This window comes from Pelodiscus sinensis, chromosome 6, assembly GCF_049634645.1.
Source record: "Pelodiscus sinensis isolate JC-2024 chromosome 6, ASM4963464v1, whole genome shotgun sequence".
Taxonomy (NCBI): Eukaryota; Metazoa; Chordata; order Testudines; family Trionychidae; genus Pelodiscus; species Pelodiscus sinensis.
The window spans coordinates 104,620,115-105,520,000 of record NC_134716.1 but is presented as its reverse complement, the minus strand read 5'-3'; the positions used below and the strand labels follow the sequence as shown (position 1 = coordinate 105,520,000).

The window sequence follows — 899,886 nt, the reverse complement described above, 5'->3', positions numbered from 1 at the left end:
GCTTTGCTCCGCGTCTTCCTGGTCTGCAGACCAGGGAGACGCGGAGTAGCTTTTCTTGCCCCGGAGTACACGGGCGGCGGGACCGCGAGGTCCCGCAGTCGGTGTCCTCCGGGGCGAGAAAAGCCGCGTTCGTAACTGCGGATCCGACGTAAGTCGGGGACTGCCTGTACAGAAATAATCATTTCTGAGTCTTTTAGTTAACTGCAGTTTTCCAAGAACACAGGTTTTCTGACAAAAATATAAACTGCTTAATGGGAGAGAAATATTTTAAGTGATTCTTCAATTTTTTTATATATATTTTGGAAGATCCCAATTACTCTCATTACTAGTCCAATATGTATACATTTCAAATGTAGGCAGTATTCAGTGTGTTAATGTTTTCGGGATTGGAGATGTTTAAAAATCTAGTATATGACCCACAATCAAGCATCCAATGTCAAAGTTCAGATAACTGCATTAATGCAGAATCTGTGTACTGTGCTGGATTTAGAGCCAAAATATGAAACATATTGTAGCATTAAAATGATCTTTGTTTGTGTTTATAAAGTTTTGGAAAAATCTGGGTATAATTCATCTAGCACTAATATGAGGGTGCACTGGCTACATTTGATGTTCTGTTTTGCTGGATGATTCTGTTAAATTGATCCCTACTTTAGCGAGAGCTTTTATGCCCCAGCTACCTTTGTGGAGTTGATTTTTTTTAATAGTCCTGGTTAATGCACCAACCTGAGTCATATGATAGAAATAACCAGAGTTGAAGGCAAAAACCTTAAATCACTGTTTGCTTCTGCTCATTGAAAGGCAACAACCAATTCATTTAAGTGTTTTCTAGTCTTCTGATAAATTGTCAATTTATATTCTTTACAGTATTGTGTTGTAGTGGGTGAATGGATTTATTATAAATAGTGACTCTTCATTTGGTTATAGTTCCTTATATAAATATTAATATCACTGTTATATAAAATAATTCATTGCATTTCCATATTTTATTTTTAAAAGAATGTTTCAATGTGGACCCTCTACAAAACTGGACTTTTAAATTATTTTCTTCTAATGTGTGCACACATCCACACAGAGACAGCCATACTGATTGATCTTCATGTACTTAATGGATTTATGAACTAAACAACAAAAAATCACCTACACTGCCTGAAAGAATAAAATCCTTTATTTGAAAGTTCTGTGCTGCCTTGAAAGGTTTTCCCCTTCTTCCCCAATAACCCTCATACTTGAAATCCAGATAAACGAATGATGGCAAAATTGTAACCGAGTCCCAGTTTTTAGTCATTGTTTAGTTATCTGCAGCATTCTACAGTTCAGTTATCTGTACCTACTCTCTCCAGTGAACAGCTTCAATGTTGCTAGTGTCTCAGATGCAAGGAAGACTAACAGAAATTCCTATCTTCACTTTTTTGATTTAGGATGGGAAATCCATGTGCTGAAAAGATCTGGCTCTTTAAATGTGTCTTGATTCTTGGTATATACAATTTTTCTTTCTAATATTTTTGGATAGGTGCACATATTTGGCTACCTCAAAAATGCTTCTCTTTCACAAGGGTTTAGTCTATCCATAAATATCTACTTTTCTTTTAGTTGTTTTAATTTAAACCATATTGTGTTGTACACTACAGGTCCTGGACACTGAACATATTTGACGTTTATTAGCTAATTTGTGTTTAAAAAATAATTATCTGAACCTAGTTAACTACATATCTCCTGGTTTTCTTGCCTTGTGTTTGTTTCTGCAGGGTTGCTTTTGTTTTAGCCATGTTGGATATAAATGATCCATAATTCTTAAGTTCTATATTTTGCATATGCTTTTGTGACATTTAAACATTGGAAAATGTTAAGATTAATCCAAAACAATGTCTGTCTAAATGAATTGTTGATATTAAAGTTATATGGCTTCAAGAAGCATATTCATTTGTTGGGGGTAGCTGCTGATGTTGCTTGTTCCCATCACTTATCTGAGCTATAGCAAGTAGTAGGTTAGAGTTTAGTTTGTTCAAGTGACTTCCATGACAAGGGATATTTCCTGGTGGAGATATACAGTCTACTTTTTAAAATTACTTTAAAATATGAAAACATTCTTTTTAGCCTTGAGAAGACATATATATGTTTGGAGTAGAAAATATACAGAAGTTACTTACTTTCTATATATTCTACATAACTGTGCATTTGCTCTCTGTTCCTCATAACTTATTTTAGCAGCATTTAGAAGTAGCTCTCAGCCCTTCATAACTTAGGATGTCTATTGAGATATTTTGGCATCTTCAGGAGGCTCTTGTTCAAATAACACAGCAAGAGCTCTGGCCAACACACAGAATTGTTCTGAAGTGTAGAAATGAGGAGATCTATCTGAAGACAACTAATTACAGGTAAGCACAACTTTATTTACCACTTATATCTCTTTTTAGAAAGGTAAATGTATTATAGTAGGGTTTTCACATAGAACAATTTCAAATATCTTTCAAAATAGCCTTTTACTTACATCTACTTTCTTTTGTTCTTCCCTCTTTCCACTTTATTTCTTCTGTTGTTTATCTTCATTTAACCCTTTCTTCAACGTTCAGTTTCTTTTGTTATTTCAGTTAACATTTGCAGTATCTTTTAAAACATTGTTAGCTGGTATTTTCAAACATGGGTACCAAGTTAAGGGCTTAATGAGTGACCCAGTCTTCCAAATTGATGAACCTGCAGTAGCTCTAATTACTACAGGATTTTTGAAAATAAAGTTAGCTATTAGGTCCCTAAATATGGACTTAAAAGCCAAACTTCAGGCATCTAAGGTAGGATTTTAAAAAATGTTTGTTAGTGAATAGAATGAAAATCAATAGGACTTGTACTTCTAAGGTCATTTTGAAGAAATGAGAAGTCCTGCAACACCTTAAAGACTAACCAATTTATTTGGGTATAAACTTTTGTGGGCTAGAACCCACCACCTCAGGTGCATGAAGCAGAAACTTCAGTTTGGCAGGTATATGTAAAAATGTGTTACATTCCTATGTGGAGTTCTACCAAGTTCAATTCAATCAGGGTGGATGTGGCCCTCCTAACAATGAGGTGTGAATACCAAAAGAGGGAAAATCACTTTTTGTATTGAGCTAGCCACTCTAAGTCTCTATTCCAGGGATAGGCAAAAGGGCCTCCACGGGCCACATCCGGCCCGCCAAGCAGGTTGATCTGGCCCACAGAGGCCCTGCCATTCCCCTACCCCCAGGCTAATGAGGGGGTGGGGGAGTGCACGAAGCTTCCTCCCACCCTGTGAGCAACATGCAGCGCTTTGAAGCACCACACGCTGCTCGCAGGGTGGGAGAAGATGTCACATGCTCCCCAGCCCCCAAGCCTTGATTGGCCTGGGGGCAGGAGGAGCGTGCAAAGTTTCCTCCACCTTACCCTCCCTACCCCCCCACCCTGCGAGGAGCGCATGGCACTTCCAAGTGCTGTATGCTCGCACAGGGTGGGGGCAGGGTGAGGGAAGCTTCGCACAGCTCCCCTACCCCCAGGCCAGGTATGGCTTGGGAGTGGAGGAGTGTGTGAAGCCTCTTCCTGCCCTGCCAGGAGTATGGGCGCCTAGGTGGAAGGGGGGGGCAAAGAGGCTCCCCCACACCAATTATGGTTTGGGGGTGGGGAAGCCCAAAAGCTAGTTTCACTCTGAAGTCTGTTTATGAAGTTTTTTTGCTGAAGTATAGCAACTTCCAAATCTGTTGTTGAGTGCCTAGAGAGAGTGAAGTACTCTCCTCTTGGTTTTTTTAATATTACCACTCCTGTTGTCTAATTTTTTTCAATCTATTCTTTTGTATAGTTATAGTCTGCTTTGGCCAATGTATATGGCAGCGGGGCATTGCTGGCACATAATTATATCTGTCATATTAGTAGATGCGCAGGTGAACAAGTCCCTGATGGTGTGGCTGATGTCATTGGGTGTTATGAAGGTGTCATTTGAGAAGATAGGCAGACGGAGTTGGCAATGGGATTTGTAGCATGGATTGGTTCCTGGATTAGTGTTTCTGTTGTCAATCGTGTAGTTGCTGGTGAGTTGCTTCAGGTTGGGAAGCTGTCTGTAGACGAGGATTGGCCTGCCTCCCAAGGTCTGAAAGAGTGAAGGATTATCTTCCAGGATAGATTGTATATCCTTGATAATGTGCTGGAGAGTCTTTAGGTGGGGCTGTGGTTGAGGGTGGCGTTCTATTACTTTCCTTGTTGGGCCTGTCTTGTAGTAGGTGACTTCTGGATATCTATCTGGCTCTGTCAATCTGTTTTTTCATGTCCCCTGGCGGGTATTGTAGTTTTAAGAATACTTGCTAGAGATCCTGTGGGTTTTTGTCTCTGAGGGATTGGAGCAAATGCAGTTGTATTTTAGGGCTTGGCTGTAGACAATTGATTGTGTAATGTGTTCTGGATGAAAGCGGGGGGCATGCAGATGGGTATAGTGGTCACTAGATTTCCGGTATAGGGTGGTATTCATGTGGCCCTTACTTATTTGCTCTGTAGTGTCCAGAAACAGGATGGTCAGTAACAGTACCTTCAGTGAAGTCATGGAACACCTGGTGGCTAAGCTTTGTGATTTTGTCCTGACCCACAACCGTTTTAGAATTGGGGATGATTTATAAATTCAAGTCAGCAACACTGTTATAGGTACCCACGTGGCCCAACATGATGCCAACAATTTTATGGCTGACTTAGAACAATGCTTCCTTAGCTCTCGTCCCCATGTGTCCCACTTCTATTTGCACTACACTGATGACATCATCATAATCTGGACCTATAGGAAGGAGGCCCTTGAAGAATTCCACTGGAATTTCAACTATTTCCACTCCCCTGTCAACCTCAGCCTGGACCAGACCACAAAAAAAATCATCTACTTGGACACTACAATGCAAATAAGTGATGGTCACATAAACATCACCGTATACAGGAAACCTACTGACTGCAGTACAGGCAGTCCCCGAGTTACACAGATCCGACTTATGTCGGATCCGCAGTTACGAACGGGGCCCTCTCCCTGGTCTCCAGCAGACCAGGGAGAGGAAGCTGTGGTACAGCAGCTGGGGCGCTGCCAGTTGGTCCTGTAGCGCCGCTCTGGGCACTACTGGACCAACCCAGCAGCACCCCAGCTGCTCTGCCCCAGGCATCCCCAAGTCAGCCGCTGCTGAAACTGACCAGTGGCTGACTACAGGAAGCCCTTGCCCCGGGCTTCCTGGAATCAGCCGCTGATCAGTTTCAGCAGCAGCTGACTTGGGATGCGTGGGGTTCTTAAGTTGAATCTGTATGTAAGTCAGAACTGGCATCCAGATTCAGCCGCTATTGAAACTGATCAGTTTCAGCAGCGGCTGAATCTGGACGCCAGTTCCGACTTACATACAGATTCAACTTAAGAACAAACCTACAGTCCCTATCTTGTACGTAACCCGGGGACTGCCTGTATACAGGAAATGTGCTGACTGCGGTTACATAGTGTATTGTAACACACCCATCTCTGCATGTGTGTCTGTACCTTCCAAACCAAACTTTCCACTTCTTGCATCTGATAAAGTGGGCTCCAGCCCACAAAAGCTTATGCCCAAATTAAGTATGTGTTAGTCTTTGTGGACAGGACTCCTTGTTGTTTTTGCTGAAACAAACTAACATAGCATAACACTCTTAAATAAGCAACTTTAGCCTTTTTAATAATTCCAGTTCTCTTGTTTAAATCTTAGCCATGTCTAACATTTCTTTCTTCCTTCAGGGTCTCAATTCTGTATCTATTTAATTTCATACCTTTCTTCCATTTGTTTTCCATCTTTATTTTATTTTTTATACTGATTTTTTTTTCCTGCCTGCAGCAAATCTCTTTTGTAATTCATGCTAACTGACTGTCCATATGCGGTAGGTTGATAGGCAGATAGATGAATCAAAAATATTTTCGCCTGCCCAAAAAAAAAAAAACATGGTTAGTTTCTGTTCTGTCTTACTGAGCAGTTCTAAGTGCAGCTCTCTTCAGAAGAATACAGGAAAGGCAAATGATGGTCATTTCCTGCCATTTGTAGATAGCACAGTGTGAGATGTGAGGGATCAGATCCTTCAGTCCAATATCTCCCTGAGCGGTAAACGCTGGGGGTGCGTCTAGACTGTCAAGTTTTTGCGCAAAAGTGGCTGCTTTTGCACAAAAACTTGCCAGCTGTCTACACTGGCCACTTGAATTTGCGCAAGAGCACTGACTTTGTAATGTACAAAATCAGTGCTTCTTGCGCAGATACTTTCACGCTCCCGCTCGGGGGAAAAAGCCCTCTTGCATAAGAATACTTGCCCAAGAGGGCCAGTGTAGACAGGGAAGAACTGTTTTGTGCAAAAAAGCCCCGATGGCTAAAATGGTGATCCGGGCTTTCTTGCGCAAAATCGCGTCTAGACTGGACACGGATGCTTTTGCGCAAAAGCACTTTTTGCACAAAAGCATCCGTGTCCAGTCGAGACGCACTTTTGCGGAAATACTTTTAACGGAAAAACTTTTCCGTTAAAAGTATTTCCGCAAAATCATGCCAGTCTAGACGCAGCCTATGAGAGGAGTACGGTCTCTTCTCACAAAAAGACATGTTCTAAATTCTAGGAGGATACTTTGTATACTACTTGCTCTGCTGCAGTTGAGGAGGTCTCTACAAGTGTTGCCACTACTGTCCTCTCGCAGCAGTCAATGTATCCACTTCCCTTAAACTTCTTGACTACAGAGTTTTGGATGATCATCTCAGCCTCTAGAAAATGAAACCAATTGAAGCCACCATCTGTTGCTGCCCCCTTACTGGAGGTCAGTCTCTTAAGCATCGTAGACAGGAGAAGTGCTCTTGTTCAGCTACCAACTTGGCCCCACTGTCATGCTTAGGGGCCCAAACATTTTTTCATTTTGTCAGAGACCAAAAAAGATACCAGTAATATCAATAATTCTTTAGAAGATGAAAATTGCCATCATTTTCACAAGTGGACCCTGGTTCTTGAAGGGTGGTGATTCTTAATCCAGTATAATAAATCACTTGAGTACTGCTCCTCCAATTATGGCACTAGAATATTGTACCGTTAAAGAGAGGTTTTCACCTGACTTGCAATTTCCACTTTAGAGTAAAAGGTTTAATGTTGTTTGGAAGTACCCTGACGTGGAATCTTCTCTTTCCAGAGGTTTTAAATTTTATATTGGCTCCACAAAGAGAAAAAGTCAGACTTCTAATTAAAAATAAATGCATACATTGGAGGGTGATCTAAGAGATCCTGTACTCTCTTTGAAAAGGAATCTTTAATTGTATGCATCAAACAGGAAAATTGAAGTAGACTAGAGAGGACTATGGAGTTGGGAACAAATTCATATTTGTTCCCACAGCTCTTAATATTTGGATGAGGAGGTTTTATTTTCCTGTAAGAAAATTTAGAACAATATTTTAAAACAATTTTGGCCACAGCCGATGCAACTTTGAGGAACTTCAAAAATTCTTGCTAAATCCCTAACTGGTGGTGTGGTGCCTTTCAGAACATTCTGGCTTTATTTGTGAGCTCCCTGAGTTTCACAGTAAGCAAAAGTTTATCCAACTACATTTCTGGGATTTTTTTAGTGAAAATCTAAATGAAGCACTTTAAAGGTTTTGACTTTTCTTTTGTCCAGGAAAGACCACACTAATTCCCAAGCTCAGTCTGATTTTAACATATTACTTAGCATAAAAGTTCAAGAGAGAGCCCTCAATCCCAGAAAATCCAAATGTTCATTTCTTGCAGTCTCCCGTTCCTTCCTACAGAAGGCAATGTCATGCATTCCCTTCAGTCAGAGGACGCATATCATCAAACAAAAATTCTTTCTGTATTTTCAGTTAGTTACTATGTGATCAGTAAGTTTTCACTTCCATTGTGATCAGTAAGTTTTCTCCCCCATTCTTCTGACTTCCCCCAAAAATACAAGCATTGCTGCCAAGATATTTGCGTTATTCTTTTTGCCCTTTCAACTCTGGTAAAGGAGCTCCTTTTTCTCTCTTGTACCTGGTGCTTGAGTTTTCAACAGGTTTTATCATTCAAATAGCTAAACTGCATTTGGGACTACAAGAAATAAAAGATAGAATCGCTTTGTGCCACAGTAAGCACTAAATAACAGGATAGGTGGATTTATAGCAGCCATTGATTTGTAAGATGCACAGTTTTACTACCTACTAAATCATCCCCTTGTAAATAGCTGAGAATTAAGACTAGTCTCTTCAGTACCTTGCACTCTCACCATAGCTCTATGAATTTTTTTTTCACATATTCTTGATGCACTCCTGGCAGTGGTTCAAATTCTGGCTTTTTTTTTTTTTTTGGCCAATTAGCTCATAAAAATGCAAAATCCCAGGTTCTAGTTCTAAGTGTGTTCCTTCCTTTATCATTGGGTTTTATCATAAATCTTCATGAGTGTCTCTTGGAATAGAAACCATGTCTTCATAAGTATTCACATACTTCCCTGCGCAATTGTTCTCTGATCCCAATTGGAATCTCTAAGGGCTACTGGCACAAAAAACATTAAACATAGAGTGATTCTAGTCCACTTGCAACCCCACTTACACATTCAGAAGGTCATGTGTGTTGCCTCAAGAATATATCCAGAAACCTGTCAGGGTGAAATGTATGTCATCTTGGCCTCATATTATAGACCATGGATTAATGGCTCTTGCTTTGATTTAGGCACAACAGCTTCCTGCTTCTCTCCTCTGCTCTCAGTGGAACCAAAACACTTCATGGTCTAAAAAAGAAATTTCATGTAGGTGTGTATCAGGAAATCTTTGCATAGTGGAGCCTACCCATTCATCTTATCAGGAGCACCAATATTGTAATTATAGGTGCCTGTCGTCTTATATGGGGAGCCACAATAAACTAGATATTTGTGCAGTAGAAAGAAGTCAAAAAAATCAAGCACCTTCATATCAACAGACTTGAAAGTTCTTCTGATGCTTCCATGTTTCAAGACTTCAATTTTGTTATTCAGTTGAATAACAATACAGGTTAGCAAATTACATCCCGATCAACAGAGGACAAGGAGTATATTTCTACTCTCTGAGATATCACTGTTCCTCTCTGAAAGCCATTCACATGGCTGGGAAAATTCATCCATAGTAATTGACTCTGCCATTCCATCTGCATCCTAGAAAATGTTCTCACACACTACAAGAATTTCTCCAGGTTATCAAGAGATGGAGAGCCCCAATGATACTTGTTCACCTTGCACAATGATTTTAAAATACTTGTATTTTAACAACAGATGAAAGAATCCAATAGGATTTTGCATTCAGTTTTCTTTGGAACCAGATTGAAGAAGGTCCACAGGAAGCCCCCTTTTTTTCCCTCTTCTCTATTGAGAAAAGTACAGAGAGAATGTAAAATGGATTATCATAGCTAATTACATCAGAAACTGACTTGCCATGACAATCTCAGCAATCTGTCTTCAGCCCTCCATATGCAGCTCACTGACACAGTTTCATCAGAGGTTGAACTTCAAGTGCCATGGTCTTATCAGTCTCAGGTGTCTAAAGTTTTCTCAAGCTTCAGAGATAATTAGTCACTGACCAGGATGACATTGTGTGGAAGTATTGCCAATAATGGCTTTCCCTTTTTGGATCTTTAAATATTTGATTATTTTCTCAATCTACTCAGAAAACTAACTTCAGGGGGCCAAGAGAGAGAATATGTGACAGTTAAGAGACTGAAGGCAAAAGGAAACCAAAGATGCAAGGTAGGTTGAAGATGAGATTAAAGGACATTGGGAATGAGGTTGGATAGAGGAGAATCATAGAAAGACAATAGTAAGCAAATGTTTCAAGACACTTGATTTTAGCAAAAAGGCCAAGAACTGGAAGGAACCTCGACAGGTCATCAAGTTCAGTCCCCTGCCCTCATGGCAGGACCAAGCATTGTCTATATCATCCCTGATAGATGTCTGTCTAACCTGCTCTTAAATATCTCCAGCGATGGAGATTCTACAACCTCCCTAGGCAATTTATTCTAGCATTTAACCACCCTGACAGTTGGGAAGTTTTTCCTAATGTCGGACCTAAACCTCCCTTGCTGCAATTTAAGCCCATTGCTTTTTGCCCTATCGTCAGAGGTTAAGGAGAATAATTTGTCTCCCTGTTACTTTTAGGTACTTGAAAGCTGATATCATGTCCACTCTGTCTTCTCTTTTCCAAACGAAACAAACCCAGTTCTTTCATTCTTCCCTCACAGGTCACATTTTCTAGACCTTTAATCATTTTTTTGCTTTTCTCTGGACTCTCTCCAATTTCTCCACATCTTTCCTGAATTGTGGTCCCCAGAACTGAACACAATACTCCAGTTCAGGCCTAATTAGTGCAGAGTAGAGCAGATGAAGATCAGTGGGGCAGTGGTAGTGGGAGATAATTAATGGAAAATAGAGTTGAAGGAAAGCAAGCAAGACCAAGTATATTACGTATGAAGGAAATGAGCAGATGCTCCAGTAATTCAGATATTCTTTGAGTGCTTACTCATGCCCATCTCAAAGAACCATCATTACTGCACAAGGTGAGTAACTTCTTCTTTCTTGAGCTGTATCCCGTGGGTGCTCCACTATAGGTGAGTTCACAGCAGTAGCCTACATCAAGGAGGCAAGATTCGGAGTTAACGCCCTACTGCCGTGGAGAAGACTGCAGAGGCAACTGCTGTGTCAGTCATAAGGATGTTAGGGATAGCATAGTATTTAGCAAATGTAAAGTCAGATGACCAAGTAGCTGCACAGCAAATATTTCATAGGGGAACTCCCTTGAGGAAGGTAGTTGACGCTGCCATCGCGCTCATTGAATAGGCTCTTCTGCAGTGAGTAACAGTGTATGATTCACGTAACGATGATTCTGGATATGCGCTGTGCTAACAAAGGATGGCCTTTGGAACTTTCTATGATGGACAAGAAAAGGTGCTGAGATTTTCGAAAGCACCGTGTCCTATCAATGTAGAAAGCCAACACTCGATGGACATCCAAAGTGTGGAGTCATGCGTGTTGTGTCAAGGATTATGGCTTAGGGTAGAATGTGGGGGAGGGATAGCTCAGTGGTTTGAGCATTATCCTGCTAATCCCAGGGTTGTAAATTCAATCCTTGTGGAGGCCATTTGAGGCAAATATTTGTCAGGGATGGTACTTGGTCCTGCTGTGAAGGCAGGGGACTGGACTCGATGGCCTTTCAAGGTCCCTTCCAGTTCTAGGAGATAGGCAATCTCCATTAATAATAATAACTATTGGTTCATTTATGTGGAACGCCGAATTAATTTTTGGTAGAAAGGGTGGTTGAGGGTCAAGTATTACTTCCTGGGGGGTAAACACTGTGTAAGGTGGTGTTGCCAAGAGGGCGGATAATTCCCCAACCCTCCACGCTGAGGTTATTGCCAACAGAAAAACCACCTTCATGGTTAGAATGGATAAATCACAAGTTACCAAGAGCTCGAAAGGGGGTTCCATTAAGGTGTCTAAAACTAGCTCCAGTTCCACGGATCCGCGAGGTGCCTATGGCATGGGAAGAGATTAGCCAACCCTTTCATAAATCTTTGTCATTAGGTGGGAAAACATAGAATAGCCATCCACAGAGTGGCGAAAGGCAGTGAGTGCCTCAATGTAAACCTTAAGGGAGGAACATGCAAGGCCAGAGTGTTTGAGATCTAGGAGATAGTCCTAAATGCGGTGAATAGGGACCAAGTAGGGGTCCAATTGTGCACTAGAACACCATGAACAGACTCGCCGCCATTTATGCAGGTAAGTATTGTGTGTATTAGATCTCCTACTATGTAATAGGACCTGTTTGACTGATAGGGAACAACTCATCTCTCTTTGTTGGAACCAACTAGGTGCCATATCGTCAGAGCGAGGTAGTCAAGCTGAGGGTGTTTCAAACATCCGTGGTTCTGTGTCAGCAAGTCACAGCATCTGGGAAGATGGTATGGAGGATGGACTGACATGCAAAACAGGTAAGGGAACCATGTTTGTCGTGGCCAGTAGGGGGCTATTAGTATCACTCTGGCTCCTTCCATTGCTATCTTTTCCAGAACTTTGGGAATGGGAGGAGTAAGTGGAAAGGCATATGAAAGGTGTTGGCTCCAGTCGCATAGGAGTGCATCTCCCATCAACTTCGGTCCAATATCCACTTGTGAGCAGTATTGAGGGCGCTTCGCATTGCGGTGCATGGCAAAGAGGTCTATGGATGGATATCCCCAGCGGCAGAAAAGGGTGTGAAGCACATCTGGGTGCAATTTCCATTCGTGATTTGTTGAGAAGTGTCTGCTGAGGGCATCGGCTGTGATGTTCTGCTCGCCAGGGAGGTACGCTGCGATAATCATAACTCTGTGTTAGTTGCACCAGTTCCATCTTTGCATCGCCTCCATGCAAAGGGATCGGGATTGAGCCCCACCCTGTCTGTTTATGTAGTATACCATTGTCATGTCGGTAAGAACACAAATGACACAACCATGTATTAGGGGAAGGAAGTGTCTGCAGGCGTTGAAGACTGCTCTCAACTTGAGCAGGTTAATATGTTGCAAAGACTCCTGAGTGGACCAGCGGCCTTAGATTTGTTGGTCTTGTAGATGTGTGTCCCATCCTAGCAGTGACACGTTGGTGGTAATCTGCATAGTTGGTTGAGATCAGTGAAAGGGTATGCCATCCATCAAGCTGTCGGGGATGGTCCACCATGCCAACGATTTTCTTACATGACAAGGTACCGTGACCCTCCTGTGGATGTTGTGACCATTTGGTGCATATATCGAGGCAATCCAATGTTGAAGGCATCTGAAGTGCAACCTTGCATGTGCTATGACATATGTCATAGGTGCTATATGCCCCATGAGTTGTAGACAGGTAAGTATGGGGGTTCTGGGGCTGATGGAAAAAACCTGTATCAGGTCTTGGATAGTTTATTGGTAAGTATGCGCGAGCCATGGTGGAGTCGAGGCATGCATCTATGGACTCTTTAGATTGCTGAGGTGTCATGGATGACTTTGTGAGGTTTATTATAAGACCAAGTGCTTCGAATCTGGTTCTTATGTTGGTAGCCTGAAGTGCTTCATCGAAAGAAGGTGCTCTGATCAGGCAATCGTCGAGGTTAGGGAATATAATAATTCCCACACACTGTAATTAAGCTGTCACTACCACCAGTGTTTTCGAGAAAACCCTGGGGGCTGATGATAGACCAAAAGGCAGGACTTGGTACTGGAAGTGCTCTGAACTGACCTGAAAACATAGAAAGTGTTTGTGAGCTGGATGAACGGTCACATGAAAATAGGCATCCTGGAGGTCGAGGGACGTAAACCAATCTCTGCTGTGCAATGCTGGAATGATAGTCACCAGGGTCACCATTTTGAAACGTTGTTTGCAAAAGTACCAATTTAAGCGTCGAAGATCTAGGATTGGCCTCCAACCTCCTGATTTTTTTCTGTGTCAGAATAGAGTGGGAATAAAATTCCTTGCCCTTGAACTCATCCGGTACCTTTTCCACTGCTCTGATAATTAGAAGATGTCACCTCCTGTTTCAAGAGAGACTCGTGAGATGGGTCCCTGAAGAGGGATGGGGAGGGAGAGGCAGGAGGACAAAGTGACATAAAGGGGATGGTGTAGCCCAACGCAATTAGCTATAGGACCCATTGTTCGGTGGTAATCAAGGCCCATTGTTGGTGGAATGGTCTCAGGCGATGGTGAAAGTGTGTTTGTGGCATGATGGTGAGTGGTCAGCAGAATGGTCTGTAGTCCCTTGACCGAGACGTCAAACCTGTTGTCTGGTGTTCTGTTGGTTAGACACTCTCATTTGTGGTTGTCTTTTCTGCTGTTGTTGCATGGTCCGTTGGTGCTCCTGTTGTCTGTAATGAGGTATTGGGTGTGAGAATGGCTTCTGTTTTCAGTAAGGCGTGTAACGTTTCCTGTGATATGGCAGCATATACATCCCCAATGTCCGAAGTGTTGTCCTGGAGTCCTTGCCAGAATGGAGGACTTGGTCTATCTTTTCTGCAAAGAGGCTCTGCCAGTCAAAGGGAAAGTCTTCAACCTTTGGCGAGAGGTCCTTTGCCACTGCCGCCTGCTGCAGCCAAGATGTTCGGCGCATGACCACCAATGTGGTGGTGGTTTGTGCTGCCATATCCCCTGTGTCTAGGGCTATGTGGAGGGCTATTCAGGAAGCCGTGTATCATTCCTGTACTACAGCCTTGAGAACTTCATGCTTACTATCTGGCAGATGTTCGAGAAGTGGGACCAATTTCAAATAATTGTCAAAATTGTGATTGGCCAGGAGCGCAGCATAATTTGCCATCCTTAAAATTAATGTGGCCGATGAGTAAACTTTTCTTCTGAAAAGATCCAGACGTCTGTTTTCCTTGTCAGTATTAGCAATCTTGTATTGAGGAGCTTTAGCTCTCTTGTGCTGCATCCACAACAAGAGAATTCGGTTGTGGGTGCACAAAGAGGAATTCCATGCTCTTAGTAGGCACAAAGTATTTCTTGTCCGCTTCCTTATTTGAAGTGGGGGTCGACGCCGGTGTCTATCATATATCATCTGCTATTTCCAAAATCGCATCCTTAAGTGGGAGTGTGACTTTCAACCTCTGGGACGACTGTAGGTTTCTTAGTAAATGGTGTTGTTTCTGTTGGACCTCTGAGAGTTGCACTTGTTGGCTGTCAGCGACTCGCTTAAACAACTCTTGGAACTGTCGGATGTCATCAGAGGGAGATGTGTCACCGGGGAAGATGACATCGTCAGGTGACAAAGATGAAATATCTGTGGAAGAGTGTGTTTGTGGCTCCTCATGGTCCAACAGTTGACCCTCCTCTGTTTCTGATTGATGTGGAACAGGGGGCCCGACTCCAGTTGGAGTAAGAGGTCTGATTACTGATGGAGCTGGAGAGTTTGTCCTGTTATCTGAAGTTTGAGGCTGGTGACAGGAAGGCAATCTTACTGTGTTGTGTCGAGGGGAGTATGAACGACATCTATCATAATAGTAGTCGTGTCTGCACGGACGGTCATAGTGACGTACGGAAGATGGAGAATATCTGGAGGAGTATCTGCTCCTATGAGCATTGCGGCGTCTGTAGTAACTGGAGAGTGTGGGAGACCTGGGTGACCTTGAATGCATGGAAGATCCTGGGGAGTCTCAGTGTCGATGGTGGTAATGTGGCAAAGTGTAAGGCGGTGAGTAGTATCCTCGTCTTGTATCTGGTGCCTTCTCAATAATCAGACCAAAAAGATTGAGCTAGAGACGGAGAAGGCGGTTCGGGGGAAAATTGAGCGTGGTCCAGACTGAGTGATGGGGTTGTCAGCTTGCGCAATATTTGGCGCACTTTGGTCAGTGTTGGTGACTGTCCGTGTGATGATGATGGTGTCAACGCTGGCATCGGTGCTGAGTGCACAGTCATGTGCAAGGTAGGTGCCAGCAGTGAGTGGTGTGGCGGTGCTGAACGTGTTCCCGGTGCCGACACTGTATTGTTGGTGCTGCCGCAGTCAGCGTCGGAAGACTTGGTGCTGCTGTTGGTGCTGCAGGTGCCATCGGTGGTGAAGTTGTCATCAGTACCGGTGGTGAAGTCGTCATCAGTGTCGGACGAATTGTGGCAGAGGTTTTCGGCGCTGAGTCTCTGGGCGGTGCTGGGTTTAGTGCCGAGGTACTCTGGCCCTGCTTGTGTTTATCGGGCCAGCGGCAAACAACCGTGCCTCATGTGTCCGGTTTGTCCCCTGTGCTGACATGAATCGGGGGCAGAGAGCATGAGGGAGAAGGCCTCCTCTTCATGTGGGCAGGCTTGGGCAAGGCAGGTCGGTGTCCGCTGACTTCTGCCAGTTCAGGGGATTGGAAGGAATCAGTCTCAGGCAGCTGTAATGCTTTATCAAATAGAAGCATTTTCAGCCTCATCTCCCTGTCCCGTCTAGCTCGCGCTGTGAGCTTTGAACAGTGGGGACATTTTTGTGGGATATGTCCCTCACTGAGGCACTATATACAGAGTGAGTGCCCATCTGAGATGGGCATGGGCTCTTGGCATTTGCCGCACTTTTTAAATTGTGTGAGCCTGGCATGGCTCGACCAGAGTGCATCTTCTGTCCCCAGACCGAGGAAGAACTTTAACTACGCTACGAATATTACTATTTTTATTTATTTATTTATTTATTTATTTAACGAAGCTAACACTAGAACTAACTATTACAACAACTGTAAAAATAATAACTGTACCAATAACTAACTAACTAAACAAACAATTTCCCCTCTCAATCCCTGACAGGATTCGATGAGAGCAAGTTCACTCCAACCGCGGCTGAAGACGGTCAGGAGGAGCTGGTGGAATCTGGACCGCACACTCAGAAACGGTGTGAAAGGCATGCACAGTCCAGCGAACTACAGCTGAAAAAGATCTTCAATCTGCGGTGCTGGGATAAGCCTGACACCTACAGTGGAGCATCCACAGGACACTGCTCGAAAAAGCAGCAGCTTCCCCAGACTTAAATAAGCAAACCAAACACATTAACATTAAACACCATTATCTAGTTCAGCAATAACTGGCCCTATGTGTAGCCTCTTTTTTTATTGATTGACCATTAATCATGTTGATTCCTGAAGAATTCCCAGCTAACATTGAGGTAGGTTCTTGTCTCAAGATTATGCCCAGTATTACTGGCATTTTTGTTCCATTGGGAACCCCAAAATCTATGATTGCAACACTCAGATTTAGGAAAAAACTTTGTAATATTTAATTAATATGTTTAGAAAAAAAATCAAACACTCAAACTGGGCAAGGTAGACAGAGATAATACAAAATCTGCATCTGTAGGCTTCCGTACCTACTGACTGGACAATAGCTAACGTGACACCAATATTTAAAAAGGGCTCTAGAGGTGATCCTGGCAATTACAGACCGGTAAGTCTAACGTCGGTACTGGGCAAATTAGTGGAAACAATAGTTAGGAATAAAATTGTTAGGCACGTAGAAGAACATAATTTGTTGGACAAAAGTCAGCATGGTTTCTGTAAAGGGAATTCATGTCTTACTAATCTATTAGAGTTCTTTGAAGGGGTTAATAAACATGCGGACAAGGGGGATCCAATAGATATAGCATACTTAGATTTTCAGAAAGCCTTTGACAAAGTCCCTCACCAAAGGCTCTTGTGTAAATTACATTGTCATGGGATAAGAGGGAAGGTCCTTTTATGGATTGAGAACTGGTTAAAAGCCCGGAAACAAAAGAGTAGGAATAAATGGTAAATTTTCAGAATGGAGAGCTGTAACTACTGGTGTCCCCCCAAGGATCAGTTCTAGGACCAGTCCTATTCAACTTATTCATAAATGATCTAGAGAAAGGGGCAAGCAATGAGGTAGTAAAGTTTGTGGATGATAGTAAACTGTTCAAGATAGTCAAGACAGAAGCAGACTGTGAAGAACTTCAAAAAGATCTCACAAAACTAAGTGATTGGGCAACAAAATGGCAAATGAAGTTTAATGTGGATAAGTGTAAAGTAATGCACGTTGGGAAAATAACCCGCACTATACATATAGTATGATGGGGGCTAATTTGGCTATGACAATTCAGGAAAGAGATCTTGGAGTTATCGTGGATAGTTCTCTGAAAATGTCCACCCAATGTGCTGCGGCAGTCAAAAAGGCAAATAGAATGTTAGGAATTATTAAGAAAAGGATAGAAAATAAGACACCAAATATCTTACTGCCTCTGTATAAAACTATGGTACGCCCACATCTTGAGTGCTATGTACAGATGTGGTCTCCTCACCTCAAAAAAGATATTTTGGCCTTGGAAAGGATTCAGAAAAGGGCAACTAAAATGATTAGGGGTTTGGAACAGGTCCCATATGGAGAGAGGCTAAAGAGACTGGGACTTTTCAGTTTGGAAAAGAGGAGACTGAGGGGGGATATGATAGAGGTATATAAAATCATGAGTGGTGTGGAGAGGGTGAATAAAGAAAAGTTATTCATTAGTTCCCATAATATAAGGACTAGAAGACACCGAGGGTGTGTCTAGACTACAAGACTCCGTTGATGGAGCCATGTAGATGAGGCAGGGCAACAAAGGGAAATGAAGCGGCAATTTAAATAATTGCCGCTTCTTTTAAATCAAAATGGCTGCCGCACTGTGCCGATCAGCTGTTTGTCGGCACAGCGCGGCAGTCTAGATGGGGATCTGCCGACCCCAGAACCCTTTGTTGTCAGATCCTGTAAGCCTTGTCGACGGAGCCATGTTGTCTAGACACACCCTGAAATTAATGAGTAGCAGGTTTTAAACTAATAATCATAGAATCATACAATACTAGGACAGGAAGGGACCTCAAGAGGTCATTGAGTCTAGTCCCCTGCCCTCATGACAGGACCAAATACTGTCTAGACCATCTCTGATAGACATTTATCTAACCTATTCTTAAATATCTCCAGAGATGGGGATTCCACAACCTCCCCGGGCAATTTATTCCAGTGTCTGACTACCCTGACAGTAATCAACTTTTTCCCAATGTCCAACCTAAACCTCTCTTGCTGCAGTTTAAGCCCATTGCTTCTTGTTCTATCTTCAGAGGCCAAGATGAACAAGTTTTCTCCCTCCTCCTTATGATACCCTTTTAGGCACCTGAAAACTGTTATCATGTCCCCCCTCAATCTTCTCTTTTCTAAACTAAACAAACTCCATTCTTTCAGCCTTCCTTCGTAGGTTATGTTCTCTAGCCCTTTAATCCATCTTGTTGCTCTTCTCTGGACCCTCTCCAATTTCTCCACATCTTTCCTGAAATGCGGTGCCCAGAACTGGACACAATACTCCAACTGAGGCCTAACCAGCGCAGAGAAGAGCAGAAGAATGACTTCGCATGTCTTGCTCACAACACCCCTGTTAATGCATCCCAGAATCATGTTTGCTTTCTTTGCAACAGCATCACACTGCTGACTCATATTCAACTTGTGGTCCACTATAATTCCTAGATCCCTTTCTGCCATACTCCTTTCCCACACAGTCGCTTCTCATTCTGTATGTATAAAACTGATTGTTCCTTCCTAAGTGGAGCACTTTGCATTTCTTTTTATTAAACTTCATCCTATTTACCTCAGACCATTTCTCCAATTTGTCCAGGTTATTTTGAATTATGATCGTATCCTCCAGATTAGTCGCAACACCTCCCAGCTTGGTATCATCTGCAAACTTAATAAGCGTACTTTCTATACCAATATCTAAATCGTTTATGAAGATATTGAATAGAGCCAGCCCCAAAACAGACTCCTGCAGAACCCCACAGCAGGATTGTGAACCAGTAATAACTACTCTCTGAGTACGGTTATCCAGCCAGTCAGTTATGCACCCACCTTATTGTAGCCCCATCTAAGTTGTATTCACCTAGTTTATTGATAAGAATATCATGCGAGACCGTATCAAACACCTTACTAAAGTCTAGGTATACCACATCCACCGCTTCTCTCTTATCCACAAGACTCATTATCCTATTAAAGAAAGCTATCAGATTGGTTTGACATGATTTGTTCTTTACAAATCTATGCTGGCTGTTCCCTATCACTTTGCCACGTTCCAAGTGTTTACAGATGATTTCTTTAATCAAAATCATCATAAGCGAAAGTTCTTCAGGTAGTATCCCCGTAGGTGCTCCACTTCAGGTGTTGGGCCCCATCTGTTTGCGCTACTGTTCACACTGCTTCTGAGTGTGCGTGGGATCCAGCTTCCGCCAGTTCCTCCTAACCGTCCACAGGTGGCAGATAGAGCAAACGGTCTCTCCTTCTGTCAGAGAAAGAAAACTTGTTAATACCTTATAGTTAGCCATAATTCGTTAGTTAGTTAGAGTTAACGTTCGTTGTTCCAGTTTAAAAAAAAAATTTCTGTCAGAGATGCCAGGGTCCCCCAGTTTTAAGAAATGCACTCAGTCCCGTGACACAATGCCGGCGTCCGATGGACACTCTATGTGCATCAAATATCTGGGCGAGGGGCATATTCCCCCAAAATGCCCACACTGCTCATAATTAACGGCCCGTGCCAGGAGCGACCACGAAATGCGCTTGAAACTACTCCTGTTCATCAAGGATCTCCAGCCCCCTCAGCAGGCTGACGCGCCGCCGCTGGCAGTTCCACTGCGCGGTACAAAATCGCCCTCTCGCTCCTTTACTTTGTGTTGGAGCATTGGCAACAGACAAAGAACTTTTGGTATGAGGGGATCCAGGCACGCAGAGCGGCAGAAGACAAGTCAGTGCACTTCAGAGCCTGGTCCTTCCCAACACAGGGAACCAGTTTCCGCGGCCGCATTCCTGAGAGCTGAGTCCGCCCTTGCTCCAGTTGAACACAAACCATAGATACCAGTTTCTGGACCTGTTCCAAAAGCACCGATATCGGTGCCTATATCAGCACGGACAACCACGGCACCGCCATTGCCAATGAGTGCCTCGGCACCATCAACATAGATGCCGGCAGCGATGGCACCATCTGCGCCACAACCGCCGGCACCAACTCTCCTGCCCGCGTCAGCGCCGATGGCACCGCCTGGTCTTACTGCACTGCCTTCTACTTCCATGACACCAGCGGCGCTGCCCTCTTCTACATCGGCGGCACTGTCAGCGAACGGACTCAGGGAGTGCCCCTCACATTGGGCAACTCCATCACCATCAGTACAGACTTGCAGCGATCCTCCACTCCATCCGCGCAGAGCATGTTGGTGCTGAGTATCTCTTGCCAAAGCGTAAGTCCGTCCCTGGTGCGTAGAAAGGCAACAGGAAAATCAAGGAGCATAAGAACGCCATCTCCTAGCCTGGGGCCACCGGACGTACTTACCCAACCACAGTCTCCAGCTTTGGTCTTCTCCATGCCATTACATCAAGAACCCCACATCACTACTGTCTCCCATCGGAGTTGTTTGCCATGGTATTCCAGATCACTTCATAGATACTCACGGTCACTGTCTCATGCTTCTCACTGATCTCGTTCTCCCAGATTGCTCACAAGATCATCTTACTCATACTTATTCACCACGATACTCTTCCAGGCATCAATTCCATGAGAGCTACCACTAGTGCCACTATCATCGCTTCTCATCGAGCCATTCCTCCTTCAGGTCCCAACGACATTATTACTCCCAATCTCACAGCGGATCCCGACTGCCAACACTGCCACCTGATCTGGCACGTCCATCTACACCATTGGGAGATGTCCCTATCCCTCTGGCTCAACCAGAACCACCACAAGGGCCAGTTACGGGGCACTCCCAACCTCAAGCTGGTTCCCCAACAGATTTTTCTTCATCATCACCCAACGATGCCGTCTTCCCAGATGATTCCTCCCCTACTGATGACATCCGTCAGTTTCACGACCTTTTCAAGAGGGTGACAGATTCACAGGATTTACACCTTGCTAAAGTCCAGCAAAAACAGCATCACCTTCTCAAGAATTTGCACCCAGAACGCCAAAATGGCCTTACTCTTTGATGAGGCAATTTTAGAGATCACAGATGACATCTGGCAGACGGCCGCATCTGCACAGCCTACCCATAAGAAATCTGACAAAAAGTATTTCATCCCCCCCCCCCAAAGGGTCGGAATTCTTATTCACGCATCCTCAACCAAACTCACTAGTTGTCGATGCAGCCCAACAAAAAGCCAAAACACCCCAGCATAGGAATGTGGCCTCGGACAAAGACTTGACTTCTTCAGGAGAAAAGTTTTTTCTTCCGCTACCCTTCTCCTCAGGATGGCGAATTATGCGGCGCACCTATCGAACCACAGTTTCAATAACTATGCTCTAAAACACCTACCAGATGACGCGCGCCAGATAATCAAATCAGTGATACAGGAGGGCTACATAGCCTCAACAACAGCCCTGCAAATTGTGCTGGATATTGCCAACGCAGCTGTACGCAGCACAGCGACATCAATCATTAAGAGGAGATCATTGTGGCTACAATTAGCCTCAGTCCCCAAGGACAACGTTAAAGACCCTAGGAACATATATGCCTCCGTATCGCTGCAGGCGTTACACGCCCTACTTTAAACAAAAACCTTTCTCCTACTCTGGTCCCAGGTACAGACAACAGGACCAACAACAACAGCAAAGAGGCAGACCCCGCCCTCAAAAACGCAGAGCACAGTCTAACAGGGGTCCTAACCCCGAGAACAACTGATAGCAGGTTTGATGGTCCGATCGAGGGACTGTGCGACGTCCCCCTCACGTACCCCCTGGAAGCACACAAACTTTTTCACCATTGCCTCAGATCTTTCCAGCGCAGATGGTCATCCATTACCACAGACGAATGGATACTAGAAATAATAGCATTAGGATATTCCATACCCCTCTTCTCTCTCCCCACTACCATACCCCCAACCCCGTCCCTTTTCAGGGACCCATCTCACGAGCTTCTAATGCAAGAAGTCGTGAGACTCATGGACATAGGGGCAGTAGAGACGGTGCCCGTCCAGTTTCAAGGCAAGGGTTTTAACTCCAGGTACTTTCTCACCGAAAAGAAGTCAGGGGGGATGGAGATACATTCTCGATTTCTTTCCTTAGATATCTGCGAGGTTGTGCAAAAGTTCAGAATGGAGACCCTTGTTTCCGTGCTCCCAGCGTTAACCACAGGGGATTGGTTCACTTCGCTCAATTTGCAGGACGCCTATTTTCACGTCACAATCCATCCAGCCCACAGACGTTCTCTCAGATTTGTCATAGGCACACAACATTTCCAATACAAAGTTCTTCTGTTCGGACTGTCCTCAGCACTGAGGGTCTTCTCCAAGACTGTCAGTGGTGGCTACATATCTTCTTCACCACAATGTAACGATCTTCCTGTATTTGGACAATTGCCTCATCAAGGCACAATCCTATGACTTGGGCCTTGTCCTCAATCTGCCAAAGTCGTCGCTCACACTTCTAAAATCACTCGTGTTCATTGGGGCACGGTTAGACTCTATAATGGCCAAGGCCTATCTGCTTATAGAGCGATTCCATAGGATACAGAGCCTTACTCAAACTCTTACTATCAGGCTGAAGATCCCGATAATTGCCTGGCTTCAATTGTTGGGACACATGGCCTCCACGACTTACGTGGTACGACATGCAAGGCTACGTCTCGGGCCCTTGTAGCACTGGCTGGCCTCGGTATACCGTCCAGGCAACCAGGACACCCGCAGACTTGTCCAGGTTCCCCTGGCAGTCAAGCAATCACTTGCATGGTAGATGTTACCCGACAATTTACTCTCCGGAGTCCCTTTCTACCATCCTCAGCCAACCATTCAGGTCACATTGGATGTGTCTCTCATAGGCTGGGGAGCTCATTGCAAGGGCGAATTTGCTCAAGGCCAATGGAGCACACAGGAATCCTTCCAGCACATCAACCTACTGGAGCTCCAGACAGTATTCAATGCCTGCAAAGCCTTCCTCCCATGAATTTGAGGACAAACAACTCAAATACTTACCAACAATACTACCACAATGTACTATATCATCTTCCGGGGGGAACGTGCTCCAGATCTCTGTGTGGAGGCCACAAGCCTGTGGAACAGGTATATAATCCACAATATCACCATCATCAGCATATATCTTCCAGGCAAGCAGAATACACTTGCAGACGCACTGAGCAGACATGTCTTTCCCCAACACAAGTGGGAAATTGACCAGAAACTATTCCAACATATGTTCCGAAGGTGGGGACACCCAACCATAGACCTCTTTGCAACACATCGGAACAAGAAATGTCCACAATATTTTTCCAGAGAGGGCCTGGGACCAGGATCACTAAGGGACGCATACCTTTGGAACTGGAGTCATCACCTTCTCTTTGTTTTTCCTCCAATTCCGCTTATATCAAGAGTGATCAAGAAGATTACCCTCGATCAAGCTACAGTGATACTTATAGCACTGTTTTGGTCCAGACAAATGTGGCTTCCTATGCTGCTACAAATGTCAACACAAGCCCCATATCAGCTACCAAAACAACCCAACCTACTCACACAGCCAGGTTTCTCGATACCACAGGCACAGATTGACAGGTGGCACCTCCCAGCATGGTTCCTAGATGGTTCCATGGCACAGAAGTCCTCTGCTCTCAAGAGGTCAAGCACATCCTGCTGTATAGCAGGCGGGAATCCACCCACAGACTTACCTTTACAAATGGTGTCGATTCCACGCCTGGTGTGTAGACAACCATTGTGACGCAGAGTCCATCCCGATCCACCGCATCTTGGACTACGCACTGCACTTACATCACACGGGACTGGCAATCTCCTCGATTAAAGTCCATCTCTCAGCAATCTCTGCGCTTAGACAACCAACAGATGCATTGTCAATAATGTCTCACCCACTCGTGAAACGTTTTCTTAAAGGACTGGAAAATTTACACCCCCCACGCAGGACACTTCCTGCATTTTGGGACTTGGAACTCGTTCTCGATACCCTTAGTTATCCACCCTTCGTACTTTCTGATTCCTGTGACATAAAGTTGCTTACCGCGAAACTGGCCTTTCTCTTGGCCATAAGTTTGGCCCGAAGGGTAGGAGAACTAGCGGCACTTTCTGCCAACCCCCCATACACACTATTTACTAACACGGGAGTAATCCTTCAGCCTCGCCTGTCATTTTTACCTAAAGTGAACTCAGAGTTCCATATTAATGAGCCAATCTCACTCCCCACATTCTGCCTCAAGCCACACCCCTCGCCTCGTGAGGCCCGCTTGCACACACTTGATGTCTACAGAGTGTTGGCTTTTTACTTAGAAAGGACTCATCCATTCCAACAGTTGTCACGTCCTGAAGAGCATCACGATGCAGGACATTCGTCGTACAGCCACGTGGTCATCAGATATGACATTTGCTAAGCATTACACTATCGATGCAATCGCTCGAGATTCAGCGTTAGCCTCCGTTGTACTATCCATAGCAAAGAAACAGTAACTCCAATCCCACCTCCATACGCACAGCTGCTGCTCTGTATTCACCTGAAGTGGAGCACCCACAGGGACACTACCCGAAGAAGAAGAGGAAGTTACTCACCCTGTGCAGTAATGACATTTCTTCGAGGTGTGTGTCCCCGTAGGTGTTCTATGACCTGCCCTCCTCCCCTCTTTGGAGTTTCCTCTTGTGTTTTTAAGGAGTGATCCGATTAGGAGGAACTGGATCCCATGCACACTCAGAAGCAGCGCGAACCGCATGTGCCCCGTGTGTGTGTGGGCCAGCCGAACCACGGCTAACAGCTCTCAGACCTGCGGTGCCGGGACAGAGCCCGACATCTGAAGTGGAGCGCCTATGGGGGGGACACACCTCGAAGAAACATCGTTACTGCACAGAGTGAGTAACCTCTTCCTCTTCTTCACACAGTGCATAGTCAACCTGTGGAACTCCTTGCCAGAGGAGGCTGTGAAGGCTAGAACTATAACAGAATTTAAAGAGAAGCTAGGTAAATTCGTGGAGGTTAGGTCCATAAAAGGCTATTAGCTGGGGGTAGGAATGGTGTCCCTGGCCTCTGTTTGTCAGAGGCTGGAGATGGATGGCAGGAGACAAATCGCTTGATCAGTGTCTTCAGTCCACCCCTTCCAAGGCACTTGGCACTGGTTACTGGGCTAGATGGACCTTTGGTCTGACCCAGTACGGCCATTCTTATGTTCTGATCATCAATATACTTATACCATTCCTTCTACACAAAAAATCAGCATTGTAGCCACCATCAGATGCACCATCATCACGAGTGGTCACCATCCTCGTATCTCCCAGGGCACTCAGGCAGGGACACAAGTTTTATAATACATTGTAATGATACAATAGTGCCTACTGCATATTCAATAGGGTTTTCATCCCCTTTTCTGTATTTTGTGACAGGATCAGAACAGAAGGCTATAAAAAAGTAGTGGAGGGGACTCATAAGCCTCAGACTGAGGGAGATCCCTGCTGTGATGGTGAGTTGGGGTTCCCCCATATCCTGCAGCCCCATAGCAGCAAGAACAGACTCCGCCAGCCAGTAGAATAGAGAGGGTTTATTGCTTTTCCAGGATACAGCACAGATGAGATGTGGTTACAGGAGTCAGGACCAGGATGCCTCAGACCCCTTGGTTAGGGGTCCATTGCCCCCCCAAGACCTTCACCCCTCAGCTTCGGCTGTTTCCTTCATGTTTCCCAGCCAGCAACTCCCTGGCTCCCAGACCCTGCCCCCAAACCAGGTGTTTGTCTCCTCCTCCCTCCCTTTGTCTCTCCCCTGGGGAAAGAGCCTTGTTATCTGGTCAGGCTGGACCTAAGTGTCTGGGCTAATACACATGTGGATGAGTCAGTAGGAATCACACATCACAATGCAGGGGGACACGGGGTTACAGACAGCACCCCCACTATGTCACACTGCTCCCAGAGTAACAGAGAGGGGCTGGTTTAGAACCAGCAGAGGCAATCATGGGTAATGGAACACCTGTGGCTAATTGGCTAGGCCTGAAGAGTCAGGCCAGCCTAGGCCAATTAGGACACCTGGGGGTAATTAAGAAAACCAGTTCAGACTGGCTAAAAAAGTAGCAGCCCTGCAGTGGGAGGGTGAGTGCAGCTAGGGTGAAGGAGGAGAGTACCACAGGGAGTAGGAGGAAAGGAGGTCATAACTGGGAGGATGAACTGGATAGAAAGAAGGTGTAGCCCAGTGGTCTTGGAGCTGTATTCTAGTAGGTGCCAGGGGTTCACACAAGCAGCTACTATCACAGGGCTCTGGGCTGGAACCCAGAGTAGACCATGGGCCTGGTTTACTCCCAACACCCACTTCTCCATTTCCACTCAGGGAAAAGGACTGTGGAGTTTATTCTCCATTTTACCATACACTGGCCAATGATGAAAAGAGCTCAACAAACAGCAAATTAAAGCCCTAGGCATGGTGCCTAAGATTGTGGGCTGCTGTGAGCCTCTGAGGCAAGCAAATCCACCAGGAAGCACAGGACCCATTGAGTTTTTGTAGGAGCTTTGTCACAATTTCTATTTTCTTGTCCTCCGAATCTTGGATTTCCTTTCTCCCCTCAAGCTTAGTAGCATGCACATCTATTAGTTACAGTGATATTCTTGTAGTCCAATATCTACTGATGTCCCTAACTTTAAAATGTCGTAACACATTGGCAATTTAGTCATTACGATATTCTATCTTGTGATATCTTATGATTTAAAGTATGCTAAAGCTTTTGGAGCTCAGGCCTTGTTTAGTTAAACTTGTCTTTCTGACCATATAGGCGCAAGCATCTGGCGAAGTGGGTTGTTGCCCATGAAAGTTTATGCCCAAATAAATCTGTTAGTCTTCAAGGTGCTACAGGGCTCTTCATTGTTTCTGTGGATACAGACTAACACATCTACACCCTCTGGTACAGTACTGCATTAACTTATACCTATGCTTTAACATAAAAAATACTTGTAGGCTACATATGGTTTCTGGAAAAATTTTCACAGTAATCCATTGTGAAATTACCAATAGTCCATGTCCAAGGAACTCTAAATGGAAACAGTGATTAGTCCAGTAATTGAAATGAATAACAAGCCTCGCAACAACATACATGAACAACTAACTTACCCATTTTTATCAGAGAAATGAATAGTCTTCTAGGTGATGGTACAAATCTCTTCTTAAAAGCCACCTCCTTTCCTTCCAGAAGGCAGAAGACTCTTCCTCAGACACGTGCTTCAAGACTAGCCAAACAAATTCACCAGGAAATCAGTGCTTTAGGAGCTTCTTTGCCATTTCATGCTATTTTTAACAAAGTACTCCAGTCGTGCTAAGGGAGTGCAGGATCCTTCCCTTCTCATTCTCCAGGTTGGAGCTGATAGAGAGACCTCATGACTGATGTACAGTTGGAATGCAGATTGAGTCCCACATTTAGGAGTTCCTGCCACATCGCCCTTCCTCAGTGATACAGACTCCTTATGGACTGCTGTGCTGTCAGGGAGGGAAATTGGTCTCTTGTTTATCTAGCTGAAGAAGACAAGCTGAGGTCTTCTACATTCTTTCTTTAGTTCCTAGAGACACTTGAATCAAGGACAGTGGAGTGAATAGCCCATTTAACTCCATAGAATGATAGAACCATAGAGCTGGAAGAGACCTCAGAAGGGCATCAAGTCCAGCCCCCTGCTCTAGGCAGGACCAATCCCAACTAAATCAACTCAGTCAGGGCTTTGTGAAGCCAAGACTTAAACACCTCTAGGGATGGAGACTTCCCTAGGTAACCCATTCCAGTGCTTCACCACTCTCCTAGTGAAATAGTTTTTCCTAATATCCAGCCTGGACCTCTCCCACCACAACTTGAGACCATTGCTCCTTGTTCTGCCATCTGTCACTACTATGAACAGCCTTTCTCCATCCTCTTTGGAACCTCCCTTCAGGAAGTTGAAGGCTGCTATCAAATCCCCCCTCACTCCTCGCTTCTGCAGACTAAACAAACCCAACTCCCTCAGCCTCTCCTCATAGGTCATATGCTCCAGCCCCCTAATCATTTTGGTTGCCCTTCGCTGGACCCTCTCCAATGCGTCCACATCCTTTTTGTAGTGGGGGGGCAGAGAACTGGACACAATACTCCAGATGTGGCCTCACCAGAGCCGAATAAAGGGCAATATCTGAATCTGCTGGCAATGCTCCTCCTAATGCAACCTAATATGCCATTAGCCTTCTTGGCTACAAGGGCACACTGTTGACTCATATCCAGCTTCTCATCCCCTGTAACCCCCAGGTCCTTTTCTGCAGAACTACTACTTAGCTGGTTGGTCACCAGCCTGTAACAATGCTTGGGATTCTTCCGTCCCGGTGCAGGACTCTGCACTTGTCCTTGTTGAACCTCATCAGATTTCTTGTGGCCCAATCCTCCAATTTGTCTGTGTCACTCTGGACCCTATCTCTGCCCTCCAGTGTGTCTACCTCTCCCCCTAGCTTAGTGGGATTGGAGATTCCCATCTCAATCCAATGTTTAGGTAAGAAATGCAATTTTCTTTGGAACATATGTTGTGCTGTACTGCTAGGAACTTTACAAGTACAATAAACGATTAAGATAGGAATTAGAATTGAATAGAAAGATGCTTCAAATACCTTTTTTCACATGCCTCTTTTCACATAATGCTTCCAAACCAGAGCACATGGATTCAAGATTCATCACTAACTGCTGGATACTTTCTCATTTAAGGCACACTAACCACTCCCAGAATTGTAGTTAAGCTAAAGCCTCAACTTTTTAAAAACTTTGGAAGAAGAATGGATTTGGAAATTCCAAAATGTTTAGCAAAAAGAGAACGGGGAGGTTGAGAGTGGTGGGCAAGAGTGTGACTGGGAATAAGGTCGCTTTTTCTACATTGTTTTCAGGTTCTAATATTATAAGCTATAGACTGACATAGAGCTCACCTTGACAGTTCTGCAAGACCACATGCCTCCCCTAATCTGTGGGACCTTCATTTAAAGAAATTCTATTCCTTGCCTTTTTGCTTTCAAGAAAGCTTTGACAATATTAACTGATATGAACCAGCCACTAGTGTTCAAAGCCTACCACTTCTAAGGAAAATATCAGATATTCCAAAATCAACCAGCACTAGCCTTTTGGTCCTGTGTATAAACATGCAATAGCCATAGGTGGTCTGAGTTTTTGCAAATTTGCAGATTAGATCAGTAAGGTACAATTTTGATCAAACTACTTTAATGATAAGTCACAAGTTCTCTACCAGCTGCTGTCCCAGGCTGAGCCATTTCCTTTGCGGCATGCTGTAGGTGAAATCGAGTAATCCCTACTCTGTGTTTCCCTCAAAGCACAGACCAACATTTTCAAACCTGCATGCCATTGAATTCAGTGGTAGCTGTGAATGCTTAATACCTCTGAAATCATGGCATGTACTTAGGGGTTTGATTATACATTGGGTGACTAAACATACTTGAGTTTGAAAATGTTGGCCTTAGCCTCTCTGTCCTCACTTAGTTCCCACATCAGTGAATTGGAAATCATAGCTGTGTCACTGAAGAGGTGGGGTCTGTGATAATTTAGTAATTGTTTGTTTGTGCTATCCAAGTCCTAAAACTCTTAGAATGCACACACCTATTGCATTATATGTAAATTCTATAATAATACTTCCACTTTAGATATATATTTAAGCCAGGATTTTCAAAACTGTGAGCCTAAAATTAGGCTCCTAAGTCTATATATAGGTACCAAAGTAAGTGATCTAATAGGACTTCCTATGTCTTCAGCACTTTTGATTTTTCACTTATGTAGGTACGTACAAAAATCAGAGGCTAATTTTAGGGGATCTATTTTTTTTAAAAAAATCTTGGTTTTTATGATTTTCATCTTATAGTTGTTTCTGCTCCCTTCCCCCATTCTAATGATTCTATATTTTTTCCAGTTTTCATAGGTCTACAACTTAATTTTGTGTATGTGTGTGGTCTCTTTAGCACTGTACCAATTGCTTCCCTTCTTTGTGCTTTTGTTTAGGTACTTTGAGAGGGTGTGTGTGTGTTAAACAGCTCATGCAACTTGTTCATGATCATGAAATAATTCAACAAACTATTTCCAACTGACCAACCTAGAGAGAGGTCTGAACAAGGCTTCTGAATGTTGCTGTCTGTTTTTGTGTTCTGTATAATAAATGCAGAATCAGGAGCTGCATAAATGTGTCTCAGGTTATTCTAAGCTGATATACCAGATTCTTACAGGCATGGCCACTGCTGTAATTGGAGAAGCAAACAAAGTTTTTGAAGCACTTTCTGTGATATGCACATCATGTTGCTGTGCTTCAGAAACCGTCTATGAATGCAGTATCAAATATTGAGAGTCAGGGCTATATGAGACTGTTATCCCCAGTTTCTCCATTTCTTCAATGGTGCAGGGAGCTGTGCTTCATGTTGGGAGAGCATTTTCTTGTTTGCTTTTTCCACCAAGAGATTACTTACTAGTAGTATTTTGAGAGTGTTACTTCTCTTTTCCAGGAACCCTTTCTAAAGGGTTGTCATAAAATATTGTATATTTTCATGCCCTCAGCTCACCAACCTGATATTTTGGATTGGAAGCAATCACTACGAATCCCATGTCACCCTTTGCATCTCCACCGTCCCTGTATGCTGCTAAGGATACTTGTAATCAGAAAGCTAGAAGGCTACCTCATGTGTCAAGGAATGTATGTGTGTCAATACACGAGTTCAGGCTAGCAGATTTTGTGTGATCCAGTCCTGCAGTAGCTATGAGCTCCCCCATGTTGTCTTGATGAGGCTTGGGTAGAAGATTGGAAGGTGAATCAATTGATTAATTTGAAATGGGGAGGTTACCTTAGGGATGAATTTTAGATGGGGCCAGAAAAAATAGCGTGTGTGGGGTGTGTGTCATCAGACCATCTATCTTATTCTCCAGGCCAAGGTAATTGCTATCAGGAAGGCTGTTTTCACTGATAGATACAACAGCAAACAAGTGACCATGGCTTAGGAGGCAGGATTAGGTCTCATGTAGGAATAGACAGTCAAAGTTGAGAGAAGAGGTTAACTATATCCTTGAGGAATCTCATAGTGGTTGAGTGTGACAGCACAGAATAGCCTTCTACAGGTTGATATAAAGCTGTTACTGCTGCTTTCTGGACCTGGAGAGATTAGGGTCAATACATAGTCCATGACATGCAGAAAAGTCACAGATATTGCAGAGATTTATTGGGGTATACATCAGATCTGAAACCTGGACTGTTTCTGTTTTAAGTATGTCCTGTCAAGGACTTTCTACCATGTAATAGAACCTCTTCTATCTCTCTTGAGCAGAGGTTTTCTAAAGAAAACCAGGAATTATAACTTGAGGCAGAGAATCAAGCTGGGATGTAGGAGACGATATCTGTTCCTTGAGAGGTGTGGAATGGTTGGGTGAAGGATTAAGGGGTATGTTGCAAGCCGTAGCAGGTAAGGGTATTAAGTTTGTCTTGGCCAAGTAAGAGTAATCAGAATGATGTGAGCTCTGTTCCTTTTTACTTTCAGCAGGCCCTTCAGTAGTAAAGTAAATGAGGGAAAGGCCAAGAGAAGGATCTTGTCTCAGGAGAGGAGAAAACTTTACCCAGGGAGAGCTATCCCATCCCCACTCTGGTAGTGAGGACATTTCTTGTTCAGGTGAGTGGCAAGAATGATGGGGGGTGGGGGGGAGCATACTATCCACGGACCTGAACAGGTTGTGAAATACTCGTGATCTTGTGGGAATTTGTGACTGAAACTGTCTGCTATTGAGTTTTGTGCACAGGGAGGTAAGTCATAGACAATATAACATTGTGGGAGTTGAACCAATTAGCCTCATTGCTTTTGCACGTGGAGAAGGTGACCTGGCTTCTCCTTGCTGACTGATATAGTACATACAGGCTACATTGTCTGTTAGGGTCTGCGTGTGTGATCCTGTGCCCAGAGGGAGAAAATGGGTGCAGGTGTTCCTGCCTGCTCTGAGCTGGAGGAGATTAATGTGAAGTGGTATCTCCATGGGTGGTGATATGAGACCATTTAGATGCACACCCCACCCTTTGAGTGAAGTGTCAGTGGCGAGGAGCAACAACAGGACCGTTTGTGAAAAAGAGGTCCCCTTGCAAATGGTGCCTGTCTGGTGGATGGTGACAGGAATCTGTCCAGCCTGGCCTTGTTTGCTCTTTAAAGCCAGCTGACCCACATTTGGAGACATTGCATGTGAAGCCTGGCATGTGGTCTTCCACCATGCCTGCTCCCATATGCCCTGCAGATTGGAGGCAGAGCCTGGCTGATATCTGTGGGCTGCTTTGAAGAGTGCCTGTGTGTGCCTATGTACAGGAACCTGTGTTGAGGCAAGAGGACTTTGGCCTGTAACGAGTCAAAGTTGGCCCCTATGAATTCCAGAAATGGCACTGAATGTAGCTTGACTTTTGGGTATTGATCTCTAGGTCCAGATCTGTAAGCACGTGCATTGTCGCTTCAGTGACTTGGTGAGTCTTTTGAAGACATCTGGCTCTGAGGAGACTACCATGCGGGGAAGGGTAGATCATTATCCCTTGGGAACGCGAATGAGTGGCCAGCACTGAGAGAACTTTGTAAAATGCTCTCATGGATGGCGATAGCCTGAAGGGGAGCTCTCTGCAGTGGTAGTGGCTGTACCCTAGAATGAATCTGAGAAATCTGTTTGTGGTGGGGTTGAGATGAAAATAGGCATTCTGCAGGTCAAGGGCTACCAAACTGTCTGGTCCAAAGTGGAATGATAAGGTGACTGATTTGAATTTTTGAGTTTTGATAAACTTTTTGGGAGCTCTGAGTCCTAGTATGTCTCCAACCTCCTTTCCTTTTGTGCAGGGGTGGCAAATCTCAGGACCAGCAGCTGGGTGCAGCCCCCAGCTTGCCTGGATCCAGCCCTTGTGACTCAGGGAGCCGGTGCCTACTGCGGGACTGGAGCACACAGAACTGCTAGCCTGCAGGGTTCTCTCTAAACTGTGCACTTGCGCAGGTGTGCGGAAAAGATTTCCACCCTGACCACCTCCTATGCAGAGCCGTGGGCCAGGGCTGGAGGCTGGAGGAACTGTGAGGTGGGTAGCAGGAGGCTGCTTTGGTGGCTGGAGTCAGAAGAGCCATGAGCTGGGTGGCAGGAGGCTGCTGTGGCGGCCCGGTCCAGAGAAGCCACGTGGCGGGTGGCAGGATGCTGCTCTGGCAACTGGGGCTGGAGCTGCCACATGCCTCCCCTAATCTGTGGGACCTTCATTTAAGGGCAGGGACTGGGGTCAGTAGATTGCAAGGCTGGACACAACTATAGGGTGTGTGGGGGTGTAGCAGTTAGACAGTACCAGCTGTCTGTGTGTGGTCCTGACGGGAGCATAGGCATGGGGCATGCACAGAGTATGTTGGGACATGGGCCAGCAAGCTGGGTGATTTTTTCAGGTTGGGGATGGGCACTATGTTAATTATCCATTATTTAAAATTAAATGTATATATAATTTTGTTAGTGGTTACTGGTAACTAGTGGTTGCTTCTCACTCGTGTGCAGCCCCAGATAGATTTTTCTTTCAAAAAAGGTTTCCCACACCTGCTTTTGGGTATTACAAAATAACAAGAGTAGGATCCCTTCCTTCATAAATGCTAGTGTTGATTCTATGACTCCCTCACTGTAAGGGGCCATCCATCTGTTGTATCTCTTGTCATAGTAAACCCTTGTGCAAAAGGGCCCCCATCTGCAAAGTTCTCCTTAAGGCACAGCAATACAGAACTTCTCTGATCCTGGTGGAGCCAGTCTGGCCCTGCCAGTATTGGTTCACGAAGCTGCTGGATGTCTTAGTGGAGGAGCATACAACTCTTCACATGTTCCCAGACCTAATTACCCAGGACCATGAACAGTTATGTCACCCCAACCTGCAATCCTTCCACCTAATGGCCTTGGGGAAGCTCCATGGTTGACACGGGGGAAGCAACAAGATTTGGAATAAGTGCAGGTGGTGCTCTTGGATGGTAGGAAACCTTCCACTAGAGCCATTTACCTGGTTTAGTGTACACATTTTTCAGTTTGGTCCTTCTCTAAGGGCATAGCCATGCTGGAGGCCGTGGTCCCATTCATACTGGAGTACTTGTTAGATCTAAGAACACAGGGATTATCTGTATCCTCAGTCTGGATCCATCTAGCGGCTGTCTACTTTTCACCCTGGTATCCAAGGCAAGACAGTTTTTGCAAACCCGATGGTACATAGTTTCCTGAAGAGCCTAGATAGGTTTCACCCACAGGTGTGTCAGCCTCTTCCACCCTGAGACTCTAACCTGGTCCTCACAAGACTCATGGGGCCACCTTTTAAGCCTTTAATGACTTGCTCTTTGTTGCCGTTGTCACAGAAAATAACATTCTTGGTGGCTATTACGTTAGCTAGACGGGTGTCAGAAATCAATCTCAGAGCCCTCTTCCTCTTTAAAGAGAAGTTCAAACTATGCCTACATACAGCATTTTTTACCTAAGGTGGTGTCCCAATTTCATATAAATCAAGCTATCTTCCTCCCTGTTTTATTTCCTAAACCACATCCTAATAATAAAGAATGAGTGCTCCACACCCTGGATGCGTGACATGCTTTGGAGTTTCATTTAGAGAGAACACAATCATCTCCATAGCAGATAGGATTACGGGTCTGCCAATCTCCACCTGGCAGATATTTGTGGATCACAGCCTGCATCAGGACCTGTTATGACCTCACTAAAGTGCCAGTGCCAGCTATCATGGCCCACTCCAGTAGAGCCCAGGCCTCTTCGGCAGCCTTTGTGGCACAGGTACCCATCATGGATATATGCAGGACAGCAACTTGGTCTTTACCAACCACTCTCCCATCTCCCAGCATGCTAGGGATGATGCAGCATTCAGGAGACCTGAGTTGCAGTATATTTCCAATTAGTCTCTGATCCCATCTCTTTTAGTACAGCTTGGGATTCACCTAAATGGAATGGACATGAACAATCACTCAAAGAAGAAAAAATGGTTACCTGCCTTTCATAACTGTTCTCTGAGATGCGTTGACAGTGTGCTTTCCAAATCCTGCCCATTTCCCCTTCACTGTAGAGTTCTGGCAAGAAGGAACTGAGGGGATGGAGTGCAGCAAGGATATATATGCACCACCATGGAGGTGCTACTCTAGGGGACCCAGTAGGTGTTGCTGAGGGAAAAAAACTCCCAACAATCGTGCACTCAGTGCGATGGACATGAGCAACAATCTCAAAGAACAACAGTAATGAAAGTTAGGTAACTTTTCTGTTTCTCAGCAAACTAAAGTAACAAAAGAAGGACAAAGGCTGGATTGGAGTGAATTTGTTCTGAGTTTTTGTGGGTGGGGACCTGGCCCAAGCATGACATCTTAAAGACATAGAATATAGGAAAAGGCAGAGAAAGCATAGAAAAGAAGTGTGGAGTGGACTGGAAAGCAAAAGGGAAAATATTATTCAGCATGCACACAGTTTCGTACATAACTCCCTTGCTCTTGCCACAGAAAAACTGTCATGGCTTCTGGGCATAAGAGAGACCGTATCCAGGAATATTTTGAAGAAGGAAATTCATTTGCTGTGCAAAAAAGGAAAACCATGTCAAGTACAAGCAGTGCAAAAAGATGCAGTACTTACTTACAGGAATGGAACATTATGAGAACTAATTATAGAAGCTGTGGGACACTGGATATTTGGTATTCTGAGGATTTATCTGTTAGAGTTAATAAAATTTTGAAAATTAAAAAAGTGTAAGGACAGTGTAATGGATGGAAGTAGTGATGACCAGCACCCAGTGATGAAGCTCAGGTAGCTAGCAGAGTTGTTGGCTAGGGAGCCCGGAGAACCAAACAAGGTAAGAGTTGATTTAGATATAGGTTCTCTACCTGCTTTCTTTGTGTGGGAGAGAGAAACCAGGAGTTGAGAAAGAGAGGATGATTTATACCCTGGCAGGACTATTATGTCTCCAAGGAATTCATGGTCTGCGAGTGGACTCAACAAAGAGAGTATTGGAAGTAAGGAGAAGTGAATCTAGTCACGTTCAGGTAATTTTTCTTTATTTTGTGGTTTGGTTTGAACTGCTCTGTGTGATTCCACGCCTCCCCTCCCTATTTACTACTTTGCATTGTCCTCAGAGATTTTTCTGTTTAATTTGTTTTCCTTAATTGCTCTGTAACATCTAGCAATCAAGTAATGGTTTCTGATGTTGTGTGGTTTTTTTGTTTGTTTTTTTGGTAAGGTGATAATTTGATTTTTGTGTCCTGGAAAGTCTGTATTTGCATGTCTCTGATTGAGGGGGTCAGTTGCCAGAGACTGCAGCTTGTTTTTCTCTCTCCTTTTTTCGAGCTTTTTTTGGGCAAAAGAGCTTAGGGTACCCCTGGGGGTGATTTCAAGTGTTCATCCCTTGGTTTTCAGGGATCAAAAAGCACTTGATGGTGGCAGCGATTTCCCCCAAAATGTGTGATTATGATTCTGGGGAGAAGTTTTTTGTAACTAGTGCCTGTAGAGGCAAAGTTCTGAAGCTGTTTTGCAGGCCCTTACCTTCTGCACTCAAAGTACCAGAGTGGAGAACAGCCCTGACAGTCACCGGGTGGCCACTAAGGCGACAACTGGAATTGCAAATGTGAAACATTTTAATCTTAAATGTTACATAAATAAGTGCTATTTTGTGTGATTTAGTTCATACCATTTCTAATGTATTGCTGCTGCATTTGCGGCTTGATACAGGGAGTGAGTATTAGATCCTATTTCCTAAATTAATTAAATCGAGTTATGTAAAAAAAAATTACACGATGTATATCCTCTTAGATATTATAAAATGCTGCACTGAATTGTAAATTATCATGTTTTAGTAATCAAATTGGCACAATTTTTAAAGAAATCTATGTAGTATCTTGATTTAAATCAATTATTTTTTCTTGGTGATTTAGATCAATTCACCCTGGGAGCAGGTGGTTTGCATTAGGGATTTCCCCTTTATTTGTGGCTTCTGCTGGCATTGAGATTAGTACGAAGATGTCTGTGGTCTATGCTGGGATTGGGGACTAAATAGTCTCTTTTGTCCTAGTGTATACTTACCCAATGACCAGAGGATAGCTTGGAGTCCTTCACAGTGGAAGGGAGGCTTCAGGTCATCACAACAGAGAACTTTATGACCTTGAGAGAGAGTCCTCAACTGTGTGGTGAATTGTACCTTTCTGGAAACCTAACAAGTGGAGTCATGACACTTGTCACATCACCACAGCCATGGAGATGGACCTAGCTGCCATGTTGAGGTCAGATTACAATTATGTCTTTGCCACTAATTGACTCTCCTGTTTAATTATCTTACATTGGTCACATGCTTAAATGCTTCTTGCATCTTACCAATAGAGTAATTCATCTAATCATATGTTGCCACAAGGGTCTGGTATGTGGTGATACAAAATTGTAGATGGTTTAAGAAGTTCTACTGAAAATATCAAGACACCTCTCATCCCTAAGAGAATGGCTCTTGACTGAGGGAGTTAATAGCATCCACCATGATGGAGTTGGGTGGCACGTGGGAGAACAGAAATTCAGATTCCTTAGCAAGGACACAGAATTTTTGTCCATCCACTTGTAGTTTAGCACCAATTCTGGGGTTTGCCATGTGGTCTTACAGCTGGCTCTAAAATTGCCTCATTAATTGGGAGGGAAGACTAGAGAATGTCAGGGAGCCCATGGTAGGTGTCCTTGACTTCCTCCAATGTTAACTAGAGAACATCTGCTACTCTCTTCACCAGTTTGTGGAAAAGACTAAAGTCTGACAGAGATGGTGAAGGCATGATAGTTTCATCTGGAGACGAGGAGGATATGGTCCTCAGAGTCACTTCCTCCTTGGTACCTGCTTCCTGTTCCTCTGTCTTGAGGAGGTTCTTAAGCTCTGGCTGTTGCAGCTGAGGGGGAGGGGGATGTCCTGATGGCTCTTAGCTGTGGCTTGAAGATCAAGAGACATGCTACCCAAGGGTCCTAATATGACCATGACATTGCTAGTGGCATAAAGCCAGGTGGTGGCATCAGGGGTTCCCATACCAACATGGTGGTGGTGGAGTTATCTGCAGGTATATTCTTGGACTTTCTTGGTCATGAACACTACATGAGGAGGCCTGCAAACAGAACAGCCACCAAGTAAACCTCCCATTGATTCCTATTGGGTGACCTGGCCAAATGTGGAAAACATTTCTGCCCCATCCCCTGGGATTGACGTGGTGCTCTGACAGTCCCAGGGATTACCAGGTGCCCCAGTTGGACTGCAAAAAATTTTTGCCCAGAGGGGCATGGCCTGGCATCAGGGATACTTTCAATGCAGATTTCTCAGTATTGAAAGGTGACAAGTCCAGTGCTTCTGGCAGGTGGAGGTCTCTGGAATGCTGAGATTCCATTTGTCCCAGCATTGATAGTGGTTTTGGGAGGGGGTAGGGATCTTGGTTGCTCTTGTACTGAATGAGCTTTCACTGGTAGTACCAATAATGTGGAGTTGGGTAACAGGAGCATCTTCTCCTGGTCTTTGGACCTGAAGACTTAGTGCCTTTGTCTATGGGGCCTCTCTGCAGTACAAGTTGCTATCTAATCTAGTTCTGAGATCCAGGGATGCTGGATTGAGATGATTTTGGTGCTAGTGGTGCCAAAGATACTGAGTGAGACAGTGATTGCTTATGGCTGTCTCAGGGCTCACTCTGGGGCCTTCCCACTTTCCTCTTAGATGATTTATTAAAAGGATCTGCAGGGAAGACTTACCTCTGTGACGGGGATCAAGAGAGTTGCCTCCATGAAGATGATCTTTTGGTGAGTGTGATCAGAAGTCACCAAGGTGGCGTTTTGAAAGGTATCTTGCTATATACAATGATGATAACCATTCCACTACATGTGTGCAATGCTGGCTCTGTACAGATAGCACAGCAAACTCCAGAAGAACCACAACATCAGATAAGGGTGGTCTTCTGAAGACCACAACATCAGATAAGGGTCAAAGGCCAGGTTTACTATAAATGAAGCACAGTAATAGACCTGGTAGACTCTACGAGGATACTAAGTGAGTGAAACAATGGAAATAGCTCCTTCGGTGGTGGGACTTTACTCTGCCCCCTAAGCTGGATAAAGACAAGACAGCCCCCTTAAGATATATTGATGGTAAAGGAACAAACCATCCCAATGTGCAAAGAATAAAGAATAGCAAATTTTCTAGGCAACAACCTTGACTTAACAAAGAAAACTTCTGAGAGATTATACAAAAAGAAATCTTACAAGAAATGTTAAGTTGGACAGATGACTAGGAGGAATATAGAAAATATTGCTCAAGCATGCAATGGGTGTAATCATGAAAGCCAAAACACAACTGGAGTTGCAGCTAGCAAGGCATGTGAAAGATAACAAGAAGTATATGTTAGCAACAAGGTTAGGGAAGTTGTAGGACCCTTACAGAATGGAGAAGGCAACCTAGTGACAGATCAAATGGAAAAAACTGAAATATTCAATGCTTTTTTTCTCCCTGCCTCCTTGGTCTTCACAGACTAGCTCAGACTGCTGTACTGGGCAGCATGGTATGGGGAGAAGGTGAGTAGCCCTCAGTAGTGAAACGAGTTAAAGGTTATTTAGAAAACTTGAACACACGTGTCCATGGGGCTGATTCTGAGAAATCGTGGTGATTGGGGCAGGTCCTAAAGAATTGTAAAAAGGTAGATGTACTGCCTGCTCTTTAGAAAAGAGGAGGAGGAGAATCCAAGTAACTACAGACTAGTCATCCTCACTTCAGTCGCTAAAAAAATGGAGTAAGTCCTCAAGGAATCCATTTTACATCATTTGGAGCACAGTAAAATCCACATGGATTCACCAAGGGCAAGTCTGGCTCTGTGAATATGGGGAAAAGCAGTGGACGTGATATACCTTGACTTTAACAAAGGTTTTCATAGGGTCTGCCATGGTGTTCTTGCCAGCAAGTTAAACAGAATTACTGTTTAAAAAATTGTTTTTAAAATTGATTAGTTCTAGAATATAGTAGAGCTCTGAAAGAGAAAGACAGTACACTGGAGAGTGGTAACTGTGTATAAATTTTCTGAATTAATACTGAAAATATTTTAAAGTTTGCTGATGCTAAAAATGAAAACTAGCTGCAGTTGTTGCACTTTCCCAATGTGTAAATTAGCTTCTGCTGCATCTAACAAAGAGATACTCATGCTTTTTACACTCTAAAAAAGGAAGTTACTCACCCAGTCATCCCCGGAGCTGTAGGATTGGAGACTTTTTCAAAGCAGTCAGGCTGTGCATGCACCAGCAAGCTTCTTGCACTGCTGGCAGTTAGACAGCTGAGCGCGGCCTGACCCTCTCCCCTCAGTTTCTCATCTACTGCAGAGCAAGTGAACTCTGAGTAGTGGGGAAGAAGGGAGAGTCATAGAACACCCACAGGGGGACACACCTTGAACAACAGTCATTACTGCACAGGGTGAGTATCTTCCTTTTCTTCTTCAGGTGATGTCCCCGTAGGTGCTCCACGTAAGGTGACTATAAAGCAGTACTACGGCTGGTGGGACTTGGAGTTACTGCTTCATAGCAGCAGATAGAACTGCCATAGCCACTGCTGTCTCTGCTGCCAGCTGAGGCATGATGGCGCAATGCTTAGAAATCATGTGGTCAGATGACCAGGTGGCTGTTGGATAAATAGCTTTGAGAGGCACACTGCTGAGGAATGCCATGGATATCATTGTAGCATGGGTGTAGTGTGCTCTTGGTGCCATCAGCAGTTGTTTGTTGCGAAGGGAATGGCACTTGAGTATGCAACCTGCTATCAGTTTGGAAATGTGTTGCGTAGAAATTGGGTTGCCTTTTGAATAATTTGTGATAGAGATGAACAGGCATGGGGACCTGCGAAATGTCTGAGTTCTGTCAATATAAAAAGCCAAAGCACTTCTGACATCCAGGGTGTGAAGCACAGCCCGTGTAGGAGATGCTTGAGACTTTGGGAAAAAAACTAGGTAGGATTATGGGTTCATTAATGTGGAAGCAGGTACTGATTTTAGGTAGAAAGACGGATGTGGTCTGAGTCATTTTGTCTTGGTAAAGACCATGTACGGTGGACCCAACATTACAGCAGAGGTGATGGCCACTAGAAAAAGCACCTTAATTGTGAGGAGCAAGACAGGGCATGTGGCCATAGGTTCAAAGGGAGGTCTCGTAAGGGACTCAAGAACCAGGTTTAGGTCCTATGAGGATGAGGTTCATGAAGCTTTCTTTGGACAACTGAGACACGCTTCAAGATCGCAGGCCCTGGTTCTCTCATGGGCAACTTTAATCATCCTGACATCTGTTGGGAAACCAATACAGCAGTACACAGACAAATCCAGGAAGTTTTTGGAGAATGTTGGGGATAACTTCTTGGTACAAGTGCTGAAGCAGGGGCCATGTGCAGCTTGACCTGCTGCTCACAAACAGGGAGGAACTAGTAAGGGAAGTAGAGGTGGGTAACAACCTGGGCACCAGCGATCATGACATGGTAGATTTCAGGATCCTGATCAAAAGAAGAAAGGCGAGTAGCAAAATAAACACCCTGGACTTCAGAAGAGCAGACTTTGACTCCCTCAGAGAACTGATGGGCAGGATTCCCTGGGCTGCTTCCATGAAAGGGAAAGGAGTCCAGGAGAACTGGCCGTATTTTAAAGAAGCCTTATTAAAGGCATAGGAAGAAACCATCCTGATGCACAGCAAGAAAAGCAAATATGGTAGGCAACCAGACTGGCTTACTGCAGACATCCATGGTGAGCTTAAACACAAAAAGGAAGCTTACAAGAAATGGAAACTTGGACAGATGAATAGGGAGGAGCATAAATATATTGCTCGAGAATGCAGGGGAGTTATCAGGAAGGCAAAAGCGCAGTTGGAATTGGGAAGTGAAGGACAAGAAAGGTTTCTACACGCATGTTAGCAATTACAGAGTGTGGGGCCCTTACTGGGTGAGGGAGGCAACCTAGTGAGAGATGATGTGGGAAAAGCTGAAGTACTCAATGCTTTCTTTGCCTCTGTCTTCATAGACAAGGTCAGCTCCCGGACAAATGCACTAGACAAGGCAATATGGGAAGAAGGTGGACAACCCTTGGTGGGGAAAGAACAAGTTAGGAACTATTTAGAAAAACTAAACATACACAAATTCATGGGCACTGATTTAATGCAGCTGAGGGTACTGAGGGAGTTGGCCAATGTCATTGCGGAGACTGTGGCCATTATCTTAGAAAACTCGTGGAGATCGGGAGAGATCCCGGATGATTGGAAAAAGGCAAATGTAGTGCCTATCTTTAAAAAAGGGAAGAAGGACAATCCAGGGAACTACAGACCAGTCAGCCTTACCTCAGTCCCCGGAAAAATCATGGCGGGGCTCCTCCAGGAATCCATTTTGAAGCACTTGGAAGACGGGAAAGTGATCAGGAATAGTCAACATGCATTCACGAAGTGCCTGACTAATCTGATTAGCTTCTATGATGATGTAACTGGCTCTGTATACATGGGAAAGTCAGTGGATGTGATATACCTTGACTTTAGCAAAGCTTTTGATACGGTCTCCCACAATATTCTTGCCAGCAAGTTAAAGGAGTATGGATTGGATAAATGGATGGTAAGATGGATAGAAAGCTGGCTAGACTGTCGGGCCCTACGGGTAGTGATCAACGGCTTGATGTCAGGTTGGCGGTCAGTTTCTAGCGGAGTGCCCCAAGGATCAGTTCTTGGACCGGTTTTGTTCAACATCTTTATTAATGACCTGGATGAGGGGATGGATTGCACCCTCAGCAAGTACGCAGATGACACTAAGCTATGGGGGGAGGTAGATACGCAGGAGAGCAGGTATAGGGTGCTGAGTGACCTGGACAGATTAGAGGATTGGGCCAAAAGAAATCTCATGAGGCTTAACAAGGACAAGTGTAGAGTCCTGCACTTGGGACAGAAGAATCCCAAGCATTGGTACAGGCTGGGGATTGAATGGCTAAGTAGCAGTTCAGCAGAAAAGGACCTGGGGATTACAGTGGATGAGAAGCTGTATATGAGTCAGTGTGCCCTTGTAGCCCAGAAGGCTAATGGCATATTAGGGTGCAATAGGAAGAGCATTGCCAGCAGATGCAGAGCAGTTATTATTCCCCTTTATTCAGCTCTGGTGAGGCCACATCTGGAGTATTATGTCTAGTTCTCGGCCTCCCCACTACAGAAAGGAGAGGGTCCAGCAGAGAGCGACCAAAATGATTAGGGGACTGGAACACATGACCTATGAGGAAAGACTGAGGGATTTGGGTTTGTAGTATGCAGAAGAGAAGAGTGAGGGCGGATTTGATAGCAGCCTTCAACTTCCTGAAGGGAGGTTCCAAAGAGGCTGGAGAAAGGCTGTTCTCAGTAGTGACAGATGGCAGAACAAGGAGCAATGGTCTCAAGTTACAGTGGGGGTGGTCTAGGTTGGATATTAGGAAAAATTATTCACTAGGAGGGTGGTGGAGTACTGGAATGTGTTACTTAGGGAGGTGGTGGAATCTCCATCCCAGGAGGTTTTTAAGTCTCGGCTTGACAAAGCCCTGGCTGGGTAGATTTAGTTGGGATTGGTCCTGCCTTGGGGAGGGGGCTGGACTTGATGACCTCCTGAGGTCTCTTCCAGCTCTATGATTCTATGAGGGCAGTGGAGCCCTGTGAAGGGGGTAAAGGTTCTGGAGTCTCCTGAGAAATCTTCTAATCATTGGATGCGCAAACACTGATAACCCCTCAATGCATTCATGGAAGGCTGTAATGGCTGTGAGGTGTACTTTAATGGAGGATATAGATAGACCTCCACTCCTTTAAGTCATGTAGGTAATCGAATACTGTACGAAGTGGGGCTTTGCCAAGGTTGGTGTACATCCGATAACACCAGGATGAGAAGAGCTTCCATTTCGTAAGTTTTCCTAGTAGATTGCCTCCCGCTATGAAGTAAGATGGTTCTTAATCACTCAGCCCACTTCGGCTCCACAAAAGCAGACACGAGCCAATCCTGGAGGTGAAGGGTCTGAGGATGGGGGTGAAGTAGCTTATCTGCATTCTGGGAGAGGAGATCGCATCTTTGTGGAAGAGGATACAGTGGTTCAATGGACATGCAGGAATCAGGTCTATCTGGACCAGTATAGGGCCACTAGGATGACACGAGCACCATCTGAGTGGAACTTGCACAGGATTTTGAGGATCAATGGTACTGGAGGGAAGGCGTCGTGAATTAGTTCGTTCTATGGGATTAGGAATGCATTGCCCTTGTGTTGCTCTTGGTTGCAAAAAGATCCATCATCAGGAAGTCCCACCTTTGGAAAAAAAATGGAATGTGCTACTGTTGGGTGGAGTTCCCACTCATAAGCTATAGTGAAATTGCAGCTGAGAGCATCTGCCATGATGGTGTTGACCCGTGGCAAATATGCTGCTCTGAAGACCTTGTGTTGAATATACCAGTTCTAGAGCAGTATAGACTCTGCACAGAAGAATCAGGAGCGAACTCCACCCTGTCTGTTTATGTAGAACATAGTAGTATTGTCTGTCAGTATATGAATGGTGCAATTGGTGATGGCTGAGAAAGTGCCTGCATGCATTCTGGACAGCTCTGAGTTCTAACAGATTGATGCACAGCATAGTCTCATGAGGTAAGTGTGTGCCCCACCCTATCAGAGATGTCAGTTGTGCTTTGTAGTGATGGTTCCAGTTGAAGAAAGAGAGCAAATTGCGGGGGAATGACCACCATTTGAGGGAGTCCAGTATTTGCTTGGGTACCAGGACTGGCTTGTGGAATGGGTGCGTGGATGGTGTATAGACTATCGCCAGACAATGCTAGATGAGCATACTGCACCACGTAAGTGGTGGCAGCCATATGGCCCATCAGTTATGGACAGCTGTAGAGGGATTCACCAGTAGGGTGGCGACTAGATTGTGCAGCTTATCGAACTTTTGTTGCGGTAGATATACCCTGGCCAATATGGAGTAGAGCCGTACCCCTGTGAACTCCCAAGTCCTGCAAGTGATTGAGAGCTGACTTCTGCTCGTTTATTAGGAGCCCTACGTAGTTTAACAGTCTCTTGGTCTTTGACACCATTTCTGTTGCCTTTCCTTGTGTGACCTTTTAAAAGGCAAGCATTTAGGTACGGGAAGATCACAACCCTTGACATTGAAGGTAGGCTGTGACGACTGGGGAGATTGGGGGGGGCCGGTGGAAGCAGGGCTGCCGGGGGGTGCGAGGTTAGGGGCAGGGAGCTGGCCGCGGAAGAGGAGGGCAGGGAGAAGAAGCGGCTGCTGGAAGGAGGGCTGGATGCGGGGCTGGCCAAGGGAGATTGGGAGAAGCGGGGGGGACCTGGATGCCCGGGAGGGGGTTGGGGGAAGTGGGGCTAGCCAGAGGCACAGCAAGGGAAGCAGGGGGGAGAAATGAATCGGCCTGCGGGGAGTGGGACTGACCTGACCCCATTCCCCCTCCTCCCCCCCACCCACAAAGCATGAGTTAGTCCAGCACAGGGATTCTACTGTTCTCTCTCCCCTCCTCCCACACACCCCTCGAGTAGTTGCGAGCTATCTGGATGGTAGACACACTCATGCAGCATGAGCACATTTACCAGCCAGGCAGTTCGAAACTACAAACTGATACATCTAGTAATAATACAAGTTACCTACTGAAAAAAATACCAGACATGTTATATGACTGGTATTTTCTCAGTTTGTTTTTCATGTGTTTATATTTTTGGGCTGTAAAAAGCAGAAGTGAAAAAAAAGGGTTCCAATTAAAGTAAAAAGTTTGGGAAACCCTGGTCTAACCACCTTTCTGTCTCTTACAGCCCATTTATCCAATCCATATTCCTTAACTTGCTGGCAAGAATATTGTGGGTGACCATATCAAAAGCTTTGCTAAAGCTGGCCCTGGGAGATTTGGGAGGACCAGAAAACTTATTTGAATAGTCATCATTATGCAAATGAACATTACTGGTCCTCCAAAAGTTCAGGAACCCCGGGAGTAGAGGATAGCCCTCCCATGGTGAATCTCGGGTAGCCTCTGCGTGCAGGATGTATTGAGATGTGGAAGTATTTGTCTTGTAGGTTGAGGGCTGTGAACTGGTTCCTTTGTCCAGTGCCGGCATGATTGAAGCTAATGTGACTATCCTGAAGGGTTGTTTCTGCAGGAACTTGTTCAGTTTGAGGAGGTCTAGATTCAGTCTCCTGTGTGCCTCTGGGTTAGGAAGTAAGCTGAGTAAAGCCCTCTTTCCTGGTACAGCTCAGGGACCTTCTCTATAGCTCCCAGCTGGAGGAGCTGATCGATCTCTTGCTCGAGAGGAATCGGGAAGGTGAAAGGGATTGTGTACCCCGTACAGATGATTTCCACAACCCACTGGTCAGATGTTATTGCATCCCAATGATGAAGGAAGGGACGTAGCCTGTGCTCAAATAGATGATTCTGACTTTGCACTAGATAAACGGAGAGGTTGGGCATACCCTCAATCAACATTTTAAATCTGCTGTTTAGAAGTCTGAACACCAGAGGAGCGTGGTGGCTGTGGGTGCCTCTTCTGGTTATGTTACCTGTACTGATTGTGTTAGTATGGCTTGTTTTGAGGACAGTTATACTGTGTGTCCCTGTTCCTATTGTAGATGGTGTATTGCTTTTACCTGTATGGAGGGGTGTACATGCCTATCGTGCATAGAATATTATGTGAGTTCTTGCTGCCATGCAAATCTCATCAATATTGGCTGCAAGTAGCTTCTGTTTGTCAAGAGAGGTCCTCCCTCCACCTTAGCTTGGAGGCCTTTGGGGACCTCTGTGGCATGTAACCATGAAGCCCTCTTCATGACCATGGCTGTAGCAGTTGCTCTTGTTGCCATATCAGCTATGTCAATCGCCAAGAACAGCGCGGTGCAGGCAATCGTGTGTCCTTCGTGGATGACTACTCTGAGGATGGGTTTCCTGGATTCTGGCAGGTGTTCCATCAATTCAGCTAACTTCCAGTAACTGCTGACTCTCAACTGCCAGCAGCATGAGATACTTGCTGCGCATGCGTTGCCCGACCGCTAACTGCTATGAAAAAGTCTTCAATCTTGCAGCTTTGGGGATGACCCATCACCTTACGTGGAGCACCGATGGGGACATCTTCTGAAGAATCCTCCTCCAATTATAACATTTCTCTCAAAGCTCTACTGTAGTTCATGCTGCTAAGTGAGAAGCAGAAGTCAGACTACTAGGTGGTCCTTTAATCTTCTTCCAACTGCTTGCTTTCGTCAACTTTAGCGTTGGGTCACCAGCTATAATGTACAATATAAGGCACTAATATAAAAATGCAAAACCAGATCCTCTACAGTGATGTTCCTCCCAATACATTTAAAAAAACCAGTAAACAGTCAAAACCAAGATTTTATTAAGTATATATTTTGAATTGGTTTTATCCGTTAACACTAAAAAAGACTGCATTGCTCTAAAAATATAAAATGAAACTTTTCACTGAGTTGGAAGTGAAAACTTGATCTTTAGAATTCTGAATTTTTAATAATAATTGTAGGGACAATTCAAGGTCAATATTGGTATACAAGTTCCATTACTCACTTGATGTAATGTAATTTCATCAGCATGCATATTCCAGGGATCCCTGCACATTAACATCAAAGTATATTGTCTTTAACCAGGGAACTGAAAGTCTCACACGCCACTACTGAATTTCAAGTATAACTTCAATCTGATTTCAATAAGGATTGTTTAAAATACAACAATAAGGTAGGGCCACAGGTTTCCAAGAAAGCTAATTGTTAAACTGCTCTGAAAGTGGACACAGGTCAAGAAATCCCCTCACGTCAGTTTTCTTCCACGTTTGCTACCATAGCTTCAATAGCGTTCCAGTCCAGTTTGCTAAGGATACTTCCTGTGCTTTCAGATATGCCGTCGACCTCATTAACACTAAGAGGAGAGAAATCCTCCTCATGAGGTACAGATACCTGGGGGAAGAGGGTGAACAGTGAGCCAAAGTACAATACAAAGCCTCTAGCTATCCCAACACAGATAACAAAAGCGTTTAAAAACCTTTTGTGATGTAGTACATGTCCAATTTAAACAATCAGCTATTAAGACTTTGCTATAAAAATTCGTTGTCTAATCAGCAAGGCAATTGTGTTGCAGATGGCTACTCAGCAGAAGCCGAAACGAGCCCCAAGCATACAATAAATTAGCATGCACTTAAAGGTTATAAAGAAGGAAGTAGTATTCCCAGTCCATGCTACACCAATAAAGGCATGCTATGACCAACAGTTTTATAATGCAATCATGAGGGTATGCTACCTTAGCTAGTACCTGCACTTTGGACGTGAACTTTATTGCAAAGGCAAAAGAGGTAATTAAGGGCATATGAAATACCAGTCCTCTAGATACAAGATAGATAGATGTCAACTCATTCCTATTACAATAAGACTCCTTACCTCAAGTAGGGAATCATAATTGTCATGAAGGATTCTTTGGATATCATCAGGGACACTCCAAGGACTTACTGAATCTCGCTCTGACTCATAATTAAGATCTCTCTCTTCTGTCTGAATTGCAATTGTATGTGGTGCAGGTCTTCTCAGATTCTTGGTACTGTGTGTCAGATAATCAGAAGCTGAATAGGGAAACACAAAGAAAACATGCCATTGTTTATTAATATGATTTTTATAAACTGAAATGTTGATTTTCAAATGTAGGTTGTGTGTAATGAGTAGCCCAGAAAAAACAAGAATCCAATTTCTTATGATGTAGGATGTTTTAATTTTGATTCTTTTAGCCATACTGGTCAAATGTTAAATTTGTTTTCCTCTCCTCTTGCATTTAGCAGCCTACAATGACTGACCAGGCACAATTTTAAGAGTTTTAAACAGAAAGTTGGAAATTGTTTCCAAATTAATTAAATCCCCATTGAAAAAAAATCTCCGCTTACTAGAGACTCTCCCTCTATATTAAATTTCTGTGAAAATATACCAAAGACTCTGAATTTTGGAGGAGTGTAAAAATACATTAATAAAAATGCTTCTCTAATTCTAGTTACACCAGCTCAGCATCAGATGGTGCTTTACAGTCCCCTAGATTCTATAGAAGTGATGTTGCTACAGTTCAGTTTCTTGAAGTAGATGCTATACTTTCATCAACCCTGGGAGTCAATAATACTGGGGGGGGATAGTCTAGACTCCAAACATGAAGTGATATTTGAAAACATCTTGGCTTTAGTAATTTATGCATTTGTCATTTTTTGGCAGGTCTACAAAAAGACGACAGGTTGAAACTCTCTGGTTCTGCAATATCCATGGTCCAGCAGAAACATATATGCTGCCAGACCAGTGAGCCCTGGTGACTAGTAGGTCAGGGCAGAGAGACCAGCAACTGGCAGCCCTGGGGGCCTGGAGTGCAGCCCCGCCTGCAGCCCTACAGGGCTGGGAGCTTGGCCAGTGGGGTAGGGAGCCCCATGAGCCGGCAATGAATGATAGATGTTGGAGGTCATGTCATTCAAAGTCCACAAACAACTGAAAAATAGCAACTTCATACAGAAATAATAAATATAACAATGAAACATAGTACCTCTACTCCATTAGTCTACATAATTATCAGTGACACTATGGTAAACCTGGCCAAAGGAGACCTGCATCTTAATATGTCCTAAATGTCTATCTCCTTTCTTTTCCAAACCTTGTCTGGCTGAATTAGGTCTTCCTTTGCTAATGCCCATCCTCTGGCTTGCATTGCCTTGCAACCACACTTTTCTTCGGTTAAAATCTGTCAGCATTCCTCTGCGAGTGGGTTGAGATGTTTGGTCTTGAGGCCGAAGGGCAACTTGGAAAAGAGAATTTTTTTTACAAGTTTCAAATAGAGCAGTGAATGTAAACCAAACTCAAAAATTATTGCTCAAGACTTTTCTGTACCTTCTCCTGCTTTAAACATTTGGAATTCCAGTCTATTTTAGAATCTAAATTTTGATTAACAATAGCTTTGCAAAAACGGTGGGAAATTTTCAACTGATAAGTTTTTGTGGGAAGAAAAGGTATACTTAATGGAAATCAGGTGGACCACAAGGTCTCTCTCAACTCATTTTTAAACACTGATACATTAAATTAGGAGTATGTGCCACAGAAAACTGGACTTTAATATGGAGGGCTAGAAGAGAGTCTGGAAATTAGTACATAAGAAAAAAGGCAGAACAATGGGTTCCAAATGCACAGTGAGAAACAGAGTTGCAATAAGGCATTCTAAATTTCTGCCTTTTTCTGCTCTGCAGATCTACAAAATATTGAATGTTTTCAATCATTAGTACCATATGACTATTTCCACTCTTCTATCCTAATTATATTTATTATTTCTAGGGCTGTCAATTGACACGCATTAACGCCTGTGGTTAAAACTGTCCAGGATTAATGCATTAATCGCAGGCTTTAATGCCACACTGCCCCTTTGAAATGCTGCTGCGGTGCTTCAAAGGGGCAGCGCAACACAGAGCCCAGGGTTCTGGGGAAGTGCTGCACTATGCTGCCGCCTCCGCGCGTGTTTCATAGGAGTAACCCTGGAGCCCAGGGTAAGCTGGGGACTCCTCAGCTGATCACAGGCTCTGCATGGCTCTTTCCCAGAACCCTAGAGTCAGATGAGGAGTCCCCAGCTGGCCCCAGGTTCCGCTGCCGTGCATAATCCAGAACCAGCTGGGCAATCCTGAGCTGACCCTGGGCTCCACTGCTGCCCCTCTGAAACACCGCATTGGGGTTTCAAAGCAGCTGTTTGCTGCTGCCACTTTGAAGCAAAAGGGGGGTAGGGAATCAACTAGTCTAGTAGGCATTTGCTTATGGGTGAGTTGACTAGCTTTTAACTTCCCTACCGGGGATCAGCTGGAGTGCCCAGCTGATCCCCGGCTCTGCACTGTGCTGCCCCTTTGAAGCACTACTTCAGTGCTTCAAAGAGGCAGCACAATGCAGAGCCAGGGATCAGCTGGGCACTCCAGCTGATCCTGGGCTCCATGCTTTGCTGGTCCTTTGATGCACCATCAAAGGGACAGCGCTACATGGAGCCTGGGGGCAGCTGGGGACTTTCAAAGGGGGCAAACATGTGATTAAATTTTTTAATCACGTGAAAGCCCTAATTATTTATACTGCAGTACTCCCTAGATGCCACAAATAAGGGGAAACAGCAGTACCAAGAGTTGAAGAGATTTGTTCAAGTTCACAATGCGTTAATTTGTAGGAAAGATGGAAAGAGAACCCAGTTCATGAGTACTCTTCTCTCCCATGCTACCTCCTGTATACTGCTTCATAAACGTATGAGCTTAACTATTTTCTTACTATGATTCATACATTTTTCTCATAGAAATGATGAAATGTAAAGTAAGTGACCTGAAATGCATCCTGTTTTGAGGATGTAAAAGGGCATTCAGTCATTGGTAGACCACATCAAAACATGTAACAGTTCAAAAATTTTCAGGAAAAAAAAAAAAGAGACACTAATGAAAAACTTTGCAATTCTCCCTATCTCCATTTTTCAACCAGCTCTTGTATTCAGTAATATCCATTTAAAAATACCATCTGAAATTTGCTGCAATAATTCATAAATGCAATAATTGTGTCTTATTGTTTAAATAGTTACATACATGAGAGTTTTTTAGACATAGCATTATTCAACTTTTAGCTGAAAATCACCATTTCTTTGTTGTGTATTGCTTACCTGGTCTAGAATTTCCAGGATAATGTGTTGCATGTCTAATCCCCCCTTCGGATATATTCTTCTGCAATACCCCAATGGCAGTTCCTAAAAAACACATACAAACAAATTGTATTGCAAGCAACTGGAGTACTTGTAATATATGTGGGTTCTCAAAAAGGGAGAGAGAGAGAGAGAGAGAGAGAATGAAGTAAGTGCTACGTCCTGGGTTCCATGCCATCCCTTATTATGGGCTCTGGACAAACTGCACAGTTAAAACCTTCATGAATACAGAAAGGATTGGTGAAGGAGTCACATATCTGATATCCTATGACAGTGACAATCTCATCTTAAAGGAACAAACTTATTAGTTTCCATGTACAAAGGTATCAAATGTGCAGGGAACTCAGACAATATCTTTGACTTGCACATACAAAGAAATTTCAGTTCTTACCCCTAGACTGAGGTAAACTATAGGGTGGAGTGGAATGGGATCTTGCTTGACCAAAACCTGGTTTGGCAGCAGTTCTGCTTCTTTCAGCTTGACTTGCTGACTGACTGCGACTACCAGGACGACTTCTAAAGCAAGAAGAAAAAATACATTATTTACCGCTGCTACCAATATACCATAATACCAATGTATTGCAATTATAACAGATTATGATTGAATAAAATACTATCTAGGGGAGGATATTTAATAATTTGTAACATGAAATCAAATATTTCCTACAAGGCAATAAACAACAAAATACAAAACAAAGAGTTAACTACCTCAGTGGGAGTATTTCTTTCTAGAAAAGGAGACGGGTCATGAGGCTCTGCTGAAAACCAATATATGTGTAAGTAGGGTGTGCATGAGCTCTCTTCTTACACATACGGATGAACTGGGGAAGACTATTTCAGCAACTGACCTTGTATGCATTAAGGATGTTAAACTGTGTTTAATCATGTAACCAATTAAAATTAGAGTTACCAGCGCCACCTCTCTCCCTCCCTGTACTGCTGCCTCTGTATCAGAGGCAACAATGCAGCAGAAAGAGAGCAGGTAGATCCCCGGGAGCCAGGTTAAAAGCAAGCACTCCATGAATACCTGGAGTCTGTGTGTAACCATAGACATGGGTACACTTTCACATCCCTAGTTTGCACATACACACTTGCTTTGCCTGTATGTGGCACACCATGGAGCTACTTTGCCCAAAACATCATTTTTGGTTGTGTTGGATCACAAGTTTCTTTGTTACTGAATGCAGAGGTAATAAAGGGTGTATCTAACACTGCAGGGCTAAATTTGAAATAAGCTACGCAAACTGAGCTATGTCAATTGCATAGCTTTTTTTCCAAAATAGGGAGCCTTTACACAGCACTTATTTTAAAATAGAGCACTCTTCCTCTGACTTCCCTTATTCCTCATACAATGAGGGTTACAGGGGTCCGATAAGAAGTTCTCCAGCTTGACAGTATTTTTACACTATATTGAAATAACTGCCTGCTGTGTGGACCTGGACTACGTTATTTCGGAATAGTGCTAGTTATTTCATACCTAAACTAGTGTTATCTTTGGTGTGTAAATCAAGGGAAGCAAAAGTGTGTTTGGCGTACACTCATTGAGCAACTTATCCTCAACTGAACTGCAGTCACTGGACAGGGAGCCAATGGACAGGTTTTGTATCTTGTGGTGTAGGTGGTACTTATGGATCCTAGTCTCCATTTAACTGTGTTTCCAAGAGGGGAGGTATTGCCTGTTAAGTCACTCCTGAGGGTGATGTGTAATCTTCCCAGATTACTGAGTGGGGGCTCAAGCTGGTTCTGTGTTGTATTAGCTGGGGAACCTAGGGCCAAGAGGCTGGACTCAGTCCCTGGCTTGCCTGTTTCTGGCCCCCAAGACACAGGGCTCCCCCAGCATTGGGGAGCCCACCCTGGTGCTCTGGGCCCCACCCCCTCCTGCCATGGGGTGGGAGCACAGAAAATCTACTAGGCTGGGGCCCCCTAAGCTCTGGTGTGCAAGGGAAATGTGAGGAGTGTCTTTCTCCTTCTTGGTCAGGGGCCACGTCAGTCGGGGGCTATGCACTTCTCAGTTGTGCACAGCCCCTGACTGATTTTTCTGTGGGTCAATGGCCCTCATACCAAAAAAGGTTCCCCACCCCTGCTCTAAATATTGAGCACAGCCCTTGTTGCTTCTAACTCCACCGAGCTGAAGTGTTACTCATGCAGCTACAAGTAGGGTCAGGTAAGATATTTAGTTTTTACTAGTCTAGGACTTATCTAGTAACAGTCAACTTTATTAAAAAGTATTACAGGACTCATGGACTCTCGCATGAGCCACCAGATTCCCAACTGTGCTCAGTATCTCCAGGATGCAGGTAAGTGGTGGTAGATTTGAAATAGCTGGTTGATTCTGGAGCTGACTATACTATCTGGCTATGGCCTCCAAGAGGCAATCCAACAGCCAGGTCAGCACAACAGTGTTCAATGCCCTGTTCTCTGGTGCTTGCAGGGGATGGTGTAGAAGCTAGCTATATACTAGTTGTAGGCCAGCTGGAGACTTCCACACACCAGGTGAAGCATCAGCTAGAGAGATCCAGCCTTTTTGTACTGTATACTTCTTCTACTGCTATGACATTTAATTTATTTGAACTTATCCCATGTCACACAGGATTTAAGATTATCATCTCTAATTAGCAAATCTGAAGTGCAAGAGAGAAGCTGTACAATCAATGTATGTCTGAACTATAAATACGTTACCCTCTAGCAGATATGAGATGTTGCTTTCTGAAATCTCGAGGGAATATCGTTGTTTTGGACAATGGTCTAGATTCACTTGCAGGAAGCTGTACTGTCTCGGATAACATCTCATTCATTAGGGCAAGTGCTTGTGAGACTCTAAGACTATGATGCTCAGACAACAGGGCTCTTTGGAGAAAAAAAGTAAGGCAAAATTACACATTAGTTAACACGAGTTCCCAAACTGGGGGGCGTGAAGAGATTCCGGGGGGGGAGGAGGCACGAGGCAACCCAGCCCCTCCCCCCCATAAAGTTTTGCTGTTTGGGGGTGGGGGGGGCGATGAGGGTTTTTCAAAAATCAAAAAGGGGGAATGATGCCGAGAAGTTTGGGAACCACTGCGTTAGTACATTATAAAATTCAGTGAAAGTTATTTTAACTACATCTTTTTATGGATTCCTCAATTTACTTTGGTAACATCCTTTTATGATTGTTACTGAAAAGCTTTCTGCAATCACTTAACTTCAGTTGTACAAAAATAAGACATTTGTTAGAATCAACAGCTACAATAGAATGAATCAGAACATATTAAAATACTTTATAGAATACAAACATATAGATCAGAAAAAGTTAAATACAGGCAGTCCCCGGGTTACATACAAGATAGGGACTGTAGGTTTGTTCTTAAGTTGAATCTGTATGTAAGTCGGAACTGGTGTCCAGATTCAGCCGCTGCTGAAACTGATCAGTTTCAACAGCGGCTGAATCTGGACGCCAGTTCCGACTTACATACAGATTCAACTTAAGAACCCCAGGCATCCCCAAGTCAGCTGCTGCTGAAACTGATCAGCGGCTGATCCCAGGAAGCCCGGGGCAGGGGCTTCCTGTAGTCAGCCGCTGGTCAGTTTCAGCAGCGGCTGACTTGGGGACGCCTGGGGCAGAGCAGCTGGGGTGCTGCCGGGTTGGTCCATTAGCGCAGAGGAGCGGTGCTGCGGGACCAACCGGCAGCGCCCCACCTGCTCTACCACAGGCCCGGGGCTTTGCTCCACGTCTCCCTGGTCTGCTGGGGGGGGGGGGGGGCGCACTAGCTGCCCCCCCCCCCAGCAGACCAGGGAGATGCTGAGCAAAGCCGCGGAGGACCTGGGCGGGACCGCGGCGTTGATCGGGCTCCTCTCCTCCCCCCCCCTCCCCCCCAGCAGACCGGGGAGATGCAGAGCAGCTTTTCTCGCCCCGGAGGACACGGGTGGCAGGACCGGGCGTCCCACTGCTCTTGTCGTCCGGGGCGAGAAAATCCCCGTTCGTAACTGCGGATCCGACATAAGTCGGATCCGCGTAACTCGGGGACTGCCTGTATTCAACTTTCTGCCTCAACTTTGAGAGAATTATGGTATTCAATGTTTTACATAAAAAAATATTAATATCTGAAACTCCAGGATTAAGACAGATATAATTATCCAGGGACTGAGACTGGCAGAATGGTAAATTAAAAAGTAAACGCGAACTCCCAGAATGACACACACAGAAACTTACTTATCTTTTTCATCTTTCTTCTTCTGGCTCAATTTGATATCCTTTGCAGTGAGGCCAAATTGCTATAAAATAAAATGCAAATAAGTATTTATATTTATATTTATATTTATTTATCTCTCTCTCTCTCTCTCTCTCTCTCTCTCTCTCTCTCTCTCTCTCTATATATATATATATATATATATATATATATATATATATATATAAAAATCAGTTCACCTCCCAAAAATCTTATTAGGTATTATTTATTGTAGCTACACTTTTGAAGTTAAATTGTTGTCTTTGCGGCACAACCTAGGGTAAGGAGCAAAATGGAACTATACTAGCCTACCAGGAGTTCAGGCAAAGATTATGGCTCCTGTCCACCCAAATTTAGGAAACATACCCAACTTCTTGAAGCCCAACAGCTTATTCATATGGCACAAACTCTGCCGAGTTACCACTCCTGCCAGTGTAAACCACATGCTTTAAATTGCAGCCTATTTTATTTTCAAAGGACATAAGAACGGCCATACTGGGTCAGACCAAAGGTCCATCTAGCCCAGTAGCCTGTCTGCAGATAGTGGCCAGCACCAGGTGCCCCAGAGAGGGTGGACAGAAGACAATGGTAAAGTGATTTGTTTCCTGCCATCCTTCTTCAGCCTCTGACAAACAGCCTCTTACCCTAATGAGCTGTTCTTGTTCTAAGCATAATCTTCAGGTCAGAGACAACCTCTATTATGCTGCCCTGGGTCCCCAGTCCTCTTTATCATGTCACACCAGCCAAAGACCAAGAGCTGATAGGTTCCCTTGTTTAAATAGTCTTTTCCCCTGGGCAGGAATCTTTTGTTCTACATTCCGCCCTGCATAGAAAAATACCAGGGTCAAAATGAAATCCCAGTACTCTGTGGTATGGGCATGTCTTACTAGTCCAATCACCTTTGAACTCATTGGACAAACAAGGTGGTTTACAAGTCATTAAGTTAATCACCAATTTGTTAAGGTTTCTGGGGAGCATCAGTAATGACAATCCAGCAACCTAAATGTAGGAAATTTTGTAAACACACACTTTTATCAATAATCACCAATTATTAATTGTCACTCCAGACTTGTACTATCTGTCTCCACCACTCCATGAAAAGAAATTAATATTTTGCCACATTAACAGTGTGGCAAAACCCAGTGACACACTGATACCCAAAAATCTTACCATATTATTTTTCAAATTAAATGGGTTATATTCTCTTTGTCTTCGTTCATCCAGTTTTTTATGATATTCTTCCAGTCTTTCTTTTCGTTTTCTTTTCATCCATACTTGTATTTCTTTTCTCTCTCTTTTTGTTTTTTGAGAATATCCAGCTGAGGTATCATAGATTCTAAGGACAGGTATAAGCATGAAACAATTCAGTGTGCATCCTTTAAACTAAAGTGATGAGACTCATATGAACACAGATTTAAGAGAGAGCTGAAAATTCAAACACAAAACCCTAAGTAATGAACGTTTTGAATAGTCAAATGTTAGTATATCAAGTACATCTTACTATAAATGAACGCATGAAAACATTTTCAAGGGATTTTTCTGAAGGTTTTTTTAGTTATGTATAGACTAGATATAAATAATGCTCTGGAAGCAAAGCTTTAAAAATTGTTCTTGTACAAAGATGAGAAAAGGTAAAAAGAGAAGAGTTTTTAAAATATTCTTTAAATAGACAGTAAGGGTATCTCTACATAGCAACATTATTTCAAAATGACTTAGTCCATGTCTACAAAGCAGGCAGTTATTTTGAAATAGTGTCAAAATACTGTCAAGCTGGAGGATTTTTTTACTCTGACTCGTGTAACCCTCTCTGTATGAGGAGTAAGGGGGACTCAGAGGAAGAGTGCTCTAGTTTTTAAGTAAATGCTGTGTAGACACTCCCAATTTCAAAATAAGCTACACAATTGATGTAGATCAATTCGTATAGCTTATTTCTAATTAAGCCCTGCAGTGTAGACGCATCCTAATGGTATAAGAACCTCAAGGACTAGATTAGATAGATACTATCATCTATCTTTTTCCGAGGCGCCTATATAGGGTTACCTGAACAGGAACTTTGTATATGATTGAAAAATTGTTTTAAATAGCGGAAATAAGTTTTTTAAACAATATAACCTTAATCTTTAGAGACTAAGACAGAGAATATCTTATTGCCTCTGTAGAAAACCATGATATGCCCACATCTTGAATACTGAATACAGATATGGTCACCTCATCTCAAAAAAGATATATTGGTATTGGAAAAAGTTCAGAAAAGGGCAACAAAAACGATTACGCATTTGGAACGGGTCCCATCTGAAGAGAGATTAAAGAGACTTGGACTTTTCAACTTAGAAAAAGAGAAGAGGAGGAGATGATAGAAGTGATGATAATGTGATGTGATGATAGAAGACAATACAAAATCATCACTGGTGTGAAAAAAGTGAATAAGGAAAAGTTATTTACTTATTCCCACAATATAAGAACAAGGGGGTCACTAAATGAAATTAATAGGCAGCAGGCTTAAAACAAACAGAAGTTTTGTTCACTCAGGGCACAGTCAACCTATGGAACTCCTTGCTAGAGGATGTTATAAAGGCTTGGACTTTAACAGGGTTCAAAAAAGAGCTAGATAGCTATTCATGGACCTAACCTCCATGAACCTATTAGCCAGGATTTGTCTGGAAATGGATGACAGGAGAGGGATCACATGATGATTACCTATTGTGTTCCCTCCCTCTGCGGCATCTAGTATTGGCCACTGTCAGCAGACAGGATACTGGGGTAGATGGACCTTTGCTCTGACCCAGTATGGTTGTTCTGAGGTTCTTAATAGTACTGGAAATATTATTTTAAGATGCTCATCATAAAATTTAACTCATACTCTTTTGAAGAGCCAATACTTTTTAATCGCCATACTCTTTTGAAGAGCCAATACACTTTTAATATAGTGTAATAACCAGTAATAAATATTAGTAACATTATTTGGGATTTATATAGCAGTTTGTCTTCTAAGCGCTTTAGAAATAGACTAAATAATCCTTTCCTTATCTCTTTGAGGTAGGAGACAGATAAGTATTTATTTATCTCCATTTTAAAAATGGCAAAACTGACTAAAAACTAAGGTCTTTTGTACATGAGGACATTCAGGAAAATTAATCCAAATTAACTCAAGGTGTCAATTTGAAGTAGATTAGTTAAATAGTATTAAATCACGTGTGAAAAGCTGTTATTCAGAACTGAAGTGGCCTTAATTTGATTTAAATTATTTCATTCTGGAAGTGAATTAAGATAAACTGAGTTTAAGTCACTTTATTTCCCCATAGAGATGTACATACAGAGGCTTAATATGATTTAACTCAGGGGAAGTAATTTTTTTGTCAAGGTTCAGATTCCAGAGAAACATTTTTCACACCACAAGCATCCTTGTTAAACTAACACATACAATGCTGTCTAATATACCCAGGACCTCTTGCTTATAATCTCTAAGAAAGATTTAATAAATTACCTCTGAGACATTCAGAAAACACACTAATAAAATGTCAAACAGATGCAAATATTAGCATTAAAACAATTTCGGACAACTGTTTCAAGTTTTGAATATGTTGAGTTTACAAAGTTTGTGAAACAAAATTATTGTAGATATAACTCTGCAATTTACCTCATTGCTAGCCTCTACTGCCCACCTGCTCCCCACCCCGAGAGTAGGATGGCCATATTTCCTAGTCTGAAAATGAGACACGTGGGGCTGGCCCAAGTTGCCTAGTGTTGCCATGTCCCCTGCCCCCAGGGGAGCCGACAGCCACTCCAGGCCCCTGGGCAAGGTGGGGGGGAGAGGGAGCTCCATGCCTCTGAAAGGGGCGGGGCTGGGGGCAGCCACCCCTCAGCACAACCCTGAGTATGTCCCACTGTCCCCTTCCCCAGCCCTTAGAGCTGTGCTGTTCCAGTGGCAATTTAAACAGCCTTTAGAATCACTGGACCCCAAGGAAATTTCCCTCAATGTCAACAGGTCGCCCCTCATTGAACCAAGCAGTAAAGATGGAGGCAAGGAAGAATAAAGATCAGTATGGGTTAGGATATAGTCAGCAAAACAGTCTGAGTACTTTTGAGCTCAAAGCCAGAAGATGATACTATTAGGCTGTGATACAGCTAGTGGTGTGACACCCCCTTGGGGACCAGGATATCAGAGAGGCAGAAAGGAAACTCTGGGTGGCAAGACAGAATAAAGAGATTCCAGAAAGCAGTCCAGGGAAGGTGGCAATGTGGCAGAAGCGGGTGACTGGAGGTGAACTGAGGAGGGAAAAAGAAACTGGTTGGAGCAGGGCTTCAAAGGACTGGGACTGGTTTCAAAGAAGTCCAGAGTAAGGGCTCCAAGGACCGCTTGGGAAAGGAGCAGTGAGGTTGGGGGGCTGAAGGGTGCTCAGATGGTAATGGAGCATGCCATGATTGATGCCTTGGCACAAGTGGACTCTATGAGACTCCACTGGGCTGAGTAGTAGGGTTGCCAATTTTGGTTGGACATATTCCTGGAGGTTTCATCACATGACAGTTTTTAATTAAAGATTCATCTTTAACTCATTGAGAATCCTGGAGGGTTGGAAATCCCACTGGGTTCCCTAGTATGGCCTAGGGCCTACAAGTTATAGCTAAATAGCCCGGCCAGCTTCACTGTATTCAGAGAATCCAGAAAAGAGTTTTAATTAGTGCCCAAACAGAACTGCCCTCTGATTGGGTTGCACAGGAACACAGCACTGCTTCCTGACTGGAGAAGGAGGGCATAGCAAAGATTGGCTATTCATAAGGCAGGAGGGGGAAATAATCAGCCACACCCAGAAGCTTGGCCCATCCACTTTTTTTATTTTTGCAGTCCATTGAAAAGATTCTGGCTGTCTGGACTTGGCCTACTGTCTGCCGACTGACTCCCTGGTTTAACTAATCCTCTTCAAATTTACCCCTCTAGTTAATTTGGATTAATTTTCCTGAATCTCCCGCTACAGTTCTAATGCATATTTTTTCAAATGTGGCCTTTAATTTGTGCACCTCGTTTTTCAGGTCCCCATTTTGAAACATTTAGGACCTGATTCACAGTGGTGTCAAGCACCTGTAATTCCAAATGTGGTTAAGAGATGTTATGGGTATTCAACACTTGTATAAAGTCTGAAGTTGAGCATCTGCAAACTGAAACAAATAAAACAGATGTCTTCAAATCAAGATCTCTTCCTAAAAGATTTGCTCTAGTTTAACCACAAATTATTCGACCTGATTACTGAAAGCATGACTGGCTGAAGTTCTATAACCTATGTTACCCAAGAGGTCAGACAAACAGATCATAATGGTCCTGTCTGGTCTGAAAATGTCTAAAAGCATTAGTGGGCAACTAGTTGAAACATTTCCTATGTAACTTATTTCCGTTAAACTGATGTCATATATTTTGTGGCAGCTAAATAGATCGTATTCACTTTTTGAATATTAGTCCAACTAGAAGTGCACATATGCTTAATAATGAGCATGTGAAGAGGTTGAGTAAAGTTAAATTTTAGAGACAATGAAATATTATAAAGCATTTAATCATGGTAATTTTAACTAACAAGGTACTTGTTTAATTAGAGTTTTAAACAATTTAATTTACATTACTTAATATTATAACTGCAGTGACTTAGTACAAAGCAGAAGTGAAGAGGAGAGCTATATTATTACCTGAAGATTTTTTTATCTTGGGTTTTTGTAATGCTCATTTCTGTAGGGGAAACACCACCCTCTGTTACAAGATCATTAACAGTACCAGTAATGCAACTCAATCCAGTAATTTGCAAGGGATCATCTGTAAAACTCAAATTAGAGGAAAAAACAATATTGTTATTAAAACAGCAAAATATTTCCAAGAAAAAAAATAAAATCTTCTTAAAATCTTCACTTTTGAGTTCAGATAGGTAAGAATATTATCCTTATTCAAGAGTTAGTTACCTATACTCCTGTCCACTGAGTTGCCCACATTTCTACATATGTATTATTAGAGTCAGATAGAACTATATTCTAAGTGTGACACACATTAATCCATTTTCATTCAATGGATAAAAACTTCAGCAGGACTACAGTATGCTGACTTTCATTTTATTTAATAACTTTGTAATAGTTTCATTGTGTTAATTCTGCCTTTTAATATGAATATCTCAATGGAAGTTGTGCAGGCTTGTCCAAAGCAAAATTTAGCCCATAAAAGTAACATAAAACAATCCACACACACCAGTAGTGTCTTTGTAGGCTGCTAAAAGTTATTTCTTTTGCACATTTTGAGCATTTAACACAGTATTTTATATGCAACATGTTTATTCAGTTCCTATTCTTCTATGGTAAGGTTATATTGATCCACTTTGTGTATAAAACTACCTGAGTAGAAAAGTATTACATATAATGCCTAGATTTCTATATAGATAAGACTTCCAGTTTGATACTCTATTTTCAATTAAGCTTTTTAGAAATACGTTTGCAATGTAGTTTAACAAAAACTGCAATTATTTCAAAATACTTACCTATCACCTAAATCTTCATGTATATGAATGTCTGAAATAGAAAAAGCTTTAGTCAATTAAAACTGAAACACATATGTTAACATCTAATGTCTGTTCAAATGAAACAAACACAGATTTGTTAGATGAAATATAGCCTTTTTCAAACTGGATATGTTCGCGTTACACTGAATATGTGTCAGGGACATTCAGTGTAACAGATAACTCTTGGCCGTTAGCTTGGAAGTTGTAGCTCTAAGTTTAAATACACAGGGACTATAAATTTAGTTACAATTTAGTTACAATCTGGCTTTTTATATCATTTGGTGTTCATTGCTTATACTCAGATATAACTTGGAAGTTGAGCTTTTAAAACAGTGGGGCCAAAACTTTTCTTCTTGTACCCCACACTCCCTCTTAACCAGTAATGAAATCTGTCCTTGCCTCTCTCTAATACTGAACAACTGGCTTCACAAAGGAGCTGAACAACTTGCTTCACAAAGGAGCTTAACAATTAGCTTAACGAAAGCAGAGATAGTCAGGAGATAGAGAGGAAATGAGGACCAGAAGCACAGTCAAGACTATGAGGGGAAACGGGGCCAGGAGTGGAGCTAGGTGAGGAGGCAGGACCAGGGCCATGAGCAGAGCTGTGGCTAGGACTATGGCCAGGGACAGAGAAAAGCTGGTGCAATACTGGCTGGGCGCTCCCACCTGCCCCCTGTGGAAGCTAGCCTCATCACACCCCCTCCCAGGAAGGTGCACCACAAAGTTTGGGGACCATTGTTTTAAAACCATTAGGTAGGCTGATACAGCTTGGAGTTAGATTTAGAGTCACCCAGCAAAACTATATATAGTAATTAAGAATGTAAAAGAAGAGAAAGGAGAGAGAATTGTCATTGCACATACAGCCAAAGAGAACTGTAGTGTCAGGACCTAACTGGTGCTGAACTAGAGAATTTGCTGAACCATGGGAGGTTGATATTGTCTAGTAGTATTACCAGCACTTCCACTGCTTACTGGGTGCTTAAAAGACATTTAGGGGTGAATTAGAGCTAAATAACAGCACACAACACTGTGAGGTAGGACTTGTGGCTGTAAACAAACTTTCCTGGGACCACAGGAAACTTGGCCACACCCATGACAAGTGGACAGCCACTTAACTAAAATCAGGCAGGACCACAGACTTTGCCAGACCAGAGAGTGCCAGACTAGAGAGGTTCAACCTGTACCGACATACTGCAACACATTTCACTGCCACACGATGGGGTAGAGTTAAATTCTTATTTCAAGTCACTGGACAGAGATAATAAGACTCAAAATTATTTGCTTTCCTTCAACAACATTCTAATGAAGATACCTTTAGACACAACAGGATATCAGACCCCCGCTGGACTCTCTTCAAACATGAGTGATAATGTACATTCAGTGTGTGTACATGGCTTACAAAAACAGTGCTTTTACATTCCTGGATGAATAATTCGAAGTATCAAGAAAAGCTGCAAACTGATCCTTACGAACATATTACCACCACAATACTTCACATAATGCTAATGGTCTTACCATACATTAAACTGTGGGGCCTTCATTGCACTTGACAGAGAAGGTATGTTGCTCCTTCATGGGTGGTTAGAAAGCCAGTAAGTTATGCATCACAGAGGGAGCTCCATCCCAGGTCAGCATGGGGATACTGACCTATTTCCCACCCCTTCCTCTGAAGATGACAAAGAGAGGGAGACTATTTATGCTCATATTGGGCGGAGAAAGCCCTCTTTTTCCCTGCACAGGAGGAGCACTTTCCACCCTTGGAAGTACTTGAAATATCAGTTTGTGGTGCGATCCACTTTGGGCAGTATACTAGTCACTCCTTTTGCGGTCTGGGAAGAAGTTTTCCCTCACTACAAGATTGCTAAAGGCCAGGTGGGGGGATTGTATTTCCCACAGTGGATTGGAGTTTTAAGGGAGGAAGGAAGAATGCAAGAAGGGTGATTAGGTTATGACATAACAAATCATTATGTAAGTGCAGCTACATTGTAGGGAATGGATACAGTCATCAAATAAAATGGATTGGGAAAAGATTTAAAGGAGGTATTCATTGAAAGAAGGGAAACTATGGGGGTGGGACAGCTGTGGTGTATGGGAGTTAATCCCTTCCCCTATTAACTCCATTAACCCTCATTTAAGAGGGATGTCCCAGCAGCTTCCCCAGGTATATGTAAATGATTGTGGAATTATGTGCACTGTAGTTTTATCTCCTAGGCATTTAGGAATAAATTTGGAGCCTAATGAAACCACATCCAGTGTGTCCTTTCTACCTTCCAACAGCCAGACAAGAAAGATAGCAGCAACTCAAAACAACATGTCTACTTGCTTTCTAACAAGTAATGAGAGAAAGAATAAATGAAATTATTATACCAGAAGATGATTTTATGTGACTCGGAAGGTTAGCAGCTGAAGTTGCAGAGGAAAGAGAATGAGCGTGCAAGGCTGTATAACTGTCTGCAGAATATTCAGGTCTTGAACCTTCCTCTTTTTCATTCATACATTCTTCAAAGTCCACAGAGCTCACATAATGTGCTGTTGCAATGCAACAACAAACAGAATAAGTGAAACATAGTAAAAAAAAATCCAGACAGATAAATGGAAAATGCAGTGAAATATTATTATATTTATGAATCTATGTTATGGATTAATTAATATACCCTTCTAATCTAAAACAAATAAAACAAAAGTGTATTTAGATCACTGTGCTGCTGAAAGTTAATCTGTGTGGCTACGTCTACACTGGCCCCATCTTCGGAAGAGGCATGCTAATTTAGAACTTTGGAATAGGGAAATCCGCGGGGGATTTAAATATTCCCCGTGGGATTTAAATAAACACGGCCGCCGCTTTTTTCCCGGCTTGGGGAAAAGCCGGAAAAGAGCATCTAGACTGGCGCGATCCTCCGGAATAAAGCCCTATTGAAAGTAGGAATAAGAGATCCTCTGGAATAGGGCTTTATTCCCGAGGATCGTGCCAGTCTGGACGCTCTTTTCCGGTTTTTCCCCAAGCCGGAAAAAAAAGCGGTGGCCATATTTATTTAAATCCCGCGGAGGATATTTAAATCCCCCGCGGATTTCCCTATTCCAAAGTTCTAAATTAGCATGCCTCTTCCGAAGAAGGTGCCAGTGTAGACGTAGCCTGTAAGCATGGGGCCTTATGGCCCCAATCTGAGCTTCAGGAGTCTGTGGACCTCCTGCAGCTGCCATGTACATGGTGACCTGCCCATGTGAAAGATTAAATTGTGGCTCATAAATGCAGCTAGTCATGGATTATTTTGTGTGTCAATCCAGAGTTTAGCTATGATCTGGCCCTATATTTGATATAAAATCATAATATATTCCTTCTCGGCCTCAATCAGTATAGTACAGCAGTTACCCATATATGTATTTTCAATCCATTTTCTAGCGAAAAACAATCAATTACATAATCAATACCTCACCACTTAGGAAACCAATTTAACTGATGTGACCTTTTTTAAGTCAAGTCAAGTCAAGTCAAGTCAAATGGGAATATATTACATCCTTGTAGCTGCCAAAATGGTATGAATAATGAAATCTTATTACAGCACAGGGAAAACATTCACAGGCCAAAAATATCATGTCTTACAAAATTAATGTGGAAGCCAATACAAGCACTGTATTTAATTTCACAGAATAGTTGCAATAAGAACCATCATATCTAAACCCCAAGATCAGATCCTACATCTTAATCAAGGAAACAATTAAAGGTATATACATAATTTCTAGGCCAATGTGGTTGAGTAAGTTCCCTTTATGTCAGTACTTTAATTTTTCATTTCAGTATTACTTCATTATCCATAATTGCTTTCATTTTACTTCTTGATTGGTAGGCTGATCTTTCTCCAATGATTTAACATGCAGTGTATTTTTAACTCAAAGTAATGGTACCACAAACATCTTTAAGTGGCAATACATTCACAAAAGTCCATGGTTCAGCACACGGCCTACTGATTTTTATTTAGCAGGACACATACCCTCATCAATAACTCCAACACCATCAGAGAACAAGGAAGCTGCACCTACATCTGGACTGTCAATCATTCCTAAATCTTCTATTGTTTTCACTATCTAAGAAAAGAATGCACATTGATAAAATATTAATCAAAAATATTTTAAACGGACACATATGTATCTCAAATATTCATGAAAGGATTGTTTTAAAAAGAAATATCTATTTTAGATGTTAATAAATATATTAGATACAAAACATTTCTACTAAATAAATAATTTTTGGCTGTGAGAGGAACCAAAGGAGCCCTACTTGGGTCTTACTCAATTGGTTCACATAAACAGATAAATCTTTGAAGACCTTATACTGCTGACCCTTACAATACTGTTCACAAGAATAGTCTCATTAAGCTCTTGCTGCTCCTATGCTGAAGGGCTTGTCTATATGGAGAGTTAGTTCATAGCAAGTCAGGTTGTAAAACCACAATGCACTTGCTACCATGATCTAGATGTTCAGCAGTGCATTTTAAAATACAACTATTTCAAACAGCAGGACATTAAAGTACATTATAGATAGCTAAGTCCAAATGACCAGTTAATGCATTGCAAGCTAGTGTGAGGGAAATTCATAATCTCATTATCATTCTGCATAGACGTGCCTATGTATTTTTAGGAGTGAACTCTTATAACATGGCTGAATTGATATACAATTTTTATACAGCTAAACTATTTTCATTGGTTAATTTAAAAATAAGTAGCAGAGTGGTGTACACAGTAACTCTTCATGTAAATGCTCTGTCAGATATTTCAAAATTCTAGCAACTCTCAAGTTTCCAGAATGTGTGAATGTACCTATGCAAAACAAACCTAAATTGATAAAGCTAAGATTTTATCCATCACTTGTCAGTGTTCCTAAAAATATTTTAAATGCTTTCAACTTCTCCTTCTATTACCCCAGCTACTTTATGCTTTTTTGCCTCATCATCTTTTTGGATATGCTAACAGAGTGCATGACTGTACAAGGTATACGGCTGTGAAACATCACTTGCAATGATTCCAGACTACGTGCTAGGCCAGATTCTCAGTTGAGTAAATCAGCATAGCTCTGTTGAAGTCAGTAAAACTATGCTCATTAAGCTGATTAACCTAAAACCGTGGCCATCTGAAAGCAGAGTTCATTTGCTCAGATCAATAAAGTCACTTCCTTTTTCTAGTAAACTGCAATTATACTTTTAAATTGACTGAAATAATAAATAATGCTTAGTAGCATTCATCTGATGTTCTCAAAGCAACTCTTTACAGGTGTATTTTGTTTTTCTTGTTATTTACAGATAATTATACTTCAGCACATTATAGATGGAAAACTTGTAAGAATATTAAACTCGATGTACCATAAAGAGAAACCAAAAGTTTTGCTTGAGTTCTAACGTTTTGTCATGGCATATAGGAAACTGTATTTCTTAGGTTTTATATACTGCAATTTATATACTCAAATTATATTTAAATTGATAAAAAGAATAATATGGGCATCTAAGTTATCCCTGAAAAACATTAATAACCATCATTGTGAACGGTAAAAGATTTCCAGAAATTCAATCATTCTGCAAAACCAAATATGCAGCTATCATTGCCAAGAATTTTCTAAAACTTGCCAAAAAGAGGTCTCCTTCATAACTTGCAGCAACTGGTCTTTAAAATCCCCACAATTCTAGGGTACCTAAACATGCTGGGCCAGCTCCTTAGCTGACCTTAACAGAGCTCTGCCAGTTTATACCAAACTAAAGTTTTAGACCATTCAAAGTAACAATGGAAACCAAAAGATCTAGCACTATACATGAACTGACAGTTCATTATTCTCTCTAGTAAAGTATACAGAAATGTCATTACAAAATGTAAAATCTAACTTTAATTGAAAGGAAAAAACAGAAAAGCCTGAACACACCAGTTTAGTATTGCTGAAATCCTTCTCCATATTTTCTGCTATGTTCTGCAGTGCCTTTAGTTGTATATCCATTTCCTGCAGCTTTGTACAAAAGTGTTCTTTGCTAATGATTTTAGCTGACAGTCCTTCAGAATGAATGATGCTGACATCATCATGCAGTAGGTTCCAGGTTAGATTATCTCTACCACTATCTACTTTTATATCCTCTTCTTGCACTGGGATCAATATATTTTGATGGTCATCTCAAAAGAATAATAAAAGAAAACAAACATAAAACTGTGAACTGTAAGTTCTTAAATAATAGGTACCTATGTATAAGTTATGCTGATGTTTTTGGTGTGGGTTGGAGAAGTGCAGGAACCATCCCTTCAGAAGTCATATTGTAAATGGTCCTTCTGTGAATAAATCTCTCCCTTCATGGAGAATGGGATCACTCACCACTTCCTCCATCCCAGGACCTGAAAAAGTTCTAGCTATCTGTGTTGTAAGGAACAGCTGGGAGATGCACAGTGTCAATTCTGTCAAAACAGTATTCAGGTTTGTAACTGCATGAACCTTCTCACAAGTTGTTCCTTCCCTTCTACACTTCTGAATACCACAGCATTGTGACTCTGCTACAGGAGGCTGCCATTAGTGAGAATACTGAAGAATCAAAGAATCTATCAGGAAGAGACATGACCTTGAAGAGAAAGTATTGGGGAATTCTGTAGAATTTTTTTGGCAGGATAGATGGCCTCTAAGTTGGGGGAACAGAAGGTCTATTGTGTGGAAGTGTAACAATGCTACAATGAAGGGTTTTTGAGAGTAATTATTTTCAATAAAAAAAATAAAAATAGAAGAGTAAGTAAGTGACTTATTACCTTGCCTCTGAAATTCATTAGGTGGAATTGCATTGGTAACAGAGGCTGCCATGTGATGCAGCTTTGCAGAAGATGGAATTGTGAAGTTCTCATGTTGTTGTGCGGTAATTATCTCTTCAGCGGACTCAGCTATAACAGGCAAATCCTTCAAGAGATCACTCTCTTCAATGTCAATCACATTGATATAGTTGTGTCCAATCTGAATCGCAGGAAAAATTAAAAGGAATTAAACAATATATATTCTGAGTACTACTGGGGCTAACTGTCTCCTTTTCTAATCCATTGTCTTTGTTTTTTTAGCCGAAAGAGATACTTGTTCATTTCAAACACTGGCTAAAATGGAATCATTCTTCTATGTTGTCCATGCTGTTGAGACAAGCCCAAACTAACACATCTGGTTATATACAGCACGTTATAACTGTATTATCAGAAAATATTTCTGAGTACTAACCACATCAGGTGCAGTATCAGAAACTGAGGATGGTAAAAGTGTCTCCCTTACTTCTGTGTGGAATCTGAAGTTTAAATACATGTCTGGTGGCAACATCTGAGGAACACTTGAAGTCAGATGTTCTATGAGAAAGGAAATAATGGTCAGGAATACCACATACAGTAAGTAATTCTGGCATATTAGAAAAACAATTTGGAAATAGATTGTACTAACTCAGAATCAAGGAAAGCTTCTGTTTAGGGATGTTAAATTTGGTTTAATCAACTAATCAATGGAATTTCCATTGACTAGTCAATTAGTTGATAAGTGGGGGAATCGCAACAGGGTTAGTTCCAGACCCTGGGAGGTAAACCATTTGTGACTCTGCCTTTTAAATGCATTAAGAGCCAGCATTTAAAAGGCTGAAGTTCAATGGGAGGAGGACCAGATTCCCAGCTCACGACAGGTCCCCCCCACTGCGCACCAGCCTTTTAAATGACTAAAGAGTTGGCAAAACCCTTTCTTGAAAAATCCATGCCAGATCACGGGAAATATTGTTCCTGCCAGTAAGTGGAAAACTTGAGTAAGGCAGTAACCAGGAAATGACAGATATTAGGGATGTCAAAGTGTAACCATTTACATGGCTACCCAATAAGTCTGGTTAATGTGCATGGTTACACACAGTTCCCCACCCTCGCTATATTAAAGGCAGCAGTGCAGGGTGAAGGCAGCACGGCGGCTCTAGGCACCAGCAAAACAAGCAGGTGCTTGGTGCAGCACATTGCCAGGGGCAGCATTCCGGCCCACAGGAGGAGCAGAGAAGCTGGGAGCCCCGTGCCTGGCTGCTCGGAGCCTGCACCTGGCCCCAGGGTGCGGGGAGAGCAGGGTGCCTGACCCACAGCACAGGGAGGCCTCAGCTGGTGACACTGAGCCTGGCAGGGCAGGCCACGGCCATGGAGGCTGCTCCCAGCAGCTAGCTCACTGGAGGGGAGTTCAGGGGCTCGGCAGGCACTGGGGCTCCGCTGCAGCGGGGCCTCATCCCCCAAGCGGGAGCCCTGCAGAGGCCGCCCCAGGCTAGGAACCCTGCGCCCAGAGCCTGCGCCTGGCCCCGGGGTGCTGGGCAGCCCTGAGGCGTGACCCCTGCTGAGGTGCTTCCTGGAAGGCGGCCTCTTCTTCACCTTTGTGAGTGTGCCCCCGTGCCTGTGTGCCTCCGCGGTCGGCCACACCCCTCTCCCAGGTCCGCTCCCCGCAGCTCCGCCTCCCCTCCCCCGCCTGTTTTCTCTCCTCTGCAACTCCCCTGCATGTAAACCCTCCGGCCTGGATGCCCCCCGCTATCTCCCCCGGCTCTGCCTCTGCCTAGCAACCCCACCTCCTGGCCCACTGCAACCCTGCTGGGACCCTGTCTCCTCTTCTACCCATCCGCCACCTCTCACCTAGATCCCCATCTCCTGTCTGGCTCTCTAAACAATCTCTCCTCCCCCATCTCTGGGCCCTGAACCCTCTCTCCCCCCACACCCCCCGCCCAGGAACCCAGCCTCCTTGTGCTGTGTCCTGACAACCTCACCCCTGCCTCGGACCCAGGTGATTCTCCGTCTCCCTTTGTCTGAGGAAGGGGAACTCTGGTGTTCCCAATGCCTGTGTCTCCAAGTCCCTTCCTGTCTAGGGCAGGAGAGCTTTATTAAAATTGGAATTGTGATCCCATTTAAATAGGTTTTGTTTTAAATAATATACCTTTAAAATTAAATTTAAAATTGTTATAGCCTAAATTTATCATAACCTATTTAAATAACTTATTAATTAAATTAAAAAATTAAATAGAACATGTCTCCTGTCAACGTTTAAGAAATTCTATCAGTTCACTAGTGTAAGTACCCAGAACCAGTGTTTACATTAACAGTAACTTCTTCTGCAGGTGAAGAGAGAATGTTTTTTATCACTTTGGTTTATTCAGCAGTTCAATTCAATGATAAATTCATTCACTTTTGCAAAACTCAGTAGATGAACCAGAAAAACTTGTTTTCCTCTTCGCTCAGTAAAAAACTGTTTATGAGGGCGTTCTAACATCTTGAAGATCATGATGACTAGATTCGATCTGTTAAATTCACTATGGATATTTCCTCTGTTTAATACATTAATTTTAGATGCAAAATGTGTTTGGATACTTTTTGGTTATGTGTCCTTCACATTTAAGGTAATTTTATTTCATACAAAAATTAAATGCTGATTTTATTTTCAATAGAATTTCCGTTCAGACAGAAGTAGATGCAAATCATATGTTTTTAAAATGTAGCCCCTACTTAGCAAATAATAAATGGGTTAAAACCTGTCTCTTAAGTGTTCCTATTACATACCATTTTGTAATAGAATAAAAATGTAAAAATTAAGAATCCGATTACATGTAAGTTATACAATTATTTGAGTTTTTATTTAGTTGGAAGCTGTACTGAGTGTATTCTCCTGGTTAGTAAACAGAAGCACCAAATTTGGCATAAAGGTTATATTTAGTTGTAAATCAACCTGTTTTAAAGGTTGCTAATCAATAAGACTCAACCATCCTTTAGGAAAATATATTAAAAGTATAATTTAAATGATTCATTGCTCATTTAAACGTTTTCTGCTTGCCAGTTTAAATCATGATTAAAATTAGATATTTAAATCAAATCTATTTAAATCAATCCACCCTGCTTCAGAGGCTGTTTGGTCCGTCCCTGAAGGAGGAAGCACAGGGCTGCGCTCATGGAATAGGTCCAAAGCTAGTGGGGTTTGTTGTCTGGTACCTGTCTTGTTCTGGAAAGTTGATCTGGGGAGTTGAAACAAAAGTTCTCTTAATCCCTTTGAACTGTCTTATTTTATAGAATCATAGAATACTAGGACTGGAAGGAACCTCAAGAGGTCATCGAGTCCAGTCCCCTGCCCTCATGGCAGGATCAGATACTGTCTAGACCATCCTTGACAGACATTTATCTAACCTACTCATAAATATTTCCAGAGATGGAGATTCCACAACTTCCCTGGGCAATTTATTCCAGTGTTTGACTACCCTAACAGTAAGCAACTTTTTCCTAATGTCCAACCTAAAGCTCCCTTGCTGCAATTTAAGCCCATTGCTTCTTGTTCTATCCTCAGAGGCCAAGATGAACAAGTTCTCTCCCTCCTCCTTATGACATAGATACCTGAAAACTGCTATCACGTCCCCCCTCAATCTTCTCTTTTCTAAACTAAACAAACCCAAATTCTTTTCAGCCTTCCTTCATAGGTCATGTTCTCTAGACCTTTAATCATTCTTGTTGCTCTTCTCTAGACCCTCTCCAATTTCTCCACATCTTTCCTGAAATGTGGTGCCCAGAACTGGACACAATACTCCAACTGAGGCCTACCCAGTGCAGAGTAGAGCGGAAGAATGACTTCTCGTGTCTTGCCCACAACACACCTATTAATGCATCCCAGAATCATGTTTGCTTTTTTTGCAACAGCATTACACTGCTGACTCATTTTCAGCTTGTGGTCCACTATAACCCCTAGATCCCTTTCTGCCGTACTCCTTCCTAGACAGTCGCTTCCCGTTCTGTATGTGTGAAACTTATTGATTGTTCCTTCCTAAGTGGAGCACTTTGCATTTGTCTTTATTAAACTTCATCTTGTTTACCTCAGACCATTTCTCCAATTTGTCCAGATCATTTTGAATTATGACCCTATCCTCCAGAGCAGTCGCAACCCCTCACAGCGTGATATCATCTGCCAACTGAATAAGCGTACTTTCTATGCCAATATCTAAATAGTTGATGAAGATATTGAACAGAGCCGGTCCCAAAACAGACCCCTGCGGAACCCCACTTGTTATACCTTTCCAGCAGGATTGTGAAACATTAATAACTACTCTCTGAGTACGGTTATCCAGTCAATTATGCACCCACCTTGTAGTAGCCCCATCTAAGTTGTATTTGCCTAGTTCACCGAAAATATCATCATAAGAGACTGTATCAAACACCTTACTAAAGTCTACATATACCGCATCCACAGTTTCTCATTTATCCACAAGACTCGTCATCCTATCAAAGAAAGCTATCAGATTGGTTTGACATAATTTGTTCTTTACAAATCCATGCTGGGTGTTCCCTATCACCTTGCCACCTTCCAAGTGTTTACAGATGATCTCCTTAATTACTTGTTCCATTATCTTCCCTGACACAGAAATTAAACTAACTGGTCATGCATCTGACGAAGTGGGTCTTTGCCCACGAAAGCTTATGCTCCTACACTTCAGTTGGTCTATAAGGTGCCACAGGACTCCTCGTCGCTTTAACTGGTCTGTAGTTTCTTGGGTTGTTCTTATTTCCCTTTTCCAGTCTTCTGGAATCTCTCCTGTCTCCCATGATTTTCCAAAAATGATAGCTAGAGGCTCAGATACCTCCTCTATCAGGTCCTTGAGTATTCTAGGATGCATTTCATCAGGCCCTAGTGACTTGCAGGCATCTAACTTTTCTAGGTGATTTTTAATTTGTTCTTTTTTTATTTTATCTTCTAAACCTACCCCCTTCGCACTAGCATTCACTATGTTAGGCATTCCCTCAGACTTCTTGGTGAAGACTGAAACAAAGAAGTCATTAGGCATCTCTGCCATTTCCAAGTTTCCTGTTACTGTTTCTCCCTCCTCACTGACCAGTGGGCCTACCCTGTCCTCGGTCTTCCTCTTGATTCTAATGTATTTATAAAAAGTCTTCTTGTTTCCCTTTATTCCCGTAGCTAGTTTGAGCTCATTTTGTGCCTTTGCCTTTCTAATCTTGCCCCTGCATTCCTGTGTTGTTTGCCTATATTCATCCTTTGTAATCTGTCCTACTTTCCATAGTGAGGATGATTCTTGCCCATGGACACCAAGAGTTGGACAGCTTATGTGTTGGGGTTGGAGTCTGAGTGATTACAAGGCTTCTAATAATAAAATCCCTTTGCAGAGTGAGAAGCGGGACTGGTACTCCAGCACTAGGTGATTTGAACAGCTGCATGCTTTGGAAGTCTTTAACTGACTTACTATGGATGAACCTGACCTCCCATTTTCCTCATGTGGGGAGTCCCTGGTGCTCTCCTAGGAGACGAAAATGCCCCAGGGTTTGGGCTCCCCCTGAAGCGCGTGCTCCACCCCCAGGAAGCCACGCAAGCTGGATTTGCGCGTGCACCCACAGAAAGCCGTGCAAGCTGCCTTTGCGTACGCACCCTCCCCGGACAAAAGAAAAAGGGGGGGAAGGGGCAGCCAAAAAACGTTTTGCTTGGGGCAGCAAAAAACCTAGAGCCAGCCCTAGTAGGCAGGAGCCAGTGCATGGGACAGCTGGCTTTTGAGCCATCTCCCCACGCACACTGGCTTCCACACCTCCACCCCCACCCTCCAGTGCAGCTGCCTCCCCGAGTAACTGCTGAAATTTTCAGCAGTTACATGATTATATAATTAAGCACATTTCAACATCCCTAATAGATATGTATAAAAACACAAATGTATCTGCTAATGCAGGACAACAAAAATGTGGATTAGTGTGTCATGGAATGCAATCAAAATCAACATTTTCATATTATAAATCACTGCCAGTGAGATTTTAAGAACTGGAGTAAAACTTATATCCTCTGTGTGATATTCTCCACTTAGCTACTGAAAACATTATATAATACAAAAGTGTTTACAGAACACCCATACAACCCACAGAATTACAAAGATAGACAGAAGGCATACCTGTTGTAGGAACAGAGATGATTGGTTGGTTCCTAAGATGTTCAGGTAATACGTCTTCAGAACCAGTTTCTATATCCTGATTTGACTTGAGAACTTGTTTGGTATGAAAAAATAACATCAAAATCAATTACTATAACAGGAACAAATGTTATAGTTGAGAGAGCAGAAACCCATAAAGAAAACATTTACTTACTATCCATTAACAGAAATTATATAATCAAAGGGAAGTAAGCAGAATCTGTCTAAAATTTCAACTTAAGTTCTAACTTCTAAATCTAAGTAAAAATGTGGACAAAATACCAAATGAAATCAACAGTATTTTTGGAGAAAAGGCGGCAGGATTTGGCCTTCAGGAAAATCTCTTTATTTCAAGAAGAATTTTTGTATGTTTATTTGAATATCTTTAAGAACAGGGATTTCTCTTTTATAGTTTTATTATTTGAAATAAGATTAAAATGCTAAAAATTAACAAGATATTCAATACTTTTAAGCTTTTTATAATTATATCAAAATGAGAAAACACTAATACATAAAAACAGATTTAGAAAAAAATTGGTTGCAATAGTATAAAACCACTAACAGATTACAAGCGGTATTTTACCTGTATCTGTATTTGTGCTTGCATCTTGAGTTTCTGCAGGTTTTTTCATTGTGGAAGCCATGCAATGTAGGCCTGCTGAAGTAGTAATAGCCTCTCCAATTGTATCTAAAATAAGGAAATATATAATCATTGTCCACAATTAGAATAAGAATTATTTTTAAATGAGAAATATACCATAAACTAGCCATATGAGACAAATTAAGTAACTGCTATAATTCTAGTGTCTGTTCTACAGTATTTAACTTAGAAGAAATTCAACTATTTCAGAAAACATACTTTATAAAAATATTGGTGGAAATATGTGTCCAATTTCAAACCTTATGTAAAAGGATCCAACTACACTGAAATCTATGTGGTTGTACTTAGACAAAGCCTGAATTTGGCCTAGTAACTTTTAAATACTTTTTATTATATATTATAAAAAGTTGTACTTGTCTCCATGTTTTAAAGAAAAATATATTTACATATATGTTTGATTTATTCTTCTTATTTTTGACTTGTATTTTGATAAGGCATTCAACTATTTGTCTAATATCCATGGTCAGGAAATGGATTTTCCTCTCTTTTTTTCTATTAGCAATACTAAATTTGATGTTGAACTAATGAGTTGGAAAGAGTACACCGGCCACATTTTTCCACACATGCACTCTTGCTCCTTTGACCGGATAGAGGACAGATCATTTTCAGAATAACCTAGGTAATTTGCTTCTTGAGACACCCTGTATTCTATATAATCAATATGTTCATTTCAGTAAAAGTGGAATAATACCTCTTTTATTTAAACTGCAGAAAAATTTTATAAACCTTGAAAAAATATTTTTCCTCAACAAGTACAGTTAGCATAATCACTGTAATGAACACCCAACCTCCCACTCATTTTGTTTTCTCTTTCTTTTGCAGTGTTCTAGGGGACAAACAATGCAGGGACATTATACAATTATAAACATTATACAATTATAAAATTTATTCTGCTGTAAACTTGGAAAAACCCTATTCACTTCAATGGAATTACTCTGACTGCACATTTATGTTTAACTGAGGTCAAAATCCAGCCCACAGATTCTAAATTTGATAGGATTTTTTGTATGGTTGTTTTGGTAATACCTTTCAAAATTTCAGTGCAAGGAGAACTGGCCTTATGTCACAGATCATCATGAACTAGCAGAGATCTTCATGATTTTTTTGTGGAAATCTTGGAAGCCATGAAGGTGTTTTCCCTAATCTACATTTTGTAATGTTGCATCTTCAATTTTGTGATGTCTTCATGTTGGAATGCAACCACTGTGAGAATATTACTCTTCATTATAATCAGCCTGGCAAACAGTTAAACATTTTCAAAGTAGGAACTCAGAATTTTACCAATGAGCTAAGTCTTTGTACGATATCTAACAACCATTCTGGAGGAAAGAGAAAAAAAAAAGCGAGGGCTCAATATTTTAGAATTTTTACAAAAAAAAATGCATGAACATACCAGGTAAAATGAGAAAATTATCTCCATGATAACTGCTGGATTCTGCTTGCTGATCCTGACAGAAGAAAAAAATCATCACAACAGTGTTACAGGATTTTTGGACGATGACAATTTTTAAATAAAGTTATGTTTACTTTTAGAAATAATTTAAACACTCATTAGAAAAACATACTTTCCCCACTCCTCCTCTTTAATTTTAGTATTATTCCTGTACTAAAGTGCCAGTCGGCATGCAACTCCCTCTTTAAAGGATTTTTGGAAGACACATTTAGGCTGTTTCTCACAACAACAAAGGTCACTTTTGACCTTTTTTTTTTTTTTTTTACTTTTTTTTCATTTTAACTAATCTGAGTTTAATCTAGTTCTTTACAGATCTTTACATATACATAGACCTACATAGTTTTCCACCATCAATTTAATATGCCACTTGAGAGGTATTTGAAAAAAAAGAAAAGGACAGAGCTACACATTCACTATATGTTCCTCACACACATGCAACAGCTCTGCGAAGTTGCAATGTACCCTTACAATCAAATATTGAGGATTCTGTCAAAGTCTGGCCAGTCTTGGAAAAAACCCATTCACTCCAATGGAGTTATTCTGACTGCACAAATATGTTTAACTGAGGTCAAAATCCAGCCCACAATGAGAGAGGATTTTTTGTTTGGTTGATTTTATAGGTCACAGATTCATATGTCACTGGCATTTCTAGCCTCTGCCTAGACTGTAGATCAAAACGCCAGACACCAAACTTGACAAGGTTAAGCTACTGTTGTGCTGAGTCCACTACCTATCATACTAATCAGTATTTCTTCATTTTTTCTTTCTATTGCCACTTCTATTTGTTTCTACTCATCTATAAATTAAAAACAACAACAACAAATGGTCCCTCTCCTGCACACATACCCCCTCCCAGATCCTGAACCCCATTCCCCTGCCCCAGGTCACCACCAAAACCCTCTGCAGTCTGCACCCCCTTTTCCCAGGTCACAATTCCCCCTCAAACTTTGCACCTCATCTTTGAGGCTCCCCCCCGCCCAGGCCAGAATCCTCTCCTGTACCCATACTCCCTCCCAGACCCTACAGCCCAATTGCCTGCCCCAGGTCACAACCCCTTCCTTCACCCAAACCTCACACCAGCTCCTGCACCCCAGTCCCTTACCCTGTGCCCCCTTCTGCACGCAACCTCCATCCGAGACTGCACCTCCTCCACAGAAAAGTGCACCCCTTGATCACTTTCAAAACCTTGGAGTGGCCCCCCACCAAAAATTATTGCCCATCTCTGACCTATGGTCTCTGACCCTGGCTTGTCTTCGATCGACTCTTGCTTACTGAACCTGACCCATTGACCGCCAACCCTGCCCAGCTGTGACTACCTAAGCTAAACTACATATATAGTGTTATAGCAGAATCTTATTTGCTCTGTCTTTTCCCTAATTGTGTTCTGAAGTGCTCTAAGCAACACAAAGATTTTTTTTTAAATCAATTGTAGAAAAGAGCCTTGATGTCCTCTATTCTTTGTGAGAACAGCTGTATTTCTAAATTATGTAAAGGAAATACATACAACGGTACATTGGTGGGAGCCTTAAATGTGAATATTAAATTAAAATACAGTACTACCACACTTAAGCAAGTTTTAAATAAAAATGACCTAAAAAACATTAGAGAGTTTCTGGACAAGTGATTATAAATGTCATAGAAATACTATGGAATAAATTACTAGCTATATCAGAATTACAATCACTTTGGGGATTTTTCATAAATACAAGCCAAGTAATTTTTTTTCTGGATTGTAACTTCTTTTGATTGAGCAAAAAACCCTTATCCTTAGAAAAGGGAATAGCTCATGTCCCAATTTTATAGGCTTGGTATTGAAATTACTTCACACAACACAAGATAGTAGTAATGAAAATACCCTGAAGAATTTATTTTGGTAAAAGAGGGATTTATCTCTGGCTTAGAGGAAAATCCAAGTATGCAAGTAAGAAAAGATACATGAGATCACTAAAGAAGTATTGGAAAGATGGAGGAGGTGTTGAGCATGGTTTTGTTTATATTAAATGTTTGCTCATTGCTTCTCTTTTATCGTTATTTAAAAATCAATAAAAAAGAAAGAAAATGTTAATTATTTTCTTATACCTGTATCTCAGTTTCCATGTCATCAGTACTAATAATGGAATCATCTGGGCGGAATGTCACACTTGCTTTTTTCTTGTCTGCCCTCTCTTTTATCTGTTTCTCAGCACGTCTCTTTTCCCTAAAAACGTATCAGATAATAGAAACATCAAGCATTTTTTCTAATAAGCAAGAAATAATATATTCCTTAAGAAGGTTATTGTTAAGCGAGTAAAGACAGAGTTAACTGCTGTTTAATTGAAACTAATTAAACCTAGGTATGGTATTCATAAAATATTTAACAAACCCTTAAAACATTTGAATTCTAATCAAAATAATGTACGGGTTATCTAAGAACTTGTTTAACTCATTTATTATTATAAATCTGTAATAGAAGACAGTGTATTGTCTTAAATACTACAATCATGGGCAGTGGGTGAATGTAGGGCTGGGGGAGACAAGGCCCCAGTCCCACCCCCACCCTTCTGCCCAAGGTCCTGCCCTCCGCAGGAGCCAAGCTCCCACACAGAAGCCTCCCCAGCTCTGGAAGACTACAGGGAGGGCAGGTGTCACATGGCCCCAGCCTTCCCAGCCCTGGAGAACCACAGGGAAGGCGGCAGCACATAGCTCCACCCTGGAACATGGCGAAGGAAAGTGGTGCACAGCTCCAGCCTCCCTAGCTCTGAAGCATGGAGAGGGTGCACTGCCCCAGCATCCGCAGCCATGAATCACGCTAAAGCAGTAGGCATTCTTGCGGTGGAGTGTGGGAGGAGTCATGCCTGGCCATTTGGGATGCCTGGCCTTCCCCCACCTCTTATACCCATTGCCCATGATAACAACTGATAACATTTTAAAGACCTATTTCGTCAGATGTCATGCATCTGACGAAGTGGGTCTTTGCCTACGAAAGCGTATGCTCCAACATTTCAGTTAGTCTATACGGTGCCACAGGACTCCTTGCCATTTTAAAGCAAGATATCTGAAAATGAAATCAGTTATTCTTACTTGTGTGTCAATAGCTAAGTTCAGGAGTTTGTGTTTCTAACCAAAGTTTAAAGGCATCAGAACAACACATGGCAGTGCTCTACTCTCTGTGCTTTGATGTCATTAACTCTTTCAAAGGGGAAACAGAATGCTTAACTGTCATGATAATAATCTACTGATGCTGCAGAAAAACTGCAGGGGCAAAGTAGGTACAGCTTAAGTGGGAAACTAAGAATTGGTATAGTTTGTATTGATCATGTAATGAAAATCATTCTAGATTAATGTGAAATAACAAAGATCAGTTTCAAAGACTTCATTCATCTGGCAAAGTGGGTTCCAGCCCACCAATGCTTAAGCCCAAATAAATGTATTAGTCTAAGGTGCCACAGGATTCCTCATTGATTTTGTTCAAGCAGACGAGTATGGCTACCTCTCTGAAAAAAGATCATTAAAAGTCATGAAATATACATCCAGTAAAAACAGAATTAGATTAAGAACTCAACTGTGTACAGGCAGTCCCCGGGTTACATGGATCCGACTTACATCGGATCCCTACTTACAAACGGGGTGAGGCAACCCTACACTAGCTGCGCCGCCCCCCCCCCAGCAGACCACCGAGACCCGCCGCGGTCCTGCCGCTCACGTCCTCCGCAGCGAGAAAAGCTGCTCCGCGTCTCCCTGGTCTGCAGGACTGAGGGAAGTGAGGTGTGGGAGAATAAAATTGAGCTCTGGAGAAATGTTTGGCTAGAGTTTCCCCTACAATATGTACCAGTTCCGACTTACATACAAATTCAACTTAAGAACAAACCTACAGTCCCTATCTTGTACGTAACCCGGGGACTGCCTGTACTCATTCGGATCAATGGGAATTTTGCCATTCACTTCATTAGGTTCACAATCAGACTCAATGACTTTACAAGTACATTTTCATCATCCTGTCAATGGGACTAGAACCCCAACCCAAATGAAACTACTCCAGTGTTCAGAGAACATACTTCCTTGAGGAACACATGCTCTAAAAATCTGACTATTTTGTGATGTGGACAGCTGGCTATTAAGAACTAAACTATGACTACCAAATCATTTCAGAGTAGGCAATGAACAGGATAGATAGTAAAACAGTTTACATCAGAGATTTAGAAGTGAATGGCTCTGTATCCCATTATCAGCCTCCTCCAATTATTTAGCATTCAATCCTATTTTCAGTGAAGCTAGTGCAAAAGCTCCCATTGTAATCAGAAGGCAGTGGCTCAAGTTACAGTAAGCCTCTCCAAATGAAGGCCTATTTTAAAAAAATTGCTCTTACCTTTTTGTATTATTCTGTGTGTGTCTTGTGTCAAATGGTTCAGTGCTAGCTTTTAACAACTCAATCTGAACAGGATGAGCTTGTCCAATGAAGTCTTGTGGTACGCTGGTATACTGGCGGCTTTTCTCAAATGCAATGAGATTTTTAAGCGGGATGAGTTTTGGTGATTGGAACTGTTTGAAAGAGAAGCAGAAAGAGACATTTATAGAAGAGGAAATAAAAAATCATATAGACTATTAAACAGAGTAGGTCCAACTCTGACCTCAGTTATGCAGGTACAAGTCCTAATGCAGTCAATGGTAGAAGGCAACCATGTAGTAGTAGAATCAGACCAAATTACCGAACATCTTTATAAATTATCACCCAGAGGCAATGTAAGAGGCATAGAAATAGGTGATTACACCGTAAACAAAAAGGTGCAATACAAAACAGCTGATGATATAAAAGTAGCTGGTTTATTATGAAAGCTCAACAAAACCATTTCATAATTGTATTTTGCCAAATTGTAAGAACAATCCATCTTTCTTGCAAAACGTTTCCCCAAACTACTACTGTTCAACAAATTCCTATAGTGAGTTGCTGTGGATGAAACTAGGAAATGGGCAATATGCACATAGTTTGAAGAATCTCCAGCTCCCAGGAATTAGTTACTTTTTGATGTATGTTTGCCTTAACAAACAGGAAATTTATTGCAAACTTTTATATTCTAAAAAAACTTAAATATCATTTTCCTTTAAAAATAATGCAAGATATTTCTTACTTGATAACTTCCCTAGATAGCTGCTTCTCTCCCCATTCAACACTAATAAATTAATGCTTCCACCCCAGCTGTGAAATTTCTGAAGCAATCCATTATTATTGTTGAAGGCTCCACCACTAAGCCCCTTTTCATTCAGCTCAGGCCATCAGAAGGATTCTTCCACAGCTATAGAACACTCCAGGAATGAACTATTAGTATTAAAACTACTTGATATGTGATAATTAGCCATTACACAGTTATATGTTTGTCTCCCTTTTGTATTTCAATATTTTACTAGACCAGGGGTTCCCAAACTTTTTCAGATAGGGACCAGTATATCCATTCACGAGCTTTTGGAGGACAGGTAACATTCATTTGCATATTCATTAAACAAATGATGAATATGCAAATAAGTTTCTGGTCCTCCCAAAGCCATCAGTGTCAGCTTTAGCAAAACTTTTGATACGGTCACCCACAATATTCTTGACAGAAAGTTAAGGGAATATGGATTGGATAAGTGGATGGTAAGATGGATAGAAAGTTGGCTAGATCAGGGTTTCCCAAACTTTTTACTTTAGTTGGAAACCATTTTTTTAGTACTGTTTTTGCAGCCTAAAAATATAAATGCATATTAAGAAAAAGAATGAAAAATTAATACATTTTCACTGTGTATTATTTATTCACAATAACAACTGTACATAACATAAATCTTAATTACAATTTAACCAGTAGAATTTTAACAGGTGTAAAGTTTATTTATAATTGAATGAGTTGAATATAAGTCATTTGTGTGCACTTTATAACTTTTAAATAACTAAAAAGAGAACTAATGGAAAGGGTTATGTTGTTTTGCATCACATAGCAACTTAATGTCAGAAGCAAAAGAAGAAAGTTTTATCCTCAAATCTGGTTCAACATTCAATCTATTTCTATATTTATTTTTGAAGAAAACCAAAGATGAGAAACTAGTTTCACACTTATATGTCGTGACGAAAGGCATTAAGAATTTGACTGCTCTCTCAGATAAATGTGAATATTCATTTCTACAGCTCAACCAAAAATCAATCAAGGAGAGTTTATCAAAGTTCTCTTTTAAGGCAGAGTCACAGGAAAGTTCAATTAATGAATCCACTTCTGATAAGCTCAACGGTAGTAATTCTTCATTTTTGGTGTCAACAGTAAACGGGTTCTTAATCCACATTTTACTGGCGTCAACTGGAGGAAAATATTCATTTAAACTTGATGTTAGCCCCATAAGGTGTTCTTTGATTGCTGCAGAAATCACATCTGAGATATTAGTTTCAGCAAATTTTTCTTGTAATTCAGTTGAAGTACAAAAAGACTTCAAGTTTCTCTTCTTAACTCACTGTGCCAATAACCGAAGTCTTTTAATAGTTGCCTCAACTTTTTCATGAACTTTAAAAATATTAATTTTAGTGCCTTGTAAATTCAAACAAATCATTTAAAAAACAAAATATGTCACATAAGTAAGCCACCATTGTTAACCAATCAAATTAATGAAACCTGTCTTTAAATGTAAATATAACATCTTTTGCCGATGGAAGGTGTCACTCCAAGAAAAATAAAACTTCATCCTTCATTTCAAAGTCGTTTCAAAATGTTTCCTTTCAACAGCCATCGAACCTCACAGTGTAGTAAGAGATGCTCATGTTCACTTCCTAATTAGTTGCATAAAGCGGTAAAGATTCTGGAATTCAAAGGACAAGATTTTATATAATTTATAAACTTCACACATTCTTGAAGAGTGGAACTCAAAAGTGATGGCACAGTTTTGACAGCTATTGCCTCTCTGTAAATACTGCAGTGCACCCATAGAGTGTCACGCGCTACAGCTCGAATCCACGGGACAAGCCCAGTGCGAGACCCTGCCATTGCTCGAGCCCATCACTGCTCAGTCCAACACACTTTTTCCAGTCAATATCGCTTCGAATAATAAAATCATTGATTAGCTTAAAAATTTCAGCAGCCATTGTTCTTGTTGGAAGTGGTTTACAAAATAAGAGATCTTCTTGAATGGAGCTTTCATACTCATATCTAACAAAACACATCAACTTGGCAGCGTCAGCTATATCAATGCTTTCATCCACTTGTAATGAAAAAACTGACACTTCTGTATTCGATGAATGAGCGTTTCTTCAATATTTTTCGCCATTTCTTCGATTCTACGTTTCACTGTATTGTTGGATAAAGACAGAGAACCCAACTGATTTCCCTTTTTCCCTCCATAAATACGGGATGCAATAATATTCAGTGCAGGAAGTATTAACCTTTCACCGACAATATGCGGGTAACCTGTCTCAGCTATTACTTTTGAAACTTCGTATGAAGCCAACTCAAAGTTTTCATTTGAAGAGCTCATTGAAAGTGCACTTTTCATGCTTTTTTTTTTTTTTAAGCAAAAGCTAATTCATTTCTCTTATTTATGAAAAAATCTATGGGCTTCCTCATGTATTCTGGATGTTTGCATTCCAAATGGCGTTTCAGTTTTGATGGGTTTCATGCACTTGTCAGATAGTTCTGTGTGACAGATTAGGCATAATGGCAAGTGATTATCACTATCAACACTTATAAAACCAAATTTCAAATACTCATCAGAATAAGTGTGGGTCCAAGGAGTTTTTATCTTCTTATTCTCACTTGGACTAGGTTGCACATCATTCAAACATTTTTTAGTTGTATTTACAGTCACATTCTTCAGCCATTTATCCATATTGAAGATGAAAATGAGAGGGTATGTTATTGAAAATAAATGAAGAAAGCTTAAGCAGTTAACCTAAGAGGACGTGAACGTTGTCCCACTGTGTAGAAACAAACTGAGGCTGCTGTATCACGTGACAGGAAAACCAATGTCAGAAGCTTGGCTGTATGAAAATACACGTGCTTCCGGGGAGACGAAGACCCTTCCTTCTGCCCTTGCCAGGTGGCCTGCGCTCCCCGGCACTGCCAAAGCACTATGCTGCCCCTATAGAGAACCAGCCCCCTGGAGAAGCCACTGAAATCCCATAAGACATAGTCCGCTACTCACCCATGGACACCACCTGCCGTCCAGCAACCCCCGCTGCATCCTCCGTCCAGCCTGGGCCAGGGCTTGGGGACGGGGCGCTGCACGGGCCAGCTGGGAGGCAGGATCTCCCAGCTGCATCCTCCGTCCAGCCTGGGCCAGGGCTTGGGGACGGGGCGCTGCACGGGCCAGCTGGGAGGCAGGATCTCCCAGCTGCATCCTCCGTCCAGCCTGGGCCAGGGCTTGGGGACGGGGCGCTGCACGGGCCAGCTGGGAGGCAGGATCTCCCAGCTGCATCCTCCATCCAGCCCGGACCAGGGCTTGGTGACGCGGCGCCGCACGGGCCAGCTGGGAGGCCGGAACTCCCAGCTGCATCCTCCGTCCAGGCCACGGCTCGGGGACATGGCGCCGCATGGGCATGCTTGGAGCCCAGAACACCCCGGCAGCCACGCTGAGGCCCGGTATATTTTTGCCGCGGCCCGGTATCAGGCCACGGCCATAGTTTGGGAAATGCTGTACTAAACTATTAGGATGTGTTGAATGATGAGAGAAGCTATTAAGGAAATTTTCATGAAATGAGTATCCTCCTGTTGCACAGCTTCTCTCTTCATTAATCTCTAATGGAAAATAGCAAGAAGTGAATCACAAAAGTATGCAGAAAGATACGCAGAGCTTTAATTATTTGTATAATAGAGCTACTGCAGGAATGAAAGTTCTTCCAATATACAGCAAGGCATTGTGTGGAAACAACTGCAGTTGCACCCTATCAATGGATGACTCTTCAGAGAAATGGAAACTTACTTTGCAAATCTTCCCCAGATAAGGCTCATATGCTTTCCCTCACTACCCTAGGGACTTTTGAGAGAGAATTGTTTCCCAAATACTAGCTGGATAAGTGGTGCATGATTTAACATCTTGCCTGAAGCAATGTTGAGGACCTAAGGCCTTGGCTTTTTGGACAGAATGAGATGAAAAGAGTATAATTAGTATTCAATATGCTTCAGACAGATCTTTCAACAGGCAAGAATGCTCATTTCTGCCACAATCTTCAAGAAGTGCTATTATTTCCTAAGAATTACATAAAGAGAAACTTGATCAGAAAGCTTTCCTGGAGCTATATGAATAACCTTTTCCTCGTGGCAACATCTGTGTGGTTCTTATATAGATGGTAGATACAATTTCAAATACTGCTTTTTGGGGTAGCGGTGGTGACAAAAGGTCAATCACGAGCTTGCATTTAAACGGATTAATACTGGCATACTCAAAAGGGAAAAATGGATGTGCCTACCTACAGACACCAGTAGAGAAGGTACATATGCCTCTTTGGTGCTTGACTGAAGAATTCCAATAAACAATTCTAGGGAAACTCTGATGTGGCTGAGATCAACAGACCTTTGTGACTACATCTGTATAACACTAGCATCCAGCAGTCAGGGACTTATTGCACTAAGCCCGTGGTCCCCAACATGGTGCCCGTGGGGGCATTTATGTGCTCCCGCACCAGCATTTTAAAACTACTCACATTCACCCCTGCTTAGAGCAGGGTCGGCAGCCTTTGGCCTGCGAGGGAGCCCGACGCAGCGCTTTGGAGGCTTAAGCCCCGCCCACACCACAGCAGGCAGCCTGCGCAGGCGCTTCAGTAGCCGGAGCAAACCCCATGCTGGTCAGGTCTGGCTGCGAGGCAGCAACAGCGCCCTCTCCCCCCCCCCCCCCATGCAAAACAGCCGTGGCGAGGTCCTTTGTGGTGCAGGAGCTGCGAGCTGGCAGGGGAAGGTCCCTCATGGCCGCTTCCGCCCCCCTGCACAACCCCATTGGCTGGACCTGGACAATGGTAGCTGCAGGAACCTACCAATCCCCAAGTACATGGCCAGGCGGGTCTTGTGGGAGATATAGGAGAGCAGCACGTCTCGCTGGTAAGTGTCCAGTCCCCTAGCTACTCCCACTCCGATATTTTCACCCACAGAACTCTTCTCCCAGACCCTGCACCCAATTCCCTTCCCTGAAGCATAATCCAAACCCCTGGCCTTACCCCCCCCACCCCCAGTAAAATGTCTGATATTTTCAGTTTCTCAGCTGGAAAGCCACTTGGGACATTCTTCCCCTGCCATGTGGAGGGGAGTGTGAAATGTAAAGGTGCCATGATTTTTTTTGGGGGGGGGAGGGGGCTTTTTTTGCTCAACATTTGGACATACCCCCCTTTTTATTATTGCAGAATTTTGTTTAAAAATGAACTATAATTAAAATAAAAATTATCCAATTAAATTAAGTTTCTATCAAATTTACCCAATTCACATTTAATATGAAAATAGCCTTCAATTTCATATTTGATGCCTTTTTTCTATTTTTTCTCCAATGGGGGGGGGGGGCACAAAATTGACATTCTTCCCCCTGCCAAGGTGGGGATGGGGAGTGTGAGATTTAAAGATGCCATGTTTTTTTTTGGGGGGGGGGGGGAGGATGCTTTTTTTGCTCAACATTTGGACATCCTCCCCTTTTTTATTAATGCAGAATTTAAAAAAAAATGAATTTCGATATAATTAAAATAAAAATTATCCAACTAAATTAAGTTTATCAATTTTACCCAATTCACATTTAATATGAAAATAGCCTTCAATTTCACATTTGACGCCTTTTTTTGTTGGCGCCCGCCACACTCTTCTGAAAACATGAATGTGCTATTAGCCACAAAAAGATTGGGGACCACTGCACTAAGCACATACAAAGGGGCAGTCCCTGCCACAGTGAGCTTTCTGTTTCCTCTTGCACTGGAAACAACTTGACTCGATCAATGAATGAAACAAACTCATATACTTTAATGTAAAAAAGGAAAAAGGCATTGAGAAAGAAAAAGACATTCACCACATAGTTGAGGTTGGTCCTGCTTTGGGGCTGGACTTGATGACCTCCTGAGGTCTCTTCCAGTCCTACGATTCTATGATTGATTCCCCCTGCACACTAGAGTTGGGGGACCCAGGCTAGTAGAGTTTATGTGCTCCAGCCCTGCCGGTGGGTGGCAAGGGGCCTGGAGCACCAGCAAGGGCTTCCCAATGCGATGCTTCCCAATGTTATTCATATAATATCTGCTTTCACTTCTTGCATCAGTAGTTTTAGTTCCTCCATTTTATTATCCAAACATCTTATTGTGCAAACATCTTAACTGTTGCTGCTTGGCTTCACTCTAAGTCCTATTGCCAGTACCATCTACCTGTTATCACACAAATCCTCCTCTTAATGTCCATTCTCCTACCCAGTGTTGTTTCTGTCTCTATTGCTGTATCCTTTCTTATGTGATTTTACTCCTTTTTAATGTTAAAAGCAAGCACTGAGTAAGAGCATCTCCCAATCATCTCCCCTGAGTTTCTAGTTTAAAACTCTTAATGAGATGAGTCAGCCACCATGCCTTCCAATACTCAAACATTCCAAGGCCTCCTTGTAACAAGATTGACTGAGACATTGTTGATTATCATAATATTGTCTCACCATGGTTTTCCTTTAGGGAGAGGCAGAATCCCACTGAAGATCATCCGAGCCTCCATTTCCTTAAGCTTCTTCCACAGGCTGGGATAGTCTCCCCTGATATGTTTCAGTGAGAATCTAGTTGTGTCATTTGTTGACACATGAAGAAGAATGAGTAGATTCTTTCCTGCTCCCATTAAGACCCTCTTCAGCTTGAGGTCCACATCGCATTTCTTAGATCCCGACAACAAATCTTTTTGTTTTACTCTGGTGACAGTCTGTTTTTCTCCACAGGGAGTCCCCAATCTCATATACTTGACATTTCCTGGTGATGATACTTAATGTTCTTTTGGCTGAGAGTCCTCTTATCTTTTATTCTTCCTGGCAATTTTCTGGAAGTCATCCTGCACCTTCTCTGGGCATCTCCACTGACTCTTCCCCTCTTCTTATAGGATTAAAGATCCTTCTCTTTTCCCCTATCCTCTCTCCTTCTGTTACAGCCCGCTGTCCCCTTCTTCATTTTCAGAAAACCTGTTCTTGGGCTCTATTTCTCCTTTGCTAGCTGGTCTTCTTGTCTGCATGGTTCTTTGTAGTCATAGAAAGGCCATTTTCCTCACCCAGAAGTCTCCCCTATATGTTCTTAAGTCAAGCTTGCTTCTATCACAATATATTCTGGTAATGAGTTCCAGTGATAGACTGTGTGTTGTGTGGGAAAGTACTTCCTTATATTATTTCAGAAGTGCTGACTATTACTTTCATTGGGTGACCCCTGGTTCTAGTGTTATATGAAGGGTTGTAATGGGATGTATTATGTCCAGAGGCCCCTGCTGAAAGCCTTTCAGCACTACCTCACCCTGCTCCAGAACGACTAGAAGAGGAACTGCAGTCAGTTGCTGTCTGGAACGCAAGGAGAAAGGATTAGGGCTTTAAACTAGGTTCGATGGCGACAGGTAAGCAAAGCCCACAGGTAAGTGGATGTAGGGTAAACTGAGGCAGCCCTAAATGTGCTAGTAGGCCTCTAAACAGCATGACTCCATCCTGGGATCAGGCCTGGGAACACCACAGTCAAGATAAGAGCTGCAGACAGTAAAACGACCCTGGGCACCATAACAACCACACTCAGACAGGACCTCAGTTAGTAACGTAACACATTTTGCTTAAGATAACATTCATAAAATTTGTTTAACTGTCTTGCTTCATTCCTAGATAATGAGCCTGAGAACCAAGTGCTGCACCAACTCAAGGCCATACCCACCTGCTATAGAAATATCATCATCTATGCAGACTAAAGTGTTGTTATTGTTTTGCTGACATGTTTGGCATTTGAACAGTAATCATCTGTATATTAATTAATGAGTTGTTACTTTGCAATGGGCGGAGATATTATGTAATCTTTAGTAGTTCTATTGGATTATGTGCTCATTTCTTCTTGCTGCTAGACCTATCAAATCATTTTTCCTCCGTCGACCTGCTGACTATATAACCTATTGTATTGTGTTAATTAACCAGTGTTCACCAGGGTAACCCTTACATGTCACTCCATCAGCTGGTGTATAATAAATCCTCTGCTTGTTTTCACATGCATCCTGAGTGTCCTGGATTATTTCCAACAGTGGAGAACATGGAGACCTGGGAGATGGGTCGGAAATGGGAGGGAGTGTGGGCTATAATGGCAGAGAGAAAAGAGGGTCAGGGCAAAACTGGGAGGCAAAGTCAAATCAGTATCTTAGATGCCTATATACAAATGAGAGAAGTATGGGTAATAAGCAGGAAGAACTGGAAGTGCTAATAAATATGACATTGTTGGCATCAAAGAAACTTGGTGGGATAATACACTCAACTGGAATGTTTGTATGGAAGGGTACAGCTTGCTCAGGAAGGATAGACAGGGAAAAAAGGAGGTGGTATTGCCTTGTATATTAAAAATGAACACACTTGGAGTGAGGTGGAGATGGACATAGTAAACGGAAGTGTTGAGAGTCTCTGGGTTAGGTTGAAAGGGGTTAAAAACAAGGGTGATGTCATACTAGGAGTCTACTACAGACCACCTACCCAGGTGGAAGAACTGGATGAGGATTTTTTAAAACAACTAACTATATCATCCAAAGCCCAAGATTTGGTGGAGATGGGGGACTTCAACTATCCAGGTATATGTTGGAAAAATAACACAGCGGGGCACAGACTATCCAATAAGTTTTTGGACTGCATTGGAGACTTTTTATTTCAGAAGGTTGAAAAAGCTACCGGGGGGAAGTTGAGAATTTGAAAGTGGAAAGGCAGCTTGGGTGAAAGTGATCATGAAATCATAGAGTTCACAATTCTAAGGAAGGTTAGAAGGGAGAACAGCAAAATAGAGACAATGGTTTTCGGGAATGTGGATTTTAGTAAGCTTAGAGAGCTGATAGGTAAGGTCCCATGGGAATCAAGACTGAAGGGAAAAACAATTGAGAAGAGTTGGCAGTTTTTCAAAGGAACATTGTTAAGGGCCCAAAAACAAGCTATTCTGATGTGTTGGAAAGATAGAAACTATGGCAGAAGACCACCTTAGCTTAACCACGAGATATTGCATGATTTAAACACAGAAAAGTAGTCTCATAAAAAATGGAAAGTAGGACAAATTACAAAGGATGAATATAGGCAAACACAGGAATGCAGGGGCAAGATTAGAAAGGCAAAGGCACAAAATGAGCTCAAACTAGGAATAAAGGGAAACAAGAAGACTTTTTATAAATACATTAGAAGCAAGAGGAAGACCAAGGACAGGGTAGGCCCACTGGTCATGAGGAGGGAGAAACAGTAACAGGAAACTTGGAAATGGCAGAGATGCCTAATGACTTCTTTGTTTCGGTCTTCACCGAGAAGTCTGAAGGAATGACTAACACAGTGCATGCTAGTGGGAAGGGGGTAGGTTTAGAAGATAAAATAAAAAAAGAACAAGTTAAAAATCACCTAGAAAAGTTAGATGCCTGCAAGTCACCAGGGCCTGATGAAATGCATCCTAGAATACTCAAGGAGCTGATAGAGGAGGTATTTGAGCCTCTAGCTATCATCTTGATAAAATCAGGGGAAACAGGAGAGATTCCAGAAGACTGGAAAAGGGCAAATATAGTGCCCTTTTTAAAAAAGGGAAATAAGAACAACCCAGGAAACTACAGACCAGTTAGTTTAACTTCTGTGCCAGGGAAGATAATGGAACAAGTAACTAAGGAAATCATCTGTAAACACTTGGAAGGGGGTAAGGTGATAGGGAACAGCCAGCATGGATTTGTAAAGAATAAATCATGTCAAACCAATCTAATAGCTTTCTTTGATAGGATAACAACTCTTGTGGATAAGGGAGAAGCGGTGGATGTGGTATACCTAGACTTTAGTAAGGCGTTTGATACGGTCTCGCATGATATTCTTTTCAATAAACTAGGCAAATAAAACTTAGATGGGGCTACTATAAGGTGGGTGCATAACTGGCTGGATAACCATACTCAGAGAGTAGTTATTAATGGTTCACAATCCTGCTGGAAAGGTATAACAAGTGGGGTTCCGCAGGGGTCTGTTTTGGGAACGGCTCTGTTCAATATTTTCATCAACGATTTAGATATTGGCATAGAAAGTACACTTATGAAGTTGGCAGATGATACCAAGGTTGGAGGGGTTGCGACTGCTCTGGAGGATAGGGTCATAAATCAAAATGATCTGGACAAATTGGAGAAATGGTCTGAGGTAAACAGGATGAAGTTTAATTAAGACAAATATAAAGTGCTCCACTTAGGAAGGAACAATCAGTTTCACACATACAGAATGGGAAGCGACTGTCTAGGAAGGAGTACGGCAGAAAGGGATCTAGGGGTTATAGTGGACCACAAGCTGAATATGAGTCAGCAGTGTGATGTTGTTGCAAAAAAAGCAAACATGATTCTGGGATGCATTAACAGGTGTGTTGTGAGCAAAACACGAGAAGTCATTCTTCCGCTCTACTCTGCGCTGGTTAGGCCTCAGTTGGAATATTGTGTCCAGTTGTGGGCACCGCATTTCAAGAAAGATGTGGAGAATTTGGAGAGGGTCCAGAGAAGAGCAACAAGAATGATTAAAGGTCTAGAGAACATGACCTATGACAGAAGGCTGAAAAAATTGGGTGTGTTTAGTTTAGAAAAGAGGAGACTGCGGGGGGACATGATAGCCGTTTTCAGGTATCTAAAAGGGTGTCATAAGGAGGAGGGAGAGAACTTGTTCATCTTGGCCTCTGAGGATAGAACAAGAAGCAGTGGGCTTAAACTGCAGCAAGGGAGATTTAGGTGGGACATTAGGAAAAAGTTGCTCACTGTCAGGGTAGTCAAACACTGGAATAAATTGCCCAGGGAGATTGAAAAATCCCCATCTCCGGAGATAGTTCAGAGTAGGTTGGATAAATATCTAGCAGGGATGTTCTAGACAGTATTTGGTCCTGCCATGGGGGCAGGGGACTGGACTCGATGACCTCTCGAGGTTTCTTCCAGTGCTAATATTCTATGATTCTAGGTGCCTGACTGGCTGCAAGAGCAGCAGAATTATGCATAGGTCGGTGCAAAACTGGCTGCCCTCAAGACCAAGCCAGACCAGGCCAGGATAGCGTGATGGGCCCTGCTGGTGCAGTTCATGGCTGAGCCAAGTGATGGCTGGCAAAAGGACATCAACTGAGTATACTGAGATGGTCCAGGTGGGCTATTAAAGAAGGGAATGTCTCTGGTAGGAAGCCTTAATGAACTAGTCTCATATCAGGGCCATGAGAAAGAACCAGAAACTATGTATTTTGGAAGGGAAGACAATGTGTGTATAATTCAGCCAGAAGCCTGAGTCACAGAAGACTCTTTGAAAGAATCATTGATAGGGGGAGGGAGAGGCACTGAGAAGAGGAGGGGTGCAACCCTATTGTATGAATTGAAAGAAAAGTAGGCTCACACACAACAATTAGAGGTGAATGCCAGTCTGTTAAAAAATGAATTATTGCAGGCACTTTCAATCAGAGAGGGGGTGCTTGCAAAAATGTAGCCACTGATTTTAGTTTAATATTCATTTAATGTATGATATTCTGATTAATCAATCTGTTATATTCTATATATTCATATGTTAATCAAAATTAACTTGCACCTAAGCATCATGACCAAGGCTTGACAAATGGCAGCGAAACCTACTCGCCAGCCCTGCATTGCACAAGATCTGCATTGCGTATGCACGCGTTGCCGGTAAACGGGGTGACCGGCTGAAATCTACTCGCCCTGGGCGAGTAGATTCAGTGATTTGTCGAGCCCTGATCATGACAACCTCCACATTCACATTGAGAGGAAGGAGAGCTGTTCAGGAGCCCTGCTTTTTTCTCTAAGGAGCTGAAGACCCACTTGAATATTCTGGGAGTGGTCTTTGGATCTTGGAGGAAACTTTCCTCCACCAGCTCAGGTCTATTGTGGATTTTACTCCAAGCCAGTTGGATAACATCTTTATGATCTTTAGACTTTCTCCCTGAGATGTTAAGATGCTCCTGAGCTTCCGCACTTCGGGAAAGAGGGTACTCATCATCTCAGTACAACTCTCTGTCCTTTGACTGTGAGGGTTGGCTATAATTCATCCTCAGTAGAGCCTGTAAATATCGCCAGACATCGGAAAAACTTTAGAGCAATGTTTGCTGAACAGCTCTACCATCCCAGAATGAGGGAAAAGAAATCCTTGAGGGGAAGAACATTTGTTGTGGGTCCACGTGATTGAAACAAACACTTGTCAAATACCTGACTGGATATGGGGGTGGAGGAAAAGATTATAAGTCTTTACCATATGAAAATGTAATACAAATTAAGGTTATAAAACAAAATGGTGGGGAGAAACTAGCCCGCCAGCTTGTTACTTTGCTGGTGACAGAAAATCTGGTGACCTGAGCTGAATTTGGGGGAGAAGAGGAATCTGTACCTCCTACAAATTATACAGGGGAAGGCATTATTCCACTAGTGAGGAATGATTCAACAAGAAAGATGCATATTTAATTGCAACATAAAAATATATTCCCAAAATGCATTACCTTGTTTCTTGGAGGTAAATCAGTGTGAAGAATTGATAGTCCTGTGTGCTGTAATTTATCTCTGGAGTTAGTCTCCTCTGTTACAGATCTAATGGGTATTAAAGAAGCAGGGATTGGTGGTCTTGTAATTGATGGAAATCTAGGTGCTGTGTTAAGCTGCAGGTGCAGTAAAGGAATTCCAGTTGAATGCTGGTAAGTTCCATAGAAAGAACTCAATGGTTTCTCTTCATTCACGTTTGTATGAAGGTAATGCTGAAGAGGAAGATTTTGCTCCTCTTCATACTGATTGTGATTAAATATTTTAGGAGGCCCCTTACTTATAGCTTCTGACCACCACTTCTTCTCATCACGTACTTGCCTTATTTCATGATATTTATTCAAGTGTGGTGCTGAATTAGTTTTGGCTCCTAGGGTACATGATAGTGGAGGGTTCTGTAAAGAAGGAGATAAATCCCAAGCTACTCTGGGTTGGGGGAGAGGCCTGATCAAAGCTTGTGAAACTTTTAATGGATATAAATTGAGTGATTTAAAACTACCAGCTTCAAGTTTAAGCAAAGGAAAGCCATTTTCATAACGTAAGGATTTTGCAACTGGGATAAGTTTGGATGTCTTCTGGTTTTCTATGGAAGGAGATAACAGATGAAGCAATTTGGCTGGAGCTGAAGGAAGCAATTTTTCAGGTGCTTGAATAAACCCCATTCCATTGGACTGGCTCTCTGATAGGCTTAAAGAAATATTCACATCTGGATGATTCTAAATGAAAAAAGAATACAAAATAGCACTTTAAATTACATATAAGATTACAATAAATCATTACTAGGTGTGGCCTGTATTACATGGTAATTCTCACAAATACAATTATTACAAGAAAGTTGTTTAATTTTTCAAATGGAATAACATCTAATGTGCTTCCTCCACTTAAAGAATAATGTTTTGTTTTACCTACATGTGTACTTTCTTTGCTGGTTTGATCATTTAGGATATTTCTTTCTTGAGGATGAGAGCTACTCTTTTTAAACTTTCCAACACTTTCTTTACTGGGCAGTTGAGTTTCTGAAGAAATGTCTGTAGACTGTATAGGTACGAATGTGTCAGTACAATTGCTTCTTTCAGTGTGTAAAGCCTGGTTTCCTCCCAGCTGAATAGACTGAGGTTGCTGCAGAATATGCTGCACATTTGGCAGGCTGGCAAAGGACGACCCTACTATTTGCATTAAGCTCAGAAAGTTGATTTGCTGCAGCTAGAATGTAAACAAAAATAAAGCTAACATTAACAAAGTCACAAAATGGGTTTTGGGAAAAATTCTCTGGTTAATTTTTGTTTACAGATGTGTGATTATCCTATTAAAATAGATAGCAACTGAGAACTCAATAGAGCAGAATCAATATTTCTTTCATATTACATATATCTATCTTATTGTATCAATAACACGCAGCCATTTGCATTCCTTTATTTCAGCAGAAAGAAACTTAAGCCTGAATACCACCAGGATGAAACAGTCTTACAATATATTTTAGAAATATGCATCTGTATGTTTGTCCATCTGTGAGTCTGTTTGTTCAAGAACACCTCCTAAATGGGAAGAACTAGGACCACCAAATTTGATATGCAGCTTCCTCTTATCATAACTTAAGCACAGTCAGGGTTTGGTTGTACCAGGACAATGGGAAGTGCCTGGAATTTGATTGTTTCTCATAAAATGGAAAGGGAGAGTCTAGTATATGGGGGTGGGCAAAAGCCTCTCAGCAGGCTGAGCTGTGATCCGGCCCGTGAGGCAGAACCAGGCCCCGCCTCCTAACGCAGTCATTGGCAACCTCCAGCACACGTGCTGATTTTCAGCAGCATGGGGAAGGGAGCTCAGCTCCGCCCTTCCTCCCCTGCGCAGCTGCTGGAGAGCACTCCCTCCTCCCTGCAGCAGATTAGGCTGCAGTGGGAGGAGGCAGCGCTGGGGCTCCTCAGCAGCACTTCAGGTGGGACCAGAGGTGCCACTGCTGCAGCCACGCAATTCACAGCCGGCCCAGAAGACTGGAGAAGCTCTGCTGTGGCCACGAGGTCCAGGGCTGGTCCCAGAGGCTGGAGGTGCCGCAGCCACATGGTCCATGGCCATGGCAGTGGCACTTCTGGCCTCTGCTGCTGGCCCTGGATAATGTGGGCGGCCCCAGACCGTGTCAACAGCAGCAGCAGGGCCTCCGGGGCTGGACCACATGGACCCCGGCAGCGGGGCCTTCCATCGGCATGGCCAGAACAGCGTGGCTATGGCCATTGCTGAAAGGGGGCAAGAAGCCAGGTCAGGTCTCCCCCTCATGCCCAAACCCCCCCTCCCCCACACTGCAATCCCCTCAACTTCCCTCCCCCTCATGCCAATACCCAGCACCCCCAACTTACTCCGACACTCTCCCTTGTTCCTGCACCCTCTCTCCTGGCCACACACTGCACTCTCCCTGAACTAAAAGGTAAGATCTGCATCTTTATTTATTAATGAAGTTGCTGTAAGTAGGACTATTACTGACATTAAAAAGTATCACTGGCAGTATCAGACCCGTACCTAGAGGGTGAATAAGTCAAATCTCAGCACTCCATCTCTGAAAAGTTGCTGACCCCTGTCTTAGCGCATTGCCTGGGTGCCGGAGATATGTGAGCCCTTTAAACTGCTTCTATTTAAAGGGCTCGCACTTATTGGGTGGCTGCGTTGCCTGGCAGCCACTCAGCAGGCACAAGCCCTTTAAACAGAAGAAACTGAAAGAGCTCACAGCTCTCAGTCCCACTGGCCCATTGCCTGGGAAGTGCCCAGGAGGCATGAGCCCTTTAAACTGCTTCTATGCAAAGGGCTTGTGTCTGCTGGGCGGCTGCCAGGCAACATGTTAGCAGTGGGCCCAGGAGCTGTCAGCCATGTTATGTGAATTCTAAGCCTCCACCCCAGACAACTCTGGGAGGAGGCTAGCCCCCAGCACCCTCCCATCTACTCCAGGTACCTTCTATTGGCCAGAAGTCAGGAGGCAGGAACCCCAGGCCAAGCAAAGCTCCTGGCAGGGTAGTTCTCAATCCCGCCCCTTCTGCCTGTGGCCTGGCCCCTTCTGCCTGAGGCTTGCGGCTATTTCCAAAATTTGTGAAGTGGCTCCCTTTAAAAAATGATTGCCCATCCCTGGTCTAGTAAAAGGGCATTATACTCTAGATAGCATGACCACAGGGTGGCAAGTAAGGGGCCAGAGATGGGGACCAGGACAGCTATAACCCCACTGGCCCAGCAGAGGCAGGAGTGGAACAAGGGACAGCTCTACTATATAGTTGAGAGTGTGGGAAAGAGCGAGAGCAAGAGAGAGAGAGAGAGCGCGCGCGTGCGCGTTCCAGCAGGGGACATGCACCCCTCCCCCAGCTGTGCCAGTGGAGACTTAGCCTGAGGAAGGGTTCACCCTATTTTTGTATTGCCCACTCTCCTCTTCCCAGCATGGAGAGGAACTTCTCACCTGGCCCCAAGCTGCTGAATGTCATAAGAGGTGGCTGGGGTTGTCCTTTCTCCCAGGGGCAGCCTGCATATTAAACCCTTCATCCCCATCCCCATTTCAAAACAATGATTTAAATAAAGAAAAACAAAACTTATTTGAGATAAGGAGCTGAGCAACACCAGATAAAGCTTCTACTTTCAAATATACCAGCATTAACTCATTATTATTTTATTTATACAGTTACTATGGGTTCATAACATCCCTAATTGATATGAATAAAGCACATCAGGAGAATATTAAAAACAGTTAGACCTCCTGAAAACACAATTATCCAAATGTACTGCTCCTCAAATTCACAAGCCTTCAGATTAAGTCAAAAGCATAATGAATCATGCCTAAAAATAATTGGCTTCTATCTTTAATTACCTGCAACCCAGAAATGTGCATAAAAGCATCACGGAATAACACTGAAAGCAATAATTTTCATGTAGCGTATTTGTAATTGAATAATTTAATCTGTGTTGATTATTTTTAATAATGAAATATTCTTACCTGAACTAATTTAAACATTTCATTTTGGAGCATCTGTCTGACAGCTTCTGAAACATTTGATGGTTCTGCTATCAACTCTCCTTCCTGGACTTCTTGCTTCTTTGAACATCCCGGACCATCATAGGGAACACTTGATATACCCGTAAGAGAAGGTTGATCACCACATACACAAATCTCTGTGTTACTTGAAAGTATTGGGAATAAAAACAATAATTTTTAGATACTTTCCAAGATATATGGATTCTGAACACTGAACCTAACAATACTTCTAAAGCTTTTAAAAATTTTCAGGATGAAAAAAAAGTCAAGAGACATTTTTAATTTTTTTTTTGGGGGGGGGGGGGGGGCGCCTCTAATGGGCAGCAGATATCTGGCCAAACCTGCTTAGATTCTGTGATCTCACAGGATTGCAGCACAAACTGGTGTGGCTTAAAGGCACATACCAAAATATGCAGTAAATGCAAACATTATTTATACATTTATTGTAAAGTAATACGCTAAATATCATATTAACATTGAAAATTTAATAAGAATAATCTGTAATTTACTACATAAAGCACTACAGTTTATCTTACCTAGGAGCATCTGCATTCATTTCTAAACCAAATGAATGAGGAACAGTGCTGGAAACAGCCTCAGTCAGACCAAAGAAAAAGACAAAAGGTAAGTTTATTATAAATTTACAACCTTTTATTATAGGTGTATCATTTTTTCAATATATGAAACAATTTTTGAAAGATTTTGTATGTAAAACACAAGCTTGTTTACCTATGCATGTAAATTTAATCCAAGTCATACTGAACTGAGTACCTTCTATCCTTGTATAACACTGCAACTAAGGATACAACTGTTGATTGTTTATGTTAGGTCTCCATAGCAATCATTAACTGACTCAAACATAATGGTTGAATAGATTTTGACTATTCACACAAACACTAAGCAATAAAAAAGCATGAGAACTTATTTGACTTGGCAATACAAAGGAAAATATCATATTTAGGGCACTTTGTGAACATGACTGAAATTTGTATTTCTAAAAAGAAAAGGTAATATAATGCAATAACTCCTGAGGATGCTATTAATATGCACTATTTTAAATGGTAATAAAATACTAATAAAGTCTTTAGAAAACTATGTAGTTTTAAAGATTACAATAAATTGCAAGCAAATTGAGGACATTATTCCTATATCCATAATCATAATGTAAGTATTAGAAAATAATATAATTACATGCCTTCATCACCGGTAAGGCATTATCTGGAATTCTAGAAAGTCAGAAGTGAACATTTTATACTAATGTAAGTAAAGTAAAGTAAGTAGACTCAAGCAGTGAAACAGATTGGAAGGAGTGACTGACACAAGTTTGCCAGCTTGAAAGGAGTTAAGCTGCTTTCTTCCAATCATCAAGAAAAATATCAGGCCAGCAACTGGGGACCTTGATTCCAGACAGTGAACACAGCATAAATACGAAGTGACTTTCTTTGAGAAAATTACAACTGAATCAGACAAGTAAACGACATAGATTATCATTTCAAACATAAGACCATGAGACACACTTAAGGAAGAGAGCGTCTCTGCACAGTTCTTGTAATTCCTTATGTGTTTTTCATTGCAAATACAAATGCTTTAACTCTTTAAAAATGTTTTGATTAATACAAGCAAAGGGAGTTCTCTGTAAAAACTTCCTGAAAAAATGTCATGAAGTGAGTTGACTATTTTTTGTAATCACTATAGAACACAGTTGCTTTATTTTTAAAATACACATTCAGTGTCACATAACTACTTATGGCCAACTCTGTAATAATACACTAGCACATATAAGAAATGAAAGGTGGGTGGAATTTAGTTTTAAATGGCAAGTATATTGTTAAAAGCAAGAGCAAATATTTTAATTAAAAGAAATAGCATGACTATCTCTTTATGAATTTAACATGGTAGCAGTACATGAATTCTTTTGAAATGCTAATGAAATCAGTTTCCTCTTACCCATTTTGTTTGGCTATTTTTCCCTCTAGCTTTTCCATCATGGGTTCTTCCCAGGGAGATTCTACATCTAGTGTAGAAATATACTGCAATTTCAAACGATGCATATGAATATGTATATATTTTCTTCACCATACTTCTTAAATAGATTATTATTAAAATCTTAGACTGCTGACATGCTTCTGATTAATTTCATGTGATCAAGTATAATCAGAACATCCTACCTTTACATAGCTGCATTGCTACAGAACAATAGCAGGGAGATGTCTTAATGACTTCTTTAATTACATTTAAATTTAATTGCATCTATCATGAGTTTTAAACCATTTCCAAAACTCAATTCATTAGATTATCATGGAATCAGGCCTGTGCAGTGGTATAACCTTGTTAATCAGGCATCCCAGTATAACTATTCCAGTTGGTAGCAAGGAAACAAAACAATTATAAACAAGCAAAAAGCCAAAAAAAATGCATTACAAGTCAAAAGGACTAGCCCTATGAAGAGGAAGTTACTCACTTTGGCGAAGTAACAACAGTTCTTCAAGATGCGTGTCCCTGTGGGTGCTCCACTGTAGGTGTTGGGCTTGTCACAGTGCCGCAGATCAGAAATTCATCAGCAGTGGTATGCTGGACCGCGCCGTTTCTTATAGCGCGAGGTCCAGCTCCTGCCAGTTCCGCCTAATCGCCAACTATCCGAAAAACATAAAGGACAAACTCCGAAGTGGGGAGGAGGGCAGGTAGTGGAGCACACAAGGGGACACACATCTCAAAGAATTGTCATTACTGCACCAAGGTGAGTAACTTCCTCTTCTTCGAGTAGTGTCCCCGTGGGTGCTCCCCTGTAGGTGACTTCATAGCAGTAGTCCGACATAAGGAAGGTGGGATTAAGAGTTAAGATTTCACCACTGTGGACAGCACTACAGAGGCAACTGCTGAATCACTACTGAAATTATTGGGGATAGCGTAATGCTTTGCAAAGGTGTAGTTAGAGGACCACATGGCAGCTTGACAGACGTCATGTAGAGGAACTTCCTTGAGAAAGCCTGTAGAAGCTGCTACTGCCCTGGCAGAATGGGCTCTTGGTGTCTCTGGCACCGGCTTGTTTTGCAATGAATAGCAACACACTATGCACAAGATGATGAGTTTGGAGATGCATTGTGCACAGACACACTCGCCTTTAGAACAATCAGCCATCAAAATCAACAGTTGTTGAGATTTCCGGAAAGGTCGTGTTCTATCGATGTAAAAGGCCAGTGCCCTACATACAGCTAATGTGTGGAGCCTTGCATCTCAACAGGATGTGTGTGGCTTGGGGTAGAAGGTTGGGAGGATGATGGGCATGTTGATGTGAAAATCCAAGTTTATTTTTGGTAGGAAGGTTGGTTGAGGGTAGAGTATAACCTTATACATACTGTATAGGGAGGAGTAGCAGAGAAAGCAGAGAAAGCAGTGAGCTCCCCTACCCTGCATGCAGATATTATTGCTAACAAGAAGGCAACTTTCATGGTTAATAGCAACAGAGGGCAGGTCACCAAGGATTCAAAGGAGTGGGTGCTCCACTGTAAGTGTCAGGCTTGTCCCGGTGCAGCAGAACGGAGATTCGTCAGCAGTGGCCTGCCAGACCCATGCTCAGCAGGCGCCTTGTACTGTTCACGCTATGTCTTAGATCGCGTGGTGTGGCTCCCGACAGTTCCTCCTAACCATCCTCGGTTGCAAACGGAGTGAGTTCCCTTTTGTCAGATTCTGTGAGTTAATCATTCAGTAGTGTAGTTGTAGTCTTAGTTTAATTAATCTTAGCAGTAAGTTTATAGCTGTTTAAAAAACAAAACAAACAAAAGAAAGGATATGCAGATGTCTCAGTTCAGCGCATTAAAAAAAAAAAAAAAGTAAGAACCAAGAGAAAGAAGAGAAAATCACTTGAAGAAAAACCATGCCAGGATCACCTGGTTTTAAAAAATGTGACACTTGTCAGGAACCCATGCCCGCTTTGGACTGGCGCTCCTGCTGTATTATGTGCCTAGGTGAGGGACATATCCCACAAAAATACCCTCACTGCTCCAAATTAATAGCGCAAGCACGAAAGGACAGGGAGATGAGGCTCATAATGTTTTTATTTAATAAAGCACTGCAGCCTTCACAGATGGAGCCCTCCCTGCACAGATCGGACTCTCGTAGAGCCAAGAGGTGCCAGGCCATCTCACCAGGGCCTCATACTTTCGCGAAAAAGAGGCCCTCTCCAACTCGCTGATACCGACACTTGTTAGCATCAGAGATAATCTGGGCACTTCAGGGATGTCTCCTACTTGCTGTCTGGAGAAGGCAAAACCAAGCTGTAGCATGTTGGTACCAGGGCTGAGTCTAATGCGAAAATCACCACCTGCGGCACCAGTATCATTTGTGGCACTGCAACCAGCCTCAGGGCTGGATCCAGCACCTACAGTTACAGCAGTACCACTGGTGCAGTTGGCACACTCGGCGCTGCCAGCACAGGATACACCAGCACTGTCTTCAGCACTGCAGCCGGCATCAACTAGACCTTATATGCAGCCTACAGACAAGTCAGCACTAGCACAATTGTTGGTACCGGCTAAGACCCACCATAAATCATGCAGGGTCATCACTCCTTCCCCCAGTCCAGAGCATATGACATTTGCTCGTTTCCCTGCAATGGTGGACACAGGAGGGCATGGTATGTAGTAGGGTGCCCTTTCAGATGTACCTCGGCTGGGGGGTGCACCTGGGTTGTCACAGGACTCAGGGGGTGTGAACCCCCTTGGAGCGGGCCCTGCACATAAATATTCGAGAGCTGAGGGCAGTCAGGAAAGCTTGCGAGGCGTTCCTGGCATCAGTCTCACGCCAATCAGTCCTCGTACACCTGGACAACATGACGGCCATGTTCTACATAAACAAGGGGGGGCCCGGTCGTCCCCTCTGTGTCGAGAGGCGTTGCTATTGTGGGACCTGTGCATAAAGCACGAGATCCATATCCAGGTGGAATATCACCACTCGAAGAAGAAGAATTATTTCCAGGAGATGCAAAGACTCTAATACTAGTAAGCCACACTGTAGAATTGAGTGCAATAGTCGTGCAACCACTAAGCGCTTTTAGGCCATTCATTAGCTAAAACAAGGAAATAAATGCATTTTAAATATAATATTTGAAAGTAAATATTTAATTAATCAGAGAGTAACTTGCCTCCTCTTTTTGTTGTATAAGTTTAATGCTGACAGAAATACTGGGACTTTTTGGAGCTCCAAATGGTTCTTCAAAGAGTTCTATGAAATGAAGAGATATAATTCACAAAGAAAATAAAATGCATATAATCAGCAAACTTGACAACTTTATTAAGATAAAGGGATAAGGTATAAAAGTTAGATTTTTGCTAAAAGAACATACCTTCATTTTCTAAAGTTGTATCTACTTCCTGGAATGCTCCTACTTCATCAAAATCTATTACTCCTCCTTCAGTACTGTGAGTTAGAGAATAATTCTCATTCATTTCATTCTTTTCAGAATGTTTTGTTTCTGTACATATACTGTAAATTGGAATAACAGAACAAATTACAAAAAAGTGAATAATACATTTATGTATGACATATGTAAGTATAAAGGGAGGCTATATGAGGTGAATAAAATCAGTGATTTTTTAAAAACTAAAAATCAGATTTTTTTATTTAAATTGGATTTTTCCATTTAAAAAAAAATACTTTTTCTCATTTAAAAATAACATTTACAATTAAATCTAATCACAAACATGCTACACATAAACTTACTCATAAAAATGAATTAGGCTGGACAAACTAGTCATTAACTACTAGCACTTGCTTCTAAAAAGTCCTGGGTTTTCAATTTCTGTTTCTCAGCAGATTAAAAAGTAACACATGCAAAGAAAGACACAAGCTGGATAGGATTGTTTTTGTTCTGTGCTTATGTGATGGTTAACCTTGGCCAAGCACAGCAGAGGAGGTAGTTAAAGATGGAGAGACAGTATGCAGGAAAGGACAGAGGCAGCATAGAAAACAACAGAGGAGTGGACTATAAAGAAAAAAGGAAGACATTATCCAGCATGCACACAGTTTCCTACATTTCTTTACACTTTTGCCACAGAAACACTGTCATGGCTTCTATTTATAAAGAGAGACCCTATCTAGGAATATTTTTTAAAAAAAATTGTTTCCCGAGTAAACAGGGAAAACATGCCAAGTATTAGCAGTGCAAGAAGATGGTGCAGGGCCTAGTTTCAAGAATGAAACATTATAAAGAAAACTGCTTATTGGGAGAAAAGATGTAGATATGGCTGAGCAGATCAACTAGTTATTAACTTAAATAATTCACTTTGCAATGCATCATTCTTCAAGACAGTATGCCATTTAATAGAAGTGTGATTTGACAAGTAAATTCCCAAGTTGTTTGCTATGTTGGATGTTGCTAGGAAAAAAAGGTTTATCTTGACTCATCCTTCTGGCTTGTTTAATTAATTATCTAGGTTTAGAATCTATTACTCAAGTATACAATACAGATGGCTGCATTGAGAGAAATCTAGAGTTGCCAGTTGCCACTATCATTTTCTTATTAATACAAATACAAAATACACGCCCCTTAGTTTAGAACATCATGGGCATAGATCATAATGATGCCATGTCTATTCTCGATTTTACCTCAGCATAACTCAGTTTTCACAAGGGAACCCCATTCTATACCTGTTTTCTCAAAAACAGAATTGCCAGTGAGTTCAATGGGGCATACTCCAAAATTAAGTATTATCTAAGTGCAATCAGTCTTAGCTTTTTGGTAACTTGGAACTGGACCTGCATCCTTGCTGAAAAAATGTAAATGATTACTTCAGTAATAAAGTGAGAAGAATGATGATTCAAAATCATTTTTTAATTTTGTTTCAGGATCCCATTTAAGCATAATGACTTAGACGACTGTCTGCAATGACTTCAGAGTCATCCACTGGTGGCAGCAGAGCTGCAATTAAATATATTTCAGACAATAAATCATAGAACCATAGAATACTAAAATTGGAAGAGACCTTTATAGGTCATCAAATCCAGTCCCCTAACTTCATGGCAGGATCAACCACCATCTAGATCATCCCGAATAGATGCTCATCTAACTTGTTCTTAAATATCTCCTATAATGGAGAGTGCAACACCCCCTAAACAATGTATTCCAGTACTTAACCACCCTAACAGTTAGGAAGTTTTTCCTAATGTCCAACCTAAACCTCCCTGGCTGCAATTTAAGCCAATTATTTCTTGTCCTATCATCAGAGATTAAGGAGAACAATTTTTCTCCCTCCTCCTTGTGACACCCTGTTAGGTACTTAACTGCAATCATGTCCCCTCTCAATCTTTTCTTTTCCAAACTAAACAAAACCAGTTATTTCAGTCTTCCCTTATATGTCATGTTTTCTAGACCTTTAATCATTTTTGTTGCTCTTCTTTGGACCCCGGACCCTCTCCAATTTCTCCACATCCTTCCTGAAATGTGATACCCAGAACCGGACACAATACTTCAACAGAGGCCTATTCAGCACAGAGTAGAGTGGAAGAATTATTTCTTGTGTCTTGCTCATAGCACTCCTGTTAATGCATCTCAGAAACATGTTTGCTTTTTTTGCAACAGTGTCACACTGTTAATTCATATTCAGCTTATGGTCAGCTATGACATCAAAATCCCTTTCTCTAATATTCATCCCTAGACAGTAATTTCCCATTCTGTTTGTGTCAAACTGATTGTTGCTTTCTAAGTGGAGTACTTTGCATTTGTCCTTATTAAACTTCATCTTATTTACCTCAGACCATTTCTCCAGTTTGTCTAGACGATTCTGAATTATGACCCTATCCTCCAAAGCACTTGCAACCCCTCACAGATTGGTATAATCTGCAAACTTTATAAGTGTACTCTATATGCCACTATCTAAATCAATAATAACAGAACTCATCCCAAAACTAATCGCTGTGGGACCCCACTCCTATAATGAACCCTCGACTATAACAGCCAAATGGCTTGGACCCCCAGAGGTTCATTTCTAAGTCAGGATGTCCCATACCTTCAAACATCATGTTTTAATGTGTCTCTTGAAAAGTGGTCATATTTAAATTCCTTCCCATACCCTCATTGCAAATAATCTTTAAATCTAATATTTTTGCTGTAAATTTTCTATAAAGAAAAAATTTGCAATATTTCATTTTCTGTATACTTTTTCAATAATATTTTGAATGTCCTAAAAAATAAGTATAGGGTACAGCATGCCACGTGGAATTTGTCCAGACAAAAGAACATCAACATAAATAACATAAATAATATATATAAACAACAAAAGCAAAGAGGAATGTGAAAACTGCACAATGAAATGTTATCGGATCTGGTTACAAAACTGATAAATGTTAGGACAATTAGAGAAGAACAAGTTTAGTTCTGTGTCAGTGGAATTATTTATTCATATCTGTACAGAAATCTCTGCTGTGTAAAGACTATAGTTAAATATCAATCAAATTCTGCTCCAAAACAGCAACTCACACTAAACTCCCCAACAACCCTAAACAGTTAGGAATATATGTGAAATCAAAATTTGGCTGTAAATCAAGAAGATATAATTTGTACGTAGTATATTAATGTTTCCCGCTTAGCTGAGCAATTACATAACTTGAGTGCTCTAGTTAAAACATTACCCTAAAACATTTTCACAAGGTTCATCGTGAGCATTTACATCCTGGACAGCATATGGCGTTTCTGTTGATGGAGAACAGCTTGAATTCACACTGCTTTTTTTCTGAATCTTTGATCTAGTTTCTGGTAGGGGTGCAGAGTTCATTAGGTAATGATCATCTGGATTCTAATAAAACAAAACCCAAAACACACATTCAAAAGTCCTTCTAGATAAAAATAATCTCTCAATTGTCAGACTCTCTCTCTCCTATTTAACATGTTTCATTTCTTCTTAATTACACATCCTTTTCTCTAGTTGTAATTTTACAGACTGAGATTTCACAGATATTTTATAGAATGAAGATATTGCAGATTTCACTCAATTAGAAAATGACAGATTTACAAGATGAAGATATTGGAGATACTTTGCAGACTGAAGATATTCCACATTTCATACAATTAAACATGCCAGATTTATGGGTTGCCTGTGCTATTGAAGTTTTATCTCCTTTCACATCCAACCTGTGCACTGAATGAGACAAAGAATCCCGTGGATAAACTGTATGAGACCATTGGTCACTATAGTTATTATATAGCCGCTATCATTAACAGTATGTAAAAATTAGAAATTGTTTCAAACTACCAATGACAAATGGGAAGAAAAAATACATTTGTTTTTGGGCATCAGCAATAAAATCTTGTACTAAATTCAAACAGTTAAACATTCCCAGAAATAATGTCAGAGCCAGAAAAAAAAAATCTATAATATTGTATATAACCAGAAGCATTCAGTAACATCTCTGGTGACTAGAACATTCTGGTGATACTTCAGTTATTTGTTTGTTATAAATCATGTGTGTCATAAGAGAAGAAACATCAAACAAAAGCAAATCTACTCTATCTAGAAGGAGAAAGAAGGCTCAGCAGAAAGAAAACAAATCCTCATAAATCCATGCTACATGGAGGGAAGACAGGAAAGAAAGCCCCAAGCTTCCATGCCAGATCCAGCACGTGGGTAACAAAATGGCTCTGTGCACCACCCTTTTCATTCCCCCACCAGGAATTTGCATCTGAACTCTCTCTTTTAAGACCAAATACTCCTAATTTCAATAGACTGTCCTTATATGAGCCTTTTCTCTTCATTGTTCATTCATCTAGTTACTCTTTTCAACTTTATTATATATTTCTTCAAACAACAACTAAAATTGGACACTATAGCAAAAAATTAAGTGTCTACTCAAATACAATGGTATCTAGATAAATTACATACATCTCACAATACATCTGGATCTACAACATAAATCTTCTCACCCATAACAATGCCTCATAGAAAGAACTTCATCACTCTTGGAATGTTTATCTCTTCCTAGCAACTCCTTAAAGAGAGGTTGATACTCAGTATTCTAATCTTTACCTGGAGTGCAGCTAGAAGGTAAAAGTCTCATGCAAAAGTCTGTTACATTAAAGACCATTTGATGCTGGTCTTTGCTATTACTATTATCTTTGACATGGCAAACCTTTTCATTGAGAAAAAATATAACCTGGTAGTAAAAATTTTCCTGAAATGGGTAAATTACAGGTATAGCTGTTGTAATTTATAAAAGTACAGAAACATGCATATAAAATCCATTATATGGATTTCTGTTACATAAAATTGCCATCAATCTTTCCAAGTAATGGAAATTATTCACACTTTTTTTCCTATTGTTGAACTATATTCATAGCTCTACTCATTGTGCACTCATTTTTGCAAATTGTTGATTACTTACATGCTACTGAACATGAATTAACATCTTTAGTATTTTGACGATGTTTAAAATACACAAACAGAAATAAAAATAACCTGTTTTAGGTGACAAAATGTAAATGTTCTTTTTTCCCTAAGTCAGTAGATAATTATTATTCAACAGCAAGAGAGAGAGAGAGAGAGAGAGAGAAAATACCAATCACATTTAAGCCCTTAATACTGCAAATGACTGCTGCTACTCAGAGCCTCTCTGATTTAAAGAAGGTTCTGCACGGATGCATGGGGGACATGTGCGTGGAACAGCTTGTAGGATTTGATGAGTATCTTTTAAAAAGGCATGGTAAAAAGCAAAATGATACTGCATTTTAAAAGCTTTACTTTTAACATTTATGCATGTAAAAAAATTAATACAAAAATGCATAATATCTAAAGTTTAATTAATTATAATTCTAGTTCTCTATGCTACTTATTCAATCTTCTTACCTTAAAGTTAGTATGCTTAGCTTGCAATTCATCACAAAAGGGCCGTCCTAAAAGCCATAATGATGTAAGTATAGCAGCTGCTGATGTTTTCACATGCAACATTGGGCGACTCTCTTGAAATGACTCTACTGTGTTGGTATCACATAGCAATCTCCTATCAGACCATCTGATCATCCATTCAAGCAGTCTTGCAATATTGCTAAATTCATTCTTCAATTCTAGACCAAGTTCCTCTCTTGGTATAACATCATTCACATGAATTGTTTTGTACATATATTTATAGGTCACTGAAGTTTGTAGAATAGAGCAAGCATGGTCAGACAAGGTCTGGGTTATTGGTGTAATAGTGATTTCTTGCTTGTTATCTTGTGCTCTGTAAACTGACAGGTGGTTCAGACCAAATAAACCTTTCTTTCCCATGTATTTCTTTACTCCATTCATTGAGTCACACATTGAGGTGTCTGCTGGTTTTAAAACTGAAACAGACATTTGGTTTTCCAAACATTTTTGCTTTTCATTGCACAAGGAAACTGGTTTGGAATCACATGATGCACGAGTAACAGCATAGCAGCAACCAGCTCTAAACACATTCTGGCTGTTAGTTTTGCCCTGTCGACGTTTCAGTGTTGTGTGAACATCAAAAAGGAGAGAGTGCAGTTCGTGTTCTCTAAGAAGTTCAGAAAAGCTGATCAGAAAAGGAATCCCAGGATCGCTGCAATTAATGAGGTCTCTTTCCAGCACGTAACTCAAAAAGAGATCTAAAAACTTAACATATTCATCATCATCACGTTCAAATTCCCATGCACCTACCACAGGCAAAGTATGGTGATTAGGCAAAATTGTGTGTTCTTTTTCTTTATGTTTTGCTTTACAATTAAGATATCTTATCTTATATGCAGTATTCTTACGACCAGTTTGTTCTTCCATGTGAGGCCATGTCTCCCTACAACACAGCAAAACATGAACACAGAAAAAAATCAGAAGGCTATTTCTAATTCTCTCGTTTAAAGAAAGATTTTTAATTTCAATAAAGTATGTTAACAAAACTGTCCTCTTCTTTTCTCCTTTTTCTATTTTATTACATAAAAGGACATAAATTGCAAAAAAACTTACATTAATGGAATAGTAACATGACAAAATTGATATAAAATATATTAATAATTCACCAACTAATATATTAACTTAGTATCACAATGTAACTCTCATTGCTAATAATTTCTAATCTAAGAACAGAAAACATTAAAAAACAGATGGTAGAGTAGGAAGGTGGGAGGAACTATAAGAGTGTACATGTAGGATATAAATTAGTAAATTTACCTATATGTAGATAAATTATGTAGGATAATTATTACATTTTTGTGGTATGGAAAAATGGAAGTATAAAGGAAAGACTATAAAGCAGTGTTCGCAAGCTCACGACTGAGTAAAGCAGATCTTTATACTGCTTTAAGGAGCGTATACAGGGATACACAAACCCACCAACCACACCAGTTCCTTCTCAACTCCAAAGCCGGAGACCCCACACAGCAGAGGGGAAGGAGAGTGCCAGGTGAAGCATGCGATGGCAGCAATCCCTCAAGGTCGAGGATAAAATAACTTCCATGGGTTTTTAATTTTTTGGGAGTCCAATCTTTGAGCTGCAACTCATTGGAAAATTTTGCAGGTGATGTTGGAAGGCAAGGCCATGATTGCTACATGCCAGTTATCGGTCTTAACTGAGAAAGAACTGAGTGACGAGCCCATACCTCCCTATATGTCCTCACTTGGGAGCAAAAGGAGATTCTTTTCAGGGGTGTAGGGTCTCAGACATGGCTTTTTGATCTCCCAGTATACACAGGGATGCAGACATCCTACAGTAGAGCACCCAAAGGGATCTATACTTGTAAAGCAGTCCAATATTGTTTTCACTGATATTAGGAAAACAGCAGCTCCTATCTGGAGGCATATCAGGTGACAGCACCATATTCAGGTGACACAGAATCTGCTATAAGTTGAGTTCTTTGCCATAGGGTTAGAAAGACAGCGGGAGCTACTGGGCCCTAATATCCTGGAGCAGGTGCCAATAAGAGGGTCTGGTGCATGAGCAAGAGAGGAGCTAAAAGAACCAATATTCACCTGTGATTCCCCCCTACCAGTAAAGATTGCTGCTGACTGAAGCAGTATGCATGCTAGGGATGTTAAATATTGGTTAACTGAATAGTCATTCAACCTCATGAATTCTTATCAGTTACTTGATTATTCTATAGTCCCGGGGGTGGGGCTGGCAGCCAGTATCTGAGGAAGCAGTGCAGGGTGCCAGGCGGGAACTGGTCCATGAGCGGAAACAGTTTAAAAGCTAGCTCCCAACGTGGACCAGCTGCCTGTCACCCTGCGCAGCTGCCTCTGATACAGAAGAAGTAGTGCAGGGTAGCAGAAGCCCCTGTCCCCAGGGGGAGGACAGAGGTTTGTCTGAGATCCTGGACCTGGTGTGAGCCGGAACTAAGCCAGGGCCTGTCCACCTTGCTCCTAATACACTTCAAATGCAGACTCACAGCAGGGGTAGCCTGCTAAGAAATGTTCTGGAGAGGGAGGGGAGAGAGGGAGAAAGAAAGAGAGAGAGAGTGTGTGTGGTTTATAACATTAACCTATTAGCTTTTACTTATCAGTTAATTGACTACAGTATTACATCCCTAGTGCCCGCATGCATAAAATAGATTAACAGCGAAATCTAATTATCAAAACAACTACATATGTTTAAGATACAAGAAACATTCAAGTTCAAAAGTAGTAGTCAGACAAATCCTCTTCACTTTTTCTTTTTTTAAAGAGTTCTCTCCCCATCCACAATTCTCTGCATATACCCGCCATCACTCCCACTTCCTCCCATCTGCAAATTTCCTCTTTCCTTCAATCTATATTTGCTGATTGTAATAAATGCATTAAAGACAATGCAAAAAGTATTTAAATAGTTTTAGATGAGTAGTAAGTAGCTGAGAGGAAGGAGAAAGGTCTGGTGAAAGTGTACCGAAAAACCATTTGACAATAGCTTCATGTTTTGTTTGACTGAGCTCTCATTTGTTATTTTCTTAAATACCTTTGAGGTGAAGGTGCTTGATCTCTAGTTCCTTCAGCAAGCAAAGGTTCTGAGAGTGTATCTGTTGTTTCAGCATCACTATATACTTGAGGATTTCCACAATCAGAGAGTGTACTTCTGCTTAGACTGGTCCCTAATGAGAATCTATCATAGCAATGTGTCTCATCATCTGGTGTCTCCTCTTCTGATGGCTCCCAGATACTTATTTCAATGGGGCCTATGTTCCTTATTACACGTTTCAGTGCCTTCATTCTCATTTTGTGGGTGGCTTGAATAACAACAGACATCATTTCTTCACTTTTGGGTCCTAACCCCTCCAAAAAAAAGTGAGAAGAGAGACAGAGAAAGAAATGGATTTTGAGCATATAGTCCATATATTTTAAATACTCTAAGATTAGGAGGACATGGAATATTCCATTATATGGTTAATTTAATTTATATCCAGAAAAGTAAAAATGAATGTTGCACTGTCTATGAGTTCACTGAATTAATCAACTTATAGGTATGGAATATGACTCTGGAAAACTCAGGGGACTGCTACTAGGATAGACACCAAAAGATGGTATCATCTAAGAATGAGACTAATACTGGTATATAATTAATCTCTCAGCCTGGTGGGGATGCATGAGCACCATGCGAGTTCAGAAATGTTGTAGAAAGCAATATCCATTGGTCTGCACATATGTACTTGTTCTCATGCTCTCAACTGATGATAACTAGAGACCTTCTCTTTATGAAAAATGGTGTATGGCAGATGTGCCATGAGAGCTTGCTTACCTTTGTGGCTGATGGCAACTCAGAAGGCAATCTTCATCTTTGGATGGAACACAGAACATATGGCTAATGGTTTGAAAGGTGGTCTGGTGAGAAGTTAAATGACAAGATTGAGGTTCCATTGAAGCATTGGGTACAACATTGATTCCATTGAGGCATTAGTAAAGTGGGCTCATGATACCATCTACATGTTTTTGTTAGTCTTTAAAGTGCTAGACTATTTGTTGTTGTTTAAGTTTTTCCGGAATCTAATTATTGCTCAATAACTATCCACCATGGTTCGAGTTATGATGGTATGGCCTTCAGTTGTAGGATAAAATGCACTGATTCTGTGAGCTAGATCTGTAGAGAACTGATAGAGAGGCTCAGCATCTTAAGGCTAATTAAAACAATAGGAATTCCAGTGTACTCTAGAAGTAACTGGTAGTTCTGTGATTAAAAGGAGAAAGTTTTCAATTTAGCCAAAAAGCATTTCCTGCTAAAATTCTTTCTGCTTTGGATGATGATGAATTGGATCACTACTGAGCATTAGTGCTCTGTGGTTCATACTCTTCCAAATACCAGGCATTAAACTGTAGTGATAATCATTGAGAAAAAATAATTCAGACGAATATATTTAGTTGGTGTAGGTTAAGAGTAGATCTCCATCCTCTGTTCTTTTTGGGAACTATGAAATATCATGAATAGAGCCTTCTTCCTTGCTTTTGATGTGGAATCCATTCTATGGCTCCTTTCTGTAGACGAGAGTCTACCTCCCAACATAGGAATTACTTTAGATACTGGTCTCTGAGAAGAGATGGAAGAGGATCTGTGGGTAGGTGGTGACAGAAACTCAATCCAATAACCAGAGCACATTATTTCCAGGATCATTTGTCTGCTGCTTTTGTATTCCAATTGCAAGTGAGGTGCGTAAGACGGACACAAAAAACTTGGGGGGCCTAGTAGTAGCAAAACATCAATAAAAGATTGTGGACCTCAAAAGTCCCATTAACAAAAATGCTTTGGTTGACAATTGAGGCAAGGTGCAGCAGTATATGTTGAGGAAATGGCCTCAGCTCCTTCTTGACAGCTACTCTGACAGTGGGGAAGAAAAAGGGTATGGAATAGATATGAGCAACACATCTCAAAGAACAACACTTACCAAGAGTAACTGTTTTATTGAGTGCTTTTACATATGTATTCCAATTGAGGTGATTCACAAGCCTTACCCAGAAAGAGGGATCAGAGTCAATGTGTAGCTAACTCGAATACTGCAGCCCCAAAAGCCACATTAAGTCTGGACTGCTATATAACAGCCTAGTGCAGCATAAAGGTACTGACAAGGGTGCGTCGAGGTCCAGTCTGCTCCCCTACAGGCTGTGTGTGGGGTAGGGGAGCTCCTTCCCTAGCATCCTGCTGCGCCCAGCCAGCCCCGGCTCTGCCTGCGCTCGAGCAGCAGCCAGAAGGCAAAGGCTCTTCCCCACCATCCCTCCTCGCTCCAGTGCTGTTCCTGGGGGGGTGAGAGTCCCAGTGCTGCTGCCCTGCCAGTGCGTGCAGTGGGGCACAAGGATAGGGGGGGCAGTATGAAGGAGGATGCGGAGGCAGGAGTTGCACTGAGGAGTACAGGGTGATGCAAGGGATCAGGCTGGGGGGCGGATGGGGCGAGGCTAGAGCAGAGGGAAGATGTGAGGGGGGTATATAATTTTACTTTGCAGAAGCTGCACTTTCCTTTACTCCCCACTTCTTTGCTTCCCTCCACAGCTAACTATTTGGCTGCATTCTCACCCTCTCACCTTTTTTGCGTTACTCCCCACCCCCTCTTGTACTCCAACCCCCACCTCCCGCATAGATCCTGTACCCCCATCCTGACACCACTCACTAGCAACCCTGTCCCACACATTGAAATCCTCATTTCTGTTCCCACCCCAGAGCCTAAGTGAGTCCACAAAATCCACTAACTCTGGAACCCCAGAAAAATAAGTCTGGTCTACGGGAAGCCCTGAACCTCAGTCCTCTCACCCCATGGGGGCTGGAGTACCAGAAAAGTGAGGTATCTCAGTTGGGGACCACATCAGTGAGGGCTGGGGAGGAGTTTTTTTGCTTCTCACTTGTGTATTCTCTGATTTTTCTGTGGGTCATTGACCGCCGATACAAAAAAGCTTCCCCACTCCTGTCATAAATAAAGAAAACATTGAAACCTTTTGTGTTGGACATAATATTTTACTTTATTTAAAATGAAGTTTGATAAACTAACATGAGAAAATTAAAACATGTAATCTGTTTAATAATTTAAATTATTAAACAGTTCTCCCCAGTTGCAGTGCTAGCAAAATGGCTCAGGGGTAATTATGTAATTAACAGTGATTTTCCAGTAGCAACTGGTAGTCTGCAGAAAGGTTTGCATTGATCCCGGTAGTAGATGGGGCACACAATGGAGAGAGCCCCTCTTCCACTGGGAGAGCGGCACGGTCTACAGTAAAAGGATTAAATCTTGGCACACCACTTTGCACGAGATGGTAAAAACTTCCAGGCAGTTGTGCACATGGCACACATACCCCTCAACTGGAATACATATGAGCAAGCACTCAAAGAAGATTAAGTTGATCAGTTAACGGGCAGGTACTTTGTACCTCTCTAGAGAAATAGAGGCCTGCTACTAGGATTCTCTCCTCCTAACAAATGCAGTAGCCTTCCCTCTAAAAGCATTATTAGCAGCATATACTAAGAGACACACGAGATATTCTGGCAACCAATTTATCCTCATCAATTAAGTTCTGAAATTGGACTCTATCCTCCTGAGGGTATTTGTCTTTGAAGTCCAACAACTCTGCAGAGGGTGAATTTGATGGGTGGGGCCATCAGATCCAATATTTACCTGGTCACAACAGAGGTCATATCCCTACAAGTACTGGTGCAGAGTTTGATCAGGCAGTGAATGATAGTTTTGGTTTTTATGTCAGAACCAAGATAAGAACCAATGGATCCTGAGTCCTGCACAACATACGTATGTTCTTAGCGTCACATGCTAGGACATACCTAAATTGGAAGAAGCCCAAGAAAGCTATTCTATCTCCAGGACAGTTTTAGAAAGGGCTCTGCCTCTGATTGTGAGAGTACCCCTTGTTCTCATAAAAATCATTGAAAATTGTAGCATTAGCTCTTGAGCTCAAGAATAGAGACGTGCTGGCCCCGATTGAGACCTAGGTTGGGGAGACTCCCCCGCATATTGATCTGACTAGGAACTTCTGGCTTCCTTCATTAGGTGTTTTCTAAGTCTGAGCTGTTGACACAAGTAGAGAGAGAAGGTGTAACCAATGCTGCACTTAAGAGACAAACTTCATCAAGGCAATAAAGGCAACACTGATGTTCACTGATCAATCAAAAGGAGCAGGAGGAGGAAAAGCAAATCTTAATATCCTAGACACTGAGCACAGTCCTTGTCTTCGAAAGAGTACTTCCCCAGGAAAGGGAGAGAAATAACTAAGCTACACTTTATTAAGTTCTAAAGGCTATAAATCTAAGAGTGAAATACTAATAACTGTTTAACATTTATAATTTTAAAGACTGATACGAAGGAAGAAGTTGTGGACAGAAGATTCCAAGTCAGGCCATGAGGCACTAAGAAGGAACAGAAGAGGCATCCAGCCACACTCCTTATGCTTATACTCTCATTTAAGAGCACAAGGAAAACAACTGCATGTGTAGAGCAATAAATAATGCTTACTAATAATGTCTGAACTAAGGTGCATGTTGTGCATGCTTATGCAAATGTAGAGTACACATTGGTACCATCACTCAAAGAAAAACAAAAAAAAAGGTTAAATTAGATATTTTTAAAGGATGGATATTGAAATAAATGGTTACTTACCTTTATATCTGTTGTTCTTCAAAATGTGCTGCTCATGTCCATTCCACTTAGGTGCGTGCTCACTGCATGCACCGATTGTCTGAGAGTTTTCCCTTAGAGGTAGCTGTCGGGGCAGCAGGGGAGCACCCTAGAGTGGCACCAACGAACCAGCGCGTATATATCCCTGCTGGACCTCCACCTCCTCGGTTCCTTCTAGCCGGAATTCTCTAACGCAGGCATGTGGAATGGACACGAGCAACACATCATAACAACAGTTATGAACTTAAGTAGCCGTTTTTTCTTCTTTGGGTGCTTGCTCATGTCCATTACACTTAGGTGACTCCAAATCCAAACCTAATGAGGCAGGGTCAGAGCCTATAGAGCGAAAGACTGCACAACAGCCCTGCCCTGCCACTCCCTCCCAGGAGTCCTGCACAATGGCATAGTGGTTCACAAAGCTTCCTGCCCTGCAGATCTCTACAATGGGCATCTGATCTATGAAGGCAGCGGAAGACGCATGGGCCCTGGTCAAATGGGCCACAATAGCTGAGGCTGGAACCTGCACCAGCTCATAGCATGCCTTGATACAAGAGATGATCAGGACGAAACACAATCGGCTGACACCAGCAGGTCCTTCATCCTGTCTACTATGGACACAAACAGCTGGGAGGACTTATAAAAGGGTTTGGTCCTTTCCAAATAAAAGGCTAAGATCTGTCTAACCTCTAAGGTATGTAAAGCGTCCTCTGTCCCAAAACTGTGGGGTTTTGGGTAAAAGACTAGTAAAAAAATGTCCTGATGGAGGTGGAAGTGAGACACCGCCTTGGGCAGGAATTAAGGGTGAGGGCAGAGCCTGATCGTATCCTTGAAAAAAAAAAACAACAAATGGTCTGGTAGCACTTTATAGACTAACAAAATATGTAGATGGCATCATGAGCTTTCGTGGGCACAGCCCACTTCTTCAGATGACCAGAGCTATGAGTAGGGGATTTGAAAACTCGAAATAAATAGGAGAAGGGAAGGGGGGGAAGGGAGAGAATGATGCTCTGTCTCCCACCCCCCTTCCAGTTTTTTCTTTAAGTATCTGGAGAACTGGTGCTAAACCTAAGCAGATAAAGATCAAAGTCAATAGATAGATTGCTAAGTCAGGAAGGATATCACTCAGAAATCTGTTAGCACCCTTCGTGGTAGAGTCCCCAACAACCTAAATCAAGATTGAGTCCATTAGCATGTGAATTGAATTTGTGTATGTAATGTAATTCCAAGCTTTCTCTGTGAATTTGGCTTGAGGAGCTGGCCTGTGAGAAGACCGCCATCTGCAGATTTGTAAGATTATGGTTAGGCAAGCAGAAATGTTCTCCAACAGGCTTCTGAGTGTTCCCTTTATGTATATCCGATTTGTGTCCGTTGATTCTTTCCCGCAGAGAACGTCCAGTTTGACCAATAAATATAGCAGAGGGGCACTGTTGGCATTTGATGGCATAGATCAAATTACTAGATGTGCAGTCAAATGACCCTTTGATTTTGTGGCTTATGCGGTTTGCTCCAGTGATGAATTTGTCAGTGTAGATATGTGGGCAGAGTTGGCATCGTTTTTGGTTGCAGGGCTGGGTTCCTGGAGGCTTATGATGTGATTGTGTGGCATGGTTATCAAAAAGAATATGTTTCAGGTTAGGGGGTTGTCTGTAAGCAAGACTAGGTTTTTCTCCTAAGGCCTCTGAGAATGAGGGATCATTTTCCAAGATGGGTTGTAGATTGTGTATAATGCATTGGAGGGATCCGAGTTGTGGACTGTAGGTAACAACAAAAGGAGTTCTGTTATTTTCTCTTTTGGGTCTGTCTTGAAGTAGTTTGTGTGTGGGTACTTTTCTGGCTCTGTCAATTTGTTTGTTTGTTTCCTGTAACAGACTAACTCGGCTACCCACTGAAGCTCCTTATCCTTGAAGAAAACCATGTATGGCAGATCCACCGTTAGGGCCCATATCTCTAAAACCTGCCTAGCAGAGGTAATGGCCACAAGGAAGGACACCTTCCAGGACAGGTGTAGAACACACATTGTCAAGGGCTCGAAGGGAGGTCCCATGAGCTTAGAGAACATGGGTTTAGGTCCTGGGGGCCAGAGGATTACGCACCTGGGGGAAAACCCTATCCAACCCCTTAAAAATCCGATGCACCATAGAGTCCATGAAAACAGACCTGCCACACGATCCTGAATGGAGATAACCACTAAGGTCCGGGAGGTAATGCAAAACGGCTGGAACTGGGACCTCCATAGGTGAAAACCCCTTACCATCTGACCAGAGTACAAAGCGTTTCCATTTCACCAGGTCAGAAGCCCTTGTAGAGAGTTTGTGACTGCCCAAGAGAACAGTCTGAACTCGGTCTGAACACTGATTCTCAAAAGGCACTTAGGGTACGTCTACACTACAGCGCTAGTTCGAACTAACTTAGTTCGAATTAGTTAATTCGAACTAAGCTAGTTCGAACTAACGCGTCTAGAACTAAAAACTAGTTCGAACTAGCGTTTTGCTAGTTCGAACTAGCAAGTCCACATTGAGTGGACTCTGAACAGGGCTTAAGGATGGCCGGAAGCAGTGCCGGCAGGGCATAAGAGGGGGACTTAGAGCATGGAGATGCTGTCTCAGGCTAGCCGAGGGCTGCGCTTAAAGGGTCCCGACCCCCACCCCGGACACACAGTTCTAAGGGGTGCCCCGCTTGCAAAGAAGTTCTGGCTTGGAGTGCCCTGAGTGCCCACACTGGGCACATCACACCACTCAGCCATCAGCCCAGCTGCACTTGCCGCAGGCTGCCATCTCGGGAGAGGGAGTAATTGGGGGGCTGCAGGAGAGCTTCCACCCCCAGAAGCCCGCAGAGCCAGCCCAGTCCTCCCCATCGGGGGCTCGTACCCCATTCCTCCCTCACCTCCTTCCACTTACCCTTCCCTAGCCCCCCTTCTTATTGATGTACAAAATAAAGATAACGTTTCTTCCAACATTGACTCTGTCTTTATTGAAAAAAACTGGGGGAGACTGGGAAAAGGAGGTGGGAGAGGGGAAGAGAAAGGCTGGGAGAGGGGAGGGCAACTAACATGATCAGGGGTTGGGAACAGGTCCCAGATGAAGAGAGGCTACAGAGACTGGGACTGTTCAGCTTAGAAAAGAGGAGACGGAGGGGGGACAGGATAGAGGTCTCTCAAAGCAGGGGTTGGGTGGAGAGGGTGCATTCAGAAAAGTTCTTCCTGAGTTCCCATAAAGAAGGACTAGAGGACACCAAAGGAAAGGAATGGGTAGCAGGCTTGAAACTAGTAAGAGAAAGTTGTTCTTCACAAAGCAAATAGTCAACCTGTGGAACTCCTTGCTGCAGGAGGCTGTGAAGGCTAGAACTAGAACAGAGTTTAAAGAGAAGTGAGATAAAGTGATGGAGGTTGGGTCCATGGAGTCCTATTAGCCAGAGGGTAGGAGTGGTGTCCCTGCCCAAAGTTTGTGGAAGGCTGGAGAGGGATGGCACGAGACAAATGGCTTGGTCATTGTCTTCGGTCCATCCCCTCCAGGGTCCCTAGGGTTGGCCTCTGTTGGCAGACAGGCTACTGGGCTAGATGGACCTTTGGTCTGACCCAGTACAGCCATTGTAAGCTCAGGGCTCAGTGTCGGGGGTCTCAGTGGACCCCCTTGATTTTCATGCACACCTGGTCCTGGGTGGCCAGGCTGGCAGCTCTCCTGCCCTAGACGGCCACTTTCCTGTGCCTAGTGCGGAGATCGTGGACGAGGTCCACGATGTCCGCACTAGCCCAGGAAGGTGCCCGCCTCTTGCGGTCCAGGGCAAGCTCCCGGGAGCCGACAGCCTGGTCCCGGGAAGAGGGGGTGGGCTGGGGGGCATCGGGTGGGTGGCTCTGTGCCGTGCCAGGTGCAGGGTCTGCTAGCTGGGTGCTGGCAGGCTTGCACCTGGCACGGGCACCGTAGCCAGCCCGTGCCCCTTTAAGGGGTCCGGGGCCGGGAGGGGGGCATAGAGTTTCCCTGGTGTTGGCCAGAGTGGCCACCAGGGAAACCTGGGGAGGGCTAGCCTCCCACTAGTTCGAACTAAAGGGCTACACAGCCCTTAGTTCGAACTAGCTAGTTCGAACTAGGCGTTAGTCCTCGTAAAATGAGGTTTACCTAGTTCGAACTAAGCGCTCCGCTAGTTCGATTCAAATTCGAACTAGCGGAGCGCTAGTGTAGCGCATAGGAAAGTTAGTTCGAACTAACGTCCGTTAGTTCGAACTAACTTTCTAGTGTAGACATACCCTTAGCTAGGGAGCTTCCATGCCATAAAGTGCATGGATCGGAAGTTCGGGTGCCAAAGTCTACCAAATCCCAGAGAGATCAGGTCTGGGTACAGGGGAAGGGCCAATGGCTGCTCCACTGGGAACTCAAGGAGAGCCGGGAACCAATGCTGGTGAGGCCATGCTGGGGCTATTAGGATCATGGAAGCCTTAAACTCCCTGACTCTGAGGATCACCTTGTGGATTAAGGAAAATGGGAGAAAGGTATACAGGAGACCCTGGGTCCAGGGGACCATTAGACCATATCCCAAGGACCCCGGACTGTGGCTGAAGAAGGAGCAAAAGTGGTGGCACTTCCTGTTGCCTCGAGTTGCAGAAAGGTCCAAATGGGGAAACTTCCATACGCAGAAAATATACAGAACCACATCTGCCCTGAGGGACCACTCGTGCCCCTCAAAGGACCTGCTGAAGCAATCCGCTGATGCATTCTGTGCCCCAGGGAGGTAAGAGGCCACCAAGTGAATGTTGTGAGTGACACAGAATTTCCACAGGAGGAGGGCTTCCCGGCATAGGGGATAAGAGCGAGAACTACCCTGTTTATATAAAATATTGCTGTGATGTTATCCCTCAATATTGAAACACACCTCTTTCAGAACTATGGAAGGAAAACACTGCATGAGAGACAAATAGCCCTCAGCTGCCTGATGTTGATGTGGAGGGAGAGGTCTGCTGGAGACCATATCCCTTGAGTCTGTAGCTTCCTGAGGTGGGATTCTTAGCCCATGTCAGAGGCATCCGGCACCAACTGCATGGTCGGGGAAGGGATATGAAACGGCATCCCCTTGCAGATCACCTCCTCGCACAGTCACCTGTTGCAGGACCTCAGCACGTCCCCATCGATTTCAGCAAAGGACTCTGCGTCTCACACCCTTCATGCCCTTTTGATCATGCACAGTCTGGCTCCTGCCAGTTCCTCGAGTCCACCCAGCTATCTGAAAGAAAGTAAGAGACTCCGAAACGGGGAGGAGGGCAGGTAGTGGAGCACCTACGGGAACACACATTTCAAAGAACAGTGGTTACTGCACAGGTGAGTAACTTCCTCTTCAAGTGGTGTCCCCGTTGGTGCTCAACTGTTGGTGACTGGGTAGCAGTACACGGAATATATGGAAGGCAGGTTACTAAATCATGGATTGGTCAGTGGAGAGTACTGCAGAGGCCACTGTAATATCATTAGATAAGGTCTGAGAAATTGCGTAAATGTTTCATAAAGGTATCGTTGGTGGACCATGTGGCCGCTTGGCAAATATCCATAAGGGGCACTTTGCGAAGGAAAGGCGTAGATGTTGCCAGGGGCTCTCGTAGTGTGTGCTCTAGGTCACTGTTTCTCAACCAGTGGTACGGGGGGTACTCGGGAGAAGTCTGGGGGGTACTTCAACACAACTGAAATTTGGAGAAAACTGAATTTTTGTATTAATTTTTACGCTTTATTATTTTTGTACTTTTTTTTTTTTTTTAATACAAACACAAAAATTTCATCGCTCCCCTGGCTAGGATTAAGTTGTTTAAACAAATGTGTTGCAATGGTAGAAAAATGGTAAAAAAAAAAATTGTGTGTGTCTGAAAAAGCAAAGTTACTCACCTTCGGTGCAGTAACGTTCGTTCTTTGAGATGGTGTCCCTGCGCGTGCTCCACTATAGGTGCTGGGCTTGCCCCGGTGCCACAGACGGTAGCTTGTGATGAGCACTGTTCAGCCGGACCGCCCGTGGGCTTGTGGCTTTCATGCTCTTTTCTGTCTCGCGCGGTCCGGCCCCCCGCCAGTTTCTCGAGATCGCGTCGGAGTCTGTAAGGGTACGTCTACACTATAGCGCTAGTTCGAACTAACTTGCTAATTCAGACTAACGCGTCTAGAACTAAAAACTAGTTCGAATTAGCGTTTTGCTAATTCGAACTAGCAAGTCCACATTGAGTGGACTCTGAACAGGGCTTAAGGATGGCCGGAAGCAGTGCCGGCAGGGCATCAGAGGAGGACTTAGAGCGTGGAGATGCTGTCTCAGGCTAGCCGAGGGCTGCGCTTAAAGGGTCCCGACCCCCACCCCGGACACACAGTTCTAAGGGGTGCCCCGCTTGCAAAGAAGTTCTGGCTTGGAGTGCCCGGAGTACCCACACTGGGCACATCACACCACTCGGCCATCAGCCCGGCTGCACTTGCCGCAGGCTGCCATCTGGGGAGAGGGGGCAATTGGGGGGCTGCAGGAGAGCTTCCACCCCCAAAAGCCCGCAGAGCCAGCCCAGTCCTCCCCATCGGGGGCTCGTACCCCATTCCTCCCTCACCTCCTTCCACTTACCCTTCCCTAGCCCCCCTTCTTATTGATGTACAAAATAAAGATAACGTTTCTTCCAACACTGACTGTCTTTATTGGAAAAAACTGGGGGAGACTGGGAAAAGGAGGTGGGAGAGGGGAAGAGAAAGGCTGGGAGAAGGGAGGGCAACTAACATGATCGGGGTTGGGAATAGGTCCCAGATGAAGAAAGGCTACAGAGACTGGGACTGTTCAGCTTAGAAAAGAGGAGACGGAGGGGGGACAGGATAGAGGTCTCTAAAAGCAGGGGTTGGGTGGAGAGGGTGCATTCAGAAAAGTTCTTCCTGAGTTCCCATAAAGAAGGACTAGAGGACACCAAAGGAAAGGAATGGGTAACAGGCTTCAAACTAGTAAGAGAAAGTTGTTCTTGACAAAGCAAATAGTTAACCTGCGGAACTCCTTGCTGCAGGAGGCTGTGAAGGCTACAACTAGAACAGAGTTTAAAGGGAAGTGAGATCAAGTCATGGAGGTTGGGTCCATGGAGTGCTATTAGCCAGGGGGTAGGAGTGGTGTCCCTGCCCAAAGTTTGTGGAAGGCTGGAGAGGGATGGCACGAGACAAATGGCTTGGTCACTGTCCTCGGTCCATCCCCTCCAGGGTCCCTAGGGTTGGCCGCTGTCAGCAGACAGGCTACTGGGCTAGATGGACCTTTGGTCTGACCCAGGACGGCCATTGTAAGCTCAGGGCTCAGTGTCGGGGGTCTCAGTGGACCCCCTTGATTTTCATGCACACCTGCTCCTGGGTGGCCAGGCTGGCAGCTCTCCTGCCCTAGACGGCCACTTTCCTGTGCCTAGTGCGGAGATCGTGGACGAGGTCCATGATGTCCGCACTAGCCCAGGAAGGTGCCCGCCTTTTGCGGTCCAGGGCAAGCTCCCGGGAGCCGCCAGCCTGGTCCCGGCAAGAGGGGGTGGGCTGGGGGGCATCGGGTGGGTGGCTCTGTGCCGTGCCAGGTGCAGGGTCTGCTAGCTGGGTGCTGGCAGGCTTGCACCTGGCACGGGCACCGTAGCCAGCCCATGCCCCTTTAAGGGGTCCGGGGCCGGGAGGGGGGCATAGAGTTTCCCTGGTGTTGGCCAGAGTGGCCACCAGGGAAACCTGGGGAGGGCTAGCCTCCCACTAGTTCGAACTAAAGGGCTACACAGCCCTTAGTTCGAACTAGCTAGTTCGAACTAGGCGTTAGTCCTCGTAAAATGAGGTTTACCTAGTTCGAACTAAGCGCTCCGCTAGTTCGATTCAAATTCGAACTAGCGGAGCGCTAGTGTAGCACCTATTAAAGTTAGTTCGAACTAACGTCCGTTAGTTCGAACTAACTTTGTAGTGTAGACATACCCTAAGAGACAAGAACATAGAGAGAGAGGGGAGGGGGACTCCGAAGCGGGGAGGAGAGCGGGTAGCGGAGCACCCGCAGGAACACCATCTCGAAGAACGACAGTTACTGCACCGAAGGTGAGTAACTTCTCTTTCTTCTTCGGGAATGTCCCCGCGGGTGCTCCACTATAGGTGACTGCATAGCAGTAGTCGCCAGAACGGAAGGACGGCAAGGAGTCCCTATTTATCCGCTGTGGAGAGCACCGCAGTCGCCACTGCCCCCATCTGAACGAGTGATTAGAGAAATAGAATAGTGTTTGGCAAAAGTCTCATGTGAGGACCAGGTCGCCGTCCTGCAGATGTCCTTCAGAGAAACCCCTCTATGAAACACTATAGATGTGACCATGGTTCTAGTGGAGTGGGCGCATGGTTGGGATGGAAGGGGTAAGCCTTTCACTGCGTACGATTGCATTATGCATGAGGTTACGATATTGGAAATCCTCTGGGAAGATAGGCCTTTGACCTCTGTGCCAGGGAGACGAATAAGTGGTCCATACGCTTGAAAGATTTAGTGCGATCTATGTAGAAAGCTAAGGCCCTGCGCGTGTCCAAGAAGTGTAGGGCAGCTTCTCGTGGTGAGGCATGGGGCTTCAGGAAAAAGGTTGGCAGGATCACTGGTTCGTTGACATGGAAATGTAAGACGATTTTGGGTATGAATCTTGGGTGTAGTCTCAAGACTACTCCATCCTTACAGAAAACTGTATATGGTAGCGTGGCCATCATGGCGGAAAGCTCACTTACGCTGCGTGCCAATGTTATGGCAAGCAGGAAAATGGTTTTCAAAGAGGAAATACAAGGATACAGTCGCCAGAGGCTCGAACAGCAGCCTCATTAGGGCATCAAGGACTATATCCAGGCTCCACACCGGTGGGACTGGGTCATGCGGTGGGCCCATGTTGGTAAGGCCTTTGAGAAATCTCTTAGTAGTAGGATGGGCGAAGACAGAAACGCCATCTATCAGTGATGTGAATGCTGAAATTGCTGCGAGGTGCACCCTGATGGAGGCTAACGCAAGGCCTTTGTTCTTTAGGTGCAACACGTAGTCCAGGACGGAGGGGATCGACGGATGTGTCGGATCCTGGTGGTTCGAGGTACACCAAGAGGAGAATATGCACCACTTGTAAGTTTTTCTCGTGGTTTGTCGTCTACTGTGTACTAGGATGTGCTGGACTGGAACGGAGCAGAGGGATTCGAACAGAGTCAGCCAGTTAGGAACCATGCTGTTAGGTTCAGCATTTTTATCTGTGGGTGTTTCAGGCGTCCTTGGTCTTGTAGGAGGAGACTGTGGAGAGGCGGAAGGTGGATTGGTGTCCACGAGGAGAGATGGTGGAAGAATGGAAACCAGTGCTGGCGAGGCCAGCCCAGAGCTATGAGGATTAGTGTTGCCATGTCCGCCTTCAGCTTCTGAAGGACTTTGGGGATCAGAGGTATGAGGAGGAATGCATAGAGGAGGGGTCCATGCCAAGTCGTAAGGAAGGCGGCCCCCAGGGATGCGTGGCCTAGGCCCGCCCTGGTGCAGTACTTGCGGCATTTTGTATTGACGGGAGTTGCAAAGAGGTCCATTGGGGGAGTACCCCAACGTTGGAAGATCTCGCGTAGGACGCCATCGTGCATTTCCCATTCATGCTTCACATGGAAGTGTCTGCTCAGGAAATCTGCCGTCACGTTTGTGGTGCCAGGTAAGTAGGATGCCGTAGGTGTTATTCCGTGGCAAATGCACCAGTTCCAAAAGCGGATAGCTTCCGTGCATAGAGAACAGGAGCAAGCGCCGCCTTGGCGATTCACATAATACACGGCTGTGATGTTGTCCGTGAGTATCCTCACCGTGGTGTTTCGAATGTAGATGAGGAAGGATTTGCATGAGTTGAAAATGGCGCGTAGCTCTAGAAGGTTTATGTGTAGCCATGCTTCTTGTGGGGACCATTGGCCTTGGACTGAGAGGGAGCCCATGTGAGCCCCCCAGCCTAGTAGGGAGGCATTCGTTGTGATTTGGTGGAGTGGCTCCTGCCAATGGAAAGGTATACCTGATAGTAGGTTTGTGTGGCTGGTCCACCATAGGAGTGATTGGAGAACGCCAGGTGGCGTTACCGGCCTGTGGAGATCGTATCTGGTGTGGTCGTATACGAGAGTCAGCCAGTACTGAAGGGCACGCAGATGTAGTCTGGTGTATTTCACCATGTATGTTATGGCGGCCATATGACCCATCAGTCTGAGGCATGTGATGAGTGGAACGGTAGGGCTGACGGTGATGGTGTGAATGAGGTCTTGGATGGCTTGAAACCTCTGTAAGGGTAGGAACGATCTGCTGGCAAGTGAGTCCAGGCAGGCCCCAATGAACTCGATGTTCTGAGTGGGGCGCAAAATGGACTTTTGCTCATTGAGGAGGAGTCCGAGCGATTGAAAGACTTGCCTCATGAAGTGAACTATCTGGGAGAACTCGTGTGCAGAAGAGCACTTGAGTAGGCAATAGTCCAGGTAAGGGAAGATGAGTACCCCTTGGCGTCGAAGGAAGGCCATGATCACGGATAGGACCTTTGAAAACACCCTGGGGGCTGACAATAGCCCGAAGGGGAGGACCTTGTATTGAAAGTGGTCCTTTGCCATGACGAAGCGCAAGAACCTCCTGTGAGCTAGATGGATAGGAACGTGGAAATAGGCATCCTGGAGGTCGAGGGCGGCAAACCAGTCCTGTGGATCTAACGCAGGGATTACGGCAGCTAAAGTCATCATTTTGAATTGTTGTTTCTTGAGATATTTGTTCAAACAGCGGAGATCTAGGATGGGGTGCCAACCTCTGGACTTCTTCTGAGTGAGGAAATAATGTGAGTAAAAGCCCCTGTTCCTGAAATCCTTTGGGACTGGCTCTATGGCACCCAGAGAGAGAAGGCGGTCGACTTCTAGTCGGAGGAGGGTCCCTGAAGAGGGACTGGGTGGGAGGAATGCTTGGTGGGATGGCTATGAAAGGGATAGGGTAGCAAGATTGTTCAATCTCGAGGACCCATCTGTCCGTAGTGATTTTTGCCCATTGATGTAGAAAGGGCCTCAGCCAGTGGTGAAAGAGCTGGGTCGTACGATTCGTGATGCTGCCTGTGACTGTCTGCTTGCCCCCAACCAATGCATCAATCCTGTTGCTTGTTGTTGGGAGGCATGTTCGTCCTGCCGTTTGGGTTTCAGCATCGCCTGAGGCCTCTGGCGAGAGCGTTGGTTGTCGAAGGGCCTCTGTTGCTGGTGTTGCTGCTGCCACTGATACCTGATGTAGGAGTAGTCATATCTGCGCTGGTATGGTGAGTACCGGCGTCTCTTTAAGGGGAGAGTGTACATCCCCAGAGTTCTCAAGGTTGTTCAAGAGTCTTTAGAAGAGTGTAAGCTTGAGTCCATGGTTTCTGCAAAGAGCTTATCCTTGTTGAAGGGTAAGTCCTCGACTTTGGCCTGTAGTTCCTTTGGAACTCCCGCCGCTTGAAGGAAAGAAGCTCTGCGAATAAAGATGGCAGTAGCAGCAGAGCGAGCAGCAGTGTCAGTGACGTCCATGGATATTTGGAGGGACGTTCTTGCTGATGTGTAGCCCTCCTGGATTACTGACCTCAGGATCGATTTCTTAGAATCAGGGAGATGATCCATGAGGGGAGTGAGGCATGAAAAGGTGTCAAAGGTGTGGTTGGAGAGATGCGCCAAGTAATTGGCGATTCTGAGGAGTAACGTGGCTGAAGTGTAGACCTTCCTGCCCAGAAGGTCAAGTCTTTTTACGTCCTTATTGGAGCCCTGATGTTTGAGGTGTGGGGCTCCCTCCCTCCCTCCCTTTGAAGTGTGGGGCAGCCCTCTGTTGAGCTGCGTCGACTACTAGGGAGTTAGGTTGTGGATGGGCAAAGGGGAATTCCATGCCCTTCGGTGGTATGAAATATTTCCTGTCGGCCCGTTTGTTGGTCGGAAGAGCGGACGCTGGAGCATGCCACACCTCATCATCCAGTTCCAGGATGCCCTCATCAAGAGGAATGGCCAGGAGAGACCTATGCTGCGGTTGCAGATTCCTGAAAAGCTTGTGTTGCTTGTCCATGAGTTCCTGCCGCGGGATCTCTTGTGTGATAGCCACCCGCTTAAACAACTCTTGGAGCTGATGGAGGTCATCTGGTGGAGAGCTGTCGCCCGGTGTGACTGCCTCATCTGGCGGAGACGAGTCTGGGATGGAAGACCCCGGTAGGTGGTCCCCGAAGGCGGTGTGATCCGTCTCTGAAGGAGGATGAGGTGGTGATGTTCAATGGTGCAGTGGGGTAAGAGGAGCTGGAGAGCGTCTGCGTGGTACATAATCGTAAGCAGAACGTGATCGATAAGAACAGCCGCTGTGGGAGTCTCGAGAGTTGCGGTCGACGTGATGACCTTTGTCATGTTGCAGTGAGCAGTCGTGGTGATAGTTGGAACGGGCGTAGTATCGGTACGGAGAACAGAGCGAACAGGAATGGATGTCTGATGCCCTGGAAGAAGCAGGAGACAGAAAGCTGCCTATAGTGGTGTCTGCGGTGGGAAGGTGCAGCAGCCAGGAATGGTGAAGGCAGCCTGGAAGAGGCATGGGGGGACCCATGCCAATGGCTATAGCGGCGTGGAGAACGAGGCACCGGGAGAGGCGAGGACAGCGCCGGCGAGAGAAGGCAGGAGTGAGAAGAGCTCCGGCCCGGGGAGATCAAAGGAGCAGGACCCGGACCTCCTGATGTGCCGGCGTTTGCTGCAGAGACAGCTGGCACGGTGTTAATCAGCGCCGGGAGCTCAGAGGCAGCTGCAGCAGCTGGCGCCACGCCGGCAGGGAGGCAGGTCGGCACCGCACAGAGGCTTGGGAGCGTTGAGGGTGCCATGATGATCGGCTCCGGGTCCGATCTCGGAGCCGACTCAGCTCTCTGCAAGGGAGGCAGAGGCAGCAGCTGAGGCAATGCTGCCTGGCGAGCCTGCACATGCAAAGGCTCCCATGGTCGTTTCGGCTTTGGAGCCGTTGAGACAAGGGGACCTGGCTGAGCCGCGCCAGAAGTCCCCGGTCTTTCAGGTTGGCTCTCAGGTATTCAGGACAGCTGATAGGGATCTTGTGGGAGAGATCCTAGGCTTTTTCTTAAGTCCTGTAATTGGGAAAGAAGCCCCGCACTTGTGAAGCTGTTGGTCTGGATCAGTTTGCTGGGGCTGCAGGGCTCTATCAAAGAGAAGCATCCGAAGACACCTCTCTGTCCTTCCTGGCTAGAGGTAAGTCTGGTGCAGTGGGTACATTTTTGGGGGACATGGGATTCCCCCGGACACCGGATACACTCAGAATGACCATCGGAGGCTGGCATTGCCTCCCGGCAAGAGCTGCATTTCTTGAAGCAGGCAGCTGACATTTTGCCGGTTTCCCTGAAGTCCTCTTAGCTGAGTCTTATCTCTAGGTAGAGATAATGTGGTGATAATGTCTCTATTATGTTGTCTTTATCTCCTGTTGTTTCTTTCTTTCTTTCTGTTTGTGGGGGGGTTTTTTGTTTTGTTTTTTTAAACTATGTACAAAGGAGTGGAAGGGAAAACAGCTGAGAAGCGGGAGATAAGAACAACACGCGGCTTTTATTCTTATTCCCGTTCAAGTTTTGTTATTCTTTGGTTGTGGTTTTTTGGAAGAAATGAGGGAAATAAAGGCGAAAGAGAAATAAGGTATATGTACAAGGGGGAAAAACTAGAAATAGTCTAATTTAGTGAGCAAGTGAAGAGCGCGGTTCCAAGCGTCTGCAGCCTGAGGCAGTGAAGAGGAACTGGTGGGGGGCAGGACCATGCGAGTCAGAAAAGAGCACGAAAGCTGCGAGCCCGCGGCACATGCGCGGTCCAGCCGAACACTGCTCATCACAAGCTTCCATCTGCGGCGTCGGGGCAAGCCCAGCACTCATACTGGAGCACCCCTGGGGACATCCCCGAAGAAGAACTGTAGGTACTGGGGGTATTTCTAATTTTTTTTAAAGGGGTACTTTATTTAAAAAAGGTTGCGAAACTCTGGAAATGGTTTATTTCGTATGGCATAGCACTTCACTATGTAGGAAACTAAGTCTGGAGATGCATTATGATGAGAGAGGTTCAACTTTGTAATGTTCCACCACTGAAATTAGCAGTCAGTCTGATTCATGAAAAGATCGAGACTTGTCTATATAGAAAGCAAATACTCTGTGCACGTCCAGAGTGTGAAGCATATCCTTTCGACTATTTACGTGTGGCTTAGGGTAGAAGGATGAAAGGACAATTGGTTCGTTTATGTGGAAGTCCAAACAGACTTGAGGGATGTGGATGCAATATAACCTTGTCCTTATTAAATGTGGTATATGATGGCACTACCATTAAGACCACCAGTTCCCCAAATCTGCGTGTGGAGGTAATGGCCAGTAGAAACCTAACTTTGATCATCAGAGTTGATAGTAGAGCAGTAGCTAGTGGTTCAAAGGGAGCATGGGTAAGAGTATTCTAGAACCAGCTCCAGGTTCCATGTTGGTGGTGGTAATCTCTGTTGCAAGTATAAATTCAAAAGGCCTTTGAGGTACCTCTTAGTGATAGGATGTGCAAAGATTGATCAACCATCAACTGATTTATGGAAAGCAGTGATTGCTGTCAAAATGTACTTAACAGGGAAGTAAGAGCCAGTCCAGTTCTCCTCAGAAGCAGGATACAATCCAGTATTTCATGTAAAAGTGCTGTGTATGAATCTAACCATTTATCAGAGCACCATAAAAGAATCTGAACCATTTTTGGAGGTAAGTGGAATGAGTAGATTGTTTCCTGCTACGTAAGAGGACATCTTTTACTTGGTTTGAACAGTGGAATTCCCCTTCTTTGAACCAACAATGAACCATGCTGTCAATTGTAATGCATGGAGCTGAGGATGAATTAGGGTTCTTCTGTTCTGGGTTAAGCGGTCATGATATCTGGGGAGATGATAGGGTGGTTGAGGAGACATCTGATACAGATAGGGAAACCACATCTGTCATGCCCAAAATGGGGCTATGAGAATGACTGTTGCCCCATTTCTGTTGAGCTTCTTGAGGACTCTGGGAATGAGTAGAGTGGGAGGAAAAACATATAAGAGGGGGCCTCTCCAGTTGAGGAGAAAGGCATCCCCTAGAGCAGGGGTGTCCAAACTTTTTTCAAAAAGAGGGCCAGATTTGATGAAGTGAACATGCGTGAGGGCCGACCATTTTGCCTGACATTCTTTGAACCATTAAAATAAAATGCAAATTAACTATTTTATGCAAAGTTTATTGCAAACGGCATACTTTTCATTTCGTCACATGGATGACAAATCTAAACAGGTGTTAAATCACTCTGCCTTTCATATCTGAAGGCCAGATGAAAAAAAAATCCAGGAAGCTGAAATATGTCAGGAACACTGTAAAGTACATTACATATTATTGGTAATAAAGGTTGTCTGTCAACTTTTAAGTTCAAAAAATATGAACAGGAACATAACACCAAGTATACATGTTGTGTCCAAATATATTTATAACTGATTTAGACCAACTGACATTAACTGAGATTTTACAATGTATTCATCTCAATTGAAAAAAAAAACTTGCCTGCACTAATGTAAGGGTGAAACTGAGATCTGGACTGCAGCACATAGGCTAGGTCTGGTTCAAAGGCAGTGGTTTTGATGCGCAAAATGTCACGCAGGTGCGTCACTTAGTCTTGTCCTCACACGGTTCTTGTTAAAGTTCAGAGCAGAGAATGTCTTCTCACACATATATGTTGAGCCAAACAAGCTCAGCATTTTCTTAGCCAATGTTCGAATCTCTTGAAACCGGCTCTTATCCAGTTGGCGGTAAAAGTTCACAAGAGATAGCTGTTGGTGACGACTGCGTAACTCGCTGTCACAATGCAGCTCAATGAGCTCGAGCTGCAGCTGATCTGGAGCATCATCAGGGTCAACAGAGAATGGAGAGGAGAAAAGGCTGATCTCCTTTTCAATAGCTGCAAAATCCTGAAAGCGCCGTTTAAACTCCCCAGCCAGAGATGCCATGTCTGCTGCATACCTGCTCGTTTGCGCACTGATATTGTCCTGTGGAAAACTGTTCATTATTTCCTGCAACGCTGAAAAATGTATGGTATTGGGCTGTGTTTGTGACAACTGCCTTATGAAAAGTTGCAGCTTTGTTCCAAAGGCTTTGAAGTGTGAATAAAGCTGGTTCACCGCTGCATCTTTCCCCTGAAGACTCGTGTTCAGTACATTCAGATGCTTTGTTATGTCAACTAGAAACCCCAAATCACCCAGCCAAATAGAATCAGATAGTTCTCGCATTGGTTGTCCCTTTGTTTCCAAGAATTCTCCGATTTCCTTTCTGAGAGAGTAGAAACGCTGCAGTGCAAACCCCCGACTGAGCCATCTTACATCGTTGTGCTATAAAACATCTTCGTATTCAGCCTGGATGTCCAGTAGAAACTGTTTAAAATGGTGGTGGCACAGGGCTTTAGAGCGAATATAATTAATAGTCTTTAGCACCGGTTTCATAACATGATCATATTTGAGATGTTTAGCACAGAGAACTTGTTGATGAATGATACAATGGAGTTTAATAGCTTTGCCTCCTTCTTCGATCACCTTGTTACAGATTAGGGTTGATAATCCACTTCGTTCACCAACCATTGCAGGTGCCCCATCAGTAATAATCCCAGTAACTTTGTTCCAAGGCAGTTTCATGTAATCTATGGTGGAACTAACAGAAACAAATAAATCTTTTCCTCTTGTTTGGTCCGTAAGGCTCTGGAGGTCAAGAAGCTCTTCCAGTCACATTCATTTCATCGTCCACCCCTCTCATAAAAATCAGCAACTGAGTTGTGTCAGATAGGTCCGTGCTTTCATCACAGGCTATTGAAAAGAAGTCAAAATCCACTCCTGTGGACGTCAACTGTCTCTTAATATCTGATGAAATCTCTTCAATTCTCCGTTCTATAGTGTTACGAGCCAGGCAAATGTTGGCAAACTCTTGCTTCTTCTTGGGACAGATATTCTCAACCATTTTCATAATGCATTCTCTGATAAAGTCACCCTCAGCAAAAGATTTGCAATTTTTAGCAATTAATGTTGCCACCTCATAGCTTGCCCTTGTGGCATTTTCATTTGACTCACGGGCTCTTGTGAAAAATCGCTGTTGTGACATTAAAACAGGTTCAAGTTGCTTCAACTTTTCACTGCGGTCGCGCCCTGTTAGCTTGTCGTATATGCTATGTCTCGACTGGTAGTGTCTCTTGACATTAAATTCCTTATAAACAGCATATCAGACAAACACAGTGATTCCATATTTCAGTAAGTATTGACACTGTAGAACTGGTTGTGACTGCGAATACAAGGTCCTGGATTGTTTGGAACCGTTGTAATGGTAGGTATGCTCTTGCTGTAGCAGACTCTAGTTGAGCGCCTATGAATTCTAGGATCCGTGTAGGTCAGAGTTGATTTGTGTTTGTTGAGGATATGACCGAGAAGCTTGAACATTTGTCTGGTTATTAGTATCATACGGAGTGTATCTGTAGTGGATGGTCCTTTTATTACGCAGTCCTCAAGGTAAGGGAATATCATAACTCCTTGTCAGCGCAGGTATGCCTTGTCAACAGCAAGTGTCTTTGAGAACACCCTGGGTGCTGATGAGAGGCCGAAAGGCAAGATGCCGTACTGATAGTGCTCTGATCCAACCATAAAGCATAGGAATCATCTGTGCGTGGGGTGTATAGTGATATGAAAGTAGGTGTCTTGCAGGTTGAGGGCTGCAAACCAGTCTCCTTTCTCTAACACTAGATTATGGATGATAGAGTCACTATTTTTGAATCGTTGTTTCTGAAGGTATTGATTCAAACTATAAAGGTCTAGAATAGGCCTCCAACCACCCGTCTTCTTCACTATGAGGAAATAGTGGGAACAGAAGCACCTGACTCTGAACTCTTCAGGCACCGTCTCGGGCACTGCTCCAATGTTGAGAAGTTGATAGACCTCCTTTTTCAGTAAATCTTCATGAGAGGGGTCCCTGAAGAGGGAGAGGGAGAGTGGAGAAGTGAGGGGTAAGTGTTGTGAATGGAATGGTGTAGCCGGATGTTACCATCTCCAGACCCAACAATCCAATGTGATGGCGGCCCAGCGACGGTGAAATGGTCTCAAACGATGGTGGAAGGTTGGGGCGGAATATTCGGGGTGACTCAGCAAGGGGAAATTCTGCAAGCCCTCGACCAGGACCTCAAACCTGCTGCTTTTTAGACTGCTGGTTCGAGTTATGATTGTTCTGAGGATGCCTCCTCTGAGGCCGCTGTCTTGCTCTAGATTGGCTGAAGTCTTGCTGCTGGTATCTTCAATATGAAAAATCACAATGTCTTTGGAACTTATGGTGGAATGTACATACCCAAGGTACGAAGGGTGGTTCTTGAGTCTTTAGTCAAGTGTAGAACCTCATCTGTCTTTCTGGAGAATAATTTTTGCTTATCAAAAGGGTAGTGTTCCTCTTTCGTTTGCAGCTCATGGGGGACCGCAGCGTACTGTAGCCACAAGGCCCTCCTCGTAACTGTCGATGTCACCATAGCACGAGCTGCCACATCAGCCACATCAAGGGCTATTTGGAGAGATGTTCTTGCTGAAGCATACCCCTTATGGACAATGTATTTTAATATTGGCCTCTTTTAATCCAGCAGGTGTTTGATGAGGGCCATGAGCGTGGTATAGCTGCCAAAGTTGTGGTTGTACAGCAGGGCTGCATAATTAGCTATGTGGAGAAGCAGGGTTGGTGAGGAGTGAACCTTCCTTCCAAAGAGATCCTTGAGTTTGCTCTCCTTATCGGCAGATATTTTTGTATTGTGGAAGCCTGAATCTCTGTTGAGCAGCATCTACCAAAGAGTTAGGTTGTGAGTGGGAAAATAAAAAGTCAGCGCCCTTCAGGGTGACAAAATACTTTTTAATCTACACCTTATTAATTGGAGGCATGGACACTGGGGTCTGGCAGCCTCCATAATGTCCTCATCTCTTGGAATCACAATTTTTGCATATTGGGAGGGCTAGAAGGTTTTTCAGAAGGCGGTGTTGCTTCTCTTGTACCTCAGTTAGTTGCATGTCTTGGCTAGCAGACACTCTTTTAAAGAGATCCTGAAACTGCTTCAGGTCATCTGGTGGTGACTGATCATCCAGGATAACGGCTTCATCTGGGGATGAGGAGGAGTGGTCAGTCGGTGAAATATCTGGCTAATCTTCCTCCATTTCAGATATTTGGCTCTCCTCAGATTCGGATTGTTGAGCTGCGGGATGTAAGGTGAAGGATGTCTCTGTGACCTCCTGCCTGTGTAGCAGTGTGGGAGAGGTTGTGGATCTGTGTACAGAGAAATGTCTGAGGCAGCAAGGTGCGTGGTATGCCAGTCATTTGTAATGGTGATGTGTTGACCAATGAGAAGGATAGTTGCAATGGTATGCATTCCTGTGTTGTCAGTATGCCAATCTGTTAGGAGAGAAGTATTGGGATGAAAACACGCTTCATGATCATGTGCTGCACCAAAAGTACTGGAAAATAGGGTGACCTATGTGATCCCCTTGAAGAAGGGGGCAGTGATGAGGAACCATATATTTTGTGAGCTTGTCGTGGCGAAGGCTGGTGAGGTGCAGGCGATAAAGAGGAGGCTGGTCTATAATGCCTGTCTTGCCCCTGTATATTGTGCCTGGTGCCACTGAATTGTAGTGAAAGTGAGCACGGTGTAGGCAATGGGGATGATGAAGTTGGAGAGAATGTTAGCTGGCATCCCGTGCCCACTCAGATTTTTGTTGCGCCTTCTTAGGTGCCGGCAGGCTGGCTGACACACATGGTGCTGGAGCTGACTCCGTGTGCCTGTGCCTAGTTGCGGAAGTTATTTCTGAGTCGGGGGGCGGAGGGGAAAGAGGAGGAAATAACCCTAAACTAACTACTACAAACAACTAATCTATACAACAAACGAAAGCTTTGCTAGGGACTAAGTACTTGCGAAGCAAGAAAGTCAGAAGCTCCAATGACTTTCACTAGCAGAAAGAAGGAACTGAAGTTGGAGTCGGATCAGCAGGGGTATATAGGCAATACTGCGAGGTGTCACCACAGAGGGTGCCCACAGCTAACCTTACAGGTACTGCTAGGAAAAAGTTTTCCAACAATTTGGCACACAGCATATGCAAACATATATCATAATAGACATGAGCAATCACTCTAAGAAGCTGCATGTGATCCTTCATCTAGATTAATAACTTTTTACTGTTATTTGTAAGGACAATTCTTAAAAGTAAACAATGAAGAAATTTGAAAGTAGTAGCGTTTATATGCAGTACTGTAAAAATTGCTTTAAATATTCGGCCATCACACTAAAGATCATGGACACAAAACAAGTAGCCATTAACTCAATGATAGCTCAAACAACCATGATGGAATATTCAAAAGAGTCAAGTGTTTGGCTAACACTGCTCCCACTGAGGTTAACAATGTTACTACAGTATTGCCAAAGGGAGAAAAGTTACGCTAACACTGACCTCTTTTGAAAATCATACCATTGAACTTAATTTGTGATATTCTTAACTACTATCTAGACAAAAGGCAATAGTTTAATGTCTCATCTATAGGACAGAAATGTTACCTGTATTATTGTTCATAAGAACAACTAAAAACACAATAAAGTCATTAAGCCCATTTTCTATTTCCTGAGGAAAAATGTACATTACCTCTGACAATACAGTGTCTAAGTCGTTGCTGAAGTGCATGATATTTATCCCTTAAAGGAACTCTTACATCTTCAGAATTAGGAAATGCTTTCACCAAAATTTCTGCCACCTGTACAAAATATATCAGTTTCAAGGTTCATTTTGATGGGAAAAAACAACACATAGTAAAACTGCCAACAAAACTTGCATTATTTAGAACTCTAAAAATAACATTTGCATGGAAGCTACAATCTTGTCATTCTCAATGTCTTTTGAAGTTTTAGATTTCTTTTACCTTTCTGATTGGAGGTAATTCTCCAACAAGGCTCAGAATTATATCTTGAACTAGTTCCTCAACATTCATGAACCTAGCAAAAGGGAGCATGCGACAAGCCCATTCCATTGCATTGAGACTGTGCTCAACTATATGGGCATCATATTCAGTTTTCTTGCAGTCCTAAAAAAGAGAATGTCAGATAAATATTATCTGATTTACATGAAAAATTGCAGATAAATATATAATCTATGGGCAATTGTCATCATTTCATACCAAATATACAGAGCAAAGAATAGAAGCAAGTAGCTCAATGGCCTAGAGATAGCACTCTGTGTTAGCTAGCTTGAATCCATTGACTATCTTACATTCAAAATCCCAAAATCTATTACTGCTCTGGAAATAATTATTGGCTCTGCTGGAGAGAGCCTCGAATCACTCTGCAGCAAATCCTACAGATTGGTATCAACCAGCTCAAAAATATAGTACTGTGAGATTAAAGTTAAGCATAGCAAATGCACAACTGGTAATACCTAAATAAAAAATATTTCAGCAAAGTTTCCTAGGTGCACGTAACTTTTACTTCTGAAACAAGATACTGTAGTGAATAACTGGAATGCAACTAAGATGGATCAGTTTTGTTCTATAATACGATCTCTGGAAATTTGTTGCATACTTTTGTGATCTCCTAGAAAGAACTCTGTTTCACTCAGTAGGCTAATGCAATGTTACTCTAAGATATTGTGGTGTCCTGAGGCATTTTGCCATAATTATTCTATTAATATAAGTCACCAAAGAATAATGCTGTCCATGTCAATTATGCTATACATCTTAAATATGTTATTTTTCCTGGGACATTAGTTCATTTTAATGTGGTTAATTAAAGACATAAATCAAAAGAAATAGGACATTTTTTTCTTTTTTTGGTAGCAATTACAGTGATACATTCCATACTCTGTTTTCTTTATTTAATGAACTCATTAAAATGTATATCATAGATGGGTTGAAAAAATGCAAATTTTGTCTTACTGTGCATGAAGCTAATTTGGCACATTAACATAGCTTAGACCTTGGTGCTCAAAGAAACTAGGATAAAAGTTTGCCTCAATTTAAATCAAGGTTTTATCTTCCAGCATCATGACTCAAGAGAAGACAAAAGAAGAGAGAGATCTGATAACATATGGCATTTATTGTGTCTTCTGTAACAGTAATTATATATCAGTTGTTATAAATGAAGCCAAAATGTTTTGTGCACAAAGAAAACAAAAGTTAATATTGAAAAGATAAATTTGTATAAAATAGTAAATAAAACCAGAATATTTATACTTTGTTCAAGGGCCCACAGTAAGGCACTGGATATTGACTGTTTCAGGGGCCCACAGTAAGGCACTGGATATTGACTGTTTCAGAAGAAAGGTTACTTACCTTGGAATAGGTAGAGATTTTTAAAATGAGCAGTCCCTGTCTGCAGACCACTGCAGGTGCATATGTACTTCATGCACGTGACACCACAAGATTCTTGGTAGCAGGGTTTGCTTTCTATGCCCCTCTCCTCCTCAGGCACCAAAGGACGTAAGGGGCAGGCATGAACTGTTGCCTCTCCAGTAACCTTTCTACTGTGAACACCTCTAGGATAAGGTACCACATAAGGGGAAGGAGAGAGGCTGAGCAGAAGAACATAGCTTGGGACCACACATATCAAAGAACTCCAGTTACTATAAGGTAGGTAAGCTTTCTTTCTTACTTCTATCGAAGGTCTCTAAATTCTATATAGAAATCATTTAGGTGATTTCATAAAGGATTTAGTCCCTTGCAGGCAGAATGCCAAAGCTCAATGGAAAAATCAGAGTGTGCAACTTCCTACCACACTAACGGCATACATCTTTGGGAAAGGGAAAAGTAAGTGAATGGTCTCATTTAGGTGGAATACTGAGATTACTTTAGAAATGAATTTGAGTGTAATCTCACGGAAACTTTACCATTGTGAAAGAGACTATAAAATGGATTGGCCATAGGGGCCACCACCTTATCTACTCCTCTGGCTGGTTTTATAACAACCAGAAAGACAATCTTCATTACAGGTGGACTAGGGCTACATCTACTCTACAAAGAAAAGTCGGAAAAAGATCCACAAATTGCATACCACAATTTGCATATTTTTTCCACTTTTTTTCAGAAAGAGGTTTTTCCGACATTTGGCCCGTCTACACAGGGCCAAATGTCAGAAAAAAACCCTCTTTAAAACATCCCTTCTTCTTCGCGAAATGCAGTTTACAGGGATGCCGACAAAATGCATCCGCTTTTCTGACTTTTTCGGAAAGGCGGATGCATTCCTTCAACGTGGCAGAGTTTTTCCGGGATACCTCTGGTATCCCAGAAAAGTCTGCAGACTAGATGTACCCTAGGAAACAGTACACTAACTGTAACTGTATGCATTTCCTCCAGTAATTCTTAGGGAAATTCATAACCCTCTATGCAAGAGGTGGCTCGTATGGATTCCCTGTGTGACAGGAAGCGTTGTTCCAGGTCAGCCATAAAACAACGATTCCTCAGCTCTCGTCCACTAGCGCCGCTCCTCTACTTACGCTACACTGATGACATCATTATCATCTGGACCCATGGGAAGGAGGCTCTGGAAGCATTTCACCGTGATTTCAACAGTTTCCATCCCACCATCAACCTCAGCCTAGACCAGTCTACACAAGAGATCTACTTCCTGAACACTACAGTGCAAATAAGTGATAGTGTGTATTTCCCAAGATGCTGGATCTGGTGCACAGTCTCCTGATTCCCCCTCCCATGCCACGAAAATCCAGTGCTACCTCCATTTTTCCAGCAGGCTCCTTCTTCAGAGTGGAGGGAGGGAGAGGTATTGGAAAACTTTGCAATCGACTGGTCACGCTCCTGCAATCAACCAGTTGATTGCAATCAATAGGTTGGTGACCATGGCGCTAGGGAATTTATTCCAGTAGTTAACCACCCAGAAAGTTAAGAAGTTTCTCCTAGGCTGTGTCTACACTGGCACCCTTTTCTGTAAAAGGGATGCTAATGAGACACTTCAGAATTGCAAATTCCACGGGGGATTTAAATATCCCCCGCGGCATTTGCATGAACATGGCTGCCGCTTTTTTCCGGCTCGGGGTTTTGCTGGAGAAAAGCACCAGTCTAGACGGAATCTTGCGGAAAATAAGCCCTTTTCCGGAAGATACCTTATTCCTACTTTCAAGTGGAGATAAGGGATCTTGCGGAAAAGGGCTTATTTTCCGCAAGATCCCGTCTAGACTGGCGCTTTTCTCCGGCAAAACCCCGAGCCGGAAAAAAGCGGCAGCCATGTTCATGCAAATGCCGCGGGGGATATTTAAATCCCCCACGGCATTTGCAATTCTGAAGTGTCTCATTAGCATCCCTTTTATGGAAAAGGGTGCCAGTGTAGACACAGTCCTAATGTCCAATCTAACCCTTTTTGGCTGCAATTTAAGCCCATTGCTTGTCCTATCAGACATTAAGGAGAACAATTTTTCTCCCTCCTCCTTGTAACACCCTTTTAGATGTGTCATGCTTTAATCATTTGTATTTCTCTTCTCTGGACCTGCTCAAATTACTCAACATCTTTTCTGAAATGTGGTACTCGGAATTAGGGATGTTAAGAAGCAGGTATTTAACTAATAATGTAATCAATAGAATATTTACCGATTACACGATTAGTTGATGGGGAAGGTGCTCAAGTCCTGCTTCATGCTAGGTGTAAGAGCTACCACCACTTCAGCTCTGCAGTTTAAATGTAGTAAGAGCCTGGCAGGCAGCAAGCAGCCGGGCTCCTACTTCATTTAAACTACAGAGATGCAGCAGGGATAGCTTCTAGAGTCAGCATGACCTGGGACTGAGCAAGTCTGGTTCAGTCCTGGCTCGTGCCAGGTCCAGGAGCTAACCCGCCCCCCCCTCCAACTCTGCAGTTAAATGTACTAAGAGCTGCCAGCAGAGGTTGCTTCATGGCAGCCTCCGCTGCTCCCCCACCCGTGCCACTTCCTCTTGTAGAGGGAGCAGCAGTGGGGGGCAGGTAGCACTTTGGATATGGTACTGGAGGGAATCGGCTTTTAAGCTGGCTCCCTGCAGCACTGGCTCCTGCTTCCCCTCCACTTACTGCCTTGGATACAGAGGAGCAGGGGTGGATGAGAGTCGTCAACTACTTGCTTACATTCCTACCCAGAACTGGACACAATACTACAGTTGAGGCCTGATCAGTGTAGTGTAGAATGGAAGAAATACTTCCCGGGTTTTGCTCACAGCTCTCCTGTTAATGAATCCCAGAATCATATTTCCTTTTTTTGGGGGGGGAGGGGGAGGCGCGAGAGACAATGTCAGACCATTTACTCATATTTAGCTGATGGTCCACTAGGACAACAAGTACTCCACTTTCTAAGGAGTACTTTGCATTTGTCCTTACTAAACTTCATCCTGTTTACCTCACACCATTTCTCCAGTCTGTCCAGATCATTTTGAATTATGACCCTATCCTTCAAAGCACTTGCAAACCTCCCCAGCTTGGTATCATCTGCAAACTTGATAAGCATACTCTCTATGCCATTATCTAAATTGTTTATGAAGATACTGAATAGAACTAGTCTCAAAAGTGACCCCCTCCCCCTCCATGGAACTTCACTTGTTATGCCCTTCCAGCATGACTGTGAATCATTAATAACTACTCTATGAGAATGGTTACACAGCCAGTTGTTCATCCACCTTATAGTAGCCCCACTTAGGCTGTATTTCACTAATATATTGAGAAGAAGGTCATGCAAGACCATAGCAAATGCTTTAATAAAGTCTAGATATACCACTCTATTGCTTCCCCTTTATGCACAAGACTGGTTATCCAGCCAAACAAAGCTATTGATTTGTTCGACATGATTTGTTCTTCCCAAATTCATGCTGGCTTTTACTTATCACCTTATCTTCCAGATGTTTGCAAATGGATTCCTTAATTATTTGCTCCATTATTTTTCCTGGCACAGAAGTTAAGCCAACCGGTCTGTAGATTCCCTGCTACTTCTCTTTTTATAGATGGGCACTGTATTTGCCCTTCTCCAGTCTTCTGGATCTCTCCTGACTTCAATGAGTCTTCAAAGATGAGAGCTAATGGCTCAGATTCCTCCTCTATCAGCTCCTTGAATATTCTAGGTTGCATTTCATCAGGCCTTGGTGACTTGAAGACATCTAATTTCTCTGAGTAATTTTTAATTTGTTCTTTTCCTATTTTAACTTCTAAACCTACCCCATTTGCACTAGCATTCACTATGCTAGGCATCCAGTCTCCACCAATCTTCCGCCATTTCCACATGTTCTGTTGTTTCTCCCTCTTCATTGAGCAATGGGCCTACCTTGTCCTTGGACTTCCTTTTGCTGCTAATATATTTGTAAATGTTTTCTTGTTTGTCTCTAGCTAGACTGGTGCCTTTGCCTCTCATTTATGCGCTTGGTTGAGAGCATGAGGAGGAAAGGGTTGCAGGTATGGACCAATGGACATTGCTAGCAAGAATCCCCTGGTTTCAGGCACATGGGGTACATGTGCACCCATAGTGGAATACATACAGGGATCTGTGACAGGTCACCAGCCCTACACAGCCAAGTAGGACCCTGACTACAGACAACTGGGTGGCAGTTACAGACAATTAGAGTGGTGGCTGGGCCAGTCAATCCGGACTCAGCCAGCCCACATAAAAGGAAGTTGCGGAGCAGAGTGAGCAAGTCTGCTGCTGGACTCCTAGCAAGAAGGCTAAATTTGCAGATGGCTAATGAGCGACGAGCTCCTGGAGAAGGGGACCAGGGGAGCTAAGAAGAGCACCTGATGGACCTTCAGGACTTACAGGCTTGAAGCCAGGAAAAGTGGTGAAGAAACTGAAGCCAAAGGCAGGAACAGAAGGAACGGGGACTGTGGGGAAGAGGCCCAGGGAATAGAGACAGTTAGAGGAAAAGAAGAGGTAAGCAGGAAGCTGATATTTGCAGAGTCCCTGAGGCCAGGGCCCAGAATCCTGCCCAGCCACTGCAAGAAGTGGCTGGACTCTTGTGAGAGGAGACCCTTGGAAGCAGGGGGAGGGGAAACCATATGATGACATGGCTGGAGGTCTATGCCAGAGGGCAGACGCCAAGAGAAAGGAGCTGTAAAGAGTCTGTAGGCAGAGGTGAGACCAGGAAAGCCATTGCCACTGCTGCCACAAATGCTGGGAATGAGATAAATCCTGAAAAACTCAGTGCGGTCAGTGATCCCATGACAGGAACATTACTCACAGAAATATATACTGTTACAGTTAAACCATAACTGTAATGCTACTATAATTACCTTTAGATTACCCACAGTTTCTCTTGCAGTTTGGTACTTTCTGCAACAGTCAGACAATCTTTCACGAACATGAAGCATCCAACACAATGCACATAATTCTCGGAAAGAACCTACAAGAGAAATAATGCAGTACAACTTAAGTTACTTAGGGTGAAATAAAGGAACAACTTAATTAAAACTGATCAACTATACAGAGCAGTAACACAGAGGAAAGGTTTTCATTCTTGATTTTTCAAGAATAACCAGTAGTTGGATTTCTGTAGTCTCTTTATCAGTAAGTTTCAATATCACAGTTAAATCTATAAAACATGCATTCAGTATCTTGGAATGGACTTTCAGTCAGATGTTCTTGTGTGTCAAGACAAGCTCAGCAGAAATAAGCATGACAAGGACAATCAGTGTGCAGATACATTTACATTTTCCTGGTCCTCAAACTATTACAACCCCAGTCCTGATTCATGATGGGAGGAAGTTGGCACAGGAGATACTCTATCATCTTTGTCAACAGCAAACTCCCGCCTCTAATTACATTCTTAACTTTACAGCTGTGGTGGAATTATATCCTTTGAGCCACTAAGATGGTGGGTAGTTCAAAATATGTTGCCCATACATATTCCATTTCTAGCGTCAATGTGACCAATGTGCTTGAGCTCAGGTTTTTCTGGCTTATAGGATCTTCTGGGTATATACCTATGCCATAAGTGTCTTCCCACACTCCCAAATGAGGGCAGAGGTCAAAGAACAGGCCCGAATTCATTTACCCATACAACATCCAGGTGTTAGAGGACTCTACAGCAGCAGGTAAAAAGGATGGGTTGTGGAATACATACAAACAACGCATTTCAAAGAGCCAGTTACTGAAAAGTAAACAACAGAATAATTTCACCACAGGCCACAGTGATGATTTGGGCTGAGTTTAGATCATAAGACTGTTCAGAACCATAGAAGTTTTCAGTACCAGGAATGATGATACTGAATGTGGGATGATCAACTAAGGCCATCAGTACTGGTAATCAGAATTCAGTACCAAGGGAATGGTATTATGCAAGCATGATGCCTGGTGCTTGTGAGGGTGTCAGTGGGACCCAATCTGGGCCTTGTTACCTTTCAAAGAGGCAAAATGAGATGTCTGCCTTTTCACACTAGGACCCAGAGAGGGCAATCTAGCCTTATGCTCTTTAGAAGAGCAGTGCCCTTTCTTCTTTCTAACCCTGTTTGTCTTACTAATCTGAGAATGTCCGCTTAGGCCTTTGTCTACGCAACAGCTGGGAGATGTGATTGCTAGCTCAGGTAGACGTACAAGAGCTAGCTCTGCTTAACCCCATGTTCTAAAAATAGTGTAGTTGAAGGGGCACAGATATTCTCTCAGGCTAGTCCCAAGAGAATAACCTTGTCTAAGCTCTTAGGTGTATAAGAGCTACCCTGAGCTCCTGCAGCTACACTTGCATACACATATCTAACTGAGCTAGGAATCATACCTCCCAGCTGTTCTGAAGACATATACTTCCATGAATAAGCTGAGGGCTATATCTGAGTTCACAAAAGCACTTTAAGAAGAGGCTTGATCTGATCTTTCTGGATTCCTCCTGGATCCGAAGAAAGTTTCAAAGAATTTTCTAATAAAAACTGTTTAAGGCAAGTGTGACGGGCCATCCTTGGCCTGCACTCTGGACAGCGGGGGAAGGCGAGGAGCGAGCGGAGCCACGGGGCAAGAGCCCCAGCGGTAAGTCGCCGACACAGCAGTGCGGCGGGGCCGGAATCCACCACCCACACCCTCACCATAACACCGAGAGGGATGAAAAGTGACTGCCCGGACGCAGCAGGGGAGCGCCCTACATTACCGAAAGGGCGGGTCCTCTGGACGATGTCACGGCCGGCAGGCCATTTTAAAATGGATAGCCACTGACGTAGGAGGGGGCAGCCGCCACAGCCACCGGAGGGTGGACCAGGGCCAAGAGGCCACCTGGAACAGCCCCCACGACCAACAGACAGTGAGTCCTTGCCACAGAGCGGCCCCTCGCCAACCTCACCGGAGGCAAACGGCGCATCCCGGACTCCAAGCAGCCCAGGAGAGCCCTCGCAGAATGCAACGGGAGTCACGGACAACTAAGAAGTCCCCCAGACACCAACCATCAAACCACGGTAGGCGCAGGGGCACTAGAGGGCAGGCCCGGGGGCCTCTAGAGGGGAGCAAGCAGCCCGGGGCATGGCCTTGGTGGTGCCTGTGGGCAGACGTGTTGAGGGCGTAAAAACTCCCGCCTGCCCTGCAGGGGCACTGTTGGCCCCCTGCACTTAGGGCCCCAGGCTGGAACCCAGTGGAGTGGGTGGGCCCGGGTCTTCCTCCCTCTCTTTACTCACAGCCACATGCCCTGCTAGGTGGCAGTGCGCGTTGTTGCCGGCAAGCCAGGCAGGCAAGGTCAGAGGGACTAAAACTAACTCTGGGTCCTGGACCCACTGGCTGCGGAAGTAGGACGAACAGCGGGTTCGCTGAATCCCTCCTGCTCGTCAGAGAGGGGGTGACTGCACCCAACCCACTGGCCCCCGGCCCGGGGAATCCGGCCCCAGGGGTTGACTAGCCGGGCAAGAGGGTCCACTGAACCCCTTTGGCCCCACTGGCAGGGGGTGATTGCACCCCAAAGCTCGTCCACGGCAAGTCTCTATTACTTTTTGCATTTAATAAATGAATCATCTGCAAATGTTACATCAGGAATGTGCACCTCACAGATGTACCATTAAACAACATAACTGTATCACAAGAAGGGACTTGAAACTAGAAGACTTCAGTTCAGTCGTAATGGCTAGTTGAAAAACTAACAAAAACACTTAAACAGTAAAAAAAGCTAACAATACTAAACAAACTACCAACTAATATTTATGAGAGGTATGGACTTTGCTAAGGTACCAGCTTACCTCACATTAAACTGATTTATTTGTACCAACTCTCAGACCCTGGCAGTAAGAAGAAACTGAGGGATGTTTGGGCTTGCTCTCTCAGATTGGGTGCAGGAGGACATCTGGATACAGAGATACTCCAAAAGACACTGCTGTCCAAAAGAATCTGAACTTGAGCTCATGTGCACCAGAAGTGGAATACATATGGACAAGCACTCATAGAAAATTGGGGTTGACAGTTTATCCCTTTAATTCTGCTAAAAGAATATAGCAACAACTATTCAAAAATTATTAAAGATTCTTCTTCATAGGGTCAGGTTTTCATTTCTCTTGTCTGATAGCAAATTCTGGATCACAGAAACCAAAAATCTTGGCATCTTTGTATTCATAAATTAAAATTTCCTTAGAATCTTTGAAGAAAGTTACTATAAAAGTAAAACACAATTTGGACAGCTCTAACAGATAATCTTGCTTCAAAGGAATCTATATCAACATCAATTCTGATTATTCTTACATTAATCTGCCTCAACTTATCGGCTATAGATTTTTTTATACTACAGTACATTTTGTTGGCCTTTGACCAACTTTTCTCCCATCACATTTTTATACAGCTAAAGAAGTTTCAAACATAAGATCTATTCTTGTAATTTGACATTATGAAATTTCTTAATCTTAAAGTTAGTTCATTCTTTCAAGAATATGAGAAAAAAAAGACTTCTTTTCCACCCCACCCCACCCCAAAATAATCTCAACTAAACACAGACATTGGAATCACAGCTATAAAGCAGCATGGCTCAGTACGCGCCTCAGTCTCTACAATTTTAGTAAAAAAAATTAAATGGACAGATGTTTATCATTTTTTAGTCTTTTAAAATAATGATTAACTTATTTTGTAATACACTGAAAACAATAGTTACAATTTATATTTTGTCAATATACCATTATTTTAAAATTATAGCAAAATATAAATATCCTTCTGCAAACATTTTGAAAGATTTACAGAACCACAGAAGACACTATCATGATACATTTGCAAGAAAATGCAAAAATAAAGACTAGAGTTCCCTGGCACATGCAGCTTCTCATCCCTTGTTCTATTTTCCAACCATCAATTATTCAATTTTATTATGCACAAACCTATTGCTTTACAAGAAACATCATCAAAGCGATGGTCTCCAGAAGATGGAGGTCTAAAAAATATTGTACTCAATTTACAATAACGAAGCAAAGTATCAGGAAATGAACTTAATGAAGGAAGATTGCCTTTCATTCGAATCTAGAGGCAGAAAAAGAAAAACTTAAAACAATTTTCCTTATGACAATTGAGAAATTAGCAAATTACCTTTATAAGTGCTTACTAATAACAATTTTTATTCTTCAAGTCATCAGTAGGTGAAAGTCCTAATGAAATCAACTGAAATCTTTCATATCAGGATTGAATGACCCCTTTAACTTACTGACACAACCCAGGTTAATTTTTAAGGGAACACATTTTCATTTAATAAATGTACAAGCTAGGAAAAACTACAATACTTTATTTAATAGGATGATATAGTACAGAGGGCAATGGAATTTAATAGACCAAAGCAAGAGAAATGGGCCTCCCACTGAGCCAGAGACACCCCCTGAGCCACTGACACCCCCGATGGTAAAACTTGGAAGGATTTAGCTGCCCATCCAGAAACAGAAGGCAAGTGCCAAAACAGCAACTGAAAGTAGCTGCAGCTCAGTTAGTCAGCAGCCCCTGGAGGAAACTGCTGCAGTGTCCAATGAGGCTGAAGACGTTGCCACAAGCTTCTAGTTCATCTTGTGCTCTAGATGGCTGAAGCTCTGCAAGCAGATGATAAACAATTATTTTTGGGGAACTTCTATGGCCTGTTGTTCTGGATATCAGATTATGTGTCAGAGTTCCTTTCTGGCCTTGGAATCTAAATGAATCCATAAGGCGTTGATAATTATTATTTCTAAAACCCAGGAAGGTCTGGAACTCAGTGGTCACTTCTTTCCCACCTTCAGTAATAAACACAAGTTATCTGAGGATAACATCCACCTTCCTGCCCTAGCTTCTATTGTACAGGCTCCAATTTCCTTTGGAAAGGAAAGTATGAAAAGAATATAGACAGCGGCTATATGAGACTGAAATTCTTATAAAATTAGGAAGGCTTTAGAGTGGATAAGGGGATTCCCCCTCAAAAAAGTAACCCTCGGTAATATTTACTACAGATCATGGAATTAAAATTAAACAAGTTTGTTATTTACCTTTTGCATTACTTTTCTTGCCCATTTCAATTTTACAATATACCACTGTGCCACAGGGAAGGAACAACGAGCAGCTCGGAAGAGCAGCAGAATTCGCTGAAGGACCCCAGACACCTTCTGACGATAATCTCTCTCAATTTTTAATGGCGAGTCATTGTAGTCTTCCTGAGAAATGCAAGAACGTGACAATAAGATCAATAATTTAGGCACATATAAAGAGTGAATGAGTTAAACTACATGATGTATCTGTTCTTCAGAATATTTTTCTTCTTTGTCTTAAGACCAGAGACTCCACAAAGTACAATAAAACTCCAGTTGTCCGGCATCCAGTGGTTCGGCACTCCTGATAGTCCGGCACAACCTGGAACCCGGAAGTGCTCCAGGCAGCCGGACAATTGGAGCTGCTCTGCCCCAGGCTTCCCCGAGTCAACCGCTGGTGAAACTGACCAGCAGCTGACTCCGGGAAGCCCGGGGCAGAGCACCCCAGCTGCTCTGCCTCAGGCTTCCCCGAGTCAGCCGCTGGTCAGTTTCAGCAGTGGCTGACTTGGGGACGCCTGGGGCAGAGCAGCTGGGGTGCTGCCAGATTGGTCCTGAAGCACTGCCCCCCTCCATCTCCCCCACCCCACCCCACCCCAGACCCCTCATAGCCCCCGCTTCCGATAGTCCGGCATATCTGATAATCCGGCACCCCCTGTGTCCTAAAGGTGCCGGATTATCGGACGTTTACGGTAGAAGGAAAAACGGAAAGTAGCTTTTCGAAGTGGTTACTCACTATTATAGAGCCACAGAGGTAATTATGTTTATTTTGGAAGAAAACTGAACTAGAAGGTTCAAACTAACATTGATATAACTTCTACCAAAAGCACTTACTTCACTGAGAGAAGCTGGCTGGGGACAATATAATGGTGGTGCAGGAAGATACAACCCATCAGGCACTAACCCACACAACTTTCTGCTGAGGTCTTTGGCAGAATCCATCAAAAGTTGAAATGTTTCTGAGAGAATGTCTGCATCTGCCATAACAGCTGCTTTCAGTATTTCTTGCACTGAACCAAACAGCACATTTCCATCTTCCTCTTCAATGGGATCTAAAAAATTCCAAGAATTGAAACAGATATGGCAAATATATCAATTGATAAAATGTTTTCTTCTGAAATTAATAAGAAGTACTGTATTATTGTATTTACATTCATTTTCCAGAATGTATTAATAACTTGCATACTTTATTTCATGTAAGATTTGAAAATGGGAATAAATTTAAGAATTGAAGAAAACTGCTTTTAATGCTCAATTAACTCTGGTTGTTTTTGCTGCCCAACATCTCTCATGAGTATGGATGTCTGGACTGCTCTCCTCATGAACTGCAAAGAGGAGATGAATAAGTGGTTTAATATCGAGATGCTGGCAAACCAGGTTCCAGTTCTTGCCAAGGCTGTGGCATCAACTGATCACTGATAAATTCATAGCTGGAAACCATATCAGCTTATCTGAAGGCTAACAGTGTTCAAGATAGGTGCTACACTTGTAAGGATGTGTTTAGACTCTGTAAGATACTTGTAAGTTGCTGCATGCATTTTTCTTACTTATAACGTCTGCATCTGCATCTAACGTTACCTTATAATGTTTTTTAGAATTTAAAAATGCCTGCTCTAAACTTATTAATTCAGGCAAGAAGAATGATACCCTTGCCCACCAAGGAGGATTATCAATACTTAATTCACCATTGTGAAATAAGATAAAAAATGAGATAATGGCTCTCTCACACCAATAAAGGTGCAAGGAAGCTTGTCTCGTCAACTTAATTTTGAAAAGGAAAATGCAGATAGATTAAATGATTTTTTTCCATTTCTTTCCTGTCTGGAGTCTCAAGACTGGAGCTAGAAAACAAAACCAGAAACCCCTCCCCCCCAAGGGTAAACATGGGGTTAGCCTTGAAAGATATTCTGTGCTGACAATTAATTACAGCTCTAAAGCTTCAGAGGGGTAGTCGAGTTAGTCTGTAAGAGGAAAAACAGGCTACAGAAAACCCCCTAACCTCAAACAAATTATTTCCAGTAACCATGCAACACACCTCCATCATAATCCCACCCCTGCAATCAGCCCCGGTGCCAACTGTCATGGCTCCTTCCCCACTCTGGCATGATAAATGCAGAAGTGGGGGCCAGCAAGTGTACCCCAATGCCTTATCTACCAAGCTTTGGTATAAAACTTCCCCCAAAATCTTAAAAACCTAGATTTTGGGAATAAAACTTCTGCTGCCACCACGCAAATATTAATAACGAGATTAGGGGAAAGATCATTTGGGAAATCTCACCCCTATTATAAAAATCAGGACACACAAGTAACCAATGCCAGGTTAATAAAAAGAAAAGAGAAAACTTTTATTATTACAACAATATTCCTGTTGCAAGCATAAGGATCAGATGGAAAGGTAACAAAATATACTCATGGAGGAATTACACCATGGGCTAGAACTTAGTTAAAAAGAAAAGCCAAACATCTCTTAAGCAGTGCCAGATATCAGATCTCATACCCAACCCTTAAAACAATAAAGCCTAATGAAACTACCTAAACTTTACCCTACTTACAGAAAATGAAGAACGGTGTCTTGGAGAGAGAGAGACAGAGAGAGAGAGAGACATGCTTGTCCCTCTCTGTAGCTCCAGAGAGCACACCCAGAGAGTCAAAAGGAGAAAGGAAAAAACCCAAATTCCTTTGTCCCAGTTTGAAAGTCCTACCTACATTCCTACTGGTCACTCCACCTGGCTAGGTGTAGTTAACTCCTTAATCCCCAGACTGCTGGCTAACCCTCATAATCATGACACCAACTCTGCCCACACATTTACACTAGCAATTTCATCACTGGATCTAACCACATCAGCCAGCAAATCAGAGGCTCATTTAACTACATATCCACTAATTTGATCAATGCCATCAAATGCCAGCAAAGCCCCACTGTAACGAATATTGGCCAAACTATAGTGTCTTTACAGGAAAGAATGGACACAAATCAGATATACAAAAAGGCAATATACAAAAACCTGTTGGAGAACACTTTAATCTGCCTGGACACTCATTAATGGATCTCTAAGTTACCATTTTGTTTCAGGCCAATTCCACAAGCTAAATACACAAGAGAAAGGTTGGAATTTAACTTCATTCACAAGTTTAATTCTTACGCAAATGGTATGAATTGAGACATCAGCTTGCTCACACACTCCCTTGCACACTCCCTTCCATATCCTAATGACTTGACCGACCAACCAACCAATGGAGGTGCTAATTGTTCTTATCAGCCTCTTGTAACTATTTAAACCATCTACTCACTATCTCTCTTTTTTACTCCCCTTCCCCCTACCCTTCCCTTATTTATTCTTGGATCTGGACTTCTAATACTCCTGTTATCTGAAGAAGTGGGTTGTGTCCACGAAAGTTCACGATACCATCTACATGTTTTGTTAGTCTTTAAGGTGCTACTAGACTATTTGTTTCCAATTACAGCTCTATCCCTTTTGAACCACAGTGTATAACTTGTGCATGTATACGTTGCCTGCTTTAATCTGTACATATCTAGAAAAAAAGAAATGAGAGAGTTAACTCATTCATAGTTAGCTTACTATAGGACTCCTGAGAAGTGTTGTCAAACTTGATGTAAATGAGTGGTCTCTTTGAACTGGAAGCAATCTGAATATTTTTTGATCTGTGGTGTAAGTGACTACTCATCAATAAGCTTGCTGTAACAAGGTGCCCAGGGAACCCTTGGCTCCTGTCCCTGTTGTGCTGATAAAGTCACTCTGAGTCTCTGGGTTCAGTAACCAATGGTAAAGTTTATTTACAGGTTGTGCACCCACCATCCTTTCATTATACAAGCAGCCCTTTACCATCTGCAGGCAGGAGGGAAGGGAGATACATCTCCCTGCTTCTCCTCCCTGCCTTTTCCCTTTTTTCCTGCTCCCCCTTGGCTTGCTTCCCCTAAGGCGTGTATACAATCCCAGCCCAATTAGACATCAGCTGTCTCTGCTTCCCCAATTATGGTGAGAAAGTCTAAACAGCTCCAATTCACTTCCCTTAATTAGAGTTGGAGTGACACAAGGCTGGCTCAGCAGTTCCTGCTCAGCACCTTGTCACACTCACTTGGGTGGCAAACAAGGCAGGAATGCCTAAGGGAACAGTCTGTGTGACTCCATGGTAAGACTAGTTTAGTATTTCACATTTTAGCACTTTACTTTTGTCACTGTGTTGATGAAATCTAATGACAAAGCATAGCACCAGTTTCGGATGTCTGCCCTGTTTTTTGATAAGTCTGTCATAACATTGACACACACAATCATGAATCACTCCAAACAGCGTGACACTAGCTAAGACACAGAATACCATAAATCACAAATGCAAACAAAGCCTTGAAATCTGGACTTTAGGAACTAGAGCAGAATATGGGATATGGATAATTTTACTACAGCGAGACTTTGGGCTGTTCTGTAAATTTAATCCAGTGACATTGATTTCCATACAGTTCAAACACTTATTTCAGTATGTCTTACGCTCTAAATACATTCAGTTGACATACAAGTATTTTATAGTCAAAACAAATGGAAGTGCATATCTAATATGTCTACATCATCTTCCCCAAACAACAAAGAAGAGGGGATCATCCTGAGCATGGAAAAAGCTAAAACACCAATGGGATACTATGCAGTGTTACTGTAGCCTTATTAGTCCCAGAATTATTAGCAAGACAAGTGGATGGGGTAGTATCTTTTATAGGGCAAACATTTATTGGTGAGAGAGAAACGCTTGTGAAAGCTTACACAGACATGAAAAAGAACTCTGTGTAAGCTTGAAAGTATGTGTGTCTCACCAAAAGATGCTGCTCCAATGAAACACATTACCTCATATATCCTGTCTTTCTATAGGATTCTAGGCACTTACTGTAGCTATCTGCATACACAATGATAACTATATTTTCATAATGCTAAAGAGGAACACTTATTTTAAAGGGAATATCTAGGATTTGTGGAATCAACTGGAATAAAGTTGATTTAAATAGTATTAAATCATTTTACATACCTGTAAAATGTTTATATTTATTGCTTCCTTCATTTGGAGTTTCAAAATTGACTGGCTGTCCCAAGAAAGACTGTAGTTTTTCCTGAAAAATGTGTGTTGGAGTCAAGTTCAAAGGCAAATGTAGCTCCATTTTCTCTGACCTGAAAGTGTATCAAGAAACTATCAATTAATGACAAAATAAAAAGTCTGCAGAAAAACCCAGGAAATTCTGTGGAAACATCTTTTCTTATTCACTGGGAAAAAAACTTCCACACACAAAATTATTAATTTAGGAACACTGGGAAAAGGCACATTTATTGAAATCTTGTATCTATTAACTTGTAAGAGTCTTAAGGGAAGCACACTATCTTCTCTGCTATGTAAAATACATGTACATGATACCATATAATAATGCATGATGGTAATTCTGAGTTCCCTTATTTTAACAAGCATAACTCACCTTGCAACACCACTACTGCTTTGACAGTACAGATTATAAGCCACACCTATGGTAACAGACATTTTCCAGTCTCCAAGTTTGCGTGCTAACCACACAGCCTCTGGAATCAGTCCACCCACGAAGAATAAGTCAAGAGCATATTCAGCTGTCCATACAGACGAAAGGTTCTGGTCTCTAACAGCACTGGTGACCATAGAATGCTGCAGTGGAACAACTCGAGGGAACTGGCCTATAGAAGGATAATATATTTTTAATATTGTTAATTACAAACAGTAAATTAAAATAAATGTAGAGTTTATAGTGTGGTATTTTGTCACACCAGCTTGTTGTGTACTCATTTTTTATTACCTTTATAACATGGTTTATGATTTTTAAACAATAACATGGGGCAAATCCTCACCTCAGGAAAGTTGTCACTGCTCCTTTAAATTCAGAATTCTAAATTTTTTACACCATGAGGGTCTGCTCTATAGGCTCTCCTCTACTATCAAGTACCTTGTAGGCACTTACAGACAGAATAAAGATTGCCCCTTAACCTTCTCTTTGTTAAGCTAAATTCAATGCACAAAAATGTTAATTAGTATATTAGGTATTGTCTACCTGCATTCTGCAAGGGTTCCTTTCGGAAGTTTTGTCCAAAGGCAGGACTAAAACTTCCATCAGAAGGTGCTACTTGGAATAAACAAGCACCGCATGTCAGCTTTAGTCATAGCGATATATGTTAGCATGCAATTGCATAATGCGTAACCACATCCCTGCTACTCCACACTGCTGCCTATTAGAGGCAGCAGTGCATGGTGGCAGGTGGGAGCCAGTTTGGGAGGGGAGCCAGTTTAAAAACCAACTTCCCAGGCAGACCAACTCCCACCTGCTGTCCTGCTCTGCTGCTTCTAACACAGAAGAAGCAGTGCGGGATGGCAGGAGCCCCTGTCTGTGGAGGGTCTGAGCTCCCCATGGACAGAGGATGCCATGAACCACCCGTCTGCAGGGAGCTCACTCCCCCCCCCCCCCCCAAACAGGGGTTGCTGCCACAGAGCAGCCTCTGTCCACGGCAGGCCCAGGCTTCCTGCACATATCAGCTCCCGCCTGTCCCCCTCACCCTCTATCAGAGGCAGCAGCATGGAGGTGGGAGCGAGAATAGGGGACAGATGGATCCGGTGCTGTGGGAAGCTGGCTTAAGCCAGTTCCACATGGCTGCCAGCTCCCACCTGTCCCATCTTGCTGCTTCTGATATGGAAGCATCTGATATGGAAGGAGGGGAGAATGTGTGCAATCAACAGGATTAACTGATAAACCCATGCTTATCGGTTAATTGTGTAGTCATTTTCACATTGACATCCCTATTCAGTACTCCAGTTATTCTAATGACATGTTGCTTGGAACACCACAGCCTGTAACAGACCCCCAGTCCTTTTCACATGCACAAATGATTTTCTCAAGGCACGGTGAAGATTCAACTTATATCCTGCTTCTTTCTCCAGAAGAGTAGTGCATGTCAAATACTAGCTGACATCCTGAATAGATGATATCAATTTGAGGGGCAGAACCGGAGTTTGAGCCCCAGATGTGTACAAAAAAAGTGCAATGGAAAGAACTATAAAATTCTGATAACACATCATTATTGTTTGTAGGGAGGGCTATATTAGAGATATAAAATTCCATTTTATCAGTTAACCAGTTAAACATGATGTTTAACTGGTTAATGCTTAAATGGAAGTAGGTAGCAGGCCGGCCCAGGTGGAGCAGCCCTCCCCCCTTATACAGGTGCACTGTTTTGGCCCGGCTAAGCCTGCCACTGGCAGGGGCTGTTCCAATTGGACTGAAGTGCTCACCCCCATGGCGTGCTACTGTGGCCAAGCCGAGCCAGCCGCAGGCTGCCCCAAACAGGCTCAAGTGCCCATGACATGGCACAGTGGGCCCAGGAAGGCTAGAGCAGCTCCATGCCCACATTAAGCAGGGGGTTGTTCCAGCCTAGATGTACCCCACCAGTTAATCACTGACATCACTAGGCTGTATCAAGGGAATCTTTTGTTCAAACAACCTCAAGACGGATCGCTAACACTCTGGATCTCCAGGAGGCAAAACAGTTTGCAAAACAATCCATGTAAGTATGTGGATTACAAAATAAAATGAGAATACTCTGTACTATACTTTTTAACAATGACACAAAAGTTTAAATATGTACAAGTGAAATATTCTCCAATTACTACAGCTACAAAGTATTTGTTTTGCTGACAAAAATATTTGCAAAAATATCTTAATATAACCAAGTGTAATTGTATCCTTAATACTAATAATCCTAAAAAAATAAATAGAAATCACAGCACTAAAAACAGAGGAATTACCCTTTTAAGATTAGGCAACATCAACACATAAATAATAGAACATAGTACTGAATCAGAGCCAGTTAAAATATTTTTGTTTAACAGAATACCTTGATTGATGTGAAGTGGAGGTAGAATATCAACTTTATGTGGGGGAAGTACATATAGTAGCTGATTAGTAAAATAGGCAGCCATGAATCGTGCCATGGACTTTATTACTGCCGCTGCAGCATCAGGATGAACATCTCTTATCATCCACAGCTCATATCGAAAACACGCACCATCTAAGAGACAAAACAAAAACGTGCTATAAAAATTGAGAACAAGAACTGTTCAATTATAGCCAACAACTCTTTGCACTAAAACTATGGCCCTACTCATTCCCCAAAAGCTTTCCTGAGCTTTTTAAAACAGAAAATATAAAAGCCTCTTACTATTAATTACAAGTTAGTAACAATTCCCCTTTGAAGATTTCTCACAACCAGAATCTACAGATGGACCCAAATCACTAAGCTGATATCCAGATCCGACTCTGAACTTTCCCAGAGTCTTGGTGATTCAGATCTGGGACTCTGATTCAGAACTTTATAAAGCGAGGGGCTTAGTTACAAAATTTGCATCCAGATAAGAATACAAATATGTGTTTAAATTTAGGATTGTGGCCAACTCTGATGTAACACATTATATATACATAAACAGAAAATGAAAAACATGAGATTTCTCAGGGCTTGATCAGAAGTCAAAAGCAGTCTTTCCACAAATTTCAGTGATTTTGGATCAGGCTCTTTAAAAAAAAAAAAAAGGGGGGGGGGGGGGAACTTTATCAAACCCCACTCAAACTATGAACTATACCAGTGGTCTCCAACCTTTTTACACCGAAGATCACTTTTTAAATCTCAGAACAGGCGAAGATCTACCGCCCCGCCCCTTTCTATTCTCCTCCTGTCCATCACTTGCTATCCCCAGTCCTTACTTACACACTCTGATAAACACTTTATTTTTAAATTATGCGATATATAAAATTAAAATCACGTGTTTATAGTTATGAAATAAATGGTCTGTTTTTTATTCATGCTATTTAAATCTAAAATGAAGCATTTATAATTATACATTTTGTGGGGACAGAGTTCTGCGGCTGGGGGCAGGGGAGAAAGAACAGGGTGCTGGGCAGGGGAGAGGACAGGGTTCTTTTGCAGCAGGGGACAGGGTACCAGTGGGGGTAGAGTTCGGGGAGTGGGGACAGAGCTCGGGTAGTGGGGACAGGGGAGTGGGGACAGAGTTCCGTAGCTGGGGACAGGGGAGTCGAGTGTGGGGAGCGGGGACAGGGTGCCAGTGGCAGCAGAGTCACCTGCATCTGCCTCCTCCCAGGATTCTCTCTCCCTCCCTCCCCCACCCTCCTTGGGAAGCCAGCACATGCCTCCTCCAGGCCCCCCACAGTGCAGGGAAACCCCGAGCGTGCCTGCCCCGGGGCTAACCCCCGCCTCCCGTGGCGGGGCCAAACCCCTGTGGGAGCCTGCCTCGGGGGCAACTCTCCCTATTCCACGGCGGGGCCAAACCCCTGCGGGACCCTGCACCAGGGGCAACCCCCACCCCTCCCGCGGCAGGGCCAAACCCCTATGCCGTGGCGTGGCCCCTCCCCTCCCGCAGCGCGGCCAACCCCCGCGGGCGCCTGCCCCAGGGTTAAACCGTCCCTCCCGCAGCGCAGCCAAACCCCAGGGCCGACTCCCGCTCCTGCGGCGCAGGGAAACCCCTGTGCCCAACTCACCCCTCCGGCACCGGCGGCGCAGAGAAGCCTCCGCACTCCTCCTCTAGGGCCAACACCCCCTCCCCCAGCACGCAACAGAGCTGTGGGAGGGGGAGTAGCCCGCGCACTTCCAGAACCCCCGGAAGCGACGCGGGCTTCAGAGAGGACTTCTGTCCACCCCGCGGGAAGCCGGCACTACACTAGAGGTAGGTAGTGGGGCTTCTCAGGGGCGGGGGGAAAATGGGGGGCGGGGTTGCCCGAATGCCTCGCGATCGACCGGCCGCTCACGATTGACGGGTTGGTGACCACAGAACTATACAATTAAAGCTGCCTTCCAAACACTTACTCTAATTATTAAAGACTAGACAGAAGTTCTGAAGTCATTTTTAAGAGACGAATACTACTGATGGAGAAATGGGGCATTAAGGAATTAAGAGGCTGAAGAATGGAAGTAAGGAAATCTAGGCTTCAGACAATTACACAGAAACCCCATTTTTCATCCCTTCAGAAAAAGATGTATTCAGACTGCAGGAAGCTCTTAAGAATTTTTTGAAGCAAATCATGAAGCCAAGTTCTTACGGGGGATAAAAATCAAACATCAGGTTATCTAAAGCTTATCATCATCCATTAATAAACAAACCATATTTTTAACAAGATAAACATACCAGTAAAATCGTCTGCCTGCCTTACTGGCGGCTGAGATCGTTTTAGTACCTCTTTCACAAGATGATCACTCAGTCCCTGAGCCTCACGTAAGTTGTAATGATATAGATGGCAATATAATATAGCAAGGTAGTACCTAGTTTGAAGAAACTGTGTCCTCTTGTCTCCTACATTAAAAAAGGAAACAAATGTAGCATTGTATACTCAAAAGCAAAGGAAGATAAATATAAAGACATATACAAAATCCAAGAAAAAGAGCTGCAGCTGTAATCCAGGACACAGAAAAACAAATGAGCATAAAAAAAGTATCAGGAAGGCGCAACATACTAGAAGCTGTCCACCTGAAATTTCCTCTATGTAAACACGATACAACTGAAGAACCATAAGTTAAGAGAGGGAGCAGAACTGGGGAGCAGACATTATAGGAGATGTGATCCTATTGCAAACCAGTGCATTATTTTTTAGTCAGAATTTTTTATGGAAGTTAATTTTACACCTTTCAGTTCCAACTCTGCAGCTTATATACATTTCAACAAGGGGATTAGTGAGAAGTTGTGATGTTGCAAAGGCAGCACAGCTTAAATCAGACATGGTGCTCAGAGAGGGTGTTCAGGAACCAGTAAAGACAATACAGATATGCTGTATCTCAAGATCTTCAATGCTAAGACTGATTTGCCTAGAAATTCTCAAATACCTATAAGGTTTCAATTATCTCTCTCTCAGTGAAAATACATTTAGATCCTTTACTCTCTAAAATAACTAGAGACACAAATTGGTGGCATCCTCTCTCCCTGAGTCTGTGGGAAAGGGCTAATATAATAATTTTTTTATTATTCTGTGAAGGTTCCTGTATATTTTAAGCAGACTGCATGCATATATCCCTCCATTTTATTTCAGAAAATGTAATAAAATTATTAGTCTTCTTATGGTTTTGGTTAACACCTATACCTATTGCTCAAAGCAATCTACCTCACTATAGTCAAGAAAAGCTTTGAGCTCCCAGACATAATTTGTTTGCTTTTAGCATGTCATAGATGTCACACTGATTCCAGCATAATACCCTTCTACACACATGGATGAAACTGAAGGCGTATTAACACATCCACCTCCTTCTGCAGGTCTGCTTGGTTCCTCCTTTTCGTCTGATAAAGAAAAATAAGGTACCTACAGTGGTGGCAGCACAAAAAGTATGGGTTATCATATCTGAGAGATACGAGTTTCATCCTTGCCATCATGTAGAAGCACTTACTATAGAACCCAGACTTGCAAATACCTACAATTTGGAAGAACTGACTGAGCATGGATTTCATACGTGCGTCCCAATTGGTTAGTTATGAAGGCTTTGCCCCTTTTCTAACACTAAAACAACAATATGACCTGCAACCCTCAGGTGAGTGGCAATGATACAGATTAAACACTTAAAATGTATCATTTTCTTCTGTATATGCTAAGACTGCCAGAAGCCACAGAGCTACTGGGAACCTTGGAAAACATGGACAAACTCCCCAAGCCCATGTCCACTACACATGCCTTACGAATAAAGAGGAATTTAACTGGTTGGATATTAGGAAAAACTATTTCACTAGGAGGGTGGCGAAGCACTGGAATGGGTTACCTAGGGAAGTAGTGGAGTCTCCATCCCTAGAGGTGTTTAAGTCTCGGGTTGACAAAGCACTGGCCGGGTTGAATTAGTTGGAATTGGTCCTGCCTAGAGCATGGGGCTGGACTTGATGACCTTCTGAGGTCTCTTCCAGTTCTATGATTTTATGATTCTTTTGAAAGCATACGGAGTTATCACTGCCCTCAGTGATACGCATATTACACTGTCAAAGTGTTTTTGTGGATCTCTGGCTATGTGGCAAAAAATTCTATTCAGAACACACTGGATGCCATAAAAGAGAGCTACCCTATTTGCTTAATTATTCTAGCCTCCACGAACAGCAGAAGCTATGTCAGTGGGAGAAGTTCTCCTGCTGACATGGCACTGTCTCTATTGGCACTTTTGTTAATGTAAATTATGTCACTTAGAGTGGGGTATATGGGTTATTTTGACATAAGCAGTAGCACAGGCTAAGAGTTAGGAAGGAATAATCAATTGCACAAATACAAAATAAGAAATGACTGACTACAAAGGAGTACTCCAGAAAAGGATCTGGGAACTCTTCTGAATCAAACAAAACACAAGTCAATAATGTAATCCCGTTGGAAAACAAAAAAAAAAAAAAAAAAAAAGTCAACATCATTCGGTAGATTGGCAAGCGTGTTGTAAACAAGACAAATAATTCTTCCACTACTCAGCATTGATAAGGCATAAGTTGTAGATGTGTGTCCATCACTCTTTGGGAAATATGTGGGTGAACTAAAGAAGGCCACAGGTGGGGGTAGAGTGGGAAGGGAAGAAATGGTGATCTATACCTACAAAGAAAGAGTTCATAAAATTTTTTTAAAAGTATGTTTAGTCCTTCAAGTGTATAAAAGGTTTGTATCTGAAGAAGAGTGATAAGTTATTCTCCTTAGCAACCAAGGACAAGAAATAATTAAATTAAATTGCAGCAAAGGAGATTTAGATTAAACATAAAAAAAAATCCTAAAGGAGGTAAGCTCCGGAACAAATTAATTAGAGCAACTGGGGCACTTCCATCATTGAAGGTTTTTAGGAACAGGTTAGACAAATGCCTGTCAGAGATAGTCTAGATAATACTTAGTCATGTCTAAGAGCAGACCTATCGAAATGCTTTCTAGTCCTACATGTCTATGATTATATCTTAGGTCAAATAATGAGAGCTATCTATTTCACCTGACCGTTTACTTTTCCCCCCTCCCTCTTCCAGCGCTGCCTTTTTTGCCTATTTGTATAGCATGTCATCATCACCACCACCCCCACTCTCACATGTTATGTCCCTATCACACGGTCTAGTTTTGTACCGTCTTCCCTCTTCCCCCCTCGGCAGACCTGAGTATTATCCAATGGGGTTTTCTGCAACTCTGGGAACTGGACTCAATTACCCAGGAAGTCCATTACAGTCCTGTGTTACTCTACTGACTCCCTACATGGATTTTCAGCTAGATTTTTTATGTAAAAAACTCACGGCAAGTAGATTACCTAGATTGTTGAGTCCTGCTTAAAAGTATTCTGGACTCAATTTTTATTCCTGAACAAATTTTAATTTCAAGATAGAAGCTCTGGCAATCTGATATCTTACAGGAGTGCTAACAGCATGACAACTACAGCAGAGAAGTATGAACAGCCTTCCCAAAATATTGTACAAAGATCTGAAAACTGAAAAGATAAAGACTGCTTCATTTTTCCCTTGCCTTTTGCTTTGGTTTCTTGAAGAGTCCTCTTCCACAGATCCAGAGATTCTTTGTACGAACCTAAAAGAAACTGTTCCTCACCTATAAAATATTACAATATAGTCAACAAAATTGTAAGATATTGACATCTTTTTAGACAAAAACTGACAAGTACATGTAGGTTTCTATTTCAGTTCAAATCTTTGCCTGTCACAAATGGTAACACAAATCCACAGCAGCTACTATATCTGCAAATGTCTCAGTTTCCAAAAACATTATAGCCAAATGACTATTTAGGAAGTGGCTGAAAAGAGTTTACTCGCCTTGTGTTATAATTGAGGTTCTTCAAGATGGCTGTCGCTGTGAATGCTTCACCACCCACCCTTCCTCCCCTCTGCTTAAGAATCTTCAATTTCTGAGACAAAGAAGGAACTGAAGGGACTGGCTGCGCATGCAGAGCAGCTTCTCCAGTGTGTGCCGGTTGCCCTGCATGCATAGCCTACCGAGGGCACTGCTATCACAATGCTCCCAAGAAAGGGGCAGCAGTGCCCTAAACACCTAAGATGGAATAGCCACAGACACACTCCTCAAAGAAGAAGAAGAATTCTGAATTACAGAATTTCTTGGGCTATACAGTTTTTAATGGTAAACCTCTATTCAAGTGGAATTAAAATTGGTTATACCCTTTTTCTGCAAAGTTTTCATAAACTGACACTTTTTAGCATGCTAATAGTAAATAGGACAAGGCCAACTGTAATTAAAACTTTTTAGGTCAAAAAACATTTAATATTTTATTCATGGTGAGAAGCATTTCACTTCTTCAGCTTTCACATTGCTTGCAATAAAGTTAAATTTATATAATATTCCATTTCATTCCAAAAGACAAAATCTCCCACTGAAGTAAACTCGAGTTTGGCATGCCAAAGAATGTTGTGGGGGTAATGGGTGGATATCAAAGACATCATCAGCAAACTCCTATTCTGGGGGAAAATGGCATAGAACTTTGAAAATCATTTCTATTAATCAGCTGAAAAACAAACATAATGACAAGTTTCAGAGGGAAAGCTGTGTTAGTATGTTTCAGTAAAACAGTGAGGAGTCCTGAGACATTTTAAAAATTAACAAATTTGTTTGGGCATAAACTGCTTGAAGATACATCATATACATGAAGTGGGCTCTAGCACACAAAACCTATGCCCAAAGAAATGTGCTGATCTTTAAAGTGCCACAGAATGCCTCATTGAAGATACAGTGATGTGCTTGAAACTCCATTTATCTACCTAAGAAGGGACAAAGCTATCTCAATCTTGTCAGGGTTCAGATGTGGGGTACCAGGATGTCTATATATTCCAAACTTGACTCAGCAAACTGAAGTAAATTGAAATTTTCCATTAAGTTCAAGAGGTTTAGATGAAGCCTGTCACAAACATAAAACATAAACTGAACATAAAAATACTGCTGCCATAAAATATTAAGATGCTTTAACTGTGAGTTTTCAGAAGTTTGATGAATTCCTACTATAATTATCCCAGCTAATAAATCACAGATCATATCAGTTATTGATAGCAAATAATCTAAGATTCCATACAATTGTCAGCTGATTGCAGTTCCTTCCAATGTACTAACCAATCACAGAATTAAGCTTCCAGGTTTGTTCTAAGGTCTCTCCTGAAGATTGCAGAACTGCTTGTATATGACCTATAAGTTGTGCAACAACAGATTCTTCATGTGCAATCTTCATTTCAGTGAATGGCTTGCCAATCTGAGATGTTTTTCTATTTAGCTGAGTCTGATAGCAAAGTACTTGTTTATATAATAACCGCCACAGTATCATCAACCTGCAGATCAAAAAGTAATAAAATATCATTAACAAAAATTAAATGTTAGTTGAAACAAATGAGTATTTCTGTCTTATCTCTTAAACGTACTTGTTATTTTGTGTATTGTAGTTAAAGAAACATTTTCTTCAGTCTTTCCACCATAAGTTGATTTTCAGTTATTTCACCAATTATATTTACAGGTTGTACCTCCCTTAACTCTGCTCCAGCAACATCCATGGTCTGGAATGACCATGTATATTCCTGGATCACAGAGCCCAGGAACAGGGAATTCTGGCAGCAGGGCAGGAGCACAGTAGGGGGGAACTGGCCACTCAGCCCAGAATTAAGGGAGTGGGGGAGGAGGGCACAGCATGGTGGGGCGTTATAGCCCCAGTGGCTAGGGAGCTCCGGAGCTGTGACCCCAGTGGCAGCCGTGGAGCTCCACCTGCAGCTAAGGAACTGCAACCCTTGCAGTGGCGGTGGAGCTCCAGCCTCAATCCCTGCTGAGGCCACAAAGCCAAGGAGCTACATAGCTCCATCCCCAGTCATAAAGCCAAGCGGCTGCAGAACTATGGCCCCAGCTGTGGAGCTCAGGCTGTGCCACTCCAGCCCTGGCAGCAGCAGGAGTGGCGGCAGCTAAAAAGGCCTGGGGCTAGTGCAGTAACGGTGACAGACTGCCCTAGTCTGGTGGCAGCAGGGGCCATAAGGAAAGGGACCTCCCCTGGTCCAGAAAATCTCCTCATTTGGGACAAGGGAGGTCCAACCTGCTTAAGATTTTAATTAATATAATATTTTCATCATTTTCTTGATGAAATTCTTAGGAAGACCCATATTTTATGGTATTATTTTGCTTGTCTACTAAATCTGTTATTATAAAGCATGTTTATTAATAAATTAGTGATAGAAATGTAGCCGTGTTAGTCTGGTGTAGCTGAAACAAAATACAGGACTATGTAGCACTTTAAAGACTAACAAGATGGTTTATTAGATGATGAGCTTTCGTGGGCCAGACCCACTTCCTCAGATGAAATAGTGGAAGAAAATAGCCACAACCATATATACCAAAGGATACAATTAAAAAAAAAAAGTGAACAGATATGAAGATGGACATCGTACCCAAAGGACTGAAAATGAACAATCCATTAAGATCAACATACTATACCGACTACAGTGAAAGACTGCCTCGCACTATCTAAGAAATTAAGGAATCACCTGCTAAGTATTTTATACAAGAAACAGAAAAACATCAAGAATGACATTTCTAACTTAGAGAGTCTCATCTCAAGACAAACATCCACACTGACTGACACCTTGCAAGACTTTTGTTCCACCAGACAAGAAATCTACTATACACATTTCTATTCTCTACAACAAAGACAAGACAATAAATTTTCCAAACTGCTCCACACCACAGGCTACAACAGCAACAACCTCAACCCACCGGATAATATTGTTAACCTCTCCAGCTACAAACTCAATCCAGCAGAAGAGTCTGTCTTGTCCAGGGGTCTCTCTTTCTGCCCCACGTCCCCCACAAACTGGATACAATTTTGTGGTGACCTTAAAGCTTTTTTTCCCACCGCCTCCGCCTCCGCGAATATTTCCAAACCACCAATGAATACCAATCTGACCTACCAGATCCCCCCTATCAACACCAAAGGAAGAATAATTCTATATGGACTCCCCCTGACGATCGGAATTACAATCTGGATTTCTATATACAAAGCTTCCGCAACAATGCACAGACTGACATTATTCGCAAACCACAACAAGCGACACACAATCTCAGCCACGCTGAACAACATGCCATCCAGAGTCTCAAAAACAACCTGGACATTATAATCAAACCAGCTGACAAAGGTGGTGCTGTGGTCATTATGAATAAGGCCGACTATAACCAAGAAGCAACCAGACAACTCTCCAACACCACATTTTACAAACCTCTCTCCTCTGATCCTACCTCGTAATACCAAAAGAAATTACTCTGTCTCCTTAAAAGCCTCCCTACAGCTACTCGGGAACAAATCCACAAAGAAACACCTTCTGACCCCCAACCAGGATTTTTCTATCTGCTTCCCAAGATCCATAAACCTGGACACCCCGGACGCCCCATCATCTCTGGTATTGGCACACTCACTACTGGTCTATCCAGCTATGTAGACTCTCTCCTCAAACCCTACGCAACCAACACCCCCAGCTATCTCCGAGACACTACTGACTTCCTAAGGAAACTACAAAACATGGATAACCCCCCCAATAACACCATCCTTGCCACCATGGATGTAGAAGCACTATACACCAACATCCCACATGAAGACGGATTACAAGCTATTAGAAACACTATCCCAGAGGACACCACTGCCAACCTGATAGCAGACCTATGTAACTTTGTTCTCACCCACAATTATTTCCAGTTTGAGAACAACTTATACCTCCAGATCAGCGGCACAGCCATGGGTACACGCATGGCCCCACAGTATGCTAATATCTTTATGGATGACCTAGAACAACGTTTCCTCAACTCCCGTCCCCTTTTACCCCTTCTCTACTTATGCTACATCAATGACATCTTTATGATCTGGACGCATGGCCAAGAAACACTGGAGACATTCCACAGAGATTTCAACAACCTACACCCCACCATTAACCTCAGCCTGGACCATTCCACACGAGAGATCCATTTCCTGGACACCACAGTACAAATCAACTATGGAAAATTAAACACCACCCTAAACAGAAAACCCACTGACTCATACAGTTACCTACATGCTTCCAGCTCCCATCCAGCACACACCATACAATCCATCATCTACAGCCGTGGTCACCAACCAGTAGATCGCGATCTACCGGTAGATCTCAGGGGCTCCAAGAGTAGCTCGAGCCCTCTCTGAACTGCGCACCTGCGCAGTGCATTTACATTAGATTTCCTCATGTAATGTAGGCGGGGCTTCAAGGAAGGGGCGGGGCAGTAGATCTTCACCTGTTCTGAGACTTAAAAAGTGATCTTGGGTGTAAAAAGGTTGGAGACCATTGATCTATAGCCAAGCCCTTCGATACAACCGCATCTGCTCTAATCCCACTGACAGAGACCAGAAACTTCAGGATCTCTGCCAAGCATTTATAAACCTCAACTACCCACCCGGAGAAATAAAAAAGCAAATTGAAAGAGCCAAACGAATACCTAGAAACCATCTACTACAAGACAGACCCAAGAAAACCAACAATAAGCTCCCAACTTAAACCTGTCCAACACATTATCAATAAATTACAGCCTATACTGGAACAGGACACTAAACTCCAAGAAGCTCTGGGAGACAGACCCATAGTCTCCTATAGACAACCACCTAACCTCAAGATGATTCTTACCAACAACCACAGGACATACCACACTAATACCAACCCTGGTACTTTCCCTTGCAATAAACCCCGTTGCCAGCTTTGTATTCACTCTGCTGACACCATTATTGGGCCTAACCAAGTGAGTTATAAGATCAAGAATACATATTCCTGCGCCTCCAGAAATATAATCTATGCTATCATGTGCCGAAAGCGTCCGTCTGCTATGTACATTGGACAAACGTCTCAGACACTTCGCCAAAGAATCAATGCCCACAAAACAAATGTTAGACAGCATCACAAAGAAAAAACAGTTTCTTGCCATTTCAACCAGAAAGGACACTGTCTCAATGACCTAATCACATGCATCCTACTTCAGAAGACATTCAAATCTGCACTTGAAAGGGAATCCTCTGAACTGGCATTCATGCTAAAATTCAACACTCTCCGCAGGGGGCTGAACAAAGACCTCAACTACCTTACCCATTACAAAGATAGCTTCCCCAATTATCACCTCTAATACCATTAGCTCACAGACATCTACCCTTCCCCACCTCTAATATCATTAACTCACAGGCATTTACCTTCCTTCCCCCCCCTTCAGTTCTGAAATGTGATTTGTCCTTTTCATATGTGTTCACTTTTTTTAAATTGTATCCTTTGGTATATATGGTTGTGACTATTTTCTTCCACTATTTGATCTGAGGAAGTGGGTCTGGCCCACGAAAGCTCATCAACTAATAAACCATCCTGTTAGTCTTTAAAGTGCCACATAGTCCTGTATTTTATTAATAAATTACAGCTTTTAGTGTTCAGAAGACTCATTCTAAATCATGCACCCACATGTTACTCCCACATTGTTATTTGTTTTAATTAACTTAACAAATACAACAGTACCTTTGTTAAACAAATGAATAACACTGTATTTCATTCTAACAGTATGGAATTACTACACATGCTTCAATAAATTACCAGATTTTTTCAGAGTATTAGTTGAAGTTATTTACTTTTATCAGGTTATTTAGTTGTTTCCATAACATAAGAACATAAGAAATGAATCACCAAATGAAATTAATAGGTAGCAGGTTTAAAACAAACAAAAAGAAGTTTTTCTTCACACAGCGCATAGTCAACCTGTGGAACTCCTTGCAGAAGATGTTGTGAAGACCAGGACTTTAACATAGTTCAAACAAACTAGATAAATTCATGGAGGATAAGTCTTATTAGTGAGGATGGGTAGGAATGGTGTCCCTGGCCTCTGTCAGAGGCTGGGACTGGGCGATGGGGGAGGGATCATTTGATTACCTGGTCTGTTCATTCCCTCTATGGCACTTGGCATTTGCCACTGTTGGAAGGACAAGATGCTGAACTAGATGGATCTTTGTTCTGACGGAGTATGGCCGTACATATTGTTTTAATTGGTGATGAAATAAAATGCTACTGTAATTCTTTTATAATAAAACAGTGAGACATTAATTAAATCCCATTTTTAAAAGTTTTTCATGCAGATTAATAATCATACCTGTTTTCTGGCTTTACACCAACTTTTATTGCCTGAGGAGGGATCTTAAGCAGAGAATTTAATGAATGAAATTTTTGAGCACTGCTCCCATCAAGAACTTGAAAAATAGGCACAATCAAGGAGTCAAGCTCTAGAGAACTGTTAACATCAGAGACTGCAGACATCATCTCATAATGAGGTATGGACTTCCCATTTAGACTATGTGCAACCATCTTCAGTAAATAGAAGCATCCCAACAGGTAATTTGAGAACTGATCTTGTTTCTGAATAAGCAACAGTTTTATAGTCTGTAATGTCAGCTTTACCAAATGCCCAACTGTCCGTCTGTCTGTCACATCCCAGTAAAAGACAGTTAAACACTGATAAAAATGTTTTAAGATACAATGCATCCACAGGTTGGTTTTTACAGACTTGTTTAAAAATGCCACATGGCTTAGTAAAGGACTTTTAATGAACTGGAGAATGTTGAAAAAGTGGGTAATACAGCCAACCGTGTAATTCAACAGCATATCTTTTTCTTGCAAATTTTTTGAAATGCCTATCCCCCAGGCTGCAAGAAGGTTTTTCTTAATTGAATTTAGTTCCATAGATAGGTCATCTTTTGCATTAGTATCATCTTTTGCATGAACAGTGTCAAACATTGATGCAAATTCCAACCGGCCTTGATCAGCTCTACTGAAAAATGAATCAGGTCTTTGGCTGCAGAATGCAGAAGAGATATTCTGAAACTGCTTGTCATCGTCAGATTCATCATCATAATCCTAAATCAAAGGGGGGGAAAAACACACATATAAAATCTGATCTGTGACTATTTCCTTGAAAACAAGGTTAGTAAAAGGGCACAGTGAAGATTAACAGGCCTTATAGAAGAAACCTCTATCCATTTTAACTCATCTAACGTTCAAAAGGTAATTAGCACTTCCAAATGAAAGCTGCAGTAGTTAAAATCCTGTCCTTATTGTTTGGAGTAATAAAGTGGGTATGGTGAAGAGTGATGCCACATGAAAGTCTCTCTGTCTGTCACTCTGTGTATATATTTCTGGCACCACTCTATTTCCTAACCCGTTTTGCTGCCCCAAACAGATACTATTATTAAAAATGTATTAGTCTCTGGTAAAACCAGAACATTGGGTCACATATATATTTGATCCAGTGGTCCAAGAACCATTTGAAAGCACAAAACATGGTGGTTCAGAATGTGAGTAAAGGGAAATTTGCTTTATCAGAAGACATAGCTCAAAAACAAAGTACATGGCAGAATTGTAAAACTATATGAAGAGTCTGACATATAGCAATTCTTTCTAAAGAGGTGATAAGATCTAAGAGGTATACAAGCAGCAATACATGTCAAAGCTTAAAACAGAGGACAGATGTCTTAGTTAGAATTTAAGGTGTAATCCCAATTAAACTAGATTTTAAACAGCAAAAGAAAATGATTTGATAGTATTTATGAATATGTATTTTTGGAAAAGTAAATTAATCTGTGAAAAAAATTGTTTTAAGATGTTTGAAAACCATTAACATCCTGCTAAAACAAGTGATAAGCGAATCAGTGAATTTTCTAAAATCTATAAGCCACAATAAAATTCTTAAAAATGTATTTAATGTAAAATTATATAAGCAAATTTAGTAAGAATATACTATTCAGAATAGGACTTAAAATTGAACCCAGAATATTTTTTTCCTAATTTTTTTTCAGAATTATATCAGATGCATTAATTACAAAGTAGAAAAGTGCTGTTAAATACCTGTAAATCTGCTGTTTTTTCACTCTGTTCTGCTATTTCTTCTTTTTGCAGAAATTTTGGAATAGTAGAAAAGGCAGAATTATGGTTTTGATATTGTTTCAATAGACTAGCTTTTAAAGAGGACAATGATCGCAGTTGCAGCCTTTTCCCTTTAGACTGCAAGAGACAAAATTAAGAGAAAATACTACAATATTATGTATTTGTTGTCTCTAGTAACACCCACAACATGCTAGATTCTTTCCAAACATAAGTGAAATTATTCCTGATCTAACTTACAATTCAAGAGACAAACAGACAAATATAAAAAGGGTTAGGGGAAATGAGTGTATCATAAATAGACAGGTGATGGCATTTGACCATGTCTCTGCAATAGAATGTTGTAACAAAATCAACCCTATTCATTTATTTTTTCTACATATCATGGCAAAAGTGCATATTCAGGACGAATCTGAATGTACTGAAGTAACTGACTGACAGACTTAGTAGGATATTCTGTACATACAGGGAGTGGGAAAGGTGGCTCAGAACTGCTTATGGGAGAAGTGGACTATCACAGATCAGCATGAGTACTTGGTCTTGTACCCTCCACTGTAGGGATGTTAAATATCAGTTAATTGAATAGTTGAGTAATTCAACTAATCTATAGTCCCCGGGGGAGGGGTCTGCAGCCACTGTATCAGAGTGTGGGGTGCCAGGCAGGAGCTAGTCCACAAGGGGAGCCAATTTAAAAATTGTAGACTGGCTGCCTGTCTGCTGCCCAGTGCTGCTGCCTCTGATAAAGAGGCAACAGCAGGGGTGGCAGCAACCCCTGTGTAAAGGGGGTCTGGGCTCCTAGACCCGGTGCAAGACAGAACTGAGCCGGGCTATCTGCCCACCTGGATCCTAATAGACTTTAAATGCAGAGTCGCAGCTGAGGTAGGTTCTATACCTGGCATGAGCCAGAACTGAGCCAGGCTGCTGGCCAGCCAGCTAAACATTTTACTGGCAAAGGTGGAGGGAGGAAATGCATGTATTCTATAGTATTAACATATACACTATTTCTTATTGGTTAACCGGTTAATTGACTATACAATTACATCTCTACTCCATAGTCCCTTGTGAGTGCATCATTATTAGTGATAGGACGGAGGCTCCACTTCACTCAATGGGAAGTCCTGCAATTCTGTTGCTCAAACTGTATATCTTGGCTTCAGCAGAGCCTATTTTACTTGTCTCCTTGTACAGTCTTCTCTCGTGAGCTCTAACAAGAAAATATATGCAATGACATAGCTCAGCTTCTTCAAGATGAAGTATTATTTATTATCCCACAAGAACACAATATTCAAAGAAGCAGGTTAAAATAACCAAGAAAGCTTAAACATATGACTATTAACCAATCTTTATTTTTTCATTGTAAGTTGTGGGCGAGATCCTCTCGGTATAGACCAGGGCTAGGCAAAATATGGCCTGCAAGCCAGATTCAGCATACCAAGTTGCCAGATCACACCCACAGATGCAGCGGGAAGCCTCAGGTAGGCTCCCTGCCTGCTCCGTCCCCCCCACACAGCTCAGAAAAGGGCTGCTGAGCTGTTTGTCTTTCAACTGCTGAGCTGTTTGTCTTTCAACAGCATAATAAACTGCTCCCCACCCCCAGCACAATTCCATTGGTTGATTTCTGGCCAATGGGAGCTGCCAATTTGAAGCACAGGCAGTGCATGAAGTACCCCTCCCCTCAGGCTTGTAGCTATTCACAGACACACATAGGGTTGCCAGACGTCCAGTTTTTGCCTGAACAGTCTGGTATTTGTGGCTCCTGTCTGGTTTAAAAAAAAAAAAAAAAAGGGGGGGGGGCAGAAAATACTGGACTGTTTTTCTGCTCAACAAGTTTGGCCTCTTCCCCTCCTCCCCCCCTTTTTTTTTGTTCAAAAACTTTGGTCCCCCAATCTGGCTTGCAGGCCACATTTTGCCCAGCCCTGGTCTAGGCCAAGTGGATCTTGACCACAACTTAAAATGTAAAAATAAAGATTGGTTAATAGTCGTGTTTAAGCTTTCTTGGTTATTTTAACCTGCTTCTTTGAATATTGTGTTCCTGTTGTGCAGTGGTGGGGCGGGCAGGCAGGGGTTTTGAAGCTTGAATTTCATGTGATATTGCAGGAGTGGCCAGTGGAGGAAATCAAAGAACATGGTTAGAATAACAAGCAAAGACATGGATCTGTCAATTGTTTTTTTTAAGCTACTGGCGGTATCAGAGAGGATAAGGATAAGGAAGACACTACAATAATCATAACAGAAGATGATCAAATGGCCTGAACAAAAGTTTTAGTTGTAGTGATAGAAGGAAGAGATCAGAGCTCCAGAACAGACAGATTTTGGAAGAATAACTGGCAAGATTTCTGTACAGGTTGCATAAATGGGAAAATGGAGGAGGAGTGGTCAACTAGCTTGCCCATAATTGCATGTCTCTGCTGTATACAGTAAAACTCCATTGGTCCGGCATCCAATGCTCTGGCACTCCTGATGGTCCAGCACCATCAGGAACCCGGAAGTGCTGGGGCAGCTGGACAATTGGAGCTGCTCTGCGTCCGGCTTCCCTGATTCAGCCACTGCTGAAATTGACCAGCAGCTGAATCGGGGACGTCTGGAGCAGAGCAGCCAGAGTGCTGCCGGGTTGGTCCCGCAGCGCCGAGGAGCGGTACTACAGGACCAACCCGACAGCACCTCAGCTGCTCTGTCCCGGGCTTCCCAGAATCAGCCGCTGATTAGTTTCAGCCGCGGCTGAGTCGGGGGCACCTGGGGCAGAGCAGCTGGGGTGCTGCTGGGTTTGTCCCATAGCGCCTCCCCTTGGTGCTGAAGGACCAACCTGGCAGCACCCCGGCAGTTCTGCCGTTGGCGTCCCTAATTCAGCCGCTGCTGAAACTGACCAGCAGCGGCTGAATCGGGGACGCCTGGGGCAGAGCCGGACTATCGGAAGAGGGGGCTATGAGGTGTCTGATAGTCCGGCATATTTGATAATCCGGCACCCCTCGGGTCCTAAAGGTGCCATATTATTGGATGTTTACTGTACTCAGTTTATCAAGCTACAATACCACATATTAAAACTAATTCATTTCAAACTTCTCTTCTTGCCTCCAAATCCAGCAACAATCATTCTCTCATACTTGATTTTGTTATTCCTAAACTAGTAACAGCTATCTTCTTCATTCACTAAAACAGATGGTGACCTCAATCCTCCCTCAGTGGATCCTCTTCATCTCTCAGTTGTTCCCTTAGATAGTTTTACTGAAACCTATAATTCCCTCATTTCTAGTGCTCTTAATAAAATAGTATCTCTAAATTCTCAGATTCTCTCACTGTCCTCATTTATTCCACGTAACAGATCTCCATAAACTCAGTACATCTGCTGCCACTTGACAAGCGATGGTGCAAATTCCTGCGGCGGGGGGTGTGTGAGAAGAGGGGGAATCAATATGTTTGGAATGGCCTTTTTGCATTAGTGGTTAAGGATTCAGCCACAGCCGACATTGCCCTTAGAACTGCTTTTTCCTTTTGTTTTGTAGTTTGGGATGATAGGGTCCAGTTGAGACCAGTATTATATTTTGATATATATAACCTTGCTCTCTTCTCTCTGTTCTGTAGCCTAGGAAACAAGATAAGTATGGAGCTGTTCTACCTTGTTGTGTCTCTTGCTTATCCTCATTGGCCCTGCATAATATCTTCAGGGTCAACCTCCTTGTAATCTCTGTAAATTGTCAGTTTGTAGTATAGGATGATTTCATTAGAAATTATATAAATATTAATTAGGGGCGGGTTTAATTGTATTCATTATTTGCTTATTAATATTCATTCAAAAGTAGCAATAAACATGTGAATTAACATACTAGAATAGATAAAAGGTTCTGACTATTGCCAATTCAGGGCCACTCGGACATTGTGTTAATGTCCAAGGTAAACATGCATAGGAAATAAAGTGGTTCCGTTTACCCCATTCGCAACTGGGTCACCTGTTTCTTCTCTAACACAAATTACTTTAAATTTACATTGGAAAAACTTCAAAAGCAACAAATAGTCTAGTAGCACCTTAAAGACCAAAAACATCGAGATGGTATCATGAACTAAGAGCTGAAAGGTCTATGAGGTTTATGTTTTTCATTCAAACTTAGCCCCAGCTGATAGTGACTGAAAATTGTTACCCTCCAATAGCTGTTGATCGATGTAAAATGAGTTGATGGTTTCAATCCAATTGCTATGGAGTTCAGTGGCACGATGATGTTCATATTACAACTAGAAACTTTGTTGACCATGCAAAATTACCTGTTTGTTCACTAGATGTAGCCTGTCCAGAACATTGAAGAACAAGGTATTGTACTGCCCTGTTTTGTTCCATTCCCATTCCATACGTACATAAGAAAATTCAGTTTCATTTAAATTCGGAGCTTGTTTTTTCATATTACTGCCCTTCTAAGTCTGTCTCAAAATCTTCCTCCACAGAGTACTGAAAGGAATGTACTATGATTGTCCTTTCAAAGATTAAACGTGCACGATTGCACTGTTGTCTTTGGAAGCATGTGGTAATACTCTGAGATTATATTGTTTACTATTTTCTCTTTTTTGATTAAAAATTCATTAACATTAAAAAAATCTCTAATATAAAAACAAAAACAACTACGCAACCCACTAGTACCTTATGATCCTGATGTATCTTTTCAAGTCTCTGGGCTGAATCAAGTAGAAGTGACCTCACAACTCCAGATGGTGAAAGATTATCAGAAAATCTAAGTACTGTGAGCATATACCCATCAGAGACAATGAGATAGGGTAATCTTGAGTGTGACGTTACAGAAAATCTCTGTCTCATAAGATCATTTTCAGAGGCAGATGATCCAAGAGAATGATTATTAGAGTCTTGAGACAGAGACTGCTGCAGTCTAGCAAATACAATAAAAATATATAAGAAAAAATACACAGGAAAAAGATTATATGCAAAATTATCAAATGAAAATATCAGAAATACAATATTTTGATTACAAACAATTATTTTGTAATTTGTACATTTTTTCCTCAAAGGGACAAATAAACAAAAGTGTACAAATGCAGATAATAATGTAAGAAACTGAATACCAAATTGGAAATGAAAATAATATAACATGAAATAATATAGAAGTTAAATTCAATACAAAAAAGTGAAACTCATAGGTTTTTTTAAAATCTTAATTAGCTTATACTACAGCAAAAAAGTGACATCCTGAACTTTGTTGTGGACACCTATTATATAGTAACATATACATTTATGGTGCATTATCTGGAAACAGTTCTGTAAAGATTCACACAGATGCTTAACTTTATGTATTATCACTGAGACTATTCAGAAGTTAAGTGCATGATCAATCTTTGGAGGATGCGGTTCTAAATTATTACTAACAAAATAATGTATGTTGAATAATGAAGAACACTAGCATTTTGTCTCTCTTTTAAAAATTAGTTCCTCAGCCATTGTACAACAATAATAATTTTTAAATATGACATGCAGGACTTAGTCCTGCAGTCCTTACAAAGAAAAGTCACATCAAAGTTCACATGCCCTGTATTTGCATATGCAATATAAGACTGGATCCACAGCATTTCCAAATTATTAATGAAACATTTGGATATTCCCATTTCTTGACAATTCAATGTTAAGAATTCCTCTAAAATTTAAGTAGCTGAATGTGTGAATAAATAGCTGTATTAGGGTTAAAGTAATCTTTCCTATATAAAATAATACTTAGCTCCTATAAAGGTCTTCCTCAGCTGATCTTAAAGTGCTTTAACTAAGGAGATCAGCGTCACTATTCCCATCCTACAAATGAAGTGACTTGCCCAAGATCACCTGATACTCCAGTAGCAGAGTCCAAAATAGAACCCAGGTCTCCTGAATCTCAGTTCAATACTCTCTACTCAGCAGTCTAGCTGCTCTATATAAAAATAAAATTCTGATTTTTAAATCAGCCAATGAAAGTGTGCAATGACACCACTTGCAAGAATATACGTTGAAATTATTTTAAGTTAATAGCCAGCAATTTTCTTTATTTCTATATGCAGAAAGTTAAGAGAATGCCTGAAATTTAAATGCTAGTAATAGGGGACCTTAAAGCCAACAGCAAGATACTAAAGAACTTAACATTAGGGAGTTTGGTAATGTTGTGGATTAATGTACTAACTTTTCATCTGTGGAGATGTGGATTCAAGGTTTAGGTTACAATGGAAAAGGAGTTTGTATCTGTTGTGGCAGGATGTGAAGTATTTATAGGAATTTGTTTAAAATCAACAATGCTCAAATAACGACAAGAACTGCAATAACACAGTTGATCCATCTTCAATATGATAATGACAGACAAATACTGTGCATAGATTAACATAAAAAAGGATTTAAATGTACTGGCAGAGTATTGTGCGACATCTTCTGTAATTCTATCAGTGCTAACAATCAGGATTTTGCATTAATGTCAATCTTGGGACTTTCAATTTCACAATAATAGTTAGAGCCCTGCAAATCTGAGGATATCTGCTTATATCCATGGCTCATGCTTGTGAATATGGATGAGTTTAGGCAAAGGAGAGGGATAGCTCAGTGGTTTGAGCATTGGCCTGCTAAACTCAGGGTTGTGAGTTTAATCCTTGAGGGGACCATTTAGGGATCTAGTGCAAATCTGTCAGGGATGGTACTTGATCCTGCTGTGAGGGCAGGAGACTGGACTCCATGACCTTTCGAGGTCCCCTCCAGTTCTAGGAGATAGATATAACCCTGTAAATTTGCAGATATCCATTTTGTATCTGTATCCACGGATGTTAATGCGGATATTTACAGCTTATTTTTGTGGGTGGGGATACAATTTTGTATCCATGCAGGGCTCTAGTTCTATTAAATTAATTCTTGAGCTACTAAAATTACCCTTGCTTAAAAAATTAATCTAAGTTTTTAAACGCTTACCAAAATATGCAGATTTTAGGAAAGATTAATGTGAGAAATATTTAAAAATGTAACCAAGTCCTGAAAGTCACTTAAATAATTCATACTTACATTGCCACAATGTCAATTTTTCAGCAGGACAAGCCATTATAAGAAATAGAAGAATACTATGAATGAGAAAGATATTGAGAAGAGAGATAGAGAAACCAAAAGATTTAATTTGAAAGATGAAACTTATTTTAAATATTAGAAAACTTATAAGATAGATATGATCAAATGATAAAGAAATAAAATATAAACTTTCAGATTGTCTCACCTGTATGTTATTAGAGGATGAAAGGGAATAAACTCTGCTGGTCCAAATTCTATAGAGCAACCAGAAGTTACCAAGGTAAGCAATTCACCCATACAAGTCAATAAGATCAAGGAGCCACGTTTTAACATGCAAGCCAGAAAAAGGCTATCAGGAGTCCAGCTCATGTCACCGACCCAATATGACCTAACAAAAACAAAATCAAATAATAGCTTTTCATGTCTACTTTTCTATCAAATCAAGGTATTAACGATTTTGCTTCTTAGAATAACTTATGGGCAAAAAAAAATTTAAGTTCTAATCTTCAGATACTGACCTGACAAATTTGGATGAAACCACATAATTCTTGCTGCTACAACCTTTAAGGTTACCAGAAACAGTAACAAAATTCAGTGTATTTATAAACAAAATCTGAGTTGCCTGCGAAGTACAAAAAAACAATTAACAATTGACCATAATAAAGCCTTTTAGTACCAAGTTATGCTTCAGATGTGTGGTACTGAAAACATTACTGAATCCAGAAATATCATGGCCATAAAGTTTAAAGTCATAATTATTAATACTCTTAAGTCTACCTTTGATACTTAAATCAACGTGTGATTGGTAATGCATTCATATGGGCATATAATATTATCAACATTCATTAAAGAGGTTAATCACAGGCAGAGCTGGTAGTGCAGACTATACTTAGTTTCACCACTTTTCTATTATAAGATCTCATCTTCAGTTGCTTGTAAATGTGGGAAACTTTAATCATTTGGTCTGAAACCATCAGGTGTCTGCCTCAAACTGAATTATTTTGGAAAATTTCAGATGTAACAGTACAGCCACATCCCAGGAAAAGATTGGGGAATCCATTGCCCACAATAAAAAAATAATTCTCACATTCAAAAGCTCTAGCATCTCTAATCTTTTGAGGAAAACTTTCAAATTTGGCAGAAGCTTGCCAGCTTTGCTAGTACACAAAAGGATGTGCTTTTTGCTATTCCCATGGAAAAGTACTTAAATCTGGCCAAATTAGAAGTCTTTAAAAAAATCTCAGTTTCTTTTCAGCATTGACTTGTTGAGTGTCTGGCAACTAAGTTCTCCAAAGATTCGATCTGAATTGAGCATATTCCATCCCACAGCTATTGGGGCTGAGCTGAATAGCTATAGGGGCTGAGCTACACTTCCTTCTAAATTAAAAACAACAACAGTACTGTAGCACTTTAGAGACTACCCAAAAATATGTAGATAGTATCACACTGCTCTACTCTGCGCTGCTTAGGCCTCAGTTGGAGTATTGTGTGCAGTTCTGGGCACCACATTTCAAGAAAGATGTAGAGAATTGGAGAGGGTCCAGAGAAGAGCAACAAGAATGAATAAGCGGCGAGGAGTCCTGTGGCACCTTATAGACTAACTGAAGTGTAGGAGCATAAGCTTTCGTGGGCAAAGACCCACTTCGTCAGATGCATGTAGTGGAAATTTCCAGAGGCAGGTATAAATATGCAGGCCAGGATGAGGCTGGAGATGATGAGGTGGATCCAATCAAGGAGGATGAGGCCAACTTCTAGCAGCTGATCTGGAGGTGTGAATTCCAAGAGAGCAGAAGCTGCTTTTGTAGTTAGCGAGCCATTCGCAATCTTTGTTTAATCCAGAGTTGATTGTATCAAACTTGAAGATGAACTGTAGCTCAGCAGTTCTGGAATTCACACCTCTCTCTTGGAATTCACACCTCCAGATCAGCTGCTAAAAGTGGGCCTCATCCTCCTTGATTGGATCCACCTGGTCATCTCCAGCCTGATCCTGGCCTGCATATTTATACCTGCCTCTGGAAATTTCCACTACATGCATCTGATGAAGTGGGTCTTTGCCCACAAAAGCTTATGCTCCTAAACTTCAGTTAGTCTATAAAGGTGCCACAGGACTCCTCGCTGCTTTTGCAGATTCAAACTAACACGGCTACCCCTCTGATACTTGAAGAATGAATAAAGGTCTAGAGAACATGACCTTTCAGGAAGGCTGAAAGAATTGTGTTTGTTTAGTTTGGAAAAGAGAAGATTGAGGGGGGACATGATAGCAGTTTTCAGATATCTAAAAGGGTGTCATAAGGAGAAGGGAGAAAACTTGCTCATCTTGGCCTCTGAGGATAGAACAAGAAGAAACGGGCTTAAACTGCAGCAAGGAAGGTTTAGGTTGGACTTTTTCCTAAAGTCCCTGTCAGGGTGGTTAAACACTGGAATAAATTACCTAGGGAGGTTGTGGAATCTCCATCTGTGGAGATATTTAAGAGTAGGCTAGATAAATGTCTATCAGGGATGGTCTAGACCAGGCATGTCCAAAGTCTGGCCCGCGGGCCAATTGCGGCCCATGTTCTGGTTTAATACGGCCCCGCAGGTAATTTGGCAATATCTATCTTTTATGGCCCCCAACGAATCCATATGTATTGAGATGAATACATTGTAAAATCTCAGTTAATGTCAGTTGGTCTAAATCAGTTATAAATATATTTGGACACAACATGTATACTTGGTGTTATGTTCCTGTTCATATTTTTTGAACTTAAAAGTTGACAGACAACCTTTATTACCAATAATATGTAATGTACTTTTCAATGTTCCTGACATATATTTCAGCTTCCTGGATTTTTTTTTCATCTGGCCTTCAGATATGAAAGGCAGAGTGATTTAATACCTGTTTAGATTTGTCATCCATGTGACGAAATGAAAAGTATGCCATTTGCAATAAACTTTGCATAAAATAGTTAATTTGCATTTTATTTTAATAGTTCAAATAATGTCAGACAAAATGGTCGGCCCTCACGCATGTTCACTTCATAAAATCTGGCCCTCTTTGAAAAAATTTGGACACCCCTGGTCTAGACAGTACTAGACTGGTCCTGCCATGAGGGCAGGGGACTGGACTCGATGACCTCTTGAGGTCCCTTCCAGTCCTAATATTCTATGAGCTTTTGTGGGCACAACCCACTTAAAGCTCATGATACTATCTCTATGTATTTTTGCTTAGTCTCTAAAGGTGCTAAAGGGCCATTGTTGTTTTTTAAGTTTTTTTTCCTTCTAACTGCTGTTCACAGATGGTGCAGTTCCTCTAATCACAGGCACCAAAACTAAGGGCAAAGAGTCATGTCACTCCCTATTGTGTCCACATGGATAAGAATAGGAAGAAGCCTGACCTGATTAGAGAGGGAACAACAGTCCTACCTGGAATGAGATCATGACTTATGCTAATGCAGCAATATGAAAATACAGAAAAGATGCCCCTGTCCAGGAGTGCTCTCTCGATCTTGTTTATGAGGAGCGATTTGAGCACTGTAGTGTTGTTGCATGGTGCACTTCAGCTATGTCACTTGAGCTGGTCAAGATTAACTATGGCCCAATGCACTGAAAGCTGGAGAGGTCATGTGAAATTAGCACTGAGAAGTGTCCTTTATCCACTGGCATGAGAAGTTACTGAACTGTAACTGGTGGCTCACCAAGTTATATGGTACCCACCTATATTCCACTATAGGAGGTCATGCATAAACACCACTTGCCCGGAGCTGAAGAATGTAAAAACAGTATCTCTGAAACAACCCTGACACACAGAGGCAGGGCCTTCCTCTGAGACAGAAAGTGGTACAGCCACAACTAACCCCTGGGTGGGGGGGCAGTCACAGAGTACACAGTTTGCTGAATTAATTCCTCTGGCTGGAGAGCGCAAGGGCAGACAAACATGAACTTGCCCAGCTGGGGAACATGCACACCTAACCTGACTGTGCCATGGAGACACATTTCTCACCTGACCCCAAGCTACTGAGGTGAGAGAGAGCCTCAGTGTAGACTGCATATTGAATCCCTAATCTCCAAACTCACCCCAGAGCAATGATTTAAATGAAGAAGAACAAAAATTAATTGAATTAAGGACCCAAGCAGTGCCAGGTAAATCTTCTAGAAAACCTAAAAACCACTAAAATATAAATTATTAAAAATTGTATAACAGTTAAAGCTATTAACAAAACTAATTCTTATTTTGTAGGATAAGCCTGAAGCTATGGACACTGGAGGTTCTAAAAAGGAGTATGTAGGAGTAAAAAGGGAAATGGAGAGGTGCCTCACTTTTTATCTCCTCAAATGAAAAGGCTATTAGCCAGGGGATAAAATGGTGTCCTTGGCCTCTGTCTGTCAGAGGCTGGAGAGGGATGGCAGGAGACAAATCACTTGATCATTGTCTTTGGTCCACCCTCTCTGGGGCACCTGGTGCTGGCCACTGTCGGTAGACCTTTGGTCTGACCCAGTACGGCCATTCTTATGTTCTTATGGATGCATGAGGTGAGCCAAGTCACATGCACAAGCCAAGAGATACTTTTCAAATTCATCAGCTGCAGGTGTATGATGCAATACATAACCTCCCACAGTAGAATACAATAGACACTATTACTCAAAGAATCTTTCATGCCAGGACTATCTTCAGACTGTAGCTTATGAAACATTCAGATACTGTCAGATGCAACATATTGCTTGAGCTTAGCTGTCACTGACTTTGCCTAGTAATGAGAGGTCAGATATGGTGTGTTAGTTGGAGAGAATTTCTATATCAAGTTTTGGCGTTTTATGAATTAAGCAGATGGATCCATTTTCTGGAGAGCCATACTTTTCTGAAGGAGAACTTCCTAGCTATGAATTGGTTATGAATTAAGAGCAAGCCTGAGAGGTAATTCTAAAACACTTTTTAATTAGGACACTTACCAAACTGTATGTTTGCAACATTAGCTGTAATGATCTACTGTGTACCAATCATACCTTTGGATCATTTTGATTAATGGCTACTGCCAGTAAAAGTCCATCCCTTGAAAATGTAGAAAGCAAAGCTCCTCTTGACTTTACTGACACACATACTGGAACCAGAGTAGACAGGTAACATGCTTGTTGGGCCCAGAGGATATGGTACGGTAAAGAACTGTAAAAAAAAAAATTATGAAAGAATATTACATGGAAAAACTCTCTCTCTCTCTCTCACACACACACACACACACACACACACTCACACTCACACTCACACTCACACACTCACACTCTTCCACCACCACCACCCCCAGGTGCCCTTTAGGAGGGGGGCAAGGGAAAGTGCATAGTCTGCTGAATTCCTCACTCTGACTGGGAGTGCAGAGAGCAGACAAGCTGTGTCCTTTGCTCTCCCCCTCCCCCCAAGACACAGACAGAAGGGGAAGAACAAGGAGCCTTGGTACAAATTTTTCTTATTTTAAAAAAAATGTATCGAGTTAAGGACCCGAACAACACTGAATAAATGTGCTCATGGTGCATAAACAATCTAGGGAAATACAAATTAGATGGAGCTACTATAAAAGGTAGCTTCCCTCTTAGAAAGGATCAATCAATTTCATGCATATGAAAAGGAAAATTACTTCCCAGGAAGGAGTACTGCAGAAAAAGACATGAGGATCATAGTGGATAACTAGCTAAACAGGAATTGTGATGGGGTGCGATCACAGAAGACCCCTTTTGGGGTGCTTCCCAGAGTGCTGACAAAGCCACTGACATTCACCTTCTTGCTCTCTGGGGTTTCTTACCACCATGACCTGCTGGGCCAGTTCGTCTGGTCTCTCCCAGCCAAGGCACAGAGCTGAGATCACACCCCGCCCTCCTGCCTCGAGGAGCAAGACAGATGCTGAGATTCTTCAGGTCAGAGGAAAATACAATTTTGGGCCCACCTTCAAGGAAACCACTCCTCAAATGGTATCAGAACCCCAAATGAATTATTTAGGTAAGCCCCCTTTAACAATAAAAGGAGGATGTACATGCTGATTACTCCCCCAGGTAACAATAATTTAACTAGGCTTAATAATAAAATCACTTTTATTAAGTAAAAGCAATACGATTTAAGTGGTTATAAGTGAAAAAAGGCAGAGCAAAGTAGATTACAAATTTAAAATAACAAAAAATGCTTAGCTAATTCTAACATATGCTCAAACTTATTAAAACTCACCCTAAAATTGCTATTTTTTTCCAGCTAAACCTCCAAACCAGGGAAGTCTCCTTTTCCCTGGGGTCTTTAGTTTTTCCTCTTGGGTGTGTCACACCAACCAAACACCAAGAAACTGCTAGCTTCCAATCGTTTCGTAGATTCCACTTTGGGTGGGAATCAGTGTCTCCCCAAAGGTGCACGTCAACATGGGCGCGCACCAAAAATTTGCCTAATGCCCACCTTCAGCAGAGCTGTGCAGTAGCTGCTTAGTTACTCTGGGAGCAGCAGGGCAGCCCACACATGGCCCAGGGCTGAAGCTGTGGGCTGTATAGCAGGTGGCGGCTGCTCAAGTGGCCCCAACTAGGGCCAAGGCCAGAGCCAGAGCCGTTTATCGGGCAGCTGCGGTGGCCCCGTCCAGGGTCAGAGCTGGAGCCACGTGTCAGGTGGCAGTGGTGGCCGCAGCTAGGGACAGATCTGTGTATCGGGTGACAGCAGCCATGTGTCAGCAGCTCTGGCACCCCTACTGGAGCCAGAGTCACATGTTGGGCAGCAGCGGCGGCCTCAACTGGGGCCGGAGCCTCGTGGCGGGCAGCAGCTGCAGCTGTGTGTTGTCTGCTGTGGCAGAACTGTGTCGGGCAGGCACCCATCAGCAAGCTCCAAGTCCAGGCAAGGTGCTCCTCTAGCTGCAGTGGGGCAGGCAGCCCATGGGCTGAGAGAGCTGGTCTTTGTCCGCTATGCTAGAGCTCGTAGGGAACTTCCCTCCATGACCCTGAGGGAGCAGCCCAGCAGCAGCACAAGGCAAGCGGGGCTGCAAGGCTCTCATAGACCTGCACAGCCAGCAGAGGGCTGTGACTATGGGCAGAGGGAGGCGGCCATGTAATGGTCTTCCAGGCAGGCAGGGCGAGCGGCCAGGCAGACAGAGAGAGATGGAGGAGTTCAAATCAGCCACCGAGAGCAGGAAAAGATCAGAAAGGGGTGTGGAATGCAGACCTTAAATGGAAAGTGAGCTGATCCTCTAAGGACACAACTGTGTATGGAAAGTGTGCAGGGGGGAAGGGGTAGAGGGGAGACAGCGGAGGCTTCTGCTGATGCGCCAACATTTTGATCAGGATGGTTTGGGAGCTGCTTTGCAAGGAGGAGAAATATGGTCAGGGCCTATCCTAAGGGAAGAGGGTGGGCATTTAGCTAATGTTGCTGCAGCAGCCCCACAAGGCTGACAGGTCATCATGTCAAGGACTCTGGACCACATTTTTTCCCCCCAAGTGTCTCTAGTGGGAAAGGGGGGGGGGGGGGAGGTTGGTAAACTTTTGTGAGACTCAGTAAGAATGAAAAATTTCCTGTTTTGTTTTCTTTTCTTTCTAGCATGAATAAGATTTATTTTTCAGACTAAAGAAACTTAGATGCCAGGATTAAATCACAATAGCAGCAGAAATGCAGAACTGCAGGGTTAATCAATAAGCAGATATCAATAAGCAGATTGTGGAACAAATATAGTACATTGGCACTTTAGGGTCAGCCATAATAATAAGGATGTGTTTGTAAAAGTTCTGATTTAACAACTCTTTTTATTCTTTGTGCCTGGGAAAGGTCTGTTTTCGTATTCTTTCTTCCATTATATATACAAATAAAATGTCAGTAACTGGTCGGTGCAATGGTAGCACACATCCAAACAAGTGCACATGAACTCAATATTGGTGCACAAAACAAAACTCACTCCGCTCATGGATGGAAAATCTTAGAAAACAGAAAATTCTGTTTCTACATTCCACCCATACATGGAATTACTTGGTCAGTCGTTACCAGTTGAGGTAGTCATGTGACTTCCTAAGACCAACCACTACCTAAGACCAAGCAACTAGCGTTGAGTCACTACCTGATAAGCACGCGTGTGGGCAATCATGGACAATTACGCAAAACTAACTAACAGAGAGAGGCAGCAAGGGGAGGGGGAGGGGGAGGAGCAAGAGCCCATGCTTGGGGGAGCCAACTTAAAAGCCAGTTTCCCCCAGCAACAGCTCGGGGGGGGGGGGGCGGGGGAGACAGAGGATGCCAGGCTCTTAATACACTTAAAAGGTGGAGCCGCAGTGGGGGGAGAGGGGGAAGGGCACGCGTTGGGAAGAAAGTGTTACTCCCCCTGTGCAGTAACTTCTGTACTTCGAGATGTGTGTCCCCGTGGGTGCTCCACTATAGGTATCAGGTTCATCCCGGTACCGCAGTCCGGAGAGTTTTTCCTAGCAGTAGTCCCTGGCAGACTGCGCATGCACAGAAGACTCCACGCGCTGTTCGTGCCTTTTCTGTGTCACGCGGTCCGAAGTGCCTGTTCCTCCTAGCCAGGACATCTGAAAAATATAAGCATAAGAGTTCCAAAGCAGGGAGGAGGGCGGGTCGTGGAGCACCCACGGGGACACACATCTCGAAGAACAGAAGTTACTGCACAGAGGGAGTAATACTTTCTTCCTCTTCGAGTAGTGTCCCCGTGGGTGCTCCACTATAGGTGAGTATGAAGCAGTAGCTCAAGTTGTGCATCGGCGTAGTCATCTGTGCACAGATGAAAGCACTGCCCGAGCCACCGCAGTATCCACAGCCATGAAGCGATCAAGGGCATAATGTCTCACAAAGGTCGATGTGGAATACCAGGTAGCGGCGCAGCATACATCGCGCAAGGGAACATCCTTGAGGAAAATCATCGAGGTGGCCATGCTCCTGGCCAAATGTGCCTTAGGGTTAGAGGGCAGCGGCTTGTTACGGAGAGCGTAGCAGCATGAGATACAGTTCACACTATGAGATGCAATACGCTGTGAAGACAATTGGTGACCTCTGGAGCGGTTCGCAACTGAAAGCAAGAGGCGTTGTGACTTTCAGAAGGAGCGTGTCCTGTCCAAGTAGAAGGCAAGCGCTCTCGTAACATTAAGGGTGCATGTTCCAGAGCACAATGCGGTTTTGGGTTAAAGGTGGAAAGGGCGATAGGCTCATTAATGTGGAATGACGAATTAACCTTTGACAGGAAGGCGGGATGGCAGCGCAGTGTCACACCTTGTTCGGTAAACAGTGTATACGGAGGGTCAGCCAAGACAGCTGCCAATTTGCCAACATGACGGGCTGACGTGATGGCAAGCAGTAATGTAACCTTCATAGTGATGGTCACCAGGTCGCAAGGTGCTAACGGCTCGAAAGGAGGATGGGTAAGGGTGTCCAGTACGAGGCCCAGGTCCCACGGCTCTGAGACGGGCTTGTGTGGAGGGTAGAGATTAGCAATTCCTTTCATGAATCTTTTGATCAGTGGATGCGCGAATACTGAGGAGCCATCCGTTGGAGGACAAAAGGCAGAGATTGCCACCAAGTGAACTTTAAGCGAAGAATTTGACAAACTTTGTGATTTTAAGTAAAGAAGATAATCCAGAATATGATGGATAGGTACTTGCAGCAGACACATGTTCAGTGACTGGCACCAGGCTTGAAAGCGACGCCATTTATAGCGGTAGGACTTTTGAGTAATTTGACGTCTACTGTGCACTAGTATATCCCTGACTGCCTGTGAGCAAGCTAACTCTGGTCCTTGGAGCCAGTTAGGAACCACGCTGTGAGATGCAGGCTGTCGAAGCTCAGGTGAAGGAGAGTGCCATGCTGTTGTGAAAGTAAATTGCGCAATAGCGGTAGTTGCCGAGTTTGGGATAAGGACGTTCACATGAGTTGAGGCGGCCAAGTTTGTCGGGGCCAAAAGGGTGCTATCAATATCACCGTTGTAGTGTCCACGAGAATCTTCGCTATCACACGCGATATCAACGGGATGGGTGGGAAGGCGAATAGCAGGTGTCATGCTCCCCAATCGAGAAGGAAGACAACTCCCTGCGAGTCACTGCCTATGCCCACCCTTGAACAATAAAGGCGGCATTTTTTGTTGTGTCGAGTCGCAAAAAGGTCCATGTCTGGATAGCCCCAAACCTCGAATAGGTTGCGGACTACTCCGTCGAGCAGCTCCCATTCGTGCTGCAAATGGAAGGTTCTGCTCAATGCATCGGCAATGGTACTGCTCTTGCCCGGAAGGTAAGTGGCCTAAAGTATAATTTGGCGTTGGACTGCCCAATTTCAAAGGCGCATGGACTCTGCACATAGGCATCTGCATCTGGCACCGCCCTGCCGGTTGATATAGTAAACTGTGCAGATGTTGTTGGTAAGAATCTGTACCGCAGTACTGCGCACATCATGAAGGAAATGTCTGCAGGCATTGAAGACTGCCTGTAACTCCAGAAAGTTTATGTGGAGGAGGGATTCGTGGTGACACTATAGTCCCTGAACCTGAAGATGGTCCATATGCGCCCCCCAGCTCAATAAAGACACATCCATGGTGATCTGAAGAGACGAGGTCTGAGCGTGAAAGGGGACGCCTGCTAATGTATTGCTCAGGTCGCGCCACCAAGCTAGGGAGTCCCTAACACAATTGGGGACTACCACACATCTGCAAGTATTGTCGGTACCTGGCATACAGATTATGAGAAGCCAATGCTGAAGGCATCGTATATGAAGTCATGCATGTGGAACTATGTACGTTGCTGCCGCCATGTGCTCGAACAGCTTCAGACATGTGAGTATGGAAACCCTTGGAACCGTGAGCAAGGTATTTGCTAAGTCCCGTATGATGTGGGATCTGTCGAGAGGTAGGTATGCAGTAGCAGCCCTGGAGTCCAGCCTCGCTCCAATGAACTCGAGGGACTGGGACGGAATCAGGGAAGACTTTGGTATGTTGATGATGAAGCCCAGAGCCTCGAACGTGTCTCTGGTGGTATCGACCACAGCTTGTGCCTCACGTGCTGTGGGAGCCTTCAGCAAACAGTAGTTCAGGTAAGGAAAAATCGTGATGCCCGATCGCCAGAGGTGAGCAGTGACAACCGCTAGAGTCTTAGAGAAAACTCTCAGTGCTGCCGACAGTCCAAAGGGGAGCACTGCATATTGATAGTGGCCATTGCCTAAGGTAAAATGCAGGAACCTCTTGTGGGCTGGGGGAACAGGCACGTGGAAATACACGTTTTGGACGTTGAGGGATGCAAACCAGTCCCCTTCGTTCAGTGCTGGAATGATAGAGGCTAGAGTAACCATCTTGAACTTTTGTTTTCTTAGATGACAGTTTAGACCGTGGAGATCAAGGATAGGCGTCCACCTGCCGGACTTCTTTCGTGTGAGGAAGTACCGTGAATATAAACCTCTGCCTCTGAACTCGTATGGAACTGTTTCCACCGCTCCAATGGTAAATAGATGTACGACCTCCTGCCATAGCAGGGGCTCATGAGAGGGGTCCCTGAAAAGGGATGGGGAAGGAGTAGCGAGAGGGGGCAGGATGGAAAATGGAATGGTGAGGCCGGAGGTCGCGATCTCTCTGACCCATCGGTTGGTAGTTATGGCGTACCAATGGGGACGGTAAGGCCTCAATCGGTGGTGAAACAGCTTGGTTACTTCACCGGGAGCCTCTCAAAGGGGAATAGCGCACGGTCCCTCGACTCACGCATCAAACTTGCTGCAAAGACTGTTGCTGACTCAATGCCTTAGTAGGTTGCTGGCACCGTTTCGGAGGGCGTTGCCTCTGCCTCTGCTGATCATAAGGCCTGAAGCGCGACGTGGCATATGAAAAGGGCCTCTGTCTGTTGTGGGGACCGACTGTCTTATGCCTGAAGGGCGGCGTGTACATCCCAATTGTTCTCAGGGTTTTTCAGGAGTCCTTTCCAGAATGGAATACATGGTCGGTGTTCTGTGCGAATAGGGAACGCCAGTCAAAAGACAGGTCCTCCACTTTAGGCTGGAGATGATAAGAGGCATCGCGAGTGTAGCGATGATGGCTATGATATGAGCGTCCAGGAGAGTATGAGCTCACACTCCTATAATGGTAGTGGTGTGAACGAGCCCGGGAGATCAGTGAATGTGACCGGAACGAACAGAGAGACGGGGATCTGGAATAATAAGAGCTGGGTTAACGGAGAGGTGTAATGGATCGTCTTGGAGACATCCAATAACATCTTGAGGGCGATCAGTGCCTGTCATAATCTCATCTGTCACGGTGCGGTGAGGTCGAAGGCTCAAGCGAAAACATCGCCCTGTTTGGACTGGGCAAAGGTGTACACATACGCCTGGTTTTCCTCTGGGCTTTGGTAGGAACTGTCATAGGCAGTGGAGGACTACTGGGGACTGAGATGACCGATCCGGATTCAGATTGTTCTTGTCCCAGGGATGGTGATCTAGTCAATGAGGCCGGTGAAGGCAGTGCCGAGCCTACTTCCAATGGTGAGAGCTGCACCGGTTCCACGGACGGTGCCAAATGTAGCTGCAATGCCAAGTCTTGCGCCGGCTTTCTCCGTGCCTCCCTTGGTGCTATCTCTGCCCTCGGTGCCATTGGTAAGGCAGGGGTAATGCTTGCTGCCTTTTTCGGCGCCGGCTCTGGTCTTGGTGCCATTCTCGGCTCTGGCTTCAGTCCCGGTACCGCCAGCGATGCCACTTAAGGTAGAGGTGCCACATAAATGCTCAGTGCCGCTGCTAGCGGCAACTCGGGGCGCAGTGCCGGGCGGGACACCAGGGCCGACAAAGGCGCCGGGCTAGGCGCTGACGTACTTCGGGTGTAAAGAGGTTTTACCGGGCCGTGCCTTGGAGCGAGTCTGGACTTATACTCGGTGACGGAGTGGAGCTCTTAGTCTGGTGGGCCTTATGGGGCATCGGGGAGTCCGCCCATTGGCCCGCCGCATCAGCTGAAGCGCCTTGTTGAAAAGCAACATTTTCAGGCGCATCTCCCTGTAGCGCCTGGCCCTGGCAGTCAGCTTCGGACAATGGCCGCACTTGTGGGGAATGTGGCCTTCCCCCAAGCAGAGTATGCATCGGGAGTGGCCGTCCGATGCCGGCATAGCTTCGCCACATGAGACACATTTTTTGAAGCCCGGAGAGCCAGGCATGGTGAAGAGGAGACTGAGGGGGGATATGATAGAGCTCTATAAAATCATGAGTGGTGTGGAGAGGGCTGATAAAGAAAAGTTATTTATTAGTTCCCATAATAGAAGAACTAGAGGACACCAAATGAAATTAATGGGTAGCAGGTTTAAAACTAATAAAAGGAAGTTCTTCTTCACACAGCGTGTTGTTAACCTGTGGAACTCCTTGCCAGATGAGGTTGTGAAGGCTAGGACTATAATAGAGTTTAAAGAGAAGCTGGATAAATTCATGGAGGTTAGGTCCATAAAAGGCTATTAGCCAGGGGATAAAATGGTGTCCTTGGCCTCTGTTTGTCAGAGGCTGGAGAGGGATGGCAGGAGACAAATCGCTTGATCACTGTCTTCGGTCAACCCTCTCTGGGGTACCTGGTGCTGGCCACTGTCGGCAGACAGGATACTGGGCTAGATGGACATTTGGTCTGACCCAGTACGGCCATTCTTATGTTCTTATGTACTAATGTGCCCACGGATAACGGTAACAACAAACAGGAACCAAACTGTTTGGTTTTTTGGGGTTTTTTTAAACTAACTAAGAAATAACAACAACTTTAACAAATTATAACGACGAGGAAGGGGGCTAACTGGGACGAACGAGTAACTAACTAATTTTTCCTCAGAGTGGAGCAGGAGCTTGTTCCAACTCCGTCTGCAGCCATGGACGGTTAGGAGGAACTGGCGCTTCAGACCACGTGATGCAGAAAAGGCGCGAACGGCACCTGGAGTCCTCTGCGCATGTGCGGTCCGCCGGGGCTACTGCTGGGAAAACTCTCCCGACTGCAGCGCCGGGACGAGCCCTACGCCTATAGTGGAGCACCCACAGGGACACCACTCAAAGAGAAATCAGCTGATTTCTGGCTCGCACTGGGATACCCAGCTACGCCTCTGCTTTTTAAATATATTAAGAGCCTGGTGGCCCTTAATACATTTGAAAGTCAGAGCCACAGTGGGGCTACTCCTGGGTCCAGGAGTTAACCCTGCTGTGACTCTGCAGTTTCCTCCCTTATCAAATAGTGCTCTGTGGAACCCCAGAGCTGGTCTTAGGGGCGAGTGAGCAGGGTAGTCACCCGGGGCTGCCATTTTCAAAGGGCCGCAGCAATCTTAGGGTGGGCCAGCTTTTTTTTATTTTTTGGACCAGTTTTCCCCAGAGTTGTTTTTATTTTTTGCTTGACAGTTCCCCCCCCCCCCCTTCTTTTTTTTGGTCAACCAGTTTCCCAGGAGTGGGGGGGGGGGGGGGGGAGGACGGAGGGAGGGAGAGAGAGTGTGTGTGTGGTTTTTTTTTTAAGGGTTCCGTGGCTAAATAAATTTGGTAAACACTGAACTAATCAAATTAAACACCATTTAATATCCCTACTTCAAAATGCTTTACCAAAAATAAAATCAACTATTCCTTGTAAAACTGTTAGTGAATTTCAAGTAACTTTAAACTCACCTAATGTATCTGAAGCTATTTTCATGCCACCGCAGCGCTAAAAATGTCAGCATCAAGCATTCCCCAGAATAAAACGTGAAAGAGCACAAGCAGCAGTCACCTAGTATCTGTAAAGAAACAATTTTTTCTTTTTATAAATTTACTTGATTGATCAATGCAATACCCATTATCACAACTAAAAACAAAATTAATAAAATATTTTCTCTGAGATTCAAAAGAGAAGAAAAAACAAAAACAATTTGTCAACCATCCTACAACCTAACTTAAAGTATCCCAGTATCTTACAAGATACAACAATTTGTTTTACTAAAAACTGAATATGAGAAGGATTTCTCTGAATAGGTAATATATTGATTATGTGATCTTGCTAGGCAACATACCTTGTTATATTGTACTAGCATTCAGTTGTTGTATTAATTCAAATCACTCATTTTTTTTGTTTGTGCAATTCAACTAGAAAGCATGACAGACCTCTACAGGGTCCCACATTCCCCCCTCTAAGATTTACTGGTTTGAAAAGAAAATTTCCACAACAGACTTTTGATGCTTTAAAAAGCTATAGTCTTCAGCTGTTAAAAATGCATATTTAAAAGTTGCCTGCACTCAAATCTTCACTTGCTACCAAAAATCAAAACTTTTCATACTTATTAAAAAGGAATTTCTCAGATAAGCAAACTAAAAATGGTGGCTCTGGGTAGCGTGCTAAAATTCCATGAATCCTTATGTACAAGGTTAGAACAAGTCCGCCACAGATACATCGGATGTTACACCGCTATTCTACTAGTTTATTTGAAAAATAATGAAGTTAAAAACATAGAAAATTACTCAAATACCCTTACGCATGAGATGAATAGAACACGTATGCAAGCACTTTGGCAGGACTGGTTTTATTACTACTTCACAGTCAATCCCACAGATTGCATTTATACAGACAAAAATGAATTGGTTGCGAAAAAATACATATATGATGCATGAGCTGAGAGAGAACAGTTAAGACACTGTTTTTCACCGGCTTTGGAATCTCACTTAGCTTCCCTTAGCCAAAAGGATCAATAATGTACAGCCTCAAACCGATGGTTTTAAAACCAGAAAGAAGAGTACTGGAGAAATCTTCAGAGCTTTCTAACACATACATAAATAATCACCTTTCCTAAATCCATTATGAATAAATATATACATACATGATGGAATTCCAGAAGGAAAGGCCTTCCAAATTTTTGATCTCTCAATCAGATCTGCATTAGAAGCTCCCTGTGCCTCTACAGACTCATATTGAAGTAACAGGGTTATGAGCACTTACAAAAAAACCCACTTATGCTGATCAGCTCGCAGGGCTGAAGCCCAAAACTGGATTCTTGTAACAAAAGCTGAGATAGCAAAAAATTAAAAGTATGTTGCAACAACATTTTGTAATTTTAATAATACTTTAAGATGACATACATATTCTTGGTCTCTAATTGAAAAGTGACTTACTTTACCATAACTGGAGTTCTTTGACATATGTGATCCACATAGATACTACATTCTGGGTGTGCATACACTCCAGGGTCCCAAGATCAAAAGATTTGTCATGAATGTGTCCACTGATCTGCACCTGCATCCTGTGTCTTCTTTTGTTCTTAACTCAAAGCATAAAGGATGGTTTGGACAGACCTCTTTCAGTTCCTTTTCTACCACAAGTCACTTAGAAAATAATTCAAAGCAACAGGATAGGATGGGCAAAAAATACCCTTAGAGACCATATACTTTGTTAAACTTTAGTCAGATAAATAGTTTTCCTTTCTTTTTTGAATGGTGTTCCCTATGGGTATTTTCCACCATGGGTAATTCCTAAACCAGTGATGTTCCTAAGCTTTTTAAGACTGAGGAACATCAAAAAATTTTTTTTGAGGAACACCAAGGATTTTTTTTGGTGGTGGTGGGGTTACTGAGCGCAAAAAAAAAAAAAAAAAAAAGTTGCCTGTCCCTTTTAGGGCAGCCATTTTGAACTTTGTTGTTTTCCACAGCACACCACTGTGCCATGGAACACAGTTTAAGAAGCACTGTCCTAAACAATATTCATCGACAAAAAGGATGGAATGGACCATGCAGGACTGCTGAACTGAAGGATGCATCTGCCAAAGAAACATGTACCGTAGTGTAATGTCTAGTAAAGGTACGCAAAGAGTCTCACATATCCATCTACCAATCTCCAGGATGACATCCTAAACAAAAGCCATGAGGCTGCCTGAGGTTGTAGGGGAGAAACTCTGGTGCTTACTAACATGGGTATGCAATCTTTGAATATAAGAACAACCACCTGGACTCCATCTTGGCTGGCCTTCTCTTTCCTCCCTTGAGAGTATTTTCTTGCTCTTTTGACAGGAAACTAGATGGACACATGATCTGGGTTCTTCCTGGCAACAACACATTATTAAGAGCTGCCTCAACCAGTTCTGAGTGGCAAAATCTGGAGCTGCTTAGAGGTGTACACCAGCACCATATGTGTAGATCTGGTTGGGAGGGTGAGCTTACCTGCACACAAGGGGTCTGTTACCAGCTGCCATGCCTTCTGAGGACAAACACACACCCATAACAAGTCAGGGAGAGAGAGTGGGCCAACCATCACTGGACAGCTAACATCACTTGATCACTCCTTACCTATGATACCATCTGCAGATGGAATCCAGAGCTGTCTCATCACCGTGAGGGTCTTCAATCTGCAGGACATGGGAGAGACTCCCTAATCCTCCATTTCCTTACCTAGTCCCATCCCAGGGTGAGTTCTCATATTTTGAGGGGTAGGAGTCTCCATCAGCTCATAGCAAAGCATTCATGACATTTATGGTCCTCAATATCCATTTAGAACAGAGGTCGGCAAAAGCCTCTCAGTGTGCCGGATCCAGCCTGCCTAGGGCTTTGATCCAATCAGCAAGGAAGTTCCAGGACCCGGCCCCTAGTGCGGGGGTCGGCAACCTACAGCAAGCGAGGCACACGTGCCGATTTTCAGCAAGCACGGGGGAGGGAGCTCAACCCAATCCCACCTCCCCTGCGCAGCCACTGGAGAGCGCTCCATCCTCTCTGCAGCATGTTAGGCTGCGGTGGGAGGAGGCAGCACTGGGGCTGAGACTCCTCAGCTGTTCCTTGGCAGGGATGGGAGGCAGTGTGGCCACGTGGCCAGGGGCTGGCCACGTGGCCAGGGGCTGGCCACGTGGCCAGGGGCTGGCCACGTGGTCAGGGGCTGGCCACGTGGTCAGGGGCTGGCCACGTGGTCAGGGGCTGGCCACGTGGTCAGGGGCTGGCCCCAGACCACGTGGCTGCCGCGTCTCCAGGTCGGCCCCAAACCGTGTGGCTGCCACAGCAATGGAGCCTCCTTCCAGAGCAACCAAGACAGCATGGCCGCAGCCATTATTGCTGGGGGCACAAAGCAAGGTAAGGTCTCCTCTCATGCCCAGACCTCTGCACCCCAAACCTCTCACTTCCCTCCCTCCGACCCCAGCAAGACTCGGCAAGCCAGCTTGCTTCGATAACCTTCCTTGTTCCTGCACCCTGTCTGCTAGCCAGAACCCTACCCTGCTCCTGCACCCTCTCTCCTGGCCACACACTGCACCCTCCCTTGTTCCTGCTCCCTCCACCTGGACAGACACCCTACTTCCCTCCCAGATCCTGCACTCCATATCCCTAACCTACTTGCTGGTAGACCTCTCTCATGCACTGTGCCCCTCATTTTTGTCCCAGAGCTGTAAAATCCACTAACTCTGGAACCTCAGAAAAGTAAATCTGGTGTATGGAAAGCCCTGAACTTCAATATCCCACTTCTCTTCCCCTCAGCCTGTGAGGCTGGGTACCAGGAGTGAGGTGTCTCAGTTGCGGCCACATCAGTGAGCATTGGGGGTTTTTTTTAAGAGTTTTTTTGCTTCTCACTTGTGTGGTCCCCAACTGATTTTCCTATGGGTCAGTGACCCCGGACCCAAAAAGGGCTTTCCACCACTGCCATTAATATAGAAAATATTGAAATCTTTTGTGTTGGACATAATATTTTAATGTATTTAAAATTAAGTTTGATAAACTAACATGATAAAGTTAAAATGCTTAATCTATTTCATAATTTAAATTAAACCATTCTTACTAGCTGCAGGTGGTTCAGGAAATAAGCCTGCCCTGGCCTCTCCTCCCCCAGCACACAGATCCATGAATAAGTTAAATCTCTGTACGCCACTGCTGAAAAGTTGCTGACCCCTGCACTAAAAAGTAAGAGCTGCATCTTAATTTATAAAGCTTATGTAAGTAGGACTATTACTGACATTAAAAAGTATCACCAGCACTCGAATTTGTACATAGGAGGTGAATAAGTCAAATCTTGGCACTCCACCTCTGAAAGGTTGCTGACCCCTGCCCTAGCATGTTGCCTGTAAGTTGAATACAGGCAGGTGTATGGCCTGATTCATGTGGAATTCAGAGAGAACCTTTGGAAAGAACTTAGGGTGTAACCTGTAAGAAGGATCCACTTAGGGACCTTGAGCTTACCTACTCTTCTAGTGGGGGGCAACTGCTGTCACGCATGACATCTTCAGACAGAAGGTACCAGGGGGCAAGGGTTCAAAAGGAGGATTCATGAGCATTGACAACACAAGACTAAGGTCCCACAGTTGGAGTTGGTTTCAGTACAGAAAGAAAGATTCTGGAACAGCTTTTCAAAAACAGCCATTGGATAGATGAAAAAACCAGCAGTTATATACCAGAGGAAAATGGACGGCAGTGAGTTGAGAAACAGACCTGACTTCTTTAGGGAAAGAAAATATTCCAAGCTAGTAGGGATCTCTGAATATTCAGGAGGTATCTCATGATATTGCCAGTAGTTGTAAAATCTCTTTCGTTTAAACACATTTTCTCACGAAGAATTTCCTGCTAATAAGAATGGATTACACCTCTTCTGAATCAAAATACAGGACTATGTAGCACTTTAAAGACTAACGAGATGGTTTATTAGATGATGAGCTATCGTGGGCCAGATCTACTTCCTCAGATCAAATAGTGGAAGAAAATAGTCACAACCTTATATACCAAAGGATACAATTAAAAAAAATGAACACATATGAAAAGGACAAATCAAATTTCAGAACAGAAGGGGGATGCGGGGGGGGGGGGTAAATGTCTGTGAGCTAATGGTATTAGAGGTGATAACTGGGGAAGCTATCTTTGTAATGAGTAAGATAGCTAGAGTCTTTGTTGAGCCCCCCGCGTAGAGTGTCAAATTTTAGCATGAATGACACTTCAGAGGATTCCCTTCCAAGTGCAGATTTAAAAGGCTTCTGAAGCAGGAAGACATTCACCTCTTCTGAATGTCATCTTTCTAAGCTTTTTACCCATTCAAATGGCTATTAGATGAAGGGATAGTGGGTTGGAAAGTTTAATCTTGCTTTTCCTAAGTCAGCAGGTTTAAAAAATGGCTGGGTTCATATGCATAGACATGCTGCAATCTGAAAGATACTTGTGAACCAAAACATATTCAGCCAGTAAGATGCCCCAAGTATTACCATCATTTTCACCTACCTAATTTTCCTTAAAACACAAGTGGGAAATATACACCAATATCTCTGGCCACTAAACTAGGAACACTTCTGCTTTGGAATCATGATCCCAAGCTGTTTGGAAATAGTAGGCTGGGCATTTCTTGTTGTCTTGGGATGCAAAGAAGCCTTTTCCACAATGGAAATCCTCACTGCTGTAAGAAGTTCTATACCAGGGTTTCTCAATCAGTGGTACGAGTACCCTTAGGGGTACCTGAGAGAACTCTGGGGGTACATCAACACAACTGAAATTTGGAAAAAACTGAATTTTTGTTTTACGTTTTACAGCGCTTTATTATTTTTGTACTTTTTACACCCAAAAATGTCATTGCCCATCCAGCTATGATTAAGTTGTTTAAACAAATGTGTTGCAATGGTACAAATGGGGGTACTTTTTTAAAGGAGTACTTTTTTTTTTCTTTTTTAAATAAAGGTTGAGAAACACTGCTCTATACTACCAATACATGCAGTTCCCACTCAGTGCCCCTTGGAAGCACTTGCTGAAGCTATCTGCAGATGTGTTATTCCTGAGAGATGCATTATAAACGTGATCTGTTCCTGGATGCATCATCTCCAGAGCTTGATGGCCTCTGTGCAAAGGAGGTTGGACCTCAATCCTTCATGTTTATAAAGTAAATAGCAATCATTTTTCAACATAAGCTGAACATGCAGGGCATGGACAAAAGGCAGGAACTTTTTGCAGATCTCATGCTCTGTTCACAGTTCAAGGAGACTGATGTGTAGTTTGGATTTTGGTTAGGGCCACAAACTTTGAAGCCACATACTCATCCAGATACAAGCATCTCTTACTGGGCTGGGGTGTGTAAGAAACATTTACTTACTATAACTCTAGTTCTTCAGGATAGGATACAGATGTGTAGTCCACAACCCACTCCCTTGTCTCCTTTGCAGCAAAGTCTTGTGTCCTGGCATTCAGTGCAAAGGAACTGATTGATGGTTGGGGCAGCACCACCACATGTAGTCAAGGGAGGGACTACAGGCACAATACACAATCGCTGCCCCTTTCTCCAGGTTTTGCTAGGCAAATTTCTCTTGCTCCAGTATACTAGGTGCACACACACTTCAGGTCTTGCTAAACATGGACCTCTTTTATCAAATCCTGCATCTGCTGTGAAAGATGTAGTCATGGTGTAATGGTTTGTGAATGCATGTATTGACTACAACATAGCAGTTCTGCAAATGTCCAAAAAGGAAACAGCACTGAGAAATGTAATGGAATAAGCTTGCACCTGTGAACAGACATAGCCAGAGCTATTTCATATTTCCACTTGGAGACTGTTTGCAAAGAGACCGTTTGCCTGTGAAGAAACTGTTTGACCTTTCATGGATGTCTGCACATGACAAACAAACTGGAGAAGGAGTTATCCTGTGCCTACCCTTAGGCCCTGGTTTGGCACAAGGCACAGGCACAGACCAACAAATGCTGCTAGCAAAAAATCTTCCAGTTTTAGACACATGGAGAGTATGTGCACCCACAGTGGAATATTCACAGGAACCACCACCCAAGAATTAAAATATCCCCAGCACTTTTTTGAAAAGATCAGAAAAGAATATAAGGATCCATGCCAAAACCCAAAAGTAAAGCAGATTTTAAAGTTTATGGCTGTGAACAGTTATTATTCCATTTAAAATCTTTGTCATGTTTACTAGGATGCTCCATAACCAACATGTAACTCAATTTGCTTTATAAAGCACAAAAACAAGATTTATTTCCAATTAATACATTCAGATTATTTTTACATTTTTGAAAAGTATTCTGCATGCAGAGCTATTTTATACTTTTCTTACCTCATTTTTGATGAAATCAGCATTCATTCCAGATTCTTTATCTTCAGTGGAAGGCAACATAACTGATTCTTCCGGAATAATTTGTGACCAATGCCCAGCCAGTGAAGAATGTTCAGCAGAGGATATGTCTTTGCACTCTGTGCTTTCCCACAGAAAGACACATGCAGTAGGCGTAGTGAGTAACACCTTATTCCCATCTCCTGAGACATACAGGTACAATCTCATGGAGCACTCTGGAAAAATAACATGTCAGAAAAGTGAGTGGTTTTCAGTGTCCACAGATGTGTGAGAAGAGATTTTCCTAATAAAAGTTAAGAGTACTAGCTGACATGAAACCACTTTAAAAAAAAATTTATAAGGAATTTAGTGACCTATGTTAGACAAGAAAAAACAGTAGTACAATTCACACAATCTTTGTTGCTGGAGTAAGTCTCCAAATAGGCAAGGGAGGTATTATACATTACACCTCCATGCAAAGTGCATAGACACCTTAAGTTTCACAGTAGTATCAACCCATACAGTGATATCTTGCGTAAAGGTGGGACAAAAGAAAACCTGTTTTAAGATTTCTTTCAGATTGCTTTATCATGATTGGGTTACACTTGACAGTCTTCATCTTGATTAGAGTAATCTCCTGTTCATCCTGCTTCCCACATTTTCTCTTCCAAAGACAATGCAACACACAGATTTTCAGACTGTCTACTTTGTCACAAGTAACCATGTGAACCCCTCCAACTAGCTCTCCTCTTCACCACCATTACAAAATCAAACGTCTATGAACTTAGTTCTAAAGACTCTAGTCCAGTAGTTCCCAACTTTTTTTTAATACCGCCAACCAGCAAACTCGTTCAAAAACTTTGTGGACCAGCACTAAAACATCTTCATATTAATTATGGTAATTTCTTTGTAGATTCATTACGATAATTACTGTTACGCGGTCACATGTTATTTTACATTGCATCCATATGCACACAATGCATGTCATTGTGTGGATGGCAAGATCAAAATCATACATTGTGAAACAGGTGGCATGCTTTGCAAAATAGTTCTGGTTTTCACTGGAGAGAGGCAAAGAGGTACAGCAGGCAGGGCAGAAGAAGGAAGGCTGTGGCCAAGAAGAAGAAGAAGAGGGAGAACGAAAAGGGGGACCAAGCCAGGGAGAGGCTGGGCTGAAAGTGGGGGGCACTGACTCCAGCTCGGAGGGCTTCTCCTGCCTTGTCTGCTTCCCCACCCCAGCCACCTGAGTAGCGACAGCCCCTGTTCAACCTTGACTGCCCTACCAGGGGGTCCCTGAGCCAGCCCCCAGGGCTCTGGCCAGCTGGGTGACCCCTGCTCCACCACGCAGCCCAGTCATCACTAGAGCAGCCCCACTCAGCTATGCTGCCTGGTCAGCCCTGGAGCAGCCCCGGCCCACCACGCAGCTCAACCAACCCAAAGCAGCCTTACTTCGCCATGCAGGCTTGTAACCCCGAGAGCACCTCTGCCTGCTGGAGCAGCTACCTGCCACGTGGCCTCGCTGGCTGGGCCATGTGACTGCTATGGAGCAGAAACTCAGGCCGTGGTGAGGTTGCTCCAGTACAGACAGCTTCACCACAGCCCTGCTCCAGCCGCAGCACCACCATCCAGGCCACATGGCTGCCATGGAGCAGCAACTAGGGCCATGGTTGGGCTCCCTACTGGGGCAGCATGAGAGGAGAATTTTTAGTGTGCGCACAGGCATGCATCTTGGTAACCGTGTTCCACAGCAGACAGGGCTCATTAGCAGCCAGGGGTATGGCCTGGAAGAATGCACAACCTGGCAGGCAGGGGTTCGCAGTCCGCCACCAGTCCACGGACTGGTGGTTGGGAACTGCTGTTCTCATCTAAAGTCTAGATGGCACGTTTATCTGCTTCCTCGGTAATTGCCTGTGCATTAACCTTCACGCTATATGAATATAAGTACAGGCAGTCCCCGACTTACGCGGATCCAACTTACGTCGGATCCGCACTTACAAACGGGGCTCTCTCGCCCCGGAGCTCACAGGCAGCGGTCAGCCACCTTGACCTCCGGGGCGAGAAAAGCTGCTCCCGGTGCCCCTGGTCTGCTGGGGACCGTCTCCAGCAGACCAGGGGCATCGGGAGCAAAGCAGCAGCCCCGGCGGGTTTGCTCGCGGTGCCCCTGGTCTGCTGGAGACGGTCCCCAGCAGACCAGGGGCACCGCGAGCAAACCCGCAGCCATGGCGGGGTCCCGCGCTTCTGAGGCTTTGCTCTGGCTGGACTGGAGCAAAGCCACAGCAAAGCCTCAGAAGCGCGGGACCCCGCCACGGCTGCGGCTTTGCTCCCAGTGTCCCTGATCTGCTGGGGGGGGGAGGGGGGGGCCCAGCTAGTGTGCCCCCCCCCCCCCCCCAGCAGACCAGGCTTTTGTTGTGGACCCTAGGGCAGAGCAGCTGGGGCGCTGCCGGTTGGTCCCGGAGCGCCGCTCTGGGCACTACTGGACCAACCCGGCAGCACCCCAGCCCTCTGCCCCAGGCGTCCTGATTCAGCCGCTGCTGGTCAGTTTCAGCAGCGGCTGAATCAGGACGCCTGGGGCAGAGCAGCTGGGGTGTTGCTGGGTTGGTCCAGCAGCGCCAAGGAGCCGCGCTACTGGAGCAACCCAGCAGCACCCCAGCTGCTCTGCCCCAGGCGTCCCCAAGTCAGCCGTTGCTGAAACTGACCAGCGCTGACTACAGGAAGCCTGAGGCACAGTTGCTCTGCCCCGGGCTTCCTGGAATCAGCGGCTGATCAGTTTCAGCAGCAGCTGACTTGGGGTTCTTAAGTTGAATCTGTATGTAAGTCAGAACTGGTGGTCAGTTTCAGCAGCGGCTGAATCTGGACGCCAGTTCCGACTTACATACAGATTCAACTTAAGAACAAACCTACAGTCCCTATCTTGTACGTAACCCGGGGACTGCCTGTATAGGCATACTGTGTCAGATTGTTATCTAGAAAAGTATTGTATTTTCCAATGTGTATTACTTGGCAGAGAAAATTCAATTTTGATAAATGCAATTTTGTTGCCCAGTCATCCAGTCATTAATAAATAAAGTTTATTAACAAATTAATAAACTCATGGGGGATTCCCATGGGCTCAGGACTTAGTTACAGAAGGAAAAAAAACATTTCTAACAGCACAGATCTTAGATCCAAATTCCCAAACCAGAAAACAATAAAACCTGATGGATTATCTAGACTTTGCCCTACTTACAGATGGTGAAGAGTCTTTTCTTGGAAATAGACATGTCCTCTATCCCCCTCAGTACCCAGAGAGCAAACTGAGTCAGAAACAAAGGAGGGAAAACCCAAAAATTCCTTTGCCTCAGTTTGAAATCCCTATCTACATTTCTATTGGCTGACTGCTACCTGGCTAGATACAGTTAACCCCTTAGTCCCCATCCCTCATGTTTATGATATGGTCCATGAGAAAACCTTCCCTCAACATGCCTTAATTTGTTTAAGAGGCTTAGGTGAGGAACCTTAACAAAGGCTCTCTCAAAGTATAAGGACACTATAACCACTGGATCATCTTTGTTCACATTTTTTGATCCCCCTCAACGAATTTTAACAGACTGATGTGGCATGATTTCCCATTACAAAAGCCAGGCTGACTGCCCAAACAGAATGAGGTTCATCTACGCATCCAATAATTCTGTTCTTTACTACAGTTTCAACCAATTTTGTAGTACTGAAATTAGGCTTACCAGCCTATAATTAACATAATCACTCAAGCCTTTTTTCAAAAATCAGATTTATATTAATTATTTGCCAATCATCTGGTACAGACACTGATTTAAGCAATAGGTTATATACCATAGCAAGTAAAATGATAATTTATTCAAAAACCACTTCTACTGAAACCTCAGTATGGAACAAGGGTTGCCAGGTGTCCAGTATTGACCCGGACAGTCCGGTATTTTCGCCTCCTATCCAGTTGGGGGGGGGAGGGGGGAGAGAGGATCAGAAAATACCAGACACCTGAAATGTCCGGTATTTTCTGATTTTTCTTTCCAGCCAAGAGACGAAAATACCGGACACCGGGCACCCTACAACACACTTGGCAACTGGGCCCAGCTCCCAGCACTCACCCACCCCGCCCCAGGACCCCCTGCTTACTTGGTTCCTGGGTCTTAGTGCTCAACTGCTCCACTCTTGCTATACCTATTGTGACTCTGCATGCACTTAAAGCTGTTTGAATGCTGGTTTTAGGGGTTATTTTTTTGGGGGGGGGGGTTGGCTTAACTCTCAGGGTCATTTTTTTTTCTCTCCATCAACAACTTTGGTCTCCCCCTCCCTCCCATAATTTTTCCCCCAGTGGTTTTTTTTTTTGGGGGGGGGGGGGGGAGAGCGGTATTTTTGGTTAAACCATCTGGCAACCCTAAATGGAGCCTAAAAACAATGGCTGGCAATATCATCTGCAGGGAGAACAAACAAAAAATTAATTCAGCTTCACTGCAACAGCCTTGTCTTCCTTCAATGCTACTTTTGCACCTTGACTGCCCACTAGCCCCACTGATTGTTTAGCAAACTTCCTCCTTCTTATTGTACTGGAATTTTTTTCATGTTAGTTTTTATGTCTTCTGCTAGTTGCTCTTGAAATTCTCTTTTGGCCTACCACATTATACTTTTACAGTTGATTTTCCAGATTTTATGCAGCTTTCAATTTTCCTCAGTAGGATTTGCCTTCTAATGTTTAAATATGCCTTTGTGCCTGTAACTACTTTTCACTCTGTTCAGCCATTGGGGATATTAAATTTAGTTAATATTAATTAACTAATCAAACAGTTGATGAGATTTTCATCGACTATTCAATTAGTCTATAAGAGCGCCTGTGCCTTTGAACCGTGGCAAGAGCCCAGGCTCTTGCTACAGTTCAAAAGCAGAAGTCCTGCAGCCATCATGGGGTTTCCTTTTAAAATGTATAAGTGCCTCAGTAGGGATATTTTACATTTCAAAAGGAAGCCCCGCAGGGAGCACTGGACTAGCGGGGGATCCTGCTGGCCCCATGCTCCCTGCAGTGCCTCAGCCTTTCATTAAATAGCAGGAATAAAAGCAGAATGACAGCAAAAGCAGCATGAGCAGACTGCTTTAGTCCCTGCTCCTGCCGTTTCCCCACTGTGCCTCTACCTCCCCTGCCCCGAGGAGACAATGCTAGAGGGAACCAGCTTTTAAGGTGGCCTACCCCAACTCCAGCTCCTCCTCCTCTCTGCCCTGCTGCCTCTCTCTGACAGAGGCAACAAGGAGGGGAGGGGAGAGGGGAAAGCCACTAGTTGCAACACTAGTCAACTATCTGATAAGCTTCTGCTTACTGGATAGCCAACTAGTCTCTTACATCCCTATTAGCCATGGTGGCATTTTTTTATACTTTTGTTTTAACTAGGGATATATATTTAATTTGAGCCTCTATTATGATTTTAAAAAAATACTGTTAATCTTCCAGGCATTTCACTCCTGTGACAGTTCCTTTTTATTTCCATTTAACAATAGGTTGCATCTCTAAAATCTGGGATTCTCTGGTCCGGCAACATCCGTGGCCAGCATGACCACTGATGTTCCAGGACCAGTGTCCCAGCATGATGGAGGGGATGAGAGCCGGTGCACGGCTCTGTTGGGCTAGGAGTGGGAAGCCAAGAGCAAGAGTGCAGCTCGACTGGGGAAGGGCCAGGAGCTGGTGCATGGCTCAGCTGTTAGGCTAGCCAGGAAGTGGGGAGAGGAGCATCGGAGGGGCCCCCTGAAATGACCTCCCTTGGTCCAGAAAAATCCCTCGTCCGGGACCAGTCAGGTCCCAAGGGAGCCGGACCAGAAAAGCCCAACCTATGGATTCCTTATATGTGTGCAGTTCCCTTTCTTGAGGTTAAATGCTATTGTGACACTACTTTAGTATCCATCCCCCTGTAAGAATGTTCAATTTAATTGTGCTGTGGATGCTATTACTAAGCAGATTGGTTATATTTATCTGGTGGACCAGATCCTCAGTGCCCCTTAGAACAAAATCATAAACTGACTTCTCTCCTTATGTGAAACTAGCTACTCAAAGCAGCAGTCAATCAATAATGGTGTCCAGAAATTTTCTCTCTGCATCCCATCCTGAGGTCACATGTTCCTATTCAATACGAAGATAGCTGACAACTGGGTTTTCTTTTTTTTCTGACCTCTTATCTCCCTTACCGTTTTACAATAGCCATCACAATTGTGATAAAATTGTATGTTTCTACTACTATATTCTTATTATTCAAGCATGGAATTTCTATCTATAGAGCTTTTATGATACTAAGTTATTTAAAATGTTTACTATATATTTGAGTCTATATTTACTTTCGCATATAGCACTACGCCCCAGCAGCATAACCTACTCTGTCATTCCTATACATTTTGTATTCTGGTACTTGGTACCATTGATTATTGATCTTTTATCAAATTTCTGTAATGCCTTTTCTTTCAATATCATCATTTAATATCAAGTATTGGTATTTCAGCCATATTTGTATTTAGACTTCTTGGATTTGCACATAAGCACTTATAAATTTGTCAATATTTCCTTTTCTGCCTTCATGTGAAGTAACTGCCTTCATGTGAAGTAACTGAATGGTACTAGTTTTCCTTTAACTATTTCTCTTCAGCTTTTGCTTGCTCATTATAGTAAAGAGGAGAGCACAGAAGCAAATACAGTATCCTCCTTAATAAATCCTCCCCTAAGGGATATATTTTTCCTAACCAAGTGTTCCTCATAGACTCATAGACTTTAAGGTCAGAAGGGACCATTATGATCATCTAGTCTGACCCCCTGCACAGTGCAGGCCACAGAATCTCACCCACCCCTCCCAAAATAATCCTCTCACTTATAACTCAGAAATTGAAGCCTTCAAATACTTTGAAGACCCCAAGATGCAGAGAATCCTCTAGCTGTGATCTGTACCCCATGCTACAGAGGAAGGCGAAAAACCTCCAGGGCCTCTGCCAATCTACCCTGGAGGAAAATTCCTTCCTGACCCCAAATATGGCGATCAGCTAAACCCTGAGCATGTGGGCAAGACTCATCAGCCAGACACCCAGAAAGTTCTCTATAGTAACTCCTATCATCCCTCCATTGACCTATTTCCCACTGATAATGAATGGACAATTAGTTACCAAGATCCTGTTATCTCATCAAACCATCCTCTTCATAAACCCATCTAGTTTAATCTTGAAACCAGGTAGATCTTTTGCTCCCACTACTTCCCTTGGAAGGCCGTTCCAGAACCTCACTCCTCTAATGGTTAGAAACCTTCGTCTAATCTCAAGTCTAAACTTCCTACTAGCCAGCTTATATCCATTTGTTCTTGTGTCCACATTGGTATGAAGCTTAAATAATTCCTCTCCCTCCCTGGTATTTATCCCTCTAATATATTTAAAAAGTGCAATCATGTCCCCCCTCAGCCTTCTTTTGGTTAAGGTAAACAAGCCAAGCTCCTTGAGTCTCCTTTCATAAGACAGGTTTTCCATTCCTCGGATCATCCTAGTGGCCCTTCTTTGTACCTGTTCCAGTTTGAATTCATCCTTCTTAAACATGGGAGACCAGAACTGCACACAGTATTCCAAATGCGGTCTCACCAATGCCTTGTATAATGGCACTAACACCTCCTTATCCCTACTGGAAATACCTCACCTAATACATCCCAAGATCGTATTAGCCTTTTTCACGGCCATGTCACAATGGCGGCTCAGTCATTTTATAATCAACCAGGACTCCGAGGTCCTTCTCCTCCTCCGTTACTTCCAACTGATGTGTCCCCAGCTTATAACTAAAATTCTTGTTATTAATCCCTAAATGCATAACCTTACACTTCTCACTATTAAATTTCATCCTATTGCTATCACTCCAATTTACAAGATCATCCAGATCTTCCTGTATGATATCCTGATCCTTTTCTGAATTGGCAATACCTCCCAACTTTGTGTCATCCGCAAATTTTATTAGGACACTTCCACTTTTGGTGCCAAGATCAGCAATAAAAAGATTAAATAAAATTGGCCCCAAAACTGATCCCTGAGGAACTCCGCTACTAACCTCCCTCCAACCCGACAGTTCACCTCTCAATATGACCCGCTGTAGTCTCCCCTTTAACCAGTTGCTTATCCACCTCTCAACTTTCATATTAATCCCTATCTTTTCCAATTTAGCCAATAATTCCCCATGTGGTACTGTATCAAATGCCTTACTAAAGTGGAGGTAGATTAGATCCACTGCATTGCCTTTATCTAAAAAATCTGTTACTTTCTCAAAAAAGGAGATCAGGTTGGTTTGGCATGATCTACCTTTTGTAAAACCATGTTGCAATTTGTCCCAATTGCCATTAGCCTCAATGTCTCTAACTACTTTCTCCTTCAAAATTTTTTCCAGGATTTTACATACTACAGATGTCAAACTAACAGGCCTATAGTTACCCGGGTCGCTTTTTTTCCCCTTTCTTAAAAATCGGAACTATATTAGCAATTCTCCAGTCAAATGGTACAACCCCTGAGTTTAGAGATTTATTAAAAATTTTTGCTAATGGACTTGCAAGTTCATGTGCCAGTTCCTTCAATATTCTTGGATGAAGATTATCTGGGCCCCCTGATTTACTCCCATTAAGCTGTTCAAGTTTGGCTTTTACCTTGGATATGGTAATATCTACCTCCATATCTTTAGTCCCATTTGTTAAGTTACCATTATCCCTATGCTCTTCATTAGCCTCATTAAAGACTGAAGCAAAGTATTTGTTCAAATATTGGGCCATTCCTAGATTATCCTTAACCTCCACACCTGTCTGATTTCCATTAACCCTTAGTTTAAAAATTCATGGATTGCCTCACTTGAACTGTTTTCTCACTATTTAAATTCCTCCTGAAGGACTTTTATGGACTACATGAAACTAAATGAATAACTCCTCTAACTTATCTGTTTCACTTATTGCATAAACAAACTGCTCATTTATATGGAAAGACGGGCTTGCATGCTGGGAGACAAATGCAAGGATACTAGAATTGAAACTGGAAACTGGGATAGGGAAGGAGGTTGGACCATGTACAGAGGATAGGGAACAGAGAATTTAATAAATTGAACTTAAAAAAAAAAACAGCAAACAATGCATGCTGTCAATTATCTACTCAATCATCTTGCCTAAATGGTGGTTGGAAATTGTAAAGCTCCCACCACATTTTGGATGCTACCTAAGTAAACAATAACTTTATTTGTAATTGGGGTTTATTTTTGTATAACAATGATAACAAGAAAAATAACTTTAATTGAAGTGAGAATATTTCTTTTCCTCTCTTTTATCTCTAAAGGAGAGAGCTGGCAGAGAGAGAGGGAAGTAGTTACAAAAAGAGAAGTTCAAAGCAGAACTATATGATCTAGGTCTCTCTTTGCAGAAGATGTTTCATTTTGACAGACTCAGAGACAGTCAAGTCTGTGCAACTAACCCAACTTAAGCACCAAATCTTATTCTTCTTGTCTCATCCTTATTGTGAAGAGGCGGGACAGCCAGAAAGCAGCATCTCAAGCAGGCAGAGGAAGAGAGGTACCAGCCCCATCCCAGAGTCAGACATGCCATTTGTCAAAGTCATTGTTGCCAAGAGAATAGATACTATACTGGCAGACACTTATTGACACTAGCACAGCATTACTACTGGGAAGGAGAACAGCTTGCTTATGGCCATCCATGAGGTGGGGTGAATAGAGACTTAGAAAGGGCATTTCACACCAAGGGGGGAATCAAGTGGTGGGTTCAATGAAGGCACAGATGTCTTCCCTAGTGCCTTACCTCGACCTTTAGCAACATCCCCACTGCTGCCACTGAGTTACCCACAATTCCTCCAACGGGCACTTTGCTTCAGGACACAGCCCTCTGGAAACACTTCATAGAATCATAAAATACTAAAACTGGAAGGGACCTTGAGAGGTCATCAAGTCCAGTCCCCAGCCCTCTAGGCAAGACCAAGCACCCTAGATCATCCCCAACAGAGGTTTATCTAAACTTTTCTTAAATATCCTGAATGATGGAGATTTCACAACCTTCCGAGGCAATTTATTCCAGTGTTTAACCACCCTGACAGTCAGAAAGTTTTTCCTAATGTCCAACCTAAACCTCCCTTGTTGCAATTTTAGCCCACTACTTCTTGTCCTATCATCAAAGATCAAGGAGAACAATTTTTCACTCTCCTCCTTGTAACATCCTTTTAGGTACTTGAAAACAGCTATCATGTTTCCTCTTAGTCTTCTCTTTTCCAAACTGAACAAACTCAGTTCTTTCAGTCTTCCCTCATACATCATGTTTTCTAGACTTCTAATAATTTTTGTTGCTTTTTTCTGGGCCCTCTCTGATTTCTCCACATTTTTCCCCAACTGAGGCCTGACCAGTGCAGAGTAGAGCAGAAAAATTACTTCTCTTACTCACCACACTCCTGTTAATGCCTCCCAGAATCAGGTCTGATTTTTTTTGGAAGTGTCAGATGGTAGACTCATATTTAGCTTGTGGTCCACTATAACCCCAAGATCCCTTTCTGCAGTACTCCTTCCTAGACAGTCACTTCCCATTCTGTAGGTGTAAAACTGATTGCTCCTTCCTAAGTGGAGTTCTTTGTATTTGTCCTTATTAAACTTCATCCTGTTTTCAGACCATTTCTCCAGTTTGTCCAGGTCATTTTGAATTATGACCCTATCGCCCAACACACTTGCAGCCCCTCCCAGTTTAGTATCATCTGCACACTTTATAAGCATATTCTCTATGTCATTATCTAAACCAGTGTTTCCCAAATGGTGCTCCGCGGATCCCTGGGGTTCCGCAAAGCGAACATAAGGGTTCCGCGAGAACCCGAACGCTCCCCTCCCCCCGCCCATAAAAAGACAGAGAAGCCCGGCGCGCAAAGACGCTGGCTCCTTCCCCGCTCCCCTTTCAGACATCTCCCGCGTCCCCTGCTGCCGCTCTGCTTTTACCACTGGCCCTAGCAGCAGCAACAGCTGCTTGTCCCGCTTCTGCCCGATCAACCCAAGATCCCTCTCCCACGTCCCCCGCTGCCGCTCTGCTTTTACCACCGGGCTGTGTATCAACCCTGATTATTCACCAAGTCCTACTACTAGGTTGAGCATCTGCAAGTCTTCCCTTCTGGAGCACATGGCCAGTGGTTAATATGGGTAATCAGGCAGCTTTCTCAAACCAAAGTGCTGTTTAATGTTAATGGCAGGAAGCAAGCACTTTAAAACATTAAAGGATCTATATGAACGTCTCTCTTACCATCATCCCCATTGTTCAACTGTCAAAGACACAGACAAATGTATTATGTTTAAAGACACAATCACAAGAGTTTGGAAATCCAAAATGTAATTAACATTTCTGTTAATAAAAAGGCTGTGAGTTTGGGACCTCCTATATTAGCCCACAGGCCATCTATGGCCCAAGCATTTTCATAGTTTGGTCCGAAGTCCCTGTAGCCTGTGGTGGAGGGCCTGTGCTTGTCCCACAAACTCCACCCCTTTCCTCCCATTCAACCCTTCTCCCAAGGAACACTGCCTAAGTGATTACTGCACAGGCCTGACATAGGGTGGCAGCAGGGATGAGGATCCTTTGCACTCCCTACAGTGGTAGGAGTCACAGGGAAGCCAAGTAACTGTGGTGGTGGTGGGAGTAAAGCATGCTTACTTGGCTTCCCTCTGACTCCCACTGCAGCAGTGAGTGCAGGGGACTCTGACGCTTGCTGCCACCCCATGCCACGCCACTGCAGTAATCCTTAAGGTCTTGTGCCTCAAGGAAGTGGGGGTGGAGGAGAAGAAGGAAGGGAGGCAGAGCTAGACACACATACCCTGTGCCACAGGGACTCCTGGGCCAGACTGAAAAACTGCTCAGGATGTAACTGGCCCACGGGTCATGAGTTTGAGACCTCTTGGTTAAGCTTTACTAAGGGTTAGGTTAACATACACAAAATACAAATTAATTTATAACTCTCTCTCCTGCCAAATAAATGTTAGCTATTTATTAAATAAAATGTAATTTAAGGAAGATCTTTCCGGTCAACATTTTTTTTTTTTAATAATAATAAAAAAAAAAAAAAAAAATGCCAAGTCCTACCTTGTGCTGCTGTAATCACCTTACGAGATTCTTCAATTGCTGGTACAGTTTTCAGATAGTCCTGGTCTTTATTCCAAAGAAACAGTTCTCCTGTTGAAAGTATTCCTGCCAACCAAGCACCTGTTTTCAAAGGGGAAACACTTTTTAAAATTGATGTACTATATAGTATTTAAAATTATCTTCCCCATTTTTTTCCCAATCCTGCAGGTGTCTCTGAACCACCAGATCCTGTGCTTGTGTGGTGACAGTTACAGTATCAGGGACTTCTAGGGTACTATGGGATTCTAAATTACTACAATTTTAAATGAAAAAAGCCTGCAGCTTGAGAAAATACTTAACCATTTCTTGATGTCGCTATGACAACAACATTTTTCAACAATGACTGAAGTCGAGGAATTTTTTTCTTTGTCTTTCCTGATACAAGGTTAATTTCACTTACGCATTTATCATCTATGAGAAAAATAGCTTCTTTTTCCTGTTAAAAGAAAAAAGGAATATTTCAGTTTTCAAAAATGATATCTATTATTTACTTTGCTTGAAAATTGATGCAGATATAGATATAGTACTATCTTAAGACCAGTAGAACAAACCCAGAACTTTATCAATCCAATGCAAAACACTACAATGAAATTCACAGTTAAGCATTCAAAAATCATACAGTGCTGAATAGGGATATTAAATTTAGATTAATTGGGCAATCAAATAGTTGATGCAATTTGCATTGACTACTCAATTAGTCGATAAGGATACCTCCATCTTTGAAGTGTAGCAACAGCCCCAAGGCTGTTGTTACACTTCAAAGGTGAAAGCACTGAGGGGAGCACGGGACCAGAGGGGGACTCAAATAGTCCCCCGCTGGCCCTGTGTTCCCTGAGGGATTTGAAAGCAACAGTGCCACATGGAGCCTGGAGTCAGCTTGAGTCCTCAGCTAACCCCAGGCTCCATTTGGTGCTGACACTTTGAAACGCTGAGTGTAGCCCCCAGCTGGCCCCAGGCTGCACATGTCACTATCGCTTTGAAACATCCCCTCCTCCCCCCCTTGCTGCCTCTTTCTGATAGAGACAACGGGGGAGGGGAAGCGACTAGTCGACTAGCATGTCGACTGTTGGATAAGCATTTGCTTATCAGATAGTTGACTAGTTGTTCACATCTCTAGTGCTGAACTGAAACTGAAATTGAAACCTTAATTCTGCCTTTTTGTACAAATATATTGCAATATGGGGCAAATTCAACACTGGCAGGCAGGGAGCTGCTCCAGTCCCCACTAGTTAACCTTAACCAGTCAAATATTCACATTCCTAATTGTAATGTATACTTGCAAGAAATGAGAGCTATTACTGTAGATTTAATTTTGCCAATAACATTTCTTGGTTACTAAATGCTTTACAATGCAATACTGATACTGCTTTAACATAGGCTTATACATACATTTCATATACTGTTTTAAAAGAAAAGGATACAGTAAGTTTGTGCTCAAAGTCATTAATAAACTTGTGTATTCATTGTCTAGGTGCTAGCTAGCTAAAAGGCAATAGGTGTCTGTCACTATGGCAGGTTAAGTTAGCATTGACATATTTTAGCACATATATACTCTTATAAATGTATAACAAAATAAATCTTTAAAGCAAGCAACTTCCACTCTGGCTGCAGGCCTTTGCTATCCCCCAAAGCACATTATTACAATAACTTCAGATACTGAAAACAAGTTCAAAATAGTTGGGTGTTTCATGGTTGTCCCCAAGGCAAGAATAAAATCTCTAACTGACCATATATTTTTCAATGCATATTACCAAATAATAATTGAAAATAACTATGATGAAGTATATAGCTATCAGAAGAGGTTTTCCATCATGTTATTTTACCTTAGTCCATCCCACACTTTGCTAAACATTGGGCTACCCACATTTGCCATCTTTGCCCATCAACAAGCCTTCATAGAATCATAGAATCATAGGACTGGAAGGGACCTCAAGAGGTCATCGAGTCCAGCCCCCCGCCCTCAAGGCAGGACCAAGCTCCACCTACACCATCCCTGACAGATGTCTATCTAACCTGTTCTTAAATATCTCCAGAGAGGGAGATTCCACCACCTCCCTTGGCAATTTATTCCAATATTTGACCACCCTGACAGTTAGGAATTTTTTCCTAATGTCCAATCTAAACCTCCCCTGCTGCACTTTAAACCCATTACTCCTTGTCCTGTCCTCAGAAACCAAGAGGAACAAATTTTCTCCTTCCTCCTTGTGACACCCTTTTAGATATTTGAAAACCGCTATCATGTCCCCCCTTAATCTTCTTTTTTCCAAACTAAACAAGCCCAGTTCATGAAGCCTGGCTTCATAGGTCATGTTCTCTAGACCTTTAATCATTCTTGTCGCTCTTCTCTGTACCCTTTCCAATTTCTCCACATCTTTCTTGAAATGTGGCGCCCAGAACTGGACACAGTACTCCAGCTGAGGCCTAACTAGTGCAGAGTAGAGCGGCAGAATGACTTCACGAGTTTTGCTTTCAACACACCTGTTGATACAACCTAGAATCATATTTGCTTTTTTGGCAACAGCATCACACTGTTGACTCATATTCAACTTGTGGTCCACTATGACCCCTAGATCCCTTTCTGCCATGCTCCTTCCTAGACAGTCGCTTCCCATCTTGTATGTATGGAACTGATTGTTCCTTCCTAAGTGGAGCACTTTGCATTTCTCTTTATTAAACCTCATCCTGTTTACCTCTGACCATTTCTCTAACTTGCTAAGGTCATTTTGAATTATGTCCCTATCCTCCAAAGAAGTCGCAACCCCACCCAGTTTGGTATCATCTGCAAACTTAATAAGCGTACTCTCTATCCCAATATCTACATCATTGATGAAGATATTGAACAGTACGGGTCCCAAAACAGACCCTTGAGGAACTCCACTTGTTATCCCTTTCCAGCAGGATTTAGAACCGTTAACAACAACTCTCTGACTACGGTTATCCAGCCAATTATGCATCCACCTTATCGTGGCCCTATCTAAGTTATATTTCCCTAGTTTATCAATAAGAATATCATGCGAGACCGTATCAAATGCCTTACTAAAGTCTAGGTATATGACATCCACCGCTTCTCCCTTATCCACAAGGCTCGTTATCTTATCAAAGAAATAATTCTCTCCAAATCTTCCCTTTTCGCATTAACATCAATCACCTCATTCAAAAATGTTCATTTCCAAGTTCCAATCTTCCTCTCTTCTTCTTGCATTTTCTGGCTTCCATTCAAGGGAGCATTTGCTGAGCACTCTTCAACATGCCCGAGCCACTAATGTCTTCTTTTGTAGATTTGTGAAAGGGTGCCTTGTCTGGTAATTTTTCTTTGTTCATCTTCCTATGTGTTATTCCAAATATTAGTCTCAGACATTTGTAATGAAATGTATCCAGTTTGCATGTATCTTTCTTGGTAACGTCTTACTGCTATATGTTATGATGGCAATAAAAATTGCTTTGTACATGCTTAGTTTTGTGTCGAGGGAGATGTTTTTGAGTTGCCAGATAGCTGTGAGTCTTCCAGATGCAGTCTTTTTCTCACCAACTTTATTTATTTCTTCTAAACTGGTACCATCCTGGCTGATGGCATTGCCAAAATATGTAAAATTGTCCACCTTCTCCCATTTTAATTTCCATACACCTAATCCCCATTAACATGATTTTACATTTCTCTACATTAAATCTCAGACCCCTGATTCATTATTACTTTTACTTAACTTGTGCATTTTTGTAGTTCATTAGTATCTTCATTAGTAAGAGCAATGTTGTCAGCAAAGTATAGATTAAACAACCTTAATTTTTTTCAGTTTAGACCATATAGATCTCTGTTACATTTCTTTAATTCATAGATGCTGGCTGGCATGAACAGAAAAGGAGACAGGACTCATACCTGTCTTGATGTTGAATGGCTTGCTCATTCAATTTTCCTTTTTAATGCATGTTGAGTTGACATGGAATGACTTCATAAAGCTGATTAACTTTGTTGAAATTCCATATTGTTTTACCATTTTCCACAGTTTCTCTGTTTCAGAAGGCATGTTAATATAAAGTTCACAAGATTGATGTCAAGACTGCCTTGAAATTCAATTGTGTTCTCAATAATCCATCTCAGAGTGAAAATCGGGTATGAGAGAAATATTGAACTTTTGGAATCAAGTCAAAATGGCGGCAATAAATCTAGTAATTTGTCTTTGCACTTCCTAACTTAATTATCCTTATGGCAATTCTAAACCATTCCCTGAAAGTTTTGTAAATTGAGTTGCTAAATAACGGTCATGTAATCAAAACTATGTTAATGTACAATTAAGTTTAAATAAAACTCTACAAACTCTCACCTGTCCCAGCCAGGAGATTCGAGGCCAAGGTTTCCTATGTTTGATACATGTAGAGACTAAAACATCTAACTTAATCTCCATACTTATCAGCAGTCCAGATGATCACAACTGTTTAGAAAAATACCCAAAGGAGTGGAGAGTCGTCTGTCAACATATCTGTAAAAGATTGAGGAAAAACTGATTTTCATTTTAGTTTTTGGAAGGTACAAATTCTGAACAAAATTTTTAGTTTCCACATACAGATTGAATTTCCCTGGTCCAGCGCCGTTGGGACCTCATCTGCCCCAAACCAAGGAATGTGCTGGACAAGGGTAAGCCAATGCCAGCCCCTCCTCAGGCTCCACTCCCAGCCTCTGGTACACCACTCTTCCCTAGTCCCCGCAGTTTGGGAACCATTGCGGTATTAGGTGTAGTAAATGCTTAATTTTTAAGATTTGAAAGAAACCATATAAAATACCATTTTTGCCCTATGGACTTAAAGGAATGCATACTTAAGTTAATGATTGGTGGGCTCCAATAGTCATAGTTCTAAATATTATCAATAATTCCAACAAAGGATGCATCACATGCTAAGTCCCACCCCTCCATACTCTCACACTGAAGGCAGTACCCTGTAGCCTACATCAAAGATCAGGGCACAACACAAACTTGGTCAAGCTATCTTTGCATCCATGACTATAGTGCAAAGATCACACCTACCGCCATGGTGAGAGAAGGCTCAAAAGAAAGCCTACATTTATATGCCAGGCCCTGTTGCCCTCACCTCAAAAGCACAGGGGAAAAGAGTGTGTTGCATGCTAGCCCAGCTACCTCCATGCTGAAGGATGTGGTGTTCAATGTAACGGGATGCAACCGTCACATAAAGGGACATACATGGTACCTCCTTTCCACCCCGTAACAAAAACACAGCTGAAGATGAAAGGTCACCTTCCGACCTCCATGCACCAAGGCGCCCTCGGCCCCTAACCCGGGCCCCATCTTGTCTCCCACACGGTAGGACCCCAAACTAACCCCCCCCCCCCATCCAGGGTCCCGTCTTCCCTCCTCGCAGGAAGGGCCCCACGCCACTCCCTCGCCCCCTGCCTCGTCCAAGAGCACGGACCCCGCCCCGTCTCTCCCCTCACCCCACACCTCTAACCCCGCGGGCTGCGTCTTGCTCCAGACGTGGGCGCATCGCCCGGAGCAGCGGGGCCAGTAACGACCGCGGGGCGATCCGGCCCCACCGCCCAAGGCCCCACCGCGGCCTGTCCCCGCGAAGCGAGCAGAGCGCCCCGCACTCACCGCGCCTCCGTCCTGCGCAGGGGCTGCGCTACGGACCCGCCTCCAGGGGCGTCGGCCCCCACCCAGGTGCCAGCCGGCTGTGTCCGGGGCTAGAGCGGAGTGCGCAGTTGCGGGCGCGCGGGGAAAGCGGCGCTGGGCCCTGACTGAGTTGCTGCCACCCTGCCGCAAGCGCATCCAGCGCCTTTGTGCCGGGATCCTGGACTGCCCAGGCCCCGCTGCCGCTGCCCTCCGCCAGCCGGATGCGCTCCGCTGGGGGCGGCGCTGTGGCAGCGGGGCCCGCCGAGGACCCGCACGAGCGGTCAGTACGCGGGAGCAGGCGCGGAGCGAAATGGTGCACGCGGCCCAGCCGGCCGTTAAACCACCATGTAAACAAACGCGCGGCGCCACCGGTAGCTCTCCAACGTAACTGTTGCTGCTACCCCTCCCCTCCTTCTCTGCTTACGTTAGCGTGGCTGGGGCTAGGTGCAGTGGCGCTGCTGATATTTCAGAACTGAATTGTAAACTGTAGTGATGGAAACCGCGTCAGATCACAAGGTGCTGGTTTGCAGAAAGGTTGGTGTTGCCCAGAATGATCAAAGCCCGCAGCCCTCCCTTTCACAAACTCCATCCTCTCCCCCATCTGCCTCTGGGAGAGAGAGAGGGGGATTCAAGCTCTTCCAGGGAGTTTGTGTTCATGAGCTTCAAAGGGGTAACCAAGTTAGTCTGTAACAGGAAAAACTTTGAAAACAACAAATAGATTACTAACACCTTAAAGGCTAACAAAACATGTTGCTGGCATCATGAGCTTTCCTGGGCACAACCCACTTCTTCAGATGACAGTATCAGAAGTTCAGATCCAAGAATAAATAAGGGAAGGGGAAGAGGAGAAAAAGAAGAGGAGGAAAGGGGAAAAATAAAAAGAGGCAGTGAGTAGATGGTTTAAATAGTTACAACAGGCTAATAGGAACAATTAACCTACCAACCACACAATAGAGGTGCTAAGTCATAGGATGTGGAAGGTAGTGTGCCAGCCCGCTGATGTCCTTCTGTAACCTTGGGTGGGTTAGACTTCACTGCCCTTCTTCAGTGTCTTAAAAAAAAACCCCACTCCCACAGCAGTACTGGAGATGCAGAGTTCAGTCTGTAAGGAATTTCAGCAAGGATTGCCCAGTGTCAGCCTCCCTATATTCAAGTTCCAAAAGAAACTAAAGAAATTAATTTAATTAAATAACTTTATAAAATCTTGTGAAGAAACAATCTAATTCTTACAACAAAACACAGCTATTTTATAACCCACAGATAATGTCCATAGTTACAGTAAACATAAGTAAAGAGAAAACTAAAAGTAAAATTTGAACGGTTCAGTCTATAGAAACACAGTAAGAAAAGACTGAGAGGTCCCAAAAGCTTAGATTTAGTTCACCAAAGTCTCAGTTTTGTGCTTCTGATATCAAATCTGCACCATATGCTGAGTCTGAATGATCGCTCCACTTGCTTGTAATCCTCAGTTGGCATCCAGGCAGTCTCTTCCTCTGCTATGGTCACTGCTAGGCAGCCAGCTCACGATTAACTACCGTATATTCCGGCGTACAAGACGACCTCTGATGTTAAAAACCATCCCCCAAAAATCGGGGGTCGTCTTGTACGCCGGGTATACATCCCAGGCGCGCCTGGGATGCCCCACCGCCGGAGCCCCTCCGCGGCTTTCAAAGCCTCGGGGGAAGCCGGCGGGGGGGCATCCCAGGCGCGCCTGGGCTGCTCCCCCGCCGGAGCCCCTCCGCGGCTTTCAAAGCCTCGGGGGAAGCCGGCGGGGGGGCATCCCAGGCGCGCCTGGGCTGCTCCCCCGCCGGAGCCCCTCCGCGGCTTTCAAAGCCTCGGGGGAAGCCGGCGGGGGGGCATCCCAGGCGCGCCTGGGCTGCTCCCCCGCCGGCTTCCCCCGAGGCTTTGAAAGCCGCGGAGGGGCTCCGGCGGGGGAGCAGCCCAGGCGCGCCTGGGATGCCCCCCCGCCGGCTTCCCCCGAGGCTTTCAAAGCTGCTGCGGCTTTGCTCCCGGTGCCTCTGGTCTGCTGGGGACCATCTCCAGCAGACCAGGGACACCGGGAGCAAAGGAGGCGGAAGGGCGCTGGGGTATAAGATGAAACCCTATCTTTTAATTAAAAAGATAGGGGGTCGTCTTATACGCCCAGTCGCCCTATACGCCGGAAAATACGGTAGTCAATTAGCTCACAAGTGAACAGGCTTAAAGAAAACCCTGTTACAATAAAATACAAAAACTAAGAATAACAAAACAGAAATGACTCCCCATTGCTACATTTACAGAGGAGCTGAAGAATCACAGTGACTGAGAAAGTGAACTAGAACAGTTTGGCTAAAATCAAAACAGCATTTAAAGCAGACAATTAACACAGAAGTTATTTCCCCTCCTAGGTTCTCCTAGCTGTAAGTAGTTCTAAGTAGTAGCTCTAAGGAGTATTGCCCATGATCTCTGGTAAGGGGTTAACATCACTACCTGCTGCAGAGTGAGGAACAGCAGCCAGTTCTCTGCTCCTGGCTTAGCTTCTTCCAGCTCACACAAGCCTTAGAAAAGCATCTGCCCTGCCTGTTTGCTCATGGAGTCTGACCCCAAACTACTGGACCCAACTCCAGAAGCTTCTGGGTGGAGTGCTGAATCTGCATGGGTTACACTTGTTTATACTATTTGCATAAGAATTAAACTTGTAAATGAAGTTAAGCTCCTACTCTTCTCTGTGTATTTAGCTTGTGAAATTGGCCTGAAACAAAACAGTGAGTTAGAGATCCATTAATGAGTGTCCAGGCAGATTAAACAAAATACAGGACTATGTAGCACTTTAAAGACTAACAAGATGGTTTATTAGATGATGAGCTTTCGTGGGCCAGACCCACTTCCTCAGATCAAATAGTGGAAGAAAATAGTCACAGCCATATATACCAAAGGATACAATTAAAAAAAAGTGAACACATATGAAAAGGACAAATCACATTTCAGAACAGAAGGGAGATGTTTGGAGGCCCAAAAGTTTGGAGACCGCTGCCTTAGATTACTATCAGAGGGATAGTCACTGATGACTAATGCAGAGCCATTATGCCCAATGCTTTCTTTAAATTTTGGCTATACAACTCCCAAGTGTAACCAAACATTGTAGTCTCATCCACAGGTGTTTCTGCAAAGTTATGTATTTCTTTTTTCCAGGTTGCTTGAAAACATACTTTTGTGTAGCAATTTTCACATAATGTTGATACAGACGTTAGGAAAGTGAATGAGTATTTGATAGGCTAGTCGACTAGTCGCTTCCCTGCCCCTTGCTGCTTCTATCAGAAGGAGGAAATGGGGGCGGGGAAAAGAGGGGTACTTCAAAGCGGCAGCACGTGGAGCCTGGGGCCAGACCCCGGGCTCCATGCGGTGCTGCCACTTTGAAATGCTGCATGCAGTCTGGAGCCAGCTGTGGTGTCCCCAGGCTGCACACAGTGTTTCAAAGTGGCAGCACTGCGTGGAGTCTGAGATCAGCTGGGGACTTCCCTGCTGACTCCGGGCTCCGTGCAGCACTGCTGCTTTGAAACACTGTGTGGAGTCTGATGCTGGGCTCCCCATGACGTTTCACAGCAGCAGCACTGCATGGAGCGCAGGGTCAGCGGGGGGAGTCCCCAGCTGATTCTAGGCTCCAAGCAGCACTGCTGTTTTGAAATGGCATGGGGAGCACGAGGCCAGCGGGGGACTGCCACGCTGGCCCCATGCTCCCTGCAGCACTTTCATCTTTGAAGTGTAGGAACAGTCCCAGAACTGTTGCTCCACTTCAAAGGTGGAGGCGCATTATCGACTATTCCATTAGTTGATTACTTGAAATTTAACATCCCTAATAGACATATTAGGGTACATCAACACTGCATGATTATTTTGGAATAAGCTATTCCAGAAGAAATACAGGGCATCTGCACTATTAATTGCCCCGGTATACATCTGTTCTGTAGTAAAGTCATTTACGCTTGTAGGAACTGATGCATTATAAGTCCTTCTATTCCTCACTCTTAAGTCACACAAAAATAACCAAAAGAAAACAATTGTGCAAATGGAAGTCAGCCATGGCAAAAAAATTCTCTGCTTTAAGACAAATATTTTTGAACATGTCTTGGACTTATAGCGAGGATGGCCTGTACTCTGAAATAGCTTATTTTGAAATAGCACATCTACACAGCAAATGCCCATTGAAATAGCTATGTCAAAATAGAGCATCCACATTCATTGGACACTGAATCGCATTTAAGGCCATCCAGAAGCACTTCAGGCAGGCAGGGCATCAGGACAGCAGTTAGCCTCAGGCAGCAGCTCCAGGAAGTATCTGACACTCCTGCTTAAAGTGACCCCCCCTGTACAGTTGTGTCTCAGGTTCACCTTTGCCTACCTCATTGAGGGACAGAAAAGCCTTTCTTTTGCCTGTTGTGGTTGACTTTGTGGACACATCAGCTCTCTAAAAATGGAGACAGACCTGCCTCCCAGCAGTTGACAGCTCTTACAGGTTGAGCTGCACCTCCTGTAGCACTTTCTGCAGGCTACATTCGTAGTCCTGCAGGAATACAACCCCCAGCTCATTGCGAGGAACTTCTTCATTTCTCTGTGGACAATGCTCATGCTGTACAACTCCAGCCGCCCTTCCTTGCACACCGTTCAATGTGCACCCTGTACACAAGTGCACCGTGCACTTCTAGCATCTGGACAACAGGTCCAACTGGTGGGACCGGATCATTATGGAATGGTGGGATGACCAGCAGTGGCTCCAGAATTTCTGCAGGTGGAAGGACACCTTTCTAGAGCTGTGTGAATGGCTCATCCCTGCCCTCATGTACCAGGGCACCCAAATGAAACCTTCTATCCCCCTCCAGAAACAGGTTGCCATTACCATCGGGAAGCTCACCACGCTGAACAGTTACCTATCTGTCCAGAACCAGTTAGGCATGGGGAGATTGATCCTCAGGGCCGTGCTCATGCAGGTATGGTGCTCTCGGGCTATTATCCCAGGAGTAAGGAGAACTGTTGGACTAAGGTTCTCTAGGGAAGGGATGGTGGTGGTGGATGTTGCATAAAAAAGCCTCTGCCTGAGTTTACTTGATTTATATACATGGATTTTCTGAAACTACACCAAACTGTAAGGTCTAAGGTTTTAAACTGCAACTCATTATGATCTTTGTCCTACTTTGTAATCTGTGTAACTCAGAAACTTACTGTAAAATGCAGTTTTGTAATCTTTGTAACTCCCAGACAGCTTGCTTGTAACTTTCCCTAAACTGCATTCTCCCCTGATTGAATGGAGAGAGTATGAATGTGTTTTTTTGTGTTTGAAGAATACTGGGAACAATGGAGCACATGGCAATGAGTCATCATAGTCTGGACATGCTACCTGCTGGATAAAGGGAAGTCTGGGCATGCTCCCTGATGACGAGGTGAATGAGTCACAGGGGCCATTCAGACACAATATAAGGAGAGGAAGTACATGTGAGACTGTTTTTTTTTTCTTTCCTTTGCTCCTGAGAAGCTCCTCTCCAGACCAGCTTCCCCAGCCATGATGAGTAAACAGACCCTCCAGGATCCACATGCCTTGGCTCCTTCTGCAACCCATATGCCTGTATAAGAGTTTGAGTACCTGAGGGCAGGAATGAATGGATGTGAATGAATGGAGGGGGTGTGTGCTTGCTTGCTTGCGTGCATGTGCGTGTGTGTGTGTGAGAGAGAGAGAGAAAGAGCTTTATCTTTAGTTTAAATCTTTGGTGGCTGTTCTCCCCTCTTTAGTTTTACCTAGTGGAAATAAACCCATACTAGTGTAACCCTGGGTAACAGTGGAAGCCCCCTCCCTGGGAGGTTTTTCAGTCCCATCTTCAAAAAACCCTGACAGGGCATGAGGTAAGTAGGGTGTGTGGAAGGGAGGGGTGGGCTCCTGGTGTGTGGAAGGGAGGGGTGGGCTCATGGACCTCCCTAGGGCCCTGGCAAGCCTGTGATTCTGTTTGTTTGCTTATGTCATTCTACAGATGGTGGGGGCCATCAACACAATCTTGCTGCACAGGGTCATCAACCTGGGGGATGTGGACGCCATCATCACTGGCTTTGCCGCCATTGGCTTCCCCAACTTCAGAGGTGGGGAGATCGCATTGCTGGCACCTACATCCTCATCTAAGCCCTAGTCCATCAGGCAGCCAAATACATTAACTGCAAGGGGTAGTTTTCGATGGTCCTACAGGCTGTCATGGACTGCCGTGGCCAGTTCACAGACATATCTATTGGGTTATCAGGGAAGGCGCACGATGTACATATCTTCTGAGACCCCAGCTTCTTCCAGAATCTGCGTACTGGCACTTTTTTTCCCAAACTGCACCATCAGGGTTGGGGATGTGGACATGCCGGTTTGTATTGTGGGGATGCAGAATACCCTCTGCTCGCCCTGCTAATGAAGCCCTACCCTGGATACCTGGATCAAAGCAAGGGACACTTCAATGCCAGGCTCAGCAGGGACCGCATTGTGGTGGAGGGCACCTTCAGGCATCTCAAGGGGCACGGAGATGGTGCTGGTCTTGTCCGGCTCCTCCTCCTCCTCAATGGCTGCATCCCCCTGGAGAGTGACAATGAGCATTTCCAGCCCTGAGTCCACTAGGAGGGTGGGAGAAGGGACTGACCTGCTCTCTAGGATGTGATGATGCTCATTATAGTAGGGGCACGTCTGGGGTGCTGCCCCAGAGTGGGAGCTACATGCCCTGGCATAGGCCTGCCTCAGCTCCTTTACTTTCATCTGCACCTGGTGCTGGGTGAGGCTGTGTCCCTTGGTGGCCAGTCTATCAGCCAGCCGGCCATAGACATCCGCACTCCTGTGGCTGGTGAAGGGATCTTGAGGTTTGCTTCCCTGCCCTAGACCTCAATGAAGTCCAAGATCGCTGCACCAGCCAAGGAAGGTGCGCATCTCTTCCATCCCTGGGCAAGGTACTGGGAGCTAATTGACTGGGAGCAGCAGAGGGCTCAGTGGGAGCAATAGAATCACTCCTTCACCCAAATCCAAGGCTGTGGCAGCTGTTAGGTGGCTCAATGCTGTCATAGCCTGCTGCATGCCACAACCCTTTCCCATGTGCCTGTGGTTTTAAGGCCTCCAAGAGAAGAGAGACTACAGAGTTTTGATGAGTGTGGATTGAGCAGCCAGCAGGGCACCTGTGGAAAGGGCTGGAGGCCAATTATTTCAAAATAATTCCAGCTGCCCTATCTACACATGCACTCTGAAACAGTTATTTTGGAAGAGTCATTATTTCTCATGGAATGAGGGTTACAGAATCCAGAATAAGCCATTCATTATTTCAGAATTATTGCATGCTTGCTGTGTAGATGCTCACAGTTATTTCTGAATAACATTTGTTTTTCCTAAATAATGCTGCTGTGTAGAGTGCCCCTTGGCATTCAGCGACCTATGTCACAAGGTGGTATACCTCAGTTTCCCCTTCCACACAGCAGACAAGGTTTGTTATGGTTTTCCTGCTGTACCGAATGTTAAGCCTGTTTACAGATATTAGCTTAGAAGCAGTATCCTCATAGGACTTCTTTTATACCTGAAAACTCTACACCGTTATAATAGTTTAACTTTCACTCATTTTGCTGCTTTTCTGTTCCTCACTGCCTGGCTGCATTCCCTCCATCTGCCTGGTCACCACCTCCCACTGCTGCTAGCCACCATCTCACTACCTCCCACTCTGATTGGCCAACTGTACACCACTTTTTCCAGTCAGTACCACCAGTCACCTTCTGCTGCCTCCTGCCACTCTGTTATGACTTCTGTAGTCAATGCCTTAGTTATCAGCAAGCTGAGCAGAAACACTATCCAAGCATAATTGATTTCAGCACTTAAAAAGCTTCTCCACCACTATTTTGGGTTGGGGGCCACTGACCCACAAAAAAAAAAAATCAGGAGCCACACCCCCAGGGCTGAATTAACTCTTCTGGGGGCCTGGGGCTAATGGATTTTGCAAATGCCCCCCCCCCCCAGGGCTCTGTAGTGGGGCCAAAAATGAGGGGTTCAGCATGTGAGAAGCTTGCTGGGTTGAAGTCATGAGCAGACAGTGCAGCTAAGGCTGGGGAAGGCAGACCCCCAGCTCTACCTATAACCCTGCCCCCTCTGCTGAAGCTCCATCCACACCACAGGAAGGAGCAGCGCTCCAATTGCACAAACCCCCTCTCCCCCCAGAGAAGGGGAAGAGCATGTGCACCAAGCCTCCCAGCTCCAGGGATCAGTGGGAGGAAGGCAGCCACAGCCCAAGCATCCCCAGCCCCGATAGCAGCAGAAGGGAGGCAGTCCTGGCCCAAGCCTGGCCAGCCCCAGTAGCAGCAGGAAGGAGGTGGCCGCCATGACCCGAGCCTTCCTGGTTGCAGTAGGAGGGAAACAGCCCAAGTCTCCCCACTGCCATGTGTGCTGCTGAGGAGGTTCCCACTACTCTGCCTTCCTAGCTGCCCTGGAACCTGCCTGAGCCACACTAAACATTCCAGCAACCCCATGTGGTAGCTGGATGCAGGAAGGGAAGGGGCAGGGCAACCACAGCTCAGCTTTGGGTAGGCACAGCCTTGTTTTGCCTTAAAGACCAGATGCCCATGGTTGCAAGGTCTGCGTGGTAGGTTTAGTGCAGGAGCAGGATGGAGGTGGTGGTGCAGGGTGTGGGTAGGAAGTAAGGTGCATCATCAGGTAAGGTGTGGGTTCTGGGCAGGAAGAGGGCAGAAGTGTGGGGGTCTGGGTGGGAAGGGGGTGCAGGAGTAGGGTGGGTGGTCTGGGCAGCAGGGGGCAGAAGATGGAGGGAACCTACCTGAAGCAGCTCCCAGGGGGCACCGGTGCCTCCATACAGCTCTGCATACTTCAGTGAGGAACTCCCTACAGGAACTTCTCACCTGCCGTTCGCACTGGCCATGATTCCTGGGGGCAGTGCCTGCAGGGAATGCTTCTCTATTGAGTCATGCAAAACCATTTTCTCCCTGCTGCCAGGCAGAGCCTTGTAGCATGGGTCTAGCCCCTGCTTGCTGTGATTGGGCCTCCAATCCCCCTGCAGGTGATCCAGCCTGTGAGCTGTAGATTCCCCATCCCTGACTGAAAATAAAAGGCTCCAAAGGAGCCTATTTAGCTCTAACTTTTAACAGTTGGAAGGAACATGTTAAACCACACCAGGGACGTTAGGGAGGGTCCACATCTCCTAGCTAGGACACCTGTCTCCAACTCCTGACTCCTATTGCACTGCTAATTCCTCCAGCCTGATGCCACATGCTCTGACAGTTCCCTATCAAGATCACAATGTGGCAATACAATATGTTATTGAAAATATTAAGTTTACAAATTATAGAATACTAGGACTGGAAGGGACCTCAAGAGATCGAGTCCAGTCCCCTACCCCCATGGCAGGACCAAATACTGTCTAGATCATCCCTGATAGACATTTATCTAACCTACTCTTAAATATCTCCAGAGATGGGGATTCCACAACCTCCCTGGGCAATTTATTCCAGTGCTTGACTACCCTGACAGTTAAGAACTTTTTCCTAATGTCCAACCTAAACCTCCCTTGCTGCAGTTTAAGTCCATTGCTTCTTGTTCTATCCTCAAAGGCCAAGATGAACCAGTTTTCTCCCTCCTCCTTATGACACCCTTTTAGATACCTGAAAACAGCTATCATGTCCCCTCTAAATCTTCTCTTTTCTAAACTAAACAAACCCAGTTCTTTCAGCCTTCCTTCATAGGTCATGTTCTCTAGCATCATTCTTGTGGCTCTTCTCTGGACCCTTTCCAATTTCTCCACATCTTTCTTGAAATGCGGTGCCCATAACTGGACACAATACTCCAACTGAGGCCTAACCAGCGCAGAGTAGAGCGGAAAAATGACTTCTCATGTCTTGCTCACAACACACCTGTTAATGCATCCCAGAATCATGTTTGCTTTTTTTGCAACAGCATCACACTGCTGACTCATTCAGCTTGTGGTCCATTATAACCCCTAGATCCCTTTCTGCCATACTCCTTCCTAGACAGTAGCTTCCTATTCTGCATGTGTGAAACTGATTGTTCCTTCCTAAGTGGAGCACTTTGCATTTGTCTTTATTAAACTTCATCCTGTTTACCTCAGACTATTTCTCCAATTTGTCCAGATCATTTTGAATTATGACCCTATCCTCCAGAGCACTCGCAACTTCTCCCAGCTTGGTATCATCTGCCAACTTAATAAGCGTACTTACTATGCCAATATCTAAATCGATGAAGATATTGAACAGAGCCGGTCTCAAAACAGACCCCCTGTGGAACCCCACTTGTTATACCTTTCCAGCAGGATTGTGAACCATTAATAACTACTCTGAGTATGATTATCCAGCCAGTTATGCACCCACCTTATAGTAGCCCCATCTAAGTTGTATTTGCCTAGTTTATTAATAAGAATATCATGTGAGACTGTATCAAACACCTTACTAAAGTCTAGATATACCACATCCACTGCTTCTCCCTTATCCACAAGACTCATTATCCTATCAAAGAAAGCTATCAGATTGGTTTGACATGATTTATTCTTTACAAATCCATGCTGGCTGTTCCCTATCACCTTGCCACCTTCCAAGTATTTACAGATGATTTCCTTAATTACTTGCTCCACTATCTTCTCTGGCACAGAAGTTAAACTAACTGGTCTGTAGTTTCCTGGGTTGTTCTTATTTCCCTTTTTATAAATGGGCACTGTATTTGCCCTTTTCCAATCTTCTGGAATCTCTCCGGTCTCCCATGATTTTCCAAAGATGATAGCTAGAGGCTCAGATACCTCCTCTATCAGCTCCTTGAGTATTCTAGGATGCATTTCATCAGGCCCTGGTGATTTACAGGCATCTAACTTTTCTAGGTGATTTTTAACTTGTTCTTTTTTTATTTTATCTTCTAAAACTCCCCCCTTCCCACTAGCATTCACTATATTAGTCATTCCTTCAGACTTTTCGGTGAAGACCAAAACAAAGAAGTCATTAAGCATCTCTGCCCTTTCCAAGTTTCCTGTTACTGTTTCTCCCTCCTCACTGACCAGTGGGCCTACCCTCTCCTTGGTCTTCCTCTTGCTTCTAATGTATTTATAAAAAGTCTTCTTGTTTCTTTTTATTCCCATAGCTAGTTTGAGCTCATTTTGTGCCTTTGCCTTTCTAATCTTGCCCCTGCATTCCTGTGTTGTTTGCCTATATTCTTCATTCTTTGTAATTTGTCCTACTTTCCATTTACAACTCCTTTTTTATTTTTAGATCATGCAAGATCTCATGGTTAAGCCAATGCGGTCTTTTGCCATATTTTCTATCTTTCCTATGCAGTGGAATAGCTGCTTTTGGGCCCTTAGCAATGTCCCTTTGAAAAACTGCCAACTCTTCTCAGTTGTTATTCCCCTCAGTATTGATTCCCATGGGACCTTACCTATCAGCTCTCTGAGCTTACCAAAATCCGCCTTCCCAAAATCCATTGTCTCTATTTTGCTGTTCTCCCTTCTACCCTTCCTTAGCATTGTAAACTCTATGATTTCATGATCACTTTCACACAAGCTGCATTCCACTTTCAAATTCTCAACCAGTTCCTCCCTATTTTTAGGATCAAATCTAAAACAGCTTCCCCCCAGTAGCTTGTTAAGTTAAATATGGGTTAAGTATGTGGAACCAAAAAAATAAAATTGTTGTGAATGTATGGCCAGTTAAATGAGGCTGGATAAACAAAAAGCTGCCTGTGCCAGGACAATGGGGTGTGCCTGGCATTTAATTTCTCATAAAATGGAAAGGGAGGGACCTGGAAGGAGGGACACATATACTGTACAATGACCAAAGGGGGGGGCAGCTATGGACCAGAGACGAGGATAGCTATAATCCAATGGAACCAGTAGGGAATGAGGATGGAGAAAGGGTTAGCTATCTACTATACATTTCAGAGACGTTATCTGTTTGTGTTTCTGTATGTCTGTCTGTCCCCGAACCAGAGGACATGCCTTCTTGCCCTGGCTGTGCCATGCTTCTCACCTTGCCCCAAGCTGTTGTGGTGTAAGAAGCCTAGGGTTGTCTTCTCTCCCCAAGGCAGCCTGCATACTGAACCCCTCATCCCCATCCCTGTCCAATGATTTAAAAGAAGAAAAACAAAACTTATGTGAGTTAAGGACCTGAGCAACACCAGGTAAATCTTCCAGTCTCCACAGAGAATTTGTCTGTTAGTTTGTCCAAGAACTTCTCCCAAACAGTTAAGAGCTAGGATCACCACATTTGGTATATAGCTTCCTCCTAGCATAACTTAAAGCAACATAAATGTTTGGCTGTGTCAGGAAACTGGGATGTGCCTGGAATGGGACTGTTTCTCATAAAACCTCACAGAAAAGAAACAGAAGCCCCAGCAGGTGAAAGAGGCTGGTGGGAACATGCCCCCTCCCTTTGGGAATACCCTATCCCACAGCCACCCCACTCCCCCAGGCACCCTTTAGGGAGATGTGGAGATGAAGCCCCTCTCCCCCAGATTCCTAGGGGAACATTGCTGTCTTTTCCCCTTTATCAGAGAGCGAGGCCAAAGTGCACAGTTTGCTGTATTCCTCATTCTGGATCAGGAGCGCAGGGGACAGATTAGCAGCGCACTTTGCTCTTGCTCCCTGATAGGGCCAGGAAAGGGAAGATCAAACAGCTCCGGTACAAATCTTGAGGGAGGGGGCAGGATTCTGTCCCCCTGCACTTCCTCTCCACCTAGTTCCCTGCCCAGAGCCCGCCTCATCTCCCTACCCTGACTTCTACATCCCCAAATTCCCAGCCCTGAGCCCCTCCTTAAGGACCAGAGCAATGCTAGATAAATGTGCTAATATCGTATTTGTCAAGCATTTACAAAGTATTTCACAGTATGATCACTTCCAATATTGCATCCCAATACTTCCTCCATTGCATTACATAAAGTTATGTTTAGTTTAAAACACAAAAGAAAATGTTTTCCAAATACATTTAATTCTCAAGGGAATAATTATACGAAGTGTCTTGTTTCAGCAGTATAAAAAATTTTCTATTAGAAAAATGTGGTAGTAGCAAAAGAAATCCATAATTTGGCAAATATACATTCTACGAATAGTAGATAATTGTAGATTAGTAAAAGCATAGAACACACAAATAATCAATTGCAGCAGGAGTTTTAATTTTCCCCAACTTCCTTCTGAACGTTTTTTCTTCCACATTCCAGTGCAGACATCTGAGGTTCCATTTAACAGTTCATTTTTCTCTGGACTAACAGTTTATCATACTAGTCAATGTAGCCGTTCTAATTTAGCCTGTAGGGATTTAAAGTTTCCAATAGTGGTCTGCACTGTTAATGTAGGGCTCATAGACTGAAGTTCAACAAGGTAGCAACTGACAGCATCCAAACATACATTTGTGAATCGCCGTCTGTAAGGAATAAAAAAATTGTCAAGAACACTCACTTTTGCTAGTGTTTATTAAAATTCATCTAAGAAAAGGAACTAGGATTCCTTCAGATAATAATGAAATAATCTGTAAACAACAAACCCCGAATAAGCTAAGTTTAAATTTTCTAACATAGTTAAATGAAAAGCAGATATTTTAAATCTAATGTGTGTGACTGATGCATACAGGGGAATGTAATAAATCATTTATTCACCTAAGTTTTAATAATTGCAACAATTAAAAAAACAAAATTTGTAGCACTTGTCTCTTGAGGAGTGAAATATTTGTCTACATGATTTCTAGTATTGTTATCTATTAAATGAAAATAAATAAATAAATTTAGAAGTCATACTCCACTTCGGAATGCTTCAGAAGAACTAGGCTGACTTGTGAAGAAACAATGTTATTTTGAAAAATAACTAGTTTTATTTAATGAAATTTGACTTTAAAATGTATAAAGAAAAGCACATTTAGGTATACAAAAAGGAACAGAGAAATTATAAATAATCAGATATAGCAGGAATGGGACACTTAAAAGGAAATATGTGCTTTTATTTTATTTAGTGAAATCCTATGCTGGTAAAAGGATAGTGGATTGCCTATGTGCCTGAACCCTGTTCCAGAGGAACTATTTCCAAAAGAAGAATTCATGCTCTATAAGTAAAATTCTAGCCCCAATGAAGTCAATAGCCCTCCCTATTACAGCAATGGTGCCAAGATTACATCACACTTAAGTAAATTATTCACATACCTATCTATTGTCTTTAGTTAAGATCCATCCATGGATAAGAAGCATACATTTAAAAATAGATTTTTAAAGTAAACACCAAAAATACCATGTATAGTTGAAAGTTGTGTACAAAGAGAGCCAGTTATCACAAAAGATCTAATGCCATTACTGTAAATCTGAACATGAAGTTTCAAGAGGCAGCCAATTTTTGATGTAATTCGAGGGAGTCCATATTTTTAAAGAACTAAAAAACATTTTCTTAAAAGTGAGACAATTTGTTTAAAAACAAGCACCATAATAATAAATTAAAACCCCACATCATCTAAAACTGGAACTTCTATCCATGCATACCTCTGAGCAAAGAGTAACAATAACTTTTGGTGATTCTGGCTTGCGTTGGATTTTAAAATCAGCGATCCAAAGGGCTTTGGAGCTTCCAAAACAAGGAAGATGAGAGTATATTTTTAAGCTTTGTATAACACTTGTTTATAGTTCATAGTTACCTCTCAAAGTTGAGAACTTTGTTGGGGTCTTGTACATATCCTGATAATAATACATGAATACATTCTAAAAGGTGTAAAGGCTTTTTTATTCTATTCCAGTATGGATCCTAAAAGAAGATGACATCAAATTAGGAAGGCAGTACAAAAATACATTCCAATTAATGAATATGGAATTATGGAGGATGTCAGTACATAAAAATTGCGTTAATATAATATTTTAAATGTTTGATTTATTACAGCAAAATAATGAAAAAAGTGAGAATCTTGATGTTAGTTTACTTGCATGGGTTTCCAATACTGAAACTATAAAATATACATACATCAATAACAGTATTGGAAATATTAGCATTTGTATAATTCTAAATATACGCTGAAGTACTGAATAATTTGATAGGATATGGTATTGTAATAGGGTCTACAAACACTATACTGAGCATATATAGAAAGGGGGAAACCTTTCCTGTTTACAGGGAAGTAGCTTGGCCATACCGATATACAGTTGCCACAGTTCCTAATCATGGAGACAGCCACCCACAGCTGCAGCCAATAAAGGAGACAAGACCTGCTTTAAAGGAGAGATTACAAAGAAGGAAGGGGAGACAGAAAGGCCTGGATCAGTGAAGGGGATGACAGCTCTGCATCAGGCTGCCTCCACAATCAAGAGAATAAAAAACAGATTGCTAGACACATTAGAAGCAAGGCCCCAGTGTAACACTATATGCCATATTCATCATAGTATGATATGATTATGGCATAATTATGATGATGTTGTACAAGATGAGGCATGTGAGGTGTCACTGGAAGTTATGATTTGCTGAATGTCTACCCTATTTGTATGCATGTATTACTTTTGTATCTAAAGTTATGATGTATTTCAAATGTACTGACACCCCTGAGTGACACCTACTGGGCAAAATGTATCCAGCATAGACAGCTAGTTGTGAAGGGCATATTCAGGGTAATGTAGTATTAGGGAAAACAGCAGGCCTTAGGAGAAGCTTATCCCCCACCTGGTGATCTTTCCCAAGGATGCTCCAGAGAACCTATAACGTAAATACTGGTTGCTAGGACTCATCAGGGAATGTGATTGGACCATATGGCACTAATCTCCATTTTGGGTAGCTGTATTTTTCCACAAACTGGCTGGGAATTGTTTTTAGAATAAAAGCTTCCCACCATGTCAAAGCTATAAAAGGTAAGGAGTGACATAATCACTCCCCCACAACTGAATGGCAAAGTGAAGCTTCTAAGAAAAAGGACTTGGAATGGGGGTGAAGACCCCAAGTTGTAAAGCAAATGCGACTTGCATCTTGAGACTCTACAAGCCTGCTAGTATCATCAGTCAGGGTGAGAAATTGTTAATTCATATCTAATCTTTCTAATATTTTAGGCTTAATTTGTGGTTTTATTTGCTAGGTCATCTGCTTTGATCTTTTAGCTTAAGTAATTATAAATGATACCAATCTTTTTTGTAGTTAATAAACTTTTGTATTTCAGCCTAAACCAGTGTGCTTTTAAATGAAGTGTTTGGGGAAAAAAAATCTCAGTTTAATTACCCCAAGTGTGCATATGTCTTTACACATTGAGGGAAGGCTGGACATATTAATGAACTTACACTGTGCAGCTCCCTGTACAGTGCAGGATGGTATAATTCTAGATTCATACTTCAGATGGGGGTAGTTGCCTGGGGAACTGGGAAACTTGTTGTTATCTGCTGTTGGCACTCAGGTAGCCCAGCTGGAGTGAGCAGCACCAGCTGCTGTCATGCTGGGCGATTACAGGGTATAGGTGAAGCACCTGAGTAAGGTACATCTTAGATCAGTGGTCTCCAACTTTTTAAAGTACAGGATCACTTTTTGAATGTAAGTCAGTCCAGGATCTACCTCAAACCCAAATATCCTTGCCCGAGTCCTTCAGCAAGGCCCCATCCACCTCACTCTGTGAAGATGGGGTACAGCAGAGGGGGACAGATTGACAATAGTGCCCCCCTGACTCTCTCTCCCCCACCCTGAACAACAAGCAGGAGACTCTGAGGGGGCAGCTCTGAGACTCTGGGAAGGAACAGCAGGGCAGTGAGGGAAGGGGCAACTGAAGTGCCTCCCAGCCAAACCAGTCAGGATAATCTGTCAGAGACTCTAAGATCTACCAGTAGATCCTGATCTACTGGTTGGTGACCACTGTCTTAGATGGATGCTACTGTTACCACAACTGCACCCCAGTGGTGACAGTTCCCTGACTGCACCCAAAGGGTGACAGTCCATCATACGAAGAATTGCCCTGATTGGGGGCAAATTAAGGAGGACCAGTCAGAAGCACTGGACATGCTAAGAAAGACTGAATAGTTTGTCAGTTTCTGCTGACCTTGTCATTATGAACTATCCCTAAGAAAGAAAATCAGATTCAGGAATCCAAGACCTGTAGTCCATGCTAAAGAGAAGCATTTCTAATAATTTTAATCCTATTGCTGAAAGCTGAAGTAATAGCTTTCCTCACCTACTAGGATCAGAAAGTGTAAGGATTTTTTAAAAATATTAAGCTATTTTACAACCACAAGGCTTATTAAAGTTAAAATGAGATGTATCAGACATTTAATATAACCTTTTAGAATGTAATTATGAAGATAAAAATTTAGCTTAAATATTATCCTTACCCGTGCTTTGAACAACTGGTCATACACTTCAAGCAGCTTAGACAGCGGTACTCCAATTTCCTGCATAGTGTATGTCACAAATCCCACATCCCAATTCAAAGAACAAACTTGCTGCTCTAGAAATTGCACTAAGAAATCTGGAAGAGGGGAAAAAAAAAAAACTTGCCTGTTCAGGTTCCATCTTGCTTTAATATTAGTTTAAGAAATGAATGTTAGTTATTTACACAACGTTTAGTTCTTCTTTGGGTGCTTGTTCATGTGTTTTCCAATAGGTGTGTGCACAGTGGCCAGAAATTGTTCGCACAGTAACACTAAGGGTCTGCCTGGACACCCCTTGGAGTTGCACCTTCATGGTGCCAAAGATAGCATCTTGCTGTCCTGCCCCCTCCTTAGTTCCTTCTTACAGCCAGTGATGGTAGGCTGGAACCTTCCGTAGCTTTTGCTTGTGCAAGTGCCATTTCTCCTAGCTTCTTTAGTGTATATAGTTTTAGTAGTAGTTTACTTAGCGTTCCTGTATATAGTTATAGTTATTGTTCGTGGGAGGTTTTCCCATCCCTTAGTTTCTTAGAATACCTGGAGTTGTGGCATATCATGTTCTCCAAGGTTTAAAAACGGTCATGTTTGCACCAAGCGCATGCCAAAAAGTGACCCTCACTCCTCCTGCCTGAAGTGCATGGGTGAGATCACTGCTGCATCTGCCATGGATTCCATCCTAGAACGCTGAAGGTCAGAGAACAGTGGTTCAAAATTCTCCTAATGGAGGTGGCTCTGTGCCCATAATCAGACCCGGGAACAAGAGACCCAGCCAATTGCCCAGCTTTCATCAGTTGGTACCTAGAATTTCCCTGATCCTCTCTGAGACTCTTGGATTGGAATCAGTTATTCTGTTCCAGGAGAAGCTCAAGCAGAAAGTCTCGATACAGAAGATACCACAACCACCAGCAGCAGGTGCCACGATCTCAGTTGCAGAATGCGCAATAGTGGCCCTTCTGGACCTCTGGGACATCTAATCAAGCCCAAGGTAGATTCCCAGTACATCCATTGGTACTGTCTTTGGTGGCCTTGGCCATGTTTGTCTCCCGCTTCTATGGCACCACATCCTCCAGCTATGGTGCTGTAATGGACAGGAGGAGTTCTGACCAGCACCTGGTGACTAAAGGGATAAAACTCAGATAGCTAGCAAAGGTGTTGGCCAGTGGGCTGGGAGAACCAGTCAAGATAGAGGGTTGAAATTTGAATTGGATATAGGTTCCCTGACTTTCTTTGTGTAGGAGAGAAAAACCAGGAGTTGAGAGAGAGAGAATGATTTAAACCCAGGCAGGACTACCATGACTCCCAAGTAACCTGTGGCATGAGAGTGGAATGAACAAAGAGAAAACTGGAAGTAAGTAAAGGGAAAAGTGAATCTAGTCGTGTTCAGGGTAATTTTTCTTTATTTTGTGGTTTGAACTGCTCTGTGTGAATCTATTTCCCCTCTCCCCATTTATCAGCTAGTACTGTGCCCAGAGACTTTTATCTGTTTTAATTTGTTTTCCTTATTTGCTCTGTAACATCTAGCAATCAAGTATGCTTTATCCATTTTATCGTTTGTTTTGTAATTAAAAAAAAAATCACTTTTTTAAGGTCATGATTTGATTTGTATGTCCTGGAAGGTCAGTCGGTCTGTATCTGCATGACTCTGACTGAGGAGTCTGCACTCGGAGTGCCAGGGTGGAGAACATCTCTGACTGGTGCCTACTCCGATGCTGTTGAGAGCAGCGTTGTCCCAAGCACTGACCTCGATCTCTGCTCCAGCACTGGCTGGAGGTATAGACCTTCCAACTTCTTCGGCATCGTTACCTGTACCCAGCACCGTGGCCACAGCACCAATGGCAACAGCAGCATCATCAGCAGTGCCTTCGTCTCTTCACAACCTGATGCAGGCATTGTCAACTTCCTAGGCACCAGGGCCGGCATCAATGTACACAGCACCGGCACGGTCAACTCTCCCCTTAGCACCAGAACACCACCAAGACCCTCAGGACCAACGGAAGTTAGTGTGCTCAGACGTAGAGGAGAACATCTCAGTTGTAGCGCCTTCTTCATCCTCATCTTCTGATGAGGCATCGGTGGGCATAGCAGTGACCCCGGTTCTTGATGATATGAAAGTCCGTCAGCAGTTGCTTTGTAGGATTGCCCAGGATTTTGGCATTAAAGCTGAGCAAGTGACAGAGGAGTCAGATCCCATGGTGGATATTTTGACCTCTGTTGTCCCCCCAGGGTAGCTTTACTATTGATTAAGCCTCAGGTCTGCCGTACAAGGTACAATAGTAAATTTCAATGAAAAGTGATTTCATTTTACTGTTCCAGCCACAAGGGAAAATTTGACACACAAAAATATAGATCAGATGTACTGATAGTAGAAATTACAGTTTTCTTTAGATACATAATCTTACAATTGTATCTGTTTTTCCAATAATCTCAAAATAACTTGTTTCACCATGATCTTTTAATTCTGTTTTGTATAAAGAGCACAGTATGCAAAGATAACATTTATTTAACATATGCAAAACCAACAGGTAAATTTTATTGTTTTTAATTAGCATCATACAAAAGTTATTGAATAGAGCAAATGTTATATTTCAATTTTTAGGGAGTATTTGAGGCTTTGAAGCCATTGCTATAATGCCTATGGTTTCTTCCAAATACTCTGTGTTAAGTGACTTACCTAAAGGAAAATAACGAGGTGTGCCAGCATATATTTTTCCAAGTAATACCATCTTTAGACTAAGAGCTTGCATTCTGTCAGCTGGGCTCAGAGTCACACTGTCACTCAACTCTGAAAGAGAAGTTATAATCTACCTTTACTTTCTATCTAAAGTTTATGGAGAGTAATTAAATAAAAAACCTAATTATTACCTATTAAATGCAAGCGCAACATTGTAGTATCACTAACACTCCAAACAAGTCTTTTCTAACCAAGACTTACTTATGCATATGGAAATGCAAATACACTTTTAGATTTCACATGAGTGCATATCATACATGAACAGGTAATAGTATCCCCTTGAATTTCACAAAAGTCCACTAATGTATATGACCAAATGCTTCAATATCTTAAAAATATCTTATCCAATAGCTTTTGGGAGACCTATCTAAAATGAAATGTAGTTTCAATCCAATACCCAGTGGAAAAGTGTACATACTGGATAATCACCAAAGCTGGTGATATGACTTCCCTGGCAGTCACTAGTATAAAGTCAAGGAAAGTTAACTATTTGCTACTTAATCACTATAGAGGCTAAGGCAAACTGCCAGACTCACGTGGGGAAGCCTCTCAACTGGAACCAGTGCTCTACCTCTTCTCTGGACAAACAGAAGAGTTCAATTTCCATGCTGTCAATCTGACAGCCTTTCATAAACACTGAATTCACTTCAGTCTGTAATCTTGCTCAGCATTAGCTTTACTTAACATTTTGATTAACACGTCCTTATGAAACTGTCAGATGAAATCTTCAGGATTTCTGAAGCCATCTTTTTTTAGAAGTGCCCCTGCGTAATGGAAACCAAGGAGTATAAACAATATAATGGAGCTTGAGGTCAGCAGGGAGTAAGAATTGTGTGAAGGAGGCAGCACACTCTCATGAAAGATCATCTCTTGCCATTTAGCAAATCTCTTCTGCCTCCAGCCTCTCCTTGGCGAGACATGGTTGCACATAACTGATACAGGATTGATACGGGAGGGGGAGGGGGAAGAAGGGGGTATCATGATCATGAGGGTTAGCCAGCAGCCTGGGGATTAAGGGCTTAACTATGTCCCGTACTTAACCAGGTAGATTCAGCCAATAGGCATACAGGTAGGAATTTCAAACTGGGACAAAGGATTTTTCCCCTCTTTGTTCGAGCAGTTTCTCTCCAGCTATTGAAGAGGACAGGATGTCTCCCTCTAAGAAAATACTCTTCACAGTCTATAAGTAGGATAAAGTTTAGATAAATCTGTTAGGTTTTATTGTTTCATAGTTTGGGAAATGTGATCAGATGTTTGTGCATTTAAAAATGGGTTTTGCTCTCCTTTGTAACTAAGTTCCTGGCCCATGGTAGATTTCTCCTCCATGAGTATATTATTTTGTTACTTTTCCATCTAGTCATTATGCTTGCAACAGGAATATTGTGGTGATAATAAAAGTTCTTTCTCTTTTCTTTTTATTAACCTGGTATTGGTTAATGGTAGTGTCCTGGTGTGTACTTTAGGGGTAAGATTTCCCAAGTGATCTTTCCCCTGATTTTTGTATCAATACTTAGGTGGTAGCAGTGGAGATTTTATTCCCAAAATCTAGGTTAAGATTTTGGGGGGGAAGTTTTATACCAATGTCTGGTAGATAGGGTTTTGGGGTACTTTTGCTGGCCCACACTTCTGCCTTTATTGTGCCAGAGTGGGGAAGAAGCCATGACAGGGGGGAGGGGATTTAATGGATCACAAACTAAATAGGAGTCAACAATTTAATACCTTTGTGCAAACTCCCCGCCCCCCCCAGCATCATTCTGGGATGTATTAGAAAGAATGTAAACAAGATCAGAGAAGTAGTTCTTCTACTAAGCACGGATAAAGACTCAACTGGAGTATTGTGTCCTGTTCTGGGCACCACACTTCAGGAAAGATGTGGTGGAAAATGCTCAGAGGGGAGCAACAAAAAATGATTAAAGATCTGGAAAACATGACCTACTAGGAAAAACTGAAAAAACTGGGTTTGCTAAGTCTGCAGAAGAGAAGACTGAGGTATGTGACATGATGACAAGTTTTCAATTAAATCAAAAGGCTGTTCTAAAGAAAAGGATGATAAACAGTTCTCCTTATCCACTGAGGATAATACACTAAGTAATGGGCTCAAATTGCAGCAAAGTAGATTCAGGTTAGAGATTGGTCACTGTCAGCAGACAGGATACTGCGCTAGATGGACCTTTGGTCTGACCCAGTACGGCCATTCTTACGGGTTACTCAAGTCATATGTTATGTAAATCATTCTTAGATTTGTACAAATGTTTGATTTCTACCTTCCTTTAGGCAGTGGAAAGAAACATGTTAACAATACTGGATTAATACACAGGCTCAAAAACCTAAGCACAGTTTAATTTCAACATACCATTTAATAAAGGCATTTTTTAAAAAAATGTGTAAATAGATAATGCTACTAACTAATGAACGTATTTACCATCACAATAATAAATTATTTTCCCTAGTTATGTTATAACATGTCTTGGTGTTTAATTCATACAGCTGCATTTCACTCACTGTGAAGTCATCTTCTTCTAAAGTGATAGAATAATTGACATTTGGAACATTCCGTAGTCATGTCTACAACTGGAAGAAAATGTACTTCTGACTTCTGCAATACTAACAGACTCAAGCCCCAATCCCAAAACAAGCTCCATGTGGGCACTGAGGACAAAGACATCATCCTGTACAATTCTTTTGTTAAAATAATAAGCCTTCACATTTTTACAAAATTCCTAATCTCTGAAGTTAATATATAGGTTTCGCATTCTGCAGTGTACTTCAGAATATTCCTAAAAGATAATACCTAACATTTCATATTTATAGGATACTAACAGGAACATAAGATCACTGGCACTAATTTACCAGTATTCTATATTTCTAAGCCATTTCAGTACCAGTTACTCATGACTTACCTTTCTCAATTATTTCTTGCCAGAGAGTTTGTACCAAGATAGGATCTGAGTGACCTGCACAATGTATAATTGCAAGCTTACACTCTGAGAGCTTGAAAGGGTCAGCAAATTCACCATACAACTGCAATAAAAGAGATAGAGTTTGACATTTTAGTCAGGACAAACCATGAATTAAACAGAACAGTTATTCATTAACATGCAACATACACAAAATGAAACTAAGCCAGAATAGCAGATGGTACATTTTAATTGCCATTCATAGATATTGCATGCAGAGCATTTATATGGAATCAAGTCAGCTCCATAGCACCATAGAATTTCAAAATTTTAAAGCTAAGTAGGAAAGAACTTGAGTGTTTGCCAGTTTATCAGTTCTAAAACCAAAGAAACTGTGCACCATGTAAATAATGTGTTTCCTACAGCAAACGACCCAAAGAAGAAGGAAATACTGGAGCTAGAACATGAAAATACAAGATTAGCTAGGCTAAACCTAAATATATATAATTTTTTAAAACAGGAAGCTGAATTCACTGACTATTTTGGCTAATGCCTGATAAATAATTTGTTCAAATATATCACTCTCAGATACTAGAGAAGCTTATATTTAAGAGTGGGATAATGCATCTGCTTTTGCAAAGTAGTTTGAGCAGTTAGATAACATCAACATATTTCTAATCACCTTGGTTATGTCCATCAGCTCAGAATCCAACTGGGAAATTGCATCTTGTACCGAAGAATGATGGAAATATTGCCGTTGTAACGTTTCCTCTATTTGTAGCTGTATCCTAGCCACCTAGTTTTAAAAATTATGATAATTCAAGAGTCACTCATTTCTTTCAAAGCTATGGAAATTTGGAAAAACCTAGAGTTAGTTCTAACACATTTAAATACAGAAATTCCATCAGCTTATATTAGAGACCTAGTCCTAGTAAAATGAGTGCATCTAGATCTTCTGATTTTTACTGGGACAGTACATTTCAGCCTAAAGAGTTTGTTTTAGCATTTACATCAGTAGAAAAATATATAGTGTAACTGCCAATAATACAAAAGACTTATACTAACATTGATACTGGTAAGAACATTAACTTTTCATCATAGCTTCTTCCTGTCCTGTGTTCTATATTTGTATAGTGCCTAGCACAACTGGGCTCCCACTCCTGGTTGTTCCTTAAGCAATACCATAAGCAAATATGATTAATTAATAATAAAAATAATAGCAGCAGCTGCCAAGGGAAATAGTTTTTCATCTTTTCTTACTTCCATTTTCTCTTCTAGTTCATGTAGAAATTCACCATCTGAAGCTATTGATGACATGGCAGTGGAACTCTTGGCACTCAAAATGGCACGTGCAATATATTCAAGACGCTGCTGAAGTGGAATTTCTGTACTGTAAAATAATATCAAATTGTAAACTAAGTATCTAGGACACAGAATCAGAAATGTAGGACAGAAAGGGACCTTGAGAGGTCTATAACAGCCACTGCACTGGGAAAGGACTAACCAAACCTAGACAAAACCTGACAGGTGTTTGTCTAACCTGGTTTCAAAACCCTTCAGTGATGGGGATTCCATGGCTTCCTTTAGAAGCTTATTCCAGAGCTTAAGTACCCTTGCAGTAAGGCTTTGTCCACACTATGCAGCTTTTAGTGACATAGCTGTGCTGCTACAGCCATGCCGCTAGAAGTCATGCAGTGTAGCCACTGTTTGTTGACTCTCCTGTTGACAAAAAACATCCATCTCCAATAGAGTGGCATTAGATGGTTTATTAGGTGATGAGCTTTTGTGGGCCAGACCCACTTCCTCAGATGTGTTTTAACACTTTTGTCTTTCAGTTGCCAATGCAGACATAGCCTTAGAAAGTTTTTCCTAACAGCTAACCTAAATCTCCCTTGCTGCAGAGTAAGCCCATTACTTCTTGTTCTCTATGTCGACTAAAGGAAAGACAGATCATCACCAACCTCTTTAAAACAGACAATAACATATTTAAAAACCGTTTTCAGGTCTCCCCTCAGTCTTCTTCTCTTCAGATTAAAAATGAAGTTTTTTAAGCTTTTCCTCATAGATCAGGTTTTCTAAATCTTTTACAGTGATTGTTGTTTTCCCTCTAGATTCTCCTCACCAGTGCCAAGAATAGTGTGATTATTATCTTCAGTGTCTTACATATAACATTTTTGTTAATATGTACCAGAATACTTGCCTTTTTTGCAATTTCATCACAATGTTGAAACATTAAATTTTTGATCCACTATAAATCCTAGATCCCTTTCAGCAGTATTAGCACCTACCTCGTTATTTCCAATTTAGAAGTTTGCACATTTGATTTTTCTTTCCTAATCATATCCAGGGCTCGACAAATAATGCAATCTACTTGCTCATGGCCAGTAGATTGCAACTCGGAAGAGCCGGGTTCAGACAGTGGCTGGCGAGCAGGGCTTGCCATGGTTCGGCGAGACCTGATCATATCACTTTGTACTTCGTCTTTATTTAATTTAATCTTGATTTCAAACCAATTCTCTAATTTTCAAGGTGATTTTGAGTTCAAATCTTGTACTCCAGAGTGCCTGCAACACCCCCAACTTGATGTCACCTGAAAATTTTATGAGTTTTGTCTACTCTACTATCTAAATCATTAATGGAAATACCGGATTTACTCCTGTGGGACACTGCTAGATAGGTCTTACTATTCTGACATCAAATTAATAACTTTTCTTGAGTATGGTCTTTAAACCAGTTGTGGGAGGAAACTAATCTGGGGCAGGGATTAAGGTGCCAGATCTGGAAGGGGATAGCGGTGCGGGGGAGTCGGGGTGGGGGTTGGAGTGGGGGCGCAGAGGATTTTCATATGTGGAGTAGGGGGCAGGAGTGGGCAACAGGGGGTTGGGGAAGGGAGGGGCTGAGGTGCCAGGGACAGGCTCTGACCAGGAAACTTACCAGCCAGCAGCCCAGCACTTTCCTGAAGCAGCCTCCCTGCCTGCTCCATCTCCAGATAGGCTGCAGCACAGGCTGTGAATAACTATGAGCCCTGGAGGGCAGGGGAGACGTGGTGCTTCTTGGCTGCCTGTTACTGAAACAGGCAGCTCCCATTTGGCAGTTTCTGCCCAAAAAACAGGCCAATGGGATTGTGCTTGGGGCGGGAGCAGCTCCTGAAGCAGGGCTACTCAACTTTGGAAGCCCCAAGGGCTACACTGATACTCATAGCACATGCCAAGGGCTGTAACTTAAGTGTGGTTGCATCTATAGTAAAACCTATGTTATCTGGCATGCTTGGGGATTAGGGCGTTCCGGTTATTTAAAAATTCCGGTTATCTGAGAGTCCCATCAACCTAGGAAAAACCAATGGATAATAATAGTAAAATTCAAGTTTTTAATATTGGTAGTTTTGTAGTATGAGGCAGTTGTTCTCACATTTCTATTTTAAGTTAAAGATGATTAGTACTTCTTAAATAAAAAATTGTTAAGCCAATCATGGTAAACCAAGCCAGGCCTGTGCGCCTGAAGATATGATAGTATTGTGGCTGGGGGCAATGCTGGTGAACAAAGTTTTCTGGTTAACAGAGTGCTGGATAACAAAGGTTTCACTGTGCGTGCAAATATATATGCAAATAGCTTCTTTCACACTGACAGGCATGAATAAAAAGATGAAGACAAGACTACACAACACATAGGCCCCATTTAAGTCAGTTCTGCTGATATTAATAAAATGCAATATTTACTCCATTTCCATCCATATGACAGCACTTTTAATGAGCAATGACAGTCCAGGAACTTAACTACTAAAACGCATATCAACTGAAGACCATTATATTGACTACCTTTTTTGTTTTGGCTCCCACCCACAGGCTGTGTGTTAAGCTCTGCATAAATCCAAACCGCACCACAGGACACAAACGGGCTGGCCTGAGTGCCGCATGTTGAATAGCCCTATTCTAAAGCCTTCCTTCACAGATTTTAAAGCAAAACCGCTCAGCAGCTGCTTTTCTAAGTGGCATGCGGGTGGGGCGAGGTAAGCAGGGAGCCTGCTTGGGGGTATCTACTTTGTCTGCAGGCTGGATTCAGCTCGTGGGCCATATTTTGCCCAGGCCTGCCCAATTCATTAGGACAGTAACCGTGCCAAAAGCATATTCCCAAAATAATTATACTTAAGGGCACATAGGAATTAGGACTTTGGAGTTCTCTTAGCTCGGACACTGGCTCAAAGGGTAACTAAGTCAATTAACCACTTTGAACATGCCCATTTGTAAGACATTTCTCCTTCTGCTACTCTACAACTGTATAAAATTACATTATAAAGTACACAACATGCCTAAGTTACTACTTAATATTTCACAGCTACAATAATTCTGTAAGCTGTTTATTTCTGTATAAAATATGTAACAGTTTCCATTTTATTATTCTAACAGAAGCCAGGTTAAAAATTGATATTTATATAATATTTTAGGTTTTTGTTTGTTGTTTAAAAATGTTAATTCACGTGAACACTAAACTATTATTATCTCACTACGAGGTATAACACATTGATTACAAACTGTCCATACCTATGCATGTCTGCCAGTTTAGCCAACACTCTGGCTGCATTACTGAAATTCCTGTTCTTTTCAAAGTATTTCCATAGTAAATCCATATAACGGACTTTGTTTTGATCAACCTTGGCCATACGCACGAGATATGGCTCCAGAAATGGGGAGGTAACCTGTAGGAATCATATAAACCATAGTTAAGCCTTTTTTTAAAGAACCCTTAAAAACTGTGGTTTTAGAGAGTACCACAATCAACTCTTTTGGCCTAAGAGAAGTGCCCCCCAAAACATTTTTATGAGTATATTTATTTTGTATGGTCTTACCTGCAGCAGTTTATCTGCAAGGTCAGCTTGTATTAGCCAATTGTAAAGAGCAATAGAGAAGAGTTCATCTGTTGAACGCTGAGCCAGTTTCAGCATTTGTTCAAACTAAAGAAAGAAAAGCTCCAAACTGTTATTCCAGAATTGTTCACATTTCACATACAGCTCAATAACTTGGTCTCTGGGTTTACAAATACTGCATATGTATATGTGCCAAAATGTACATCGATATACAATAATTTTTATGAACACATATATTCTCTCATATATGTGAAAACAAATTGATTTCAAATCCTGGCTTTATCTCTGTTAACTTACTTTAGAAGAATATTTTGTACAAACTTCTTATAAGATTATACTCTCCTAGAAAAAAATGGTAGCCTTTTGACTTAAACCTTTCCCAGTTCTTAAAAAGCAAGATAGTTGTGACAGTATCTCTTTAGTAAGTTTCTTACATGGTGTCCTGCTTCTTCATTACTCAACATATTGGGATCAGATGACAACACTGGAGGGCCTGGCTTTTTGGGTACACTGGGAGACTGAGGAGCAGCTTTACTTTGATTTACTAGTTCCTGAAGGGTGTCAGTGATGCACTTGTAACTGTTTAACCTGCAAGAAGGTAAATAAGAAAAAGTTTTAGGTTACAAGTTATCTGTGAGATCCTTATTCCCACACAATACAACTGGTAAAATATTTATGAAACTAAGAGGAAAGGCTTTGGAGGACCATGTCAGCTGAATCTAAGTAATTTACTACCTGCCTCTCTCTTCTGGAATGATCTTCACAAATATTTGTTGTGCAGATTCCCACTTCAGTAATAACTCCTAAAATGCTATTTTCCTTTCAGTTAGGAGGGCATGGTGCAAAAGTCTCTGAGGGCGCTGTTTTCCCCTTGTGGAATCAAAATAATATTTAAAGGATATATACTATGAATACTACTCCTCACCAAAGTCGTATATTTCATAATGTAGCATCTTCCATTAAAAACATAACATGACTAAAGCTGGCCAACATGTTACAAAAATGGTCTGGTAGCACTTTAAAGACTAACAAAACATGTAGATGGTATCATGAGCTTTCGTGGACACAGCCCGCTTCTTCAGATGACTGGAGTTTTGAGTTTAGGTTGTGCAGACCCAAAATAAATAAGGGGGGAGAGGCAGGAAAAAAAGGAGGGGGTGGGAGACAGAGAGCAGAGGGCATAGAAAATTCAGGAAGGTAGAGGGCTGTGCCCACGAAAACTCACGATACCATGAATTAACCTTTTGTCCCAAATAAAGACAGCATATCAATATCTAAAGAATGTGCACTGATGACAATGTGTTCTCACCCTGCTCTTAATTCTGGGAGGCTTATCTATCATCTCATCCAAATCAGCTGCTATGTTCTTACAAGTGAAGTGCCTTGAATAAAAAATGGCAGTGTATCCTGAAAACTTGCCTCTCCTGGAAAGCCTGGAGTCCAACAATGTCCTCGTCAGGTTCTCCATTTTTATAAAAATGAAGTCCAAGACCTTGAGGATCCTTCTTCTCAGCAGCAGTAAGAGACAGTTCCACCACACCCTCATAGAAACGCACTTCAGAAAAGAAAGAAATGAGAGTTTGGTCCACCACAATATTAAATGTACTGCAAACTAATATATAATAGTGAACTAATAGATTGAACACTTCACATTTTATAATGCAAGAATTTCCCTCACTCCCAATGGCCCTGATCCTACAAACACTAACATACATGCTTAATTTGAAGGACTATTCTCATGCTTAAAGTTATACATTTAAAGGACTGGAGCACAAACCATTTTGAATATTATAGAAGTTGTATGAATATATACAAAAAGCATTCATTTTCCCTGAATGCTATGTTAGCACAAAATCACTGTTTGATATGTAATGTGAGACACCACCTGCAACAAAATACAGCAATTTAAATTCTATCACAGGTGTTTTGTTAAAAGCATCTTATCAAACAGGTAGGTGCCTGGGAAATTTAATGCAGAAATTTTATACAGCACAAAGCAATATTTTTACATAGGAAAAATATGCCTGAGCTGCTCAAATCTAATCAAGAAAAGCCATGAACAAAAAGAAGATTATGATGTGTATGAAGTGCAAAGGCTAGCAATAAGCTATTTAAGGGCAAAACAGAGGGAAATAATGGATCTCTCTTATGGAGTGGATTGATGCTGCAGTGATAGATCAACTGGGGGTTGATTTAGTAGGTCTAGACCTGCCCTAAAAACATGGCACTAATTGACACCAGGAAAATGCAACCATGAATGTATTAAACAACCCCAGACCAGTTCAACAAACATAGCATCTGATATAAATAGTCTGAAGTAAATATGATGAAATTCCGTAAGGACAATGAAATGTACTTCACTTTAGAAGGAACAATCAGTTGCATACAAAATGGAAAATGACTGCTTGAAAGGAATCTGGTGGTCATAGTGGACAACAAGCTAACTCTGATGCAGCAGCGTAACACTATAGGGAAAAAAAGCAAAAATCATTCTGGGATACATAAGCAGGAGTATTGTAAACAAGGCATGAAAAATAATTCTTCCGCTCTACTCTGTGCCGATTAAGCCTCAACTGGAATATTGTGTCCAATTATAAGTGCCACATTTCAGTAAAGATGTGGACAAACTGGTGAAAGTCCAGAGAAGAGCAACAAAAATTATTACAGAATTAGAAACCATGGCCAATGAGGGAAGATTGAAAATATTGGGTTTGTTTAGTCTCAAAAAGAGATGACTGAGTGAGGGCATGATAACAGTCTTATACATAAAAAGTTCTTACAAGGAGGATAGAGACAAATTATTCTCCTTAACCACTGATTATAGAACAAGAAGCAATGGGCTTAAATTGCAGAAGGGGAGGGTTACATTGGATATTAGGAAAAGCGTCTTGAAAGTAAAATTGTTAATGACTGAAAAAAATTACCCCGGGAAGTTGTGGAATCTCTGTCATTAGAGATTATTAAGAACAGATTGGACAAACACCTGCAAGGGATGGCCTGATGGTGCCTGGTTCTGCAATCAGTGCAGGGGTCTGGACTAGATCAAAGATTCTTAAAATTTTTCTTCCTGAGGCCTTCCCAACACATTGTAAAAATTCTGTGGTTCACCTGTGCCAGCACAATTGTTTTGCAGCAGATTAAAAGCCAGGGCTGGCATTAAGGGGTAATAAGCAGAACAAACGGCCAGAGGACTCCATATCACAGGGAACGTTGTGAAGCTAAACTGCTCAGGCTTCAACTTCAGACCTGAGCATGGGGGCTTGGGATTTGACCTTTTGCCCTGGGTCCCCATGACTCTAATTGCTTTCTGGTTTAATTTTGGCAGACCCCTTAAAACTTCTTACAGCCACCCTTGGGGCTTCACACCCTGGCTGAGAAGTGCAGGACTATATAAAGGTCCCTTCCAGTCCTAAGGTTCTATGGTGAAAAGAAGAAACATTACAGATTAGCTTATTGATGAACAATTGTAAATAACCTGCTTAGTTTCCTTCCATCCTGAAATGTGACTATCAACAATAACATAAAATAAAGCAAAGAGTTAACATATTTGAAATGTGATTTAGCACAAAAGCCTTTGTGTATCCATTTGTTTATTTTTCTTATATGTATATTTTTCCGGATTATCTCTTAGAAATGTTAAAAAGAAAAGAGGGGTCTGAATCCAAGCCTTAATTCTCAAGTTGCCAAATTTCCAGTGATGTTTGCCTCTTACCTTGTCTATACTGTGTACAAACATTAGAAAGGTCCACTTGATTGCTGATCTTTTGGTACTCCTTCAATGACTCTCTTAGCATCTTTTCTTTTTCCAATTTGTTTTGAACCTGTCGGGATCGCTGAAGCAATTCATTTGCCTACAGTGAAATAATTGAAAATGTAAGTCCTTACTAATTCAAGTTACACTGGCATGGAGGTTTTCTTTGCAATAATTCACTCTGTTAGCTCACAATTTTCAAACCCTGAAATACTACATAGGGATGTTACATTTAGATGAATTAACTAATTGAATAGTTGATGGGATTTCCACTGACTATTCTTGAATCTATAAGGTCACCTCCGCCTTTGAACTGTAGCAAGAGGTCTATTGGGTTCAAAAGCAGAAGCACCTCAGTGAGCATGGGGCTAGAGAGGGACTCACGCTGGCCCCATGCTCCCTGCACGCCCAAGCTTTTGAAACATACATTTCAAAAGGAAGCCCGGCAAGGAGCACAGGACCAGTGGGGAACTCCCACTGGCCTCGTGCTCCTTGCAACACCTCAGACTTTGAAATGTACAAGAGCCCAGTCTGGACTTTTGAACATTTCAAAAGCAGAATCCCCGCTGGTACCATGCTCCCTGAGGGGCCTCTTCCCCCCACAGTTGGCCCCATGCTCCCTGTGGTGCCTCAGTTTTTGAAACGTACAAGAGCCCAAGTGGGGTTCTTATACATTTCAAAAGGAAAGCCTGTAGGGGGCACAGGACCAGCAGGGGTTGGAGTCTTGTACATTTCAAGTTTGCTGGGGCTCTTGTACATTTCAAAAGCAGAACTGCAGCAGAAGTGGTGTGAGTGGAGACTGCTTCAGACCCACTTCCTCAGACCAAATAGTGGAAGAAAATTGCCACAACCATATATACCAAATGATACAATCAAAAAAATGAACACATATGAAAAGGACAAATCAAATATTTGATCTGTGGAAGTGGGTCTGGCCCACGAAAGCTTATCACCTAGTAAACCACCTTGTTAGTCTTTAAAGTGCTACATAGTCCTGTTTTGCATATGCATTTAATGTCATAGTCATTTAATGAAAATAAATCTGACAGTAACACAAATATTTTGTGCTCATCTGATCATACTACCTACTATTCTGCAAGTTTGGATGCAAGTCCAGTAATGATAATCAGCACTGTGACAGAGTCCTGAGTAAGAACTGCTGACTCAGTCCTCTATTGTCAGCTCCCATTAAGGGAAATAAATTGGAGCTGGCTAGAGAAAACCTGCACCTATTTGGTAAATGGGTGACAGCTACCAGCCCAATTAGCCAGGAGGAAGGAAACCAGAGAGGAGAAGAGCAAGGGAGTGGAAGTAGAGTGACAACTCTTTCCTCCTTGGTGCCGACACTAGAACCCAAGCTGTCAATGGTGAAAATGTAGTGGGAGCACAACCAATAAATAATCAGCTCCAGTAACTGAACTACAGGGTCTATGAATTACTTTGTCAGCTTCTCAGGGGCAGGAGTCAAGCACATTTAATTTCTATCCTTTAAGAGGATACAGTGGGATTAATATAAAATGCAAAATAGTATTTTTGTCATAGCAAAAGAAGAATTATACAGAACAGTTCTGTCTTCCATGAATGCCTCTCACACCCACCACAAAGAATCAAAAGTACCTTTGAACAGACAGCATCATCAGTACCGTACAGAAGTGGACATATGTCTTGTAAATGTGAACTGATGCCATCCACAGCAGCATTATCTCTGATGTAACAGTTAATGAGAGAGGCAATGAGCGCTCCAGTTAACTCTTTGTCTCTAATTACTAAATCTTTGAAAGTAGTAATCTTTAAATGCTCTTGAAATTCCTATAGGAAGAAAAACAATAGATTATTTTTCCAACGATGCAGCCTTTTCATATTTCCAAACAGGACTATTGAAACAGAAGCAAATTCAGCTACTTTCCCAATAAACAACACATTTCAATAACCAAAATTCACAGAATCAATGCACATTTTAATACACATTAAGACTAATATAGAAAATACTATATTAAAAGAGAACGATCCAGCACTTATGGCTAGTTATATTAATGGTGGCATCTGCCAGTTATCTTAATGGTGGGAGCTGCAGTAGTTCCTCTACAAATTTCCTAGAGGACTAAATATCCCTTCCCATCCCAAAACTGCTGGGACTTGAAGCCTCTAGTACAGCGGTGGGCAACCTGCAGCTCGCCAGAGTTCTACATGTGGCCCAGGAGATATTTTGTTTACTATTGCCCATGGACAGGTTTGCCAGATTTCCATATAGATTTTTTCCCCCTACCAGTATTATTAAAGTGACACGCATGTAAAGCAAGGATATGTGAAGTGAGGTGTGTGATGAGTGAACACACTGAATGTGAGAACTGTGTGCTCCATCTGTATCCAATCAAAGCATTATGGTACAATTGGCACAACCCACAAATAGTAAGTACGCAAATTCAGTTAGATCTACCATATCCCTGGAGACTACTTTGTTTACAACAATCTTGTGGCCCAATGAGATGAAGGAGAGCCACTCACATGGCCCTCTCACTAGCCTAGTTGCCCATCACTGCTCTGATACTTTGGTCTTTCTTCCTCTGCTAGACTTTGAAAGCCAGAAGGCAGGGAGTGAATTTTTTGTGCTCATTTAAGTCCCATTGTATTCACTCTGCATGTACCAGACTTTGCTCAACTGAAAAGTGAGAACAAAGTGATTACAAACAAACTCAATATTAAGTTATAAGCAGAGTTTTAAAACAACAAATCCAATATTAGTTAATGGCATTTCAAGTCTGTTAGTTAGTTTGGGGCATGAAAGCAATTAGTTAAGATTTTATTTTAATGGAATACCTGCAATACCAAGAAACTAAACTCTGGAAACCTTTTTCATGCTGTATAGTTTGTGAAATCCATTTAAATAGATTAGACTATAATATTGTTTTGCATACATATTTAAGAAGCCTATTAAATGCAATCAACTAAAAACAGACTATTGTTCAGTAAAGTTTATATCATACCTTCTGAAGCTCACCTACAACAACACTGAATTGGTGCTCACAGAGAAGTTTCCACAAAGCTAAAGCCTGGCAGGTTTTGCGAACAAGCTGCTGGATCCCTTGCAGTGAGGTCTTCTCAGTTAACTGTGCCTCTGCTATAACATTGAATAGATCATGGGTAATTTTCTGTTCAGGTACTACACATGCTTTCTTGAGTTATCATTCCAACTTCTGTCTTACAATGATATTTTCCCATATTTTAAGAAGTTTTTCCTCTCTCCTTGCTGTTTGATGTTTCACTTTTATACCTTTAAATCTTAACAATTCCCAAAACAGAAACTAATTTGTCACCATTGATCTTCAACTACAAAAACAACAGAAGACCTTTCTGAATTTACTTAAAATTCCTTTCAACTGTTAACTGCTATGGTAATACAAACATATTATTATTAATTATAATCATATTAACTAATAGCATCTTCTATTTAACAATATCCCTGAAATATGAAATTTCAGTAACAAAAATAAGTTAAAAAACCAATCATGGATTGACAATAAGGGTGTGTTATGACAACATATGAATGTCTTTATATTGGATACAATACATTGATTATGTAGGCAATCTAATAATTATGATGTCCTTAATTAGGTCTTTGGCTTGCATCTTGTAAAGTAAGGTTAGGGAACCTTTTATGGGTCCTGACCCACAGAAAAATCAGTCAGGGGCTGCACACAAGTGAGAAACAAAACAAAAAAACCCCCACTCCTCACCAGCATGGTCTCCCCAATGCTGAGGGGAGTCCCGAGCCTCAGGGGCCAGATCTTTCTTCACAATATTCATGGCTTTATAGACCAGAATCATATCCCCATTGACTTGTTTCTTTTCTAAGATTAACAGCCCCTGATTTTTTAATCTCTCCACCTATGATCCATGCCCCTAACCCATTTTTGTTGCCATTCTCTGTACTTTTCCCAATTCTAATATGTAATTTTTGAGATGGGGACACCAGAACTACATGCGCTATTCAAGGTGTGAGCATACCAGGGATTTACACAGGTACATGGTGATATTTTCTATTCTATTGTCAATCCATTTCGTAATGATGCCTAACACTGTTAGCTTTTTTGACTGTTGTGGCACACTGTGGCTGTGTCTACACTGGCATGAATTTCCGGAAATGCTTAAAACGGAATACTATTCCATTTTCAGTTTTTCTGGAAAAGGAGCGTCTACATTGGCCCTTTTTCCGGAAAAGCATCTGTGGCCAACGTAGACGCGCTTTTCTGGAAAAGAGCCCCAATCGCCATTTTCGCGATCGGGGCTTTTTTCCGGAAAAGACTACAGGGCTGTCTACACTGGCCCTTTTCCGGAACAGTGTTCTGGAATAAGGACTTATGCCCGAGCGGGAGCAGAATAGTTTTTCTGGAATAATGGCTGATTTTGTACAGTACAGCGTCGTTGCTATTCCGGAAATTCAAGGGCTAGTGTAGACAACTCACAGTTTATTCCGGAAAAGCGGCTGATTTTCCGGAATAAGTGGCCCAGTGTAGACACAGCCTGTGTATTTATTTACAAAGAATTGTCCTCTGTGACTTAAAGATCTCTTTCTTGAATGGCAACAGTTAATTTAGACCCCATCATTTTGTACATATATCTGAAATTATGTTTTCCATTGTGCATTTATCAACACTAAATTTCATCTGCCATTTTGTTTCACAGTCACTCAGTTTTGTGTGATATCTTTGTAACTGTTTGTAGTCAGCTTTTAACATACTTATCTTGAGTAATTTTGTATCATCTTCATTTAACCCTTTTCCAGATTATTTATGAATATACTGAACACAACTGGGTATCACTACAGATCACAGAATCATAGAACTGGAAGGAACCATGAGAGGTCATCAAGTCTAGCCCCCTGCACTCATGGCAGGATCAAGGACCATCTAGATCAGTCCTACACTGATGCTACACAGTCCTGTTTTTTGTTTCAGCTGCACCAGACTAACACGGCTACTCAACTTTGGAAGCCCCGGGGGCCACAATGATACTCACAGCACATGCCGAGGTGCAGCAACTTAAGTGTGGTTGCATTATACGTGCTAATATATTACAAATATATGCAAATAGCTTCTTTCACATGGACAGGCATGAATACAAAGATTAAGCCTTAAGCCACAGGCGCTGCATCCAAACGTGGCCAGTGTGAGCCAGTCAGCACTTCTCAGGCTCTGCCCACAAGACTAAGCAGTCAGCACTTCCCACAATGCCCAGGCACTCCTGGCACCTCCTCCCTGAGGACTAGAAATGCCAACACCCTATACCCTCTGTTCTAGCCAGCCAGTCCGCTTGGGTCTTTCAATGCTCACCCTGCCTGAGAGACACCTTGCCACTGTGGAGCGTGTTTCCAGTGGAGGCCATGTTCAAAGGATCTCACCCGCAGGCCATGTCCTGAGCCCTGCGTAAACCCAAACCACACCACGGGCCACAAACAAACGTGTCATGTATTGAGTAGCCCTGATCTAGATCATCCCTAGCAGGAGTCTAACGTGCTCTTAAAAATCTCCAATGATGGAGATTCCACACCCTTCCTAGGCAATTTATTCCAGTGCTTAACCAATGTGACAGTTAGGAAGTTTCTCCTAATGTCCAATTTTCCTATTGTCTAACCTAAACCGCCTCTGCTACTATTTAAGCCCATTGTTTCTTGTCCTACCATCAGAGGACAAGGAGAATATTTTTTTCCTTCCTCCTTGTAACAACCTTTTATATTTTTGAAAACTTCTCTTTTCCTAACTACATAAACTCATTTCTTCCAGTTTTCCTTCACAGATCATATTTTCTAAACCTTAAAATCATTTTTGTTTTTCTCCTCCTGATTTTCTCCAATTTACCACATCTTTTCTAAAATGTGGGGTCCAGAACTGGACACAATACTCCAGCTAAGGCTTAATCAGCATGAAGTGCAGCAGAAGAATTACTTCTCATGTCTTGGGTACCCTATTTATTTCTCTTCACGGTGAAAAATTATCATTTACTCCTATCATTTCCCCCATTTTTTAATCAGTTAGTGATCAATGAAAGGACCTTCTTGGTTATCCCATGACTCCTTACATTGATTAATTCCCTTTGATGTGGAACCTTGTTAAAGACTTTCTAAAACTCCAAGTACATTATCATCACTTGGATCATGCTTGTCCACATGCCTGCTGACACCCTCAAAGAATTATAACAGATGGATAAGGCATGATTTCCCTTAACAAAATTTATATTAACTCTTCCCCAATATATCGTGATCATCTGTATATCTGGTAATTCTGTTCTTCACTATAGTTTCCAGGATCATCCTAAGCCTTTTTTAAAAACGAAAAAACAAAACAAAAAACAGAGTTCAGACAATGGTCTAGCTTTTATTTTATTCCAGTGTTCTAAGTGTAAGAAATATGACTGAGAAAACATACAACTACACAATATTTTGACTTAATTCTTCGTAAAGAAGAAAGCAAAAGCAGTTTAAAAACTGAAATGTGACCTGTGCTTTTCTATACCTCTGACAGCTAGATGCTACTGCCCTTAATAATTTGATATTTATTTTACATACAACAGAACTGTTGTATGTAAAATTATACTCTGTGATGAGTGATGCCATCCATCAAGTTCAAAGCAACAAGACCATCAAGTTTTCCTATATCTACATTTGGGGTTCATGTTGGGCACATGCTCAGCCCCAAAGCACCCATATAGAAATGGCTACCCTAATTTCCGCATAGAAATAAATGCAGTGTTGGTACTGACAAAATATTATAATCTTATCAGAAACAAAGAGAAAAATGTGAACTGATGCTATACTGTTTTTGGTACAGTTCTAATGTCTAAGTAGAGTTTACTCACACAACCTAATGCATTTTTATTCAGGCTCTTAATGGAACAGCTGAGCACATTTAGCATTTGGATGCACTCATTGTTCAAGAGTACTTTTCTTACCATGAAACTTCCTCTGAAGTTCTTGTTGCACTTGCTGAGAACTTCCACCATCAGGACGCATGAATCCTAGTAACCTCTGCTGCAGGTTAGCTGGGGTGCTAAAACTGCAATTCCAAAATAAATTAAGATGCTATTAGTGCAAACCCTGAACTTTTTTTTTAAATAAACTAAACTGAATTTGAGAGTTCAAGTAGGTATGTTGTATGAGAGAAAATATTAACACTTTAAGGCAAAATAAGTAACACTTTTGCAACTATTTGGAATAGTTTTCAAAGAGTAGTATTTCTATTTCCTTTATAAATCAAGCATATTCAAACCTACCTTGGGTTTCCAAGAGCTCCTACTGTTGAGAACTGTGAATTTCTATCCAGAAATTCCTGTAAACCTTTAAGTTCATGTAGCACAGATTCTAGCATGTGCGATGGAACACTGCTTTCAATCTGCAAGAGAAGGAGGAAGCTTCTTTTCATTTAAAATCTCTGAGCACTTTAAATTTTCAGCAGAGAGATATGAAATGATAACTAAAGAATAAACAGCACTAACACAATATTATCAAAAGGTAGCTGAAGTAACTATGTGAAGTCAATGCACTACCATTAAGGCAATGATTTTAGCATAGAGGTAATGGTGTTCACATTAATCATGAATCTGAATGAAGTCTGTAAAAAGCCCATCTTGCACTCACCCTACAGCAATAGCTCCTGCCATATGATGTTGGGCCTGGCTCTAAAGGTACTAGATACTGGACCAGGCAGGCAGGAACATTATCATCTCCTCCCTCCTCCTCTCTTTTTTAAACAGGGAACTCTGGAAAGGAGCGCACCACAGCCGAAAAGGAGCACACCACAGTCTGGCTACCTGGCACCGGCTCTCACCCTGCATCATCCTGGCTGAGTCCCCTTCTGTGTTGTAGCGGCGAGGAGTCCTGTGGCACCTTATAGACTAACTGAAGTGTTGGAGCATAAGCTTTCGTGGGCAAAGACCCACTTCGTCAGATGCATACATTTGCCCACGAAAGCTTATGCTCCAACACTTCAGTTAGTCTATAAGGTGCCACAGGACTCCTTGCCGCTTTTACAGATTCAGACTAACACGGCTACTCCTCTGATACCTTCTGTGTTGTGTTACATTCTGGCGGCTGGACTTTTACCTGCCAGAACTGTGGTGGCAGCTCCTCTTGGCACTGGGGGTCAGCTGTGTCAGGGATGGATTAATTACCCGAGGACCTTGGGCTTACTAGCAAGAAGAATAAGAACCTGGGTGAAGGGAAGGGGAGAGTAGGGAGGGAAAACAAGGTAGTGGCAGCAGGAATTCCAGGATGATTATTCTTGTTTTCTGCAGTCTTTGCAGCATCCATAGTTGGCTCCCTGCTTGCCCACCACAATAGTCGCAATGCCATGCAAGTCTGATGTATATGTTCCTCTGTAGCTGGAGATGAGGGGAGAACATGTAAGTGGCACTTCAACCACGTATGCCAGACTGTAATGCCTAGGACAGGGAATGCTTGCTTTTACTACTTACAAGCCCTTATGTACGCTGATGAAGCACAAACTACGTTACTGATGACCTTTCCATAAATTTCTCCTTCTCCTTGCGGACATACCTCTTACATGAAATTTACAAAAATGTCCTTGCTAAAATCATAGCCTTAACTATTATTTACCACCTAAACACCACAGCCCAACCTAGATTCTAATTAATAAGATGAGGATGCATTAGCCTAGTGCTTAGAAGTTTATCCACTCAGAAATCCATTACATATTTTGCTATATAGGGTCAGCAGAAGCTCAGGACAAGAATATCAAAGATTATGAATATTTTTGTTTATTAAAACATTTGTATGCATATTATATATAATTTTCTTTGCATTTTTAAAGAGAACTTCAGTGCCAGCTGACACCTCTGGGAAATGAAACACTCCGATTTGGAAAAGTAAAAACAGAGGTAGCTTGCAAAGGTATGTATAGAGATGCAGAGTTCTTCTGTTGACTCACGCTGTCACAAACTAAGATGCTGCACAACAGTTTAGAGCAGTGTTTCTCAAACTTTTTGGCCCATGGACCACCTGGCTCAATATAAACCTTTCCGCAGACCACCAGTTGCTAATGGAAACTCACCATTAATTACATAATTACCCCCAAGCCATTACTAGTGCTGCAACTAGGAAGTATAATTTAATTTAAATTATTAAACAGATTAAGTGTTTTAACTTTCTCATGTTAGTTTATTAAACTTCATTTTAAATAAAGTAAAATATTAATTTATGTCCAACAAAAACCCCAACCCTCACTGATGTGGCTCCCAACTGAGACATCTCACTTCTTGGTGCTCCAGGCCCACGGGGCGAGGGGAAGGGAGAGAAAGGACTGAGGCTTACCATAGGCCAGGTTTAATTTTCTGGGGTTCAGGATTTAGTGGATCCCCTAGGTTCTGGGGCGGGGAGAAAAATGAGGGGTTCAGTGACACAAAGCTGCCAGAGAGTGGGATACGGATTGGGGTACAGGATCTGGGCAGGAGGTGAAGTGCAGGATTCTGTGAGGGTGCAAGGTCTGGGTGGGAGGTAGAGTTGCAGAAGCAGGCTGGAAGTAAGGTGTCTGTCCAGCGGAGAGGGAGCAAGAGCAAGGGAAGTGTAGCGCGTGGCCAGGAGGGAGGGTGCAGGAGCAATAGTGGATGCAGGAGCCCCCACACTTCACATAGAGATCCCCACAACTATATCACTTACCTACTGAGGAGCCCCGACAGATAAACCCCCTCACTCACGAAGATCCTTTGCCCTGTCCACGTTCTTGTGCCTGGCAGACACAGCCTGGCTCCCTCCTGTATGTCTTCCATGCAGGGACAGAGTGGGCAGGGTCTGTGCAAACACCGGCAGGACCCAGATCTCTACACTCTTAAGCCATCCTGACAGAAAGCCCTGTGTTCCTGGAGCTCCTGCCTTTGTGTGGGATGGTGGGGGGGTTAAGTGAGTTGTCCCATCGGGGTGCAGGAAGCATTGGGGTCTGCTGGGGTGCCTGGGAAGAGTGGCAATTCCAGCAGCTCCCAGGAAAACTGGGACAAGCCCTGGCTGAGCAGCAACATAGAGACTCCGCACTAGGAAGTGCAGTCGCCCTGAAATCCCCATGTAACCCACTCTCACTTTTCCAGTGGGAGGGGACAAAGAAGCAGTGAGAAATCCCCAGCCCACCCCCACTGTCTGGCAGCCATGCTTCTCTGCATACCCCTCTTCCTCTCAAGTCAGGACTTTCTTCACCACCACCAGTCCCCACCCTTCAAGTGGGAAGCCAGAGCTGATGCTGCAGCCTCGTGGCTGCGTGGCAACCATGAAGGCTGCAGCAGCAGCGAGGGCTCCCTGATGTGTGGGGGAGGGGGACTGAGCTTGAGCTGCAGACCACCTGGGAGGTGGCCATAGATCACTAGTGGTCTGTGGACATCACTTTGACAACCACTGGTTTAGAGCAATTTCTACTCAGCTATTCTGCTGAGGCTGTCAGCAAAGGAAACAGGATGCACTAAATTATAGTTTGGGTTTTATTATGAAATAACATGTACTGGAAGACTAAGAAAACCATTGTATTTCACACAATCACCAACATACCAGCTGGTAATTTTTAAGCACTACTAATTCAGGTAAAGCAAACTAGTAACTTAGATGTGAAAGAGTTTACATCCCATTCCCAGTGTTCCCATAGAGAACAATTAAATACAATAAAAAATAAGTATGCTAAAATACCACAAGTATCCCAATACAATGTCACTGATATGAGAGGACTTGTAAAAGTGCTGGAAATAAATAAAGTCTTTACAGAAGATTAAAAACGAAAAACCCAAATAATTTCCCAACTTACTGCAAAAACTTCTCGGTTCCCACTCTTGAAAATTCTCTCAACAACAATACTGCCATCCCAAATATTCCTGAAATACAGGCAATAGCATGTTAAACACCAAATAAATTAACAAAAATGCTATTAGCCTTAACAAAAGTTTCTTTTCTAAACCATTTCTTAGTAGAAATTTCCAATGCTTATGAATTAAACACTCCCAAAACCCTCAATCCAGCCTATAAAACTCAGCGTCATCATTCATTAAAAAAAAAATCATGAGCATAAGCACTGTACCTTTCAAAATGAGGTAAGTATAAACTATAATTAAAATCCCCATTTCTGTGGTGTTATTGTCTAGCATACTAGAGGCCAGTACAGGCAGTCCCTGGGTTACGTACAAGGTAGGGACTGTAGGTTTGTTCTTAAGTTGAATCTGTATGTAAGTCGGAACTGGCATGCAGATTCAGCCGCGGCTGAAACTGATCAGTTTCAACAGCGGCTGAATCTGGACACCAGTTCTGACTTGCATACAGATTCAACTTAAGAACCCCAGGCGTCCCCAAGTCAGCTGCTGCTGAAACTGATCAGCAGCTGACTCCAGGAAGCCCGGGGCAGAGCAACTCTGCCTCGGGCTTCCTGTAGTCAGCCGCTGGTCAGTTTCAGCAGCGGCTAACTTGGGGACGCCTGGGGCAGAGCAGCTCGGGTGCTGCTGGGTTGGTCCAGTAGCGCGGCCGCTCCTCGGCGCTACTGGAGCAACCCAGCAGCACCCCAGCTGCTCTGCCCCAGGCGTCCTGATTCAGCCACAGCTGAAACTGATCAGCAGCGGCTGAATCAGGACTCCTGGGGCAGAGCAGCTGGGGTGCTGCCAGGTTGGTCCAGTAGCGCCAAGGAGCGGTGCTGCGGGACCAACCGGCAGCGCCCCACCTGCTCGACCACAGGCCCCGGGCTTTGCTCCACGTCTCCCTGATCTGCTGGGGGGGGGGCACTAGCTGCGTCCCCCCCAACAGACCAGGGAGACGGGGAGCAAAGCGGCGGAGGACCCAGCCGGACCCGCGGCGCTTCCAGCTGATCTGGAAGCGGCCGCGGGTCCGGCCCCGGGTCCTCCGCCGCTTTGCTCCCCGTCTCCCTGGTCTGCTGGCTCCCCCAGCAGACCAGGGAGACGGGGAGCAGCTTTTCTCGCCCCGGAGGAGGCGGGCGGCGGGACCAGGCGTCCCGCCGCTCCAGTCCTCCGGGGCGAAAAAATACCCGTTCGTAACTGCGGATTCGACATAATTCGGATCCACGTAACTCGGGGACTGCCTGAACTACTATTATTTATTATTGGTATACACTAGCAGCTTGCTTAGAACAGGACATTTTTTTAATTCCTTAACCAAGAAAGCTACAATCTAGGGGCTCAGAACTGTGAGATGATGGGCATTCTTGTTTCCTATAGACCTGAATAGGAACTGAAAGCAAAGAGCACCTCACAGGACTAGATCTTAAGAAATTAGCTTGCAGGTGTGTGCTTGTAGGAAGCCAATTGAAGGGTCAGGGCCTAAGCAGACCTACTGTCCAGGGCATCCACGGAATGCATTATTAGTAGGTCTGTAAAGGGAATGAGGTAACAGATACCATATGAATAGGAAACACATGGAGCAGTAAGGGAGAAAGAGTGAAAAAAAAATCGCTGTGGTTTACTCTCTCTTTACCTGATCTATTTATATTATGTGTGATGACATGCTTTCTGTGGGATAACCTGGGTGTTATTGGGTCTGAGAAAGGAAAGAAGACCAACAGATTGGTCATTTTGCACATTTGCTACAATGGCTAATTACACACTTGTAAAAAGAAGACAGCATGTCAGATTGATTACACCGGTCCACTAGAATGTACCTAGATTAGCCACAAATACATACTTTTTAATTATTAAACTACAGTAAGTACAATATCAAAAGCAAATATCACTCCATTAATGGATAGAAAAACTATGTTATGAACTACTGTTATGTAACAAAACATCTTTTACATAAACAACTTACCCTATAATTCGAGAGAAGTATATGCAGATGCCGTTGTGCTTTCCTGAAAACACTATCTCTGGGCCCATCATACCACTCATTGATGCGCCAGCCTGAGATATTGAACTGCCTGCAGCATACAGTGGGGTTGACATACTAGGAGGCTGCAAACCTAGGACAGGGACATATACAGATTACTCAAACTACTGTTGATATAAATACGTAATCTAATTGTTAATGTGACAAAAAATGAAAACAAACCTTGTGCTGGTGTTGTCAAAAAGCTTGGATTAGGATAGTGACTGCCAACAGTCATAGGGGAATCTACAGTGAAAAAAATATATAATTTATTGTATCAAAAACAACAAAATCCCATGATTTGAAACGAATGATGAAGTTGCCAAGTCAAATATTCAGAAGTTAAGAAAGATGCGAAATAAGTTTACCTTATGCAACCTAATTTGACACCCTTGTACATATCCATTACCATAAACTTTAAATATATGATCACAAATTTTGCATAGGAACCTTGCTTCCCTTGGTGCACAGAATGGTCAGTGCTCACTGAATAGGCAGCTACTTAATTTTTTTTAAATTCTAATCATTTAATGTGGTCCCATGTTTCACTTACTGCACGCCACCCAAAGTTGGCACCAAACACAGAGTTAACATTTCCTTGTGGGCTTTCGAATGCTGTTATCATTGTGAACTCTTCACAATATACAACAAAAGCCAAGTTGAGGTTGTATTATCCCGGTTTTACATATGGGAACTGAGGCCAGAGATTATAGACAAAATTGTCAAATGTGTCAACTATTTTTAGGTGTCCAATTTGCAACACCCAGGGCCTGACCATTTGAGAATACATGTAATACTCTGTACTTTCAGATTCGAGCTTTCATGGACATCAGTTGCAGCTATGAACAGTCATCTCTTCTCCAAATCATGTACCTCAAGTTAAGTATCCAAAAAATGAGAAATATGCAATGGCCACCGGAAAAAATTTTGGTTTATAATCCTTACCCAGCAACATACAGAACACATCTATGGCAGGAGTAGAATTAAATTATCCAGAGTCACATTCAACTGTCTTAATCATGAGACCATCCTCTCCTGCCTCAACACCACACACCTCTCAACTTCAATAAATGAGGTTGGATAACTACAAAAAACAGCCTCTTCCACTATACAACACTGATTAATTCCTAACGCACGTTCATCTACACTGAATGAGACATGGTACTGCAGAGTACTTAGTCAATTATCATGTGATCAAAGATTGTGTCATAAGGCATATTCATAAGGTGCCAAATTAAGGTTGTGCTGGCTTTGACTTTGCAACTTTAACATTCTTATCTCTCTATATATTAAAAATACGTTTCCTGCGGGACAGAGTGATGTCATCATGTAACACTGAGTCGCACCTGCTCCCTCGCACTCTCCCCTCCCACCTTGAGCCCAACCTCTTTGCTTACCCTCACCACTTGGAATTGCTATTTTAAACCAAGTTCCTATTCCCCTTCCTCCACCCACACTCCACTGGGCTTTCAATATGAAGAAACAAGGCACAGTAGCTGGAAGACCCCAAATCGCAGCCATGTCAGCCCAGGGGCAGGGAGAGGGTACAGTGCTTGGGACAGCAGCCTGGGGACAGGTACTAGCAGCGGGATTCCCTGCCAGGCTTATGTGCCAGCAGTGAGCTCTTGAGGGCTCCCCAGCCACTAGGCTCTTGAAGAGAAGCGCGGTGCCTGACCACCTGGAGTCCAGCTGCTGCTGCAAAGACTCACCCCCCTTCCCGAGTGGCTGCACTTACCACGGCTGCCCAAGCCACCCGGGAAGCTGCCACACTGACCTCTCTGCTTCTTTCCTTTTGCTTCCAGTGGGTGGACAGGTAGCTCTGGGCTCTGCAGGCAGGGCTGGGGGAGTGAGCAGCACTGCATGGGGGAGAGATTAGGAAAGTGGCCCCCCCCACGCTGCTGCTTTTCCCACCTCAGCAGGCTGCAGTGTCCTGGAGCACCGTGTACACACGGCACTACCTGCACTTCACTGTGCCCCATGCAGGGCGGGCAAGATACCTCTGTACATCCACAGCCACTAGGGTTAGGATCGGGGGGGAAACAAAGGGCCCGGGCTGGCGGAGGGTGAAAGGGCTCTGGTTTGAGGGGGAGGGAGAAGAGGTCTGAGATGGCGGGGTGGAGGAGGGAGAAGGTAGCCTGAGATGGCGTGGCAGGGGAGCTAGAAGGGATTTGGGTTGGTATGACCACAGGCTGGCCATCTCCTGTGGCCGGAGGGAGAGCCTGAGTTACCTAATGCCAGTGAGAGGAGGGTTGGTGAGCGCAGTGAGCAGGGGGCACAACACCTTAGTAAATATTTTAAGAATTTTTTTGTAAATGTTTTAAGCAATGATGGAGATACCACAACCTCCCTAAGCAATTTATTCCCATGCTTAACCTCCCTGACAGTTAAGAAGTCTTTCCTAATGTCCAGCATTGCCCTCCCTTGCAGCAATTTAAACCCATTGCTTCTTGACCTAACATCAGAGGTTAAGGAGAATATTTTTTTCATTCCCTCTTGTAACATCCTTTTAGATACTTGAAAACTGCTATCACATCTCTTCTCAGTCTTTTCTTTTCCAAAGTGAACAAACCCAGTCCTTTCACTCTTCCCTCATAGCTCATGTTTTCCTAGACCTTAAATTCTCTTTGTTGTTCATCTCTGGACCTTCTCCAAATCTTTCCTGAAATGCGGTACCCAGAACTGGACACAATACTTCAGTTGAGGTGTAATCAGCGCAAAGTAGAGTGGAAGAATGACTTCTTGTGTGTTGCTCACAACACTCCTGTTAAAGCATCCCAGAATCATGTTTGCTTGTTCTGCAACAGTGTCAAACTGTTAATTCATATTTAGCTATCGTTCACTATGAAACCTAGGTCCCTTTTTGTAGTACTCCTTGCTAGGCAGTCATTTCCCATTCTGTACATGTGAAACTGATTTTTTCTTTCTAAGTGAAGTACTTTGCATTTGTCCTTATTCAATTTCATCCTATTTACCTGAGACTATTTCTCCAGTTTGTCCAGATCATTTTGAATTATGATCCTATCCTTCAAAGCACTTGCAAACCTTCCCAGCTTGGTATGCTTTATAAGCATACTTTCTATGCCACCATGTAAATCGTTAATGAAGATATTGAACAGAACCATTCTCAAAACTGATCCCTGTGGAACCCCACTTGTTCTGCCCTTCCACCATGACTGTTAACCATCGATAACTACTCTTTGAGAACAGTTATCCAACCAGTTATGCACCTACCTTACAGGAGCCCCAACTAGGTTATATTTCCCTAGTTAATTTATGATAATGTTATGCAAGACTGTATCAAATTCTTTACTGAAGTATACTGCATCTACCATTTCCCCCTCAGTCATAACACTATTCTACCAAAGAAAGCTATCAGATTAGTTTTACATGATTTATTCTTTACAAATCCATACTGTTACTTATCACCTTATTATTTTCCAGATGGAGTCCTTAATTATTTTCTCCATTATCTTTCCTGGCACAGAAGGTAAGCTGACTAGTTGGTTGTTTCCTGGATTGTCCTTATTTCCCTTTTTATAGATAAGCTTTTATTTGTCCTTTTCCAGTCTTCTGAAATCTCTCTTGCCTTCCATGACTTTTCAAAGATAATAGCTAAGGGCTCAGAAACCTCCTCAATCTGGTCACTGAATATTCTGCATTTAATCAGGTGCTGGTGACTTAAAGACATCTAACTTTTGTAAATCATTTTTAACAGTTAGTTTAATAGTTTCTGCAGAGTTTCTTGCTAAACACAATTAACCATGAGGGACTTCATATGTAGATACTGGTTATGACTGGACAAAAGGGGCATTGTGGGTTAAGACCAAGATCTTCGGAGAAGGGCAACTAAAATGATTATGGGTTTGGAATGGGTCCCATATGAGGAGAGATTAAAGAAACTAGGACTTTTCATCATGGAAAAGAGTAGACTTAAGGGTGTGTCTAGACTACAGGGTTTTTTCGAAAAAAAGTAGCCTTTTTTTGAAAAAACTTCACCTGCGTCTAGACTGCAGCCGCGTTCTGTTGAAAGTAAATCGAAAGAACGCAGCAGTTTTTTCAATCGCAGTAAACCTCATTGTAGGGGTAAATTGAGGCAGTCCATGGTATCTTGCTGAGAACTCATATCCTAAATCATTAGCCTAGGCCTGGGAAGCACACAGACAGTAGCTACCATAACCCTGGTTCCCCTGGAAAACACATTCCAAAAGGGCCTCACTTTGATGAGGTCGGTACCAAACAACTGAACAACCATGCGGGATTGTTTTTCACTGTCTGCTTTATTCCTAGAAAATAAGCTTGGACCCCAAAGGCTGTGTCGACCCCAGGCAATCTCACCCCCACAGTAGACGTATTATATTTCCGGCCAACAAAATGACCATCAACATGCCTTTGTTTATGCTGGCTTATTTAGCTTGTTATAAATAATTATTTGTATTAGTGATAACATGTTTAATTGGTGATGAGCGGGGATCTGGTGTAACCTTAATAGTTCATTGGCTTATGTGCTCATCTCATTTCCGCAGCTAGACATATCAAATCACTTCCCCTTTGCCCATTGGCTGCCTATATAATCTAATGTATGTTTTGATTTAGCTACTGCTCACCAGGTTAACTCCTGGTGGGTACTCCACCAGCTGTGTGAACCAATAAATCCTCTGCTTGTTTTCACCTGCACCCAGTGTGTCCAGAATTATTCCCTACACTCATTCTACGAGGAATAACGCCTTTTTTCAAAAGTATTCTTTAAAAAAAATGGTGCTATTGAATGCAAACTGTGCTTTTTCAAAAGAAAGCGTCTAGACTCTCTTTCGAAAAAGTGGCTCGCTTTTTTGAAAAATCTGCTTGTAGTCTAGAATCTCTCTTTCGAAAGAGGCTTTTTTGAAAGAATCTTTGTAGGCTTGTAGTCTAGATGTAGCCTAAGGGAGGATATGATAGAGGTATATTAAATCATGAGCGGTGTGGAGAAAGTGAATAAGGAAAAGTTATTTACTTGTTCCCATAATATAAGAACTAAGGGCCACCAAATGAAATTAATGGGCAACAGGTTTAAAATGAATATAAGGAAGTTCTTTACACACAAAGATTCAACCTTTGGAACTCCTTGCCTGAGGAGGTTGTGAAGGCTAGGACTATAACAGGGTTTAAAAGAGAACTAGATAAATTAATGGAGGTTAAGTCCATTAATGGATATTAGCCAGGATGGGTAAGGAGTGGTGTCCCTAGCCTCTGTTTGGCGGAGGGTGGAGATGGATGGCAGGAGAGAGATTGCTTGATCATTACCTGTTTGGTTCACTCCCTCTGGGGCACCTGGCATTGGCCACTATCTGAAGACAGGATACTGGGTTGGATGGACCTTTGGTCTGACCCAGTCTGGCCATTCTTATGTTATTTCTTTGAAGATGTCTGCATAAAATCTGCTCATCCTATAACCATATGTCCTAGAATCAGGAGGCCTGCCACATCTCTTGACATGAAGTCTTTTCAATGTTTACAGTTTGGTTTAATGACTCTCAGCACCCCCGCTATAAAAACTGTTCCAGAACCTCTACTCATAATTGCATCTGAATAATACAGAGAGACCTTCACTCTAATAAGCATATATTAAAAGTTCAATTGGGATTAGGGCAGGCCAGGTAACAGAACTGAACACTGAACAAGAACTGCATGTTGGGGCAGGGACTTAGGAAGGGGAAAACAGCAACAAAAATCCTAACAATTAACTTATTTTCCTTCTCATTTCTCCCTTCTTCCACAAACACATAGACCTGCAGTGCCTGTGAATGTATGAGAATGACAAAAGTGAGAAGATACTATGCAATATAGTGTTGATAAATTGCTTTTTGGCTGCCAAGGTGACTTTTCGCACTATGGAAGGAGGACTATTTCCTTTATATAATGACAGCATCTTCAGAACTTCTCTATATGTTTTGCAGCATATGAGTGTGAACCATTAAATCCAAAATAATTCAAAGCAAAAGTAACAGAAAAACCCAACCCTGATAATCAGCAGATGTATTGCTAGTAATTACAATTTATTGCTTGAAGCAGTGAATGAAAAGAAAGAAAATACTCCATATAAATAAAAAAGGGTCAAGAAGTTATGAAAATGCAACAAAAAATTCAGAAGAAAAAATTAACGAAATGTTTGCTACTCACTAGCAGGAACAGGAGATCCCAAAATTGGTCCTACATTGCTCGGAGGAGGTAAAGCTGATGGAAATCGCATCTGTGCTTCTCCACCATACCTAAGGTATGCCAGAGAAAGACTAACTTCCTTGCATATCACATATATAAGTCATCTAATTATCAGGCCTTATTTTTTAAATGTGGATTAAACAAACAGGAAATAATGCAATTTTTCATTTAAGTTAAAAATACTGACTTAAAAATTTCAAAAAAATGTATTTGTGCAAACAAATTTGGAGACTGATTAACAAAAAGTTAGCGGAACAACAGATAATTAGCAAATGAAATTACATACACAAATTAGATGTTCAAGTCTATATGTTTTTTCTTAACATTGAGTCATTTATATTTCTTAGGGTTTTTTTGTGAGGTGGGGTATGAGTTTTATGCAAAAGATACAACTTCTAAAACCGCCCAAAACAAACAAGTTTCATACTCACTTCTAAGTAAACAGACATGCACAATCAGGTGCATTTAAAATATATGTTCCATATTATTTTGCTATGAGTCTACACTAATTTTAAGACAATACTTATACAGAACTTAATAGTTCCTGCCTACTGTAAAACACAGCAAAAACATGCTTGTGTGTCTATATTGGCATTAGATTTTAAACATAAAATTGAAGGCAAAATCTAAAGATTAACTGAACTTACCTGAAAAATGCTCGGGTAGCCCAAGCAGACACTTCTCTATCACAAGCAGCAGTAGAACAGGCAAGAATAAGACAAGTGGCACAGGCCTGGTCCTCCTGTAGGAAATCATGCTTTCTATCAGACTGACAACAATTTGACTTTGGTGTTGAAAAGTCTGAAGGAGTTATATTAACCCATCACAAAATACTCAATACAATCTGTTTGTCTCAACAGTGAGGAGACTAAGGGCTGGTCTATGCTACACAGTTAGGTCAGCTTAAGTACACTGATTAGGCTGTGAAAAATGTCATGCCTTGTGTGATGTAGTTAAGCTGAACTAGGAATAATTCTGTCAACCTTGCTACCATCTCGTGGAGAGGTGGATCTCCTACAGTGATGGAAATACCTCTTCCATCACTGTAGTGAGTGCTGCTGTTGTGTTTCTAGTTTAGACATAACCTGAATCTTATCAGTTAAGCAAAAAAGAATAATGACAGTAAGAGATCGTGCTGTGACAGGTAAAGTGATCCATGAAAGCTTTCTATGCGCGTTGTTGATTCTTAGCATGTTAAATAAGGTAGCAGTAAATGAAATACAGGCAGTCCCCGGGTTACGTACAAGATAGGGACTGTAGGTTTGTTCTTAAGTTGAATCTGTATGTAAGTCGGAACTGGTGTCAGCCGCTGCTGAAACTCATCAGTTTCAACCGCGGCTGAATCTGGATGCCAGTTCTGACTTACATACAGATTCAACTTAAGAAACCCAGGCGTCCCCAAGTCAGCTGCTGCTGAAACTGATCAGCGGCTGATTCCAGGAAGCCTGGGGCAGAGCAACTCTGCCTCGGGCTTCCTGTAGTCAGCCGCTGGTCAGTTTCAGCAGCGGCTGACTTGGGGACGCCTGGGGCAGAGCAGCTGGGGTGCTGCTGGGTTGCTCCAGTAGCGTGGCTCCTTGGCGCTACTGGAGCAACCCAGCAGCACCTCAGCTGCTCTGCCCCAGGCGTCCTGATTCAGCCGCTGCTGAAACTGACCAGCAGCGGCTGAATCAGGATGCCTGGGGCGGATCAGCTGGGGTGCTGCCGGGTTGGTCCGGAGTGGCGCTGCGAGACCAACCCGGCATCCCCCAGCTGCTCTACCCCAGGGGTAGGCAAGAAAAGACTGGTCTGCTGGGGGGGGGGGCACTAGCTGCACACCCCCCCCCCCCCCCCAGCAGACCAGGGGGACAGGAGCAAAGCCGCGGAGCACGCCCGCAGCGGGCGTGCTCCAAGGCTTTCCTCCCCGTCTCCCTGCAGACCAGGGAGACGGAGGGCAAAGCCGCGGAGCACGCCCGCAGCGGGACAGCCCAAGCGCGCCCGGGCTGTCCCGCTGTGGGCGTGCTCCAAGGCTTTGCTCCCCGTCTCTCTGCAGACTAGGGAGACGGGGAGCAAAGCCTTGGAGCACGCCCGCAGCGGGACAGCCCAGGCGTGCCCGGGCTGTCCCGCTGCGGGCGTGCTCCAAGGCTTTGCTCCTGTCCCCCTGGTCTGCTGGGGGGGTCCAGCAAAGCCGCTGGACCCCCCCCCAGCAGACCAGGGAGACCGGGAGAAGCTTTTCTCGCCCCGGAGGACACGGGTGGTGACCCGCCGCCCGTGAGCTCCGGGGCGAGAAAAGCCCCGTTCGTAAGTGCGGATCCGATATAAGTCGGATCCGTGTATGTCAGGGACTGCCTGTATAAGGAAAATCTGTTTTATAAGTATAAGATATACTTGTATGGAAATATGAGTTTGTTCAGTTATATTTTTATCCTTCTTAACACTATATTATTTTAAATTATTACATTATTTATTAAAGGACTAAATATTAAATAAAAGTCACTTAAAAAAAATTGTTTTACCCCCTTCTCAAAGAAACAGCAGCAGAGATTGTTTTTATCACTAATATACTGTGATATATAAATTGTGATATATAAATTAAGAAAGAACTACATGTGTCAAATCACATTCAATGAAGAAGTTTCATTCTAGTTTGCTTCGTACCAATTTTAATAATAAAAAATAGAAGGTAGATGCTAAGTATTTGTAGCCACTGAAGCACATACAAAACTTTTCTGAAAGGGACTAGGACTGTGACATTGTTTTTCTTAAGATTAATAATTCTTCTAATAAGAGAACTACATTCCTCAGTCTTGTCACAATTTTGTGTTGGTCACTTATATGAAACAATTTTAAGGAAAACAATATTACCCACGTCTTTAGACGCCACAAAAATGATTACCTTTTCCTTGTACGTTATTTTTCTTATCCAACTGACAAAGCAGCATTATATTGGCCTATACACGGTAGTTACAGTTCTTGGCAAGACAGAATGTTTTTAGATGTTCAGATAAGAAAGGCTATAAGAAAGGCTACACAAGTACCTAGCTATACGATAGGTAAAATGAGAACTAATACTTTTTAAGCCTAAGAACGGCCATATTTACAATATAAACTATTCAAGGTATATGACTATATACCGAGGGCTTCTTTAATGGATGGTTATAACATAACAAGCTAGGTTGTAAATCCTCTGCATTCTAGCCTGCTGCTCATTGACTGCCATGTAAACCCCATCAAACTGCACCATGGAACCAGGTTCACATGACTGGTAGCAGGTTCACATGACTAGTCAGTGAGCAGATTACAGCACTGTAGATTTACAACTGTGTGGAGTTCACTTATTCTTCATATTGATGAAGTCCTAAGTCTATTCACTGAGGACTTGTTTTCTCCTGGCAAGTTAAAGATTCCCACCTGATGTAACTTGAAAAACCTTTCAATCTCCTCTCCATCACCTCCTACATTGCAAACTAGGAGATGTCGCAGTTGATCTACAGGTCTGAGTTTATGAAACATAAGGCTCCCCTAAATGAAAATAAAGAAATAGAAAGTTTGAAATAATGAGATCTGTATGTTTTGATTGGCAAACAAAAATGCAATAAACTCATCTAACACTCTGATGTCTCACTTCAATGTTAGTTCAAGGTATAGTGAGCGTTATCCCAACCCAACTCTGGTTTGCACAAAATCTATAGCTTAGGTTAAATGTTTTAAATTTGAAATAGCTGGTCCAGCAGGGGCTACAGGCTGAAGTTCTAGTACCCATGCTAGTAATGCTATGGGACTGCAGCTACATGCTACAGCTTTAGTTGCACAAGTTATCAACTCTACTAATCCAATCACTGTTTAGTTCAAGTGTTTTTTAGTGTGGTCACTCTCACCTGATCTAGGCTATTTCCTGTGTAATAACTTGAGCTAACTGTCAAGCAGTGAAGACAAGCCCTGAGTTACAATAACTAGGTCCCAATAACCTGTAAGCTTTTTATACCACTTTCATAGCACATACCTGTGCATTCTGTGATGGGTCCTGTAGTCTACCTTAACCAGCCTCACAAAACTACAACAGGACTTCAGGAAGCCTGCAATTAATTTTAGTACATTTCCTAGTTGCTAGATTAGAAGGCTGAATTATAGCTAAATTTTCCTCCCTATTGTAAAGAGCCATTACATTTTAATAACATTTAATGTCAACTATTTTTAAATGAAAGCCTTTAAATAAAAACCAAAATACTCAAGTTACCGTCTGCAATGGATTTCTTTTGTGAGAAGAGAAATGAAATTCCTTGTTCCATTAACAAATTCTTGCTCCTTTATCAAATCTTAAAATGTATACAGTTACCTTAGCAACCTGCATTTATTCCAATTTTACACATCAAAGCTATGTCTAGACACTGGCATGATTTTCTGCAAATGCTTTTAACGGAAAAGTTTTCCGTTAAAAGCATTTGCGGAAAAGAGTGTCTAGATTGGCAAGGACGCTTTTCCGCAAAAGCACTTTTTGCAGAAAAGCGTCCGTGCCAATCTAGATGCGATTTTGCACAAGAAAGCCTGGATCGCCATTTTCGCAATCGGGGCTTTTTTGCGCAAAACAATTCCGCGGTGTTTACACTGGCCCTCTTGCGCAAAAGCATTTGTGCAAGAGGGCTTTTGCCCGAACGGGAGCAGCATAGCATTTCCGCAAGAACACTGACAATTTTACATGAGATCGTCAGTGTTCTTGCGGAAATTCAAGCGACTAGTGTAGACAGCCGGCAAGTTTTTCCGCAAAAGCAACTGCTTTTGCAGAAAAACTTGACAGTCTAGACGCAGCACAAGGGTATATCTATGCTCGGAGCTGGGGGTTTGATTTAGGGATGTAAAATCCCATTTAATCAGTTAACTGGTTAAACATTATGTTTCACTGGTTAATGGCATGGCATGCAAACTGAGCTGGAGCAGCCCCCTACCATGGGTGGGGGCGGCTCTAGCTGGGGGCTGCTCCAGCCAGGCTGTACCATGGGTAGGCAGCGAGCTGCTTGAGGGCAGCTCCAGTCCAGCGGAGTCACTGGTTAACCGATAAGCATTACCCGATAAGGGTGATATTGGTTAACTGGTTAATCACTGACATCCTTAGTATGATTCTGAGCTTGAGCAGATATATTCGTGCTAGCTCTCATCAAGATGGCAAGCAAAAATAAGAGTGCAGCCACAGTAGCATGGTTAGTGGCAGCATGGGCGAGCTGCATTATACACAATTGGACCCCCATGGTATGCATTGGGGGTGGCCTAGCTACTGTGCTGTTCTTTGCATGCTCAACTTGAGTATGTCTACTCAAGGTAGAAATCATGTCCCCAGCACCAAATGTAGAAATTCCCTCATATTATTCTGAACTATTGGCCACTAGTTGATGTAAAACTAAGCAACTCCCCTGAAGTTAACAGAGAAATGTCAATTTATGTCAGAAGATAATCTGGCTCTGTGAACTTGAGTTGGTTTACAGAATTTACAAATGGATCCTTAATCTTTTTTCCCCTCTCCCTACCTTCCCTTGCCCAAATGTAGTCTCTGCAAACTCCATGCGCATGGCTAGCACTTTACAGCAATTTGAAGCGTTAAGCTGCTGCTTCTTCCTCTTCCAATCCCCAAACAAGACATACCTGAGCTGAGAGCAGAACAAATTTCTTCGGTGGTAGCATGTGCTGTTGTACAACAACAGGAGAATCAGTTATTGGAACAAGGTCTTTATTCAATGGTGTTATAATCTTTGGAACTTTCAATTCATCTATGGCAGAAAGAGCCCACGAATGTCCATCAACATGTGTGGTCATCTGAGTGAGAGAGGAACATTACCAAAAGTTTCAAACACGATGCACGTTTTGCACACCGATGGTGAGATCTAAATAACCAGTATTTTTAACATTATACAGCACCAAACAAAGTACTCTTAAGACAACAAGCCCACAAGAAAATAAAACATTAAAACAGGCACATGGATATATACTCACATCAAATTAAAAAAAAAAAAAATCGGCCAAACTACAGTAGAAGTTTTGTTATCCAGCACATTAGAGGAATGGAGGGGGGAGGGATCACAGTCAAATATTCTGGTTAATTAAGAGTTTGGAATGTGGGAGGGGGCTTCGGCAGGGGAATGAGGTGTGGGCTGGGGGTGCAGTCTTTGGAGTGGGACCAGGGATGAGGAGTGCAGGAGGGAGCTCCAAGCAGGAGCTGGGGGGTTTGGAGCATAGACTGGAACACCTATGGAAAAAAGAAAAAAAAAAAAAAAAAAAAACAGCAAAACAGTGGGTGCTTAGCACACACCAGTAGCCAGCTCCCCCACCCACTCCAGTGCTTTCTGTACACCAGAGGCCCTGACAATCAATTCTTTCCTCTTCCTCCCAGTGCCTGCTGCCTGCCCCAATCAGCGATTATGCAGTGTGCAGGAAGCTCTTGGAGGAAGGGGAGGAGTGGGGACTGGGCACACTGGGGGAGGGAGTGGGAAGAGGTGGGGTAGGGGTGAAGCCTGGGACAGAGCAGGGGGCTGAGCACCCCACAGGAAGCTGGCACTTATGGTTCCGAGTGTGGAAGGGGATGCAGAGTTTGGATGCAGGAGGGGGGTTGGAGTAGGAGGTTGTGGCATGAGAGGGGTTTTGGAGTGATAAATCAGGCAGTTCCTCCATAAGGGCAACATGTCCCTGCTGCTCCTAGAAAAAGGTGTGGCTAGGCAGCTTTGTGCACTGAGACTCCTGGCTAATGGAAGGTGCAGAGCCAATGCATAGGGCAGGGGCAGCACACAGAGCCCTTGTGGCCATTCCTTCACCTAGGACCAGCAGGGATATGTTGCTACTTCAGGGGAGCCACATAAAGGCAGGAAGGGAGCCTGCATGCCCTAGGCCTACCAGATTATAAATCAGATTTTCAATGAAGATTGGAAATAATGGTTTATAGAGCCTTCTAGTTGGTACAGTACTGGAAAACACAGCTTTTATTGTACTGCAAGCTCTTTGGGACAGTTCATTATTTGTATATATGACTACAATAATATGGTCCTATGGTGCTCCTAACAATACAAGCTGCAGAACTCCAAATGCACAAAAACTAAAAAATATCCAAGAATTGCAAATGAAACATGAGGATAAAAAATCTTCCAGTAACAGACTGGCAACAGTGATATAATTCAGGCCAAGGCATTTAGTAGGAAGGAAGTAGCGTAAGGTTATCTCCCACTTGCTTGATTTTATATCAGTCCTAAATCCAGTTTCTAACCTAGTCACCAAGGTGTTCCTTCAGTATGTGGTTGTTTTGTTTTGCTATTGAAAGGACTCCTCCAATATGTGGGGAATCCTCCCAAGCTGCTCTAGCAGCTCCTACACCTAGTCATATCATCAGTCCTGTACTTCAGAGGTCCTTCTAAATAACAAACTTCTGTGTACAGAGGAGTTATCTAAGCATTATTTATTTTCTTTCACATAAGTTCTGTGAAAAGAAACAGAAAGAGGAGACAACAGGGAGGAAAATGACAGGTGAATTAAGGAATGACAACAAAAAAAGAGGAAAACTGCAGTTCAGGTTTCAAATCTTAAGGAACAGACAGTGCCCTCCTCCAAACACTGCATGATTGGTGATTGCCCTAGCTAAAAGAGAGGGACCGTGGGAGGTGGGCGGAGAAGAAAGGATCTGAGGTTTCTAATATAAAATTACAGGCAGACTTCTTGAAGGAGTTTTAACGACAATCATGAAGTCAGCCAATAAGTCTACCTAAACGTGACTTAACACAGGAGACCGAAACTAGCCCTGCCCCTTCTTATTTAATAATCCTGTCTTTTGTAAGACTGGCCCTCAGCCCACCTTTGCTTCACCAATCATGCAACTCTTGACAGCTCAGTTGTCCACTTCAACAACAACAATCCTCATGCCTTCTTCCAAGCCACACCCTATTCACGGAATGCACTAGCTGAACTAATCCATAAGGCAACTATTCTCTCGACCTTCAAATCTCTCTTACAGACCCTCTCTTCACCTTTGACGACTACAAGAAATGGGCCAAATAATGGAATGATTGAGGGAAGTCTGGTGGAGCTGATGTACTTGTTTAAACAAACAAAAATAATGTATTATCTTCCCTGCCCTTCAAATGTTGCTCTTCTTAGAATATAATCACTTTGTGGCAGGACCATGCCTATGGACATATCACATCGCGGACACCATTTCCAAGGATTTATAATGGCCATGGTATGTCTTTCAATCCTACTTTGCATCAAACTTCGCTCTCTAGCTGGAGAGTATTAAAGTAGAAGCTTCCACTGAAAGACACCAGCTTCATTCACCAAACAGAAATACCTAGAATGAGACTGGTACTACAAAAAAGTACACAGAACATAAAAAAATACACTTGTAATAAGATAAGGGCCTGAAACAAAAGCCCAAGAAGCACAAAATGTGGCTAATATAAAGTAAAGCTAAGCTGTAAGTGAGAGGCAGGCCCCTGTTCACACAACGTGGGACAAACAGGGCTGAGAGTGTAAAACGCTAATTGGTAACAGGGCCCAGGTATAGAACAGTAATTGGTACTGGTCATAAGTTGAAAGCACATTCCCAAAGGATGGTAACCCCAGCTCTTTAAAAAAGACCTGAGTACCCACACTCGCCACAGATACCGACCCAGGTTCAAGAAAAGGTTTAAACTGATAGCTGATGAATAGAGACTTATTAGTTGAACAATGAAGTGCAGGGTGATGGGTGGTATCTAAGTAGCATCAGAAAGTGGCAACCTGACACATCAGGAGTGATGTGCAACTTGTTTGTACCTATATACAAAATGGTGTCTTGGGGGGATAGTCTTTGTCTAGTTGCTGGGGTAGTGGGACCTCCCACTGATTGATAGGAGTCCACTGTTACAGGCTACATACGCATAGTGGTTCGGTAGAGTCTACTGACAACTATTACTGGTTTTTGCTTAACAATACACCTAGCCGGACAACTTCGATCCTTATCTGATTTGTGGTCTTTGGGAGCTCTCTCAGAGTCTGCTATGTTGACTAATTGTGCAAGTCAATATGGCACTCATGAATGAGCACACAGACATGCAGCCCTTTGGTTATCAGTGACTGGGCAGAAGACCTGTCAGAACACTACAACAGTAAATCCTGACCTACAACACCACCATTAGACATCTCCATAAATATTTACCAAGTAACTAGTCACCTAAGGTCCTTCTAATCTACATAGCCCCATACAATAGTTCAAGATGCCCAAGTCAGAGCTGCTCCAGAGGTGCTGGTGCCAGAGGACAGGTGCCCCTTCCCTGGTCCACAGTGGGTAGTCCTTTCTCCTGGGGCAGCCTGTACCCCAAACCTCTTATTTCCAGCCTCAGCCCAGAGCCTGCACCCCCAGACAGACCCCTCACTAATATGCCAACCCTTTGTCCTAGACCTGAGCCCCTATCCCACATTCACTCAGCACCATGCGTGCTACACATTGTCTATGTGCAGAATGACTTTGGTTACGTGATACATCACCTCCATATTGGTGTTCATAACAAAAGTCATTCTGCACATAGACAAAAAAATAGAGGGAACACTGCTAATCACAAGAGTTTTTGTGTAAGTTACTTTTTCTATACATGAGTTTTAAAAGTTATTCATGGAGCCTATGATATTCAAATAATATTGTCCATGCCCTCTCAAACAAATTGATATTACTTAACAATATTAAAGTGTTTACTACCTGTGTTTCCATCATTGGTTTTTGGAAAGGGAAAGAATCATGATTGATACACCACAGGATATCATTATCCTCATTTTCAGAGGCAGCCATCAACAGGACACCTGATAAAATAATAAAATTAAGACGTTGTAGTAGAAGCAAAAACGTACACCGGCCCCACTGCTGCTACTTGACTTCAGTACAAGTCCACTCTTAATTCTCGCCCCCCCAAGTTTCCTACTGTAAAAAGCAATCATGGTGGCACTACTTGTTACAACAATCTTAAAAAGAATGATTCCTATTTAAGCTGCACTCCAATGCTTACCTTTGCTGTAAAGAGCTCTGTGTACCTTTGATGGCTTCTCCACATTAGAAGAAGCAGAAAATCCTGGAGGCAAGCGGATGTGAACCAATGTTAACATGGAGGGGCGAGCCATTGGATGCTTAAATGGTGATGTACTAAAATACATCCGTACACCTAAGCCAAAGTAAAAAGATGATCACTCTTAGACAATGGATTTTTTTGTAAATATAACTGGCTAACAGTCCCAACACATCTGATGCAAGGCTTAATTCAGAAGCTTATAAGAAATTCTGTTTAAAAACTATTACATTCCTTCTTGAAAATGATCCTTGTATCCAAGCCAAATGATTCTAATCCAGGTCTGCCATTAGTTTTCTGTGTAACGTTTGGCAAATCAATCTCCCCCTATTTTCCTACCATATAAGTAATTATATGGTCTGAAGTGCTTTGAATATCTAAAGCAGTGTTTTTCAAACTGTGCTCCGTGGAGCCCCAGGGCTCCACAAGACATCTCCAGGGGCTCTGCGAAGTTGACAAACTGGAAACATTGATAGGTACAACACATACAATCAGTGGACCGCTGGGGCGCCGCATAAATTTTTTTGCATGTAAAGGGCTCTGGAGCCCAAAAAGTTTGAGAACCACCGATCTAAAGCAATATACAAGAGATTTGTAACAGTATTATATCCATTATTATATAAATGTTCTAGCACATATGTAGGATAGACAACTTTGCAAAGAAATTTGTTTGTCAATTTTCCAAACCTAAGCAGGTCTTATTTACCAATAAGGGAAGGAGGCAATACTGATTTCTTACCAGCATGTGTGACTGCCAGCAACTGACAATCTATGGATTCCAAATTTTCAATCACCGCTATTTGAACAATAGGCTTAAAAACAGAGCGATCTATAGTCCTAAAAGAATAGAAAAGAGTTTACGTAACTGACATCATGCAATAAACAAATCAGAGAATACACACCACTTTTCAAAAGTTTGGTTAAACATTTAAAAAAAAAAAAAAACAGATCGACCACAGAAAGTATTTCACATCACACTCTTGATGTTACCTGGCAATGTTTCCAGCAGCAGAAACAATAGCATTCTGAGAAACAGAAGAAACTCTGGTCATTCCTTGACCATCTTGTCCCAGATCATAAACCTGTAATTTAATAACAGTTCGTTAGTTTCACAATATACATAACTCATGCAATAAATCAGAATACTTCTTTGGCCGCAAGCTCCCCTACATCAGAGGACTGAGGCAGTAGATCTTCCTCGTCTTCACTAGAAAGGATCGTGAGCACAATACAGAATATTTGAGCGGGGGGGGAGGGGGGGGGGGAGAAAGAAACAAATATAAGAAAATATCCTGGAGGAAATCTTTCCTATCCTGAGTGGCACACAACAAAACCTAATGCATAAATATAGGGTTTCTTTCAGAGGGGAAGGGTAAAAATAATGCAGTTGCATTAAAAACCTCCAAATAGGACACTGAAAGTATTCATGTACCTGTATCACTCCTTTTTCTGAACGGGTATATAGGATGTTGCGAGAATTGTCAATAGCAATTTGAACTATGGGATCTGCAATAAATAAATAAAAAACACATGCAAATAAAAATGGATTTGATGTAAAGTAGTTAATACAGTAAAATTGGTAGTACTCAAACTTTACAAGGCTAGATTTGCCAGACTAAATCACTTATTAGACTGAACCACTTATGAAAATATACTCATATATGGCATTTAATTTACAATAAACTCCTGCCCAAGAACAGATTTAAAAGTGACATCTGACTGAAGTACAATAGTACAGCAGACTATTACTATCTAATCTATCACATAAGAAACATTTTATATATTTGTATAACAATTCCAATTAAAAGTTTTGCCATACAGATTACAGTATTATCAATGCAGTATGTAAAATTACCAAAATTTTTACCACTAATAGGAACTTTAGCCATGGTGGGCAACATTTTCAAAATCTAATATGTAAATCCACATTTAGGCATCTAACTGCCAACCATTTGCTATTCTCATTGTCTTTAACTCAATTCATGAAAATATGAAAGTGTTGGCCTAAATGTTTTATTTATTTAATGTTAACTCATAAACATTTCAGTTACTGACACTTAATCACCTACCATCCTCTGAGAATGTGAACTGCAGCAATGAAGGAACAAGGAAAGAAAGAGAGCTCTTTGAATGATTGATCTTTCTACACCGTTGACTAAACCAGCCTGCCTCAGCCTACAATTAAAAACACAAAGGATAAAAATTAAGTTAGATAAACATGTGAATTCCTGCCTGACATACACTCTGTTTTCAAGGACCCAAATTTAAAGAGACACTTCCTATTGCAATGTAGATAAACAAAACAAACAAACTAAAAGTGGATTCAGGAACTTAGAAGCCCATGTATCTTAAAGCCATTTCTTGTGGTTTTCCACATTTTCCGCTTGGAGGGGAAGGCAAAGTTGAGTCAAGGACCCATCCAAACAAAGGAAACTGATTGGCTAATTGTTTCAGCTATTCCTTGAATATTTCTTAAAACTAAGATTTTCACTTCTTTAGGCAGAGATTGATTTTTACAAGACATACCTCAATGAGCCCTCAACTTGGCTGGGGTTTCCAGATGCTGATATAATGTAAATTAATAAAAATAATCAACAATTTATTGAGTTTATTATAATAAAAATAAATAGAAAGCCTATAAAATAATTCACCTCATGGTGTCCCTTTACAGAGAAAGGATGGGGTTCTGGTCTACAAATTGATTCAGTGAAGTAAAATTAAATTCATGACAGCATATCAAACCCCACTCCATCCAACTTCTTTCTAGGTTTCATCTGTCTTCAATAATCAGAACTGCTGCTCCTATTAAGGTAGTATGGAAGTTAGCGATAAGATGGCTGCTAACAGCAGTTCTGTAGAAGCTTTCAGAAAGGAGATCTCATGATGCATGTCCTTTGCTGAACAAATTTATTTTGATCTAGCATTTCTGTAATAAGAGCTCAGCGCTATCACTCAAATAAATTAAGGCAGGCAACAGAATTGTGGAAATGAAGAGACAAGAATGACAAGTATTAAAATCCCCAAAACACCAACCACATAACCAACATAAAAAATACCTATATATAGAAATTATATTCACCTGGTAAGCTACTTCATATAAACAGCCATCCTTTCCAGCCAAAAAGATACGCCCATTTTCAGTGGAAGTTATGGTCAGAAGATAGGTATTATCAGTAGGGAGTGAATAGAGAGGATCTGGAAGCAGTTGCATTCCACCAGACATGCTGTCATTGAGGGCTCCAGAACCTTAAATAAATAAACAAACAAAAAACTTCATATCTGTTGGGTTTGTTTGTTTAAATACTATGGTTTTGTGATTCGTACTATTGCTCTGTCTACACAGCTATTTTTAGATCTTTGAAGTGTCAGCTCAGATTGCCCATCACCTGCCCTAGGCTTCAGAGCCCAAGCCACAACTTCAAAGTGCTGGTTTACACAGCTATTTTTGGACAGCTCAGGTGAGTACCACTAGCTTGAGTTTGTCTACTACGTCTGGAAGGTTCACTCAAACTTGCTCCAAAATATTGTGTAGCTATAGCCTAGGACGCATTAGAAACTAGGGATGTTAAGGACTAGTCGGCTACTTGACAATCTAATAAACAAATGTTTATCAGACAGTCAGATGACTAGACAATTCCTCCCACCTTGCTGCCCCTATTATACAGAGGCACCAAAGGTGGAGGGGGAAGGAGAGAGGTACTTCAAAGCGACAGCACCGCACAGCTGAGCCGGGAATTAGGTGTGTGGCGCTGCTGTGCATGGAGCCCAGGGTCAGCTGGGAACTTCCCAGATGATCCCAATCTCCAGCACAGCATTTCCACAGAACCTAGGACCCCGGGTCTTGTGGGCTGGGGAGTCCCTGGTCTCCCGCTGGGGAGTCTTGTACATTTCAAAGGAGGAATGAAGAAATGCCTATCGACTAGTCAAGTTGTCGATGGATATTCCACCTTGACTACTCGACCAGTAAATTAACCATTAGTTAACATCCTTATTAGAAACTGAGGCAATTCACAGGCTGCTCCTCCCCCAATATAATAATATTTGATTAATGGGAAACTGCTAATAGTCAGAGGATATTTCCCTTAATTTTTGAGCTTTTATAGGTATAGAAGATTGTATCCCACGTGAAAAGGATGCTAGTGAGTTTTTTTACCGAAAGCAGAAAGCCAAGAATTTAGGAAAGGCTCCCCCCAGCATGCAGCTTAATATTTTTTTTAAATAAATTACAGTAAAACTCTGGTGGTCCAGCATCCAGTGGTCCGGTACGCCTGATGGTCCGGCACCAACTGCAACCCGGAAGTGCTCCGGCAGCTGCTTCAAGTTGTTAGAGTAATTGATTAACTGCAGCTGGATCCACAGCCGACACGCAGTTAATGTAACTTTCCTCTCTACTGCCGGGAGGAGGGGGGACAGGGGAAGGTAGGGGTCAGTGGGAGAGGGGGAGGAGGAGGGGGCGAGGGTGTGCCAAAGCAGCCGCATTCAGGACGTTCTGGTCAGTTACAGTCACTCCGGCTGGATCCACAGCCGACATGCAGTTAATGTAACTTTCCTCTCTACTGGGGGGGGGGGAGGCGGTGGGAACAGGTAGATCCGCAGGTGACAGGCTGCTGCTGAAACTCACAAGAGATCATCTCCCCTCCCTGTCCCTGCTGTTTTTACCAGTAGACCGATAGTCCAGGATCAAAAGATCCAGTGAGTGAGCTTGCGCAAAAAACCAGAGGCAGCAGTTGAACCTAGTGAACTGGAAGGCATTGAGTCAGTCTGCCATTAGCATTGTGACCCACTGGAGAGTGCTGTTTTGACTTTTGAATATTTTTGCCCATCAGAGTGTACATAGTGATGGAGTCAAAAGTGAATGAAGGTGCTAGTAGTAGTGGTAAGAAAACTTTAAAAAGGAAGCATATAACCCTGACACTGAACCAGAAATTAGAAATTATAAAGATGCTAGAAAGAGGCATAAATCGGAACGTTATCATGAGTAAATTTAACGTTGGATCTTCGACATCTATGACATAAAGAAACAGAAGGATAAATTGCGAGCATTTGTTGCTGAAAGTGAAGCACCTACTAAACGTACTGAGCTACGGCAAACTCTGAAAATGCCTAATATGGCACAGTTGGATGAAGCTTTGTTTAAGTGGTTTAGTGCAAAGCGTTCTGAAGGTAAGCAAAACAGTTTCACAGTCAAATGAACATTAGCGAATCATGTGTGTTTTCAGAAGGTTGGTTGCGTAATTTTAAGGATCGGCATGGGATCCGTAAATTAGATATCAGTGGTGAGCAAAAGTCTGGCAATCATGTAGCCGCTGAGGAGTATAGTGCTATTTTTGAGCAGTTGGTGGAGGAACACAGGTTGTCACCTTGTCAAATGTACAATGCTGATGAAACTGGGCTCTTATGGCATTGTTTGCCAAACTCTACTCTAGTTGGCGGTGGTGAAAAGGCTGCTCATGGCTTCAAAATGAAAAAAGACCGCATTACAGTTCTGGTATGCGCAAATGCATCTGGCATGCATAAACTTAAGCTTCTTGTCATAGGGAAGTACAAAAAACCAAGGGCATTTAAAACTCTTACGAGTTTGCCAGTGATTTATGAGGCACAGGGGAATGCTTGGATGACGTCAGAAATCTTTAAGGACTGGTTTTTTAATCATTTTGTGCTCGCAGTTAAGGAGCATTTTAGAAAGGAGGGTCTACCGGAGGATAGTAAAGCTGTTCTTTTGCTCGATAACTGTCGAGCACATCCGCACGCTTCAGAGCTTGTAAGTGGAAATATCTTCGCTACATATTTGCCACCAAACGTGATGTCTTTGATCCAACCGATGGATCAAGGTGTGATACAGAACTTTAAGTGTTTCTACAGGGGGACTTTTGTCCAAAAGTTGGTAAACTCAGACTGCAGTGTTTCTGAATTTCAATCTGATTTCAACCTTAAGGACGCTGTGTATGCGGCTGCATTGGCTTGGAAAGACGTAAAGAAGGTTACTGTACGAAAATGTTGGAGGAAACTTTGGCCTAGCATCATGTTTTGTGATGATTCTTCTGATGAAGAGGAATTTTGTGGATTTAATGTTAGGCCTAAGCACATTAGTAACATACAAGAAATAACTGAAAATGTCTCTGAGAAGAATGCTGTTGCAAAGCTCTCAGAAAATGACATTGAACAATGGCTTGCAATGGACAAAGACAAACCAGTTGTAGATATTTTGAGTGATGATACGATCATTGAAAGAGTTTTGAATCCATAAAAACCTCAAGAAGAAGAGGAAGTGATGGAGAGAGCAAAATATACCTGGCGAGAGACAACTGAATTTATTTCCAAATTTGTAGTATTTGCAGAGTCTTGCAGCCAATATAATGCAGCTGAAGTGATGAACCTTCATATTATTCTGAATAACTTTTATGCTAAGAAGTCACAGTCCTCTAAGCAACCTGATCTCAGGGATATGTTTGCAAGGGCACAGAAGAAAGTTCAGCCTTTTTCTTCACCACCACCACCACCACCACCACCACCACCACCACCACCACCACCAGAGCCTACTGTTGTTGACACTCCTATAGAAGCAGAGGAGGATATTGAAGAGGGGGATGATAACAGGGATGAAGCAGCACCGATTTCATCGGATGATGAGTAATTGTACAGCATGGCAAAATAAAGTTACAGATTTAAGTTTCAGGGGTTTGTTAAAATTTGCATTTTTTTAGTGTTTAAGTGAATAATTAACAGACTGTATATATATCAGCAGTGTATATATCCGCACACCCCCACCCCACCGACCCCTACCTTCCCCTGTCCCCCCTCCTTCCGGCAGTAGAGAGGAAAGTTACATTAACTGCGTGTCGGCTGTGGATCCAGCCGGAGTGACTGTAACGGACCAGAATGTCCTGAATGCGGCTGCTTTGGCACACCCTCGCCCCCTCCTCCTCCCCCTCTCCCACCGACCCCTACCTTCCCCTGCCCCCCCCCGCCCCCGGCAGTAGAGAGGAAAATTACATTAACTGCGTGTCGGCTGTGGATCCAGCCGGAGTGACTGTAACTGACCAGAACGTCTTGAATGCGGCTGCCTGCCTGTCACCGCCTCTCCTCTTCCACCGCTCGCAGGCTCTGCCTCCCTGCAGCAGGAGGGAGGGTTTGGCACACCCCCGCCCCCTCCCCCACTTCCCCTCCGATGAGACCCGCCCCTGCCAGAGTACCTCCTGATAGTCCGGCATTTCTGATAATCCGGCACCACCTGGGTCCCAAGGGTGCCGGATTATCGGAAGTCTACTGTACTAGGAATAAACTAATGTGTGGCAGTTAACTCACAACTGAGAATATTATCCTATGAATTTATATTTAATTGAGGGCACAAGGGGTTAGAATGAATTACCTGCTTGCAAATTAGCATAGCTGAGTCCTAGAATCACTATATCAACAGGAGTAGCCAGAACCAACAGATATCGCACATGAGGCTGGAAAATACCTAAGAAAAAAAGAAGAATAGTTAGAATCTATTTTAAGGCCAGTGCACCAGATTCATACTAAGATCAACATTCTTTCTGCACAAAAACCAGAAATTTACAATGGCCTGAGAGTTATTCATTTTGAAGGTCTGACAACCTGTGAAGTTCCAGAATTAGAAACTTATATACCAGTCAGATGCCCAGTTTTCCAATGCTATCTCTCATTCTCTTTCTGCTTTGACAAGTCATGAAAGACAGGCAGTCCCCGGGTTACATACAAGATAGGGACTGTAGGTTTGTTCTTAAGTTGAATCTGTATGTAAGTCGGAACTGGCATCCAGATTCAGCCGCAGCTGAAACTGATCAGTTTTAACCGCGGCTGAATCTGGACACCAGTTCTGACTTGCATACAGATTCAACTTAAGAACCCCAGGCATCCCCAAGTCAGCTGCTGCTGAAACTGATCAGCAGCTGATTTCAGGAAGCCCAGGGCAGAGCAACTCTGCCTCGGGCTTCCTGTAGTCAGCCGCTGGTCAGTTTCAGCAGCGGCTAGCTTGGGGACGCCTGGGGCAGAGCAGCTCGGGTGCTGCTGGGTTGGTCCAGTAGCGCCCCAGCTGCTCTGCCCCAGGCGTCCTGATTCAGCCACTGCTGAAACTGATCAGCAGCGGCTGAATCAGGACTCCTGGGGCAGAGTAGCTGGGGTGCTGCCGGGATGGTCCAGTAGCGCCATGGAGCGGTGCTGTGGGACCAACCGGCAGCGCCCCACCTGCTCTACCACAGGCCCTGGGCTTTGCTCCACATCTCCCTGGTCTACTGAGGGGGGCACTAGCTGCGTCCCCCCCAGCAGACCAGAGAGACGCGGAGCAAAGCAGTGGAGGACCCGGGCCGGACCCGCTGCGCTTCCAGATCAGCTGGAAGCGCCGCGGTCCGGCCCGGGTCCTGCACCGCTTTGCTCAGCATCTCCCTGCTCTGCAGACCAGGGAGACGCTGAGCAAAGCGGCGCAGGACCCGGGGCTGGACCCGCGGCCGCTTCCAGATCAGCTGGAAGCGCCGGGGTCAGGCCCCGGGTCCTGCACGGCTTTGTTCAGCGTCTCCCTGGTCTGCAGACCAGAGAGACGCTGAGCAAAGCGGCGCAGGACCCGGGGCCAGACCCGCGGCGCTTCCAGCTGATCTGGAAGCGGCCGCGGGTCCAGCCCCGGGTCCTGCGCCGCTTTGCTCCCCGTCTCCCTGGTCTGCTGGCTCCCGCAGCCGACCAGGGAGACGGGGAGCAGCTTTTCTCGCCCCGGAGGAGGCGGGCGGCGGGACCAGGCGTCCCACCGCTCCAGTCCTCCGGGGCGAGAAAATCGCCGTTCGTATCTGCGGATCCGACATAAGTCGGATCCGCGTAACTCGGGGACTGCCTGTACTGGATCTTAAAAATGATATTCTTATTACTATCTTCTTTTCACCTCCAACTTTGAGTCCCATCTGATGTAAGCAGCTGCGACCAAAAGAACTACTACATCTAGAAAACAGTATTCCAAGTCAGCTGAAAGAAAGGCAGAATTTACAGTTTTCAAATAGTATGAAACATTACATGCTGACTTACCAATAACTACAAGATTTCAAAGATGCATGACTTTAAATTCTGACTCATTACTTATGACTTGTACATCATTCGATAATGCCTCTAGTTTAGTAAAGAAAATTAATGAGTTTTCTAAAAAGCTTTTACAGTGTTCAGCAGACACAGAATTCTGGTCACTGTCACACATTTTTTGTTACCTGTCTTTGGCTTCACAAGACCCACAGCAAGAATAGTTTCACTAAGACCATCAAAATAAGCAAGGTCTCCCCTGTCAACAAGCGAGAAAAAATTACATCAGAGCACAAAATAAAATATTTACAACAATTATGTAATAATTACTAAATATGCAGAATCTGAAACTTTTAAATTATTTTGTTACTATGCAACAATTTGAACCAATCTCCTGCATTCTAAGGGTGAAAGCGAGACCATCAGACTTGAATCGACAGAAAAAAGTCATCAAAAGAGCTATGTAATTAATCTTCTATTTGGAATGAAGTATCCAAATGTGGTTTAAATTTCAAATTTGAAATCCAACAGTATTTTTTATTCTAAGTTCCTTATTCACATAGTCTATTTTGAGATCTAGTACACCCAAAGTTAGCCCAGATATAGGTCTACAGTAGAAAGGAATTCACTGCACTATTTACAACCAACTAATTTCACAAACCAATTAGAGAGTGAGTTTGCAGAACTGGAACAATTTTGACACCCTTACCCTTGAACAAAGACAGTAACTGGTTGGTGTATTAGCAGCCAATTTCTCCCATCTTTAACATCTGCATTTCCACATTAAAAACTATGTATGGGACACATCTAGCCCACTTAATTAGCCTCATTAACATGGGTCTTAAAATTGACAGGTGGTACTTCTGCTGTTACATATATCTCTTGGTTTCTGTCATTTCCACTCCAATTCATCTGATGAAATGGATTTTACCCATGAAATCTCACAAACCTACATATTTTGGTTAGTCTCTATAGTGCCACACGACTATTTGTTGTTTTTGAAGTTACAGACTAACACAGCTATCCCTCTGAGATTTTTGAAAAAGACAATTAACTTATCTTCATAATTTTATCATAATTCAGAGATCATAATACATTTAAATCAGAAAGCTCTGATCGATCTTTATTATTCTAAACTCACATTATAAACAAAAAAATAACTGATTGTGGTAACACAATTTCCTACTACGTATGTGTTAGCCAAGTTAATTGTATTATGAGCAGATGGAGTCTAATACAAAAACATTGTTCATAAAAATTATGAACTAAAGCTCAATACAGAAACACCAACAACTTTAGGAGAGTAAAGAAGTCTAATATTAAATATATGCATTTTCTTTTTCTACCTGTTATCCTCCATACATTTAAAAAAAAAAATCCAGAACCTCAAATGATTAAAGTACCTTAAAATAAGTACACTTCTGTACTAGGGATGTAAGTGTCTAGTCAACTATCCCATAAGCAAAAGCTTTTGCTTATGGGATAGTTGACTAGTGATGTGACTAGTCGCTTCGCCCCCCACTTGCTGCCTCTATCAGAGAGAGGCAACAAGGCGGGGCGGGGAGGGTAGTGGGGGAGAGCAGGAGCAGGTGCTCGCAGCACTGTCTCCATGGGAGGGCAGGGGAGATAGAGGCACAGTGGGAAACGGCATGAGTGGGATCTGAAGCAGTTTCTACTCACGCTGCTTCTGCTGCAATTCTGCTTTTGAAATGCAAACTCCCCGCTCCCCCACACTCCCTGCTTTTGAAATGTACAAGGCTCTTGGACATTCCAAAGGCTGAAGACTCGCAATCCCTGTGGGATTTCTGCTTTTGAAATGTACAAGAGCCTGACTGAGGCTCTTGTACATTTCAAAGGCTTAGGACAGGCATGTCCAAAGTCCGGCCCACGGGCCAATTGCGGCCCGTGTTCCGGTTTAATACGGCCCCACAGGTAATTTGGCAATATCTATCTTTTATGGCCCCCAACGAATCCATATGTATTGAGATGAATACAATGTAAAATCTCAGTTCATGTCAGTTGGTCTAAATCAGTTATAAATATATTTGGGGACAACATGTATACTTGGTGTTATGTTCCTGTTCATATTTTTTGAACTTAAAAGTTGACAGACAACCTTTATTACCAATAATATGTAATGTACTTTACAATGTTCCTGACATATTTCAGCTTCCTGGATTTTTTTTTCATCTGGCCTTCAGATATGAAAGGCAGAGTGATTTTACACCTGTTTAGATTTGTCATCCATGTGACGAAATGAAAAGTATGCCGTTTGCAATAAACTTTGCATAAAATAGTTAATTTGCATTTCATTTTAATGGTTCAAAGAATGTCAGGCAAAATGGTTGGCCCTCACGCATGTTCACTTCATCAAATCTGGCCCTCTTTGAAAAAAGTTTGGACACCCCTGGCTTAGGAGTTCCCCACTCCCTGTGGGTTTCCACTTTTGAACTGTAGCAAGAGCCCTATTAGGCTCTTGCTACAGTTCAAAGGCAGAGGTGCCTTTATAAACTAATTGAATAGTCAATGGAAATTGCATCAACTATTTGATTAGTTAATTAATCTAAATTTAACATCCCTAATCTGTGCTAAAACAAATCACTCCCCTTATAGCCATCAGTTAATTCAGATTTAAGACCATATATACCTTTAGAAATTTTTTCTCTACATACCCATCTTCATAATTCCACATAAAAATGTCACTGTCAATGGTCAGCCATGCCCTGCTGATATCTGGAAATACTCCCATCATACAATTACATTGCATATCTGAATTACAACAGATGTAAGGAATAATATACTCAGGCTAGCCAAGACAAAATCCCTATGTCACTATTTTAAAGTTGTAAGAATATGCACAGATACTAGTTAAAGAAGTTCTGTATGTGTGTAAAAGGCACATTTTGACAAATGTGAAAAAATAAACAAAAACTATCTTTACAAGAAATCAGATACAGATTTTAGGGGAAATTTCCTTGGTATTAACTGTGCACTTCCCAAAGCCATGATCTCATATTTTAGCTTTCTCTAGCCCTGCTTTGTTTGAAGATATTGAATATCAAACACATGAAACATAATACCAGTAATACCAATTGAAGTTCCTCTTATGCCATAAAAAGACTATGCTTCATGTTGTACAAACCAATAACTAATATTTATACAACTAACACTGCTGACGCTCGGGCAGAATCAAATGTTCAGTTGGTAAAAAGAAAAAAGGCACTACTTAGTATCCCTATTACCAGAGCTCGCCGAACCACGGCGAGCCCCGCTCGCCAGCTGCACTGTCCAGCGATCTGTGCATGCGCAGATCGCCAGAACCTGGCTCTTGTGGGTTACAATCTACTCGCCATGGGCGAGTAGATTGTATAATTTGTCGAGCCCTGCCTATTACTCACATGAGTATTAAAATTGAACACTCCATTAGAAGCGATAATTATTGTTTATCAAGGCCTACCTCCACCCTACCTATCATTTCTAATTCACAAACAAAAAGTAAAATACTGCTTCTGAGCAGAACAATGATGCCACAAATTTTTGCTTATTTCCATGCTGCAACTCATGTTTGAAAGTTCTATATAAATGTCTACAAAGCTTCTTCATTTTCCACCTTCAAAACCTTACAACTGTCCTTTGATGTGCTGGTGCCTACAAAACACTTGACAGCAGTTAGGCTATGTCTCCACAGCAGCTTTATTTCAGAAGAATGTCAGTTATTCTGAAATAATGTAGTGTGCATCTACACAGCAAGCACATTATTTTGAAATAAATGCAAAATAATGGGCTTCTTACTCCAACTTCTGTAAAACTCAATGTATCAGGAGTAAGGGAAGTCAGGGGAAGAGTGCTCTATTTTGAAATAACAGCTGTGTTGACAGTGCCAAAAGTCAAAATAAGCTATTGCGACTTAAACTATGCAATTAGCGTTGCTCAAGTTGCGTAGCTTATTTCGAGTGTAGCCCTGCTATGTAGATGTGCCTTTAGTGTGCTGAGACTGTTGCACATCACGCTAATACACTCACAACACACAATCTCACACAAACCAAAATCTGATACGGTGCCCCAGGTGAGCCAGAAGTATCCAGTGGGCTGCGGAATGGCCCTGGGCTTTGGCAAGATGTAGACCTCATGTGACAGCATGGAGCCAGAATTTAGCTGCCGGGTAAGCATCATGTGACATGCATGGCACAGAAGTAGGCAACATCCAAAAATATTTTAATGACTGGTATTCTATTTTTAACACTGCAATTAATCACAACTATTTTTAAATCTGACATGTTTTTTTAAATTGTTTGACAACCCTAAAAACACTTCGTTATTCCACTTGATGTTAAAAACATTTAAATTTTACCAGTAACTTATGAAGACCCCTTTAAATGTATTAAGATCATTATGATAATAATACCCAACTGGCATTGAGTATCAAAATTACACGTAGTTGCTGATTGCTGAAATAACTTTACCTCTTAAGAGTCCTATGGACTCCAATGACGGATAAGAATACATCCAGGGAAAGGTACTTGAAGAATCTTGGTCAAAATATTATGAAATAACAAACATTCATTTATAACATTATTATACACACAAAGAAATATGTGGTTTTTATTAGGATACGTCCAAATTGCTCCACTAGCTCAGGAGGAAGTGGGACTCTGCGGATTGAACTTATCTCTGGAAGATTGGGTATTGAGAGCAAACCAGGTCCTTGCAAAGGATAATCCATATCTGACATACCAGAAACTGTGGGACTACCTGCAATTAAAAAAAGGAAATACACTTTAAAATGTCATATGTAAAACAAGATATCAGCCAAAAAATAACACGTACATGATAATAGATTTCCCCTGCCCCAATATCTGAATTAGCAAGCATTCATATTTATTAAATCTAAATTAGACTAGTATAAATTCCTCTTAATTTTGGTGGATTATTTCAGATAAATGGACAAACTATAAAGTTCTCAAACCACAGCACTAAGAGTACAACAGCTCATTCAAAATATGTATAAAGCATTTTTAAATGAGTGACTTTTCACAATTTTAAAAGCAAGTCTTTAAAGCCTTATCTCGAATATAAACTTTATATAAATAAAACAAATACAACATTCACTGTACTCCTAAAATTGGTGGATTGGCTTTAAAAATCTAATAAATATGCTTATAGCACCTTCCATCCTAAAGGCTCTCAATAACTGTTCACATACTACAGTGGTATAATACAAGTGAAATACAGTCCCCTCTATTTATTATAAATACTCAAGTTTACATTTGAAATATTGTTTTTCCTGGCAACAAAAGGAAGTTAGGCTGAAGTCAACAAGAGTCTCTTTTGTGAGAAGAATCTTATCAGGCCAAGAAAAATGATTCTCTATTAAGCTTCGTAAACATGGTCTTGCTTTTCCTTTGGTTACCTATTTGACAGTTCACTAACTTCTGACATGTTTTCATTTTAAAATTGTTGTACATTAGTTTATGCTCTATGTTAGTGAAACAAGTTTTCAAAAAGTGTGTTCTTAAAGAGTAAAAAAGATGTGTATCATCTGCCTATGCACAAAAAGTGGAAAGATCATGGCCTTTTTTATTTGATTACCCTCTTTGGAGGCATTTACTCCTTTTTTTACTGGAATCAATCCCAGTGCCATTACTTACTATAGGATCATTTAAAAGTATTGATAGGGCTGTGTCAAGACTGGCAAGTTTTTCCGCAAAATCATCTGCTTTTGCGGAAAAACTTGTCAACTGTCTACACTGGCCGCTTGAATTTCCGCAAGATCACTGGCGATCTCATGTAAGATCGTCAGTGTTCTTGCGGAAATACTGTGCTGCTCCCGTTCGGGCAAAAGCCTTCTTGCGCAAATCATTTGCGCAAGAGGGCCAGTGTAGACAGCACAGTACTGTTTTGCGCAAAAAAGCCCCGATGGCTAAAATAGCGATCGGGGCTTTTTTGTGCAAAACCGTGTCTAGATTGGCGCGGACCCTTTTCCGCAAAAAGTGCTTTTGCGGAAAAGTGTCCATGCCAATCTAGATGCTCTTTTCCGAAAATGCTTTTAACGGAAAACTTTTCCATTAAAAGCATTTCTGGAAAATCATGCCAGTGTAGACGTAGCGAGAGTGTTTTAACTTAATTAATATACTGACCTCCTGACAAGGCAGAAATATAACTCATCAAAGGTAACTGAACTGAAACACAAAAGGAGGCAAATTCTCAACATACATGGAGAATATATGGGCAATCAACAAGGTAACTTTAAGGCAACCGTTCAGGAATTATTTGGCAATTTCTTAGTGTCAGTGCTATCCTTAATCACCTGTGGACAATAAAGAAGCTCATAGGATATATCTACAATGCAACAGAACACCCTACGTCAACTGACATCGGCTCATAGTGCTTGGGCTATAGCTACAGGGCTATAAAGGTGCAAGGCATATGCTGTTCAGGCTCTGGCTCAGACACCACGCAATGAGCGAGCCCAGGCAAAGCATTTCCACAACCATAATCTGAACGACTCCTCACAGGGGCTGGGGACCCTGGAGTTGCCAGTGCTCCACGCGCTGCCGGTCTGGCTAGGAGGTGTCTGCCCGTGGGGCGCTAGTGCCAGGAAGAAGGCAGCAGAGGCGCGCACAGGGGGAGGGCGCTGGCGCTCTGGCACGGCTGCCCCCAAGCAGATGCCCCCCCCCCGCCACGAAAAGGCCTAGGGGTAGCGCGCGGACACCGAGTCCCGAGGGGGATGAGCCGGGGGCGCCGACCCGTCCGTGGAGGGGAGGGGGAAGCGCTGGGCTGGGGACCAGAGCGGCGAGCGGGCCCGCAGGGCTCCTCACCGGGCGCCGGCACCGCCAGCAGCTCGGACAGGTCGGGGTAGCAGCGATCATCCTGGATCTGACGGTCGATGATGCGGCCCGCGTTCTCCAGCGCCTCCTGCAAGGCCGGGGTGGCCGGGCTCATGGCCACGGGCATCGCGAGTAGCGGCCTGAGACAGGGACAGGACCGCGCCAAACCCCAACAGCCAGCGCGGCGGAGCGTCTGACGCACTTCCGCCTCACGGACACTCACTTCCGGTGGGGGGGGGCGCCCCGCAGGCAAGGGTTAAGTTTAAATTGGTGGCCGCGGAGCCGAGTGGGCAGTCGAAGATCCGGCGATGGAAGCAGAGGAGGCCGGTGGGGCGGCCGAGGCGTCCTGTGAGTGGGGAAGGCGGAGGAGGACGCCCCGAGAGCCCAGGGCGGGGGGAGCAGGGCTCGGGAACTCTCATCCTCTTGGGTCGCGTTGTCCCCCGATGCCCACCTGCGCTTAGACCCCGCGACGGGCTCCCCCGCGGCGTCACTGGGCCTTCCTCCGCCCCGTGGCTCTCCCGCAGATGTGCCCCGGCTCTCAGCCGGAAGGCTGAGCTGTGCTCAACCGGGAGAGGTGTCAGGAGTCTGTGACAGGAGTCCGCAGTGTATTGTTCGTACCTGCTGAAGTACGCGGCTTGGAGGCTTTAAGGTGCGGCCACATGGCTGTTATTTCTATCGCTCGTGCTAGGAGATTGGAACCCTGTGGTGCCAGGCACTCTGCATACACACAACAAGACGTTTTCTTTAGCCTACTTTTCAGTACTCGTGCTAAGAGATGAGCAAGGGACTCTCATCCCTTGTGGTGTTTGTGAGCAAACTAAGGCACTGAGAAATTAATAAACTTGTCCATAGGCCCCTACGAAGTTCACGGCCATGACAAATTCATCCTGCGCTGTGAAATCTGTTCTTCTGTGTGTTCCCATCTTCCCTCTCTTCTCCTACATATTACATGTTTTTCATAGGAGAGACCAGTGTTCCTCAACTTGGTGGCCCTCGCACAAAAAGGAGTTGTTGTAAGGCAGTGTTCCTTAAACTTTTTGAGACCACAGAACGCTGAACAATAATATATATATTTTTTTAATGCGGAACACCTATGAACATTTTCTTCAAAAAAAATTGTTGTCAGACAGAAGAAGACAAAAACAAAGAAGAATTTGCAGCACACCTGTGAGTTGTTCACGGAACACCAGTGTTTTGCGGAACATAGTTTAAGAAACACTGCTGTAAGAGTTCACAATGTGTGGGGGGGGGGTGAGTTTAGAGTTTTGAGACTCTTATTTCTGCATGGCTTTCAGATCTGGGCTGCTGGAGAGCAGCAGCTGTGAGCAGCAGCCCATGAGTAAAGGTGGCACTACTATGCCATACTACTTTTAATTCTGTAATCCCATCTTCAGAGGTGGGTGTCAAGCAGCAGTGCAGAAAGGATGGTAGTATTTTACCATGCCATCCTTATCTCTCCAATGGGGCGCTTGGCCTGCAGCCACCGTTCTACAGCTGACAAGTTCTGAAGGCAGCGCAGCAGAAGTATGGGTAGCAGTGTTGTTGTTCTCCTTCCTCTTCCCCTCCCCCCTGCCTCATAATAACCTAGCGGACCTGTCTCTTCTTCCCCCACACGATTCCTTTGAGTCAGATTCCCTAAAATTACACAATTGTGAAAGTTCAGGTTTAAATAGTTGAAATAATAGTTTACTGCTTTTTAAAAACCTATGAAATTGACCAACTGGACCATACATCTGGTGGGGCCCTAAGTCATGCATGACGTCTGTGGCAGAGCTGGGAACTGATTTTACATTTCCTGAATCACAAGTTAATGCCTTTATTCCAAGACTATTCTTCCCTTAACTAGAAGATGATAAATGGGAAAAAGTTAACACAGGGCTATGAAACTGTGGGACTCTTATCAAAGGAATTATAATACATTAATTAAGACATAAGTAAGCTTTGAAAAATTCTAACTTTGAGAGCTAAGTGCTGTCTAGGGATGTAATACTGTAATTGATTAACCGATAAGCAAAAGCTTATTGGTTAATGCTATAGAGACTACTTTCATTCCCCACCTCCCATGCCAGTACATTTTTAGAAGGGTGGCTAGCAGCCTGGATCAGTCCTGGCTTGTGACTGTCCAGGACCTACCCCTTGCTGTGGCTCTGCCTTTAAAGTGTATTAGGAGCTAGGTGAGCAGGCAGCTTGGCTCAGTTCCGGCTCATCCTGGGTCCAGTAGCTCAGCTCCACCCCGCCTGGACAGGATCTGCTGCCATTTTGCGCTGCTGGCTCTGTATCATAGGTAGAAGCATGGGGAAACAGGCAGCCGTTCTACGAGAGGAGATGACTTTTAAACTGGCTCCCCTCATGGACCAGCTCCCACCTGGCACCCTGCACTGTTGCTTCTGATACAGAGGCAGCAGCATGGGTTAGCAGGGTGTCCCTTAGGAGTGGGGCTGGAGAGCACTGGCTCCTGGCCCTGCCCCTGCAGACTATAGAATAGTCGAGTAACCAATAAGAATTCATGCTGTTACTTGTCTATTCAGTTAACTGATATTTAACATTCCTAGTGCTATCGTAATAATTGGGTCTAGAAATTAATCTTAATTATAAGCAAAACTTTAAAAAGTGATAAGTTTTTGAGGTCTTTTTAAAAAAATCACAGTTAAAAAATTATGGGGGGGTGGAGGGGAAGGAGGATATGAACATTCTAAATTGTACTTAAAATGAAAGTCTTAATACTGTACTTGATATTTCAAATATTTTAGCTGTTTCTCTTTTTCCAGTATCTAAATGAAAGGTTAAAATTTTTAATATTTGCTATTGTACTAATCAGGCTAAGTTCTTTGTGTACCAACTCCTAAAACTGTTTAATGTGGGATGATGACTCTAAACATTAGATGATGACCCTCTAATTTTTCCTACACATGCAGAATGAATTTTGTATTGTGCACCAGTATGGTGGTGATATCTGACACATCTCCTTCTTACTGGTGCATGTAACACAACTGTGGAGGAGAGAGGTGGGCGGAGAAGTTAAGCCCGTGGGAGAGTTCAGAGAGTTGGAATGCACTGGGGTGTACACTAGGGTAGGGCTGAGGATGAGGGGCTCAGGGCTGGGTCAGAAGTTTGGAGTTAAAGTGAGGGCTTCAACTCACCTCTTTCTGTCAACACATTTCTCCCTCTTTCTGTCAACACATTGGTACATTAAGGGCTGTTAGGTCTTGTACAATGTTAATTCCCTCCATCTTCTCCTTGACCAGTCACAGTGTTGGAAACTGTAAGGATGTCTTCCAAGAGATGCTCAGTTTGTCAGTCTTCCTAACATGTCCTGCCCACTGAAATTTTTGGGCTTTCACTACATCTCCTATACTTGGCATCTGTCTCCCTTAAACTCTATTGGAAATCTTAGACCATACACTTTATAACCCAGTCCCTTTGAACACAGACCTGGTCTGCTCAGGTAGACCTAGTTACATCTCTCAGGACTGTGAAAAATTTGATGCCCGGTACTATGTAGTTTTGATGACCCACTCCCCAGTTTATTCACAGCTAAGAGGATGGAAGAATTTGTCTGAGCTAGCTGGTGCCTCAGAGAATCATTGTAGTATCTGTTAGAGTGCAAGTTTCCCAAATCTTGAACCTATATTTGTACCTTTGTTAGCTGGAAACATTTAGATTGAGTTCTCTTCAGCTAGCCCAGCTTCAGAACCTGATTAGGGAGGATGATGCCAAGGACTTGTAAATGCAGGAGTTATATTGGGGAAGGGGTATTATAAAGGATAACTTGGGGACATGGAGGGGGTAATGAGTTTGGCTGGGTAAACAGCAGCCTGCTTGGGTGCTATCGCAAAGGCAGAGATTGTAGTCCATCGAGCACTGTCTCTGTGGCTGTGACATTGTGTGCAGCTGTTTCTTCAGTAGAGCTGCTTCTCAAGGGCTAAGGCTTAGGAGAGCAATGTTCCTGCTAATCTTTTCAATTCATGTGCAGATTTTTTTTTCCATCCATGAGCAGAATGCATTTATGTGCACCACTAGGAGAAACATGAACCTAGCTAACCTAGCTGTGGACACTGCTAATCAGTTGGGCATCATTTAAATCTTGCCTGAGCAGTTACACAAGTGCACAACTCACAGGGACTGCTGTGAGAGTCCTTTGGTGCTTTTGGAAGTCTCTGGCTACGTCTACACTGGCCCCTTTTTCAAAGGAGGAAGTAGGAATAAGAGATCCTCCGGAATAGGGCTTTATTCCGGAGGATCGGGCCAGTCTCGACGCTTTTTTTCCGGCTTTTCCCCAAGCCAGAAAAAAAGCGGCGGACATGTTTATTTAAATCCGTGAGGGATATTTAAATCCCCCGCGGATTTCCCTATTCCCACTTTCAAAATTAGCATGCCCCTTCCGAAAAAGGGGCCAGTGTAGACGTAGCCTCTGTGTATGGTAGCTGGGCCAATCAACTCCTGGCAGATCTCCTCTTCATGTGCTGCTGGTGGCAGTGGCTCCTGTTTTGATTCCTAGTGCATCTTCAATCCTGCAACAAGGAGTAGCTAGGAGCAGATGCCAAGGAGTGACTGCTATGGGAGAGGTGCCAGAACGGTGGGTGCTAAACATAGCTGATGCTAATCACTCTATTCCCTTATAGATGTGGAATTGGTGACAGGACTTGATCCGGAGCTCGCATCCACGATGGGCTTCTCTGGCTTTGGTGAGTCCAGGGCTTCTGGGAAGAGCAAAGAAGGCTCTGTCTGTGTGTTGGAGAGATGCACCTTGTACACTGGGGTGATTCTGTGCCGAAATGGTGAAGGGAGCAGTAGTCTGAAGTGTGAGTCTGTGGGCTGGGGTGTCACTATCCAAAGCAGGAAACGCTTGGGTACCCACTGGAGTAGAATTAATTTGTTGAGGTGAAGCTTAACATTGAAGCTTGTGTGTTCTTTTCCCGATTTTATAGTATGGGTTCTGATTTAGAACACAGTAAAATGCTTCTAAGAAGGTTTTGTTAAATATTTTTGGATTTAACTAGTTGACCGTACATTTGAAAATACAATGGAAAAAGCATAGTGGCACATGCCATCCAATTTACAGCAATCACAGTAACTATAAATTGTGTGGGAGAGGGAGAGGGGGGAGAGAGAGATCTCCCCCCTCCCTCGGCATGAATGGCAATGAGGTGTCCTATTGCCATTTATGAAATAGCCCCAGTGGAAAACATTTTCATCAGAAATTTTAATTGGAGATTATCTGAGTTACTCTTGTCACCTACTCATTTTAGTCTTCTAGAGTTCATGTTAACTGGCAAAAACTAGGTCTAAATCAAAGTTTCTCTTCCCCTCATCTTAGGAAAGAAGGCTCGAACATTTGACTTGGAAGCAATGTTTGAGCAAACTCGAAGAACTGCAGTAGAAAGAAGTAGAAAGATGCTTGGTAAGATAGGTGAATCTCCTTTGCTTGTGTTTTTGACAAAAGGCTAAAACATAATAATCGAACACGTGCTTTTAATACTTGCCTTGTTGGCAAGTTGGAGAACATTTTTTAACATGTTTTATCCTTGTGTAGACTATGCTGTAGTGGGGCTGGATCATGCTGGGATGATCTACCAGGACTTTTGCAGCATGAAGAATACCATTTTATTCTCAAAATGGCATCCCCTATATAGCATGGGGTGTGTGCATGGTCATGCTACGTCAAAGTCTCCATTTGGTAGAGCAAAATGGAATCTGCATAGCATGTGTAAATGCACAGTCACAATGTAAGGGCATTGCAGTAGCAGTGCCTTGAGGACCACACTAATGAGCATAGACAAGTTGTAAATGGTTTGGGATATGCTTACTTGTGAGTTGCCTCTCTTTCCCCAGGCCACACCTTTGCAGTTTAGGTCAGCAAAGTTCCTGAAGTTGGAGCCCCCTTATTAGAAACATAAGGGAACTGTTTGCAGGTCATTATCCTGGGCTACCTTTCAACCTTGGGATTTGTTCCCTTAAACGTTTGGGCTATGTCTACACTGGTGCGATCTTGTGCCAGAGATATGCACTTGAAGGGATGGGTTGATGGGTATCTGATTTGATTAGTATGGTCCTGATTCTGTTCTGAAAGCCATGTGAGTACACTCCTGTACAGATGCCTCTTGGCTTTATGAGGCTTTGCACGTTTACAGGAATATATGTCTTGTTCTTAATTCAGGTTTGGGGTTGAAGTTTGTTGTAAATGATCTATTTACTTGCTGATGCCAGGAACACTTTGATATTATAAAAAACAGTTATGTAAGGGGGCCAGAGCATGAAGCACCTTTTGTTAATGTTCAGTACATCTAGCTAAATACAATTCTGCTTCTGTGTTGGAAGGTGTGATGTTGGCAGACCATGTGTGAGCTCATGCCAATGCTCCCATGTGAGATTACCCTGGGTACAATCTCGAACTCCTCCCCCCCCCCCCCGTTGTCTTTTACATGCTTCATTGTGAGAGCAACTACTCGTGGTTTGCTCTCAAACAGCCCCCAGCATGCAAAATACTCTGAGCGTTGGTGAATTACACAGCAGAGGGACACCAGCTACTCCTGGGAGGATTCTGCGTGCCTGCATAAAACATTCACTCTCTGCAGAATTCATAGAATCATAGGACTGGAAGGGACCTCAAGAGGTCATCTAGTCCAGCCCCCCGCCCTCAAGGCAGGACCAAGCTCCACTTACACCATCCCTGACAGATGTCTATCTAACCTGTTCTTAAATATCTCCAGAGAGGGAGATTCCACCACCTCCCTTGGCAATTTATTCCAATATTTGACCACCCTGACAGTTAGGAATTTTTTCCTAATGTCCAATCTAAACCTCCCCTGCTGCACTTTAAGCCCATTACTCCTTGTCCTGTCCTCAGAAACCAAGAGGAACAAATTTTCTCCTTCCTCCTTGTGACACCCTTTTAGATATTTGAAAACCGCTATCATGTCCCCCCTTAATCTTCTTTTTTCCAAACTAAACAAGCCCAGTTCATGAAGCCTGGCTTCATAGGTCATATTCTCTAAACCTTTAATCATTCTTGTCGCTCTTCTCTGTACCCTTTCCAATTTCTCCACATCTTTCTTGAAATGTGGCGCCCAGAACTGGACACAGTACTCCAGCTGAGGCCTAACTAGTGCAGAGTAGAGCGGCAGAATGACTTCACGAGTTTTGCTTACAACACACCTGTTGATACAACCTAGAATCATATTTGCTTTTTTTGCAACAGCATCACACTGTTGACTCATATTCAACTTGTGGTCCACTATGACCCCTAGATTCCTTTCTGCCATGCTCCTTCCTAGACAGTCGCTTCCCATCTTGTATGTATGGAACTGATTGTTCCTTCCTAAGTGGAGCACTTTGCATTTCTCTTTATTAAACCTCATCCTGTTTACCTCTGACCATTTCTCTAACTTGCTAAGGTCATTTTGAATTATGTCCCTATCCTCCAAAGAAGTCGCAACCCCACCCAGTTTGGTATCATCTGCAAACTTAATAAGCGTACTCTCTATCCCAATATCTACATCATTGATGAAGATATTGAACAGTACGGGTCCCAAAACAGACCCTTGAGGAACTCCACTTGTTATCCCTTTCCAGCAGGATTTAGAACCGTTAACAACCACTCTCTGACTACGGTTATCCAGCCAATTATGCACCCACCTTATCGTGGCCCTATCTAAGTTATATTTGCCTAGTTTATCAATAAGAATATCATGCGAGACCGTATCAAATGCCTTACTAAAGTCTAGGTATATGACATCCACCGCTTCTCCCTTATCCACAAGGCTCGTTATCTTATCAAAGAAAGCTATCAGATTAGTTTGGCATGACTTGTTCTTCACAAACCCATGCTGGCTATTCCCTATCACTTTATGGCTTCCCTTTGCTTCTCTGCCATTTTCTGAAGGAGTGTGGGGGATAATGACAACCCTGGGTGCAGTTGGGGAGGGGGATTGTCCCCCCGCAACAGAAGTGAGGAGGTACATGTGATTAATATCCTTTCTGGAGAAGAAAAGTGTAGATTTCTTACCTCCCCCTCCAATTTCTCCATGAGCCCCATGAGTTTTGTTGTATAGAGAGACTCCCTTAAGGAGGGAAAACAAAGACACCCTGATGAAGTTTTTCAAGCAGGTACTTGTGTACACAAACTATGCTGTAATTGAAAGGGACTAATATAGGACAGTTTGGGCTAGTTAAGAGTTTGAGCCTTATCTAAATAGAAAACTTAATGTTCTAATCGACCACTCTCCCCGTTAATATAGCTGCACCACTCCATAAGGACCAATTTGAGACTGTTATTTGGAGTCTAGCTGTACAGTAGTGTGACATGGTGATAGTCCATGTCAAGAATAAGGAAAATGTAATGGCAGATGACTTCTCAAGAAGACGGGAACAGTGCGGTGTAAGTGATAGCGTTTCTTACACCATTTTTCCATTGAGGGCATGACACTGGCAGACCAGGAGCCAGCTCATGCCAAGGTTCCCATGTTTCAGTTGAATGCTGACAAAATACATAGCTGGAATGAGTCTGACTCATCACTATGTTAGAATTGTTAAAACAAATGTCAAGAACTCATATTTAAAGAATTGCAAGGGATCTTCTTGGTAATATCATTATTGTATTATATGCATATAATATACGGTATGCGTGCACTCCTATACACACACTCACGCTCTGTCTTGTCATTCCTTAGTTGCCAACTTATTGCTCCCCTTATTGCACTGGCCAGGTGAGTTAGATAAGTGAGGACCTAGGCTTCTGTCAATCTGGATCAATGCTCCAATGTTGACAAGACCTGGAGTGCCATGTAAGACGCCTCACATTTATAGGAGCTTCACTCTCATGTAAATCTGTGCACTTCAGTTCTTAATTAGATCTGTGGTGCCTTCTTATGGATGTTATCCCCAGTGCTACCACACTTATCTTGAAAGAGAGTGTTGGCTTTTAATTCCTAGTTTGCTTCAAGAGAGGGTACTTGCTTGTGACTCTAAGGCAGTCCATATGTCTGATCCTTTCACCGGGAGCCCATTTGACAGTGTCTTAGGCTATGTCTACACTCATGGCTTCTTGCGCAAGAACAGATGTTCTTGCGCAAGAATCCACAGAGCGTCTACACTGCCCATCTGCTCTTGCGCAAGTAAATATACAGTACGGCGTGATAAGAGACAGCTCCGACACTCCGTACAGGCAACCACCACTTGTTGGTTCCCCCAGTTGCCCCCCCCCCTTAAAGGCACAGGCACAGAGCACAGCCATTTGCCCCATGCAGCCGGGGAAGCAGCCAGAGGGAGGAATGGCAGCTGCCCAGCCTCAGCGAGGTCCCTCAGACCCCATGGAGGAGCCACCCCAGAGCACCGAGCAGGCCTGAAGGGGCACTAAGCGGCAGGCTCCATGCTGGAGCACCGCTGAGTTGATGCCCTCCTGGACCTCTGGGGAAAGAGGAGGAGGAAGAGGAGAAATGCACACATTTTTGCCCATATGGCTCAGGCGCTGGCCGCAAAGGGACACCCGGCCTGGACCCTGGAACAGGTCCGGGCCAAGGTGAAGGACCTGCACCTCACCTACGTGCAGGCCAGTGAGCGTGGGGATGGCGGAGCCACTGCCTGTCCCCAGTATCACTGCCTGCACCAGATCTTGGGGGACAAAGGGACCACTCCCCTGCTGTCCCAGGTGGAGACAGCGGTGGCCACCCCAGTGGTCCAACCCAGGCCACCGGAGGAGGAAGGAGACCGGTCCTCGGACGAGGAGGAGGAGGTGGCAGAGGACAGCAGCCAGACCTCACCGTCCCGGCCCAGCAGCCGTCAGGATGTGTCCCGGGCATCCTCTGAAGCTGGCAATGGATTGTCTGGTGAGTGCAGTGGCTACCATTCGCAAGTGTTGGAGAAGGGGGGGGGGGAGGAGAAGGGTCACAGGATGTGGGAGAGGTAGCGGCACATGGCACAGCCTGGCCACATGCTGCGCAGAGGCATGCAGCACGTGCAATCTTGTGCAGCTAGGGTTGTCAGGTGTCTAGTTTAGAACTGGACAGTCCAGTCTTTGAGCTTTCTGTTAGGGAAACAAATTCAGAGGATGAAAATATACATGTCTGGTATATTTTTTTTTTAACTAAGATGTAGACTGTCATGTAATGTCAAGTGTGTCCGGTATTTTTGTTGAAACCATCCAGCAACCCTATGTGCAACCAGACCAAGTGGCACAGAGAAGCGGCAGCTAGCCCCAGCACATGCCTGGGACCCCAGGGATTCTGCTTGACCAGACTGGCGGGTGGAGGGAGGTTTGGCCAGGAGTAGGCCAGCCCCAAGGTTGCAGGCCTAACCCCACACAGCCTAAAGGGTGCTGCACACATCCATGGCCACCTCTGGGACACTGTAGCTTCCCCTGGGGAAGGCACAACAGGCCCCCCCCAAGCACATGCAGGCCCCCTTGGCCACCTTGGGACCCCCCCCCCCCTGCTGCCCCAGGGCTATTCCCCCTCACCAGCCACACCTGTCCCCAGATATGGTGACATGCTGTGAGAAGGGCAAGGGGCTCTGGAACACCATTTGGGGCAGGGCTCACTGACCATGTTGCTCTCCTCTGCTTTTCCTGCAGTGGGACCCCCTGCCAGCGAGGGACCTTCCAGCCCCATCCTGCCAGCTCAAAGGATCCAGGGCCCGTCGCAGCGCTCCTGGGACCGCCACCACCTGCTCTGCCACCACGTCTGCGCGATTGAGCGAATGGAGCATGCTCTGAGAGAAGATCCGCGCATATGCGGAGTGGCAGGACTGCGACCCTGTCTGCACTCTCCTGGGCACCACTGCCGACCAGATGGGTCCTGTGCAGCAGCCCAATGCTGCCAGGCTACCCTCAGCTCTCCACCGGCTTCTCCCCCTGCCTTGCCCATGCCCCCTCCCGAGGTCCCACACCCTCGGCACCTCCTGATGCAGCCTGCCCCAACATGGCACCAGGGGCAGAGGCGCCCCCGCACCCTTGGGGGTGGGAGAGGCCTCCATCATGAGGCCCTCCCAGTTCAGGGTTTCTCCCCCCCCCCCCCCCACAGTGCACTCCCTTCCCCATGTAAATAAAAAGTGCCTTATGTACAGCAAGTGCATTTTATTTATTGGGAGGTGAGGGAAGGGTGGCAGGAAGGGGTGGTGATGGGAACGGGAAGTGGGAGCACAGGGGCATCCCTGCGGTCAGAGGTGTAGGAGTGGCCTATTGTGGGGCCTGGTCCAGCATCGTCCGGAGGGCTTCCCGGACCCGAACTCCATGGCGGCTGGTCTGCTGGGTGGCAGCTGCTGGTAGGCCTGGCCCTCACCTACCATCCACCCCGGGAGGAAGGCCTCCTCCCTCCCCTCAATAATATTGTGTAGCATGCAACATACCAAGATGACCTCCGGGATGTGCTGCACCCCCATGTCCAGGCGGGTCAGGAGGCATCTAAACTGTGCCTTCAGACGGCCAAAGATGCACTCAACGGGATTGTGGGCCCGGTCCAGGTGGCTGTTGAAGGTGGCCTGGCTGTGGTCCAGGGGGCCACTGTATGGCCTCATCAGCCAGGCCATCAGAGGGTAGGATGCATACCCCAAGATGCAGACTGGCATCCTGACATCCCCAATGGTGAATTCCCGCTGGGGGAAGGAGGTGCCTGCCACAGGCCTGAGTGCCTGAAGATGCGAGCGTCGTGGGCCCACACGGACCACCCCACGTAGATGTTCTGGAACTGGCCGTGGTGGCCCACTAGCGCCTGGAGCATCACGGAGCAGAAGCCCTTCCGGTTTATCAACTGGGCTGCTTGGTGCTCTGGCGCCCGGATGGGGATGTGGGTCTCGTCTACAGCTCCCCCACATTTCGGGAACCCAAGGCTGGCAAAGCCGGGAATGGTGGTGTCCGCGTCCCGGGGACGGATCACCCTCTGGAGCAGCACGTCATTGATGGCATTGATCTGCAGAGGGGCACATGGGAGCACAGGGGATGGATGGAATGAGAGACAGTGCGTACATGGCCCCTGGGGTGTGCTCACCCTCCCTGTGATGGCCCCTTCCTCCACGCAGGCCAGTGCCCTCTGCCCCCTGGGATCTCTTCTCTCCCCCCCCCCCCCCCGTGGGGCTGTGTGCACGATGGACAGTGTGACCCCCCTGTGTGCGGGGCTACCCCCCCCCTACAGCCTTCCCCCCGCCTGGTCTGGCCCCGTCCCTCCCCCAGGATGAGCCCATGGTCCACGGAGGGCCTTACCTGCCGGAAAGACTGCACCAACGGTGGACCTGCCCACCCCGAACTGGTTCGCCACGGAGTGGTAGTCCGGGGTGGCCAGTTTCCAGAGGGCAATTGCAACCCTCTTCTCCACGGTGATGGCGGGGCGCAGGTTGTGTCCTGCTTCCAGTGTGCAGGGGTGAGCCAGGTACAGAGCTCGTGGAATGTCCCCCTGCACATCCAAAAGTTCTGCACCCATTGCTGGTCTCCCCATTGTCCCAGCACCAGGCGCTTCGACCAGTCCCCACTGGTGTCGTAGCTCCAGAGGTGCCTGTCATTGGTGGGGTGCAGGTGCCTGAGCCCAGCTGCAGCCGTGGCGAGGTCCTGTACCTGCTGCCCAGTCTCCAGCTCCGGTTGGATCAATGTGGCTCCCTGGTGGAGGAGCTCCAAAGCCTCTGTAATGGCCATGAGGAGGGGATGTTGCTGGCTGGGGTCCTCCTCCAGCCCCATCGCTGTGATGGTAGCAGCAAGGGTGCCCGGGGCACTTGCCAGGAACAGAGGTGACAGGTGCTGTTCTGGCTCTCGCTTCCTGAAAAGGGTGCGTGAGCATTAAGCCACAGGGAAATAGCTGTCCAGGAGTCCCTTCAAGTAGTTTCCCAGTGGGGGTCCAGCGCATGTCCACAGATGCTGCTGGTGACCTTTTGACGTGGCCGGTTTGCTTCCGGAGACAGGTTCTTGCGCAAGGGCTTCCCACCAGTGTGGAAGCTTTCTTGTGCAAGAGCTCAGCGTTCTTATGATGCGGTTCTGGCCAGTGTGGACGTTTTTTTGCGCAAGAGATCTTGGGCAAGTATACTTGTGCAAGATATTCCTGCACAAGAACCCGCCAGTGTAGACATAGCCTTCGTGTCTTTGGATTTGGCTCCTAGTCTTCCCCTTTTCAGTTGTTGCCACTGTTAATCCTTCCAAGTTGTTACCTCCTTTGAACCTCAGAGGTACTTGCCTTTCATGCCTCATTCATTCGCACCTCATTCAACAAGAAAAGAACCACTTTCAAGTCAAAGGGGTAAGATCTATTCTACTTCTGGTCCAAGGACATTTTATTTACCTTGATTATTCCTAAGAACTTAAAAACATTATAAGGCTTATGCACAGTTTCCATAAGACATTATAATATAAAGTTTCTATAAGATACTATTATTTATCTAGAAGGATTATATAAGGAAGTGTTTCAACTTCACTGAATGTTGGAATTACGGCATGAATCAATCTCATAACATCTGTCTTTTTTTATTTACAGTGAATTTTGTAATGTGGCATTACACCATCATGGGTTTGGCTACACCAGTGGTCCCCAACGTGGTGCCCGCGGGTGCCATGGCGCTCGCCGGGGTATTCATGTGCGCCCGCCGACAACCTGGGCCGGGCCCCCCCCCCCCGGCGCACGGGAGGCGCTGGCCCCAGGCGCGTGACACGCACTGGTGCTGGGTGTGCGGCGCTCGGGCGGCCCCAGCCCCGGGGCACATGCTGGCGCTTGGGCGCGCGGTGCTCGAGCGGCGCCGGTGCTGGCCCCAGGCACGTGGCTCGGGCGGCAGCGCCGGCCCCGGGCCCACGGCACAAGGTGCTCGGGCGGCCCTAGCCCCGCCCTAGGGCACACGCCAGCGCCGGGTGCAAGGGCATTTCAGTCCCCTGGCGTGCCCCCGGACGCGCGGCCCCACCTCCCGGGCGCCTGGCGCGTGAGTGGCCCCCACCGCCCGGGCGCCTCTAAAGGTTGGGGACCACTGGGCTACACTTTTGAGCTTAACAGAGTGAAAGTCACCTCTGTTGGCATCTGAGTTAGTCTTTGTATTTGTAGACAGTAAGGGTAGTGGTCACATACATTCACAAGCACAAGGTTTAGTTTGTTTTACAAGTTTTATTAAAGTTACGGTTACCCAAGCATACAGAAATTCTATACAGACCTATGCACAAGGTACAAATATAGTTATATTTGCATCCTTGACAACAGTGTTAATGTCTGATGGGTTTCTTGTGGCTTGATTGTCAGTAGAAAGATGGTCTCTGCTGAAGTTGCCCATGTGGGGCTCAGATTTCTCATTCTGGTTATCCCCTTTTATAATATGATTTTGTCAATATCCAAGTTGTGCACATCTATAAAATGTTATTTCTCTTAATGGTTTGTGTCCCCTAGAAACTTAAGGGACCTCAATTTTCTATAGGCTGTGTAAATACTCTTTATTTTCATTACTATTGGTGTACAACCTGTATCCAGTGGTTCCAACACATGTTGGAGACAGATGCACCTTTACAGTATTGTTATGATCTAATAATAATTTGTGTAACTTTGCACAATATTGATACTTGGTACCACTATTTCTATGTCTCAGTCCTCTTGGCATAACCTTAGGGCATCCCGTTATTTTCCAGTCTCTTAGTCATTGGTGGTCTCCAAGGCCTAAAATAGCTAAAATAAAATCTTGCAGCCCTCAGCCTACAGGTTCTTGCATTTCATCTTGTTTCACTTTTGTCTACTATATAGTTGCTCTTAAGTACTGATTGTAATTTTATAATTCTACAGCTTAACTCTAATATACAATGAATATTGTATAACATGGATTAATCATATCTTCATACAATATAGGAGGTCTGCAATTAACAAACAGGTTATGTTCCAAAAGTTTGTTTGTAACAGCTTTCATTTGTATGTGTGGATGTTGATAAGTGGGATGTTTGTAACTTGGGTAGGGTCTATAAATGAAAAATAAATTAAATTAGTAGCTACATAGGTAATACAATACAAGTATCTATATAAGCCTCTGAGACACTGTAATTCACCAGACAGGTGTAAAGTGTTGATCTTGAGCAGGAAGTTTTGTGTCCTGGCCAATGAGGAAGGCCCTTTGAACATTTAAAGAGAATAAGACTTGGTTGTTCTGCTCTTACTCCCACTTCCCTTGAAACAAGTCATGTAAGTAAATTCCTTCTATCAGTTGAATTTTCATTTCCGAGCACAAGAGGTGGGGGGATAAGGGAATTAAAATCCATAACAACTAGGACCTTTATCTTTATGCTGATTGAACTCTGCTGGGCAATGATTACTAGGCAGAAGCGAAAGATTCTTAAGTGTTTTTAGCGTGGATTAGTTGCAAAAGACACATAGAGCTTGCTTATCCGAGAAGTTTCTATTACTAAGAAATCTTAAGATTGTAACTTTTTTGTATGTATGTTATCCTGTTTTAAAGTCGTAGTTATAGGAAAAGGAAGTTACCTGTGTATAGTTTTATTATAGAATTAGATATAAGTAGTTATCTTTCCTGTGAGATCTAAGGTGTAATTTATGATGCAGGCAGACCAGATACCAGCTTATGCCACAGCCTTAGGTGTCATTGAATATCTACAGATGCATAGCTAGAAGCTTGACCAATTCGCTTGGGGTACGTCTACACTTGCTCCCTAGTTCGAGCTAGGGATGCAAATGTAGGCGACCGAAATTGCTAATGAAGCAGGGATTTAAATATCCAGCGCTTCATTAGCATGATCTCGCCGGCGCGTTACTCCACTCAACAGCTGATTTGAACCAGAAAGCGTGCGCTGGGGCACATTATTTCGAACCAAACCCCTTGGTTTGAACTAACGTTACTCCTCAAAGTACTAACAGAGTACTAACGTTAGTCCAGAGTAATGTTGTTACTTAGGGTTTGGTTCGAACGAATGCGTCCCAGTGCGCGCTTCCTGGTTTGAATCAGCTGTTGAGCGGAGTAATGCACCGGTGAGATCATGCTAATGAAGTGCGGGATATTTAAATCCCCGCTTCATTAGCAGTTTCGGTCGCCTACATTTGCATCCCTAGCTCGAACTGAGTAGCAAGTGTGGATGTATCCTTGTGTACTAGTAGAGATCAAAGGGATTGTTAAATGTATAAGGATGACAATAAGACAGAGCTATACTTTTAAAAGAAGCTGCAGAAATCAATGTTATCATGATCTAGGTAGGCTAACATGAGGTTGGCAGAGTGTTATATCTAATAATTATTTTGATCATGCTAAGCTGATACGCTTGTGTTTAATGTTTTATAAAATGCTTGTAGTATGCTGCATGCATAAGCTTTTGCACAAGAAGGAAGCAGTGTAGATGTTGCCTATTTGTCTCACCCCTTGGCTTCCGGGGTGTTAAAGGGGCAGGTCTGGGCTTGGCCCATCTGGGCACAGAGAGGGATTCTTTCCCCTCTAGGTCAGTGAGTGGCCACCCCTGCTCACTACAGTTTCTAAGAAAAAAAAGCTATAATATGGACATAAGAAAACAACCTTTATTTCTGTACTGTTTGGACTATAATGACCTAATGACAATGTAGAAATCCCTATGTTTACTCTAGGTAATCCTAAAGACTTGAAAATCTGGCAGATTACTATTTCTCTGCTATCTCTTGAAATTATAGACTGTAATACATCTGTAATATTTTAATGTGCTTTAGCCTCTTAACTCTCCTTTTTTTTCATCACTAGTAAATCTTTAGTTTTGGCCTCTGTTGTTTGTCTTTGATTTGCATAATAGATCTCACACCAATCTGGGTAACTGTTCTCTTGGGATTGGGTGTCTCCTGAATGTAATGTAGTGTTTTTTTGTGGGGTGTTTGTGTGCAAGTGACCATTTATTATATAGCCTAGCTTGTCTGGGTGGCAAAACAAATTGGCGTGCATCTGTGGCAGTGGTTCCCAACCTTTTTTGTACCGTGGACTAGGGATGTTAACTATCGGTTATTTTAGTAGTTGATAGGCACTTCCGCATTCCTCTTGTACATTTCCAAAGAGGAATGCTGAACTCTGTGTGTAGCCCGTGGTCAGCGGGACGTCCTGCTGACTCTGGGCTGTGCCAACTTTGAAGTATGAGAATCCCCAATGGGGGCGCTTGTGCATTTCAAAGTACCAGTGCAGCATGGAGCCTGGGGTCAGCAGGAGACTCCCAGCTGACCACAGGTTCCACGTGGCATTTCCCCAGAACCTGGGGTCATCTGGAAGTCCCCAGCTACCCCTGGCCTCCACGTGGAAATGCTGCATTTCAAAGGAGCAGTGCCATACAGCTGATCCGGGTATCGGCTGTGTGACGCTGCCCTTCTGAACCGCTGAGGCAGCATTTGCACAGCTGATTCAGTGATCAGCTGTGTGGCGCTGCCCCTTTCAATGCCGCCTTGGCGTTCCAAAGCGGCAGCACCACACAGCTGATCAGTTGTGTGGCACTGCTGCTTTGAAGTACCCCCAGAGGCAGCAAGGGAGGCAGAATCAACTAGTCAACTGACTATCTGATAAGCGTTTGCTTATCGGATAGTCGATTAGTCCTTAACATCCTTACCGTGGACCGGCAAATCCATTCACAAACTTTTTGGGGGACTGGTAACGTATTTGTATATTCATTATGCAAATAAAATGTTACTGGTCTGCCAAAATACGTGCCCCAGAACCTCCATACACAGCCAGCTTCAGCTCCAGCAGATGCTGGCCAGACACCCAGGGTATACTCCATCCCCAGTCCCAGAGCAACCGGCATAGGTGTGACCTGGCAGTGTGCTGCGGCCTGGCACCGGTCCACAGACCAGTGGGTACGAACCACTGGTCTAAAAAGAGACTATATGATTCCATTATAAGATTATTATAGTACTTCTGGAGTTCACATATGTTAGTGGATTGGTGAAATCTCATAGAACGTACCACAGCTTGGGAGGGGGGACAGTCTGCCCATGCTCACAGTTGTGAGTCATTCCAGGAAGTGTGACTGAAGTTTCTATAGGGACTCCCCTGTAGTCAGCAAAATAGAGTAACTATTGAGAGCTATAACAATTTTCAGTTGTGTCTAGAATAAACTTGTTGACACCCACGAGTAGTAGACTCGCTTCAACTCCTTTAATGACCCTGTTCCAGGAAAAAGTAAAGATCAGTATTGATTTGTTGATAGTTTAAATGTGAAACAGTGGTATAGTCTATAAAACATATATATATTCTGTATAAGATAACAGTGTTGGCATTTTAAGCCTGTCTTTTCCCAGAGATTTGTGTCCTTTGTTAATCATCTGGGTATCAAAATGATAGAAATGTAAGTGAAATTAGTATTTTTTTTATTGTGTGGGGAAAGTTAACAAATCATTTTCAATGAAAGTTCTCTATTTTCATCTTTTCATACTTCTGAAATGTGTCTGAAAGTGAACTTGCTATGATTGTAGCAAAAAGAAGCACCAAGTTTTTAGTGCATGCATCTGACGAAGTGTGTCTTTGCCCACGGAAGCTTATGCTCCAACACTTCAGTTAGTCTATAAGGTGCCACAGGACTCCTCTCAAGTTTTTAGTACAGGCAGTCCCCGGGTTATGTACAAGATAGGGACTGTAGGTTTGTTCTTAAGTTGAATTTGTATGTAAGTCGGAACTGGTACATATTGTAAGGGAAACACTAGCCAAACATTTCTCCAGAGCTCAGTTTTATTCTCCCACACCTCACTTCCCTCAGTCCTTTATTCTCAAGCTGAGGTGTCTGCTGAGAAAAGCCGCTCTGCGTCTCCCTGGTCTGCTGGAGGGGGGGCGGAGTGCTAGCTTCGTGTCTCCCTGGTCTGCTGGGGGGAAGCAGCTAGCGCGGGGTTGCCTCACCCCGTTTGTAAGTAGGGATCCGATGTAAGTCGGATCCATGTAACCCGGGGACTGCCTGTATATGCTGAAAAACATGGAGATATAATGGTTACATGTTCACTTTGTATTTAGAAGCCCGTGCAAGAGAAGAAGAAGCACAGAAAGAAAGAGAACTAAGAAGCCAACATGAAGATGTTGATTCAACAGCTTCAGGCTCAAGAGTGATGAGAACTTGCTCCATGTTAACTTGCAGGTACCCAGATCTAGTGGAAGTATCACACCCTCTTGCAGCTGTTTTGTCTGAGAGGCTCTTTTGAGAGGAGGACAGGGACTACAGAACTTGTGTGCATAAAACTGCGTAAACTGACATTTGTTTCACTGTAATTTGCAATTATTAATCAACATCTTCTTAATATGGTCTGTCAATTTACAATAGTTTTATGGCTTATAAATATGTTGAAGGGCTGTATGCTATTTTGATTGTCATCTTCTCACTGTTGAAACTTTGCACATTTGTGTTCTTATAAATTAGATGCCAAAAATTTTTTTGTGTACAGGCAGTCCCCGAGTTACGCGGATCTGACTTATGTCGGATCTGCAGTTACGAACGGGGCACTTCCTCTCCCTGGTCTCCAGCAGACCAGGAAGAGGAAGCAAAGCGGCGGAACGCGCGGCCAGCTGACAGCCCAGACGCGTCTGGGGTGTCAGCGGGCCGCGTGCTCCGCTCTGCTCCCCCCCGCCCCCCGGTCTGCAGACCCGGGGGAGCAGAGCAGAGCGGCGGAACGCGCAGCCAGCTGACAGCCCAGACGCGTCTGGGCTGTCAGCTGGCTGCGCATTCCGTCGCTCTGCTGTGCTGTGCTCTGCTCCCCCTCCCCCTGGTCTGCAGACCATGCGGGGGGGGGAGCAGAGCGGAGCACGCGGCCAGCTGACAGCCCAGACATGTCTGGGCTGTCAGCTGGCCGCGCGTTCCGCCGCTCTGCTCTGCTCTGCTCTGCTCCTCCTCCCCCTGGTCTGCAGACCAGGGGGACGGGGAGCAAAGCAGAGCAAAGCCACGGAGCCCGAGGGCAGCAGGATAGCCACGGCGCGTCTGGGCTGTCCCGCTGCCCCCGTGCTCCGCGGCTTTGCTCCGGACGCCTGTGGTACAGCAGCTGGGGCGCTGCCGGTTGGTCCCGCAGCGCCGCTCTGGGCGCCACTGGACCAACCCAGCAGCACCCCAGCTGCTCTGCCCCAGGTGTCCCCAAGTCAGCAGCTGCTGAAAATGGCCAGTGGCTGACTACAGGAAGCCCCTGCCCCGGGCTTCCTGGAATCAGCCGCTGATCAGTTTCAGCAGCAGCTGACTTGGGGATGCCTGGGGTTCTTAAGTTGAATCTGTATGTAAGTCAGAACTGGCGTCCAGATTCAGCCACTGTTGAAACTGATCAGTTTCAGCAGCAGCTGAATCTGGACGCCAGTTCCGACTTACATACAGATTCAGCTTAAGAACAAACCTACAGTCCCTATCTTGTACGTAACCCGGGGACTGCCTGTACTTGAATTCAATAAGTCACGGACAGTAAGTCAGATAGTCATAGCTATGTCAAGTCACAGAACAAATAGTTGCTGTTCCCACTTAAAATTGAATAAATTGCATTTGTCTATATGGACTGGAAAGCAAATCAAAGTATGTATGTAGCTTCTGTATTCATGCAACACATATATATCTATATACTATTATAAAAGGAGAGGTGTCCATCACACCATCTGTCACAGAGAACATTTGAGAAGACCCGAGAAATGTCTAGGGGGAGGCAGGCCCCCAACTCCACTTATAGCCCCTCCGCCTCTGCTGAGGCCCGGCCTGCACCACAGGGAGGGGAGGAGGAGGAACAGCATGTGGGCCCCTTCCCAGAGCAGTGGAAAGGGAAGAGGACAGATGGTCCGAGCCTCCCTGCCCCCAGGAGCACAGCTGGGGGGAGGAAGCCCCCTGACCCGAGCTGGCCCAAGTCTCTCTGGCCTCTAGCGCAGCAGGGAGGGCCCTGTGTGTGCCTCTTCCTCTCCACAGGGAGGGGAAGAGCGCATGTATCCCAGCACATTGTTGGAGCAGCGGAGTGGGAAGAGAATGCAGGGCCGGAGCCTCCCCGCTCCTGGGAGCAGTGAGGAAGGTGGAGGCCACATGGCTCTATACTCCCTGGCCTTGGAGCAGCAGGAGGGGAGGGAGCTGGCCCAAGCCTCCTTGCCCTTGGGAACAGCGGGGAGAGAGGTGGCCATGTGTGTGTCTACAATCACAACAGGATGCTTAATGCTAGTAATTTATAAAAATATGTAGTTTTGTATCAGTTGCCTCATCAGACAAAATAATAGAAAATTCTCAACCTATTGTGACAGGTTGATTTCACTATCAGTGGTAAATTGGCCAATGGTGGGAAGATAGGAGTTACTATAGAGAACTTTTTTCTGGGTGTCTGATCGGTGAGTCTTGCCCACATACTCAGGGTTCAGCTGATCACCATATTTGGGGTCGGGAAGGAATTTTCCTCCAGGGTAGATTGGCAGAGGCCCTGGAGGTTTTTCGCCTTCCTCTGTAGCATGGGGCATGGGTCACTTGTGGGAGGATTCTCTGCATCTTGGGGTCTTTAAACCATCGTTTGAGGACTTCAGTATCTGAGATATAGGTGAGTAGCGGATGGGTGTGTTTCTGGGCCTGCATTGTGCAGGGGGTCAGACGAGATGATCATAATGGTCCCTTCTGACCTTTAAGTCTATGAGACAGTGTGGTCCTAGAAGTCCGCTTGGGTTTGTTCCCTGATATGCTGATCATGCCACTGATACCTGCCTTCTTGCTCTCTGGTGCTGCTGGGTGATATCGCATGGTTTCCCCCAAACAAGACATGGAGTTGGGGTAACTACCCCCCCCCCCGGCAGAGCAGTTCAGACACTGAACCACTTCAGCTCAGGGAGGATGCAATTCTGGAGCAGAGCACCTAGGAAACCAATCCCCAAAGGGGACCAAAACCCCCCAGATAAATTAATCTTCCTCTGTGTTTACACAGTAAACATTCATCAGGTAAGCCCTCTTTTTATCCATGAGAAAGAGATATGCACAGTGGTTGTTCCTCCCCAGGTACCTATTAATTACACTGGTCTGATAATAAACAAAGGCTATCCCTCTAAAGGTGTTTTTGTTAAGTACAAACAATAGGATTTAAGTGGTTGTAAGTGAAAACAGACAGATCAAAGTATGTTACTAAATTAAAATGAATAGAAAATGCATAGCTAATTCTAATTCACTATTAAACTTATTGCATAAAAATTCTTCCCCTAAAGAGCTGCCCTTACTTCAGGCACCTTCAAGTCAGAGACAACCTCTTTTAGTATGGCTTGGGTCTTCAACCCTCTTTGTGCTGTTCCCCAAGTCAGCTGAAGACAAAGGGCTGATACTTTCCAATTGTTTAAATGGTCTCCGCCTCTTCTGCAGAAATTTACCAGGTTAAAGATGGATCCCAGTACTAGGTGCTATGGACACATGTCTCACTAGTCCAGTCACCTTCGGAGTTACAGGAGAGACAAGGCTGTTGACAAAAGTTGTTAAGTTGATCACCAAGTCTTTAGCCTTCTTGGGCACTGGTAATGGCGCTCATTAGCACATTTAAAACTATAAACAGACTCATACTTAGTAATTCTAATTTAAAATTGCCAGGTTACATGAGACATTTTGCCCAAAGTACATCCAAGTTATACATATTTATATTCATAAGTCAATTTTCATAAAGCATGGAGGGACAGTCACACCCATTTTTTTTTTTTACAAGGGATTTGAGGAACAGTAGATTAGTTGAGAGAATTTTAAAAACCACAAATAGTCCTGCAGCACCTTGGAGACTAACAAAAAATGTAGATGGTATCATGAGCTTTCCTAGGCCCAACCCTTTTCTTCAGATGTGCAGGTTGGAAGGGAGTGCAGGTAAATGGGAGAAGGCAAGGGACCCTGTTCAGCCGTCTGATTCATGCAGATGGACCCTTATAATGACCAGGAGTTCAAAATGTCAAATGAGGAGTATGAGTTATTTCAAGGGAAGGATTTTATCTCGAAATAGCGCTATTTTGAGAGGAAAAAATGGGATTATTTCAAAATAACGCCATAATGTGATTATGCAAATGAAGCTTGGGATATTTAAATCCCGAAATTGCAAATGAAGCGGGTGTCTGTATTTGCATTCCTCTGTCTCGATACCTATTTTCAGAGGGTATCTACAGTGTGCTCTCATTCTATGTTGGAAGATTGTAAATATGAAGCAAAAGCACACAGTTAGGATTATAAATATTTTGAGTCAGAGACCATGTCACTGATATGTTGAATCTTAACATGTTGTCAGTGCCTGACAAATTATAAATACATTTTAGGTTTGTTTAGATGTACAGAAATTTTGGACTATAATTACAGAGAACATCGTCATTTTTGTTAGATGAGCATATCCTTACCCTCTAGGTCGGACTTTGCATGCCACTCATTGCTTCAGTGTCTAGGAATTCGGTGGTTCCCTTATTGGGTGGATGTTGGTGGTTCAGTGTATAGAATTAACCTTGCCAGGCTATACACAAGATGCTTTTGAGTTGTATTATTTCCCACTTGGTGTACAGTTCTTATTTGAAAGGTGTTAGAAAATCTAGGAGTTGTGAGACTTAGATTTGTACTTGCAATAGTACAGGTGTGAGCATCTGTCTTAATATCTAACTTCGAAACAACTTGTCTATGTTTATTTCTTGATCTAAAAGTCTGACTTGAACTTTTCCATCACATGGAATAGTCTTTTGTTTATATTTACTGTTAAAATGTTTGTTTTTATTGCATTCTGCTCACTGTTTTTGTTCAGAAATGGACCTGTTGTTAAATTTCAAGTTTTCCAAGGTAAGGGCTGTTTCTGCTAGTGCATAGGTATGTTACTTATCGTACAGTGGGACCTTGACCTCGATAGGGACCTCTGATTTTTGTAAAGCACTTTATCTGTATTGGGACTATTAACTTTACAATGAATATGATTTTTATGCACAATATTTTATTGTTTTTGTAATTGTTTAACAGCTGCTGTTAGCACAACTGTGAAGTGGCTAACTGCTTCTGCAAAGCCAGCAGAGGGAGTACAAGAGCATTTATTTTATTAGCTTCTGTATGACCAGAAATTGTGGTGCATTTTTACTTTTTTTTTTTTTTTGAGTTATTTAAATTGCGTGTTTGCTCAATTTCAGTGGACTTTAATTTATATTCCCTGTGTGAAGTGGTAATAGCATATAGATCTTTACAATCCAGAGGCTAGGCTGTACTGTTAGATTACAGTGGAGATTAAATATTTGATATAAAGTGCATGATCTCTTTTGTTTAAGTTTTAAGGGTTGAAAAATTTACACTGTGTTTTGCATGTTCTCTGCCTTATTCTTTGCTTTCTCCCTTATGTAGTCACTTAACACCTGTCCAGAGTGAGTATGAAACATTACTATTTTGATTGATTCCTGCTTTACACAGGTGTAAAATTGATTGCACAAGGCGAAAGGCACTGGAAAATCAGTCTCTAAAAAGCTATATAATTAAGTATTGCTGTGATGGTGGGCACTGAAACCATATTAGTATGCCAACATTAATTTAAGAAAATATTTTTTAAATTCTCCTGTGCAGTGATGCCTTCGTTGGCTGCTTTAGGACAGACTTCACCATGCCTGCCTTACAGGTTCTTGCACTGTGCCTGTCACTACAGTATCTATATTAGTTTTGTAAATTGCTTTGAAGATTGTGGTAACTATCTCTGTTCCCATTGAAGTTAGTAGGAGTTTTTCAATTGACCTCAATGAGAGCAAAACTAGGACAATGCTGAGTGCTTCAGAAAATAATTCTAGAAATCCTGTGTTACTTAAATAACAACTTTTACAATCCTTTCTTACAGAGAGGCAGCTAGTAGTGAGAGTGAACATGGTTCAAATGAAGAATTAATTGGTCCTCCTTTGCCACCCCAAACTTCTGTACAAGGGCCTGCAGAGGATACTGATGATGAAGAAGAATTTATTGGGCCCCCACTTCCTCCGGGGTATAAGGACAGTGATGATGACGACGATGACGACGACGACGATGTACAGGAGGAAGATAATGTAAGTATTTTTTTCTAAGTAAAGCAAAATGTTTCAATATGCTTTGCAGATCTTCAGCTAACTATTCTTTGTGTATAGTGGGTACATGTACACATGAGGGTACACTGAAGTCTTCCAGGAGGTACCTCGAATCATCTAAATATTTGTCTAGTTTTATAATAGGCTACTTAAAAAGCACTAGCAAAGTCAGTACAAACTAGAATTTCATACAGACAAAATGAGAAAGTAAGCAATTTTTCATTATTAGTGTACTGTGACACCTCAAGCGTTTTTGTTCAGTTTTTGTAAGTGATTAGTTTTTAAGTGAGGTGAAACTTGGGATATGCAAGACAAATCAGACTCCTGAAAAAGGAAAAGTGATCTGGACAGGCTGAGAGAGATTGGATCATATGGGGGTATTGTTTGTAGAATGAGATCTTTTTTGTTTGTTTTTCTAATAGCTTGTTTACCAAATCTATGTAATCTCTTGCTGTAGTTTAAGAAAAACAACCATCCACCACCTTGAATGCTATAAACATACATACATCAGTGTCAATATTCCAGAACAACCTAGCAGTACAATCCATTGTGTGTGTATATATGATAGATGGGGGAAATTAACTAAGGATATGGATTTATGTTTCAGGTCTCAAAAGGGCTATCATACACTTGGTGAGAGACTTAAAAGTTATAGAAAATTGTTTGCATCCTGTTAAATGTGCAGTATTGTATTACAGAGTCCCTTCCACTCAACACTCTTTTGATAGATTTTAATATCTTCCTTTCCTCTACCATGGGATAAAGAATGTTTTTGGTTTTTGAAGAGAGAGCTTGTGCAAGGTCATCTTTAAAAAGGAACAAATTAGGATGCTGTTGTAGGAAAAAATGAGTTTCACATGCTAAATTCAATGGCTTAATTTCTAGCTGTTCCCCCTAATGTTCATGTGATTAGTAACATGCTAGAACAGGGGTGGGCAATAATTTGTGATGGGGGACCACTCCAAGAATTTTGAAAGTGGTTGAGGGCTGCACTCCTCCATGATATTAATGGAGTAGATGCAGTGTGGGATGCAGGTTAGGTGCAGAAGGGAGCTTAGGCTAAGGGAAGGACTTTGGGTGAAGGATGCAGTTGTGACTTGGGGCACTGGACTGGGTGGAGAATTGGGGTACAGGGGACTGGGTTGTTAGCTAAGGCAGGAGGGGATTGTGTTCTGGTGCATGGGATTGAGGTGCCAGATCTCGGAGGGAATGTGGGTGCAGGAGGGAGGGGAGGGGATTTGGATATGTGGAGTAGGAGTGGAGAGCAGGAGAAGGGAGGGGCCGGGGTGCTAGAGGCTACCTTTGCCCAGGAGACTTTCCAGCCAGCAGCCCATTCGTGAATCAGCCTGCCCTGCCCCCCACACAGGGTGCAGCCGTGTACTCTGTGAATAACTATGAGCCTCTTGTGCCTGTAATTGAAACAGGCAACTCCTGTTGGCCAGTTTCTGGCCACAAGCCAGCCAGTGAGATTGTCCTGGGGGCGGGAGTAGTTGCTAAAGCTTCCCCCATCCCTCCAGGCTCCGTTTTTTCAAGGGAAACCGCCCAGCAGCTACATTCCTGAGCAGCATGTGGTTGGGGTGAGGCAAGCAGGGAGCCTGCCTGGGATTCACCACAGTGTCAGCGGGCTGGATCCAGTGGGCTTGGCAGGCCTGCACTAGAAGCAACTAATAACTGCAAAATCACTTCTCCATCTATTTATATTTTAGTATTGTTTACTTATTGAAGCATTGACTATGATCCTTTCCCAAATATGGGGCACATAATCAGAGAGAATAATTTTGCCAAAAATGTTTTGGAAGGGGGAAAAATACCACTGCAAATATGTGTGATTTTTTTTTTTTTTTTAATCCAAATAAATAACAGAACAGCTTGTTCCAGTCTGGAAGGGACTGGTAAATTGTGGATTAGAGAAAAACAGAGCTTGTCTTTTGTTTGCTTTTAAATATCAAGAGAATGAATATTGCACATGTTCTGTTGACAGAGAATTATTGCTGTATAATCAATTGGTGGTTTGCTCCTCCTCCTTTTTCAAACCTTCTTAGCCTGGAGATAATGTGACGTTTTTTATATTGTTTGCTAGCAGCCATAACACAGAATACTGTGAAAATAGTTTCATTTGTGATGTTTTGGTTCTTTTGCCTATATAAAACCTAGTTGTACAAAAATGTTAGAAAAATAAACAAACTGCCCTTCCCCCATAATTGTTTTGTTTTTTATTTGGTGTGGGGGGGGGGGGCAAATAATGTTCAGTGTCAGTTGCTCTTATGTAAGTATTGAAAAACTCTCCTAATTTGGGTTTATGGAGTAAGCCTGATTGTTTCTGTGGGGTATGTGGTTTGTCTGTCCCCCTTCCTCCTTTGCACTGCAGAATCAGAAGGGATCTAGCATCCTAAATTGTGGATCCTCATGTTCTGAGGACCAGATGGATAGGTTTTTTTAATCCTCTCTCTGAACATCTTCCCTGCTCACATGGGAGCAGAAGAAATGCTTCCATGAGTCCACTGCTGGTTGCTGCCCCTAAAATTTCTTGCTGTGGTGGCCCCATACTGATAAAAAACTGGCTTAAGTTAACTTCAGGTTCTGTGTTGACCTCAGTTAGGAATCCTCTTGGTTTTGAGGTTGAATGATGTTGAGGGTGAGACATCCCACTGCCCATACCAGCAGAGATCAATTGCTATAGAAAGTGCTATGTTGTCGTCGTCTTTTTCCATTTTCTTCTTGATTTGATGCTTTTTGCTGCTTGTCCTTAGACTAATTTTTTCAGATATTCTTTGATTAGCAATTTCATCCATAAACTCCTGAGCCAAGAGATATGTATAATTATATTTACTGTCTGTTAAACTATTAAAGTTTGACACACATGAAAAATTCCTGCACATTCTTGGAATCTGAACATCAAATTATGAACTATTAAGGAACCCTAGTATGAGAACAAACACACATTAAAGTATGTCCCAGATTCTAATCATATTAAGAAAATAAAATACAAATTGCAACTTTCATAAAAAAGAAACTTGACAAACATGTATATTGATCACTGGTAACAGTGCTAGTAACCACTGTAAAAAGGGAAATTCTAAAAACTGTCATGCGACTTTCTTCTCTGCCTCCCTTGTTCCACTTCTCTCCAGTGGCCAAGGGCCAGAACCCGAGAGAAGGGTTTTGGGTAGAGGGTCCACTTATTCAGTGTGCTGAAAGGCAAGATGGTGGAGCCAGAGTTCTGCTGACCACTTCCTTGGTGGTATGGCTGCCACCCAGTGGATACTCTACAACACAGCTCTCCCCTGCAGGTTTCCTGCCCTCAGTGGCTGCTCACATGACGTGTGTTTCCAAACAGTAGCCCCTACCTTTGCATGTTATAGAAAACAGTCCTTTTCCCAGTTGTCCTGACACAATGAAACCCTGATCTTGCTTTAACTTAGAAAATTAACATACAAAATTTGGTGGCCTGAGCTTTTACCGTTTAGGAGGAATTCTTGAGCAAATGGACTTGAAGACAAACTGACATGCAGACAGATGCACTCTAAGATACCCTGGACAGGCCACCAGGATACAGATATGGGATTGTTACATCAGAGCTAATTCAATCAGGGTGGATGTAGATAAAAAGAAGAAAATATCTGAAGTGGTTAGGTCATATGATGGTGTCACTAGGGTAGAGGTATAGACAGAGCTGGTAATGGAGTTTGTTGCAGGGATTAATATCTGGGTTCATGTTTCTCTGCTGGGGTATGTGTTTGGATGGTTGTCTGTAAGCGAGGGACTGGGGTGCCTCCAAAGCAAGGGATTATAATCTAGGCTAGGCTGTGAAAGCAGGGGGATCATAATCTAGGATAAGATGTAGATCCTTGATATGTTGGAGAGGTTTTCACTGAGGGCTGCAGCTAGTGGCCAGTGGCATTTTGTTGCTTACTTGGTTGGGACCGTGTAACTGTTTGGATATGTGAGTTTTGAGCTCTGAATACAATATCTTTTTACCTTGTCTCCGTAGGAAAATGGAAAGCCTGCTTAGTTAAATACTTGCTGTGGTACTGTAAATACCATAAGAATGGTAAAGGGGAAACAATGTACAGGCAGTCCCCGGGTTACATGGATCCGACTTACATCGGATCCCTACTTACAAATGGGTGAGGCAACCCCGCAGTAGCAGCTTCCCCCCAGCAGACCAGGGAGATGCAGAGCGGCTTTTCTCAGCAGACACCTCAGCTTGAGAATAAAGGACTGAGGGAAGTGAGGTGTGGGAGAATAAAACTGAGCTCTGGAGAAATGTTTGGCTAGAGTTTCCCCAACAATATGTACCAGTTCCGACTTACATACAAATTCAACTTAAGAACAAACCTGCAGTCCCTATCTTGTACGTAACCCGGGGACTGCCTGTATTGAAACAGCGGACTTTACTTTTCAAATGTGATCTTTCTCTGTTTGTCCGTTTGCTGGGTGGTAATCTGACGTTCTAGAAATTTGCTTATATTGATGCTCCCTATTGATTTAGACTCATAGACTTTAGGGTCAGAAGGGACCATTATGATCATCTAGTCTGACCCCCTGCACAGTACAGGCCACAGAATCTCACCCACCCCTCCTAGAATAATCCTCTCACCTATATCTCAGATATTGAAGCCTTCAAATACTTTGAAGACCACAAGATGCAGAGAATCCTCCAGCTGTGATCTGTACCCCATGCTACAGAGGAAGGGGAAAAACAGATTTAGATTGTAACAGTTCACTTGTAACTGGGAAGATTGTGTCAACCTGGATGCCTTTGGGTCCAGAGCTTCCCATTACTGGTGCTCCTGAACTTTAGCTATTTTCTTTCCTGTGACAGATATAAGGAAATATCTGTACTTTCCTGACTTTGTCGATCGACTATTGATCATGGTAAGATCCTCGAAGCCTGAGGAATAGCAGGTGTTGAAGTTGAGAACTCCCTGATCCCTTTTTCCTGATTTATACCTGAGCCAGGAGGAGGGATGTTTAGGAGAAATGCTATGAGATACTGAAGGATCGATTCAGGAATATGCTTTTTGTTTCCAAACAGATGATGGGCTCATTCTCTTTTCTACTACAATATTTTAATGCTGATGTGACTCCAATGAAAGACCATTTTCTACATTTTTGCCCTGTAGGTAGCTGTTTTCTTGATAAAGTGTAAACTTCATCCATGGCACCTCATATCTTTCATCTGTTGATAAAGCATGTGTATCAATCATAGAAACATAGGGCTAGAACCATCATTTAGTCCGTTCCCTGTGCTTACTCCTAAGGAGATTCTGTGTGGAAAAATTCAAGATTTTGCAAAATTCTTTCTATCTAATCTATCTGTCTAATCTATCTATCTAATCTATCTATCTAATCTATTTTAATTTGTCAAAATAATGAAATATTATACCAGTTTTAGTTGTTTTGGTAAAAAGTCACAACAACTATTCTGCATTTCCAAAACTCATGAAAATTACATACTTGGTGGTAATACCCTGATTGTTCATTTAAATTACACGACAGAGCACCAAACAGCGCAAAAAAAAAAAAAGTCATTTTAAATTGCTCCAATTTTTCACACATGAAGGCTGTTCCAATGAAATCTGAAGACTATAAATGGCTCACTCAGCCATTTCCTCTCTACCAAAAGGTTGGAAAAAACTGGCATCTCAAAATGTACAAAAGTTGTCTAGGGGAAAAGCTGATTATTATTATCCATTGCAACTTGTGGTTGTGAATTTTGGAAAATGAATGCTGCTAAGAAGGAAAAGTAATCATTTGATGTTGGACTGAAAATATGACAAATGCTTGTGTTTGAAATATTATTGGAAAGAAGCACATCATGTTTATGAAATTCAACGAGTGCAAACTTATTTGCTTTGGTCACATCACATCAAGTGTTGAGATGGAAGGTTACTGTGGAAGAAATGATGGTGGGTAATAATGAGGGGTGACCAGCAGAGAGACGGATAGCATGCAACATTACTGGGGAGGTCAGCTACTGAATCCTAAAAGCTAGTAATGGTTCAAAATGGCATCTGAAAATTCTGATATGATGTCACCAATATTGAGACATGAATAAATTAATTTTACTTGCTTATATGCCAAACAGAAATAATTAGAAGTACAAGTGTGTAGAGCTCTTGTTTTGAATGAACCAAAAGTAAAATTGATAACAGGTATCTGAAATATTTGCAGTTGAGATGATAAATTTAGGGAGGTTATATTGGAAGGAATAGTGCAAGTGGCATGTAGTTGCATTTCCTTTCAAAAACAAGTTTTCACAGACTTTTCAATTAATAAATTTATATTAAACCACTGGGATTCTGCAGGTTTGTCCAGTTCTGTCCTTAGAGAGCAGTTTTCTTGGCTGTCAGAATGTCTGCTGTTTGTTTCAAAGATGGGTTTTGATTTTTATGAAAGTGAGACTGCAACATATAACATTTTACAAGAGCTGCAATGACATCCCTTATTTGCAGATAGGCACTTAGAGGTGTATTGGGACTACATGTGCTTGATACACTCTCCAGATCTTAAAGTGATTATACCTAACTCTCCTTATTTTCTCAGTTTCTTTTCCTGAATTTTAAATGTTTAGTGTCATCCACTAGAAATAATTAGGATCTTGAATAATATTGTTCAATTGTATCTTGTGTGTTTGTATTCCTTCAGTTGCATTATCACTCAAGATTGATATTTGTTCAAAATTGCGGATATGTAACACAGTTACTCTGGAAAAAGTACAGCTTTATAAAAGAAAATAAAGTAATAGAAGAATCATTAAGTTATTAATTAACTTTCCTATCCCCAAATCTTATGATTTTTGAGACGTTTAAAGCTTCCACTTGTATCTCTTTAGGTACACTTGGTGCCACTCTGAAAATTTCTGTTCTTTTTTGCTCCACCAGATATTTTCACAGAAACATGAAAATGTAGGTCCAGAAGAGATACCAAGGTGTCACTAAGACCATTCTTCTGTACTAAGACCGTAAATCTAGACCATCCCTGATAGGTTATTAAAAATATACAGTAAGAGGGGTTCTTCTTTGAGTAGTGTCCCCGTGGGTGCTCCACTGTAGGTGTCAAGCTTGTGCCAGTGCCGCAGATCAGAGGTTTGTCAGCAGCGGTCTGCTGGACCGCGCATGTGTGTTAGGCGTCTTGTGCTGTTTGCACTGTTTCTTAGAGTACGTAGTCTGTCTCCTGCTAGTTCCTCCTAACCGTCCTTGGTCACGGATGGAGTGAACTCCTTCTCATCAGATACTAGAAGAAATTAGATAGATAGTTGTAGTGTTAATTGTTGTAGTTTGCTTAGTATTCTCACTAGTTTTATTGTCGTTACAGGGGAGGGGGAAGCGAGATAATCGATGCTATGCTGCTTCTTTAACAAGCACAAAGGATAAATATCTGAGGAAAGAACCATGCCTGGATCACTTGGTTTTAAAAAATGTGGCACTCGCCCACACTCTTCGGACAGGCAGTCCTGCTGCATTAGGTGCCTCAGTGAGGGGTATATCCCACAAAAATGCCCTCACCGATCAAAGTTGACAGCACGAGCAAGACTAGATAGGGAGATGAGGCTTAAAATACTTTTATTTAACAAGGCATTGCAGCCTCTACAGGTTGACCTTTCCCCGCCCCGATCGTATTCTCTTAGAGCTGTCAAACACTGGGCTATCTCACCAGGTCCCTATATGGCTACTAAAAAGAGGCCCCTTCCAACTTGTTCTTACTTGCCACCCAGAGAAAGAGAAACCAACCCATAGAATGTTGGCACCAGGGCCAATTCTACCAAAAGAATCAGCATCGGTGGCATTGATGTCATTTGTTGTATTGCTATCGGCCTCAGGGCCAGATTCTGCACATATAGTGGCACCACTGGTGCACTCGGCATGATCAGCAAACACCGGCACTGTCCTCTGCACCACAGCTGGCACTGGTGCTGACTACACCTTATGCACTACCTACAGCTCAGTCAGCATTAGAACAATCCTTGGCACCAGCGAAGGCATGCCATAAGTAATACAGGGTCATCACTCCTTCCCTCAGTCCGGAACATATCTCGTTTTCTTCAGAGCCTCTCTTCCCTTCACCAGCTCCATCGACTTCATCCGTGGACCCACCACAACATCATTCTACCATTGAATACCAGGGTTCATTAGCATGCAGTTCTTTCACCCCACTGTTACCACCAGCACCAGCATGCGTCCCTATCTCCAGTGCACACAAGGCACAGATCCCAGTAACCTAGATCGCCCACACTCTGTGTACACCTGCTACCATGATGACTGTAGGAGCAGGTATTCTTACAGGTGTTCATTGCCTTCCAGATGTCATCATAATCATCACTATGGTCACACCTATTACGAATACCATCGCCCTACACATCACTTCCTCTTGCTGCATTGTTCCCATTGGGGGTCACCTTGCTGATATCGATCAGACTCCAGGCATGGCCATGCTAATTCCCCTACCCCTGCTGATGAGACCTCCCACTTTTACTCAAACTGTATCCCAGGCACTTCAACATTCTAAGCCTGAGGAAGGTCAACTCTCTGACCAAGAGTAACCGCAGGGGTTTCTCCAACGGATCCATCCTCATCTTCTCCCGACGAGGCAGTGTTTCCTGGAGACTCATTGCCAACCAATGCCCGCCAGCAATTTCGGACCTATTCAGATGAGTTGCCAAGAGTCAGGAGGTCCAACTCTCAGAAGTTCAAGAGAAGCAGTACCATGTGTTTAAAAAATCTGCAGCCCTCTCAAAAGTCCAAGGTTGCTTTGCCACTCGATTAGGCTATTTTAGAAGTGGCCGATGACATTTGGCAAACACAGGCCTCTGCCGCTGCAACCAACAAGATGGCAGATGAGAAATATTTCATCCCCTCAAAAGAAATTGACTTTTTATTTACATACCTGCAACCTAATTCCCTTGTGGTTGATGTGGCACAATAGAGGGCCAAGGCCCTGCAATATAAAAACAATACTAATGACAAGGACAGTAAACAGTTGGACCTCTTCGGCAGAAAAGTTTATTCGTCAGCCACTCTGACCTTGAGAATGGCTAATTATGCGGCTCTCCTGGCGAATCATAACTTCGATAATTATACGAAGCTAACCACACTCATAGAACACCTCCTGGATAGCAAGAGCCAGATTCTAAAATCTGTCATACAAGAAGGGTACACCGCATCCCTGCAGTTTGCACTCAACATCACCGACACAGCCACACAATCCACTGCAACCTCAGTAGCAATGCACAGAACCTCATGGCTTCAATCCGCAGGAATTCTCAGAGAATTACAATTGGAGATGGAAGACCTACCCTTCAGTAGACAAAAGCTATTCACAGAAAAAACCGACTAAGTCCTCCATTCCAGCAAGGACTCAAGAACTACATCAAGAACTCTGGGCATGTACACGCCACTGTGCCAACACAAATGTTATACTCCCCACCAGAGGCACAGACCTTTCCCTTATTCTGCACGCCAGCATAGGCCGTTTGACCAACAGCGTTCCAAGCAATGACCACAAATGATGCCGGCAGAACAATAAGACATCTAACCAGCAGAATAATTGGCAGCAAGTTTGACATGTTGGTCGAAGGCCTGCAAACCATTCCCCTCATTGGTCGCCGATGAGAAGAAACCAGGATGTTTCACCACCGCCTGAGACCATTTCAACAATGATGGGCCTCCATTACTACCAATTGATGGGTCCTCAAGCTAATAACATCCAGCTACTCGATCCCCTTCACCTTGCTCCCTCCGCCTTCCCCACCATCCCCTTCCCTCTTCAGCGACCCCCTCACGAGACTCTTCTAAAACGAGGTCTTGTGCCTCCTCGCCATCGGAGCAGTAGCGAGAGTACCCAAAGAGTTCAGGGGCAAAGGACTCTATTTCCCATTATTTTCTTAACCAGAAAAAGTCAGGGGGTGGATGCCAATTTTAGACCTCAGCCATCTCAACCGACACGTTCGCAAACAGAGATTCAAGATGGTGACCTTAGCATCTATCATTCCAGTGCTTGACAGCGGGGATTGGTTTGCGTCCCTCGACTTGCAGGACGTTTACGTTCATGTTACGATTCATCCAGTGCACAGATGCTTCCCAAGATTCGTTGTAGGAGTCGAGCATTACCAATACAGAGTTTTACACTTTTGGTCTGTTTTCAGTGCCCAGAGTCTTGTCAAAGACATTTGCGGTTGTAGCAGCCCATCTTCGTTGAGGTGGGATCACTATATTCCCGTGTCTCAATGTCTGTTCAAGGGGCCGTTCTTTAACAACGCGCTACAGTCTACCAACAGGACGAGAGCAACCTTCGAAGCTCTCGGTTGTATAATCAAAATCATCAATGACACCACCACAATCCTTGAAATGCATCGGCACACGCCTAGACTCTACTGCCTGAGCATACCTGCTGTTAAACAGATTTCAGGCTATCCAGGAGCTTGTACAAGTTCTCTCCACAAGCCTCACGATTTCTATTCTTACCAGTTTACAACTCATGGGGCACATGGCAGCTACCATATATGTTGTAGTGCATGCCAGGTTTTACCTGCTGTGTCTGCAGCATTGTATCACCTCAGTCTACATGCCCAGCAAACACGATGTTCACAAGAGAATCTCGGTACCACCAAAAGTGGTGAAGTCTTTAAGCTGGTGGACTGTCCCCATCAACATGTTAGCCGGCATATCTTTCTACCGACCTCAACCCACAATGCAAATTACGACCGCATCTTTCATGGGCTGGAGTGCACACCTCAATGATCATCGTGTTCAGAGGAGACCTCCCACCATAGCAACCTTCTAGACTTGAGAGCCGTTTTCAACGCATGCAAGCATTTTGTCACTCTTATCCGTGGCCACACCATCAGGGTGCTTACTGACAGCATAACCATGGTTTTCTACATAAACTGACAGGGAGGAGCTTGATCATGTTCCCTGTGTGCAGAGGCAATACGCCTATGGAACTGGTGCATCCATCACCAAGTAATGATTCTAGCAGCATACCTATCTGGCAAAGACAACACCACTGCCAACATACTCAGCAGGTACTTTGTCACGCACCACGAATGGGAACTACATCACCGCGTGCTACAAGACCTCTTCCACCACTGGGGCTTCCCAACCATAGACCTATTCACCACACATTGAAATGCAAAATGTCAGTACTACTGTTCTAGAGCAGGCATCGGGCCGAGATCCCTGGGAGATGCTTTTCTCCTTGACTGGAGCGATCACTTGCTCTACGGCTTTTTGTCTGACTCCCTTGACACTAAGAGTCTTAGAAGATCATCAGGGAAAACACAGCAGTAATCCTCGTAGCCCCCTTTTGGCTGTATTACACATGGCTCTCTTACCTCTTTTGCATGTCTCCTCACCCACCCTATCACCTACCCAGATGTCTTAACCTGCTGACCAGGGAACCCTGGTGCATCCTCAGCCCGACCACCTTCGCTTCACAGCATGCTTCTTAGTAGGTTCCAAGATGTGGAAATGATCTGTTTCTAGGAGGTCAAACATGTCCTGATCCATAGTAAAAGACCCGCTACTTGAACCGCTTTCTTGCACAAGTGGTGCAGTTTTTGCTCCTGGTACACAGACAACAGTCTAGATTCACCCTTTGCCCCTATCCATTGCATTCGTGACTACATCCTGCATTTAGAACAACTCAGTCTTGCACTGTCATCTCTCAAAATTCACCTTGCTGCAATCACTGCCTTCTGACAACCAGTGGAGGGCTATTGGGTGTTCGCTCACCCAGTTACTAGACAGTTCATGAAAGGACAGGCAAATCTCTACCTGCCACAGAGAATCATCCTCAACCATGAAACCTTGAGCTTGTCCTGGATGTCCTAATGTGACCTCCCTTCGAGCCTTTGGCAACCTAACCCCTACCGCGGTTAACCATCTAAGTCGACTTTCTGTTACCAATAATGTCTGCACGCAGGGTAGGGGAGCTTTCTGCTACACCTCCCTAGACAATATTTACGAGTCGGGAGGTTATACTCCACCCTCAGCAAACCTTCCTACCAAAAATAAACTTGGATTTTCATGTCATCGAGCCTAATCCTCCCAACTTTCTATACCAAGCCACACTCCTGCTACCAAGACACATGCCTTTACATGTTAGATGTGTGTAGAGCACTGGCGTGTTATATTGATAGAACACAAACTTTCTGGAAATCCCAACGACTGGTGATTTCAGTGGCTGATCACTCTAAAGGCAAGTCAGTCTCTGCAACGCATATCAAAACTCATTTTGTGTATCGTGCATTGCTGTTCATTACAGAACAAATCGCTCTCAGGGATGCCAAAAGCCCATTATACCACAGCGATAGCAGCTTCTACAGCCTTTCTCAAGGGAGTTCCTCTACGTGACATTTTGCCGAGCTGCTGCGTGGTCCTCAAATTACACCTTTGCGAAACATTATGCTATCTTCAACTACTTCATTAGTGACTCAGCAGCTGCCTCTGCAATGCAGTCCACAGCAGTGAAACCTTAACTCCAAATCCCTCTTCCTTATGTTGGGCCATGGCTACTAAGTCACCTACAGTGGAACACTCACAGGGACACCACTCGAAGAAGAGGAGGAAGTTACTCACCTTGTTCAGTAACGATGGTTCTTCGAGATGTGTGTCCTTGGGGTGCTTCACTACCCACCCTCCTCCCCACTTTGGTGTTTTCTCCTTTATGTTTTTCAGATACTCAGCGATTAGGAGGAACTGGTGGGAGCCAGACTGTGTTCTCTAAGAAACGGTGTGAATGGCACAAGGCACTTAATGCACATGTACAGTCCAGCAGACCACTGCTGATGAATCTCCGATCTATGGCGCTGGGACAAGCCTGACACCTACAGTGGAGCACCCATGGGGACACATCTTGAAGAACCATAATTACTGCACAAGGTGAGTAACTTTCTCTTCCACAGTCTTCCTTCGGAGCCTGTCCCAGAATTTAACCTTTATAGTTAGATTTCCCAAATTACTAATCTCCCTTGCAGCAGATGAAACCTATTACTTCTTGTCTGACCTTCATTAGATATGGAGAACAGTTGATCACTCTTATTTTTATAATATCCCTTAATGTTTTTGAAGACTCTTCTCAAGATTCTCATCGGTCTTCTTTTCTCAGACTAAGTATGTTTAGTTCTTTATTTGATATATGAAGAAAGATTTTTCTTGTCCTCTATTTGTGATCATCTTTTCTTAAGTGTGTTGCTTAAATCTGTGTGTGGCACAAAACTGGCTCAAGCCCCCACCCAATAACCTGGGGAATTAACACAGCACCCCTGGGCACCTCTGAGAGGCAATGTTTTCCCACTCACAAGCACAGAGTCTAAGTGTAGTAAAAGCGACAAGGAGTCCTGTGGCACCTTATAGACTAACCGATGTATTGGCGCATAAGCTTTCGTGGACAAAGACCCACTTCGTCTTTGCCCACGAAAGCTTATGCTCTAATACATCTGTTAGTCTATAAGGTGCCACAGGACTCCTTGTCGCTTTTGCAGATCCAGACTAACATGGCTACCCCTCTGATGAGTGTAGAAACTTTTAATGAAAGGAAGGAAAATAACGTGGCATGAAATTGGGAAAACACCACAAACAGGATTCATAAACTATAAGCAGGGCTTGACAAATACTCTTGACTGTGGCGAGTAGATTTTACCAGCTGGCGAGTGCAGGGGTGGGCTGGCCAAAGCCTGCAGTACGGGCGGCACGGCCCTGTCCAATCCGCCGGCCGGTGGAGGAGCAGAGCGCTGCCGGGAAAGGGGAAGTGCAGCGATTCTCAGTTCCGGGCTGCCTGCGTGCAGCTCCGGCGTGAGGAGGTGGGGCGCAAGCCAGAGGGCGGGACGCTGGCAGACGCCAGGACGCTGTCGTTACATGGCGTCCTGTTGTTACAGCCGGCGACCGCCGGATTAAAAAAGGCTCCAGCAACCCCTCAAAGTGGAAGGCAGAAGCCAGGTAGGGGAGGGGAAGGGGCTTGTGCTGTGCTGTGGGGAGGGAAGGGGGAGGGCAAAAATATGGGGAAGGGGCTTGTGCTGAGGGGAAGAGGTCAGGAGGAGAAGAGGGGAAAAAAAGGGGAGAAGGCAGCAAGGGACAGGGGTGGAGGAGAGACAAATGTCAGGGAGCCAAGTGCAGACAATGAGGGAAAAGGGCAGGAGGGGAGGTGTCAGTGGGAAGGGGGATGGGGGAACAGGGTGATGCTGGGAGAGGAGAAGGTAAGGGCATTGGAGGCTAGAGGGGGGAAGGAGAGGTGCTGGGAGAAGGCTTGAAAGAAGGGGTGGGCATGAGGAAGGTGGGGATGGAGCAGGGCATGAGGGAAATGGGGGCAGAAGGTTGTGAGGGGGGTGGGTATTAGGGAAAAAGGAGGCAGGGTTAGTGAGGGAAGGGGGAGGCACCAGGAGGGTGCAGGTGCCAGGGGATTCTGGGAGTAAAGCAGAAGGGCAGACACCTGCAGGGGAGGGACCAGCACCGGAGGAGAGAGGTAGGGCAGGTGTGTGGAAAGGGGATGAGGAGGGGTAGCTCACATGATCAGAGTGGGGCTACTGGAGGACTGGGCTCAGGGGGGAGAGAAGGACTGGTGGAGGGGACTCAGGAAGGCTGAGGGCAGTGAGAAGGGCAGGAGTCAGGACAGCAGAGGAGGGTGAGGGGTTGGGGGCAGCAGACACCAGGGGAGCTGTTGGAGCAAGGGGAGGAGATATGGCAGCAGAGGGAAAAGATAGAGGTTTATAAGATATTTATTAATAACTTATTAGTATTTACTGTTCTTATTCTTATTAGTAATTTATGCCATTAAAAAACACCTGGGAGGTGGGGGGGTGGCGAGTCCCTTTTTTATCTGGCGAGTAGGGTTTTCCATAATTTTTCGAGCCCTGACTATAAGTAAAAGCCCCTCCCAAGTAGGTTGAGCAGTGTTCTTTTCCTCTCTGGTTCTTAAGTCCAGCTATCTAAATGTTCCCTTCATATGCCCAACCCTTCTTAGTACCCCACTCACAGTTGCTGTCCTTGGTCAGAGCAGACCCTACAGAGTTCACCTTCTAGCCGGGGGCTGAGGGGAAGAGTAAAGAGACATCTTACTATGCTTGTCACTCACCATTCATCTGCTGGCTGCTGCTGACTTTCTGGCTGGCTAGTACGCTTCTCTGCCACTACGCTTCCCTGCTGGTTACTCATTGTGCCGCTGCCACGCATCTGGCCATTCATCACATCTTTCCATTACTGCCCTGCTGGTTCTATCCACTTCTTAGCTGTGGCTTCAGCCCATCAGTCTCAAATAAGGATGTTAAATAGTGTATAATTAACTAGTTGTGTAACTACATACAATGATAGTGATTACATGACAGTTCAATAGCCCCTGCAGGGTGGAGGTAGCAGCCAGTGGACTCCCAGCCCCACTCCGGGGGAACACCCTGCCACTCTATCTTGCTTTTCTATCAGATGCAGCAGCACAGGGTGGCAGGCAGAGCCAGTCCGCAAGGGGAGCCAGTTTAAAAACCTGCTGCTCTGCACTGCTGCCTCTGACAGGATGCTGGAGCAGCCTCTGTCCATGGGGAGCTAGCCCCTTCTCCTTCCTGCCCTGCATGCTTACATAAGTGCTGCCCTGATAGGCTTTCCCACTCCAAACTGATTTGTAACTGAAGGGTAGCAATCAGGAGTCATCCACTTCCACAAAAGCAATGGCAATACACTTCTCTACTGAGAGAGCAGCTCTCATTTGGGTGTCCTTGTCCTTGCCCTGCAGTTCAGGGGCCAACTCAGCACATAGCTCCAAGAAGGTTGCTTTATCCATCTGAAAGTTCTGTAGCCACTGGTCTTTGTCCCATCCCTGCATGACAATGCGATCTCATCATTCAGTGTTGGCTTTCCTAGTTCAAAAGTGATGCTCTACTGTGCATAGGTGCTCTGTGAAAGCCCAATGCAGTGCCACTGCTGTCCCTGTCATTCACATTGTTGTCTGCATCCAAGTTCCATCCTTTCCTATTAATTGCATAAGTAGCTCTGCTGCAGTACATGATGTCCTGAACACATTGTGGGAGAAGTGTGGGATCCGTGACTTCTCCCAGCAGATGCTGCACTTTATAGCATGGACCATTTAAGTGGTGTAAAAGTAAGCTGATAGCCCAGGATAGGCTGGGAAGCGAGGAGGTGGCTGATCGGATGTTTTTCATGTTTCCAAATGCTTAGCGCTACATTGCATATTGCTAATATGTTAATATTTCTTAGTGACTGAAGGTGACTCCGGGCACTGTGGGATGCTGACCCACTTCGCTTTGTTTTTTTTAACAACACGGGAGCTAACATTGTGGCCATGAAATGTCAACAATGGGTGGCAGAAAAACAGGTTTGGTGAATTTTTGGTTTTGGTGACTTTTACGTGTGGACAGCATTTTCATCACCAAACCTTCCCAGTGTATACATAACCTACATTGAATATGAGCAAAATACCACTTCGTCTGCTGAATAGCTAACAAAATCAAAGCAAAGATGGAGCAAACTGTATTTACATAGACACACTATCTAGAAGAGCATACCTTGTGTAATTTTTTAGATAACTCGATTTTTATTAATTTAGGAAATGAGTATTATATTTCCTGTTTCAAGCTGCAGATGCAGCAGCAGTACCTTAGGAATGAGAACTAACACACACACAATAGCCCTTAAGTTTTATTAAGCTAAATCTTAAATGTTACATAAATGTTTCACATTTGCCATTGCAGCTGTCTCCTGAGTTGCCAGCTAACAACTATCCTTAAACTACTTAAAAAAAAAATTGTGTTTATTAACTTTCATAGAATCATAGAATTATAGAATAATAGGACTGGAAGGGACCTCAAGAGGTCGAGTCCAGCCCCCCGCCCTCAAGGCAGGACCAAGCTCCACCTGACTTTAACAGACAAGTCAACATAACACTAAATGTATGATGATATTAAAATGTCTACAGCTACTCCCAGTGTCAGCTGGATTCCTAGACTGAAACAAAAACAAGTTTTCCTGCTTTTTCAACTCCCAGTTTTTCTTAGCTTTGAGTGAATAATAGCAAACAATGAAAATATTCTCTCTGTGCCTGCAGAGGAAGCTACTTCTGTGAAATGTTGGCCTAGCAACTAAAGAAACTGTTTTAAGATGCCTGACTGTAATGTTGTTAGATTTTCATATGAACATTCAGAACATTTTTGCACCCACCGTTTGTCCCAAATTCTGTGCAAAGTGGGCCAGAGTGAAGTATTTATTAAAAGCTTATGCTTCCCTCAGTCTGTTGATACTATCCATATGTATATAGGATTTTTTTTTAAGTTGAAGTTGTAAGTATTGGCTATTTACTTGTATTTCACGTATTTGCTTCTGGGAGAAAGCAACAGGAGTCACCCACCTATTTTGAAGAGTACTTGATGATGAACCTTGAGTGTTCACAATACAACTCTGAAGAATTCTGCTGCAAACCTGCAGTCAAACATGCGAGAAGCCAGGGAGTGCCTACAAATTACATGGACAGTTTGTTTGTTTATGGGACAAACTCCCTTTTAGGGGGAGGTATCCTCACACAGCAAGAACAATAGAATTCCCTCCCCATGGGCAAGATTATAAAAAGGGCCCTTGGGCTTCCTCCATCTTTGTCTTCACTCCAGCTCATCACTTCAGAAGCATCTTTGCGATGAACAAAGGCCCGGAAGGACTGATGACCCTTTCTTACAAGAGACTTTTAAGATAGCAGAGATGGAATAAACCTACACCTCAAACTTTCTGATAGATGTATGTAATATAACTTGTTTAACAATTCTACTTTCAACCATTTTTTCTTTTATAAATAAACATTTAGATTTTAGATACTGAAGGATTGGCACAGAATGCTCTTTTGGGCAGGATCTAAGGCAGTCTTTTTAAGATCGAGGAACACCAAATAATTTTTTTTTGAGGAACACCAAGCATTTTCTGTGGTGTGTGGTGGGGCAATTATTGAACAAAAAAAACGTTGTCTGCCCCTTTAAGGGTGGCGATTTTGAACTCTGTTGTTTTCTGTGGCACACCTCCGACTGCCTTGCGGCACATTGGTGTGCCACAGAACACAGTTTAAGAAACATTGATCTAAGGTATAAATTGACCTGGAAATGTGGCTGGACCTTTGGGATTGAAATAATTTGTTGGGATTTGGTGAGATTAGTTTTCACAACCCCTCATCTGAGTAAGGTGTGGTATTGGTTGTGGCAGATGGAAATCTGGAGTGTCTGAGGAGATTGCTTGTGTGACTTGTTAGCCAGTGTGGCAGCTGAAATGTTCTTTGACTGGTTTGGTATGCCTTATAGTGAATGATTCTGTGATGGGATGTCTTTTCTGCACTGGCCCTTTAAGGGTGAAACTCAGCCAATGCGGAGGGCTGAGAGTAAAGCCCACAGCTGAGGCAGATGCTGCGAATTAGGGCCCATCTGGGGGCTGTATAAATAAGGGCCCTGGGAGGAAGGGGATACACCAGTTCAGGGGAGTGACTTTGTTCACAAGATCATCAGTAAACATGTATTGATTATGATGTTTCATAAATTAATGGAGATTGCCTATCTCCTAGAACTGGAAGGGACCTTGAAAGATCGTCCAGTCCCCAGTCTTCACAGCAGGACCAAGTACCATCCCTGACAAATTTTTGCCCCAACCCCCTAAATGACCTGTGCAAGGATTGAACTTGTAATCTGGGTTTAGCAGGCCAATGCTCAAATCACTGAGCTATCCCTCCCCCCATTTTCATTCCAGCTCTGAAATTTATTATGGCTGGCATAATCAAGGAGTGATTTTTGAGATGCCCATGTCAGGGCAGCAGCATCATTCTCAGAAGTTAGGCATATCTAGGATCAATAAAGTTTGCAAGAAAATGTGATGAAGTTAGTACTTGATCCATTCACTTCCTTCTTGCCAGCATTTTAAATTTTTAGTGAGGTATTTCTTTCCTCAAAGTCTCTTGATGTGCCTTTCAAATTTCTACTGCAGCAGCGATGACTCTGAAGTTTTGTTTCAGGCTATGAATAATAGGCTTCAGTATATTGAACATACCCTCTATGTTCCTCTTAAATCCCATGTTAGATACTTCATCTATTTAATGATGGTTTTCTTCACGAAGTTTTATGAGCGTAAATTGTTCAAAGCAACCACAGAATTCCATCAAACATTTTGAGGGAGAATTAGATTGGATCCTCCTGCTCTCTCCAGTGAAGCTGAAGCAAAATGGTTGTTATGGAAGAATTTGGTGACTTCAACTGCATTTTCTTTTAGTCATCGAGAAGACGGACATAAGTCTTTGGCTAAAAGATGCATTAAATGAGCACTGCAGCCAAGTTATTAAGGAGCATACTTCTGTTTCTTCTAAGAATCTTCTCATCTTTGCCATGTTTGCAGCATTGACTGTGACAAAACTAAACATATGACAGTTGAATTTTTTGTTCACAGTTTATTACACCACCCACTGCTGCTTCTTTTAAATAGTTTGGGCATTTCTCAATGTATCTATTCTTTCTGAAAGATAATGCAACTCCATCTTCTGTTGTCATATAAGCACATATTACTAGATCATTGCTTCTTCCATCAGGGCTTCAACTAGCAGATTTCCCCTCAGTATTTCTTGCATGCTGTTTAAGTTCCTTCTCGTACCCTTCATCTAGTAATTTTCCACCAATGTCATCTTTACTAGGTGGAGCGTAGCCTGGTCATAAGGACTCACCCATTTCAATAAAGGTTTTTATTATTAAAAATGCAAAAGAGAATTTGAGGCATAAATGAACTGAGCACTCTTTTAATCTACAGTGTGTTGTTAGTGTTTGCTGGTCATTACTACAGACCCATCTATGGTGATGGTTTTACTAGATGATTGAAATCTTTTGCTCGCTTCTGATACTTGGATGTCTGAAATAAATTTAACTGCAGCACTCCTACTAAAAGTGCCAATGGATGACTCTGAAGTTGTTGCAAGTAGACCAAGTCTCTTATGCTTAAATGGAATCCTAAAATAAAATTCAAAACCATTTCAAATAGTCCTTCTCAGTTCTCACTCTTTTATTTAATTAATCATTTAAACATTTTTCACAATGGATGCAGATCTGATTCCAATTACTTAAAAAGCTAAGACTTACCGTGCTTAGTGCACTTACTTTTCTGGGGCTTACTCCAAAATTAACTGATACTTCTGATTTTTGAGAACACGTTTAGGATGGGATTCACTTGGGAAAGCTGAGTTGTGAAGAAGTAAAATAAAGAATAGGTTTAAAGCCTCCTCATTATGGTCTGTGGTGATGTTCCAACCTAAGAGGCATGTATTGTGTAATTTAATAACATGTAAGTCAAGGTAACTGGCAACTTAGGATTTCTCTTACTACAGATTTCTATATTGTATGCTTGAGTAATAGACTGTAAATCTAGTTAACTAATTAAGCAAGCCATAAGGATTAGCTAAGATCAGCTGCTTTTTTTTAGCAACATGCAACATAGCAAACAGCTTGGACTTGTTGAATCACATTTATACTGAAAAGCATAAAGAGAGTCTTGAACAATAATGTATTACAAAGTGAATTAAGTTATTAACTAGTTAATTCCCATTTTTCTTCACACACAGCTACATCTTCATTCATGTCATTTTTCTCCCATTTTCCTTATGATATTACATTCTTTCAGCTAGGTCCTGCATCTCCTTCTTCCACTTCTTCCACTTGTTTTCCTTTTTTACCCAGGGAACAGATTTCTTCAAAATGTTCCCAGATATGGTGTCTCTTATGCCCAGAAGCTATGATACTTCTTCTGTAGCAAAAGTGTGGAGGGATATATAGATAGCTGTGTGTGTGCTGAATGTCTTCCCCTTTTTTTCTTTCCAGTCCAATCTACTGTTCCTTTCAATGCTTCCTCTGTCCTTTTCCTGCATATTGTCTCTGTCATTAAAACAGTGTCCTAACTTAATCCTCTTCTATGCTTGTCCCAATTCCACCAACACATAAGCACAGAACAAAAGTAGTTCTGTCCAGGTTGTGTGTGTCTGCACATGTGGCTTTAGTTGGCTGAGAACCAGAAACTGAAAGCCTGAAGCTTTGAAGAAGAGCTGTTAATTAGGCTGGAAAGGCTAGATCCATTAATTCAATAGGGGTAGCATGTTTGTGATGAGATTTAATTGCAACTTTATTTTTAAAGAAGAGAGAAATGCAGTATTTTATTGATTGCTTTTTTAAAATTGATTTTTATCCACCCTGTTAAATATTACCATACTCAGGACTCACCCCTATGGTACTATTCAATAATATTTTAATTATTGGTACCTCTCTTGCTGTCCAGCTGTGAGGGTTTATCTAAACATTGAGAACTACTCTTTTTGAGTATAGTCATTTAACCAGTTGTGCACTCACCTTCTAGTAATTTTCTATAGACCACATACCCGTAGTTGGCGTATGAGACGGTCACGTGACAATAGAAGCCTTATTAAAATCAAGATATAGCTCACCTGCTGTTTCCCCTCTTTCCAATAAGCCAGTCACTTGTCAGGGAAGAAAGTTAAGTTAGTTTAGCATGATTTATTCTTGACAAATCTACATTGGGTATTTCTTATCCCTATTACCATTAGGTACTTATGACTTGATTGTTTAGTAATTTGTTTGGTTACTTCTGCAGGCTGATTGTTCTAAATTCCTCAGGTCCTTTTTATTCTGCTGTTAAAGATAGGTTCCCTCTTTGCCCTTCTCCAATTCTTCGGGAGATGGTCCATCCTCCCTGAGTTCTCAAAGATCATTGCTAATAGTTCTTAAATTACTTCTGCTGGCTCTTTTAAATACCCTACAACAAATTTTATCAGGCTCTGACAAACTGAACACATTTATCTTTAAATATTCTTTCTCGATTTTTGGATTGTGTTCCTTCCTCATTGTTAATATGAATTGTGTTGAGTGTCTTGTCACCATTAAACTTTTTATTGAAGACTGAAGCAAAATGGGAAATATAAATCCTATTGCTTCATTAACTTTGAAAATTTGAATATTTTGTATTCTAGATTTGTCATTTTTAATGACTAACTGAAATTTTTCAAGTGCAATCTATGTAATGAAGACTGACACAATAAAATAATGGAGCAAAATGCCTTTATTCTTTTTCATCTATTTATGTTGAATCCTTAAGTAAAACTGAGGTATGTAATTACAGAAAACAGGTGACTTCTTATAGCCAACCACTGCAAGGTGTATCTGTTTTATAGAATAGAAAATATGTTCTCTAATGTTTCCGGTACTCACGTGAAAGCAAAAATGATGAGAAAAGCCTTTCCTCCGCATTAAAAAGGCAACTCATATTTACCCTTGTTCATTTGGGTAAAGATTTTGAAAAACCAGGAGATTAAATTATGTCTCCTACAGAAGCTTCTCTTGAGTTTGTTTACTGTTGGTTGCTTGACAAAGCTATTATTAAATTGTTTCCTTAATTAAAGCATCTGAGTGGTCCCATTGATATCAGTGGCACTGCTTATTAGCTTATTTCTAAGTGTTAGTATCGTTATGACTAGTGATACAAATGTGACATGCACAAAAAGTTAGTAGTATGAAGAAAATGTGGGTGGCAACCTGGGAAGCAATGATCATGAGATGGTAGATTTCAGGATTCTTACCAAAGGAAGAAAGGGGAGCAGCTAAATACACACCCTGGACTTCAGAAAAGCAGGCTTTGACTCCCTCAGAGAACTGATAGGGCAGGATCCTCTGGGATGCTTACATGAAGGGGAAAGGAGTCCAGGAGAACTGGCAGTATTTTCAAGAAGCCTTATTAAAGGCACAGGAAGAAACCATCCCGCAGCACAGCAAGAAAAACAAAAGTGGTAGGTGACCAGATTGGCTTACTGGGGAAATCCTTGGTGAGCTTAAACACGAAAAGGAAGCTTATAAGAAGTGGAAACTTGGGCAGATAACAAGGGAAGAGTATAAATATATTGCTCGAGAATGCAGGGGAGTAATTAGGAAGGCGAAAGCACAGTTGGAATTGCAGCTAGCAAGGTGTTGTGAATGGTAACAAGAAAGGTTTCTTATAGGCATGTTAGCAATAAGGGTGGTCAGAGAGGGTGTGGGGCCCTTACTGGATGAGGGAAGTAACCTAGTGACAGATGATGTGGGGAAAGCTGAAGAACTCAATGCTTTTTTTTTGCCTCTGTCTTCACAGACAAGGTCAGCTCTCAGACTACTGCACTAGGCAACGTAGTATGGGAAGGAGGTAGACAGCCCTCGGTGGAGAAAGAACAGGTTAGGAACTATTTAGAAAAGCTAGACGTACAAAAAACCATAGGTCTGGATTTAATGCATCCAAGGGTACTGAGGAAGTTGGCAAATGTCACTGCAGAGCCTTTGGCCATTATCTTTGAAAACTCATGAAGATCGGGAGAGATCCTGGATGATTGGAAAAAGGCAATGTAGTGTCCATCTTTTAAAACGAGAAGAAGGACAATCTAGGGAAGTACGGAGCTGTCAGACTTACCTCAGTCCCCAGAAAAATCATGGAGGGGATCCTCTAAGAATCCATTTTGAAGCACTTGGAAGAGGGGAATGTGATCAGGAATAGTTAACATGGATTCCCCAAGGGCAAGTCATGCCTGACCAATCTGATTAGTTTCTATGATGAGGTAACTAGCTCTGTGGACACAGGAAAGTCAGTGGATATGATATGCCTTGACTTTAGCAAAGCTTTTGATTGATTTCCCACTACCCTTGCCAGCAAGTTAAGGAAGTATGGATTGGATAAATGGATGGAAAGGTGGATAGAAAGCTGGCTAGATTGTTGGGCCCAACAGGTAGTGAACAACGGCTCAATGTTAGGTTAGTGGTCAGTTTCAAGCAAAGTGCCCCAAAGGTCAGTTCTAGGGCTGGTTTTGTTCAACATCTTTATTAATGACCTGGATGAGGGAATGGATTGCACCCTCAGCAAATTTGCGGATGACAGTAAGTTAGGGGTTGAGAGAGACACACTGGAGGGCAGGGATAGGGTCCAGAGTAACCAAGACAGATTAGAGGATTGGGCCAAAAGAAATCTAATGAGGTTCAACAAGGAGAAGTGCTGAGTCCTGCATTTGGGAAGGAAAAATCCCAAGCATTGTTACAGGCTGGGGACTGACTGGCTAAGTAGCAGTTAAGCAGAAAAGGACCTGGGGATTACAGTGGATGAGAAGCTGGATATGAGTCCACAGTGTGCCCTTGTAGCCAAGAAAGCTAATCCATATTAGGGTGCATTAGAAGGAGCATTACCAGCAGATCCAGAGAAGTGATTATTCCCCTTTATTCGGTATTGGAGAGACCACATCTGGAGCATTGTGTCCAGTTCTGGGCTCTCCGCTACAGAAAGGATTGGACATATTAGGGAGGGTCTAGCAGAGGGCAACCAAAATGATTAGGGGGATGGAGCACATGACCTATGAGGAGAGGCTGAGGTATTTGGATTTGTTTAGTCTGCAGAAGAGAAGAGTGAGGGGGGGTTGATAGAAGCCTTCAGCTTCCTGAAGGGAGGTTCCAAAGAGGATGGAGAGAGGCTGTTCACACTAGTGAGGGATGGCAGAACAAGGAGCAATGGTCTCAAGTTACAGTGGGGGAGGTCTAGGTCAGCTATTAAGAAAAACTATTTCACTAGAGGGTGGTGAAGTACTGAAATGGGTTACCTAGGATGGTGGTGGAATCTCCATCCCTAGTGGTTTTTAAGTCCTGGCTTGACACAGCTCTGGCTGGATTGATTTAGTTGGGGTTGGTTCTGCTTTGGGCAGGGCGCTAGACTTGATGACCTCCTGAGGTCTCCTCCAGCCCTATGATTCTATGAAAATGATTTTCATAACATTCAAAATATGTAGAATTCTGGCAGCAAAAGTTGCTAAATACTCTGTTGGTGCAAGTGAGTACCTACATAATCAAGCACATTAAGGGTATGTCTGTGACTGCCTCATGTCAGCTGATTTTGGCTCCTGTGGCTCAGACTAAGGGGCTGTTTAGTTCTGGTGTAGATATCCTGGCCCAAGTTGCAGCCTAAACTCTGGATTCTTCTCTGCAATGAAACAGACCTTGAATCTGAGTTAGCTGGCATGGACCAATAGCAGGTTTTAATTGTGTTACAGACATATTCTAGGTTCAAATGACTGCTTACAAATAGTGTCAGCATTCTGCTCTATGAAGACTCTCTTTTAAGAGGAGACACTAGGGGGCAGTAAAAGCATCTCTGTAACTGCTGAACTGTCTTGCCATAGCTTCTACAATCCAATTATGAGAGAATATGCAGGAACCTGAAATGATCAGTTTGAAAATGGTTTTGGTAGCAAATAGTCATGTACAATGTTTATCATCAAATATTTTCCATATATGAATATAATTGAAAATTATGCAACCATTGCAGCTATTACTTTTGTTGCTTGTAATTTGGTGGTGCACAATTGGGCTCTGTTGCATTAGGCTTGTACAAATATACTGGAAAACACAGTCCCTGCCCCACTGCTGCTCATGTGATGGTCAAGAATGTGTATGAATGAAATATGCCCTGGAAAACTAATCAATTGAAAAATGGAAACTATGTTTTCTCCCCACAAATAGAAGATTTTGATTTGGAGAAACAAGAAGAAAAATAAATTTGCGAAAATCTGACATTCATATCTTAAAGAGCTTTGATTTGCAAATTATCAAAAACAAATTCTCAATTGATATGTAATTGAGTGTGTGTGTGGGGGGGGGGGAGTAGAACCATCACATTGCAAAATTGTTGAGTTACAGTAATAAAACTATTGAACACTTGGTTCTCAGTCTTTAGAAAGGAAAAATGTTCATAATTATACATAATATGCAGGGAAATTTGCTCTTTTAGTGATATAATTGACAAAAGAAAGCTTATAGTAAGAAAACATAAGTGTATAAGGAATTGTGATGGAATAATTCTTCTATTTAACATTCTTCTACATTAGTGTAGTCAGATCAGTAATTCTGACACTTTTTTTCTTTTTTTATGACAGTTTTTAGACAGCAAGCATTTAAATGCAGTCCCCCAACATTTATAATGTGGGCATGGAGTGGACAGCCTGAGTCTCCTCCATTCTAAATAATAATTCAGACAAACACTCAATCTTTCTAGAAGTCTTCATTCTCCATAACGAAGCTGAAAAAGAAAAAAAAAATAGATGCATATATTCTTTCCTGTATTGCAGACCACCTTTAAGCAACTTCATTCCCTTGTGTAAGACGAAGTCACTAGTTCAGCTTGCTAACAAAATCTTGGTGTCTGCATCCTCTGAAAGTCATCAGGCTTATCCTGAGCTCCTCATCTGAGACTTCCTCAGCATTGAAATGTGCCTTAGCATGCCGTTCAGTTGTAGGATGCCCATGATAAAGTGAAGACCAAAGAGCCGCTACTCTTGTATACTGCTGAACAAAAGTAAACTTTATTTGTGAAACGTGCTAGGCTGATATCACTTGAAGACTGTAAAAACAGTGCAAGTTCAGACTTCTCTCAGAAGTAAATAATATTTGTAATTGTGTTGGCAGAAACAGATCAATTTAAAAGGCTAATCACATCTATGATTCACACTACATTTCAAATTCTAGGTTTGACTAACATGAATAATGAACTGCACTGTTCAATTCTTCAATATCCTACTGATTTTTTTTATCATCCTAAGAAGAAGATAATATATCTCTTTACTTTTTAAGCTATAACTGAATGGTACCAATAAGATATTTAAAGTAATTAATTCTTTTATGTTTATGGAAAATGAATGCTGATCTTTCACACTTGGCAGCAAGGTATAGTAAAACCTGTGTTTATCCGGTATGCTCAGGGATTAAGACGTTCTGATTATCTAAAAATTCCAGTTATCTGAGGGTCCCATCAACCTAGGAAAAACCAATGGACAATAATAGTAAAACTCAAGTTTTTAATATTGGTAATTTTGTAGTGAGAGGCAGTTGGTTTCACATTTCTATTTTGAGTTAAAGATGATTAGTACTTCTTAAATAAAAAAAAAATTAAGCCAATCATGGTAAACCAAACCAGGCCTGTGCTCCTGAAGGTGTGACAGTATTGTGGCTGGGGGCAATGCAGGTTAACACAGTTTTCTGGTTAACAGAGTGCCGGATAACAAAGGTTTCACTGTAGATTTACTCTTTTTTAAGAACTGTCCAGCCTTAACTTGAAAGATATCCTGGACGTTTAAATTTCAGGGATAAGATAAGTAAAAACTGATGTAATGAATTGTTTCTTTCTCAGGTTAATTACCTCCTCAGGCTTCCATATATGATTTGGATTTATTACGATATATGTGAGAGGCCTCGTGTAGAGCAGAAGTAACAAGGGAATTAAGAGAAGATTAATCCCTATGAAGAAATGTCAAGCTAAGAACATTGTCATTGTAGTGATCCTAATTTCAGTTTTTAGTCAGTGATATCATTTTATGTATAAATATCATGTTTTGTTTCCTGCCTTATTGCCGGATTCAGAAGCAGACCTATTGTCTGCTTTCTCAAGTAACATAAATATATTTTCCCAGTGATGGTAATACTTGAAGTAGATTGTTTTATCTGAAAAGTTCATGTATATTTAGTCCACCTATCCCTGAACATTCATCACTATAGGAAATCCTCTATTGGGTTTCCTGCTCTGGGGTGGTGGAGGAGTGGCCTTTGGACCCCGCTACTGCTGACATTCATGTAGACTGCCTGACACTGCCACTGTTGCTCTGAGACTGCTGCCCTTGGGCAATGCTCAGGTGGCCTTTATAGCTGGCCCCATGGCTGCCAAAACAGCCACCAGTGCAACTGACTTTGAGGTTTCTCCAGCTGCTTGGGCAGCCCTGGGTCAGATGCACCAGCTTCTGCAAAAGTCATGGAGGTCTTGGAAAGCCATAGAAGCTGTGCCTTCCGTGAAAGACTGGAAACCTAACTTACCATAAAATCCCGACTATAATGCGCACCTATGCATAATGCACACCTACCTTTTAAACGTGAGAATTCCAGCATAAACTGAACTCCTATCTATAATACGCACCCCGGCTTTGCCGTATTTTGTCTTGCCTTTTTATATTGCTGGGTAATCACACGTGAGCGCACGAGTATACAGTGCGCGGCGTTTCCATGCTCTCTTTGGGATGCCATGAGTTGTCGGCGATCTTACACGACCGCTGAAAAACTTAAAGTTGTTAGCTATGCTGAGGCTCATGGCAGCAGAGCTGCCAGGTGTGAATTTGATGGCATAACAGAGTCTAACATTTGCCTTTGGAGACGGCAGAAAGAGCGCTTGCAAGCACTGCCTCGGATGAAGATGGCTGAGCGAGGTAAAAGTGCTGTATATCCTGAGTTGGAGGCCAAGCTGATTGAATGGATTGCTGAGCATAGACAGCAAGGTGGTGGTGGTAGCATTGCAGAGGTTAGAATGAAGGCTTTGACCATTGCCAAAACATGCGCTAACACAGCTGGGTTTAAATGGCTGGGGCAATCGGTTCATGAATCGCCATGGCCTTTCTGTCCGATGCCAAACAACAATCCCATGGACTCAGAAGCTACCCATGGACTCAGACACCAAGGTGCTACAGTTGCAAAAGTTTATCATAAAACTACGCAAGCAGCACTGCTATGACCTTTCATTAATTGGTAATGCAGATCAGACACCATTACATTTCAATAATCCCTACAACAGAATGCTTGAAGTGAAAGGTGCTAAGACTGTCTCCATTGCTACCACAGGCCATGAAAAGTCTAGGTTTACCGTAATGCTTGCTTGCATGGCCAATGGAACGATGCTGCCTCCTTATATTGTGTTCAAGCGCAAGACAATGCCAAAGAATGTTATATTCCTGAACACAGTTCACGTGCGTATTCACCCTAAAGGCTGGATTGATGAAGCTTTAATGCTTGATTGGCTACAGATGGTTTGGGCGAAGTGGCCAGGTGGACTTATGGGAAAGCGGTCTCTAATAGTTTTGGGTGCATTTCGATGTCATCGTATGCTACCCGTCAAGAAAAGGCTTCAGCAGGACAAAACAGACTTGGCAATTATTCCTGGTGGAATGTTGAATGATTATTGTGGGCAAATAGGCCGGGGTGGGGAGCCTACGGCCTGCATGAGGCCCTTGGTTTGCCTTGATGAGGACCCTAAGGCTTTGGGCTCCCGCCCAACATTGGAGAACTTGTGCTGGTGCTCCAGCCTCCCTACTGTTCCCCTGTGGGGCCGAAGCACACAAAATCTACTAGTCTGGGCCCCCCAGGCTCTGGTGTGCGAGGGGAATGTGGAGAGTCTCTGTCTTCTTCTTAAGCAGGGTGGGCTTGGTTTGGTTTGGGTGTTTTTTGTTTTTGCTTTTCACTTGTGTGCAGCCTCTGACTGATTTTTTTTCTCCACTTTAGGTCAGTGGCCCTTTACCCAGAAAAGGTTCCCTACCCCTTCAAATAAGAATTAGCAGCATGAGGAAGTATTTTAGAACAATAGTAGGAAGTACTAGAAACAAATGAACAGTGCGTGCCTGGGGTGAAAAGGACAGTGCTGTTCATGAAGGAGAGCAAGTAGCAGAGGAGGAGATTCAAAGTACAGTCCTATTCTGAAAAGAAATTGTGCGGGGAAGCAGATAAACAAGCATGGCACAGTTAGGACACATGTTTATTATGTCAATCACACCTGTTTCAGCTGTGATTCGTTTACACGTACAGTAAAAATATTTCTTTTCTTAACTGCAATCCGTGTGGTCTTCACTGGATTCTTTCTTTCTTGAGCATCATTACGAGTGATGATAATTCCATGGGCAAATTATGCCCACAGTTTATACTTGTGCAGTTCTGGTATTTGAAGTTACATTTTTCAGTAATATCAATTTTACCATTACCATAGTTCATGAGCACTTACGGTTTTTTGCTTCCTGACATCAATTTCTGTTCAAAACTGTATTTGTCTTTTTAGCAGTTAGTGATTAGAAAAGAACTTGGGAGTGAACAGGGTATACAGAGGAAGAGTCTGTTAGTTTCAGGGTGGGATGTTTATTAGGGAGACTGTCTTTTACATTAATGTCCTTTGTAAGTTTTGTTGTTGTTGTTGTTGTTTTGTGGTGTATACAGTGTGCCTAGAATTGAAGAAAGGTGTGTATATAGAATATAAATACATTTGTTAATCTTGCATCTGTGACCACTCATCTCTCATCAAAGGAAACAACCCAGTTTTAGAGTTCAAAGCTTCCTGAAAACTTTGAAATCATGACAATACTAGATGATACACTGCCAAATGACTTAATTTAGCCTATGCCATTATTCTCATTGAAATGGCATTCACATAAGGGAAACGGCTGAGGTCCACAGACCATACACTGTCAACTTGGCACCTTTACATGAGGATAGCTTACCATCTAAGCATTAGGCTTGACATACCTAGACAACCTGGAAACAGTTTCAAATCCCATCACGGTCAATTCAGCCCTTCATTCATCAGAGGGGAATAAATTGCATGAATTCAATTCACTGTGTGGGAGTCTTTTACATGAGACTAAAAACAGAGGTCCTGTCTGCTCTGTGTGAACATCAAAGATCATACTGGAATCTTCACAAGGTTAGATATTTGTCCCAATGTGCTGGCCAAAATTCCCGACTTGTCCTGTTGTGCTGCACTCTGGCTGCAGACTGGGTAATGTACATATACACGTGTCTGTCAATCTTAACAGATTTCTGAACTATTGTTTGGGATGCACACAACCAGCTGAAAAACTCTGTATTCATTTGTGCACTGTTGCTACGTTTTTTTCACCTGTGCCCCACACCACTAGCCAGTGTTAGATGGAGTACTATAACCTTGTTTGTGAGACTGCATTAATTAAGAATGCCTATAGACACAGTTTTCCTGTTCTATACTGCAGCTTTTATATCGTGAGCAGCCACAGGTATTTAACATAAGTTCCTTATTTCTTTCTGCCTCTATCAATAACCATTTACAGTAAAACTCCATTGGTCCGGCATCTGACGGTCCGGCACTCCTGATGCAGCCGGACCATTGGAGCTGCTCTGCCTCCAGCTTCCCCTATTCAGCCGCTGCTAAAACTGACCAGCGGCTGAATTGGGGAAGCTGGAGGCAGAGCAGCTGGGGCGCTGCAGGGTAGGTCCCCTAGCGCTGCCCCTGGGGGCTGCGGGACCAACCCGGCAGCACCCCAGGCGTCCCCGATTCAGCCGCTGCTGAAATTGACCAGCGGCTGATTCCGGGAAGCCCGGGGCAGAGCTGCTCTGCCTCAGGCTTTCTGGAGTCAGCTCTTGGTCAATTTCAGCAGCGGCTGAATCGGGGACGCTTGGGGCAGAGCAGCTGGGGTGCTGCTGGGTTGGTCCCTCACCGCCGCTCCTCGGCGCTACTGGATCAACCCAGCAGCACCCCAGCTGCTCTGCCCCAGGCGTCCCCAAGTCAGCCGCTGCTGAAATTGACCAGCGGCTGACTCAGGGAAGCCCGGGGCAGAGCAGCTCTGCCTCAGGCTTCCTGGAGTCAGCTCTTGGTCAATTTCAGCAGCGGCTGACTTGGGGACGCCTGGGGCAGAGCAGCTGGGGTGCTGTCGGGTTGATCCAGTAGTGCCGAGGAGCGGCCGTGCGGGACCAACCCAGCAGCACCCCAGCTGCTCTGCCCCAGGCGTCCCCAAGTCAGCCGCTGCTGAAATTGACCAAGAGCTGACTCTAGGAAGCCCGGGGCAGAGCAGCTCTGCTTTGGGCTTCCTGGAGTCAGCTGCTGATCAGTATCAGCAATGTCTGACTTGGGGACGCCTGAGGCAGAGCAGCTGGGGTGCTGCCGGGTTGATCCAGTAGCGCCAAGGAGCGGCGCTGCGGGACCAACCCAGCAGCACCCCAGCTGCTCTGCCCCAGGCGACCCCAAGAGCAGCTGGGGTGCTGCCTGGTTGGTCTTGCTGCGACAAGGGTTGGCGTTACTCCGACCAACCCGGCAGCACTCCATCTGCTCTGCCCCAGGTGTCTCCGATTCAGCCGCTGCTGGTCAGTTTCAGCAGTGGCTGAATCAGGGACGCTTGGGGCAGAGCCGGCCTATCGGAAGGGGGGGCTATGAGGGGTCTGGGGTGGCACCCCCCCCCCCACCCAGACCCCTCATAGTTCCCCCTTCTGATTGTCCGGCATATCTGATAATCCGGCACCCCCTGGGTCCCAAAGGTGCCGGATTATCCGAAGTTTACTGTATTTTGCTTGGTCTGATATGGAGTATAAAGACAATCTCATCATTCACAGAGATCCTCCTGTTAGTTGCTCCCTCTTCCACATTGGCATTGGAAAATGTTCAGAAAAGGGCATCAATAATTATTCGGGGTTTGGAATGAGTGCCATACAAAGAGAGAGTAAAAATATTGGAACTTTTCAGTTTAGAAAGAGGAGACTCAGGGGGAGATGATAGAGCTCTATAAAATCATAACCAGTATGGAGAAAGTGAATAAGGAAAAGTTATTTACTTGTTCCCATAACCTAAGACTAGAGGTCACCAAATTAAGCTAATAGGTATCAGGTTTAAAACAAACAAAAGGAAATATTTCTTCATGCAACACACAGTCAGCCTGTGGAATTCCTTTCCAGAGGATGTTGTGAAGACCGGGACTTCAGCAGGGTTCAAAAAACAACTAGATAAATACATGGAGGATAGCTCCATCAACAGTTATTAGCCAGGATGGGTAGGAATAGTATCCCTATCCTCTGATTGTGAGAGGCTGGAAATGGATGACAGGAGAGGGATCACTTATAGACTCATAGACTTTAAGGTCAGAAGGGACCATTATGATCATCTAGTCTGACCCCCTGCACAATGCAGGCCACAGAATCTCACCCACCCCCTCCTAGAATAATCCTCTCACTTTGATGATTGCCTGTTCTGTTCACTCCCTCAGTGGTATCTGGCATTAGCCACTGTCAGATGACAGGATACTGTGATAGATGGATCTTTGATCTGACTCAGCATGACTGTTCTTATGTTCACAAAAGGAAAAAAAAAAAACAAGCTGCATGTGTGATATGGGAATCTGTATGAACTTGTTATTTCTGTTTGATGGGTTGCTCTTTGTACCTATGTATGTCAGGCTTCAAATTCAGTATTTAATGTGGGGTTAATTGTCTTGTCTTTTTTTTTGTTCTGTTGCCTCCATGCTGGAACAAAGTTCTAAGGTAGGGGTCAGCAACCTACAGAATGCATGCCAGAATGCATGCAAGCTGATCTTCAGCAGCAAGCAGGAGGGAGCTCAGCCCCGCTCCTCTTCCCCTGTGCAGCCATTGGAGAGTGCTCTCTCCTTCCTCCCACCGCAGCCTAACCTGCTGCAGGAGACAGCACTGGGGCTGAGGCTCTTCAACAGTGCTTCAGTTGGGACTGGAGGCGCCATTGCTGCAGCCATGCAGTTTGGGGGCGGCCCCGGAGGCTGGAGGCCTCATTTTACGAGGCATAAGGGATTGGCAGACAAAGGCTTTCTTTGTCGCCCGATGCCCGTCTTGACAGCTGCTTTTTGCCGACAAACTGCTGACTTGGCAAAACACGACAGCCATTTTTATTCAAATGAAGCGCGGGAGATTTAAATCCCCTCTTCATTTGCAATGTCGGTATGTCTAATTTACATCCCTCTGGTGATAGAGGGATGTAGTCTAGGTGATAGGCCCTAGTGATAGAGCCTCAAAAGCTGTCAGTAGATGGGCTTTAACTGGAGAGGGAACATGAGTGAGATGCTATCTTTTATTAGACCAACTTCTGTCTTTTAAGCTTACACAGAGCTCTTCTTTAGGTTAGGAAAAATACTCAAGGCTTGTCCTCACTGGAAACTCTACAGTTCTGCAGCTGCACCACTCTAACATACAAGGAGGTTCTCTCATCAATAGTTAATCCACCCCTCTGGAAGGTGATGGCTAGGTTGAGAGAAGAACTGCAAAGCTACACGATGTGGAAAATCTGCATCCTCTGAGTGATGTAGCGGAGTTGAGTTTATTTTTCAGTGTGAGACCTCAGGGAGTTGTACCTAAACAGAAAGTAAAACTGGTTCTTTAGCATAAGCAGTTAACAAGTTGTAAAACTGTTCAAGATTTTTTTTTTCCAGAGAGGTAGCTATGTTGGTTGGTTACAGCAAAAACAAGGAGTATTGTGGCACCATGAAGACTAACCAATTTATTTTGACATAAGCTTTTATGAGCTGGAACCTGCTTTGTCAGATGCATGACATGGAAAACTCATATTATGCAGCGCATCAGTGCTCCCAAGTTGAAGAGCAGGTGTGAATACCAAAAAGAGGGCCTGCAATGGATAGAGACTGCTTTGTGGCAGCCTCCCCTGCTGCTGCCTGTGAAAAAAGGGAGGATGGGGGAGGCAGGTCTGCGGAGTTAGCATGCATGGAGAGCCAGCTTAAAAGCCAGTATCCCATGCGAAAAAGCTCCCTTCTGTCCCGCTCACCCTCTGTTCTGCTGTCTATCTATGCGGGAGAGGTAGCCGACTGATCTGGTGCTCGTGAGGAGCTGGCTTAAAAGCTGGCTCCTTATGTGCATTAACCCTCCCCCTCCCTAATTCAGAGGCAGCATGGAGGGATGCATGTAGTCGATAGGATTAATGGATGAACCCAGGCTTATCAGTTAATCATGTAGTTGTCTACATGTTGACATCCCTAGAGCAGGGGGAGTGACTGTGTCTCTGTACTTCCCCCAGTGCTGCCTGTGAATGTGGGTGCCAGGCTCCCTTCTCCACCTTGTTTCCCAGGCCGGGTGAGGGCTCTGGCTGGGAGTGAGAGTTCTGGTGTGGGGCCTAAGTACGAGGAATTTGGGGTGCAGGAATGTATTTTTGGGGTGGGATGGAGCAATTTGGAAGATTGGAGGGGCTCAATGCAGAGGTAGGGGGACTGGTGCTCAGGTGCAAGCTCCGGCATGTTCTTAGCTCCTTGGAAACAGTGGTTCCCAGTGAATGGGAGCTATGGGGACAGTGCTTGGGGTGGGGAGAGCACACAGTGTTTTGGCTGCCCACAAAATATGCACTGAAGTAGAAGAATTCCTGATAACCCAAGGGACACCACCCATAGCCCAAAGAGCGCAACAGGCAACTGAGGCAAGAGAAGTGTTGTAGTACTTACTGCTTTATCTGTACTCTACGGTGCTTTATCTGATTACATAAAAGAACAAATGTTAGACTCTGGGCAGACTCTGCGTGTGTTGAATGCTTCTAAACTACAATGTGTCTTCAGAGAGAATAACACTTAACTCCAAAGCTTCACGCTTTTGGAGTGGAGTTCTGTGAGAGGGTGTGTTTAACTCTGAGGGAGTCTAAAGAGTCAGCCTTTCTCAATCCAGAGAAGGTTGGAAGCTGGAAAATGGGTTCTACCCCTGAGGAAGGAGTTTGAGTGCTCTTCAGGAGTGTGTCTGGGAACCCCAAGATTGGAGCAACGAGTGGGCCCCATTTAGTCTCTAAAATATAAAAACTTCCAGGTGCCCAGAGAGCCAGAGACTTGGATTCCCCTCATGGCAGTCTGGTGCATGGCTCCAAGGGAACACCCAGCTAGAGCTGTGATAACTTGGATATCTCAGAGCAGTGTGCTATAAATGCCAGATTAATAGGTTTTTCTGTGGCTCTACTCTCTGTAGCATTTAAGCAGCTCTAACATTAATGAATCATTGTTACAACAGACCTGTTAAATAGGGAAGTATTATTTTTCTTTGCATGTACTCTGCATATTCTCACTCATGGGATGCACTGGCTGGTGTAGCACAGGCGGTGGAATCTTCTCTTAGCTATATTCATCTGAAAAGCTTCTTAGAGTACATGAAAGATAAGATGCAGAGGTTACGTAATTTGAGTTTTGAATCAAGTTACATGTCCCCCAAAAAAGTGAAGTAGAAGTGAAATACAAATACATGGAACGGGACTTCATTAGACTACCTGAAGCAGTTGCATGTGGAGCACAATAGAGCGGGTCAGTATGTGTAACATTTAGGATGATTAGGCAGTGTTTACAGCTATGCATCATGGGTCATACATTGTCAGAGTGAGAAGTATGTATGATTGTTTTTGGCATAACATAAACACATTCTCTGAAATATCTGGGAAAAGGTTGGATGCCATGTTCGTTTTTATTTGACTTTTTTTTATATGCAACTGCAAGTTTACTTGCTTTCTAGACAAGGTGTCATAACTTTTATGTGAAGGGACAGCTTATAAGGTTGAGAAGGTTTGTTTGTTTCTATATCCTTTCAATCCTTGGATCTTTTCGGAACAGCTACAGTTGTATTAACTTGATGTAGATGTGTGCCCACTAGCTAATAGACTGAGATCACTATCCTAAAGGCCGTTGTTGGACTGTAATGAATATGGTTTATTAGCAGTTAAATGGAAATGTGAAGCTGTATCCTATTAACCAGTCTTCTTAATATTTTTAGTCCAAAGTTTAGTTGCAGTATTGAGTTGTCAAATTACTATACAGTAAACTTCCGATAATCTGGCACCTTTAGGACCCAGGGGGTGCCAGATTATCAGATATGCCAGAGTACCGGAAGGGGGGCTATGAGGGGTCTGGAGGAGGGTGGGGGTCGGCAGGGAACTGCGCAGTGTGGGAGAGGGCGGTGGTGCGGGACCAACCCGTCAGCACTCCAGTTGCTCTGCCCCCGGCTTCCTCAAGTCAGCCGCTGGTTAGTTTCAGCAGCAGCGGACTTGGGGAACTGGGGTGCTCTGCCCCAGGGCTTCCCCAAGTCCACCACTGCTGAAAATGGCCAGCGGCGGACTTGGGGGCAGAGCAGCTCCAATTGTCCAGCTGGCCGGAGAACTTCTGGGTTCCAGTTGGTGCCGGACTATCAGGAGCGCCGGACCACTGGATGCCGGCCAATTGGAGTTTTACTGTATTTGGTTTTATAGTAACTAAAAATAGTGTTTGGTGGAACAGTTTTAGTAGTGTGAAGGAGAAATCTCCAATTGCCTAAATATCAAGGAGAAACGTGGCATAAATGTTTATGTAGATTAGCACACATCCTACACCTTTTGTGCACATCTTTGAAAAGTTACTTGGTATGGTAAAATTTCAGGCTCTTCTGTTTAAGGGAGAAGCCAAATAATTCAAGATGGCTGGGTCTTTAACTAGTACTAATTATTTGGTTGCAGAGTATTTGCTTTATTGGTGATATAATAAGTTTAACAGCATTTAAAATACAAGCTGATCATACAACACTGGCTTCCTTTGGAGATAATTACTGTTTTGAGATTTATTGTATTAAGTAAGAGTGTGTGTGTGTGTGTGTGTGTGTGTGTGTGTGTGTGTGTGTGTGTGTGTGTGTGAGAGAGAGAGAGCGCAAGCGTTAAACTTCACGTGCATACAAAATTATTTTTTCCTATTTCCAAATGCATTGTTAAAGACACTTGGCAATTTATTGTTATGTCTCATTGTTCAAAATTGTGCTGCTATATCACAGCTCGTAACATAGTTTAAATGGTAATGTTTTGTAAGTAATTTATGGGTGGCGTGGGAGAATTACTATTTGAAACAGTAATGGGATTGGAACCAGCTGTGTGAGCTAGATAGGAAATTGTCCTTCCTTCCTGCACTAAGTTAGGCATGTTGTAATTTTTACTTTAAAAAAAAATGCTTGCAGTTCTTCCATGAATGGTTAGTTTATTTGCTAGCTGTAATTTTCAGTTGAGTTTCATATCTTAATTATTGAATATGTTTCTGGACTGAAGGTTTCTTCGTTAGCAATAGTTATGTATATAAATGTCTTTTTTATGCTTTTACAATAAGTCGGTGGGTAAAACTACTTTAAAATCAAAAGAAATATTCAACAAAAGGATCTGTAGATACATCTCTGCCACAGGAGGTTAAACTGTGTAAAGTTAAGGTGAATTTTAATGTATCATGCTAACAATATTGAGATCTCAGAGATCCTACTAAACATTCAAACCTTATTGAATGGAACCTTGTAGTAACTCAGTGTAATAAGTAAATATTATCCCAATTTTGTAAATGGAGAAACTGATGCCTAGAAAAATGAAATAACCCGCACAAAGTACAAGGGTTAATTTACACATTTTGTAGTGCTTCAACAATATCAGTTTAGAAACTGATAAATCCTTTATTGTGGCTGCACTTGCATCGTCATTAAAAAAACATCAGCATAGTTTATTTCTGTGAATTTTATATTTGTAATATGTTATGGTATAGTGAATCACTGAAACTGCTAAAATGTGCATCAGTCTCTGTCTTGATTAGAAGACCAGCATCCTACTGCTATATACCTTTATCTTTTATGTGTGTTTCTAGGACATAGGCAATATTTGTCTGAGAGACTGTAGTTGAAGTAAACTTTTTCTGTTTTAATATCTTTTAATGTCTTTTTAAAATAAGATTATTAATCAGATTGAATAGATTCAATGATTTTATTCTGTAATTGTATGGTCAAAAGATATTAAAGTTGTGTAAATCATCTATTCTTTGAGAGGCATTGAAAGTGAGTCAGACCATTGGCTTTCGTGAATCATGTCACTACAGTTCTCAAAGTGTCCCAGAAGACACCTCAAGCCATAAAAAAAAATCAGTGTGACTGCCATTCAGTGGTACAGCTCCTGTCCTTACAGCAGATTGTAATTAGCAGCTCAGAGACAAAAGCAATATTCTTTCTCTGTGCATAGCACTTCAGTCTCCTGATTTGTCAATCTGCTATGTCCAGCAAAGCTATTAACTCATTCCCTTAGTATCCTGTCCTTGAGGAGGCATCTGTGGACCCTTCTTTAGGCAAGTTATTAAGGCTATCATGTAGCTGTCTACGGACAAGTCTTCATACCTTAATAGTATTCCACCTGATGTGTATGCGTTTGGAGGTGCCCACCTTGTCAGGGAACTCACCAGCCTTTTCAAGTCTATATGGAAATAGGATATTGTGCCCCACGAGTAAAAGGATGCTTTCATAGTCCATCTACACAAAAAGGAAAGGAAGCATAGATATATAACTGCAACAACCACTTTGGAATCTCACTGGTGTCTATGGTTGGAAACATCCTTGCATGGATTGTCCTCAACAGGCTTGTCTCTTAGGGTATGTCTACACTACCCCGCTAGTTCGAACTAGCGGGGTAATGTAGGCATACCGCACTTGCAAATGAAGCCCGGGATTTGAATTTCCCGGGCTTCATTTGCATAAGCGGGGAGCCACCATTTTTAAAACCCCGCTGGTTCGAACCCCGTGCAGCGCGGCTACACGGGGCACGAACTAGGTAGTTCGAACTAGGCTTCCTAGTTCGAACTACCGTTACTCCTCGTGAAATGAGCAGTCGTGAAATGAGGAGTAACGGTAGTTCGAACTAGGAAGCCTAGTTCGAACTACCTAGTTCGTGCCCCGTGTAGCCGCGCTGCACGGGGTTCGAACCAGCGGGGTTTTAAAAATGGCGGCTCCCCGCTTATGCAAATGAAGCCCGGGAAATTCAAATCCCGGACTTCATTTGCAAGTGCGGTATGCCTACATTACCCTCCTAGTTCGAACTAGCAGGGTAGTGTAGACATACCCTTACCTAGTAGAGTCTTCATTCAGAATCAGAGTTTGGCTTTTGTGCTAACCATGGCACCATAGACATGATTTTTAAAATACAAGAGAAGTTTGGTAAACAGAACAAGAATCTGTACATAATGTTTAACTGGCCAAGGCTTTCAACACAGTTAATCGCAAGGGTCTATTGAAAACCTTCATAAATTTAGTTGCCCAGAGAATATCAATGTTGTCATCTACTCATTTCACAGTGGCATGATGGTCATGTTAATATAATGTGGTGGCTCATCAGAAGCTTTCACTGTCATCATCAAATAAGGATATGTAATGGCTCTAGTCCTCTTTGCCATTGTCTTTTTAGCCAGGCTCAACATTCGGCTTAGATTGGGTGGGGGTCTAGTTAATCTTCAACAATTCAGAACTCATGTTAATATAACTGAGCAGCTATGAAGAGAGCCCTTTCTTGTTGACTATGCCGTTATTGCACTCTTGGTCAAGAACATTCAGTTTATTGTTGTCTGCTTTTCCTATGCCACAAAATGCTTTAGTTTCTGTAGCAAAGTTCTGGCTGAGCCCCATGGGTCTAACAATACTGACGGATAATATTAGCCTCAGAGGCTCACTGTGCTCCTATACACAACCCCTTTTTCTTTACAGAAGGTGGGGTCCACAGCTTATTGAGTCATACTCATCACAGGCTAGTCCCTGGTTTTGGGGTGAAATCCCGATAGTCCTGGTCTCCCTTCTTGGGACAGGCTCAGTGTTGGTGTGGGGGAAGATTCGGGCGGAACCAAAGCTCATCCACTATTCCGGGTTCTGGCCCAAGGTCCCTAAAGTAGCAGCAGCAGTCAAGTTTTTCCTTCTGACTTGGCAGCTTTTTCCCTGTGCCACTTCCCCAAACAACCCCTCCAAAACATCTCCCTCTGGTACCTGTTAACCAGCTCTCAGCTCACACACAACTTCTTCTTGTTCTGGTACATGACCTCAACTTTTTTGCGCTGATTATGAAATCAGACCTAAGCCTCAGCCTGCCACACTTTGGTGGAAGGCAGGTATACAGGGCATGCGGCATACAGCTTTAAAATATACAAAGGTCCCCAGTGGGGGGCTCTTGTGCATTTCAAAGTGGAAGCGCCTGAATGGACCCTGGGGTCAGTGGGGGACTCAGAGTCCCCACTAATCCAGCTCCATGCAGTGCTGCTGCTTTGAAATGCCTCACAGAGCCGGGGTCCAGGCTCCACGTGGCATTTCTGCAGAGCGTGGGATCAGCTGGAGACTCCATACAGTATTTGAAGGAGCAAAGACGTTTTTAAAACTGTGATGAACTTTGTAAAGAAATAGTTGGAAGATCGTGTGTGTGTGTGTGTGTGTGTGTACATAGGGTGTACCTAGAGTGTTTGGCAAATACAGGGGATTCCCTGTTTATCAGATAGTCAAGTTGACTAGTCGTTCCCCCCACTGCTCCCTTGCTGCGTCTGTCAGATAGAGGCAGCAAAGAGGAAGCTTAAGCAGGGCCATCCTATGTAGCCCACATACCTGCTTGTCCTGCAGAGGTGGAGGGTGACTCCTTTCTGCAGGGGGGCTCTGGGGCTATAGGGGTAGGAGTTGTGGGGGGAGGCCAAGGACTTCTGTGGATAGGAGCAGAGTAGGGGTGCTGGCAGGGGAGCAGATGGGAGATGCCAGGCAGGGAGCAGAGCAGGAGGGTGGCCATGCAGTCAGCCAGAGACGGTTGGCAGTTTCCCCTTCAGGCCAGTGAGTGGTGGGTGGGCACAGCTTGTGTTAGGGGCCAGGGATGGGAATGGCCTTTAGACCTAGAGCCAGTGCCATGTTCTTTATCCTCCAGTTTACTGTGATCTGTACCTAAGTCATATCCTCACTTTAAGATTTTTATAGTATAGAAATACAGATGTTTCCTTCAAAGTTGATATGAAATGTTAATGGCCTTCAAAGGGAGAGATGTTGGAAAGAAGCATTCGGCCCTTAGTTGATGGGCTTTCTCTTCACTGACGTTTATTTTCACTTGTCATTCAAAGGTCGGTTGTCTTTCATTTATTCCCTTCTAATGGGCTTCCCTCCTCTGTCCTTCCTCCTCCATCAGGGAAAGTTTAGCACATATTTGAAGAAGAAGAAGAAAAAGTGAAAATAATAAGGAATAATGCTGGTTTCTTCACTTTCTCCCCATCAAATAAAAATATTCTCCATTGGGTAGAAACCAAGCATGCAAAATTTCAGCTGAGAAGAGTGATTGGAAACAAGTTATATTTTTGCATTCTTAAATATGTCTAGAACTATTTAGCCAAGCACTGTAATAGAATTGTGTGTATCTTGCTACCAAAATTAAGCCATATCATGGCTAAAACTTAGGTACTTTCTTATAATGCATATTGAACGGGGCACAATAATCTCTAGCAAATGAAAAGTAGTGTATCCATTTGAAACTGTCGGGAAGGGGGTTAGGCAAGCAGAATGTAATGTATCTGGAGAATGTCCAGGACGTGAGAGTTGAGAGAGATTCTCTTATGGAAAATGCAGTGAGATTTTTAATGACTGCATACAGCTTTAAATTTAAAGCCGTTTTATCAGAGATTATAATTGGTTTTGGAAGGGGCTCAAGTGAATCTATTTTGTTCACATGTGAGAACAATTCCCCACTCATAAATATTAATGGAAACGATGTCTTCATAGATTGAAGGCTCATTATTAATTTAGAAATCTGAGTGAAATTCCAGAATATCTGATAAAAAATAGTCACCCCTCACCTTCCAACTCTTAAAGCCAATTCCCAGGAGAAAGAAGAGATGGGGTCTGTGTACATCAGCAGTGTACTATTTATTCATGAAGAGACATTTACAAACTATGCTGCATGTCTAATTGCATTACCTGTTAGCAGTTGAATCAAAGGAGGTTTTTGTAAGCAAGAGAAACTGAGCAATAAGTGGCAAATGATGGAAGCAAAGATTCTATGTATTCTACATATTTATTACTAATACTATGTTAATCAGTGTATGAGGAGAAACATGTAGCCAAAGACCCCAAAGTGTAAGATTTCTTGCAAAATATGTCCACAGAAGTACTAAAATTCATTTTAAAAATCTTGCAAAAGTGTGTGGAGAGAGAATTTTTGAAGCTGTTTGTCCGTGAATCCACCCAGTTTTTGCCAAACCAGAATGAAAAATATTACTCAGTTTATTTTCTATAACTTGTGCTTTCACAATAATTTAGCATTTACTAATGAAATACATCTACTACTAAAGGAAGTTTTCAACTCTGAAGTTTTCTCCTTTGTTGTCAATGTACTGTTGGTAAAGGGCTTAAAAGACCATTCTGTATTGAAAAGTGACTATGTACGAATGGCATACTTTATCACAAATTTGTAGAGTAAGATTTTTTTCCCTGTTTTTAATTATCCAGATCACATTAAACTCCATACAAATAGAACTGTGAATCATCACCAAAATCGTTTGCTAAATTCCATTCAGTTACACCAGTAGAAACCCATTTAAAGCAGTGGCGGTTGCACAGGTATCATTGAGGACATAATTTAAAGATAATGAAGTTGCACAACTTCCTCCTGAGATGAATTTTTATTATAGAACTTTTATTACAGGAGACTTCTGAGAAGGAAAGATCTCAGGTTGAATGTGTAGTTGGCACTTAAAAAAGAGATCCTTTTATGTGTAAACTGAGCACATTTTAAATGGAAATCAGTAAGTGATCGTACACATGAGACCCTGGCTTCTGAGGAGATGCAGATATGTATACAAATTCATTGAGAGTACACCTCATGTGTTGAAGCTAAAGACTTTTTTGCCTAGCAGTATCCAGAGAGGGTAGCACTTAAGCCTGGTGATATCAGGAGGTGCCACAAAATGGCAAATGAAATTTAATGTGGATAAATGTAAAGTAATGCACTTTGGAAAAAATAACCCCAAGTATACATATAATATGATGGGGGCTAATTTAGCTACAGCTAATCAGGAAAGAGATCTTGGAGTCATCGTGGATAGTTCTCTGAAGACGTCCACACCGTGTGCAGCAGCAGTCAAAAAAGCAAACAGGATGATAGGAATCATTAAAAAAGGACTAGAGAATAAGATGGAGAATATCTTATTGCCCTTATATATATCCATGGTATGCCCATATCTGGAATACTGCATATAGATGTGGTCTCCTCATCTCAAAAAAGATATACTGGCATTAGAAAACGTTCAGAGAAGGGCAACTAAAATGATTAGGGGTTTGGAATGGGTCCCATATGAGGAGCGATTAAAGAGACGGGGACTTTTCAGCTTGGAAAAGAGGAGGCTAAGGGGGGATATGACAGGTCTATAAAATCATGAGTGGCGTGGAGAAAATAAGGAAAAGTTATTTACTTGTTCCCATAATATAAGAACTAGGGAAACTAATGGGCAGCAGGTTTAAAACAAATACAAGGAAGTTCTTCTTCACACAGCGCATTGTCAATCTGTGGAACTCCTTGCCTGAGGAGGTTGTGAAGGCTAGGACTATAACAGGGCTTAAAAGAGAAATAGATAAATTCATGGAGGTTAAATCCATAAATGGTTATTAGCGGGGCTTGACAAGCGGAGGTGAACCCCGCTCGCCAGCCCCGCTTGCCAGCCGCGTGGTTTGGCACGCTGCGCATGTGCAGACCGCGCTGCAGCGCCATGCCGGCTTAAAATCTACTCACCCTAGGCGAGTAGATTGACTAATTTGTCGAGCCCTGGTTATTAGCCAGAATGGGTAAGGAATGGTGTTCCTAGCCTCTGTTTGTCAGAGGTTGGAGATTGATGGCAAAAGAGAGATTGCTTGATCATTAACTGTTCGATTCACTCCTTCTGGGACCCCTGGCATTGGCCACTGTCGGCAGACAGGGTACTGGGCTGGATGGACCTTTGGTCTGACCCAGTATGGCCATTCTTATGTTCTAATCACCCATAAATCTCTCTGCACACTGGGTTTCAGAAAAATCATTTCTGGTTACTCTATCCTATTCATTTTGTTTTCCCCACCCATCCCGTCCCTCTTCAGGGACCCCTCTCACTAAAATCTTCTGAGACAAGAAGTCCATTGGCTCCTCAATATGAGAGCTGTCAAGAGAGTGCCTGAGCAGTTCAGTGGCAGAGGATTCTACTCCTATTACTTCCTTACAGAGAAGCGCACTGTAGGCTGGAGATCCACCCTAGATTTACGAAGACTCAACATATACCTCAGAAAACAGTGATTCAAGAATGTTACACTAGCATCCATTATTCTAGTTCTGGACAAGGGAGATTGGTTTGCAGCCCTCGACCTGTAGGATGCTTATTTCCATGTCACGATTCACCCATCTCACAGATGATTCCTCCACTTTACTATAGGATCTGATCACTTCCAGTATCAAGTCCTACTGTTTGGTCTGTCATTGGCCCCCTGAGTTTTTTCCAAAACTCTAGCTGTAGTCACAGTGGCCCTTTGGCATGTAGGTGTGATTATCTTCCCATAACTTGATGACTGCCTCATAAAGGGTGCATTGCTAGATGAAACTCTTCATAGGATATCGATGGCAGGAGACCCTTTTCAATCTCTAGGTCTTATCATCAATGGCCAAAAGTCCAACTTTCACCCTACAATAGCGGTTCCCAACCTTTTCCAGATGGGGACCCATTTTGACAATTCAGGAAGACTTGGTGACTCAAGGCAATTCAAAAACGGGGAGGAGGGAAGAGAGCCACCTGGAAGACACTTGGTGACCCTTTTGAAATGTAATGGCAACCCATATTTGGGTCCCAACCCATAGGTTGGGAAACCCTGCCCTATACAATCGCTGAAGTTCATAGGTGCCCCTTTCGACTCTACCCAGGCAAGTGCCTACCTCCCAATTCAGAGATTCCACATAATATAGGATCTCATCACCATAATTACCAACAGTCCATCTGTAATGGTTCTTATGTGCTTTCTGCTAATCGGCCATAGGGCAGCCACTACATATGTGGTTCAGAATGTTCGCCTCCTCCTACAATGCGTTCAACATTGGCTGGCCTCGGTTTACACCCTGTCAAAACATTGCACCCAAAAATGCCCTCCTCCCCCGCAACGTTCTCGTCTTCCTCAGATGGTGGTCCAGCTCAACCAAACTACTGGCTGGGGTACCCTTCCAACACAGCCAACCATCAGCACAAATCACAGACGACGCTTCCATAATAGGATGGAGAGCACATTTCCAAGGTCTTGTTACTCAGGGTCGGTGGTCCGATCAAGAGAAACTATTGCATATAAACATCTTGGAGCTCCAAGTGGTCTCGAGTGCCTGCAAACACTTTCAGCCACACATCGTCAATCGCACTATCAAGATTTTGACAGACAGTATAGCAACCATGTATTATATAAAGCTTCAAGGTGGAGTCTGGTCCCGCTCATTGTGTATGGAAACAGTCCGACTCTGGAGCTGATGCATAGCCAACAATATCATGTTGACTGCAGCATATTTACCTGGAATTCACAACATGGATGCAGACAACCATACAGACCACGAATGGGAGATCAGTCATTGGGTTGTCGAATGGGTTTTTCAAATGTGGGGATTCCCTCAGATTGACCTATTTGTCTCCCACACGAACCCTCTATATCCAGACTATTACTCCAAGGCAGGCCTGGGATGGGGGCTGTTAGGTGACACCTTTCTAACTTCGAAAATGCATCTTCTGTATGCGTTTCCTCTTATTCCATGTATCCCAAGAACCCTCGAGAAGATCAGGAGGGATCAGGAACCGGGTAATCTTAATAGTCCCTGTCTGGCCCAGGCAGACATGGTTTTTTTATCTCTTTCAAATGTCTCTTCAACTCCCCTGTCTCCTACCATGTCATCCAGACCTCCTAACTCAAGAGAGGGGCGCCCTGTTGCACCCAATCCTCAGAGCCTCCATTTGACAGCATGGTTCCTGGCTGGTTTCAAAATGCTGAAACACTCTGCTCTGAGTGAAGAACATTGTTCTTCTTAGCAGACATGCTACTACCTCACCACCTATCTCCATAAATGAATGAAATTCTCCAAATGGTGTGAACAAACGGGCTTAGGCCCATATATGGGTCCACTTCATGAGATACTGGACTACATAATGGATTTGAAACAAGATAATTTGTCTGTCTCATCTCTTTGGGTCCACTTTGCGGCGATCAATGCATTTCACCTACCTGTATAGGGTCACTCTGTCTTTGCTCATCTTGTCACTAGGCACTTTTTAAAAGGTCTGCAGAACATTTCTCCACCATGCACACCTCCACCCTCCCACGGAGCTTAGAGCTGATCCTCGACATGTTAATGAGACCTCCATTTGAGCCCCTAACTACTCGTCCTCTACACATTATGTCCATGAAGGTGATTTTCCTTCTTGCAATAACATCCCAGCTAACCCCAGCCAGTCATGAGTAGTACTGGCTCATGCTGGCTTCGGAGCACAAGTGTAGTGATCAGCACTAGCCAGGAATGCTTAGTCCCAGCTCGAGCTGAGTCCAATGGCCCCTGTTCGTGGCAGCCAGCCTCTGTTCACGGCAGCCAGCTCCCTGTGCATATCTGCTCATGTGAGCCACCTCCCCACCGTGCCTAGTGCTGCTGTCTTCATCAGAAGCAGCGGTGGGGGAAAGGGGAAGGTAGGGGACACTGTCGTGGAGCAACCTCTGTGCCTGGCAGGCCCAGGCTCTCATGGACAGGGGCTGCTGCCACACCCCACTCCTGCCTCTGTATCAGAGGCAGCAGCATGGATGGCAGGAGGGAGCCGGTCTGCATGGGGAACTGGTTTTTAAACCAGCTCTCCTCCTGCACCAGCTCCCAGCTCCCCCCTCTCCCCCACGCTGCTGCCTCTGACACAGATACAGCAGAGTGGGGTGGCAAAGGCCTCCCTGGGAGTGGGTGTGGAAGTGCACTGGCTGCTGGACCCATCCCCAGGGACTGTCAAGTAGTTGTGTAACTCAGAAGTCAGCAACCTACAGCCCTCATGCCATAAGTGGCATGCTAGCCAATTTTCATTGGCACGTGAACCTGCCTTCTGGATATGCACTGACCATACTTCCCAGAAAGCGCCGCCAGACCTTTCACTTCATGGGAAGAAGAACTGAGAAATGGCTCCATGCCATTGTTCCTCACATGGCGCAGCAGTTCATCCCCGCCCCCAACTAGCTTCTGGTAGCATACAGTTCTGGCCAGTCCAGCACACACTGCCCCATGACCACGTGACGCTCCATGCAGCTTCCTCCTTCCCTCTGTAGGACTGCTTTGCTGCTCAGAGTCCCTGGTTTTGACGTGCCACCGCCTCTTTCAAGCTGCTGTTGCTGCTGCCAGGGCGACCTCCTTGCCTTGGAGTTGCCGGCGAGCGGAGCAGGTGGCATGGGGCCGAATGGCTTGCAGCTGGCCAAGCTGCCACAGCCTGAGCCTGGGGCTGGAGGGATGCCCTGGCCTGCCCCAGCCACATAGCTGAGTCCCTGGAGGCCTACAGTACAGCGGAGAGCCTGGTGTTCAGCATTCGTGAGAAGGTGCTGGTCCTGCCTCCCTGGCCCACCGGCAGCCCTGAGGGACTGGGCAAGGCACTGAGTGACCTCTGCTTGGCTGTCCCCTGCACTGTGGCCACACTCACTGCCACCGCTTCACTGCACCCAGCAACTGTGGTCACTACCATCGGTCCTAACACGTTGCCACCAACATGTCCAGTTCCACCAGCCCCTGGATCAACATAGTGCTGGGCAACCTGCTAGAGAAGTGGCTGTAGGAGAAAAGCTGGGCTGCACAGCAATCACAAGGCTCGAGCAGCAGCGTGAATTCCCTGATGTGTGGGAGAGGAGGAGGGCTAAACTCCGCTTTGCCTCACCCTGCTGGGGGAACGGCAATGGGAGCATCAGGGGCAATGCTTGGGAGCAATGGGGTGTAAAGCCAAGTAAATGCTCCTCCTCATGCCCAGACCCTCACACCTCAATCCCCCCCCCACTTACCTCTTGACCCCTTGCCAAGACCCTGCACCCCTAGTTTGCTCCTACACCCTCCTTCGCTCCTGCATTTTCCCTCCTGGCCAAGCCCCCTCTGGATGAGTATACTGCTTGTAAGTCACATATCTGGAATACATATGTGCTTCTACTTGAAAGAAGAAGAAATGGTTACTCACTGTAATTATGGTTCTTCAAGATGTAATTCAAATGTATTCCAAAACCCATCCTCCATTCCTTCTGCATCAGTCTTGCCTGGGACCTCCAGTGTGGAGGAACTGAGAGAAGTTCCAAGCACTTCTCCTTCTTCCTTTTATGATCCCTGGCAGGTGTTTGTCGAACATGTTCTTAAAGCCTTCCAATGACCAAGATTCTATAATGTCCCTTGGAAACCTATTCCAGCATTTACATATATTATATATTTTAGAAATTTTGTGTCTCAAATCGTCCATCTGTGAGTCTGTTCAAGAACTCCTCCTAAATGGTAAGACCTGGAACCACCAAATTTGATATGCAGCTTCCTCTTATTGTAACTTAAAACCAAGTAAGGGTTTGGTTGTGCCAAGACAATGATATGTGCTTGGAATTAGATAGTTTATCATAAAATGGAAAGGGATATTTCTGGTAGAAGGGACAGTTATACTGTAGAATGACCACAGGGGACAGTAATGGGCCAGAGATAGGGACTGGAATAGCTATAATCGCATTGAGCCAGAAGAGGGCAGAGGTGGAGTTAAGGGCTTCTATATTTGAGAGAGTTTGTCTGTTTGTGTGTCTGTCTGTCCCTTAGGCAGGAGACACATACCTCTCCCCCATATGTGCGTGCTGCAGTGGCCAAGGACAGGTGCTTCTCACCTGGCCCCAGTCTACCTCAGTGGGAGAGGCCTGGGATTGTCTTCTCCCCCAAGGGCAGCCTGCATTCTGAATCCCTCATCCCCAACCCCACCCACAAACAATTATTTAAATGAAGAAAAACAAAACTTGAATTAAGGACTCAAATAACTCAAGCTAAATCTGGCATTCTTATAATTTAAAAGCTCATCTTAATATCTAACCTAAATCTCACTTGCTGCAGGTTAAACTGATTATTTCTCATCCTATCTTCAATGGATACAGAGAACAATTGATCACTGTCTTTATAATACCCTTTAGAATATTTGAAGACTGTCATCAGGTGATCTCCGTTCCCCGTATCTTATTTTCTTAGGACTAGATATTATTTAAATCTTTTACCAATTTTACTGCTTTCCTCTGGAACAATTTTATTGTTTTCCAGTTTTTCCACATTTTTTTAAATGTGGAGACTAGAACTGGACAGATGGAACAATTACATACGATACTCCTGTGAATGCATCCTAAAATATTTCGTATTTTTTGTGAATGCATCATATCAGTTTGTGATACCCAAACCTGCTTTTCAACAGTACTACCATGTAGGTGGTAATTTTCCATTTGTAATTTATACATTTTATTTTTCTCCTTAACTGCAATACTTTTTTATTTATAGAATTTCAGCTTGTTGATATTGGATGAATTCGCCTCAGATTTGTTATAATCACTTTGAATTCTAACCTTGTCCTCCAAAGTCCTTGCAGCCCTTCTCAGCTTGGTATTGTCTACAAATGTTTTTAAGCATACTCTGCACTTCATTATTACAAGTCCTTATGAAAACATTGATGGGTACTGGGCCCAGGACTGGCCCTTGCAGAATCCTCCTAATTTGACCAAGATCCATTGTAGCTACTCTTTCCTTATGTTCTTTCAACCACTTTACAATAAGTGCACCCCATGTTTCATTGGGATTCCAAATTAGTAGCCCAAGGTTAATGTGAAGTTTTATACTGAATAATTTGAATTAGTGGTTAGTCAAGCTTACAGCTAAACTCCAAAGATGTGTGGGGTTCTTCCAAGCACAAAGTCAGCACTTGTCAGAACATACTATCTAACTGATTTCCTTTAGAGCTTGAAAAATCCTTCTCTGGTGTTCCATGTTCTTTAGAACGTTATTAATGGAAAGTCACTAGTTACATCTGTACTTGTGTGCATATATAGGCATTTGTTTATCCAGGTTTGAGATATTTATAGTATCCTCTGTAATGTAGGAAGTTTAGTGTTACTAAAATAGAATGAGTCACATTGATTTTTTCGTAAATATTTGGCTATTTTTAAGAAATGCTTTGCCAAGGTATGTCCCTGGAGGTTGTTATCTTAGTTTTTGTTTTGAATAATCTAAACAGTTAGTTTAAATGTCAGGAATTCCTTGGACAGCACAAAGTATAGTACACTGTATCCTCTGACTGTGTCTGATTTTCAGGAACAAGCTGATAGAATTCTAAGATTTATCAGCTGGTACTTTTACATATGTCTTTTGCTCCACCTTTTTGTTAAGCAGCCAGAAATGTGTGCAACATAAGTGCTTTACAATAAGAAACCTCTTTATTTGAACTTTGTACTCATCTCAAAGAGAATGAGACCTAATTATTGCCACTTGGAGTGCTTGAGATTAAAATGAAATAAATGTTGGTCTGTGTCTTGCACATTTCATAATAATCTGAGGGAATTTTATGGAAAACTCTTTACTGATGTTTCTTGGTAGCCTTGAGAGAGGTAAATAAAGTCATCTTAATGTTTTTTTTAAAGAAGTGTTGTAACTCACCTAAAAGATGAATAATTATAGTTAATTGAAAATAGTCCAGTTTATTATTACTAAATATGATGGAGACAAACCTCCTTTTTCATACATGTAAGGGCTTCCTTGGCTGCTCAGTTGCTGTGTGATGCATTGGAAGAACTCATAAAATAGGCAGCCTACCCCATGAAACTACATTAAGTACTGAAATATAGACACACTTTTTTTGTGACCAGGCATATAACATTTTTCCTAACCACGTTGGAATACTATATTAATAGTGTCCAAAATGTGTTCTGTTTTTGCTGCTGCTAACCAATGTAGATTCTGTGGCGACCTTTCTTTGGTAAGGGAAGTTGTTCTTCAAAGTTAGTGCTTCATCCACTGTGGCAGATGCATAAATCTCTGAAATTTATCATTATCTACATATGCAGTTTTCCTTGCCTGCCTCTAAAACTCCTATGATATCAAATACCATAAATTGCAGAATAGTGATAGAAATGTAGCCATGTTAGTCTGGTGATGTGTCCTTTTCATATGTGTTCACTTTTTTTTAATTGTATCCTTTAGTATATATGGTTGTGACTATTTTCTTCCACTATTTGATCTGAGGAAGTGGGTCTGGCCCACGAAAGCTCATCATCTAATAAACCATCTTGTTAGTCTTTAAAGTGCTACATAGTCCCATAAATTGCAGATGAACAGTTCTTGCTATTATTCAGAGAGTAATTTAAAAACACTTCAGAACAGTAGTTCCCAACCTTTTTTATACTATGTAGCGGGAAACCCATTCACAAACTTTTTGCAGACTGGTAACATTTTATTTGCATATTTAATATGCAAATTCATTTGCATAAAATCATTAAGATCAGAGTTTGCTAATATCTACAAAGCTAAAAAAAATTCTGTTAAAAGAATCCTTTCCTTTCTTCTTTTAAGCCATTAAAACTTATGTAATTTTTTTTTTAAATGTAATCATGCAAATGTTATGAGCTAGGTCTTTTGTTTCAGTATTCAAAAGCGGCCTAAAAGCTTTTAACCCATCTGAAATTTTGGCACCACCGCATACAGCAGTGGTCAGCAACCTTTTCAAACCACAGAGCCAAACTACATCAACATGCAGAACAAGTGGTCAACAAAGAGCCATATAAGAATGCCCATTTTCATGAGTGAAAATATACCCACGTGTCTAGGTTTCTCTCCTGTTTCCAGAATGAAGTAACAGCCAGCTCCCGATCCAGCTATGTTCATACTTATTCATGTTATGCTCAATTAAAGAGCTAAAAATCATTTACTGATAGAACTTAACTCCCCAGGAAATCTCCTTTCCCCTGAGCCATCACACCACTCTTCTGTCATCCCCCTCATCAAACCACACATGGATTCACCTTCCATCCCACCTTTCCCTGTTCCCTCTCCTTCCAGGTATTTGTACGGCTCCAGCACTGTAGTGCTGAGTGCCTGTGGCTCTGAGATCCAATGGCTTCCTAAGGCTACATGGAGGAGTTGAACTCTGATCACCGGATGCCTAGTCCAGTAATTAGGGCACTAGCTGTCACACTGGAGACCCATGGTCAGTTCCCTGCTCTGCCACAGACATGCAACATGACCTTGGGGAAGTCACTTAGTGGCTGCTGTGTGGTGGCTCGTAGGGCCAGGACTGGAGTACACCCTTGCCCCCTGAACTGCTGCACATCAGCCCCAGAGACGCTGTGAACAGCCAGCTTCAACCCCGAGCCGCTACAAACAGCTGACTTCAGCTCCGTCAGCCACTTGCCACTCATCTAGGCTGTACCCCAGCCCTATGGGCGTGGCCTGGCAGTGTGCTATGGCCCAGAACTGGTCCGCAGACCAGCATTTGGGACCACTGCTTTAGAATATTAAAGTGGATAAGCCATGGCAGATTTAATTAATAATATAGAAATCACTTTTTCTGGTACTTTTATAAAGATGAGGCCTGAACTGTGGTGGAAGTTCGTGCGTTATATAGCCGTTGTTGGGGCTCTCTCCTATGGATAGTTGTATTAATTACACTAAACTGTACTTTAACAAATTCTTTTAAATTGAATTCTAGTAAGCAAGTAATAGCATCAGATCTGATGTAAGAGTGATGGATTGTCGCTATTTTAGAGCATTAAGAAATGCCAGTTAAATTGACATTTTAGAGTTCTTAATGTTCTGGGGTTGTAAATGACTTTAGGTCTATCTGTTGGGAATGAACAAACTGCTTTAAATTTAATCAGATGGACTACAGCCCATAGTCTGACACAGAAACTGTCGTAGAAGTATACATATGATCACAGTCCAGGTTGAGATAAATCATTAAATTCTATGTATATTGTAAATAACTTGAATTGTTATGATGGAGTTTTTCAGATTGTTAGATTACATGTGTAATAAATAATACTTGACAGATTCCAATGATTTGAGATTTAGTATGACTTATTAAAATTTGTAACTCAAGATTTTAATATCTTTGGAATCAAATATCCAGCAGGAGAAGTTGTATTTTTTGAATAAGGGACAATATGGAAGAAGAAGAATATTTTTAGATTATCACTTGTTTTTAATTGCGTCCCACTCTTTAGAATTATGCTGACTTTTAAAAAAAATCCCAAATTGTAAGATTTCTTCTCATTGAAGCTATAAGAATCTTACATGGAATTTTCTCCTAAATACTTAAAGCCTATCTATTATTCTGTTTATAGTATTGCTACCTCATTATTAGCATATGAATATTTTATAGTGTTTTATGCTGAAATGATTTTGCTCTCAGAATATTATCAGGAAAAAGTAGAAATTGGTTTTTTAATATCCTGTGCAAGGTAAACAGCTCATATTAATGTTAATATTGCAGACATTTTTTCAATATAATGGCATTAGGCTGTGTCCATACAATTGTTTGTTTGTTTCTTTCAGAACCCTGTCAAGAAAATTCCAGACTCTCATGAAATTACACTTCAACATGGGACCAAAACAGTAAGTGATAACTCCTAGACTTTCTATATCCTAATGGATTTCTCCAGAATTTTTGGACCACTTATGACAAGCTAGAATAGATAAACATATATGTGGTTGAAACCGTAATACATTTTAAAATGAAATACAGTAGGGAAAAAAAGATGAGTAGCCTCTGTCCAGGTGGGCAGCCAGCATTGCCAAGACAAGGTTCTTTCATGACTCTGTAGGTATGAAGATGATAACAAAAGGCCTGATATTTGGAGGGGAAGGTGGTGGTCACTGAGATTGATGGGTGCAAAGTAGTTCCTTTAAAAAAAAAAAAAGTCCTCAAGTGTCTTGGAATAGATTTCTTTATAAAAGGGATTGTTAATATTTTTCCATGTAATTTTTTAGTAGTTTTTTTTTTAATGGGAATTCCAACAAGTGTATTTTTTCTTCATCCCTATAAACTCAGATCATTTGTTAGGTTTTAACAAAAAAAAGGGCTACAGTCAATTCGTCTTCCAGTTTTACAAGTTTTACATTGTCTTCTAGTTTTCAAATCTTAAGCATTAATTTAGGTGTGCCAAAACAGAACACTGCTCCACATTTCTCTGTTTTCTGTTTTCTATAAGGTTTATTGAGAAGCAATCCTACTCCAGGTTCATCCTGTTTTTCTGGCTCATCTTGGTTTAGTCTCTTTCAATATTCAAAATAGTTATGCCAATTTTGAGTACTGTACTTGCTTTGGTGATTCTCTCTCTTCTCTGTTTGGCTTTATGAGAAGCAATCCCATTCCAGGCACAACCAAACCCTTACACTGCTTTAGGGTGTGATAAGGGAAAGCTGTATACTCAATTTGGTGGCCCTGTCTCTTACCATCAAGCAGACAATCTCTAAAACATAATAAATTACTCATCTACAAATTGATACAGTAAAATGACAATCCTATATAAATGAGTGGAAGTCAATATCTTTTTTCAGGACACAGTCAATAGTACATACAGAGTTTCCATAGTATTATATACATTTAATCTACATTTAAATATCCCATCTGTACCTCTTGCGTCTAATGATTTTAGGCTGATGATTACTGTATTCCTGTGGAACTGAAATGAATAAGGAAAGATTTCCCAAGCTGAAGAGTCTTTCCAGAAACCTGATTGATTTTCCAGTTGTCTTGCTTGTACAGCGTAACAGAAGTTACTTTCTCACAGCATAACTGCAGAGAGAAATTTTCTCCTAACAGCTTTGACATATAGGTGAGCATGGGAAAGAAAACATAAAAGATATTCTGAACGTCTTGCTTTTTAATTTTTAAAATTACAACTGGGAAGTACAGATAGTAATAGCAGCAGACAACCCGGTTTAGAAAGACTTGTGCGATTTGAAAAACCTTCAGACCGTTGACACTCCAGGATAGAGATCGAAACCTGAAGGTTCTGCTCATAAAGGCAGCACATTGACCTCCACCTGATTGCGTACTGGCAGACTTGGCAGTGAGCATGTCTTCCCAGAGCATAGTGCCTTAGTGCCTAAGACTCTGTCTAAAGAATTGTGGCACCTGATGGCCTTGTCTCAGAGCTCACATTGGTAACACTGTCCACAGTTACCAGTGTCACAGAAAGAAAAGAGTCCAGACAGAGGGAGATCTCCCACGTCCATGCCCAAATTCAAGGACACGGCAGAGTTGGGCCACCAGATATCTTCACTAGGGGGAAAGAGCCCAAGGGCTGAACATCCCACTCCCAGCCAGATCTCCAGAACCACTGAGAGACATTGTTGTGCTTCCATGCTGGAGGACTTTCAAGCAGCCCAGGATTTGATGCACAGCATGGCCTCCTTCTCCTCTCCAGCATAAGCTCCACTGAGGGTGCCATTGAGAGGCAAGCCAGCCATGATGGTGCCATGATGGCTTGATGCTTATTCTTGCCATTGCTGACACACCAATCCCAGACACCACAGCTGGATCCAAGAAGTGAATCTTCACGTCGGGGCTCAGTGCTTAGTTCAGCTCTTCCTTGTTTGTCCTGTACAGACACCTTGGAGTCAGAGCCTGACTCCAGCAGATCTTGTCAGAGCAACAGTAGGAGATCAACTTCCATCTGGGATTTGCAACAGTACATGGCACCAGGGCCTGCTCAATGGCAACCCTCTACCCAGTGGACCTTTTGGACTCTCTGGGCTTTCCACCAGTATTCAAAGGTGTCATTGGTAACATCGGACAGCTTTGTCCCACTACAAGCACCATCCACCTCAGCAACAGCACAGTGGGTAGAACCTGCAAACTTCTTCAGAATGCACATCACTACCTCAGCCTTAAGCCATTGCCAGGCCAGGTGTCGCAGATAGTTTTGGCACTGGTACCTTCAATGACATTGGCACCAATACTGACTACAATTCCACTACTGGTACAGGCACCAATACAAGCCACAGCACCGCTGCCAGTATCAGCACTATTGGTACCACCTTCGGTGCCATATGTGCAGGCACAGGAATTCAACCATCTATCCTGTTGGGACCTATGCAGCACGAGCTCCAGCCACTGACAGGCACCACCACCACCTCCTCCTCTCCTGAAGAGGCACTTGTAGCCTTGACTCCAGTGTCTGATTTGGAGGGTTAAAGCCCTTCAGTAACTTCTTAGAAGGATGGCCTGGGGTCTCAGCATACAAGCAGAGGAAGTAGTAGAGGATGTTGACCCTGTAGTAAACATCCTGTCTTCCTTTACCCCTGGCTGCATTGTTTTGTCTTGCCTCTCATTAGGTCCATTTCAGACACTACTAAGACATTATGGCAGACATCAGCTTCCTTATCTCCTGCTGCCAAGTGTAACGAGATGAGCTGCTTTATTCCATCAAAAGGATATAAACATCTCTGTTCTCATGTTCTCCTAGACTCCTTAGTGATGGATGCAGCCAACCACTGGGAACACCCTGGTCTCCATTGCCCACCATCCTTGCAGACTATTTTAGATACGGCAGAATCAGTTACAAGGGCCATGCATGGCATCACTGACTATGAGTCTTAGGTCTGCCTTATGTGGTCTAGCACATTAACCAGGACCTTTCCTTAGAGGATACATATCTTTCTTACAAGAAAACGGGCAACATAAAGTACCCTTAGAACAATAGGTCTCCATATCTCTGCCACTCAGTGCAGGCACTTCATGTCACAGGTGTACCCACCTCAGGGCCACCCAAGAGGGGCCTAGAAGAAGAAATAGAAACAGCAGGAGATACCAGCAGCTGTCATCAGGCCAAGGCTTTCGCCAGTCTAATAAACCCTCATCAAGCCATAAGCAGCAGTTTTGAGGGTACAATCCAGGAAAGAATACTGTTGGGTTTTTTTACTCCATCTTGCCTTCTCTTCCCAAATATTTCCTTCCTACAGTGCTTGGTCCCAAATTACTTCTGTGACAGAGTTATAGCAGAAAGTTACACAAAAGTAGTGGAGGGAAAGTATGAGCCTCAGACTGAGGAGATCTCTGCTCCCAGGGTAACAAGGAGGAACTGGTCTAGAACCAGCAGAGGCAGTCAGGGGCAGTCAAATACTTGGGGCTACTTGACCAGGCCTGCAGAATCAGGCCAGCCTAGGCTGATTAGAACACCTGGGGTTAATTAGGGAAACCAACTGAGACTGGCTATAAAAGGAATTTGCTTGCAGTTGGTGGGGGGGTGCATGTTGCTGAGAGGATGGAGGAAAGCGCTGCTGGGAATAGGAGGAAGACAAACTACAAAAGGAAACTGGGAGGATGAAGCGGAGGAAAGGAGGATGCTGGGAAGTTGTGGGGAAGCCATGGGGTCTTGTAGCACATTGCCCACCGCTGTAATAGGGCATTCACATTGGCAGCCGCTGTAATAGGGCCCCAGGCTGCAATCTGGAGTGGGCCTGGATTCCCTCCACCCAGCCCACTTCCCCATTTATACTTGGGGAGAAAAGGGATTGTGGAGTTTATTCTCCCCTTTACCATATGCTGGCCAATGATGAAAAGAGCTCAACAAACAGAAAACAAATGGCTTAGGCATGGTGCCTAAAATTGAGGGCTGCTTTTAGCCTTTAAAGCAAGCAGATGCACTTGAAAGCACATTCTACCATGAGCATTACCCAATGGTCTGAGAGGGAATATTCCATCCAGTTTTCCTCCCCTCTGCCCTCCTCTCTCTCTACTCCCCAACCCTCTTCAGGGACCCTTCTCATGAGCAGCTCCTAATTTAAGAGGTGCACATCTCCTATTTATGGAGGCAATAGAGGAGGCTCCTGCAGAAAACAAGAGGCAGGATTTTACTCCTGCTCCTTCCTAATTCTAAAAAGCCAAAAGTGGGCTTTTGCTACTTTTGGACCTGCTAGAACTCAAATTCATAAAGAAGCTCAAATTCCACATGGTCTCCCTGGAATCCGTATTGCCTTTCTTGGAACCAAATGGCTAGTACTCCACCCTCAACTTGAAGGACATGTACTTTGATTAATCAACCTCACAGGAAGTGCCTGAGACAACAGATAACAAACATTACCAATTCACAGTGCTCCCTACCAGCCTCTCCTAAGCCCCTCGGGTATTTATGAAATGCGTGGCAGTGGCTGCCGCCTTTCTTCGCAGACACAGGGTGCAGGTCTTTCTGTACCTAAATGACCAGCTCAAAAGTCAGTCCAGATCTCAGGTAGAGGCCTATGTAACATTCATCAGAACCACTTTAGACAATCTGACTCCTCAGCAAATCCAAATCCACTCTCCTCACATTTCAGAAGGTAGAGTTTACCGGGGCAATTCTGAATTAGTCCCATGCAAGGGCCTACTTCCCCATAAAAGAGTTTCAGGCCATTGTTACCCAGGAACTCAGTAATGACAATAGAATTTAAAATTTAGACTACGATCAGATCTTAATTTTGTTCCTGACACCAGAAGCACAGGTCCCCCGACACTGTATCTATCACCAGTGGATTTTAATGGCCCCATTAAAAACACAACTCAAATATAAATTTAAGCAATCTATTAAAGAATTAAAATAGTACCCAGAATATGATGATACAAGCCAATGACCCCAGTACAACCAGTAAACAGTAAACCAACCCCACATCCTAGAACCAGAAGAGAGAAGAAGATAGAAAAGGATTCCCCAAACACAACAAGGTAAGTATTCAAATACTTTACAGGTCTGGCTTAGATGACAGATGGTATTCAATGGATGTGGAGGGAAGAAGCAACCTTTGGACCTTCTACTGTTCAGCAGGGGAACCTGCTGTCCGGGGAGGAACAGTAGGTGATCCTTCGATGTTATTCAGGCTCAGGTCAATCACGGATTCAGGTCTGGCTTACAGAGGGCTTCACCACAGGGAGCAGGCCAGGACTCCAGAGTGGGCAAAGGAATGTAGGAGCTTTGCTGGATGTCCCCTAAACACAAATCCCCACACTCTTCGGTGGAGGCTGTGAAGGGAGGCACCCACAGTAGCATGGCGATTCTTCTCCCTCAGGAAGCTTCTATCCTACAGCTGGATGGTAGGCCTCAATTGAGCCTTCGCCACAGACTGACAGCAGGACAGGCAAGAAGCAGCAGCAGACCGAGGAACAAAGGATCAAGCAGCCAGGTTGTTCAGGAGGAGCCCCACCCCTCAGACGGTTGGTCCTTTTAAAGTTCCTTAGGCATACACAGTGACCAGACTCACTGTATACTGGTGTTGATATACAACACAACAACGTTTTATATCAACAAACCGAGTTGTGCACTCTTTCTCCTCGGTCACAAAGACTTGTGTATAGAGTACTTAGTACATCTGCAGGCCGTGTATCTACTGGGTGCTCAGAATGATTTAGCAGACAATCTCAGCTGTTCCTACTAGTCTCATGAGTGGTCCCTTCATCTGGAAGTGCCTAATTAAATTACATTAAATTAAATTAAATATTCCAGAGGTGGAGACTTGCACATATAGACTTCTTTGCAATCTGTCACAACAGAAGGTGTCCCCAGTTCTGTTCGTTCCAGAATCTCAGTTCAGGCTCTTGTGGGAAAGCATTCATCTTTACTAGGGACAGCAGCTCCTGTATGTTTTCCCACCTATTCCAGTGATTCACAGAGTATTGCTAAAAATCAGTCAGGACCAAGTACAGGTCCTCCTCATAGCCCTGGCTTGGGCCCATCCTCACTGGTTCACTGCTCTATTTGACATGTCAGTAGCAGCTCTGATCCTTCTTCCATTATTCCTCGACCTTTTCACACGGGGCTATAAATATCTACTGCATGTGAACCTCAAGTCCCTCCACCACACAGTGTGTAAACTCCATGGTTAAATCCCCTGAATCTTTTCTGTTTGGAGCAGGTTAGACAAGTCCTCCTTAGCAGCAGGAAACCTTTCACTAGAGTTACCTAGGCTGCAAAGTGAAACAGATTTTCAGTTTGGACCAGTCAGCATGGTTTCTTCCCGATGCATGCTGTCAAAGTCAGACAGGACTCACAGATTTGTCAGACCGCTCTGTTTATTAGCAAAGCTGCTCTGCTAATTTAACCCAGAAAATGTGAGTGCCATACAAGGTTCAAACCCCTTGATTTATACAGTCAAAAGAAAGTCAAAATTAACAGGATTATAAGAGGGGCAAAACTTCACATAATTAGTGTGAGGCTAGTTAAGTATCTTCATTTCCACATCAAGCACATAGCAATCTCCTGTCCATATCTCCTTGGTTATCTCAATTGCTTTCTACCTAACACCTAATGTTCCTTTTCCTATTAACTCTGGCTAGCACTCTGGAATCTGCATACCTACAAACAACATTAACATACTTTTCTTCTTCCTGTTCAGAGACAAACAGTATTCCTTCAAATTATTCAATTATTACAGCATAATTCATCTTTCTCTTACAGTATAATTCTTTCTACTTTCACAATGCCCATATACCATTAATTTTGGACTGCATTTGCCATCTTAAAAAACAGGGGCTCTCAATCTTTTTTGTCAGAGTGCACTTAGCCATCATATCTGTTTTTCATCTGTGGTTCCTCAGTGGTAACGAACACAATGGCTAGCTACTTCTTAAAGGGTCTAGATAGACTTAACCGTCAAGTCCATAAACCAGTTCCTCCCTGGGACCTTAACTTAGTCCTGTCCAAACTTGGTCATCTATTTGAACCTCAATGAGTAATTGACTCAATAAGTAATAGCAAAAATGTTTTAAGGGATGTACGTAATTCAGACTTCTCTGAAGAGATAATAGAAGCTCTCCCAAAAAAATGGAACACTGCATGGCTGACATGGAAGGAACAAACTAAGGCAATGATTGTGATATATGGCTGTGTGAGACTAGTATTTCTGTGCACTGGTTATAGTTTATACAAAGAGGAAGATCAGACTACCTCAGAATTATTTTCATTGAATTATTTTTGATCTGTCTGTGTAGGTATCTGCTTTGGGTTTGGATCCCTCAGGTGCTCGTCTGGTAACTGGAGGCTATGATTATGATGTTCGGCTTTGGGACTTTGCTGGAATGGATGCATCTCTTCAAGCTTTTCGATCGCTTCAGCCTTGCGAATGGTATGTATTGAGACTACCTTTTTGACTTAACAGTTGTTGTATTCTAGCTTCTAGCTGTCATACACTGTAATTTGCAAGATAAGTCTGTTAGAATTATTATCCCCTAATATTTTTGCATTAGACAAAATGAGGATAGAGATAGAAGCATGTGGCCCGTCTTTCACACTTTTCTGAAAGACACGCATATTTTCTCCTGAACTTGCTCTGCATACTGTACTATGCAAATATTTAAAATAGTATACACATGTATCTGCTAAGTTAATTATAGGATACCCCTCTCAAGATAAATACAGATTTAGTTTCTTAAGTTAATAAAGTAGGTAGATAGCTAGCTTTAAATGAGGAGGAGGGATAGGGAAGAGGACACATGCTAAGAAAGAAAAACATTGATGGTAGACTCACATAGGGACTAAAGTAGGATTAGGGCTTCTACAGTTACATGAATTTGAGAGGAGAGCATCATCAGAACCTTTTAATTATTTTTGAAGAAGATCTGACCAGTTGGACTGCACTGATACTGGATGACAGCATAGCAGACAACAGAACAAAAGAAAGGCCTAAAGTCATTGTCAGGGGCGAGCACTCATCCCCACAGCACCCTATGCCGGTCACTCAAGGAATCAGCACTCCTGCCTTAGAGTGTCTTCTGCTGATCAGTGACCCAGCCTCGGGCGCAGGTCTTCTGCTGGTTCAGCTCTATGCCCTTCCTGCTCGTGGTGTCCTTTCCTCCTCAGACTGGCCTAGGCCAGTGCCCCTGTACTCTGGGGTCCTTCCCTCCCAGGGAACTCCCAGTTCCCTTATACCTACCTTGCCTCAGTGACCCACTGCCACTCGTCATCTGGCCTCTTATCTCAGAGGCAAACTGCAGTCTGAATTGGCCACTCATCATTGGCAAGGAGGTGTGGACCTGCTGCCTTTTCTGTCCTGGCTGTTTCCCTGCAGCCTTAATGCACTCAAGCCTTGCCTCAGGCCCTGCAACTTGGGAGTGAGGTCAGGCCAAAGCTCCCCAGCTCTGCCTGCCTTTTCCCAGCACTGCTCTGTCCCTGGTGGCTAGGTCCCTCCTGCTCCCCAGCTAGAGCAAGAGTGTCTGTCGTCCCCCCTTCCCCCTCCCTCCTGAGACTTTATTTATACAGCCCCAGCTGGGCTCTAATTGGCTATATCTGCTTCAGCTGCGGACTCTGCTCTCTCCCAGGGCTGGGTTTTAACCCTTAAAGGCCAGTGTGGAGCAGATACCCCATCAGTCATTTGTTTAGAGATCTCTTTAGAAGAGATCTTACTGCTGCAAGTTGTGTCTTGAGATGGGCTGAGTTCCTGAAAAACAGCCCTGTCAAGAACATGAACACTGACAATATCAGGACGTATTCTGCTATGAAACTAAGAAAAAACATTGCCCTAGTGATCTATCAAGATTTGTTAATGGCCGGAGATCTGGCATACAGAAAGCCAAGATCTTGAACATAAGAACGACCATAGTGGGTAAGACCAAAGGTCCATCTGGCCTAGTGTCCTGTCTGCCGACAGTGGCCAATACTAGATGCACCAGAGGGAGGGAACACAGCAGGTAATCCTCACGTGATCACTCCCGTCACCCAGAAACAGAGGCTAGGGATACTATTCCTACCCATCCTGGCTAATAGTCATTGATGGACCTAGATTCATGGAAGTTATCTAGCTCTTTTTTGAACCCTGTTTTAAAGTTCTAGCTTTCACCGCATCCTCTGGCAAGGAATTTCACAGGTTGACCGTGCGTGAATGAAGAAAAACTTCCTTTTGTTGGTTTTAAATCTGCTGCCTATGAATTTCATTTGGTGATCCCTAGTTCTTTGCCAACAAGCAAATTATAATTTGCCAACAAGCAAATTATAGACTAATAAAAGCACCAGTCAAATGGGACAGTGATAACGAGGAGCTGTCTATTTTAAATAAATCTTTGCTTTCCAAACAGCAGAAATTTATTAATTAAAAAAATGTAAAATTTCCAGCATATCTGTAAATAGTGCTTTCTCATGATCCTTGGCTTTTGTAGACCTTGAACCGCGTCTAGTTTGCAGTTTTACTTTCGAAATAGCGCTTTTTCGAAAGAGTGCCATAATGTGATTATGCAAACGAAGCACGGGAAATTCAAATCCCGGCTTCATTTGCAATTTTGAAGTGCCTAATTTACATCCCTCTGTCAAAAGAGGGATGTAATCTAGATGTACCTTCAGTGTAGCTATATGTGGCTCCCTTCCCCCATTTGCTCTTTCAGCTGGGGTTTGAATAGTTTATGTTCATTAGCTGCAGTCTGAACAGCTTCCTGTTATGCTGAGTAATGGAAAATCCCCATAATGTTAGATACTTGTTAAAACCACGTTGCCTTAATTGAGTCAATTGTATTAATTCATAGGAATATGTAATCTGTCAATGTATGGAGTGCATGAAGAAATATGAATGAGAAACCACCAATCATAAAGAAGTAAAACATGTGTTACCTTTTATGGCCATGAGGAAGGGTCCTGAAAAGTGCATAAATTGATGTGACTGGTGGCCAGGTGGGGTCTTTTCCACGGAAAGATATAACAGCATGCCATGCTCTGAACTTGACTGGGAGCAGTAGAGCCCTCCTGCAGAGCCCAAAGGACTCCGGAAACTCTCATCACCTTGCATCCAATCTCCAGGAAGCTATAGTATGGCCAGCCTCAGCAACCTGCAAAATTGAAACTAACTATTGCTGCACTTGCAGCCTGCCTCCAAACTGCCAGCATGAATGTGTGTGTGTGTGTGTGTGTGTGTGTGTATATTGCCGTGCCATTAAGATTGTACAAATAAAATGCCTTGGTGCTGCTCTAGTACACCCTTTGTCTGGGTTTATTCCCTGGCTCATTCCAAAAGCAGGTAACACACATTACCTTGGAAAATGTATGGTCAATTAGGACTTACAATAAATGCCAAGAAGATGAAATGGTTGCATCTTGGAAAATGAACAATAGGTAGTTTTGAAATGTAGCAATGGTGAATTATAGAATAAGCAGAATCTGAACTGTTCCATGAGAGATGAGGTTAAAAGACAGTGTTGTTAAATTACAAGTGCTGCATATAAACTGATGAAGTCATGGACTGAAAAAACACTTGTATCAAAGTAAAAATTTATCAAGTTAGTACACATCAGTTATATCTTATGGTCAGTAAGAAGCTGTGGTAAATGAAATTGATATCAGATGTCTGGGGAAGTAAAGATGAAAGGATGGAAAGAGTAAAGTCAACTAATTTTAAGAAAAATGAAGTTAGAAGAAGATAGGTTGAGAAGCCTATCAGGGTGTGGGATTGAGGGGTAGCAATCAAAAAGATTATGATGGGGACATCAAAGATGACAAACAGGTGATAGGGTGCCGAAGAAAATAATGCAAGCACAATGAAGGTCAGTCAGGCTTATAAGCCAGCCATCAACAACACAGTGGAACATCATATGAAGAGATATGACAAGTCTGGACTTAATTGTGAAACTGTCTAATGAAAGACAGAAATGGTAGTTCTGTACTGCCCCCTGTGTCCATAAAGGTACTCTGAGATTAAAAGAATAAATCTTTCTGGGTATCAGAGTTAGTTTGACTGGTCTGTACATTCCTGGACTTTCCTTTTTCCTGGTTTTGGGGGAGAGGTATTGTCTTCACCCTTCACTAATCATGTGGGACCTTGCCCATTTTTTCCATGAGTTCTTGAAGTTAATTGCTAATGGTTCAGAAATTGCTTTAATTCCTTAAGTACTTTCTTCACTATGTTACTGTACAGTTTTAGTTTCCTTATTTTGTTAACAGTTTGGGAAATGGCTTTGGTAGGGGAAAAATGCATTCTAGCATTGTGCATTCTGTCACAAACCAGAGTTTTGTCTGAGGTCAATACATGTGCTCTACTTGAAATTTCTCAGGTTATTGTTCCTTGTGTGTTCTCTTCATACCTGAAGTGTGTATCAAACAAGAATGTTGATAGAAAAATCATCTTGTTTTAATGTAGCCTCTGAAGATTCTTTCCCCTGGATCTATAAGTAAAATAAGTTACGGGATAAGAGGGAAGGTCTTCTCGTGGACTGGTTAAAAGACAGTAAGCAAAGGGTAGGAATAAATGATAAGTGAGTGGAGAAGAGGTAACTAGTAGGGGTCCCCCAAGGGTCTGTCCTGGGACCCATCCTATTCAACTTATTTATAAATAATCTAGAGAAAGGAGTAAACAGTGAGGTGGCAAAACTTGCAGATCATACTAAACTGCTCAAGATGGTTAAGAATGAAGCAGACTGTGAAGACCTTCAAAATGATCTCATTAAAGCTAAGTGATTGGGCAACGAAATGGAAAATAAAATTTAATGCTGATAAATGTAAAGTAATGCACATTTGAAAAAATAATCCTATCTATACATACAAAATGATGAGAACTAATTTAGCTCAAGAGCGAGATTTTGGAATTTTTGTAGATAGTTCTCTGAAAATATCCATTCAATGTGCAGTGGCGGTCAAAAAAGCAAACAATGTTAGGAGTCACTTTAAAAAAAAGGAATAGAGAATAAGACAGAGTATCTTATTGCCTCTATATAAATTCATGGTATGCCCACATCTTGAATACCGTTTACAGATGTTGTCGCCTCATCTCAAAAAAGAAACGTTGGCATTAGAAAAGGTTCAGAAAAGAGCAACAAAGATGATTAGGAGTTGGGAACAGGTCCCATATGAAGAAAGATTAAAAAGACTTGGGGTATGTCTACACTACCACCCTAGTTCGAACTAGGGTGGTAATGTAGTCAACCGGAGTTGCAAATGAAGCCGGGGATTTTAATTTCCCGGGCTTCATTTGCATATTGCCAGGCGCCGCCATTTTTAAATGTCCGCTAGTTCGGACTCCGTGCCCACGGCTACACGTGGCACGAACTAGGTAGTTCGGACTAGGCTTCCTGTTCCACGAGGAGTACAGGTAGTTCGGAAGCCAATCCGCTGACCCTCCCAACTGCTACCCTTCAGTTCCACCACCCCCTCCGAGCGTTTTTCCACCAATGGTCCCTCATTACCTCGGACAAGTGGGTTTTGAACTTAGTCCAATCTGGCTATGTCATCCCCTTTACCTCTACCCCGCCCAACCACCCTCCTACCCCATCCCTTTTCAGGGACCCCTCTCACGAAGCTGTACTCCTGCAAGAGGTTTCACACCTCATTCAACTGGGCGCAGTAGAACACTTACCAACACAATTCCGAGGCCGGGGATTCTACTCAACGTACTTCCTAACCCAGAAGAAGACAGGAGGTTGGTGCCCCATATTAGACCTTAGGCGCCTCAGCAAATACATTGCATACCACCATTTCAAGATGGTTACCCTCTCAACTATCATTCCTGCACTCGACCAACACGATTGGCTTTCGGCTCTCGACCTTCAGGACGCATATTTCCATATTACAATTCATCCTGCTCACAGACGCTTGCTCCGATTTACAGTGGGTACCCAACACTACCAATACAGGGTGCTCCCATTTGGTCTCTCCACAGCCTCCAGGGTATTTTCCAAAACCCTATCGGTAGTAATGGCCTTTCTGCGACGCCAAGGCATCATAATATTCCCATACCTGGACGATTGCCTCATAAAAGCTGCGTCTTTCGACGAAATGAAGGCCATGACAGATACCACAGTAGCCCTTTTACTCAGTCTCGGGTTTCACGTAAATTATGCAAAATCCACTCTACGCCCAACACAGAGACTGGAGTTCATAGGCGCCCTCCTCGATACAATCGCAGCAAGGGCCACTCTTCCCGAACACAGGTTTGCGATATTCTGCAACCTTGTCCGAGCAACACAAGTGGTACCTACTGTCACGGTCCGCCACTGCCTCAAAATCCTCGGACACATGGCCTCCACGACTTACGTCGTCAGTTTGGCAAGACTCCACATGAGACCTCTTCAGTCCTGGCTCGCTACGGTGTACAGACCCTTCAGGGACCAAATCTCCAAGTATGTCGCTATCCCACCACGCATTATCAATTCCATGCTCTGGTGGACAATTCCTCAAAATATGCTACACAGCGTTCCCTTTCAACGTCCAACTTCTACTCTCATGCTTATAACAGATGCCTCACTCATGGGATGGGGAGCCCATTTGGGAAGCATCACAGCCCAAGGCAAATGGTCATTTGTGGAGCAAACACTCCACATCAACCTCCTCGAATTACGGGCAGTCAGATATGCATGTCAATACTTCATTCAGCATATAGCCCACAAGACCATCACCATTATGACGGACAATACCACCTGCATGTACTACATCAACTGGCAGGGTGGCGCCCGTTCCCCTTCCCTATGCTCGGAAGCCACCAAATTCTGGACCTGGTGCCTCTCACATGGGGTCACCCCTTCCGCTGTCTATCTTCCCAGAATACTCAACGTTACAGCAGACGCCCTAAGTCGCATGTTCATGGACCAGCACGAGTGGGAGATCGACAGATACGCCCTCACTCTGATCTTCCGTCACTGGGGCCAACCGGAAGTGGACCTCTTCGCCACAAAGAGCAATCGAAAGTGCCACCTCTACTGCTCCAGGGGAGTCCTGGGGAGAAGTTCCCTCGGAGACGCCTTTTCCATCACATGGGACGCCTCCCTCCTGTACGCTTTCCCCCTCTCCCACTCCTACACAGAGTCCTGGACAAGAGCAGATCGAACCAGGCATGGGTTATTCTAGTGGCACCTGCGTGGCCCAGACGAACATGGTACCCTTACCTCCTCAAGATGATGGTAACGGACCCATATCCCTTCCCTCCACATCACGACCTCCTCTCACAAAACCACGGTTGAACCCTTCACCCGGACATCCCCAAGCTGAAGCTCCACGCTTGGCTCCTTCATGGCTCCAAGATGCCGAAATTGCCTGTTCAGAACAAGTGAGACACATACTAATTAATAGTAGGAGATGGTCCAGCAGGAAAACCTACCGGTACAAGTGGATGCGTTTCTCCCAGTGGTACGCTCAAACCCATGCAAGCCCACCATATCTTGCTCCTGTACATACCTTATTGGACTACTTACTCTCTCTGAAACACTCCGGCCTAGCACTCAGTACTATCAAGGTCCATGCTGCGGCCATAGCGGCTTTTCACCATTCTCAACAAGGCACTTCCTTTCTCGCTGACCCACTGACCAAGCGTTTTTTCAAAGGCCTGCAGAACACCTTCCCTCCGCTCCGGCCACCAGTCCCCATTTGGGACCAGAACCATGTCCTTAAGAGCCTCACAAAACCCCCGTTTGAACCAATAGCGACCTGCTCTTTGTCTCATCTGTCCATGAAAGTGGCTTTTCTCATCGCCATTACCTCCAGTAGGAGGGTGAGTGAGCTTGCAGCCTTAATGGCTGACCCTCCATACACCGTATTTTTACAGGACAGGGTGATACTCCGACCCCACCCTAAGTTCCTACCTAAAGTACCCTCCCCCTTCCATGTGAATGAACCCATACGCTTACCTGCCTTCTTTCCGAAACCACACACGGAACCGATCCAGACCGTGTGGCACACTCTCGACGTCCGACGAGCATTGGTGTTTTACATAGATCGCACGAGACCCTGGCGAGCCTCGCCTAGACTTTTCATCTCCTATGCTGAAAGATCTAAGGGACAAGCAGTCTCATCTCAGAGAATCTCTAAATGGATTACATCCTGCATTAAAACCTCTTATACCCTATATAACAAAGACTTACCTGGATCTATCACAGCTCATTCCACTAGAGCGGTAGCTTCCATGACCGCCTTTCTTCGTAACGTTCCATTGCAGGACATTTGCAACGCTGCTACGTGGTCATCTGACCACTCGTTTGTGTAACACTATGCTCTCTCCACCTCGATAGCATCTTCTATGGCGGTTGGACAAGCCGTGCTATCCACAGTTACTACCACACGGCTCCAAACCCATCTCCGTGAGCCAACAACTGCTGTGTAGTCACCCAGAGTGGATCACCCACGGGGACCACTCGAAGGAGAAGAAAGAGTTACTCATCTTGTGCAGTAACGGTTGTTCTTCGAGATGTGTCCCCGTGGGTGCTCCACTACCCTCCCTCCTTCCCCTGCTTGGAGCCTGATACTCTGGCAGGTAGAGAAGAAACGGAGGAGCCGCGCGCGTGCAGGCGCCCCTTCAGTCCCAACGACACTAGAGGGCGCCACGGCGCCTGCGCGCTGTGGCAGAAACAGCTAGAAAAAGTCTCTGGTCGCCGGCACGAGGACACACCAGCACCCAGAGTGGAGCACCTACGGGGACACATCTCGAAGAACAACCGTTACTGCACAAGGTGAGTAACTCTTTCTTCCTGCCTTATCAAGGCAATGGGAATTTTTCCAGTGCTTTCCCTGAACCTAATAGAACGGAGTCTCCCTTTTCTTGTTTGAGGCAAGCATCCATTTCTACTCTTGAGGGTCAGATCTTTCTCATATGCCTTCTACTCAACTCTGGAAGTTCCATGATTTGACTTGTAGGTCCAACCTAGGGATGTAAGCGACTAGTTGATTATACAATAAGGAGCTTCAGGGAGTAGCCGAGTTAGTCTGTTACAGAAAAAAACAACAAATCGTCTGGTAGCACTCTATAGACTAGCGAAACATGTAGATGGTATCATGAGCTTTCGTGGGCACAGCCCACTTCTTCAGATGACCGGAGTTATGAGTAGGGGATATGAAAACTCGAAATAAATAGGAGAGGGGAAGGAGAGGGGGGAGAAAAAGAAAAAGAGACGGGGTGGGAGACAGAGCATCATTAAGTATCTGGAGAATAGCTACTTAAACCTAAGCAGATAAAAATCAAAGTCAATAGATAGATTCCTAAAACAATAAGGATACCACTCAGGGAGCTGTTAGCACTTTCAGTGCTTATTAAGTAGGTAGAGTCCCCACCAGCGTATATCACGATTGAGTCCATTAGCATGTGATTTGAATTTGTGGATGAACTGGGATTCCACGGCTTCTCTGTGTATTTGGCTTTTAGCGCTGGTTTGTGACAAGACAGCTACTTGCAGGTCTGTCAGACTGTGGTTAGGCAAGCTGAAATGCTCATCAACAGGCGTCTGTATATTCCCTTTACATATATCCGATTTGTGTCCATTGATTTTTTTCCCCCACAGAGACTATCTAGTTTGTCCAATATATATATAGCACTGCTGGCATTTGAGGGCATAGATCAAATTACTGGATGTACAGTCACATGACCCTTTGATTTTGTGGCTTATGTTGTTTGCTCCAGTGATGAATTCGCCAGTGTAGATATGCGAGCGGAACTGGTATCTTTTTTGGTTGCAGGGCTGGGTTCCTGCAGGTTTATGATGTGATTGTGTGGCATGGTTATCAAAAAGAATACGTTTCAGGTTCGGGGGTTGTCTGTACGCAAGTAATTTGATTAGTCGTCCGTCCCGTCCCTCTCCCTCCCCCACCTCCTGCTGCCTCTATCAAAGAGAGGCAGAAGGGGGAGAAGCAGGAGCCTGCTTAAAAGCTGTTCTCCCCCCCCACCACCACACACACATACCATTCCCCACAATGGTATCTCGAGGGGGGGGGCGGGGAGGCGCAGGTGTCATGGGGGACCAGGCGCTAGCTGGGAATCTGCTCTCCTGGCTTGCCCCTGCCTCCCTCCCCCCAAACACACACACGTACACCGTGCTTTAGCTTTTTAATGTATTAAAAGCCTGGAGATTTTTAATACATTTAAAAGGCAGAGCTGCAGTGAGGTTAGCTCCTGGGGCTGGGAGCTAACCCTGCTGCAGCTCTGCAGTTGCCTCCCCCTTATCAACTAATCCACTAGTCGATGAAATCTCTCCCTTATCACCTAATCCACTAGTCAATTAGCTGTTTATATGCCATTTAACAGCCCTACTCCAACTAGAATCTATAAAAATAAGTTGAGATCTTATACTTTTAACTTCTAAGATTTGACTCTCATGTCCATAGTAAGGATGACTTTTTTTAAGCAGGATATAATTAATGTGGACTAGAATTTGGCCAAGATGCTGGGGGTTCTCACACCATGTTTTGGATGATGAGCTCTTGTGTTGTAGGTCCCTTAGCTTTACCAAGTCGTCGTATTTAGATTTCCCTTGTCCTTGAAGATTTGCTTTTGTTCCTTATGCTCTTTGGCTAAGTATCTAGAAACTAAACAGAAAATGAAAAGGGAGATTCCTGAAATCATTCTTTTCAAGGAGAATATGTTTTTGTGACCTAAGGAAAAATATGCTTCAGGCTGCTTTTCTGTTAAGCAGTCAGGGTATGTCTACGCTGCCACCCTAGTTCGAGCTAGGGTGGCTAATGTAGGCATTCGAAGTTGCAAATGAAGCCCGTGATTTAAATATCCCGGGCTTCATTTGCATCTTGCTGGGCGCTGCCATTTTTAAATCCCTCTTAGTGTGGACTCCATGTCCGCAGTTACACACGGCATGGAGTAGGTAGTTCAAATTAGGCTCTCTAGGTACACCTCGTGGAATTAGAGAATCTAATTCGAACTACCTACTCCATGCCGCGTGTAGCTGAGGGCACGGAATCCGCATTAAGGGGGATTTAAAAATGGCGGTGCCCAGCAAGATGCAAATGAAGCCCGGGATATTTAAATCCCGGGCTTCATTTGCAACTCCGAATGTCTACATTAGCCACCCTAGTTCGAACTAGGGTGGCAGCGTAGACATACCCTCAGATACTAGTGATAAAAGTGAAGAGTGTCTCTCCTCAGCTCTTATCTCAGAAATAAGGTCAAGATTTATTTCCTTAAGTAGTATGGACATTCAGAACTTTTTAGATTTTTGCTCTGGTTTGGTTATAGATTATTATGCTTATTATTGTCAGTGTTAAAATATCATTTAGAGGCTCTGAAATTGGGGACCTATTATTCTAAGCACTGTGTATGAATATATAGTATGATAGTATGAATCATGAATAATTTTACAGGTTACGTATTGAAGGTAAAGGATCATGGAAGGGATTTATTGACATTTCACAAATACATGCTTTTGAAATGGTTGCCCTTAATCTTTGTGTCTGTCCCATTTTCAAAAGTGTGTAAGGAGTCTAAATGTTTAAATCTCTGTAATGTCTTCCCCGGAGATTTGGTTGGAGAGCATGGCCTAATGGTCATGATTGCCAAGGGAGTTATGGGGAAGGGAGACAGGGCCCTCCCATTCCACTAGCTCTGACCGTGGGCCCTTTGGGTTACTAGTAATCTGGCAATCAAGGCTGCTTAAGGCTGTCCCCCCAAGGTGACTTTCTCTCATTTTCTCCCTCCCTCCCCATCAGCTTAGTACAAGGCCTTCCCTTCCAGGGAAATCCAAACCAAAAGAAGTAAGAGGTATATCTATGGCCATAGTAGACTTCATTCTCTGGTTGCCTCTGCGATGGGTCAGTCCCTTTGGGAAGCTGTGTCAAAATCTTGAGGCTTCCCTCTGCTCTGCTGTAGCTGAGGGTTGCAGGTTTGCTCACCTCCAGCTCTGCCACCCAAACAAGCTAGTTTCCTGTCTTTTAATTCTTCCATCAGTTGGAGTATTTGCTGCGGGTGCAGCAGAGCGGGGTCTAGCTGAGCCCCAAATAATCCCTTGACCCCTTTTTGCCCATGGTGGAGTTTGTATATTCCATCAGTAACTTAAAGTAAGATTTTCAAAAGTGCCTAAATGACTTGACAAAGGCAATGCAGAAAGTCTGTGGAGTATCTGGGAATTAAACTCTGATTTTTATGGCCCCAGTCCTGTGTTTAATCACAAGACACTTCTTTCCATTGAGAAACATCCCATAAACCAGCAATGCTTAGTCCACAGATCCCTCCCCTACACTCTGGTGTTCCTGCCTCCAAACAGCCCCTGCTCAGTGTCCCTGCTTCTCCCTCATGCCACCCCGGTCTCTCACCAAGGGCAGGTGTAGGGTCCAAGCCACAGTTCCTCCCTACGTAGATATCTGCACCTTCTTATGTGAATACCCACATATGTAAAGCAGATACTTGCAGACTTGAAGGTTCTCTCGATATAGGTGCCTCCACATTGGCAACAAATTTTTATCTCATTAATGGAATTTTTCCAAACTTGCAATTTATCCCAGCCACATTCTTGAAACTGCTCTTTCTATATAACAAGTATTCATGAGTCATTTTACAGATTAAGCAGATTTTTCTGTCATGTAAATTTGATCCAAGATATTCTGTTGGGCACTGTAGAAATCTATGTACTTAAGGGAAAAAATAATCTTAGTATATCACAAAACTAAATATAAAACTTCAAGCAATTTGGGGCTTATTTCTTAAGTCACGTATCATTAACCTTGCATTCTTGTCAGCAGTACATTAATATAGCAGTACAGAGCATTTCTGTTTTTCTTCTCATTATTACTATAATTAGATAATTCTTTACTTTCATCCTCTAATCACTTTCCTGTTATTATTGTGGTACTGTGCAGTAGGAAAACTTAGTCAGTGCTCAGTAGTATTTCCACGTTCAATTACTTACTATTTATTAAAACATACTCTTTGTATACACACAAATTTTGCATGTGAGGACAGGATTTAGCTTTGGATGTGTAAGCTGAAGAGAAACGTACCAACTTTTACAAAATCGGACTTAAGAATACAAAAGTGTGTAGCGTCCCCTCTCCACCTGGTTACCTTCTTTTAAAGCCAATCTCCTTTCAGGTTTGGATGGATAGGCCTGGGTTCTTCTGGATCCCGCCACCCACTCAATTTTATTCTTTCTGATTGATGTACTTGGCGGTGCCTCCACCCCCCTCACTCCTTCCTAGCAGGGTCACCAGGGCAGCTTGGGAGGAAAATTCTAGCCCAGGATAATCCCCACATATTTGCCAGATAGTTGGAGACTCCCAGAAAATAACACAAACACATACACTATAATAAACACAATTATATTAAACAGGAGACAATTATAACAGAACAGGGTAAAACACTATTTTTAGGGTCACCGGTGCCCAGCAACTGTGAGGTTAGTGTCCCATTGGTACGCGTACTTTGTTGGGGCCCTTGATGACTGTTGACCACACAATCCTTCTCTGCAGTGGTTTAGCAGTGGAGCTGACTAGGTCCAGTACAGCCCAAAGGACTCACAAATGGGAGAAGGCAGTAAATCCCTCCACAGTTTAATATGCTGCAGGTAATAAAATCCCCAAACAAATTCCCTGACTTACTAACTAAAAATTGGTGCACTCACACACTCCATGAATGACCTCAGGTTGAGAGATGACTCAATCTCAGCAAAGGGCTGCTCTCTTCTCACAGGGGTCCTCTTCAAGCAGGAACCAGGCTGCTTCGGTCCCAGAATTTCCCCTCACCGCGAAGGGGTGCAGGGCTCAAGATGCAGACCACACAACTGCACCAAAATTCAAAACTATAGCCTCCCAGCCCAGCATTCAGACCCACACAGCAGGCAGCAGCCCTGAACTTGCTGCTAGAGCCGAGCTGACCATGCAGTGACTCTCTCACCCAGGGAGCTGGAGAGCCAACTCAGCCTGGCTGGGGAAACCTCCCAGCAAACTCCACAACTGGGAATCAACAGGGGAGACATAAACCCAGCTGAGGAATCCTGCCTTCAGGTCCCTAGAGGCTAGTTCTCAGGGGGAACCCTGCATGCAGGCCTGGGGTTTACTAGCTCCCACACAGTCAGTCCTCCCCTTTCCCTGGCTGGCTCCAGACTCCCCTTAACAATGGTCTCGCCTTCCCCCTGGGAGGGGCATCTCACTCCCTATGGGTTGCCGGGCAGACTCTGGCCCTGATAGGGAGGGGGAGCCAAGGCAAACTCAGAGTGCCTCTCCCTGAGTTGCCAGCAGACAAGGCCCTGGGAATCCAAGCAATCTCCTTGGGGGTTACAAGTGTCTTAGCAAAGTTTCTAACTTTTTCATTTTGTTTGTACGAAATTTTAGTTTATATTTCATTTCTAGTGCTTTTAATGTAGCTTTTTATAAAACTAGGCAAATATCTAAGGCTGTGTCTAGACTGCAGGGTTTTTTAGAAAAAAGTAGCCTTTTTTCGAAAAAATTTCACCTGCGTCTAGACTACAGCCACATTCTTTCGAAATTAAATTGAAAGAATGCGGCTTTTCTTTCGACGGCGGTACTCCTTATTTCACGAGGAAGAACGTCTTTTTTTGAAAGTGTTCTTTCGATAAAAGGCATTCTTGAATGCAAACAGGGCTTTTTCGAAAGAGAGCATCCAGACTGCTGGGGTGCTATCTTTTGAAAAAGCGGCTTGCTTTTTTGAAAGTACTGCTTGCAGTCTAGACGCTCTTTTTCGAAAGAGGCTTTTTCGAAAGATACTCTTTTGAAAGAGGCTTGCAGTCTAGACGTAGCCCAAATGAGTTGATATACCCTTGGAAGACATCTGTTTGCCCCCAGAGATATGTGTATCTCTGGCTGAGAATCACTGCCTTAGATGAAACAGTTCCAAAATGGTGATCACAAGTTAGTTTGAGAATTGTGATTCCCATCTAGTGAATTTCTAGCAGTTTGAAGTGACAATGCTGAGCAGCTGTGTTCATCTGGCATGAGTTCCAGCTCTTTTATTAATCTGCCAGAAGGCTTGTTTTGGGAGAAGAGTCTTTCAGTTCTTTGTGAAACTTTGTTGCTCTTTTGATGATTTTTTTGTTTTTATTTTTTGCTCCCTATTATGGAGTTGCAATTATGGAGTTGTTATTACTACTTTGTTCTAAAATTAATATCTCCTATTAATCTGCTGCTAATGCTCTTTGAAATTGTCATTGAAAACACGGAGAAAAAGGAATTAAAACTAAAAGAAAAAGGCTTGTTAATATATATAAATGTATATTAACTGTGTTCTAAATGAGATGGGACAACGGAATCCTTCCTCTCGGAACACTGGGTTCTCCTTTGAAAGACACTGCTGTCAGTATAGAGATGCCAAAAGATAACTGTCAAGCTTCTCTGGCTGGGCCAGCTTGCCTCCCTTGATCCAGTGATTATCTCTGCCCTGAGGAGATGTATCTTTGGTGCCACCTATTCTATGGTTTTGGAATTACAAATTACTGTTATGATAAATATGTTTATCCAAAAGTAAAATGTATAATGCTCCGTAAAAGGTACTACATAGGTGATCAGGTAGTTACAATTCATGCAAAAAAATTTCTCACACTGCAGGTGTAGCCTCTAATCTCTGCATTTAGTTGTCTTATAGAAATACTGTAAATGTACTATATGCTTATTTTCAGAGCACTTGTATTTTTAAGTATTTTCTCACTGCTGGTACATCTTCATTTTAAAACTCAATCTTAAGAGAATTATATTTAATGGAAACATTTTTTTATTTTTTTCAGTCACCAAATCAGATCTTTACAGTATAGCAGTACAGGGGATGTCATTCTTGTTGTGTCTGGTAATTCTCAAGCTAAAGTTCTTGACAGAGATGGTTTTCCAGTAATGGAGTGTGTCAAAGGAGACCAGTACATTGTGGACATGGCAAACACCAAGGTAAGTTAAGAAACACTGGGCTTTAAATTTTACTGTTCTGTACTTGTATACGTGTCTTGTACTTTCATTTAGCTTATTTATTATTCTGGTGATGGTCCTTGATACAATAACATTTTGTTCCCTTCCAAGCTTTCCATACAATAGGGATGGCCAAACTTACTGACCTTCCAAACCACGTAAAACAATCTTCGCTTTAAGAGTCAGGGCTAAGGGCTACTGCTCCTCTTCTGCTGAAGCATAGCGCCTTGGCAGGCATGTCCCACAGGGTTGAAACCCTCCACAGGGCTCAAGCCTGAGGCAATGAATTGTGGGACAAGTGGGGTTTTGCTAGGGTTTGCTGGCGTTGCTCTATCTCGTGGTGCTGCCAGGCTCCCCCCAGAGGTAAAACCTGGGAGCTACAGGGAAGGGCCACTGACAGTAAGGCGGGAGGCATGTCTGGGGAAGTGTGACTCAAGCTGTTGTGGAGGATGAACCTTTAAATTGCAGCCCTCCCCACCAGGCACCAGTTGTCTCTGGCAGAAATCCTTAGCCCATCACACCACACTACAGAACAGAAGTCCTGAGTTCTCTGCCCCTTCTCCTCTCCCCCTACCCACCCCAGGCTGGTAGATTGAGAATGGAGGGCATATCATGAGCTGCACTTTAATTGTAAAAATGCTAAATATGGATCTCAAGCCACAGTTTGGCAACCCCTGCTTTATAATACAAAAAAAATTTGCAAGATTTTATCCTGTACTTTTAATATTTGCACACTCTCCTTTACCTTTCCCATTAATGAACCACAAAGCATATGCATTTTCTTTGCATTTGAAGGATGAGCAAATAGAGGAAAAAATGAGGAAAAAACGGATAAATTAAGAGTCAAAGATACTTAAATGTAATGGGAGTTCCACAGAAAGAATTCACAGTGCACCCTGTCTTCCTGTGTCTGTCTTAGATTGTAAGATATCAAGATGAATATAATCAGAACAGGCAGGTAAATAAAAGCCTGACAGGAAAACATTTAAGCATTAGACTACAGCTTGATTAGCTTAATACTGGAGGAGAGATACTGTGCATCATTTTCATGTCATGAACTGACCATTTAATGTTGTCCAGTTCAAGGTTATAGAGCCCCCACTGTATATCATTAGATCCTCTTCAACCTGCTTCAACTCCACTCACTTCTGAATTCTGTTACCCAACCGGGACATCGGTCTGCAAAGACTTCAGGTCTCCCCTTCTCCTCCGGGAGATGACCATTTGTCCTAAGAGAGGGGAGGGACAGCTGTCTTGTTTGGCTTGCTGAGTGCCAAGAACATCAATTAATAGTAGATAGTAGTAATAATAAAGTGCATTATTGTTAGTGGTTAAAAGTGTACATGGAAAAAAGGGCTGACTCATAATCTCATCATATATAATTGGGAGAGAATAAAAACCTGTTTGTTATAATCACAAATGTACTAAATTATATTTTAAAGTATTTTAACAAGAATTCAATGAGTTTTGACTACAGGTAGTCCCCGAGTTACGCGGATCCGACTTATGTCCCCGGAGGACTCGAGCGGCGGGACGCCTGATCCCACCGCCCGCCTCCTCCGGGGCGAGAAAAGCTGCTCCCCATCTCCCTGGTCTGCTGCGGGAGCCAGCAGACCAGGGAGACGGGGAGCAAAGCGGCGCAGGACCTGGGGCCGGACCACGGCCGCTTCCAGATCAGCTGGAAGCGCCGCGGGTCGGGCCGGGTCCTGCGCAGCCGCTTCCAGATCAGCTGATCTGGAAGCGCCGCGGTCCAGCCCGGGTCCTCCGCGGCTTTGCTCCGCGTCTCCCTGGTCTGCTGGGGGGGACGCAGCTAGTGCTCCCCCCCAGCAGACCAGGGAGATGTGGAGCAAAGCCCGGGGCCTGTGGTAGAGCAGGTGGGGTGCTGCCGGTTGGTCCCGCAGCACCGCTCCTTGGCGCTACTGGACCAACCCGGCAGCACCGCAGCTGCTCAGCCCCAGGAGTCCTGATTCAGCCGCTGCTGATCAGTTTCAGCAGTGGCTGAATCAGGACACCTGGGGCAGAGCAGCTAGGGTGCTGCTGGGTTGGTCCAGTAGCGCCGAGGAGCGGCCGCGCTACTGGACCAACCCAGCAGCACCCGAGCTGCTCTACCCCAGGTGTCCCCAAGTTAGCCGCTGCTGAAACTGACCAGCGGCTGACTACAGGAAGCCAGAGGCAGAGTTGCTCTGCCCCAGGCTTCCTGGAATCAGCTGCTGATCAGTTTCAGCAGCAGCTGACTTGGGGACGCCTGGGGTTCTAAAGTTGAATCTGTATGTAAGTCAGAACTGGTGTCCAGATTCAGCGGCTGAATCTGGATGCCAGTTCCGACTTACATACAGATTCAACTTAAGAACAAACCTACAGTCCCTACCTTGTACGTAACCCGGGGACTGCCTGTATTCTATCTTCTTTCTGTGTACAGTGAGCCCTCGCTACTTCGCGGTTCGACCATCGCGGATTCACGACTTCGCGGACTTTTTTCTGTACATTAAAGGGTGGTTTGTTAACAGTACTACCGTATATTCCGGCTTTCAAAGCCTCGGGGGAAGCCGGCGGGGGGGCATCCCAGGCGCGCCTGGGCTGCTCCCCCGCCGGAGCCCCTCCGCGGCTTTCAAAGCCTCGGGGGAAGCCGGCGGGGGGGCATCCCAGGCGCGCCTGGGCTGCTCCCCCGCCGGAGCCCCTCCGCGGCTTTCAAAGCCTCGGGGGAAGCCGGCGGGGGGGCATCCCAGGCGCGCCTGGGCTGCTCCCCCGCCGGAGCCCCTCCGCGGCTTTCAAAGCCTACTTCGCGGATTTTCAGCTATCGCGGTCGGGTTTGGAACCTATCTACCGCGATAAACGAGGGTTCACTGTATGTTACATGGGATAACTATTTTGTTTATATAGTTGATTTAAATACAGGTCAATTTTGTAAATCATTAAAAATTAATAATCTAAGTCTAATGATAAAATCTACCACTCAGATATCTGATAAAGTTGTCTATTTAGTGCTTATAGGGCTAACTGCCAAGTAACTAGCCTAAATACTAGATTATTTGATGATGTTCATCTCGGAATACTATTTCTTTTGGCTAGCAGAATGTGTATAAAGCCATGTAACATTAACAGCTGTTTTAGTTCTTGTTTAATTAAAAATGATGCAGACTTTTTATCTGGTAAGCTTTTGAAATATCAGCATATGGTGGTCCAGCAATCAAAGTGCTGTAGTAGTTATGCTGTCATATTGACTTTAGGTATACATTCCTTGGTAAAAATTTTAAATTGGTGCTACCAAACTGTCTCCATAATAACTCTTTAAACCTATTTGAAACAATTTGAATTTTGCATATGTGACTTCAAAAATTTTGTGAAATATAACAGGAGTCAGTTGTTCTTTTCAAACTTGCATAATTAGCTTTTGCTAATTCGTCAAATGTATGAAATTAACTTAAATATACAAAATAACTAAATAAAGGTGTTTTCCCTAAAATAGTTGGCTTATTTTCCTGCAGCTTTCCCAAAAATCTCATGAGTTGTTTTACAATATCTGTGGCTTAAATTCTGGTAAAATGTCCACCAACGATTTTTTTCCATTTTGAAGAAATGGATTTTTCCACTCTGATCTTACAAATGATCTTTTATGAAAATACATTTTGATCTGGTTTCAGATATGCTTCAGAGATCTAATTATGCCATTTAAAACTCTCAATGGATTAGGTCCAAAGGTGTTTCAAGAGACACTATTCCCACACTTCACTCCAATAAGGAGTAGCAGATACAGCTCAGGGTGGACCTTATAGACCATGGCATTTTTGATGAAGAACACTTAGCAATGGAAATCCCAAGTATTAGATATCAGAATGCATTAGAGTCTTATCTTCTTGTCTGTGTAAATGGTACCATACTTCCATGAGTTAAGTGATCATACAGTCAAAAAACTATTAAGTCTTTTGCCATCATATGAGAGAAGAAAGACAAACAGAAGACAAATGACCAGAATAATTGAATTCAAAGGCACAAGTAAAAAAACCGGAATTAATAATAGTGTTTTGGGGGGAGTGGGGTGGAAATGGTGAAGGAGTAAACTGAAGGGTGCATTTTGAAATTTTCTTAGCACTCTCAGTAATTTTTAATGCAAGATCTACACATGCATTAAAGGAAGTATATCCTCATTTCTTATTATAAGCAACTAAACTTAAACTGAATCTGGTGTAAAACTACTTGGTATTATAACATTATTTTCAGTTCTACAAAAGTGACTAGAAAGATTTCTCCTTAATGGAAGTGTCAAGTTGTTCAATGTCCTCTATATGGAACAAGGTTGAGTTGTATTTTCAGCTTTGCATCTGATTCTTTGTGGCTATGTGAAGTCACTCAACCTCTCTGTGTTGAGATTTTACTATCTGTAAATTGGGAATGCTGCTTGTATTATATACTTTTTGGATTAATTAATGGTTATAGAACATTTTAATACTCTTAAAATAAATGCATTATATAAGTGCTGGGTATTATTTTTCACCCTCAATTTTATATTCTCTTATTCTTTTTTAAGAACATCACATAACATCAGACCATGTTATTTTATTTTTCATTTTGAAATACTGGGTTACAGCTGCCATAGTTCAGGTTAACTCTATTACCATTCACTTGTTCAGCAAGGGCACCCAATCTTAGTCTTCCAGCTCCCCAGCTGTTACCTTTCTTTAGTGGAGATCTGCATACCGTTCTCTTCAGGGTATGACAAGGCTGAATAGTTCCCAGAGTTCACTGTGTTCTCACAGCAAAAACAGTCTGCAAACTAAACTTGCTTGCTTTCTCCTTAGAGACTGAGGAATGTGTGATTGCTACAGATGTAAGTTATCACACAGTTCTTTCTAAAGTAGCTTTTATTCTTAAGGTCAAAAGCAATACAGAGAAAAATGTATTAAAAATAATAAAAGAATCCACATGCAAACTAATAATCTTATCAAAGTCCCCCTCCCCCGCCAACCTTTACATGGATTCTCATGTAAGGGAGTCTTTGTGGTTCCCAAATCTTCACAGCTTCTGCTCAGAAAAAGCAAAGGCATATCAAATTTAGTCCAGCCTTTTACACACATATGGGTTGTTTGATCTGGAATTTCCAGAAGCAGGTAGCTGGAATATGTGACTGGTTTGGTCACAGAGATCCTCTTGAGACTGTCATCTGATGGGCTGATAAACTTAACAATAACAAGTCATTGGGACCAGATGGCATTCATCCAAGATTTCTGAAAGAACTCAAATGTGAAATTGCGGAACTATTAACTGTGGTTTGTAACCTATCCTTTAAATTAGCTTCTGTATCTAATGACTGGAAGATAGCTAACATGACGTCAGTATTTAAAAAGGGCTCTAGAGGTGATCCTGGCAATTACAAATCAGTAAGTCTAACATCAGTACCAGGCAAATTAGTTGAAATTATAGTAAAGAATAAAATTGTCAGACACATAGATGAATGTAATTTGTTAGAGGAAAGTCAACATGGTGTCTGTAAAGGGAAATCATGCCATACTAATTTACTAGCGTTCTTTGGGGAGGTCAACGAACATGTGGACAAGCAGGATCCAGTGGATATATAGTATACTTAGATTTCCAGAAAGCATTTGACAAAGTCCCTCACCAAAGGCACTTAGGTAAAGTAAGTTGTCATGGGATAAGAGGAAAGGTCTTCTCATGGATTGATACCTGGTTAAAAGACAGAAAACAAAGGGTAGGAATAAATGGAAAGTTTTCTGAGTGGAGAAAAGGTAACTAGTGGGGTCCCCAAAGGGTCTGTCCTGGGACCCATCCTATTCAACTTATTTATAAATGATCTGGAGAAAGGAGTAAACAGTGAGATGGCAAAACTTGCAGATGTTACCAAACTGCTCAAGATAGTTACGACCAAAGCAGACTGTGAAGTGCTTCAAAAAGATCTCACCCAACTAAGTGATTGGGCAACAAAATGGCAAATGAAATTTAATGTTGATAAATGTAAAGTAATGCACATTGGAAAAAATAATCTCAACTATATACATACAATATGATGGGGACTAATTTGGCTACAACTACTCAAGAGAGAAATATTGGAGTCATTACGGATAGTTCTCTGAAAACATCCACTCGGTGTGCAGTGGCAGTTAAAAAAAGGAAACAAAATGTTAGGAATAATTAAAAAAGGGATATAAAATAAGACAGAGAACATACTATGCCACTGTCTAAAACCATGGTATGCCCACATCTTGAATACTGTGTACAAATTAGGGATGTAAGCGACTAATCAACTATCTAATTAGCAAAAGCTTATCGGATAGTTGACTAGTCTATCGACTAGTCACTATCAACTAGTTGTCTTTATCAGAGGCAGCAACTAGTCGCTATTAACTAGTCGCTGCTATCAACTAGGTGCCTCTCTGAGGCAGCAAAATCGGGGGGGGAGACAGGAGCTGGTGCTGGGGGGAGCCGTCTGAAAAGCTAGGTCCCCCCAGCACCGTCTCCCCAGGGGCAGGGGAGGAGTGGGGACTGAGCACGAGCTGGGAATCAGCTGATTTCCGGTTCATGCCCAGTCGGAGATGCTGCACCTCTGCTTTTTAAATGTATTAAGAGCCTGCCTGTCTGTAATTGCTAGGATCACCTCTAGAGCCCTTTTAAAATATTGGCATCACGTTAGCTATCTTCCAGTCATTAGCTACCAAGGCTGATTTAAAGGATAGGTTACAAATCACAGTTAATAGTTCCACAATTTCACATTTGAGTTCTTTCAGAACTCTTGGGTGAATGCCATCTGGTCCTAGTGACTTGGTACTGTTAAGTTTATCAATTTGTTCAAAAACCGCTTCTAATGACACCTCAATCTGGGACTATTCCTCAGATTTGTCACTTAAAAAGAATGGCTTAGGTTTGGGAATCTCCCTAACATCCTCAGCCATGAAGACGGAAGCAAAGAATTCACTTAGTTTCTTCACAATGACTCTATCATCTTTGAGTGCTCATTTTAGCATCTCAGTCATCCAGTGGTGCCACTGGTTATTTAGCAGGCTTCTTGGTTCTGATATACTTAAAAAATATTTTGCTATTAAGTATCAGAGAGGTAACCATGTTAGTCTGGATCTGCAAAAGGGACAAGCCACCTTATAGACTAACAGACGTACTGGAGCATAAGCTTTCGTGGGCAAAGACCCACTTCGTCAGATGTATTTTTACTATTTTGCTATTACTTTTTTATTATGGGATTTTGCTATTACTTTTTTATTTTTTGGCTAGCTGTTCTTCAAACTCCTTTTTGGCTTTTCTTATTATATTTTTACAGTTAATTTGACAGAGTTTATGCTCCTTTCTATTTTCCTCACTAGGATTTGACTTCCACTTTTTAAACAATGCCTTTTTATCTCTCTCTGATTATTTTTACTTGGCTGTTAAGCCATCCTCTTTCCACTTTTGGTTTTCTTACTGTGTTTTTTTATTTGTGGAATATATTTATGTTGGGCCTCTATAATGTCTTTGACAAGTATCCATGTGACTTGCAGTGATTTTACTTTAGTCACTGTATCTTTTAATTTCTGTTTAACTACTCTAATTTTTGTATAGTTCCCCTTTCTGAAATTAAATGCCACAGTGTTGGGCTGCTGAGGCATCTTTCCCACCACAGGATGTTAAATTTTATTACATTATGGTCACTATTTCCAAGTGGTCTAGTTATATTTACCTCTAGGAGTATAGATTTCACTTAAAGCTAAATCAAGAATTGCCTCTCCCCTTGTGGGTTCTAGAACCAGCTGCTCCAAGAAGCAGTCATTTAAGGGATCAAGAAATTTTATCTCTGCCTCCCATCCTGAGGTGACGTGTAACCAGTCAATATAGGGATGGTTGAAATCCATCGCTATTATTGAGTTTTTATGTTGATAGCCTCTCTAATCTCCCCTATCATTTCATAGTCACTATTGCTGCCCTGTTCGATAATATATCCCTACTGCTATATTCTTATTATTAGACCATGGAATTAGTATCCATAGAAATTGTAGGGAACATTTTGGCTTATTTAAGATTTTTTTTTCTTCATTTGATTCCACATTTTCTTTCATGTATAGTGCTACTCACCCACCATCATGACCTGTTCTGTCCTTCCAATATGTTTTGTACCCTGGTATGGCTGTGTCCCATTGATTGCCGTCTTTCCACCACGTTTCTCTGATGCCTGTTATATTAATATCCTTCTTTAATATGAAACACTCTAGGTCACCCATCTTATTACTTAGACTTCTAGTATTTGTGTATAAACAGTTGAGAAATTAGTCACTATTTATCTGTCTGCCATTTCCTGATGTTAGACTCCTTTTCATTTGATTGTTTCTCATCTGATCTGACCCATACTTTATCATCTTCCATTCTCTCCTCCTGACTAGAACGTAGAGAATCTCAATTAACAGACCCTTACCTAAGAGATGTGTCTGATCCCCGTGCTACTCCGCACACGTCAGCTTTCCTTCAGCACTTGGTTTAAAAACTGCTCTATGACCTTTTAATGCTAAGTGCCAGCAGCCTGATTCCATTTTGGTTTAGGTGGAGCCCATCTTTCCTCTATATAGGCTCCCCCATCCCCAAAATTTCCCCAGTTCATAATAAATCTTAAACCCCGTCTCTCTACACCATCGTCTCATCCACACATTGAGACTCTGAAGTTCTGCCTGCCTACCTGGCTCTGTGTGTAGAACTGGAAGCATTTCAGATAATGCTACCAGTGAGGTACTGGATTTCGGTCTCTTTCCTAGCAGTCTAAATTTGGCCTCCAGATCCTCTTTCTTATTCTTCCCTATGTCATTGGTACCTACATGAACCATGACCACTGGCTGCTCCCCACCACTAAAAATAAGTCAGGCTAGATATCTCAAGAGATTTGCAACCTATGCACCAGGCAGTCAAGTCCCCATACGGTTCTCCTGGTCATCACAAATCCAGCTGTCTATGTTTCTAATGATCAAATCCCCCATTACTAACACCTGCCTTTTCCTAATAACTGGAGTTCCCTCCCGGGAGAGGTATCCTCAGTGCAAGAGGATATCACAACATCATCTGGAAAGAGGGTCCCAACTATGGAATGCTTTCCCTCTGCTCCAGTTGACTCTTCTCCTTCCCTGAGCCTTCCATCCTCCTTAACAGTACAGGGGCTGAATGACTGGAGTTGGGACAGTTCTGCGGTGTGCTGGAAAGCCACATCTATGTACCTTTCTGCCTTCTTTAGCTCCTACAATTCAGCCACCCTGGCCTCCAAAGCCTTTGTGCGGTCTCTGAGGACCAGGAGCTCAATTCTTTGCATCGAATGTACACATACACCATGAATCCCTTGGGCAGGTAATCATACATGCTACGTTGGGTGCAATTAACAGGCTAGCCCTAATCTGCTGCTGGGCTTTTGCCTCCATTCTCGCCTACAGATAACACTGCTCTACAGCCAAAATGCTTCTGAAATAAATGTAGTCAAACTTTACTAATTCTGGGTCATTGAGAATGAAAATGCTGCTTAAAATTGTTGATTGGCTCTAGTTTTCAAGATATGCTATTGGGTCAGTATATACGACCCTTGACTTGCGAACGGTGGAGGATAAGTGAGTTATAAAGGGAAGGGATCTCAATTTAAACAAGAAATGACTAAAATACATCTTTGACTGGATCTATGAATAAATCTGACTGGGTTTGAACAGTACTTGCTTTTTAGGCAAAACAATGAATGATGCAATCTGAAGCTGGTATTGCATCATACATGATATGAATTGCATCATGTTATTCCTAGAAGTCATGGATGATGCAATCATAACGAAGCTTACATCACTCTGCTGAACAAATTGCCCTATCTCAGCTCTAGAAATCATACAGTGTCGTCTCTTATTTGTCAGTGTTTGATTTTGCAAAGGGACACATTTCTGTTTAGCCAAAGTGAGCAGAGATTCCTCATACTTGTGTGAACAGTGCAGATAACTTCTGCTATGTTTGTGATGAAGTGACTTTTGCATCACAAAAGCACAGTATAACCACTATGGTTAAGGAAGCCTGTCACCTTTATTTTGGCTGCAAAATTGGAGATCAGGACAAGAGGAGGGCTCCACACATATGCTGCAACACTTGTGCAACAAATCTTTGCCAGTGGTTGAACAGGAAAAGGAAATCTATGCCTTTCGCAGTGCCAATGATTTGGAGAGAGCCAACAGATCATACCAGCAATTGTTACTTCTGCATGGTGCCTCCAGTTGGGAAAGGTGCGTCAAAGAAGAAAAAGTGGACTGTGCATTATCCAAACATTCCATCAGCTATACGCCCAGTACCCCACGGAGAAGGACTGCCGGTTCCCAATGCACCAGAATCATTCTCACTTGAGTCAGACAAGGAAGAGGATGAAACTTCTGGTCCTGAACCATCAATGTCACAGGACCCACATTTTCTCCCATCCTCCTCCTCTGAACCACACCTCATAACACAAGGTGAACTGAATGACCTTGTCAGGGATTTGGAACTACCCATGAGTAAGGCAGAGCTGTTGGGCTCCAGACTACAGCAGTGGAATCTCCTGATAGGTGATGTTAGGGTTTCTATGTTCTGTGACCGTCAAAAGGATCTTGTCCCATTCTTCTTCATGGAAGGTGATCTTCTAGCCTACAACAACATCGATGGTGTGATGGCAGCCCTCAATATCGTTCACGATCCAGATGAGTGGAGACTGTTCATTGATTCATCAAAGACGAATCTTAAAGCTGTTTTGCTGCATAATGGCGATGTTGTGCCATCAGTTCCAGATGGTCATGCAGTCCATATGAAGGAAACCTATGACAACATGAAACAACTTTTGAGGTGCATAAACTATGACCACCATCAGTGGCAGCTTTGTGGCGATTTGAAGGTTGTTGCTCTCTTGCTTGATCTGCAGACTGGATACACAAAGTACCGCTGTTTTCTCTGCGAATGGGATAGTTGTGCAAGAGATTCCCACTACATCAAGATAGATTGTCCACTCCGACAGTCATTGGAGCCTGGGAGGAAAAGTGTTCAGCATCCACCACTTGTTGAATCAAGGACGATTTTGTTACCACCCTTACACGTCAAGCTGGGTCTGATGAAGAACTTTGTCAAGGCCATGGACAAAACACAAGCAGCTTTCAAGTACCTCCGTGGAAAATTTCCAAGGTTAAGTGAAGCTAAGATAAAGGAAGGTGTCTTTGTTGGTCCTCAGATTCGTGAACTTCTTCGAGATGATGCATTTGACCATGCATGGCGAGCGATTTCACCAGGACATTGCAACAATGGAGAAACGCTATCAGGGCAAATGGAGCCCATCAATGCTTGCAGACTATTGCTGGACAGACACAAGAGATGCTCCATTTAATAAATACAAGAGACAAGCCAAGAAGTGCCGAGTAGACACTGAATAGGACTAAACTATGTACATAATAGTTTTTTGCCTTTTGTTTCATAATACATTTTATTTATATAACCCTTTTGCTGATTTTTAAAGTGTTATATAAACAGGACAGGTGAAATATTATCATGTAAAGCAACCATAAACACATGAAAAGACCTAGATTTACAATTTATGATTAAAACTCTACTATCTACACAATGTACATAGACGTGAAAATGTAAAAACTTAAATATCTTGGAAACAGTAGCCTATCAGTTGTTTTAATTGTCATATTTGAATTCAGCACATCAAAACACATAATAAATAGCACATTTTATCTCTGAAGCAGATGACTTCTAAAAAATTGTAGACCAGTGTTTAGATTATTGAGATGTTTTTATTTAATTCAGGTACTTTTGGTTTTAGATTAGTTAAAAAGTTTTTTAAAGACTGTCAAGTGTACTTCACCCCCTCCAAACTCCTTCACGAAACTCCCTGTGAGCTGCCCCTGTTGCAAAGCTCCCTGGTTGCTTACTAGCAGGCTTTATAAGGCCCTGGCCTTCCTGATAGCTCCCCCCTCTTGGTTAAGGCTTGACCAGTGTACAGAGGGTTCTAGATTTCAAGTCCTTGTTAAGAAGCTCACACCTTCCAACTGCAGGTCTCAGCATATGGTCCTTCAAACAAACAGCTCAGCACATGAATCGCCAAACAGACAGGTTATCACAATCTCAGCACATAGTATCTTTCAGGCAACCTGCAAGTAACCCCCAAACACAAACGCACATATTACAGACAGCCACTTACCCCAGTTCCGTAATCACTCCTCCTTTACCTGGAGAACTTTCTCACAAAACTCCCTATTAGCTGCTCCTGTTTGGAAAGTGGGATCAATTTGAAGGACTGTTACTAAAAGACTACCCATTTTACTTATAAAATAATTGATTGAAAGAAATATAATTAATAGTACAAGTTTATGTCTAGTTGGAGATCCTGAGAAATGAGGGGGAATAAATGCCTACTTGAAAAAATAGTTTTCCACAAAATTTGGTCCTCATGTTTTTTTTTCCCCAATTTTTCCAGGGTCATACAGCAATGCTTAATACAGGCTGTTGGCACCCCAAAATAAAAGAAGAATTTTTGACGTGCTCCAATGATGGGTGAGTATAGGTTCATGTCCATACCAGAATGCTTTTGGGGTTTGTCAGCTTTTGCATGTTAGGACTTCCCCTTTGTAATTTGGTTGGAAACAGTCGATTGTGAAATTGTTGAGATCTGGAATCCAGTGTAGTATATGAATATATTGGAATATTGAATATATTGGAATATATTTCAAATTAGAAAAATGTAAAAATGAGACCCCAAATTTAGCAATTTTTCCAGAATGACTGGATGTATCATTGGATGTATCATTGCCATCATTGGATGGCAGTCTTTCACTTCAAAGTCATAGGTATGCATATGGCCCAGGTTGGTACTCATTAGTGTTACCATTTTCCAGTTATCTATTAGATAGCTGTCAATGAATTTATGGTTTCAATGTTCATCCTGGTGGACAGATATCTAAATCACAAAAAATCACTGTGATATTTGGCACTAAATTATACTTGCAACTTTAAGCAGTGAGGGCAAGTATTAAATGGGCATGGAGACTGAAATATATTAGTACCACTGGTCTCCCCTGTGCTGAATACTGAGGGAAGGGAAGACGGTTTGCATTGCTTCTTTCTTGGTTTGTTTATAATCTCTTTTGTAATTAAATAGAAGAGTCCAGTTATCCATGCTTTCAATATTGCAATTTTCAAAATGACAAAAACATTGCACACCTCATACACACCTCCCAGTGCCACACTACCAGTTAAGCTAATGCTCCTTGTTGGAAAGTTTTCATGGAGAGGAAGGAAGATGTGTGTACCAAAAAATAGCATTTTAAATTACTTGTGTTTTGTTTAATGTTAAAAAAAAATGAAATCAGATTTTTCAGATCGTAGACAAAAAGGTAAAGCAAAAATTTCACTGCTATATTCAGCTTTATTTATGAAGTGGTAGGATTTTAAAATATTTTTTCTCATATAAACACAAAGGATAGACAGCTTTAAAGCTTTACCAATATAAAAATTCAGTATTTTTGCTTAGGTGGACAGTTTGTAGATAGTGAAAAATAAATTAGGAAATTATATAGACCAACACTGTCTAATTTTGTCTGCCTAAACATATGCCTAGCAATTATACCAAATATGGATTTAGTGGGTTTCTCGTGCTTAAATTGCTGTGAATTAAAAGGCTCTTGTCAAATGAGTAAAATGAAGATAAACAATGCTATAAATGGATGTGTAATTATATTCTCAGGGACACCAAATGGCTGACTTTATAAGAAAAGTATTTGAAACTATCCAGTGTACTTCCCATTTCCTATTAGGCTAGCAGCAGTTTTCTCTAATGCTTGGGTGTGACACTGTAAAAGTAACAATTGAGACTTAATGTAAAATATGCAACAAAGCTTTTGTAGACTAAACAACACATTTTGTTGGGACAATTCCTTATCCTGTTAAAAAGGACAACTAGGTATTCAGAACCTTATTATTCTCAGAAATTATCCCTACAGTAGGAAAGAAAAGTCTGTGATAATTTGGGTAAAGTACATGAGGAGGTCATCTGTTTCTGCAATATTATTATTACTTGAAAGAACTGAATATTTAGGTGAGACATTTACTAATTTAAAGAGACTAATTCTTTTAGACTTTGTTTATTAGTTTCACTGTTTTGAAGATTTCTTAAGTAAATAGGATTTTGATTAAAGTAAATATTTCACTATGGTGTTATGCAATGTATTATTCTCATATTTATTAGGTGAATTTCTGACTTGATTGTAGTTAATGGGAGTTCTGCTATTGACTTCAGGAGGGCCAGGATTTCACCCATTCTGTTCAGGTGGTACAGCTTCCGGACAATTATAGGTTAGTGTCACAGAATGGATAAGAGGAAGAATGGTGTAAAAGACTGCAGTCTTCTCCAGAACTTACAAAACCCTTGCAGCAATTTTTTTTTATAGTAACTTCAAGAGGTTTCTTTTATTTGGCAAAATAACTTCAGGATTGTTGAAAAGATTATGGAGCAAAGCCACTTAGAGCTAAGTAGAGGAAGCAGGCAGAAGCAGTTAAAAACTGTTATTGCTTTCTGACTGTGAGAAACTATTTTTCTGAATTTTAAATAAAACCATTATGGGAAAATTATTCTAATTAATCCAGAAAGTGACAATATTTATATTTTCTTTTATTATTATGTATTCATACTCCAGTATACAAAATAGTAACTTGAAAAAAATTAATGTTTTATGCTTATCACCTGACTAGCAGAGGAATACATTTTATTTGATCTCTAAAGCTATCTTTGTAGTTTGAATGAACAGACATGTGCTTCAGGAAACATTTAGAAAGCTTCAATGTGTAGAGAAATTGATATTGAAAAATACTGCGTAAAAACTGGCTTTCTGATGTATGTAAAACAAATATAAATAAAAGATGCAAGAGAGCTTGAAATTTCACTGAAAACTTACCTTAAAATATCTGTTGCTTCTGTTCTCACTGGATAAGCAATAGTCCCTTTTTGCTTTACGTTGTATTGGGAACTGTAGATAGAGAGAGGGAATGCTCACTTCTGAATAACTCCACAAATTTATGAAATCCTTGGCCCAATTACTTATAACAGGATTTCACCAATTGGTTTATATTATCAACGTAAATCAATTTATAAGTGAATTGGCCTGAATATATACAGGTTGCACCTCTAAAATCCGGCACTCTTCAGTCCAGCAACATCTGTGGTCTGCAAGGACCGCAGATATTTCTGGACCATAGATCCCTGGCTGTCCAGGATCAGATGCTGGAATGGTGGTGGGAAGTGCAGCCCCAGTGGTAGCAGGGTCGGGGTGGTGGGGGAGAACAGCCCCCAGGGGGGCTGGCAGCAGGGAGCACAGTCCCACATGGGAAAAAAGTCACCAGCAGAGCCGGCACAGCGGGGAGTACAGTCACGCCCAACCAGAGGCAGCTGGGCCAGCAAGAGCTAGCAGAGCAAGGTTCGCGGTGAGCTGTGCCCCTTTTCTGAGCTCCACACAGAGATTCAGAGCTCTCTGCACAGGCAGGGAGCTCAGCTGATTGGCTGAGCAAGGGGAAAAGTGGGGCACTCACTCTCTGAGATGAGCAAATGCAGCAGCAGCTGCTGCCTGCTGTAAATGGAGAAACTGGTTCTAGTCTCTACTCCAGGGCTGGGCAAAAGATGATCTGCAGGCTGGATCTAGCTGCGAGAGCCTTACCTGGCTCCCTGCCTGCCCCGCACCTGCTCAGCATTCAGGAAGGCAACTTGCACTCTGAACGCTGAGAGCCTGGAAGGCTCATGCTGCCCCACCCCTAGAATCAGGCAATTTCAACCAAAAGCAGCTGCCTTTTTTCAGGACAGGCAGCATGTGAAGTGTCCCTCATCCCCCGGGCTCACAGCATTCTGTTCAGAGCCATAAATATGACCCTTGCAGCTCCCCTGAGTATGTACAGGGGATGAAAGGCAGGGACTCTAGCTAAGCAACCTGCTGGGCTGCTGGCTGGGAGCCAAGTAAGATCTCCCAGTCAGAGCCTATATCTGGCACTTCAGCCCCTCCCTCTCTCCTCCCAACCATGCCATCTCAGCCGGCTCCATCCACCAGAGCTGCTTCCTGTTGCGCGGCTCTCCAGAGGCCGTGGGTGGGGGAAGAATTTTTACGTGTGGCCGTGCAGGCGCACACCTTAGCAGGAACTATGGTCATAACCCCTCCCAGGCCATGCATGCCCTCCTCACCCCAGTCCATTGTCCCAGTTCAGGATTCCCTACATTACCCAAACTCCCTCCCAGATCCCACCCCCCAATCCCTTACCCCAGGGGTTCTAAAACTTTGTGATACTGCAACCCCCCTCTAAGTTGCTCATGACCCTCTAGGAAGTCAGGACCCATAGTTTGAGAAACACGGCCTTACCCCAAGCTCCCTTCTGCACCCAACCTCCATCCCAGACCCTCACACCCTCTCCATTAATATAATGGAAGAGTGCGGTCCTCAACCGAATTCTTGGATTGGCCCTCAATGAAAAATGATTGCCCACTCTGTGTTAATGACTTAAAGTAAAAAAGAATTTTTTTGAGTGTTGCGGATATCTAAAACTCTCATCTTAATGATTTTTTAAATCCCATATTATTAATTAGAATCCTAGAATCCTCAGGCTGGGTGAGACTTCAGAAGGTCATAGAATCATAGAATACAAGGACTGGAAGGGACCTTGAGAGGTCATCAAGTCCAGTCTCCTGCCCTCATGGCGGGACCAAATACTGTCTAGACCATCCTGGATAGACATTTATCTAACCTACTCTTAAATATCTCCAGAGATGGAGATTCCACAACCTCCTTGGGCAATTTATTCCAGTGTTTGACTATCCTGACAGTTAGGAACTTTTTCATCGAGTCCAACTCCCTGTCCAAAGCAGAACCAACCCCAACTAAAGCATCCTAGCTAGGGCTTTGTCAAGCTGATACTTAAAAACCTGTAGGGATGGAGATTCCCTAGACTTCCCTAGATAACCCATTCCAGTACTTCGTCACTCTCCTCATGAAATAATTTTCCCTAATATCCAACCTACACCTCCCCCACTGTAACTTAAGACCATTGCTCCTTGTTCTGCTTTCTGTCACCACTGAGAACAGCCTCTGTCCATCCCCTCTGGAACCTCCCTTCAGGTAGTCTTCAGGAACATGGTGGTCTGCTGTCAAATCCCCCCTTACTCTTCTCTTCTGCAAACTAAATAAGCTCAGATCCCTCAGACTCTCCTCGTACATCATGTACTCCAGCCCCCTAATCATTTTGGTTGCCCTCCATTGGACCCTCTCCAATGCATACACATCTGTTCTGTAGTGGGGTGCCCAGAACTTGACACACTATTCCAGATGTAGACTCACCAATGCCGAAAAACGGAAAATAATCACTTATCTGCTGGAAATGTTCCTTCTAATGCACTCTAATATGCCATTAGCCTTCTTGGCTACAAGGACACACTCTTGACATACATCCAGCTTCCTATCCACTGTAATCCCCAGGGCCTTTTCTGCTGAACTGCTACTTAGCCAGTCAGTCCCCAACCTATAACAGTGCTTGGGATTCTTCAGTCCCAAGTGCAGGACTCTGCACTTGTCCTTGTTGAATCTCATCAGATTTCTTTTGGCCTGATTCTCCAATTTGTCTAGGTCACTTCAGACCCTATCGCTACCCTCCAATGTATATATCTCTCTCCCTAGCTTCGTATCATCCACAGACTTGCTGAGGGTGCAATCTATCCCCATATCCAGATCATTAATAAAGATGTTGAAAAGAACCAGCCATAGAACCGATCCTTTGGGCCACTCTGCTTGATACCAACTGCCAGCCACACATCAAGCCATGGATCACTACCTATTGAGCCCGACAATCTAGCCAGTTTTCTATCCATTTTACAGTTCCTTTATCCAATCCATTGTTCCTTAACTTGCTGGCAAGAATATTGTAGGAGACTGTATCAAAAGCTTTGCTAAAGTCAAGGTATATCACGTCCACAGAGCCAGTTACCTCATCATGGAAGCTAATCAGATTGGTCAGGCATGACTTGCCCTTGGTGAATCCATGTTGACTATGTCCCCTCTTCCAAGTGCTTCAAAATGGATTCCTGGAGGATCCCCTCCCATGATTTTTCCAGGAACTGAGGTGAGGCTGACAGGTCTATATAGTTTCCTGGATTGTCCTTCTTCCCTTTTTTAAAGATGGGCTCTACATTTGCCTTTTCCTAATCATCTGGGAACTCTCCCGATCTTCATCAGTTTTCAAAGATAATGGCCAAAGGCTCTGCAATGACATTTGCCAACTCCCTCAGCATCCTCAGATGCCTTACACAAATCCATGGGTCTGAATTTGACTAGCTTTTCTAAATAGTTCTTAATCTGTTCTTTCTCCACTGAGGGCTGTGCTCCTCCTTCCCACACTGTGTTGCCTAGTGCAGTAGTGTGAGAGCTGACCTTGTCTGTGAAGACAGAGGCAAAAAAAAACATTGAGTTCTTCAGCTTTCCCCACATCATCTGTCACACTAGGTTACTTCCCTCATCCAGTAAGGGCCCCACACCCTCTCTGCTCACCCTCTTATTGTTAACATGCCTGTAGAAAACTTGCTTGTTACCTTTCACATCCCTTGCTAGCTGCAATTCCAACTGCACTTTTGCCTCATCCCAGGAGGTATACCTGGGTGGTCGACAAATACCTTTGATGTCGACACCCGTGCGTCCAGACAATCGCGCTGAGCCGACAAACAGCTGATCAGCTGTTTGTCGGCTCAGCGCGGCAGCCATGTAAATTTAAATGAAGCGGCGATTATATTATTTAAATCGCCGCTTCATTTTCCTATGTCTGGTAGCCTAACCTACATGCCTCTGACGACAGAGGCATGTAGTCTAGACATACCCTTAGAACAGATGATGATATGTGTACTCCCAAGGTCTCAGAAGGGTAGCTATGTTAATCTGTAACTTAAAAAAATCTTAACAACAACAATGGTCCTGAAGCACCTTAGACTAACAAAAAAGTATAATAAGCTTTTGTGGGCACAACCCACTCTTTAGGCCAAGGGTAGTGTTAATTTTCTTTTTATTTGATTTCATATTAAATAATCATAAGCTTTGCTCCTTTTTAATTATCCCTTGGTTTAATATATTTTCTTCCTCACCTATGGACTATGTAAAATATATATATTTATATCTATGGTTTTTGTTTGTACTGGTGGATACAGTTGTGAATAAGAAATTTCAACTTATTGGTTGTAAGAAATTGGTGTTGCAAATAAGAAATTTCAGCTCACCCAAAAGAAAATTCAACCCACCCAAGAATGGAAAATTTTAGAGGGAACACTGGCGGGCAGCACAGTCCTAGCTGGGTGGACATAGTGCAAAGCGTAGCCTTGCAGAGGCAGTGGGGCTGGCATCCAGGAGTGCAGCTCGGGCCAGCAATGAGAGTTAAGGATGTTAAGTAGGAATTAATTTACTAGTCAAGTAGTCAATGGAATTTCCATCGACTACTCGACTAGTCATTAAGGAAGCGTGCTTAAAGCGCTCACTTCTGGCTCGGACTGTGTCTGAGCACAACTCCCCAGTGCCGCTCTGCACTCTTAAAGGGACAGAGAGGAGCCGGCGTGCAAAGACACTGGCTCATTCTCTGGTTCCCCACTGGGTTTCAGGACAATCCTCATGCTGCCCCACAGGTTCCCCACCACTGTTTTAGAGTAGCCATTGTAAAACTTTAAACAGTCACTTTCAAGCCATCACGTTAGTCTTCCAATCTTTTAGGCAGTCTCCTAATAGCTGTAGAGACCAGAATGATTCAGGCAGTGATTCAGTTTCTGCTACTATAGATTGTCCCTCATCACTATCAGCATCACTTATGTTCTGCAGTCCAAGACAGAAATAAAGCACTCTCCTTTTCAGCTGTGAAAGGTTTTGAAATATTCACTTTCTTTCCACTTATTAATACAGCAGAATCTTATCACATTTGTTACCTGCAAAGGACATAAATAGTCATAACATCATTCTTTGACTATATGGCAGCTTACTGTCAGCAAAATTTTCTGTTTGAAACTAGGGATGTTTAGCCCTTTTCTTACAGTCTGTCTAATGTCTGCCTTTTTCTTGTTTGTTCCTAACATGTTCACAAATCATTTTATTTGAAGGGCTGGTTGAAAAAAGAACATATATGCCCTTGACAGATAATAAGATGTTTATTGGCTTTGCCTCTTTAATAGTTCAAAGAGCAGTATTTTCTCTTGTTGACTGGTGAAGTGGTTATAGAAACAGAATTTCATATAAAGCTTTTTTTCTGTGATCTCACCTGCAAAGTGATAAGCTGCAAACGTTCTTCAACCAATCTGTTCATTCTTCAGTAGGCCATTAGCTTTTGGATGGCATAAAGAAATTATTTTGTATTCAGTATCATTGCTCTTGAGACATTTCATCAGAGGTCAGTTGCATTCCATTGTTAGTTATCAGTTCCTTGGGAAATCGTGTTCAGGCAAAGACTGGTGACACGAATTTAATCACTATTTTGATGGTAACCTTTCAGTGAGTGTAACTTCCAGCACTTTGAGTAATAGTCTACCATTATTATGGCAAACCTTTGCATAAGAGGATGATTTTTCAAAGGTTCTCTGCATATCAAGAGTCAATTTCTCCCTTGGATAATTGGGATGATCAACTGGTGTAGGGGATGTTAAAGGTTTTCTGTGACTTAGGAGTGCTAACAGAAGCCCTGTAATTCTTGATTATTTCCTCAAATTATTGGTCCATGCCTAGCTCCCAAGAGTCTTATTGCAGTCATCAGATATCCTTCACATTTCAAGTGTATCAATCATTCTCTCAGAAGCATAAGCACAACAAAATGGTCAGTTCTTGAAATCATTCTATATGCAAGGGACAGCTTATGTGATGTGTGATCAAAAGTTCATTAGTTTGGTGTCCCATTGGGCAATTGGAGTGCTTGTCCAAAATCTTGCACAGTAAGTTGGTTAAGATAAATTTTCTACCTTATGGGTAGATACTGAAGTGTCTCCCTGGCCAAAAACTTGCCAGAACTTCTTTCTCAGTCATATAATAGGATTCATATGGATCAATCAGGGCTCTGGAAGTAAATGCAATAGTTACTACTTGTCCATTTTCTAGCTCATTCAAGATAACACCAAGAGGTGTTCACTTTGCCATCATCCTCATCTGTGAGAACTTCAGATACAAAATTGGTGGTGGACTTACAGACTTCAGCAAAATGTTTCTTTTTATTGCACTTCTTGCATACTAATTTCTTAGCCAGATTCCTTTGAAAGTCTGCCTGTTAACCAGGGTCACTTTATCTGTAGCATTGGTGGCAGTGTGGTGTGTGGGAAGCTAAAGGCACTATGAGTGTATACTTAGGTTTGTGGGTTGCAGTCTGTCTTGGACTGCATTAATTAGGGATATAAAATCCTGATTAAACGGGGGTGAGCAGGCCCGCTGAAGCAGGGCTGGAGCACCTCCACCCCCAACTCCGCCGTGGCTGAGGGCATGGCACCAGTAGGGTAGTAACCATGGCAGACAGGGAGGAAGCACTGGGTCCCTTTAGTATTTAGCCAAGTAACTGCCATTCTTCTACTTGGTTCAGGGGCAAGGTCAGATGCTCTTCTTTCCTTTTGCCACATGCCAAGTCCTCTACTGGATGATGGTGGTGGGATCTGCTAAAAAATGGATCTTTGCTGTTCCCGCAGGAGTCAATCAGGCTGCGGGCTGTGCTGGGAGAAAGTGGCGAGGCACAAGTGCTCCCAGTGCCGGCAGGTGGCTGTGCTGGGGGAAAGTGGCGAGGCGTGAGTGCTCCCAGGGTCAGCTGGGGGCTGTGCTGGGGGGAAGTGGCGCGGCGTGAGCACTGCCAGGGCCAGCAGGGGACTGTGCTGGAGGAAAGTGGCGCAGCATGTGTGCTCCCAAAAAAAGGTGCCAATACACCATACCGGTGCGTACCATCACAAAAAAATCACTGCTTATAGCTATTGATTTTAACATTCCACTTATGCAAATCATCCCATCAGGTTTCAACAATACTAACTAGATTGAATTTATGCTCATAAATGAACAATTCCAAGCTTTCTTATTTGCCATTCAGGTTCCTAGCATTGGTGTAGAGCAGGGGTGGGCAATAATTTTCAGGAGGGCCATTTAATGAATTTTGGTACTGGTCAGAGGCCAGCTCTCAGGCCTGGAGTGGGAGGGGCAGGGCTGGAGACTAGCCTTCCTCCAAGGTTGTCTGGGGCTGAAGGCTTTGAAATAGAGCAAAGGGCTCCTGGCCCCACTGCTACCACATTGCCTGGCAGCCTCCGGGGGTTGCTGTGGTGATTTAAAAGGCTTGCGGTTCCGGCCCCTGCCAGGCACTGCCGCGACTGGGAGCCGTCAGCCATGTAAATAATGTCCTGCTGCCTGTGCCACTGACTGGAAATGCAGTGGCATGGGCAGCAGGATATAAATAGGAAGTGGCCAGGTGCAGTCCGTGTGCCAGATCAAAGTGCTAGGCTGGTTGGATCCAGCTTCCGGGCTGCATCTTGCCCAGCCCTGGTATAGAGGCAATTCAGAAATTTCTTCTCTTTATGTGCTTTGATTTATTGACAATTTTTGTTCTCAACATCTCGATTTCTGTGGTAAGTGTTCATGTCTTTCCTCTTTTTATCCTCTTTTGCTGTTAATTTAACCCCTCCTCATTACTCTAGCCAGCCTCCTCAGCACCCTCCTCTGTAACTACTCAGGAATGTCTTTGCCTGGAGCACTGGTAGGGACAAGGAGGAGAGGTTACTTGTCTGTATAGTAACTGGAGTTCTTGTAGATGCTTCACTGCTCTGGCAGCTATACTGTATGCTCTCTTTTTCCTTTGCTTCAGAGTCCTTCTAGGCTTTGAGTTTGAGACAGAATTGGAGTGGTGGCAGGTCCAGCCCTTCATATATGCCCTTTTACGGGAACATCATGGGCTGTCAGGTTCAGGTGCTGGCCCATGAGCAGTACTCACGTGAATTTCTGGCCATGTGTAGGGAAAGCACTCCAGTTTCTCTAGAGATAAGTAACTTCTCCTTCCTTAGCTGTCCATGTACTTCTTACATGATTTAGATTGCATTTATCTAGGTTACCAGCAGAGAGTCTCAGTGTGTCATCTTTGGCTATTCGGGGACCCACTTGTTTCTACTGAGACCAAAACTGTAAGACTCCATTCTTTCTGGCTCCTGTATTAGATAAACAAAGTTGGTCAGATGACACATTACAAATGCCCTTGACCTAGGAATTATAGAGTTAATCTGAAATATACTCTTATTAATCAGCTTTAGTTCATGGCTGCTTTACACAACTGTTAGCAATAAAAATAATTCACTGCAGTTCACCTGACTACAACCATTTGTTTTCATTCAGTACATTTCAAATGATGACTTTCATGTGAAAAACTAGGCCTTATAATACCAAGTTTATATTTTAGGCTTAGATTAATATAGGGCATAACATTTTAAGGCAAAATGAGCAGATAAATGTGATTTAAATGTTTCTTTATCCTTGAATTAAGGATAAACAGCATTTCATTGTTGTGCTTTTCAGATAGTTAGCTAACATTTCAATAGTGTAGAGAAACTTCCATAAACACTTTTATTGGGTATACGTTGGTTATCTGTCTGTCTGTCTGTCTGTCTATCTATCTACCCCCTAAATATATATGACCCCTATCCAAATTGATGATTATGTGAAACAGCAAGTCTCCCTTCAGGGTATGACTTCCCTCTCTCTGATACTGAGGATGTATGCCCTTGGTAACTCAGCTTCAATTTGTTTGGCCATTTTTAACCCAAACAGCATTTTTAGCATTTTAACATCAATATATGCCTATCTTATTTTAACGCTAATATGCATTTATACTTGGAAATGTTACTCTTATGTAGCCTGTTATATTTCCAATGTGAAAGAAAATCTTTAGAAAAGGAATGTAACTACAGGCAGTCCCCGGGTTACGTACAAGATAGGGACTGTAGGTTTGTTCTTAAGTTGAATTTGTATGTAAGTCGGAACTGGTACATATTGTAGGGGAAACTCTAATCAAACATTTCTCCAGAGCTCAGTTTTATTCTCCCACACCTCACTTCCCTCAGTCCTTTATTCTCAAGCTGAGGTGTCTGCTGAGAAAAGCCGCTCCGCGTCTCCCTGCTCTGCTGTGGGGGGCGCTAGCTTCGTGTCTCCCTGGTCTGCTGGGGGGAAGCAGCTAGTGCGGGGTTGCCTCACCCCGTTTGTAAGTAGGGGTCCGATGTAAGTCGGATCCATGTAACCCGGGGACTGCCTGTACTCATTAAACTCCCTATTCTCAAAGTTTCTGAGTACCCCACTCACCTTAAAGTTAATGGGAGTTGCAGGTATACATCACAACTCAGCATGAGGCCCAGAATGTGTGCGCTAAAAGATAAATTGGTGGTGGGAGTATTTTATTAATGGAAAATATTTGAACAGCATTTGTTTTTTTTTATTAAAGTGCCATTGCAAGACATAACTTTGTTCATTTATGTCATTCCAAAAATCAGTTGATTTTTATGTTAAAATAGAGAAGGAAGAGGAAATGGACCATTTTGTTTTTCCCGTCTGGATACTTTCTTATCACACGTGTGAAGGGCATTTCTGCATGAATAAGCAAGAGAGTTGGGTGATATTAAATTCTACAGCAGCAGGTGTTCTGCGTCCTTAGTCTTACTTCCTTTTTCCCTTTCAGAAATAGAATCACAGCCAACCTTGAAATTTAGCAGTCCTGAGCTTTATGATTTATTGATACAGACCAGGACTGTGGTTACTTTACAGCTGGTTTACTGTTTTAAAAACATCTTTTCCAACTTATTACCTCCCCCACCTTCTTAAAACCTAAGTTCATACTTATATGCTTTTAAAATGTATCTTAGAGACTGATAATCATCAACCTCAAGGGACCTGCTTAATAAAACATTTATGGCTTAATTCTGCTTAGTGACATCAGTGTAAATCTGGAATACCTGCATTTACTTTGTTGAAATCGATGAAGTGGAGAATGTAATTAAATTCATTGTTAAAATTTGTTTTCTCTTTAAATTTTTTATTTGTGTGAAAAACAAATATAACAATCATTTAACTAACTTTGCAGCTTTGCTGCCATAATAGATCAATTACCAATAGGCTCAATTAAATTTACAAATATGATTTGTTGCTTCAGATATGCAGATGCTACACTATAGGGAGGAATCATGGAGCTTCTTAAATTGATGGCTTCTGTATATGTAATAGTGACAGTTTTTGCCATTGAGAAGGTGGTTGTTTTGTCTTTGAGTTATCCATAAAATACCATTTTCAAGATTTACCCTCTCAAGTGGTGATACTGAGACAGGCTTGTGAGCAGCAGGTGGCTCTTTAATGTGTCTCCTGCTGCTCTTTGCAGCATATAATATTAAAGCACTGTGTGATTGAATTATAAACCAAATTGTTTTATTAACCAATTGTAAGTGATAAAATAATACTTGATTAATCATTTTGATGTGAGAATAATGTACATAAACTACATTTCCTTGTCATATTGAAAATATGAATTTATACCACTAAGACTTTTTTATTAATGTTGATCCTAATTTGTTCTTGAACTACTGAGGTCTCAGTATTACAGCTCAGGTATTTGCACTGACTGTTCACTAAAAATGTTAAAAAATTAAAGACGTACATTAATCATTTAAAAAAAAAAAACTCTTAAGAATGTGTTTTTCACAAGTACCTAAGAATATGTCTACAAAGCAACTTACTGCCAACGGTGTGGGTGTCTAACTGCTACGTAGACTTAGCGTGACTTGTGAAAATCCCACCTTAAGTGTCTTAAATTAGGAAAATATGGGTTGTGCATTTTTCTTCCCAAAGATTTTGATTTGAAATTTGAAATTTTGGGAAAAAAAATTTCTACAGGTTGGCTCCCTGTTCCGGCACCCTCAGCATCTGAGTGGTCCCGAAGGAGGGATTTTGCCAGACTTGGGGAGTTCATTTCTGCTCCTCTCCCACTAGTCTCCCAGCAGCACTCTGTTCCTTGCCTGTCCCCCCCGTGGGCTCCCCATGTGCAACTAGCCTTGTTGTCCTGCCACGGCAGCCCACAGTCCTGCTGCTGGGGCTGTCCTCTTCACTGTGGTAAATAATTTCTCTGCTGCTGGTGCTGCCAGCCCTGCTGCAGCAACACCAGCACTAGCCCCGCCAGCCCACATTCCTGCTGCTGCGATCCCTCCTCCCCCACCCCGCGTGACAAACTACTGCTCAGCTGCTGGGGTTCCCGAACCAGCCAGCTCTGGCAGGGCAGCACTGGGCCTGTGGTCCCACTTTGTTAGGGCTTTTGGCCCCACTGTAGCTCGCTGGCGTTCCGGCCACCCTGCCACGTGCCCAGTCGGATTCCTGCAGCAAGGCTCCCAGCCACTAGCTTCCCTGCAGCCAGCCTGGCAGGGGTCCCAGCTCCCACAGGACTTGTGCCTTTGGCCCTTCACTGGGTCTCTTTGGTCCAGCAACATCCATGGTCCTGCTGGACCACGGATGTCACCAGACCAGGGAGTCTGGTTGAGAGAGGTTCAGCCTTTATTTGTGTTCATTTTCTTTCACATCTCTAAGTGGTAGCTAAATATATTTATTTTAAATCAAGGCATAGCATGCTTCTGAAATTCTGAAGCATTTCTATGCTTGTCTTGTTAAAAATTCTGATTGTATATGTTCAGGGTAGGTAAAGTTAACTTATTACTATGCAACTAGATCATCTTCATTTTTTGACAGGTAATCCACAGTGATTCAGAGAAAATTAGATAGTTGTCATGGAGGAGAGTTGCACAGCTTTGGCAGTTCTCAGTTTCTAGATCTTTGAGTATTTTGATGGGGGAAATATCTAGTCTTTATTGATCATGCTAAATATGCTATTTTAAATTGTAGCTTTTAATTATGAACCTATTGTGCTCAAACTCATCAAAGGTACTTGTCTTCCTCAGTAAACAAATATGTGGTAAGTCTAAAGTACTTATACCGTGTATGAGTTATATGGTAACAGTCTCACTGTAAACTAGATAAATAGTTCATCAGTATTAGAGAAGTCAAAAATTGCTTAATTTTTTTAAAATAGGAAGTTTGGTTGGAGTGAAAGGTACAAGTTATAATATAACAGTACAGTTTTTCTATGAATTTGTACCTGTGATTATATCAGTCAAAGTGTATGACAATAAATAGGATTCTGATTGTACCCATAAAGGTACGACTTCTCAGGTGATGTAAATCATGGTGGTTCTGTTGACTTCAATAGAGCTACATTAGTCTACCCCAAGTTATAATCTGGATCCTAATATCTAAAATGGTGTCCTAGCCTCCAAGACCTGATGATGTGGGCTCTGGACTGGGGCTGGGGGCGAGGGGTTTGGGATGCAATAGCAAGCTGCAGGATTGCGGAGGAGATAAGGCCTTGGGGTTGAGATGCAGGAGGGGGGTATAGGCTCTGGAATAGGAGTGAGTGATTTGCAGAGGGATGGGGGATGAGGGTTTGGGATACAGGACAGGGCTCCATGTTTGAGGGAGCTCAGGAGTTAGGCAGAGGATTGGGGCTTTGACTGGGAATCGCTGGTGCTAAAGCAAGCTGCCTGCCTCGTCAGCAGCACTGAAGGTTCCATGGTGTGCTGTGCATGCTGCTCTTGTCTGGAAGTAACACTACCTAGTCCGTGGGAGTGTGGAGCCAGTTCTCAAGGTGGTGGGGGCAGTACGTGGAGTCCTGAGACCTCCCCTGTGTAGGAGCTGGACAAGCTGGCCACTTCTTGGGTGCAATGTGGTACTCCAGGGCAGGAGGAGAATAGCCTGCCTCAGGAGCACTGCTGACTGAACTTCTTCGAGGAGTGTCTCTGTCGGTGCTCCATGTTAGGTGTCTGGAGTGCACTGCTGCCCGCCTAATCAAAGATTTTTGGTAACCATGCCCTCCAGTAGACTGCGCATGCAAAGTAGCCAGCATATGCTGTGCTGCTACTACACATGCACAGCCAACTGTCCCCTTAGTTCCTGCTGGCGTCGGTCAGAACGGCAGTTTCTCTTCAGCTTTTTCCTCAGAGTCCTACTATTTCTTCTTGCTATCATTAGTGTAGTTTAGTAATAGTATTCACTGTTAGTAGCTTTTCTGGTTAGTGTTAGTTATTGTTCAACTCCCCCCACGCCCAAAAAACCCTTTTTCTTATTGTTGTTGAGGCCATTTGCCTTAGCAAGACTTTTCCTAGGATACCAGGCTCCTCAGGATTCAAACGTTGTCTGTCCTGCAGGCTTTCCATTCCTGTCTCCAGCAGACATTCGCAGTGTGTCTGATGCTTGGGGCAGGCACATACCACCACCCAGTTCCAACACTGCAAACGGTTAACAGTCCACATGTGCAAGGCAAGGGATCTCCAGCTTAAACTCCTCTCCCTGGAAAACACAGTGAGGCTGGACTCAGATCCAGAGCACTCAACTCCATCTCAGCAGTCCTCGCCGCTGGCCATGTCCGAGAAGGCAGGTCATACAGGCTCTGACATCAGGGACTCTTCTTCAGAACAACCGAGGAAGAGACCCCATTCTTCTCCCCCTGAAAAAAATGGGGCAAGCTCCCAAGATATCCCTTGTACCAACCTCAACCAGGGCAACGGACAGGGAGATACCAGGAATGTCAGGCACCTATGGCTCCTGAGGATCCAAGGGCCTCACTAAGACAGGCATCAAGGCTGCAGACAAGCCTACATAGAAATTGGTGCCACTGGCACTGTCTGAGCCCGCCTCAGTGCCAATGAAGGAAAAGACCAAATCAGCATTGCTGAGGCACCCTGGGCACCAAAGAAATCCAAGACTCAGCACCAGCGGTACCTCCAACACCGAAGAGGCATCAACACACGGTATCAATGGCCTCTCATAAGGCACCATCGATTGTGGCTGTACCGCTTTCGATGCTGCCGCCTGCTCCAGCAACCCTGGCACTGCAGCCTTTTACTACTATGGAGGAGGTCAGAATAACTTCGGTGCCCATGACTTTGCTGTTCAGCTCCCATGGCACACCCATGTCTAGCAGGTTCATGAATTCCACTCCTGCAGGATCTGCACCGCCACCGTCGAGTGATGAGGACAACAAGACCTTGGTCGGTACCCCACCCCAAGGCACTCCTCTCCAAAACAGCCACAGAAACAGCAACAACCACCGCTGCAATGGCAGCCACCTCAATGGCTGCCTCTTCTCATGCCACTACCAGCCAATTAGTCCTATTGGGACTCCTGGGCACCTCACAGAGCCAAGCAACTGCAACAGGTGCAGCCTCAGCCAACCTCATCTGCACCATCAAGGGCCACTTCCTTACCCTCCCTGGACAGATCAGTCTACCCGGAGGAAGATGAGCCACCCTCAAGGGACGAAGACTCTTTTGTCTCTTCTTGCCATCTGACACACATCTCATTATCCTTCCCCAATGATACTTCGATGCCTCCTCCTCCCATAGTGGGAGATTATTTCCGATCATTCCAGGAACTGTACAAGAGAGTGGCCAATGTCTTGAAGATATCTCTAGTGAGTCTCCCCCGAAACTCAGCATAAACTAACCGCATATTACATGCCTCCCTGTCCACTAAGCTGGCCCAACCAATGGACCCAGCCCTTATGGACCCTGTGAAGGTGATCTGGCAGACACCAACCACAGTGCCACTCGTCTGCAAAAGATCTGACCATAAATATTATATTGTACCACCAAGTGCTGATTTCCTGTTTTCCCACTCATCCCCCAATTCTTTAGTTGTGGATGCAGTTAATTAAAGGGGAGAACAGAGTGCAGCTAGAATCACACCTTATGACGAGTGGAAGCATCTAGACTTACTGGGCAGGAAGGCATACTTCTCTGCATCTTTACAGCTGCATATATCTAATTACACCTCAGTGCTCATAAAATATACAAATCATATTTGGAGCAACTATCACATTTTATTGACCGCTTTCTTGATGACAAAAAGGAATAATTCAGGGCCAATATAAATTAGGGCACTCTGCTTTCTCACACAGCCTTGCAAGCAGCCCTAGATGCCTCTGGCCACATCTCGGTTCATTGCAATGGCTGTCATGATGAGGCGGTCTTCATGGCTTCATCTCTCTGGCTTTCTCCAGGAGGTACAGGAGGAGGAAGACCTTCTGACTGACCCGCTACCTACCAGCCCTAAACTTCAAGGCAAACTTTTTTTTGAAGGTCAGGTCAAGAGTCTGATAACGCCTCTTTACTTAAAGCAACCCCAGCCCCATCAGTTATTTCGTCAGCATCTACTACCCTTTTACCATCAATGGTCTTTAATCACCACCGACGATTGGGTACTCAGGGTGTGTACCGTATTCCCTTTTCTTCAGTTCTCTTCTCCCACTCACCTTCCTCATCCCTCCTCAGGGACCCATGTCACCAGAGCATTCTTCTCCAAGAGATAGATCGTTTGCTCCAACTAGGGGCTATAGAACCCATACCTCATCACTACAGGGGCAAAGGGTTCTACTTCCATTACTTCCTCACAACAAAAAAGTCAGGGGGATGGAGACTGATTCTCAATCTCAGCTATCATAAAACCTCAATGAATCAAGATGGTCACCCTGTCCACTATAATCCCTGCCTTAAACAGAGGGGACTGGTTATTGACTCTCAACTTCCAAGAAGCGTATTTTCATGTATCCATTCTTCAAGCACATTGGAAATAACTAAGATTTGCAGTAGGCAATGCCTACTTCCAATACACAGTGTTGCCATTTGGTCTCTCAACTATTATATCCCTGCTACAGAGAGATCCCATGGTGATATGTTCCACTTTTCTATGAAGGTGGTTGTCACATCAGCCAGGAGAGTGAGTGAGATTGGCGCACTTATGGCAGACACAGTCCCCCTTCACGATATTCCATAAGGATAAAGTGGTTCTTCATCCCCATCCAAAGTTTTTACCAAAGGTAATCACCTCATTTCACTGTAATGAACCCATAATCCTACCTGTTTTCTTTCCAAAGCCACATACTGATGCTGAAGAGGCTTTGAGGGATATGCTCAATGTACGTAGGACAATTGCTATCTGGACAGAATGAGGAAGATCCACAGATCACCCAGACTGTATGTATCTATTATACAGAGTAGGGATGTTAAATATTGGTTAATTGAAGAGTTGATTAACCTCATGAGTTCTTATTGGTTAGTTCACTATTCTGTGGTTCCCAGAGGTGGGGCCGGCAGCCAGTGTGCTCCAGTCCCACTCTGAGAGCCCCTAGAGACACAGAAGCATGGGGTAGCAATCAGAAGCAGCAGCATGAGGTGCTAGGCGGGAGCTGATCTGTAAGGGGAGCCAGTTTAAAAACCAGCTGACTGCCACCCTGCCACACCACGTTGCTGCTTCCGATAGAGACGCAGCAGCGCGGGGAGGCATGGGGCTCATTGAGAGTGGGGCCGGTGTGAGCCAGAACTGAGCTGGGCTGCCTGTCGGCCTGGCTCCTAATACACTTTAAATGCAGAACCACAGCGGGGGTAGGTCCTGGACCCAGTGCAAGCCGGGATTGAGCCAGGCTGCTGGCCAGCTTGCTAAGAAAATGTACTGGAGGGGGGGAAATGTGTGTAGTCTATAGCATTAGCCTATAAGCTTTTGTTTATTGGTTAATCGATTAATTTATTATACTCTTACATCCCTGCTACAGCGAGATCCCTGGGCATGCCAGTTTCCACTCGCAGGCAGTCCAGATGGTTAGTGGACTTCATCAGATTGGCCTACTCTATCTTCAGTTGAGACCCTCCATTGCAACTATGTGTGCATGCTACAAGGGCCATAGCGGCTTCTACAGCCTACCTTAATAACACCTCTTATGGACATCTGAAGATCCGCCACATGGTCCTCTGTTCATAAGTTTGCTAAACATTATGCCCTTGATACTTATCACTCCCAGGGTACTCGGTTTGGGCACACCATTCTTGCCACTGTGCAAGATATTGACTAGCCAAAGCACCCTCCTCTGATCATGTGTACTACTCTATAGTAACCTAACTTGGAGCACCCACAAGGACACTCCTCAAAGAAGACAACAAGAGGGTTACTCACCTCATGCTGGTTCTTCGAGGTGGTTGCCCCTGTGGGTGCTCCACGATCCACCCGTCCTCTCCTCTGCTTCAGAGATAGTTGTTTCTTCTGGGGCAGAGAAGGAATGGAGGGAAAGACTGGCTGTGCATGCATAGAAGCAGCACCACACATGCTGTCTGCTTTGCGTGTGCAGCCTACCAGAGGACACTGCTATAAAAAATCTCCAACTAGGCACACAGCGGTATCCCAGACATCTAAGGTGGAGCACCCACAGGGACAACCATCTCGAAGAACCTCTGTTATTGCACAAAGTGAGTAACCCTCTCTCTCAATGGCATGGTTGACAGTGTTGACAAGAGCCACCAGGGTTCCTTTTTGACTGGATGTTCCAGCCAAAAACCAGATACCTGGTCACCCCACTTCCACTACCACATGATAGTTCCCCATCCTGGTTAAAGCATATTTACATATTGTAATACTGACATGATAACTGCATTTTAATTAACTCTCTCAATTGTGTTAAAGCTTGACATGTTCTAACTACCCAGCTGGGTTGCTGGAGTTACGGTCCAAATGTTCATAGAACTTTGTAAGATAAGCACTGATATAGATGAGGTTATACTAATCTAGAGAAGAGCAGAATTTGTCCAAAATAACTCATTATAAGCATACCTGCTGTATGATGTTGCTTTAATTTTTATTTTGTATGTAGTGAATGGTATGAATTTTTGTATATAATAATGGGTTGGAGAAATGTGAAAATTAAAACTCTTATTTAGACATACCACCCAGCAGAGCTTTTTGGATAACGTTACTTGTGTGAAGGAAATTCTTTGGATAAATATTAGTAGTCCAAACACCTTTTGCGTCATCACAATCTTATACAAACAATTTGTGCTTAAGACACACAGTTAATGGTAGCTATGCTGCAGTTTTCAGAACTTCTAGGAGTAGTAAGACAGCCATGCCAAGGCCAACACCAGACATTTGTATAAACACCACATATTATGAGTTAGATTAGATACAATATTTATCTTTGCAAATTTGAAATCTAGTTGTCAAAGTGCACTTGAAACTAATCCTCCGTCTTTCTTTCTTCTCCCAAACTCTCATTTGAAAATCTTTGTTTTAACATGTCTTCCATGGATTATTACTATATCACAGTCTTTTAAAAAAAAAAAAAAAAAGAGGCAGGAGCTCAGGTAACTGAGATTTGGAAGATACTTAGGGTCTTCTGTGGGTTCAGTTCAAAAATAAAACCTACAAATGGAGCTGTAAGGTAGCCCTAACCCTTCACTTGATTCTGAATTTAAATGGATTGAGAGGGAGAAGGATGCAAGAGGTACTGAGGTGAAGCAGCTAAATTTGGCAGGGATCTGAATTCTAAAATCTAGAGGTAATGGTCAGAGCTGTGATTCCTCCTCAGGAAACATTTGAAAAGTGCAAGTCAGGAAGCATTTTACCATCAGATGAAATTTTACATTTCTGCTTTAATTTCCTCCTCCAAATGATCTCCTCTCTCCCCCTTCCCCCCCTGCCCCCCCCCCCCCCCCACAACACACAGTTGATTTAGTGCCATTCATTGTATCTATATTGCATTAAAAGACTCCCACAGCTAGCTTGGATCCCAGAGGTTGGGCCCCAGTTTGAGCCCAAATGTCTGCACTGCAGTTTTATAGTCCCATAGCCCTATGTCCTGTCTGCATCACAGGAACCTGCATCCTGTATGCTATTACTCTAGCTAGTACCAAGTTATACTTGAATTGGAAATAGCAAAGTTCCTATGGAGAAGCAATGGGACTGGTATGTAACTGGAGCATTGCACATCTATGTCTCTATTTGAGTCCTCTTTTGAGGTTGTTGAGTGAAGTCTTTTCATTTCTGCATGTTACACACCTACAGGCCCATTTCCATCTAAATGTGGACCTCTGTCTTCATAAATAAACTCTCTGGTGAATTTTAAATTAGCACTTAATTTATAGTGTTGTTTTCTCATGAGATACACATCTTGTTTTAATGACCAAAATTCTCCATTTAATTTGGTAAGAGTAGGAAGTTCAGTAGACGTAATAAACCAAACTCAGATTTTTATGTTTGATAGTGGAAAATATATGTGGGGTGGAACAGAATATTTCTCTTGGCATGTTTTCTTATAAAGATGATGAATCTGTTCTATTTAAAAAACTGAAAGTGGTGGATTAAATTGGCTGCATCAGCTTGAAAGTAAGTTTTCTCTCTCAAATTTTTACTTTAGTTATTAGTAATATTAACATTACTATACAGAACCATGTTACATATTACTTATATACAGTGCTACTATACTACACCTAACATTACTAAAGCTAAAATGAATTCTCTTTTTAAATTTTTGCAGTAGAAAGTGCAGATAATTTTGCAATTTAAATCTAGAATTTATTATCACTTGTTCCCTTCAGCTATATCTTTGTTCCTCCTGATATTTTAAAATAAATGTCTGACTAATTTCTGTCACTTTCTTCATTTTCTGCCAGAAGAAAGATATGAAGTTGCTTTAATGTTTGTCATTAAATAGTAGAGTGAGATTGCATTCTTTAATTAGTGTTCTTTTCAGATTTCTGGAGTGTTCTGTCTGATGGTTAGTCTAGAAATATTTCTTTAATTGTTTGGGGGAGGGGGATGTATTTGAAGTTGATATATTCTTTATCACAATTTTTTATTAATTTTAAATTAAAACTAATTTTACAGTGTATTTTCTAATGAGATAAATACCTGGTATAAATCTAATCTTTCTAGTTCTAGGATAGTCACCCTCACTGTAGTATTTAAGCACAGTAAGAGTCTGATCCAAAGCCAATGGAAGTTGGTGGGAGTTTTTCTATTCATTTCAGAGGGCATTGGTTTAGATCTGTACTCAAGGATTAACCATGCAAACACATGTGAACCATGTGGCGCACATTAATATGTTTTAAAAGTAGTTACCTTACTGTATTAGCAATAAAAATAAAATTGTTAACATTTCTAAAGAACAGTCAATTACCTTAGTATATTTGTTTTCAATATAAAAGAATTTGAGACCCAAAGCCTAGGCTTAGCAAATTGATAATTTAAAGACAAAGAAGTACAATATGAAAACAAGACTTATGTACATACATACCACTCTTCCTGGAAACAGTTCTCTTGAATTGCACAGTGTATTTTACATAGAAGATGTGCTCCAAAGTATGCATTCAGAATTCACCATACCTATGATTGTTTACAAACTAAAAACATTTTACACATCTCTCAAGGCTAAAATCTATCAGTGAGCTTCTTATTTATTTTCCTGTATCAACCTGTTCCTTTCTTATATTTAGTTTTGGATATCACATTCCAAGTACTAGAAGCCATGAAGATAAAACCCCATCTGTACTAGGACACACTATTCACATATATTGTCTTGGACAAATTTTTATATTCGGTAATGCCAAAAGCTACATTTAGCTTTGCAGTGTATTATGGGATATATATGTGTACATATATAATCAACAAACAGGTCAATTACCTTATTTAATATGAGTATTAATATTGAGCTCATAGTGCATATTAATGTAGGGGTAACATAGTGTGTGTTTGCTAACATTAATCTGGAATTATTGGATAGTAGAATACCATAAGGATTGGTTCTCAGCACAAAACTGTTCAATGTACTTATCAGTGATTTCCAAGATGATATAGAATTGTTGCTGCTAAAATTTGAACATTTTACAAATTGGCAAAGTCATTAATGACAATCCAATCACTCAAAAGCATAATCATGATCGCTTGATGCTAGATGCTATTAAAGAACTGCCTTATGCAAGATCAGATATCTAGGAAAAAGAATGTAAACTATAATGGAAGGGGGGATTATTTTATGGGTATGATTTGGAGGCCATTGTAGATTAGCATCTCAGTTTGAGTTCCCAATTCAATGCTGTGATAAAAAGGGCTAACCTTATCTTTGAATGTATAAACCGAGGAATATTGTGCAGGGGTGGGGAAGTGATATGAGAATTGTGTGTGTGTGATGAACTGTATTAAACTCCACACCTTCCAGTTGAGGGTTGTGATAGTCTCAAGTAACTCCGTCCCACCACATCTTCAAGGTGAGTCTAGCCTAGAGGAAAGATGTAAAAGGGAGAAACCCAGCTCAGTTGCTGACAGATCTGGGACAAGAGCAGAGCATCAGTCCTCAGATCCTGGTCTGGTTCTTGCTGAAGGCAGGATCTATTCAGGAGACCACTGCCTGTTGAGATCGCCTTTGATGGAAACAAGAGCCCAGTGTTGAACCATTACATGGAGGCTATTACTGTAGGCTCACCTGTGGGCCCTAAACCAGGCTATGGCATACTCTGAGGCTCTCTGAAGGAAGAAAGTCTTAATACACCTTTGTATTAGTTTATTTGTGTTTAGTTTTCCTTTCAGAAAGCGTGGACTCCCAGGGACTCTGTTGGAGGGCTGAGTAACAATGTGGTATTGGTGAGGCCATTAATGTTATACTGTGTCCAGGTTGGAAAGAGTTCAGATAAGAGCTACAGGCATGATTTTGAAGCATGAAAATACACCTTCAGTGAGACTAAAGGAGCTCAATATTAGGGACGTAAAATCCCATTTAATTAGCTAACCAATTAAATGTTAAGTTTAATTGATTAAACAGGGTGCATGGAGGGACCACTCCTGTCTTTCTGGGCTGAAGTGGCCCCACCGTGACCAGGTTAGAGCGGTACCGCACGGCAGTTGGAGGCTGCTCCAGCCAGGCTGGAATGCCCTCTGCCCACAGCAGGCCCCACAGAGCTGGAGCAGACCCTTGCCTACGGTGGCGGAGGGCTGTTCCAGCCTTCCCTGATGAACCATTAATATCCCTATTGGCAGGGCTTGACAAACCGCGGTGAGAGCTACTCGCCAGCCCCACACCGCACATGCGCCAGACCGACACTGTGCATGCGCGCAGCACTGGTGAATGAGGCGCACAGAGCGACCGTCTGAAATCTATTCACCATGGGCAAGGAGAATCAGTGGTTTGTTGAGCCCTGCCTATTGGATTAACTCAACTTATGAAAGTTTAGAGATGACTTAGTCTTATCCAAGAAGCACTTACACAAGAAAAAGATCCTTGAGGTGTCTCTTAGAATATGTCTTTGCTATGAGGAACATTGACACTGTCACCATCTATCTTATGGAGTTCGATTTAGTGTGTCTACTAAATAAAAACCCACTAAATCGAACTCAGAGGGTTCTCCAGCCAGTGACTCCTGCAAGGAGTAAGGGAAGCCAGTGGGAATGTTTGTTCCTATCAACCTCCTACCTTGGGGATGGCAGACAAACGCGAATTAAGGTATGTCAACTCCAGCTATGTTAATTACTGCAGTTGGAGGCTGGCTGGAGCAGCCTCCAACTGCGGTAATTAACATAGCTGGAGTTGCATATCTTAATTTGATCTTCCGCTTTAGTGTAGACCTGGCCATAATCTGTTAGACAAAGGCACGAAAAATGTCATGGCTAGAACTTTTAAAGTCAGCATGTTTAAGTTGAAAATAAGATGTACAGTTTTAATAGTGAGATTAATTGATCATTGGAATGGATTGTCAAGGAGTGTAGTACGTTTTTATCCCTTGGAGTCCTTAAATCTGAATTGGAAATCTTGGTGAAGCTGTGCTATAGTTCAACCATAAACTCATGGACTAGATACAGGAATCAGTGACTGAAGTTCTGTGGCTCCTGTTATGATGGATATCAGAGTGAATACTTGTAGTGCTCCCTTCTGGCCATAAAGTTTATGATTACACACAAAAGTAGCTTCATTTCAATAGGACTGAAGTTACCTATGTGTGTACACACGTACAGGATTGGGTCTTAAGTGTCTGTTGAGCTTGTTATATGATTCTTGAAGGCTGTAATCCTGCCTCTCTTAAGGCTGGAAGTCCCAGAGAAGTTGACGGGGTTCTATGTGGATGGAAGGGCTCATCCATGTGCAGTTTCTGGCAAGATATGAGTCTAAACCTTATTTCTGAAGTGTGTTCACTGCAAGCATACATTAATATAACTAGCCATTTCATCACTATTCCCCTTCCCCACCTCATGTACCTACTTTGGTAGCTGCAAATAGTTCTTCAATGGATTGCTTTCCAGTAATTTTTCTGTTGTAGAGGTAAATTTTTTTTTATTTTTATCCTGATTGTATCTTTCAAATATTTTCTAATAAAACTTTACACTGCACAGGTTTCTTTTGACAGGGATTAGTTCAGTTTTGGCAACCTTCTTGCACCTTCTGGAAATGTTTCCAAACCTGTGATTTGGGAAATGTCAAAAAGAAAAAAATACGATCACTATTCTGTATGTTAGTTCATTTACTGATAGAGGAAACTTACTGTCAAATAATCTGTTCTATTGAGATGTACATTCATTGGTGTCAGTATGATTAAAATCTGTTGGCAAACTTTTCACTCTCCAGTGACTGAACTTTCAGTGAGATAAGTTGCAGATCTTTTTTTGTCATCATAAACCTACTAGACCATGTACATTCCCCCCTCCCAAAATAAATATCTTACTTGTACCCATATGTATGTTCCTTCTGTTATCTGAATTATAATGCATTAAATGGATACTCCAAGGCATATAAAGGCATAGTATAGGAGTGCCAAAAAAGAGTTTTGTTAAATACATTTTTAAAACTATTTAATTTGGTAATTTAGAAATTGTTTATTTCAGTGACACAACTATATAACTATTCTGTCAATATTTCCATTATAAAAACATCATAACTGAGCCATAAGCATTTGTTTTGTGGTGAAACTAGGCATGAAAAGTGTATTGAGGGAGCAATTTTTGAAAATGAAATAGTTTTTATATTCAAATTACAAGGGTGGGGAAACCAAAGTTAGAAGTTGTGGTTGTGGTTTCAGATTGATTTTATGCTGTTACTAAAAAAAAATATTTTACGCCCAGTGTGACCCTCTGTTATGTGAACTTGTGTCTTCTTGTTCATGGACTGAGGGGTGGTTGCTTGAGGAGAAGCATCCATGCATGCAGGTGAGCAGGTGGAGTGGCTTAATGGGATAGTCAGTGGTAATGTGCAGCATGTGGTCAACAATACTGGATGTCCAAAGTGCATAAGATCACCCAAAACCAGGATGATGTTCTCCACTGAAGACAAGGGAGAGGGCTAATGCTGGTTCAAGGTGTGAGTGAGATCTGCACCAGACTGAGGTTGGGGGAGATGGTTGGCAAAGATGATATACAGCCTTCCATTATGACAATGGGTGGCAGTTGCAGGAGCCTCAAGTGAGGTGCAGGGTCTTTGCACAACCAGTCCCTTTCGTGAGTTTACTTAAGGGGAACTGGAGTAGGCCTAGGGGTGCAGTAAATACTCTGGCCTCAGGAACAGGAGTACCAAAAGTAAGGGCAGACCCACCTCGGGGTTGCACTCCTAGTCGGGGGCACTGATGGCTTTATGTAGTGGCTGCTAGCTAATTTGCAGTTATTATAGCAGCTTCAGGCTTCTAGGTGGAGGGTGCCTGGAAGGATCACAGGTAAGCACAGGAAGAGCTTAAGTTTTGATAGCAGGAGATAGGTAGGGAAGGCTCCTTCCATGGGTGTGGAAGCCTATGTCAGGAATGAAGCACATTTATACTCACCGACTGTCAGGAAATGTAACCTCATAGGATAGAGTAGACACTTCTGGGAGGCCTGTGGGAGAGCAGGGCTCTGCAGATCCCCCTCCATGCAGTCCTGAGTATATTTATGCTAGGTGGCTGACCCAATGCAAGTTCACCTAATCACTACAGCTAAGCATAAAATCCTAAGAGGTAAATACATGGATATATTGTCTCATTGCACAGGGAGAGGTTGACAATAAACATGAGCAGAGTAGCCAAAACAGCTACCAAGGGTGCCAAGAATATGGGAAAATTGGGAGGGCTTTCTCATCTATTCAGATGGTATAGTTAAGGATGTTAGAAATTGATTGTTTTAATAATCATGTCACTGCTAAGATTCTTACCGATTACCCAGTTACTCAGTGCCTCCCCTCGTGCCACCCCATGAACATACAACATAAGAACATAAGAATGACAGCATTACCCCACTCCCTTGTCTTCAGTGGAGAAGGTCCATCTAGCCCAGTAGCCTGTCTGCCGACCGTGGCCAGCACCAGGTGCCCCAGAGACAGTGGACCGAAGACAATGATCAAGCGATTTGTCTCCTGCCATCCTTCTCCAGCCTCTGACAAACAAAGGCCAGGGACACTATTTCTATCCCCTGGCTAATAGCCTTTTATGGACCTACCCTCCATGAAATTATCTAGCTTCTCTTTAAACTCTGTTATAGTCCTAGCCGTCACAGCCTCCTCTGGTAAGGAGTTCCACAAGGTTGACTACACGCTGTGTGAAGAAGAACTTTCTTTTATTCGTTTTAAACCCGCTACCCATTAATTTCATTTGGTGTCCTCTTGTTCTTCTATTATGGGAACTAATAAATAACTTTTCTTTATTCACCCTCTCCACACCACTCATGATTTTATATACCTCTATCATATCCCCCCTCGGTCTCCTCTCTTCTAAACTGAAAAGTCCCGGTCATTTTAGCCTCTCTTTATATGGGACCGTTCCAAACCCCTAATCATTTTAGTTGCCCTTTTCTGAACCGTTTCTAAGGCCAAAATATCTTTTTTGAGGTGAGGAGACCATATCTGTACACAGTATTCAAGATGTGAACGTACCATAGTTTCATACAGGGGCAGTAAGATATTCTGGGTCTTATTTTCTATCTTTTTCTTAATAATTCCTAATATCCTATTTGCCTTTTTGACCACCACTGCACACTGTGTGGAAGTTTTCAGAGAACTATCCACGGTAACTCCAAGATCTCTTTCCTGATTTGTTGTAGCCAAATTAGCCCCCATCATACTGTATGTATAATTGGGGTTATTTTTTTCCAATGGGCATTACTTTACACTTGGAGGGGCCTTCAGCAAGTGATAATATTTGCTGAGCGTTTAATGATGGTGGGTGTTTTCACAGCACTTGTAAAGTCAAGCACATTTACAAGGCATGTTTTGGGACCCATTCAGCCCATTTTTGCCAGAGCAAGGAGGACACAGGATTGGTGGTGTTTGTCACCAATCGCAGGTTTGGCTCTTTTGGAACAGGGCCTGAGACATAGTGCACAACCTGAGAAGGAGGATGAATTAGGGATGGTGCAATGGGCACAGGGGCACCAATGCCAGCTAGGCCAGATATGTTAAGGATTCTCTACGGGATTAACCTAACACAGATGCAGTATGTTTGTAGGAGGAATTTACAGTAGCATTTCAGATCTTTTTTTTGCAGGGAATAGGACTCATTTGATGACAAATAATGTAAAGTTAGTAACATAGATAAGACTTGTTCAAAAAAATTACATGGGAATTAAAGGAGGACATGATAACTGGACCATTGGATCAGTTATCTATAGAAAACTTGAGTCCTCCCCCTGCCCAGGTTTGATCACTAAGAAGACTCCAGGAACATACTGATTAGCTAATCATCTGTCATACCTGTGAGATGGCTCTGTTACTGATGTGATACACCCAGCACTATATTCCATACGCTAGTCCTCCATTGATAAACTAATTTGTATGGTATGGGCTTATGGCCCAGAAGCACTAAAGGCTAAGTGCGATATCAAGTCAGCTTTTTGATTTCTGCTGGGGAACCCATTGGACTTTGATCTTTTGGGTTTCTTTTTTGATGCACAATTTAATTTTGACAAGGCTATGCCAGGAGCTGTTCAGTACCTTGTGCAGCATTTGTAAAATGCTACATTCAGCAATGGTGCAGGCAGCAGAACTGTGCCAAATAGTGCATTCTTTGGATGCTTTTTTGATTGCAGGATGAGCTAGGTCAGATGAGTGTGTTCACCTGTTGGACACATTTTAGGTCTTGGCTAAGCATTTGGGGCTTCCCCTACTGGAAGGAAAAACAGAGGATCCTTCTACTTTGTTGACGTACCTGGGTACTGAGCTGGATGCCAGGAAGGGCATATCACAGCTCCCTCAGAATAAGCTTCAAGAACTGTTGGGATTGCTTAGGAGAACAGGAGAAACTAAAAAACTTATGCTACAGGACCTGCAATCTTTTCTGGGGCCCCTGAACTTTGCCTTCAGGGTTGTCACTTTTGTGCCCAGATGATAGTGGCAACAGCCAGCATAGCCAGGCAACACCATTACGTAAGAGTTGCTGGAGAGATGAAAGAAGACTTGAGGGTGTGGGAATTATTTTTGAGTACATTTAATGGCATATAATTGTGGATGGAAACATGGCTATCATAAGGGGGACTAAAAATCCATTCAGATGTTTCAAGAATACAGTGTTTGGGGTGTTCATTAAGCAAAATGGTGTGCACATAAAAGAGCTGCCATTTGGACACAAGACAGGATTGTGCATGACATGATTTTCTTGGAATTTTTTCCCATTGTTGTTGCGGTGGTTATTTGGTTATCTTCTGGTGCAACATCATGGCAGTAGTTCAAGTTCTCAGTCTCCCAAATTACACAAGGTTATGAAGATGATGAGGGAATTTGTTCTACAACATTTAATCCTCATCATTTATGTTTTTTTCTAAGCACATGTTGGCCATGAATAATGGCATAGCAGACATCTTATCTTGTTTTTCAGTTTGACAGATTTTTCCAGGGGCTAGCAACAAAATCAAGCTGATGTTCCTAGTTCTCTGGAACCTTGAAATATGATATGGTCAGTGGAACTGAGATTCTTGGCTCCAGGCACACAAGTTTTTTCTTTTTTCTGTTAATGAGTTCTGTCGATTCAAGGTCACCTATATTGCCTACCGTGGAGGGTGGTTGTTGTGGTACCTGGTCAAGGGCAACGCAGTGGCTTCCACACCAGGACAATAGGTTCTTTCCCTTCATTGATTATGGCTGCTAAGCAAGAAGTCATTGGGAGATGTTTGGGAACCTGCTTGGGTTAGGCAGGAGGCAGCCACCAAGCAATCTGCTGGTGCTTGTTTGTGGCAGGTATCTAGTGTCCATATGGAAAGCCTCCTGTAACAAAAGAATGTCCTGGTAAAGGATTTAAAAGGAGATACTGGATAAAGGAACAGAACTGGGGAGGAGGTCTGTGGAGTTCTATTATCGCTACAGCAGGGAGCCAAATCTACTTCCAGACTCTCTTCCTATTCTCATAGCCAGGGCTCGACAAATAATGCAATCTACTCGCGTGTGGCGAGTAGACTGCAACCTGGAAGAGCCAGGTTCGGGCAATCTGCACATGCGCAGAACGACTGGCGAGCGGGCCCACTGTAACCCTCCTATGAGAGTAGTGGATGGTAAGATCCAAGCCATAGGTTGGCTGTGGGACCTGGAAGGAAATGAAGAGTGGGCTGGTGCAAGCCCCAGGTAATTATTTGAATAAACATGCATTTTTCTTGCTCTTTAGACCTTCTCCAATTTCTCCACATCATTCTTGAAATGTGGTCTGCTGAACTGGACACAATACTCCAACGGACACCTAATCAGCATAGAGTGGAAGAATGAATTCTTGTGTCTTACTCACAACACTCCTGTTAATGCATCCCAGAATCATGTTTGCTTTTTTTTCCCAACAGTGCCACACCGTTGGCTCATATTTAGTTTATGGTCCACTATGACCCCTAGATCCCTTTCTGCAGTACTCCTTCCTAGACAGTTGCTTCCGATTCTGTATGTGTGAAACTGATTGTTCCTTCATAAATGGAGCACTTTGCATTTTTCTTTATTAAACTTCATCCTTTTAACCTCAGACTGTTGCTCCAGTTTTTCCAGATCATTTTGAATTATGACCCAATCCTCCAAAGCAGTTGCAACCCCTCCCAGCTTGGTATTATCCACAGACTTAATAAGTGTACTCTCTATGCCAGTATCTAACTCATTGATGAAGATATTGAACAGAACTGGTCCCAAAAAAGACCCCTGCAGAACCTCGTTTGTTATGCCCTTCTAACATGACTGTGAACCATGAATAACTACTCTCTGAGAATGGTTATCCAGCTATTTGTGCACCCACCTTATAGTAGTATAAATCTAGGTTGTATTTTATTCATAAAGTGGTCATGCAACACCATATCAAATGCTTTACTAAAGTCTAGTTATATCACATCCACTACTTCTTCCTTATCCACCAGACTTGTTATCCTATCAAAGAAAGCTATCAGATTGGTCTGACTTGATTTGTTCTTTACAAATCCATGGTGGCTGTTACCTATCACCTTATTATCTTCCAGGTGTTTGCAAATAAATTCCTTCATTACTTGCTCCATTATCTTCCCTGGCACAGATGTTAAATTGACTGGTCTATAGTTTCCTGGGTTGTTCTTATTTTCCTTTTTTATAGACTGGCACTATATTTGCCCTTTTCCAATCTTCTGGAATCTCTTCCAACTTCCATGATTTTTCAAAGATGATAGCTGAAGGTTCAGATACAGCTCCTTTATCAGCATTTCATCAGGCCCTGGTGACTTGCAGACATCTAGTTTTTTGAAGTAATTTTTAACTTGTTGTTTTTGTATTTTAACTTCTAAACCTACCCCATTTCCACTAGCATTCACTAAGGTGATCATCCTGTCACCATCAATCTTCTTGATGAATACCACATCATTTAGCACTTCTGCCATTTGCAAGTTTCCTGTTATCGTTTCTCCCTCTTCTTTGAGCAATGGGCCTACCCTGCCTTTAGTCTTCCTCTTGCTTCTAATATATTTGAATGTCTTCTTGTTTCCCTTATATCTCTAGCTAGATTGAGCTCACTCTGTGCCTTCACTTTTCTAATCTTGCTCCTGCATACTTGCATTATTTGTTCATATTCATCCTCTGTAATGGACTTAATTTCCGCTTTTTATATGACTCCTTTTTGATAGGTGGTCTCTTGCCGTACTTTCTATTTTTTCTATGCCATGGAACAGTTTGCTTTTGGGCCCTTAATAATGTCCCTTTGAAAAACTGTCAACTGTCTTCAGTTATTTTTCCTCTTACGGTACGTCTAGACTACAGGCTTTTGTTGACAGATACTGTCGACAAAATTTCTGTCGACAAAGAGCGTCTACACTACATTCAGTTCTGTCGACAAAGCAAGCTGCTTTGTCAACATGGTAGTGTAGACGCAAAGGACAGTTTACATGCAATAACACCTTCTGTCGACAGAAACTCTGTCGACAGAAGGCGTTATGCCTCGTAAAATGAGGTTTACCAGCGTCGACAAAACTGCTGAGTTCTGTCGACGTTATGTTGACAGAACTCAGCGGTAGTGTAGACGCAGGTATAGTTTTGTCGACAAAAGTTCACTTTTGTCGACAAAACTCTGTAGTCTAGACATACCCTTAGTCTTGCTTCCCATTGGACCTTACCTACCAGCTCTCTGAGTTTACTAAAATCTGCCTTCCTGAAATCCATTGTCTCTGTTTTTCTGTTTTCCCTTCTACCATTCATTAGAATCATGAACTTTGATTTTATGATCACTTTCACCCAAGCTGCCTTCCATTTCATATTTTCAACCAGTTCCTCTCTGTTTGTTAAAATCAAATCAAATCTAGACTAGCTGTCCCCTTCCTCCTCTCCCTCTCCCCCCGGAAGTGGGTCTGGCCCACGAATTAAACCTTCCTCTCCCGCTCCCCCCTGGAAGTGGGTCTGGCCCACCTATTAAACCATCTTGTTAGTCTTTAAAGTGCTAAATAGTTTTTCTTTTTGTTTCAATAAAAAATTGTCTCCCATGAAGTCCAAAAACATATGGGATAATATGTGCCCTGATGTGTTAATTTCCTAACATATGTTTAGATAGTTGAAGTCCCCCATCACCACCAAATCCTGCGCTTTGGATGATTTTGTGAGTTTTTTTTTTTTTTTTTTTTTTTTTTTTTAAAAAGCCTCACATCATCTGTTTAGGTAGGTGGTCTTTAGTAGACCCCTGACATGATATCACTCTTGTGTTTTACTCCTTTTAACCTAACCCAGAGAGTCTCAACAAGTCTGTCTCATATGTCCATCTCAACCTCAGTCCAAGTGTATACATTTTTAGTATATAAAGCAATACCGCCTCCCTTTTTTCCCTGCCTATACTTCCTGAGCAAGCTGTACCCTTCTATACCAATATTCCAGTTATGTGTATTTTACCACCAGGTCTCTGTGATACCAACTCTGTCATAGCTGTGTTTATTTATTAGCAAGTTCTTCCTGTTTATTGCCCACATATTATATACACTGGTATAACTACTAGGGCTTTTTTTCCATTTTGCTGGCATAGTTCTATTTAAAGCAGCAAATATTTCAATGGTAAACAAGGGTTAATTATTTTCTAGTATTGTATAGGGATGTGAATGATTAACTGGGTGATGCCTAATGGTTACAGTTAACTGGTGAGGGCTGGAGAGGGCCCCGCACACTGTGGGCAGTGGGCTGCCGCATGCCTGCCTGCCTATCCCCATTTAATCAGTTAACCAGTCAAACTTATTGTTTAACCAGTTAACTATTTAAATGGGATTGAAACATCTCTGATATTGAAAGTGGTGCAAAGCTGCTATTATGATTCCCTGGCATTTCCCATAATGTGACTCTGTCTTCCCCTGCATATTGCTTTGACACATTTGGACCATATCTCTGTCTCCGGCTGAAAGTTTTTGGAAAATTTCAGTTAGAACAAGAAAGAGGCTGGGGAAAATACGGTATTTTGCCCATATTAAAGTCTTTTCTTTGAACCGCTCAGAGCCCTTCATGATTTGGAGCAAGGACTTGAAATTTGGCATGTTGTTGGCTTTTGTGCCAAGAACATGCCTTTTGCCATCCCCTTGAAAATCTGTTTAATTTTTGTTCAAGATATAAACCTTTGAAAAATCACAGTTGGCACATGCCCAGAAAAGACTTGCTAGAATTCAGTAGTTTAAAATACCGTAAGATTCTGTCCGTAGTAAGTATGCTTCAGTCTGTGGTTTTAGAGGACTGAGCAGGACTGTCCCTGAATTTTAACTGTGGTCCCCTATGGTCCATAGTCCCCAGGGGGCAAGAGAAGGGAGAGAGATTTGTTTCTTTTCACACAGCATTTATTTTGTGTTTGTGTAATTCTTCATCGGTCAACAGTAAGTACAGCATATCTGATCCCTGGTCTACACTAGGGAGTAAATTCTTTATGTAATACTGATTTTTTTTTCATCCAAAAATTCACCTTTTGTAGCATCCTGTATTGTAATAATAGGTGTGCCCACGGCATTGTTATGCCATGAAGGTGTTAAATTCATTCTAGTTATTTGAGGATGGCTTTCCTAGCTGAACTTGTCTATTTGTAAATATATATGATATAGAGATGATTAAGAAAACATAGCAAGTGAGCAGGCCTGGCACAGAGAAGTGTGAATAATGAATCTTTTTCTGTCCTGGCCCTTGCTGAATGCTGTATGTTTATAAAAGGGTGAGTAAAGCTATTTTTGTCTTTGTAAGTGATGTATGTTTATATTAATATTTTCTACGGTTTTTCTTGATGAAAATGTTAGCTGCTGGTTTGAAAAAAATCAGTTTAGAAACAATTTGCATTTAAAGATTTTTTTCAACTGACATACACTTTTACTTCAGAATTTTCTGCATTTTTTTCAGACTATTAAAAAAGTGGGTTAAACTAAAATTTATTTGAAAGACTAAATGTTTTTTTTAAATCTTGTCTGCTACTTCTGTCTATGAACTATTCATACCAAATGCTATATGACGGTAAGATGGACAATTCCAAAGTGTGCTATTTCTATTAATTTTTGCCATAGCTTGCTCCCATTAGTCACACGTGGTCTTATTAGGCCATAGCACTATTAAATTGAGTAAAGTTTGGCTCTATACCTCTACAGTATGTTTTTTATTAAAATCCATTGTAAAAGAAGTTATATTTTCCAAAGCATGTTTAAAGTGAAATAGATTTAGTCAAATGTTTGACATTCCAGCATTTATAAATTAACTTTTTGCTGGATATTATGTTTTCTGCTACGCATTAAGGGTTCACATTTTAATCTTAACTTTTTAGAGAGACTCTGACCTTGGTATCATATGTGACTAGATAATTTTGTTCTGCTGAAACTGTAAACATGAAATTTAAAGTCCATAAGATTCAATTTTATAGCTTATGTAGTTAGGGGAGCTCCTGATGTTTATCTGCATACACTACAGAAACTCATTGGAAAAGCTATGGAATCTATTGAGTCATGGTGAATCATAAATGAAGAGTTTATAACTCTTTCACTATATCTAGTTAGTAGCTATTTTACTTCTAAACTATTAAAGCAAAAAATTGAGTTTCTGATTTTGGAAAGCAGTAAACACTTGCTAAATTAAATTACGTGCTAAACACTGCATAAATATTTTCACTATGGATAACCTAGTAATTAAAGTGCATGACTATACAATAAGTCCATTTATGCAACCTACAAGATAGAGGAGTTTAATACTGTGGCAAAGGTCCGGCCCGTTCCCCATGGGTCTCACACTACTGGTGGATAGTGTTAACCTCAGAGGCTTGCTGTGGCCCTCCACATGACTTCTTTCTCTTTACTAGAGGCAGGAGCCACAGCCTACTGAACCACACTCATTACAGGCAGTTCATAAGTGTGGGGTAAACTTGCTTCTGGAGTCCTGATCTCCCTTTTCAGGGCAGATCTTTGTGATGTCCCTAGGGTTGCCAGGTGTCCGGTTTTCTACCAGACAGTCCAGTATTTGTGCCCTCTGTCCGGTAGAAAAATTCAGAAAATACCCGACATGTGCAATGTCGGTTTTTTTCTGAATTTCTGGCTGGGTGCCGGATGGAAGCCTGGTGGGGGCAGGGGAGCAACTGGGAGGCGGGGCGCGATTGGCACTGGGAGCCCTGTGGTCACGTGCAAAAGCGGGGCGGGGCCGGAGTAGTTGCCACTCCCCCTGCCCAGCTTCTGCACACAACCAGAGGCTCCCAGTGCCAATCGTGGCCCCGCCTCCCAGCTGGGAGCTTCTGGTTGTGTTCAGAAGCTGGGCGGGGGGGAGTGTCTCCCAGTCACTCGCTCTGCCCTCGCCCAGCTTCTACTAGCAACTAGAGGGAGTGCCTGCCGGGGGCACGGCCTGTTGGACTCCGGCTGCGGCCAGTGGCTGTACCCTCCCCCCCCACCGGCTCTGCTTCCCGCCCTCCTTCCTCTGCCCCCCTGTAATTGAATGTTATAACTGAACTTTTACTATGGTAGACTATCAGTGCATGTGTGTACATATCTGAAAAATAAAAAGGAAGGGGAAAATTTAGAAACAATAAAGGAGAGGGGAGAAAAATAAAGGAACAGGAGAATTTAGTCCCCACATGCAGGACCGTGGCCAAAAACTGGAATACATTTCTGATGGTTTTATCCAGATCCCCTATGCCACCTGCTCATCTTTTAAGCCAGTGTTTCTTAAACTTTTTAAGACCAAAGAACACCAATTTTTTTTTATGAGGAACATCAAAAAATTTTTGTTGAGCCAAAAAAAAAAAAAAAGTGGGTTGGGGGGGAAGAGGCTGGGGAAAAGTTATTGACCAAAAAAAAGGGTGGGGTCGGCCATTTTGAACTCTATTGTTCTCCACGGCACACCTCTGACTGCCTTGCGACACACCGGTATGCCACGGAACACAGTTTAAAAAAGTCTCTTCCCTTCCTTATTGTTCAATTAGTTTTGTCACTTGGCAACAACACACCAGCTTCAGCAACTCTCATTCCAACTTCTGAATTTCCCAGGTATCTGTCATTTAGAGTAGATAAGCTATCTGGATCATAGACTGTCCTAATTTTTTGTGTTATGAAACATGAAGCATCTTGCCTCTGTTAAGCAGTCTAATATCTGAAACAGGCATTTTATTTTAAAGCCTACTACTGCACTTTATTTCTCAATTCATTTTGCTTTCATTTCAGTTATTATGCCAAAAATATCTTTTCCTAACAATAACAATTCTTGGCTAGTGATGATTATATTGCCATAGTAACAGAAATTGGTCCAAGTTATTTGGTCCTACGAAATGTAAGTAGGAATAAAAAAAAATGTTTGTACATTAATCTTTGCATGACTGAATGTAAGGAGTTGGCTTTCTTAAAATTTGCAAATTACAAAACAGTATCTTTAATATTTTTTTGTTATTGTTGACTGTGAAACCATTGTCTCCTTAAGGTGATTTACCTTTTCGAGATGTAGTCTGAAACATTTAGGACTATGCAGAACATTTTGCTTTCAGCCACAACTTTTGTTGACCAGTTTTTTTGGCTGCTTGACCTTTAGGAGAAAAGGCCCAGAAAAGGGAATTACTTGACATGTCTGCTAGTTGTGGGATGTGTTCAGAGTCATGTGTTGACAAAAACAATTTTTTACTGCTTTTTATTTCTGGTAGCTATTCAGATTCAACACAGCTAAGGAAAAAGGGAGCTGGATTCTTTTCTGGAATGAAATCAGAATTATTAATTGTGTTCCTTTTTATGACTATTACAGTTGAGGTCAAAACCAGGAAATGTTGACTTGACTTACACATGCGGTAAGGGGGGAAGGCAGCGAGAAAAAGCCATATTATTACCAGGAAACTGGATACATTCCATATAGAATCAACATGGAGTCCCATAACAACATTTCACTGACTCTTCAGGAAATGCATTTTAAAGAGATTGTAATTGTTTCAAGTCTTGTTAGTTATATTGCCATAGTTACATAGAAACAAACTTCTGTACTGTACCTTTTTCAAATCCTAGATGTACATTGGGCATTTTAAAAAATCCTTGTGCCATTAGTCAGTTGTTTTCTTATATTTGTTAAAATAAAGAATATGAATATGTGTGTCATTCTGTCCTTATTTATACTCTGGGCAGCCCAGTTCAGCCTGCTAGGAGAAACAAGTATTACAAGAAGACTATAATTATAAAGTAAAACTACTTTTTCTGATTGTATTAATACAGCGTTGTCTCTTTTACACAATAAGACAGATGGTTTAGTTTTAAAGTCATAGTTACATATATATATATAGCTTCTGTTTTCTTAAAGCTTTTGGTCACTCTGTTTATTGTTAACGTAGTTGCAGAAAATTGCCTGTTATGGTGAGATCTAAGATGGAAGCTAATGAGGCTGAGAAGACAAATTACTGAGATGTCTGTAGAGTCATCTTAGCATCTCCTTTAGAGAGCTTTCAATTATGGTGGAAGTTTTAATGGAGGGAGCTGTTTAAAGCTAGCTGCAATCACAGTTATTTATCTGGGTGGAGATAACTCTAAAACCAAATGAACCACAACTATTTACAGCCTTGACTAATCAAAATCTTTTAAGAACCATCCTGTTTTCCCAGATTAACTCTTCTGCTTTTGCTACATCATGCAAGACTGCTTTTGAGTCATTTCAGTTCCTATTAGTGATAGTAACTTGAACTGTGGTGATGTTCTTTCCCAGTAATCTTTCCCTTTGATCTTATCTGAATATATCCTATACAAAGATTGATTATATCCTACTCTTTATCAAGGATGAGTTAGATTAAATCTAAACATATCACCCGTTTTCCTGATGTGGAATATGACATAAAATGTAAATTTACTCTTACAGTGTTTTAATTGTCTGTAACAGATCTAATATTTCTTGGTGCTAATAATAATACAATATACCTGAAGTCTTTAGATGTTGCCGAAATAGTATATAACTCACAGAGGGTTTACTTTTCATACATGGATGGTGTAATCCAACTCTTGCCTCCTTGTCTCAAGAATCTGGTAAGGATCATAGTCAGGAATAACGTAGACCTATTGAGCTTCCTTCCTTATCCCTGAACAGTGATCATAATGGTAAGAGTAATATCAGGCCAGGGACTGGAGTTCCTCATATGGAACAGGTTTGTGAAAGGCCCTTTCATCTTCATTGATTTTATGTTTCCAAAAATAAAACTTGCAATGTAAATATTAGCATGTGTATCTTAGTTTTCTATAGTGTCCATTACTCTAGTATTTATACTCTGAACTATAATTACAGTCGACAAATACCAAAGTAGCTTTCATATAAATTTATGTTGATCTCTTTTCACAGGTTGTAGGATGTGTGGTTTCCTGGTGTGTTTGGTTTTCGTATCCGTACTATATTAGTGACCCTTTATCTTCTGAAATAGTAAAGATTTTGATAGATTGGCTTTGGTCCTGTACTATTTTCTGAAAATTGTCCAGTTAGGCTTACCTCATTATGAAGCTGATTCTATTGTCAAGTGCCTCTGTGTTAAAAATGTTCTAATGCTGCATGCAGGGCTTGAATCAGAATATATACTTTATCATTTTGGAATGGGTGTAATAACTGAAATAGACAGTAGTAATTCAATTCAAATAGTTATAAATGATTCTGAGACTGAGAATTTTAGTTGGGGGGGGGGGAGAGGCAGGGAGGAAACATTTTAGAACCAGTGAAGGAATTTATGCCTTATTTTAAAGAATAATTTTATTAATCTTTTCATAGAATCATAGAATAATAGGACTGGAAGGGACCTCGAGAGGTCATCGAGTCCAGCCCCCCGCCCTCAAGGCAGGATCAAGCTCCGTCTACACTATCCCTGACAGATGTCTATCCAACCTGTTCTTAAATATCTCCAGAGAGGGAGATTCCACCACCTCCCTTGGCAATTTATTCCAATATTTGACGACCCTGACAGTTAGGAATTTTTTCCTAATGTCCAATCTAAACCTCCCCTGCTGCACTTTAAGCCCATTACTCCTTGTCCTGTCCTCAGAAACCAAGAGGAACAAATTTTCTCCTTCCTCCTTGTGACACCCTTTTAGATATTTGAAAACCGCTATCATGTCCCCCCTTAATCTTCTTTTTTCCAAACTAAACAAGCCCAGTTCATGAAGCCTGGCTTCATAGGTCATGTTCTCTAGACCTTTAATCATTCTTGTCGCTCTTCTCTGTACCCTTTCCAATTTCTCCACATCTTTCTTGAAATGTGGTGCCCAGAACTGGACACAGTACTCCAGCTGAGGAGTTTTTTTTTATATATTTTTTATATCACATTTTTATATATATTAGCAATGTTGTACTGGAGACGGGCAAATATTTGAATTAAAACAACAAACTAACATGAAAAAAATGTCCAGCAGACTACCTACCAACACTCTCTTCTAAAATATAAATGGAATTTTTGCTTTTAATGAATTTAATGTTCTTGGCATATAATTATTAGAATAAAATTCCAGTTTGGTTAAAAGAATTTCGTGGATCAACTGGCACCAGTTCTGTTAATCTTTTTACTTAGAATATTTCACCAAAGAACATGGTTAAATAGAAGCAACAGGGATAGTCAAATAACATATAGAAGAAAACATACCACATTTTTATTTTAAAAGAGAGAGAAGGATATAACTACGGATACAGCTTGAAGCACTGAGTCACAGTGGTCTAATTCTCCTTATATATGCTGTTTAACTAGTATACATCCAGAATTTCAGTGCAATTATTCTGAATTGTGTGTGCATTAGACTTCTTTTCACTTATAAAGGTGACAGTTACCTTTTCAGAAGATACCTTATATTTATTCTCTGGGAATAGCACAAGCAGAGAGAACTGACCTTGAGCTGGAACTATGAGGGTATGTCTACACTACCCCGCTAGTTCGAACTAGCGGGGGTAATGTAGTCATCCGCAGTTGCAAATGAAGCCCGGGATTTGAATTTCCCGGGCTTCATTTGCATGAAGCCGGCCGGCGCCATTTTTAAATGCCGGCTAGTTCGAACCCCGTGCCGCGCAGCTACACGCGGCACGGAGTAGCTAGTTCGTATTAGGCTTCCACTCCATGGAACGAGGAGTACAGCTAATTCGGATTAGGAAGCCTAATCCGAACTAGCTACTCCGTGCCGCGTGTAGCCGGCATTTAAAAATGGCACCGGCCGGCTTCATGCAAATGAAGCCCGGGAAATTCGAATCCCGGGCTTCATTTGCAACTGCGGATGACTACATTACCTCCGCTAGTTCGAACTAGCGGGGTAGTGTAGACATACCCTGAGAGTGTCAATTTTCAGAGAGGTGGCTGTTTTATTCTATTTCAGCAGAAATAACGAGGAGTCCTCTGACACCTTAAATACTAACACATTTATTTAGGCATAAACTTTTGTGGGCTATAGCCCACTTGGTCAGATTAATTTTGCATCTGAAAAAGTCGGTTCCGGCTTATGCAAGCTTATGTCCAAATAAATTTGTTAGTCTTTAACATGCCATAAGACTCCAAGGCTATGTCTACACTATGTGATAATTGCAAAATGTTATTTCAAAATAATAACCCCTGAAATAACTATTTTGAAATAGCATGTTCACACTACATCCCTATTGAAATAGCGCAGAATTATAGTGAAATAGTGCATCCATACTGATTGGAGGCTGAATCACTTTTAAAGTACCCCAGAAACACTCTGAGCAGGGTAAAAGGACAGCAGTCACTTCTTTTAGCTTCATGAGGCTAACTGAGACTCGTGTTTAAAGTGGTTCCTCTCTATATCAGGGAATTTTTATGGAAAGTGAAATTTTGAGTATTTGAAGGCCATATATGTCACCTATATTGAAATACAATATCAGTAATGAAGCAGTTAGGGAATATATGAACACTTATGAGTTCATGTGAAAATAGCATCTTTTCATGTTAGTTCTCACCACACACATATATAAGCATTATTATCTATTGCAGCAGCTGTCTGCAATATGTTATACATAAGTGGATCCCTGTATGCATGCAGAGCCTTTTGAAATCAGCGGGTCCCACACATGCACCAGGGTCTTCCTGTCTCCAGCGCATTGCAGTAACTGGGGTCTAATTCTGTATGCCCTTTCTACCTAGCAGCAGTTTTGCATTAGAAAAGGGGGTGGATTGATTGTCCCTAGTAGATTTCTATTTCTGAGTTCTGTGGAACATTAGATTTGTGTCTACAGCTTCAGTGAGATTTGTATTTTGTTAATTAGTAGTTTATTTCTAGGCGGTCTCTTGATGTCAGATTGACTATTGTATATTTTTCACAACCCCACTTAAGTTTGATTTGTTCAAGGAAAACATGCAAATGGTTTTCAGTCTGTAAATCCTGTAGGCTTTGAATAAATAAGTTCCTTTTTATAAACTAATTAGGAGAATCTGTTGTGCTTTTTACTTCAGATAAGTGTGAGTAATTGATTATTACATTCTCTGTCTTCCCTCATTCATAACTGAAGATGTCAGGCTGTGAAGTTCTGATGATGAATTTTAGTGACGTTATTGCATAACTATAATAGCAATGTTAGCGACTAATTGACTATCCGATAAGCAAATGCTTTCTGGATAGTCGAGTAGCAACTCTGTTCATCGCTCCCTTCCCCGCCTTGCTGCCTCTATCAGAGAGAGGCAGCAGGAGCCAATGCAAGTGAAAAGAGACCAATTAAAAACTCTCGAAGGTGTAGCTTTGTTTGTAACTTTAAATGCATTGAGCAGTCCTGTGGCACATTAGAGATTAACAAATATATCATGAGCTTTGGTGAGTAAAACTCAATCTTTCAGATGAGTTGAAGTGGAAATTACAAAATCCAGAATATATATAGCAGTAGAAGCAGTTACTTGTCAGTTCTAGGACCAGTGTTGCTATGCTAATTTAGACTGGATGGATGTGTCTCATTCATAGCTTGGGGGAATTTGCCTTTGTAGTGAGTTAACCAGTTAATATCTTTATTAAAGCCCAAGTTGATAGTGTTGAATTTGTAAATGAATTCCAGTTCAGCAGTCTCTGTAATTGGGTGATAAAATTCCTTTTAGAAGAATGGCTAATTTTAAATCCATTATTGAACATCCAGGGAGGTTAAAATGTTCCCATATAGGTTTGTGTATTACCATTCCTGATGTCTGATTTGTGTCCATTAATGTTTTGTCACAGAGACTGTCTGGTTTGGCCAATATATATATGGCAGAGGAGCATTAAAGGCACTTGATGGCATATATCATTAGAGTATGTTCAGTTGTATGAATGCCTGATATTGTGACTTAGGTGGTTAGGTCCTGTGATGGTGTCGCTTGACTAGATATGCGGACAATTGGCAAAGGGTTTGTTGCAGGAATAGGTTCCTGGATGAGTGTATCTGTGGTGTGTGGCTGCTGGTAAGTGTTTATTTCAGGTCGGGGGGCTGTCTGTAGGTGAGGATTGGCCTGTTTCCCAAGGTCTGTGAGAGTGAGGGGTCATTTTCCAGGAGAGGTTGTAGGTTGTCTGTCATTGGTGCACTGGAGGGGCTAAAGCTGGGGACTGTAGGTGATGACCAGTGGTGTTCTGTTCTCTTCTCCTTGTTGGGCCTCTCTTGATGTAGGTGACTTTTGGATACTTGTTTGGCTCTGTCAATCTGTTTCCTTACTTCCTCTGTTGGGTACCGTATATGCTCGAGTATAAGCCGAGTTTTTCAGCACATTTTTTGTGCTGAAAAATGCCCCCCTCGGCTTATACTCGAGTCAGCCTCCTGCTCGTGGGCGGGCTCAGCGCGTCTCTGCCGCCGGCTGGGTCTAGCCGCGTGAGCCCGGAGCTCCGGCCCCGGTAACCGAGGCGCTCGGGGCGGGGGGCGCTGCCGGGAGCGGGCTGGGCTCCGTGTGTCGGGGGCCGTCGCTGCGCGGGGCGCTCGGAGTCTCTGCCGGCCGCTTGGGTTGCGGGTGCGCCCGCAGGTGCTGCTCGGAGCCAGCGGCCTTGCCCCAGGGCCGCCGGCAGGGAGGCTCGGGGAGCAGCCGAGAGGGGCTCTGGCCTGGGAAAGGTCCGGGCGGGGGCGGCGGGGGCTGAGCTGGTTGGACCGAGTGTCCGAGCGTCTGTTCCCGTGTGTGACTGGTGCTGGCACTGGGCGCTTTCTTGCAGGTGGCCCTTCAGGGGCTCATTGGATTGGCGGGAGGACTTTGAGCGGGAGTTACATATTGTTTTTGTTGACCCCCTTTTCCACTTACAGAGCTAGGTTATTGTTTTTCTTTGAAATAAATATTCATGTAATTTTATTGGTATCTATCTTCATTTTTTACATTTACCAGTAGCTGCCTCATTTCCTACCCTAGGCTTATACTCGAGTCAATATTTTTTCCCAGTTCTTTGTGGTAAAATTAGGTGCCTCGGCTTATATTCGGGTCGGCTTATACTCGAGTATATACGGTATTTAAGTTTTAAGAATGCTTGGTGAAGATCTTCTAGATGTCTGTGTTTGTCTCTGGGATTGGAGCAGATCTGATAGTATCTTAAGGCTTCTCTGTAGACTGCGGATCATGTGATGTGTCCTGGATGGAAGCTAGAGGCATGTAAGTAAGAAACAAATGGGGTTAGTAGATTTTTGGTATGGGGTGGTATTTATGTGACCATCATTTATTTATACTGCAGTGTCAAGGAAGTGAATCTCTTGTGTGGGCTAAGGATGTTAAATTGCAGTTAATTGACTAGTCGAGTAATTGATGGAATTTCCATCCACTAGTTGATAAGCACTTCCGCATTCCTCCTTTGGAATGTACAAGAGCCCCCACTGGGGCTCTTGTACATTCCAAAGGAGGAATTCAGAATTCCACATACAACCCAGGGCCAGCAGCAAGTCCCAGCAGGAGCGCTTGTGCATTTCAAAGCTATGGAGCCTGGGGTCAGCTGGGGAAATGCTGTGAGGAGCCCGGGATCAGCTGGGGAATTCCCAGCTGACCCCAGGCTCCATTGCACTGTCCCTTTGAAAGGCTGAGGCAACATTTCAAAGGGACAGCTGGCTCAGCTCTGCGGCGCTGCCCCTTTAAAACACCACCTCGGGGTTTCAAAACAGCAGCGCCGCACAGCTGATCCCCGGCTCAGCTATGTGGCACTGCTGCTTTGAAGTACCCCTTACCACTGCCTTCGTTTGCTGCCTCTATCTCAGAGGCAGCGGCTGGGGGGAGGGGAGGGGATCAACTAGTTGACAGACTATCTGATAAGCAAATGCTTATCCAATAGTTGACTAGTCTTTAACATCCTTACTGTGGACTGGTAGAGGCTGAGTTTCATAGTGGGATGGAAATTGTTGAAATCCTTGTGGAATTCAAGGATCTCCTTACCTTGGGTCCATATGATGAAGATGTTATCAATGTAGTATAAGTAGAGGAGAAGTGCCAGAGGCTGGGAGCTCTAGGTCAGTCATAAAAATGTTGGCATATTGTGGGACCATGCACAACAATTAAAGTGGGTTATCATAGAATAATAGGACTGAAAGGGACCTTGAGAGGTCATCGAGTCCAGCCCCCCGCCCTCAAAGCAGGACCAAACTCCGTCTACACCATCCCTGACAGATTTCTATCTAACCTGTTCCTAAATATCTCCAGAGAGGGAGATTCTACCACCTCCCTTGGCAATTTATTCCAATATTTGACCACCCTGACAGTTAGGAATTTTTTCCTAATGTCCAATCTAAACCTCCCCTGCTGCACTTTAAGCCCATTACTCCTTGTCCTGTCCTCAATAACCAAGAGGAACAAATTTTCTCCTTCCTCCTTGTGACACCCTTTTAGATATTTGAAAACCGCTATCATGTCCCCCCTTAATCTTCTTTTTTCCAAACTAAACAAGCCCAGTTCATGAAGCCTGGCTTCATAGGTCATGTTCTCTAAACCTTTAATCATTCTTGTCACTCTTCTCTGTACCCTTTCCAATTTCTCCACATCTTTCTTGAAATGTGGTGCCCAGAACTGGACACAGTACTTCAGCTGAGGCCTAACTAGTGCAGAGTAGAGCGGCAGAATGACTTCACGAGTTTTGCTTTCAACACACCTGTTGATACAACCTAGAATCATATTTGCTTTTTTTGCAGCAGCATCACACTGTTGACTCATATTCAACTTGTGGTCCACTATGACCCCTAGATCCCTTTCCGCCATGCTCCTTCCTAGACAGTCGCTTCCCATATTGTATGTATGGAACTGATTGTTCCTTCCTAAGTGGAGCACTTTGCATTTCTCTTTATTAAACCTCATCCTGTTTACCTCTGACCATTTCTCTAACTTTCTAAGGTCATTTTGAATTATGTCCCTATCCTCCAAAGAAGTTGCAACCCCACCCAGTTTGGTATCATCTGCAAACTTAATAAGTGTACTCTCTATCCCAATATCTACATCATTGATGAAGATATTGAACAGTACGGATCCCAAAAGAGACCCTTGCGGAACTCCACTTGTTATCCCTTTCCAGCAGGATTTAGCACCGTTAACAACAACTCTCTGACTACGGTTATCCAGCCAATTATGCACCCACCTTATCGTGGCCCTATCTAAGTTATATTTGCCTAGTTTATCAATAAGAATATCATGCGAGACCGTATCAAATGCCTTACTAAAGTCTAGGTATATGACATCCACCGCTTCTCCATTATCCACAAGGCTCGTTATCTTATCTAAGAAAGCTATCAGATTAGTTTGGCATGACTTGTTCTTCACAAACCCATGCTGGCTATTCCCTATCACTTTATTACCTTCCAAGTGTTTGCATATGATTTCCTTAATTACCTGCTCCATTATCTTCCCTGGGACAGACGTTAAACTGACCGGTCTGTAGTTTCCTGGGTTGTTCTTATTCCCCTTTTGATAGATGGGCATAATATTTGCTCTTTTCCAGTCTTCTGGAATCTCCCCTGTCTGCCATGATTTTTCAAAAATCATAGCTAAAGGCTCAGATACCTCCTCTATCAGCTCCTTGAGTATCCTGGGATGCATTTCATCAGGACCTGGTGACTTGCTGACATCTAACTTTCCTAAGTGATTTTTAACTTGTTCTTTGTGTATTCTATTTCCTAAACTTACCCTCTCTCTGCTTGTATTCACTATGTTAGGCACACCTCCAGACTTCTCGGTGAAGACCGAAACAAAGAAGTCATTGAGCATCTCCGCCATTTCCAAGTTTCCTGTTACTGCTTCTCCCTCCTCACTGAGCAGTGGGTCTTACCCTGTCCTTGGTCTTCCTCTTGCTTCTAATGTATTTATAAAAGGTCTTCTTGTTTCCCTTTATGCCTGTAGCTAGTTTGATCTCATTTTGTGCCTTTGCCTTTTTAATCTTGCCCCTGCATTCCCGTGTTGCTTGCCTATATTCATCCTTTGTTATTTGTCCTAGTTTCCATTTTTTATATGACTCCTTTTTTATTTTGAGATCATGCAAGATCTCCTTGTTAAGCCAAGCTGGTCTTTTGCCATATTTTCTATCTTTCCTACACAGCGGAATTGTTTGCTTTTGGGCCCTTAACAACGTCCCTTTGATATACTTCCAACTCTCCTCAGTTGTTTTTCCCTTCAGTCTTGCTTCCCATGGGACCTTACCTACAAGTTCTCTGAGCTTATCAAAATCTGCCTTCCTGAAATCCATTACCTCAATTGTGCTGGTCTCCCTTCTACCTTTCCTTAAGATCATGAACTCTATTATTTCGTGATCACTGTCCCTTATACTGTCTTCCACTTTCGAGTTCTCAACTAGTTCCTCCCTATTTGTTAAAACCAAATCCAGAACAGCTTCTCCTCTGGTAGCTTTTTCAACCTTCTGAAACAGAAAGTTGTCTCCAATGCAGACCAGAAACTTATTGGATAGCCTGTGCCCCGCTGTGTTAGTTTCCCAACATATGTCTGGATAGTTGAAGTCCCCCATCACCACCAAATCTTGGGCTTTGGATAATTTTGTTAATTGTTTAAAAAAGGCCTCATCCACCTCTTCCACCTGGCTAGGTGGCCTGTAGTAGACTCCTAGCATGATATCACCCTCGTTTTTTACCCCTTTTAGCTTAACCCAGAGACTCTCTACACAGCTATCTCCTATGTTCATCTCCACTTCAGTCCAAGTGTGTATTTTTTTTAATATACAAGGCAACCCCTCCTCCCTTTTTTCCCTGTCTGTCCTTCCTGAGCAAGCCGTACCCTTCCATACCAACATTCCAATCATGCGTCCCATCCCACCAGGTTTCAGTAATACCAATAATATCATAGTTGTATTTATTGGTTAGCAATTCCAGTTCTTCCTGCTTATTACCCATACTTCTTGCATTTGTATATAGGCATCTAAGATACTGATTTGATCTTGCCTCCCTGTTGTGCCCTGACCCTCCTTTCTCCTTGCCATTATAGGCCGTAGTCCCCCCCATTTCCAACCCATCTCCCAGTCCCGCACATTCAGCACTTACCTGTGGGCTTTGCTCACCTGTCCCCATCGAACCTCATTTAAAGCCCTCCTCACAAGGTTAGCCAGTCTGTGTCCAAACAAGGCCTTCCCGCTCCTGGAAAGGTGAACTTCATCTCCGCCAAGCAGTCCTTCCTGGAAGAGCACCCCGTGATCAAGGAAGCCAAATCCCCCCTGGCAACACCATCTTCGCAGCCAGGCATTCACCTCCAGGATGCACCTCTCTCTTCCCGGGCCCCTGCCTTTGACAGGAAGGATCGAAGAGAATACCACCTGCGCTCCAAACTCCTTCACCCGTACTCCCAAAGCCCTGTAGTCACACTTGATCCACTCAGTGTCACACCTGGCAGTATCATTTGTGCCCACGTGGATGAGTAGCATGGGGTGGTAGTCAGAGGGCCGGATAATCCTCGACAATGCCTCCGTAACATCTCGGATACGGGCCCCTGGCAGACAGCATACCTCTCGAGATGAACTGTCAGGGCGACAGATGGGTGCCTCCGTTCCCGTCAGAAGAGAGTCTCCAACCACCACTACCCTACGTTTCTTCCTCGTAGTGGTGGCAGGAGACTGCTCAACTTTGGTGGTTCAAGGCCTGGTCTCCTCCACTGTTGGGGGTGACTCCTTGTCTCCTGCAGAAAGTAAAGTGTAACGGTTATGTAACAACACAGTGGGAGGGTTAAGAGCAGGGGTGGAACACTGCCTGCTGCCGGAAGTAACCAGCTGCCAGTGCTCACCCTGCACCACCGCCTCCTCCATAAGTGGCTGGTCAACAGTCCCACATCCTAGGACAGTGACCTCAGTGGACTCCACAGGAATATTGTCCAGGAATTATTTATTTATGGCCTTGAATGCTCCTCAGCCTGGCCACCTCCCCCTGTAGCTCTCCCACCTGCTGCCTGAGAGATTCCACCAGCAGGCACCTTTCACAACGGTTGTCTCCCCCAGCCTGGAGATCACTCAGTGGGAATTGCAAGCCACAAATACTGCAAGACCACACCAGGACCTGGGTAGAAGCATCCATGCTCAGGTTCTCTGTCTGGATACAGGCACAGGTGGAGGAGACAGGAGAAGTACGGGCAAAAGCGCTTCGGGTCTTCATCACCATCAGTCACTCCCTCTGCTCAACTCCCTCTTCAACTCCCCTGTCTGCAGTCCCCTGTCCGCTTCGGGTTGTTAGATTAAAATGAAAAGAAAATACAGAGCTAATTCTAATTTACTACTGCATGCAGATTCTTACCCTAAGTAGCTGTTCTCATTTCATATATAACCTTTATGTCAGAGACAAACTCTTTTGCTCTGACTTGAGTCCCTAACCCCCTTTAAAATTCTTTGTATCGTTTTAGGGTGTGCCAGGAAGTTTCCCAAGCCAGCTGAAGACAAAGGGCTGATGGCTTCCCATTGCTTAAATAGGTTCTCCCCCATGGTGGGAATCTTTTGATTTACATTGTTGCCTGATCTTAGTTTACTTACGAATTTCCAATTGCTGCCTTCAGGGTTGAAAGGTCTTTTGCCCCAGAATCAGGCCCAATATTTAATTTATTCCGTGATGGTAAAGCTGATATGCACAGTTGCAAAATATACACTATAGACACTCTTAAATAGTAACAAATATAGTTTATTAATACATTTAGCACAGTCACAAACCCCAAATTCATAAGATGGATATGGAATGTACATGTATATATTTCCATTCCATAAACTCTCATTATTCCTTATATAACAACTTGAGGTGTTGGCCGTCATCTTCCTCATCACCTTCACCTTCCCTATCATCACCAGTGTGACCATTGTTCTGGCACCTCCCAAGAACTACATCATCTTCTGCAACCCCTAGACTGGGATGCCACTTTTATAATGTTACACTGATGTTATATCTGACACACATACAATAAACAATGTTTCTTTTTCACCCTCCTTATATTTTCTCACCTTACTAATGGTGAAGTGTCTTTTTTTTTAATAGGTCAGTACATCATTGATCAACTTACTATCATATATGTCTATTTGTTACCATGGACCTTTTGTGGTTATGTATCACATTTGGTATTTCTGTTCTATCTGGTTATTCAGTCTGGTCTTAATCAGTTATTTCAGGTTTTTCCAGGTAATGAGGTACCTACTAAGTTTGAAGGTATTCTTGGAAGCCCTTATGCCATTGAAGGTTACGTTATCTAGGTGAAGGGACCCTGAATACATGCACATTCACTTTGCTATCTGGATGAAAGGTCCCAGGCATGTGTATGCTAGTTTTGCCTTAGCTCAACATACAGGATGTTTGGCCAGTAAGTTCCTTGTGTTACAATTGAATTGCCAATATAAACCTAATGCAACATATTATAATAAACATATCATCAAACCCCTGAGGAAATAATAAATCTGCTCGCTATACTCACCAACCCTCCATTCTCTGGGGGTAGGCAGCTCCAGTTCTCTCCCTGGCTGCTAGGGAGGGCAAGGCCAAGGCATGGCAGACCTGGTCTGCTCCCTCCCCGCTCCAGATCAGTCCAGCCCTGGCTTTCTCCCCCCAGCAACTGGGGGAGGATGAGGCTGCACCAGCTGTACCAGCTCCGGCTCTCCCCCATCCTCTCTGTAGCAGTTGGGCAGGGCCAAGGCCAAGCCGGCCCCAGATCTCCCCCCATGCCCCGGCCGACCTGAAGCCAGGCCAGCCCCAGCTCTCTTACCCCCAGCTGCTGTTGGGGGTGGGGTCGGGTTGAGGTCTTGCCAGCCCCAGTGCTCTTCCTACAGCCACCAGGAAACTGGGGTGGGGCCGGGCTGGGCTAAGTCTCACCAGGTCCCACATTCTCCGGCTGGCTGCCAGAGGGGTTGCCAAGCCAAGGTCTCACTAAGCCCTGTGCTCTCCCCCCAGCCGCTGTGGGAAGGGGTGCTGGGCCGAGGCTGTGCCGGGCCCCGCACTCTCCCCCCAGACAACAGGGGGGCAGAGGCTGCAGTGCAGCAAAGGGGAGAGAGGCGGGAGGAAAAAGGCAGGCAGGATGCAGAGTGACATGATGTCACTCTTTCATCCTGCAGGGAAATTTTTTATAGAGATAGAGAGTGCCTTAGGTAAGCAAGCAGGTGTGACCTATAGGGGGAAAAATCTGTGGGGAAAAATCAAAATTCAAAATGGATACCAGTACCAGGTGGTATGCTCACATCTCTCTCTAGACCAACCACTTTCACGACTTATAGGACTGGTGCTTCCCTTGAGCGGGATCCTGTGATCAAAGTCTCCCCCCACAGCTTGCTTATCAGCGTCCGTATGGCCCAATGGCCAGAGTCCAAGTCTCAGTTCTCCTTTACTCAGATGTGTATGGCATGACCGCCAGAGTCATTAAAATTGATAAGTTACAGGAGATATTTTGTCCAAAGCATCTCTGAGTTATGCACATCTACATTCACAAGTCCATTTTCATAAACCATGGGGTGGGCAGGCTGCATAAAGTGGAGGTGGAGAGAACTGTCACAAAAGGGATTTCTAGCCTCTCTATGAAAGACCCAAGATTCAAGGCTGCAAAACAAGTGTAGTTTGTGTGTATGACTCTGTAGCCTGACTGTGCCATCAATTTTGATATAAATTAGTAGATTCTCACCTTATCTATCTAGTATATTAAGCTTACTTTGAGGGGTTTTTTTATATTTTAGGCAATCTGATTTGAGGATATTTTCACAGTCATTGAGAAGTCTAGATTTTGTAGACCATAATCTTGAAGAAACAATGAGAAGTCCTGTGGCACCTTAAAAACTAACAAATGTATTAGGTCATACACTTTTATTGGTAAAAGCCACTTCATCAGATGAATTGAAGTAGAAATTACAGAATCCAGGGTATATATAACATCAAAAGAAGTACCTGTCAATCGTAGGACTAGTGTAAATGAAGCTAATAAGTCAGGGTGACTAATACGGCTATCCCTCTGAGATTTAATAAGCTTTTTTTTTTGCTTTATCTAAACCAGTGAGCTTGGAGTGAAATGTGTGGGAATCTTAGCTCAAAGAGGCTGCTTCATATTCCTCACCACATTGAGGGGGAGGCAAACTAGGTTATACATTCCTTCTGGTTGGGGTTTAGACCAGGACAGGATGTTACCACTCCAGGGCCCAGGCTGGAAAGCTGGGGCTTATTTCGGCTGTAATCTCTCTAGTTTTGGTTCACGAAGAAGTGGCTGGTCAGAGAGCCTTCATGTAACTGCAATTGGGTCCCTACCTATATGTATGCTTGTGGAAATCTAAGACCAGGAGCATGTCTGCAGCTTGTTATGGTGGCACAGTGTGAGAGAGATCCCAGGCTGGTGGTCAGAGAGCTCTGTGGTACCTGAAGTCCAGTTGACTTCCTGGGGGGAAACCTGTCACTAGAGGCTTGGAAGCGGTGGTGGCTTAGTGAATCAGAGTTGGGATAAATATTCTGTGTCTAGAGAGCAGAATTGGCATCTACTTAAATTGCTTTGCTGTGTTATAATGTGTATTATGTAATATAGTGTATTATGGATAATTAATTTTATTATCTCTCACTTGTAAGTCCTAATATAGAACTGATATTAAAGCATAATTGAAAGGGACGAAAAAAATGTTCATGAAATTTAACATTGACCTTGATAATTAAATCAGCTGTTTAGTTCAACTTCTCAATGATCATGAAAATATCCTCATTACCTTTCCAAAAGAACATTCCTATCCTCCTCAAATTGTTCTGAATTACTCTTGGCAGTTATAAAAACGTAACAAATCTGTTTTGCAGATGTTGAATCTGACATTTTAAAAAAGTTAATTTTTAAAATCTGTATCTATGGTGTTTTCACATACCTTTTCTTTTAGAAGAAAGTTATAATTTAGTAGCTAGACATATTTATGTAGATTTCCATGACACTATAAAAATTAATTGTGATGGAAAGACGATTTTGAACTTATAAGGTACAGTATTTAAAATACTGTTATGTAGTTTTTATGGAAATCCAGCTAATTTAGGTTAGTTGCAACAGAAGTGTGTACTCAAAATAAGTAGTCCTGTGGCACCTTAGAGACTAACCAAAATATAGAGAATCATGAGCTTTCATGAGCAAAACCCACATCATCAGATGAATTGGAGTAGAAATAACTAACACGGCTACCTTTGAGATTCTCAACATCTCTGTATGCACACAAGTGTTGATCAAAAGTAGATGAGAGAGGAAGGGGTCAGAAGACAAAAATGACAATAATACTTGGTGTATGACCAGAATAATATGCTTCAGAGCGGTAGCCAATATAGTCAGTAACAGGAAAAACTTAAAAAACAACAAATAGACTAGTAGCACCTTAAAGACTAACAAAACTTGTAGATGGTATCATGAGCTTTCGTGGGTGTAACCTGTGTCATTGAAGTCATGTGTGACAGAGAGAAAATATGAGAGAAATTTGAATTTGACAAGGGAAGTGGATTGTTAATGAACAAATTCAGGGAGAGATCATTCCAAGTGTAAGCAGACGCATGGGAGAAAGCTTCAACATAGCCATGAATGGTGGAAATAGAGTATGGGGATGGCCATTGGCAGAGCACAGGGAAGAGGAGCATGCTGAAGCACAGATAAACACTGTGATGTGAAAGGCCTTGAAAAGGGCCAGTGAGGATGTTTTTGCAATGCCTGACCATCTTTAGTTTATTTCTTTATTGATGAACTGAAAGAAAATATCAAATTATATAATTTATCCTGTTCTAATATATTTCAACATTTTACTGTTTCTACAATCAAATATTCCTTTCTGTATATCTTGAACTACTAACTTTGCTTCACAGGATACCATTTGCACTGAATAGAACAATAGCTTTACACTATACATGTATGTTATGTGAAGCATGCTTATAATTGAACTAGGTTGTCCGCATTATGATTATTGAGATTGCATCTACTGTAATTAGTTTGAGTAAATTCTGCCTGCCCTAAATGCACAACACCCAGGAGCCATTGTTGTTTGCTGTGCAAATATGACACTGCAGAGGCCTTACCATTCATATAAGTTGCTATGTGGGTTTAACTTAGATTTATACAGTATATGTAAAATACATACCTTTGCTTTCTAATTCAGTTTTATGTGCTTCAGCATTATGTCTGGGGAAAATGGCTGCTTTGATACAGTAGCATTTATTTTTTCCAGGAAAACCAGTAAATTGCATACTCTTGGACCCTAGTCATTGTTTGTCCTGAGAACTTAGCAATTTCTGTCTTTTTTTTAATTAATGATCTCCCTTCTCTTGCCAAATCCTGAAACACTTTTATGCATTAGATGCCAGAAGAGTTTAGAATTTTTATCTGGAAAGAACTCAACATTTTAAAAGGACAGAACACATTTGTGTCTAAGACAGCTTAAAGAGTCCACCTGTATCTCAGTCCTCTGTCCTTTGGGTGTTTCTATGTATCTAAAACACATATAAACTTATCTAAAAACCAAAATCTTCTTTCTTTAAAAAAGTGCATATTTATGAAATAGATTATATGCAAAAAACTCAACATTGAAAAAGAATGGTCTTTCATAAATGCATCACTGTAAAACAGTGATCTCCAACCTTTAAGCCCAATGTCACTTTTTTTTTATTTTAAAGGCAGCCCAGGATCTACCCTGCCCCTTCTCCAAGATCTCACCCCTTCCCCTGAAATCTCAACCCGCTTCCTTCTTCCCACTCTATACCTTGCTTACTCTCCCACATCCTCACTCACTTTCACCAGGTCGGGGCAGGGGTCGGGGTGTGGGATGCAGGCTCTGGGAGGGAGTTTGGCTGCAGGAGCAGCTCCAGGCTGAGGAGTGTTGGGGTGCGGGAGGGGTATGGAGTGCTGGCTCTTGCAGGGCTGCTCAGTGCTGGAGCAGGGGCTTGGGATGCAGGTGGCAACATGGAGGATGGGGGGAGATGGGGGAAGCTGGCTCAAGGAGGCTGCAAATTGGGCAGTGGAAGAGAAATGCTGGTCCTGCATAACTGGGCCTGCTATACTCATGCTACTCTTGGTCTTAATGCTGTAGAGCCATTCAGAACCTGCCTATTGAAGGGGGCAACACTTACCTTGAGCGACTTCATCCCCATAAAACTCCCAGAAGGGGTCATATCTCCTCTGTGCCTCCTGGGGAGGCACATGGCTCTGTGTGCTGTCCTCTTTGCGTACACTGCTCCTGTAGCTCCCATTAGCCACGGTTCCCTGTTTCCAGCCAACGAGAGCTGCAGGGGCAGTGCTTGCAGGCAAAAGCAGTTTGTGGAAACCTCTGTCCCCCTTCCCAGGAGTTTGGGAGCAGCATGGAGACAGGGCAAGGGCAGGTAGCCAGTCTCAGAAGCAACCCTTAGAGCACCACTAGAGATTGTGATCGATCAGAGAGTCTCCCAGTGGCTGGTAACCACTGCTGTAAAACAGTTGAGGGATAAAAATCTCAAATCACTGTGACAGTTCTCAGGGTACCCATGATTGAGTCCCCTTGTTACATGCTGTCTCCAGACAGAAGTAGTCTTGCCTGTGATACCTGAATGTTAGCTCCCGAACACCACCAGCCTGTCAACCAATCTAGCACTGTCCTGTGGGTTACAAGTCCTGTCTTCTCCTTACAAGTTAACAAAAAGTGCACCCCAGACTCCAAGTGAAGTGTTCTGTGATATCGATCCCCTGACATTAGTTACACACAGAACTCCCACATGCTCTGCTCCTGAAGGAACAACATTCCCTTTCCCCTTAACTAATTTACCTTAATTCACTGCTCCTGTATAATACACAGCATATCTGAGCACTTATAGTGAAGCAAAAGGTTTATTTAAGAAAGAATACAAGATATACTCAAAATGTGAGACCTGAAGTAAGTGGTACAGTACAAAACAAAATAATAAAAATTATTAGCATAGGACCTATGTTCATTAATTTCTAGCTTTTCTGTATAATCAATTAGGCTTCCCCCTCAAAAGTTCAGTCTGTTCCAAAGCTGGCTGTTTTCATAGGAACCAGGATCCACTTTTGCATGATAAACCCTCATGTTGAGAGAGTTAGTATCTCCTCTGTTAGTGATACTCCCTGAGTTCTTTCTCCCCCTGTGATATATTGAATCAGTCTACTTCAGTGTTTCTCATAGTGGGTCCGCAGACCTACTCTGAGCAAGGTAATACTGGGATGCTCCGGTTTGCAGCCAATGGGAACCACAAGGCTCTGTGGCTGCAGAGCCGGTAAGTAAACAAACTGGGTCCATGGACCACTTCTAGAAACATTGGTCTTCAGTGGCACTTTACACTGTAATTTTCTGACTCGGGTATGGAAACACACGTGCGCACACACAAAGTTACAGCACTGACACAATATACACTCACAGAAAGTTACCGCACTGTAAAGTGCCAGTGAACCAGGCTACAGCATTGAGAGCAATGGTCCCAACACAGTTAGGTACTCGCTTTGTGAAGGTAGTTTACATAGGGTGTGTCTATACTATAGGGCTGTGTCTACACTCGCATGAATTTCCAGAAATGCTTAAAACAGAATAGTTTTCGTTATAAGTATTTCCGGAAAAAGAGCGTCTACATTGGCAGGCTGCTTTTCCGGAAAAGCCCTTTTTCCGGAAAAGCATCTGTGGCCAATGTAGATGCACTTTTCCGGAAAAGAGCCCCGATCGTCATTTTCGCGATTGGGGCTTTTTTCCGGAAAAGACTACTGGGATGTCTACACTGGCCTTTTTCCGGAACAGTGTTCCAGAATAAGGACTTATGCCCGAGCAGGAGCAGTGTAGCTTTTCCGGAATAGCGACTGATTTTGTACAGTAGAGCGTCATTGCTTTTCCGGAAATTCAAGGGCCAGTGTAGACAGCTCGCAGCTTATTCCGGAAAAGCGGCTGATTTTCCAGAATAAGTGGCCCAGTGTAGACACAGCCCCGGGCTTACCTCGAAATAAGCTATGCAAATTGAGCTGTGTCAGTTGCGTACCTTATTTCGAAATAGCTTATATCGAAATAGGGAGTGTCTACACAGCATTTATTTCAAAATAGAGTTCTCTTCTTCCGACTTCCCTTATTCCTTGTACAATGAGGGTTATAGGAGTCGGAGTAAGAAGTCCTCCAGTATTTTTGACACTATTTTGAAATAACTGCCTGCTGTGTAGACACAGAGTAAGTTATTTCAGAATAGCATTAGTTATTTTGAAACAGTGTTGCAGTGTAGACATGCCCATAGAGAGCTGGAAGATGTCTTTTTCAGTGCTCATGCTGTAGCTCCTCTTTCAGTTTAAAGTGCTGCAGCAGCAGTGCTTTAAACTTTTAAGTGTAGACAAAGCCTCAGTCATTTCTTTATTCATAGACAGGACAATACCTTTATTTTATAATGTTCCTTTTTACCGGCAAGTGATTATTCTTGTTTGCAGTTGTCTCTTGATGGTTTTCCATTGATAGGGCAATGTGAGACATATGAACTTTGCATTAGAATCTCCAGATTTCCAGGGATGGGTGAAAACTCCTTTACACTTGAAAGGGCCATCACCAAAATATATGACATCTTGGGGATGAATGTTTATTTCTAGACCATAAAACATAGTTTTCCATATAGTTATGTTATTCCTTACGTGTTACTTGTACACACATCCCACAATGCTTGTAAATTACAAACTTTCAATAGAAATCTTGCATACTACCTTTCAAGAATAAATACCATGAAAATAGTGTATTAAGTGTACTGAGTTTGTCAGGTCTCAGACAGGAGTAGCTTGTACCAGTAGGCCACAGTGTCGCAATCACAATCACGCATGCTCTCAGCACATTATTCTGGAAGAACCTTACTGGTAGAGCCCTGTGTGGATACAAAATTTTGTATCTACATCTGCAAAAATAAGCCATGGATATCTAATCTACATCCACATCCGTGGATATAAAGAAGATATCCACAAATTTGCAGGGTTCTAGATAAAAAAGTTGTATTTGCATCCATAGCCACAAAAATAAGCCACAGAAACCAAATTCGTGGATGCAGATACAGTGGATATTTGGATTTGCAGGACTCTATTTACTGACTCCTGAAAAAAGCTAAACACTGTCTTATCTTTACGGTTGAGTTTTTAGCATTTATAATATCTGCCCTTTGTTTTGTAGAGGTATTTGATTTTTAATAAACGTCTATCTTCATATTGGAACATGAGATGAATGGCAATTTACACCTCTGAACTTTGAGAAAATGAAATATATGGCCCATTTTTGTAAAGTGATGTTTATATGTTACTGACCTGACCAGCAGTAACTATTTTTGAGTTACTGTTGTTATCTAAATAAAATTACATACCATGTATTTTTTAGTTCAGTTACATTTAAAAAAGTGATTGCCTCCTATCGTTAGAGGAATTATTTAATATGTGTTAATTGTTTGTAAAACAATTAATTCTTTGAATCTCTTGCCAGAACTGTGAGGACATGGGATGTTAACAATGACAAAAAGCACAAAGGAGTGTTTAAACCACGATCAGTTCAAGGTAAACGGGTGATTCCTACTACATGCACATATAGCAGAGATGGTAAACTGATTGCAGCTGGCTGTCAAGATGGCTCCATCCAGATCTGGGACAGAAATATGAATGTAAGTGAAATATATTTTTTAACTTTAGGAAGGCAAACTGTTAATACATTATTTGGTAAATGAGTTTTAATATTACCTCTGCCATCTCAGTGCTAGCTACTGCCCCACTCAAACAAATAATGGCAGCTATGAACCTGATTTTGTCTGGACTATAAAGACCCATGTTGTATTTGTATGGGGTGATGATTACCTAGAATATGAAGCCATGGCCATTTAAACATGACACACTAGTAGGAAAAAAAATTATTAGAGTTAAGCTGATGTAAATTCTTGAAAACATGACAACTCTAATACAACATGATGGTTTTATTAAACAGAAAGCTTTTGATGAACAATTTTAAATTAAAATAAATAATCATTATAATAGTAACCCAGTCTATATTATGTTATCAAATTTCTTAATTTGGAAAAGGGAACAAACAATTTAGGGACTTCACAAAGATTAAGCAAAGTTTGATTGCAGTTGGGAAGAGGAAAGTATGGAAATAAAAAGGGAGAAAAAGCCCACTCTGATCATTTTTAAAGTATACTCTGTACTTTTCATTTTGTCTTCTATTTTTATTTCTGTTTTTATTTCCACTGTAAACCTAGTAAAACTTCCTAATGGCATGGAGTTTTTAGAACTCATTCTAAGTGTAAACTTGTTCTAACAGAATAATAAATTTTTCAGAGACTGGCTTTCATCACCTGTGTATGTTGATGATTTAAACATACACAGTACTGAAATATTAAACTTTCTGGTGTAACTTTAACAATAGTGCTCCTGGTCATCTACTTATTCATGTGCTTTTCTTTATGAATATTTGTGTGTCTTTATAACATGACACATTACGCTGCTGATAGAATGTACTTTAAGGTGATTACAAAAATTTAAAGATATATTCCATGTATCTTTATCTCTTTTTTTCCAACCAGTGACCTCTAGGTAACTAAGGAGATTAATTTATCTCTGACAACCAGTTTAATCTTATCATTTTTCTTTTGAATTTGGATTTTGTTTTAAAAAATAGATGAAGATGCTTTCACTATTCATTGTTGTTGAGGTTCATTTTAACATACACATATCTATTTATGAAAACAATCAAAATTTTGTTTCAAGGCACTCATATCTGAATATCTCCAGTGGCTTAACAGGAAAAAAAACCCACTTGGGTATGCTTAAAACCAGGCATTTTAAAACGAGACAACCAATATCTAAACCAGCATAAATAATTAATAAATTACCACATCAACAATAAATAAATAAAAGCTAAAATGCAACTCCTGTGGGAAATGGTGTCTTCAAATTTAAATTTGGAAATTATTTTATTTTGCAAATCTCAATGTATACTTCTTCCATTATAGCTATATAAATACTATAAAGAGTTCTGAAGAGGAATTAGGAAGCGAATAAGACTGAATAGTGCATATGATCTAGGAGAGCATTTCAAGCATGAGAAAAGGCACAGAGGTGTTTGTGGAAGAAGAAAAGCAGGGAAATGTCAAGAAATGTCAAATAGACACAAAACATTGAGTGTAAGCAGTAGGAGATGAGACAGAAGTAGACAGAAGCAAAGGTATGAAGAACCAAGAGTTGGGGATAAGGAGTTTGAATTTGATGCAGAAATATATAGTGATGCTTTTCTTTTGTTTGAGCAAGGTGGTTTTTTTTAGTATGTCCATTCATCAAACTGTCATTTGACTTTGTTGGAGCATATGCTGTACTTCACTATAAAACTCTTTCAGAATGGAAATTAAGTCATACAGATGTAACCTGAAAAAAACCTTACTGCTCTGTAAAAACATATCACTGTTGTATGAAGGGACAAGCATTCTAAATAACTGTTTATATTAGATCAATTGGTACCCATTCCTGTGCCATTGTTGGGGACTGTGATTTGGCCCTTACAGAGCAGAAAGACAAAACACAATAATATGGAGGGAGAGAGAATGTGAGGGGGGAGCTGTCCTAATTTTCCCTCCCCCAAAGAATTAGGGGGAGTTTCAACACCATTGCTAAAAACTCTCACAACTCTGCCTGCATATCAGGATTGCCACATACAGAAGAGAGGAATGTTTAGCAAGGAATTCTCCATACTGGATTTTAGGACTCTCCCCACCAGCTATAACAAGGGTGAGCAATAATTTTTGCAGGGAGGGCCACTTAATGTATTTGATATGTGGTCATGAACTGGCTTCACTCCCAGAAGGGGTGGGGCCTGTGATGGAAGGGGTGTGGGGCCTCCCCCCAGAGTTGTCTGGGGCTGGAGGCTCTGAAATCAAAACACAGCAAAGGAGTCGTGGTGTCCAGCCCCACCCTTACCACATTGACTGGCAGCTGCATGGGGTTGCTGTGGCTCTTTGAAAGGCTTGCAGCTCTGGCCCTTGTCAGGGTAGCACTACGGCCAGAAGTGGTGAGCCATTCACATGGGATCCTGCTGCTTGCTCCACCTCCTGAAAATTTGGTGGCATGGGCAGCAGGATATAAATAGATAATGGCCAGATCCAGCCCCTGGGCCGCATATTTCTAGCTTGAACTATGGGTAATATCATCCTGTGTAGTTGGTCCCATGTTCCCAGGATCTATGAATCCCTTTAACTGGGTCCTCATATTGGACCCAAACATAATTTTAATGAACAAGATCATTAGCCCAAAGCACCCTACCTACTGAGCCCTCCAGAGTGACAAGAGAAGACCAACCCGCTTTCTTACAGTTGCCAGATACTTTCACAAAAAAATACCAAACATTGCAGGAAAAAAATTGGTTGAGTTAAAAAAAAAAAAAAAATAAGGGGTGGGGTGGAAGGAAAGTTTCTGAACCAAAGAAAAAAAGGGGGGGAAGCAAAGTTGTTGAGCCTTTATATCTTCCCACTCCTGCCAGACATGGCAGTGGAAGAATGTCCCAAGTGGCCTTCCAGCCGAGAAAAACAGAAAATACTGGACATTTTACATGTCCGGTATTTTCTGGGTTGTTTTACTGGACAGAGGCCACACACCTGGCAGTCCTACTCTTTCTGCCCCCCACACTCCCTCCCAAAACAGCAGCTACTCCACAACACTTCAGCAAATACTATTTTCCTCTGTCCCATGAAAGCTTAATGCCCACTGCATGCCTATAAACTTGGTCTTGAGCTGACAGTAAGGGTATGTCTACATTGCATTCCTTTTTTGACAGAGGAATGCAGATGAATGAAATTGCAAATGAAGCGCCGATTTGAATTTCCCATGCTTCATTTACATAATCACGTTCGGGCGCTATTTCAAAATACCCTATTTCGAAAAAAGAAACGCTGTCTAGATGCGGTTATTTCAAAAGAAAACCCTTCTTCCGAAATAACTCTTACTCCTTATAAAATGAGGTTTAAGGATTATTTTGAAAGAAGGATCAGAGGGGTAGCTGTGTTAGTCTGAATCTGCAAAAGCGACGAGGAGTCCTGTGGCACCTTATAGACTAACTTTCAGTTAGTCTATAAGGTGCCACAGGACTCCTCGTCGCTTTTGAAAGAAGGGTTTTCTTTCAAAATAACCACGTCTAGACAGCATTTTTTTTTTTTTTGAAATAGGGTATTTTGAAATAGCGCCAGAATGCTGCAAATGATTATGCAAATGAAGCACGGGAAATTGAAATCTGCGCTTTATTTGCAATTTCATTTGTCTGCATTTGCATTCCTCTCTCGAAAGAGGAATGCAATGTAGACATGCCCTAAGGTTGGGAGAAGTGAGATCAGTAATCCTGAATTGAATAGTTCTGGGATATGAAAGATGTCTAATAAAGCTCTTCCTGGAGTGGGTAAGACACAGTCAGCTCTTATGTCACTTTTTGAACCAGCTAGTCAGCTGTAATGCTGGCAGAAAGCACACCCCTCATGTAAACCTTCCCCCAGTTTCCCACTGAGGAAGGTAGGGTAGTCTACCTGCTAGGGCTTTGTTTTTTCCTTGCCGTAACATCTAGGGCTCCTCCACTGCTGGCTGCGGGAGCGTTACCATTTTGCTTCCAATTAGGGATGTTAAAAAGGTTAACCAGTACAACTTACCACCTCATGGCCTCGCCGTGGCTATGAGATCTAACCACCCAGCCTGCCGGCGCCACTGAGACTGGAGCTACTCTAGCCCAAAGTGGCAGGCCACCACCAGAGTTCAGCGGCAAGTGCCAATTAACCAGTAAACATACAAATAAGTCTCATGCTTACCAGAATACTTATCAGTTAACCATTTAACATTCTCTCCCAATGTAACCAACAACAGAAATCATGTCGGTTTGTCTCGTGAAGGAGAAACTGTGCTAATAGTGCCATTAAACTATTTAGTACAAATGCAACATCGTTAGGATAAATAAAAGTTATGTACAGCAAATGTTTACATGGCACATTGAAATTCAGTATTAAGCAGGTTTTTTATTTTAATCACTGTTTATCATCCATGTACAAATAAGCACTATAGTTAATATACATGATAAAATATATATTTATAGATTTCTATGCATTGCTCAAAAGAATGGTATAAAGTTTTTCTAAGACTTATTTCACAAAATTCAACCCCCCCCCCACACACATCTCTTCTTTGTCTATTTCTCATTCCTAGTCCCTAGTCATTAGCTAAATTCATCAGATGTTAGTCCAAGCCACATGACACTTTAGACATTTATTCTTTTCCATATTGCATTGTAGTGTTTAGGACATGAGTTTGGTTTTACAATCAGATTCCCTTTTTCACATTCTACTTATAATATAATCTTTGGATGTTTCATTCAGTTTTCTTCTGCTGTGTTTTGATGAAATTCCAAATCTCCCAGCTGTATATCATGACCGTAAAAATGCTTTGGAGGAACACTTTTTGTCTACATGAAACAGACATTGGTGTCTTGCTTCCCAAGCTAATTGTGAAGTTAGCCAAATGCACTCAAGCTTTGTTTTGCCTTTTTCCAAACTCCCAACATGATCGTGATCTATTGTAATCACCTGCCTCAGAGAGTTTTTTCATAGTCTCATAAATCTGTACATTTTTCTCACATGCAGTATGTTGGCTTTACATGGTTATTCCTTATGGTTTATGTGCATGTCCACAGACAGTACATATTAGGAGAATGTCAACTTCTTAGAAGTATTTTGAACCCCTGACAGTTTGTCTGACAACTACAGCTTCAAACTTTACTCATGTATATAATAAAGAGTGAAAATAATAGTTTGAAATATTTAACCACAGAATGGCACACTGAAACAATGCAATTTTGTGTATTCAGAGGGTGGAAGAAGAGCTGAGACTGGCAAGTGAAGGCAAAGGAGAAAAGATGTAGTTCAGATTAAAGTTTGAAGGACCTGGACAACCTTAATTTGCAGTTGAAAGTTACCAAAATGTTAGATCTACCTGAAATGTTCATGGAGTTAAATTTGAGGGAAATTCAACCTAGATGGAGCTACTATAAAATGGGTGCATATCAGGTAGGAAAACTGCTCCCAGGGAGTAGTTATCAATGTTTCACAGTCATGCTGGGAGGGCATAATGAATGGGATCCCATAGGGATCAGTTCTGGGTCTGGTTCTGTTCATTATCTTCATCAATGATTTTGGATAGTGGCAGAGAGAGAACACTTATCAAGTTTGCAAATAGTATGAAGGTGGGAGAGGTTATAAGTGCCTTGAGGTATAGGATTATAATTCACAATGATCTGGACAAATTGGAAAAATGGTGTGAAGTAAATAGGATGAAATCAATAAGGACACAGGCAAATTACTGTAGTTGCACACATTTGAAACTGGGAAATGGCTGTCTAAGGAGGAGTCTGGGGAAGAAGGATCTGTTGACCATAGTAGATCTCCAGCTAGATAAGTCAACTGTGTAACACTTGGGGGGGGGGGGGGGGGAGCAAACATAATTCTGAGATGTATTAATAGGAGTGTTGTGAACAAGACACAAGAAGTAATTCTTCTGTTCTACTCGGCACTGAGTAGGCCTCAACTGGAGTACTGTATCCAGTTCTAGGCACCACATTTCAGGAAAGATGTGGACAAATTGAAAAAAGTCCAGAGAAAAGCAACAAAAATGATTTAAAGGTCTAGTGATCTATGAGAGAAGATAGAAAGCACTAGGTTTGTTTAGTCTGGAGAAAAGAAGACTCAGAGGAGACGTCGTATCCATTTTCAAGTACCTAAAAGGTTGTTACAAAGAGGAGGAAGAAAAACTTCTTAACTTCTGAGGATAGGACAAGAAGCAGTGGGCTAAATTGCAGCAAGGGGCCCTTAGGAAAGGTGAGGGAGAGAAAGCATGGCACAGCACACTTTGTGCAGCACTGAGGGCTAGCTGCCCCCAGACCTGCCCTTTCTGGAAACATGGAGCACCCTTGCCCCTTTGCCCAGGAGGGCAGAATTCTGTTTGCCTCCCCTTGTGTGGGATGCATCACTATCATTTAAACTATTGTGAACAAAATAGTAAATATTTAATTTACAGCAGATAGCACTACTACAGGGATCTATCTTTTGTATACAGTAAAATATGGAAGAAAAATGTAAAACATTTTGCAAATCTCAACATAATTTTTATTTGCTTTTAAGCTGGTTATTTGCTGATCAGGAGGTGATATACTTAACAGTGAATTTGTATGTTTAATGTAATAGTTTGAGAAAGACTAAGTGATTATTGCTCAATATTTTTTTCAGATATTATTTACACAGTGTCCATAATATTACTCTGCTACTGCTTGTATATATATTAAGTTTTTATTAATTTTAAAAGTCTGCTTAGATGTTAAAATGTAATATTTTATTTTAACGTCCTTCAAAGAGCCCAACCAACCTCTGTTAGGGTATGTCTACACTACCCTCCTAATTCGAAATAGGAGGGTAATGTAGTCATACCGCAATTGCAAATGAAGCCCGGGATTTGAATTTCCCGGGCTTCATTTGCATAAAGCCGGCCGGCGCCATTTTTAAATGCCGGTAGTTCGAAGCCCGTGCCGCGCGGCTACATGCGGCACGGAGTAGTTCGGATTAGGCTTCCTAATCCGAACTAGCTGTACTCCTCATTCCACGAGGAGTACAGCTAGTTCGGATTAGGAAGCCTAATCCGAACTAGCTACTCCGTGCTGCGTGTAGCCGCGCGGCACGGGCTTCGAACTGCCGGCATTTAAAAATGGCGCTGGCCGGCTTTATGCAAATGAAGCCCGGGAAATTCAAATCCCGGGCTTCATTTGCAATTGCGGTATGACTACATTACCCTCCTATTTCGAATTAAGAGGGTAGTGTAGACATACCTTTATATATTTAAAATACCATAATAATGAATACCACATGCTATCCAAATTACAATGCTCACATTAACGTCACCAAAGTTGACAAACTATAACCCTTATAACTATTTGCCAATAGCTCTCAAGGCTACCCTACCCGTAAAAACCGAATGGCACAAGAAAAGAGATGGCCTTTTACTGTTCCCTAAAAATTAACACATCTGAGTTCAGTACTTTATTTACTAATACTCGTCTTAAATGCATTTTCCAAATAATTGTATGATTCTAGAACTAAAAGAAATATGTTTCTGTATTTAGCAATTGTTTGCTTTTAAAGGATTTTTGTAAGCTTTAAGTTTGAATTATAAAATGTGACAAAAAAAAAAGCTTGTAACGGACTGCCTTTTCAGATCTGAAAAGTTTTACAAATAATGGATCTATTTTGAAGATATACTGCACAACCAACAACATGACTCTAGATTAGATAATGCACACAGACTGTAAGATTAATTTTTTGGCCAGAGAGGGGTGACCTTTTTGTTTTAGATTAGGAATCCAAGCCCAGAACTTACTTGGAAAGCTTTTTGTAAACTTTATCTTGCTGTCCTTATTAATGGACTTCACAGTTGATGTTGCCAGACAGTGCAATGAAAGCAAATAGGACAATCTGAGACTAGCTGTTAATATTTTCTCCATTTTATATGTATGTTAAAAGATTTTTTGCGGTTGGTGTTTGTTCTTTCCATTTCATTTGCAAAGACCTAGCTCTCAGTGCTAAATAAATATTTGTGTCTAAATGTAGCCACTTTAAAAGGAGGTTTTTTTGGCTCATATTCACTCAGATGCATTATTCAGCACCAGAACATCATACACTTGTGCAATATTATAAGTTTTCATTTTTGATCATTTAAAACTTTCCAGTGTTGCTAGCTTGGTATATCCTCTTAGAAACTTAATCACCAGTAAATGAGTTTGTTTTACTGTAAAAAAAATGCATTTTAAGACATAATGTTATTAAGATTCTACATAAAGAAAAAAAAGACAGAAATGCATATCATGTAGCTGAACTACTGAGTACAGTCTAGCTGGCATGAAGAGAATATAGAAGGGACCTATCTGGCTGTTTCTACTAGCTAATATTGTGCTGATAGGCAATTCTAAATCTGTCTTTCACCTCTGATGGAAATACCAAAAGTATCCTTCCTTGAATTGTTGTATAGTCAAGAATGAAATATATATTTTTTTATGAGAGAGAGAGAGAGAGAGAGTATACTTCAAAAGTGCTCAGAAACTATCTAATGGAAAACATTTTTTGGAATATTGGGAAAACTATAGTTACATAAATACATATTAAGAACATATTAATATACATATTAATATAATGGCATTTAAATTCAACTGGTCACGTATTGTGACCCTTACTAGGGCACATGCCTGTTCATTTAAAAACTTGGCCTATTAACAATGTTAACTTTTCGTTCTTTTTTTTTTCATAGTCTAGAAAATAATGAAGAATGATCTTTATGAATAGATTCAGAAAACAAATACTACTCAGTTTAGTTCTAACAAGAAGATGGGCCAGAGAGGTGGACTGAGTTTCCAGAGTGAAGATTTCTAGATGCTATATATACCACTGATACAAGCTAGGCACGTTATTGGTTTAGAGATAGGTAGAATTTGCAATTTAGGGAAAGAATTTTATACGTAACCTTGGTAATGGGAAGTTAGCATTGGTGTTTTCATTGCAATTTTATAATATGTTGCTCTTTGAGATAAGACAGAGGACAGCAGTTTGGTACTGTATATTTCACATAAAGATAAGCATATTTGCGTGCAGCGCCTACTCTTTAAATTTATATTATCTCTAGAATATTTACCCAGCGTTGCTTGGGTCCTTAACTCAAATAAGGTTTTTTTCTTCATTTATATCAGGGCTACTCAACTTTGGAAGCCCCAGGGGCCACAATGATACTCACAGCACATGCCGAGGGCCACAACTTAAGTGTGATTGCATATACAGGCAAATATATATGCAAATAGCTTCTTTCACAGTGACAGACATGAATACAAAACACTTCCCACAATGCACCGGTGCTCCCAGCACCTCCTCCCTGGACACTAGAAATGCCGACACCCTATACCTGTCTGTTCTAGCCATTTGCTTGCATCTTTCTCCCTCCTGGGAGATCCCTCGGCATGGTGGAGCATGTTCCCAGTAGAGGCCATGTTCATAAGAGCCCACCCCTGGGCTGCATGTTGAGCCCTGTGTAAACCCAAACTGCACTGCGGGCCACAAACACCACGTGTTGAATAGTCCTGATTTAAATCATTGTTCTGGGGTGGGACCAGGTATGAGGTGTTCAGTATTCAGGAAGCCTTAGGGAAAGAGGACAACCCAACTTTCTCTCACCGCAGCAACTTGAGGCCAGGTGGGAAGCGCTTGTTTATGGCTACTGTAGTGGGCGCACCTGGGCCAGATGTGTATGTCCCTCTGCTGGAGGACAGACACACACACAAACTAATGCTATGAAATATATAGTATATAGCTGTCCTTTCCTTTTCCCCTGCTTCCTCCTGGCCCAATGAAATCATAGTTGTACTGGTCCCTGTCTCTGGCCCCTTGCTGCCCCCTGTGGTCATTCTGTAGTATAACTGTCCCTCCTACCAGATCCCTCCCTTTCCATTTTATGAGAAACCATTTAATTTCAGGCATAGTCCGTTCTCCGGGCATTACCAAACCCATACTTTACTTTGAGTTATGATGAGGGGAAGCTACATACCAGATTTCGTGGCCCTAACTCTTACCATTTAGGATGAGTTCTTGAACAAATGGACTCACAGACTGACAGACAGACCCACATTTCTACAATATATATAGTAAGAAGAAGATAAAGAATCCTGAAATTCATACCTCTTGCAATACGTACGATATTATTTTGCTGACAATGATGTAAATTTGTACAAGTCCTAACAAAACTGTCATAAATTATTTTAGACTTTTGAGATCTAATGTTGGAAAAGGGGCAGATTATTCCACATCTGTCAACTGTAGGGTTCTTCTATCTTCTTCAGAGACCACTGGTACTACCTACTGTAGGAAACTGGAAACCGAACTTTATTACAATCAGTGATGTTTACAGCAGGGGTGAATTTGTTTTTAACCCATAATTGCAATAACTATGGTAATTAAAATACAGCTTTATGTACTGATAATATCAGCTAGTAGTTTTTTTCTTCAAAGCACTTTGCAGACATCAGTTTATTAAAACGCACAACACCCCTATAATTAGTTAGGCAAATATTCTGAGAGCCCTGTTTTATATCAGTGAGTATATGCATCTGCAGATGTGGATGCGGATATCCGTGGATCATTTTTGCAGATGTGGATACCAATTTTGTATCCACATGGGGCTCTACAAATATTGCTCTCCCCATTACAGAGGTGATACACAGCCAGAAAAATTATCTGACTTGTCTTCATGGCTGTGATCATAGCTACTATCATAGTTGAGACTGGAATTTAGGAGTTTCAAGCTTTTAAATTTATGCTTAGACCAGACATTGACACCTCTCATCAACAGAGAACTGTCAGAGAAAGCCCATATAAGTATACAAAATGAAATTATGTATTGTAAAAAAAAAAAAATCTGTCTAATTTGGTAATTTTCTTTGAGTTTCTTTAGATTCTAGTTAGAACACTCATAATAATTACAATATTATATCTAAGAGCTACTTTTCAGATAATCATACATTAGCTTTTTCAGAAAAATAACAATTATTTTTCATGTCTGTATTACATAAGGCTTGTTTTCAGCAGATGTTGATACAAAACAGTTAGCAGAAAGGGTGGTGAAATAGGTGGAGCATTTTCCAGCTGTGTTTTATTTAATGTACGACTATTGTGATACTACACAGACTGAAACCAGATATATCCATGAAACAGCTGCCTTCCTTGAACCACGTTAATTTTCTCATGAGAGAGAGAATTCCGTTTATTGTTGGTTATGAATATTTATATTTAACATGTTTTATATATGTGTGTGTGTGTTGGAGGGGGGGAATGAATGTATAAGGCCAGGTCTGTACTAGACCCAGCGGCTCGGCTTAAGGTACGCAAACTCCAGCTACGTAGATACGTAGAATATGTAGTTGGAGTCGGCTTATGTTAAGTTGTTTGGTGACATCCCCACTGGGATGGGGATGGCAGGAGTAATGGATGCTGGTGGGGGTGCTGTGATGGCGCAGTCGGGGTTCCGCCCAATCCTGCACCCCTGTAGCCGCAGGCACAGACTCCACCAGCCAGTAGAGTAGAGGGAGTTTATTGCTTCTCCAGGGTGCAATAATGTAATCTGGTTACAGGAATTAGGGCCAGGATGCCTCAGGCCCCCTTGAGATGGGGGTGACTAGGCCCCTACAACTCCAGCTTCCTCCTCAGTCTCTCTCTTTCATGGCTTCAGCCCAAAAAACTCCCCTTTCCCTCGCACACACTTCCTTTGTTCAGTCTCTTCCTTAACTTGTAGAACTGGTTTTAGCCACTGCCCTGGGGCGGTAAAGCACCCTCTGCTGGGCCGTGCTTACAGACAGATGCCAGTGGGGATCCCCCACAGTCCAAGCATAGTAACCAACAAGGTACTAATACTATGCTACAGGTGCCCTCTGAGTTTGATTATTGAGTCTTAACTAGTCTCCCTAAATCGAACTCCGGAAGATCGATCATGGCAGTGTCTATCTTTCCCAGAGAGAAGACAAGTCCTGAGTATATAATAAATACACGTTATAACCAGATTCTAATTTATTTGATCAGATACTGATTTCTCTCAATCTTTATAATCTATAGCTATCGAAAGAGTAAGAAAGATGACATTATACAATTTTTTGTTCTGGCTAAATTATGTAACATGTAATTTTAAAATTAAGAAATTTTCTTGTAATGTATTTGATTTCCATTTCACTTTTATCATGCATGTCTCTCTGAACTTGGTTTTCCAATTTTTGGGTCAAGGTAATCATAGTATTAAGTAATCATATTTACTTTTCTTTCCTGTCAACTATACTGACTTTGAATAGTCAAGATTTTCAAAAATAGGAGCCTTAAAATTAGATTTGATTTTTCAAAATCTGAGTGCACCCAGGAACTCCTACTGAAGTGAGTGAAAGCTAAAAGACTCAGCCCTTAAAAAAAAATCTGGCACGAGCATTTTCTTATTTTTCCACATCCTGACTTTTAAGGAACTGTTTATTATAATAATGCAGTTTATGTTGGTGTAGCCAAAATGATCTAGAATCTGTACTGAGAGATATGAATACACAATGCTTTCCCTGCAGAACTCATTCATATTGTTTAAATTTTATATTGTGGTAACATTTAATGGCCGATCAAGACAGGTATGCATTGTGCTATATACATATAGTAAATGACAGTCTGTGTCTAAGGGATTATAAGTTTATAATCTTAAAAGAGAGGACAGTGCATGAGACAAACATTTGAGTCAGGGTGGCAAGTGAAGTAATAAAGGATGTTTGATTCTGACTGATTAGAACTGCAATAATCCTAACTCAGTGTCTCTATAGCAGGGGTGAGAAATAAGCAGCCCGTCGACTGCCATACACACCATTCACATGTGCGTCTACACATACAGCCACTCGTAGCTTCCATCAGCCACAGATTTCTCCTGTCCGAACAATGGGAACTGTGGGAAGTGGTGGCCCATCTCATGCCGCTTTCTGCTGCTCCCACTGGCAGGGAACAGCAAACCACGGCCAACGGGAGCTGCAAGTGGCCTTACCTGTGGGAGCAAAGGTAAATAAAGAATTTGGCAGCCTGTAGGGAGCTAACCCCGGGAAACTGCCTGGCCAGTTGGCCATTTATTGCTCATCCCTTCTCCACAGCCATTATAAGGCTGACATTTTCTATATGCATTATAGAAAAGAACAAGGTAGCTTTGTGGATTTTGACTGAAGATTTTTTGTGCATGAGGAGAAGCACATAAGTTAGTAATTGATATTTCCATTATTGGTAGAGCACAAGTTTGATTGAATGTGTTAAATAGGACAGGGATAAGCAATGGAGGGCCCTAAAATAAAATCTTGTGTTTGATACAATGGAAGGAAGCAAAGTGGGTGCAGCAAACCAAGAAGGTGAGCCTGGTTACAGAGCATATAATGGACTTCTGAGGAGTGGTGTGATTGGTATCAAAGCTAGAGAAGAGATTACAGTAGCTGAGGTACTTATTGATGAGAGCCTAAAAAAGACTGGATGGTCAGAAAATGTCTAATTTTTCAACTATGATGTAGGCACAGGATTTGGATATGGTTTGATCATATGGGTCATGAATGAGGGCTGAGTCAAGAATGATGCCCAGATTTCAGGTTTAGTGACTGAAAGAATGGGTTGTTCATACTGATAGTGAAATTGAGGAAGGTTATAAATGCTAGGAAAAGAAGTTCAGTTTTGGCCATGGTGAGCTTATATTGCCAGCTGGATGTCCACAAGGAAATGTCAGAAAGACAAGATGCAGGATTGGATGGAGAGTGACATTTTTAGTGGGGAGGTAGGTGTGTGAATTGTTGAGATTAAGGCAATATTTGAAGTCATGCACATATACAAATAGCGCACAGAGAGAGAAGAGCCAAGGGTCAAGCACAGCCCAAACTATGGTGGATGCTCACAGAATAGCACCATGCAAATTAATGTTATTGGAGGATGTTTTACAAAATATCTTGTACCCTGAAAGATCTGCTGGGTAGAAGTTGATATACTCATAAAATGTAAATTGTCAAGTGTATTTAGGACTGTGACTGTTTCTAAAGTAAGTGCCAGAGTAAGCCAAATGTAGTGTTCACTTCCCGAATGAAACCATATGTTCTGACAGAATATTTTCCATTGCTTAACAATGTGCAGAAACATTAACTCTGATATGAATTATTAATATGCAATATTTATATTTTGCAAAAAATGAGGTCCACAATTTGCAACTTGTCACTGCAAATTCACAACTAGCAATAGTAAAGTGAATATTCACTGCTATTTCATATGTAAACTTCATAATAATTAATACAAATTATTTGCAATGGATAATGTTTAGATTTGTCATTTTTGCAGTTTCTACTAATGTGTATGTATAGCTTTCAAGTTTGTGTGTGTTAACAGTAACTGGTGAATCATTAAAATTAATACGAAAGAGAAGGAGGGAGAAATTGCCAACATACAAATAAATGTGATTGACTGCCAAAAAAGGGTGTTTAAGTAAAATGCTAAACGCTCTTGACTTATTTCCCGTCTTCCTCCCTCATACCTTATGAGTCAATAGGATTTTTACTCTTCTATTTGTGTTTCCACTGTTTGTGTACTTCACAAAAATCCCAGCTGCTTTCCTCTCTAATCAGTATTAGAACACAATTTACAAAAAAAAAAAAAAAAAAAAAAAAAAGTTGTGATCCTGTAGGGTGTTGAGCTTTTGATATGAGATTCTTAGCACCATTGAGGCCTATTTAAAGATATGAAAGTTGAATGCAGTTAGCAGCTTTGCACATTGTAGGACTAGACCCAACATATGGATTTAAGGAAGGCAGACTTTAGTAAACTTAAAGAGCTGGTAGGTAAGGATCCATGGGAAACCAGACTAAGAGGAAAAATAATTGAAGACAATTGGCAGTTTTTCAAAGTGACATTAAGAACCCAAGAGCAAAATATTCCACTGTGTAGGAAATATAGGAAGTATGACAAGTGACCACCTTGGCTTAACCAGGAGATCTTACATGATCTAAAAATAAAAAAGGAGTCTTCTAAAAAGAAAAAGAAACTAGGTCAAATTGCAAAAGATGAATATAAGCAAACACAAGTCTATAGGGGCAGGATTAGAAAGGTGAAGGATCAAAATGAGCTCAAATCTAGCCAGAGTCATAAAAGGTAATAAGAAAACATTCTGTACATATATTAGAAGCAAGAAGAAGACCAGAGTTAGGGTAGGCCCATTCCTCAATGAAAAGGGAGCAACAATAACTGGAAAATTGGAAATGGCAGAGGTGCTTAACTTCTTAGTTTGAAATTTCTTAGAGAAGTTAGGTGTCTGCAAGATGACATGCATCATAGAATACTTAAGAAGTTGATAGAAGAGGTATCTCAGCCCTTAGCTGTCATCTTTGAAAAATCATGGAAGTTGGGAGAGATTCCGGAACACTGGAAAAGGGCAGACATAGTACCCATCTATAAAAAAGGAAAATAGGAACAGAACTAAGAAACTACAGACCAATCAACTTAATGCAAGGAAAGATAATGGAGCAAATAATTAAGTAATTCATCTGCAAATATCAGGAAGATAATTAGGTGATAGATAACAGCCAGCATGGATTTGTAAAGAACAAATCATGTGAAACCAATCTGATAGCTTTCTTTCATAGGATAACAATTCTTGTGAATAAGGGGGAAGTGGTATATGTTGTATACCTAGACTTTAGTCAAGCATTTGATATGGTCTCACATGACCACCTTATCAATAAACTAGGGAAATACAACCTAGATGGGGCTACTTTAAGGTGGTTGCATAACTGGCTGGATAATCGTTCTCAGAGAGTAGTTATTAATCGTTCATAATCCTGCTGGAAGGGCATAACAAGTGGAGTTTTGCAGGGGTCTATTTTGGGGCTGGTTCTATTCAATATCTTCATCAACAATTTAGACGAAGAGAACACTTATTAAGTTTGCAGATGATACTAAGCTGGGAAAGGTTGCAAGTACTTTGGATGATAGGGTTATAATTCAAAATGATCTGGACAAACTGGAGACATGGTCTGAAGTAAATAGAATGAAGTTTAATAAGGACAAATGCAAAGTACTCCTCTTAGGAAGGAACAATCAGTTTCACACATACAGAATGGAAAGTGACTTTCTAGGAAGGAATTCAGAGGAAAGGGATATAGGGGTCATAGTGGATAACAAGCTAAATAATGATTAAAGGCATAGAAAACATGATCTGTGAAGGAAGACTGAAAGAACTGAGGTTATTTAGTTTAGACAAGAGAAGACTGAGAGGGGACATGATAGCCATTTTCAAGTATCTGAAAGGGTGTTACAAGGAGTGGGGAGAAAAATTGTTCTACTTGGCCTCTGATGATAGGACAAGAAGCAATGGTTTTAAATTTCAGCAAGGGAGGCTAAGTTGGACATTAGGAAAATCTTCCTCACTGGTGGTTAAACACTGGAATAAATTGCCTAAGGAGGTTGTAGAATCTCTATCACTGGAGATATTTATGAGTAGATTAGTGGGAAGAGGGGAGCACTTACTTGCTTTCCTGCCCCACTGCCAACGCAGTGTCCTAGGAATGGGCTTCCACTGCTCCCATTGGCTGGATTCCAGCCATTGGGAGCTGCGGGAAACACCTCCAGGAAATGCATGTCCGTACTACTGTTCCCCCAGAAGGGGGAGGGAAAGCAGGAGTGTGCGGAGCTTCTTCTGGCTCCGCTTCTTCCCCGCAAGCGAGATTCATTGGGGAGGCTTAGGACTTTTTCTCCCTCTCCCACCCCTTCCCACGGGTAGCCAGCGCTGGCACTCCAATCTTGTGGGGGGTCGCAAGTCTGAAGTGCAAGCAACTGAGTTTGAGTTGCAAAAGAGCCATAATTGGCTTCCCTACCGAGCCATATTTGACTCAGGAGCCTTAGGTTGCTGATCTCTGATCTAGCTGGTCCTTGGTCCTGCCATGAGGGCGGGAGACAGGACTTGATGACCTCTCAAGTTCCCTTCCAGTTCTAGTATATTACAGTTCTACACTCTGGATGGAAGAGCTTGGTTGACGTGTAGTTAAGGAAGTGGGAGAAAGAGATGGGTCTAAATCTCACCCAATTTTTAAATAATTAAAACAATACTTACCTTCCCTAATAATTTACTTTTAGCACTTTAATAGCCCCGTTTTGTTTTCTAGGATTTTTGTTGTTGTTTGTTTGTTTATTTAAAAATTGAGCTTGCTTTAGACAATAATTGTACACCTATAAACTGGACCAATAAAAGCAAGAAAATGGCTACAGATGACAGGGGATGATCACCTGATGATTACCTGGTCTGTTCATTCCCTCTGGGGCACCTGACAGTGGCCACTGTTAGAAGACATGATACTGGCTGAGAGGGACATTTGGTCTAACCCAGCATGGTTATTCTTATGTTGCTTGTGCAATAATTATGATAAACCACTTGTTCTTTGAGTTTTATCTGAGTGTACCATGATTACCTCATAAATAGGACACTCTCTCAACTTATTTATATATTTCAAAGTGTGTTGAAAAATTCAACCCGTACTATACACACAAATTCACACTCATACTTTTGCTGTTTTAGTTGATTTAATGCTGATAAGTAAGACTTGCTTAAAGCAAACATGTCATGGAAAAATCAAATACATGGAAGTTAATAGATCATAATGTCAATCAGTAGGACATAGTATGTATAATCACAGAAGACTTGTTATTAAAGCAAACATATATTTTCCTTTCCTAAAGAAATGTGTGTTTCTCTCTGTGGAATTCATGTAAGTTTTTGAACATTTATCTAAAAAGAAATCAAATTAATTTCTCTTGGCTATCTGATAGATCAATTAAAAGCTGCAAATGTGGTTATGATTAAGATCTTTTATTTAACCACAGACACTGTAGTTTAATATAGATATCTGCTTATTATCACTTAGATTCTACAGTATCTTTTAAACTTATTAAAATGGGTTGTCAGCTTTTGTGTGTGGGCTTCAAGACTTGCAAAGATTGTGAGAAATAGCATTTGAATAATGGTTGAAGTAATTTTGTAGCAGCTACACTATAGTTACTTCTCTATACATCTGAAAATTTTCCCATCACTGCTGCTTGCTGAAAATACTCAAAAGAATATTTCTAATTTATATGATGCTGTTCAGGGATTTGGTAAGTGCTATGTTTGCATGGACAAATTTAGTGAGAACTACAGACTGAAAGAGCGGTGTTATAGTAATGTTAATATTTTGTCAGAAAAAGTTTTGATGAGATTTCATAAGAGACTCATCATAGTTCAATCAGTTCTTTTTTGAAGAAAAGACAAATAAACCCCATAACCCTTTGACGGTAGCTGGGCCAGTCTATTTGGAAGCATTCCATACTTTTAATGGGTGAGGCAAAAGCATGTTTTCCAGCTTAGAGTAAAATATATGTTTATAACAGGTATTTAGATAGGGGAAATATAATAAAAGTCGACAATAACATGCTAGCAAAGCAGCATGTTGTTTTAATGGTATGGGTTAGATACTAGATTATGAAAAAAATGCACAGAGATGTTGCTTTTGTATGCTTGAACATTTTCCACATGCAATGTAAAAACCCAAAGTGTGACCTCCTGAAAACTGTCCAGCAACTTTTCTTTTATTATTATAATTGTTTGCTGGTCAACAAAGATTTTGTCTCAAATAAAAAGTTTGACAGTTCAGCCAAAGGTTCAAAGGGGCTTAATTTTTAAAACTGTTAGGAGATTATTTTGCAACACTCTTGAGAAACTATGTTCCCAAAATAGGATTCTTGTAGTTTCTCTTGATTTATTCATTTAAAATAGTTTGAAACTATTTGGTGTCGTTAATACTGTCTTTGAGAAATGAGTAGATAGATGAGAAAGCAAAGGCAAAAGGCATTCTTGTCAGTCTGTCCTGGATCATAGCCTTTTATAGTGCTGGCCATCCAGTTGACTTGCTCTTTGTATACAATTCCATTTAATCAAGTGTTTCGGGTATATTAGCCCAGTTATCTTTCCTGAGACCTTTAGATAAAATAATTGAATTTATGTGAATCAGCATCTTACATGAGAGAGAGCAAGAGGTCTTCCATGTCCTGCTTCGTTTTATCAGCCTGTGAAATATGTTACAGTTGGTCTCTGTTTTAAAAAAGTATTAACTTCCTCTCCCCTCAAAATTGAGAATTCATTAGACCGAGCTTTTCACATTTGATTCTTAATTTTTTTAAATGTTTGTTTTAAGATTTTTTTAGCTTCATCAGGCTCTCCAACAGGGGAGAAAAAGGGGTCAATTGCCCCAGCATCTGACAGTTCAAAAGTGTCTGGGTCTCCTAGCCACTGTTGCAGCAGCAGCTGGAATATTGAGCCCTATACATCGCTCCCAGATTCCTTCCTCCCAAGACTCCACCTCTTCTGGGGGGGGCGCAAAGCTCCTTCCCCACATACATTGCCTATTCTGTTGGCCTTCCTGAGTTTCATAATAGAACAGGAAGTTTCCTTACCCCAGGGCAGTTGAAAGATGCAGTTATTGAAATTAAGGATGGTAAAAGATCTGTTACATCATGTATTTTTTGCTAGTACAGGATTGTTTCCCACATTCTATTTCATTGCTGCTGCTTTGAAAAAGCTGTAGCTAAAAAATGTCTGTATTTAATACTGTTCAGAAAGACTACTATGCCGTTGCAGTGTGGAAAATCACTACTGGAATGTCTATATGTACTATATATTTGAGAGACTGTGTGTGTCTATCTGTGTCAGTCAGTCCATCCAGGAGTCCGTTTGTTCAAGAACTCTTCCTAAATAGTAAGAGCTAGGAACACCAAATTTGATGTGCAGCTTCCACTTATTGCAACTCAAAGCAAGGGTGTGTGCGTGGAATGTGATTGCTTCACATCAAACTGAAAGTCAGGGGTGTAATAGGAGGTATAGTTATACTCATGAATGACTATAGAGGGACAGCAAGCATGGGGGGGATACTTATATTTCCAAATTACCACAGGGACATAGTAGCACGGCCCCTATCATCCCAGTCTGCCCCAATGAGCAGCTGCTGGCCATTTCATGCCCCATCCCGGGCCAGTGTACTACACACACATACCCTGCTCCTCTGCCCTGCTTCCTCCCACCCCCAGGCTGGCCCCTGGGAGAAGCCTGCAGCAGGCCCCACCACTCTGGATCTGGGCAACACTGGGTAAGTCTTTTAGTAGCAAGCATAAAAGACTGTTACTGATTATCAGAGAACAAATGAATATATAGTCTTGGCAAAGAAATTAGAAAAATGGACAGACAGAACAGTTGAAAAAACAAAATCTATGCATAGTGGTTAAAGAATGGTTCATAATCTGTCATTATCAAAGTAGGAAAAGTTGTATAAAGGAATCTTAAACATGTCCTAACAATGCTTTAAAATATGTTTGAGGGGGAAAATAAGATTACAGAGATTGGTGAAACATGGATAAACTCTGAGACCTATGTCTCATGAATCTTGTTTAGCAGTCATAAGACCACTTCTGGAATAATGTGTCCACTTCCATTTAAAAAGGATATTGAAAAATTTAATTGTTCAGAAAAGGGCTACAAGAATAATTTGAGATGAGGAAAATATACATTACAGAGACTTAAGGAGAGCCCAGTATATTTAGTTTACTGACAGGAAGCAATGTGTTATGGTCTATACCTACTTACCCAAGAAAAATATATTGTATGGATTGCACCCAGAGCTTGAAATAAGCTATTCAATTTGAGCTACACAAAATGCATAGCTTATTTTGAGTTAATTTCAAAATAGCTTATTTCAAAATTTGGTGCTGTCTACATTGCACTTATTTTGAAATAAATCACTATTGCAAAATGTCCCTTATTCCTCGTGGAATGAGGTTTACAAGGATGTTGGAATACCAACCCCCTAATGTTTCGAGATAACGGGCACCTCAAAAGACACAGAATGTAGACGTAGTATAGACGTAGCCTATGGTTCTTTAATCTAATAGACATAACCAAATTTAGTAATGGGAGTTGAAGTTAGAGGTAGATAATGCAGTTATCTTACCCAGTGTTTGGCAGAGATTAGGATATTGATGAGCGCAAGTTAAATGTATCTTCAGCAAAATAAAACACAGGTGGTATTAGTAGGTTTGCAAAATAAACTGGAAGATAATGCCAAAAGCTATTGTCCCTCTCTGACGAGGATATGTCTTGGCTTTGTGTCAGTTGTGATCATAGTTCTGATTACATTGCCAAGTTCTTAGATGTGATCATCCTTCAGTGTGAACTGTGACAGTTTTTTTCAGTTGCCACATTTTCTTTCTTTGCCCCCATAATTGATACCTTTGTCACCGCAGAACTAGACTATTGCAATGTGCTGTACTTGGGCTGACATGTATCTACTCAAAAACTACAATTACTGCAGAATACCGCAGCACACTTATTAACATATTATTGAGTGTCTTGCTTTGATGATTCATAATTTCTACATTGAATGTCTGTTTCCTGGTAAAAAATGTTGATATTGATGTATAAACACCTACATGGATTGGGATTTGTCTGTTTGAGATTTTGCCCTTTTCTCCATGACATACAACTACACTTGAGATCATGGAGAGTACTTGAACTGTAGCTTCTCTCAACATGAAAAAGTTAGCGCTGCTAGCAGGATGGTCTTCATGAGGACCCCTTTGGTTTGGAATGCACTCCACTCTTCCCTCCTAGTTTGAATAGGTTGCATGACCGTTTCCTGTGGTGTATCAGTTTTATGGATCATTAAAGGCTATTGCTGTCAGTCTGGCATCTTTTATGAAAGGTGGTAAATTCACTTAACCAAAGTAATGCCAATTTAAGTAACCATCTAGTGATCTGGTTTAGGCTTTTTATAGGACTAAATGATAGAGTAGCAGTGTAAGTTTTGTCACATCCTTCAGTTATAAAATCTGTTTTATATATTTTTATATGAATGCAAACTTAAAAAAAATCATTTTGACAAAATAAACTTACCGTATATACTCGAGTATAAGCCGAGTTTTTCAGCACAGTTTTTGTGCTGAAAAATGCCCCCCTCGGCTTATACTCGAGTCAGCCTCCTGCTCGCGGGCGGGCTCAGCGCGTCTCTGCCGCCGGCCGGGTCTAGATGCGTGAGCCCGGAGCTCCGGCCCCCCAGCCCCTGCCCTCCTGGCCCTTCCGGCCCCTGCCCTCCCGACCCTCTCAGCCCCCCTGTCCCCTCGCTCCCCGGCCGCCCCTTCACCTACCGCTTCCCCGCTCAGACCCTTCTGACTTCCCGTAAAGAGTCCGGCCGCGGAGGCGCTCCCGGCCGCGGAACGGAGCGGAGCCGGGCCCCCGAGCGCTCCCGGGCGGGCTGCCGGGGCCGTGGGGCGGGGCGCGGCCCCCCGGCGCGGCGCTGTCAGGCAGCGGGCAGGGCTGGGCGGGCAGGTACGCAGCGCCCCTCCCCCCCCCCTGCCGGATCCCTCCGCGCCCCGCTGCCCACGCGCTCCCCCTCCCTCCCCTACCCGGCCCGGCTCGGCTCACACTGTTTGGGAGCAACCGGCCGAGGCGGCGGCTCCTGCGCAGCGAGCGAGTGCAGCAGGCCCCGGCCCCTTCGCCATGTCCCTCAAGCAGCAGCAGCAACAGACGGCCCAGGGCGCCGGGAACAACCGCAAACCCCCCCCCGGCGGCAGCGGCGGCCCCGGCCTCCCGGCTACAGGGAGGCCCCATGCCAGGTGCGCATCAATGCAGCTGCCGGGCCCAGGGAGCGGCGGTAACCGGCCCGCGGCGCCGCCAGGCGGCGGGAGCTCTGCTGTGCCCAGGGCCAGCGCCACTGCCCGGGAGGCTCCGGTGGGTCCCGAACCGAGGGCGGGCGGGCAGGGAGCCTGGATCCGCCCCCACCCCCGCGCGGAGCTTCCCCCCCCGCTGGCTCATTGGCCCATCGACGCCTGGCCCGGGTCTCGCACAGCCCCCCCCCCCCCCCCCGCTGGCTCATTGGCCCATCGATGCCCGGCTCTGGTCTCTCACAGCCCCCCCCCCTGCTGGCTCGTTTAGAGGGGGCTCGTTGGCAGGCGAGGGGGCTGGAACGTGGGGGCTGCGGGGGCTGAGCTGTGGCTGTGCCTGCAGAACCATATTGTTTTTGTTGACCCCCTTTTCCCCTTACAGAGCTAGGTTATTGTTTTTCTTTGAAATAAATATTCATGTAATTTTATTGGTATCTATCTTCATTTTTTACATTTACCAGTAGCTGCCTCATTTCCTACCCTAGGCTTATACTCGAGTCAATACTTTTTCCCAGTTCTTTGTGGTAAAATTAGGTGCCTCGGCTTATATTCGGGTCGACTTATACTCGAGTATATACGGGTATGTATGAACCTTAGAGCCCTGATTATTGCACCTTCACCTGTAGTCATGGAAATGAGCTGCAGATATCCATATCCACAGATGTCCACAAATTTGCAGGGTTCTAGATACAAAATTTGTATCTGCATCCATATACGCAAAAATATCTGGTTTACTATAAATCAGAATGTTAGAATGATTCTGATGAAGAGGATAAAGACATCTTCTATACATAACTAGGAAATGTAGTGAAAGGAATACCGAGCTATAACTTGGTGCTCGTAATGGGGGACTTCAATGCTAAGATTGGGAAGAATAGGAGAGGCAAGAAAACTATTATAAGCCCTCACACAACTGAAACATTGTCAAGTAAAGGTATTAGAATCTTAGAATTTTGTGTGGAAATCAATCTTAGTATTTGCAATTCATATTTTCAGCACAAAAACATTCATCTGTTTATCACCAGATGGTCAAATACAGAACAAAATAGATTATATATGTATCAGTCAAAGATGGAAACATCTGTGATAGGTGCTAGAGTTTTTAGAGAAGCAGACATAGACTCATAGGCTACGTCTACACTGGCCCCATAAAATGGAATAGTCATGCAAAGCAGGTAAGTCAGAATAGGGAAATCTGCGGGGGATTTAAATATCCCCCGCGGATTTAAATAAACATGTCTGCCGCTTTTTTTCCGGCTTGGGGAAAAGCTGGAAAAAAGCGTCTAGACTGGCACGATCCTCCGGAATAAAGCCCTTTTCCTGCTTTGCATGACTATTCCGTTTTATGGGGCCAGTGTAGACGTAGCCATAGGGTTGGAAGAGACCTCAGAAGTCATCGAGTCCAACCTCTGCTAAAAGCAGGATGAATCCCAACTAAATCATACCAGCCATGGATTTGTCAAGCCAGGACTTAAAAACCTCTAGGGACGGAGATTCCACCACCTCCCTAGGGGACCCATTCCAGTGCTTCACTATCATCCTAGTGAAATAGTTTTTCAAACCTACACCTCCCCCACTCTAATTTGAGATCATTTCTACTCATTCTGTCAGCTGTCACCACTGAGAACAGCCTCTCTCCATCCTCTTTGGAACCCCACTTCAGATATTTAGAGGCTGCTATCAAATCCCCCCTCACTCTTCTCTTCTGTAAACTAAATAATTCCAAATCCCTCTGCTTCTCCTAAATCATGTGCTGCAGCCCCATAATTTTTATGCCCTCTGCTGGATTCTTTCCAGTGTGACCATATCTATTCTGTAATCGGGTGCGAGGACAGAACTGGACGCAATACTCCAGAAGTAGTTTCACCAGTGCCAAATTAAGGGAAATAATCACTTCCCTAGATCTGCTGGCAGTGCTCCAACTAATGCACCCCAATGTGCCCTTAGCCTTCTTGAATACAAGGGCACACTATTAACTCATATCTAGCTTTGCATCTGCTGTAATCCCCAGCTCCTTTTTGGAACTGCTGCTTAGCCAGTTGGTCCAGAGCCTGTACCAGTGCTTGGGATTCCTCCGTTTCAAGTGCAGAACCCTGTACTTGTCTTTGTTGAACCTTATCAGATTTCTTTTGGCCCAATCCTCCAATTTGTCTAGGTCACTCTGGATCCTATCCCTACCCTCCGATAGCTACCTCTCCCCCTAGCTTGGTATCACCTGTGAACTTGCTGAGGGTGCCCTCATCCAGGTCATTAATAAGGAATGGTGATCACTATTTATTGAAAACAAGCATTATTTTAAAACTCAATAAGCTGGAAAAGAAAGTTGACAGACCCAATCCCTTTGACATAAAAAAGCTGCAAGATTCCAAACTACAGAACGCATACTGCATTGAGCTTAAAACAGAGTTAAGGCTCTCAGAGACTATGAAGAAAAAGATGTAGAGAAATGTGTGGACCATTTTTAAAACAGCTGTCATTGAAGCAGCAGAAATGACAATTGGTAGAAAAAGAGGGACTGTCAAAGAACAATGGATCTCAGCACAAACATGGGAACTCATGGATCGGAGGAGAAAACAGAAAACTAAAGTGCTTCAAAATCAAGATGAGGAAATAAAGTGAATCTATAGAAATCTTGACAAATAAGTAAAGAATTGCTGTAAACAAGGATAAACAAAATTGGATAGAAAAGAAGGCCAAGGAAGCTGAAGATGCAATACAAAGAAATGGCACTACAACTGTCTATATTATCTTAAAACAGGTACCAACTATCTGAAACTCTTAAGACTCGGGCCTTGTCTACACTTGCATGTTTTGTTGCCAAAACCAGCCTTTTGGTGACAGACTATTGAGGGCATTTACATTTCAATGATACTTTTGTTGGGAAAAACACCTAGTTTTAGAGACAATAAACTTCCACCTGCACGAGAGACTTTTGCCTTTCCCCACCCTTTATTGTTGTTAAAGAGCCAGTGTGGATTCTTCTGTTTGTTTTGTTGAGAGAACTATCTTCCGTCCGTTTCTCACGATGTCTGCCCTAACGGCTGTGCTCAGTATTTTGTGATCTCCGCTCCCCTGCAGGCATGCATTCCCCTCCCCTGTCAAAGCTCCAGGAAGTATAAAAACATAAGAATGACCATACTGGGTCAGACCAAAGATCCATATAGCCCCATATCCTGTCTTCTGACAGTAGCCAATGCCAGATGCTGTGGAGAGAGTGAACAGAACAGGCAATCATTAAGTGATCCCTCTCCTGTCATCCATTTCCAGCCTCTCACAAACAGAGGCTAGGGACACCATTCCTACCCATCCTGACTAATAAGTATTGATGGACCTACCCTCCATGAATTTGTCTAGTTCTTTTCTGACAGATGAGTGATCATCTCCTTTTGGAGAACAAAGAACAAATAATTGGAATGATCTTGTTCTTCCCTGCATCAGAGGCATAACAGCAGGCACATTGCTGCTGCAGGGCAAGGGTTGAAGAGACTGTTGTGCTGCAGTGACGTTCCTCATCTCGGAGCGCTCACAAAACTATGAGGGAATCCCAAGAAGCACAGGGATCAGTTCTGTCTTCCCACAACACTGCACTGTGGGATGCTTACCCACAAGGCTTTGTGCTGTCTGTTGACGGGGCTAGCAATGTGGCCATTAAATGTTGACAGTGAAAGGCAGAAAAACCAGTTTTCCCAATATCACTTTTGGTAACTTTAGCATGTCGACAACACTTTTGTCACCAAACCTTCCCTATGTAGACATAATGTAAAGAAGAACAAGAGAACAGGTGGCTGGAATGCTTCAAAGAAGTGCTTACCTAGCCTGATCCAGCATCACAGCTTCAGATCAGTGAAGAGGAACTGCCATAATTAGACATTGCTGCATGTCAAATCAAAGTTGATGAAATTTTGGAAGCTAAAAAATAAGGACCAGGACTAAATGGCATTCACCCCAAAATGCTCAAATATGCAGATGAAGAGTTGGCAACAGAAGTACAGGCAGTCCCCGACTTACGCGGATCCGACTTATGTCGGATCCGCACTTACGAACAGGGCTTTCTCGCCCCGGAAGTCGGGGCGAGAAAGCCCCATTCGTAAGCTGCTCCGGTGCCCCTGGTCTGCTGGAGACCGTCTCCAGCAGACCAGGGGCACCGGGCGGGTTCCCGCGCTTCTGAGGCTTTGCCAGAGCAAAGCCTCAGAGGCGCGGGACCCCCCCACGGCTGCGGCTTCAGTCCGGGAGCCTGTGGTCTGCTGGGGACGGTCCCCAGCAGACCACAGGCACCCAGATTGAAGCGGCAGCAGCGGCGGTTCCCCGCGCCTCTGAGGCTTTGCTCTGGCAAAGCCTCAGAGGCGCAGGACCCCCCCGCGGCTGCGGCTTCAGTCCGGGAGCCTGTGGTCTGCTGGGGACGGTCCCCAGCAGACCACAGGCACCCAGATTGAAGCGGCAGCAGCGGCAGGGTCCCTCCCTCTGAGGCTTTGCCAGAGCAAAGCCTCAGAGGCTCTGCTCCCCGTGTCCCTGGTCTGCTGGGGAGGGGGGGCGCAGCTAGTGTGCTCCCCCCCCCCCCCAGCAGACCAGGCTTTTGTTTTGGACTCTGGGGCAGAGCAGCTGGGGCGCTGCCGATTGGTCCTGCAGCGCCCGCTCTGGGCACTACTGGACCAACCCGGCAGCACCCCAGCTGCTCTGCCCCAGGTCCTGATTCAGCCGCTGCTGGTCAGTTTCAGCAGCGGCTGAATCAGGACCCTGGGGCAGAGCAGATGGGGTGCTGCTAGGTTGGTCCAGTAGCACCCAGGAGCGGCGCTACTGGAGCAACCCAGCAGCACCCCAGCTGCTCTGCCCCAGGCGTCCCCAAGTCAGCTTCTGCTGAAACTGACCAGCGCTGACTACAGGAAGCCCCGGGCAGAGTTGCTCTGCCCCGGGCTTCCTGGAATCAGCTGCTGATCAGTTTCAGCAGCAGCTGACTTGGGGACGCCTGGGGTTCTTAAGTTGATTCTGTATGTAAGTCAGAACTGGCGGTCAGTTTCAGCAGTGTCTGAATCTGGACGCCAGTTCCGACTTACATACAGATTCAACTTAAGAACAAACCTACAGTCCCTATCTTGTACGTAACCCGGGGACTGCCTGTATGTTCATTATGCAATAAAATATTGAGAGAAGAAAAAATTCCAGAAGAATGGACACTTGCTACTATCATCAAGCTTCCAAAAATGGGAGACTTAAGTAACCACTCAAATTGGAAAGGAGTGGTGCTTCTTTCCATTACAGGAGAGGTTTTAGCTATTATTGTGTTAAACAGGTTGAAGCAAAAGTGGATACCATTCTTCGTGAGGAACAGTCTGGTTTTAGGCAAGGTTGTTCATGCACAAATGCAATTTTCACTATAAGAAAGGTTATTGAAAATGCAAATTAATTTCACAGAACCATCAGTATTAATTTCATAGACCTTCAAAAAAAGCATTCAATAGTCTACTTAAGGAAATTATGGTAAATTGTTAGGCAGCATGGAGTTCTGATTAAACTGATCAATGTAATGATGGCATTTTACACTAATTCCAAATGTATTAAAATGGATAGAGTATTAAGTAAGTCATATTAAATTAGGGCAGAGGTAAAGCAAGGATGTGTCGTGTCTCAATATTTGTTCTTGCTTGTCATTGATTATAGCCTCAAGTGATGTAAGAATAATCAATATGGCTTAAAGTGGAATCATAAGAGATTATTCATTCTAGATTTCACTGCTGACATCACTCTTCTAAATAAAAATATTGAAGGACTTCACGCATACACAAATAAATTCAAAGAAACAATGGAGAAGGTAGGACTGTGATTCAATGTAAAAAAAATGTAAAACCATGGTAATTGGAGATATGGATTTAAACATCCAAATCAATGATGAACGTTGAGAGACGGTAGATTGATTCAAATAACTTAGAAGCACAATAAACCAAGATGGGACATGCTCTGAGGAAATAAGAATAAAGACCGGCAAAGCAAATGCAGTCTTCGGTAAACTTAGGAATATTTGGAAACTTTAACTGTCTACTCAGCTGTTGTTGTTGCCATAGCAACCTATGACAGTGAAACCTTGCACATTAAGAAAACAGAAGTTAGATGCATTTCATCATACGTGCTTGCTGAGAATATTAGGAGTAAGCTATGGGGGGGGGGAATGAATGATATGGTCAGAAAAATGACTAAAGCAAGGTCTCCGCCATAAATAAATTTGTAAGAGAAGACCTCAATGGGTAGGGCATGTATTATGAATAGATTATAACCGATTACCGATTATGGCTTTTAGAAGCCAGAAAATCTCACGAGAAAGAGGGGTAGGCCTAGTATGACTCGGAAGTGTATGATTATCAACAATATAGAAAAATTTAATTTGAAATTGGAGGTCTTAGGTTACATGGCAACTGATAATCAAGCATGGAGATGGACTCTGGTATAAGGTAAGGGTGTATATAGTCATTCATTGAATCACACTCTATGCTATGTGGACATTTGAAACTTGTCTCCCAAATTTGGGTATGGGTTAACTAATTACTATTTATAGAGCACTAGAAGCATTTATGTTGCTACACCACTTCTGCAACAAAATGAATGTACAAAAATTCGAAAGAGCTTTCACTCTTGTCCATATTGTAAAGGACAAATATTGTGCAGTGTGTGATCTTTTGTGTACGTAGTTTATCACAGTTTGGGTCTCTAGAAGGGTTTGAAAGAATGGTGGCAGGTATTTACAAGCTATAGGGGGAACATAAAGAGTATCTTTACACAGCAATGTAAGCTTAAGGTAGTGGTACCTGAATTGGCTGATCTGTGTCAGGGAATTCTGGGATTGACTGTCTACGCTGCATTTTAACCCTAGATTAAGGATTTTCTGTCCTATGCTCAAAGCTAAGGCTCTGGCATCCACACTCAGGTGCACAGGCCCAAGTCAATGTAATCCTGTCCCAGACTGCATAGTGCCCCAACCCAATGTTGACGCTGGCCCTACAAATGTGTTGCACTGTGTGACTTTCCTAGCTGTAATGGTGCTATTGATGGGACACAGGCGCTGCTATGGAGCATAGCCCATGCATACATAAGCTGCCTAATTAGCTCCTTTGATGTCTACCACAGTAGAATGACTGCAGTTTGAGAAGGCTTTATACTGAACTACTGTCTAGTCTAAGAACTGGGCTCCATATCTAGGTTGCGCTGTACTGGCAGGAAAATGCCCACGTGCACCTACTCTGAGGATAATTAGGACATCAGACCACAGAACTGTCAGAACTATTAGCATGGAAACTTTCTAATTCCTATTATTTTAAATGTGATGTTCAGTGAAGGTGTTTTTGGTTGATTTGTTTATTTTTGTTTGTTTAGAAGTTTGACATAAAATGTAGGTTTCTAAAAAAACCACAAACACACACCAGCCTGAAAGCTACCAGCTGTGGAGTGGTGAGGTGCATTCCCATGACTTGGAGTGCCATCTGCTCCAGCACCCACCCACCCCTAGGAAACCTTATCCAGGGAGCTAGGGATAAGTAATCCCTTGGAGACGGGGGACAGCTTTGGGGTTGGCTCCCACTTGGTGCCCCTCAGGGACAGGGACTATCAGATCTCCCAGCTCAACATGACTGTGGGGGGAGAGCAAAATCCTGGCAGCCATGAGCTGTCTCTTTCCTCTCTGCTTTCAACAAGCTCTATGCAGCAAAGAGGGGAAAGAACAGGACTGCTGCCACCCTAAAAGGAGCAGAACAGGGAGCATGGTTGGTCAGGCCATAATGTATCTTCTAGCTGCTGCATCGGCTACTTGCAGCACTGCTCCTCCACCACTGGGAACTCTGGGATACATCCAGAGGATTTCTAGGACCCGAGTCAAGAGTGGGGCCACGTGTGCACAGGATAAGCAATAGGGTTCAGATCCCAGTGTAACACAAGCTTGGACCCTCTTGGGACCCTAAGTCCAAGCACTGATATGCTATGATATTGATATGTGGAAGTAAGGAGGCTTGAGCCTGGGCTAAGGCCTGGCTTAACTTTACTGTATATACATACTCAAAGAGGACATAAAGTTGGAAATGATTGAACAATGAAGGAAAATGTCAGCTTGGATGGAACATAGGGGGTGAAAGGCTGTATAGGAGAAGAGGAGGTCAGAGGTCTAGACAGGAGAATAACTGTGTATGGCTGTGTGTTTGCAGTTAGAATATAGTAATAGATTATGGTGTCCAACCAGTTCTGAAGCAGTGCTATAGTGGCTATGGCTATAATGAACTAGTCAAACTCAACTGGCCCAACAGCCACATGTGGCTAGTGGCTAGCTTGTTGGACACTGCAGCTATAACAAAATATTAAGTTATCTCTTCTTGCTGCGGTTCTATAATGCAGTAAGAGATTAGCACAGTAGAAACTTCCTCAATATCTTACAGGCCCCATTTTCCCCACCTTCCATCTCAAATTAGTGCCTCTGTTTTTAAAATAGCTACAAAATATTAGTGACAAAAAGAAAAAAAAGAAAAATGGAATTGTGGCTGGAAAAAATCCATTTTGTATAAAAAGCATTAGAAACTTGGAAAATCATCAACTAAATAAGGGTATGTCTACACTACAAAGTTAATTCGAACTAACAGCTGTTAGTTCGAATTAACTTTCATAGGCACTACACAGGCAAACCGCTAGTTCGAACTTAATTCGAACTAGCGGAGAGCTTAATTCGAACTAGGTAAACCTCATTCTATGAGGACTAACACCTAGTTCGAATTAAGTAGTTCGAATTAAGGGCTGTGTAGCCACTTAATTCGAACTAGTGGGAGGCTAGCCCTTCCCAGCTTGCCCTGGTGGCCACTCTGGGCACCACCAGGGAAACTCGTCTGCCCCCCTCCTGGCCCCAGATCCCTTAAAGGGGCACAGTCTGGCTACAGTGCCCATGCCAGGTGCAAGCCTGCCAGCACCCAGCCAGCAGACCCTGCACCTGGCACGGCACGAGCCAGCCACCTGCTGCCACCCAGCCCTCTGCCTCTTCCTGGGACCAGGCTGGCGGCTCCCAGGAGCCTGCCCAGGGCTGCAAGAGGTGGGTGCCCACCTGAGCTAGTGTGGAGATCATGGACCTCATCCAGGTTTGGGGGGAGGTCTCCAACGTCCACGACCTCCGCACTAGGCAAAGGAAAGTGGCTGTCTAGGGCAGGATAGCTGCTAGCCTGGCCACCAAAGGCCACATGCAAACTCAGGAGCAGGTTTGCATGAAAATCAAGGTTGTCCAGTGAGACCCCTCCCCCGACCCTGAGCTTAGAACATAAGAACATAAGAATGGCCGTCCTGGGTCAGACCAAAGGTCCATCTAGCCCAGTAGCCTGTCTGCCGACAGCGGCCCACACTAGGTACCCTGGCAGCGATGCACCAAAGACAGTGACCAAGCCATTTGTCTCGTGCCATCCATCTCCTGTCTTCCACAAACAGAGGCCAGGGACACCATTTCTACCCCCCTGGCTAATAGCACTCCATGGACCCAACATCCATGACTTTATCTAACTTCTCTTTAAACTCTGTTATAGTTCTAGCCTTCACAGCCTCCTCTGGCAAGGAGTTCTACAGGTTGACTATTTGCTTTGTGAAGAAGAACTTTCTGTTATTAGTTTGAAGCCTGCTACCCATTCATTTCATTTGGTGTCCTCTAGTTCTTATATTATGGGAACTAATGAAGAACTTTTCTTTATGCACCCTCTCCACACCACTCATGCTTTTATTAGACCTCTATCATATGCCCTCTCAGTCTCCTCTTTTCTAAGCTGAAAAGTCCCAGTCTCTTTAGCCTCTCTTCATATGGGACCTGTTCCAAACCCCTGATCATTTTAGTTGCCCTTTTCTGAACCCTTTCCAAGGCCAAAATATCTTTTCTGGGATTAGGAGATCACAACTGTACATAGTACTGAAGATATGGCATACCACAGTTTGATACTTCCCCTCCTCCTTCTTCCCCTGGCTTCCCCCTTCCAGCTCCCTTCTCCCAGGTTTCCCCCTCCCCTCTCCCACCCTCTCTCTTCCCCTTTCCCACCTCCTTTTCCCAGTCCCCCCCCGAGGTTAATCCCCTCCTCCCCCAGTTTTGATAAATAAAGAGAGTTTCTATTTTTGAACACACGTGTCCCTTATTTTGTGCATCAGGAAGGGGGGCTAGGGAGGGGTAAGTGGAAGGAGGTGAGGGAGGAATGAGGTACGAGCCCCTGATGGGGAGGACTGGGGTGGCTCTGCGGGCTCCTCGGGGTGAAAACTCTCCTGCAGCCCCCCCAATTGACCCTCCCGGATGACAGCCTGAGGCAAGTGCAGCCAGGCTGATGGCCAGTGCCTGTGAGGTGCCGAGTGTGGGCACTCAGGGCACTCCAAGACAGGACTGCTTTGCTGTCCCTTATTGAGGTAGACAAGCAAGCGGGGAACCCTGAGAACTGTCTGTCCGGGGTGGGAGTTGGGTCCCTTTAAGCACAGCCCTTGGCTAGCCTGAGACAGCAGCTCCACGCTCTTAAGTTCTAACCTGATGCCCTGCCGGCACTGCTTCCGGCCAGCCTTAACTTTGGTTCAGGGTCCACTCAATGTGGACATTCTAGTTTGAATTAGCAAAATGCTAATTCAAACTAGTTTTTAGGTCTAGATGCACTAGTTCGAATTAGCTTAGTTTGAATTAACTAATTCGAATTAAGTTAGTTCGAATTAGTGCTGTAGTGTAGAAATACCCTATGAAACACTGTATTCTTACAATATGAAAAAGGTCAAAAGTTTATTTTTAAAACAATTAGTCCTGTGGCAACTTAGGTATCATGAGTTTCGTGGGCAAAATCCACTTTTTCAGATGAGATGGGCTTGAGGTTCTTTTGTTATATATATATCACTGTATTACTTCTGAAGGTGCCTTGACTATCTGAGGAATAATGTAACTGCACATGCACCACCATGTCTAGCTTCTAGATTTGATTTTAATGAATAGGGAGGAGCTGGTTGAAAATTTGAAGGTGGGAAGGCAGCTTGGGTGAAATCATAGAGTTCATTATTCTAAGGAATGGTAGAAGGGAGAATAACAAAATAGAGACAATGGACTTCAGAAAGACAGATTTTAGTAAATTCAGAGAGCTGATAGGTAAGGTCCCATGGGAAGCAAGACTAAGTGGAAAAACAACTGAAGACAGTTGGCAGTTTTTCAGAGAGACATTATTAAGGGCCCCAAAGCAAATTGTTCCACAGCATAGGAAAGAGAGAAAGTGTGGCAAGAGACCACCTGGGCATAAGCAGGAGATCTTGCATGATCAAAAATCAAAAAGGAGTAATATAAAATGTGGAAAATAGGTCAAATTACAAAGGATAAATATAAGCAAACACCACATGTATACAGGAACAAGATTAGAAAGGTGAAGGCACAAAATGAGCTCAGTCTAGCTAGAAACATAAAGGGTAACAAGCAGACATTCTATAAATATATTAGAAGCAAGAGGAAGACCAAGCATAGGGTAGGCCCATTCCTCAGTGAGAAAGGAGAAACAATAACAGGCAACTTGGAAATGGCAGAGGTGCTTAATGAGTTATTTCAGTCTTCACTAAGAAGATAGATGATGAAAGAATTCCTAACAGTGAATGTTTGTGGAAAAGGGGTAGGTTTAGAAGTTAAAATTTAAAAAAAAGACCAAGTTAAAAATTACTATGAAAAGTTGGATGTCTTCAAGTCACCACAACCTGATTAAATACATCCTAGCATACTCAAAGAGCTGATAGAAGAGGTATCTCAGCCTTTAGGTAACAGCTCTGAAAAACCATGTAAGTTGGGAGAGATTCCAGAAGACTGGAAAAGGGCAAATATAGTACCCATCTATAAAAAAGGGAAATAAGAACAACCCAGGAAACTCTAGACCAATCGTTTTAACTTCTATGCCAGGAAAGATAATTGAACAGGTAACACTGCTCTACAGCTAAAATGCTTCTGAAATAAATGTAGTCAAACTTTACTAATTCTGGATCACTGAGAACGAAAATGCTGCTTAAAATTGTTGATTGGCTCTGTTTTTCAAGATACGCTATTGGGTCAATATATATGACCCTTGATTTGCGAATGGCGGAGGGTAAGTGAGTTATAAAGGGAAGGGATCTCAATTTAAACCAGAAATGACTAAAATACATCTTTGACTGGATCTATGAATACATCTATGACTGGGTTTGGACATTGCTTTTTAGGCAAAACAATGAATGATGCAATCTGAAGCTGGTATTGCATCATACGTTATATGAATTGCATATATTCCTAGAATTGCGTTATTCCTAGAAGTCATGGATGATGCAATCATAATGAAGCTTACATCACTCTGCTGAACAAATTGCCCTATATCAGCTCTAGAAATCATACAGTGTTGTGCTCTCTTATTTGTCAGTGTTTGATTTTGCAAAGGGACACATTTCTGTTTAGCCAAAGTGAGCAGAGATGCCTCGTACTTGTGTGAACAGTGCAGATAACTTCTGCTATGTTTGTGGTGAAGTGACTTTTGCATCACAAAAGCGCAGTATAACCACTATGGTTAAGAAAGCCTATCATCTTTATTTTAGCTGCAAAATTGGAGATCAGGACAAGAGGTAGGCCCCACACATATGCTGCAACACTTGTGCAACAAATCTTTGCCAGTGGTTGAACAGGAAAAGAAATTCTATGCCTTTCGCAGTGCCAATGATTTGGAGAGAGCCAACAGATCATACCAGCAATTGTTACTTCTGCATGGTGCCTCCAGTTGGGAAAGGTGCATCAAAGAAGAAAAAGTGGACTGTGCATTATCCAAACATTCCATCAGCTATACGCCCAGTACCCCACGGAGAAGGATTGCCGGTTCCCGATGCACCAGAATCATTCTCACTTGAGTCAGACAAGGAAGAGGATGAAACTTCTGGTCCTGGACCATCAATGTCACAGGACCCACATTTTCTCCCATCCTCCTCCTCTGAACCACATCTCATAACACAAGGTGAACTGAATGATCTTGTCAGGGATTTGGGCTCCAGACTACAGCAGTGGAATCTCCTGGCAGGTGATGTTAGGGTTTCCATGTTCCGTGACCGTCAAAAGGATCTTGTCCCATTCTTCTTCATGGAAGGTGATCTGGCAGCCCTCAACATCGTTCACGATCCAGATGAGTGGAGACTGTTCGTTGATTCATTGAAGACGAGTCTTAAAGCTGTTTTTCTGCATAATGGCAATGTTTTGCCATCAATTCCAGTTGGTCATGCAGTCCATATGAAGGAAATCTATGACAACATGAAACAACTTTTGAGGTGCATAAACTATGACCAACATCAGTGGCAGCTTTGTGGCGATTTGAAGGTTGTTGCTCTCTTTCTTGGTCTGCAGATTGGATACACAAAGTACTGCTGTTTTCTCTGCAAATGGGATAGTCGTGCAAGAGATTCCCACTACATCAAGATAGATTGTCCACTCTGACAGTCATTGGAGCCTGGGAGGAAAAGTGTTCAGCATCCACCACTTGTTGAATCAAGGACGATTTTGTTACCACCCTTACACATCAAGCTGGGTCTGATGAAGAACTTTGTCAAGACCATGGACAAAACACAAGCAGCTTTCAAGTACCTCCGTGGAAAATTTCCAAGGTTAAGTGAAGCTAAGATAAAAGAAGGTGTCTTTGTTGGTCCTCAGATTCGTGAACTTCTTCGAGATGATGCATTTGACCATGCACTGCGTGGCAAGGAAAAGACGGCATGGAAAGCCTTCCAGTTAGTGGCAATAAATTTTCTCGGAAACAACAAGGCAGACAACTACAGGTTGTTGGTGGAAAATCTCCTCAAGGCATACAAAAGCCTTGGTTGCAACATGTCACTAAAGATACATTTTTTGCGCGCTCATCTAGATTTTTTTCCACTGAACTGCGGAGCAGTGAGCGACGAGCACGGCGAGCGATTTCACCAGGACATTGCAACAATGGAGAAACGCTATCAGGGCAAATGGTGCCCATCAATGCTTGCAGACTATTGCTGGACAGTGACGAGATGCTCCATTTAATGAATACAAGAGACAAGCCAAGAAGCGCCGAGTAGACACTGAATAGGACTATAAACTATGTACATAATAGTTTTTTGCCTTTTGTTTCATAATAAATTTTATTTATATAACCCTTTTGCTGATTTTTAAAGTGTTACATAAACAGGACAGGTGAAATATTATCATGTAAAGCAACCATAAACATATGAAAAGACCTAGGTTTACAATTTATGATTAAAACTCTACTATCTACACAATATACATAGACGTAAAATGTAAAAACTTAAATATCTTGGAAACAGTAGCCAATCAGTTGTTTTAATTGTCATATTTGAATTCAGCACATCAAAATACATAATAAATGGCACATTTTATCTCTGAAACAGACGACTTCTAAAAAATTGTAGACCAGTGTAATTAATGAATTTATCTGCAAACATCTAGAAGAAAATAAGGTGACAGATAACAGCCAGTGTGGATTTGTAAAGAACAAATTATGTCAAATCAATCTGATAGCTTTCTTTGATAGGATAACAAATCTTGTGGGTAAGGGAGAAGTGGTTGACATGGTATACCTAGACTTTAGTAAAGTGTTTGATACTGTTTTGCATTATCTTCTTATCAATAAACTAGGCAAATAAACCATTCTCAGAGAGTCGTTATTAACAGTTCATAATCTTGCTTGGAAGGGCGTAACAAATGGGGTCCACAAGGGTCTGTTTTGGGACCGTTCTGTTCAATATCTTCTTCAATGATTTCGATATTAGGATAGAGAGTATGTTTATTAAGTTTTCAGATCATGCCATGCTTGGAGGGGTTGAAAATGCTTTGGAGCTGTGGTTCCCAATGCGGTGCTCGTGGGTGCCATGGCGCCCGTTGGGGCATTTATGTGCACCCGCCGAACAATCTGGACCGGCCCCGCCCCCGGGTGCGTGGCACATGCCGCTGCCGGTCCATGGCGCATGGTCAGCGCCACCCCCGGGCGCGTGGTGAATACGCGGTCCCATTCCCAGGCACACGGCGCATGAGCGGCCCCGCTCCCGGAAGTGTGGCGTGAGAGCAGCCCTGCCCTCGGGCACCCAGCAGCCCCAAAAGGTTGGGGATCATTGCTTTGGAAGATAGGGTCATAATTTCAAATGATCTGGACAAACTGGAGAAATGGTTTGAGATAAATTGGATGGAGCTTAATAAGGACAAATGCAAAGAACTTCACTTAGGAAGGAACAATCAGCTTCACACATACAGAATGGGAAGTGACTGTCTAGGAAGGAGTACTGCAGAAAGGGATCTTGGAGTCATAGTGGACCACAAGCTAAATATGAGTCAAAAGTGTGACACTGTGGCAAAAAAGTCAAACGTGATTCTGGGAAGCATTAACGGGAATGTTGAGAGCACGACACAAGAAGTCATACTTCCCGTGTCCTCTGCACTGATTAGGCCTCAATTGGAGTATTGTGTCCAATTCTGGGCATCACATTTCAAGAACCATGTGGAGAAATTGGAGAAGGTCCAAAGGAGAGCAACGAAAATGATTAAAGGTCTAGAAAACATGAGCTATAAAGCAAGGCTGAAGGAATTGGGCTTGTTTAGTTTAGTAAAGAGAAGACTCAGAGGGGACATATTAGTGGTTTTCAGTATCTAAAAGGGTGTCACAGAGAAGAGGGGGGAAATTGTTCTCCTTGGTCTCTGATGATAGGAAAAGATGCAATGGGCTTAAACTGCAATAAGGGAGGTTTAGCTTGGATGTTCAGAAAAACTTGCTAGTTGTCAGGGTGGTTAAACACTGGAATAAATTGCCAAGGGAGGATGTGGAATCACCATCACTGGAGATATTTCAGAGCAGATTAGACAGACACCTGTCATGGGTGATATGGACCATGCTTGGTCCTGCCATGAGGGTATGGGATTGCACTTGATGATTTCTCGAGGTTCCTTTCAGTTCTGTGATTCTTCGTGCTAGGATTGATGAACATGTTTGATTTTGGATAGTATTTTTTTAATGCGAATCTCTGTTCTCTTGGTTCTGGATGAGACCTCTTATGTATTGGAAATAGCTTTGTCTGTGCTTGGTCATCTCTTGTCCCCATTATACTCCACTATCATCTCAACTTTGGTACTTCTAATGTCGTTCCCCTTTAATCCATCTAAACTTTCTGGACAGAATATATTCCTTACTTGCTGCTTTGACCATGTTGCTTCCCTTTTTTAATCCTCCTTTGGCTTCCTTTTAGTTTTCATTGTCCTCTTAGAACTCTGCACCTGGATTCTTTTTCTCACTTCTCAAGATTAATAATGTGCAAGCCATCCAATATCCGAGTTCATACCATTAGCATGAGAATTCATACCATTAGAATTCTCATGCTAATTGTATGAATCATGATATCTGACGGCTCACACATTATCAGCCAACCCAACAATGAAGGTGCTAATGGTTTTTGATGTCTGTGTAGAATGTGGTGTTGGTCATCTTCCTTTCCAACTGCAAACTAATGGTTCTTATCAGCCTCTTGTAAATATTTAGTCTTTAAAGAGCTACTAGACTATTTGATGTTTTTTAGTCTTTCCTGTTACAGACTAACTCAGCTATCTCTATGAAGCTTACTCTTTTTTTTCCCCTCCCCTCCATTTTTTTTCTTCTCTCCTGCCCCCTTTCCTTATTTATTCTTGGATCTGGACTTCCAGCACTCTGGTCATCTGAAGAAGTGGGTTGTGCCCACGAAAGCTCATGATACCATCTACATCAGTGGTTCCCAAACTTTTCGGCATCACGCCCCCTTTTTGATTTTTGAGAACCCCCCCCCCCCAGCAGCAAAACTTAGGGGAGAAGATGGGGCGGGGAGTAGGTTGCCTCTTGCCCCTGCTGGAATTTCTTCATGCCCTCCCTCCCCCCAGGGTGCATGCCCCCCCCCCCAGGTTGGGAACCCATGATCTACATATTTTGTTAGTCTTTAAGATGCTACTAGACTATTTGTTGTTTAAGTTTTTCCTGTTACAGACTAACTCAGCTACCCCCTGAAGCTTTTGAACATAAAATAAGAGTTAGTGCACAATGCTCAGAAAATGATAGAGTGAGAGAACTAGAATTTAAGATGTAGTTGCAAGCAGTAATGTTAATTTTAAAAGTTTTGTCAATGCTTAGTAAACAAGATTAGTCTACAGTTAAATATGTTAAGAGGCCAGAGGCCAAACAAGTTATTTTCCTTGAGAACTACATCAGCTGTTCTCAGTGTCTGCGAAACTTTTTGTTCAACCTTCAATCACTTTTAGAGTACTTGATTTATCATCACAATTCAGGGTTATATTCCTCAGAACAGTAATATATTGAGGGTGACATTGCAGCCAAAAAACAATCTTTTTATTGAGAAATTGAGCAACTTAATTTTGAAAGACAAATGCAGAACCCTAGTATAGTTTTTACTAGGGATGTAAAATCCTCTTTAACCAGCTAACTGGTTAAACATTATGTTTAATCAGTTAGGCTCTTAAATGGGTGGAGGTGAGATGCTGGCTGGACTGGAGTGCACCCCACCGGTAGAAAAGCTACCTCATTCAGGGTACAGCTACACTGCCACTTTTTTTTTCGATCCTTTTATCTGAAGAGACTTTTCCGACATTTGGTCCATCTAGACTGGGCCAAATGTCAGAAAAAAAACCCTCTTTCAGAAGCCCCCTTATTCCTCGTAGAACGAGAAATACAGGGGCTTTTGAAAGTGCTCATTTGCTCTTTCAGAAAAAAAAAAACCAGAAGAGCAAACACGTCCCTGGATGCGGAAGAGCTTTTCTGGGATAGGAAAAACTCTTATATTCTAACCTACCTCCTGTGTGTAGGATGGATGGTGCTCATTTAGTCAACTGTTCGATTTTTTTTTTTTTTTTTGATGTGTGGCCCTGGGCCTTATTTAATGCATGCTGCTCAAATGAGGAAGATGTTCATCACTGAAGTGTTTGAATGCTTCAGAAATGTTAACTGTATTCTCTCCAGGCCTGGGAGGAAATAAGGATAGTATTATCTCCATTTTATAGGTGGGAAGCTGAGACATTGTGACCATTATATAGGCAGCCTTACTGTTGACATGACCTAACTTTAAGTGCTTGACTTGGAAACTTCAGTAATTCTTTTATTAATGTCGTTTTTTTGTGTCAAATAACTTTGCTTTTAAAGGAAATGCTAAAACATAAATTTCATCATGTGGCATATTGTCACCCACATGGGTCTCAGAAATGTTGAAAGCTTAGATCCACCGCACAGACCTTTGCCACGTGAGTAGCTCAAGTAAAAGAGTAACTGATAGCAACAGTAGATTGTCATTGTCTATGTGAACTAGCATTAGACAGAGATTGTGCTAGTGAGTTCCATGGATATTTGCTGATATCAGAGAAATTGAGACACTGAGGAATATAGGGTACTGCTACAAGCTGGGGAGTGAGCTGTAGTTGGCAGAGACCCTTCTACCCTATCCCCTGCAATCTGTTTGTCCCAGGCAAGTTTTTTCCTCAACCCTGGCTTCTTTTCTCAGTTCCAATTTCCTTTCCAATCAGTCTGCCTCTGCTCCTGAGTCTTCTCATCCCAGTTTCCTGCCCAGCCAGCCCTTGTTTCCTTTTCCTGTAGAACTTCTTTTGTCCAGCATCCTAGCTGTGCAGATGACATAGCATAAGAAGCATGGACCCCACTCAGCTGCACACTGCTATGGCAATAATGGCAAACCCCTCTGAGCAGGGGTCTGTGCTTGCTGTGCTGAGGAAAAAGACAAAATTATTATTTTCCATTGTTTTCAGGGAAGGAAGGAAAGAGGAGGTAAGTGCATCATGGGAGGCTAACAACATGTACCCATACCACCTTCAACAATGCTTTTGTCCCATTAGGCATTGGGAGGCTAACCCAGAATTCAAATGGGCTGCAGGAATTGTGAGCTGATTGTAGCCACGGTAGTGGGGATACACTCCATCAACTGAATGTGTGTAATGAGGACATGCACCTTCGACTTTATAAAATATAGGAGTCAGTTGGAAAAGGCAGAGCCACACTGGAGAGATTGCCACTGGTAAGGAACTTAGACTCCTGTTCAGTATCTTATCCAGCAAGGAGTTCTACAGGAAGGGGAAATGTGGGTTAGTTGGTCAGGAGACTGGAATGAGAAACTTCAAAGAATGTGAGGAAGCCATGCACACAGATGTGCAGGAACTCATTGAATGGAAAAAAATGGCATACGCTATTGGCAGTCAGGCATGTTGATACAATGGAACATCAATTCTAGTCCCAGGAAACAAGGTCCGATTGGTGGGACCATATAGTTATGCACTTTTGGGCTGGTAGCTGTAAAGCTTTCGCATGCATAAGGGAACTTTCATGAAACTTTGAATTGCTTTCCCCCACCCTGAAGGGCAGTTATACCAAAATGAGACCTGCTGTTGTAATTGAGAAGCGAGGGGTGAGACCTCTGTAGAAGCTTGCAACACTAGTCTGCTACTGGTCAGTTGGCAATCAATGTGGAGGGGGTAAATCTACAGTGGAGGCTGTTGTGATCCAAGTAGCCCAGGCAATCAATATCCTTCTTCTAGGAAGGTAATCAATAACCTTCTTCTAGGAAGGATAGTGATTCTGGGGAATGTTCTAGACATAGTGGATGGGTTTGCTGCAATAGGATTCCCAATACCTGTGGTAGGTTGATAGATGGAATGTATATTCCTATCTTGGCACCAGACCAACTTGCCACAGAGTACATAATCCACAAGTGCTGGTGGATCACAAGGGCCACTTCACTGATATCAATGTGGGATGGTTGGGAAAGGTGCCTGTGTATCTTTAGAAACTCTGGTCTCTTCAGAAATCTGCAAGATGAAACTTTCTTCCCAATCTGGAAAATTACCATTGGTGATATTGAAATGTCAATAGTTATCCTTGGATATAGCTCCCCCTTGCTCCCATGGCTCATGAAGCCACAAACAAATGGCCTAGAGAGCAGTAAAGAACAGTTCAACTACAGGTTGAGCAAGTGCAGAATGGTGGTAGAATGTGTCTTTGTACATTTAAAAGGCCACTCACTGTAGCAGTTTACTGACTAGGTTAGTAGTATTTCCATTGTTGTTGCTGCTTGCTGTGTACTGCCTAATATCTGGGGAAGAACAAGAGTAGATTTACAAATACATTGTTTAAAAGAGAAGGTTAACTTGTTTACAGCAAATGAAGTACTTCATTGCACAAAGTACAAGGTACAAGGCCAAGTTTTTCATTTTAAACTAAGCGCCTACCACACAGCAGAGCGCTGGGCAGCCAAAACTCAGTTTGCAGCCAAGCATGGTAAGCAACATGTTAGGAGGAGTCTTTTTCTCTGCTTTGAAAACAGGTGAGAAAGGGTACTTGCAAACTAATAGTCCGCACTTCCCACATCAATTTGGATGGATTGCATTTGGAAAGGGGGAGCTGCAGGTTGGTGCAGAGGTTCACAGATGTGCACAGTCACCCTGGGATCACCACCCTCCAGCATAGAATTCTTGCAAACTGCAACCTTCATTTGCCACATCAATCTGGAGGAAGAGGGAGGGGGCTGAGGGTTTGGAGTGAAGGAGCTCAGATGTGCAGAGTCAGCATGAGATTACCTTCCTCCCACACAGCATGTCTGTTCTCTGTGATGATCCCTTCAAGACGATCACAAACAGGGCAGCACATCTAGGGACATAATGTGTTGGGGATCAGCAAACAGAGGTGGATCAATCAGTGCTGTCCATTACAAAACTTGCTTCATTTCACTCAGGTGATCATGCATGATATCAGTCTTCTCTGAATCAGAAAGCATGATAGGGAACAGATACTGCATGAATGTGCCCGAAGACCTGGATCTTATGTTACACTGCTTTGTGCTGCAACAATGTCAAATCACTTACTGCTGCTTTGGTGCGGTAAGGTGTCCTACCACGGAGGATGGAATAAGGCAGCCATCCCAGGTAACCTTCTGAGAAGAATTGCAGAGTGCTCCATCTCTAGGCACGTAAACAAACTCTTCTAAGGAACACCTGCTGGGCTTCTGGACTGGCCCCCACTGTGTCCCAGATGTTCAGGGCAGATCATGTATTAAAACCAATTACCTTTTACCACGGTAGCCTGATTACAAATGTGCACTCACCAGAGGTGCCTTCTCTGCCATCAAGGTCTAGCAACACTAGGTCCTGGGACGGTGCTGAGAAGCTCTAGAGTTAGGAAAAGATCCTGGCTCTTGGTAAGAATGGATCTCCAGTTGCCTGCTATGTATTCTTTTCTTCTTCTTTATCTGCACTATCATCCTCATTGTTGCCTGAGACTGCCTGAAGAATTAGAGGGATAATTTTTAGATACTCCCCTAAAATCCCATACTGCAGCTCATAGAAGTGACATGTGTGCATGTGGAGGCTCTGACCAGGAGTGATTGTTTGTCTCCTTTGTCTTCTGGTTTGCTTGTCTAAGCTCCTTTATTTTCACCTGGTGCTGCTGGTGGTTCCTGAAGTAGCTTTTCCCCACCACGCCCTCTGCAACTTTAGCATAGATGTCAGTGTTTCTTTCATTTGTTCAGAGTTCTGCCTTCACAGATTCCTCTCCCCACACAGCAATCAGATCCAGGATCTCCTTCACACTCCATGCTGGAGCTTGTTTGCAACCTTGGGCATGCTGACCAAACTGGAAATGAAATTCAAAACTTCCCAGGACTCAAGCAGTCCCCGGCTACCCCTGCACTCCCTACTTTTGAAATGTACAAGAGCCCCAGGGAGCCTGCTGGCTCTTGCTACATTTCATAGGCAGAAGCGCGCAGGGAGTACAGGGCCAGCAGGGGACTGCTTGAGTCCCCCACTGACCCCATGTTCCCCGTGTGAGCTTTGCTTTTGAAAAATACAAGAGCTCGAAGGGGACTATCTGATTTCTCCCTCTTGCCCCCTGCTCCCACGGCACTTCTGCTTTTGAAATGTAGAAAGAGACCCACATGTGATTATCAGATAGTCGACTAGTTGCTTAATTTAAGTCTCTACTGAGCATGTGCAAAAGTGTAGTATTTCAAAGTCTTAAAACTTGGCAAATTTGGATGGATTTTTCACTAAGTTGGCAAAAGGTATGGATTTGATTCATAGGACACCCTCCATCAAATTTCAACCCCCTACTCCAATGTGTAGGCACATTAAACATACTGCAGTATTTGAGGAAAAAAGTGTCAGGAATCTGTTATGGTCAAAACACTGTTTTTCACTAGCCTTGTTGTTGAAGACAACTGAACTAGTCTGATTAGAATTTAAAAAAAAATGAATTCAGCTGGAGGCAGACATCCAACATGAAAAATTTTAAGTGGAATGTAAGTTTGTGAAAAGTGCTTTGGTGTCTTTAATAACTAGGACTTTTGTTTTGAGCAAGGAATGGAGAATTTGGTTTTATGAAACCTGTAAAACTTTTGTAGTTTAAGGATTCACAGAACATTTTTGTAGTTTCACAAAAGCTTTTTTCTTTTTTTATTATAAGAGAATTTCAAGACTAAAACAGATTGTCTAGGTTAAATAGAAGTCAGTTTTGTGCAAGCAAAAGATTAATGTATGAAAGTAGTTCCTGCCCTTTTTCTAGGACTGTCAGGGGAATATTGCTAACAAAACAAATATATATAATTTCTAAACTTGAATTTTCTTAGAGCCAAAAGGAACTGAAACTTCAGAATATTTGAATTCTATTCTAAATCTGTTACCCAAGAACTTTGGCAGATTCTACATTTAGCAAAAGAAATTCTCTCAGACCTACTTTTAAGTCTTATACAAAATATTTATAATGTACTTTGACATTTTAAAACTATAAACTTGCTATAGGAATGATGAGAACTGAGTGTCTCGTAATAAAAATATTTTCTCTCAACCTTTTATTTCTCATTAATGAGAGTTATACATGAGTATTGAGTATATGTGGTTGTGTACATCTTTTTCTGTACTATAAAATGAAATTTAGGGAAAAGTTAAAAATTGCCTTTAAACCACTTTAGAATAACAAGCTATTATAATGGCAAAATAAACATTTTTAATAGATTGTAGAAACATTATCTCTTTCCCTCCTGACACACAAATATTTTTCTAAAAAAAGCAGGAAACATAAGAGAGAATGCTTCAGTGTTGTAAGGAAAGAAGTATATTCAGTCCTCATGTAATAAAGCATTTAAATGTGTTATTTTCTTGTCATACAGGTTCATACCAAGTTCCACTGCAGGCAAGCACATGCTCCTGGTACTGATACTTCATGCTTGACGTTTTCCTATGATGGTACTGTCCTTGCTAGTCGAGGAGGTATGTGAGTAAAAAAGCTCTTTGATGTATGTTGGTTAATGAAACATTAGGATTATGCTAGCTGCTAACTAATGTGGAAAAAAATTCTGACCCTTTTAAATCATATCACCTACAGGTAATTCTTCATACTTGGCAAATAATACATTGAAATCAGAAGTTTCTCTGGACTTTTTTATAAGTCTGAAATGCTTCACAAATCGTATCTTTCATTGCCATACTTTACTCTGAAATTGTGCTTCATCAGTAGTTCTGAACAGGGAGAACAGCAAGTCATCTTGCTCACCAGGTCACATCATCACTGCTATCCCTGTCATGAATAAATTTGAGTGAGTGACTTTGTGGCCTGTTCCATGTGGATGTGATGGCACTCAAATTTGTTCCAGGCACCCTTACATCATGATGGAGTGGTATTGTAGCCTCTACACTGTGACACAATGATCACTTGGTGCAGGGCTACTCAACTTTGGAAGCCCCTGGGGGCCAAAATGATAGTCACCGCACATGACGAGGGCTGCAACTTAAATGTGGTTGCATATACATGGAAATATACATGCAAATAGCTTCTTTCACACTGATGGGCATGAATACAAAGATTAAAGCAAGACTACACAACACATAGGCACCATTTATGACGGTTCTGCTGATATTAATAAAATGCAATATTTACCTGATTTCCACCTATGTGACAGCTGCGGGCCACGTATTAAGTAGACCTGACTTAATTTCAGCACTGAAGAGCCCTAAAGAGGACTGCCCTGAAAACTTAGTGAATGTTAAGATATGTGCTTTAAAATGTTTCCTGGTCTATGCACAGCAGAATCAAAGAACTGGTTTATTTAAAGTAGAAGCTCTTTTATTAGAATCAATGTATTAATGGCTTCAGGTTCATATAGATTACTTTGGGATGACCTGTTTTGTAAGGTGAAGGAAGGGCATAAGTCAAAACATGTTGAGAACACTTGTGGTACATTTATGGGGAAATATTTAAAAAATAATTCAGGGAAATTGTCAAAGAAAATTATTTATTTTACTATGTCTTACTATACAAATTCCAATCTTTTTAACCCTGACTAGCAATAATCCACCAAGATAAAAAAATTTAAATTTGACTAAAATAACAAACAAAATTATCTAATAAGAAATGTTCAAAATTAAATAAAATATTCAAAACTTTTTTTAATTTGTCCTTTGTGGAAAAGCCTCCATCTCTTGAGCAGTATTCACTTCAAATAAATATTATAGGTAATGAAATATTTATAAAAGTTCTGAGATCCCTCCTGATGTTATAGGGTGAGGTTTTCAAAGATGCCTATAGTGCTCTAATCAGACTTTTTCCTCATTTCTCCTTCTCTCTCTGAGCCTTTTCATGTAGGTGAAATAAATTAGAGTACCCGGGGGGGGGGGGGGGAAATATGATAGTTGTTTCTGTAGGATCTGTGAGAAAAGAGTTGGATGTGGGAGAGCCAAGTTTGCCCTCACCTGCAGTGCTAGCTGTGTTCTCTTTTGGTCACTCTACCTCCAAAAAGATGTAGCAGACATGGAAAATATTGATTTCCATGTCTGCTACATTATTATTTATTCACTAGCCAATTAGCCCGTCATAAGACGGGATTTTCAGGTCTCTCCTCCACGTTAGTTTTCTCTCCTGAGCCTCCAGTCTCTCTCTCTCTCTCTCCTTCTCCTACTGCCTTCCCCCTCTCTCTTTCAACTCTCTTCCACCTCCTGCCTCTCTCTCTCTTTCTCTTCTCCTCCCCCTCCTGCCTCATATTCGGGGGACCGTGGAGCCCAAATGGCCATTTGGGCACCACACTCCCCGTGCTGCATGAGGGGTGTAGAACCCAAACGGTCGCTTGTGCCACTTGCTCCCATGCAGTGGCCTGGCTTGTGCCACTTGCTCCCATGCAGTGACCTGGCTGGGCGGTGATGTTCACGGCCAGAGGGCAGGGCCTGGAGCCGCTGTCACGCCACATGTTACCACCCCGCCCCCCTTCGTCTCCCGCCATCGTGCTCGGCTGACTGCTGCGCCGCTCAGCTGGGCCACCACGGGGGATCAAGCTGCACAAGCGGCCGTTTGGGCCCCGCACTCTCCATGCAGCACAGGCCGCCCAGAGGGAACAGCCAGCATTTCAGGCAACAGCACCTCCCAGAGGGAACAGCCAGCATTTCAGCATTACAGACTCTCAGACATTGGGCTACTATCTATGGGTATGTCTACACTACCCCGCTAGTTCGAACTAGCGGGGTAATGTATGCATACCGCACTTGCTAATGAAGCCCGGGATTTGAATTTCCCGGGCTTCATTAGCATAAGCGGGGAGCCGCCATTTTTAAATCCCCGCTGCTTCGAACCCCGTGCAGCGCGGCTACACGGGGCTCGAACTAGGTAGTTCGGACTAGGTTCCTATTCCGAACTACCGTTACTCCTCGTGAAATGAGGTGTACCGGTAGTTCGGAATAGGCACCCTAGTCCGAACTACCTAGTTCGAGCCCCGTGTAGCCGCGCTGCACGGGGTTCGAAGCAGCGGGGATTTAAAAATGGCGGCTCCCCGCTTATGCTAATGAAGTCCGGGAAATTCAAATCCCGGGCTTCATTAGCAAGTGCGGTATGCATACATTACCCCGCTAGTTCGAACTAGCGGGGTAGTGTAGACATACCCTATATGATTAGTGTATTAGGAATGTCAGAATAGCTTGTTGACCTAGCTTAAAAATGCTTTAGCTATGCATTTCCATTCTTTAAAAGTGTTTGCATTTACTTTAAGTTTAATCAGAACTCTGTTTCCTGCATTTTAATGGCTATTGTTTTACAATTATGATTTCTTATAAGTATTGATGGGTAGACTGAACCTTAACTTTAGCTTAACCAAGTTTTCTGGCTGAGCAAATGTTTGTTTGCTATTTTAACGTATTAGTTGTATTGTGGTAGTGATCTATGCTCTTACTTCATGTCCCACAGAGCTTGCAGTCTAACGTGCTTAAGGAAAACTTTCCTAAAACGCATTGATCACACAGTTGGGGAAAAGAATGCTTTGTAGCTATGTATGCCTAGTAGAAAGCTATATTGCTCAGATAGCTCTTTGAAATCATAGTACAATTATCAAGTGTTTTGTATAAAGAGATAGAATCATAGAATAATAGGACTGGAAGGGACCTCAAGAGGTCATCGAGTCTAGCCCCCCGCCCTCAAGGCAGGACCAAGCTCCGTCTACACCATCCCTGACAGATGTCTATCTAACCTGTTCTTAAATATCTCCAGAGAGGGAGATTCCACCACCTCCCTTGGCAATTTATTCCAATATTTGACCACCCTGACAGTTAGGAATTTTTTCCTAATGTCCAATCTAAACCTCCCCCGCTGCACTTTAAGCCCATTACTCCTTGTCCTGTCCTCAGAAACCAAGAGGAACAAATTTTCTCCTTCCTCCTTGTGACACCCTTTTAGATATTTGAAAACCGCTATCATGTCCCCCCTTAATCTTCTTGGCTTAGGAAAACAAAGTATGAAACTCTACCTTGTACTAAAATCTGAAGTTCTAAGAGCTCAACTAAACTTTTTGTTGTTTTCAATTAAATCTTTCATTTACATGTGGCTCAGAGCTACCTTATTCTGGCCAGAGCCAGCAGATAAAGATGCTGAAACACAATATGAGGGACTGTTCAACTGATACTTGAATCCTCATGATCAACCCTGTTCAACTTAGTTTTCCAGCCTTTTTTTATACTATAGTTCAATGATCTCCAACCTTTTTAAGCACAAGACTGCTTTTTTAATTTAAGTGCAATCCAAGATCTACCTCAAACCCAAATACCTTTGCCCTGCCTCCTTTGTGCCCCTTCTCTGAGGCCTCACCCCTGCTCACTCCATCCTCCCTTTCTTCCCTTCCCTCCCTCCTTGTCACCAGGCTGGGGCAGAGGGTTGGGGTGCAGGCTCTGGTCTTGGATTAAGGGATTTGGAGTGTAAGAGGGGCTCTGTTTAGCTTGGGGAAGGCAGTTTGGGTGCCGGAGGGGATCCTAGGTGCAGGCTCTGGGAGGGTGTTTGGATGCAGGGGTACTCAGGGCTAGGGCAGGGACTTGGGGTGCAGCAGGAGGTTCATGACTGGGGTAGGGGTTTGGGATGTGGGCTCCAGTTGGGCATTGGTTACCTCAGGTGGCTCCTGGTTGGTGGTGCAGTGGGGCTAAGGCAGGCTCACCCCGTTCTCATTTGGCACCACTCCCAAAAGCAGCCAGCAAACTCCATTCCAAATCCTGTTGTGCCCCCTCTCTGTTCAGTGGAGGTAGGATTCAGGTTGGGAGAGGGGGCACCTTGACATCGGCCCCCCTCTTCTCCCTCCTCTGCCCTGCACAGAAAGCGGGAGATTCCTGAGGAGACAGCTTCAAGGCAAAAGGGCAGGAGGTACAGAGCAGTGGGGGGAGGGGCAGCTGAAGTGGTGGTAGTTGATAGCTTCTTGGCCAAACCAGTCAAGATCACCTGTCAGAGGTGCCAAGATCTACCAGTAGATGCCGATCTACTGGTTGGTGACCACTGCTCTAGTTCATTTGAAGTCCACCCATTAGTCATTGTAAGACCACCTTCCACTTAATTACCTTCCTTCTGAGAACACTTGAAGTTCTGTATTTGTGAATTTATAGAACGTGTTCAGTAGACTTTTGCATCTTTTTAGTATTGTGTTGCACTTCCTTTCCTAGTGTTTTTCCCACACTTATATGTCCCCAGAATGTGTATCCAGATGATCAGACATCCAGATGACTGGTCAGACTCTGTCTAACTTACTTAATTATCAGTCTATGAGATTTCATTCTAAATTGTATAAAAACGTGATGTATAGAATGCAGGATTTAAGCACAAGAAATGGGTCCATAGTATGTTTAAAACTGTTACCTAAATATATGTTATTTGAGTGGTAAGATTATTTTTAAACTCACTATATATGCTATATTAAACACCAAGAAGGATTAATGCTTTATTTTAACTTCCTTGGTTAATGTTTTAATGCAAGTATTGTTTTGGATCTGTACCAATGAAAGCAGATGTGGATCCAGCAGTCATAGATTAGCACACCTGCCAAGTGCTGAGGATCAAAGAGAGGATCATTGTTTGGGGGAATGGGGACTTTCACTGAAAAGCCTGATTGCCTCCCTTGCATCTGATGTAGATTCTGAGTCGGAGATGAGGGAGGTGAGGCAGAGCTCAGCTGCAGGCACAAGGGAAAAGTAACAGCTAAGGAGTTGCTTATGGGAGTTCCTGGTTTCATTCTTGTCAGCTATTAGCTAAGAACCTGACAGAAATTTAAGAAAGTGAGATTTACATACATTTGTGATCATGAACATTATTTTAAAAAGACATATTTGGGAATGTTTCTTAACAAGAAAGAGTGATTCAGTAGTGTAGCTACCAATCTATTACAAAAATAAAACTTAGACAACTAAGTTTATATTCTGGTGTTATATAGAGTTTACAATGAACTTCTCCTGTTGTTTATAAGATAAAAATCTCTGAAAAGTCATGTGTTGGTTCAATATGCTTCTTTCTAAATAGTCAACTTACAAGTGAAAATCCATGCATCATGACACCATGTGGCTAAATTAAATTAAAACTTTGAGCTCTCAGAGATAGTATTTGCAAATATGTGCTACCTATATGTCTCAGAGATGAATATAGCTTTTATTTTCTTCTGAAAACTAACTCCATCTCAGATTTAAAATATTTAGAAGGAAAAACTGTTTAATATAAGATTTCATAATGAAACAGTTTCCAGGTACACTATTTCTGATTAATACATATAGAGTGTGTAACAACACATATTGGCCATGATTTTTTAAAATATTGCTCTATATGGACTTTTTTTTTTAAGGAACAGCAAGATGAGTTGTTCCTTAAGGTAAATATTAACTTTGGATTTTCTTCTGTCGGTATGTGCTTAAGTAAATAAACTTGCCAATATTTATTGGCATTAATGGATGTTAAATAGCTATGTGACCTGTTTTTAAAATCCCATTTAAAATCAAGATTGGATGTTTTTCTAAAAATGGCCTCTAGTTCAAACAGATATTAACTTAGGGAAGTTTTACAGTGTGTTACACAGGAGGTCAAACTAGATGATCATGGTTTCCTTCTTGCCTTATAATCTGTGAATTTATGGAGGTCATGTGGCTTCCTGGAAGGATTGCATTATAACAGCCATAGTTTATTCATGAATAGAGAAACTAATATAATTAAACACAATGCCAAGTGGGAAGGTCTGGTAGAAGTTAAAATCTGGAGAACCATGTCATCCTGAGAGACATACAATATGATGTAAGTACAGAATGCAGAATAATAATTTATCTCCCAGTTCCAGGTTCTGTCATTTAGTTTTTGGTCCGTAGGGGTAGTGATGAGCAGCTCTTATCTGTAGGTAGTTCCAGCTTCGTGTGCATAAGCCACTTCTTCCTGGGTGAATTCTGTGCTACTGCTCACAGGCATAATTGAGCCATGCATATTTTAAATATTTTGCACAGAACAAAGCTGCTGTTGAAAAGTTGCTGCAGTTCTGCATTTTACCCACCAGAGGCTACAGTGATGCTAGAACACAACAGCCGCCTCCAGCAGAAAATAGCCTCTGCAGTTCCTCTTTTTGCCCATTGAGAGTGTGTTGTGGCAGAACATAGTAGTGACTCCCAGACAGCTAGGGAGGAAAAAGAGCTTGCCTTCTTCACAGTGTCTGTCAGGCCAAGTCAGGAAACAGGGGCTATAGAGGAGACAGACAGCATGTGGTGCTGGAGGATTAGACAGCGGCACTTAAGGTCTAGTGGAAGAAGACAGACTAGGGGTTGAATGGGAGTGAAGATGCAGGGCCACATGGGCAGGGGCAAGGGACAGGATGCAGAGCTTCAGGGGTAAGGTGGTGGTTGCCGGGGCACAGAAATGTATGGAGGGGTACAGTGCCACTGTGATATGGGGGAGTAGGCGCCTGAGTGGAGGTGGAGGGACACATGTAAAGGGTGTTCAAGGACATGTGATAGTGCACATGGGGACAGGGGAGATGTATCTGACTGAATGGAAGAGGCAAGGGGTCAGCCAAAGTCTGCATGGAAGAAGCTTCTTCACAGTCCCTCCCCAACTTCTAAAAAAACCTGTTCCATACTTTTCCTAACCACACTCATCAACCCTCTAAGTTCACACCCAGGCTCCTTTCCAGCAATTATTTTCCTCTCCCTCAGCTCCTCCATTACCCCTGATTCCCCCAGCCTTTGAGCTGTTTCTGGGAGAAGGGGAGATCTATTAGCTCTATTAGATCTATTAGACTCTGTTGTGTTTTAAATAAATTATTACTGCAGAAGTATATGGCTGTGACCTTGCCCTCTTTGAAGTGATGTACATGATAAGGATGCAACAGCATCAAAGCCCTTGAATAGCTAAAGAGAAAATGGACCTTCACTGAGTGATTATGATGCGCGCTGTGCCTGGATACTCACAGCACTTTCCTTCCATTTGTCACACATGTAAGAGTTAGAAAATATCTAGGCAGTGTTAAAGATATGTTTTTGTTTTCATACATTCAATATTATGATGTTCTTTTATGTTAACCTTATTATGTAAATAGCTTTCCTGGGTATGTTAAATAATTTTCTCTCATTCTGTAAACTTTGCTGTTAGTACAGAAAAACCAGTCTTTTCCAGTGATCTTTGTGATGATTCAGTGATCATTCTTGCTTCTGTGCATTCAGCATGAAACTTGTGGGAAGTGGTCACAGCTCAAAATTGTTGAACTTTTTAGGGGAGTCATATGGCACACTCATGTTGTGATTTAGACTGGGGCGCACATTTTTAGGTCAGTTGCTCTCCTAGCTCTTGTCAGTAGTAGAGCTCTCTGGAGATTATTACATGGTTCACTTTCCAATTTATGGTGGAACTCTTGCTTCACGGTATCTCCATCATATACCTATACTTTCTAACGTCTTCCTAATCAGCATTTTCTCCTGTCCAGTCAGCATGTTGGTTATGCCTTGACTAAATGCTGTTTGCAAATCTTGGCTCAACAGAAATAAAGACATTATATTGGTAGCTCTGTTAACTCTGACAACTTTGGGTCCAAACCCTAGTAGGAGAGGCAGGGGCTGATCCCATCATGCTGCTAAAAGTCTGGCCACAAATAATTACAAGGATCCGGGCACTTGTTTGAACTCCCATACTGGGATCCTTGTGCTGCTTATTGTCATGAAAGAAGATAGAATTGGAGGCTTTGTGTTTTTCAGCAAGTACTGGTATATAAAATCATCCCTGCTTCTCAGGAGAAATGTGCCATAAGGACTAACAACTTTAAGTGGAGGGGGAAAAAACTGTGCTATGGTATGCTCAGGCCTAATGTGAACTCTACTGAATGTCCATTTAAAAACTTGACTGCCTTCTTTATTTGTTTGAGGTTAAATTTAAAAACTTATTCTGTACGGTTTCATCTCTGTTATTTTAGACTGTCATGAATTAGTTAAATATAGACCAGTGTTGCTCCAGCCTAATAGGAACTGATGTATTTAAAAAGCGTTATTAAATAAACCCTGGTATGGGGGGATAATAATACAGTATTTTTTTAGGTGGCAGCGACTACAGCTTCAACTGTGAGTTTGGGGCATCTCACTGTTTGAGCTACATTAATAATACATTTTCATTGATAAGGTTATGGATGCATCCTAAATTTACTCAAAAGAATTCTGTCTTAATGACCAAGTCATTCTAATAACATTTCTCCCTCATTTCTTAATGCCCATCCCAACAGGGATCTCGCCACAAATTGAATATGAAAATTGCATTGGACATTTATCTGGAGCTGATCAAGGCCCTGCAAAAATCTTTCTAGTCTTGTCTTTCTTTTCACACCAGTACAGATTTTGCTGTTGGCAAGAGAACTATGTCTAGACTGTCTGATTGCATATGTTACAGCCTGGCGGGTGTGGAGCTTAAAGATCATGTCAAAGCTCATTCCATTAGGGACAGTGCAGCCTTGGATACTAACCTCATATCTATTCCTATTCAAGAAATTTGCAAAACAACCAAACATTATTCTTTGAACACATTAACAGAGCACCAGTGCTTTAGTTTTAGAATATTTTAGACAATAATTATTGTGTTTCATGTTACAGAAGTAAACACTTTGGTAGTGCTGGAATGTTTACTATTAGAAAACTCAAATAAACAGACATTCCCAAGATAAGGGATTCAAAATCCTTGCTTCTCCCTTCTGTTCCCCCTCCCACTCTGCCTTCCCAACCAACAGATTTATTCTTCGTCAAAATATTTATATCCTTTCAACAAGCGTTCATGTTAAAGAGGTATCTTAGTACTTCCCATATTTTATTTACACATATACACACACACACTGCTGTCTTCATTCACCTAACCTGCCCCCCATCAGAATTCAATGAAATTCTATCATTTGTTATCTAGACTTAGTCTTGTACTTTAAAATTGACTTTTATTTGCAAGTTCCTCTTCTCACCTTTGTAAGGCACTGACCTGGAATGCAGAGAGGTCAGCTAGTTGCCTGAGTGAAACTTGTGTAATATGGAGGCATCTGTTGGTGCCTCAGAGACTAAAAATTGTAGACTGAGTGAATTTCTTCCTCATCTCATGCTGGAAATATGGCCCCCAGAGTATTCATCCATAGGTATGCACATGTCTCTACACACAAGAATTACAGGTAACTAATCTCTTTTAACATGTAGTTTATATGGTGTAACAACTACTAAAAGGGAATAAATAGCATCATTTTGATTGACCTACTGATTCATACCACATTTATCAAAGACACGTGGCAGCTACTATAAATGATGTGGCGGAGTGGCACTGTATGTGAAAGATAATGTAGAATCAAATGAAATAAAAATCTTAAATGAATCAACATGTTCAATAGAATCATTATGGATAGTAATTCCATGTTCCAATAATAAGAATTTAGCAATGGGGATATATTATCAACCACCTGACCAGGACAGAGATATTGACATTGAAATGCTGAGGGAGATTAGAGAGGCTACCAAAATTAAAAAATCTATAATAATGGGGGATTTTAATTATCCCCATATTGACTGGGTACATGTCACCTCAGGAAGAGAAGCAGAGAGAAAATTTCTCAATGGCTTAAATGATTGCTTCTTGGAGCAGCTGGTACAGGAACCCACAAGGGGAGAGGCAATTCTCGATTTAGTCCTGAGTGGAGTTCAGGATCAGGTCCAAGATATAACAATTACAGGACCACTTTGTAATAGTGACCATAATATAATAACATTTAACATTCCTGTGGTGGGAAGAACACCTCCGCAGTCCAGCACTCTGGCATTTAATTTCAAAAAGGGGAATTACACAAAAATGAGGAGGTTAGTTAAACAGAAATTAAAAGGCACAGTGACTAGAGCCAAATCCCTGCAAGCTGCATGGACATTTTTTAAAGACACCATAATAGAGGCCCAACTTAAATGTATACCCCAAATTAAAAAACATAGTAAGAGACCTAAAAAAGAGTCATCGTGGCTTAACCACCATATAAAAGATGTAGTGAGGGGCAAAAGGGCATCTTTCAAGAAGTGGAAGTCAAATCTTAGTGAGATAAATAGAAAGGAATATAAACACTGTCAAATCAAGTGTAAAAACGTCATAAGAAAAGTAAAACAAGATTTTGAGGACCGGCTAGCCAAAAGCTCAAAAAGAAATAGCAAAATGTTTTTAAGTACATTAGAAGCAGGAAGCCTGCTAAAAAACCAGTGGGTCCCCTAGATGATCAAGATATAAAAGGAGCAATCAAGGATGATAAAACCATTTCAGAGAAACTAAATGATTTCTTTGCTTCAGTCTTCATGGCTGAGGATGTTAGGGAGATTCCCAAATCTGCACTGTCCTTTGTGGGTGATGAATCTGAGGAGCTGTCCTGGATTGAAGTGCCATTAGAGGAGGTTTTGGAACAAATAGAAAAACTTTGTTAACAAATCACCGGGACCGGATGGCATTCGTCCAAGGGTTCTAAAAGAACTCAAATGGGAAATTTCTGAACTATTATCTGTAGTTTGTAACCTATTCTTTAAATCAGCTTCTGTACCTAATGACTGGAAGATAGCTAACGTGACACCAATATTTAAAAAGGGCTCTAGAGGTGATCCTGGCAATTACAGACCAGTAAGTCTAACTTAAGTACAGGGCAAATTAGTCGAAACAATAGTAAAGAATAAAATTGTCAGGCATGTAGAAGAACATAATTTGTTGGACAAAAGTCAACATGGTTTCTCTAAAGGGAAATCATGTCTTACTAATCTATTAGAGTTCTTTGAAGGGGTTAACAAACATGCAGACAAGGGGGATCTAGTAGATACAGTATACTTAGATTTTCAGAAAGCCTTTGACAAGGTCCTCACCAAAGGCTCTTGTGTAAATTACATTGTCATGGGATAAGAGGGAAGGTCCTTTCATGGGTTGAGAACTGGTTAAAAGACAGGAAACAAAGGGTAGAAATAAATGGTACATTTTCAGAATGCAGAGGGGTATCTAGTGGTGTCCCCTAAGGGTCAGTTCTGGAACCAATTCTGTTCAACTTATTCATAAATGATCTGGAGAAAGGGGTAAGCAGTGAGGTGGTAAAGTTTGCAGATGAAACCAAACTGTTTAGGATAGTCAAGACTGAAGCAGACTGTGAGGGACTCCAAGAAGATCTCACCAAAATGAGTGATTGGGCAACAAAATGTGGATAAGTGTAAAGTAATGCACATCGGGAAAAATAACCTCAACTATACGTGCAGTATGATGGGGGCTAATTTGGCTACAACAAATTAGGAAAGAGATCTTGGAGTTACCATGGACAGTTCTCTGAAAACTTCCACACAGCGTGCAGCGGCAGTCAAAAAGGCAAATAGGATGCTAGGAATTATTAAGAAAGGGATAGAAAATAAGACCCAGAATATCTTACTGCCCTTGTATGAAACTATGGTACGCCCACATCTTGAATACTGTGTACAGATGTGGTCTCCTCACCTCAAAAAAGATATTTTGGCCTTGGAAAGGGTTCAGAAAAGGGCAACTAAAATGATTAGGGGTTTGGAATTGGTCCCATATGAGGAGAGGTTAAAGCGACTGGGACTTTTCAGTTTAGAAAAGAGGATACTGAGGGGGGATATGATAGAGGTATATAAAATCATGAGTGGTGTGGAGAGGGCCGATAAAGAAAAGTTATTTATTAGTTCCCTAAATAGAAGAACTAGAGAACACCAAATGAAATTAATGGGTAGCAGGTTTAAAACTAATACAAGAAAGTTCTTCTTCACACAGCGTGTAGTCAACCTGTAGAACTCCTTGCCAGAGGAGGCTGTGAAGGCTAGGACTATAATACAGTTTAAAGAGAAGCTAGATAGCATACTGGGCTAGATGGACCTTTGGTCTGACCCAGTACGGCCATTCTTATGTTCTTACATTCTTATGAAATGTGACCATCCGAAATTGGTCAGTTCACTGGTGTAGAAAATGAGCTGGATGTTGTGCCTACTTTGTCTACCTTTCTTTGCTCCCTGTCGAGTAACTGATGCCTGCACTCTATGCTTGGCAACTATGGGCTCGTCTAGACTACGCTAGAGTGTCGAATGAGTAAATTCTGTGGAAATTTGCAAATCATCTTCTAATCTCACTTTTGAAAGCAGAAAGTTTAGGCTTTGTTTGGTGAAACTTCCGCCCCCCCTCCCCTTGTCAAAAAGCTGCTCTTCCTCAAAAAATGAGGTGTATGTGGCATTTCAACAAAGGGAGGGGGGATTCGCTGAAAAACTCGCACCTAAACTACTTTCACTTTCGAAAGCTCTGCTTTCGAAAAGTGATAGAAATGTAGCCGTGTTAGTCTGGTGTAGCTGAAACAAAATACAGGACTATGTAGCACTTTAAAGACTAACAAGATGGTTTATTAGATGATGAGCTTTCGTGGGCCAGACCCACTTCCTCAGATCAAATAGTGGAAGAAAATAGTCACAACCATATATACCAAAGGATACAATTTAAAAAAATGAACACATATGAAAAGGACAAATCACATTTCAGAACAGAAGGGAGTATCCGTCTGCTATGTACATGGGACAAACATCTCAGACACTTTGCCAAAGAATCAATGTCCACAAAACAGACATTAGACAGTATCACAAAGAAAAAACAGATGCTTGCCATTTCAACCAGAAAGGACACTGTCTCAATGACCTACTCACCTGCATCCTACTTCAGAAGACATTCAAATCTGCACTTGAAAGGGAATCCTCTGAACTGGCATTCATGCTAAAATTTGACACTCTCCGCGGGGGGGTTGAACAAAGACCCCAGCTATCTTACCCATTACAAAGATAGCTTCCCCAATTATCACCTCTAATACTATTAACTCACAGACATCTACCCTTCCCCACCTCTAATATCATTAACTCACAGGCATCCCCCTTCTGTTCTGAAATTTGATTTGTCCTTTTCATAGGTGTTAATTTTTTTTAATTGTATCCTTTGGTATATATGGCTGTGACTATTTTCTTCCACTATTTGATCTAAGGAAGTGGGTCTGGCCCATGAAAGCTCATCATCTAATAAACCATCTTGTTAGTCTTTAAAGTGCTACATAGTCCTGTATTTTGTTTCTGCTTTCGAAAGTGAGATTGGAATTCCCTGGAATTTGCATATACTCTTTTGACACTCTAGCGTAGTCTAGATGAGCCTTATATGTCTGTGAAAGAAAAGGGAAGAGGGCCTAGTGCTCTCTCTTCCTCCTTTGAACTCATATAGAATGAGTTGTAATCTGGCTCTATGTATCTTAGGTAACTTTTGAACCGTTCCTTTCATTTTAACCTTTGTGATTTAGCTTCTGAAAATTCAGTAAAAATTAAGTTTATAACCCACCCTCCTCCCCCCACAGAAATCCCTGTAGCCCCAAAACCCCATAAGTACAGGAAGGATTAGTGTTTAAGGTGTTTCTGTTTTTCTAGAAACTGCTAAAAGTCATAAAGTGGATGTTGGGAGGTTTCTGTCACTGACGAAATGTCCATGAGAGTCTCATTGAAGCATACAATAAGGAACGCTACATGTGATATTTCTCATCATTGAACTTTAAGCCCACAACCATTTTTTCATGTAGCATTCCCTCCCCTTTAACCATGCTGGGATTTTTTTCTGCTTTTCTTTTATTGATTTATTTAGCTTTTGGATGCTGGACAAAAATAAAGTTCCTACAAATACGTAATTCTTTACTCTTATGTGCTAACTTTTGTTTGTTTCATAGGAGATGATACATTAAAAACATGGGATATCAGACAATTTAAGAAACCTCTAAACTCAGTTGAAGGTCTGTCCAGCTTCTTCCCAATGTAAGTACTTTATTCATTTATTCCAGCAAATAGAAGGGGCTGCAGAAACAGCCAAGGAGGGACTGCTGTAGTGGAAGGTAGGAGGGAAAAATGGGTCGCTGCTCCTTTGTGTCCCCCCACCTTTCAGTTTTCTTTTCATGTGTTTTATTGCCTCCTAACTAAATCCAGCCACCTCCAAAACTATGGGAATTGTGCAGGTAATGTGATTGCTGTCATCACATAGTTCACTCTGTATGAGTGTTTTGCTTCCTTCCCCAAAAAGGGCTGGATTAACTCTTCTGGGGGCCTGGGACCAGTAGATTTTGTAGAGCCCCCTAGACTCTGGGATGGAACGAAAAATGAGGGGTTCATTATGTAGGAGGAGTCTGCCAAGGTGTGGGGTGGAGGTCTGTTTTGGAGGTAGGGTTTAGGAGCAGACTGGGGGAGTAGGGTCTGGAAGGGAGGTAAGGTACAGTAGTGGGGTGGGGATGCAGCATCTAGGGGAGTGTGGAGGGGGTAGGGAATTGGGGTACTTACCTGGTGTAGCTCCCGATGGGGAGCTGGTAGCTCTGCACTACCTTTCACCTGCAGACACTGCTGCCATCACTCCCATTGGCTGTGATTCCCTACATGCAAATGCCTCAAGCAATGATGCACACAGTTCCAGGCCGTGGGGGCAGAGAGGGAATGGCAGCATGCGTAGCTGCAGCCCAGGGTCCCTGGGGAAGGGAGGCCTGTAGGCTCAGTCAGTTACAACTCTCAAGGAAGAGTTTTATAATTTTCAAATGAAAGCTAGGAAATAAGCCAAAAACAGGCTCAGTTTTGGACTTGGACTTCTTTCCTTGTTTCTAGCATTGAACAAAAGGAAGGAGTATGATATAAAACAGTTTTGTACATCTATTGTAAGTGACCAGGGTGTAGGTCATCTGGCCTGGAAGGTATGACTGAGTGGAGGCCTACCCATCAGGGATGGGAGTCACCTGACAGGGTTTGGAATAAATGCATGGCCAGAGACCATTAACAAAAGTCAGGGTCAAAGTCAGGCCAGGTTTGGACACCGGAAATTGGAAGTAGTATCAAATTAGAATCAAGAAGCAGGGTCAGTGTCGCACTGAAGTCGATGAAGTTGAAGGGAATACCAAGCTAGAATCAAAAAGTAGGAATCAAGGTCGAAGTCAAGCTGGAGTCAGAGACTGGAGAACAGAGGATGAGACAAAGTCTGGCTTTGCTGCAAACCAAAGTCTATGTGGCTGCCCAGACAACTTCCTGAGGTAATCTCTGAGTTAAGTAGGGTCACTGGCTTGACCCATCAGAGGGCTGCATGGAACTTTCACTCTGCATCTCTTAGATGGAGCTTCATGTGGTGCCTAATCTCTACAGGGCTCCCTGATTGTGCCTCTGTATGGCCTTCTGGTGGTAGTGTGTGAATGTCAACTGTTCCAGGCTCTGCTGAGCTGGATTTTAGTTCCTAGGTTTTTCAATTGCTGTTAGGGATGTAAAATCTCTATTAATCAGTTAACTGCAAGTGGCTGGCCACTGGCTCCCAGATCCTGGCTCCTGGCCCTGCATGGGGGCCTAGTGGGGCTGGAGCAGCACTCTGCCTATGGCAGCAACAGACGGGGAGCTACTCTCAGGGAACCAGTAACTGTTACCTTGTAAGCATCACCCTTACCCATTTGCATCCCTAATTGCATTTGGAATTCATGTGGTAGATATTTCCAAACAGATTTCTGACTCCTTTATTTATTCATTAATTTGGAAACTGCTGATGGTTTGCTTTCTGTGCTGAAATTTTGACAAGACTTCTGTTAGAAATGCCAAATTTGGATGTTTTGTACACAGATTTACTTGTATGTATGATTTTAGTTGTCAGATGTAGTAAAGCCTTTGGCAATAGGTTTTAAAAACCTTCTGTATTAACTGTAACAGATAAAAGGGATTGCTTTGAAGATTTGTTTAACTGTATTTGAAATGATGTTCCCATAAACATCATACAGATATGCTCATTGTGATGATGATTTATTTGATCAATAGGACAGATTGCTGTTTCAGTCCAGATGATAAGCTAGTTGTCACGGGGACCTCTGTTAAGAAAGGCGGTGGCAATGGAAAGCTTATTTTTTTTGAACGGGAGACATTCCAGAAGATGTATGAAATAGAAGTCACAGATGCTGTATGTATTTTATTTTTCTTATATGATAAATTCAAAATGTAAATTATATCAAGTGATCTTATTTTTTGCATTTCATGCATGAAAAATAATGTAGCACATCTCCCTTTTATGTGCCTATAATTCCCATTAACATTCACATAACCTTAATCCCATTTTTGAAGGCATTCCTGAATGAAGATGATGTAAAATTCTCTGGAAAAAACCATCCTTTATTTATTCATTTAAATGTTGGATGTCTTTGAAACGGAAGGAAAGTGTCTACTTTGATAGCCACGCCTCTACTAAATGTGCTTCCGAAGGAACTTATTTCATACACTCTCCAGATTTGAAACCATGAAGAAGTTCTAAAATTCTGACACGTGTCTGTGCCATTGAATCTACCAGTTTTCATGTTAAAAGATTTAGCTCTTTTGGGGAGGGGAACTCGTATTTGACCCCAATAGTTGGAGGTATCAGTGCTATGAGTAACTGTAGAACCCCTCACACTCTTCTGTTAAAATGTAAGTCACCAATCTGACACCCTTGAACAAGTAATACCCTTTGTTAGCGGAAATATGCAGTCCTAAGATGCTTGAACCTGTAATACAAGACGGTATGACTTGAACAGCCCAACTATTTCTTAATACAATAGTGGAGACTATGTCATATAAAGCAATTGCCGGCAAGAAGGTAGTGTGATGGAGTGCAGTCATAGAAAACCCTTTGGGAGTGTGTCCCGGACTGTTGACAAAGCCACTGACACTCACCTCTTTGCTTTCTGGGGCTTCTCACCACCCTGTCCTGCTGGGCTAGCTCACCTGGTCTCCCCCAGCCAAGGCACAGAGCTGAGCTTACCGTCCCTCTGAGGAGCAATATGGGCACTGAAACACTTCAGGTCTGAGGAAAATGCAGATTTGGAGCCAGCTTCCAGGGAAACAACTCCCCAAATGGGATCAGAACCCCAAATGAATTATTAGATAAGCCCCCTTTAACAATGAAAAGTGGATGTACACACTTATTACTCCCCCCAGGAAACAATTATTTAACCAGGCTTGATGGTAAATACAAGTGATTTTATTAAGTACAAGAAGTAGGATTTAAGAGGTTGAAAGCGAAAACAGGCAGAGCAAAGTGAATTACAAATTTTAAATAACGAACGCAAACCTAATTTTTAGACATACTAAAGTTTATTACAAACTCACCCTAAAACTGTTCTTATTCCAGCTAAGCCTCCAGCTAAGTTCCCTGGCATCTCTGGTTCATGCCCTTGGGAGTGCCATGCCAGCCAAAGACAAAGAACTGAAAAACTTTGCATCTTAAATAGCCTCCCTTTCAGGTGGGAATTCTCAGTGTTACATTCTCTGCTTTCATGGAAAATTACCTGGTCAGCCTCTGGCAGTCACATGACTTCCTAAGACCAACCACTGCTAAGACTTAAAGGACAAACAGGGCTGTTTATAGGTGATCACTCAGACATTGAAGGAAACATCCTTGATGGCTTTGATTTGCACATTGAAAACCATAAACCATTCCGTACTCCATATATCTAACTTTATGCACAAGAACAATACAGGCACCAAAATAAGATCTACAGATCCAGCAGACTGAGATATTAAAATTAATAGGTTACATGAGGTATTTTGTCCAAAGAATCTTTGAGATGTACATAGTTGTGTCCATAAGTCAATTTCATAAAGCATGGTGGGGCGGGGGATAAAACTGCCACATGTAGATTGTAGAAGTCAGGGAGAGGAGCAGAGATGTGGATGTCTGTGCATCAAATATGAAGCATCCACTATAGCTGATGAGGCAGAATATCAGGTGGCCAATTAAATGTCTTACTGGGCTTACTAAGTCAGCTCATTGATTCCCCTTTTATGACATGAGAACCTCCTATTGACCCACCTGTTGAAACGTATCAGTCTTCACTGAGGGTATGTCTACACTACCACCCTAGGAAGCCTAGTCCGAACTACCTAGTCCGTGCCGTGTGTAGCCGCGCGGCACGGAGTCCGCACTAACGGACATTTAAAAATGGCGGCGCCAGGCTTTATGCAAATGAAGCCCGGGAAATTCAAATCCCAGGCTTCATTTGCAACTCCGGTTGCCTACATACCACCCTAGTTCGAACTAGGATGGTAGTGTAGACATACCTTGAGGCAGCAGCATGAAGTAATGGGGGCTCCTTGGGAGAGGCGTCGGAGTGCACTGGCTGCCAGCCCCACTAGACTATAGAATAGACTAGTAACCAATAAGAATTCATGAGGTTAATCAACTATTAAATTAACCATTATTTAACATCCCTACACAGGAGTGAGAGCTGGGAACTGGTCATAATGGCTGCATCTCCTCCTGGCAGGTGGAGAGAGGCTCATTTTATAATTGCAGTCAGAAGAGATTTGTAGAGACTCATCTTGAGTGGTAATCCAGTCAGTATGATGTCTTTTATAGTAGAGTAATTCCTCATCTATTAATCTGTTTCTCTGAAAATGTCGTTTAATTGTATTTCTACTCACCCATCCAAGTTCTCTGAGTTAGGAAGGGAAATAGCTTTTTTAATTACTGACTTTTGTTTTGGTTGATAGTCTTGTCCTAACATAACAGTTCTTTAGAATTACTGGAAATGTCCAAATGCTTGCAATTTGGGGAATGATCTACTTCTCACTTGTCGAGGCGCTGAAGCAAGATGTCTTTCTAGACGGTACTGGGGCACTGACAGCTGTTTTCAGAATTGAGAGGGGGGTGAACTACTGTTGCCTCAGAGGACCAAATACGTGAGAAGTGTCGAGAGGATTTTTGCCCATCTCTTCTAAGGTGCTGAGACCCGAGAGTATTTAAAAATTCTTTTTTAAAAACCGTAATAAGAGACTTTTGTCCATAACCTTTAGTACTTCTACTTTTCCTAATTTGTACCTTTAAAATTTAAGATTGATAATCAGTGGATGAAATGGAGCAGCAATGGAATTACTAAATGAAGAATTAAGATTTACAAAAACTAGTCTCATGACATAATTTTCTATTGGCCAGTACTAATAATACTTCTGAAATTGGTCTGTCTAGAATCCAACTTCATTGCACATCTAAGAAAAACACTGTTCAACATATTAGCATTCATCTAAAAAGAAAAGGATAATTTATTTAAAAAGCTGTAATAAAATAAAATTAACCTGTTTTCTCAGTGCATTTCAGTTTCTTGCACAATTCAGCTTTTTCATTAGTATTTTCTTTTTCTTGTTTTTCTCAAATTGCAATGTAAGGTAAAGTGTAAACAAATCGAGGAAAGTTGAAAAATGAATGGATTTTAAGGGCAAACAGAGTTTTTGCAGTTTACAAATTGTTCATACTGTTTGCTGGAAAGATCACTGACTTACAAAGAGATTAATATCTTGTATGTGGTTTACAAAAAGATTCTTTCAGCAGTTTGGTACAAATTATTTATGTGCTTGCTTCTAAAAGATTTCATGGGTTTTTTTTTCTCTATGGTCACTTAAAATGTAAATAGAACACTTATTGTAATTGAAGATGGACATGTTCTTAGAGTGATTAAACATGTCCATTTCACTTTAGGCACAGTTGTCATAGAGATTTCCCTTAGCGGTTTCCATCAGGGGCCACACAGGTGCCCTCTGCTTCCACACACACCATACTCAGGCATAAATGGCTGAGCTGCCCCAACCTTCCTCAATTCCTTCCTCCCATCTATAGTGGTTGGTGGAACTCCATGTCTTTGTTTCTGCAAGTCTTTAAGCAAATCCTGCAAATAGTAGCCTTTGTTAGTTCATAAATATGTTTTAAAAATGTGTTGTTTTGTGTGGTTCCAGCCCTCGATGTGGTGCATCCCTCTTACACAGTATTCCTTTCAGACAAAGTTATGCTTAGGTTACATCCAAAAATAACCTTCCTGTTTCACATGAATCAATTGAATAGTAATAGAGATGTAGCCGTGTTAGTCTGATCTTGCTAAAACAAAAGGAAAAATTATGTATCATTTTAAAGACTAACAAGATGGTTTAATAGGTGATGAGCTTTCGTGGGCCAGACCTCAGATCATATTCTGGAAGAGAATTGGCATGAACATATATACCAAAGGAATACAATGAAAAAAGTGAAGACATTATTAAACTAACAAATCAGATTTAGTACAAAAGGTGGGGTGAGGGAGAGGGAGGATGGGAGGGAATAGCTATTTGAGTCAATGAATGGCTAATCAAGGGTGATAAGTGGGGAAGCTATCTTTGTAATGGTTAAGGTAATTAGCATCTTTGTTAAGACCCATTCGTAAAGTGTCAAATTTAAGCATGAATGAAAGTTCTGAAGTTTCCCTCTGTAATCTGGTGTTAAAGTCTCTTTGAAGTAAGCTGCGTGTAGTAAGGTCATTAAGAGTATGTCAAGGTAGGTTAAAATGAAAAGCAACTGGTTTTTCCTTATGAAGATGTCTGATGTCTGATTTGTGGGCATTAATTCTTTGGCGAAGTGTCTGAGAAGTCTGTCCAATATACATAGCAGAAGGACACTGTTGGCACATGATGGCATAAATTATATTTCTGGATCAACAGGAATATGTGTTCTTGATCATATAACTGACATGGTTAGGTCTAGTGATGGTGTCACCAGAGTAAATATGTGGACAAAGTTAGCAATGGGGTTTGTTGCAAGGGAAAGTTCCAGGGTTGGTATTAATGTGGTATGTCCTGTGGTTGTTGGTAAGAATCTCCCACACTTTTAAGAACACTATGCAATCACGGGGCCTCTGCCTCTGAGGCCATCTTTGGATCCACATCCATAACTTTGGATCTGACATCCATAACTGACCAGACACTGAAGTCTCCACCCTTTGGAAAACTGGTGAAGTTCGAATAGTGTCTGAACCCACTTTTAGTTGGAACTACTTGTGAGTCATCAATGGTAGAATGGACATGTGTAATCATTTGAAAAAGAAAAAAATGGTTACTAACTTTTTTGTAACTGCTGTTCTTCAAGATGTGTTGCACATGTTCATTCCATGATCCACCCACCTTTTCCTCTCTATTAAACTCTGTATGCTAGGAATGAACTGAGGGTAATTGGGGCAGCGTGGCCCTGCAAGCCTGTGTGTAATGCATGAAACAGCAGAGGGCACTCTGTTACCCTGTAGTAGAATGGACACATTTAACACATCTTAGAAAAACAAGTTACAGAAAAGTTAGTAACCATTTTTACTGTTGCTTGAAGCAGTTTGTCTCGTTCTCTCTCTTTCTCTGTACAGGTAGGTAGTTATATAGAAAAAATGTGGTAAAAGAGAGAGTGTCAGTACACAAATATATATTAGTTGGTGAAGAAGGACCACATCTGTTCAACAGGCTCATGCACGTAGTCTTGGTGGCTTGAAGCAGGAGTTAATCCAAATTCTTAAGGAAAACATGCATCACTAGCCATTTATTTCAATAATGAAAAGAAAATAAAGTGATTTATTAAGCACAATTATAAACCAGCTCTGGTGGTAAAGTGTATGTATTGGGAAGAAAAATATAATAACACTACTGTGTAGAAAGTTTAAACTATGCAGATAGTACAGTTTTTATAGCTGTTTTGTTTTGCTTCCATGTTTTTATTGCATTCCAACAATATACATAGATAATTCAGAAATGCTAATGGGCAGTAAACTTAATCTTAAACCTGCTTGGTAAATAGCCAGTGCATTTGGCCTGTAAATGAACCATGTGGGTAATGGGAATAAATTGAATGGGAATGTCTGATTAAAGTAGTGCCTGACATTCCTTTCCATCATACCAACCAAACCTTTTTTTCACCTCTTCTTTTAAGTTTTCATGGGAAAGTGCATTATTGCTTCAAAGCTGCTAGAATGAAACTATTTGGTTTTACTAATGGGTCAGCAGTGTGTTTGCCTCTTTGTTTTGACATATGCATTTTAATGCATCTACAATTTCTTTTAAGAGCTACTCTGCACTACAAGCACTATAGTGGTGCAGATGCATTGTAGTGCATCTGGAGAAGATGCTCTGTGCCAGTGGGAGAGCTATCCCATGCGCATAATAAAACCACTTCTTTGAGAGATGATAGTTGTATTAGCGAGAGAAACGCTCTTGCTGACATAGCACTGTCCACACTGGCACTTGGGTTAAGGTAATTTACATTGCTATGGGGCAAAGGTTTAGAGAACATGACCTATGAAGCCAGGCTTCATGAACTGGGCTTGTTTAGTTTGGAAAAAAGAAGATTAAGGGGGGACATGATAGCGGTTTTCAAATATCTAAAAGGGTGTCACAAGGAGGAAGGAGAAAATTTGTTCCTCTTGGTTTCTGAGGACAGGACAAGGAGTAATGGGCTTAAAGTGCAGCAGGGGAGGTTTAGATTGGACATTAGGAAAAAATTCCTAACTGTCAGGGTAGTCAAATATTGGAAGGGAGGTGGCCAAGGGAGGTGGTGGAATCTCCCTCTCTGGAGATATTTAAGAACAGGTTAGATAGACATCTGTCAGGGATGGTGTAGACGGAGCTTGGTCCTGCCTTGAGGGCGGGGGGCTGGACTCGATGACCTCTTGAGGTCCCTTCCAGTCCTATTATTCTATGATTCTATGGTTTATTCAAACTCCTGAGCATCATAAGTTATGCCAATATAAGCAGTAGAGGTTGAACCTCTCTAGACTGGTACCCTCTGGTTCTTACCAATGCCAAATCAGAGAATTTGCTGGACTATGGTAGGTTAATATTGTCTAGGAACATTACCAACATTTCCCCTGCACTGGGCTCTTAGAAGCAGCTCTGATTTAGGGATAAATTAGAGCTAAATTACAGAACAGAACACTGAGAGCCAGGACTGGTGCTTTAAACAAACTTCATGGGATCACAGACAAACAAACTTCTTGGCCACGTCCATGATAAGCGGACATCCGGCTAACTAAAATAATGCTGGACCATGGGTGTTGCCGGACCAGAGAATACCAGATCAGAGAAGTTCAACCTGTAGTGTGTAAAAATCCTAAGATACTTTCTAAGACTAAATGCTGTTGTTCATATTTCTGAACATCATGCCACCATGAAGAAACTGGGACTAAGAATAAAGCTTATTCAACAATAAATTCTTGCTGAATTAGAACTAAGAATTTGTAAATATGTAAGGTATATATGCAGGCATTTTAAAATCATGGCAGGACGTCTACTTGCTCCCGATCAGAACCCTTAGTTCCTCTACTCACAAATAGATAAAGTGACCTATAGTCCTACTCTGGTCCAGCATCTGCAAAATTGGGCCCTTGTATTGGTTGAACTTCACTAGTCTAGCACCTTTGGGACCTGACTAGTGGAAAACAAGAGAATTTGCCAAACCATGGGAGGTCAAAATTGTCTAGCAGTATTACCAACACTGCCATTGTTTACTGGGCTCTTAAAAGATATTTAGGGGTAAATTAGAGGAAAATAATAACACAGAACACTAAGTCCCTGGACTGATGGTTGTATACCAGCTATATGGGACTGCTGGAAATTTAGTCACACCCATGATAAGTAGACATCTGTAGGAAATGATTAGGGCTTTATCTTGTGACTCTTAATCATGTTAAGCCTCCAATTTGTATACAGCTTAAAAAGGATGGTCAGCCAAAGAATAATGTTCTTCAGATGTTCTAGATTAGATTCTACCTCTAGTGGCAACAACTACTATCTCAGCTGTAGAAAAATAAGTCTGGTCTTACCTAGCTGATACAGATGTTCCTCAGTTGTCTCCCATTTCTATCGTGACACAATAATACTAAAAACAGTTTTCCTCTTTTTTGCCCTAATTTCAAATCTCCAAAAGTAAAGCAATTATACTCTTTAAATGGGGTAGGAGCTTTATGATGCTGATGTCACATAACTAAGGAGCTGAAAGACATTCTCAAGGCTTGTCCTCTCTGCAAGGCTAGAGAAAGGGGAAAAGAGCTTCTTGTACTTTAGTAAACTTTGTTGACAGAAATTCACCAAATGGCCTAAGATGATATTTTCTTGTCCCATTCTACTAGAAGATTTCTGTCTCCTGAGCAGAAAATAGATCAGTATATATCTTTATAGTTAGGGAACAGTGATTTTGGTGCTAACATTGCTTTGGTGCTAACAATCCTTTTACCTGTATGGGACAGGGAGTGAATTACATTCCATTAGTCTCGGAGCAGCGAAAGACTTTATACAAAAAACAGTGTTCCGTTTTAGACAAATTGTTATTTAAACATGAAAGGACAAGTAACTAACAATCTGGAATTAATAGGAAAGTTTGACAGTAGATGGTACAACCATTTTAACTAGTGAATGGAATGCAAAGTAGACAGTGAGCAACAATTTAAATAAGAATTAATAAGGTATGTGCTGATTATAATGAAAAATGTCTAGTATAAAAATTTGAGATGTAGTAATGCTGTTACTACCAGATTAGTTTTAAAAGAAATTTTGAACTTTTTCAGTTTTGCATACAATATATTTTGGAATACAAGCCGTCTTCGCTATAAATCCAAGATACGTTCCAAAAGACTTGGACTTAGAGTGAAACAATTTAAAGTGGGGATTTTTTTCCCACGGCTGACTTCCATTTGCACAAATTGTGGGTTTGGGTTTTTTTCCGCAACTTAAGGAAGGGGACTAGGAGGACTTATAATGCATCAGCTCCTACAAGAATCAACGACTTTAGTGCGGAATGGATGTGTAACGGGGTGACTTATAGTGGGGACGCTCTGTAACTGTCATCAGCTCATAAGCCCCTGTCGTGGAAGGAGGGAAGAAAGCTAATTAAAAATACAGCTGTTCTCTAAGAGCCATGGAATCTGCATTCTCTCCCTCCTCTGGTCTGTAGGAAAAGTGGGGGACAGACCACCCCTTCCTAGCCATAGCAGCATGGTAGATCTGCCATTGGCGTCTATCTCAACACTCTACTCTAAAACACCAATAAAGAGAGATTACACAATGTGTAGTGGAAATTAATATCGTCACAAGCAGCATTAACTTTCTGTGATTTCTTAATGCTGGTCTTCTGCTGTTCTTGGATGGGAGCATACTAATAAATGCAGCTGTTGGGCATGCAGATATTTTGCAGAGGGAGGAAAGTGGCTAAGGGAGGGGATGAAAGGGGCTCACTGCCTGTATCTGCTTTTTCTCTTAGGGTACGTCTACACTACAGCGTTATTTCAAAATAGAATAGTAATAGAAATGTAGCCGTGTTAGTCTGGTGTAGCTGAAACAAAATACAGGACTATGTAGCACTTTAAAGACTAACAAGATGGTTTATTAGATGATGAGCTTTCATGGGCCAGACCCACTTCATCAGATCAAATAGTGGAAGAAAATAGTCACTACCATATATACCAAAGGATACAATTAAAAAAAAGAGCACATATGAAAAAGACAAATCAAATTTCAGAACAGAAGGGGTATGCGAAGGGGGGGGGGGGGGGGAAGGTAAATGTCTGTGAGCTAATGGTATTAGAGGTAGGGAAAGGTAAATGTCTGTGAGCTAATGGTATTAGAGGTGATAATTGGGGAAGCTATCTTTGTAATGGGGTCTTTGTTGAGACCCACGCGTAGAGTGTCGAATTTTAGCATGAATGACAGTTCAGAGGATTCCCTTTCAAGTGCAGATTTAAAAAGGCTTCTGAAGCAGGATGCAGGTAATTAAGTCATTGAGACAGTGTCCTTTATGGTTGAAATGGCAAGAAACTGTTTTTTCTTTCTGATCCTGTCTAATATCCGTTTTGTGGGCATTGAGAATGATCAGTGTTCTTGGTTGAGGCTAGAATGGCCACCAGGGCATCCTGGGAAGGCTGGAGGCCTCCTATTTCAAAATAAGTATCTATACAGGACTTATTTTGAAATAGCTATTTCGAATTTGGCATTATTCCTCATGGAATGAGGTATACCAAATTTGAAATAAGCGCTCCGCTATTTCGAATTAATTTCGAAATAGCAGTTTGGCCGTGTAGACGCTAGTAAAGTTATTTTGAAATAACGGCTGTTATTTCGAAATAACTTTACTGTGTAGACATACCCTTTCTTATCTAACTAGACCATGATTTCTTTGTAGTTTTGTTCCCCTCTGTGCATACAGACCTTAATTATTGTTCCCTAATAAACATCTTACAACCTTGCATTTTAATTTATAGTGTCAACAGTTAATCCAAAATTAAAACTAGCTCCAATTAGATGTTTGACTTTCTAGCCACCCTCAGTGCCCCAAGAAATATGTGAATGCCTTCTGAAATTTCATAGCCACATCTCATCCAAGGAAACATTTATTCTAGGATGGTTGGGAAAATCAGAAAAAGGTTTTTAACATTATAGTCTCTGATTCTGAGCTTGGTGCAATACAGGAGGTATGGGGTGCAAAGGTGTATTTACATCACCTTTTCACCCTGGAGGTAGTCAGAAATCATTTTGCTCCTCTGTGAAAATTAGAACAGTCCCAACCATTGCAGCAACCCAGAGCATCCAGTTTAGTACACTCAGACACAATCCTTCCTGTTGATGTTTTGTAATGAGTAATCTTGTGGTATATGTTGGCACATAGTGGGATTTTATATGTCCTAAAATCGTTGGGCTTTTGTGTGTGTGTGTGTGTGTGTGTGTGTGTGTGTACACGCATGCAAACTGTAGGAGTTAAATGTAAGTGTTGTGAGTAGTGTAAATCAGATGGCTGGAGAGTCAGGATTAAAAGATTTTGTGCTATCGAGGGACTTGACTGAATGCCTTAAGCATTAATTTCCAAAGTTTTAAATGTATTATTTAAGGGTATAAAATTGTTTTCAAGAAAGTGTAATATTTTGGAGGTGGGCGAGTGAGAGGAAAGACTCCACTAAAACATACCTTCAAAGTGAACTCTTATTAATACAAACTAAAGGCCCAATTCTGAAAAGATGTACTCCTGTCATCTGAGTCAGTTGAACTCTCTGTAAAACTAAACCCATATAAATCTTTTCAGGACTGGGCCCTTACTGAATATTTTTAACTTGAAGAATAGGGCTTTGCTTTTAGTTTCCTGCTTTTGTCAGTTTGTTTCAAATTTTACATTGAAGAAAATTTTCCATGAAATTCCAGTAAACCACATTAAATATGTCTCAGAGGGGTAGCTATGTTAGTCTGTAACTTTTAAAAACAATGAGTAGTCCTATGGTTTGGGCACTAACAAAAAATAAATAATCTCATGAGCTTTCTTGGGCAAAACCTGCTTCTTCAGATGATATGATTTTGAGGCATTTCCTCATCTTTAATTCATTATATTGTGAAAAATTAAGCAGCCAAGTACTGTGAATTAGGTATTTTTTTAATTTTTACATTTGATTATTGAAATTTCATCTCAAGCACCAAACTTCAAAGGCTACGTCTACACTGGCCCCTTTTCCGAAAGGGGCATGCTAATTTTCCAGGTCGTAATAGAGAAATCCGCGGGGGATTTAAATAAAAATGTCCACCGCTTTTTTCCGGCTTTTAGAAAAGCCGGAAAAAAGCGTCTACACTGGCCCTGATCCTCCGGAAAAAAGCCCTTTTCTGGAGGATCTCTTATTCCTACTTTGAAGGAAGCTGGGGGTCCATCAACAATGCTGACATAAAAATTACCATTTAGACAAACACTCTGCCAGGAGAGCCTACTTGTCTGCTGTTATGGTGGCCTGTAAATATGGAGCCTGACTACCACTGTCAAAATGTCTTTTTATGCATTTCAGTATCTCTTTTGCTGACAGGCTGTTTATCTTGCTGTATGGGTGGCCAAGTGCAGCAAATCAAAATGACACAATTCAAACAGATCCCAGCACACATTGTCATGGCCACTGAGGCAGAAAATAATTGGCACTTTTGAAAGAGAAGTTTTTGCTTTTTTAACAAAAATATTTTTATCAGCAACTCCTGCTGTCACTGTTTTATAGGCTGAAAACAGAACCTGAAACCGTATTATAGAGGGGTTTTTTTTATCTTCAGTCAGTTTCAAGTACCTCTTGAGCTGACTATTTGACCTTTCAAATTGAGGCCACACAGATTAGCAGGACGCTTTAATAAATGTGAAGTTGTTGGGTTTTTTTATCTTCTTTACTTGTTGCATACTGTTATAGTTTAATTCAGTCTTCTAAATCAGAAATTCTGTGTTCAGCCTTGGTGACCTTATCTATGAATTACAAACATCATGTACTATCTGATTGGTCCTGCTCAGAGTTTGTTTTGTAATTGTTATTCCTCTAGCTTTTCTGCTGTTTTCACTGACTACTTGTAAAACGCATGCCATTGTAGATAATAAGTTCCAGTGAGATTGACTTTTTCTGGTTGCTGAACCAGAAGATTTCACCTGTTTTGCTTTACATCTAGCTGAAAGCAAAGTGGGAAAGAGTAAGCTGATTTTGTACTGTTTTTTTTTTTTATTAAATTAAGATTTTAAGATGATTGTCAAGTTTAAGGAATATAGTGGAATAAAGCTGTTCCCTAAAAAATTAGGATGACAGTACCTGATAGGAAACCTCACGTGAACTCTGTGGGTACGTCTACACTGCAACCCTATTTCAAAATAACCAACACTATTCCGAAATAACTTAGTCCGTGACTACACAGCCGGCAGAAAAAGTGTCAAAATACTGTCACTCTGGAGGACTTCTTACTCCGACTCCTGTAACTCTCATTGTATGAGGAATAAGGGAAGTTGGAGAAAGAATGCTCTATTTTGAAATAAGTGCTGTGTAGATTCTCCCTATTTTGAAATAAGCTATTTCAAAATAAGCTACACAATTGACATAGCTGAGTTTGCATAGCTCATTTCAAGTTAAGCCCTGCAGTGTACAATCATACAGCTGGAAGAGACCTCAGGAGGTCATCAAGTCCAGTCCTCTGCTCAAGGGAGGACCAATCCCAACTAAATCAATGTAGCTAGGGCTTTGTCAAACTGAGACTTAAAAACCTCTAGGGATGGAGATTCCACCACCTCCTTAAGTAACCCATTCCAGTACTTCACCACCCTCCCAGTGAAATAGTTTTTCCTAATATCCAACGTAGCCCACTCCCACTGTAACTTGAGACCATTGCTCCTTGTTCTGCCATCTGTCACTACTGAGAACAGCCTCTCTCCATCCTCTTTGGAACCTCCCTTCAGGAAGTTGAAGGCTGCTATCAAACCCCCCCCCCCCCACACACACACACTGTTCTGCAGACTAAACAAACCCAAATCCCTCAGTCCCTCCTCAAAAGACATGTGCTCCAGCCCCCTAATCATTTTGGTCACCCTTCGCTGGACCCTCTCCAATGCATCTACATCCTTTCTATAGTGGGGGGCCCAGAACTGGACACAGTACTCCAGGTATGGCCTCACCAGGTGTCCGGTATTCACGTGGACAGTCCAATATTTTCGCCTCCTGTCTGGTAAAAAAAAAATTCAGAAAATACTGGACACCTAAGATGTCTGGTATTTTCTGATTATTTTCCCCAGCCAGGAGGCGAAAATGCCAGGCACCCGGCAATGCTACAAACACTCAGCACCCGGCCTCCCTCCCTTCCTTCCCTCCCCCCCCGAGCACCTCACGGTCCCCAACGCTCCCAGACCCCATGCTTACCTGGTTTTGCAAGACTTCTGGCACAAATTGGTTGCCAGCATAAAGACCAAGGGGAAGCAATGACTCCCCTGGGTCTTAGTGCTCAACCGTTCCCCTGTTCCTATCACTGCACTCACTCTTAAAGGGGACATGCTGTTTTGTTTTTTTGCTCAATAAGTCTTGGGGTCCTTTTTTTCCCCCCCTCAACAATTTTGGGTGTCCCCCCCTCTTTTTTTCCTTCAACAGAATTTTTCCCCGGTGGGGTAGGGGTGTGTGTGTGTGTGTGTGTGTGTGTGTGTGTGTGTGTGTTTGTTTTTTTGCGGCGTGGCAGGGCAGGTGTTCAGTATTTTTGTTTCAACCATCTGGCAACCCTACTGTGGACTCAGGCTCAAGTTACGTTTTCAAGCTTTTCTTTAGAGGCATGAGTGCTAGAAAATTAGGATGTTGGGATTTTTTAAAATGAAAGCTGAAGTACTGACTTCATCATGTGACTTCAGTATTAAAACTGAAGTCACATGATGCCTAAATCCATTCATAGTTTAGGTTGCTCACTAAAAACCCTGAGTTGTCCATATTTGCACAATTTGAGTTCCATGGGACTACTTGTATGAAGATTTATCAATATTTTAGTCTTTCAGGATGGAGTATATTTCTGATATGATCCTAAAAATCTGAGTATTTTTATCACCTGTTGTAAATGTATACACCATCGATATAGTAAAGTTACTTGACTCTTCAGATCTTGTAACTACTCAGTTTTGAATAAATTACATTCTGGGAACATTTTGCTGTTTCAGAAGATTTATAATGCTGTGTTCTATGGCATTTTCTTCTGCCTGCTCTGAAGCACGTGCCACAGTGTTTTTAAGTCTGCTGTGTATGTTTAACAAGTTAGAATTGTAGCAATTCCCATCAGTACATGAGCCACAATGTCTCAAGATTTGTTTTTGTTGGCTGGTATCCAGTACCATGCTATAAAATACATTTACTTGACAGAAGAAAGTGGTGAACTGCATTAACTACAAAGTTTTTAAAGGCTGGTTAAACACATGCAATAAATATTAATAAATGAAAAGGCCACATGCCTTTAACCTTGAATTCTGCTGTTAGCTATGTGTGTTTTAGATTTTTTTGTAGCACTTAAGTAATAACTGCTTTCCAACAAATAAGAATTGTTTCTTTAAAATAAACAGCTCATTAATAGGCCTACATTAACTGTGTTGGTAACTAGTCATAGTAGATAAAATGGATCATAGAGTTGCTGGACTTCAAGAAAATTAACATTACATCGCTACCTGTAAAATAAGCTTTGACCTTTAATATGGTTGCATACTTAACATTGCATACCTGAGAGAGCATAGCGAGGTGACTTTTTTTTAACTATTGTGTCTGTGTGATGTGTGGGATGAGACTTATATGACCTGTCACGTTTTAGTTCAGGCTTAGCTCTGTGAAAGCTATTTATCAATAAATAATTAGAAAAAAAGCCTGTATTTATTTTATAGCCAAAAGAAGGTCCAACTGATTAGATCTTAACAGATTTATAGTTTTTCTGAATCAGGCATTCCACTAGCATATTAGCATGTTGCTCATGTTTAACGTACAAACAAAACTATAATAATGCTAGGCCAGGAATAGGAAAGAAAGCTGGGATTGGGAAGGAATGGAAGGCTTGAAAATTGTCAATGGGGGACAAGTAGCCATTCACTTCTAGGTCACCAAAGTAAATATCCTAATTCCCTAAAATATATCCTGTCTCCAAATTCATAGTATTATATTTTCATTCACACGCTATTATAATTTAAATCATTACTAGGGGACTGCGCCCGCTGCTCGCTATGCTTGCCAAACACATACACATATACACAGCCCCGGCGGGTTTCATGGCTAGAGAGCATCAATCATCTTGACCATTCAAAGAGATTTTTCATTTTGGTTTTGTAATTCAAATTGAACCTAGTTTTCATAGTTTCATAGATTATTAAACCAAAGATCCTATTGTGATTATGTAGTCTGACCTCCTATATAATACTGGCCATATGACTTAACTGAATTAATTTCTGTTTGAACTCGGAGCATGTCTGGTGATATGTCATATGGAGGAACATATTGTGCGTGTGTACAAGCTACGAAGGCTCTGACAGTCTAAAATCAGTTTGTGTACTGATCAAAAGAAGGGCAGAAGTATCATCCCAGGAGTACAGGCTGAGGCACACTGACTTCAGACAGAGTGAAATCGGATTAGCTCTTTAGGACATCCTGGGGAAAAAAGAAATCAGAATGAAAACTGACTGTTTAAGTTGTCAGTGAGTGAGTGTATAGCATTATGTATGAAAATTTTAGTTCAATAGGGAAGAAAGATTATATGGGTATGTCTATACATACCTCTGGTATCCCAAAATAGCTACCCCTCATCTTTTGAATGCATCTGCTATTTTGAAATACAGCAGGCCCACTATTTGGCCATCCCTGTAAACCTCATTGTACAGGGAGTAAGGGATGGCTCGAAATAGCGCTGTATTTTGAAATTGGGTGCTGAGTAGACAGCTCCAAATGATTAAATAAGCTATTTCTAAATAGACTCGAAATAAGCTACGCAATTTGCATGGTGCAAATTACGTATCTTATTTCGAGTTTCAGGTGCTGTGTAGACGCACCCTATGAAGTAAGAATCAGAGGGCAAGAGCTTCATTTATTACATAAAAAAACTCACAAAATTACCTGATTTCAAGAGCTAAATGGTTTGAAAGACAAAAACACTGATATGTAATTTTATTTCAGAGTGTTGTGCGTTGTCTTTGGCATCCCAAGCTAAACCAGATCATGGTTGGAACAGGAAATGGATTGGCTAAAGTATACTATGATCCCATCAAAAGCCAGAGGTATTTAATAATTACATTATTGTGATTAAAACGTGTTTTTTCTCAAACTGAGACTGCTCATATTAAAAAGTGAGGAACTTAGTTTCTAATAATTTATGTTGCAGTGAGTTAAAATATAGTAACTTATAATTTTCAGAAGTAATTCATTTTCCTTTGAGCCCTCAGTTCCACAGTGTACTTGGATATTAAAATTTTGAACTTTATCTGAGGCTCTGAATATTTCTCATGAGGTTCCATCAGTGTACAATGTAGAAACTGCATTAGGAATATCTGACTAGCATCTCCCTTCCAGTTCCAAAAGTGGTGTTTGCAAAGACTGTTAATATAGTTATATTTGTTTTTTCTGAAGTAGAATTTTGTTTAGGAGTCCAGCTCTTACTTTGAATTGCAGTGGTCTGTGTAATTTTGTTGAAAACCCACATTTGCGAAGGGGTTAAGAAATCGAATGAGAGAATTTCTGATCTGTTTCACTTTGACTGCCTACTTAAAGGTTGGAAAGGCAGAAGCAATTAATGGAAAGGGAAGCTAGCAGTTGAGAGTGGCAAGGTGAATTTAAAGACTTGGTTGGTAATTAATGTCCTCTTGTAATGGTTTTTCTGCTACTCCATATATACTTTCTCCCTGCTTGCGGACAGAGAACACACAGACAAAAACACTTGTGTGATTTTTTTTGCGTGGCACTGTTCCCTCCTGTATGTAAAAACACTTGTTCATTTGCATGCTCAGATGCTTCTCTCTCTAGCAGCCAAAGGAATATTAGACTCTTAAATTTCAAGCTGTGTTTGATGTTGGATGCTGATTGTAACTTTAATGCTTGATTATGGGGACAAGCTCAGGTTTTCAAGATTTCTGGGACCAAGTTTAAATTTTGTTGTGATTTGACATCAGAGCTTGGGTTCCCTGAATAGTTGAAAACTGTGTGGTGTTTTTTGGGATGCAGACAAGCAAAGTATAAGAAAGAAACTACCAAATTCATTTCCACCTCTGATGTCACATTATAACAAATGCACCAACCCCTTATACACAGATGCATATACTCAAATTTGTAAAAGTACTAATCAACCTGTGTATAAATTTTATCTTGAACAAACACTTTGTACTTTTGTTATAAAGAAATAAATTGAGCCACTTTATTTTTTCTCTTAGGGGAGCAAAATTATGTGTGGTGAAAACAAAAAGAAAGGCCAGACAGGCTGAGACTCTTACACAGGATTACATTATAACACGTAAGTAATTTAAGCATATATGTATATGGGGATCTTGATTCGTTTCTTGGGACTTTTACCTTTATATTTCCCCATCTCAAAAAGTCAAACTATCTACCATATTTGCACATTGGTTTCAAATGTTAACACTTCATAGGAGACTGGGTATAACCCAGAAGCTAGTCCAGGTTACTACCCATCAAATGAAAATATTATTGCATGTACCCTGTATAATTATTAATATTTTGTTATGTACAAGGTGCAAATACAAACTTGAGCTGATGACATTCTGCATGGTCTAAAGTTTCCCTTCAAAGAGTTAAGATGGCCTTTTAAAGTGTGTGTAATATATTTCATACAAAAAAAAAACCTCCATGAAAAATTCCTTAAGATTGCAAAGATTAAAAACTTAGACACCAGGAAAAGACAGGTTTAGGTTGGTCTGTTCAATTTGATGCAGATCCCTGACATTTGGGAGCATACACTATGCCTATGAGATGTTCCCAGACTTAAGGGACAAGTGCAAGTGGTGATTTTCCAAATCTTAGAACTCAGCCAAAGATACATGGAATTTTTATATGAACAGATAAAATAACACTCAGAACTACCTACCTGCAAAATTTCAAGTTTCTACTAAAAACTGTGTTGATGCTAGGGGCTGTTCAAAGAAGTGGTCAAAAAATTTTAACATTGACAAAATTACTTGTTCCTGAACTTCACTCTCAGAAGCACCTAGTTGCAAAGCACATGAATAGACAAGCTTTATAACAGGTAATTTTAGGCAACCTTAATTATAAAATTGAACAGCTTATAATATAAACAGAAATAGTGTGCATAATTTCATTAATTAATGTTTGTATTGTAAAATGATTTGTTTATGCAAGTTTTAAAAAAATGGAGCCTAAAATTCAGTGGGATCAGTCTGTCTGAGTCACTTATGGCCTTTTAGAAATCTCATCATTAGATACATAAATATGGATATCTCTAATTTTTTAAAACATTAACTTTATCATGAGGATATGTCTGGTTCTTTCTTGCACATAATTATGGAAACATTAGAAGAATAGCTCTATACAGAGCAATGCGCTGTAATTGTTTCTAAATTGATACATTTAGGAGTTTCACTTAACAGTTTTTAGTAGGTTTGTTGCTTGTTTGAAAACTTTTCAGAAGCTCCTTTCATTATAGGGAACATAAAGCATCTTTTTACCAAGAAAGCATAACAAACCATATTTGAATGTCAGAATTGCATATACTGATTGCTTAAAATACAAAATCGTCACTTGAGGGATTAGGCGTTACTTTTAAAATACAGCATATTATTACTCAGCTGAACTTTCCTAAAACTCCACATGTGGCAAAATCTTGGATCTGTATATTAGTCAGCTCAAATACCCAGTGCAAACTGATCAAGCTTGCCACTTGCCAACAGACTGTTCAGACTTTTCATACTTCATGAAGTCTGCAAAAATAAACTCTAAACATTTATTCTTAAAGATCCACAGCCATATCATCTGGGTTGTGATTTCATTAAATCTAATAAATTAAGAAGACCTGCTAGAATAACTCGGAATGTGATAATGATGATTCATTGGATAGTTCTGAGTCAATATAGAGCCAGTTGCTCCATATTAGAGTCCACTGTACTGCTGAAGATACTGTCTTTTTGTTAAAGGTTAACAGCAACACATTGGCAGTTTGTAGCCATTAAAAATACCAGGGCAACTTTCTCAAGAGGTGTTAAATCCCAGTGTCCTAGCCAAATTCTGACTGCAGACTTAGGTCCTGCCAACCTAAATTTGCCTCATTGCTGGAGGCGAATTGATTCTGGCAGCATATGCAGAAGTATATCAAATCTTGGATCAGGGAGGAGATAATCCCCCATCTGTCACTTTGCTGTAAAACTATGTCTGGATTTTTGATGTTTCAGCACCTCAGTATTAGAATGATGTAGAAAAAATGGAAGCTCAAAAAAGAGCAACTGGTTGGTAAGGAATGAGCTAAATAAGTCTAAATTGCCCAGGTAATTTATTAGACTAGGGAATAATTTCTGGAGAAGTTATGGAGAACAGGTTGCTTTGGACTTTAAAAAAAAAAATAGAACAGAGCCCTATATGATAAACCAATATGAAGGTATGCAAATATGACAGCCCTGGTATCATACACAATCAATCTGGCCCCATTAGGTTAGAGAAGTAAACGTAAATATGGTTGTTAAGATTTAGAATTGTTTTCCCAAACTGTGAATCTTCTCTTTAGCTCATGCCCTTCCAATGTTTCGTGAACCACGGCAACGAAGTACCAGGAAACAGCTGGAAAAGGATAGGCTGGATCCCTTGAAATCTCACAAACCAGAACCTCCAGTAGCAGGACCAGGTAATGCAGATTTAGTCTTTTCATATTGTTATAAGTAAATTAGAAACCTACTTCAGAGTTCTGTAAGTAGTTTTGCTCATGAAGTTATATTTGCATTGTAATTTGTTTGGGGCAGGGACTGCTCTCTTCATTATGTGCGTGTACGATATCTGGAGTGCTACTGCCATACAAATAAATAATGAGTATCTTTTTACTTAGGTCCATAAAATATTCAGTACAACACTACTGTTAATACAACTCTAAATGCTATTTTCTTTTCCTCCCCATGTCTCTTTTCTTACTAGTAACATTTAACTTCATTACACTTCTAGATAAATATTAGATGCACAGTACTTCACATTTTGCCTATGTGTTCATTTCTTTACTTTCTAAAATATTTTCTCTTTTCTATTATAGGTCGGGGAGGCCGTGTTGGAACTCATGGAGGTACATTGTCATCATACATAGTCAAGAATATTGCACTGGATAAGACTGATGATAGCAACCCCCGAGAGGCCATTTTACGACATGCAAGGGAAGCTGAGGATAATCCCTACTGGGTTGCTCCAGCCTATTCTAAGTAAGGAAACTTTTTAATAATAAAAGCAATATTTGTTAAAGACTTTAGGAGTTTGGTTTTAACTGTAAATACACATTTTTAACAGCATTCTCTGCCCTTTTTGAGTTACTGTCATTAATATGTTAACTAAGTATGTGTCAGAGCTTTGATGGCAGTGTGTAAAACGCATCAAATTCTTAAAAGTATAAATTTCTAAAATTTCCATTTTTAAAAACTAACTTTTCAGTGCTAGAATACTATTTTTAAAGCTTTCTAAAATGTATCGTTCTTACTGTTTCTCATGGTGTAAAATCTGTTACAGTTAAACTTCAAGGTACTATGTAATCATAGCTTTATAGATGGAGGATTACAGAAGCATCAATACATATTTTTAAAATCTCTAGCACTTTCTAAAATAGATGTTCTGACATAAATAGCATGGTATGATGTGGATGTATTAACATTTTCAAGATTTTTAAAGATTCACACTACAGCGTCATACAAGTATTTATACATGCTAAAAATCAGACCCATGTTAAAGGATCTGTGCATCTATTTAAGTCAACTTGGCTTTATAGTTGGCAGGATACTAAAACTAGTACTAATAAAGCTTTTCCCTCCTCCCCCCTCAAATAAGGCTGCTCCAAAATGGGGCACAAACAAAAACATGAGTATGTTTAGTTGTATAATGATTTAACTGACAGGAGTCTGGATTGACTTATAAAATACAGGTGGCCCTGGACTTGTGACACGATTGGTTCTCGGGGAAGCATCGCAAATCGGGGGCATCGTAACTCAAATCCTCATTTATGGTAGGCTTCGTGTGCCATTGTAAATGCAGGCTGAGGATATAAGTCTGGGGTTTTTGGTCCCTTCCACACTTACAAAAATGGTTAGAAGTGCATGTTGGGGGTTTCCTGTATAATTTTGCCATTTATGAATTAAATTGCCATATCTAATTCTTGCTCATAAACTTTTATACCCATATTATTCAATGTATAATATATGTGTCTGGTGCATATACATTATATATAAGGGTATTTTAACTTTGGACTAAATTCTCTCAATCCTTTGCTTCCTTGTACGATTCTAAAACAGTATCCCACATTTTCTAATTTTTTCACAGCTGCCTTTTTTTATTATAAAAAATGGCACAGTAAAAGGGGAATTTTTCAAATAATTATTATGTATTATTATTATTTAACTCTTAACTCTCACTTTTTTCTGTAAGTGTATGCAAGTGACACAAAAGAAGGTAAGTATCAATAATCCAGTTTTACAACTAGAGAAAGTGAGGTAGAGAAAAATGAAATTACTTGCTCAAGATTACATAACCCGCAGAGCCAAAGGCAGAAGCTATGTTTTTTGACTCCCAGTTCAACGCTCTAACTTTTATACACTGTCACTATGTATTGTTTTATTTCTGTAATGAGAAAATAATTAAGAAAAACAGAGTTTGAATGTTACCCAAGGTATGTTAGTAGTGATAGGCTTTTTTGTGGTCCTCTGAATTCAGTACCGCTTCTTCACTCAGTCCATTCAACAGCTTTCACCAGACAATAGTTCTTGGTCACCACTGGCTTAGGATGGCTTTGAACTGGAAAATATTAACTTTTATAGCACCTTAGACAGTGTTACAAAATACTTAAAATAAATGAATAATGCAATGCTACCTATATTTACCAGTCCAAAAGAACTACTGTTTAAAAGAATAATTCTGTTAAAGGTTATTGTAATGGACATGCTAAGTATGTGGTTGTTCGTTGTTTCCCCCACCCTCTATTTGGAGATTCACATATTCTCAGTTTAAATTCAGATAGTTTTACTTAAAATGTATAAATATCTCTTCATGGATAAATATCCCTTCATGGTTAAGTAGATGTGACTACTCAGACCATCAGATAGGTAGGTACTCCAGTGTATATTTGGCTAAGTAACTTCATTGATGAGACATTAGGTTTCATTCCTAACACCTGTAATGTAATAGAAATGAAAGTTTGAAAATGTAGTACTATAGCTCACTATGTCAGGTGGGCAGATCCTGTTCCTTTTACAGTTTATTATTTAAAAATGTAGCTGCAGGAGAAGAAAAGAGGTGAGAAGTAGGAAGGATGCAAAGCCAGAATGCAATTAGCTTGTACAGCAGACGGTGATGTGGGGGAAAAGGGAAGAGCTTGGACGATAACCAGTGGTATGCTGGCTTGAATGCTTAGTCAATGATAAATTTCATTTCAAAGAAAGTGCCATTATCCCTGCTTTAAAAACGTAATTTTTAGAGGTATGTTATGGTGAATACATTTTAAAGTATTTTTTATTTATTTGTACACAGACAAAATTGTGGACCTTTCTTTCTATCATATTCTATTTCTGATGACCCTTTGCCTAATTAGCATGCATAACTTTTCTAGACAGGTGTATTGCTAATCAGTTGAGCACACAAATAGCCAATGCAACAGTTGTGATAATTATGTATGTACATAGCAAGATCAAACATATATATATTTCTTATTTATAGAACATTTTACAACTGTTTCCCAGAATATGTTTAATAAAATGTAATATATGTTTGTCATAAATTATCTAACTTTTTAGCACACTTTATAATATACTAGCAGACTTTCCTGGCATTCCTCAGGTCATTAACTCAATATTTTTTTAAATAAAAGGAAAATGTACGTGCTTTATTTAAATGATTGTATTTTTCAAAAACACAGTGTTACTGTTATTAAGTTAATTTTTATTTTGGATTTGTTTAAAAAAAGATTGTTGACATTTTTCTGTTTAATTTTTTTTAGTAAATTTTTTAAATGGGAATTTTGTCAAGTGTATAAACTATTACATTTTCTATGCTTTAACAAAAAAGGACTATAGTCTGTTTGGTTTCCAGTAACATTTTCTTCTCATTTTCAAACCTTAAGCATTGCTTTAGCTGTGCCAAAACAGAGCACTACAGGTATTCCAAATGTCTTTTCTGTAAGGTTTATTGAGAGCAATCCTATTCCAGGTTCATCCTCTGTTTCTGGCTCATCTTGGTTCAGTTTTTTCAACATTTGCTCATTTATGTCAATCTCAAGAACTCTGTTCCAAAACCTTCTTCTAATGATACCTCAATCTGGGACAGTTCCTCGGATTTCTCACGTAAAGAGAATGGCTCAGGTTTGGAAATCTCCCTCTCATGCTTAGCTGTGAAAACCAATTCAAATAATTCATGTGGTTTCTCCACAGTGTTCTTCTCATCTTTGAGTGCTTCTTTAGCATCTTGATCATCCAGTGGCTCCACTGGTTGTTTAGCAGGCTTCCTACTTCTGATATACTTTTTTTTAAAATTTCTATTACTTTTTGAGTCTTTGGCTAGCTGTTGTTTGAACATCTTCAAAAAGCTGTTGTCCAGACTTTTTAGAAATATATATTTGCCTAGTGGTGATGATGCACTTAATGAGAAAAATAGAAAATTCTTTGCGTTAGCTAAAATATCCCTCACTACATATTTAATCCTTTCCCCATTCCTGGTTTTTTAAATAATTTTAAACAGAGAAGACTACTAGGTCCAAGTCTTTTTGCTGATTCCTTTCTTTAAATTTCTTATTTCTGTAACTGTGATGACTGGGTTAGAGTTCAACTGGTCCTCACTTGTAGTAGGGTTAAGAAGTGTGTCAGATTATCAAGTTATGGCTATAATAGACACCGCACTTCTGAGGATTTCCTTTATAATAAACAATGGGCAAAGAGCCAAGAACGTTGTGGTTTACCCTTATAGTCTTAGTCAGAAATAATACAAGTGATGTCTCCTCATAGGCTTTTGCCTGAAGCCAGCTTTATTCTTTAGTGAATGAATCATATCTGATAAGTAGCAATAGTTTAAAAGAATTGGCTTATTAACTTCAAATTACAATGAAAACATTTGGGATGCTCTACTCTGGTTTTAAGTACGAGTGCTTTAACTTGTTTTCTGCAGTCAGAAGTGGACGAAGTCCTTTTTATAAGGCTTTCCTGAATCTCACAGAGCCAGTTGCATCACCTGGGAACTGCACCCAGTTAGGTGCCCAAATCCCCTGCCCTTCTCGCCCAGATCCCCCCACGCCAAACCTGCTCCTACACTGTTCCTCCTACCCAGGCTCCTCATACCCAGCACGCTTCTGCACTCTCCCTCCTGCCTAGACCCCACGCCTCCTCACTGCTCCTGCACCCTCCCTCCCCCCAGATCCCACACTTCCAGCTCACTCCTGCTCCCTGCCTCCTGCCCAGACACCACATCCCCAGTGCTCTCCCTCACAGCCCCGTCCTGTACACCGAATCCCTCATTTTCTGCCCCACCCCAGGGCTACAGGCTCCCTAGGCTCTGGGGTGGAACTTGAGGATACTGAAGTGAATGTCTTCTACTTCTTTGTTGGGGGGGGGGCTACATCTGTGAGGGGTTTTTTTTGTTTCTTTAGTTGGGAGCTAGGTCAATGAGGGGTTTGGTTGGTTGTTTAGGGTTTTGTGGGGAGGGGGTTTCCAATTGATTTTTTTCTGTGGGTCCAGTGGCCCTGGCCCAAGAAAGGCTCCCCACTCCTGTGTTAAGTGGTGAATAAAATCGTCATCCTCCAGCCTCTCTGCTAGATGTGGGAGATGTGGAGCTTTTACATGAGCCACTGTGGTAATACACACAACTTTTTTTTCCCTGTTGTGTTTTTATTTATATATATATATCTTCAAGCAGTCTAGATGTGCATCAGGATCATGGTGGCACTTCTTTGGCATCAAGCTCGTGATGCTTGATTTTATGACAGTCAGTAAATGAAAATTGACAAGAAGGCTGAAGAAAGTGTATCATAACTTCATATAGCATGGAGCTCTCGGAAATCAAAACATGTTAAAGTAATAAGCCTGTTCTGATAAAAAAAAATTCTACAAATGTTAGTCATGCAGCAAACTCCTACTGCCACTGGCAATTTCTAGCTAGTGGAAAGATTTTTTTTTTTTGTTTAAGCTAAATTATTTCTGCTAGTAATGACTTAACAAAAATGTTTTTATCCTTTGCTTATGTCTTTACAATGATCAGATGAATGAGTCACTCTAGGTATTCCAAATCAGTTATATATTCTGTGGGAGTGAGAGAGTTTATACACAAGCTGAATCAAGGCCAGTAAGGAAAGGGATGTATAATAAAAGAAAATATAGTGTTGCTATATAAATACATGTAATACTCATGCCTTTAATATTGTATGCCATTCTGGTGGCCTCAGATCAAAAAAAGTTGTATTGGAATTAGAAAAGCTTCAGAGAAGGGCAACAGAAATGATTAGGGGCATAGAATGGCTTCCATATGAGGAAAGATTAAAAAGACTGGAACCACTTAGTTTAGAAAAGAGACAACTAATGGGGAGGAATATAATAGAGGTCTATAAAACAATGAATGGTATGGAGAAAATGAATAGGTAAGTGTCATTTAACCTTCACATAACACTCAATTTGGGGATTATCTAACTACATTAATAGGCAGCAGGGTTGAAACAATCATAAGGAAATATTTTTTCACACGACGTAGTCAGTCTGATGAGTTCATTGCCGAAGGATGTTGTGAGGCCAAAAGTACAATTCAATTAGAGAAATAATAAGATAAGTTTGTGGAGGATACATCCATCAATGGCTGTTCGCCAAGATGGTCAGTGATGCAACCCCATGCTCTGGTTGTGCGTTCTTCTTATGTTCTTGATGACTATCTCCAACTCAAATTATTATCTTCACAGACTTTGATATGAGAAATATTAGTTATCACAGGCCAACTGTGTTGCACTGGCACTGTTTTCAACCAATAAAATTAAGATAGCAGAAGGGAATAATTGAAAACAACCTGATATTGACCTAACTTGATACCGTATGACACTCAAATGCCTAGGTACACAGATACATAAACTTGGAAAGCTAGCTAAATACATTTCCATCAACAAGATTTGGAGAGACAAAGGACTTGATACCGTATGACACTCAAATGCCTAGGTACACAGATACATAAACTTGGAAAGCTAGCTAAATACATTTCCATCAACAAGATTTGGAGAGACAAAGGAGAGTCCATAAATTCTATTTCTTCAACATCTAATAATTTGTTTTAGCCAGCGAAGCCTTCATCCCAGGTGACCGTGTTAACTGAAATATTGCTGCTAATGCTGCTTTTTTCCCTCCTGAAGAAGTGGAATTTACAAAACTGTCTTCAAATTAATTAATATCTCTAACTACTCTTGAACTGCTTTAATCTGGCAACCCTAGAAAAAGAGAGGATGCAGGATTAAAGAATTTTCTGGGCTAGGAAGGGCACTGCAGGGACTGGGCCATGAGGGTATAAGGGTTTAACTTATCTGGCACCCCACTCCTGGGGACACATGTGGCTCTGCGCCCCATGTCACTACTAGACAGAGCCCACCCTCGTTGCTACAGGAGTGGCAGGGAAAAGCTCAGGAGAATCATATTACTGATCAATGGGAGTTGCAGGAGCAGTGTCTGCAGGCAAGGACAGCACATGGATGCCCCCTGTGCTGACCCTCCCAGGGACTTCAGGGACATGCCAACCACCTCCAGGACAGCTATTCTGCCAGTTGACGGGGAGGAGGAGTGGCAGCAGTCAGAGCCATTTCCTCCTCTCCGGCCAGCGCCTGTGCCATGGGTGTTTCCGGATTAGGGATACCCAGAACATGAAGGTTCTAGTGTATTTTCATTTTTTTGAAGTGTTTAATTTGATATCGAATTAATTTCACACACTATGAAGTGTATTCTCTTTATGCCTTATGCTGTCTTATTGGGACAGATCCCAAACTGCGTAAATGCAGTGAGGTAGCGGGATAGTTAGTTTGGCCTTATCTATGATGAAACTTTAGTCTGCAACAGGCCAGGGCAGGAATGTACAATGCTTTACCCTGCATTCACTAGGTACACCAGTGGTGGATGCTCCATTTGACATGTTCATTCCAACTGAAACACCCCCAGCTCCTCATCCCTATGTTGTTAGTGAAAGGAATGGCTGGCATAGGGGGCAGCTGTCCCTGGTGGAGAGCCCCTGCAAAAGGGAATTCTTCACCCTTGCTTTTTTAAGGGAATATCTCTTGCTTTTTTAAATCCATGTTGTGCCACATACTTAAGAGACTGGTCAGTCTAACCTATCAATATTAGTAGGTATGTTATACACATTAGCTCTGGCTCCCAGTGAAGTCAATGGCAACTTTATTATGCCTGTTATTTAAGTAAGTTAAGCAGAGTTTTGTTAGGGTTTATGCATTTTGCAGACTTTGAGAAGTAACAGTTGTAATAATAACAATACATAGCAGTTATGTAGCACTTTTAATCTTCAAAGTGCTCTAAAACATTAGTTAATATGCTAATAAGCCAAAAGCTCTGTTGGCTGCATTTTGCACTTTACACTTTGTTGTAGCTTGGAAATAATGAGTCTTTGTTGTAGCCAATTCTAAAAAGTTGATGGTTTCACTAGCAGTGCTTGATGATTCTGTGGTTATTTTTAAACATTAGATCGTGAAAAAGTAGACTAAACTGACATTAACGTGCCAAACTGCAGAATTGAACATACAAGCAGTTTGCTGAAAAACTATTTGATACCGTTTTAGATTAAAAAGTAGTCCATGAATATTTTGCAAAGATTTTAAGGCTGTTCTTTAAATTAGCACATAATGTCAGGATAGATAGGCTCAAGATTACTTGCAGGATATAGTATGTTGAGATACGAGTATCATTAGTTGCATTATGTAGTGCTATATGGTCTCTGTGGAGAAGAGCTGTTTAGGCTTAGAAACTGTGCTATTCTTGTTTTCGTTTGATGACAGCTGTCAAACTACAGTGTTTGAAAGATTTATTTTTAAAAAATCCATGAAATGTGAAAATGTATAACTCAGTTTTTGTATCTTTATTTTAAACTCTCTTTATTCCCTTCTGATATCTTAATTTTTATTAATTGAAATCACACACACATTACAGTACCAGCTGAAGAACAAACTGTACTTGCCAGGAATGCGTATTTTTCATTAGTCTGCTCTTTCATTAATATTTTTATCTTACAATGGCAAGTTTTTCTGATTTTCTCACAATCAAAATATAATAATTAAGCCCAGGACATTTTTTTTCTTTTGTGGGAATAACAGAAGAAAGTGTACATTTCTGCATAGAAGTGCTAAAGTTTAATCATTATTCTGCTTTTTCTTAATATTTTCTAGGACCCAACCAAAAGCTGTTTTTGCAGAAGTGGAATTAGAGGAAGATGAAACAGACGACAAGCCAGAGTGGAAAAAACGTAAAATATGAAGAATTTTATTTGGGAGAGAGTGGTGGCATTCAAAACAAAGTAGAGAGTTTTTTCATTATGCAATAAAAGGCTGAAATCTTCACAAAGAAAAATTCTATGAATGCAATGCACAATTTACAACAATCCAAAGATGATTGTTGCACAAAAGTGGACTAGAATTGTTAATCTGTCTTTTGTAAAAAGGAGTTAAAACTCCTGTGTAATTTTCTTAACTTTTGATTTTGAAAAAGTATTTTTGTTTGTAATTTTTAACCAGAACACATCAGTGTTTGAAGAGAAAGTCGCATTTAACTGTAATATTCCATCTGAGGATTTTAAGTAAGAATATAAAAACTAGTTTTTCAGGCTTCTTTTACCCATAATATCTGTCATGCTGTTGAAAAAAGTCATGATTTCATGTTTTTTAGGATAATTCTTAGGCATTGGATTTGTTTAGCTAGTAAACCATCAAATATTGTCTAGTATTTATGGTTTATCTGAATCTGTTTCTTTTGAATTGTACAATATCTCACATTACTGGTAAAGTTTTTATTTTATAAGCCATGTGGAGTAAGAATATACAATTCTGTACAATTGTCTGAATTAAAATATTGTTTACTTGTTACGTTTTAATTTTCTAATTTTGTATGTCTTATTTGGTTAAACAGATTTTGTTCAAGCCTCCTAACTCTATGGTTGTGTATTGGAAAGCAATAACACTTGACAATGTGTGTTTGTTAATCAATATACACATATATTTGGGCTTGCTAAGGTGTATAGCTGAACTGTTAAATATATCAGCTAACAAAAGTTACTTTCTAAAGTGTGATACTGTCCTTTATAAAATGGTGGTATTTACCACCAAGTTGCTATGGTAAATGTCATTAAGTGAAATGAAAGGGAAAGATTAAAAAAACAAAACAAAAACATTAAACAACAAAAACAAGGCAAATAAAGAGAAAGCAAGATCTCTTGTGGGCTTGTATATTTTGGTTACAATATTTGCTGGGCATTCAGATACCACTGTGATGACCCTGACATGTGCGAAGTACCTTCCATCCCCAGTGATATCATTAGGAATGGAGGGTAGTCCGCTCCTGTTAGGACTGAGCTCTTAAAAGTTTACTAGAATTGGAGGTAAAGGGGACTTTAATTTACTGAGTTGAAGCCAAAATTCAGCAAAGAACTTAAGCACGTGTTTCAGAATATAGTTATGTCCAATTGAAATCAATGGCATTTAAACACTTGCTTAAGGGTTTTGCTCAATTAGGACCTAATTTAAATGTGTTTTCCCCTCCGCTCTTTGCTGTTATCCTTCCATGTCCTGTCTTTCCCCTTTCTATCACCTGCACTTTTGGGACAAGCAGGACAGTTCTCAAAACTGTTTCCTGAATATATGGCCTTAGATGCTAACACCAGATCATCTCCACTTATGCTGTCACAACTTCGCCCTTTGATAGTGACGTGATTATACTATGGCATTAGTGAGGATAAACCATTGTACTAAAAAAGGGAAGCATAACTTGTTTAAAATAAATTACCGGTTTCCCATATTTCTGCTGCCAAGAGATAATGTCAGTATCAAAGGCCCTAAGCAGGTGGTGCAATAGTGACTTCTTGCCAAAAGTATAGCTATGGAAAAGAGGAGAGGACAGAGAAAGGAGAGAAGCAGAGAATAGAGAGATGAACTCAAAGTAAACCTCACGCTTAACAGGATCCATCAAAGTGCTCCCCACAGTGTCCAAGTTTGCTAATACAGTAATATCAGTTTTTAAAAGTTAAACATTAAAAATTAAAACATTTTATTAATATGATTGCCATTCCTATGAACAGACCATTTAAGATTCAGTTAGTCCTCCTAATTTTATAACATTGAACATATGACAACCTCTTGCTTTAAAACACTGGAAGTTCTTCACCGTGCCCGTGTGGATTCCTAGAATGTAAAGAGCTAGAAAGGAAAGATATGATTAAAAAATGCTAGTGCTGACATTCTCTCATCGTGCAGACGTATGGCATAATTCAAGCAAAGTATCCTGCTTTTATGTTATTTCATCAGGTTAGTAGCCCATATAATAGTATCTTAATTAAAATTATGTTTATTTTTTCAGGTGTTGCTTGATATTAAGATTTTTAATTATTATTTTATTTACATTTAATCTTAAATCTGATTCTCATTTGGTTTTAATCTCTGCCAAAGCTGCTATCACATATGCTCACAAGTCACATCACACATGAGATGACTCCATGCTTTTAAACCTAAACTGGCTCTTTCTGAAGATAACTGTTTACAGAGCTGCTGCATCTCCAGCTAGCATTCCAACTATGTGCTTGCCGAGTGGCTTCATGGTACCTCCTCTAAAATCTTTCCTCCTTCATCCTTGGCTAGCTGGTCCTCAAAATCTTGTTTTTCTTTTCTTATTACAGTTTTATACTTAATAATTTGACAGTGTTTATGTTCCTTTCTATTTATTTACATGGTGGCTAAGCCACAGTGACTCTTTTTTAGATCTCTTACTATGTTTTTTTAATTTGGGGCATACATTTAAATTGGGCCTCTATTATGGTGTCTTTAAAAAGTTTCCATGCAGCTTGCAGGGATTTGGCTTTCGTCACTGTGCCTTTTAATTTCTGTTTAACTAACCTTCTCATTTTTGTGTACCAGCTGCTCCAAGAAGCAGTCATTTAAGCCATTGAGAAATTTTATTTCTGTATCTCTTCCTGAGGTGACATGTACCCAGTCAATATGGGGATAATTGAAATCCCCCATTATTATGGAGTCTTTTGTTTTGGTAGCCTCTCTAATCTCGCTTAGCATTTCAATATCACTATCACTGTCCTGGTCAGGTGGTCGATAATATATCCCTAATGCTATATTTTTATTGTTGGAGCATGGAATTACTATCCATAATGATTCTATTGAACATATTGATTCATTTAAGATTTTTATTTCATTGGATTCATTTGACGTTATCTTTTACATATAGTGCCACTCTGCCACCCACACGGCCTGTTCTGTCCTTCCGATATATTTTATATCCCGGTATGATTGTGTCCCACAGATTTTCCTCATTCTACCAGGTTTCTGTGATGCCTATTATGTCAATCTCCTCCTTTAATACTAGTTCACCCATCTTAGCATTTATGTAGAAGCACTTTAAAAATTTGCTACTGTTTATATGTCTGCCTTTTCCTTACGCATTAGATTCCTTTGTATGTGGTTGTTTGACTGCTCTGGCCCCTTGTTTGTCCTCTCCCCTCGTCTCTTTCTGACTACAGCCTAGAGAATCCTTTTAACAGTTCTTGTTATTATGTGTCTTGTGCAAGCATTGTTGATCTTCTGGGGCCAGAATTTACTCATACATAGCTCACTGTTGGCTCTCCAGATGTTCTAGCCCTCTGCTGCTGTTATATATCTGTGACGGTGTTATCTTTACTACTGTCCTGATTTACTCGTGTAACTTACTCGTGTTTTCTGTGATCCACAGCAGCTTAGCCAGTTGCACTTGCCCTTGCTATTTGTTGACCAGACCTGCTCACCTCTAGATATTGGCCTCAGTTCTTGGCTCCTTCCAGGCTGCCTGATTTGCTGGGCATTCTGTTAACCAATTCTGTGTCTCATCTATCATCCCTATGGAAAACTGAGTTTTGGTTCTTCAGCCCCTGTACTGGAATACTATATTGTCCCTAGGAGGGTATTTTTGAGTTTGCAAGGGTTCAGCATTGGATCCATTCCTGTCTACATGCGTTTTCTATCTGTCTGTCTACAACTTTACTGCTGACTCTGCCTTTTTGTTGCTGTGCATGGGTTCTCAGGGGAAGATATTGCATTAAGTCTAACATTCTGCTCCTGACACCAGTTTAGGAGTTGCCTAAATTGATCATGGGGATAAACTATTTCTTCCTTAACATCTCCTGCTACAATAAAAACTTCATTAGCTACATCTCCCTTCTCTCTCAAGTTGAGGATATTTTGGTGGTGTACTGCAGTCACATGCATGGCTTGGCCTTCTCTGCTGCCCGGAGTGGTGATAAAACTATTACAAACTCTGAGCAATAACGTTACTTGTTTTGTGAGGTTCTTATCAACAGCCTATATTTGCCCAGTGGTTTTATTTTATATCACCTATACTTGGTAACTTTTCTCTAATGTTGCTACTTATCATTGCAGCTGGCTTCACAATACAGCTAGAATTGAATTGACCTTTGATCTAATGGCATAGCTGCAAATGTGGTAAAACTTCTTTTGCAGAGTGCCTATGTTGAATGTCTTTGGATCTGCTAAAGTCACAGGGCAGATAACACTGCAGATATCCTCATCTTCATTGAAAGTTTCTGCATCTTGAGCCATAGCATTTACTGCTGCTATTTTTTTTCTTCCTGGGTTGCTGTAGCATTAGGACATAAATGAGTCCTCTTTCTCACACCCCTGGCACCATTGCCTTTAGGTTATATATTTTTCTTTCTTGTCATTTGTTTTGCTGTGTGTGTGTGTGTGTGTGTGTGTCTTTTCCCAACACAATTCTGCAGGCCTTGCTATTTGGAGGTATTTTTCTAGAGTTAGATCTGTTTCAACAATCTTTACTCTGAGCTGAATAACACATTGCATAAATGATCCTGTCTTTAATTAGGAAATCTTTAATATCTCTCAAGTTGTGTGTGAATGCTCTGTAATGCTCTATTTCCTCTTTGCTTTTTGGTTTTGGGCAGAAAATCCAGTATCTCTATACAGTCTCATTTTTTCTGGGGTCACAAAACTCGTCAGACATTATTAGCTAGCTATTCCAGTGTTTTGGACATTTTTCCTGGCTATTTTCATTTTTTCATCTTTTTATCCCCATGATCAATTAAGTATACATATTCAGTTCATGCATCCACTGTTTACATGATTGTGCCAAAGTTTTGTGTGAGGAAATCCAGCATTGCTGGTGGTTTGAGCTCCTTCCTGCCTCCTTTTTTCTTTATTTCTAAGTACTGTGTCTTTCCCTAGATTGATTGCTGTCACCACATTACATAAAGCTTATGCTGGGTAATAATATTGGAGGATTCCATGTTAAGAACATAAGAACATAAGAATGGATGTACTGGCTCAGACCAAAGTTCCATCTAGCCCACCAGGTGCCCCAGAGGGGGTGGACCGAAGACAATGATCAAGCGATTTGTCTCCTGCTATCCTTCTCCAGCCTCTGAAAACAGAGGCCAGGGACACCATTTCTATCCCCTGACTAATAGCCTTTTATGGACCTAACCTCCATGAAATATCTAGCTTCTCTTTAAACTCTGTTATAGTCCTAGCCTGCATAGCCTTCTCTGGCAAGGAGTTCCACAGGTTGACTATGTGCTGTGTGAAGAAGAACTTTCTTTTATTAGTTTTAAACCTGCTACCCATTAACTTCATTTGGTGTCCTCTAATTCTTTTATTATGGGAACTTATAAATAACTTTTCTTTATTCACCCTCTCCACACCACTCATGGTTTTATATACTTCTATCATATCCCCCCTTAGTCTCCTCTTTTCTAAACTGAAAAGTCCCAGTTCCTTTAACCTCTCTTCATATGGGACCTGTTCCAAACCCCTAATCATTTTAGTTGCCCTTTTCTGAACCCTTTCTAAGGCCAAAATATCTTTTTTGAGGTGAGTAGACCACATCTGTACATGGTATTCAAGATGTAGGCAAACCATAGTTTCATACAGAGGCAGTAAGATATTCTGGGTCTTATTTTCTATCCCTTTCTTAATAATTCCTAACATCCTATTTATCTTTTTGACCGCCGCTGCACATTGTGTGGAAGTTTTCAGAGAACTGTCCACGATAACTCCAAGATCTCTTTCCTGATTTGTGGTAGCCAAATTAGCCCCCATCATATTGTATGTATAGTTGGGGCTATTTTTTCCAACATGCATTACTTTACACTTATCCACATTCAATTTCATTTGCCATGTTGTTGCCCAATCACTCAGTTTGGTGAGATCTTTTTGAAGTTCTTCACAATCTGCTTCTGTCTTGACTATCTTAAACAGTTTAGTATTATCCACAAACTTTACCACCTTGCTGCTTATCACTTTCTCCAGATCATTTATGAATAAGTTGAACAGGATTGGTCCCAGGACTGACCTTTAGGTGACACAACTAGTTACCCCTCTCTATTCTGAAAATTTACCATTTATTCCTACCCTTTGTTTCCTGTCTTTTAACCAGTTCTCTATCCAAGAAAGGACTTTTCCTCTTATCCCATGACAATGTAATGTTTTTGAAACTAAACTCGTTCTTTATTAAGAGAACTATATACAGATGTGCTATAAGTGCAGCTAGCATTCCAGCCATGTGCACAGACTGACTTCCTGGTGCATCCTCCAAACTCTTCCCTCCTGTACCTTGTGCTCCTCTGAGTTCTGTGTAGTTTGCTACACTCTCAGTGTATGTCTAGACTACATGCCTCTGCCGGCACACAATCAGCTGAGCCGGCACAATGCGGCGGCCATTTTATTTTAATGACACGGGGGATATTTAAATCCCCGCTTCATTGACTATGTCGGATAGTCTAATTTTCATGCTTCTGCCAGCAGAGGCATGTAGTCTAGACATACCCTCATACACAGATAGTAATAGAGGGAATTTCATTTAAAATAATGGAAGATTCCATTTCTTTTTTGGGGGGTTGATCAAGACTTGGTCCAGTCGACCCAGTCAGACACTTACACTAAGAGTTCACCTACAGGCTGGGACTTCTGGCTACAATATCCAGCAGCTCTCTAACAGCAAATTTCTACTAATTGTACCTTCAGATTACTGTAATAAAGGACAGGGGGAGAAATTGTTCTTCAGAAATAATGTAACGAACTTGACAATTATAGTAGGGTAAATCTAACCTCAATCTGACAAAATAATAGTACAGCTAAAAGAAAACTATAAACATTACAGTCATAAAATTGGAAGTAATAAGAGAGACAGATTTATAAAGAAATGCCATTGGTAAAGCACTTAGGTGCAGTGAATCAGGAAAGTGTAGTCGAATGATTAAGTGAATATGAGCCTGGATCGAAAACCAGCTGAGGATGTTAAGAAATGGGTAATGAAAAATAGCAATGTGTTGAGGTGAGTGGGAGGTGACGAGTGGGATGCTGCCGGAATAGGAGTTATGTCCGGTCTTATATAACATGATCTTAAACTCCCCCCCCCCTTCCAGATCATTAAACATCATGTTAATGAAATTAACAGATGATACTGAGTAGAAGACTGCTGCAAACACCATTGAAATGAGAGAGACAGGAAATAACAAAGGGAGTGATTCTTGACATGCAAAATAATACAGCTAGAGAAGAATGATTCAAAATGCAGATTTTTTTTCTTCATGGGAGGGAGGCATGTGATAATATCTGTATACTAGAGCTTGTTGATGGCAACTGAGATATGAATTTGCATTCTGATAAAAAGTAGAATAAAAAACAAATGCAATTTTGGGCTGCCTTTGCAAAACCACTGTTCCTGACTTGATGGCTTAAGTGACACATGCCCTGGAATGTTGCATAGTCTCCACCTCAGCCCCAGAAGAGTGCCAAAAGTAATAATTATGGGTCTAATCTGAAAAAGTGATAGTAAAAAATGTTCCAGAGGGGATTATTTTTATTAGTACCTAATGTTGATATCAAAAGTATTCCATTTTTAAGCAGAAAGTATTCCTTTCTATTAACCATCTGCAAATTTAGCTGGGCTCTGAAAGTCAAGCCAGGTTATTTCATAGAAGATTAAGGTTGGAAGAGACCTCAGGAGGTGATTTAGTCTAGTGGTCCTCAACCTTTTGGGGTTGTCGGGCGCCCGGGGGTGGGGCCTTTCACGCACCAGGCACGAGGCCGTACACGCACCGCATGCCCAGTGCCGGCGCCACCCATGCGCTGCACTCCCGGGGCCGGCACCACTCCTGTGCCGCACGCCCAGGGGTGGAGCCGCCAGTATGCCATGCCCCCGGGGCTGACACCGCTCCTGTGCTGCGTGCCCACATTTCTTAAACAAGCCAGCCTCACTTAACTTGTTGACTCTGTGATCTAAAAGGCATTTTATTTTTATATAGCATTTTAAGTACATAATATTATAAACCCTATTTCAGTGAATGAGTGGTGTAAAGATGTGGTATTTTTCAAAAGGGACATTCTGCAGACCAATGATAAAAATCATGATGTACACAGCAACTGACAACCACATTTTTCCTTCAGATCAAACTTTTACATGTTAAATTTACCATGATCTAATTATTCTTGAATATGTGAGACAAATGTTTACAAATTCTGCTGTGTCCAAGAAGTAATTAATTATAAAATCTCAATCTGCTTCAAATATCTGTCTGTAGTTGATTAGGCTAAGTATTATGTGTCTATTGACTTAAAGTCCAGTTCTGCACAAGACTGAGCTCAGCATCTTGCATAATCTGGCCCACAGAAGAATGAGATGCCAATCAGTTGTTAGAACCTTTTTCTCATTTGTATAAATACAGCACTAGAGAGGTAGCTAAAGAGATGGTGTCAAAGTTTCTCTTCTCTTTTCTGCTTAATGCAGATGGCTAACATTAGGTTGGCCTCAACTCTAAAGCTGCAGTTTAAGAGCCATAGCTGTGTTGAATTTCACTTTTATTGAAGACTGCAACATAGATTTCAGTAGCCTTTGAAGTTAGTGGATAATAACTTTTGAGACGTCACCCAACAGAGACCAGACAATAAAAATAAGTATTTTATCAACATGCCTGTGTGTCAAACCTTTCTGATGACAGAGAAAGTTTAATAGCCGGATCTTAAGTTATGAGAACCATAACAATTTCTAAACGTAATACAGAGAAAATCATCACACAATGCAAGAAAGATCTTGGACCACAGATCTTTTAATGAATACAATTGTCAAATAGGCTTCCACATTTTCTCTCAAATGTGGTTTGAGATTTTGCCAATTACAAGCTTTATCTTTTTTATAAGACTATAAAATGTCCATTTGTGAGGTTGTTTTATTAATTTTACTAGCTTTTAACTATTGTTTACACTAAAGAATATAAACATGAAATTTAAGTCGTAGTGAGATAAGCATAAAAATGGTTCTTTCTTTGTGCCTTAACCGCTCAATCTAATCTTGTGTAAAAATCCCTCAGTCTCAAACACGCAGCTTTGTGGTAATCAGTTGTAGAATGAGAGAGAGGGAGAGAGAGACTAAACAGTCCTCCTTTTCTTTGAAAAAAAAAAAAGTCTAATCCAGTACTGGAGAGCAGAGCCCATTTTTACATACATACAAAATCTTATTGAAGTAGCTGAAGACCCCAACTGAGATCAAGCCTTCATTGTGCTAGGCTCTGTACAATACATACATCCTTACGATCTAAATTAACAAGACAGACCAAGGATGGGCAGGGGAATATAGGTACACCAATATTGAATCACTGATTTCATGTTCCATGCTTTACTTGTTTACTGAGCATGATCATAACACAGTCCTTCAGTTATATCTTTAAGCTTTTCTTTTTGGACTAATTATGTATTTCTTTCTCACTTTTGCATCTTTTTCTGGATCCTTCCCCTCCTTTTGTGAATTGTCTGTCCTGTTTCTACTATGCCCAGGCACAAATCACCTCAGACTTGAGAATGATAGAAGGCAGAATTCCCTCCTGCCTTCCCCCACCCTTTCCCTGTCCCTCTTCAGGGACACTTCTCACAAGCAACTTCTAATGGAGTGTTGTGAGCAAGACACAATAAGTCATTCTTCCACTCTACTCTGTGCTGATTAGGCCTCAGTTAGAGTATTGTGTCCAGTTCTGGGCACTACATTTTCAAGAAAGATGTGGAGAAATTGGAGAAGGTCCAGAGAAGAGAAGCAAGAATGATTAAAGGTCTAGAGAACATGAGCTGTGAGGGAAGACTGAAAGAATTAGACTTGTTTAGTTTGGAAAAAAGAAGATTGAGAGGGGACATGATAGCAATTTTCAAGTATCTAAAAGGGTGTCATAAGCAAGCGAGTGAAAAATTGTTCTCCTTCGCCTCTGATGATAGGACAAGAAGCAATGGGCTTAAACTGCAGCAAGGGAGGTTTAGGTTGGACTTTAGGAAAAACTTCCTAACTGTCAGGGTGGTTAAACACTGGAATACGTTGTCTAGGGAGGTTGTGGAAGCTCCATCTCTGGAGATATTTAAGAGCAGGTTAGATAGACATCTATCAGGGATGGTCTTCTAGACGGTGCTTGGTCCTGCGGTGAGGGCAGGGGACTGGATTTGATGACCTCTCAAGGTCCCTTCCAGTTCTAGTATTCTATGATTCTAATGCAGGAGGTGCAAATAGTACCATAATTCTCCCCTTTGGCCTCTTGATGCCTTCCTGCAGATGTGGCAGGTGCAAATATTTCCATACCTACACAACTGGCTAATCAAGGGCTGCTCTTGGGCCCAGGGGGAGGAGCATGTGAATCTGCTTCAGACAACATTTGACAAGCTTAGCCTGATACTGAACGTGGTGAAATGAACTCTAACCTCTACTCAGAGGATAAAGTTCTTTAGTGCTCTCCTAGTCCCCAGTCAAGCCAGGGCAATCCTTTTGGAAACATGCTTTCTTATCATGGGCACTGTCATAGAGCAACTCAGGCAATACTCCGCTACTATAGTGCAAAATTGCCTGAAGCTTCTTGGTCATATGGCCATCAGGTTGAAGCTGGCTTCAAGTTTGGCTTGCCTTAGTATTCAGGCAGCAGAAAACTGTTTGCTTGAGCCACTTATTTGGTTAAATGAAAGAGATTCTCAATTTGGACACTGCTAAAGGACATCAGTCATTACAGTCATCGATTCTCTTCATCCTACACTATTTACTGTACCCTGAAACAGCAAGACTTGGTTGTGGTGTCAGTAAAGGTGAACCTGGCTTCCATCTCAGCTTTCCACACCGATTCTGCCAGCCAGTAAGTATTCACTAACCCTATGGATGGCTGCTTCCCCAAGAGACTTGATAGACTGTTCTACCCTCAAGCAAGGGTATGTCTACACTACTAAATTAGGTCAAATTCATTAAGGTCGATTTTTAGCACCCACTTCTACAAAGTCCAAGGTGCATATCCTCACTGAGCCATCAAGTCAACGGAATACATCATCAGTAGCTTGCCTACTTTAGTGTTTGTCAGCAAGCACTGTGGGTAGCCATCACACAGTTCCTGCCACCTCTTTGCATTCTGGGTTAGGCTCCCAGTGCCTAGTGGGACAAAAATGTTGCAGTGGGTAGTTCTGGGTATGTCATCCGCTTGCCATTATGCACTTATGTTCTCCCTCCTCCCTTCTTGAAAGAAATGGCAAACAATTTTTTTGCCCTTTTTTCCTTGGTTATCTGTGCAGCACCTCTACACAACTTTGGTTATCTGTGCCGAGAGAGCATGGCAAGCATGGACCTCATTCAGCTTCAAACTTCTATGGCAAGCATTGCAAAGATCTCATGCATTATGCTGTGGTTTGTCCAATGCCTAGCCAGGAGACGCAAGAGCAAAGAAGAATGCGAGGAGGCCACAAACAAACATGCATGAAACCATTGAGTGGAGCATTTGGTATATACCTGCAGCAATCAATCCTGCTGACATGGTGGAACACCGATTCTGGTACTGAGACACAAGCGTAGACTGGTGGGACTGCATAGTTATGCAGTTATGGGACAATCACCAGTCGCTGCAAACGACTCACATGCGTAAGGCCACTTTCATTAAACTTTGCGAATTGCTTTTCTCTGGTCTTAAGCACAGTAATACCAGAATGAGATCTGTTCTGACAGTTGAGAAGCGAGTAACAATAGCCCTGTAGAAGTTTGCAATGCCAGACTGCTACTGTTCAGTCGGGTATCAATTCAGAGTAGGTAAATCTACAGAGGGAGCTGCCATGATCCAAGTAGCTAGGACAATCAATACCCATCTGCTAGGAAAGATAGTGACTCTGGGAATGTGCAGAACATAGTAGATGGCTGTGCTGCATTCTGGGGCACCAAGGAGAGGAGGCTATTGAACTTGGTAAGAAGGGCAAGTGGTTCAGCATAGGGTGCAGGGGGACTCCGTGCTCCAGATGATTTTCCTGCTCCTCTATCAGGTGCCACAGCAGCTCTGTTTACTTCCCCATGAGCCTGAAGATCTTATCCTGGGTCTTGCATTTGTGTTCCCTGCACACTCTCCTCTCCTCATGCTTCATTCTTATGATCGGTAATATTGTTGTCTTCCATGCATTTCATTGCATCCTCTTGATGTGGGCAGATTGCATTTGCTCATTAAACATGTACTTTTGGTCTATGGTAGACTAAGTGCTGGATGACCAGTTGGACTGGGTAGCAGACTTGCTGTTGCAGCTGCATTGAGGAAAACAAAGAAGAGTAGACTTTAGAGAAGATACATTGTAGAACAGAGGCTAATCTTTTACCCTGAATGAAATGCTCCACATGAGGCATGTGTTATGTACAAAGCCAAAGAAGTGCAGGGAGAATTGCCGCTTCATCTTCAGACATGTTAGCAAACTTTTCCAGGGAGCCCCGGCTGTGTAGGCAGAGTGCCCACCACAGATAAAACCCAGCTATGTTAACTATCTTGTAGCATGATTACAAATGTAAACTCACCAGAAGTGCCCTCCCTGCCATTAGGATCCAGCAGAAATAAATCCTGGGATTGGCTCCAAAGTTTTAAAAGAAAAAGCTCCTGGCTGTTGGTGAGATCAGATTCTCCGCTTGCTGGCTGAGCATTCTCCTCCTCCTCTACAATGTCCTCCTCATTGTTGCCCAAGGCTGCCTAAAGAGTCACTTTGGAGGTATCCAGGGACAGCTTTGGAACCCTGGTTGGGTTCCCCCTCCAAATCCCATGCAGCTGTTCCTAGAAGCGGCATGTTTGCAGTTCTGACCTGGACTGACTTTTTGCCTCCTAAGCAGGATAGAATGAAATAGTTTCAAATCCTCAGTGAGGGTAAATTAATTCTATCAAGCTAAGCTGATTTACACCACTTGAGGTTGTGGCCTTGGATTTATAGTTTATTTTTCATGAACTTATTGTGTTAGACACTAGTTTTGTTTAAACTAGAAACTGATGGGAATTTGGGCCAGTGTTCTGTCTGCAGGTTTGCAGTGCTATAAACTGGAAGAATTGTGTGTGGGCCAACAGAATGTGAGCATATCTCTGAGGTGAGATAGTTGATTACACAAGGGAATGGAACTGATCACTAGTTCTCTCATCTGGAGAATAGTTCTGGGTGGCAGCAAGTAAGAGAGGCAGAAGGGGGGAAAATCAAATTAATTATATATAGGGTAAGGATAGATAAAACTAAGTAGTTTGAGATAATAAAATTTAGTTACACTGTTGTTCTTAAGTGCAATTAAACCTTTTAAATGCTATTTTTTTAAAATTCCTGACAGACAATGTGTATAGGCTTGAGTTTGTCTTTCTTGTTACTGCAGAAATCCACTAGCTTTTGTTCAACATGTCTTTGTGGGCTCAGGCAGTTTAAATTATCATTTAGGTTTTTTAACATATACCTTTGGTAAAGCATTTTAAGTTATTTACATGAAAAGTACTATACAAATGCCAAATTATATTTATAACCAGAATGTACAGTTTTCAAATTGCACTGATGTAAAAATCATGCACTAAGATTCATATGAATGATATAAAATAGGATAATTTTAAGAATTTTGTGCATGTGGTACACTATATAAAGTGTGTTTGTGTGTGTGAGTGTATTATATAATACAAATACACAGGGCATGTGTAGTATTTTATATAACACTGTATAAAAACACACATAAAATGCTCAAAGTTAAGAGCCTAATTTTCAAAAGGGCCACAATTTATCCTCTTTTTAAAATTAATAAATGCCCATATGCACACTTTTCTTAATACCTGCACACACTGAAGATAGAATTTACACATGCACATTTTTCATGTACATTCCTGATCCTTTTCATGCTGGTTTATTATTTGTATTGCAATACTGCCTAGAAGTTCCAACTCCATTGAGATAAGAGAAGGTTCTTTCGTAGATTGATAACTGGTTGAAAGACAGGAAACAAAGGGTAGGAATAAATGGTAAGTTTTCTGAGTGGAGAAGAGGTAACTAGTGGGGTCCCCAAGGGTCTGCCTGGGACCCATCCTATTCAATGTATTTATAAATGATCTAGAGAAGAGGGAAAACAGTGAGGTGGCAAAATTTGCTGCTGATACCAAACTGCTCAAGATAGTTAAGACCAAAGTAGACTGTGAAGAGCTTCAAAAAGATTTCACCAAACTAAGTGACTGGGCAACAAAATGGCAAATGAAATTTAATGTTGATAAATGTAATGCACATTGCAAGAAATAATCCCAACTATATATACAATATAATGGGAGTCATAGTGGATAGTTCTCTGAAAACATCCACTCAGTGTGCAGCAATCAAAAAAAGCAAATAGAATGTTAGGAGTCATTAAAAAAGGGATAGCGAATAAGACAGAAAATATATTTTTGCCTGTATTTAAAACCATGGTATGCCCACATCTTGGATACTGCATACAGATATGGTCACCTCATCTCAAAAAAGACATAGTGGCATTGAAAAAGGCAACAAAAATGATTAGGGGTGTGGACCAGGTCCCATATAAAGAGAGATTAAAAAAACTGGGACTTTTCAGCTTAGAAAAGAGGACACTAAGGGGAGGTCTATAAAATCATGACTGGTGTGGGAAAAGTGAATAAGGAAAAGTTATTTACTTATTCCCACAATATAAGAACTAGGGGTCACCAAATGAAATTAATAGGCAGCAGGTTTAAAACAAATGAAAGGAAGTTTTTCTTTATTCAGCGCAGAGTCAACCTCTGGAATTCCTTGCCAGAGGATGCAGTGAAGGCTAGAACTTTAACAGGGTTAAAAAAAGAGCTAGAGAGATTCATGGAGGTTAGGGCCATCAATGGCTATTAGCCAGGATGGGTAGGAATGGTGCCCCTAGCCTCTGTTTCCTTTGGAGGTAGGTGATGGGAGGGATCACGTGAGGATTTCCTGTTGTGGTCCCTCCCTCTGGGGCATCAGGTATTAGCCACTGTCAGCAGACAGGATACTGGGCTAGATGGACCTTTGGTCTCATCAAGTACGGCAGTTCTTATGCTTCAGGGGATAGCCAAGTTAGTCTGTAAAGGATAAACTTAATAGACAACAAATAGTCTGGTAGAACATTAAAGACTAACAAAACATGTAGATGGTATCATGAGCTTTTGTGAAGCTCATGATACCATCTACATGTTTTGTTAGCCTTTAAAGTGCTACCAGACTATTTATTGTTACTTATGTTCTTATTGTCTAGGCAGTGGACAAATACAAAATAAAAGGAAGCCTTTGCCACAAAGAACTTCTCATTGAAAAGAACACTTGGCAGATATTTATGCATGTGCACAAGGAGGCTACAGTTAGTGAACAGGTTCTTTTTACTGGTTTATGTTTTAGATAGATTTACATGACTCTTTGGCTATGTTTACACAGCAGTGTTATTGACATTATTCTGAAATAACAAAGAGCACGTCTACACTGTAAGCCATTATTCCGAAATAATGCTGAGCTGGAGGACGTCTTCCTCTGACTCCTGTAACCCTCATTTTACAAGGAGAAAGAGAAGTCGAAAGAAGAGTGTTCTTCTTTCCACTTTCTGCTGTGTACACAGTGCCAAAAGCCGAATTAAGCCATTTTGATTTAAGCTATGCAATTGACACTGCTTGACTTTTGCCCTGCTGTATATATGTGCCCTAAATTACTGTCCTTTTAGCTTTGTTTTTGTTGTCAGACATAACAAGGCCATGAGGTCATGTAGTGTGTGTGAATAGTGTGAGCAACACATGATTGGGATAATCCAGGATTTCCAAAATGACTAATTATGTGCAAAAATGATAAGAAGCAGATGGGAAGGGGTAGTGACTATGTGCATTGCATGCACTGTAGTAAAGATTTGTGACATGGTTTACCTATCTACCAGAACTGGAAGGGACCTAGAGAGGTCATTGAGTCCAGTCCCCTGCCCTCATGGCAGGACCAAGTACCATCCCTGACAGATTTGCCCTAGATCCCTAAGTGGCCCACTCAAGGATTGAGCTCACAACCCTCCAATTAACAAGCCAATGTGCAAACCACTGAGCTATCCCTCCCTCTGTAATTCAAACGAAAATAATAACTGCACTTTAAATGAGTTATTTGAAATTAGGAAAGTAAAGTTAAATAGAGGACAATTACTGGCAGTTGGCAGAGCGTGTAATACAGAGAATTGTTGTATAATATTCACTCAGCACCTATAATTAGGTGATTATGTAAGGAGACCACAGTGTACATTTGAATAGCTACTGTATTGGGTTAATGATGTCACTCAAATTTACTGAGCCCTAAATTATTATGGCTTAACTAGAGGGGCAGTGTGAATTTAATAGGTATGAAATCATAGCCAAATAAAACTTTAGTGAGGTAAACAGAAGACAGAGCTATTACAAGGGTAAGCAATGACACTATCCCTTTGAATCAAAGGTCTCCCAACTTGACTGATCCCATATGGAATAGCTGGTAGTTGTCATTCTATAGCTACGTAATGTTGCAGAAAACTGTGATTATATTTTTGAAACCACTATTCATAGGAATTCAGTAGTTAATTTTGCCAGTACTATAATTCAGTGGAAGTTATCAGATCTGCTGTTGGCTTTTACCTTTTGCATATTTTTATATAAATCAGTCATATTTAACATTCTAAAACTATAGTGAGGGTATTTATTAACTTCATTTCAATATAAATGACAACAAATATGATAAAAAGTTTAGAAAACCTGATCTATGAGGATAGGTTAAGAAAATACAGCCTGTTGAATCTTGAGAAAAGAAAACTGATCTGAGAACTAGTGACAGTCTTCAGATATGCTGTAGGTTGTTATAAAGAAGATGATGATCACTTCTCCATATCCAGTGACATATTTGTCTCCATTTACTGCAAGGAAGATTTAGGATTGGATATTAGGAAAAGCTTTTCAACTATAAAGCTAGTTTAAACTCTGGAATCGAATTCTGTGGGATGTTGTCTAATCTATATTATAGGAGATTTTTAAAAACAGGTTAGATAAACATCTGTTAGGAATCATGTAGATATACTTGATCCTGTCTCAGCACAGAGGGCTGGACTAAATGACCGCTCAAGCCTCACCATTTCTGTAGATGACCTCCCTTCCAGCCTCACCATTTCTGTACACATATGAAAGAGAAAATGAGAGTTCATGTACATGAAGACATGCACAAAATAAACCTTGATTTTCACACCTGCAATAGTACAAACCCAAACAATAAGATACACCACATGTCCTTGAAATGGTTGTATTTGATCCAGGAATTTCTAAATTACACTATATCACATATGCTTTTCATAGCTAGCAATATGTAGCTATGTGTACTACATTCCTCTGCCTATTAAATTTCTGGGTGGCACTAAATTTTGTCTCAGAATTAACTTTTGTGAATCTCAGAGCAGGGATAGGCACGCAGGCAACCATATACATTTGCTCAAAATCTACATAGTTAAATCACTCCAAGCTGTTCAATTCTTTTGAATTCATGATTCTGCTTCCTTGAATTGAAACATCATTGTTTAGATGAGCTTTCAGGACTCATGTAGCAGGGGCAACCACAGGGATACTGTTTTGGTTCAAACTTATTTCCTGGTTAACTCCTCAAATGACCTAAGACTTAGAATATCAGGGTATGTATATGCTGCAATAAAAAATTGTGGTTGTCCTGGATCAGCTGACTGAGATTCGTGGAACTCAAGTTATGGGGGATAAAATTGCAGTGTAGGTATTCAGGCTTGGACTGAAGCCCAAGCTCCTCCCAGATCTCAAGCATTTGGTATTTTATTAAGTGTAGACATGCCTATAGTCTCTGCCTAGGTTCCAGTGGGATGATGTCAGTAGCAAGATATTAAAATCTTTGGCACAAAAGCAGAAGAGAGTCTGTCTCTTTTCTAGCATGCATCTAAATGTGGGGTAACTGGAGTTCTGCCTGCACACAGCCTCCTGAATCAGCTAGGTATCAGCCATAAACCTTGTTGGTATGCTGTTCAATTGAGCCCATATCTATGTAGGAGCACTTGGAAAAGTTAAGGCAAATGTGAAGTTGAACATTAAATGTTGAAATGTGAAGTTAAACATTAATTTAAGGATTAAGTTACAGAGAACTAATGGCACGTTACTTCTGAATGAGAGCATCCACACAAGGTTTAATATGCATTAACTGACAGTATGTCTACTTTTAGAAGTGCTACAGTGGTAACGCTGCAGCTATGCTTCTGTAGCACTCTAGTGCAGACTTCACAGTGCGGAAAGGGTGATTATGTCACAGTAGTAAATCCATGCCCTCAAGTGGCAGTAGTTAGGTCAACAAAAGAATTCTTCCATTGACTTACCTAGGTGTACAGTGGGGGTTAGGTTGAACTAATTAGATCACATACGATGTGAAATTTTTCATGGCTCTAAGCAATGTAACTAGGTCAACCTAAATTTTAGATGTAGACAGGCCTTATGTTTATGACTTCATACCTTTTGCTCATTCACCTTTCATGAGTGTCCCCATGCAGACAAGCCCTGAGAACCAGAAGTAGTAGTTCTGAAATAGACAGCCAGCTTCTGTCTGAGGGCATTCAGGTTTTAACTATGGTATGTCACGCTGGTAGGGCATAACAAGTGGAGTTCTGGAGGGGTCTGTTTTGGGACTGGTTCTGTTCAATATCTTCATCAATGATTTAGATGATGGCATAGAGGGTATGCTTATTAAATTTGTAGATGATACCAAGCTAGGAGTGGTTGCAACTGCTTTGCAGAATAGGGTCATAATTCCAAATAATCTGGATAAAAGGTCTGAGATAAGTAGGATGAAGCTTAATAAGGACAAATGCAAAGAACTGCACTTACGGAGGAATAATCAGTTTCACACATACAGAATAGGAATCAGCTGTCTAGGAAGGAGTGCTGCAGAAAGCTATCTAGGGGTCATAGTGGACCACAGCTAAATATGAGTCTACAGTGTGGCACTGTGGCAAAAAACAAACAAACATGATTCTGGGATGTATTAACAGGAGTGTTGTGAGCAAGACACAAGAAGTCATTCTTCTGCTCTACTCTGCACTGATTAGGCCTCAATTGGAGTATTGTGTCCAGTTCTGGGCACCACATTTCAAGAAAGATGTAGAGAAATTGGAAAAAATCCAGAGAAGAGCAACAGAAATGGTTAAAGGTCTAGAGAACTTGAGCTATGAGGCAAGGCTTAAGGAATTGGGTTTGTTTAGTTTGGAAAAGAGAAGACTGAGAGGGGACATGTTAGTGGTTTTCAGGTATCTAAAAGGGTGTCACAGGGAGGATGGGGGGAGGGGAAATTGTTCTCCTTGGCCTCTGATGATAGGACAAGAAGCAAGGGGAGGTTTAGGTTGGACATTAGGAAAAACTTCCTAACTGTCAGGGTGGTTAAACACTGGAATAAATTGCTTAGGGAGGTTGTGGAATCTCCATTACTGGAGATATTTAAGAGTAAGATAGGCAGACATCTATCAGGGATGATCTAGACAGTGCTTGGTCCTGCTGTGAGGGCAGGGGACTGGACTTGATGATCTCTCAAGATCCCTTCCAGTTCTGGTAGGCTATGATTCTATGAGCATAGCTGGTGCAGAAATCCATTGCATATGCAGCATGTTAAGCATGCATATTAGTCCCTGAGTAGTTCTATTATTTTATCCCTATTATATCAGAGCACTATGTAAATACAATCTGCCATTTCTCTAGCATGCCGTGGTATGTCTTTGAAATGGCAATCCCTGTGTGTTTTCTGTCAAAAGCTTCCCAGGGCTGCACACTTGTTTCTCTCCTGAAGGCTGCTTAATGTAAGAAAGAGGATGCAGTGTTGCTCTCCATCCACATGTTTCCTGTGAAAAGTAACATTTGTCATTTTTATCAGAATCAAAATGTGTTCAGTTGCATAGATATGTGGGACAGTCTGCAGAAAGAAAGTTGGCAACAAGGCTTCTGGAATTTGTACATTTTCAGTAATTAAAATTGCTTCACACTTTATTATTACACTTTATTATTATTTATTATTGGAGGATTCCTCCAAAAAAATCAGATTCTGTTTTTGTTACATCTGTCATATGCTCCCTACTTGCTTTTAAGAGCTAGGAAATATGCCAGAGAGCAGATATCGCTACCTAAAAAGACCTTCATTGTAAGGTATAAGCATATAAAGTATGTCATTGTTTGCAACACAATACCTAGCATTTATGCATTGCTTACTTTTAGATAAATGCCAGATATTAAACACTAGTAGAATTTAAAATGATTTAACTGGAATAAAATATAAATAATAAAATCAGACACCTAATTTTAGTTATACACAATGTTTTAGGGACATATAATGAAATGTGTGTGGTTTTTTAACTAAATGAAAAGATTAATCATAATTTGAACTGAACAGCTGTTCCGTGAGGCAAACAAGCATGTTTTATAAGGGATTTCTTACACAGAAGAAAGAGCAGAATATTATGTAATTGTGAAGAAGGTGAAAAAATTAGCTCTAACCTCAGGAGCAAATTAAGCCTGGGATCGTCAGATGAGCCTAAGGGAATTAGGCACCTAACTCCCTGCAGGAGTTGGACAGTCAATTTCTATATACTCATTTAAAAATCAGAGACTGATAGTATAGTTTCAAAAAGGCAAGTTCCGGAAGATATCAGCCAGCACTTTTGCACTAGCACTGTGGCTGGGCTCTATAAAAAGACCTGAGAGACGTAACAAAATAAGTGATATAACAGATAGAGCAATATCAAAACACATGGGAAAAAAACAAGTGGCAAAAACGTGGAGAAATTCCAAAAAAAAATCTTTCTCAAACACCCACATTTGCTGGTCTCCCTGCTGGAATTTTGGCATGCTGTTCTCATTGTATGGGCAGTCTAGTGGCCTGGTCCATTTGTGTGCTCAGGATGCAGGACTCTGCCTGCTGATTGAAATTGGCTGATTTGAACACTAGATTGGTGAGGCCCTTTGGAAAGGGAGTAGTAAGGGGCCAACCTAGGCAAGGAGCATTCTCACTTTGCAGTTGGCTACCTAAGGGCTTGTAGCAATCCCTTTACCCCACCACCATCTCAGCTCCCAGGTTACTGAATTATTCCAAAGGTGCCAGGAACTGGAGACCGGAGTCAGTCTGTTCCAACCTTTATCGCCTTAGGCAATACAAGAGCAGACATGCAGACTGCTGAGCAATACTGCTTTGAAAAGCTTCAGCTTCAGGCGCATGGCATATGCACATAACCCTAACTGGAATTCAGATAGGGATCACACACCTCAAAGAACCTCCAGTTATAGGTGTAAGTAACCTTATCTTGCCATTACAGACCATACATGACTGTAACTTGTGTTCATGGCATTTCCTATATTTAACACGGCTAGTACCTGGAAGTGTTAATATCCTATAGGAAAACAAATGATGAAGGCAAATGATTAATATAGGTGGTCAAAAAATGGAGTTTCTAACCCACGTGAAATTCTGAGAATTTTGTCTTGTCCTGAATTGGTATGAAAAGTTGAGATCTTGGAATGTTTCAAGAAATAAAATATTCCAAAAATATTTTGAACTCATCAGAATATTTTGTTTGATTAGGTACTTATTTTTACTTTAGTGTTTTATGTTATATTATATTCACTGGAAGCAAGATATTTGATCTTATTGAAACAAAATGTTTTGATAATTTGCCATTGAAAATTTTTACAAAATGGATATAATCTCACTAGATATTTTGATTTTCATCAAATCAGAATCTTTTGCTGGAAAACTGTTCCATTTGAAAATTTTCATCTGCTCCAGTGATTAATACAGGCAAACACCAGCTTGGAAACTACTGAAAAGTTCAGGAACATAAAATTGTCTGCAACACAAATTAACGTGCACTATTCTTGTTGAAAGTTTTGTATATGGAAATGGACAGGAAAAGTAGAATGTCTGTCTGGTTCCTGCTTGTAAGCATCTTGGGAATTAGTGTCATTAAGACTAATCAAGGCCTGTAACTGTTAAATCGTTTCCCTTGCCTTCTGACAGACTCTTCCTCCCATTTTTATTCAGCACAGAATCCTAAATGTTTCTCCCCTAAATAGATTCTTCTTCTTCTTGCCTCGGCATTCTTTGTGGTTGAAGCTTGAAAGAAGACTACACATCTGTATAAATAATGTGAGTGCGTGTGTGTCTGTGTGTGCGCGCGCATGTCTACTACATGTGCATGCACAATGGAAGCCATGAAACATTAAATAATTGAGCAGCAAATTTATAGTATTAGTCCATTACTGGCATCCTGATAAATTTACTATTGGAGGTTAAGATCTTCAATGAATGGGTATTTACACATGTACATACTACTATATGCACCATAGTGTGGTATTATTTACACTTATGGTATTCATGCTGATAGTGGGATGCCAACTGCCTGCTGAGTCAGATACAGACACAGGTACTTGCTATGAAAGGACCTCGATTGGTCTTGGCTGATCTGAAGAAGAGTCAGCAGCACACCAGTGTGTATGCTTGTCTTGCACCTCTCTACAACTGGGCAGAAGAGAGAGGCTACATCTAGACTGCAGGCTTCTTTCAGAAGAAGCTTTTCCAGAAGAGATCTTCCAGAAAAATTTCTTTAGAGAGAGAGCATCTACACAGCAAAAGCACAACAAAAAAAGATGTGCTTTTTTGAAATAGAGCGTTCACATTCATTGGACCCTATCTCACATTTAAGTTCTGATTGCTGTGGATGGAGTGGCCACCGGGGCACCTGTGCTTTTTCCTGGAGGCCTCTTCTTTTGAAAAAATACCCTCTTCCCTATCCATACATGCCTTTTTCTGAAAGAGCTCTTTTGGAAAAAGGCTTCTTCCTTGTAGAAAGAGGTTTAAACTGTTGGAAAATCCCCTGCATTCTTTTGACTTTCTGTCAAAAGAACGCAATTGCAGTGTGGACGTAAGTGTAGTTTTTTCAGAAAAACAGGCATTTTTCCGGAAAAACTCTGCAGTTTAGACATACCCAAACAGTTTTCTGTGGAGCCCCATTAAATAAGTGGAAATTCTGTGTTTAGGGGAAGATTCCATGACTGTATCCCTTAGATATGCGTGGATTTAAAGAGCAACACGTCATCTGGACTTTTTTCAGTATGTTGGAAATGTTTCAGTTAAAGTATTAAAAGTGGGAAAGAGGCCCCATTTTAAATCTGTGATTTCTTGGGAAAGCATCAATAAAATGTCATCAGCAGCCTGCAGGAAAAAAAAAATCAATGATCCCAAATCAAGAATACAGGGGAAACCCTCTGTTACAAAAAACAGGTCTTCAGTTCCTAATGAACAACATTTGACAGTTTAAAGAATTGTCAATAAAACACATGATTAAATGAGTGCCAGAAAGTGGTTATTCTATTTAATTGGTGGTAATATTTATTGAGTTGTAACATCGGAAGAGACAAATAAGCATGACTGAGACCAAGTGGGCTCAAGGGATTAATGACCTTTGTTTTTAAGATAAACTTTATCATATTTCCTCAAAAATCTTCACACTCAGTAATTTTAAAGTATAAATTTCTAAGTTAAACAGTGACTGAAGACAATATGAAACATTTAGCATGGGGCAAGAGAGTAAATGAAACCCATATGATTATTTTTAATTAACTTAATTACCGTAATTACTGCTGGAATTCAGTACTGCATTGTGTTTTGTCCTTCATGTGGTTAAGGATGCTTATATCCTAAATGTTTTATGGGCTGTGCATTATGTATTATGGGCTGTGCATTATTACCTAATCATGAAGCCAAGGAAAAATCTAAGCTGTTTATATAAAATGTAACAAGTGTGATTTCTCTTCCAATTAAATGAATAACAATGCAACAAAGTAGGAGTGAGACTATGATAACATTATCTCCCTGTAACAGATAACACCCCAGTTGCTGCTAAATATAAAACAAGGCCTTATTGCTGTAGTGGATGTAGGAACCAATTTGTATTTTGTGTATGTATTACCAGTATTACTGAAAAGAGACTAACGTATTCCCAAGAAATTCTTAATATATTGACACAATAGATTCCTATTTCCCTGAAATGTGTGTGTCTTTTCTTTATGCAAACTTGCGTTCTTAATTATTCAGTTCTAGGAACAGCCCAAATTTTGTTTTAGCCAATGTTCAGAATCAGGTGTTTTCTGCAAATATATTATATATATTTTATTAAATTTGTATTTGGTAGGTGAGAGATAACAATGAATAGTGAAATCCAGATCCGCCAATGGGAGGATTAAGGGGACAACTTCCCCCCAGGCCCAGCTGTTCAAGGGGCCTGGTGCTCCCTGCTGTAGCTGTTGCTACTGTGGCGGCAGCAGTGCCCAGAGCCCTGGGCCCTTTAAATTGCTGCTGGAGCACTGCACACAGTGCACCAGAGCCCCGGGCAGTGCCCTCTGCATGGCCTGAGGGCTGGGGGAGGGGCGCGGCACAGTCTGGGTAGTGCTAAAGGCTGGCTGCCTCCATCCAGCCCCTTCCACCCAAGACCCTGCCCCTTCCAAGAGCACAGAGCCGGCCTCTCTTCCACCTTGCCCAGGGTCCCAGAGAGGCTATCAGCTTCCCTGGTGAAGCCTAAATAAAATTAGAGCTACAAGGGGCTCCTATACATAGCCAGAGTGATCTAGCTGTGGAAAAGTATCACTTAACAGAAGAAAAGTAATTTTAGCCTTTTTTTTTTAAACTCAAGCGGTTAACCAAAATGTGGGATCCTGTGAGTTGTTTAGACTAGGAGGAGAAACTGATGATGTAGCCAGGTATCTGATTCAGTCCTGTTCATTTAGTGAATACAAGCAGAGAGAGGGTAAGTTTAGAAGATAGGATACACAAAGAACAAGTTAAAAATCACTTAGGAAAGTTAGATGTCAGCAAGTCACCAGGTCCTGATGAAATGCATCCCAGGATACTCAAGGAGCTGATAGAGGAGGTATCTGAGCCTTTAGCTATGATCTTTGAAAAATCATGGCAGACAGGGGAGATTCCAGAAGACTGGAAAAGGGCAAATATTGTGCCCATCTATAAAAAGGGGAATAAGAACAACCCAGGAAACTACAGACCGGTCAGTTTAACGTCTGTCCCAGGGAAGATAATGGAGCAGGTAATTAAGGAAATCGTATGCAAACACTTGGAAGGTAATAAAGTGATAGGGAATAGCCAGCATGGGTTTGTGAAGAACAAGTCATGCCAAACTAATCTGATAGCTTTCTTTGATAGGATAACGAGCCTTGTGGCTAAGGGAGAAGTGGTGGATGTCATATACCTAGACTTTAGTAAGGCATTTGATACGGTCTCGCATGATATTCTTATTGATAAACTAGGCAAATATAACTTAGATAGGGCCACGATAAGGTGGGTGCATAATTGGCTGGATAACCGTAGCCAGAGAGTTGTTGTTAACGGTTCTAAATCCTGCTGGAAAGGGATAACAAGTGGAGTTCCTCAAGGGTCTGTTTTGGGATCCGTACTGTTCAATATCTTCATCAATGATGTAGATATTGGGATAGAGTACGCTTATTAAGTTTGCAGATGATACCACACTGGGTGGGGTTGCAACTTCTTTGGAGGATAGGGACATAATTCAAAATGACCTTAGCAAGTTAGAGAAATGGTCAGAGGTAAACAGGATGAGGTTTAATAAAGAGAAATGCAAAGTGCTCCACTTAGGAAGGAACAATCAGTTCCATACATACAAGATGGGAAGCGACTGTCTAGGAAGGAGCATGGCGGAAAGGGATCTAGGGGTCATAGTGGACCACAAGTTGAATATGAGTCAACAGTGTGAAGCTGTTGCAAAAAAAGCAAATATGATTCTAGGTTGTATCAACAGGTGTGTTGTAAGCAAAACTCGTGAAGTCATTCTGCCGCTCTACTCTGCACTAGTTAGGCCTCAGCTGGTGTACTGTGTCCAGTTCTGGGCACCACATTTCAAGAAAGATGTGGAGAAATTGGAAAGGGTACAGAGAAGAGCGACAAGAATGATTAAAGGTTTAGAGAACATGACCTATGAAGCCAGGCTTCATGAACTGGGCTTGTTTAGTTTGGAAAAAAGAAGATTAAGTGGGGACATGATAGCGGTTTTCAAATATCTAAAAGGGTGTCACAAGGAGGAAGGTGAAAATTTGTTCCTCTTGGTTTCTGAGGACAGGACAAGGAGTAATGGGCTTAAAGTGCAGCAGGGGAGGTTTAGATTGGACATTAGGAAAAAATTCCTAACTGTCAGAGTCGTCAAATATTGGAATAAATTGCCAAGGGAGGTGGTGGAATCTCCCTCTCTGGAGATATTTAAGAACAGGTTAGATAGACATCTGTCAGGGATGGTGTAGACGGAGCTTGATCCTGCCTTGAGGGCGGGGAGCTGGACTCGATGACCTCTCGAGGTCCCTTCCAGTCCTATTATTCTATGATTCTATAAGTGGGTTTTACCCATAAAGCTCCTTATAAAGCTGACATTTCACCCATCCCTCTTAACAATTGTGTACCGATATCCACCTAATTAAGAGGGTGTGTGACAGGTCTATCAATCCCACACTGGTTCTGAAAGGGTTAACCTGGCTGAGGAGGCCCCGCCCTCACAGCCCTGCAGGGCATGCTCCATCTGGAGGCTTTCTAGAAAGCTGTTTAGTCAGGGCTGACTGCTGCAGAGGAAGGAGGTGCCGCTGGAGCTCAAGGGGAGAAAGCACTGGCCAAGCCATAGTGGCTAGGCTGAGAGGAAGCCTCCAGACTGGAGCAAAGGGATGGACAGGACTATCTACTAGAGACTGCTAGGATGTAGCCCAGGGTGGGGAATTGGGCCCCAGGAACTTGGCGTGTTGTGGTGGGATTCCTTGCTGAGCTAGCAGTGAACCACTCCACTGCTGACAGGGCCCTGGGCTGGGACTCGGTGGAGAGGGAGGGCCCCGGTCCCCAATCCCTTCCTTACCAACCCCACGCAGGGAGCTTTGCCTATTGTTCTGCCTCTGGCTATTAGGCAGAACTACCTCAACCAGAGGGGAATTGTATTGATCCTTTGGCTGCTAGGCCGTGCTGCCCTAACCACAGGGGAGTTGTACTGACTTGGCCACTGGGCCATACTGTATCTTTAGTCTGTGGCCACTAGGCCATATGTGACGGCGCGTTGGGGGTTCCCCGTCTCCTGCACCCCGAAATGGCACAAACAGACTTCACCAGCCGGTGGAATAGAGGAAGTTTATTGCCTCTCCAGGATACAGCACAGCACAGATGTAGTCTGGTCACAGAGCTGGGCTAGGATGCCTCAGGCCCCCTTGAGATGGGGGAGACTGGGCCCCTAAACTCCAGCCCTTCTCCTAGGCTCTCCTCCATGCTCTCCCACAGTAACTAACTAAATTCCCTTGCAGCCCTGCCCCCCAGTCAGGGCAGCATTCCACCTTCCTTTGTTCCTCTCCATGGGGGGTGTCTGGCCACTGGTTCAACAAGTTTGGCATTACCTCTGCCTAGCGAGGTTTTCCCTGCTGGGTCTTGCTCCAGACAGCAGGGGTCACCACAGCCCAGCAAGTACCCCCACTACGTCACACCATACTACTTTGACAACCTGGGAATTGTACTGACTATGGCTGCTAGGCATACTACTCTCACTACAGAGAGATTGTATTGACTTTTGGGCCAGTAGGCCTTGTTGCCCTGAGAGGGAGTCACATTATTGGACTCTGGTTGTTAGGTCACACAACCTCAAGAGAGAGTCTGAGGGGTCACCGAGGGCCCGTTGCCACCCTCACAGAGGGACAGATAAAGTGCACCATGACCGGGTGCTGCAAGGCACTCTCTTAGTCTCTTGAGGTGACTACCTGTATCACAAATAGCGGCATGAGAGGCACAGAAGGGAAGGACCAGCAAGACCAGAACAAGGGTCCTCGTGCTGCTACTGTCCCTCCACACACATGGAGGCAACTGACTGAACCTTGGCTTCAGCCTTACAAAGTACTATCCAGCATAGTTGAGGTGGCACACTGAGGAAAGCAATCCGTGCCAGGTATAGGAGTGATATAAATTGCTTTCCTCTGCTACAGAAGAAGAACCAGTCATGTCCTGCTCCTGAGATAGTGCAACTATACACATGCACTTACTCAGGGCTTGTGGCACTTTCATAGAATCATAGATTACAGTGGGTCAATAAAGGTATGAACAAAAGTTACTGAAATATATTGTTTAAAATTGATTTACTGTCCTATAAATATACCAACATAGATTGTATATTATCTTATGGAAAGTCTGCAATGGAAGCCAGTGGCAATTTTGAGAAGTGTGGGACTGGGTCCCAATTTAGTATTTCCTTCCACTGCATAACATTAAATGTTTCATTATGATGATATATTTCCATATAAACAAACTTATCAATATATATTATGGAGCTATTTCAGTCTATCTCAATTTGGAACTAAACCCCTTTGTCCAGCTATACATGTCATCTGAAGATCTATTCCTATAATATGTCAGTTTCATTTATTTTTCATCCTGATATTTTCTTCTATATTTTAATTCTACATCAGTAGCAATAATAACTGGTTTCCCAGTCTCTTATAGAACTTTGCCTTGTTTGGGGTTAGGGATTTTTGGTTTTGATGGTTTTTGGTTGGTTGGTTTGGTGAACAAATGTGGAAGGGCCAGTGTTTAAAATCATCTTTATTATCATCTCTAAAAGATATGGGCTACTGAATAATTACACTGTAGAATGCAGGTATAGTATACCAAATTCCAGAGAAAAATGTTTAATGTAGATTTTATTCTAGATTTCCATTCAGGAGAACAAAGTAGAAAGAACATAAGAACGGCCATGCTGAGTCAGACCAAAGGTCCATCTAGCCCAGTAAACTCTCTGCCGACTGTAGCCAATACCAGATGCCCCAGAGGGAGGGATCACAACAGATAATCCTCACATGATCCGTCTCCCACTTCCAGAGAAACAGAGGGTAGGGATATCATTCCTATCCACCCTGGCTAATAGCCATTGATGGACTGACCTAACCTCCATGAATCTCCCTAGCTCTTTTTGAACCCCGTTAAAGTTCTAGTATTCACTGCATCCTCTAGCAAGGAATTCCACAGGCTGACTGTGTGCTGAGTGAAGAAAAACTTACTTTTGTTTTAAACCTACTGCCTATTCATTTCATTTGGTGACCTTCAGTTCTTATATTGTGGGAATGAGGCTACATTTAAACTACACCCCTCTGTCGGCAGAGGGATGTAAATTAGATGTATCGAAAGTGCAAATAAAGCTGGGATTTAAATATCCGGTGCCTCTTTTGCATAATGGCAGCTGCTGCTTTTTTTTCAAAACAGGGCTTTTCGAAAAAACCCCGTCATTTTAGACAGGGCATTTTTGATAGAAATGCTCCATTTCGAAAGATCCTGTACTCCTCGAGCTTGGATCTTTCTAAACTGCCAGGTTTTTTTTGAAAAAAAAGTGGAGGATGCCATTATGCAAATGAAGCACAGGATAGTTAAATCCTGGCTTCATTTGCTCTTTCAATATGTCTAATTTACATCCCTCTCCTGACAAAGGGGTGTTGTTTAGATGTAGCCTAAGTAAATAACTTTTCCTTATTCACTTTTTCCAGACCAGTCATGATTTTATAGTCCTCCCCTTAGTGTCCTCTTTTCTAAGCTGAAAAGTCCAAGTCCTTTTAATTTGTCTTTATAAGGGACCCGTTCCAAACCGCTAATCATTTTTGTTGCCCTTTTCTTAACCTTTTCCAATGCCAATTTATCTTTTTTGTGATGAGGCAACCATATCTGTATGCAGTATTCAAGATGTGGGCATACCATGGTTTTATATAGAGGCAATAAGATATTTTCTGTCTTATTCTCTATTGCTTTTTTAATGAAAAAAGAAAAGAAGAAAGCTTCTTATTGCCCCTTTTGAATCTGAGCTTTTCTCTCAGTCTGCCATAGGCTTGCTTGAGTAGCCCTGTCTGTGTAGCCTTGTAGAAGTACTCCTGGGCTGTGTCTACACTGACAGGTTCTTGTGCAAGAATGGTCATTCTTGCACAAGAACCTGCAGAGTGTCCACGCTGCCCGCCCGCTCTTGCACAAGATGATTTACAGTACAGTGTGGGAAGAGAGGGCTTCTTGTGCAAGAGCTACGCTCTTTTCTAACAGGTGTAAGCCCTCTTGCATGGGAGCTCTTGTGCAAAAAGGCAGTGTGGATGCACGGCAGGGGTTTCTTGCACAAGAGAGTGTCCACACTGCCATGGATGCTCTTGCACAAAAGCACATGGCAGTGTGGATGTGTTCTTCCACAAGAACCCTTGCACAAGGTGTTCTTGTGCAAGAACCCACCAGTATAGACATAGCCCTGTTTCCCAGGGAAGAAGCTGCCATTGACAGGCCATCCAGGTACTAAATCTCCAAAGCAGTCTCTTCAAGCACATTTTGGTTTCAGTTATTTGTTCCTGCTTATAAAACTTCTGGCTAACCCCTGGTCACATTTCCGTTAAGTACATGTCAGAAATCATGATGGGAATTGTCAGACTAGTGCTCAGAGTCAGGTTCACAGCTGGAATCAGGAGTGTACAGCATGTTCGAACAAGACACGAGTAAGAGCAGACTAAGGCTTGTGACTCTCTGGCTATGTCTAAACTGTGGGCGGGGGGGGGGGAGGGGAAGGGAAAGGAAGAAGTTTCGGAAAAAGATATGCAAATTGCAAAGCGAAATTTACGTACCTTTTTCCGCTTGTTCTTTCAAAGAGGCTTTTGCGACATTTGGCCTCACTACGGGTGTGTCTAAACTACATGTCTCTGTCGATGAAGCCATGTAGATTAGGCTGATCGGCAGAGAGAAATGAAGCCACGATTTAAATAATCGCGGCTTCATTTAAATTTAAATGGCTGCCGCGCTCTGCCGACAGCTGATGATCAGCTGTTTGTCGGCAGATCGGGGCAGTCTGGACGCGCCGCTGTCGACAAGGAAGCCTTTGTTGACCGGTGCAGATATGCCTTGTGAAACGAGGTTTACCTGCGTCGGTCGAAAAAGGCTTCCTTGTCAACAGCGGCGCGTCCAGACTGCCCTGATCTGCCGACAAACAGCTGATCATCAGCTGGTCGGCAGAGCGCGGCAGCCATTTAAATTTAAATGAAGCCGCAATTATTTAAATCGTGGCTTCATTTCCCTCTGCCGGGTAGCCTAATCTACATGGCTCCATCGACGGAGGCATGTAGTTTAGACACACCCTACATGGGGCAAAATGACAGAAAAACCTCCTTTTTCGGAACATCCCTTATTTCTCATAAAATGAGGAATATGGGGATGCTGAAAGAATGCGCCCGCTTTTTCGAAAACTATTCCGAAAAAGTGGACGCGTTCCCTGGACACAGCAGAGTTTTTCTGGGATAGTCTAGACATAGCCTCTGTTACCATGATCAGACAAAGGAGAGTCCCAAGCCATGAACTAACAATGAGCAACCTCTCCTGGGAGGCTTATTATATGCCCAGTTCCTGGCTTGTGGATTGGCTGGAATCTAACATAAGAATTGACTTATCAATGTATGCGACTTAATCAGGCTGTCGTTCAGGGATGACTTATCACCTCAAAGTGCCAAAACTATTAACACTGTGTCAATCAGCCCAATATTAACTAATGCAAACAGCTAAGGTTCCTATAAACTAAATGAGCCCTGAAATCCAACCTCTCTTAGATAATCCCTGTAGTAAAAGATGGGATAAAAAGACTTGCATTCTCTTGATTTTTATGGCCAGAGCAAGCTAAAATAGTTACTTTATGGTGTTTATTTCCCCACAAGTGAGTTAACTTAGCTAAATACCTATTTTCTATCCTTTATATCTATTTCCAAAAATCACCATTGCTACTTTTTTGCTCCTACCTAAAAATCTATTTGCCCTTCTGGTGTTGGTAATAAGTAGTAATGGTTGCATGTTTAGTCATTATTATTTAAAATCCCATGTACTTTTACACAGTCTTTCGTTCAAAGATTTCAAAGGGCTTTTTCCCACCTAACTTACAGAGATGTAAGTAAACATTTGTATTCTCATTTTAACAAATGAGATGTTAAGTGACATCAAATCAGTGGCAAGGCCAAGAATAGAACTTAGAGGAGTCTTGGCTTCCAGTTCTTTGTTCTAAATGGCAGTACAATTCATTTTTTATGTAGTTCTGTCATGCTTTCTATAGTTTCCCAGAATGAATTCTGTCTGGCTCAGGCCACTGAGACCAGCTATGCTGGAGCAACACTGGCTCCAATACCTCCAGCAGGATGACTGATCTCTTCACTGGTAAGAGTGGGAAAAGTCTACTGAACTGCCCTGTACACTTTGCAATTACAAATCAACTAATTCCAGTCACTTAATGATCAGCTGTCAACCCCTGCTAAAGTCAAACATAGGACTTCAGCATTGCCCTAATCATGCTTCCACATCCATGGGAAGATGTCCTAGACTGATAACAGTCAATGATTCATTTTTGTAATATCTAAGGGCTACATTGTACCCTGACAACTGCACTCCAGATCTTGGGAAAGTGCATGATCTCTGTTGAATGTAGATCTGCCAGCAGTCTCTGTGCCAAGCAGTTAATCTCCCTTTCTGCCTGGCTAATGACAAAACACTGGGAAGTGGCAAGGCTTACAAGCATTTAATTTCAGATATACAATATCTTTGAATACTATGCATTTAAAATGGAGATCTCTGCTTGCTACAATCCTACTTACAACTAATATCACTTGTGTCCTAGAGACTGTACTGATATATGTACACCACCAGAGACACACAAAGGCCACTGCTGTTTGTGAAATGAGACTGGAATATTGGATATGAAGAGAATGGGTGTGTGTGTGTGTGTGTGTGTGTGTGTGTGTGTGTGTGTGTGTGTGTTTTGTTTTGATTTGATCTTTTAAAATGATCTGTGCACTTTTCAAGTAGTAGGACCCCCCTTCATCTGATGGTTTTCACCAGTGCTTTATATAAAATACTTTAATTGTCCAAATATTATTCATTGTGGTAGTGGCTAAGACCAATCAAACATGCAACCCTTTTGTGCTAGGAACTGTCCAAACATAGAACAGTAGATGATTCCTGCCACAAAAAAAGTTTATAATTTAAATTGACAAGATAGGTACAGGGTGGGAAAAAAAGTCTAACGCAAGCAGAGTGAACAATTTAATGGCAGCTAATGTCATGTTTATGCCACAGTTTGGGGGGAGGGTATTTATTTAGTAGGAGATAAACTAAATAGAAAGAAAAGGGAAGGAAAAGAGGACACTGAAGGGCTGGGGAGTGAGGGAAACAGGGCAGGTGAAGAGGAAGATAAAAAGGGCATGTAGAAAGTGAAGCTGAGATAAAGAGACTGAGGGAGGAGGAATTGTGCCAACAGCCAGTGAGCACAGGGATAGCAAGTCCAGTTAAAACTGTAGAAAGTTCTCTATTCAAAGGTAAGAAGGATTTTTAAAAAACAAAACAAACAAACAAACAAAGTAACAACCCTGCCCAAACAGCTCCAAAAAGGCAGAGGGAAGGGACTTGCCTTTGTGCATCATGATGCTGGCTGGAGTTTGAGTCAAAACAGCATTGTGCTGTGCAAGACATGGTCAAAGAAAAAAAGTGGGGCTACAAAGAAAAGCAGAAAAAAAAACCCTCCACAGGCCACAACAGTATGAAAAATCCCACCCATCTGCAAAACAAATCCCAAGTCTAAAGTCACTTATTTACCATTAATATGGCAACCTGTTCTCTGTGGTTTTCTCTCAAGGACACATGTTGGTGGGGTTGGAGAGGGATGCACCATTTACATCAAGAATGGGGAACCTCAGGTCAGCTTATCTGGATCCAGCTCCTGAGGTTCCCAAATGATTTTTCTGTGGGCCAGCTACCCCTAATCCAAAAAAGTCTCCCCACCCCTGATTTAGAGACTAGACCCCAAGTGTAAGGTGATTTCCTCTATACAATTCTGTATCCAGATAGAATTGGGCAGGGGGAAAAGTTGTTCTGAGGTTGGCCCCTTTTTACTCTTTCCTCCCAATGCAGCAGTCCCTGCTTTGGCTGCTTCAGTTCACAGATATTGGGGAGAAGTTTAGCATTTAATGTGAACTAGGCAAAGTGCTGTGAACATTTACCAGCCCAGTCACCAAATCTATTCCTGTCCTTTATTTTTCCTTTGATGGTTGAAGACAATGAAAAAATCATCGTATTTTCCCAACAAGAACAAGAAAAATTACTTGTTTATGGTGAATGGAATCTTGCAAGGCTGATTTAATAGCATATCAGTAAAGCAAAAGGCAAGTCACATATTAGTACTGATCTGTAGCAGGTTGCATAGATGGGCTATGCCACATAGACTGGTTTGGCAAGAAACAGTTTGAGTAACATGTAGCAAAAGAGATGTGATACATTTCCGTTTCCTGCTGTGTGTGCCATAAGCCACAAATGCTCAAGCTTCTGTGCTTGCTTTATTGAAGCTAGAGTGAGATTAGTTTATCTCAGTGTGTTTGACTAATGTGTATTTGGCATCCCCTTCAATGTCTAATCTGCGGTGCAGAATGAGTACAATGAATGAGATCTCCACAAAACATTTGGGATTTCCCCTTTGGATTGTAACAAGGAGAAGATTATAGCTCTCTGAGAAGGCAAGTTGTGCAAGAAGTATAAAGCACATCACTTAAACATGTACAGTAGAAATGAGTTTTATTTTGTAAAAAGTTATAAAATGAATATTGTACAAAAATAAAGTCTGTAGAGAACTTTGGTTGATTAACACAAATGATTGAGACGTAAGTTGTAGGTGAAGTAAAAACCTTCAGAGAAGCAGACTCCTGTTTTTGATAAGTTTTTTAAAAAAATCACAAACTTTACCCTTTTGTAGTTTGAACATAATGACCTGCTAAGCCTATTAGGCTGTTGCTTGAGGCAAGCTGTCAACCACCAATGAAGTACCCATAGTAAGTGATAAAGTACTTACAACTTCTGTGCTCAAAACTAGCCTAAGCTAACACACTGTTGCTGAGTTTTGACTCATCACACAGTCAGGAGTTTACTATGCAAATAATGCAGATGATGCTTTCTCTGCTGTTTGCTGCCCAACACAGTGGGTAATCCCCAAATCAAGCACAGCATTTAAACACGTGCTTAATGGCTTCAATGGGACTATTCATGATTTTGAGAGCTTTGCTGGAGTAGGCGCGTAGACTCTAATCCTTCAATTGATTTCATGTGGTGGATTAAGGAGAATTCAGAGCCCATGACTGTGTTCACTTACCAACAATTACGTGGTTGGGATTTTAGTGAAGAAACTTGACACATGACACATGATGGTGAATCTTTGTGTTTTCCTTTCTCTTCGTCTCCCTCCCCCTGCCATTGGACCTTCCCCATTGGTATAAGTGCAGTCAGTTTCTGTGCACTTTAAAGGGACAGAATAAGTATGAAGCCATTGCATTGATTGGATAAGTGGTGGTTCTAACAGTTGTTGTTAAGTAGATTCTTTGTTAGATATTTTTATGAGTCAATTGTCTGTTACTTCTAATATATGTACACTCCTGCTGATCTTTAATAAACAAACCTCTAAGTTCATAACTTGTGCTAATCCTCTAGATACAGAACCTCCTTCACTTTAAAGCAGTGTCTTAGATGAAAACTTAAAATAGTTGAATCCTGTAATGTTTCAGCAAATTGTACAAAAAACTTTGGTTATTTAACAAAATAGTTTGCTTACTTTCAGTCTACATTAAATCCAGGACTAACTACAAAAAGGGATTTAATCTTTTTATATGGAAATATGGAAAGAAAAAACAAATAAATATAACATAAAATTAAAATGATAAAAGTGTGATTAATCTTCATTTGTCAATCATAGTTATGAGGTCAGTTGGTAGAAGAAGAGTTTGTGAGAGCAACTGCATCAACATTATAATACGAATATAATTTTTTTCTAAAAATAAAAAGATAATAATGACCCCCATTCTGCAATCTGCACTCATGTGGAGTGTCACTCGTTCATGTGGGTAGTAATGGAGATACTCACATGTATGTTATCAACATGAATATGGGTTGCAGACTTTGACCCTCTATTTTGAAATTTTAAACAGGGTTTTGTTAAAAAAGGTAAAGTAAGTGATTTTTTGCTTTCAAGTTAACTGTTAATACTTTTAAAAGCATGGCCCCTTGTTCCCAGCTTAACTGTTTTTGTATCTTTCCGCTTTGGCACCTTTGAAAAAAACTTTAATAAATAAGGAACGGAAACTCATTATTGAACGTTAATAAATAACAATAACTTAAATCTCAATAAATATTTTCTGTAAATGTATGTCTTTGAATGGATGCATTGCATCAAGTAGTTTGTTCACTCACAATGACCAAATATAAGAGGAGTTATGTAAGTGACATTAGTCCTTTGTAAACCAAAAGAAACACATTTTGCATTTGTATAGGCCAGGCTCACTGTTTCTATTATTCTATTAGGAGTGAGTGCTTAAAAACACACCTTGTTTTCAGAGGTAATAGAAGAATTAAATCTGATACTTAACTATTTTGAAGAAATGTGAGTTGGATATAACCTAAATCAAACAGTAACTGAAACTTTTTTGTGTTGATTTTCCCCAGATGAACTTTGGCTGGTTCATTTTGACACTTGCCTGATTTAATATTACACATTGACTATGTAATAAAAAATTTAAATCCAGTGTTTTGGAATAACCTTGTAACAAGCAATATTACAGTGTATCTTGGAGTCAAGTTAACAACACTTGAGCTTGCAATTATTAATGCTACCCCAGATTTTATACCTAAATTTAAAAGTAAGAACAAAGCGTGATATTTAATAGGCTGTGTTTTTAAGCACATTCCTTGCTGATACAACTCTCATTCATGGTGGACCATGTCAAATGAAATGGTGATAGCAACCTCCACCCATCCATTGCAAAACTCCACCCCTGAGCTTTGATGCCTTTTATTTGCTTTTATGTAGAAATTAAAAATTTCAACTTTTCCATCCTGTCCGCTTTCCTCTGCCAGAACTTGTCCTACCGGGCTCCCATGACATACGTTTTCCAATATCCTTGGTCCTCTCTCTCAGTTCTGAACAGACATTTCCTTGGGAACCGTGGTCCTGTTCTTTGCATTGTAGCAGGAATGCAATATTGTGATCATCTCAATAAAAAAATTAGACACATCCACATCTTTTAGCGGAATGTTTTTTCAATATATGGTAAACCAAGTTATCATCCAAAAAGGAAAGGTCATCGTCGTAGGCAGTGGGTCTGCAGCAAGCTTGCCTTACTTTGTCATTGACCAGCTTTTTCTTTCTGGTTAAATTTTTTAAAATTTTGTCATATGTGGTCTCAGCCGCATCACAAGATCCACTGCAGTAACGAAAAATCAGCTCTTCTTTGGTTTCATATCCCAAATCCAAGTCAGTCACATTTAAATGAATTTCTGTTAAGACACAACCACGATTTTTGCCCTTTTGACCTCTCCGGCCCTTTTTACTGGAATTCTCTGTATTAACTGCTGCATTTTGCCGACTTCTCTCCCGCTTAGAAAAAATTGGAGTTTGTTTATCTGGTGACCTTCTCAGTCTTTTTATAGTGGCTTGAATAAAGTCCACTACACTGTCAAACTGATCTGGATAATCCTCTGGCATGTTAGCTATTTGAAAGAGAAAGAGAGAAAAAGTTTTATTAGATATGAATGGTCATTTTTATTTCTCCTGGGAGTTTTAATCAAAGGCCACTAGAACTTGACCAATACTAGAACTCAAAAAAATTTCAGGTCTATGCAAGTTAGTCTATCAGTTGTGTATTTCAGAAAATATACATAGCATGTCCAAAAACTGGGAAAGAAACATGTGACAAGGTATAAATGTCATGCAGACTTTCCTGATCTACTGTTAAGTGGTCCTTCTGATTATCATTCTGATTAGAAAGACTAACAATGAGTAAATATTCCCTGAATGATGGGAATGCTGGAAAGGAGCTGTCTGTAGCTAACTCAGTGATCACCAACCAGTAGCTCGGGATCTACTGGTAGATCTTGGAGCCTCTGACAGGTGATCCTGACTGGTTTGGCCAAGAGGCTATCAATTGCCACCACTTCAGCTGCCCTTCCCCCTTACCGCCGCACATCTCCTGCCCTTTGCCTTTGAGCTGTCTCACCCCACCCATGGGAATCTCCTGCTTGCTGTGCAGGGCAGGGGAAGGAGAAGAGGGGTTGCTGATGTCAAGGTGCCCCCTTCCACTCTGTATTCTATCTCTACAGAACAGAATGAGGGGCACAACAGGACTTGGGAGGGAGTTTGCTGGCTGCCTTTGGGAGCAGTGCAGGGCCACTGCAGGGGTGAGCCAGCCTTAGCCCCACTAAACCACAACCCAGAAGCCACCTGAGGTAAGCAGTGCCCAGTCAGAGCCCACATCCTACAGCCCAATCCCGGTCATGAACCCGCTCCTGCAGCCCAAGTCCCTGCCCTAGCCTCGAGCACCTCTGCATCCAAACACCCTCGCAGAGCCTGCACCTAGAACCCCCTCTGGCATCCCAACTGCCTGCTGCAAGCTCCTGCCCCTCTCACACTCCAGATCCCTTAATCCAAAACCAGAGCCTGCACCCCAACCTGCTGCCCCTCCTGGTGAAAGTGAGGAAGGATGGGGGAGGGAGGGCAGATGGAGAGAGCAGGGGGTAGGGCCTCAGAGGAGGGGCACAAAGGAGGCGGGGCAAGGGTATTTGGGTTTGAGGTAGATCTTGGATTGTGCTTAAATTTAAAAAGTGATCTCATGCTTAAAAAGGTTGGAAACCACTGGAATAACTGATTGACCAAGCTGAGTTATGTCCATGGCAAAATGCTTGTTTTTGATGCAGCTGAGGATGCCGTTAAAGCGGGTTGAAAATTGTCACATTGAACAGTTTTCTATCAGAGAATACTAATTAGCCAAAATTGAAACATTTCACAGGAATGTACCAATTTTGTTAAAATTTTCATGGCAAATTATTGAAAAATTTCATTTTTACTTTTATGTTCTCATATGCTATAATACAGGATATCAAAATGAAACATTTTGATAGGCTGAAACAAAATATTTTTAGAATATTTGATTTCATGACAAATTCTGAGATTTCAACTTTTCATTACAATTGGAAACAAAACCAAATTTAAAATTCTGGCATTTCTTGTGGGATAGAAATACTGACTTAAAACAAGCTCAAGTTATTATGCTGTAAGCTTAAATAAGTGAAATAAGTGGAGCCATTGAACGGGAATCATTTTATTATTTAATCTAAATACACAAATATACCACAGGATTGAGAATGTTTGTGCCTTGTGCACAGTGCCAGAACTTTGGTCATTGAAGGCATTCATTCTTTGCAAGTATCAGAGGGAAGATATTTGTGTATTTGCTCCTCAGTAGCTGGATGATATGCAGTATATGGTAGGGGACTGTGTTGACAAAATGTTCACAGATGCCAGAGGAGCAGACCTGTGAAGTTTCAGAGGGTCAGATCCTTAAACACATACACAGCTGTAAACTTCCCTTTTCCAACACAGGACCACATCATCACCATGAAGGTGACCCAGTGTTTGGATGGAATCAGTTTATGGATGAAATACATCTGGCTAAAGGTGAGCATGACAGAGGTGTTGCTGGTGGGCAGGGAAAAGCATTTTGAAGCGTTTGTAGCCACAGTGCAGTTTCCTTTGGTTGAAGCTACACACCCACAATTGGTCAATTCAGCCCATAGTTTAAACATGCTCCTAGATGCCTCACTGACCCAAGTTCTCACATAGCAATATCTGTGATTAATTCTTTCTACTCTCTTTGTTTGGCCAGGAGATTCAGTCCTGTCCTAGCAAATAAAGCCTTGGCCTCAGTTATCCATCTCTTGGCTGAACTACAGCAGTGCAATACATCTGGGCACAAATACTTCAGCACTTAGGAAATTCCAACTAATAAGAACGCTGCAGCACAGCTCCTCCTCAACACAGGCTACCACAAACATACCAGACCTATCCTCCACACTGGCTCCCTACAGAATACTGTATCAAGTTCAAGTTCTCAGTCTTTATCCTCATGGATATGGGCCCAGGATATCGAACAGACTTCCTAAAGAGCTGGGATAAAGACCATAGTTGAAAACGCCGCTCTGTGGCATAATAAAGTTCATTTTGGGGTTTTTTTTGGTGCCTTTTGTTTTTTGAGACTTTAAGGCACACCCGGATAATTCTTTTACCCCTACAAAATGCTGCACCAGCCAGCAGAGAGAAGCGATAGAGGGGAGATAGTCAAGAGAACATGTATCCATGGTTTAGAAATGTACATTTAAAAAAGATATGAAACCTGAGATTTTCATCTAATCAACTGTCACCAGGAGCTGGGGTTTTGACATATGCATCAGATATCAAAGCACTCATGATAAAGTTGTGAGAGTTGGCAACAATGATAGCCACACAGTCCCTCAGCCAAACAACGACCCCACTCACTTTCCTATGTAGAGAGCCACCAAAGAGTTCTGCTCCATGGCTCTCAGAGGGTCATCGTGTTCTCTGGGCAAGTTCTTCACTACATTCCCCAAGTCTGCATTTCCAGTTGATTAGAGGCATCAAGTGCCAGAGAGGATTGGATTTGGCCCAGAGCCCTGTTTAAGAAACAATTTATACTGCATATAAGAAGAATTTATAAATAAAGCAGGTCCAAATGTCATTTTGGAACAGCAGACTCCAACACGGCCATGTTCCAAAGAAGACAGAAACTAAATTGTCCCATCTGTCTTTAGCGGGAAACTATCAGCAATTCTGGCACACAACTTACGTTTTATAAAGCTAATCTTTTAATTCCACTGTCAACAGATTTTTTTTTAAAATTCCCCTGCAGTGGTGACAACCCAGACAAGAGTGTTAGTACACGCAACCCTCAAAGCAAAACTGACCAGAAATTGATATCATTAGGACAAGCTAGATTTTCAGCACTTTGTGTAATTACTGGTGTAGAAACATAACTTAGGTGCTCACTTCTGAAAATCATGGCCATCAGGTTTTAGAGAAAAGGCTTAAATCCAACTAATTGCATAATAGTTATTTGTAAAAGATGCCTTTTCACTAAAATTGCAATATGGTGAAACAATTATTTCTGTTCCATATAATTATTCTAGGCAAGGAGTAATTTTGCATACTTATCAGCAATAGAACCCCAGAGTTATGAAAACTTCCTGAATGGAGGTTGTTCATAGCTCTGAAATATCTAATTCTAGTCCAAAAGTTTACAGCTGAACATTAGTTTAATGCAGCTTTGAAATTTTACTATGCAGAAGAAAAATGCTGCTTTCTCTTTATTTCTTTAGTAGTTTAATACCATGCTGTACTGTATTTGCTTTTTTTTTGGTCTTGTCTCTGTTGCTGTCTTTTTGCATACTTCTAGTTCCGAATGAACTGTGTCATTGACAGGTCAGTTCGTAACTCTGGTGTTTGTAACTCTGAGGATCTACTATATATATTTTTTTATTTTCTATGTAACTGGCACGGTGCCCAACATTTTAATGTATCTTAAATGATGTACAGATTATGTTATCATGTCTAAACATGAAAACACCATTCATACTATGACACCCAAAGTCCAGAGGGGGGAGCTTGATTCTGCCCATTATAATGATAGAGGTTATATACAAATTTCAGTTCCATACCTGGGGGGTTTGGCTGAAAGGCTCCTTTATTCTAAAATAAGGTCCTATGTTTTAGTTGAGACCCATTTCAATTAAGGCCTTGTCTATACCTACATGGAGATCAATGCTTTGGGGATCAATTTTCCAGGGTTTGATTTATCAGATCTAATAAGGACCCGCTAAATTGAATGCTGATGGCAGCCCCATTGATCCTGGTACTCTACAGGGTTGCAAAGACTAAGGGAAGTCAACATGAAAGTTTCTCCCATCAACTCCCCACTGTGGTACCACTGGAGAAATTTGATTTAAGGTACGTTGACTCCAGCTAGGCTATTCTCATAGATCGAGCTGTGTTTCTTAAATCAAATTGCTCACACAGTGTAGATCTGGCCTTAAACTCTACTTCCATTTTGACCATGGTGAACCCAAGAGGGTTTGATAGTTCTCCCATTAGCATTTCTAGCATTTTGATGATTCTGTTGTATACATATGTAAGTGTGAAGAAAATGGGTTGTGAGAGGGGGAAATATTTTTCTGTAATAAGACTATCAAGCAGAAATTAGAATTGAATCCCTAGAAATAATCTCTCTTATCACATATGCTTTAAACTAGCTGTACTGAAAAATTAATCATGATTTAAACAATTAATTAATATGTGCCTGCAGACTGACTCTGCTTTCATGCTTTGCATGGACATGTGTGGGGTGAGAGGTGAAACAGAAATGTGTCAGTTGTATTCATTAAAAAAATATAACAAAGACACCAAGATTAACTTGTCTTTAAACGATTAATACTGTTCTGGTTCATTACCTTATTCACTGACTTGCTAGCTCACAAAGAGACAAGACATTCTTTCCTGGAACTTAGAATTCCCATAGAAACTGACATTGTTGTTGGTGTCTTGTCAAGGTGAAGTGTTAAGTATCCTGATGCATCTGACTTTTTAATGTCAGATACAATGAGCCAGTGCTAGAAAAAAACACTGAATGAAAATAGCTTTTATAATTTTTCCTTTTGTGGTTACAAAGATTTTCTGTTAATAGCTCATTAACTTGAAGCCCATCGTATGCCAGCCTATGAGCCATAAATCATTTGATAATTATGGCTAATCTGCGTTGTAATTCATATTTTTAAATTTGTGTCCAGCCTTTCACAGGGTTTGCATTTATTTCCTGCTATCTTTCTATCTCCTCAACTGTGCTTCTTAGTTCACAGTAGTTGAAAGAAAATCAGACTCCATCTGTTTCCAATAAAGAAGGAAACAAAGAGAAGTGACAGAAAAATCCCATTTGCTAAACTTCATTTGCTGTCATCTGTGGCTTTACTAGGGAAAAACGTGCTCAGAAGAGTTGGGTGAAGTAGATACAAATTTGTTTTAGGTGAGAGATCTACAGTACAGGTCTTCTTGGGAATAAGTTTGAGGCCCAATGTGGACACAAACTAGATTAATTCCTACCCAGCCCAAGCCTAGGATTATGCTTCAACCCAACCATGAACCTGAATCAGATTTGATGTCACCCGCTGCCCATGGGGTTGGTGCTGCAGCAACTGCATATGTTGGTGGCTGCATGCCCTGTTCCTCTTGAGCATGGTGTTCACTGGGCTGCACGTGAACTGTAGAATGGCACTGAGATTTCTCTGGCAGAGTCACTCTGCAATACACACAGCACACTGAGGTAACAGAAGGTGGCAAAAATGAGGCACAGAGCTTGCCCCCCTCCAGGCAAGAGGTGGAGAGCCATCCCTCCCCGAACCTGAGCCTGAGAAAATCCAGTTGTTTTACCATCCCTGTGACTCAGCGTCGGGATCAGAACAGGTTGCAGGGCTCTAATCTTTGGGAATTAACTTACCAGTTGACAATTAGTTGACCAATCTAAGTGACTAATAGTACTCAAACCATTCACAAAATCACCATTGACTTCAGTAAAAGCAAACAGCACTGGGGAAGGGGACCCCGTTTTGACAGCTGCAGAGCCTAAGATTGATATTGGTATGTGATAATGGTTAGTTCAAGTGGAAAAAATACTTCTTCTTCATCGCATCCCAGGACATCTTTGCAGATGCAGGCCACAGTACAATGTCATCATTTATTTTTGTCCAGGGACTTGTTTCTCCATTAAGCCCAGCCCGTTCATATTCCTGAGTAAAGGTCAGTGATCAGCCTCTGGGTCAGATTGCATTTGCATTATCTTCTTTGACATCCTATCATCTGTTTGTCTTCTGCAGTGTTCCCATCATAATCTCTCTCAATTGCCACTAATCACATTGTCACACAATTAAGTGTGGATTTTAGTGGTCAGAACAGAATCTGAGAGAATAACTGGAATTGTGGTATGAATACAAACCAATGGTCAGAGCCAGGAGTTAGGAACCAAAAACAGAACCAGACCCCGGGTCAGGAGACAATCTAATGATCAGAGAGAGGAGTTAGAAGTTCAGAGGTAGGCAGGGTCTAGGACTGAAAGCAGGTCTGGCACAGCTGCAAGTATGGACACCACAGAATAGTCACTAGGCTGCTGTTCCTGCAAGGCTTAAATGTGATCTGTTGGTGGTTCTGCCCAACCGGGAAGCACAGTCACATAGTTAGGGTTTATTGGGCCCAGCAGCGCTCACGTGGATGCTAAGCAACCAACTCCAGAGGCAGCTGAGTACCTGACAGCCATATTCTGATTTCACATCCTACTCTTCTAACCTCTCTATTTGTCTAACATTATTTCATCTTACATTTGCCATCTTCCAAATAATTCTCATTTCTACTACCTTGAGCCTTCTCATGTCTTTTGCCTTTTAATGCAGCTGCCTCCATGATAAAGTAATACTGTTAGTATGCTGGTTTTATACATTGTCACTTTTGGTACTAAACATATTTTTATTGGTCATAATTTCATCATAGAATCATAAGGCTGGAAGAGATCTCAGGAGGTCATCAAGTCCAGCTCCCTTGTGCAAAGCAGGACCAACCCTAATTAAATCATCATCTTGTGGGCATCCACTTCTCTGTAGTACTTGAATCTAAACTTCATTCTTGGTAGCACCATCGGCAGTAATCAAGCTTCCTAAATATACATAACATTTTACTTGTTCTAAGACTTCACTGGCTGCTGCATTTCAACAATTCTTCTGTTGCCCCTTATTCAAAATACAAGCACTTTGTCATCTTGGCATATATTGTAAATCCAAGTCAATGATACCAATTTTCCAAAGTAGATTATCATCATTAATTCAAATGTTTGCCAATTGCACAGTATTAGCTACATAAACAAAAGAGCTTAACTCTAGATCATCCAACGTTATACCCTCCAAATCCGCTATCATTCTTGCTGTCTAATTTAAGAACATGATGAAAAGAAAGGTTAATCTTGGTGCCCTTGCTTTACACACATCTTTGATTTGAAACAATTGCTTAATTTTCCACTAGCTTTTATGGCACTAGATAGGAATCTTTGTACATAACTTTTATAATTCTAGTTATCCAATCTGGAATACTATATGATTTTACTACTCTCCACAATGTTTCCCTCTGAACTGAATCAAATGCTTTTGTGAAGTCAATGAAAACAACAAACTTCTTTAAACCCATTCTCACTGTTTTTCCATTATCTGTCAGACTATGAATATCAGCTCAATGCTACTTCAGCCTGATCGGAAACCAAACAGTGCTTAGGCTACTGCTGTCTTAAAACTGGCCATAATCTGGTGACAATTACTTTCATTATAATTTTTCTCAATACTGAGCATAATCTTACAGCATTACATAATGTGATGAAGAAATCACAAAGATTGGATAAGCAAAAGTTTTGGGAGGAAGACACTCAGCAACTAAAGGGACCATCAAGAGAAGAAGCTATAAAAATAACATACAGTAAGGTTAAGTTATATGGAGAAATAATGCTATGGGAAGAGAGGCTAATTTGTTCAACTGATGACTAGTCCTGAAGTGGATCTGGAAGTATAGAAAGATATTTCTGACAAAGTGCTGAACCTTATATTCATCCAGGTGCATGCACTTTGGACATCTAGATAAACAGGGCAGAATACAAGGTCATATGGATAGCACCACTGAACCAATGTCAGAAGAAGATATAGAACAGGAAAGCAGTTAAAAAAGGGAAAGCTGTAGGAATACATGATATAACAGCCAAGCTCCTAAAAGTCAAAAGGGGAAGTGCTATCAAAGCATTAGGAAATATACATAAGGCGGCATGGGAGCAACAGGCATTACCAGATGACTGTCTAAAGGCAACAGTTGTACCAATCTTGAGGAAAGTACATCCTGCCAGTCCAAACAAGTAGAAATACGTATAGATTTTTATTAAGGCTTATTGAATCAAAAAGTGTTACTTTCAACTAATTTATAATGTGGCAGGGTTTTGGTTCAGAGAAATCATTATTATGTATTTTATAGATCTATTGTAGTAGCACCTAGAAGCCACATCTGAAATCAAGGTCCCATATACTAAGACAGTTTTTTCCCTTCAGAGCCTACAATGTGAATAGGCAAGATAAATGAAGGGAGAGAGACAAAACAGCAGTGAGGTGACTTGTTTTACGTCACACAGCAGGTTATTGATAGAGCTGGGAACAGATCCCCAATTCATTGCCCTAATCACTGGACCATACCTAATCTCTAAACCTTTGTACTATTCTAAAACAGGTATGGGAATCTGTACCTGTGAAGTACATGTCTACTGTCATGCAGGATCACATGTCTGTGAGTTGAATATTCTGTTCTATCATAGTTCTTGTATCAGTATCACTGTTGTATTTGAGAACCTTCAGTAGGTTTTTATTACTCTAACAGTACCTGAAACCTATTAGCAAGCACTCATAGCAACGAGCCATGAAGCCAGCTAACAGATACAGTACTGAGGTTTATGGGAGAGTAGTCTGTGATAGCTATACAAAGAATTTTATCTGGGATTTCTGGTACCAAAGTCCTCCAGCAGTTCAGCTCTCGAGTAATGTTACCAAAGCCCCAAACTAGAGCAACCTGACTGCCAATCTACTACTGGTAACATAAGCAAGGTGAAAAATGTATTGGCCAAAAAAAAAAAAAAAATCCAAATCCAATTAAATGCCTCTGTCCCACGGGTGGATGCTCTGGCTTTTTAAGACATATTTGTAACAAACAGGTACAAAGAACCTGTAGACAGATTTCATAAACTACTCTCAGGCTGTTTTAGGAGCAATATGACACCATATTTCACCAGCCACAAGGCCTGTGGTAAAGCCTTGACTCACTCCTGAAATGTGGTTTTGCATTATGAATAATACATGTTTTTCAATGATGCTCTTTTACTTCCCAAATTTCAGCATTTTAGAGTATGTATCTAAAAAATGAATATGTCTGTTAACATGAATGTTTCTCAGTATGAAAACTGTTAGCATACAAGCTGATAAAGTTTTTATACTATTACAGTTATTGGTACATTGCACTAAAACAGGTGCCACATATTCTATTGCAGGGCATCCCAAACTGTGATCCATGGTCCACTGGTGGCCCATGGAGCACTTGATAGTGATCTGCAGAGGATGGCTCTTCTCCTTTCCCAGATGCCAAATGGCATTAAAATATGGCCAAACATGCGTATCTAATATAACTGTTCCAGGCAGTCAACTGCTGTTATTACCAAACAGTTATGTGATTGTGAATGGGAGGTGGTCCTCACATTTTTCAGTGGGAGGGAATCAAAGCAGATATGTACACAAATCTAAGATGTGCATTATAAAAATGTTTGGGAATCCCTGCTATTCTGCAGCCATGCCCAGATTCAGCAAAGCAGTTAGCAAATGTTCATTTTTAAACATGTACTTAAATCCATCCCTATTCAGTAAAGCATTATGCATATTCTTAAATTCCATTGACTTCAAAGAAACTTAAGTTACAGTCTTCAGTTAAGCACATGGATTTGTGTTATGTTGTAAAGAGAGCTATTTAAGCAATTGGGTTGAGATGTTCCCTGTAAGCTGAGCGCTTGGGCGGCTGCCCAGGAGAAATTCAGGTCTGGCCTAGTTGATTGGCAGAGTGCCCACAGTTGGAAGCATGTGTTTCTACTGGTGGTGCACATCTGCACATTCTGGATGCACACAACAAAATTTATTCTGTACATGGATAGAAAATATTAGCGGGAACATTGGCTGGGACCTCAGATTCTTTTAAAAATCCTTACTGAAATTTGTAATAAAATCTATCATTACTGAGGTTCATAAAGAATATTCAGTTGTGCACAATATTACAGAAGACTTGGTGTGTTTTAAATGAAAATGAACTATCTCAAGTATAGCAGCCTGTTTACCCTTGTTTTCCATCTGTATACGTAGGAAATGGTGTCCATGTTTCATTGAAACCTTCTCTTTTATTCTGCTTGCCATACTCACTTTGAATCATTTACATCTAAGAAAGTCCAAAGACCTGATATATCTTTCTAGTGTCAAGGATTAACTGCTTTTGCCACCACTAAACATTTTGAAGCCCACTGTATTTTAATGTCTGAGGATTCATATAACTGCATTATTTAATATTTCAACCTTACTGATTCCTAGGAGGGTACTATCTCAGAATTATGAGATTCCTGTACAACTCTACATCTTTGGTGAGCAGGTCAAGCAGAGATGATTATTTCTGAATTCTAGTTTCTGCAGTCCTAATGAGGATTGGAACAGTTTATACAATATTTTAACCTGCTTCCTTTTGAGGATTACACTGTAGTAGTCAAATAGCTTCTTTCCTATGTTTTTAGTCCATGGTCATCTGAACAGCTGAACTCCAAGAATTCTCCCTGGGTATGTTTTAATTAAATACATACCTTTAAAATATCAGTAAAGAGAAAAATACATATTCTTACATGTATTTCCTTTTGAAAGACTCAATCATTTTAATGTTAACTCTTTGAGCACCCTCCATGGGAATGTATTTATTAGGCGCTATAGTTGACAGATGATGGAGTATTAGGTATTGCATGCATCTAACAAGTGGTATATAGAATAACATCTACCATTTGTTTAGCACTGATAATGTGCTCATCTCCATATAGCATCAAAATATAAAGACAGGCCTTATCTTGAAGACCTTGCATTCCAACACTATATCCTGGCTATTCCATCTTTCCTCTGTATTTATAATATAGTAAATAAGAATGCTTCAGCTCACAGGCACTGACTTTTGTTTTTGTGGGTGGATACTCTCCACCCACAATCCCTCATGCAAGTGATGAGCAGGTCCTTTGGGTGGAGAGACCAAGTGGGACTGGGGCCATGATCTGGGTGCCAGGGCTCACATGATTAACCCAGTCTTACAGGTGCTGAGTCACCCCCCCCTTTAAATGTTTGGTAGATGCTTGAACCTTGGAGTACCTATGACAACGCCTATGCCCCAGCTAAAGATGTTAAATGACCTAAACTTATTCTCTTTTAAAATGAAACAAACATAACAAGCCCCTGGCATCAGTTTACCATTAAACAATAAATCATCTTGCTGTGCCTCAGAAACTGCAATTTATAAAAAACTTAAAAAAACAACAATGGTCCAGTAACATCTTAGAGATTAACAAAAATATATAAATAGCATCACGAGCTTTCATGAGCACAACACACTTCTTCAGATGACTAATTTGTCATCTGAAGAAGTGAGTTGTGCCCATGAAATCTCATGATGCTATTTATATATTTTTGTTAGCCTCTAAGGTGCTACTGGACCATCGTTCTTTTAGTTACAGACTAACACGGCTACCCTCTGAAACTTTTTTGCAATTTTGCTTGAGTTCCCCCATTGCCACTGTAGGCCTTTCTGACATGGGATACTATATTCCCATTTACATTACACTTATAGCTATGTTGGGGTTCCCAGTTACAACATTTACAGGCCTAAAGTAAGGTTTGCTTTCATAGGTAGGGCCAAACTACATAATAATAACCATTTGATCACAATTTGTATCCAATTATATAGTTCTGTTTATAATATGTTTTGTGTTCCCATAGTGTACAGTATCTACAGTAGCGAACTGAGTGCCACCCATGCGTATACAGGACCCTTTGTCCATGTAATTAGGATGGCTTCCTCTCAGTTTCTATAACATAATATTCCACACTGCATTGTGTTATGTAGTGCATGAGCCATTAGGCAACTCTATCCTCCATTACAAGCTATCCCATATTGCTCTGCTGGTTACATGATCAAGAAACAGGAGACTCATTTAAAATGTTCAGCTATTAGTGTGGAGATTGAGCTTGCTGGTATCTACTTTTTTAATTGTATAGTTAGAGGCTGCACATTACTCTCTGACCACTGATCTGAAATGGAGGTCATCCCAATCCACCTGGTCTTAATCTGGAGCAAAGGAAACTTTCAGGCCAATCTGAATTTGGTGCTACATAATCATGTGACCACCAGAGCACTATCAGCACTTCTCAGAGCATCCTGTGGAGAACATAACGCAGTGAAATTTAAAAGATCTAAGTGTGAAAGGTCTGGTACAATTGAGCTGACAACACAAGTATGTTGGATAAGGAAACTGGACCAGAATTTCACAATCAGGCTAACCACTGCTCCAGGTAGCATACTGGAGAGCTATACAGATATCAGGGTATGTCTACACTACCCTCCTAATTCGAAGTAGGAGGGTAATGTAGGCATACCGCACTTGCAAATGAAGCCCGGGATTTGAATTTCCCGGGCTTCATTTGCATGAAGCCGGCCGGCGCCATTTTTAAATGCCGGCAGTTTGAACCCCGTGCCGCGCGGCTACACGCGGCACGGAGTAGCTAGTTCGGATTAGGCTTCCTAATCCGAACTAGCTGTACTCCTCATTCCACGAGGAGTACAGCTAGTTCGGATTAGGAAGTCTAATCCGAACTAGCTACTCCGTGCCGCGTGTAGCCGCGCGGCACGGGGTTCGAACTGCCGGCATTTAAAAATGGCGCCGGCCGGCTTCATGCAAATGAAGCCCGGGAAATTCAAATCCCGGGCTTCATTTGCAAGTGCGGTATGCCTACATTACCCTCCTACTTCGAATTAGGAGGGTAGTGTAGACATACCCTCAAAGAGGAGAGGAAGGATGCAGAATCAAAGAAGAAGAAAAGCCATTGAATCCCATTACAGGTGATGTTCAACCTATTGTGTTGGAATGCATGTTTGTGTGTGTATTAGGAATGTTAGATGTTGATTAATTGAATAATTGTGTAACCACATCAAATTTTAACAGTTATATAATAATTTAGAAGCTTTAGGGGGTAGCCGAGTTAGTCTGTTACAGGAAAAAAAACAACAAATGGTCTAGTAGTACTTTATAGACTAACAAAACATGTAGATGGTATCATGAGCTTTTGTGAGCACAGCCCACTTCTTCAGATGACCGGAGTTATGAGTTTGGGCTGTGTAAACCCAAAATAAATAGGAGAGGGGAAGGGAAAGGGGTAGGGAAGAAACAGAGAAGGGGGTGGGAGACAAAGCATCGGTAAGTATCTGAAGACTGGATAGTTAAACCGAAGCAGATGAAAGTCAAAGTCAATAGATAGACTCCCATGTCAGGAAGGATACATCTATTGACTTTGATTTTCATCTGCTTCAGTTTAACAATTCAGCCTTCAGATACTTACTGATGCTCTGTCCCCAATCCCCATCCTTTTTCTTCCCTTTCTCTTCCCCTCTCCTATTTATTTTGGGTGTACACATCCCATACTCATAATTCTGGTCATCTGAAGAAGTGGGCTGTGCCCATGAAAGCTCATGATACCATCTACATGTTTTGTTAGTCTATAAAGTGCTACCAGGCCATATATAATTATTTGATAGTCTCCAGGAGCAGGGGCAGTAGCCAATGAATTCCCTGGCCCCAGTCGTGGAGAGCCCCCTACTACTCCATGTTACTCCCTCTGATACAGAGGCAGCAGCCCCTGTCTGCAGGGAGCCTGAGGTTCCCATGGATAGAAGCTGCGATGGCATCCTACAGAGCATCCTCTGTTCGCAGCGAGCCTGAGCCTGCTGCTGACACAGGCTGCTCCACAGCAGCTCCTACCCGCCCATGCTGCTACCTCTGATACAGAGGCAGCAAGGGTGGGGAGAGTGTGTGTAGTTGACCTGATTAACCGATAAGCCCATCTTTTCAGTTAATTGTGTAGTCAATTACATGCTGACATCCCTAGTGTGCCTGAGAGAGAGACTAACTGATTTGTGGAAAAGAATGACCAGAGTATGATGAGAGTAGCTAGAAGAATCCAACTGTGGAAGGGGAACCAGTTAAAAGTGCCTATTTGATACTCTCTCTCTTTCTGCTTTGTATTTGCATACATAAAATCAATAGCAATGGTGAAACCTCTAGTGGACAAGTTTCAGAGAGGTAGTTGTGTTGGTCTTTTTTCGGGAAAAGCAACAAGGAGTGCAGTGGCCTTTCTTTTCTTACTGTACAGGCAGTCCCCGGGTTACATGGATCCGACTTACATCGGATCCCTACTTACAAATGGGGTGAGGCAACCCCGCACTAGCTGCTTCCCCCCAGCAGACCAGGGAGACGCGAAGCTAGCGCCCCCCCCCCCCGCAGACCAGGGAGACGCAAAGCTAGCGCCCCCGCCCCAGCAGACCAGGGAGACGCAGAGCGGCTTTTCTCAGCAGACACCTCAGCTTGAGAATAAAGGACTGAGGGAAGTGAGGTGTGGGAGAATAAAACTGAGCTCTGGAGAAATGTTTGGCTAGAGTTTCCCCTACAATATGTACCAGTTCTGACTTACATACAAATTCAACTTAAGAACAAACCTACAGTCCCTATCTTGTACGTAACCTGGGGACTGCCTGTATTGGTGAAACAGATCTCAGTGAACTGGAAATCCCCAACATGCCCTCTGTCTACACACTAATGCAGGACAATGTAGCACTTTAAAGACTAACAAGATGGTTTATTAGATGATGAGCTTTCGTGGGCCAGACCCACTTCCTCAGATCAAAAAGTGGGTCTGGCCCACGAAAGCTCATCATCTAATAAATCATCTTATTAGTCTTTAAAGTGCTACATTGTCCTGCATTTTGCTTCAGCTACCCCAGACTAACACAGCTACATTTCTATCACTATTCTACACACTAATGGCATTCATCTCATAATCACACACATATGGTGCCCCAGACACCCTCAGGCCCTGCTGTCAAAATACAGTCCGCGAGTTAAATGCCAGTTACAGTACTTTGAGTTCTGCCTACTCCCTTTCTTCCTATGGTGGAACCACAGCAGCTGGAAATGCAATGACACATCTTGGCTATTGTTAGCTTCTTAGGCCTGGTGTTTTCAGAATGGCGTCCAGATGTCACACATTTTTAAACAGAGACAGTAATAACATGAATCAAGGCATTTAATTAATTTGGCTGGGATGTCAGTATATAACCAGCTAGCTCAGGAACCCCCTGCAATTTATCCGGCTCCCTGATGTAGCCAAGACAGGAGTTTCTCTGAGCATTAATATTTCACCTATCTGGAGGAACACAAAAATGTCTGAGACTCATTTCTCTAGCTTTAGGCCCAGATGAATTGCAATGCTCATCTTTCCTTTTCAACCTGGCCCAACTTTCTGTAATTGCCATTATAGATTGAACATAGCAAAAGCACATTCCTCAGATTTCTGCCCATAGTTTCCCTACCAGGAACATAGGAACTGATGTACTGGATCAGACCCATGATCCATCTCCGCTTGGCTCTAAACCTACCGCTAGAAGAGACTGCCCATTCACCCTGCCACGATTCACCTGAAACACAAGGCCCACGTATGATGGACATCTCACCCTTAAGTCTACAAAATAACCAGATGAGAAGATGAGAAGTTTGGTTAGCCTCATACTGGAAATAGACTAAATTTAGTGAGTACATGATTAATGCTATCTGTCTAGCTCATCGGCTTGCTGTGGAGAGAATGGTTTATGTGGAAAAATATTTTTAAAACATGTTTTGTTAGAGGGGTAGTTATAAAAAATAGTTCTAGGCTTCGTTTGTAGGACCCAGAACAATGGAACCCTGACATCTCATCACTCTGCACTGACAACTTGTCATTGTTGTGAAAGCACAAGTACTTTTTAAACCCTTTTTATTTCCACAGATCGACAATGGCTGCTAGTCAAAGTAGGGGAGACTGGCACTAATGCCAGCAAAGCACATTTTGAGATTTTGTGGAATCTCCCCCTCCACTCACACCCTCTTTTCTATGTCCCACAATGCAGAGGAAGATCACTGCATTATAAAGCATCAGCAATCTGTACAAGGGAAAAAAAGTTATTTTGGTCAACTTGCATCTGATGTGGGACTGAGATAGGATGCTGTCATTCATGGAACAGTGAGAGGTTCAGCTCAAAAGAGGAGAGTGATGCTTGGGAGAGATTCCAATGGGAGGAAATTGTGAGAAGAGAGAGGACTAAGGAAGGCAGGCTACAGCTATATATGACGAGGAACAAGAAAGAGGAGGCTTGAAGCCAAAGTAGTGGAGACAGAGAACAGAGTGTTGGTTCTAAAGAATAACTGCAATGAGGGCAACTTTTCACCCAGGAGCAGTGCTGCAGCACAATTCGATCCCAGCTACACAGGCAATCTCAAGATGTGTTATATCAGTGTTTCCCAACATGTTTGTAAATATAATGAGGACAGAAGGTAAAAGTATACTCCAGATCAATAAGTACTCAGAGTGTTAGCTACACCCTTGTACCCTATAAACTACAGTATCTAAGCGGCGAAGATAGTTGGTTAAAGACAAAGTGGGCAGTCTCAATTCTGGGTCTTCATTTTTATGGGTTTAGGACAAGGCCCTTCGTATTAAGTGAATGTTTCTAAGATTAACTTGTGTGTGTTGCTGCTGTTTATTGAGGCATGTTAACACCAACGTTAAAGAGCATTACTGTGAATTTAAAAATCATACTGCTCTCTGAAAATGCTTTTCTTTCAGATTTTGTTATTTAGATATTATTATTTTATTATTACCACCTAGAAATTAGATGGTAAACTGTCTCATATTGTGAACTGGTCTACAGACAGGCTCGCACTGATTTAACTACATCAATTTCCTAAAACATTTGTTATTTCAGTGTAAGGTCTTGTCTCCACTTCCTGGGAGATCAACATTGCAGAAATTGTTCTGCTAGGGGGTCTATTTAGCAAGTTTAGTAAGGACCCACTAAACTGACTGTTGATTGTGTCCCTATTGACTTCAGTAATTTACTACTGGGTTGCAAGGAGTAAGGGAAGTCAATGGGGGTATGTCTACACGGCAGTGTTATTTCAGAATAATTGATGTTATTTCGAAATAAAGTGCATGTCTACACAGCAGCATTATTTTGAAAAAATGTCAAGATGAAGGACTTCTTATTGACTCCTTTAACCCCAATTTCATGAGGAGTAATGAAAGTCAGAGGAAGAGTGCTCTTCCTGCTGTGGAGACAGCGACAAAAGCTGAAATAAGCTATTTTGACTTCAGCTATGCAATTGACATAGCTGAAGTTGTGTATCTTAATTTGACTTTTGCCCAGCTGCATAGACATGACCAGAAAGAGTTATTTCCATCAACCCCCCACAGTGGGGATGCCCGGAAATTCAAACTAAGGTACAGAGACTCCAGCTATGCTATTCCCATAGCTGGAGTTGCATATCTTAGTTTAACTTTGTCCCATAGTGTAGACCAAGCATATGTTTGAGTGAGGACAATCTTATTTTGAAATACATGTGGCTTTGTTGATGGTCAGTAGTAGCCCTGTGTGTTTACCCACTGCTCTGTTGGGAGGCGCTCCCATTCTTGGCTGAAGGGTGTGAGTGCTGCTGTCACACAAATAATAAATACCAATGGGGTTTTTTAGAGCTGAAAGTAGGGGAGAGGAAAAGAGGGTGAGAGGTTTATTCTAAGAGGGGTGGTTGAGATTCTGTGGCCTGCACTGTGCAAGGGGTCAGACTAGATGATCATAATCGTCCCTTCTGACCTTAAAGTCTATGAGTCTATGAGGGGAAAACCCTTAGGATCAGTCCAGCGTTTTCCATTCTCCTTTTCATAGGGGAGCAAAGATTGGGAAATCAGGTTTTAAACAGGACTCCCGGGGCACATTAACACAAACGAAGCGGATGTAGGACCTTCACCTCAATTTGTCTGACCCTGACTGGAGCCCCCCACCTACCCTGCCCCACCCCGCGGGACAGCGTGTGGGCGCCCACCCCGCAGAGGCGCGCCGGGGTCAGGCCCGGGAGCGGTGTAGTGAGACAGACAGCGGTGACTACGAAGGGGAACGTTTCTTACAGGCAATTCGCACAGCATAGGGAGGCGGCAGGCTGATGGGGGAGTGATCGTCTTCAGGCCCCTCTACCACTGAACGGGGCCCCTCGGGAGGCGTCTTACCGGCGGGCAGCGGGGAGGTGGAGACTGTGCTGAGCAGCACCACGCAGACAGCCACAACATCCCATAACTTCATCTTAGAGTCCCTTCCGACGCAGGCCCCTGGCGGAGAGGAGACACGAGGTTAGGGCCGCGCAGGCTGCGCGCTAGCTGCGCGCCGGGTTCCCCACGGTGCCTGCGCCGCCTGGGGAAGGGATGGCTCAGAAACCTTCCAGCAGGGCAGGTGCTGGCGTGAAAGCTCCCGCGGGGAGCGGAGGAGGAGGGATCGCTCCAGCCTCCTGTGTGGGGCACTCTCCTCTACACCCTAAGCGAGCCAGGTACTGAGCGCACCTCCCCGCTGTGCCAGCCGCTCATTGTCACCAGGAGGCTCCCACCAGCTCAATCCCTGCTCTCCCGCCGAGGGCCTGCGTCTCGTGGGGCCTTTTAATAAATCGCAGAGGGCTGGGGAGCGGCGGGGGTTGTTGCGAAACGCACAAGGTCCAGGAGGGGCGCTTCTTAGTCCCGCGGATCGGGCTGCAGGCAAAGGGGGAACATCTGCCACGCGGCCTCCTTGCAATGGATCGGGCAGGGCAACCCCCTCCCCCCCACTCGCTCCTCCCCCGCGGCGGTCCCCGCCACACCCTGCCGGGCTGGGGGCAGGCGACTGGGAGCCAGAAGCGCGCGATGAAGTCAAACAGGCGCTGAAATGTTGCCCCGGCTCCGCGCGCGGCACGGGGAGGCGGCGAGGTGGGGCGCTCGAAAGGCGAACCCTGTTGACACGGCTCGTTGTGGCTCCTCAGGGGCAACCGGGGTCAGGCGGGTTTTCCTCAAACCAGTCGCGCTGTAACTGAAGCCCATCGCACTGCTCGATCAAAGACAGGACTTGGCCACTTTCAGGGTTTTGCTAGTAAAATGTTATGGGCACCAGGAGGGCGTTAGGGGGCTTCGTCCTGAGAGGAGCGAGAAATCTGTTCCTGCTTTATTTACATCCTCCCCGCTCCACCCTGCTCTCCGCTTTTCGCAGACACCTAGGCCTGGGCAGATTCGTGCATCTTCCTGGTCTAGCAGACGTCAGCGTTCGCTTGTTTGTAATTTTGGCTTTGAGAGGAAACTCGCTGAAACTGGTTTATTCGGATCTGGTGAACGCGGGGCCGGATTTTACTTTGACCTCTCTGCGGACAGACTTTGCTTCAGTAAAGACAGTTGGATTTAGCCCTTGCTAGCCAGGGAGGTTGACTGTAATATAAGCAAGAAATGAATGTGGCACCTTCCGCGGTCCTGAAAATGTATTTAAGCACACACAGAAAAAGAACTAAAGGAGGCCTTTCCCTTCCCTGAATATGTGGGACTAATCGAGAGGAGTGGGATCCAGACAGCTCCTCGTGGGAGGATCAAACTGTCCGGAATAAAGAACGACACGAGCTGTGTAAATCTATCAACTCCAAGGTCGCGGTACGTTTGAAAGCCAAGTACCACCGAAAACACCCAGCGTCCCTGAATCTTCTCCCCGCCCCACTACCTCCATGTAACTGCAACTGATTTCCCTTCTGGCTCGAGAAGAATGTTCCAGTTAAGAGTTTTCTTTTCTGCACGTTGGAGGAGGGGGAGCGGGGTGGGATGGGTGTTAACTGGATGTACATTCTGCACTCATGTTTTGTACAGCGGGGTTTGGAATGGGGGATATTTAACCAAGAAAGGTCCAGTTCGTTCTTCCCCCATTAGACAGAATCCCTTCTGAGCCCAGAGATGTCATCTCGGGTGGTATGAGGCATTAGGGACATTAGCCCCAATCTCGCGTTCAGAACGGGGCTACCTTATCGGAAGCCTTCCTCTGCCCTGAAGTATCCTTAGAGCATGAACAAGGCCCTTCATGCCTGTCTGTCCTGGGCAGTTCTTAGCGGAGTCTTTATTATGCGGGAGTTTTAGGGAGAGATTTGCAGATCACGGCCGCTCTGAAATTTGTGGTAAATTTTCAGCTGAGTTTCATGTGGGTCTAGAATCTCATCCTTGATTTCAGTTATTGCTGCCAGCGAAGACTGGCCAAGCCACATCTCCTGTGCAGCTTGCCTTTCACGACAGAGCCATTCCTGAAGGTCCACGTTCAACTCACGTTTTCTCTACCATTGGCAAAATCTGGGTCTCTTTCTTGCGGCTTTGCTCAAAACAAGCCCTCCCCCTCCCCCTTTTTTGGAATTTGTTTTCAAAAGAGAGAAGAAACCAGGAATTCGGCACCGTGAACTCTCCTGAAATAATCCAACCGTGGAGAAGAACTTGCAGCATGGAAAGCGATTCCGGTTTCCTTAAGCGGGGAGTTAAAGGGATGGGGAATTCTTGATGAGTTTTCCCCAAATGGGAAGACACAAATGGGGTTGGAGCGCTAGAGGGCAGTGTAAACCGGCCGCTTGATCTGCGACAGTGTGTACCCACCCATCGCAGTACGGAGACTTTACTATGTTTGTGTAGCCCAGCATGGTGCGTGCAGTGAGACATTTGTATGTTGATGCTACTCTTTGGGAAGCAACAGGAGTGAATGGGATCCCGCGTGGACGGCTGGTGGAAAATTCCTCCACCAAGTTTCAGTCCGACCCACCTGGTAGCAAAAATAATTTGTAACTGAGAACTTGGCATGCGGGGCTCCCAGCCAGCATATGCGGCACCTTTAGAGACTGGCGCTGTGGCCTCTTCAGCATCCCTCCTAACTTAGACCTCGATTTCAAAAGTTTTGCTTTGCTCTTAAAAGCTCTGATCCCTACTTAATAGCTTGGCAGAAACTGACCTGCAGAGCTACGCCTCGAGGAAGTTCTGAAGAGCAGTCTGGTCAATAACTTTATACGCGGAGGTGGCATCTGTCAGCCCTTTGGAAACATCCCTCAGTGCGGGCCGAATCAGAGCCAATAAACTCTTCCTGGCGTCCCCAGCGCTCTGTTCATGGCCGGGCACTATTTTAGATCTCGATGGGTAGGGAGCCCCGCGCTTGCTTTGTGGGGCTTGAAACGACTCCTGGATGGAAGGGTTTCTTCGCACACCCTTTAGTTCGACCTCGGAGGCCTTTAGCCAGGTGCTGCGGGCTTCCCGCTTGGCGGCGGCGGTCCGGATAGCAGCGTGGGAGGATGCAGAGGTGAGACGGCGCTGGGGCCCGGCCCGTGTGAGTCTCCCCCGGATTGCTTACAGCCCAATATAAGCACTTAGCTTTGCCGGCGGGCTGCGGAGCTCTGCGTGGGAGACGCTGCAGGCTGGTGAGGGCAGCAAGCGGCTCCCCCGCCGCAGGCGCCTGCCTTGCGGGGGGGTGGGGGGGGCTTGTGACTCAGTTTCCCGTTGCGGCTTCTGCATCGCGCAGCCAGCAGCAACTGCCGGGTCAGGCCGCGTCTGTGGCGGCGAAAGGAGCCCTCCCCCATCGCCAGGCGGGGAGCGAGCCCCGCGGTGCTCGGCGCTGCCGCACAGGGTGCAGCTGGCTAGAGGCTCTGGGGAGACACCGCGTCTCCACCCCCAAGTCTTAGCCCTACCTCGGGGGCTCAGGGGCCCGCGCTTCTGATTGGAAATTCATTCCCGGCCCCTCGCTCCGGGCTGGGCAGGGCGCCCTAGGCGCAGAGGTTTGCACGGACCCAAGTGATCTAAGCAGACTCTCCAGCTACTTCCCAAATCCGGGGGAGCCCCTTGGCCCTGTGCATTTACCACGAGTGCTCTGGCTCCTCCCGTGTCCCACAGGAGCAGCGATCCAGGGCCCTGGCCGGCAACCTTTCCCCGCCTGCCCTGCGCCACCCCCAGCGCCGCGCCACGGGCCGAAACGTCCCCTCACCTTTGAGACGGTCTCGTCGGACCCCGCACGGACATTAACTCCAGGAAGCCCGGCTGGCCGCCAAGGGCTGCATGTGGCTCAGCTCGGGGAAAGTTCACGATTCCGGGACAGGGGAAGGGGCCGCCCCGTGCGCCCTGCCCCGCCGCCGCAGGTGCGCGGTCCCCGCGGAGAGCAGAGGCCGCGCCCGGCTCTCGCTGGTCCTTGCCCTGCAGCCGAGTCCCGGCTCAGCAAAGGCAGCTGCCCGCGCCGCCTGGCAGCGGGAACTGGCGGTGGAGGCTGCTGCTGCGCTCCTGCCTGGAAACCTGAGCGAGACACCCCATCAACAGCTGCGGGAAGACACAGGCAGGCATCGGGGCGCCTGGGACGCCAGCGGGGCCTGGGGCAAAGGGGCAGCGCCGCATGCAGCGCGCACAGGAAAGGAGCCGCCCGCGGGAGAGGCTGTGGCTGGAGCCGGGGTTTGTAACCGAGCAGCAGCAGCAAGTCTTGCTCCGGCTGGCAGGGATCGCGTCACGCTGCAAGATTAGATCCAAGAGGGACGTGGAGAGTAAGAGCGACCACTCCTGCAATCCAGACTTGAGAGCATCCAGCGCCTCCCGACAGCAACATGCGCGGGGCCCTCTTCACTCCGCTGGCCGCAGCGCGCCGGGTGGGAGCGAGCCGCCTTGGGGGGACCTGCCACCGGAGGGGGTCTCCCACGAGGGCTGAGGTGAGCGCGCAGTCCAAAGCGCGAAGCAATCGATTTGCCAGGGCGAAGCCGCAATGGAGATGGATTTATAGGCCCGCTTCTCGTGACGCGCCCTCCGCTGCCGCCTCTGATTCGCTTTCGGATCTAAACACACGTTAGCCCCCAACACTGGATCCTACAGAGTTTCCAAATATCTCTTGGCTGAAGTCAGCGGCTCGACATATCGTGTATTACATAGCAAGCAAGGAAGAAGGCTTCTGAAGTTGGCCGGCATCTTAGGCTACATTTTCAAGCGGATGTAACATAACACCACACTTTGGTCCAAGCCCTCGCACTCAGAATCTCAATTCCAAAGCTGTCACACCATTGCCAAAGGAACAGGTCAGAGAAGGCTGCGGGAAAACGGATTTCACCGCAGGTCCCCGCTCCCCCGCCCCGCAGAATGCCCTTATCCCGCGTAGCAGGTGAGCATAACCCTAGGCAAAAGGCGCGGGGGTTCGAAGAACAGCGTAAGGAGACTAGATCCAGGGAACTAGACCGAGCTGAAACCCTTTTTTTTTTTGCATAGCGGTGGAAAGAGCAGCACGAGCTTGGTAGTGCTTAGCTTCGCTGCTGATTTCTAAGGCACTATTAGGCAGATCGCCGTCGTAAAAGGAAATACGGTCTGTCTCATTCACTTAGCATATCAGCTTTCTCCCAGACGTAGACTGCCTATTCAATGTGTTGTAACTCTTTACACTGTGTGACCAAGATATCGCCTTCGATTTAAAAGCTGAGCTGAAGATGCAAACGGGTTTCGCGAGAAGGACGGTGTCCCCTGTTTCACTAGCTGGAGGCCTAAGCAAGTGTAAACGTGTATTTCTTGTGTTCTCGACTCTGCCAGTCGTTCTGAGTTAGGAAGTCCTCTGCAGCCGATGGATTGAAATTAAAGGGAAGAGGGCTTGGAAAACAGGAGAAGGGCTCAAGGAAATGTGGAAACAAACCACTTTTGATTAAAAATCAAGGCCGACCAGTTTAGAAGGACTGGCAGCAAAAGCGTGCAAAAGCCCGTGACTTTCCTGACCGTAGAAGGGAATGAAAACATAACTTTTTGTGTCGCACCTTGGGTGAGCGTGGACTGCCTCACAAGCTCTTTCTGGCCAATGCAACAGACCCTGACCGCCCTCTTATTTAACTTCAATTAGATCCACAGTGTACGCATAGAAATAATGTCTGTTAGACGGAGGCTTTGAAAGGAGTGACCAGTAACTAACTAATCGATCACTCGATCGGGCGAAGACATTCCTCCAGATTTTACTTGATATTTTTCATCCTTTCCTTCACAGAAAAATAGGAACACCCTCCTCGAACAAAACAAAAAAACCTCTTGCTGGAGACCCACTGGAACATTTGCTTTTGAGTTTTGAATCTGTTTCTGTACAGTATCAGTTGATAAGGAAACTAGTCAGAACTTTACCGATAGCTCTGATGACGCAGAGGAGTAGAGGCGAAAGCCCAGTTTCAGTCAATTCAGTTTAAAAAGAGAGAGTAAAAAAATCAAGGTTATCTAAATGGAAAAAGATTCAGCTAATAGGATATTACCAACAATTCTTAGTTCTTGGAAAGCCCTTAGCAAGTTGCGCTTATAATCGAGACTTTGGTTCTGTGCTACGCAGGAGCTGGAAAGGAAGCGACAAAGCCGCTTTAGAAAACGGAAGATGAGATGAAGGGAGCACAGTGAACTCTCAAAAAGGAGTTTCTGAATAGATTACCACCATGCCAGGTTCAAGCAATGAGATATGCTAACTACAGGCAGCACAAATGATTTCTAGTGACTTCCTCACCTGACAGAGTAAAGGGGAAACAATAGAAATAGGGTAAAATGTAAGTGCTGGGACGTTATTAAAAGACTTTATTGAAAGTCAATTCTCCGAATATACTCCAGGTAAAAGGATACTTTAAAATACTGCCTGTATATCTTCCATTAGGGATTTGTAAAGGGGGAAAATGTGTTCTCGATCAATTTGTTCCTTTTCAGTTAACTAGACATCGGGGCTTTTTAAAGCCAATTTCCCGATTAAAGGAAATGGGGCATTTTGTTTGGAAAACAGTATCAATATGCCATTGTTTCCCACTGGCCTTAGCAAGTGGCTTTGATTCTTTCTTGTGCAGACCAATCGCCTGAGATGTCAGCCCAGCTCTATCTAGTACCAGTAATGTTGTTAAGTTTTATAGGGGAGGCTAGGATTGGGAAGGACTTACTGGCAGAAGTTTGGAATGGCTGCATTTTTCATGAGCAAAGATGAAAAGTAGGACAATTAATTGTGACATTAAAAAGTTGTGATTAATCATGGTTCTAATCACACTGTTAAACAATAATATAATATCAATTTATTTGAATCTAATATTTTTGTATGTTTTTCTACATTTTCAAGTATATCAATTTTGATTACAAAACAATACAAATTGTACAGTGCTCACTTTATATTATTTTGATTACAAATATTTGTACTGTTCAGAGAGAAATAAATCATATTTTCCAGTTGCCTCTTTCACATACTGTAATGTAATCTCTTTATCCTGAAAGTACAATTTACAAATATAGAATTATTATATTTTTACATAACTATGCTCAAAACGAAAACAATTGAAAATTTTAGAGCTTACAGGTGAAAGCAGGAAGGAGCATATGAATGTTTGGCATATCTGGCATGTAAATACCTTGAAATGCTGGCTACAACAGTGCCATGGGAATGCCTGTTTTGAATTTCAGGGGACATTGTACAAAAAGCAGGCAGCATTGTCTTCTATAAATGTAAACAAACTTGTTTGTCTTAGTGATTGGCTGAACAAGATGTAGGGCTGAGTGGACTTGTATGAGATGAGCTAAAATATTGTTTCTTTTGTTCACCTTTCCTACAGAGCAAATATTTGTAATACAAATAATACTATAAAGTGAGCATAGTACACTTTGTATTCTATGGTGTAATTGAAATCAATATAGCTGAAAATGTAGAAAACATCCAAAATATTCATAATACATTTAAATGTGTATTCTATTATTTAACATTGTGATTAAAACTACATTTGTCACTATTTTTTAAACCTGGGTGGTCAAAGGTGCCTGGTACAAGCCCTTTTACAATTTACCATGTGGATATCACCCTCCACATATGCACTCTGAATAGCTGTGTATGTGTGTGAAGAATATGTGAATATAACATACTACATGAGACTGTCTTAATTTATGTGCACTTCCTTCCTGCACTGTGGGTTCCCTTTTCTGTGTCCATGAAATGGGGCAGTGTGTAATTTGCCTCCTCTCCTCACTGCACAGTGTTGGAAACAGGCATTTGTGAAAAAATGTTCCCATTTTCCAGCCATCTTTAACTTATGCTCTTTGGGGCACAGACGCTGTCATAGACAGTCTATTTGTACAAGGCTTAGCACAATGGAGCTCTTACCAGACTGAGGCCTCTAGATGTGACCACAATAAAATGTTGAATGTTAGATGTTACTTTGCAGTAAAATAGTAAAACTTGAAGTGTCATGGTGATGTGCCTGACAGTCCAACAGGCTCAATATAGTGTCAGTGGAAGCCCCTTGTACGGTGCATGAATTTTAATATTTCCACCGATGCATCTCAGTGTGATGGAAGGAAAAAGCCAATAGCCCAACATATTAGTGGAAGGTATCTCTCTAACCCCTGCCTGCCTGCCTGCCTGCCTTATAAACATAAATGATATTTAGATGCATCCACATATCCATTTACTGAAAACCCATTTGGCCAGTAGGTGATCGTTTTCACAGGAGCAACCAGGGCCAAACTGCTAAATGTTATGGGACTTTGTGGACATATTTTTAGGCCAGCAACCTGGTGCCACTATGGTGAGGCTAGTGAATAGAATAAGGCTACTATTCTGTTTTTTTTCTTCAGATGAAATTATTTTTGTGATCTAGATTAATTCTAATGGATTTTTCTTGCAAATATATTTTGAAAGTTTAAGATCATAAGTGTTTCAGATTAATCTGTCCTTCAGTGTTACCAATTCTGCAATTCTGTAAGGGTATGTCTACACTACCCTCCTAGTTCGAACTAGGAGGGTAATGTATGCATACCGCACTTGCTAATGAAGCCCGGGATTTGAATTTCCCGGGCTTCATTAGCATAAGCGGGGAGCCGCCATTTTTAAATCCCCGCTGCTTCGAACCCCGTGTAGCGCGGCTACACGGGGCTCGAACTAGGTAGTTCGGACTAGGGTGCCTATTCCGAACTACCGGTACACCTCGTTTCACGAGGAGTACCGGTAGTTCGGAATAGGACCCTAGTCCGAACTACCTAGTTCGAGCCCCGTGTAGCCGCGCTACACGGGGTTCGAAGCAGCGGGGATTTAAAAATGGCGGCTCCCCGCTTATGCTAATGAAGCCCGGGAAATTCAAATCCCGGGCTTCATTAGCAAGTGCGGTATGCATACATTACCCCGCTAGTTCGAACTAGCGGGGTAGTGTAGACATACCCTAAGTATGTTGGGATGAAATGTTTCAAATCCATCTTCAACTAATGTCCAACCAGTTCTGAAGCGGTAGCCACTATAGTGGCTACTGCTATAGCAAACTAGCCACACTCAACCAGCTAAATAGCCCCATTGTTCTAGCCAAATAACCACACTCAGCTGGTCAAATAGCCACATATGGCTAGTGTGTTGGACACCACGGAACTAAACTTACTGATTTATAATGTAATTGGCTACATTCCATAGCAACAATTTTGCCATTCAATGGGAATAACAGCTAGCTACTCTGAAATAACGTTCAGATAAATAACTCTATTAGAAGTTTTTTTTAACTTCAGACTGCTTATTACCATAGCTGTTCCACTTGATTAGAGATGAATTTGTACAATACAGATTTAACATGGGAACATCAGAGTAAATATGTTATTCTCTACTGCAAGTTTTTCAAAAATGTGTAGGAATATTCACTTAAAAGTCTAAACTATTTCAAGTAAAGACATTTCACTAATGGGCAGCTGAGATCATCTTCAAAGTTCAGGTTTTTTGTGGACAACAGCAAATCAATGTGATCTATTCGAATGAAATTATGTGTTTGGCATCTGTATTCTAAAGTGATGGACACCTGAGAATTATGTCTACTAATCTATCTATGTGCTTTAAAACAGAAAGAAGGTGCTTACAGGATAAAGACACAAGAGAAAGGATGGAACAAAGGAAGTATGTCCCCTTTTTATAGATGAGGAATTGAGGCACATTGGAAATAAATGACTTGCCCAGGCAACAAAATAAGCATATGGCAGAGCTAGCAGTTGAAACCTGTTCTCCAGGGCCTTAGTTGAATGCCTTAACCACAAGTCCATCTTTACTAATTAAACCTGTACTGTAAATATTGACTACACTAAGTTTAATTTTCTACTCAGTTGCATTGCTTTTATGTTGGTGTAACTCTATTGATTCTCATGGAATTACACAAGTGTAATGAGGTGAAGTCTGAGGTCTAATATTTGCAACACTTTTGAAGTTCACTCTTTATTATTAGAAGTCATGCATTTCTTGTTGTTAAAAATAATAACAAAAGGAAAACATTATAAATGTCTGTAATGAGCCTGGGACAGTAACATGTCCGCCTGCTGACCCAGAAGAGAAAGCGCCCTCTATGACCCCTTGGTGGGCAGGTCCAGCCACACCTAGCCCCGCCTACAGGAAGCCAGAGGATGGGTCTGGGACTATAAGAGCCATGGGCTCAGTCACAGCTAGGCAGCTGAGCTGAGCAGATGCCTGGTCCCAGCTCTCGCAGCGAAGGCCTTGGCTGCACTGCCCCGGCCAGAGAACTGGGTTGAGATGCCTAAACTCCTGCCAAGCCTGGGCCTGGACTGCGGAGACACCAGCCATCACGTGAAGCCACATTGACCCCACTGGGATCCTCTCCAGGCACCAATGACTAGGCCGGCCCACCTGGAGCCCTGCCTGTATTGGAGCCTATGGACACCCTGCCAGCTGCGCTGTCACCTGAGAACCCACCAGAGCATCGCCAGAATCGGGTAGGCCCTCAAGGGTGGTTGGAAAGTGGCCCAGGGATAGCCAGCCTCGGGGCAGCTGAGGACATGGAGGTTGGGTGGGCAGAGCATTGCCACCTGGACCCCTGCTGACCCTTGACCTCGTTGGCATGTAACGGACTGGATCCCCGCCAACCTAGTGGCTGCAAGGCCACCACGATCAGAGCCCTGGGCTGGCACATGGTGGAGTAGGGAGGGCCTGGGTCCCCCTCCTGCCACCCCTCTCTCTGGGTGGCAGGTTCCCCCTGTGGGACAAAAAACCCCTGCACTTGTCAGCTGTCCTGAAGTGAGGAGACCCAACCCCCTGCCCAGCTGGGACCCAGACAGAGCTTTAACTGGTGATAGACACTTGTCACCCTGACCCAGGGCTGCATCTTAAATTGTTAACTGTGGACTATTTGTATTAACCCCTTGTCTGTCCGCCTGCCCTGGCCCCAGGCTGGGCCTCACAAACTGTCATTCGGCCAATGACGAGGCCCAGGTGTGCCTCACGGATTTGTGGGCACTCTAGGGAGTCAGCTGTGCCCCACCCGCTGACGAGGGATTCTTTACAATGTCCTTTCCGCTTTGTCAGTGCGTTACTCTCTAAGGGCACGTCTACACAGCAACATTATTTCGAAATAACGAGTGTTATTTCAAAATAATGTCAAAATACTGTCCAGCTGGAGGACTTCTTACTCCGACTCCTGTAACGCTCCTTGTATGAGAAGTCAGATGAAGAGTGCTCTATTTTGAAATAAGTGCCGTGTAGATGCTCCCAATTTCTAAATAAGCCATTTCAAAATAAGCTACATAATTGACGTACCTCAATTTGCGTAGCTTATTTCAAGTTAAGCCCTGCTGTGTAGATACACCCTAAATGAATGTAATTTAATTAGCTGATTCTGATTTTTAGACTCTGGTTTTTGACAACAGGCTGAACCAAAAGGGAGAGCAAATCTAGTGTGCTGTGTTTATCACTTTTATATCACCAAGTGAACACAGAATTCAGCATGGAAAATCTCATTGCAAGGACCTTTCCTTAGGTTGTTGCACTTTCTGTACCATTCATTTAACAGATCATTTCCACAATGTTGAAATAAAGTTAATAGTCATTGAAATTTTCTAGGTTAACCTCCCTCTGAAAATGGATTTTTTTTTTAAGTTTTCAGTAACCCAATTTTTGTTTTTTTTTAGCTGAAAAAGTCCAGTTTTGAACAAAATAAATGTGGGAAAATGTAAAAACTTTTAAAAATATTCAAGTTTGTCAGTTCATATGTGGAATAAAAATATTTCCTGTCCAAATTTAAATAAAGTGCACCTTTCCACTGAAAAGGTTGTCCCTCTAAAAATAAGTTAAAAATCTGCTTGGTATAATGCAGCATGGTCTCATTTTTCAGTTCGTTTGTGTAATCCTCCAAGGCCAACATGGTGTATATATAACTGATTACGTCAAGCTATTCACAGTGAAGTTTCCAGGTAATTTTTGAAATATAAAACATTGTTTTCCGTCCTCCATGTGTTCATCCATTTTACAATCAGTTTTCTTTTTTGTATGAGAAAATAATCAGATCACATTGTTGGTGAAATTAGTTTCTCCATAAATAACCCTGAATCTCAGTAAATGTACCAAGTAAAGTCTCATGAGGTAGGTTGTGCCCTATTTACTACCTTCTTCAGCGTACAGCTGAAGGTTGTATGATGTGATATTGAAAGACGTTGAATGTTTTTTCTTCCCACTAGCATTTATAGTAGTTGAAGTTTCTCAGCACATTGGAGGACTGAACCCTTAAGAAGAACTTTGGATGGAGGGATTTATTCCCTTTCTCTGAATTGGGATAATTAAATTTTATATGGATTTGTAAGCACTTTGTGTGCAGATATTGATCTTTTTGTGTTTGTATGGTCCCTAGCGTAACAGTTCTGAGGATTCTAGAGTCTATAGGAATATAAATAAGTCAAACAGTACACACGGGTAAAATCTTACTACCAGGTAAAAGGGCCAGAATGGCCCTAACACCCCCAAATCTGGATGGTGGAGAATTTCGCTACTACAAAACATGAGGAAAACAATTACAGGTAATCCCTGGCATCAGGGCATGGTTGAGAGTGAGAGTCACACAGCAGTGTTATTTCAGAATAACTGATGTTATTCCGAAATAACAAAGAGCGCATCTACACTATAAGCCTTTATTTTGAAATAATGTTAAGCTGGAGAACTTCTTACTCTGACTCATGGTATGAGGAGTAAGGGAAGTTGGAAGAAGAATGTTCTTTCTTTGACTTCCTGCTGTGTAGACAGTGCCAAAAGCTGAATTAATCTATTTTGACTTAAGCTACTCAATGGACGTAGCTGAAGCTGTATAGTTTAATTTGACTTTAGCCCTGCTGTGTAGATGTAACTCGTGGGGCTACAGCATATAACACTGAAGTGATTCTGGGCAGCACCAAGGCCCTCTGGGCATTCCCAAGAAGCAGCGGTAATTTAGACAGGCCCCCAGAGCTGTCTAAATTAAGCTTGGCATTGCATAGGCCAGGATTATGCGCTCCCCTTCCCCTGAGCTGTGAACTCTGCATTGTGTCACTTACAGGAACTACACAGAATCTCACCTGAGATGTTTTATTGTAGATGTTGACTTTCATCCTCTGAGAAATACATTTCAAAGCATCACAATGTGATCCTAGAACCCTTAGGTGACATATCCCTTCCTCACAGGAGCTGTTCTTCTGAAATCAGCAAGACAACTCCTGTGAGCAAAGGTTTGTAGGCTCAGACTTTACTCTAGTAACACACTTCAAAGAGGATCCTGGAAACAGATTGTGTAAAGCTTGTTAAATAAATGTAATTGCAAACAGTTGCCACAAGCAGCTACTGTTTTAGTTGGCACTCACCAATGCTGCATCTTTTTTGCATCCCACATTCATAGTAGGGTTCTGGTGCATGTGCTTTCATCTCAGAAGTTGTCAGAGACTGAGATCATAAATAAAAACATGGGGACAACATGTGCATCAGAGTTGAAGGTCATTAGCCTGAGCTCAAAAACAAGAGAATCATGCTGATGGCTGATCAGAATCTAGGGAGAAAATTTGCAAACTCTTTAGGATTTCCATCCCAACTCTGTCTCTGTCTCTCTCTCCCTCCCCCAGCCCTCTTTTTGTGCCTACATTTAATGGCAGAGGTCCCTCTAAGGCAGAGAGAAGGTCATTAAAATATTCATTAGCATATTAAACTTGAAATGTGCTGGTCTAAGTTTTGTCCAAAAATCACTGAAATTTACAGGATGCACAGTGGGAGCCCAGTTCTTTTCAGCTGATCATTTTACCCTGTTAGTTAAGGAGAGGAAAAACTATCTTATGTGTCTGAATAACAGAAAGAATATGCAGTAAATATGTAGCTGTGGCACATCCCAGGCTTGCACAGTAATTTCACTGTCCTTGCAAATTGATGGAACGTCAGATAGGGTGTTTCTAGATTTCACCTCTCTGTCGACAGAGATGTAGATTAGGCACGTCAAAATTGCTAATGAAGCAGGGATTTAAATATCCTATGCTTCATTAGCATAAACATGGCCACCGCTTTTTTTGAAACAGAGCTTTTTCGAAAAAAACCCAAAAAACGGCAGTCTAGACGCGTATCTGTCAAAAATAAACCCTTTTTTGACAGATCCTGTAAACCTCATTTCTTGAGGAATACAGGATCTGTTGAAAAGGGTTTATTTTTGACAGTTCCCCATCTAGACTGCCATTTTTTTTGAAAAAGCTCTGTTTCTAAAAAAGCAGTGGCCATGTTTATGCTAATGAAGCACAGGATATTTAAATCCCTGCTTCATTAGCAATTTCGATATGCTTGATTTGCATCCCTCTGTCGACAGAGGGATTCAGTCTAGATATAGCCATAGTGACAGATATTCAAGGGTGCTGTAATTAAGGGTGCAGGGGTGCAGAAGCAACCCCTGGCTTGAAATGGCTTCTGTTATATAGAGGATTTAATTGATCCACAGCAGATACCCCATTAGCTGAATTGTTCTGATGTGATGACCAGCGACATAACACTCAACAACTGTTACATATAAGGCTGAATTTTGAAAGCTTCAGCTCCTTTTTTTCTGTTATTTGGACATTTAAGTGGTATTCATTTCACCTGCAAATCATTGTAAGTGCACAAATATGGCAACATTTCTTCATAACAACTAATTAGAAGGAAGGTCATGTTGAATCTCTTCTGATAACCAGGCTCTGAGGCTTGGTCTACATTTAAAATTTAGGTCCACATTGCTACAGCACTCAGGAGTGTTAAAAATCCCGCCCTAGCTATGCCCACCCAACCCCCCAGAGTAGACTTAGCTAGATCACTAGAGAACTGTCGACATAGTTACTGTCTCTTGGAAATGTGATATTTCCAGGGACAGATTTTCAGTTAGGCACATGTCTAATGGCACCGGTGGTCTAAGTGCACCTAAAAGTTGAGTGGCTTAAAAGTTTCATTTCTCTTTTATGGAAAACATGAATGTCAATGGTAGACACATGGAATGCTGAAGATGCTGTGTCTAGAGGCATGTAAAATATAAATCCAGCCCAGCAAGGCCAGTCCTAACCAACTGGTGGCTCTGGGCCCAAAAAAAAAAAAAAAAAAAGCTGGGGAAAATTTGTCAAGGAAAAAAAAAAGAAAAGAAAAAAGTCTCAGAGTAACCAGGAAAACCTGGGGGGAGGATTTGGGAGGTCTGGCCGAAATGTGGTCGCGTCTTCTAAGACCGGCTCTGTCGGCGGCCCCTTGAAAATGGCGGTCCCGGCTCTGTCGCCTGCCCCTAAGATCGGCTCTGCAGCCCAGGATATTCCTGTGTCAACAGAGAAACCTCATCTGTCTCTCTAGGCTGTGTGTGTGGTAAGGAGTTATGGCAGCATAGCTATAGCACTGTAGCTCTTTTGCTGCAGTCCCCATAGTGTAGATATAGTCTTAATGTTTAAACCAGTGTCTGAATGGTTTGCATTCAGAAGCCTATAATATCATGACTAGAACTGTTTTTTTTGTTTCTATATTCAGAAGAGACCGTCTTTGAAAAATGCATATGTAAATAGATCTCTTTGCCTGAGGATCAAATAAAATAGTACAGTAACAACATAACTATTAGAAATATTTATTATCTTGACCATAAAATCCTCACCTGAGTCTCATGCACTCATCATCACCCATCTCCTTAACAATAAAGGAGAAAAGAGGGGCTTTTCAGTGCACCTTAAAGACCTTGAGAAGTTGTGAATCAAAGGGAAAAATAAATGCCAAAGGCTCGGTCCCTAACGTAGGACAAAATCATGAAATGACTATTTCTATTTATTTTGGTTGACTTTTTAAAAACATCACTCAATAGGTGCCAATTTCAAGTGCCTTGGTTATCTGCAACCACTGCACTTCATTAATGTATTGGCAAATCTCCCAGAGGAGATAGTCGTGAAGCTGTCTGTCTCCTTTAGGAACACAATATGGAGTGTTGTTATCTGGGCAAAACATCAAAGTGAATCTCTCCTGTGTACCCAGTATATGGCTGAAGAGATTTAGATTTTACATGAAGAAGAAATCAGAATAGTTTAAAAGATAATGAGATTTTCAGGGCTGCTGCTCTTATCACCAACTTTCTTAAACCTTCCCTTATCTAAACCACCTTCTCGTGTCTTGTCTTGCTTTGTTTTTTTTCTCTCCAAAGATGAAACTCACCTCTGTGCAGAAGGTCATCTGAGATGTATGCACCCTCACAGTAGGAATTTGTGACAACTGGCAGAACACGCAGAGACTCAAAGGTGCCATTTTGGGTGCGTGGGTGGCGGGAGGGAGAGAGGCAGCAGCCATGTGCTCCAGGATGTGGCTAGCTTTTCATCCTGTTCTTTGAATGCTAAGGGAGTGAGGGAAAGTGTGTGCCTTCCGTACATGCCTCTCACACCTAGCTGAAGAGAGCTCACCAGCCAGGTGTGAGAGGACTGAATGGAAGGCAAGCACTTTTCCCTCGCTCCCTTAGTGTCCCAGGAATGGGATGAAAAGCTAGCTGCGTCCCAGACCACATGGCTGCTGCTCCCACTACGTACCCGAAATGGTGCCTGCACAAAGACTATGGAATGTTTTATAGGGTTGGATAATTTCAGAATAATTTACCAAAGGGCAGCACGTAAGGTCAGCCACTAACCCCGTAGTCATCATACTTGTTGTGAAACATATATATGTATGTATAATATTTAAGTAGTTATGTATCTGTATTTAAACTTATGTTCTTAAATCTTGGTGTTAAGGTAGGTCACCAGGAGATCACATGCCTCAGACATGTTCCTTTCAGGCAGGAACTAACAGATGCTTATCTGCCTGTCTGACCATACATGTATTGTCTGCTTCATAACGAAGGCCTATTTGCATACTGAACCAGGCAAGGTTGAGAGAGTGTAAAATCTAAAAGAAAGCATGCACACAGGAAACAGGAGTGCTGCAGCATCCCCAGTTTTTGCACCCAGCATCCCTGTACCCAGGGGCCAGCCCCACTGCCAGCTCTGCTAGCCCTGGATCCTGGCCTCTGGGTAGCCCCTGTTTGCTCACCATCCTCCTAGGGTCCCATTGCCTGCTGTCCTCGAGGTCCAGGCCACCAGCCCTGGAGGCTCCACTGCTTTTTGGGGTCCTGCTGCCAGCCTGGGGCTCTCCAGCCATCTCCAGCGGTGGCTAGGTTGCCAACTCTCCTGGACCAGAAGGACCATTTGTGGCAATGGCGTCTGGTCTGGGAGAGTTGAGAACTCTAGGTGTGACCCCTCGCCTGGGCAGGTGAGGGACATGAACAGATGGTGGGAGGGGGAGCACAGCCCAGCACACCCACCCCAAATATAGTTCCAGTGCCACTGAAAGAAAGAAAACAAACAAAGAGAAACAAACCAGTTGGGGAAGAAGGGAGGTTTCTGTTTATGCATGAAGTTGGATGGTGCATGTACATCTTGGGGGGGGGGGGGGGGGAGGGAGGGGGCAAAGGACCACATTAGGTCTTTCATCCAGGAGGCATGCTGACAAGGTACTTGTATTATGAAAGGACACTCACAGTCAAGCCTGGCTGAAAAGATTTTGGGTGAGTCATCCTCTGCAATACATGAGAGTAGGGCCATGTGGAGGGTTTTGTTTGACCACTTTTAGGGGGGTGTAGTAAACACACACACATGAAAGGTTCATTATTCCTCATGCCCCTCAGCTTGCTTGGGACAGCTCTGGCTGGGGCATCCAGCAGCGAGGAGGCAGAGGTTCCCCTGGAAGTGGCACACTCCGACTCTCCATGTCCCTGCAGCCTGAGGAGGGAGGAAGCAGTAGCGAGCAGCAGAGCATCTTCTCCTCCCACCCTTACATCTACCCCTGCTCCTTCCCTGCTACTGATGTCCTGGCACTGCTGCCAGACTGTCTGCTGAGATGAATTAGGGGTTGGAGGCAGAGGACATGGACTCAACTTATCAGAGAAAGAGAAGCAGCAGCTGTACGGCTAGGGGAGGAGCTCACCTGGCAGTCAGCTGTCCTGCTGCTTCCTCCATCCCTCCGCTTCAGGGACATAGAGATGACAACTGCTTCTCCCCACCCCTGCCATGCTTAACCCTGTATGTAAGTGTCTTGAAAGTTAAGTACAGAGTCTAGATTGTGTAACCCACACACCTTCTGGGTGTGACCTACTGTCCCATCTAATGGCACTGAGATCACTTACAAAGAGAATAATGAGTCTTCTGAACAGCCTTAGCTGAGAGCTGGCTGGCTTTTAGCTCATAAGGTAGAGGCTTATGCACTAAGCTCCAGAGTTCCCTAGTTTGGTCCTGCCTGTTGATTTTACAAACGGACGTTATGATTTTATATGTAACCATTGTTTCCAATACTTATGTGTTATTATTTGAATCTTTGTGCTTTGTTATATAAATGAATACTTGACTTTACTATAAACATACCAGAGTGCTGTGTGTTGAGCGGAGTGGTGATCTAGGCTAGAACTGATAATCTGGGGTTTACAGCTTCTTTGGGAGCAGCAAATCCATAAATACTGGCTACGTCTACACTGGCCCCTTTTTTGAAAGGGGCATGCTAATTTTCAACTTCAGAATAGGGAAATCCGTGGGGGATATTTAAATATCCCCCGCGGGATTTAAATAAAGATGTCTGCCGCTTTTTTCCGGCTTGGGGAAAAGCTGGAAAAAAGCGTCTAGACTGGCGCGATCCTCCGGAATAAAGCCCTTTTCCGGAGGATCTCTTATTCGTACTTTCAAGTACGGAGGATCTTTTATTCGTACTTCTCCATCAGACACCTGCCCTCATTGCCACTAATTACATTTTCAGACAAGCACCTTTATGTTTTCTCTCATGTTGCTAGCCCTCTGCAATGCACGGGAAGAGTTACTCATAAACATCAATGGCAACTTGTAATTTTCCTGGCTCATGAGGCACAAGTCACAAAACAGTCATTTCCACCCCTTACCAATGCATTAATTAATAACTATTATGATAAGATTATTTTTCAATGCATGGAAAAGAATCCAAATTAATCAATTAGGTTAGAGACAAAGAAGAAGAAGAAAAGTAATTGTAAAGTAAGCAAACAAAAAAGTCACACCACTATATATTAACTTAACTATTAGGCCAATTTACATTAAATTATATATTAACTTAACTATTAGGCCAATTTACAATTGACATTGTACAGGAAATTTCATATGCCTCCGCTTAGAGCATTTTCATGCATTCAAATAATAGACTGCAGTTGCTATGTAACTATACCCCTCATCAATTAAAAAATAAAAGGCGATGCTGTCATTTAAACACAAAAATGACGAAGTTGGAAATATAGAAATCAGAAGCAATTTGGAAATTTAAACCTCAGAATCACATATAATTTAGCGGAATAGTCACAAGAAAGACACAGAAACAATATCAAAATATTATTAAAACAAACAAGGCAGTTTGTCATGTCCTGGCAAGAAATTGTATGCATTGTTGTTGTAGCGTTGTCAGTCTCTAGTATTCTGGAACTGACACAGCTATAGCCGCATTGCTTGTCCGGCTAATGGTAAGAAACTGATAAGTTTACATTCATTAAAGGAGATATTGGCTTGCCTTATTTATAGTGCAGATCAATCAGTCCTTCTGTCTTTAAAGCAAAGCATGCCATAATATCATTATACTAGATCAGTTGCTTTTCCAGGAAAGACCACAGTTATTTTCCAGTGAACGGTGTTGGTGGCCCTGATCAAGTATGCCCTGATATTTTTAAGGCAAGAAAAACATCTACTGTTGTTGGCATAGTGGCATCTAAGTACCTTGCAGAGCCCAGTTTCATTAACTGCAACATGTTGCTAAAAGAATGCTTCTGAGACTGCTTGTCTTTGGTGATGCATGAAGCTTGTGCTTGAGATGACCTAAATACCTGTGTCAGAGCTGGAGAGTGAGAAAAAGGCTTCTTTAGGGAACTGTTTGCTGAAAATTGGAAATCTTGATGTATATGACAGCTCAAAAAGTGGAGGGCAAACCTGAGAGAACTGCTCAAACAGTATTATCAGTGATTTTACTGTCTAGCTGTAAGTACATTTTCTGATCATCTTCAGGAAGGTCTGTCTTCCAGGTCCAAGCCCAGCTTATAGCCTTCTGGAGGTGAATGTAAGTCAGCAAGGGAGCGGCTGCAGAAGTAAACACCTCTTTGAGTGCTCTTCTTTAAACAGTCCAGCAGTTTACTGGATTTGCTTGTGTGTAAAAACATGTGAGAAGCTGTACAAGGATGAGAAAAAGCCATGCATTTCTTCAATACACTGTGCCCCTTGTTGGAAAATTAGATTTAGTCTGTGACAAAATAGAGTACAAACAGAGCTTGAGGAGTCTCTTTTGTAATTAGGACTTTCACCCATTCCAGCTCACTCACCACTACTGCAGCACAATCATGCAACTGAGACACACATTTTCCTTTGTAGTCATATTTTCTTATAAATCCACAATTTGCTTCAAAGCGATTTTCAGTCTGTGCTAGCATCTTTAAAACCTATGAACCTCTCTTGTATTTGCCTTTTTCTTGACTATGTAGCAAGACTGCCTGGTCATTGCTCTATCTACCTGGTAAGTGAAAAAGCTGCATTCTTCAATTTCACAGTCACCATAGGAAGTTATTTCTTCAGTCACATATTCAATCAATTTGTTTTGATATGTCTTGGACTGGCAGAAAAATGAGTATTCTTTTCCATTTTATCAACCTTCAACCCCTCGTTGTGATGAAAAAGAAATCAAAAGGTCCCTGAAATCACCATGGTTGACAGATTCCTCCGTGTCACCGTGGCCATGGAATGTAAGTTCTTGATGAGAGAAAACAACTGGAATATCAATTAGTCACTTCAAAATCTCTGTGTTCTTGACTTTCTCATTGTGCTCTAAGATCAAGGCGCCTTTGCTCACTAAGCCTGTATGAGGGCTTTCCTGATCTAAGAGTTTCAAGGAAAAATCATTTTTAGGTACTCTTCTGACGAGCTGTGTGTTGACATTCTTTGTGGCAGATTTTTCCAGTAACAGTAAATTTTATTGACCCACATGATGATTTGAGTTGAAAGAGAAAGCAGAGCCAACAATGTAATTTGTTACTCTCAACACTGCCTGTTAGCCAATTAATGATTCCTGTGTGCTGTTGCTCCAATGTTTCAGCACTCACTTTTGATCAGTCAGGGCCTTGTGCAGAATCTGCTCAGACTGCCGGAGCAGTCAGTTCACCCCTCTTGTCTGAGTCTCTACAGTCCTAGTCTGGAGGCAAGGATGCTAATTGTCTTTCCCACTGGTGTATGGACTTTTTATGTTTGGTAGGGATTGTTCAGTTCTTGTCACCAATGGGCTTGGGACCCCACTTAAGTCTCTGTTAAAGGATAGGTACGGGAGCCTAGGCCATCCACTCCACCATATTCCAGCTCAGAGCCTGTAACTCAGAGGCAGAATCTGCCATTGGCAATTCTGCTGTTCCCTGAGCTCCTTCCTACCTCCTTTGGTTTTATAGGATTCTGCAAGACTTTTGATGAGTTAGTAGGCTGGTTTCCCAAGGTTCCTTGACCAGATCTAATAAACCCCGGGGAAGAAGCCAGCAGACACCTAGGCTATGTCTACACTCGCGGCTTCTTGCGCGAGTAATATGCAAATGAGGCTAAGCATGGAATATCACAGAGCCTCATTTGCATACCTAATGAGCCACCATTTTTTTCAGAAGAGGCTCTTGTGCAAGAAGGAGCATCTACATTGTCCCTTCTTGTGCAAGAAAAACCCTCTTGCTCAATGCTGTTTTTCCTGAAAAGTAATAGGTGTAACGGCATTGCGCAGGAGGGTTTTTCTTGCACAAGAAGGGGCAGTGTAGACTCTCCTTCTTGCGCAAGAGCCACTTCTGAAAAAAATAGTGGCTCATTAGGTATGCAAATGAGGCTCAGCGATATTCCATGCTTTGCCTCATTTGCATATTACTCGCGCAAAAAGCCGCGAGTGTAGACATAGCCTTAGTGTATTTCTCATGCCACTAATAAAAAATAGAACAGAAACTGATTCCAGTCTCTGGCTTCTGCTCTACAAACTATTCAGCATTGACTTAAGGGTTTCATTAAACTGTTTTACTCATCCCTTGGTTACAGAATACTCTACCACTGTCTAGAGCAGTTGCACTTTTAAGAGGGGACCAGACCTGCTGAAACACCTGGGATATAAAGTTTGTCAGTATCTGAAGGGAAGCTTTCCCTGGAAAAAGTCTGCAGTAATTCCAATGTTAGGGTGGGAAGTGAAGGTGTTCCACAAGAGAATAGGCTCTGCATGACATAGTTGACTAGCACTAAAATAAATTTGTGCCCCCAGACTGTAATGGGTCCTACAATGTCAATCTCCACACATTGAATGCGATTGTTTAAGGTGGAGGGGAATGAAGGGAACACAGCCTCATCCCTCAGCCTGGGCAGAACAGACAAAAGCTTGCTACTTTCTGAAATACATTTGTTGGGATTTGTTCCAAGAACTTTTCCACTTGGCTTATCCAGTTCTGGTAGAATACTTCACCTAGTTCTCTGGGCTCTAAGGCTATATCTACACTGCAGCGTTATTTTGGGATACCAGAGTATCCCAAATAGCTATCCCGTGTCTTCACAGCAAGCCCGTTATTTCAAAATGTAACAGGCTTGCTGTTCCAATGTCCCTGTAAATCTCATTCCACGAGGAGTAAGGGCTATTTCGGAATAGAGTGTTATTTTGAAATTAAACTATTGCAAAATAAGATTGAAATAAAAGATGCAATTTGCATAGCTCAAATTGTGTATCTTATTTGGAGCTATGGTGCAGTGTAGACATAGCTGGAAACACTCAGTTCAGCTCTGATTCAGGTTCATTTATTTGTCATAGCAAAATTATGCCTAATAGATCAGACAAAAGCATAGGGAATGAGTGTAAGGCTTTCCACACAGCCAAAATCACACAGAGAATTTCTTCCTTTATATATATTTACACATTACATTGCATTTACTATACATTACACCACTATACATGTCCACCATTTTTGGACTGGCTTGGTTACAATCCCTGTACAGCATGCTCTGTCCATGTGTTGTATACTGGGACCTGATCTTTACATTCCAGGTTTCTCTTGTTCATAGTCCCAAGCATCAAGGTGTTGCTGTTTATCTTAGCTAGAGCAGGCATCCTGACTTTGGCATACTTTTTGTCAAAAGAATTGGGCCAGTAGTTTTTCAAGTCTTTGCATTACCAAGATGTGAATGGCATATCCTGAACTGTCTTCCCCATTGATTGCAGCCACCTGATTGACACATTCTTGGAGAGGTTGATCCTTGTGCTGAGCAGAGGTGAGATCAAAGATGTCATCTATAGAATGGTAGTCCAGGGTGGATGGGGTCTTCTCATTCATGGGTGAAGGTTCATCCAGAGCCTTTCAGGAGTCCTCTTTCTGGGACAGACCATCTGAAGAGCCTGGGGGTGCACCCCCATATGCCTAAGATTGGGATACTCAGAGCTAGTTGCTTTGATTAGAAGATCATGGGAGAGCCCCAGCAGGGAACACCCTTGCAGTGCACTCAGTGGACTTTCTGCAAACAGCCTGGCTATCTTGACGGAGAACTGCTGATTCTATTCCTGTTTGCAGGCCCCACCCTTAATGAAGCCTTCTCCACCAGCTTCAGAACAGCATGGTGGACTTCCTGCACTCCCTCATCGGTGCTGAAATGGTAACTATTTCTTTGCAGTTGCTAAAGATGCTACTACCACTTTGTCACAGAGGCAGTAGAAACAACAGCTGCAATAACACCAATTTGTGGTTTTGGCTGAACACAATGAGATAAGAAAAAAATGGAGCAACAACTATTTCCAAAATGCTTGAAATGTGAATATTTTAACATTGTTTTGTAAAGGTTAGTTAAGTTTTCATACTTTAAAAAAATATTAAAGTGCTAACATTTGGACTATTTTTGAGTAAATATGTTTTAATTACAAAATGTGAATTGACCACTTTTTTTTTTTGCAAATTATTGTTTTTTTTAAATGAAAACAAGAAATGTTGATGGGCAAGTAGAAAAATGTTTGAAATTAAATTGTGAAATGGCATTGATCTTTAAGAAAAACTGCATTGTCTCCCAAGTGTTTGTTGGGCAATCGAGAGGGGCTCAGTAAATAAATCCAAAGAAAAAAAATTAAAGCCTGAAACTCTCGTTCTCTCTCAGTTAACTAGGTTTCATTCCCATAATATTAGGATAATTATTTGTGAAGGGTGTAAGCTCTTTCAGGCAGAGGTTGTCTTTCATTATGGAATTGTACAAAACCTAGTGCAATGGGACTCCAGCCTTGGTGGGTCCCTTTGGCACTATTGTGATACTACTGCTAATATGATTAATATTAGTCGGCCAAAAGGGGTCACCAGGGAACAGCACGGTGAGCGGCAAACCTCCGCTGCTTTGCAAGGAGGCAGAGGAAGTCCCGGGCAGCTGCGCGAGGCTTCCTCTGCCTCCTTACAAAGTGGCGGAGGTTTGCCGCTCACCACACAATTCCTGGGTGACCCCCTCTGGTCAGATGCCTTGTGTCCGGCTAGAGGGGGTCACTGAGGAACGGCGCTGCGAGCGGCAAACCTCTGCCGCTTTGCAGGGAGGCATGGGAAGCCTCGCGCAGCTGCTGGCCACTGGCTGGCCCTATGGGAAATCGTGTTATTGTGGGAATGGGGTTGTGTTTGAAAAATGTTCCCTTAAAAAACAATCGTGCTATCGTGAAAATGTGTTAAGTGGGCACGTGTTAAGTGAGGAATTACTGTATTATATAGAATGAGAAAAGTTTCCTCAAGCAGGAATGTTTGTTAAATTTTTCTACTGAGCATTAGTGAATCTTTGCATATCCTTACAACACAAGGGACAACTGCTTGGTCTAAGCAGTGTCTTCATTCAAAGCCTTAATGCCAGGGTGAGGTGCTGTTGGCCATTTAGAATGGCAGACTGTGAACAGCTGACCTAACATCTTCATTCAGAATAGTCAGAGATTGGCTTTTTCTGTCTCGAAAGCAGGTATAAAATATGACCCTGAGTTCACGCCCTGTGTGTTGATACTGTATGGGTTGTGTGTATCTGATCTGACTGTTCAGCTTGGTAGGGCAGGAACTTTCCCCCATCTTTATTTGTACAGCTTTTAGATCTTTGTCAGCAATTAGAAAATAAACAATAACCATTAAAAAGCCCAGCGCAATAGTACATTTTCTACAGAACATTTTCTTCAAGCCCCTCTCTCAATGGAAATGATAAAAATCCCTATAAAATATCCATTTTTAGTACACGAACAGGGTCATTTTATGATTTTATTTTCCTAATTTTTTTAAGTTTCGTTGAAAAATTTGATCTGATGGTTTGGGGCCTCATTCTGCCTCCTTAGTTACAGCAAATAGTAAATTTCTTTGTGAAGAGTCCATTGAAATAGATGCAGAGTAAGATGCTCCGGGTATAGTAACCAAGAGGTGTTGATTGCAGCATGTATGACTCAAAGCCAGCTGAAGAAACAACACCAGTGAAGTCACAGCAGCACAGATAGCTGCCCTGGTGAACCTGTCCCCAGGGCCTTGGGGACATATTTGAGCTCCAAGTGTCCATGCTGCCAAAGCTTCCTTGCTCTTGGTATGTGACCTAACTTTGACATAGCTAGAGCAAAGCTAGGTCAGGTCTGTCTTTGCCTGCGGCAGTCATACCTCCCAGTAGCAGCGTGACCATACCTATGGGTACATCTACCTTTGAGCTGCACTGAAGTTTCCATGCTAGTTCCCTGTGAGCTAGTGTGTGAATTATGAGGTAACATGAGGGGCAACTTGGGCTAGTGACTCAGGTATGTACCTGCCCAGAACCCTTTGGCTACATTCCAAGCTGCTAGCTCAAGCTGCTGCACATGGTACTCAGACAACACTGCAGTTAGTTTGGTAGCTCAGACAAGGTTAGTGTGGGTGAACCCATGTGAGCTGGGAAACGCATTTCCTAGCTCAAATGTAGATGTACCGTATATGAAGCGAGCACAGATGGCAGAATCTGGACTTTGATGCTTTGAATATATGTCATGAAGAAGGCCCATAGGGGTATTTTTAGACTTGTGCACAGGGAATTTGTTTTTAGATCCTGCTCAAGTTAAAATAAATTCACCTTGCACCCCTACAAAAGCTCCTTCTCCACTCACGTATGTGAGGCTGACACTCATCAGGGGTATCTCAGCACCTCAGTTGCCATCGCAGGGGTCTTGACCCATCACCAGCTGCACACATTGTTTTCGGGGGTGCTCAAGACAGAGGCCCAAGAGCTGGTGTTTGACTCACTGGGGCTCAGGGCAGAAACTAAGGAGTGTCCCCTGCTTCCTCCGCCTGCCTTACCTACTCCCACATTTCTGAAACCGAATCCCAAATTCTGCTGCATGGGCCTGAAGCCCATGCCCTGCCATGATTGGCTTCCTGCGATGTGGGGCCTTGGACAATTTCCCTGCTTGTTAGCCTCAAGCAGGGCCCTTTTTGACAGAGAGCGGTATCTGAACCTCTAATTAGCTTATTGAGCTACTCTCAGAGGCTACATCTAGACTGCAGGCTTCTTTCAGAAGAAGCTTTTCTGGAAGATATTTCCAAAAAAACTTCTTCCAAAAGAGTGTTCACACTGCCAAAGTGCATCCAAAAAGTGATCTGCTTTTTTGAAAGACAAATGCTTAAATCCGCATTTAAGCTGTGATTACTATGAACCGAGTGGCCACCAGGGCATCTGTGCTTTTTCCTCTTTCCTCTTCTTTTGAAAGAACTCTCTCTTCCCCATCCACACACGCTTTTTTCCGAAAGAGTTCTTTCGGAAAAAGGCTTTTTCCTCATAGAAAGAGGTTTACCAATGTCGGAAAAACCCCTCTGTTCTTTTTATTTTTTTTGGAAAGAACATGATTGCAGTGTGGATGTAAGTGAAGTTTTTTCGGAAAAACTCTATAGTGTAGACATAGCCATAGTAAGGTGCAGTGCAACCTGTGGAGAAAAGCAGGCGCTGTCCTAACTCACTAGCACTGAGGAAAAACTAGAGAGGGAAATCCTCTAATTAAACACATTGAGCATAGTAGCAAATATTTAAGAATTTCAGGTTTTTAATGAATTATTGCCAAACTGATGGGATCTTAAAAGGAAACTACAACAGCTATGAGATCAAGTGTGTGAAAACTGGTTTCACACACTTACACAGTGTCTATAGATGCCAGCTCCTAATTGCCTGGAAAGAGAAACAAAAGTGTATCCTGCCAACAGTGGCTGCTGTCTTGATAATAAACTGTATCAAAATTGAAGCTGAAATGAGATCACCATCATATCTATGTCTGCTCTCCATGTATCTGATGTAGCTTATGCCAGAGAGAAAATGGAAAACACGTGGGCTAAATCCTTCTGCCTTTAGGTTAAATCACATTTATTTCAGCTTTCCCAGCAGATTTAAAGTTAACTCAGCCTGCTCAATTGTAACAAACTTGAAATATAACACACGCAACATTTTGCTTGTTGAGGTCAAACACTTAGACTCATAGGGTGTGTCTACACTGCACCCAGAGCTCAAAATAAGCTATGCAATTTGAGCTACACAGATTGAATAGCTTATTTTGAGTCAGTTTTGAAATTTGACGCTGTCTACACAGCACTCATTTTGAAATAAATCTCTGTTCTGAAACATCCCTTACTCCTTATGGAATGAGGTTTACAGGGACATTGGAATAGTGAGCCTGTTATATTTCAAAATAACAGGCATGCTCAAAAGACACAGAGTAGCTATTTTGGGATACCTCTGGTATCCTGAAATAGCACTGCAATGTAGACGTAGCCATAGGCACGTAGAGCTGGAAGGACCTTAGAAGTCATCGAGTCCAACACCCTGTACACTGGCAGGACCACATAACCTTGACCATCCCTGACAAGTATTTATCCCACTTGTTTGGAAAAACAACATCCAGTAATAGGGAAGTCACAGCCTCCATGGGAAGCCTATTCAAGAGCTGAACTACCTTTATAGTTAGAAAGTTTTCCCTAATATCTAACTTACATCTCCCTTGCTGGAGATTAAACTTGTTACTACTTGTCCTATCATGAGTGGACATGGAAACAATTGATCACTGTCCTCTTTATAACAGCCCTTAACCTATTTGAAGACTGTCATTAGGTCCCCCCGTAACCTTCTTTTCTCAAAATTAAACATGTCCAGTTTTTTAACCTTTATTCACAGCCCAGGTTTTCCAAGCCCATTATCATTGTTGCTGTCCTCTGGACTCTCTAATTTGTCCACATCTTTCCTAAAGTACCCAGAATGGGACACAATACTCCAGATAATACCTTACAAGAGGGCTACGTCTAGACCGGCATGATTTTCCGGAAATGCTTTTAACGGAAAAGTTTTCCGTTAAAAGCATTTTCGGAAAAGAGCGTCTAGATTGGCACGGACGCTCTTCTGCAAAAGCACTTTTTGCAGAAAAGCTTCTGTGGCCAATCTAGATGCGCTTTTGCGCAAAAAAAGCCCCGATCGCCATTTTTGCGATCGGGGCTTTTTTGCACAAAACAAATCTCAGCTGTCTACACTGGCCCTTTTGCGCAAAAGTTTTGTGAAAAAGGAACTTTTGCCCGAACGGGAGCAGCATAATATTTCCGCAAAAAGCACTGATTTCTTACAGTAGGAAGGCAGTGCTTTTATGGAAATTCAAGCAGCCAATGTAGACTGCTGGCAAGTTTTTCCGGAAAAGCGGCTGATTTTTCCGGAAAAACTGGCCAGTCTAGACACAGCCGAGCTGATTATAGAGGGAAAATTACCTCCCGTGTCCAGGCCCACCAGTGGAGGGGGGACAACTGGGGCAGTTGCCTCAAGGCCCAAAACTCGCAGCTGCCAACACTGCAACTGTGCCAGCAGCAGTAGCCAGAACCCCAGGCCCTTTAAATTGTGGCTGGAGCATCGTTCCATGCACTCTATGCTGCTCTCAGGGCTGGAAGGGGGGCAGTGAGAGGGTGTGCTGTGCTCCAGACAGCATAGAGGGCTAGCTGGCCGTCCAATGTCCTGCCCCTTCTGAGAGCACAGAGCTGCTCCCCGCCACCTTGCCCAGAGCCTTGCAGAGGTTGTCAGCGCCTCTGTCCATGTCTTATATATGATGGTCCTGTTAATACACCTGGTGAAGAGACACACCCTCACACTGGGCAGGAAAAGACTAACAAGCTCTTCTGCACTTCAGTGCTAACAAGCCACAACTGAAAGGCTTCTTCATCCTGGAGCAAGAGGAACTTAAAAGTGGAAAGGTATTACAGGGCACAGGAACAAGGCTGCTCCATCCAGAGAGTAAGAGTAACAAAGGCAGTCAAACTGAGGAGAAGACTATCATGGGACCTGCCATTCCTGGAGCCACCTTACCTGTCAGAAAAGTACTATGGCCCAAGAAGAGAGGTGGGAGGTAAACCCCCACAAAGGGGCAATAGATTTTGATGAAGCCAAATATCCAGAGGTTGTCAGAGACTGGTCCTTGTTCCAGCCTCCCTCCTCCACTGTTGCCAACTGAAGTAGAAGAGAGGGTAAATGACAGACATTGGGACCCAAAGCTCTCAAGAGAGCCCTGCCTTCCAAGCACTCCCAGAGTTGTGTCATATTGCTGATTCAAATGCAATTTATAATCCACTATAACTCCCAAAGATGTTTCAGCAGTTTTACCACCCAGCCATTTATTTCTGATTTTGTAGCTCTGCATTTGATCTTTCCTTCCTAAGTGAGGGCATGGAAAAATGAAGCTTGTTGGGACACTTTGCACTTGTCTTTATTGAATTTCATCTTGTTGCATTCAGATGACCACTTCTACAAGTCGTTATGGTCATTTTCCATCCTAATCCAAGCCTCCAAAGGGCTTACAACCCCTCTCAACTTGATGTCACCTGCAAATTTTATAAGGACACTTTCCATTCAGTGATTCAAATCATTAATATAAACATTGAATAATACTGGGCCCGATCACCAGATACATCCTCCCAGTCTGGGAGTGAACCAATTGTAACTACTCTTTGAGTGTGGTCTTTCAACCAGTTGTGCACCTACCGCTTGTTGTTGCTCTCCTCTAGACTCTTTCCAATTTGTCTACTTCTTTCCTAATGCGTGGTACCTGTAATTGGCCACATTTCTCCAGATCAGATAAATCTGGAGGGCTTTAAGGCAACACTTTGAAGATGTAAACCAGTAACGTATGTTACCATGCTCGGAACTGCATTGTTTCATGAAGCTGAATTTTGCTGGGAAGTACTTGTGATTTTTGTGGCCTAGTATTCCAGTAAGCAAACGATTAAACTGCTTGTGTATATTTTGTTGCCACTTGTTATCATAATTTTCAGCAAACAAATAATGATTACTCATCATTCAAAATGTTGCTTTTATGGCACAGAAAACAACACCCAGTCCCTAGGCTGCTTGCCTGTGTGCTTCTTTGGTCCCTGAACAAGTGATTGTGGAATGGCATAGGAATTAGAAAAGTTTCTTTTAATGGGGGAAAGAACAAAGCAGCTCTGCCAAGGAATCTATGGCAAGGCATAAAGATATCTCTGCAGGATTCCCATAAAATCTTGGTGTGCAGCAACACCCTGTTCCACTGTACTACTTAGTTGCACAGGGAAATGTCCAACACACAGATTCACAGCCAGCCTTGACCATTTCTATGTCCTCAACCTACTTTCACACTCCGCAAATCAAAACCACTTACCAGGGATCTCCTTGCCTACAGGTGTGTGACTGCCATACCTGGCTGGACACCTTTGGAGTGGAGAGCAGCTCCTGAATGCATGCACCACCATGCATGAACCAGCCATGAACTCCACATCATTGTATAGCTCCATCTCTCCATCAATGGTTTTGTCTGCTGTGTTAGGTCCACTTTCTGCCTGCTCCAGCCCTGCCAAAGTATCCACAGGGCTCTTTGCAATGGAGATGGGGTCACTGTTAAGGAGAGCATCTACCTCCTTATGGAAATAATAGGTCTTTGACAGAGCATTAGAGCTATGGTTTTGCTTCAACAGTTTCCCTTCTTGCCTTTTAGTACACCTGCCCCAGCTTCTTGACCTTGCTTTACACTACACTGATCATAGCCCTTTTGGCACAAGCCTTGAGAAATTTGCTTGTAAGTATCAAAATTCCTATGGCTGGAGTACAGCCTTCTCTTAATACTGAATGGATCCAGCAGCCCTGCAGTGTTCCTAGTAGGAAAGCATCTGTTGTATGGAGCCACCACTGTCAGCTGGGAAGATGCAAGGTGAGCTCTTCACCCTAAGCAAACAGGAAGTGAAATTTCCAAAATTCCTGGGACTTTAAAGGGGGAAGGGTGGATGGTTGTTTTTCCAGGTCAGGGTAGCAGATTTGGAACTGCTGAACAGAGTAATTAGGATGGGCAATATGGGGCATGTTTTGGAAGTCAATTAAAGCAAGAAAAATCAGCCAAGGTGTCTACACTGTGAAAACTTTTGTACAAAAAAAGCATGTCTCTTGCGGAGAGGTTTTTATTTTGTCATGAAAACTGAAGAGTTTTGTTACCAAAAATGGCACTGCAGTATGTAAACCTTCATTGTTTTGCCACTAACAGCTGCCTTTTGGCAGCAGAAGTCTGTAGTGTAGACAAGGCTTTGGACAGGCAGAATTTCAGGATCTCAATGCAATGATGAGACTATAGTGTAGGGAGAAAGAGTTTCCATATATTAGCAATGGAGAAACCTTTTGGGAAAGGAGCCTCTACTGGAAGGCTCCACCTAAATAAAAATGGAACCAGATTGCTGGCATGTAAAATTAAAAAGGTTGCAATTTTTTTAAACTAACCACAGGGGGGAAACATATGTATGAAAGAGCACATGGTTTGGATAGAGACCTTCCTAAGGGAAGGATCTATTAATGGGGATTCTCTGTATCCTAGTAAAGAGGACAGAAGCTGATAAAGCACAGGTGGAAATGGAAGAGAAACAGTCAAGTGAAAAAGAGTTCCATTCAAATACATCATGTAATGGCAGACAGCTAAAAAGTGACAGATTTTTAAGTGGTTGTATAGAAATGCTAGAAGTCTAAATACTAAAATGGGTAAATGTGAGCATATTAAATGAGGATATTGATATAATGGGCATCACAGAAACTTTGTGGAATGATAATCAATGGGACACAGTAATATCAGGATACAAAATATATAGAAATGACAGAATAGGTCATGCTGTTGAAGGAGTGGCACTATATGTGAAAGAAAGCATAGAAGCTACTGGTTGGTGACCACTGGCCTATATGGATCATTGGTATGGCCCAGTATGGCCGTTCTTATGTTCAGCTTATAGTAATTTTGTCTAGACTGTATTGCTCTAGTTTGTTTATGAGAATGTTATGTGGGACTATGTCAAAAGCCTTACTGAAATCAAGACTGATCACATGCACTGCTTTTCCTCTATCTACTTGATCTACTACAGGGGTGGGCAAAAGGGCCTCCGTGGGCAGGATCCAGCCCACCAAGCGGGTGGATCCAGCCCGCAGAGGCCCTGCTGCTCTCCCGCCCCCAGACCAATTAGGGCCTTGGGGCAGGGGAGAGCCCAAAACCTCCTCCCGCCCTTTTAGGAGCACGTGGCACTTTGAAGTGCTGTGCGCTGCCTGCAAGGTGTGTGTGTGTGAGAGCGGAGGAGGCTTCACGCGCTCCCCCACTCCCAGGCCAATTGGGTTCTAGGGGCGGGGGAGCTGTGTGAAGCTTCCTTCACCCTGCCCTGGGCCTGCAAGGAGCCTGTGGCACTTCAAAGTGCCATGCGCTCCTTGTAGGGTGGGAGGAGTCTTCCCACGCTCCCCCGCCCCCAAGCCCTGACTGACCTGGGGGTGGAGGAGCGTGCCAAGCCTTTTGCTAGCATGGGTGCTTAGTGGGAAGGGGGGGGGCAAATGGGCTCCCCCATCCCCAGACCAATCATGGTTTGGGGGTGGGTAGCCCTGTCCCCTTCCCATTTAGGCCTCACTCCTTCCCATTTAGGCTCCACCCCGTCTGGGGTGGCCCGGGACTACTTCAAAAATTTTTGAAGTGGCCCCCAGGCAAAAATTATTGTCCACCCCTGATCTACTATCTATCCTGTCAAATAAGGAATTTAAGTTGGTTTGACATGTTTTGTTCTTGAGAAATTCATGCTGGCTATTCCTTATAATCCTACCTCTTAGGTGTTTATAAACTGGTTAATAATTTGTTCCAGTAATTTTTCCACATATCAAAGTTTTGCTGAGTGGTCTATAATTCTCCAGGTCCAATTAGTTCCCCTTTTTAAAGATAGGTACTAGGTTTGTCCTTCTTCAGTCCTCTGGGATCTCGCCTATCCTTCATGAGTTCTTGAAGATCTGTTTGATTGCTTCAATTAGCTTCTTAAGTACCCTAAAAAGAAATACATGAGGGCATGATGACTTGACTCCATCTAACTTAGCTAAATATTCTTCAACATGGTGGCATGGAATGATCATTTTAACATGATGATTAGTCTGTAACAGTGACCTGGAAGAGTTTCTAATAGCTAAGTCCTGAGTTTCACTTGCAGCAGTTAATGACAACACTAACACTTGCTATAAAACATGGCAGGAAGCTGTTTTCCTATTCTCCTTCAGGAGTAAGGGGCCCAGCCTGGCTACTATTGGAGTCAATGGCAAAACTCCCATGGACTTCAGAGGAAAGAAGAGTAGACTTATAGTGAGGACATTCTTTGCACTGGGGTGAACACAGAACTAGTTTTTGGCTCTTGCAGCCAGAAGAAGACTGGATGGGGTACTGAGATGCTGTTCTTCAGTCAGGATTCCCCAGAGGAATTTTGTATGTCTCAATTTAGGTCTGCCTGGAATCTGGCTCCTTTTAGGTCATATAGTTGTATGGGATAGATCACTGGAAAAGCTTCCTGCTTTTTATCGACTTTCCCGTACAATGTCCTGAGAGAGCTGCTTTTGAATTCTGTGTCAACGACTCAAAGCATCTTGGCCGATTATTCTCAAAGCCCCTGAGGCCTTTGTCAGTTTGAGGAGAAGTTCTCTTCTTTGGTTCACCTCTGCATCTAAAGAAGTTTGCGTCCTATGATGGTTCCATTAAATCTGCTGTCTCTATTCTAAGGATTCTGTCCTCAGACCCCTATTATTCATGCTTCATCCTAGGAAATTTTATTTGTCACCATGGAAAAATGTCTATGGTGGAGCAACTGCCCAATACTAGCCAGAAGGGGTTAAAGCCATCAGAGGGTCCCTGGGTTAGGAGCCAGAGTAGTGGTGGGCCTGGGTCCCATCTTTCCCCCTTATACCACATCTTGCCAGCAAGGTGTGGCCAGTACAGGCTGTGGCTTGCCCCTGAGATAAGGGACTAAACTTTGGGGCCTCAATTGGCCACTGAAACTGTGAACTGCTGATACCCACCTGGGAGGAGGTCATGGCCCACACAGACTGGCTTGTCCCTGAAGCGATGGGATAGCATCAGGCTGCAGTTGGCCATGGTGGCAGGTGCTAGATGAAGGACTGATGATAACCCCAGAAGGGGGATGAGAGATCACTTTAGTGGGCACTGCCAGAGGGCAGTGTCCTGAAGAGGATGCCATAGTCTGGAAGTGACACAGGTCCAGAGTCCAAACATGGTCGGAGCAGGGTGATGGGTGAGACTCCAGCCAGAGGGAGACGCCTTGCTAACAACAGAGCTAGTTCTCAGGGCTACCATCAGGAGGCACCACAGTGGTGAATCAACCTGGTGACAATGTCATTCATATGTTTATTTTAAAGTTAGGTCTCTTCTTCTTTCTCTCTCTGCACTGTGTCAAAGACTAGAGAATCTAGAAACTTTCAGCTTATTATGTATCAAAATGACCAACACAATGAATGATCTACAGGGATCTGCAGCCACCTGCTCAGTCCTATTTTATGGGAGCTGTTTCTTACCCAGCTTTAGTGTAGAAGAACAGCTGTTGGATCCAGGTTCAACATTTGACTTGAATTTCTCTTCTGTGATGAATTCTGCCTGCAAACTTGACCTCCATCTCTGTCTTTCTCTCTTCTGATTTATGCATTGTAAGACCTTCTGGGCTAACTTCTGTTTTATAATACGTAACATACTTCATCTTTCACAAATTGCTGCTCGTATGGGTCCATCTGACCACCTGTGAGTGAACACAGTCCTAGTGCTTTGCTTGCAGGTCAGTTTCCTGTATTCTGTTACAGGTGTTTCCACTGACTCTATAAAGCCCTTCAGAGTCTGAGTATGAACTCCTTCCCGCTCTCTCTCTCTGATCTGACCACACCTTCCTGCCTTACAAGTGCCAGCTGAGATCACTGGTAATAGCTTGCTTGTTTTGCCAGTTCATAAATTTACATAGACTGGGCAGCTGCTGTTTCAGACATTTAGCAACTTCTCCCTGAAAGTCCCAGTCCAAAGATGCCACAGATGCTGCTGCTCTTTCACACTTTAAATCAATACTGAAGGCTTCACTCCCGCTGTGCTCTCAATTATCAGCTTGGCATGGAAGGATGAGCTATTGTACTGGGTATATTTTGTGAAGCACTTTATTGGCTATGATCCTATGAGAGGCTGAGTGCTCTTAACTCCTATTGACTTCATTTGGGATTGAGGGGATTTAGCACTTGACAGGATCAAACCATATGTACCTTGTAGCTGAATCTGTTCCCGCTGGAGTCAGTAACACATTTTCCACTGACTTAAAGAGGAACAGGACTAAACTGTTATACTCGATACAACTTAAGATATAAAAGTCAGTTGTGACTGTGATATATTGAGAGACATCCCTAATTTATGGGAAAATGTTTATTTACTGATGAAAAGATAATTCAGTGTCAACTTGATTTCTCTTTGTAAAACAGCTTACTTTTAAAGATAGTATGTCTGTCTTTTTGTGTGTGACGTACCTGCATTGGTCTGGACAGGGTTAACTCCATATGGTAGGCTGAGGAAGTCACACCATCCTCACTCCAGCTGGGTATGCTCCAGCTGGAACCACAGTAAGCAAGGGAGCAGCTCAGCTCTGTCTGGGCTTACCACTGAGAAGCAAGGATGTGTGTTGCATACTTTCACCTGGGAGCAGCCAGACATCCAGACAGTGGAGAACAGGTGTGCCAAGACTCAGGCAAATACCTGGCTGCCTGTGGAAGCCCAGAAGAGGAAGAAGTCGTCATGTGCTTCACTGGTCAACTACCCCAGAGTCCCAGGGGACTTCTGGAGTACAGCACAGGGAGATGGGGTAGGAAGTAGCCCGAGAAATTATACATTGTTTCAGTTGTGGACCTGCAAACGGAGTCAGTGTGATTTGGATGAATCTCTGCTGACCACAGCCTTGGGCTGGGACCCAGTAGAGTAGGGAGGATCTGGGTCCTCCTATCCTGGCCAGCAACTCAGTTCTGAGTGGCAGCTCACCTGCCCCCTCCCCCACCTTGGGCTGTTAGGCCACACTGCCCTGCCTCTAATGGCAATCCTGTTAACTCAGATCCCTGGGCCTCACTGCCCTGCATTGAAAGGCAGTCCTATGGGCTCTGACCATTAGGTAGTACTTCCCTGAGAAAAAAGGGTGGTTATTTGGACTCAGTTGCAAGGTTACAATGTCCTCTCCTGTAGCCAAAATTTATATTTTAGTATTGGCTATAAGAATATAAGTATGATGCATAATGATTTGATGTATAGTGACTTGCTTAAAAGTTCTGTGTGCTTCCATTTCACCCAATCTCTCATGATTAGATGAAGGGACTATAAGGTCCCTGTTATCATTACAAATTAAGTTGTATCTCATGTCTGTATTGTAAACTAAGTTGTGTCTTCTAGTGTAATCATTATTTGGAATGTGTGTACATTGTTTGGTGTGGGTGGAGAATGTGTGTGAAAGTCATCAGGAAAGTCATCAAAAAAGACCTGAGACACTTGGAGATTATGAGAGAACATCCATAGTGCCTGAGGCTGGATGAAGGCTGGAGAAATTAGCAGACTAGCTGAGCACTGGAGATAGACAGACACTCCTGAAAGTGAGATCAAAACAAAAAAAAAAAAAAAAAAAAAAAAGGAAGCCTGATCAGAGGCATCAAAGAATAACTGTGGAAAACACAGAGGGTACGTCTAGACTACATGGCTCCGTCGACGGAGCCATGTAAAATAATTTACTCGGTATAGTCAATAAAGCAGGGATTTAAATAATCCCCGCTTCATTAAAATAAAAATGGCCACCGTGCTGTGCTGACAATCAGCTGATCCGGCACAGCGCGGCAGTCTAGATGCGGTGCAGTCAACAAGGGAAGCCTTTGTTTGTCAACAAGGGAAGCGAGGTTTACAGGAGTGGTCGACAAAGGCTTCCCTTGTCAACCACGCCACGTCTAGACTGCCCCGCTGTGCCTGATCAGCTGATTGTTGGCATAGTGTGGTGGCCATTTTTATTTTAATGAAGCGGGGATTATTTGAATCCCCGCTTCATTGACTATGTTGAGTAAACTATTTTACATGGCTCCATCAACGGAGCCATGTAGTCTAGACGTATCCAGAGATCAACACCTTTTAAGGATGAGTGATTGCAGCATGACACTGCAAACCCCATAGACTCAAATGGAAACTTACATGTAAAATAAGGAGAGCTGTAGCCAGTAAAACTGGTTCAGTACTGCAAGCCAAGTCTCAGAGGAACCCCCATCTCTCACTCAGTTAGCCTTTCTTGGCCAGTAAGACTGACTTGAGCCACAACAGACTGGTAACTATGTACCATCTACAAGACCTGTGTGTGTGTGTGTGTGTGTGTGTGTGTGTGTGTGTGTGTACGTGTGTGTACTTATCTTTATGAAGCATAAGCTCCCTGCTTCGCCACTGAATTCTTAATAAATGTGGCAGCTTGTCTTTCCCCTAAAAAGATCCCATGTGCTTCTTAAAAGCATAACACTCGCCCCCCCCCCCCCCGCACCTCCTAAGGGGAGAGAGAATATATACCTGTCCTGGGACAGGGACAAACGACTGAAAACATTTCAGTGCAGAGTAGGAATCTGAATTCAGTCTTCTTGGTCATGTGCCAGTAACAGCTACAGTTCTCATATGGCATCATTGAGACAAACTCAACCTTCTTTGGCCTAAGTTTATTAGTTTTTACAGAAAATTTTGAGAATTGTATTTCTGCTTATGAAATACAAAAACTGATGCGAATTGAACATTACAGTTGTATACAGGAACCCTGGCAAGAGCTGAATTTCTAATGATAATGTAAATTGCATATTACATTCTGTATTTGAGCTTGTCACAGTGCATGCACACCCTTTCTCATGAGAAGGGAGGTCACAGGGATGGGTAGACATCACCTGCACTTCTGTCAGTCACCTGAGGCAGTCCATCACCTGAAGCAACGAGGCATAATAGCTCAAGTCTATCTAGTAGCTCTTGGATGCAGGGCAGCCCAGCCTAATGGCTAGAGTCTATGTAGTAGCCCTTAAGTCGTAAGATAGTGTGGCCTATTGGCTGGGCCTGGAGTCTATATAGTAGTCCTTAAGTCACAGGGCTAGGTCTATGAAGAAGCCCATATGCTGCAGAGCAGCACATCCCAATGGCCAGAGTCTCTAAAGTTCTGGGACTCCTGCAACAGGTCCTTCCTCTCCTGCGTCCAGCCTAGACTGAGCTGAGCTGCTCCCTTTTATACTATCCCAGCATTTGGATCATGCCCAGTGCGGCTGGAGGGCGGGACTTCTTCTGCCCACAGAGCTTTAATCCCTTCTGGTCCAGTGCAGAGTATTTATATCCTGTCACAGAGTCCAATCAGTAGTTGAAACTGCTTTGCACATGTGATATATCTAAGTAAATTTGTTTACTGATACTTATCTTTTTTGCATTTCCTTCTTGTGCTTCTGCACATGTCCAAGGAGGACAATGGATATAAAGAGTTTCTTCATTCAAGAACAGTACAAGTGAGACAGGCCTGCAAATGGGATTCTGCCATACTGCACAAAAGTACTCTGCTAATGCAATAGGATGTGCGCAAGGGATCTGATTAGAGGGAAAAAGACATGGCTGACACAGAATCCAGTAAGCATAATTTGTTTCCATCTGCAACAAAAACATGATGGTTCTAACAGCATTGTCAGAATGTTGCTCTTGAAGTTAGCAGGAGTAAACAGCACCTGGAACTGCACAGAGCAAATCTTACATGCAGTATTCTGCCTTGTAATGTCAGGTTATAATTATTTATGTTATTGTTTGGGTTGCAAAAATGCCTAGGAGCCCCAGTCATGGACCAGAACTCCACTGTGGCAGGCACTGTACAAACATATAACAGAGAGCTATGTTTGACGGTATATCTGGTTTTATGTTGTTGCATATATGTCAGTGGATTTGCTGGTGTCCTGCCAAGACTTTGCCTTAACTTTAAAATATAGATATTGGCATTCCATTTCTTGTTTCTAACAGGGGAAAAGAAAGCAGCACTGCCGGTTTCAAATAGTCAAAAATTACAAGTCAGGCTCTCTAAAATCATGATATTGTCTTTAAAATATGATGTGATGTAAAAATAATAATAATTGTGGCGTTCTTTTTATTTGCTTTCTGACTTTTAAACATTTAGGGTGCACTCAGATCACATTTTCAGCTTTTCTCTGGAATAAGGAAGTCTAGAAACTTCCTTTTTTAAACAATGAAAGCTGAGATTCTTATGTATTCACACAGCTCTAGGAATTGGGAATTTAAGATAAATATTAAAAATCACAAGCCTGGCAATCTTATACTGTATCAGTCAATCATATCTCAATATGGTGACACTGGGAAAGAGGCAGAAGAAATAAGTGTTAAAAATTAAGTCCTGACTGAGTCACTATAGAATTTCATACCTTCATATTGTTCTGTACGTCCTCTGTGTACCGATTTTAAAAAAAAATATACATCCTTGTATTTAAATTCCCCTCTTCCAAATTAATCAGAAGTCTAATCCTCACTAAGTTGCAGCAGATGCAGACTTTGCAACAACTCTTACATTTACAAAAGTGGATGTCAGTATCTGAAAACTTGATCCCTAATGAAATTCAGCAATAATTAGAAGTATATATATGCTTTTTAAAATGTCCTTCTCTATACATATCTATATCTATGGGAAAATATAATTGTGTTACTCATCTAACTGAAAAATAGCAGAACAGATGTTGCTCAAAGTTACAGATCATAAACTTCATGTTCTGACTGTGTTCAAGCATGGAACATATCAATCCAAAAGGAGAATTTCTGAGACATTTTTGAGTGAGTGAGAATATGCTTTTATAATAATGATGGTGAAGTTTTTGAACCCTTACAATAGATTTAATTGCCACTAATGATATAGTTAAGGCTACATGATTTATTCTTTCATGGAAAAAATTGTATTGTCACGACAGTTATTCCAAATCTCCTTAAATGCAGCGTCTGGTTACAGTGTGACAGCTTTGTTTCCAATAATGATTTCAGAATAGGCTGATGTGCCCCAGAATGCTATAGTGCTGACTACATGCATGTTTTTTCTATCTCTTCTTATATTTCATTGTTTTCTTTCTCTAGCTCTGCCGGGAAAATCTGCTTTTGTTGTTATATTTCTTACTGTAGTTTTTAAGGATTAACCATGATCAGAGCGCCATTGTGCCAGCCGCTGCCCAAAGACGGTAGCACATAGTCCCTGCCCTGAAGTGTTTACAATCTAAAGCGGTAAGACAGATACTGGGGGGAAGGTGATGAGGCTAAAACATAAAAGTGGAGTGAATGACTAACAAATGTCATGTTAGTTCCAAGATTCTTTTTGGAAAGTGGGCTGAGATTTAGTTATGAGAAATTGGCTAAAAGCAGAAACAAGGGAAGGGAGATGGGTAATGTGGGGAGGGACAGCTGATGAAGGGACAACTGGCTCTTAGCTAAGGCTGTACTCTCCCTTTAGTGGTCTCAGTGCCTCTGGGTTACACTTTCCCAAAGGCTAGATGGCTAGGAGGAGAAAGGATACAATGCTGAGCCTAGTGGTTCGAGAGAGGCGTCCTCTGCACAGTGTGGGATCTGTGAGTGCAGTGGTGGGGGTGGAGGTTGGGGTGTCCCCAGCTGGTCCTGCTGCTTTAATTGTTTCTGCTACCTGGCCTGTTTTGTTTTGTGGTTATGACCTCAAATTTCATAGCAATGTGCACAGAAACTGGTAGATGGGTTAGATACAGTAGATACTGGAGCGGGACAGTGACTGCTTGGTGCCTTGAGGAGAAACTGAACTATAACTTCAGATGAAGCAGAGTCTGAAGCAGTTCGTGGCCTGAATGTAAGGTGGGTAAAGGGACTGTGACACCCCTCCCTAACCAATGCCACAGTTAGAGACAAGGCAGGCACTGGGCAAGCCAGATTACTTGAATGGTATAAAACCTGGTTACTACAAATGGAAGATCTTGAAACAAAGCCCAGTGGGGGGAGGAGAGGCAGATCCTAGCCAAGATTTCAAAAATGCATTTTCCTAAACTCTGGCTTCAGAAAAGCCGCTTTCACTTTGGATTTCTCTGAAGGTTACTCTTGTCACACATTGCCAAGGATCTGCTTTCACAAACCCAGAATTGCCAGTGAACCTCAGTGTTGTGCTCAACCAGCTGAGCCACGTTTGTTTACTTCACATTGGGCCAACCACTTCAGTCCACCCTCTGAGTGACCTTTTGTTTGTTGGCTAAAAGGAGCAGTTATGTAATAGCTGCAGCAAGAGATAAACAGAATCCCAACTTCAAACAATAGAAAAATCCCTTGACCTTTCAAACTATATATTTTGTTAGTTTATATATAAGCAATTGCCGACTGCTGTAATACTTGACCACAATATGGAAATCGGATGGATGGTTTGGAAATTTCTCATGTCAAGGCACTATCACTACTAAAGCTGGTGGTGGAATTTCCATTAGAATGCATTCTAAACCACGAGAAACAAGGATCAACCGTTATAAAAGTGCCCACAGTATTCTAGCATTCTAAATAAAAGTGGTAGGGAGGACTTTCAGACTAAAATATTACTTCAGGCTTATGCAGGAGTGCCAAATTCTGCCCACATCTATCACCCCTTTAGCTTCAGACGCTAAATTGCACCAATAGGACGTAAACAATCTTGTATAGTTATTTGATCAAAACTGGAAGAAAGTTTAAAATATTAGTGTAGCTGAAGAGCTGAATTTGATGGGGAATCAGTTTGGGCAATGCTAAACACTATGGCTACGTCTAGACTGGCTCCTTCTTCGGAAGAGGCATGCTAATTTCTAACTTTGGAATAAAGCCCTTTTCCGGAGGATCTCTACTTCAGGTAGGAATAAGAGATCCTCCAGAAAAGGGCTTTATTCCGGAGGATCGCGCTAGTCTGGACGCTCTTTTCGGCTTTTCCCCAAGCCGGAAAAAAAGTGGTGGCCATGTTTATTTAAATCCCGCGGGGGATATTTAAATCCCCCGCGGATTTCCCTATTCCAAAGTTAGAAATTAGCATGCCTCTTCCGAAGAAGGGGCCAGTGTAGACACAGCCTATGGGCCTAATTCTTATTTACACTAAGACCCATTTACACCAGTCTGGCAGTGTAAAACATTCTTAAGGAAGGTGTAACTATAACTTACACCTACTTGACAGCCCGTTTACACTTCCAGAGTGGAGTAAAAGGACCTTCTTGTTAATGAGAATCAGATCCAGTGATTTAATCCTGTTTTTGATTAACAGACCACCACTGCAATAATTTTAATTTATGGAGAAATACATATCTAAATGAAGATTAATGTGCATTCTGTTTAAATTTCTGACATTTATAATTGAAGAACAAAAACATACAATCAGTTAATGTAGTCTCCCATATTTGGTTCTCTTAATAAATCATAAATGAGCTGAAGGAGCATTAGGTATTATTCACGTGGCTGCTCTAAGGTGCCCACAAAAAATAAAGCACACAAAGAAAATTAAACATTTAAAGTAGGTGTTGAAATGATCAATATTAATAATCTAAATGAACTGGAATTTCAGATGCTTGCAATGAGCACTGAAATTATCTAAATCCACTTTCTTACATACAACAAGGTAATGAAAACAAGCATGCTGACTACAATACACCACACACTGTTTAGGTCATTGTGGAAAATATATTAAATATATATGTGGCTCCTAATGATGGTCTGGATGAGTTATTTTACTTGTGATTAATCAAAAGTGTCTGTCATCTGTTACAAGGCTGGATTACGCTTAAGTGTTACCAGTATAACTAGATAACCAGTATGTCCATTGAGCTGAAGGAAAACTCTGTGTAACCTCAAAAGTTTTTTCTTTCTCTCACTGACCAACAAAAGTTGGTCCAATAAAAGATGTTACTTCTCACATCTTGTCTCTTTAATATCCTGTGACCAACAAGGCTACAACAACACTGCATACAGTTAACTATGTCAGGGTATGTCTACACTACAAAGTTAGTTCGAACTAACAGACGTTAGTTCGAACTAACTTTAATAGGCGCTACACTAGCGCTCCGCTAGTTCGAATTTAATTCGAACTAGCGGAGCGCTTAGTTCAAACTAGGAAAACCTCATTTTACGAGGATTAAGCCTAGTTCGAACTAGCTAGTTCGAATTAAGGGGTGTGTAGCCCCTTAATTCGAACTAGTGGGAGGCTAGCCCTCCCCAGCTTTCCCTGGTGGCCACTCTGGCCAACACCAGGGAAACTTGTCTGCCCCTCTCCCGGCCCCGGACCCCTTAAAGGAGCACGGGCTGGCTACAGTGCCCGTGCCAGGTGCAAGCCTGCCAGCACCCAGCCAGCAGACCCTGCACCTGGCACAGATCGAGCCACCCACCTGATGCCCCCCAGCCCTCCCCCTCTTCCCGGGACCAGGCTGGCGGCTTCTGGGAGCCTGCCCGGGACCGCAAGAGGCGGGCACCCGTCTGGGCTAGTGCGGACATCGTGGACCTCGTCCACGACCTCCGCACTAGGCACAGGAAAGTGGCTGGCTAGGGCAGGAGAGCTGCCAGCCTGGCCACCCAGGAGCAGGTGTGCATGAAAATCAAGGTGGTCCACTGAGACAACCCCGACCCTGAGCCCTGAGCTTACAATGGCCGTCCTGGGTCAGACCAAAGGTCCATCTAGCCCAGTAACCTGTCTGCCGACAGCGGCCAACCCTAGGGACCCTGGAGGGGATGGACCAAAGACAGTGACCAAGCCATTTGTCTCGTGACATCCCTCTCCAGCCTTCCACAAACCTTGGGCAGGGACACCACTCCTACCCCCTGGCTAATAGCACGCCATGGACCCAACCTCCATAACTTGATCTCACTTCCCTTTAAACTCTGTTCTAGTTGTAGCCTTCACAGCCTCCTGCAGCAAGGAGTTCCACAGGTTGACTCTTTGCTTTGTGAAGAACAACTTTCTGTTACTAGTTTGAAGCCTGCTACCCATTCCTTTCCTTTGGTGTCCTCTAGTCCTTCTTTATGGGAACTAATGAAGAACTTTTCTGTATGCATCCTCTCCACCCAAGTCCTGATTTTAGAGACCTCTATCCTGTCCCCCCTCCGTCTCCTCTTTTCTAAACTGAAAAGTCCCAGTCTCTTTAGCCTCTCTCCATATGGGACCTGTTCCCAACCCCTGATCATTTTAGTTGCCCTCCCCTCTCCTAGCCTCTCTCTTCCCCTCTCCCACCTCCTTTTCCCAGTCTCCCCCAGTTTTATTCAATAAAGACAGATTCCATTTTTGAACACAATTGTCCTTTATTTTGTACATCAAGAAGAGGGGCTAGGGAAGGGTAAGTGGAAGGAGGTGAGGGAGGAATGGGGTAAACGCCCCCGATGGGGAGGACTGGGCTGGCTCTGCAGGCTTCTGGGGGTGGAAACTCTCCTGCAGCCCCCAATTGCCCCCTCTCCCCAGATGGCAGCCTGCGGCAAGTGCAGCCGGTCTGATAGCCAAGTGCTGTGATGTGCCCAGTGTGGGTACTCCGGGCAATCCAAGCCAGGACTGCTTTGCAAGCGGGACACCCCTGAGAACTGTCTGTCCGGGGTGGGGGTCGGGACCCTTTAAGCACAGCCCTCGGCTAGCCTGAGACAGCATCTCCACGCTCTAAGTCCTCCTCTGATGCCCTGCCGGCACTGCTTCCGGCCATCCTTAAGCCTGGTTCAGGGTCCACTTAATGTGGACATGCTAGTTTGAATTAGCAAAACGCTAATTTGAACTAGTTTTTTAGTCTGGATCCGTTAGTTCGAATTAGCTTAGTTCGAATTAACTAATTTGAACTAAGTTAGTTCGAATTAACGTTGTAGTGTAGACGTACCCTCAGTTAGTTAAGAGTTTGCCAAAATAGTTATACTGGTAAAAGCCTTAGTGTAGATCCAGTTAGACCTGGATAGTTTATTTCAGTTTCCAATCCAGAATAACATATACAACAGGTTGAACCTCTCTGGTCCAGGAACATCTGTGGTTCAGCATGATTTTAGTTAGCCGGATGTCTGCTTATTATGGGAATGGCTAAGTTTCCCACAGTCCCATAAGGTTTTACTGTTCTATGTGGTTATTAAGCTCTAATTTACCCCTCAATGTCTTCTAAGAGCCATGCAAGCAGTGGAAGTGTAGGTAATTCTGCTAAGTGTAAGCATGGTATTAATGATTTATCTACTTATTTCCTTGTGGCAATACAATAAAATTATGTAACACTGCTAACACTTTGTTATGAAGAAAGCTGATAAGCTGTGGCTAAGCATACATTTATATAGGGTACAATCAGACATTATTGAGCAGCACTGCAAGCATTGTTCCATTTTTTCACCTCAGCAAAATAAAAATAAAGACCCACTTGCTACAATATTGAATTCCCGGGGTTTGGCAAATTCATTGGTTTGGGACTGATCAGGTCCCAAGGATTCCAGTCTAGAGAGGTTCAGCCTGTAGTATAAGGCACCATTGCTGTGCTCACTGCACAGAAGAAAGCAAGAACACATCATATTGGTTTTAATGAGGCTGCAACTTTATTAGTCAAATTACTTCCAGGATTCTCACTGGGGGACAGCCCAGCGTAGTCACTTGCACGACATTGCTGCTTTGAGAATTCTTGAAGAGTCTCACAACAGGAAAGTCAATCATCACACTAGGAGGTTCTCTGGATGCCTCCACTAGCATCCCTGCTCCTGATGGTGGGGTGTCTCTCATGATAGTGCCCCAACCCTGTTTTGTGCTTGTTCCCCATGGGAAATAGACACCATGCCCGTCTCATGACGAGATGTCTTGGGTGTGATGTCCTCTCCCTTTAATGTTTGAGCACTCCCTCACCCCCAATGCAAAGTCCCATTTTCGTGCTGTTTTCTGTTTTGCTGCCAGAACAATAAAGTCTCCACAGCAGGCAACTGGGTTTCTCTCAGCTCCTTCTGTGTCTAACTATCTCCTACTCTGCTGGGTCCATATAACACTCAGGATGGCTATGATGTTCCCTTTCTATTTAAAATTTTTAATTATTTTTTCAAATACAGAAAATATCAGCTCCGTCATGATTCACAAAAGAAAGAGGGTTAGGACAAAAGCAGGAGAGGGGAAGTGACATATCTATCTTCAGGAACTATGTTAATCATAGATTTCTAAAAAGTCAGTCCAAATTACTTTGAATTTTCCAGGCATTCCCTTTTTGCGGAATGCCAGTTATTCATTAGCTCCAACGTCATTTCCATATTTGCAGGATTAATTTTTTAGCTGCACGTTGGAACTATACCACCTTGTTACCAGCTAATTTCCAGCTAAGTTCCAATGAATGAAAACTTCAGGAGAAGTTTCAATGTAGGTTCCAGTATCAAATTTGTCCCTTTGCCTTCTCATAACAGAAACTTGTAATACAGGGACACCCTGAAAACATAAACGCTAATGTAGCATCAAGAGTTACTTTTTCAAGAGCAGACAGCATTTATAAAGTCCATTATCATGAGTTTATGTGGGGATCTGTATATTTAAAAAAGTGTTTTCTGGTGACTAAGTCATAGTCTCAGGTTTATAGTTGCTTTTTGAACATTAGATATAAGTATATTCCATTGGACTGAAGGTAGTTGTGTATCCAAATAGCTGTTGAAAGCAACTCTTAAATTATTGATCTTTGGCAAGTTTCTTAGGCGAGAAAACCATAAAAGGTTATACCACTGCCAGAGTAAATTCAGAAAGTTTCCTTTAAAATAAACATTCTGGAGGTTTTGGAGCTCTCAATGTATCTGGTCCAAATATATTAATAATTAAATGCTTTAAATAGAGATACTTCTATGCTCTGGAGAAGAGAAAGCCAATTTGTTGCTGAAGATCTACAAATGGTTTACATTTATTATTGCCAATTAGCTACAGCACAGTTTCAATTCCTTTCTTCACCCAGTCCCTCACATCAATGTTTTGGCACTAATTTTAAGCATAGCGTCATGTCAAAAGATTGCGTCTACATGGGAAAATAGATGGAAGCAGGACTTTCTAGCCATGTTTGATCAAGCTGCCTTAAAACTGTTATTGCTGGGAAGGGGGAGTGGTGGGAGGTGGAGGGCTCTGGAGCTACCACCTCTATAATAATTTGATCCCATAATGCCTGAAAGGGAGTGAGGGTATTCCAATTCTTGTTCAACCTGTAGCAAAGATGGGATTAGTGTGGTCACATCAAACAGCCACATTGATGCCTGGCTTAACCACAAGGAGATGTGATAATTTTCCTAATTATGAAAATATAATCCTTCCAGAGATATGGGAAACTGTAAGCTGTTTACAGTCGGTCTAGCTTTCTTTCCTGTGTCCCAAAAAACATTCTAAAAATATTACTGAATTTCTTAAAATAAGTTTGAGGAATAGAAAGAGGGAGGCGTCTCAGGATGCAAAAAATTCTGGAAAGGACATTCATTTTCAATATATTAATTTTACCCCATATGTTACTTTTTTGGAGCTGGAGCCTAAATCAGCAAGTTTCTGCACTAGGCACCTACCAACTAAATGACTCTCATATATGTCCAAACTGGGACCATCAGGAGGGGAGGAATTCCAGCCTTCCAGTAGCCCAAACCCAACACCTAGATTTGATTGTGAGGAGGAAAGACTCCAATGAGTCCAGGCCAGCCCGGTGGAATAGGGAAAAATTCTTTCCCTGCCCCAAAAAGGTGACTAGCCTCACTTCCAGAGATTTAGATAATGGAGGAATGGCAGTCTGATTGCTGGAAACCAGCCAGCATGGCTCCAAATCACCGTCCAAATCCTACCAAATCTCAGGCCTGTTCTGTATGTCCTGGGTGCTGGAAGTCTCGTGGAACCCAGCCCATCCTGTCCTTTTTTGCCTTCTCCCATAGTGGGAACTACCAAAACACATCCCTTTTGCCCCTCTTATGCTGGTATAACTTCATTCATGCTAGTTGGGTTTTCCCACTTTCACTATATTGGTATACTTAAAGTAGCAAAACTTTCTAGTATAGACAAGCCCACAGTTTCTCCATAGTAATGGAACCACAGTATACACTGCTACTCGTGATAGCTCTTCTGCAGATGCATTCTGAACTTGAAATTCAGAGTGCAGCTGCAGGTGAGATAGTGATTGAAGATTTTAGGAAATAACTCCCTTCCCAAATGCAACCCATCCCCAAGCCTTAGTGTGGAACCGTGGCTTGGGCAACGAAGGAGGGGGTGTTTCTCTTGCCCATTTTTTTAGGGGTAGATGAAAGGGATAATCTTTAGACCTCATGATGTCTCTCTTCACTCTTTCTAATTTACTTAAAAATCTTCCAATTAGGAAGATCCTACCATGCGCAGCCCAGGAGTTTTAAAATTACTCTCTAACTGATGATACATCATTTCTCAGACTTTGCTTCCATGTCATTTGTCATTTCCAAATACCCAATAGCCATACCCAATACACAGGCACAGCAGTATCCTCAACCACCCCTTGGTTATGGAGTGGGTGTATGTGAATGCATAAAGCTCCCAGTGCAGCATTCTGTACTTACTACCAAGAATTAGAATTGGATGGGTGCAGTTTGGGATACTAATGGAAGTTCCTGTGAGCCAACAGCTGCAGAAACTCATTTGGACTGGATAGGGCCAAAAGCAATTCAGACATAAGGGTTCCATTGTTTGTTCAACTTGCCTCACTGTGGAGTGCAGCCTGTGTTTAATTTTTAGTTAATATGGCATGCACAGATAATAGGCCATGTTAAATGTCTACAACCAGCTTCTATTGTAATCTGCTAGAAGATTCTTTCTGTGGTTTAAACTTTGACATATGAAAAGCTCCAGTACTTTACATATACAAAATGTCAGTTATGTGCCCCAAGGCAAAAATGTAAGAATTATACCAACGCGCTGATTGATCTGGCTCTAGATAATTTATCTGCAGAAGTGTATTTCATAATTTATGCTCAAAAGAGGGCTACAGAGCTCGCTTGTTTTAAGAAGAAATTGCAGTCATTAATTTTTCATTAATTGCAAAATGTCTAGATTCTACAGCATAAGAACAATCTAATAGGGAACTGTATTTAATAGGAGCCAATAATATGGAAGAGTGATGCTTTATTCACTCACAAGAGTAGGGCAAGGGAAACTATCTGGGGTAAATTCTCTGCTGATTTAAGGTCCCATTGACTTTGGTGAAACAGAAGCTGGAGCATTCTGTGCAACATCCCTGATTTCAGTGCAGACTATAGTATGTAAAATCAGTTAGCCTGATCTTTGCAGCTCTTACTGCAGCAAAATTCCCACTGGTTTCAAAGGGAATTTTGCATGAGTGAGAACTGCATGATCAGACCCTTTGCATGCATTTATCATGCAACATCATACCAGCTATAGACTAAAGGAGGGAACAGTTAGGAGCACTTATTTTAAAAATCTGAGTAACAAAAAACCCAAATACCATACACATATGCTGGTCTAATCCCTGAATGAAGAGAATTTTTTTTACGACACAAGAGGTTTGCTAGCAACAGACAGTAAATTAAAATACTAGAGGAGCTGATTCTCATTTACATTGGGGCTCTCTTATTTTGCTCTGGCACTGTAAATGGGCCTTAAAGAGAGAGTACTAAAGTGCTGTACACCAAACTAGTGTGAGAATTAGATCCACAGCAAATAACACTGTGCTGAATTTAAAACATCTTGGACATTTAGAATTTGCTCACTTGATTAAAGCAATCTAGATCAGGGCTACTCAACACATGGCCCATGGGCCACATGTGGCCCACGGCCTGTTTGTTTGCAGCCCACAGGTGGGAGCCAAAACAAAAAAGTAGTCTATACAATGGTCTTCTGTTACTATGTATTTTTGTAGTTAAATTCCTGGCCTGTCATTGCTCATTAAAAGTGCTGTCATATGGGTGGAAATCAGGTAAATATTGCATTTTATTAATATCAGCAGAACTGACTTTAATGGGCCTGTGTGTTGTGTAGTCTTGCTTAATCTTTTGTATTCATGCCTTTCAGTGTGGAAAAAGCTATTTGCATATATTTGCATGAATATGCACCCACACTTAAGTTGTGGCTCTCAGCATGTGCTGGGAGTATTATTGTGGCCCCAGGGGCTTTGAAAGTTGAGTAGCCTTGATCTAGATGGTGCTTGGTCCTGCCATGCATGCAGTTCTAGTGTTCTATGATTCTATGAATCTATTGAAACTGTAAAAAATTTAAATTGTTGAATGGACTTTGGGGTTGGCATATGAAGTGTCTGTAGTAAACAGAAGCTTCCAGGTATAGACAAGCTAAAGTTCTATAGCTGCAAAGGGATATGGAATGTAACTGTTAAAAGTTAGAAGTCCTGTATCCAGTATGTCAGAGCTAGTCAAATTATTGGCAGCCAGAGTTGTGTGGGAGGTAAATCTACAGTGAAATAAAGAAATAGAAACTCCAGCCGAATTTTTAATTTCTGTGACACCAATTTGAATGCAGACAAGTTGCCCTGAAATAGATGTTGTTCCAGTTTTACAGCATGTAATCATGCTCAGAATCTGATCTTCTGGCTTGGGATATAAGGTATTCTCTGAATAGAGAATCTGGACAATTATTCAAATTCCCATCAGTGAATGGAGGATTTTTCTAGTAATAACCACACCAGCCAGATCAGGAGAGAAAGGAACAGAAAGGAGACACAGGAAAAGAATCATCAAAGAATTTCAAGGACTGAGCTAGAACAAAGCAAGGTATAATGCATCCCATATTGGGACAAACACACTCCCAAAGAATACAGCCCAGAAAGGTATGGAAAGCAACATTATACACCAAACTGGTAAAACATCAATAAGTGTGCTACCTATTCATGTTTTCACTCAACTGGGCACAGTGCATTTATGTGCCAGAATAAATAAAAATATTTGAGCCTCCGTTGATATCAATGTGGCTCGCTTGAGTTTAATGCAGTTTTGTTGATTTACATCAGCTGACAATCAGCCCCCAAATTCTCCAGTATGACCATAAAACAAAGATTATTTGATCACTGTAAAGATCATAAACTCTTATGTTCATCTACAAATTAATAGGCTAGTCTCTCTTTCTCCCCCCTTCCTGTTAGAACACCTAATGCCACAGTATCTAAGTTTAACATTGCTCCTTAAATAAGAAAATAAATAATTAACAGGATATACTGTGATGTATGTATTAAAATATACCGAGTGCAAGATCTAAAAATACATCATGAAATATAAGTTATATTTTGTCTAACTACATAGTAATGTATGAACTATTTTCATAGTGTTTTATTTCACTTTGCAGGAGAGGATGTGAGTAAAACAGTACTTCCAGTAAAATACATGCTATTCGGATTCATAAAGCAATTCTTCCCGTGCATGTAAGTAGCCAGCTCCCTCATGTTCATTAACTGATATTCTCTGCATCTGTCACCTCTCCTCCAAACAAAGAAGAGGATAAAATGAAAGTTGGCAAGAGCAGATGCATTTGGGGACTATTCTCTGGGATACCTATTACCTACTACATTGTGAATTTCTTAGAAGACAGTCCTTGCCTGTATAGCCAAACTCTTCAAGGGTATTTTGAAGAATGGATCACGCATCTATAAAGATGAATGTTGACAGGACCAGTGTTTATTCCCATTGATACTTTCTCAGGGCAAAATGATACACAAGTAGTTGTCTCCTTCCTCCACCCCAGTTTATATTGCCCCTCCCCCACTAACTGCATGTTGCTCACATAGGCTATATCTAGACCAGTGGTCCCCAACCATTTGGGGTTGCCGGGCTCCAGGGGGCAGGGCCCCCCCTTGCGCGCCTGGGGGCGGGGTCCCCCCCGAGTGCCCGGGGCCAGGCCCCCCCCATAGCCGCATTCCCGGGGCCGGGCCCCCCCCATAGCCACATTCCCGGGGCCAGTGCTGGGTCTCGCTCTCTCCCCTCTTTCCCCAAGCACCGTGCGCCCGGGGGCCGGCGCTCTCCAAGTGCCGCACGCCCGGGGCTAGCGCTGGCGCTCCCCCCCAAGCACCGCGCGCCCGGGGTCTGCGCTCCCCCCATGCGCCGCGTGCCCAGAGCGCGGGCGGTCAATCCGCGGCGCCCCTGGGGCTGGCGCTCACCGTGCGCCATGCGCCCGGGGCCGGCTCCGGCACCATGCATGCGCCACATGCCCAGGGCCAGGTCAGCCCTGAGCACTTGGCAGGCGCAGACAAATGCCCCTGCGGGCACCATAGCGCCTGCGGGCACCGTGTTGGGGACCACTGGTCTAGACTACAAGCCTCTTTCGAAAGAGGCTTTTTTGAAAGAGAGTGTCTAGACTGCAACCACTTCTTTCGAAAAAGTGAGCCGCTTTTTCAAAAGAGAGTACCCAGGCAGTCTGGATGCTCTCTTTTGAAAAAGCCCTGTTTGCATTCAAGAATGCCTTTTTTTTTAAAAGAGCACTTTTGAAAGTAAAATGAGGTTTACCATGGTTGAAAAAACCGCTGTGTTCTTTCGATTTAATTTTGAAAGAACGCGGCGGCAGTCTAGATGCAGGGGAAGTTTTTTTGAAAAAAGGCCACTTTTTTTCGAAAAAACCCTGTAGTCTAGATACGCCCATAGAAAAGCTGTTGGGGGTGAGAGAAAAAGGAACATTATGCTGCTTCCCCTTTTGCCCATTTGAGCAGGTTTCCCTGCTTCTTTTTTCATTTTGCTGCTCACATTGGAAGGAGATGACCTGAATACAAATTTTAAATCCTTTGAATGAAGATTAGTTTTTCTTTACTCAGGATGACTGTGAAGACTGATAAAAGGGTTGAAAACATGTTCCCCTTGTGTTCTGTAGTGAAACATTCTTCTATATTTTCACAGCAATAATTGTCAATGAATCACAGTTGATCCCTGTGACCTCTACAAATGCAGCATGCTAATTCTACTTTTGAATGGTATGTTTTTAATTGACTTCGCATGTAAAGATAAACTAGAAGTGATAAAAAAAGGAACCTACATTTTACTTTATAATATTTTGAAATTTTCTTCTTTTTTGAAGTAAGCAATTTTGTTGAAATTTCAGAATTTGAAAAAAATATCCCCAGCAAATAATTATCTCACTATCTGTGAACGCATCATTTTTAGATTCAGGCTATTGTGTGTTTTTGCCTTCCTATTCCCTTCTGCCTACAGTAGGTGTAAAATAACCTCTTTATAGTGAAACTCCAACTCATTATTTACAAATTATATATGCGAGATCAGTTAAATATGTTTTTTATAAGAGAGGTTCTCCTTGGAAAGCAATATTTGGGCAAATTTTCAAAGGGTTTCCAAAACTATTTTTGAGTAACATTTTATACATGCAAACCTCTATGTTTCCATGTGTAAACCCATTCATATCTCAGTGAGGAAATCACACACAATATTTAGAATATCACAGCGAGTGATAAAATATTGCAGGTGTACGTTACAAACCAGTTATTCCATTATAATGGTTGTCCCCATGAAAAGACAGACATAAAAGACATCTAAAACTAATTTTTTCTCTTTTTTAATGTTGTTGCTTTATATGCATTAGAAAATCTTAGTACAGTTTGGTGGTGCATGCTTACATGACTGACACATAATGATAGCTACCTGTATCACTGTTGCAATGTTAAAATTATGGTTGGAAAGATTCTTCAAAGTTGCTTTAAAACTAATGAAGATCTGATTTGACAATTTCTGATTGTGCTTTCGAGTTCATGTATGCACCTGAAGGATCTGAGGTTTATAGTGGATCACCAACTGAATATAAGTCAACAATATGATGTAGTTGCAAATAATGCTAATATCATTCTGGGGTATTTTAGCAGAAGTGTTGTATGTAACACATGGAAAGTAATTGTCCTTCTTTTTGTGGCATTGGTTGAAGTCTCATCTGGAGTACTGTGTCTATACCTGGGTAACATTCTTTAGGAAAGATGTGGACAAATTGGAAAGAGAGCAACAACAAAGATAAAAAGTGTAGAAAATCTGACTAATGAAGAAAAGTTTAAAAACTGGGCATGTTTAGTCTTGAGAAAAGAAGATTGAAAGGAGACCAGATAGCAGTCTTTAAGTATCAGAGGGGCAGCTGGAATAGTCTTTAGCTTTAAAAACAACCAGCAGTCTTGTCGCACCTTAGAAACTAACACATTTATTTGGTCATGAGCTTTCATGGGGAAAACCCACTTCATCAGATGAGTTGCAGTAACTATTAGAATAAACTTTCTAATTAGAAGGGTAGTTAAACTCTGGACTAGGCTTTCAAGGTCAATTGTGGGAGCCCCATCACTGGAGGTTTTTCAGAACACGTTGAACAAATACCTAGAAGGTATGGCCAAGTTTACTGGATCCTGCCTCAGGGATGGGCTTGATGACTTCTCAAGATTTCTCCCAGCAAAACATTTGAATGATTCTAGGGGAAAAAAACCCCCAAACCAAAACTATTTCCTTCCATGAAAAGGAACCCCATTGAAATGTTATTGTCAGAATGACATTCAGCCCTCAAAACTTTTCCATCATAACTAGCATTTGTACAAGTCAGGCAGAAGATTTTAATGTATGCACTGTTTGAAAACACATTAAATAAAGATTGCATTTTTCAAGATCCGAGGCATTTCTAAAGATGGCAAAACAGCTGGCAGCAGCCTACACATATGACAGACTTGGAGGTAAGACCAGGGCTCACGTTACACAGTTAGGAATTTTGTTAAGGAGTCAGACATCACTGGTGGAGAATATTATTCACCTCTTGGAGAAGCTATAGGATTGATAAGGTGTGTGGTCAAGCTTATTAGCAGGGAAGACAAAGTGGAAGAGAGAAGAGTAATTGTTTTCTTTATGTGATTTAGGTGACATTCAGCTATGAGCACCGGGGCAAATCCTCAGCTGGTGTAAATTGTTTGTGAAGGAAAGATGAGACGACAGTCCTAACCAATTTAAATTTGTTCAAAGAAGTACTGAGAGTGAATGAGAAGAGCAGAGGTTTGGCTGGTGGATAATTAATTTTTGTGGACTTTTAGAATCCTTCTGTTGATGCCATGTGGCATTCTCTGTCTATTTCTTCCACATGGGAAGGCTGAGGGCAGCTTCTTCAAACCTGGCCTCACATTTTTCTGATTTTGAAATCTGGGGTTTATTGCAACAATTTATGTTTTAAGGAAACTTCTGGCTTAAGCAGGACTCCCAAATTGAGGCTTAGGCCAGGACTTGCCCACCTCAACATGACTGGGCCATGTTGTCTATATCAGGGTATATTTCACACTTGATTTGACAAGAGACTCCACAAGACGTGTTTACAAGGATAAGTGAGAGTCATCATCAACCGCAAAGATGAAGAGAAGGCTCCGCTCTTTGGATCAGCAAGCTGTCTCAGAAAGACTGATGTTCCGGAGCCCATGAGACTGATCATGTCTGAGGAAGGACTTCATGATGTCACCCCAGCTATCTAGCCTGGACCATCTCCTTGTATCAGAGAACACTTGCCTACAATCATTGCCTGGGCCTTAACTGCAACTCCTCCTCCTTTTATATGTGAGTCCCAGGACTATGTGAGCTGAAGAGCCTGAACCACTTTTTATTTTAAGTATCTTATTTTTCCTTTTTCTGTTTCCCCTTTTTGTTTTTATTAAGTGGGAGATACCCTAGCTTTCTATTATTTTAGGATGTGAATATGTGGTTGGGTGAATTCATATGCATAGGAGTTCCTGCAATGACCACACAGGCAGATGCCAAAGAAAAATCCTTTAAATTTAAATGTCCTAAAGTCTGCCTTAAGATCACCAAATCTGTTTCTAATTTTGTGAAAGGGCCCAAAGAAATTAAGCCATCAACTATTTGTAATGCTAAATGAGAGAGCTACTAAACATCCTGCTAAAAGAGTGTCTGACTGAAACAAGCAATTTGTACTGGAGTGTGAAGGTGTGTATGTGGAAGGGTCATGAAACAAATTAGCCACCTCACAATAGTAAAATTTGAGGAAACTTCAATTCTTCTGGAAATTGGGATCAAGACATAAACAATCATTTGGTTTAAACATCTAAATATTCACCCAGGTAAAAGTTGATTTTACCCTGTCATGGGTAAAAATTCTGTAATTGTGGCTAAGCAAATGGTGACCTCTATGAACTTCCTGTTTCAGGATTTATAAGGATTGATTCTTTGCTGGTTTAATTTGATGATCTGGTTAAACTGATGATTTAATTTTAATATTGCTGCTAACTTGTTCATTTGATCAGATTTTCACCTCAATTTGAAAATCCTATTTTTTAATTCTTAGTTTAATTATGTTTATAGTAGTTTAGCCTTAGTGACGTGTTGAGTCATGTTTCTCTCAATAAAGCTATGTCTACACTACAGGGATCTATTGGAAAAAGGTATGCAAAGTGCACTCCGCAATTTGCATACCTTTTTCCGATAGTTTTTTCGAAAGAGGTGTTTCCGAAATTTGGTCTGTCTACACTGGGCCAAACTTCAGAAAAGCCTCCCCTTTCAGAAGAGCCCATCTTTCTCATGGAAGGAGGAATACAGGGCTTCCAAAAGAGCACGTCTGCTTTCCCTCAAATAAAAGTGGAAGAGCAGACACGTTCCCTGGACGTGGCGGAGTTTTTCCAGTATGCTGGAAAAACCCCGTAGTGTAGACATAGCCTGAGCAACTGGGGTCAGAACTACTGAGAATCTTTGGTGGATATTAATCAGTCCACCTGGAAGCCTAACTAGCTCCCTCTCAATTAATCTTTTGGTTCTCACAAAAACCACTAAAAGTGTGGGTCAGATTATAACATCCTTGCTCACATCAAGTAATACGTTAGTCGGATTACAGTAGGGCTAGTCAATTGAGTAAGGTACCTCTCAAAATAAAGTGCTGGATCAGAATTTGGTCCTGGATTACTAAGGCCACATAGTTATCTCTTTGTATTAGATTAGCTATTAGCAGTAACACAGACAAACTGACATCACTTTGGCCATACTCCTCAATAAATGATAAAGCTAATGTATAAGCAAATAAAATTAATAAGAAAAACATAATTAAGACTGATGAAAATAATTCTGAAGAGCGTAAGGTTTAAAAAGACTGTTTAAAAAACCTAAAGACTGATGAAATAATGAGCTTGATGGGAAAATAACCAACCCCCTTTTTATACTTGAAGTGGAAGGAAAAGGTTATAATGGTTATCGTAGCCACTGTTCCGATAAACTAAAAAACTAAGAACTTGATTTAGGCTTAGAAATGAATCTCAAAAAGTAGAAAAATGTCTAGATTCCATTCCTTATTAGTCCAGTTGTCTTGGCCCTGGTCTACACTAGGGAGTTATTTCAAAATAACCCCCCTTAGGTAAAAATAATAAGCAGAGCGTCCACACTACCAAGACTGTTATTTTGAAATAATGGGCTGGTTATTTTAAAATCTGTACTCCCGCTTTCTTCGGGGATTAACACTAATTTTGAAATAGTTATTTTGAAATAGTGTTAATGTGGATGCTCAGCTGCTGCTAATTTGAAATAATTGGTCAATGGCAGTTCTGATCAGTCTGGCCACACCTGGCATCTCCACTGCTACCATTCTCCTGCGGAGTTTAATACTCTAGGCAGCAGGAGAAGGGCTTGTCTCTTGTGCCGAGCTGTGAAAGCCCCGTGTGACACAACATCATCCGAGGGATCTCGCACACTGACCCCAACACTCCCTCAGAGCCTCCCATGACTGCCAGCACCCCTGCTGCTCCCTCGGCTGCCACTGACCAGGTCTGGGGGGAGGAGATCAACCTCTAGGATAGCCATATCAGAAAGAGTAATGCAGAAGTGTACAGCTGGATCGCCGCCAGACTGGCCAACAAAGTCCACAACTGGACCCTGGACCACTCATCTCCTCCAGTGGGCAGGGAGAGGAGTTCTAGCTGCGTGATGCCACCAGTCCCAGACCCGGCGTGTGCAGGATTGTAGTAAATCAGCCTAGCTAAGACTCCTCGGTGGGCTCTACCTAAGACTTCTTGGTGGGCTGTGCCAGAGCAACCCAGCCCCACACACAAGAAGCAGAAAGGCTGGAAGTATAAAAGGCCGACCTCAGAGCTCAGTTGGAGCCTGGCTGCTGAGCCCATGGGCATGCTGCCCTTGCCATGCCCTGAGGACTGGGGGTCGGTCCACCTGGACCCATACATGAGCCTGACCTGGAGCCCATGGGCATGCTGCCATCACCTTCATCCCCAGCAGACCACACGGAACAGTTTTGGAGCCAGGTAGGCCCCCAGGGGGAACTAGGAAGCAGCCCAGGGGTAGCCGACCTCAGGTCAGTGGAGGAAATGGAGGTCAGTTGGGCAGCTCGTTGCGGTCAGGATCCTCGCTGACCCAGTGGCAGCCTCTGCTAGGGCCCTGTTAGGGCCCTGGGATGGGATGCAGTGAAGTGGTTGGGCCTGCAACCTGCCTGTCACTCCTCACCATGGGTGGCAGGTTCCCCTGGTAGGGGTGAAACCCCCTGTGCTTGTTGGCTCTTGGCCAGTGAGGAGACCTGATCCCAGCTCTGCCTGTAAACTGCACTGAGCCTTAAGCTGGTGAATTGTTTGTACTGTTTGTTGCCTCGCCCTGACTAAGGGCTGGGCCTTCTAAACTGTTGCTCGGCCTGCTGCCAGATCTGAGCCTTATTTGTTCTTCTTATGAGCTGGGTGATCAGGGCCTCCGGTCTGAGCTGGTCCTTAACCTGCTGGAGCAGCATGCAGGCAGTCTGGATAAACTGCGGTACGAGGCACACGAGCCTAGCACAGCTTTGCAGTAGCTCTGGCTCCATGTTGTGAATGCTGTGACATCCACAAGTGCAACCAGAGCAGACTGCAACCCTTTTGTGTCCCACAAAGGGGGAGGCAGTGGAGGAGTGGCATGAGAGACACAGCCGTAAAGAGGAGCCTCTGAAACGTGGCACAGCTTGCCTGAGCAAGGAGCCACAGGAAGTGTCCACCCTCCTGGTACCCTCTCTGGAGTGCTTCCAGGGGCTCTAAGTCTGAGGCAGACTCCAATCAGTGTGGATGTGTGGGACACGCTATTTCGATTTTGTTAAATCGGGAGTTATGATGTCAAATTTTGTTATTTTGAAATAATTTTCTAGTGTAGACATGGAGTAGTAGCCTCTCCTGGCAGTCTCAGGATCCTGACTCCTCTTTGGCCCTTCCCCTTTCTCCATGCCCCGTCACATCAAGATCAGGAGGTTTGATACTGGGTGAGACTTGTAGGTTTTTTTCGGTCTTGGCTGAACTATTACATGTCTGAAAGAAGAGGGGAAGATTCCTTTTCTAAATGATGTGTTGGCTATTTTGGTCAGGAGTGGCACCAGTTGCTCATACCTCTCCTTTACAAATCAGGAAGGGCATGGGTTGTGTTCACAAGTCTTGGGTCGTGACTTCTGGATATACACTAGATCTGACATAAGCTCATCTGCCATGCCTCAGATGTCTCTATTTAATATCCAGAGAGGAGCTGGACTCCTGTCAGACTGCATGAGACAGGAATCTCAGATTCCAGTTCATGCAGGACATGTCAGAGGCAGACTGGCATGTTTAGCCATCAATTTTATGACTGTCTCAGCTATGGATTTCTGGTCTTAGTTATTGTATTTTGTAAGTGATCTATATGATCTGGGATTAACTTTAATACCAGTGAGAGTAATTATCAAAGCATGTGGCATGCTGATGACACACTTACAGCTTCACATAAACTGGTAAACATTCTGTTACCAATGGCCAAGAAGTTTAAATCCCGGCCAGCTGGAAACATACTTCCTGGATCTCCTATCCTGACATGTTTGCTTTGTTTGTAAATTTGAAAAATGAGTGGCTAGGAAAATATGGAAGCAGAAGATTTCATCTGAAGTTTCAGACATGGCATGATCACTTCTTATATTTCTTTCTCCTGGTTAGGAGAACTTCTGCATGCCCTCAGCTGCCATTGGGCCCCAGTCCTGCTCTCACTGACCCAGTTACAAAACTTGTCAATTTCAATGAGAGCAAGGTCAAGCCCATGGAGTTCAGTGACAGCTGAAGGTGCTCAGCACTTCACGATCATTTTTAATTAATGTTTTTTGAAGTGAATTAAAGGTTCCATCCTGCAAATCCTTGATTCTGATGAGATTGCTTGTGTGACTAAGGACTGGTCTTGTGAGTAAGGACTTGGAAGTGGGCTAATTTGTGTTATTTAATGCCCACCCTATGCTATGATCCATGCAGAGCCTTATGGCCTCAGGGAAAGGTTTTTTTGAAGGGAGGGAGGCAGTCCCAAGCTGAGATTCTCAGTGCACACGGAGAGTACACAGACTGTATCCTCCTATAGGATAGTGACTTCTGCTCTGTCTGGTGCTCGCAGCTCTCTCGAAGGATGGGTGTGTATGTGGAGCAGGAGGCCTGGCTTAGAAAGGGGTTCATTGAGCTTCTTGGAAACAAATGTTGCAGAATGGAGCCAGATTTGCACATTGGCCACACTGTGAAAGTGAAAGGAATAGAGCAGCAAACCTTGAAGCATAAAACACGCCAGAGATCACACCCACATGAACACATACAGGCAAAAGGGTTAAATCAGTCATGAATCACCAGAAATAATTCTCAGTTTAGAGCCTGAGCCCAAGCCTAGTGAAGTCAATGGGAGAATTCTTGCAGCATAGGAGCAGCATTAGATGGATGTAAGTAGCCCTACATTGCCCTTCCTTCTTGTAGAGAGACCATATGGGGAGCAGGGGTTGGGCACCTGGTCAGGGATGTACCTGGGGTGTTGAGAAGATTCTTGAGAGGTGCAGGAGGCTGCTGTCAATGAAATAGGGCCATGCCCCAGCCCACTTTAACGTATGTTTAACTTGCATTAGTCTGGAATCGGTGTTGTAAAACTAAAATTGTCCATTCTGGACTGTATCACCTATGCTGTGCTTATCAGGAGGCTCAGCACAGAATCTAACCCTTTGACTTCAATCACATTCAACCCAAGGAAGTTTTCTGTGATGCACTGAACATTAGGAGAATGGAGATACAGAAAAAATAATTGAGTATCAATTGCTTATAAATGATCCTCAAACATGCCAGGTCTAGTCACTTTGTCTAGGGAAAAGAAGTACAGTACACTCAAAAAATATACTGTGGAACACAGAAGTGAATCCTGAAGAAAACTTAAACCACTGCTGGGAAAAAAGTATTTTCTTCAGAACTTAAGGGATGGGGGTAAATGACTAGACTGACAGGAGTTTGAGCAAAATGAAAGAATAGGACCCTAAGACCAAAGACTGAGGGAAAATGTTGAATAAGAACATCACAGGCAACAATGCTGAATGAAGCATGTAATGCTAGAAAAATGAGGAATGAGAAACTTTGGGACCAAGCAACAACCATTAAAATCCATCAGTGACGCCATTTCTACAATCTTCACTGCAAAACTCTGATTGATGGGGATCCAGTAAAGCAATGTGGTTAGAGTTATAACAGAGATGAATCTGTCCCATTCAGTCAAAAAAGGAATAACTTGGCTCGAAACAGAAATAGAAGCAAAGAAAGTCACTGAAAGTTTCTGAGAAACTGTGGTTAGAAGGGCAGTTTTTCATGGGAACAATTTAGAAGTATTTTAAGAATCGATTGAAAAAATGTTCCTGGATAGCTAATGATCCACCTAACAAAGAGAGCCACACTTTGCTGTTTTGGAAGGTGAATACTTTTTGCATTGGTGTGGAAACAAATTGTACTTTAATCCTCTAAGTTGCAGATATTTTAAATGGTCATTAAATGCCTTTTAATTTTTTAACTGGTTAATTGAAAACAACAACAACTCGGATAGCAAATATTTTTCTGTTCAGGCCAGAAAAGGGCCAGAGTCTCTTCCACTAGTGACTAATAGTGACAATGTGTAAAGAATCTTTTTTTCCCGAGGCAGGGTGGGGGGATATCAGACCCCAGGGTAAGACAGAGGCTGGGGGCAAGAGGGCAGCAGCCCCAGAAGTTGGTGCCTCATGTGTGGTAGGGGCTGGAGGAAAGCACAGCAGAGTGGGTGAAGGAGGGGGATCTGGTCTCTTAAGTGAGGCAGGAGCTGGGGGCAAGAGCACACTGGGGTGTGGAGGGGTTGGTCCGCAGAGTGAGGCAGGGGCACGAGGTCAGGACAGGAAGCGTGTCAGTCCCTGGAGCAAGTTAGGGGGCCAGAGACAAATATAGCAGGGCAGGGAGGGGCAGACAAGTTTCTCCCCTCCCAGGGCAGCACAGACCCAGTACTTACCTCTGCTTGCCAGTCAGGTGCTTGGGTGTCAGCTTTCTCTCTCTGTCTCTCTCTCTGTCTCCTGCTGAGCTGCAGCTCCTCCAGGCAGCAGCAGCTGTTTTCTTGCCCTCCTGGTGGAGAGGCTGATTGCATGTAACTTAACTTTCAATGTCCAGTTTGTAGTGCTGACAGGACGCTGCCTGATCTGCTTTTCAGCTGGAAAGTCCAGTTGAAAACCAGAAACCTGGCACCAATCATGGGTCCTTCCAAGTATGGGCCTGGCAGATCGGTGCCATTAGTGCCACAATAAACCCAGTACGGGTGGCAGAAAGGAACTGCTTTTGCTAGTATAAAATATTCCTTAATGTTATATGTAGCACTCCCATTAATGGAAGACACTTCCATTACCAGTGAAGACACTTCAGGTCAGTGCTCCATATAACTTATATGGAGCCTATGCCTGTCAACAGTTTGGTAGGGTTTTGCTTGAATTTACAGTTGTGTCATGGTGCACAGAAGTTTTTATGTTGCAATTACTGGATTATTTTTATGTAATTCAACTGAAACTTCATTAAAAAAATACAAGCCATGCAGAATAGACTGTTAATTCTACATTCCGTATGAAACACAGAATGTATTCATTGTCACTGATCTATTTGGTTTGAAATAGTGACAAAATAGTGAATATTTCAATAGGTTATAATTTCCACCTACCAGCAGTTAACTTAGACATGAGAGCGTGATCTTACACTTGCTAAGAGTGCTAGCTCTGTGAGGAATTCCTAGCTGGCTATTGTTCTCATGCTCAGTTCATCTCCTCATGGGCTTTAAAGGTATAAATATAGACTACAGAGGACACTGGCAGATTTCTCTTTCTGCCCTTCTAAGCTTCCCAAATGGATGACTCCTCCCCCCCCCCAACCACTTTGTTGCAATAGAAAGGTCTAGTCAGGGCATTCAAGCAGCAGGACACCAGCATCATTAGGAAAGACTCACTGGCTCACTGTTTGTCAGCTCAAAAGGCTCGTAAAACATGTCTTTTGGGGCAATTTAAATGAAGCCTCATCTTCTACCTCTGTATCAGAGAAGGGAGAAGCTTAAAGATATTGTAGGGCACGCTCTTGATGTCTCGGGGATCACTGTTGTCACCTCTTCCATTCAATTTCAAGACTCTCCAACCCTATTACCAGACCCTCCTCCATTTTGAACTGCCACCTGGAGTGATTTAAGGCATTTTAATTTCTTGTGTACAAAAATCTAAAATCACACCATGCTGTAATAGCCAAGGACTTGAAATGTCTTCTCATGAGTCTTTATTGAATTTTAACTGAGAGGCAATACTTATGTTAATACTACTGGCGTGGAATTCTCGCCCCATTGAAATGAATGGGAAATGTGCTGTTCACCTCAGTGGAGCCAGGTTTTCAGTCATCTCTCTCCCCATATTGTCATCAAGTCCGGCCAAGACACACCTGGCCTCAGCCTCCACAAAGGCAGCTTGCATGGGAGAAGGAGGAAGAGGAAGAAGAAGAGCAGATGAGCCAGGCCACCATGCCCCCCAGCCAGAAGCTGCTCCCAACCCTCGTGCCAATCCTCCCTCCCAGGAGGTCTCCCAGGCCTCACACTTCAGGTGAGTTCTATAACTTTTCATATACATATGTGGGGTCAGGCGGCGGACTGGAAGGGGCTGCATGGTCCTCATTTGGCCTATTCAGCCTGGGGGTCACAAAACAGCCTGTGCATGTGGGTGCACATGGCGCACCAGTCTGGAGCACTCAGCTCCATGATGCTTTCACACAGGAACCCCTAACTCCTTCTCACAAAGTTCTTGGAGAAGCCTGTCTTACTCCAGCCTCTGTGATGGGACACGTTCCCATGACAAGGCACCACTAAGGAGTCTGGGGTCATGGAACCACACAGCAGTGCCACACACAGCATAAGCTCATGCCCACGTTTGAGGTGGAAAGTGAGGGCAGGAAAAGGAGGGTGTGGGAGTAAAGACACACAGAAAGAATGCAGGAGCCCCTTATGGAAAGACACAGGGGAGAGTCTCACAGGTGATTTTGGCTGAAACTCTTGCCTCAAGGTCTCCTGGATGAGCACAGCTCCTTGATGTGCTTGTTGAATGGCACTGATGTCATGCTGCTTGTAAGCCCTGCCCAGCTGTTCAGCCTTTGCTCTCCACCCTGGCAGGTAGTTTCCTTCTTCCTTTCACATAGGCTGTGGAACACACAGCAGGCCAACACCACTCTTAGGAGATGTTGCACTCACTCATGTCCAGGTGGATGAGGAGACTCTTGAACCTTCCCTTTAGGTGGCCAAAGGCACCTACTCTGCCTGGAATTGAAATTGTCTTTTGGTGGGGTTCAGGTTGCCTGCATAGGGCTTCTTGAACCAGGGGACCATGGGGTAAGCTGTGTCACCCAGGATGAAGATTGGCATGTCCACATCCCTGATCCTGTGGTCCAGGGGAAAAGTGCCAGCATGCATCTTCTAGAACAGGCAGGAGTTCCAGAAGATGTGGGCGGCATGCATTTTCCTGATCAGCCAACGTTAATGACCATGAACCGTCCCTTGTGATCCAACAGGGCCTGCTGCACCATAGAGAAGTGTTACTTTCTGTTTGTATAGTCTTAGGCATGGTGGTCAGGGGCCAGGATGGGGATATGGGTGTTGTCTATGGCCCTGCCACAGTTGGGGAAGCCCATGGCGACAAAGCTATCTACGATGGTGTCGATGTTTCCCAGAGTGAAGACCCTTTGCCACAAAATGTTGTTGATGGCCTTGGCTACCTGCAGGAGCACGGCCCTGGCCATGGACTTCCCCATGCCAAACTGGTTCCCAATGGAGAAGTAGTTGTCTGGCTTGGCAAGCTTCCTGAGTGCAATGGGGATGTGCTTCTGTGAGGGAATGTTGGGTCACAGTTGGGTGTCCTGTCACCTGAGGGCAGGGGTGAGCCACTCACTGAGCTTGAGGCAGGTGGCCTTCTGCATACTGAAGTTCTGGAATCACTGCCGGTCATCCCATCACTGCAGGACGATGTGGTTCCACCCAGGGCTGGCCCGAGGCATCCTGGTGCCCCGGGCATGGGCGTGCGGCACCGCCCCCAGGCTCCCAGCACATGGATGGGGCCGCCCGTGGGGAGCGGGCCCACCCCCCTAGGGGGTGCAGGCCCACCCTCGGGGTGCACAGTGCAAGAGTGGCCCAGTCTGGCCCGGCTAGCGCTGCTGGCACGTGCGCCGGGCCGTGTAGGGCCCCGCGGCCATGGGGCAAAGGGCGTTGCTGGCCGGCGTCGTGGAGATGCGGGCAGGGCCAGCACTGCGGGAGCCGGGCACGCGGTGCCTGATGGCAGCTATAAGGGATGCTGTGCACCCCTTACAGCTGCCATCAGGCACGCCTCCATTGATTGGTGCCCTGGGCAGCTGCCCGGCTCGCCCATGCCTCCGTCCATCCCTGGTCCCACCAGTCAGAACTAGTCTCCCACTGACAGAAGTGGCGTTCCGTGGTGTCCAGGGAACTGAGGATCAATTGCTGCTGTAAGAGCACCAAGACCTGGGTGAAGAGGTCCTCTGGTTTGGGCTGCTCATCATCGTGCTGAAACAGCATGTGAGCAGTTTGGATCAACTGAGTAATGAGGTGCAGCAAGAGGCCCATGAGCCTTTGCAGCAGCTCCGGCTCCATAATGTCAGTGCTGTGGTGCCCACAAGGGCAACCAGAGCACACAGCGAGAGTTTGGTGTCCCAGGAGGGGGTAGGCACTAAAGGAGGGGTGTGTGAGGCATGACTGTAGAGAGGAACCCCTGTAAACATGTCTCAGCCTATCCTCAGCAAGCAGCCACAGGAAGTGTCTGCCCTCCTGGTGCTCTCCCTGAAGTGCTTCTGGGGGCTCTAAATCTGATGCAGGCTCCAATCAGTGTGGATGTGCTATTTTGAAATAATTCGGAGTTATTTTGAAGATGCCTTGTAGTGTGGACGTGCTATTTTGATTTTGTTATTTTGGGAGTTATTATTTCGATGTTGCTTATTTCAAAATTATTTCATAGTGTAGATATGCCCTTAGTTACCTCCGCCATTCAGTTCACAGTGCTGGAAATAGCACTGTAGCATACTAGTGGCTCACTAGCCCTGTGCTGCACATGAGAGCAGCTTTATTTATATTCATACAAATAAAAAAATCTTAGAAGCCACAATCTTGGTTAATACAAGCTGTCCTTTGCCAGTTGATGCATTTGTCTGAGAGTTACAGCTCTTCCATTCAGGACTTTCCCTCATCATTACAACTGTGTGAACAGAAAAGCTTTTTGAAGTGCTCTTATTTACATCCTGAAAAAAGGAGTGCTGCGATCAACACATAAGGTCACCAAATGCCTAGGGAAAATAGTAAGGATTATTTCCAGGGGCAACATAGTGGCATAGCTTTTTGCTCACTTACAAATTGCATGTGACACTGTAATATAAAATGCATTCTCTGATCTAGCTGGAGCTGGTTATTAATGTCAAATATCTGCTCTTTAATCAGGGTTAATTGTTCACACATTTTGTAGATTGTAAATTGTTATTTGTATTGTGACAGCATCTGAAGGTCTCACTAACTAACTCACTAAGTGCTTGGAAAGAATAGATATTGGACTCCCTTAATTTGACAGTAAGTTTGTCTAGTCCATAAAAGATACACTGATTTCTGCAGGAGGTAGTTAAAAGGAGTGTGGGGATATATATATAATATTTCCTCACATATATAGTATTTCCCAGTTGTGACAATGCCACTGAAGAAAACATGGATGAAAATTAAGGGCCCAGACATGGCAACCTTCACTCATGTGGGGAATTTTTACTTAAATAAATAATTCCATTTACCTTAAGGGGATTATTTATGTGAGTAAGGGTAACTTGATTGCTCTTGAAAAGATTTCAGAATCAGGCCCTATAACAATGATTCTCAACCAGGATATTTGTACCCGTAGGGGTACTAGCAGTCTTCCAGGGGGTACATCAACTCATCTAGATATTTGCCTTTTACAACAGGCTACATAAAAAGTGCTAGTGAAGTCAATGCAAACTAAAATTTCATACAATGACTGATTGTACACTATACGGCGAGATATAAGCACAGTATTTGTATTCCAATTGACTTATTTTATGGTAAAATGAGAAAGTAAGCTATTTTTCAGTAATAGTGTACTGTAACACTTTTGTATTTTTATGTCTGATTTTTGTTTTTAAGTGAGCTGAAACTTGGGGGTACACTAGACAAATCAGTCTCCTGAAACAGATACAGTGGTCTGGAAAGGTTGAGAGCCACTGCCTTAAAATATCTACTTGCATTTCCTCATCTAGTAAGTTGCCACCAGTATAGAGCGATATACAAAAGTGCATTTTACTCTTAGCCTAAGACTGTAATAAAAAAGTTTCATGGATCTAGAAAGCAGGGCCTATATCTTTGGCTGGTGTAAATTGACATTGTTCCGCTGACTTGATTTACATCACCTGAGGATACTGCATCCCAATGATAGCTGCTCTATTAAAATGTACATAAGGGGGAGTCAATAGAATATAAACTGTGACAGCGCAATGTATGCTTTATTTAGGCAAGCACAAAATAAGTGTTTTATATGTTTAATGAAACATGTCTATATTTTTATGGATAAAACATTAAAATAATGTTGTCAGGCAAATATAATATGGAGTTATGTAGATATTATGATACTGAGCTAAATTTGTCCAGAACACAGAGTTGTTGACTTCAGTGAGTTGATATTAGAAATAAATGTGACTATCAAAAATGATATGCATGTTGGCATTGCTGGCTGTGAAACATACTTGAAAAATACATGATTATTATGCACAGTATTCCATAGCCTGTTGGACACCTGGCTACTACAGCATGATCTCTTGAGGGGGGAAAGCCTGCAATTCCTGTTCCATAGCAGGTGGACTTCATGTTAAGGATTTCAGTCAGGTTGATGCTTCATTTATTTGCAAAGTGAACAAACAGTCTTGTCTGTAGAACTCTGTGTGAATGACATTATGAAGTAGTGGTAGCTGAATGAGAAAAGCCTACGTTGATTGTCTTGTGCTGAAGGAACCTTCCTGGCTGGAAGTGTTCATTCCCGTGGCTTAGTACTGCTTGCTTTTATTTTTGGTCTTTCTAGGAGATGTGATGCATATTTAGAGATCAGGCCCAATCCTGCTTCCACTGACATCTGTGAGAATGTTGGCCCTGATCCAACAAAGCACTTACGGTCTGATCCTGATCACATAAAAGTTAATAGCAAAAGTTCCACTGAGATCAATAAGTGCAGGATTAGCACTTACGCATTGGGAACACTCAGATGCTTAAAGTTATGTATACATTTTAGTGCATTTTTCTTTGGAGGCTTTAGTGACCAATAAAAGCCATTAAAGTTACAGACTAACACGCCTACCCCTTTGAGAAAATAAAAACAGGTTTGAGAGCCTTCATTTCTTTGGGGATGATTGTTAAATTTTGATAAATACTTTTTTCTCTCAAGATTAAAAATTTGAATTGTGTAAAACATTTTGGTGAAATCAATGACTAGTCAATAGAGGCCTGCCAAACCCATGGCTTGCTGTAGCATTGCTTGAAAGTTTCAGGTACCTTTTGACTAAAGGCCTAGTTTCAAAATGATGTGGGGTTATATATGGTTTGGCATAAAAAAAAAGGTGAAACTTGTCATTCTGTATGATCTGGATGCAAAAAGAAGCTAGAAAGTTCACTCTGAATATAGAGTTTCTTTGAACCTGAAGCTCCAAGTAAAACTATGCACTATGACCTGGGATAAATGGAAAGTGTAGGAAACATTAGCACAACCCCACTGTTACGGGCACATCTACATAGCAGAGCTAAAGCCGAAATAAGCTTTGTAACATCAGCTATGTCAATTGTGTAGCTTAAGTCAAAATAGCTTACTTCGCCTTTTGGCGCTGTCTACACAGCAGTAAGTCTAAGAAAGAGCACTCTTCTTCCGACTTTCCTTACTCGTTGTAAAATGAGGGTTACAGGAGTCAGAGTAAGAAGTCCTCCAGCTCGACATTATTTCGACATTATGATTATTGTGTAGATGTGGACTATGTTATTTTGGAATAACGTTAGTTATTCTGAAATAATGCTGCTGTTTAGACATAGTCTTACAGTACAACTGTCTATTTTCCCCTGGCATCTCTGACAACATTTGGATTCTCTTATTTTAATGACACCAAACTAAGCAAGGAGACAAACTAATTTGTCAGTAGCATTTTCATTTATTTTGTCTCCTCTTTTTTCAGACTCCCTAGATTAGACATATGTGACTTTTGTTTGTTAAAAGATCAAGACCCAATTATATACACCTTAGTAGTCTAGTAAAGGTGGTAGAGTGAAAATTTTGAGTGTTGATTTCACTGTATTGAATTGCGACCTTGGGTAAGGTGGTGAACTTTTCCCTCATGTCAAAAACTGGCCCCAGCTGTCTCACATTGTAGTCTGTCTGCCTTTGCTACTGTTGGAATGTCTGTGTATTCAGGTAGCAGTTTCATATCAAGCATTCATTCAGATGCATGGGATACCAGCACATGCTGGGCATATCTAGTTGCATTATATGAATGCATTTATTTGGATCTAGAGAACCTTACACTTCAATAGGAAGCAGCACTGGTAACATTGTTTACATTTCTGTGGCTGAAATTTTTACCTCTGAATATAAAGCCCCATTAAGATGAATGAGGAAAATTCACATCTGTCTCAATGAAATTATATTATTTTGTTTGCATCCCCATTTTAATTTTAATATAATAAAAAAATTATATTATTTTGTTTGAGGCCCACAAATGGAGAGGGGAGAAAAGTGGGCAATTGACCTAGGGCCCAGTGATTCAAAGAGGTCTGGCGCTCCAGCCACCACCACTTTCATAGGAGCTGTGGCAGTAGTTAGAGCTCCACACCCCTTTGAATTGCTACCAGAATGCTGCTCCACTGTTCCATGCAGCTTTGAAGGCTGGTGGTGGTGGTGCAGGGTGCACTGTGGTCTTTGTGGCAGTGAGGGCTAGCTGTCCTAAATTTGCCCTTTCCACCTGAGACCCTGCATGGAGCGCCACTCCCCCCCCGCCTTGCCTCAGGGCCTGCAGTAGCTGTTGGCTCTGCTGGTCCCCATTAAAATAGTAAATTATTATCACTGTAAATTTATTCAGCTCTTTTTCGGAACCAATTTATATTTCTAGCCATCACAACATTCCATGGCAAGGAGTTCCACATATTAGTTGTGCATTGTGTGACAAAGTATTTCTTTTTGTTTGTATTAATCCTACTGTCTATTCATTTCATTGGATATGCCCTAGGTTTAGTACTGTGTGAAAGGGTAAATAATACATCTCCGTTCACTTTTTCCACTTCAGTCATGATTTTGTAGACTTCAATAATGTCCCACCTTAGTTGTCTCTTTTCTAAGCTGAATAGCTGTAACCATTTTAGTTACATTTTATATGCATTTTAGTCTCTACTTGCATATAAACAATTCCATACCTGTGGTCATCTTTGTTGATCTTCTCTGAACATTTTTCACTTCCACTACATTCTTTTTTGGAATGATGGCGGGTGACCAGAACTGCACACAGTATTCAACATGTGGGTAAACTGTGGGTTTATATACTAACATTATACTTTCTGTCTTATTTTCTATCTCTTTCCTTATATTTCCTAACATGTTTGAGCCTTTTAGACCACCACTCATCTTAACTTCTGGATTAGTGGTCCGGAACATAGGGGCGGAGGTTCTAAGTTTAGGTAAGGTGTTTGTGCTGTTACAAGGCTGACCCTGGAACGGGATTAACATTGAATGGTTTTGAGTATTTCTATAGGAAATAATTATACTTTACTTACCTGAGGCATTGAATTCCTAGAAGTCATTCTGTCTTATGTATACACATACAACAATAAACCAATATTTTTAAATATTTTTAGCAAAATCAAACTATTTACAAAGCACTAACATATTAAACTGGGATCTCCAGAAAGGTGGACAAAGGGGAATAGCTAGTTAAGAGGAAATGTTGGGCAAACTTGATAACGGAGAGATACATAGCACCTCATTTTATCAAATGTTCCTTTCCACGTTCCTTTCCTTTGACTTTCCTTGTCCTTTGTGGAATCACGTGGTGAAAATGAACCTAAGAGGTTTCTTAGCACAGAGACAGACTAGTACATAAATTATCGGTGCTAATATATTGTGCAGTTCCCCCTCCTCTGCCTCATAACATCCATAATCACCCAACGGGACACACAGTGTCTTTCAACTGAATACGATACCTCCCTTATTTAAACCAACACTTTGCACTACTTTACTATTCATAATGGCCACAGTGCTACATGACAACTAACAGCTGAAAGAATAAATCAAGGACACTGGCCCTTAGAAGCACTCACTTGACCTTACTTGACGTGACCTGTAATATCTCATTGGCTGAGGTGGGGAGTAGCCTTTCTCTAGGGAAAGTAATCACATCCTCCCTAATTTTTCTTTTCTGAGTATGTGTGAGTGTGTTTGGGGGAGGGGGATTGTCAGAGAGGAAATACCCCCTACCCCTACTCCCCCAGATGTTATTCTCAGGAAACCACAATATAAATCTTTATTCTACAGGGAAGTATATGTCATGTGAAAAATGCTAATACTAATCCTGTATCACACTGAATGGAAAGGGGCGGGAGGGATGGCTCAATGTTTATTTTTTGGCATGGCCAGAGTTGCACAGGGGAGCAGTTGAGGGAGTTGTAAATTTTTACAACTACATTTCCAAATATTGTCAAAGGGGCCTAGAGCTGTGCTTTTAAATACATTATTGCATCTAAATCAAAATATAGCCAGAATCTTATACACATTCTAATGTGTCTAGGAAAATGGGTTATATTTTCAGAAAATGCACATAGCCAACTCTTCCTGCACAAACACCTGTATGTGCAGGCATGGGAATCCATCACCTGCACGCACAGGTGTTAGGTCATGTCTACATTGCACTTGCTTTATTAAAACTTTTGTTGCTCAGGGATGTGAAGTTCCCCCTCCCACAATGATAATTTTTTTAATGAGGAAAAGTGTTCGGGTGGTCAGTGCTTTGTCAGAGAGAGAAGAACCTACTGTCCTTGGCTCTCTCCTGGCAATCAAGAGTGGCTGCACTGTGGACCTTACAATGGTGCTGCTTCAGCAGTATAGCCATGCCACTGTAAAGTGCACGGTGCAGACACAGGTCTAGTGTTCCAAAAAGGCAGGCACAGGGGTTTGCTTGACAAAACTTTGTGAGCCAAAATGACAATCAGGGAGAAGCCCCTTTGAAAATTTGGCCCATTTTGAATCAATTTCTAGCTGGCATCAGAAATTTAAAGAGCTAGATCTCAAATTGATAAAAATGGACAGAATGATAACTAGCTGCTCAGAGTGAGTCATTAAATTAAATTGATATAAACCAGTTAATGAATTAAATTAAATTGATATAAACCAGTTGTAAAACCAATTGTTAATATATATAAAAACTAGATACTAATAGTGATGGACTTTTCTGGGCATAAGAAATTGTTATATTGTCAGCTCCTTTTGATGCAACCTGACTCATGAAGATAGTAGTTTGAGTTTTCTTGGAATGAATTAGAATGTCAGTTTCATGTCATCCTGAGAAACCTATCTTTGCCAATTCAGTTTTGGATTGTGTGACAGTCATTTAATGTTGTCTATGCGTGAGAAAAGAAATGGAGTCTTAACAAGTGTCATGTGTACATTGTTATGAATTGGGTGCATCTTGGTATGGCATGAGTTAAAATCCAATGGAGTCTGATAAGACCTCCCTGACACCTGCCTCATCAGAGTGGAGGGTCTATACATCCTCTCACATGGGGATTTTGTGAATACTGGTGGTGCCTAAATCTGGCAATTAGGTAACCAAAGTACTAGGTAGGCACTTAAGTTCCTCTATGAATGCAGCCTAGGGTCTCATTCTTTCAGTTTTTTTGCTTTTTATTAACTTTTTAGTTACGTGTATCTTAAAAATTCAGATTACACCCAAGAGTGCTGTCTTAGTTTTGGAGTGTAGAGATGGACTAGAATTTTAGGTGGCATAAATTGTCATGGCTCCAGTGAAACTCTGCTGATTTATACCAGCTGAGAATTTGGCTCTGCGCCTAACCACAAGAAAAAAAAAGTTATCTGTCTTCTCTCACTTTTCAGGAAGTGCCCTCTTGTGATATATGTTTTCTTCTTTTGTGCTCTCTAAATCAGACAGCCCTTCAAATAAGAAAATACTAGCAATTGTGAATACTGGAAATCATTTACTAGATACTTCTTCACTAGGAGCTACCTTATAAGGACTAACTGGAAAGCTCTTTATCGTGGCACAATGGTTAAACAATACTGATAAATGGCTTGCTAACGTGGAACAATAGTTGCTCAGATATCATGAGCTTGTCTAGCAAAAAGTGCTTTGATGTTTATGTCTAGTAGATTGGGAGGAATAAGACAGTACAGTTATCTCCTGAAAATAGTATTTTTTCATCCCTAATAATATATAGTAGTTACATGTCAGTAACAGTTTGAGTTATGTACATGCGAGATCTGCTTCAGGACTTCTTGTCTCCATGGCAAATCTGCCAAGGGGTTCATTTTTCGAACATGCCTTCAAGCTTTCAGAAATGTGAAAGTTTTTTTGTAGGAATCAGTATTATGAATCAGCATCTGTTGCTTAATTATTCAAATTCTTCCATGGGTTGCCATTCTCTCCTCAATTTTTATAGATAAAAGTCTGATCCTGCACCCCTTCTTCAAGTAAGTAATCTTGACTTGTGTGAATAGGTCCATGTGAGTAAGGGTTTATCGATTTGTTGCCCCAGAATCTTTTGCGACATATTAGGAAACCTATTTTGTATCATTTAGTTTCCATAACCTTAGGTATGTCTACACGAAGAAATTATATCAAAATAACTAATTTTGAAATAATAACTCATGAAATAACTATTTTGAAATAAGCTTATTCACTCAGGAAAGCAGTAGTATAGATTTTGAAATAACCAGCCTGTTATTTTGAAATAACATGCTTGATATTGTGGACTCTCTGCTTATTATTTCGAAATAGGCGGGGTTATTTCAAAATAATTCCCTAGTGCAGACCAGGTCTTAGAGTCTAACCAAAATATATAGAATCATGAGCTTTTTTGGGCAAAACCCACCTGATTCTATATATTTTGGTTAGTCTTTAAGATGCCACAGGACTATCCATTGTTTTAAAAGTTACAGATTAACATGGCTACCCTGCTGAGATTTAGTTTCCATGTAACATATGCTATAAAGATATGTCGATGATTTCTTGTTTTTAGTGCTCTTGCAGTGTAAATCATAACTCATTTGCTAGGTGTTTTTTTAGATTGAGTAAAAATATAGCATTTAAAATATTTTGTGCAAATATATAAGTTCTCTTGAAACTGCAGTTCGGTGTTTTAAGATTTTGAAAGGCTTATTTGCTTGTTTGTGTAGAGTAGTTCAGTATTAGTAATATTTATTATTTTTCTTCATGTGCTCTGAATTTCAGTATTTTTCCTGACAGCCTAGAAATACTAAACTGCCAAATTATATTAATCTCATTGCATTATATTATGGGAAATTTGGACCCAAGTATTCATAGCACAGGACAGAAAAATTACATCATCATAGGTAACTGTTAGAGTTACTTTAAAGTAATCCTTATGTTTTTGATTTTTAACTTTTATCAGTCATGTGAAGAGACTGCAATTCTCAATGCAATGAAGTAAGACCCAGATCCACAAACAGTGATACATTTTAAAGTAGATAACGTCTGACAATACACATGCATGTTAAATATGTGCTTCTTTTTACACTGGAGGCTGTGACAGTCTAACTTTAATCTCACACTGTTCACAACATAAAATGTATCCTCTACTGCAAAACTAATGAAGATAACTATGCAGCTGAGTTTGCAGTTATGAAATAATAAAATTAACAGTAAAAATTAAAATTAAAATTAAAAGAACTGGCAGTTGGAGAAAGGATAGTAGAAAAAGAATGACAAGATAGCTTCTCCAAAGTTATAAGCAATTAAACAATAAATATAGCCTTCCATACGAAGGGATAAAGTCTAGGCTGCCATTAGGGTTGGTAACCCTCCAGGGTTGGCCTGGAGTCTCTTAGAATTGGCATGGATCTCCTGGTGACTATTGAAAGCAATCATATTGGGAATAAACATCTTTGAGAATAGCTTCAGTCAGAATTGGCAACCCTAGCCACTCTGAAGTGATCTAGACCTGTCAATGGAAAAGATCTGCAGGTGGGATGCATATTGGCATACAGGGGTCAAAGGAAAGCCTGGAACATTGCATCTTGCTTGCAGGTGGAGGTGATATTAGGTCTGATACTGTGAAGTGCTGAGCTCTATGCACTCACGCTACAATCTAGCAGTGTAGGAGGTGCACCACACCTGACAAAATGGCTGTGTCTACACTGGGCCACTTATTCCGGAAAATCAGCCGCTTTTCCGGAATAAGCTGCGAGCTGTCTACACTGGTCCTTGAATTTCCGGAAAAGCAACGATGCTCTACTGTACAAAATCAGCCGCTATTCCGGAAAAACTATTCTGCTCCCGCTCGGGCATAAGTCCTTATTCTGGAACACTGTTCCTGAAAAGGGCCAGTGTAGACAGCCCAGTAGTCTTTTCCGGAAAAAAGCCCCGATCGTGAAAATGGCGATTGGGGCTCTTTTCCGGAAAAGCGCATCTACATTGGCCACAGACGCTTATCCGGAAAAAGGGCTTTTCCGGAAAAGTAGCCTGCCAATGTAGACGCTCCTTTTCCGGAAAAACTGAAAACGGAATAGTATTCCATTTTAAGCAGTTCCGGAAATTCATGCCACTGTAGACACAGCCTCTTTGTATATACAGGGATTGAACCTAGCTGAGCATTGGTCCCTGAACAGTTATGAGGTGCTTGTGAGGCCAAATGCAAAATTAATTGTACATAATAAGCTCCCTTTACCTCCAATAGGGAGGGGTAGACTGATGGAAATATTTTCTTTCCCTTTGCTTTAATTTTGAGTCCACAAATGTAGAGTAGGAAGGACGGAGATGAAATTCCAGTCATACCTGATTCGTCTTTTCACCAGATTTCACCTCGTGACCATCCACTCCTTTGTGTTCTAAAATGAATGTAATTATACTTTCCCTTCAATACTGTCAGATCCAGCTAACAGAATGTAACTATAGAATGGGGACTGAACAACAAAGATTCTTCCCTCACTGTGTGACTTTCTGCTCATCCACTTACACAAAGAGACAACTATAAAAACGAGAGTCATTAAACTTGCTCCTAATTTCTGCAGTTGTCATACTGTATGTATTCAATATACCATCAGGGCTTTTAATGTCAGTTTTTCTGAGAGCCCAATCCTGAGGTGACTGACGTGGATGAGTTTGTTGCAATAGGCATTAAGACACTTCCTAAATCTGTAAGTTGAGTTCAGTAAAATGCAGATCCTACTACTACAAAGAGGGAGCCTTTTCAGCATCTCATTACTGCAAGGAGGGGGCTTTGTCCACAATGAATGATCAATGAGCATAGAAAAGTATGGAGTCCAATTCCAATCACTTTGTTCACAGTGAGACAGAAAAGCAGAATTTGACCTATAAGGAAATATATATGAAATATACACTTCCATATCTGTCATGCTGACAACATGTCCAATTTTCTTCTTTTGTTCATGCATAGTAGTGCCACCAGACTCTACTCTGACATCTAATTAGAATGAGGGGCTCTATCATGGCTCTCGGCCTATGCCTGTATGTGCTGTCTCTCCCTTTCCTAATGGGGATAGCAATCAGCTTCCATGTCCCATTGGCTCCTCTTTCCCTAGATCCCACAGTGGGTTATCCAGGGTCTTGGGTATCTATGTAGGGAAAATGATGGTACTGGACAGGCTAGCTTGTCTTGAAGGCAGGACACAGATTGCCCTTCATGGAGATCACTGTGGAAAATCAAACTGCTGAGGGCTCTTTTATCTTGCCAGTGAAGTTGTGCTGTCAGGAATTGAGAGGGTAGGACAAAGGGTCCAGAGCTGGTGCAGTGATACAAGGATTTCCTGCAGATGATACTAACCTCCTTTAGCTTCTATGCAATCCATTGGTTGTGGAGCTGGACTCATGGTTCACTGTGTAGAGAGGGAACGCACCCTGTCAGTTTTCCTCTTCCTTAGCCAGTAATCAGGCACATTGCTTTTTATGCGAGGGCTTCATTACAAAACCAAAACATATTATTACATATACAGCACTTATATTGCCAAACAGAATGCAGATAAAATGATGGAGGAGCGGAAAGGATATTTTATTGGAAATATCCTTCTCATAAACTAACTGTTGCATGAAAACAATATAAGTAACCAACCCCCCAAATGGTGCATTAGATTTAGGGTAAATTAGGTAAGGTAAGTGAGGAAGGGGGTCTAATTTCTAAAATGTTTGCTCTGGCAAAAGGCTATGGGAAACAATCTCATTTTCCTGAGTGAGAACTATAGAATCAGCTTCAAAGTCAAATTTCATGATAGGCTAATTTTGCTGCAAAATTCACTTTATTATAATATTATTTGTTAGACTTGGTCTTTACCGCTATTTCAAGAGGGAACATAGAGAGTTCCTGACTTAAAAACTTAACCTGTCAAATATAAATGCTATCATTGTAATAATTCTTTCAACATTGAGAAGTGCTAGGAATGTTGTTAAATTAGAGCATGTATTTTTCAGGGGAAGATTATATAAAACGATTAAAGAGAGTCACAAATTTAACAATGTAAAACCATATTTCATTGAACATTTTGAAACAATATTTGGCTGAGCATTTTCTAGAAACATTTTTATAGATTTGAATATATGAAGCAGTGGATATTCTGGGAATTTATTTGGAGATGATTCAACCCAACACAATTAAAACGTGTGCCAGACTCTAGGGCCTATGTTGAGATATCTGACTCTTCCTGATAGCCTGCTCAGTTGGGTATCATTAGCTCCAGCCAAGGAATATAAAAGGATTTGCGTGTCTCTCTGAGTCAAAGGAACTAGGGTTTGAGATGGAAATCAGGGTGACTAAAATAGAATCCAGGGTCAGGGTATAGCACTGAATTCTATAATGGAATTAGAATGTTTTGAGTATTTTTATCCCCCTTTGCTTCCTAGACTGCTGCTACTCATTGACTAGCGATCACTGCATTGAGCTTTTGGCAACGATGCTCAGGGCTTTTCCCTCAGTGATTACAGTTACTTTAGAATTTAGCACTTGTGTAGGAATTTCTTACACTATTCCTTCCAATATGGAGCACATTGCATGAATTGCCATTGAATTTCATCTGCCATCTTGTTGTTCTGTTATACAGCTTCATTAGGTCCCACTTAAATCATCCGTGGTCTCTGGGTTTGTTCAAGCAGGGGGCTTTTAACCTGGATTGATTTGACTTTCATTATTTCACTTGCAGTACATAAGCTTCAGTAATAGCAGGATGCTATGCCTTCTTTCTATTTGCGTCATTGCACCCGTTGTACCTTTGACGACTGCTTGGTGCCTAGGATGGGGTGTTCTCAGAGAGTATTTTGTGGTTCTTTGCTTCACAGCTCAGCAGTTTGCATTCTGGGAATTTTTTTTGTTTGTATTGTGCATTGTGTAACAGAAGCCAGGCAGGTTCAAAGTTTTAAAATCCCCATGTCTCCATTGTCTCAAGCCATGCTGCCTTTCTGAGTGTGCTAGTACCATTTTCAAATTGCTGTGGCTAGCTTGGTCCAACAATGGTCTGTGCTGCTGTGCAGGCAGCAGAATTTCGTCATTCAAGGCTGGATGAATTCAGATTTAGACTTTGCCTAGTGCACCACCAATCAGGTTGCATTAAACAGACAACCCCTTATAAATCCTGCAGCAGTTCCTGCAGCAGCACCAGCAGACTCAGCAGCAGCAGTGGAAGCAGGATGAGGATGAGGAAGAAAAGCAGGACTCTGAAAATGGATACAAAGGGAGTGGTTCTTGGAGCAGCTTCACATCATGCAGTGCTATTTCTGGGCTCTGGAAACTAGTGTGAATTGGTGGGAAAAGCTTATTCTGCAGACTTGAGATGACCAGCAGTGGTGAGAGAATTTCAGGGTGGGAAAGGTAACCTTTTTGTGATAGGTGTTAAACTGACCCCGGAGCTGCACGGGGTTCGAACCAGCGGGGTTTTAAAAATGGTGGCTCCCCGCTTATGCAAATGAAGCCCGGGAAATTCAAATCCCGGGCTTCATTTGCAAGTGCGGTATGCCTACATTACCCTCCTAGTCCGAACTACCTAGTCCGTGCCGCATGTAGCTGTGCGGCACGGAGTCCGCACTAGCAGACATTTAAAAATGGCGGCGCCCGGCGAGATGCAAATGAAGCCCGGGAAATTCAAATCCCGGGCTTCATTTGCAACTCCGGTTGCCTACATTACCACCCTAGTTCGAACTAGGAGGGTAGTGTAGACATACCCTAAGATAATAGGAACATGTTGTATTTTGAACTACAGTTATGAGAGTAAGGGAGAAAGCTTTAGTGAATGGGTGGAAGGCTGAGGTGCACAGGCTTATGATTTGACTAGATGGCATGGCATCCAACACAATATGCAAACAGCTAGGGCAATACTGTCAAGGATGCCTATTGCTCATACTTTGAGGCTCAGGCACGAAAATATACAGCTACTATCCAACTGCTAACCTGCAGAATTGGTGGGTAGATAGATTGTGAACAGTGCAGTCTTATTTATAGGTAGTGGGAGTGGAACATTGTGACAATTCTCATTTTATCTCATGCATGTGCCAAGATACTTTTGAAGAACCCTATGAAACATTTAGAATTGATGTGCTTTCTGTGTAAAATGCATTGAAGATGCTTTATAAAGTAATGTTTTAAGTTTATATTATTAAGCAATGTATTAGAGAGCAAACATTAAAAATTCAACCTGGCCCAGTGCAACAGAGAGTTGAATGCAACAGGAGGAACTGGGATTCAAGTCACAGGTGAGTATCTGCCTGGCCTCTCCTTTCTCTTCTTCTTGTGATTTCTGGTGCTGAGTGGTGAGGTCTGAAGTAATTAGAGGCATTAGATAGCTCAAAAGAGCTGGGATCCTGATCTGGCATCTGTGATACAAGCATAGCCACTGGGAGCACTGCTGCAGAGGTACTGCAGGAAGGAGTTGCTAGTCTTCTCACTACTGTTTGTTTTCAAGGGATTGCAGAATGTGGTTGTGTTCTGGTTTACAGCACCTCACTGCCTGCTGCCCAGTACTGTTGTGTTCTTATTCCACACCTGTCATCATGATTTCTGAGCACCTTCTAAGCATACATCTTGTGTGGTACACCTAGTTTTCCAGATCATTAATAACAGTTTCTAGTAGAGGACTTTGGGGCACCTTACTGTTATCCCTTTGCCAATCTGCAAGTTTATCATTTGTTCTCACGCCTTGTTCTCTGGCTCTTACCCAGTTTCTAGTCCATATCTGAGCTTTACCTTGCACTCCATGACTAATTGGAGGAAGATAGGGAGGGGAGGACCTCAGGAAATTTTCTTTCTCTGTCAACCACCTTGCTCATTGGTGTTCCCCACTTCCCTCTTTTGTCCTTGGAGAATTAGCATGTGCAGAGGTAGGGCTGATGGTACCGATGCTGGGAGACAGTTGTTGATTCTTCTGCCATGCTTCTCTCACTGCCACCCTCTCTGCTTGCTGCTTCCTTGCTGTGGTGCAATGAAGAGGGAGTGGTGAATAGGGAGGTAGCAGACAGAGCAGTGGCTGTCTGGGAGGAAGAATGTGTGGCTGCTGTTAGTGGTTGTTCTGTGTCTAGCAGAGAGTTCCCTAAAGGATAGAGATCACAAATACAGACAAATATAGACAAAGGTTTTAATTGCCTTTGGCTCCACATATGGGACAGATCAGTAGGGCTGTGGGACATCACAGGGAAATTACGGTTGTTTGGCAAATCAGATTAAAGGAAGAGTTTGTTGCTAGCTGCAAAGCAATTTGTGGATGGTCTTTTTTTTTTGGTGGGGGGCTGGGGAAGGGAGAATGTCTCTCTTAAGTTTCCAAACAATAACCGTATTCCTATGCACAACTCTTCTTTTAAAGAACTGCTGCATATAATTCCAGTGGCAACAGCCAGTGAGAATACAGTCTTTGAATAGTCAATCTTATACCACACACTAAACCTGCGTAATTAGAATCTGAGACTGATAAACTGGCTGAAATGCTGAGAAGCAGCAGGAATGAAAGGAGAAGAGGAGAGAAATCAAAGGAGCAAAATGAAGTGGATATGCCTCAGATGGTGATGAAAGGAGAAATGGGGAAAGGGAAGCTATGAAAACTCCAGAGGAATATGTTCCCATCCAATCGTAGAACAGAAGGAAAAGAGGGCTATAAGAAAGGAGTGGAGAAAAGTGCTTTTGGAAAGAACACTTTTTTTTTTTTTTTGCAAGGTGCTCACAATGACAGCTGATCCAGAAAGCATCTATGGAAGGCTGAAGTGGTTCAGGGAGTGAACTGATTCTCTCCCTGGACAGTCTCTGCTGGTGGAGGACCGGGGCCCTCTATAGACACTATCCCCAATGGAGAGCAATAGCACAAAGGGACAGCTAGTCAAGGGTAGAATTTTGGGAGGGGAGGGAGCAGCAGCCGTGCACTCCAGGATGCGGTTTGCTTTTCATCCCATTCCCTGGATTCCTATTCAAGGAGTGAGGGGAAAGTACTTGCATTCTGTGCCTGCCTCTCATACCTGGCTCCTGAAGGGAGTTCAGTGAGCTCCATTGCAGTCTCCCCCATCAGGAACAAATCAAGTCCAGTAGATAGAACTATGACAGGGAAGATTCGCTGTATCCGAAAGGTGTTATGCGACAAGCTTAGCGCAGAATAGGCTCTACAGCCTTCCTCAGGCAGTGCCTCTATTGCACGAGGCTGCATTTTCCCAATATTAAAATATTTGAGCCATTGTTTTTAGTGTCCCTTCTGTCAGTGTATTTGCCCCAATCTGACAATGAAACCAAAATGGCCAGACAATAAAAGCTAAAGAATTTAAAGAGTGTTTTTGGCAGTTTCTGCTATCACGTTGTGGATGTTATGGGAATAAATATTACATTTGCTCAGGGGCTCTTCAAATTCCAATTGTTAACCAGGTGAGGATTCCTTTAAGATACAAAACTTGGTTACTTTCATATGCAATTTTAAATGCATGTTCATAAATCTCAGCTCATCCATTTCCCTCCTCCCACAGATTTCTGTTTAGGTAATACCTGAAGGATTTTTTTTTTTAATTTAATTTTTCCCGGTTGCATCTGATTTGTGTGTAAAAATGTTCAGGGAATGATTTCTGTTTTTTAAAAAAACCTCTGCTAGCTTGTAGTTTATGATCCATGTAATAACTTTCAAGAACTCTGAATCATGACAGTTATGATCTGAATGTTATATGGAATTTTCAATTATTTATAGTCTAGCTTTTCATGGCGATAACTATCTAAAGGCCTCTTCATCTGATTAAAGCGCAGTATAGTAACTGTTGCCATTAATATAAACGTTTCTGCTGGGTATTTTCTATGGTTATTACCTGGGGTTTTGCTGGGGTATTTGCCTGGACTTTCCTTTGGACTTTTTAATTGTAAACGACATTGATTTATGATTGTGAAAACATGTCAGTGTCTCTGAACAGATCTAGGTGTGTGGCGGCCCAGTTTGGCTAAAATGAGTATTTTTGATTGTCTGATACCACGCCCAGTTAATGTTTCCTGCCATCTTAGGTGACACTTTTGCTTCTCTATCACTAACGTAAAGTCAATGTAGTACATATTTACACCAGATCTGAATCTAGCTCTTTATGGTACCCATATTAATGATGGCATTTCCAGAAATACTTCCTTTGGAGTAGATCCAAAGCCCTGATGTAGTCAGTGGATAGAATCTCATTGACTTCATCAGGTTATATAGATCAGGCTCTTTTTTCTCTTTCAAGTTTTTAGAGACTGACATAAAAACATCAGTAATAACACCTTGACCCCTCACAGGCTGGAAAATTTGGAGGCATCAGTTGACAAATAGGTATCAAAACGTATCCTTCTCTTCTTCTTGGCTTTGTGCATCTCGATTTAATACAAAGACATATCTACATATTAATTTTCATCTCTGTTCCTTGGGAAGATTTAGTTTTAACATGGTGCTAATACGTGGGACAGCACAAAGTTGCTCATATTATGGAACACTGGTGGTCTGATTTTTGAAATGTGATATATTTTTCACATATCAAGTATCAGGGGTTAGCCGTGTTAGTCTGAATCTGCAAAAGCGGCGAGGAGTCCTGTGGCACCTTTATAAAGGAGTCATATAAAAAATGGAAACTAGGACAACTAACAAAGGAGGAATATAGGCAAGCAACACGGGAATGCAGGGGCAAGATTAGAAAGGCAAAGGCACAAAATGAGATCAAACTAGCTACAGGCATAAAGGGAAACAAGAAGACCTTTTATAAATACATTAAAAGCAAGAGGAAGACCAAGGACAGGGTAGGCCCACTGCTTAGTGAGGAGGGAGAAGCAGTAACAGGGAACTTGGAAATGGCGGAGATGCTCAATGACTTCTTTGTTTCGGTCTTCACCGAGAAGTCTGGAGGTGTGCCTAACGTAGTGAATACAAGCAGAGAGAGGGTAAGTTTAGAAGATAGGATACACAAAGAACAAGTTAAAAATCACGTAGGAAAGTTAGATGTCAGCAAGTCACCAGGTCCTGATGAAATGCATCCCAGGATACTCAAGGAGCTGATAGAGGAGGTATCTGAGCCTTTAGCTATGATCTTTGAAAAATCATGGCAGACAGGGGAAATTCCAGAAGACTGGAAAAGGGCAAATATTGTGCCCATCTATAAAAAGGGGAATAAGAACAACCCAGGAAACTACAGACTGGTCAGTTTAACGTCTGTCCCAGGGAAGATAATGGAGCAGGTAATTAAGGAAATCATATGCAAACACTTGGAAGGTAATAAAGTGATAGGGAATAGCCAGCATGGGTTTGTGAAGAACAAGTCATGCCAAACTAATCTGATAGCTTTCTTTGATAAGATAACAAGCCTTGTGGATAAGGGAGAAGCGGTGGATGTCCTATACCTAGACTTTAGTAAGGCATTTGATACGGTCTCGCATGATATTCTTATTGATAAACTAGGCAAATATAACTTAGATAGGGCCACGATAAGGTGGGTGCATAATTGGCTGGATAACCGTAGTCAGAGAGTTGTTGTTAACGGTTCTAAATCCTGCTGGAAAGGGATAACAAGTGGAGTTCCTCAAGGGTCTGTTTTGGGACCCGTACTGTTCAATATCTTCATCAATGATGTAGATATTGGGATAGAGAGTACGCTTATTAAGTTTGCAGATGATACCAAACTGGGTGGGGTTGCAACTTCTTTGGAGGATAGGGACATAATTCAAAATGACCTTAGCAAGTTAGAGAAATGGTCAGAGGTAAACAGGATGAGGTTTAATAAGGAGAAATGCAAAGTGCTCCACTTAGGAAGGAACAATCAGTTCCATACATACAAGATGGGAAGCGACTGTCTAGGAAGGAGCATGGCGGAAAGGGATCTAGGGGTCATAGTGGACCACAAGTTGAATATGAGCCAACAGTGTGATGCTGTTGCAAAAAAAGCAAATATGATTCTAGGTTGTATCAACAGGTGTGTTGTAAGCAAAACTCGTGAAGTCATTCTGCCGCTCTACTCTGCACTAGTTAGGCCTCAGCTGGAGTACTGTGTCCAGTTCTGGGCACCACATTTCAAGAAAGATGTGGAGAAATTGGAAAGGGTACAGAGAAGAGCGACAAGAATGATTAAAGGTTTAGAGAACATGACCTATGAAGCCAGGCTTCATGAACTGGGCTTGTTTAGTTTGGAAAAAAGAAGATTAAGGGGGGACATGATAGCGGTTTTCAAATATCTAAAAGGGTGTCACAAGGAGGAAGGAGAAAATTTGTTCCTCTTGGTTTCTGAGGACAGGACAAGGAGTAATGGGCTTAAAGTGCAGCAGAGGAGGTTTAGATTGGACATTAGGAAAAAATTCCTAACTGTCAGGGTGGTCAAATATTGGAATAAATTGCCAAGGGAGGTGGTGGAATCTCCCTCTCTGGAGATATTTAAGAACAGGTTAGATAGACATCTGTCAGGGATGGTGTAGACGGAGCTTGATCCTGCCTTGAGGGCGGGGGGCTGGACTCGATGACCTCTCGAGGTCCCTTCCAGTCCTATTATTCTATGATTCTATAGACTAACTGAAGTGTAGGAGCATAAGCTTTTGTGGGCAAAGACCCACTTCGTCAGATGCCTGTCACAATTTTTCACACAATTTTTCACAGAATTAATCTTAATGACGGATTCCAGATGTTTCTGGAAAATGTAGAAATTAAGCTTTCTAATTTTTCATTATGTAATGATATTTGCAAAACAAGACCAGAGGGTATAAAAATGGAAAATTATCTAATATTTTGACGTATAATTTTATAACAACAACAACAACAAAAAGATAAAGGGCCTGACAGTTCACTCCATTACACCAATGAAACTTGTTTTGTCTTCGGTGGAATTTCACCAATGGAAAACTGGCATAAAAAACTAGAAAATCAAGCCCAAAGATTAATGAACAGCACCAACAACAAAAGGTAAATATAGTGTTTGTGGAAAGTGTAAGATTGACAGCCTTGGGAAATGAAGATCTTTATTTACAGAACAGTCCTATTAATACACAGAACAGGTGTAAAAGAGCTGCGATCCACCAATATTCCATAACCCAAAATGCATGGTTAGGAATAGTTCATTCTTCATGCTTTTCACTTCCTGTCATTTCTGAGAGGATGACAACAAACACGATGGCTCAAAATAAAGGGTATAATTCCATTTTAAATTCAACTTTAATCTCTAATAATTTCCAGATTAGCATTTTCCCCTAATGGTAAAACAGCAGGAAAGAGTATTTTATACTGACTGTATATTTATCTGCATAGTTCCATTATTCCATAGCTATACAATGTGAAATATTTATGGATGCAGTTCTCCCCAGTATTATGAGCCATTTCATCTCTATTGTCCTTGCTTTGGTGCTGTTCCTTTTCACAGGGATAAATTTAATCCATTGCAAGTACTGAATCTAAGTTCAGGGGACCCTTCTTTGCAAAATATATAGAATGTAGGTGGTTTGGACCCTCTCTGAGTCACCCAAGCACAGATTTCTGGGACCATGTCATTCTAGTGCTTTGCTATCTGATGTAGCTCTGCATTCAGGGGCGGATACAGGGCAGGGCGAATGGGGCGGCCGCCCCGGGCCCCGCACATCAAAAAGCCCTGCGCATGCGCCGTGGCGCCACCGCGAATGCGCATGGCGTTACTGCGCATGCACCGTGGCATGGGGGGACCCCGCGGAATTATGCTGCCTGGGGCCCCGCAAAACGGTCATCTGCCCCTGTCTGCATTGAATGCACAGTTCAGCTCCAGAGTTCTGTTTCAATTTTCAAAGCCCTGCCTGAAAGTAATCCAAGGGTACATCTACACTGCATGCTGTTTTGGGATACCAGAGGTATCCTGAAATAGCTACCTCATGTCCAAGGAATGCGCACGTTATTTCAAAATATTTTTCCGAATAATGGACATGCATGCTATTTTGCTATCCCTGTAAACCTTGTTGAACGAGAGTTAAGGGATGGCTCGAAATAGTGCTTTATTTCAAATTTTGGTGCCGTGTAGATGTGCCAAATTTTGAAACAGCTTATTTTGAAATAAAATCAAAATAAGATACGCAATTTGTGTAATGCAAATTTTGTATCTTATTTTGAGTTTATGGTGCAGTCTCGACACAACCCTAGTTACATAAGTCCCTCTGGGTATGTCTACACTACCACCCTAGTTCGAACTAGGTGGTTAATGTAGTCATACGAACTTGCAAATGAAGCCCGGGATTTGAATTTCCCGGGCTTCATTTGCATGTTGTTGGGCGCCGCCATTTTTAAATGTCCGCTAGTGCAGACTCCGTGCCCACGGCTACACGTGGCACGAACTAGATAGTTTGGACTAGGCTTCCTATTCCGAACTATCTGTACGCCTCGTGGAACGGAATAGGAAACCTAGTCCGAACTATCTAGTTCGTGTCACGTGTAGCCGCGGGCATGGAGTCCGCACTAGTGGACATTTAAAAATGGCGGCGCCCGGCAACATGCAAATGAAGCCTGGGAAATTCAAATCCCAGGCTTCATTTGCTAGTTCGTATGACTACATTAACCACTCTAGTTCGAACTAGGGTGGTAGTGTAGACATACCCTCTATGTCTACATATGTTCATGAACTTCTAAGACACCAATGATCCACAGGAATGATTAAAATATTGACGAATGAGAGATCCTCAAGACCAGTGGACAGAATATTTATGGACCTAGTGTTTGAAACACAATGCCGACTGAAATAAGAATGACCACTAATCTCACTACATAGACAGACATTCTACTTTTAGCTGATTATCTATCTATCTCTAATATGCTGACTGGTGTAGAAGACAGATCATTGGTGGCACTCAGATACTGCAGTGATGGGGTGCAATAGAAAAACCGAGATGGAGGAAAATAAGGTAATCATAAGCCAATATGGATTTGTTACAAATGAATCATTGCAAAGTAAGTTATTTCTTTGATGCTTTCTTGCCATTTAGGGTATGTCTACACTACCCCACTAGTTCGAACTAGCGGGGTAGTGTAGACATACCCTTAGTGAAGAAAGGAAATTGACTGCCAATGTTAATTCTAGATTGTATTTTATCTTTTAAAAATGTGATCATGAAAAGTTACAATAAACATGAACATGAACACACTACGTTGTATATACTACTTATTCAGAAGGATGACGTTAATATTCTAGGAGCCAAGCTAAAGATTCTGAGTGGGTGGGTGGATGGGTTGGAAACCTTATCCTTGGAGGCTGAGCACACTGAAAATGGTGACCACATTTTGAAATGCCTGTTCTCCTTTTGATGCTTCTCTTTTGCATAGATTTGGTATGCCTGCTTTTCCATTACAAGAACAGTCCATATTTTACTATACTCAGTCATTTCCATTGGAGGAGAAGTCACATTTTTCCAGTAATGTGAAATACAAAGTCTTAACTGCTAACAATAAAAAAAGAAATTAATTTGTCATTCTTTTAAAAATGTCAGTCATTGCCTGGAGCATTAAGTAAGCAAGACAGGCGATCTCTAAGAAGTTAGCATTTTGTCATAAGATGAATCTATTCAATAATTTCCTCCCCAAAGTAATTCCTGGACATAGCCACCACATGTGCATGTATGTTCCCATGTCCCCGGAACCTTCCAGCAAAGTGCCTCCATAGTAGCAAAAATATGATGAATCTTAACTGGAGTCAATTGCCATATGTACAGTAATTTATAATTTTTTCTTTATGAGCTAAACAAATACAAAATGTGTGTTCCATTTCCCATATAGAGAGCTACTCATCCAGATCAGTTTCTTTGTCCAAACCCCTCTCCCATCTGGGTTCTTCTGTTATATATCTTTTCCAGTCAGAATTGTATATATCTTTAAAATTATGTTTGAGCTTGCTCCTGGGACAACCCCTCATGTGTTGTTAAAGGTCTAGATATTTTACTATGAAATGTTTAACATATAAATATTGGAAATAAGGGATATTGACATTATTTACATTTTTACATATCTCATGGTATGATTTCGAACTGGGACCTAGGAACATCTGTCCCAAAATGAGTATCTCAACTATTACCCACAATGAATAGTCACTTCGATATTTCCTAGGGATAAATTCCTGATTATCAGTAAAAGTAGTTAAGGGAGTGGCCTTTTGTAGCAGGGATTTTAAAAATGTGACCAAAGCTGTTAAGATGGTCTGAGTGAATATATGTTTATTTAGTTTTTGGTGAGCTAAATGGGTTTTTTTTAGCCCAACAATGACTATAAATTGCTATACTTGAGATCCAGTCTTGTCTGAATTTTAACTAGTGTTTATATGCTCTATTGTTAACTAAGCTGGCCACATGTTTTAATTGTGATGCTCCATAAAAAGTTAGGTTCTGTGAGCCTAGGGAAAGCTAATCTACCCCACTTAAACAGAACTTTAGATCTCACCCTTTGCCTTTTATATTTCTGCATTAATTTTAATTGCACTTCCTGACATGTTGTTAATGTTCTCTCAGGAATACTGTGACAGAGCCCTGGAAGCTAGTAGGCCAGCCAGAAATCTGAACATCAGGTGCCAGTCATTTCTCCTGGAGAAGGCTGATTGGGAAGGTGTAGCAAATTAGCTGATCAGGCTGGGAAGACTGATGAACCAATTAGCTGTCAGTTGAGGAATGTAAAAGAAGAGACAGGAAGAAAGTGTGGGTGGGGGGAAACCAGGTGTTGCTGAGCCTTAAATGGTCTGTGTCCTGAAGGAAAGACAGACATTCCTTCCTTGTACAATCCACACCCCCTACTGGGTGTGGTTTGCTGTCCTGTGTAGTGGCACTTAGAGCACTTACAAAGAGAGAATGAGTTTGTTCTACAGCCTTAGCTGAGACCTAGCTGGCTTTATAGCTCAAGCTGTAGAGTCTCATGCACTAAGCTCCAGAGGTCCCATATTTTGTTCTGCCTGTTATTGTTACAAGTAGGGGCTTGTTTGGGATTTTAATTGGGTCTCTGAAGCTTGAAATGTGCTACTTCAGCTAGGGGAAGTATGTAACCCACACACTTACTGGGTGTGGTTCACTGTCCCATATAGTGCCACTTAGACCACGTACAGAGAAAGAATGAAGCAGAAGAGCCTGGGGGTGCTTCATCAGGGAACAAATGCCAGGGGAGCAGCTGTTGCTTCAGAAACAAGTAAGTCCTAGTATGGTATGAAAGTATAACAGGCTTCAAAATTGTAAAGTGGCTAAAAAAAGTCCTTGGAAGATAGCTGAAGCAAAATGCAGGACAATGTAGCACTTTAAAGACTAACAAGATGGTTTATTAGATGATGAGCTTTCATGGGCCAGACCCACTTCCCCACGAAAGCTCATCATCTAATAAACCATCTTGTTAGTCTTTAAAGTGCTACATTGTCCTGCATTTTGCTTCAGCTACCCCAGACTAACATGGCTACATTTCTATCCCTTGGAAGATAGGTCCATCATGGCCAGGGATTCAACCCCTCTAGCCTCTGACTGTCAGAAGCTAGGGGTGGACCACTAGAGATGGATCACTGCATGACTGCCTGCTCTGTTCATTCCCTCTGAGGCACTTGGCATGGGCCACTGTTGGAAGACCCGATTGTGGGCTTGATGGACCATTGCTTTGACCCTGTATGCCTGTTCTGTGTTGACCCGAACACCACTTGGACACAGGGGCCAGTCTGTGTAAAACGTGGACTGCTGATGATCCTAGTGCCTTGCTATTGACATTTGAAAGGATAGCAATGGAAGCCAGCAGGGAGAGAGATGTGTAGCCTCCAGTTAGCACCCTACTTGGTGGGAGGAGTGGGATGGGAGGCTCAAGCCTACATGGCCCTTAGTGACAAATGGTACTGTGAAGAAAGCCACAACAGAATGGGCTTGTCTACTGAGAAGAACCAGCAGAAGTTTCAGGCCATTAGAAGGGCTGGAGATGTACAGTTCATGGCATTTTCCCAAAGGCTAATGGGGCTACCCATTACTGAAAAGCCAGATACAAAGAGAATGGGAGCAGTTATGAACTCCCCAATGAAAGATCAATTGCTGCAAAGCCTGCCTAAATGCACCTGTGTATGGGGTAGGAGCGGGCATGCTGATGGGAGGGGGCATAGGGACAACTTCCCTATGATGATTTAAAAAGATCAAGAGTTCCCTGCTGCTGCTCCTATGGCAGCAGCAGTGGCCAAAGCCCTGGGTGCTTGAAATCACCGCCTGGGTGGTGGGCTCCAGACAGCATTAAGGGCTAGCTAGGAAGGGTGTGTGGAATTAATGATGCAATTAGTACGAGTAAAATCCCAACAGCATGGACAATTTACCTGAGGAGTGAATGCGTGTCCATTAGGCCTGTCCAAAGGCACAGGCTATATCAATCCAGGCACTATATGCAGGCAGTTCAGTTTCCATTTGTAATGCATTAGCCCCTTGTATGGCTCGGGCTCTCAGGATTTGCACTTGACATTGTTTAGCTTGGAGCTGCTTAAAAGGGTGTGTCAGTGTTCCAATTTATCAGGTAGATTCAGGTACTGCTTTAGTCCAATTAGTTGGCACCATTAGGTGTCTGGTCAGATTAAATTGTTTCTTCTCTGTTTTTCCACTGAGTCCCGATCTTTGAATTTAATCTATGCATACTAAATTATAACTCCCAGATTAGCTATCTTTTGATTAAATTAGCCAAACTTCTATTAACAAAACTCATATCTTGAATGGGTGGCAGAATAGTGTGTCTATTAAATCAAAATACGCGTATGGTATATTTCTTGACATGTAGATTCATCTCTTGCTGGACATCCAACCTATTTTTTAAAGTCTCAGAGTGGTAGCCATGTTAGTCTGTAACTTTAAAAACAATGAATAGTCCTGTGGCAACTTAGAGACTAACAGAAATGTATATAGTATCATGAGCTTTCGTGGGTAAAACCCACTTCTTCATATGAGCTGGAATGGAAATGACAGGAACACAGAATTTATAACAGGAAAAAAACGGTACTTGTCAAATGCAATACTGGTGCTAGTGAAGCTAATTGAGTGGGCTGGAAGTGTCCCATACTTAGCTTTTGATGTAAATGAGGCATTAAATGTATGGAAGGCTGGCTTTATAATGTGATATCCAGTTAATGTCTTTGTTCAAACCAGGAGAGACCGTATCAAATTTGCATATGAAGGTCAATTCTGCACTCTCTCTTTGTAATTGGCTTGTGAAATTCCTTTGCAGAAGAATGGCTACTTTTAAATACATTAAGTACCCAGGCAGGTTAAAATGTTCCCCTACAGGTTTATATGTGTTCCCATTTCTGATTTCACACTTGTGTCCATTTATTCTGTGTTGTAGAGACTGTTCAGTTTGGCTAATACACATGGAAGAGGGGCACTGCTTGCATATTTCACATTAGAGGATGTAGAGTTGTATGAGCCCGTGATGATGTGGTTTATGTGATTAGGTCCTGTGATGGTGTTGCTTGTTTAGATGTGTGGACAGAGTTGGCAACAGGGTTTACTGCAGGGGTAGGTTCCTGGGTAAGAGTATCTGTTGTGCGGTGTGTGGCTCCGGGAAAGAATTTGCTTCAGGTTAATTGCATTTGGTTTTATTACCAAGAATATTGTGCACACACAGAGCAAGTATAATGATTCTGCTAAACTCAATGTACCATTAGCAGTCCTATATTCAGTTCTGGGCACCACTTTTAAAAAAGACCAAGACAAGTTGGAGAGAGTTCAAAGGAGAGCAGAAAAAATGACAAATGTTTTGGAAAATAAGATCTATGTGGAAAATGTTATGAGAAGTGAGAATGTTTAATGTAGAGATGACTGATGGAGACATGGGAACTGACTACAATACATCAAAGGGTGTCATGATGAGAGCTGGTATCACTTGTTCATATTAGTCACTGAGGACAGAAGTGGTAATGGGCAGTGCTGCAAGGAAAATGTAAGTTAAGTGTGAAAGGTTTATAAGCAGAACAATGCGACGGAGTAAGCTGCCAAGGGAGGCTGTGGGATTATTTTAGCTTTGAATCCCTTCTCTGCAAGTAGATGCCCATCTACTAGAGAGAGTTTGAGTTTTTAAAACATTCCTTCTAAGAGGCAGGTGGATTGTTTTCATGATCAGTTCCTGCCAAATTTTAGGATTTGTTTTGAGGTGGCTTTTCACCTCTAGTCATATAGCCTCATTCTTTACTTCCCCTTCCTCACTTTCATTCACTAATAGATCCGAAGAGCAGAAGGGACTATTGTGGTTATCTAGTATGACTTTCTGGATAGAAGGTCTCCCAAATAATTCCTACACTGGATATTTTTCTAAAAGATACAATCTTGGTTTAAAAATTGTCAATGATGGAGAACCCACAAAACTCTTGAGACATTGTCCAAATTACTTTCATGGCTAAAAATCTATGCCTTAGTTCCATTCTGAATTGAATTTCTGCTTCCATCATCTCAGCTGACACTCCGCACAGTCTCAAGCCCCAATTCGGCAAAAGACTTGAGCACATCCCAAACTTAAGCATGTGGATAGTTGTGGGACTGCTTGTGCTTAAAATTAAGCATGAGCTTGAGAGCCTGGCTGTATCTAGGTATGGATGCTTAAAACATTAAGCCGTTCTCTCATCCACCATAAACCTGATCTCCAGGAAACAGGAGTCCAGAGCAAGGTTCCCTCTAATTTTTTTCATCCACAGGCGCAATAAATTATGATATGTGCACTGAGGCATGTGCAGATGTGCACCACCAATAGAAACACATACTGAGCACTGTGAACAGATATGGGCGCTCTGCCAATCAGCTGGGTGGCACCTGAATCTCTCCTGGGTGGCCACCCAAGTGCTCAGCATACAGGGAACACTGGTCCTGAGGCCTCTCCTGCCTTTATAACATCATGGTCTACTGCCATCACATGACAGGACTGGCTCAGATGTGCTAATCTAACATTTTATAGGACTAGTCCAGTATTACTTAAATTCCCTATGGAATAAAGTCACAAGGATTGGGTCCTGGCTTATCACATGATTATCATATACAGGCAGTCCCCGGGTTAAGTACAAGATAGGGACTGTAGGTTTGTTCTTAAGTTGAATCTGTATGTAAGTCGGAACTGGCGTCCAGATTCAGCCTCTGCTGAAACTGACCGCCAGTTCCGACTTACATACAGAATCAACTTAAGAACCCCAAGCGTCCTCAAGTCAGCTGCTGCTGAAACTGATCAGCGGCTGATTCCAGGAAGCCTGGGGCAGAGTAACTCTGCCTCGGGCTTCCTGCAGTCAGCCGCTGGTCAGTTTCAGCAGCGGCTGACTTGGGGATGCCTGGGGCAGAGCAGCTGGGGTGCTGCTGGGTTGGTCCAGTAGTGCCCAGAGCGGCGCTGTGGGACCAACTGGCAGCGCCCCAGCTGCTCTGCCACAGGCATCCGGAGAAAAGCCTAGTCTGCTGGAGGGGGAGGGGCGTACTAGCTGCGCCCCCCCCCCCCCCCAGCAGACCAGGAAGACGCAGGCGGCAGACCGAGACGCACCGCGGTCCCGCCGCCCGGGTCCTCCGCGGCTTTGCTCCCCGTCTCCCTGGTCTGCTGGAGACCTGCAGACCAGGGAGACGGGGAGCAAAGCCTCTGAGGACGCCGGCAGAGGGACAGCTCCTTGGTTGTGCTGAGACTGTTAGGGTGCATCTACACTGCACCCATAGATTGAAATAAGAATGCAATTTGAGCAACGCAAATTGTGTATCTTATTTTGATCTAATTTCCAAAAACTTATTTTGAAATTTGGTGCTGTCTACACAAATTTCAAAATAAACCACTATTCCCAAATGTCCCTTAACCCTCATGGAATGAGGGTTACAGGGATGTCAGAATAGCAAGCCTGTTATTTCAAAATCTATTTTGAAATAATGGGCTGGTTCAGAAGATGTGGAATAGCTATTTCGGTATATCTTCGGTATCCGGAAATAGCTCTTCAGTCTAGCCATACCCTGAGATTGCACCTTTCCTGATCAATGATCACTCCAAGAAAATAAAAAATCTAGTCCGAAAGGATTTTGGGCTAAATCCTTACCTGTTGTCAGTCAACAAGGCAATAGCAAAAGGCTGATATTTTTTTCATTAGCTCAGGATCTTGTCCTTTATTTGGAGCATTATAGTTTAGAGATGAGGTCCCCTTTCCCTCCTTTACAAGACAAGAAACATTATCCTGTAGCAGCACACCCTCAGCCCCATACTTCTGTCAGTTTTTCCATTTTTAACTGAACCGTAAAATGTACTCTCGGGTGAAATTTAGCATTCGGCATTTGAGCCCAGGAAGGGGATATTTCTGGAGGAAATTTGAAACGAGCTATTTGATTTTAGAGATAGAATAATGCAAATAATAAGAAACAGTCAAGTTTTAAAAAGCCTTCTTCACGGACTAATACAACTTCAAAAGAGTGTTCTTTTAAAATTCAAATTTGATGGTCAACAGTCATGAGAGTGAATTAAGTACTTTGGAAATATTAAAATAAAAACCAAAGGCGGGAGTTAAAACAAAATATTGGAAGCTGTTCATGAGCATGTGCAGACATATTTAAATTACCCCCAAAGTTCTGAGTGTTTTTTTGGCCTGCTCTCACTATATATCTGTGCCAGCAGTGGTGCAGTCTAAACACCATAAATTGTCTTCTGTTCAGCATTATTAAAGTCACTTTACTATAGCTTTACCCAGCTTTCTTTGCTTTGCAGCATTTTTAACCTTCAAATTCAAGGATATATTATTGTCTTAATCACAGTGATTGCCTGGACACCAAGAGTATGTCTACACTAGCCCCCTAATTCGAACTAGGGTGGCTAATGTAGGCATTCGAACTTGCAAATGAAGCCCGGGATTTAAATATCCCGGGCTTCATTGGTATGTTCCCATCTGGCCGCCATTTTTAAAGCCCCTTAGTTCAAACGAACTGCCCATGGCTACACACGGCTACACCTCATTCCACAAGGAGTAACAGTTAATCGGAACTACGGATTTAGTTCGGATTAACTTTAAACTGCCTTGTGTAGCCGTGGGCATTTCGTTCGAACTAAGGAGATTTAAAAACGACGGCCGGACGGGAACATGCAAATAAAGCCCGGGATATTTAAATCCCGGGCTTCATTTGCAACTCCGGTTGCCTGATTTGCCTACCTAGCTCGAATTAATGAGCTAGTGTAGACATACCCCAAGAGAAGAGTGTTAATGCCTGATTTGACTGACACTTGATGCCTGATCCTCTTTCACACTATCAAGATAGCAGCTAATAATTGTGAGTATAAATTATGTAATATATTTGGGTACTGGATTGTGCCCAGATGTCAGGTATCTAGATATGAAATATCATAAGCTACACTTGCATGTATGCAACAGTTCATGTTTTCACCAGCAATTGTTACTGCAAATAGTGGGTGCAAAAAATCAGGTCACGTGAAATAAATTCATACACTAAAGAGCACACTGAAATGATCAGTGTTTGTGATAGAAGATAGGGAAGGAAAGAAAAATGGACATTTCAAGAAGTACAGTATGTTTGTCACCTCCATTGAATTAGTACATTCTAGCGCCCCTCAAGACTTTTAGAACAGGTTCTTTGCAGATTGATATGGGAAATGTCTAGGGCAAAAACCTGGCCTTTCTCACGGGAGGTATCCTAGGTTTCAGCTCGCAGGACAGGATGGCTCAGTTTGGCATAGAAGAAAATACTCTGCTCGGCCCATCTTATTGTTCCTTCATAAGAGAGCATGTTAGTAGCAGCCTTAACATGCGTAGTACATCATGTGGTCTAGGTGGCTGCTTGCATGGTTACACCCCATGAACAGCAGACCATGCTCATATCTGGCAGTTCTGCACTGATTGGTGTGGCAGCTAGGCCCACTCTGGTGTAAATTGGAGTACTAGGAGAAAATCCTACTCCACTGTCACAAGGTGTGCTATGGGTATGGCGATACATTCAGCTGGAGGTATAAATTCCAACTCCGAGACATGCCCACATTAGCTTAAATTAAGCTAGCATTCTAAAAATAGACTCTAGCATATTGTTTCAGCTTTATCGTGTTCTTTATAAAAAAAATTGGAATTCTTTTAAAGAGGTTTTTGGACCAGATGCTGACCCAGGCACCCCGGCTGCTTCACCTTGCTCTACCCTATATCTGGCTCATGGAAGATGCCATTTGGTCTCTCTTCCTAGCCCACACCACTCCAGTGATGCAGAGGTGTGGGAATGGCTTTATAAATCTGTGAGGCATTTTTGGGCAGACCTTGGTGTGCTAACACCTATGAAGAGAATGGGTCCCTGGGCCGCTCAGGGTGGGATGGGAGCATAAAACCATCTTCCTCCTTCCTGCCCCAGATCTTGAGCTGTGCTGAGTGCTGTTAACCTGTAATACAGTACCTCTGGCTCTTCTGTGTAAGAACTCTCACCTGAAAAGTAATCGATAAGATTAATAGAATGAAATAGTGACAGAAGTTCTCCCATCCAAAGCTTGGAATACTACACAGGGTGCTGGATTAGGAGGATCTTTCTCATTCTGCTGTCATTGTGCTGAGCTGTTATACTGCCCTGGATGAGAAAAATGTTATCTCACACATTGACATGCTCGCCACGCAGGCACACAAGAAATCTTTTGTAGTTGGCTTAAATCGAGCAGTTAGAAAAAGCTGCAGCTTACTTGTTGGAAAGAAAGTTATCCTCATAAAAGTGAAATGCTAATAATAACCATTTGTAGTGTGTGTATGTGTGTGTGGGGGGGGGGGGGGAGGAGGGTTATTTTTCATTGTAGTCACTGGTTAGCAAAACAGACCTCTGCCTCCCAAGAAACATTTTATTCATTTTCTAGCTGCATTTTTGTCAGCAACCCAGTTCAGCATGGAGATTTGTACCGATGGTAATTAGTTTCAGCTGATACTTACTGGCAGTCATTTCCCAAAATCAATGAAAATAAACACAAATATAATAGCATTTTTAAATGATGCAGTGTTCCCTTTTTAGAGAACGAAAACAAGCATACTTCCTGACAACACTGCAACAAGACATCCGATCAGTGAGTCAAGTACTATAAAGAAAAACAGGAAAATATTGCAAAGATAATGTTTCCAACCTTAACTAGCAGACTGCTAAGGATTCTATCATTTGCATGAATACCTTTTGATGGGTTTAAAAAAATCCTTGCACAATGGGGACTGTATGTAGCTGACAGCTTAACGCTTTTGCAATGGAAACTAAGAAAAGTTCTGGATGCTAATAGAAGCTTTTACTGATAATGGATTTAAGCTCCTGAATGCTAGAAGTGTGTTATTTCTGGTGTTAGGTTAAAAAGATCATAATATGGTATTCATTAAATTGTACAGCCAAAAATAACATCTGTCTCTCATGAATAAGGGATAAGGTCTCGTTTTTATCTCTCTTCTTATTTGAAAACAATATTTTTGCTTGAAAATTATAGTTTTGTCCCATTTGGAGGAATAACATTAAATATTACAGTCACTTCATCACACCATTTTAGCAAAACTGGAATCTGCTTAATAAAATAATAAAAAAACCCAATTGTGGCACTTGGTTACAATAACTTTGGAAAGCATAACCATGTTTCTGTGTGGGGCTACCTTAATTCCTTTGTTTGATCATTTTTTCATTAGAGCCCTCAGGCATCTACCACATGAACTAGGGGAAGTACTGGATCACTTCATCTCTGGTATGTTTGGTTACAATTCTGTGAAAATGCAGCATATGCACCAGGATATAAAGCTGATATTAGCATTCCGGATACTACTGTAAAGACCTGATAGTGCAGTGTGTGGATGGATCGATTGCTTCTTGGGTGGCGCTGAGCACTTGTTGTTTCCTCTGAATATTTTCATGGGACTAGTCACATGAATAAGAATCATAGGTGCAAATGTTTCATGTCCAACTGTTCGAGTCCTGCAGTGTGATCAATTTGGGCATACCTTTGCATGCAACTGCTTGGCAATAAAGTAACTGAAGTCAGTGTGGCTCTGGACAATTACACACGTCCACCCATTTGGAATAGCTGGCAGGATTAGGGCCTTTCACTGTAAGCTCTTCAGAGAAGGGGTTGTCTTTCTGTTGGGTGTGTCTATGGTGCTGTAGATGGGAGAATGACACCTGCTAGCTCTGCTCAAACACTTAAATATAGCAGTGTGACCACATAGGCGGTGGCTCAGGCTAGTTGCTTGAGTGCAAACTTGTCTGATCTCCTGGGTACACACTTGGGTGGCCAAGTCAAGCAGCCTGGGCTGCTGCAGTCACACTACAATTTTTATCATGTTAGCTCAAGCAGAGCTAGTGGATCTGTTTACCCATGCTGGGAAGCATGCTCTCAGCTGCTTGTGTGGACATAGCCTTTTCAGAGGGTCCAATACACTGAACCTGAAAAATAAATGAGGAATGATAATAACATGATGAACACTAAAGATCTGCATGTCTATTATAAGTTTGTATTTTCAGGGCTTCACGGCAGATCATGAAGATGCACTAATCCCTTTTCAGTTCACGATACTTTTTACCATTATTTGTGAATATTGGTTGGGCTGTTTATTTGTTTGACTTTATATGGGAACAAAAGGTATAGATTTGCAACCTGCTGCTTACTTTAGTGCCACAAAAATACTTTAAACTAAAGTTTGCAGGCTGCACAGCAAGTCCATAATGCACACCAGTAAATTTGGCTGTTCTGGGAAAAATATTTGAGGAACTAATGATTTTGATTTTGATTTTTTTTTAGTTCACAAACAATATTTCTAAGCGCATTTCTATGCACTTCCGATAGTGTTGGAAGCAACTGTTGCAAATTTGTCATGTCAAAGTGTATGTGTGTTGGGAAGGGTATTTCTGTAATTTCTGATGGTTCTGTAACAACCATGTAACCATTAAAGAATTTGTATTTAAAAATGCATGTCACCAATTCTGCAACGGCAACACTAGTGTTCTGGGTCTGAGCACCCTTCGTTCTAAAGAATTCTCCCCTGCTCAGAGTTATGTCCTAATGCATTTTGAGGGTTGCAATGTGTTAGTGTCTATATGAGATCAACATGCCATTGAAATATTTCCCTTCTTTCCTCTTTGCCTTGTTCCATTTATCTCTTTTACCATTCAGGACATATATAATCACAGAACCATAAAGGGGAGCACAAGGATTATCTAGTCTAACTCCTACCCACATATAATGAATTCGGTATCTAAACCATCCAAGATAGGTGGCTCCCAGTCTCCTTTTGAAAACCTCCAGTGAAGAAGCTTCCATAACCTCCCTAGCCAGTCTTGGTTGGAAAAAAGAAGTTACTCATGCCCCTAGAGTATCAGACACACCTGGGACATCTCCGTGCATAGCACCATGGACTGCAGATGCCTGGAAGACTGTCACCATTGGGGACTCCATCAACATGAGCGCTGGGCAAATATATATTTTTTTAAGTTCAGTGGCCAGACGGAAACATTTTTTAAAAAGTCATTTCAGGTTAAACCAAAATGACAATTTTTTCATTTTCTATGCCAAAACAAAACTAAATAAAATGCTGAATAGCCACTTTTTAATTTTATGTGAAAAGTCTGGACATTTAAACATTAAGATGATAGCTTGCCTTATTAATATTTTGACTAGCTTGCAGGTATTGAAACTAAAATTGCCTTGTTTACACTAGGATTTTAATACACCTTTTTCTCCCATGAAGCCATGGTCTGAATGATTGAACTACATGCGTGGAGAATGTACAACTTTCTCTCCCTTAGTTATGATTCCTGAAGAAAAGGTTGAGGCATGTCGACATGAACTGTACGCAAGTTTGTCCTGATGCTGACACCTGTGTGATGATCGCTGCCATGTCAAGAAATAAAGGCTTAGCCCTGAGTGCTGTTAATTCATAAACACTCAGGGTATGTCTACACTACCCCGCTAGTTCGAACTAGCGGGGTAATGTATGCATACCGCACTTGCTAATGAAGCCTGGGATTTGAATTTCCCGGGCTTCATTAGCATAAGCGGGGAGCCGCCATTTTTAAATCCCCGCTGCTTCGAACCCCGTGTAGCGTGGCTACACGGGGCTCGAACTAGGTAGTTCGGACTAGGGTCCTATTCCGAACTACCGGTACACCTCGTTTCACGAGGAGTAACGGTAGTTCGGAATAGGACCCTAGTCCGAACTACCTAGTTCGAGCCCCGTGTAGCCACGCTACACGGGGTTCGAAGCAGCGGGGATTTAAAAATGGCGGCTCCCCGCTTATGCTAATGAAGCCCGGGAAATTCAAATCCCGGGCTTCATTAGCAAGTGCGGTATGCATACATTACCCCGCTAGTTCGAACTAGCGGGGTAGTGTAGACATACCCTCAGAGAGGTCCAGGCGGGTGAGGAAGCATCTAAAACTGGCCTTCAGATGGCCAAAGGCACCCTCCACCATGATGCGGGCCCTGCCAAGCATGGCATTAAATGACTGTCGGGGAGGGTTGAGGTGTCCGGCATAGGGCTTCATGGGCCAGAGTTGTAGGGGATAGGCTGCATCCCCCACCAGGCACACAGGCATGTCCACGTCCCTGACCCTGATGTGGAGGTCGAGGAAGAAAGTCCCGGCGTGCAGCCTCTGGCAAATGGAGGAGTTGCAGTACACATGTGCGTCGTGCTTTGCTGGACCAGCTCACGTTGATGTCCACAAAGTGGCCCAGGTGGTCAGACACAGCCTGCAGGATCATAGAATCATAGAATACTAGGACTGGAAGGGACTTCGAGAGGTCATTTAGTCCAGTCCCCTGCCCTCATGGCAGGACCAAGTACTGACTAGACCATCCCTGATAGACATTTATCTAACCTTCTCTTAAACATTTCCAGAAATGGAGATTCCACAACCTTCCTGGGCAATTTATTCAAGTGTTTGACCACCCCGACAGTTAGGAACTTTTTCCTAATGTCCAACGTAAACCTCCCTTGCTGCAGTTTAAGCCCATTGTTTATTGTTCTATCCTTAGAGGCCAAGATGAACAAGTTTTCTCCCTCCTCCTTATGACACACGACCCTTTTAGATACCTGAAAATTGCTATCATGTCCCCCCTCAATCTTCTCTTTTCTAAACTAAACAAACCCAGTTCTTTCAGCCTTCCTTCACAGGTCATGTTCTCTAGCCTTTTAATCATTCTTGTGGCTCTTCTCTGGACCCTCTCCAATTTCTCCACATCTTTCTTGAAATGTGATGCCTAGAACTTGACACAATACTCCAACTGAGGCCTAACTAGCGCAGAGTAGAGTGGAAGAGTGACTTCTCGTGTCTTGCTCACAACCCACCTGTTATGTGGATGACAGAAAAGTGTCCCTTACGGTTGATATAGAGAGAGGCCTGGTGTTCCAGGGCACGGATGGGGATGTGTGTCCCGTCGATAGCCCCCTTGCAGTTGGGGAAGCCCAGGGCGCCAAACCCCTCAATGACCATGTTGACATTGGCAAGGCGGATGACTCTGCTGAGCAGCACTTTGTTGATGGCCTTGACCCCCTGCAGAGGGACACACAAAACCAAGAGTCATTGAGGTGCCAGGGTGGCTGAGAGTGCTCCTTCCCCACCACTGCCCCATGCCCCTACTCCCCAGGAGCAACCCATCCTGCAATCCTGGCCCCCCGCAAGCAGTCCTTAGTGTGGGTGGGAAAGAACAAACCCTCCCATGGAGAGGATTGCACCACCTGCCCCCCAAGGCAGCCCATCCCCTCCTTCTACCCCCCTTCTGGCACAGTGGCCGGAGATTGCCATACCTGCATGAGCACTGCTCCGACGGTGGATCTCCCCATGCTGAACTGGTTCCCCATGGATTGGTAGCTATCTGGCAGGGAGAGCTTCCAGAGGGTGATGGCCACATACTTCTGGAGGGGAATGGCAGGCCTCATGTGCGTGTCCCATCACTGCACAATGTGGTCCCACCAGTCGTTGCTGGTGTCCAGATGCCGGATGCGGCAGGGCACGCTGGCATCCAGAAGTTGTAGCTGCTCCTCCACATACCCCAGGAGGGTCCGGATGATGGCCTGGGGGTTGGGCTGCAGCAGATGCTGTGAGGCAGCCTCCAGAAAGTGCTGCCAGGCTTGTAGCAACACATTCAAAAGAAGCACCAGAATGCCCAGGGGCAGCTCCAGCTCCATGGTGCAGAGTGCTGTGGTGTCCTGAGTCAGGGCAACCAGAGAACACCGAGAAAAATGCTTTGCTGTCCCTCAGCAAGGTAGGTAAGCAAGCAGGGAAACCTGAGAACCGGCTGTCGGGGGGGGGGGGGGGTCCTTTAAGCACAAGCCTCAGATAGCCTCAGGCAGCAGCTACACAAAGTAACTCCTGACCTGATGCCCTGCCAGAACCGGTTTCAGCCGGCCTTAAATGTGATTCAGCATCCAATCAGCGTGGACACACTATTTTGACATTGCACAACACTATTTAAAATGCATTTTGTGTGTAGATGTGTTATTTCGAAATAAGATATTTTGAAATTTGAAATTAGATATTTCGAAATAACGCTGTACTGTAGATGTACCCTAAGTGACTTGCCCAAGCTCAAACAGGAAGTCTGTGACAGAACAGAGGCTAGAATCCATGTCTCCAGCCCTAAACAAACACTGGACAATATTTCCTCTCCTACAAGTGAGAGGCAATTTGAATAACTAAGGAGAAAATGTCAAGCTTCACTTTGAATTTTCTCATATTTTTCTGAGATTGTCACAGCTTTAATGTTAGCCAAGGATAGCATTTGTGTTGGATATTTATGTTAGGATACTTAATATTTTACTTGGTATCATTGTGCCGAATTAGAGCACATACAGCTGACTCTGTGCTGTGGCTTTTGGTCTGTTAAGTTCTTCATTTCAAAATTGATTTAATAAAGATGGGTCAATTTCAGTAGCTGATATAGAACTGAAGTTCCACGGGAAAAGTTTTGGGGAGGTAATCACTAAAATACTGTGCATGGAACATGCACCTGTTTTTAATCTACCTCATGACTAGTTTTCATGTTTTGTTTAAATTATAACTTGAACTGGAGAAGCATTAGTTAAGGAAAAATAGTTTTTTCAGCATATTTTCCTTCTGATTAGATTAATGTACTCATGCACAAAATGGACTTCATATATCATAGTTCTAAAAATTCAATCATAACCAATAAGATGCTATAGTAAGTTAATTGGGAAGGATGTGCATACCTAGAAAAGATAGTAAACCATCCGCATGCTTCTGAAGAAATAGCCATTTCTGTCTTAATTCATTTGTCTTCATTCAGAACAGATAGGAATACTCTCTGGAGCTACTGACTGAAGCAGAGTATACTGTAGTGAATAACAAACAAACAAACAAAAAAAAAAAACCACAACCCCCTCTTCCCCATGATTGGGGTGATGAATGAAAGATGATGGAATAGAAGTATGGGGAGTTAAAATGGGGAATTAAAAAATATCCTATAATTAATTAACTTGGCAGAGAGGGGGATCAAACCAACTTCAAGTGTTGCCAACCTTGAGCAGTGAAAAATCACGAGACAGATTCAGAAAAATAATTTGCTTAGATTTTTTAAAAGTCTTATTTTTATTTGCCTTCTATTTTTGAGCTTTTAAACTTCATGTTTTCAAGCTTTTCTCTGCAACAATGAGGTTTAGAAAGTTACTCTTAAAAATCTAAAAAAGTTCAGATTCTCAGGTAATCCCACAACTTCTGGAACAGGAACTTTAGGACAAACACATTTCTCAGGATGGGAATGGATTAAGATGGCCAGGCAGGTGACCAATTAACTCCACAGGCTGTACCTAGAGGAGGAGCTGGGGGCAGGCAATTGATTGGAAGCAGGTTCATCTGGAGTGATCCAGGGAGCTGGGAACAAAAGGGCTACGGTAGACTGGGATGATTTTCCGGAAATGCTTTTAACGGAAAAGTTTTCAGTTAAAAGCATTTTCGGAACAGAGCGTCTAAATTGGCACGGATGCTTTTCCGCAAAAGCACTTTTTGCGGAAAAGCGTCCGTGCCAATCTAGACGCGCTTTTCCACAAAAAAGCCCCGATCGCCATTTTCGCGATCGGGGCTTTTTTGCGGAAAACAAATCTGGGCTGTCTACACTGGCCCTTTTGCACAAAAGTTTTGCGCAAAAGGACTTTTGCCTGAATGGGAGCAGCATAGTATTTCCTCATACTTGAGCAAAATTCAAGGCTCTTTTAGTTTTATTAAAATTAAAACAGAAAACCTCAAAAAGAATCATAAATCTGATTGAACTGGTAATCCAACTGACCAGGGTATGAAAGGAAGCTATGCATGTTTATTTGTATTGCAGGTGTATTTTTCATTGCCTGATACAATAGGTACAGTGTTAACTAGAAATGCAAAGGACTGTTTGGTTGTTGGAAACTGGCAACTGATACAGATACAATAAGGCCATGTTTTTCTTATCTTTATCTGGGCGTGAAAATATCAGGAGAAGTGGCTCTGGCCGTACTTTTATCCTGACTGGAACCAGGAAGTAAAGAAAACTTTACAAGATGGTTTTGTGTGCTGTAATGATGCAGATAAGTGTTCATCCCAATTCTGTGGACTGCAAAGCAAATGTCTTTTCTGGAATTGATGTTATTGAGAAATAACTGTAAAGCGAAGGGACAGATGACATGATCATCATCACTGTAGCATGACTCAAAAGGAAACAAATGATCCAGGACTATGAGATTATAGTAGATCCAAGTAAAATTTTAGCAGTTTTTGATTAGTTTTTCCTTTGGAACACTGCTGAGAATGGACTGCATACAGCTTTCTGGCTCACAATTATAGTGTCGCTGGCAGAAAAATATTTAAATCTTAAAAATATGTTTACTCTATTGTGCCTATATCTTTACAAAGCTTTATTTGATCTTGGCAGGGCAAGCCTCTTTTGAGAACAATTGAAAACATATTTTTAAAGCTGTTATATCTACAAACTGCTCATGAAAACTAAATAGCCACAATCCCAATTAAGGCAGTCTTACAATTATTGCACATCAAATCTCAGAGTTAGTTCAGGGTCTAAGCTAGTTAGGTTGCTAGTATTTTATTCCATTCTGATATGATGAGCAAAATATTTGATGGTTGCTTATAAAGGAAGAGTGTTATTGATGCAATGTGCTTGTAATAGTGTGTCTGACACTTTTAAGTCTTTTTTGTAGCTTGGCTCAATGTTGTTAAAGTAGTAAAGCATTCTGGGACTTGTAGGATTGTTAGTAAAGCATGCTGGGAAATGCATGTTTTCTCTTTGTTTGAATGAGACCAGTCCTTTTGTGGAGCACTTTATAGAGCCTGAGAGATTTGGAAGATCAGTATCTCTACATGGATGTTTCTTGGATGGGGATGGGAAAGAATCTTCAATGTGACCGGAGCTAACTCAGAGAAAGAGAGAAAGCCAAAAGAGACTTGGGGGAAGGAGAATCCCTGATCAGGGAAGTTTTTTTTTAAGCATTTAGGTGCTTTGTGTCGGGAATTCTTTTTGGGTGACAGTCATGGCTCTGGACATTAAAACATAGCTTGTGGAAACCTAGGACCACACTGCCCTTAGTTGAATAAGAGTGGTAGGACTTTAGTAGATTTCAAATATATGTAGAAGATTAAAATTGTACATAGCATACTTAGACCAGTGGTCCCCAACGCGGTGCCCGCGGGCGCCATGGCGCCCACCGGGCCATTCCTGTGCGCCCGCTGAGTGATTGGGGCCGGCCCTGCCCCTGCCCCCGGACGCACAGCAAAGGGGCAGTGCCAGCCCCGGGCACGCAGCGTATGGGCGTCCCTGCCCCTGGGCACAAGGCACAGGAGCGGTGCCGGCTCCAGGTGCGCGGTGCCTGGGTGCTGCCGACTCCTGGGCGTGTGGCGTATGGGCGTCCCCGCCCCTGGGCACACGGCACAGGAGTGGCACTGGCCCCGGGAGTGTGGCGCATGGGCGGACCCACCCCCGCATGCATGTGCGGCCTGCCCCCGTGCCCAGCACGTGAGTGGCCCCACTCCCAGGCGCCCGGCAGCCCCAAAAGGTTGGGGACCACTGACTTAGACTAAGACAACCAAATATTAAAGAATAGTCTAATTCATTCTAACTCTAGATCAGGACACACACCGTACCATAGGAAAGCTAGAGCAGGGACAAATTTTCAAAATGCATTTTTGTTTTTGTGCAGGCAGCTTCATGGATAGTTTTATTCACACTATTGATACATTTGCCAATAGCATTTTTATGCACAAGCTGAGCATAGGTGAGTTTTAATCCTGTAAATGCATATTTTGCATGGGTATATCTGGGTGCACTAGGAACACAGGGCAGAACACTGAGCATTCAAATTATGTATTCAAGCAGAGGGAGGATTACATCTATTTCAATTCTCCATCCTAAGTGTATCAACATAAAAATATACATCGTCACTAATAGTACAATTTAGGCTCTAATCCTGCAATGTGGTCCTTATTTATTCAATTGGAGACGAATGACAATGGAAATAAGGACAGTCTTGTAAAAGAGGTATTTATTGCCATCAGACAGACTGATGAGGTAAAAAAGGTAAATTACATTTTTATCATATCCCACACAATAGGTTCTTATTTGAGCTGAGCTTTAAGTACTAATGTAGTGTAAAAAATAAATAATTATGGGTCCTGCAAGAAGTGGCTGAAGCCTCTTCCCTGGTGCTTATAACTGAGACCAAGTGTGCTATCCCTTTGGAAAAGGGAAAATGTTACCATTGCTGACAAGGCATATAAAGCCCAGTGCACAAGAAATAATAAAGTAATCAGCACAAACCCCAGCAAAGGAGTAGCACAGCCAAAAACAACAATATAACAAAGTGGGACTTTACTGGGAACAGAATAATAGATCTGAGTAAGGAAAAAACTTGAATTACCCAATAAGCACTAAAACTTCTACAAGTTTCCCATCATCCAACATACAACTTTTCACAACCCCACCTCCTCTCTGGCACATTCCCAGGCAGATGGTAGGCCAGAGGTCATCCAGAGCCAAGTGCTGCAGCACTCTAAACAATGGCCAGCATTAAACAGAACAAAAATAAAAAGGAGATCCTCTTATAGCATCTTCGTCCCTGTGTGAAGCAGGGTCTTCTCCTGGCTCCCTGGTTAGGGTTCCTGTGGAGGTCTCAGTAGCTGGCTCTGGGTTGGATTTCTGCCACTCTGGACATTGGTCTCTACAGGGCTGGTACTGCCTGACCCATGCACTATTCCCATAGCAATTCAAAGACTGTCTTTGGCGGATGGGGGGGAGAGAGTGAAAGTGGTAATCAGAGTGTCCATGAGTTGTTCTGTTTCTCTCTGTGCTCCAATTCAAAGCGCAAAACTAAAAACTCAAAATTGTCTTTCTCAGAGTCAGGCTGTCCCCTCCCACTGGACTCATCATTGGCCCAGCATACTGGTCATCCATACAGTCTCTATAAAGGCCTCATCAGGAGTTTCTAATCTGCACTTTGAGAACACACTAGAAACTGGTATCGGAGGGCTCTAATACCCATTATTCTTATATTCCATAGCATTGGACCCCCCAGGCTAGAGGCTCAGTCCAGAGTTCCAGGAGCTACAAACTCCAAGCTATACTTACTAGTGATGATCATTGTAAACCTCTATGATCCACTCAGAACCTGCTTTTTAAATACTTAGTGCTTAACCATAAACATACATAATTGAATCCAGGTAGAATTTGATAGTTTAAGGATGGGGAGGAAAAAGATATGGGTCTCTCCAAACATGCCTCCTTGTGGTGTGGTGTGCATGGCAGTCCCCTGCCTTACTTTCCCTTTAAGTTCCTGGAAGTAATCCACTCTCCACCAAAAGTCTTCAAAAGCAATATTTTTCTCTCACTTTGAGGGGTTAATTTATTATAGTCCAGCTCCCAGAACAGCACCCACTTTCTTACATCTCTAAGTTCTGAGCTTCTGAACCTTTCATTCTGGCTTCTCTGATTTGCAAACGTAGATTCTTCTGCATATGTCCTCTCTCTCTTTCTCTCTCTGCCTCTCCGTGTATCTAGACATGCAGCTGTGCCACCCACCTGCCTCAACAGTGGGAATCTTGATGGGGCTGGCAACAACTAGGATTGTCCCAGAAGTAAGTGAGGGAGCAGCTTCTGGGTGAATGCAGCGGGGAACCCTCCTTCTTTAGAGGCACTAACCACCCATCCACCCATTGGCCAGATGGAGGAAGAGAAGAACTGATTGGCTCGGTTCTCCACTTCCATTAATTTAAACTCTGTTGTGCCATTTCAGCAGCTCCACCCCCTACCTGCATGTGTAGTATAGTTACTGTGTTTTGCAGATGCTATGGATCTGATTGCCTGTTTTGGGGATTGGGAAGAATTTTTTTTTTTTGTCCCATGGAGGACAAATTGGCAGGTGTCTGGTGGGACTTTCACCTTCCTTACGGCATCTTGGATAGTTAGGTTAAATAGCAGTACAACTTAATAATTAATGGCAGTACTTGGTACAGATTCATGATAACCAGTGAGATTAAAAGAGTCACTTCCCTGAAGTAAGTGACCTAGGATTTTGTTGGTGACTCTTGTACATATGGATTTTGTGGCCTTGTGGGAACAGGGACAAAAAGATTGAGAGAGCTGAGTCACAGGGATAAACTAAAGGTAGTTTACCCTGAGTTATAGGCTATATGGTGGGAGCTATTAATAACCCCTATCTTGGTGCCTCTTAAGATATCTGGTATGAACAAGTCTGGATGACTGAATGGGTAACCCCCCTTTATTTATGTCTAATTTAATAAAGTTGTGGATTGCCACTTAAAATCTATCCCTGTGTGTGTCCTCATTTGCTGCTATGTCTAGATGAAGAGTTTTCAGCATTAAGGGACAGCTGTGTTAGTGACTGGTTGGAGCCCAAATGAAGCGCTCAGTTTACAGGAAGTGGGGCAGATTGCAGTTGCCCTCATCTTCAGTTAAACAAAACAGATCAGGGAAACACTGAGCACCATCTGAATGCGACAATTCATTTTCATCAAAGTAGCATAGTCAAGAAAGGCCTGGGTAGAACCCACATCTGTTAGAGCATTCCACAGGGCTCTACAACCAGGACAGCACAAGGATGCCCAGTATTTAGGAATGCCATTTCTTTTCAGAGGTGTTTTAACCTCTCTCTTTTCCACTGAAAGTGAAACCAACTCTCTCAACCTTTCCTCATGCAACAACCTGCTGTCTTGAAACCCACTCTCCACTCAGTGATGAGAGGCTGAGAGACAGAATCCAACAAGCAACTGGACAGTACTACCTTTTTTATTTTGTATTCTTTGGGCAAGACTCAGAAGCAAGGATTTCCCGTGGTTTCCCTTAGAAATGCCTGTACTGAAGGACTCAGCTAAGTGTAAGAATATACTATTGCAATCAGAAGTTTGACAGCAATACATGGTAAGCCCAAAACTATTTTGTGTCCTGACCTTGACAAGATTTTGAAAAGAGGGGTAACCAAGGTAGTGGTGCTATAAACATAAACAGGGCCTTGGGATGTTTTGCCACTGGGAGGCATTCAGGGACAGAGGGCTGTTCTCATGGGATGGATCTCATCTGAGTAGGGAGGGAAATAACTTCTAGGGTAGTCTTTTTGGCACCACTGATTAAAAGAGCCTCAATTTAGGAATCCAGAGGAGATGGTTAGATGTTCATGTAATTTCCATGCCTGATTCTAATGGTAAATGTGAGGAAAATCAAGTAAAAGAGGATATAGCAATGGAGAAGGAAACAACTGAGGGTAGGAGAATGGACAACCAGAAGAAAGTTACAGACAGTTGTACTGGCCTTAACAGTCAAGTCAAGTAGGTAATACTGGCATTAAAATGACTAAACCTAATGGAGCTGGGAATCTGGGTGAACTCAAGAAGAAACAACTAAGATGTCTGTACAGTAGTATAAAGAGCCTAGGTATCAAAAAGCAGATGCTAGAATGACTGGTACAGAAAGTGAAATCAACTATTATAGAGATGATGGAAACATAGTGGAATAGAAGTCATGACTGGAATACAGGACAAACTGCTGAGAGCTAGGGGAGACTCACCCCAGACTGGTGATTATTCTACAATGTTTATGTCAATTTGTCTTTATTAGCATGTGACCAGACTGTTTTTAAAATATTATCTTGAACATACATCTTATTCAACCATTCAACATTTAGCTTTTCTTAAAAAGAGAGAGAGAGGATTCCGTTAGGAGCAAGGGTGAAATCTTTGGACCCAGTGAAGACAGAGGCAAAATTCCCATAGACTACAACAGGGCCAGAATTTCACTTTGGGCTTTCTTCCCATCCAGTATAAAATGCCAAATAATGGCATGAAGTTTGACAACATCATCTTTTCTGAAGTTATTTTTTAACCTGGTTTGAAAACCTACCTCTTGTTGTGTGCAGTCATTAGTTTCTGTTTCTATATTTTTTAGGTCCTGAATAATGGTCTTTGTGTATTATAAAGCAGTCTTCTGTGCATTATTCCTATCTCTGATTCAAAAGTCTGCATAAATACAAGTGGATAGGGTTAGACTGAAAAATCTCATGCTAGCATTGTAAACCAATGTGTACATGTAAAACACTGCATTAGTGTGTATTATCTTCCCAAGAGACACGGAAGATAATACACATATATGGAACACAATGAAGATGGTGCCACATAAAGATTCTGATGCATCTGCTGTATCTAATCTAGCAACTTTCTGTAGTTTTGTTTTATAGAATTAGAAATTGAGTAGAAAAATGAAGCTTTTGCCAAAGTTAACATGCAGAGAGATAGCTTGGACAAACAGTTTCTAAATGTATATGCATATACAATGGCCCTGATCCTTTGTAATGGCTGAAGAATTACTTAGTGGATGGTGTATATATGCAAAGATTTCTGGTATAAATTATAGCATCTGGAAATCAGCTGCCAATAGACTACCCATTCTTTTTTTTTAATGAAATCTTATTAATTAAAATGGTAAGAAATTGGCTGAAATATTTAACATGAACAGTCTTTTTAGTTTATTCTGTCAATAAAAAAAATTTGTCCAACCGTTCCATCTGTTATATCAACCTAATGTACAGTATTAGAATGATCCTTTCTATATATTCTGATTTAAATACATTTTGCAAGCTATTCAGTCCATTCCTTTTGATACATTCAGTTGTGATACTTCTGGGAAAAGACATTTCTCTGTTAATATATCCAAAATACATGTTATAGCATAGGTCAGCATTATGTGTGCATAGCACATTGCTTCTATAAGACAGAAAATATAGATAAAGAAAGGACTCAAGCATATAATAGAAAGGTTACAATCATGCTCTGTAAAGGTCAAGGCTCAATTGACTTTGCATCCCTTTAATTGTTCATTCTGATTTTGAAGAGTGGTTTTATTGACTTTTGGCCTTGCATCTTGTCGATTGCAGCCCAGTCTTGGTATTTAGACAGATGTGAAAAGCAACAGGGACTTGGGCAGACATTTAAGACAGCCAGAAAGATGCAGACATTCTTGGAAACTGATGCAATGAAATCATTAGGCTAGATTGCAAGACCCAAAAGACCTTGTGATCTCTTTCTTTCTTCCCTAGGATTGTATGTGTAGTTGTCAGAAGTAAAGAAACCATATCTTTATGCGTTGATGAATTTTTAGTCCTAGGTAGACTCAAAGATAAAACCCATCAAGATGCACTGAATTTTAGTTTAGACTTTCTGCTTTTTCTTACAATGTGAAGAAAAACAATCATGGGTTCCATTTTTCTACCTGTGGTAGAAGATTATTCTCTAATGGTTTCATATATTCATGTAGTTCCTTAGTGTGCAGATTTCATAACATATCTTCAGGATGTAAACAGCTAAACAAAACTACTAAAATGGATCAAATACATAACTGTGACTGACATTTTGAAGAGAAGTGAACTGGTCATTATTTTATATTAGCCACTATTATACTGGTAGAAACAGAGTAAGGGACAGTTCCCTGAAGACTTTGTCTAGGTCTATACTGCATTGTTAAATCAGAAAAAGAAACACAAGTTGAGGAACGTAAATTGCGTATCTTTTTCTGGTTTTCTTTTGAAAGAGGCTCTTTTGAAATTTGGTACATCTGTACAGTGCTAAATGTCGAAAGAAAGTGCTCTTTCAACACATCCCTTCTTCCTTGTAGAACGAGGTTTACAGGGATAGTGAAAGAGTGCGTCCGCTTTTTCAAATTTTTTTTTTAAAGCAGACTTGTTCCTTGGACACAACGTTACTTTTCTGGGATACCTCCAGTATCCTGAAAAAGCAAAGCAGTCTAGATGCAGCTTTGAACTCTAAATAGATAAGACAAAAAAGAGGTGGGGAGAAAGGGATATAAAGGAATATAATACAGAGTGATGGTTTGTAAACATGTTCTGATTTGTGTGTTGGGGGGCGGCGGTTTAGAATGGTTTTGGATGGGATTTTGTTTTTAAGACATTTAGTAGAAGGTTTTTATTAAGGCTTGAAGGCTTAGGATAACAGTGTTTTAAAAGAAACAGAGGGACCTGGTTTTTGTAAACGCACTGCTTAAAAGACCTTATTAAAATTTGTAGACTTAAGGCCAACATTTACATTAGATTTTTTCCCATTTTTTGGCTCATTACTTCATCATTTTCTTCTGTTCCTTGCTAACAGGTCCCTGATATGTAACATTCTTCAAATACAATGTGCCTTTTTCCTCTACAACCTAAACCAATACTACTTTAGAAGTCCCTATAGACTTCTAGTATTCTCTTTATTCATCAGGTATGCCTAATGAAATACAATATGATAGAACGTGATGAAAATCCTCCTTCAAGTAAAGGCTTTTCTAGGAGACTCCATATTTCCTAAACCCAGATACATTCTTCTTGTGGTTTGTGGCCATTTATTTACACTCTGAAATGTGAGGCTCTACATTTAATATTCCAATTGAATCATTGTTATTCTTCTTACAAAAGACATCACATAGCTGTCACGGTGACAAAGTATGCTTCTTGTCTCTTGTTCTGCTTTTATTAAAACTGTGCATGTCTGTGTTAACAGGAGAGGGGTTCCTCTTGGGGAGACAGCTGCACGTCTATACAACATTAGTCAGCTGTGTTGAGGGTAGAATTAAGGACAGAAAGGAACATCCAGAACAATCATACAGAAGTGGAAAGGAGCCATAAAATATTTTAAATGGGTGAAACAGCAAAGAGAAGGTGCTGTTTGAAGCCTGGTTACATGGAACAAGTAATCTGCTTTTTTAAAAATAATCCATGGTATGAAGTAGCTTTGTGCAATTTTTTTTTCTTTTTAAGGAAGCACAAAATATGATGTACTGAGGGTAAAGTGTTCAAACCTGCAGGCTATTAGTCTTTTAAATATAAGTACCTTAATATGATTTTTTCCCAATATTCAGAACCTGCAGCTCTCATTGGTATCAATCCTCAGCAGATGTTAATCACTTTTGTTCTATTGAAGTCAATTCCAGTATAAAGCTCAGATAAAGCTTCATTTTTGTTAATAGCACTTGGGCATCCTTTAATCCTTGTTCAATATAAAAAAGTGCTGATTTAAAAAAATAGTGTTATGGTTCAGGACACCAATGAAAGTCATTCACCGATGGGTTCACTGCTAGAGGTTTATATGTTCATATTTTTGGTTGAGTCAGTGTATTCTAACCTAATTCTTGCTGCATAGTTTTGGATATGACCTATATAAGTGTTTATAAAGCACAATGAGCTAGCGAGATGGCAGTCCAAAGGTGGGATGTGTACATTGTGGGCTGACCAGATTGAACTGTTGTCCATTTCTAACCTTTTTTTTAAAAAGTATTTCTATGCTTGTTAAAGATTCAGACTTAATTCTGTGCAATAAAAAGGCACATTGAGGGTTGGTGACGTTCATGAAAAGGATTACAATAAAGTAGCAGAAAATCAGAAAGGACTGGTGTCTCAAAACACATATATATTATTGAAAACCACAATTCTTTGTCAGTCACAACCACACCTAGTCTTTTTCTTGCCAGTATTTGCAATATGCAGTTACACTAGGTATGCCAGCAGATACTGCATAGAGCCACGTTCTATCTGTAGAAATCATGCCACCTAATACACAAATTCAGTCACATCTTTGCAGGAGAAACAACAGCCTTTTATCCAGAATATTGGAGAATTTAAGGCCTGTCTCTGGTACAAATGTTTTAACAATTAATGCTCCTTTAAATCTTAGAGAGAAACACTCACTAAATTATAAAAGATTATAAATGAACCATATTGTATTACTCAATTCAGACAGTTACAAAATAAATTGCTCTTCAATGATGCCAAACTAGAAAATGTAGCTATTCTGTTCAGTGCTGATTGTATTAAATATTCCTGGACTAGAAGGCAGTTACATAATTTAAATATTTAATTTAACCATTACATTTAATACACGATTGCTGTTAAACCAACTTTGACTTTCTAATGGGTACAACCAAACATTTCACTGTTTTTCTCAGGAAATTAATTGTCCTGGGATTTCTTTTTGATGAAGCATTTTTTGAATAAAAATAGCTTCCTTCCAAAATTTCCCTTGTTTGTTTTTAGGAAGTACCAGGCCTTATGTGTTCCACACTGCCCACTTTCCATAAAGCTGTGGTTAGAAAATTTTTGGCTAGTGCTACTTAGCTAAAGGCTGTAACTAGTTACATTCTTGACTCACCTTATTATTTACATCCTTTATAACCTCCTGAAACTTAAATAGCCCATAACTTTACATGTCACCGAGGCGATACTAAAGTACTTTGAACCATTTATGTGCAATCAATGCTTGAATTAATTCTCCCCTGACAATGAGCTTGGGGGGAGGACTTCAGGAAGAGACCATATTTGCATAAACACACCCACCCTTCCTACGTACTCAGCAGACAGAGCTGCACAATTTTAACTGGTGTTGGCTTACAAATCACTTGAATGCAGGGATAATAAATGTTCTTTTCATTGTATGAGTAAAGGGCAACATAACTGTGCTTAGCATACCCTGACTGAGGGGTCACCCTCAATATATCAATATTCACTAAGCAAGGGGTAGGGTTGCCAAACTTTAGTGAAAGGAGCGAGTATAGATGTTTTTACTTGGAAGTGTGGACTCTGTTTAAGAGTCTTAGCTATCATTTGTCTCTTCTTTTCTGTTAGTTCTGTCTTTGTTTTAAGTAGTCATTAGTGCTGCTATCAGTGATAGCCAGGTCTTACTACTGAGCTTTTCATCTGGTGTAGGGTAGTGTTGTAGTGAAAAAACCTGAACTAGCAGTAAGGTTCCCCCCTGAAGTCATTGAGTACTGGATTAAGTGGTGGAGCAGCACTGGCTGTTGGTGCTAGAGTGAATGACTGCAGCAGCAGATGATGGTGGCAGAGCAAATGGTGGAAATGGTGAGTCAGTTGGTGAGAATGCAACAGCAGTTGGAGCATGCTTGGTGCTTCCCGCCAGGGGTGAGAGGAACCCATTATTGTGAGCAGGGTGCAGTGGAGGGAGAAGGGAGTTGTATGCAAAAGGGAAATTCATCCTTTGGACTTTGCCTCAGTTTCTTACCTTAAGGTGGGAAAGGACACTGCCTAACACACTGTAGGATCAGGCTGGCTTATGATCACGTTTTCTTTTCACACTAATGCTTAGCTCCCTTTCCCTTTCAGTAAAAGTTCTTTTGTTGTTCACACAGAGCTTGTGAGTGGGGAAATGTTGCGTTGGAGAGGAATCCAGAGGTGGTGTTTAGTTTTTCCAGATTATTGGGTGGGAGGTTGAGCTGGTTTTGCATTGCTAAGAGGAAACCTTAGATACTGAACATGGCTCTGTTGCTGCTGACTCCATTTGGCAGAAGGATTTTATGCATAAAATTCTGTTTTTTATATCCTGGGTAATGAAAATGGCTACAACAGTTCCTAAGGCTGCAATTCACAGTGCCAGATGATTTAGAGACAGCAGAGTGCATATGCACAAGGTTGTCAGCCTGCTCCACTGTATATTCAGATCAGAGAACCCATTCTCAAGCTCCTCCTCCCCTCCCAGTGAGCAATCTGAATTGTGGTGACTGAAATGCATGCGCACACACTTTTTAATAGGTGTGCTCAGGGGACCAATTGTGTGGGTGTACTTTTTTCATGTGGCTTAGGGGTTCATTTTTGTCTGTATGCCTGTAGTTGGAAAACGTTTGTGCACGCAGCAACTCTGCAGTTCAGAGCTCACCGTATAGAATCAAGTTTGTCCAGATACACACTGAGGCTATGTCTACACTGGCGGGTTGTTGCGCCAGAAGTATGCAAATGAGGCTGTGTGGAATATTGCCGAGCCTCATTTGCATACCTAATGAGCCGCCATTTTTGCGGAAGCGGCTCTTGCTCCAGAAGGAGCTGTCTACACTGCCCCTTCTTGCGCAAGAAAAAACCTCTTGCGCAATGCCACTATGCTGATTATTTTCAGGAATAACAGCATTGTGCAAGTGGGCTTTTCTTGCGCAAGAAGGGGCAGTGTAGATGCTCCTTCTGGCGCAAGAGCCTCTTCCGCAAAATGGCGGCTCATTAGGTATGCAAATGAGGCTCAGTGATATTCCACGATTAGCCTCATTTGCATACTTCTTGTGCAACAACCCGCCAGTGTAGACATAGCCTGAAGGTTCAAAGAACCCCAGGTTTAGTAGACCAGATATCCCTCTTCTCCCCAGTCTAGTGCTTGTGCTTTTGTGAGAAGTAAGTTGCTGTAAATCCAAGAAGAGTTAAAGGCTTAGAGCAGGGGTAGGGAACCTGTGGGCCAGATCTAGCCCTCTGCTTAATTTGATCTAGCCTATGGCGCAGAGACTCACATGGCCCATGGGAGCTGTGGGGACAGAGTGGTGCATATGGGAAGCAGACAGCTTTGCTGTGAAAGCTTCCAGGAATGACATGGGGTGGGGGAAGCAACTTGCCTTAGTCCTGCTGTGCTATTGACTAGGAGCTGCCTGAGGTAAATAGCACATGACCAGAGCTGGCACCCTGATTTCTCCCCCACCCCCAACACACAAACAAAGCCAAAGCTCTGAGTCCTCTCCTATTGCCTGCACACCCACCCTAAAACCCTGCCCAAGGTCAGAACCTCCTCCTGCACCTTCCGTGCCCAAGGCCAGAACACGTTCATGCACCCCATTTCCCTGCCCAGTCATGAGCCCACTCCTGCACCGTGCCACTTTGGGGCACGTATTCACAGCAGGGCTAAAGCTGAATTAAGCTACACAACTTGAGCTACGCCAATTGCTTAGCGTAAGTTGAAATAGCTTATTTCAGCATCTGGTGCTGTCTACGCAGCAGGAAGTCCAAGAAAAAGCACTCTTCTTCTGACTTCCCTTACTCCTATACAATGAGCATTACAGGAGTCGGAATAAGAAGTCCTCCATCTCGACATTATGTTGACATTATGTCGAAATAACTGCTTGCTGTGTGGACACACAATATGTTATTTCAGAATAATGCCAGTTATTCTGAAATAACGCGGCTGTGTAGACATAGCATGGTAGGGTAGGGGAAGCCATGAGCCTCCTCACTCCCCTTCAGGGTTATACATGGCACATGACTAATTCTCCCTCTGCCCCTCCCGGTTAGAGGGTTGGAGCTGTCTACTCCTTTCTGAAAGGTGGGGGAGGGTAGAGAAGCCATCTCTGGCCATCCTCACTTACAGGAGCTATAATATTCCTTTCATATGCTGTATTTTGCAGTTTCAGTTGAAATCTGTTCATACTGTATAAAAGATAGTTACGGTAAGTGTATCCCTTTAGGGTCACTCTTTCACAAGTGTAAATGAGCCATGCTAAGTGTGCAGATGTTGAATTCTAGTTTGAGAATGGGATTCAAGTTTAACCAGGAAAGGACAGAGGGCTCTGTCCTAGAGACCAGGAGTTCTATACCAGGCAAGGGGACTCTGCTCAAAAGTCTTGTTTGGTTCTGTGTTCCTCTTCTTGATGTTCTGGAACTGGGGTGGAGTGATTCTGTGGGGCTGGGCCAGTAGCACACACAGCTGACTTCCTAGAAAGGGACTTGACCAGTAGAGGTGGCTGCACAGAGCTGACTTGAGGATCTGACTGAACCAGCAGCAGTGTAGAGCTAATTCCACAATGAGGCTTTCCCAGCAGTGTCAGAAATGATATTATGGCCCTGGGACAGGTAGCTGCCTTTTGGAACAGGACCTGGTGATATGGACTTCTCTGGAGTGGAGCAGAGCTTACCTCTGGTGCCCCCAATTACCAGTAAGTCTAACTAGACCTCTGAGTATAGATTGAGATGGGGGAGGATTATTGTGTGGTTAAGAATTCTGGGCTTCAATAAGACAGAAAGCGCATACCTGGGACTGTGGGGCTCAGCATAATTTTGATACTCTGGTGTGTGTTTCTCCATTTTCTTCTTCCACCTTGTAGTTCTATGACACGAAGCATGCTTGAGAACTTCTGTGTGGAGAAAAACCACCTGCCAATGTGACCATAGTCGCTTTATTTTAATTTTCCAGAGCCAGAAGTGGGAGTCTGACTGCATGGGGATTCAAGCCATTGTTCCACTTATTTTAGAAATCATGTTGGTGTCCTGCAGTTGGCCAGCAGCACGGTATAAAAATAGGAGGTACTGGCCAGGGAGAGGAAGTGTTTAGGCCAGTAATAGGATGGTGCTATGTTTCTCTTGGCAAAACTAATACATTGATTAGCTGCCTTTGTGAACAGCATTGAGAAATGAGGAGGTGATGGAGGCTGTGAACTAGATAGTATCTCCGGTGCACCGAATTGTTCTTTGAAAGGAGCCTGTAGCTGGGATACCAGATGAGGCTGTGACCTTGGCCGCTGCCATTTTCTGACTATTGTGTCTGTCTCTCTTGGTCACCTTTTAATATAGATAGGATTGATAGTTTGCTTATCAAACACTTTCTCCTCTCCATGAGCCTTAGAAAGTTTCATGTCCTCCTGCATTCCACTCTGCTCGCTCATTTGCCTCTGTACAAACATGTTGAACTCTTTTCCCTCTGATTAAGAACATCAGCCTCTTGTTTCCCATTTCTGGAGAGTGAAAAGATCACCCCAGCCAAAAATATGACTTTACTATTATAGTCCAGCAATTCTACATGAAACAAATCAAGGTTGCATGTCCTGGATGAATCCCAGAATACTTAACCACTGCTGAAATGTTCACAAATCACAAACAAGCCACCCATTACATGATTCAAAAAGGAGTCACTGTTTAGGCAAGATTTCAGTGACTCTTTTTTTTCATAAAAACTAACAAAACAGCCTTGGTTAGTCTATGGGTATGTCTAGACTACATGGCTCCACCGACAGAGCCATGTAGATTAGGGTTGTAGACATAGCAAAGTGAAGCGGCGATTTAAATATTGCCGCTTCATTTAAATTTAAACGGCTGCCGTGCTGTGCCAATCAGCTGTTTGTCAGCACAGCGCTGTAGTCTGGATGCTCTGCGGTCGACATCAAAGCCCTTTGTCGACCGCCCTGGTAAACCTCATCCCACGAGGAATAACGGGATGGTCGACAAAGGGCTTTGATGCCAACCACGGAGCATCCAGACTACAGCACTGTGCCGACAAACAGCTGATTGGCACAGCACGGCAGCCATTTAAATTTAAATGAAGTGTCGATTATTTAAATCACCACTTTATTTTGCTATGTCTACAACCCTAATCTACATGGCTCTGTCGATGGAGCCATGTAGTCTAGACATACCCATATAGTCCTGGTTCCTGTGCCCACCATCAGTGTGGCATCTTTGCTCCAGTTCAAAGGAGGGAATGCATAATGTTTTGTGAGGCCCTGTCAGAGAAGAAATAACAAAGAAAATAGCATCCGTATCCCTACAAGAATCAGTACTTGAGCCAAAACTTCTACTTTCACTTTGTCTGGGGCTATCATCAGATTCAGGGCCCTTCACCATAACTGGACCAGCATGTTAGATTGCTGGCAGTTGTATTTGCTACAAATCTTCACATTCTCTGTATTATGCATCCTCCTGTCCTGATCAAAGGCTTTAAGAGGGCTTTTTGTTACCTGCTTTCAAGCCCTCCTGTACAGCTGGTTGAAAGGAATATTTTTGTTTGGAGGGATAGGGGCAAAAATGCAGATGAATATGTTAATTTGTGTCAGTTCTGCCAACTTGTTTTAGCCTAAATAGTTTAACTTCAACATTTTGAAAACAATCCTTCAATTTCAGTCCAAAGTGATGTTTTGTGCAGCAATTTTCTTAAAGTCTAGAATGCTCCAATTATGCACAATGGTGTATGGTTTCATGTTTGGTTCCTGTGAGCTGGAGTGCTAATGTGACATGGCCCCCTCCGTCCTGATGGAACACTGCATAGAGCCCGGTTGGCCTGGCAGGACAGTCAGTCAGATCCTTTCGCAAGTGTGTCTATGGTAGCCCCATTCTGGACTATAAAGGGTGTTAATTTAAGTCTCACTGGGGTGTACAGGGTTTTTCCTTTCAGCAGGGTTAGCTCAGGGGTTAGTTCTTAAGTCTGTGGCATCGGTAGGGGAACCCCGTGAAGTGATTAGGCCTGGGTTCCAACTCAGGGACCTTAGACCAGGCCAGTGGAATAAAGCCTCAGCAATTCATCCTGCTGTGTCCTGAGCCCCTTCCTATCTCCTCTGGTTCCGGAGGTTTCTCCAGCTTGTGGATCTGTTCATCTCTTGACTTGGGTGTTGTCTCTGGGCAGTTTCTCACAAGTTTACTAGCAGGATTTTCCTTCTCCAGATTGGTTGCTCATCTGGCAACCAGCTACCCACTCTGCCTCTTCTATTCCCCCAAATGTTGTAAGGCTGACAATCAGCAATATCTGGTATTTGTTGTATTCATTCCATGGTTGTCAGGCCAGCATGGGGTCTCTACATCCCACTGCAGTTACCTTAAAGGGGCTCTCACTTGGGATATCAAAAAACTCTTTGTCCATGGGGAAAGGGTAGGATTTTTGGCCACAGGTTCCTTGAGACAATATTCAAAATAGCATAATACTATTTACACTTCACAGATGGGAAAACTGAATCACAGAGGCTGTTGTTTGGTCAAAGTTACATTGCAAGTCTGTAGCAGTGCCAAGAATACTGCTCAGATCTTCTGTCTCAAAGTCCTGTGACATAATCATAGGCTCCTCTTCTTAGTTTTTGCAGGCAAAATATTTAGGCACACACTTAACTTCAAACATATGAATAATCCGGTTGGCTTCAGTGGGAGTATTCACATGCTTGCATTTAAGCACATAGACATTTTTGCTGGATTAGGTCACTGTGCACCTTGTAGGATGGAACCCTGGCCTCAGACTTCCATTTCCTAACTGTATAGTCAATGACACATCTAAGAATAAATCAAATATCTTTGTCTCCAGATCCAGTTCTAATGGAAACTGATTTGTGGAGTTTTTGGTAAGGAAGACTTATGGATTGGGTATTAAGAAATCTGTTATTCTCCTGAGAAGGTAGTAACTTTATGAACTCTGATACTAAATACAGGCAGTCCCCGAGTTACGCGGATCCGACTTAAGTCGGATCCGCAGTTACGAACGGGGCCCTCTCCCTGGTCTCCAGCAGACCAGGGAGAGGAAGCAAAGCGGCGGAGCACGCGGGCAGCGGACAGCCCAGACGCGTCTGGGCTGTCCGCTGCCCGCGTGTTCTACCGCTTTGCTCTGCTTTGCTCCCCGTCCCCCTGGTCTGCAGACCAGAAGGACGGGGAGCAAAGCGGCGGAACACGCGGGCAGCAGACAGCCCAGACGTGCGTCTGGGCTGTCCGCTGCCCACGTGTTCAGCCACTTTGCTGTGCTTTGCTCCCAGTCCCCCTGGTCTGCACTTTGCTCCCGGTCCTCCTGGTCCGCCGCTTTGCTCCCCGTCCTTCTGGTCTGCAGACCAGGGGGACGGGGAGCAAAGCAGAGCAAAGCCGCGGAGCCCGAGGGCAGCAGGACAGCCATGGCGCATCTGGGCTGTCCCGCTGCCCCCGTGCTCCGCGGCTTTGCTCCAGACGCCTGTGGTACAGCAGCTGGGGCGCTGCCGGTTGGTCCTGTAGTGCCGCTTTGGGCGCTACTGGACCAACCCGGCAGCACCGCAGCTGCTCTGCCCCAGGCGTCCTGATTCAGCCACTGCTGGTCAGTTTCAGCAGCGGCTGAATCAGGACGCCTGGGGCAGAGCAGCTTGGGTGCTGCTGGGTTGATCCAGTAGCGCTGAGGAGCGGCAGCGCTACTGGACCAACCCAGCAGCACCCCAGCTGCTCTGCCCCAGGCATCCCCAAGTCAGCCGCTGCTGAAACTGACCAGTGGCTGACTACAGGAAGCCCCTGCCCCGGGCTTCCTGGAATCAGCCGCTGATCAGTTTCAGCAGCAGCTGACTTGGGGATGCCTGGGGTTCTTAAGTTGAATCTGTATGTAAGTCAGAACTGGCATCCAGATTCAGCCGCTGTTGAAACTGATCAGTTTCAGCAGCGGCTGAATCTGGACGCCAGTTCTGACTTACATACAGATTCAACTTAAGAACAAACCTACAGTCCCTATCTTGTACGTAACGCGGGGACTGCCTGTACACTTTTTCACTTTCAAAGATATTTAAATTGTGATTCTATATTTTGGGGGAACATCCTGTAACCACCATATTCCTCATTTGTCTAAATTGTGATGTTGCGTATAGAGTATCAGGGAAAGGCTATGAACCACTGTAACTCACTGTTCCATCTAAACTTGTAATCTTTAATGCATATGAAGTTATGAGATTATGTTGTATGGTTGTCACTAAAATGTAAGTTTGGAAATCAGCCAGCTATTTGCTCCCCAGAGAAAAGGAGAGTAACCAGTGCCCAGGTGGGGTTGTCAAACCTCTATGGCAGGGGGAAGGGGCAACTCTCCCAGGGCACAACGCTCTTGGCCACCATTACTACCATGGGAACAGTGGTGGCTAGAGCCCCTGGCCTTTTAATCACCAACAGAGTGCTGTGTGGCATGCTCCAGGCAGCTCTCAGGTTGCCTGAGGGGGTCGCTAAGGGATGGTTGCTCCAGCTCCATCGCTTCCACCTGAGGCCCCATACTATCCTGGAGCACAGAGGCAATTTCCTCACACACACACACCTTGCTAAGGGTCCCAGCAAGTCTGTTAGCCTCCCTGATGAGGCCACAACAGGGGAATTGCTCAACCCTGCATGGGGACTCAGCAATGCCTACCAGACATGCCTGGATTTGTGTTCTCCAAGCACATGGGAAGGAGGGCATAAAATAGAACACAGGCACCTCATGCTTAGCCTTTTTCCTGTGCCCACCTCTGCTGCAAGCAGTAGGGACTGTAATAAAGAAGACTGAAGATTCCAACAATCTGACTCAGATTTAAAGGAAAACCTGTATATTAAGGTCTGCAATAACCAATGAAATGAGGAAAAAAACCCTGCTTAATCTAGATGTTGCTCGATCCAATAGCACTGACAATTTACACAGCATCTTTTTCCTTTTCCTTTTCCTTTTCCTTTTCCTTTTCCTTTTCCTTTTCCTTTTCCTTTTCCTTTTCCTTTTCCTTTTCCTTTTCCTTTTCCTTTTCCTTTTCCTTTTCCTTTTCTTTTACTCTGTGACTTTTTCCTATCACTTATTTTCACTCAAACAAATTTATTAACTATAAACAATTCATTGTAACTCTTTACTTGACCAGTGAGTTTGCCTGAAGCGTAGGAAATTGCTCAGGTTCACAAAGAAGCTATTGATGAAGTGGTGAACCAGTTAATAAATTTGCCTTACCGTCCTTGAGCAGTGAAAAATGATATATTCCTGAGGTGCAGTGCTGGGAGCTGGGGGGGATGTGGCTGGTGATTCATGAGTAACTTTGGGAGCATTGATACAATCTGGCTGACTGAGAGGCTTCTCATGCAGTTGTAATGAGTGGTAACAGCACTTGAAAGGCTTTGCTGCTTGTTACCAGCAAAGAATAGGGAGAAATTTGGAGAGTTAATGGGACATTGGTGCACATTGAGAATCCCATCGCCGTGGTAGTCCTGTAAATCCTAGGGTGTGATATCCTTGACTAGCCTTCTCCAAGTGTGCTTAAAAAAAAAGTAAGAACATCAGAGGTCTTAATTTTGGTCTTTTAGAGATGTCTCAAAGATAGCACTTTTGAGTTTATGACTCAGCGGAGGACCTACCACTGTATAATATCTTTAGAGTACAGTTGACTTTTGGCCTCAAACAACTATATAATTTCCCTGCCAATTAGGTGTTACATTTGTGGCTATTTACATTGGAGATAGAAAGGTGGAAAGGGGATGACCTAAGAATTACTTTGTGGGAAAGCTACAGGACTCCTAGATTAGTCTTTGTATAGAACCAAATCTGGAAAAGGAACTTGCATGGATATCTGAGGAGGTGGGAAAATAATCTCTCTCACTCCCTCCCCCTCATAATCATCTATATAAAAGCATATGTTACTAATTCACATATTCTGCTTTCTATAATAGAGATTTTAGTTCTTTTGGGATGCTGGGAGGGACAAATAACATAGATCCATTTGTTTTATTGGTATGTCCTTCAAGTCATCACAAAGGGCCTGGTCCCTGAAGCTAGCTGTCATGTCAAATTCACTAGAACACCCCACAGCATTCTAAGAAATGTTGTCACAAGGTTAACTTGAGTTGTATTGCTTCACATGAAATAAGAGGAACAGAAACTGCAAGCTGATACTGGATAGGCCCAGACTTACTATTTATTTTACATCAACTGACACAACCAGTTAAAAATCAAGCTACTCTGCAATGCCATCTCTCTTGAAATATAAGGTAAATGAGAGCATAACTCAATTGTTTTTTTGAGAATTTTAGTTATTTGTCTAGTGAGTAATGACTATGATACTTGTCATGCAGAACATATTCCAAAGACACCCAACAGGGCTGTAAAATGATCTGTGCTTAAATGGTTCAGCTGAGATAAACTGGAATAGTGTCAACTGAAAAGGCACGTATTTTATATATGAAATGTATGTGTATGTATATTTAAGAAGGACATAATAAATGCAGCCATAGTGATTACATAATAATGTCTGACACTGATATCTACTGTACAGGTGTACTATTAAATTACACAAAGCAAAAATAATGTACTGTGGATTAACTTGAACCCTACAAGTAACTTTATATTTAGTCATATGTTACAGAGCTAGTTCAAGTGAATTGCTATTTATATGTATTGTATGAGGGAAATAAGCAGAATATATAAAATCAAAATGTGTTTATATTCAATAGTACAGCATAAGCCAGATTAAATTGTTGGGTACCAATACCAAAGAAAGTTGGTGGAGATAATAAAGATCATATTTTGGTGATTCAACTATACTATATTGATCATGAATAGACTTCACTTCTGTGACTCTGAATCTGCAGTGTGATATTCCTGCCCTGCAACATTTTTATTAAAAAAAGGAAATTAGGCTGCAGAGACCTTGTTAAAATTAACTGATTGTAATTGGTAATTGTTTTATACAAAGGCATTGGAGCAGCATAATCTTTCTATGGAACAACGTACTTAAGCCTCCGTCTATTGTAAGAGACACCTGAAATGAAAGCAGATTTTCATGAATAGCCCCTTCAACCAGAGGTTACAATAAAATGGCTTAACGGAGCAAGTTAGCTATTGATGCCTAATTCAATTTATTTTCTACAGAAAAGCATTCTTGGTCATGGGTCAGGGCAAGAAACTAAATATTCTACTCACATTTAATTTCTGTTTCTTAATTACATTATTTTTTATTGTGGAAGTAGTATAACACTAAGAAAATATATATTTGGATTTTAATATGTACCATTAATATAAACTCCATACAGTTCCTTTTGTCTTGAGTGTTTTTAAGATTAAATACCTGAGTAGGCTGAACATGTTCTCTACAAATATTTATTTTGAGTTTTGATTGAAGGTACAATTGGTGGCCTAAATTCTGGCATTTCCTAACCTTTTGAGTTATTGACTTTTCAACCTTAATATTCTTTCATTGGTGTATGTGATTATGTGTGTATGTGTGTGCTTCATTTTCCTAGCTTTAAAAAACAAACTCTATTGTGTGGTACCATATATAAAACCACATGGTTAATGAGCAGGTGGAACCTTTAGATCCATTGTACAGACTTCTGTCATTTGTGCTAATGGAGTCCTCTGTGTGGACCTGCACTAGGTGTGGACTGGACACTTTGGTATTGGGTTCCATAGACATTTGCTGAAAGCAGAAGAATAAGATTCTGGAACTTTTTGTTCTATTTTATACTTTTGGAGGGGCGTTACCTCTATAGGGTACAGCCTCTTCTCCCATTTTACCTAAGAATGACCTCTTATGTTCTGTTCCTGTCCCAATTCCAATCTCTTCATCTAGTCAGTCTCACTCTCCACTGTTCATGCTTCTCATTACAATTCTAGTCTCCTCTCAAACGCTTCACAATAGTTTGTGTCCACCCACCCCACACACACCAACTTGCATTAACAGTTTCCTTCCCCTCTCTGCCAGTCCTCAGTCCCACTCTTTCCTCTCCTGAACTCCCCACCGGGTTTTGTTTCCTAGTCTACTCTTCCTGTGTTCCTGCAGATATGGCTCTTGTTACCTTTGTTTTTGAATCAGGTACCTTCTTCCTCCATGCTAGGTGAGCCCAGTTGGGAGTAGAGGGGGGTAGGGTCAATGACAGCACAGATAAAACAGCCTGGAGCATATCCATCACAGATGGAATCTTCAGGGTATTGAGCTTTTGAAATTTAAGTCTCCTTCAGAAATTAAGCAAATTACTTTTTTCAAAGGCTCATAAATTGACCAAACTTGAGTGCTTTTCGTAGGGATGGCAAAAGTCACATCCCTGACACACAGATTGGCCACCTCACCTCTTTCCCTCCCAAGCTAAATTTCATGTTCCTGCCCCAGAGGATGAGGGAGATAGGGTTTTTTTCAAAGGAAACCTCACCAGAATGTTTTAACATAGCTTTGTTCTTAAATGGCTGAACCATTTTGGCTGAGGTTTTAAAAAAGTGATTACCTGTTGGCTACGTCTAGATTGCATCCCTTTTTCGTAAAAGGGATGAAAATTAGACGTATCGCAATTGCTAATGAAGTGGGGATTTAAATCTACCCCGCTTCATTAGCATAAAAATGGCTGCCGCTTTTTTCGGCACGGAGCTTTGCCGGAAAAAAGCGCCAGTCTAGACGCGGATCTTTCGGAAAATAAAGGCTTTTCTGAAAGATCCCTTATCCCTTATTTTAAGAGGGATAAGGGATCTTTCAGAAAAGGCTTTAAGGCTTTACGAAAAAGGGATGCAATCTAGATGTAGCCGTTCTGTTTATTTCCTGAAACACCTGGCATTGGCTACTGTCAGATAACAAGAGGCTGAGAAATTGATCATGCAAAGACAATAATTTTTGATGGGGGGCGGCACTCGAAGAATTTGGAAAGTGGTCAAGGGCCACACTTTTCCATATTATTGAAGGAGGTGTGGGGTCTGGAATGGAGGTTGGGTGCAGAAGGGAGCTTGCAGGAAGGGATGATGGTGTTGGATCTGGGAGGGAGTTTGGGTGAAGGAGGCAGTTGTGACCTGGGTTAAGGGAATAGGGTGGGTTGTGTAAGAGGGGGTTGTGAACTGAGGGAAGGGAACTAAGGTACTGGAGAGGGTGGGGGTGGGGGGGTTGGGCTATGACCTAGAGTAGGAGGGGGTTGTGATTTGGGGCAGGGGTTTGGGTTGTGACCTGGGACAGGGGATTGAAAAGCAGGATCTGGGAGGGGATATCGGGGCAGGAGGGGGACAGGGTTTGGGTTATGTGGGGTAGGGGAGCAAAGGTTTGGGATGCCAGAGGCAGGCTCTGGCAAGGAGACTTATCTGCTTGACTTCCAGCCAACAGCCATCTCAAGCAGACTCCCTGCCCGCCCTGCCCCAGCACTGGCTACAGGGGCCATATGGTTTTTGAACAGCTACGAGCCTGAAGGAGGAGGATGCTTTGCAAGCTGCCTCTTGATAGAAACCAACCAATGGGATTGTGCTGGGGGTGGGGGCAGTACATAAGTGTCTCTTCCCTCCCCTGGTTTCACAGCTGTTCAAACTGAGTTCCACAACGGCTGCTTTTCTCAGCAGTGTCCGTGGGTGGGGGAGGGCAGGCAGGGAATCTGCCTGAGGCTCCCTGCTACATCCATGAGCCAGATCTGGTGGCTTGGTGGGCCAGATCCGGCCTGTAGAGGGTATTTTGCCCAGGCCTGACGTGGATGGACCATTGGTCTGACCTAGGAGGGCCATTCTTACAAAGCAGATGCCTGGCATAGACAGCTTCAAATAGTTAAAGTTTGGGAAAATTATAAGCAACTGAAAACAGAGTTTTGTTATGTGAAGTGTCAGGCAATTTAATAATAGATGGTGCTATCAATACTGTAAACTTTCACACATTTTCAAATGAGCAGTTCCCAAATCAATGCTTAGGAACCGTGGAAGGCAGCACCTCTGAATGTGTATATATGTGTTCTTACGGCTAGAATGACAAGACTCTTGTTTGAACAGACTAGGATTTTCAAAGCAGACTGAGGGAGGGAGATGCATAAATCCCATTGAAAAATCTCTTCACTAGACATGATGCAGTTGCACTGCTGCAGTGCTGCATGTGGAGACAAGCCCATAGGTACAACACTCTAGGCACATGTAGACATGAATGTGGCAGCTATTACAGCTGTTTGAAACTGTGCAGAAGGTTTCTGTTGAGGGCAAATAGGCCTGCAGGTTCCACGCATTTACTCTGAGAGCTGAGCCAATTATAGATTGGGAATGGGGGAAGAGTGGGAAGGTTATAAATATGGGGACTACATAGGATCAAAAGAATGTGTGTGCTATGAAGACAGCATCCTAATACCTATACTGCTTTGGATACAGACTGCAGATTCCCATATCTGGCTGTAAAACTGTTGGCTTGAAAAGAAAATTGGCTATTGGATCAAAGTGGCTGACAATGGTGTTTGCTGAGAGGGTATTTAGCTGTTTTCTGGGAAGATTCTGGGGTCCGATGGGACTAATAGCCTGCTATTCTCCTCAGGCCCTGGAGAATGCATGTCTTGCTCACTTGCACACACACAATTTAGGCCTCTTTATAAAGGCTAAGAATCATCACTGAGATCAGAGGGAAATAGATCTATATGTGTGATTCAGTACAGAGCGTTTATGTCCTGATAAAACTTGCACTGAAAGATATTTAAAAACAGCAAAGTGGTGTTACACAGATTTCCCCGAAAGACGTGTTGTCTAATAGTTTTGTTGAAGGAATGTTGTTGTAGTTCTTTTGATCCCAGGATATTCGAGAGATGAGGTAGGTGAGGTAATATTTCTTATTACTTCTGTTGGTGAAAGACAAATTTTCAGTTTTCAGAGCTCTTCTACAGGGCTGGGAAAGGATTTCAGAGTGGTAAGTTAAATAGAAGGCTGGAACTGGTTAGGAGTTAAACACATGTTGCAAGAGATCTCTCTAATAATCTGGAACTTATGGGGCTACAATAACACTACAAATGAAATTGATGTCTTTCCACTGTTTCCTTCTAAAATGGAAGCTCCACAACATTAAGCAAAAGGAATCCAAATATTAAAGTAACATCTATAGATGTTGCTAACTGCTCACTTCCTCTTGAATGGTCTCTTGAAGAATATTAACTCCTTATCTCTTCTGTACTTGTATTTAGCTGAGTAACTTTCCTGGCCCTGAAAAAGAGCTCTGTGTAACTCACAAGCATGGCTCTTTTACCAACTGAAGTTGGTTCAATAAAAGATATTACCAGCCCCCTAGTTTGTTTAAGAAAGTTATTCAAAATATTCCCAATAATGTTTGCAAATGTGTTTGTATTAGAAGTTCACTAAAAAATGGTATGGTACGTTCTTCAATGCTGACTGGCAGCTATTATGCAAATCCCAGGATGTTGGTGGTACTCTTCATAGCTCTGGGGTTTTAAATATGCAATGTTCTTTTCTTCCTGGAAGGACTGCTCTTTGGTCTGTGGCTCAGCAGAGAGGTAAGCAAACGTTCAGAAAAAAAAAGGGACTATGATAGTAATCATAGAACACTAGAACTGGAAGGGACTTCAGGAGGTCATCAAGTCCAATCTACTGCCTTCACGGCAGGATCCAGTACCGTCTAGACCATCCCTGATAGATGTCTGTCTAACTGGCTTGTAAATATATCCAGAGATGGAGATTCCACAACCTCCCTAGGCACCTTATTTCAGTGTTTAACCACCCTGACAGTTAGGAAGCTTTTCGTAATGTCCAACCTAAACCTCCCATGTTGCAGTTTAAGCCCATTGCTTCTTGTCCTATCCTCAGAGGCCAAGGAGAACAATTTTTCTCCCTCTTCCTTGTGACACCCTTTTAATACTTGAAAACCACTTTCATGTCCCTCCTCAGTCTTCTCCTTTCCAAACTAAACAAGCCCAGTTCTTTCAGTCTTCCTTCATAGGTCATTTTCTTTAGACCTTTAATCATTCTTGTTGCTCTTTTCTGGACCTTCTCCAGTTTCTCCACATCTTTCTTGGAATGTGGTGTCCAGAACTAGACACAATACTCCAATTGAGGCTTAATCAGTGCAGATTAGAGCAGAAGAATTACTACTTGTGTCTTGCTCACAACACTCTTGTCAATGCATCCCAGAATCATGTTTGTTTTTGCGATAGCATCACACTGTTGGTTCATATTTAGTTTGTGGTCCACTATGACCCCTAAATCCCTTTCTGCAGTACTCCTTCCTAGGCAGTTGTTTCCCAATCTGTATGTGTGAAAAGGATTATTCCTTCCTAAATGGAATACTTCGCAGTTGTCCCTATTAAACTTCATCCTATTTACCTCAGACCATTTCTCCAGTTTGTCCAGTTCATTTTGAATTATGACCCTATCCTCCAAAGCAGTTGCAACCCCTCCCAGCTTCATATCATCTGCAAACTTAATAACCGTACTCTCTATGCCAATATCTAAACTGTTGATGAAGATATTGAACAGAACCAGTCCCAAAAAAGACCCCTGCAGAACCTCACTTGTTATGCCCTTCCAGCAGGATTGTGAACCATTAATATCTACTCTCTGAGAACAGTTATCCAGCCAGTTATGCACGCACCTTATAGTAGCCCCATCTAAGTTGTATTTTCCTAGTTTATTGATAAAGAGATCATGTGAGACAGTATGAAATGCCTTACTAAAGTCTAGGTATACCACATCCCCTGCTTCTCCTTTATCCAAAATACTTGTTATCCTATCAAAGACGGCTATCAGATTAGTTTGCCATGATTTGTTCTTTACAAATCCATGCTGGCTGTTACCTATCACCTTTTCTTCCAGGTGTTTGCAGAAGAATTCCTTAATTACTTGTTCCATTATTTTTCCTGGAACAGGAGTTAAACTGACTGGTCTGTAGTTTCCTGGGTTGTTCTTATTTCCCTTTTTATAGACAGGCACTGCATTTGCCTTTTTCCAGTCTTCTGGAATCTCTCTATATTTATATATTTAACATTCTCTCAGCACACCCCTATACCGTGATCAACATATTTGGTCTATTTCGGACCAAAGGAGAAGAAAATGTGCCTGCCTGCCAGCAGGCCCCTTTTTATTCTTAGGGCAGTCCAGCGCAAGTGCTCTGATCTAGCATGTGGCAGACAGGTGATCTCTCCAATAGGGAGACCCTCGCTCCAGCTATAGTTTTAGGTGCCTAATTTGAGAAACTCACATTGGTCCCAAATGATTTGCTCAAGGTCACAACACATCACTAGAAGTTTTGAGAATAGAACTCAAATCCCCTCACTCCTTAGCCCCTGCTCTATCACTTACCTCTCATTGCACCCACTGTTCTAAAATCTCTGCTGGGACAGGCACAAACTTTTTGTGGGTTTGCCAGGCATAGAACAGCCATTTAAGTAAGATATTTTATATTTTTAATTTAGTTTAAAAAAAAGAAAGGCATGAAAATTGAGGCAGAAAAATAAGTATATTTAATAGAACTTGAGGCCAAATCAGCCTTCATATGTAGTCATGGGTTCTAATGGCTTCCGTAAGAACTGCCTGACTTCAACAAAGAGCAACCACAGGCAGAACTGGGACCATGCTCTGCGCTGATTATCAGAAGCTTTGAAGCTGTTGAATCATGCCAGTCTAAGGTATGGCTCTATCTTGATGTTTTAAGGACTGTGCATTTTTAAAATAGTTCTCATGTGCATACAGTACCCAGTTTTCAAATGTTAAGAACGTTCAGCTTTTTACACCATCCAAACCAGCTGAAACGACTTCACAGACAGAGAAGCTGGGCCTTTATATTTTAGCAAGTCTCTCTTTGGCCGGGTAAAGTCCTTACCTTTTCCTTTCTCTCCAATCTAAGCAAAGCAAGACAAATTATTTTGAATAAAGGAAGCTATTTCTGTAATGCCACCTTTCAATTAAGGTAAAATTTCTATGGTTCAATATCTAATCTGCACAGTAACATCACATAGCTGTTCTTCTAGAATCACGTCATACATCACATTTTCTGAAATTTATAATGTAACTATATGTGAGTTCTCTGTATAACATCTAGCAAAACATAAGAAAGGCAGGACAGCCTGTTATCATGGTGTGCTTTTTAGTGGTTTTACACAGTACTCCAAAGAGCTTTCTCCGTGTTGGTTTCATACCTTCCATGGGGTTGGTAGCATTGACACTGAGTACTGCAATGTTTGACATGTATGAAATTACTATAGCTTTGTGAATGACCTAATTAACACATGCTGAGTTGCAGGACAGACTGACCCTGATCTTATGATAATGTGTCTTTCCATGTACTCATGGGTAAGTAGGGTTATTTAAGAACTTTAGTCAGATTTGTGGCATATCAACAGTTACAGACTGTGTCAGTTACAGCAGTCATGAGCTTACACATTTTTCTTATACTGTCTGACATTTTAGTCATTAGCTCTCATAAACGATAGCTGCAGTTTCACATGCTTAGAACATATTGGGCCAAATCCTCTGCTGGTGTAAGTGGACATTACTCCATTTTCACTAAAAATCTGATCCACTGTCCCATTAATATTGTACTTTGCTTATATCTGACATTCATTTTGTATAAAATTAGACTCTCTGAATGTAGTGTAGAGTTTTTGTGTCATGTGTTTTGAATTTCAAAGTGGTGCTGCACGGTTGAGTATTTTGCTTCCAGCTTTGTGGACTCAGCCCAGAACAATGCCAAAGATGTGAAGTATTAGCAAATTAATCTGGTTCATGTTAGTGTTTCTTGTCACTTCAGAACACAAAGTCTTTACTGTAGAATAATTATGTAAAACTAATTGAATCCAGACTCTGCCTTATTTATGAAATGAGGAATTTTTGGGGGGCTGTTTCTCACTTTACAGTTCAGTGGCAACATCACCAGGGATAGGTTTTGCCCAAATTTAGGGAGCACAAATACTTTCCAAAGGTGAAGATGAGGCTTTGTCTGTCTGCCGCCTTCATGTGGATCATGGAGCTGACTAGCCATGGAGGATAGTAATAGAGAGGTAGCCGTGTTAGTCTGATCTTGCTAAAACAAAAGGAAAAACTATGTATCACTTTAAAAACTAACAAGATGGCTTAATAGGTGATGACCCACAAAAGCTCATCACCTATTAAACCATCTTGTTAGTCTTTAAAGTGCTACATAGTTTTCCCTTTTTTTTTAAGCCATGGAGGAGGAACACTAGAAGGCACACTGGGGATTTCCCTCAGCTGTGTAGTTCTGCCCCGTGTAAAGTAGAGAAGAGATTAAATGCCAGAGACAAGCCTTAATAGTTAATTATACAATTTTGTTTTTCCTACATCAATTCTACAATAATTGTGATAACAATTGTATGACGATAAAAATTATGGGACAGAAACTGGGCAATCTGGGGGATGCATGGAGTGTATCTTATCTCTCCTTTGGTCCTATGAGGAGTCTCAGAAATAGGCAAGACAGCTACCAGAGCCTATATTATCATTCCACAGAGTCGCTCCTGGACTGCAGCCACTGTGCAATGTGTTGGCAAAGGGCAAAGTGCTGTTAGTGAAGTAAAAGCACAGGGCCTCTACTGCAGATGTGTGATCTGTTAGGTTTGGGGATTGGCCCCTGGCTGGTTTTGAGGGTGATGAACTGAGCTAGCTGGGAACTTTATGTTGGAGGGATTTTCTGATTGGAAAAAACCTGTCCTTTTCACAAAATCTAACTCTTGGGAAAAATTCAATTATATATAATTGTTAAAATAGTTTCTGTTGTCACAATCAAAATGATGTCTGCCTGGCTGGAAGGCTGTTAACTTCCCTTTTTCAATGTTGACAAGCTGAAAATGTCCACGTAAGATATTCTAAAGTGTTTTGCCTTCCACCCCACCTGGAAATCCTTTCTTATGAAAATGTTCATGTTTTTTACATTTTATCCTAATTCAGGCTGACCCTTTTTCAAACTTATGAATTTTTTTTCAGGAAGGGATTTCCATTTTCTGGCAAGCTCTATTGGAAAGCTCCATGCCCTTTCAAGCAATAGTGGAGGACCTCCACAGGATCTTTGTGGAGATTTCTGCTGCCAAAACTCACTCCTGGGATTTCCCTATAAAAGGGATGATCCACTCCCTAACTTTCTATTCTGTTCTTGCTTTCTGTCTCATGCCATATTTGCAAACACGCTGAGCACTTTCAATGTTTACTTTGGAATTTTCTGCTTAACAAACTGAACAAAATATGATTCACACCATTACAAAATGGACATTGATCATATTGTGGCTAGAGTTTTATGCTTAAGTCAGTACCCTGCATACCTGCACATTCGTATGATTTAAAGAGACATGGTAAAAGCCCACCTTTTAATGCTACCCACTTATTCATTTTCTCTTCAGTGTTTTATTGCAGAGCTGGATTTTTTTTTTTGAACAATGTCTTGAAAAGAGTAAGTGCAAATGAAAGTGTTTTTAAACAAAAATGTTTAAATTCTTTACAAGAGAAAAGCAATTGAACTGCCAGGTATCTTGAATTCTTGCATTTTCTGCTTCCTAAAAAAAGATCACAGTCAGTATGTAGACTCACATTATTTTCTATATAAAAAAAACTTCTACTGTTTCTATCATTTAAGATCTGTCTTCTTGTCAACAAGAACAATTAGGTCTGTCTAAGTATATTTAATTAGTCCCCTTAATTTTCAAACTCTAATAGATATGAAACTAGCATACTGAAATGTTTTGCTCATAAAACCAGTTACCTAGCTCCCTCTTGAGTCACAATCCAAGTGTTCAAATCAAAGGGAAATTATTCCTTATTGTTTCATTTTGGAGGACATTTTTCTTTCTTCTTTCGTTAATTTCAGTGGAGTTATTTTCTATTTATCCTGATATAAAATGAGATCATAACCTCTCTCCCCTCACATCTTTTATATTCTTAAGAGATGCTTTCCTGTACAGATCATCCCTCATGCTTATCCTCTTTTAACACTTAAATATCTTAGTCTAAAGTTCACACTACATTTTTATCCGCTTTCCTCAGACAAACTCTCATTGATGTCAATGGAAGTTTGTTTTGAAAAGAAACTGATTAAAATCAGAGTAAAGCCATTAAGTGTGTTGGTCCTTTATTTGTCATGCCCTTGGGAAGGAGTTTTGCACATTCTCTCTCCCCTGCCCTTGTCTGATAAGTGTTTATTTTTGTGTACACCTGTTTAAATTCTCTGGAGACAAAATCGTATGGAAGAGCAACTTAGAAACTAATAGCTGTAAAAAGGTCTGACATAGAATCATAGAGCTAGAAGAGACCTCAGGATGTCATCAAGTCCAGCCCCCTGCCCAAAGCAGGACCAAAGTACAGAGTCCCACATACAGAAGTGCAAGTCACAATGCAGCCCTCTTCTCCTCTTTTGTCAGGGTTGGGGATTTGTCTGAACTTATAGTTGGAAAAAAAAACCCTTGGGTGAGGGTCAGCATGGGGAGTAGTGGATATAGCCCCCCATCCCCTGCAGTAACTTCAGTTGTAGACCTGGATTGGACAGAGCATATCCCTTAGATAAAACACCTCATAGAGCTGGAAGGGACCTTAAGAGGTCATTGAGTCCAGTCCCCTGCCCTCACAGCAGGACCAAGTACCATCCCTGGCAGATTTACCCTAGATCCCTAAATGCCCCCAGATGGAACTCTCAACCCTGGGTTTAGCAAGCTAATGCTCAAACCATTGAGCTATCCCTCATATATATAATATATATATATCAAACATAAGATAAATCTGAGCATGTTATATTTTATGCTTGATAAATATAAGATTTATGTTATATGTTTCTTACTGCTAGGTTTCCTGCTTCTGGGTTTTGGAACCTTGAAGGACACTTTCCACATTGCAAATTGATGGCTGGGTTTTTTTGGCCTTTTTTTTTTGCCATACAGGCAGGACTGACAAGGGAGGGAGCCCTGTAATACTGACTGCTATTTGTCACAGCTGTATAGGTGGCCACCACCATTTTAGTGGGTGAACATTTTAGGACAAATAGTTTATTTGTTGAATAGTGCAGTTTCACAGAACCTGAAACTATTTGTGAATTCAATCCAATTGGTTTGGCTGGTAAATGTCTTTTGGGGATTAGAAAACCAAGTATATCAATCCATTCCTTTTTAACCTGTATCCTAAAGATTAGGTTACTTGCCTGGGCTATAAGAGGTTTAAATCCTCGCTGCAGAGCAGTCATTTTAACTGAGTTCTCTCTCTAGCTGTTTGAGCATCCTAACCACCATATTATAGGCAATTCTGGGGCAGGGAAAGATTTCCTGTTGAAAGAGTTCCATTGTATATGGATAGACAAATATCCATTAGGTCATTAGAGAGAGGGAGAGAACTATTCTTTAGCTTGGTGATTAAGACACTCACCTAGGAGGTAGGAAATGTGGATTCAGATCTCTCCTGAATCTTCTGAGAAGATCTTGAATTCAAGTCACTGCTGTAGTGTGGGGATTCAAACAGGCAGATGCACTAACCATTGGGCTAAAGGGGAATGCAACATTTGCTGGCCTGAAAAAGACTTTGCTGACAAGTTCTGAACACTTTTGGAATTGAACGGAATATTTTTTCTTGAATGATTTATTTAGAACTTGCTGATGGAACTGAAAAGTCAGTTTGTCTGCCAGCTGTATTCAGATAGGTGGTCTGAGGTTGCAAGGGGAACATAGTTGCCACTGCAGTTGCAAGCACTAGCTGAGAGGCACAGTGTCTAGAGCAGACAGCTGTACCCTTTGTTGAAATTGGCACAGCCCTTTCTGGATCAAAATGTTTTGGAACATGTGTTATGTGAGAACTATCAATATTTGATATTTTGTCTGATTTGGGACAAAAACAGATTTTTAAATATTGAAATTTCCTGGAGGGGGATCAGAAATTCAGATTTTTTTACACTCTGTTCTAGTAATCATTCTTGGGTGATTACTAGTAAACCAGTGGGAAGATGAAATGCTTCACGACATTTTGTTATGCTCTCAGAAGTCTCTGCACTTTTTTCTGTTTTTTTAAGCTAAGCTGTTGTGGGGTTGGAGAAAGAAAATCGAAGTGGGTAATTAATGGCACAACAGAAGCCATTCCAGAGTGGACATTCTCTCTGGCCCCGTTATTTAATTATAGCAGATTTGTTTCATAAGACACATATGAGCCCCCATTGGATCAGGGGTTAACATGAATGTAGCATCCTGCTAGCCTTGCAGATGTGCTCGTGAGTAACAGTGTATGCTGACTGTAAGCAGGTTGGGGAAGTACCTTTGGGGAAGTAGACCCTACAAATGGGCTCAGCCCCAGATTGGCAAGTCATTTGTTTTTTTCCTTTTTTAGAACACTTTTTTATTATAAAAATTATTCACCAAAGAAAAGACCTTATGGACTGGTTTTATTTCCCTTTTTCTTCTAAGCCTTTTATCCAGTTGATGTCTATTCCTACACATTTTATCTGCATACATTGTAGTGCCATTTCATTTGTATAGGCTTAGCTGTTTCAGTTCTTCTACCCCCCCCCCCACATGTGTTCTGTTTCTGCATTGTAAAGCCAATGACGTTTCTACTCGTCCATGGCGAGTAGATTTATGGCGAGTAGATTTTAGCCGGTCGCTCCGTTCGTCCCATTCACCGGCGCTGCGCGCATGCTCAGTGCCGGTCTGGCACATGTGCGGTGCAGGGCTGGCAAGTAGATCTCGCTGCGGTTTGTTGAGTCCTATATATTACTTTACTAGTTTTCTAGCAGAGAACGAAATAGAATGAAAACTAGTCCCAGTAGATGGGAAATTGGAATGACTATTTTTGTGAGATTTAATTGTTTTTGAAGGCTGACACAATGTAGCCTAAAGTGTGCTGATTTTTTCAGCACTATTGTGGTGTTTCAGTAACTGGTAGAAAACAAAGCAGGCTGGGTCTGTGTATTTTACATTCCCAGGAACTGAGTGTGATGAGATGGATCACATGGGTTGCCTTCAGATTGTCACCTGGTTTGCTCATCACACTGCTGAGCCTGTGAACCTGCCCTCTGGGTCACCGCACCATCCCGTCCTGTTAGGCCAGAAACTCTGGTCTTCCTCAGCCAAGGCACCAGCCTTCCAGCAGAGCAATACAGACACTAAACCAGCTCCGCTCTGGAAGGGCTCAAGTTATAGGGTTGTTGACAGCACCCAAGAACGCCTCCTGCCTAGAAGAGACCAAAACCCCAATTAAATCAGTCTTACTCTGTAAAAGTTTTACACAGAGAACTCATAGAGCAGCCCTGTTTATCAATGAAAGAGAGCTATGCATATTGGTTGCTCCCCATCAGCTGACAATTATTTACACTGGGCTTAATAATAAATAAATATTTTATTAAGTATAAAAAGTAAGATTTAAGTGATTACAAGTGAAAACAGACAGATCAAAGTAAATTACTAAGCCAAAAGAAACATAACATGCCAGATAATCCTAATAAACTAAGGGTATGTCTACACAGCAAAGTTATTTCGAAATAACAGCCGTTATTTTAAAATAACTTTACTAGCATCTACACAAGCCAACCACTATTTTGAAATTAATTCAAAATAGCGGAGTGCTTATTTCAAAATGGTAAACCTCATTCCACGAGGAATAGCGCCAATTTTGAAATTGTTATTTCGAAATAAGTGCTGTGTAGACATTTATTTCGAAATAGAGGCCTCGAGCCTCCAGCCACAACCAAGAAAACTACTCTCCCTCACCCCGTCCCCAGAGCTCTTAAAGGGGTAGAGTCTGGCCACAGTGCCTGTGCCAGCTCCAAGTCTGCTGCCTCCCCAGCTACTGCTCCTCCTCCCATTCCTTCTCCCCCTCCCGCTTTTCCGTCCCCATCCCCCCGGGAACGCTGAGTTCCCCGCACCCGCGGTGCTGGGAGACAGTTGGCCCAGTGAGATTCCCCACCCTGAGCCCTGAGCTTGCCCTCCCGCTTCTTCCCCTTGCTTCCCCCTTCCAGCTCCCTCCTCCCAGGTTTCTCCTTCCCCACCCTACCCTCTTTCCTTCATTCTCCCACCTCCTTTCCCAGTCTCACCAGAGTTTCATTCCCCCCCCCCCCAGTTTTGTTAAATAAAGAGAGTTTGTGTTCATGAAAATACATGTATTTTATTTGACATTGTTGTACCAAATAAAAGCAAGCAGGATCTTCTGAGGGGGATAAGGCAAAAAGCCACATTTATTGTAAAGATAATAATAAAAAAATAAAGAAAAGATAGAAGCAAACAACGTTGTTTAACTACTTATTCCTATCACTACTTAACCCTTATACACTTTATATATATATATATATACACACACACACACAAAAACATTCATTCATACATCCATTCATTCAAGTTCTGTGTATAGTTACCAGCCTGGAAGTTGCTTGTGACAGAATACTGGCCAGGTACTCTGTACACAAGTGATGGTAGTGGGGAGCGAAGTCCTGATCAGATGCGCATCTGAAGCTCCTGGTAGGCTGGCAGCAGAACCTTGGACTCTGATTCCATAGTTTTAGTCCAGTTCTTATAGGAATTTCTTCCTATGCCAGTCTATGGAAATTGCTGCATCATGCGGATGTCTCCAGGGTGGCTGCCAGGTGCTCGTCAGTGATCTCATCGGGTGGACCTCCAGTACTTGGTTTTCTCCACTTGACACCTTTTGGTTGCACTGGCACCTGACGCCTTCTTCAGCCCTTTGTTGCTGTATTCTCAGGCTGGCACCTCTCAGAACCATTCATTCATCGTCCAAGCACTCTCTCATACATTCATACAGTATTTTGTATAATAATAAAAGTTGTAGTTACAAAAGTTTCTGGGTGGTATTGCTTAAAACATTCTCTGAGTGCTGAGTAAAGTTACAATGTTTTAAAGAGAACGGCGTCAATTATGTAACAATGCCCTTAGTCAATGACAGGGCTTGGCTCCCATAGCAGAGTTAGTGCCTTGACAATGCATTATTACAATGTATCTCTGCAATGTCAATTTCAAGCAGCCCCTTGATTATATTCTTAACAGTTCTAAGTTACATGACCTAATACATTATATTCTAAAGGGGCAATAATAATAATAAATCTAAACATTTAACGATCTTAACAAATAATAATAATAAGAAGAATTAATAATAAATCTAAACACTTTAAGTTGTGGGGAACAAATTATGGGGAGTCACTTCCATTTGGGGGAATCATTTTCAATACATTAATATGTTATCCCTACAATATCAGGAAGGGGGATTAGGGAGGGATAAGGCACAAGCCCCCAGTGGGGCAGACCAGGGAGACTGTTAATGTTCCTCAGGATGGAAGCTCTCCCGCAGGGCCTCCTGGATACTGACAGCCCCCCAATGGACCTCTTGGATGGCAGCCTGCAAAAAGTGCAGCCAGATTCGCAGCAATGCATCCAAAAGAAGCACCAGAGTGCCCAGGGGCAGCTCGGGCTCCATGCTGTAGAGTGCTATGGTGTCCAAAGTGAAGGCAATCAAAGCACACAGAGAAAAAAATGCTTTGCTGTTCCTCATTGAGGTAGGCAAGCAAGCAGGGAAAGCTGAAAACTGGCTGTCTGCGGGAAGGGGGGGTCCTTTTAAGCACAGACCTCATATAGCATCAGGCAGCAGCCACACAAAGTAACTCCAGACCTGATGCCCTGCTGAAACTGGTTCTGGCCATCCTTAAATACGATTCAGTGTCCATTCAGTTTGGACGTGCTATTTCAAAATAGCAAAATGCTATTTCGAAATGCATTTGTGTGTAGACTCAAAATATCTTATTTTGAAATAACTATTTCGGAATTAGATATTTTGAAATAATGCTATAGTGTAGACGTACCTCAATAAACTTGTTACATGCACATTCTTACCCTAAACCATTGTTCTAATGATCTCTTTCACAAGCTATGCAACCTTGTAACTTAGGCATGATCCTTCCCCCGTTCAGATTTAGATGTTTCCAGTAGGCATCTTAGGTGGTGAGTTGAACCATGGGGGTCTCCTGGTGTTTGATGACTTTCTTCATTGTTTGGTTTCCCCCTTTTTATATCTCTTTTGATGAAGGCGGGAATTCATTATGGTCAACTCATTCTTTTTCACCTTGAGTAGAAGAGTACCAGATCCAAAGTAGATTCAAGTCATTCATGCTTAAATTTGACACTTTATGTATGGGTTTAAATAAAGACTCTAATTATCTCACCCATTACAAAGATAGCTTCCCCAGTTATCACCCCTGATGTCATTACCTCACAGAAACTTCCCCTATTATCACCCCTATGTCACTACCTCACAGAAACTTACCTTCCTCCCTCACCCCCACTCTGTTCTAAAATTTGATTTGTCAATTTCACATGCGTTCACTTTTTTTGATTGTATCACTTTGATATACCTAGTTGTGCCGATTTTCTTCCACATATTGATCTGAGGAAGTGGGTCTGGCCCATGAAAGCTCATCACCTAATAAACCATCTTGTTAGTCTTTAAAGTGCTACATAGTTCTGTCTTTTATTATAAACTTGTAAGCCTAAAATGCAATTTCAGGGCTTTTTTTTGAGATATTGGAGATATTGGTGTGAAAGGTGCACATTTCTTACTACATGTACTTATATGTCTAATGCCAATCATAAAGGAACCATGATTTCATTTATATGAGACTATTGAGTGCTACTGTGATATAACAAGAATCAGCAAATGTATACATAAAACTGCAAACTGAACATAGATCACATTTTGTATGTATTTTTCTCAAATTGAGTTTGTAAAAGAACTATCAGTATGTTATCAACTAAAAATAGTCTGAAGGTGTTTTCCATTCACGTTTTCTGCTATCATAATTTTTAATTGGATTAATTTACTTCTTTGTCTTAGTTCAGTGTCTGTTATGCCCACTAATTTTCAGCTTTATTTTTCAGTTCCTCCACAAATGTATTTCTGTAGTTTACTTTCACTAAAATTTTGCTGCCAATTCATTTGGTTTTCTCTTCCAAACATTTACTTTCAGAGCTAGATTTCTAAAAATAAAAGTTGCATGTAATTTTCTCATTCCGTCAGAGAGCTATTTCTTTGTTTTCTAGAAACAATTAGCTATCTCTGAGCATGGAGGCATTAGACCCTTTGGCCCTGAATACAGAAATGCCCCAGACTCTCTGAAAAAACTGAGAATCACCGCTCCATCGAAGAGATCTTCACCCTTCCTTATCTTCAGTCTCTTCTTAGGTCTGACTTTTCTGAGTAATTGTGACACCATAGGAGGAAACTAGCACAAGCAGAAGGGAATGTTCCACTCCTGAGTCCACAGTAAGAAGATTTTACCCACCAGTACTAACTGTTCCACTGGTGAAACAGGAACCAGCCTTCTCCTTCCTTGGTGAAGTTGGAGGCTCCAGATGTTGCTTCACCCCTTACTAGGTAGGGAAGTTCAGACAGCACCTTGAAGGTTCAGGGTCTGTTCTTCACTTAGACATGGTTACCTAAGGGACCCTCAATAGTTTGACAATTTATATTGGCCCTATTGGGGTCCATGGGATCTGTATGCATGTTTTCCTGGTTCCATCCATGAAATCCACTGTACATCTCCTCCATGATACTTACTAGCTCCAGCAGAGTATGGGGGAGAAATGACCAATCCAGATCTGAAAGTATTTATGAAGTGAGCTATGGAAGTGAGCAATAGTGAAAGTAGAAAATAGTAAGGATTGGTAAACCAAACATCCAGATAGCATTTGAGAGATACAGAATCTTTTTGTTCTTGACAATTTCTCTGTTTCTATCACTTCACATTGTAAGTCAGCAAAGAATGGAGATATAATTGTTCAGTCAAGAAATGAACACATTATATCAAGGAGTAGATCTTTATTTAAGCTGGAACTCAAAACAGTAAACAAAGATTGCTCAAGATTTAACTTAATATCCTAAGAAATTTTCCTCCAAATTCTAGGCTTAGAATTCTAGGCTGAAAGGTGGGGTTCGTATTTTAGTGCATTGTATTGGCTAATTCAAAATTTGGTTGCTTCATGAATATAAATTATTTCTTATAAAGGGAATTTAATTAAGATAGCTAAAATATAGTAAATGATTCTATGATTCTTTTAAAAGGAATAGTTTACAGTGTAACCCTAAGTATAGTTTCTGCTAAACAACTAACTCTGTTTTACTTGTGTTTATTTCCCACTTAACTGATTTTGACTTTACTACAAATGATTGAGAGAACATAATTTGGCTTCTAGTTTGCCTCTGCCTCTTCTCATTGCTCGGATTCATTTCCCCATCCATCAGGCTTATTGCACTAACTACAAAGCCTCGTTAACAAAATAGACGATCAACAATTACTCAAATAGATTAACTGCCTCGAGGATGGGTACAATTCCAGACCCTCTTGGAGGAAGGCAAACTGAAGGCCAAAGCTGCAGGGGATGTGGCTGATACTGCATGTAGAAGGACAGTCGTGAGGCATGAGTTTTGGTTATATTCCTCAGGGTCCCCAAAAGAAATTCAAAATACTCTATGGGACTTGCCTTTTGATTAGTCTAATTTCTGATGAGTCTCTGCACTTGTTGCAACACTCTAGAACAGTGTTTCTCAAACTTTTTTTTTGCTCATGGCCCCCTTCTGAGCCTTGTTTACCTCTGTGGCCCCCCTCATAGCCACTGTTAGTTGGAAAAAAAGGTAAATAATTACCTAATGTTCTGTTTTTTCCATGTGGCCCCCTAGAGGTAGAGCGTGGCCCCTGGGCAGCCATATGGCCCATGGTTGAGAACCACTGCTCTAGAACAATCCTCACTCCCTGGGCACTTACATCTTGGCTTCAAAGAAAAAATAACATTAAAAAAATACAGGCGAAGACCACCTCCCCAACCATTCTACAAAAAGTGCTCATTCCAGTCACCACATACATGCCAGAGGGTGCAGTGGTCTAGATAGACAGCAACCCAGGGCAAAAGCAATTACTCAACCCTATCCACCATTCAGGGATTGTTTTGGATGGGATGATTGAGAACCACCTACCCTTCTTGATGCTATTCATCCCTATCTCTCTGGCTTCCCTCCCTCGACCTTTTTTGCTAACAGTTCACCTTCATTGCCAGCAACTGGAGAGCAATCACCACAGACAAGTGGGTATTAAAAACCATCCACTGTTGCTATTCCAGAGAGTTCCTGGTCCCTCTTTAGGGACCACTCTAAACCAAGAGACAGAGTCCTTTCTCCAATCCAGGGCCATAGAACAAATGCCACCTCAGTAACAAGGGAAAGAGTTTACTCACAATATTTCATGGTACCCAAGAAAAATGGAGGATGGAGAACTATTCTTGGCAATTGAACATTTTTATTAGAAAATCAAAATTCCAAATGATTACACTGCTTTCAACAATCCCCTCCATATAGAAAGGGATATGATTTGTGACTCTTGACATAAAAGACATAACATTCTGTGACTCTTCACATCATTTCCATGTGGACATTCATCTTACAAAAGGTTACTCAGGTTTGGGGTTGGATAAGAACACACTACCTGTTCAAAGTACTCCCGTTTAGGCTAAGAACAGGAGGCAGGGTCTTTATGAAGATCTTCTCAGTGGTGGCAGTCCAAATGAAATGTCATGGCTACACAATCGTTCTGTATCTGGGTGACTGTGTCCAAATGGCTTGTTACAGTCAAGAGGTGCAGCCAGTGATTTTATTCTTGCTCCATCTTTTGGGAATCTGTATCAATAAAGAGAAGTCCACTTTGACTCCCGCATGGACTATAGACTTTGTAGGAGCTGATCTTCCATTGGAAAGATTCTAGACAATGAACAATTTGATATGACAACCGCTTTCAGAAAATGAACCATTGTCCAGATCTGCCTTTCCCTATCAGGCCACATTGCATTATGTACTTAAGTAACACCATTCATCAGGCTTCACCTACTTTTCCTGGCTCTGGTCCATTTACTTTCCACAGCATAAACACCAGAGCAATAATTCTCACCTACATCACAGCTTCTCTTGTCTGGAGGATACACATGGAACATGTATATGGGGGAGTTCCTTTCATCACAGCCACAACTGATATGACCATTTTCTCAGACACATCCTTGACCGGATAGGGATTTCATCTGGGCAACCACATTATGCAGTGTACTTGGTCTTCTCAGTAGGCCAGAATGCTTATTAGTCTGTTTAGCTTGCGGTGCATTCTTTCCCACAGTGTCCAGATAATGTCAGATAACGGGACAACTGTCTTTCATTTAAAGAAACAAGATGCAGTGAAATTCCTTCTTCTCTATTTAAAAGCAGTGAGTTTATGGAATTGGTGTATTAGAAACTCCACAGTTCTCTCAGTTACGTACCTGCCATGTGCACAGAATTCACTAGTAGACAGTCTCAGCAGGCACTTTTCCACAGACCCTGAGTGGGAAATGCACAATTCCATCCTGAACATGATCTTCATATCATGGGGCACACCATCCTGGGATCTGTTCACATTGCAAATGAACAAGAAGTTCACCCTCTGCTGCTCCAGGGCAGCTCTGGACCCTGGTTCCTGCGGTGTTGCCTTTCTGTTATCACGGATGGACCATCTCAGATATGCCTTTCTTCCCATCCCTCTGTCACCACAAATTCTGCAGAAGATTCAACATGACAAAGTTCAAGTAATTCTCATAGCATAAAACTGGCAAAGACAGTAGTGGGTGGCTAGACTTCTTGCAAATCTTCCCATCAGCATCTAACCCTTCACTAATCTATTAATTCAGGAAAATAGCAAGATCAGATATCTCAACCAGGCTTCTTTCACCTGATATTTGGGATGGGCATCAGACCTACGCCAATCATGCTCAGTAGACATTCAATCTATTCTCTACCAGAGGGGTATCCGTGTTAGTCTGAATCTGCAAAAGTGACAAGAAGTCCTGTAGCACCTTATAGACTAACAGATTTATTGGAGCATAAGCTTTCATGGGCAAAGACCCATGTCATCAAAAAGTGGGTCTTTGCCCATGAAAGCTTATGCTCCAATAAATCTGTTAGTCTGTAAGGTGTCACAGGACTCCTCATCGCTTTTGCAGTCTCTTCTCTGTCATAGTAAGAAAGACCACCTGAAAACATCATCTGGCTAAAAGAAAATGTTTCTCTTCCTGCAGATAGCCCTACTATTTTAGATTAGCTTCTGTCCTGAAAACTTCTGTCCTGAAAACTTTCCGTTAGTTCCAGTAGGTCAATCCTAATAGTAGCTGGTGCCTCCCACTCTCCGGTTGAAGGATACTCCAGTTTTACTCACCCATCAATTCCATTTCTGAAGGGTCACGTTAGGATCCTACCACTGGTAGTGAAATCTGCCCTACCATGGGACATCAACCTTATTCTATCAGTCTTTACCAGATCGCTATTTAAATCACTGGCCGTGTATTCTGTTTCCATAAAACTCATCTACGTAGTGCCATCATGTTGGACAGATGTGTGAACTGGGAGCACTCATAGCTGACCTGCCTTGCATACTTTTTCGTAAGGACAAGGTTACCCTCACCTGAAATTTTGTCCTGAAGGCAGTTTCTGAGTTTCACATAAATCAACCCCTTCACTTACCAATATTCTTCCCAAAACCTCAAACTTCCAATAGAGAGAGAAGATCTCTCTCTGGATGTCAGACAGTCTCTGATATTCTACTTGCAAAGGTTAAAATCAATGAGAAAATCACCAAGATTATTTGTCACTAAAACAGTATGGTTTCATAAGGACAGGAGTTATTTGCTTAGAGCAGTGGTCTCTAACCTTTTAACCACAAGATCACTTTTTCTATTTAAATGCAATGTAAGATCTACCTCAAACCCAAATACCCTTTCCCCGCTTCCTTCCCACCCCTTCTTTGAGGCCTGGCTTTTGTTCCATCCCTTCTCTGAGGCCTCACCCTGCTCACTCCATACCCTTCCTCCCCCATTTTGTTTGGGTGATTGTTGAATATTGACTGACCTTGCTTTGTTTCTGAGTGTGATACCAGCAGAGCCCATATATGGCAGTTTTGTTTAACATAGAGGTTACTGTCCTAAGTGACTGAGCAGTCCTTAAAGCAAAGCTCTAAGATTAGATAGGATGGTAGATAACGGAAAGCTTTATTAACCATACCTGCACTATGTTGATTAAAAAAAAATTTTTTATTGTTACTCAGTACACTTTCACCAGGCCCCAGTGTCCCCTGGGCATTTCTTTGCAGGGAAAGCTCTCCGTTCTATAGCAGTGATAGCAAGGGAGAGGGGAAAGGGTACTGTCTCTTGCTGTGCAGGAACAAGCCAGCCAGAAAAGCCTTGAAAAGGAGAAGTCACACAGAGCTGCCAGTTTCTGTGCAGCTTCATGTGTTTGACATTTTATTTAATGAATTAATTTGCACCCTACCCCAAGGACAGAGCAGCACAACACTTGCTTGCTGTGGCATCTGTATTTGCTGTGTTGAAAATCAGAGCCTAGCTCAAGGTGGGAGCTGTTCAGGGAAGCTTACAATGAATAGTGGTGGCAAATTAGGGGCTGGCAAGACCTGGCTAGGGGGACTACCCACACATACATGCACATGGGTTTTACCTGGGACAGTCCCAGGTTTACTGAATAATGTCATAGTACATGGAGGTTACTGATTTGTAATTGGAGGTTCTCCCAGATGTGTGATCCCTATCTGCAGTCCATGCATGGATACACATGCAAAACATGCAGCTGCAATTGGAGATTTCCAGCCAGTGATGTCTATGTCCTAAACAGAGGGCATAAAGAGCAGTGCAGACCAATGCCTCCCCAGTTCTTCTCTTAGGCTATGTCTAGACTGTAGGCTTCTTTCAGAAGAAGCTTTTTCAGAAGAGAGCTTCTGAAAAAATTTCTCTGAAAGAGAGCATCCATGCTGCCAAAGTGCATTGAAAAAGCCATCAACTGAATGGACGCTATCTCGCATTTAAGCTGTGATTACTATGGACAGAGTGGCCACCAGGGCACCTGTGCTTTTTCCCTCTTTCCTCTTCTTTTGAAAGAACTCCCTCTTCCCCATCCACACATGCCTTTTTCTAGAAGAGCTCTTTCAGAAAAAGGCTTCTTCCTCATAGAAAGAGGTTTACCAATGTCAGAAAAACCCCTCTGTTCTTTTGGGTTTTTTTCCCGAAAGAATGCGTTTGCAGTGTGGACATAAGTGAAGTTTTTTTGGAAAAACAGTTGTTTTTCCAAAAAACTCTGTAGTGTAGACATAACCTTAGTGAAAATCAGAAGGGAAGGATGGGTAATAGAAAACAGAGAGAGACCACACATCTCAAAGAATCTCCCTTTCTTATTGAACTGCTGGTCCCTGTGTGTATTACAGACATGAGTAATTGATAAGCACTCCTTCAACAGCAGGAGGTGTGAGGATGCAGTTGGTATTGATCTTTATTATACCGCAGCCCCAATAGCTCAATCTGCAGAATAAGTTTGAACTAATCATAATAGTTTTATAAATGAATGTTTGGAGATCCAGGTACCTGCTTTAATGGACATCTGTAAAGATACCCCTTAAAGATTTGCTGTTGAGATTGCTTGTACTCTAGAGGACTGGGCTTTCATCTCATGAGGGGGCAGAATATTTCCCAAATCATAACACAGATTTATGCAGATAGAGATCCACTTAGAGAGAGTCTTTAAGCCAGTGGTCACCAACCAGTAGATCAGGATCTACCAGTAGATCTTGGAGCCTCTGACAGGGGATCCTGACTGGTTTGGCCAGGAAGCTATCAAGCGCTGGCACTTCAGTTGCCCCTCCACCCACTCTCATGCTGCTCCAGCCCTCTGTCTTGGACCTTCCCCACTGGAAGCCTCCTGTTTACTGTGGAGTGTGTGGGAGGGAGAAGAGGGAAGGTGCTGAGGTCAGGGTGTCCTTTCTCCCCCCACTCCTGTACCCTATCCCCACACAGAGAGAAGCTCATGTTTGGATTTCCTGGCTGTTGCAATTAAAATCCCTTTTTCTTTAAAGCCATCTCCAGGCATTACTTATTTGTAAACAAAAGTCAATTAGCATAATCTAGCATTCAGGGGTTTCTAATTTTTGTCTCAAAACAACCTGTGCTTAGGGTCGAGTTGTGCTGGGCATTCTGACATTTCCATAGTAACAAATATACCACAGTAGAAGAGTAAAAAAGGACATGATGCAAACAAAACAAGTGGCATAAACAGAATCTGTGATGCTGCGAATTCTTATTGGCTCAGTCTTGGGGTGATTTTATTTCTCACAATCCATTGAATAGCAAGTGAATTGTATAAGACAGCCAAAGGAGTAGTAAAAATACTTTTTGCCAGATACACCATTACATAGCAGGTGAGCGTATCTTTATACCATATGTGGGACCATAATAAATTTAATCTTTTGGCTATCTTGCCTGTAAACTGATTATTAATTAATCTCTGGTCTATTGCTAATATGCCAAGTACTGTATCTAAACTGCTTAAGGTTACCATATTTGAACTTTCAAAAAAGAAGACATCCCTGAGAGGGAATGTATCTGTATCAGTATCTGCCAACTCACTCTGTATTAAACACATTAATGTGTTTTTTGAAAGTTCAACTGTGGTAACCGCTAGAACTGCTTAAACTGCCACGTAGAAAAAAACAAAACAACCCTCCACAAACAATCTTCCAGTTTTCCCTTCAAAATGTGGAAGGTTAAAACCAAAATTACACGTGCCCAAGTCCTAGGCCAGACAACATTCCATCCTGGTCCAGTGACTGGATTGAGCTGTTATCTTGTCTCTGATTAGAGCTATAAAGGAACTTTGCTATTCAAAATCCAAGACAAGGGTGTTAAAGCTTCTGTTTCTAAACCTAGTAGATCATGAGCCACTGTATCTTAAATTTCTGACATTATGTATGACAACGCAATTAATTAATCTTAAGAGTCTAAAAATGCGTTATATTTTTTTCTTACTCCTTTTTATTCCTCGTTGAATTCTTAAAAGTTTTTTTTTTTCCAAATAACTGTTCTGTAAGACATGTAGCATGTTCAGAAAATGACTAGCATTTGTTTGTGAAGGCTGACACAGTTTACCCATGGCCTTTCCAGCAGGGTCATCCTAAATACCAGCTGATTAGCATAGAAAATCATCATGTATTCTGTATCAACTGCATAAAACATTAATCATCTGGGACTATTGTGGTCACATGACTAAAACAGTATGCACTATGACCACAGCAGGAGGGAAATGTGTCACTAAAGATATCATCAATGACATCTAATGTGATTAGCCTGTGCTAGCAGCAAAGGACTGTTGCTTTGGCCTTTGTAGTTCCTCCTGTGGAGAGAACAAATGCCTACCAGCTGGCAATATTTGTACTAGAAAGCCCTCCTATAAAAATAGTCACTATGATGAGACAGTCTGTAGCTCTGTACTCTTGGAACTATTTAATGTTTTGGCTTTGGAAGCAAAAAGCAAACGTATTATCCATCAATTACTTACATGCACATTACAATATTAGCATTTTTCTTCTGTAAAAAACATCAGAATGTTGACAGCCTACATGCATGTGCTTTGGAATTTAGAAAAATGTGTTTGAAATCTCCTGTCTGTATGGAAGAAGACAAACTAGATGTTTTTTCTCAAGACAAAAGCAGTTGTTTCCTCTTGAAATAAAGAGGAAAAGCTTCTTTTCTCCCTTATCATCTTTTCACCCCTGTAATCTGATGCTAGCGACTAAAATGACAAGAAGCTTGCTAATGTTAACCTTCTAGGGTAACAGCCCTTAACTTTAATTTCCTTTCACACAATTGTTGATTGTTATACCATTTCAAGGTTAATTTTTCAGCATGATCAATAAAAATAGAGGGACTGAAAACAACAACAAAATCAACGTGAACAGGTTTGAATATCTGAAGGTTTTTTTCAAGTGAAGTTTTTACAATAAAGCAGAGCCAACAACTTATGTGCCTCTTTTGGGGAAGATGTGCATGTGTTGAAAAGCAATATAGCTGAAATAGGATAACTTTTTTCTTATATTATACAAAAATATGCATATTTGAGAGCTTTGTGCTGTCTTTTCTTTTGGCTGTTAGCTATGTACATAATCCATTCTACTCTGCTTGCTTCACTTATGTGAGTAGGCCTATAGAAGTTGTTAAGACTACTTCTACAAATAAGGCAATCAGAAAAATGGCAACTTGACAATATTAAAAACATATAATTAAAGCTACATGCACAAACTGTGGAAAGCTGATTTAACAATCATCCCAGGCTGTTTAGTAGGTTATGTTGCCTTTCAGCATTTTGAACTGAAATGTGACACCTGAGTTCTTATGCATTAAAGCAGTACTAATTGGACCTACAAACTCTCATGCAGGCCTTGCACAACGAGCAAATGACATTTGCAGATCAAGATGACACGTTATCTCCTGGTCTCAGATTCCATATGTTAAACAAATGGAAGACCTCTTTGGTGGTGTGCTGACCCTCAGCCTTTCATTTCTTGAATGGTACACCTTTGGCCTGACTCAAATTTACCTTTCATTGCTAGCAAGAGAATGGTATGTGAAATGAAAAATGTTTCTCTTTTTGCTGTTAATCACAGTTATAAGAACTACTGTATCCTAAGAATTCTGGAATTTAAAAACACAACTTTCTTTTCTGTGATATAGTGAGATTTGGCTACAAAAGGTGCATGCTCTGCAGTGAGCCATTTTGGGATTCAGTTTGATGTCCCCTTTGCCTGCAGTCAGAGGGAAAGTGGACATCTTTGGTCTAGTCTTGGTAAGTGATGTTTTCTAGTTGTAAGAGTAATGCCGACAGATGGAACGAAACTTGGGACCTCTGCAGTTGAGTGTATCAGTCTCTGCTGCCTGAATTAAATGCCAAATGGCTATTGGCTAAGGCTGCAGAGCAGACTCATTAGTCTCTGTGTAAGTGGTCTTGGTGCCACTAGCTGGGACAGTACACCACACCCAGAAGGTGTGTGGGTTATATAAACAGATGGTTTTATACATGAATGAAAAATGTCCTCAGGAAAAAACAGAATTTCCCTAAAATCAGGGGTGGAAATCTACCTTTTCCTATCACCAGCTCCAACTCTGAACTTTCAATAATTTATAGTTATTTTTTATATATATAGGGCATTTTAAATACACTACATAGTGATTTTGAAAAAAGCTTAAAAACAGCAATGGTTCTGTGGCACCTTAGAGACTAACAAAAAATATAGATGGTATGAGTTTTTGTGGGCACAACACACTTCTTCAGATGACAAATATAGAGCAAGATGTACAGAGGATCAAATATAAAGCGGAAAAAAGAGGGCGAGGAAAAAAAAAGCCTGCCAATTATAGTGTCTGTGCTAAATGAGGCTAATAGAGTGGGCTGTAAGTATCTGATACTTAGCTTTTGATGTTATTTAGGTGTAGAATATAACAGCTCATCTAAGAGATGTCTTTATTCAGTCCTTGGCTAATAGTCCTTGGCCTAGTCCTTGGCTAGGTGTCAACTTTGCATATTAAGGCCAGTTCCACAGTTTCTCTCTCTAGTTGGTTCCTGAAGTTATTCTGTAAGAGAATGGCCACTTTTAGATCCATTAGAGCCGTGGTCCCCAACACACGCCTGGCGCTTGCGGGGGGGCGGGGGAAGCGCCGGCGTGTGGCGCTTGCGGGGGAGAGGGGGGGAAGCGCCGGCCCCAGGCGCGCGGCGCTTGCGGGGGGGGGCCCCCAGCCCCGCGCGCGGTTATGGGGGGGCCCCGGGCATGCGGCTTTGGGGGGGGCCGCCCCTGGGCATGCGGCTATGGGGGGGCCGCCCCTGGGCTCCCGGCGGGCAAACGGCCACGCCCCCTGGCGCCCGACAGCCTCAAAAGGTTGGGGACCACTGCATTAGAGAGTGTTCAGATAAGTTAAAATGTTCCCCAACAGGTTTCTGTGTGTGACCATTTCAATTATCTGATTTGTGTCCAATAATCCTTTGTCATAGAGACTGTCCTGTTCGGCCAATATACATGGCAGAGGGGCATTGGTGGCACTTGATGGCATGTCTTAGCAGGTTTTATGTCCCCCTGGGGTCTTGTACTTTAATTTTGTATATAGATTGTGTGTTAAATATTTTGTAATCTGCTTCAAATATTTTAAATAGAGAGGCGGGGTAAAAATATTTTAAACAAATAAATAAATATATCACATTAGAGGCTGTGCACTTGTATGAGCCTCTGATGTGGTGGCTTATGTGAGTCAGTCCTGTGATGATGTCGCTTGTATAGATGTGTCGGCAGAGTTAGAAATGGGGTTTATTGCAGGGGTAAGTTCCTGGATGAAAGAGTCTGAGGTGTGATGTGTGGTGGCTGAAAAGTATTTGTTTCAGGTTAGGGGGTTGTCTGTAGTTGAAGATGGGCCTGTCTCCAAAGGCCTGTGAGAGTGAGGGGTCATTTTCCAGGATAGGTTGTAGATTGCTAATGATGTGCTTGAGGGGTTTAAGTTGCGGGCTGTAGGTGATGACTGTGTTCTGTTACTTTGTGTGTTGGGCCTGTCTTGAAGAAGCTGATGCCTGGGTACTCATCTGCCTCTGTCAACCTGTTTTTTCACTTCTCTGGGTGGATATTTAAGTTTGAATGCCTGATAGAGATCCTGTAGGTGTTTGTCTCTGTCTGTGGGGATTGGAGCAAATCAGGTTGAATTTTAGGACTGACTGTAAACGATTGATAGGTAATGTGTCCAGGATGGAAGTTAGAGGCATATAGGTAAGTATAACGGTCGGTAGGTTTCCAGTATAAGGTGGTGGAAATGTGGCCATCATTTTAATTATACTGTAGTATCACGGAAGTGGATCTTTTGCGTGGACTGGTCCAGGCTAAGGTTGATGGTGGGGTGGAAATTGTTGAAATCTCTGTGGAATTCTTCAAGGGTTTCCTTCCTGTGGATCCATATGATGAAGATGTTGTCAATGTAGCATAATAGAGTATGGGTGCTATGGGACGAGAGCTGAGAAAACTTTGTTTGAGGTCAGCCATAAAGATGTTGGCATATTGTGCGGCCATGCAGATGCCCATATCTGTGCCACCGACTTGAAGATATAAATTGTCCCCACATTGGAAATAGTTGTGGGTGAGAACAGAGCCACATACCTCAGTCACCAGGTGTGTAGTGGCATCATCAGGGATAGCGTTCCTGACAGCCAGTGATTCATCATCATGTGGAATGCTGGTGTAAAGAGCTTCTACATCCATGGTGGCCAGAATGGTGTTTTTAGGAAGATTACTGATGTTCTGCAGTTTCTTCAGGAAGTTGGTGGTGTCTTGAAGGTAGCTAGGAGTGTTGGTAGCATAGGGTCTGAGGAGAGAGTCAACATAACCAGATAATCCTGCTGTAAATATACCAATGCCTGAGACGATGGGATGTCTGGGATTTCCAGGTTTGTGGATCTTGGGTAGCAGATACTAAGCCCCTGATTGAGGATTTGGGAGGGTGTTTATTTAAATTTGGTTCCAAGTTATAGCAGGGCGTTTCATGAGCAGATGGTGTAGTTTCTGTAGGTATTCTTTAGTGGGATCAGAGGAAAGCAGTCTGTAGAATCTGGTGTTGGTGAGTTGTCTGGCAGCCTCCTGTTCATAATCTGTTCTGTTCATGGTGGCTATTTTACTTTGTTTCCGATCCCTTGATTCAATGTTCTGTTCCATTGCAGTTTCCTTCGATGGCTGGATATCTGGAGGCTTGGGCAATTCACCAACAAAAACCTTGCAGTTGAACAGTGTTGTCCTCCGCTTGCATGTATTTACATTTTGGTTGCACCTATAAGTCTTATTCAAGAGCAAGACTCCATTGTGCTAGGTGCTGTACAAACATTTGGAAAAAGATGTACTGTCAGCCCCCAAAATGTTTATCATCTAACAAGATAATATAAAATTTGAATCTCTCTGCTCCTCCTTCCCTCCAAATTTCATTATAGAATTCGTTGGCAGCCTTGGAGCATAAGTATTATATTCTGTTCTTCCTTTCTCATAGCACTAGAGCAAGGGGGCAATTGACTAAAGTGAAAGGTGGCAAATTTCAAACTGATAGAAGGAAGCAGTTGCTCTCAAATTGCAAAAATAAACTGTGGAGTTCATTGCCATACAGTGTCATTGAGGCTAAGAATTTAAAGATTCCAAGTGAGATGGAATTCCAAGGATTTAATCAAGATTTTAAAATCAAGATATAACCTTTAATTTTTTTAAAATTGATAAAATCAGGTTGAGGCTCTATAAAATTAATGTGAACATTTGTGCAGCTTTTGATTTAACATACAAAATGAGCTAAGTTATAAATTCCAGGTTTTTTAATGACATTACTATTAGGCTTTTTTACAAAACTGCTCTAAAGAGAAAACAAAATATGGAAAATGAAATCACCCAACCTGAAGACACCTAAGCAAATATGTAATTTTGCTCACTTACGCAAAGATGAGCATGGGCATAACAAGTATTTGGAGTGTGTCAGGGACTAAAGCTATATTTTTATTAAAAACTTCCTTTTAAGTGGCATAAAATCTTTGTCAAACGAAACAAAGTTGCATCAGTATTTACAGTGGAAAGCTATTTTAGTTTGGGACGTACTGGTCAAAATTTTGAAAAAAGGAGCTAAAGTTAGGCCTCTAATCTCATATTTAGGTGCCAAAAAGATGGGATTTTTCAAAAGCACCTACATGATTTAGGAGCATTCATTCCAGTGATATCAGACTAAATGTGTAACCTGAGAGAAGCATGTCAGTTTTCTTCTCTTGTTCAGTATATCAAGAAGTGGTGTTGGTTGCAAATATAGCATGGGCTGTTTGCTTATTAGTTTTGTGTCCCAATTTGTGATGTTTTCACAGTAAAGATGTTAATATGTCCCCAAATGTTACCTTTTTCAGTAAAATAGGTGACCATCTGAACTGTGAAACAGTTGCACCAAGGTAGCACTGTATTATAGACTTGAGAATTATGGCCTAGACAGAATTTCTAATAGATAAATAAATAAATAAATAAAGGCAACAAAGTAATCTTTAATTGAGTCTTAAGTCTCTTTTATGATTCATAAATATTTTATATATATATCCTAAGCCCAATGAAGTCAATGGCAAAACTCCCATAAATTTTGATGGCAACAGGATTTTACTTTGTGCCCTTCAAATATTTGTAGTTTGAGATCATATCCTCTCTATGTTGGCACTGGCCAACCAAGTCTTGCCCATTTCCATTTCATGGGTGGTAGGTTTGATGTGATTCTGATGTTTTTCTTAAAAAAATATTATGGTCATAAATATTACAGCAGTATGATTGCACATGCATGCAGAAATGAACATGAGAGAATCAGATTCAAGGTCCCTTTGCCTCTTAAATGTTTCCCTTGTCTTAGATTAAAAGACTAAGGTGAGATTTAAAAATAGTTTGAATTACAGCAATGGCATGTCCAAGGCAGGAAATATCTGAGGGTTTTTTTCAGTGATTTTTCACAAGTCTCATGGTGGACCACATCGTTGTGACATGCTGAGCATCTTCAAGCCTTACAGAGGCCTGCAGGATTGAAGATGCTCATCTCTCACCAAATGTTCTGCTCCTTACAGAATAAACCCCATTGTGAGACTAAATAAATAAATCAACAATTCAGCAGAATAAAAGGAACATGCCTAGGGAATAATGGTTACAGTCCATTAAATTTGCCTTCTGCATTTAGATACAATTAGATCTCTGTTGCTTTGCGTTTAATAGTCTCTTTTGAAAGGCAAAACAACTTAGTGCCCAGTATATTAGAGACCTGAACAATTCATTGCTGAATTTGTTTAGCTGCGTAAAAGACTGTGTAGAAACTGGATCAATGAAACATTAATTTAGCTCTACATTTCTTGTTTCCTCCCTCCTGCACACCTCACTGAAAGGGCAATGATTCCAGTTTAAAGTCATCTCTTGCCATTAAAGTGTTTGTCCAGAAATCTGCCATGAATTATGGCATATGCCATGGCTAATGGAAATATACCAGACGGCCAAATTCTGCCCTTGAATGTCCTTGCACTTCAAAGGAAATCCAAGTGCAGAATTTGGACATCTGAATATATTTCCACCAGCCATAATACCTGGCAGCAGGTTGCTGGAGTGCAGCCTATATGGCATGAAAGTAGAATTTAGCCTTTTGTTGAAAGGAAAAACTGAGACATAGGAAATTAGTTACCCTAGACTGAGTCAATTTTTACTCAACTTTCTAGGTGTTAAAATAAAATACTCAACAGAAAATTGTATTGGGCCAGTTATATTCTGCCATGTTTGTCATCTAGATTATTTGTTTTGGGGAGAGAAGCTATTAAACACAAATTAAACCAATCTACTGTATATTTGGGATGTTTGATTCCAGTGTGACATCACTTTTTATCGAAGCTCTTACTTATGCACTGAGAGTACATCTACACAGCAGCATTATATCAGAATAATTTATATTCTTCTGAAATAACAAAGAGTGCATCTACAGTACAAGCCTTTATTTCAAAATAATGTCGAGCTGGAGGACTTCTTACTGTGACTCCTGTAATCTTTATTTCATGAGGAGTAGGAGAAGTTGAAGGAAGAGTGTTCTTCCTTCAACTTCCTGCTGTGTAGACAGCTCCAAAAGCTGAGTTAAGCTATTTTGACTTCAGCTACGTAGCTGAAGTTGCGTAGCTTAATTCCACTCTAGCCCTGTTCCATACATGTACCCTTAGTCTATACATTGCAGATCCCAATATCTAGTCTCTTTTAATACACTTTTCCACACTCTTTTTAATATATTTTTCCAAACAACATTTATCTGGAAAATATAAATAGCTCACACCAACCTTCATCAATAATTACCTTTTCCAGGATTTAACCAATCAAACCCATGTCCTTTCTGACATGCTCCCACCTCTCACATGACTACATGTAACCCAGACTGTGAATCCTGCAGAATGCCTGCGCATACAGCAGCACAGGGTAATGGTGGCTTGACACTGTCACAATAATGGCTGCTCTAGGCTAGAGATACTACTAATAACTTGAATTGCCTGAAGGCGCTAATAGATTGTATTGGGGTTGCAAGATCAAGTTTAGTTCTGTCCCTTTGCTCTTTAACTTCCTCCACATAAAAATCATAGGTAACCCATTGGTGAGTGTGTTTAGAATATGCCTTTGTGCTAATCCAGAGAGGATACAAGTTATTACAGCACCCCAGTTATAGTAGTTTGTCTGTTTAACATCAAACATCATTTCAGTCCCCAGTGTACCTATCAAGTTGCCATAGGGTATGTCTACACAGCAACGTTATTTTGAAATAACTTAGTCCACATCTACATAGCAGGCAGTTATTTTGAAATAATGTCAAAATACTTTCAAGGTGGAGGACTTCTTACTCTGACTCCTGTAACCCTCATTATACGAGGAGTAAGGGAAGTTGGAGGAAGAGTGCTCTATTTGGAAATAAGTGCTGTGGAGACACTCCCAATTTCAAACTAAGCTATTTAGAAAAAAGCTATGCAATTGACATAGCTCAATTTGCATAGCTTATTTCGGGTTAATCCCTGCTGTGCAGACACACCCATACTGACTTGTCCTTCTGTGCATATGTGCATTACTGTAGGGCTGAAAGTTTGGCTTCAATTTTCAGAGGTACCTAAGGCTACGTCTGGACTGCAGGCTTCTTTCAGAAGAAGCTTTCTTGGGAAGAGATCTTCCGGAAAAATCTTCTTCCAAAAGGGAGCGTCCACTCACTTTCCTGGTCCTGCATGAGCTCGACCCTGAGCTCATTCTTGGGACCCTCTCCCTGGGTGCGGGAGACACACTCTGGCAACGGCACCCCACAGTCAAGAGGAGTTTCTGGAGGCTGGACACCAGTTCTGACTAGTGAGACCGGCTGGCCATGAAGCGGTGGGACGACCAGCAGTGGCTCAAACTTCTGCATGCAGAAGGCCACTTTTTTGAAGTTATGAGCCTGGCTCACCACCACCCTTGAGAGACTTGACACCCACCTGCGGCCCACCATCTCTCGGAAGAAGCGGGTTGCAGTCGCCCTCTGGAAGCTTGTCATCCCAGACAGTGACCAGTCAGTGGGCAACCGGTTCAATGTGAGGAAGTCCACCATCGGGGCCCTCTTCATGGAGGTAAAGCACTCTGGGGCTGCATGGGGGTGGGGAAATCCTGGAAAAGGGGGACCCTCAGGAAAGAGGGATTGGGGTTGTGTGGGGTGGAGTGGGGTAGGGGGGAAGCCCCATTTCTGGGGGGTTGTGCAGTCCTACCCTCAAACAGTCCTACTACTGGGGGGCTGGCCTCATAGAGGGTGGCTCCTGGGGTGTTTGAGTTGGGGGGAAGAGGATGGGACGTGGCGGGCACCCCCCAGGGACTCAGGAACTCCCTCTCTCATTCTCTGTTTTGTGTGTTTGTTTGCCGCCTCCTGCAGGTTGTGAGGGCCATCAACTTGATCCTGCTGCAGAGGGTCATCCACCTGGGAGACCTGGACCCGATCGTGGCTGGATTTGCTGTGCTGGGGTTCCCAAACTGCGCTGGAGCCATAGATGGGACCCACATCCCGATCTGAGCACCAGAACATCAAGCGGCCCAGTGTATTAATAGGAAGCGCTACTTCTTGATGGTGCTTCAGGCCCTGGTCAACCACCATGGACACTTCATGGACATTTTTGTCGGGTGGTCGGGCAGTGCACACAATGCCCGCGTCTTTAGAAACTTGAGCCACTATGGTAATCTGGAGGCAGGCACGTTTTTCCCCACCATGAACTTGCTGTTGGGGATATGCAGATGCCACTGTGCATTGTGGGGGATGTAGCCTACCCTCTCATGCCATGACTTATGAAACCCTACACCGGCACCTGGACCCCAGCAGGGACCAATTTAATGCCTGCCTGAACTGGGCCTGGATCCAGGTGGAGTGCACCTTTGGCCATCTCAAGGTGTGGTTCAGGTGCCTGCTGACCCGCCTTGACATGGAGGAGCACAACATCCCCGAGCACAACAAATTGTGTCCTTCGGAACATTATGAAAAGGAAGGGGGAGGCCTTCCTTCTGGAGTGGGGGACAGACGCCAGCTGGGAGGGGCAAGCCTTCGAGCAGCCAAGGACAACTGCCATCTGACAGGCCCATCAGGCTGGGAGGCCCTGAGGGAGAGGTTGTCTCAAGTACCCCAGTAACTCTCCCCAGGGCCTCCCTCCTAAGAGGCTCTGGCTTGCAGCCCTATCCTTTCCTCACCACCACCCCTCTCTTTGCCCATTCCCTGACCTCAGAATAAAGACATCTGTTTGATTTTGAACAAAACAAAGTCTGTATTTATCTTACATTAAAAAAGGTGGCCTGGGGGAGGGGAGCTCATAACCTGGAGGGGGAAAGGGGACAGATAGATGTTCCACCTTGGGTGTGGGGATCTCGTTGGAGTTGGATGGGTCTGGGGACCATGGGGGGTGACGGGGTGGTTGGAGGGAGGGTTGGAGTGAGGTCAGGGATGGCAGAGGGAGGGGGAATGGGCATCGCATGGGGAGCAGGTGAAGGGGGAATGGGAGTAGTGGGGGGGCAGGAGTGTGGAAGCCAGGAGCAGTGACAGCAGGCATTTGTGCTATCATGCATGACAGGATGGCACACATGTTATCACACCACTTCATGAGCTGGTCCCCATGTACCAATCAGAGTCCTTGTGGATCTTCTGCAGCAGAGTCTGCAGCATGTTGCACAGGATGATGACATGCTGGTGCATGAGGTCTTCCTGGACCCTGATACACTTTCGGGTCTCCTGGCCTCTGGCGGCTGGCTGTGGTGATGTAGTTTTCCCCTCAGACCCAGCTGGTCCAGCTGTGGAGAACACAAAGAGGGAGAGGCGGTCAGTCATCCACACACACATCATCTTTGAAGCTGTGCCCTCCTCTGTGAGCAGCGACCAACTGTCCTTGGGGTAGAGGAAGGGGATGTTCTGGGAGCAAGGCCATGTGTGGCCTGCATAGCAGGCCATGGCTCACAGGGGCCCCAAGGTGCCCAGGGGACCGTGCTGCCCATTTCCCACCTACCCCCTCCCGACCCATGGACAAGCAGGCAAGGAAAGTGTCCGGCCACAGTGGGATCCCCTCACAGGTGGCAGAGGAGCCAGGAGCAGCCTGTGAGTGGGTAGTGCCTTGCATGTGCATGAATGCCCATGTGGTGTGTACGGCACCCCACGGTGTGTCTGGGGTCATGCCTCCGCCCTTGTGGCTAGCCTGCTTTCAGCCGTGGCAGGTGCTGAGAGGCCCTCTCCCCGGGCAGGATGTATGTGGCCACCCCTGAGCCTGGCAGCAGGATCTCACCCATGCTCAGGAGCGACTGCTGAGTCCATGTGCCACTCACTAATGCTGCACGTGATTCCACGTGCATGGACTGTAGCACGATGTCCAACCTGAGCAATACTAGTACCCCAACCCTTGTGCACCTGCTTCCCCCCGCAGTGTGTGTGTGACAAACTAAGACCACTTACCTGAAGATCCCACCCTGGCATCCGACGAGACCTGGGAGACATCCTGGCTGACAGGCACTGGCTCCAGTGATAGGGTGATGGTGTGCGTCTCCTCCTCCTCCTTTAGCTGTTCCTGGTCTTCCCGCTCCTCCTCCATTGTGACCTCTGGCCAGGCGACGATGGGGGGTCTGGAGGCTGGAGGCTACCACGACGGGTGGGAAAGATGTTTGCCCATCCCTCCCTCGGGATCTGGTGCAGCTCCTGGTAATAGGGGTAGGTGTGGGGTCCTGCCGCTGAGCACAAGCTATGCTCTGGCCTGGACGTATTTCTCGTGGAGGTTCTTAACTTTACTCCAGACCTGTTCCAAGGTCCAGGGTGGGTGTCCATGCTCTGCCAGGGATTCGGCCATGTGCTCATAGATGTCCGTGTTGCAGCGCTTGGAGTGGAGATCCTGCAATGTCTTCTCGCCCCACAGCTCCAGGAGAGACAGGATCTCCACTCCAGACCAGAGGGTGCCCGCCTCTTAGGGTGTGTCTAGACTACATGCCTCCTTCGACGGAGGCATGTAGATTAGCCAGATCGGAAGAGGGAAATGAAGCCGCGATTAAAATAATCGCGGCTTCATTTAAATTTAAATGGCTGCCCCGATCTGCCGATCAGCTGTTTGTCGGCAGATCGGGGCAGTCTGGACGCGATGCGCAGACAAAGAAGCCTTTCTTCATCGGCACAGGTAAACCTGGTTTCACGAGGCTTACCTGTGCCGATGAAGAAAGGCTTCTTTGTCGGCGCATCGCGTCCAGACTGCCCCGATCTGCCGACAAACAGCTGATCGGCAGATCGGGGCAGCCATTTAAATTTAAATGAAGCCGCGATTATTTTAATCGCGGCTTCATTTCCCTCTTCCGATCTGGCTAATCTACATGCCTCCGTCGAAGGAGGCATGTAGTCTAGACACACCCTTAGTTCCCCTGGGATCCCTGGGGCTGCTCCCTGTGAAGGCCAGGAGGATTTCAGGGGTCTTGTGGCTCTACTATGGGTGGCAAGGTCTTTGGCAGGGAGAGCCATGCGTTGAGGTGCTGCTCTCAGGCTGGATTCCTGCCACAAGGCTTGTCCAGGGTGCCTGCAGCTTTAAGAGGGCCCAGGAGACAAGAACTAAAGTGTTCTGATTAATTTGGATGGAGTGGGCATCAGGGCACCTGTGTTATTTCCTGGAGGCCTCTTCTTTCAGGGAAAAAAACCAAAAACCCTCCTTCCCATCCACACATACCTTTTTCTGAAAGAGCGCTTTCGCAAAAAGGCTTCTTCCTCGTAGAAAGAGGATTACCAATGCCGGAAAACCCCCTTTGTTTTTTCGATTTTCTTTCCAAAGAATGCAATTGCAGTGTGGACGTAACTCAGGTTTCCTCGGAAAAACGGCTGTTTTTCCGACAAAACTCTGTAGTGTAGACATGCCCTCAGTGATTCATATGAACAATTCCCATTAAAATCAATGGGAGCACTGTGTCTAAATTCCGTACTCGGCTTTCACAATCTGTGCTCACATAAATTAAACTGGTTTCAGCCATTCTAATTGCTTTTCCTGTACCTTATTTAGTCAGTCGTCATTCCTAAAACAGCTGAAAAGGGTGTTTATCTTTAGTATCATGGATCCTGTATGGACCATTGAGACTCCATTTTATTGAGAATAAAAAAGGGGCTGGCAGTGAGAATGGCAGTGTCTATTTTATACATAGATGTAGTGAATCTTTGAGCGCTTTTCGGTTTCCTCTCTCCCTCCAGATACCATAGAAGCAAAGTGGCTGAAACACAAAGGGAGTGAATACCTATTTTTCCATTTATTTATTTAGCTGGGGTTTTCATCTAGAAATTTGCTTTTGCAGATCACTGATCCCAGCTATAAATTCAGACCCAGATTTAAAATGTGAAGAAAGAAAAAAAATCTATCAAAGCTTTTATGAAACAATATAGTAAGACAAACAGAAAGTATTCATGTCTTTTCAACATTTCTAGTGAAAATAGTTATTTTTTTGCAAACCGGAATCCTCCTTTTTCCTGTCTTTAAATTCAAACCTGGCAATAACAACAACCTGAAAGTGAAACTGACTTTGAATGTCATTGTTTAAGCTGAGGAAAAAAGCTGAAAGAAACTGAGTGCATTACCGGTGACATGTAAATTGACTGCTACTTAGTCTCTTTCACTTTTCATAACCCAATTTCCTAGTCCAACAGTATTCATGCTTTGTCTGCAATGTTTCTCTCTGTCTTTGTTTCACCTGCCAACCTTATGAGAATTTCTTTAATTCCTGACTGTTGTTAAAGGGAATTGCTATGGTTAGCCAATCATAGAGAAGATTAGGGTACATCTACACTAGCCCCCTAGTTTGAACTAGAAAGGCTAATGAGGGTGACCGAAATTGCAAATGAAGCGCGGGATTTAAATATGCCATGCTTCATTAGCATGTTCCCGGGCAGGCACCATTTTGGAAATTGACTAGCCTGGAATAACTGCCTGTGTCTACACGCAGCAGTGAAACGGGAGTTCGAAGTAAAGCCCTTAATTCAAATGAGCTGTTAAACCTCATTCACAAGAAGCCCGATTCTGAGATAAACCCCTTAGTTCGAATTAACAGTTAAACCAATGAGGTTTATGGCGACTGCCATACAGGATGCATGATACTAAAGATAAACACCCTTTTCAGCTGTTTTAGGAATGATGACTGACTAAATAAGGTACAGGAAAACCAATGAGGTTATCAACATTCAGGGCCATATTTGAGCAGGGACTTTAGGGGCTGCAGCCCAGGGCCTTGGGCTATGGGGAGGCCCTCAGGCCTACGAGCTGACTGTGGCCCCCTGCTTTTTTTGCTCTGCCATGGGTATGGGCTGAGCCTCAACATTCCTACAAATGGGGCTGGAGACATGAGCACTGGCTCATCAGCATACCCCCGTGGCTCCTAGGTGAGGGGCATTTCGGGAATCTCTGTGAGCTGTCCCGAGAACTGCGGCCAATGGAAGCTGCATGGGCAGTGCCTGTGGGCATGGGCTCCCCTCTGCCTAGGGGCCTGACATGTTGGCTGTGTGGAGCCAGGCCAGGCTGGGATCTTGCCTTACCCCACTGCTCCACCAGCCAGGAACTGACTAAAGTAAGCAGCTCCCAGCTGGAGCCTGAACCTCACACCCTCACCCTCTACTCTCCTCATAATTCCTCTCCTGTACCAAAATTCCACCCCAGACCTTGCATCTCCACCTGCACTCTAACCTCTGCCTCAGCTTGCTTCCCCCTTCTGCACTCAAACTTCCACCCAGAGCCTGCACCCTGAACCTCCTGCTGCACCCCAATCCTGCCACTTTCCTAACCCTACCCCAGAGCCCACTCCTCCAGCTGGAGTTGCATCCCTCTTGCATGCCAATCCATTAGTTACTTGTGTATCTAGAAATCTAGAGTGTCTCTGAGCCAGAAGGCACAAAATTTCTAACCCCCTATTTGTAAGTCAGGTACTTTAAATCACTGTCATCCCAACCTATCTATTTGAACAGGAGTGGAATTCTGTTTCCTGGGAGTGCTGATGCCATGTTGAGCACAGAGAAATGCTGGAGGTTGGGCCTGCAACCTATTTACTGCTGACTCTGTCCACTTTTTTAAATACTTGTGGCCAGGCTGAGGGGTCAGGTGTCCCACTGGAACTGCCTACGTGTGGTAAAATTGATATAAAATATTCCAATTTAAGAAGAGTGAAAACAAAGTCCATGGAAATGTCACCAGGAATACAATATGTGGCAGGACTTAGGATTCTCATTCAGCACCAAAAGGAAAAATGTTTACTCAAGAAGCATTCGAGGTTGTGTATCACTTTCTAATATTACCATTGGCTATGGGTTCCAAGCACAGCTTGTTTCTGCCCTGGAAACAAACTGATTGCTGTAATACAGAGAGACAATGTCTGTGGCGATCGGTGCAAGAGGAAACAAAGCATCTAATATCTGGCATAAAACACTGCAAAAAATGACTTTTATGTAAAGCTCCCTGACTCCAAATCTAAAAAGTTTAAACCACTGGCTTAAAGCAAAAACTGTAAAAATATCTTTCTGGATGAATGGTCTTTGCTGTTTTTTGGTGAAGTTATAGAGAGATCTTAGTTGCCATGTAATAGATTTAACACAGCTGTGTAATCCTGGAAAATGTCCTCTCCTGAACATTCTTATTTCTTTTCTCATCAGATTTTATGAGAAAGGACATCCGACTGTGGTACAGTAAAACGCCGGTGGTCCGGCATCCAGTGGTCCGGTACGCCTGATGGTCCGGCACCAACTGCAACCCGGAAGTGCTCCGGCAGCTGCTTCAAGTTGTTAGTGTAATTGATTAACTGCGGCTGGATCCACAGCCGACGGACTGTTAATCTACCTTTCCTCTCTACTGCCTGGAGGAGGGGGGGCAGGGGAAGGTAGGGGTCGGCGGGGGCGGGGGAGGGGGCGGGGGTATGCCAAACCCTCCCTCCTGCTGCAGGGAGGCAGAGCCTGCGAGCGGTGGAAGGGGAGAGGCGGCGACAGGCAGTAAGTGTAACTGATTAGAATGTCCTGAATGCGGCTGCTTTGGCACACCCTCGCCCCCTCCGACCCCTACCTTCCCCTGCCCCCCCTCCTCCAGGCAGTAGAGAGGAAAGGTAGATTAACAGCCTGTCGGCTGTGGATCCAGCCGGAGTAAGTGTAACTGATTAGAACGTCCTGAATGCGGCTGCTTTGGCACACCCCCGACCTCTCCCCCACTTCCTCTCCGACAAGACCCGCCCCTACCAGAGTACCTCTTGATAGTCCGGCATTTCTGATAATCCAGCACCACCTGGGTCCCAAGGGTGCCGGATTATCGGAAGCCTACTGTAGTTAGGAAGAGAGCTTCTGCCTAAATGAGACTTGTTCACAGTCTTTTTTCTGCTCAAATCAGTGCATGGTATGTTGTAACAGGTTTTTATCACCAAAAATGGGCCAGCCCTTTGAAGGAAATCCCTGAGAAAGTTGTCAAATATGCTACTCAAAAGAATAGCTTAAAATATGGAAAGGGTGTATTTACATGTTGACTAACATTAACTGTTATTACCAACATACAATTTTTAACTAATACAACAATCTACAAACCCAAGGAAGTGTAGACCTCAGATACTTGGCATCTAGACAAGAGTGCTCTATGTAGAAATGCAAAGCCAACTAAAAAGGTTTATACTCCGAATGACTACACAGATGGAACACAAGGGACACTAGAGGTGAGTGGTGATGCAATCAGAAAGTATACAGGTGAATTAATTTAATGGTTAAAATGAATCTTATTTTTTTAAATGACTAGATCTACTAATAAATTCTTTGCTCAATTTCACAGGAATCAAAACTATTACATGAATTGAATTCCCTTTTCTGCAGTATGTGTCTATATTATTCTTGTTATTATTTATGATTACTTAGTGTTTGTATTCTGACACAAACTTGTGTGGCTTTGCAAAACATAGTATGAAATGCATTCCATGACCCAAAAGAGCTTACTGTGGAAGAGAGACAACACAAAGATGATTATCTCACAAAGAGGGAGTAATGAGTATTTCAGGTAATGAAAATGGTTTAGTTTCCTTTATTCATCTTATCATCTCTGGGCACAAGTTGACAAGCACTACAGTTCTGACAGCCAGTTCCTCTATAAATATTGTTACTTTATTGCCCAGAATCTCTGGCCTGTGATGAGGTACACAACTCCCACCATTTGCGCCAAGCAACTATGTTACATTGCCAGTCATCACTCAGGAAGTTGCCACTGTCAGCAGCCACTAATCACAGGTATTTAAGTTATTTCATACTTCTAAGCTCTTTGCCTATGTCCTTCATGGTGGGTCCTCCTCACTCACTTGCCTTAACTTTGGTTCTGTTCCCTGTTGCAGGCAGTTTACTGGAAGGTCTCTGCTATAGTCCCACTTGGTTTTGACTTAAATAGTCACTCTATTACACATATTTGGATAAGAGGGACACATCCTTTCAGCACACCCTTCCAGCATACTAATTTTCTTAATACACCATCATACCCCTTCTCAAAACCCCCAAAAAACCCACGCTTGGTTGCCATCTCGTCTCTGAAGATCTCCATGAAGGTTCATAGAACAAATATAACATCAATTGTGCTTCTTTACACAATAAATCTGTATTGACCTTCCAAATTTCAACTCTTCCGTACAGGAGCTTCTCAATTTTCTACCATATATTCAAAGCCTGTGATGATTAGTGGTGTAATATCTCCTGTATGTTTAAAAATGGGCACCACAGAGATTTTATACCATTCATCTAGAATTTTCTTTTCAACACTATCGTTTAACAGACCAGTGAAATACTTGATGCCTTCCTTTTTTCAATGATTTCAGCACATCCACTAATAATTCATCTGCCTAGAGGCCTTCTCCTTTTCATTCTCCTACATGTTTCTACAACTTCTTCCATTTGGCTTACATATCTAAGTTCCTTACTTGGGTTCTCTCTTGTCAAGGCTGTTCCCCACTCCGGCATGACAAATGCAGAAGTGGGGGCCTGTAAGAGCACCCCAAAACCTTGTCTTTACCAGCTTTGGTACAAAAAAACTTCCCCCAAAATCCTAATAGCTGGACTTTGGGGAATATCCACTTCCACCACCCAAGTATTCCAAGAAAACTAGGGAAGAGATCATTTGGGAAACCTCCTCCCTAAACCTCAGGGGTACTTCAAGCTCTTTTCCCCAAAGAGCTTGAAAAGAAAAGAGAAAATAAGCTACAGTCTGTGGTAGCTGACTCCTAGTCAGACAGACCTCTCAGGACACAAAAATGAACCAATACCAGTTAGTAAGAAAAAACAAACAAACTTTTATTAGCAAAACAAAACTACAGTTGCAAATATAGTTGAGTTGGCTAGATGGTAAGTGCCACCAATTGATATACTCATGGGGGACCTCCCCCCCCCCCCATCAGCTCAAAACTTAGTTACAAAAGAGAGAAAAAAACAGCACAGACATCAGTTCCGAAACCCCAAACCAGAACACAATAAAACCGGATGGGCTAACTAAAATTTGCCCTATTTACACATTGTGAGAAGACATTTCTTAGAGAGAGACAGGCTTTCTCATCTCCCTATTATTTGGAAGAAACCACTCTGACTCTGGCAAAGGAGGGAAAAAATAAAAATTCCTTTGTCCCAGTTTGAAATCCCTACCTGCATTACTTTTGGCTGACCAGATACCTGACTAGGTTAACCCCTTAGCCACCAGGCTGCTGGTCAGCCCCCCTGGTTATGACATCCCTCCTCAGACTTTACCAAGGGCTTGTCTACACTTAGCTCTGGTCTACACTAGGGCATTATTTTGAAATAAACACCTGTTAGGTCAAATTTACAAGTGGAGTGTCCACACTAACAAGCCCATTATTTCAAAATAATGGGCTGCTTATTTCAAAATCTGTTCTCCTGCTTTCCTCAGGGAATAACACTAATTTCAAAATAGTTATTTCAAAACAATGGTAGTATGGATGCTCCAGTGCTGCTATTTTAAAATAATTGGCCTCTGGAGGCCTCTCATAGCTGCAGCTCTGACCACTTTGGCCACACTTGGCACCTCCCCTCCTCCTGTGGAGCTTAAAAGTCCTGGCAGCAAGAGAAAGGCTTCTCGCATGTTGCCAGCTTTGGAAGCCCCGTGCAAGACAGCAGCATGTGAGGCAGGCATGATGGACTCTAATGTTCCCTTGGACTCTCCAACGGCTGCCAGTACTCCTGCTGCTCCCTCAGCTGCCACTGCCCAGGGACACAGGAGGACTCCGGTCTGGACTGGAGCAGAGATTCTGGACCTCATAGAGATCTAGCAGGAGAAGACGAACCTCCAGGATCTGTGCACCAGTTAAAGGAATGCTGAAATCTATGGCTGGATCACCACCAGCCTGCCTGAGAGAGGGCACACCCAGGCCCTGGACCAGTGCCAGATGAAGATCAAAGAGCTCTGGCAGGCCTACCACAAGACCAGGGAGTAGAGCGGACGCTCTGGGGCAGCGCCAAACAGCTGCTGGTACAGTGACCAGCTGGATGCCATCCTGGGAGGGGGCCAGTTATGTCCCCTGCTGTTGTCGAGTCCAGCCAGGACATGTCCAGCATCAGCCTCCAGGAAGTCGGGATGGTGGAAGACAAGGAGAAGGAGGAGGAGGAAGAGGAGGCCAGCCAGGTGACCGCTGTCCTCATCCAGCTGGAACAACATGAGGGCAGACTGGAAGTACTGCTCCATGAGGTGCAGCAAGAGGCCCATGAACCTGGCACTGCTTTGCAGCATCTCTGGCTCTGTGGAGTGAGTGTTGTGGCATCCAAAAGGGCAACTAGAACTCAAGAAAGCACATGCTCACTGTGTCCCTTTTGTGTCCTGCGAGTGGGGAAGGCAGTGGAGGAGTGGCATGTGAGATGCAGCCGTAGAGAAAAGCCCCTGAAAGCACACGTCACAGCTTGCCTGACGAAGCAGCCTCGGGAAGTATCTGTCCTCCTGGTGCTCTCCCCAGAGAGTTTCCGGAGGCTCTAAGTCCGAGGCAGGTTCCAATCAGTGTGGGCGCGTTATTTCAGAGTAAATCTAACTCATTTTGATGATTCCCCATAGTGCTGATGTGCTATTTCAATTTTGTTAAATCGGGAATTAAGTTGAATTTAGTAATTTTGAAGCATTTTCTAGTGTAGACATGGCCCTGTAGTGGTGCCACTGCGCCAGTGAAGATGCTACCTATGCAAATGGGAGAGCGTCTCCCAGTGGTGTAGGTACTACACCCCCTGAGAGGTGGCACCTATGTCAGTGGAAAGACCCCTGTCTGCACCAGGATTTGCTCGTATAACTGCTTTGCTCACACAACTGCTTTTCCAAACTCCTGAACAGCATAGTTATATGACATAAGTTTATAGTGTGGACTAGGGCGTGTTGATTGTTTCTCCATTCATATGCAATATACCATGGCCCTTTTTGTGGAAGCAAACTCATTCTCATAATTTTCTCTATTGCCTTAATGAGTTTGTAGGTGGCCTCTTCTCCTTCATAGTCTCCTAATCCAGTAATAGCTCATCACAGGCCAAATTCGTTACCTGTTTCAACACTTTTTTGGCCTCCTTTTTCTGCTTTCAAGCTGCTGTCCTGGCTCTATTTAAAAGTTCCTTTTTTTCCCCTCAACAGATTATTTAACTTGAACATTCCATCACAAAGTTTCCTTTCTTATCCTTTTTTGACATTGGTTTAATCTCTCCTAGGACTTCATGTTTCATTTCCAGTAACATTAACTTTAGTTTGTACCAGTTTTCCTTCACACATCCCTGTAGTCAGGATGTTTGTGTAATTCATGAAAGCATAGGTAATAATATATAATACTGTATGTTACAACTTTTAACACCACCCAAGCAAGTGGCTAAGTTGTAAATATCCATGCAGACAATGTATACTGAAAACCTACAGTATAGTTCTGATTTATTTGTGTTTTTCCGTATTGTACAGGATTTGAGATTTCTTATAAATTGTGCTACTATAAAACAATGTTGATGGTAATCAGTTAGTGTCCACTCTCATGTAACTTCGCCGTGGTGATACAGAGATATAATACTTCCTTCAAAGAAAAACCGCATGTTTATCATTAGAACTGTAGTAAAATTTCCAGTGCTTGAAAGGAGCATGTTTAAAAAATGTATCTGTTCAGGCTAAAATTTAAATATTTGGTTTTAGACTATATTTAGGACTGACTGGCAGTTAGCCAAGTGAGTATTATTGCATATCTGAAACACTGGGTGGAAGGTCATATGACTGTTGTTCAAGAAAGTGAATATTATTGTAAAATGCTGTGCTTCTATTTTTCTTGCATGTCATCCCATTTTGGGTTTTTAGGGTGTCTGCAGAATAACACACTGTGTAATCATTTTATTGCTGCAAAAATATGAACTCTACTGTTGGGATATTTTGTAGTCCTCAGAAAACGAAACCTATTATATATTGTTGCCACAAATTATAGCTCTTTGCAGCATTTCTCTGCCCGCGTGCACATTGATAAATATCAAAGCCAATTCAGGTGGTCCTGTGATTAAGTCACTAGACAGTGACTGGGGCCAAAGCTCTGCACAGCCACAGGCTTCATGTATTCCTCTGGACAAGTCAGTGATTTTCATTGTGCCTCAGTTTCTCCACACTAGATGGGGTATTATTTTTTACCTACTTCACAAGGACAGAGTGAGATAAATACATTAAAGGCTGAAGTCCTGAGATATAGAAGCTTTGCCTCCCAGCCCATAACCGTCTCCAAATGTACAGGAAGGAAAGGGCTGGCTCTGTGCTCCAGGAAGGAGTGGGGCCTCAAGGGGAGGGGATAGGGCAGGCGCAGTCAGCCGGGCGTGCATCATGCTGCCTCTCCCATAGTCACCCAGAGTGCTCTGTGCAGTGCTCCCGAAGCAATTTAAAGGGACCAGGGCTCCAGGTACTGTCACTGCTGCAGTAGGAGCAGAAGCAGTCAGGAGCCCTGGGCTCTTTTGAATTGCCAATCCTTGAGGCAGTTGTCCCTCTTGCCCTTCCCTTCACCCCATCCGAAGGGGGCTCAATAAAAGCAAAAATACCTTAGTTTACAGAGTTCTGTGGGCTCCTGATTAAAGGATCTCTTTTGTTTGTCCTCATGCTACGATCTTAGTGTTCACTTAATCACATAGAGCAGTGTTTCTCAACTTTTTTTTATAAAGTATCCCTTTAAAAAATTATAAGTACCCCCAGTACCTACAGTTTTCAGACATACAATTTTTTTCTACCATTGCAACACATTTGTTTAAACAATTTAATTATAGCCAGGCAGGCAATAAAATTTTTGGGGTATGAAAAGTACAAAAATAATAAAGAGCTGTAAAACTTAAAACAAAAATTCAATTTTCTCTAAATTTCAGTTGTGTTGATGTACTTCCCAGACTTTTCTCAGGTATCCCTAAGGGTACTCATACCACTGGTTGAGAAACACTGACTTAGAGCATCCTTCAGGAGCTGCTCTTCACCTTGCAGGTTTATGACTACTGTGGTTGAGGAACAGCCTCTTAGCTGGGAGTCAGCAGCTCCTGGTTCTGTTCCCAGCTTTGTCAAACATTTCCTAGGCATCTTGGGTAACTGACTACATTTATCTGTGCCTCAGTTTCCCCAGGTGTGAAATAGGGGGTGATAGTGCAAACCTGTTCATTGGAGTGTAAGGCTTACTCCTCTAAAGTGCTTTGAGACTGTCAAATAGAAGAAATTATAGCAATGCAAAGAAATTATAGCAATACAAAGCATTACTATGATCAGTGCTTTTTTGCCAGTACTTCAGGGGAAAAGGTGCCGGTACTCCAGGGGAAAAGTTGTTGAGCTCTGACTGGAGGTGCTGGTACTGCGTCTGGAGGTGCCACACCATCACAAAAAAAGCACTGACTATGATTATGGCTAATCAGGAAACTAAATGCCTTAAGCCCACACTACAGGAATGCCAGAGATGTCCTCTGGCATAGAAGTCTCTGCTCCTTTTCAGGAATCAGGACCAGCCACAGAGTCAGTCTCCAAACATGCTGGCTTGAAGTAGGCTGCCTGACTGGTTGGAAGAGTCAGCAACTTGTTCTTAAGCCCAGCAGTCCAGTGACAGTTCAAAGCATTTGCTCATGTCTGCAAGGACTCCTGTGCCTACTGGCTGCCTGCCTTGCATCCAGTCATGCTCCTGCCTTGCCTCTCACCAGGTAAACTGGTTCTGACCCATGGCTCCAATTCCTGACTTCTGACTGCAGCTCTCACCTTGGCTTTGGCACCTGCTCTCTGATTCTTGCTCTGACCCTGGGCTCCATTGCCTGACTCCTGCTCCAACCACAGAGCACAACTGTCCACATCTTGGGCACAGACAGTATGAGCAGCCCCAACACGAACAAGAAGAGGCCTAGAGCTGACACTGCAAGTGTGGGTTCTACTAAGCTAATATGTCTCTGATGGAGATCCTGGGAGCCATCCAGACGTTGCAGCTTGCAGGTGCAAAATGCAGTCTTGCGAGATCAAGGTGCATTGCTTTCAGCTCCAACCCCTGCTCCCCGTGAGCTCAAGATCATGACGGACTTCATGGATTCCTATGTCCGTGTTGACTCCTATTTCTTCAGCGTCCCACTGACCAAACATGAGTGGGACTCATTAGTCTGCTTCCTGGGGAGACCCTGGCTTGGGTATTTCCCCTCCTGGAATAATCAAGCCTGCTTCTGTGATAATTTGAGGACTTTGCTCAAGCTAGGGCAGTTTTCTTTGATGATCCAACTCAAGAGTGTCCGGCCACAGCTGCACGTCCCATGTTGCTGCAGGGACACTGGCCAGCTGCTAAATGTAGAGTGGAGTTCTGATGTTTGGCAGTAAAGAGCAAGTGAAATGAGGCTTCCCAGCATTATTGCTACCAGCTCAGCCTACACAATTACATAAAAGATGAACTAGTTCGGGTGGAATCCCTTGCTGGCTTGGATGCTTTCGTGGACCTATATAACAAGATATCAACTATTGAATGCCACTGACAAAAAAGATGGTTCTCCTGACTCTTGCCAGTCCTTCTGGCTCTGCCTGCCTTTCCATCACCAGTTCCTTCTCTGTTACCTCAATCCATCAAGTCTATCCCATCCAGACCCGCCTCTCCAATGTTCAGAAGAATCAATGCCAGGTATTGGCCCTCAGCATATTCTGCAGGGAACCAGGACACTTTTCATCAAGCTGTCCTGCCAAAGTCTAACCTGTACCCTAGTCAAAAAACACCAAGCCCTGGTGAAGGAGGTCTGAGCTGGGTTGGCACCCATCTCATCTACCAACTCTTATCCACCAGTAGCCTGGTGAGGACCAATCAGCATCCAACACATCTCCAGCTCCCTCCGGATGCCTGACATCAACCTAGAGGCATAAATAGGCTTAATGTCTCAGGCAATTTCATAGAGTTGGAGTTCTGATCACACAATAGCCTCCCTTCTGACCTTTCTCTCCCAATCCAAGAATTGCCCTAAGTTAGCTGAGTCCACAGAAAGGTCACTCCTTTGGTTGGAACCGGTTATTCACCAGACAGTCCCCTAAGGAAAAATACCCACTAAGAAATTCTCCAGTTTGGATTAATTTGTGCATCGCATTCACCAGTTGCCCTTGGCCGAGACTGTTGGGTTACAGTCGTCATTGTAATTTATTTGCATAGACCAGCATGTGCTTAGCAAAACGCCCCCCACTAAAATAAAACCAATAACCCTACAGCTCAGCGCTATAGTGGTTGTGCAAGTAGCAACTTTGTAGTTATTCTGTGAAACCTCAAGATTTCATACACTTTGTAACTTTCTGAGATTATTACCTTTTGGGCTGAGATTTTTCTTGGTTGGTTTCTTCAAGCAAATGAATTTAGAGAAAATACCTCCAGCCATTATGGAATTATACAAGCATGGAGAAAAATACTTTCTTACTGTGTAAGTAATTCAGAATGCCTTTTTTTCCCTGCTTCAATCCAGATGAATCTTAAAACTTCAAAAGTAGCCTGTCAACAGGCTTTTGGGGCAGAATGTCCTATGTTCCATTTGGGAAAAACTGTGCTTCAAGTAATGAAATTATTTACATCTGAAAATATGGACCTGAGTAGCAACTATAGAAAATTATATGAAAATTTCTTTACATAGGGTGTTAGCAATTGGCATGAGTTTGGGACATGCATTCTGAACATAGACGGGTGGTGCCAGGCCATTCACAAGGGCACCATTTTGGGAGGGCTGGGTAGAGGCAGCAGCCATACATTCTGGGGTACTGCTTGCTTTTCTTCCAGGTTCCCCTGACTCCCAGGGAATGAGGGGAAAGTACACAGATGTTGTGAATTACTCCTGTGTCCCCTTCTCTCCTCAGTCAGGCGTCAGAGGCATCCACCAAAGCTACTTACTTTCCCCTGTTTTACCCCCTACTTGTGCCCAGGACATGAGATCTCCAGATACCATTCTGGTTTTCTTTGTAGTAGTTGCACTCGAAAGGTGGCACATTGAGCTGTAGCTGCCTGTGGAGCGGCTGAGAGAAATGGGCATTGTTGCTGGATGTTCCTCTTCAAAATCCTGGTGGGTGAGTAGGTGTGTGTATGTATAGCCGATTTAGCTTGGATCTACTCAGAGGTTTGAACATGGGATCTTTTCCACTAATGGCATGAATTTCTATCACCTGAGCTAAAAGACTATAATGGGTAGCAGAAGCAGATTTATAAACATCTGTACATCAACTACTAAAAAGGACTATGTTATACACAATAAATCTATTTGTTACTCATGTAGTGGTTGAGTTTATGTTTGCCCTAACCATGGACTTGGTCAGTTTTAGCTTAATTTTTGTGTCTAAGTGATCAAATCTTTGAAAATAGACATTATCCTATATGTACTGATCACTATGTGCATTTAGGATTCTCTGAAAATATGAATAAATGAATTCACTAAAAATGTAATACTAAACAAATGGTACAAAATAATCAAGACCATCTATTGCATTACTTTTGAACAACTTGGAATTATCAGAATGCGTTTAAGAATTATACTGGCGTTCAAATTAAAGCTTATAAATAGAGATCAATAAATAATAGAAAACATTTTTCTTAAATTCAGTCAGAATCAAAAGTAATCCCAGTTCAACCATGTTTGCAGCCCTTTTGTGTTTACTTTCTATGATCAAACGCTATTGTTGAGAAAATTCATTCAAAGTGTGTAAAGGCTTTGCTTTTGCTACTCAAATATTTACTCCATTGCAAAATTTGCATTTTATGCTGCATTATTTAGTCAAATAAGTTCACTAATTAGCCATCAGAAGAAAAACGTTTCATCTAGTGTATCTAAACACATGTATGTTCACAAGTGATCTGCAGTTCAAAAACTTTCACTGAAGAAATTCTGAAACAATGTCTCAGATTTTAAACTGATAAGCATGTAGGAGACAGGAATTTCAGAACATTCAGAGAGAGGCATTATTCAATTACTAACTAAAGTACTGTAAATTATTTACTATTTTAAGATAACTTATCCAACAGTATTCATGAGAAAGTGATTTGTAACCCGGCACTGAAGTAAGAGCTTTAAATATAAGTATTTAGATTCAGTTTTTCTCTCCCTATAAAAAAAGAACATTGCGTACAGACAACTTCAAATTATATTGCAAGAACAAAATTAAAAACCTCTATTTACCTTAGAAGAACTTTCATTTCAGAGGAGACATAAGCCATGCCTAGCTGTAGTGCCATTTATATATTTCCATATACGTGCATTTTAAGACAAATGCTTCAATACAAATTGCAACCAACATCTGCCTGTTTGTTTGTAAAGAGTGCTGGAAAATCACATTTATGAATGGCTCATCTGTCCTCAGCATGTTCGTGCTCTTGTTTATTTGCTTTTTGTGAACTTCTGTGTAAATGGATTTTGTTAACGCAAATAGTTTAGGAATGGCTTCTTTGTACAAATGAGTGGACAAGGTCAGTCATGTACAAACAAGGGGTGTTGTTTCCCTGTTTTTAAATATTCCCATCTTCCAGTCGGGGAGCAAAAACAAATGCCATGTGACTTAGGTAACCTATCACACATCATGAATAGTAGAAGTGAAAGGAATGAAAACAGCATACAGAATGACATTTTTTTATTAAACTGTTCACTGGATATTTTGTGAGCAGGGCTAAAAAGCTAGTGAATAGATTTGTGAAAAGCAAAGTCTGCATGCAATTAATTCATTAGGAGAACTAGGGGTAAATACAGTGAGTAATTAATTTGCAATGAGTACTTTAATCAGCTTTATAGCAGCTATGTGCTAGTTAGAAAGACTGATAGATTTACAGGCCAGAACTAATGGTTATGATCATAATAGAGAATAGAGGTGGAAGCACTCTGTCTAGATAATGTTTTTTTCCTGAGGCCAACCTTTTCCACACAGTCCTATGCGTTGCTTCCCAAGTGGACTTATACAGGGACATTCTACAGTTAGGCGTGGGTGGCTGGGGGCATGATCTGTGCTTCTTTGAGTCTAGATGGTGTTGTACTTTGAAAAAATTGTAGAGTAGTTATTTGAATTTCCTTGCCTACTCCAAAGCCTATTGAAGTCAATGGAAAGATCCACCTTTGGAAAAAGCTCTAAATGCTTAATTTTTATCAAACATAAAAAAATACCAAAGAGCCAGTCCTGGGAAAATGTCAGAATTGGTCCTGTAACTATTATAAACTAAGTTACATAGCTATCCAGCCCCTAATTATCTTCTAATCTGCAATGCATACAAAAGCTTTGTGAACATTAATATTTACATACCATCCGATCATGCAGTCTGATTCCTCTGTGCTGTACTTCTGTGAGTGCTATTCCTTCCAAGAAATGCCTGCTGAAGACAGGAACAAAAACACAAATGAGGGAATAAAGATAAAGTTTAGCCTCTCACAACATACAAATGCATTACTCAAATGCCAGAGCTGTGCTTGATATAAACTAGAGAACAAAATGATTTGGGGGGCAGAAAGGGAGTGTGTAATAAAGATCTTGGTTATTCATTACTGAATCTTAAAATATATTTAAACAGATGAACAGCTTCATTAAATCGCAGTGTAATTATATTGTGCTGCCTCAGAACTTTTTAAGGATGCACAGGGCCTCTCAGCCTGACAGCAGCTGTCTGTTTGGAATTCAGGCTGGTTGTGTGAGGTTTGATAGGGCTGGTTCATTGATCACATGCACCACTGGGTTTTGTGCTTTGACCTGCACTTGTTTTCTGTTATGCTTGTCACCATGATTCTTGCAAACCTGCTGTTCATCATCCTGCAGATCTGCATATCCTAGGTCAGGGGTGGGCAATAATTTTAACGGGGCAGGGGGGCACTCCAAGATTTTGGTCAAGGACCTTACTTTTCTGTGGAGGGGGGGGAAGGGCAGTGTCCCTTCTAAGATTTTCTTTCCATGAGCAGCGTGAGTTTTGTCTTGTGCACCAATATTGAGTGATGCGCACTTGTCTGGATGTGTGCCACCGTGGCATGCAAGTTATTAACAAATATCTTATAGATATTTTTGTAAAATGTTATGGAAGGAAGAATACTAAAACAAGGGATAATTAACAAGTTGCATGTCTTTAAATGTTTATTTAATATGAAGTCAAATAAAAAAAATTAATACTGCAAAATTTTCAATGGCCAGCGTCCTCTGTTTATAGCCCTCTCCCAGCCTCTCTCCAGCTAGATGTAGAGTAGATGTTCTCCTTTCCAGTCCTATGATTCTATGAGTACTGTCAGAATTCAAAACACCAAAGGGAGTCTGCTACCTACACTGAGGGTAAGACCCAAGTAGGGAAGTGAGATTACTGCCTCTAGGGTACCTTTGTGCCACTGGAGTGCAAAATGGCCACACTGCATATTGCTGCACAAATAGCATGGATGCCCACTGGTACAAGAAGGCAGAATCCATGACAGGGCACACCCTTCCCCCCTCTGCAGTGGTGCTGGGAGCCTGTGGCACACTGCTGTAAGAGTCAACATCACCCCAGATTCTGGCCTTGAATGTTAGAAAATCTCTACCAAACCCCATCCTACTTACATCATGGTACCCTGACAGTACATGCTAGACCACCTCAACCATGTACATGGCTTTTGGTGTGTTCTCTTCTCCAGTGGTGAAAGTAACAACATTTCTTACAGGTACTATCCTATTGCGACCCAGGACCCTGCCAGCTCTTTAAATAGCTCCCGGCTGGCTTTTGCTGCAGCTCAGCCAGATCTTGCCAGAGCTGCACGCCATGGTGCACCTGTTTACTTTCACCTCTGCTCTTCTCTCTAGCTGTACACTAACTGCTCAGATGGTCAGATTTTGAGGGGAAGGACCTGCTTGGTTTCTTTTCCTGTCTATAAAATGTCATGCATGCAGGGTCTCTGCGGGGTGGGCTGCTGCTGGCTGGACCATAAGACTAGGAAGGCCAGATCCAGCTTGTGGGCTGTCTTTTGCCCACTCCTGCCCTAGGGTGACCATATTTATCTATGCTGAAAATGAGACACCTGGTAAAACTATTCATATTCGAGTGAGTTCAATGGCAATCAGTTGGAACTATAATTAAAAACATTCACATTAACATCAAATTGACTGAGCCCCTGTTAAAAAGAAATATTGCATATTCTTTTAATTTACCTCCATATCTTTAAGGCTTTAGGAGTCACATGGGGAGAGGGGACTCACACACACAGACACACACACGCTCCCATACACCTCTCTCACACAAGGGAGTGACGGACAACCCTCCTTGGCTAATACTCTCCACCCTCCATACCTGCCTGGCTACCCAGGATGGACCCACCTCTCCTGGTACATGGCACCGCATCTTCCCAAGGCAACAAGTGGGAGAGCACACATGTGCCCTTCTCCCCTGATTTCCTCCATGGTTGACGCCAGCATGTGGCCTGCAGCAGTTTCTTGGCACTGTGTGGGAGGAAAAGGACAGGAAAAGTACAGGCAGCGGGCATGAGCCCAGGGATCCCAAGAGCCTGGGAATCCCAGGCTCATGTTTTTGTAGAGCTCATCTGTTCCCCATTCTTTGCCCCCCTGTGGTTGGAGGCAACTTGTTCCTTCCTGCCTGCACAATGTGAAAAGTCAGCTAACACCTCCGGGCTGCTGCTGGCCATTGACATGACTTGGACACTTCCACTCCCCCAGCTACAGCGCAGGCAGAAAGGAGTTAAGCCAGAGGTTGGCAAAATACGGACTTGGGCTGAATCGAGCCCACCATCTTTCCCTGCTGCCAGCCTTCCACACCCACCTCTATTGTCAATCCTCTTCCTCCATCCCTCACGACTGGTGGATGGGCAGCTGGTGAGCAGAGCTTGGCCAGCAGCAGGACCCATCAGTACTGATGGGGAGGAAACAGAAAATTCGTGACAGTTTGCCTAATTTTAAGGAAAAGTTAGGACAGCTGTGGGAGGACTTAAATATTGGACTGTCTTTTTAAAAACAGGACATTTGGGTTATGTCTAGACTACATTCCTCTGTCGAAAAAGGAATGTAAATGAAGCAAATCAAAAGTGCAAATGAACTGCAGATTTGAATATCCTGCACTTCATTTGCATATTCACTTCCAAGCACTTTTTCGAAAAAGGGTTTTTCGAAAGTTAAAGTGTAGTCTAGATGGGGTTCTTTAGGGGGGGAAAAAAACCCCTTTTTTCAAAAGAACCCGTACTCCTGAAACAATGAGTATGGGTTCTTTTGAAAAAGTTTTTTTTTTTTTAAAGAACCCCATCTAGACTGTGTTTTCACTTTCAAAAAACCCTTTTTCTAAAAAGCACCCGGAAGCGACTACGCAAATGAAGCGTGGGATATTTAAATCTGCGTTTCATTTGCACTTTTGATTTCCCTCCTTTATATTCCTCTTTTGACAGAGGAATGTAATTTAGATATTCCCTTGGTCACCTTAGCACACCCTCCACACTATATTCATGCCTTTCCACCATACAGGGCTTATTTTATCCCTTATTACACCAGGGATTAATTTGGCTCAGTAAGTTGCTTACTGAGCTCAGAGTGGGGACTACTGATAAATTATAGAAACGTAGGTCTAGAAGAGACATCAAGACACCAGGCCTATAGAGAGCTATTTAGGGCCCAAGCATATCCTCGTCACTGGGGCCCCACCTGTTCCCACTTCACTTTATTTATACAGATGATACAGATGTTTCTAGGATACCCTGGTATGTTCTTCTGTACCAGATGTGGCTTGACTACAGAACTTGCTTATACATACCAGATGTGTTCATCATAAGATCCTTTAATGTTCTGCCAGGTATGGCGGAGTTTTGTTTAAATAAGGTATTTTAACCACAGTGCCACCTAGTGGCTGAACAGTATAATAAAATTTAACATTGCATTGCCACTCCCCCCTTTAGTTCTACATTTCTGCCATTTATACTTTCTTTGAAGTTCATTGTGTTTGTTAAGCAGTCCTTAACTGAACTTGTTTTCTAACTGTGACCTGTATGCACAACAGCTTGGGCATTTGGCTGTCCATTAGTGAAACGAAAGGCTCTGGTCAATCTATAATCTGATTTGTCGTCTTCTGCACCTGCAATCTGCAGGTTTGCTCTTTTCTTTCTGAGGAACAAACTGTTCTTTCTGAGGAACAAACAAACTCCCCACTGTTGGTCTCAATCACACATAATCAGAGCGCTGAATTAATTTTTTTATCACAGCTGAAGTTGTCCTTCCTTTTTCTCCATCCCATTTGACACGAACACACGAACCAGACCCTAAAACTTTCAGTTCTCCAAGTGTCATCTGCTATAAAAGAGTTTATAGACTCTTCTTGCCTTTTTATCCCATTTGGATTAATGGTTGGTCACATTGGACAAAGATTGTTTTTCCAAATTTGAAACGATAGTTCTGAATTGTTTTTTCATCAATTGGCTGGGCTGTTGGTAACTCAGAAGAGTAAGAAATAAATCTTCCTATGGGAGAATTTTCTTGGCTATCTGTACAGCTCTCTCAGTCTCTCCATTTACTTGTGGGTATTGTGGGCTTCTAGTTAATATGCTCAAAATAATATTTCATTCTGAATATCTTAAATTTTTCTGCCATGCATTGTGGTCCATTGTCTGTCACTAGTTATTCTGGAGTACCAATGTGATCAAAAGAGCTCTTCAGTTTTTGAATAACATTATTTCTATATGCATGGAAAAATAAATATTCCACGACAATCAGGTTAAGATGTGCTCTGAATTTACATTAATCTGCAGTGTGTCTCTTCCAGCTTCTTTCTAGTAGGGGTGTTTCTGCTTTGCATGATCCAGCATTATCTTGTAAGGTGATTTGTACTGGATTTCCTTTCAAAGGTCCAATATCATCACATCATCCATTGAATTCTTTTTCCTTTCTTAATAGGCCTGTCATGGCTGCCACACTGTGTTTGAGAAGGTTGTTAGACTTCGATTGTTTGATCACACACACTTAATGCATAGCTGTTGTCTTTGTTAATTTTTTTTTGGTGAACTAGCCCATGCAGTTCAGAATACCTCCATGTCTAGTCTGAGCTGTGTCAGGTGACTTTAGCTCTGCGAGGGGTTGATGATGATTGTAAGTCCCTTATGACTGTGAAATCAGCTCCTGAGTCAATTTTAAAGTTAATAGTCTTGCCAGGAATATTCAATTTCATGGTCCAAACAAATTCTACATTGTCATAAGTGATAAATCCCCAGAAACACTGGCTCCTGATTGTCTGTAATATGAGTCAATTCCCTAACTGCTTTGGTGTGGCATATTTCATGCATGTATTACACCATGTGCCTCTTGCTGGACATGCATAATTTCTTAGGATATAATTTTTTCAACATCTTGTGCATATAGCCTGGAATTTGTCCTCCTTATCCTGGAAATTCTCTCTTCATGTCTTTCCATGATGGTGACTTTTAACATTCAAGTGTCCGATAGCATCTGAGCTATTGTTCAAGTTCTTCTGCCTTTGTTCCGATGTTTGACTAATTCTGACTGATTTTTTATCTGTATAGTTGTGGCTAGCATAAATTCTTCAACTGTTGCTGCTGTGAAAGATTTTTATCTGTTTAATCCTATAACCAGGCTATATCTGACATTTTCATGTTTTGCATTCACAGTTTACACCTAATGTATGCAAAACTTATAAAATGTCCCCCTGGTTACTGAATTCACTGGTGAAAACAGAGTTTTTCATTAATCACGTTTCTTTGAGGTAAAAAGTATATATCAAATATTGCTGCAACTCATAGTCATCTTTGTTAATTGTCTTGAGCTAAGTCAAAAGATTTAAAGTTATGGTCTGCTTTCTTTCCCATTGCAAGAATATATCCTTGTATCGCACTTACTTTGTGAAACTTGGTAGAAATGCAAAATCTTACAAAATATTGTTTCTAATCTGGCTATTCTAACCATTTGTCAGAGTTGAAATTCTTTGGGACATTGGAGAGTGGCATGTTGTTGAGATCTTGCGATGTTTGAGACTTCTTTGTTTCAACCTTTGTTGCTCTTTTCTTTCTTTTGTCTGTTCTTTGTTGACTCCTGACACTATCTTATGTTCTTCTGTACCAGAAAAGGCCTGGCTATAGAGCTTGCTTATATACACCAGATGTCTTCATCATAAGTCCTCTCCAAGAACATAAGATCCTCTGAATGCTCTTCTAGATATGGTTGAGGTGGTTAAAATAGCTTAAAATAAACAATGCCACCTAGGGGTTGAACAGTATTGTTCAACGTTCCATTACAGCCCCTGGGTTTGGGGACCTTGTACAGATTTATATAGTTTATAAATCAATGTTACATATTTATTGCACACATTTTTCTTAACGAAGATAACAATTATATAATATCAATGGGAGCTGCTCTTTCAGGTATAAGGTAGGGCACATATAGTGTTGGTGTACTGGTCATTCAGGATGTTGATCATTTGTAGTTTTTTACTTACCAAATCTTTCCTTGTTGTTCAGAATCAGATCTCATTGTAGGGGTTTTATGGGTTAAATGTCCAGATATAGCGATGAGTGCCCTACAAGAAACTGATAGCACAGAACATGATGTTTGAACAGTTCTGTTGACTTCTATGTCTGACAAACATTGAGTTTACGTGCTGGATTAGTCACACTAATTTTCTCCTTTTTATTAGATTATTCTTCTTTACCATATTGCTGGTGGGAGTTATTTTTGTTAAGGATGGCGAGGGAAGTTTTGTTTCTCTGGTAAGCTCATCTTTCTCTAGGTGCTGCTGAATCAAGCCTGTTAGGGCTGGCTTTATCACTGAATTTGTAAATATGCTTCTCAAGTGTCAATGGTTAGCCTTAAGTCTGAAATGCATCAGGTTGCACCTAGTGGGGAGGCATTTGCAAGAAAGCGCTCGCTGGAGCAAAATGCTGCTACAAGAATTTTATTTTAAATATTGGCGCATCTGATGAAATGGTTTTTATCCACAAAAGCTTATGCTCCTATAAATATGTTAGTCTTTAAAGTGTCACAGGACTCCTAATTCTTTTGAGGAATTTTATTACTACTAGTCCCCCTACACATTCTCCCTGAACATTATTCATAAGCAGATAAGTGATCCTTCTGAGTTGCATGCAGAAATCATAAGAACTTTGAAAACATCTTTGGCAGAAGGCCAAAGGTTCATTGCAATTCTTTATGTTTTAAAAGTGTACATAACTTTTCTGAATATTGCTGTCCATGGTTTCCCCTGATTGTGAGTTTGGCCTAAATACTCTTTGTGTTCCTATGCAGCAAAGCACAATGGCAGCCCACAGCAGTTAACAGCATTCTATTGTCTTCAAGCACTGGGTGGAGAGAGGGTTTCATTTCATGCATCCTGTACAAATTGTTGCATTGATTCTAAGATGCTGACCTTTTGGTGCAGCTTTATAAATGTGTCTTGACAGCATTTAGGTATTTGAATCAATTTTCTAATTGATAGGAACATAAATTTGCAGATTAATTTCATTTGTAGCATCCCTACGTCAGTCCGTGTGGAGTTGTGCCTGCTTCCTGAGTTCTGACTCTAGCTCAGGGATGGGCAATAATAAAATGGCAGTCTCCCTGGGTTAGTCCTTGATGGGCTGCTGCTATATTTACCTGTGACTCATTTGTGGCCAATGGGAACAGCAGGAAGTGGTGTGGACTCCCATTGGCCGCAAACAGTGATCCTGGCCAATGAGAGCAGTGATCACCTGATACCTGTGGAGGTGCAGGTAAATATAGAGGTGGGGGCCCGCCAGTGACTAACCCTGGTGTTCTGGATCTGACCCGTGCTGGAATTTGTCCACCCCTGCTCTAGCTGTATTAATTTATAGGAAATATGGGAGACTGGAGATCTGGGCTCTTATTCCTTGCCTGCATTTACTGAGATACCTTGAGCAAACTAGTTCTTTGGGCCTGAGTTTCTCCATCTGTGATACAGGGGATAGTTGCTAAGGTCCCAAGAGTTTTGCAGAGTTTAATTCATTAATCCTTTGGATACATGTTGTTACATCATTGTAAAGAACATTTAACCCTGATGACTCCTTGCAAAATCTGTCTGGTTGGGGGGATTATTACAAAATGGAAATCCTGCGTACTTATGGCAATAGTGTCAAAATCATACAAAACTCAAGGTCACACATGGTTTTGCGAGGAAAGCAGGCCTAAAATGACAGTTTTGTCTGAGTTTTGCTTTGAGATTTTGGGTTTAAGTAGCGTCTGAACTGGAAAGCAAATCTCAGGGTGAGTTAAACCCCAAACGAAATAAAATATTCACACAAGCTCCTTTGAACTGAGACACCTAGACTGGGACTGGGAACCTGTGCAGGGGAAATGGTCATGGGAAGGGAGAAACACCTTATGAGGTGCTATGACAGGGCCAGAGAACTGGGACTGACTGGGGAAAGAAACTGGGACAAAGCCCGGGAGGAGTGAGATGGGGGTAAGGGTTGATAGTGGGGCAAAAATTATACTGGACGAGGAAACTGAGGAGGAAATAGACTGGGTTTGGAAGTGAATGGTAGTAGGGAAATAGGGATGGAGGGGTGCAAGACTGGGAGCTTAGGGGGAGAAAGAGATTGGTTGAGGAACTGAGACCAGCTGGATGAGAAAGTGAGATGAGAAGCGTGCAAAGTGGAGACTAGGATTTTTGAATGTTTTGGAATATTGATAACCTCAGAATTTAAGATGACACAAATAATAATTAGAATTTTGTTTAATATTAACAACCAGTAAAAAGTAGAATATATTTGGGTTTGGGGATAGGAAAATTATATGTTAGCAAAAAAATAAATATGGCAAGAAGGTGGATTTAATGATAATTATCTTATTATAATTTACTAGAAATGGGTAGCTCCTAATTTATTGAGAGCTCCATGCTGCAAAATACACAGTTTAAAAGAAGGTCCCTACCTTCATTTATTTAGCAATGGACTGATCCCTCATTAGTGTTATTTCTTTTTAGAAATATGAGTATAAATGTAAAGTTAAGTTCTTATACTGTAATTCTTTTATGCATGCTTACTTTTGTTTGATCATATAATAAAACTGTGAATTTTACCACTCATTGTGTCACTCACGATTCTTAAACTGAATTAAATAAGCAATACCTATAACCAAATCAAGGATGAAACCTTGGGCTTATATTATTTTAAAATTGTACATTGTGATTAAGACAACAGAAGACTTGTCATTCAAGTAATTGAAGGATCATCAGATGATCCTGAAAACATTGCCAGGTACTCCATTTAAAGGATAAGGGGTAAAAAGAGTAGGAATACGTTCAACTTATTCATAAATAATCTTGGCAAAGTGGTAAACCACGAGGTGGCAAAATTTGTAGATGATACAAAGTTCTCAAAATAGTTAAGTCCAAAGCTGGCTGCAAAGAATTACAAAGGGATCTTTAGGAGAAAACAAAAATCATAACAATGGACAGCACAAAGGCAGATAAAATTCAGTGCTGATAAATGCAAAGTAACTCACATGGAAAAATATAATCCCAATTATACATACAGAAATGATGGGGTCTAAAATAGCTGTTACTATTTAAGAGATTTTGGAATCATTGTGAATAATTCCCTGAAAACATCTGCTCAATATGCAGCAGTAATCTAAAAAGCTAACAGAATATTTGGAATCATTAGGAAAGGAATAGATAATAAGACAGAAGATATCCTATTGCCTCTATCTAAAGTTATCACATGCCTGCATGCGTATCTTGTCACCCCATCTAAAAAAATATTGGATTTGGAAAAGGAACAGAAATGGTAACAGAAACGATAAGGGGTAAGGAACAGTTCCCATATGAGGAGAGGTTAAGAAGACTGGGACTTTTTAGCTTGGAAAAAAAATGGCTAAAGGATGGGAGGGTGTGTTAGAGGTATAGAAAATGGTAAATGATGTGGAAAATAGAATAAGGTAATGTTTACTATTTCACTAACATAACACAAGCGACAAGGAGTCCTGTGGCACCTTATAGACTAACAGATGTATTGGAGCATAAGCTTTCATGGGTAAAGACCCACTTCATCAGATGCATGTAGTGGAAATTTCCAGAAGCAGGTATAAATATGCAGGCCAGAATAAGGCTAGAGATAATGAGGTTAATTCAGTCAAGGAGGGTGAGGCCCACTTCTAGCTGCTGATGTGGAGGTGTGAACACCAAGGGTATGTCTACACTGCCACCCTAGTTTGAACTAGGGTGGCTAATGTAGGCATTCGAGTTGCAAATGAAGCCCGGGATTTAAATATCCTGGGCTTCATTAGTATCTTGCCGGGCGCCGCCATTTTTAAATCCCCGTTAATGCGGACTCCGTGCCCGCGGCTACACATGGCACGGAGTAGGTAGTTCGAATTAAGCTTTCTAATTCGAACTACTGTTACTCCTCATGGAACGTGGTGTACTGGTAGTTCGAATTAGACAGCCAAATTCAAACTACCTACTCCGTGCTGCGCGCACTAATGGGGATTTAAAAATGGCGGTGCCCGGTAAGATGCAAATGAAGCCCGGGTTATTTAAATCCCGGGCTTCATTTGCAACTTCGAATGCCTACATTAGCCACCCTAATTCGAACTAAGGTGGCAGTGTAGACATACCCCAAGAGAGGAGAAACTGCTTTTGTACTTGGCTAGCCATTCAGTCTTTGTTTAATCCTAAACTGATGGTGTCAAATTTGCAGATGAACTGTAGCTCAGCAGTTTCTCTTTAAAGTCTGGTCTTGAAGTTTTTTGCTGCAGGATCATTACCTTTAAATCTGCTACTGCGTGTCCAGGGAGATTGAAATGTTCTCCTATAGGTTTTTGTATATTGCCATTCCTAGTATCTGATTTGTGTCCATTTATTCTTTTACGTAGGGACTGTCCAGTTTGGCCGATGTATATAGCAGAGGGGCATTGCTGGCACATGATGGTTTATATTATATTGGTAGATGTGCAGGTGAATAAATCAGTGATGGTGTGGCTGATCTGGTTAGGTTCTGTGAAGGTGTTGCTGGTGTAGATATGAGGGCAGAGTTGACACCGAGGTTTGTTGCCTGGATTGGTTCCTGAGTTAGAGTTACTGTGGTGCGGTGAATAGTTGCCGGTGAGAATTTGTTTCAGGTTGGTGGGTTGTCTGTGGGCAAGGACTGGACTGCCTCCCGGGGCCTGTGAAAGTGAGGGATCATTGTTCAGGATGGGTTGTAGATCACTGATGATGCGTTGAAGAGGTTTTAGCTGAAGACTGTAGGTGATGGCCAGTGGTGTTCTGTTGGTTTCTTTCTTGGGCTTGTAATACTACAAGATTGACATTGGGTAGTAGTTGCCTATAACCAATGTATCCAGCGTGGGTTCCTCCATTGTTGGCTGGGATCACTGAGAAAGGAGAGTGAAGTCTGTTCTACAGCCTTAGCTAAGAGCCAGTTGGCATTTAACTTGTGTGGTAGAGGTTCATGACTTTAGCCCCTAAGGTTCCATGTTCAATCCCACTTGCCATTGACCAGTGTCTGTCAACTTTATACATGTTGGAGGACAGAAAGTTTCATGTCCAGCTGTAGATTCTGAAAATTGAGCCCCCCCCCCACCTCAAAGCCACAGATCCAGGGATATAAACTGAATCCATCTTCAGATGCATCTAAAATGTCTCTTCATTAAATGATGTGAAATGAGTTTAGTGGTCTGAGTCCAGTTTCTAGTGTCCACATCACAAAAACTGGTTGCCTTGCCAGAGAAGCCAAAGACTGAATTGTCTCTGGTGACCAGATTATTATCTTGCTCATAGAATTGGTCCTTCCGGAAATGATTAAGGCATATTTGCCAGCGCGGTGTGAGAGAACTCAAACGGCTGTAGAAACTGTTGGCTATCTGGACAATGTCATTGCTCCGGGCTGCCAAATATGTTTTCATAAATATGTTTCCAAATGGAAGGAACACATTTAAATGACGTTTCACCCCATCCTCCTCTCTGAGAACCTCTCTGAGCTCCCTAATCAAACAAGCAATGGGAGAGGACCGCATCATGGTCCAAGCTTTACTTCTTCCCACCCCACCCCTATTCAAGTCCAGACTCCATTTTAAATGTGGCTTTTAATTTCTGCCACTCTATAGATTTGTATTTGCAATGAGACAGGAGGAGGGAAAGCCAGTTGGTGCAATGACACTAATGCTGCATTTTTTATCCCTGTGGTATCCTTGGCTGCTTGATTACTGCAGCTTTCTGGAAAGGCCCTCAGGCTGTGGCAGTTCCAGTTGTTAGACTGACTTTTCTCAGACCCAAAATTACTATAGTGAACCTACAATTTGTATATTGCAGCAAATACTATACTGTGGCCAGCATACAAAAAAGGACTAGTTTTATTTTAAAACTTGAGGCTATTATGTTGGCAAATTCTGTTTTTCAGCCTCCACATAAATCTTTTCTATTTGTTTTTTTCCCCTCACAAAGGGGATAGTCCAGCCTTTTTAATAGTGATTTGATTTAGGTTGATGAAATAGTGGTGTACAATCAGTAGAGCTGCTGGAGAAGATTTTCAAAAATAAGTGCTAAACATAGGCATCTAAACCTCTCATTTAGGTGCTTAAAAAAGTTGCCTGATTTTAAAAGTGAAAAGCATATGGTTGCTTTCGTTTACAACTTTGAGAACTGCTGAGTGCATAGCACTTCTGATTATCCAATCACTTATTTAGTTACTGACCGAAGGGCTGACGGAGTCTAACTACAAGTGCTCATTTTTTAAAATCTTATTCTTTAGTTAGCAACCAGTATAGAGATGGGCTTGACCGAAATCTCAATATCAAACACCCCTGTCCTTTAAAAGTATTCATCATCCCAGCCTTGCTTTCTATTTTGCAAATATTCCCGGTCCTTATAGCGGACTAATCCAAAATTCCAGAGCCAAGCAATCCTAAAATGTAGTTTTAAAAATCTGGATCAGAATTCTCTGGCTTGAAACCCTCTTTATTTCCTGCCCTTGACAAATTATATCCCATGAAACAAAAATCAATTGACCTAACGATGGCTTTTTCTATATGTGCTAGCTGTTTAGAAATGCTAACACTGAAATAATGACATTATCCTTTGAAGTGAACACCATCCTCAAGACAAATTGCTGATGTTAACACCTCAGTTGCTGCTATTGCTTTAGTCTGTCTGGTTGAGGTCTCCACAGGCCAAAGTGCACTGTTTTATGGGTTGGAGGTTATCTTACATCTACAAGGGCAAAACACTTCATTTCCTTTTCTTTATTTTATTTTTGTTCAGTGATGGTTTGGATTCTGGAGAATGTAGGAAAACATATGGCAAAGTCTTGAATCTGCAGAACCTCCAGAATTTCTATACCTGTCTAGGTAGGTTACAGGATTTTTGATTCATACACCCAAAATGAATTTAGGTGCTTTATCAGTATCATATAGAAAATCAGATATGAAGGGCCTCCCCACCAACTATGTTGCCTGGATTCTTTCACTTAGATCTTGAAATGATTATAAACATGCATTTAGCAGCACAACACTTCTGTGAGGGTATGTCTACACTAGCCCCCTAGTTCGAACTAGGCAGGCTAATGAGGGCGACCGAAAATTCAAAGGAAGCATGGAATTTAAATATCTCGTGCTTCATTAGCACGTTCTCGGGTGGGCGCTATTTTGGAAATTGACTAGCCCAGAATAACTGCCCGTGTCTACACGCGGCTGTGAAACGGGAGTTCGAAGTAAAGTCCTAACTCGAATTAGCTGTTATTCCTCCTGGAATGAGGTTTAACAGCTAATTTGAATTAAGGGCTTTACTTTGAACTCCCATTTCACTGATGCGTGTAGATGTGGGCAGTTCTTCTGGGCTAGTCAATTTCCAAAATGGCGACTGCTTGGGAACATGCTAAGGAAGCACGGGATATTTAAATCCCGCGCTTCATTTGCAATTTCGGTCACCTTCATTAGCCTCCCTAGTTCGATCTAGGGGGCTAGTGTAGACATACCCTAATAGAGGTAAGTTGCTCTATGTTAGAAATGGGGCAACCAAAGCAGAGAGGGGGCATTAGCAGTGTCAAGTTGGGACCCAGACTTGAGGTGCTCCAAATCACTAAACCCTGTATCTGGTGGGTCTAGCAGGCAAGTAAAATAGCAAAGGCTGCTCTGCCCTTTCTACAGGAGCACCTCCATTATCGGGATAGACAATGGGGTCAAGTGTAATTTTAAGAAAAAATGGAGATCAGGATTTTCAAACGTGACTGATGAATTTGAATACCCTGTTTCTGGGCGGGTACACCTTAAAGGAGCATTATTCTCAGAAAGCAACAAATCAGGCCCCTTTAAGGAATCTTAGTTTAAGCCCTTGTCCTTACTAGTTACTAGTGAAAATCTTGTCATATGTAGGCAAAATGTGGAGGGATCCAACAAGGGTTTTTTTTTTTTATTCTTACGCCTCACTTGCAGAAAACTATACGGTCCTGAAGTGATGAACATTATGGAAAAGCAAGGTATTTGCAAGATCACAACCCTCCAAGAGCCGTTCTCTTAGGCCTTTCCAGCAAAGCCTGAAGGAATTTGACCAATCTCACATAGATTTTGTTCTAAAAGTACTCACAGTTTAAAACTAATGTTTGTATCATGGGAGATAAGATACATGGTTCAATATGAAGCATATACCAACTCCAAGGTTATGATTTATTTCATTGGTGTATAATAGACTAACTCACAAGCTAAATAATATTTTGCAGCAAGATGGAGAAAAACTACGCATGCCAAGATGACCCATCAAAGTAATTTACTTCTAAAGCACAAAGGAGGCCTGTGCACAACAAGTTCATCTTTTTGTAGCTCAAGAGGAATTTAAGGAGGTTTTGTGGGAATTGAGCAGCAACAAAAAGACAGAAATGCCTTAGGATATGCCTGGGATTCATTGAAGTAATTTTAGGCAAATATCTAGATCTCTGGCCAGTTAGACACATCAAAAGAACAGCATAAACCTTCCATGGAAACATCAACACATGTGAAGAAGACTATCTGAACATGGGCAATGTCTCCTGTTCTGAAACAACAGAACAAGGTAATTCTGCTTGTTCATCTGGAAATATTTGAGGGACTATAGCTTGTACAAAATCTTCTGTGGTTTTTTTGGCACTGCCAGCAACCACTCCAGTTTGTCTGCGACTGCAATGCATTGTGTTCTTGGCAATGGGTGGGAAAAATTACTTGTGACTCATGTTAAAGCTCTTATAAAATGCTTTGTTAGAGAGAGCGAGAGAGAGAGAGAGAAAGAGAGAGAAAGTTGCATTTTCTAATAGGCTTGCTCTCCCTTTCTATCTCCAGAATTGACTGTCTCTTTGCAGAGAGATCAGGTTGAAAATCTCACTCATGGTAGAAAAAAAACAAACCCTGGGACGGAACATCCCCAGGCATTGGAGTGCAGGAAATCCAGATCTTTTTGTAAATGTGTGTTTTGTTTTCTGTGCAATTAACCTGTAGATCTCATTTCCACAAAATATCACTTGTGACGAAGAGCTTTGCAAGATAGTGAAAATGAATCAAAAGTTTGAAAATGACTCAAAAGCGTTTCAGTTTAGAAGAAAACTCTTCCTTGAGGGAAGAGCCCACCATTAATAGAGTAAGAAATTTCTCTCATGTGTAGATTATTCTCTAGTTGTCAATGAAGGGGTTTCTTGCACCTTCCACTGAAGCACGTGGTCCTGAATTGGATGAATTCCTGATCCAAAAAGGTATAACAGTACCTATGATCCATTGTAAGAAAAATATATCACTGATAACATCAATCATGTGATGCACTGCTGTGTTTATTCATAGGCCATGGTAGATCTCACAGTATCTTTGTTTTGTTATAATAATTCCTTTATACAATGTCTGGCTACTTGAAACCAGGAAAGAAATTGGGAAATCTTTACTGTGACAAAAGGTGTATGGGCCTAGAAGTCACTATCTGTGCATGTTATATACTTGCAACATTGTTGTGCACCAGTGTTCCGAACACATTTTGTGGCATTTCTTCTACTGGACTATTTGTCCATTTGAAGTTCTTCTAACTACTTAAGGAGCAATCACGCTGGGATATGCTGTATCTGACTGATGCACCTACAGTGAGACAAAATTATTGTCACCATCTTCATCATCATAATAAAATTATGTAATACTTTTTGTTTTGAATTCCAGTGAAATGGACTTTTTGACAGTCTCCATTTGCAAATTAGTAACAGTGTCCCATAAAATATACTATGTAATTGCATAACTGAATTAGCTCCTTTATTGACTCATCAAAAGAGTCAGCAAGGTACTTAAAGACAACAATCACCAAAACTTTCTATATCCCTCAGATAAAGCCACAAAAACAACTGGTCAATTCAGCAATCACAAAGTTTAAATCTTGAGAAGGATTTATTGTTGGTAGAAATCTTCTGGGTCTTCTGTACAGTCATTGTGGTGATGTCTCTTTATCGGCCTTCTTTGAACCTTTATAGAAGTGTTCATTTCTTCACCTATGCTATCTAACTGCTTTGGTAAATAGAGATATAACCACTGTTTCATGGTTATCTCATCAATTTTTGTACTCTATGGATGTGATCATTTATACTTTGACAAGATTAAGATAAGTATGCTTTGTGAGATATCATTTGAAAAATCATAATCAGCTGAATGTTATTGTCCTGGTATATCAACACTACATGTAAAGTTATGTTTCTATTATATAACACTTCTGTAACATGTTCCAGAGTTAGAAAGGCAAACTAAAACCAACTTTTCAAAGACAAACTCGTTCTCTAGTCAGATGTTAGAGCGTCATCATCCTGTGGGGCACAGGGGGAGATTAAACACAAAATTTACATTTAATCACAGGGATAATTCAAACCTCATCGACTGTGTTTTCCCATGACTAAGCAAAGTTATTTCTAGCAAGAAAAAGTTATAAAGGGGAAGGAAAACTTCACCTCTACCCTTCCTATCTCTCTGTTCAGGTCATAAACTCAAAAAATGGAACTAGGAGGGAGTAGTCCCAGGATGAAAGAAGACCAAACCTGTTAAATTTGGTGAGAGAAAATCTCTGCTTTTAAGTTCACTAAGCTTGTTAAGATAGGTATTAAATTGCATATTTCTCTTTTATAGTCTTTTTTTTTTGTCACCAGTTCTGACTTCTATGCACCAATGCTCGGAATCACTTAAAATCTACCTTTCTGTAGTGTTTGGATTACAATGTGTGGGAAACTCCAAGTGTACTAGACAGTACAAGACATAGATTTCTGGGGGAACAAAGGCTGGGATTAGCGATCTTGCAGGTGTCACCCTGTAGGTAAATCATGAGTGCCTGGTCAGAGTGCTTATGTGTTTAGCCGGGAGTTAATTTACATGCTGAAGACTGTGTGTGTGTGCTGAGGGTGGCAATTCTGACAGCAAAGCAGTGTAAAAGGCACCCTAGGTTAAAGAATTAAGGGAACACCTTGGAATCCAAATTGTATCTTGGGTAATGTCACAATAGAAAATTTCTTTAATCAACTGATTAGTAGCAAAAATGTCCAGATTTGTTTTCTGTAGTACTTTGGACAAGGGCAGGACAACACTTGGAATGCTTTCCATGACAGCTTTGGAAATTAATCATGGCATAGAAGAACAATTCTGCTTTTAGTGAAGCCACTTTTAATGGCATGCTTTGTATTTCCTGGAAGGAATACACAAAATAGTTCCACAAATCTCCCCTCCCCCAGTCATGGAACTCCATTCACCAGGTTTTACAAATAAGCTTGCGTCTTGAGTGCAATATAGCTGGAGTTACCTTTTAGATTATCTTGAATAAAATATCTGATCACTGAGCAAATCTGGGTGGAGGTGGATGGGGAAACCATACAAGTTTCCTGCATGGTGCTGAGCATTGCAGGTAATTGGAATGTCACTGCACTTAGTGATGGCCAGATCTAAAACATTATTGTGGCAGTGCATGTACATAGCTCTGACTTTTGCCTTAAACACTATTGACATAATCATTAAGCTGGCTCCATAATAGTCTTGTCCAGAGACAAATTCCAAATTGGGGTCATATTTTGTTAGTTTTTCATGGATTATGGAAACTAAGCCAGAGCTGGTTGTATCCTCAACACTGATGTTGGTTAAGAAATCCTCAGCTATGGATTCCTCACAAACATACATATTGTGAGAAACCATGGGATGGAACCCAGGTTTGTGGAGCAGGAGAAGGGGACAACTGAAAATACCCTATTACCAGCAGGGTCAAAGGGTGCAGGGCATTGTTCCCTGTAAGCTGTGGACTTGAGTAGTCTCTCAGGAGAGATTTCAATGCTGCCTAGCTGATTAGCAGAGCACCAACAGCTAGGTTTGTGTTTCTTCTGGTGGTGCACATTCGCACATGTCTTGGTGCATATACCAAAATTTATTTTACACACAGAGGGAAAAGATTAGAGGGAACATTGGTCCAGGGTCTTCTCATTGCCCATGCTCACTATTTAACCTTGTAGGGTCTCCTTGGAAGTTTTCTGAGGGAGAACTCTACGTAGCTCAAAAACTTGTCTCTCCAATGAGTGAGTCTAATACAAGATGTTACCTCGCCACTATATCTCCCTAATATCATGAGACCTAGATGGCTAAAATAACACCTTTTGAGATATATTGATGGTTTAGTCAATGAGCACTTCAAAGATTATTTGATGGCCTATAATGGTTATTATTGAATTTTGAAACTTCCTGATCATGTATGATGCATTTCTGATGACGGATGGAAAGTTTTGCTTGACATTTTTGTCTGTGGCACCTAAGTGAAGATGTAATGTAGCTTGGGCCACCCTGTTATTAACAGTCATCTGTTCTAATTGAAATGATTCATAATCAGGAGAACCCCAGAGAGGTAGCTGTTGTCTGCAAAACTCAACTATCTTGATAACACGAACAAGACGTTCCTTATTAGCTTCAATTGCCTTTTGCCTGACACTTTCAATGAGATTTTGAACACTGGTATTCTCAACAATGAATATTTTAAGGAAGTCATTGACTTTATGTGGAGTTTTTTTTATTATATGAGTATTCTTGTAATAGCTGAAAGCTTCGTTGGTGTTTTTATAGTTTGTAGGTGGGTGTATAACATGCTACCTGAATTTCTGCTTGTGTCTTGTAATGGTGGCAGGGTAAATGTCACAAAGAATTTACAAAATACACTCAGGCACGTGGTACAGCACACCAGCTCTGAATATTGCAATAGCCATCTGCACTGAAAATTGTGTTTCTTTTTGTCTGCAGGGCAAAGATATCCAGCACTCTTTCAGTATAGTCGTTTCATTGCTGTCACTCAGATTGATAATCACAAAATAAACCAATATACATTGTTCATAGAGGGTTGTTGTTTTTTCATTATTCTTATGGGGAAGAGAGGGGTTGATTTGCCCTTGCCCTTTCACTTGATTCTGTTCTTTATGGCACTGGAGACATAGCCTATTTCCGCAAAGACGCTGATATTGGTAGGAGACATTCTGTTGCTTTCTTCATATTAGTTTTTGGCTTTTAAGCTCAATTATTTAATCCTTCTTCAGCCATGTGTTCTCTAAATGTGGAAACAACATTTTCGTAGGTTCCAATATTCTTCTGTTTCCAAGATGTAGACAATTACTACATTTTGTCTGCTGTACATGTGCATGATTTTCATTGGCTGGAAGAGATGTTTCCTTTTCACTGTTTTATGTACATGTAAATGAGAATGAACAGTTGTGATTTTGTAGTAGCATTTACGGTCAATGGAGGAGTTGGTATCCAGGGTTCCCTCCTCCACGAGCCTCTGGAAAAAATACAGAAGCACAGGGCCTCTGTGTGGATGGATCTGGCTTTCAGCAATTTTGTCCTCTCTGTGCTGGCAGCTGCCATAGATGCTGGAACTGGAAGAAGGTTGAAGGTTGTATCTTTGAAAATGTGTTTGCCTATCTGTTTATCATCATGCTGATTTCCACACTGCATCATGGGCTCTATAGTTCTTGCATCTTTTAACCGAGAAACTTTCTCAATGACCAAAATTAAACAGAATCCTAAGGAAAATAATTCAGTTACTAGATGAAGTTAACAGTCTGGGGTGGGAGGAAGCTCTCATTTTTAATTCATTTTCATTTATAGACATTGCACCCACAATGAAACCTGGGTTTCACCAACAGACTCCTTTGCAGTATATATGTAAGCAGTTAGAAAAGGATGTTGGACTTTATGGCTATCCTGAATAGCCAAGCAACAAATAGGAATGTACTTCTTAATCTACTCACTATAAAATTCCAACATGAGATTCCAACATAAAGATACTAAATGGTGGTATTCAAAGAATTTTTACTTCTAAGAATGAGGTAGGCTGCTATGGTTTGGTAGCCCATGCTTTTCGCCAAATCAGAGGAACACTCATCAAATATATAATTTTGAATATACCTTTCCCCCAAGCTACCTCTACTTCCCGTCACACTGACAGCTCCATATCCATGAGATCACCAGAGCACCTATGTGTTTCCTCTAATTTTTTCCAACCTTGTGCAGAGTAAATTTAATGTGCACCAGGGCAAATGTAGGTGTACACCACCGATAGAAACACATGCTTTGGGCAGCCGTGGGCACTCTGCAAATCAGCTGGGCACCACCTGAATCTCTCCTGGATGGCTTCCCAAGTGCTCAGCTTTCAGGGAGCTTTGTCCCAGAACAAGCCATCTGGTGATGATACTGGAGTTACTCTGAAGGATTTCAGGCAAGAGATAATACTTGCTTATATAGAGAAAAGTTTTGCAAGATGTTTTATTATTTGTACCCCAAACTGTACAAAATACAATTAACACTAGGATGGGCTTAATGAGCTAAAAGTATGGTTCCAAATTAAAGGAACCATGTTCATTCAGTTTCTATTTCTTTTGTCCATGTTATTTCAAATGTCCAAATCTAGAGCTTGTCAAAAGTTTCCAAGCAAATATATTTTTAAGATAGCGACTTTTTGAAATGAAAAATGTATTGAAAATATTTCATATTTCCAATTTCCTGAAAATGTATTGCATGATATTTATTGGATTTTTATGAGACTTTTTTTACATTGCCAACTTCAATTGGTCATTTTAGTGAGGAAGAAGTGAATTTAAAAACAGAACATTAAGAATTAAAATGTTCTCCTTTGAAATAATTTTTAAAGAAAATGTTGACTTTTTAAAAACCAAAACAAAATAGGCCAATTAAAAATATATGGTAAATTTTGAAATACAGAAATCGGTCTCTCTAATAAATAGCAAAACAAAACCAAAACTTTCACTAATATTTTAAAAAACATTTTACAAAGTTTTGACCTGCACTGTCACAAAGTAAAATAATCTAGAACTTGATCCAACTCCTTTTCAAGTAAATAGATGACTCTTCTTCACTTTACTGGGAGCTGGATCAGAATCATATCTAATAAATTAGTTTTCATAATATTTTGTGGTGGTGCAAAGCAGCTTGAAATTCTCTGAACCCTATCCCTCTGGCTTTCCTTTACATAAGGGAATCCCAGTGGACACAGGTTAGCACAGTAGCCAACTCCTAGTGTGGGGGATGTTTCCATGGAAAAGGAGGTATAGTTGAAATGACTGGTTGTCCCTGGTTGTTGGAAGGTTCTGGGGCTGTACACAGCTGGACTGGGTGTAAGAGTAGTTTGATCATTGCTTTAATTTACACCAAACCAACCTAGCACCCAAGGATTAAGGAAATGCAAAGATTTGTGTAAATTCACTTTTCCCCTTGTATTGTATGAAAATTCAGGCCATTGTCTATAAGATGAGGTCAGGCATTCTCAAGAATGGAGCAAAAATGTTTAAATATCAAAACATTTAGACTGTGAAACTGAAAACAAAGGTGAGACTGTGGAATTTACATCTGTACGTTCTGGACTGATCAGTGGAATTTTGAACACTTCAGTGTATGTTGACTTTAATGAGGGTTACCTGCTTCAAGTTCTTTGTGTCAGTGATGTGCTGGATGGGATCCTCACTAAAATTCCAACACCAAATCAAAAAGAAAGTTAGAAGTGATTTTCCTGTTTCTGAGTGAGTCCATATGTTCTCTGGCTGCTGCTCACTCACCTCTGCCAAAAATTACTCTTCTCAATCAAAGTTGTCAAATTTCTTCTGAAGAGCAACTTTTGCCTGTGAAATTCACCAGAATACACCAAATAGGAGGTAGTTACTAGATAGGTACCTGTTATTACCTGCCTAAAAATCTACAGTCGACTCAAGCCCCTTATAAATTCCATACTGACGCATTTTGAATTACACAAGCTAAACATTGTGCTGTGCCTGTCAATGTAGCCACATACACATCTACACTTAAATACACACAAGTATACCAAGTGATATTGCCAGCTGGTTTTGTGTCTTTCCTTTGTCCTAGTTTCAAGGAAGCATTTTTATTTAAATGGAGAAAAAACATCTGAATGGATTCCCTGATCGCTCAGCTCTCATCGGGTGAGTTCTCATACAAAGTATACATATCACAGGGGAAGAAGGCCATTTTTTGTCAGAGCCTTTTGTTAAAATATTGGCAGTACATTACTGTTTTGTGCATGTCTAATGCTTAGAAAGATGGTATTTATGTCATTTAATTATATACTCAGAACATTCTCCAGTATAAAATATTTCAAAAAATGTTTATCAAATCTCATATAAAAATGCAATTCAGCTTGGTCTCAAAGTATTTCCTGATCATTTTATGTGAAGCTGCTTGGCTTCTATAGGCAATAATGAAATGAAAACTCACCCTTGTAACATCTGTTTCTACTGATAGCTATCTCAGGGATTAAGGTATTTCTGTCACTTATGACCTATACAGGGACTCAGCTTCCCCCCCTGTGTGGGTTAAGGAGAAAAAACTCAAATATGAACTCTGTGGGGGCTCTTTGTATCCCTCATTCATACAAATTTCAAATGCATCACCATGACACATAATATGATTTACTCAATAGGCTAGACATAATTTATTCAAAGGGACAATTATTTGCCTAGTTTCCTTTTGAAAAATCCCCTTCAACAACATCTTTGTGCTCAAAGAACTTTAAAGTGAAACTCCTCATATAAAAAGCAACAATTTTAAGTTCAGGAGAACTAATTTTTGGTAAAGACCTGGGAAAAGACAAAGGAAAGGTTTATGCTAAGTTTCAGTTTAGGCTTCTAAATCACTTTGAAACCATTGAAACTTTTATATCTTCTATATCGCTGTATTTATTTGTCATGGTGCATGACGATTAGACTGTTGATGTACTAGGATCAGAGTGGAATATGTTGCAGTGTATTATATCACTGTCCCACAAAATTTTTGCAGAGTGTATTGCTACTGCGTGAGTTCCCCTACATGTGGTACTTAGTGGGTTAATAATAACAATATCAAGTTTCATAACAAATGGCCACAGACTTGACTGATTAATATTAGGTAACATACTGCCATGTTAAGTTAAATAACCATTGAAACTCGTGCATATCATCTAATGTCTGGCTTTATTGGAACTGAAAGGCTGCAGTTGAACTAACGAATATTACTCTGGTCTTTGCTATTTAATCTTAATAGGCTGCATGATCTGTGCACAATTTCTGGGACATTTCATTTCTTCCAGAGAATTTCACTATTGATTTTTGGCTAAAAACCAACCAAACAAAAAGAACACTGGCTATATTCTGTTGCTCTTTAAAAAACAAAGTACTCTCTTTAGAAAGCTCTTTGCTATAAGGCCACCAGTTTTAAACATGCACCATTCTGTTCATGCAAGACACCTGCCTCCTGAGAGCAGCCCTCTAGAGAAAGCACTGTGGGTAGGCAGTGTGAAAGGACATATCAGAGTACAATGATCTATGTTCATTCTCACTGGGAGATTGAATTGGATATTTGTCCTTAAGTTCCAACAGAGAACAATACAGTCTTCTCCACTTAAAACATAACAGAAGTTTAATTTAGTTTAGACAAAGAAAACTAGTACCCCTACCTGGTTCTTGGGTACAGAGGAAGCTGGATGTGTTATTCAACTGAGTCAGGCTTCCAAATATAAATTTATCCAGGGAATTTTGTTATAAAAAATCAAATGTAATTCAATTTAAAATCTATGTGGACATTTAAAGAAACAGTCTACAAAAGCTATATAATTTGTGGTATGAGTAACACAAACCCTTTGTGATAATGGGACGCTGAACCTTTACTGAACTCTAGCTTACTAGTTCCAGTCCTGTTTGGACCAGTAAAAATGGAAAATAATCACCATCTCATAGTGGTTTGGTGACTAATATGTAATTAGTAGGTAATTTCAGTCTAGTTCCCATAACCACCAGCTCATTTGGCATTCATTAAGACTGTTGTTGAACAGTCAAAGCAGAAGGGCAAGGACTGAATAGACCAGGAAGACTAAAACCTTTTTTCTTCCACAAAGGTGGCTTCTCCATTCCAGGGTTTAAAGATATTTGTATAGTGGTGATAGTCTTGCCACTTCTGCGCAGTACAGCTATTGAGAGAACCACAATATCCAGGGGTAGGGCCTTCCTTATGACATCTTTCATGAACAGTAAATTCACTTATATGCTTAGATTAGTAGTTAGTAATTAAAGTTTACAGTACAGAATATTTCTCTCTTCTGAACCTGCTTTTGGACTATGGCCAGAGACCCTGGGATTCAGGAATTGTGTTTCCAGCCCACAGTCCATTTCCATCAGTTATGAATACTGACATTGGCCTGCCTGAGAGAGATTCTTATTCCAGGGGAGGAGTCTACATCACTGTTCCAGGAGCCATCTCACCTCCAGTCATCAGGCAGGAGTGCCCTGGTATGATGCTACTACAGTTACTGATGCAGCAGATCTCAGATTTGAACGAATCAGAGGATATGACTGTTTCAATATCTCTGCAGAGGTGGTTGAGCTCCCATAGATAATCCACGGCCATGCTGCTGGGTATGCACTCCCCAGGGATTTCCGTGGGATCCCCCTAAAGTAATTGCTCCCTGTTTCTGAACATGTTGGTTTTTGAGGGATCCTCCAGTCAGGTTTTTGGACCTCTCTCAGTGTTGTTCTGCTCCTCTCCGTCTCACCAGCCAGTTCTGTCAGTGTATGAGGAGAAGGACATGGAACTAGAACTGTGGGTGTTGACGGGTGCTTCTTCATCATTCCCGGATAAGGGGATCACTCCTTTTCACCTTCTTCACCAGATGACCACTGCCAGTACCAGGAGCTGTTACAGAGTTGCCAGTGATCTAAGTGGCATTCTTAGTAGCTGTCACCATAGCTTAGAGAGTCAGTGAGCTTGTAGCCGTGATGGCAGACTTTCCTTATATGGCGTTCTACTCTCTCCAGCTACATCCCAAGTTTCTCCCCAAGATTGTTTCTGAGTTCCATGTCAATCAAATTATATTTACCTGTATTTTTTTCTGAAACCCCACTCTTCCGCTGAAGCTTTCTCTGGCTGATGGCTTCTGCCCACATGCGGAGAGTCTGATTGCATTCATACCCCATACGTGAAATGCAGATAGATATGAAACATCTGAAAGAATCTTCAGTTACAGATAGAACAACGAGAAGTTCTGTGGTATCTTATAGATTAACAGATATAGTTTATGCTCCAATATATCTGTTAGTCTATAAGGTGCCACAGAACTTCTCATTGTTCTTGCAGATTCAGACTAACACGGCTAACCCTCTGATACAGTTATAGTTAGGAAGCTCTAATTTCCATGCTCATTCACACAGTTTCTTTCCTTTAGTGCAGCATGTGAATGCTTTTTTTTATTTCCAGGAGTAACATATTTTGCCAAATACACAGAATTCACTACATATTACTGTACTTCTAGTACTCTTGACCCAAATTCTTTTGCATTAGTTAGTTAATGCAAGCATCTGTATCTGTTTTTTTTTCTTTTGGTGGTTTGTATCTGACTATCTATGATATTGATCCATGGCTCCCATTGTAACATTCCTATTATGATGGAATTTTCCCACTTCCTTTTAAAGTAGGCTTCAGCTACATCTGTTCTAAAGGTGATATGATTGGTGGAAAATGTGAGCATTTTTCCAGTCTGGCATCTCCTATTGATGGCTAGGATTCTGCTTAAGTGCCTAAGGTTCATCTCCACTCTCAATTTGCATCAGCTCAAGTTCCAGGAGAAATTTCAGTGTGGGTACTGACATCATGATATAGCTTATAAAGACAGTAACGCCAAAAGTAAATGTCACCGCTGGTGAAAGAAGGTACTTTTACTAGGTGTCATTTTGAACCAATTGTTTAGAAAAAGGTCTAAGTAAACCCTAAACATTTACATTAATATAATTTAAAAGTTACAGATTAACTTACTCTGGAACAAGTAACTATTGAACATTAACTGCCCCCTTCAGCCAGCATGTTACAATACAATCTGACATGTCCACATACTATTTCTCAAAGTCAGTATGTGTGATACATGTAAAATCTTGTGCAACTGAATACTGCTGCCTTGTGTATGCCGAACAGACTCTATAAAAGTCATTTATATGAAAAATTCCCAGAAATCCCTACTTATTGATATAATCAAAAGGATTACCACAGGCTAACAGTGAAAAGCACTATGTGCTGCTGGCATAAATGTGGGTCTGCAATCAAGTGGCAACATTAATTTGTTCACTGATCATAGAGATCAGTCTTCAGTGTGTCTCTTCAAATGACTGGAATTTCTCTGATTCTCCTGTCACAACAGCTTTTATCTATTGTAACTTGACTTCAGTGACCATTCTTCTGATTCAAACCAGTGTGAGAGGGTTTCCCCAAACCAAGCAACACTGCGACTTGTTTGTACTGGATCACAATGCCACTCACTGAAATTTGGCCAGTGGTGCTCTTCAAATCTGAATGGCGCAATGCTAAATTAAAGTGAGAGTGGTTCAGTTTCGTGGATTGTGCGAAAAAAATTCTGCGGGCTCCTCTGAGTATCAGTCACTGCAAGAACAGCTCAGAATCTAAGGACTAAGAGGTAAAATCAGTAATATTGATACATTTGAGAAGAGTTCTCAGGTGATCTTGGGAAGAGGTCAGGTCAAGGAGAGAGGCACCTAGAAAGAGCTGCAAAAATGTTGAGGTCTAGAAAAGGGGATGGAGAAGAACAGAACAGTTTGGAATATCTAGATAGGGGTTTAGAGGTGCAGATTTGGCGGGGGAGGGTCATATGAATGGAGAGAAGTGAAATTATCTACTGGCAAATTTAGTAGAAGTATTCTAGGCCAATAGCAATGAGTTGCAAACTCAGTAGGGCCTTTTTATCTAAGATCACCAGTGGGGTTAACAATTTGCTACAGCTCTGCTAACTGCATCAGTTAATGGACTAATATTGATTGTCTAAAAAGCTGTATAGACCTTTTAGATATTCCGTTAGCCCAATGACTGAATCTGATCCTGGTGCCCATTTACAGATTTATTTCCAGTTCATCTCCTTTTTGGCTTTGTGTCACAAGGCTCAATCATTGCCCCTTTATTTGTTATACAGGATAGCCAATAGCTATGTGTTTAGTCATAGCTTTGCTTCAAGCCCCAAACAAGGGCAGTAAATTGTTATGCTGGCCCCTTCAGCAGACACCGAGAGATTTTGACTTTCAGATGTTTCCCACAGAAAGCATCCAGTATCAGGGAAAGGAAAAGATTCCATAGGTTCCTTGCCATATGAATCTAATTAGTCTGGGAAGCATTTAGATACTGCAGGGATGTACTCTGCAAAAACCCTAAAATAGGGGTGTGTCTGTTGCTGTGTGTGTAGTGCAGGAATCAGGGCTGCAGGTGGAGTAGAGGGCGAGGACAGCCCTGGGACCAGGTAACCTTATCTGGCCACAAAGACACTGTGGGCTGTCTGGAGGGGAGGGGGACACACTGATGCAGGGAAACTGGCAGCAGTGTTGAGAGACCCTGTGGCTTCTTCCCAGAGACTGCTGGCAGCCGATCCTTTTAGCCAGCCCCTTTAACCTGCTGTGCTGCCTCATCTGGCTGTGTGCACCTGGCCAACACCAGCCTGCAACAGCAGGAGCCCAGCTGAAAGAGAGCATTGCATGCCACCTCCCAGCCAGCTCTTTAAACAGAGCGTCCAGGGCTGGCTCTTGCTGGTGTGCAGCTGGCTCTTACTGGAGTGTTGCCCTTACTTTCACCTCTGTGTTTAACTGCAATAAACTTCTACAGAAACAAACTGAATGCCCCCTGAGATCAATGATGAAGTTTTGCTAATGCCCCATTTGGATAGTAAAAGGTTTAAGGGCATACTTGCCAACTATTCTGAATTTTTAAATCCAGCCTGGGAGCCTCTGCATCCTGGCCAATTTCCAGCGAACTCCCTGAGAATTTTATTTTTTTAAAAGGTGTTCCTGTGACTCACCACAGCCTGTAGTTGAGATCCCCCTTCCTGCCCTCAGACAGCAGCAGAAGAGGCCATGACAGGGTGTGAGATGAGAGTTCTCCAGACCTTGTCACATTCTTGCTGTTTGCAGTGTGAGTACTAGCTCCCCATGTCTTTCTACCTCAGCCGCCCCCCTCCACCCACTGCTGGTACAGCCAGAGCATCCACTGCCGCAGTGCCACAATAAAAGATGGGAAGAAAAGAGCCCGAAAGGAAGGTAACCTTTGGAACCTTATCAATGCTAACCAAATTGTGGGAGCAGGAGCACAAAAAGGCAACACCATGTGGTTCACAAGTGGGGGTACCAAAGGAGCAGCTAGGTGTGCAAGCAAATACAGGCAAAATGTAAGAAAGCACAAGGTAACAGAGAAAAAAATTGGGCTCCATAAGAAAGGACTCTCTTTATCATCTAGATTCTAGGTGGCTGGCTGCCTACAAATCTCTTGCTCTTTTGCTGAGGAAACAAGGCAGTTAGTGCTCCATCTTGCCAGGTGCTGAGCGCCCTCCTCTCCCACTGATGCCAATGAGAGTTTAGGAGGGTGCTGAGTGTGTACAGGAGCTTCCTAGCACTTTGAAAGACTTACCCCATAGAGCAACACAGACTACTAGAGTTAAAACCAATATCTGGACCTCCTTATTTATGGTGAGAGAGAAAATAAATGGTGACAGGTAAGACTTGTTCATTCAGAGCAAAACATAAAAAAGACCTTGTGATGATTGAGACTAAGGGTATGTCTACACTACAGCGCTATTTCAAATTAACTTAATTCAAAATTGTTAATTCAAATTAAGATAATTCAAAATAATGCATCTATACACATTTTGCTATACATATTTTGAAATAGCACATCCACACTGAGTGGACCCTGAACCGAAGTTAAGTCTGGCCGGAACCAGTGCCAGCAGGGCATCAGGTTAGGACTTAGTGTGTGGGGCTGCTGCCCGAGGCTAACTGAGCTCCATGCTTAAAGGGACCCTACCCCCACCCCAGACAGACAGTTTTCAGGGTTCCCCGCTTGCTTGTCTACCTCGATGAGGGATAGCAAAGCAGTCCTGTCTTGGAGTGCTCTGAGTGCCTACATGGAGCCAGAGCTGCCCCTGGGCATGCCGGTGTGTCTCGTGGGGTCGTTGCCATCAGCCAAGCTGCACTTGCTGCAGGCTGCCATCCGGAGGGATCCATCGGGGGCTGTCAGGATCCAGGAGGTCCTAAGGGAGAGCATCTACCCCGAGGAGCTATCAGAGCCTCCTCGGTCCTCCCCACCGGGGGCTCGTGCCCCATTCCTCCCTCACGTCCTTCCACTTACCCCTCCCTAGCCCCCCTTCCTGATGTCAAATAAAAGACACACATGTTCAAAAACAGAAACTGGGTTTATTGAACAAAACTGGGGGGGGGGGAATGAACTTCTGGGGAGACTGGGAAAAGGAGGTGGGAAAGAGGAGGAGGAAGCTGGAAGGAGGAAGCAAGGGGAAAAAGGGGGAGGGGAAGCTCAGGGCTCAGGGCTGGGGGTCTCGCCAGACCAACTTGACTTTCATGCCAACCTGCTCCTGGGTTCGTATGTGGCCTTTGGTGGCCAGGCTGGCAGCTATCCTGCCATAGAAGGCCGCATTCCTCTGTCTAGTGCGGAGATCATGGACATTGGGGGCATCCCCCCGCAAACCTGAATAAGGTCCATGATCTCCACCCTGGACCAGGAAGGCGCCCACCTTCTCCAGCCCCTGACAGGCTCCTGGGAGCTGGCAGACTGCTCCTGGGGAGCGGTGGAGGGCTGGCTGCCAGTGGCTTGCTGGCTCATGATTTGGGGCCACTGGGTCAGGGGCCCTGGTGGCCACTGCTGGCTCTGGGCTGGCAGGCTTGGAGCTGGCACAGGCACTGTGGCCAGGGTCTACCCCTTTAATGGCTCCGGGGCTGGAGGTCCCCTATTTCGAATTAAGTATCTACACAGCACATAATTCGAAATAGCTATTTCGAATTTGGTGTTACTCCTCGTAGAATGAGGTTTACCAAATTCGAAATAAGGACTCCACTATTTTGAATTTGTTTCGAAATAGCGGTTTGCCTGTGTAGACGCTATTAAAGTTAATTCAAAATAACTGCTCTTATTTCGAATTAACTTTGTAGTGTAGACATACCCTAAGAGACCAGGAGATGCATGTTTGAATTTCATGTGACCACGCTCCTAATACATCTCCATAAGCTCAGAGCTGCCAAGCGTCCTGATCACACTCTGGAATCTGAACCAAACAATGGAGAAAAATGCATCATTGCTTGAATGATTTTTTTTCCAGGACCAGCTTTCATTCTCATTCACTTTGGGATTGAATTCTTTTTTCCCCTTCAGTTGATATTTAAACTTCATTGCAAGTGTCAGCTGAATGTTCATACCCAACTCCTCTGCTGCACATCGCCTACTCGTCCCTCCCCAACCGTGACCCACCCACACTTCATCTTGTGTTATGAACACTTTTAATAGCGCTCACAAATAATGATGACTTCAAGTTGCTTGCCTGCTGTTTAGCATATTACAGAAGGCATGGTGCAAACTAGTGGGCAGAGCATAAAAAAAGCCCTAAGAATCATGAGACTGGATAAATATAGTAGGGCTGCAGCTCTAGCAAGACAGAACCCCTGTGTTCTCATCCCAGTTTACTCCTCCACTCACTGAATGACCTTGAGGAAAGTGTATTGAAACAGGCATTGACTTCATCAGCTAGTGACTCAGCCATGTCAGTTCTACAATGGCAGAAGAAGGGCCTCAGTGTCAAGCAGATACCCCCACCTCCCCACCCCATTCCCATTCAGCTTTTTTTCAGTGCTCATTGAACTTGTCTGTGAGTTTGCTTTGAAGAAACAATGCCATCCATTATGCACTCGACTAGAACAGAGGCACAGGGTTCGTCAGAAGAGAAAAATAACTTAAAACAGGCAACTGGCAAAAGACGAGCTAAGATTCAATCCAGCACTGACCAGACTACTCTAAAAGATGTTCCCCCAAATGTTACGGAGCGGTGCTCTAATATTAATTGGAACAAGAGGCAGCTAGTCGTAAGTCATGTGTTGTACTGTATCATATGTATGCATGAGCCACAAGATGTAAAAAAGATGCTAGGATCTGTAGTGTCTTGACACCTTGGATTCTGTAGTAAATATCTAACCACTCTACAGTGAGGTTTTAGCTTGAGCAGTGTCCATAGTTCAAAATAATCTCCCATCCAGCACTTTAGTTGGGAATAGTTTCAGATGGGTAGAATAGTGCATAGTTTCAGATGGGTAGAATCCCAGATCCCGCCTGACTGAACAGGCCTTGTTAACATTTGTTCTACACTTGATAAATTATTCCTTTCTTTTGAGATGCTAGTATATATATAAATATACTAGCATCTCCCTACCTCTGTGATTTCCACTACATGAATCTGACAAAGTGATTTTTATCCATGAAAACTTATGGCCAAATAAATCTAGTCTTTAAAGTGCCACAGGACTCCTCAAAGTTTATAGTATTTAACCTATTATATTAACAATGGAAATGATGAAATCAGCAAGCATTTATCAGTGTCAAAGATTTCCATACATAAATGGCAAAGTGTTTACTCTTTAAACTCTTCATGTGGCAACAGAATACCTCCTGGCCAGGAGTCCTATTCTGCAATTATGAAGGAATGGAGTCTTAGTAAGATCTTCTTCTTAACAGAGGTAGAACTACCAAGGAATCCACGGTAGAGTAGTTCTGAGGCTACCATATTTGATCAGCCTCACCCAAACTTGTCATGCTCAGTTTTATTCCCCCAAAACAGTGTAGTTTGCTGCCCACAATTGTATCAAGGAAAAGGAGAAGGCATGTGGATTGTAATAAATCCACTATAATGTTAACCATTTCTGCTTATTTTAACCTAGTGCTCTTCCGTTTGAAATGAATGGTGAAACTAGAGTTTGATTTGGTCCCTCTAAAGTAATATTTACCACATATACTGGTTAAGATCTTCAAAGCTGAGTAGGGGAGTTAGCCAAACAACTGAACTGCAGTGACTGCATCATGAAATCCATTATACATTGTAATCTCAAATTCCAGTTACCTTTTCCCAGTTTTGAAAAAGGGGGAAGTCTTATGTGCTTAAATGCCTTCAGAACTTTAACCTGGATAACAATATTCTGTTTATCAGCAGGTAGTAGAAACATTTTCACCTGTACCTTTTAAGTCTGGAGCCAGTGAGGCTGTGCCCATCTTGGAAGCATTTGAATTTCTTCCCACTTATACAAGGTGCTCACCCCAGGCTGCCTCCCAATTCTGAGCAAATGTAAACAAGAAGCAAAGGGTGAGTCACCAATAAAAAGTACTACATGTAATTAAAAACTGGTTTTAACAACCATGTCATAATAAAACATAACATAAGGAAATCTATAAAACAGACTTTTCAGAGCTGAATCAGGAGCCAATGAAAAGGGAGGATGCTGTCCCCTACTACTATAATAGTTTATCTTTTTATTTCTTCTTAATTATGCCATAAGAAAGCCCAAAGTAGGCAGCATCCATTATGACTTGAAACAGGGAGAATGCTTTTCTATTTTAAGTTTCTGGCACTGGCCTCTCTGGATACTTCTATTCCTGAAAATTGGGGAAGATAGCCTAATGTTAGCTCCCCCAAAAGGGGGGTGTCCTCTAGTACATTCTGTGGCACACTGAGGCACGAATTAAACAATATTTAACATTTTATCTGCCATTGCCTGGGGTCAAGCTAGCCTGAACAGAAAGAGGAAAAGCCCACTCAGAAAGATCCAGCTTTCTTAGTACTATGGGGAAATCTGTTAGAAGCGGTAGGGTCGAGTGGTAGCTAGTGGCAATTGGGCCAGATATGTCATACAGAATGGCACTTTATGATTGTTTTACTAATATTTTCTAGAGCATCATATTCAATGGTGAACCTGTGATAAGTTAACTAGTTGCTGTGCCAGTGATTATGATGTTAGCTGGAGCTAAACATCTCTCTAGAAATAAAAAAATCATGTGTCCATACAAATATTCTCAAAAATAAAGTAAACAGAAGATAAACACAGAAAATCTGTTATAGAGATACGACTGGATTTTTATGTATGTATTTGTGTATACATGTGCCTGTTTATGCACATTTGTACATTTAATGTGCACTTGCAGTTACTTAAATTAACCCTTTGGTTGTAGAGTTATCTGATATATGCCTATAATAATTTGTTTGTGCAATGTCACTGTTTTTACACTGCCTTTAAAGGTCAGATCTCATATGCAAAATTGTTTGTAAGTTGCAAGTTTTCCATGAGAATTCTGCTGCTTTCAAATGGCATAGAGATCCCAGGTCTTTGCAAGTGCACTAGAATGAGAGCACTTACAGCATTAGAGAAAATACAAAGGGCTATTTATTCACTTAGCAATCTGAGAGTTCTTGTCGCCTACAATGTCAAGCAAAAATGCAACACCTCTACTTTACTCAGGTTTCCTGTGAGATAAAACTGTTCGCTGAATAGATCTTTTAAAAGCACAATCTATATTTGTAAGATATAACATTGAAAGATAGGCAGCATGTATGAAAATGACAACAGTAGTTCATGCGAGATTTTAACACTTGTTCAGTGCCTGTGTATTAACTTTACTACCTCACGGCTATTGCATTTTGCAGATATAATCATTACCATGGGTTCATTTTTGTAGTGGAAAAAATAACATTCAGTCTAGTGGTCATTTTGATGTGACTTGCCCAGAGCATCTATTCAATCAGGATAAAAGCAGTGGCTGGCTGATGAACCAATGGAGAATTCAGAATGAGAAATCATTAATGCCCAGCACATCACTGTTTTGTGGGCTCAGTGTTCTCAGAATAAAAACTCACCCACAGTGATGCATGTGCACTTTGCAGGGATTAATCTATCTACAGCTTTCCATTCTTTTATAAATACCAAGTACATGACATGTACTGTACTCATGTGATGATTAGTGTATTGTACATCTGTTAAAACTAATGATGCAAAGAATTTCCAAAGTTCAAACAGTTTCCTCGTTTCCAAAGGCAAAGAGCATTTCTGGGAAAAGGATGGGAATCTCTGGATTAAATTATGGAAAAAATTGAATTAGAGGAAAGTGGTTTTTTTCCCTTTCTCAGAAGCAGGAATTAAATGTAATGGTGTTGTTAATTCAGGACTAGGTAGTCAAATGACTTAATTTCTATTTATTTTCAAATACCCCAAATAATCTAGATCTTTGTTTGATGTAAATCAGCAGATCTCCATTTAAATGAAGGAGTTATGTCATTTTACACCAGTTAGGGATATGGCCCATTACATCCAGTTATGTCTCAAAGAATGCATGTATATATTTTTTTTAAATGGAGCAAATAATTCCTAGTTTTTTTCAATAGTAAGCCATGCCCAAACAATTTTGGAATCAAAGTCAATTCATTGAATTATACCCAGAAGAAAACAGAAAACAATTAATTGATGTAATATGGACCTCACTAGCTAACACCACCTAACAGAAGTCTAATCAGACATATATAGAAAAGTTATTTTGACTACTGATAGCATCTGAAATGTTAGGAGCAGTCAGTAAAATACAGAGGACGCAAAATGGTCTCTTGTATTATGAGGACAAACCTTCTCAATAATGGGTCAAAAGGATCCCATGTTACCTTCATTGCCACATTTTTCCAGCATCATCTTTGCCTTGTGTGAATTGAGGTTCATCCATCTTGTTCTCATTCACTTCTCAGTCTCGGGCAAGTGCTGGAAATGCTGCACCATCTGAATCTGATGGAAAGTGGCATAGCTGCATGTCATTGACCTCCTGACGCTCCTCTATAAAACCTTCCTCAATTCATACTTCGGTCTCCTTTTGACTATAACAGTGTAAAGTAAGTAAAAAGTGAGTGTCTCATAGTGGGAGTAAGAGACTGGAAATTCAGATGCTTGGGTTTCTATGGCTAGCTCTTGCACTGACTTATTACATCACTTGCAAATTAAACTCTCTGTGTCTTATTTAACTCACCTGTAAGAAAGCAGTGGCTTTTTTTTTTGGCATTTTGGGATTCAACTCCCATGTCTTTAAAATATGCCTATTTTAGCAGAATATTTGTCTTCCAAGAATATATTAATATAAAAGATTAGAGATTAGCAGAATCTCTGCTTCAAAGTGCTGTTTTAATAGAGGAGACCATAAGATTTAGACTCTAAGAGGTATGTTGCATTTCCTTCCTCCACTCCTGAATTTTACCTTGTGATGAATGGGAGGGGTACTACCCTTTTCTGGACACTGCAGCCATTCAGTTAATTAAATTGCCTCAAAGGCTTAAAACCCTAGACAGTAGATCCTCATAAGTCTCCAAGAATGCTAGAGAAGCTGGAAGTGAGTTGACAGGAAGCCAGGAGAGTCAATGCAAACAGAGTGTGGGTTTTTTAATCGGAAGCACTAACCTTTCTGTGCTAGTCTTTGCGTGACCAGAAGAGAGCTGGGAAATATGAACTGAGCTAGGGAGCAGGGCATGGAGTATCCAGTGACATCCAGGCCTAGGAAAGGACTAAATCTTGGAACAACAGACATGTGAGTAGATAAGGGATTATTTAGTCAGACAAAATCAACTTATTTTCTGCATTTTTGGGTTTGTGGACTTCTCTGTGCTGAATACATGTAACTATCCCCTTACACTGTAACTCTCCAAATTGAATCCCAGTGAAGCAATTCTCTGTGTTTTAATCTTTCTTTTATTTCAATTGCTCTGTAATAGCAACCAGGTATGTTTTCTTTGTTTTTGTTAATAAAAATCACCTTTTAAGAGCATGATCTGATTCCCGTGTCCTGGAAGGCAGGAGGTTCTGTGTGCACTTACCTAAGATAGCAAAGTCATCTATAAGAAATATTACATTTTTTTCAAGCTCTCTGCAGAGGAAGGGTTAAAGAGCTTTATGATACCCTATAGGAAGAAATTCCTAAATGCAGCTTCTTGGGTTCTGAGAGGGGCTTTTTAATTTGGTTGGTGACAGCAATATCAATTCAATACCAGGAAACCCGAGGGAGTTTTTAAACAGAAGTCTTTTGTGGCAAGGTATTTTGAAGTCTCTTGCAGGCCTCTGCCTTCTGCACTCAAAGTGCCAGAGTGGGAAACAGCTTTGACAGACACCTGGACCTTACATATCAATTCTACAAAGGTGTATACAAATCTTACAATATTTTCTCCCTTAGAAATATAAAACATAGTTAAGTGAAATCCTACAAACATTTATTACTGGATTTGGTACTTAACTACAGTGAGTTGTTCCATTAACTTCAAAGGATGATTCATAGTAGCAGGAACTATGCCTGATAATAAGTATTTAGAGGACCATGCCCTACTTGCAAGTGCAGCAACATCTGGAATGAATGATGTAGTGAGATTGCCATTACACTTCAGTGGTTCTATATACAAAATTGTGTGCCTACTTGGCATATTTGAAGGGTGTGTACATTTCCAGACAGTGTGGTATTGTATGATTGGCTTAGCATCACCTTCTTCAAATTCTGCCCTTTCCACCACCACAACATATCCTAGTTCCTCCTTCAAGAGAAGATCTGGATTCAGACAAAGATCTTGTAAATAAGTCTGAGAAACTGTTTTTGACATGTCTAAGGCAAATTCCGATAATTATGGCAGGCTAACATTAGGCAGATGTGGTCATGCTCTAGAATGACAGATATATCTACATTTTGCTGTACTGTAAGCTCCCAGTCTGTTCAGCCTGTTTCTGGTGCAGACAACCACCTCTGGCTGTGGCACACAATAATTTAGTCTTCTATGGGCTTGTAATACTTTGGTCTAATTATGATTGTTGGGTTCAGTGTGGGGGTGCTGGGTGGTGTTGCTGACCTGTGATACATTGGAGGTCAGACTGATTTGATGGTTTCTTCTGTCCTTATGACTTTATATAGACAGAACAGGTGGTCACCCTGGGTAGCAATATTGTCATATGCTGTAATTAGGAGAGTGTTAAAACACCACACAGTTCTGTTTCTTTAGTTTAGTAACTTGTAACCAGCAAAGACTGCAATTCAAATAGTTGCATAATTACAGCACAATCACATCGTGCGAGTGACTATCAGTTTGGAAGCTGGCTGGATATAGATTTTCCTTTTCCCTGTAATACATATATTTATTTAGCACTCTCCACCAAAGCTCTGTTCCACAGAATAAAAACAAATACTATTTCATAAAAATCTATTCAAATAGCTGATACACATGAGCCAAAGAGGAGGCAATGAAATAAAGGAATGAAAAAGTTGTGAAGGAAGAGGGTAAATATAGGGCCAACTATGATTTCTCTAAAATCTCATGTAAGAAAAAAATCACACATGATTTGTAAAATGGGGATTTTCATGAGAACTGAAGCTGCACAATGTACTTCAGGACTGATCCGATAAAGAATCGGTGAGGATTTATTTCATATAGTCATAACAGAGAACAGTAACATTTAGCACTCTGGTTTAATTTTAAAAAAAACTGATTCAAATAAATGCTTGAAAATGTGATTATTGATACTCCTGAAATATGGCAAATATGGCAGGATGACATAGTATATCCATTAATGCCTTCTCCCGTCTGCTATCTCCTGCAGGTGATTTTGCCTGCCTTACCCAGTTAATATGCGTAGAATCAAGGGTGAGCTGAAGGGAGTTTTGCAGAAGCACTAAGCAGCATAGCCTCTCTCAAAGCCCTTTGATTACATGGAAAATCCAGTGCACAGGCAGCAGTTTGTGAAATTCGTCAGGGGGCCAGATGCTGCTCCCGAAAGCCAAGAAGAATCAGGGAACAACACGAAAGTGTCAGAGAAAAGAAAATGCATAAATAAGTTAGCAATATCTCAGCCTTAACCTATCAACTGCTTGTTTTACTTGTAGATATCCCAGGCTTGTGCAAAACAAATCAAGCATTAAAATTCACACCACAGCAAAAAGTTAGGCAATGAAGAGGCATTCTTAAGACTCAAACATTCTTTTCTTAAGAGTAGGCCATCCTGGCCCTTGAACATGAGGCATCCAAATCAGTTTCCTAAGATAATCCATTATAAATTATGACCAGCTTCCAAAAGCATGGTTGGAAGCTTGGCATCATCTGCTGCCTAGGTTTCACTTTTCTGTCCTGTTCATCTCAGACAAGTTCCAGGCATGACAGGTCAGGAGACTGCTGGATTCACTCTATGAATTTTTTAAATGATTTTTATTTTATTTTTAATTTCCACACAAATGCATGCCAGCTGCAGAACTCATCAGCAGTAGACATAGCTGTCTCAGCTATACTGCCCTTCCGTAGATCATGCTGCAAAACAAATTAAGGTTTAGTTACATTCAGAAGTGATTACGATCAATGAAATGGCCATGACCTCTCCTAAATTTGCTGCCCCTCAAAAGGCAAAGAGACCCCATTCATGTTCTTCTGTCTTCAAATCATACCTTTTACAATCAAAACCAGCCTTTTTATAAGATTAGGACATGCTTTATAAATATTTCATGGTTGTAAGTCTTTGTGGCGTGGTAGCTTTTCAATGTGGAAAGTACCCACGCTAGGCAATGAAAGAACAATTAGGCATTTGTTGTTTGTAGAAGGGATTCACTTGTCGTTCCATCAATCTCTCTCTTTTTTTTTTTTTTGACTGAGAGTCTTGAAATAAGTGGATTCAAAGCCTTTCCCATTTTTTCCCTTTCCACCCAGGATGGATGAAAAGATCAGATAAAATAATTTTTTCCCTCTGAGTCTTAAGGTGAATTTATGGAGAATATTCATGAATTTTAGAAACGTGGGTTAAATGTTTCTCTTGCTCTTGTTTTTAGGTTCTGGCCAGGATAAAAAGTATAAACTCCAAAATACAAAGAGGAAATCTGTTGTCACGGTATTAGTGGCCTGACAGCAATGCTGCAATCAACAGAAATTTCTCTACAAAGCCAAGATTTCCACCTGAATTTTGCATACCCAAGAGGATTGGATATTTCTGCTAACCATCCAAACAAAACTGACATTCTGAAATGTGGATGTTAGAGTTGGGAAAACATTAAAAACTCTGCACCCTGTGTTTCCTGCAAAGGTGCATTAGCTGTATGCACACAGGACCTAATTCACATCTGGTGTACACTCTAAGCTTCTTGGGATAGCCGGATGAATTTTGGCCACATGACCTTTGTTTCTCTTTGTGAATTATGTTGAAGCCCTTTGATCCTGTACCCTTTTCTGTTTCATGGAAATCATATTGCACCTCTTTATGACATCATTTTGATGCACCAACCCATTCTTTTCCAGTAAGTCTCTAGAGAGGCTAGAAGAGTGTTTTGGATCATTTGCTCACAATGTGATTAATCCTGGATTAGTTGAAGTCAGATGTAAAGGGATACAGTACCAGTCCTGAATGCAGTTATCGTCTGTGCCTAGGATGTTAGACCTTACAACTGTCTCAGTTTGATCAGGACATCCGGATTTTGTAACATCATTTTATAACTGTTCCTCTCTCCCTAATTCCACCCTGTAGAATTCTGAGGCTATGTAACAAGAAGCGACCAAGTTACCAACCCTTGCCTCTGTCTGCCAGTGTCACCTGCTGTTCTGGCATCATCATCCAAGCATGTCACACTATCAATCGGAATGTCAGTTTGATGTTTCAGATTCACAACTAGCACTCAGACTGGGGAGAGGGCTGACTTTTGGAGCCAGAGCTGAGTTTGGGAGCACATAAAAGCACTGGAGTCCCTTAGCTTTTGGCAGGACTTCAAGGACTATCCCAATGAAGAGATCTTGACAGCATACTTGTAAACTCCACAGGCCCCAGGGGCTCAAACACCATGATATTTATGCTGGAGTCTGGATTGCCAAAATAGTTTTACTGTTATGCAGACATAGGTCTCTTGGTAAGAACTAGCATTTCTGACACCTGTTGATTGGCATTTGAAAGAATCAGGACTGTGTAAAGTCTGTGAAGTAGCAGAGCATGACAATGCATTGAAAGCCTATGCTTGGCACTTTTCTATGCTCTGTTTAAACTTCTCTCTTCTCCATGGGCACCACAAATATATTTGTAAAAGCCAATATCAGATGGAGGAATTGCGCAGTGTATTGTTGGCATTCCTGATATATTTAGTACGAGAAGCTTTCGCAGTTCTCTGCGTCTTTATTGTAGCCTCAGTCTCTGCAGAATTTTTTTTAAAATAACGCTTTTAAATTAAATAGGAACTAATGCCCTGATCCATCAAAGCACCTAAACATGTGCTCTTCTTTAATGACTACATGTGTGCTTTAAAGTTAATCATGACCTTAGGTACTGTGGTGTATCAGGGCCTAGCTATGTCATGGGGAATTGTTGTATCTAAGCCGTGCGCTTTGTATTATTTCACCAGGCAAAACAAATAGGTTTCCATTCCCCTGGTGAGGGGTGTCTGAATATGCTGCTCTGTGAGAGTAGAAGGACATTTATGAAGGGAAACAGATGATGATTTAAATAGAAGGGGAAAAGGAGAGAAAGAGAGAAAGAAAGTGGTAAGGAAAAGAGAAGGGAAGATAAAAATAACTTCTTTCTTCTTTCTTATTTTCCTCATTTCCCATTCTTATTTCTCTTCTCAGAACTATTTGTTCTCCCCATCTCCAGACTCACGTCCTTTCCTCTTTTTTTTCTTTTTTTTCTCTTCCATTTTATCCTTTCCCCCCCGTCCCTCTCACAAAACACCATCTTGCCCTCTTCTGGACAACTGTACATTTGCAGGCAACAGAGGATTTATACAGAGACTGTCTATTCAGCAGGACTATAATTGGTGAGTGACTTCTTATTTGGCACCTCTATTGCTTGTCAATAGGTGCAGATTTTGCATCATTAAATACAAATGTCCTTAGACTCTAACCTCTGCAGTACAGTACTAAGGATATTGAAACCTAACTTAACTCTATTGAGTATTCACAACTTTATTGTAATCATCCTTTGGGTTTTCCTATCTCTTCTGAAGCTGTGATCTCTCAGTTCCAGGCCTATGAAGGGGAGTAAGCAGCCTTCAGTTCATATTATGTCAATCAACAAAGCCATTTGACAGGGGATTGGAAGGTATGTATCTTAATATCCACATGGGCTTGTAAACATTGGCACACGTGGAACATCTTGTTAGACAGCTAGCTAGGCCCTTCTCCACTTGGGCCTCACTCACTCCCAGCCTTATTTTGCTGCTTGCCTGCCTTTCATCCTGTCGGCAACATTTGCTCCCTTTTGCCCTTTCTCTCTGTTACCATTGCTCTGTCTGCCACCAGCATGGGCAACATTTCCAATTAATGTAGTCTACCATCCCGAGAGTGGTGTATTAAAGGAATTACATATCAGAATGCTGGTAAGAGACCTGTTTGCATTGCTCAGCCTCAGTTTGCTGCTGTGGGTCAGGGTTATAAAGGGTTAATGTCTCTGTCATGTGACAGGGATCAATATCCTTTGCTTTCAGTGGCTGCTATTCTAAACTCCCTGTGTGTCTCCCTCATGCTGCTATAGGCAAGATTCAGTCCTAGACCAAAGAGAGTAGCCTTAGTACCTTTAGAGGAGCCAAAGAGAAACTTCTCTCTGACCAGCCTAACTGGAGAAGTGCTACGCTTATCTCAGATAGCAGTTGCTGTTTCATTACCTCATAGTTAAATAGGATTAGTCAGATCAGAGCAGTCCTTCTCATCCTGCATCTTTCCTTGCACAGTACATAGTGCAATTGTTAACATAGTCATTTTAGCCAAGTTCACTTTATGACATAATGAGTAATAGATAAAGCTACACATGTATCTGGGAAAACAGAAATCCATATGTGCAACATATGCTAAGGTATAGAAGCTGGTGTATGCCCATTCCATTTGTGTAGGTTTAGTTGTACTCTTTTACCTTGCTTTAGTAAAAGTAGGAGTGGAAAGGAAATAAGATATAATGAGGCTAGTGCAATTCTTCCAATGATCACACCATTTCACATGCAGAAAAATGTATTATTTTATTTGTATTGTGGTAGAGTAAAGATGGCTCATTGTGCAAGGTACAATGTAAGTCCAGAAGTATACAAAAGCTCAGATTGTTAAAGGTATTTAGGCATTGCTGTACTCCGTATTGCAAGCCTAATTAATTTAGGAGCCCATGCCTCATTTTCAAAAGGGACAGTTAATGGGATTAACCTCAGTGCCCAAATCCCCTTGGAAAATTAGGCTCTGAAATCAGTTAGGCATTGCAATGCTGTGCACTACTGTGCCTAAATACCTTCCACCTTTCAGTTTTCTCTCTCACACACAGATTTTTGTATTGAAAGCAAGTAACTACATTATTAAAGTTGTTGAGGTGAAACTGGAGGTTTTAACAGTTTGAGAGGTTGCACTTTTGGTACTTTAGACAATGGTATCAGATTATGGGATGAGCACAGTAGCTAGGAAATGGCCAGCAGTGAAATTACTTAAAAAGTTAACTATCTCAACACTGAAATAACCATCATTGGGTTTCATACTCAACCAATTGAAATGAATGGAGCATTTAGCCTGCAAAAATAGTTCTGAGAGGTATTATCCACAGTCACGGGAAGACTGTCACTGACTCAGTTTACATTTGATTCACACTTTCAATTTTTTTCTCTGCAACCAGAAGCACTAGATATCGTATATTTTAAAAATGAAAGCTTGGACTTTGACACACAATTCTGTGGCAAGGAATGAATTCCCATAGCTGTGAAGTAACAAAACACACAGGGTCCTGTTTATAACTTTCTTTTTTTCAGCCAGATTTATTCAGACTGAAGAGTTGATTCTCCTTTCACATATTCCTATTTGAATCAGGAGCAACTCTGTTGGTTTCAGTGGAGTTACAACCCGGGTAAAACCAGTGATGTGGATACCTGGGTGTAAGCTTGGTCAACCTGAAGCAATGTTTGAGTTATCCATTCTCATAAAAAATTATATAAAAAATCTCAATATAAAAAATTATGATATTTAATTTAGCAAGAATTTACCAAATAAAAAGTATAAGCAACTGAACATGGAGACCTTAAAATGGATGTGCGTCACCACCAATTGAAATATTGCTATTGAAGCAATACTCCAGTTCATGATTTTTTGATGTCTGTATTTGCTTGTTTCTAAAAACAGTTAGGTGATGATACTCTGGGACAAATTCAGACTTGAAGCTACATCCACTCTGGATTTAACTCACTGACCACTTTTTACATCCTGGCTGTGGGGTTTTATTTTGTCATCTTTAGATTTTGATTCTTCCTACTTCTTTCTTTTTTTCTTTTTCAAATTGTGAATGATTCTTATTCACTCCTTCTCCACACTCAATCAGGTTTCTTCTGATTTTAGTTGTACTTCTCAGTTACGTCAAAGCATTTCTGGAGCAAAGTAAATCCTCAAACCATTAAAATAATTTCCAGTAAAATGGGGTTTTGAAAAGTAAAATTACATCTGAAATGGGAGGAATATGCCATGACAAGAGGTGACCCTGTTACAATTAAGATACAGAGTCTGATTTTCCTGCATTGCCTGCCATGGATATATTGTGGGCAAGTTGCGCCCTCTGGTGCCCAATATATATCAAGGTTCTCAAAAGTAATTAGTGGCTTTTCATCCCTTGGACCTAATTTTTAAAGGCTGAATGGCTCACTGCTGTTTGAAAATCAGCCCCCTTTAACGTGTCTCAAATTAGGTACCCAAAAATTGGAGTCCATGTTGTAATGAGAGACTTCTGAAATCTTGTCCACCGTATCTAAATCAAGCAGGTAGCACAGGTTTGAATTGTCCCTGTAATGTTTCTAAGCACTCGGCAACATTGCAATAAGCCTCTTTAATTCTAAGTTTCTGACTCTGAATGCTGTAAACCCATGTAGTTAAAAGTGACTTATACATGAATTTTAGTGAGTTAATTTATTTTCAATTTTTCTTTAATGTCAAATAGATCAGATTAGTTTTAATAGATAAGTTTTATCCAATTCCAAACTAAATACTACCTAGAAAAAATGTCCACCAAATTTATCTAATAAAGCCAGAAATTAATATAAAAAATGCCAAAGAAATGTTTACTAATGTTAAACCACCATTTTAGCAGATAATATTTAAAACTCACTCTAATACATTTATTTATTCCACTTGTACCTCCACAGCGCAGCATTTCATTTTCACAGATGGAAGAAATTGAGTATATTTTATCGTTGTCACTAATAGAAGCACACCCAAATGTTGTGAATATAAATTCTGGACTGAAATCTAAATTTCTCAAATGACTCCTAACTTTACAATGGACTGAACCCAAACTCTGAATTGGAGTGAAATCTTAAAAGTGAATTTTAAGATCTGAATTTTAATGGTCAGGCATTGTATTACTAATTCCTAAATGTATCCCTTTCTAATGATTCTATTACATAATTAAGTCTTATTGATTATAAAGAGTAGGGGTTTGCAAATATTTTATTGTGTGGACCACATCTTTGCAGAGATTGTTTTAAAGGTCCTTTCCTCCAATTTGAAACCATGAGGGCCTCTTTCCTTTCCATTTGTGATTGCAGAATCTAAAAGTGTCTGCATTTTTAGCTGGCTTTTAATGCTGGAAATGAGGAAAAGTAAGGCTATGTCTAGACTGGCATGATTTTCCGCATATGCTTTTAACGGAAAAGTTTTCCGTTAAAAGCATTTGCGGAAAAGAGCGTCTAGATTGGCACGGACACTTTTCCGCAAAAGCACTTTTTGCGGAAAAGTGTCCGTGCCAATCTGGACGCGCTTTTCTGCAAAAAAGCCCCGATCGCCATTTTTGTGATCAGGGGTTTTTTGCGGAAAACAAATCTGAGCTGTCTACACTGGCCCTTTTGCACAAAAGCTTTGCACAATAGGACTTTTGCCCAAACGGGAGCAGCATAGTATTTCCGCAAGAAGCATTGATTTCAGACAGTAGGAAGTCAGTGTTCTTGCGGAAATTCAAGTGGCCAGTATAGACAGCTGGCAAGTTTTTCCGCAAAAGCAACTGCTTGTGCGGAAAAACTTGCCAATCTAGACACAGCCCATGTGTTTTCTACACTTATTAGACCAGTTCTTACTTAGACCAGTTCTCTGCAGAGTACCTGCAAGTGCTTCAAGTAAGGATCTCACTGTACTTCCTGCACTTAATTCAGGGTCAGACTAAAAAAAAAATCATGGGTTTCTTTCAATGGTGTGGAAGGAACACAGGTATTCTTGATGCTGACTAGGCGTGTGACATTGCCAGCAACTGGCCTTCATAAAGTCAGATTCAGCCATCCTTTCCTGATATAAGGAACTCTAGGATTTAACTGTACCTGGTAATCAAGCCTAAGCACAATAATGCCTCACAAGCCTATCCTGGCCCATAGTAAGAATGCTGGAGTCTTGGTTGCTATTTCTGTAAACTGTTTATTCTGCACATACTTCTGCAAATCCTATCCTACTCTCAAATGGCTTCCCATAAACAATGTAGCATGGTTTTGAGAGATGGTGTCACGTTCTGAATTTGGCGAGCGGAAATATGACGGTATTATAGCACATTGGTGGGGTTTTTTCCTCCTGACCTCCATGCAGTGCTTCATGAAATGCCTGCATGAATCTCTCAGTGAAATAATGATTGAATGGTAAAGACAGATCTCATGTGCCTACTTTTGTATGTCTGCTGTCAGCGTGCAGGTGAGCACTCTTGTCAAATGGAGAAAGGGCATCTTCAGTTAAGGATTCCTGAATTCCTCTAGCAGTCCATCAAAGCCAGATGTTGTTATTTTATAGGCAAGGCCTTTTCTTAATCTCAAAACATTTTTACTTATTATTATTCTTCCACTGTTTGATCTGAGGAAGTGGGTCTGGCCCACAAAAGCTCATCATCTAATAAACCATCTTATTAGTCTTTAAAGTGCTACATAGTCCTGTATTTTGTTTCAGCTACACCAGACTAACACGGCTACATTTCTATCACTATTTTACTTATTATTGATCATCAACAGTGTACTCAATGCCATACTAGCATACATGAAAATATGAGCCCTGCCCGAAGAGGCTTGCAAACTTATGTAGGCAAATAAGACAGCTCAGTTACATGTAGTATTTTGGCAGCTGGAAGCAGCCTGAGGAGGTTTAAACAATTTTACAAGGTCATATTTTGAAAGGCTTCCAAGAAACTAACTGGATGTTGCTGGCCATTTGTTTAATTATTTCATTTCTGACAAAGTAATTTGTCCCTAAGTAAATGCATATTCCTCCAGCAATATTAATAACTTTTTCAGGACTTCAGAAGCCTCCCATCACATGAAGTAATATTACAAAACAGTGGGCTTAATCTTGCATGGTGCCAGTGTTGAGTGTTGCATATAAGATGAAAAGTTCTGAGCAGAATAAGGATGCAGGTGACTTCACTTATGGATTAATGAAAGCACCACAAAGTGGATGCCAAGTTATTCCTGACTAGGTGGGGTGAGGCCAAAGAAGGAAGTACACAATTTAGAATATCAATCACCTACTGAAGATTATATGTATGCCCGGCCCCTCCAAAATGCCCATTCTTCACCATGGAGTCTCCTTTCTTTTAAATGTATGCCCTCCATTCCTCCCTTTAGTTCAACACTCCAGACTTAATAATGAGTGAGAAGTTTTCAAACATATGTGAATGACAAAAGTTTTGTCACACAATTGGCACTGTTGACAAGGAGTAAGTATTTTTAGGCATCACCTCAATCCGTAGAACCATTGCTCAGCTGCCACCTTGCCCTGGAGGTTCCTAAAATCACTTAGCTTTCACATTTCTATTGTAAAAGTTCGCTAAGTACCAAAGTTTCTATCTCTGGGCATTCACACTGCCACTTCTCCCCCACATGCTCCCTACATCAAGCCTCAAACCCGGGGAAGAAATGCAGGGAAACATGCTATCCTACCCGTGGGACCTAATCTGGTAGGTGTGTGCAAACACAAGTCCCCATTTATAACTGTCTTCAAGAGATGGTGGTAGCAGCAGCTCTCTCATAATTTTTATCCCAAATTGCTAGAGCACTTCTTCAGAATGTGGATTGAGTCCACCTGGATGCTTGATGGGGAGAAAGGACTTGACTTGAACGGGTCCCCTACCGTCCAGAAGAATGACCTATGTGCTGAGTTATGGGATATTCTGATGTGAGGCTTCCCCAGTTTCTCTTGTTGAAGCTGTTCCACTTATGATGCATAATTAGTCATTGGACCAGGAGGACAGGACTACCAGGTATGTGTGTGTGTATATATATATATACATATTTACAAGTATGTTAGTGTCTTTTCTTTCTTTCTTTTCTTTAAAGTTTTACAGACCAACATGGCTACTCCTCTGCGACTTTTAACCAGGTTATAGAGTCAATCTCTCTCTCTTCCTCTTTGGCCTAATGGCTATGTAAGGGATAGTGAACACATCATGTCCTTAGATAATTTTTTTTCCTAGTGGTTATTTACTAGCTTTGTTTTTAAAATGGCACTTTTTTCTAATTTGAATTTGTTTAGTTTCAGCCTACAACCACTAGATTTCCTTGTGCCTTTTTTGGGTAGAAAAAGGAACTCGCCATCAGAAATTTCTTTGCCTGATAGATACTTGTAGATCATGATCAAATCACATCTTAACTGTCTCTTGGATAAGCTAAATACATTGAGCTTCCTTAGTCTCTCACTATAAGGCATGTTATCCCTGAGGTGGGATTTACCTTCCAGTAAAGGTAAATCCGTAGTTTATCACCAATAGTTTTCCTGGTTGCAAGGAGGTCATTCGAAAATAGGATAATACAATTGTAAATCTTCATAAGCTCTGTTGATAAGAAATTTGATCATTAGGAATTTGAAAATCTGTGTATAAGATAACCATAACAGCTGCTTTTGACTCATCTACTTTGTATCAAGATGATGGATTGCAAAAGAAATTTGGACAACTATTTTGTGAGTGTTGTAAAGATGCATAGTATAAATTGGTACCAAAGATATAGTGATTTAGTAAAGAGGGCCTGAAAACTAAATTGAGATGGCTAGGAACCTCTTGTGGTAATTTCTTTGAAATTATCTAGGTCTACACATAGATCCAGGATCCAGAAGATGATATGTAGATGTTTTAAGATTATTTTGGGAAAATAGAATGTCTTTGTGATTTCATTGACTGTTCCTCTCAATATCTTCTGCAAAGTCCAAACCCATCAAAGCATTTCTTTTCTGAGGGTACGTCTACACTACAGCGCTAGTTCGAACTAACTTAGTTCGAATTAGTTAATTCGAACTAAGCTAATTCAAACTAACGCGTCTAGAACTAAAAACTAGTTCGAATTAGCGTTTTGCTAATTCGAACTAGCAAGTCCACATTGAGTGGACTCTGAACAGGGCTTAAGGATGGCCGGAAGCAGTGCCGGCAGGGCATAAGAGGAGGACTTAGAGCATGGAGATGCTGTCTCAGGCACATCACACCACTCGGCCATCAGCCCGGCTGCACTTGCCGCAGGCTGCCATCTGGGGAGAGGGGATAATTGGGGGGCTGCAGGAGAGCTTCCACCCCCAGAAGCCCGCAGAGCCAGCCCAGTCCTCCCCATCGGGGGCTCGTACCCCATTCCTCCCTCACCTCCTTCCACTTACCCTTCCCTAGCCCCCCTTCTTATTGATGTACAAAATAAAGATAACGTTTCTTCCAACATTGACTCTGTCTTTATTGAACAAAACTGGGGGGAGACTGGGAAAAGGAGGTGGGAGAGGGGAAGAGAAAGGCTGGGAGAAGGGAGGGCAACTAACATGATCAGGGGTTGGGAACAGGTCCCAGATGAAGAAAGGCTACAGAGACTGGGACTGTTCAGCATAGAAAAGAGGAGATGGAGCGGGGACAGGATAGAGGTCTCTAAAAGCAGGGGTTGGGTGGAGACGGTGCATTCAGAAAAGTTCTTCCTGAGTTCCCATAAAGAAGGACTAGAGGACACCAAAGGAAAGGAATGGGTAGCAGGCTTCAAACTAGTAAGAGAAAGTTGTTCTTCTTCACAAAGCAAATAGTTAACCTGCGGAACTCCTTGCTGAAGGAGGCTGTGAAGGCTACAACTAGAACACAGTTTAAAGGGAAGTGAGATCAAGTCATGGAGGTTGGGTCCATGGAGTGGTCTTAGCCAGGGGGTAGGAGTGGTGTCCCTGCCCAAAGTTTGTGGAAGGCTGGAGAGGGATGGCACAAGACAAATGGCTTGGTCACTGTCTTCGGTCCATCCCCTCCAGGGTCCCTAGGGTTGGCCGCTGTCAGCAGACAGGCTACTGGGCTAGATGGACCTTTGGTCTGACCCAGGACGGCCATTGTAAGCTCAGGGCTCAGGGTCGGGGGTCTCAGTGGACCCCCTTGATTTTCATGCACACCTGCTCCTGGGTGGCCAGGCTGGCAGCTCTCCTGCCCTAGCCGGCCACATTCCTGTGCCTAGTGCGGAGATCGTGGACAAGGTCCACGATGTCCGCACTAGCCCAGGAAGGTGCCTGCCTCTTGCGGTCCAGGGCAAGCTCCCGGGAGCCGCCAGCCTGGTCCCGGGAAGAGGGGGTGGGCTGGGGGACATCGGGTGGGTGGCTCTGTGCTGTGCCAGGTGCAGGGTCTGCTGGCTGGGTGCTGGCAGGCTTGCACCTGGCACGGGCACCGTAGCCAGCCCGTGCCCCTTTAAGGTGTCCGGGGCCGGGAGGGGGGCATAGAGTTTCCCTGGTGTTGGCCAGAGTGGCCACCAGGGAAACCTGGGGAGGGCTAGCCTCCCACTAGTTTGAATTAAGGGGCTACACACCCCTTAATTCGAACTAGCTAGTTCGAACTAGGCTTAATCCTCGTAAAATGAGGTTTACCTAGTTCGAACTAAACGCTCCGCTAGTTCGATTCAAATTCGAACTAGCGGAGCGCTAGTGTAGCGCCTATTAAAGTTAGTTCGAACTAACGTCCGTTAGTTCGAACTAACTTTGTAGTGTAGACATACCCTGAGAGATGTCTTCCCTGAACAAGTCTTTCATGGAAAATGAGACTAATTTTTACAGAGTTTTTGGGGAAACCCTAAAATCAACACACACAAATTTCCCAGGCCTCCTTGAGCCTCAAAGTGAAATAGACTTATTTTGACTGTTTCCTTCTTCCATTTGTCAAGGGAGAACCTCAGTGCTTCTAGTACTTCCAGATCTGGCAGGAAGTTTCTTTCTTTCTGGGGGAAGAAACCCCTTCTTATGTACTCAACTCCTTTCCCAGCAGGAACTGCAGGAACTTTATGTAGTAAAACTTTTTTTACTTCATTTTGTTTCTACTACTGGTGTGTCTCAGGGGAGTGCTTGCAACTGCCTTGAGTCTAATGAAGCATTCATAAAATCTTAGAAACCTAGGGGCTGGAAGTGACCTTAGGAGGTCATCAAGTCCAGCCCTCTGCCCAAAGCATGACCAAACCTAATTAAATCACCCTGGCCAGGACTTTATCAAGCCGGGAGTTAAAAATCTCCAGGGATGGAGATTCTATCACTTCCCTAGGTAACCCATTCCAGTACTTCACCGTCCTCCTAGTGAAATAGTTTTTCCTAATATCCAACCTAGACCTCCCCCACTGCAACCTAAGACCATTGCTCCTCGTCCTGCCATCTGTTACTATGGAGTACAGCTGAAACAAAAACACTATGTAGCACTTTAAAGACTAACAAGATGGTTTATTAGGTGATGAGCTTTCGTGGGCCAGACCCACTTCCTCAGTGGAAGAAATAGTGGAAGAAAATTGTCACAACCATATATACCAAAGGGTACAATTAAAAAAAAAGTGAACACATATGAAAAGGACAAATCAAATTTCAGAACAGAAGGGGGAGAGAGGCGAAGGTAAATGTCTGTGAGCTAATGATATTAGAGGTGATAATTGGGGAAGCTATCTTTGTAATGGGTAAGATAATTAATGTCTTTGTTTAAACTTAGGCGTAAAGTGTCGAATTTAAGCATGAATGTCAGTGCGGAGGATTCTCTTTCAAGTGTGGTCTGAAAAGGTCTTTGAAGCGGGATGCAGGTAATCAAGTCATTGAGACAATGTCCTTTCTGGTTGAAATGGCAAGAAACTGTTTTTTTCTTTGTGATCCTGTCTAATATCTGTTTTGTGGGCATTGATTCTTTGGTGAAGTGTCTGAGACGTTTGTCCAATGTACATAGCAGACGGACACTTTCGGCACATGATAGCATAGATTATATTTCTGGATGAGCAGGAATATGTGTTCTTGATCTTATAACTCACTTGGTTAGGCCCAATAAGGGTATCAGCAGAGTGAATATGTGGACAAAGCTGGCAACAGGGTTTGTTGCAAGGGAAGGTATCAGGGTTGGTATTAGTGTGGTATGTCCTGTGGTTGTTGGTAAGAATCATCTTGAGGTTGGGTGGTTGTCTATAGGAGACTATGGGTCTGTCTCCCAGAGCCTCTTGGAGTTTAGTATCCTGTTCCAGTATAGGCTGTAGTTTATTGATAATGTGTTGGACAGGTTTAAGTTGGGGGATGTAGGTGAAGGCAAGTGGTGTTCTATTGTTGGTTTTCTTGGGTCTGTCTTGAAGTAGATGGTTTCTAGGTATTCGTCTGGCTCTTTCAATTTGCTTTTTTTTTCTCCAGGTGGGTAGTTGAGGTTTATAAATGCTTGGTACAGATCCTGAAGTTTCTGGTCTCTGTCGGTGGGATTAGAGCAGATGCGGTTGTATCGAAGGGCTTGGCTATGGAAGATGGATCGTATGGTGTGTTCTGGATGGGAGCTGGAGGCATGTAGGTAACTGTATGAGTAAGTGGGTTTTCTGTAGAGAACGGTGTCTAATTTTCCATTGGTGATTTGTACTGTGGCGTCCAGGAAATGGATCTCTTGTGTAGAATGGTCCAAGCTGAGATTGATGGTGGGGTGTAGGTTGTTGAAATCTCTGTGAAATGTCTCCAGTGTTTCTTGGCCATGCATCCAGATCATAAAGATGTAATCGATGTAGTGTAAGTAGAGAAGAGGTAAAAGGGGATGGGAGTTGAGGAAATGTTGTTCTAAGTCAGCCATAAAGATATTAGCGTACTGTGGGGCCATGCGTGTACCCATGGCTGTGCCGCTGATCTGGAGGTATAAGTTGTTCTCAAACTGGAAATAATTGTGGGTGAGAACAAAGTTACATAGGTCTGCTGTCAGATTGGCAGTGGTGTCCTCTGGGATAGTGTTTCTAATTGCTTGTAATCCGTCTTCATGTGGGATGTTGGTGTATAGAGCTTCTAAGTCCATGGTGACAAGGATGGTGCTATCGGGGAGGAAATTGATATTTTGTAGTTTCTTTAAGAAGTCAGTAGTATCTCGGAGATAGCTGGGGGTGTTGGTTGCGTAGGGTTTGAGAAGAGAGTCTACATAGCTGGATAAACCAGTAGTGAGCATGCAGATACCTGAGATGATGGGCGTCCGATTGTCCAGGTTTATGGATTTTGGGAAGCAGATAGAACAATCCTGGTCGGGGGTCAGAAGGCGTTTCTGTGTGGATTTGTTCCCGAGTAGCTGTAGGGAGGCTTTTAAGGAGACAGTGTAGTTTCTTTTGGTATTCCGAGGTGGGATCAGAGGAGAGTATTTTGTAAAATGTGCTGTTGGAGAGTTGTCTGGTTGCCTCCTGGTTATAGTCGGCCTTATTCATAATGACCACAGCACCCCCTTTGTCAGCTGGTTTGATTATAATGTCCAGGTTCTTTTTGAGACTCTGGATGGCGTGGTGTTCAGCGTGGCTGAGATTGTGTGTCGCCTGTTGTCGTTTGTGAATAATGTCAGTCTGTGCGTTGTTGCGGAAGCTTTGTATATAGATATCCAGATTGTAATTCCGACCATCAGGGGGAGTCCATATAGAATATTTTTCCTTTGGTGTTGATAGGGGGGATCTGGTAGGTCAGATTGATGTTCATTGGTGGTTTGGAAATATTCTCGGAGGATCTTTCAAAACAGGGCATTTCTGTTGAAAATGCCCTGTCTAAACTGCCGTTTTTATCGAAAAGCCCCTTTCGAAAAAAGTGGCGGTTGCCATTATGCAAATGAAGCACGGGATATTTAAATCCCGGCTTCATTTGCACTTTCCATATGTCTAATCTACACCCCTCTGTTGGCAGAGGTATGTAATTTAGACACGGCCCTAGGGAAAGATGATGTGGGAAAAGCTGAAGTACTCAATACCTTTTTTGCCTCTGTCTTCACAGACCAGGTCAGCTCCCAGACTACTGCACTCGGCAACACAGTATAGGAAGGAGGTGAGCAGCCCTCAGTGGGGAAAGTACAGGTTAAGAACTATTTAGAAAAGTTAGACATACACAGATCCATGGGGCTGGATGTAATGCATCCCAGGGTGCTGAAGGAGTTGGCAGATGTCATTGTAGAGCCTTTGGCCATTATCTTTGAAAACTAGTGGTGATCAGGAGAGGTCCCAGATGATTGGAAAAAGGCAAATGTAGTGCTCATCTTTAAAAAAGGGAAGAAGAACAATTCAGGGATCTACAGACAAGTCAATCTCACCTCAGTCTCTAGAAGAATCATGGAGAGGATCCTCAAGGAATCCATTTTGAAGCACTTGAAAGAGAGAAAAGTGATCAGTAATAGTCAGCATGGATTTACCAAGGGCAAGTCATGCCTTACCAATGTGAATGCCTTCTATGATGAGGTAACTGGCTCTGTGGACATTGGGAAGTCAGTGGATGTGATATATCATAACTTCAGCAAAACTTTTGTTTATGGTCTGTGTAGTGGGGCGGACTGGCCACCTACTGACCCGGCGGCAGAGGAACCCCTCCCGGAGCCATTTTGGGCCCAGCCTAGCCCCTCCCAGTCACCTGACTGGGCGGGGCTAGGACTATAAAAAGCTCAGCTGAGAGCTCAGTCTGGGCCCAGCCTCAGTGGGAAACAGAGGCCTGCCCAGAGCTCCCTGACTTAGAGGCCGAGACTGGGTTCAGACCTCCAACTGCCTCTGCCCTGGAGACTTACTCTGAACTCCCAGACTGGGAGGCAGTGACCTGGCTAGGCCCGCAAACAGGCCCATCCCCAGACCCTGAGGAACCTGAGGCCTGCCCAGTGCTCTCGGCTGGGGAGACTGGTGAGTGGACTGGGCTTGCCAGGCTTGACTCAGAGGACCTGATCAACCTGTGGGACCTGCCTGAACCCCGCTGCCAGCCTGCACCCCAGAACCCTGAGAGACTGCTAGAGCTGCCAGATGATCCGCACCCTGAAGACCAGCCCAAACACCCCCGCCTGCTGCATCCAGTCTACCAGCTGGAGCTGGAGAACCTGGAACTGGCTGAGGCCTGGAGCGGGCCACTGAGACTCCTGCCAGAAGAGACCCTCCTTGACTCCCCGAATGACCTACCCAAGATACAGGTACCTGTCTAAAATCTGTTTTGTGGGCATTGATTCTTTGGCGAGTCTCCTATAGACAACCACCCAACCTCAAGATGATTCTTACCAACAACCACAGGACATACCACACTAATACCAACCCTGGTACCTTCCCTTGCAACAAACCCGTTGCCAGCTTTGTCCACATATTCACTCTGCTGATACCCTTATTGGACCTAACCAAGTGAGTTATAAGATCAAGAACACATATTCCTGCTCATCCAGAAATATAATTTATGCTATCATGTGCCGAAAGTGTCCGTCTGCTATGTACATTGGACAAACGTCTCGGACACTTCACCAAAGAATCAATGCCCACAAAACAGATATTAGACAGGATCACAAAGAAAAAAACAGTTTCTTGCCATTTCAACCAGAAAGGACATTGTCTCAATGACTTGATTACCTGCATCCCGCTTCAAAGACCTTTTCAGACCACACTTGAAAGAGAATCCTCCGCACTGACATTCATGCTTAAATTCGACACTTTACGCCTAAGTTTAAACAAATACATTAATTATCTTACCCATTACAAAGATAGCGTCCCCAATTATCACCTCTAATATCATTAGCTCACAGACATTTACCTCCCCCCCCCCTTCCATCCCTCTTCTGTTCTGAAATTTGATTTGTCCTTTTCATATGTGTTCATTTTTTAAATTGTATCCTTTGGTATATATGGTTGTGACAATTTTCTTCTACTATTTGATCTGAGGAAGTGGGTCTGGCCCACGAAAGCTCATCACCTAATAAACCATCTTGTTAGTCTTTAAAGTGCTACATAGTCCTATTTTTTGTTTCAGCTACACCAGACTAACACGGCTACATTTCTATAAAAATAGTGCATTATTTTGAAATTTGGTACATCTACATGGTCCCAAATTTCCAAATAAGCTGTTTCTAAATAGACATACAATAAGATATTTGCATAGTGCAAATGGCGTATCTTATTTCCGGTTTAGAGTGCTATATAGATGTACCCAGAGTCCTGTACTTGGAATGGAAGAATCACAAATACTGCTAAAGGCTGGGGACTGACTGGCTAAGCGGCAGTTCTGCAGAAAAGGACCTGGGGATTACAGAGGATGAGAAGCTGGAAATGAGTCAATAGTGTGTCCTTGTAGCCAAGAAGGCTAACAGCATATTGAGGTGCATTAGTAGGAGCACTGTCAGCAGATCTAGGGAAGTGATTATTCCCTTTTATTTGGCACTGGTGAGGCCACATCTGGAGTATAGCGTCCAGTTCTGCTCCCCACCTCCCCATTACAGAAAAGATGTGGACACAGTGGAGAGAGTCCAGTGGAGTGCAGCAAAAATGATTGGGGGTCTGGAGCACATGGGAGAGGCTGAGGGATTTGGGCTTATTTAATTTACACAGGAGAAACATGGGGGCAGCCTTCAACTACCGGGGGGGGGGGGTTCCAAAGAAGATGGAGACAGGCTGTTCTCTGTGCTGACAGATGACAGAATGAGGCGCAATGGCCTCAAGTTGCAGTGGGGGAGGTCTAGGTTGGATATTAGGAAAAATTAATTCACTTGGAGGGTGGTGAAGCACTGGAATGGGTTGTCTAGAGAGGTGGTGGAATCTCCATCCCAAGAGGTTTTTAAATCCTGGATTGACAAAGCTCTGGCTGGGTTGATTTGGTTGGGATTGGTCCTGCTTTTAGCAAGGGGCTGGGCTCAGTGACCTCCTGAGGTCTCGTCCAACCCTATGATTCTATGATTAAAGTGTGGATTAGGTCAGGCCTGCATTTCAGGAAAACTGTGATTAAACTGTTGTATCTGTGACCTTTTGAAAATGGAGCATGCTGGGATTTTTAACTTCCAAGGCCACTTGAAGTTGATCATTATGCACTGGTATTCTATTACAAAGGAAAGAAGAATGTAATCTGAATAGTACATTTGTTGTGTTTTCCCCTTGCCAGTACCCTTTTAATTTCTCTCCCCCTTTACTATTTATTATTTATCTTTGTAATTGTATTCTTTCAGTCTGCATAGCCTATTGGGATGCAGTTAGTAAGAAAGGTACTATACAAAATAATGTCTTATAGAATAAAGTATTGTTTTCAAGTGTTAGGCATATCGGCCATTGATTTCATTTTTATTGCACTCCAAACTCACAAGCCATTTTAACAGCATATTCTCATATCCTTAATAGCAAATAAACAACAAGGAAATGAATAATATATTTTATTTATGTTGTTTCCTGCAAGTTCTCTTTAAGCCCACTGGGCAATGATTTAATTTTCATTGCCTTGTATTGCTAGCAGTCGCACATCTATAATCCACCACAAAGTAAATAAGATATTTGTATTGCAACTTTTCCCCCTGGCATTGTGTGCTGATGACAGATTCAAAAACACAGAGCGGCATGCACATTGGTAAAGAGTTCATCTTATCATCCATGTTTTTTTCCACCAACGGATCATATTATACACATAAACTGAAATGAAAGGGCTAAATTTTCAACTGTAAGGGGCTAATGTTAAGGCCTAAAAGCCATATTTAGTCATCTCATTAAACCACCTATGAAAATCAGGCCACTTATTAAGTGCCCAACTTATCCCTCTTGGGGGGGCTAAATGGTTGCTTCGGTGAAACTATGTAAGTGTTGGGGTGGTGGCTCATGGATTGCACTTCTCTCCTCTTCCAATATATATATATATATATATATATATATATATATAGAGAGAGAGAGAGAGAGAGAGAGAGAGAGAGAGAGAGAGAGGAGAAAAAAAAAAAACAGGCAATCTAAGCTGTTGAAAGCTGAATCTCATCCAAACACTTAAATGCTTACTCAGACATCTGAATATTATGAGGCTCCATTCCTTTCTCCTCAATATTCTTTCCAAGCCAGCCTTCTTTTCCATGAACTCTTATTCCCCCACTCTTTTTTTTTGCCAACAGACAGACATAAGTTTGATTTTGAGCTACATAATTGATGCTAATGTTCTTATTCGATGTAGCCCTAAAAATTTACACTGAAAAAGGCTTCATTGTTTTGCTTTGGTTGTTCTAAGGAATAACAAAGTAGAGAGAGAGAGAGAACAGTGTAGCATGGGGGTAGCTGAGTGCCTTTTATGGTTTGGTTGTCGGGAATGCAGAGCTGTCTGAATAATAAAGGGGTTGAAGTGAGCAACCACACTCCCCCCATTAGTAGCAGGGACACTAGTAGAAGTCTCCTCTTGCCCCCTGTACTGGCAATATGGTAGCAAGGGACACCTTCAGTAGTTTTCTTAGCAGCCAGTATGTATTGGCATGTGAGAGTTGGACTGGGGTCTACTACACTCTGTCTCTTTCAACACACACAGTCCTCTATTGGGACGCTGTTGATGGTGCCACCCAAGTAATAAGTCTGGAGTTAGCTCGTCCTTGAGTTGCAAAGGGTGCTTTAAAACTCTTGCAGCTATAGTCTCAGGCTGTCTGCAGACTCAGACAGATGACATTTCATTATGCATTTTAAATGAAAGTTGAGGGTCTTATGTAATTGCATGACTTCAGGAGATGGAGACCTAGACATTGAGCCATGTAGTCTATGTCTTAATATAGCCCCGAACCAAACATTATTAGAATGTGCTTCTGCATGCAAGAGGTCTACTGGGCAGAGATAGGGTCCATGTGACAAAGAAGGTGACAAAAAGTAGCTTCCAATGCAAACTAGCCAAGCTTTAAAGTAGGGCTTTAAACTCAGTTCAGAGGGGGTAGGTGACCAAAGTCCACAGGAACATATTAAGGAAAATGACATTGACAGAGGGCTGGAAAATGAGGGGGCAGGGGAAATGGGAAAAATACAGTAGGATCATAGGAGCAACAGGACAGAATCAATGTTTCCTCTAATTTTTTTCTATCCATGTGCAGAATAAATTTTATGTGCACCAAGGCATGTGCAGATGTACACCACCAATAGAAACACGTGCTGCTGGCTCTGGGAGACTCTGGGTGCTCTGCTAAGCATGTGGGCAGCATTTGAATCTCTCCTGGGTGATTGCTCAAGCAGTCAGTTTACAGGGAGCACTGGAGGCAATACAGTGGATGATTCTGCTCATCATCTTAGATATCCACCATACACAAATGTAAGGAATAGGGAGAATAAACAGGAATAACTGGAAGTGTTAGTACATAAGCTAAATTATGACCAAACTGGCATCACAAAGATTTCAGTCTCATTGCTAGAATATTGGTTGGTATAGTGGAGTATAACTTGTCCAGGAAGGGCAGGAAAGGAAAAAAAGAGAAAAGTTATTGCAATGTACATCACTTGTTTGAGGGCCCAGAAGGACTGGAGTGACAGACTAGCTGAAAGTCTCTGGGTGAAGATAAATGGGAAAAAACAGGGTTGATGTCATGGTAGAGGTGTACTAAAGACCACAAATCAGAAGGTAGCTAAAGCATTTATAGAAAAAATTACCAAAAATATCCAAACACAGGATCTAGTAACAATGAGCATAGTTACTAGGGGTTATAGTGGACCACAAGCTAAATATGAGTCAACAGTGTGATGCTGTTGCATAAAAAGCCAACATCATTCTAGGATGCATTAACAGATGTGTTGTGAGCAAGACATGAGAAGTCATTCTTCCGCTCTACTCTGTGCTGATTAGGCCTCAGTTGGAGTATTGTGTCCAGTTCTGGGCACCACATTTCAAGAAAGATGTGGAGAAATTGGAGAAGGTTCAGAGAAGAGCAACAAGAATGATTAAAGGTCTAGAGAACATGACCTATGAAGGAAGACTGAAAGAATTGGGCTTGTTTAGTTTGGAAAAGAGAAGACTGAGAGAGGACATGATAGCAGTTTTCAGGTATCTAAAAGGGTGTCAGAAGGAGGAGGGAGAAAACTTGTTCTTCCTGGCCTCTGAGGATAGAACCAGGGCCAGATTAAGGGGTGGGGTGTGCTAGCCGGGCAGCTGCCTGGGGCGTCAACCTATGGGGGGCACCTGATTGAAGTGGTAAGGGGTGCCGTGCGCCTGGGGCCGGGCTGCGCATGCACCACGCACCCTCTGCTTAGGGTGCAACTATGGCTCGGTCCAGCACTGGATAGAACAAGAAGCAATGGGCTTAAACTGAAGCAAGGGAGGTTTAGGTTGGACATTAGGAAAAAGTTCCTAACTGTCAGGGTGATTAAACACTGGAATAATTGCCTAGGGTGGTTGTGGAATCTCCATCTCTGGAGATATTTAAGAGTAGGTTAGATAAATATCTATCAGGGATGGTCTAGACAGTACTGGGTCCTGCCATGAGGGCAGGAGACTGGACTCGATGACCTCTCGAGGTCCCTTCCAGCCCTAGTATTCTATGATTTAACTACCCAGGTATCTATTGGAAACATAATATGACAAAATATAAAATTGCCAGTGAATTTTTGGAATATATTGAGGACCACACCTTGTTTCAGAAGGTGGAGAAAGTAGTCAGAGAATCAATCAGGATGGAACTGGTTGCAAGTGTGAAGGTGGAAAGCAGCTTGGATTAAAGTGATCATGAAATGATAATCTCATTTTCCTGGGGAAGGGGAGTGAGACCAACAGAACAATGGTGATGGATGTCAAAAAAGCAGACTTTAACAAATTCAGAGTTCTGGTCAGCAGGGTCCTGTGTGAAGAAAATCTAAGGAAAAACAGAGTTCAGGAGATCTGGATGTTTCTCAGTGGGACACTATTAAAGATATGACAGTAAACGGATTCAAAACAAAGATAGAAAAATCACAAGAAATCAATATGGCTGCATCAGGAGTCTTTAGTAACTTTAAATTCAAAAGGAATTCTACAATAAAAATAAATCATGACAACTGTTAAAGATGAGAACAAAAAAAAAAAAAATACAAATCGGTAGGGACACAATCAGAAGGGCTCCGGTAAAAATGAGTTACAACTAGTAAAAGAACTAAAAAGCAGTAGGAAGAGGATCTGTAATACATTAAGGGCAAGAAGAGGATGAAGGGAAGCATGGCCCATTACTTATTAGGGACAGAGAGCTAATAACAATGACATCAAGAAGGCTGAGATGTTTAAAGCCTATTTGGCTTCAACCTTCACTGTAAATTGTGACCCAATACTGAACACAAGTAATGTAAACAACAAGGGGAAAGGAACAGAAGCCAGAACAGGGGAAGAACAGGATTAAGAATATTTAGATAAGTTAGATGTATTCAAGTCAGCAAGACCTGATGAAATTCATCCTAGCTCTTAAGACACTAGCTGAAGTAATCTGTTAGCAATTTTCTTTGAAAGCTCCAAGAATGGGTGAGCTCTCAGAGGACAGGAGAGGGACAAACATAGTACCTATCTTGAAAGAGGAATAAAGAAGACATGGGGAACTACAGACCAACCAGCCTAACTTCAGTTCCTGGAAAGATACTGGAACAAATGATCAAACAATTAGTAAGGTTTTTTTTATTGTATCCTTTGGTATATATGGTTGTGACTATTTTCTTCCACTATTTGATCTGAGGAAGTGGGTCTGGCCCACAAAAGCTCATCATCTAATAAACCATCTTGTTAGTCTTTAAAATGCTGCCTAGTTCTGTTTTTTGTTTCAGCTAGACCAGGCGAACACGGCCACATTTCTATCAGTAAGCACTAAAGAGGTTGTTCTCAAACTACCCATGATGACAAAATGGATGCAAGAGCAGACTGGGGGTAGGGCATCTGGGTGGGAGGGTGGAAGCAGGAACGGGAGAGTGCGTATGAGGGGATAAAGGTGTGGGGTCTGGGCCTGAGGAGGATGGGGGCACTTACCTTGCTCCGCACATCCCGCCACTCCCAGGCACCATCCCCTGCTGCTCCCATTGGCCATGAGAGCCAATGGGAGCAGCAGGGAAAATCTCCAGGTGAGCAGTTTCCTGCACTGCCATATTCCCAGTCAGGGAGAGAGGAAGCAGCAGCACATGAGCTGCTTCCTTCATCCACAAGGTGCCTCCTCCCCCCACAGAGAGAATCTGGCACTGACACTCCAATATCACAGGGGGCCAATGAAGCTAGAGAGCCAGCACAGGCTCCCTGCTGTGAGGGTGGGGAGGGGATACTCCAAAACCATGGCCCATCTGCAAGATGGTCAGGGACCACTAGTGGTCCATGGTCCACATTTTGAGAACTCTGTACTAGAGGATAGTGGGATGATAAGTAATAGCTAATAGGAATTTGTCAAGAACAAATCATTGAAAACCAATTTAGTTTCCTTCTTTGACAGGTTTATTGAACTAACAGATGGAGGAAAGATGTAATACAACTTGATATTAGTAAGGCTTTTGACACAGTTACACATGATATTCTCATAAACTAAAGACATGTGGTCTGGCTGAAATTACTATAAGATGGATAAACAACTGATTGAAAACACACCCAAAGCTATAGCTATAATGGTTCATTATGCAACCTTTACAATATTGATGAGTTGGTATTATCAATGGTATCGTAAATCACAGTGATATATGCCAAAGATCATTCTTCCTAACTGCTAGAACATCAGAATTAGCTAGGTAAGAAACACTCTTAGTACTATGATTAGGTTTGGAGACTCCCGGAGGACCCACAAACAGGAATAGCCATGATCACAACATTCACAAGTTATCAAACATCCTTTTATTCACAATTTCATTAAGCAGATGAACAAAGCCACAAAAACTGAGGCATACACAGAGGAAGATGACTGAGCACAATCATCCCCGAGGGGACCACGGAGATAACTAAGGCCGTGTCCAGACTCAGGGTTTTTTTCGGGAAAAGTAGCCTTTTCCCGAAAAATCTTCCCCTGCGTCCAAACTCAAGCCGCGTTCTTTCGAAATTATTTCGAAAGAACGCGGCTTTTCTTTCAATGGCGGTAAACCTCGTTTCACGAGGAAGAACGCCTTCTTTCGAAAGTTCCTCTTTCGAAAGAAGGCGTTCTTCAATGTAAATAGGGCTTCTTCAAAAGAGAGCATCCAGACTCGCTGGGTGCTCTCTTTCAAAAAAGCGGATTGCTCTTTCGAAAGATCCGCCTGCAGTCTAGACGCGATCTTTCGAAAGAGCCTCTTTCGAAAGAAGCCTGCAGTCTAGACATAGCCCAAATCTTTTGACAGATATTTGAGGAGGGTTTCCTGGTGGAGTCTTCCTTCTTTATTCATGCTGGAAATCCCTTTTATTCTGTGTTACACACATACACTCTTGAGCCTTATGGATATGCATGAGGGTTTCAATCCCTTTTTTTAATCTAGATTTCCACAGCCTGGAAATGTTGGGGTGTCCTGCTTTTCATAAATTACCCTGTCAGTTCCCCTTATCTTCATTAACATGTACAAGAACAAGTCCCCATTGTGATTTGTGATAATTTCCCATTATGCTACAATTGGACATCTCATGGTAGTGACAAGAACATTGTGGCATATTTTCCTAAACCATCAATTAACACATCTTTTATGATAATCTTGCCCCTTTACTAGAACATGGGTTATTCCTGGTCGGCTAGTCATTTTAAGTTCTTTCAAGCATAAGCCCGGATATGGCTAAGGTGAATTTGAAAGGCCTGTGGCCTGTAGGACTTGCTTTACTGCCTTACCTTAATTATGTACCTAACACATTCTTACCAATAATATATGCTTATTACCAGGGCTTGACAAACCGTGGTGAAATCTACTCGCCAGCCCCACGCTGCGCATGCACCAGCCCTGCATTGCGCATGCGTGCGCCGCTGGTAAATGGGGCGACTGGCTGAAATCTACTCGCCATGGGCAAGTAGATTCACTGATTTGTCGAGCCCTGCTTATTGCGTATTAATAAACCACCGCAGGTCCTGAGACAAGATGGGGAGGGGGCTGGCTTTGTGGCATTGGAAGGGATGGGGCTTCGGGTGGAAGGGGCAGCGCTGAGGTCCGCCAGCCCTCAACGCTGCTCAGACCATGGTGTCAGACACCGCTCCCCCACCCCAGCGTTCAGAACCCTGTAGAGCGTGTGCCTCAACAGAGTGCACAGCGCTGCACTCCAGTGGAAAATCAAAGGGGCAGCAGGAGTCTGGCTGCTTAGAATCATCGGGCCTCAGGGCAATGGCCCCCTTTAGTCTACCAGCCCTATCAGCAGGCCTGATCAAGCCTATACCCCTATGATGATATCTTACATATTTCTACACTTCTACCTACAACTTGAATCTATTAGGGTGTGTCTACACTGCATGGCTATTTTGGGATACCAAAGGTATCCCGAAATAGCTACCCTGCAACTATACAAGCCAACCATTCTTTTGAAATAGCTTTCTAATAATGGGTGCACTATTTCGCTATCCCTGTAAACCTTGTTGCACAAGGGATGGCTTGAAAGAATGCGTTATTTTGAAATTTGGCATGGGGTAGATGCTCCAAATTTCAAAATAAGCTATTTTGAAATGGATTCGAAATAAGATACACAATTTGCATAGTGTAAATTGCGTATCTTATTTCAAGTTTAGGGTGCTGTGTACACACAGACAAAATACCACACTGTATACATACAGATTAACCACAACAACAGAGAACTCAATTAAATGATTATATAGAATGATTCACTATAGTTATCAAATTGGGAGGATGTAACTAGTGAGGTCCTACAGGAGTCTGTCCAGTGTCTTGTAATACTCAATATTTTCATTAATGGCTTGGTTACAGAGGTGGAGAGTATGCTCATAAAATTTTTCAGTTGACACCAAGATGGGAGAGATGGCAAGCTATGATCATGATACATTGAAGAATTGGTTGGAAATCAACAAGATGAATTTCAGTACAGATAAATTAAACATACTACATTTAGGAAGGAAAATTAAATGGCACAACTACAAAATAGGGAGTAAATGGCTAGGTAGTCATGTAGCTGAAATTGAACTGGAGTTATAATTCATTTTAAATTAATTAATTATAAAATCTGATTTAGTTGCAGAAAAGGCAAGTAACATTCTGGTGGGTATTAACTGGAGTGTTGTAAGACTCAGGAAGTCCCACTCTACTCAGGTATAGGATACTGTGCCCAATTCAGGCACAGCACTTCAGAAAATGTGGACAAATTAGAGGACAGCAATCCATAGGACAGCAACCAAAATGGCAAAAGATTAGAAAACCTGATTAATGAGGAAAATTTAAAAAGCTGAGGGGCTGCGTCTAGATTGGCATGATTTTCCAGAACTGCTTTTAACGGAAAAGTTTTCCGTTAAAAGCATTTTCGGAACAGAGCGTCTAGATTGGCACGGACTCTTTTTCGCAAAAGCACTTTTTGCGGAAAAGGGTCTGTGCCAATCTAGACACGCTTTTCTGCAAAAAAGCCCCGATCGCCATTTTCGCGATCCGGGCTTTTTTGCGGAAGACAAAACTGAGCTGTCTACACTGGTCCTTTTGCGCAAAAGCTTTGCACAAAAGGGACTTTTGCCCGAAGGGGAGGAGAATAGTATTTCCACAAGAAGCACTGATTTCTTATAGTAGGAAGTCAGTGCCTTTGCGGAAATTCAAGCGGCCAGTGTAGACAGCTGGCAAGTTTTTCCGGAAAAGCGGCTGATTTTCCGGAAAAACTGGCCAGTCTAGACACAGCCAGGATGTTTAGTCATAAGAAACAAATACTTGAGGGGTACTTTAAAACAGTTTTCAAATATGTTAATGCTGTTAAAAGAGGATGCTGATAAATTATTTTCCATATCCACTGAAAGTAGGACAAGACGTAATTACTTTAATTTGTGGTAAGGATGCATTAAGCTACATATTAGGAAAAACTTCCTAACTATAAGGTTAGCTAAGCATTGGAATATATTTTCAAGAGAGGTTGTGGAATCTCCACCACTGGAGGTTTTTAAGAACAGGTTGAACATGTACCTGTCAAGTTTAGGATTCCTTGTCCTAGTCTCAGTGTTTGGGTGTGCAGGGTGGTGGGGTTAGAACTAAATGTATGTTTCTATAGTTGTATGAAGGAGGCTCAAGTTCTCATTTTCATTGACATTTTTGGTGAAGGTTTTGGTGAATTTTTGTTAGCTAATCCTGTTCACCCATTCCTGATTATTCTTTGCTTCCTGATCAACCTGTGCCTCACTCTTCTGCTGCTTCCTTCTTGTCCACCACATTTAATAAACTTAAATTTCTTGCCCTGGATTTCAAAACCAGACACACATCCACCCCAGCCAATCTCTCGGACTTGGTATCTTCATCTCCTTGCCTCACCATCTCTTCAATTCTTCTTTCATCCTCATCTTTATGCTTGTGACCCTGGGAACCTTTGGTGCCACTGACAGAGACATAGTGAGTGCATAAGGTTTTACAGGTATCCCCTAGGTCAAATATTTATTTGTTTAGTAGTTACAATATTTTACCCCACCTCTCTATTTAAAAATATTCGAGGCATCTTACAACATTTTAAAAAACACAATATAAATATATATAAGAAATTAAAATACGAGACCCCCAGGGGGACATAAAACCCGCTAAGACACCTCTAGAGGAGGGACACGCATGCAGATTCAAACACCAATAAAAGTACGAGTGAAAAGGGTGGCTTCAGCCTGATGCCAAAACAATGTTAATGTTGGCGCCAATATATATGCATAATAGTTCACCAAAGGGCAGCATATGAGGTCTCTGAGAGACTGCCCATTGGTCAACCTCATCATTGCAAGGTGCACTTCTGGAATATATTTAAGGAGCGATTGGTCAATACTGAAAATTATGTTCTTAAGGTCTGGAGTTAAGGCAGCTTACCTGGAGATGCCATATCTCAAGATGTTCCTTTCAGGCAGGAGGTAACTGACCTATATCTCCCTATCTGTCCATTTATGTATTGTATGCCTACTTTCATGCTAAGCCAGCTGCAGAATGATCACAAAATCTTCCATTGAAGAACTCTACAGTATCAGACGTAGCAGGTCTCATCCTGTTTAAGAACAAAACCAAAAAGCATTAGTCTGGTGGATCTTGGAGTTCAAAGAAACACATGGAATCCTTCACCTAGGAGGCAAATTGGCAGCAGGCTTGCTTTAGCTCTCTGTAAAAAGAATCCTGGCTGTAAAGCATTGCAAGGATTTGGGGTGAGTAATACTCTATGACCTATGATAGTATCTTATTGATTAAGCCTAGGCTTTAGAATGTGCATTATGATTTTTGTCTATATGTAACCATTCATTCCCAGTACTTCTACTTGCAATCACTTGAATCTCTGTGCTTTGTGTAATAAATCTACGCTTGACTTCATTACAATCCTATCTAAACATTGTGCGTGAAGTGCGGCAGTGATCTGAGTTGGAGTTGGTAAGCTAGGGTGTACTCTTTCGGTGGGAGCAGTGAATTTGTGAATGCTACGTGTGTCCAGTGGAACAGAGGCTGGACCAGTAGATGCTCAGAGGGTTGGGGTATGCCAGTCACTAACTTTAATATGACAGCGGGGACTAGAGGGCAAGACTTGTGTTGCCCACAGCTGGGTGGAGTAGGGGATCTGACTGACAGCAGGCATAGACAAGGCTTCCTCACATAAGGGCAACTGGTAGCGAGATTGCTCACAGTCTTGGGTACCCTACAAAGCACCACAATGCCTCATTGCATGCTGCCATCTCTGCAAGGATGTGTATGTGCATCAGGTCTCCAACTTCTTGTCCTAAGGAACTATTTCTTCCACGACGACGTCACACACTCAATTACATTAGCCAAATGCCTTCTCTATTCTAATGTTATATAAGAGAAGAAGAGAATTGAAACAACAAATCTGAAATCTTCTGTATATCCCCATGCATGTTGTCCTCAAAATTCCTGGATGCAGGGACTACCTCTGTACTTGTGTCTTGTACAAGTCTGTGCATACCATCAGTATTGAATTGATTGCTAATTCTCTCCAGTTTGACAAACATGTTTTCCTTTAGTATTTTTATTAGAAATTAGAACGATAGTTATAGCTTTGCAGATTCAGTAGTAATATCAATCAACAGTGGCACTATATATGATAAAATCTATTTTCCCATCAAATAATTCTGCACAGTACAATGCCTTCTCTCACAAGGCAGTGCTTATAGACATGCAGAATACAAAGTATGACTGTTAAGGAGCTGCTTAACAGAACAACACTATGCATTCTACAAACTTTAAGGGAAAGGGGGAGGGAGATGGGAGATGGAAATTCAAACTGAAAAATAAACTTGACTCTTAGATATAGAGTCTAAGTATTAATAAAGCTGAGATCAGGGTGCAAAGATCCACTGCATGAGAGAATCTCCCAGAGAAATGCATTGCAGGAAATGCTATTCTACAAAAGAATAAGCAGCCTTCAAACTGAACACATGACAATCACCATACAGAGCCAGGGCAAGGCTTCTCTTATGAACTCTGGGATTCTTCTGAAGAGAAGAAACTGTGTCCCATAAAGGAAGATCAAGATGATGGACTTGCACTAAGTTCCCTGCTAAAGTAGCACTGGCAGTGTTGAGAGAATGTAAAATACAGGGCTATGTAGCACTTTAAAGACTAACAAGATGGTTTATTAGATGATGAGCTTTCGTGGGCCAGACCCACTTCCTCAGATCAAGGAAGTGGGTCTGGCCCACGAAAGCTCATCATCTAATAAACCATCTTGTTAGTCTTTAAAGTGCTACATAGCCCTGTATTTTGCTTCAGCTACACCAGACTAACACGGCTACATTTCTATTACTATTGAGAGAATGTGACAGTGGTGCTTAGAAGTAACTTTGTCAGGGTGGTGTGAACAGTGATATAATTTCAAAATTCAGCAAGAGCCTGCCACAAAAACTTCCCTTGAAGCTTGTATACCAGAGGGACACAAATCTGAGTAGAAGTGTGGTGGATTTGGACATCTATTTATTTATTCATTTATTTTCTAGTGTGATCAAAAAAGCTTTCTTGTAACTTAAACCAAGGCACTAGGCAGCATTTCCCAAACAAAATGGTTAAGTGGCATTATGCTGGTAACACGTATAGTGCTTTTTGCCCAAAAGGGCTCATTATGGGAGGTCCAGGGTTTCATCTCTCATCCCACATGCCCAGAGTTGGCTAGGTGTTGAAGGAGTATAGGCTATCTCCACTGAAAGGATCACTGACCAAGGGCTTGTCTGTGAACAGAGTTGCACTGGTTTAACATCAGGTGGATTTTTAAATGGATGCAGTTAAACAGATGCAAAAGACCATGTGGATTTATTTAATAACTTAGCTAAGGAGTGTTTAAGCTAAACTTCAATAAGCCTGCTTGAAACAAACAGATGCATTCACACTGCCATTTGTACAGTTTTAACCACTGCAGGGAAAGTCTGTAAGTAGGCAAGGCCTGAGTCCAGTGGGGCTGACAGACTCACTGGGCCCATGGGCTAGGCAGAGGGACAGGAGCCTGCTCTGCATCCCCAGAAGGGGTGGAGCTTTAGATGGAGGGGTGAGTTTAGCCTACCCCCAAGCAGTCCTCAGCATTGCCCGGAGAATGCCGCATGGGGCTGCAGTGACGGTTTAAAGGGCCTGAGGCTCTGGCTGTTGGGAGTCCAGGAATTGCTTGGCCTTGGGGCAATTGTTTCCTTTGCCCTGTTCCATATTGGCAGTCCTGCTGGAGTCAGCTAGAATGCCTCTTGGAAGTCCTGCTGCTGTAAAGCTCTTTTACCTCCCCAGGCCCACTGATGGGGGTGGGCAATTGCACAAGGGCCTGGCATTTTCAAAGGGGTCTGGACCTTCAGGTCCCTTTGAAATGTGGGAGTGTCACTTTGTGGTGCTCTGATGGTTGGGGGGGGGGGCGTAGGGGGGCGTGGGGAGATGCAGGACCCAGCTCTTTGCTCTGGGTGGCAGTAAGGGCTCAGTGCTCTTGGCCCCATCCCTTTAGCCCAAGGCTCCACCTCCTCTGCAGGTGCAGAGCTGGGGCCCCCCACACCTTGCCCCCAGGCCCAAGGTGGCAGTTGGCACCACTGAAACTCCCTCTTTTGAATAAAAGTTAGAATGTGCCCAATAGATTGTGAGGAGCCATGTCTCCCATGTGTCTAAAATTCCATGGAAACCTATGACACTATGAAGACATTTCAAAGTGTTGCCCTTTATTTATTGGCTTTTTTCAGGTGCTCATCACCTTAGCAATGGAGTATTCAACAAACATAAATGAATTCAACTTTACAACACCTCCATGAGGCTGGAAAATGCTACAATCCCCATTTTACAGATGAGGAAACGGAGGTACAGTGCAATTAAGTGACTTGTCTAAGGTCTGTGGCAGAGCCTGGAGTAAAACAAAGATCTTTTGAGTCTGTCTAATAATGTTAACAGGCTGCCTTCCCTCCCAGGGCTCAATCCAATTCCTATTGAAGTAAATCAGTCTTTCCATTAACTCCCAACAGGATGTGAATCACTCCCATATACATTATTGTTTTATTCCTTTTCCTTTGCTTGCATCTTACATATTGCTAACCGTGTAACGACACATTGGCAAACAAATTGGCAAGAGAATAGATGGGCCAAATATATCTCTGATGTAATTCTATTGCTTGAAAGGTCATCAGGGAAGAATTTAGAAAGTTTATTTTGAATGTAGCTTTAAAAAAAACTTAGCTTGGAGATAAAATAAAACCATTCTCATTCCCTGGAAAACATCTGAACAATCTGTGAGAAAAAATATATGTCCAGGAATTCCATTTCACATCTGTTTTCTTAGCTTTTTATTTATATTGAGTATGCCACCCTCAGCTTTCTGGCCCTTTGCACTCAATGGAAGAGTTTCTGTGTAACTAGGGTTCACCCTTTCTTCTCTCTCTCACCTACTGTAGGTGGGAATTGGAGACTGTAGTATATAAAACACAGTGTGATAACAAAAGAAACTACAATCAATGGTGTGAGAAAGATGAGATTTGTGCTGGATGCACATCCCAATGACAATAGAAAGAATTAGTTTGAAGGACGTGTAAGGGAGATGAAAGGAAGCAACTGTTATAATCAGCTGTGCCAGCAATTTGTTTTCGCATGATAATCTATATTGTAATCATCTAAAATAACCTGCTAACAAGAAAACATGTTTTTCTAACCATCTAAATCTTGTGATAAACACTAAAATAATTGGCTCTCACTGACAGATTCAAACTGCATCCTAAGTTTTGAAGAAGAGGTAGGATCTGTAACATTTTTGTTCACTGGAATTTGTTCAGTGGAACAATTTGTTCTATAAGCTAAGTGATGCTAAAACATTGAACTGAATCACACTGGTAAAATAAAGCTGTAAAAGATCTGAGACTTAGGGCTTAGTCTTTCTGCCATTGAAGTGAATGGCAAAATTCCCACTGACTTTAATGAGAGCAGGTACAACCTTTATTTCTGAGACAAACTTTATAACATAAAATTAAGGTTATAACACTAAGTAATAAATGTTAGAAAAAATAAATATCCAAATGATAATGTTTCAAAAAATCGACTTGTAGAATGAGGAGTAACGGTAGTTCGAATTAGGATCTTTAATTTGAACTACCTAGTCCGTGCCATGTGTAGCCGCGGGCATGGAGTTCGGACTAAGGGAGATTTAAAAATGGCGGCACCCGGGAACATGCAAATGAAGCCGGGGATATTTAAATCCCGGGCTTCATTTGCAACTCCGCTTGCCCTCATTACCCTACCTTGCTTAACACCTAGATGTTAAGTTTAACCAAGATTTTCTTTTGGAATTTCCTTGTTGCTTTAAAGAAAGCATAGCATAGACTTTTGAAGGATTTACCCTGTCTTCATGGACTCCTGCAAATTATGCACTGTAGTTTGCAATGCTATAAACTACAGCTTGTAAAATGGTGCATTTAAAGTCTCTGAATTATCCTCTAGCTCCAAGCTCTCACATCTCCTACTGCAATGCCAATTTGAAAAAGGCAATTTGTTTTGAATTGATATTTCAACCTAAAATGTCATTACAATAACATCCTACATTGAAATGACAATTCAAAATGAAATGCTTCAGTTCAAATCGGCATTTCAAAATGAAACATTTGAGTTAGTTGCAAAATGTCACTTCTGAAAATTGAAAAATGTTATCAACATTGAATTTTTTAACAGAAAATTTCAGAGTTGTCACAACTACATTTTCTGATGGGGAAAAAAATCATCATAAAATTTTGAGAAGCTTTGCCAGTGACCCATCTACCTCTCAGGAGCATGGAGCTGAAACAGAATGGTAGAGGGAGACTGACTTAACATGGAGAAGTAATTACAGTCCATCTACACTCCAATATAAGATTGTTCCCTGTTGAATATTTGTTACTTTTTAACCCTTTTGGACTAGGGACAGACTCTTACTATATATCTGTATGATACCTGGCACAAAACAGTCTTGATGACAGTGCTATCATAAGATAAATAATATCCATCACTGCTTTGTCCAGTCTATAATAGTTTTAAATAAACTTCCACTCTTTCTCAAGGGAGGTTATTATAAGATATTCACACTAAGTCTTAATGCTCATAATTGTTTTTTCAGATGTGTTTTATACCAATATTAAGGGTTTCTGGGGTCCCCGTGGGATATTTCGCACAGCTGAAAGGCTAGCTGTATTACTTTGTCTCAAGCAGTGATGTCTTATGATTCAGACCTCACTTCTAGGTGATCACATATCAGTGCTGAGTCTGACCTGCCACAAATTCCCTTGAGCTGAAATAATTCATTCTTCAAGCTAACAAAGTCCTCCTGAGCAGGAACTAGAGCAGAAGCTAGATGCTCTAGTTCTGACATCTGATTCAGTGCTCATCCTGCTCTTATTTCATTGGCAATGGCTTTGAAATTATTCTTGGGGTAAGGGCCACAGAATCTGATTCAAATTTTAGACATAAATATTTCAAGGGCTAAATTGTGCAAATTGCACATGGCTCATAAGAAAGAGCAGAGTGCAGTACTCCGGAGGGGTAAAGACAGGTGTTGTTTCGCTAAGGTTCTATTATACAGCTTTGGCTGTGGCATGTAGTGTTTTTATAGCTCTGCACCACAGTGAAAACAGGCCATGTCCATATTGCAGCATGTAGCTACGAGTCAGTGAAAGGCTCTGGTGGAGGAAGTGTAGCCCTTACCTGCAGAGTCTTTCCCTGTGGCAGGGAAGGACTCCAGCAGTGGGAAGTCTTTTCTTGTGGTGCAGAAAAGCTCTAGTGAGGGGAGGCTGTAGGAAAATTCTCCAGAATCTGGGAGCTGGCAGACCCTTTCTCGCCTCCCGGAATCTTTTCTCCTTGCATCTCGCCAGCCAGCTTCTGTGGTGACCAGAGCCTGTGGAAGTGGTCTTTGGACACCATGCAGCCGAAGGAGAGAGAGGGAGCCTTCATTCCTGTGTACCCCAGAATATAGGTGCTTCAGTGCAGCCTGACATATATCTGGGCTGAAAGGTAGACTCCTTGGCTACGTCTACATTGTGCTCTCTTGTGCAAGAACATATGCAAATGAGGTGCGGCGATGAATATCGCTGCGCCTCATTTGCATACTTAATGAGCTGCCATTTTTGCACAAGGGGCTTTTGCACAAAAAACCCCTTTTGCACAAGAGCCATTCTGCTGCTTATTTTCAGGTTCTTGAGGGGGGTTTTGCACAAGAAGGAGCAGTGTAGACTGCTCCTACTTGCGCAAAAGCCCCTTGTGCAAAAATGGTGGCTTATTAAGTATGCAAATGAGGCGCAGTGATAATCATCCTTTGCATATGTTCTTGCACAAGACTGACCAGTGTAGACATAGCCCATGTGCTCTCATTCCTCCCACTGCACACCCACAATGCAAAATGTAGACCAGTTCTGGGAAAAAATGTACTCTTGTCATACCTAGCTGTATGAGATTGGGAATGGAGTAAAAAACCTCAGCGAAGTACAAGGGCTATTTCTGAGATATTCCCTCCCTGGAAGAATAGGTGATGGAGAGAAAGTGGAGCCAGGTAGGCCAGTAGAGCTAGCCAGACAGGCACTGGGAACACGAATGCCCTCAATAAAAAGTTATTGCTAGTTACTCTTGCCTGCCCAGAGCCACAACAGACAGTTCCTCTCTGGGTGCCATTTCAGATTTTGGTGGGGGGGGGGCAATTTTAATCATGATTTCACGGGCTATTTAGGCACTTGAAAACTCTAGTTTTCTGGCAGATAATTTAGCAGTTAGCTGACGGGAGCCCTGTGTCTAATTCCTAAATCCAAGAAATACAAATAGTAGACCCACTCAGCTCTAATAATGGACACTTATGTTTCAAATTTTAATATATATTCTGACTTTGTCACTAAGGATACATCTAGACTGCAGGCTTCTTTTGGAAGAAGCTTTTTTCGGAAGAGATCTTCCGAAAAAACTTCTTCTGAAAGAGAACGTTCACACTGCAAAGTGCATTGAAAAAGCAATCTGCTTTTTCAAGAGAACATCAAGACTGAATAGGTGCTATCTCACATGTAAGCTGCGATTGCTCTGGACAGAATGGCCACCGGGGCACCTGGGCTTTTTCCTCTTTCCTCTTCTTCCGAAAGAGCTCCCTCTTCCCCATCCACACACGCCTTTTTGCGAAAGACCTCTTTTGAAAAAAGGCTTTTTCCTCGTGAAATAAGGATTACCAATGCCAGAAAAAACCCTCTGTTTTTTCAATTTTCTTGTTGAAGAAAGCAACTGTAGTGTGGACGTTCCTCCAGTTTTGTTGGGAAAATGGCTGTTTTTCTGACAAAACTCTATGGTATAGACATACCCTCACTCTGCAGAGAGGGAAAGAGAGAGATCCTATCATAACTCCTGGGTTTCATCTAGCTCTGGGAGGAAAAACTTTAACAGCTGGTACTACTAAAATACAAGTAAATAACTAGAGCCCAGTGAATCCGCTGATATCTGCTTTACATCTACGGATATCCACAGCTCATTTTTGTGGATATGGATGCAGATGTGGATACAAAGAACCCTGCAAATTTGCGGATATCTGCTTTATATCCACGAGTATCCATGTACACAGATGCTAATGTGGATATTCGCACCTCGTTTTTGCAGATACAGACACAGATGGAGATACACATTTTGTATCCACACAGGGCTCTATAAACATCAGCAGTTTTACTTCACTAGGTACTCAGCATCTCCCAGGAACAGGAAGGACCTGTTGGAGTAGAAGTAGGGCAGAAAATACGTCTAATACATTGAAAGACTTTGGAGAGTAAATGGAATCAGCAGCCACCACCAATATTCTGAATTAGCTTTTTTTAAAAAACATCTGATAACTGAATGAAGCTTTCTTTCTAGAAGACAGTCTGACCCTCCTCTCATCATGGTCCGGCTGAAAGTTCTACTGGAGGTCCTTTCCAGTTCATGTCTTATGTTCCTAAAATTTGTAAATTGAAAACTTTAGGAAGAGTTTCCTTTCTCTCCCAATGCATTCTGAGTTTTTGTTTTAATGTGTTTTTTTGTTTGAGGTTTTTTTTTTGTCTCCTCCTTCTGAAGCATCATGAATGGTCACAGCTGGAGATGAGACATTGGACAGAATGGGTTGATGCTCTGAGGTGTCACTGAGCAAGCTCTCAGGAGCTTGGCTGGCTGGTTCTGGCTCAGATGCTTACAATCAAACTGTGGGGTAGAGAGAAGGCAGAGTGAGGGCTTAATCTGGTCCTCCAGACACTTCTAGACAGACTTTAAAATATTTTTATTTACTAATTCTTCTTATTGTTATTTTATTATTATTTTCTGAGGAATCTGGACTTGACTGTACCTCGGCCAAGAAATTTGTATCTTAGCAAAAAAAGAAGAAAAAAAAAGGCCATGATATGTGGGGTTGGGAAGGAATGTCCCCCAGGTCAGACTGGCAATGAAAGTGGGTTTTCTTCCTTCTTCTGCAGCATGGCAGGTTACTTGCTTGGGTCATCTGCGTGTATCTCACTAATTATCTGCCATTCCAGGGTCTTTTGGCATTGATGCACCTCAGTCACTTCTGTTGTTTGCAGTGTCATGTAATAGTCTAGTCTCCTTTGATTGTAATACTTTGGTCTAATTTCAGTTTTGGGGTTTTGCGTGCAGATGCTTGATGATGTATGTGGCTTGTGATAGATAGGAGGTGACACTAATAAGCATTTATCAAAAGTGACCATGATGGTCGCATGTGGCCACTAGGGGCTTTTCTTGTGGCCACAGTTTCCTGGGCTGTGATTCAGAGGAGGGTGTATGTGCAGGGCAAAGCAGCAGATCCTCCGCCCAGAGCTGCCTGCAGAGGCTGGCCTTTACCCCCTTCCAGAGCCAGACAAACTGTAGGAGCAGGCAACCAATGTGAGTTCCCCACCTTCCTGGGTGGCTTGGACTTCAGGCATCAGCTCTGATAGAGTGAGTGGCAGACTCTGGGCATATGGTGATAGATTTTCTCCCAGCTGCAGGGTTTTGGGCTCCATCCCTGGACACACTCCCTGCCATCATCACAACCCTCACAGTCTCCTGTAGCCCTCCCAATGCACCCAGTCCTCTGCCTCCTTATGAACCTTCTCATTCAGGGCTTAATTTGTCTCTCAACATGTCAGGGCCGATTAAGTGCGCTGTGAAAATTGAGATTAATAAATATACAAATATCCATTTTCACAGTAGCAGACTTATTAACTATCAAGTTTTTTAAAAATTGAAACATGAAAACCACCTTATTTGTGTTTCTATTCTGTTTAGGTCTAGTAAATAACTATGCATTATTTTTATTACTGAGTCTTCAAAGAAAACCTACATACATGAGTTACAATGATCTGGTCATGTATATGTGCATATTTATTTGTTTTTCCTAATGTTAATTAAGTATTTTGGGAAAGATATTTATTATCAAAGTAGCTAGAAGCCAAGAGTTGGTGGCCACACTCAGAGTCTATCAAAAAATTGTTTTGAGAACCCTTGGACTAAATTAGCTGGTGGTCTTTTCTGGTCTTAAACTCTATGACATAGGAGTGAAATAGCAGCCACTGCAAGTCAGTTCATATTAGTATGCCAGAGAAATCTTCAACATACCATGATCTTTTTTTAATGTGGTTGATGAATCATAAAGATTTTCATTCTACTCCTCTCACTGGTCCCCATTATTGCACTAAAAAGACTTCTCAGATGTCCACAACTAACAAGATCAATTTCTCTTCTAGTGAGACGGAACTATCAGCACTTGAGGACAAAGGCATTATTGGCAGACTATAGCACTTACCTCTTCAATAAGTAATTTAGAATCTGAAAGTTTCTCACCTTCTTGAGGATCACAAAACTCTGTGGCTCATTCTGGCTAATGAAATGTTTTATCAGTGGAAGTTGTGTGCAGAAAAGCACAATTCTAGTATCATTTTTCCTAGTAAGAGACACTAAAGGTTTGGTTTATCTTTTTGTATAAATTTCAGTGCCCTTAAGATAGGAGTGCCAGCTGACAGATAGCCAGTATGCATATCTTGTCTGATTTTACAATGGTTATTCAGAAAAACTTCTTGATGAAATCAATGGCATTTTGCATGATTAACTACTAAGAAAGTCCAGACTAGGCCCACTCTACATAGCTCCTGTGCTGATTCCCACTTCCAGATGGCAGTTCTTGCACATGTGATTACACAACCAGCCAACAAGTGCTGTCCAGTGTTCCCATGTGAGGCAGTATGTCCTGTAATAATGAAAAAGAAAACCATGGTGACAACCACAAACTGTTCTTGCTGTCATGGGTTGCTGCTCCAAAGGTCAAATATATGCCAATCTGCCTTGGTTGAAAAAGTATTGAATTATATACTTTCCATGGTTAATGTCAGATTTCCAACAACAAAAAAATACTAGTTGTCTTAGTATTGGGGTAGGTTGTCACCATTCTGATCTGGCTGTGCAAGGGATTAAACAGCTGCAGGATTCCCCCTTGCTCTTCTTTTTGGCCCTGCACAAATTGTGAATACAGCCTCACAGGTTGGAGAGAGGTCAGGTGCTATTTGCTTGGGAGCCTTGTGAGAAAGAAGGGGGGTGAGGGGCAGGAGCTGAATAGTGAAAGGAGGTTTGGCCCCATGCCTCCTACTCAGGAGCCAGAGTAGCTGGCTGGGTGCATAGGTGGGCGAGTATGCACCATATTGCCAAGTCCGACTTTTCAAATATGACGAGATTTCAAAAATACTAAGTTTAGGATTATTTTCATTTGCCTTTTGAAGTTGGGGATGTTAGGGCTTATGATTTCAAACTTTTCTTGGCAGTCTTGAGGGTCATAAACTTACTGTTTTTAATGAAAGCTGAGATTTTTACATAATTTCTTCAATCTAGGAGATGGAGCTTGAAGAACATTCGCTAATAATGTGAGATGTGCACTAAAATAGCCAATACTGAAAGATACTTTGTAAAAATGAATTATTGCCTTCTTTCCCAGAAGTGGGTGTGAACAAGGCTGGAATTATGGCATTCTGAAGAATGGAATCATTCTCCAGTCTGTTCTTGCAGTAGTGCCTTATTCAGGGCAAATTATAAAGTCATAGTCTCGCCCTTAAAGGTTTGTAAGTTGCAAATGCCTTTGTTAGAGTAGAATGCAGGGGTGGACAATAATTTTCACGGGGGGGGGCACTTAATTAATTTTGCTATGTGGTCATGGGCTGGCTCCACCCCCAGAAGGTGGAGCCGGGTAGTGCCATGACTGCAAGCCATTTAAATAGGATCTTGCTGCCTAAGCCACCACCCCCTGAAATTCAGTGGCACAGGCAGCAGGATATGAATAGAAAGCAGGATATAAATATAAATCAAAGTGGTAGGAGGGCCATAGCCGAGCCCCGGACTCCATCTTGCCCAGACTAGAAAGGAAAATAGAAAATGCCCAGTTAATGGGGAGCTCTTCCTGCACAGTATACTTGATGGCTGCATTTAGCCTTTCACAGTGTTGAAATTCTTCCTTCAAGTGATTAATTGTTTTACCTTTACTTCTGAACAGATCTTTCTCACTCTCTTTTTCTCTCTCATCCTGCCTGATCTTAGTGCATTGTTGGAGAATGTGTAACGCTGATGGGAGAATGAACCTAGGACCACTGGAGCTTAGCTGAGAGCCAGCTGGCTTTTAGCTTATGCACTAAGACAATAGAGCAGGGGTGGACAAGGCAGCATCTGCAGACTTAATCCAGCCTGCAGCCACCCTGCCACTCCCCTGCTCCCAGGCCAATTGAGACCTGGGGACGGGGGAGTGTGCGAAGTCTCCTTCCGCCACCAGGGGCATGCAGCACCTAGAGAGAACAATCAGCTGTTCAAAATGGCTGGCGGTTCAATCTAGGCACTGTGCACCCCAGCAGTGCGGGGAGTGAGAGACTTTGCATGCTCCCCTATCCTCAGGCTCTGATTGGCCCGGGGGGCAGAGGGAGCACATGAAGTCTCCTCCTTCTGCTGGGGCATGTAGTGCCTAGAGAAAACCACCAGCTCTTTTGAACACATCCACATTCACAGATGGCAATTCCCTCTAGGTGCCCTGCATCCATTGCAGAGCAGGCACGGAGGCAAAGACTTCACATGCCCTGGGAATGGGTGGAGTGTGCAAAGTCTCCTCCCACCACCAGGAGTGCATGGTGCCTAGATGAAACCGCCAGCTGTGAAGGGGAATGTGTGAATGTGGACGTGTTTAAAACAGCTGGCAGTTATCTCTAGGCACTGCATGCCCCTGGTAGGGTGGGGGTGGAGGGGAAAGACTTCATGTGCTCTCCACCCCCAGGCCAATCAGGGTCTGTCAGCAGGGGAGCATGCAAAGTTGCCTGTCCCTGCCTCTTCCATCCAAGGTCCTACCCCTTCCAGGGCAGCCTGTGACCATTTCCAAAATTATTTAAAAAATTATTGCCCACCCTTGCAGTAGAGCATGCTCATTCTTTCTATAAGTGGTCTAAGTGCCACTACATGGGGCAGTGAACCACACCCATTAGGTGTGTGAGTTACACATGCACTATTCAATAGGTAGAGTAAGGTGGAAAATTTTAGCTAAAACTTCATAATCTTTTATGAGAAAGGGGAGAAATATTCCTGAAAAAAGAACTCCATATTGATCATGGTATTCTTTGCAGAAATGTGTTTTAATTCTATCTCTTAAAACATTTACCTGAACATTGGAGATTTAGAGCCACCCTAAATCCTTTCTCTACATTTCAGGGGATTCAGAATCTTGTAGCTTTCCAAGAAAAGTTTAGCTCACAATGTAGGGCTGAAGAATGAGATCACCTTTTTAATTAATTATATCCACCAATGATGTTTTGTAACCTCATGAACTGCAGCCCAATTTTTTGAATGGGATTTTATAAATGAAACAGTATTAACAGTGTTAACCACTTTTGGATTAATTTGTTAGTAGTCTGTCAAAAATTGCTTTTGAAGAATCTGCTTTTGTAACTCCTTTTTAACTAAAGTTCCACATTGTAACTGAAACTCTATCAAATTTGTACTGCCTTAACTCTGTTTAAAGTGAGGCGTGTATGTAATCTCATTTAAAAGTGTAAGTGTATTTATGTGTGTGTATGTCCCCAAAGCCAGCACATTGCACGAGGAGTAACAGTTAACTCGAGGGAAGGGTTTTGGATCGGACTACCGCGACTACATGTGGCAAGTTAAATCGGGTGACTGGCATTTTAAAATGGCGACCAGCCGTGAATATGCTAATCAAGCGTGGGATATTTAAATCCCGTGCTTCATTAGCAACTTTAGTATGCTTCATTTGCCTCCCTAGTTCGAACTAGGGGGCAAGTGTAGACATACCCTAAGTGAATTCTGCACTCACAATAAACATGACATAGTGCCTTTTCCCCCAAACAAGATTCTGTTAGTTCTGTTTATGTGCAACATCGGAAGCTTGAGACTATCATTATCATCTCTCATTGTGTTTCCTGGCTTCCTCTTTTTCTTTGAATATAGTTCAGAATTTACTCTCATTTTCTAAACAGTCCATAGACTTGTTCTGTGCTCTGACCTTTTACACACTTCACTCCTGCAATCTTGGTTTCATCTTTTTCCCCCAGAGTTTTTCTTTTTCACTTGTGTTGTCCCATTCATCTGGAATTTCCTTCCTCCAGCTCTTGAGACTTTTCCTCTTCTCTAATCTCCCTTAAAAATCTTCCTGTTTGTGTCCATAGTTCACTCTAAACCCATCTCAGTACTGCATCCTTCCATTCTCCTCTTCTCTTCTCTCCTTGTGAACAGCTGTGCCCTACTTGCTCTATTTTCCCTATAACTTTATTTTTATTGCAATTTGCTTAATTATTCATTGCACATGCAAATGGCTGATTAAGCATGCTTGCATGCAGAGTTGTGCTAAGTGCACATACATATTTTCTTTTGCAAATCTGGCTCTTACTATTCAATACATTAAATATCACGTTATTCAGCCTCTAGAAATTAAGTATTTCACATTTCCATGAATGGAAATGTGTCTGTTTTTCCAAGATCCCAGAAGTGCAGCTATGTAGTTTTGCAAGGGTTGGATTGTAACTCTAAATCCAGCCTAACCAAAGTGCAGCAGGAGCTGTGATGTTCCAAGAACAGGACAGGAATCATACTGTGATTCTTAATGTCATAGTCTAATTTCGACCTGCTTCCCTCATGATCCGGAGATCTGCACCAATTATTTTGCTAGTGCAGATGACATTCTTCTCTCCACTATCTCTAGTATGTGGTGTGTTGGGAAGGTCTGAACCAAGGCTCCATCTGCTTCCTACCTTTGTCCATCCCCTACACACCCATGGTTGTTGCTCCTCCTCCTCCTGCTCCTGTCTTTTCCTCTGAACACTGAGTCTAGTCATGCAACTAGCACATGCAAAGCTGTGAGAGGGTTCTTTCCCCATAATCCTTTGGGTGAGCACATGGGCTTACACTTCTTCCCCAAGCACTTTGTTCCATCCATAACTTGCTCATTTGCCAGTTTTTGAATTTTGCTTTTGTGTGTCATATTTAGGCTAAGAAGAGCCACAGGCAGCATGTCCCCCAAGACAACAAGACCACTCCTGTTCCAGTGCTACTCTGCCACACTGCTTGAGTGTCCTCTGCAGTATTATCATTGCTGTTAGGATATTCCAGCCATGAAAATGGGGCCACAACTACCATAGTTGTTTTATTATTTGTGGGAAAAGGGCTAACAATGACTCTTAGGCCTGTTGACCAAGTGAGCCAAGCAGCATGATACCTTCTCCTCCCTCTACCTGCATGAACTCCATGTTTGTAACTCCAGCAGCTGGAGCTTATCGGGGAGGGGGGAGGGAGGAGGGAAGGGGCGAGGGAGTGGTCAATGTAGAATTGTTCCATGTAGTACACAGAGAATAAAGGCAGGAAATAATAGCAGCCAGGTCCACAGGACTCCTTAGTTTCCCACAGCTCCCAGTTCTAGAGAATAGGGGGTCAGGAACAAGTGCTGAGATACTAACCATGCCACTCCAGATGGTACTGTGGCACTGCACTCTATATTCTTCATAGCTGCATGATTATAATATGAGTATGACATAATTATGATGCTATTTGTACAAGATGAGTCATGTGAGGTGTCATTGGAAAAGTTATGATATGCTAAATATTATTCTGATTTTATTCATGTATCATTTTTGAATCTGAAATGATGAATATTGATTAAGGATCTGCATTTCAAATGTGCCTACTCTGAGTAACTCCCAATGCTAGCTTGCAGGTACAATAATGATGATATTAGACTGTGTTAATAACTTATCAGTAAAGACAATGTGGAAAAGCTTAGCCTCCCTGTAAGCATTTCAGCCAACCTGTAAGCAATGGCTGCTATGACTGAGCAAGGACATGTGACCAGACCATATGATACTGAATTCTGTTTTGGTTACCTGTATTTGTCCACAAAGTGGGTGGGAACTGTTTTTGGTTCAAAGAGTTCCCACCATATGTTGATGTTACGTCTCTCCTTATATAGCATTATCTAGTGGCCTCATTCCTCACACGAGAACACTCCTGGTAACATCTGAGAAACTGACAGGACTGGGGGAAGTGCTGGCCCCAGGCTAAAAGGATTTCTAACCTGTATATGGAAGCTTGGCCAACTGCTTGTATCATCAGCCAGGTGAGAAACTACTAATTCATATCCAATCTATTTAGTATTTTTGGCTTAGTATTCAGTTCTGTTTATTTGCTAATAATTCGTTTTGATCTGTTTGCTATCCCTTATAATCATATAAATCTATCTTTTGTAGTTAATAAACTTGTTTTATGCTTTATCTAAACCAGTGTGCCTTTCAGTGAAGTGTCTTGGGAAAAATCTCAGCTTGGTTAACACAGGCTTGATGCATATCTTTCCCACATTGAGGGAAGAGCAAACTATTTATGAGCTCACATTGTACAAATCCCTGTGCAGGGCAAGATGGTATAATTTTTTATTTATACTCCAGTGGGATGTGCAAATCTGGAGAGCTGGGAGATTGGCTACTCTCTACTATTTGCACTCAGGTAGCTCAGTGTAGGTGAGTGATACCACCTGCTGGGTGGTAACAAGGCCTGATGAGGCTGGCTGTGTTTCCAGTCAAGCAGAGTGAGAAAGGGCTGGTCCAGGTGGCAGGTTAGAGGGCTCCCACTGTAGTGCACCCCAGGGGTAACAACCCATCACAGGTACCATGATGCCTGCAGTAAGAGGGGGTTAGAGAGAATTGCAGACTGGATGTTCTAAGGAGTCAAGATGTTCCTGTCCTTTGCAGATGCTTTGATACACAGAATATTTCCTTGTGGCTCTTGTGCCCCATTCCCTGGTAGTCCATTGGGAGGCAAAACTCCCCATGCACCAGTGGAATTATTTCCTTTGAGTTTGACAGTCTGTTACTCTTTTGATGGTTTCTCCACTGGAAGGGTCAAGCTGAACCTTAGTATTCAGCAAAACAGAGAAGTTGAGGCATCTCCTGGGGCTAGTTTGATACTTTCCAATCTGCCCTGAGTAAGGGGCAATGTGTAGTTGCATCAATCCAGGAGGAAAGTGACCATTTGTCCCCAACTATACCCTTGCTCCATCAGGGAGAATAAGCAACCACTTTTGTGGAGAGCAGCTTATTCTCTGTGCATGATGGATCAGATACAGGGGAAGGCTAGTAAGAGTGGAAAGAGCTGTTCTTCCCTTTCAGGCCGATCATACTGGGTGGGAAGCCTCTACTCTCCTCTCCAAGTCTGGCATTGAGAGCCCACTTCTCCTTACCGCCTTGTCCAGCTGAGTCAGGACAATAGCATAGCCTTCGGACTGTACTTCATAGCCATCAATACATAAATAAAACATTCCAATCTCCTACGGCATTGACAGGCCTGCTGCCCCTTAGCATTCTGAATTCCTAGAATGCCTTGACATATCTAATTGAAATGGTATGTTGACAATTTGCCTCTAACCACTGTGGATGATGTGGTAACTGTCTTGAATATTTAAAAGCATGTGGTGCTTAATTGCTCATAACATTGCTATACACCGATGATCATTTAAAGAGAAAGCAAATCTCCTGAGTCTGTGCACCAGTGCATGGCAGCTCATCTCAGATGATTCTCTTCTTCTTTCTAAATCAGTGCATTCCACGATTCAGTGGAAATGACATAAACATACTTAAAAAAGTATTTGCCATTTGTTTCTGAAAGACACAAACCATGAAAGAGTTGTTAACAGCTAGAAAACTGATTACAGGGTAGTGTTGTTATCCTCAGGTAAGTATGTCAGTCATTATAAAATCAGTTTAGTAGTAACAATTCCATCAGACATTAAGGCCCCAGCCCCGCCAAGTAGGTACAGGTGTCCATGCTACCACCACATCTATTTTGGAAGCTCAGGGTCCAATTACATAACTGCATTCAGTATAACACACGTGTTTTTATGGAAAGTTATAAATTCACTGGTGCTGATTCTGAATTCTGTTTCACTCAATAATTTCACTGAAATCAATGCAGTTGTGAGAATTTAAAGTTAATATCGGCGATCAGAATCAAGCCCTTCTTTTCAGTTTACTTGGGGGAGTGAAGGCTATAATCTCATTTTATGGTATAAACATAGATTTATGACTAGGGATATTTAAGCAGTACAGTCACATTAGAATCCTGATTACCTGGGTGAAACCAAATATGATTGGCTAATCTAGATTTTGAATATTTGGGAGTCAATACAAGAAGAAACACTCACAGGTTGTTAAAAAAGGAGATTAATATAGTGGGGGTTGGAATAAGTGCAATTCTACTGTATATAAAGGTATAATATTGGATGGATTCAAGTGATTCTATCAGTGTAAAATAGCTGGGTTTGAGTCTAGGACTGGTACAGGAATAGAAATAATCAAAGACAAATGGTTCCCAGACAGCAACAGAACAGTGCATGGGGGGAGAGAATGTGAATATGCCAACAACAAAAAAGGGTTCAATAAGTTTCAAATTGGCCTCATCCAAGGAGCAGCATGATGTCTCACAGATGTGAGACACAGGATATGAGCCTGTATCTGTTATTTTTGTTACCAGATGCATCTGGAAAACTGTAAGGATCTGACAAGCTTTTAAAGTGTTGAAGTTTTGTTCTGCACTTTTTACTTGGAAAGCAATGTCCATTTTCCAGAGACAGCCCAAAACAAAACAAAACATATATATTGTCTCTGTGATGAGTAAAAAGTCACAATAGTTTATTACATAAGATAAAATGCTAAAATACTGTGAAATAGAAGGAGCAGATTTCTCATCATTTCCTTTCATCATGGTGAGGCGAGAAACTCAAAAACCTTCTGTTTTTTCTAAGGTCCATTCCATCTAGAAATCACAAATAATACATCAGCCTGGGAACAAATGCTCATGAACAGCCTTTTAACCTCTCCTTTCCATGATACTAAAGCCTGGTATGGTTGGCCAGATCCCCGGCTGATGTAAATTGGCATAGCTTCTTTGAAGTTAATGACACTTCAGTGACCTATGCAGATTTACACAAACGGAGGCTCTGACCTAGTCCCTGCTAAAGGTGACACACTCAGCCTCCAAAGATGATGCATGCACAAACATTCTCATTGCTCCCCTGCCAATCAGTCTGTAGCAGCACTGATGATAATATCAGGAAAAGCTACATACACATCCTGCCTTTGTGTCCACAAAGCAAACATGGTGCTGGAATTCACTGCCAGCCCAACTCCAAAATGAAGAGGAGAGCTATAGCTTGTGCAGCAAAGAGGGGTCATCTCACCTTTTAGTGAGGGCACTGACATTTTAAATGACTTTCAATGGATGTAGGATCTGACTCTACTTGTGCAGAGGGTCTGTCAATCTTCCTCCTATAGAAAAAAGATCAATGCTATCCATTAGTAAGTAGAGTATTGGAACAATAAACCACCTTTTTTCTAGTTATTTAGCTAAATACTTATAATGTCCACCATCACTGTAGTGATTAGATACATAATGTAGATATTGGTCCTGATTCTGAACTGAGAAACAGTGGTGTAAATCCAGAGTACTACTGTTGATATGGATGGAATTTCTCTGGATTTGCACTGGTTTATCTTAGATTCGAATCTAGCCTGATGCTTATAATGACTAGAGCTTAATCCATATTGCTTTATTCATTTTGCAGTTTATATCAAAGGTCAGTGCTTTGTCCCTTCTCTATGCAATTTCTACAATTAGAACTAATCACTTACCACAACAGAAGTAATCCACAATGTTATTAGACATAATACTAATACTATTATTTGTTAAACAAATAAAATAATTTAAAAAGAGTTTAGGTGATAGTGTTCCTAATAGAATCACCTCAAAATTATACTTTATTATTTATAAAAAAGCAATTGTAAAAAATGTACAAATGAATAGTTAGGAAATTTAAATGGTTCTCTACTGCCATAATAAAGTGTGTGTACAAAGCAGGGCTTAACTTGAAATAAGCAACACAAATTGAGCTACATCAATTGTGTAGCTTATTTAAAAATTGAGAGTGTCTACACAGCACTTACTTTGAAATAGAGCACTCTTCCTCCGACTTCCTCGTACAGTGAGGGTTACAGGAGTCAGATAAGAAGTCCTCCAGCTTGACAGTATTTCAATGTTTTTTCAAAATAACTGCCTGCTGTGTAAATGCTAGTTATTTCAAATAATGCTGTATAGATGTATATATATTTATGATAGATTTTAAAAGTAGCTGTGTTAGTTTGTTTCAGCAAAAACAAGGAGTCCGGTGGCATCTTAAAGACTAACAATTTTATTATGACAAACTTTCATGAGCTGTTACTCACTTCATCAGATGAATCAAGAGAAAGACAAAGGAAACAGATGGCAGGGATACAGAAATGGGAGTGTTACATCAGAGCTAATTCAATCAAGGTGGATGCGAAGGTGAGAATACCTAAAGTGGAAAATTGCTTATGGTAATGAATAAGCCATTCCTAATCACTATTCAAACCCATTCTGATGGTGTCAAATTTGAATATGAATTCCAGTTGAGCAGTTTTGCATTGCAGCCTGTTTCTGAATATTTTCTGCTTGAGGATGGCAACTTTCAAGTCAGTAACTATGTGTCCAGGGAAGTTAAAATGTTCTCCCAACAGTTTTTATGCTATTATTCTTGATGTGTGTCCTTTTATTATGTGGCATAGAGAGTCTGGTTTGTCCAAAGTACATGGCAGAGGAGCACTACTGGAACAAGATGACATATATCACATTAGTAGATGTGCACATGAATGAGCCTTTGATGGTGTGGCTGATGTCATTAGATCCTATAATGGTGTCACTAGGGTAGTTGTGTGGACAGAATTGGCAAGAGGGTTTGTTGAAAGGATGGGTTTCTGGATTAGTGTTTCTGTTGTGAGGTGTAGTTGGTGGTGGGTATGGGTTTCAGGTTATGGGGCTGTCTGTGAGTGAGAATTGGCCTGCCTCCCTTGGTCTGTGAGAGCAAGGGATGGTCATCTCGGGGTCATAGATCCCTGATGATGTGCAGGAGAAGTTTTAACTAGGGGCTATAGATAATGGCCAGTGCATTCTTTGCTTTCTTTGTTAGGTCTGTCTTATAGTAGGTGACTTCTGGGTACCTGCCTGGCTCTATCAATCTGTTTATCCATTTCCCCAGGCCTGTATTGGAGTTTTAAGAATGCTTGATGGAGATCCTATAGGAGGTGAAGTAGCAAAATTTGCAGATGATACTAAACTGCTCAAGACAGTTAAGACCAAAGCAGACTGTGAAGAGCTTCAAAAGGATCTCACAAAATTAAGGGGCTGGGTAACCAAATGGCAAATGAATTTTAATGTTGATAAATGCACAATAATGCATATTGGGAAACTTAAGCCCTATGCAACTATACATACAAAATGATGTGGTAGCTCTCCTCACTTGAGAGAGATATTGGAGTCATTGTGAATAGTTCTCTGAAAACATGCACTCGATGTGCAGCAGCAGTCAAAAAAGCAAACAGAATGTTAGGAATAATTAAAAAAGGGATAGAGAATAAAACATTTATTGCTTCTGTATAAATCCATAGTATACCCATATCTTGAATACTGTATACAGATGTGGTCTCTAATTAGGAGTTTGTAATGGCTACCATATGAAGAAAGATAATAAACCATCTTGTTAGTCTTTAAAGTGCTACATAGTCCTGTATTTTGTAAAAAGAATGGGACTTTTCAGCTTAGAAAAGAGGAGACTAAGGACGGATATGACAGGTCTATAAAATCATGACTAGTGTGGAGAAAGTAAATAAGGACAAGTTATTTACTTAAACAACGAGAAGTCCTGTGGCATCTTAGGGTACGCCTAAACTACATGGCTCCATTGACAGAGCCATGTAGATTTGTTTGTTCAGCAAAGGGAAATGAAGCCGCGATTTAAATAATCGCGGCTTCATTTAAATTTAAATGGCTGCCCTGCTCTGCCAATCAGCTGTTTGTCGGCAGATCAGGGCAGTCTGGACGCTCCCCTGCCGACATGAAAGCCCTTTATCGACCTCCCCGGTAAACCTCATCCTATAAGGCATAACGGGGAGGTCGACAAAGGGCTTTCAGGTCAGCGCGGGCGATTTATTTAACCAATTTATTTAAATCGCAGCTTCATTTCCCTTTGCCGATCAGCCTAATCTACATGGCTCCATCAATGGAGCCATGTAGTTTAGACACACCCTTATAGACTAAAAGATTTATTAGAGCATAAGCTTTCATGAGCAAAGATCCACTTTCTCAGATGCATATAGTGGAAATTCCCAGAAGTTATTTACTTGTTCCTGTAACGTAAGAACTAGGACTCACCAAATGAAATTAATAGGTAGCAGGTTTCAAAAAACAAAAGGAACTCCTTGCCAGAGGATTTTGTGAAGACCAGGACTTTAACAGGGTTCAAAAAAGAACTAGATAACATTCATGGAGGATAGGTCCATCAATGGCTATTAGCCAGGATGGATAGGAACGGTGTCCTTAGCCTCTGCTTTTCAGAGGCTGGGAATGGGTGATAGAGGAGGGATTACTTAATGATTATCCATTCTGTTCATTCCCTCTAAGGCAGCTGGCATTGGCCACTGTCAGAAGACAGGATACTGGGCTAGATGGACCTTTGGTCTGACCCTGTATGGCCATTCTTATGTTCTTATATTTGTCTCTGAGAAATTGGAACTGAAGCAAATACAGTTGTATCTTAGGACGTGGCTATAAATAATAGATTGTGTGATGCATTCTGGATGAAAGCTGGAGGGATGTAGGTAAGTATAGTGGTCAGTAGGTATCCGGCATAGAGTGGTGTGTATGTCACCATCACTTATTTGCATTGTAGTGTCCAGGAGGTGGATCTCTTGTGTGGACTGGTCCATGCTGAGGCTGATGGTGGGGTGGAAATTGTTGAAATCACACAGAAATTCTTCAAGGGCCTCCTTCCTGTGGGTCCAGATGAAGATGTCACTGATGTAGTGCAAATAGAGGAGGGGCACTTGGAACAGGATCGAGGAATTTGCCATCCTTATGCATTGGACTCCTATATAAAATTATGGCTCATTATTATTACAGCTGACTTAAGATCAGTCTTAACTTTGGCTTCTTGTTTAGTTCTGCAATGGAAACTTGTTCTGGAGTGTATGCAGTTGGTTTTATAAATTTCACGTGTAGTAACAATTTTTAAAAGAATATAATCCCAGGGCGCATTAATTTATACCAGAGGTGTGTACATTATGTAATAATGTGAGGTACTGATAGTTGCTATAAACATATTTGAAATTTTTGATCCATTGGATTTGTGAAGAGTTGATTGTAAGGTGTTGGAGAGCTGTGCAGCTGTTGGTAGAACTTGTAGGTTTGTGTTTTTAACTAGATTGTGCAGTTACTATCAGGAGGGACAAAATTCTGACTCTTCTCTTGTCAATGGAATTTTTGCAGCGAGCAATGTTCCATCATACATTAATGCTAAAGTGTGTGGAAAATGGAAACCCTTGGCAATAATGATAATTTCATAATATCCTACTTTGTCATTCCAAACTTAGTATATATCTTTGTACATTTTAAGATTACCTGGGCAGCCTTGCTACGTTACAATATGTGCACCTGGGTTGGTTGAATGCACTGAACATTTGTCCACTGTACAAGGAGTCAGACAACCTTAACTCATCTTTTAACTGAGTCTTTTGTTTTGGATTAAAAATATCATGTTTGCTAACACCCTATTTCACTTTTATTTTGTAGTATGTGCAAGATTCTTTTGTAAAGGTTACATGTGAGAAGAGGGAAGACAGCATTATTATTCCTCCCATAGTCTACTTGATAACTGGCTGCATTATTCATGTCATTTTAACATTTTTATGAGAGGAAGGTTAACAGACCTCCTCTTGGATTCCTTCCAAGTATAGGTCCAGATCCTGTGCTCACTGAAGGCAGTGGGAGTTTTTGCCAGTGACCTCAATGACAGCAGCCTCATCCAAAAAATGCAAAATACCTACTCCACATCATACTATTTAGCATTGTCATCTAACTGGAAAGTCCTAAGTGCATGCAGTATAGCAAAGGCTGCCTCTGACGGCAGCTGTCCTCTGCATCTTTAGTTTTATTGAAATAGAAAATCATTCCAGACACCTTTTCCATTTGGCAGGGAGGCACTGTAAATTGCGCCTAACAAACTCAAGGCATGAGGCAACGTCCGCTGATGTCAGTGGGAGATTTCCATTCACTTCACTTGCTGTGAGGCCCAGTGAGGCTATTGTGGCAGGAAGGTGTAAAGGACTAGGTGTTCATGGTTATAAACGATATATGTTACCCATATGGAACCCCTGATTGCAAATACTTAGCTAAGCTGTAACTTATTTCAAGAGACAGCCCCACATTTAAATTACAGTCTGACTGCACAGCTGCTTCTCTTGGCAGAAGGGAGTGTAAATCCGCAGACCTAGACAGAAGGAGGTGGTGGAGGAAGATGAGGGTTGGTTCATGGCTGTCCTCCCCATTTCCCTCGTTAGAGGACCACCCCTCCACAAGTACTCCATGCATTTGTGTTCTGTGAGTGAGAGGGCACAGGATGCGGATGGGAGTGTGCGGCTAGGAGGATAGCTGCACTCTGCAGGAATTCCAGAGAATGGAATGTTGAGACTACAAGTATTCATTCTACATGGGTTTCTCCACTGCACAGTCTATGCAATATACAAGATGAGGTTTCATGGCAGTGGGCAGCAGGGAAGTGATGGTAACGTAGCTGACTCAGAAATTGGAAAGTTAACCTTGAAAATGTTCCATTGAGGATGCCTAGGGTTTAGGAGTTGAACACACTGCCCCACACCCAGTGCTTAATTTTCAATGAAAGCATTGCTGGGGCTCAAGCAATTTTTTTTTTTTTTACATTCAGAACTGATGCAGCAAGCCCATATATGCTAAGGCTAAGAACTGCCAAACCTAGAGATGCGGGGGTCCATTTCCGGCAAGTCCTGGCAAAAAATAAGTACGACCCACACCTCATTCCTAAAAATGTCCTGAGTGGGACAGTCTGGCAAAAACAGGTGTGTTAAAACGCATGTCATTTCTCATGTCCTGAGCAAGAATAAACCACACAATAAATATTTGAAGCTTTATCTCAAAGATCAAGGTAAAGGAGCACAGATCTAACATTTTTAGGTCACCAGACCTAAGACTAGGGTAAATGTTTCCAAATTGCACCAAGCAAACAGTTTTTTGAACAAATATTTTCTTCCTCAGTGTTGCAGCCCCTAGCACTGCAGCAGTAAACTAGTGCATGGGAACCTGAAAGTGCATTGACTAAAATGAAAAGTGAAGCTGACTGGTTTATTTCCTAGCCCCATCTCAGTAATATGCTGCACAGGCAAAGTATTCCTGAGTTGTTTTGTTTAAGAAACTTTTATCCCGTAGAATAGAAACTACAACTGTATTATAATAGGAACATCCACTAACCTAGTGTTTTGCAACACATGTAGGCAGGTAGACTTTCCTGATGGACATGAAGGGGTTAGATTATGGCAGTTTATTCTATGAAATAAAAATAATACAACTTACCTGGATTGTTCTTGCTGAAAATGAACATTTCTTCACCATGTAATCATATCTCAGTGCTGTCAGTATCTTAATGGCCTATTGATTGGATCTTGTTAGCTCCTATTTTTCCTGTTGAAGCATACATGAAAAACTACTTCTAAAGATCTTTTAAAAAGTTTTATGATTTTTCAAAAGCTTAATAGAAGCTTGTTGACCTAATAAAAGAGCTGGAATTAATTCTAGAGTATTTTGTGTGTGTTTCTGACTGGGAATTAATCTCTGATAGGCAGAGTTATCAATCTGTGGGAAAGGAAGGAGACAGACTATGAGAGAGATATTAGTGTGGTGATTAGTTGGAAACTCTTTTACACTCATTCAGTGTGAGGATGCATGATATTGAATGTCTTGTTTTTTGTGTTTAAGTGTCATGGTGATGAGGTTACCCATGATGGAACTGTATGCTGGAAGCTTCTGAAATCCAACAAGGACCTGAGTGTGAGGAACTTCTGTGGGCCCTGTTGTCCTCTCCAAGCTACATGGCTCCACTTGTGGAGTTTTCATTGCTCTTCTGTCATGGGAAGAAAACTTGCCTTTTATTGTCCATCTCTACCTCTCCCAGACTTTATCTCCTTACGGAAGAAACAGGGGGGTTGGTCCTGCAAACCAGAAGAGTCCCCTAAATTCTAAGCAGCTCTTGTGTCCCTCTACCTCTCATTGGCTCTTGGATCTCACAATCTCCTCTGGCTCCCTGGAGGTATACTTTCTCCCCTAAAAGCCATTATCCTACTGCAGGGCTACTCAACTTTGAAAGCCCTGGGGGCCACAATTATACTCACAACAAATGCCAGGGCCACAACTTAAGTGTAGTTGCATTTACATACAAATATATATGCAAATATATGCAAATAGATTCTTTCACACTGATGGGCATGAATACAAAGATTAAGGCAAGACTACACAACACACAGGCCTCATTTAAGTCAGTTCTGCTGATATTAATAAAATACAATATTTACCCGATTTCCACCCATATGACAGCACTTTTAATGAGCAATGACAGTTCAGGAATTTAACTACTAAAAGGTATTTCAACAGAAGACCGTTATATTGACTGCTTTTTTGTTTTGGCTCCCACTCATGGGCTGCAAACAAATGGGCTGTGGGCCGCATGCCGCCCATGGGCTGTATGTTGAGTAGCCCTGCCCTACAGTCCCCTTTAGGTGGAGTAGGGAGGTAGCTTGGACTATGGAATGGGAAAGAAGAAAAGTTAATTTGGACTAGCTCCACATATATTTATCCCGAAGGGAAGGTGGAAATGGTGCTGCGGACAGCATTTGTCATCTTACCCTGCCCTCCTGCCACTTGTACCTCAGCCAGTCTCCAGCCATGAATTTCAACCCTCATGGATCTTCTGAATAGGAATTTTTGCAAGGCTATTAGTATAAATGGGGGAAATGAAGCTGTGGAAATGGCCTGCTCCTTTCAGGTCTCTCCCTTCTCTCCAACAGGCAGGATCATGTTCCCTTTACTTAAGAAGTGGAGCAATGGCAGGGGACAGGGTTCAGCGGCCATGGAAATAACTTCTGGTTTATGTCTTAGGCTCCTAAAACCACATGACTTTGGGGTTTCAGCCAGCTCTCCACAGAACTCTGGAATGGATTCCTGGCCTCCCCTCCCCACCCAATCTATTTTGAGGGTTTGGGTTTTTTAGTTCCTTCCTCTGAAGCATCAGGGACTGCCATAGCTGAAGATGGGCTAGTGCTCTGAAGAGGCACCTGGCATTCTCTCTCTTGGCTGGCTAGTTCTTGCTATCCTGCGCTGGATCTAACTGATTGCCATCTGCTGCACAGGGTCAGTGTGACGGGGCAGAACCGCCCCGCCACTCGCAAGCGGCAGTGGGGGCCGCGGGAGAGAGGGACGCAGACGCCTCAGCGCCGGAGGACGCAGGGAACGGGGACGGGGAGGCCGTGGCGCGTCATCACGGCGCGCCCGGGAGCGTGGTGGGTGACGTCACGAGGGCGACAACGGAGGGGGGAGGGGGGAACCCGGAAGTGGAGAGGAGCAGAAAAGGGCCGGAACCAGAGCGGCAAGGGGGGAAGCCAGGAGGAGGAAAGGCGAGCCACGGGCAGAGGAGCCCCGAGCGGAGCGGTCCCGGACGGGAAGGCAGGGAGCGGAGCAACCCGGTAAGCGGGGCAGCGGCCGGCGGAGTGGAGTAGGACCCAGGGCGGGTCGTGTATCCCGGGAGCAGGTGCGTTTGGGGTACTACCCCCCTGCTACCACCGAGAGGCACGCTCTCGGTGTCAGGGCCCTGGGTCGGGGTCCGGAGTGAGGGCGGGCCCGGACCCCCCACTCCGCCAAGGAGGTGTGCGAGCAAGCGGTGCATTGGACACTACCTGACTGTAAACAAAACAGTGGGGGCGGCGGACTGGGGTCGCGCCCCGTGACACGTGGTGGAGAATGTGGGTAATTTTGCGCCCCTGAAACCTAGGGTGCGAGGGCGGTGGTTTGTTTTGCCTTTCGTTTTCACTGGCGGATGGCCACTCTATCCTAACTGCCATCTCAAATAGGACACGGCACCATGGATGCCGACAAAATTGTAGAATGGCTGGTGGATAGCCAGCGCCAGCTCCAGAGACAACAAACGGAGGCGTTGCGACAACTAACCTCCGAGTTTAGAGAGCAGCAGAAGCAGCTGGTGAGGGAGCTGAAGGATGGGACAGGACTGGTCGGACCCACCAATGAAGAAGAGGAGGAGGCGGCGGGCCCAGCGCGACTCCCCATCAGGCTCACCAAACTGGGGGCCGAGGACGACGCCGAGGCATTCTTGGTAACTTTCGAACGAGTGGCCACGGCAGCCCGTTGGCCCCAAGAGCACTGGGCTACTATACTCGCCCCTTACCTGTCCGGTCCGGCCCAACTCGCCTACCGGAGTTTGTCCGACCGGGACTCGCTGTGCTACTACAAGGTCAAGGAGGCGATTCTCGACCAACTTGGTATTTCGCCCGAGACGTATAGGCAGAGGTTCCGGGCGGCCAGATATGCAACAGGGGAGCGGCCGCGGGCAGTGGCGCAGCGGATCCGGGAAGCCGGGTTTCGGTGGCTGGAACCGTCCACCAAGACCGCGACTCAGGTGGCCGACCTGATCGTACTCGAGCAGTACCTGCAAGTGCTCCCCGCGGAGGGCCAACAGTGGGTCCAGCGACACCTGCCCGGGACCCTAGAGGAAGCGGTCACGCTCATGGAGCACTTCATGGCAGCCGAGACGCTGGAAGGACCTGGCAAGGTAGGTGCAACGACCAACCCGGTGGGTCGGGGAGGCCCTAGCCCCAAAGGGAAGGAAGGGCGGGACAACACGGGGCCTAGGGCTGGAAGCCCCCCAGTCCGAGGACCGGAGGCGATTGGCCCCGGTATGGCGTGGTACCGAGGACCACGGAAAAGGGGAACCCCGGGCCGAAGTCGGAAAGAGGGCAGAGGACACACAGAAGATCCAACCAAAACCGACGTGCTACCAGTGCGGCCAGGAAGGCCACATCCGTCGGGACTGCCCTATGATGGACTGCACTTACGGCCAACCTAGACCCCGGAAGGGCCCGCGGCAGGAGGTAAGCCGGGCCCGCATGATAAGGCAGATACGCTTGAACGGGGAGGTAGTAGAGGCCGTTCTAGACTCGGGGTGTGGACAAACGTTAGTGCGGAGAGACGCGTTAGGAAGACCAGGGCACACGGGGGCCCAAGTTTGGATCAAGTGCGTACACGGGGACACCCGGCCGTACCCGACGGCCCGGGTGAGGCTACACGACGGGAGCCAGGGCGGGGAGTTACGAGTAGCAGTGGCTCACCGACTACCCTACCCCGTGTTACTAGGCCGGGATTGGCCCGGGCTGCGGCGGCTGCTAGGGGAACGGGGCCCTACCGGCGTAAGGGACACGCGGGAGGCGTGGGCTACCCAGGAGGAGGAGGAGGAGACGATGCCCCCACAAGGGCTAGATGGGGAAGAGGCGCGGATGACCCTAGAGGTCGATACCGGCGACTTCTTAGCCTTGCAGCGGGAGGACCCGTCATTACAGCACGCCTGGGAAAACGCGTTAGAGCCCCGGGTGGAGGACGAGGGGACCCAACAGCAAAGCGAACAGGGACCCCACTTCGAGATCCAAGGGGACCGGCTGTACCGGGTCCCAGGGACAGCAGGCGGGGAAACCCAGCTACTCGTCCCAAAAGCGTACCGGTGGCGGGTGATGGAGATGGCCCACGACAATCCCTGGGCCGGGCACTTGGGAATTGAGAAGACGCAACAACGGGTGATCCAACGGTTTTATTGGCCAGGGGTATACCAGGATGTCAAGAACTTTTGTAGATCATGCCCCCAGTGCCAACGGACAGCGGAGGCCCGGGTCCCACGGGCGGCCCTCGTACCCATGCCGCTAGTGTCCGAACCCTTCGAGAGGATAGGTTTGGACCTCGTGGGGCCCTTGGAGCGGACTCGGAGAGGGCACCAGTATATATTAGTGGTGGTTGATTACGCCACCCGCTACCCGGAGGCTGTTCCCCTACGCAAGACCAACGCGGCCACAATAGCCGATGAGCTAGTGAAAATGTTCGCCCGCGTCGGGCTCCCGAAAGAGATCCTGACGGACCAGGGGACGAACTTGGTATCGCGCCTAATGAAAGAGCTGTGCAGATGGCTGCAGATAAAGAAGATTCGCACCGCAGCCTACCACCCTCAGACGGATGGGCTGGTAGAACGTTTCAACAAAACCCTAAAAGCCATGTTGCGGAGGCTGGTCCAAGATGACCCACGAGACTGGGACAAGCTGCTGCCACCCCTGCTCTTCGCAATACGAGAGGTACCGCAGTCCTCGGTAGGGTTCTCTCCGTTCGAGCTATTGTACGGCCGACGCCCGCGGGGCATACTAGATCTGGTGCGGGAGGGTTGGGAAGAGCAGGCATCCACTGCACTGGGGGCGGTCCAATACGTAATCAAGTTGCGGGACCGCATGCGAACTATAGGCAGGTGGGCGCAAGAAAATCTGAAAGAAGCCCAAGAAACCCAGGCCCGCCACTACAACGCGGGGACGCGGCTGAGGGTCTTCAACCCGGGCGACCCAGTGTTGGTCCTATTGCCGGCAGGGGAGTCTAAATTATTGGCCAAGTGGCAGGGACCTTACCGGGTGACCAAGAGGATTGGGGAGGTGGACTATGAAGTCCAGGTAGGGGGAAAACACCGGCAGAGCCAAGTGTACCACGTCAATCTGTTAAAACGATGGGTACCCCGGGAGGAGCCCCCATCGGAAGCCCTTAGTACGGAGATCGAGTTCGGACCCTGGGGCGAGGAGGAGGTCACCTGGGCGGCCAGCCCCATGGGGAGGGAACTAAACCATACTCAACAGGCACAACTTCGGGCGGTACTACAGCAAGCGGCAGCCAGCTTGACGAGCCGGCCAGGGAGGACGACCCGGGCATACCACGAGATCACGACAGAACCGGGGAGTCGAGTGAGGGATCCGGTACGCCCCATCCCCCGGAAGTTGTGGGACACGGTCCAAAAAGAGCTGCAGGACATGTTGCGGTGGGGAGTGGTGGAAAAATCACGGAGCGAGTGGCGGAGCCCCATCGTACTGGTCCCGAAGAAGGACGGAGCTGTACGGTTCTGCATCGACTTCCGTAAGTTAAACGCGGTATCAAAGTTCGATGCATACCCCATGCCCAGGGTGGATGAGCTACTGGAGCGCCTGGGGCGGGCGGAATACTTATCAACGATCGACCTTACGAAAGGGTACTGGCAAATACCCCTGGCGCCGGCGGCCAGAGAGAAGACAGCGTTCGCCACCCCGTTCGGACTATTCCAATTTGTCACCATGCCGTTCGGGTTACACGGCGCAGCAGCTACATTCCAGAGGCTGATGGACGAGATCCTAGAGGACCATCGCGACTACGCCACAGCATACATAGATGACATCGTCATCTTCAGCAGGACGTGGGAGGAGCATCTACAGCAGCTGGGAGCCGTCCTGCGAACGCTCCAACGGGCCGGGCTCACAGCTAATCCCAAGAAGTGCCAATTCGGGAAGAGGGAGGTATCCTACCTCGGGTATACGGTGGGGAGGGGCCGGCTAAAACCACTACTAGACAAGGTATGCGCCATTAGGGATTACCCCCGACCCCACACCAAACAGCAAGTACGCCAGTTCCTGGGCCTTGCGGGGTACTATAGACGGTTTATAAAACATTTTGCCTCCTTGGCGGCCCCGTTAACAGACCTGACAAAGAAAGAGAAACCCCAGAGGGTGGTGTGGACGCCCCAAGGGGTGCGGGCGTTTGAGGCGCTCCGGCAATGCCTGGTATCGGGGCCAGTGCTACGGTCCCCCGATTTCGAGAAGCCGTTTCTTTTGCAGACTGACGCCTCCGAGGTAGGGCTCGGGGCAGTCCTCGCACAGGAGGAGGAGGGTGCAGAGTACCCCGTAGCCTACCTAAGCCGGAAGCTGTTCCCTAGGGAGAGGAACTATGCCGTGATAGAGAAGGAAGCGCTGGCCATCAAATGGGCCATAGACTCCTTACGCTACTTTCTTACAGGCAACACCTTCACGCTGGTGACGGACCACGCGCCACTGAGATGGATGCAGTCCATGAAGGATAACAACGCACGGATAATGCGATGGTACCTGAGCTTGCAACCTTTCCGTTTTGACATTAAACACAGACCTGGTAAAGATAACGTGAACGCGGACTGTCTTTCGCGGCTGCCGGGTGACGAGCAACCGGAGGGCGGACAGACCGTAGGAAGGGGGGAGATGTGTGATGGGGCAGAACCGCCCCGCCACTCGCAAGCGGCAGTGGGGGCCGCGGGAGAGAGGGACGCAGACGCCTCAGCGCCGGAGGACGCAGGGAACGGGGACGGGGAGGCCGTGGCGCGTCATCACGGCGCGCCCGGGAGCGTGGCGGGTGACGTCACGAGGGCGACAACGGAGGGGGGAGGGGGGAACCCGGAAGTGGAGAGGAGCAGAAAAGGGCCGGAACCAGAGCGGCAAGGGGGGAAGCCAGGAGGAGGAAAGGCGAGCCACGGGCAGAGGAGCCCCGAGCGGAGCGGTCCCGGACGGGAAGGCAGGGAGCGGAGCAACCCGGTAAGCGGGGCAGCGGCCGGCGGAGTGGAGTAGGACCCAGGGCGGGTCGTGTATCCCGGGAGCAGGTGCGTTTGGGGTACTACCCCCCTGCTACCACCGAGAGGCACGCTCTCGGTGTCAGGGCCCTGGGTCGGGGTCCGGAGTGAGGGCGGGCCCGGACCCCCCACTCCGCCAAGGAGGTGTGCGAGCAAGCGGTGCATTGGGCACTACCTGACTGTAAACAAAACAGTGGGGGCGGCAGACTGGGGTCGCGCCCCGTGACAGTCAGGAAGAATTTTTTCTCCATGTCAAATTGGCAGTGAGACTGTGGGGAAGAAGGTTGCCTTCCTCTGCAGCATGTGGATGCAGGTCACTTGCCAGGATTATCTGCATGTATCTCACTTAATCCTTTCCATGTACTCCAGTCCCTCCACTTCCCCTGGCACATAATAGTCTAGTTTCCTGTGGGCTGAAATTCTTTGGTCTGATTTCGGTTTTTGGGCTTAGTGTGTGGGTCCTGGGTGATGATCGTGACCTGTGAGGTACAAAAGGTAAACTAGATGTTCTGGTAGTCCCTTCTGGCCTTAAGCTCTATGACTCTCTAACAGCCCCCCATCTCTAGTGCAAAGTTAATCACACAAATTTATTGGAAAAGAGCCAAAATGTTGAAATTGCAACAAAAATGGTCACCATTTTTAATGTGGAAATCTCCCCAGTCTCCATTTTTTGACTTCCAGTATTCACATAGTCATAACTAAACTCACTAAATCCTGTTCTAGCATGCCTTGAGCTCACTGTAAGGCCTAGAGTGATTCTCAGTGGCCAATCTCTTCCCTTATTCTGAAGAGCTGTCAAGGAAGCTGGAGGGAATACCACCAAATAATAGAGTAGGCTACAGGTATGTATCAGTCAAAGATACTGACAGATGAGGGGAAGGGGAGGGCATCCATTTTGCATGAAGCAACAACACAATGAAAGAAGCACTTCTATGTCATTTCCCCCCCCCCCCCCCAAGACCAGCAGGAAGACTGAAATGGGAGAAGAGGATGAGAGGAGCAGTCTGAACTCCCCGAAGTGCTTTGAAGTAATTCTTTTTTCTTCATAACATCATCAGAGAGTATGAAAAGAACAAAAAAAAAGAAGGGAAGCCAGCACCAGGTAATATATTTCCCACAACTCTTCCCCAAATTGTAAATAATGTACGCATAATATCTGGGTGCAGGCAAATTTTGTGAGCTCCCAAAATAACACTTTTTTGTGAAAAGTACTATTATTTTTCTTCCCTTACCTTTAGTTCCATTTACCTGTTAAAGCTGGCAAAAAAACGAGACGCTGAAAACAAAAGCAATGATAGAATCATAGAAATGTAGGTGTGCTGAAAAAAGCTCTTAGGTCATATAATCCAGCCCCCCAGTCCTTAAGCAGAACAATGCATAGCTAGACCAGCTCTGACAAGTGTTAGTAACCTGCTCTTAAAAACTGCCGATGAGGGGAAAAAGAAGTGAGCATCCTTTGGAAGCCTATTCCTGTATTTAACTATCATTATAGGAAGTTTTTCCTAATGTCTAACATAAATCTTCCTTTCTACAGATTAAGTTAATTACTTCCTGTCCTACCTTCAGTGGACACGCAGAACAATTGATCACCATCCTTTTTCTATCAGCCCCTCATGAAGAATGTTATCTGGTTCTCACTTTGTCTTATTTTCTCATGACTAAACATGCCAGTTATTTTTAAACCTTTGCTCACAGTTTGTTTTCTAACATTTTGTCATTTGTGTTGTTTTTTGTTGTTGTCTTCTGAACTCCATTTCATCAACATCTTTCCTGAAGTGGCACCCAAAATTGGACACAGTAATTCACCAGAAGCCTTACTGGAGCCAAGTAGAGTGGGACCTTCTGTGTCGTGCATATGATACTCTTGTTGTTAAATCCCAGTCTATATAACTCCTATTAAAATAAATGAAAAGGTCCTCAGATCAATGTAATTCTCTGTATTAGGTCAGTAGCCTATGATCATATTCAGTATCTGATATGGCAAACAGAATCTGCGCAGTAAATTAGGAAGGACTGTTGCAAGAGAAATGTTATCATTTCAGAGGTAAATGTTAAAGAGGGATCATTCTATATATTTCCCATTTGGGTTGTGATCTTGTCAGTAGGATTTTTTTCTTTTTTTTGTTTTGTTTATAAGTCCCGACTTTATAAAATGCCTAAACAGCAGGGAGAATATCATGAGGGCAGATCTGTCCAGTTTGGAAGGAGATGGAGGAAGACAGAGCTGCAAGGAAAATGATTGGTTGGCCTGGAATAAAAAAAGAGAGCTATAGAGGCATAGGACAGTCTAGAGTTGAGCTGTGAAGTTTGCAAGATCTGTAGTGTCTCTGGGTAGCATACAACATCTAGGAGAGTATGAGAGCAACTTGCGAGGTCTACCAGAGACTCTGAGGAGCTTGCATTAAAAGAAACGAGAGATTAGGAAATTCTCAGCCAAAACTTTGTGTCAGCAGAGTTCAGACTGAGCATATATAATACCTTCCACACCCCTTCACAAGTCCCCTTAAAAAGAAAATTGCAGTTTCATTAAAATAAGCTTCCAATCCCAAAACTTCTGAAAACCTTAAAAGGCTTCAACTAAATAGAAAATAAATTCCTATTTTGGAAAGTATGAAAATACACAGATGAATTAATTTAAACTTCTTAATTCTGCCTTGTACAGTCATCCTCAGAACAATCAGAAATGTATAGAAATCTGCATTTTTCAGTGATGCCAATCATTAAGACTGCATACTACTGAAATAGTAGATTGCTACCAAGGAGGAAAGCTTGGCAGAGTAACTTAGCAGCCCTGGTAATGAAAGACTGGGTAGCGTTGCAGAGGAAAGGGACCTCAGATTAATTTGAAAAGATGTTGAAAAACTACTGATTTACTTTGTTGAGAGGAACTGAGATGTAGCTCTTCTTTCCCTTCCCTGCCTCATTCTTTCCTTGCCTTTCCTTTCCTTTCTCTTTTGCCCTGTCTTTGTTCTCCCAATTTTTTGAACCCCTCCCATACATTTAAAGAATTCATCTTATTATCTTCCTTTGTTCTTAATCTTACAATGAGTAAATTTAAATTGGCTTTCACACATGTTTATATTGCTAACTCATAGGACTTCTTCACTGGCTTACTGTGAGGCACTTGCATGCTTTTTTTTCTCTATTAATCACAATGGACAAGCCTGCTAAGCCCATTGGTGAAGCAGCTGTTCTCTCAGTCTGCTCACTTAGCTGTCCAGAGAATCACACTGCCCCATTTTCATCAGACAGTTTTTTAACTAGATATCCTGTTGGATGTAATTAAAAACAAATCACTTAATGGCAAACCACTTCCTAAATTATTAATGAACAAACCAGGGGTTAGAAGTGGGAAACATTTTAAATAAGAATTAGTGAGGAGCCAGGTATCTGCTAAAACCACTTTATGTTATGAAGATACCAAATCCAAACTGTTGAATTTTACAGAATAAATCCAATATTAGGCGTTTTTAAAAGGAGCTCAAAAGCTGAAACAATCACAACTAGTGGCTGTGTTTGAAAATCTGGCTTCATAGTTTCCATTTTTATTGTTTCAGAAAATAACAATGTTAATACAATTGCAGGACTTGCAAAATGACTTTTTATGCTCATACAATGGTTCTTAGCTTTGATATAGTTATATAGAAGGCTATGCCAAACTGAGAAAGTAAGTCAACTCATATTGTGATGGAGTGGATTAGGCCCAGAGGCCACCTGCTGCAGGCCTCAAGGTCCTGTCACGCTCATCTCAGAAAAGCAGCAGTGGAGAGGTCCTTCAATTGTGCTAGAATGGCAGCAGGGAGCAGCCAATCAAAGTCTAGGAGGGGCCTATAATACCGAACACCTCTCCCCCCTCCGGGGGAAAAACTCTGTTGAGGAAAAAAAAGGGGGAGACCAAAATTGTTGACCCCCCCCCCCAAAAAGACCCTTAGAGTTGTTAAGCTAAAAAAATTTAAAAAATTTAAAAAAATAGCATGGACCCTTTAAGAAATGCTCTTGAGACTTTTTGGCCCTAACAAGATGCTGGCAGCCATCTGCCATCTTGTCTCCCTGCTCTGGGCCAGACAGCTCCCCTGCAGAACCCAGTGAGCACCTGGGATTTTCACCTCCTGGATGGGAAAAAATCAGAAAATACCGGACATTTTAGGTGTTCAGTATTTTCTGAATTTTTTTTACCGGACAAGAGGTGAAAATACCAGGTCAATGCCAGACACCTGGCAACCCTAAAAGGAGTTATGGTGTCAGAGACAGACAGTTCCTTGCTGGAGCTAGAGGAGCGCTTGTGATTTTGGCTGGTTGGTTAAAGGGAACTGCAGCTCAATGCAATCAGGGATGAGAAAAGGGAAGAGGAGCTCCTGGCTGGTTGCTGAGCCTGATGTTAGAAGAGCCAGGAGCTCTTCTTCCCTTTTCTCATCCCTGATTGCATTGAAAGAGGCAGCAAATGGGGAGAAGAGAAGAGGGTATTTCAAAGCAGCAGCTCCACGTGGAGCCTGGGGCCAGCTGGGTTGTGCCTAGGCTGCATGTGGTGTTTCAAAGTGGCAGTGCCGTGTGGAGCCCAGAAACAGCTGGGGACTCCCCAGCATGACCCTGGCCTCCCCGTGGCATTTCAAAGCGGCTGCGTCACATGGAGTTTGGGGTCAGAGGGGGAGTCCACAGCTGATCCCAGGCTCCACATGACGCTTTCGCCTTTGAAGCGTAGCAAAAGCCATGCTGCATCGACTATTCGATCAGTCAATTACTCGATATTTAACATCGCTAAAAGGATTAAGTTGCTTTATTTTAGTTAATTAAACAGAGGCAGTGTTGGTGGTAGAGTCTACTGTATGGGAAACTAAAAGCTGCTACAGGGAAGGAATTCAATGAACAGAGGAGACATGAAGCTAGGAAAGGGGGAGAGAGAAAAAATGAGGAAGGAAGAAGAGAAAAAGGGCAGATGTAGCAGCGGATCTAACAAAGTAGATTTTCTCATTGAGTAATGAATGTGACAATAATATACAGAATAAATAATAATTAAACTTTTAATTACTACATAAAGGCCATATGATGCCCCTGAATTCTCTACAAAGCACTGCTGATATCAGTGGTTCATGACTCTGTCCCTTACGGAAAGTGTATAGTCCTGAATTCATGCCCTGGCCCCTGGACCATAACTAAACAGAGGATTTGGCTCTTACCTCTGAGTTTGACACACCCTCCTTAGGCCCTTCCCTCTTCTTGTATGTACTAGTATCCATCTGTCTCTGTCTGGTCAGGCTCATGGGGCTGCCAAACCTACAGTTTCAGTGATTCCTGTGTGGGAGAGAGTTCAATATCTTCATCAATGATGTAGATATTGGGATAGAGAGTACGCTTATTAAGTTTGCAGATGATACCAAACTGGGTGGGGTTGCGACTTCTTTGGAGGATAGGGACATAATTCAAAATGACCTTAGCAAGTTAGAGAAATGGTCAGAGGTAAACAGGATGAGGTTTAATAAAGAGAAATGCAAAGTGCTCCACTTAGGAAGGAACAATCAGTTCCATACATACAAGATGGGAAGCGACTGTC

The 899,886-nt window shown here is 42.5% G+C and overlaps 4 protein-coding genes and 5 long non-coding RNA genes across 19 annotated transcripts; 6 read left to right on the top strand and 3 right to left on the bottom strand.

The window, feature by feature from the left end:
- The first annotated feature begins 21,724 nt into the window (after nucleotides 1–21,724).
- Nucleotides 21,725–50,050, top strand: LOC102459771 (uncharacterized). Its single transcript, XR_001369343.2, has 3 exons — nucleotides 21,725–37,646; nucleotides 39,095–39,177; nucleotides 49,621–50,050. It is a non-coding gene; the product is annotated as an uncharacterized LOC102459771 (long non-coding RNA).
- CPLANE1 (ciliogenesis and planar polarity effector complex subunit 1) lies at nucleotides 47,741–219,421 on the bottom strand. Of its 5 annotated transcripts, none has more exons than XM_075932522.1 (54): nucleotides 219,057–219,421; nucleotides 217,776–217,931; nucleotides 213,757–213,892; nucleotides 213,418–213,537; nucleotides 201,323–201,555; nucleotides 193,965–194,071; nucleotides 184,388–184,544; nucleotides 179,926–180,029; nucleotides 179,613–179,795; nucleotides 177,032–177,275; nucleotides 172,372–172,527; nucleotides 170,624–171,384; nucleotides 165,572–165,783; nucleotides 163,967–164,047; nucleotides 160,654–160,818; nucleotides 158,355–158,528; nucleotides 155,921–156,149; nucleotides 155,482–155,621; nucleotides 151,285–151,502; nucleotides 150,415–150,579; nucleotides 149,293–149,431; nucleotides 145,264–145,373; nucleotides 138,948–139,109; nucleotides 138,674–138,782; nucleotides 113,413–113,719; nucleotides 110,340–111,282; nucleotides 108,133–108,296; nucleotides 104,849–104,988; nucleotides 104,648–104,727; nucleotides 101,455–101,537; nucleotides 100,044–100,091; nucleotides 99,469–99,652; nucleotides 96,420–96,713; nucleotides 95,474–96,226; nucleotides 82,217–82,389; nucleotides 79,951–80,068; nucleotides 77,812–77,866; nucleotides 76,341–76,445; nucleotides 75,740–75,832; nucleotides 70,045–70,166; nucleotides 69,594–69,792; nucleotides 68,734–68,975; nucleotides 66,818–66,911; nucleotides 65,196–65,357; nucleotides 62,808–62,838; nucleotides 61,975–62,106; nucleotides 57,472–57,637; nucleotides 56,286–56,347; nucleotides 54,779–54,946; nucleotides 52,491–52,615; nucleotides 52,061–52,144; nucleotides 50,048–50,191; nucleotides 48,811–48,989; nucleotides 47,741–48,333 (listed from the first exon to the last, which is right to left on the bottom strand). In XM_075932522.1, the coding sequence occupies exons 2-54, from the start codon at nucleotides 217,854–217,856 to the stop codon at nucleotides 48,193–48,195; spliced, it is 9,777 nt and encodes a 3,258-aa protein (XP_075788637.1). In that variant the 5' UTR covers nucleotides 217,857–217,931; nucleotides 219,057–219,421; the 3' UTR covers nucleotides 47,741–48,192. The 5 variants fall into 5 exon arrangements, with proteins under 5 accessions (XP_075788637.1, XP_075788634.1, XP_075788636.1 ...); XM_075932519.1 differs by having other exon boundaries at nucleotides 100,044–100,115; nucleotides 101,458–101,537; XM_075932521.1 differs by lacking the exon at nucleotides 219,057–219,421 and adding an exon at nucleotides 218,914–219,052 and having other exon boundaries at nucleotides 100,044–100,115; nucleotides 101,458–101,537.
- On the top strand, nucleotides 127,023–193,289 carry LOC142829966 (uncharacterized). The gene is made up of 3 exons (XR_012904945.1): nucleotides 127,023–127,114; nucleotides 190,686–190,812; nucleotides 193,153–193,289. It is a non-coding gene; the product is annotated as an uncharacterized LOC142829966 (long non-coding RNA).
- A 12,591-nt stretch (nucleotides 219,422–232,012) lies between the features above and the next one.
- Nucleotides 232,013–295,765, bottom strand: NUP155 (nucleoporin 155). Of its 3 annotated transcripts, none has more exons than XM_006139464.4 (35): nucleotides 295,556–295,765; nucleotides 293,352–293,489; nucleotides 291,410–291,506; nucleotides 288,926–288,996; nucleotides 287,089–287,181; nucleotides 282,799–282,965; nucleotides 281,789–281,894; nucleotides 281,152–281,225; nucleotides 280,710–280,801; nucleotides 280,459–280,556; nucleotides 279,663–279,815; nucleotides 279,359–279,459; nucleotides 275,290–275,460; nucleotides 273,067–273,177; nucleotides 270,327–270,421; nucleotides 269,641–269,729; nucleotides 263,668–263,730; nucleotides 263,428–263,578; nucleotides 261,431–261,497; nucleotides 257,907–258,025; nucleotides 257,586–257,689; nucleotides 253,625–253,758; nucleotides 252,258–252,449; nucleotides 250,602–250,740; nucleotides 248,309–248,444; nucleotides 247,324–247,477; nucleotides 246,872–246,976; nucleotides 246,567–246,721; nucleotides 243,289–243,418; nucleotides 242,711–242,824; nucleotides 242,032–242,152; nucleotides 239,072–239,182; nucleotides 236,365–236,501; nucleotides 233,715–233,821; nucleotides 232,013–232,463 (listed from the first exon to the last, which is right to left on the bottom strand). In XM_006139464.4, the coding sequence occupies exons 1-35, from the start codon at nucleotides 295,689–295,691 to the stop codon at nucleotides 232,325–232,327; spliced, it is 4,170 nt and encodes a 1,389-aa protein (XP_006139526.1). In that variant the 5' UTR covers nucleotides 295,692–295,765; the 3' UTR covers nucleotides 232,013–232,324. The 3 variants fall into 3 exon arrangements, with proteins under 3 accessions (XP_006139526.1, XP_075788640.1, XP_025035456.1); XM_075932525.1 differs by lacking the exon at nucleotides 295,556–295,765 and adding an exon at nucleotides 294,875–294,894; XM_025179671.2 differs by lacking the exons at nucleotides 293,352–293,489; nucleotides 295,556–295,765 and having other exon boundaries at nucleotides 291,385–291,506.
- WDR70 (WD repeat domain 70) lies at nucleotides 295,759–560,878 on the top strand. Of its 2 annotated transcripts, none has more exons than XM_006139468.4 (18): nucleotides 295,759–295,912; nucleotides 300,187–300,249; nucleotides 300,882–300,965; nucleotides 314,450–314,570; nucleotides 320,230–320,431; nucleotides 374,359–374,418; nucleotides 381,770–381,903; nucleotides 397,187–397,340; nucleotides 409,798–409,874; nucleotides 468,854–469,028; nucleotides 514,893–514,992; nucleotides 529,245–529,329; nucleotides 531,343–531,481; nucleotides 547,764–547,864; nucleotides 549,011–549,090; nucleotides 551,329–551,445; nucleotides 551,842–552,004; nucleotides 560,182–560,878. In XM_006139468.4, exons 1-18 carry the CDS (start codon nucleotides 295,873–295,875, stop codon nucleotides 560,267–560,269), a joined length of 1,983 nt encoding a protein of 660 aa, XP_006139530.2. In that variant the 5' UTR covers nucleotides 295,759–295,872; the 3' UTR covers nucleotides 560,270–560,878. The 2 variants fall into 2 exon arrangements, with proteins under 2 accessions (XP_006139530.2, XP_006139532.1); XM_006139470.4 differs by lacking the exon at nucleotides 295,759–295,912 and adding an exon at nucleotides 296,111–296,213.
- LOC142829965 (uncharacterized) lies at nucleotides 322,108–351,599 on the top strand. Its single transcript, XR_012904944.1, has 3 exons — nucleotides 322,108–331,475; nucleotides 333,130–333,333; nucleotides 338,055–351,599. It is a non-coding gene; the product is annotated as an uncharacterized LOC142829965 (long non-coding RNA).
- A 34,074-nt stretch (nucleotides 560,879–594,952) lies between the features above and the next one.
- Nucleotides 594,953–620,843, bottom strand: GDNF (glial cell derived neurotrophic factor). 4 transcript variants are annotated; one of them, XM_075932526.1, is made up of 3 exons: nucleotides 620,039–620,843; nucleotides 616,168–616,365; nucleotides 594,953–597,927 (listed from the first exon to the last, which is right to left on the bottom strand). In XM_075932526.1, exons 2-3 carry the CDS (start codon nucleotides 616,337–616,339, stop codon nucleotides 597,443–597,445), a joined length of 657 nt encoding a protein of 218 aa, XP_075788641.1. In that variant the 5' UTR covers nucleotides 616,340–616,365; nucleotides 620,039–620,843; the 3' UTR covers nucleotides 594,953–597,442. The 4 variants fall into 4 exon arrangements, with proteins under 4 accessions (XP_075788641.1, XP_075788642.1, XP_014437251.1 ...); XM_075932527.1 differs by having other exon boundaries at nucleotides 616,267–616,365; XM_014581765.2 differs by lacking the exon at nucleotides 616,168–616,365.
- Nucleotides 614,404–626,199, top strand: LOC142829967 (uncharacterized). Its single transcript, XR_012904946.1, has 2 exons — nucleotides 614,404–614,540; nucleotides 625,882–626,199. It is a non-coding gene; the product is annotated as an uncharacterized LOC142829967 (long non-coding RNA).
- Nucleotides 626,200–656,782: 30,583 nt separating this feature from the next.
- On the top strand, nucleotides 656,783–674,646 carry LOC142829769 (uncharacterized). The gene is made up of 3 exons (XR_012904520.1): nucleotides 656,783–656,920; nucleotides 667,920–667,995; nucleotides 671,452–674,646. It is a non-coding gene; the product is annotated as an uncharacterized LOC142829769 (long non-coding RNA).
- The last annotated feature ends 225,240 nt before the right edge of the window (nucleotides 674,647–899,886 follow it).

What these genes read in the sequence shown, in the direction of transcription:
- WDR70 (XM_006139468.4), top strand. Translation starts at nt 295,873, where the DNA reads ATGGAAGCAGAGGAGGCCGGTGGGGCGGCCGAGGCGTCCT. An exon ending in TTCAACATGGGACCAAAACA is followed by an intron (nt 374,419 to 381,769) that starts GTAAGTGATAAC and finishes CTGTCTGTGTAG; the next exon opens with GTATCTGCTTTGGGTTTGGA. An exon ending in TCTGGGACAGAAATATGAAT is followed by an intron (nt 469,029 to 514,892) that starts GTAAGTGAAATA and finishes CTTGTCATACAG; the next exon opens with GTTCATACCAAGTTCCACTG.
- CPLANE1 (XM_075932519.1), bottom strand. Translation starts at nt 217,856, where the DNA reads ATGGAGATTAAGTTAGATGTTTTAGTCTCTACATGTATCAAACATAGG. An exon ending in TTATACAACAAAAAGAGGAG is followed by an intron (nt 101,538 to 104,647) that starts GCAAGTTACTCT and finishes TTGAAATTGCAG; the next exon opens with TATATTTCTACACTAGATGT. An exon ending in CATGAAGATTTAGGTGATAG is followed by an intron (nt 62,107 to 62,807) that starts GTAAGTATTTTG and finishes CTCTAATTTGAG; the next exon opens with TTTTACAGATGATCCCTTGC.
- GDNF (XM_075932526.1), bottom strand. Translation starts at nt 616,339, where the DNA reads ATGAAGTTATGGGATGTTGTGGCTGTCTGCGTGGTGCTGCTCAGCACA. An exon ending in CTATGCTGTGCGAATTGCCT is followed by an intron (nt 597,928 to 616,167) that starts GTAAGAAACGTT and finishes TCTTTCAAATAG; the next exon opens with CTAACATGCCAGAGGATTAT.
- NUP155 (XM_006139464.4), bottom strand. Translation starts at nt 295,691, where the DNA reads ATGCCCGTGGCCATGAGCCCGGCCACCCCGGCCTTGCAGGAGGCGCTG. An exon ending in GGAGCTCTTGGAAACCCAAG is followed by an intron (nt 257,690 to 257,906) that starts GTAGGTTTGAAT and finishes TTGGAATTGCAG; the next exon opens with TTTTAGCACCCCAGCTAACC. An exon ending in AAACTGGCAGACATGCATAG is followed by an intron (nt 243,419 to 246,566) that starts GTATGGACAGTT and finishes ATTATTTTACAG; the next exon opens with TACAGAAATTCCACTTCAGC.